At 43.9% G+C, this 1,090,694-nt stretch overlaps 18 protein-coding genes and 1 long non-coding RNA gene across 32 annotated transcripts; 7 read left to right on the top strand and 12 right to left on the bottom strand.

Annotated features, from left to right (window-relative positions):
- Positions 1–13,776: 13,776 nt before the first annotated feature.
- Positions 13,777–91,889, top strand: NET1 (neuroepithelial cell transforming 1). Of its 2 annotated transcripts, XM_088141442.1 has the most exons (12): positions 13,777–13,973; positions 48,254–48,320; positions 54,633–54,692; positions 81,890–81,997; positions 83,147–83,314; positions 84,395–84,457; positions 85,053–85,149; positions 85,706–85,782; positions 87,114–87,371; positions 87,791–87,961; positions 89,173–89,359; positions 89,722–91,889. In XM_088141442.1, exons 1-12 carry the CDS (start codon positions 13,804–13,806, stop codon positions 90,114–90,116), a joined length of 1,821 nt encoding a protein of 606 aa, XP_087997568.1. In that variant the 5' UTR covers positions 13,777–13,803; the 3' UTR covers positions 90,117–91,889. The 2 variants fall into 2 exon arrangements, with proteins under 2 accessions (XP_087997568.1, XP_007433388.1); XM_007433326.4 differs by lacking the exons at positions 13,777–13,973; positions 48,254–48,320; positions 54,633–54,692 and adding an exon at positions 76,842–77,127.
- LOC148215997 (uncharacterized) lies at positions 32,244–40,291 on the bottom strand. The gene is made up of 3 exons (XR_015796300.1): positions 40,257–40,291; positions 40,046–40,150; positions 32,244–32,262 (listed from the first exon to the last, which is right to left on the bottom strand). It is a non-coding gene; the product is annotated as an uncharacterized LOC148215997 (long non-coding RNA).
- A 15,445-nt stretch (positions 91,890–107,334) lies between the features above and the next one.
- On the top strand, positions 107,335–107,796 carry LOC148215996 (calmodulin-like). The gene has a single exon (XM_088141567.1). It carries the CDS (start codon positions 107,347–107,349, stop codon positions 107,794–107,796), a length of 450 nt encoding a protein of 149 aa, XP_087997693.1. The 5' UTR covers positions 107,335–107,346.
- Positions 107,797–118,607: 10,811 nt separating this feature from the next.
- Positions 118,608–119,466, top strand: LOC103052371 (uncharacterized). Its single transcript, XM_025169924.2, has one exon. It carries the CDS (start codon positions 118,654–118,656, stop codon positions 119,095–119,097), a length of 444 nt encoding a protein of 147 aa, XP_025025692.2. The 5' UTR covers positions 118,608–118,653; the 3' UTR covers positions 119,098–119,466.
- A 35,398-nt stretch (positions 119,467–154,864) lies between these two features.
- LOC103052607 (DNA excision repair protein ERCC-6-like) lies at positions 154,865–156,874 on the bottom strand. The gene has a single exon (XM_025169925.2). It carries the CDS (start codon positions 156,746–156,748, stop codon positions 154,865–154,867), a length of 1,884 nt encoding a protein of 627 aa, XP_025025693.2. The 5' UTR covers positions 156,749–156,874.
- Positions 156,875–191,493: 34,619 nt separating this feature from the next.
- On the bottom strand, positions 191,494–208,008 carry ASB13 (ankyrin repeat and SOCS box containing 13). Of its 5 annotated transcripts, none has more exons than XR_015796298.1 (8): positions 204,549–208,008; positions 204,003–204,296; positions 202,597–202,784; positions 201,052–201,202; positions 199,456–199,590; positions 198,747–198,938; positions 194,438–196,398; positions 191,494–194,339 (listed from the first exon to the last, which is right to left on the bottom strand). XR_015796298.1 is itself a non-coding variant. In XM_088141440.1 (8 exons), the coding sequence occupies exons 3-8, from the start codon at positions 204,043–204,045 to the stop codon at positions 196,268–196,270; spliced, it is 840 nt and encodes a 279-aa protein (XP_087997566.1). In that variant the 5' UTR covers positions 204,046–204,296; positions 204,549–204,652; positions 204,916–208,008; the 3' UTR covers positions 191,494–196,267. The 5 variants fall into 5 exon arrangements, 3 of the variants coding, with proteins under 3 accessions (XP_087997566.1, XP_087997565.1, XP_087997567.1); XR_015796299.1 differs by having other exon boundaries at positions 191,494–193,222; positions 194,661–196,398; XM_088141440.1 differs by having other exon boundaries at positions 191,494–196,398; positions 204,549–204,652; positions 204,916–208,008.
- A 242-nt stretch (positions 208,009–208,250) lies between these two features.
- On the top strand, positions 208,251–249,286 carry TASOR2 (transcription activation suppressor family member 2). 2 transcript variants are annotated; one of them, XM_088141437.1, is made up of 20 exons: positions 208,251–208,756; positions 220,168–220,266; positions 221,064–221,189; positions 221,297–221,316; positions 221,451–221,550; positions 221,882–221,982; positions 224,283–224,383; positions 226,661–226,733; positions 226,842–226,916; positions 227,824–228,621; positions 230,776–230,937; positions 231,864–232,734; positions 234,807–235,194; positions 236,000–239,692; positions 241,254–241,379; positions 243,352–243,505; positions 243,795–243,900; positions 244,752–244,933; positions 248,046–248,160; positions 248,436–249,286. In XM_088141437.1, the coding sequence occupies exons 3-20, from the start codon at positions 221,083–221,085 to the stop codon at positions 248,437–248,439; spliced, it is 7,176 nt and encodes a 2,391-aa protein (XP_087997563.1). In that variant the 5' UTR covers positions 208,251–208,756; positions 220,168–220,266; positions 221,064–221,082; the 3' UTR covers positions 248,440–249,286. The 2 variants fall into 2 exon arrangements, with proteins under 2 accessions (XP_087997563.1, XP_087997564.1); XM_088141438.1 differs by lacking the exon at positions 248,436–249,286 and having other exon boundaries at positions 248,046–248,164.
- Positions 249,287–253,231: 3,945 nt separating this feature from the next.
- Positions 253,232–279,671, bottom strand: GDI2 (GDP dissociation inhibitor 2). The gene is made up of 11 exons (XM_088141436.1): positions 279,267–279,671; positions 265,890–265,997; positions 263,792–263,891; positions 262,725–262,859; positions 260,175–260,373; positions 259,958–260,089; positions 258,381–258,480; positions 256,856–257,027; positions 255,660–255,804; positions 254,179–254,233; positions 253,232–254,091 (listed from the first exon to the last, which is right to left on the bottom strand). Exons 1-11 carry the CDS (start codon positions 279,654–279,656, stop codon positions 253,936–253,938), a joined length of 1,692 nt encoding a protein of 563 aa, XP_087997562.1. The 5' UTR covers positions 279,657–279,671; the 3' UTR covers positions 253,232–253,935.
- Positions 279,672–281,876: 2,205 nt separating this feature from the next.
- Positions 281,877–304,990, bottom strand: ANKRD16 (ankyrin repeat domain 16). 7 transcript variants are annotated; one of them, XM_088141434.1, is made up of 12 exons: positions 304,914–304,990; positions 299,476–299,688; positions 297,921–298,295; positions 296,375–296,595; positions 294,282–294,324; positions 292,537–292,645; positions 291,165–291,326; positions 287,905–288,011; positions 287,213–287,393; positions 286,293–286,576; positions 285,789–285,867; positions 284,294–284,328 (listed from the first exon to the last, which is right to left on the bottom strand). In XM_088141434.1, the coding sequence occupies exons 3-10, from the start codon at positions 298,256–298,258 to the stop codon at positions 286,430–286,432; spliced, it is 1,308 nt and encodes a 435-aa protein (XP_087997560.1). In that variant the 5' UTR covers positions 298,259–298,295; positions 299,476–299,688; positions 304,914–304,990; the 3' UTR covers positions 284,294–284,328; positions 285,789–285,867; positions 286,293–286,429. The 7 variants fall into 7 exon arrangements, with proteins under 7 accessions (XP_025028765.1, XP_025028767.1, XP_087997561.1 ...); XM_025172999.2 differs by lacking the exon at positions 287,213–287,393 and having other exon boundaries at positions 284,259–284,328; positions 285,789–286,576; XM_025172994.2 differs by lacking the exons at positions 284,294–284,328; positions 285,789–285,867 and having other exon boundaries at positions 286,434–286,773.
- On the top strand, positions 300,259–337,699 carry FBH1 (F-box DNA helicase 1). Of its 2 annotated transcripts, none has more exons than XM_088141432.1 (21): positions 300,259–300,473; positions 308,236–308,400; positions 311,870–312,387; positions 313,765–313,895; positions 315,188–315,326; positions 316,937–317,127; positions 317,493–317,594; positions 318,976–319,070; positions 320,194–320,362; positions 321,391–321,613; positions 322,599–322,686; positions 323,330–323,416; positions 323,892–324,028; positions 324,934–325,033; positions 325,137–325,261; positions 328,314–328,374; positions 329,420–329,614; positions 330,297–330,422; positions 332,877–332,983; positions 333,606–333,740; positions 334,776–337,698. In XM_088141432.1, exons 3-21 carry the CDS (start codon positions 311,935–311,937, stop codon positions 334,944–334,946), a joined length of 2,835 nt encoding a protein of 944 aa, XP_087997558.1. In that variant the 5' UTR covers positions 300,259–300,473; positions 308,236–308,400; positions 311,870–311,934; the 3' UTR covers positions 334,947–337,698. The 2 variants fall into 2 exon arrangements, with proteins under 2 accessions (XP_087997558.1, XP_007437990.1); XM_007437928.4 differs by lacking the exon at positions 300,259–300,473 and adding an exon at positions 305,161–305,278 and having other exon boundaries at positions 334,776–337,699.
- Positions 337,700–351,326: 13,627 nt separating this feature from the next.
- Positions 351,327–376,393, bottom strand: IL15RA (interleukin 15 receptor subunit alpha). Its single transcript, XM_088141431.1, is given in 8 exon segments — positions 351,327–351,368; positions 351,370–351,505; positions 352,496–352,550; positions 353,310–353,345; positions 357,247–357,609; positions 360,007–360,045; positions 361,572–361,757; positions 376,089–376,393. Coding segments are annotated over 8 exon segments (1,074 nt in total). The 5' UTR covers positions 376,306–376,393.
- An 8,696-nt stretch (positions 376,394–385,089) lies between these two features.
- TSGA13 (testis specific 13) lies at positions 385,090–395,456 on the top strand. The gene is made up of 7 exons (XM_088141573.1): positions 385,090–385,115; positions 386,420–386,482; positions 387,081–387,126; positions 390,740–390,946; positions 392,515–392,630; positions 394,255–394,358; positions 395,263–395,456. Exons 1-7 carry the CDS (start codon positions 385,090–385,092, stop codon positions 395,454–395,456), a joined length of 756 nt encoding a protein of 251 aa, XP_087997699.1.
- A 1,587-nt stretch (positions 395,457–397,043) lies between these two features.
- LOC103061301 (tubulin alpha-2 chain) lies at positions 397,044–400,938 on the bottom strand. The gene is made up of 3 exons (XM_007440987.3): positions 400,758–400,938; positions 399,297–399,445; positions 397,044–398,027 (listed from the first exon to the last, which is right to left on the bottom strand). The coding sequence occupies exons 1-3, from the start codon at positions 400,936–400,938 to the stop codon at positions 397,044–397,046; spliced, it is 1,314 nt and encodes a 437-aa protein (XP_007441049.1).
- An 8,496-nt stretch (positions 400,939–409,434) lies between these two features.
- UCN3 (urocortin 3) lies at positions 409,435–419,692 on the bottom strand. The gene is made up of 2 exons (XM_007440986.2): positions 419,588–419,692; positions 409,435–410,172 (listed from the first exon to the last, which is right to left on the bottom strand). The coding sequence occupies exon 2, from the start codon at positions 410,162–410,164 to the stop codon at positions 409,709–409,711; it is 456 nt and encodes a 151-aa protein (XP_007441048.1). The 5' UTR covers positions 410,165–410,172; positions 419,588–419,692; the 3' UTR covers positions 409,435–409,708.
- Positions 419,693–425,070: 5,378 nt separating this feature from the next.
- Positions 425,071–475,511, bottom strand: LOC148215994 (uncharacterized). Its single transcript, XM_088141572.1, has 24 exons — positions 475,425–475,511; positions 474,758–474,817; positions 474,234–474,359; positions 468,007–468,078; positions 467,163–467,198; positions 465,666–465,725; positions 463,051–463,095; positions 462,903–462,938; positions 462,268–462,303; positions 458,008–458,064; positions 456,292–456,363; positions 455,735–455,806; positions 454,728–454,763; positions 448,291–448,371; positions 447,224–447,277; positions 445,754–445,807; positions 443,433–443,495; positions 441,471–441,533; positions 438,257–438,373; positions 434,093–434,170; positions 432,897–432,950; positions 430,933–430,990; positions 429,050–429,232; positions 425,071–425,339 (listed from the first exon to the last, which is right to left on the bottom strand). The coding sequence occupies exons 1-24, from the start codon at positions 475,509–475,511 to the stop codon at positions 425,071–425,073; spliced, it is 1,869 nt and encodes a 622-aa protein (XP_087997698.1).
- Positions 475,512–493,557: 18,046 nt separating this feature from the next.
- LOC112540193 (collagen alpha-1(XIV) chain-like) lies at positions 493,558–579,531 on the bottom strand. Its single transcript, XM_088141571.1, has 52 exons — positions 579,474–579,531; positions 572,562–572,742; positions 570,691–570,850; positions 568,609–568,702; positions 567,614–567,787; positions 565,390–565,544; positions 563,581–563,710; positions 562,887–563,003; positions 562,047–562,202; positions 561,297–561,413; positions 557,619–557,765; positions 557,136–557,255; positions 555,694–555,852; positions 552,187–552,315; positions 550,989–551,138; positions 547,965–548,104; positions 547,490–547,613; positions 546,429–546,572; positions 545,549–545,739; positions 544,875–545,006; positions 542,152–542,226; positions 541,824–541,904; positions 541,696–541,722; positions 541,079–541,123; positions 540,317–540,385; positions 538,904–538,999; positions 536,716–536,742; positions 535,183–535,236; positions 533,468–533,539; positions 530,521–530,580; positions 528,504–528,539; positions 528,043–528,087; positions 527,393–527,428; positions 525,654–525,698; positions 524,491–524,526; positions 523,131–523,166; positions 521,843–521,875; positions 520,587–520,658; positions 517,463–517,522; positions 516,756–516,791; positions 516,102–516,173; positions 513,249–513,284; positions 512,180–512,224; positions 509,748–509,819; positions 508,177–508,212; positions 508,016–508,051; positions 505,803–505,844; positions 502,046–502,084; positions 500,556–500,591; positions 499,286–499,426; positions 493,990–494,247; positions 493,558–493,632 (listed from the first exon to the last, which is right to left on the bottom strand). The coding sequence occupies exons 1-52, from the start codon at positions 579,529–579,531 to the stop codon at positions 493,558–493,560; spliced, it is 4,707 nt and encodes a 1,568-aa protein (XP_087997697.1).
- Positions 579,532–602,544: 23,013 nt separating this feature from the next.
- SLC35B4 (solute carrier family 35 member B4) lies at positions 602,545–617,597 on the top strand. The gene is made up of 10 exons (XM_088141430.1): positions 602,545–602,748; positions 603,252–603,365; positions 604,186–604,288; positions 605,298–605,347; positions 606,524–606,605; positions 607,752–607,815; positions 608,732–608,841; positions 609,409–609,484; positions 612,925–613,000; positions 614,707–617,597. The coding sequence occupies exons 1-10, from the start codon at positions 602,672–602,674 to the stop codon at positions 614,957–614,959; spliced, it is 1,005 nt and encodes a 334-aa protein (XP_087997556.1). The 5' UTR covers positions 602,545–602,671; the 3' UTR covers positions 614,960–617,597.
- A 5,370-nt stretch (positions 617,598–622,967) lies between these two features.
- On the bottom strand, positions 622,968–677,498 carry LRGUK (leucine rich repeats and guanylate kinase domain containing). Its single transcript, XM_088141429.1, has 20 exons — positions 677,138–677,498; positions 675,170–675,277; positions 673,939–674,020; positions 672,636–672,736; positions 670,065–670,146; positions 664,016–664,140; positions 660,392–660,535; positions 659,559–659,639; positions 653,827–653,913; positions 652,334–652,440; positions 650,806–650,925; positions 647,152–647,248; positions 646,543–646,656; positions 645,907–646,108; positions 641,745–641,861; positions 637,585–637,742; positions 634,006–634,094; positions 627,796–627,930; positions 625,132–625,274; positions 622,968–623,641 (listed from the first exon to the last, which is right to left on the bottom strand). Exons 1-20 carry the CDS (start codon positions 677,453–677,455, stop codon positions 623,448–623,450), a joined length of 2,604 nt encoding a protein of 867 aa, XP_087997555.1. The 5' UTR covers positions 677,456–677,498; the 3' UTR covers positions 622,968–623,447.
- Positions 677,499–684,303: 6,805 nt separating this feature from the next.
- Positions 684,304–1,074,771, bottom strand: EXOC4 (exocyst complex component 4). Its single transcript, XM_088141428.1, has 18 exons — positions 1,074,640–1,074,771; positions 1,049,736–1,049,925; positions 1,043,367–1,043,561; positions 1,026,755–1,026,939; positions 1,025,288–1,025,397; positions 1,020,158–1,020,401; positions 1,007,485–1,007,662; positions 945,224–945,369; positions 939,418–939,506; positions 858,861–858,957; positions 759,557–759,776; positions 740,427–740,563; positions 735,944–736,099; positions 734,035–734,213; positions 716,093–716,231; positions 711,361–711,539; positions 709,993–710,152; positions 684,304–685,792 (listed from the first exon to the last, which is right to left on the bottom strand). The coding sequence occupies exons 1-18, from the start codon at positions 1,074,723–1,074,725 to the stop codon at positions 685,555–685,557; spliced, it is 2,928 nt and encodes a 975-aa protein (XP_087997554.1). The 5' UTR covers positions 1,074,726–1,074,771; the 3' UTR covers positions 684,304–685,554.
- Between the last annotated feature and the right edge of the window lie 15,923 nt (positions 1,074,772–1,090,694).

The following is a 1,090,694-nucleotide window of genomic DNA, read 5'->3' as shown; positions in this document are numbered from 1 at the left end:
AACTGTTGCGCAACCACCTTCTCAATCACCTTCCCCAGAAAGGGGAGGTTAGATATTGGATGAAAATTGTTCAGTATCATGGGGTCCAGCAATGGCTTCTTGTGGAGGAGGTGAACCAAGGAGGTAAAGGAACAACCCCTCACTCAAAGAAAAATTCACCACTGCTAGAAACTACTCACATGACTCTCCCCAGGCTGCTTTCAGAAGCGAGGAGGGGCATGGATCTAAGAAGCAGATGGGTGAGCTCACAGTCCTAAGGACCCTGTCCACTTCCTCAGGTCTAACAGGTTCAAATCATTCCCAGATAACCGGGCACCCTAGGCATGTCCTCCAGACCTGCTGCAAGGATGGTGTCCAACTGCAAGAGAATCTGAACGATTTTGTCTGACAGATGCTGAACAAATTCCTCTGCATGACCCTGCAAAAGATTCCCCAGGCCCTCTTTACCCAAGAGGGCCTGTGTCACCCAAAACAGGGCTGTGGGGCAGCAATCTGCGGACACAATAAGGGTGAAGAAGTACAGGTGCTTTGCCACCCTTGCCACCACAAGACAGACCTTAATAATGGCTCTGTCCTGTGTTCAGTCAAGTTCATCCTTAGTTGAGCACCAGCAGCACTCTAGATGTCACTTCTCTTGTTTCATCTCTCTCAATCCCTCTGTAAACCACTGAGAGTGATGGGATCCCCGAGAGGGGAAAGGTCGCATGGGTGTGATCTGATCCAAAGCCTCAGCTTCCCTCTTATTCCAAGTGGCAACCAAGGCTTCAGATGGACCCTGCAGCATACCAGCAGGAACAACCCCCAGTTCTCTCTGAAACCCATCTGGATCCATCAGTCACCGGGGGCAGACCAGTCTAATCAGTCCAGCCTCCCTGCAGTGGATAGCGGCGCCAGAGAATCCTATGGAAATAAGGGTGTAATCTGACCATGACAAGGGGGACATCAGAAGCTCCCCCAATTGTAGATCACATAGCCACTGCTCCGACAGGAACACCACATCCAGTGTGTGGCCACTGTCCCATGTTGGGCTCTGGATGACCTGAGACAGGCTGATGGTCATCATGGTGGCCATGAACTCCCGAGCCACCTTAGACCATACTCCCAAGGAAGGCAGATTGAAGCCCCACAAGACTGTAAGTTTGGGGAACTCCACCATCAACCCAGAAAAGGAGCTCAGGCAGGGAGGTTGCTATGCAGCAGGGAGCCTGGCACAACAGCAACAGTCCCAACTGATCCCTAGAGCCCAACTTAATGAACAGGGTCTCACATCCGGTGACCTGCGGGGCAGTACCCCTGAAAGCCATAAGTGATTCTCAGATGACAATCACCACACCATCACCCCTACCCTGGCTGGGCATATCTCCGAAAGGGCCACCCTCACTTCCGAGACCAGCCAGGTCTCAGTAATGCATGCTAGGTCGGCCCTCTTGTCCATGATCCAATCACAGATGAGGGAGGCCTTATTATAGACCAATCTGGCACTTAAGAGCAGCAGTCAGAAATCAGGTCTGCTGAAGGTCTGCTGTCCAGGTACAGGGGCTGAGACCAAGGAGCTGGAAAGCGAAACTGGCATGAAACATTGGTTCTGCATTTCCTGGGAGCGCTTTGCTTTTTGTCTCCTGCCATATCTCCTCACGCCCATCACCACCATAATACTAAGGCCCGCCCATTTCCCCCTGAAGGCAGTATCATCTTCCCCTCCAGGCCTCGCAATTCTCAAGGCCCAGGACCTCCAATAGTGGTCAATTACATCCATCCCAGGGAGGGGAAGCCAGGTACCTTGAGGCACTTCAGCTCCACCGGCTCTCAGCGCCATCAGGGTACCCAGCACCCCACCTCCCCCCCCTTCCCACAGACACATACACAAACAGACACATTCACAGTGACACCCACAGGGAACCCCTCCCAGATGCTCTCACCTGCTGGTTAGAGTTCCCTTCCCATTCACCCACCCCAACCAACCCCCTGGCCAGAGTGGCTGGTAACAAACACAGTCCTGAGTTCCAACCAGCCGAAAAGCTGAAAAGCCCAATCCAGAGATCCAGTCCTTCTAATCTAGTCCAGGTAGGTGCAAAAAGATTAATCCAGCCATACCTCTAATGGGACAATCATGCGCTCCTGCTCTCCGCCATCTTACCAGAATGATTTAATGGAGCCTCTGCCTTTAACTCCACTAATTTGCCACATTATTTTTAGTCCCATTCCCTCGAGCCCCTCCCTTCTCTCTGCCCATTCCTTATTTTTCTGTTTTCTCTTGCCTCTTTTTCTTTCCATCTCTTTCCCTACCTTTTCTTCAACAACGAGACTTTTAAAAAAAAGTTCTCCTTCATTGAATGGGAACTTTCTTTTCCTATACAATTGTTTGTGGATGGGGAAGAGGAAATGCAGAATCTTTTTTAATGCAGGCTAACCCATAGTGCCCTCTGTTGAGAAGTAGAGGAAACACCAATTTTTTGAACAAGAGGAGTAACATTCTCTCAAAAGCGGGCAAAGAAGCATTCAGGAGCCCCCCAACTGAGATAGCCACTCTTCTGGTTGCACAGCTTCTGGTGCACAATTTGGTCACACCTGTGGAATCCTGAGAATCTGCCTTGGGAAGGAAAAGAGACAAGCAATGTTGTCTTTGTAAGTGATAAAGCTGCTCAGAAAAAAAAACAGGTGGAGCCAAAAGCAGGAAAGTAGATAAAGTCAGAAGGAAGAATGGCTGGGTATAAATTAATGTATAATAAACTGAATACTGCAAATAAAAGAAATATCAGTTGAACTGCCAGATGCTTCTTAAACATCCAGAATAAGGGCACAAAAGCTGTAGTGGAGATGTTTTCTTTTCATCCCTACTGCACATGTTTTCTGAAAACTGAAAATAAATGGCTACCGACCAGATATTATGTTCAATGCATAGCAAGAAATACACATATTTAATTTTGCCCTGCAGTAGGGCTTTTGAAAAATACCTCTATAGCTTAATACTATAAAGGTTTTTCCAAAAATCTTCAGTATATACCTGGATGATTTTCATTTGTCAACTTTTTCCTAATTCTCTTCTGTTCATTAGCCCTAAACTTTATAAGCTGCTAATTCATGGTGTCCTTCAACAATTTCTTTGGGTGGGGGAATAAGCATAAGCTGGGTGCATGTAACACACTCACTTGAAAGCAAACCAATCGCACCATAGTTTAGCAGTGTGATGTGCACCCAACAGGGCTTCAATGCAAACTGTATTCATCAGTGTGGGGGCAAACGATTTCAGGAGCCTTTGGGTTTCCCAAGGCTTCATAAAACCATCAAGATAGAAGAACGGCAGTTTAAAAAATCTGGTTCAAAACCACTTATGAGGGGTGGATGGGTAAATATAATTCTTACAGGAAGGAATTCCAAATATGTAGGAACTCCTCTGAAAAACCCTGGTTGTGGTACTGGTCATCTAAAGATGGTTTCAGCAGGCAAAAGACACTTCCCCAGCTCTCTTCTGGGGACATCTTGGATAACCGACTGCAACCGAACGTGGCTCCTGCTTCCCCAGACCCTAAGGCAACTTCTCAACGCAAGGACCAAATTAAATTTTGCACGGCATCTTGAGGCCTGCCCTCTAAAAGGAAGTGTGGCCAAATTCCTTTTATTTATTTTATTATGTTAATTATTCTTAATTATGTTGATTGTTCTTAATTATACAATGTTATTATGTTAACTATTCATAATTATGTTAACCTTGCAGCACTGGGGGTGGATAGTAGCTTGAGGATGCTCTCGCCACCTTTTTAGTTTGTAATTTTAACTTTTTAGTTTTAATTTGAACCTTTTGTAGTTTTTAACTTGTATACTTTTTCTAAAATTTTATAGTTTTTTTACTTGTAACACTGCCTAGAGTCACTTCTATAGTGAGATGGGGGGCATATATAAATTTGGGGGAAAAAAATCTCCCCCATCTAAAGCTTTGTTCTTCCATCATCAAAGGGAGCTAGAACACAGACTCCTTTTTTAAGGCCGTAGCATCTTTTTACTGATTAAAAAAATGCTGCTTTTTTAATAGAACAGACCAAAAAAAGCAAGTTGCAAAAGGCCATCACTGGACTGGTGACGCCTAATTCATTTCTACACACACACACACACAGAGCTGAAACTTTTGTCCCCACCTACTTCTGAAACGGCTGGATGAGGGGGGCAGCCTGCCCTTTCCACATCCTTGCTCTAGAAGCTAAATACCTGAGGGATGAGTGTGTGTCTGTGGAGATTCATCTTGACTCTGGTTCACTAGCGGGAATACTTAGACGTGGTGAAAAATGTTCTCCCTCCTCCCAGTAACTGCCAATCCAGATAAGAAACAGATCATCCGCTTTCAGTTTTATGCCTATTTAACAGGGTATTTTTTCTTGTCATGGGTCTGACTATGTTTATTACTGAATGGACGCAATTCAAACGTTTGTTCACCCTGCTTTCTACAAGCCAGAGTGCAGTTAGCAGAAAACAGGAATCTGTACATGGATTCTAAAGAATTTGTAACTCGTTCGTTCCTTTTAAGGGTTAGGGTTAATGGGACGTGATCCTGAGTTAAACGAACATACTATCTCTGACTTAGCAATGAAGAATTTAACCTTTTTTCCATTAAGTTTCTCCCAAACTAGCTTCTGGTGAGGATCATGGTGAACTAGATGTCCTTGAAGGAGTGGGGACGGCATTATGGTGGAATCAGTGGCCAGATCAGTGGAGATTGGCCAGCGCAAGTCTTTCTGGATAAAGGAGAGATCCTGAAATTGCCCACTCGAACTCCAGATGGCCACTCCTCGTGAGTAGACTGCAGAAACTGAAGTTTTTGCAGTCAGCTCATGCGTTGAGCAACTGGGAGTCACGGGAATTCAATCAAGCTCATACCCATAATTGCAGTATTATACGGACACAAAGTTCAGCCGAACCTCATTTCTTAACCACTTTTGGAATTAATTAATTTACAGTTAAAGAGAGATTTTCTAAGAGGCAGGATAAGAATCCACTTGATGAGTTATAATTCTTTCTGGATTATAAAGGAATAAAGAAAAAAAAAGGGTTTTAAGGACTTAAAACATTTCTGGCAAAAAGCTTAACAAGGACCCAATGTAAGGAAGTTTAAAATCCATAAAGGGGACAGTTATTTTGAAAGATTAATTTTTGGTGAAAGTGCTTTTGAATAAACTGGAATTAAGTTAGACAAACAGACCAGACTTTCATGGGAATGTTTTCTGTCTACTGCTAAAGAGCGGAGGCAATTGGCGGATTTTATAAAACAAAAGGTAAAGGTAATACGAGCCAATGTGATGCTGATATCTATGGAGATGTGGATTGTGATGTGGACTGAAACTACAGAATGCCATTAGAGACAAAACTGTTACAGCAGTGCTTCCCAAAATTTTTCCTTCATTACCCAAACCCACTTATTAGAAAGTCCTTTTTACCCCCAAAATACTTTTTTTTTTTAATCCATTCAATCGTGTCTGATTCTTGGAGACTGCCTGGACAAGTCCCTGCAGTTTTCTTAGCAAGGTGGTTTGCCACTGCCTCCTTCCTAGGGCTGAGAGAAAGTGACTGGCCCAAGGTCACCCAGCTGGCTTTGTGCCTAGGCGGGACTAGAACTCACCGTCTATTTAAATGTCCCTGTTGTGATTGGGTAGTGTGTCATTACCCAAAGAAAAACTACTTTTACCCAATTTTGGGTAATTTACCCAGGTTTGAAGCACTGTTTTAAAGGCACAGGAAGAAAAAAATAGGGGAAGCTTGCTTTTTTTTTCTCTCCTGCAGACACTTTCCCTTTGGGATTACAAAATCATTATGTTAGACGTGTCATATTGAGAATATGGAACAGATACAAACCCAGGTTGTGCCCAAAAACATCTTTGTAGCTCTCAGCACAAGAACCATTCTATAGATGAGACATGGTAAGCAAACGAAATGGCTAACTTATCATGAGATACTAGAATTTTGTCAGGGGGAATGTAAAATAAAATCAAGAGAACTGGTGGCAGACAAATATAGTTGTCCATGGTTCTCTTATTTACAATTATTAGAAAGATTTAAAGTAGACAAAAGAATTTATGGTTTTGAACATTCTAAGACTGACTTTGAAACAGAATTGTGTACAAATGATGAACGTGTAATTGCTAAAATGTATAAATTTTTATTGAAATTTGAAATGGAAGAACAAGTGAAAGAATGCATGATAAAGTGGGCTAAAAATTTTGGTTATAATATACAGATAGAACAATGAGAAAATATGTGGTTGAAAGGACTGAAATTTACATTATGTTATAATCTTAAGAGAATTTGTATAAGATGATGTACTATTGGTGTATGTCACCAGAAAAATTGTCTATAAAAGCACTTCAAATTTATGTTGGAAATGTGAACAAGAAGAAGGGACATTTTATCACGTTTGGTGGACGTATAAAAAAGTTAGAAAATTTTGGATCCAAACACATACCCTGATTCAGAGGATTTTAAAGATTAATATCCAATTGAAACCAGAAGTTTTTCTTTTGGGGCAGAAGGACAAACAGCTGAAAAAAAGTGATGGAATTCTGTTTTTATACATGATAACTACAACAAGATTATTATATGCACAAAGATGGAAAGTTCTGGCATTACCCACAAATGGAGGAATGATTGGTGAAGATGATGAAACTTGCTGAGACGGCAAATAGAGTGCTTTGATTAGAGAAAAGACAATACCTACATTTATTGCTGACTGGAAACCCCTTATGGACTTTTTGCATGAAACAGAAAAAAATGAACTTATGATTTATGGTTTTGATGATTAGATAAAATGGATTATAGAAAGAAGGGAGGTATGTTGTAGCCACAGAGTAAGAGGCAAATTTGTAATTGTACTTATAACTGCTGTAAAGAAAATCAGAAGCTATGTCTTTGTATTTTTTTTCTTTTCTATTTTTCTCTTTTTTTCTTTCTTGCATTTTGTACTTTCTCTTTGATCTCTTTCTCTTTTCTTTTTTTACTATATAGTATGTTTGCATTAGCTTTTTTACTTTATTTTAAAATCTTTGATAAAATTATAAATGTTTTCCCCAAACAATTCCTGTCACCACTTATCTCCCTGAAAGTATTTGTGAGGAGGTGGGGGACACATGGCAATATCCTTTTTCCCCCCAGCCCCTAGGCAAAACGGATACGGGAAGGAAATATTAGAGCCAAACTGGATGAGATGTGTACTGAATCTTCCGCACCAAACCTTCTTTGGCCTAACAGACTACATTTCTCAAGCTTGATTTGAAGTTTTGAAACGCTGAAGTGCATATTCCACCACCACATCTTTCGTGCAATGCGGTTACATGACAGCTGAGCAAAAGGGGTGTGGATGCCACTATGCAGCTAGGGATGTGCACATAATGATGTAAACTATACTTCAAAGAAGCTGCATAGTTTGGACTTGCTGTTTAGGAGACAGAAAGACACTGCACTTATGATTTAGTTCAACCTAACCCCAGTCCTTCAATATGGCGGAAAAGGCTGTGTATTTTTTTATTAGCGCTCTAGATAAACAATCGACATCTGTACATGCACTGCAGCTGCTACTTAACACTGCTGGCGTTCTCTGGACGTGTAAGCTAGCAACTTGACTATTTCGTGAATGTGGAAGTGCCCTAAATAGTGGTCCAGAAATTAGAAGTGATGCAGACACTACCTACCAACATATAATGGAAGAAATCCCATGCTTATAGGACGTGGGCCACCTCAGATCTCCTGTCTCTTCTGCACGACATATGCTGGCCATTTATTGTGACTGATTTAAACTAAAAGGGGTGATATTAGTCCTTAGCAGGTTAATAACACCCAATATTCACAATATACCATAGGAACATAGGAAACTTTACAGTATCTGAATTAACGTGTAGTGCTAAAGTGTGGTTTGGTGAATCAAAGTCTGTTGAATAAACCACAAATGGCTTTGGAGTAAGCAGTGGCCATTGTCCATGTTGTCACTAATGACACTGAGAAATGTAATTGGCATACTGGGCAACAGCACATGCAAAAAGGGTCTGGGTCTTGGCATCCCGTAAGCTGAACACGAGTCAACAGTGTGATGCAGCTGCCAAAAAAAAGAAAGCAAGCAAATGCAATCCTAGGCTACATCAACAGAAATACAGTGTCAGGTTCAGAGAAAGTCATTATTCTTACTTTATTTGACGTTGTTAGACCACAGCTAGAGTACTGCATCCAGTCGTGGGCATCATGTTTAGGAAGGACACTGACTAAGAGGAGGACAAGGATAAGAGGCCTGAAGGAAAAACCTCAGAGGAACGGTTGGTGACACCGGGTGTGCTAGCCTGAAGAGGAGAACTGATGACTGCTTTCCAGTATCTGAAGGGCTGCCATGTAGACGATCAGGCAGAATCAGTCAGAGTTGTTCAAGAAGACAAAAAACAGTGGGTTTAAATTTCAAGGAATCAGTTTTAGGCTGGAAATCAGTAAGAATTTTCTAACAGTAAGAGCATTTCAATAATGGAACAGTCTGTTTAAGAAGAGACTGGATGGCCATCTATTGGGGAGGATGTAATACTAAATTTTTGCACCCAAGAGGGGTTGGACTAGATGATCTCGCAAATTTCTTCCAACCCTTACATTCTGTGATTCTTAGATATATTCTATGATTTTAGGACAAGACTTTGGATAAGATTATTGGAAATCTTAGGACTACTGCTGCAATCTATATGGAAGAAGGGTGGGGAAAAATGCAGCATCGATCTACCTATCTAGTACATTTTATATCTTAATGCAGACTGTGTAGATGGGCCAGCCAAGTCTAATGATAGAGTTTTTTTAGACATATCCCCCTCCAAAGTGAAAGATACACAGCAGCATCCCTCAACCTGCTTCTCTCTAGGTATGCTGGATTACAACACTCACACTTCCCAACCAAGATAGGCTTTGTTGGTGGGAATTATGGAAGATAAAGTCTGGGAGGACTGTGACATAATTTTGTAGATATGCTTGCATGCCCCCCTTCCACAAAGCAATGCTCTAACATGCCCATATCTAGTAGTAATCCTGCTCTCAACATTAGAGGCAAATATTAACCATTTATTCATTTACATAATTTATATGGTAGCTCATATCATAACAGTGACTCTACCATTGGTACTGCAGTCTTGGGTTGCCAGAGGTTCTGAAATTCTTAATCAGATTAGCACATTTATACAGACTACAATATATAAAAACATTAGCTATCCTGGCCACTACATTAGAGTAAAACCAGCAAAGTAGGTCAACTCAGTATGGCATTGTGCAGAAACATTTCCTGAGGATGACAAGAACCCATGCTTGACCTGGCATGTAGGGCATATCATAAATATAAAATCTCATTAGTATTGGCACTGAAACTCTAAACTATATACTTAGGCTTCAAAGTTAAAGTAAAAGAACTAAACTGCTCAAAATTGCTTTGTGCCAGATGATGGCCATTTACCGCTTCTAAATGTACATATTTTCCCCCTCCTTCCCTCTTCACTGTCTTTCTGTGGAAAAATGAAATCTGAAACCAAAGATTCTTTGCCAAAGCTGTTCAGTGAATGAGATTTGTTATAGGATCTTCTAAGTCAGGCATGTAATTTAGTGCAAGATTCCGAATGGGAGAAGAGGAATGTTTTATTTATTACTTCCACGTACACGCTGCTCCATTTCCAGAGACTCTAAGCAGCTTGCAAAGTACTAGTACAACAGGATTTAAAAAAAAATCGTACAACTTCCCATGTCTTTCCAGAAAGCCAAGTTTGGTCTGGGTATCCGTGGGCAGGCTGTCCCAAAGGAGGCACCAAATTCTTGGGCAAGACTCTCTGTAGGAAGGCAGCTGCCAAGTCACCTGGCCAGGGTATCTCCTTACAGCCCATTTCCCCCATTTGTCTTTGGGGCCTGCACCCAAAATACCAACCCTGAGAGCACAGGACGGGGAAAAACAAAAACAAAAACAAAACTGGTGGGCACTGTAAACTGACCTGGCATCAGGATAACAACAGTTATGTGGGTTTTCTTTTTTATGGAACACTCCTGACATCAACTGGGACGGACTTTCTATTGTATAGATACTGAAGTAAGTGCTTTTGACTGCTGTGGATTAACTCCCATGCATGCACATTTAGGACTGCAGAATAAACTGCAGAAAGAGCCTCAGCTATGTTGTGACTGTCTGTGTCCTGTGTCCTGTGTCCAGAATGCTCAGCCAGTACATCCAAACTGTCTAAGAATTCTGGGAGTTTTAGTCTGAACACAACTGGAGGGTACCAGTTGGGAAAGGCTGATATAAAAACTTTTTCTTGCCCTTTAGTCAATGTTACATTTGGAGCGACCTCCTTAGGGCAAATCCGAACTGAATTAGAACACAGTTATCTTATTCTACTGAAAGAAGATAGAACTGCTTCCATATTATGGCCACAAACATTACATGGCTATATCCATGAAGTGAATAAGAGTTTATTTTTTTAAATCTGTTCAATCGTGTCTGATTCTTGGAGACTGCCTAGACAAGTCCCTGCAGTTTTCTTGGCAAGGTTTTTCAGAAGTGGTTTGTCATTCCCTCCTTCCTATCCATTAATTCCTCCTGATTCCTGGGAATTACAGAAACAAGCCTCTGCCGTTTTTTTGGCTATGTTTTTGGAAGTATCTTCCAGTATTTTCATCCTAGGGCTGAGAGAGAGTGACAGGCCCAAGGGCACCCAGATGGCTTTCATGACCAAGGCAAGACTAGAACTCACCATCTCCCAGTTTCTAGCCCGGTGCCTTTAACCACTATACCCAACTATCTCTCTCTCTATGTCAAAGTTAAAAGGGGAGGAGGAGTGAGGTCTGTGTGTCGGGAGCAAGGTGTTGGAAATAGGATTGAAAAAAGGGATAGTCCATATCAGTCTGACAGGATCCGGAATCTGTTGGAGACTTCCTGTTGTGAACCCTCTCCTTACGCTCAGCTTTTTTTATTTTTTATTTTATCACAAATAAAGTTTGGGCTGCATAAAAGCCACAAGCCTCCAGTGGCCACTTTTAAGGAAATTTAAGTTTCTTTTGGAGGGCTCCAGAAGCTTTTTAGTACTTAGAATTCAGGTACTCATAAATGCACCTGAAACAGGAAACTTTGTTCCAAATTGGCTTATCAATTGATAAGGCTTTTTTCCCCATATATTTTCTAATAATGCTGAGCACAAGATTTGCCTTTTTTGTTACTGGACACTGCTGATATTCTCAGTGTACTATTTTGTACAAATTCATGTTCTTTTTCCTGGGAAACTCACCAGGGATCAGCAAGTTACTGATCTGGGAACTTGCAAATGGCAGAAGACTCAAGGTAACAATCTGCAAATTTACATAGCAGAACTCAAATAATAATTTATTAAATTCATATGCTGCCTGACTCCCAGCAATTCTGGGCTGTTTATAAATTGTTAAAAGTTTAAAAACAAGGAAACAACACAAAAAATACACAACAAAAATGAGAGAGAACCCCATCCAAGGTCAAAGATGGAATATCCTCAGATCTGGGGGTGGGGGGTCCAAACACCCACAGCCACTCAGTCTTGGTAGGACTGAATCAGTCAGTTCCTCCCTATCCCATCTTGCCATAGTATTTATTTATTCATTTGCACTGCAAATGAATATAGCTGCCCATCTTAATCAAATAACTCTGGGTAGTTAACAAGACATAAAAGCAAAATCATATCAAAACAGTAGAAAGAGCAATAAAAGATACCAGGTAAAAATAATCAATTCTTCAGTCAGTATAGAGCAAATCACAAAAACCCAGATCTACCAACATCCTGGCCTGAAGCCGGAGGGAAGGCAGTAGGGAGTTCAGATAAATAGGACTGCTAGTTTCCTACTGTTTATGGGACAATTAAAATCAGAATATTTTAATGTAAAACTAACTACAGCATAAACACATTTTGTTTATGTCTGGCTGAAGTCTGCAGAGTTTAGAAGTTTGGTTTGTTTTCCAAGTTGACACTAATTGGAGTGTTTACGTAACCTCCTAGAGTAAAATTTAAAAAAAGAATCTTTCGAGGGAACTTAACTCTTAATTTGAAAGCCAGGTTGGTGCAGTGGTTAAGGCAGCAGGCTAGAAACTGGGAGACCATGAGTTCTAGTCCTGCTGGGCACAAAGCCGGCTGGGTGACCTTGGGCCAGTCCCTCTCTCTCAGCCTTGGGAAGAAGGTACTGGGAAGATACTCCAAAAACATAGCCAAGAAAACTGCCGAGACTTGGTTCTGTAATTCCCAGGAATCAGGGTGGACTTAATGGATCATAACAACAAGGAAAGGAGATAAGAGAGTCACCTCCACCCAGACAGGCCAATCTAGCTAGTCAAAATTAAATGCCATGTTGGTGGTTTTAAGAACCCTTGTGCAGGGCACTCAAGATCCCTACTCGCAAAATTACTAGGAAAACAACCAAGGGGGAAATTTGTCCTGTTCAGTTCCTGTTCCTCAGGCAGAGGACTTGCAGGTTTATTTTTTAAAGTCAAGGAAAAAAGGCCACTGAGGGAGAATGGGGGAGTTTTATAAAACAGTGATACATGGTGTGGGGCACGGTCTCTTTTCTTTGCTGTACGAGATCTCAGAGTCACTCAAGAAGGTTGGCATGCCAAAAAAAGGTCTTCACGCAATATGCACTTTAATTTATGGAATGTATGTTGAGCTATGACCTTCCCGCCTTCCTTTCTGATTTAAAACATTTTCTGCTCCTTATTCCGCTAGACGCAACCTCTCAAGAGGCTTGCAAATGCAAGACAAAATGACAAAAGTTACAAACGGATGCATCTCTGTTTTGCAATATAAATGGGAGTCAGATGGCATATCAATGTAATAAATAATAATAATGATAATAATAATAATTATTATTATTATTAAAATAACAAAAGGAGGAAGGACGGAAAATAAGTGAATCAATTCACCACCACCACCACTCTTTCGTATTTAAGGTGATGAACAGCATTTTTACTGTATTCCACAGAACATTTTGGGGTGTTTTTTTTGCATTTTTTTTTTTAATGTGACCATTGCTCTTACTTTCTTAATAGATGCTATCTGGGGAAAAGATAGCTTGAAAAGATAGTTTGCCTTAAGAAGGGATTATAAAGGCTTGCTTCCTAAAGGATGTGCGACTGAATACAAAAACTACCCTATTTAAGATGGGGACGCTCATGCTGAACCATGGTTTGTTTAATCGTGGTTTGTTGAACAGGCAGCCCCGGCTAGGTTCATACATTCCGCTCAGCCAAGGTTCACAAACCACAATGGCTGAGATTGGCCCCGTTGAGTCTATGAGCCCAGCTCATCGTGGCTTGTTTGCCAATCGTGGCTTAAGAGGCAGTCGCCCATCTGTGTGCCACGCCTGGAGGAAGGGAGGGACGAAGGGGTCTCGGCCCACCTCGGCTCCACGGGGCCGGGGTCTCGGGGGAGCCGGGGGCGCCAGGCGGAACCCCATCAGCGCCCGACCTGAAAGGCGAGGACCGCCTCCACCCCCGGGCTCGCCACTGAGGCCGGCGGCCGCCTTCTCCGCCGGCCGCTCCCCCGGCTGTCGTTACCTTCTCGAGTCTGGAAGGGCCGCGCGCTCGCCCCCTCCGCCGCCATCCTTCTTCGGCTCTTCGGCCGAAACGGCGAGGACGCAGCTCTCGGGCCGGCCGCTAGGCCTCGCTCCGAGCGTATCCTAGCAACGGCCCGGCGCCGTTGATTGGCTGCGACCTCTCGCCGCCATTTTCAAACCGCTGCGCCGCCATTCGCCCTCCTGGACCCGACGCGGGTGGTGCGTCCGGAGCAGCCTCGTCTCGCCTCGCCCGGCATGGAAAGCGGCCCGCTGACTGAGAAGCCCCCTCTGCGGAGGAAGGGGAGGCGGCGACAGCAGGAGCAGGAGGACCGGCCCAGCCTCCCGGGCCGCGCGGCGCTCGAGGACACCCCTGGCGGGGCCCAGCGGGGGGCGGCGGCGGCGGCCTCCTCCTCCTCCTGTGGGCGGTAAGTGGGCGGCGCCCCCCCCCCCCCGTTCAGCGCTTTCCCTCACCCGTAAACAAAACCGTGCCTTCAACAGAGAAGCCTAACTTAGGAAGTCGGCCAGGCCCTTGAAAAGGTGTTGCTGGGTGGCTTCCCACGCTTTGCCACCCCGGGGATATACTGGTGCCAGGCTCCTGCTTTAAGGGGTTCTTGCTGGGGCCATCAGGGATGTTACCTCTCAGCCCCGACCAGGAAATCCTACTTTTATTGAGTCATAAGAACAGTATCTTGCAAGTCTTGATTGGGTTATTCCAACCCCCCCCCCCAATACTTCACTGAATCAGGGAGGTGTCTGCCTGAGCTGAATACAAATGTTATCTTGCTCTCAGCTTGCTTCAAAAATGCATCAGCCCCTTTTGCCCAGGCTAGGATCCTACATTTCTGTGTCCTTACTCTCTACAGCCCTGTTTCTCAACCTTGGCAACTTTCAGCTGTGTGGACTTCAGCTCCCAGAATTCCCCTGGCTAGGGAATTCTGGGAGCTGAAGTCCACACAGCTGAAAGTTGCCAAGGTTGAGAAACACTGCTGTACAATATCTAGCCACCTTGTCTTTTTCAATGGCTTTTGATTTTCTCTACCAACTGTTGCCTTCCCATTTTGTATCCAAAATATCTACGTTTAGCTTCATTATTAGTAGTTCCAGTGAGCAGTCTAGTTTTGCTTCAGCTAGAACTGAATATTTGTTGTTCTTGAGGTCCAGTTTTCTCCAGCACAGTTCAAAGCCTTCTGGTTTTCTTCACTCAGCCTTTCTGATGGTGCCTGGTGTTAATTTTATAAAATACAAAAGAACATCACCAACAGTTCGTGTCATTCTAAGGTCCATTAGAGGTCTTCCAGGAAGCGGGCAAGCAGAGTGTATGTAAGAGCCTATATGAGGATGTTTGAGATAGCGCTGAGCTAGGTATACAAAAATCTATACTGTATCTCAGAACAAAACAGCTTGCACATTGATTATGGTTTATACTTGCAGATAAGCAGAGAATTTTAGGTTCAAAAATACACCCCAAAAACTGGGTTTGGCTTATCTGTGGATGGGCTTATCCACAAGTGTATATGATATATTGCTGTGTTCTCTCTGACCCTAGGTGGTTAACTGTAATAAAACACAAAATCAGAACCTAATAAAACAAAGCCATTTGAAAACTAAATACAATAAAAATCTAAATTCAACTGTAGTGAATCACAGATAAACTAATCTTGGTACTCTTCTGATAGGATAACACAATTCCCGAACCCTCTGAGACAAAAACAGTTTTCACTGTTCTTCTAAAAGCCAGTAAAGTAGGATCAGTCTGGACCTCTGGGGGGAAACTTAGGTCTAAGTCTGCTTTCAGGTCTTCCTCTTGCAGTTGGGAAAATTTTCTTTGTGGTCTGAATGCACAGAGAGGGCAGATTTAGAGTGAATTTGGGAGCCAATTCTGGTGTTCCAATGTATTCTCCAAAAATTTATATTCAGCACACAATTGAGATTAATGACCAAGGCCTATTGCCCAGTAGCAGCACACTGTCTAGATCTAAAACACAGCTGAAAGCACGCAGGAGGTTAGATGTGTTCTGTGGGATTTTGGACTTTGTCACCTTTTCTTGGAAAGCAGACCCCTATGCCCCAGATATTGTGAGGACACAATGGCCTATTTTACAGAGAAACAAAAGCCCAAATGTATGTTGGATAGGGGTCATGTGAAAGGATAGTTTGGATAGTTCGTGCTTTGCTGCTGATTCAGTCCCTTACTATTTTGTTGCTGAAAATGATTTTTTGAAAGCTTGGAAAATACCTACATTAGAATTATAATATTGAGATAGGCAAGCTAGTCTTTTGACTTGGTATAAAACCATTCAGCTGTAATTGAAAGCCAGGAATTTTAACTAACCTAAGTAAAATGATTTTGAGACACAGTCTGACTTGAAGACCTAAGAACTGTCTGACCGAATCAAATTAAAATGCAACCCAGTTAATCTTTGCAAGGATTCCCCCAATTAGCTGGGATTATGAGTGGTCCACTGGAAGTTGGTCTCTGTCCTTTCTATAAGCCCTATACTAAAGTACATGACCATTGACCAATTTTCAGTGGACTATCTTTAAAATTTACACAATTTTATGAAACTTTGCAAAATTCAGTTTCTTTTAGTCTGGTTTTAGAAATTCTCTGACAAGGTGGTTGTTTCAGTTTTCTAATCTCTTTTGAAAGTCAAGGATAAGTTTTCACTGACAGAGGAAGTATAACTTATTGAGGATAAGTGGTACTAGATAATAGGATATATGAGTATTTGCCTTAAAATTCCCAGGTAGTCTTCCAGCCAAGTCAAAGCCCCCTAGACTATCTTCTGCAACCCCACTAGATAGACCAGATAATCAACAGCACAGGAAGACTAGAGCTATACTTTATTAAGATAGACTATTATAGCAGAAATTTGCAAGCCTGCTTGTGCTGATGTCTCCTCCTTATATTCCAGTGGGTCAGGGAGGCAGCTGCTTCTGAATGTTATCTTGCTTCCTAGGACTTAGGGAATGTTTTGGCCCCCTTTGCCTCGGTAATAGTTCTTGTCTATTTCTGTCAAGGCCATCTCCCTTGCTCTCTATACATTCATTCATAGAAATTGCACACATTGATCCTTCTTAACAAACAAGGTATGCCTGGTTTGTAAAAGTGATGATTATTGATAATATATAGCACAATGCTTGCCATTATGAATATGAATGTTAATTTACCTTTCAGTAAAAATATTTAGAAGAATACATTAATTAGTCTTTTGTAAGTTACAGGTCTTGTAGCCACTTCTTGGAAGCTTCTTAGAAGAGCCTTAAAACAAAATGAAATATCACTACTTGATACTAGCTGGGAGACAAATTACATCAAATGTTATCTTTCCAGGAAATTGCCAATTTGTCTTGCTGGCAGTTTTCCCTTTCAGAAGGTAGAAGAAGAAACCAGATCAGTTTTTTATTTGATTCCGATTGATAGAGATTAATTAATTGATGAGGCGAAAAGCAGGTACTTTGGGTGAAAGTGTCTGTGTGGTGCTAGAATTCTTTATAGTACTGTAACAAAAACTGAGTTTAATGAAATATCAGTGGTTGTCCAAGAAGTTTAGCAACAGTTAAATTAAACAGTTAAAAAGCACAAATATAAAAGTTACAGATTACCATGATGCTGTACAGCTAGTCCATGTTGCAGAGAGGATATGCAGAACATCAGAATGAGCTTAGGTTGTCACGGGTTGCTAAGAATACAAAAAGAGCTTCTTCAATGTATTAACATAAAAGGGAACTCTGAAAATGGTAAAATGACAGTTCAAGTAATGGCTGAAGCTCAGCTTCTGTTTCAGTTCAAGCTTCTCTCAGAAAAGGATGTATGTCAAATCAGTTATTTTGCGGGATCATCTCTCCCTGAAGGTATCTGCCTGTTCCACTAGTTCTGATAGGATGGGAGTGCTCCAGGTTCCTTCCCTTAAATGTTGCCATCTAGCAGGACCTAGGCAGCATGCCTTCTTGGTAGTAACCCCTGCCCTTTGGAACACCCTTCCCCCTGAGGTCCAGCAGGCCCCTACCCTCCTAGCCTTCCAAAATATAAAATTCCAAAAAGCCTTGAAGACTGGCTTTTCCTGCAAGTGTTGGGGTAGTGTGAGGCTAGAGCCCAGTAAAGTTGTTTGTGGATGTGTTGTGTTTGGGAACGCCAGGAGTTTCTGCATTGGGTTTTTTTGTTTTTACTGCTTTGTCATTTGTGAATTGCCCCAGGTTATGTTGCATAAGATGAACGTCTATATAAATCTTATAAATAAAAATAAATGTGACAAATAAGCTGAATTACAAATTGAAATGAGAGATGATGTCACATCTCTGGATTGAAATGAATTGCCTCTTGAAATTCTGATGAATCTTGTTGAAAAATTGAGTAATCCTGGCTTGTATTACTGAAACGTGGGTGGGGCAGTGGGAGGTAGGCCCCCATCTTAGAGAGGTGCCCACCTGTGGTTCAGGTCTGGTACCAACCACAATTAAGGGGGAGGTGGGGCAGCAGTTGTCATCCATGAGTTATCAGCTTTCAGAGGCTCTGCCCAACAGATAACTGGGTGTGGGACTCCCTGGTTAAATTGGGCTCTAGGGAACAGATGGGCTGTTGCTGTTGTACCACCCTCCCTACCACACAGCATCTTCCCTGCCTGGATTTCAGCGCTGGGTTGGTGTTTGAGACCTGAGGCTTGTGGTTCTTGGGGATTTCAATTTACTGCCCAGCAGTGTTGATTCCAAGGTGGATCAGGAGTTCATGGCCAGCATGGTCTTGTCCCAAGTCATCAGGGTTGAGGGAAATAGGACCTGTTAGATTGGTCTGCCCCAGGTGACTGATGGACCTGGTAGGGTTCTAGAGGGAGTTTGTGGTTTTCCTTGAGGTTCTAGTGGGCAGTTTGGCTGAGGCCCTAGTCATGGCCTGGATGGGTATGTGGCTGGGGCCTTAGCCCGGATTGCCCCTATGTGGCCTCTCTGTTTATACTGATCCTGGGACATGCCTTGGTTCTCTGAGGGACACTGGGAGATGGTGTAAGAAAAGAAGCCTGGAGCATCGTTACAGGAAGACCCAAAGTCAGTCTGACTGAACCTGGGTAGGAACCCATATTCAGGATTATCTCATTGTTATAAGGGTGGTGAAATATAAATATTTCTCTGCTCTTATTGCAACTGCCAATAGCTGTCCAGTGGCCCTTTTTACAGTAACTTGGTCCCTGCTGGGGAAGAACAGCCGCAGAACCACCTTCAGAACCACTGCAAGGAATGTTCTTGTTCTTTGGCAGATAAGGTCACCTCGATCTGCTCAGTTGGACAGGTCTAGTTGAGGTGCCTGATGGAACGTCATGTGTGGTTATCTAAACTGAGTTTGCTTCTGTGACTCCAGAAGAAGTACACAGAGTTCTCCAGTCTGATAGCTCGGCCACCTACTTGCTAGATTTAGGTCTCTCCTGTAAAGTTGCCCAGGAGGTGACTTGTGATTAGGTCCATGCAGTGGAATCAGCTTCTTCGTGTGATGGGATAGTCCCCTCAGCCTTGAAGGAGGGTGTGGTGTGCTCTCTCCTCAAACACACACACACACACACACACACACACACACATATACACACACACACCTCTTGACCCAAGATCAGGCTTTCTCCAAATCTGCTGGCCTTCTGCAACACATTAAAAACTTGGCTTTGCCATCAAGGCTGAGACCCTGATAGTATGGATGAACCCATTTCTTTGTTATATTGACTATGATGTGTTGCAATTATTCTCAGCTATTTTGTGCTGTGTTTTGTTATTTATGTTCTAATTATTGGTTGTGTTTTTATTTTGTTTTGTTAGCTGCCCAGAGTCATGTATATGAGATGGATGGTCATATAAATTTATTAAGTAAGTAAATATGAGTCATTGCAGGACCCAGCAATCCTGGACAATTACTATCCAGTCTCCAACATCCACTTCTTAGGGAAGGTAGTGGAGAGGATAGTTGGACTTCAGATCCAGAGGACCCTGGAGGAAATGGATTATTTGGACTTATTTCAGTTGGTTTTCAGACTGGGATTTAGTTTGGAGATGTCTTTGGTTGCATGTTGATGACATGTGGTGGAGCTGGGATGAGGTTGGGGTGCCACAGGGCTCGATGTACTCTCCCCTTCTGTTTAACATGTGCATGAAAACACTGGGGTCATCCACCACTTTGGAATTGGGTATCATCAATATGCTCTGCCCCAGGCCGGCCAAATGATGCAATCAAAGGCCTGTCCCAATGGCTGGAAGCAGTATGGATGGGGAGAAATAGATTCAGGGTCCTGACAAGACCGAGTGGCTATATCTAGTTTTGGAGGCATTCCATTGTTGATTCTCGGTGGGTTGCACTTCTCCATTTGAGACTTGTGTGCAATCTGGGGGCTTCTTGGACTTTCATCTCCTGCTTGAAGAGCAGGTGAAAGCTGTGGGCAAGAGGGTCTTTGCACAAGTACCTTTCCTGAATTGGGAGGCCCTTGAAACAGTCATCCATGCTGTAGTCACCTCACAATTGGATTACTGCAACGCTCTCTACATGGGGCTGCCCTTGAAGACTATCCAGAAGCTACAGCTGGCCCAGAACCCAGCAGCTCAGTCAATGATGGGTGCCCGCATTAATCACACATGACCCCACTGCTTCATGAGCTGCAATGGTTATCATTTGGCTTCCACATACAATTCAAGGTGTTGGTTATCACCTTTAAAGATCTTTGTGGCATAGACCCTGTTAATCTGAGGGACTGCTTATCTCCAGCTGTCTCTGCCCATCTAGTATGGTCTGGCAGGGTGGATGCATTCCAGGTCCTGTCAGTTAAACAATGTCATCTTGTGGGACCCAGAAAGTGGGCCTATTCTGTTGCAGTTCCTGCCCCTCTGGAATGATCTCCCACAGAGAGCCATGGGGCTCCCACCCTTGCGTCATTTAAGAAACACTGAAGACCCAGTTGTTCTCCCAGGCCTTAGGGATGGGGTGATTGTGGAACCCCCTTTTAGTTTGTTTTGGTGTGGATTGTGGTAGGTTTATGGTTCATATTTTGTTCCTCAGTCAGTTGTGTTATTTATATGTTTGATCTTTTAAAACTGTAAGCCACACAGAGTCATTCAGGAGTTAGGCAGTCTCACAATTTCATAAATAAATAAATACTTGGAAAGTTCTGAAACAATTTATTTAATGTGCAGTTTGTGACCACCTTGAAGCCAGTGCAGTGATTGCTAGATGGGCTTATCAGAAAGAATTCCTGCTAAAAACATTGGTTTATTTGATCATGGGAATAAAATATAATATAAAAATAACATATTTTATCTTCATCATTACCTTATACAAAGTCCCCCATTATATCCAGATTAACAAGCTAGTTGACCATGGGCTAGATGGCCCTGTTACCAAGTATGGATTTCTAATGGGCTGGATCAGCAAAGAGGGCTCAGCTCTCAGTTCCTGGTGAGACCTGAGGAACCAAGTGGGGCTTGGTCCTGGGCCTCGTGCTCTTAAAATGGTTTTATCTAATAATTTGGTGGATGAGATGGGGGAATATGCTGTTTTGATTTGCATTGCCCCCAAGACTGGGTAGAGTAACTATCGCTTTAAAAGACAAAAGTAATATTTAGAGTGAGAATAAGTTAGGAAGTTGGATGGAGAATAATGGAATGACATTTAATGGAAATGTAAAGCTTTCCATAAATATTGGAAGTATCCAATTTAGCCATTGAGCTTCTAAAATGGATTGTGGATTTGAAGGTGAATATGAGTTAGCAGTGTGATGTAACTGCAGAAACAAAAAGCACCTGCAAACTTAAGTTGTATTTTAAAACCTGAGCTTCCAGACAACAGGAAGGATCATTCCATTCTTCCCTGTGCTGGTCAGATGCACCTCAAGGATTATGTCCAGCTCTGGAACAATATTGGAATGTTTCAAAGAAGGACTAAATGATCAGAGAACTGGAAATGAAATCCCACTGAGAGAGAGTGACATATGTTTAACTTTCAGAAAAAAGGCTACAGTGGAGTTTGCAGATTCTTCATATATCTTAAAAGTTGTCATACAGAAGAAGCTATGACCTGGTTTCAGTCATTACAACACATAGGATATAGCATAGCTTAACTTTACATAAAGCACATTTCATTTGATAGCCTCCTCATGGTAAGAGCAGTTTGATAATGAAACTGATAGCCTGGGAAGATGGTAAGTTCTCTGGCTGAATGGATATATTCAAGCAACGGTGGAACTACTGCCTTTCAAGGATTTTTTTAAAAACTCACTTTCTGTATCAAGAGGGGATTGGCATAAATCATACTTGTCAATACTTTTTTTTAAAAGGTTTGCCATTGTATATCTGTATGAGTGTGCTAACCAGCCCCTGACATTTGGGAATATGTTAGTCTATGCTATGGACACGAGTGGCTAACAGTGGCTTCCAGGTACAATTTAAAATGCTGGCTTTGACCAGTAAAGCCCTGGGCTTGGCACCTGAGTACCTGCAGGACTGCCTACTCCCACCTGAATCAGCCCAACCTGTTAGATCATCCTGGGAGAAACCCCTTGTGGTTCCCCACTTCTGGGAAGTGAAGCAGGCTGACACCAGGAGATCCTGATACCGGGAGATATCAGACTGGCCTCTTCTTGATGGCTTCCAGGAGGATGTCCGGCAGAAGGGGCATGTTGCGGGCCCCGCCAGTCAAGGAATTTTGGCTGGCGGGGTCTAGGAAGGGGGCCTTTTCTGCTGTGGCCCCTGCCCTGTGGAACAGCTTGCCAGCTGAGGTGCGGGCTGCCCCCACTCTCCTGGCCTTTCGAAAAGGTGTAAGAACATGGCTATGCCGAATGGCCTGATGGGGGCTCACATTGTTGAAACTGGCTCGTGGGATGATCGATACTGCTTCCCCCATCTTCTTGATTTGTATATTGCAAGATGTATATACATCTTGATTTGTATATTGCTTTTATAGATTTGTTATTTGTGTTTTAATTGGGGGGGGCTATTTATATTTTTATTGTTTTTATTCTCTTGGTTTTTAATTGTAAGCCGTCCAGAGTCTCCCTCTGGGGGAGATGGGCGGCATATAAATTTAATAATAAATAAATAAATATTAAAGACAGAGCGGTTTCAGGGCATGCTCTAAACCATCTTGCATAGGATGAACTGCAAGTAGTATCTATGTGGAAACAATTCTTCAAATGCATCCTGGTTATAGGCTAAATGTGGAGACAGACACATAAGTCTGTTTGCAACCACAAGATGTCAGTAGAAGATGGGGATATTTAATTTAAAATGCTGCATAGCCTAGGCTGCTTTGTTAAAAAGCTGTAGTATAGGTAATTCTTCCTGCTGTTTACCCTGTAAATTAAATGTCATTCATGAATCGTGGAGAAGAACAACCACAAGGATAATCTTTTGCGGCAGAATTAGATGCTGAGGCCCAAGGAGAAGAAATTGGCTAGAAGAAGGGTGGAGTGCAGCGATGCATTATAAAGATACCTATGGTTGTATAAATAAAATGTGAGGGAAAAAAATAGAGGAAAAAAAAGTATGGCTTTTACTTTTATAATGTTAATCCTGGCTTTTGGATACCGGTAGTGTAGTGCTGCAATAACCATAAGTATGTTTTGTTTCTTGTTCTTGCAAAGTAGGGTTTGTTTGTTTTTTTCTCCTGAGCCACCCATAGATGGTGCTCACAATTCTTGGTTACAAATAATATCTCCCGTGAGTAGACCCAAATGGAATTTCATATCAGCCGCTGCTTTGGTGGCTGGAACTACACTTTCTCATTCAAATCACAACTTGATATAGTTGGGAAGTTGCACTTATTCTTCAATGACATTTTGTTACTAGGTCTTATTCGTGTGCAAGTTATAAATGGAGTTCAAACAAATAGCAAAATAAGAGCTGAAAGCTTAAAATGCTCCCTGCATCTTACAATGAGCCAAGGAATACTTCCTTTGTCTGGGAAGCCATCCCCTTCAAGATAAACAGTAATTATCTACAATCAAAACAATGCACAAGTCTTTCCAAGCCAAGTTTGTTACAGTATATACCAGTGTTTCTCAATCTTGGCAACTGTAAGATGTGTGGACCAATTCCCAGAATTCCCCAGCCAGCATAGCTGGCTGGGGAATTCTGGGAGTTGAAGTCCACACATCTTAAAGTTGCCAAGGTTGAGAAACACTGGTATATACTAACCTGTTACTTGTTTTTATAATTAAAATCTAACTTGCAGTGTAAATGCATGAATGCACCATGTTGTTTTGCAATTCTGATCCTTGACTGAAACTGATTTGGTTAGAGATATGGAAACTCCAGTATCTATTCTGAATGGAAAGTTTTTCAATCGTCAGCAGCTAGAACACTGTGAATGTTTGCAAAGGCTGTTCTGTGCTTTGATATTAAATAGTTTTCTTCATAACCACAAGCAGCTTGTCCCCTTAAATAGAAAAGTATGCTTTCCTCCCCTCCCCTCCCAATAAAATAAAAGTTGCCAAACAAGTAAATCAAAGATATTTATGATACTCCAACCTTAATTATTCCATGCTTTTTACATTACAATGTGCTCATGTTCTCCATAGAAATCATTCCACAGGCTTCACACATCATATTAACCCATAAAAAAGTGTTGACTGGCAAGTCTTTGCAACACTAGCTGGAATACTGGGTGACAAGCAGACTGTGGCTGGCTGCTTGGCTGTTTTGGTTGACACACATGTATACAGTATGTGCTAGTCCCTTACCTTTGACTTCAGCTAAGACAGGCATCCATGCACACATGCACCAGGCTCATACATCTCACTATGTGTATTTCAAAACATAGACTGTTTGGTTTTGGTTTGGCATATTATGCGAACTCAGCTCATTCTGCTTTATTCAGTAGCCATTGTTAAACCATGTCTTCATACAAAATGCTTATACCCAAGTCAGAAGCCACTCACAAACAGATAAACTATGGCATCCAATTTATTTATTTATTTACTGGGCTTATAAGTCATTCCTGTCAAACTGACTCTGAGCAATGTACAGTTACACAAATCTGGAATTTGGGTTAAAAAGACAGATAAGCAGGGTAAATACAACAACAGCATAGGCAAAATCAGAACTAAAACCCATGGATCATAATACAGTAATACATAAATTGGGAATGTAAACACTTAAAGCCAAAAGAACCAGCTCATTGGGCAGAGAAATATAACAACCCTGTTCTCAAGGCTTGATAAAACAACCAAGTTTTTGCAGTAAGTCAGGAAGAAAGGGACCGTTCAAACATCTGGGGTATACTATTCCAGAGGGGGGACAGTGACTGAAAAGGCATGCTTTCATGTCCCCTGACAATCTCTTATTGAGGGTACAAAGAGTTAATCTCTGAAAGGGAGCCAGCTCTATTAAATTTTATCAGAAAGACAGATTTTACAAGGGGAAGGCAGGCCCACAGATAACCAGACCCTGAACCATGAACGGCTTTAAAGGTGACAACCAGCACCTTGAATCGTACCAGAAGCCAGCTGATAGATAACGAGTGTAGCTCTCAAAGTAGAGATGGTATATGGGCACCTTAAGGATATTATTAATCTTGGAGACTTTTGAGGGTCCAGATGCGAAGACAGATAATCCAATACAGATATTGTACAAATGGACATCCAAAAAATCTTTGATGAAGTCTCTAATGAAGACTCTTGAGTAATTTCAGTGACCATGGAGTAAAATCGTTAAGTACAGAACAGGAAACAGTAGGAATTAGCAGATTTATTCGTTCATATGTACATACATATATGCTCTCACAGTTAAACTCTCAGCTGTTTACAATACATCCAGAAAAATTCAGTAAAATGGCTATAGTTTTATAAAAATAACACCAAATATTTATTTATTTATACACACACACACCCCATTAAATAACCAGTGGCATCAGTTCATGCTCCAAAGGTTCTTCAAAATAATATGTTTTTTTATAACTTAAAGAAAATATCAGGGCTGATCAAATTTCAGGTGTTAGGCTATTCCAAAGAGCAGGTACGCAAACAGAGAAAGGGCTTGTGAGCTTCCCATCTGCTTTACCTCACAGTAGTGGAGAGCCACAAACAGGTTCTCTTAGGACACAGAAGTTGGGCGGGTTGAAGCTGGATAGAGAAGGCAGTCTTGCAAGTACTCTAGTGCCAAGCCATGTTGAGGTCTATAGGTCAAGAGTAGCAGTTTGATTTGTGCTCAGGAGCCCAAAGGAAGTGTTTGCAGGGCCCAGAGCACTTGTATAATGTGCTTGTGTTGGCAAGTAACCATCAACAACCAGGCTGCTGCATTTTGGACCGATTGAAACTTCCAGGTAGTCTTCAAAGACAGCCCTATATAGAGCGAATTGCAGAAGACCAAATGAGCATTGATGAAGACATGAGTTGCCATTGTGCCTCATGCTTCATATAGGGCTACAACTGGCACACTAGCTGAATCTGAATCTGGGGAAAGATCCTTCTGGCCACAGCCTCCACCTGCCCATCCAGGAATAGCCAGGAGTCCAGGAGGGCCCTCAATTTGAAGATCAGCTTCTTCAGGGCAGTGCCACCCTGTCAAGATTATACTGGATATGTCTAGGAACTTAATATAGGAACTCTGTCTTGGTTGCATTCAACTTCAGTTTCTTTTGTCCTCTCCAGACCTTCATAGCTTCCAGAACTCAGGCCGAGACATGGACAGTATTTCCTCTATGGCTCAGGGTAGTAAAATAGAAGTATAATCAGCATACTGAAAGTAGCATATACTAAATCAATAGATTATCTCCCCCAAGAGGTTTTAGGTAAATGCTCAAAAGCCAGGAAGAAAGGACCAAACCCTGCATCTCCCAGTAGACCAGTATCTCCCTCCCCGCTCAGCTGGAACCGCTTGTTGAAGAAGGAGCTGAGCTACCACAAAACAGTGCCTCCAGTTCTCAATCCCTACAGGTGGTCCAGAAAGATACCATGGTCACTGGTACCGAAGGCATTGACAGGAGGAATGCACTATTCCCACTCAGATCCTGACAACAGTGGCAAACAATACAAAAAAAGGCAGCTGCACCCCATGCCCATATTTGAATCCTGACAGGAAGGGGCCCAGGTAATCTATTTTCTGTAGGATGCTCTGTAACTATACCCCAGCTGTAGTTTCAGTCGCCTTCCACCCAAAAAGAAGGTTAGAGATATGGCCACAGTTGTCAAATAAAGATGGATCCAAGGAGAGTCTCCTTAGCAGGGGGCATGCCACAGTCCCTTTCAGGACTGCCAGCATTACTGCCTCCTCCCACCTCCTGAACCCAATCTCTTGTTCTCCCTCTGGACCAGAAGGGGCAAGGATCAAGCCCACAGGTGGCTACTGACAAGCAAAAGAATACTGTGTCAATTTTCATCAGCATCCACAAACCAGGAGTTTTAAATAATGTTCCAGGATGTTGCCCCGCTCACCACGGCAGACTGTACCAATGAGGAATTAAGAGTTTGGGACTCTGAGAGACTTAAACAGCAAGTGCTGGCCTAACCAGTCAGAGTAGCCAGTGGCAGATCTACTTGTTGTCTTCTCCCTAAAAGGGAGTTGACCCTTCTAAACAAGGCCACTGGACAACAACCTGCTGATGTAACAATACAGGAGAAGTAATAACACGTTACCTATCCTAGTTTGTGCCTGTGCTTGATGATACTTATTTTTTGTCTTCCTCCACCGCTTTCCTCCTTATCTTAATCAGCCTATTCATCCTGCCGAGATTTTGGGTGGCATCAGTTATGCTTATGAGGATCAGGAAGTGATCTGGCCACAGCACGAGGCAGATGCAGATGCCCTCATGTCCAAATTAATGCGGTCCAAAGTATGGCCATCTGCACATCTTGGGAGAGTAACAGAGAGAAATGTTTGAAGTGGGATTTTAGACAACAATTTTGGCACCAGTATTTAACTTTGTTTATAAATAAATTAGGTGTAAATAGTGAGGTATTTTGATGATACCAATCGGTTCAGCATACTACAATATGGGAAGTCTGTAGAACCTGGTCCTGGAATTCTTTCTAACTTCTTAGTCATAGCTCTCTTCTAGAACACATGAGAGGAGGGAGGGAACTTATGAATAAAGCAGTTGCCAGCTTTCCAAGCCACTCCCCAGCTGCCTCTCCCACAGGGATGCGGTGGGGGGTGGATTTCCCCCCCACAACCCCATGTCAGATCCGGCCCACTTTCAAATCTGGTTTTTCCCCCCAGATCCAATTTGGTCCCATTCTGTTGAGTTTTGGAGTCCCAACCACCTCTAGATCATTTATTTCCAACCTTAAGTTGATTGGAAAGAATAAAGAGAGATTGAAAGGAGCACAAAAGATCTGTCTAGTTAGATGAATAGATCTCAAACATGCAAATGTAATCCAATATAAGAATGCATAAAACAGTTCAGACATCAGAGGTGTATTGGATTGTTAGTGACTGGTGAGGAAAGATTAGCTGGCTCAATGAAATTGTAAAAACAGTATGTAGCTGCTGTAATTTTTTTTTTTAAACAATTCCTAGAATCATTAAGAAGGAACTGAAAATAAGGCTATTAATGCCCTTCTGTTGTGCCCAGTTATGGTCACATCTGAAAAATATGCTCTCCTGATTCTGGTCATTGAGTGTAATAAAAGACTGACTGACTATACTGAAGTTCAGGAGAAAGGCAACTAAATTAGGAGGCGAGACCAGTTTGCTGTTAGGAAAGATGACACCATTCAGACTTTTTTAGCTTGGAGCAGAGGTGGGAAAGGGCTGCCATGATCAAATATATGAATGACATCATGAATGGTTTGGATAGAGAGAGAGCCAGTTTGGGGAGGCATGAAGCCAGCTGGGTGGCTTTGGGCTGGTCACTTTCAGCCCTAGAAAGGAGGCAATGGCAAACCACTTCTGAAATCATGTCAAGAAAACTGCAGGGACTTGTTCAGGCAGTTGCCAGGAATCAAGACTGACTCGAAGACACCAAAAAAAAGAAAGGATAAAGAGGGGAATTCTTATGTAATTTTGTAAATGAGCAGGTTCTGCAGCCTGAAAAGGTTTAAAACCTTCTGCACTAAGGACTCATCAAAACTCCAGTATCGGTCTGTGAAAAAATAGTGGCACAATTTGTCAGTCGCTGAAAAGAGCATCTGCATAGAAATGTCCAGATGGCAGACTTTGGGGTGGACATATTGGACCATGGACCTCTTCTCCACAAATGATACAGTTCCTATGAAATTTGATAACTAGCTCAACTCATCTGTTTACTGACTACAGATCTCTGTGCAGGCATGCAATTAAGTAGACTTCATGCCTCTAGTTGCTTGTCAGCTACAGTATGTAAGTAATGGTAAGGAAGAGTTGGAGACATATTAATGACTAAGAAGGCAGCTGCCAAGTAACCACAGATATTGCCTTTTATGAACAGCGCAGACCTTTAATTCAGTGTAACCTCCAAGATGTAAAATGAAGATTTATTCACGTAGTTTGGCCACACACATTCTGGGAGTGTCTCTTAAAAGTAACATTATCTTAAATTGCAGACATTACTCTAGTTCTAACAGACCCAACCCAGTGATGTTTTCTGCCCACCCATGTGGGTGGCAGGCCAATGAGAAAGGCCTTTGAAAATGATTTGAATATCACTTTCAAAGATTGATTTATCAGGTATGATTGGCGCCACGGTAGCCCATACTATCCCAGGCAGGGAATCTAAAAGAATGCCACAGTCAGTGATATCAAAAGCAACTGAGAGGTCTCCAAGAATAAACTGTTTACACAGTCCCCAGTGTAAATTGGCCAACCAGGCAAGGAAGATAGTTTCTGTCCCCAAACCAGGCCTAAATCAGATTTGTATTTTCCAGGTCTTCATCACTTTGAGAGGGCATAACCTGCTCCAGAATCTTGCTCTAAAACTTAAGAGACACAGAACAATAATTACTGCAGATTGAATGTCTAGATTTTATTTTTTCATAACTAATGCCCTGCTAAATAAGACACTGACTTCCTTCAGATCTGAGTCTTAAAGATAAAGCTTTTTTTGAGTTGAGCATGGCTCCTGGTGACTTCATGGACGTGTTTGTGCAGTTTTCTTAGATGGGTGCAATTCCCATAAGAACTCATAATGAATCTTGAACTTTCTGTCCTCCATCCATACTGTTCTGCATTGGGGTGTTCTTACTCATGGATTTGGCCCTCTCCTGTTCTATGGGACTTCTTGAAATAGGTAAAGAACTCGTTGTGGGCAAATGAGCAGTGAGTTCAGCTGGTTTTGGAATGGGCTATTGCTTGCTAGCCAGAAACTTGCTATTAGTCTGGAATTTGTTTTATGTGTCGGAGAGCTTACTTAAAAAGGAGTCAGAATCAAACCCATAGGACTGTTGGTTGGCAGTAAAGAGCAGTGAGCTATATCATGTCCTACATGGAAACAATCTGGCGTGTGTCTTGCTGCTGAAATTAGTACAGCACAACCCGCACTTTCCCAAGAGGACTGTTCTCTTTTTCCTGTTCTACTTTGGAATTAAAGTTCACTTTTATCTTGAACACTGGCCGCATATTAAGCCTGTTTATTGCTAAAGTTTTGCTTAAGCGTTCTGGGTTTTGTTGGTGCTCCTGTCCACCTTCCTTTTCAAATGTGTGCTTAGACTTGCTGGCTGGCTTTTTTAGATCAAGAAGCAAGCGATAAGATATCTTGTCTGATAAGACAGTATCCATAGGGTGCATGTTGGACTTGGACCTATGAAATCTCATGCTGAGCTTAGTTATGGACTTTATAGAAGTCTTGTGTATGTTGTAATTCTTTTGCCATTCTTATGGCCTAACAAGGTCCTCTTCCACTGTGCTGATTTAGGTTATAAATTACAGATGGGAAAGATGTGGCCCTCTGGATGTTGGAGTTCAACCTGTCAGTGCTCTCCATTAAGGGAAATTACTTTACATTATGGGAATTTTTATACAATGGAGGATTTTGCAAACAAACAAAGAAAACCTTGATGCACTAGGAAGAGAGGAATAGAAGGCAAAAGGGAAGGAGAATCAATCTGAGAATGCAGACCTGCCCTTTTTTCCCATTGGCCCCCAAAGGAAAGGCCCAAATAGACCATTGGACAGAGCTTTTTTTTTTTTTTTTTTAACCTATATTGTTAGAGAACTGGGTGGTTTTAAGATTTGGTCTGTATGTTGTGGCTCAAAACAAAAAAATAGAAAACAATTCAAAGAACAACAATTGATTGTTGTATGCCGCCCAGAGTCATTTCTTGTGAGATGGGCAGCTATATAAATTTGATAAATAAACAAACAACAAAAACACAAAATGTCAGTCTTCAGTCACAAGGTTCATTCAAGGATTTATGTGATGAAGATCTGACAGGATCATCTAGATATGCAAAAGATAAAATGGCATGAACTTTACAACATAGCTTATGTTGGTCTCCTATCTTCTACAGTAGTTTATGTAAGGGATGGATAACTGATGGGCTGCCTGGTCCTGAAACATGTTTTTCCCAGTCTCCTGAGACTACAGTGCCAAAATTTGATGCCAAAAAATGGGGATGTAACTATTGTTGATTTTTGGCAAGAAATAAAAAAGCTTCTTAAAGCTCAGATAGGCTTAAGCCCTAAGAATGTTTTAAAAACATGGAAGGAAGGATATAATCACATTCCTTCCTCCGGTGATGACATTCTGCCACTGCTTTCCCATTGCAGCAACAGCATTGGTAGAAATGGTTTCCTGGTTTCTAGCTTGGTGCTTTAACCACTACACCAAACCACTACACCCTATAAACCTTATGTCACATTAAACCAGGTTTTGTCCAAACTGTCATTGTAAATTCTTCTGCTAGGAAGAAACTTAGGACTCTTCTGAAGTTTAGCCTTGTAGGCCCCTGCTGCATTGTAGAGCTATAGTCCTAAAGAGGGTATCCACTAAAGTGAATTAAATGCTTCATGTCATGAACTGGCTATTCTTTGCTGTGCTTTAGAAAGGAGAAAAGTGCACGTCGCGTATATAAATGCACACAATCAGTGGTTGTCCTTTGATGTATTCCCCAAAAGCAAGAATTCTGCTACAGAGATTATATTTAATATAAGTGCATGTTGCCTACAGCATCTTTCTGGGAATGTTTGTGGTTTTGGACTCTGGCTCTGAGACAACCCTAAGCAGATGAAACAGACATTACATTCCCAAACAAGCAGCTATTTGCAGTTTTGAAGTCACAAGGGAGCAATTACCTGCATAGCTACAGTAATGTGTGTGTGCGTGTGTGAGGGTAGCTTTCCTAAATGAACACTATGTAGTCTCCATAGATATTGGCAAGATTCTAATATTATCAGAAATAATTTCCTTTTCAGCAAAGCTAGGATCACACATATGAAAGGTTGCTAGGCAGCTTGGCTTGGGCCAGAAGTCTCATGTGGGGAGGAAAATTGAGAGACAGTGTGAAAGGAAGGGCCTTTTCCAAGACAGGAAGTCTGCTGCTGGGAGATAATGGAGGATCTAAGTGGACATTTTGAGGTTGATGCATAATGAAGTGCGAAGCATGTCAAATCACAACTGTGTAATGACCCATCTTACATGTTACTCTGGGGTAATAACATCTCGATCATTTTATCTGATTAGCTCACTGGTATGGCTTTTCCTCTTCAAGCAGAAGGGCAAAAAAATACAGGAGCAAATATCCTGGGCAATGTGACACAAGCTCATATTCAGAAATATTTTTATTATATCCATGGGATTTATTCCAAAGAAAGCTTGTCTAGGATTGCAGCCGCTGTCTTCCGCTATTTAAAAGAAAAAAAAAAACAGGGATGTGCTGAGTCTTTGAATGCTATCACAGACCAACTGAAAAGTACACAGACTTGAAATTAACTGTAATGGACTATGTCCTCTCCACTTGGTTTTTCTGTTGGTTTAGCGTTACACTCCCTCCTCCCTCTTGAACCGCTCATTAACGTTTCCCTGCCAAACTCTGTCATTCTCTGTCTTTGGTGTTTGGAAATTGGAGGAAGCTGCTAGAATTACTAATTGCTCCTGAGCTGTAAATTGGCAAAACAATAGCTCTGCCAGAATCTTCTAGGAGCGGCCTCTGTGTAGGAGAGGGTAGAATTCTCCTTGGGCCTTCAGATTTCTGGCCCTCCTGTTCTCACTTGTTTACAACCTTAATGCGATTCTTCAGCGGCAGGCAGGCGGTGCAGTCCTGTGTGTCCTTCCTCATGCTTCCCATATGTAATCTGTTTAATTAAATGGGATGTATTTGCAAACATGCTAATCTACCCTCTTTCCCCAAATTCCTAACTAGGGTTGAATCTAACCAAGCTTGGCATGTTGTGTGAATGCAGCCACTATGACTCTAATTGACCTTTATTGTATGAACCCAGCCATTGTGCATTAGTGGCTGTATGAGCAAGTTTGTTAACTGTTCATAGCGCTTAAAGTTATTCTGCTCTTGGTTACGTTCTGCACCTTTGACTATCATCACTTGTTACCTGTTGTAGCCATTAAGACCCATTTTGCCCTCCATAAATGGGTGGGCAAGAGACATTTTGGTGTAGTGGTTAAGGGTACTTCGGGCCAGTCACTCTCTCTCAGCCGTAAGACGAAAGCCAGGATGAACTACTCCCAAAAAATGTTGCCAGAAAACTTCATGGACTTGTCCATGTAGTCAGCAGACTGACTCAAAAGTACGAAAAGGAAGCATATTCTCTGGAATGATCTCCCCCTCAATCTATGGCAGCCCCATCTCTGCTTGTCTTGAGACCTGTTTTTTCCCCAGGAGTTTTGGTTCAATTGAACGAAGTCCCTTTTGATTGTCTAATTATCCTGTTTGGTTGCCATTTTATATTTTATACAGTGGGGCAGTATAAAGTATTTAGTCAGCCACCAATTGTGCAAGTTCTCCCACTTAAAAAGATGAGAGAGGCCTGTAATTTTCATCATAGGTATACCTCAACTATGAGAGACAAAATGGGGGGGAAAATCCAGAAAATCACATTGTCTGATTTTTAAAGAATTTATTTGCAAATCATGGTGGAAAATAAGTATTTGGTCACCTACAAACAAGCAAGATGTCTGGCTCTCACAGACCTGTAACTACTTCTTTAAGAGGCTCCTCTGTCCTCCACTCGTTACCTGTAGTAATGGCACCTGTTTGACCTTGCTATCAGTATAAAAGACACCTGTCCACAACCTCAAACAGTCACACTCCAAACTCCACTATGGCCAAGACCAAAGAGCTGTTGAAGGACACCAGAAACAAAATTGGAGGCCTGCACCAGGCTGAGAAGACTGAATCTGCAATAGGCAAGCAGCTTGGTGTGAAGAAATCAACTGTGGGAGCAATAATTAGAAAATGGAAGACATACAAGACCACTGATAATCTCCCTCGATCTGGGGCTCCATGCAAGATCTCACCCCGTGCGGTCAAAATGATCACAAGAACGGTGAGCAAAAATCCCAGAACCACATGGGGGGACCTAGTGAATGACCTGCAGAGAGCTGGGACCAAAGTAACAAAGGCCACCATCAGTAACACACTATGCCGCCAGGGACTCAAATCCTGCAGTGCCAGACGTGTCCCCCTGCTTAAGCCAGTACGTGTCTGGGCCTGTCTGAAGTTTGCTAGAGAGTATTTGGATGATCCAGAAGAGGATTGGGAGAATGTCATATGGTCAGATGAAACCAAAGTAGAACGTTTTGGTCTAAACTCAACTCCTCGTGTTTGGAGGAGAGAGAATGCTGAGTTGCATCCAAAGAACACCATACCTACTGTGAAGCATGGGGGTGGAAACATCATGCTTTGGGGCTGTTTTTCTGCAAAGGGACCAGGACGACTGATCCATGTAAAGGAAAGAATGAATGGGGCCATGTAGCATGAGATTTTGAGTGAATACCTCCTTCCATCACCAAGGGCATTGAAGATGAAACGTGGCTGGGTCTTTCAGCATGACAATGATCCCAAACACACCGCCCGGGCAACGAAGGAGTGGCTTTGTAAGAAGCATTTCAAGGTCCTGGAGTGGCCTAGCCAGTCTCCAGATCTCAACCCCATGGAAAACCTTTGGAGGGAGTTGAAAGTCTGTGTTGCCCAGCAACAGCCCCAAAACATCACTGCTCTAGAGGAGATCTGCATGGAGGAATGGGCCAAAATACCAGCAACAGTGTGTGAAAACCTTGTGAAGACTTACAGAAAACATTTGACCTCTGTCATTGCCAACAAAGGATATATAACAAAGTATTGAGATGAACTTTTGATATTGACCAAATACTTATTTTCCACCATGATTTGCAAATAAATTCTTTAAAAATCAGACAATGTGATTTTCTGGATTTTTTTCCCATTTTGTCTCTCATAGTTGAGGTATACCTATGATGAAAATTACAGGCCTCTCTCATCTTTTTAAGTGGGAGAACTTGCACAATTGGTGGCTGACTAAATATTTTTTGCCCCACTGTACACAGCTTATTCAGTATACACTGAAAGGACGCATGATTTAGTGAAGTTTAATAAAAATATTGTAGGTTGAAACAGGGAATCATCTTTTAAAATTTGTTTCATTCTAATATGGATCATTTTCCAGAATTGTTGAGCTTTACAACATTGCCACTAAATATGAACTGTCTAGCATTTCTTCCTGTTGTCTTCAAACTAGTGAGAAGAGTCCTGCTTCACTCTGGGTGGTTCTGCACTATGTGTTGCAAAGGAAACTCAGTAGAATGAAGGGCCAGGGAATCTGAGCTGCTGTTTAGTGATCTTTAACACAAATCTCTGATCAATTCCCATGGTTTCTGAGGATACCGTTTGAGAACTTTGGCCATTAAAAATAGGGTGATTTCTGACTCCTGCCCAGTGGAGCTAGGAACTTCTGAAAGTATTGTGGCTAATTTCTTTAATGATAAAATAGCAGGGAGCTGTGAAAAGAGTTTATTCCATTTCTGTCGTATTTACATCATGTCAAAGTTATTTGCTAGTCTTAACCGAAAATTGCCACTTGTGTAACCTTGCTGCCTGTAAAGAGCATTTTTCAAAATGTCTTTAACATATCCAAATAGAGTGAAACTCTAGCCTTTAAAACTAGGGGAATAAACATAGGTTAGTAGGCAAAGTGGAAGGAACTGGAGAATTACTGCCCAGTCTGAAAAATTTATTTTGGATAATGATGGGTACAAGGTTAAGAAGGCTGTCATATTAAACTCGGCAACTTTCTGGATAAACTATTAGACAGCAGGCAAAGATTTGCTGAATATGTTGATGAAAGCTTTTGAGATCTGCAATAACTCATGTGACTTAAGATATGCCTCTCTAGATTAATAGTGCTAGTTATTCAGGCAGCAGTGTGGATTGCTTATTTTTAGCTTAGTGTTATATTAACTGAGTCTTATGGCTTGTTCAGTAAATCATATCTGAAACAATCCTGGCTTTGTATTCTGAGTAAAGACATCCATTAGCTATGTATGATGGATACATTCCCTGTCAAGTTGGCCCTGAATCCTTGGAGGGTGGTCATTTGGGGGCACCTTCTGTGCTCAAGACATAGCTGCCTTAATCTTCATACATCCTATATGTGCGTTGAAGCAAAGATTCATGGTGTATTAAAAGAGCTCTCAATAATGCAGTGAGGCCAGACAAATTTTGCGTTTCAGAGTATTATGTGAGTGGATGTTCTGAGATAGTTTTGCATTTTGGGGGCTGGTTCTATGGCTTTTCTCCCTCTTATTCTCCCTGTCGTAAAATTAGGTGCAGTCATGTGATGCCTCACTTAACAACCACACCACTAAATGACCAATTTTCCAGTCCCTTTTATCATAAATCGAGGACTACCTATAGACTGTAAGCCATATTTTACAAATTGCAATGGCTAGATTTACACAATGTGCTGAGTAAAAATTAAAGCACATTTTAGCTAAGAATTATATGTAAATCCAGGCTTTGCCTAAGAATTAGGCCTCTGTTGTTTAAGCTAAATCATTATAGACTTGGAAAAGACCTTTGAGGTCATCTAATCCAACTGCCTACTCAGTACAGCATTGGCTAACTATTTCAAACAGCTGCTGTAACTCAAATACTATTTCAGGTTACAGGGAAAAGAAACAGTGCATTGAAACAGGAGCAAGTGAAAGAGGGGGCATAGCAAACTGAATTCTTCACAACCAGGCAGATCCTAATTGTAAAGGATCAGTACAGGGGACTTTAATCTGCTGCTTTGGTTCTTTATGTCCCTACATAATAAAGAAAACATTGATTTTTAAACATCACCTGCCAAAGGGCTCTTTAACTTGTTGTTGTTGTTTAGTCGTTAAGTCGTGTCCGACTCTTCGTGACCCCATGAACCATATTGCGCCAGGCCTTCCTGTCCTTCACTGCCTCCCTGAGTTTGCTCAGTTTCATGCTCATTGCTTCAGTGATGCTATCTAACCATCTCATCCTCTGCCGTCCTCTTCTCCTTTTGCCTTCAATCTTTCCCAGCATCAGGGTCTTCTCCAAAGAGATCTCTCTTCGCATTAGGTGGCCAAAATATCTGAGCTTGAGCTTCATTATCGATCCTTCCAATGAGCAATCAGGGTTGATTTCCTTTAAGATTGACTGGTTTGACCTCCTAGCAGTCCAGGGAACTCTTAAGAGTCTTCTCCAGCACCACAGTTCAAAGGCATCAATTCTTCGGCGCTTGGCCTTTTTATGGTCCAGCTCTCACAGCCATACATTACTACTGGAAAAACCATAGCTTTGACTATGCGGATCTTTGTCGGCAAGGTGACGTCTCTGCTTTTTAATATGCTATCTAGGCTTGCCATAGCTTTCCTCCCAAGGAGCAAGCGTCTTTTAATTTCATGGCTGCAGTCTCCGTCTGCGGTGATCTTGGAGCCCAAATAAATGAAGTCTGTTACTGCTTCCATTTCTACCCCTTCTATCTGCCAGGAATTGATGGGTCCAGATGCCATGATCTTAGTTTTTTTAATGTTGAGTTTCAAGCCAGCTTTTGCACTCTCCTCTTTCACCCTCATCAAGAGGCTCTTTAGTTCTTCTTCACTTTCTGCCATTAGGGTGGTATCGTCTGCATATCTGAGGTTGTTGATGATTCTCCCTGCAATCTTAATTCCGGCTTGTGATTCTTCCAGCCTGGCATTTCTCATGATGTACTCTGCATATAGGTTAAATAAGCAGGGTGACAGTATACAGCCTTGTCGTACACCTTTCCCTATTTTGAACCAATCGGTTGTTCCATGACCGGTTCTAACTGTTGCTTCTTGGCCCGCATACAGATTTCTCAGGAGACAGGTAAGGTGGTCTGGTATTCCCATCTCTTTAAGAATTTGCCACAGTTTGTTGTGATCCACACAATCAAAGGCTTTTGCATAGTCAATGAAGCAGAAGTAGATATTTTTCTGGAACTCTCGTGCTTTCTCCATGATCCAGCGAATGTTGGCGATTTGATCTCTAGTTCCTCTGCCTCTTCGAAACCCAGCTTGTACATCCGGTAGTTCTCGGTTCATATATTGCTGAAGCCTAGCTTGTAGGATTTTGAGCATAACCTTGCTAGCATGTGAAATGAGTGCAATTGTGCGATAGTTTGAGCATTCTTTGGCATTGCCCTTCTTTGGAATTGGAACGTAAACTGACCTTTTCCAATCCCGTGGCCACTGTTGCGTTTTCCAAACTTGCTGGCATATTGAGTGCAGCACTTTAACACCATCATCTTTTAGTATTTTAAATAACTCAGCTGGAATCCTGTCATCTCCACTAGCTTTGTTGTTAGCAATGCTTCCTAAGGCCCACTTGACTTCACTCTCTAGGATGTCTGGCTCAAGGTCAGTGATCACACCAGCGTGGACATCAGGGACATTAAGATCTTTCTTGTATAGTTCTTCTGTGTATTCTTGCCACCTCTTCTTAATCTCTTCTGCTTCTGTTAGGTCCCTGCCTTTTTTGTCCTTTATCATGCCCATCTTTGCACTAAACGTTCCTTTCATATCTCCAATTTTCTTGAAGAGATCTCTAGTCTTCCCCATTCTATTGTTTTCCTCAATTTCTTTGCATTGTTCATTTAAGAAGGCCTTCTTATCTCTCCTTGCTATTCTCTGGAAATCTGCATTCAGTTGCTTATATCTTTCCCTTTCACCCTTGCTTTTCGCATTCCTTCTTTCCACAGCTATTTGTAAAGCCTCATCAGACAGCCATTTTGCTTTCTTGCATTTCTTTTTCTTTGGGATGGTTTTAGTTGCTGCCTCCTGTACAATGTTACGGACCTCCGTCCATAGTTCTTCAGGCACTCTGTCTACCAAATCTAATCCTCTAAATCTATTCATCACCTTCACTGTGTACTCACAAGGAATATGATCTAAGTCATACCTGAGTGGTCTAGTGGTTTTCCCTACATTCTTCAATTTAAGCCTAAATTTTGCAGTAAGAAGCTCATGATCTGAGCCACAGTCAGCTCCTGGTCTTGTTTTTGCTGTCTGTATAGAGCTTCTCCATCTTTGGCTGCAAAGTATATAATCAATCTGGTTTCGGTATTGACCATCTGGTGATGTCCATGTGTAGAGTCGTCTCTTGTGTTGTTGGAAAAGAGTGTTTGCTATGACTAGCTTGTTCTCTTGACAGAACTCTATTAGCCTTTGCCCTGCTTCATTTTGTACTCCAAGGCCAAATTTGCCTGTTATTCCGATTACTCCTTGACTTCCTACTTTAGCATTCCAATCCCCTATGATGAAAAGGACATCTTTTTTTGGTGCTAGTTCTAGAAGGTGTTGTAGGTCTTCATAGAAGCGGTCAACTTCAGCTTCTTCAGCATCAGTGGTTGGGGCATAGACTTGGATGACTGTGATATTGAATGGTTTGCCTTGGATACGCACTGAGATCATTCTGTCGTTTTTGAGGTTGTACCCCATTACTGCCTTTCCCACTCTCTTATTCACTATGAGTGCAACTCCATTTCTTCTAAGGGTTTCTTGCCCACAGTAGTAGATATAATGGTCACCCGAATTAAATTCACCCATTCCCGTCCATTTCAGTTCGCTGATTCCCAAGATGTCGACGTTCAATCTTGTCATCTCATGTTTGACCACATCCAGCTTGCCTTGGTTCATAGATCTTACATTCCAGGTACCTATACAATATTGTTCTTTACAGCATCGGACCTTCTTTTCGCTTCCAGATACATCCACAGCTGAACGTCCTTTCGGCTTTGGCCCAGCCGCTTCACTCTTTCTGGAGCTACTTGGAAATGCCCTCCGCTCTTCCCCAGTAGCATATTGGACACCTTCCGACCTGAGGGGCTCATCTTCCGGTGTCATATCTTTTAGCCTTTTGACATTGTCCATGGGGGTTTCTTGGCAAGGATCCTGGAGTGGGTTGCCATTTCCTTCTCCAGTGGACCACATTTTGTCAGAACTCTCTGTCATGACCTGTCCGTCTTGGGTGGCCCTGCACGGTATAGCTCATGGCTTCACTGAGTTACGCAAGCCCCTTCGCCACGACAAGGCAGTGATCCATGAAGGGGGCTCTTTAACTAAATATGCCTTAATTGGTCGATAGCTAATAAAGCAGTGCTGTTCTTGCACCATACTCACCTGGGATTTTGGTGGCTAAAGTCTTGTAGAGCTGGGACTTCAGGGTATTATTCTTGTGAAGAATCCAGGTTGATTGTTGACTTTGAGGTTTCCTCCATGCTTCCTCTGTATTAACAGATTGAGAAGATGTAACTACAGTTGGGACTGATAGCAAGAGTTTTCTTTGAGCGAAAAGGGCAAGAAACTTACCACCAGGGTCCAATAGATTTACCTAATGGCAAGAGCTCTCAGTTTTCCTGCTCCAGCTTGCCTCCCTTGGTGCAGATTAATTCTGAAGGGGAGAGGGTGGAGAAGGTTAAACAAACAAGCGGAGCTTCCAGCCAGGCAGCCAAAAGGAACTTGCTGTCAAAGCATCTTTAGTGAGGCAGAGCAGAAATTAGAAAAAGAACCAGATGGCATAAACATCGAGACACTCTGGCCAGACTCCTGGCTGCTTACAAAGCAAAGGCAGCCTCCAGCCTGCACAGGAGAATATCCTGTTCTGTGCTATTCAAATGCACGGTATGCGCTATTTCCAGTCCCCAAGGTGGATTTGCTGATGTCTGGTTTAGCAGCGTTATATTTTCAACCTGATGTCTGCTGCGTGATGAAGAAGAATGATAGAAGCAGAAACCATTACGCTGTTCAGTGGCGCCCAAGTAACCACAGCGGTACAGCAACTGGGGGAAAGCGGGACTGGAGTAGTACATGCTGTGGATCTTTGTATCGGTCAGTTATAGCTATGGAGGGGGGAGGGAAGATTAAATGAAGCTGGTCAAGGGAACAGCAAGTATTGAATTGGCTCCAAGTAACCTGTGGGATGGTCTCCTCTGGAGGAAATTTGCTTGTCCCATTCTTTCATCCTATGGGGCCCTGCTCGGATACACACCCACGCACACGTGGCGATCAGAAGGTTGGGCTCTGAAGCAAGCTTTTTCAGGAACAGCCGTGTCCCTGTGGAATATGATGTCCTCTAAAGTCTGTAGGGCCCTCATAAAGCCAAAGTGACCTGACTCTTTAGGGCAGTGTTTCTTAACTTTGCCCTAAAGCAGAGTTTCCCAACTCTGGCAACTTCAAGTTGTGTAGACTTCAACTCCCAGAATTCCCCAGCCAGCATGGCTGGCTGGGGAATTCTGGGAGTTGAATTCCACAAACCTTAAAGTTGAGAAGTTGGGAAACCCTGCTTAAGATCTTGCAGCACGGGTCATTTTTTAAAACTTTAAGTGTATTTTTAGTTATTCCCTGTTACTGTTATACTGATGCTATTACTACTGTTTATGTTAACCATGCAGTCTTGGAAACTAGGTGGGATATAAATTTTAGTAAATAAACTATAAAACATTGATTTCAGATGTCCAGAAAGAAAGGGAAAAGCTTTACTTTGATGAGAAAGTTGGCTAAGATTACCCGCCAGACATACAGTACATAGTTACAGAGGATCAGTGCTGTATTCATCTGCAAGATATATTGTTAAATTGAGATTGCTAAAAACAGTGCACATGCAGGTATAAATGGTGTTTATATGGACAGGGAAAAGGCTGGGAAATAGCAAAGTGGTGGCCATCATTAATACAGGTAATCCTTGACTTATGAGCAGAATAGAGACTGGAAAATTCATCATTAAGTGGTACAGTCAATAAGCAAGGCATCACATGACTGCACCTGATTTTATGACCTTTTCTCCTGTGGTCATTAAACAAATCCAGCTTCCTCCATTGTGTTTGCTTGTCGGAAGCCGACTGGGAAGGATGCAAATGGAAATCATGTGACCCCTGGATGCTACAGCCATTGTAAATACATGCCAGTTGCCAAGCATCCAAATTGTGGTCATGTGACTGCAGGGACCCCGCTATGGTTGTAAGTGCAAGGACAGGTCGTAAATCACTTTTTCCCGTGCTGTCATAACTTCAAACAGTCGCTAAATGAATGGTCATAAGTCAAGGACTATCTGAATGCAGCTGCTAGCAAATTTGTTTAGGGAATGGAGGAGAACTGTCCTCGCCCCCTTCTGATTTGAAAATGAAAAAGATAGGTGAAAAGCCTAGGAGTTCAGTGGGAAGTATACCTTCAATTTGGCTAGGGGTGTTCAAGGGTTATTCTTCCTTTTTGATGTACTGAGAAAGCAACCAGAAATCTTGCTGTAACTCTGAAATTTATTGGGCTTGCAAAGCATTTTACCCTCAGCACAAATGGGGTTCATTAGTTTGTGATATAGCATGTTGTGGGAACTCAGACTTTTTCTTAGCATGTTACATGATTGTTAAGCTATAACATGGTTTAACTGCTTGGCTATTGCATGTTATGTGAATACACCAATTGTGTTTTGTTAACGAAGTTGGTTTATTAGGTTATGTGTATGCAGCCATCTGTCCTTTGAACTTGCAAGCTGCAACCTTTCCTTTCTGGTTGGATTTAGAGCCATTCAGAAATGAGCAAGTTTTGTTAGAGCTGAGAAACAGCCTTACATGCAGCTAGACCTGCAGCAGTGGCAGTCACTATTTGTGTGCTCCACAGCTGGACCTTAAAACGATTTGTCTGTGAACTTAAGAAGGAAAAATAATAATTGAGAAAAGTTTTAAAGTTATTCAGTTCTATCCGCCCCCTTCCCAGTCTTTGAAGTAGGCAATGTGAAGATTGATGGCTCCAACAGCTGTGCTGCAGAAAGAGGGCAACTGATAATGAACATCTATTGATGGAGTCGAACAGAGGCTCTCAGGATTTTCCTGCTAAATCCCAAACTGATTTCACTTATCCACTAAAGGAAGTAGTGCCATTGTTCAGTCTTCCTCAAGTAAATATTTTGGAGTTTCTAATTTTCATAAGTGGCTTGCCCACTTTTTTGCTGGAAGGAGCCATGAGCAATAGCTTTCTAAATTCTACTGTGCAATTGCAGCATAAGGCAACAAGGCTAAAGACCTTGCTTGTGGTGGTCAGAACAAAGATTTCTGAGTTAATCACTACAACGGCAACATTTTGATTGGACAGCCATTGGTCTGGGATGGCTTGAGGATGCCTGTCCTGGACTAGAAGACCGCCAAGGTCCCTTCCCACCCAATGGTTCTATTTACAAGCTAGGACAGTGTTTCTTAAGCATGGCAACTTTAAGATGTGTGGACTTCAACTCCCAGAATTCCCCATGCTGGCTGGGGAATTCTGGGAGTTGAAATCCACACATCTTAAAGTTGCCAAGCTTGAGAAACACTGTGCTAGGAGATTCTGATGTTTAGATTTTCTGCCTTAAGGCATTCTTTCCATTTCTTCTCCTTAATAGAGAATCTATCTCCATAGGTTGTCTAATGTTTCCAGGGCACATTATATAGAGCAGGTACATACTGTATTCAAACCTCCCCAGAGATGGCACTGAGGCATAATAAATTTCAAGCGCTTGGTAGGTATACTTTGAAGTAGTTTTAAAGCTTTCTCGGCGGCAGCAGCCTTATTTATTTGTTTAAGACTGATGGAATCAGCAGCCTTATTTATCTCTTTAATTAATTGATTTTTAACACCACCCACTCATCAGTGACTCCGGGCAGCTTACAGAGAATTAGAACAATTTTAAAAAGCAATCATCCTGGGAGGAATAAATTAGATGTATCACACCATTGCTGGTACTTAGTGGGACCTCACATAAATCTAACACAGAGCCTGCTGGAAGACTAGGACTTGTTCCTGCCTGAATGCTATAAGGTCAGGGCCATAGGACAGACACGCCTTCTGGGTACCATAATGTGGCATTGTTTAACTGATGGGGCCCAGAGCATGCTAATCCTGCCAGATTTTATTAGATGGAGGGAACTGATTTGAAAGAGGCAGTCCTGCAAATATCCAGGCCCTGTTTCTTGAAGGGGTTTTATAGACAACCACCAGCACCTTGAATTCCATCCAGAAACACTCTGGTAACCAGTGCAGCCTGTGAAGAAGTGGTGTTACATGGTTGTTAAGAGGTGGGACCACCGCTGCATTCTGTGCCAGTTGTACCTTCTAAGTGGTCTTCAAGCACGGTCCCATGTAAGGTGCATTGCAGTAATTAAGGTATGAGGTGACTAAGGCATAAGTAACTGTAAGAGCAGCTTCCAACATTGGGAATGGGTACAGTTGGCACGTAAGGCAACCCTGTGCAAAGGTCCTCCCAGCCATAGTTGCTGTCTGCTCTTCAAGCAGGAGCTGTGTGTCCAGGAGGACTCCTAAATTGTGCACTAGCTCTGTCTAGGAAAATGCTACCCTGTCCAGAGCTAAAGTTGGAAGGTCCCTCAAAATGGATGGCCCATGTACTCATAGCCACTTGGTTTTGCTAGGGTTGAAGTTAGGCTTGTTTCTCCCCATCAGGACCGCAACAACCTCTAGGCCCTCCCACAAAACCTTAACAGTATCACTTGGTCAGCCAGGTGTTCAGGTATACAATTAGCTAGTATCAGCATATGGATGATTCCTGACTCCATGCCATTGAATTACCTCATCCTAGATCCTAGATAGATGCTAAACACAGGGAGAGGCCACAGGGAGCAATCTGGTCCAAGACCCTAATAATACAGTATATTCATTCCAAGTGGAGATTAAGACCTCAGCTGAACTGCCCACGAGATTCTCAGGAAATCCTAAGTTCCCTCTGAAACCCAGGAAGATCTGTTAAGCATCTGTGGTGGACCAGTCTACTAGGCCCAGCCTCCCTGCGTGGATGGGCTATGTGCGTATAATATGAGAGACCTCAAAGTCAATCAGAGAGTGATCAGTCCACAAATCAAGCAGCTTGGTCAGGGAGACAGGCTGGTACAGTGGCAGCAGTCCCAGCTGTTCCCTAAAGCCAACTACACCAAGAGAGTCTTACATCTGTTATCTGTCACACAATGCCTGTGAAAGCCATCACAGCTTCTCACATGACAGTCACTATCCCACTCCCCTGCCCTGAGGTTACAGCAATGCCACACACTAAACACAGGTGGGTATATCTCTAAGAGGAGCACCCCCTTCTGGGCCAGCTAGGTCTTGGTTATGCACACCAGGTTGGGACCCCCATCCATGATCAGGTCATGCATGATGGAGGTCTTGTTACAAGCCAACCTGGTGTTCAGAAGTGGCACCCAGGGACAGGGCCTCTAATGACCTGGTATTTGGGGGTTGTGAATACTAAATGCAACTAGCCAACCGGTGGTCCTATTTAGGGTGACTCGGACCTTCCTGGGTAAGAGGGCCCCTGAGGCTCACCTTCAGGGTCGTGCCAAGGAATTTGCACACCATCTGTCAGATAAAATCACTTGGATTCACTCACAGTTGGATGCATGCATTTGTACAGGTCCTATGGAGATGCCTGGGGTGCAGTCTTGCTCTGTTATCTAGGAATGGTTTGGACCTGTTGGGCTTCAGGAAGCAGACAGGGCTGTTATGACTGTGAGCTCGGCCACCTGCTCTTTAGATCCATGCCCCTCCCTGCTGACTAAGACTGCCCCGGAGGTGACGTGGGTGGGTTCTAGCAGTGATGAATTCATTCTTGAGGGAGGGGGCTGCCTCTTAAAGAGGCATTGATTTGCCTCCTCCTCAAAAAGCCATCGCTGGATCTGACCATCCTGAGCTATTTTCATCCGGTGTCCAACCTTCCATTTCTAGGGAAGATTATAGAGAAGGTCACTGCACAGCAGCTTCAGAGAATCCTGGGTGAAGCAGATTATTTAGATTCTTTTCAGTCAAGATTCGGGCCTGGATATGGGATGGAAACGGCACTGGTCATGCTTTTGGATGATTTCTGACAGGAGCAGAATGGGAGTAGCGCATCCATCTTTGCTCTACTTGACCTCTTGGCAGCTTTTGATACCATCGACCATGGTATCTTCTGGACCGGCTTTGGGGGTTGGGAGTGAGTGGCATAACATTGTGCTGGTTCTCTTCCTTTCTCTGAGGCTGGTTCCAGTCAGTGTTGATTGGGAGTGAGAGGTCCCACTCTCGGTCCTTGCTATGTGGGATGCTGCAGGATTCAGTACTCTCTCCGCTCTTGTTTAGCATCTACATGAAACCGCTGGTTTCATCATTGCCATGGGGTGAGGTATCGGTATGCTGATAACACCCAGTTGTATTTCTCCACCCTTGGTGAGCTAAGTGCTGCTGTTGATGCCCTTTCTCAGTGCCTGGAGGCTGTAGGGGTCTGGATGGGGGACAACAGGCTTCCATTAAACCCTGGCAAGATGGGAGTGGCTTTGGGTTTTAGGGCCTTCTTTATCTGGGGATTTACCATCTTCAGTGCTAAATCGGGTTGCACTGCCCGAAACAGGCCCAGTGCACAGTCTGGGGGTTCTTTTGGACTCACGACTCCTGCTTGAAGAGCAGGTGGCATTTGTGGCCAGAAGGTCCTTTGTACAGCTTTGTATTGTGCACCAGTTGCACCCATTCCTGGATCAGGAGGCTCTGCTCTCAGTCACTTATGCTCTAGTCATCTCCTGAGGGGACTACTGTAATATGCTCTACACGGGGCTGCCCCTGAAGAGTATCTGGAAGCTTCAGCTGGTGTAAAATGCAGCAGCACGGGCAGTTGTGTGTGCTCCAAGAACTGCACATGTCACACCTCTGCTTTGTGGGCTGCACTGATTACCAGTTTGCTTCTGGGTCCAATTCAAGGTGCTGGTTATGAGCTTTAAAGCCCTACATGGCATGGGACCAGGTTATTTGAGGGACCACCTCTTCCCAGCGACATCTACCCATCCCATCAGGCCCAGCGGGAGAGGCATGCTGCGGGTCCCACCGGCTAGGGAGTTACATCAGGTGGGACCTAGGAGGAAAGTCTTTTCTGCCATAGCCCCTGCCCTGTAGAACATCATTCCCCCTGAGGTGAGGCAGGCCCCAACCCTGCTGGGCTTCTGGAAGGCCCTCAAACATGGTTTTGTCAACAAGCCAGGTGATCCCATGATAGAATGGTGTTAGATGGTTGTATGATGGTTAACTGACACATTCTCTGTATGCTTTGCCGCCATTTTTTTAATCTTGTTTTTAGTTTAATTTAAAATGTGGTTGAATGGTTTTAATGTATTTTGTTTTTTATTATGTATGCCACTCAGAGCATAAATGAGATGGGCGGCTATACAGATATGTTGGATGGATGGATGGATGGATGGAATAAACTTCCCCACAAGTGGTCTGCCCCTGGCTTCCTCTTAACCCCTCTGTCTGTTATGACCGTGATGTCACTTCCTGCCCCTTTCCCCCATTAATCTGACTTTCCCCTGATCCCTGCCTCTCCCCCATGGGCTCCTAGACCCAACATTTGCCAGGTCAACCATGCACTCCATGGATTAGTCTGTGGGTCTCCCCAGGACTGCTTCTGTCTTGCACTCAGCAGCCCTTAGATCTTCCCCAGGACTGCCAAAATCCCACAGCCCTCATTCCACTCTTGATTCTTACTGTGATAAGTCAAAGATCATCACTTTTCCTTCATGGAGCTCAAAGTGACATAAATAATTCTTTTCTACCTCAATTTAGCCTTGCAAAAATTCTACAAGATAGATGGGCAGAAAGATGGTCACTGACCTAGGATAGGCTTTTATTGTTGAATAGGGTTTTGAACCTGGGTGTCCCCAGTTCTGGTTAGATAGGGTTATTATTACATGCCATAATTTAAAATGTAAAACATAGCACAATTTCATGCACACACATGCACATGTACAAACAGAGGCTGCAATTTATCCATAGTGCATTGGTAGAGGCAGGCTATTTTGTCATGCTTCTAGATGAGGATGTTATGTGGAATCCAGAAATTTCCCTTCTCCTCATATCGGAATGTCACTGTGAGGAGCTGCTTTTTCCCAGCACTTGGACAGCATTTCCCCCAGGAACAATCTGTGCAATTTGAACGTTGGGGCATAATTAGCTTGTGCAAGTAACATGTGATTACGGAAACTCAAATTAAGCGAGAAGCAGGAGGAAGTTACAAAACAAGGGTAGGTACCTGTTTCAATTTTTCCTAGTAGCAGTATTCTGCAATTTTATAAACTGTTTCTTTCTATTTTCCATCTCTGGAGACCCTGAATTCCAGTTCAGGAATCAGCTTGGTGTCCTGAGATGTGAAACAGATCCTTTCTTTTCTTCCATACAACCCCTGTGCCAAAGCCACCATCTCTGCTGTTCCTTCTCTTTCGGTTCGTGAAATAAAAAGAATATATAAAAGACATGATTCTCCTGCATCAACTCTATGCAAATGGGCAGCATATAAATTTAATAAATAAATAAATAAAGCTTTTCTGTCCACAGGTACCCTTTGAGGCGAGGAAGTTCATTCACGTTTCTAACTCCTGGATCACAGTGGGATTTTACTTTGGTAAGTAAAAGTAAATGGACTTATTGCTACATTTTGTTTGCCCATTGTACTAACTGTATTTGTGCTACAAAATGTTTTCATGATACACTGCAGGTGGGACTGTAACTAGAGCAGTGTTTCTCAACCTTGGCAACTTCAAGATGGGTGGACTTCAACTTCATGCTGGCTGGGGAATTCTGGGAGTTGAAGTCCACCCATCTTGAAGTTGCCAAGGTTGAGAAACACTGAACTAGAGTGATCACACCTTCCCTTCATAGCTTTTAGCAGACCCCTCTATGTCACTCCCCCCCCCCCCACTTCCTGCAGTTTAACTGCTGGCAGTCATCCTTTCATCTTGTAAATCGATACAACTTTTCCCTCAGGGTTATTCAGCATAAAAACAGATTTTTAAAAAAGTAACGCAACTGTATGATCTTAGCTGTTCCTCTTTGATCCTGTGGTCAAAGAGGTTATTCTTTAAGGCAGTGATCCTAATCTACAACCATACACTGGAAAAAGGAAAGAAGTTTAGAAATAATTCTTTTTTGCTTTTCTTACAGTACCCTCCTAATTTAAAAAGCATGTTCTTGACAACCAGGAATCCTAAATTTTGTTGCTCTGGTGTTTCAGTGCCTTTGTGCATTGCCAGAATTGGATCTGGCTGCGAATTGTTGCATGTCTTGCATTGTGGAGATGTTCAGGACTAATAAGCTGGACTGGAGTCCAATTCTTCATGATTTAGGCATATACTTTGCAGATAAACTATAAGATAAACTTGTAGGGTTTATCCTCAGCACCTTTACCCTTCTAGTTCTTGGGCAGCTGAACTGGGGCAGGGGAGAACTTTGCCTGTGACCTTGGAGAGCCCCTGACATAATGTGAAACTGTCACTCAGTAGTAGTATGTGCATGAACTGGACTGAGCCTGAAGAAAGCATCGATGCATCAGCACTCTGCTCCTTAATATAGATTTGAGAAGAACAAATCTTGCCATACTGATCGTATTTTATTTTTTGTGGTATCTGCCTTAGTAAATTGTGGAGTAGGAATCATTTCCAACATTTTTCCTACTAACTGCCCACGAGCTCTGGTCTTGGTCAGAAATCCTGGATTCAGGAGATAGGTATGAATGCTATGTACTCTAAGTAGTCACTCACACACACACACACACACACACAAATAAACAGTATAGGTTATTTTATTAAAACTATATGGATGTGTAGAACTACTTAGGCTAAGATCTCATGCTCTGTGTAAGGTGATGCTTATGTTTCCGTACTACAGATAGTTATAGATAAAAGATAGACAGTGTGCTTTGGGATGACTCTTCAAGTCAGAATCAAGAGAGAAGAACCCCTATTAGGTCTCAAAGGGATACTTTTATGCTCAAGAATAACTTATGGTAACCTCTCCAAAACATGCAATGATAAGAGCATATCTGAGTTACAGCCCTCCTCCCCTCTGATACAAAGAATGTGACAATGAGAGAAATCAATGTAATAATAGTAATAGGTATGACTAACAACATAGGAAAAACAGTTCCTCTTTCAGAGGAACAGAACATATTAGCTAAAAGAAAATTGTAATTGCCAGTATGTTAGAAGAAAGAAGTATGTTAGAAGAAAGAAGATAGAAGCCCAGTACATTTAAAGGTACAAGTCACAGGAAGGATTAATAAAGAATGAAAGAGAGATGCGGAATAAAATGTAAAATCTACTTTTAGCTGGATAGAATATAGTTTAGTAAACATACTTGATAAAATTGAAACTAAGCTAGAAGGCAAAGTTTAACATAAAGCTGGAGATGAGAAAGGGCAATGGAAAACAAAGCTCTTACAAATCCTTAAATCTAAAGCAACATAGCCCAAGAGAAATAGAAAATGGACATATGCCAGACCTCAAGAAACACAAGAGTATGATTTTATATAGAAGTGTGAACTTGGGGACAGGGAACCAATGTCTTGAGCAAAAGAAGAACCAGCCATGAAGGGAAAACTTTAAGATAAACTAAAGAACAAAGATAAAAACCAGTCACAAAATTATATTGAACAGACAAGCAACAGATTGTCTGAAAATTGAGTATGTATTGTCTGATAAACCATAGTTAAGCACAGAATCATAATCAGTGGAAAACAATTATAATTAAATGTTCTAAAGCCAGGAGTTTTCAGCAGTGGGAATCTTATGGGCATAATATAGGATCTCTTGACTTTAGCAAAGTGTTTCACAAAGAATTTCATTGATTCTGATTAGCAAAGGACTAAGGGTTGGATGATCTATGATGATCTACAGCTGGTTTGAAAATCATATGCAAAGAGTGCTCATCAATTGTTCCTCATTGAATGGATGAGGCATGAAGTGGAGTGTCACAGGATTCATCATTAGTATCTTGAATTAAAAGGCAGAGAGAATTTGATAGGACTCAACACTGAGCGAGATGGCTAGTGCTGTAGAAGACCATAACAAAATGCAGAATGACCCTGATGGATTAGAGAAATGAGCCCACATAATTTTTGCCTTAATTCTGAAAAACCTTTAACTCTTTGGAAAAGGACAGAAATGGAGGAAAAGAGCGGTTGAGAAATGGGAGTGTGGGGAGAGAAGGAGAATGTTTGTTCCAGACCTAGCCACCTTTGGCACTTGTCTCCTGTCAAGTTATTTCTGTGGCAACACAATTCTTGATAGGAAAAAAGTGGCTCACCTCTGCTGGAAGCAGTTTCCTTTCATTTTGCTTCTGCCTGCTGCTGGGGAACTGTTTAAATACAGAGAAATATGCCAGGCTTTGCTCCCTTTTCCTGCTTTTTTCTACTTTCAAACAAGTCAATTTCTGAATAAAACATAATTCTTGCAAACATGTTTTAAAAAATCCAGAATGTTGGCCAAATTCGGGTAGGCCTAATCAAAATATATTTTTTCTAGGACTTTGCTTTATCAAAAACTTCAAGCTAGTTGCAGTGCTTGGGATATTCTGTTACAGGGCAAGAAAACCAAGGCTATGGGACTGGGATGCAGACATCTCAGCATATTTCATCATGTGGCATATGCTTTGGAATAAGTATGAAGCAAAATCTGGGGTCCATCTGGCCTAATCAGTATGTCCATTCCTTTTAGTTTGCATGATTCTAAAAAAAGCAAATTAAATTCAGGCTGAGAGGAATAGAACTGCTTCATTGATCAGCAACCTCGTCATTCCAAGTAGCTTCTGGTGCTGACATGCATTGCTAAAGAGAAATAAGTCTGTATCTATAAATATAAAGGAATTGGGTTCACACAGTGAATTAATAATTCTTGGAACCAGACTGTTTCTGCATTTTTAAGCTTTTCCTTGAGACCTATTCTGTTTACTTTTAATCTTAACATGAAGTTCACTATATTACTAAGACATATGGTAAGGAGAGCTATTTTAGGCTCATTTTAGTAGGAAAGGAGAGTAGCAAGGCCAACTTGTACGGTATAAATCTTAAACTGTATTTTTAAATTTAATGGGCATGGGATTTTCTCAAGCCAAGAATCTCGATCTTGCCCTGGGCTGGTAGTACAAGTTCCATGCTTTCCCGAAAGACCAGTTATGAGAAGCTGATTTTATAGCCAAGATGAGACAATTAAGAATGAAATAGACAATAGATTTGACATCACTCTTCTCCTCGTAGATACGTTCCAACACAGCAGCGCTTTCCACGTTCAGATTGTCCCACCACAATTCTGTAACAAAAATGTGGTCTGACCTATGTGAATTAGCACAAGATTACTTAGGATAGACCCATGATTGTCTTGGAGATCATGAAATCAAGAACCTCAGCAGACCCTGCACCCAAGGCATAGAAGATGAAATCCCCAATGCTGCCCATGAAGGAATTCCAGTGTCAGTCTGCAGATAAGGTCTAGCAGTTCAGGCAGCAGGACGGGTGGTGCGTTAGTTTGGCTTCAGCCTTTCTTTACAGCCCAACCTAACACACAAGTATTCATGTTCTGTTGATTCCAAAGCAAGGCTCCTGGTCATAGGTGTGTTACTGCAATCATTGCAATCCATGGTGTTGAGACGGATGAGGACCTAAAACCTGGGACTGCAAATCTCTGAGTCGGCTACGTCGCCCACCACCCTTATTCAGCTTGGCTTTGGTAATACATGCCCTGCTGACTGTCATGGCTGTTTTCCTGTCCAGGCTGTTACGTTTTGCAGTTGTAACTGTAACTGTTTTAACTGTATATTTAGATACGTTGTTAAGTCACCCAGTCTTTTTGAGTGGGTGGCCATAATAAATAAATTAATTAAACCTGTATGCTATTTTAAAGGGCTTTTTTTAAAAGAATGACAGATATATTGTTAGAAGTAATACTGGGTGTTGAAGTAAAACAAAAACAGAAAACTCCAGCCAAAGGAGCTTTCTTGCTGTAGAAGATGCTGCTTATTAGCTGACCTAATCCTTAAGGAGAGCTATCTTAGAAGGAAACTGTATATTTTGTATAATAACAGTTAGAGCTTTTCATCACCTTTCCTGAGTCTAAATAATACTTATTGCTTTTTTCAGTTTAGTGCTTCTCACGGAAATATTTTTTCCATATGAATGGATCTTGGGAGAATTAGATGGATAGGCCTTTGTTACTTCGCATGTAGTTGGTTTTCCAGTTGTCTGTATCTGATTTAGTAGACCTGAAACAGCTGGCTTTGCTGTCAGAGTTCTGGTGTTTGTAGAAGCCTCAGCTGTGCTGGAAAGAATCAAGGGCCCTGTCAAGGCAAGGCCTGTTGAATTAGTCTAGCCAGTCTTAAAAACAAACCTTTGGACTTCCTTTAAAGTCTAGAGTTGGAAAGGGGTATAGCCTACAGTCAGAGAGTAAAACTGAATGGCAGGAATTTTATATTTTTTGAACAAAAAGTATCATAATCTACATTTCTATAGGAAAAAAGCTAGAAGACCAGCTCCTTTTTTTAAATGTTAAAGAGGTGCATCCTTCTCATCTTTTTCCACTTGCCCAATTTTTTCTGTATTTTTTCTCTCTATGCTTTCCTGCTTCTCCTTCCCCACATATGGGACAGGATAGGAGAGATTACACATCACCTTGATATGAAGAGATTACATGTGTAATTTCTATTGTACAAATTAGGGTCGTAGTGCTCCAGTTACAGTAACACTGGCTGAGTTCATAAGTTGCATTTAACAAAGAAACAGGTTCATCAACTGCAGTGGCTGAGTTCAAACATTATGCTAAGCCAAAGGCAAGCAAACCACATTGTGACTTGGCACATTATGTGAATCCAGCCACTGTTTTGGGTACAGAGAGGGCAGCGGAACAGAGACCTCGCATAGAATACATACAGGTAGTCCTCACTTAACAACCATTCGTTTAGTGATCGTTCAGTTATGATGGCACTAAAAAGCTACATACGACTGGTCCTTGCACTTACAACTGTTGCAGCACCCCCACAGTCATGTGATCGTGATCCAGGTGCCTGGCAACCAGCTTGCACTTACAACAGTTGCAGTATCCCGTGGTCACAGGATAGCCATTTGCAACCTTCTCAGCCAGCTTCCAGCAAGCAAAATCAATGGGGAATGGTGTGATTTGCTTAACGACTGTGGTGATTTGCTTAACGGCCACCGCAAAAAAATGTAAAATCAGGTGTGGTCATGTGATGCCGCGCTTAACAACCACCCTGCTTAACAACAAATTTTCTGGTCCCTATTGTGGTCGTTAAATGAGGACTACCTGTACAGAGTTTAGGTGCAGAAAAGGGAACCTATTTGTATTATAAGAACTTGGGCCGGAAATGCAAGACAGCACTGTAGGATTGGAACATCGTATCACTTTGACATGGACACTTGCTCACCTGAGGGGAAGCTTTACTTGTAAGAGGAGATAAGATGAGAAAATAATTACAAGTTTTGTTGGTATGTAGGAACCAGAAGCAAGAGATGGTTTCAATCCCCATCATCCATGGTAGTTCTTTTTTGTAATAATAAAAAACATGATTGTGAGCTCATGAGCCACAACAGATATCTTACTGCATTAAGTAAATTCTTGAAATAATTCCAGGTGTCAGTGGTATATTAATGTATTCCTCTCACCTTGATTTTCTTTTTTAATAAACAAACCCTTTTCATCACTTACACAGGCAGAAAGGAGACAAAGACATTTTTAAGCCTATCATTTATATGTCAAGTCAAATGATGTTAATTGCCAGAATGACATTTATCCAGCTTGTTTACATCTATCATTTAAGTAGGACAGTTTTGAGGTTGGGTTTTCCTTTATAATGGAGTGCCATACATAGAAAACCAGATAACTTTAATAGATTCCAAAGCTCCTTACATAACTTGTGCTTTCTTTTCTTACAGAAAAGGAAGAGGAGAGAGAAGGATGATGACATCGTCAGTGTTTGTAGCCTCGATTTTAAGGTAATTAAAATATTTTGCCATGAACATACTGGCCATTAAAAATGTAGCACCCATTGGTTCTAACTTATTTGGAAGGTTCGTTGGCTTGTTTTCGTTTTGTTCCTGACCCATCAGACAAGATAACGGTTACGGTTCTTCTTTAATCTACTTCCTGAATCTGTAATCGACAGCTGAATGTAAACTTCATACACTCAACCTCAGTACATGGCACTTCTCATAGTTTATCCTCTGTATTATTCACTACTCCTTCCTTGACTCTGACCCTTTTTATCTATATGTAAACTCAAGGCTTTCTAAGCAAGAGAAGTATCTCACCTGCTAGGGCTGTGCTCGCTTCCAAATGACACATGGCACAAATGTAGGACCTCTCTGCTGTTTATTAAAGCAGAGTTATGCTTCCATCAACATTTTTATATGAAATGCTTTTGTAATATTAATGTGAGGGTATATTTTTAAGGATAAGATTTATTGGGGATTCCAAATGTGCATCTTGATTGCACAGTGAAAGGGTGATAACAGTTCTCTGCAGCTAATGTGTGAACTGGGGAAGAGGTGCATTTGGTCTAGAGTGTATCTGACAAGTGCTACGTGTATACCCACATGGACTCTGAGTCATATTTTGCCCTTTGAATCCTCATCTGTGTACAGCCCTAGTTTTTTTCTCCTGTATGTCTGTTTATCTTTGACAATATAAGAAATGTAAATATTGTGAGATTTGAATCCATTGAGTGCTCAGTTTCTTAAGAGAGATTTAGGTCAGGGACAGCACTTCTGATTGCCCTTGGAAAACTGGAATATGAGGTTGTTGAGTTGTTTTGTTTTTTTTCTTCTTCTTCTCCAAAGACCTTGTAGGAAAATAAACCTTGAAAATGAGACATACTTCTTCTGGGAAATTGAATTACTAAAATCTAAAGCTTTCTTCCGAGCACAGACTATTTTGTAGAAAGTTGATTCCCAATTACTGAATATTGGCCACCAATGATTTCATCTGAGCTTTCAAAAATTAGTTTCCTATGAGACAAGTTTTTACTGAGTGGATTCCTAGGAAGAGACTTCTGCTTTCCTATTCTAGGACTTTTGTGTAGATGGCTTCAGATCAGAGTAAGTCAATATCAAAGAAGGGTTTGCTATTTGATGGCCAGCATAACTGTGATCCTCTCCAGGGATGGTGTGCCTCATATTGGATCATTCCACTATCTTCCTTACCTTCTGATTTCCCAGTCTTTTGAAGAACAAATGGTTATTTATTTAAATTGGGAGATACCCGTCTTAGAGAATTGATGCCTGTTATCAAGTGGATGCTAGCCAAAGCACCTCCTTCTCCTCCTCTCAGCCATTCCTGCCTTCAAGCTTGCTGCTGTGGCACTCCCTAAATCTTCAGTTTTCTCTGCCAAGCCCTTCTCCTTCACCTCCGCCTCTCCTGAATCAACACCTTCTCTCTCACCCTCCCTGCTCTTTCGTGGGCCTTTCCCAGCTTTGCTGCCTAGCAATTTCAAATCTCTCTCTTTGCCTTGTCTCAGCTCTCTAATTCAGCCAGGCATACTTTTCAAGGTCTTAGCATGGTTGTCATATTAAAAAGATAGCAATTTGTCTTACTATTCCTCCCTCAGACTTCAGGGTGCTTAAGTCTGTTAAAATGGGTTTGTACACCTTACATAGTATTACTGACAAGTATAATCTGCTATACCTTTTAATGGCTCTTGAGAAAATGGACTTTTATAGCCTGTTTATGGTTTTTGTTGCAATTTGTACCAGCTGTAAATGAGATTAAATAATGTGTACTTTGAGAGATGTGAACTGTTTACAGAGTTACTCATAAACACAGCACTTATGTTCAAACAGGCCAGATTAAAACAGCCCTTTTGAACAGTTTTAATATCTGAATGAGCACAGCCGTTTTAGCACTCAAAGTCAAGTTGGGGGATGGTTACGTTTTAACTGTTAGCAGTCCAGGCTCTGTCATCCCCAAGTTAGCGCTGTAAAATACCTGCATTTCCCTCTAATGTTCAGGTGGGGGGATTTGCTGTCAAATGAGCTCCAGGAAATAAGAGAAATAACACTGTTGACTTTTATGAGAGTTCTCTGTTCCTCTCTCTTTATCCAGCAAATATGATCCATTGTGAAATAAATTGGTTGCACATGACAACCAAGTTTTCTCATGGTTAACTTAACCATGGCTCGCTTAATTAACTGCCCTGTGGAACAGCATCCCTCTGGAGATATGTGTGGCCCTCGCCCTGTTAGCCTTTTGCAAGGCATTAAAGATCTGCCTGCTCCACAGGTGTTTGGGTCAGGAGTTTAGGGAACTAATTAGCAGCTGTTTTCTCCTTGCCCTCTTTCTTTTTTAAAGCTCAGCTAGAGAGTAACGCAGTGTGTAACCTCATTAAAGGTCAGAATCTGTGCTGCCTGCTGCCTGTTTTCTAGTTAATAGCATAGAACTGGCCACTGTTTGTGGGGTAGCCATGGTTTCAGATTTCAGTGGAATTGTGATGGAGGGGGATATCTTCTGATTGATGAGGTAGAGAAGCAAATTCAAAAGTAGATCCCACTTTTGCTCAGGATCTTTCTTTTTCATGTTCTAAAGATGGGGTTAACCTTGAAAACCACTGGTTTAGCATGTAGCAGCTGGCAAGTGCTGCCCCCACCCCGTTTGTCCAGGTAATACCGCTACTGCATGAGCTGCACAGGCTCCCAGGTTCTTTCCAGGTGCAGTGCAAAGTGCTGGTTATTACTTTTAAAGCTCTCCGTGGCACAGGACCAGGTTATTTGTGGGACTGCTTCTCCCTGCAGTTATCTGCCCACTCCACCAAGCTAGACAGGGTTGCACGCTCCAGGTCTTGGACCTAGCAGCCTCTGCCCTGCAGAACCTCCCCCCCTGCCCCCCGGGATCTGGCAGCTCCCACCCTTTTAGCCTTCCAGAAAGTCGTCAAGGACTGGCTGTTCCCCCAGGCATTGGGATAGGCTGTGGTTGGACTGGAGATTGTGGTTTTCCTATTGTTGTGAGCTGCCCAGAGTTCTGTTTTACAAGATGGGTGGCCATATAAGTCAAATAAATAAATGAATCAATGAATTTATGAATGCTGAGTGAACTCTTTCCTAAGCCTTAGGGATCCAGTACATGTTTTTTGCTTTCTCCTAGAACTTGAACTTTTGTGATTTTGCTTGGGATTTCTAAGACCTTTGCATTTTCATCCTACTTAATTGTTGAACATCCTTTGAGGTGCCACAGTCTAATTTGGAAATTAACTAATACCTACAAAGTTATTGTTTCAAAAAAAATGTTGGTTGTCATCAACAGTGTTGATACTACTGTAAACCATGGTTCAACCTTAAATGCATGGAAGCTAAAAAAAATGATTGTCACTAGCTGTAAAGGCTTGAAAAGCCAGTGTAGTTTTGGCTATTGGGCAGTTTAAATATTTTTTAAAATAAAATAAAAATAGTTAGAAGTGACTTGATGGCTGAATCAGAACATCATCTAGAAGGCACCAGACTGGGAAAGGCACCTTTAGCTAAAGCCTTCCTTGTTTATGCTGTCCGACAGTACTAACCCTGCTAACATATATATAAATGGCAGACTAAGGATTCATGACAGATAAACTGTAAAGAGTGTATTCAAAAAGGGTGGATCTAGTGTGTGTTAGCAACAGAATTGTGGTGCCTTCTGTATCCAATGACTGGGGGCCAGGATGATGCTAGGTGAGTAATTCTTGGTAACCTGGGCTCGCCCAAGCTTTTCTTTCTTGTCAGCCAGGCACAGACTCTGAAAATACTTGATTCTAAAACAAGAATTCGGTATCAAGAATGTCTGATTTTTTTTTTAAGAAAGTGTGTTTGTTTATATAGGTTCACAATTAATCCCTACCTTATTTTACACTATTACTGCAGCCAGCCATAGGAAGCATCAACAGAACAGAAATATCCTTCTCCCCAGCAGACTTCATTACTGATTCCCCAGACTGATTCTTCCCATTTTATGTTTTTACCTTGCATTTTTATTAAAATGCCCAAAGGAGCTTGCATAAAGACACAGATACGATATGATACAAAAAACTCTGTAGAATTATGGGTGCAGTGGAACAGTAAGAATGTCAGCAAAGCGGAATTTCTGGGATTCCTCCTCAAATTTCTATTACTGGTATTACTACTTAGCAGCTCTTCCACAGAAAGCAAGGGATGGGTCGCAGGATGAGTAAAAAAGCATCCCCTCATGGAGCTCGTAGCTGGAGCATGAGTGGTGCATGTGGGCCTTGGAACAGAGTTACACTGCTATGTCACATGGTGTTGTAAACCTCAGGTTTCTGTGCACTGCTTTGACTATGAAATCTCATTTATCAATTCATCTAAATTATTTATCTCAATTTAGGCAGCACTATGTGATAGACTGGTGTAACTCTTTGTTCCAGGGCCCACATATACCACTGGGGGCCCTAGGATATTTCAAGGGGGGGGCAGAGATGAAAAACATGCAACAGGGCCATGACACATGCCGAGGGGGCCACAGGAGAGCAAAGTGTATTATACTGCAAATACCGTCTTGTTGACACCAGAAAACGCAACAGTTACTGTCCCGTGTCCATATCTAGTAATAGGACCTGGTCAGGAGGGCCACAGGGGAAAAACAGGGTCAGAAAGGGGACCATGGGCAAAAAAGAGAGAAATGCTGGCCTAAATCATAACCTGTGACAACATTAGCCTCCATTAATGTGTCTAGTTCTCTTTCCTCTAAACCAGTATTATTCACAATTATGCACTGTGTGAAGTATTTTCTATTGTCTGCCTTGAATCCATTGCTCTAGTCAATTGTTTTTTAATATAATCTCAGATTCCAGTGATTACAAGAGAGGAAGCAAAACTTCTATCATCTTTCTGTTCTCCCATGGAGTATTTAAAAAGCAAAAACGATAATATCTTAGACACTTTATGTTCTGTAATAGGAAGTTGTTCCGGCCCCAAGAAAAGTTTGGCTGTCCTGTTTTGGGATTGCCTGCCTTCTGGGATGGGATGATCAGAAATGTGCTCACTAGAGAACCCAGATGATTTGCACCAAACGTTAGATACATTGCATGATGCAAAAGGGTGTATAGATCTGAAAAATCAATATATCAGAGACAAAGGTAGTTGTATTTGATCAAAAAAATGATTGAATGCCTGCAAGTTATATATAAATGGTGAAAAAACTAGATAAATTTGTGTACCTTAGAATGTTTACTAAAGATGAGGGAATTAAGAAATTTTAAGGTACAAATACTGGTAGAAAGGAAGTGACTAAATTGTGGTTTCTTCCAAAGAATGAATTTCTGTTGAAAGAAGTGAAAACGGCTATGCATAAAAGTGTACTTATGACTGCTTCGTTATAAGGAAGTGGGAAATGGATATGTCAGAAGAAACATAGAGGAAATAGAAAGGGAATGAGTTATTATGTGGTAAAACAAAGAGCTGGCGTCCAAAATGAATGGGACTAAATGGATATGGATTGAGTAACCAATCTAAAAAAAGTATGTTGAAGTTTGATTATTTAGAGAAAGTGAATGAGCACTGAATCTCAGAAAAGATATGAGATGAGAGAAGAAGAAAAGGGTCAAGAGGAAAGGAAAAGGACTGGGAAAATTGTGGTTGGATGGAGCTAATAAGATAAAAGGATTATTTGTAAGGATGGAATGGTATATAGAGGTATAGTGAATGGTTTGCATTAATTAGATTTAGCTATCTTTCATTTCCTTTCCCCTTATTTCATGCTTTTAATTTATTTTGCTTATTAACTCCTTTTCTCTATTTTCTCTGGCACATTATAGAATCACAGAGTTGGCAAAGGCCATTAAGCCATTGGGTCCAACCCTCTGTTCAATGCAGGAAGTCATATTAAAATATCTCCAACATTTAGACATCTGTTTAGACTCCTATTAAATATCTCCCATGAAAGTGAATTCACTGCTACGCTGGGTTTTGGGTTCTACTGTTGAACTGCTCTTGCTGTTGTGAAGTTTCTTTTAGCATTAAATAAGAATCTTCTTTCCTATAAGTTAAGCTAATTATTCAAATTCAATAAATAAATGCTGTGTCCTGCCCTCTTGTTCTTCCTGTTACATTTTTGTAGAAATTTCAAGAATCCTGTCATAACCTTCTCAGTCTTCTTAAAGCTATAGATTCCCAGTTCCTTCAGTTTCTGTATACTGTCCTCACTGATCATCCACTTCACCTTTCTCTAAATCTGTTTCATTTTCTCTGAGTTCTTCTTAAAGTGTGGTGACCAGACCATACATAGTAGAGTCTGAATGCACTTCCCCCTCCCTCCCTTTATTTTCATGAGAACTAGGGAGGGTCTTGTCTGAGACTCTTATTCAGGTTACAGTTCTGGCTCGGACTCAGATTTCTTTTATCTGACCATCATCTTGATAGCAGCTCTTCCTCCTGTTCCTCAAGGTTATTCCTTCTGCCTGTTTACAAGAAGTCAGGAGATTGTTCATTATCTTGCAAGTACAGTTCAAGGTGTTGGTTACCACCTATAAAGCCCTTCATGGCACAGGGTTATCTAAAGGACCTTCTGTGGCTTCTGTCTGGCCTGTATGATTGGCATAGTTGGCATGCCCCTAGATTGCATCATCTGATGGGACCTAGGAAGTGTGCCTTCTCTGTCACAGCACTTGCCCTCTGAAACACCATCCTTCCCAAGATATGTCTGGCTCCCTCCCTGGCTGGGTTCAAAAGAGTGGATGTGAGCCCTATATGTTTATTTGTTTTTCTTCTGGTGTTTGGGTGTGGGTTTTTTAATTGTGTAATTTTTTTATATTGTACACCACCTAGAGTCAACACCACCTTGAGTAGCCTTATAAAATTCATTAAGATAAGATTTAGAAGACCATCCAGTTCCATAAAAACTCTGGGCAGCTTGAAACATTAAAACTGTAAGAACCACTATAACAAAGAAAAGAACAGGGCACTGTATTGTATGTCCAAAAGAGGTGATGTTCATATGAATCTCTGATGTTCCAGAGTGCAGGTGCTGTGTCAGAGAGGCCTTCTTTTTGGGTCCCATCAGGTGGCATTATTTGATCAGTGGGACCCAGAGCATGCCCACTCTGTTCAGTCATATAGGATGTGCAGAAACTATTGCAGATGGACAGTCCATCAGATGGTGGGGAGGGAGCATGAAGGGCTTTTTAGATGATAACCAGCACTCTGAGTAGTAACTGGAAGCCTACTGGTAACCAGTGCAGCTCATGGAGTAAAAGGTTTACATTCATCTGATGAGATACGCCCATAATTGCCCATGCTGCCACATTCTGGAGTGGCTGCAACTTTAAGTGATTTTCAAGGGCAGCCCCATGTAGAGTGCATTGCAGTAATCCATGCACAAGATAATTGAGTGATAATTGAGAAGATAATAGTGTGAGTGATTATCTGAAGGGCCTCCCAGCCCAGGAATGGGCATAATTGGTACACCATATGGACTTGTGCAAAGGCCTTTCTGGCCACAGCTGCCATCTGCTCTTCCAGCAGGAGCTGTGCATGCAGGAAAACCCCCAGATTTCACACCCATCCCAAATGGGAAAGTCCCACCCCATCCAGGACTAAAGATGGAACATTTTTGGCATCAGGGGCCCAAATACTCATAGCCACTTGGTCTTGCTAGGGTTGAACCTGAATCTATTCTTTCCCCCTCCAGATCATTATAGCTTCCAAGAATTTGATAGCTTCACCTGGGTGACCTGGGGTTGAGGTCTAGAGCTGGGTATCATCAGCATACTAATGATTGCAGACCCTGAAGCAACAGATGACCTCATCTCTGTAGGCCTCATGTAGATCTTAAACAAAAAGGTCAAGAGCATCAAACCCTGAGGAACCCTGCAAGTTGCAGGTTTTGTGCTCTCCCCACCCCACCCTCCACTAATACCAACTGGAACTGCCTACAGAGAAAGGAAGAAAACCACCATAACACAGTGCCTCCCCACTCATAATCCTTGTAGGCAGTCCAGAAGGGTATGATGTTCAGTGATATCAAAAGCTGCTGAGAGATTAAGAAGAACTAGGGCCATGTTTTACCTAATTCCTGCTCCAAACCCAACCATCCTAGGGAGAAAATTTAGATATACAGATGTTTACATATTTATTTGAAATGTACTCTTAAAGATTAAAGGGCAGAGGACATTTTGTCTCATTTAAGATGGGGAGTGCTGTGAAGCAAGTTTCTAGGTCCTCTGTTAGTAAGTGGTCCAGAGAAATGCATTGTCCTGGAATTTTCCGCCACTGCTGTACAGGTACCTACAGGTATCACAGTTCATTCTGTTAGAGGAACACCAATTTCTACCACACCAGCAGCAAGAAATTTTCTCTAAAAGAAATCTATAGAGTGGTGACTTGATTAACTGTAAGCATTACAGAACTGACAAATTTGCCATTCCTGCCTCTAGAAGGATGGTGTTGCAGAGGTTGTTATAAAAAATTGCCCCACCCAGAGCATTAGCCTTAATACATGCTTTTCCTGTTGATTTTTTGGTGACTGAAAACCTCAGTTGGACTTACTGTAAGGTGCCACTCTGGTCAGCAGACGATTTCTAGAGGGTGTGGAATTGTGAACTCCTTTTCTTTACTGCACTTAAGTATATGTGTGTGTGTATTCAAATTTGTAAAGCCAACTCACTCCATAACAACTCTGGCTGGCATTCAATATTAAAATCAGATTAGAACAATAAAAATACAGGGAAAAAGCATCCAGACAGAGCAAAACAACACTCTGGCACAAAGCATTTCCCGCAAAGGCCCACCACCCATCCTAGCCTAAGGCCTGGGATAAAAACCAGGCTTTAAGAGCTTGTTTGGAGGAGGCTGGGGTAGAGGGCCAGAAAGCTCTGGGGAGTGGGATTCCATTCTAGAGGGTAGGCATTGTGACAAAGAAGGCCAGCTTCCTGGGTCCCATCAGATAACACTCTTTAAACTGAACTCAACAGTCAGTTGAGTTGGCCAGTTCCCCAAGACGAAAGCTCTGCCATCTGATGAAATGAAAGACTGGAATTAGGGAGGGAAGGAAGGAAGGAAACTCTTTCTTGACAGGTCCATTTTCTGGTGACCAGCTGTCAATTCCAAGTAAAGAAGTATTCCCTGACCATATTTCTATCCATCTCAAGCTTCAATCCTGCCTTCAGAGTCCTTTAATTTACCCTATTTAAAATTGCCTGGTAGAAAATATATCCTCTTGTTGGAAAAAAGTTGTGTCAAAATAGGAGTGGAGTAGCTCTGCCTTTTCTTTGTTCTCTGCTAATGTTTTGGGGGCTACTCTAGAAGTTCTTTTCTCTTTCTTTTGTTTGAGTTTCTCTCTGCTGGTTATTTTTAGTACATTTTGCCAATTTCCACTCATTTGATTTCCACTGATTCTAATCTCTCCAGAATAGGCTACCTATATATACTATTCCTTGGTGACCTGGACCTTTTTCTACCTTCTGAACGTGCCCTCCCCACCCCCGGTATTTAATATTTTTGCAGGAACATGGTGTAGCTTCTTCTGTATTTCCCCTGATTAGAATCTTCTGGAAAAACCATGCTGCATAAAGTTAATCATGAAGTTATTGTTATTATATTTTTTATTCTACCTTTTATATATCTCGGTCAACTCAAGGTGGTGGACATACCTAATACTTCTTCCTCACCTACTTGTGAGGTGCGTTGGGGTGAGAGAGAGGGACTGGCCCAAAGCCATCCAGCCGGCTTTCATGCCCAAGGGAGGCCTAGAACTCATAGCCTCCTGGTTTCTAGCCTGGAGCCTTAACCACTACACCAAACTGGCTCTTAAATTAAAGTCCCCCATTGTTACAACTTCATACCTTTTTGGAATAACTTCTGTTTGCTTTTAGAAGTTGTCATCTACATCATCATCTTGTTTGGGAAGGTGATAGTAGGCTCCAGCAACATTTTGCTTTTACTCCTTCTTCGGCTTATTTTAACTCAGGTGCTCTGGATAATATCACCAAGTTTATTCATTTGGATGTCTGAGCAAGTGTGGGAACTTTTCATACTCAAGGCAACTCCTCCCTTTCTAATGCTTCTTGTTTCTTCTGAACAAAGCATATCCTTCAGTTGCTCTATTCCAAATGTGGGAGTCATTCCATCAAGTCTCCATCATGCTTATTAAATCATGTTTGCCTTCTTGTGCTAATATGTGGGAACTACCACAGCAATTTATGAGCCAGTGTTCCTTCTGCTTTTTCACTGAGTAGTTTAATAGTATGGATATGTAAAACACTCCATTCTGGAATGTTATAATAGGGTTCATTTTAGAAATGTTTCCTCTTCCTTCTGCAGAGCACATATCTGCATTTGAGGTCCTTACTTCAGGATTTTGTCCCAACAGACCTTAATAATCAGGAAAACATTGCACATAGTCCCAGAAATAAAATCTCTCCCATCAATACCATTTGCATATATTTGCATTCATATGCCATGGGAATTTTTGTGAGTGCCTGTGCCCCCCATTTTGTGAAAATGCCTATAACATGCTCTCAGAATTCCAAATACTTCTACTGGCCCCCAAAAGTGGGTATTTATGATTGATGCTGTGGCAATAATCATGGGCTTAGAGATCTATAAAGATTATTAGCCAAACCATGATAACTAATGGAACCATCAGTTTCTGAAGCAATCTACCATAATACTAGAAAGGGTAGTGATTCCTTCATGCCCAATTTTTCAGGTTTTCTAGCTGGTCTGTGTAATGATGAATTCAATGGATTTTTATCTTATTATAGTAATATCTTTAGGAAGAAGTACTTGGCATACTGGTACAGTAATACCTTTAGACACAGCAGTTTCTATATCCTGCTAACTTGCAGCCTGTTGTGTGGTAGAGAAGAAAAGGTGAGATGTTGTGTGGTAGAGGTAAGTATGAATTTCTGAGAAAGCTCCACATGATGGTTCATTCATGATGGATGTACATTGGTTTTTCTTGAGTTGGGTACCTCTTTCTCCAGGACACAACAGCCACAACATATTGATTTATGTTGGCTGGCCATGAAGGACAAGTAGACTTTACATTTCTTGGAGTCAAAGTTTCATGAATGAAATGAGCCACTGAAATCTTGAGGGAGAATGATTGTAAATATATGCTTCATGTAGAAACAAGCTTATATCAAGAATGTAACGTTGCTTCAGACGTGTCCTTCCTTTCTGGCCAATCTTGTTTTCATTTTTAAAGTTTATTGTGCAATTGTTGTACTAACATCTGCAAAATGCCATTTAATATCCACTATAGTTGCCTATACAGTTCATTTTAACTGCAGTGACATCCTACAGTTCAATAAAATTTTGGTTGTTCTGTTACGGTGCTTGGTCACCATTTTCATTTTCTGTGTTTTATGTTTATATATTGTATATGTGTTAATGTTATGGGGGTTGTTTATTGTTTGTTTTTTGTTGGTGTATGCCACTCCAAGTCACATTGGTTCAGTTAGGCAGCCTTATAAATCTAGTAAGCACATACATACATACATGCATACATACTGTATCACAGTCTAGGCACGACAAAGGCAAAATCCGTGCTAGGGATCATTACAGAAGGGGCTGCAAATACCGGGACACCAACATTGTAATGTTCTTATCTATGGTACATCCCTTCCTTCAATACTGCATACAGTTTTGGATGCCACATTTAAAAAAGAGGGCAATAAAAATGATCAGGGAGTGTTGAACATAATCCCTAGACTGAAATGCTTGGGACCCATTAGCTTGAGGAAAAGGCAACTGAGGGATATACAGTCATGCATTACATTGAGACAAGGAAATGCTTTTCTTCCTTTTGCCAAGCACTAGGACCAGGGACATCCGATGAAGCTGACCAGGAGGAGATTTAAGATAGACACAAGGGCATAACTAATCTGAGGAATTTATTACTACAAGGCATGATGATAGCCACTAACTTGGGGATTGAATAACATTCATGGAGAACAGGTCTATCAAGGCTTTTGGTTCTGAAGACTCCATGTTACTTCCAGGGTGGGTGCACATGGCTCCACATACCATTTGTAGAGGACAATGTCCCCACTGCTTGTAAGAACCCAGCAGCCAGCGTTGGTTGGCTGCTGACCTGCCTTGGCCTAATCCAGCACGGCTGTTCTTGTATTCTTAGAGTACGTACATATGCTAAAACCGTTGTCCGCTTACGAGAACGTGGCTTTTCATTTTTTTGACATGGATATAAATATCACTTGCTGGAATGTTAAAGATAGATTACATGCAGGAAGAAATGTAGCCAAACTAGTTATAGGAACCAACTCAATATTAGTTACAAAATTCAGGCAAAGCTGTATACTTTCCCCAAGTGTTATAGCAGGTAGTAATTTTCTCAAAGTATATGCATTATCATGGCATTAATGGGATGCCTTTGCACAAGGTAGTGGCTAAAACCAGATGTCATTCCCCAGATCTTCCTACAGGGAAATGCAAACCTTTTAAAGTATCTGCTTTGAACATATAGTATGACACAATTTTGTTCATTACATTGTTTTTCTATTTGAACAGTTCTTACTATAGGAACTTTCCCACTTAATTAAAACAAAAATACAAGAGTCTCTGCAGAAAACAACTGAGAAAAATCCTAGTCTTATTTGCTATTGTGTGCTATTTTTCAGCCTGTAGGACTACATTTTTCTATGCGGAGGAACATTCAAATGTAAAATTTCCTTACTGTGGAGTTCTTGGTGTTCTCTGAACTTGGTTGTTTGCTTGCAGACGTTTCATTACCCAACTGAGGAACATCATGAGTGTAAAGGAGTGTGAGGTTTGCCACTAACATTGAGATGTAACCTTGTTTGTTTGTTTATTAAACCAATTTATATAGCCGCCCATCTCACCACAGGTGACTCTGGGCGGCATATAACAAAGCTAAAAATAGTCAATAAATACATTAAAAATATAAAAAGCAAACTAAAACAGAGAATAAAAGGATGTTAAAAATAAGGGAGCCACCTCACTAATTCCCCCGTCCCCTGGGGTCTCCAGGCCTGCTGGCATAAGTCTTAAGGGACTTCCAGAAACTCAACAATGACCCTTAGTTGGGTTAAGAAACATCTGTAAGCCAACAAACGTTCAGAGAGCACCAAGAACTCCACAGTTCAACCGTGAGCTACAGATACTCTCTTCTATTGGAATTTCCCTACTGGCTAGCAGAAGTGGTGCAACCCAGTCTGTCAATTCATTCCCTACTTATTTTCCTATATGTACACATTACATTTTACATTGCAAGAAGAGTTTGTATCCCCTCCTATTTTTCCTTCTAAAAACCCAGTGAGATAGACACTGACCCAAAGATCTCAACTCAGCTCCACAGCTGATGGGGGATGTAAACCTGAGTTTGGACCTCCAGTCTTTGTTTTTCTCTTCCCTATGATTTGAAAGTTGAACAATGTACCCATACCTCCCAGTCTCTCTCATTATTTCAATTATTTTTTATTCCACTTAGGACTGAGCTCTCACAAAGTAGCGTTTCAAAATAGAATTAGGCCTAAAACACTGAAACAACTTTGAAGAGTCCTGTTTCATCAAACTGTCAATGCGTTGCAAATCCAGTTGTGCGTAGATCTTCCATCATGTGATGTTTTGATCCATCCTTAGAATTAATCTTGTTTGCATAGCTCTCAGGATGTGGAGTGAGGTGTGATGCAAGTCATAGTGATTTAATACATACTAAGGAATCATTACTAACATAAACCAATCATTTTTTAATTTGTTTGTCTTTTGTTGTTTGATTAGTTATCCTAACTTTCAGTAAAAGTCAGATTTGCTGGGCTAGCACTGGGGAGACCCATGTCCAATACCCCCCTCCTGCCAGAAGCTACTGAGCCTAACAACTTGGTAAGCTATTGTGAGGATGATATGAGTCAGGAAAGCAAGGCAGAACATGCGTACCTCCCTATGTCCTCAGAGGAGCGGTAGATGTCAAGATAAGAAATGCACGGTGGAGCGTCAGGCGGAGTTTGCTTGTGGGGGCCTCTCTTTGCTCAGAGCTGGAGTTTATTCACATGTGACTAATCCCATTAAGAATTTGGTCTTACTGGCAATGCTTGCGTTGCAGTATGAAGTACCACCTGCAGCTTACTCCCAAGGGTTAGAAGTGCTCTTCAGGGCCTTGAATACTTTTTTTGTGTGGGAGGGGGTGGGGAGGGGAGATAAGACCATAGCCCTGAGCATGTATACATCTGGTCAGGTTAAAGTTAGCCATAGGTAAATCCCAGACAGACGGGGTGGCTGCAATGTGCCTTCCCCATCAAGACGTTTTGTTACAAGAAAACTGCAGCAGGCTACCTTATATGATCTGATGTCAGGCGGTTAGGATGCAGAACATCCTCGTCTTAAGTAATGAATGTTAATTACCACATGACACCTTCTCCTGTGACGCTGAGGAGCTGCTCTTTTGCTAGTACTGTAGTTTTGGGCTTTTGTTATTCATCCTTCAACAACTATGGCCATCTCTGTATTGACTTGACCCATCTTGTGATGTTCTTTGGATTCACTTGGGGAGTTTGTTGGGCTAAAAGCAACCTGGATATTTTAACTTACCATGAGAAGGTGAACTGGTGATAGAGAGAATTTCTTTGCCTGCATGAAGAGCCAGTGAAATGAAATCAGCATTTTGGAGATGTCTTCCTGGTCTTTTGAAGTGAGTTTCCAAAGTTAGGGGGGGTTCTTTTAAAATTATGCTTGAGATGGGGAAAGGAAAAAACATTTGTGTCTTAGAAAAACGATTTAGCAAGTGCCCAAGTATGAGGTAATCCTTTGGATTCCTTCACAGCCAAATCTATCACTTAATTTTTGAGGGGGAAAGTATTCCCCGATGAAGGGACTTAGGCTCTGTTTCCATGAAGTGACAACTTGGTTTATTGGAGCAAGTAGGAACTGTAGAAAACCTTGGAATCACACATGTCCTTTTCTCCTTCCTTGGCGTGCAAGGCCCTCCGCTTTTAATTTGCAAGACCGCAAATAGCTGTTTGGAACAAAGCTGGGAAGCTGTGCTTTGCTGCACTGGGATGGAGCAGCAAGTGTCAGGTTTGCTGCGGACTAGACTTGGAAGTGTTGAATCTCCTCATGCCTATGAAAGCGGGAGGAGGGAGGTCAGGAGTAAGGACAAATTGCGATTTGAAGTTAAACGATTCACAGGAGCCAGATGTTTTCCTGCATTGTTCCCCATATCATTTACTAGCCCAGAGTAGATAACCTAAAAAGGAAGTTTCTGTAGGTAAAAGGGAAGAAGAGCAAAGCAAAGAAAGATGATGAAAGAATGTTACTAAATGGGTGGAAGCAAAAAATCAGGAGGTGCCTGGTAGCATCTTTTCTGACTAGCAAATGTTATTAAAAGGCAGAAGCATCAACATCTATCAGGCTCCTCCTGATTTTTTGCCAGCACAGACCAACACGACTGTCCTCCTAAATGTAGGATGGTATAGTAATTGGTATAAAAATGTATTGTGGGAGTGGGGACCAAATCTAGTATGTGATTCCTTTTCAAGCTGAGGGAAAGGCAGGGTAGAAAGGATTTTAGGGTATGCTTTCAGGCTGCATTAAATTTCATTGTGGTCCTTCTCTTCAGCTGAAAAGTTACCAATGGGTATACAATTCAAATGATGATGGGATGAAACAGGGTGAAGAGCAAACTCGGTCACCATTTCTTAAAGTTAAATACTAGTTCTTTTGATAGCCAGCTGGGATGCCAAAGGATCGCCTTGCTCTCACTCTTTGCTGCACCTGATGGATCGGCGTATGGTTGGGAGAAAAGGCTCAATGGAGATAGGACATCCCCAGTCCTTGTCTTCCTCTCTGCTCAATTAAGAATTGAATTGAATTAAAGAATTAAGAAATGCCAACAAGTAATTAATACCATACAGATATGCAGCATCCAGAACACATTTCCTGAATGTATATATTTGTAAGACATATATCACAGTGAAATTCTCACTGAGAATATTTAACATATGGTAAAGCAAAAAAGTGCAATATCTTCTCATTGAAGATGTTTCCTTTTATTATGTTTTATATTCTTAAGTTGACATTACTGTAACAGGGAAGAATGTTAAAAGAAAAGAACTTCAAAAAGAACTTAAGTAAAACAAATAATGTACTCTCTCTTGGATTTTGGCAAACTTAAATCCTTGAAGCTGAAATGTTTACACTTTTACCTAGATTCTTAAGATCAAGGAAAAACATGCAGGCTAGGCCCGCTGAATGCACACAGACCCTGCTATTCCTTTGCTGCTGAATTGTTTTAATGGCCTTGAACACTGTTTTGCAGTTATCTAAACACCTTTTAAATTCCCTTTTTTCCTATCTCAAAGAAATAGACAAGTCTGTGTGAGGTAGGGTCAGAACAGTTGGTAAATTCTGAAAACAAAAGGAGGAGTGCTTGCAGAAGAATTAAACTGTTTAATACTTTTTTCAAGGTGCAAAATTGTATAGAAACATGTGTCTAGGACATGCCAAGCAGGATCTGAACCGCCTTCTTAATGTTTCATAGACTTGCATATAGTGCCAACAGAGGTACATTTTTTCACCTCTTCTGTTATAGTGAACTCAGAGCAGCCTGAGAAAACTCTTTTTACAGCTTTGTACCTGTAAGTATGCATTGATGTGCAGGTTCTACCATATGAACTTGCTTTCCAAGGTAGGCCATTGGTCTGCCTAATCTAGATAGAGTTCTTCTCTCATCCATGTTAACTGATCTCCTTTTGGCTGAAAAGGGGGAAAAAATGAGTCCAAAGAACCTTTGTGCGCAAAGCTTGCATTGCTGAACGATGGCCTTATCCCAAGTAAATTCACTGGAACATCCTCTTGAGCAATTGTGCAGCAGCATGGGCTGCCAGAATGTCATCAATCTTCTATTTAAAAACTCTTAAGAAGCAAGTAAGGCTTACATGTTTGTACTTACATGGAGGTTTCTTTTTTTGGGCTACAATCTGAAAACTTCTCTTCCTCCCCTTTTACTTAAGCTTCAATGTGGCTTTATTTACAACTTGGGAGAGCTCAAACTGTATTTTCTTTTAGGGGAAAGGTTGAAGTTCTGAGAAACATCATTAAGAGCCTACCTCAACCTTGGGGACTTTAAGATGTGTGGACTTCAACTCCCAGAATTCCCTAGCCAGCCAGGGAATTCTGGGAGTTGAAGTCCAAACACTGCCCTACCTGAACATGGAAGGTGTTTCCTCTAGCCACCCCTCTCAGTTTCACTAGAAGCTGTTCCTTTCATTAATTCTTGGAGCTTCTAAATATGGGGCAGGTTGTTCGGCCTTGCTGATAAGGCTTGTGAGAGGATGGCTTCAGCAAAGATTGAATACATGGGAATAGGGAAGGAGAAATAAGTTATGGAGATCTAACTTCCTTTACTGTTGGAAGAAATATATCTGCAGTCAGTTCTTTCCTCATTAGGGATAGCAGGAAAAGCAAATAGTTTGTGCTGGTATGATGTCCTGCTAAAATGGCAATTGCAGGAAAATGCCAGACAAAGAATTTTTGGGCTCTGATGCGTACCTTACTCTGCTGCCTCCTTCAATCCAGGATGAGCTCAGTTTCACAGACATTCAGCATTTATGTAGTATCACTGAAGTATCTATTATTATGATTATTATTACGGTATTATTAAATTTATATGCCACTCAACTCCCAGCGACTCTGGGAGGTCCTTCACTTGGGACATGTTCCCTCTTGCTCTTTCAGAGAGCACTGGGTACTAAGACTTGGGTTATATACAGTATGCATCCTTGCCCTATCTAAAAGATGGTCACCAGCATCTTCCACAGCTTTTTCAAGAATCCTGGTATTTTATTCTAGGATCACAGATATGAATGGAAACATGTTTTGGGTTAACCCATATTGTCAGAAGAGGAAGATATTTGGAGCAACATGTGCTGGTGTTGGTGTGTTGATATGCTACCGGCAATCTCTGCTGGGTGGATTTAGTGTTTTCTTTCTCACTGGACCATCCAGAGACTTAGAATTTTGCAGGCTTTTTTGAACTACTTGTAGCAGACTTCATTATTAACTACAGGAAAAATATGCACGTACACAGGGTATGTTTGCAAGTACAATCATCCTGGGGTTCTCCAACTTTGCAGTTCCACCAAAATAATTTTGTGTGACATCCCTCTCCACCCCTCCGTGAAATAAAATGAATGATTTAATCAGGATTTGGGTTAGACAAGAAACTACCACTTTTAATATTTGCATTTTAATATTTATATCACAAGTACTGCAACTGCTCTATTTTAATCAACAGTGTGTCTGCTTTGCCTGCATAAGCCTGATCAGTTGCAATCCTTCCCCCCATCTAAATTGTTCATGACTCCACGGGGTGGAGACCCACAGGTTGAGAACCCCTGCAGTAACCCATAATTTGGAGATTTAACTCAGCTAGATTCCTACAGTATAACCCTGTTGTCACACAGCATACTGAATCCCGTATGCTGGTCTGATTCATACAGCTTGTAAAATAATGGTTGTTTCCCAAAGCATGTTGAACCACTAAGTATCCAAGCCTAGCTAAGCCAGGTTGAGTGTGTTTTGTGAACTGGGCCACTGGAGTAATGCCACCAATTTAAGCATCCCCAGTGTACCAAGCCAAAACTACCCAACCAGCTTTAGTTTAATGTACTGTGGAAACCCAGCCATGGCATGAACACCTATTTACCTCAAAGGGTACTTCGGATATTTTTCTTTGAGAGCAAGAAATAAAGTGTTCTTATTTGGGCTACCAACTGAGATGGAGTATAAGGTACTGTATTGATTTAAGGCTTCTGGCAGTGAGAGTTAGTAACATTGTGGTTTGGCTCTTCTCTTTCCCTGTGTGGTTGGCAAGTTTGAAAGATTTGTGTATTTGATCACTGAAGGAATTTGGTTTAATTTAAAACACATAACTACTTTGAGTAAAAGAGCAATGCCAGAACCAGAAAAGGACAATGACATATAATACAGAAAGATGTTGGTAAAAGGCTGCAAACAATGTATGAATATGTGGCAGGTGAGATCCGCAGAGCTCACAGGCTCCATGTGGGTCTAATTTGGCTGGATATTATGACCCCATTATAAAGTGGAAAGGATGTTCATCCTGTAATGTGTTTAATATTTTGGCGCTTCTTGAAATATTAAGGTTCTTGGGTGTTGGCAAAATACAGGTAGTTCTCGCTTAACAACCACAATTGGGACTGGCAACTCCGTTGCTAAGCAATGCAGTTGTTAAGTGAGACATCACATGACTGTGACTTGCAATTTTACTGCCGGCTTCTCCATTGACTCTGCTCGTTGGAAGTTGGCAATGAAGTGCACAAATGGCAATCACGTGACCGCGGGATGCTGCAATGGTCATAAGTGCAAGGACCAGTTGTAAAGTTACCTTTTCAGCGCTGTTGTAACTTTGGTTGCTAAACAGGGCAGTTGTTAAGCAAGGGCTCCCTGTAATCCTTTTAATCAGACAAGGGGAAGCTCCGAGCGCATCCAGTACAAATGTATCTGGGACTAAGCACCGCTTCACTTAGTAGGTCTTCCTTCTGAGCAGAGTGGTATGCTGTGAAAGCTAAGTCTCCTTCAAGCTGAGCTTGTCTCCTGGTATCTTCACAGTCACCCAGTTTTCATAGCAACAACACAGACATGGTTTGCCTGTTGCTTTCTTCCAATATGTCTTCTCAGCTTCTCAGTCTAGCCTGAAGTGTTAGTGTTTTCCTGGTGGCCTCCTTTCTGAATCCTAACCATCTCTGACTCTGCTTGGCTTTTGAAAGCCATTAAGGTTAGCAACCATATGTGGTTTGTTTTGGCTTATGTGACTCAGCCATGGTTGTTTACAAATCATTTGTGGCTTATTGTGTTGTGTGAAAGCAGCAAGCCATGGTTAAGCAAGCCATGATTTAGTTCAGTATATAAACCTGAGCCTTGGGTTTGGCTATGTTTAAATGGCACATTGAACCCAAACTACCCAAACAGATTTTAGCCCACTAGGTTCTGTAAATGAGCCCATGTGCTTAGTTTAGGATTCTGTGTGCTATGGGGACCCATAACATTAAGTGGATTAAATTATGTTGTGCAAACACAGGCTTGCCAGAAATTTGAAGTCAAATCTGCTGGATAAGGGCCAACATTATTCATTGTCAACTCTTTGGGTAGTTGGATTTGCACAATACCCTGAGCTATAAATCTGCCAACTACATTTTAGCTAAGTCAATTGTGCGAACCCAGCTTGTGATCAAGTATAGCTATGTTTACAGAACACATTTGCCCATAGTTGTTTTAAACATGGCTTATTCAAGTAGCCCCATTTTCTAGATTTTCGTGACATGCCATAGCATAAACTAACCACACTGCTGGGTCACAAACCAATTCTTCCCTGAAAAATTGAGAAATACAGTAAACCTTTCTCAAGATCCAGGAAAGGAAGGGGGCATTTCTTCTTTAGCATCTAACTAGACAACCCGTGACCCATTGGGTCATCGTTTCAGAGATATTTCCTTACCTAAAGTGAGAAACAGAATGACCAAGGGCAGAAAACAGTGGGAGTATGAGCAACTTATGACTTGCTGCTGGCTTCCCCATTGACTTTGCTTGTGGGAAGCTGGCAGGGAGCGTCAGAAATCTTCCTTTCCACATATAGCATAGGCTTGCACCATTTGCCCTCCCCTCACAACCCTCAGGAGCCGCCTCAGCTCATCCGCGGAACTGCCTGCCCCCCAGCCAGCCCTACCTCGCCACCAGGCATCCAAGTCATTCCCTCATCCTTCCCTCAACGCCCACCACCATTAAGAGATTTCAAATTTCTGCCTCTTCCAAAGCAGCCAATTGACTGGGCACAGGGGACAGAGGGAGGCAGGAAAGAGGTTGAGGATACATCCGTGACAATCATCTGACCTGGGCTGACTGTGGAGGCACAGCGGGGCTGAAGTGACCACAGATGTCCCCATTTCAATCCTACGGGAGTCATGAGTCCCAGACTTTGGATGCAGTTTGTAAGTTAGCCCATTGGTTCAAAAATTGTTGCTCTGTGACGCACCATTTCGTCCAGTTGAAGGTTACAGACAGGAAAGTTTTAATAGGATATGGATGACTCTTTCCCCCTCCCCTTTGGAGCACCCTTTCTGCACTCGGAGAGAAGTAATTTCCAGGAATTAGGCACAACTGCTTCAGATTTCCCCTCCACGTCTGGAATGTTGTGTTGGAATGGAATCTGATCTGATTATATTTGCAGGTTTTGTAAACTAAGTGCATTTCTAAATAGGAGACTGTGTGCCTTCCATGCCTTTACAGGCTTATGAAGCAGTTCCAAATCTGGAAGCTGTAAAGTCTGCTCCGTTGGTGTTTTCTAATGCTTCGAGACGTTTCTGGACTTTCATTGGGGATTGCTAAGAGCCTTCAGGCGCCCGAAGTGTAACGCGGTCAATTACTAAATAGCCCTCTAATAGAGAAAACCTGTGCTGCGTGAAGCCATGGGGAAAGCGGGCGTTTCCATAGGTGCCTCTCATCTGGCGGGGTTGAAGAGGCAACGATCCGGTTTAAGGCGCTGCTCCCGCCGCCCGCGCCTTCCCGCTTTTGCCGGCTGCACGCGCAGTCTTTTGGGCCGAGTGGGCGCACGCCGGGTTGCCGCTTTTACTCTTGCCCGGGAGTAAGCGCCGGAAAACTCGGTGGGACTGACTGCCGGGCAGCCTGGCGGAGATTGGATTCAGCTCTGGCGATCCTCCGCTCCCGCGTTTGGGGATCTAGCCGCCGGCATAATCTAGGGGGAGAGGGTCAGTCTAGCAACGCCCCCGCATCTCCGATTCCCCATCGGTCTTTCGCAAGCCCGGTCTGGACACGTGAACTGGAAAGGCCGCTCTCCAGAAGAGAGACGGACCTGGCAATGGACGCGCTTGGCCGCTCTCCCCTGCCTTTGCGGGACGGAGAGCCTTGCGGCCCGCCAGAGTCTGACTCTCGGGGGCTGCAGGCGCGCGGGCCGCTTCCAGCAACCGGCTGCTGCACGCCCGGCCCCCCAGGCGCCCCGCGCGCGAGTGAGCGCGGAGGGCGGGCGCCCCCGGCCAAGGTGCGCGAGGAACCTGAGAACGGGGCGGGCTTCTGCTGCCGGGCAGCCAATGGCACCCGAGGGCCCGGAGCCGCGCCCACCCGCGCCTCGGCGCCACGCCCCCGCCTCTTGGAGTGCGGGCCCCGGGGCTGCGGGCTCAGAGCGACGGCGAGGGAATCACCTGGGAGCGCCATGGAGCTGCCGCGACTCCAGCCGGGCTCCGGCCGCCGGGAAGCGCGGGTCGGCGCGGCCCAGTAGCCGTCTCTGTGGCTGCCCTGCACGGCCAGTGGATTACAGGGAGCGCCGGGCTGGAGGAGCGCTCAGCAGCGAGAGGACATGGTGGCGCACGATGACGCTGGGGGGCTGCTCCCCATTAAAAGGACTATTCGGGTGATCGACGCGCAGAATCAGACTTTCAGGGAACAAGAGGTAAGGCGAGACGGGGCGTCCGCGCGGAACCCCTCCGGGAAAGCGGTGCCTGTAGACCCGCGGGCTGGCGACGGCGATCGCCCCAACCCGCCCGACGGGGGTAGGGCTGACGGCGTGTCTTCGAGGGGAGCCTGGGGAGGAGCCCGCCCTTCCCTTCGGGCCGTAGGCGGGTGGGGCTGAGTCAGCTCGCCGAGGGTTGCGCCGGACGCGTGGGAAGTTGTGGGCGCGCTGCTCCGGTGCAGCGCCTGGTAGGAAACCGGCTGCCCTTCTGGTTGTCTTCATCCTGCTTCCTCTTGTGAACGTGGTTTCAAAAGTGTTGGATCCAGATTTTTCAGGACAAGCTGCCCTTACAACTAGATTTCGTTGCGGAGTAACTGTTGTGGCAGGCTGGAGTTGCACTGTGTATCTTGTGCCAAATGTGGGTCTTTTTTCCTGTAAAAAGGAGGAGGCCTGGTGAGAGTTTTTTAAGCCCTTCCACCTTGGTTTCCCTCTCCCCCTCTTTTTTTAAAGTTAGCTTATTTGGTTTTTTTTTAAAAAAAAACATTGTGTGTTATTAGCGGCTGCTATTTGGAAAAGGCTACGGTATCTGAAAAGGAAGATTTCCTATATATTCTCTGCCTTTCAGTCAGTTTGCCAATTAAGGAACCTGAAGCAAGTGAGCCTTCGTCAGTGGCTTGGACAGCATGACTTGTCCCCCTTCCCTTTTCTGCTCATCATGTATCATCAATGCAGTTAAAATGGAAGGAAAAAAACCTCTTTGTTTCTTGTGCTTCCTCAGCAAGTGAACCAATTCATGGGGGGAGTGTGCTACTGTTCCTAACATTCAAGAATTGATTGCTCGGCCTCTTGTAAGTTAATTTATGTGGATGAATGGGAGCTACTCTTTCACAAGGTCCATCTCCAAAAAGGAAGCTCCTATGCATGATGTCACTCCTGTAAAAATTATGTTGTGGGTGTGTGCACGTGCCCTTGATGACCCAACATGTGATGGAATCATTTGAATCCCGCAAAATGCATTGCCTCAAGATACTATCTTAGTAGGAGTCACAAAAACACCAAAGTCAAATCTCCCATAAATGACAGCTTGTGACACGAGACATCCTGTCAAGGGATATTTTGGTTTCTTTATGATTCAGTTCTGCTTTAGAAAGGTGGAACTCCTCCAGGGTTTCCTCTCAGTGTTTTTTGAAGCTGAGGAGGAGAAAACAAACCTCAGGATTTTTCTCAGTAAGTTCTTTATTTTTTTATTTTTCTTTTTGGGTGTCAAGGAGGGTTGATCCTCAAGCTAAATGGGCCAGTTTTCTGCCCTGATTTGCAGTGGGCAATCCTGACCAGGTCATAGTGGCTTTCCTTCCATGAGATACCAAAGGTGATTGAAGAAGGATCATGTATCTTATGAAATGCTCTTTGCCAGTTGGTGCTCTGCCTTAATTTCATGGTGATCCCTAGGGACTGATCAGAGGCCCCATTAAAAAGATGCCCATGGACTATAGTTAGCATTTCTTGAGACGATAAAAGGGGCTCTAAAAATGAGAGCAGCTACAGCGGCAGCTTTGTTTGGAAGAGGGTCTCGGACCAAGATCTTCCTCGGTTTGCAGAATCATTGTAGCATGTAGCAGCTAGTTCTTGGATGAAGGTTTTGCTGCCAGGGAGACCTTTCTTTGCTTTACGTATTTGCTGTTAAATTCTTCCTATCTCTTTAGGTTGAGAGCTGTGGTTATGACAAAATGGTGAAGAGAATCTCTTTGTCTTCAGCCAAGTGAACCCCTTTGCATGAATGCTTAGATGGCACACGGTGTATGCCAACAGCTATCTTTGTGGGACTGAGGTTTGGCTTCCCAATATGTTGTTGGGTATAAAATTCTGCCTCTGGGCTGTCTGTGTTTGTGTTTATGTCATCCTTTTTAAAGGCAAGCTGTTGAGGTGTTTTCATCCTTTGTGTTTACGTGCATAAACTGTAGCTTTAGCCTCTTTCGAATGTGATGGGTTTGTCCTCTGAAGGAAAAAAGTTCTGGAAAAATACTTTGAAGCCTTCCACGGCTCTTCCCTCCCCCCACCCCTTGCTTTTTACTGGAGAGTGAAAGTTATTTTACTGAGAACAGGCAAGGATTTCAAATAGAGCTCCTCCCCACTCCCTCTTTTCTCTGAAATGCAACTTGAAAAACTAGTTCAGATGAACATGGCTGGGCTGATAGCTGTTGTATCTCTGGAAGTTTGCCGCCTTTTTGCTAGCAGAAAATATTTAATAAATTGCACCAAATATACAAAATAAAAACAGTTGCAGATCCATTTTGGTATTGGAACAGGGTGGTTGATGCTGTCTGTCTTGGGTGTAGTTCATAGCGTACAGTCGGGTATAGTTCCCTCAATCAAGAAGGTTGGCAATAAAGTCACATTGGTGGGTCGCATCTATAAGCTCTTGAGCAGTACAGGAGTACGTTCCTACTGGCACACATGGAGCACGTTCATATCCACAGAAGGAGCCTTACTGAACTGCTACGGTAGCATATTCCCTCCTTTCTGAAAAGTTCCAACTTTTAGGTGCTGTCTTCTCTACCATCCAATTTTGCTATTAAACAAGAGCATTATTTATTTACAGAACTGATATGTTTCTTGTGCTTACAGGATCATTATATGAGAGAGGTGGCTTACAACAATCTATAAAAATAGAGGTAAAAACAAAACCACCCGAATTTTAGTGATGTGGGGGTTTCATATGTGAGTGATCAGAACCCCCACCCCCCAAAAAACACCTGCACCTGTAGAATGTCAGATGGCCACTTTGGGCATTTTTCAGCCATTTAAGGTACGGAAAAAACTTGTAAATACATTAGGGTGGCACTTTGCTCTGCAGCAGTATTATTTTGGAATGGGTGCATGTCGCTCCTTTTTTCCCCTGGAATCGATCCGCTCCTGCTCGCTACTCCCCACAGTTCTGTGGAATGCATGACATCATTCCTCAATATTCTTTGGAATCTCCCTCCAGCTGCGAAGTGCTCTGTTCTCTGTCCACTGATTTCCGAGTCGCACTCCTGGAATAGGGCAGGGGCTGGCTTTTCTCCCTCGACCCCCTTCCTTTCTACTACAGAGAATTAAGAAAGGGAGAGAAATGAGCAGCTGTCGTGCCTGCAAGCTGATCTGTGCTCCAAGACGTTCTGAAGACTCCCATTCGGCCAGGCCACCAGTTTATCCAACCTGGTTCCGTTGGCCCAAACAGGCTGGGCTTCTCCAGACTTCAGGAGGCACTGAAGAAGCTGGGCTTTGAACCAGGCTTTCTGCCCGTGAGAAAGCCCAGGCTCCACCATGAGCCATGGATGAAATTAAATCCCTCCCGAACCCTTGAGGGGAGAAATCTCCCAGCGTCAAACTTTTGAAAACAGCTTGATTTGGTGTGGCTGTGAAAGAAAGCCAGATGGCGCACCATGGCTTTACACGTTCTGCTCAGCCAGTATTTGTTTTATTGAATAACCTGTAATTGGCCAAGTTCCTGCAACATGCTAAGACATAAACTATGGTTTACAAACCACATTGGCAAGATTCACGTCACCCAGGAAAACATGCGGATTCAAGTACGCTTTGCCTTGTTTTGATGTGTGTATCAGATGCCACCAGTCTTGTGATGAAGTTAAACAGAGATTGTGGCAGTTCCCTGGAACTGGAAATAAAAGTAACACAACCCACACCCATTGTTACCAGCGTAAAGTACACAATATCCTTTGTGCTGCTCAGATATTAGCATATCAGTGCAGTGAAGTAGCACGGACCAGGGAGAACCAGGGCCAGGTCTGTCTTCAGCCAGGGAAACTCACTGACTGACTTAACAAGGCTTTTCTTTTTGAAGGAATATTGTAGGCAGGGAATCCTATGTGTTATGCTTTGAGCATCAGCACAAAAACAGGATTTAAATGGAATCAACAGATTAGCAAGGCCTGTCACAGGCTTGTAATCTAAATGGGGAAGGGAATTTGGGCTGGACCTGAGAATCTAATCAGGAGAGCTACATCAAAGAGAAAGCAGATTACATTCTCAAGGTCCCAGAGAAAGAAAATCTTTGTCCTGAAACCTGGCACCCTTGCATTGGTTCTGCAGTTCTCAGCAGTCTGAGCATAGGTTGGGGAAGGTTGGTGTAAGATGTTGCTTACCAGGCAGCTCTAGCTGGACCATGATTTTCAGTTGTGCAATGCTAAGGTATTTGGTGCCCATATCTTTTTATCTTTCCCTTCGAAAAAAGTTCCCCCCACACAATCTCTGGCTGCAGTTCATTTCTTTCCTTGGAATCCAGCTACAATCTTGTGCATTATTTCAGCGTTTAAATGTTGGTTTCCTGCAGTGTGCACCACATCTGTTTCCATCTTTCTGAGGGAGGCATTTGGCATAGAAAGAAGAAGGGAGACCCATTATTCTTTTGTCCTCTACGCAGGGCATTATTTCCCAAGCGAGAAAAGAGGGTTGCACACTTCATGAAGCTATGGAAGCAGTTAGAAACTTGTAGCCTAAAAGCATCCTTGTTCTTCCTGACTCTTGTGGACTTTGTTATTTTTGCTGACCAACCAAGAAACCTTGTTACTTGATTCTAAGGTCAATGCTAAAAAAAAAAAAATTATCTTGAAGGGGCCACTGTGCTTTGGGGTAGGGTGCCTCGATGTAATTTGTAGTGAGGTTTGATGTTGCACTCCCTGACCTCAGCCCTCTGGCCGGCCAGCACTCTTAAGTCCTGAGTAAACCACCCGTACAACTTGTTCCCTTGTTTATCTCTCTGCAGGAGCCTAGCAATAAACGTGTCCGATCCCTGGCTCGGGTAACCTCCTTGGCAAACCTGATTTCTCCTGTAAGAAATGGTGCAGTGCGGCGATTTGGCCAGACAATACAGGTAGGTGGGCCAGTTGGTGGGTGGGCTTGAGATGGGGATGGGTTGTTGAAGGAGCAGGGCTGCTGATCCAGACGTGACCTCTGTGCCAATATCTGGTGCCAGAGTGTTGCCTTTTTAAGAACTTTTCTGGTCCTCACGAATCTTAAGTGGGAGGAATGAAAACCCAGCAGTTGGGGATATGGATTGATTTATTTGCTTAGAGGCCACCCGACTCTAGAACAACTCTGGGTGGCTTACACTTAAAATAGAAGAACAATAAACAAGAACCTATGCATTGGGACAAACTGCACCACAAACAGCCCCCCAGGGCTCCACAGACACTCTACCCCAAGGCCTGGGAGAGCAGCCAGGTTTTTAAAGGTTTCCGGAATATCGTCAGGAAGTTCTTAGACATCCTTTTCCTTTTACTTCTAGTTTGGAAGCATGTGTTTTGTGCTTCAGAGAGCAAACCTGGATTTCAGCCTGCCCTTTGCTCCGTGTGGTTTTTAATCCTTAGGCCACAGTTCCATGCAAACCTGAAAAGGGTGACAGGAATCGAGAGTTGCAGAATTATGTTTCCCTTTCGGCTGCATCAGTTTGTAGGGCTAAACAAGTCAGAACCCCCATCCAGCTCCATATTGGGTCAGGCCAGAGGGAGAAAGAAGGGGCATTTGGCTGACAACTGTGTTGATACTGAAAGCCACATGTGCAACCTGGCTATCCCTCACGGGGATGTTGCCTCAGCAAAGCCTTTTGTGTAAGATGTACTGCCTGGTTTCTCTAGGTGAATGCTACCAAGCTTTGCTAGGACACTACTGCTGACACAAGGCACAAAAACACACCATTCTCCTCACTCATTAGTATCCCCTGAATTTGGAGAGGTAGAATTACACCGTTCTTGAACCAATCGATCAATTGTGTTTGGTTTGACAAATCGTGCCAGCCTTTTCAAAGGGAATCCGAGAATCGGGCATGGCTGATGTTTCAACGTATCCTACAGTGTGGCTGTGCCTGGTCAGATTATTCCCATTTGGACAAGAGCCAAACTGCCTCTGTAGGCAGCACAGTATGCCTACAGCTCTGATTAGATTGGCACAGGGGTGAAAGTAAATTGAGTTTCTCATGCTCATTGCTGCTAACAGATTGCTCCTTCCCCATCTGTTCCCACAGTCATTCTCCCTTCGCAGTGACAACAAATCACCAGGTAGTGCTCAGAAGCTGTGCAGCCGGTTAACTGCCCCAACGCCTCCCAAAAGAAGAAACAGCGTGCTTTGGTCTGAGACGCTGGATGTCAATATGAAGGAGACCCTGAGCACCAAAGAAATCAAACGTCAAGAGGTAGGCTGTGCTTTGACACAACAGGTACCCTTGGACTGATGTTGGCAGACAGATTGAGCTTTTAGAGTGCTATCTTGAAGTTGGGTTCCTCAGTTTTTATTGGAGGACGAGGAGGTGGTTTAAGGAGTGAGGCTCCAGTGAGTAGGAAGTAGTATTTCTGCAGCCTCCATTAGCGTATCCATCTCCCTCCAGTCATATCCTCTGTCTTGGTTAACATGTCCTCAATCTGCAGAAGACAGTAATTTCATGTTACCGAGTAATTACATAAGTAGGGTTCACTACACCAGGGAAGGCTGGTGTGTAGTCTAAACACCAGACTTAAATTTCTGTGGCTCAACATGGATGACATCATCAGACCTAAGAATTTTATACCCAGTGACATCTAAAACGTGCCCAAGACCCAACCAAAAAAGATACTAAGAACTACGTAGCAAGCTAGATGACAAAGGGCCACAATTCAGCCCTCTGAAACCATTGAGATGGAATCCATTTCCCAATCGAAAGGAGTCAATATTTAATTTGACTTTGTCCCAGCTTCAAAGCCTCCTTTTGTGACAAGGAGTTTACTTTTCTAAGCAGTGCTTGAAGCTTAGACAAGGCTTGACTTGGTGGTGACAAAGTCCAGGCAGAAGGTTGCAGTTTACCTGCTAAACTTCCTTCCTCTCTTCCCTCCCTCCCTCCCTCCCTGCGTAGTGACTGGTTTCTCAGTTCAAAATGCATTTGCAAGGAAGATTGGGGTAATTTAGTCAATATTCTTCTTCCTTAACTGGGCAACTAGGAGCCTGGTTGGTGTAGTGGAGAAGGTTTTGGATTATTCACGAGAAGGCCCAAGTTCAAGTCTGTTCTCAGCCCAGGAAGCTGTCTGGGGTGGCGACTTAGGGCCAGATCGTCTCTTGCAGCCCAGCTTACCTCGATAGAGATGGGAATGCTGTGTGTGCTGCCTTGAACTCCTAAAGGAAAGGCAGGGTATAAATCTAACAAATAATAACTAAACAGATTTAGTAGATTGCTAAGTCTTTGAAAGGTCAAGAAGCTTGTAATGAATTAGTATTTCATTTTTTTCCTTATTTGCTTTTGCAGGCAATATACGAACTTTCTCGGGGTGAGCAGGATTTGATTGAGGACCTGAAACTTGCAAGAAAGGTGGGTCTCTCACTAATCTGTTTACTTTGATTGATAACGCTGCAAGTTTCTCTATTTTTTCAAAAGGACTACAAGCCATTGGTTAAAATTAATTTCTTCTATGCCATGTGTTCCACCTTCTCAGTAGCACCCTCTTCTGAATAGCAGCAAGAGAGGTATATATCTATACAGCCTTAATAGATTTTGAGGGGCAGGGTGAGAGAGAACCCTTGTGTGTATTGGCTGGGCGGCTTCTAATAAGAGGCTTCAGGTCTCTGTTCTGGGATCCAGAGGACTGAGCAAAGGCCTCTCAGCCTGGCTTTGTTCAGAACAGGATCAGAGCACAGGGAGAGAAAAGCAGTAGGGCGCCGACCGAGCAAGTCCCAGGCCCTTGGGGATCATTTGGCGCTCTAGGGCTGTTATAGCGCTGTTGTGTTCAAGATTCCCAGGGAGCTGCATGATAATGAGTTGGCCCATCCCCTTGATTCTGGTTTGTAAGATTAGCAGTCCTCTAGCATTTCCATCAGGAGTCCTATCCAGCCCTGCTGGGAGATGCCACCGTCCTCCCTGATCCAGCTTTGGTAGGAGAGTCACATCTCTTCCTGTTTATTGACAGGCTTACCATGACCCCATGTTGAAGCTATCCATTATGTCCGAAGGGGAGCTCACTCACATCTTTGGGGACTTGGATTCCTACATCCCGTTGCATGAAGGTAAGACGGCTGCCCTTCCTAGCAAGTCTGGATTTCTTGATGCCTTGGATGGCATGATGCCACGTCCTCCCAAGGTGACTAATAAAGCAAACTGATCTAGGAACACGCATCACTGTACAAATAGTTTCGTACTAAACTAAAAGGTTCTTGTAAAAAGTCACATAAAAAGCTACCTACAAGAGCTGGGGGGTTTTTTGTTTTGTTTTTTTAAACCTGGCAGCCAAATGTTGCTGGCTGAGCTTGATGTGCCGTCCCTGGAAGGGCATTCCATAATGTGGCGGCTTCTCCAGAGAGGGCTCATCCAGCAGTTTTTATCTTCAGGATGGATGATTGAAGGAGATATAGTGCTCAGGTGCAGGCAGGTCTGAATCACACCCAGACCCTCAACTTGAGCTTGTTTCCATGTAACATTTAATTTTAACTCAATGTAATTATTTTAATATAATTATTAAATACATTTAATTAAAATTAAAAATTCCATTTAAATGGAGATGGCTTGATTGATATCTCCCCTATGTTTATCTTTTGCCAAATCCCACTTGTCTTTCCTTTATAGACTTCCTGGAGAAACTGGGAGAAGTGACACGACCGGATGGGACCGTGGAGCAGATTGGACCCATTCTTGTGGAATGGGTGAGTGAGCCCTCACAACCTCTTCCCCACTGTCTGAATGCCTGCTAATCAGTGGAGTGTGCCTTGGCCTGTGTTTCATTTGCATCATTAAGTTTTTGGATCTGACTGACCTTTCTGCTAGGTTAATTAGTTTGCAGATTGTGACTTTGTGCCCCATTCTTCCCATGGCTGCCAATCCAGCTTCAGCCTAAAAGCTGGGCCTCCCTTTCTTGGCCCCTTCTCCATGAGGTTGTTATTTTGTCTATAAAGAATACAGGGATGTTGTACAGGTAGTCCTCGACTTATGACCACAATAGGGACTGGAAAATTCATCATTAAGTGATGTCATTAAGCGAGGCATCACATGACTGCACCTGTCAGGCCTAGCCCAAGAAACTCCTGGAGACCGTGTAGGTTCAATCAGCAAGGTTCATTAGCTAGCGCTTATTTACAGAATCTTTTCAGACTGACCAGTAGTTCCCAGGCACAACTCTCTACTATCTTCTGGAATGTTTAGGGATGCGCCAGCTTTCTCCGCTCATCTCCAGAGCGTTGCTCTGGAGACGAGAGCACCGTTTTCACCCCCCTTCCTCCATTCCAGTCCATCACAGCACCCGATTTTATGACATTTTGTGGTGATCGTTAAGTGAATCACACGACTAGTCGTTAAGTGAATCACGTGGTTCCCCATTGATTTTGCTTGTCGGAAGCCAGCTGGGAAGGTCGCAAATGGCAATCAGGTGACCCTGGGATGCGGCAACCATCGTAAATACGTGCCAGTCGCCAAGTGCCCGAATTTTGATTACGTGACCGTGGGGGCTCTGTGGCAGTTGTAAGTACAAGGACCAGTCATAAGTCACTTTTTCTAGTGCTGTTGTAACTTCAGACAGTCGCTAAGCAAATGGTCATAAGTCGAGGATTACCTGTATGTGGAATAGCTTAGATCCTTAAGCTAACTATTTATTTATTTATATTTCAAATTTGGTCATTGCCCATCTCACTAGGAAGTGACTCTGGGTGGTTTATAATAAATAAAAAATAAATATTAATCAAAATACAGTAAAAATAGTATAAAAATACAATAAAAACTACATAAATAACTCTCTTCATTAAGAGGCAGCCATAAATTCTGGCAGAACTGGATGTGGCATGCTCTTTTTTTTCCTGTTTTCTTTTCTTTTCTGTTCTCTTTTTCTTTTTTTTTCTTTACCACTTGCTGTTTTAAGGAAGTATGAGCCAAATTTTGGCAATTGCTCAACTTCATTTGTAAGACTGTAGTTACAGAAGGAGCACATTTCCCTGTTGGAGCAGGGCTTGCTCTGACAAGTGTGGTGTGGTCTTCTCCTCTCCAGCTACCTGGACTGAATGCCTACAAGGCCTACTGCAGTAACCAGCTGGCCGCCAAAGCCCTCCTAGACCAGAAAAAGCAAGACGCTCGAGTCCAGGACTTCCTGCAGCGTTGCCTTGAGTCTCCTTTCAGCCGCAAGCTGGACCTCTGGAGCTTCCTGGATATTCCTCGCAGTCGTCTGGTCAAGTACCCTCTTCTCCTGAAGGAGATCCTTAGGCACACGTCCAACGACCACCCTGATGCCCAGAGTCTGGAAGAAGCAGTAAGGGGCTATGATTTATTCCCTCTGAGTTTCAAATATAGTAATAAAGCTTACTTGAAACTTGCTGCTCAAGTCAACAGATGATTTTTTCCCCTATGGAAATTGGTCATAAATGTAGATAAGGGGCCCCCTTGTTGGGCAGTTGATCAGATTAACTGAAAGGGTTTTTGACAAATGAGCATCATGAAGCCTCGCTCATCATTTCCTTTATGGTGAAAATAGATCTAAAAAGAGGCAGTTGGTTTTCAGATAAAAAAGATAATCTCTTTAGTGTCGTGTGGCCATGTGTACCAGTCAGCCCACTGTCCAAACGTCTTACTTAACGCAAGAAAAGAGAGTTCTTTGGGCCACGTTCAGTCTAGTGGCACTTCCTCCCCTGCATCTCCCTCAGCCTCAGTGGGCGGATGCTTTCCCCACAGATCTCCATCATCCAAGGAGTTCTCTCGGACATCAACTTGAAGAAAGGGGAATCTGAATGCCAGTACTATATCGATAAGCTGGAGTACCTTGATGAGAAGCAGCGGGACCCGCGGATCGAAGCTAGCAAAGTTTTGCTTTGTCACGGAGAGCTGAAGAACAAGAATGGCCATGTGAGTACAGATGTGGAAACGCTGTGACGTCTGGGGGCTAAGAATTCTTGAGGAAGAGCCGAGTAAAGAATGTCGACTAGCTTCTCTTCCTCAACTTCTTGTTGAAGATCTGTAATCCAATAAAAATAAGGGTTCAGTGCCTGCTTGCAGGTGTTCTTTATTTCTTCTCTTTCTTAAAAAATAAAGAGGACAGTCTCTTCACATGTCAGCACTGGCTCCACTTGGGCCCAGGTTTGGGATGGATGTGAAGAAGTCCATTAAAAGGCACCAGGCTGCCTTGGGAGAGAGAAAGCAGGCTGCCCGGTTTCCAGATGCCTGGGAAATAATTCAGACATCCATTTTGCAGTGGGGGAGACGCATTCCCAGTGAGATGGTGCACGTTTAGTGGCCTTCTGTGCCTGCAGCCTTCAGGGGGGAAGAGAATTGAAGACATTCCTGTCAATGTTTACTTAAGGCTGCTTTGCGGAAATAGAAGACGGAGTTCAGAGGGTTCTTCATCTTTTGTCCCAGCTATAAACAATGCATTTTCTCATAGGTCAGTTTAATCTCTTCCGTAATAGGGCCTCTTCTGATTTTGCTGAAATTATTTAGATCGATTCTTTAGCAAGCACTGCCAACATTTTTCTTCCCTTATTCAGATGACATTGGAAGGCCAGCAGGAACATACATGGCTCAATTTGGCCGCATCTTATGCTCTGCAGGCCATCTAGAACAGTGTTTTTCAAACTTGGCAACTTTAAGATGGGTGGGCTTCCAACTCCCAGAATTCCCCAGCCAGCCATGGGAGTCGGAAGCCCACCCATCTTAAAGTTGCCAAGTTTGAAAAACACTGAACTAGAGCATTAAAGGTGCTATAGGGAATTGTGCTCCATGAAGCTGCTTTGTCTGGAACTAGAGTATCAGTCTGGTTGAGCTCTGCTTGGATTGTTCTAGGTGGCAGAAGTTTTCCAGATCTTGTCTCCTGAGATATCAGGATTAAATATACGGTTTTTAAATAGCTAAAGCAAATGCTTTGTGGTTAAAAGATGGATTTATTTATTTATTGGTGGTCGCAGAATGTTCCAAAATCTTATTTTGAACTAGAGCCATTCTATCTTTTAGTAGGCGTATGAATGTATATTGTGAACTTCAGTCACAATCTTTGGGAGATTCCCCCACCCCCGATTGTGACTGAAGTTCACTTAAAGCTTCATCTCTCCTCCTCTCTGCAGAAGCTCTACATCTTCCTTTTCCAAGAAATCTTGGTCCTCACTCGGCCTGTGACACGTAACGAGCGCCATTCTTACCAAGTGTATCGCCAGCCGATTCCGGTACAGGACCTGGTGCTGGAAGACTTGCAAGATGGAGATGTCAAAATGGGAGGATCGTTCCGAGGTGCATTTGGCAATTCTGATAAAGGTAGGAAGGAAACCAGCCCCCTCCTCCTTTTTTAGCCTGCCCTTTGCCCAGAGGCTGATCTGTGCAGGGAAGCTGCTGTATCCTGCAACATTGTGCTAATTGTGTTCTTTGGACGGTTGGGTCCTCTCCTAGTTTCCTCAGACATTCCCCATCCCATTTTTATTTTCCTCACTTTGGCATGTTCTTTCACGGGTCAGACAGCCTCTAGATCTGCGTGCCTAAAAGAGCATCTCCCTTGAGGACCCTGTCAGGGTCTTTCTGCCTGAGATTCCCAAACAGGAGCCAAACCTGATGCGGCCTTCCAGAGTGGAATTCCGTTGCTTGAGATTGATCAGAGTGTCCTTGTCCTGCTTGCTTTCCAGCAAAAAACATCTTCCGGGTCCGCTTCAGGGACTCCGCCTCAGGCCAGTCCCACACGCTGCAGGCCAACGATATTTTCCACAAGCAGCAGTGGTTCAACTGCATCCAGACAGCCATTGCCCCCTTCCAGCCGAGTCCCATGCCTTTTGAGCTGAAAGAGCTGCCAGAGCTGAGCGAGGAGGGGGAAGAGAACCACCCCTTTGGGTCCAGCGCCAAGATCCAGAGAAGGCAGCCTTCCGTCTCAGGCAGTTTCCGCATGGAGCTAGATGAGAACAACTCCGAAGTGGACCTGGCAGGAGAGTCGAAGAACGTCAAGCTGTACAGGATGCATTCTGGGGTCAGGAGGACGAGGGACAAAGCTCAGCTCAGTATCAAGCGGAAAGAGACTCTTGTTTAAAAAAGGGGCGAGTCATTTCTTCGCTCTTTTATTTATAAATAAAGTGTACATTTTCTTTCCTGTAATGTGAGAATGGTGAAGGTTGCTCCTTCTGTCTGGTTTTCCTTGTTATTATTTTTGTTTTATATGTGAGTCTTTTTTTTTTTTTTTAATGGCAGCTACTGGTTTTTCAGCAAACATTGTTGAACTGGAGTTTGATTCTGGAGGGGAAAAATTTAAGGGCTCTGAGTTCTGGATTGTAGCAGGAGACTCCAGATATTTCAATCTTTCTGTATATACTATTATATCTTTGAGCAGCAGCTCTCTCTACAAAAGACTGTATACTTCTGAGATGTCATTTCCCCACCAAACACAAATGAGCTCCTTAAAAAAGACAAAAACACTTCTTTCACCAGATCATTGAGAAATTGGAATTGTTTGGGGATTTTGTAGCTCGCAGTGTGATTCTGATTTATATGAGAGTCCCTAGGCTGCTTCATCAGAAGTAGTCTCATTATCAAACAGCAGAGTTACTCCAGCATTTCCTTTAGAGCAGTGTTTCTCAACCTTAGCGACCTCAAGCTGTGTGGACTTCAACTCCCAGAATTCCCCAGCCAGCCATGCTGGCTGGGGAATTCTGGGAGTTCAAGTCCACACAGCTTAAAGTCGCTAAGGTTGAGCAACACTGCTCTAGAGGGGCCCAGCCTGAGTGCTGGGCCGCTGTTTCTCACGGAAAGACTCCCAGGTTCAGCAGGTTTCCATTTGGATGACTGGAATTCTATACTTGGTGGTATGCATTCCTTATGTGAATTGACATACCACATATTTAATCTTTTTTTTTAATTATTATTATTTGGATACTTTTGTAGAGACCTCCTTTTGTACTTTGATTTCTGTGTATTTCTTCTTTGGAACTGGCCTTTTCTCCTTTTCATTTCTTTTCTTGATGCATGTGTGCTGGTGTACTGTTTGTTATCTATATCTAAAAGCCAATTTGGAATGTTACCTGGTAAAACAAAGCCATACATCCTTGAACCATTGGAGTTGTGTTGGGGAGAGGAAACAGAGCTGTGTTCCCACCCTCCAACAGATCTGGGATTCTGGGGCCTTTTAATAGAGCTCTGGGTCAGAAGAGAGGAAGTCTCCCCTCCATGTAAAGGTACAGGAGAGCTCCAGTGGTCAGGAAGTGGCAGTCTTGAGTAGAGGAAGACTGAAGTCTGTTTGGACATAGCTTTGGGGGGGTTGACCGCAGCAGGCCTGCTTTGAACTGCTGGAAGTGGGTCTCAGTGAAGGCAGAAGGGTTGGACAAGGTTGTAGAAGATGGAGCGCAGAAGGACAAAGTGGTCTTTTGAAAGGCGTCAGAAGATGCACGCTGGTGGAAGCAAAGAAAAGCACGTGGTATGTCATAAGAGGGTTTGTGAGGGGTTAGTGTGTTGGGAATGGGGAAGATGAAGGTGGACGTTTGTTTACTGGCAGTTCTGTTTGAGGGCCTCATCTCAGGGCGGGAAGGCAGTTGATCGAGGTGGGAAGCAGAGTTGCAAAAAGCAGCTCTAAGCTATTTGAACGGCCCACCGGAAACGCTACCAAAAATTGGCCCAGGAAGAAGTGAAGGAGTGCACATTTTTCTGTCCTCCCCACCTCTGGTGCAGAAAAGCATCTGGCCAGAAGTGAGGGTAGGGGTAAAAGTTTGAAAGCAAATGTAAATAGAGAATAACCAAAGCACTGTGGTTCTCTGTAAATGTTTCTTTGTACAGTAACAAATGGAATACAATTAAAGCTCATATTGCATCTCTCCTTGTTTTGCTATTTTGATTTTGAGGAATGAGTGTGGTGGATCAGATGTTCAGCAGATCAGCCTGTGACCATCTAAAAGTGGCATCTTTTAATTTTAGGGCACAGCAACTGAGTTCATACATTACACTAAGCCTTTATGGGTTTTGTTCAGTTTTAGCTTAGTCTGATGAGGAAACCCACCATTCTGGCTTATTCATCGATGTGTAAATGTGGGAACACAGCCAGGTGCAGCTCATTTCTGTCCCGGTTTCATTGAATACCTATACGTCCATTAATGTCAATAGATGTACAATGCGTATATTCTACTTTTCTGTTTTACAATAAACACCAACAGAATAGAAGGGCACTTGACGTGAGCTCTGTTATAGAGCTTTGATGATGCACCTGGAATCAAAACCAGGATTCATCTTGCAAAGCAACTCATTGATCAAATCTGTTAGTTTTCAGTTAGCCGTTTTGCAGAACTGATGGCTTGGCTTCAGAAGATGCTTCTCCAGTGGTTTTCCAATAGGCTTAGCTAGACTTTTAATGCAGAATCCTTACAACATGGAAGCAATCCTGGTTCCTAATATGCAAGGTATGTGGATGTAAAAATACAAGATATTAAAAGCTGGAATCACTTAGACACAGTCTAAACCACCATCAGCTATTTTCCCAGCAAGTTTATGCCTCTCAAAACTCAGTGTAAACTCTACCGTAATAAAAGTGAGACCCTTTCTAGCAGTGAGCAAAACCAGACACAATGGGATGTAATAGAAAACAAATTCCACCCACGTCTCTCTGCGGTCTTCACATTGGGGATGTTGTCTTACCAAGTTTGTATATCCGTTTCTTTTCCCCTGGATTCAAAAACCCTGGATACAACCAACATCCTTTTGCTGGGTGTATGCAATGCCAGAATTGGAGTGGTTGATTTGTATGTCATTTATACCTAGCCATTGTAATTTGTACACCATAATTTTGGCTACTTGAGATGTGCAATTCCAGCCAATTATGGCCTATTCAGCAAATAGAGGCTCACCTCATAGCTACAATAATTGGAACCCAAGTTCTTCCCTTTGTAAGATACTGTTTTGTGGCTGTTCTGTTCAGTGGTGGGAGCAGAAGGCAAATGTTCATATTACGGTCCTTTTGCTTCCATTTCACTAAGATACCTTTTCTCAGAGGATGATCAGCAAGAATGGGTTTCCTTGCCCCAAATGTATCAGGACTGCAAAGTCAAGAAAGCTGAAGGCCATGCTAATTAAAGATTCTGGAAGGTTATAGGAAAAGATTGATTCTGGCAGAATTCAGGGATTTTCATGGCCCTGACCTGACTTCTATTTCCAAGGAAAAGGGAGATTTGAGAAGGGTTGGAATTCCAGAAAATCATTCAGTAATACCTGAAATGGGTTGAGGTTTAGATCTTGGAATGCTTGCCTCCTCAAAGTGGGCATAGGCAGGTAAAAAGTTTCCAGCAAACTTCCAGATTTATTGTGTTCAGATTTATTTATCATTTTAGGCTGAAAGGGTCAGGAATATGCTTCAGTGAGTTTGTACCATATTGTTACAATGTGGGTTGGCTTAGAATTTTGAATATTGGTTCTCCTGCTTGTCTGGAGGCCATCATAGAAGGCAGTTTCTTCTAACCAATGCCTAAATCTCTGCTAAGTTTGCCCAAGACACCAGGTTAAAATGGATTTGGGCAGTTTGCAGTTGAGAGAAGCCTGGCCATTTGTTACCATCTTGTGTGAGGTAGGCCAACTTACAGAAGCGTGGTTTATTTCCCTGGGCAGGGCATGTTCGATAAACAGCTGTGATTTATTAACTCAGATTTAGGGTTAAGGATATTGCATCATCCAACGGTCATCAGCCTTGGTAAACTTTCATTATATATCCACGTTGATAAGAAATCTAGGCAAATGAGTGCTTGGACAAATTGCTTAATGTGCATTGCGCAATCCTCTGTACCAGGGTACAGAGTTGAGACTACCAGATTTTATCAGATACATCTTTGACTTTCCCTTAAACTTTCAATCATATGTCTAAATTCTCTTTAGTCAACAATCTCATTTCTCTCTCATGCACATGTGTAGCATATCCTACACCTTCAGTTAGTCTTTTTCATGTTCTCAGTTCATCCCAACTTTGGATAACCTTCCAGTAGCAAAGGGACATTAAAATGACCTTCACCTTGAAAACCATCTGCTGCCTTGGATTCCATCTTTCCTCGATCTCCAGAGGTTTTTTTATACATGAGGTTGAAATGCAAAGACAGGAGGCCAGGGTTCTGTTTTCGAGTGCCCTTTCAGCAGAAGTTCACGGAATCATTTTCTTCTGCCTGAGCAGTATTCAGAAAAGCTGTTCAAAGCAGTGTCTGGATTTTGTATCTTGCTGTGCGTGATGTTCCTTTGGAAAACATCTGGCACAGACACGTCTTGTTAAAAAAAATGAAATCGAAACAATCAAAGCTTAATTGCTTTCAGCTGCTAGACCGCACGTCAGACTGAACATAAAATGGCAAAGGACCCCACTCGGTGGTGTGGTTTGTTCCCAAAGCGATGTAGGAGCTCTTTAGTTTTCATGAAACCATGACTAAACTTAGTTCTGTGGGGAAAAAAAATAGCCTGAATGTTGAATCCTCAACAGAAAACTGCCTCTCCAGATTGTTCTTTCTCAGCAAGAGCGGTTTGCCATTGCCACTTTGCAGGATTTTTTTCAACTTCCCAGTCTAGTCTGGTGCTCTGAGATTTTCTGGTAGTCTTCCATCCAAGAACTAGCCAGGCCCAACGTTGCTTAGCTTCCAAGTCCTGTCAAGCCCTGCCAAGTGGTATCTCCTCCCTCAAAACCATAAATGATTTGATTGATTTAATGATGTGCCATCAAGTCCATGGCAACTCTTAGTGACCACATCAATTTCCTCCAGGAGGATCTGTCCCCGACCTTTCAGCTCTTCCAACAGTGCCCCCATCGCCACTGTAACTGAGTCCCTCCACCTGGCTGCTGGTCCTCCTCTTCTCTTTCCTTCCACTTTTCTCAGCATTATGGATTTTTCAGAGGAACTTGGACTTCACACTGATTGATTCATTATGTGCCATAAAGTCACTGCCAACTCTTAGAAACCACATACAGTAGATAGACTTCTCCAGTCACAACCTGGCCCTTCAGCTCTTCCAATGGTGCCTCCATTGACACTATAACTGAGTCCCTCCACTCTCTTCTCTTTCCTTCCACCTTCCCAGCATCTCCAGAGCCTTCTCCAGAGAGCTTGGCATTCCCATAATGTGTCCAAAGTAGGATAGTTTGAGCCTGGTCATTGTGCCTTGTGGGAAAACTGGGTTGATGTGTTCGATGATTCATTTGTTTGTTTTTTTGGCTAATAAATTATTACACATTTGCTGATTAGGGAAGCTGCCCCATAAAAGGACTCGGAACCTTTACACTCCGGAAACCTTCAGACTTACAAACAAATTCAAAATCTTCCCTGTGAAAAAAAAAAATCTCTGCCTTGTGTGAAGGAGACGTTGAATTCTTCCCTATTGGTTTGGGGGAAAGGAAAGGTGGAACATGAGAGCGATCTCGTGCTACCACTGGGCTGTCCAGATTCATGAGACGTTCTGGATTCATGGGAATCATTTGATTGTGTTACTGATGCTGCTGATCAGATTGAGGGATACCACCTCTCTCCTGTACAAATCAAGAGCAGGAAATTGAATCTGATCTGGGGAAGGGAGCCGATTCTTGCTTCTCAGTTTCCCCAGCAGCCACCCTGCAAAAGCCCCACTGTTGTCACTGTTACAGAATTGACCAATTTTCCTCTGACACTCCCCAATAAAGACAGTTGCACTGAGCTGAAATGAGTGAACATCATGTCCTCTGTGCAGGTGGCTTGCTTCCGGGGGTGACCTGATTCTCTCTGGATACACCTTTTCAGCTGTCCTTTCATTGCTAAGGGTTGGCCTCCCCATTGAATAAGCAGGATATTTGTCCTAAGTCCTATGTTTATTATAGCACTGTGTCAAGTGTCCAGATACCTTTCTGTACTTTTGAGCATCTTTGCAAAACAATGGAGAGCAAAGCATTCACTGAGGAGCTGAAGAAGGGGAAGATCAGCCTCTCCACAGACATCCGCTGTTGTCTAGTTTCTGTTAGTGGTTGGACTCAGAGGCTGATTGTTGATAAAGATGTGTGAACCCATCAAAGAAAGCCACTTGGCTGACCATATGGGTGGACCTGGCCGAGTAACATATTTTCTAGGTAATTGAGCGATGAAGAACAGGGATTGCCATTCTCAAGGCAGCATTTTCAGGGCAACCAGTTCCTGGTGAAAAATGAATGTTTAGGTGGTGACCAATGCTAGATGAACAGAAGAACATCAGCTAATATCTTCTTCCCCATCAGAAAGTTTAGAGAAGGAGAACCTTTGCATGCTTTCCTCTGCCAAGTTTTCCCCATCTGGGGACGTATCACACAGCTATAATTTCAGCTGAGTTTGGTGGGCTGTTCTCCTCCAGACTGATTCAATCAAGTTGCTTTTAATGAAATGATCCCCTGTCAATGCCAGGAGTGTCTGCAGCATATGATCGTAAGAGTCAAGATGGCAATTGCAATGAGTGATCAAAGATCCACTTTTCTTTTATGTGAGTGTGGTGCACATAAAAAGTCATGGAGAGCTCCGATTGCATCATCTCAGCCACCTTCTTGACTTTTTGACCATACCCTGCTGCTACCCCAGTCAACAGCAAGAAAAAACATGGATCTAGAGAGGCCAAATGCAACTCACAGCATAAGCCAGCCAGGTCTCCATCTCAGAGGGCCCCAAATATTCAAGTCTAGCAACGGTCATTGATCTTATACATAGTTATTTAATTTTCTGACACATAAATCCCATGTCAACTTGGAGATATTACGTACTGAAGTTGTGATGTTCCAGGTGTAATTGGCATAAGCAGTAACTGCACAGCTAATTAAAATTCCTGATCAGTGACTGCAGGTAAATTGTTGACTAACCCTCCCATTCTTCATCTATAAATTGAGGGTTCAATTTGCTGTTTGACTCACCTAAACCTGGACTGAGATGCATCAGAATATTAAATGGAAAGTCATTTGTTCATACCTTATTTCAGTGTTTTTCAAACTTGGCAGTGTGGACTTCTACTCCCAGCATGCTGGCTGGGGAATTCTGGGAGTTGCAGTCCACACATCTTAAAGTTGCCAAGGTTGAAAAACACTGCCTTACTTCAAACTCATGTAAGTTCATTGGCTTCCATCTTTGATCTTGGAACTATCATACTTCCCAACCTCAGAGCAGCGGTGTCTACAAGGAATGGGTCAAACAGGTCAAGATGGCAGCCACAACCATGTAATGAAAGCCAACCCGTTGGGGGAGATCGGTGGCATACAAAATGAATGAATGAATGAATGAATGATCCAACTACAGCAATATCAGGGAGCTGCAGAGACCAGGGACCATGCATCTCAGAAACATATATTCAAGCTAGGAATGCAAATCTGGGCCCCAGCATTTGCGATTCTTATTGCACTTGTTGTGGGGAGGGGGGACACAAACTCCCCCTCCCCCTGCAAAGTCCAACAAATGAACCAAAGGAGACTTAAAGAAAGACCTCCACTTTAATTAAGCCAAGCATTACATATGGAGTACATTTGTACCACATGCTAAAGTAGGCTAATGTTAAACCTGGTTCGTTTTTGGTGGCTTAGCATATGGTGGGCACTGAGCCCCTTTGCTTAGCGGGAGATTCAAAGTATTGGGAGAACCCAGAAAATAGGTTGGTGCCTCTATCAGGTTAACTATAATGTCTGAACTGAGCATAGGAAATTGCTCAAGGAAGATGGGAGAGGAAGATTCTCAATAAAATCATTCAGGTTAAGAACCGGAAGGAGGAAGGTACCCCCTCTTGCTGCTGAGAAACCACAAAACACTCATCCAGTTTCCAAATTTCCAGGAAGACTCGTCCTTCATAGCGAAAACCTTTCTTTCTGTCAAAACACATCTTTCGCACAACAAGTTTTGTGGCTCTCGAAAGGAACTTTTTCAGGCCAATGGAAACTTTTGTTATTTGGAGAGCACATTGTGGGCATGAAAAGGTCCGTGAAAGTGGGGGGTGTCCTGTTGACAAAATAGCACCCATTGGATGGGGGCAGGCGGGGGGAGAATGGCAAGTTGAAAAACACTTTTTTTTCCAGAAGGCAAAGCAGGGGAGTGGCTAGTGCCCAGGGTATTCTTTACCACTCAGCTGCTGCCTTTTCAAGATGGCAGAGGCAACTGAATTAAGGGGCCAGAAGAGTCTTGGATCTACAGTTTAAAAAATTCTGGAGGTTGATGTCCCATTTTTTTCTTTTAACGACCAGGACTTTCTTTAAAAAATGAAATAAACTAAAAGGGAGCCTGTGTCTCCTTCTGTTCTAAAGACAATCATGGCAGAAGAGTTTGAGGTGTGCACTCTACTTCCAGGGCACACCAAAACATCTCTCAGACGTTCATGCACAACTGACTCCTGTCTTGAGACTTGAAGGCACGGCCAGATGGCCAGCCCTTCTGCCTTTATTCTGAATCTGGTTTAAAATGCACCTGAGATCGATCTGGGTTCTTGGGCTAGGTTCAGATCTACTTGAACATCAGGGTGCTGTGAAGGCAGGTGTGGCTGGTTACATGTTCAGAAGCCTGTTGTGTTTTCAGAGGACCACCAACCAGTCAACGCTGACTCTTTCTGGCTGAACACTGAGCATGACTGTCAGTCATGCTCACTTGCTAGCTGTAAGGCAATGTTTCTCAACCTTGGCCACTCCAAGCTATTTGGACTTCACCTCCCATGCTGGCTGGGGAATTCTGGGAGTTGAAGTCCACACATCTTAAAGCTGCCAAGGTTGAGAAACACTGCTATAGATCATTGATCAGGACTGGCAATTGGGTGGACGTATCTTGCTAAACCAAAAGGAAGTAAACCCCATCAGGGTTTGGCCCTGCTACAGTTGAAGCTGTTGACATGAGTGGGCATTCTCTGGGCAGAGGCTGCCCTAGCAGAGGGAACATAAGGTGCTGGATTTGGGACACCACCAGGACGACAGGGGGAAATCTGACCCAGGGGTGTGCCTCTCTCTCCTGCAGTTCCCAAGTGTTCCCAACCATTTTTACCCCCAAAAGATCTAGATTTGGCTCCACTGGGGAGTTGCGCGTTGCCCTTTCCATTCCTGGCACCAGATGGTCTGCTTCCAGAGAACAGGGCAAGCCACCAAGCAGAGACTGTGCCGTTTGCCATAGGCGCCCGGCAGCCTGGCCACTGAATTTCCCGCCTCTTTATTTAGCAAGTGAGCCTAAGAATGGAAGTTTTGCTTTCCCTGGCATTTGCAACCCTGTTCTCTGCTCCTTTGGGTAAAGCTGGTACACAAAACACATTTTTCTGCAATCAGATGATGCAGAAACTTCGCCGTTATCTGATGACATTTGCCGGTGATCCTGGTTCTTTCTCCCCATTTTGCACCCCTGTTCTCCCTTCCTGAGCAGCCAAGGAGTTGTTTCGTAACCACATCAAACAATCTAGAATTGATTTGGAGGGGGAAGGGTGGGGTAGAGGAGAAAGGGAGAAGAGCAAAAGAGACATATGGTCTGCTATAACTTATCTCTCAAGGGCCCTCTGGACAAGTTGTGCTAGCTGTTTTAACCTGACAGTAACCTCTCTCCAGCCTTTGATGGCATGGGACCATGCCCTTCCAGATCAGAGGACAAACTCCATCATTCCCTGCCGGTTAAGGCTAGATGTCACCTCTTTGGCATCCCTTGTTCAACCCTTCCAGGAATGCCAGCCTTCTGTTTCAGAAGAGAACCCCTCATTTTCCCTCTGTAGCAGACTTAGAATCAAGTCCAGACGCACCCAGCTGTGCACAGTTCCCAGATTCCAGATGTGGGAGCTCCTAAGGAAAGGTTCGAGGTGGGGGATGTTTTGATCTCTGTTGCTGGGCCATAAAAAAAGTCCTAGATGGTAGGTTTCTCTGAAATGGTGATGAGTTCCACGCTGGGAGGGGAGTCAGGAGTTGCATCCTCACCACTTTTGGTTGGGAAAGCGTTCTTGTTGTTCTCCCAGTTTTCTTCTTGCAGATGTTTTATTACCAGAGGAGGTAACACCCCCAGTGTTTTAACATGAGGAAGGGAGCTTCCTTAGAGATAGCAGCTTGTCCTATCAGCCTTGTGTGATTTTAGGCAGGATGTGCTGATTGGGGGTATTGTTTCTTCTCTGATCGGCATGCTGTTGTCTGGTGCTAAATACAGCTGATTAGGTGCTGGTTCCTGCTTATCTGCATGTTGGTTAAGGGTTAATGATTCATGAATGGGGTTTATTTCTCTATGTGTGTTGATGGATAACTATCTGTTAAACTATCCTTCTATGAATTTTCTGCCAAAGCAAGAACTTCTAAGAAGAAAGAAAGGCACCTTAATTATTCAGGTTTTGTTCTATAAGAAGTATTGGATTCCTTCCAACCATAAGTGGCTGATGAAGACATCATTGTCTTCTCATGGAAACAACATGCAACAAACTCCCTTACAATTGAAGAAGGAAGTGCAGCTTTCTAGCAGAGCATTATCGGGATTAAAGATCTTCCAGGCTGATATCAGTGGCTGATGCTGTCCGGCATTGTCGAGGCCCATCATACTGAGAAAGAGAGAGAGACCATCATACAAGAAGCCCAACTAGCAACTGAGATCTGTCTGTCATCCTTCATGCTCTCCCCTCTGAAACATCCATCTCTGCTTCCTTAATCTGTTTGCTCAGATGGATGACAAATTCTGGACCATTGGAGATGCCAAGTTGAGAGTTGTTCTTCAACAGAACATGGAGATCCAAGGCTAGAAAAAGCTGGCTTGAAAAAATATGAGACACCATGAGCATAGCACCCCTTTCCTAACCAGGATGGTCATATTGGGTTAATGTTTGGTTCACTGTATTATGCAAATCTAGAAAATGGCTTACTTGGGTCAGCACATTATGCCAACCGTGGTGGGCCAACGCATCCTTAAACCATATTTGTTTCTGGAGGCTCCCCAGATTTTTCAAAGTACCTAAAGCAGACTTTCTTGAACCTCTTTTTGCTCCTTCCAAATCTTCCTGTTTAGTGGGTAGAAAGGAGCCCATTAACAGGGAAGAGGCACAGAAGAACACTGATAATTGAAGTCCTACAAAAACTTGAGTCTTGATCCTCCGCTTGAACCTTCTGGGGTCATAGCACCCTGGGAGATGGTGCTAAAGTTACAGTTATATCTGGGGGCTAAAGTACCTGTTATAGTGGAATTCTGTGATAGAAATCACCTACATCTTTTTCTTTTAAAAAAAGAAGCACTGGAAAGGTGAAAAGAAGAGTTTTTCATGTTATGTCCACCCAGAGTTGCCAATTTAACCCAGCAGTTGGAGATGGAAGGAAGTGTATGGTGGGCTGGGGTCATCTGGCTCAGGGCTGTGGGATGGGTGGAGGTGATTTTCTGCTACACCAGACCTTTCCTTCCTATGGGGGCCCACCACAATAATTCTTTGAGTAGGGGAAATTTTTTAAAATGGCATGTTTTTCTCCCTATGCTGGCTAGGGATTACAGGAGGTGATCCAATACATCTGGAGGGAATTAAATGGAGGGGGGGCAATGTTCGAAGCTTTCCATTTTGGAAAGAACCCCCTTTTCTCCTTTTTTAATGACTGGCATGCTCACATTCTGGAAAAGAACTTGAAGGAGCATGGCACTCATTAAAAAATGGAGAGGGGATCAGGAATTTCCAAAGGAGAATAGAACAACTGGATGGCACATGATTTCCACCACCATCCTTCCCCTTTTTAGTATGTAAAACAATGGGGTGGGGGAAAAACCCAGAGAATTTGCCCATTGTGTGGAAACTTCCACAGAAAGGGAGCCTTTCTGTGCTGAAATATTTCTGGAACTTGAGTCTGTTGTAATTTCGCTTTTGAAGGGCCTCAAGCTAAACTTCTACTTTCGGATGCTCACCCCCCCCCCCGCCTCAGTTTCTTAAGGTCAACCCTTTTCGGAGGAGGAGGAGGATAGTTGGGACCCAGTTCAACATATGGTTCAGTGTCTCCCAGGATCGGATGGACCGATACTTTTCATCCCTGGCAATCAAGTAATTGCAAACCCATTCGTTATTCTTACATTTTGAGCGTCCTTGTTTCATTGCAAAGGGGGGGGGGGGGGAATGGCATGAAATAAGAGACAGAAGCGCTTTGTACAGCACGCGTAGCTGCCTCAGTTCAACACGCTGAACTCGGTTTACAGTTAATGTTTTGGGGGGGTTTGCCTGCTGTGCAAACTTAACTTGTTTGGTGAGAATCGGGCTAAACAAATCGTGTGAAAGGGACGAATGAAAAGGGGATTCTTTAATGCACATTGTGTCACCCGTCGCTCTAGATAAAAGCAGGCTCTGAATAGCTTGCCATCTCATTCAACAGGCCGGCAGGGCTGGACCAAAACATTTTTCCGCCTGGAAGACAGGCTGACACATCTTCCCTCTGGCCAACCATGGAGGCCTGGTGGAATCTGCCTTCAACCCAGCAATGGGACAGCCTTCTCTGCCAGAGCTGGAAGGAGCCCAAAGCAAGGTTAGTTTATTAACAAGCCCCCACCCCATTTTTAGCAGCTTCTGGAGGTCCCCTCCAAAAGATTGCCTCCCAGTTTCCATGGTGGGTTCCATGCTTAAGTCTGTGTTCAGCCCACCACACTGACCCTTCCTTCCTTCCTTCCTTCCTTCCTTCCTTCCTTCCTTCCTTCCTTCCTTCCTTCCTTCCTTCCTTCCTTCCTTCCCTCCCTCCCTCCCCTCCCTCCCTTCCCTTCCCTTCCCTTCCCTTCCCTTCCCTTCCCTTCCCTTCCCACAACTGTAAGAGGTCTAGATAAAAGCCTACAACTTTAAGAGTTCCTGGTGGTTTCCCGTGCAAGTATCTCTTGACCTTCAGATCTTTCAAGTTCAGCCTCAGCCTAATGCTGAGAGGAGTAAGCACGCTCTTCCTACCCGCGTCCTGCTTTTTAACACAAGGCCACGTTCACCGTCTGGAAAAGCGAAATCTCCACATCGGCTGTTCCAGCCAAACCCTCTCTGTTTCCTGCAAGAGCAGAGGCTTAGCAGAAGGAACAGAGAAGCGGTGACTTCATGGCCAGATGACACAGAAGGCAAAAATGGGTCAATGGCACTTTTTCTTTTTCTTTTTGCTGTTGTGGGGCCATCGGGCTACCCATGACTCACTCCTGCAGGGAGGCGACCTCTTTCTGCTGGGCCTTCAGCGCTCAGTTTCACTGCTGAAGCTCGTCTGTCTGTCCGTCGTATGACCCAGAAGTCCCACTTCAGTCCATGCTGGGGGAAATCCAACTTCCTCCAGCTGTACTGGACAGCAAGTCCAATCAGCCACGGCCAGCCGGGGCCACTGCTTTAAGCTGTGGGGCTGGAAATGCCACCGCTTCTCCCTGGGGGACGGGGGGTGGCTGGATTGCCTGATGTCTCAATTCGGGTGGGGGCAGCCTTGCAAAACGCTGGCTTTTCCCTCGCTGTCCTCTGTCCCTTGCTGGTTTCCAGTAAAAAGAGGATTTGCGTCTGAACCAGCCGGGAAACTCAGGCTAACTGGAACCCACAGGAAAGAGCTCTGTAGCTAAACAAGACCAGCTCTTGGACTCGTGGCTCTGACGGAGCCCCTGCAGAAGTGGAGGATATCAGTAGTGAGTCGTCCCCAGCCGGGGTGTCCACAGCAGAAGGTCAAAGAAGACAGCACGAGGCTGCCCTGATATACAAGCTCCGTCTGCTTTTTATGTGATTTGTTTTACTTTCTTGACTTTTTTGACCATTCCATAAGGACCCCCCTGATACCCATGCCTCCCCCACTGCATTATTCATGAATTAAAGGGCAGTAGGAAAGAAGGGGGGAAGGAGGGGAGGGGAAGGAGGGAGGGAGGGAGGGAGGGAGGGAGGAAGGAAGGAAGGAAGGAAGGAAGGAAGGAAGGAAGGAAGGAAGGAAGGAAGGAAGGAAGGAAGGAAGGAAGGAAGGAAGGGGAAATAACTGTCCAGTCAGACTACAACCACATGACTGAAGCCTCACTTCTTTTTCACATGCCCTGAGTCTCTTTTATCCATAGAAAATGGGTAAAAATTCTGTACAGGGACATAACAAATGCATAATAAATTCTCTGACTGGATTCAACCAATATGCTGAGCGGATCAATGAACATCCCAGTTTCTGCATCATATAAGATCTAAACTTTGTTAGCGTTGACCTCCTTAGCTTGCACATGGTTTAGTGTGTTGCACGAACCCAGTAATAGGATTATCTTCTGGTTCTGAGTACCGCGCAGACAAAGAAAACGGATGCCATAAGTAGGTTCAGTATGTCATGTGAACTCAACCACAAACTCCCTCCCAGTCGTATCCCTTAAGCAGAACAGGCAGAGTGTCCAGGGCCTGTGCAACTTTGGGGCCTATGAAACTGTTTCAAGTTAAAAAACATTTCAAGATATGAAAAGTAACAATAAAATCAAAATGTGTACATCCCAAAATTAAAATTATTTAAGATATTATTTCTACATTATTATGTATGTTTCCTGCGATTTGATTTTACGACCTCATGTGTTTTTGGACCAAAAAAAAAAATCCCTGTGAATTATTGAAGAAATTGGTCCAGGGAATACCTTGATAATTGCAAACATCTGGATTATTATTACAACAAAGGCCTGCAAAGATAAACGTGTCTAGGGCCTACAAGGATCTTAATGCAACTCTTCTCATAGACCGATCCTGCCTCACAAAATTTAGTTTATTTTTTATCTATTTATAGTGGAACCTCGGTTTACGAACTTAATTCGTTCCGTGACTCTGGCCGCAACCCGAATTTGTCGCAACCCGAAGCAAATTTCCCCATAAGGTTCAATGTAATTACTGTTAATCCGTTCTGGCATGGAGGACAGGGAGGCGGCTATTGCTTGGAGGGAGAGTCCCCCTCCCTACGACCACGTGTCAGGGGCGGAAAAATGGCCGTGGAGCACGTGTCAGGGGCGGAAAATGGCCACGGACCACGTGTTGGGGCGGAAAAATGGCCGCGGACCACGTGTCAGGGGCGGAAAATGGCCACGGACCACATGTCAGGGGCGGAAAAATGGCCGCGGACCGTGTCACGGGAGGGAAAATGGCCGCGTATCCTGCTCGTACCCTGAGGTGGAGTTCGCAAACTGAAGCAAAATTTTGCGGCCGGAGCTGGTCATAACCCGAAAAGTTCATTAACAGAAGCGTTCGTAACCCGAGGTTCCACTGTATAGGATTTCTAAGGCTGCCCAATTCAGCTAGTGTGACTCTGAGCGGCGTAGAGCACAAAGACTAACAACAAATCCAAGTAGAAAAGTACAACAACCCATAAACGATACAATACAATATATAAATATAAAATTTCTTATATGCAGCCAAGCATATAAGAAAACACTCACAAGGGGTCTCCTGATCAACTGCCCCTAATGCCTGGAGGAAGTTAAGTTACCCATCAATAACTCATCTGGGTTAAGGGCTCCCTAGAGAAACTCTGGGACTGTTAAATTTGCAGAGCAGCAGAGAGACTTCGTTTTTCAGAAACTCTCCCAAAACTGTGGGGAAAGAGAACATGTCAGGGCTCCATCCTTCGTAATCCTCACCCTAATTTCCAAGTGAGGCGAGGGGGGGAAGCAGAGGAGCAGAGAGACCCAGCTTCAGGGCCAGGGAAGTCCACGGTGGGATTTGAGGCTTAGTCGCCTTCTTTCTCAGCCCAGCCTTCTTCCTAAAGCTGTGGTCGTTGTAGTAAAAAGATTGAGGGGTACCCCGTCTTGAGCTCCTGGAAGAAAAGCAGGATATAAATCTAACAAATGAATCAAATAAAAAATCATCTTGAGAGCAGAGATAGGCCTTAGACCCAGACAATATGCTTGGGGTTGACACTGGTGGAGCGCCAAACATGGCATGCTGTTTTTCATCGCCTGGGTGAGAACGAAGCTTCACGTGGGAACGGTGCGATTGGCAGATGTTTCCCTACCAGCTGACGATGGGCTGAACCTGGTGGAGGATAGCAAAGCCATCCATCTGGCCTCTCAAACTTGAAGAATTTTAAACATGCCACATACACGCTCGCCTTTCCCATCTTGCATCCACATGGAAAGTTTCAAACTTCTGCCTCTACCATCCCAGAGGCAAACTGTTCATTTCTTTAGATCTATTTATAACCTTTTCGCTGCTAAGTGGGAAGATTACTTTTGTTAGGAGAACCATTAACTAAATGTAAACTCCAAAGTAAGATGAAGCAAAGAGGGGTGTCTGTGGTGTGTGTGTGTGTTAAAAAAAGTCAAGATGGAGCCTCTGCAAAGAGGAATCAAGGAGGGTCAAATGATGAAATGAGCCTCACGTTGGTGAGACGCAATCTCTTTTGTACCTGCATTGTGACGTTGCTGTCATAGCTGAGAAAAATGGTGCAACACTGCTATGGTCACTTTAACAAAAGCCTCTGATCCAGTATAAATTGGGTTGGAATGGGATGCCTCTCCAGAATAAGAGGAAAGTGACTACGGTAGGCAAATTAAAATGTCCAAGCTGCCCCCTTCAGACCCAGGCTCCTGAGTTCATCCATCCATCTTTCCATGGAGCTGCCTCCACACCTTGTTCAATGACTGAGCCAGGTCTGAAACCTGCACTGTTCTCCTCCAAGATCTATTGCCAACGTTGCAGTTTGGCCAGGTTTGGCAACATTTTATGTATGTATGTAGGTAGGTAGGTATTTATTTATCACATTTATATAGCCACCCATCTCACACAAAGTGTGACGTTCTAGCCTTAGGCGGAAATAATAGAGCAGGGTTTTCATTCGCTGCATATCTAGGTCGACCTACTACCTTCTCCTGCTCTGATCCCACAGATCAAGGTGGGATCATTAGTGCCCCAGAGTTGGGGGTAGGTATGGACAAGCAACAGTGATATCAGCCAGTGGATGTTGAATCAACAATCAAATCATTTTTTCCAGCGTCAAAAGGGCCAATCTTGAGCACTAATGCGTATTGAATGTAGTGGAATGCTCTGATGCAGAAGGTCACCAGGCTTTCATGGAAAAATAATGTTCCTGTTAGGATAGCATTCTGATGTTACTAAATCCACGATGATCATGTTGCCTGATGAAGTTATATATCCAACAGCATCACCTTTTTTTCTGGCTGAAGGAGATGAAGTTGAAGAAGTTGAAAATTTAGCATGGAGCACCCTCTACCTACCTCTGGCAGCAAGTCTATCCTTCTCTAAGTGATGTCTTCTCAAACAGACTGACCCAAATCCAGGCCCTAGGCTGTAAGGAAGGCGAGGAGTGATATTTCTCGTTTCTTCGCCACAGTCTCTTCCTGCACCAGCTTTTCCTGTTTCTGCAAGGAAGATGAGGGCACGCTACGCTTGAGAAGAGAGACAGAGTCTGGGATCAGAGAAGCAACATGGCCAACCAGCTCTCAGAGGAAAAAGTTGCAGAGTTCAAAGATGCCTTCACACTCTTTGATGAAGATGGGGATGGGCTGATCACCACCAGAGAGTTGGGAACTGTAATGCGGTCCCTTGGGAAAAATCCAACGGAATCTGAATTGCAAAGTATGATCAATCAGTTAGATGCCAACAGCAATGGCAAGGTAGACTTCCCAGAGTTTCTGTCCCTGATGGCCAAGAGGACAAGGGGTTCTGACAGTGAGGAAGAGATCCGAGAGGCCTTTCGCGTGTTTGATAGAAATGGAGATGGCTACATCAGCACAGCAGAGCTGCAACATGTCCTGACCGTCATTGGTGAGAAGCTGACAGGCGAAGAGGCAAAGGAGTTGATCAAGGAGGTGGACAAAAAAGGGGATGGGAAGGTGAATTATGAAGACTTTGTACAAATAATGATGGCGAAGTAATGGCAAGGTACAGTTTTTTCCATGCTTGTTATTATTCTGTGGGGCTATTATAAAATTGGATGTATAGCCAATGCTATATCCAAAAATCGGAGGATAAGTCCAGAATATGCTACAAAGTGCTTTGTAATTATTATCAGAATTATGCTGAGGCGCTGAGAGGTTAGGCTAAAGTGCCCGGGGGACTCAGTTTCTCTGCTCCCCTGGGGTGTGTGTTGATAGGCTGAGATCCCCCGTTTTGGGAGCCAGAAGGTATAGGATGGTGGGTGCAGGGGCCTTGGGGGGACTGGGGGCGGGTGGGAACATCATGGTGGTGATGGGTTGGGGAAGATATGGTGGGAGGCTGGGGGCGGACCGCTGGCAGGGAAGGCAGGCCTGGGGTCTTGAACCGGTTCTGAGTCCCTGGGACTCAGCCCATTTTCTGGTCAGCGGACCTTCAGAGACCCTGGCTTTCAGCTGCTGCTGCTGCTAAACACCAAGTTGGTCTGTAATGAGGTCTCCCTCATCTGTGATTTTATCGCAGATGAGAAAGCTCACCTGGCGGGTATCACCAAGGCCTGGCTGGGTCTAGGAGTGGGGGGCTCCCCCTTTCGGAAATGTGCCCAGCTAGGTTCCGGGTGTGAAGCCGAGGATCCATGGCAGGGGTAGGCACGTGGTGGTTGTAATCCGGGAGTCCAGAGGGAGCAGGGGGTTCTTCCTGACATTCCGTTGCATGGTCTGACTGAAGACTTAGCCATCGCTTGGCATGAGAGGGCAGCTGAGGCCTTGGATCAGATTGCGCCCATCTGACCTCTCTCCTCTCATGGATCCTGCTGCTCCCTGTGATTTACGGAGGAGCTGAGAAGATGAAACAAGAGGAGAGACATCTAGAGCACCACTGGAGAACAACCAGGGACAAACCTGACTGAATACGGGTAAGAGCCACTATTAAGGCCTACCTTGTGGCGGTAAGGGTGGCAAAGCAGCAATACTTCTTCACCCTTATTGCGTCCACAGATAGGCAACCAGCGGCCTTGTTTAAGGTAACCCAAGTCCTCCTGGAGAAGGGGGATTTGAAGGTCTACCTACAAGGCTGTGCAGAGGAATTTCGATTTGGATTTGAACAAAATCACTTGCATTCATTCCAAGTTGGTTGACAGCTTTAGTACGAGTGCAGGGGAGATGACTGGGTGCAGTCTTGCCTGGTTATCTGGGAACAGTTTGATCCTGTTGGGCCTGAGGAAGTGGACAGGGTCCTTATGACTGTGAGCTCAGCCACCTGCTCCTTAGATCCATGCCCCTTCTGGCTAATTAAGCTGCCCGGAGGAGGGTGTTGTGTGGTTGGATCCTAGCAGTGGTTAATTCTTCTCTGAGAGAAGGGTTTGTTACACCATCCCCTTGAAGAAGCATTGGTTCTCCCCTTCCTCAAAAAGCCATCGCTAGATCCTCTCATACTGGACAATTTTTGTCCAGTATCAAGCCTCCTTTTTTAGGGAAGATTGTGGAGAAGGTAACTTGGGGTAGTGTATCTGTCCTTGCTCTTCTTGACCTCTCAGTGGCTTTCGCTACCATCAGCCATGGTGTCCTTCTGGATTGGCTCCATGGGCTGGAAGTGGGTGGCACAGTATTGTGCTGGTTCCCTTCCTTTCCGCAGTCGGAATTGATTGGGAATAAGAGGTCCCACCTTCAACCCTTATTATGTGGGGTTTTGCAGGGTTCGGTACTCTTTCCACTCCTATTTAACATCTATGTGAAGCCGCTGGGTGAGATCATCATCGCCATGGGGTGAGGCATACTGATGATACTCAGTTATATATCTCTGCCCCTGGCAAACAAAGTGATGCAGTTGACGTCTTGTCCTGGTGCCTGGAGGCTGTGGGGGTTTGGATGGCGATCAACAGGCTTCAGCTGAACCCTGGCAAGATTGAGTGGCTCTGAGTTTTTAGGCCTTCCGGTTCTGGGACTTTACCATCTTTGGTATTGGATGGGGTGGCACTGCCCCAGAGAGACCCAGTGCGCAATCTAAGGGTCCTTCTAGACTCACGACTCCTGCTTGAGGAGCGAGTAGCAGTTGTGGCTAGGAGGGCCTTTGCACAACTTTGTGTTGTGAGTCAGTTGTGTCCTTTCCTGGACTGTGAGGCTCTACGCATAGTCATTCATGCCTTAGTCACCTCCAGAATGGATTACTGTAGCACATTCTACGTGGGGCTGCCCTTGAAGAGCATCTGGAAGCTTCAGCTGGTGCAGAATGCATCTGTGTGCCCCTAGGAAGGTACACATTACACCTCTGTAATGCAAGCTGTGTTGGTTGCCAGTTTGCTTCCAGGTGCAATTCAAGGTGCTGGTTTTGACCTTTAAAGGCCTACATGGCATGGGACCAGGTTATTTGAGGGACCGCCTCTTCCTGATTACATCTACGCATCCCACCAGGTCAGGCAGGAGGGATATGCTGCGGGTCCTGTCCCCCAAGGAGCTCCATCTGGCAGGTCCCAGGCAGCATGCCTTTTCTGCTGTAGCCCGCACCCTCTGGAACATCATTCTCCCCAAGGTGAGGTTAGACCCATCTCTGTTAGCCCTCCAGAAGGCCCTTAAAAGATATTTTTTTCACTAGCCTTGGGGATCCCAGGGAGAGCTTGCAAGGTGGCTGTACGAGATTAAGTGATGGTTGTTCTCCCATTTTCTTGGATTTTATCTGTTTATTTTATCTGTTTATTTTATTTATTTTTTATTGTTTTTAGATTGTTATGGGGTTTTTAACTGTTGTTGCATTGTACACCACCCAGAGTCACATGTTTGTGAGATGGGCAGCTATATAAATATGCTCAATAAAAAAATAAATACAATTTTATTCACAAAAATGATTTGAACTCAAAACATTTCAAATTTGAAACAGGGTTCCACCAGATATGGAACCCTCCCATAGTCAGAACAATGCCAGGACACTTCCAGTAAACTTCCAATCCATATTGAGCTCCACATGATTCATATTCCAAATGTTTTGCACCCCTCAACTTACAACCCAACAATTGACTGATAGCAAAGGGAAATCCACAGTGGGAAATGGCAGGGTAATCTCAAAGTTCACCCAGTAGGCAAGTCTATAAGCAGTTAAAGCACACAAGGTAGAAAGAACAATAATATATATTGAAGGAAAATTAGGCCATAATGAAAGGATTCCAGCAATTGCTGTGTTTTAAGAGCAAGCCCTAGATCAGTGTTTCTGAATCTTGGCACCTTTAAGATGTGTGGATTTCAACTCCCAGAATTCCCCAGCTAGCATACTGGGTTTAACTGCTTAATGAAGAAAATTAATTCCTACACCATCCCTGAGAGGTGGCAATCCAGCTTCTGCTTAAAGATTTCTAAAGGAAGAGAACCATTATCTTCAAAACACAACCTTTTCCCATTCTCTAACACCTCATCCGTCAGGAAGTCTATTTTATGCATCACCATAATTTATGAGCATAACTTCCATATTGTTTTTTATGCATCAATTGGGCATTCATTACAAACTGTGCAAAGGACTAGTAATTGCAATAGGTATCCTTCCTGGAGAAGCATACCCTCCCCAGCAATAAAAGAGTGTCTTCTACAAACTGAAGAAATGTAAGAGAAGGGGCAGTATTAGAAGGGACTAAAGACCAAGATTGTTAAAAGTAAAAGAAAGGAATATAAAGTTGGTTTATTTGATCAAGTTTAAAATAGATATGTTATTATCTCTGGTAACCCTTAATGGACTTTTGCTGATCAGGACTGAAATGATGAGGCTTTATGGATTTGTTTATAGATAATAGACGGGAAATGGGAAGAAAAGATCATTTGTTCTAATTTAAAAGGAGGTGAAAAGTTACTAAAATTGTTTATACTTGTTGTGATGAAGGGGGAAGTCATTTCTTTATATATTCCTTTTCTTTTTCTTTACTATATTCTTATTTTTCTTTCTTTTCTATTTTTCTTTCTATTTTTTTCTTTTCTGCACTATTTTTTTATTCTTTTATTTTTTAATTTGTAATCGTTTTTATTTTTGTACAGTAATTATAATTTTTAATAAAATTTACTGTATAATAATACAGTATTATTAAATAATAATTTAATAAAATTATTATTAAAAAAAGAAATGTAAGAGGAGGCGTGTTTGAATAATTGTCCACTGGACAATTATATGACTTGCTTCATTATAACATCTGGATTACAATAGTGTTGTATCATGATGTCATAAAGCCAGGCGTGTTATGCAAAGAAGATGAAGACATCTCCACCTTCCATTCATTCTTGAGGTTGCAGTAGATTTTGGGATACCTCCTACATCAACCAACCCAACAACAATCCATCTTCCCTTGTGGCAAGGTAGCATTACAACAGGTTCGTAGGTTCCAGATCCAGGCCGTAAGCCACAAGAAGGGTGGAGACTGGCCCCTTCTCTCCTAATAACAGACACCAGATTTTCCTGTCTCACTGGAGAAACCAAGAGTGCACTTTTCTTGAGGAGAGACACTGTGTTGGACAAGGTGATCGGCAGCATGTCTCATGAATTCACTGAAGCAGAGATTGGTGTCTTCCAAGAGGCCTTCTCACACTTTGACATGGATGGCGATGGTGTAATCTCCACGAAGGAGCTGGGGACAGTCCTGCGCTCCCTTGAGCACGTTCTGATCCACCTCCAGGAATCCTTCACTGATGAGAAGGTGGAGGACATGATGAAGCAGGCTGACTTGGATAGAGATGGGAAGGTCACCTTTGACGAGTTTGTGAAAATGCTGGCAAAGAAGGAGACATCATGAAGGAGACATCAGCTCTTCTCTTGGTACAGATTGAGATTATGCCACTATTTGTACAGTGAGGAAGAAAGGGGAAAGGGGAGAAGCAAAGAGAATATGAACAAGGACACTCTAGGATGTATTGTGGTTTTGGATAAACCTTCTGATTTCCTTACAAATACTCCTTCTCTCCCGGTCTCTTTTCCTCCTTCCCTCCTTCCTTCCTTTGCTATTTCTTCTGCTTTCCAGATACACTGGAAACAGTGAATAGACTAAAAAACTCTCCAGACTTCTGAATGATAGGCAGTCTCACTCTTTGAAAGTAATTTGGTCAGCAAATTTCATTATAATGGCGAATCCAGCACATCATATGTGGAAAGTTCTGTTCATTTTAATCAGTAAATTTCGACCAGCAAATCGGTTGTGGACATGGAGAAGCCACATTTGAACTTTTATGGAGGCTTGAGGGCCACAATGAATGGACAAACTGGTTAGGAAGGATCACCCACATAGATAGGGCTGAGGTTATTATTTTTTTCTTTTTCTGCTTTGGGGAGAATGTCTTGAGTGCTTTCGGTATGCTTTTCACTATTCCAACATCAGGAGCAGGTTGTTAACTGCTGTTTTTATGTATTTCCAGGGACATCTGCCGGGGCAGATGTTCAAAAAGGTCAAGATGATCGTACATGCATAACGGGCAAGACTTTGACCACATGGTCACAGCTCCCATCTTGATTTTTTTGACCCCATCCCCTGCGGAGTCTTCTGATTTCTCCCCTCAGCGTGTCAGGAAACTGCAGCACTGATATTTTGATTAGTGGCGAGAAGAGGAGGCTTGCAGGGGGCAAGGATTAAATTCACTTCTTGGGGTTCAGACTACCAGCCACGGGCTGAAATGGTGGCTGAGCTAATGGGACCAGTCCACTAGAAGCTGAAGGCCACAGTCCAGAAGCCCTGAACTGGGGGAAGCTGTATCCGCGTGTCTGACTGTGTTGATCTCGCCTCTAGAAAAGGAACTGCTTTCTGGGCACGGAAAATGAGTCACACACTTCACATAGCCAAAGCAAACAAACCCCTTTATGACCCAGCAGTTGTACAGACCCGCTGGATTGTGGTTTATGCAAGAAAACATAGTCAAATAAGTCAAGGCTTAACGGGATGTGCGATCAGCTGGATTTCTCTCTCTGGTGTGTTGAGGGGGGAGAAAGACAGGGCAACGTTTCAATGGCATCAGTCCCAGAAGACATGTGCGGGTGCCAGCTCCTTAATCTTGAGACACAGTTCTTGGATCACACAGGGTGTGTTCACAGGTCACATGAGTAGGGTTTTCTCAGGGTGCTTCCACATGCGTGTTCTGGGCTAGTCTCCCACATCATTGCTGTAGGTGTCTCCCCTGTGGACATCTAAGTCTAGCAAAGAACCCTAACCTGGAAGCTGCCTGAGTAAATCCTACTCATGTGACTTGTGAATTTGTATTGTTATTTGCGGGATAGTGCCAGGTGATTTTATTGTAGTTGAACCTAGATGCCTGTGGCCCAACTTCAGAAGCAATGCTGGAATCTTGGCTGCATTCTGGAGCTGAGCAAATTCCTTCCAAATCTGAAACTGCAGATTTTTTTAATAAAATGTGGTTCAGTGTAGTTTATGAGCGATCTGTTCTCCGGGTCTTTCAAGGGGGAAGGTGGCTTGGTGCATCGTCGGCTCCACCTCAAAGGAATTGCTAGGATTTTTTTTTTTTGGTACAACCAAAGGTAAAATATTTCTTTTCCACAGAGTGGGGCTGAGGCATGAAGTGAGGATCATTGTTTGTTACTCCAAGAGTTAGAGCTGCTTGATTTCAATTTCATTTTGATTTTTGCTTCCTAGTAATTGATGTGTGGTTTTGAGTGATTTTTGTTCTCAGTATTTTGAGCCTGGCAGATTTGAAGATCACCTAACTGTACTGCCGGGGTGCACACATCAGAGTAAGCCATGGTTACTTTAAATAGGGATGATTGAACAAACTTCAATTGATTTGGGTCTCACAACACATTGGCCTGTAAACCATGGGTGCATAAATCATAATCACCATAATCATGCAACATGCCAAGCCCAAAACGATCCAATCATTTTATGGTATCCTCTGAATGCAACCAGAATTTTGCTTCCCATATTGAGTGGTTTAACTGGGTTGCTAGTACTGATATATTTTAGTTTCCTTCCAACTGAGAAAATTTTATAGCTCTTTATTTTTCAAAAATGAGGTTGCTGGGTGTTTCTCACCAATTCTATGTTATACCTTCTTTCCTTCATTTCCCTGCAGCGTAGCTGAGAGTTTGGTTGGAGGCGAGTTGTTGCTTGTCATTTCTTGGAATTTTCCACCACCAAAGATCTCTTTCTCCACCCCCATCTTCACCAAAAAAATCAGAGGTTCTTCCTCAGGTTAAAGAGCTTGATTTGCAACCTGAGAACCGGAGGAGCTGATGAAGAACTTGTGTCTGCAATTCTTGGTAGCAAAACCGGACACACACCCAAGAGAAACATCTACAAGCACCACCCCTTAACTTAATTTGGAGATGATGTTCTTAGCCTTGAGTGGGAAATAAATGCTCACCCTTTCTGTTGCAATTTTTTGTTTCGTTTTTTTTTAATTGGAGAATCAGCTGAACAGGCAGGGGGTCAGCTATGCCAACTGCATTTCACACCCACCTGGAAGTTCTCCCATCAATGTCAGAGGGTCTGTGCTACTGAACTTCACATTAGATGGGTTTGTACAACATGCTTAACTGGTTAATTAAAGTAATTAGTTTGTCTGGGTTTGTTCGGGGTGAATTCTGAACTGGTTTTGTCAGAATATGGTAATGTATCTGAAGCTCCTTTGAAAGAGTACGGTGAAATATGCCGGACCCTCAAAAACTAAGCCTGCTTCCCGTGTGATGCAGCTCTGGTTGCTGGCCCTGGAGCTGTTGTGGGAACCCCTTTATAAGTCAGCTGGAGATGTTTTCAGTGCCAGTTCAGAGTTCTGGTCAAGAAGAATGTGGATGCCTTTATTTAAGCAGGCAACAGGGCCTGGCACCCTTGGAGATGGTGGGAAAGTAGACATGGCTGTGGGCTTCCGTGTCAAAGAGACAAGTCTATCAGCTGCCGTTTAAGCTTTCCTGCAACTGTAGCTCCAGTGCCTTCTGCAGAACTGAAGTTTCATTCATACAATACAGCAGTGTTTCTCAACCTCAGCAACTTTAAGCTGGGTGGACTTCAACTCCCAGAATTCCCCAGCCAGCTGGCTGGGGAATTCTGGGAGTTGAAGTCCACCCATCTTAAAGTTGCCAAGGTTGAGAAACACTGCAATACAGGGTTAGATCAGAAGAGGTATCTGGCAACACCCAAGCTTGGTCTTCACACACTAAAATGTGGTTCCCAGCTTGTGATTGAGCAGGTCATGTCAACATGGGCACAGGGGCCCTGAGCACCCTTGGCTTTTCCTATTAGGAACATTCTGAGTCATTTTCCAGTTATAAAACATGCATCCCTTTTGTCTGGTGGGCTGTCTCACTGCTTTAGGCTCACCATCAGTGGCCAAACTCCTCATTCCAATCTCCTGGCCCACCAGTCCCTGCCCTGCCAGATGCCACTCTGGGCTGCTCCCCAAGACCTGCCTCCTGATCACTGAGATGTCAATAGCTCAGGGATAGAGCTTTGTAGAACGATCGTTTTCCATACCTCTTAGCATCGGCTGGTTCTGAAGATGCGGAGCATCTGGCGGGCTCTGAGGTCTTCAATCTTCCTTCATAGCAGCTGGTCCATGGTCACAAGATTCTAGACATTTGGCCACCCCTCTGATCCTTCTCCAAGCATGTAAAGAAATAAACCCCAAAGAATTCTGAATAGTTTTGAGGTCCTCTGAAAACTGAGGGGCTCGTTTTTACATAATACCTTTCATCTGATTACTGGATTAACCCATTTGACTGAGTTCACTCCATACACTGGACCATAAACTGACCAAATAAGTTGGGCTTGCACTAGACATAAAACCACACAGACACACACACACACACCACTTTGCCCCCCTCCCCAGCTAAGATTAAAACAAACCAAGTTTAGCATGATACACAAACACAGTTGCAAAGCCTTTAATTGGCATGGCTGAGCATGGTGCATGAACACCCCAGTGCTGGATCCTGTCTGTACACATCACAGCTGTGTGGAAATGGGAGACTTCGGGTGTGCTGCAAAATAGTTTCTCCTTTCTCTTTGCAAGCTAGATGTTGTTCCCTGCCAACTTTTTCCTAATCTGAGTGCTTCCCTCCCATCACTTCCCAGAATTCTGCAGCCAGGTTAACTGGTGCTAAGAATTCTGGGAGTTAAAGTCCACACATCTGGATGAGAAGGCGCCAGGTTGGCATTGGCTATCTATGTCTTAGTGCTGATTTGGGCAGAATAAGAAGTGGCAACATTAGTAACACGTTGAGCCTTCATTTCATCTTTAAAGTCTGGCAAAAGCTTAATTTCCTTCATCACTGGTTTATTTACATACATATGAATTTTTAGCTCACCCTTGAGATGAAAGGGCCTCGGCGAGGCTTAATAGATCAATAAAAAGAAGGGGAGTGGGAGGAGGCAATAAAAGTCTTCACTAGCTTAAAAAAATGAGAAGCACACTTATTTACCTGCAAGCATTCTTGGCTCATTCAGTGGCTTGACTCAACCAAAAGGCAATCATGAATCAAAGAGAGTAGTTCTGCATGCAAAGTATATTCAAGGCACGGGATTGATTGCCACAAGTTGTGGCAAATGCCTGGAGAAATGTCTCAAAGGCCTCCAGCTAAGGGCTCTTCCCTCTTGCCAGCATCAACATCCCAAACACTTTTCACCTCCAAGATCCATTTCTGCCTTCATCTTGACTGCAGCCATTATGTAGGAATTGAGGAAGCCAAACTATGCTTCTTCCATTCAAGATCTGTCCTTGACCTGAACCACAACCTCTGCCATGACATGAACCAAGAAACCACTGGTCTGCCTGGGAAATCCTTGAAGCCTGGGCAATGCCATCAGGGCCGTATGATGCCTTCACAGTCAAGCAGAGAGAGAGGAGAGCCACAGGGGTGCAGGAGATTGGCAGAAGTTCCCACCCATTAGAAGGCCCCTATAGCATGCAATCAGCTCAACTTGCAGAATTTGTGACTTGAATTATTAGATAGCTGAATGAGAAGAAACTCAGCTTCTCGGCCTATCGAAGGTGGTAACGGGGATTTCAAGGGTGGAGCATCCTATGGGAATGGCACCAAAGCCATGAGCGGAAGAACCCTACATGGAATATTGTGTCCATCAGTAACTGGACCACCTTGCTTGTTGCCTTCTAGGAGATTTCTTGATGGCCTGATGTGGATAGCCTTTCCCCAGCCTTGGACACTCCAGTTGAGTGGGAGTGCAACTTCCAGACTTCCCAAATAGGGTCATTAAATGGATCATGCTGCTCAACTCTGCTTCTCAACAGCCAGCCACCCCCTCAATTGCCCCAGTGAAAGGTCATCTGAGACTTCCTAAGGGGTTATCTAAATCAGGCAATAACCGGTTCTACTGGCAGCAGCACCAGTTCCACCCTGGCACCTCCTCCTCTAGCTTAGGTCACCCGCTGAATCTTGCCTAGCAGGGAACCAAACTAACTTCATTCCCAGGTGGCTGTAGCATGTGCATCAAAGGCTGGGCCATGGCTGTAGAGAGGCAGCTGGAGGTCATCAGCTCCATGATCAGTTATTGTTTTGTTCCAATCTAATGCTCTCCAGACCTGTTGGAAGCATGTCACTGAAAACCAGCAAAAGCCCCTGTTCCAGAAAGACGTGAGATGAAATGTCCAGAAAATGTCAACCTCTTTCAGGCATTGCCCAGATGAGATTAGCAGGTTCCCTAATGAAAGGGGTGGGGGCCCTTCAATAAAGATTTCCACAATTCACTTTGCTCCAGTGGAAGCAAGGCTTGGGTGTTGCCTGTTCATTGCAAGATGTGAGAACATCTCTGGCAACAAGCCAGTGGGAACACTCCTACCTTTTGGGCAACCCGTTGCGAGCAAAGGAAAGCATTTCTTCACCGCCGAGGAAAGCAACAAGGTGTGGAGGGTGATCAGCAAGTTGGTGGGACAGAAGAGACCATGGCCTCTCTGACGGAACAAGAAATTGCTGAGTTCAAGGAAGCCTTTATGCTCTTTGACAAAAATGGAGATGGGACCATTACCACCAGAGAACTTGGGACCGTCATGAGGTCCCTTGGGCAGAACCCAACAGAAGCTGAGCTGCGGGAGATCGTTAAGAAGCTGGACACTAACAAAAATGGTACGATTGACTTCCCAGAATTCTTGACCCTGATGGAAAATGCAATGAAGAACCGAGATTGTGAAGATATCCGGAAAGCCTTCCAGGTATTTGACAAGGATGGAAATGGTTATATCAGTGCTGCAGAACTGCGACACATCATGACCAACCTTGGTGAAAAGTTGTCCAACGAAGAAGTAGAGGAGATGCTGAAGGTGGCTGATCTGGATGGGGACGGGCAGATGAATTATGAGGAATTCCTGCGGATCATGTCCAGCAAGTGAAGAGTGCTACCAAGCAACGGAGCTCTTTGCACCCAAGAACAAACTGAGCTGGGGCACATACATCCTCCATAGTGAGGCCTGGTGAGGACAGCCAGGAGAATCAGTTCTGGTGGGAAATGATTGCTGGAGAAAACCTTAATCAGACTTGGGGATGCAAACTGAACTTCAACTGTTAGTATTAATTGGCTTTTCTCTGCTTCCCAGAAGGAAAAGAGTGTGGCATTGGGATCAAATGATGTTCTTGGCTTCAACTTCCAAAAATGATTTGAAAGAGGCTGGGTTTGTCGTCTTGTAAAGAAGCTAGACTTGAATGTACAGGTAGATTTCTGCAGAATATTGTCACCGGTTGCTCTTGCCCAGTAACTTAACCCTAGCAAGTCAAATAAATTTCAAATTGTTCTTGTCCTAATAAGATCTTTCTTCCCTTCTCAGGCGCAATGTTTATTAACATGTTGCTTTGGAACAGGATTTTTGGCAGATCAGCTGCGGTGTCATCTTGATTCACAAGTGTTCTGTGTGAGCCTTCCCCCCTATATTTTGGGGAGCAGGGAAAAAAAGTCACCCTCTTGAATAACTATATTCCAGTTGGCTCTAGTGAATGAACTTGGGGGATTGCACAACATGGTAAGCTAGGCCAAAGTGACTTTGGGCAATTTGTAGTAAAATGTGTTGCAGAAACCCAGCTATTGTTTTAGCATGTTGTGGGAACCAGGTCATCATGTTAAGCCATCACATGGATCACTACTTTAGGCAAGTTGGGTATGATTAATCTGGGCCTAGGATTTAGCATTCTTGAGTGAATGCAGCCATAAAGCCAATTGTGGGCACTCTTGTCTAACTAAGGAACTACTAATTCTTATTATGATTAAATGATAAGTATTAGTAGTATGGGTGGGCAAATTGCTTTAAAAAAAGCCCCAACCCAACCCAACTTATCTGCTTCACTGTATGCATTGCAGGACCAGATTCCATTTTTTCTGTATTTTTAATATTTTTTAAAAATTATAGAAATGTTTCTGTTGACATCTGCAAGATCATATAACATACAGCCCTTTCTGCCAAATCTGAATATAAATTGCCTAGTTTTTTTTAAGGCAAATCATTCTGATTTTCGTCTTGGACACATTCATTTCACTTTTGCAAGCTTTTCAACTCCAATTCCATTCCACCCCCCCATGTCAGCTGTTTGTTTAAACATAATTGCTCTGTATTGATGCCACTTCCAGCAAGACTTCTTTTTCTTTCAGAAAAAAAGAAAAAAAAATCTTCCAAACTGGCAATTTTTGGCTGGTGAGCACCAACAGACTTTGAAGTTGTAAACTCTAGAGGGGACGGGGATCTTCTGATCGAGGGGACCTGGGGGGAACCTTTTGATTGGTCTCAAAAGGTGAGGTTTGTCTCTCCACCAGCAGCGCTTGAAAAGTTTACATGAAATTTGTTTGGATAAATGGAGAGGTCCCTTGTAAAAGATGGAAAGATTCATAATGTTGCCCAGGTTATTATGTCAGGAAGCATTTCCTTATATTTCTTAATTTGTCATGTTTCCTCGCAAACAAGAACTGTTCCCAGGGTGTTGTGATGCTGAGTGTGTTTGCTCCGGGCACATGAAGGCAATCTGGGACCCAGCAGGATGTGGCCAAAATCTACTTCTCACACTTGGTGTTGCAGTCATGGTTGGGAGCAACGTGGAAAGGAGATCTGTTCTACTCCCTTCCCCTAATCCCATCCCCACCCCGGCAACTGCCAGCCCAGAAAAAAAAGTAGAAGAGATCCAGAATCAGAAGACCAGCTTGGACCACCACTGGTGGTTTGGAGGGCAGGCGACCTCTGCTGCTGCTGAGGAGCTATCGTGGTCCTGTGAACGTCCAAATGCAGAGGCACCATGTCTCTCAAAGTCTGGATGAGCAGAAAGGTTTTGGGTGCATGGGATGACTTTTGATGCTGTTATGGGCTGTTGTTGATTTAGTTGTTGCTATGGAAGATATCGGTTCCTACTTTTCCTCCAGAAGCTGAAGGCAGCATAGAGAGCACACCCTTGGAGGCTCTTTGCATCAACTATTGGGTAGACCTGTCAGATCTTGAGTCAGAAGAGAGCAGACCTGACACTGTGCTGTCAGGACTGACTAATCTTGGGGGTCGGGCGGAGAGATTTTGTGGAAATAGTGCATGTCACTCCTGTGTTGTGAGAGAAAGTAGATCTGGCTTTGGGAAAGGAGAAGGAAGAGGGATTAAAAGGGGACTTGGAGAAAATATTACACAGTCCCAAGAAGGAGGGAAGCATGAGAAATAAACTCAAAATAACCCCACATCGACTTTCTATCATATAAGATGGGAGAGAGAGAAATTTGGGCAGGCTTTCAAGTTACTATTATTCTACAAGAAAGAGCAGTGATTCCCAGCCTCAGCAAATTTAAGATGGATGGACTTTCAGTCCCAGAATTCCTCGGCCAGGATGTTTTAAGAAGGGTGGACTTCTACTCCCAGAAGGCCAACTCACAGTGACCACCTAGATAGACCCTCTCTTTTTTTTATAATAATTTTATTAAACATTACAATTAGAAAGATAAAAACTAATACAAACTAAAAAAGAAAAAGAAAAAAAGAAAAAAATGGAAAGTGCAGAAAAGAAAAAAATAGAAAAATAGAAAAGAAAGAAAAATAAGACTGTAGGAAAGAAAAGAAATATATAAAGAAATGACTTCCCCCTTCATCACAAGTATAAACCATTTTTAGTAACGTATCACCTCCTCTTAAAATACAACAAATGACTTTTCTTCCCATACTCCATCTCTTATCTATAAACAAATCCATAAAGCCTCATCATTTCAGTCCTGATGCCAGCAAAAGCCCATTAAGGGTTACCAGAGGTAACAACTTATCTATTTTAACCTTGATCAAATAAACCAACTTTATATTCCTTTCTTTTACTTTTAACGATCTTGATCTTTAGTCCCTTCAAATAAGGTCCCTTCTCTTATATTTCTTCAGCTTGTAGAAGACACTGTTTTATTCCTGGGGAGAGAGTATGCTTGTCCAGGAAGGATACCCATTGTAATTAATAGCCTTTTGCACAGTTGGTAATTAATGAAATTATAGCATGCTGTCTAGGGAATTCTAGGAATGGAAGTCCACCCATCTTAAAGTTGCTGAGGTTGGGAAACACTAATAAAAAGCATTCCTGAAATGCCTGCCATGCCTGTTTCCTGACCTGGCCTACCTTGATGGGCTGACACACATAAATATAAAATATGAGCACTCTAATTTCAACCGAATGATGTTCGCTGGTGTGGAACGAGTCCTGAGACTAAAGGTTGAAGGAATTTGGTACAAACCAAACCAACACTTCCAAGGACTTCTAGTAACCAGAGTTCCCCCATTGGGGGGAGATGGGTGGGTGAGAAATTTAATAAATAAATAAACAAATAAACAAACTGATTTTCAACTTTAATCTTGTGCTCAGCCAAGCAGACATGTCTGCTTCCCCCAGAAGCTGAGCCGTGAACATCTTTTCATTGCTTTCATTGCCGTTGCTCTGACCTGCTGGAACGTTCATCAGACGTTCAGCAGTAGTGTTTGAATCCAAAGCAGACCGGCTAATTTCAACCCGTCAATGCTGGAGGCTCCACTTCCACTAGAGCTGCACAACCAGCCAAAGCGTGCAACCAACAACAAAGCAGATATACAATGCCACTAAGCACACCAGCCTTGGTGTGCAGCCTTTTTTCCTGCTGTCAATCATTCCTTTTGTTTTGAGTTAAGCCTTTCTTGACATTTCATACCATCTCACTGAAACTGGTAGGGGAGTAGGTCAAAAAAGTCAAGATGGCAGCTTCAGACATGTGGTTGTGGCCACTGTCTTCACACACACATACCCCAGAAGCCCCTTGGTGGTCCTAAAGAAACACCTCCATGGCTGATATGTATGCTTGTGGCTTTTTGCAACAGCGGTTGAAGGCATCTCACCAGCTTTGAAGATATCTGGGCAATCAATTCTGGATGAAAGCAGAAAGAAGACGTCCTGGGCCAGAACAGCTCGGCAGCATGGCCTCCCTTCACTCAAGCAGAGTTACACAATTCCTCGTGAATGAGAATTTGCCAGAGATTCCATTGCGTTGGGCTCTGCAACAGAACCTTTGAAGCTGCCCTAGGAATGTGTTGGGTTTTTCTCTTCCTTTGCAGCATAAAACAAATACATTTGTCTCCTGTTTCCTATCTGGATGGCCAAACAAGGCCGCTACAACTGAGATCTTGCCCCAGGACTGGAAAAAGAACAGAACAAAGCAAAACAGAAAACAGATGAGGAAGAAGAATGAATTAGAGAGAAGGCAATGTGGGAAGCCAGTCTTAGGGCAGATGGATAAGCCATGCTTTCACCCCCATCCCATCGGTACCTCTTCAGATGTGGTAGGACTACGGCTCCCAGCATCCCCAATCCACAGGGGTGTCTGAACCTAAGAGAAGGAAGGACTGGGGTGCGCTTGTGAGCTCAGGGAGATCTCGTTCTGGCAGACCTGGTGGGCCACAGGTTGGAGAAGCTGATCTGGCCATGCAAAGGTGCTGAGACTGCTTCTCCTGCTTTCCTGAGGTTCTGCTTTGCTTTGGACTGTGGGGCATTTGCAAGCCTCTGTCCTCACATGGGCTGAACCCTGACAACAGCAATCTCTCCCTTTGCACCCCAGTATTGCCTTTCTTTTGCCCCCCAGCCCAGGTGTGGGAAGGGCTACAATCACCCTTTAATGCCCTGAGGTTAAGTCCTGTCCACTTCTGGTATGGTCCAAAAAGTCAAGATGTGTGGTGGCCATGACAGTATAACTGAAGCTCTGCTGTTTTTTTTATGGGTGATTCCATCTTGACTTTTGGACCACCCCACAGTCACCACTGGTCAGCCTCAAAGTATTGGTTATGTTTCACCCTTCCAGCTGTAGCATCCAGAGGTGTCTGCAGGATTCACCGTTTTCCTCCAAAGGGTGAACTTCACACCACCAAGCTGTCATGAGCCCCTTTTATACATGTGTACGAATCTCACGACGTGTTTATGAAAGGGGCAGAAGCTGCATTGTGTGAGGGTGATGATGCTTTTTGTCCTAGGTCCTGTTTCCCCCCTCCCCGGGGACACCATGAACCTAGTAGGTTTTCTGTTTCTACTCCAGCCTTCCCCAATCTGCTCCTCTTTAATTTATTTATACCACAACATGGTGAGATTGTGGAGTGGCTTTGAATTCCACCTTCTTGACAAAGATCAGGTATGGGATAAATACAGCAAGACATTTGAGACAGAAATCCCTACTGGTTATGCCAGTGGGTGGGACCGTGGAAGTTAAAATCCAATCCACATGGATGTAGAGCAGTGTTTTCCAAACTTGGCAGCTTCAGCTCCCAGAATTCCAGGAGTTGATGTCCACACTTCTTCAAGCTGCCAAGTTTGAAAAACACTGATGTAGAGGATGAGAGAAGACTAGGCTAAAATAATATTGTTTAATCTGGATCCACTTGTTTCTTCTGATAAAAGGATTTATTTTTCAAGCATCTACACTATTCTTATTCTGCACCATTGTAATCCAGCTCAATCAGTCAAGCTCCCATTGGGGTCTGGGTGGGGGACAAGGAGGAACATGTGATAACACACATTATGGCATCTTTGTGGTTAGGAATGGACATTGATTGCAAATTCCTTGGCTATAGGTCAAGGTTTGGCGAACCAACCTAGCATGTAGAAGAGAAGTGGCATCATCAAACAAGATTTGTGGTGGGATGTCCAGGTCTCAGAATGAGAAGAAGGGCTCCCTACAGTTTGAAGTGAGTTAAGAACTGTGGGAAAGAAACACATTAAACCCAGAGGCTAAACTTACATAGCTGCACTGCAGGAAGATGGTAAACTATTTTACTACAAGAGCAGAAGCTATCCCTGGAGTCATAAGAAACTCCACAAAATTAGTGACTAGCAGTAGCTCTAATAGTAGCTTTACTGCTACTAGAGACTAGATCTCCATTGCTCAAGAATTTAGCATTACCTCCTTCCCACCCACCCCTACATGGTGTCCTCAAGGTGTGCTGGGATTACAATTTCCATAATTCCCCGCTGGTGTGGCTGAAGACCCACCTGGAAGACAGCAGATGGAGAAAGTCAGGTGTGAAATGGCCTTCAGTTCCACCTCCTATCTTCTTTGAGGAGGACCTATAGCAGTCTAATCTGGGGAGACTGTGTCTTGCCCCAAAGCTTGTGGTGTCACCATCCAGATGTGGGGAGTGAGATAATGCCAGTCACCGTCCCAGAGAAAGTTTCTCCATAGGATTTCTAGCCAGGTGAAAGAAGGCCAAGGTGGGTCAAGGAGTTTGAAGAAACCAGCTCCAATTTAGTGGCTCCAAGTTTCTTTGATGTAGAGCCGGTACATTCCTGGCCATGCAACGCCTCCCTCACTTTGTTTCTATCTCTGACATCTCAAAATATGCCCCTGGCTGACCAGTTCTCACTCCTGGTTCCAGTTAAGAATTTCAAACAGCTGTTGTGTGACTTTCTGTGGCCTGAACAAAGGTTGAACTAGGCAAAGTGAAATAGGAGCTCCAACTAGCCTCTTCTGGGGCAGATGGGAGAGGGTTCCCTCCCCCATATTGGGAAGGAAAATCTTGACTCCACCGGGTTCATCTTGTTAAACCTTCTTGTTGTGGTCTAGAAAAGTTGGTGTTGGTGTTGGTGAGGTAAAACGAGGGGGTTGTTTCAGCTCGTTCACTCTTAACTGCTCTGAAACAGCCCCCAGGGACCGATTCTAGACTTTCTTTGCCTCTCCAGAGTTTGCTGATGGACCCAGGTAAGAGATGTAGGTATCATCTGAACATGGATGATTTCATTGCCTGAAGCTCTGGATGAAACAAAGGATGTAGAGGCAGGTCTCTCTAACATGCTGCTTTTCTAGCTGTATTTGTGTAATTCTACCAAAGAGGTGGGGAAGCTTTTTAGATATTTCCCCATCAGGTGCCAGAATGTCTAGCCCACCTTAGTGAAGAAGCCCATTCCTTCCCTCTCAAAGACTGCATCCTCATAAAACATTAAACCAGGTCATTCCTAGAAGTTGCATTCCCAGAACTTGCTGAAATCTGGTTACTCCAAACCAGCTTAGGTTTCTCGAGGCTTGCTTAGTGTTTTGTGTGAACACACAGGATATAGTCTGTGTATACTGTGTATACTGAATACAGTTTAGGGTGGTGTTTTTCAACGTTGGCAACCTTAGGGCAGGTGGACTTCAATTCCCAGAATTCCCCAGCCAGCATGGCTGGCTGGGGAATTCTGGGAGTTGAAGTCCACCCATCTTAAAGATGCTGAGGTTGGAAAACAATGGTTTAGGGTATAGTGCAAAGCGAGAAAATAGTTAATTCAGTAACCAGATGAGCCTCTTCTACAAACCCAGTGGGACGGCTCTTAAATTAAACACCCAGTTGCAAAATGGGCTAAAATTCTGCAAGCGACCATTCTCCCGGCAAAGCAAATCTATCATGCCAAGATACTGTTCCTATGTCCTAAATATGTTGGTGAAATTATGATTTTCTTACTCGTTGCACTGCACTAGTTAATAAACAACCAGGGCCAGCGGAGGTCGAGATCTGTACTGAGTGCCATAGGTCTTCTCTTCTCCAAGCTGGTGCCCTCTGCATTTGCTGGATTTCAAACTCTCATTTTCATCATCCAGTATCAGTGCACCCACTTGGGGAAAGCTGTTTTAAGAGACTCCTTTAGATAATTTCTGTAGCATCCCGGAGACACCATGTTTGCTTCATGTAAACTCTCTGTAGTAATGCAGTGTTTACTTACTTCTGGAGACTTGGGGCACATCTTCATGTATGTTCCAGAAAAGGCTGGACATTATCTTCTTCTGGGATGAATTTTCAACTCCCAAGTCCAGCACTGTCAACCCAACGAGGTAGACCCGATCAAGAAATGGACTCCACAGGAACACTAAAACTAAGCTTTATTGAGACAGGCTCTGCTAACAGACTCTCGCAAGTGTGACTGTGTTTTTCCTCCCCTGCCTCTTCTACCCTATTGATTCAGGGAGGAACCAGTCTGGTCCTCTTCCTCACACTATCTCCTTCCCCAGGGCTCAAGGCTTGCTTCTGCCCTGGTTCTTTCTGTCATGGCTTCCAAATCTCCCAAGATTTTATCCATATTCAACTTGGGGTTTAGAACAGATCTTTCCAAAGGATACATTTCAACACCAAGAATCAAAACTATTCCAGTACCAAGATGGGAAAACAATCCAGTCAACAACCTTGTTTTCAGGAGCTACACATCGCTAAATTTAGGCATTCCATAAATATAGCATTTTTTATCCAACAAGGAAAGGAAACATTCTTTTATTTTTAGACCTTATTTTCCAATCCCTAGCTCTTTCTAATTTGGGGATGTTTTATTAGTGACATTTTGACGTGGAGTCAAATGGGTTCTTTTGAACAAATCACCAAGAATGGTTCCCAGGAAATGCTTGTATCAGGGATAATAAAAATACCCGAACACTGTTATGCATCACATCCAGAAATGATAAAACTGCTAGTCAGGAATGTGTTGGTTTATTTTTGGTGGCATTGGAGAGCATGAGAAGATCTGTGGACATGGTGGTTGGGGACAGATTAATCCAGGAAAAAGTGAAGATGCAGGAACACACTCTGGAGCATATTACAAGAGCCTTTCTTGGCATAAGCTACCAACTGATCATGTTTGGCCAATACATTCATGCCAGTTGCATAGGGGATAGAAACCATTGACCTCCGCAAGATATCTAGAACTTAACTTGAACTGTGGAGTCCTTGGTGCTCTCTAAGCTTGGTTGGTTGCTTGCAGACATTTCATGACCCAACTGGGGAACATCATCAGTGTGAGGGAGTGTGGGGTTTGCTCCCAGTGAATAAACAGTAGCTTGCCCTGCCAGTGTTGGTGGGAGCGTGGTTTCCTCCTGGGTAGTTCCTTGATTAGGCTCTTGTTTTCTGCTTGCTTGTTTGTCTGGTGTTAATCCCTGCTTATCTGGGTGTTGGCTGCTGGAGAGGATCTGTTCTGGTCTTTTTGTTTCCTTCTTAGCTTTCTTATTGTCTCTTTCGAATAGTGTGTAAATATGGTTTATCTCTATGTGTCTATTGAGTTGTCTGAATGCCAAACTTCCAGGAATTCCCTAGAGTTTTTGGATTTGGCTTGATCTAAGATCCTGACCATTTCCCAGTTGAAACTGTGGTTGAGTCTGTCCATGTGTTGTGAGGTTAAGGAGTTTTCATTGTGTCTTAACCTGAACCTATGGAAGACTTGAGGATGCTATCAGTCTGGTTCTTCTAGGAAAGGTAGTCATTGTGAGCACTGGAGAAATCTTATCAGGGGAATGAATCTATCAGGGAGATTTTTCCATAACGTCAGACCCGTTCTTCAGTCAAGCTTCTTCACTCAAAAGAAAGTAGCTTCCTAACAGATTCAAATCAACGGTAGGTTTGGTCTTCCCAAAATGTATCTTCCTAGCAACAGTCAGGACTGGAGGAGAACCAAGGAACAATTCTCACTGACCAGAGAAGGATAAGATCTACTGGGGAAAACATTTAAATGAGAACACAAGAATTCTGACAAGTAATTTTGCTTTAGATGTGGAATCTATACATAGGCCATTCAAAGCCATTTGTTTCTGGCTTTCTACACATTTGGAGCAATGAGGAGGATGTTAATCTCTTCTGTGAAGCAGATCAGCCTGCATCTGAGTGTCATTTACACAACGGTTGCTAACCAGGTTATCAATATGAGAGTCCTCTCTTACGGCAACCTTCAGATATATAGGGCCACATTTCCACCATTCCTAACCAGGAGGACCATTGGCTGTGCTGAATGGGAATGGTGGGAATTGTAGTCTAACACATTTAGCTAACAACTCCTATATGTGTCGGACGCATTTGGGAATTGGTCTACTTGGACAGGCGCCCATCCTCTTGGATTGCAGGGAGACCTAGATCCTTGTAGCTCAACTGAAACAAGGTGACTATATTTGAGACTGAAACATATTTCCTTCAGCAACGGCAGCTACTAGACTATCGAGTCTGAGTGAATAGTTGTGGTGAATTGTAAAAAACTGTAGAGGAAGTTGGAGCCAACCTTGAAGAAGGGATGGAAGAATGGTTAAGAACATCCACTTAGCTCTGGGAAGGATGTGAAGGTGAGAAAGAAACACAAGATAATCCTGCCTTGGTTCTCTTTAGTATAAAAGGAAACCATTAGGCTTTCAAGATTCTGCTATTATACCCTACAACAGTGTTTCTCAACCTTGGGCACTTTAAGATGTCTGGACTTCAACTCCCAGATTCAAATCAATGGAGGCATGTTGACTTCCAAACAGACATTTAACAGGCAGTGTGCACAATTCACAACAGCAGCTACATTAGAACATCTAGATGCAGTCTCAATAATTTAATAACGACTCCATGTATAATCTCTCTGTTTTTTTGTTTTTAAGCAGCAATAATTAATTCCGGCAGAAAAAGCAGGAACAGAAACACACTCTCCAACAAGTTGGATGTCCCCTAGATACTTTTGGGGAAGAACAAGCTTTGGACTTCCCTGTTCTTTCCCCAAACTCAAGGTATTAATTTTAATATATTAGAATTCTGGAAAAACCGGATTTTAAAATGTGACAATTGTAATTTGGGAACTTGTTCTGCACCTTTCTGCCCGGTCGTAAACAAGCGCGTGAGGATTTCAGACACATTATGCTGACTTTTCAAAATGTAATTAAATTAAAGCATAAAATTAATTACAGTCAATTAACTCATTCATTTTATGCTTATGTATTGGAATTCTGGGAGAACAGGATTTCAAAATGTGTAACTGCAATTTGGAAATCAGCTACGGGCCTGTTCTCCACTTCATTCTTCACTTTTCCTGTTTGGAGTTTACGGAAGATTTTTCTTTGCTCAGCTTGAAGTAAATGATATATTTGTAAGGTACACTTTAGATCGGTGTTTCTCAACCTTGGCAACTTTAAGATGAGTGGACTTCAACTCCCAGGATTCCCCAGCCAGCCAGACTGGCTGGGGAATTCTGGGAGTTGAAGTCCACCCATCTTAAAGCTGCTAAGGTTGAGGAACCCTGCTTTAGATCATTAATGGATTTTCTTCCACATAGTTGGCAATAAAGTAGTAGTAGAAACTACTACTATTTCATTGGGCTGGGCTCGGCTGGACAGAGAGGAGGAGGAGGAATCACTGAGCAGAAGAATCCTAGAATCCACTTTTCATCTAGGAGAACGTGGAGATATAATTGCAGCTTCATGTGCACCATATGGAGAATCAGTCCTTCAAGGCTAATTTTGTAGGAATAGCATTCAACCTCATAGTAATAAAGGCATATTTTCCATATGGAAATTCTGAATTCCAGGATGCAAAAGTTAGGAGTGGAAGTTCTTGCATTGCACAGATACTTTGATTTCCAGAATATCAAAACCAGCAAAATCACACACACACACAACCAGCTCTATAAAACCACTAAGGGCACACTCACTGCCCTCTACTACTGGGTTGGGAGTGGGGGAAGGAAGAGAAATGGAAGTAGTCAAACACACGTACAGAACGACTTCCTGGCCCAATTCAGCAACAGGGCTTGCACATAATCACAACATACAAGAAGTTGTCCATTTTAGGGGGTTGCCATTACAGGTTCAGGAGGGAAAAGATTTCAAATGTCCATCAGTTCTGCTCCAAAGGAACAGAGTGGCTATGATACACCACAAGGTGTATCATAAATGCAACATCAAGAAGCGAAGTTGTACTAGTCACAGGTGATTGGAATGCACAAGTTGGAGAAATGAAAGAAATTGGAGTTGCAGAACAATTTGGATTGGGGAAATGAGGTGTTTCAGGAGATAAAGAGGATGCTTCGCACATTGCTTCGCCCATGGCTTAAGTAACATAAATGCAGACTCGGCACATGGGCTTCCTCAGAGGAACGCTGGAGTCAAATAAACCACAGTATATCATAGGAAACTGAAAATGGAGAAATGGATTCCAACCAGCCAGGCTCCTTCCAGGGGCAGATGGTGGAACAGATCTTGAATGACGGTTCTTCTAGTGTGATTTGACCTGAAAGTGGGGATGGAAGTCATGCAAACCTCTATATCTCTCTGCTCTGAGCACTTATGAGAAAGTGGAACGCACATCCATTTGGAGAGCTGTCCCTGCACACATTGATGGAACCAGGGTCAGACGAGAGAGACCAAATGGTCTGTATCGGGGTTCAGGTGCCCAAAGTCATCGTATTCAGCTGCCCAGGAGAACCCTGAAGCCAGATTGTGCAGGCCCTTGATCTTTTCCACAATGAGGGTACAGAAGGGCATCTTTTCCAGTCAACTGTTATCGATGCTTCTCCATCTCTTGACGGTGCGCTCCACTGCAGAGGAACCCTGCCATAGACCACAGCTGGCTCAACACTGCTCCACCCCGGTTTGTCTCAAGCAATCCAAGCAAAGTCTTTGGCTGCTAATCAACCCTGTGGCTGTGTCACCACTTTAGATTGTGCTGGGGACAGGCATCAACTACAGTACCAGTCAAGGAAACCGGAAGGGTAGGGGGGCTCTCCTACAGCCCAGGAATTCCTGGAATTTACTGCATTTCCGTCTTCTAGCCCATCCCAGTAATTCCCTGGGTAGACTTTGCTCAGGGTGTAAAGTTTGATGTACGTGCAACACGAGAAGAAAATGCTCTACTTCCGTCTGATTTCCCTCTGTCCAATTTGTTGGAGCCAAAATGATCAAACCCCAAAGCTTGCATGAAGTTTTGTGAACTGTAAGCAAAGAATTGCCTTCAGGTGGATTGTAGAGATTTTCATTTGGCCGGCCTGAGCATTTGTGATTTGTGTGTGGCATGGAGCAGCATTTCTGAAAACGTGGTCTGTGGCCTAGTATGATTGTTGTAAAATATGTATACGTGTATGTGTATGTATATATAGGTCCTTAGAATATAGAGAAATTATTTCTCTCCCTTCCAGCCTGGCCACTGAAGATGCAATTTTCTCCAGTCTCTGGTTGGAGAAGAAAGTGAAAAGGGGGAACAGAAGAGAGGATGGCTTTTCTCTTCTTTGGCAACCCCCCAAACAAATAAAGCAGGAAATAAAATAAAATAAAATTTTACAAAAAAGAGAATTAAAAAAAAAAACCAGTAAATTTTTCAACCTCCTGATTATGAGAACACCCCAATCAGCCACTCAACAACAGGATCCTGTGCTGAAGCGAGACCATTTTAAATCACTGGAAGCTGGGTCTTTCTTCATGATTTGGTTAAAAAACTCAACTGCCATTTAAAACATCACCAAACTTCTAAAAGCATCCCTTTAATTGTCGTAATTTCTGGTTTTCTCCCTACCAAGGATTTACACAGAGACAGTTCCAAGTATCAGTCACCCCTTATATTTTCCAAATAATGAATTTTGTTTTAAGTGTCTCCAAGCTGCCTCATTTGGGAAAGTTCACAGGCCACCTGAACTCTTCCTAGAATATGATTTGAATACTCTGCCTTTACTGATGTCCCATTCAGGATTATATTTAAAGGACTGGGTCTTAGTATATGGCATGGACCTGCCAGATCAATGTTTCTCAATCTCAGAACCTTTAAGATGTGTGGACTTCAACTCCCAGAATTCCCCAGCCAGCATGGCTGGCTGGGGAATTCTGGGAGTTGAAGTCCACACATCTTAAAGGCTCTGAGAAACACTGTGCTAGATGGTAGGATTCAGAGAACAGTATGTTGACTTGCAAGGGCACCTTGGAGATCTTTGCTTGTGTAGAATAAAGTACACCTACTTGGGTTAAAGTGGACTTTGGCTGTGCTTCTGGCGTATTGATCAAGATGGGCCAAAAGTGACTTTTTCATTTTATCATTCCTTACCGTTAGCAGGAAATGTTGCATGTGGCATGGATACAACTAAGGCTGGCAAGCCAGTCTACACCTCCCATACCTTGCTAGAAAGTTTTATGTGAAAGCCTCAGCTGATCCAAGCGACGATGGGGTGGTGGAAATCACGATCTATGGGCCCATGGGGTGAAAACCATGGAAGACGGTGAGTTGGGATGTAAGAGGAGTAAATGGTAAAGAGTAGGAGTCAATGAATGAAGCAAAAGACAGAAAAACAGATCCATTGTCTGTGAAGCAAAAAGGAAGTGAGGAATAATAGAGATGCAGAAGGGGGCCTGATATGGTGGAGAGGAAGGGAGGAATCCATGCAGGGAAGCAAAGGTGGAAGTTTTATAGGAAGGAAGGGGTAAAATATATGCCAGGAAGAATGAATCATTAAGGGATCGTGGAAGAACCAGATGTGAGTTTGGAAAAAATTGGATGGGAGAAAGATGTGGTATGATGAGTAGAGGGAGAAAACAAGAATTGCAAAAAATGTAACCAAGAGAGTGAGGAATGATGATTATTAAAAGTGGCCCAGAAAATGCAGAGCAGTTTTGATGAAATAAACATTGTTTTGGAAATGGGTGAAGAGAGCAAACAAGGAGCCTCCTGCAGAACAGATGGAACGAAAAATAAAAGCAATGACATGATTTAGGATGAAACTGAAGTGTGGGAATGCTGGAAGGAGCATTTTGGCAACTTGAATGAAAGGGATGGCTCTCCCAGTGGAATTCAAAGAAGGGCCACAAAAATTAGCATTCCGAGATGACAAACCACATCGAGATTGTCGCTGACAAAACAACACGGTAGCTCCATCAAGTCATCCGAGTTCAAGCTTGGCCCATGGGTGATGCTACCTGTTTATCCCCTGGCCGAGGGAAGAGTCTTGGAGGACTTGAAAGCTGGCGTCTCTGTGGTGCAGTGCTGAAGACAGGCAGTGCCAAGGAAGGAAGGAAGGAAGGAAGGAAGGGAGGGAGGGAGGGAGGGAGGGAGGAAGGAAGGAAGGAAGGAAGGAAGGAAGGAAGGAAGGAAGGAAGGAAGGAAGGAAGGAGAGGAAAGGGAGGGAGGGAGGGAGGGAGGGAAGGAAAAGCTTTACCCCAGTATGGACATGATATGCTGCTGATCAATGTACTAGCCTGAAGCATCATTTTAATTTCCCAGGATGCTTCTGGGCCTCTCCTTGCTGCCATGGATATTCTGACAAAACACACCTGGGCTCTGGCTACAACCTGGGGCTTTGGTTGGAAGCCCCCCGCCCTCCTCCTCCCCCCCCCCCCCCGCCAAAGACAAAGGCAACTCAGAGGCAGGGACAAGGAGGCACCTCTCCAATTTGCCTGCTGAGAAATTCATGTTTTGTGGCGACCCTCCCTGCAGCTGCCGTTTGGTGAACAGGCAGACAGCCCTCCATTTTACAAAAGCCCAGGTCAAAGGGGGCGGGGTTTCAACTGCAGAGTCGCTGCTGCCCTCTTGACTTTTTTGACCCCCCCTCTCCAGGTCTACCTTCCCACCCCACTTCCATGACTTCTAGTCGATTTGACGATGACGCGGCGACGTGGCAGCATGGTTTTTATGACATAGAGCCCTTGATGACTTCCAGATGCCAAGCGAGATCTATCCTTGGGCTCTCTGTTTTCTCCCTTTTTTCTTTGGGACATGTTCTTTATTTACAACGCCAACAAATAAGCGTAACGCCGATAACTTTTCCCTTCTGCCAAGGCGGGTTGCCAACATGAGTCACAGCAAAGAGTAGGCATTACAGAGGGGAGAAGAAGACTCTTTCTCCAAGATGTTGTCATCTCAGGGTGAATGGAACCATCAGGGCTGGGTTTCCAAACTGAACATGTCAACGCCACATTCCAGGTCCGCCTGGTGTGGTGTCTGCCCGCAAGCAAAGCCACGGCTCTGTTTACAAGGAAGGAGATGCCCTCTGTTTGCTCAACGAAGGGCGAGCCGTGCCCGATCACCGGTGTGTTTCCTCTCCTCTTCTGGCCATCTTCTCCTTACGCGCTCTCTGAAAGGAGAGGTTTTGTGGTGAACCAAGTTTGCACTTGCCCGGGAAGGCTGATAAACAACCTGGGGAGGTTTTCGGAGACAAAGAGAGGGTGGCGCAGCAGCTCGACAAGAGCCCACCTGTTGGGCGAGTCAACGGGCAGGCAGGAACGAGCATGCAGAGAAGCCGGAAGACGTCGTTTCGGGGGCCCTGTTTGCCGCAGGGCCGAAAGAGAAGTTATGCCCTGTTTTCATTCCCTTCTGCCCTTTCTGCTCCTTGCCGTCTCTTCATCTCAAGAGGAGATCTTGAAATGTTGCCAGATCCAGCACTAAACTTTGTCGAGTCGATAGAAGAGGACTAAGCAGAACTTTCTTGGAGCGAATCCAAACCACTTGGTGGACTTCAACCAAGGCACATTTCTCTGCAAGAAATACCGATCAAAGTTACTTGGTTTGTTTTAAAAAGCATGGTGGTCTTTCTATAAGGCTTCTTGTGCTTTCTCTTCTTGAATCACCCGATCCAAACGGTCTCTCCTCCACCCTGCGTTTGTCTCCCCACTACTGTATTTCACCACCACCAGCAGCTCTTTCAAAAGCCCCAAGTGTGAAATGAAAACATATCCCAATCTTTTTCTTCTACGGGTTATTTCAAACAACATCATCACCAAGACTGTCAACCAAGACTCCCTAACTCTGAATAAATCCGTTAGTGTCACCTACACGGGCCAACAGTGGCTCCCCGTTTTCAAAATGGATGTTTGCCCCCAATCCTAAAGAGAGATGCAAGCAGTTGAACCCAGGACTTTCTGCATCCAAGAGAGGGCTACCAGTGGGCTGCCAAACTCCCAACAGTGGCAAGATGACATCAAGGAAAGAATTAGAGCAGTGTTTCTCAACCAAGGCAACTTAAAGACATGTGGACTTCAACTCCCAGAATTCCCCAGCCAGCCATGCTGGCTGGGGAATTCTGGGAGTTGAAGTCCACCCATCTTCAAGTTACCAAGGTTGAGAAACACTGCTGGTGAGTTTAGGATTCTTCTGCAAATGCAAAAAATTCAACGAATTCAGTGGGATGTGCAAAGGCAGACCTCAACCCACACACCATTTAACTTTAAATTTAAATTTCCCACCACGACACAGGGCATCATGGTCATGAACATCTTCGGCAGTTGCCAGATGCACATCACTCCTGCCTCAGTGCCAAACTGGGACCGACGACTGTGAATATCATCCATATATTTATGCAATCCCCTCCTTTTACGTTCCTCCTTCACACAGGTGTTGCATAGAAAGTGGGATGCTGAAAAGTCCCAGTACAAGCCTCCTCCAGGCAGGAAGTCTGTAAGACACCTGGTTTGAGTTGCGACCCTGCGATGCACGTCACAGACCTCCATGAATAAACATGAGCCATACCCAAAGAAACGCAGAGGTTCCCATTCAAAGGACCAGAGAACTTCGTTTCTCCATCCTTGGCTGTTTTACAAACACACCTTTGCAGATCCAACCCATTTACCGAGCCTGTGAACGAAGAGCCAGACCTCTTCGCTAGCCAAAAATGAGATTGAGCTTCTCATCTTGCCAGCCATTTCAAAACACAAGTTGCACTGCAGGGCATGGAAAAGTCATCAGGATGGCGTCTCGCCAAGTCTGCATGTTTTAAACAAATGCACGGAGAGTTTCAAATGGCTCCCAGCCCTGTCAACGTTGTTTTCTCTTATTAAAAAACAGCTTTGCAGAACTGTCTCGTTTCTATATTCTACGGCTCAGCATGTGGATCAGAAGGGAGGGCTTAGAGGGGTTGGGAATTTGGCTCCCTTTCCATCTCTGTCCTGGAATAGCTATAAAAAGTAATTCAGACTAAAAAAAAATGGGGGGGGAGAGTGGATGGGGGAGCATTGAAACTAGAAAAGTGAGAGATCTGATCTGGCACAAAAGTCAAATCAACAGGGAAATGTCTGAAAGAGAACTTAACTAATTTTGCAGTTTCATGCTGAAACACAGCCTTTGAGGGTGGCACTTCTCCGGCTTTTTCAGGTTAGTGAAGGTCACACGAAGGTCCGTTGTGCATATTTGTGAAAACAGTGAATAAGAATGCATTTTATTGGGAGGGCATCGTTCATAAAAAATCATTAGGCAAAAGTGCAACTTTGGGAATATTGGGGGGAATCGAATACATTTCTGTGCATGTTTCCCCAAATACTCACACATGTGCAATTTTGTCTAAGAATTCTGCTTTTCTCTCATTTTTTTTGCACGGGAAAAACAGGTTTAGACTTCCCAGGCCATACATTGAAATTTTGTAAAAATGAGAAACAGGGTGAAATTGAACTTGGCCAATTCACAAAGAAGAGGCACGCTAACAAAATGCAGACAAATTCCACCCATCTCTACGTCAGGCAATTTTCCCTTTTTAAACCCTGGTTTGTCTTCCTGGACTAGCCTTGACAATCTAGGATCTTTGGTAGAAAAGATTATGTCTTATTTCTTGCACCGGTGCCCCAGAAATGTAAACGCTTTATGCGGAATGTTCTACAAGCGAGGAATAACCTTTCAGGTGGGTACAAAAGCACATATTCTATAAACAAGTTGCCTTCATATAGGAAATATGAGTGGAATTGATGCCTGTAAAGCGGAGTTGTGATTTAGCATTAGTTCTGATCAAGCCACGAACAGATTGCTTCCAGAGAATTGGATTTTGCAGTTTGGAAAAGAGCACTGTTCTCCTAAGACAGTGTTTCTCAACCTTGGCAACTTTAAGATGGGTGGACTTCAACTCCCAGAATTCCCCAGCCAGCAATTCTCCCAGGGAATTCTGGGAGTTGAAGTCCACCCAAGTTGCCAAGTTTGAAAAACAGCATTTTAAAGGAACAACCTTGAATGAAAAGTTTAGATCAGTGTTTCTCATCCTCAGCCACTTTAAGCTGGATGGACTTCAACTCCCAGAATGCCCCAGCCAGCATTCTGGGAGTTGAAGTCCACCTAGCTTAAAGTGGCTGAGGTTGAGAAACACTGGTTTAGATCCTCCTAGACACCTTCCAGGTGTGTGTGCATGTATGTATGTGTGTTAAAAAAAGTCAAGATGGTGGTACAACCACATGTTCAAAGCCCAACCTGCTTTTTAGTGCATCACACAGACATTCCTGGCTCTCTCCAGATGTGGGGCCTGGGATAATGATTTACATCTACATCCCCCCCTACCGCCCCATATAAATGCGATTGCCATGTTCGTGTTGAGCTCTGTTGGATATCTGGATGCTGAACTTTCCTAAACAAGACACACACTCACACACACACACCATTTTCCTAAGCTTTCCGTGTTTATACAAGCCGTCGGGGTAGCAAAATGGCATTTTCCAGAGATATCTGCCAGCAGCCAGAAAGGTTTAGAAAACATCTGGAAATGTCACCGCTGCCCTTTTTGAGAAGTTTGAACCGAGGGCACGAGCCAGAGGGCCGCGAATGGAAAAAGGGAACCACATCAAAGCCGAGTTTGTGGGTGGAAAGTTGCCCTCCTGTTCTTAAGTATTTCTGGAGAATTATCCTGGGAAGACACGGGAGAGGGGAGGGCTAAAACAAGCCAGATGCGTCTGGAAAGTGCCCCTTTGATGAGACTTTGGTCCCCATTAAGCGGGAATGCTGAGAAAAGTCAGGGCGAGCGGCACTTTCCGACGTGGATTTGGGGCGTCTGTCGTTGCCAGAATGTCGGCCTCCTGCGTGGCGCAAGGGGGTCAACGGTCTTCAAGTGAGATGGGATTCCAAGACCCGCTGGCTACAAGAGAGGAAGGGGGCATTTTAAACAGAAGATTGAGGTGCCCCCAGCGTTGCTTACCAGGAGTAAATTGAAGCACCCCGCTGGGGCAGATTGATGCTGAAGAAGCTAAGCAGGATCAGGACCGTTTTGTACTTGGATGGGAGACCAACAGGATACCCCAGGTGGGGGAGCTACAATGAGAGGCTGAAAAACAATCACAAAAGACGACGACGGCGGCGGCGGCCCAAACTGCTTTGTATTGTTGTCAGGCAAATCCGATGAACGTGGACGGAGGACCAGCTCAGCGTCAATGTTTTGTTTATTAATTGCAAACGCTTCTGTCATACAACTTGACGTGGCTTGCAGGAGAACATGCAACGCGTGCAGTACATTGCAATAATGCAAAGTTACCAAATATATCAAATGATGATAATGCATTATGAATTAACGTATTACAAAACGGATGCGCTAATTTTCAAGATAACCATGACGTTAAGAGCCAGAACACCCGTCTCCCATTCTTGCCTCAATCCCCCAACAGCCAAGTTTTCGAAGCTTCCTGAATGTTAAAAGTGGGGCTGTGATTCTCCTACCTGGTGGCAGGGAGTTCCACGGAGAGGCGGTCTTGCACAAACGCTTACTGAGTCCCCTCCTGTTGCCCCTCACGCGGGGTGGGGGGCTTCAGCGAGCACCCCTGGGCAGGCAGACCCTATTTGGTGACCTTGAAGGCCGCCAGGTCCCAAGCCGTGTAGGACTTTAAACCACAATCCGCAACACTGCGTTGCATCTGTGAAGGTATCTGCAGGGGGGTCGAAAAAGTCAAGATGGCACCTGCCATCGCCTGAACAAGGCTGCCATCTTGCATTTTTGAACCCTTTTTGTAGCTGTCCCTCCCTGGGGAGACCTGCTGTTGCTTTTGGGCATCCTGCGAAGAAGCTCAGGTGCTGGCAGAGAGAGAGATTTTGCGTCCGCGGTTTGTAGGATCCTAGAAAAAACTGGGGACAGAATGCCAGAATTTCTCTGCTCCGGTTTCTTGGAGAAGCAGAAACAGAAAGCAGGAACTAATCTGGGTTTCTTGCCTAAGGTCTGTATGCCTGGTTGCCATAAGACGTACGTGGCGCTTTGATCCCACTATTGTGGCTTGCCGTCCTGGCTTTTTTGACCACATGGCAACCCTGAACCTTACTTTTATTTTTTAAAAAGATTTGCTCCTCCTGCTTTTCTACTTAACAAACACTCCACTGATTCGTCCCATTTAGCACACCAAACGAAACTTTTTTTCTCAAGAAAAGAACTATTTTGGGATTAGCAAAGCGACCAGAAAGCAGAACTTTGGGTGAATCACCTTTTTTTCACCCAAGGTGTGACACAATGGCCGAGACACGCCCCAAGGAAACCCAAAGCCCTGGTCTTCTTCAAGGTTTGTCATGTTTTGGAAGACAACCACACAATCCCCCATGAATGGGCTAACTGTCAAACCAACCGGGAGTCATCACTTGCAGCTTCGTGGTTTTCGCCCACGGCTGGTCTCGGCCAACGATCCTTGGGGGTTGCAGACAGGAATGAACAAACTGCGTGCAAACGGAGGGAGGTTGCACAACCCCGTCCTGCAGTTTTACGATAATGTTTGTATCCAGGCTAACGGCAAAGGATTAGGTGGTTTGATAACAAGCAGCCCAGTGGCATCTTCGAGGCTTAACACATTTTGTCCAAATAGGCACAACGGGGCGGTTTGGGCTGCAGAGGGACGGATCGCTTACGGGTCTTCCGTCCAAAACAGCATGGAAACAGAAGGCTTAAAGGATTGAGCTAACCTTGGCTGATTCAGAAAAAGCCAAGCAGGAAGGGTCAGGACTTGGATGAGAGACGGCCACGAAATCTCAGGGCTGTAGGAGGCACTGGGTTTTGCGGGGGGGGGGGGGGATGCTGCCTAAAACACGTGGTCTCTTTGCTAGAGGCAACACCTGGCTGAGGTGGGCTCAGAAGCTAAGCAGGATTGGGCCTGGTCTGTATTTGGAAGGGAGCCCACGAGGACAACCCAGGGCGTTGGGCTAGATTGGGAACTTGAATTGCTGCTAAGGAAACTATATGGATGTGTATGAAGTCACCAAGAATCAAGCTGGATTCCAAGGTGAGTTTAAGTTTGCGTTGCATGCCAGGCTAGGCTAAAACAGGGTGAATTCTGAGAGCTGAAGTCCACACATCTTAAAGAAACACCGGGGCGCATAATGCTGCTGCTTCCTACGTTCTAGTATTAGGCCCAGACCAAGAGGATGCGTCATGCTGAGTCCAGATGGCGGCTTTCCAAACACATGGAACCTCAAATGGCCCGGCCCCTTCAAATGAACTTTAAAGCTGAATTTAAAAGGCCAGAGCCGCCCTCTTGCCCTTTAAACGTAGGTCTCCATAAGAAGCCTGGGATGCCATGATGTCATTGCAAAAAGGAGGCCATTTGTCCAGTTCATCACGGCTGACGTGGCCTCACTCCTCCCCCCGAGGACAGCCACGCCGCGACGCGCGACGAAACAAACCATCCGCCGCGGTCAAAAGTGAGCAACGTTTGGAGGGTCCCTCCCCGTGCGACCGCGCCAGAAGCCATCTTCGGTTCTGCTTCGCTGCCTGGCTCAGCTTTCGAGGCTCTTTTCCCCGACACTTGCCAGGCTGGCTTGTTTTCTGCTTGGTGTTGTTTTCCCTCCCTCGACACAAGCGTGGTTTCAACTGATGTGGTTGCCAAATTACAGCCCTCCGGCTGCACGAGAGAGAGACCGAGACGCGCTGCGTCCTCCGCAGGTGTGGCGACTGCAGCCCTGCGTTGCCGCCTGCTCCAGCCCAACCCCGCCCGGATGCCCGTCTGTGGGTGGCAAGGCTCCAGAGGGAGGGCGGGGCTGGGAGGGTCAGCGTCATGTTCCCATCTCTGAGTGAGGTTCCTCCCCAGTTTCTCTAGAGCGGTGTTTCTCAACCTTGGCAAGTTTCAGACGGGTGGACTTCAACTCCCAGAATCCCCCAGCCAGCCTGCTTTAAGATGGGTGGACTTCAACTCCCAGAACCCCCCAGCCAGCAGGCTTTCAGACGGGTGGACTTCAACTCCCAGAATCCCCCAGCCAGCAGGCTTTCAGACGGGTGGACTTCAACTCCCAGAATCCCCCAGCCAGCCTGCTTTAAGATGGGTGGACTTCAACTCCCAGAATCCCCCAGCCAGCAGGCTTTAAGATGGGTGGACTTCAACTCCCAGAATCCCCCAGCCAGCAGGCTTTCAGATGGGTGGACTTCAACTCCCAGAATCCCTCAGCCAGCATGCTTTAAGATGGGTGGACTTCAACTCCCAGAATTCCTCAGATAGCCATGCTGGCTGGGGAATTCTGGGAGTTGAAGTCCACCCATCTCAAAGTTGCTGAGGTTGAGAAACGCTGCTCTGCGGCGTCACCACGGCAGCCTTTCCGTCTTGCTCCCTGCAGGAAACGGGGCACATCTAGCTTGCTAATTGCCCGAAGCTGCCCCAGCAGCCTTTCCCTCTGGCCAGAGACCAAGCCCGCGGCCTTGGCCCCACCGTGCAAACAGGTGGGGCCGGGCCTGGCCGTGAGTCACAGAGGTTGGGCCGGGTGTCCCAGCTTGCCCCTTTCCTCTCGGTGACTCAGCCAGCGAAGAATTTGGAGCTTCCCCTTGTGGGTTTATGGCCTGTTATGGAAGGAACCCCGAGGGCGTCTCCCAGGATGTGCGTGGAATCATTGATGGTTTGAGGATCATCTGTTTGTTTCGATCGGGGGACTAGGAAGTTATTCACCTGGGTGTCGATCAAGAGAGAGCAAGCTTGCTGTCTGGGGCAAGGGAAGAGGAGCAAGGGGTGGGTCAGCTGTGGCGGGCCTGGGGACCTGAGAAGCCCTAGAGAGCTACTGGCGGGGGCCACACGGCCCCCTTCCTTTCTACGCAGTGTGCCTTTTCAAGGGAAGGAGCTTCAGTTGCGCCTTCGTGGACATGGTTGTGACTTTTGGGACCCCTGCTTGGCTGGGTTCTGAATGAACCCCTTTCCTGGATCTGCACCAAGCCTTGAGCCACAGGCTCACCCCAAAGGCTAGACGCCACAGGGTGAATCCTAAAAGAATTGACCAAGATGGAAACGAACTGGGTTTAGTATGTTGCATGAATGCATCTGCTAGACCTTTGGCTGATACGTTGTGCGAACGCAGCTACTGCTCCTCTGGGCATTAAAGTTGGAGACCGAAAGGGATCTCCCCCAGCTTTGCTACTGGAATCCTCTCTCCCCAGAGATGCTGGCTGTCCTGGTTGTAACACGTGGCTTCTGCTACTCAGCCCTGAGATTTCTGGCAAGGAGGGGAGCCCAGCCTGAGATCTGCCCCCAACTCTCCTAGATGACACACTTGTTGGATCCTCTGCATCTTTCTCCTCCTCTCTTACACATGGAGGATGGCCAGAAGTGGGCCTTTGGGTGCCTTTCAATGCCTGCATCAAGGAGAGTGTTTTCAGCCTGCCAAGCGGATGGGAGCAAGTTTTGGCCTCCAGCGTGAAGGTGGTCTGGCCCTTCTCTAGTGTGCAGACCCCTACCACCACCATATTGTACCAAGGAAGACTACCCAAGAACACCTTTTTTTAAAACACTGCAAACCCAGGCCTTGCTCCTTCTGGTGGTGCCGTCCCAGCAGCCCCCTGCCAGTATCCCCAAAAATATTTGAAAGTCTCGCTGTTTCCCCAGGCCTTGGGTTAGGGGGTCTCCAGGATTGTGTGAATATTTTTTTTTCTGCTGGACATACATGATTGTTTTTTTGTTCTTACTGTCTTTAAAGTTGCACACTGCCCAGAGTCTAGATCAGTGTTTCTCAAGGAATAGATAGATAGATAGACAGACAGGCAGACAGACAGACAGACAGCTAGGATCATAGACAGATGGATGGATAGATGATAGATAAATAGATGGCTAGATCATGGATGGATGGATGGATGGATGGATGGATGGATGGATAAGTAGGTAGGTAGGTAGGTAGGTAGGTAGGTAGGTAGGTAGGTAGATAGATAGATAGATAGACAGACAGACAGACAGACAGACAGATAGATAGATACATACATACATACATACATACATACATACATACATAGATCATGGATGGATGGATGGATGGACGGACGGACAGACGGACGGATAGAGAGAGAGAGAGAGATCATGGATGGATAGATGGATCATAGATGGATGATGGATGGATGGATGGATGGACGGACACAGAGACAGACAGACAGACAGACAGACAGACAGATAGATAGATAGATAGATAGATAGAATTGTTTGCTGCTTCTGATTAAAAGGGACATGAATCTTCATAGAATCACACACTGGAAGTGGTCTTAGAGGTCAACTAGTCCATCCCCTGCTCACTGCAGGATCCACTAGAGTATCTCTCACAGAAGACTCTCCAGCCTCTGTCTGAAGACCTCCAGTGAAGGAGAAGTGCCCATTTCATGTGTCCTCCTGTTCCACTGGCCAGCACCTTGTAAAGTCAGGCACATGTGGCCAGAAGCTCCTACGTCTAACCTTCTGGGGGTCTGGTCTTGCCTTTGGCACAATAGAGAATAAGTCCACTCCGTCTTCTCCCTGTCAGCCCTTCAGATGGTGGAAGACTGCTGTCGGAGCTCCCCTCGGTCATCTCTTCCGTAGGCTAAACAGAGGGCTTCTTCTCCAGACCTTTCTCCATCTTGGTAGCCCTCTTGGGAACATCTTCCTTTCCTTTGCATCAATTCACTTTCCGACCTGGAGGGTCTTTGCGTGCATCTCGAGGTTCATCTTCTCCATTCCTTCTGCAGTTTTCCACCCCAGCAACCCTCGCCCTTGTCATCTGGTTCCTTGAGTGGTACGTAGCATCTGTCATTTCAAAGCCCACATCCATTCGTCAAGGAGACTGGTGGGCGTCCCTGATGATTTTCAAATGCGTGTGTGTGAAGTCAGGGGGGCAGATGAGGCACGGTTGATTCTTTGCAGGCCCTGTAACATGGAAAGTTCTTTCTGTCATCTAGCAGTCTTCTGCATTTTTGCAAGCCAGATCTGGCAGCGGTAAATCATATTCCAGCAAACTCAATCAGCAGACAGAATGACTCTCACATCGTAGCTAGAAGCGTGGAAGGCCCCAAGCCCCCTTTGCAATTGCTGGTCTGTTTTGGATTGTAAAAAATGAAGGTCACTTTTGGAATTATTTTGCTGCGTGTTGGGCCTTGGGATTAAACTCCTGACGTCTCCGGTTGCCTTATTATGGTTGGTCACACAGTCGGCCAGATGTTCAGACTGGGTTTGGCATTTTTATCCACCTATCGAGGCCTTTCCAAGGACCTGGGAGAGGCAGAGGTGGTGGTTGTTATTGTAATGAGACCAGCAACATGCCTGTTTAGAAAGGACCAATTCTAATTTTGCTCATTCTCAGAATTGACTTTTCCCCCTTCCCTTGTTCTTTGGGTGTGGAATTTTTGATCTTACTTTACTCTTGGGGAATAAAGAAACCGCTGGGGCTACCCATTTTTCTGGGACCATCTTCCTATCCCTCTGAAGCTGCCTGGCTGCCCGGGCATTGCAATCCAACTTCTCTTGAGGTCTTCCTTTGGGATTTAATGGAAGACTGGGAAGCCCTGGAGGCTGCAGGTGGTAGGAGGAGCATGTCTACCGTGGGAGGGGGTCAAAAAAGTCAAGATGGTGGCCACCAGCACTCAGTAGAAACCCAGCCCCTTTTTATGCGTGCAGGACGTGCAACTCACATAAAACAGGGTGGGGTGTCACTTGCACAGTCATCACCACCACCTTGATTTTTTGCCCCCCCCGCCTTGCAGACCCCCCTGAGTTGCACCACATGGAGAAGCCCATAGCCCCCCACTACGACCTGAGGGAGGTCAAGACTTGTGCAAATTATTACAATCAGATTCTTAATTCCTGCAAGGAGAAATCCACTGGTGCTGGTTCCATATGAGGGCTGAGCAGAGATGGGATTTAGAGACTCAAAGGTTGTTTTTGTTTTTCCCACGCGTCTGAATCCTACGTACGTTTTCAACCCATTTGTCGATTCGGAGGCTGAAATGCCAGTCCAACCCTTCGGTTTGGCACAGATTGGGTGGTTCGTGGCATTTTTGCCCACGTGCGTTTCTTCTCTGGATCAAATGGACTCGGTTCAGGGACTGGATTCGGAAACACAAATCAAACCGATTCTGAGATCCGAATCGGATGCACCCTCCCTGTCACAGATGTGAGATGGGCGGCTATACAATCAGATGGATGGATGGATGGATGGATGGATGGATGGATGGATGGATGGATGGGTGGGTGGGTGGGTGGGTGGATGGATGGGTGGGTGGGTGGGTGGATGGATGGGTGGATGGGTGGATAGATAGATAGATAGATAGATAGATAGATAGATAGATAGATAGATAGATAGATAGATAGATAGATAGATAGATAGATAGATAGATAGATAGATAGATAGATAGATAGATAGATAGATAGATAGAATTCCCAGATTTCCACCCTTCTTGATGAGAGCCACAAGGAGAGAGAAGCTGGACTCAGCAGTGAAGCAGGACTTGACCATCTCAGGAGTCCGGGTAGCAAAACCCATTTAACCCCCCCCCCCCATTTTCCTGCTCTTTGAATATTTCCCTGCCCTTTGGGCTCTCCTTCCTGATTGGCTATTCCACGAGCCTTCCGATTGGCTGCCCCGGCCCTATATAAATTGCCCCCTGGCAGGTTTTCCACAGTCCTCCTCTGCTCTGCACCCCAGCGGGTTCACATTCAGTCCACCCAGGGTCCCCCGCGCCAGATCGTCGATCTGGGCAATGGGTTTCCTGGATTCTAATCGCCTGAATTCAGCTGCCAAAGAAAAACAAAAACAGCAGGACGAAGGGTCACAGGTGAACCTCTCCCCATCCCACCCCACGGGGCCGCTCAAAATAACAAACGGAGGAATGAAAGTACTTGGAATAAAAGCCACCCGAGTGGGAGCCTTTCTGGAAAGGGAAAAAAAAAAGGCAAACGCATGGCCTGTGGCAGCGGGCTCACGGACCAGGCTGCCCGCAGAGCACCCATTCCTATCATGCACATCTAAATCTCCTGGGGGCTGTTCTCACAATCCCACCATTACGAAGGATGGGCCCTGAGGACCTCCGGGTGGCCCCTGGGGAGGCAGGCTAAGACACAGGGAGGCGACCTGGCGCCACACACTGAACCATCGGCCGAAAAGGTAAAGGTGCCCCCAGCCCAGTTCAGCTCCTGAGGACCTCGTGTGCCCTTCCGGCCCTTTCCTCAGGAAGGTGACCCTGGATGTGGTTTGCCCCGGGTCCTTCAGAAAGGGCTGCCAGCCGAGTCCTGGGGTGTCCCCTCCAATGACCGTTCGAGGCCTCGCCTGCTTTGGTGCCGAGCCCAAAGTCAGCAGCTGAGCAGACCCCACTTGTTTGGGGAAACCACGGATGAACCCGATGACCTGATCCTAACTTGGCCTGCAGGGCCATATGGACCCACGGCGTGGTGGGGTCGTTGGGCACCTAACGAAAGGGGACCCGAATTGATTTTGACTCAGTTCACCCGGGGCAAGCAAGTTGTGTGAAGACATTCCAGGGTTCTGCCTTTATTTAACAAGGGGGAGCAGCCCCCCCCCCCCAATTTCTCCTTTTAGGAAAAGTTTGTTAAACTAAGTTTGAGTCACTGGCGTCGTCATCCTTCAAAGTTCAGCTTTTCTCCAGTTTCTGCCATGCTGGAGTCGGACCAGGGAGGATCCAGATTCAAGTCCACTCCCAGTTGCTGATGGACTTTGAGCCCACCCCTCTTAGAGCAACCTACCTCACAGGGCTGTTGTGGTGGAAATAAAATTGGAGGAGGGGCGGACTGCCTTTAACTCTCGGAGGAAAAGCGGCTCTTGAGGACGACGACGTTGGTGCAAAATCAGCACCAACGTTTTCATTCCCAGAGCAGCAAGACCAGGAAATGCCCCGTCTCGTCCCAGCAAGGGGATCGGACAGCTTGCATGTTTCACCCGGCTTCCGATGAATTCGCACCAGGAGCCAGAGGGAAGGGCTGTGGTGGAAAATGCCCCTGTTTAACGTGTGCCATTGACACGCCTCGTTTCTTTGCACGCTCGGTTGGGGTTTTTAATTAAAACCTCAGCTGGCCAGAGATCCTGAAGCCGACCGCCGGGTGTTTTTCCAGGCTGACTGTGCGGTCAGAAGACGGCATCGCTGGGCTCGAGCAGTTAGGCCGGAGGGACCGGCCACGGGGTCACCATCGTGCCCCGTAAACATCATTATGAGATTTTTTATTAAGGGGTTGTTTGTTTGCTTTGGACGACTTGTGATTAAAATAACACGCACGCTTCTCCGTCTAAAAGGAAGCAGGAAGGAATATGGGCTTAGGAATTCTCCTTGGGAGGGTCGCTTTAAAGCAGCCGTCCCCAGCCGGTTGCTCCCAGATGGGACAGCAGCTCCCAGAATTCCCACATTGCTGGGAACTCTGCCCATTTGAAGGGCACCTTGCCGGGCGGGATCTACTTTACATAGTGCCGTAAGCAGCAACTTGGCTCAGCTCAAAAGCAGAGCCAGGCTGAGTGAATACTCGGACGGGGCACCACTGAGAAATCCACAGCTGTAAGCCAAACGAGGAAGTTGAAAAAGGCATCTTGGAAGAAGGCTGAGGCCAAGCAAATAACGTAGATGGGCTTGCAGGTCCAACAACTGAGGAATGGTTTAGGGTGGCCAAGTTCAGGGGTAACCCATACTAACTTTGGCTGGGCTTGGAAGCTCAGCTGGATTGGACCTGGCTTGCATTTGGAAAGGAGACCACCAGAAGATCCCAGGATGTAGGCTAAATGGGGAAGTCAAAAAGCGGGTGGGTTCCAAGCTGACATTAGGAACCGAGCCTTTTGACGGAGCCAGCCTCACTTCAGGGGGAAGAATGTTCCACAAATCAATTAATAAATAAAATATTGTACCAAAACTGAAAAGATGGAGCAAGCGATGGTCTAGACTTAATAATATGTTAAAGTTTTTTAGCCATCTTGGAGAGAATTGTATTTCTTCGTTTTTATTGTGAGCCGCCCACCCGTGGGGGAGATGGGCGGCATACAAGCCAAATAAATAAATAAATAAATAAATAAATAAATAAATAAATAAATAAGATCAAATCAAATCTTTATTATGGTCAAAGAGCAGCATAAATATGTCAAAGGTTGGAGCTAGTTCTATATGAACATTTTATGGATATATTTTTAGTTTCTACAAATGTCACTCATTTATTCACTATTCTGTATATTCTTTTCTGATTTTATTAGCACTGTTTATATATATATATATATATATATATATATATATATATATAAACTATAAATAAATAAATATAATATAATATAATATAATATAATATAATATAATATAATATAATATAATATAATATAATAATATAACCAGAGGATATGAGGAAGTACAACCAAAAACGTAACATATACAAATTCCAAAAAAGAGTCTAACTGTATTTCTCTGGACCTCTCCGACCACTTACTTATTCATCTGCTTGGGGGTGACTCAGGCGATGGGTGTCCACGGGGGGGGTCCAGACGGCCACCACCAGCATGCAGTCAGGGCCCACCCTTTTTATGTCTGCGACGCATCAGCCTCTGCAGACTGTTTCACTGCAGTTTTCCTTCAATGGCTTATTTGCTTTTTGCAGTCTCTGAATGGCAAGGGATGATGAAAGCCTGTTTCCCGACTCGCGCTGCAGATACGGTCCCATCCTGGCTACTGTAATCTTCCCCATCCTGGTTTCTTTTGGCTGGGTTCATCTCCCTCTAACGCAGTCCCACTGCCAGGGTGAGGGATCCTGCATGGGACGGACGGACGGACTCCCCCAGAACGTAAAGCTGAAGGAGTAACTGGAGGTCATCTAGACAGCCAGCCAGCCATCTTCACCACCAAAATTAGGAGACAGGCTGGAGTCTTCCTTAAACTGAGGCCACCCCAGTGGTATCAGACTACAATTCCAGTCAGCTCCAATTTACCATGGAGGCTGTTTGGGGATGATGGGCATTGTAGTCTCAGATATCTCAAAGGACAGCGTGTGAGGGAGGGTTGACAAGGGAGCCTCAGCCTATACAAGCGCAAACCGGCACAAATGCAGCGATACGGGTTAGGTTGAGCCATTGCTGTAAACCATGGTTTGTTCAATAAGCCCCCACTAGCATAATTCCCACCACCCTCAGGAGACTCAGCTCAAGCGTCCGACAACCAGGCGTGGAAAATCTGTGCCCACCCCCCGCAAATGTGGTTGAATGATGATTTCCAAAAACAAGCCGGGCCAATTGCACTCGACCGCATTTGCAGACCGTGGCTTGCTCACCCTTGATTATGTTCAGTAATCAGGGAGAGAGTCCTACAGCTCTAGGGTGGGGCCTGGAGTTCAGGTCCGTCAGAGAAAAAGCGCCTTTGAGCCCCTCCTTATCTGGTTCTAATTTTCTATTTGTACCCCAAATAGAAAATTCAAAAACAGGCCCATTAAAGAAGTTGGATTCCTCACCAGGACTTTGGACCAAGACCCTTCATTTTACCACCCCACAATTTGTGTCTGTGCCTTTGATCACCGCGCAGCCCAGGCAAACTCAGTCTGGTTTCATGGCGTTCACGAGGGGCTGTTTCGGAAGTACCCCAAGACCGTGAGCACGTGAACGTGAAGGAGGTCAGCGGTCCTGAAACGAACGGTGTCTCCAGGACAGAAGAGCGTCCTTTAAAATCAGGGTGGAGGACCTTTGCCACCCCTTTCGAGCAGGCACAAGGCGACCCCTTCCCCAATTCCAGCCCCTGCCCCACTTGGCAGAAGGGCCCGCTGGCTGGCTGGCTGGCGGCGGTGATAAGAGGGGGATTTGCCGGGCTTCGATGTCGCTTATCTTGGCCAGGAGCGGAGAACAATAGTGCAAGAGCACGCCAGGAAATTCTAATTAATGGGATGAAAATATCGCAGAGGTGGGCGTGGGGCCCAGAAATAATAGAGCGTTTCCAAAAAGGAGTAAAGGCCAAGTAGGAAGTCAGGGGGAAAAAACCGACCAGCCTCTTCCCTCGCTTGGCGAGGCTGGTCGGGGACAAAAACAGACCCAAACATCAAACAAAACAAGGGAAATAAACTGGAGCCGTTTCAGCTCAGCGGCTGTTAAAGAGGGTTGCGTCGAATGTGGAAAATTTCCACCTTGCCCACCCCGTGTTTTACTCCTCCCTTCTGTAATTAACTAACCACACGGTCCTAAATGCTACTACTGGCTCCAGATTTAGCTGTTCACTGAGGAACAAGTTAGAAAGCTCCCTGTTCTAGGACCAATCTCGGCTTGCGCACATCCACCAGAAATCTTGCTCCCTTTCTTCCTATTCAGAAGACACGCTTTATCGAGTCCCCTATTGGCTGCCTTTGGAATGACATGCTAGTTTTGGTTAACTTTAATCGTGATTAGTTTTCCCCCCCTTAATCTAATCCAGTAGTTCTCAATCTCAGCAACTTTCAGCATGCTGGCTGGGGAATTCTGGGAGTTGAAGTCCACCCATCTGAAAGTTGCTGAGACTGAGAAACACTGATAATCTTTTGGGTGAGTTAACGACTCAGTGCCAGAACTCAGAAAACGGCTTAATTCAATAAACCTGGTTCAAAATGTTGTGTGAATACGATATTTGGCTGCTCTTTCATCAAATGCAAATTGAAAACATTACTTTATCTTACCACTGCTAAAGGTAGGGCAAAGTATCTGGTACAACTCTGGAGTGGTCAAAAAAGGCAAAATGGCTATGACCATGTGATCAAACGATGCAGGTGAAAACAGGTGGGGCTTGAAGGCACAGCTACAGCTGCCATCTTGACTTTTTTGACCACCCCACCCAAAGATACCCACTCAGGTCTACCGTATGCAATGGCTGGCTTCTTGCATGAAACTGCAATGTGGTTTGTTTGGGCTTTGTGCGTTGTGTTAATCAGTCACGATTGGGGCTGAAGCTGTGGCTCAGTGTAACGTCTGAATCCAGCGATGTGTGTCTTCCCCAGTATCAAGAAAAGATTTGTGAGGGGGAACGTATTGCAGGAGCCGTGCTGATCCCTCTTCGGCAAACTCTTCTCGATGGCTGATGATGACGCTTCCCACCAGTTGATCCAGAACAAATATCCGAAGCAATCAGCTGGAATTCCCTTGGTTGGCAAAAGAGGGGTGTCCCTTCAGCCGTTCTCCCGCCTTTAAATATGAGTTTCAAAGTCAAGGGACATATTTTTGTTTGAAGGTAGCACTTGAGTTTTCAAAAAACGCCTTGGTTCTTTCAAAGAAGTCTTCAGCATCTTCATTTGTTGTTATTTCCCCTCTCAATCTGAGTTTCTTCCTGGGGGAAAAAAAAAACCTTCAACTTCTCTGCAGTCTCTTTATCATCCTTTAACAGCCTTGTTAACCTCTCCCCTAGCTGGTTATTGCTTCTTAGATGTTTAGCAATACAGTATATATATTCTCTCTCTTCCTTCTTTCCTTCCCCTCCTTTTTTGGCAACAAAAATAGAATTGTGGAATTGGATGGGATCACTTGAGTCATCTAGTCCAGGGTTCCTTAACCTTGGCAACTTTAAGATGGGTGGACTTCAACTCCCAGAATGGGAGCTGGCTGGGGGAGCTGGCTGGGGAATTCTGGGAGTTGAAGTCTACCCGTCTTAAAGTTGCCAAGGCTGAGGAACCCTGATCTAGTCCATTCCACTGCAGTTCTTAGGAAAGCCATTTAAGCTATCCTTAAAAGGTGGCCAACCCCTTCCGAAAGCCTCCAGAGATGGAGAACAGAGCTCAAAACCTTCACAGACAGACAGTTTCACTGTTGGACAGATCTTTTCCTTTCATTTAAATGAAATCTAGGTAGCTGTAACGAATACCTCTGATGTTAGATCCCAGCCTGTGGCCATGGAAAATGTTCTTGGCCATCTTCCCCTGCACCTGACCATGGCTACCGTGTCTCCCCTCCGTCTTCTATTCTTCAGGCTTGACCATCCCAAGTGCCTTCAGCCTATCCTTGTGGGTCATGTCCTCAAGTCCCTTGTCATCTTCATCACCTCCCTCTGGATCTTCTCTAGCCTGTCAAGAACCTTCTGGAAATGTGGTGCCCAGAATCCTATCCAATCTATGATCCCCATTTGTGTTCCTTTTTGTCTTCATTTGAGCAAGACTTTCAGTTTCTGACAGTCTTGCAACTAATCACCTTTTTAACTGCTTGGTAACACTTTACCTTATTCTTCATGGCTGACACATTTCCAATTTTGAAAAACTGCCATTCTGGAGCAAATGTGGAATCAGTTGCATTCTAAAGAGCAGGGTTCCTCAACCTGGGCAACTTGAAGATGCGTGGACTTCAACTCCCAGGATTCCCCAGCCAGCATTGCTGGCTGGGGAATTCTGGGAGTTGAAGTTCACGCATCTTCAAGTTGCCCAGGTTGAGAAAGACTGGTTTAGCAGATACAAAAGGAACATCTATCTGTTCTTGTTCTTCCCGGGCTCAGAGAAATCCATGACATTCTCCCTGGAGTTGGAGAACATGTTCTTCAAGATACCTCTCAATATGAAACACAAGCCGTCAGAACCTTTCAACCAGGATCATTTGGGTCATCTAGTCCAGGGTTCCTCAACCTGTTGCTGGCTGGGGAATCCTGGGAGTTGAAGTCCACACATCTTAAAGTTGCCCAGGTTGAGGAACCCTGCTAAAGAGATTTGGCCCCCTGATCTTCAGTTTCCTTTTTACCCAACCACCCATATTCACACACGTGTCTGTGTCTGTGAGTTCCCTCTTTTGAAATCAAACGCAGTTGTGTTGATTTCCCTTGACGTTCTCTCATTTATGCTAGACTACATTTGATTCCACCGCACTCACTGCTTCAGAGAGCTGCCTTACATAATTTTCTTAATCCCAACACAGACGACAGATTTATAAGGGATATTTACATGGTGATTTCGGGGATGAGTCTTGATCAGAAGCAGTGCCTGTATTTTTGGCTGCCTTTGCAAAGAACACAAAGGATAAGTCAAATATTGCTTGATTAAAGGGATCTTTAGTTAGGTAAGAACATAGAAGTTAAACATATATACATATATATACTCATATAATTAAGGGCAGAGCAAACAGGAAATATGCCTTCTCTGCGTGATTCCAGCATGGTACTCAGATATCCTGCCTTTCTCCATGGAGGTTCCACTGAGCAAGCCTCAAAAGGATTCATCTGACCCACACTTAAACCCACCTGAAGTGGCCTTCAACCCAGTTTACAACAGCAGATCCCAAGTCCAGTAGGCCTTGTACAGACCAACCTCCCCAACCTGGTGCCCTCCAGATAGGTAAGATTACAACTCCCAGCACTGCTGGTGGAAAATGATGGGGGTTGCCCTGGTAAAGCGAATAATGGCTTTTTAAATAGGAAAATACATTTTACTAGCATTGAAAGGAAAGAATAAAAACATACAGCTTAGATACAAATATACTTAATTTTTAACGAAAGGATGAGAAAGACAGGAAGAAGACATGACAGGAATTAGTTTTGTCTCCATGGGACCCGTTTGCTTACTTCCTCCCTAAATGGAGAAAAGTAACCTCCAGTTTGCTTAATCAAAGCTTCCACCTGATCTACTTCATTGACTTCAAGGCAGTTTTGAAACTTCACAACCTCACTTTCTTGGAGGAAAAACGAATCTTGCAAGTCTTTATTATACTCTGAAATAAAGGCAGATGGAATATGAACATTTTTAGACAGCCTCAGCTTCTCCTTAATGTTTGCTCGGTGTTCGGGCAGCAAGTTTGCAGTCTTGGGCCAACAACAGTCTTGCATCTTTCACTTCAGGTTCCGCTGATGCCACCATGATAGGTCGCATAACACCAGCAGAAATCTAGCAGCATCCAAGTCATGGTGGAGTGGACAATACATCTTTAGTTGCTTGTTTCTGGAAGTTGACCAACCAAAGATCGGTAGAGCAGAAAGTTGGTTGACTGAGAACGAGGGTGGTTCCTGAAGTTGATGGAGAAATGTTTTGGTCCATCACCTCCATGAGAAGAAAAATGGCAGGAAAGGTCTAAGAGAAGATCCTGGGAATGGCTTTAATTCCAGATGAATTGTAATGAAGAGTCATGGAAAGAGTGCTGTCTGTTTCCTGGTGTCCATGAGTTGTGATTCTAACTGGACCAGCTCCTGAGCTTTGTGAACACGGTGCTGAATGTACTTGTGGGCCTCCTCATCGTCAGCTTCCTCGTGACCCGTTTCAGCTGTGTACATCAGGTCATGATCGGATATGCCAAACATCTCTAGTGAGTAAAGGTAAGCAATGTGTTCATCTAGTGTGGAGTCTGAGTTCCTTTGGGTGGCATGCAACGACTCTAGTTGGAGTTGAGTCAACGATCTTCTTGTATCTTTCAGAACAAAGAGCTCTCTCAATTCCTGCTTGGTAAAATAGCGATACGGGTTTTTCTTATCTCCTGTGCTTTGCCTTATTAGCGAGTCCTTAAAGACCTGCCGCCGGTAGATTTTCTCTTCCACTGTCCCACATGTGATAAGCCGGTAGATCACGACATTTTCCTTTTGCCCAATCCTATAAGCTCGGTCTACAGCTTGCATGTCCGTTGCAGGATTCCAACTCGGATCGAAGATAACCACTCGGGTAGCTGCCGTTAAAGTGAGCCCCACGCCCCCGACTTGAGTAGTCAGGAGGAAGACAGAGTAGCTCTTGTCATTCTGGAAGTCTCTCACCCTCTTCTCTCGCTCCACTAAACAAGTCACTGTGCCATCAATGCGCATGAGCTTAATGCACCGTTGAGTCAAGATGCACTCTATAATATCCAACATTTTCCTCGACAAGGAGAACACGAGAGTTTGGTGGCCTTCCTCCTGCAGCTTTGCCAGCAAACCTATGAGGAACTTCAATTTTCCAGATTCTTTGATCAGAACCTTCTCAGATACATTTTTGATTTCTTCCATCAGGCCCACATTGGTTGTATCTTCCTCATCCTCTTGCCCTGAAGTTTCCAAGCCAAGCTGGATGCAGGCTTGAGCAGACAACAGCCTGGGGTGATCACAGAGTTTCTTCAGAATGGTCAGTTCGGCCAACGGGGAACGCGTCGTCATTAAAAGTTGCTTAATGTGATCCAGGGAAAGAAAGTTCCTGTAAATTTCTTCCTGCACAGGAGCTAAGTAGACCCAGACAATAAAGTCATTTTTTCTTGGCAGAGAAGGCATTTCTAATGCATTCTGCCCAGGCGAACCAGTAAGTTGGTCCGATCTCAGCTTCTGTATTTCATCTTTGCTTCGCCTCAAGAAATGAGGTTGTATGATGGTCATCAAGTTCTCTGCAAACTTGAGGCCAAGGGCTTTCTCGCCCAGGGTTGCGTCCTTCTCCCTTGCCTTTGTGATTGGGTTCTCATATTCCATCTTGAAAGTTTTGGCTGTGCCAAGGAGGGTGCCCTGACAGGCAAAATCAAACAGGGACCAAAGTTCTTGTAGGTTATTCTGCACCGGAGTCCCTGTCAGAAGGATGCGATTCCTGGCTGGGATGGTGCGCAGGGCTTTGGTGGTCTTAGCCGAGGAGCTCTTAATTTTATGGGCTTCATCCAAGATCAGGTAATCCCAGATGAATGTTTGCTGGTCACAACTGGACAGCTGTTCCCAGTTGGCTAGGATCATCTGGTACGACGTGAGAAGAACACCCTTTTCGGTTTGGATTCGCTGCAAATTTTGGCTGCGCTCTTTCTTGCTCGTCCCGTGGAAGAGCTTCACCCTAATTCCAGGGGCCCACTTGAGAAACTCTTCCTTCCAGTTATTCACAAGTGTAACCGGCATGACCAACAACACGGAATGGACAAGGTTGGCATCAAACATCCCCGAAAGAAACGCGATGATCTGGATGGTCTTCCCCAAGCCCATGTCATCTGCTAGAATGCCCCCCTTTCGTCCCTCACGGTAGAGGCGATACAAGAAAGCGACTCCATCTTTCTGGTGCTCAAACAGCTGGTTGTGCATCTCTCGGTAAAGCCAGAGCCCGCTCTGGGCAACGTTCACGCATTCGTCAGCCTCTTGATCCAAGGCCAGCGTTACCAGCTTCTCCTCCACGTGTCCTAGACCACCCTTCAGCTTTTCACCGGGTTCCACCTCCGGCTGCATCTCCCTGTGACGAGTGACGGGTTTCCCTAGATTTCCATTCAAGCTCTTCTGCTCGGCTTGGGATCCATTTCTGCAAGACACAACTTCATTTGAACTGCTGAGAAAAGCAGCAGGGGAAAAAATGCTATTCCTCAGGGATCAAACCCTATATCCAATACAACGAGCACCACGCTTGGGCTGTTGCTGACAATAATAACAAAAATAACAATAACGATATTAGATACAAAGACCTGCAAATAGAAGTAGAACGACTGTGGCGAAATAGTGCCAGTAGTAACAGGCACCTTGGGTGCAGTCCCAAAACATCTGGAGCACTCCTTGAAGGCCATCGGCATGGACAAAACCACCATCCGCCCATTGCAAAAGGCAGCTTTATTTGGAACAGCTCACATCCTGCGACGATACCTTGAACACCATCAGACAACAACATCTGCCCATCCCAGATCCTTGGAAGGACTCGACAGGTGGACAGAAATGCCAAATCCAGTCCAAACATCTGGATGACGGTGCGACCAACAAGAATAATGCACGGTCTACCAGAGAGTTAAAAGTGCCAAATGCAGTCAGAACTATCAGGACCTTCTGAAGGAACATAATTGTGCTGTCCCAAACAAGGCAACTTTTTGTAATGCGTGAATTCAGGTGGTGATGAGGACGACTGGGCTTTCGTTCAACACGGCTGACATGGGGAACCCCCTGCTTTTTGCCCACAACAACCCTGTAAGGTAGTCTGGGCTAAGAGCAAGCCATTGGGCCACAGTCTGAATGCAGGTCTCCACATCTTTCCCCAGAACCCAACATTGCTTCATGCAACATGTTCAGCCCGTTCAGGCAAAGACTGAGCGGCTGTAAGGACACCACCCGCTTCACTTGGTTTGCCCCAACCCTGGTTTGGCTTTTTGTATTGTGTGGGCCGATACAGATGCCAGGAAACCGGGATCGGTCCGTGCCCAGGAGTGTGTGAAGAAAATCTGGCCAGAAAGATGAACGGAAGAGAGGGGGTTTAGCTCTGAGAAGAGAAAACGGAGCAGGGGGGAATAACATTGCATTCTTCAAATGCCTGCAAATGTCCCCCCAAAGGCACGACGTGTCTCCTGCTATCCCGGCTGGCAGGAGACTGAGTCACGGTCGTAAGAAGTGGGAAAGCAGATTAAACCTTAAGAAAAACTCCCTACAAGGAGAGCGATTTGCAGTGCAATCCATGACCCCGAGAGGTGGGGGGGCTGCTCTCCTTCTTAGGGTAGGCCTAGACCAGTGTTTCTCAACCTTGGCGACTTTAAGATGTGTGGACTTCAACTCCCAGGATTCAACTCCACCCGTCTGAAAGCTGCCAAGGTTGGGAAAGACTGATAATCCGTTGGATTAGTTAATGACTCAATGCCAGAACTCAGAAAATGGCTTACTTCAATAAACCAGGTTCAGGAAGTTGTGTGAATACAATCGTCGGCTGCTCTTTCACCAAAGACAAATTGAAACTATTACTTTATCTCATAGCTGCTACCATCTATCTCAGTGTTTCTCAACCTCGGCAACTTTCAGAGGTATGGACTTCAACTCCCAGAATTCCCCAGCCAGCCATGCTGGCTGGGGAATTCTGGGAGTTGAAGTCCACACCTCTGAAAGCTGCCGAGGTTGAGAAACACTGGCCTAGACGTCTTTGGCTGCCTTTCACTGGGGTTTGTGCCCTGAGAAATAGGGTGGATTTGATGACCTCAAGGGCCCCTCCAACTTTAAGGTTTTATAATCTGCCTGGATTGTTTGCAGCTCCAGCCTGCAGCTCCAAGAACAGTCATTCCGGGCTCCAGATAATGAAGGAGGTTACCCGGATTTTGAAAATTAAAAGGCAGGAAGGCATCATGTGGGAAGGTACAAGTAAAGGGGTCTGCAGGGTGAGGATCAGCCCCACCAGATGGGGAAATCCACCCCACTGGAAGGCTAAAACTAATTTTACTGAGATGGGCTCTAAGAAGAGCCTCCCGCAATTCTGGTTGTGCTGGATCTCCCCCCCTCCTTTATACTCCTGAGAATTAAGGAGGTGTCTGCCTGAGCCACGTATTTTCTGTCTGTGGTGGACTCCAGCCACGTTTCTCCACTCATCATCTTGATAACGGAGCTTGCAAATTTCGGTCAAGGTCATCTTCCGTACTCTCTACAGGGAGTCAAAAAAGTCAAGATGGCAGCAGGGTTTCCATTGGACAATAGTCCATACCCAAGAAACAGTTGTTTGGGGAACAGGTTGTGCAACACAGCTGAGTGCGAACACTCCCTCCTCCAAGATAAAGCTGCAGATGTGGCAATATAAATTTATATTAAATGAATAAATAAATACTAATTTCATTGGGTGGGAAAGATGCACTTGTATTTTATATCTGGAGGGAGGGAGGAGCAGTTACACAATCGCACCATCTTCCCAACGCCATCTGAAATGCTATCGTTAAGATGCAGGCTTTCATCCTCAATGAGAACTAGACCCTTGCCTCTTACCTTTGGCACCGCTTCACCCGCCCACTCTTTCTGGCTTTTGTCACCGTTACGGCTGCCATGATGCTGTCCACAAACCAGGATTCCAATTTTGCCTGAGAACAAAGCAAAAACCCACAACAGAATGGAAGATGCTTGTAAATGGGAGGCTACAGGAGGAAATCTGGAGTTTTAAACACTGGGCTGGGGGAAGTAGCAGCACCAGTGGAATACAGGGGCTGTGTTCACACAACACACTTATTCTGGTTACTGAATCAGCCCATTTTCAGGGTTTGGCCAGTGCATTCAGTCCTAACCCAGCCAAACAGGGTGGGTTTGCATAACTCACTAAGCACCACACACAGATAAACTAGCCAGGGTTAACCCTAACCTAGTTTGGCAACTTGTGCCAAGCAGCCACTAACTGATCCAGTCTCCTGTGCCTTTGCAGACATCGGGCGGCTGAAATCACATAAGCGGGGCACAGAGTAAGTCACTGAAATTTTAATTAAGTGCTTACAACTTACCCAACAGGATCAATATAATATCCAAAAGGTTATAAAGGTGTAAGTGTCCTTTGGGGGGGGGGAGGATTTGAGTTTCCATCAGGGTGGGAACCCAATGGCTGGTTAGAGTAATTGGTGGGATTCTACAGACCCCACATTGAAAACCACTGTTTTGGGACTGGCTTCTTCCAACATGGGCTGCCAAATGGGCTGGGACTACAACTCCAGATTTTTCAGCCGGGAAGTCTGGAAGTTGTAGTCCTGCCCATCCAGAGGACATCCAGCTGGAAGAAATTTGCAGCAATAGGATATAACCAACATTTTACTAAATGCATCATTCATCTAAAAACCGATGTTGGGCAACACCATAGTTCCAGACCACAGGAAGGTACGTTTAAATCTGCAGTTGACTCACTCAGTCGCTCCCTCTCGGATGGTTCTCATGATGAAATATAAGCGTGCTGGGGGGAGTTTGCACACCCCCAAACTCATTGGAAGAGCAGTAGATCAAAAGTGTCCCCCGCAATTAAAAATACATGGCTTTTTGGCATACAGGAACCCTGAATTCTACACATTGCAATTGCCATTTACAAACAACCCTTCCTGCTTTTTATTTTTAAGCCTCCATTTGCAAAAAAGCTCCCTGCTGCCCCCACCCCAGACAAAAGAGCAGGTTTTAGGAAGTCTCATGAAATGGGGAAGGAATGGGGGGGGGGGGAGACTGTAGCAGTGGCATAAAGCCCATCATTTGCCCGTATTTCAAACAGCAGTTGCAGCACACTTTTGGAAACAAAATGCAAACAGCAGAATCGTTTGAGTAACCCCTGCTTTTCCACGTGATCCTTGGAACACTTTCCTAAGAAAAAATTCTGTGCTTCCAGCGCTACCTCCAATAGGAGGAGAAAGCCCTGGCCTACCTCCCAGGGTTGTTGTAAAGGTTACAACCAGAAAATGAAATTTAACGATGAATGGCTTCTCCCACTTGGATGCCCACTGCTGGCTTACAATTTCCTCCACATCTAACCAGGATGAGTATGATGCTGTGGCCTAGGGTTGATGGGAGCGGTAGTCCAACCATTTTAGAGGACGCTGTTGGAGGACTTTGCCGTAAGCGTCCTCTGCCTCTTAGTAAAATAGAAAGAATATCTTGAGTTTGGTGGTCACCTAGATAGCCAGATAAATGCAAAACGCTGGGAAACGGGAGACAACACTAACATCCAAAGACGGCCAGCTCAGCATATACATGAAACTGCTTCCAGAACCTGAGAGACGGCTCACCCCAAAACGAACGTTCCCCAACTTTTGTCTAGATGAAAGGTCCTCTCTCCCAGCTGGACTGGAGGGGAGCAGGAACCGAGAACATTTATTCAATCAATCGATTAACCTATCAGTGACCTCATTGGCTGTGGGACTGTAAGCAGAGGGGTGGGGAGGCCTCCCTTTGGAGCATTGCACCAAAGAGAATGCAGAAGTAATCTTTAAATGTGTTAATTCGCTGCTCGGAGCTGGATTTTTGCTCGTTCCGTGCATCTTTCCTTACGTTCACCCTCCTTCCATTAAGAAAAGAAGGGCCCCCAAAGCAGGGTTTTAAAATTAAGGGGGCTCATGCACAAACATGGATGATGCAGCCTCATTTGGGGGATTGCAGGGTACTCCGGAGTACACAAGCTTTCACGTTTAACTTTCCCATAGTTGCCACTTTGCAGAGATGAACGTGCTCTGTCTTTTTTTTCCTGGTTACCAATAGGAAAAAAAACCTTTAAACCTGCACAATGGGTAGAAATTCAGAGGGTCAGCCAGCCCAGGGCTGGAGGAGCACCAGAAATCCTTTTGCAAGCGGTTTTCCACGGTTTAATGGGGGCGCTTGTCAGCAAACCCTCATCTTCCGTGTCGCCTCCCCATTTTTGATCTTCTTACATCAGCAGAAGAAAGGAGGCAGCTGTATCACACTATTCTTTGCAACATCCCAATAAAAGGTTCCCATGCACTGGCATGGCATCCTCTGTGTTGGTTTAATCATGGTTTGCTCAAGACTCTCCCATGACCCAGTGCCCTGTAATCTGACCACCCAGATATAACATATATGTATAATATAATAGGCTAAAAGGTGCTTGGAGGGTTTTAACTTATATAAAATCCCCACACAGAGGCTGATGGGGTGCAACACATTAAACCATAAATCCTAGTTTATAAGCTACGATGGATGTTTGCATGATACACTAAACCAGGGTTAACTGAACGTGGCTTACTGAATGAACTCAACTGCTTGTGCGTTCACAACAGGGTGAACTGTAGATTAATTACGCAGGCCTGATGTACTGCAAATGGTCAGATTAATTGCCTGATTAATTTATAATTAATTACAAATTAATTAATCAAATTTTGGAAAAACATATTGTGCAAATGCAGCCTGTGAGTCTAGATCAGTATTTGCGAATCTTAGCAACTTTTAAGCTGTATGGACTTCAACTCCCAGAATTCCCCAGCCAGCCATGCTGGCTGGGGAATTCTGGGAGTTGAAGTCCATACAGCTTAAACATTGCTAAGGTTGAGAAACACTAGACTAGATTATGGTTCAAGGTGTCCTGAGTAACCAAGCACTTGGGTCAATTGAGAAAACCATGGCTATGTTAACCATGGATAAGATTACCATGCAAACACAGCCCACACGTGTGAATGCGATGGGAAAACTGGCCGCGTTTACACAATACATTTAAGCAAGTCAGAAAAAACCTAGAAGCTGCATTCATGCAGCGGCTGAAGAGAGCGGCTAAGTTTTCTTGGCCTTTTTCTGAGGCTTAGCCAGTTGTGCAAACCTTTCGTGACTTTGCTCAGGGTTAGGGTTTAATCCAGTGTTTCTCAACCTCAGCGACTTGAAGATGTGTGGCCTTCAGCTCTCAGAATGGATGTTTGCATGGGCTGGGGAATTCTGGGAGTTGGAGTCCACACATCTTCAAGTCACTGAGGTTGAGAAACACTGGTGAAATGACTCAGAAAACCGGTTAATTCTATAGCCAACTGGGGCTGTAACAATCTCTTTGATCACTAGAGAGCAGCAGAGAGATACCCAAAACTCTCTTGGCTGCAATCTAGTGGCCACAGCGAGTATTGCAGCCCTGATTCAGTAGCCCTGCTTCATTGGCAGCCAGGTGTGATGCAAACTTAGGCAGCCTCTCGATGTCCGTTTCGGACATCGCGTGATTCACAAGGGTCAGTAACTGCACTGGGCTTCCCATCCTTCGCTGGCATCTGCTCTTGTTCCAGACACAGAAGCAGTCCGGCCCCAGGTCAGTTGGTTACTCTAGTAGCAAACCACGATCATAGCCTACAGGTGCATTCAACTTCGGGGTGGTGCAATTGTTCAGAGGCTGAAATCATGGGTTGTCAAAAGTCCGGAGGATGGAGGAGATCCTGTGAACGTGTTTTGGGAAAGTTTGACTGCAGCTTGCTTAAATCAGAGCCCCTGAGCTTTCTCCTCTGGGCCTGAACTTGGCAACCCTGGGGTTGAACGGGCAACCGCTGTCTCCACTTGCAGGTTCTAATGAATGGAAAAACACCCCTCTCGGTCCTGACTTTGCTGACTCCTCTGTAAACCCATTGACTTCGCAGTGGGTCCTCTGACTCAGAGGGTTTGCAGTAGAGTCAGCAATTTGGTGACCGCTGAGCTGAAGAAAAGCCTCTATGTCTGTAAGGGTGGCTTTCAGTCATAACAAGGTCGCTCAGTTTAAAAGCAACCAGCCCGTAGCCTGGATTCAGTCTACCAGGGAAGAGTTTCATAAGGGTTGCTTTTGAGTAAAGTTGTTTAAGACCTACTGCAGTGTTTCTCAACCTTAGCAACTTTAAGACGTGTGGACTTCAACTCCCAGAATTCCCCAGCCAGCCATGCTGGCTGGGGAATTCTGGGAGTTGAAGTCCACACGTCTTAAAGTTGCTAAGGTTGAGAAACGCTGGCCTACTGACATGGAGCCGTAACATGGTTTGGGTTGGGCTGAGCACGTTGTGTGGAATCAAACATCGCTCAGGAACCATGATTTGTGGCCTCGTATGATATGTGTATCCAGCCACCTATGGTTTATTTGACAAACCTAGGTTTTAAAAGACTCAGCTTTGTGTGATGAGTGTATTCAGTTTATGTCTGGGAATGAAGCATTCAATCCATTTCTCAGGTTCTGTCAAGGTTGTTGGGTGAAGATCATCAGCAAGCTTGAGACAGTATTAAAAAACAGAGAGCCAAAAGGTGTAAGACCTAGCATTTGAATTTGTAGAACATACAAAACTTGCTCAGTGTTAAATTTATGGCTTATCATGTCATGTGAACGTTGGCCATTTATGATTCAGTGGATTGTATGAACCCCAAACCCAGAAAATGGGTTAATTCGGGAACTAAGTTAAGTGGGTTGTGTGAATATACCCCAATAGAAGTACATGGCAGCTGTTGTCATACAACATGGTTAATCAAGGTCACTGAAATCCCTAGCAGGTATATTTGCATAATCTTGGCTTGTGTTTTTCTGGGGCTGGGTGAACCCAACTAAGTTTTCAGTTTATATTTGAGTTCACACAACACGTTTAACCTGATTCCTAAGCTGACCCATTTCTTGGATTCATACCACACTCTGAAGCATAAACTAACCAAATTCACACAGCACTCAACAAAAATGAACTGAGGTTAAAACTGTGTGTATCAATGCAGCTGGAAAATAACGTGCATTGTGTGAATGTCAGCAGTGTGTAACAGGTAAACCCAATAATTATGTCTTTGCATTAAGCATGAGCCAATCCACTGTGCCTTGTTCAACAGTGTTTAAATCTTGGTTTAGCGTTTTGCACTAATCAGGATTGTTCAGCAGTGAGCTAAAAGCCTGGACTTAGCAAACATTATTTGTGAACCCAGCTGCATTCATGCCGAACACTGAACCAAGATTCCCTTAACCATGGGTCTTAAAGATGAGCTGGTTGGTACAAGGCTTGAAGCCATGAATTCTCGTCGGGGACATGAAAACCAGTAAGGAATCTCATTATGGTTGAGTGCAGCGTATGAACCCGGTGGCCAATAGGTTTTTGAGTGATTCAGCAGGAGGGCAGGCAAGCCCGCATCGTCGCCCTGCGGAAGAGCCCGCGGCCCTCCGTGGGCAGGCGGTGAGTTCATTCACGGATCGTAGGTGGAACGTGAAGCCGAGACTCCGATGTCAGCAGCCGCTGCAACTGGGCCCCCCTGGAAAAGGCGAAGGGAAGTGCGGGTCTGGCCCGGAGAGATAAGCGAGGCGGGAGGCCTCAGCAACAGGGAGCGGGGGTCAGGCAGAGGGCAAGGCGAGCCAGTCCACGGAAGCAGGTCAGGTAGCAAGTCATCCTGTGGGGAAACTGCTAGTGGAAATCATAAATCTGCCCCGGTTTAAGAGGATTTTCTTTTGCGGTGGAACACGATGCTAATGAGCCCCAAAACCTTCAAGATAGACGGGGTTGGGTTCACACAGTGCACTTATCCAGGTCAATTAAAGGTGAAGTGGCTCTTTTTGCAGAAGGCGCAAAGCTTGGTCCATTGTTAAAACTGGTTTGTTTCTCCATGGTTTAGTGCAAACCCAGTCTGTTTAGATGATTGTCTTCACTATGTTGTGGGAATATGATAGTTTGTACGGATACAGACTTCCCCAAAGACAAGTTCTCCAAAAGAAGTTAGCCTTCAATCCAGCAGGTGAGATCTTCAGATCCTGGTCCCAGTTAACAGACCTGTTTTAATGTACCCAGTTGTCTATTTGCAACAGAACCCTTTAAATCCTAATTAAAGGTCTAATAAAATAAAGTGTCCTTCAGGAATTGTTAGTAGCATCCATGGAGCTTTCTTGGCAACCAAACAGCAGCGGTTTTCTAATGCCTTCTTTCAGGATTTTTAAAAAAGAACTTCTCACTCTAGTTGTCATACGGCTCGTCTCCCATCCATATATTGACCAGCCTTGACCCAGCTTAGCTTTTTCAGATCACCCAGATGGTGCATCTGACCTCCAAATACAGAACCTGTTAATGAACACCTAATTAAATACAGAACAATATATAATGATTTACAATCCAGAAGATAACAGTGAAGCCTCCTTTCAGTCAGGCTGGATTCCTGGTGACCTCATGGACCTGACTGTGCCGTTTGCTGGAAAATAAGAAGGAAAGGATTTGCCATGGCCTTTTCTTCAGGAGATTTCCTAAACTTCTCTGGTTAGTTTATAAACCTGGCATGTCCTTGTGGTCTCCCATCCAAGTACTAACTCACTGCAAATCTGCTTACCTTTATGAAATCACCTTGGGGGCTAGGAGCTGGTCATGGCATTATTCAACAGATCACTGTTCAACATGGAGAAGCAGAATCCTTCCAGAACAACAGCCTGTGGCCCAGTAGTTCAGCATATGGAGTAGCAATACGTGTCTTCCTTAGTTCCAGCCCCAGAATTTCCTGAATATCTGGGATGAATCTATAGAAAAGTGTTTCTCAACTTTGGCAACTTTAAAATGCGTGGACTTCAACTCCCAGAATTCCTCAGCCAGCACACTTTAAGTAGAGTGGACTTCATCTCCTAGAATTCCCCAGCCAGCATGCTGGCTGGGGAATTCTGGGAGTTGAAGTCCACCTAACTTAAAGTTGCTAAGGTTGGGAAAGAGTGCTATAGAGGCATTATATCCCGTCACTCGGATATCTGCCTGGCGCCTGGAATCCCAAATTGTGCTTTTGAGGCTATTTTCCTTGGTAACCCTCTCTGAGTTCAGCCTCGCTTCAATTCTGGGAGCTGAAGTCCACCCATCTTCAGGTTGCCAAGGTTGAGAAACGCTGGTACTGCAGAGGCATTTTAAAACGTCTGCCAAAAAGGAGTGGGCTGTAGGATAAAAGGAGGCAAATGAAGTTCCTTAGGAAAAAAAAAACATCGTTGATGGAGGAATGGGACGGCAGAGAGCTGAGAGGCTGGTTGTCGGAGAGACCCGGGAGCTATTAATACCCCTCCGGCCCAAATCCGTTGCGAGCTCAGTTCCCGCAGAGCTGCCCGTCGGTTTCGGGTGTCAGCCGAGCTCCACCGGGAAGGACTCCTGGCGCTGCGCCTGGCGCCTGGCAGGGCTGCAGGCAGAGACAGGCCGTTGGTTGCACGTGTGCCCGGATTCCTTGCCGACCCCTTGCAGTCTGTGGCCCGCACGGAAGAGACCCGGGCAGAGGTGCATCTGGCCTGGGAAGGAACCCCCGGGCCTCCCGCGGCCCCTCGGGACTCGCCGAGGGCAGATTTTCAAAGGCATAAACCAGGGTTAGAAAGGGCGATGCGCTGTTTCTTCAACGGGCTTTCCGGCTAGGTAAAACCAGCAGCTGAAGCTCTGTAGAAATCAGTTGTAGGAAAGGCAGATGGAATTATTCAGAGAGAGAGAGGCTGTTCTTAAGCCGTGATGGGAAGAGCCTGGAAAACGGATCCTGTCCACCAAGGGTCCCAGTCTAAGCATCCTTGCAAGAGAGAAAGCTTCACACCAGGCTGGGTTCACAATATCTGCACAATTCTAGACTCCACAACTGCTGCTTGAGTTCATACCACATGCCAGGTGAGGCTCGAAAGGAACTGGGTAGGTGGTGGTTCAGCGTATCACGAATGGGTCCATCACACTAAGCCAAACGTGGTTTATTCATTTGGGCATCACATATGGCAACGGTGTTTTGTTAACTGGGTTCAGGCGTTGTGTGAACCCATCCTAGAGTTCTGTGGGGCTTCATCCCCTGGCGATAACCTTAGGATCAGATCATTTATGGACAGGTTATCTTTTTCACATAGACTCCTTTGAGTCTTACAAGAAGTGCTCAGGGCTCAAAGCCACCACTGTAGGACACGGGGCAGAGTGGTCCCTGCATCACACTGCCGATTGTTGACTTGATGCCGCTGAAATGAGTTGGAAAAGGTGCTGCCAGGCTCCTGATTTTTAGCCCCAGCTGGCAATTCCTGAAAGCAGGAATTCACGCAGCTTCCCTCTGTAGCTGCAGCACAGTCCTAGGGGGAAAACATGTTTGGCTGAAGAGGTGCAAAGAGTTGCATGCTCCCAGACAATGTTTACTTGCAAATCCAAACTGATGCATGAACTTCCTCCTTGGTGAGATGCAGCCACAGTCTGTTGGCTTTCATAGAATCAGAGCATTGGAAGGGACCTCAGAGGCCAGCCCGCTGCACAAGACCCTACGCCATCCCTAATATAGCTAACTATCCAGCTTCTATTTGGAAACCTCCATGGGGTTGTGCTTGGCCAAAATGCAGGAAAACTGACCAGGATGGGGAAGAAACCACTCCATGCAGTAGCCCATTTCACTGACTGACAGCTCTTCCTGTCCAGAAGTTCTTCCTCATGTCTAATCTGTATCTTCATCTTGGAAGTTTCATCCCATTCGTTCTCGTCTTACCCTCTAGAGCAAGTCAGGATGAGGGACAGCCCTTCAGATGTTTGAAGACAGCTATCAGGTCCTCTCTCAACCTTCTCTTCTGCAAGCTAAACGGACCCAGGTCTTTTCACCGTTCCTTGTAGGCCTTGGGTCCACTCCATTCACCATCTTGCAGCCCAGTGTTTCTCAACCTCAGCCACTTTACGATGGGTGGACTTCAACTCCCAGGATTCCCCAGCCAGCTTCCTGATGTGTTGAAGTCCACCCATCTTAAAGTGGCTAAGGTTGAGAAACCCTGCTGTAGTCCTTCTCTGGACTTGCTCCAGTTTATCCATGACTTTTTCAGACTGGAGTGTACAGAACTGAACACAATAGGCCAAGGGAGGCCTGACCAAGGCAGAGGAGAGAAGAGCCATTACTTCCTGCGATCTGGACTCTACGTTCCTCTTGATGTTCCTCAAGATGTCATTGACCTTCTTTGCAGCTGCATGACAGTGTTGAGCTCATGATCTACGTGTACACCCAAGTCCTTCTCACTGTGCTGTTCTTAAGCTAGATTTTCCCCATCCTGTACATGTTTCTTTCTGCATGAGATCCATGACTTTACATTTCTCCCTCTTAAAATTCCTTTACAGGGAGTCTCTGGGTTAGAGGTCTTGACTGCATAGAATAGCCTGTACTTGTATGGGGTCATGCTTGTGCTTGGCCAAAATGCAGGAAAACTGACCAGGACTGTTCTTACTGTTAGCAGACAATGCTGCATGTGGCAAGGGTGCAACTAAGACCAGTGACCTTGTCTACAGCTTTTCTCCTAAAAAGCTTTACGTGGAAGCTTTGATTGTCCAAAGCCGTGAAGGACAGTGGAGATCAGCATCTCTAGGATGATCTGGTGATGAGCCTGGCATCTGGAGGTTTGTGGCTTGGAAGGTAAGAGGAGTAAATGATAAACTGTATGAACTAAGGGATGGAATGGGGAAAAATGATCCATTGTCTGTGAATTAAGAAAAAGGGGAAGGATAAAATAGAGTTGAAGGAACATGGACTGATCTTGGGGAGCGGAATTGATGAATGAACACCAGGAAGTGAAGGTGGAGGTTTAATTGTGAATGAGAGGGGTAAAATGAATGTTGGAAAGTAAGAACTGATTCATCTAGGTAGTTAGGATTGCATATGAGAAGAGGAGTCTATAAGTAGGTGACAGATGCATGTCATATTCCAGGGAATGAGCGAAAACAATTTCTATTCCTGTATTTCTCTGTTTAGGAATTTAAGAGCCTCCTCCTTCTTCTCCTTCTCCTTCTCCTTCTCCTTCTCCTTCTCCTTCTCCTTCTCCTTCTCCTTCTCCTTCTCCTTCTCCTTCTCCTTCTCCTCCTCAGTTAGTTTAATACCTGTTCTGTACCTTGTGCAAACACACATTATGGGTTAATTTAATCCCTAGTTTAACCAGCATGTTAAGTGCATGCAGCCCCTGTCTCCAGAATCTTGGTTTTGAAACTCTGAAAAGGATAATAACGTCCATGAATGGAACATAGATGTCTGTCTTCAAAGCCTGTCTGTTTCTTGGCTCCCATAGTGTTGATTATCAATCTGTGTGGTGGTGAAGATGCCTCCTGTTTCCTCGTGCACAGAGACAGAAGTCTAAAATGTGGCACAGAGGTCCAACTGTGGGACTTGGCGGCCAACCTGTCAGACTGGAATGTGCTAGCCTGACCTTTTGCACAGTTGGACCTCTGAGAGAAGACAATCTTAGCTGCCAGCACCTGTCTCCACATGTCATGGTGCTCTTCTCCCTTCCTGGGTATGTCGGTCCTGGGAAGAAGAGCGTAACACGGCAGAGGCTGCACTCGATGGGCTACGGCAAGACTGCAGGCGAATAGTGCAACCAAGCCGTTCGGAGGAAGGGCCTGCAAGGATTAAAAGAAGCTTTGCCAGCTAAAAGCAACTTCCTTCTCATCCGTAAATTGTTACGGTAGGATATGGGAAGAGAGAAATTGAGAGAGAGAAAGAGACCCTCCCAGGATTCCTGCCAGCTCCCCAGAAGAATGGGATTCTTCAGCATAAACCACATTTAGCAGCTGTCCAGGCACCCAGTTGTCTCTTGAGTCTTTTGGAGGGAGGGGGCATCTCAAAGCTTCCCGTGATCGTATCTTCCATGACTCTAATACCACAATTACTACTTTTTCTTCCTCTTTTTATTTAGACTTGTGTCCCCCTTTTCTCCCAAAGTGTAATGTGGGGCACCTAATACTCTCTGCTCTAATTCATTTGCCATAAGAACAACCTCGTGAGGGAGGTTGGGCTGCGAGAGAGTGACTGGCTCCAAGTCATGCGCTCGCTTCAGCTGAACCATGCGGTGGTTGGCTCCTCTTAATCCCTGTAGGTCTAGCTTCCTTTGGACATCTCCAGTTTGGCCATGTTGGGGTCTCTAAGTTAAACCGGTTCCTGGGTAAAACCACGTTCTGCTTTGTAAGACATGTTGAACCGTAAACTAACCCAACAGCTTGAGGTTCACACATCTTCTAAGCCAGCCCCTCAATATTAATACCAGCTAAACTCAGCACAGATGAGACTGTTTCACAGGTCAATAGTCCTGACTTTTAGGAAAAGTTTCTGGATGTCCAGCAAAATCTTCTTCCTTGTAATTTAAACCCCTTCTCCCCTTCTTTCTATCTGGTCTTCTGGAACAACCCAGAACACTTGTGCCCCATCTTCTACTTGATGGCCCTTCAGATAGTTGAAAACAGCTATCAAGCTTCCCCACAATCTTCTTTTCTCCAGGATAAAAATACTCAGCGCTTCCAACCATTCTTCATGTGTTTTTTCTTAGAAGTCCTTTATGATCTTAGATGCTCCACTCTGGACATGCTCCAGATTGTCAATGTCCTTCCTAAAATGCAGTGTCCAGAATATTTTCTCACTGCAGTATGCCCAAGGCAGAACAGAGAGGAACAACAACGTCTCTTGACAGAATGCTTCGTGGTAAGATTACATTTGCTTTCTTCGCAGCTGCATCACGCCATTGGCTCACATTTAGCTTGTGATTCACCAGGACACCAGAACTCGTGTGTATGTCTTCTGCCCAGTTTGATCCCTCCATCTTATACTCACCCCTTTGATTTTCCCTACCCAAATGTAGGATTTTGCATTTCTCTCTATTGAAATTCATCTTGCTGATTCCACCCATTGTTCTGGTTTGTCAAGATCCCTCTCCCAGAATTTCATGAGAGACTTTTATCAAATGCTTTTGGGAGCCAAGTCATCCTACACTTGGGGTCTGTAACAAACTGCTGCAATCAAAAATGATGAGGTGGGTGTTGTGACATCATGCCATCATGGTGCAAACCCTGACCTTCCAGACTTGCACCTTGATGCCTGACACAAGTAGGTAAGTCATGGGTTTGCATCATGACAGCATGACCCACCTTTGTAATTTCCTCCCCTTGCAATGATGCTGTGTCCACTGCCCCCCTGGGTCAACTCAGTGGGACACCTTCTCAATGCTCAGAAACCAAAAGCTGCAGAATTTTGCCTAGTATTGAGACTGAACTGATCATTCTTTAGTTCTCCACATCCTGTTTTTCCCCATTTCATTCATTCATTCATTCATTCATTCATTCATTCATTCATTCATTCATTCATTCATTCATCAAATCCATATGCTGCCCATCTCACTGTATCAGTGAGAACTACAAAAACTATAAAATCTTTACAAAAATATACAAAGCTAAAAACTAAAAAGATTAAAACTAAAAAGGTGGAGGGAGCATCCTTAGGCTACCAACCACCCCCAACGTTGTGAACTCCCGTTAGGTCCCCATGCCAGTTGGCAGAGCCCGGTCTTAATGCCCTTTCGGAAGGCCAACAGAGTGGGGGCCAATCTCACCTCAGGGGGCGAGATGTTCCAGAGGGCAGGAGCCACGGCAGAAAAGGCTCTCCTCCTGGACCCCACCAGTTGAAACGCTCTAGGCGATGGGGTCGGTAACATACCCTTCCTGCCAGACCAGGTGGGATGGGTCGATGTGATTGGGACGAGATGGTTCCTCAGATAATCCGGTCCCATGCCATGCGGGTCGTTATAACCAACATCTTGAATTGGGCCCAGAAGCAAACTGGCACCCAATGTAGCTTGCGCAGCAGAGGTGTTACACGTGCAGCCCTAGAAGCACCCATAAATGCCTGCACCCACCGCATTCTGCACCAGCTGCAGCTTCCGGATACTTTTCAAGGGTAGCCCCATGTAAAGCGCTCTGTAATAGTCCATACAGGAGATGACCAGGGCACGAGTGATGGAGAGAAGGGCCTCCCGATCCAGGAAAGGGTGCAACTGGCACACAGCATGAAGTTGAGCAAAGGCCCTCCAGCCACGACTGCCACCTGCTCTCCGAGCAGGAATTGTGAGTCCAGGAGGACCCCCAGATTGTGTACTGGGTCCGTCTGGGGCAGCACCTCCCCATCCAGGACTAAAGATGGTAAACCCCCAGATGCAGGACAGCCCCACAGCCACCCCGTCTTACCAGGGTTCAGCTGGAGCCTGTTGTTCCCCATCCAGACCCCCACAGCCTCCAGGCACCACAAAAGAACATCCACAGCATCGCTCAATTTACCTGGGATGGAGATGTACAACTGGGTGTGACCAGCATACTGTTGATACCTCACCCCATGGCAATGATGATCTCACCCAGTAGTTTCATGTAGATGTTAAGAAGGAGCGGAGAGAGCACCAAGCCTTGCAGCACCCCACAGAGCAGGGGCTGCGGGCTGGACCTCTCGCTCCCTGTCAACACCGACTGGGACCGCCTCGGAGGAAGGAGGTGAACCAGCACAAAACTGTGCCCCCCACCCCCAACTCCTGCAGGCAACCCAAAAGGATACCGTGGTTGATGGTATCAAAAGCCGCTGAGAGGTCAAGAAGAGCCAGGATGAATGACCTACTCCCTCCCGCTCCCACCAGAGGTCATCTAAAAGCATGACCAATGCCATTTCCATTCCACATCCAGACCAGAAACCCGACCAAAAAGGCTCCAGATAATCCATTTCATCCAGGACCTTGTGGAGCTGCAGCACCACCACCTTTTCTATCACCTTCCCCAAAAAGGGGAAGTGAGAGGCTGGATGAAAATTGTCCAGCACGGTAGGGTCCAGGCTAAAGAGGCTTCTTGAGGAAAGGGCGAACTAGTGCCTCTTTAAATGGTGCCAGGAACACCCTCTCCACCAAGGATGAATTCACCATCACTAGGATCCACCCACATGTCCCCTCCCAGGTGACCTTGACTAACCAGGAGGGGCATGGATGTGATACACAGTGGCAGCACTTAGAGACCCAAAGACCCTGTCCACTTCCTTGGGCCCAACAGGATCAAACTGTTCCCAGATGATTGGGTAAGTCCGCTCCCCAGGCATCTCCAAAGGACATGTGTCACACTTGGCCTTCACCTGGGAACGAATCTGGGCGATTTCATCCGCCAGATGCACAGCAAATTCCTCTGCATGGCCCTGAAGGTAAACCTCCAAGCCCCTTACCCAGGAGGGTCCAGGTAACCCTGAAGAGGGCCACTGGGCGGCGCGCTGTGGACACCATAAGAGGTAATGGAGCAATTTGCAATTCCTTGTTTAGGAGTTGAGGATCAGTTGGGGACTGCCTCTGTCGAGACACTTGTGTAAAACAACAGAGTCTGATTCTTTTGTGGGGGTCGTGACGTTATCCAAGACTGGAAAAAGGGGTCATTGGGCCAAATAGTTTAAGAACCACTGACTTATAGGCAGCTGAGGGACAGGTGTGGTGTCCGAAGATTAGAGAAGGACAATGTGGCTCCAAAAATTCAAGTCCTGGGACCCTCCTACCTGCCCACCAGGCCCATTTTGAACATTGGTTTAGCATTCTTCCAGGAGAGTGCAATGCCCGTGTTCAGAAATCACCTAACTGACAGGCGTGGAGGAAGGTTTGTGAGGAGCATCAAGGAGGTCCCCTCCCACTTCCTCACGCCTCACCCTCCGTGCCTGCAACCTGTTAGTGTGGCAGTTTGACAGGTGGCTAAACCCAGCCTACCCCACCCACATTAGGAGAATGATTGGCAGTTATTTTTCCTGGCAGGAAATTATGATTGGCGGGAGGATAAACAGTGCTGGGGAAGTCAACCAATCCTTTTCCTTAACTTGGTAGGCGAAGATGTGTAAAAACAGCAGTGTTTGCCAGCCATGACAAGAGAAAGATCAACAATTTGTTACGGTTATGCGCCATCAAGTTGGTGGCCACTCTTAGCAACCACATAGATTTTCTCCTGGTCCTTCAGGTCTTCTGACAGTGTATCCAGCGATGTTGTAACTGAATCCGTCCACCTTCTGCCGGACATCCTCTTCTTCTCTTTCCTTCCACCTTTCCCAGCATCAGAGCCTTCCCCAGAGAGCTGGTTCTTCATGTTGATTGATTATGCACCATCAAGTTGATGTCAACTCTTAGTGACCACATAGATCAGTGTTTCTCAACCTTGGCAACTTTGAGATGCGTGGACTTCAACTCCCAGAATTCTGGGAGTTGAAGTCCACGCATCTCAAAGTTGCCAAGGTTGAGAAACACTGACATAGATAGATTTTCTCCAGGAACTCCAATCTGGTTCCTCAGGTCTTCCAAGGGTGCCCCCATCACCCCTGTAACTGAGTCCCTCCACCTGGCTGTTGGTCGTCCTCTTCTCCTTCCTTCCACCTTTCCCAGCATTAGAGTCTTCTCCAGAGAGCTGAGCTTTTGCATCATGTGTCCCATAAAGACCAGCAGTGAAGGTGGCCAGTTTTATGCCCACACATTTCTCCGCTGGCTTGACGTCTGCTGGATCGGTCTTTCACTCAGCCATTTGGAAGAGCTTTTCATTTTAGCAACTGAGCCCAGGATAAAGGCGTTGCACTTAACTGCTTGACGTTAAAGCATAGCTATCTGGATCTGAGTCTGATGTTCAGATACCTTCTGCCATCGGGCACTGATGACTGACCTGGGTCAGGATTCCCGTCCTGCTGATCTTGAGACAGGTGCTAGCAGCTGGCCAGGCTCACCAATGGGTTAACTCCAGGTGGGTGATGTCATATGCAAATGACCATGCAGGACAGCTGGAAAAGCAGGTCCTTTTGATATTTTCTTTCCTTGAAAGCTGATGCCCAGGCTCACTGGAGCCAGGGAGGCTCAAAGAATGGGAAAATAATACGCCCATGACTTCAGTCGGCACTAACGTAGCCTACTGTCCCCCGCCCCCCATGCCCCATTGCTCTCATTATAGCAAGTGTTACAGCTCACCCTGTGCTGGAAGATCAAATCTGCACAGCACATGGGCCTGGAATAAGCCTACCCAAAGAATCTGGGGAAGGGAACAAGCTGTGACAGTAGCAAGGGAGGGGTGCGGTGGCTTGATGGAGAAAGTGTGGCCTTTCTCTGTATTTTAAGGTGAAAAGGGGGTGCAGTTCTTTCTGAGCGATCCAGGGGTTGGATTCACACAATGGGTAGTGTAAAATGCCAAGGCTTTGCCTAAAAGAGGGTGGTTATGGAGGCTCTTGTGAGATCGGAATCGTGCAAGCCGTGGCAGTCCCTACAATATTTTATGGACTTCGAAGAAGCAGGACAGGAAGAGGATGGATGTTTTTGAACGTTGGTGTTTGGAGAAGACTCCTGAGGGTACTGTGGGCAGCTGAGAAAATGGACCAATGGATCATCAAACAAATCAATCCAGAGATGATGAAGAAGATGATGATGATGATTTATTAAATTTGTATGTTGCCCAGGAACTTGAGGCACAAAGGACCAGGCTCAAATGATCCTACTTTGGACACATAATGTGAAGACCCAGCTCTCTGGAGAAGCTCTGATGCTGGGAAGGTGGAAGGAAAGAGAAGAAGAGGACAACCGGCAGCCAGAGGGATGGACTCAGTTACAGAGGTGATGGGTGCACTGTTGGAAGACCTGAAGGACCAAGTTAGGGACAGATTGTCATGGAGAAAATCTATCTATGTGGTCGCTAAGAGTCAGTACTTGATGGTACATAATGAATTAACATTGGAAGACCTGAAGGACCAGTTGGGGGACAGATCATCATGGTTGCTAAGAGTCAACATCAACTTGATGGCACGTGCAGTAGTCAATCAATCAGTTTCATGCACATGTGTGTGCGTGCAGCTTAATTGGTTGACCAGACTGGCAACATTTGGTTGTGTATACTCAGTCTCTGAGTGAATTCAGTACAGTAACTAGGTTAAGGATGTTGTATAAACATTCACCCAACATTCTTATCCTGATTACTGAATTCAACCATAGACTGAGTTCATATAGTAGACTGGTCTCAATAATACCAGGCTGATCACTGTCAGCTGATTTCCAAGAAACTTGAAACTTAAGATCTTGAGCTGAGGGTCACCACAAAAATGGGAGTACCAGTCTCTGCCTGTGGAGCATCCTGGCCTTTATGGGTGTCTCCATTGTTGAGTGCTTGACAGCATTTTATTCCTGCATCTTGCTAAAAATATTCCACTCCCTTGTTTGGAGAGATTTTATAGGACCCATCCAGGAAGATCTGTTCAGTCATATGTCATATGGGATCAAAATGTGCTATTTTTTCCCAAAAGAGTGTTCAAAACTGTTCTTTCCTCTGTTTTTGCTGCAAAACTAGGAGAAAAAAATTAGGACCCACTGAAAATTTCTTTCCAAACCCATCAAAAGTCAGATTGTCTGCCAACTTCCTTCCAAGGATTACCCGGCGAGGTTGTCCACAGGGTATGGTCAAAACAGTCAAGATGGTGGCTGTTGACAGTGCAATCCATGATGCACATCAAAATTCAGCAGAGCTTCGATGGCACCATCATGGTTACCAACTTTACTTTTTTGGCCATGCCCTGGACCACTCTGCAGGCTAGGCAAGGAGAAGGTGGCATCTAAGGAGACCGGATGGACTTGTTCCTCCCGGCTTCTGCACGCGTCCACACTTGTGTTTGCTCCTTGACGTTCTGCTCCACCTCCCGCCTGCCACAGAAAACCATTTAGCTAAAATTAGCCGCCCCATTGCCTCTGAGGCTCAGCAATCTGGCCCCAGATACCAAGAGGGATAGTTATGAGGTCAGCAGCCAGGAACCCCCGGTCTCAGCTTTCTCATTCCTCAGCCCAAGGACGGCGCGGCATGCAACAAACCCAGAGAGCTCGTCGGTCTGTGTGTTCCTGAAAGGAACTTCTTACTGTTACTTCCCCAACTTGTTCTGACTCAAGAGGAAGATCAACCCGTTTGCACCCTGACGTCTTTTCAGGGAAGTCCTAATGCTGAAGGAAACCCAATACAGCAGAAATAACTCCAGGATTATTTCTTTTGTTGGAGGACTCGAAGCCTCTTGCTCCAGCCAGACGGCAGGGCGCAGGGCCAGCCTGCTCTTCCAAAGACCTCCATCGGCCACTTTAGAAAGGGATGTTTGGGCAATTTTCTTAACTGCTGGTTCGAGGAAACTTGTATACCCTTGGAAAGCGTCTAAAAACTCATCTGCAGGATGCAAACCAAGCAAATTCTCCTTATATAGCATAACCATCCGGTGGTTCTCCCGTGCTTTCTGTAGCAATTTTCTGCCTCGTTTCAGATCCCAGAATTATTTGCTTTACTGGTGCATTTATTTATTAGATTAATACCCGCCACTGCCCTTAGATAGTCACTGTTCTTTAAGGAAAGCATAGGGGGACGCAAGTGGGGTGGGCCAGATGGCATCAGACGGTTGTGTCTCAGTGAAAGCCCCACACACTTGTGTTGTTTTCCGAACGTCTCTGCAAAAGGAATGAGACGGCCATTGCTTCCTGTTCTGCGTGGCCCTAAACCTTTTCCACCCTGCAGGAGAAAGCAGGCAGTCCTGGTGTGAGCCCAGGAGCTGGTCACTGATTTTACTTCATACAATTTCTCCTTTTTTAAATGGAGTTCCCCAGGACGCTATAGAACACAAAGGAAGGGACAGAATAGCAATTAAAATAAACCTGTTAAAAAAAATAAATAAAGCCATGTTTAAAGGACACCGTTACCGTGGAACTCTCCCTGATACATCTTTTGCTCTTAAACATCACACAAGATCCTTTGCAACATCCACCGAGAAGGATGTCCCAGAGTGGGGTTTATTTTCAGATAAATCTGTGCAGCCCAAATGGGCAACTTTTCAGGGAGTAAAGGCCATGATGCAGAGTGGATGAGATGGTAAAAATGAAAAGTCCCTCCAGCTGAGTTTGACTCCTGGTGATTCATGGTCATCTCCATGTAATTTTCTGGGTGTGAGAGAAAGAGAGAGAGAGAAGGAGGGAGGGAGGGAGGGAGGGAGGGAGAGACATTGATTGATTTCCAATCCCCCTTACAGTCCTGGGATTTTCTAGTGGTCTCCCATCCAGTATTGATTATGTTTCTCCCTGCTTAGCTTTTTCTTAATTAGCTAAGATCTGTTACATGCTGCCACCTGCTGGCCAAGATGGATGATACCAGGACTGAAAAAAATGCACCTGCTAAAACCAGAAATGTCAATGTACAAGAAACATGTTTTCCAGCAACGCTGCTAAGAGCCAGAACCTGGATAGCTCCTAAAATGGATGTACTATAGATAGTCACAGTGAGTTCAATTTCTGGTAGAGGGTTTGAACCCCATAGAACAGTGTTTTTCAACCTTGACAGCTTTAAGATGGGTGGACTTCAACTCCCAGAATTCCCCAGCCAGCATGGCTGGCTGGGGAATTCTGGGAGTTGAAGTCCACCCATCTTAAAGTTGCCAAGATTGAAAAAGACTGCCATAGAATAAGATCTGGCTACTTAATTTGATGAGTCCCAGGTAGGACGAAACTGATCACGTCCTGCATCCTGGTGATCAATGTTTTAAATAGCCATTGGTACTAACTGTATGACTGCAAAGCGTGGTTGTGGCTGATGGAGCTCCATGGCCTGGGAGCCACCCGTGCCTGACGTAGAATCACCACCAAAAATGATCTCCAGCGCATAGACACCATGGGACAGTGTTCTCTCCACATGTTCAATCTGGTTCCTGAATGAACCCATTGTGGGGTTGCAGAAGACCTAACCATGAAATAACTCAACAGGCTGGTTTTGCACCATCCCCTGAACCCTGAAGAAGCAAACCAAGGTTAATCTCAACCAAGCTTAGCATGCTGAGTCAATGCCAACAGGACTAGGCCTGTACCTGACCTGGTTAAAGGGGTTGCATAACCATGGCTGACTTGGTCCGTGAATTCATATTTTCTTTTTATTTTATTGAAGGGCTGGCAAGTTTCAAGGGCCAGCCTCGCCAGGCCTCAACCGCTGGGTCGGCCGAAAAAAGAAGGTCATCAATCAGAAATGGAATCCTCGAACGCTTGTTCTGTGTGTATTTATATCGTTCATTCCATCATTTGGTGCTTTTGGCTGCTCTGACATAAAACTAAAAATATGAGTGCCAGGCCGTGCTACATTCCTTCCTGGGGCTGAGGAAACGCAGAGCAGAGAGGTGGGTGTACTGGCTATCTTCAGACAAGTGTTTCACCAGGTTTGGGTAGCAGCCCCATTTGCACCACACACTGGGCCTGCTTTGTGGCTCATTGCAAACCCAGGAAATGGGCTCCTTCACTAACCAGGTTAAAGTGGTCGTGGGAACACGGCCACTGTTGTAAATGCGAAACGAAAAAGAACTTCTGTATCCTACTTCTGAGTAGCAAGACAGTTGAGGCATCCCAGGGTTCAAGGTCCTTGAGACAGAGCTCAGGGTCTCCCAACCCAAGGAAGCCGTGATGAAGTGATGGCCCAAGACTTCATCTAGTGATGACTCTCCTTCTCTGAGGGCTTAAATGGAGGCTGGATGGCCACCAGCCAGGAATGCTGTAGGGGTCAATTACTCCCTTGGGCAGAGGGCTGTTAGATGATCTCCTTACAACTGTTACTTTCTACACTTGTGTTATTACATGTCAAAACCATGGTAGACTCTTCACCCAATTTGCTCCAGATTTGTTGACCTTCAACCCCATCACCCAGCCTGGCCATGATGGCTGGAAGCTGACATTCGCAGCCCAGGAGAGTTGCTGTGGGTCTATGGGTATAGGCATCATTTTCCAGAGTAGCAGAGCATGACCCTCATGACGGCATTCACCGAATACACTGAAACCAGTTTAATAAAAGACTGGGCTGCTGGGTTCATAAGTTTGCTTCGCTTTCATCTTTGTGAAGGCTTCTGAGTTTGTGAGGCCAACCCAGATGGTTTGGACTGCATTATGCAGACCCAGGAAAATGCCCAGGACACGGGCATCTCTTGGTGGAGGGTCAAGAAAGTTAAGATGGCGGCTGCAACCCCATGATCAAAGACCCCCCCTTTTTTTTAGCACGCCATATATGCAGCACACATAAAAAGGAGCAGGGCTTTGATCACATGGTTGTGACTGCCATCTTGACTTTTTTGACCGGTGCAACCCCTGACTCTGGAACTAAGTGAAGATGTTATCACTCCCAAACAGTAAGGCAACCATAATGCTTTTATAAATCTTTAGTTGTATTTAAACTGTTTATAATAGAGCCGTGTTTCTCAATCTTGGCAACTTTAAGCTGTGTGGACTTCAACTCCCAGAATTCCCCAGCCAGCATGGCTGGCTGGGGAATTCTGGGGGTTGAAGTCCACACAGCTTAAAGTTGCTAAGGTTGAGACACACTGTAATAGGGGATCTTTTGCAAATCTCTTGCTATAATTACATCCTTACAATGTGAAAACATAAAAATAAGGGCCGTTTCTCTGCTCTGCAGGATCTGACCCTTGGAAATGTCACGCAAATTCAACGGCAGCAAGGAAGGCGTTTTCTCCAACAACATTTCAGGGACAGAAATGAAAAGGTCACCAAATGTGGTTTCACGGAAAGAAGAAAAATAAGCCAGAAATGTACCCTTTCTGTTGCTATAAATAGAACTCCCAAGGGATGGATTGGCTGTTTTTGAACCGCTCTGTACCTACCCGCTTGGATTCTCACAGACCTGGTATTTAACAAGAATGCCCTTTGAGTGTCGGGTTGCAATTTGGGGTCTTTGAAATCATCCGTGGATCCAGAAAAAGCAGGAAAAACGGCAATCAGTTCAGGTTATCTCGGTTGCAGAATCGCACCCTGGCTTCATCTAGGCCAGTGTTGTCCAAACTTGGCCACTTTAAGATGAGTGGACTTCAACTCCCAGAATTCCCCAGCAAGCCATGAAGTCCACTCATCTTAAAGTGGCCAAGTTTGGACAACACTGGGTGTTGCGCAACCTGGAGTTCTCACCTTCCCCCAAATGTTGGGTGCCTTTCCTACATTCGCAACACCCATGAAAAGAATTGGGCCCGGTGAATACGCTGTTCACACAACCCATTGAACCAAGTCACTAATGATCCTTTTGTTCAACAGTTTAATCAGGAAAGCTTGCTCCTTGCCAGCCTTCCCGAGGACTTGATGGGTTGGGCATTCTGGACGTTGGAGTCCTCCAAGACTTGGAGGGCTCCAGGTTTGGCCATCCGATTGCCCTGTCTCATGCCCCTGGTCTCTCTTCTGAAAAAGGGTTTTTATCAGCCTGGACTGCAACCAAGCCATGCTGTGCAAACGTGTGTGTGTTTCCTGAGTTGACCGAAGAAGGTCCTGAAGAGGACAAAGAAGCGAAGGATCCCAAGACAGACTCACGTGTCAAAACCACCTGTCTCTCCCCCACCCACCCCCCGGCCATCCACCGATGACTTGAAGGAAATGAACTGAATGAAAAACAAATTGATGAATTGAACGAGCTGGATCGGAGGGGACGGGAATGTAAACAGTCGGTTCTTTTTAAAGATCGGAGGGAACCAGAGCAGATGCCTCAGTACCGGGAAAGCAAATCCTCTTGACAAAAATCCTCCCTGTAAAGAAAATCAGCCTTGACAAAGGACGTTCGCCCTCTCCGAACAAACTGGCTGAATTATGGGCCTTTCCAGTGAGTTAGGAAAGGACGATATTCAGGAGTGTCCATAGGGGTAGCCCGGAAGGCCCAATCGAAGCCCACCCCTTTTGGGTGTGCATTGCACACACAAGTAAAACATTTTCCCTTGCCGTTCCTCCTCTTCAAGTCCCCCTTTTCTCCAGTTGTTTTGCAGCTGTTTGCCAGCGATGGATTTATAGGCAGACCTGCTTCCCCAGACGTCTTCCCTGCAGCCTGAACTTCTGGCGCTGGATGAGTAATGGGCACCCCAACAGAACAGGCAGATCTGCACCTGCCTAACTCTGGGGCTGATGAAGCGCATTGCACTCCGGGACAGCCAGTGCCATCATTAGCATGTTTATTTTGCAGAACACTTGTTTTTCTCCTTTGCCCTCCCCCTCCCTCCTTCCTTTTCTGTTGCGTCTTTTCTATCAGATCTAAAATGGATAGTTAGGGCCCAATTATTCTTTGTCGTGGAGATACATAACGAGATACTCTGTGGGGTTACTTTGGTGATAATTCAGTTTTTGTTAAAATTGGGGGGGGGGGAGTGAGTAAAATCAGAGCCTGGTGAGAACCAGGTAATAGGAGAAAAAGAAAATAATTAACCCCCCTCCCCAGCTGTTGCAGCTTCCAAAGTCACAACCTAAAATGTCAGAATTTTTTCCACTTTCTGCAGATGGGGTCAACATGTGGGTTATCGATCACGGAGTCTTTGTTCTCCAAGAGAGAAGGAAAAACCCAGAGACATCTTGATGTCATCTGACATTAGCTTGGAGGTATAAAGATGTTGCAGAAATGCTTTTCGGACGTGGCCTCCGATCGCTTCCAAGAGAAAAAGGCTGGGAGGCAGATGTGGATGGAGAACCGGGGAAAATGGCTGGCTCTTTTTACAACCAACCACACAACCAAGGCTGGATCAGCACCAGCCTTGAAATCTGAACGTCTCCAGACATAACCAAGAATGACATCATGAAGCTTTGCAGCCAGACAGATGTGAAGCTGTCTAAATCGCCCCATTACCTGACTGCTTTATAGGACTCTTCCAAACACTACAGTTTCAGGATGGGCTGGACGGGACAGAAATCGAGTATTATATCCACTGTCTGGGTCTTCCAGATGTTTTAAATTTCATTTTTTTTCAGCCCCAGGCAGCAATCAGGGAAATGGTAGGCCAAAACATCTGGAAAGGGGCTGGGTCCCTTACCATTAGCCTAGGACAACCTGCATCATTAGGTCCTTCCACATCTGGATTTTGCCTTGCTTTTCTAAAGCTGGCTGGGGAAGAATTAAAATGGGGTCTTGGGAACCTACCCCGATGTGCTGTTTACCAGATGTGCTGCAGCTCCTGGAATTGCCAACTATCTTGCCCTTTCCCATAATTAAGATCCTTCTGCAGTGTTTATTGAAAGTTGGCCCTGTTGAGTAAAGAGTCGCTTGCACCTTTAATTGAAAGCTTCCTTCACACTGTTTTTTTCATTTTCATAAGGGTTTCATTCTGGATTCTGCCTTTGCTGGCTTTTAATTATTCTGTACTGGGGAAATGACATTTTACTCTCCTTTCTCACTGACTTCCTTTTCCCAATTGCAACCCTGTCTTCGTGTCATAAAAATAATAATGAGAATAAAGCCGTATTTAGGACCCCCTGGAACGGGCAGTGGTAGCTGATTGCTCATTAACCCTTTAACTCAGTGTTTCTCAACCTTGGCAGCTTTAAGAGGGGTGGACTTCAACTCCCAGAATTCCCCAGCCAGCCTTGCTGGCTGGGGAATTCTGGGAATTGAAGTCCACCCCTCTTAAAGCTGCCAAGGTTGAGAAACACTGCTTTAACTCGTAAGCCAGCCAGAGTCATGTACGTGAGATGGGCGGCTATATAAATCTCAATCAATCAATCAGTCTGCAAGATCTGCTAAATTTGCCCATTAAAAAGCCATTTCAGGACCGGAGCGAAAAGCAGAAGTTTCTAATCTGGCCTGGGAAAACCCAATGAGCCCCTTTTCAGGCTGGAGAAAGGCTGGTCCCGACTCCCATTGAGTCTGTCCTGAACATGGATGCTGATAGCCCCGAAGTACCTTCCACGAGCTAAGCCGAACTTTGGGTCTTCTGAATGTGGTTCACCTGCCTGGACTCCTCCTTTGGCACGCTGCCTTCTCAGAGAGCGCGGATCCTCTTTGCAGCCCATCTGTGAGGCAAGAAGCTTTTTTACTTCTGACCTAACCCCGGCTACCTGAAAGATTTGGAATTCTCTGCATAAACTCAGCATTATTTTGCAGCTTGTTGATGCATCTGCCCTGCTGTTACCTACCAATTCCGCTCCGCTCTAAATATTTGGAAGAACTCGTTAAAAATCTTCTGGACCTCACCCAGTCTGAACTTCCAAATCTAGCCATGTTCTCTATCACCCTTCAGGCTGGATTTTTGCTGGCACGCTGCGCTTCGCTCTTCGTGGGACAAAAGTACTTTGAAGCAGCCCGGCGTATATTTGTCATCACTTTTTAATTCTCCTGCCTTGGCCAAGATGTCCTGCCAGAACAATGTGCTCTTTGTAAGAAATTCAGTTCTGTTGGTCTACATCATAAATTGCAAGAACGAGGCTGTAAACCTGCAGGGCTGACGTGAAGTTTTTGAAAGAATATCGCTCTTTTTTAAGATGTGGGCCCTCGGGGACACACACAGACAATACACACACACACGGGGCTTCCTTGGTTTGCAAAGCACAGTGAATCCTTCCACTGTTCACCAGTAATAATGATTTGGGGCTTGGACTCCAGTGCAAAAATGATGTGGAGTCAAATTGGGCTTGAAGAACTAGGGATGTGCATTCTTTTTTTAATGCACATATTATTTTTTCTTGCCTCTCCTTGTGGGTACCCAGAGCCACAGCCTTGAAAGAAAAGATCTAGCAGCTAAGGCGTGCTTTCTTTCTCTGCTGAAAACATGGGAACTTGTGTGGCCCCTCTGGAATCTGTTGCTTCTGCTGAGGAAAGGAGCTGGGCTAGCTGGTAAAAAAAAAATAAAGATGGCAGATGTGACGGTGTGATCAGAACATATTGTGACCAAATCAGGGTATTGTGGACCAGTTGCTTCCACGGATCTGGAAATTATACTTCTGTTGATGCATCCTAGGATTGCGTTTGCCTTTTCTTCAGTGGTGTCACACCATTGGCTCATATTGCATTGGCCATCAATTACTATGGCAAGATTTTTTTCCATGCATATCATTCATTCATTCAGTTTACAGTCTCTCTTTCTATCTGATCACTGCTCGAGGTTTCCTCCACATTTAAAGAAAATACAAAACCAAGTATACCAGGTCAAAAACATGAATTAGAAAAGAATACTAAAATGAAATGGTAAAAGAGATGGTTTTTTGATAGATTGGCTAGACACCAAGAGGATGGGGCCCCACTCCACTATTATATAGATCAGTGTTTCTCAACCTTAGCAACTTGAAGATGGGTGGACTTCAACTCCCAGAATTCCCCAGCCAGCAAACTGGGAATGGATGCCGCTGCAAACAGGGCAGGAAGAGAGGTGAGGAACTTCCTCACTGAATATGCTGTCAGCCAGTGGACAGACTGCCACATGAAGTGGTGAGTTTCCTTCTCTGGAGGTCTTCAGACAGACGGGATGGTCATCCATCAGCAATGCCTTAACATCTCCGAGCAGTGGGTTGGGCGAGATCTTTTCAACTGCCCGACTTTACGATGCCATGAGAGGCTACTATTGCAAGTGGGTTGACTTCCCTCTCCCTCTGCAGAACATCTGGTCCAACCTATGGCTAATGCTGTTGCGCTCCGCGCCTCCCTCGCACCCCATGCTATGAAGCTGGCCAGAGTGGGGTGATGCTCACTAGAATGCCATCAATATATGGGGTGAGCTCAGCGGCGAAGGAGAGGAGAACCTGGCCCAGCTCGTCTTTGGCAGCGTCTGCAGGTTTTGGGGAAGATTGTACCTGGAGGCATTCCCAAAGGTGGGCTTGCTCCTTCCCACCCTGGCAGGAGCACTTGAAGAATCGGAGAATCGTAAAAAGTAAGGTTTGGAAGAGACCTCAGAGATGATCTAGTCCAACCCCCTCCTTGGTGCAGGAATCGACTACATGGAATCACAGGATGAAAGGGTTGGAAGGAACCTCAGAGATCATCTGGTCCAGCCCCCTACCCAGAGCAAGGATCCTTTACTGCCATCCCCGACCATGCCCTTAACTCTGGCCTCTGAACCAGCTCCTTTCTTTGGTTCACCCAATGCACTGAGCCAGGACTAACAGCTAGGCTAGGTTCATCCAGTGCCTTGAGCCTCAAAACACCCTAACGAACGCTAATCCAAGCCAAGCTTGCAGTGCTGCACGAAAGCACCCCGTAGGTTTCGAAGCTTGAGGAATGGAGCCGTGCAAAGGCAGGCCCTGTTGTGTGCCCTGGAAGAAGCCCGATTCCCCACAATGGGAAATCTGGACATTGGTGTTTCTGCCGAGAGCGAAAGATGCAAGACTTTCTGCCCCCCGTAAAGGTCCCCGCGTTTTGCCGGCTTGCTGATCTTGGCGTCTACGGATGCTGAGCCCCGCCAAGCCACCACGAGAGACTCCTGAGCTAAAGAACCCTGTTTTTTTCCAGGTTTTTCTCCTTGAAAAGGGAGACCAGCAGAAAGGGGGACAGCGAAAGAGGCTGTTAAAAATCAAGGAAACACCCAAACAAACAGCAACACCGCCAGGGAGGTCGTCTTGCCAAGACCTCAAAGATCCCTCCGTCGCCCCACTTCGGAGCCCTCTCTGAGTCTGGCCAAAGTAGACAAGCCGGGAAGGATGGTGGATCCGTGAGTCATGCAGAGACGCAGCGTGAACTGCCGTGGGATGGCTTGGAGCAGGAGGCGAGGATGGGAAGATGGAGTCATGGCGGTAGTGGAGATCTTGGCAGGACATCGCTGGAGAAAAAGAACCACAACCCAAGGCGGCAGACTTTAGTTTGATTCATGTGGACAAGGACAAGATCGTGGATTTCTTTTTGGCTTGAAACGTATATGTGAGTGTGCAAGTGTGTGTATTCATCTTGCATTGGAGTCAACACACAGCCTCTAACCTTAATGCCCCCTTTTCACCATCTGTGCACTGACTGGCTCGCTCACAGCACCTGCAGCGCATGGTGCAAGGGGGGGTGGGGGTGGGGGTGGGGGAGACAGGAAAGCAGAACAAGGTAGGATAAGCCCCACCCCACTGTGACATCATTATGCAAGGCCCTCCTTTACACAGGTGCCTGGTGCGATCATCGTGTACGCTCAGATGACCTGAAAACACATCTTGTTCCTTGCTTGCTAGCAAAAAACGGGCCGGCCAGCTTGTTTTCTGCTGGCAATTGGCCATTACTGGCTGAGAACAGACCAGCTGTACCCATTGCTGCTGGCCTGGTTTTTGCTGGCAAGGGATAACCCAAGTGCTATTTTGATTTGCTTTTGGTTTCTTGACTGTGCCACCTTCTGCTTGGAAAGTTTTAAAAAAGGATCGGAATCATTATGCCAACTGAATTTACCAGTAAGGTGGACGATGCTCCTGTTTGTTCTCCTGCCTCTATTTTCCCTCGCTCTGGTGGCTTTCAGCCTTGCTGCTAAAACAGGTCAGGCTGTTTTGCTCTGCTACTGCCGTCCACCCCACAATTCTTTGAGATCATGAGGGTGGACTGTGGGTCTTCCTCTTTGACTTGAACCTTGTAGGTCGCCTCCTGTTTTAAGCCACGGAGCAAGGGAACTGGGGTTGTTGAGTACAAGCCAACAGCCACGCATCAAGAGGGGGCCCTGGTGCTCCCTTCTTCCTCCCGGGTTTATAACTGGCCAGCCTGGTGCACGATTGCCCTCTGCTGGCTGGCCTTGGAGACCCTTTTAAAACGTGGCGATTCCCAGTTCCAGTTTCAGGAACGATGCAGAGTTTCCTTCCAGGTGGATTCCAATCAGGCCGGAGGCTTCCAGTCATGCAAAACTGGCCTGTGGAAATCCTTGCCACCAGATGTTTCCATGGGCGTAACTAGCACAACAGAGCTTATCCTCTGAAACCATCTATCACCATCTGAAACCGCTAAAGAGGCAGGAAAAGAAGCAACTTTTCATGCATTTATCCAGCAGTTTGAATCTGCACCAGAGGAATCCTCAGATCGGGCAATTTGTTAATGATGAAAAATTGGAAATGGGAAAGAAGTGAAAAATGAGTGCAGTGCTATATAAATGTGATGGATGGATGGATGGATGGATGGATGGATGGATGGATGGATGGATGGATGGATGGACAGAATAGCTAGGTAGGTAGTAAGGTCGGTAGATAGGTCGGTAGGTAGGTCGGTAGGGAGATAGAGATAGAGATAGAGATAGAGATAGAGATAGAGATAGAGATAGAGATAGAGATAGAGATAGAGATAGAGATAGAGATAGAGATAGAGAATGTATGGAAACTGGATTTTAAAAAAGGACGTGTTTGCTGCTCGGAATGGAGCGAAAAGAAGAAGGTTATTGAGGGCCACCCAAGTGTGAAGAGTTACGCTGATGAGACGCATGAAGAGATTGCTTGGTGTAATGATGAAAAAGGCTGTGGATGAGAACAAAATGAATACAGTTGCTGTAAGAAATGAGGATGAGGGGAAAATACTGTAGAGCAGGGTTCCTCAACCTCAACAACTTTAAGATGGGTGCACTTCCACTCCCAGAATTCCCCAGAAAGTTGCTGAGGTTGAGGAACTCTGCTGTGGCGTGTGTGGGTAGAGAAAAAAAGAGAGGCGAAGAATACATCCAAGAGAGTGAGGAACAGCTGAGAGAAAAGGACTATGGAGTCCTTGGTGCTCTCTGAGCTTGGGTGTTGGCTTGCAGGTCAACCCTGAACTACAGAGATTCTCTTTTATTGGAAGAGAAGAGGCAGAAAACTGCAGAGCAGCTTGTATGCAAATGAACAATGGTTTTAGAAGTGGGTGAATGAACCAGGAGCCTTCGGTAAAGGGAACAGAATGAAAAATGAAAGTGATGGAATGATTTGGGATACAACTGAAGCGTGGGAATGCTGGAAGGAATATTTTAGGGATTCTCTAGTGCCCAAGGTAGGACAAGAACAACGGGTGGAAGTTTCAAAGAGATCCAGACTGAACCAAGGAGGCATTTCCTGCCTGTGAGAGCTACGAAGCAATGGAACAGCTGCCTTCCTGCAGGTGGGGGTGCTCCATCAGTGGTGGTCTTCAAGAAAAGACTGGACAGCCATTTGACTGGGCAGGTCTGAGGGTTTCTCCTCTGGGGATGGGGTTGGACTTAAAGACCTCCGAGATCGTCTCCAACCTGATGATTCTATGATTTGTGTAGATATGCAGAAGAGCAGAATTGATACAAAGGTCCAAAAAAACAATGATGAGCAGGAAGTCACAAATGCTGTGAGCAGTTGGTGAAAGCATGTGGCCGTGACTGGAGAGAAATTAAAATGTGGCTGGGGCTGGCTCGTGGAGCTGCTGTGCGAGGGGTTGGCGTGAAGACTGCATCCCTGCCTGACCCTTGGACAAATGCGTGATTGTTCCCTTCTCAACGGGGGGAGCACTTTGTTCAGTGGGTCTTGGAAGGTGTTTGGGAAACTGGATTGTGGAGTTCTTGTGCTCTCTTGAGCTTGGTTGGACAAGCTAATATATATATATATATACCCAACCCTCCCTCGCACTGATGATGTTCCCTAGTTGGGTCATGAAACGTCTGCAAGGCAGCCACCAAGCTCAGAGAGCACCAAGGACTCCACACTCCGACCCTGAGCTACAGAGATTCTCTTTTATTAACACTTTGGATTGAAAAAGTCCCAGAGGGAACCATGAGAAACCTTCAGGAAGTGGAGCTGGGGGGAGCAAAGGACAGGATTTGTAGTTGAATAGGGTACCAGAAAACTGGTAGAGGAATATTGAGTTAAATGGATCGGCTTTATTGGGGTGGAAGGTTGGGAGATAGCAAGTATTCCCAGCCCAAGCAATGGGGGATTGAATTCCTCCAAAGTGGGCTTCAATATCAAACTGATCCGATGAATCGAGATGTTTCCTTTGAAGATGCTTCCACTTCCTTGGCCTTGGGTTTCAATGGAGGAAAAGCAATAGAGGAAAAAAGAGTGAGCTGCGTGTCCTTGGATGTCCAGACTCGGCTGGATGTAGCTTCCAATTCTTCTATGGAAATGTGCCAAAGTGAAGAAGAAAAATAAGAACAAGCAAGGGAGGCCTGGCTAGACCTGTGTTTCTCAGCCTTGGGAACTTTAAGATGTGTGGCCTTCAACTCCCAGAATTCCCCTGGCCGGGGAATTCTGGGAATTGAAGGCCACACATCTTAAAGTTGCCAAGGTTGAGAAGCACTGGGCTAGATGTAGTCTATGCAAAGCATCTCTCTTCATGGGCAAACTTCATCTCTCTACCTGTTCACCCCCAGCAGGAAAAATAAAAGCTTTAAACCCAAAATGCTTGGGGACGGGGAACTTGTTCCATGTGTTACCGTTTATGGCAATTCAGGAGCCAGGATGCAGGCCCCAGCTGGAAATCTGGAACGCGTCACCTCCGCTTTTGTCCCCGGGGAGGGAAAACCTTGGCATTCAAACAACGCCTCGATTGTAAAGGGAGCCCCAGGAGGCTTGTTCTGGGAGGAAAAAAGCCCCGCTGAGCGCTTTGGCTTCCAACTGAAACCGAACCCGGGGCTTGCAGGTGGAAAAAGCGAAGGGGCGAGCTGGAGAGATGCCATGCGCCTGCAGGAAGAGGCCAAGGTTTGGGGTTCAGCAGGCACGGAGCCGTCGAGAGCGCTGGGAGAAACGGCACGGCTTGCAAAGCTTGGGGGCCAACGGGGGCCCCTCCAACAGCACCTTTGCTTCCTGGCTGGGTGCAGAAGAGGAATCTTTTGTACCCTGTTCCTCTCCACGCTTTGGTGGCGTTCGGGCCAGGCAGAGCGTTTTTGCTAGTGTCCTTTTCCCCGACTGGCTGGAGAAAGAGAATCCGTTTGGGGAAGGGAATTCTGGGGAGACGTTCCTGCATGGTCTTAGGCTGAATGGCTGCTTTGTAGAACCACCTGGTTGACTGGTTATTGACATTTACGCCCAACTGGGAACCCCTGATAGACTTTTTGCACGAAAGGGAAAAAAACGCACCTGTGATTTGTGGTTTGGAGGATTAGGAAAAAAACGGGTAACAGAAAAAACTGAGCTTTTTTGTAATCGTGGAGTAAGAAATAATTTTGTAATTGCACTTATGTTTGCTGCAAAGAAAATTGGTAGGTTTTAAAATTTCTTTTTATTCTTTCTTTCTTTCTTTTTCTTTTCTTTCTCTCTCCCTCCTTCCTTCCTTCCCTCTCCCCTTTCCTTTTATTCTTTATTAGTTTGTGATAGTTTTTTTTTCCTTCCTAACATTCTTTGTAAAACTTTTAATAATTTTTTTTTTAAAGAAAAACCTGTTTGCCCATTAAACAAAACGGGTGGAGTTTCAATTGCACCACCATGGCACTGTTGTGACAGTTTTGACCATATCCTGCAAAAAACCCTGGGGCTATACCACTTCTCATCCCCAAAAAACAATAATGTGTCCATGAAGTCCCCGGGCGTTCAACAAAATCTTTAACGGTTCTCATTTGACTTAGATGAGATGGACTGCCCAGCACAGAGCCTCATGTCTTATTTTTATGCCTTATTGATTTCTTTATTGCCAACATTTCTCAGCTGCCTCCATCCAAGACTTGGAGTGGCTCACAACATAATCAAAACAAGGAAACAATAATGGAAGAATCATGAAATCTTCACAATATAAAAATTCTTAAAAAGGTATCTCAGCTGGGATATTGCGCGAAAAGCAGACTTTTCCTATCAGGCCATAGAGGATCCCTTGTGTAATGTGAATGTAGTGACTGTGTTTGGCTAAGCTAGATTTAGAGCTAAAGATGTCTGAATGCAAACAGCCTTGGGGAATCTCCTGACTTTTTGACGTTCCTCCGCTCTCTTTTTTGACATGCTGCGGTGAAGACAATTTAATAATAATTTATTAAATTTGTGTGGCACCCGACTCTCAACAATTCTAGGCAGTTCACGACAATCCATCCATCTATCAATCAATCGAAGAACTTACAATAGACTTGCTGATTGCTTGGAGGACCGCTCTACATTTCTCCAGTTGGTGTCATCTTACCTTTTGATTCCAAAATTTAAAATTCTCCTTCTCCTTTTGAAATGAAAAGGTGACGGTTAAAAATAAGCATGAGTTCTTTTTCCAAAGGCTCAGCAGACTATTCCCCCCGCCCCAAAGTTTCTTGTTCAGATTGATGCTGCCATCTGTTAGGCAAAGGTGGTTTGGTTTCAAAAGGGAGAGGTGGAGAAGAAGTTCTTTAAACACATTGGACAGGAAGGCTTGTTGTTGTTGTTCAGTCGTTAAGTCGTGCCCGACTCTTCGTGACCCCATGAACCATATTGCGCCAGGCCTTCCTGTCCTTCACTGCCTCCCTGAGTTGGCTCAGTTTCATGCTCATTGCTTCAGTGATGCCATCTAACCATCTCATCCTCTGCCGTCCTCTTCTCCTTTTGCCTTCAATCTTTCCCAGCATCAGGGTCTTCTCCAAAGAGATCTCTCTTCGCATTAGGTGACCAAAGTATCTGAGCTTGAGCTTCATTATCGATCCTTCCAATGAGCAATCAGGGTTGATTTCCTTTAAGATTGACTGGTTTGACCTCCTAGCAGTCCAGGGGACTCTTAAGAGTCTTCTCCAGCACCACAGTTCAAAGGCATCAATTCTTCGGCGCTCGGCCTTTTTTATGGTCCAGCTCTCACAGCCATACATTACTACTGGAAAAACCATAGCTTGGACTATGCGGATCTTTGTCGGCAAGGTGACGTCTCTGCTTTACAGGAAGGCTATTTCTGGACATTCAAGGTCTGCAACGCTGAAGTAAACTTGGCAGCCCGGGGCCACGTGTGATTACTGAAAACGTGTCCCGTGGCCCCATGCATGTGGGTATCAAGTTATCTGCAAACCTCTGAACTTAAACCTTGTTCCTTTTCTGTTCAGCACATGTTTTGCTCTCCCGAACTGACGGTCATCATTACACTGGGGACAGAAATAAAACGAATGGATTTCATTTACAGAATACATCTAACCCAGTTACAAACCCAGCAGCGTCGTTTGCACGTGGGAAGCTTGGTGAAAGTTAGACCTTTGAATTAACTAGCCAGGATGGGGCCACGCAACCTGTTAAGCCACAAAAGCAAGGTTAACGTTCACCAAGCTTCTCATGTTGCGAGAACGACGCTGCTGGGTTTGTAACCAGGTTAAATGTATTCCGTAAATGAATTAATACTGAATTAATATTTAGACGAATGGATTAATACTTAGACCTATGCATTAGCCACCCAGGGTAGGGCCACGCCACCTGTTAAGCCACAAAAGCAAGGTTAAGTATTAATTCATGGGTTAATTCAGGAGCCAGGTTTAGTGTGTTGGGGGAATGCAGTCTCTAGTTCCATTCACACAACCTGGGTTAACAAAAATATAATTCTTATGTTCACGTAATATGCTGAACCCCAAACCCTGTTCTGGGACGAACACCGTGGCGTAGTTAGTTCACACAATATTCTAAGCTCATGGTGGCATTCCCCTAGGTTAATTTGCTGTGTGAATCCAGACTGACTGTGACTTTTGGGCAACCAGATAGGTGCATCTTTATTTTCCCCCCACTGCAGAAACAGAATTTGCAGCTGCTTTTAAGACACTCCCTGAACTGGTTGGACCAGAAAACGGAGTATTTCAGGGGGAAAAACGGCTCCGTGTTTATGACGACAAACTCTCATTTCTTTATTATGAAATGATAGCCCAACCACAGGCACCAAACAGCCTGAAGACCTAAATTCAGCAGGAGCTGAATGGTTAGAAGATGGGCTTCTGAGCCTGTGTGCAGCGTGCTAAAAAAATAGCAGTCACGTAGCTACAGGCCCCATTTCAAAATGAAAAAGCAAATGCGGCTAATATAGTTGGCCGGGATGCAGAGTAGGGTCTTCACCCGCGTAACAGTGAAGGTTAACATTCATCATCTTTGAAGTCAAAGATAGGTGTGTGAAGAAATACAGAGGATAGAAAAGCCTCATGCTTACCTAAACTATATTTATTAAGTTTATTATGGCTGCCCACTGCAGAAGACTTGGGACGGCTTACAACAGTGTTTCTCAACCTTGGCAGCTTGAAGATGTGTGGACTTCAACTCCTTGCTGGCTGGGGAATTCTGGGAGTTGAAGTCCACACATCTTCAAGCTGCCAAGGTTGAGAAACACTGGCTTACAAAATCCAATACGCCGTGAAAACTGTTAAAAACATAAAACAAAATGAAACAGCCTTGGACTGAAAGCCACCACCACAATATAAACATGATGGGTCCCCACAAACACATGAACCCCATGCCTGGGAGCAAAACCGGGTCTTTTCCGGACCCCAGGAGAGTGGGCACCATTCATATCTCTGCATACAGGCAATTCTTGTTATTTGTGGTAGTTACATTTTGTGAAAATGCCGCAAATACTGAATGAGCCAACGCCGAAATCTCAGCCGGGAACATGTGCGCTGGGCGATTCCAATATTTTGCCGCTCTGCGTGTCCACAAATACAGTTCCGCGCGTACTGATTTTGGGGTGACAAAAACATGTCCGCGAATGAGCGAATTTGCAATGAGGACTGCCTGTGTCTTGAGGAGAGATGAAATAGAAAGAGAGAGAGACAAAGAGAGAAACTGGCCTTAACTTCTTTTAGGCATGGAGACTGCCTTCACCAGGGGTATTTGAAGGCTATGGTCAATAACGTCAAGATGGTGGCCACAACAGTCCAATTGAAGCTACAGGTAGTCCTCGTTTAGTGACCGTTTCCAGTTACGACTAATGAAAAACTAATGTTACGACCGATCCTCGCGTTTATGACCTTTGCAGGGTGGCTGGGGAATTCTGGGAGTTGAAGTCCATACATCTTAAAGTTGTTGAGACTGAGAAACACTGCTGCAAAGCAAAGGAAAGCTGAAAGAAGATCATAAGCAGAGTTGTGCTTTCACTTATCAACCACTTTGCTTAATGACTGAGTGGCCGGTCTCAATTGTCACTAAACAAGGACTGGTTAAATGAGATAAAGATCCTGGGGGTGGCTGGTGCCCTGATGATGCTCCCCGAGCTACTCCATCATTTCTTGGAATTTATTATTTAAGACTGTTTTTACCTTGTATTTTAATTGATTTTATCTTTTCCGTAAACCACCCAGAGTCGCTTTTTAACAAGATGGGCAGTGACAAATTTGATATATAAATAAATAAAAATAAATAAATAAATCTTAAAGTTGCTGAGATTGAGAAACACTGCTGTAAAGCAAAGGAAAGCTGAAAGAAATTCATAAGCAGTTTTGGTTCAATTAGCGACTGCTTTGCTTAATGACCAAGTGGCCGGTCCCAATTGCGATTGCTAAACAAGGACTGCTTGTACTCCTATTTTTTTAAACATGTCAGGCATGTGATGTACATAAAAACCAGGTGAAGTTTCGATTGCATCATTTGGGCACCATCTTGACTTTGGGTTTTGACTTTGTTGATCACACCCTTAACTAACAAGAGGCCAGATGAGACACAAACACAGCTCGGCAAGACCCTTCTCCCCACCTCTCTCACCATTTGCCCTATGGTCAAAACACTGAGAGGTACACAAACTGGAAGCCATCTCCAGCATCAGGAAAGTCCCTTGTAGTAAAATATTGTCATCCATCCAAGGAGCATCTTGGAGGCCATTAAGAGACAAAGCCACAAAACGGCGCTGCCAAGGTCCCATCAGGCTCGGCGTAAGTTGTAGTTCTTCTTCTACGCCCCCAAAATGGGGGTGATCATCACAGCCTCCAAGGTGGTGGTGGAGCATTTCGCCTGCTCAAAACACTCGCGTTGCAGGAGCCAAGCTGACGAGGAGAACATCAGGTATCCAGCTTCAAACCACAATTTTATGATTCGTATTCCCATTTGCTAAGGGAAAAAGTCACTGTCGATTTGAATGGACAATTGCCTGAGAAGAGCGCAAGCTGAACTTTGTCGGGTGGAGTCTGCTGGGTACCCCCCACTCCCGGGATGGTGCCGTAGGCTGCTCATTGGTTGTAGGAGAGGAATTCAATTAATCTCGCAGGGATGTGGAGGTGGGCAATTTTCTCCAGGGCTTTTGGGCCGAGGGCTTGGCGCAGGCTGAGACGGCAAAGTTGAGATAACCGCAGCGGAGTTCCTGGCAGGGTGGGGAAAAACCAAGAGGACTGGTTAAATGAGAGATGTATGGACTTCAGCTCCCAATTCTGGAGGTTGAAGTCCACACATCTTAAAGTTGTTGAGACCGAGAACACTGCTGCAAAGCAAAGGAAAGCTGAAAGAAGATCATAAGCAGAGTTGTGCTTTCACTTATCAACCGCTTTGCTTAATGACTGAGTGGCTGGTCTCAATTGTGGTCACTAAACAAGGACTGGTTAAATGAGATAAAATTGCAAATACGCACCTGTCTACTCACTTATATACCAAGCAGAGATTGGCAAAATGGTGCTCTGGGCAGTAGGCTGTGCATCAGCCAAGCTCTTCTACCACTCCCCACCCCAGTTTAATTTTAAAATGACCCAAATCTTGCCAGATGACCAAAGCTTGTAAGATTTCTCTGGCCCTTTAATGAGGCCAATGTTGGATGGACAGCCTCGTGAAACTTGGGCTCTCCTTCAGAAGAGAAGGACAAAACCGTAAGACGTGACGATGTTGTAAGATCACAGAGGGTCGTTGGTGCATTTGGGGTTTGAAGCTCCCAGCTGTGGTCTCTCTCTCTCTCTCTCTCTCTCTCACACACACACACACACACACACACTTTAAATATTGTGGGGCTTCAGCAGCTCCAAAAGACCACAGAGAAGAATGGATGCACAATCGGGATGTGAAAAACAGGTGTCCTTCCATGAGTCCAACAATATGTTCATTTTAATTCTCTCTCATCTCCTATCCTGAAGGAACTAAGAGAAAGAAGTAAAAGGGGGTACAACTGGGAAACACCGTGGGCAGCCCAGAAAAATGAAAGTTCCAAGAAATGGAGCTTCATACTGATCTGGCAAACAGCACAGGCCCTCCAAACGCGAAGCACCTTTGCCCGCTTTGGACAGGAATGCTGCACACCTGTACGATACATGAAGCCTGCTTTTCAGCGGTGAGCTTTTGCAAGGACTCAACAGGAGCCTTTCCTTTGCACAGATCTGGGATGTATTTCTGTGCTGATAGAAGCAACTGGTAAATTACTGGCTGTGATTATTGGGTTTCTGAACTGTCACTCAAAGCACAGGAATGCAGGGGACCTCTTCCCAGTTTGTACACTGGGGGGGATGGAGAGGAGAGGGGTTTTGGGGTATGGATGGAAGGATGGGTCTCAGGGAAGCACCAGATCGGGATCCATCCATCCCAGTTTTATGAATACACTTTAGGCATCGAAGTAGGCAGAGTTTGTGTAGGGTTTGTAGTAGAGCCAGTGTGATCTAGTGGTGAAGGCACCAGGCTAGAAACTGGGAGGGTGTGAGTTCTAGGCCTCCCTTGAGCAGGAAAGCCGGCTGGATGGCTTTGGGCCAGTCCCTCTCTCTCAGCCCTAGGAAGGAGGAGGCCAGGGCAAACCACTTCTGAAAAAAAAAAGCCTTGCCAAGAAAACTGCAGAGACTTGTCCAGGCGGTCTCTGAGAATTGGACATGATTGAACGGGGGGGAAAAAGGCAGAGTTAGCAGGCCGTAGCTATGCTGTAACGTTAAGAAATCTCATTTATAATATATTTTAATGTTTAGTAAAAGCTAACTCAACTCTTTGCGTCGCTGTTAATAAGATGACTGTACTGTTATGGATCATCCTCACCTATGTCAGCTTTCCCAGGTGGGCCAGACAGGAAAGACAATCAGATGAGCTAATTCTACTTTATTGTAAGGCTACATGAACAGTATCTTGCAAGTCTGAAAGTACAATTCTCCCGCTGTCTCCTTTACAGCCTGGGAAGCTAGGGAGGGTCCCTTCTGAGCCTCTTGCTCTTCCCATCAGGTAGCTGCAAGCTGTGCCCTCTCTCATCTGACCACTCCCTAGGCAGCGTCTCTTTGCCCCGCCTCTTTGCCCCGTCTTTCTCACATACTATTACAATCTGGTTATGTTAACTAATCAACATAAAGGAACAGCAGAGAAAAACAAATCAATCTGCAAACCAGGAATGGGTTTGGTGGTGGCATCAACACCAACAGATCCTCAGGGATCTCTCTGGATTAATGGGATGATACTTCCCTTAAGTAGAACAGAAAGATAATAGGAAAAGGAGCCCCACCACAGAGAGGATACCCAACACTGTCCCAATGAAGAAAACTCAACAGACCACCTTGATTCTCTTTGGTATAAGAGGGGCCGGAGGGAAGCTCTGGCAGGCTTTCAAGATTCTGTTATTATACCCTATAACAAAAAAGTAGCATTCCTGGAATTCTTGAGCGGTCTGTTTCCTGACCTGGCCTTACGCATGAGGAAAGGTGCCCCTGGCATGAGACAGGCCAAAGACAGACAGACATTTTACAGGCAGATTTGACTCACTTTCATAATACGCAAAGCACTCAGCTGTTGAGCTGTTCCTCCGGCTGTAATCAGAGGGCTTCTTCCCCTGGTTATCCCGGGCGTAAACATTTCCTCCAAATTCAATCAGCATCTCCACCAGGTCGGCATTTCGCACTTTGGCGGCGTGATGGAGGGCCGTCTCGTGAAGTTTCGCCGCATTCACGTTGGCTCCTGGACGTTGGAATGGAAAGAGAGGGTCAGAGATCAAGGAGGAGGTGGATTCACTGATTAGGTGTCATCGACTCCATTAGCGGCCACATACATAGATGTTCTCCAAGATAACCTGTCCCCAACCTGGTCCTTCAGGTCTCCCAACTGTGACATCTCAAGCCAACCTCTTTCTTGCTCTTTTTAAAATAATGCTTTGAAGCTTTATTTAAGGAAGGCTTGCTCAGTAGACTAATTACTCATTAGACCAGTGTTTCTCCCCCTTGGCAACGTTAAGATGTGTGGACTGCAACTCCCAGAATTCCCCAGCCAGAATTCTGGGAGTTGAAGTCCACACGCTTTAAAGTTGCCAAGGGGGAGAAACACTGAATTAGACTAATGCAGGCGTGAGAGGACCTTTTGCACCAAGAGGCTGCATTTGAAGATTAGGCTCAGGGAGGGGGTACTCAAACTGGGTTGCCTGGTCTTAATCCAGCACCTCCACCTCCCGCCACACCTTGCTGGCCCTGGACCTTCGCACCTGCATTCAGCAATAACTTCACGCAATCCAGGTGTTCTCGTGCACATGCAACGTGCAAAGGAGTTCCAAAGTGGCAGTCATGGGCCTCTAGGTTCGCACCAACCTTGATCAGAAGACGGACACACTCGGCGCTGCCTTAGAAAAGAGACAAATCAGTGAAGAACATTCATAGGACCACCTCATACGGAGCTCCTGAACACTTCCTCACCACCTGCCATTGGAGAATACCTTGTGCAGATCACCCTCTCATTCCAAAGAGTGCCGGCTAAAGCTGCTTATAAGCCAACCTCCAGGAAATTTGCTCCGTCCAATTGTTCACTTTGGGGGACAGATTTCTGCTCTGGAGTTGTCTTCCTCCCTCAAACTTTCCAAAAAAATCTACTGAATGGGATTGTTTAGGTTAGGTTGAACCTCCTCCATCTGCTGCTCGAGCTGGCCAAGTTGAAAGATCTGTCCAAGAAGTGCTAAAAGGGATGGAGAAAAGTCCTACGTTCCTGTGAGTGCTCGGCTGTTTCAATTATTAAAGAAAATAAAGGACAGCGTTGCCCTTGATTGGGGATAAGGAGGAAGGGTCAACCATAATTGGATTCCATCAGGGCGCTGCGTTTCAGCTGCCCCAAATCTGCTGGGACAAAACCCCCTGAATTCACCTCTTACCAGATTCCAAGCAAAATGTTAAAATTTTATACTGTGCCTGGAGGAGCCAGCCCAGAATATAAGGATCCAACCTGCTGTTTAGTGCAGGTATTCTTACAAATACCCAGGTGTTTCGAAGGCCGTAGCAAAATTTTGATGTATAGCCTTAGCTTATAGAAACTGTTTGGTGCCTAATGGCAGAAAATGATAAACTGATTTGCTTATTAAAAGAAAACTCAAATAATTATTACCTTAAAGAATGGAAACCATTGATGGACTATTTGCAAAATGCAGGTGGGGTGAAGCTTACATGGGGGTTTGAAGATTAGATTATAAATGTAATGGGATATGCTTTGACAAAGAATTATTCCTACTTAATGCATTAAAAACTAGCACTTATGATACTCTTATTATTCCTAAGACCAGAGAAAGAGTGGAAGCTATCTATTTTTCATATCTTTTTTCCTTTTCTTTTACTTTATCTCACTTTTTCTTTTCCTTTTCTTTATAATTTATATTTTCAATTTTCTTTTTCATTTCTAACTTCTAACTTTGTAACTTTAAAACTCCAATAAAATACTATTAAAAAAAAAAAACTGTTTGGTGCCTTCCATGATTTGTTAATTTTATAGGGTTTCTTCCTCTCATGTATGTATGTATGTATGTATGTATAGCCACATATGTATGGTGTGCTGTATTTTAAATTTTGTAACTTGGTCGTGGACTGTAAATAGTGCAGAAATCCATAACTACTGCATTTCATCGTGCCAGACGTGGAGATGCATGGAGGCAATGTGGGGTATGCGTCGGGAAACATGATCTGAACTGAATCCAGAACCCTCCAGAATCCAGAATGGTCGTAAGATGGACTTCTGGGTGAGCAGAAACCATGAAGCAATCTTGAGAGTGACTCCGGGTGTGGCATCAAGCTCTACATGGCTCCTGCCAAAACCGCCTCACCATTTAAGCAGGCCTCATGGAGGGGAGAGGCCGTGTACAAAGGCGGGTTGACCTTGGCTCCGTGGGACAGGAGGACTTTCACGCAGTCGATGCTCCCGGAGGCGCAGGCATCGCAGAGAGGGGTGCTCCCGTCAATGTTTCTGGCATCCACCTGTGGCAGAAAGGGATCCAACACTCAACCTTGTACAGACAGTCCTCTACTTACAAACTTTCGAGTTATGAACTTTCGCCGATATGAACAAACCTGCACACAATTCCAGCCTAGAAGGTTCCAGAAGGTGGGAGAAAGTGGGAAAGGGTTAGTTTACTCTCGGAACATAACCTGTTCATAAGTAGAGGACTGTCTGTACCTGTGTTTGTTAACCTACCAATGGAATTAAGCCATTTTAAAGATTTGCATCATGTATTGAACCCCAAATGGATTGGACTGAGATCAAGCTTAACATTCATCAGGTTTCACACACTGGATTTCGGTCTGCCTGACCTTCAGGATCTCTTCCAATTCTTTACCTCCTAGGATTCTATGGCTCGATAAAGGTGGGGAAAATAAACTCTCTTTGGTTAGGGTTTGACGTTTGAATCCCTGCACTCGAAAAACTTCTGCGACCTGCTCTCTTCTGGATGTGCTAGACTACCACCATGATGGGAACCTAAACCAAGACATTGGAGGGCGCCTCATTGGGGAAGGTGGCACACAGGGATTCCTGCAAAAGTTGGCAATAAAGGCCCAGTTTTGCCCAATCTCATTGGTCCAACCAAGACAGGTATCCCAAGGGGCAGATCACAGGTTAAGGAACATAACTGGTGTTGGAAGACTGAACCATGGGGACTTGCAACCTGTCCTGCATCTCTGTGTCATCGTACGGTCCTGCTGAAGGAGGCAAGCCCATTGCTCAGATATGGAAAGAGATCCTTCGCTTCTACATTCTGGACTTCCAGCTGCAGACTTCCTGGGGCAGCCCAGGCTGCAGTGGACTCTGCAGGGCCCCTCCTATCCTCAAATGGGACTCGGCCCCCTCTGTTCCTTTTATTAAGCGGCCCAGATCCTAGGAAAGGAAGAAGGGTGGATAGACCTAAAATCCCATAAGATGAAAAGCCCGCCGGGACTTGGAAAGCTAAAGGCAGGAGTTCCTGGAGTGAATGCAGACAATACCCTTACTCCAGGCAGCTGACCCCTTGCTCAACAATCAATCCTCCTTTGAGTTGCAGGATACACCAAACCCTAAACTAACCAAAAGGTGAAAATGAAGTTGGCCACATGTGAAATGCAAGGGGTGGTGCCAACCCAGCCCTAGAGAGGAGAGCAGGGCACGTATCTTATTGCTAACTTTACAACAACCCTGTAAAGTAGGACCACGCGAGACAAGGCCTGTATCATAGATGGTCAACAACTACAAAGGCTAGCTGGCCCATCTGCAGCAAAGCTGAAACCTGAAATCTGCACCCTGAACGCCACGATGGCTGATGCGAAATGAACTCTCGCTGGCATCAGTTGTCCAGCTGCTTTAGTCCGCAGCCTTCCCCAACCCCGCGCCCCCCGCGCACCTGGGCTCCAGCGGCCAGGAGGATCTCCACACACCGCGTCTGGCCACCCAGGCTGGCTTCGTGCAGGGGCGTGATGGAGTCATAAGTGACCAGGTTGACGCAGGCGCCGTTCCTGATAAGCTCCTGGAGCTGGTGGATCTCCCCGCTTCGGGCAGCTTCGTGAACCGGAGTCCTCTCTGCCCAAAATCCTGCAGGAAGTTGGGGGGGGGAGTTGAAGCCCAGCCATTGTGCAGAATGGAGAACAGCACCTCGATTACTGCCTGGATTGCACAACTCAGTGTCGAGCGCAAACCAGGATGTGACTTGTTCAGTTTGGGTTTCATGTAGGTTTTTCTAGCACTGCTGTACGGGGGTACAGCCTGGGGTGGGGAGGAGTCTTCGATGGCGCTGGTCCCATCTTGGCATCCCCCCCCCATGGGCAACTTTCCCCCTCTGGGCAACTCCCTGGCATTCTGGGAGTTGAAGCCCACCCCGCTTACAGTTGCTGAGGTTGAGAAACGCTGCTTTGCATGAGGACACCCAACCCTTTACAATGCGAGAAAGTCATCAGCATCAGGGGGTTCCCCCCCACTGCGGGGGGCTTTGGGCGGGGCTTAAAGCTAAAACGGGTCTCTAGCTTTGCGCAGACAATTGCCCGCTTCCAAACGGAAGCCTCGGCACGCTTTAAGACACTCCTTTGGCCCCGAAACCCCCCTCCCCACGTGTCCAAAAGGGCCAATCCCACTGACTCGGCGAAACCTGAAGCCGCCCTGTTTGCGCGCCGGTTCGGCACGGGAAAGCGGACTGACCCCGCCCTGTGACCCCGCGCTGGAAGGCACCCCCGGAGCGCTCCGGATCCCCGGGCGCGCGTCCCGCCAAGCCCGGCCGGGCTTCCCTGGGGGGAGCCGCGTTCCCGGCTCAGCGGCACGCGGCTTCCCGCCCGAGAGCCGCCGCAACGCGGGGCTTGCCGCGCCCGTGGCTCGCGGAGGGGCGCGCGAGGGCCGGTCGCGCCCGGACGCTCCGCCCGGCAGCGATCGGAGGGCCGCGTTCACACGACCCGCTGCGCTCGAGGAGGGTGGACTTCGGCTCGCGGGGGGGGGGTCGCTTGGGGTGGCTCAGGGCTCAACCCAGCCCAGTTAGGTGGTTTGTGGTTCGCGAGCCCCCGCCAAAAGGTTAGTTAGCAACCAGGGCCAGCCGGTTGTGGGAACGCAGTCTGAATGCCGGCTGAGGATGCGTATAACCTTCCCTCCCGCACCCCCAGAATTTGCACCGTGAGAGAACAAATGCACCACGGCTTCGGGCTTCCCAAGGGCCGAGACCCCCGCTCAGGTCCAGCAGCATGAGCAGGCTGAGTCCCGGCAGCCCTTTCTGCGCCCCCTCCCGAGCCCCGCCCCGCGTCCTCGGCTGGCAAGGCGCCCCCCGCTCACCGATCTCGCCCAGCCGAAAGCCGCCGGCGACCAGCCGCTCCATCGCTCTCCAGCACCGACTACAAGCCCCAGCGGCCCCCGCGCGTCGCGAGGCGGACGAGGACCCCGGGAGTGCGGCCGCCAGCCGGAGCCCGGCGAGAGAGCCGGATCGCAAGGGCCGCCGGGAGTTGTGGTTCCGGGAGGCTTGTTGTGATGGTGACGCAGCGTCCACGCGGCCGGCCCGTCCTGTCCCGGCCCTCTCTCCGTCCTCTGCGCCGCTTCTGTCCTCACGCGCCTTCCTTGACACGCCAGATCCTGCAGTCGGGGCTTGCCTTTAGGGCACCGCGCGTGCTTGGCTGGGTGGCGGTTTGTCGGATCACCCCAGCTCTTAAAACTTCCCTGCCCCGCGACCATTCCACGCAGCACTCGGATCAGCTGGGCGGGAGGGGGGGAGCCGTGTCCAGGGTCCCACCACGGGGCCTCCCCCGCCCCACATTAGCCAGGAGCGTAGCCTCCTCAGTGGCAGCACCCCCGCCCCATCTCATCTCCCCCCCAAGGAAGACACACCTGTTCACGCGGCGGAGTTCCTGGAGAACAGCTGCTCCAGAAGCAGCGATGTCGGTCCCAGCTGCGTCCCTTCTTTTCAAACAATTCCTTTCATTTTCTCCCACCTACCTTCCAAAAGAGATCGCCGGTTTTACCACGCTGATTTTACTGGACGCTGGTTTTATTGCTCTTCGCTAAGAGAAACCGCGGAGGAAGAGCGCGCCAGACAGTGACGCCGCTCCCACCCATAAGCGTCCCCTCCCAGATCAACACGTTACAACGTGCGCTGGGCAACGTGGGAACCCCGTCAAACAGGGCAGAAGCGCTTCTCAAAAGTCTTGGTGGGATGGAGAAAGTGTCAGAGGAGAAGGGGGAGGGCATTCTCGACCTTTCTTTGTTGTGAGTGTGTATAAAAGCAGGAACCTCGAAGTGGGCGACAGCTGCGTGCTTTGCTCCAGAGGATAAGGATCATGGAAGAACAGGGAAACCTGGGCACCCGTGTGCCCAAAGGGGAGATAAAATCTGTTAAGTGGTTGGGTGAAAGAGAGGCCAGAAAAATTATTGGGCTGTTTGGAGACAGGAGACTGAATACAGAGGGAGGTTGGGGATCATCGACTTAGAAAAAGATTCGTCGGCTTCGTTTCGTCGTACTCAGATATGGCAAAGGAATGGATATAAATCCCAAAGCGTGACTGATTTCATAAAGAGTGAAGGAGAGACGGAAGAAGAGAGTTTCTGATTACAGAGCAGTGCTTCTCAGCCCTAGTCACTTAGCCACGCCCATGGCTGGCTGGGGAATTCTGGAAGTTGAAGTCCACACCTCTTAAAGCAGCCAAGGCTGAGAAACATTGGGATGGAACCATTTTTAGAAGTACCAAGAGTGTGTCTTAGAGGAAAAAGTAGGCATGGAAGAAAAGGAAAGGAATGAAAGGTGAGATCTGGTTTAAGACCGAGTTCTGTTCCCAAGGTCTGTCCTTAAGTCGAATTTGTACATAAGCCGGAAACATATTATTGCGTAATACTGAGTAAATAGTATTGTGTAATGATCTCAAACCATTCTGTATTTAACTTGAATCACTCTGTATTTAACTTGAATTTTGCTACAATAGGCTCCGTCCTGAACTATGGGTCGTCTGTGACCCGGACGTTCTTCACCCGGGGACTACCTGTATGCAGTTGTAGAAAGATTGCAGAACGAGACACCATGACTTCTGTGACAAGAGTATTAGAAAATCCTCTCTCTAGGAAAAGAAACGGAATGTGGACCTACAGAAACTGGAAACTGCTGGAACAGGGTGAGAAAAATTAAGTGCACCCCCAAAGTGTGTGGAGTTGCGCTAATGGGAAGGATGGACTCCTTCCTTCCCTCCCTCCCTTCCTTTCTTTCCAACTTGTAAGCCACCCATCTCCCCCAGGGAGTGACTCTCGGTGGCTCACAATTAAAGTAAAACCTGAAAACAGTTAAAAATATACATATCCACATTAATTAGTTAAAAAGTCAGACTACATAAAAATATCATACACATAAAAAAGACTAAAAACATTCAAAATGATGGGGAGGGTAGAATCAATGCAAACGAATCCCACAGATCCTGGCTTCCGGAATTCTTTCCAACCCCTTTATCAGCAGTAACCATAGTTGGCGCCTCTCTTCTCCTTCCGTGTTGCATGCGTGCCCTGCCTATGCACCTCTTGGAATCATGTGACCGGGAGGGAGGGGGGCTTGAAGTTGAGCAGTTGGCAGTGTTCCAAGCTGCTCCCCAAATCCTCTCCCACAGGGATAGACTGTGGGGTTTTTTTCTCTGTACCTGCTAGCTGGACCTGAACCCACTTTTGAACTTGATCTTTCTTTTGGGACCCCGCCCACTGGATACAGACCAAACGTGGTCCAATTTTGTTCAATTTTCAGAACATTATTGTGTTGGCGGAGAGACAGACAAACAGGCGGGCAGACCCACATTCTGCTGGGCTGCAAAGAATGAAAAAGGACGCTTGGGAGAAATAAGAGGTAAAAGCAATTGCGGATGAGGAAAAAACGCCTACAAAGGCATGATAGTTGCACAGAATGAGGAGGGGGAAAAGGTTCCGCAAAGGGGGTCTCCAGAGCAACAAGAATGGCAGAGAATGTGGCCCGAGAGAGCCAGGGACAGTTAAGATTCAAAGAGGCAGAGAATAGGTAGTGCAATTTTGAAACGAGAATTCAGGTAAAGGGCTAAGCAAAGGTGCCTCCAGTAGAATGAAGGACATTAAAAATAAAAGTGATAAAGTGTTTCTGGGGGAAACTGTAGTCAGCTGGGAGGAGCATTAATGAGAAACAGTAGAACTGAAACAGATGTTGTAATACGGTGTATTTTAGGCATACTGGTGAAAATTCTCTTTTGGAGAGTGATTAAGACAGTCTTAATCAGACATCAACGCACTTATAATTCTATCTTATTTATTCATACACATTTTAATGGATGCCTACCATTTCTATAGTAAGCCATCTGCATTCGCTTCAGTAGGTGGCATATAATGGTTGATGGAAATTAAATGTTAGTTTCCAAGAAAAAATGATGACACAAGAAGTCACAGATGCTGTGAGAAGGTTGAAAAATGGCAAGGCTGCAGGTGTAGATGGTGCAACCGGAGAAGCATTCAACTAGGGATGTGATTTGCCTACGGCCTGCCTGTACAGTGTGTGAAGAGTGCATCTGCGCCTGACCCTGAAGGGAAGCTGCCCTGTTTCCCCTCTCCAAAGAGAAACATTGCAAGAGTGAAGGTAAACACTACAGAAGAAGAGGTGCTGAAAGCGCAGACAGTTGTATGTCAACAGACACAATCAAACGGAGAGGATGTAAATCGGAGTCATTATTGGTGGTTAGCTTGCTAAGCATTGAGGTGTGCAGATAAAACCACTTTGTTAGCAAAGTGAGAAAGTCTTGGAGGAGCTCATTATGAAAGTAAAAGTAAAAAATGGAAAGTGAAAAACGCGGTTTAATGTTAAATAAGGAGAACAAAAGCAGGGCAACCCGCCTGTTTGTCACAGTTGCAGTTGAAGAAAATGGCCTGGGCTTTTCTTTTCGGGGGTTCCAGCAGAGATAAAGAGGGCGGGGGTGCCGGGGAAATAAAGGGGCTCAATCTAGGGCGGGAGGGAAGAGCGCGGCGGGTATTGCGCGGCCACAAAGATCCGAAGCCCGGATCTGCGGCGGAGGAAAGAAGAGAAAGGCCGGGGAAGGGAAGCGGCCTCGGGGAGGTTGCAGGAGCGCGGCTGGAGGCGCACGAGCCCTCTTTCCGCGGAGCGGAGCGGAGCGGGCAGGCAACGTGGGCGCCCGCGCCAGGCGCCGCGCGGCTTCGGGGCGCGCGCCGTCGCTCGGACCGAGGCCAGCCCGGCCGCTTTGCACCCAACCTGCTTTCCGAGGGGGGGTCTGCAAGGTATGGTCAAAGCCGTCAAGATGGTGGCCGCGCCGGGGCGATCCGCGCTCCGCGCTCCCCCCCGCCCGTTTTCGCTTTGTGCGCGCGGCTGCCCAAGCCCGGGGACCGCGCGCGCGCCTCCCCCTCGCTGCGCCCTGGGCGCCGCGGGGGAGGGAGGGGGAGGGGGAGGGGGAGGGGAGGGAGGGGAGGGGAGGGCGGCCCGAAAGGAGGAAGAAAAAGGGCAAGGGGGGGCGCCCGGCTGCGGTCGCAGGAAGCTCAACCCGCCCAGCGCCCGGGGAGGCCGCTACCCTTTCCGGGTTAGTTTTCACTTTCTTTCTCCGCTGGCGGGCGCGGCGCCGCGCCGCTGCCACTTCCTGGGGCTGCGCGCCCCGCCGCCGCCGCCTCCCCCGCTTCCTCCGGGGCTGCGGGCGCCGCTCAGCCGGGGCGGCCCGGGCAGGGCCGGCGCTGCTCCGCTGCCCCGGAGGCGGCCGCGGCGAGGCCGGACCCCCGCCCGGGCCCAGGAGGGGCCGCGGCAACCCCTTCCTCCCGCCCGCCCGGCCCCGCCGCCCTTTGTGACAGCGCCGGCCGCGGGGGGCCCGGCCCGCGTCCTCGGCCCGCGGGCGCCCTCGGGCCAGCCGGCGGGGAGCCGCGGGAGCTCGCCCGGCCACCCGCCCGCCGGGAAGACCTGACGTGAAGGCGCGCAGCGGCTTCGGCCGGCCGCGTGGGGACGTCCGAAGAGCCCCTCCGCCAAGGAGAAGCGGGCCGCGGGCCGCCGGCCGCCTCCGGCATGGGAGGGCGCGGGGGCGGGCGCCCCGCGGCCCGCGCAGCTGTTACGGGTGAGTGGGGCGCGGAGGAGACACGTGTCGCCGGGCTCCCCCGGCGCCGCTTCCCGCAGCCCGCTCCGCGCGTTCGGCGGCCGTTACGCGCGCCGCGCCGGGGGTCGACGGCAAGCGGAGGGGGCGGTCCGGGCATCGCTCGTCCGCGGGCACCCCGGCGGCTTCCGAGGGGCCGCCAGGCCGGGGGAGCCAGGCCGCCCTCGGGGGAAGGCGGAGCGCCGAGCGGGATAGGTACCGGGCGCGCTGCCAGGCGCAAGCCGCCCCGCGGAGCTCCGCCGAGCCCGGGCCGACGTTTGGGTCGGCGGGGCTGCGCCAACGCGCTCCGGGCGAGCGAAGAAGTCGGGCAGGGGAGGATCGCCCCGCGGCGGGGCTGCGCGGGGAGGACAAGGAGGCTCGCGCCGTTTGCTTCCCCGCGCAGCCCCGCCGCGGGGCGATCCTCCCCTGCGCGTTTGGCGGTGGGGCGCTGGCACGCCGCTGCTCTCCCCGTTGCGCTTGAGGATCCGGCCGCGCACGTCCCTGCGCGCCTCTGCGGCCCGGGCCCCGAGCTGCGCTGCTCCCTCCGGCTGGTCTTGCTCGGTTTCCTTCTGCTTGGTTGGTTCGCGCGCAGGGATTTCCTTTGCACTTGACTCAGCCACGTGTTTGCCGGAAAAGAGGTTTCACACGAGCTGAGGGGGGGCTTCCTCCGATCCGAGGGGGCTGCAAGCAAGAAGGTTGCCCGGGGGGGGGGCAGGATTCTTGATTCTCCCCCCTTCGCACCATTTACAGCACCGACTTTTGAGTCCTGCTTTGAAGTGAGCCCCACCCAAACAGTTTGGGGGCATAAGCTCTGATCAGGTAGTATGCTAAGCCATGGTTTAACTGTGGCTTGGGTGCCTGGTTTCGGCCAGATAAGCTAAGCCAAAACCAACTCACCAGTTTTTCTGTATTTATATTTATTTACTTTGCTGCATTTATCTATGGCATCTCAGTCACCACTGTGGGCAGCACTAAAGAAAAAAATTAAAAGTCCCCAGATGCAATAATAGTGGCCAGAGACCACATAAAGTAACATTCTAACACCAAATCCAAGCTCTGAAGACCCAGCGGAAGGTAACGGGATCAAAAAAGTCAAGATCGCAGTTGCGAAGGTGTGATGGAAGCTCTCTCAGTTTTTTATGCATCTGTTGTTGCCCATAAACATACCATCTTTTTCATGTCTGTGTTTCACATAAAAAGCAGATGGAGCTTCCATCATGCCACTGCATCTGCCATCTTGACTTTTTTGACCTGTGGACACACCTGCCAAGGCAGGTGCTTGCTACTTGAGAAAAACAGTCCCACAGAACACGAGGATCAATTCAACAAGGACTTCATGGTAGTAACCATTACGCTGAATGGTTTCTGGATGTCCAGTGGTAACTACTGTATGCCGTTCCCATAATGCAGATGTGACTCCAGCTAAACGGGGCAATTGTCTTCTGAACAGTCTTCCAGGAGAGCCCCCCGAACAGCGTTGTTGCAGTTATCCAGCCATGAATTATCCTCTTTTTTTATAGCTGTGGTTCTCTTTTTAACCCTTTCAATTGTAAACTGCCCAGAGCCGTTAAGGGGTTAGGTGGCCTCGAAATTGAATTAAATAAATAGCCGATAATGTGTGAACCCATCAGTCGACTTTAAACTTGGGTTTGCCTGGAGGTTGTGAAAGCAGCTCTCTCCTGCTTATGCAGAGCAAAGTATTAAAATAGTGCTCAGGTTTGTCCGCTGTGGTTGTGGCTGAGTTTAGTGTATGACCCCAGCCAAAGGGGGCTAATGCAACAAACCATGGTTAAAATCCAGTATAGTTTAGTAAGATGTATGAACCATTGTGTGGCTTGATTTGCACTTGGGAGTAAGCCATAATGCGATGGGCTTGGTTCTGGCTTAGACCAATGTATGAAGCGTTGATTGTTTCCCAAGTTGGCATTCCTAGCAATGTAGTTCATTTAGGTTTACTCTTCCATCAGTGCACCTAAAACTGAAGCTTTAATCATGATGCAGTAAAGTACATTCACACTGTGTTCACACAATATACTTAATCAGGCCTGGTAAAAGCCCAACAGTTGCACACTACGTAATACTGAAGTTTAGTTAGAATTAACTTAGATTGGTTTGTGTGACTTAGCATCTTTAGCGAAGCCAGTTGGTTTACTTAGCTTAGGGTTTAGCAGATCGTGTAAACCCAGAAAATGGCTTAGCTTGGTAACCAGGTTAAGTGGGTTGTGTGAACGCAGTTTGTGTGAATTATAATCCCAGGACATCTGGAGGATGGCTGCTTTAAAAATATGATACTTTTAATCTCTGTTTTATTCTGGCTGGGTTGAGCCACAAATGAACCCATCACATTTTAGCGTATGTGGTTAATTTACTGTTCAGTGTCTTCTCTGAGCCCAGAAAATTGGGGTGATTGTCTAAATCATGGAAAAGTCGCTATCAATGAGTGCTTGGTACAAACAGCCATTCTGTTAATGTCCTCCATTTTAAACATTTTCTTGCCTTAAAAACTTGTTTAATCTTTCCTTAGCTTGTATACTGCATTTGGAAAGGTAATTGGGGTTTAGCTTACTATCAGCAGATGGGTTATGAGGATGGAGTTAAAATCGGAGTCTGAAATGGTAACAGTTGAGAAGTGTGGTTAATACCACTTGGCCAGCCAAAAATAAGACTTAGAAGAGCTCATTATAAATGTGGAAAATGGAAAGTGAAAGATCTAGGTTAAAATGCATATTAAGAAGATAAAGATAATACCAACCTGGGTACTTAACAAATTCACAATTTAGTCTTTTTTTTTTTTTAGTACATCACCAATTTCCAAATGAACTCATGGTGGTGTACAATAAACCAAATAAAGATAATAGTAATACATGAGTGTTGAATGAAAAGTAAGGCCTCATAACAGTAGATGACAGTATAATATTTTGATGTGTTCTTTAGCATCTGTTTTTTCACTTTTCTTTCTGGAAAGTTGTGAGAAAAAGTTGTGTTGCTATTGTATTGTCGAAGGCTTTCATGGCCGGAATACGATGGCTGGTGTGGGTCTTCCGGGCTGTGTGGCCGTGTTCTTGAAGTTTTGTTTCCTAACGTTTCGCCAGCACCTGTGATCGGCATCTTCAGAGAGCAGGAGCACAGACAGGAGCAGTTCTACGTGGGCACAGAGAGAACTGCTCCTGTCTGTGCTCCTGCTCTCTGAAGATGCCGGTCACAGATGCTGGCGAAACGTTAGGAAACAAAACTTCCAGAACACAGCCACACAGCCTGGAAGACCCACACCAGCCATTGTGTTGCTATTGTTTGTGAAATAGAAGCCTGCAATAGTACTGATAAGCGCATTTTAAGCAACAGGACGTGATTGAATTTTTGACTACTGAAGAAGTCCCTGCCATTCACTGCCAATGCAGGTTGTTTATGGTGATGACTCTGTTGATGTGAATACTGTGCATCGCTGGGCCAAAAAATGTAAAGATGGTGATCTGGGAAGAGTTGATTTGTGAGATCAAGAATGAAGTAGGTGATCTGTGGCAGCAACCAATGAGTTTCACATGAAAAAGGTTGATAAACTGATTAAGGGCAATCAGCAGATTGCTCAAGGGAAATTGCTGTCAAGCTTGACATTTCACAGGAATAGGTGGGCCACATTGTTGATGTTCTTCAGTATTAGAAGGTTTATGCAGGGTGAGTTTCAGCAGAGACGAAAGCTTTAAGAGCTGAAATTTACCAACAATGATCGTGTTAACAAAAATGAGGAACTTCTTCACAGCCTGATGAAGAAACATGGGCTCATCATTATGACCCAGGAGCAAGACATGAGTCCATGGAATACCACCACAAAGCTTCACTTGTGAAAAATTCAAAACCCAGGTTTCAGCAAGAAAGCTCAAGGTGATGGTTTTTGGGATGCAGATGGTGTTATTCACCTGGATTTCCTTGGTCATGGCTGCATTGCCAACACTTCATCGACACTGAAATGATGATTAAGCAAAGTTCAGAATCACTAAAAGGAACTTTTGCTGCAATGTGACACCACTGGGTCTCACACCTCACAAGCTACCAAGAGGCAATGGTGGGTCTCGCCCCATCCGTTGTATATTCCAGAGGTGGTCCCATGCAATCCCCACCTTTTCTGATGGTTAAAGGAAAACTTCCATGGTATCTGCTTGACTCTAAGCAAGCGATGGAACAGACTGTCAGAACCTGGTTGAAGAGACAAAGTGTGAAGTTCTTTCGTGACAGCTTTAAGATCAGAAGCTGTGCCCTGCTGGATCAGACCTCTGGTCCTGCAGTCTGTTCTCACAGTGACCACCCACCCGCCCAAGGAAGCCCACCAGTCTCCTAGCAGATGGCCTCCAGAAGCAGTCCCACCACCACCAAGGCTCACAACCCTTGATCCCCAGGACCTCTGTGAATCGGTCCAGCCCTTTTTTGAAGCCAACCAAGCTGGTAGCCAGCACCACATCTCATGGTAATAGAAGCCTGTCGTTCATCAGCAGAAGAATGTAGTGAATGCTGGCGATTATGTTGAGAAGTAAACACTGTTAACAAAAGAACTCATTTCAAAGATTGGTTTCCTGCTTCAGTTATTAAAATACCTCTATTTAAACTAAAATGAAAGAGGTGGAGGCACTACTTTTCATCCAACCTTTAGAGAAAGAATACAAAAATAATTATCTTTAAACCAGTCAAAGCATATCATAAATTACCATAACCCCAAAATTCTAGGTGTTTTGACGATAGGTCTTAAAAGATAAATGCCGTTCTGAACAGTTCTGCTTTTAAGGGTTTTTTCAGTGTCAGAAATGAGGGTGCCATTGACGAAAAGCAAGAATTTTCCCCCCTTTCCCCCAGATCTCACTTTTGAGAGAAACTTTAAGCATCCCAGCTTGAGATGTGTGCACTGGACGGTAGATGGTCCTGTAGGTACCTGACCCCAAGCCAGGTAAGGATTTAAAGGTGAGATGCAGATCTGTGAATTGTTGCTAGAAGCCTATTAGTAACCAACATAGAGCCCTCAGTATGAGTGTTATTTGGGAATTGTTGACAGCAAAAATGTGAACATTGTAAATAATTTGACTTTCTTGGACTCGAGAGGAAAGGCAGCACTCTGGAGAAGTAAAGAAGAAATTAATTCTAGGGGAAAAAATGACAGGCCGAGACAAGATAAGAATATTTCAAGGACAGCAGAGATGAGAAAAGTCAAAGTGATGGTCTTTGTAGTGAGCATGTAGGGCTGTGAACCCTGGATGCTGAGAACGATTGAGAGATAGGAATTAGACGTCTTGGCATTGGGAATTTGGAGATAGAGTACCATCAGCTGCAGGAGGACCCAGTCGTTTGACCCTGGACCAAATCAAGGCTGACTGTTCCCTTGGTCAACAAACGGAAACTCATATGCTTTGGGCCTGAGATGCACGCAAGTGGTGGGCTCGAAATGACAACTGCTTGGCAAGATTGAAAGAAATAAAAGAAGGGAGGATGCACAGGCTCAGGAAGATTAGGAGGGTATCCTTGGAAGAGACTTTCATGGAGGTGACAAGCGTGCTTTTGTCACTGGTAGTAATTTGGAGAAAGCCTGACCCATTGTTTTGCAGATTTGGGGGGGTGATAAACAGACCTCTAGTTTTTCCAGGGAGCTTTCCGATGGCCCTCTCTTTCCCTTTTTTCAGAAACTCATCAGGAAGAGGATAATGGAATAAAATGGACAGGCTTAACCAGATCGAGAAAAGCATTCGCGCGGCATGCTGAGCGTCCTTCGCGTTAATTTTTAGTAGCTTCGTACGTTGTTCAGATTCAGGCAGTCTGGTTAGACGTTGTTTCAATATCTTGGGTAGGCCCAGAGGAGGAGAATTCATTCGACAACCCAAGTTAAGGATGTTTATTGATGGCAGCCAAAATATTGGGGCAGGCTTAACAAGTGCCAAGTGAAAATGCAAAATATAAAAGATCTTTGGAGGGACTGAGGTTTGAGATGCATGTGATTTGGATCGTAGGGGACATCGAGGTTTTTTTTTCCCTTTGGTGATTTAAATCAAGAAAGCCTATCTTGAAAGTCTTAACTTCCTGCTCGGGCGCGTGGGTTTGAATGGAAAGCGATGCAATCTTGGTGCAAAATCAAAAGCCATTGGTCTTCGCGCAGCACGTGCGCTGCAGAGTTCGACTGTATAAAGCAGCAGGGTGGAAGAGGTTAACCGTTGCTCTCTTAGATGGGTGGTTCTTATTTATCCGTACCTAATTGTCCTGCTCCAAATGTTCCTCTAGGTCCAGCTCAGAACAATTTTTGGATGGATAAATTGCTGCTCGTTACATCTTCAGTTTTTGCAGACTGTTCCTGAATCCCCAGGGGTGGGTGAACTACAACTCCCAGCAGACCTAGCGTAGACACTATCATAAATGGCGTGCTGGGAATTGTAGTTCAGTGGTATCTGGGGAGTCACAGGTCCCCATCCTGGGCCTGGTGCATTCTTTCTTAATGGCTTCTATTCTTGCATTACAGTCCTATGCACATCTGTGCCTAAGTCTATTTGACTCCAGTAGCTTTACACCCAGATAAATGGGCCAAGTTCCCCTTTAATTTTTGCTGCACTGTTTGTACAGTGGATCGTGTTTTTTGCTACCCCATCCACGGCTTGAACAGTTCTGCACGGGTTTGGTAGTGCAACTTGGACGTCTTGGAGAAAAGGAAAGCAAAACAACGTGTTTTAGCAAGTTTGGGGGCTGCTTTGGGATATCCCAACCAAGTGGTACCTGATTGAAATGAGTTGCTTTGGCCTTTCCCCCAAGGAGACCTTGGGAAGCTTTTAATTTCCTGTTAATCATGGTTTAGTGTTACACATCTAGGCCTTAAAACTATGATCTATCCTGACTGGGGTTTGTTAAAGTAGATCTTGAGTCTAGTTTATCATTAGGGATTGGGTTGATTTTGAATTCTTTGCAATGGAGTTTAATGCAGTTTCCTGGTTGAGAAACACTGTTCTAGGTTCTTGCAGAATTGGGCATACTGTACAGATAGTCCTTGCCTTATGACCACAATAGGGACCGAAAAATTGTCATTAAGTGGTGTAGTCATTAAGCGAGGCATCACGTGACCACACCTGATTTTATGACTTTTTTGCAGTGGCCGTTAAGTGAGTTGTGTGGTTCCTCGTTGATTTTGCTTGTCAGAAGCCGGCTGGGAAGGTCGCAAATGGTGATCATGTGACCCCAGGACGCTGCAACTGCTGTAAATACATGCCAGTTGCCAAGTGCCTGAATTTTGATCACGTGACTGCAGGGATGCTGCGGTAGTTGTAAGCGCGAGGACCGGTCCTAACTCACTTTTTTCAATGCTGTCGTAACTTCAAAAAGTCGCTAAACGAATGATCGTAAGTTGAGGACTACCTGTAGTGAACATGGTGCTTTTCCTGCCCATCAGCTCCATGAGATAGTAGCGAATGGCAGCAGGGATCAGATCCCTCGCCAGGTCCTCGGAGATCCTTCTGCTGCTTACTGCCCCAGCCACCATCTGACCTCCCTTGCCTTCAGAGCCTGGTTCTTCTGCAAAAGCCGGTCCGGCAGGTTTCAGGGGGTTGGGCTGGCCGAGGAAGACTTGGGCTGGAATCTGTCACGTGGCTTTCTGCAATCCTCTCATCCTCTTTGGTGTCGTGGATTTTGCAGAGCACAGAAAGAGGCACCTCTGTTTTCTGTCTGGTGACGTGGCGGTCCGTCCGCAGAGTGCTCATTAACTCCCCGCCGTGCAAATTAATTTGCTGGCTCATTATAGCGCAGGGTGTATACAGGGGCCATAATAACAGGCTTCGGAGGTGGTTTCGGTCCCGGGAGACTCCATCCTGTTTTGTCTGGCACGGAAGCACCAAAGGCTTCCGTCTGGGCTTCCTGGGAAGTGAATCCAGCGGGCCGGGAACCGCAGGTGGGGAAACATTCTCAGGAGCAGGGTGATTTCAACCCGGTGGGTTAATATCACAAGGGAGGAGATTCAGGCTAGAGGTCAGGAGGAAATTTCTGGCTGCGTGAGCAGTCAGCCGGCGGAACAGGCTGCCACGTGATGCAGTAAGTCAGTGTTGTCCAAACTTGGCCACTTTAAGATGAGTGGACTTCAACTCCCAGAATTCCCCAGCACATTTGCATCCTAGCATGTTGTGTGAACCCAAGTGCTGTAATTAGTTGATGGTCTAATTATGACAATTATGTGCTATCAGGTCAGTATTGATTCTTAGCAATCACATAGGTCAGTGTTGTCCAAACTTGGCCACTTTAAGATGAGTGGACTTCAACATGGCTGGCTGGGGAATTCTGGGAGTTGAAGTCCACTCATCTTAAAGTGGCCAAGTTTGGACAACACTGCAGTAAGTCATCAAATAGAGGCCGGAGGGTCATGTACCGGAGATCTTTTAGTGCAGCATTTCTCAAACCTGGCAACGTGTGGACTTCCGCTCCCAGAATTCCCCAGCCAGCCGTGCTTCAAGTTGCGTGGGGGTCCCATTCCCAGAATTCCCCACCTATCTTCCAGCCACCACAGCTGTGAAACACCAGGCACGCCCATTAGCCCTTCTCAAGAGCCACTAGGGGACCGTGCCATCAGCCTGTAATCATTCCGATCCCTGCAAAACCCGGTAAAATAAACCGTTTTCCGTCCAACTGGCTTCTCCTCCGTCTTCCGAGTTGCGGCAAAGAAGACACAACCCGTGTTTGGCAGAACGCAACTCCAATGTAAAATCCTATCATGGTTGGAGGGCGCCGGGTTGGGGAGCCTGGCTGAAGACCCCCCTCCCCCCAAAGCCTCTGTGCAGAGCGGTATCTTGGCAGGGCTCAGCAGAGGATCAAATTGGGTGAGGGTTGATGATCTATGACAGTGCTTCTCAACCTTGGCCGCTTTAAGATGCCTGGACTTCAACTCCCAGAATTCCCCAGCCAGCTATGCTGGCTGTGGAATTCTGGGAGTTGAAGTCCAGGCATCTTAAAGTGGCCCAGGTTGAGAAACACTGGTCTGTCAATTTGCCCTGCTTGTGTGGGTTCACCTGGAGAAAATCATGTTGGAGTGTGTATTTTTTTTTGACACCCTAAAAGTAACCAAGTCTCTTCTGGAGGCCCTCCCTTGAATTAAAGTTTAAAAAAGGGAGTTTGTTGCTCCAAACCCTCTATTGTTTCTGCTTCCTGCTGTGACAGTTTCACTTTTTGTCTGTGCCACGTAACCAGCCTGCTCGAAAGAGGAGAATTGTTTTACTCCTCCTCCTATTCTATTTTAATCGCTTTCGGTTTCCCATTCCCACGACAGAGACGATTCGAGATGTACGGGCACGTTTTGGTTATAAATAAAGCAAACACCATAAATGCAAAAGTTTGAAAAAAGGACCTTGAAGGCCAGGGCGGTTGGTCTAAAAAAATCACACACAGTTCTGGTTTCCATTAATTTTATTCTGGGAATAAACAGTGTTGACTGAAGGCAGTCTTAGAATATTCTCATAGCTGCTTGGGGTTTGTAAATGGGCGTGTTTTTCTTTTGTAAAGCTCACGTTGGACACATTTAGGGAGCAAGGGCTGTCAGGGTGATTAGCTGCGAGAGTTGAAATGAGCCTCCATCAACAGGAGCAGTGTGCCTTTGGATTCTAGAAGCTGGAAAGAAACCAGAGGGATGACCTGCTGCTGAAAGTGATCTGGTTTCAAAAGAGAAGCCCGAGTCTGTACTTTAATACATAGTTGTGACCCTTCTATGTGGGAAGAAATCCATCTTTTTCATGAAATCAGTTGTAAATCATGATTTACAACCCATCTGGGACTCTAAAAGACCGTGCCTCAGTTTCTCCTTGGATTTCTTCCTGGGTACCTCACCTTAGAGCAGTGTTCCTCAGCCTTAAGATGGGTGGACTTCAACTCTCAGAATTTCTTGCTTGGCTTTGAAGGGTTTCGGAAATAGAAAGCTGGCATAAATAATATAATTTTGGTTCGACCAGTGAAGTTTTTAAGAGGGTTGGACCCAGAATCGTCAGCACTAATACCGTATGCTAACTGTGGTTTGTTTAATCCAGACCTTGTTGTCTTGGGGATGAATTTAGCAAAGTACGTGGACTGTATGCTCTCTGTTTGAACTCCTGGAGATATGGCAGGATATAAAGCTAATAAATCAGCAGAATAAATAAATCAGCAGGACAAATCTACCTCCTGGTTTTATAGCCTGGCAGCTGGATTTATACATTATGCTAACTTTCTTTGCTTTAACCTGGTTTGTGGAATAAGCCAACTTGGACTGAGTTCATCCAACAAGCTAAGCCAAACCAAAGCAGACTTCAATTTGGTCTTTTCTTAGAAGATTGATGGAAGGAGCACTAATGTTTCCCTATGTAAAAACCTCTCACTGCCTGCAGAAAGCTAGATTATCAGGGGTGTGGATAGATCAAGGTTTTTTTTCCTCCGAAGAGATGTTTTCGGTTTAAGTAATTGCTTGACCCTGCTGCTGAAAGCGATCTGGTTTCAAAAGAGAGGCCCAAGCTTGTACTTTAATACATAGTTGTGAGTCTTCTATGGGGGAAAAACATCTTTTTCATGAAATCAGTTGTAAATCATTATTTACAACCAATCTGGGACTCTAAAAGTCTGTGCCTCAGTTTCTCTTTGGATTTCTTCCTGGGTACCTCACCTTAGAGCAGTGTTTCTCAACCTCGGCCACTTTAAGATGGGTGGACTTCAACTCCCAGAATTCCCCATGGCTGGCTGAGGAATTCTGGGAATTGAAGTCCACCCGTCTTAAAGTGGCCGAGGTTGAGAAACACTGCCTAGAGACATTGAAAAACCAGGGAAGTTGCTATGGTCACCCCTCCCAATCTGTACATTGACCCTTCTCTGCTAATTTTGGGTATCCTCCTTTGATAGCCATTTTATTTTATTAAATGTATGAGGCTGCCTGACCCTATAACAAGTAGATTTAATGGCCTTTGATGTGTAAAGAAAGGTGAGAAATAATAATCTGGCTGGCTGGGGAATTCTGGGAGCTGAGGTCCACCCATCTTAAAGTTGCTGAGATTGAGAAACACTGAGATAGATGGTCCCTCAAATATATAGCTTTATAGGTCATAACCAGTCTGGCGAATCCCATCCGAATGCAGACGGGCAACCAGGGCGCCTTGTGGAGCAGAGGTGCCACGTGGGCAAACCAAGGCAAGCCCATCACCACTCATGCCACTGCATTCTGGACCGGTCAAGGTTTCTGCACGGTCTTCAAGGGCAGTCCCGTGATTGTACCCTGGAGGGACCAGCCCTGTCCCCTGTCGTTAGCGGGTGGCTCAGAGTGCCTTGGTGCAAAACGAGGACCTGGAGCTCACTGCGGTTGGCGTAACCATGGGTAACTATGTCGTGTGCCCCAAGCCAGTGAGCCAGCATGGTGTCCCCTTCTCTTCTTGGTCTAAATGCAGGACACACTTCTTTCCTCGGCGCAAGAGGACGCAGGTGGCTACACCAAGGAAGAACTTGAGGAGGCCGTGCGTTTTCTCCAGCTGAGCTGCGGGACGGAGGTAAGGCGTGCCCACCGAGCCCCAGCCCGTCCCCGGTTGGAAGGGGGCTCGTGTGCCCCCAAGCCCCTTTTGTCTGAATTCAATATGCCTTAATCCCATTTGCGGGCTAGCCCCTCAAAGTGGCTCTGGGCGGCGAACCGATTAAAAACATTAAAAACATAAAAAGTCCAACCACCATCATCAAAAAGGAAAGACGGGCTGCAAAGCAGAGAGCTAGCCCCCTCCCCTCTGTTTCGAACACCCTGTTCTGTGTTAAAATGGGGGAGCAGTTTGCATTCCCGGGGCCTCCTGGGGCCCCAGATCCCCCTTCGCGCTGCCCTGAATTTCAACGGCAGCCTTTCCCCAGGTTTTCTTTGCAATTCCAGCATTTTGACTCGGATAGTGCAGAAAATCAATAAAAACCACTCGAAAGAGGGTCAGTGCCCCACCTGTTCCCTGACCCCCAAAGACCCCCCAACCCCACCCAGTAACAAGGAGCAGCTCCTCTTACTTTAATCCCCCTCCTCAGCAGTTGAGGCCCTTTCTCCAATGAGACGTGGCCAGCTCTTGGTTACCGCATTTGGGGGTCACCCTGGGAGGCTAAACGGGGGGACAAAGTGGTGCCTCCCCAAATATTGAGTTTTTGGCTCTTGCCTTGTTGCAGAAGCTTCTCTGTCTTAAAAGGTGGGAACTCCTCCATTTGCATGAACTCCCCCCCTCCGGTACTGAAAGCTATAGGACTGACCGAAAGCCCTTTGGACTTGCTTGACCTCTAAATAAAATCGTCCTGTTTTTTCATGGTTCCTCCCCAACCCCAGAGCCGTTCGGAGGTCGTCTATGGTGGTAGGTAGCATCGCTCCATGTCCCTCGGACCAGCCCCCACGTAAGGCTCGCTCGGCTGGGTGGAGACCTTGGAGGATGTGGCCGCTCAGCTGCAAAAGCTTGTGAGTGACTCGATGTCGTTCGACCAAAGCAGTTGTTTCTCTAATTTACAGCTTTTCCTGTGTTTTAAAGCCACTTTCATTTTTCTTCCCCTTTTTCACTTCTGCAGAGCTGAACATGAGATGAAAGGTAAAAAAAAATGCTGTTCTTTTTTTTTTGCTGGCTGGTTTGGGGTTTTTCTTCCCCATTGCAGTGGAACGTATATTTATAGAAATAGGAATAACCATCTCCCCCCCCACTTCTTTCTTTTTAAACCCCTAAAGTGCTGTATCGTGCCTGGGAAGGACAGCTCTTCATCCAGAACCAGCGAGTGTGCGACATCGTCCTTCGATCGCCCTTTCAGGCTTCGATTCCGGTTCAGTTGTAAGTACGAGGACTGGTTTAGTCTCTTCCGCTGGAATGAAGGCCAATTTCAGTGAAGAGGCGTTGAAAACTAGCTCCAGATTTGGGCTGAATAGAAACGAAGGGAAGTAGATCTGTAGATAAAACGACGAGATTTCCCGGTGTGAAAGCTGCCGTTTTGTGAACCGGCAGCCCTTTTGCATTCGAAACTTTCTATCTGGATCCCAAAGGTGAGAGAACATGGGGGATTGTTCTAGGCTCCGGTTCTGGCGTTTCTCCGGCCCGGATGACCGAGAGATTGATTCAGTCCACGCCCCCCCCCCAACCCTTCTGCGCTTTTCTTCTTCTGTAGGCCGGCCAAGCTGGAAATCAAATACGTTGTGGGGATACCTGAATTGCGAGAAAAGCTGCCTGAAGCTGCATTTAAAAAAACCAGTTATGCAAACGATGAAGGTACGCTTTTAAGTTGCGTCGTTCGTGGCGTTTCTCTGATGGTTTGGTTTTGTTCTTTCTTTTCTTTCCAACCCCCTGGAAGTGATTTCACTGGGCTCAGGACTCTGTGGCTCCATCTGCCCATCAGCGAGGTAGTTTTGTGGAGACGGAGCAGAAGGGGGCCAAATTTGGCGCGGCGGGGAGGAGAAGCCAGCGAAAGAGAGATCCAGCTTGAAAATGAGCCGGATCTGGCTGGGGGCTGCAGAGAAAAAAAATCCAGGAAAAATCCAGGAAAAAGAACCCTACGGGACAGCTGGTGGTCGGGCAGCGGCTCAGAACGTTGCCGACTCCTCCGTCCTGAGCCCGCCTCTCTCCCAGTCACGTGACCCACAAGGGAGCCTGTCAAGCCCACTTCACACTTCCTGTTGCACCCCTGTGCATGAGCGCACAGCACATGTTCCTACATTGCACAGAAGAAAGTCCAGATGTCTCCTCCTCCTCCTCCACTTTTTTATGTGTAACTCAAGGCGCTGAACATACCTAATCCTCCGACCTCCTATTTTCCCCAAAACAACAACCCTGGGAGGTGGCTTGGGCTGAGAGAGAGGGACTGGCCCCAAGTCACCCAGCCAGGCTTTTGTGCCTAAGGGAAGCCTAGAACTCACCATCTCTTGGTTTCTAGCCCAGCACCTTCACCACTACACCAAACTGGCTCTCACTTATTGAAATATTGGAATTTTTAATTTATAGGGTGGGAGCGACCGAGTTCCTCCGCTCAGAACACTGGTAGGGGAAACTTCCCAAATGGCTAGAGTCCTACAACACCCTAAGACCCTTCCCACCCTAGGTGATACCAGGATTACAGCTAACCAAGTTTAGGGTGTAAGCAAACAGAGGTCCTAGCTTTTTAACCGACCTGGAAAGGAATGGTTTGTGAAGCCTCCGGAGACCCAATTTCTCATAGCTGATTTGGGGGAGTGGGCGCTGTTTGGCCCGTGGAACTAATCCAGCTGGTAAGGATGTAGATCTCGGTGTGGTTAAGGAATCCCACGAAAGGGAATTCACACTATTCAAGGTGGTGTTTCTATGGAAAATAAGGGAATGGGTTCCAGCCTGGTGGAAGTAGGCAATTAAAGTCTATAAACTTACATTTGTGTAGGGTTATTAATGAAAAACTGGATAAAAGAGGATAAACCGAGCCAAAGCGTACCTGCTCTCTCCTGTATTCTGCTGTAGTTCTTCAAAATGAACCTCTTTTTTTTTTAAACTTTCCTTTTCTCTATTTTGCACACACAACCCATGCTGGCTGGGGAATTCTGGGAGTTGAAGTCCACATGTCTTAAAGCTGCCAAAACACTGGCCTATAGGAAGTCTTGGCATGCTTAAAAAAGCATTTCCCAGGACAATGATATCCATGGGGAGGTCATAAAGTCAAGATGGTGGCCACAAACGTGTGATCGAAGCCCCACCTGACTTCTACTCACAAGGTCATAGCCACCACCTTGACGTTTTTGATGCCCCCTCTGCAGCAGGTGCCCTGTCTTGGGGGCACATCCTCCTCCCTGCTTTTCCTTGGATGAAGGAACCACAGCTGAAAAGCAGGGGGGTCTCTCTGGACCTAAATTCAAGGATGGATTTCCAGGGGAGCCGCTGCAAAAAACCTGGGGTATAACAGCTCCTCCCAGAGAGTAGGATGAATCTGGGGGTGTCGGGTTTGGTATTCTCCCCTCTTCCCAGAGAGGAACCAGACTGCAGGTTTGATTCTCTTCTCCACCCTACGCCACGGCTCTTGTATTCTTTCTAAATGAAAAGAATTTGTGCCAGGGAAATTTGGTTGGAAATGTGACCTGATCTAAATTCCCCGCATGCTCTCTTTGGCGGTGGTGGTGGTGGGAATCAAGACCACTGTGGAAATTTGCTGTTGGATTCACTGCTGGGACTCCCTTCTGCAAAGTCATTTAACCTTTGAAAAATTGTAGAAATGAATATTTTTTATTTTAATTTATTTACTAAAAAAAATTCAAAATCATTAACACAGGTTGGCGGCAACCTTGAGTGGATAAATTAAGGCCTCTTTTAGAGCTTGGTTAAATAACATACAGTAACTGCCTAACCATGATGAGACAGACATGCGCGTAACTGATTTAATAAGGCGTGACATGTTTTTTAAAAATAATATTTAGAATGAAAAGGTACTGGGCATTGCTTAATAATAGATTTGTCGATGGTTATTTGGACCCTTAACGTTGGTTTGTTTTTCGTGGCATCTATTTTTTTTTTACATCTATTTTTTTTTAAAAAGCGCTTGATTTGCCTTGCAGTCTGTTGTCAGGAGTTGTTGTTCCATTTATATGAAGTGGAAATATTACATGAAAGTGAACTGAAAGATCAGCTAATTGGGAGCATGAAAGAAAAAAATCTGGTAAGCTCTTCACAGTTGGGGAATTAACGATCTGCTTTTTGGGTGAGTGGCTTTGCCTGTTCTCATTAATCAAGTATTCCTAGCAAATGAGCATTTAAAAAATATAAATATAAATATAAAAATAAAATGTGTGTGTGTATGTGTGTGTGTGTGTGTATACACACACACACACACATATACATAAAGTCTCCTGCCTGGTGACTTACAAACACACCCATGTAGTTTTCTTGACAACAATACAGGAGTGATTTGTCACCATCTTTTTTTAGGATTCTTTTTTTAAAATTCAGTCTAGCCTATAGTTCTGGGATCTCCTGGTGGTCTCCCATCCAAGTATTAACTAGCTTTGACCCTGCTTAGATTTTTGAGATTGACTCGGTGATGCCAAATTAGCATGTACATTACCTTCATGTTTAGCTTTTCAGCGGTCTTGGGATTTTGTGAAACAGATTAACGTTACTTGAAAATGTGTGGTTGCTGGCACCTTATTGTGATAGTCAAGTAAATCAGATATGGAGCCGATCGTGAGGAAAATTCATTTTAGTCATGTTTTAGCACAGTGTTTTTCAACCTTGGCCACTTTAAGATATGTGGACTTCAACTCCCAGAATTCCCCAGCCAGCCATGCTGGCTGGGAATTCTGGGAATTGAAGTCCAGATATCTTAAAGTGGCCAAGGTTGAAAAACACTGCTCTAGTAGATCTCTGCAAATGTATGGATTCTTTTAAAGGTATATCTGCCTCCTTTTTTCCCACCTGTGGGCTGATAAAAAAATAAAACTATCATAGTAACCGCCCAGAGTCACTTTCTCAAGAGATGGACGGTGTCCAAATTTGGAACATAAATAAATAAATATGTTGGACTTCCTGCTCCATAAATAATACTATCAGCCAAACTATTCCCCCCCCCAAGAAAAACTGAGCAGCCAAACGTGTTTTTAGCAGATGGTGAACTTTTCATTCTGAGCCGCAATTTAAAACTCGCACCGCGGACGGTCACCCCAAAGCATTCGTAACGGGAGAGTTAGCAACCTGAAAAATATGGCATTTATTTTACAAAGGCCTGGTTTATAAGGAAACATACTTTAAAAAGAAAAAAAAAAAACCCTTGCCAACAGTGACGAAATACAAAGATTGAAACAGCTGGAAAGGAATATTGGCTCGACAAATGACAGAGGGGACACATGTTTACATTAATAGAATAGGCTGATTTGCGATGGGTGGATAAAAAATGAAAGTGTGGAAATGTATGACTGGGTAAAGTGTGGATTAAGGTGGGGTTTTGTGTGGTGACAACCTGCAGTGAAAATGTGCAAACAGAATCAGGTCGTTGCTGAGCTTCGGTTGGACTTTTCAAGTGCTGATCTGCAACGAGCCTCGTGCAGAGGAGGGTTCTCCTTTCAATTTTGCTTTGCGGTGTTTGCACATACGCGAAAGCATATCCTCAAGGCGAAAGTAAAAAATGCCAGATCTGAAAGGGAAAGTGAACTGCGCAAGGCTCCGAGCTTGTTTGAAACAAGGAAGAGGAGCGGCAGCAGCAGCAGGAGTCGATCTGTGCTCCTGCTTCTTTGCAGTCCTCATCCCAAAAGTGTCCTCCTTTTCAAGGCTGTTGTGCAGGGGGCAGCAAGATAAAATATGGGAACCCTCAGAAGCATTCTACAAACTCACAGATCAGCCTTTCTCAACCTCGGCAACTTTAAGATGTGTGGACTTCAGCCCCCAGAATTCCCCAGCCAGCAAATGCTGGCTGGGGAATTCTGGGAGTTGAAGTCCACACATCTTGGGAGTTGCTAAAGGTGGAGAAACACTGGCTTACCATATTGTGTAAATTATAGCTTAGCATACTGTGAAACTCAATACATTTTGGTAGACAAACCACCACTCAGCACCCCGTCAAAAATTACTTTGGATGTGCACGCTGGCAGCCTTCACGCATGATGCTAGGCCATCATTTTAACCATGGTTTGTTGAACAAGCCACGGCACTCCCTTTCTCCCATGGTGCGAAACCACAGTGGCTGAACCCCAAACAAGCCACATTATAACTCCCTTATATGTAAAGGAGGCGACTGTTAGGAAGAGGAAACGGAGTTCTTTTCTCGACGGCGGAATTAAGCTACAGGGCTGTTTTTGGAAAATGCCCCAAATTTGAACTGCACGAAAGGCGCAGGAGATTTGGGGATCAAGCAGAACCCCCAGTCTGTTTCCTCGAGGCTTCTGCTTATTCTCCTCATGGAGAAGGGGGACTAAGGGAAATTCACCTTCTCTCTCCGTTACAGGCACTCGTCAAATATTTAAACGACTGCGGCGTTCTTCTCTTCCTCACCTCTTCCGTCTTGGCGAAAGAGAAAGGTAAGAAGGGAGGATGACAGGCCTGCAGCCCCTTAAAACCCGGGGGGGCTTGGTCTGGAAGATGCAGGTTTGGCGAGAGAAGCATCACCCCCTATTTTCTCTTTGCAGGCTCGGATCTGAACGATTTGGCGTCTCTTCAAGCGTTGTTTTTATTTCCATCCCCAGGGCCCAGACATCTCACAGGTACGATGTGTTTCACGTCACCCCCTCTCATTTTTCGGACTTCTTTTTTTCACATTTGGATCTGTTCTTAATTGTTTTTTAGGGTAGTGTGATTTTAGGCTAGCTGATCCAAACAGGTTGAGTTGGGGTGGGATATAAATTCTGTAATAAAGACCCCAGATGTCATGGAGGGGCTGTTCTGTAAGGGTGGAGGCCTCCTCCCTCGTGATTAGGAATGGCAAAAGAAAACGCCTCTGGTGGCTGGCCAGATCTAACCAGTGGAACTCCCTGCCTCAGGAAGAAAGGTTAGCACCTTCCCTGGGGATTTTGGGCTGACTGCTCGGTTTTCTCTTTTTTATGATTTGTTTGGTGCCCTTTCTGTTTTACTCTAAAATAGTGTTTTTCAAACTTGGCCACTTTAAGATGGGTGGACTTCAACTCCCAGAATTCCCCAGCCAGCATGCTGGCTGGGGAATTCTGGGAATTGAAGTCCACCTGTCTTAAAGTTGCTGAGGCTGAGAATCACCGCTCTAACAATGTCACAATTATATTGCTTTCCCCTTTTGCTTGCCGCCCTGAACGGGGAGGACCCACTTAGAAAAGCAGGCTATGTATTTCTCAGTGAATAAAATAAAAGATAGGCTGGAAAAAGCCGCGTCAATCTTTAATAGCACTGTAATGTCATTCCCTGAGAAATGTGCCTTGTAACTTATTCGAGGTGTAAGTGTGGCAACAAAACAGGCAAATTTCATTTACCTCTGTCCCTTTGTGGGATTTTCTTCCTAAAATAAAGGGAAATTGCAAACGACATGCACAGACAACTCCGGCAGTCTTCTTGAACCTTTTAGAAAAGCGGCAGGTTCAGGACGTCGTTTATTTTGTTGGAAATGACCTACGTTGCTTGTAAACGGCTCTTCTTTTTCATTAGCAAGAGACTGGAAATGTGAAGAAGAGGAGAGAAGCGAGAGTCCCCAGCAGGTCCCCCTGGTCCTTCCTCTCCTTCAGCGCGCGTTGGCAGAAGCAGCCAAACATCTGGATCCAAAACCAGCCCCTTCTAGCGCTTTGGTAAAACGGCACATGCAGGAATTTGCAAAGCTCAACCAGAGTTCGGGGCCGAGCTGCGAAAATGCGGACGTCCCGCCCTTTGCTCGCCTTCTTTTGCCAGAGAGCCCCGAGCAGGACGCTTTGGACGAAAAGTGCTCCCCGGCCTCGTTTTCCGACCTCCAGTTTTACCTGTCGGACCCCCAAAGCTACACCCTCAAGGTCTCGTCAGCCGTGGCGTGCTTGAAGGGCAGCGCTCAGTTTCCCGACGGTTGCGCCGCGGAAGCGGATTTCAGTCCTGACCCTTTGCCTTCGGGTGGACTAGACAAGGCTGTTGGGACGGGCAGGGATCCCCTTGCTGGGCACGTGCCCGGCCGAGAGGCCGCGCTGAAAAGCAGCCTGGGAGGAGACCGGCCCTTGCAGTGGAGTAAGAGAAAATCCAGCCGGATCCTTGGGGCAAGTACGAAGAAGTGGTCCCCTCTGAAGATCCATTGCATCATGGAGAACAACAAGAAGAAGGAGAAGGAGAAGAAGAAGAAGAAGAAAAAGAAGAAGAAGAAGAAATCGCCCAAGCCAGTGACGAATCTCAGCATCCCGTTTGCAAAAGATTCCGGATCCCCGGCAGATTCCAAAGAGCCCACCCTTAAATTAAAAAACCTTCAGAATCCACTGAGAAGGAAGAGGGGTGAGTGTCATCTCATCCAAACGCACATGCAAACCCTCCCGTTGTTTTTTTTTATTTTTTATCATGGGAGAGCCGTGATTGAGGCCGAGAAGGCAGTCAGGAGCTGTGTGTGCACACCGTGCTGAGCTGAGTTTAGGGGCTCAGTCCATGCATCTCTAAGCTGCATGTTTTGCTGCCAGTTTGAGGCAGAATACACACAGAAACAGTCCCGTAGGCTCGGAAATGGCCTAGATTCGCAAAGCACCATTAACCGGATGGTGCTCGGTTAACTTTTCTGCGGCTTACCGTGCTGTGTGAAATGAGGCTGCTGGGTTAATGCAAATCGGGAATGTGGTTTAGCATAATAACCACATGAAAGGTTGGCTTAACTCCACCAGAGGTCTTAGTTTGAGAGTTGTTGTTGTTTGCATGTATTAATTGAATAAATAAAAAAAATAGAGGGAAAGAAAGAAAGAAAGAAAGAAAGAAAGAAAGAAAGAAAGAAAGAAAGAAAGAAAGAAAGAAAGAAGAAAAAGGAAGGAAGGAGAGAGAGGGAGGGAAGGAAGGAAGGGAGGGAGGGAGGGAGGGAGGGAGGGAGAAAAAGGAAAGAAAGAAAAAGAAAGAGAGAGAGAAAAAGAAAAAGAAAGAAAGAAAGAAAGAGAAAGAAAGAAAGAAAAGGAAAGAAAGAGAGAGAGAGGAAGGGAAGGAAGGAAGGAAGGAAGGAAGGAAGGAAGGAAGAAAAAGGAAAGAAAAAGAGAAAGAAAGAGAAAGGAAGAAAGAAAAAGAAAGAAAGAGAGGAAGGGAGGGAAGGAGGGAGGAAGGAAGGAAGGAAGAAAAAGGAAAGAAAGGAAGAGAAAGGAAGAGAAAGGAAGAAAGAAAAAGAAAGAGAGAGGAAGGGAGGGAAGGAGGGAGGAAGGAAGAAAAAGGAAGGAAAGAAAAAAGAGAGAGAGAGAGAGAGAAAGAAAACGGGGTATAAGTTCACAGTTCCATATATGCATGTAAACATTTTATAGAAACAATTCCATTGAATGCTAGGCACATTTCATTATATTCATCCACAGCCGATCTGCGCTGGCAAGGAATTTGTTCTTCGACTCAGGTGACCATTGAATACCTGAAGCTATAGATAGTGCTGCTGTTGTTATTAATCATAATAGTTGATTGATTAATTATTAATTACATTTGTGCACTGCCCGATAGGTTTATCCTTCCAATCCTGAAGATTAAGTCATGGCGCAGTAAGAAGGGCACTCAGCCAGGGTGTCTGGAGGGTCAAAAAAGTCAAGGTGGCAGCTGGGATCACACAAACTATGGTCGCCATCTTGACTTTCTTGACACATGGCCCCAAGGACACCCCTGGACTTCGCCATAGGTTTATTAAAAAAGAAATATATTGGCCCCCCAACTTTCCCTTCCCAGCAAACCAGCCAAACGTTCTGCCCCTCCCATATAAGTATTTAGTCTTCCCCTTTTGCATCATGGCCCCATCTGCTGAGTCTCTTTCCCCCTCCCTCAAAGGATTAAGAGGGCGCCGAAGCCACCAAACGATGGCCTGCCTCTGCTCTAAATCAGTGAGCGCTCTCCATTTTTAAATCTGTGATGATGCTCGCACGAAGCCAACGTGGGGAAGCATCTCATCCCAAACACGCAGTGCTTCTGGCAGAACTGGGTTCCAAAAATCCAAAGCCAGGGAACCACTAGCGGGCAGGAAAGAGTGAGGCTTTCCATGGATGCTTTGCTGCCCCCTAGTGGCGACCCGAGGTTTGCAGCCTCGATTGGGTCCTCTAAGATGCAGCCTTTCCAGGTCATCCTTGTTTAGCGACTGCCTTGTACAGTGACCGTTCACAGTTACAATGGTGATGAAAAAGTACCTTTGTGACCAGTTCTTGCATTGATGACTTTCTCAGGTCTGTAAAGCCAAAGAAGTCAGATGGTAAGCACAGTCATGAGTTCACTTAGCAACTGCTTCACTTAATGACCAAATGCTAGTCCCAGTTGTGTTTGCTAAATGAGGACCACCTATAAATCCTTTGTGCTGTGTAAATAAGTAGGTTAGTAAGGGTTGTTTGGACAGCTGAATTTGAGATATGCAAGGAGCTCACTGGGGTGATTTCTTATGCCTCTGGGGCCACCTCCAGATAGCCGTGGTACTCACTAGGCCTTTGTCTCTGCAAGGGGCTGAAGTTTTGTCTGCAGAATTCATTCAAGGAACGAGGAGCGAGCTGCCTGAGGGAGCCACGGGGTCTTCAGGAGGGCCTGTCCTGGAGGAAAAGAAGCCCCGTCTGAAGGAGGCCGAAAAGGTCAAGGCTGTGGACAAACCGGATGCCAGGAGACCAAGTAAGATGGTGGCAAGTGGTTCAGATACGGAAACCCTGACGGAAACCAAAATGATAATTTGGCTTCCCGTCCTCCTCACCCCCTCTTTTTTTTTTTTAAAGCTGGGGCGGGGATGAGAAGCTGGTAGTCGGAAGTTTTATTCCAGTTCCAGTACAACGAAACCATGTTTTATTGACGTCACGGGGAGTGGGTCGTTTGATTTCATTGGGGCGACGATGTCGTTACACTGAGGACACGAAGGAACGTAAACGTCATTGCGCAGATGATATAAAGGCATGCCAATATCATTAGAATGATGTCATTGGGCAGATGATGCCGTAACGTGCTAGCTGGGGAATTCTGGGAGTTGAAGTCCATGCATCTTAAAGTTGCTGAGCTTGAGAAACGCTGATGTAATGACATCATGATGTGAATTATGTAAATTGAAGCAGAGTTTGGTCAGTTTGTGCATAAAGATCTGTGTGCATCGATGTGCTAAATCAAGGATTCAGGGTGGGTTACCAGTTTTCTCTCCCTGCTCACTTTTAAGCCCAGGGGCTCTCTTTAGATCTCCCCTTAGCCATCTCGACCCCTCATCCTTGGGTGAACCAGGTTCAGAGTCGGCTCGAATGTTGCGGAAACAAAATTGCGCCCAGATCGGCCGCAGAATCAAAGAGCTCCCATTTATCCATTTATTGCCTTCTGAGGACCCCCGTTGTTTTTGGCATTCAGGCCATTGTACGGATCCCCTTTCCACCTCCCTAAATTTATCCTAGATCTGGCGAAATGAACTCCACCCAGGATTACCTTGGGAGCTCACATCAGATAAAACCAGGGTGCCACTAGACAGGGCGATGGCTTCTGGAGAGTAGCACGCTTTGCTCTTTCTTTCCACCTCAGACGACCTCCATCCCCTCGTGCTAACGCTCTCGTCTCTTCTTGCGCAGCTACAAGGAAAAGAGTCCATGGCACTTCTTCGGATAGGCCAAGGGGTGAGCCTGTCCCCGTACGAAAGGACACAGCTGCTGCAGAGGCCCTCCGGCCCCCCGGGCAGGAGGACTGTGATTCGCATGCGTTGAACATGTTGGCCGACTTAGCTCTGAGCTCCTGCAACTCTCCCCTGGTCGGGAACGGTCGAAGAGACTCTGGGCGTTTCCGTCCATCCCGCGAACATCGTCTGCCGAGGGGGAAATTTTTGCACAAATCTTCTGATCACGAGTATCACAGGGCCACCCGAAAATGGAAGGGCGCTTTCCTTCCTGGTCAAGCCTCCCGACCGTCCCTTTGGCCTGCCCGGGAGCCTGGCCGGGATAGGGACTGGCCTTTGAACGCTAAGGAAAGAAGCGCCGTGAATTCCAGCAGGAAGAAGAAGGCGAGGCCCGGTGGGGTCAAACCCCACCTGGCCCTTCCGAACGAGACCGGAGACCTGTCGGACTCAAGCGTCGTATTGATTTCCTTAGAGCACTCGTACGCCTCTCCGCTCTCCGAAACTCTCAAGAAAGGGACGCCACGTTCTCCCAGCCCGAGGAACGGGGTGAAGCAGGACAAACCGGGTCCCCTGGTTGGGAAAGTGCTTCCCTTCCAGCACCAGCAGAATTTGGGCCAACCGGGCCAACCGGTTACGAACCATTTACCGCTTGCCCGCTCTACCGTCATGGCCGCGCGGCTGAGGGAAGACTTCTCCACCTCCCGTCAAGTGACTTCTTGTGATAAAACTGTCCAAGTTACTTTCCAATGGGAGGCGAAATACCTCTTCAACTTAGATAGCAAATACACTAATAATTCCTTAGAAAAAACAGTGATACGGGCAGTACACGGGTAAGTGAGGGTCCCAGGGGGAAAATAAAGGCCCAGTGTTGTTTGGGGGAGTAAAACAAGCTTTTTGTGGTTTCAAAATCATGTCCCAGTTGGTTCCCCAATCAGCTTTTCACAAGTAGTTTGGAGCCGGGGGTAAGAATGATCTGGAATTGGGTTTGATCGTTTAGCAAAAACATTGATCCAGGCAACGGTATGGTTGTAAAAATGACAATTCTTTGTTGGGGTTGTGAGAAAAAGAATCACCTGCAAAACTCAGTATTACAAAGATTTGAATAGAGTGAAAGAAACTGGCCTGTTACCAAATGCTTCCCTAATTTTGTATTAATCTGAATATATAATTAGCGGCCTCTCTGTCGTATGTGGGCTTCGTCATTCCTCCCCGAGGATCTTGTTGGTCTCTCGTGGCTGTTTATAATCTGTTACAAACAGGATTTCCATTTGAGAAATGCTTAAAGGGGGGAACCCAGTTTTAAAAGCAGATCAAGACCGAAATGTGAAATTAAAGTGAGAGCTATGGCCCAACTTCAGAGTGTGATTTTCATTTAGAAAGATTGCACAAATAATCAAAAAACCCTTTGATCGACTGGCTTTCTCTGGTGTGCAGCGTTACGGAGGTTACAATCCTAGCGCTCCATCTGTTGGACTGCAGCTTGCATTGGCCATATTGGCTGGGAATTAGGGTCGTTGTAGCCAACACCTTTGCAGGATATCATTTGGGGGGAATGATTTAAGCTATTTCCCTCGGAAGAATTTTCTGTCTGCACCATGAAAAGGTCTGCTTTGGGGGCAGCCATCGGCTTTAACATCTCTATTGGTAGCATTGAAGGCGATTGGAGTTTGCTAATAAAATATGTCCTGTGGTACATATGAAATAAAATGAATCAGGCTGAATTAATATGCTCGTAATTCATGGAGTTAAAAATGACCTCAGCAGACATCCAATCCACCACCATTTCAGAAGCCACTAGGGCATCTCTGACAGATGATCCTCCGGCCTCTGTTGAAGACTCTAGCAAAGGGGAACTCATCACTCCATGTGCCTTTTCCACTGGCTGATAGTTCACGTAGTCAGGATGCTCCTCCTCTCATCTAGCCAGAACCTCCTTCCTTGTAATTTTAACCCACTGGCTCTGATCCTTCCCTCTGGGACAACAGAGAATAAGTCCACTGTCTTTCTGTAAAGTGAACAGACGCAGGCCCTTTAGTTCTTTTTATGGCTTGATTTCCAGACCCCATCACCATCTTGGTAGCCCTCCTCTGAATTTGCTCCAGTTTGTCACTGTCCTGTTTGAATTATGATGCCCAAAACTGGACACAGGACTCCAAATGGGGTCTGACTGAGGCAGAGTAAAGTGGAACAATGACTTCCCATGATCTGGACACTGTGCTCCTGTTAATGTACCCAGGATGGCATTTGCCTTTTTAGCAGCTGCGTCATGCTGCTGGCTCATGTTTAACTTGTGCTCAACAGGGATACTTAGATCCCTTTCACTATGAAGCCTGGTCTCTCCCATCCTGGACTCGTGTCTTACATTTTTTTCTATCTAGACGCCGAGCTTTGTATTTCTCCCTGTTAAATTCCACCCTCTAATCATCTAAAGTATTACCCATCCCTCCCAGCTTTGTGTCATCTGCAGAGTTTGTAAGTGGCCTCTAACTCCCTCATCCAGGTCATTGGTAAAACTGTTGAACTGCACTGAACCCAGAAGAGAGCCCTATGGCACTCCACTTAAGGCTTTTCCATGAGCCAAAGTGGAGCCATTAAAGAGCTCTCTTGGGGTGTGGCCATTCAGCCTACTGTGAATCCATCTAACAGCAGTATCACCTAGCCCATATTTTACCATTTTATGAAGGAGAATCTCATAACAGACTCTGTCAAAGCTTTGGCTGAGGTTGAGGTATACTACATTTGCAGCATTCCCCTGATCTACTAAGCAAGCAACAGGATTGAAGGAGATAAGATTAGTCTGGCCCAATTTCTTGCAGGCTCCAGTCCCCTCAGTTGCAAAACTAAATGATGAGCATTTTTAGACTCAAGATCCACACCCACACTTCTACCTCTTTTTCTTTAGGCCCTGGGATGAGAGCCTCTCAGATAACATGGAAGAAATGGGGCTGATACTCCATATGTGGATGGCGCTGTTTTACAGCAAACAGTTCCAAGCCCTGACAGTTCGAAAAGTGGTTGAGCACAGTAACCCTGCCAAGTACGTGTCCCTGAACAGTCTTGTGGATCCCTCGGAGCCCATTGATGATGGTGGTGGAGCTTACGTTTTGGAGAAATGCCCTGCGGATTCTCTTTCCAAAGCTGACCAGGTAGCTGGTGAAGGAGGAGATGATGGATCAGTTTCTCCTACGGAGAAACCACTCTCGTGTAACAAACTGACCTCCACCAACTGCGTAGAGGATGAGGGCCCTCTTATTAATCTTGAAGAAACCAAGGATCTGCTTTGGAAGGAGGTAAGATCCCACCCTCCTCTAAAGTCCTTTGATAAGGTAAACTTTTGGTAGGCCACCTAGAGTCATCTGTTGGGACTAAGGTGTAAATTGCTCCTGAACATAAGGAGTACCAGTTAGCATTAAGTCTCAGATGGGTAATCTTTTCGGGAGCCATAGTGTGAAAATTTGTGAAGGTGCAGGTGGGTTTGGGGGTTTTGTTTTTGTTTTTTCTTAGTGAGGTGGGGGTTGAAAAGTTCTGACGGCTTGGGTTTCATATTGAGAGGTACCTTGAAGAACATGTTCTCCAGGGAGAATGTCATGGATTTCTCTGAGCCTGGGAAGAACAAGAACAGGTAGATGTTCCTTTTGTATCTGCTGAACCAGTCTTTCTCAACCTTGGCAACTTGAAGATGTGTGGACTTCAACTCCCAGAATTCCCCAGCCAGCACTGCAGGCTGGGGAATTCTGGGAATTGAAGTCCACGCATCTTCAAGTTGCTAAGGTTGAGAAACACTGTGCTAAAAAAAATAGCAACTTTTCCTTGGAGTCAAGAGATAGTTAGAAAAAGGAACAAAGGCACCAAGGAGGCTTCAGTACTTGCGCCCAGTTTCCACGATGCCAGACGTTAACCCCTTCTTACTTTGTAATGAAACTCTGAGAATCTAGCTTTTTTGGATGTGAGCTGCTGTTAGGGACTCGACAGAATATATTATCTGGTTTTATTGCATGTCCCTATGCTAGCATAGCTTGCCAGTTTTAAAACCCATACAGATTTTTCCTAGGCCTCTCTGCATCTGATGCAAATTTGAAATGTGGACTTTTTCAGGTGGTTGGAGAAGAGCCCAAAGAACAATCCTTGCTACACCCTGTCCTTCCTGCTGAAAACTTGCCTGGAGCTGATGAACGTGTGGGCCCTCAGACCTGTAAAACGAAGGCAGAAAGAAGTCAAGGGGCTAAGTTAGTTGAAGCTTCCCAAAGTGATGCTTCTGTGTATACGGGACTCCCAGAGTGTTCAAGGGGCCAACAGCCTGTAGCAAGCACCGAAGTTGCTGTTTCTGTAGAGAGTTGGGGAATCAACATTGCGTCCTCTTCAGAAGAGGTGGAGGAAGAGAACTTCCCAGCTGGTGGTCCCAAACTATGTACGTCAGAAGCAGTGTGGTTAGAAGCAGACATGAAGTCTAGGGAAGCTGATAGTCCAGGTAGAAAGGTGCAAGATCTGCACGGACTCCGTACAGATGAGGAAGATGGAGAAAGCATGGACTGTGGATCAATTGATCTCACTCTTTCAGAAAGCAACGATGCTGACACGGAAGCCAGAGATGTGGATCTGGACCCAGAAAATGAGGAATATCCAGAGGAAAGTTGTGTGAAAGGAAGGAAAGAAACAGACAGTGTATGTGATGTAGTGTCACCCACCCATAGCCCTCTCCCATGTAGGACATCACCAGATGCCTTGTCTGTGCATCAGACGGAATTCCTGGGTGCCCAAGAAAATGCTGTAGGACCATCCCCAAATTCTGAATCTCCGAACCAAATGGGTTTGATTGATACAGTTCTTCAGCAGGCAAGCCCATTACATGAAATGGCTTTTGATGAAAAGATTGCTGAATCAGCCAAAAATATTGATCCAATATCTCCAGAGCAAATGAATGAGGTGGAGAACTCACATATGTCCCAGGAAGATACACCAATCTTGGCAGATTCAGCTTCCATTCAAGCTTCTGGAGAGTTCCCAAGTGATCTAGGTACTCAGGATGAATCATTAGAAAGTCAAGATTCTCTTGAATCAATGAAAAGTCCTAGGATTCCAAACCAAGTTGATGTAGTTGACATTTCCTCTGTTTCCCATGAAGACAGTGGGATCCATTTGGGTTGTCCAGCTTCATGGCAGGCTAGTCCTGTCCATCAGAGAGCTCCTGATGAAACTGTAGAGCTGCCAAGGGTTCAGGAAGATGGTCTGGAAAACCCCCTATGTCACATATTTCAAAATCGAATGGATTTGATTGAAGATATTTCTCAGGACAGCACAGAACTGGCTGATCCCCCTGTGCATCTTTGTGAACCAAACAATGAACTATACATGAACTTGGTACCAAACAGTGTGTCAACTCAGCAGGAATTCGTGGAAAACCAAGAGAGTTCTGTTGGATCCACTCAAAGACTTGCACTTGCCAAAGAAATGGATTTGGTTCAAAGTCCTTGTGCTCCTCAAGGAAACCATCTGGCTAGTGTAGTCCATGAAGCTGCAAAATTGCAGGAAGACCACAGTGTCAAGATGGATTTGGCTGAGGATTCTTCCATTCCCCAGGAAAAGGAAGTCATTAACCCAATGGACAATGTTTTGTTGCAAGTTAATGAACAACAGCCAGTACAGCTCAAATTTGGCGTTCAAGAGGAACAGAAGACCATACAGAGAGAAGAGTTACAGCATACAAAAGAATATCTGAGCTTGGAGTTGCCCAATGTGGAATCTGAGACTTACTCCAAGAGTGAAACATGTTTGGTTCAAGAGATTGTCAGAGATTCTTCTGTAAGTCAAGAAATAGCATCTGATGATGGTGTTGAAAAACTGACTGTTACCGCGGTTGCTGTAGCTGAAGATATCAACACTTTAATTAATGAGTTGGTAGACACTGTATGTGCCATGGTAGTTCAGAGCGAAGAAATGAGCGCTAAAAAGAATATGGGCTTAGATTGGATTAATTCAGTAATGCTGGAGTGTGTGACACCTCCTGAGAGTGATGACGAGGGTTGCCCAACTGACCAGCTTTCCCACGTTGACTCGAAATGGGCGGATGAATGTTTAGAACAGAGTTCCATCTTCAATGACCAAGAGAGAGACTTACAAGCCAGAGTTCAAGGACGTGGAGAGTTTTGTTCATCACCAAATGAAAACATGATGACTGATTCAATAGATGTTTCTGAAAAAACAGGCATTCAAGGGAATGATGCTACCTCGGCTACCATGGGGTTGTGCCCAACTTCACCAAGTTGTGGCAAAAGTCAGGCAAAGTTGGGCACAACCAACCAAGAATGCAGATGTTCATTGCTTGAAACCACTGAGTCTCTGGAGGTGGATGACTACAGCGTGTCCATTTTGGGGAAAGTTGAGCAAACAAAAGCTAGCCCAGAAGAACCCATTTGCGACAGAGAAGACTGTTCTAGAGTAGTAGGTGTGAGAAACTCACCCTTTGTCCCAGCAGAATGTCAGACTGACTCTTTGGCAGAAGAATCTGATTCTTTGGTTGATGGAGATACAAGACAAGCTCCAGATGATCGTGAAGAAGTAACCCGGATAGAGGCAAAAGGGTGCCTGAGGAATCTTGAAGACCCTCTGCCTGATGAAGGGACCCAGTTGCCCACCAGTTCTTCAGATATGGACTGGGAAGATGAATCTCTGGTGGTGGGCAGTGGCCAAGATCCTTGTGCAGATTGGTATCCCAAAAGTAAGCTTGAGAGTTTACATCACCCAAGATTCAAGGCCTCCCCAAGCGTTACTGAGTCTGAGTTCATTTGTGGTTCAGGTCCTGGGAACGAGACTTGTAAAGATGGCGATTGGGTATCCTTGGAAAATAGCCAGAAGGTGTCAGATGTTAAGTCTGAGGCCATGAAATATGACTTTCCTTTTGGTTTAAAAAAAGAGGATTGGTCAGCATTGCTATCCCTTGACATGGACCATAGGCCCATGCCCTTCAAGGATTACATCAATTTCTCTGTCACCAAGAAGCACAAAGAGAAAACCAGGACTTTCCACTCGTTCTCCAAACAACACAACCCTTTCACCAGAGATTTGGGATTAATCAACTGGAGCAGGAGCTGGGGATTCCTGAGTGACCCAGTTCAAAACATTTTAGACATGGAATGCCTGCGGTTCCATTGCAGGGTCAAGGAGATCCTGAAGAAATCACAACGTTCTACCTCCCGTGTTCTTCCCACCAAGAAGATCCTGCCTCAGCTGATAGCAGAAGCGTTACCGCTGAGAAAGGTCTCTGAACTGTCAGCTGCCGGTTCCCCCCTTAGGAGCAGAAGTCCACTTCTGGTCACCATTGCCAATGCAGATCCGAGGACCAGTGGCAGATGTGATGAATTCTTCAACCCCCTTCCTGCCGTCCAGGAGCCATTTTGCTCAGCCGCTGCTCTGAAGTGTCAAGAGGGGCTGGGGCCGAGGCATCCTTTCCCTCCTTCCCATCTCCAGAAACTAACCTATAATAAGCTAAACAGTTTCCCCGGGGATCTCTCGGTCGTCGTCGATGAGTTTGCCAAGCTCAGCAGAGCAATGGCGTTCGAGGGCGGGCGGGCAGGCAACCACGAGGGAGACCCCACTGCTACCTCAGAAGATGCAGGCGAGAAGAGGGGACCTGCTGTGCCTCCGAGAGCCATCGGCTACGATTATCTTTTCACTGAGCTGCACAACACACTACATGTCCGGCTGAGGAACGTGGCTCAGGAAGCGTGCAGGAAGCCCTACTTGTTCTACTTGATGGAAACAGAGGACGATCCTTTCTTTGGGAGAGTGAAGGTAAGACTTGGTTGGTGAAGGGGGTCTTGGGTCCCCATGAGGAAATGAGCTGCTGCAGGAGGTTTGTGCTTGGTCGGTTGGATGCAAACGTTGCTCTGGGTAGCTGTGAACCAGTGTTTCTCAACCTGGGCAACTTGAAGATGGGTGGACTTCAACTCCCAGAATTCTGCAGCCAGCTATGCTGGCTGCGGAATTCTTGGAGTTGAAGTCCACCCATCTTCAAGTTGCCCAGGTTGAGAAACACTGCTGTAAACTGTCATTTGCAAACTGGGAGTCAGCTTCTAGGTGGCTTCTCTCCTCCCCCTGCCCCCCCCCCCATTTATTAGGAAGCAGCAAAAGACCTTTTGGAATTTTGGAGATGCATCATAACATGCTTTGGGTTTTTTAAAAAAAAAATCTTTTTATTTTTAAGAAGAAAGATATAAGCAGAAAAGGAGAAAGAAAAAAAAGGATAAAAGAATAGAATCAGGGGAACAAACAAGGGATTTACAAGCATCATAAAAATTATAATATTTCAGTAAGTGATTCGGCAGCTGAGTATGTGAATGTAAAGCCTCGTTTACCCAATGTGAAAATGAGCGCAATGCTTCACTGACTCAATGTGGAAATTAGTGCAATGCCTCATTTCCCTAATGTGCAAATGAATGCAATGCCTAGTTTACCCAGCGTGCAAATTAGTGCAATGCTTCACTGACTCAGTGTGGAAATTAGTGCAATGCCTTGTTTACCCAATGCGAAAATTAGTGCAGTGCCTCGTTTACCCAATGCGGAAATGAACACAGTGCCTATCTACCAATGTGCAAACTTACACAATCCCTAGTTGAGTAACCTGCCAAGACTGCTATGGTTTGAGCACCACAATAACCACGACAGAGCCAAATCCAGCAGGTTGTAACCTGCTTGCTTGATTGCAGATACTCTCGGGCATCATCAGCCGATCAAGCAAGATTGGAATGACGTAGACAAGCTCCCAGGAAAATGAAATAAGGAATATTTACTGGGGGAAGATAGGAAACCCCAAGCAAAGACTTCAGCAACTGCAGTGATGGAGGAACTAACCCTGTTCGTAGAAACAAGGTTCAAACCCTTGTCTGGTTTGTGTTCCTTTCTGGTGTGTGCAACAGATGGCTCGGCCCCCTCTTTTGAACGGGTTGCTTTGTTTCCAGGCCTCCCTTGTTCTTGCAACGGTCAGATTAGTTCTTGTGTTTGTACTGACAAATGGGGGAAGCGACTCTCACAGGAAGCGGCTTGAAATGGGAGCGTCCTCAGCACAGACGGCTCCGTCAGCCTGAGGATCACGCAGTTGATGGAAGGGACTGCAAAACCTCTTGTCTGAGGAGGATGCACGGACATCCCCCACAACAATTTGGGCCGTTACCCAGATTTGCATCAGGTCATCTCCCCTTGCTGCAGACAGTGCGGATCAGCACAAAAAATAGGTTCGTTGGGTGCAAAGCTGAGTCTGGGCCTGCTGAAGCAAGGCGTGTGCGTGCGTGGTTGACCTCACTGTAGGCGTAGTTTGTGTTTCGTTGACGGATTTTCAAACAGTGTCTCCTTCCAGAATTTGCTGAAAAAAGGAGGTCACACTGAAGTGGACCTACCACAGTTCTGTAAAGGAAGCAACATGGAAACGGACAATCTGGTGGTCATCGTTAGAAATGAGGACATTTTTCCACACATTCATGAGGTACGTTCAGAAGTCTCTTTTGGGTCTCCAGGGAAATAACTCTCAGATGTTTATCACTGATGGAGGAGAGTCTTGTTGAAGTCATCTCGGGGAACGTGGTCGATGAATCTGCAGATGTGTTCAAATTCATCTCCGATGTTGCTCAGCCATCAGTAGCTCGGCTGGCTGGGGATCATGGGAGTTGGTCGGAGAAGGCTCTTCTGCAACGTATTTCGTGGTCTTGCAGACCACTTCCAGCAAAGGTGGTTAATGTGGAGGTTGGTTGAGATGTGCTCAGATATCACACAGGGCCAGACTTGTCTGAATCTTCAACGGACGTCGTTGAGCGCAGATTATGTGAATCCAGCTTCAGTCTAAAGGCAGGGGATGAAACTCTGTATAGGTCACCGGGGAAATTATGGGAGGTGGAAACGCAGCCTCAAGAGGTGAGTGGGAGAATCTTCTATGATGGGCCATCAATCTGTTAGCTGGCTGCCCCCAAGTACAGACACATTTTTCAAGGCTGAGTAAGTCGTCTTTTCTGCACGCCGTGTCAATATTTTCTTTGCTTCTTGCGGCTTGCTTGGACCTGGTTCACATATCAAGCTCACCCAGAATGAGATTAGTACGTTTAGTTCAGTGTTTTTCAAACTTGGCCACTTTAAGCTGGGCGGACTTCAGCTCCCAGAATTCCCCAGCCAGTATAGCTGGCTGGGGAATTCTGGGAGTTGAAGTCCGCCCAGCTTAAAGTGGCCAAGTTTGAAAAACACTGATTTAGTTTCAACTCAACAGGCTATCTGACTAAAGGTCGTATGATTGAGAAACCTTGGTTAAGGCCAAGGGCTGGGTGCGACCCTGATCCATTGCAGCTAGGTTCCAAAGTCATGGTTAAAGCAAACCATGGCTTAGCCCAAGACGGGAACCTTGTCATGGAGTGGAAGAAGAAACAGCAGGGTGGCCAGGAGAACCAGACTGTTGTGGAAAGGTGCAGTTTCTAGCTCTTAGGAATTGCAGCTGGGATAGATTTATATAAAGCATCCTTGATTCCAGCTCCATCGTGTGGGTCGCACGATGCCACAGCAGGAATCAGGACGGCCACCGAGAGCGTCTCTGGCGGCCCCAGAGGAGGAACTGAATCCCCTGGGGTCATCGTGCGCACCCACCGAGAGCGTCTCTGGCGGCCCCAGAGGAAGAACGTATGGTTTGAATCCCCTGGGGCCATCGTGCGCACCCTTGGCAAGCTGGTTTGCCGTGCCATGAAATTAGCAGACGGAAAACAGATTAAGAGCGCGTGGGATTAGTTCTGCATTTCGTAATTCCGATCTCAGTTTAAAGTTTTGCGTGGGTATCCGCAGGCCGTGCCCGTTGCAACCTCACCCACGTTGCGCTGTCACAACATCATTGCACGAGTCACATTGTGACGGGTGTGACGTCATCCTGTCTTCTTCCAGATGCCACTGGACTGTTTGCCTGCTCCAGCTTGTATGAAGAGCAAAACTGTGTTTTCTTCCTGGCAGCCTTCACCCTTCTTTTTCATTTTAAGCCACCCAAATTTCCAGCCAGCCCCTGTGGCTGCAAAGATACACTTGCTCAAAAGCCATGCAAGGGCTGGGTGGAAAAAAAACCTTTCCAGTGGCTTGTGTGTGTGTGTGCAGAAGGGGATTTTCGCACCCTGCTGGCCCCCACCCTGTGAAAGAGTAAAACCAGGACAAACCCTGCAGGATAATATTGTGATTGTGATTCCACCACTTTGAACCATTTTAGTAGGCTGCAGAACTGAGTTCTGCCTGCCTGTGCGCTTGTTGCCCTGAAACACCACCCGTCTTTTATACGACATACGCCCTCCAAGGGGTTCTCCGAGTCGTGCTTCCTCTGTGCCTGCGCGGTACAACTCATCGAGGGTCTCTTTCACGCTGCCTGAAAACCTCAGGCTGCCCGTCGGAGGGCACCTGTGACGGGTGCTCCTCCTGAGAGTGTTTCGTGCCTTCCCCAGGTCCCTTCCTTGCTGCGTCTCAAGCACTTCCCCAATGTGACTTTTGCTGGCGTGGACAGCCCCGAAGACACCCTCGATCACACCTACCAGGAGCTGTTTCACAGCGGCGGCTTTGTCGTGTCTGATGACAAAGTGCTTGAGACGATGACTGTGGGTGAGTCCAGTTGCTTCGGAAGTTCGTGCTGGCCAGGGAATTCTGGGAGCTGGTCTACGTGTCTTAATGTGCTGGCCAGGGAATTCTGGGAGTTGAAGTCTACATGTTTTAAAGTGCTGGCTGGGGAATTCTGGGAGTTGAAGTCTGTCTTGACATGCTGCCCAGGGAGTTCTGGGAGTCGAAATCTACATGTCTTAAAGTGCTGACCAGGGAAGTTGGTTCACACATCTTAAAGTTGCCAAGGTTGAGAAACTCTGGACTAATGGATGGGGCAACGCTCTTTCTGTAGGGGAGTTGAAAGACGTGATCAAAACTCTGGAGAAGCTCAACAGTCACGGGAGGTGGAAATGGCTCCTTCATTACAGGGAATCCAAGAAACTCATGGAGGATGCCAGGTGAGATGTCTACCTCCCCAAGAACCTTCTGCTGGCTGGGGGATTCTGGGAGTTGAAGTCCACACACCTTCAAGCGGCCAAGGCTGAGAAACACTGCAATAAATGCTGTATTTACCAAAAGGAAAAGGACCCGGGATAGACTGGTTCAAAGCACGGTGTGAACCCTCAAGATGAGTTGATTCAGCTCAGGTCGATCCCAGTCCTGCTTCCCCGCTGGTTCACACATGCAGCTGTACCAAATCTACATACCGTATATACTCGCAGATCAGCCCATCTGCAGATAAGCCAACCCTCAAATTTTTAACCAAAATACCAGAAAAATGCACCACAAATTGGCTTATCCGCTGGTGGTGCGTTTTTCATTGTATTCTGATTAAAAATCCAAGGGTCTGGTTTTCTGCAGATGGGTTTATCTGTGAATATATATACAGGACGGATAGGTATTTTTAAAGTGTATTACCGTATATCCTCTTGGATAAGCCCATCTGTGGATAAGCTGAAAATTCTTGGCTTATCTGTCAGTATATATGGTATTCCTCACTAAATGCAGAAGGGCACTGTACGAGAACCACGTTCATTCAGAATGTGGTTTATTTGTTTAGGCAATTATGTTCCGTTAATCTGGGTTAACTGGAAGCATGTTCTATGAAGCTGGACAATGGGTTTGCACAGGTAATGCCTGTGCTTTGGGATTACTGTGGGTGGAAAGTGGGACATATCAATGGACAATATTGCTATTTTTTTCGGGGGGGGAAATGAGCTGGAACGAACTCTCTGTGATGGACTGGGACCCCCTCCCCAAATTCCCCCCGGCACGAGGGGTCACCTCTTGACCTTCTCTCTTCCCGCAGGGGGGATCCTGCTGCGCACACCAAGGAGTTTGTCCTGAAATCCTGCCAGGGGACAAATATCACCGAAGTCCTCCACTATCACAAGTGTGACTCCAGATCTTGCGTGAGATTTGAGCGCTTCAACTGTTTGTTGAACTTGCAGATTCAGCACATCACCAAGAGGTTTGCTGTGTTTCTCACAGGTAGGAAACTGGATCGGTTCCCCCCGATTTTCTGTTCGTTCATTTTTTTAGTTTAGCCTGGCTCACATCCTGGCTGAAGCTGCTGCTTTTTTCAGTGCCCCTTGTTGCTCTTTTCCCAAAATGTAGAGAGGCCAAGGAAGAAACCGATGGCATTTGCAGAGCACACGGATCCTCATTCCAGAACCAATCCATTTTCTTGGTTTGCAGAGATACCAAACCATCAAATGACCTCATAAAAGAAACCTGATGAGCTGCAGAACATATTTGTTCGTTCAGTCATTCATTCATTCAATTTATAAATTTAGTCCTCACTTACTGACTGCCTTGGGCAGCGACCATTTGAAGTTACGACGGTGCTAAAAAAAAACAACTTTGTGACCAATCCTTGCATTTGCAGCTGTGGCAGCACTCCCCCTGCAACTCCCACAGTCATGTGATCACCATTTGTGTGCTTCGCCACCGGCTTCCAACCAAAAAAATTGAGAACGCAGAAGTAAAATCGCGAGTCTTGGTCACCTGATGTCTCACTTAACGGCTGCGGTGGTTTGCTTAACAACCAGAGTGGAAGTGAGATCTAGCTTAGCGACCGAGTTGCCGGTCCCAATAGTGGTCGATAAGCGGGAACTACCTGTATGTCTCCCCCTCTCACATACATGACTCGTACATGATATACAATTTTAAAATAAATAAAAACACGAAGAATTACTAAAATAAAATGCACAGAAAAATAAAAACACGCAGCAGCCGGAGAATCATAGAAGGCCTTCAACGGAGCCAGGAAACGGGCTCTGTCACACTCCAGGGCCCCAGTGTATGGCTTAAACGACCCAGCTTCGTATGCTGGGGAAATGCTGCTCCATCTTGAAGTCACTAACCTGCTTGTCTGAACACAGGAGTGTTTTCAAGCGTTGCTACTTTAACATGGATCTAGCCACTTCCCCTGAAGTGCTGCCAGTGCAGATTCTAAGTTTGGAGCTTGTGAAGAGTCTCCAGGGGGCTGGGGAGCAGCCCCGGGCAGCAGAAGACCCCTGGGCTGGAGTTTTCCTACCTGAGTATTGGATTGCAAAAGCAGGGGAACAGAACGGAGAGCCGATGTCCTCTTAGAGCAGTCTTTCTCAACCGTGGCAACTTTAAGATGGGGGACTTCAACTCCCAGAATTCCCCAGCCAGCCATGCTGGCTGGGGAATTCTGGGAGTTGAAGTCCCCCTGTCTTAAAGTTGCCACGGTTGAGAAACACTGTTTTAGACCAAAGACACATTCTTGGTAGCTGTTTGCTATCCTTGAACACTTTTCAAAGGAATGGTAGCTCTTTTCCGACTTGAAATTTTTATTCAGAGGCATCCGTTTTCGTGAGCAACAGCTCCCTTCATCAGAACATGGAGTGGCTTGAATGATAGTAAACAACTTCCTTCCTTCCTTCCTTCCTTCCTTCCTTCCTTCCTTCCTTCCTTCCTTCCTTCCTTCCTTCCTTCCTTCCTTCCCTCCCTCCCTCCCTCCCTCCCTCCTTCCTTCTCCCTCCTTCCTCCTTCTTTCCTTCCTCCCTTCCTCTGTCCAATCTTCCATCCCTCCTTCCTCCTTCCTCTCTCTATCCAATCTTCCTTCCTTCCTTCCTTCCTTCCTTCCTTCCTTCCTTCCTTCCTTCCTTCCTTCCTTCCTTCCTTTCCTTCCTTCCAAACCATTAGGAATCCGGTCGCCCCTTTTCCAACTCACACTCACATGAGTTGCAGCCCTCCCATGAGTCGGAAAAGGGGCAACCAGATTCCTCTGGATTTTTTGCCACCGTAGACTCACCACAGCTCCCCTCCTACAATGTCTTCCCCATAGAAAGCGAAGCCTCCAACAAGTTGAAGCTGACTCCTGGTAGGCGCTTGGCCACGGCCACGTCATTTCCTTAGCAACAATGCAGAAGCAGCTTGCCCGTGCCTCCTTCAGGAACAGGGTTTTAAGTGTCATCTACAATCCTGGGGTTACCTGGTGGTTTCCCATCCACGCATGAACCGGGACGGAGCTGGCTTTGGCTCTTTTCCAGATTAGCCAGGGTGGTTTGTATCCCGGGGGGAAAAGCACCTGTAAACTCTACAGGGCTAACTTGAGTGTTTCTCCCTCCTCAAACAAACCTTGGGCGTCTGTTATGTGTGTCCACTCCAGTGGGGCTCCCCTCCTCATTAGTTAGAAGAAAGATGAGCAACAGTGAAGGGAAGCACCAGTTACCCGCCCTTTTCTCATTTCCGAGAAAATCCGAGGAATAAAAATGGCGCATGGCGCAGGATCCTTTGCTTTCGTCAAAACAGGAAGCTTTGGCACGCGTGCGCCTGCAGGGTCATGATGCACACGCGAAAAAGGGGGCAGGCTTGCATCGTGACGCTGCTCTGGTCATCCTCCCTTGCACACGCCACTGCTCATAAGGCTAGCCCAGAAATATGGAAGAAAGCAAGCCGGGGGTGGGGAGGGCACATTTTGCTCATGTTGTTTTGGTTTGGTCTGTCCCAAAACACATGAGCTATTTGGGGTGATGGTTGTGATGGGGCACGTGTTTCCCTTCCGTGTGCATGTTCTACCTAGTTTTCCTGGGATGTGGGTGAAGGCCTGGCCCAGACTTGCTTGTCTATCAGGAAATTGCCCTTTGTGAAATGCAGGGCTGGAGACCCCCACTCCCTCTGTCCCCCCGGAGCCACTTCTAATGGCCAAAGGAAGATTTTCAGCACGGCGATTTTGTGGCTTAAAAAACAACAAAAACCTAAAAGAGCTACAGGTTATATCTGCAAGCCTTAACCCCCCTGTCCTCACGAACAATGCAGAAATTAAACCCAGTCCAACTTCACTCTCCCCAATGTTGTTTTTATTACACTTCCTGCAGTCCTTGGAAGTTTAAATCGTAGGGGGAAAGTGAGAAGTCTTGGCTAAATCAAACTGCCAATTCCTGGTGAAATTAGTCTTTGGTTCTGTTTGGTCTCAGATGTCGCCCTTGCCCTGAGCACAAGTTTCTTGGCCCTGTTATCCGCCTGGAGGGAGTTTCCCTCCTGTGAAATGGGTGCAGGAACAGCAGGTCCAAAAGAATGACTTTTTGCTGGCCGGGGAGGGTAACCTCTGGTTCGCCTTTCCTCCTGGCAGAAAACGCCAGCGCCAGCCGAGAAGCCTTGGAGAACAAAGGCATCCTGGGCCTGGATGTCAGCGGGTTCCTTGCAACTGCTCAAGAGATGGTGGCACCGTTTGGACGTGGCTTTTGGTAAGGGAAGAGATGGAGGGGAGGAAGTGGGAAGCTCAAGGCATCACGGGTGGTCTTCGGAAGTGGCGGGAGGCAGAAGCCCTCTGCTTCAAACACTTTTGCTAGGCAGATGTTCCTTCGGAGAGACTTTGCTGCGAGGCAGAAACCCGGAAAGGGACGCTTTCTGGAGGAAGCTGTTCTGAAAATCATTTCCCCAGGGTTTCTACTTGCTAGTGTTTCCATTTCCCCCCAGCTTCCAAACCCCTTAATAATGGCCGACATCCCTTTTGTTTCAGGTAACCGGGGCAAATGCCTCCCGAATCCTCCAACCAGCCGGGGATCACGATGCCGAACAAACTCCTCTGTTCGTTCTGGACGTCCCCGGAGACGCTGGACTCTCCTCCCGCTCACTCCATTGGTGGCCACCCCACGGTGAAGCCACAACATCTGAGGACAAGGGGACGGTCCCCACTCCACCCCTGCCGGTTTTATTTAAGGGCTGTGGAGGGGGTCTCTCTTTATCGAGCCACAGCGTGGCACCCGAGACGGAAAATGCGTCACGTTCGCAGTTATCTTGGGTCGGAAAGAAAAGCATAGGAGTAATCTGATCGTGCAGCTCGGTATATCATAGGAAAATAATTAAAAAAAAAAAGACTTTACTTGAAGGGTTAAGAATCGGTTCACGTAAACCCGATTTTCAGACACGGGACGCGGTTGGATGTATTCTGTCAGGGAGTGTGTTGCTCAGGCTTTTGCACAACTCCCGTGTACTTCTGCTTGTCAAGGATGCATTGCAACCGTTCTGCTTGTCTCATGTGGATTTTGGGGTTTGGGATTCTTTTGCACACCAAAACAAACATTGGACGTTACTGTGCAATGATCATTACCTTTAAAGGGTGTTTTTGGGGGGGGGGCGCGGGGGGAAATGGGGATGGGAGAATAGATACCCGAATAATAGCGCTTTGTTCTTTTGTAGATAGCATGGTTTGATTCCGGAGCTAGGTTTCTATCGAACCGTCTGTTTATGATATTGCAATAAGGAGATTCATTATGTTGCTGCACTAATAAAATTAGGCCTTGTAAGATACCTTCTCCATCTTTGGAAAAAATTCTTTTGTAACTAATCTTTATAAATAAAGTTGACTTAAAAAGTCATAGTTGAATTATTCAGGCGGAGAGGGAAATGCCCGCCAGTCTCAAAACCAGACCAGGGGCAACCAGACCAAGGGTGTTACAACGTACGTTGGGAGGAAGAGAAAAAAATCTGAATTTTATATATTCGTTGTGTCAGTTTGGCAGTCGCTGATCTGGTGGCATCTCAAGGGTAGTAACGGTGGAAAGACAACGGCAGTGCAGTGGCTGGGTTCACAGATCACAACAGAACCATAACGTGGTTTGATGGTGGCTTAATGTTGTGGTTTGAATTATGCTGAAGTAAACTGTTAGTGGTGGGCAGACAAGTTTGACTGGAACTGTTCTGAATTTCAGACATCTTTTTCTGAGTACAAAATGGGCTGTTTGGAGCCTGCTGGGAGTGTTCAAAACGCTTGGAAAATTCTGCCCTCCAAAGGGGCAGTTTTGATGCGGTGGGAAGTCTGTGTTTGCACAGCCCTCCTGCACGTAAATGTGGAAGATTAGCATCTTTGGGGTCCAGCAGGTATTAAGTTGGAACCAACCTTGGCTTCAGGTCTTGATTAAGGGGCACTGCCAGTAGCTTTCTGGTCTAGCTGGTTTATTTGATCATTTATACGCTCATGTTTCCTTGCAGCTAGTCGCTCATGGTGGGGTATATAGACTCCTTTTTCTGCTTTTTACACAGAACCACCTCCCTGTGAGGTAGGCTGGGTTGAGAGAGGCGGCTTGGCCCAAAGTCCCCCAGGGAGCTTCCATGGCTGAGCAGGGATTTGAACCTAGGTCTCCCCACTCCTAACCCAACAGCCGCATCAGGACAGAACCTCCTGATCGTAATGCGCCTTTTCAGGCATGAAGATCTGCAGCTCGAGGAGGACCTCCTTTCACGCTGTCCCCCACATCCTCCTCCTTTGCTTGTGGAAGAGAACAGGTTGTTCTCTTTCACCAAGGTGTTCATAGCAGGAAGCCCTTTCAGGATGTTTCAGGGTGTGGTTTTTTTTACTGTGTATGCCACTCAGTCACGTACAAGTGTGATAAATAAAATTTGAGTGGTTGAATATCCAGATGTGCGAACAGAAAGGTGGGCTGTCAGACATTGGAAAAATTAGAGAAAGGAAGTATCTGACTTCTGGACAGTTTTCCTGGGGGCTGTGGTTTTGGCCATGGAGAGTGTAGTCAAAATGAAAAAATCAAGTACATTCATTATTGATTGGGCAAGATTAATTGAACCCAAAGATCTGCAAGTGTCATTCTCTCCCTTTAGAAGAGAGCAGTGTTTCTCAACCTCAGCAACTCTAAGAGGCATGGACTTCAACTCCCAGAATTCCCCAGCTGGGGAATTCTGGGACTTGAAGTCCACACCTCTTTAAGTTGCTAAGGTTTGAGAAACACTGGACTAGAGCATCATGTAGCACGAGGACAGGCTTGCTCCAGTTGCATTAGAAAGTGCGTTCAGGTCTTTCAAGCTATAGTACTTCAAGTTGGAAAGAAATGGGTTGGTAGGATTCTGGCCTCTTTCCCCATCTTGTGTCCTCCAGAATACGGGACAATAATTCTCATAATCACATCAGGGTACAGGAGGTTGAAGGCTGTTGAGAAAAGGTAGTTCCATAGAGACAAAATGGGACCAACTCCACAGGCATTACAAAGGGGCCAGAGGTCATTGGAAGGAACTGTGACCCACATTTGGGTTTTTCAGTGGGAATTGATTTTTAAGGCCAACAGGATGGATTCTCTCCACCCTGCCCCCCCCATTTCTGAATGAAAAAAACACATGACCAAAAGGATGGAAAGAATCCAATAGAAGGGATATGGGGGGGGGGGTTATTGATGAAACCCCATGGGCTCAACTTACCCATTGGAAACTCAACTTTTGGACTATCCTACCAACCAACCAAAGCTTACTGATTGCTGCTTATGGTTTCAGAGATTAGCTTGCAAGGGGGAGTGGGAAAGATATACATCTACAGCTTGAAGAAAAACGGAGAAGCAATGTAAAACCAGTTCAGTGAGAAACAAAGGGAGGCCCAAGTGCCTTGGAGTAGCTTTTCTCTACCAAACTCCCCACCCCAGAACTAGAACAAAACCTGCCAGGATTCTGTGTCAACATGGAAGGGCAGGTTGGGAAGAGCTGGTGAACCTAATACAGCTTGGCTCAATTGTGAGATGTTGGAAGATCTTGCTATGGAAACCACCCATGGGCAGGGAGAGGTTTTTCCTCCTCTTCTCAGGACTATCTACTATAGCTTACTGGAGACCAAAGCAAGGACTTCGTCACATGCATCATCATTCACCTGTGGAATTCATTCCCGCTAGAGACAGTGATGGCCACTAGCTTGGGTGGCTTTAAAAGGGGACTGGAGAAATTCAGAGAGTAGATCCGTCGTGGCCTATCAATCTTTCAGGCTCCATGTTACCTTGAGGAACCACTTGCAGAGGAACAATCAGTGGGGATGGGGAATGTCTCCATCTCCTGATTGCCCACTGTGAGAAAGGACATGCTAGATTTTATGGACCTTGGCCTGATCCAGCCATGCAATTCATTCCCACAAGACCTGGCAATGGATGGTTTTAAAGGGGGATTAAGGAAATGCACAGAGGACCCACCTATCAAGGGCTATCAGTCTTGAAGCCTCCATGTTGCCTCAAGTTGGAAGTACCATGCTCCAAACCCAAGTGACAGGAGAGCGATGGTAGTAGGGTCTCCTGCTTACAAGCACCCTGGACACATCTGGTCGCAATTATAAGAAACAAAATGCTGGACTAGGAGGATCACTGGTTTGATCCAGCTGGGTTGTTCTTATCTTCAGTGTCACCTCTTTGCTTCTTTGTTTTCGATTCAGAAGCAGCACCCCCAGACATGCAGACACATCTGCAATTGCTGCACACTGCTGCTAACAGATGTGACTTCTTTCACAAGCCAATGACAGATGCCGCCTTTGAGTTCCTGCACATTCCAAAGCACCTTTTCCCCACCAAATGCAAGCACTGGAAGTAATGTTTTTCATGAGCCAGGAAACTGCAATGCTGGTTACCCTCAACTGATCATAGCTAGAGTCAACCAATGTTCAAGTCCTGGTTTTAAGGAGGCCTTCAGCATGACTTCCTTCTCTTTATGCACACGCTCACACTGGTGCTGGCCAGGAAATCAAAGCAAGGGTGGGCTATCCTCAGAGTCTGTGGGTACAGTAGACTCCCATCCCTGGAGCCTTCAAAAGGCAGAATTGCTGCCTCTGCAGACCAATCCGTTCCCTTTCAAGAACATTCCAGAACCAGCAGCCTTCACACTTTGTCCCACAACAGCTTTAAGAAGAAGCCAGCCACGATTACATAGCAAAGGCCATTCTAATATTCTTTAGCATTGCTGCACCGAGGTACCAGGCAGCTGCAATTCCTAACCACGTGGAGTCCTTGGAGTTCTCTGAGCTTGATTGTTTTCTTGCAAACGTTTCAGTGCTAGCACTGAAGGCGTTACCTAGCCAGGTAACGAAACCTTTGCGAGAAAACAGCCAAGCTCAGAGAACCCCGAGGACTCCACAGTTCAACCCTGAGCTACGCATATTCTCTTCTGTTGATTCCTAACAATATTCCAGGCTCACAAAAGACGCCAACCTGGGCCACCTCTCTGTTCTTCCTCTCTGCTGGCCCTCAATTTGAGATGAATCCTTCTGCCTGTCCTACAACTGTCCTGAAATCTCGGCTTAAAGCAAGCCACACAACAGCTCCCCCATCAGCAGCAGGCAAACAGTCATTCAGACCATCGACAAAAGTTGCTTCCAGGAGCTGGTTTTACTTGGCAGCCCAGAAGCCGCCCAGAGCCCTCCTCCCACTCGGCCGAGCCCCAGGCTCCCTCCAGCCAATACTGCGCAGAGGTTTGGTCCAGCTGACGTGAAGCCAGATGCGGGGAGGGGAGGGAAAGGGAGGGGAGGGAAAACACTCGCACACAAACACACACAGAGAGTTTGCCTGCTCCAGAATTCTGTGCTTGCACCATTTTTTTTTTTTTTATTAGTAGCACTTTTAAAACACAAAAAGAAGCCTCGTGGCACAGTTGTGTCCCAACAGATGTAAACAGTTTCAGAAGCTTAGGGGCAGGATGGTCAATGTGGGGCAAAAAAGTTGCTGTGTCGTTACAGCTGCCACGGGTGTCGAATGTCAGGCAGCTGGCCAGAAGAGAAGATTCAATGGGAACGGGCTGCGTGAAATGGGGCAGGTGTGGAACGGCCAAAGGAGGGCAGAGGAGGGCTCGCGCTGCTGTCATTGGCGCATGACCCGAGAGCAGGCCGCAAGGATTTGGAGAAGTGTGGCCCGGGGGCTGCCAGACCCTCTGGCGGGAGGGCCATCTGTCCCTTTGGGACCAGCAGGCAGTTGTCAGGGGCTGCTTAGCCTGGAGTTGGGTTAGCAACGGTTAAGAATCACGAGTGTCAGCACCTGCCAATTTGGACACCGCAACCTTGTCTACAGAGTAATTGACACATGATTATATCCGAAGAGGGAGGAACATCTGATCAGTGCAGGACTCTTTCAATCTCAGAGATATGATTACAGGGGGAGGGGGGGAACGGGCCTTACAAGAGTGAGCTTCGTAGGGCGCTCAGCTTAAGGTCCTCTGTGCAGATGCATCGGCCCTGCCAACTGAGATCTAGGTTAAGACGTCAAGCACCGTTACTGCTGCTCCTCCTCCCCATAGATATCGTTCTTCTTCCGTTTCATCTCTTCAAAATCAAACTCTGACCCCATCATCCTCTTGTAAATGTCTTTGATGTCATCGCATGTCGTCTCGAAGTGGGTGGTGGCATCGTAGGTACGGGAAATAAAGATCTGGCAAAATTAAAACCCAGAGCGTTGGCTCTCACCTTCCCTGCTCTCCTACCCTCCCAGACAGGAGCCTTCCCGCTTCATACAAACCTGGCTTTCTCTGCCCAGGTCGGTCGGGGCAAACAAGTCACTGACGCTAACAAACCTACAGAGAGAGAGAGAGAGAGAGAGAGAGAGAGAAATCCATTTAGGAAGCTTTCAGGCAACAGGGCAGTGTGTCCACGCAACAGAAAATGTGGCTTTGTTTCAGGACCCAAACACGCGCACTGTATATTGCAACTTCTGTCTTACACATCCAGATGGGTTGGAGTTTGGCAAAACCAAAACCTGGAACATTTTGGTCTTACGGGGTAGGGCAAAAAGGGCGTGCCTTGCCATTCGTTCTTTCTCTGCCTGGCCTGAGCATCGGGGCATCTTTCCAGAACCCCCTAGCTCCCACCGATACCCTTGGCTCTTCTCCACAACGGGGAAAGCATCTACACAGGAGTAGACACAGAATCCACAACTGCACCACAGAGAAGATCCCAAAAGCTGGTGTCTAAGGCCACCCATTCAAGCAGGGACAGGCAGCTCCTTCCTGGCCAAAAAACACATTTCACACTTTGGGGGAGATGAAGAGTCTTGAAATGGGCACAGCCACATCACATACGTGGGCAGGGCTGAGTTTAGCAGTGATGGGATATCCTCCTCTCTCTTTCCCCCGCTTTCATTCATGCGCCTATTTTAGGGCCCTCATGTGAGACTTCCTCTGTTCCCCACCTCAGAATGGCTTTCTGCTCTCAACAGCCCCAGTCTAAGGAGACTCAAAGGCTGCAGAAGGCGATCTGGAGCCTGAGCAAAAGAAGCCTGTCAGCAGCAACTAGGAAAGACCAGGGAGACTGGGAGCTGTCAGTCAAAGAAGCACTCCTCCCTGAGGTCTTAGCTGTCTTTCGCTGCCAGGACCAGACATGGAGTGCTGAAAAGAGGGATGCATTTGCCGCTCCAAAGAGGACCCCCATCTGAGAAAAGCATCCAGTAGGAAGCAGGGGGATCAAAGGCTGCCTGTTGCCTTTAAAATGTCATGTTGCCCCCCGCCCACTCCCCCAAGATGGTCGGGGTCAGGACAGAGCCATTGGGAGGGGAATGATAAAATAATTTGAGTAATTAAATTTCACTTAAATTAGTGAAAATTAAATGAGTGAAATACAGTTAATGTGATTAGCTATAAATTAATCTGGATTCTGTCCAACTCCAGCGTTTTCCTTCTCTTACATTCAAAGTTCCAGCTTGGTGGCAGTCAGGAGGGGCTTTGGGCTTTGCCTACACTACAGTTATGGGATGCCTTGGCTAACAGAGAGCAGCTCTGAAGCCCAGGCAGGTTTCTGTGCAAGGACAGCCATCACACAAAACCAGAAGTGTCCCCAAGCAGGGCTCCAAATGGTTTGATGCCTCGAGCATGGTGCCCAGGTAGATGCCCTTCCTAAAAGTTTCCTCATGAGATTCAATGCCTCTGAGCCTAGCGTGGTGACACACGTCAGCAGCAACGGGGCCAAAGCAGCCGAATTCAGCCAATGTCCGGCAGACAGCCTTACTTCTGCTCGATGGGCTCCAGGAGGTCCATGGCGGGCTTGATCTCCTTGTCTGGATCGTTTGTCTCCACAGTAGTGCTCACAATGGCAATGTACTTTCCCTGGGCTGCCACGTTGTGTGCGGACGAGATCATGCAGACATAGATGTCTAAAAGACGCAAAAGGGCGGGAAGGAGCAGGTCAGGTCACCAGGCACAATCCTGCACGCAAACCTGGCTGAGAACTAAAAAGATCCTGCAACTCAAGCTTCAAGCAGGTGGTGGGGTTTGGGGCAGGTGATGGACACAGCAAAGGTGCTAATCCAACACGGCAAGAATCTAAGCCAACCTTGGAGGAGTCCACCAGAGCGCCAGCAAGGCCGCCAGAAGAACTAAACAGATTCACATTCAACATCCCAACATGAGCGAAGTCATCCAGTAATGGAGATCTTAACTCTATACTCTCTCCTACTACAGAGAGGCCATTCAGTCTTTGTGCCAAGGGCTGCAGCCGTCATTCAAATGTACAGCTCCAGAAGCTGATTATTCTTTTAAGTCCCAACATCCCAAAAAGCAAACCAGAAATGTAGGCCCAAGGAATTGGGATCAGAGGCAATCTCCATGCCTACAAAACCACTGCATTCCTCACATGCTATAAAACTCCCAGGGCCAACAAAATTAACTCAGCTACTTCCGTCAGCCTTGCGAGGTAGTCTAGACAAGAAGCACACCCAGAAGTCCTAGCTCTAACCTTACTGTAGTGTTACATTAATGGAACCTTACAAGTCTGAAAGTACATCTCTCCCCGCTCACCTTTACAGTCCAAAAAACTAGAGAGAGTCCCTTCCGAGACATTTCCCATCCCCCATTCCTGCTGCAGGTTCAGCTGCCTCTTATCTGGCCGTTGCTTAGTACGCGGCTCTTCCTCCTGTCTCCCAAGGTCATTCCCACATACCATTACAACTTCAGAGAACTAGGCCTCTCTCAAGAGATCTGGACCTCCTTGGCCAACACGCAGGGGGTCCAGGAAGGGTGCCAAACTCCTGCATGAAACCAAGCTTCTCTGTCACCTACCAATCATGTCATTAGAGCACCTTCTACCTATATCCAAGGCTATACCCAAGTTACAAGACAAGCAACAAACTAGCAAGCCTCCACCAGAGACGTGCTCAGAGGAGTGGGGGATTACCACAAGCCTCCAGATTGCTCTTCCAAGTTTACCTGACTTCCTGTTAACTTGGTTTTGGGGAATGATGATCTGGCACGAGTTGGCATCATTTGTGTTCTTGATCGGGTGGTTCAGGATACAGATGACCCGGATGACCTTGCCCACTTTCTTCACTCTCTCAGAGACGTAGCTGGGGTCGCAGATGAGCTGCTTGCAACGGGCAATCTGCAGGGGAAGAGAGAGCAGTCTGAGAGAGCAGTGGCTCCCCACTCAGAGCACCGAGGGACGGAAAACGGCAGAAGATACGCGCAGGCCACAGAGCTTGTCTTTTGCCCTCTGGAACTCAGCTTCTGCCCACCTGCTCAGATTGCATGTGCTAACCCTTCAATGCCATTCCCTAGAGACAACAACACATCCATCTTTTGCCACTTCTAAGCCCAAGGGCTTGCATGCCCATCAAGGTTGTCACTCTTCTAAGATGAGTTGCAGGGCAGAGAGGAAGCAGTGCTTCAGTGAGAACAGGGGGGTCACAGATACAACATTTCCCTGCCCCCCTGGCATGCAAACCTTGCCCACAGAAAGGATGGGAGTCTATGAATGCTTGCTTGCTACTGCAATCAAACCTTGCCTGCTCTTCCTTCCAGGCACAAATGTCACCTCCCTCCCTAGCCTGGTTTAATCATCCTCAGCAACTTGAAAGGCTACAGAGGGTCCACACCTTCTGCAAGCCCTTAATGCTAAAATAAGGATGGGGGTTTATGCTATTATTAAGTACCTAACCCAGAAACTCTAGCAGTCAGGGAGCATGAGGGTCCATGGGAGGTACAGTGAGACTGAGCGGAGGTGTGAGGGAGGTGCAGCAAGGGTTGGGGAGGGTGCGCGGGGTGTGCAAGTGGCCAGTGTGAGCACAGAAGGGCTGAGGGAGAGTGTGAGAGTGGGGAAGACTTACCCCAGCAACTTGTGATCTTCCTTTCCAGCTTCCCCACTGACTTTCTGGGGAAGCTGGCAGGGAAGGTGGCAAATGGTGATCACATGACCGCGGGGCGCTGCAAATGGTCACAAATGTGAGCTGGTTGCCAAGCACCCAGATCACAATCATGTGACCACAGGGGTGCTGGGACGGCTGAAACTCCAAAGACCGGTTGCAACCACCATTTGTTCAGCGCCGTTGTAACTCTGAACAGTCACTGAACGAATGGTTGTAAGTTGAGGACTACCTGTACTGAGAACAGAGAAGAGAAAGAAAAATATTCTATCAATATTAGTTACAATTTAGGATGTCAATATTACAACCATAGAATTATTTGGATTTTTCAACCAAAGTTAACATTGCAAAAAGAACCACTGCGTCTCACATCAAAACATTTGTGGTATAACAGAGGTTTCGATCTTAAACTGATTATATTAAAGAATCTTTGGGCACTTTGGAAATACATATCAAGTTTTACTCAAGAGACATTCAAAGGAGGAAGACCTGGGCAATGCTGATCTACTGGTTTTAATCACATTTCAGCTCCTTGCTTAGCTAGAGATGACTTTCCCTGGAGCAGAGGAAAAACTGAAACAGCATCACTCTACCTCTCCTTCTGACTTCACTCCAATCACTTTGCCGTTCTCTACGACAATCTCTTCAATGGGTTTGTTCAACATATAGGTCCCTCCATAGATGGCGCTTAGCCTGTCAAGAAAGCAATCGGACCAAGACATCTCATTGGTCAAGGTAAAATGGTTTGATCGCATCTTTGGTTGTCCGAGCCCCAATCTCACAGCTGGACATGGCTCCATCGCCTCTCTACAACAGCACTTATCATTTCTGCGCCTTCAAGTCAATCTTGAGTCCTGCTGACTGCCTGCATGAGTCCCTGCAGTTTTCTTAGCAACATTTATGGGATGTTGTCTTCTTCTTCCCAGGGCTGAGAGAGACTAGCCCAAAGTCACCCGGCTGGCTTCATGCCTAAGGCAGGACCAGAACTCATGGTCTTCTGGTTTCTAGCCCAGTGGTGCCTTAACTACTGCACCAAATTGGCTCTCCACAACAGCACTTATCAGGCCTCCTTCTTCGTACAAACTTCTCATTCCACCTTCTGCTTATTCCTCCTTTACCCCACCACTCAGTTCTTCCCAAACTGATGCCTAGCAATTACACCAGGTAGGAAGCTGGACCAGATGATGGTCCATGAATAAAAATCAGTTAAGGTTCCACATTTGTTTATTTTACAGCCTAAAAAGTTTGACGTCCACCAACACCATGGTCTATTACAACCTGGTTTAGCAAGCCCAACTTGTCTGAGTTGACACCACATGTTAAGCCCAAACTAAACAAACTACATTTGGGATTAGTGCAATGTCTGCAAATGATCTGAAGTAAAAAGTGCTGGGGACCATCTTTCATAGGATTAAAAAAAAAAAAAAAAAGAAGAAGGGCTCCACATTGCCAGGGAAAATAGAATTGAAGTGCATAAAGTCTTCTCTTGCACAAGGCGCCTCGTAGTTTGTTTGTAAAGCTTGGCTGTACTGGTCACTGGCCGAAAGAAACAGTATCTATCTATCTTGTCCAGGACTTTGCTGGAGAGAGACTTTTTTAAAAAATAATTATTCATTATCTTACTCTTACCAGTGAAGCTGGGAGACGGTTGAGATTGCTTTTAGTAACAAAAAAGCAGACATAAATGTTTTAAATAAGTTCTCCTGAAAATTATATTGTGCTCTCTCAATACAGAAGGCAATATGAGGAAGTATCAGCATTTCTTTAGCTCCTCAAACCTTCTGCTCATATGCTGGAACCAAAATATTTGTTCTGAGAGTCCCAAATCTCCTGTTAAGGCAGTCTTATTTTTCCATAGGCCCAGCTGAGTCAAATTCCAGTTAAAGGCAGAGCCTCTCAGCTGTTTAGCCAGTCGCTCATCCTCCCCAATTGTCCAACAACTAGGTTCATGCATCATGCTAAACCCTGAATTAAGGTTTGCAAACCACAATACCCAGATTCACACCTCATATTAAGGCAAGCAAACCACCCCCATCTTCCCTTACTGCAATGGGTGAGCTTCATGATTCCTGCACCCGCTGGGCTGGAGGGTACGTAGGATCCCCGCCGGGAAAGCTGCTACAAACGAAGGCAATTTACGGGAGCCGGTGGGCCCCAGAAAAGGTCTCACCTTGCGAACCCCTGGGGGAGCTCCCCCAAGCCATAGAGAGGGTAGAGGTAGGGACTTTTGCCGTATCTCGCCAAAGACTCGCTGTACAGTTTAATCCGGTTGATGGTTTCTTGGCAGGGCTGGTCTAGGTAGCTGAGGGGAGAGAAAGTTCAGGTCAGTCGAGGGGCAACGCGGGCCGGAGGGGGAGGTCTCTCTCAGGGCAGGGGGCCACACTTACTCATCCGTCCTGTACAGGGCGAGGGCGTGGCCCGTGAAGTCAATCACATCCTGGCCCAGGTCAAACTTCTTGTACACGTCGCGCATGGTGGTCTTCTTGGGATCAACCCCCTCAAATGTGCGGGCGTCATTCTCATCAAAGTTGGCCACGTACACCAGAAACTTCCGGAAGCGCCTTTTCTCAAACAGGCCCATCAGACCTTCAAAGGGAGAACACCCCAAGGTAAGTGCTGTGGATGAAACTGTGCACTTCTATCCTGGCTTGTTCTGGAACGTGGACGGGAAGTGACAACGCTGGCTCCGGCCAGATCATTCCCAGGCTGTGGGCCAGAGACTTTTTTGTAGTAGTTACAACCGCCCTGTGGCCAAACACCAAGGCTTAAAAAACCCAAAACAAAACATAAAACCCTAGCGCCGATGCTCAAGCAACAGTGCTTGCAATAAACCAACTTTTGAGGACCATTCACAGGCTGGGAACGTGCATGGCACCAAGGCATAAACCTCAAATTACAAACCAACACCTGCATTCACACATCTTAGTAAACCACTTGCAAACCATGACTGCATATTTTACTTAGCTCCCACTCAAGGGCTTCTTTTCAGCACAGTAAATGTCCCTGGGACATAAGAACTGGGATCCATGAGTCTGGCACACTTTTTCTGGTAGGAACAGATGTTGGTCATTAACGAAGCCAAAAATTGGCTAGCAAGAAGCAAACAGTTTGTTCTGTCTTTCTAGCAGCAATCAGCAAGCAGGGATCTGCAGTGGATCAGGGGAGCAGGAATCTCATCCCTTCCCCCTTCCTCTCAATGATACTGCTCAAGCTGGAGGGGGGGAATCAAGCATGCATAAATATTCATGTTCATACAGGTGTGTACACTCCCCCTCAAGCCTAAAACAGATGCCCATCTATACTTTTAACCCAGGAACCAAATCCAGGTTTTTATATATATGCAAAGCAAATGCCTGATCAATGATCTATCGTATCACATTTTATGAGTTCAAGCAATAGTCAGAAATTAGGGCTAGGGTTGAAAGAGACCTGGATATGTTTGGGCTACAGAAGACGACAACTGAGGGGAGATCTGATAGCAGTCTTCAAATAGCTGAACGGATGATGCACAGGAATGGGAGTGGACTTATTGTCCAGACTGTATGAGCTGTCAGCCGGTGGAACAGGCTGCCACATGACATGCTGAGTTCTCCTTCACCGAAGGTTTTCAAACAGAAGCCAGAGGATCATCTGTCAGAGATGCTCTAGTGCAGGGTTCCTCAACCTTGGCAACTTTAAGATGGGTGGACTTCAACTCCCAGAATTCTGGGAGTTGAAGTCCACCCCTCTTAAAGCTGCCATGGTTAAGGAACCCTGCACTAGTGGACCCTGGACAAGGCGGGGGGTTGGACTAGGTGATCTCTAAAGTATCTTTTGCCATAAGCAGTGATGGCAACTCTAAAGGTTTTGTACTAGCTGAGGGAGGTTCACTTGCTCTGATTGCTGGATACCAGATAAAGGAGGCTGTTTCCCCAAGGTCTCCCTAGGCAGGAAGGGGTAGGACAGGGAGGAACCAACTCTTAAGACCAGTGGGTCCATCCCGCAACTCAATCATTGCCTTGCCTGTTTTAAGAGGACAGAAATATTTTAGGGTTGTGCAAAATGTTTGAAGTGTGAAACTCCACATTTCCAATCTCAACTGGACTGTCTCAATCATTCTGGATGTGCTGGGACTGCAAAGCCAGAAACGCTTTAAAAATGACCCAAACTGCCTGTTTCACAGCTGAGACCTTGTTCAAAAGGTTTGGCATGCCCATCATAAATGATGTGTTTCTACCAACAAGGATCAGAATAATGCAGGCAATATATTCCCCATGACACTCTATGGAAGCAAAGGTTGGGCTTTAAAGACACAGGACAGGAAGAGTATTGATGCTTTTGAACTTTGGTATTGGAGAAGACTCCTGAGGATACCGTGGATGACCAAGAAAACAAACTGATGGATCATCAAACAAATCAACCCAGAGTTTTGACACGAGGCACAAAAGATTGGGCTCAAAATTACCCTACTTTGGACACATTATGTGAAGACCCAGCTCTCTGGAGAAGGTTCTGATGTTGGGAAAGGTGGAAGGAAAGAGAAGAAACTAGCAGCAAGGGGGATGGATTTAATTATAACCACAATGGATGCATTGTCAGAAGGACCAGGTTGGGGACAGATCATCTCAGAGAAGGTCTATCTAAGTGGTCACTAAAAGTCAACTCTGGCTTGATGGTACATAATCAATTAATTAAATAAATGCTATTCTAAGACACCCTGATGGACCACAACCAGGGGCAGTTCCACTAGCCTGTCCCTTTCAATTTCAGACTATCTGCTCTGTTCTGCAAGACTGCAAGGTAAATCCAGACTGGGTCTTGGATTTATTTCACTTCTGTACTTTGAGCACTCCATACACAACCCTTAAACAGTCCAATTTAGCATACAACTATCTTACAACCCACATCCTAACCCACTGGTGGGATCCAAGAAGGCAGAGAAAGGGTCATCTGCTTACTAGATGCGAGAGCTTCTGCTTCAGTCGAAGGGACTTTGTAGATCTTTCCACCCTTGTAGACAAAGCTTCCTTCGATCACCTTGAAGTCCAGGTAGCGAGTGACTTCTGTGTAGAGCAGCATCTTGACCAGCTGGCCTGCAGACAAAACAAGTCCAATGTGAGCTACCTGGGGGATGTATGGTTGGAGATAAATGGAGATTTGAGGCAGGATGGAGACTGCAGAGCAATTCCAAACATCTTTCATTATGTCAAATGTAGTCCTCAGAAGCTCTCAAAATAAAGCTTATTTTAACTCAGAGTCAGTTACAACATTGCTTGTGAATAACAAGGCACCTTGGGATGGGTCTCCCTGCTCCACCCAATGATACTGAATCTGATGCATTCAATAGAAAGCTAGCATGGTGCATAGCAGAGTGCCACCTCCTAACATGCTTTATCTTCAGGAATGCCTTTCATCCCACGTAAGCCCACAGATGTTCTTAGGAAGTAAAACTGAACCCCAGGACTTTCTCAGAAAACATGCCCACCTGCCCAGAAACAAAGATGACAGTCTAAGAGAGGGTGTTGGGGTGCAGCAACCTCACCAATTTGCCTCAAGTGTTTTTGAACTTGCACAAACCCACTCTCAAAGTTCAAGGTTGTTAGAAAGTGAGAGAGGTTACAGGCTATCTCCTCAACTCTGAAGTTCTGGGCATGGTTACTCTCCATAATGGCCAAGTGTTAAAGCTGGAATGGCTGGTTTGGAGCCAAGACCACACGATCTGAATCTAAAACAAAAGGATGCCCACGACCGTCTTCTTTGGCAACAGATGAGACAGATGAAACCCAGGGCATTGCCACAAATAAGCAACAAACAGAATATTGCAACACAGAGGCTCCTTTGAAAGAGACCCTAACACGGCTCTTTGTCAATCTGGTGCTAGTGTTAGTGGTCCAGAGGCACGGCTGCAGCGTGTGCTGCAAGATTTCCAGATACCTGAGACATTAAGAGGCCCCAAACTAAAAGGAAATGCCACCATTTCATTTCCAGCAGAAGAAGAAAGCCAAGGATGTTTCCAGCCACTCACCACAGGCCATAAGGAATTTGGGAATCAGGTCCACATTCCAGTCTCTTCCTCGGCCCATCGACTCCGGTATTGATCCTGGCAGATGAAATCTTTTGTACAGCTTTTCAGAATAAAAGGATATGCTGTTAGGATGGACTGTGCAGTTCACCCACCCAGGAAGTAGAGCTGGGGTGCAGTACGGCCAGCAGAACATACAAGCCTGCCCCAGTCAGCTTATCTACATATCAACCCTTGGAGGTGATTCTGGAAACCCACCACAGATCTTGACAACACACTAACCCTTGAAAATAAAGATACAACCACCACAACCATACAACAAAACCTCGTTTTACAAGACTTTGGATGCAGATGTTCAAATTCCTACAGGGACTGGCATCCTGTGTGTAGTAACGTACATGACCTAATTTCCAATATCAGGTAAGTGATGCAAATTGACAGAAATGACATCAATTCCTGCAATGCCTTAATTTCCTCAATGATAGACACCCACTCCCTGTCCAAAAAAAAAAAAAAGTTGCTGCACTGGAAGGAAATTCAGATCATGTGTGTTGTTGAAATAGCAGAGGACTTACAAGATTGAGGAACATTTCAAGCATGTTAAAGTCAGGTCCAAAATTCAGGCCAGTCGTAGGAAGGATCCCAAGCTGGTGCCTGGAAGTACAGCCTTCTGGCTCACAATTTTCATGGCCTGGGACCGGGTTACCTGAGGGACTGTCTTTTCCCAGTTGTTTCTACCCGTCCAATCCAGTCCAGCAGGCTGGGCATGCTCTAGGTCCCGTCAGCCAAGGAATGTCGGCTGGCAGGGACCAGGAGACGCGCCTTTTCTGCTGTGGCGCCTGCCTTCTGGAACATCCTCCCTCCTGAGATTAGGATGGCCCCGACCCTGCTGGCTTTTCAGAAGGCCTTGAAGACCTGGCTTTATGCCCAGGCCTGGGGCCCCGAGCATGTGAAGGGCCCCATTTCATGGTTGTGCTGATACCAACAGTTTTTAAAGATCTCTTGGCTGCATTTATATTTATATTTAATTTTTTGTATTGTTTTAAATATTGGCTGTTTTTATTGTTGTTAGCTGCCCAGACTCATTGGTCTGAGATGGGCAGCTATATAAATTGAATTAATGAATGTTCTTTCTTCCCTTCATAAACTTTTACACAGAAAATAACATGGTTTGAATGATCTGCTGTAACAACCCAAAACAGTTTCATTTCACCAATTCACCAGACACCTCCAGGGAAATCCACTGTCAAGACTATCAAAAGTTGCCAGCAAAATCAGCCATCCCACAGGCATATTGCAGAATTACCCAATCTGATAAAAAAATCCACAAGAATGGCCGAGTAATCCAGCATCAGCTAACGGACAGAGAGACCTCCAGCTCAGTTTCTTCCCAAATTCCAGGCATGAGCTAAGTAATTCAACTGGTTATTACTTTACAGTTTCCCCAACCTATGACCCATCATCTCAAAACCTGCCCTAAGAGTGTTTCAGTGCAGGAGACAATGGTGATCAAGTCAGCAAGCAAGGCTCGACAGGAAGGGAAAAACCTGATGTGATGCAAAGTCCCTGAAGCAACCTAAAAAAGTCTACTCCAGCTGATAGTGCTTACACACACACATGCACACACACACAGAGCCAGAGGCAAGACAAGCCTAACCAGTAGTTTACAGCTGAAAAAAAATAGACCTCGAAGAGCAAGTTCCATTCCCATCTCACAACAAAAGAAATCCACAGTAACTTCTGGGTACCTTTCATGGTTCCCATCTCCTCTACCTAGCCAATTCCCCTGTAGTTTTCCTCTTGTATCACACAGCAGAATGGTGCCCTCAGCCTGCCCTCTTTAGAGGAACCAGGTGAGCAGGAGATTAATTCTGATATCTAAGGCTGGGCAAATGATCCAAGTTTATATCAATCCCCATTCAACGGCGCTCATGTTCTACCCCCCTTAGCTGCCCTGCCTATCTGGTTTTGGATGGGGCTCTATGAGAGGAGGACTGTTAAGAGCACCACCAGGCTATCAATGGTGTCACCAAATCTTTAGGTCTTCCAATGGAGAACTGCAACCCAAAAAGAAAAGAAAACCATGCAGGGGAATACTCACATCTTCCAGGGGTGTAATAGATGCACTTTCACCTCCATAGTAAGCGTTGCGATCCATGTGAAGGACCTTTTTGCCATTCACGGACATAATGCCAGAGAGAATGCATTCCTGCATAGAACAGATACACAAAAATTAAAACTCCCCATTGATCATGCTGTGCACCAGGGCTCCATCAGCCAGAAGAAAATATTCATCCTGTGTTGGTTGAAATCAAGCAGGCGGCCACCAGAAAAATGTGACACGAGAACAGATTCAGCACACAACTAGGAAAATGCTCAATGTTATTAACTTTTTGCAACAAACCTCTTCTTCCTATAACATGTGTGGCTTTAATATATCTGCAATCTTATCTGCAGTTTTAGGAGTTCGGATTTGTCTTTCATGGGTGCTCTGCCATTTTATTGGAAGAACAGGTTCATTACCAAAAGTTAATAATACAGCACTGGGCATTTTCCTAGTTGCAGGCTACATTTGTTTTCATGGCACAACACTAAACAAAACACTTCTCAGTATTTGGGCTTTAACCTACATGTGCTCACTAATGTACTTGTAAGGATTGTATGAGTCAGTCGGCCATTTAACGTAGCAGCTGCTGCAACCCTGATCATGGTCCGGGTCCATCTACCAAGCTGGAGGAATGTTTTGCTTACACTATACCGTACAGACTCCAAAGAGAAGCTGCTGTAGAGAAAATATTTCTAAGCAATAAAGTCACGTAAAACATTCCGTGCATGTAGTCTACAGCTAAGCAAAATGTTAGGGAAGCGCTGGTCCATGCACAGAATGCAATGGGGCTGCTTTGTTGCAGGTACAGTCTAAAATACGGTTATTCCAGGCTGAAGACGTTTGGAGGAAAAACAGTAGAAAAATGGCAGCTGAGAGGAGGAGAAGTGAAAGTGATTGGGGGGGAGGCTACATTTGGGAGCTGGGGGGGGCAATGTGCATCATCCTCACCCTCCTCACCCCATAAAATCACCTCTGGAATTTCTCCAGATTTTCTTTTCTCCAAAACCTGGAATAATGAGAACATTCTAGGCTTTCTTTCTGCCAAACAGTGGTTGGCAGAACTTTCAAACGTAACGGTTGGTTTCGAGTTTGAAACATACCCTGTTTTCGATTCATCCATACCTTTACTAAGCAGTACAGGTAAAAAAGACCTTAAAAATTCCTTTTTAAAAAAATAAAAAACTATTATCCATAAATAAACCAATAATTAAACAATTCAATTTCAACCCCAATATATCAGAGTTATATTTTACACTGCAGGTGCCAGGCTGCCAAGGCTGAAATACAGTAAAAGGGGTAGGAAGTAAGTGGAACGGGAGGACGCTGAGAACAGAGAGACCTTCCCCACTAGATAGCAACTAGATATTACAAGGCAATCCTCACTTAACTAGGAACATGTGGTGGGGGGGGAGCAAAAGAAAACATGCACACGACATGCAATGCAAGTAGGACTTTGTTCCAAGAACGAAATATAGCAAAAACTGCTTTGGGGGAGAAAATTCTGTAGGTATGGCTGATGAGCAATATGGGTCCACTAGCTGGTAAATTTAATCATTCGCTTTACAGCATACGCTCTAGGCCTTTTTTTTTTTTTTGGGTGCATCATGCTATAACCAGTGGATTTCCGAGCTGCGTGCTATGTTGGATGTTGCCACGAAAAGGATTTTATTTTAGCTGACCCGTATGACTCGTCAAACCAGCTCAAGGTAGAGCGAGTCTATAGAATTCAAAGCTCTGGGTGGATGTTCAGCCTCAAGGACACAGAGTCTCTTCCGGTGATTTCGCTTTTTTTCCACTTTTGGACTGCATAACGACACGTGACAGAGAAGAGGGCTGCCTCTGCTCACCCCAACCCCTCCGCTTCTAGCGAGGCCTCTTCCTGGCTTTCGCTTTCAGCTTCTGGGCACGGCTCCAAGCTGGCCCTTGGCAATCGCTCAAGCCGGGCGATGCTGCCTCGGCTGCTTTCCCAGAACTTCCCTGTGAGAAACTGAAGCTGCTCTGCCCACCTGTTAGAGACGGTTGTTCTCCTGCCCACAGCAGACCCAATTCCCTCTTCCTGTCTTTTACCTTCCTGCCCTGCAGAAACAAATGGCTACCTTGCTGCTCACGTGGAACTCCTTGCCACTGGATGCACTGACTGGCTTTCCCCTGCTCTTACCCAACCTCCCTTGAAGGTTAATCTCACCACCAGGGGCCAGGACTAAACTTAGAAGGACCAGAATAGGACCTCTCTGCCTCCGTCCTTCTACCCTCCCTGCCTCCTAGGGACCAGCAGGCTGTGGCTGGCTGGGCTGACTCAGTGGCTGCTGCAACTCTCGGGGGGCTTCCAGACCTTCTCCCCCTCTGGAAATTACTGCTGCACAGGATCAGCAACTGGCACTCCATCGTCGCACTTCCCCGCTTGGCATAGCATCTCTCCGCTGGCCCCAGCTGCATCCGGTGGCTCTCTCATTGGCTCCAACCTCTGCTGGTCGAACAAACCGGTCAGCTTCCCTCAACATCACGTTGCCTTCCCTCCTTCCGGCATGGCCACCAGTTGAAAGCTCTGCCACGCTTACTCTGTATAGTTCAGCCGTTGCTCCTCTTCTGGAAGCGTTGTTTGTTTCATCCTTACATATGTCAAGAGTCCTCCACTTCCTTCCAAATACCCCCGGAGTTCTCCCCACCTCCAGCAGCCTTCTAACAGCCTGTCTCTGGGCCATTCGGCAGCCCCCGATTCACCACCTCTTGCCATGCTGCACTGCAGCCCACTGGAGCCAGCCCTTCCACACCCTCACCTGCCTTGTGCAAGCCCATTTCGGGTAAGGGCATGGTGCAAGCCGAGCATAGTGTGACTGTGCAAGCCACTGCTGGTGCAACTGTCCATTCTCAAGGGCTAAGAAACCAAGAGACGCCAGTGGCCACTAGCCTCTTTTCTTTTTTTATATTACAGAACATGGTAAAGTCATAAGTAATAACCATAACTTCAAGAAGATTCTCACCCAAAATAAGTGTATCCTAGGCCTTAGTTTCTTTTCTTTTTTTCATACTGTAAACTGGAGAGAATGAGAAAAATGCCTGTGTTTCAGGTGCTGGCTAAGTCTGGGAGTGTCTCAACTGAAACCCTTTTATCCACCATAAATACATTTCTGATGAAGCTCCAATAGTTGATTAAGCCACCAATTCTCCTTTCTGAGTTGTACTGGATTGCTTAAAATACAGCAGAATGCGGACAAGCAACAGCCAACTAGGAGCAAAAATTCCAATCTAGGGTACGTGGTCTTGTCACAGACAATACTGTATACACTGTGAAGACAAGAAGAGATTCCAAAAAACTGAAACTGAAAGGAAGCTCTGCCAGATGTGGCTGCAGTACCTAAATTGATAGTGGTTTGCTCCTGTCATCCCCAAATACTTCATCACAGCACTAATACCGTAAAGAGTTAATGAACATTACGCATTCTTTAATAAAAAGAACATGTCATCCAAGAAGCTGTAGCTTTTCCTGCTGCTGTAAAATGTTTCCCTGAATTGCAGGGTAACAAAAATCAAGCTCCTGTTGATGATGCTTTCCATAATTCCTAATGGGCCAATAACAGTAGCAGAAGTTAGCTACCACCTGATTTGGAAGACACACGTTCTCATATTCCGGATCTGCTATCAAAGATGCCTTGAAACACATCAGGCTTCCAAGGAAGGGCCTTTCTGGCTTCATGCCCTATCACTTCCTCTTGAGAGAGGGAACGGGGAAGGCAGGCTGGAGCAGAGAGCCACATCTGCTCTCCTGAGGATGTCTTTCTGCAGAGCATGGCATGATACTCCAAGAATTCTTCCTGCCCAGGTTGCAGCAGGAATGTGCTAAGAGAAGGGAAAGCCATGACCAATTGGTTTTGGGCAGGCTGATCTCTCTACCACTTGGCCAACCTGCAAATAGCCTTTTCTCCTTTTTCAAGAAAGGAAGTTGAAATCTGGACATGAACAGCCGCCTTTTAGACTGAAACACTGATGAGGAGGAGGAAGAGGAAGCAGTGGTGGTAATCCTGAGAAATTCGCTTAATTTCAACTTGATTGATAAATTTTTCCAATCAAGGTCAGATTCAGGTACATACATTACTTAAGATTTCTAAGATGCACTATCTAGGCACAGATCTGATGTCAGAACTGGCCCCATTCATAACCCAGTAGAAGGACCCTTCAATCCTTGCTTAGCTCAGGCTGACAGGCTTTAAGAAAATGAATTGCAGAGAACCATGTTGGCGTGAAACAGACTTTGCTGAAAAATATTACATAACTTCTCATGGTTTCCAAGGCCAAGGTTTCTTATTAGATTATATATCTTAACTAGCTCTTCACTGCAACCATGGTTCTGTTTATGGTTGTACAAACTATAGGTCAGTGTTTCTCAATCTTGGCAACTCTAAGATATATGGACTTTGACTCCCAGAATTCCCCAGCCAGCATGGGTGGACCAATTCCCAGTACACTGGCTGGGGAATTCTGGGAGTTGAAGTCCACACATTGTAGAGTTGCTAAAGTTGAGAAACGCTGCTGTAGGTAGTTGGCACTCTCACTTCTCCTTTCCCCATTCCTTTCCCTCCCTCTGAACAACTGCAGTGGTATCTAATATTCCTTTCCCAGAATTACACTCCATGCAACTGAAGTAGATTATCCATGAAAGTTTGAATGCCTTAATTTAATTTAATCTACGCACATACCTGAAGCTTCCTTTATTGTTCACATGAGTAAGGCAAATTTAGGAGAAATCTCAATTTGACACCCCTTTCCCCACATCCCTACCAAGAGAAAAGGTAAAGGTAGCAGAGGTGTTTGTTAACACTGGGCAAGCCAATTCTTGCCTGCACGGCTTTACTGGTTCAGTTCCTGCCTCGTACTTGAAAAACAAGCTTTATTCAAGGCTGAATTGTACCTACAGCTTAACGTACAGCCTCGTTTTCTGCTCTGCAAGCATTTGCTTGATTCAGGAAAGCTACAGCTTGGCACTGCGGTGGGCAGGACATCTAAAGGCCAGCCAAGATGAAATTGCAACAGAGCGATTTCTCAACAGACTTGGAGAATATGCATGAGCAAAGGGAGGGAGGGGAGAACCTATATCATTTGACTTCAAGAGTCTCACCGTACAACCAATTTGTAAACTGGAATCTTTTGAATTAAGAGGGGAATTAAGTTTGGAATTGAACCAAGATGGATTCAGTCCCCCTTTTCCAATCAAGGTCAGATCCAGGTGCATACGTTACTTAAGATTTTTGCAGCATATGGAAGAAAACTTCAGGACTGTTGTACCAGTACACAAATATTGAAACATTAAGCTGTTCTGATGGCTCCAATTCCAACCTAACCCACAAGAGCTCAGCCAGGAAGACAAGGACCCAAAACTCAACAAAACCCAAGACAAGGACCTAAAACAACCAAACTCATTGCTAGAAGAACTATGTCTTATGTAAAGAAGTTCCCTTAAAAACCATCTGCCATATTTTGATTTGTAAGCCAGAGATTTCAGAGCCAGAGACAGCCTTTCAGTGGAAGCATTGACTGCATCTTCTTATAATAGAGCTTCCTTCAGATCAAAGCCACTCGTTAACCTCAGCATTATGGTGAACTGCTTCATGGAAAGTTAGAGAGACAAGATAGAGGGAGGTACAAGAAATGATCTGAGATGGGTTAATGATTGAACTGCACCACAACAGAGAATTAACAATATCATCGTCATTGGTTTCAAAGATTAAGCCACTATCACAACCGCTGAGACTATGAACAATTCTATGTCCAATGGGAAAAACAGATCAAAAGAAAGTGCAGATTGCAAAGCTTACGCTTTAATGACTGTAATTTGAGATTTTTTTTCCCAGCTTTGGAACAAGTCAATTACACAGAGGCAGAGGGTTTTAGCAAAATGCTCTAAACAGCTCACAAGCACCTTCACAAAAAACACTAGAAAGAGCAACTACAAAGCACGCACAGAAAACAGCGCTGCATTTCACCTACAGAACTATCCAAGAGAAACTTAAGAGGCTGAGATTCAAGGGCAGATGGTCACTCTTGTACTAACTTTCACCCCATGGCTTACATCCAGCAATGATCCCCCCCAAAACCTTGGTTATGCTGAGACCAGTGACATTAGCAAGTGCCAGCCTGCGCATGCTCCAGCTATACTGAATTCAAGCTACTCTTGAGTTCAGAGGTTTATGTTCAAGGGAGCCCAAGACCACCAGCATATGGGTTAAAAATATTTTAGTTTACTGGGAGGCTGCTCTAACCACAATGAGGTAATTTGCTGCCATATAATTTCTCTTAATGAGTCACAAAAGTCTGTTTCCATCTGTGCTGTGTGCTTTATGCAACGTTGCCACAGCTGAGGCATACAATGTCAGGAATGGTCCCATCCGGTCCCATCTGCCCATTTAGGCCCCAGACCAAAAGTCCTGAAGTCTGAATGAGATTCTCATCTAGACCGCCTCGGCCTGTCCCTGTCCAGATGCACCGGGGTCATAATCCTGCTAGCTGGGGATTCTGGGAGTCTGAGGCTCACCCCACCTGGAAGGGAGCAGCTTGGGGAGGCTCCTGCACTGGAACCACGAGGGTTAAGGCTGAAGCCCACGACTCTGTCCTAGGCCACGTGTTTCAGCATTTCATTGTAACTCATTCTTGTATTACTTGATGTAATGAAAACCAGTGCAAAAATCTAGCTGTGCTCAAGGTTACCTTTCCAGGCGGCCATGCCATGTTCAAGAATGCCTAGTCAGGTTTCCCGGGCATGTGGTAAAAGTAGGATGGTTCTAACCCTGGCAAGGCTTCCTTATTATCCGTTTTCAGAAAGAGCCTTTCAGAAACCTTTATTAACTCCATCCTGGGTTTTCACCCAACTGCCCAGACCACTTTTCTGAGTGCTGGTAGGATTCCAAGGTTGTTCCTTTCAGTTATTTTCAGGGTAGCTACAATAGTTGTAAAATTAATGCCCACTTTGCTGAGACCATATTCTGAAGCTTGGGCAGAGTTTTGAGGATTATGTCAAATGCAAATTTTTGTGGGCTATTCAAGGGGGAAGTGTCAAGAATGAACCCAGACTGCAGACCCCAGTTAGGCCATTCCCACAGTCTTGAAGTCTACTGTTGAAAGAAAACAATCACAAGCGAGTGGTCATATTTCACAGCAATGTACTATATATTGAAGGGGACAAGACAAAAGTTATCTTCTCCTTGGCTGGCTCTTTAAACAGAAACCTCGGGTTCTGAAAACCACCACTGCAAGCTAAGTTCAGAAACAACCTAGCAACTGGGACATTGACAATTGCCACAGGAAAACACTTTGATCTTCACTGTACGTGTTAATTGAAGCAAGATCTATTCTCTTCAGCCTGGGATGCCAAAAAGCCTTCTTAGCTATTGCTATTAGCTCAGAATCCAGAAGATTTTCTCAACTGGGTATCTGATACTTCAGGAAGAATACAACCTCATTCAGCGTGGCCAGCAACATCACACCAAGTGCCACCTGTGCTCAGTCTTCTCCGGAATAAGTCTCAGCTTGTTCTCGCTTATCCTCCCCAAACTGCTTCTACAAACCGATTCAAGGATTCCTACAGAATCTCTGGGTTAGGCAGACAGAAGCAAAAGCTGAATGACACATAAGCCACAGGCTGCTGGCATGTCGGTCCAAGCACCCAGCAGACTCCCCCCAGTATCTTCTAGCTCCTGGAAGTCTCAGCCTCCCATGTGTGCTTGTCTAGGTGTGGATAAGCAGTGCAGGATGTGAGGTCCAGAAGAAACAGGGTGGTGCATCAGTTCCAACACCTCACCGACAAACATGCCAACTACCATAGAAACCAAGATGATTGCTAGTTCCAAAATAAGGTCTAATATTGGATTAGAATGGATCTCAATCAACACCACCCACTGCAGCCTGGTACTGAAATGCCAGTGTCTTCGCTAATATCTTGAGCAATTATCCCAAAAGGTAGGACCTATTGTAAACCTGGTTTTCTCAAAATGGCGTCACCCCCATTATCTTCAAAGCAACAAGGGCCACATCATCTCACAAGGAAGCACTTCCCACCAGTGAGATCCAATGCCCTCTGCCACCTTAGTGGATTTCATAGTCTAGGATGGGCAAAAGTCCAGATAAGTAGAGGGAGGGGGAAAGAGAGATTAATTCTCCAGGCACTTTACCCATTCCTTGCATTGTATGAGCTGACCCAGGTCAATACGGTAAGCTGGGAATGGATGGAAATAGTGCATTATTAAAAGAGAAGCATCCAGATTTTATTCAGATGTGTACTAACATCTAGAAATTTGGCCATGGGAGGTTTTCTTTCTTGCAAAAAAGGCAGCGAAGAATCTTGTGGCAGCTTAAAGACCAGCACATTTATTATTGCTGAAGCTTTTGCGAATCAGTGTTCATTTCAGATATTACACAACCTACGACTAGGGCCCTGCTCCACTCCAGGCTCCTGCCACTGCCAGCAATTCAGGAAGAGGATTACGATTCACAAATAATGTTTCGAAACATCAGAGTGCTGATGCAGCGTTACATCTGGGCTGAAGATGTTTGACAACCCAAGTCCCCCCCCCCCCATTTTGCAGGTGGGGTTCAGCACCTCAGCAGATTGTTAAATAGGCCTGCAGGACTTCTACAGAGGCCTTGAGAAGGAAGCCATCTGGATTTTCTGCCTCCAGGGACAAATAAAACTCCATTCACCGCTCCTGCAGTGGCTGCAAGACCACCCCAGATCTAGTCATGATCCCTCCTCAGCCCCCATCTCCTGATCATTCCCTTCTAATCCAACACGGAGACTGAGAACTAATGCCAAAAGCATGCCCTACCATACATGTTGAAACAAATACTTATTTTTTCCACATCTGAAGGTCCACCAACAACACTGGGCCCAATCTAAACTGACTTAAGTACAGGCTGGTTATGTGATTTAAAAGCTAATTTAGTTTACGTACCTGTCAGTCTCAAATAATGAAAGTTATTTGTCTCTTGTGTGGAAATGTGCCAAGGCCCTCAGCCTTTCATTGTAGCCTCAAGACACAAAAGCACGCTATGTCCGAAAAGAGACAAACAGCTTACGACAATGAACCCTTATAAATTAGCCAGCATTTTACCTGCTGTAATTCTGACATTCTAGATTCAGCCCCAGCCAGCATTTCCTTGTAAGACCTTAGTAACGTGGTCAGCTATGTTCTTGGGGGCGAAAGTCCAGTCCAACAAGCCAGCCAAGAAAATGGAGCCCACTTTACGTCAACTACAACGCATGCTTATGCGGGACAGCCATTTGCACCTTTTCTAGGCTTTGGATCTGCGCTGGCCGCATGTTCCGGGACAGGCTGATCTGAACCCCACCAGATTCCATCTGCTATTAGTGACACCTAACTGCTAACTACCGTAACCCTAAAGCACACCAGAAACAGATCCCCTCCTCAAAGAATTACACACGAGGGCCTCTCTGCTCAAGTGAGGAACCGTTTTACAGCTGAAATCTCTGCTCTCCTCCCAGCTGAGCAAAAGGTTAAAAACAAATGCAGGAAAGAACTGGCTTCAACAATTGCAGGAAGCATGCATTCCTTCTGGGCCATATTTCTTTCCCCCTGAGCCCTGAAAAGAACAGAGCCTCCTCTTATCCTTTGCCTCGACACTCATCATTCATCTGAACTGGTTCTTACTAAAATGGGTTAACTTTCAGTAGAGAAGTGAAACAAACCATTTTTCTAAAGAAAACAGCACACGGGCGCACACACACACCACTGAGTGATCAAAGGATAGCATTTTCACCCTGAGGGCCACCTAGTTACATTTGAAACCATTTTACACAATATCTTCTTGGCCTGTCTGGAAGTGTCCTATGAGAGACCCCAAAAGCAATAAATACAGGGGCATCTTTGTCCTTACTTATCCACCTCCAAACAAGGGAGAAGCTATAGAAAGGAGAGATACTGTAGGACAATCCTTGTTTTGCAAGGTGGTCACTTCCTAAAGCTTCTGTGCCATTTCAGAGGCAGTTTTCATTTGTGGATCAAGCCATCTCATGCATGACTGTTAAAGACAATTGAAGATAGGGGTAACTGGAGATTATAATGTTTTACACAAGTGCCCCACCCATGGCAACTCAAAAAGAATATGAAGTATATGAGATCCACACAGGAGGAATGGTTTCCCTGCCCTGCCTACTTTTACGGAAATCACTCTTTTCTGCTGTTTTAGAGCTTCCATCAAACTGTTTACCTTGCAATCAGAGTTCAAGTGATGACAAACCACAACTTTCATGGGTTAACTATTAATATTTTGAGGAAACACCATTCTCCCAAACCGGTGCTTTTCACACTTGGCCACTTTAAGATGTGTGGACTTCAACTCCCAGAATTCCCTAGCCAGCATGAGTATCCTAAGAGCCAAGAAGGCCCGTGGCAGAAGCGTGGAAGCCCAGAGCCAGGTGCCAAAAAAGAATTAAAGATCTGAAAGGAGTCTGTTTCCAAGAAGGCCAAATGTGCTTGCAAAGCATTTGTGATGCCCATAAATATTAAGAAAAGGGTTACAACTCAAAGGAGGCGCTATGGGCACACACAGGCAGGTGTGCCTCTTGACAGTTTGGCAAGCACCCCAAATGTGGGGAGCAGCGTTGCTTCTGAAGGGTGCGAGAGCAGCAGCAGCAGCAGCAGCAGCAAGAGGAAAGGGCTTGGAAAGACGTTCAGATGAGGAGCGAACAGCAGAGATTGGGCGCTAGGGAGGAAGGGCCCATGGAAACAGGTTGAGAAGGGGGCCAGGACAAGTGGGGAGCAAAACAGGGGTCCTGAAGGGCAGTGAAGAGCAAGAGGCAAAACGGGATGGGAAGCGAAACTGAACGGTGGCTGGGCACCTTAGCTGGGAATACAGCAGGAAGCTTTCGGCAGGGAGGGTCAGAACCACGTGCCAACAAAATAGAGTCAGGTTCAGAGAAAGCCTGCTTGGCAGGAAAGGCTGGTAGCTGCACGTCCAAAAGAACTCGTGGGGAGAGCTCTTGAGGAGACAAACCGGATGCAGGGGCCGGAAGCGAAGGCTACAACATCTCGAGGTTAAAGTGGTTGGGGACAAGTTTCTAAATCAACCATAGATGGATTTTTAATCTCCTTCAGGAGGGAAAGGGTTTAAAGGCAAGCAACATTAAGAAAGGTGGCTGGAAAAAAAATATTTCAGTGATAAAAACATTTAGTGGCTCCTATCTGAGAAGTCATCTGATTGGTTCTCATTTCAACAAAAAGCCTCCTTCCATTCAATCTGTCTGAGGGAAAGCCCTGATTCACGCTTTGAAGACCAAGGTTGCAAATCTTTACTCTCTTTGGGGGAAGCACCACTGAGCAAAGGGTAAGAAGTGTACTTTAACTGCAAAGTTAAGGCACCTCTTTTCAGGTCAGGCAAGTTATTCTTTTACAAAACTTAATACTGACATGGTTAAAAAAAACCAAAAACCCAAACCCTAATTTGTTTAAGCAAAGGCAATCTTTACCCATTCTGATGACCCCTTAATAAGACAGACATGAATGGCCAAGGGAGGGGATTTTGGTGCTGGGCCAGGGGGAAGAAAGACGGTTCCCCAACATTTCAAACAGCAGAAAGAATACAGCAAAACAAAGAGCCTGAGCTGAAAATGATGAAGGGGATGAGGATTAGGGAAGCACCAGGAGACAGGGGGCACGGTTTGGAGGCAGAAAACCTTGGAATGGGAAAGAGAGGCTGAAAATGTGAGAAAGAAGTCACCTGGGGCAGAAATGCAACAGGAAGACGAGGGGACAAGTCACATATCAGTCAAAGGGAGAGGCCGAGGGTCAAGCAAGACCTAAAATTCCTCACTCGAATCTGCGGACCAAGCTGGGTGGGCTTGGGCCAATAGGTCTCTAATCCAATTTTATCTTACAGCAGCTGTTTAGGCATTTCCAGAGGTTGCAACGTACAACGTTACGCATGCTGCTCGTTACGCATGCTGCTTCAGAGAAAAGCAGGAAGTAAATGTTCTCGACAGAATAAGCACAGAGAAAACGGTGCTCTCAGCCACAGAAAAACAACAACCTGGGGAGGTGGGCGAGCTGAATCTAGCTCTCCCCAATCCTCGCCTAACCTGTTAACTGATACATTTTCCCTGCAAAGTGGCCCACTGATTTCAACGGGAAAAATATTGGCTGCAGAAAGAAGGGGGGAGGCTTTGCAGCAATTGATAGTCTATCCCTGAAGTTCTCTCCCCCCCCCTCCGCAAGACCTGGCAAGGCACAGGATCTCCAGAGAACGGCAAAGGGCCCCTCAGAGCAAAGGAAGACCCTACAAGGGATGGCGGCTGCCAACCAGAGGATGTGGGATGCCCTCAAGAGCAGGGTTTCTCAACCATGGCAACTTTAAGGTAAGCAGACTTCAACTTCCAGAATTCTGGGAATTGAAGTCCACACATCTTAAACTTGCCGAGGTTGAGAAACATTGAACTTGAGAGAGAGCGTACAAGGCCACAAATCATGGTTCCTGTGCAACACGCTCACCCCAACCCAGACCACATTATGGTTCCATGCCAGGAGGCCAGTGCTCCTCAACCTTGGCAACTTTTAAGACACGTGGACTTCAACTCCCGGAATCTGGCTGGGGGACTGTGGGAGGTGAAGCCCACTTGTCTTCAAGTTGCCACGGCTGAGAAACGCTGCTCTAGAAGGAAAAGCAGAAGACAGGGAACGGGCTGAAGGGCGGTGAATGATCAGAGGGCAAAAAAGGGGAAAAAAAGAACAAAATATCCAGCGATGTCTTCCTTGATGCCAGAGGAGATGGCGGCCGATCTCCCCAGCTGAAAAAGGGATGGGGCGACGTCCAACATCTCGCCGAGGGCAGAGCCTCCATGGTCAGAAGCAGCGTGCTGCTGGACGGCATTTGGAAGGCGGCTTGGAGCTCTCCGGGAGCCGCTGAGGGGGGCGGTGGACGGGCGCGGGCAGCCGAGGATGATCCCGGGAGGGGGGCACAAGACGGGGCGGCGCAGCAGCGGGGGGGGGCAGGGGCTGGGGCGCTCGGAGGGTCAGGCCGGGCGAAAGGAGGCCAGGAGCTGCGGCCCCGGGAGCCCTTCGGCGGGGGCTCGGGCGAAGCCAGGTCACGTGTCCCGGGAAGACCCGGGAAGGGGCCCGGGGTCAGGGCGTTGTGTGAACCAGCCGCGGGCGGGCGGGCGGAGAATACGGAGGACGAGGCCCAGCGGGGGATACTCGGGAAGGAGGCGGGCAAGGAGAGGCAGGAGGCGGCGGAGGGGCGGAAAAATGAGAATACCCCCCCGAGGAGAACCCCGCGCGGGGGGGCACCAGCCCGGCTGCCTCCCCTCAAGTTACACGTGTCGGGGGAGCGACTCGGGCCGCCGCGACCCCCCCTCCCGCGCGCCGCGCTCACCGTGAGGCCGGTGCCCAGGACGATCACGTCGTACTCCTCGTTCATGGCGGCGGTGGCGGCCGGGCGGCGGCGGGCGGCGGCGGGCGGCGGCGCGGCGCTCGGAGGCCTCCCTCGCGCGGGGGCGGCGGCGGCGGCAACGGCTCCGGGGCTCGCGCGGTGGGGGCGGGGCGGCTCCGGGGCGCGGCGGCCGCAGCTGCTCGCACTGGAGGAGGCGGAGGAGGAGAAAATGGAGGCGCCACTACTACTGCTGCTGCTGCTGCCACCGCCGCCGCCGCCGGGAAAAGACCGCGCCAGAAGGGCGGGGCCGGGGGCGGGCCCGCGCGGGGGTGGGGCGGGGCCTCGGCCGCCACCCGAGGAGGAGGAGCTCGTCGGCGCCCCAATCCCCGCCATCGGCGCGGCGCGGCGGGAAGGGGGCGCTGCCCGGCCGGCCGCCGTTATTGGGCTGCCGCGAGACGTCAATCACCGCCGCTCGCGGAGGGAGGGGGCGGGGAGGGGGAGGGGCGTTCTTCCTTCCCCGCGCTGATTGGCTGCGCGCGCTCGGCCGGCCAGGGCGAGGACGGCTCGATGCCACGCAAGGGCCGCCGGGCTTGGGCGGGAGCATGCGCGGTCGCGCGGGTGAGGCCGCTGCCCTGGGAAAGAACGGGGGGGGCGGCAGTCACTTCCGAGTGAGAAGCACGTGATTCCCTTCCAAGCAGAGCGTTCAGCCGAGCGTCGGTTCCGCCGTGGTCTATTGAATGAACCACCTTCAGAGTAATAAGCTCTAAATCAGTGTTTCTCAAACTTGGCCACTCCAAGATGTATGGACTTCGGCTCCCCAGCCAGCAAGCTTTAAGATGGGTAGACCTCAACTCCCAGAATTCCCCAGCCAGCCGTCCATACATCTTAAAAGTGGCCAAGTTTGAGAAACACTGCTCTAAACGGTGGCTTGCTTGCCCTAATGCTTACCTTGTGACCCATTTTCTGTGTTCGCACAATCCACTGAACCATAAATTAAGCAAGCAGGCTGGATGGCCCCAAAAGCAAATCCCTATTTTTTAAATTTTTTTATCCCACCTTTATTATTTTTATAAATAATTCAAGGCGGCTAACATACCTACTCCTCCTCCTTCCTCCTATTTTCCCCACGACAACCCTGTGAGGTGGGTTGGGCTGAGAGAGAGGGACTGGCCCAGAGTTAGGCTTTCATGCCTAAGGCAGGACTAGAACTCAGGATCTCCTGCTTTCTAGCCTGGAGCCTTCACCACTAGACCAAACTGGCTCTCAAAGAGGACATGGAATCATTTCCCCAGCCAATACACGTCTAACATTGCCACAAGCATTTATGGACAATTATCCATAAATACATTAAACAATCAAGGGGACATCACAAATCCTCATCTTACTTTTTGCTCAGTGCTGAAACATTAGCTAAGCATTGCATTGTTGGCTCCTGGTGACTGCCTGGATTAGTCCCTGCAGCTTTCTTGGCAAGGTTGTTTGGAAGTGGTTTGCCATTGCCTCCTTCCTAGGGCTGAGAGGGAGGGACTGGCCCAAGGTCACCCAGCTGGCTTTGGGCCTAAGGCAGGACTAGAACTCACAGCCTCCCGGTTTCTAGCCCAGTGCCTTAACCACTAGACCAAACTGTAAAAATAATAAAACCACAACAACCAGGGCTAACCTTAAAAAGGCTTGGTATGCAGTGACCTGAGGGAGACCGTGGTGTGAACATACAACCACCAAGCCACAAGCTCTATTTTAACCCAGTGTGTTGTGTGATCCCAGTTTGGATGGTTCGTTTATGGCTTCCCTCAGAAACTTGAGCCAGTTGAGTCAACCTTGGGTTAGTCCACCGTGGGCATATGTGTTGTGTGAATGCAGCCATCGTTGGATGCTTGCCATGATTTGGGCCGCTCCTGATGCTGCTGTGGCCTTTTCCTCTTTTCCACTGAGGGAAAAATGAAGGCCAGGAGGACACAATTTTATTATTAAAGGTGGTCCTCATTTAGCAACCACAATTGGGACCGGCCACTTGGTTGTTTAACAAAGTGGTTGCTAAGTGAACCCGCAACTTTGCTTATGACCTGACTAGCTTTCCTTGGCTTTACAGATCTGTGAAGGTCGTAAGTGCGAGGAAAAGTTACTTTTTCATCACTGTTGTAACTGTGAATGGTCACTAAACGAGGCAGTTATCCTCTGGTATCCCACCTTTGTTTTATGCAACTCCTATTTTCCCCACAACAACCCTGTGAGGTAGATTGGGTCATGAGAGAGCCACTGACCCAAAGTCACCAGCTTCCATATTTAGGGGAGGATGAAACTTCAGCCTTCCAGTTTCTAGTCCAGCACCTTAGCCACTATACCAAATTGGCTCTATTTTTTCCAAATAGAATGAAATCCAAACTTGGTGACGTCATTTCACATGGTGAGTTTACATAGTGTCGACCCAGAAAATTGGATCGAGTCAACCCTAGTTATGTATGAATGGGTACAAGGGTTGGGGGAGCCAGCTTGTCGCTTGGCACGACATATGAACCCTGATCTGCACATCATGCTAAACCACGATTGCTCTTTAAACAGGACCAATAGCTGGCCAACTGGCAACAGAATCACGTTATTCAAGAATTATGGCAGTTCAGCTTTATTATTTTGTGTCGCTTTCATCCTGTACAGCTTTTATCTTTCCTCAAAGTGTTTAATTTGCATTTCAAAAAAAGTCTTCTCCCGTTTCCACGGTGCGTTTGTTGGCCAATCTCACAGGACTCGTACTGCAGTAAAGAAGCATCTTTACCTTCTATCGATAGCTCTTCCATGGATGTCTGGTCTTGAAGCCGTCTTAGGGCCAGATTTGTTCGGGATCCACTGTGTGAAGGATTGCTTCCCCCGTTGGCGAGTGTCTGTGGGTGGGTAGGTCTGCATTCCAGTATTTTAAGAAAGGGGGACAAACCTCTGCCCATTTGAAAGAACGAGGATGAGGACGCTACCCATTCAATAGTGTCTGATTCTCAGCGATTCTATGGACCAGCCCTCTCCAGATCCTTTGAGAGCCTTTCCATGAAATTTTCAGGTAAGTCGCTGGACCTTTCCTCAACCCTCCCCATTTACCTGGGCTTGGACCGGCATGCAAGCGCATGGCTGGGTCCTCGGTTTGCCTGCAGACGTTTCATGACCCGACTAGGTAACATCATCAGGGCAAAGGAGTGTGGGGTTTGCTCCCTGTGAATAAGCAGTAGCTTCCCCTCCCAGTGTGGGTGGGGGTGTGGTTTTCTCCTGGGTAGTTCCTTGATTAGGCTGTTGTTTTCTGCTTGATTGTTTATCTGGTGTTAACTTCAAGGACCTCCCACTTCAAGGTCTCTACGCTGGGCAGGACTCACTGACATGGATGGTTGAACAAAGCATCGTTGCACGGGTTCCCATATGCTATGCCACGCTGGCTAGGATCCCAGCGTCAAACAAACTCCCTTTTATGGCTTAATGCAATATAATCCTAACCACCCTCTCCCTGCAGCTGGGCCTCCAAGGCCAGCCAACTCCCATCCTGACTTCCCATCTGACCATCAGCGCCGGCTGCCCATAGGCCTCTTTCGAAACACCAGCTCCTTCGGAGCCACAGTGCAGCTCAGCGAGCTGGGGAAATGAATGGCCAATTGAGGAATAAAAAGACCAGCCTCACCCAGCTGCCAAAATATCTTTGGGTGGAGTTCGGGTAAGGCCTCAGCTGATGCAAGAATCTCACCATCTTCTCTCGCAAAGCCTTTTTTGCTTGTTCCCCCTTCTGATTTTCAGCGCAGAGCTTTTGGACACCCGAAACGGCAGCTGTCTCGCATTCCTCCACTGCCACCCCTTGTCCCAGTTTATAATGCCATGATAAGATGCAAAAGCTGGAAGGGAAGCCAGATGGGTTATTTTTCTGTTGGACTGTTTAAAAAAACAGCAAAGCAGCTGCTAAAGATTTCTGTTCACAGGAGCGAAGGACGGCCTGTGAGTTTGGGATCTGAGATTCTGTGCTTGCATAGTCCTTGGCCTCCTAGCGTGATGTGCAGATTTCTTTTTCTCTCCTCCCTGTTGAGAAAGCAGTGGGATCAGCCAGTCCAGCTGAATGAGGGGGTAGTAAAGAAGTCGTTCTTCACACATCGTTAACTTCGGAACTCGCTGCCACAGGATGTAGCTTGAACATCTGTGGCGAGAGATGATATAGTCTGGATGCAAATAGCACGTTCACTCCAAGCCAGCCTGTTGTGTGACTGGAGCCAGAGCGACTTGTAAAGGGTGCGTGTGTGAGCAGAGCCACAGAGTGATGGAGGAACCATGAAGCACGGCTGTCTGGATGCGACTTCCAGCGTTAAAGACCTCTCCCAGAATGCCACTGCTGAGAAACATGGCGATGAGGGCGTTATTGCCCTCCAGTCCTGCCTCAGTGGGCCTTTTGGGAAAAGATTAATCAAATCTTAATGTTGGATTTTAAGGTCACCTAGTCCAACCCTTGCTCCGGGCAGCATCCATACAGCATCTCTATCAGATGACCGTCCAGCCTCAGTTGGAAGCCCTCTAGCAAAGGAGATCCCCCCGCTTCATGTGGCAGTCTGTTCCCCTGGCAGACAATTCATACAATCAGGAAACTCCAGAATGAGCATTTTGGCCAGCTCCATCAGGTTTAATGCTCTTAAAGAAATCAGAAAGAGTCTGGTAGGACCTTTTCCGGTGAGCAAACTGTATTCGCTTTTGCTTATGCCTTTGAATAAAATTTGCTCCTCGGAAACAGTCCTGCCAAACTCCTGATTTTTGGCCACACCAACTAACACAGCCCTCCTCCTACAACATTTTGGGAAACAGCAGCTACAAAGGTTTTGCTCACAAATCCCACCAGACAACAAATGTTGGAAAGATGTGGGGTCTTTTTAATGCTCCTTCCCACAAAGTTGGTTTGAGGCACCAGCACTGATCTCCTCAAAGAGCCGGACAAGGGCGGGCTTCTTTGCCAGCTGCCTGGCGTGCGTCCCAGTAGCATCGGGAGAATCCTGTAACCCTGCCTGAAGGAGAAGATGCACGCATGTTGTGTGTTGTCCAGCAGAAGCCATGTGCAATGCTGTGGGACAGAGAAAGGAGAGCAAGGGTGAAGGTTTTGTGCCCAATGGATGGACACATCATCTGGCTTCAGTCCATCCAGTTCTTATATAACCAACATTTCATATTCATTCATATTAATATTCATTTTGCCTTAAAAGCCCTAAGTGGTTTCAGATGCAAATTATTTATTTGCTTATAAATTATTATTTATTTCTTCCTGAACTTTTCCCGTGCTTTGGACAAATGGTCTGTGGTTTAAGGGCTGTTGTACAGACACTTCCCCCAATCCCTCTTTTATTATTTATTTCATCCAGGAGCAAAGGGGTTTTGCATGAAAACCTCCCTTCTTTTTTATCCTGACCACAACAACAGTCCTGCAAAGTAGGTTGGGCTGGGAGGGAGAGCAAAACTGGCACCAAGTCAGCCCGGGCAGGACTCAAACCTGAGACCCCCCCCCCCTGTCCAAACACCACGCCAACCCTCTAACATTTGCTGAGCAACTTGATGCAAGGAGGTAAGCCATGGTTGATGGAACTTCTGTTTTATTGAGTAAATTTTGCAGCTCAGATTTCCCCACTAGGTTCTGCCTTTCCTGTTATTTTATAATCCCCAGATTTAGATAAAAACGTCATTGAGTCGAGTAAGGGCATTCATGCCATTTTCTTGGCAGGATTACAGAAGTTTACCCTTGCATTCTGGGATACTTTTCCTGCTTGACAGTCCACCCTACAAAAGTTGAGATCTCCTAGTGGTCTCCCCTCCAAGTGTTCACCAGGCCCAATCCTGCTTTGCTTCCAAGTCCAAGGTCAGCCAGCTGCTGCCCACTCTCTAAGACAGTGTTTCTCAACCTCTACAACTTTAATATGGGTGGACTTCAACTCCCAGAATTCCCCAGCCAGCCATATATATATATATTGCCTTTTTATATAGCATGACTTTTTTTTAGCTAATTTAATGTGGATATTTCTTTATTTTTTACTGTTTTTGATGCTTGATTTTAATTGCGAGCTACCCAGAGTCACCCTCTGGGGGAGATGGGCGGCATATAAATTTAATAAATAAATAAATGCTGGCTGGGGAATTCTGGGAGTTGAAGTCCACCTATATTAAAGTTGCAGAGGTTGAGAAACACTGCTCTAAGAAACAGAATGCTGTGGGCAGCAACTGCTTTGAGTCGCTAGCTTAAGCTACAACCCTGACATTTCCTGGTGGTCTCCCATCGGAGGACTAATCCAGTCCAAGTGTGCTTATCTGCTAACTAAGGTTGGCCAGGAGCTGATTCTACTGATGGAGGCTCTGCATTCACCCAACGCTAATTCCAGAGCATGTCCCTTCTGTGGTCCTTGCATGCTCTCGCTTGCCCCTGTGGGTTGTAGGACCTTTGGGGTGCTGTGGGGGCACAGCGGGCATGAGTGCACACTCCATCCCATTGACCAGGTTTGGTGGTCTGCCAGGGTCTCATTAGCAAGGCGGCCTTACCCGTTCGATTCTTCCCATCCTTCACGTGTAAATCAGCCCCCAAGGAAAGCAGGCATCGGATTGTGCTCCCGTGCCCTTCCTGCATCGCAGAGCAAAAACACAGAGGCAGGATTCAGACAACGTCAGGGCTTCTTTAACTGTGGTTTATTGAATCAATGGCAACTGGCTGTGCTAGGCTAAGCCACAAACCATATTTTACAATCTATACCAGTGTTTCTCAACCTTGGCAACTTTAAGATGGGTGGACTTCAACTCACTTCAACTTTGCTGGCTGGGGAATTCTGGGAGTTGAAGTCCACCCATCTTAAAGTTGCCAAGGTTGAGAAACACTGATATAGATTGTATTCATCTGTTGCATGTATACTCTGCCTGGAGCTCAAGGTGGCACAGACGATGCTCCCTCCTCCTTCCCCCCCCATAACAACAATCCTGTGAAGTAGACTGGGCTAAGAGAGGGTGGCAGATCCAAAGTCCCCCTGGGTCTCCCTGATGCGAGTGCAACACCTTCACCCCTTCAATGCGGTGGCTGCCGAGACTTCCAACGAAGCTACAGTGCAGTTCCTCTGGCCTTGCCTTTCATCTGCGCCCCTTCCAGTGAGATGTTAGGTGCTTCACTTCTCAGTGCCCTTTTCTTGGCGCTTTCAACCCGTTCCCTCCTCGCCTGGCGTGTCCTTCCGGCAGTTTGAGGACCAGCAGATGACGGGTGCAGCCAGGGAAGTTTCGAAATGGATCCCCATCCAGGTGGGCTGGACTACATCTCCCAGAATCCTTTGCCAGCACTGCCAATCCTGCAAACGAAGGGACCCGGGCAATCGAGACTGCATTCGCTTGGTTGAAAAGCAGAAGTTGCAATGAGTAACTGCAGGGGAAAAGCAAGGGCCTGGGGAGGATGCGATGCGATGAGGAGGGAGAAGAAGGTCACCGACCAGATGCTTTTGTGTACAGATGTTCATCCTCTTCACTTCTCACTTCTCAGCCGCGAGAGCTGTTTTAAAAGTCAAATAATTATTCCCTGGAACAGATTTTGTGCCCACACAAGTTCAGCTCAGAATAAGTGGGCAGACCTTAGAAGTGTCATTGGTGTCTTTGAGACACTTCTTCCCTTTGGGTCAGCAAAGGTGCCTGGCTAGGAGCTTTTTGGAAGAGTTGCAGTCTAGTCTGGGCAAGCTGGAAGACAGGGCTCAGAGGAACCCAATGTCCTTCAATGGGGGAAAACGAAGGGCCCCTAGACAACAGAGGAAGTTCTTGGCTTGGAAGTGAGAAGGACTTGGGGGTGGCCACTGACAACAAGCTGAATTTGAGCCAGCAGTGTGAGGCAGCTGCTAAAAGAGCTAATGTAATTCTGGGCTGTGTTAGAGGAAGTGTCACATCAAAGGCACATGAAGTCCTTAATCCTCTCTTATGTGGCACTGGTGGGACTATACCTGTAGTCTCACCAGGTGTACACAGGGAATCCTGGTGGAGTCCTGTTTAGAGTTCTGGGCACCACATTTCCAGAAGGATCTTGACACGTTAGAGAAGGTCCAGAGGGAGGCGATGGAGATGACAAGGGACTTGAGGACATGACCCACAAGGACAGGCTGAAGGAACTTGGGATGGTCAAGCCTGAAGAATGAAAGACCGAGGGGAGACACGATAGCCATGTTCCGGTACATAGCTATAGGGAACATGGTCAAGAGTTTTCTTCTATGGCCACAGAAACTAAGACCAGAAATAAAAGCTGTAAGCTGCAGTTGCCTAGATTTAATTGAAATATAAGGAAAAAGTCTCTGCATGGTAAGATCTCTCCAAGAGTGGAATAACCTCTCTATGGAGATTGTGGGTTCTCCATCTCTGGAGGTTTCTAAGAAGAGGCTGAAGAGCCAGTTTAATTGATTTTCCTGCTCACTGCAGAGGGTTGGACTAGAGCAGTGTTGTCCAAACTTGGCCACTTTAAGATGAGTGGACTTCAACTCATCTTAAAGTGGCCAAGTTTGGACAACACTGGACTAGAGGATCCTCAGGATCCCTTCCAACTCCATAACTTGATGATCCTGTGAGAATTCACCCCGAGGTTAAGACGGCTGGGGAGAGTTAAGGGGCCATCTTAAGGAAAGACTGAGTCTGAGGATAGCACCTTCCCCAGAGGTTCTCCAGATGTTCCTCCAATCTGTTCTTGGCTGCTGGCTGATGCTGCGCCGCCATGAACTGGGGGGCAGAAAGCCCTTCCAAGGGGTTCAGACACTGCAGAGGAGAAGAAGCATGAGCTCAGGTGTCCATCCAGGGCGGGAGAAGACAAAATTGAGCATCTCTTCATGGCTGTCTGAAAGCTAAGGAAGACGCGCCCAGAGCAACCTGGCCTACCAGGGAACTATAAAGCACGTGAAGGACCAGTGAAAGCAGGACCCAGATGAGATTTCATTTCATTTGGTGGTCTGTGGGACTCGTCTGCATGAAATCAGCTTCCCTGTTCTTCTTTTCTCCCCGCTCCTTTGGGGCCTTTAGGCTTCCTTCCAAATCCTCAGGGCATGGGTCGCACCCACCTGGTCCGGGCACCCGCATTTCCCCTCTGGCCAAAGTGCCGCTGGCCTCCTCCCAAGTAAACCAGGCCAGAAGCAGCTGGTGGCAGCGCTATCCAGGTGGCTCGTCCCAGCCGTTGTGGGGAGGGTGCAGTTGGGGATAGACTCCCCTGGGGGGCAGCCCGCGGAGCCCAATCTGATGGAATGGGGGATTTCAGAATAAAGACACGCTAGGCATGCCCCAGGACTGACCTTCACTAGTTGCTAAGAACAAAGTCGAAAAATAGGCTACAGCTGCAGGTCTTGCTCGTATTCCTTCCCTTTGAAATTTACAAGGCTTATCAGAGCGAGAAGTGAAAGTAAATAGTGAAACCTCCCCCAGGGCTGGAACCCTTGCCCTGGCTGGCAGATATAAGATATATAAGATGCAGCAGGTATAAGACATATATAAGAGATAATTGAGAGAGATAAGAAACCAACGGGTTCATATTTCTCTTTCTAACAACAACACCCACCTTAATGTTGACTTTATTCTAACTGTATGATTCAATGAAATTGCGTGCATTTACGGTGTCATGATTTTCTGATTGTAACTGCTTAAAACCCAGTGCCTTAGGACAAATCCCCCCCCATGCTTGCTTTGAAAGCCAATTTCCAAGTGCTGTTATTCTGTACAGAATACAGCTATTAAAGAGGTTTCCACCTTGCGTGTTAATTGGGCGCCGTGTCAAAGTTTCCTGGGACAACAAATCCACCACGCCCTGGGCATGTATGTGCGCAGGCCCCGCTGGATGTGTCATCCACGTGTCCAAGATCCCATGGGCTTCCACATTAATCCAGCGGCTGGAGAGGCGCACTGTCCCGGGCTGACTCTACCGAGGGATTCTGAATTGCAGAAGAGGCACGATCTTAGGCCAGTGTTGTCCAAACTTGTCCACTCATCTTAAAGTGGCGAAGTTTGGACAACACTGCCTTAGGTGATGGATAGCATCCGGGGCCTCTGCCCAGCCCCTTTGGAGCCTACCTGAGATTGTGAGGCTAATACTAGGCAGCAAAACACCCAAAATCTGTAGCATGGAGAAAGGTTTCTGCTGAGCCTCCGGGAGACTCCGTGCATCTGTAAAACAAAAGATCTCGCCCAGCACTGCCGGGAATATGATCCCATCCCTCTTCCATCTTCTGCAGCCTTCAGGTATCCCCAAGAGTAATCAGAGTAATAATTTTAAAAGAGACCCTCCTGGTGCTGCTGTATCTCCTCTGTAGGACTGCTGGCCACTTCCAGAATTTGGGACTTCAACTCCCAGGAAACCCTGCCTGGACGGAGGGGGCAAAGGATTGTGGGAAGCCCCTGTGGCAATTGCGGACCCTGCCCGTTCGGTTTCAGCAACTTTAGAGGGGCCTGGAAAAAGTCTGCCCTGGAACCCTGGAAATCTGTGGTTGTTTTCTCTATAGCAGTGTTTCTCAAACTCAGCCACTTTACGTTGGGTGGACTTCAACTCCCAGAATTCCCCAGCGAGCCAGAAGGGCTATGGCAGAGAATTCTGGGACTTGAAGTCTACCAGTCTGTGGAACGGTGGACTTTATTGGATGGCTGGACTAAAATGTCCTAATTTGGTATAAGGGAGCTTCTGATATTTAAATCTGAGCTAACAGAGAAATTTTGTGTGGAAATATTATTATTATTATTATTATTATTATTATTATTATTATTATTATTATTCATTGAGGAATAATGCAGTACAAAGAACAAACAAAAATTTTTTTTAACTTCCTTGGAAATTTGAGGTCTGGCCAAGAACTTAAGGATTATTCAAGCAATGGCTGGTGTGGGTCTTCCGGGCTGTGTGGCCGTGTTCTTGAAGTTTTGTTTCCTAATGTTTCGTCAGCAGTAGCTGAACATGCTCTCAAGCACACTGGACACAAAATCCTATTTGAAAACACAGAGATACTGGACAACACCAACAGCCACTATACCAGGCTATACCGGGAAGCCATTGAGATTCACAAACACCAGCACAGTTTCAATAAAAAAGAGGAGAGTCTAAAAATCAACAAAACCTGGCTACCAATCCTGAAAAATACAGCCTGCAAAAGGTCAATGAACTCAGCTCAACCACCAGGACATGTGAACAGTTCACACAGTGAACTTGCTAATCACCCCCAGCAGCCCCTCGTTAACAATTCAGTAGAAGAAAAAACCCTGCCTAATCCCCAGGAAGATACACACAGATGGTGACACCAAAACAAGCAGCCACTCAGTAACCCAACCTCTCCACACACCCCCAATCCCCCCTTCCCCCCCCCCCAGATCTCTATAAATAACCACAAAAGGGTCACATCACCCTGGGCACAGAGAGAACTGCTCCTGACTGTGCCCCTGCACTCTGATGCCAGTCACAGGTGCTGGCGAAACGTTAGGAAACAAAACTTCAAGAACACGGCCACACAGCCCGGAAGACCTACACCAGCCATTGTATGCCGGCCGTGAAAGCCTTTGACAATACATTATTCAAGCAACATTATAAAACGCAACAGATGCCAAGCAAAGTGGTTTTTCTGCAAACCTGCAGTTGGTATAGCCAGAATATTTAGTTTTTGCAAAAATGTGTTCAATCCGTTTGTTATTCGGCTTAATGCAGCAATTAGCATCAAGATGACTTTGCAAAACCTTTTCCATAATCTCCCGATTTCGACTGCCAGATCTCTATATTTTATTATTTTTTCCCTAATTCTTTTCCTTAGATTCTGCTACGAGTTGCCACAACTACAGAAATGTCTCTCTTCTTTTCAACGGGGTTCTAGATAATAAGGATAATGATTGTTCTTACAGATCTCTTCCAGGAAAGCCTCCCTAAGCCCCAGTGAAGAGGACGGGTACCTTCGCCGCGTAATGCAGGGCAGTCAGCTGGAGCGCCGTGGCCCTCGCGTTGACGTCCACCCGGAGATCAGACACAAGGAACCGAAGGGCATCGTCCTGTGCTGTAATGGCAGCTCGGTGCAACGGCTGATCCCCGAGGGCATCCCTGGCGTTGTAATGAACCTGCGGGATGGGGAACAGGAAGCAGGATGCTGATATCTTGGGTTCTAATCCAGAACAAGTGCTGGGGAGGTGAGAAAGGATGTCTCAGGAAATCTTGGAACCAAATAGGCTTCCATTTAAGCCAGTGTTTTTCAAACTCGGTCACTTTAAGCTGGGTGGACTTCAACTCCCAGAATTCCCCAGCCAGTAGGGCTGGCTGGGGAATTCTGGGAGTTGAAGTCCACCCAGCTTAAAGTGGCCGAGTTTGAAAAACACGAATTTAAGCCATCTAAATTACCCCCAAAATGCAGAGATGGAAAGGAAAGAAAAAACATCAAGGGAAGGCAGCCAAAACTTTGTCCCACTGAACTGAAAACTTAACGTCTCACCACATTGTTTATATTTTGGGTTCCATTTTTGGTGGGCAGGAAATTTTTTGCTGACCATAAGGAGCAAAAACAAGGAGTAATTTTTGCTCCTTATAGTCAGACAGACAGAAAGATCTCAGTCTGGTTCAGTTTCTGAGGATCTGATGGACCCATGCAAGACTTTCCAGTTCCCAGTCTAGCCTCCAGCCCTGGGTGCACCGGTGGTCTCCCATTCAAGTCCTAACCAGGCACACCCTGCTTAGCTTCCCAGGCCAGATAAAGATGGCCATCCGCTGCCATCCGCTGAGATAAATCAATAAAGGGCTGCTACAAAATGTTGCAGCATGGAGGGTTCCAGCCAGGTGTTCTCTCTTCTAAGTTGCTGCTACGTCACCCTTGCACGTGAAAGCCCTTTTTGCTAAATCAAGAACCAGATCTTGCAATCTAAATCTTTTACGCATATCTAAGAAACCCACTTCTAACTTTTTAATTATTTATATTCCATATATATATTCCATATATATATATATGGCATGGCAAAGTCAGGCCCACTGGGAACTTGTTCACCCAGGGGTCGTGGCAACCGTACAGAAGCGGTTTGCCGCTGCCTTCATCCTCGATGGTTTTGATTTCCCAGTTGAGCTTACAGCTGTGTGATTTCCTTGTGGTCTCCCATCCAAATATTAATCAAGCTTGATCCTGCTTAGCTTCCAAGCTCAGGTGAGGTCCGCCAGGTGTCGCCCTCTCCTTGAACAAGGGACGCTTTCTCAAAAAAAAGGTTAAAGCAATTTTAAAAATACTCCTAAGTTACCAGCTTCCTTTTGAAAGATGCACCTGTCGGGCCAGGTGGATGACAAACGCACCTGATGTTTCTCTAGAAGCAGCCTGGCAACATCCAGGTGGCCGTTTTGTACAGCATCCATAAAAGGAGTGACCCCACAGTTGTCCCGAGCGTCTGGCTGATAGTTGCACCTTGGAATAAGTACGGAAAAGACGATGAAAACCGAAGTTGAGCCCAGAGCACAGTCGGGGGCCAGTTGGGGGGAGCAGTGGAGGTGAGGGACTAGAAACCAGGAGGCAGCGAGTTCTAGTCCTCCGTAGTCACAGAAGCCGGCTGGGGGACTTTGGGCCAGTCCTCTCTCTCAGCCAGTCCCACCTTGCAGGCTCATTGTGGTGGGGAAAACAGGAGGCGGGAGGATTATAAATCTAATAAGAAATAAACAGTTTGTTACTTTGCACTGTGGTGACAGTGTCGACTAGATGCTGCCCCCCAAAAAGCACTGGACATTCACACCATTTCTAGGAAGACCATCAAACAGCCGCATAGCAGAAATGCAACGGGGTAATTTTTTTTTCTCTAGGCAGAGTTCACTGGCAGGAACAAGAAGTCGCTGTTTTATTTTGTCACCTGCTGAACAGCTGTTGAAACCAGAGGCGCCTTTCTATACGACTAAAAAAAACATCAGCTGTTAACCGCTGATCCAGTACACACATCATGCTAAACCATGGTTCACTGACAAACCACCATAAGCTGGTGTGCACAACATCCTTGGCTGTTAACTAGGGTGGGCAAACCATGGCGAAGGCTGCATATGGGCCCAGGCTGCCTCCAGAGTGGTGGAGGGGTGGGGGCAAAATTTTTAGACTGTTTTGGTGTTGGAGAAGGCTCCTGAGAAGACCATGGACAGCCAAGAAGACATACAAATTGGGAACACATCAACCCAGAGTTCTTACTCGAGGCACAAATGACTGGGTTCAAATTATCCTACTTCGGACACTTTATGCAAAGACCCAGCTCTCTGGAGAAGGCTCTGATGCTGGGAAAGGTGGAAGGAAGGAGAAGAAGAGGATGACCAGCAGCCAGCTGGAGAGGCTCAGTTATAGTAGCGATGGGGGCACATTGGAAGTCCTGAAGGACCAGGTTGGGGACAGATTGTCACAGAGAAAATCTATCTATGTGGTTGCTAAGAGTCAACACCAACTTGACAGCACATAATCAATCAATCAGTCAGTCAGTGGGAAGGAAAGAGAAGAAGAGGACGACCAGCAGCAAGGTGGATAGACTCAGTTACAGTGACAACGGAGACATTGTTGGAAGTCCTGAAGGACCAGATTAGGGACAGATTGTCATGCAGAAAGTCTATCTGTGTGGTTGCTAAGAGTCCACACCAACATGATGGCATATAATCAATCAATCAATCAATCAACCAATGGGAAGGAAAGAGAAGAGGACGACCACCAGCAAGGTAGATGGACTCAGTGTGGCAATGGGGACACCAGTGGAAGACCTGAAGGACCAGGTTGGGGTGAGATCCTCCTGGAGAACATCTCTCTACCTGGTCGCTAAGCATCAACACCAACTTGATGGCATGTCATCAACTGATCAACATGAAGTCCTAGCTCTCTTGAAAAGTCTATAACACAGTTCCAGCGGTGATGGTCACCAAGATTCAACAACACCTTGATGGCCCATCATCAATCAATCGATCAAATCTGTTTTACAACCTCTTTTTGGTTGGCGGTGCTGCACGGACCAACCATCTCAGCAATTAGTGGGGAAGGGAGAGAAAGCCCCGTAATAAACCAGGAGGACGGAAATTCAGCTCACCTTTCAAGAAGGATTTTCACAACCTCCAGGCAGCCGTGCATCGCTGCAGACAGAACAGAGAAGACACATGGCTAGTTTCAAAATCTGACAGCAGCTTTCCTCAGGCCGGTGCTTTCCAGATATCCTAGACTGCAATCCCCATCATCCCCAGCCTCCAACTCTCCCAAATCCCAGCGAAGCACTATGTTGCGAAAGAAAAATTTTCTCCTGAGACTGCTGTTCATTGGGCTCAATCCTGAGATATGCTAGGCAGGCTTAAGCAAGCATATATGGAGCCACAACTGGGTTAACCCACAACAGCCCTGCGAGGGAGGTTGAGCTGAAAGAATGACTGGCCCAAATCACTCAGTAGGTTCTAGACTTAGCCTTCCCCCCATGGTCAAAAAAGTCAAGATGGCAGCCACAGCAATGCAACTGGAGCTGTAGCCACCATCTTGACTTTTTTGTCCATACCCTGCCGCATCCCTGCTAGCTAGATCAAGAATACCTTTGTTAAGATTTATTTACTTCTCTACTCAATTTATCTCATTTTTACATGACTCTAGGCAGCTTACAATAAAACAAATGAAAATACAAAATACATAATATAAAACAAAATAAAAACACAGAGCAAGATCCTCTGTGCACGGTGGCTGTATTCACACAACACACTTCAGATTCTTGCAGCTATGCTGACATACCCAATTTAGTTTTAATTCATGTTGAACTCCTGGCACAAGTGACCCCAGACCATTGGCTCATATAAGGCAGAAACCAGGTTAAATGTATTGTGTGAACCCAGTTAATGGAACTAATTGCTGTGTTCACAAAACATGTTTGGCCAAAACAAATAAATACCCCTATGATGGCTTAACTGGCTGGGGAGTTCTGGCTGGCCGGGGAATTCTGGGAGTTGAAGTCCAGACATCTTAACGTCACCAAGGTTGAGAAACACTGCCCTGGAGAATTACTATATTCAGAGAATTAATGCCTCTGGACCTGGTTTACTTGGCTGCTTGGCATTTCTCCAAATTTCTGGATCGGGATCACACTAGGGAAAAAGTGGGGAAGCCTCATCTTCTCCCCAGTGATCACGCAATATTCCAAGAATATTGAAATTCACAAGAAAGCATTTGCAGAATTAACTTACCTTCACAACTAATCCAGTAATGCAGTTTAGGCTAGGAACCGGATTATGCTTCCCCAAGACGTTCCCTCAGGGTTTACTCAAGCCAACATGCTTATTCCAGATTTTCTCAGTCCAGTTTCCTGGATCCACATTGGGTTGCTGCGCACACCCAGGGTTTGGCTGGCTCAACGCACTGAATCAAAACGGGGTCAACGACGTTGCCGCTCAGCCTTGTTTTCAAACACTGTCTCTGTGACTTACCCAAGACTACAACTGAGTAAAGTACCTAACTTTTATTTCTGGATCCAAACCCCCCCAAATGCCTAAAGTCATCCAACATGCTAGATGAGGCCGAAACAGGTCAGGTAGTTTGCGATTCAGGGTGTTGTGGGAACACGGCGTGAACAAAGTATTATCTTAAACCAGCGTTTCTCAACCTTGGCAACTTTAAGATAGGTGGACTTCAACTCCCAGAATTCCCCAGCCAGCTATGGCTTTAAGATAGGTGTCCACCTATCTTAAAGTTGCCAAGGTTGAGAAATGCTGTCTTAAACCATTGTCTGGTTTATTCTCTTTGGGCATCACCTGTGATGTGAATACAGCAACTGTGTTCTTAACCCAGGCTGACAATGAAGCAGGTTGTGTGAACTCAGCCAAAGACCATCTTGGCCACTTTCTTTGGAAAGAAGTGGAGAGGCTGGACTCAGGCACGGATTCTCATCCCAAGCCCACCTTCCATCGGATTATTTTACAAAAGCAGTTTCTTCTCCAGCTGTTTTGCCTCTGGCAGGGGACGCGGGGAGTCTGGATTGCACCTTCTAGGGGACAGATTGGACCCAGGGGCCAGGCCGGCCACCGAGAAGGCTCAAAGCAAAGGATTGTCTATTCTCAAGCTAAGGAACTACACCCATTTCGCAGACTGACTTATGCACCAGCTGCTGCTGAAGCCACTCAACAGACTTAAGAGGGGTGCACAGGATGCAACCTGCCGTGTGCAGTGGGGTCCTTCTGATCCTGCTTTCCGTGTCCCAAATGCCGGGAGAAGCATCCAGCAAGTACTGGATGACCCGAGGATCTCCCTCACGGCTGGCTATGTGGAAGCAATTCCAGCCGTCCTTGTTCTTCAGCAGCAGGTTGGCTCCATGCTGGACAAGATCTCGAATGATCTCCAAGTTTCTCCTTGTACAAGCCATCATAAGAGGAGTCCTAGAAAAGGAGGAGGGAGGATGGTCAAAATTTTCAAGACTTTTCAGAGGAGACCATCCAGATGTATCAGGACCACAACTTCCATGATCCCCTGCCTCCCTAGGACCAGCCAGAAACCTCCCTCAGATGCTGAGGAACCAAATGGAGAAGATTCATCTTCCCTTTCGATTCCTCCTTAAGTGGTGCAATCAGCACTTGGGAAGTTCAGGGGTGGGAAAATCCTGGCTCCCCAGGAATTGTTGGACTTCAGCCCCCAAGATCAAGAGTCTGGGACGGATCGGACTGGAAGTCCCACTAGGCTCCAGCCCTGTTCTAATTTTGGAAGAACAAAGGACTGTATGGAGAAGAGCATCCTTGGACTGTCTGAATGCCAGCCACTTCATACTGTATCAAAGGGCAGTGCCATTTCTGAATAATGCAACTGAAAGAGCGGCGTGCATCCGCGCCTGGACAAACGGGACAGGCCCTGAGAAATCTCTAGTTGTCTGAATCTCCATTGTAAGATAGAGGTTCATTAGTCTGGTAATGACTGATTGGTTGACGAATCAAGCCAACACATGTGTGGACCAAGTGTACAGTATATGGACTGAATCTAAGTTTGATTAATATTATGCAAAAACATACAGACTTTCTTGGGTCAACTCTGACTCACTTTTCCTGGCTACGCTACTGAAGTGATTTGCCATGGCTTCTTCCGGGATATATATATAGGTAGTCCTTGACTTACGACCATTGGTTTAGCGACCTTTTGAAGTTACGACAGCACTAAGAAAAGTGACTTACAACAGGTCCTCACACTTTCGACCGTTGCAGAGTGCCCAGCAGTCATATGATCAAAATTTGGGCACTTGGCAACCAGCATGCATTTGCAACAGTTGCAGTGTCCCGGGGTCACCTGATTGCCATTTGCAATCTTCCCAGCTGGCTTCTGACAAGCAAAGCCAATGGGGGAAGCCGAATTCACTTAACGACCACGGCAAAAAGGTAGTAAAATTGGGCATGATTCACTTAGCTCCTGTCCCAATTGTGGTTGTAAGTCGAGGACTACCTGTATATATATCTCTCCTCTCCATCTAGCCTACAAACCCAAAATTTTATTTTTATTTATTTATTTGTTTATTATTTCAATATACATGGCCGCCCATCTCAGGTTCATGACTCTGGCAGCTAACGGTGTTAAAAATGCATGGGCTCAGCCCCACCTCCTGACCCCCAGAATCAAGTCTTTAAAGCCTTACAAAAGGCCGACAGGGTTGGAGCCAATGTGATCTCCTGGTGGTCTCCCAACCAAGCCAAGAAAAAACCTCCAGCACCAACCAACATACCAGTCTGCTTTCTTCAAGCAGTCAACAGTGGCTCCCTGTTCCAGGAGATATGAAACGCAATCTGGGTGGCCCATGGAGGCAGCTTCGTGGAGGGGACGCTTGTAGTCTCGATTCACCAGCTCAACGTCCATTCCCACGGTCTCGGCGAGGTAACGCAAGATATCCAGCCTGCCGTGCCTGGCTGCAAAGTGGAGAAGCGTGTCCCCCAACTTCCCCCAATGCTTCTTTCTCATGTCCCTGTCCAGGTCGGGCACTTTTTCAATCTCTTCCTTGAGAAGGGCAAACATCCCTTCCTGTATTAACCGGGGAAAGGATTTTGGGAGTTGGCCTTCCTCCATCGCTGGTCGTGGAATTCAGAGCTCCGGAGGGGAGGACCTAAATCACACACACACAGAGCCCCCCCCCAGTTGCACAAGAGTCAACTCAGCATTGTTCGTCTGCTTTTATCCTAAACGTAAAAGCACATCAGGCCTTTCATGTTCAGACAGCTGCTTTCTTATAAAAGTACAGTAGTCCCACATCTGGAAAACAACTGGTAGCATCTTTTCTGGTGAACCAATGTTATTCATAGGCATAAGCTTTTCTAAACTGCAGAAGGAGCCTAGGAGCACCTTTGCCGACTCACGCATTTTATTCCAAAGCAGATCCCGCTTTGGAATAAAATGCGTGAGTCGGCAAAGGTGCTCCTAGGCTCCTTCAGATTTTGGGATGCCGTAGACTAAGAAAAAATAGATTTCTTCCCACTTTTAATTAATCTGAATTCATAACGCAAAGAAAACATGTGACCATAGGCAATGGTCCCGGGGTGCGTGTCATGACATCGCATACATCTTGACACCATCACTGCAATGATGTCCAAACCTACGATGTCATGGAGGCTTCTCCCAAACTCCTATCCTCTGCATTAAAGCTGCTGGGACATTTTTATCTCTAAGAAAACCTTTGTTTTTCTTTTGAGATTCCTGCAAAGAAGGACTCGGTTCGGTTTCCCTCTCTGGCCGCCCTGCAGTTTAACGGCAAAGAGTCCTGCTCTCGTTTCAGAGTCATGCAATTCTACATCCCTTTCCATCCTGTCTCCAAGCAGGACTGCAATAAAGAAATGAATGTGATTAAGATGGAAGAATCAAACAAACTAAAGCAAATGTTAAAAACATAGCTATTAGAAAGGTGGTGTGCAAGGGAAGGTAAGCAAAAATGAAACAGGATTGTTCAGCTTTCTTGGCCCACACAGAAGGCTCTGTCTTGATGATTTTGCCACTGTTTAAAGCTGCAACAGGACAATTAAAGCGCTAACTGTTCTATGGTAACACATATGGAACAAGTCTGTTTAGCCTGAAAACTGGAAAGATCAGGGTACTTATCTGACCAAAGAAAGAGATATAACAGAATGTGCAAATTACCAGAATACTGAATTTTTGCTTACAATCTTACAAAGAGCAAAACAGCCGTGCAAGGGGCAAGAAGTGCCAAATGAAGCAGTCGGTTTCAGAAAAGCGATTAGAACAAATCCAAACCGATAACAGAGAGATCAAAAATAGACCAGAAGGAAGTTTACCTTTGATCAGATCTGTAACGATAAAGCAGTCTGTCAGGAAATCTGCCTCGGATTTGAGAGAGCTAAAGCATAAATATCAAAATAGAAGAGAATCTGATCTCTGCAGATGATGCGGTGTGTGGTTTCTTTCAGCCCTTCAAATCCTTATCTGCTTTCTGCACTTGGCACACGGACCCGTTTGATAGGGTAAGATGCTGCATCTTCAATTCAAAACTAAAAGGCAAGAAAAGAAGTCAATATCAGCACAAGAACGTGATGCATGGAAGGGAGGGAAAAGGTAGGCTTACAGTATACAAATTTACAAAGATCTGTAGAAACGATTAGCATTATTTGCACAACTGTCAAAATATGAATGTACTCCACTAAAGAAACTGAAGCTTTAAATGATGCAACAAATAATCCTACAACATTCAGGGAAATTTTGTTTTTTTTTAAAAGAAAAAGGATCTAACTCAGATTTCTGGAGAATGCCACTTTCCTGATTCAGTAAGACACCATCACCAGTCAGTACACATGGGATGGGCACAGCTTTACCACTGCAAACCTTTGCATTAAATTGCTTTTTAAAGAGCACCCTTTCTGCAACACACCCTGATGGTGCTATATTACAGCTACATCAGATAATAGCTATTCATTTTCCAGGATAGAGAATAACTGTGCAAACACACCCACGTATTCAGTTAAAGATTAATATAAAGGTTAGCCTGAAATTCATAAGTATCTGGCTAACTTTTTCTGGGCTCAGAAACTAAGTACAGTATGGTCAGGTGGGGTCAGTACATGGGTGGGAGATCACCAGGAAATTCCCAGGGCTGGACGCTTGGTGGGGAAGTACAAGAACTTCCTGGAAGAAAAAAGTGGCAGACCATTTCCATACTATTGGCAGGAAAGAGATGTGGACGTGTCCATGAAGTCACCAAGAATCAAGATTGACTCAAAGAAGACTTTCTTGCCCAGATAGAGGACTGCCTCTGGCTGACTTTGGCAGCTCTCAAAAGGTAAGTCCCATTGGACTGGTTAGTAGTTGGATGCAAGACCACCAAGTGATCCTTGGCTGAAGGCTAGACTAGAAAGTTGAAAAAGGATTTGGTAAGAAGACACTGATAAACTACTACAGTATGAGGAAGTATTGAAACTAGATGGATATTATTCATGTGACCAGCAGCTAAGCTTGACTCAAAAGAGTCTTTCATTGTCAGCTCTGAAGGTGTAAATGACACTATTATATTTGCATTATGTTAATTATTTTTTCCTAGTAAATGCTGTCTGTGCAATTAAATGATCGCAGTGAATTGTTCATACGATCATGCATTAATCTCATTAGGAAATCTTGGGTTTCTACTGCAATACTAAATTCAAACAAATCTGAAGAAAATTAGGCAAGCTTGCAGCTATTTGATTATTCAGTTTAATTCCTGGGGAACAGACGCATTAGCTGTTCCTTCTACAAAAAGAAGGAAAAAGGGGATTCAATAGACAAAAGAAGAATTTATCTTGGAGAAAAGTTTTGGGAAGCTTCCAGCACCAGATATAAGTATTTCTCTATGACTGTAACTTTTAATTGCAATTATAAACTGCTTTCGTTTTTATTGTGTAATTATTGTATTTTATTACTGCATTGGTTTCGCCCCTTGCTATTGTACGCTGCTTAGAGTCAATTTGCTGAAGCAGTCTTTTAAATACAAAATAGTAATAAAAAGTGTTTCATCATATGTTTTGCAATGACCGAGCGCTTTATTTTGATAAATGGAAGCCTATTGAGTCACAGGACGAACGAGGCAACCGATTCTCAGCAAAGACGGTACAGTCCCATGGCGTTTCAGCCTTGCAGAAAACAAACAAAAATGGGAAACAAGAAAAGAGGCCTCACCTGTTGAATTTGCCACTTGCAACTCTTCCCAAAAGTTCAAAACCTCCACTTTCACCCCACGAGGTACCCCTTGAGGTATTGGGACTGCAAAGCTGATAGCCAGGACAGAAATATTGGCTGAGGATGATGGGACCTCTAGTCCAACACTGCCAGGGAGAGTGGGGCTGGCACAAAGACCAACCAACCCACTTAACCATTTATAATGGTTTATAATAATGATAATGATAATAACAATAAATATTAGCAGGGAATTTTAAAGGAGATTTAAAGGAGACTCACTATCACCACTACTGCTTGTCATTGCATTGATTCCTCTGTCAACGATACTGAACAAGTCAGGCCATGGCTATCAAACATCAGAAACATCTGCCAGGCAATCCCACCTCCTTTACATGGATGATCTGAAGCTGTATGGAAAAACACCCTCTGAAATGGAATCGCTGCTCAACACTGTCCGAATATACAGCCACGATATTGCAATGGAGTTTGGATGGCAAATGTGCCACCCTGACAATCAGCAGGGGAAAAAGAGTGAAAACCGAAGGAATCAAGATGCCCAATGGAAGTAACATCAAGAGTCTGGATGAGGGAGATCACTACAAATACTTGGGCATCCTTCAGGCTGACAACATTGAGCACACTGAAGTCAAGAAGAAGGTTAGGAGTGAACACATCAGAAGAGCGAAGAAGAGTCCAAACTCAGTGGAGGAAATACCATCAAGGCGATTAACACCTGGGCAATTCCAGTCATTACATATACACTTGGAGTAGTGGACTGGACTCAACCTAAACTAGAAGCCCTGGGTAGGAAGACCAGAAAAAGAATGAGAAGGAGCCAGGCCCTTCCTCCACGCAGCGATGTTGACAGACTCTACTTGCCAAGGAGCACAGGTGGGCGTGGAATGCTGCAAGTGCCCAGACAGCTGAAGAAGGAAAAAGGGCATTCGGAGGGTATCTGAAGGATGGTGAAGAAGCTGCACTGGAGCTGGTACGCCATGAAGACTTCCTGAATACCAGAGCCCAAACTGGCCTACAAGAAAGACCAAATGAAGAATAGAGAAGAGACGTGGCAAGGCAAAGCATTACGTGGCCAGTACACAAAAAAACTAGCAGGCACAGCAGATAACGACAAGACCTGGCAAGGGCCGAGAGCAGGAAAGTGGAAGAAAGAGGCAGAGGGGCTAATTCTGGCTGCCCAAGACCAAGCCTGAAGAACAAATGCATACAAAGCCAGAACTGAGAAGACAGCAACAGACAGCAAATGCTGCCTCTGCAAAGAAGCTGAGGAAACAGTGGACCACCTAGTCAGCTGCTGCAAGACGATCGCACAGACTGGCTGCAAACAACGGCACAACAAAGTAGCCATGATGGTGCATCGGAATATCTGCAAGAAATACCATTTGCCTGCAAGCAAGACCACAAAACAGACAAGTAATAGAAAATGAAGAAGCTAAAGTGATCTGGGACTTTAGAATCCAGACAGACAAGCACCTGCCACACAACACCCCGGACTTAACCATGGATGATAAGAAAGACAACAAAGTCTGGATGGTGGACACTGCAATACCTGGAGACAGCAGAACAGCAGAGAAAGAACGGGAGAAAATCACAAAATACAAAGACCTGCAAATAGAAGTAGAACAACTATGGCAAAAGAAAGCAAAGATAGTACCAACAGTAATAGGCCCCTTGGGTGCAATCCCAAAACATCTGGAGCACCCCTTGAAGACCATCGGCATGGACAAAGTCACTATCAGTCAATTGCAAAAGGAGCTTTACTTGGAACAGCTTCCATCCTGCGAGAATACCTTGAACACCATCAGACAATAACATCTGCCCATCCCAGGTCCTTGGGAAGGACTCGATAGGTGGACAAAAATGCCAAATCCAGTCTAAGCATCTGGCTGACTGTGTGACCAACCATAAACATTAGCAGGGAATTTTAAAACAGCTGCCAAGACAATAATGCAGAAAATAAACTGTTTGGAGCCCTTGGTGCTCTCTGAGCTCGGTTGTTTGCTTGCGGCCATTTCATTACCTGACTAGGTACCATCATCAGTGCAGGTAAATGTGAGGTTTGCTCCGTTTATATACAGTAGTTGCCCTGTCAGTGTTGGTGGGGGTGTGTAATGGGATGTGGGAAAGACCTTGGGAGACTGGGCCCAGAGACCCTGCCAAGGGAACGGTCAGATAAGAGACAGCTGAGCCCACAGCTGGATAGTGGGCAGGGCAAGAGGCTCAGAAGGGACCCTCCCTGGTTTCTTGAGCTGTAAAGGAGTCAGCAGGAGAATTGTACTTTCAGATTTGCAAGATTCTGCCAATGTAGCCTTGCAGTAAAGTAGAATTAACTCATCTGGTCGTGTTTCCTGTCTGGTTTACCTAGTAAGGCTGACAGGGTGTGGTTTCCTGCTTGATAGTTCCTTGATTAGGATATTATTTTCTTCCTGATTGTTTGTCTGGTGTTAATCCCTGCTCCTCTGGGTGTTGGCAGCTGGAGAGGATCTATCCTGGTCTTTTTGTTTCCTTCTTAGCTTTCTTACCTCTTTTGAATGGTGTGTAAATATGGTTTATTTCTATGTGTCTATTGATGGCTTACTTGTCTGAATGCCAAGCTTCCAGGAATTCCCTCACATTTTTGGATTTAGCTTGGTCTAGGATGCTCACAGTTTCCCAGCTGAAACTATGGTTGAGTCGGTCCCTGTACTGTGAGATTAAGGAGTTTTCATCATGTCTTCTGCCTGCAGAAGACTAGCACAGTGCATCCATGAGCACCAACTAGCAGTCAGAAGAAGCCAGCACCCAGGTAAGCAGGACCCTAATCAAGGAACTACCCAGGAGAAAACCACACCCCCACCCACACTGGCAGGGGAAGCTACTGCATATAAGGAGGGCGCAAACCCCACACTCACTTCCACTGATGATGTTGCCTAGTTGGGTAATGAAGCGTCTGCAAGCAAATAACCAAGCTCAGAGAGCACTGAGGACTCAGGACTCCCACCCTGAGCTACAGAGATTCTCTCCTATTGGAATAAACTGTTTGTTTCCATTGCAATGTTTTTTTTCCTAAATGATTTTGATTCTTAGAAAAAAGGGTTGTTTCCAAATGTAAACCAAAGCTTTTTCTCAACCATCTTCAACCAACCTTCCTTCCTTCCTTCCTTTTTTTGTTGGAAATACAGTAAGGGGGTCCCTAACATTTCAAAATAAACATGCGTCAAATAAATCAAACGATTTTGATCCACCAGGAAAGGCTCAGGGTGACTTGCGGGGGAGACATGCCACAAGCTATTAAGGAATAAGCAGCAATAACAGGAGCAGAGAATCCAATGTTGCAATCAGAAACGTCTGCAGACAGAGAATCTTGGGGAGGCCTTTGCAGATGCAGGATGGTAACTTTTCATGGGCTGCTGCAAAAATAATAAATGCAACTCTCTACATAAATGCAATTAAATTAAATGCAAAAATAGCATTGGGTATTAAAAGTCTTCTGGGAGGGAAAAAAAAGCACTCGGTTCCCTTTATTTTTAAGCACTGCAAGGAAAAGCAAAAAGGCTTTTAATTTATTTACGTTTTTGCGCAAAGCTTCCGCGGGATTTCCTTGCAGCCTTTCCCCAGGCACACGTGAGAGCCGGAAGTGAATGCTGCGTGGTACTATGCGGTTGTAGTTTTTCTGGGTCTCTTTGGGAGGGGCGGGTCAATCCCCTGTGCCCGACGTTTCATTGGTCCGCGCCGGCCAACTCTTCCGCTTGACGGCGAAGGAGCTCTGCGATAGGTCGGAGAGGCCCATCACTCGGGTCGAAGGGGTCAGAGGGCGGGTTTCGTTGGCTCAGCCGGCAGCAGGTTACATTGCGCGCGAGTAGAGCACGGGAGAGCAAGTTGCGGTGCGCGAACAAGATGGACCTGCCTTCTGCTTGCAAATGACCCGAGACCAAAGTAAGTCCGAGCAGCGACGTTCAAGTGAAAACCCAATTAATTGCCAGCTCGAGCTAATGGGATTCTTGGGGCTAGAGCTCGAAAGGATTGTCATCCGTGCACAATCATTTCCCAGGCTAATTTTGGAGAAAAAGAACGGAATTGCTTTGGGGGGAGGGAGGGGGGGGGAAGGAGTTCATTGCGACCCAGCCTTCGTCAACCTGGCGCCCTCCAGATACCGGGACTACATCCCCGGACCAGGGGTGGGAATTGCGGCCCCGAGCAAACTCAGGGAGGCAGTGAAGGACAGGAAGGCCTGGCGCAATATGGTTCATGGGGTCACGAAGAGTCGGACACGACTTAACGACTGAACAACAACAAGCCCGAAGGACGGCAGCTCCGGAGGGGGGTCTTGAGGGCTCCCTGACCCGGGCAAAGGGCGCGTCCACGATTTGTCTCCCTGTTTCGGGCTGCGGGGCCTTTCCTTTCCAGAGGGCTCCTTGACGGGCTGCTTATTCGGAGGCCCTTTTGGAGGGGAGGGGAGGGGAGGGGAGGGGAGGGGGGCCTCGAGCCGGGTTGCCTTGGCGGGACACCTCATATAATTACATACCTGTGCGTTTCGTATTTAGTATCTCTCACCCCTATGGGCGGTATGTGTTTCATGTAATTCCATACATATATGTTTCATATTTAGTATCTACCCATGCGCACACATGTGCGTGTGTGTATATTATATTTAGTATTGAAGCATTTAGACTGTCGTTAAGGATTTCTGAATCCTGTTTTCTTCTTTTATTTCTTATTGAATTTATATGCCGCCTGTCTCCCCCAGAGGGTGACTCTGGTTGGCTCACTGTGAAAGTCCAAAACAGTAAAAACAATGAAAATATAAATATCCGTATTAAAATTAACTAGTAACAATTCTATATAGAAAAAGACTCTATACAATTCAAGATGATGGGGGGGGAGCAGTATCGATCATCCCACCAGCCAATTCCAACAAGACGAGCCCCCATCCGGCCTCCAGGCCATCTGGCATAGCCACGTCTTCACACTTTTCCGGAAGGCCAGGAGAATTGGGGGGGTCGGGCCCCACTGCCGGTGGCAAGCTGTTCCTCAGGGCAGGGGCCACGGCAGAAAAGGCCCCCTTCCTAGACCCCGCCAGCTGGGATTCCTTGACTGGCGGGGTCCACAACATGCCCCCTCTGCCAGACCAAGTGTAATGGGGGCAAGATGGCTCCTCAGATAACCTGGTCCTGGGGTCCTTTTCACATTTGTAGACTTGGAGGCCTTTTTCACTAACCTTGATAGATGAGAAGCTGTCCCCACAGGAACAGGATAAGGGGTACATTCCGAGGATTGCTTCTTCCTAGGAAAAGATGTTTAGCTAATGGTCGAAGGAAGGAAGGTCATAACATGCAATGCTGCTGAGGCGGGAAACGGGTGACTGGGCAAGGGGTGGTATTCTAAAGGAGGGGCTGCATGGAAGGTAGATATTGTGCTTTGGGGAGGGTTGAACCATGGCCGCTCACCTAACAGCTTGCTGCCAGCACTTTGGCTTTTGGGTGAAGAATAAAGAGCTTAATTTCATGCAACTGCCTGTGGTCCCTTTGATCCCGGCTCAGAAGCGAGCCGGGTAAGAAATAAAATTCTAACAGCGTCTTTTGCACTCTTGGCTCACCGGTGGATGAATCACAAGGGTCTAGGTTTGCAGACGTTGCAGGATCCAGGTCGTTCGATTCAACTTATTCCATTCAGTTCCTGCAATTTATTCCATTCGATTCCTGCAATTTATTCAGTTTATTCAGTTCATGTAATTTATTCAATTGAATTTATTCCATTCCATATATTCAATTCAATTCCATTCAATTTATTCCATTCAATTTATTCAACTAGTTCTGGCCACCCAACCCCATTAGCCTGAAGAAAATGTTTGCCTCCATGTTGCATATTATGTGTACAGAGCCATGGTAATTTGTTAACCTGGGTATAGCGTGTGCTGTGAGAGTTTGCCAAAAAGTAGAAGAGTTCGTCCCTTCCCTCTTTTGATATGGCCAGAGCAGTTTGGTACTGATTTTGGGGTCTGGTTAGTGCTAACAGAAAATGGCAACCTTGCTGTTTGTGTGGGGAGGGGACTTTAAAATGGTGGGGTCTGCTTTCTAGATTCCTCAGCTGCTAAAGAGGCATGTGGGAGATTCTCTGCAAATCTTACGCATAACTAAACTTTCTTGTGCCTTTGTCATGAATGGAATATAATAAGGTAAAGTGATTAGGGCAGTGTTTTTTCTATCATGGTCAATTTAAGATGTGTGGACTTCCACTCCCAGAATTCCCCAGCCAGCATGGCTGGCTGGGGAATTCTGGGAGTGGAAGTCCACATATCTTAAATTGGCCGAGGTTGAAAAACACTGGCTTAGGACATCATTGTGCCTCTTAAAAAGTAGGGTTCATTAATGGCCTGTCTTAATGGCAGTGATACGATATTAAAATCTAACGTGAGCCAGTAAACCAGATTAATTTTATCACAATTCAGCCAACTATCCCTTAGCATGAAATGTCAACCTAGGCACTAAATTGCACTCTTTAATAGCACACTTATGCATTTATTTATTTATCAGATTTATCCAGCCGCCCATCTCACAAACGTGACACTGGGCAGCACACAGTAAAACCAACAGTTAAAACAAATATTTATCCATTAAAAACAATTAACATAAAATATAAATAAAATCATGGGAGAATGCATCGAAATCTCACATATCTTGTACTGGACCCAAGCTGACATTTTATGCCAAATGATGGTTGGATGAACCTTGGTTGATTGCCTAAACTGCAATTGGCTGTGGCCACACGTTAAGCCATCAATTACGGTTTGCAAACGGCAATGACTGGGTTTGCAACTGGACCTGACTTCTTTCTTTGGCTAGCAGATCTTTTGTCATGAAATGCCATTTTCTCTCTTTCTTTTTGTGGGTCAGTGAAAGCTTTTAAGCAACTCCGCCTGACAGCAAATGATTGTGAAGCTCTACGGCAAAGCCCAGAAGGCACAGCTGCCTTGACACAGCCCCTCACCCAGAGGCCGGGCAGCCGAGATTCCTGTAAAGGCCTTCACCCAATTCCTCGGAGGAAAAAACGTTCCAAAGGTACGATGTGTCCTGATACTTTGCATTTTCTTGCAAGGCTAAGCAGGTGCTTTCCTGAAAAATCAGTTGCTGGTTTCAGAGGGATTTGCTGCACCTGATGCTTTCATTAAAAACAACAAAAGCAGCGTCGTGCTGTTGCAGTGCAAGATGTGCAGTTTGCGTTGCAACGGTATGACACTACGTTTGTCCCCTGTTGACAGCACACACACATACACTGCCCCGTAGTCACTTGGGGCTGGTTCACAACAGGCACAAGTTTTCCACAAAACAGAGCCCAGCCAGACTTCTTAGCCAAGGAAATGTTTAGAACAACAGCTGAAGCACAGTAACATTTCAATTTAACGGACCTTTCAGGGGGAAGGATGTCTGTTAAATCCCAAATGGCTTAATAGAGGTTGTTTCTATTATTCTGTGATTATTTAATAAATTATTATTCCCTTCCATTTGCTCCCCCTACCTCTATCCTAAATATTTTACATCAGTAGCATAATTATGCAACTGCTTAAATTAATGCAAATGACATAGATGACAGCAATTGTCTTCACTGTTGTGGAAACAGGAAACGTGGTTTGGTAATGACATTTTAACTAAAATTTTGTCTGTGGCATTGTTCTGGGGGTAAAAATTTGTTTTGGATTTGTTTACAAAACAACAAAGTTGTTGAATTGTCTAGAGAATCAAGGTTTTACTCTAACCATTCCATCCATGCTTTGGGAATTATACAAAACTGATGAAATAAGAACAAAAACTAACCACAGGAGCTCTTTGGGCAGGGTCAGCTAAAACTTTGTTATGGCCAGCAAAACAGACAAACCAGCATACTGAGAAATACAAAACGAAACAAGGTTGAAAAGGGTAGAATTTGATCTTTCGGAAACATCTTCTGTTGCATTCTGGAAGCTAAGTAGCCAAACCAGGCAATATTATAGATGACCAGAAAGTTTTTGTTGGCTTGTAGAAAACCTACATATAGTAATAATCATCTGACTGTCCTGGAATTGTTAGAAAGGAGAGAATTAAATTTTAACATAAGCCTCAATACAGTTTTCAGTGTGGAAGCACATGAGTGATAGTTTCAACTTTTCCCATGCCACAAGAGCAGAGGAGGCAAGTCAGAAGAATATTATAGTATCTCCCTTGTAGTAGTGCAAAGAGAAGTGTGCTGAAAATGCACAGCGGTATTTTGAGTTGACCAGTGTGTCAAGATTCCATCATGTTCCCATCACATAAAATTGGGGTCCTTAAAAAGCTGGCAAATTTGCATCTTAAGTGTTGCAGAACCTTATTCCTTGTTATGAAAACATCTTGCAGTGGGCAGTTCTGGTCAACCCCCACTTCAAACTGCAAAGCATCAGAAAGTGTGGAAGTTTGCATTCTCGGCTTTATTTCGATCCCGTGATGTTCAGTCCTTGATGACATCTGTATGTCAAATCACCCCAAGGAGTTAAGAGATTGGAATTTTTCCTGTGATTTGAACACAAATCCTTGTTATCTCCAGTTATCCTTGAGGATTACCCTGAAAAGAGATGAACCAGCATCTACAGGAGTTGTGTGTCAAAATTGGAGTTGGACAGAGCCACACAATTCAAGACTCGCAGATGTGGGATGCAACACTCTGTCATGTTGCTGTTTTTTTTTAATTTAAGCTTTTACAGATTTTTAGAAAGTTGAAGATACAAGGCACAAAGTAAGAAAAACAACTGCCAATAAAGCATGAGCAAAAAATTATAGAAAAATGTTTAGAGATGCATTCTGCACTTCCGCCCAGAGTTGTAGAGAGATGGGCAGCATGCAAGTTTAATGCATTTAATAAATTATTATTTAATAATAATTTAATAAATTATTATTGCCTTCCATTTGTTTCTTCAACTGCTATCCTAAATATTTATATTTATTGAACATTGAAGGTTATTGCTTGTATCTGTTTAAGTTATTTCATCTGCTATTTTTGACTGGTGATTTTGAGTGCCCCCCCCCCCACTGCAGACTCCCTTGCAGCCAGCCACTCAGATGTAAGTGGCCAACCATTTATTATTTCTGTGTCAGAACAGTGGATAATAAAAGCAGCCATAAACTCTGTGATAAATGATACATTAAATCAATATACAGCAATATTCAATTAAAAATGTAAACATTCATTAGAAAGGTGGATGAAGGGGAAACGTTCTTCTAACGTTCATTCTGGGAAAACTTCTGAAAGCATCTGAATCCTAGATTGACAGATTTATCTGTGAGATGTCTGCCTGCAGGCTGCATTTTCCTTCAACCCAAAGGCGGAGTCTAGCTGTTTTACAGGGAAAAGTGTTGTTAAGGTATTTGAGGACTTGGCATAGTCTTCCTTTGACTGCTAAGAGGTCCCCATCAGCTCCAAACTCTTTCCTGTCTGTTCTTTAATGTGTCATGAAGAGGATTCAGTTCCAACAGAAACTTCCACTGAGCAATGGTTCTCAGTACCTTCTTGCTTGTTCATTCATCTGCTTGCTCCACTGTGAAGGCATTTGGTGGTTTGGGGCCAATGGCAAGGGGTCTTCTCGACCTGCCCCACAGAGCAGTGAGCAGAAGATGAGGAGAGGATGGACTGGAGACTGTGGAAGAGGGAACACACCACCTGGAGTGAGCAGCTGAATGGACTTTCCCTCCTGGGATCCAGAGGTTTGGTGCTACCTGAGAAGGAGAGCCCCGCCCTTTCCTTCATGGGAGAGTTTGTTTTATAAAAAGGGAACCAAAAGCAGGTATGTATGTGTGGGTGTGTCAAGTCAGGAGGACAGCAGAAATTTGGGAAAAGGAAATCTTTAACCCAAAGGCCAGCACCTCAGCAGTAGTCTTCAGACAGCAAGAGAAGACTTCAGATCTTGGAGCTACAAGACCATTGAGAGACGGGGAGGAAAGGAGCCCGACTAGAGTCTGCAAACCCACAAAAACTTGCAAACTGAACCAAGCCCACTGTGTGTAGCAGCCCAGGTGCAGAGCTCTACAAACCAGCTGCAGAAACAGAGGATTGGGAGTGCTGGGGGGGGGGGGGAAGCCCATTTGCAAGTCTGTAGAGGAGTGAAAAGGATGTTCAGGTGCAAATGGATTGAGATTGGATACAAGAGTGAGGACCTGGGGGAAAAGGAAAGATTTAAAGAGCTAAGAAATAGTTAAGATAAGAAAACATAGCACTACAAAAATAGAAATAGGAACATAAAAATAGAACAGAGATAGAAATTTATAGATTAAATAAGAATAGCAATAGTTGTAAACTTATAGTAATAGGAAGGTAATAGAATAATATAGGAGTTTAATTTTGTACAATAAAACAGTTTTGTGTGGGAAAAACTAATAGTCTGTGTTCTGTACTATATTAAAAAAAAAACCCTGACAGAGACCATCACTGAATCCTGATGACAAGTCAGAACGTGGACCAGGTGAAGCTGTTCTTTGAAAATGCTGTAATTGTCTTCTCTTTCTGTCTCTGTTGGATGCACAGGCCACCAAAGGACCATCACAGATTACTTCAGGAGGAAATCACACATCTCAAAATGCTCAAATGACATGGCAGAAAGCAACAAAATCAAAGTTGAAGAGCCTCTGGAGAACTTTGCTCTTGACTGGGACTCAGACGAGACTTGCATTCTTCTTGGAGATGAAGGAAATGAATTGATGACCCCCAGGAAACGGTTTTGTTTCTCCCAGAGCACTAGTGACTGCTATGGAAGTGCTGGCCAAGGGGTCCCAGAAAATAAACCATTGCTGGTGGGGCTTCCTGAACAGAGCTCAAGTGATGGAACTGTTAAACAGGAGGTTCAAGATGTGGAGGTTGATCCTCTTCCTGATGCGCATTTTGGGCTCTTAGGAACTAGAACTGGTGATGTACCTCAGGGAACCATTGAGGAACTGCCGGATGAAATCCTCCAGCAGATATTTGCCCTGGTGCCTGTAGTTGATCTTCTCCAAAACCTCTGTCGGGTGTGTCATCGTTGGAAATGTATAATCTCTGACATGAAGGTAAGTGATGCCTTTATCTCAGGACTGATGGACAGGATCCAGTGCAGACATAGTCTCCCTTGCAGGGTTTCTTCCCATGATCCAACTATATTATTGTCAGGAACGCACCCCTGTTTGAAATCCTTTTCCATTTGGCAACTGTCCTTTAGATTCTAGGGAGACGTCATCTCTGAAGTCATCAGAAATACTTTGAAGTCATCTCTGCCAGGTAGCTGGTTAGGCCCACCTGCGTCTTTCTCAAAGGACTCCAAGTCCTGGAGTGCCAGCTTCAAGGGCAAACAGATAGGGAATCACTACTTCACTTGAGCAGATCTAGAGCAGATGAGAAAGATCTATTTGGAAACATCTTGAAAACAGCGTGGCAGTTGTCAGAAGTCAGCATGGATTTGTCATGCCAAGTTTATCTGCTTTTTAACTGAGTATACATTTGTTAAAGTGGGTAGACATTCTTAATTTGAATAGACATTTTCATTTGGGTAAACCTGACCTGTAAATGTAATATAACTTGACTCTAGCAAGGTACTTGACAAAGTAACATATGACAGGCTGATTGGTGAGGTAGATAAGCAGGGGTGTCTTCAGGAAGGGTCACAAAAGTCAAGATGGCGGCCACGAGAGCACAAATGAAGCCCTTTTCTCCTGCAGTTGACATAAAAAATGGGTGAAGCTTCAGTCAGACATCATGATCACTATCTTGATTTTTTGTGTGTGCATGTGTGATGGCATGACTGTTTGTAGCATTTTCTGCCCTGGCACCCCTACATGGCCTTACCTGTCCACAGTGGAGTCACATCAGATGGGACACAAGTCCTTTGGACATGACTGTGTGATTGATGCCTCAATCAACCCGTCTTGACCTTTTTGACTTCACTCTGTGGGCACCCTTGTATATAACCTAACTCACGGTTCCTCAACCTTGGCAACTTTAAGACGGGAGGACCTCAACTCCCAGAATTCCCCAGCCAGCATTCTGGTCAGGGAATTCTGGGAGTTGAAGTCCACATGTCTTAAAGTTGCCAGGTTTGAGAAACACTAACTCTTATCTGCTAACAACACTTTGGTAAGTGAATAATCAAACGATGGTGCAACCATTGAATTATGGGGAGGTGGACCACGCTCTGAATTGTACTATGCTTCTCCTGTTCTTTAAGTCAAATCAAGGGCAATTCTTCCTGTTTTCTTAGTGATTTTTAAGGTAAAATTTTGGTCTTGCTTTTTGTGAGGCAAAACAGTCCCAAAGAAAACTTTCATTTCTAATTTAATGGTTCCTGTACAAGTGATGCTTCTGACTGGTTGAGTCCCTAAAGCGAAAAATGCATGCAGTCAAAAGTGCCTCTGGATTCAAAGCATATCAGATGTTTCACTCTGGCATTTCAGTTCATTCCTTGGAAGAAGTTGTATTATCAGTATTTGAAAGCAGTAGACCGAGCCGCATTGACCGTTCAAGTCATTCTGCAACGGTACGGCCTAACCCAGGAGCGGACCCAGTGCATGTTGGGATTTATTCGGTGAGTGGCCTTCAGCATCAGCGCAGCGATGCATCATCTCCTGTGCTTTAGTTCATGAAGTATCCCCATACTGTACTTTTCCACCACGCAAAGATTGACTTTATTCAGTGCATAATAATGTTTTGCGATAGGGAACTTCATGGGGGCATCTGTTGGGTCAGTGGGAAAGAAACACCAGATTGGAAAACAAGCAGAACTTTGCTTTTGGTCCTGACTAGGCTGGTCTTCTCTTCCTTTCTCATGTGAGAAATGAATATGAATGTATAAAAATGTACATAAAAATAAAAGAGCCGGTAGCTTGTTCAAAAGTTCATACCGCACTTGAGGTATTGGGCAGAGTTCTGGCTATTGCACCTTAAGAAAGATATTCTAGAACTTGAAAAGTTGCAAAAATAAAGACACGATGTGGGTGGCAATCAGGGCCTTCAAGGAAAGTTTATAGTAACTGGGGTCTTTTAGTTGAAATAAAGAGTGATGGGGGACTTGAAAGAGGTATATAAAATCATTCATGCCATAGATAGGATGGAAAGAGACCTTAATCTTAATCACCTTGAAAACTAAATGCAGGGAGATTTGGGTCCAGTAGAAAGAAATGCTCTTTCACACCACACAGAGTTGAACTGTGGCATTTACTGCCGGTAGTAGGGCTAACAGGAGCCAACTGGGGTGGTTTTCAAAGGGAGCAGGACGGGTTCATAATCAGGTTCCAAAGTGACTGAAAGCGGTTGGTTAAAAGTTAGGATTGAAACATTGGCTGCTGGGAAGAGAGAGAGGAGCAGGCAGTTTTCCACCAATCCAGCTTTGGAGCATCCCAAATGCATCAGTTAGCCACTAGATGACCCAGAATGCTGGCTTGATGGGCTGAGGGTCAGATCCACCAATGCTCTTCTGTTCTTCTGGTCAGCTGTTGGTTAAAAGGGTCCTTCTCTACTGGAGACATTTTGAAGGTGCTGCTGTTGCTACTAATAACAACAACAACAAAGCCTCCTTCAAATCAAGCTCAACTCTTTGATGACTTCAGGGACACATCCATTGAGGGGTTTTTGGCAACATCCTGGAACTGTTTGCCACTGTCTTTTTACAGGATGTTTCCCAACTTCCCACTCCAGCCTACAACTCTGGGATTTCTGTCCGAGGACTGACCAGTCCACTCCTGCTTAGCTTCGAGCAGCTAGCCATGGTTAGCTAGGCATCTAACATGGTCCTGACAAAAACTAGGTGAACTGGGAAAAGAGTCTGTGCCCATGTGGAAGGCCATAACCTGCCCATGTTTCCATTTCCAATCCATCCAGATGTGTCTCTGCTATTTGGAGCTGCCACTGCCAAGATCCTACCGCTATCCTTGCGTGTCTGAAACACCATTCTCTCTTTCTCAAGGCGCAAATCTGTATCACCAAGAGGCTTCCTGATTTGGAGGGTCCCAAACAGAGAGTATGTCCTGCAGGCTTAAACACAGCCTGGAATTGATGTTTTGGGGTGTTTCCATTGTGTTTTCCATTAAGTATGGGTTTTCTTTTTCAAAATTTGAGGATGTCACTCAAAAGGCAGTGGATTCAAGTACTGATGGGTGTAAATGATTTGGATATGGTGAAAAAATATTCAACCTCTTGATGATTGTGGTCCATGAAATCTGCAGAAAGGTAGAAGGTTAAATCCTGAGATTATTGCCCAGTGCCCATTCACTCACTCACTCAGGCAATCTTGCTAGAGGACAATCTAACAGACACATTAGGTTTTGCTTATGACTGTTCTGTCTGCTGAATGGACCACCCAGCCAGTTGAACATTTCTCAGCTAGGTAACATCATCAGTGCTTAGTTGGGTTATGAAATGTCTACAAGCAAATGACCAGGGTCAGAGAGCACTAAGAACTCCACAGTCAACCCTGAGCTACAGATATTGTCTTCTATTGAACCGTCTTCCCCAAAAGATGAAACTTTGCAAACCTGGATGATCAGGCCAAGAGAGATGTTTTTGGGTCAAAAGGCTGCCCTTTTCCAAAGGCAAAGAATTTGACCCTTGGTTTGCCTCCAGCCCAGTTAATAAGTTGCAGACAAAGGGTGAGTCCTGCTGTTGAGTTAGAGGATCAGTACAAAGTTCTTAGACCACACTAAGTAAGAGCATTGAATTTTGCAGTCTTCTCTGACTTCAGCTTTTAGTGAAGGGTGTTCCCCAGGCAAGAATGATTATCAGTTGCAAACATACTGCTTTCACTATCTCACACTGACACTTAAGCATATGGAATTTCCTGTTCATGGGGTCACGAAGAGTCGGACACAACTTAACGACTGAACAACAACAACAAATAATATCAAAGAGAAACAAAATGCAATTAAAAACCTTTATTTGAGAATAAATTGAACACCTCTGTTAGTAAGCAAGGGAAGCAATTAAAAGGGAGACCAAATTAGGAATTTTTACCTTTGTTCTGTTCTGCAGTAAAGTCCAGATTCAAGTTACCCCATTACAGGTCTCAATGGAGAGGACAGCTCAATTGAGGGTCCATTGAGAGGTAGAAGAGAAGGACCAGGGGCAAGGCAGGAAGCTGGTGAGAACCAGATTGGCGGGCAGTGTTTAGGGGGAATCTTCTGAGTCAGGTCCCCATATCCATGCCACTTATATTTGGGGTGGTCTCGTCTGCAGTTCCATTCCTTCCAGTTTAGGGCTTCTGATCAGAGGGGAGGTCAACATTTTTCAGATTTAGTTCTCCAATCTTTAAAGGGTTTAAACTTTGTAGAATCACAAGGCAGTCCTTATACCCTAAAAGCTCCTCAGAAACTCCCCCCAACTGGAAGAGTTTTCCCATTTTGGAGGGAGGGGAATATTGTATGGTAAAATGGATACTTTACATCTCTGCAAGCCATCCTGTTTTGCCTCTAAAATCTCCCCAACCCCACAAATTATAAAATAAAGGACCAAAATCTTTGTCCCCACCTGCTTACCATTTGTCCTGCTCCCCTGTAGGTCCCAGACAGAACAGAAAATACAGCCTGTGGGACAAAAAAGGTTGCCCCCATAATGATTCAACCCATGTTATTCCAGATAGTATATGCTCTGGCAGTGATGGTGGCGATTGTGCTCTTTGCTGGAGGTGTTTGCGATATCCAGGAGCTGGTGGCCTGTCTCCGGAGACCCAGCTCTACCGTCTCACTGATGGACATCCTTGAGATGTTGTACTGCATGGCCACCCTACTTTATGCCATGCGAGAGAAGAATGTCCTGATCAGTAACAGGTAAGCTTGCAAGGAGTGAGAAGGTTCCTGAGACTGAAACCTGTAGAGAAGAACATTTATGGCAGCGGTAAAATGAGGGATGTCTTTAGCAGGGCTGTGCATGCTTTGAAAAATGGTTCAGAAGAAGCGCCTTGAATCTTGCACAAGAAAACACCTCTCCTACTCATTAAAGCAGCCGCATCCTTGTTCAGGCTTACCTGTGAGTCTGAAAAAGATGCTGCTACTTTCAAGAGTCAGTTCATTATAGCAGAAGTCTGGTGAGATGTGTTTACTCCCCTCTCTGGATTATTTACTGGATTATAAACAATTTAGGATTCCTCTGAGGTTCCTTCTGACTTGTTTTCTCCTTTTCCGGATTCTTTTAGGATTCACTACAATATTTTCTCTTGCCTGTATCTCCTGGAGAATACTCACTGCAGTGCAGCAGTCATAAACCCTGAATTATCCAGCAGTGAAAGAGGTTTTAGGTGTGTACATTGTCTTCTTGTATTAATAATGGTGCCTGGTTGTGCTGGCAGCAACTGTGATACTACAGAATGTTCACAAACATAGCTTCTCTGAGGAGAGCAGCTATGATAGCCACTCTGTGTCTCTATGTACGTAGTAAATGCATGGAAGAGGAAATTAATCTTCCACTGTTATTTCCCTTCAATATTCTAATTTTCTTCCCTCTAATAGCCACGCATTTTATAACTGAAAGACAAGCTATGTTTATAAAGCTATTATATTTACCCATGTCTTTTGATATTGAGTAAAACGTAATAGTGTTTGGATGAATTCAGGAGATGGTTTTGTAAACAGCCACCTCTGAGATTCTCCATTATCTGTGAAAAGAACGGTTGTCTTACTGGTTCACAGAAATGCTCTTAGAAAGAAATTAAGAAAGGCTCGGCCTTAATGTATTGGGGAAAAATTGGTTCTAAATGGAATAGTTTAGTTGCTGAAATTCTTGTACCCTGTCCCTTTCCTCTCAATAAATCATGTTAAAGAACTCTGCAAGAATCATGGAAGAAGTCCCCCCAGTTGAGGCAGCTGCCAGAGTGCCTGAGACAAACTTGATCGCACTAACCAGGATGAACCTAGAGATGTAGTGAGGACAGGAGCTGGGCTGGCAACAGCTCTTCCCTCGTGACTACTCTTTTATGCGCATGCAGTAGGAAGCATACAACTCCAGGCGGCAGATAGCAACTTATGGAACTGTGGCTCAGATGTGCATTGCTGCCCGTTGCAAGGCAGAATTGGGGTGAAGAGCAAAGGGTCAGAGAATCCAAAAAACACTCCACAACATTGATGGCAGGGAGTGTGGAAAACAGGAGCTGGATGTGCAAGGCCTCCTCGTACACCAATGATGCTTTGGCCCTGATTCATAATTGCACAGCTCTACCCAGTCTAGGAAACATTTGACCTTCAAGGACTTCTGTCTCCTACGTTGATGCTGGCTGGCCATAGGCAAGGGTTATACATAAGCACCCTGGAGAAGCCACAGGGATGTCACGCGTGTGGTGGCATCGTTGTGCAAATTTGCATCATTTGCTTGAGGAAGGAGGTCATGACGCATGATGGCACACTCACACGACACAGATGTCTGCATTTGCAGAATAAGGTCGTTCTCATTGAGTGACCATTCACAGTTACGACAGTGATGAAAAAGTCACTTTGGACCAGTCCTCACATTTATGACTTTCACGGGTTTGTAAAGCAATGCTGGCTGGGGAATTCTGGGAATTGAAGTCCACACATCTTAAAGTTGCCAAAGTTGAGAAATACTGAGTTAGACTTTGTTTGCTACGTTGCAAGGACCACAGGGTTACCTATGTTAACCTTTTGCTTTCTTCTGGTTCTGTTCAGTAACAGGCCTGCTTTACAACCTACTAACGAACAACAACAGATCTTAAACCACGCCCTTACACCTGGACAGGTGGTGAAAATTGTGGCTTTTGCAGGTAAGGCAGCCTGAGCCCAGAAGACGCTTGATTCTCTCCCTAGGTGTAAGCTCACTAATCACTGCAAATCTTTGAGCTGAGATAACCTTGCCCAGATCTTTATTTCCCCAGCTTTCCTTGACCCCTCCAAAGGTCTCTTGCTGTCCAAAACCATTTTCTCCTTGCTGCTGATACATGTTGCTATGGTCCTTCTCCACCATTAATGAGGAGATTGTAGCATTCTTGGGACAAAGAGGGTCCCTTTGGTGATCTGTACAGCTCTGGTGACAGAAAATTAGCTGCGTTTGGGTGAAGGTTTTTATTTTTTATGTTTTGCCCTTAATCTCCCATGGAACCCCATTGTGTTCTCGTGGAACCTCCCAGGTCCCGTGGAACACAGTTTGCCAGAGCCTGCTGTACGGCCCTCAGGCTGTGCAGAGCATCTTGGAGGCTTCCATCAAAATGACTGAGGCAACATCCCCCCGTTGTAACGCACACTCCACATGCACAAAAGGGACAGGGCTTGTGCTGCAATGAGACAGTGCTGGTTTTAGCATTTTTCCCCCCATTTTCTCCTCCAGCCTCCCCCCCAGGGAGTGCCTCTAGAGCTGTGGGTGGCCCTGAAAAGCCTCGGGTGTAACCCTATGTACTGGTTTACAAAAATGCATTGCCACCAATTTGTGGGATAGAAATGAAAGGTTGTTAAATACATGGCAGGGACATCCACAGAGGGATCAAGAAAGTGAAGATGGTGGTGCTCTCCCTTTTTTTACCTGCGTCATGACCTGAAGGGCTATGTAGGTGATGGCCAATATCTTGAACTGCACCCAAAATACTATTGGTAACCAGTGCAGCTTGTGGTGCGGAGATCTTGTATGGGCAAAAGAAAAAACTCCCATAACTCCTTGGGCAGCTGCATTTGAAACCAGTTGTAGCTTAGCTTCTTGACTTCTTTGACCCACCTTGCAGGTGCCCCTGGACCCCACCCACTTCTTTCCCTAACTCTGCCCACAGGGTTTGCAAATGTGACTGTCATCCTGAAAAATCCTGGGAATCTCTACTGTACAGTAGTCCTGGCTCTCTTGTAGGAACCTGGCTAGGAAAAGATCTGGAAGGACTGAAATGTTTTCAATTTCTCGCACAGGCACTGGGAAGACGTCCACTCTGATCCAGTACGCAGAAAAGTGGTCCCACCTTCAATTTTTGTACTTGGCGTTCAACAAAACCATTGCAGCGCAGGGAACGCAGGTTTTCCCTCCCAACGTCACCTGTAAAACAGTCCACTCCTTAGCTTTCACAGAAGTGGGCAAACGGTAAGTGACCCTGTCCTATTTAGTTAATGTGCCCGGGTTTTAGAAAACACTGACGCGATGCAGTACAAAGTTATGAAAAAGAAAGGATAAATAGATAAAAATTATAGCAACCAATCCAAGAGGTGGCAAGATCACAATACACCAGCAGCAAAACAAGAACATACTAATCTGAACTGGTTTCTTAAAATATCTGTGAAATGAAAAAGGTCTCCCCCGGTGCTGGAAAGATTGTTAATATCTGTGGTGGAGTTGGACATCTGCTCCGTGAATGTACCCAGTCCCTTTTTAAGACCGTCCAAGTTAGCGGGCATCACTACGTCTTATGGGAATGGATTCCACAGAACATAAGAACAGACCTGTTGGATCAGGCCAAGGCCCATCTTAATGCAGCATTTGGGCTTTTCATTGTGGCTGACCAGATGCTCCTGGTCAACTTCTCTTGCAAGCAGGAGATGGAAACTTTCCCCTCTTGCTGTGGTTCCCTAGCAATTATGATTTGGAGACAGACTGCCCCCAGTCCAGAGGTAACATGGAGTCCACAAGACTGATAGCTCTTGAGAGTCCTGTATTCCATGAATGTAACCCTTTTAAAGCTATTAGGTTCCAGTCGAGGGCTCCTGACATCTGCAGCTGAAATCTCATGGGGCCTGGTCCCAGCCCTAGAGCTCTGAACAGCGAAGGCAAAAGGTTGAGTTCTGAACAGACTAGGTTTGTTCACTTCCAGGCCTTCATCCTACTGCTGCTCACAGAGACACCCCTTCTCACTCTTTTAAACACCTTCCCCCTTAAAATTAGGAATTCTCCCAATCTCCCAACCTTGAGGAAGGCTTGAAAAAAATTCTTCTGCAGGGTATTAGATGCTGATTGTTTAGTATTGAGCTAGATTAAATTAACATAAGATCAATGTTAATTGTAATGATTCTGCTGCTTGTAAACCACCTTGAGTCCTCGCTCTGTAAATATATCAGTTGCTCAGGGCCGGGATTGAAAAACCTGTTTCCCACTTTCCCCCTTTCATTTTGCTGCAGCTACAGACACAAGCTTAACTTTGGCTCGCTGACGTCCTACTTGGTCAGCTTTGTCCTCTCCAATCGTGAGGGCCAGTCTCCGTTCATAAGAGCCAAGACGGTCATCCAGACCCTCGCTGCCTTTTTCGCTTCTGCGGATCAATCTATCACCGTGGAGCACACACCCATTTGGTGTAAGAACAATCAAGGAGCAAAAGTTCTTGTTCAGGAGCAGGAAAAGCAAGTGAGTATCAGTTCACAGAATCCTGTATTCATTTTTTTGCTAGAAGAGTGACAACGATCATCTTTCCTTCTTGTGCACTTGCAGGGCACACTTGTTTGGCCACTGCAGGAGACAGAGTGATGGACTAGATCAGTGTTTCCCAATGTTGGCAACCTTGAGACGGGTGGACTTCAACTCCCAGAATTCTCCAGCCAGCATGCTGGCTAGGAAATTCTGGGAGTTGACGTCCACCCATCTCAAGGTTGCCAACATTGGGAAACACTAGACTAGATGGTCTGTTGTTCTGATCCAGTGCTGTGACAATTGTTACCTTTTTTCAGATCTACTGATGAGATGCTGACAAAGAGAAGGGAGCAATCCCATGTCAATAAACCCCCTGTCCCGTACTCAGGGTATATTCATTAACCTACTTGCTCACATGAAGGAAACTTCATCTTGCAGGACCATAAAAGACAGGCGTTCTCCATGCCCAGACTATTTCTGTTTGGCCAGCATCTGCCAAACAAACAGGCAGCATGCAGCTCATGAGGTGCGGTGTGCTTCTGAAAGGAATGACTGGAAGACAGGTGGGAGACCTAGAGGGACCATCCTGTTTGCAGAAGCAAAACTTGAGGGATCTCCTTTTTCCTTCCTGGAAACCGGAGAACATGGTGCAAAAGATAGATAGTTGAAGCGTCCTGAGCCCAGGAATTTGTCTGGGTGAGAACCAGATGGAATTCAGCAATCCTTTTCCACCAAAATCCACTGTGAACTCCTCAATGCTTTCTTCATTTTAATAGTGCAGTTGGGGGTGTGACTGTGTGTCTCTGGCAGAGGGGAAGTGTTCTTGTTCCCATTGAGCAACTGAGAGTCAGAGATCTCATCCAGAGATTCCTTCTACCAATGGACTCACATCTTCCTTCTCCTTCAAGGCCCCTGGGCAGCCTGGATGGGAAGCCTCAGATCTGATCTTGTCTGGCAGTTCTTATCTGCTTTTCCTTTCTAGATCATTATTGAAGAAGCGAACCAAATATGGGCCAAGATGAAAATGCTGAGCCCAACCAGAGAGATGGCATACAAAATGACACACGATGGTAAGTGGAATATGGTGGGGAGGATTGCTAGATTTAGCACTGCTAAAGGAACAGAAAGAAAAGAATACAAGTAAAGGGGCAGTTTTCTCCATGGAGAGAAGTAAGAAGTGAAATCCCACCGTGTTCACTGCTGGGATCTTGGAAACAGTCTTTTTTAACTTCTTCATCAACAATCCTGATTTAGGGTTGGCGAAGTTTGTGGATAATACTAAAAGTTTTAGGGTAGTAAAAACCAAATGCTATTGTGAAGAAGAGCTGCAGAAGGATCTCTGTAAACTGGGTGAATGATCAGCTAAATAAGACAAGTGCAATTCAGTTTAAGTAAGTAATGCACATTGGGGCATAACCCCGTAATTTCACGTATATATATATATGGGATTTGAGCTGTCCATCGCTAACCAGAAACAAGTTCAAAAGGTGGTAGTGGACAGCTCCGATACTTGTCCTCAAGAATATACATATGCAGAGTTTCCTATCTGGTAATGGCTTTAATCATTAGAAGAAAATAGCATGGTGCTTCCCTTTTAAAATAGTATTGGGCTGTGAACTGCCATAATATGCAGGGCCCAAAGATCTAAAAACCATAGATGTTGTCTTATTGTATATTGATGTTAATTTTAAGCATCGGCCTTACGCTTTTTAGGTTACTTGAAACTTTGGCAACTTCAGAAGCCTTCCCTTTCCAACTTCGATGTCATCTTGGTGGATGAGGCCCAAGATTGCACTCCTGGTGAGTGAGGTGTAGGATTCTGGATAGAATTTTTCAAGTCATGGTTGGGTTTGTCTTTTGACAATCATTTGGTGGGGTTGCCACGCAGACATAATTTTTAAGACCCTTTTGCAGAGGAGACAAGTAAAGGATTGTCCCTCTGCATGCCTTGAGAAGCAGTTGGTGACCACCAGATACATTGGAAAAGCAAATCCTCCCAGCATGGTGATTCAAAGAGAACTGGGGTATCTAATGTTAGGGAAGGCTCACTAAGAGTTAGTGTTATCTTAGGGTGGGGGTGGGGTGGGGTTTCCTGTAGAAGATCTGCTGTTTTGGAAATTCCCATTCTCCAATGGCATCATTTGTGATAAGAATCAAAATCCAAAGGAGCCCATTGAAGCTACCATCCATTTTTGAGTGTTTCATTCATGGTCAGAACTTTTGACTTGGACTTCTTTCCAAGCCAGGTTTCTAAACATCTCCTTTCTTTCTGTAGCTATTATGGACATTGTCCTCTCCCAACCATGTGGTGTGATCTTGGTAGGAGACCCACACCAGCAGATCTATACCTTCCGGGGTGCTGTCAATGCACTTTCTGAAGTGCCACACAGCCACATCTTCTACCTCACACAGGTAAGCCTAGGCAGGATTGCAGGCTAGCTGAGATGTTTCACTTGGCATTGTGGGATAGCTTTGCTTTGGATTGGAATTGGAGGAGATCCACAGTTAGATCCAGAGGATTCAGTTCCTAGCAACTGAAGTAGGAATTAAAGGAAGAGCAGGTAGGTGGAGCCTCAGGGCCATGGAGAAGCAGCTGAAAAGCACAGGAATGCCCCAGACCTTGTTATTGAAGTGTACAAAACAATCTGAATTCAAAATCTTTGGAGTTCAGAGCAAGCACTTCTGAGTCACAAGGAAGTCTGTTCCAAGCAGGGCCCTCCATGGGGGAGGGGGGGAAGGGGAGTCAAGATGTAAAAAACTTTGATTGTCCAAACACACCTACCATCTTGACAACTCCCTCCCATAGATGTTCCTGGAAAAGTCAAGTTGGAATGGTGTCTACCAAACTGAAAGGGCCCATTTCAAGCTGGAAACGGGGTGTTTCAAGTTCAAAACTTTTTGTTTTTCATTCACAGTTAATCATCCTTTTCTTCTTCAAATTAAGAGTTAAGTCAGGCCACAAAGTTTCCCTGAAATAAGCAGTCTTGGGACTGTTTGCCTAGTGAGGAGGCTCTATGAGGAGTCACCCCATCGCTAAGGGGGAGAAAAGCCAGTAAATTGCACATATATTACGGGAGCCAGCTGTCACATCACTGGGACCGCAGTTGAAGTCCACACGTTCTAAAGTGAGCTTTTGAACATTGGCTGGACTTGAACCTTGGTTATCTTGGTCATAGTCCATCATAACCACTAGAGCACACTGCTTTAATTTGAGCACTGCAGAGTTGGTTCTGAGGTCTGCCATCTGGAGCTGCCCAGGGCAATATCTGTGACTTTGGAGGATCCTTTTCTCATTTTTCTCCCTCCTCTTGCTTCAGAGTTTTCGGTTTGGCTCTGAAATAGCTTATGTTGGCGCTACCATTCTGGATGTTTGCAAGAAAGTCCGGAACAAAACACTGGTGGGGAACAATCATGAAAGTGAGTGTTTTAAGCCAGTTGGATGGCTCTCGCCCTTTTATGGATTAGTTGCTCCAGTTAAGTCTTGCTAACCAGGACAGATGCTTCGCTGTGTTTTCAACAGGTGATGTCAGTGGGATTGGCGTGGAGGGGAAGGTGGCTCGCTTATCCCGGGGCAACCAGACTGTCTTTGATGATGCTGTGAATGTTACTAATGGAGACCCACCCGCTAAAATACATTTGCTTGGGGTGAGTGTGACAAGGCACAGGAAAGATGCAGTAGGACATAAAGGAGGCTGCCTCCCTCCCTCCCTCCCTCTCTCCCTTCCTTCCAACAGAGATATAGTTTCAGAAGATACAATATTGATAAGTGGACCAAAAAAAAGACTGAAGTTACACAATTCATGCTCAGTATAACATTAATAGAAGATTGGCCATATCAGATGTAGTACATTGAGTTATTTTTATGATATGAAAAAAGTATAAATATTTGAGCTTAGTGCTCAAATCTCCATTGTACTGTACTGTATTGTATTGTTTTGTTTTGTTATGGGAGGGAGGGAGGGAGGACAGTCTAAAAATAGTATGAATAAGCATTTGATTTCTGATTTCCCCCTTCTTTGTACTCCAACTGATTTACAGTCTTTATAAACATAAACTTTAGAAATTATACTCTGTATTGGAAGTTTGGATTCTGAGGATGAAGGCTCATCCTGAGGATGAATAATTCCTTTGAATTAACAGGCTGTTCTAGGAAGTCCACTCCCCCAGTAATCATTTGAAATGTATAATTCCTGTCCCAGCGTGTGAGTATATCCAAGTTCCCCTTCCTTCCACCCCTCATTTATGAATGAATTCAGAGGTAACAGATAGTTGAGGTTCTATTAGGAAAGGAAGAAGGAATCAGAAACACTTAGCCTGAGTTGCAAGGCGTTGGTGCACCCCCTCCTCAAGAAGCCATCACCGGATCCCACCATACTGGACAATTTTTGTCCTGTCTCCCACCTCCCCTTTTTAGGGAAGGTGGTTGAGAAGGTGGCGTTGCAGCTCCAGAAGATCCTGGAGGAAACGGATTATCTGGACCTTTTTCAGTCAGGTTTCAGGCCCAGATATGGGACGGAAACGGCATTGGTCGCACTCATGGATGATCTCTGGCAGGAGCGGGATGGGGGTAGTGCATCCATCCTTGCTCTTCTTGACCTCAGCAGCTTTCAATACCATCAACCATGGTATTTTGGGTCGACAGTTTTGTGCTGGTTCTCTTCCTTCCTCCAAGGTCGATCCCAATCGGTGTTGATTGGGGGCGAGAGGTCCAGCTTGCAGCCCCTCCTTTGTGGCATGCCCCAGGGTTTGGTACTCTCTCCGCTCCTTTTTAACATTACATGAAACCACTGGGTGAGATCATCCGTCACCATGGGATGAGGTATCATCAATATACTGATGATACCCAGTTATACTTCTCCATCCTGGGTAAAGTGAGTGATGCTGTGACCACCCTTTCATGGTGCCTGGAGGCTGTGGGGGTCTGGATTGGGTGCAACAGGCTTCAGCTGAACCCTGGTAAGATGGAGTGGCTATGGATTGGAGACCCCTCTGTATCCAAGGACTTACCATCTTTGGTTTTGGACGGGGTTGCACTGCCCCGGATGGACCCGGTGCATAACCTGGGCTTCCTTATGGACTCACAGGTCCTGCTCAAGGAGCAGGTGGCAGTCGTGGCCAGGAGACCCTTTGCCCACCTCCGTGTGGTACGCCAGTTACGCCCCTTCCTGGATCAGGAGGCTCTCTGGTCAGTCACTCACTCCCTGATCATCTCTCAGCTAGACTATTGCAATGCACTCTACATGGGGCTAACCTTTGAAGAGTAGCTGGTCCAAAATGTGGCCGCGCGGATAATTCTGAGTGCCCCAAGAACGGCGCACGTAATACCTTTACTACACAAACTGCATTGGGTCCCAGTCTGCTTCTGGGTCCAATTCAAAGTGTTGGTTATCACTTTAAAGCCCTCCATGGCATGGGCCCAGGTTACCTGAGGGACCGTCTTACCCCCATCACATCAGCCCATCCCACCTGGTCAGGCAGAGAAGGCATGTTGCAGACCCCATCAGTGAGAGAATGTCAGCTGGCGGGGCCCAGGAGGAGAGCCTTCTCTGCCATTGCCCCAGCCCTTTGCAATATTCTCCCCCCAGAGATGCAGCAGGTAACTACCCTACCAGCCTTCCAGAAAGAATTAAAGACCTGGCTCTGCCAGCTTGCGTGGGGGGATAACAACTTTACCCAATCCTGGGGGTGGCTGGCGCCTCAATGATGCTCCCTGAGTGATTGCCAATTATTTTGGATCTATTTATTTTCTATTATTGTAATTTTGTAATTTTAATTTATTTTAATTGTTTTGTAAACCACCCAGAGTCATTCAACGAGATGGGCGGTGACAAATTAATTAATTAATTAAATAAATAAATAAATAAATAAATGGAAACTAAATAAAGGGAAGCTATAGGGAAGATGGCTAGCAAACTAGAGCCAGAAATAAGGGATATAAGTTGCAAGTACCTAGACTTCATTTAAATATAGGGGAAAACTTCCTGATAGCAAGGTCTGACCAACAGTGGAACATTTACCTACAGAGGTTGTAGATTCTCCATCTCTGAGGGTTTTCAAAAAGGCTGGACAGCCACCTCTGAACTAAGGTTTAAATGGTTTCCTATCCATTGCAGAGGGTTGGGTTGAACCCTGTCCCAACTCTACAATTTTCTAAGTAGAGGGGACAATAGCATTCTCCAGATCTCTAAAAGTCTCTTGCCCTTAAGAAGATAAAGGCTGGTTTTCTCCTGCCCGAGAGGGCAAAACAAGATCTAAAGAGCTTGCTTATAGGAGATCCCTTAACATTTTCATAGGTTTGGGTGAAGCGTCTTGACGGGAAGAACCCATAGCTTCAAGAGATGGTTGGACTTTCTTGCCGGGAATCTTTACTCCAAGGCTGGAGATGTTCTTGCTCTGTTTTCTTGTCCTGAAAGGGTGATTGGGGTATGCAACTAAAAAGACTCACCTGTAGGATGCATTATACTTCCAAAGTCAGTGTCATAGGAGATACCCTGCGCGCCTCTGTCTTGGAAACAGGATTGTTCATAGCATTGTTGATGAATTTGTTACAGAACCAGTGAATTGCGCAGATGCATCTTAGTGTTTGGAGGGCATTAAGGAGCCCAAAAGAGCAGACAGATGATTCAGACTATGCATTGGACTAGAACTCCCATCTCACAGGGCTCTGCTTGTGTTGTTCTTGTTCTCTTTTAATTAGGGTCTTAAAGCCTTTGGCCTTGAGAAAGTTCATGACCTCTGGAAGCTCCTTCATCCTGAACGTGAGTTATCTCAGCCAGCATTTGTCTAGAAGTCCAAGTTGTGCATTTGAAATTATCCAGTGACAGCAGGACAACTTTAAGAACAAAGTTGGTCATATTTTTAAGCAGGAGATAGCAAAAGTAGATATCAGCCTAGCGGGAGGGAGGAGCCCCTCAATTTATGGAAGTAGGAAAGAAGAAGAATAAAAAATAGAGAGCCAAACCCTGCCTCCAGAATATTCAGTGCACAGAGCACTGAATGAAAGGCCAGGATATAGGGAAGAGGCATAGAATGTAGCATTCTGGAAGAAGCATAGCCGGGCAGTTGGAACATTGAACTGAAACAATTTCTACCCACTATAATTTTGATATTGGGTGTGAAAGTTAGTTCCATGTGGCCAAATATAAACAACCTGATACTAGGTCAGCCTGTTACCAAAACAGATGGACCCTCTGCTTCCTGCCCCAAAGAGAATTGCTTCAAGCCTTTTATGTAGAGTGGGTAGGAGAAAGTGGCACAAGTAGTTGGACCATTGATTGGTATAAATAGAGCTAGTATTTGATACACAGCAGTTGCTGGAATTCTTTTGTAATGGTTTCTTGGCTTTCTACAATACATTACTCCTCAGACATTGCTGAATTCTGAGGTGCTTCTTCAGTTAGTTTCAGCCCATTTCCTGAAAAGAATCGTGGGCCTCTTGAGTGTCAACCTGTCTCCAACCAAGTTGTCTAAACTATGGATGGATTTGAGTTTTAGCAGTTCAAATTCTAATTGTAATTTAGAAGAAACTTAGAAGGACTTCCCTTATATATGTAATTTAATATATTTTAGCTATTTAAGACCTTAATCTTGCCTGAGGTGTTTTGCAAGTGTCTCTTGCAGCTAGGTGGCAGAATATAAACATGGCCGATCTCAAAAAGCTAAGCTGGTCGCCCTACATTAGCCAGGTTGCTGAGAGCTTCTGGCTGCCTCCAGGCATTCACAAGAAGGGGGAGCTCATGTTCTCGGAACCTTCTCTGCAAGGTTTAGATCGGCCCTCACTTTGCCCCCTTTCGGTCTTCCTAGTGAAACTCGAGATAAAGGATTCCTTCATCAAGAGGTGGGTTGAGAAGGGCTTGGGCAGCATCAAGAACTATGCAGAAAAAGCAGAAGACAAGCAGCTGGAAATAAAAATTGCAATTGTGGAGAAATACAGGGAGCGTATTCCGGAGCTGGTGGAGAGGATATCCCGGTGCCATGTATTGGCTCCAGAAAATGCAGGTAAAGCCAGTAAAATTGGGGTTTCGATGGGAGCTTTGGAGGGAAAAAAATCTGCATCTAAAGTATGTGCTCTGCTTTGGTCTGGGACCTATATGCCTCTCAAAGAGGGGAGAGTTTATCCTTGAGTCTTATGAAAATATGGACATGAGAGTACGTCTCTTTGGGATTTCTTATACTAGCACAGCTCTCTTCTCTAGCAAGAGGTATCCCCTGATAAGGGAAGTCTAGAGATGTTCAGTCTGTCTAGTCCAGTATTGTCCATTATGACTGGCAGTAATATCCCTGAGTCTTGGGCAGAGCAGTTTCTACATCCTGGTCATGATATTTTTAACTACTGATGCTAGAGATGAATCCAGGACCACCTGTACCACACCCAGCAATGGCTCATGGCAGCCATGAGCTGTTGTCTTATCCTCTTCTCTTTTCAGGTGGTCTCCACTATGCTTACTCAGCTGATAATCAAAGGGCCACTGAACCTCTGTTCAGTCCTGACTTCAGGTCAACTTTTCTTTCAGACTTTGGAGTACAATGGGAGTAGAAGCATTATTATCCAAAGCATCTGTGAAGTCTCAGGTTGGGGAAGGTTCTTCTAGACCTCCCTTTCTTCAAGATCTCTGCTGCTCATCAAATGCTTGGAAATGTGCTTTTATGAACCTAATCTCTTCCCTTTTGTGTGTTTTAGATTACATCCTAGGCACTGTGCATAAGGCCAAAGGGCTGGAATTTGACACTGTCCAAGTAGCTAGTGACTTTGTGAATATCCCGTTTACATGGCCCTATCTTGGAAGAATGCCCCAGTCCCAACCTGGTAAGAATAACTTTGTTCTCCTAATTCCCCTCCCTCCCTTACTTCCTTAAGCTTGCCTTGAGCCTTAGATCTACATCCTATCTGCATCTTTTATTGCACTATCCAGACGTTGCTCTGGGGCTTACATCAAGCTCATCTTATCAAGTGTTGCAGACCTCCTGTTTTTGAACAAGCCTGCTGTCTGACTTTGCTGTCCTTCAGGGTGCCTGTGGTTAGGATGAGCTGCATGTCAGCCCCACGAGGTAAAAACCAGACCAGAAAATCAACTCCACAGGAAGGCTGAAACAAACTACGTTTATTGAGAGTGGCTGTAACCACAGATTCTTGCAAGTCTGGTTGTGCTGTTCCTCCTCCCCGTTCTTAGACTTCAGTGAATTGGGATGGCCTCTGCCTAAGCCACTTCCACAGGTTATCTCATTGCTCTGGACTTAAAAAATGCTTCAGCCTCTTTTGCCTAGGCAGTGCCTGCTGCATATCTCCATCAAAGTCATCTTCCTTACTCTCTACACTGTGTTTATTGGCTTCATTATAGTTAGTTATATTTCTGGGCTGTTTCTCTTTCTGGAAGATTCCCCAGTCATTCTGTGGTCATAATGAAAACTTTTACAGAGGGAAAACAGTCCATTAAAAGATGAATATTAGTGGGAGTTAATGGCTGGAGACAGCCAGCAGAAAAAGGAGATTTTTGAGAGAGGCCTGAGAGAGGATACACCACAGAAGGCTTGCTTGCTCCCCAGGATTGGTGCCACCATCTAGCTTCTGTCTCACTGCCGACCAGCAGTCCATGGGGATGATTTCAGATGTGCAAAGCTCAATGGTCCAGAGATTGAATGTTCTAGATCAGTCTTTCTCAACCTTAGCAACTTAAGATGTGTGGACTTCAACTGGCTGGCTGTGGAATTCTGGGAGTTGAAGTCCATACATCTTAAAATTGCCAAGGTTGAGAAAGACTGTTCTAGATTCTGGAGTGTTCAGTTTTGTTTCTAGAATGTGCCACTGGGGGGTGTTTGTGGTTGTCTGGATATGTATCTTCCAGAATAGGAAGTTGTTCATGTTGTTTTAGACCTGGTCCGGCCCCTTGGCTAACCGTTTCCTGTTCCACAACATTTATATCATAAAAATAACTGGACCATCCTTGGAACATCTGGATTAACACATTCTGGAAGAAACTCAGAATGTTCTAAGTCAGACTGGGATGTTCTGTCTGCAGAACAATACATTTTGTGCCCAGTGATGGTGTATTTAAAGGCATTTTTCTACATTAGGAGAGAGAGATGGGGCATATTCAGGGAAAGAAACCCTACTGCTAATTCAGGACTGCATCTACTCCTTTGAGAAATGGCCAAAATGATGGAGCTTGCATTTCGGTTTGTGTTATGAGGATGATCAGAAATGAGTTTTGAACGAAGAGGTTTTCCTTTGCTCCTTTCTGAAAAGAGCAACTTTTAATCTCTGTTAGTGGCAAACTGTGGCTTGCTGTTTTCCCTCCATTTTTTTTTTTTTTTTGTCTGCGCTCAGTCATTGCTGACCCTGCAGTGACTGCTTGGACGAGTCCTTGCAGTTTTCAAGGCAACTGTTCTTCGGAAGTGGTTTGCCAGAGCCTCCTTCCTAGGGCAGAGCCCAGCTGGCGAGCGCAGGAGGCGGGGTTTCCATTGCTTCGCGCCCTTTTTGGGCGCGCGCGGTTTTTCGCGCTTACCGGCAACTGCTCCCAACTCCTTTTTTGCGAGGCGCCACCAGCATTTTTCCTCCCACCGGAGTGAGAGTACCCATTTATCTACTCACGTAAGTTTTCGAACTGTTGGGTTGATAGGAACTGGGGAGGAAACAGGAGCTCACCCTGTTTAACGCGAAGGCTGGACTCGAACCGCTGAAGCGGCGACCATTTCTGGCCAGCAACTTTCAGCGTCATTAAACCGCTGCGCCACTGCGTCCCCCTTCCCTCCATTTAGCAAGCCACTACTGGCTCCTCTTCAACCAGAGACAGGAAAAGACTCATCAGGGAAACTGTGAAAATTACCTTTCCAGTTCACACAACATTAAGCTTCATAAGGACACAGCAGCTGTCTGTCTACAATTCTTAAAACTTTTAATTCTTGTTGACTCCTGTGCAACTTGGATACACTAGCTTTGTGTGTTCCACAGTTTTTAACTGCAGAGATGGAATTTGCTGATTTGCATTTGGCTGGCAGTTGTGCAGAGCAAGGGGCCTCACTGGCAGTGGGTCAGTTCTGTACTGGGGTGTGAGAGGCATAATCTTATACAACAACCTGTCATTCATGGTGGATGGCCAGTTAGCCATTAATCTGTTGACATCCCTCAACCAGGATAGAACACCACTCACTGCTCAAGAGTTTGAATGTGTATTTGGAGCAGATCTGTTTCAAGAAATACGCAGTTCCCTTTATGCTCAGCTTTTCTTTTCCCTCCTTTCCTCTTGTCTTAATCTCCCACCAGAAACAACCCTTGAAGATGAATGGAATTTGCTGTACGTCGCTGTCACTCGGGCCAAGCGGCGTCTCATCATGCCCAGACTTCTAGCTGATCTCCTAAAATATGCCAGGGTGAGTTAAAGCCATTTAGAGTAGCTATTTATTGAAAGCATTACACTGAGAGCTACAGTTTCTCAGGACAGAGATGTCAGTTCTGTCAACAATCAACAGAAGTCACCTAAAAGCTGGAAAACTCCTGGTGAAATATCCATTAAAGTGGGGGGGGGGCTGGAGAGCAGAAAAAAGAAACACTGTAAATTGCTACAGGTACAAGAAAGATCTTCCTTTCATGTTGACAGAGGGCAGTCAACTGTCGAAGCTCAATTTGTAAATGGGATGCAGAAGGACTCTAATCCAAGTTGTAGACATTGTAGGAGAAGAGCCATGTTTGTCAATGATAGCAATTGATTCCTGGTCAAATTAGAGTTTCAATTAGAGCAGCATTAGCAAATATGCCAGATATCTTCTTTTCTAGTGTTTAGGATAGATTTCCATCGGTGTACCTTGACATAATTCTTGGTCAGTCTTGTGTCTTCTCTACCCTTGTCCATTCTGGTTAAGGCTCCAACGTATATCTGGAGGGCATCGGGTTGAAGGACTGTTCTAACATTCCATTTGTCACATTTCAAGTGCTCAGGGGCCCCTTGGTTTCCTAGCTGGCTTTGGCTAAATGCTGCTTTTGTTTCTTCCCAAGGAGTACTATGTGCGGTTTGAATTAACCAGTGAAGTGTGCAAGGAGACTTCACCAGTTTGGTGTTCAGAGGTGGGCTGCTGCAACTCCATTCCAGCTGACTCTTTCCTAATCCCGAAAAAGATGAACTTTGTTTATGTACGTATCCCTTTTTTCATAACTAGGAGCTCAAGCTTGATGCAGCTCAGGCAGTTTTTCTCGCCTTCTCATCTCCCTTTCATGCATGGTTGTTCTGGGATAAAATGTTGGGTGGAACTTCTGGAGTGGAGCAGTTCTTGCACCATAGGCCTTAATTGCGTTGTTTGAGATGTATACTTTGGTCCACAAGTCTGTCTTACTATAGCTATTGCTTGGGTTAAGAATGTAGAACTAGCCCTCCTGGTCAAAGTCCACATTAGCCCAGCGTTTGGTCTCTCAAAGTGCCTCTGTGATGCCCCTGGGATGCTCACAAGCAGAAGGGGAGATACATTCACTGCCGTGGAAAATCTTTATGGAGAGAAGTTCTAATACCAGCACCAGTAAAGGCACCGGCACCAGATGCCCTCATGCAGAGGAGCCCAAGATGGCCTTGAAGAAGATATATGGCAACTGTTTGAGCTTAGCCTGGGAAAACAGGAAAGCATGAGGAAGAAGCTCAAGATTGTCCTGTCTTGACACTCTTTGGTCCAAAAAGGAGGACAGGAGAAATGCTTTGAGTTTCTTTCTCAAACTTCCTTATTTTCCTGTTTTTTCAAGTTAAGCTTGTGTTTTACTAACAGTTGTTCCATAATTTCTTCAAGTCCATCTCTGTGCTCCTCTGTGCTGCATATGATGAACTTTATGGGCAGCTGCTCTTTCCAGAGAGGGGTACTGAGTCACCCTGGAGAGCTGACCAAGTGTTTTTTCTTACTGTTCTTTCCTGATCCTTCTGGTCATCGCAGGAAGGGGAGATGACCAGTATCTCGACTACTATGCATCTGTAGGCCAATCCTTGCATCTGATCCTTTGCATTCTTCTTGAAGGGGAGCATGGATGCAAAGGATTTTGATTGCAAGGGATCCCAATCTGGGTGACTGCCCAAGAGCATTACCAGAGCAGGATGATCTTGTTCAGAGCATGTCCCATGGATGCTCATGGGTAGAGAACATCTCAATCTTGCTAACTTCACTGCTTTTCTCAACTTTTTTCTGGCAGACGGACAGCACCAAAACCACCAAGGGTTTCCTTTGCCCTTCTTGTGCAGTGCAATTCCTTGGCCCCATTGCACAGCTCACAATGTCTCCTGAGATGGTGCAGGACACCGATTCCCCCCAAGAATTCACTGAGGTTCCAACAGTGGTTCGCCTCCTCCTCGAAGGTCTTTGAGTTCAAGAAAATTGCACTGGGTATTTTTCAAGAAAACGAATGCAGAGAAAATAATGTAGAAAGGAAGGTGTCCTTCTTGATGTGGGAGTGCTGTTCTTTAGAGGAGTTCTTGATGTGGTGCCAGGAGAGTCCACCCAAAGGAACAATGTGCCGAAAAGGCTGGCCACCTCCACACAGTTGTATTACTATGTTTCCCTCCTATCCTGGAGCGAGCATAAAATCATGCCACCCTCAGTCTTAATGACCATACAGTACACTGTTATCACACACCTGGGTATGTGTGTGCTACTTTCCTTACAGCTTGAACGTTTCTAACTGAAATTCCTAACCTGCCCAACATCTCCCACCATATTAAAAGTCTCCTCCAATTGCCATGCACCAAACTCAGGTTATTCCTGCACTACTATTTTTTCTTTCCCACTGTACTTTTAACTGATTGAAACTTAAAAAAAAAAAATCTTGAAATTGTGAGTCCATCCATTCAATCACTAGATGGCAGCAAAGATTTAGAGGCCCCCCCCCAGCTGCCATCTAGTGCTGGTTCAGTGCTGTGCAGCTGAATTGCTGCTGTTGGATAAGTGCTGTTGGAAGAGGTACAATTTGAGAGAGAGATTTACTAGCGTGGGAGTTGTAAACTAAGAGCATTATGTGAAGTGAGGAGCCAGGGCTCCTGGGAATGGAAGTCCCTGCTAGATGTGCTAGGGAGGTACAAGAGACAAGTCCTTTCAATTATATATTCCATTTACTGTGTTAAATCAGAGGCAGGCTAAGTCCATTTCAGGGCTTCCCACTCTCTAGGTCAGGGCTTTTCAGCCTTGACAACTGTAAGACGTGTGGACTTCAACTCCCAGAATTCCCCAGCCAGCCATGCTGGCTGGAGAATTCTGGGAATTGAAGTCCACACGTCTTAAAGTTGCCAAGGTTGAGAAACACTGGTCTAGGTTGATGACTCAGCTGGTTGACCTACCACTTAACAAAGAAAAGAAAAGTTGGGGTGCTGGTCTCCTTCACTGCCAAAAGAGGATTGCAGGTCTGGAAGACATCCTGTTAAGGATAGAGTGGAAGTGGAGCCACAGATGCTGACAGTTTAGGCCGCCTTCCCCATGTGCATCCACGTGCCCTATGTTGTCCACATTCAGCATCTGGAGATGAGATAGGAGGGAAAACACCACTTCCAGAACACAACATCAAAAGCTGCCATAGGGCTGTCTCAGCTGCACCGGGATGTTGAGATACAGCGGCACAGAGACATCTCTGGAAGTGGTTAGTGGGCTATTTGCACAGGATAAGACTGTGAATTTTTTTTTATAATTTTTAATTTTTAATTAAGAGGAAAAGAAAAGCATAATAATAATAATAATAATACACTATCAAGAAGAAGAAAAAAACATTAAAAAGTGCTGTTACAAAGAAGTGACAAAAATACAACAAAGGAAATAAAAATGGTGTAGTGTATCGTAACAAACAATTACAAATATATATATATCTTTAATGCAAATATTCAGATGCATATATATTTTTAATACATTTGTATGACTATCATATTTTTTTAACTACTGTAGGAAAGGTAAGACTGTGAATTTGACCTTTGCAGTACATTTAGTCAATAAGGCCTCTTTGCAGACGGGTGGAAATGCATTTGGGTCCTTCGGGCTGGTTTATCACCCATTGCTTTTCTGTTCTGTGTCCTGAGAGAAGAATATGAAGGATAAAAATGTTTATTTCTTGGTTTCTTGTGCTCTTCCATTGTGGGAGAGGCTCTTTTAATGCGGGTGCTCTTAAAAATCAGACAGTATGCTTTTTATATCTTACGAAGTTTTTATAGATTGAAGCCACTTGAACAGCCTTGTGCTAACGCCAGTACCTTGTGGCTACATTTTTATAAAGTGAGATTTTAACTGTTTTTGCAATGAGGAAAGGATAAAGATAAGATGATTCTTCCCAATTATTGTGCCTAAGAGCGGGGAGAAAACTCTCCATCCCTTTCCAATACCTCTTTACCGCTTTCTCTCTCATTCTTCAGGCAGAAAGTGATGTTTGCAGTAATGTATTTTTTAGTATTTTTTTTTTAATTGTTCTGGCTAAATTGTGAGGTATACCTTGCGATCGAATGCTTGCTTATAACGTTGTCAAAGAATCTGTACCTCAAAAAATAAACTGGTAATGGACGCAAGTCACACTGGTGTGCCCATTTCCCTCTTCATGAAGTCAGAATCCGCTCTGGGTGATCCTGTTAGGGCATGTGGCTGGGGATGATGGGAGTTGTAGCTGAATCCGTTGGCCAGGCAGTATCTTGGGGAAGATTATCTTGATATAACTAACCAATAAAAATATTTACAGGCCTTCTGGAACCAGCTGGTCTCTTCCATAGGACAGATTTGTTACTTGTCATCTTGGGAACCTTTAAATAAAAATACTTAGGTTCAAGGACTTTTATTTGACTAGATCAGGCCCAACATTAATTTCACCCTGTAGGAACTGACCAGACGCAAACCGACCAATTGCCCATGGTGGTTTTCTGTTCTAGGTCAAAGATTTTTCACGTAGTTGTATCCTCGCTAACGAAGGACTGCCTAGAAAGAAAACTTGGGTTTCATGTCATGCTAGACATAGGTTAAAGTAGAAGGGGGTAGCTCAATTTTGGCATGTTGTGTGAACCAGCCCAACATGTGATATGGTTTATTTGGGGAGGGGGCAGAAAATGTGCCAATGTAGCCATTGTGGTAGGTAGCATGTAAAGATTATATGAATGCAGCAGGTGTTACTGCGGAAAGAAACCATCTGTGTCAGGAATGGAAAAATACTTTAAGATGGGTGCACTTCAGCTCCCAGAATTCCCTAGCCAGCATGCTGGCTAGGGAATTCTGGGAGCTGAAGTCCACCCATCTTAAAATGGGTGTTCATTGTTGAGAAACACTGATAAAATCCATCCAAAATCCTCTCTCAAAGGATTCTGTTGGGTATGAAAAAGTTGGCAAAAGTAATCAGAAAAGATGGAAAGTTTGCAAATGGAAGATGGTGTCATTTGGGCCCCTGTAAAGTCCCATGTCTGAGGTGGTTTGCTGGGGGTCAAGATGGCAGCTGCGCCAAGTGATTGAAGCCCTGCCCCTTTCTACAGTGGGGCAAAAAAGTATTTAGTCAGCCACCAATTGTGCACGTTCTCCCACTTAAAAAGATGAGAGAGGCCTGTAATTTTCATCATAGGTATACCTCAACTATGAGAGACAAAATGGGGGAAAAAATCCAGAAAATCACATTGTCTGATTTTTAAAGAATTTATTTGCAAATCATGGTGGAAAATAAGTATTTGGTCACCTACAAACAAGCAAGATGTCTGGCTCTCACAGACCTGTAACTACTTCTTTAAGAGGCTCCTCTGTCCTCCACTCGTTGCCTGTAGTAATGGCACCTGTTTGACCTTGTTATCAGTATAAAAGACCCCTGTCCACAACCTCAAACAGTCACACTCCAAACTCCACTATGGCCAAGACCAAAGAGCTGTTGAAGGACACCAGAAACAAAATTGGAGACCTGCACCAGGCTGGGAAGACTGAATCTGCAATAGGCAAGCAGCTTGGTGTGAAGAAATCAACTGTGGGAGCAATCATTAGAAAATGGAAGACATACAAGACCACTGATAATCTCCCTCGATCTGGGGCTCCACGCAAGATCTCACCCCGTGGGGTCAAAATGATCACAAGAATGATGAGCAAAAATCCCAGAACCACACGGGGGGACCCAGTGAATGACCTGCAGAGAGCTGGGACCAAAGTAACAAAGGCTACCATCAGTAACACACTTATATTTGCAAATAAATTCTTTAAAAATCAGACAATGTGATTTTCTGGATTTTTTCCCCCATTTTGTCTCTCATAGTTGAGGTATACCTATGATGAAAATTACAGGCCTCTCTCATCTTTTTAAGTGGGAGAACTTGCACAATTGGTGGCTGACTAAATACTTCTTTGCCCCACTGTATGTGGTCTCGTAGCCAAACGCTCACCAGTCTCCTTCCACATCGGTCAAAGGGGTAGATACTGGAGGACGGCCTGAAGAAAACGGATGCTAAAATGATGTTGCCAAGCAAAAGCCTTTCCGTACTTGAGCTGCGTTGGAAGCAAGTACGTAAGTCACTGTATCTGTGTGATGATGCCAAGCACACTTTGTCACTTGCCTCCCCTTGTGCCAGCTCTGTCCCCCACCCCCTGGTGTGGAGGGCTTGCCGTCCATCCTCCATAAAGGGCCTGACGTGTGAGAAAAACCAGAAACATGTTGCTTACTAAAAGACTAACTTAGCATTAATCCACAAAGACACGTTTGCAGTCTAAAACAGGCATCGTTGTTCTAGCTGAACTGTAAGCCCTGGGTTTTTCAAAAACCACATTTGGCTTAAAAATGCTGCTGAGACTCTTATGGGTGAAGAAATCAAACCGTAAGATACTTCACTTTTTGGAAGGAATTCTTCCTTTCCTCCCCCTGCAAATGTAAATTACATAATTCAGTATACGTACATACACAATTGTACATTTTCTTACTCATCTGGGGTGAAGTGAAAGCAGCTCTGGGTGACAACACAACATGATGGCTGTATTAGTTGGGAAATTAGTTGGGGGAATAAATGATCGCATAGGTGTGTCTCCGCCTCCCCCCCAAAATGCAACCAGTGCTTATGCTGGCAACTTTTCCCATGGGGATTATTTGCTGCAAATTTGAGAGCCTATGTCAGGCAGAAAAAAGTGTGTCCCCTTACTATAATCCTTAGAATCTGAGATGATTCTCCCATTTTAAAGAAAAATCATTAGGATAAAAACCAAGTTTTGTGGATGGATGGATGATAGTGTGGGGGTTCTTTGCTTTCCAAGGTCTGGACACACCCCAGTGTAGCCAATCTGTACACAACACTTTATTGCAGCACACGCCTTCCCCACAACAGACTCTTGCTGTTCACCCATCTAGGGCTTGCAGGGCGATGTTGCCACGTAAATACGTCTTTAATGCTCAGTCCTTTAATGCAGGGTTCCTCAACCTTGGCAACTTTAAGACGGGCGGACTTCAACTTCCAGAATTCCCCAGCCAGCCTTGCAAGGCTGGCTGGGGAATTCTGGAAGTTGAAGTCCGCCCGTCTTAAAGTTGCCAAGGTTGAGGAACCCTGCTTTAATGCTTAGTTCAAGCAAAAGTCCCAAAGTCTGTAAAGTGCCCGACCACCTTCGCCTCCTTCCAAATGATCTTACTCTGGTTGGGATGAGGTGTGGCTTCAGCGTGGTGGTTCCTCTTCCAGTTGCTCCTGAGCTCCTAGCAAAGCTCCGAGCTCCAGGCAGGGCTCCCACCAGGATGGGCTGCTCCCCATAGCTTGTGGTCCTGATGGTTGAGCGATGGTCCTCTTGCCTGCTGGCAATGGCTGCCACTCTCCAGATGTGGCCTCTGCTATCACCTTTCCTCCCTCACACACACACACACACACACACACACACACACACACCTCTCCCTGCTCTTTGCTTCCCTAAGCAAAGGGCCCGGGTGCTTGTGGGTAAAGCTTGAGTCAATGAATGGCTTACTCAATGAGGGGAATGGGATGAGACACAGCAACCCTGGCTTCACTCCCTTACAGATAGAGACACACATGCGCGCACACACACACACACACACGTTGCATGGACAAAAATCAACCTACTGGCCACTAGATGGCAGGAAAGATATATAAAAAGGAAGATTGTGAACACACACATACACACACAGCTTGAGCAACGTTTGGGATTGCTCCATACCTTTGCAGGAGTACACGTCAAGCAGATTTTAAAACATTTTTTAAAAGTCAAGCTTGATTCCTGTTGACTTCATGGACACCTCCAGGAGGTCTTCTCAGCAGCAACACAGAAGTGGTGCGCCTTCTGGACATTTTTCTTTAACTTCCTGGTCTCACCTATAGCCCTGGGGTTTTGTAGCGGTCTCCCATCCCATCCAGCTAACCCGATCTGATCCTGCTATCTTTTCCTACCCCAGCCAACGTCAACGTGTTGCTGTCATCCTCTCAGCTTACAAGGATGGTCGTCTCAACTGTATCCATGCTGGCAGGGCCGCACAATGACTTTTTTGGACCCCAGGCACTTTGTGGTCCCCTCCCTCCATAAAAATAATAGCATTAAAAACTATATTCCATATGGGTCTCCATATTTTCTTTGTATTTTTACGGAGAAATAGGGAACAATAGGTAATATATGTATTTTGTTGTAATAATTAACTAGATTGTAGAACTCCTAGCAACTCCTGTTTCCTGAATGTGCCTATCTCAGAGAGAGGATAGATATTCCTTGAGGTCTCTTCAGGCCAAGCTGCATAGACTTGTAGGTCAAAACCAACTGTGGGAACATACTCTGAAAACTATACAATTCCAGCTTCTTTTCCTTGGGGTGGGCCAAGGGATAACTGGAAGGACCTGCTCGAAATACTAGAACTGAATGTCTGTTTTCCCTATTATTTTCCCCTCATTTTGACTTCTACCATACATTTTATGTTTAGGCCAATATTATTCCAAGGTTCTGTAGCATATCGATTTTGATTCATATGAGGTCGGTTGGATGGTTACAAGAATATTCCTTGTTCAGGCTGGGGTTGGTTGGCTCCTAGTCAGATAGTCTGAACTCCTGCACCACCACGACTCTCTCCAACGGTGGGGCCGCGGTGTCCTTTGACTTGGAGGAGACACGGGCTGAAGGGTGTGGCTCCGTAAATGTCAACCCCCGAGACGGGTTCAACCAGCAATCAGCTGGATCTGGTGCAGAGAAGTCAGCTGACAAGGACCCTGATTCCAGAAGATCAGGCAGCCCAAGGACCTGTTGGGAACTCTGAAGAGCAAGGAAACATTTTGGTAGGCTAATTCAAGCCACGCCTGCAACCAGCAGCAACTGGCCTCTTTTGGGGAGCAACCACGCTCCCGTGACCTTGATCCCTGCTTGCATCCTGAAGCCTGACTCCGACCCAAAGAAGCTGACAGGGCTGTCTATGAGGTATGGTCCAAAAAGTGAAAATGGCGATGCGCATACAAAACAAAGGTTTGATCTTGACTTTTTTGACCACATCTTGGAGACACTCCTGGCAGCTGTTCACCTGCTGGAAGTTTGGGTGGTGGCAGATGAGATTTATGCCTCCAAGCCCGTGCTGGTTTGGATTGGACTCTTTCTCCAATGGAGAGCAGGTATGCATTCACACATGCCGGCTCTCTGTCTTGTGTGTGGCTGCTTGCTACTCATGAGTAAGGAACTGCAGCTATTCCGCCAGACCGAAAGCAAACGTGTGTGCAATGCTGGGGATTAAACCCAAGCCATGTCTATTAAAAAAAAAAAAAAGTCAAAAGTTTGTCAGCCTTTTTTTTTTTAACCTGTCCCTTTTAACCTGTAGTTTAGGGTTCTTCTCCATCATATCCACCCCCCTCCCTAGGCTTGAAAGTGACAGACCTTCCTTCTGGGGCAAAGTACATGGGTGAGGCTGTGACGTTGGTTATGTTCACTGGCATTTTGCCCAAGCTTTTCTTTCCCCAAGGCCCAGCAGCAGCAAACCACCTTGTTCTTACCTATATTTTCCCATCAGCTTGCAGGGAGGGTGCACAGATCAAAACATCCTTGTCCCAAAGGATTTACAGATAAATTTATTACCCAAGTTTATGCTGATGTCGCCAGTTCACTTCCCTTCAAAATCAAGTGATGGTGAACCTCCCTGAGTCTAAACCACCATCTAGCTGGGTATAAAAATCCTCTGTTCCTTGAGAAGTTTTTTGTCTGCCAGCAAGAGAGAGCAAAAGACTAAGGCTGGTTGGAGTTTGCCTGGCAGAGCAGGAATCTCTTTTAAAAGGGGGGGGGGAGGGGGAATAATCCACAATTTCTTCCAAAGAAGGGAACTCAGGACTTAACAACTGTTTGTGTTTCCATGCTAAAAAATGCTATGCTATTGTTTTGTCTTTGCCTCCATAATCAAAGAGAAAAGAGAGAAGCAGAGGTGGGGAAAAAACGGATGGCTATAAATGAAAGATGTGCTATTTGATGCCCCGGTAAAACTACATGGATGAATGGAGGCAGGATGATTGCAGGAGGCTGAGTTTCTCAGGAACAACGTCCCTGGGCAGGTATGTAGGGACTCAACCTGGATGTCTTAAATGGGCTTTGAAGATTGAACATACTCCAAAATACTTTTAATTGCAATATTTTTAAGGGTGTGCATGCATGGGAATCTGTTTTGGAGAACAATTTTCTTACTCTCAGATTAATAATGTGGCAGAATGATTTCATATTGTGTGAGAACAGTGGCAGCTTGTAACTACACAAATATATAACCATAGCTATATATTTCAACCTCTCCACCCCTTTTACTGATAGATCAGTATTCAGCAGGCACAAAGTTCATGTTGGACAATATAATGATGATTAGGGATCTTCTAAGAACAGAACGTAAAGAGATCATAAAAAGTGTAGAGCATGGGTTTCCTCTGAAAAATCAGCTTTGCTTGCTGTCTTCAAGCCCTTGATACAGGGCAGTCTTCCCCAAGGTGGTACCACCAGGTATATTGGGATTTCCCAGGATTCTCTCTGCAAAATGGCTGGGAGGATTCTGGGAACTGAAGTCTGAAGGCCCCCGAAGGCTCTACATAGCTGTCGTGCAACTATATGAAGCTTCAAAGGGGTGCTTTGCTTCAAGGAAGCTCCCATCATAGTGCATCCCACCCCACCCCTTGAAGTCACCTTGTGCGCTGCTTCTAAGCACGAAATGAAGCAACCCCGTGACTTCATGTGACGTATGCCTCGGAATAAAATTACTCAGTCTGAAAAGGTGCTACTAGGCTCTACCTGATTTTGGGGGTAGACTTACAAAAAAGTTCCTTACTGATTCAATTTTACTAAGATTTGGTTTTTTTGTTTCTCTGGAAATCTGGAGCAAAAGAAGGTTCTCTCTTCCCTCCACTCCAGAATACCCTTGTTCCTCTTTCACGCGATTTCTCCCTGCGGTCTCTGCAAAAACCAAAAAACCAGAAACAACACAGAGCAAAACAAAGAAACCACGAGGTTCACCAAAGGAAGGCTTCTCCCTTTCTAAGAGGGGAGAGGTTCATGGAGGCATCTCTGTATGTGACAAAGCACAACCTTAGAGTCAGTTGACTGAAACGTGGACACTGGCAATTGCTTATACAGATGAACTCGGTGAATATGGGGAAGTAGCTTGCCTGCTCGGTCACAGAGATGAAATGAATTACCGCGTTGGCAAAGCAACCGCACAACACAAATTGCTTTTACGAAACAAATGTAAGTTGCTTCACACAGGCTAACTGCATCGGCTTTTTAAAGAGTCCGTTCACTGCTCTTCTGGCAAAGATGCTCAGATCATAGGCATCCACGGGGAAGGGAGAGGGACCACAGTCAAGATGGCGATTTGATAGCACAGCTGCAGCCGCCATCTTAACTTTGTTGACAACGGGGCATCCTCTGTTCCCAACCCAACCAGTCTTCAAAGAGCACCCCAAAATAGGGCCTTGTGCACTACAGAAGGGCTATGATTTTTTCCCCCTTAAAACTGTATGATTCACTTTCCAAGAACAGCCAAGTGATTTCTTTGAAAGTGTCTCTGTGTGTGTGTGTGTGTGTGTGTGTGTGTGTGTGTCATTATACTTAGTTCTGAGAAAACCCAAGGGTTGAGAACTTACTTACTTTTGAAAGCTATTCTGGTGCTTCCATCTAACTCCAAAATCTCAAACTTGGCTAAACTGATGTTGGAGGGTGGCAAAAGAAGGAGGAGGAGGAGGAGGAGAGGAGGAGAAGGAGGAGGAGGAGAAGGAGAAGGAGGAGAAGGAGAAGGAGGAGAAGGAGAAGGAGAAGGAGAAGGACAGCAGCTTTTTTCTTCTCTACTTGTAGTGAAATTTAATACACACACTGACCTTAACAAACTATAAACAGTTCCATACAATTTCAAACACACCTTTTCACGATGCCATATCTGTTTCAGTCCCTCCTTCCAGCTCCTTTTGGCCTATTTACATCCCCATCTTGACATTCTGCTCCCCCTTTTAAACCACTTTTTCTACCGTACTGCAGTTTTGCTTAAGTTTCTCCTTATGTCCTTCAGCCTCCTCTTTTTTTACGAGTTTCTGTTTTCCTTGGCCTTTTCCCAATAGCAAACTATTTTTTTCTTGCACCCTCTGGGGTCCAGGCAGCTCAGTGATCTTCTGCCTGTGTCTAGGCCAGTGTTGTCCAAACTTGGCCACTTTAAGATGAGTGGACTACAACTCCCAGAATTCCGGGAGTTGAAGTCCACTCATCTTAAAGTGGCCAGGTTTGGACAACACTGGTCTAGGTAATACCCTGGTCCTGGCAGAGTGTTTAGGAACTGTTCCAACCCGCCTTGTTCCGTTATTTCCCCTGGACACCTTTACTCTGGGGGTAACCAGGGACCACCTAAGTCTTCCGATCAGCCCCACAGATCTCTGACTTCTTCCCAAGCTCCATATGGATGTTCCCGAAATCTCTCCATGTATGTGCAATTCATTACAGAATTTTAATTACATTTTGGTCTGCAGACCTTTCACAGAGCCGAAAACCAAAGAGGCATCAGCCACAAACTGCAATGTCAGCTGAACGTATAAAACACATGGATCTTACTTACAGAGCATATAAATTATGCCTGGTACAATAAAGTTTCCCATCAGTTATTTCAATATATTGTAACTGTGCTCTCAATGTAAAAGTGGCATGTTTCATTACTTGATAGCACTGTGAGAGTCTTTTTCACTTTTTCATAATCTGCAATGTCTCTGGCAGGCAAGCTGGAGCAAGCTTGGAGGGCTTCTCCAGTAAGGCTGGAGGCGATCCTGTTGCCCATCCCTGTTCTGGCCAGGGACCTGTGGCTGCCCCCCTTTCAACCATGATAAGGAAGGATTCTATATCCTCCCTTTCTGCAAACCTGGGATTTTCATATCCTGTCACAGGGCGGGGAAGAAGATTTTGCTCCCATTTCTGGATGCCTCTAATTAAATGTCACTAATGTCCCTCTCTTACTTGCTACATAAAAAGTAAATCTGAGGAGAATTTAATTCTATTTGGAAACCATTCTTGGCTTATATTGTTATATGGACTTGTGCCACGTGCAAAGCTTGGGTTTTCTTGTCTACAGAACTGTGTTTTTTCCCAACAACCAGGCTCAAATTATCCTACTTCGAATGACCGGCAGCAAGGTGGGTGGACTCAGTTACAGTGGCAACAGGGACGCCATTGAGAGACTTGAAAGACCCGGTTAGGGATAGATCACCATGGATAAAATCTATCTATGTGGTTGCTAGGAGTCCAAAATGACTTGAGGGTACAGAATCAATCAATCAGAAAAAAAAACCTCAGTGAAAGTATTCCTTTTTGTTTATAGTGCGATTTGTAATGTGTTAACCAGGTATGTACAATCCCAAGTCCAATAGGGATAATTATCTGTATCTTGCTTCCTGTTTTTCCTACATGGCCTGTATTTTTCTTACTTATATTTTTCTTTTCCCTTATATTCTTTCAAAACATTAAATGCAATTAATTTTTAAAAAGCTCTCCTAGACAAGCCCCCCTCTCTAATCTCTCCATCTCTCAGCTTCTCTCCAGCAACTATCTTCTTCTTGCTTCTGGCACATCAGCTGGCACATTTTTAGCCAGGGTTCAAAAGCTCCTCCTTTGAGTCATCTTCCCTTTGCCTAGGATTAACAGTGGGATTCTCTCCACCTACAGCCCCTTCCACTCCCACAGGGGGTTCCAGCATCTGGATGTAGTACAGCTGCATCTGGCCTAGTATCCAGATCTGCTTCGAACACTGCTGTAATTTCCTGAATAGAGTTCTGGATCCAAATTCTTTCTTTCACTTCACCAAATTACTTCTCTTCCTTGTGCACTAAGACCTATCTGTGTGTCTGGATCTGCTCCAAATCCCATCAACCACTGTCAGCCTCTGTCAGAGGGTGGGGAAAACGGGACAGGAGTTTTCCAGACAGATCCACCCAGTTCTGTTCCACTTACAGTGATATTTAACATACATGTAGTGGTTTGAGCTTAACAAAGGGTACGCATACAGGTCTATGCAGACAATTTCCAAGGGAGCTTTTCACAGGATCTGATCTCTTTCACTCGTTGTCTCCTGCAGCTTTCTTCTGAACTCCAGGGCTTGCTTCTGCCCTAGGGAGGAGAATGGGAAAAGGGAAAAACAAAAAACACCAAAACTCTTTTTCTGGGTTTTCTGGATTCTGGCCCCTCGGTCAAGCCATCCCGGCCGACTTCTGATTCCTCTCTTCTCCGAGACTCAGTCCTCTCCAGCGGCCGTTCGCTCAGCAGATCGCTCTCTTGGATCCCGCTGGCCCCTGCTGAGGCTCCACGGCAGGTTCTCCTCCTTGATACAGCCACAGCGCCAGGCCAGACAGCTCCAGGAATGCCCTTCCATTACCTAACGCTGCTGCCCTCTTAGATGCTTACAGCATCCAGGAATGCTAATTGTTAACTTTAAAGTTATTTCTCCTTGATTGGTGGGGAGAAAAGAGCCCGTGTGGGGAACCTTCATTTGAGTATTCCATGGCTGTTGATTGGATCTTCTCTCTGTTTATACCAGGAGAGTATATTACTTGGTTCTGGAGGTGCATGCTTCCTTCACAAAACTAGCCTCTGGTAGCATCTTACGCCACTTGACTCTGCAAAGTTTTCCATCCCCCATGTAACCTGAAAGTCAGGACGCTTGCCGACACATAATGGACCAGGGGTCTCGAACCTCAAGAAAAGCCCATTCTGAAACAATTGAAATTGTTGGCTTCTTGGGAACCAAAGGATGGTTACTCGAATCGTGAAAGGCGCAGGCAAGAAAATGTACTGGCCACACGGACTGGAGATTCCCCTGAGAAATTAAAGGAACATTACAAGCCAATGATGCAATTTTCTGTGTGTTTGTCGAAGGAAATCTGCCAAGGCCAATTTTAAGGATCCAACTAGGGACTTTCCTTAAAATATAATCTAGCCCTGTTCCTGCCATAGGCTTAACCCAGAAAACAGCTTCCTGGTCTAATCAGAATCTACAGCATGTAATCATTTGGGGAATAGGACTTCTTCTCCATTGCTCAGGTAAACAGCTGATGGTATCTTTTACTCGCTGTGGCCCGTCAGTGTCAGGAAGCACGTTCCCAGCTTGAGCAGTGGTTTCTGTAATAGAGAGGTTTCCTTTTCCATCTGCTTCTTCTCAACAACACTTTTTCTTGGAAGTTAGGCTGGCAACTGACTGGGTTTGGGTGTTCTCATTACAAGACTGACTGGGCAGAGTGAATTCAACCCTCTGCATAACTGTTTTTGGTTTGTTTTTTTGCCTTAAATTCAGCCTCTTGGGGTTAGTAGACTGCATTTAGTTAATCCCCTTGTGGTAGGAACACCAAAACCATGTCTCCCAAACACTGATCTAATTGGGTATTGCGAGTCATTATTTTGGATGCTGGGACTATGATTGTGGGAACACTTGACAATATTTATTATATCCGCATCTTCTTTTTCCTTCATGACAGGTCTCAAGGGGGCATATTTAGCATATTTGTAACCCTTCAGATGTGTGGGATTGCAAATCCTTTGCCAATGGCCATATGGATGGCGGAGGGTGGGAGAGTCGTAAGTTGGGTCCCCTTGGGGTTTTCATCTGCCCTTCTAATTAGACTAGATCTTCTTAGCTTCAGTATTTCTCTAATCATATTAGCCCCACAATCAGGTTCGAACCCCATGGCTCCAACCTTCCCTTTGACTTAACATTAGGCTGAGGCTGGACATCTGCTTCCCCAAGAGGAACAGCAGCACCCTCAGTCTTAGCCATCTCTAATAACCTAGTGTAAGCTCTGGTTTGTGGTCTCGTTTCTGCGACCAATATGCTGAACAGGGCCTGCAGGGTACAAGATCCATGTGGACCAAAGTCTCTCTCTCTAACAGCCAATTCTTTTTTCCTTTTCACTCCCAGCCCTTATAGGTCTCCTCGAGCCTGAGGCAATCCCACCTCTGCCACCAACTGTACGGTGACCATACGTCCTTTATGAAGGAAAATTCAAGGGCAAAACCAAGAATAATAAATAATTAAATTAAATAAATCTAAAGGACAGCTTTCTGAAAGCTGTCCTTTAGATTTATTTAATTTAATTATTTATTATTCTTGGTTTTGCCCTTTAGAATTATTGAATTTAATTATTTATTATTCTTGGTTTTGCCCTTTAGATTTATTTAATTTAATTATTTATTATTCTTGGCTTTGCCCTTGAATTTTCCTTCGTAAAGCAAAGTTACAAACATAAACTATTGGGTTTTTTTCCTATATCCTTATGAGCCTCTTTCAGATTTGCCCCTTTTCCAGGTTTGTCCTTTATTTTTTCCAAGAAAACAGGGTCACTGTAGCTATACTCCTTTTTCGACAGAGTTCAACATGTCTTTGAGTTTCTGTTTCTATTTCTGTTTGGTCCAGGTTTCGGCTTTTTCTTCCTCTTTCTCTGGCGGGGCTTTTGGGCTTTTCACCTCTTCCCAATGTTGGCTCCACCTGAGGGAAATGTTTCCCTCACGCCAGGTCTGAGGGAAGCAAAAAGCACCTCTCTCTGCCCCATTTTTATCAGAGGCTGCCTCCTCTCGGGTTGCCTCTTCTCATCAGGGCTGCCTGTCTTTTAGTTTGGCTCTTTACTTTGACTTGTGGGCTTTGGCTCGGTTTAGTCAGCCTTTTCCTCAGGAACTGCCAGGCAGCCATCTTGTCTTCCCTCCTCCTCCCCCCGCCTCCTGCCCAACGCTACTGTTGGATTGGCCACTGCTGTTGGATTGGCAGCTGGGTCGTCCTGGCAACGGGGGAGGGCCAAGGGGGAGCACAGGTGCTTTTCACCTGCTCAGGCAGGTGGTCCCTCCACAGGCGCCACTAATTTCCTGCTGTAGGAATAATTCATCGATCTCCCCATGGATGATAAACCCTCTGGGAGGGAAACATGTGCAGAAGGAGGACGTTAGCTGGGGCCGTGTTGAACTGAATGTCCTATTCTTTTTTGAATCAACTTCTAGGAGGCCCTTAAACTCTAAGGAGAACCAGTGATGTGTAACACTTAGTCTTGGACTAGGCCCGGGAAGACCCAGGTTCCAGTCCCCCACTCACCCCCCAAAGTTGCCCAGGGCACTTTGGACAGTCAATCCCTCTCAGCCCAAGAGCCAGGATGGTACAGAGGCGACGGTGCTGGAGTAGGAGTGGGGAGACCAGGTTCTGGTCCCCCCTCTGCTACAGAAGCTCATGGGGTGACATTGGGCCAGTTCCTCCTTCTCAACGCCAGAGACAGTGTGATCCAGCATGGAAGGTGCTGGACTAGGAGTGGGGAGACCCAGGTTCTAGTCTCCCTTCAGCCATGGAAGTTCTCTGGAGCAAGGTTCCTCAACCTTGGCCATTTGAAGATGTGTGGACTTCAACTCCCAGAATTCCCCAGCCAGCCATGGAAGGATTCCAGAATTCCCCAGCCAGCCAGCCAGCCAGCCCGGAATTCAGGGAGTTGAAGTCCACACATCTTCAAGTCACCAAGGTTGAGGAACCCTGCTCTGGAGGATGTTGGGCCAGTCTCTCTCCCTCAGCCCAAAAACCAGAATGGTACAGAGGTGAAGGAGCTGGACTAAGAAGAAAGAAACCCAGGTTCTGGTCTCCCCCTCAGTCCCTCTCTCCCAAGATCTAGGGCAGTGAAGGTGCTGGACTAGAGCTGGGGAGATCCAGCCTCAGCTACAGAAGCTCATGGGGTGACTTTGGGTCAGTCCCTCTGTCTCAGTCCAACCTACCTCCAAGGGCTGTTGTGGGGATAAAGTGAAAAGAGATGCTCATGTAGGCCACTTTGAGTGGAAACTTGCACACTTGAGTGTAAATGGAGGTGGGGCTGGAGAGAGGCAGGTCAGATTAGAGGTCAGGGCTGAAGGTTCCCAGTCTCTGAGGTACAGCTCTGAACTGTGGGACATTGACTCCCTTTTAATTATACCAGAAAAGAAATATATATTTCAGCTCACCTTATTTCCTCTCCAAGATATGCAGGTGAAGCGTCTACCCCATTCGATCCCTTCTCCATTGTCTCCTCTTCCTCACATATGCCTTCGTTGATCTCTCCAGGGCATTGCTTCCCCATCCTTTCCAACTCCGCTTCACATGTTCTTCCCTCCTCTTTCCCTCTTCTCATGCTCAGCCTCTTCTTACACAGATACACTTGCTGGATTCTCCCCCCACAAGCCAGGGACAACTGTAGGAGTCCAAAAGCGATTTCCAGCCTCCTTCCGACGGCTTTGCAACAGGAGGTGGATGGGCACCATTTCCAACATCGTGCAAATGACTTCCTTTCCAGGGCTAGAAGTTGCCTTGACCATCTGCTCAGAGGCACCATTCAGCCGGTGGAGGTAATCCTGTGGGGTGATAGCATTGGGTCTTCTTCATTAACTGGTCCTGGATCCTGGGAATTGCTGGCTGATGCTGGTCTTTCTTCTTCTGATCCTGTGGGGTCTATTGGGATCAATTCCACAGGGGGGGCTTTGGGCTGCCTCCAAAGATTGCTGTGGGATGAAAGGACATTAATGCAGCGGGACATCAAGCTGGCAGTCCCACATTGAGAAGAAGCTGGCAGCAGCATTCAAAGACCTGCAGGATTTTGAGGCTGGCTAAATAAATAAATTTAATACATTCGTTACATTTTGCACTGTTTGTTGTCGTGACAATCCCTCGCTTTTAACTGTTTACTGCCACAAGTCCTTGTGGAACATGGCAATGTAAAAAAAACAGTGAGGATCTAAAATAAAATTCCTTTAAAAGGCAGTAACCTGAAACAAACCCTCCTTTTGTCTCTTGGGCATAGTTTGGATGCTGCCTTTTGTTTTTTTTCTTTAGGAAAAAAAATCCATTCCAATGATCAAGAACTCTGTCTTAGGAGTCAAAAAATGCCCTGATATATTTGCAGGGCAAGCAAGGAAATGGCTGGCACACAAACACCTGGCGAGGAAGATTTAGACTTTGAAAAAGCAAGAGTTGGAGGACTTCATCAGCTCCCTGCTGATTTTGGAAGAACTTGGCCATCACAATGGGAAAAAGACCAGAGCTGAGGAATTTAATCCTCTTCTTGACAACTTAAGTCCCTGGAATCACAGGTGGGAGATTCCCAAAGACTGGAAAACGGCAGGCTGGGAATTTGGGGAAGGATCCCCATATAGCTGGGTTTGGGGGCTTGGGAAAGACTGAGCTAAAGGAAACTTAAAAAAAAAAAATCCATTCAATCATGATTCTTGGAGACCGCCTGGACAAACCCCTGCAGTTTTCCTGGCAAGGTTTTTCAGAAGGGGATTGCCATTGCTTCCTTCTTAGGGCTGAGAGAAAGTGACTGGCCCAAGGTCACCCAGGTGGCTTTGTGCCTCAGGCAGGACTAGAACTCAGGGTCTCCCGGTTTCTAGCCCAGTGCCTTCACCACTACACCACACTGGCTCTCAAAGGGACCTATACAGACACAGATTAAAGCTAGTGCCAATGCTAAGAATTAATAGAGCAAAGCTTACCGTTGTCTTCTACAGCAGCAGTAGTATGTGAAGCCTGCTGATAGGATGATCACTACTAGAGAGAAAAGAGAATTAAAATGGATACTCACTCCTAAAAAGTTCCCTGTTGCAAGCCAGCCTAATTTTGAGCCAACCGCAGTTTTAGGCACACCATGGAATGCTGACAAACACTGCACCTTTGGGGGAGGAAATCAACTAGAACAAAATGTTCCCAAACACGAAGAAAGTGGGAAGCCACCATCATTTGGAAAAGCCGGGGGGCTGGAAGCTTCAGGTGAAGGAGCAGGTAAGCAGGACCTTGTGAAGGGCCTGGGAACAGGATTGAGTGTGAAAGGGTACTGAGATGCCCAGGGAAGCTGTGCTCCCACTGCATCCTAAACCCTAAATTTCAACTATCAGAACTGAATTGTTGGGTTTGCATAAAATGCTACATTCAAGTCCTAGTATGGTTTAATGAGATTTCCTAGTTCACTGCTACAACTGGGGCTGACAATTCCCATAATACAATGAAGCACCAACTACCCACCCCATTTAGGCTTAATCAGGGGTGTCTGGGTAAGGGTCAAAAAAGTCAAGATGCTAACTACAATTGCGCAATCATACCCTTTTGCATCGCAAAGGATGTTAAAAGTGGACGGGGCTTTGACTAGCCAGCTGTGGCCACCATCTTGACTTTTTTGACAGTCTCCTTGGTCACTCCTGGGGCCAATCTTTGCCTGTAGGGTGCAAATTCTATCTTTTATATAAATAATTAAATCAGGCTGTTCAGTTTGGATGGCTGCTAAAACGCTATATATTCAGAAATACTCCTTACCTAAAAAAGGGAATCCAATTCTGAAGAAAACAGAACCTATGAAAGAAAGAAAAGGAATATTAAGGAATAAAAATTAAAAAATGGTTTGCCCCTTCTTTTCACGGCAAGCAGGTGCATCCCTTAGCTTTTGACATCCTATAATTTACAGCAAATGCAAAATCGTATGTTGGAAGCTGGTATGATGATGTACCACTTCAGTTTTTAAACAGTAAGTTTCTAGCCCTTATAGTTAATCCGTCTGAGAGAATAGGGAAATGAAAATCCCTCCCAAAGGGGCATCTTTGCATTTCATAAATAAATGCATAAAAGTTAAACCTGGAAAGAGTTAGTGTAATCTTCCTACAAGGCAACCTGTGGGTGCCCTCCATCCAGGTTCATTTTGGAGCAGGACAGTGTGCCCCATGGATGGAGGAGAATTTGGAAAACTGGGCAGCCCTCTTCCAGAGGGTCCATCCCTCTGATCAAAGACTGCTTCCTCTTCTTGCAAAAAAGAAAAGGAAAGGAAAAGGAAAGGAAAGAAAGGAAAAGAAAGGAACACATGAGCAAAATGGGGGGGGGAGGAACACACAAGGACAATTTGTTTGGAATGTCAGTCTTGAATTATGGAGCAATTGAGACATCTCTGGAGGTCTTCCAGGGATTTGGTTCCCGGGAATTGCTTTGGTGTTTTTCCTTCCAGTTTGCTGATCCCACATTCCTTGCCTTCCCTCCCCCAAGACAATGGCCCCCTTCATTCCTTCTACAGAATGTGTTTCTCCATGAAGGATACAGAAGCGTCAGGGGGAACTGAGGGCAGTGCAGATTAGCTTGGAACAGGGAAGATTCAGGAAAATGGAGGAAGCCGGAAGAAGTGGCAAAGGCCACAAGTAATCTTCACTTGAGAAAAACACGCTTCCCAGTAGGCGCCTGGATTGCAGAGGAGGATTGTGAAATTATTCCACATTCTCTCTCCACTTGAGCATGGGCGGGGGGATGCTGGTGGAACACTGGAACCAGCTGCAGGGGGAATCAGCAGGATATGAGGGATCATCACATTGTCTGGATGCTCCCTTCCATGTGACTGGACAGAGGAGAGTTATCATTTGGCTGGCAGCCCCCAAGTTCTCCCCGCTCAGCTTCTTTTCGAGGATCAGGTTAATTTCTCTATTCTTTTCATATCCTGCCTTTCTTCTGAAAGCTCATGGCAGAATGCACAGGTGGCTTCCCTTATTTTATCCCTACCCATTGAGGTAGACCAAGTGGCAAGACAGCGACTATCCCAAGGGGACCCAGGACGCTCTGGGACTGATGGAGATTTGAATCAGTCTCTCCCTGGGTCCAGTCCAACACCAGAACCTCTGCCCCTTGTTGGCATCTGGACTTATGGGACTCAGTTGGGACAGAGGACTCCCTGTCTGGGATGGGGGGAACCGCCACTTCTTCACTGCTCCTCTCTCCTGCCACTGCAGATATACTCACCAGCTGGGAAGTGGCCTCATCCACAATATCTTTCTGAAGATCCCCTTAAAGCGCAGCCTAGCACATGCTTTAGAGCGCAGAAAGCAGGAAGCGTATGGCTTGGGAGCATATGTCAGCTGTGTGGATTGTTTCCATGCCTTGCTTTGGGACCCAAGCTTTTCTCCCTTGCACCAAACCACAACACAAACAGGATCTGGCAACCTCTTTCTTCTGCCACAGCCTTGTGACACTGCCTTCGTCTCATCCTGAGTCCATACCAGAGGCAGCCTTCCGTTGCCCTCAGAGTTGTTCTGGTATTACAGCAGTGTTTTCCCTCTTACTCCAACCTAATTTTTGCCATGGATATCATCAGACGTATTTCAACCATTCGGTCAGGGGGGCAGTCGGATGAGGCACTAAGAGGTGGGGTCAGCCTGGCACCTATTGCCCACGGCCCTCCCCTCCGGTCCCTCTTCTCCACCACCATTCTGGTTCCAAACCATCTTCTCCTACTCTATCTGCCCAGTCTCCAAGTTGATCCCTACTCAAGGATCTGGCTTTGGGCGAGATCACCTCAACAGGGGGTGGGTTTGCGATGGGGAGGGACATTTCTGTGCATTGCACAACCCACTCACACACTTATCACCTTTTAGACAGACCCCCTTTAAACATGGGATTAATGCTCTTTCAGTACCGGTGTTATGATGTTGCACGGGGCTCTGTAAGGGGCAGAGTTTGCTCTGCAATGATGTGCACCCATGTCCCCACTTCCCCCTTACGGTCAGGTGAAAAACAGTCTTCCCCTATCTGACACTTCATGATGCCTGGTGAGATGGGCTGCCCTGAGTACACGCATGTGCTTGTGCAAATTTGACATTAAACAAGTGCACGGTGCAACAAATTATTTAAACATCATCTTCTGCCTTCTCCTGATTTGCAGCTTGAAACCAAGGGTCCAATGACAGGGTGAGAGGTGACCAAATGCACAGATGCAACAGGGCAAACTCAGCAAATGTGAAGGGTGATAAAACATTGCACACGTATCACCCCCCTCACACACACACACCTTTCTCCAGGAAAAGTTAGCCCGTAAGGATTTTAGATCAGGGGATTCCTGTGCCGCCCCGCCATCCCCCCTCCCCATTTCATTTCCAACTGGTGCTCAATATACTGCAAATCTCAAAGGGCAATTTTTGCTTTCAAAGTTGCTTTGTTTCGCTTCTGCAGACCATCAGACTCGCCCCAACATTATGGCACCAAGTCCCCAACGCCCAAGATACTTCCAGTCCTCTGAGCACAAGAGCACCACATTGGTCCTTGGAGGAAATTAAACAGTGACAGGGAAAGGAGGGCAGAAAGCAAGGGTGGCAGCTCTTTTGGGGCCACACGGGGCCCTTTCGGACCATCCTACCCCATGATATCCATTACTTGCCTTCCAGAAAGCTATTGTGCATGGCAGGTCTAGCATATTCCCGTGCAAACATACGGGCAACCACCAGGCTGCAGCAGAGTTAGGTTCCCTTGTCCAGTGGTGGTATGGATTCTTGTAGGCCAGACCAGGTAGACCAAGAAAGCAAAAGTGCGGCATAGAAGGAGGGCGGGAGGGTGGGGCAATGCTGCAGCCACCATCTCGTCCTCTGCTGCCACTCCCAACAGCTGTTGTCTTAACAGCAGCATCATGCACTGGGACGCCAGCCCTTGGAGGCCCTGGTGACTCTCCTGGCCGTTGCTGCTGGCTCCTCTCTTCCTCCTCTCGCTTTCCTCCTCCTTCCTGCTTGCCAAGGAACGGGGGCATAGGAAATAAATCCTGGCTTCAAAACTCCAGCTGGTCGCTAGAGCGCAGCAAAGATACAGAGCACTCCAACGCTTTGCCGCCATCTGGTAACTGATCAGAACCTTGCAGCCTAACTTGGTATGTCTACAACAAAGACTTCCAGGCAGGTGAGTGAAAGGGGGATCTTGGGAGGGGGGCATGGGTGCTGGTGCATGTATGGCTATAATCTGAAGGGGGAGGAAGGAAAAGCAAGAGGGAAGAAGGGGCACTTTGAGTAAGGAGGTACAATGAGAACCGCTGGGGCTCAGGACCGTGGCAGAGATGGGTAGACCTGCAACCCTCTTCTTCCATTTCTTCAACTTCCCCAGCAAGGCTGGCTGGGGAATTCTGGGAGTTGAAGTCCCCCCGTCTTAAAAGTTGCCAAGGTTGAGGAACCCTGAGATAAGAGACAGCATTGACCACAACTGGATAGAGGGCGGGGCAAGAGGCTCAGAAGGGACCCTCCCTAGTTTCTCGGGCTGTAAAGGAGATGGTGGGAGAATTGTACTTTCAGACTTGCAAGATTCTGTCAGTGTAGATTTACAGTAAAGTAGAATTAGCTCATCTGATCATGTTTCCTGTCTGGTCTACCTGGTAAGGCTGACAAAGCATGAGATCAAGAACGGTTAATGCAGACATGCTGAAGAAGGCTGTTGTTAGGAATATGCTTCCATGCCTGGGACAAACCTGTAATGCTCTGCAAAATGCTTGTATCAGATGGTTCTGTGATGCTTCCAGGGGCTCCCTCAGATGGTGCAGGCGTAGTTTGGTGTTGCATCCACTGTGTCTTGCTAGGTTCGGCCTGGGAAAGTGGCGTTGTTCTCTGGGGGAGGGTTACGCTTTCAGAAATTGTGCCGGGAGCAAACCGTCCACCCCCCGGGGTAGCAGTCACTGGTGGCACAGGGCTATCTGAAGATGGCTTGGCTGTCCTATGCGGAGTGTGGGCAAAAGTTGACGTTTCCACTACTTGTGAGATGGTCTGATTTCCATAGGGATGAGGAGAGACTATCGATGGATTTGCACACAGGGTCTCTGTAGGTCGGGAAGTTTCTGCTTATACAAATATGGGATTAAGTAGAAATTCTTAGCCATATCTGAGGGCAGATTCCGAAGTGGTTTTATTTTAGACACAGAATTAGAGGTTAGCAACTTGGTCCTCAGGCTGTCCGTTTAGGCTCAAGTGTTATGAAAGATCATTTCTTTTTTAAGCAACATTCCTAGGATATTTTTATCAAATGTCTCACTGAAAAAAATATATCTAAGTTTATTAGTTAACCTGTTTACCCCAAAGTCTGTGTTGCTTGGTATAAACAAAGGAGATTTTTCTTCTTTCATTTTAGAAAGAAAAGTTAATTAAGAACCAGAAGAAGCAGGAATTTAAAAAATGAAAGAATAAAAATGTATGAATATGTGTGTATTGCAGATGTATGTATATGAGTGTGCATAGGTATATGTGTGTGTGTGTGCCATCTAGTGGTGTTCTGATTATTATAGTCTGGATCTCCAATACAAGCGCACAGACACACACACACACAAACACATATATGAGAACATATGTTGTAGTTCCAGATTACAATGATCGGGATGACCACTAGATGGCAGCAAAGGGGGGAACCAGAGTATTCATTTTCTCTTTGCTGCCATCTACTGGTTGTCTGATTTTTGCTGTGAAGATCTGGTAACTCTCATGTGATCTTACGGAGAAATCTATACATTTTATTTACTGATTTATTGATGATATGTAACTCACAACAGTTTTCAACAGCAGAATGCAAAACCCACTGTTATAATAAAATCAAAAATAAATAACTGCACAACAAATGTTCATTAAAATGAAACAAAAAAGATCAATCCCAAATTGACCCACCAATATTGAATGGCATTACCTCTCAAAGTCCTTGGCATCTGCACCAGGGCACAAAAAGTGGCAGATGTGGCATCACAATGCATGCAACACCCCCCCCCCCCATTTTGCCTGGGGTGACCTTGTCTGCAGACACTGTTGCCTATGGAACAGCTCAGTTCTAACTACTTTATGAAAAGATGTCAAGGTTGGTGGTCCAGTGTATTTTCCAGGTGGAGAACATTCAAGCAAGTAGGGTCCACTGCAGAGAAACACCTCCTCTGAGCCCTCACCAGTCTAAACTCTGGCATTTTGGAGACACTCAATGTTCCTAATCAAGATAAGCTTCCTGGACAAACTGGTTCTATCTAGAGAAAGTGGCCTTGCCAATGAGTCAAGCCATGACAAGCTTTAAAGATCAAAACCACTTCTCACCTCATGATGTTATTGTCACTGCACTTTTTCTCTCTTGCCTCGGTGGGTAGGAACAATTTGCTACTTCTCAAAAGCATGATCAAAAAACTTCTGGCTTGCAAAACTCATCCAGCCACAAGGCCTTAAAAAAAGCTGTTCCCCAGGATCTCCTTTCATCTTGGGTGACCAAAGCTGTCCTCCTAAAAGTGCCGGGGAAGCTGGCGTCCTCTGGAGAACCACCAATGAGACATACACTCCTAGGCACTGCACCTGAAGCACCCCACAAGTGTGGTCCAGCATCAACAGAAAGCACTGTTAACATGTTGGACCCCAAGGCAGGAGGAAGGAAGGACCAATCCATATGATGTGAAACAGAAAGCTTGGCATGTTCTTATTCTCTCTGAATAAGAGGGAACAAGCACCCAAACGTGGCCAGGGAGCTTCTGGTCTGCTCATCCTGCTATCAGAGTCTGGAGAGGGGAATCTGATGATAAAATACTATTAGGTCAGCTCTTCAGGTTTAGGTAAGTCTCTTCCCACTGTTGCTGGAAGATACCCAGTTCAAACCAGCAATGCTGAACACGTAGCAGTCACATTTCAGAGGGAGCAAGCAGTGTTCCAGGTGCGTGTGGAAGGGTGGATTCTTACAACACATTTCACCTGGGAGCAGAAACATTCCTTTTTCTGGTTTGCACAACCCAATGGGCTAGGTTCACAAAACACCCAAAACCTCGAAAAGAACTAACCGAGGCTGAACTAACTAATCTTAGCACATGGTGCCAAATAGGCTCTTGCAGGCCTGGATGGGCCTGTTATGTGAATGTAGCAAAAAAAACCAAATAAGCCCATAAATAAATAACGTGCCCAAGTTTAACAGATGCAAAAAAAGTTCAAGTGCTCAGCTGGAAGCCGGAAGGGGCACCCAGAGCTGAGCATTGGGAGAGAGGAGAGATTTGAAGGAGGCGGTGATTCCATGTCCTGCACCCTGGGATGAAGAGGGACAAGACCTCTTTTCCTTTTTCCCAGGGGCAAGATGTGGAATAACTGTCTGAAATTACCAGAAGACAGATTATGGCTTAATCCTGATGGCCAGAACAGTTTGAGAGGGGACCCAGCGATCCAGAGAAGGAGGGTCCCCCCTTCCCCACTCCCTGGCCCCAGTGGCATAAGCAAGAGACAAGCTCTCCTACCTCGGGCGTTGCCTTCTGTTGTCTTTTCCATCGCAGGGTCTTTGTGGGAAACAAAAGGGAAAGACAGAAGACAAGGACCTGCTGGTCATCAAACACAGCTGAGATGAGCCCAGAATTACTATCTCTGGCCCAGCCCCAAGAAATAGATTAAGACATTTTCAAGAAAGAACAGGGACAAAGAACCGAGTTTTCAAAAAGCACCAGCACGGCAGGAGCATAGACTGCTAAATGTTATCATTCTGTCTCTCTCTCTTCACCTTCCTTCCTTCCTTCCTTCCTTCCTTCCTTCCTTCCTTCCTTCCTTCCTTCCTTCCTTCCTTCCTTCCTTCCTTCCTTCCTTCTTTCCTCCCTCCCTCCCTCCCTCCCACCCACCCGCCATGGTATCTATCCATTTGCTATAGTATCTATCTATCTATCTATCTATCTATCTATCTATCTATCTATCTATCTATCTATCTATCTATCTATCTATCTGTCTATCTATCTGTCTACCTACCTACCTACCTACCTACCAATCATCTCCCTCCCTCCCTCCCTCCCTCCCTCCCTTCTGCTACAGCATCCATCCATCTATCCACCTACCTACCTAGCTACCATGACTGACCACCCACCCCTCCATTCATTCATCCATTGCTACAGCTTTTGTCTATCAGTCAGTCTATTTACCTATCTACCCACCTATTTATTATGGCTGCTATCCACCCACCCATTATAGCTTGTTTGCTTGCTTCGCTCCCTCCCTTCCTCTTTGTCTCTCTCATCTTCCTGCTGTGGCTTTGATGCCCTTCAGTTTCCAAAGTTTCTGAATGGCTTACATCCACCCAGTAATACTAGATTACAAATATCCTTACATACACATCAGAAACAGCCACCAGGTATGCCACCAAATGGGAGGAAGGCTTGAACTTCTGTCTCCAAATACTCTCTTGAAGAACCATGTCTTTATAGCTCTTTGAAAATTCTGCAAAGAGTTGCAGGTCCAGATATTGGGGGGCAAGGTGTTCCACAGAAGGGGGACCATCACTGAAAAGGCTCCACTATGGAGACCCTGTAGACAGCCTTCTCTCTGCGGTGTGACCCTTAGCAGAGCCTTCTCACCATCCAGATCTCACCAGACGTAATCCAGAGAACAGAGACTCAAAGCTATCCAAGTCCTGAGCCATGTCAGGTGTTCAACATGACAACCACCCCCTTGAATTGCACCTAGAAGGTAGGTGGCAGCTGATGCAGCTTCCATAATAGCTGTGTCTTCATGGGTGACCTTAGCTGCCTGATGCAACAGGCTCTAGCCAGTAGGGATTGCTAATGATTCAACATCAATCCCTATTCAGAGCATGCTGTCAAATAAACTTATGGAGCTACCACAGCCATTCCAAAGCTGTGGTCTTCTTCATGCAATGGTGCTACAATCTGGTGTAGCCTTTTTCCCATTCTTCTAGACCAACTTTTCTCAAGCTGGTGTCCTCCACTGGAGCCAGTGGCCTGCTTTCTAGAGCTCTGCTCCCAGCCCAGCAGCGTTGGGGATGATGCTATGGATTGTCCTAGACCTGGGGCCCAGTACTTACCGATGCAAACCAGCTGCGGTGCACTCCACTTAAATTCTTTGGTGGTTGCATCTTGCTCACAAACAATGAGGCTGGAAGTGCCAGCTTTTCTTTTGTAATTCTTCAGGCAGGTGTATCGCATCTTCTTGCCGTCGGTCTCATTTGCAATGCGCGCATTCTCCACTTGCTTGGGTGGGCCACACTTACCTGCATAACATAAACATACTGGTGAGGTCACGCGACACGGCAGAAGGGGCCATCATCTTAATGCAGGGCAAATCCGGGGGAGCAGGAATTTCCGTGCAATTAGCAGGGGGAAGAAGGACGGCTACAGTGGCAGGAGGGGGCACTCCCCCCCTTTTGTCCCTGATGTGAAAATCAGGAAGTTGTTTTTCAGCTGATTGATTTTGATGCCGGCATATTAGGCATTATATTCATGTCTTTATTGTATTACATTATTTATTTTGATTTATCTATTCCTTATTCTTTATTATATTTTATTATTTAGTTTCATTTTTCATTTATTTATTACTACTATTTATTGCTGTATATTATTTATTTGGATTTGTTTTATCTATTCTTTATTGGATTTTATTTCCATTTTTTTCATTTTTCATCTATTTATTACTATTTATTGTTTTATATTATTTTGATTTGTTTTATTCTTTATTTATTGGATTTTATTATTTTCATTATTTCATCTGTTTATTATTAGTATTTATTGTTTTGCATTATCTATTTTCATTTTTCATCCATTTTTATTGTTTATTTTCACTTACTTCATCTGTTTATTACTATTTATTATATTTAATGATTTATTTTTTATGTATTTGATCTATATTCTTTATTGTATTTTATGTTTAAATCTGAGTTATTTTACTTATTCTTTTTTATTTTATGGATTGTTTTGATTTATCTTTAATCGATTATTTATTTATTTATTTATCATTTTACTTTCACGTACTTTATTTTGGAATTTGTTTCCTCGCCATTCAGCTTATTTCAATGCTTAAGGGAGCTTGACCCCGATGAAAAATACCAAGGACAAAATGTAACAAAAATAATGCAAGGAAGATCAAAACCAGCATTTGAGTCTGCCGTCAAAATACCTAACAATGAAAAGTTTGGGGAAAGGAATATGGTTTTACTCTCGTCCTAAATATGATTACAGGGAGTCCCCAGTTTAAGACTGAGTTCTGTTCCCAAGGACTGTCCTTAAGTTGAATTTGTACGTAAGCCGGTATAATACTGTATAAATAGTATTGAGTAATGTACTCGAACCGTTGTATATTTAACTTGAATATTGCTACAATAGGCCCCGTTCTTAACTATGGGTCATCTGTAACCCCTGGGTGTTCTTAACCCGGGGACTCCCTGTATTGTTAGCATCAGTAGTGATTAGTTGCACAAATAAATAAATAAATAAATAAATATTCCCCCTTCCCCCAGGAGCTTGAGCAGAGAACGTAATGCTCCCCCCACTTATTTTCCTCCCCAACCATCCTGCGAGGTGGGCTTCTGTGGCTGAGAGGAGATGTTGAACCTGGGCCTCCCCACGGCTAGTCCAGCACCCCGGACCCTAAGCCTATTTTAAGGCCTTTGTGCCAACTGTTCTGCGTTTCCTGTTTCACAATGATGGGGATCGCAATCACTGATTTTCAGCAATGGTAGTCAGATAAGGAAGGAAGTTCCTTCAAAGACAGGAGCAGGCGTGCAAAAACAGACTTGCAGGCTGTCCATGCTCTTGCAGCCAGAAGTTCTCCACCCCTTCCTTCTGGTAGCGCTTCTCATGAGAAATCTCCTCGCCCATTCACAGAGTCATTTCCCTCTCCCACCTCCTGACTCTGCAGGCAGGTTCTCCAAGGGACTTTTCTTCATTTCATGTTTTGTCCAGTTCAGAAATGGAAACCCCACTAGCTTGCATTGCTCAAGGACCAGGCCACCGTTTGAGACTCCCTGCAAGCCCAACAAATACACCCTCCAACATTTAAGATGCAAAATAGAGATCTCCTTGTAAAAAGCCTTCCCATCTTGCTTCAGCCCCAATCAAGAAATACACTCAACCTAAGCTAGAATCTTCTCTTCTTTCCTCCCCGTGAGTGATTCCTTGGCTACAGAGGTGACTCAGCTCCTTATCACCAAAGTGATCGGTGGAACTCTGGGACCAGATGCACACTAAGACGTCTGCACCCCTGCGTGCACACACAGGCAACTCTGCAAAGGACATTTTCAGCAGGTTGCTCTTTATTGATTGCACTCCTACCCAAGTCCCTTAAAGGCTATCAGGTAGATATACAAAATGCGGAAAATACTCAACTTTGTGAGGCTTCTTGTGGATTAACCGGTTGTGCAAACCCAGCCTCTGTGGTTATTTTGTGACTTGGTGTATCGTACAGGCTCAGAAAACGGGCTAAACCAGTGTTGTCCAAACTTGGCCACTTTAAGATGAGTGGACTTCAACTTCCAGAATTCTCCAGCCAGCCTTGCTGGCTGGAGAATTCTGGGAGTTGAAGTCCACTCATCTTAAAGTGGCCAAGTTTGGACAACACTGGGCTAATCCAATGGAAATCGCTGTTCCATCCAAGTTGCCCTGCATTTTTCTGCCTCTTCTTCTCTTCCAACAGAAGAGAGAATGTCTGTAGCTCAGAGTTGAACTGTGGAGGCCTTTCCTCCCAGCTGTTCCTCACTCTCTTGGATGCATTCTTTGCCTCTCTCTTTTTCTCTACCCGCACATTCTACAGTATTTTCCGCTCATCCTCATTTCTTACAGCAATTGTTATATATTGTTTTTTCTCATCCGCAGCCCTTTTCATCATTACACCAAGCAATCTCTTCATGAGTCTCATCAGCATAACTCCTCGCATTGGGGTGGCCCTCAGTAACCTTCTTTTCATTCCATTCTGAGCAGCAAACACATCCTTTTTTAAAATCCACATTCCATGCATAGTTTCTCTTCCTGCCCTCATTTGTTTCTTTCACTTTCAATTCCTTCCATGTCTACATTTTCCTAGTAGCCCCTTCTGACACTACCAAATAATTGTCCATTGCCCATTCAGTACATTTCATCGCACCCGAATCCTTAGCTAATTTTCACTTTTCCATCATAACATTCAAATCCTTTTGATTCATTTTTCCCCCACGGCTGTTGCACAATACTTACACTTCAGCCACGTCTTTGAACTAAACAGAACGTTTTCTAAGATCTCCACCAAAGCGTGGATCTAATTCATTCTCAGGACGCGAAACAGCCTATTCTCTTGTCTTATTCCAAAGTATTTGTGCATTTCACCTAGAAGAACATTACGGTATTTTCCCTCAAATTCATATCTGGTTCGATCACTGCTCCCTGGACAGTAACGTGACACTGTCACCAACCTATGAATTCCTATTCTTTCATGCCGCCACAGCCACCTAATGATTCATTCCTTCTAGCATACATTTTATGCCTTTCAATCATTCATAATAAAACCTCCCCTGCACGGTGCTGAGGTCACCTTCATTTAGATCTATTACCCTCTTGCAAATGAGGTTGTTGGCCTTGGTTTCACCTTGCCACATGCCAGTTTCCCTGCTAAGGGTGACATGAAGGGGAAATACCAAGTTCCTGGAAGGCAACCTTTTTATCAGGAGGGAGTACAGCATATTACTTTACTCCATGCTCATAAGCTTAAAAGGGAAAGGCTTTTGGGGGAGAGAGAAGAGCCAAGGAAGGGTTGAGGCATCAAGCTGATGACTTAGAAGAAGTAGTGTAGAAGAAACATCTGCTGGACGTCTCTCCCTGTAAAACTCCCCCAACCCATTGGAGGCCATGAAACACTTTCCTTCGCTGGGGGAGAACAGAGAAATTCCCTCCCAACCCACCAGGCATGTAAAACCTCTGACATGAGGGCACAACATAATAACTGCAAGTCTCTCTGATCCGAGACTTTGAAAAAGGAAGGTGGACTGTGTGTACCAGTGTTTCTCAACCTTGGCAACTTTAAGACGTGTGGACTTCAATTCCCAGAACTCCCCAGCCAGCCGTGCTGGCTGGGGAATTCTGGGAGTTGAAGTCCATACGTCTTAAAGTTGCCAATGCAGAAGAAAGTGGGGAATGGCCTTGAGGGACAGGAGGCAACAGTCAGATAAAAGAGGTTGGAGTCCAGAGCAAGAATGTAGCATGAGTAAATGTCTCAGACAAGCCCCTGTCTAGCTCTCACAAAGATAAAGGGAAGGAGGGGAGAAATGCATTCAGCCTTGCAAGATTGTTATTATAACCTTATAATAAAAGTAGTATTGACTTACATGATACTAGACGGGACTACCTTGAAGGACTGACACTTTCCATCCCTTTCTGCAATACAGCTGCACATCAAGACCTAGATATCCCCTAAAGATAATCCACTGTATACAGCTATCTAAAATGCAGTGGCCCGTGAATTCAATTCCTTAGAAAGGGTCTCAACCCCATAGAAAGATCTGTGGTTAGGTACATCTGATGAGTCCCAATCCAGATGAAACTGGTTGTCTACTCCTTCCTGGTGGCCACTAGAAGTAACAACGTCAGACAGATACCCACTGCATAAAAACAGAGAGATTTGCCCCCTTCTAAGAGGAGGGTGCAAATCATGTAAAACCTTATAAAGGAAGGTGTAACATAATGTAAGCTTCTGTTGCCAGGACGGCTTATCTCTTTAGTGAAATGTTATAATCTGATCAAATGATTTATAGAGTGAAGCTGCAGAGAAGACTGTACAGGTAGTTCTCGGCTTATCTTGGCAATTGGGACCGGAATTTCCATTGCTAAGCAGTCATAAAATGCGACATCACATAACCGCACCGCTTAGCAACGGCAGTTCTGGCAGTCCCAGTTCCCATTGTTAAGCAAAGACCGCATGGTCTTTAAGCAAGGATCGCACATGACTGTGACTTCTGTCTTCCTGCCAGCTTCCTCACTGACTTTGCTTGTGGGAAGCCAGCAGGCATTGGAAATCGCGATCACATGACCACGGCTTGCTGCGATGCAATCACAAGTGATCACATGACTGCGGGGATGCTGCGACAAGTGGAACGCTGAGAACTGGTTGTAAGTCCTCCTCGTTCAGCACCGTCGTAACTCTGAATGGTTGCTGAACAAATGGTCGTAAGCCGAGGATTACCTGTATTTATTTTCAAGCCCTCTGCCTGAGAACTTAAAGGGCAGAGGTGAATATAGCAATCCACCTCCTTTGATGTATCCAGTGTTTGCTTTCTGAACTAAGCAAAGTCTGGCTTTATCCCAAGCATGTTTACTCTGTTCTATGCAATCTAGCATCTCTAATCTAGAGATGGCCCTGCCAAACAAATATTGTCCTAGAGTGCAGAGATCTACAACTAGCTTTTTTTTTTTTTAATTTCCAAACCTTCATGAGCCCTAATATACAGTACATTGGGGGGAAACCACATCTTAACTTTTTACTGATTGTGTTCAAACAATACATTCACCCTACTTAGAGAATTACTGTTAGTTTTCATAGATTCAAACTTCCCTTCCTCCAAAAGCTCAAGGCATCTTATACGGGGTTCTCCCTCAATTTGTCTCTAGAACAACAACCCTATAACAACAACTCTATACCGTCCTGACTCTCTTTCTGCGTTCACACTGTACAAGGAACCACAAACTAACCAAATTGGTGGGGCCACATCAAACATCAGTCCACAAAAAATAAACAAAAAATGAAGACTTGATTAAATCTTTGTCTATTTGCATTGTGGATGGCTAGGTTGTGTCTGATCTCAGATTAAGCTGTTAAAGAGAAGCCCTAAAGCACTTAGTCTGGTTTGTGTCTTTGCATTTTCAACAGCTGAACAAATAATGCTCAAATCGTTTATTGTATATCCCCCCTCCCGTTTTTCCCAAAGAACTTTGGGGCAAACCATGTTTATTATGCTAAATTGATTATCTTAACTGCCATATCACTGGAGATGATGTCAATGGAGGCCAGGCTTCCCTTACAAGCCATGATGAGGTCACAGGCGTCACGCTGAAATGTTTTTTCTCTGGACTCTGAAGCTTTCCGCGTCCTGCTCTTTCCTCTTCTGGGGTGTGGCTGGGATCACTGTGTGACCTAAGGGAACAACAGCTGGAGCAATACCTATTTTAAAAAGTAGTTTTGGAATATAAAAGGATAGGAGAGAAAGACTTGCAATCTCCTCTGTCCAATATTTTCAATTCAGTTTTAGTAGAGGTTTGTTTAGGGAACTGAGAGAACCCGCAGTAAGTTCTGCTTTCTTGAATTCCCTACTCCAGCCACGCTTGTGGCTGTTGCAGCATCCCTGGGGTCACGTTATCACTATTTGGGCGCTTGGCAACCACGCGGTCGTGAAGCAAAATATCATCTGTCCACCCTTGGTTTGCACGGTGGTGGGTGCTTCCTGGTACACCACAAAAGGCTGTCCTCTCTGGCTTTAATGGGAAGCCCACCCATCCTATTGACCCAAAAAGGGGACCCTGCAAACACTCATCAGCTGTTTTTGATGCTCCTTTTTTTTGGTGCCTTCAAGTCAGTGTTGACTCCTGGAGACTGCCTGGACAAATCCCTGCAGTTTTCTTGGCAGGGTTTTTGGAAGTGGCTTGCCATTGCCTCCTTCCTAGGGCTGAGAGAAAGTGACTGGGCTTCATGCCTAAGGTGGGACTAGAACTCATGGCCTTCTGGTTTCTAGCCCGGTGCCTTAACCTCTACACCAAGCTGGCTCTCATTTAGTCCTCACTTACCGACCACAATTAGGACTGGCAACTCCATCACTAAGCAACGTGGTCATAAAGTGAAACATCACATGACTGCGCCAGAGTTCTGACGTCAGTTCCAGCTCTGGTCATGAAGCGAATCACCCGCAGTTGTTAAGCACAACATCACGTGACCACGACTTGTGACTTCCTGCCAGCTTCCCCACTGCCAGCTTGTCGGAAACCAGCTGTGAACGTCACAGATGGTGATCAGGGGATTGCGGGACGCTGCAACCATCATAAAAACCAGTTGCCAAGCACCCGAATTGCAATCATGTGGCCGTGGGGACGCTGCAATGGCCACGAGTTCGAGGACCAGTCGCAAATCTCCTTTTTCAGTGCTGTCATAACTTTGAACAGTTGCTGAATGAGCAGTCCATAAGTGAGGACTACCTGTCCTTTTAACCACGGAACTAGCGTTCTTCCAGAACAGTGTCAAATCCATGTTTAAAGATAGTCTGAAAAAGGGCTTGGGAGGTATTGGGTGGGCCTTGCAGTGAGGCAGGATTTCTCCCACTTCACCCAACATCACAGGCCTCTCAGTTTTGTCCAGCTGGCTGAGCTGCACTGGTGCAATTATGTAGTATGCAGGAATTACACTATTGGCCACATTGTACAGGAAGGTATCTATCAGGAGGAAAAGGACGCTGCCTCACAGAGGGCTGAAGATAGGCTGGAAGCATCATCGTTAGAACTTGCCTTCTAAAAAAAGAGGCATTTGCACGCCAGAGTAAACGAGATGTAAGAGTGAGCCCATAGCAAACCTGTCGGTGCAAACTAGATTTAGTTAGATTTCCTCTTTTCTTTTCTTCTCTTGGTTCCTGCCCTTAGTTTTTTTGTTTTTTCACTCTGCGTAATGGTCCTTACCCCAGAAGGAAACAGCGTGATGGGTGTGTAGGTCTATTTCTAACTTTTAGGCACTGTTGGCACGTCTACATTTGTTGTGGTACATTTCTCATTAGCTTCATGGCTTGTCTATTTCTGCTGTTAAGTAAAGATTTCAGGACACAAAGTTCCTGAAAACAGAAGGAAGAACAAGAAACAGGAATCTTATGATTATTCTGGCTGATTTTCTCAATCAGGTTTGGGAAAAGGTGGAGGAAGAGCAAGAAACCTTAAATGATCAGGACCGTGTAATCGGGGGGTCTGCAGGGGATGGTCAAAAAGGTCAAGATGGCAGCTGCAAAGGGGCAACTGAGGCTCTGCCCTGGGTCACACCATCACAGCTGCCATCATTCCCTGCAGACATTCCAGCATGTGGTGGAATTGGAAAGGGAAAGTAAATGCATGAGGGGTGGGTGGGAATGCAGCTGGCTGGAAACCTTAAATCAATCCGTGTGTAATTTGAAAAACACGTCCCTTCATTCACATTTATAAGAACAAACGGGGTGGGGAAGGGAGAGAAGAAGTTCTTTCAATGAAATGATTTCTTCTAAGAAAAAAGGAAGGAAACTCTTGTACGACATAGGGATAACGTCATGCACAAGTTCACTCAGTAATCAGGTCGTCTTGCCCAGGGCTTGCGGTTTTGGGAAAGGGTTGAGACAATTCCTAGGCTGCAAATACGGGGCGGGGGGCAGGCGCTGAAATCCAGAGGGAAAGTCCAACTCAAAATGGGGGTGGAAGAAGGTATTCATCTTTGGTCAGCTGGAGGGGGGGCATCCGTTTCCCCAGTTGATGACAGCTGCTTTCTGAAAGTGGGTGGCACCAGGGATATTTGGGGAGGGGGTTCAGCCATTGAAATGGGTGAATGGGGGGCTCCAAACATCTTCAAGGTCAAGGCACACATTTTGCCCCTTCACCGCCCCCCACTTCCCAAATGCATAAAAAGGGTCTCCAAATTTGAGGCTCAATGAATTCCGGTGGGCCCACGCGTCTCGACATGGCCCTCTTTGCACCCCGTTGCAGACACTTTTGCACACGCACAAAGACGAGGCTGCCATGATTCAGCCTGGTGTGCCATTAGCGCGAAAGAATGAGAAACATGCAGAAAAACAAAAATATGTTTACTTTTCTGCAGGGAATGCTTCTAATTGCCAAACTTCTAACTAACATAATTGAGGAATTAGCACCTGTAAAATGACTTCATCTCCTTTGTAAACTGACGATTTTGCAGATGGAGGATGCTGGAGGGTTTAAGTTCCGAGATATTTTCATGCTTTTTGTTAGTCTTCCACAAGGAAAGGGTTAAACGCGGAGATGTGCAATGGGGCATGTCCCCTCTGTTAGACTCCAACTCCCAGAATGCTCAGCCAGTGCATTCTGAGAATTAAACCCAGAAAATCTGAAAAGATCCAGGCTGGGAATGGAAGTGTTAAAATAACTAGAAAAGATGGGATCCCCAGCTTCCAAATCCCAGACAGAGAAAAGTTTACAACACCCCTGCAGTGTAGCTCAGTGTTGCAATCACCTCATTCCTGGAAGGGTGACTCAAGAAATGGTGGATTTTCATCTCCCCTTTTTTTAGTATCCCCAAATTGAACCTGATGGCTTCTGTGGATACAGAGTAATTTAGAGCAATGAGGGAGTGAATTACAGGAGGGTTTTTTTGTGTTTTGGTGCATCACTGAATTTGGCCATTTACTCCTGTGTTGGCCAAATATACTTTTTTTTTTACAACCATCAGTTATCACAATAAATCTAAAGCACTGCTTGTCAACCTCAGCAACATTACAAGATGTGGCCCTTCAACCCCCAGCCCTTTAAGACATGTGGACTTCAACTCCCAGAATTCCCTAGCCAGTAGGGGAATGCTGGGAGTTGAAGTCCACAGGTCTTAAAGTCGCCAAGGTTGAGAAACACTGCTTTAAAGTAAAGACCTATCTCAAAGACACTTACTGTAGTTAAATTTGGACCGTTTAATTTAATGTTGTGCCTTCAAGGCTGTCTTGATTCCTGATGACTGCCTGGACAAATTCCTGTGATTTTCTTGGCACGATTTTCAGTATTAATTTTCCATGCCCTGCATCCTAGGGTTGAGAGAGAGGGACTGGCCCAAGGTTGGCTTTGCACCCAACACAGGACTAGAATTCAAGATCTCCCGGTTTCTAGCCTGGCGCCTTTAACCCCTACACCAGACTGGCTCTCAAGGACAAAAAACTTCCAGACTTGCAGATGGAGAATCTGGAAGACTTGGAAAATGTTCAGGACCAGGTTTGCCAAACAGATCATCAAGAAGTTAAACTTTAGTTTGGAAATAAGTCTGAACGTATCTCCAGAAAGTGAGAATTGGGTTACTACTTTAATTCCACTTGGAGCGGAGCAACCAAAATCATGTTTTTCCATCCTGGTATCATAATTAGGCACTCCCAGGTAATCAGATTTGCAAAGCTCATTTCATTTTCATTTCGGAAAATGAAAACAACAGACGCCTGTGATGCTACAGAAATAAAAGTCTTTCAACTGAGTCTTGATGATAGATGGGCATGTTCACCTTTTCTTGGCAACAATGCAAAAAAATAAAATAAAAAAAAATAGTTTCACTTTGTTTTTTGATTTCTCAATCCAGTCTACAGACCCAGGATTTTAGGGTCTTTCCCCTCCAAATACCAACCCAGCCCAACCCTACTCAGCTTCCACACCCCCACAGGGTCAGATAGTAACCCCCACCTTCCCTACTTTGGGTAAAAGTTTATGTGACAATACATTTGAAAGTTCAATACATTTGAAACACTTCCAAAGCATGAGAACAAACACCCCTGACAGTTCTCGTATGATCATGACTAAAAGATAGCGAGAGAGAAATAACGGGGCCATGTTTCAGATGTTTCTGTCTCTTCCAGAAACAGCTTGCACATCTCAGCACCAGAGTGAAAATATAATGGAAAAGTGGCTGGAAAACAACGTTATTGTTAACCACGGTAAGAATATTTATGATTTTCCTCCATCGAAGGTCAATGGAGAGTGCAGAGTTTCTTCTGCACTCTGGACTGCTACAAACAGCAGACTTTGGAATTTCGCCATCCAAAGATTATCACCCTACAATGCTGATGAAAAGCAAGGGGTTATCCAGTGTTGTCCAAACTTGGCCACTTTAAGACGAGTGGACTTCAACTCCCAGAATTCCCCAGCCAGCATGGCTGGCTAGGGAATTCTGGGAGTTGAAGTCCACTCGTCTTAAAGTGGCCAAGTTTGGACAACACTGGGGTTATCCTATAGTAACAAATTATAGCCTTTGATTTTATCTGATTGCCAAACAGGCTATTTGAGCAGTTGTGATCCATTTTTTTTACAGAACCTCCTGTTCTTTAAAAATGCATGTTCTCATGTATTGGTTGCTTTAAATTTAAAAGAAGAGGCCTGTTACCAGATGAGGAACAGGCAAGGGTTTTAGGTTCCATGTTTCATATGGCAGAAACAAGGATGGTCCTGAGAACACCAAGCCACACCAATTTTTATCCACAATCGCACGCAGGGAAGAGAGTTGAGGAAAAGTAGGAAACTGAGAGAGCAATGTACAACTGTCCTGCAGTGTAGTTCAGTGTAAAAGGATAAATACTCATTTAAGTCAAGCTCATGGTTGCTTCAGGGACACATCCATACCGTATTCTGGGCAGCGATGCAGAAGTGATTTATTATCACCTACTTCTGGTTGTCAGGGCTACTTGGGTACCAAATGGAACTTTTTTAAACTTTCTGTTTTCTCCCCAAAATGACCCACTTCTGGACCCCCCCAATCACCCCTACGATCCTCCAATGGGTCCATCCAAGGTGGGTGGGGAGAAACTTTCTAGAAGAAAACAAAACTTTTTGGGGATGAGCTGTTCTGGCTTCTACATCCCTTTTTGGGGGGACTAACCTGAGATTTCAGCTTGGGAGTTTCAGAGGGGCAGAAGTGGCAGCCAAAGGGTTTATGGTTAGGCCCCCTGGACGACAGCGACGTTTGATCTGGTGGTGAAGATGCTGGACGGCTGAATTCTAGCCCTGCCTTGTGCACAAAGCTGGCTGGGTGACTTTGGGCTGGTTCCTCTCTCTCAGCGTTAGGAAGAAGAAGGAAAGGGCAAAGAACTTCCAAAAAAGGAGAAAGGAAGAAAGGAAGAAAGGAAGAAAGGGGGAGGGAGGGAGGGAGGAAGGAGAATAAAAGTTGCTAAGAAAACTGCAGGGATTTATGCATGTAGTTGCCAGGCCTTTACAGCACACAGGCACAGACTTAGTTAAAGAAATATACAGAATATCCCCAAGTTGCATTTGATTCCAGAAAGGTATTCTTATGTTTTGATCTCCATATTGTAGGGAAGAGGGGGAGAGAGAACCTATCCTTTATCAACGATGCAGTGTAATTCACGGCTAGACCCCTGGATTGTCTGGATTCGGGAAGCTAAGCAGGATCAGACCTGCTAGGACTTGGATGGGAGACAGCCACACATTCCAAGTTGGAAACTAGATTGGGAAGCCCCCAAATTGCAGGACAGAATGCTGTCCACATGCCAGATGGAGCTACTGGACCAAAGGCAGGACATCCATCAAACAGGCAAGATAAAAAGGAGGTGATTAGACCAGCATCCCACAAGCTCTTGCCAAGAAACTGTTTGGGCCAGTCCAAGCAAGAATGTGGAAGGATGTAAGCAATCTGAATATTAATCAAAGCTTTAGAGTCGGGCTCCTGAGTATAGCCAGAGTTTTAAGGACAGTGGCCATTAATGAGCAAGCCCATAGCACAGTTTCAACTCTGGATGAGCCATTCAGTCTTAAAAGGAAGTTGGTCGGTCAACTAGTGGAAAGCTGTGGCTTACATTGGACAGGTACATGGGGTGTTTAATCCTAGAATCATAGAGTTGGAAGGAAGCTAAGAGGTCATCAAGTCAAGCCCGCTGCACAAGTCCCCACGCCATCCCTAATATTGGAAACCTCCAGGGATGGGGAAGAAACCGCTCCACGCGGTAGCCCATTTCACTGACTGCCACTCTTCCTGTCCAGAAGTTCTTCCTCATGTCTAATCTGTATCTTCATCCTGGAAGTTTCATCCCATTCGTTCTCGTCTTACCCTCTGGAGCAAGTCAGGATGAGGGACAGCCCTTCAGATGTTTGAAGACAGCTATCAGGTCCTCTCTCAACCTTCTCTTCCACAAGCTAAACAGATCCAGGCCTTTTCACGATTTCTCGTAGGCCTTGGGGTCCACTCCGTTCACCATCTTGCAGCCCAGTGTTTCTCAACCTCAGCCACTTTACGATGGGTGGACTTCAACTCCCAGAATTCCCCAGCCAGCTTCCTGATGTGTTGAAGTCCACCCATCTTAAAGTGGCTAAGGTTGAGAAGGTCCTTCTCTGGACTTGCTCCAGTTTATCCATGACTTTTTCAGACTGGAGTGTACAGAACTGAACACAATAGGCCAAGGGAGGCCTGAGCAAAGCAGAGGAGAGTAGAGCCATTACTTCCTGCGATCTGGACTCTACGTTCCTCTTGATGTTCCTCAAGATGTCGTTGACCTTCTTTGCAGCTGCATGACGGTGCTGAGCTCGTGATCTATGTGTACACCCAAGTCCTTCTCACTGTGCTCTTCTTAAGCTAGATTTTCCCCATCCTGTACATGTTTCTTTGTGCATGAGATCCATGACTTTACATTTCTCCCTCTTAAAATTCCATCTCTTTGCTTCCTCTCCCTGTTCTGGCTGAACGCTTTTTGAATTTTCCCCCTCTTCTCCCAAGTATTAATCGCTCCTCCCAGCTTTGTATCGTCCACACATTTAGCAAGCATTCCCTCCTCATCCATATCTTTTATAAAAATGTTGAAGCAAAATAAAATTTTGGTTTATTTACTTTTGCCTCTGGGTTGGTTTGTAACCCATTGTATTTTTACATATTGCGGATCCTTGTGTTCAGTGTTGCACAATCTTGCCCATGGAGTGTGTCTGAACACGTCCATGGATGCTTAGCCTGGCTTTGCAAACCCATCCTAAAGTATTTGGAATTGAGCTACTTTGGGTTGTCCTACTTGAGGGACAAAGAGAAAGCAAAATTCATCTTGTTATCGAGGGGTGAAGCAGAAGGGAAAGAAAAGTGTAAATCATAACTGGAATAAAAATACATTCACAAATTTACTATTTTTCTCCAACAGCACCAGGAATTGAGATCCACATGAAAGTCTTTTTCTTTTTTTACTGTCAGAACAGCCCTGCAGTGTAGGCTCCTGCTAACCTGAGGCATTCTTTAGATAAGGGTTTCTTAATTAAGGAGAAAGACTCTCTCAGGGGTCCGCGAAATTAAAGTGATTGGCCAGATATTGAAGATCTTTGCAAATATTTAAAACAATGTCACTCTTCTCATTATTATTTGTTAAAAGATATAGGGGTTTCTTCATGAAAAATATTCCGTTCATGTTAGTATCTAAGGGGTTTAATATTGATATCTTTACATCATTCAGGAAATAAATATTCTATGCGTGCATCCACGGTAGACGTGGTTCAGAATAACCCAGACAAGCAAATGCTCCGTTGGGGTCCTCCATAACTTTGAGGAGTGGGGAGGGCACGGAGTTTCTGAAACGCCGCTCCAGATCTCCGCTTCCGACCTCCCCTTCGCCGGGAAGCGCAAGGCGTTCTCCCCGCCCTCCCCGCCCTCCATTAACCCCCCACGCCGACCCGGCCAGGTAGGAGAGCGGGACCGAGCCCAAGCGCCCGGGGCGCACGGCCGGGCTGGCCCCGCTCCAGCTGCCTGGCCGCTCCGCCGCGCTGCCCAGCGGCTGGCAGGGGGCGAGGCGCCGCGCTGGTCTGGCCAGCCCCGGGGCCGAGGGCGCGCGCCGGCCAGGGCTGTGCCGCGCCTCGGGAAGCGGCGGTCGCGGAGGGGCGCCACTTACCGGTCCCGAGGTCCGAGGAGCCGGCCACGGGGAAGGCACCAGCCGCGTCCAGGAGCAGCGCGAGCAGGACCAGCAGCAGCCGCCGCAGCCGCCGCCGTCCGGCCAGCAGGGCCAGCGGAGAGCTGGCAGCGCGAGGGGCGCCCGGGCGCCGCTCCAGCCTCCCGGCGGCGGCGGCGGCGGCGTCTCGGGGACCCCCGAGCGGCGCGCAGCGGGGCATGGCCGCGGCGGCGAACAAGCCTGGCAGAGGCGGCGCGCGCCCAAGCACGGGCAGGGACACAGGCGGCGGCGCTTCGCTTTCTCTTTCGCTTTGCGCCCGGCGGGGCGGGGATTGCGCGCAGCCGGAGGCGCCCAGCGGCTCCTGCGCCCGGGAGGCCGGCGGGTCTCCGCGCGCCGGCGGAGGGCTGCCTCGGACAGGCGCCCGAACTTCAGCTGCGAAGACGCTGCCATGGGGAGGCGGGCGCTGGGTTGGGGAAGGAGGGCTGCTGCACCGCTCGGGCCGGGAATGGCAGAAGGGAAGGGACCGGGAGGCGGGCGCGCGGTGAGGACGGTCCTCCGCCCGGGTCGCCGGCTCCTGGTTTGGTCCTCGTGGGGTCGCTCGCGCGACGCGCGTCAGTCACCGGCCCGCTTTCGTACGACAAAGAAAGTCCGGGTTGCGCCTGGCTGGCTTGGCGTTGCTGAAGTCAGCTGCCGCCTGTCGTGAGAAACGGAAGGGGAGACCTCCGTGTTCCCGCCGATAATGCCGGCTTGCTGGGTTGTTTGAGCAGCTCGGTGGAGCAACCTGCCTCCCGAGGTGCGGTGCGCCCCGCTCTCCTGGCCGTGCCAGCAGGGCTGGGGCCGATGGGGGCTCGCCCCGGTGGAGGTGGCTCGTGGGGGAACTGAGCGTTTTTAGTTTTTTATGTATAGGGCTTGTTTTTGTAGTCTGACTTCTTAATTAATTAATTAATTTTAATTAGTGAAGGGGGTATTTATTTCCAACTGATTTGCTTTCATTGTGAGTCACCCGTTGGGGGAGATGGGCAGCATACAAATTTAATAAACAAACTATATACACACAAACCCACACACATAGAAACACACACACACACACACACACACACAGTGGGGCAAAAAAGTATTTAGTCAGCCACCAATTGTGCAAGTTCTCCCACTTAAAAAGATGAGAGAGGCCTGTAATTTTCATCATAGGTATACCTCAACTATGAGAGACAAAATGGGAAAAAAATCCAGAAAATCACATTGTCTGATTTTTAAAGAATTTATTTGCAAATCATGGTGGAAAATAAGTATTTGGTCAATATCAAAAGTTCATCTCAATACTTTGTTATATATCCTTTGTTGGCAATGACAGAGGTCAAACGTTTTCTGTAAGTCTTCACAAGGTTTTCACACACTGTTGCTGGTATTTTGGCCCATTCCTCCATGCAGATCTCCTCTAGAGCAGTGATGTTTTGGGGCTGTTGCTGGGCAACACGGACTTTCAACTCCCTCCAAAGGTTTTCCATGGGGTTGAGATCTGGAGACTGGCTAGGCCACTCCAGGACCTTGAAATGCTTCTTACGAAGCCACTCCTTCGTTGCCCAGGCGGTGTGTTTGGGATCATTGTCATGCTGAAAGACCAAGCCACGTTTCATCTTCAATGCCCTTGGTGATGGAAGGAGGTGTTCACTCAAAATCTCACGATACATGGCCCCATTCATTCTTTCCTTTACACGGATCAGTCGTCCTGGTCCCTTTGCAGACAAACAGCCCCAAAGCATGATGTTTCCACCCCCATGCTTCACAGTAGGTATGATGTTCTTTGGATGCAACTCAGCATTCTCTCTCCTCCAAACATGGCAAGTTGAGTTTAGACCAAAACGTTCTACTTTGGTTTCATCTGACCATATGACATTCTCCCAATCCTCTTCTGGATCATCCAGATGCTCTCTAGCAAACTTCAGACAGGCCCAGACATGTACTGGCTTAAGCAGGGGGACACGTCTGGCACTGCAGGATTTGAGTCCCTGGCGGCATAGTGTGTTACTGACGGTGGCCTTTGTTACTTTGGTCCCAGCTCTCTGCAGGTCATTCACTAGGTCCCCCCATGTGGTTCTGGGATTTTTGCTCACCGTTCTTGTGATCATTTTGACCCCACGGGGTGAGATCTTGCATGGAGCCCCAGATCGAGGGAGATTATCAGTGGTCTTGTATGTCTTCCATTTTCTAATGATTGCTCCCACAGTTGATTTCTTCACACCAAGCTGCTTGCCTATTGCAGATTCAGTCTTCCCAGCCTGGTGCAGGTCTCCAATTTTGTTTCTGGTGTCCTTCGACAGCTCTTTGGTCTTGGCCATAGTGGAGTTTGGAGTGTGACTGTTTGAGGTTGTGGACAGGGGTCTTTTATACTGATAACAAGGTCAAACAGGTGCCATTACTACAGGTAACGAGTGGAGGACAGAGGAGCCTCTTAAAGAAGTAGTTACAGGTCTGTGAGAGCCAGACATCTTGCTTGTTTGTAGGTGACCAAATACTTATTTTCCACCATGATTTGCAAATAAATTCTTTAAAAATCAGACAATGTGATTTTCTGGATTTTTTCCCCCATTTTGTCTCTCATAGTTGAGGTATACCTATGATGAAAATTACAGGCCTCTCTCATCTTTTTAAGTGGGAAAACTTGCACAGTTGGTGGCTGACTAAATACTTTTTTGCCCCACCGTATGTATGTATGTATGTATGTATGTATATATATATATATATATATATATATATATATAGTGTGTGTGTTTCTATGTGTGTGGGTTTGTGTGTATGTATATATCGTGTGTGTGTATGTGTGTGTGTGTGTGTGTATATATATACTGTACATTTATTTGCAAATATATATGTCTTACTGTACTACCGTATCATATATATTATAGAACATTTTATCTGATGCCATCAAGTCAGTGGTGACTCTTGATGGCCACATAAATAGACCTTCTCCTGGATGACCTGTCCCCAGCTTGTAGTGTCCAAATGAATATTGGATATATATCCATTTCCCCCCCCAAATTTCCACTTTTTTCCCATGGTGTCAACATTTCTGAAAAGTGTACGTTTCTAAAACTTCATATTTTTTCTCTGTTACCCGGATTTACAGGTATATACATCTTTTTTTTTTTTTTAATGGACCTCCAAATTGGATTTCTCCCTAAAATTGTTAACTGAAACTGGCCTAACCCAGAGCAGTTTCCATCAGTAAAAACAGCAGAATTGCAAATGATGAGTGGCAAAATTTCCAAATTTTTATCAGGATCCTTATCAGGATGGGAATGAAATGAGAACTGCAAAGAAAAACTTGTTAATTGTCCAAAAACCATCTAGGGAGGCTCAACAGAGCTAACACGAGCAGCTGAGTTAATGCTTTGCCAACGGAGCATCTTGGATGCAATTCCCAAATTCCAGTCTTCAAAGCAGTGAACGACATCAAGGCCCAAACAATTTTGAGACAGTTGCCAGGACAAATATTTATGCCTTGTTTATCTTAGATGAGCAAACCCTAACAATATATTGTCAGATGTATGAAGATCATCCAAGGGCAAAAGGGGATTTTATCTCTGAATTTATAAACACTCCAACATCACTGAGAATTAACATTCCACATCCGGCATAAGCTAACAAGAAAAGAGCAGGCAAGATTAATAGCTGTGTCTTGTCAAATTCAGTTTTGCTCGAGTTTTCCCGCTTTCTATTCCATCTGTCAAAAGTTCATTCTTGTAAATCTAAAAAAAAAATCGTAACGATTGTTCTTCCTATCGGCATCTTTTGTATTCAGGTTGCTAAGGCACATATTTTTGGCAAGCCGTGTTTGTACATTCGGCTGGGAAATGTGGAGTACTTAACATTTCTATTCAAATGTGTAAGATTGCTGTTAAAATATATACAAGTGAAATAGAAACTAATGCACTTATTCCCAGAAAATGGGATTTTCTCTTCGTCTGAAGCAGCATGGCGGGTATAGCCCTGATTAACTTATTACTGCAATCGGCGAGGCATCACAGTTGGAAAGACAATGTCCGTTTGGTGCTTACAAGCATTTCCTATGATTTTGCTGTCTGGTTTGACCATTTTTTTATATTAAAAATGAACCCTGGGGAATAGGAGTTGCGGGGGGGGGGGCGATAACCACCGTAAGGGCAATGCCAATGGATGGCAGAATTACAGTCAAATACAAAGCCTTAGAGAGCCAGTGTGGTGTAGTGGTGAAGGCACCGGGCTAGAAACCAGGAGGCTGTGAGTTCTAGTCCTGCCTAGGCACAAGGCCGGCTGGGGGACTTTGGGCCAGTCCCTTTCTCTTAGCCTAGGAAGGAGCCAATGGCAACCCCCTTCTGAAAAACCTTGCCGATAAAACTGCAGGGGCTTGTCCAGGCAGTCCCCGAGAATCAGACACGATTGAATGGATTTAAACAACAACCAAAAAAGCTTTATTAAGTAATAGAAGCCATGTACATGCACAATGGCGCTCTTGTCCCGTTCAGCCACATTCGGACATACAGCAGTGGGAGAGGCCATTCACCTGACATATCGGGTTATTTAGCACCCAGGCTTATAGTCCTGGGCTCCCACCTCCCATCTAGCAACAGAAAATGGTGCTGGGGTGATTAAGAGTGAGATTGTCATACCTGCATTCATATCAGCGACAGCGTGCATGTGGGAGCAAAGGGGACTTCCTGCTCCCCCAGCTGCGTGCGAGAAATCTGTCACAGGGGACGGGAAGTGAGTTGCTTGGCCAGGGAGAGCGAAGGGTTAAATATGTGTGTGTATTATTTTTTAACATTACAATTAACATTTATTTTTATAATTTGCTTTACATTTATTTTTACTTATTCAGTCAATTGGTAGGGCCACCCAGAGTCACTTGTTGAGTTGGGGGGGGGGGGGCTATACTTGTGGAATCAATACATAAATGATAAATAATAAGAAACATTATCTTATCTGACTTTGTCAAATGTATCTACCCACTCATCTCACAAACAAGTGACTCTGGGCGGCGTACAACAAGGCTAACAACCATTAGTTAATAAATAACAAATAATAATTATTATTATTATTAACAGTATTCAAAAACATTAAGAAGATGTAAAAACCAACCTCAAAGAGAAGAAATATGGGGTGAAGAGATGTTAACAAGAGTATAGCCACCTCTATTCACCGGCTCCTGGGGTCCCCAGGCCTGGTGGCACTACCAGGTTTTGAGGGACCTTTGGACAGCCAGAAATGACAAAGCCGGGTTTATTTAATTCATTGGTAGATATGCATTGTTAGATACGTAAGATGTGCTCAGCCTCGCAGAACCATTTTTAGAACAATAGGTTTCTTGGCATCCCCACTGTGGCAGCATTTGAAGACACCTTCAGGATGGGCTGGCGAGAAATCCATCATCTCTCTGGCCGAGCTCGCAAAATGCATTTCTCTTGGGGACCGAATTAGGCCGTTTTGGCTCCATGCCGTGCGTTGAACCAAATGGTTTGGGTTCACGCAACCACACCAAGCTAAGCCAATCCCCCTCGGCCCTCCACACTAAGGTGCAAGCAGATCTGCGTTTGCATGTTGGACAGCTCCTAGGATGGTAACCCTCCTGGGTCAGCATGTTTCGCCAAAGGGGCTGGCGTTGGCCCGGTTCAAGGGCCCTGGGAGTTGAAAAAGCCAAGAAGGAAGCCTTGGGGGGTAAAGAGGCCAAAGAAGGGGAACGCTTTATTCTGGCAATGATAATTTTTCACCCCATTTGGCCCAGCCCCACTTGCACTTTCACTCTGCAAGCTCTGAGAGTTCCGTTCTTATTCATTTATTTGATCAATAAATACCTCGCCTTTACTCCAGGTCAGGCAGCTCCCTTGGTTTTGTCCTGTTAGGTGAAATATTTGCAGGTCAAAGGTCTCCTCAAGGAAAAACTCCAAGCAGAATCAATTTTCTCAGCCAGAGCTTTTATTTATGGCCAGCTGAACAGGAGTCGCTCTCCTGGCAGAGTGGGTGCACCTGAACAAAGACTTCAGAAACTGTTTGTACTTTCTTGCATTCTATTACAAGTAGTCCTCATTTAATGACCACAATAGGGGCAAGGAAATTGGTCATTAAGTGAGTCACCATGTGACAAGACCTGATTTTATTACCATTTTTATGACATTCATTAAGCAAATCACATGGTCGTTAAATGAATCCAGCTTCTCCAATCGATGTTTTTTGCCGGGATTTGCTTAATGACCGTTATAAAAAAAGGTCACAAATTGTGATCACATGACCAAGGGGGTGGTGCGATGGGTTGTGACAGTTGTAAGTGCAAAACAGGTTGTAAAGCACTTTTTCCGAGGCCGTCGTAACTTCAAACCATCATTAAACAGTCATTAAGTGAGGACTACCTGTACACATCCACATTAAAATGATATGTTTTTTATCAGTTTTATATGGATCTTTTCTGATTCTAAGTCTGCTGATGAGCCTTTCTCACTTTGATCTAATGGCAGCTTCTGCATAAGTGTGTTTTCCAAAGCAAAAGGGTATTGTTAGAAGAGAAAAAGCATTAAAACCTAAACCCTTGCCTTTCAATCCCTACCACAACCCTGCGTGGTAGGTTGCGCTGAGAGAGAGGGGGACTGGCCCCAAATGACCCAGGAGGAGACTACAGACAAGGGTCTCCCACTAACACCTTCCTCACTAGATCACATTGAGGTGTTTTCCAAGGTGTGAATTGTGGCCCTTCAAGATAGCTTGGCCCTTGGCCAAAGCAACTGTGAGGACACCACGTTGGAGAAAGTTGCACCAAATACAGGACAACAGTCGCAGGTATTGTTCCCGTTCTGCTCTTCCCATGCCTCAAGGCATGAAAGGTGAGCATGGATGCCGTGCGTGGCCCTTTTTACATCTTCTTGGATCTGAACTGATGGAGTACTGCTCCATTTCAGATGGTGTTCCAGAGCTATCATGCTCTTAACAGTTTGCACAGAAAGGTCCATTCCAAAACTTTACTTGCCACTGTCTGTATGATGGGAGAGGAAGCATTTATCAATACTCTTCCTTCTTCATATAATAATATTTTGATCACTGTTCCAGAAGGATATTGACAGGTTGGTGCTTTCTGAAATTCTTGTGTTGCTGGCTAATTTAAAATTTGCAGGACGGATACCAAAAACAGGAGGACATTAAAGGAGATGCCAGGACCGAAATAAACAGGACCCAAACAAACAAACATTTATTTAAATCAGTGTTTTTCAAACTTGGCAACTTTAAGATGTGTGGACTTGGGATTCTGGGAGTCGAAGTCCACACATCTTAAAGTTGCCAAGTTTGAAAGACATTGATTTAAATTGTCCCTATTAATTACTCACAGCACCAGGGTCCTTCCCTAATTGCGACAGTGAGCCCCGGTGTCAGGGACGGTCTCCAGAACTGGACTGCCAAAGGGGTGGCTTCCATCGGAGAACTTCTGTAGCCCTTCAACTTCTCTCTCCTCATCCACCTCTGGAGTTGCTCAGTTTAGGCATCAGCAAAGGAAGGTTGCCCAAGCGTCTAACACTGGGCGCTGGCTATTGACAAAAGAGAGAAATACTTATCGGATTGGGGTTAGAGCCGGAAGAATGTTATCTCACAGCTTGCAGGAGTAAATGGGAAGAGCTGGTTTGTCTAAGCAGCCTCTCTTCCAGGTGTTCATTGAAACATGCAGGTCCATCACAGGACAAGAGGGTTCGGAGGAAGATGGCAAAGACAAAGCAAGGTCTGGAGGACAACCTGAAGGAACCTGGGGTGCTCAGTCTGAAGAAGAGAAGATGGAAGAGAGGCAGGGTATCATGGTTCAGTACATAAAAAGGACCCATAGGGAAGAGAATCAGGGAGTCTGTTCCATGCCCACAGAAAATTAGGACCAGAAATAATGGGTGTCAATGGCAATACCTAGATTTCATTTAAATAGAGGGGAAGACTTCCTTGTGGAAGATCGGTGCAACAGTGTCCCTACCAGGTTGTGGATTCTTCATCTCTGGACGTTTTTAAGAAGAGGCTGGTCGGACACCTTTCACGAATGCTTGAATTGGTCTTTTTGCCCACTGCAAAGGGTTGAATCGGATGATCCCTGAAGTCCTTTCCAACTTCACAGTTCTGATTCTGTGATGCAGGACAGAAGATCACTGTTCCATAAGTGGAATCTTGCATCTCTTCCCATAACAGTCTCAACTGTCGCTCATAATGTAAATTCAGATGGCTGACTCAGAACCATCGTCTCCCAGACAGGCAGAAAGTGTGGTGGTCACACCTCATGTCTACATATGAAGTACTTTGGATTACTGTTAAAATGCCACTGGATTCACCTAGAGCTCCAAACCTTCTCAAATCTTGTGAAGTTCTGTAGGAAGCTATAAAGTTCTGCTCCTCACCAGACTAAGATTGCTCCTGAGAGACTAAGTCTTCTTCTCTACCAGTCCAGGTGATGTTTGCTTCTGTTTGCGGTGATGGGATTGGCTGGGTTCGCACAACATACTAAACTTGGTTCGTTGGAGCCTTTTCAGTGGCTTTGGTGTGTAGTGGGAACCTAGTTTATTCTGCTAGTTAATGCTTCAGCATATTGTGCAAACCAAGAAGATGGTTAAATGAAGGGTGTTATGTGAGTACAACTATTATGATTCAGGCAGCTGCAAAAGCTACATGGCACTAGTCTGGGCAACATCTATAAGACAGAATTCCAGATGTCATTAGCCTATGCTTCATTAACTGTAGCCTGACCGTCACAATAGCTTTGTGGTTTCTGGAAGCTTCCTTGATTGTAGCCCAAAATTTGGCAAATTGTCAAAAATCATTAGTACAATTTTGATAAAATTATAGCGAGTAATGGTTGGAACGGACCTTGAAGTCCATACATCTTAAAGTTGCTGAGATTGAGGAACACCGACCTAGTCCAACCCCAGGCTCAGCACAGAATCCATGCGATGCTATCTCTGAAGGAAGACCATCCAAATGGTCTGAATATCTCAGCCACTCCACGCCTCCCAACGCCATGTCTTCCATGGTGGAACAGCTCCCGTACCTTCATGATCTCCAACAGACATCTATTTCCTCATAATTAGAACTTCCTTGTGACTTAGGTCCATTGTTTCTTCTCCCTTCTCCTGGAACAATTCTGAATCACCGTTTCTTGTCTTCTATACATTTATTTATGTGTCTATTTTACATTCTTGGTGGCCAGCCCAACTCACTCTAGGGAGGTTGTGACAAGTTAAAATGACAAACGCCACCAAAAAATTAATCGGTGTTAGGAAAACATCACTTAACAATAAATAAATGAATGCTTCTTTGTGGTGGATGCCAAAAGAACTTGAAAGGCTAGTGAAATAAAACAATCTTTAGATTTTTTAAAAACCATCAGAGAGGTCTAAGGGTTGGCACAGGGATCTCCTGGACATGGCACAGATGTTTAAAAACAGCTGTCTTATCTCCCTGCGGTCTTCTCTTTTTTCAAGATGAATTTCTCCAACTGTTCCTCCTACGTTTTTTTCCTTCCAGCCCCCCTATAATCTTTGCTATTGTATTAAGCTGGAAAACTTTACAACTCTTATTCAGGGCAACTTGGAGTCCCACATGTAACCCTGAGTTCATTGGATATAACCCTCCATTTTATTTCAGATCCCCTAGCCAAAAGATGAATCCTGTTTGCTTTGAGACACAGACAAGATGGTAAGAAAGGAGAATTTAAAAAGGGACCATCCAAGAGAAAATCAGTTGCCCTGCTATTTTTGGCTGTGGCTCCGCCCACTTCTTATTTCAGCCCCACCCACTAGATCCTAAGAAATTAAGAAGGGAAGGGGATGCAGGCTAAGGTGCTTCTCTGTGCTTTAAGATGCAAATTAAACCTCCAGTAAACCTTTAAAATCTCTTGCAAAAAATGACTGCCCGTCTCCCCAATATCCCCAGACTGGAAAAGGGTATGGTCACGTGAGTTAGCTGTGCCAGGCAAACGGTTCTGAATTTTCCCAAACGGAAGAGTGGAAAATAAAGAAATAAATGGTGGTTTGCATGAGATGTCTGACGAGAAAATAATAGTGAAGTATTTTCTGAAAGGGGATTATAATTTTCTGCATCACTGGTACATGGTGCGCACACATACACCCGTGCAAATAAATAAATGAAAGTAAAGACTGGCATCTGTTTAAAACATCAGGGAAGCTTTCAATCCATGCAAGCGTTTGCTTTCTTCTGCTTTGTTAAATCCGAGACAGCCTTCCGGTACCAACCGTATCAAAACCAGAATGAAATCACAGATAGAAAAACTAAGCAAAGTGAACATAGTGGTTTGGACAGGCATCTTTAAAGATTGTCAGACTAACTAGACAGGAAGGCACATTTCCCGCTGCTTTAATCGCACGGCACCTTCTGGAAGCATTGGAGATAAAGTCTGGTCGTTGCAGAGGAATGAAACAAGGGGCCCGCTTTTTTCCCGGAACCGAGAAGGCTCTAGAAATACCTGCAAAGTGTCCAGCTGCAAAACGGTTGATGGGCACCGATCCATTCCATTCTCTGCCGTGTGCCCCAAAACATGATTTTTGCAGGGTGCGCATTTCTCCTAGCCAGCAAGTCTTGGACAGGGCTGCCAGGGAGGGGAAGCGGTCAAAAAAGTCAAAATGGCGGCCACAATGATGCAAAGCCCTGCCCCTTTTATGCATGTCAGAACATTCGCCCTGCCCTTCTCTTGAAATGTATTTTTGGCTTCCTTTTCTCATCCCACTAAGGAAGTCTGACCCTGCTTTCTTTTTCTGAGTGCAGCCAGCGGCCACCGTATTTTTGAAACTGCTTCTAGGAATCTCCCAAACTTCAGCGGGGTGCAAAAACATTTCCACTTCTGTTGCATTACAAGAAAAATATCGTTCTTGGGAACTGGCGCCTGTGCAAAGGGGCCGTCTGCCAGGATTTGAAAGCCTGCCCAAGGGAGGGGGGAAAAAACATTTAAAACCTTTATTTTATTTTCAGGCAGATTTCGTGCACAATGAGCAGCTTCTTCCTGAAGCGTGACGCAGGTTACTTACACCATCCGAATCTGGTAAATAAAAATAATTCGCTCTTTTTTTTTTTTTTTTAATTGCAAGGGGCCAAAGGAAGGAAAATGCCCATTTATCAGTCTCATTGTACAGTTCAGTGAACAGTTATTCTCCTACAGCACTGGACATCCACAAAAACATAATTGTTTTCCCCCCCACCCCATGGCCAACTCACAAACTCAGCCTGCGCGAAGATGAATCATTTGCAGGGGAGAGAGAAAGAGAGGCTGGCCAGGAACGATCAGAGACCAGAGCCTCCCTAGTCCGAGGCAGTCTACCAGTGAATATCAATCCCAAGGAGCGGAGTGGCCCAGGGCAGACCAGACTTTCTGCTTGAAGGGCCTGCCGTTTTCCAAGAACCATCGGGACATAACATTCGTTTGAACGCCGCCCTCACTTTCTTCTGACTGCATTCGAAGTCATTTTTCCTCCCTGGTTCTTTTGCCCATCGAAGTCAATAGTGGGAGGCTGAAAAATTGAAATCTGCCTTGCTGCAAAATTCTCCTGGAGTCTTTTTCCTGCCTGGAATCTAAACTACAGATCCATCTAATTCAGTGCTTCTCAACCTTGGCAACTTGAAGATGGGTGGACTTCAACTCCCAGAATTCCCCAGCCATGGCTGGCTGGGGAATTCTGGGAGTTGAAGTCCACCCATCTTCAAGTTGCCAAGGTTGAGAAGCACTGATCTAAAGATGTGAGACAGGAAAATCCCAAGGGGAATTGTAGCAATTGGTTTACTTCCCAGTTTAGCCTATAGCTCTGGGATTTTGGGGGGGGGTCTCATCCAAGTACCCCCCTCCCCACCCACACACAACCACAACCTTTGAAAAATAAAGATCAGGACTCCTGCTGGTGATGTCCTTTGATGTTTGCTTTATCCAGATGCTTTGTCACTACTTTTTTATTTTTTAATATTTATTGATAAGTATAACAACCAGAAGATATAATAAAGCACAACCAAAAATAAAATGGTGCTGGTAAAATCAGAAAAAAGATATATAGGATAATGAGTAAGTGAGGAACGTTTGTAGAAACTAAGAATATAATCCATAAAATGTTAACAACCCTTTACTCTATTATTAAATCTAGCCATATAGACCATCTATTACTCCATCTTCTCAGTTTAGTACAGTATGTCATTTTCGATATAATGATATTTAAATAACATGCTTAAATTCTTAATATCATATTATGTAAGAGCTTTAGAGTCTTAAATGTAAATAAGTGAAAAGGAAAAAAAAAGTTATTCTGTACATATTAAGTACAATTTTGAATACTGATGTCCCAAGCATTATAACGATTTAACTTTTCTTCAGAATTAAATAGAATGAATATATAATAAAATGAAAGAAATGAGAGAAGGGTGTACATCAAGGTATGTGTTTTACAATAAGAGTTTCAGTCTTAAGGTAAATTACATTAAGATTGTTATTAAAATCTCCATTGTGTTGATGCATGGTGTATGTGTATATGAATGTGCATGTATATGTGTATATGGATATATATATCTATAGATTAGATAGATAGATAGATAGATAGATAGATAGATAGATAGATAGATAGATAGATAGATAGATAGACAGACAGACAGACAGACAGACAGATAGATAGATAGATAGATACTGGGTGTGTGTGTGTATGTTTTTGTATCTGTTACGGAAAGAAAAATAAGTGAACAAAACAGATTTAGCAATTCTGAAATACTAAAGAATAAAATTAGAAAAAGAGCAAAAGAAAACCACAGAAAAAAAGACGCTTTGTCGCTTCTTAAACTCGCCTATAGTGTTAGGAATTCTGTGTGGTCTCCCATCCAAATACCAGCCAAATCCAACCCTTTTGAGAACTGCCAAAATGGGCTCGGTGCTGCCCTCTAGTAGGTCAACTGCAGAGAGCCCGACGTGTCTGTTGCCTCCCTTCCATGCTAAAAGACACTCATGGGCAAAAGTTACGGTTTGAGGGACAAAATGTTCTGGGGAACACAAAATGTTCTGCTTTCCTTCCAGGCAACACCCAACTGGTCATTCAGGGATGGTCTGGGAGTTTTCCGGAAGTGAATCTTCCAGAACAAGAAATGGTTTGGGATGTTCCAGGTCTCCGAGCATCTCTAGGGTGGCCGGATCAGCGTGGCCTTAAAGGCAAAGGACACGTTCTGTGCGCTCCCAAGAGTTCTGTTCCAGGAACAGCACATGTTGCACCTCGGCGCTAAAAAGCCCCAATTCCTTCCATCTTGACCTCTTCAGGAGCTCAAGTATCTCCTGGGCATGGAGATCTTGCCTCTTCAAAAAAATGGCCTCAGTTTCTACGTACACGGTTAACAAGACAATCTTTCGGCTTCAGGAGAAGAGAACATTAAAAATGCAAACCAAGAAAGAAAAAGAAAAAAAAATCTACCTTATATTTTATACTGATCAATAGTGCTGGTTCACTAGTGAACTCGCTACTATCATGTGAACAATACGAAATATGATGGTAAGACAGCCCCAACGCTCTGCCATGGTAACACAGCTGGTATCTGTTGGGCAGTGTTGAGCTTCAGAGTTCAGCAACTGCTGGCAAAATGTCAGGAAAGCTGTTGTCTAGACCACGGTCACCAAGCCCTGAAGCTCAACACTGTCCAGAAAATATTGTCGTTTCCAAAACTAACTTTGGCTGATGATTGTCTGACTCAGTTGGGTCCTGCTTGCCATAGGGCTGAAGGTCATCAAGGTTCCTCCTATGCTTTGTCTAAGGCAGTGTTTCTCAACCTTGGCCACTTGAAGATGGGTGGACTTCAACTCCCAGAATTCCCCAGCCAGCCATGCTGGCTGGGGAATTCTGGGAGTTGAAGTCCACCCATCTTCAAGTGGCCAAGGTTGAGAAACGCTGGTCTAAGGTTTGTGCATGGAGGTGACACCTCACAATGCCTGTGCCACGGGCAAGGAACATGATTGGCCAGCAGCCAACCCATTGCAAGTCTTGAAAGCTGGAGGAGCAAGGGGGAATCACACGGGGGCAAGATCTCCAAGACGGAGGAGTTTCTCTCCAAATCAAGAGAATGGGACAGCGAGGAGGACCGGAATAAGGAATGGGGTAGTGTCAGAGCAGAGCATCATGGAAATGGGGGGACTCCATAGGACCACCCCAGCCATGCCCTTGTTGACCTTTCAGGGAAGGGGGTAAGCCTTCAAGCTATTGCCTCTCTCCCCACCTGGCTTGCAAACACCCTTCGCCAACCCAAAGGGTAACTCTTCTGCTGCCCCCAGTGGGGTGCCCACGTTGGCAGAGCTTGCATTTCTAGTATGAGAGAGAGAGAGAGAGAGGAGCGGGCAGGGATGTCCTTGAAAGGCATTAGTCTCTGGTGATGGGGAAGGAGGCTTCTGTGTGTGTGTGTGTGTGTGTGTGCATCTGCCCTTGTGTGCAAGCTGGAGAAATAAATGCAAATCCGGCAGGGGGAGAGTCAAAAAAAAGTCAAGTTGGTGGCCACGATGCTGTGATCAAAGCCTTCGCTCACCATATCATGGCATCATTTTGACTCTTTTGACTTCTTGATCCCTCTTCCCCTCCTCCCAAATCCTGGTTTTGAAGGCCCGCAACAGCTGTCTTTCCTTCTCACCCGCTTCCTCTGCCCCTGGGCAGACCCAGTATTTTATCCCTCCGACAGATGTCGAATTTCAAGAGCGTTTGGAGCAGCACCGGGGAGAAATTGCCATCATGTTGAGATCTTCGGAATTCAACCAAGACAAGACGGAGCTGATTGTAACCAACAACCCGTTTCCTCTGCTCATTTCTGGCCAACACCTCACCACGCCTTTCCAGTATTTTCCGGAAGATTTGTCTAGGAGGGTAAGGTGACTCTTCCCTTTCACCCGACAGAAAAAGGAAAGAAAGAAAGATGTCTTGAATTCAGTAGGAGGGAATCAAGGGGATGGCTGTTTCCCTCGGGGGTCGGTTCACACAACACCCTTAATCCTAAACTTGGATGAAGAAAAAGTGGTTTGGAGATGGCATAGCATGCTACACGGAGCGTGGACCTGGGTTTAGCATAAAACCTGCAAAAGAAACCCTCATGCGAAAACACAGGCTGAGTTCCCATGGCAGGTGAAATGAACAATGAGTTGTGCAACCCCATTTCAGCCCGGAGTTGCACGGTGTGCGAACGCATCTACAAATTCTAGAATTCTGCAACTGCTGGAATTCTCTGCTTGGGACAATTGTCCAGGGAAAAAAAACTCCCTGTCACTTATTCTCCGGATAGATGGACCCTCTGGAGAAGATAGTTGTCCGTTAAAATGGAATGGATGTGGCTGACCTCATAAGCAAAATGATACAATTGGTTTTTGCATAATTTATAACATCTGTATGATTTGTGTAAGGGCAATTAGGCCTTTGCATAATTTATATGTTTTACGCCATAACGCCAGTGGCATCCATTGACGCAAATTACATTAAAATGTCAGTGACGTTATTATGCAAAAGGCATCAATTATGTTAACTGTCCAGACAGGCTTTGGAAAGAGTGGAGTTGTCTGTTATTCACACATTTGCTCCATTGCATCTGAAGCCCGTTAAATCCATTAAAGTAAGGTTTCGCTGCGTGCAGATTTGAACCGAATAAACTATTTTTCATTAGAACCATGGTTACGCAACAGAAACAGCATAGTCCGTATGGAGCTGTAGAGGCGGTTTATTTTAATTCGTTTCAGGCAGAAAAATTCTCAGGCTTTTCCCCGATCAGTTCTCAATTCATTTGATGAAGGAGATTTTGCATCTGAAATTGATTTCCAAGGAGAAATTCAGTGCAATTTCTTTTCATGCGTGGAGTATAGTGTTTTGCGGTTATTTAGGGGTGCATATGAATGCCCCCCTCTTTGGCTTCCCACCTGAGGGGGGAGGGCTTTTCCAGACTGGAAGAGGTGCCCGCCTGGAAAGCCTCAGGTGGGCAACAGTGAAAAACTCATCACACCAGCAATCATGCCATAGGAACTCCCTATGGTCAACTCCCAAGTCAACTCCCAAGCATCTGCCAGAGAAATTCAAATGAAATTCTCAAGCATGCTGAGAATAAAGTGGAAAAACAGAAGCCTTTTTCCCTGGGGAAATGTTTTTACTGAATTAGGCCAATTCTTGGGTATGGGCAAAATCCATTAAGAGAGCCAACGAATTGGATTTACAGAACACACTGAACTACTTGGAAACCTAGCCAGGGTTAACAGCCACTGAACTGGCTAAGCGGATTTGACGAATCCAGCCACCAAGTCTGAAAACTCCTGGGCTGTAAGGCCAAAATGCATGCTTCCCCGCAGAGGGTGTGTGTGTGTGTGTGTGTGAATTTTGCACAGCCTGGAAAGGTATCCAAGACAGCAGGCGTGTTTCACTTCACCAGGACGTTGACTGTCTTCTTTCCTATTTAGATGTCCCCAGACAGCTTCAGGGATCAAACGCCTCTCTACTTACCCCCGCTAAAGAGGTTGCCGAAGGAGCTTGTAGGGCCAGAAATAAGGAAGCTGAAAAGCCCCACCCATCTCAGGTACCACCTGCTACCGGCCGCGCATAGCGCTTTCTCTTACCTGCTAAAGCAACTTAACAGGGGACAAGGAACACCAAAGAGAGCATCATTTAATGCACCAAATGTAGGTCGCAAAACGAAAGGAGGAAGCCCCACGTGGCCCCGGGTGTCGGTCCTTCTAGGTAGACTAGAGAACCAGCATCGCAAGGGTGACAAGGACGCTGCTTTCTTCTTGTAGGGTATGATGACCGAATCTTGAACGTCGTCATTTTCCCCCTCCGCAGTTCACCCGTTCCTGCACCCAGGTTATCTTTAAAGGTTTGCCTTTAAATGGAGGTCAGGCAAATTAAGGGGAAATCAGGTCATCTGTAGGTGATGAACAAAACGGCCACATCTTAGGATTAGAACCAGATGCCAGATGGGTGAATCTGACTCTCAGGATTCTCAGGATTAGAATTTGGAAAGTGAATCTCAGGATTAGAATTTGAGCTCGTCCCCAGAAACTCAACGCAAGGAGACCCAGGACTGACGGGCTGAGATTCTTTTTCATGCTACTCAAAGTCAAATTGTGGGGTTTGCTGTGCCAGCCCTTTGAGGTAGGCAGGTCAGGAAACAGACAGGACAAGAGCTTTCGGAGTACTACTTTTTTGTTGTAGGGTATAATCACAGAACTTGGAAAACCAGCCAGCGTTGCCTTCTGCCCCCTCTTATACCAAACAGAATCAAGGGGGGTTACGTTGAGTTTCCTTCTCACACTTTCCTGTGAAATTCATTTCCCTGAATTATCGTTCACTTTCTCTGAAAGGCTCCAGTGTACATTCAGCAAGGCTGTCTCTGCGTTCCTCTGCACCAGGCGAGGAGAACTGAGGCTGAGATCTCTTGGGAGATCATGGAATCATTTTGCAGCACGGATTCATTTATATTCACAGGCTGCCTTTCTGGGTAGAAATCTGGCAGCATTTTGCAGCGGGCGTCATGTAGAAAAATGGATTATAACCAGAATTTCTAACAGGAGTAATGGGGCAGCCACAGGAGTGGTTAAAAAAAACCAAGATGGCAGCTGCAACCATGTGGTCAAAGCCACACCCCTTTTTATGTGCAACTGGGAATTGCAGTCTACACATCTTCGTGCTAGCTGGGGAATTCTGGGAGTGGAAGTCCACGCATCCTAATGCTGCTTTTTATTGTAGTAAGGTAAAATAACAGAATCCTGAAAGCTTGCACAATTCTCTCTCTCTTTCTCTCATTTTATACCAAACAAAATCAAAGTGGGGTTATTTTGAGTTTATTTCTCATGCTGTCCTCTTTTCTCCGTCCCCCTTAATGGCTCACTCATTCCTTTCTCATTCCCAAGGCCAGGTCTCCAGGGAGCGTCCCCAAGTCATCAAAAGTCAAGTTTCCTTGAGGAAACCCTTGCTTTTCCCTTCCCTTTCAGATATATTAACATAGTTGTTTCTAAGAAGTAGTTCCTTCATCTCCTCATATGTTTTCCTGGGCAGAAATGCCAGATATGGACAATTTAAAAAATATTTCCCTTAGAGAGATCTTTGGTTAATCTCTGGCATTCTTCTGTTGTCGAAGTTGGGATTTCTGGTCATGTAAAAAGGTGGCCACGTTCTAACAAACTTATCCCATCTTCCAACAGGTTTGCCAACAAGAACGATTTCAAAGGTGAAGCCCGTTTTTCGAAAAATTACGCTGAAAGGCGTTTGCAAAGGATGTATCCCCACTTACGGGTTCCAAGACAGGGTAAGATTTGGCCTCTTAATGGGGAAGGGATATTTCCTTTAGGAACAGGGGACTCGTGCTTGGGGGACGGGGAGTGGCGAGGAATCCCTTCGCAGCTTTAATCTTGCCAATACCGGTTAAAAGAGGAAAAAGGAATTTTAGCCAGCTGAGGGCTGCGCTTTAGTGGGTTCGTCACCTCAGTGGGCAGTGCAAGCAAACCAAATGGGCCGAATCAGGATTTTCCAGGGAGTTAGCTTCTCAGCACTTCCTTCAATGGCTTAAGCTTTTCTAAGGTTTAAGCTATCACTTGATTTTGTTTCCCGGTGGGAATGGCATCACCATATTTGGACAGAATGATTGAAGGGCAGGCCAGAATGATGAGATAGTAACCCACCCCAAGTCAAACAATCTCAGGGAGCAGGTGACGGGCTGAGATAGATAGATAGATAGATAGATAGATAGATAGATAGATAGATAGATAGATAGATAGATAGAGACAGAATCTTCTGAATAGCATTCAAGGTATAGTTTTGAGGCTGTAAGTAGGCAGCCCATGGGGGGTAGTAGCGTTGGACTAGGAGTGGAGAAATCCAGGTTCTCAACCACAGAGGCTGTCTTGGGGCATATCACTTTCTCTCAGCCCATCCTATCTCACAGGGTGGTTGTTGTGGGGAAAAACAAGATGCGGGACTATTCCATAACCTGCCTTGAGTTCCTGAATGCACGTGGGATATAGACCTCATAAGTAAACGAGTATTCTAAAAATGCACCTTTCCTACATGAATCTATGCCTCCAGAGGTCAATTGTGGGTGTAGTTCCTGACCTAACTGGGACTTCTAGAAGCTTCTAGATACCCGTTACATATCTTTGAGGAACAACATACGTAGCATACTCACCTTTATGTTTGCCTGGTTTTGCTTCCAGATCAACCAAAAAAGCAGCTACTTCCAAGTGTGCATGGGTGGTCTCCCTCAAAGATCCAGTGGGAGCCTCTGACCCTTTCATGCCTGACAGAAATGAAGCCCACGCATACTGTGCCTGGAGAGGACGGCTTTAGGTATGGGAGAGCTCCTCTCTGGATTGTAAATAACTCAATGGTATCAAATTCTCCCCAGTAAAATCTTTTGATGACTCGCTGTATTCTGGAGGGTTGCTCCTCTGTGACGTGGAGCCTTCGATTCCCACAACTGATGTTGACATCTTAGGAGATGGGCTTCGCCACAAATGGAGCACGATATCTCAAGTGAAGGGGGACTCTGAGAAATAGCCATTCCTGCTCCCGTTTCTGACTCTGGTCTGATGGAACTTTCTTGGACTTTGCTGTCGATTTTCCCACCAAGCAGAGAAACTGTCCTACATTTTTCACCGTAGAGAATTTGCTTTTGAAATTCTTTCAGGGCAGAGGAGAATTTGGGTGAAATTCTCACGGTTCTTGCCTTCAGTTGGCTAGAAGGGGGACCGAAAGGGGTACGAGCGCTCCGTTCTTCACTGTACGATCTTTCTCTAGAGACCCACAGGTGTACATTCATGCTCCTGCAGTCAGGATGGGCCATCTGAGTTTGAACAGAACCACATTTCCCAGCACAAAACTGACTCATGTTTTATTTGGGGAGGCAATGCAATGGATGTCCGTGTTGGAAGAAACACATTTAGCAGGCCATCAAGTTTCCATGGACTGAACTGACTTGCTCAACAATCGTCACTTAAGCAAGCAGTTAAACTGTGTTAAGAGCTCACTGTAATCATAGTTGGATGTATGGCCAATGAGGTGTTTCATGCAGTCTCCCCTCCCACCTCTTTTTTAGAGTTAAAATCGCACTCTGGCAGTTTTCCCCATCAGATGCCCTTCAACTGTATTGGCCTAAAATCCCTCAACCAGGATGATGGTCATTCCTGCCGTATCGGCTTTCTAGCTAATCCTGAAGGGCATTCACACCAGATGCGGGATTTTGCTGGGGCTGTGGCACTGACGAGCAACTATACAGAGCGGGAGTTGCCTCCCCCACATTCGATGTGTTTAACCTAGACAAGGGGATGCTTTAACATAGATTCCGATCCCAAGAAGGGGCATGGTGGTCAGTTAACCATAGACAATTATGAGATCAATTCATCTTGGACAAGAGATGCTATATTAATTTGGCTGAAAGGCAGGAGTATCTACACGCGTGTGTGCACATATGTGCGCAAAAAAAATCAGGAGAGCGGCCATGCACACGCAATCACACACCCACCCCTCTCTTAGGTGCACTGCGTCTGATTGTATGGTCACAGCTGCCATTCTTACTGTTTTGACTGCCTCCCTGGCAGACGCCCCTGCCAAGGAGGGGAAGGATAATCAGTATGTTCCTTACAGGGTTGGCTCAAAATGCACCCACTTCTTTAAAAGTGGTTTAGCTAATAGTTCAGTAAATCCAACTGTAATGATTTGGAAGTCTTTTCCGTTGGGGTGAAGAGCTGCCTACCTGTCTCCTCTTCCCTCCCCTGAAAATTAAGTTGACAACCTACCGCGGGAAGAAATACCACCACAACGCCTAGATTGCAGAGTTTACTTTGTTAGGTGTCTAGAAAGGAAAGAACAAGCCAGGACGTACAATGTTGGCTGGCCCAGAAGTGCATTTTTCTCAGCTAAGGGGCTAAGGGGCTAAGGTTCTCCATGCGCAGAATCGAATACATCCTCAGAATAAAGAAGGTTTCCTTCTAGATCTTCAGTATTCTTGGTCATCTTCTGCATCAGAGCCGTAAGTGTCAGAATCCCTCCCAACTTCTTCATAATCCTTCTCCAGGGCTGCCAGGTCTTCCCGGGCTTCGGCAAACTCGCCTTCTTCCATGCCCTCCCCCACGTACCAGTGCACAAAAGCCCGCTTGGCGTACATGAGGTCGAACTTGTGGTCCAGCCGGGCCCAGGCCTCGGCAATCGCCGTGGTGTTGCTCAGCATGCAGACGGCCCGCTGCACCTTTGCCAGGTCCCCTCCGGGCACCACCGTGGGGGGCTGGTAGTTGATGCCTACCTTGAAGCCGGTTGGGCACCAGTCAACAAACTGGATGGATCTCCTGGTCTTAATGGCTGCAATTGCTGCGTTGACGTCCTTCGGCACAACGTCTCCCCGGTACAAGAGGCAACAAGCCATGTATTTGCCCCGGCGAGGGTCGCACTTCACCATCTGGTTGGAGAACTCAAAGCAGGTGTTGGTGATCTCTGGCACAGAGAGCTGCTCGTGGTAGGCCTTTTCAGCTGAGATGATTGGGGCGTAGGTGGTCAAGGGGAAGTGGATGCGGGGGTATGGCACCAGGTTGGTCTGGAATTCTGTGAGGTCAACATTCAAAGCTCCATCGAATCTTAAGGAAGCTGTAATGGAGGACACAATCTGTCCAATTAACCGGTTGAGGTTGAGGTAGGTGGGCTGCTCAACGTTCAGATTTCGGTTGCAGATGTCATAGATGGCTTCATTGTCCACCATGAAGGAGCAGTCTGAGTGCTCCAGGGTGGTGTGAGTAGTCAAGATGGAGTTGTAGGGCTCCACCACGGCAGTAGAAATCCGTGGAGCAGGATATACTGAGAACTCAAGCTTGGCTTTCTTCCCGAAATCCACTGAAAGCCTTTCCATCAGGAGAGACGTGAATCCTGACCCTGTGCCTCCTCCAAAGCTATGGAAGAGCAGAAAACCTTGGAGGCCACTGCACTGCTCTGCCTGAAAGAGAAGGGATTAGCTTTAGCTCCCTGTAGGACATTGGCATGAAATATCGCATTTGGGACAAGTGGTAGGGAAAAGCTTGGTATGGAAACACATCAGTGGGAGAAGCTCATGGCTGTAGGATTTCAGTAAAAACCACACATTCTGGTAAGTATGCAGAACCAGTATGAAGTCCTTGGGGTTTTCTGAGGTTGGTTGTTTTCTTGCAAATGAAACATTTGCAAGAAAACAACCAAGCTCAGAGAACCCCAAGGACTCCACAGTTCAACCCTGAGCTACAAATATTCTCTTCTATTGGAACCAATATGAACTGGTCAGATGAAGGCTCGGATGACTCCATCAGAGCTCAGTAGGTCAAGGATGGCTTTTGAGTTTAGTCTTGACTAGTAGGGATGATGGTACAAAACCATGCTTGGATACTGCTCTGGACCAGCAAATGCAACATGGTCCTCATGACACAACCTCTATTTCCCGGCCCTCCTGGGTCAAAAAGTGGTGTGATCTAGTGGTTGGGTTGAGAATGGAGAAGGTTCACTGACACTGTATTGAAGTCATCATCAGGGCTGACCTGCATCTAGAATCATCCTCAGCCTTAGGAGGTCAATCAGGACACTACCTCCACCTCGAGCGTCTCATTCAACTGCCATGTAGCTCCGGCCTAGCAACCAGTGCTTCAGCCTGACCCTGGACTAGGTTAATATGGGGTTGGATCTTCTGGAAGTCGGTGTGTTGTATGAACCAGGCCATTCTCCGAGAAGAAACTTATACCCTTTCCATTTTCTCAATGGCCCTCCAAGGATGCTAATCGACATGGCCAACACTTTGGGATGTTGGTTATTTCACTACATCTGGAGACCCAATGTTCCTCAGCCTTGCTCTAGAGCAGTCTTCCCCAATCTGATAGACTACAATATCCATAATTCTCAACCATCACACAGGGAGTGACAGAGGCTGTTTTCTAAGGCTAGGGGACACCAGATGGAGGAAGCCTGAAGCAGCATAGCTCTCTATTTAGTTTTACACTCGCCTTTTCTCGGAAAGCTCCAGGCAATTTCCATGGGGGAGGCTCTGACAACACCCCTGTGAGGTAGACTGGCTGGTTCAAAGCTAATGAGCAAATTCTGTGATGAAGCTGGAACTTGATCTGGGATTTTCCAAGTCCTACATCTGAACTAGGATGCCATTCTCGTTTAGCTCAATACGAGCATCCAGGAGCACAGCAGAGTCTACCTGAGGAGACCAGCAGGGAGCCAGCTTGCTGCTCACCATTTTGCGAATCCTATCCAGGACGGTGTCAATGATTTCTTTTCCAATGGTGTAGTGGCCCCGGGCGTAATTGTTGGCAGCATCTTCTTTGCCACTGATCAGCTGCTCCGGGTGGAAGAGGGAGCGATACGTCCCACAGCGGATTTCATCTGTAGGGAGAGGCCTATAGGAGATGAACAGCCCCCAGCCCTATATCCAGAGCATACCGCTCAAATACATCACACCACACCGCAATATTGAAAGCACAAAAGTCCCCTTCTGGGCAAAGGCATCCTGGGTCAAATCCGGGGACTGCATTTCCAAGGCTACTGACAGAATTGCTCCATTTTCCTCTCTATATACAGAAGATAGAGCAGTGTTTCTCAACCTGGGCAACTTGAAGACGTGTGGACTTCAACTCCCAGAATTCCCCAGCCAGCATGGCTGGCTGGGGAATTCTGGGAGTTGAAGTCCACACGTCTTCAAGTTGCCAGAAACACTGAGACAGAGTATTGCGTTTATTAGTATACACATTTATGCAGTAACTGTGTTTGGAAAAGACAGACTGACAAAAATATATTCTCAGAGTAATACTACCGTTCCATGATTACCAAAAGAAACCTAGTTTTCTGAGGTTTACAAGCAGACGAATCCTGGGCAACCGACAACGTAGATGCTCCATTTTTTTAAAAAAAGATTTAATTTCTAGATTAACTCTAAGGCTGTGTCCGTATAATGGAATTAACTGGATCCTGGGCAAATTTAGTGGGTCTGAAGACCTCAACTGTGCTGCAGACGGGGCACTTTTAACCCAGTTCAGTTTAGATTGGGGTTAAGTATACTCAATGGGTCAGCTTTCATAAGGTTCCAGTCAAGAAAAGTGCATTATTATCACTATTATTATTATTATTATTAAAATTTGTATGCCACCCGACTTCCAACTAGCCCTGCTTAGTCACTCCTCCAAGTAAAAGAGTTGGCAATAGAGAGCGGTTACAAACCCAAGGCTCTCTATCCTAACTCTTGTTAGCGGAATCTTGGCAGAAGCAGAAGACGCCTCCCGAGAGCCGATTGGTTACAGCCTCCAAGCCTCGCCCACTGCTGATGACCTAACCAATGGGGAAAGGGCCAGCAATGTAAGGAAGCCTGCCCAGTACTCAACTGGGGCAAAGGCTCATGGGATATGTAGTACTTTCTAGTGCAGCATTTTCCAACCTTGGCGGCTTTAAGCTGTGTGGACTTCAACTCCCAGAATTCTAGCTGGGGAATTCTGGGAGTCGAAGTCCACACAGCTTAAAACTGCCAAGGTTGAAAGGCACTGTTTGAGTGGCAAGAGGCAGAATGTTATAATTGCTCATATGGTGGCTGTTGGTCATCACTTAGGATGATCTGAATAGGGTAGTTAGTGGTTGACTGGGTTGAACAAGTGGGAATCAGGTCTTAGCATGGAATTATTCATCCCTCCAATATATTATCCAGTACCTATGACTGTTGGTTCCAGATCTATAAACACAGCTCTGGGAACGTGTTTTCCTGCCCCCGTTTTGCAGAAAAAGGTCTCAAACGAAGCATCCGCTTGGCTCAGCGCTTTGGTGCTGGGGATGGTCCCATCCGGCAGAATGCTGTGCTCCAGGCAATACAGTTCCCAGCATCCGTTTCCCATCTGGACGCCAGCCTGCCCTATGTGGATGGAAAGGCATTCCCTCTGGAACAGAGACACACGGACGGCATGGCACGGCCACGCAGAGCAAGCGTGGCACGCAGATCCCACAAGGCAGGCATGAAATGGGCCCCGTGCTTTGCTTAACAAGCCCCGAGAGCTGTTAGAGACACAGGGGGCAACCGCTCGAGGAGACTGGCGTCTGGAAAGTTGAGAATCTCGCCCGTTCTTTCCTTCTAGCTCCTTCTGCCTGGTGTTTTGAACTAAATCAGGGTTTCTCAACCTTGGCAACTTGAAGACGTTGCACTTCAACTCCCAGAATTCCCTAGCCAGCATGCTTTCAGACATGTGGCCTTCAGCTCCCAGAATTCCCCAGCCAGCTGGGAGCTGAAGGCCACACCTCCTCAAGGTGTCAAGGTTGAGAAACACTGAACTAAAGTGTTCCAGAATAGCACCCACTCAGCATATTTTCTTAACATTTTCAGACCCAAGGGTAAACTTTCAAGGCTGGAATTTAGGGCTACATGTGACTGGTGAGGGCAAATTTGAAATTTTGACATCCTCCCCAAGTTGTAACCTGCCAAACACATTGCTCAAAATCCTGAGTGTTAGTTCCTAGCTAGACAAGCCACTACTTAAAAGCCAGGTCCACCTATTCAACAAAGCACAGTTCAATGTGGTAAGTCACAAAGGCTGAGTTCACACAACTTGCTAACCCAAGGACAACCCAACCTCCTTAAGTCATGTGTGAATCAGGCCGTGCAAGAGAATGGCCATCCATCACAGGTCAGAGATGATGCATTTGGCCGCTCAACCCATTACAGGGAACCACGCAAAGTTGCAAAATGGGTGATCTCCCAGATTTTGCCAAAGTAGGATTCCCAGCAGTGCTAGCCACCAGAACCAACTGAGAACAAACAATATCTCAGCTGCATTTGGTGGACACCAGTTCCCATCTCTGAAAAAATGGACTACTCAGACCAGTCTTCCCAAATGCAGATAACTTCTAGATGAATGGATGTCAGTCCCTAGGGTGGATGTAGGCTGGAGTCCCTACAGCAGGGAATTCTGGGACTCAAGTCCACTCTTCTGGAGGGCCACCAGGCTGGAGAAGATTGTTCTAGGCCAGCTGGAATTCCTCTAAGAAGTTTCTGACTCTCCAGGGTAGTGTTTTCCAAACTGGGCAACTTTAAGACATGTGGACTTCAACTCCCAGAATTCCCCAGGCAGCATGGGAGCTGAAGTCCACACGTCTTAAAATGGCTGAGCTGGCTGGAGAATTCTGGGAGTTGAAGTCCACACATCTTAAAGTTGTGAGGCTGGAAAACACTCCTCTAGAGACTCCAGACCTACAACAATGAAGATTTATTTCAATCTTCTTACAGTTTAAGACTCCCAGGTTTTCCATTTCAGGTCCCCTAATTTGGGCTCTGCAGCCATCAATCCAAGGAGAGGGAAGGCTGGGGGGTCTTGTGTCTTCCCTAAAGCTGGGGCAGGAAACCCACACCCTCCTCCCCACAACATTGCTGAGCGTTAACTCCCAATATCCTTCATTGCCACCCATACTGGCTAGCTCTGTTGGAACCCATAGCTGGCAATACTAAGGTTAAAAAGTTTTTTCATCACTGACTAGTCATCTGAGATTGACACCAATCCCCAAAGGAAGCCTCTTTTCCCCAGCTTTTCAACATGACATTGGGGAAAGAGGCTTCCATGACATCTTTAAAACATCATTTTAAAGGTGCTAGGATGTCTTCAAAAGTTACATACCATTGTGAGAAAACAAGCCACCTTTTCTTTTCTTTTCTTTTCTTTTCTTTTCTTTTCTTTTCTTTTCTTTTCTTTTCTTTTCTTTTTTCTTTTCTTTTCCTGGATGCAAGAACCCTCTTTCCACCATTCCACCATCTGTGGTTTTCTCCCTGGAAGCTTTATAACCGAAGGGAAATGGGTGCAGCTGCAAGGGTGCACCCATTTAAGAGCACAGGCCCATTTCCAAGAAGAGGGGTATGACCCTCTGGTTGTGTTCACACCATGTGCAAACTCTGGATAAAATGGGGTGGGTGATTTTGGGGTTCCTTGGGATGCAGGACACCAGCCATAATTTCTGTTGGCTTTTTAATTTCATGGCTGGTTTCTTATTTTGCTAATGTTGTTTTTATTGTTTCAATGTGTGGTTAGCTGCCAAAAGTCACGTTTGCGAGATGGGTGGCCCTGTCAATCAGTTGAATAAAGAAATAAAATTTTACGTGATGTGAACTGGGCTATTGTATTCGGCTATCCTCTGGCTGACTGGTTTGGGCTGAACATGCTATGTCCCCATTGTGGTTTGTTTGGTTCAGTTGAGGGTGAAACCACTTGGAAGCAATGTTCATTAAGGCTTGTAGGCTGAGTGTATGCGTCGTTCCTCAGAAGTCTATTCTATGGTGGGGTTCACATGTGTAAGCCATGGTTTGGCTAATTGTGGCTTTGTGAACAAAGCATAGTTGGTTGAGTTTTCACAACAAGCCAAAGAGCTAAGCCACAAAGATGGTCTACAAGCTACGATGGCTTGATGCACACAGCCCCCTGAGCTGAAGCCAACCAGGCTACATTAAGGTTTAGTGGGCTGTGTGAACCAGGCCCGCCTCTGGCATGGGAAGATGTGATAAACAGACTCATTCCAGACAGAACATGTTCTTACGTGAACATGGCCATTGCTCACCTATGTGGCCGTGTCCACATAACATGCTTAACCCAGTTAATGGCAGAACCGGCCGCTGCATTTCCACAATCGGCTAAATTTGCTCGTTTTAGCTTTGGTTTGTTTCTGTGGCTAGGGGGATTGTGGGACATCTAGCAGGCTTGGGTAGTTCATGGTTTAATGTATTGTGCAAAGCCAGAAAAGGAGCTATGTCAGTAACTGGGTTAAATATGTTGTTATTCAACATTACTGACCGGAAGCAGTTCCTACTGAGTTCAATGTTTCAGGACCGTCTAACTGGTTAACTGGGTTAGTAATGCTTTTAACTGATGTTTTATGTATTTATATATATTTATGTTTTTAATGTTTGCTGTGAGACGCCCAGAGTTCCCCCATTGGGGGGAGATGGGCAGGTGAGAAATTCAATAAATAAATAAATAAATAAATTAAAATAAATTAAAATTAAATTAAAATTAAATTAAAATTAAATAAAAATAAAATTAAATAAAAATAAAATTAAATAAAAAATAAATAAAAATAAAATAAATAAAATAAATAAAAATAAAATTAAATATAAATTAAATAAAATATAAATAAAATAAATAAAAATAAATAAATATAAATAAATAATAAAATAAATAAAAAATTATAAATAAAATAAATTAAATTAAATATAAATTAAATTAAATATAAATTAAATTAATATAAATTAAATTAATATAAATAAAAATAAATAAATATAAATATAAATATAAATAAATATAAATAAATAAAATAGAATAAAATAAATAAAAATTAAATAAAATAAAATAAATTAAATAAAATAAATAATTAAATAAATTAAACTAAATTAAGAATCAAGCGACACACTTGAGTGTAGTTTAACTCACTCGTGGGCACTGTAGTTCTGCCACGGCAGAAAAGGAAGGTACCCAAATCATTACCTGCCAAGAAAGCGGGGGGGGGCATAAATATTTGTGTGGAATTGCTTTTAATAGTTGGATTGTCTTGAATGGTTCTTTTAGACTTGTTTTTAATTGCTTGTTTTATTGTATGCTGCTCAGAGTCGCATTTGTGAGATGGGTGGCTATATAAATCTGATAGATAGATAGGTCGATTCTAAGGACACTGTCTTGGACGGTGTTTTTCAAACTATGTACACCCCAATGTACAAAGAGCACTTTGTTTTTACGTTCTAAAGCAGGGTTCCTCAACCTCAGCAACTTTAAGACGGGTGGACTTCAACTCCCAGAATTCCCCAGCCATGTTGAACTGCTAAGGATGCAGGAATGAAATATTCTATTTATTGTTGGGATTTCTCAGGGCGACATTAGGTATTGATTATGATTCACCCTCTGCTCTATTTTGCACTGGGATTTCTTTTTCTTTCTTTCTGCTTTAACGGGTTAGTTGTTCTTCAATGTTCTCAAATTGTTCGGGTTCACTGTCGAGCCTACAGTTCCTACAACTTTCCATTGGTGGTTTTGGCTCGTATATATCCTTGGTGGAAATAAATAATTAGCATTATGGAAGGAATGCGATTTTAGAGAAGCCCAGGGATTAAGTTTGGATTTAAAGCCTCCATCAAGTCTTGGGTAGCCTTGATATTACTAAGAAACTCTAGGACGGTCATCTGGGTTTGGGGCCCTACTTTATATCTGTATTCTTCACTATTTCTTTGGTCATTTATATTATATTTTCACTATACTTTTACTATATACTATACTATATTTTCACTATTACTTTGGTCATTTATATTATATGTTTGAGCCCTTTGCTCAAATAAAGGTTCCTTGAACGGGCACCAGACACACATTAAAAAGGGGCAGGGCTTGGATGGCATCGTTGTGGGTGCCATCTTGACTTTTTTGACCTGCTGCAGACACCCCTGTCTGGGAGGGTGCACACCTCCGAGGCAAAGCGGGCTTGCCTGGTTCAGATCCAAACCCTGCACCCTTCCAAATTTTTGGAGTGCCGTGTCAGCTGTCTATTTTTAAGCGTACTTCTAGAAGCAGGTCCTCACTCCTCTTGAAAGGAATTTTATTCCACATAATTCCTCCTTTCGGAGAACGGCAGACTATGCTAGGGGCGTATGCATCCATGTTCCACATAACTAGATATTTAGAAAACCAATTTTCTAATTTTACTTTACGGACTAAAATTCTGCCCGTGGACTTGCAACGCATCCTAAGTCTGGGCTCCTCTCAAGGCTGTAAAATACTAAATGTGGCGGGATTCCTTATAATAAGACTTTCTCAGATTAGACTGAACCTCCTGTTCATTGGTTATTCTGACTGATAATTCTTATCACATTGGCTGCCTTCGCTAATTATTAATTTGGTTTTAATAGATTAAATCACCTTTATATGAATTCCTAATCTAAGGTTATTTTGAAAATGCTTACTCAGTTTTATACAGCTTATAAATCTCTTTTCTATTTCTTATTTTTTTGGGGGGGGGGTGTCCTTTCCTTCCTTTTTTCTTTCCTTGTTTGCGCTTTGACATATCCATTAAGGTGAAATAAATGAAATAAAATTCTTTTTTATTCTTTATCAGAGCACAGCATGCTGTTGTAAAATCTGTACGGCTTGCTCCCTTTAAATCCCTGTCGATTTACTCTCCTTCCTCATCCGCCTTCGCTGGGCTGTTCGGCGGGACGAGTCCGAACATCTTCCCTGTTTTGGTCAGACGTGAGCCTCCATTGAAAATGGGTGTCTGTGTCGTCCTCCTCTTTGTGTGCTTCTGAAGAGCAAGTGGCTGGTTGCGCAAAAGATGATTTTTTCCTGGTGGGTCTTCTGCTATATTCGTTTGAGGGGCTGCAGAGGAGTTATCCATCGGCAAAAGTGGGGTTTTAATCTCTACCTGCTACCCTTTGTTAATAGTGCATTTAAATCAGTGTTTTTCGCTTTTCTAGAGCACTGTTTCTCGATCTTGGCAGCTTTAAGATGGGTGGACTTCAACTCCCAGAATTCCTCAGCCAGCCTTGCTGGCTGGGGAATTCTGGGAATTGAAGTCCACTCCCCTTAAAGTGGCCAAGGTTGAGAAATTTAAATCAATACATGGATTTCCTCCATGATGTGGCAGAGCCTGCTACAAACACTTCATAATAAAAATAAATAATAAATAAAATGAAGTAAAAATATAAGGTTCAATCGAAGTCGCAGGTTGCATGAAGACCAATTAATGTATTTGGAATGGTGGCCCACATCCAACGTGCTTCGATTTCATTCTTTCGATCTGCAGCCCCTTCGTTCTGTATTTGTCTTTCGAGCTCCTTGGGAAAAAGGCAATGCTCGCTCTTCCTTCCTTCCTTCCTTCCTTCCTTCCTTCCTTCCTTCCTTCCTTCCTTCCTTCCTTCCTTCCTTCCTTCCTTCCTTCCTTCTTCCATCCACCCACCCACCCACCCACCCACCCATCCATCCATCCATCCATCCATCCATCCATCCATCCATCTATAGCCACCTACGCCACAATTGGCATTTCACTGATTGACATTTGTTTACTTTTGCTATCTGAGATCACCATCATTTTAAGGGATTTGGCTGATATAAAAATGGTGGCTCTAAAGATTTTGCAACCTGCTTGTTTTTATTCCAGCAGGAGCGTTTTAGACGTTCGTTTCATCTTTGAATTGGCCACCTGCAGCCTTTTTATTCTTGTCCAAGATTTGGATTCTGAAGCACATCTTTGAAGTTATGGTAGAAGAACCCACTTCCACCTAGTGCAGTGTTTTTCAACCTTGGGAACTTTAAGATGGGTGGACTTCAACTCCCAGAATTCCCCAGCCAGCATGGCTGGCTGGGGAATTCTGGGAGTTGAAGTCCACCCATCTTAAAGTTCCCAAGGTTGAAAAACACTGGGTTAGTGGCTCTGTTGGCTTCACGATCTTACTGGCCAAGAGCTTCACACTTCCCTTTCGAAGGATCACACGGAGGCCTTCGCAGGAAAAGCTGCAATGAATATTTGGGGGCCCTTAACGGAACGATATGAAACACATTCATCTTAATCAACATTCATGGCATAGGGGGCTGGTTAGATATTTAAAAATGCTCTTATTCCCATGTGGTTCCCAAATGTTGGAAGTCGGTTTGATAGGCTTGGTAACTCAATTAACTAATGATAATAATAATGATGGGGAAAACTAGCACATTTAAGGGGCGTTAGGGGTATTTGCAGAGAGTCAAATTCTGCAAGATGGCAGCACAACATTGGGATTGAAGCCCCGCCCCCTTTGTAAGGTGTATGAAAAGGGGTGGGGCTTTGATTTTAACACCGCGCCTGCCATCTTGAGGTTTTAACCTCCACGCGGACACTCCGGTTGCCAAGCTCTGAATATTATCAAGACGGGAAACTCAAGGTTGGACTCACACAACTTGTTCAACCTTGTTACCAAAGTAACCCACGTTCTAGATTCACGCAAGAGATGGAACTCACAAGAGCCAGATATCCACAGTACAACACACTAAGCTACAAGAAAACCTAATCGAGGTTTAAAGCACCGCGTTGGGCTGTTTTGCATGAAGCTGGCCAAAAATTGTCTATGGAAATCTGGATTTTAATGTTGGGGCCTCAAGCTACAATTTTTCATTTTTTAAAATAGGAGTTCTACTTATAAATTTGGCGAATGCTTTTGAGCCGAGAGTGTAAATTAGGGGAATGCAGGAATGCGAACTGCTCCCTTGGGTTTACTTTTTCCCACTGATCTAGCATGGGAATTAGATCTTCGTGGTGTCCTCCAAGCCTTCTTTTTCTTCGGGTTAATAACAATGCAATGCAGTGCTACTTCTCTGTCTCTGAAATTGATTTGCAGCTCTGAAACATGAACTAGAATTACATGATTTAGAGCAGATATGGGACTCTCACTCCCTTTCCCCTTCATCTGTGCACTGGAAAGCAAACCCACCATAGACTGCTCTGCAGTCATGGGGAATTCACATATGTCCATATATTCGGGTGACCGAAACTCAGCTGCAAACATCCAGGTGACCTCTAGAGGGCAGCAAACTCAGTGGTTTCTGCTTCTCTCTGCCACCATCTAGTGGCTGCCTGAAGTTTTGCAGCCTGGATCTCATCAACCGCATATACATGTCCATACGTTGGACCACATATGTAACATCTGCATGTGATGGGAAGAAGAGCAGACCTCAATCTCCAGTTTTCCTGTGCATCCATGAAATGAATCTCTGTGTCGGGTGTGTTTATTGTCCTTTATGTCTGTCTTGGATTTATCCATCAGCCCCCCTAGACTTAAGCAGCTACAGAAGGGTTCGGCATAGGGCCAAGACTGCATTTCCCATCCAAAGATGTTGATCGTTCCTAGATTGGAAGGTCAACCTGTGGACAGATCTGTCCGTATTTTTAACTGCTCACAGGCTATGTTACTTCCTCTAATAAATCATCACAGCTGGTGGGTGTCAACAGGATTCTAGCAAAATAGAACAACAATTAAATTAGAAAGACCCATCAGTGGGCCTGGGTAAATCCTAATATTGGTGGAAGAACACAAATATGGGGTTTGGAAGAGGAAAACAGTGTGTGGTTGGATGGCTGCAGTGCTGGAAATATCACACACCAGTCTTGTATTCCAAAGTTCTCTTGTGTAAATACCTAGTAATCGATTACAAAGGAAGGGAGGAGTCAGATCTGAAGAGCCTCCAAGGGGAGAAGACAGGCTGGGTCCCTCCTCATTTTTCAGGATCCACACGATGCTTGTGGCAACCAAGGCTGGCTTTGGCCAATGCAGTGGGTAAGGTATGGGTGACCCAGTGGCATGAGCAAGAAAAAAAAAAGAATTAGAAACTCAAGAGAATTTGCTTTAATTGGGACCTGCATCATGTAAAGCAAGCAACCTTTTCCCCTTACATTTTTGGTAAGAACCCTAAGTTCCACTTAGCAGAAGTTCGTTGGGGAACTGAGAAGAACAATGAGAGAGAAGGAAGGACAGGGAGAGAAAGAAAGAATGAAGGTTGTGTAGCTTCAAGAGCTGGAGAATAGACCACTTTTGTATGACAGAGAACAGTGGACAGTCTCATCTCTGAAGATCTGGAGGCTGGGCGGAGGGCCGCTCCCTTGCTAGCTCTTCTGACCCTCCCATCACTTTCTCCGGCCAACCTGTGCCATCAGTTGAGCGTTACTGGCAGCTTTTGCCCGTAGGTTCTTGGCCTTGGCGATGTTAAAGAGGATGTTCATGAGGTTGGTTGGGACATCCAAGGAAAGAGTGAACTTGGCGCGTCGGTCGTTCTTGGCTTGGCTGTGGGATGTCTTCCCTTTCGCCTGGGCGAGGGATACGTAGCGGGTGACGGCCGGGAATGTCCTTTTCTCCTTCTCTGCCTTGATGTCCTCAAAGGAGGCGGTGTCTTCACCCTCCAGAGGGATCACGAAGGTCCTCTTCTCCAGGGCAGAGTTCTCACCAAGGAGGTCCTGCTTAGCCTGGGAGAGGGCAGAGCTGAGGCAGCTGAAGAGGGACTCAGCATTGTACATCTTGAAGGACAGGCCCATCTTAGCTGTGGACAGAACCAGCAGAAGGAGCAGAAGTCTCGAGGGGGTCATGGTATCGCCTGTGCCACCAGAGAAGAAGAGAAGGTTTATGAGCATGGGGCATGGGGAGGACCCTAGGCAAATGACTTAGAGGAGCTGAGTCCACGTATGGGCTGGTTTGGCACAGTAAGCTAGGCTAGGCTAAAATCAGATTTGGACCACATGGAGGAACCAGATAATCATCTTAAGATGGGCTATGATTTATTTGTTAGGGCTGCGCAGCGCTTGGAGGGTGCTACAGATGTAATATCGGCCCCCAACCTCTTACAGAAGCTGGGTCTTTCCCAGGATCACCCAAGTTGCGACGTGATCCTGGAAAAAGCTCTAGCAGCTTTAAGGTGTTGCAGGCAAGGGCTTCAACCCCCCTCCCTTGCCCCCCAGTGCGCTTTTTGGGACCAAATCCCAAGCATTTACACAGCCCTCTTGTTTCCTTGAGCATTGCATGTTCCAGGAACGCAGCAATGATGTTTTTCGAACCAGGTTTAGACATGTTGTGAGAATCCAGCCAGGAACTAGAGATTGCTTTTCCCCAAACAGATCCTTCCAAGGGGGCTGAGGTCTGCAAATGCCTGCATTCCCCAGAATGATGGGTCTTCTTGTTTATTTTCTAAGGCTTCTGGACTGCTGGATCCCCAAAGGGTCGGAAGCAGCTTACAGAATGCCTCAAGAATTAAAATCGTCCCGGAAAAGATTCGGCACTACCCACCATGGAGGAACGGTTGATGAAGACGATGGAATTTGCTGAGGTGGCCAAACGGACTTCTTTGATCAGAGAAAAGACCATATCTAAGTTTATGGCTGACTGGAAACCCCTTATGGACTTTTTGTGTGAAACGGAAAAAAATGAACTTATGATTTATGGTTTTGATGATTAGACAGGATAGGCTATAGAAACAATTGAGTTATTGTTATATATATGTATATTGTTATATATCTGTAACCACAGAGCAAGAGGTAAATTTGTAATTATACTTATAACTGCTGTAAAGAAGATCAGAAGCTATTTCTTTGTGCTTCCTTCCTTTCTTTGATTTTGCACCCTTAGCTTTTTCTTTTATCTTTTAATCTTTTTCTTACTCTATATTAGTTTCTGTTAGTTTTCATCTTCTTAAAATTTTTAATAAAATTATGTTTTGTTTTTTTTTTTAATCTGCGCTCAGTCGTTACCGACTCTGCAGTGACTGCTTGGACGAGTCCTTGCAGTTTTCAAGGCAATTGTTTCGGAAGTGGTTTGCCATGGCCTCCTTCCTAGGGCAGAGCCCAGCTGGCGAGCGCAGGAGGCGGGGTTTCCGTTGCTTCGCGCCCTTTTCGGGCGCACATGGTTTTTTGCGCTTACTGGCAACTGCTCCCGACTCCTTTTTTGCAAGGCGCCGCCAGCATTTTTCCTCCCACCGGAGTGAGAGTCCCCATTTGTCTACTCATGTGAGTTTTTGAACTGTTGGGTTTACAGGAACTGGGGAGGAAACAGGAGCTCACCCTGTTAACGCGAAGGCTGGACTCGAACTGCTGAAGCGTCGACCATTTCTGGCCGGCAACTTTCAGCGTCATTAAGCCACTGCGCCACCGCATCCCCCTTAAAATTATGTATAGGTATAGATATACAGTAGATATAGATGTAGATATAGATGTAGAATAATTAAAATCACCCTGCACGTAAACTTCAACTGATGTGCCTCATAGCAGCATCTCATGGCATAAGATTAACTTCCATGCCCCCAAAAGTGTTCCCAAACGCTTTGCACCCCTCTGGAAGGCCAAAAAACTGGAGGAGGATCAGAGTATTTGAGTATCTGGGGATAAGACTTCCATAGAAGAGAGCCATCCTCAAGAAGGTTCACTTCCCTGCTATTAAGCAACTTCCTCTGGTTCCAGAACATCTGGAGGTTGGGAAAGGCTGGACCAGGGTTAAAGTCCATTGAAGTCTGCATTTTGGAACAGATCTCCAGTTCAGCCATTTCCCCCCCATTCTGTCTGCACGTGCCTACGGCCAATCCTGGACTTTACTTTTCGGGTTCCGAGATTGCTTCCAAGATCTGTGGGAGAATTTTTTCCCAGCACCAGACCAAGGCCACAAATCCAGGTGAATCAACAAGATGCATTTGTCACGGATCCATTCTCAGCCCATAGTCATACGAAATGAAAGCAATTGTTGCAATTCAGACAATGACTTGAAAAACAGGTTCTATGAGGAAAATAAAAAAATAATTTAGCCTAGTGACAAGGCTTCCTTTTTAAGTGGTTCCATTATCCTAAGTGGGAAGCTGGTACGTCTTTGGGTTGCAGAAAATGTGGAGGAGGAATGGAATGTGATGTTCTCAGATGTTCCAGATTTCAAAAGAAAATTAATTCCTTCTTTGGGTGTTCGATCAACCATTGCAGTCATTGGGTGCCACCCTGTGGCTTTAATCTAGCACTGCAAGCCAATTTAATGCGCCACTCAGAAAGCATTGTGGGAAAATGTTGTTGGTGTAGAGTGGCAAAAAATCAGAGGGAGTCTGGTAGGCTCTTTTCTGATTAACAGATTTTATGAAAAGGCAGAAGCTTTTGTGCCTTTTAATACAATTTGTTAGCTGGAAAAAATGGTATCCCGCTCATTCAGAAAACAGTACTTCATCTGTACAGTAAGGAGTATGGAAGTAAACTGAAAAGAAGTCAAATGCTGATGTAGGATTGGCATTTCTAATAACATTTCAAATAACATTTGTTATTACAGCTTTCCAACAACATTTGTGAAGATGTTGCAATTGGTCACAAGCTGAATATGAGCCAGCAATGTGAAGCGGCTGCAGAGAAGGCAAGTGCAATTTTAGGGTGCATCAACAGGACTCAAGTTTCCACATCATGGGATATTCCACTACATTCTGCATTGCTGTGAGCATGGAACTCAGTTCTGGGCATTGCCCTTTAAGAGCAACGAGGATGTTCAGGGAGGTGGAAATTCAGCCTTGTGACAGCAGACCAAGAGCCTTGGGGACATTCAGCCTTGAGGGATGAAAACTGAGTCAGAAGAGGATGATTTAAAGCAGAAATCCAAGGTCTAGTCTCTTCTGCACCAGAATTCAGGAGATGAAATCATGGATTTAGGCTACAGGAAAAGTAGTCTGACATTGAAGTCAGCATCCTAGAGAGATGACAAACTCCCCTTCCCTGGACATATTCAACCACAAATGAACCACCATTGGTCAAAGATAGTTTAATTTCCTACACTGAGTAGAAGGTTGGACTTGATGACCCCAGGGCTTCTGGCCAGCTCTACGTTTCACGTTTAACCTGATGGTTGTATTATATGAAGGGTGTGGCTGAGCCACAAAGGAACTAACCAAGGGTGGCCCTGACCAGATGCTGATGTTTAAGCATGTTGTATGGACACAGCTGTTAAGACCTTACCAGCAACCCAAAAAGGTAAACTGAGTTGGACTCCTGAAAAAGGCTTCTGAGTGACGAGGAAGAGAACCTCATGTTTTAGGATACTTCAGCTTGAAAAAGGGTGGACCAGGTCGTGGTTTGAACTCATGCATAGGGTTAGGGTTCCATAGCATGGGAAAATTGGACGGGGAAGAATTTTCTCCTGCTCTCAAAGTATTGGTCATCCAATAAAGCCAGCCGAAAGGAAAACTGGAACAAAACCAAGTGCTGTTTTCACACAATATAGAATTAATCTGTGGAATTCATTCCCGCAAGATGTTGCGATGACCACTAACTTGGATGGCTTTAAAGGGAGGTGGAATAAATTCCTGGGGGACAGGTCTATCAAGAGCTGTTGGTCTTGAAGACTCCATGTGATCTCCAGGTTGGGGGCATCATGCTTCCAACATCGGTTGCAGGAGAACAACAGTGGAAGAGAGGTGGGTCTCCATCTCCTCCTTGTGAGCATCTCGCAGGAATCAGGTAGGGAGAAACCAAATGCTGGACTAGGATGGGCTGTGGCCTGTCCCAGCAGGTTTGTTTGATATTCCTTAAATTTATATCTCCCTTAATGCCAGCCTTCTAGAAGGGTTGTTAGGGCCACCATAAGATTGTCACCAGCACTAGTTGGTGGCCGAGAATTAGAGACTTTGGTGTGTCTCTGCTGCCATCTAGTGGACACTGACTTTCTTGACCCTGAATCCTGTAGCCCTAAATGTTGCATGATGATCCCCATAACGCTTGGCCAGCATGGGTGTTTGCTGTGCTGGCTGGGGGTTATGGGAGATGTAGCCCTCCATCACCCCTCCAGTGGGTGTTGGGCTACCAAAGGCACCTTAAGGGTTAGTGGGGTTCTTTCTAAGTCAAGCTCAACAGCATTGGAGGGACGGGAACCCAGCCAGGGTTCAGCATCTTCTGTAACTTGGAGAGAGGTTTAAAAGTTGTGTGTGTGTGGGGGGGAACTCCCCACTTTAAATCCCCGCTGTGGATTTAACTCGAATCATTGTGGATTTAACACAAATTTTGCTACAATAGGCTCCATTCTGAACTATAGGTCATCCGTAAACTGGGCGTTCTTACCCAGGGACTACTTCTAAAGCTAATTCAAGGAGAAGCTATAGATGGACAATGTTGGGGGTAGGGATGTCCACAGAGAGGGGGTCAAAAAAGTCAAGATGGCATCCACAACCATGTAACTGAAGCCCCACCCCATTTTATGTGCATGGTGGGGCTTCAGTTGGCTGCCATCTTGCGTGGTTGTGGGTGCCATCTTGACTTTTTTGACTCTCCCCCTATAGACACCCCTACCTGGGGCTGTAGCAAAGTCCTTTGCTGGCAAGCATGCCCACCAGCCCATTAAAAAAAACTGAATACAAAGCACAATGGGAGGGTTGAAAGCAGCAGTGGTGGTGAGTGACATCACGCATTTGCCTCCTGGAAAAATTACACTTTTGGCTGTGCCTGTGGGGGTGCTGGGCTGCGATGCAGGAGACCCGAGTTCAAGTCCTCTTCGGCTACAGAGGTTCCCCGGATTACTTTGAGCGAATTACTTTCCTTCATCCCAGCCTACCTCACCGGGTTGTGGTGGAACAGACCAAACTTATTTATTTTTTCCATTTACTGATAAAAAAAATGATGTGCCTCCTACTCATTAGATGCTAGGTGGCGGGCAAAAATTAGTGAAGGGACAGCCCGAGCTTCTGGAGGAAAGGTGGGTTAGCGGTCTAGCAAATTAAGTTAAATGGTGGAACGGGCATTGCCAGCTCACAGTGGAGGCCCCGTCCATGATGGACCTGCGTGCCAGTTTGCCACGCAAATCCAAAAAAGCAGAGTTTGGCGCACGAAGCGTATCGGAATGCCCACGGATGTCCATCGGACAGAAACGCCAAAATAATGTATTTCTGCCCTGGGCATGGGGTTGGTCTACTTCCAACCCTTCCATCTGAAGGTTATAAAATAGGATGTGTGTTATTTTTGAGAGTGCCCAGGGCAAGAGAACGACATTTAAGCTGTGCTCTGGGACCCCCTGAGGTGGGGGGCTTCTGCCATCACCTCCCGGGGCGTGGAAAGTCGTGGGGACCTTCCACATGGCAACAGGGTTTGTCTTCCTCTGCTTCCAAGACTCATTTGCCTCATTAAAAAAAAAAGAAGGAAAATTGGGGTTGTGAGGTTGTGAGGCAGTGAGTGAGAAGAAGATGGGGAGTCTTAAAAGAAAAGAGAATATGAGGACCACTTTCCCCTTCAAGGTGCTGATTTTTCAGTCATGCCGAAGGCTCCAATCCAGTGTTTCTCAGCCTTGGCAGCTTGAAGATGCGTGGACTTCAACTCCCAGAATTCCCCAGCCAGCCAAGCTCCCAATTCTGGGAGTTGAAGTCCACGCATCTTCAAGCTGCCAAGGTTGAGAAACACTACCCTAGTCTGAACAAGCTTCATGCCATACAGTTGGGGGTCCCAAAATACTACATTGCAGCAAGATCCAACAGAAAGGAAAGGACAGAAATCAAGAAAACTTATTTATGATGTCAACTTTTAGATGCTAGAGTAACAGGCAAATATATTTTACATTTATACCCGTACCCAGGAAAGTCGGAAGCTATTCTTTCTTTTCTATGTCTTCCCCCCCGCTTTTTTCCTCTCCCCCCTTTTTTAAATTTTTCTGTATTTTAACTTTTTGGGAAATGTAATAAAACGTCTATCTATTAAAAAAAAGAAACCAAAGAAACTGAGATATAAAATGCAATAAAAACCAGAATGTGTCAGGGTGGCGCGTTGACCGCTCTTGTTTTAACATCAGTTTGAGGAGACAGAGTCGGGAACTCCAAGACTGAGATTGCAAACCCGGTTAACCTGGGTGCAGAATTAATTTCTAGGTTTGTACAATGCTCCGAGGTGTAAACAGCCCCACTGGATTGAGTTTGTAAAAGAGGTTCAGCAACTGAAAACTTAATAAAGGTTGAAACCCACCAAGATCAGGGTCTGGTGCAAGAACGATTGGTGGGTCTTCAATTTATCTGGGGGAGAATCCGTTGCTGGTGCATTTGGAGAATTTGGAGTGTGCAAAATGATGTTGCAACGTGGTACAAACCGCAGACACTTCAACTGAATTTGAGGTGTTCCCTAGCTGAGACTTCTCTCCTACTAGTTGGACTCTACATAGTCTAAACTCATCAAGGGGGCAAATAGGAGCACTTAAGCAAACTAGATTTCATATTTCTGGTGCCAACTCTATTTATTTATTACGTTATTGTTTAAACTTCTCCCTCCACAGAGTAAGGGATGGGTGTAGGAAATGCTCGTGTTCTCATCGCTCAGTCTGGATCTCTCTTTCCTGAATTCCCCGCACCCTTGTGGACTGGCAAATCTTAGCACTTCTTTCATACATCCCCCACAAATAATGTGAATGCTTTTTAAATCTTTGCTCGACTTTGCTCTAAATTGGTCCAGGAAAAACGGAAGACATTTGCTTGTTCAGAAAAACAGAAGCGCTCTCAGAAAAACCTTCCTTGCTTTCTTCTGCTTAAAAGTAGTGTCACCGCTCAAAAAGTAGCATCTTACCATTTAAAAATACATGGGCTACCTATCTATTGAAGCCCCCCAAGCAATATTAAGAGATACACCACGCCTGGACAGGGGCGCGTTTATAGTTTCCATGGCCAATTGCCTTGGAATTAATTAATACATCTCTTCCTCTTGGGCCACCGTTCCCCCTTTAAACGCATCTCCGCTCGTAGCGGTGGATTTCCAGCATGCATTAAAAAAAAGGCTTTGTTTCTACTACCAAACAGATTCATTGGGGGAAAAAAGGAAACGATGTACTTGCAGGACTTTTAACAACGAACCCTTTTAATAATAAAAGTTTCCTAAACCCCGGCTCGCTTCAAAAGGTGGAGGAAGGGTCATCCTCCTTGAAAGAAGAGGCTTCAAAATAATGGCGAGCCTTGAAGGGGTTACTGGTGTGGCTGTAGCCGCTTCACCTCTGGAGAAGGTTCCTGTTTGCTGGGCCTTCCCGCCCCCCCGCCCCCCCGTTTCTCAGCTGGGCACAGACAAGTCTTGGCATTGTGTTTCCTACCATGTTCCCCGTGATGTGGCCTTCATCCCCTTCCAGCCCATGAATGAGAGAGGCTTCAGGCACCCACAGCTCTCTTGGCGATGGAGGAGCCCCCCTGATTCCAACGGCGCCATCCGAGAGCATCTCTGGGGTGCAAAGTCTCTTGGGTTGGTCTCCCGTTACCTTGGAGGGCAGGGACTTTGGACAGAGACAAATCTCCTACCCTTTGAGTTTTCTGCCAGCTGAAGGCGAGGGTAGGTGGGTGGGTGGGAGGACCCCTTCATCAGCAATGGGGAAGGCCCGATGGATCTGAATGTTGCTGCAAGGTTTCAAGACATTTTCTGCTTACTTTCCTCCTGCCCTGCAAGATGACTCTCCGCCAAATCCCTCAATTCCTTGTTCCCAAATCAGAGACTGTCTGATAGGTGAACCTAGAAAGTTTCAACCCAAAGCGGCTTTCAGGCTGAAAGATTTGACAGAGAAGAGAATTCAGTCGATTCAAGCCGAACCCCAAGGCTTGGCCACCCGCTGCAGTCTCTTAAAACTGGATGAAGGCGAAGACGGGGGGGGGGTCGGGGGGGGGCAGACCAGGGAAAGCAGAAATGCAGCCACCGCTTCTTCCTAAGCTGATGGAGTCCCACCTTCATCAAAGCAGACCCTGGCATGTCCCTTTGCAGGCTGGCCAGGGAGGGAGTTGGCCGGGGGATCAAGTCTTTGCACCTACCAGCCGTTTTAACCTGTCGGGCAAATGTCATGAAAGAGAAAGCTGGAGGATCGTCGGACAAACTGTCCCCATGTCTGTCCGTCTGTCTGTCTCTCCTGGCCTGTTGTAGTTAACAGAGACTCTGTGTTTAGCCAGCTCTCTCTTTTTTTGTGCCTCTATTTTAGGCAGAAGCCAGCTTTCCTATCCTATAGATGTCTTAATAAACCTAGCTTCTGCTCGCAATCTAGCAAATGTTGCTAGCGTTCGTTGACGGCTGAGCTACGCCCAGCCAACTATATTAGCAGCGTTTGTCTCTTTAACGAACCTTCTACTGCTTAATGGCTCTGTCTTCTTTCAGCGCTCGGGAGATGCTCAGGAGCATGTCTAAGAAGGATCCTGCCGAACTCAAATCTCCAACAGAGTTCCTGTTTTACAGCAGCCTTTCAGACCACCTTCTTCAGCCACCTTGAAAAAATAATAACCTGTGCATGCCCACAGAGAGGTTCCTTTAAGATGCCAGTCTTGACTTGATTCTTAAAACTCATTTAAAGGACCAAAAACATCTTAGGGGAAAAAAGGAGGAGACATCATGCTTCCCAAACCATTTCTGATGCTGTCGCAAAACTCTTTGAATGTAGAGGAAGCACAATCTAGCAACACGGCTATGGAGCAAACTTCTCCTTGCAACGAGTTTGAAACCGGGTTTGGGCAGGAAAACATGCCCGTGAAGTGGGTTCAAGGATGCTCTTTCTAATCTTTCCTAATCTAGGTCTAACCTGTCCTTTCGACCCACCGCTTTGAATATTGTCTTCAGAGACTGACAATATGTTCTGGCCCAATCTAAGCATAACAAATTCAGAATAAATTTCTTCCCCCCCCACCTTCCCCTCGCACCTCCTTAGTTTGGCAAAACAGGGTTCACCCCAGGAGTTCCTTCCAGGCAATTTCGGAAGCATCTTTGAAACTCTTCTCTGTCCCTCCCGCCACACTGCGTGTCGATTTCAGAAGATTAACCCGAAGATGAATATTGCAAAGCAAAGTCCACATCTGCACAGGGCAAGCAAAGCCCTGTCCGTCCGTCCGTCCGTTGGTCTTGCAACTCTGGAGCCCAGAGAAGGTGAGCTGGAATTCTTCTGACCTTCTCTGTTCACATTTGCTTCCAGGTCATTTCACTTCTACACCTTCCTTACCTCCTTCTTCTTCTATTTTTTTTTTTTTTTTTTGGCAAAGTTCCCTGGTTCATTTTCCCTAGAAAAGCAGGTGAGCAAAATCCACGTACCTGAGCCTGTCTTGGGGAGCCAAGGTGCGTCTGCTCTCGCTGGCAGATGAAGCCGGACTTTTAGGGCGAGGTAGGAGGCATCGCAGGTGATCTGAACTTCGCTTCTCTTCCTTCCCCTTGATTGTTTTTAAAGAAACTGTCAATATGCTCCTTTTGTATTCTCTATGGAAACACCTCCCCTCCTTTCTTCTCTTCCCCCACCCTTGGATTTTTCATTCATATATATGTATGGGGGGGTGGAGAGACCCAGAGAGGAAATGATATGTTAATGGATTTAAAACGTAAATCCAAAGAGACCGAGCTTTTTATTAAGACAGATTCTTGTTGGAATGAAACGATCCAGGCTGGTAACGTCACAGCTGAGATGCCAGACAGATGTATGTTTTTTGGGGATGGGAAGGAAATGTTATGACAGGACTATCTTTGGCACCACCTAAATTTATCTATTTTTCTTCTCTCTTTTTCTCCTTGCCCAGTCTCCTGCAAGGTTTAATCAACATGGTCAAGAGATCAGATGCCGTTTTCCTAGGATGCAAGGCTTGGGGGTTTCTTAAACCAATAAAATACTGTACAAAGGCTGGATTCACACAGCATCCTTAACCCGGATTAACTCATTTTCTGACGTCACGCAGTTTACTGAATCTTAAATTAGCCAGATGGAGTGGGTTTGCATTTGTTCAGCTGAAAGAAAAAAGAAACTAACATTAAACTAACCTACCTAGCCAGGAGCATCCATGGTGATTGCTTTGATCATGCAATCACAGCTGCCATCTTGACTTTTTTGAACACCCTCCTCAACCAAGCATAGCATGTTGTGTGAATGCAGTCGCTTGGCTTGTAGTACCTGACTTGGTTAAGCATGTTGTGTGAACATGAGCAAAGTCTCTAAACTTATGACTGGCATTGGGAATATGGATGGTGCACCAGCAAGGGGTGGCTGAGCAGATCCAAGTGGTCTTGGATGAGAAGGACCTCTGGATCCATTTCAGTTAGAGTTTAGGCCACCTGCCTTGATCTCCTTGGAGGATGATCTTCTCCAGGAGAGGCAGCGTGAATCTGATCTTGATGATTCTTCAGAGATCTTCTGAGATCATCTACCACCAAGACCTCCTGGAGGTCTTGTGGGCACAAGATATGGATTTGTGACACACACTTTTGGAGGGCTTCCACTCATCCCCGAAAAGGTGTCTGTGGAAGGGATCAATACAGTCAAGATGGCTTTGATCACATTGTGGTGGCTGCCAGCTTGAATATTTTGAACTGCCCTCCCCCAACCCTGCATGGTTGTCTCCAGAAGGTGGTCTGGGAGATTTCTGGCACATGTGCTATGAGGTCCTATAAAGGTCTGCATCATATTTATTCATTTATTAGATGATTATCCTGCTTTTATTTTGATCAACTCAAAGTGACATGCATACCTAATGGTCCTGCCTCCTGTTTTCACCACCACCACCATCACCCTTCCAAGTGGATTGGGCCAAGAGAGAGGGACTGGCCTAAGGGAAGATTAGAACTTAGAACCCAAGACTGAGGGCTTAGCTGAGGATGCTTCTAGATCAGTGTTTCTCAACCTTGGCAACTTGAAGAGGTGTGGACTTCAACTCCCAGAATTCCCCATGCTGGCTGGGGAATTCTGGGAGTTGAAGTCCACACCTCTTCAAGTTGCCAAGGTTGAGAAACACTGATCTAGAGCCACATCTGTCATTAGAAGCCAACAGGTCCTCTCTCATATGAAGTGCCCTGGAGTTCCAAATTCAGCTCTTCTTGGATAGGGATGACCTTGCCACTGTAATCCAAGCTCTGGCAACTTCTTGTATAGATTACTGCAATGCTTTCTTCCTGGGGCGGCCCTTGAAGGCAGTTTAGACGGTTCACTTCATGCAAATAGTAGACCACGTTTTCTGAATGGAACTCAAGGGATGAACCTTCCTTATAGAATAAAGTTGCTTCAGACGCCGTGCGGAGGGAAGGCGGGTTGAAATCTCCCAGAACCACAAATCTGGGAAACTCCACCACCACTCCAACTACAGCGTCAAGCAGCTATGTCAGGAAAGCCAGAACAGGAGCAGTGATGCCATCTGTTCCTTACAACGTTGCAAATCGGGTTCGTAAGTTTGCAATGGCCCAAACGCGTCTGGGCTGGAGTGACAGGGCTGAAAAATGGATTCTGATTTCAGGGCAGCAGGTTGGAAAACAACACCAGGAGAAGGGGACCTTTGCTCTCCTTCAGCGGAAGAGCGAAAACGGCTTTACCGAGGCCAAGCCGGGGAGGTTCTGGTGCCAAGACACCGCTACTTCACCCTATCATGCGAAGTCTGGAGGGTTTCTTGCAGCCTAATTAAGCCCCGCAGAACAAATCGGTAAAGTGGTCTGCTCATTCTCTCCCCTTCTGCTCCCGATTAATTTGGAAGAGCCAGCTAAGTGGGCCGTAATGAGAAAGGAGAGGCTGAGGGAGAGGAGCCTGTCAACCGTTCACCAATCTCACGCCTCTTTTCCAGAGGGGGGGTCCAAAGCTGAAACCAAGGAGAGCCAGGAAGTGGTGGAACAGCTTGCTGGGCTTTGCCTGGGAGGCTCTCTGAGGATTCCTGCCCTGAGGGACCTTGAGATCTTCTAGGTCCCTTTCAACCCGATGATTCAGAGTCTATGAAACTGATGCCAAGAAGCCTCGTTTTAAGCAGGACGGTGCTGGCGTCTTGTCTGTTAATGGAAAAAGCCTTTGAATCAGGCATCCGGGGGACCGATGAAATGTGTGTGATGACGTTAACCGTTAAGTGAGGTCATTTGCACTGAACGACAGAATCGGTGTAATGAGATCCGTAATGATGTCCTCAGGCCAGTCGGGTCAATGATATAATGCGGCACTTCCAAACCTGGGGAAATTACCCAAAATTGGGTAAAAGTGGTTTTTCTTTGGGTAACAACGCACGAGCCCATTGCCCATCACAGGGACATTTAAATTGACTTCAAGATTGCCAAGTGTACTAAAATATATTTGAAAAAATCTCAGAGTATTCCTATGAAGATGAAAATTGATGAAATTACCAGTGGTAATTTGTGGAAATGACATCAAGATCATTCAATGATATTGCTTTTATAACACAGGTAGTCCTCGAGTTACGACCATCTGTTCAGCAACTGTTCAAAGTTATGACAGCGCTGAAGGAAGGGACTTATGACCGGTCCCCGAAGTTATGGCCGTTGCAGTACCTCTGTGGTCACGTGAACAAAATTCAGGCACTTGACAACTAGCTTGCACTTATGACTGGTTGCAGCGTCCTGCAGTCACGTGATCTCCATCTGCGACCTTCCCTACTGGCTTCCCACAAGCAAAATCAATGGGGAAGCTGGTAAGGGAGGTTGAAAGCCACTGGGGTAAGTCTCCCCCACCCAACCCAGCTTTTCTTCGCTTGCACTCACCATGCCCTCCTTCCCCCCGAGTTTTGGGTAACGAAGGAAAATGTTTGGGAAGCACTGATGTAAATGACATCACCCTTGGGGTGAACTGCAGGAAGATGTAGGCCCACCGTGTGCAACGCCTGTTGTGCGAGGATCCCAGTAAAATGAGACTTCATCGTCTCGCCCAAGTGCTCCAGCCATGTCCCACCAAGAAAAACTGGAACTGCCTTTCCTGACCTGTTTTTCAGCTGGAAAACTCTGGATGTTGTCGTGTTAGCGAAAGCTAAGTTCCAAACCCGTTTGAAATCCTCCAGCCAATCTGGGGCAAACAAATTGGATAGATAGTTTTTCCCCACAGGACCCATGCTTGGGGGTCCTCAGTCCCACCCCGTGGGCTTCCCTTAGGACTGAATGGAAACACGAGAAGCTGGGGAAGACGCAGACCCATCGTGAGTCAGGGAGGTGACCCTGAAAGAAATAGGCAAGGACCGCTGCATAAGCAAAGGGAGGAGAAACCTTCTTTAAGTCCCGGGAAGCAAGACAACATTTGGAAGTGACTTAGGTGGGCACCTCCCTGATTCACTGGGGTATAAAAGGGGGGTTGATGAGACCCCTGGAGAAAGGAGACTCCTTAGCTGGATCCATGCAAGGGCCCTGCCCCACATCACCCCTGAGAATCTCTCTGACCAGCTCTTCTCCTTCAAAAGAAACCTCTAAAACCATGTTTCTCAACCTGGGCCACTTTAAGATGAGTGGACTTCCATTCCCAGAATTCCCTAGCCAGCCCTGCTGGCTGGGGAATTCTGGGAGTGGAAGTCCACTCATCTTAAAGTGGCCCAGGTTGAGAAACATGGATCCAGGCTCAGTCCTAAATCCACCCTTTTCCTTTGGCCTACAGACTTCCAGATCAGCCTCTGGAGACATGAGAGGACGTCACAGCAGCCCTGCCCTCCATCAGTGACCACACCCCGTTTCTGAATGGATTTATTTTCCCAGGTGGCACCTCTGTGGTTTACAGAACATTTAGGTGGCAAACATCCAGCTCTTGCCATATGCACAGTCGGGGAGATCGTTGGCCTTGCTCGCTCCCACGCCACCCCTGCGCTCTGCAGATGGTCACCTTCCTGAGAGAAAGAAGCAAAAGAAGGAAATAAAAACGTTTTCAGTGAGCTGGAAATGAGACAGAGAGAGAGAGAGAGAGCATCACTGCCCAACTGTTAAGCCCTCCGTCCTTAGGAAGCGTGCCTGTTAAATTCAGATTTAAGGCGAGGAAGATCTGCTTAGCTTGTGTAACTCATTGCTACAGGATGTCATGATGCTGACTTAGCTAGTATGGAATGAGGACTAAGATGAATTCAGGGAAAGGTCTGGATCCACCAGATGTAGCAGCCTGCCTGCCTGCCTGCCTGCCTGCCTGCCTGCCTGCCTGCCTGCCTGCCTTCCTTCCTTCCTTCCTTCCTTCCTTCCTTCCTTCCTTCCTTCCTTCCTTCCTTCCTTCCTTCCTTCTTCCTTCTTTCCCTCTTTCTTTCTTTCCTTCCTCCTTCCTTCTTTCCTTCCTTCCTTCCCTCCCTCTCCTTCCTTCCTTCTCTCTCCTTCCCTCCTTCCCTCCTTCCTTCTCTCCCTCTCTCCCTCTTCCTTCCTTCCTTCCTTCCTTCCTTCCTTCCTTCCTTCCTTCCTTCCTTCCTTCCTTCCTTCCTTCCTTCCTTCCTTCCTTCCTTCCTTCCTTTTCCTGTTAGAGGTGTCTCCTACCTCTGTCAAAACCTTTCAAGGAACGGAAAGGTCCCACATTCTCACAGTTGCTGGGCAGAATTATGAATGTGCCCCTGATCTTGGTCTATTTACTACGTACTATGGGGAAAAAAAGGATATTTTCATCCAGATGGTCTCCTGCTATTTCTGCAAGGTTTGTAGTTGAGAAGCAGGCCAGGTGGAGTAAATACTCTCAAGAATAGGGAAGAGGGTTGGTAGGCCAGGATGATAACACAGACATCTAGAAGTTAATGACTTTGACTTTGAGGGACTAACGCAATCTCCATTTTTGGAGCTCCTGAATGTGGCTGATATTAAATCCAGTTACTTGAATACGATTAGTAAGACTGTTCCTCGTGCATTTGAGAGTTCTGTGGAAAAGGGACGTTCTCGACTCCCCCCGTCTTGGGACCCAGCTGCTGCGAAAACAGCTCACCTCTTCCTCTCTGGCACCACCACTCGCAGGTCTGCTTAGAGGGAAACTGATTCGCATTCCCGCCGCAGCCACCGTAGATAAACGGACGACACTTCTCCGTGTCTTGGTGATAATACCACAGCACCACGTACTGGAGGCAGGAGCCCTCGTCCATCGGCAAGGCGCAGGGACCTGCAAGGGAAGACGTGCCCCCGCCCGGGGAATTCAGTCCGCTAAGCTGGGGGCAGGGAGAGACTTTGCGGTCTTCGGCGCAGCCGGTAGAAAAGCGACGTGTGCCTTTCACGAAGGGAAGACGAATGCCACTCGGCATTTGCAGTGGATCTGCAGTGCCCTACGTTGGCCCAGGGCATTGCACAGATACGGCAGTGCCCACACGGAGCCTCCAAACCATGACTTCACCCTGGCAAGGCAACAGTGGCAGTTTGAATGGAGCACCGTGCCCTGACAGCTGCTGGCATTCAGTTCCAGCAGAAGATGGGAAAGGAGAGGCTGTGGAGGTTGGCAGCTAGAAGCCCCAAGGCCACGTGCAGGCCTCTGTCTCCTTTGTCCTCAGTCTAAATTCAAAACACCTTTTCAAGACAGCCGGCGTGGATCGTGGTTAAGGTGTTGGACTAGAAGCGGGGAGACCTGGATGCAAGTCCACCTTCAGTCACCGAATCACCCTAGGTGACTTGGGGCCAGTCCTACTACTCCAGTCCAGCCTACCTCCCAGGACTGTTGTTTTGGGGAACGAGGGAGGAGGGAATGCGGTCTGAGCTCCTGAATGAAGGCAGGATATAAATCTAAAGCAATAAATAAGAGATGAGTTCAAAAGTCTGGTAGGTGTTGGAAAAATTACTGGGGGGGGGGTTCTGTTTGGTTTGCACCCACCCAGCACGCTCCCAGTCAGTTCCTATTTGCACCCCTCCACGCGCCACTCACTTCGGCCACCAAAAATACACCTGGTGTTTATTTATGAAACACCAGCAAACGTCAGAAACAGCGAGCAAAACAAGATGGAAGGCAGGGGAAAACGGGGAGAAAGCCAGGGGTGTCCACAGGATACGGTCGGAAAAGTTAAGGGACAGTCATGGTAGTGAGATGAAAGCTCCATCCATGCTTAACATGCATGCACAAAACACAGGTGGAGCTTTGATTTCACTGCTGTGGCTTCCATCTTGACTTTTTTTACCATACCCTGCAAACCCTCTCCAGACAGAGACATGAACAGCGGGCAAGAATTTATATTATTGATATATCTATATGGTGATCAAAAGGATGGAAACAATCCTGGGGGTAATTAGCACGGACAGTCCCAAAGGAGGAAACTTTCGGTTATTCCAGCCTTGAACTTTTTTCCAACAGAGCAGCAGACTGGAGAGGGAAAGGAAGACACCTGGTGATCCTTCCTCTCTTGGGCACCATTAAAGAAACAGTTTGATGGATGGGGAGGATGGATCTAAGAGTAAGATCTGTCCCTCCCTTGTCATCTGGAAGAGAGAAGAGGAAGCCTGAGAGGAAACAGGCATCTCCTGGGCACAGAGGTGAATGTGGCAAAGGTATGCCAAGACTCTTAGCGGAGCATGAGCACAGCCTGGGAAAACAGGAAGGGGTGAGGAAAAGGCTCAAGACTGCCTCGCCTTGACTCTCTTGGGTACTGGTGTTGCAAGGCTGGCCGGGGAATTCTGGGAGTTGAAGTCCACCCATCTTAAAGTGGCCCAGTTTGAAAAACACTGCCCTAAACAGAAAGAGGGTTGCTTATCTTGGCTGAATTGAAATCTGTGGGGAACCCTCCACCTGGTGCCTTCCAGATGTGTGGCTATGCTGTCTAGGAGTTTTGTTCCAACACATCTGGAGAATACTAAATTGCAGAAGGCCAGCTAACACTGGATGTGTTCGCACAACACACTGAACCCAACTGGTCGCAAACCAAAGAGCTGCGTTTGCAAATTACACTGTCCTTAGTTCAGGTTAACCTTGGCTCATTTCTTTTGTGATCCTAGTCCATTCGGTTAATTTACGCTTCAGTGTATTGGCTGAACCCAGAAAATAATTAAAACAGGAATCAGATTACATGTGTTGTGGGAATGTGTTGTGCCCGTCTTCTAAAGCCTCTGATCTGGTTTGGAAACTGAATGCATCTTCCCCAGCTTTGCAAAATGATATCCCCAATATACGCATGCTTGTTTGCCACTCGTGTGGCATGCAGTTCCTCAAGTGCACTCATCCTTGTGTGCGCTTTGGGAAGCTGACAAATATTTCAAGACTGACTCTGGAGGCCTCGGTGAATTCTCTGCCTGTTGGAGCCCCGAGGGGCTCCGTTTTGACAGATTGCACCATTTCGCTTGCAAAGAAACCCAGGGTAGATTTTCCTGAACCCCCTGTAAAAATGAGACCCAGAGGCATTGCAACATCAGGTTCACCAAACACTTGCAGCAGAAGTTCCCCTAAATGCAGCCCTCAGTTTTCCTTAAAAGGCCCAGAGAAGCGGAGAAAGAAACCGGTTTGACGAAATGGGTTTGAAGAAAAGAGACAGGGTTGCCAGCTTCTTGGCGTGGAGGAGGGAGACCCATTCGCCATCCATCTTCCGCTTCATCCTCCCAGCAGCCGCCCCGAAAGCAAATGGAAACTCGCAGCTAATGAGGGCATGCAAATAAATTAGCTGCAATTTAAATATGGATCATTACGGGCTTCCCTGACGCCTCCTTCTCCCTCCCGGTTTTATGAGACCTCTTGATGAAAATGCCATGGAGATGATCGCCGGGTGGCGGAAAGTTTTAATGGCTTTCGACAACTTGGGCAAAAAGGTTGTGTGTTCGTCACAAGGCAATTGAAGCATCAACAGCACCGGGGGCGGAAGGACAGAGATGGGTGAGAAAGGAAGGGTGCTTAGACCTTCTCGAGCAGTGTCCCTCAACCTTGGCCACTTTAAGATGTGTGGACTCCCAGAATCCCCCAGCCAGCATGGGTGGAGATTAACTCCAGTATGCCTGGTTTAGGCCCTCCTGCCATTCCTGCAGCCGGTCAATGGGCCCTACGCAGTACTTTCTCCTCTAATTTTCCCCTACAACCACCACCCTATGGGGTTGTAATTTGAGATTCTCCCCTTGTTATGTCTTCCATGCTGTTCTAAATGGCCACAGCTTAGCTTGCGGGAAATATACTACAGGTAGTTCTCACTTAATGACTGCCCTGTTTAGGGACTGTTCGAAGTTACAATAGCACTGAAAAAGTAACTTTACAACCGGTCCTCACATTTACGACTGTTGCAGCATTCCATGGTCACGTGACCGCCATTTGCATACTTCACGGCCAGCTTCCAACAAGCAGAGTCAATGGAGAAGCTGGCAGTAAAATTGCAAGTTGTGGTCATGTGATGCCTGGTGATTTGCTTAATGACCGAATGGGAAGTGAGGTCGTAAGCCTGTTGCAGTCAAATATGTCTCGCTTAGCAACTGCATCATGTAGTGATGGAGTTGCCAATCCCAATTCTGGTCATTAAGCAAGGACTACCTGTCTATGCATTTGTTAAATAAATAAATGGATGAAGCAGGTTGGACTGAGAGAGGGTGACTGGTGCAAAGTCTGCCAGGGAAACTCCAAGGCTGAGCGGGAACCAGAACCTGGGTCTCCCCACTTCCAGGCCAGCACCTTCTGCACAGCCCCCCACTGGCTCTTGGGCCGAGAGAGAGAGACTGGCCCCAAATCCTCCTAGGATTTTAGCTGAGGAGAGACTAGAACATGGGGCTCCCTGCTTCCAGGCCAGCACCTTCACCACGACACCACACTTTCTGTTTTTTTTTTTTAAAATTCAGCCTTCCTCTGCAAGCCCACCCCTTGGTGGGGCTGATACCTGGCCAAGGAGCCTCAGAAGAAGCACAGAAGTGTATGAATCACATCACCTCCACTTTGCAGAACCGGTTCTTTCCAAAGCAGGCCGTCCTGGTCCCCTTTCTTGATTTTGCCCAGTAGGTCTCGTTCTGCCAGAACTTTGGACAGCAGGCCCTCTTCCGCCATCTGCTCGGCATCTGCCAAGGAATGGGCTTCGGAGTCCGCCAGCCGCTTGGACGCACGGATGCTTTTGTCTGCAGGAAAGGAAGAAGAGGGAGGATCGGAAAACCCCCTCTTCCTCACCAACCCAATCCCTGCAGGAACTTCTTGCAATCTTCCCGCATCTGGGATTCTCTGGGCACGCGAGAACGATGGGAATCGAGATCCGAGACATCTGGGAGGCAGGACGTCAGAAAAGGGCTTTGGAAATGCACCATTGAGCTACTCGAGGTAAAGAACTGCATTTGGGTTAAAAAGACCTGGGTCTGAATCCAGCGTTAATAAAGAAGTAAAAGAGACTGCTGGGGGATGGTGACGCTATATCTATACTATATCTATACTCTGCAAATTTCTTTTTTTCCTTGGGGTTCTAAAATGCCATGTCAACTGGCGCTTTTGATAATGATTAGATTTTAGGATCAGAGGAGTATTTTGTATCAGTTATATTTTTAGAGTAAAAGATGTATGCATTCTACATTTGTCTCTGCAACAAAGTCGGAGTCCCCTATTTTTTCTCTCTCTTTATCTTTCTTTCCTGCGCTTTTCACTTCTTTTCTTTCTGAACTTGTCTTTCTCTTTGTTTTTTCCATTTCCTTATATTTCATGCGTTATTGAAAATGAATAAAGTTTCTTAAAAAAAAAAAAGGGCCGGAGGACAAATCCCATAAGGTTCATCGTGGCATGACCACGGACAGAGCCCCCCGTCCCCGCCCGAATTTCTTCCTGGGCCAGGGCAATACACCCTGATGAGTTTTATAGGGAGAGAACATCACACCTTTGTCGGCCTGCTATGACAACTGTGCAGACAACATCTCAGGAGATTGCTAGTCATCTGGGCAAAGCTTGGAAGCCAAAACCCCATCTTGTCTGAGTGCAAGCTTGGGTGGGTTCTTATCTCTTCCTCTGGATGCTCCTCACGGGCCACTCACCGTCACAGACTGCAAAAGCAGGAAGGAAAACAGGCACTCAGAGATGCGTCTGCCGTAAAGCAGCTTTTAAAGACTTTGAAGCATTTCCTTTCTTTCGGACTGGAGGCCAAACTAGCATGGCTAGATTTGCATGGTAGAACCCAGGCGAGGGAATCTGAGGTCTGGGGGATCCCTCTGGGCATGGTGATTGCGTCGATGCAACCATCTCTTCAGTGCGCCAACGGAGCAGATCTGATGCGATCTCTGCCTTCATGTGCAATAGAGCAGTGTTTCTCAGCCTTGGCAGCTTGAAGAGGGGTGGACGTCAGCTCCCAGAATTCCCCAGGTAGCTCAGCCATTTTAAGATCAATTCTGGGAGTTAAGGTTCACCCCTCTTCAAGTTGCCAAGGTTGAGAAACACTAGAGCAGTGTTTCTCAAGCTTGGGAACTTGAAGATGTGTGGACTTCAACTCCCAGCATTCCCCAGCCAGCCATGCTAGCTGGGGAATGCTGGGAGTTGAAGTCCACACATCTTCAAGTTCCCAAGCTTGAGAAACACTGGACTGGAGGGCCAAAAACACAGAGACTGGCAGTGGCGTGAAAATAAATCACAGACTTTATCTCTCTGCATTCTGCTAGGAAGAGGAGTGTGCAAATTAACATTCTGTGGGAAAAACCTCCCCACTCACAACAAAGCCTCGTGCCCGGCTTCTGCTGCGATTCATCTAGTGACCAGGCGGGGTGAAAACAATCGCGCTTGCTTCTAATGGGATGAAATTTCCTTTCCCAGTCAGAGATGTGCTGGCATTCAAATTGATCCAATTTACAGCCCTTACCGTTCTTCCCGCTCAGCTCGCTCCTGATGATGACCGTGACGTCTTCTGCCTGCGGGCCGACAAGCACAAAACTGGAGCTTAAGACTGCGCTGCAAAGATGTCCCGGTCAGTTTCCCTCCCTTCCCAACTTCATTCAGCCCCATAAGTGTGCAAATCCAGGGAGCATTCAGCCGGGTCTCGCTGGTCCAGAAGGAAATTCAGCTTTACCTCTCAGCCCGAGAAATGGGATCATCCCTCATTCCACCACATGCACAACAGGCAGCAGATTTGGGCTACCATCGATAATCAAGAATCTCTTCCTGTTGCATTTTATTCATTCTATCAGGTGTTAATGCTGTACTTCTACAGCCCCAGAGGAAGAAAATCTTGTTTGGAGGAACTTTTTGCCCTGGGTGGCTAAAGTAAATCAGCAATCTTGGGATAATGTGCCCTTGAGGGTTGCTTGGAAAACATCTGGTCTGGTTCTGCCCCCGTCAGTCCCCAGTTGACTCTGCACTGCATACAAGATTTCCTCCAGTTCCCTCCAACTAGCTTCCTGTTATGCTTCACTTGTCTGGCTGATGTTGTGTTTTGGTAATGGCGAGGGAGGGAGGGAGGGAGGGAGGGAGGAAGGAAGGAAGGAAGGATGGATGGAAGGAAGGAAGGAAGGAAGGAAGGAAGGAAGGAAGGAAGGAAGGGATAGAAGAAGGAAGGAAGGAGGGAGGGAGGAAGGAAGGAAGGAAGAAAGGAAGAAAGGAAGAAAGGAAGGAAGGAGGAAGGAGGGAGGGAGGGAGGGAGGAAGGAAGGAAGGAGGAAGGATAGAGGAAGGAAGGAAGGATGGGATAGAAGGAAGGAAGGAAGGAAGGAGGGAGGGAGGAAGGAAAGAAGAAAGGAAGAAAGGAAGGAGGGAGGGAGGAAGGAAGGAGGATAGAGGAAGGAAGGAAGGATGGGATAGAAGAAGGAAGGAAGGAGGGAGGGAGGAAGGAAAGAAGAAAGGAAGAAAGGAAGGAGGAAGGAGGGAGGGAGGGAGGGAGGAAGGAAGGAGGAAGGAGGAAGGATAGAGGAAGGATGGATGGTGGGGATAGAAGAAGGATGGATGGATGGAGGGAGGGAGGAAGGAGGAAGGGAGGAAGGATGGATAGAGGAAGGAAGGAAGGAGAAAGGAAGGAAGGAAGGAAGGAAGGAAGGAAGGAAGGAAGGAAGGAAGGAAGGAGGGAGGGAGGGAGGGAGGGAGGGAGGGAGGAAGGATAGAGGAAGGAAGGAAGGAAGGAAGGAAGGAAGGAGGGAGGGAGGAAGGAAGGAAAGAAGAAAGGAAGAAAGGAAGAAGGAAGGAGGGAGGGAGGGAGGAAGGAGGAAGGAGGAAGGATAGAGGAAGGAAGGAAGGATGGGATAGAAGAAGGAAGGAAGGAGGGAGGGAGGGAGGAAGGAAAGAAGAAAGGAAGAAAGGAAGGAGGAAGGAAGGAAGGAAGGAAGGAAGGGAGGGAGGGAGGGAGGGAGGGAGGGAGGGAGGAAGATTTCTCCACCCTTCTGGAATCAGGGCAGAGTTGCATAACTGTATCCTGGGGAAAGAGTTCCCCCTCCTTCTTTCTTGCACTGCAATTCAGGTTCTCACATTCCAGGCAAGCATTACAGCCTCCACGTCTTGTATTTCCAGCCCTCCAAATAAGATGACATTTTGAATTGCGGCCTTTATCCGGCTTTGACCATTATGAGCCACTTTCAGAGAAGGCTTCCTCACACCGTCCCTTTATCTTGTCACTTAATGAGCCTGTCGTTTCCCCCAGGCAACTGCGGTTGCCAGCGGACTCCTGCCGGCTTCACTGCAAGCCCTGCCTGCCAGGTGGAGGAATTCAGACGAGTGATATCTAAGCCACCTGGCTGAGACCCCTGGGAGGGGCTTCCTACTGGGATAAGGAACCCAATCCTTAAGAAGGAAACCTCGATGTACCATCACTATCACGGTCCACGGCACTTACAGAAAGACCAGGTTCTCCTTTTTCTCCTTTCTGACCAGCAAGGCCCTCTTCTCCCTGTTAAAAAGATGCCAGCAGTAGTCAAACAAGCCCCATCACCAGACCTTCCTACCCAGTCCTGCAAGGCTTGCAGACGCTACCCAAAGGGGTCAAGCCCTTTATCCTTAGAGTCTGAATAAGGGGCTCTGTCCAGATCATCCACAGCTCAGTAAGACATAACGCTCAGTGCTTTAGAAGCTTGGAAGAAAGATCTATTTTGCCTGAGGACGTTGCCCAGATGCCCAGATGGTCTTCAGAGGACCAGCTCGTGCCCTCAAACAGGATTTCAGGCCTGCTTTGTCACCAAAACGATGTCAATTCCAGTTGGTCATTCTCACCCCAGATTCCCCTTAGCTTGCTTGTTATTTCAGATCATCTCTCCTGCTCAGCTACAGCCATCGCATTAATGGCTGTAACCACTCACCTGACCTCTACACTCCTAAAATCTCCTTGGGACAACCTGATCCTAGGAAAGCTTGAACCAGCTGGGTTGGAATCTTCCACAGCTGAGACGTGGTGGCCAGGGATCCCCAGCTGTCTGCACCAGCTAACCAACAACCTCATTTTACTGAATCATCGCTTGTCATTCCTTTGCCGACAACTTCATCCCCTCTTCTCTCTCTGCAACCAAGATCTGCTCTGAGTGGACAGGATCTTCACTGTCACTTCTGCTACGTTGCGAGTCCAGCCCTCCAGCTTCTACCACAAGCATCCACAGTGGGACATAAGGGGACCAGCAAATGACGAAAAAGTGTCATGCTGTCACGATTCCAGTTATACCCTTGTACGTCTGTCTTTGTATGTCTGGAAGGCATGGAGCTCACATTGCAACGGTGCAGCACCACCTTTGTAGTTGGACCAAAACCTTTGATCCTGAAGTTATCTCTTTCTTGCATTCACCATAACACAATAACATTACTTTAGAGCAGTGTTTCTCAACCTTGGCCACTTTGAGATGTGTGGACTTCAACTCCCAGAATTCTGGGAGCTGGCTGGGGAATTCTGGGAGTTGAAGTCCACACATCTCAAAGTGGCCAAGGTTGAGAAACACTGCTTTAGAGTGTAAGAAAACACTGGAATGGTAACACTTAATGCTTTCATTAAATGCTTAATGATTTCAGATGTTCAGATCCACACTTTCACGAGCTCCAAATACTCACCATCCCCCCTTTCTTGCCGGGGGTCCCAGGGAGTCCCCGGAGGCAGAGCAACGGCCTCCCTCTTCTCCCTCTTTCACCCTGAAAGCAGAAAGCAAGAATTTGTTGCAATACAATGCGTTGCTCCCTGCACTACCCTCTTGTTGCGTGTTAATACAATTGCTGTGATCCACGTGACACGTGAAACCCAGACCGACAAACCTCATTACAGTATGGCTTGATGTGATGGCTCAATTCCTGGACATGCTAAAGGTTGGGTTTCCCCAGGGTGTAGAAAGCAAACATCCCAGCCTGTTATGTGAAGATGGCCATTTTAACATTTGGTACCGTCCAGAGGTCTAAGGGACTTTTTAATTTAGCTCTGCATGCATCAGTATTATTTTTGCTATCGATGTATCCGTCTCTATATATTTACGATATGGCTAGTTGGTTGGTTGACTGATTGCCAGTTATCCCACTTTTCACCCCCATCTTCCAAAGCAAGGCACAGCAGGTCCAGGAACCAAAGGAGACCCATTCTTGAAAGGCAGGAGAGTGATCCAGTTTCGGGGAGGACAAGCTCCACTTTCTTTGGCTGTGGCTTAAATTGCACACTTAGGCCAACCGAGGAGGACAGAAAGCGATGCTTTTTGGTCCTCGATCTCAGAGCTGTGGCTAGTAAGTATCAAGGGGCACCCAGGAGGAGCTGCAACCTCTCTTGGAACTCTTGCTGCTTTCCAGTTCTCCGGTCTGGAGCACAGCTCATTTCCTTTCAAAGTGGACCACCATGCAGGTCAGCATCCTTTTCTACCACAAAGGGGCCTGTATGAAGTTGCCTGTTCTTGAAGGCCACCAAGCTCTGGATCACCACTAGATTCTTTCCTGCCTTCTAGTGGTCGTCTGCATTTTGGCTGCTCGGATCTGGTGGTCCTTCTCTCTCTGACCTCTGGACTGGCTGAAGCTGGGCTTTTCCTGCCAATGGTTGCTTTGCAGGAAGCTGTGTGTGGTCTTCTCCATAGCTGGATGGAACGGCTCAGCCAGGGGCACTTGCGAGAAGCAAGGGTCCACCATCTGGATTCCCCCAGATGTGTTGGGGCTGGAACTCAGGCCACGTCCAAGGCGCTGTAGCTGATGACCAGCTGAAGATGAGTCAGGGGTCTGATAGGACAGGCAGAGGCAATTTTTGACTATATCAGTAGAAGAATGGTTTTCAAGAAATAGGAAGCAGGGTTCAAAACAGGCAAGATGACAATCATGGCACGCAAACAAAGCTCTGCCCCCTTGAACATGGATGTGATGCACACATGTAAAAACAATAGGAGCCTTGATGTTGATGCCATGATGGTCATGTTGCCTGTTATGATCACCATCTCCTCTGTGTACACTACCGCCTATATGCGCCACCACTGAGACCCCAATTCGAGTCCAGTTGTGGGCACATTATTTTTGGAGCGTTGCCTTTGGAGATGATTTGGAAGCGTCAGCTCGTACTAAATGTTCCTCTCTTGGTAGAGGAAATCTACTACTGCAGAATAACACCAATATTAACATTGCTGCATCGGTTACCAGTAGGTTTCTGTGCCCAGTTCAAAATGCCAGCGATTATCTTCTAGGTCGTAGCACTGGGATATATTAGAAATTACTGTGCCAGATTTGAAGCATTTGCCCATCTGGTTGAAACATCTAGGGAGGGTGTCAGCCCTCCAAGGTAGGCTAGACTAGGAAACCAAGTGATGAATGGTAATACTACAGGTAGTCCTCACTTAACGACCATTGTTTAGTGGCTGAAGTTATGACAGCGCTAAAAAAAGCTACTTACAACCAGTCCTTGCATTTACGACTGTTGCAGTGCCCCCGCAGTCACGTGATTGCAATCTGGGCATTTGGCAACCAGTTCTCTTTTACGTCAGTTGCAGCATCTCGGGGTCACGTGATCACCATTTGCGACCTTCCCAGCCAGCTTCTGGCAAGCAAAATCAATGGGGAACCACATGATTCGCTTAATGACTGTTGCAAAAACTCATAAAATTGGGTGCGGTCACGTGATGCCCTACATAGATGATGAATTTTCCAGTCCCTGTTGTGGCCGTTAAGTGAGGACTACCCATACTTTTATTATAAAGTTATAGTAACAGAATCTACCAATTGTTCAGAACTGCAAGTCTGAACATGCTTCTACTCTCCCTCCCTTTATCTTCATGAGAACTAAGGAGGGTCTTCTCTGAGATGCTTACTCTGGTTACATTCCTGCTTTGGACTCAGTCTTCTTTTATCTGACCGTTATCTTGGTGGTGGCTCTTTCTCCTGTCCCTCAAGGCCATTCCCTCCGTCTTCCACATCTAGGGAGTGCCTACCAAAGGTCCTCCCATGCCAAGAGGTGCACAGCACATGGGCCAGATAGCAGGCCTTTTCAGTAATAGCCTCCACATTAGGGAACAGGCTTTTCTGGAGGCACATTCCTCCTACTAGCATTCCATAAGGCCATTAAAACCATCCCATTCCAATGTCTCTTTGACCTTAAAGGATGGTGGGTATCATAGCATATTGTACTATATGTTTTTGTATTTATTTTTTTCTGTTGATATTTTGATTTTTCCCCCCAGCTCAGTTGGATGCTACCCAGAGTCTCAAGCAACTGGGGTGGTATAGAAATATTGTAAATAAAATAAAATACATTTAAAGAAGGGTTCAGACAATTTGGGACAGCCTCAGAGCAGGAAAACAAAGATGGTTTGGAGGACTGGAGGCTAAATCTACAAAGAGAGATTGAAGGAAGTGGAAGAGTTTACCCTGAGAAGAGAAAAACCTGCTCTGTCTCATTCTAAAGTGCAGCATATGAATAATGGATTTAAATTAAAGGCTAAATTTAAATTCCAGTTAGCTGTCAGAAAAAAAAAAATTCCCAAGAGTAAGTGCAGTTTAATAATGGAACCAAAATCCCAGAGGGGTGATAGGCTCCCCCATCACTGGAGGTGTTCAAGCAGAGGCAGAAGTTTAGAGATGCTTTTGTTTTGATTCCTGCACTTTGAAGAGGTTGGTCTTCATAGTCTTTTAAATTCTTGATGCTGGCTGAGAAATTTGGGAGTGGTAAGCCCAGGACATTTGCAGGGCACAAAGCTGGGGAAAATTGCATGAGAAAAAAGACAGAACCAGTGCGTACAGAGACAGTCTCATAAGGACTGAAGACTGTCAAGAACATAAGGACTCACACTTTGGAAGCAGGGCTGCTGGCAGAGAGATGCGGTTGTACATGTTGAGGAGGCCTATTTCATTCTCCACCTTGGGAGAAACAGGGCCACCTCCTTTTCCTTGACTTCCTACCACTAGACAAGGAATGGAAACATCTGAAGAAGAAGAAGCCCACTAGCAGGGTCCCTGATGGCTGCAGAATCTCCCGCTTGGGGGCCTTTCATAATTTAGGGTGCAGAGAATGTGCTGCAAAGCTTGAAGATGCAATAAGGTTTTTTGTGCTGATCAACACCAAAGCAGGTGGGTTGATTTAATGAATTCTGCAGGGTTCCTGCTTCTTGTTCTCCCCATAAACAAGCTCTGAAGCATATATGAAGTTGCTTTCCTTCCATCCTGCCCACAGCTCTGTGCCTGCTTGGCTCCAATAATTTATTTCTTTGTTAATTTATTGTTCAGTACATCAAAATGCTAAGCGTCTTTCTGAAAGTTACCCCTGGGTGGAAGTGATCAAGGTGTTGGGTCAGAACCAGAGAGTCCTGGGTTCAGATCTACCCCTTAAACTTAGAAGATCGAGGGGGATCTTAGCCAATCCCTTACTAATATTTAATAATGGGACAAAGATTTGGGCTTTGCATCAGTTTGAATTTGCTTGCTGGGTGTCAGATTTTCCCCCTTTTTTAAAAAAATGTTAATTCTAGGTTTGCTAAATGCTGCAGATTTGGGGAAACAGATCCTGCTCTCTCTATTCAAGAGAAATTGATAAACAATTCCAAGATTGTGCTAGTGTAGACGGAAAAATTAATCTGATTTTATCCAGACACTTCTCTTCTGAAATATGAATCACATATGGCACTTTGATTTCACCCAAAGAAACCCCATTCACATCTATGGCTATATCGAATATATCCTTTATTCCATGTTTTTCTTTTTTTCATCCTCGCACCCTGATCCTTGGGGCGTGCCAAAAACTACATCCCAACCCCCCAGCTGCCTTCTTACCTGTGGTCCCAGATCACCTTGTGGCCCTTGTTTCCCAGGTGGCCCAGGAACACCGGCCTTGCCAGGTAGGCCACCTTGGCCTTTGAAGCCAGCCAGACCAGGAACTCCTTTGGCACCCTGCAAATTCCCCCAGAGAGATAAATGGGTTTGGAACGAGCACTTTTTCAAATATCAAATTGTTTGTCAAGCAGAAAACTTCTTCTCTGGGGTCCCCGGGGCCAGGACTGGATTCAGATTTTGCACACACACGGAGAGAATGATCATGCCTGTCTGTGGGTTGCTGCCAAGACTTTATTTATTTATTTATTTATTTATGTATGTTTGTTTGTTTGTTAGTTTATTATTAAATTTATATGCCCCCCATCACCCCCAGAAGGTGACTCTGGACGGCTTTGACTCTTGGTAAAATGATCTAAAGGCAAAAAGGGAAGACAAGAATGGGGCATACACTCGTCTTCCCTTTTTGCCTTTAGATCAGAAGTTGCTTGCTTTTCTCAAGAAATTTTTGCTGCCTTAAACAAGAAATTAGTTTTTTTTGCCCCTAACCTCTACATAGAAAACTTCTGTGCCAGCCTGAAAGGCAGGAATTGTTTCTTTCCATTTTTCTTCATGTTTGGCATTTAAATTATCCCAGCTTTATAGCTAAGCATACTGCACTTTAGATTTTTTTTTTTCAAAAAAAGAACTGCATTATAGGCAAATAGTAAATATACTTCCATTCCATCTGCACATTAGCGAATAATACCGCTATTGTGATAAAAGTCTAATCTCTCCCCCAACCATTTTTTTTTCTTTTTTAGGAATAATTTTTTTATTAAAAGAAGATTTTACAAAGATTTAAAAAATGACAGAAACGTAGAAGAAGAAAGAAAAAGAAAGACGATAAAAGGGTGAAAGTGGAGAATGACCAAAAAGAACGAGAGAAAGGAAGATATCTAAAAAACGACTTCTGATCCTCTTTGTGGCAGTTACAAACATAGCAATTACCATCTCCCAAATCAGCAGTTCATTTTTATCCATTTTCAGCAAAAAGTCTGTAAAGCAGTGTTTCTCAACCTTGGCCACTTTAAGGTGTGTGGACTCCAACTCCCAGGATTCCCCAGCCAGCCATGCTGGCTGGGGAATCCTGGGAGTTGGAGTCCACACACCTTAAAGTGGCCAAGGTTGAGAAACACCGCTAGGAAGGGTTTCCAGTCTTTTATAAAAGTAGCTGTAGCTATACCTCCTTAATCAAACAAATCAGTTTAGCCATTTCTGCACATTCAGCCCTCTGCAGAATCCATTACGGGGGTTTCTGCAGTTCCAGCTTTGTGATATAACAGCTTTATATATAAAACCAGTCATCCGTGAGCCTGTCCTCGTCGGCTGTCCGTAAGTCCTCCTCCAACCAGTTTCAGAGTTACGATTTCGCTCTGCAGAGCCCCGCCAACCGGGCCGCTAAGCTAATGTTATTCACTTTACTGAGCTTTGCAGGGTGACCTGCCCCACCGGCCCTCCCCGACTCGTTTCGGCAATGGAGGGACACACAACCTGGGCTGAGAATTGGCCCTTTAATCCTATTTATGACCCCAATGTCCAACTTCTGTCATCTGGACAATTGTTTTAAGTTGCAGATAGATTTCTATTCTATTCTATTCTATTCTATTCTATTCTATTCTATTCTATTCTATTCTATTCTATTCTACTATTAAGAAACTTTAGCACTTTATCTTCTCTTCTCTTCTCTCTTCTCTCCTCTCCTCTCTTCAACTATTAAGAAACTTTAGCACTTTATCTTCTCTTCTCTTCTCTTCTTCCCTTCCCTTCTCCTATTAAGAAACTTTAGCACTTTCTCTCCTCTCCTCTCCTCTCCTCAACTATTAAGAAACTTTAGCACTTTATCTTCTCTTCTCTTCTCTTCTCTTCTCTTCTCTTCTCTTCTCTTCTCTTCTCTTCTCTTCTTCTTCCCTTCCCTTCTATTAAGAAACTTTAGCACTTCCTCTCCTCTCCTCTCCTCTCCTCTCCTCTCCTCTCCTCTCCTCTCCTCTCCTCAACTATTAAGAAACTTTAGCACTTTATCTTCTCTTCTCTCTTCTCTTCAACTATTAAGAAACTTTAGCACTTTATCTTCTCTTCTCTCTTCTCTTCAACTATTAAGAAACTTTAGCACTTTCTCTTCTCTTCTCTTCTCTTCTCTCCTCTCCTCTCTTCAACTATTAAGAAACTTTAGCACTTTCTCTCCTCTCCTCTCCTCTCCTCTCCTCTCCTCTCCTCTCCTCTCCTCTCCTCTCCTCTCCTCTCCTCTCCTCTCCTCTCCTCTCCTCTCCTCTCCTCTCCTCTCTTCAACTATTAAGAAACTTTAGCACTTTCTCTTCTCTCCTCTCCTCTCTTCAACTATTAAGAAACTTTAGCACTCTTCTCTTCTCTTCTCTTCTCTTCTCTTCTCTTCTCTTCTCTTCTCTTCTCTTCTCTTCTCTTCTCTTCTCTTCTCTTCTCTTCTCTTCTCTTCTCTTCTCTTCTCTTCCCTTCCCTTCCCTTCCCTTCCCTTCCCTTCCCTTCCCTTCCCTTCTCCTATTAAGAAACTTTAGCACTTCCTGCCTTCTATTCTATTCTATTCTATTCTATTCTATTCTATTCTATTCTATTCTATTCTATTCTATTCTATTCTATTCTATTCTATTCTATTCTATTCTATTCTTTATTATTTTATTTTATTTTATTTTATTTTATTTTATTTTATTATTTCCCCGGGCAGCCTACAATCAAACCAATAGAAATATATTAACACCCCCCCCCCGGCATTAAAGGCCATCACAGTCTAGCCAAGACACCATAATACCCTTTCCCCACCTGCCCGTGTGCTGGACACTTCATGCATTTAGAAAGTATATTCTGGATTTTAGAGTGCGACATTATTTTAATATTTAAAATGGAACATTCAGAGCAGCGTCTAAACAGCTGAAATGTATTTATATTGATTTCCTTATTTATATTTCAAATGAAAGGTGATGGGGGGGCAGCAGCGATGAAGATAATGTAATAATAACCGGGCTTCTGGCACAACCAGGGTCAAGGTTCTGCCACCCGGGCAGAGAGTGCCCGCCTTGAGCAAACTGTTATTTGAGAAATGCGACATCGGCAGAGCAGACGAGCGATCCGCATAACGTCGTTGGCAGCGGTTGATGGATGCCGTACGGCTAACTGACCTTTCCAGGAAGATGTCTGCAGCGCTCACCTTTTCTCCTTTCTGCCCCGAAACTCCCTTGGGCCCGTCGGTGCCAGGCACGCCGCGCTCCCCCTAAGCAGAGCCCAAAGGTCCACGTGAGCGCGACAGAACAAAACCCACGAAAGCAAGTTGCAGCCCCACCGCAGCCGGGTGGGGCTGAAGGGAGAAAGGGCCAGGGCCAAACCCATGGGAAGGAGCCTGGTGGAGGGGTGAGACTCTGAGACCGGGCTGGGGAGATCCAGCTACTTGCAGGGTCAAAACAGGCAAAATGGTGGCCATAACCAGGCAATCAAAGCTCTGCCTTTTTTAAGGCACGGTGCAAATATAGAAGGGCAAGGGGGTGGATTCCGGAGATCAGAGGCTGGAGGTGACCCACGGCGGGCTGGGGGTGGCTTTCGCTATGAGTGGGGATCTGCAGATCGCCCTTCTTAAGGCCCCTTGCCATTAAACCATGCTTGGACTGGAAGGAAATCAAAAACCCTCTAAATCAGGGTTCCTCAACTTTGGCAACTTTAAGACGGGTGGACTTCAACTCCCAGAATTCCCCAGCCAGCAAGGCTGGCTGGGGAATTCTGGGAGTTGAAGTCCACCCATCTTAAAGTGCCAAGGTTGAAGAACCCTACTCTAAATCGAGGACTGTCCTTGATCTCTCAGTTAAGATGGCCGCCCCCCCAAAAGGAAGAACAGACAAGACCCCCCTATAAATAGAAACAAAACCCTATGGCAATGCCCATCCTATCGACAGAAGGTTGCCAGTGGTACAGTATATGGTACGCTGATGAGAGTTGTGTAATTGTGGGGGTACAAAACTCTAATAAATGAAAAGGTCAAGGTTTCAATCCCATGTTGTGGACACCATCTTGACTTTTCTGTCGCTCCCCTACAGATGCCCTGTCATTCAGGGACTTGGGTTCCTTAGATCAGCCTACCTTGCAGGGTTGTGGTGGTGGGAATAAGTACAGAAGGCTATGCAGGCCACCTTGGTGTTTTGGGAGGTGTTAGCTCTTGGAGGTAGTCCAGATAAGAAACACAACCCTAAATTCATAATCATGTACTAACCCTATTTTTATTGTGAGATTACATTAACAAAGCCTTGGAAGCCTGAAAGTATTTCTCCCCTCCTTTCCTTTTACTCTCCGGAAAACTTAGGGAGGATCCCTTCTGAAATGTTTCCTATGCCCTTCCTCCTTTTGTGGGCTGAGCCACCTTTTACCTGCCGGTTGCCCAGTCTTGCAGCTCTTCCTCCTGTCTCCCAAGGTCATTCCCACATATATGACAGGGGGAATGCCAGATATAAAGCTAATAATAATCCTCATTGTTATTATTATTATTGTTGTTGTTGTTGTTGCTGTTATTTTATTCTTATTGATGTAAATTTCTAGGGCCGCCCACTGGACAGTTTGTCAGGATGAAAAACAAGAAATCATCCGTTCAAACCACCAATAAAAGACGACCATGCCAGGGGAGGAGAAAACTCTTAGCCAAGCGACAATATCTCCTCCTCCTCCTCCTCCTCCTCATCTTGTGCATTTAAATGCCCCAAGTGCTGTCCTCCAAGGAAGACAAGATATGCAAGGAAGGAGACTTCCTTCACACTTCCTCACCTGCTGCTTTTTCACCTGCAATTCCACCCGCTGAAGAAGCGCTTCCCTCTGGCGATGCCATCTGCTTGCTCCCAGCTTGAGAGGGCAGGTGCCATGGCAGAGAAGCCCCACCCAGCTGAGCCCCTTGGGCCCATCTTCCCATCCCTAAAAACCTCTTTTTCCCCTCCCCTGTCCTCTGATTCCCCGCCCCTGAATGAAACTGGCTTCTACCAGCGTTGACATCTCGCTTCCCACTTATTGTGGGACGGTGGGGAAAGGCCACTGAGGTCGCTTGGACTGTTTCGGGTAAAAGTTGGGGTGACTGGAAGGCTACGAGGCATGCGTCTCTTTGAAGGGTAGAAGATTAAAAAAGCGGTTTGCACTTTACCTTTGATCCCTGCAGTCCTTCTGCACCTGGGAATCCTGGTTTCCCAGCCATGCCAGCTTCTCCCTGTACACCGAAGGGGATACAGAGAACTTAGTTAAGCCTCACAACATACTTTCCATGAAAACACGGGCCATGCACCAGCATTTGGGAGACACTTTGGAGGGCAAATCTGGAAATCGCCGGATTTGACTGACCGCTGGGAAGGCACGTCTTTGAGGAAGCGTCAACTGAGTTCACACATGGCCTGGAGCTGTAAGGTGGCTTATTTTCCAGCGCCTCTGTCAGATGTAGGAGTCCTGTCACTCTGGTTGGTCCACTATTCTTTGGGACTCAGTGCGTAGCGCAAATCGGGCAATTTTGCTTGTGGAACAAGCTGGGTTTGAAGGCAGCATGATTTAGGGCAATGTGTGAACTCGGCCATTGGCAGGACGAGGACAGAGATGGGGGCAAAGAAAGAGGTAAAGATTAGCAGGTCTTTGGACCTGAAGGAGGAAGGGCGCTCTGGAGCATGTGGGGTCATGGGGGTAGCTCCTGTCTGGCCTGCATTGCCTGGCCACAGCTGCATTTTTCCCTGGGATTCCACAGCTGTGGGAGAACCTGGGAAATGCCACGCTGTAAGGATAAATACCCATAATCCTATTCCCTTTTCGGGTAAGCAACATTATGCAAAGCCCAGAAAAAGAGGATGAGGAAGGAAGCCAGGCAGGCAGGCAGGCAGGCAGGCAGGCAGGCAGGCAGGCAGGAAGGAAGGAGATGGGAGGAAGGAAGGCAGGAAGGAAGATGCTATAACAAATGGATAGAGGTCATAGTGGATGGAAGGAAGGAAGGAAGGAAGGAAGGAAGGAAGGAAGGAAGGAAGGAAGGAAGGAAGGAAGGAAGGAAGGAAGGCCCCTAGAGACAGGAGATATAAAAGGAAGGGAAATATGTTTAACTCTAGTTTACCCTCACACCATTCACTGCACCTCTCCATACCTTTCCGTCTTTGCAAATCCTCCTTCCTTGCACCACATCCATCCATTGCCTTTTGCTCTTCAACTTCCCCTCTCTCTCTTTTTGCAGACCTCGCCAACACTTCCAACCCCAACTTTCTCCGTCTTCCCCTTCCTCTTGACCCATCCACTCTTCCTTCCTAGGTTTGTTTTGAGAGCCAGTTCATATTCATGTTCTTGATCAGTGTTTCTCAATCCTGGCCACTTGAAGACGTGTGGACTTCAACTCCCAGAATTCCCCAGCCAGCCATGCTGGCTGGGGAATTCTGGGAGTTGAAGTCCACACGTCTTCAAGTGGCCAAGGTTGAGAAACACTTCTCTTGATGACCCAACGACTTCAACGTGCTTCTTTCATACCAGGCCCTCACTTTAGTATTCAATCCACGTTTGCTCAGCACCCACTCATTCTTGACTCAACACTGCTGGTTGCATCGTCACCCACACTTCTGAATCCCCACCCCTTCTGAAACGATCATCTCCGACTTCCCTGCAGCAAAGTGTGCACAAGCCCTCTCTTAGACACAGCCCTCTTCACTTCTTTCGACAAATGTTCCCTTCCCACAACAGACCACCTAGGCCCCACTACCTTTCAACTAACTCCTGAACCTCTCAACATTTCTCCATCCATTTAAACACATTTTACTTCTGGTAAATACAGCCACAGTTGACTGGGATGTTCCAGATCTTTACAGATTCTGGTTTCTTGATTGGCACAGTCCAAAATGAGGCATTATGGCAATGGCATCTATGGGGTGGGGGGAGTGGGGGAGGCAGAATGAGAAAAAGCTGCACCACGCCGTGGCCGCACAAACCCTGCTGTTTTATGCATGGGTTGTGATGTTGCATGCGCATATGAAATGGGAGATTGTGTTGCTGTAGCGCAACACGGTTTTTGTCCTTTCAATGAAATCAGGAAGCTTATCCAGGCGCTTGCGCTCCGCGGCTGGCTTGTCTTCCAAGGTCTTGAAGCGGTTGGAGCCCACCTTATATTGGCTTGAAAAGAAAACATGTCATCAGCAGTTACCAAGCTGGACCTGGAGGACGAGAATTCACATCTTACAAGGCCTGGGCGAGAGGACAGAGGACAGGGAAAGACATTTTGGGCCGAAGAGGCAGGAAGCAGAAAACGGAGACCGAGAGGGACATTTGTGGGTGGATTTAGAAAAATGCACCGAAACAGAGAGTCGCTTCGGCCAGTGACTTTCTGCAAACGGCAGGGTTCGGCTCCTCCTTTTTGAAGCAGGGACAGGATGGAAAAGTTCAGAGGAGCCATCCGTTTGAAGAAACGCTGTCCCTGGCTTAAGAACAGCAGAGGAGGAAGAGGAGGCTTACCTTGACGCCATCTGGCCCCGCAGAGCCCGTCTTTCCTGGCAACCCACGTAAACCCTGAGGACAAAGACGGCCGGAGTGAAAGGGTGCTGTGGCAGCCGACCCCAAGCCTTCGTTCTGGGCCTGAGCACCATGAGAAGAGGGGCCGGCTAGAATTCAAAATGAACCAGCCCCCGAGAGCTGGGAGACCCCACTTTGAATCGCACGGGCCACTTAAGCCGGCTGGAGAGGCCTGCGGAAAGCTTGAGAAAATGGACTGGGAAAGCAGGATTTGAGGAGTCGGGGTGGACAGCTGGCAGCCTGAGGGACGTGGGCAGCCCTGGGCCCAGTTTGTTCCTGCCTGTCGGGTAAACCCAGACTGCCCGTCCCCTTCCTTGCTACCTTTCCTTTTCTTACATGACTTTTTTCTTCTAATCCTGGCCCAAAGCAAAGTGGGAGAAACAGCAAATGATGAAGTGGGTAAAGAGGGGGACAGAAAACAGACAAAGGGGTGAATTCAGCCCCCCTCACTTTTATTCCCCTTGGCTGTTTTGCTTTGTTTTTTTAAAAAAAACCAACCTCCCCCACATCCTACCTTGGGAATTGGGTTGGACAAACTTCTGGTTTGGCACCGTAAGTGGGTGTCTGCCTGATTTTGTGTGGGCTCTACCCTACCTTGAAAAACTTTCTGTAAGCAAGCAGTTTCAGATTTTTGGAAAGGATTGCTGCCCCATTATGCAAGAGTCTGTTGATTGGTTGCAAGAGAAGGAAGTGGGGGGTTAGCCATAAAGGGGGGGGTCCCCAGAAGAGAAAGAATGAGCAGCCACTGTTGAGCTGCTGACCCACCCAAGCATTTGAAAAAGCACCCCCCCTCAAAAAAAGCCCACTGCTCTTTCTCTGAATGGACAAACCTGGCTGTTGGAGCAAACCAGTCAAGAGTAACAGGTAATCCTCACTTAATGACTGCTATTGGGACCAGAATTTAGGTTACTAAGTGATGCAGTCGTTAAGTGAATAATCATGTGACCAGACCCGATTTTATGACCTTTTTTGCAGTGGTTGTTAAGCGAATCATGCAGTTGTTAAGTGAATCATGTGGTTCCCCATTCATTTTGTTTGGAAGAAACCGGCTGGAAAGGTCACAAATGGCAATCACAGGATCCCGAGATCCTGCAACTGTCATAAGTGTGAACTGGTTGCCAAGCACCCAGATCATGATCATGTGACTGTGGGGGCACTGTGATGGTCATAACTTTGGGCACTGGTCATAAGTACTTTTTTAGCACCATCATAACTTCAAATGGTCATTAAACAAACAGTCATTAAGTGAGGACTACCCGTAGATCCAAATGATGGAAAGAGGAAGAACTGGTTAAATAATTCAAAGAAAAAAAGGTTGAGGGATAAATGTCCCCACTGTTGCATGCAAAGGAAGAATCAGACAAGCAGCACCCCAACATTTCTGTATTTTATATATTTTTCCTAACACAGTACCTTTGAACCTTTCCGCCCAACGTCCCCAAACATTCCAGGAGCTCCTTTTTCTCCCTGAAAGGAGAGAGCAAATACAGTCCACTGGGCCCAAGTGGACATACATACAGGTCCCCGCCCCCCGGAAAAAACTTTTACATTTGTGCTTGATGAGATACTAAGCTTTGCTCGAGTGCTAAAATTGGGCCAAGAACATCCAAGCTAGTTTGCAAGCACTGGAATACATTGCTTGCTTATAAAACAACGTGGGAATGGAATATCAGAGCCAGGGGAGGGTTAACAGCTGGGTTGGGCCAAGAAGGTGGGTCACCTCAGCACAGTGGGCTATGGGCAAGTGAGGACATGAAAGTGAGAAGCTATGACTTGAAGATGTGCGGACTTCAACTCCCAGAATTCCCCAGCCAGCATGGCTGGCTGGGGAATTCTGGGAGTTGAAGTCTGCACATCTTCAAGTCGCCAGGGCTGAGAAACACTGATCTACAGTATACAGTGAAGCCAATAGACGTGACTTGATTCTCAGACAATTTAACAAAAACATCCAAGTAGAGAGTGGCAGAACTAAAAACATATCAATGTAGCACTTCAGCGATTCCTTGCCCACAAAAAACAGGCCAGCAACGGCAGGGAATCACCAGCAGAAAACAATCCAGCTGGGTCGGCTGGCCTGTTTTTTGCCAGCAAGCCAGGAACGAGAGGGGCTTTTGCGGCGTCTGAGCATCTACAAGACGTCACTGAGTGGCATGTAAAGGAGGGCCTTGTGCAGTGAAGCCCTCGTGGGATCGGTGTGGCCATAGCTTGTCCTACTTTGCTGTGGACGAGGCCAACGCTGATGGAGTAATTTTCCCAAGCAAGATGTCCAGTGTGCTTCGGATGGACGTCTTTTCGTTCAGGTTCTGTGGGTTTTCGATTTAAGCCCACGCTTAGTGACCCATCCCCTTGCTGCTTTTCTCCGAAGGGGAGATAAATCCCCTTCTCATTTCCCTGAGCTTCACGTAGCCAGCGAGGAACGTACGGAAAACACCCAAAGATCAATTACAAGCAAAGAGGAAATCTGTCCAAAAAATCCTCACCGGCTCCCCTTTTTGCCCCTGCGCGCCTCGATCGCCTTTTTCTCCTTTCGCCCCGTTCTTCCCATCCAGGCCTGCGGTTCCCTGTAACGAAACAATTTGATTTATTCAGACTCCAGGTCTGGAAAAGCATACAGGGCTTTGAAACCAAAATAGGAATAAAAAGGATTCGTTGGTCCCGTGGATCAATAGACTCGACAATATGCTCGTTGCCTTCCATTCTCCTAACCCTCTTTCACCTCTTGAGCATCCCTGCATTTGGATCTCACCTTGTCCCCACTAACTCTGGATTTCAGTTCTCATCATTTGCCAGCAGAATTGGGAAGGGCGCCCGTCGGTGCCCATCCTATCAAGAATAAGCATTCTTTTAGTAGCCAATATCGAGATTCCTCTTGGGGTCAATATCTCAAGAATATTGTAGAAGGGAGAGCCATGGAAATTAGAAGGGCTGAGCATCACTTGGATGCGGTCTCCAAAATGTGGTTTGGAGGACCCAGAAGATGCTCATCAAGAAAACCCAGGTTCACCAGGCTGCCTCTGCTAGGGAAGCAGAATGCAATTAGCATTTTTCTCTGCCATTAAAACTTCGTAACTATTTACCTTCGCTGAACAACTGCAGCTTTGCCTGCAACTTTTAAATTCTGGATGTATTATGTGTTTTAGATATATTTATAGTTTTAATGTTTTTTGTAAGTCGCCCAGAGTCCCCTATTGTGGGGGAGATGGGCGGGGGGGAAATCCACCAAAGAAACGAACAGACAAACAAATAAATAAAATAAACCTCCTTTACTTTATTTAACCCTCTTCTAAATTGTCCAAGGACTTGGGCAGGGGGTTGGATTAGAAGACGTCTAAGGTCCCTCCTAACCCTCTGATTCTATGACCATTTTTTAGAAGCCTGGTTTGGAAGGATGGCCTACATATTTGAAAAAAACGAAGAACATTTTAACATATGCAACTTGCCCGGCCTGTGGCAAGTTGGATGTTCCAGGATGGTTCTTCCTGGAGATTCTCCAAGGGCGACGTCCCCTTATAAAAGAACGACTGCAAATTCTCCATGGCGTATCTTCGTTTCAGATACTCTGTGTGTGTGGGCATGAATACTTGGCGGGGGGATTTTTGTGGGGAGTGGAAAGCTAAAAGAAACCCGCTAAAGACAGCCAAATAAATTTGCTGTCCGTGGAACTGATGGCAGAGCTTTTTGCATCTTTCTTATAATTAAATGCAGCAAAAGAATGAATGGAGAGGCGCTCAGACACGGACAGAAATACCCTGTGTGTGTGTGCGTGTGCGTGTGTGTGTACAGTTAGCATTGCTACACAATTTTAGAAGCGTGAGATGTCCACCTCATCCACAGGCACAAGGCCGCCACTGTGTGACCAGAGGGAAGCTAGGATCAGCTCCAGGTTATTTTGCTACCCAAAATGAAGGGGTAAATTCTCTGTACAGAAACCGACCGGACGGGCAGACTGATTCTGTTTCAGTGCTGGCCACCTCTTTGGCACATTGGGTGCATCCAGGCTACTCAGAAGCTGCCCAGCTGGCTGAACGTTCTCTAATTTGCCGGTGCCACTTTGCCTCCTTCGCAAACAAATGGTTGGGCCCGCCCGGGGGGAGATCCAGTGTTCATCCCTTGTGATTTCAGAGGGAGGGAGGGAGGGAGGGAGAGAGAGAAATAGATGAGAGAGAGAGAGAGAGATGATAAATAAATAGATAGAGATAGATAGATAGATAGATAGATAGATAGATAGATAGATAGAAATAGATATAGATGATAGATAGATGATAGACAAATAATGATAGAGATAGATAGAAAGATAGATAGAAATAGATATAGATGATAGATAGATGATAGAGAAATAATGATAGAGATAGATAGATAGATAGATAGATAGATAGAAATAGATATAGATGATAGATGATAGAGAAATAATGATAGAGATAGATAGAAATAGATATAGATGATAGATGATAGAGAAATAATGATAGATAGAAATAGATGATAGATAGATAGAAATAGTTGATAGCAATAGATAGATATAGAAGACAGATAGAAAGATAGATGATAGAGAGATAAAGAGAGATAGATAGAAATAGATGATAGATACAAATAGATGATGGCGATAGATAGAAATAGATAGATATAGTTGATAGATAGATAGAAATAGATGATAGATAGAAATAGATGATAGCGATAGATAGAAATAGTTGATAGCAATAGATAGATGTAGATGACAGATAGATAGATAGATGATAGAGAGATAAAGAGATAGAGAGATAGATAGAAATAGATGAGATAGATAGATAGATAGATAGATAGATAGATAGATAGATAGATAGATAGATGAGAGAGAGAGAGAGAGAGTTTCTATCTGCAGAGTGACCTGATCAGAACCCTGCAGAAGTGAGTATCAAGAGGAATGGTTTGGAACGAGAGAGCAGGAAGAAGAAGAAGAGTGAAACTGAGGGAGGGAGAAACCCTGATAACCGATGAAAGGCAGGATTGTGAGAGACACGTGGCCTTTTACCTACTCGATTTCCTTCCTCTGGCATTAAAAGTTCTATTACGTCCATCTGGTCCTGCATCTGTTTCAAAGGTAATGACTGGGAAGGGCTCTGCCGCGAGCGAACGAGGCAGGGAACGCGTGGATGCTCTCCGAGGCAGATTACGCGATGAATCAACAGCCCGTAATAGCTCACATCAATTTTCAGCTATTTGTTGGGCGAGAAAGATATATTTACTGCCTTCTATTTTATTCATTTTCGTGTGTGTGTGCAAGATAAGTAGCAAGTGGTTTTTTTTTTAAGTGAAGCTTGCATTGCATGGAGAAGTTGGAGAAAACAACGTTCCGGCTTCTGATCCGGGCCAAGCGGCCGGAGGCAGGGCGTGGCATTTCCCAGCAGAAAAACACCTGCAAACTGTGGTAGCTGTCCTGGGGTGTCCACAGGCAGGGGGTCAAAAAAGTCAAGAGGGCAGCTGCAACCAGGCAACCAAAGCCCCGCCCCTTTTCACCTGCATTGCCATGGGGTTTTGTTTGCATGGCTGTGGGTGCCATTTTGACTTTTCTGACCCTCTTCCTGTGAAGCGGCCAGATTTTAATAGGAAGAGCTTTCACGCCCCTAAACTTTTCTTTCCCCCAATAGATTTCTGCCCTTTCCTCTCAAATAAAACTTTTTCGATTTTACTACACTTGTCTTAATATCCTTTCCAAGAAATAATCCCTTCCCAGAGGTGTATTTGTACAGAAAGGGGAGAAAAAAATGAGATAAAAAATCTGCAGGGCAGGAGGTACCTTGAGGATTTATGAAGCGAGAGTGGGATTACCCTTTTTCTGTACCATCCATCACCCACATATTGATTTACCACAATTTAAGAAATCCACAGTGCACCCTTTAAAAAACAAACTACACTGAAGCATCACAGATGCTAAAACACAAAGCATGTTTCCAGTGGAGTGCTGCAGGTTTTCTCCTGCCTTATTTATTTTTATTTATAGGATCATAGATTTCGAAGGGACACCAGAGATCATCTAGTCCAACTGCCCACTAGAGAATCCAGCCCCTGTGGGAAGACCACCGGCGAAAGGGAATACACCATTTCATGTGGCAGCCTGTTCCACCGGCTGATAGCTAAAAGAAAACTTTGTCCTGATTTCTAGACTGATTCCCCTTCCTCGAAAGCTTTAACTCACTGTCTGATCTTGCCCACTTCCAAGCCAGCATGAACGTGGAGTCTTTGCATCTGCTCAGAATTCTGAGTTTTCTGAAGTCTGCCGTGTGGTCACATTATGCTAATGAAAGGTCTAACAGAGAAGAGCCTGCCCCCAAATCCGCATCTTCATGAAAATAACCTACAAAAATAATCATCTACCCTTTGCAAGCCCCGTGCACTTCGGGCAAACTTCAGGTGGATTTGTTTGGAGAAACCCTCCCCTGAACGCTTCCAAACTTAAAATGCAAACTTTGACAAAGAGAACTTGATGGTTCAGAAAGATGAGAAATGGAGAACACCAAACGACATATTTGCAGAAACAATATGGCCTTCCCCACCTGCTGCAGATCTTTTAAAAAACGCAGTCCACGATGGTCAGAAACAAGGCTCCGTTATTAAAAAATCACAGCCACGACATCCTGCACCACACCAACACCCCAACGGTAGCCCAGAAAAAAGATGGAACAGAGTTGCAACAGGTTGCAAGACCTAGAACACCTGGGCTGATCTGGAAAAAGCTAGGCTGAGTTGGATCAGGTAGACATTGGATGGGAGACCACCTGTTGCTGGTTAGATTGGGAAGTTGAAAAAACATTTCAAAAGAAGGCCCTTCTATATTGCTCCAAGAAAAATATAGATGTAATCCCCAGAAATGGATTTCACCAGATTAGCAGCAACTTGGCAACTAAGCAAGACTGGACCTGGTTAGTTCTTGGATGGGAGACCACAAGGCGATCATCTAGATTGGGAATTTGGAACATCCAGAAAAAGGCTAAGGGTTAAGCTGCTTCTGCATTACCCCCAAGAACATAACACAGATGATCCTGTGGTGCCCCCAGGAGTTGACTTAAGGGAGTCTTTAGGGCAGAAAATGAATGCCTCAAAGAAGATATTTTGCAGGAGAAGGTCTGCAGCCTCCTTCTTGCTCCACAAACAAGCCCCAGGCCTGAGTCAGACAAACAGCTGGTAACGTTTATTTGCCTTTCAAGTCCTCCCAAAGCAAATAGAAGCATGGTATGGAAAGCCTCAATAAGGGTCATTTAAAAAAAGGGAATTATTGATCAAGTGCTGGAAACAGCAAATGCGAAATGATAAGTGAAGCAAAAAAATGGTTCTAGGACTATTGATGGGGAAACACAAGCTTTAGTAAACTTGAACCCTGGCATAAAAGCCCCCAAGGTTTAAGAAAAAAGGTGAATCCAGAATATAGTTGAGATTTAAATGAGAGGCTATCCTACCGAACACTTGTGATAAATGGTCAGAACCAGCAAAACTTTAAACATTTGGATCGGATTAGCCAAGAAAAAGCTAGTGAGGTGGGATTACAGGGCAACAAATTCCTGCAGATAACCACTTTCTAATATTGGGGTGTGTGCGTGCATGTGTGTGCATGCGTGGGTGTGATCTCTGCTGCACTGTTTAGAGCAGCGGTCTTGGAGACACGATCCCCTCAAAACTGTGCAAAGTTTTCAGGCTTGAGAAACTGAACTTGATGAGTCAATCTTCCCTCCAGCCCTAACTCTGTCCCTCTGGATTATTGCCAGAATAAAGAACGCAAGCTGGGAAGACCATTGTGTGTCTGGCTGGGTTCACGGAACAGCCCGGATTAGGCTAAAAGGTTGGGTAATTTATGAGTCAACTTGCATTCGGAACCCAACCATTGGCTCTTTAAATCAGGCCAACCCATTTGCATACTTGATTAGTTTGGGTTACTGCCTATTCTGTGGACGTTATATTAGGTTAACCCCCAGACTGAAGGTTTTGGCATGTCTGAACTGTATCAGTGGAAAGGATTCATAGAATCACAGAATCATTGGGTTGGAGGCCATCTCAGAGGTCCTTCAGCCCAACCCTGTGCTCAGAGGAGAAATTCTCAGACCCTCCCAGGTAAATGGCTGTCCAGTCTTTTCCTGAAGACCACCAGTGATGGAGCACCCACACCTGCAGGAGTTCCTTGCTTAAAAGCTCTCACAGTCAGAAAATTCCTCCTTAGTTCAAGTTTGGATCTCTCCCTGCAGAGCTTCCACCCACTGGTTCTCGTCTTACCATCAGGTGCTCTAGAGAATAAATCTGCTCCCTCTTCCCTGGGACATCCCTTCAGATATCAGAAGACTGCAATCATGTCTCCCCTTCACCTTCTTTTCTTTAAGCTAAACATACCCAGTTCCTTTAACTGCTCTTAAATTAATTAAAAAGCAAGACCTTCCTCAACAGGAGATTGAACTTTTCTATGGGAGCTGAATGGTGCTCTTTGCTGGGAAGACGTTAGACTAGAAGTCCAACCCTGTGACTGTGTGACTTGCTCAACTCTCAGTCCAGCAACTAAAGACAGGATGGTGAATTCAGAGTGATATTTAGAGCTACACAGGCCATTCATTCAGCCTGCCAGAAATCAAAAGGTGATCGATTGTGTTCGCTGCCCAGAGTCACTTGTTGAGATGGGTGGCCATACAAATTGAATGAATGAATGAATGAATGAATGAATGAATAAATAAATAAATAAATAAATAAGATGACTTCCAACTTACAGCAAATGCAACTGAATGAATGAATGAATGAATGAATGAACGAATAAATAAGATGACTTCCAACTTACAGAAACCCAACAAATTGAACAAGAATGAATGAATGAACCAACGAATGAATAAATGACTTCCAATGTACAGCAAATCCAACAAATTGAATGAATGAATAAATAAATGAATAAATAAAATGACTTCCAACTTACAGCAAATCCAACCAGGCCAGGTTCTCCAAGTTCACCCTGTCCAGGAAGCAAAATTACAGCAACAATTTTAAATGCTGAAAAGAGGATCACAAACTTGCTTGCATTGATATAACCGATCCACCGGGTGATGCTTCTTATTTTTTAAACCCTCCATTTCGTACCCAAATCTTCATTTTTAAAGATACATTGGGGCAACCTGTAGGAGTTAGGAAACCTTGCAGGATGCCCCAAAGTTACTGCTGTCGGTTCCACCCAACAGGAAACGGAGGTTTGAACGTTCTCCTAGGTTCTCCTAGGACAGTGTTGTCCAAACTTGGCCACTTTAAGATGAGTGGAATCTTAAATGGCTGGCTGGGGAATTCTGGGAGTTGAAGTCCACTCATCTTAAAGTGGCCAAGTTTGGACAACACTGTCCTAGGATATTCTCCTCAGATATTTTAGCAAATGTATCTGTTGGTTCTTTCCTCCACATGTTCAAGGAGATTGTGTGAATATAGGCACACAAGGCTGATAGCAGGCCTTTGTTTACTTTCATGGCAACTTGGTGGCTGGTTTTAAGTTATGGAGAACCTGCATCTCAGAACATCCAAAAGGGGAAGAAAGAAAGTTTCCTCTTATGGATCCCACCACTCCCTGTGGTTCATGAAGGATCTGAGAGAGGTGAAACGAGAGAAGAGACATCTTGAGCGCCGCTGGAGGACAACAAGGAACAAACTTGACCAAACATGGGCAAGAGCCACTATTAAGGCCTACTTGTGGTGGTAAGGGTGGCAAAACACCTGTACTTCTCCACCCTTATTGTGTCCATAGATTGCCACCCCGCAGCCATTTTGGACCCTGGAGAAGGTCTTGTACTTCAAGAGAACATTCTTATTTTCAGTCTTTTATAATTAACTGTCAGGGTTGCCCTTCTCAAGCCAAGCAGCATTTCTGGAGAAAATATGTTGATATGAAAATGGACCGTTGTCAGTTGTGTTTAATGCAGATACCGGAGTTATTTTACTGACCTTCTGCCCCACGGGTCCTCGTCTGCCAAACAAACCCATGATTCCTTTGGCCCCCGCATCTCCTTTCACTCCCTGGTGGGAAAAAAAAAAAGAAAAGATCATTTCTCTCCCATTCTTTGATGACTGAATGAAATGTTATAATCTGATGGGAATTTCCTTTCCTCAGACCGTCAGCCCACAACATGAAAATCAAAACCAAATGACCTGATTCACACATTGATTTAAGCCTGGTTTGTTGACTAAGCCACAATTGGATCCATTCACCCATCCTGCTAAGCTGCAAGCCATGGTTTATAAAGCCAGGTTCCCCCACTATAGTAGCAATGAGTGAGCATGCCACTGGCCCCAAATATGTAAGACTCCTGTGCTAACCCAAAATGTGAATTAAGGTTTGCAGGTTAGAGCACAGTATTGTGTGAACCTATCGTGATTTGCAATAAGACAGAGTGGGAAGAGCGTGCTGCCACCATGGCCCTCAATAAATTTAAATCACAACTTTTCACTTGGCCAGAGGCTCACATAATCCCCCCCCCAAATTTAAAGGTCTGTAAATGTACCTTTTCTCCAAAAGGACCATCTTCCCCTTTTTCGCCCTTGTCTCCATCAAAACCTGGAAATCCTCGTTCCCCCTAAATAAAAATGTACAGTGTTTCTTTACTTTTGGAAGGATGGAAAGAAGAACATAAGATTTACTTGTCCTAGTTTGGATTAACCATAATTAAGAGTTAAGCAACGATTGAGGAGAGAATTGTTTCTGCCTTTGAAGTCTTCTGTCCTGTTGGCTGCTCCTTGTAGGCATCTCCTGAAGAAGCTAAAGCCTGACTTTGCCATATATTGGCACTTTCACCAGGATGGTGTTATTTCTACCCAGAAACTTTCTGGAGGAAGAAGGCATTCTGGAGAAACAAGAAGAGCAGCATCCTGCGTTTCTTCTAACGTGGACTGTGCATGTTCTCCACAGGTGAAGATGAAATGAACCACACTCATTCCAAACCTCTAGGTCAGCTTTGAAGAAAGGGAAAACCCAAAAATGATAGTTGTTTGTGTTTCTCTGTAAAAGGAAAATTTCAAGAAAAAGGGAAGAGATGGAGGGAAACAGAGAGGGAGGATAAGACTACTTCTTCTTCTTCTTCTTCTTCTTCTTCTTCTTCTTCTTCTTCTTCTTCTTCTTCTTCTTCTTCTTCTTCTTCTTCTTCCTCCTCCATCACCATCACCATCACCATCACCATCACCATCACCATCACCATCACCATCAATTCCAGGGATGTCCACAGAGGAGTCAAAAAGGTCAAGATGGTGGCCACAACCATGAGATCAAAGCCCCACCCCTTTTTATGTGTCACAGATTAAGTGACGTGTTAAAAAGGGCATGGCTTTTATCCCACGGTTGCGCCCATCACCTTTTCATTCAGAAAGCACCGGAATATTAATTAAGTGAGCGGAGGTTTCTTACAGAGTGAGTGGGCAAATTCGGTTAGCTCCTTTGATCTGCCTCCGGTCTACAAAGGATCTCCTTCAACTTTCAGCCACAAAAGATCAAGTGTGATTAGTGGGAATAGGAGTGAGGCAAATCGAATGCAACATAGATTTTAGGCTGTAATTTATTTTATATACTTTATTGTTGGCCTGTAACAGAATAGAGGACTTACGCAGCCCTACGCCCATCACGTGCTAGATGTTTATAAAGTGTTTTTTCTCTACTTTCTGGTCAATTGACTGTAAGAAAACAGATGCTCTCACCATTTGCAATGCACAGACTGCTAATTTTCGTTTCGGAATGTGGTGCTTTGGCTATAGAAGGAACTGATCGGAGGTTGATTCTATTTTTTCACCTGGGCATAGCAGTAAAAGCAGCCCTGTCTGGACAGAGGCATTCTGGGGGAAGGAGGTCAAAAAAATCAAGATGGTGGCTACAACCAACATGCCAGTAAAAGGGGTGGGGCTTTGTTCATCTGGTTACAGCAACTTATTGACTTTTTTGACTCTCTCCCCCCCCAGAAGATGCCCCTAGCTGAAGCATGTACTGGAGAAGCATAGGAACTGAAGTAAAATTAATTAAGAAATTCCACTGCAGCATGAAGGTCAAAATATTAGTGTATTAATGTACTCAAAGGCCTGAAAGGATGCAAAGAACTCGGGCCACGTGCTCTGGTGCCTTCCAGATGTGTTGGACTTCCATATGAGTTGTTCCTGACCAGGAAAGGAACAGGAGGACAAGAGCCCCCCAAAGCCCCCCATCTCAACCAGCTATGGAGAAAGTCAACACAACTCACCGGATCGCCTTTGCTGCCTTTATAGCCTTGAGGTCCAAAGATGGTTACTGAGTCTCCCTGGGATTCAAACATACAAGAGAAATATATTTTGCGCTGGGCGTTCATAGAGAGGCCGACCTGAAGCTGCATTCAGACTGCAAGGCAACCTTTGGGCAGGAAGGGCCGGTCAGGGGTTTTCTTTTCCCCTTGAACCCAAATGCCCATCGCTGTGACACAAGGGGCTGCTGAATGGGTAACAAGCTGGAGAAGAGAAAGCTTTTCTGCCCGGTTTGGATGATTCCGGGACACTTAAATTAGAGGAAAATGGAATGGATGTGACTGCATGGAAAAGCTTTACCCCTTTTGGTCTGGTGGGGCAGGGGGCATGCGCTCAATTCAACATCCCATACATTTGAGTAGGATTTTATAAGTTAGATATACCAGGACCACGCCATTCAGTGTTTAAGAACGAGTTCCATTCCCAAGGTCTGTCCATAAGTTGAATTTGTACATAAACTGGAACGGTATTATTGTATAATACTGTCTAAGTAGCATTGCGTAATGACCACTGTGTATTTAACTCAAATCATTGTGGATTTAACTCTCATTTTGCTACAATAGGCTCCGTTCTTAACTATGGGTCATCTGTAACCCCCGGGCATTCTTAACCTGGAGACTCCCTGTACCATATTTCATTTACAATCACCATGAACAGGAGATGAATATCCGTCTCGCACATGCAGGTCTGTGATGGCTGCTCGTCGTACCGGGGTTTGGACAGCCGACTTCCAATTAGCTTTGGAATTCAGCCACCATTTCTACACTCCATGATGACGGCCAGGTGAGCTTTTAATCTTACATGACACAACCAAGTTCCCTGCCTGAATTGCACAGGACAAAATAAACAAGGCACATTTCATATACTCTCTTATCCTTTGGTTCAGCACATAAATGTCAGACCTTGTTGTTTTGGCGGCTTTGACACAACGTGCTTAGCCCGGTCAGTTCCAAACCCAGTGGCATCACGAAGCTTGGTTAAAGTGTGTTTGGCTTCTTGCATGGCTTGATCTGATAATTTCATGGACATATCCATATAGGTAGTCCTCGACCTATGACCATTTGTTCAGCGACCGTTTGAAGTTACGATGATACTGAGTGAATGGTAGTTACAACCGGTCCTCAGAGTTCTGGCCATCTCAGCACCCCTGTGGTCACACAATTCTAATCTGGGCACTTGACAACCGGTCCACACTTACAACCAGTTGCAGTGCCCCATGGTCATGTGATCGCCATTTGCAACCTTCCCTGCCAGCTTCCCCAGAAAGTCAATGGGGAAGTTGGCAGGGAAGGTCGCAAGTCGCTGGGATAAGTCTCCCCCACCCGTGCACCCTCCCCCAGTCCCTCTGCACTCGCACCATGTCTGCCACTTGTGCACCCCCTCACATCTTCACACATCCTCCCCAACCCTCCCTTGTGCACCCCCTCACTCCCTTCCCCACCTGGCAGCAGCCACTTACCTGCCTGCCAGCCTGCTTGCAAGCCGTCTGGGACTTGCAACTTCCTGCCAGCTTCCCCACTGACTTTGGTTGTGGGAACCCAGCAGGAAGTTGCCTTGCCTAACGACTGTGGGATTCGGTTAACAACAGCAACCGGGACTGCAGGAATTGCCATCACTAAGCGATGCAGTCACACTTTACAACTGCATTGCTTAGTGATGGAAATTCTGGTCCCAGTTGCCATTGTAAGTCAAGGACTACCTGTATTGTTTTCCAATAGATTTTTTACTAGCATTTCCTAGTGGTCTCCCATCCAAGTATTAATCAGGTCCAACCTACTTCACTTTTCATAAACAGCCAACCTTAGTTAAATCTAATAACCAGGTTAAGCATGAAATGTCAAGATATCTATAATGTCCGATTAAATCATAACAAACATTAAACCAGCAAGATTATAAAATACCCTGATTTAAATAGAAGTGGGCAACTTTAGAGTTGGGGCCACAATTCAGGCACCCAATTTTTTAGTGGGTTTGCAGGAAGCAACCCAGTGATCTCAGTGTGTGTGTGTGTGTGTGAGAGAACAAAATGTTTTGATCCAGTGGGGTGGGGGAGAAATTACTTATTAGGGCACAGGAGGTTTTCCTCTGGAAAAATGATTCAGAATTGCTCCACTAAACAGTGGTCATTTTGACCCCCCATTTTGGCCGTGCAGTCTTGAGATGCTGGTTACCTGCTTCTGATTTAAACCCTTCCATATGAAGCTATTTGAACGGGAGGAGGCAAAAAGATTTTTTTTTTTAAAAAAAAAATCTAGAGTTTGCAGAGTCATAATGACCCCATCAAAAAATGCAGAGCGAATCAGCCCCGGTGCTTTCGTTCATTTAGTATCAGTCAAGCCGCCCGCTCGCCCGCCCAGCTGAAATTGGCTTGACTGAATCTGAGATTTGAGAAAGCAGCCGCCGCTGTTGCGCTAGCTGAATCATGGCTAAAAGTGGGTGGCCACTTTGCCTCTGGAGGCAAGGGAGTTTTCAAGGAGGGGCTGAGCGGGCAGCAGACGACTGCTTAACTTCTGTGCCTGGAGAAATAACCTTTTTCTCGCCCCCGCCATCGTCAAGGAATGGATAATGCTCTCTCCCAAGGAAGGGTGAATAAAACATTAGGAACAAAAAGATGCCTTAAACATTCATGGGAGAGATCATTAGAGCAAAATCATCCTCAGCAGCTATTGCTAACTCTTCTTCTTCTTCTTCTTCTTCTTCTTCTTCTTCTTCTTCTTCTTCTTCTTCTTCTTCTTCTTCTTCTTCTTCTTCTTCTTCTTCTTCTCCTCCTCCTCCTCCTCCTCCTCCTCCTCCTCTCCTGCTCCGCCTCTTCTTCCTCTTCTTCTTCTTCCTCCTCCTCCTCTTCCTCTCCTCCTCCTCCTCTCCTCCTGCTCCTCCTGCTCCGCCTCTTCTTCCTGTTCCTGTTCCTGTTCCTGTTCCTCCTTTTCTTTTTTTTTCCTCTTCTCCTCCTCCTCTGCCTCTTCTTCCTCTCCTCCTCCTCCTCTGCTCCTGCTCCTTCTGCTCCGCCTCTTCTTCCTCTTCCTCTTCCTCTTCCTCTTCTTCCTCCTCCTCCTCTTCCTCTCCTCCTCCTCTTCCTCTCCTCCTGCTCCGCCTCTTCTTCCACTTCCTCTTCCTCTTCCTCTTCCTCTTCCTCTTCCTCTTTTCTTTTCTTCTTCTTCCTCCTCCTCCTCTTCCTCTCCTCCTCCTCCTCTGCTCCTGCTCCTTCTGCTCTGCCTCTTCTTCCTCTTCCTCTTCCTCTTCTGCTCCTCCTCCTCCTCCTCCTCCACCCCTTCTCCCTTCTTCTTTCCAACCTCGTTGCTCTGGAGCGCGATACTTTCTGCTGAATGTTGACCAGGTTAAAAATGTTTCTTGCCCATTTAAAATATTTTTCCGGACACATCTTAGCATAAGTGCTGAAAATGATTCATCTGGGGGCGTGCATGCAGTTTCTAAAAGATGTATAATCGGGGAAACCAGGTTTAAAATATGATTTCAGTGCTCCTTTAAAGATGGGAGGTGCCCGGGGGGTTGCCATGCTGGGTCTGAACCCTAATTTTCACCTCTTTTTCATTTTCTTTCTTCCAGGTAAGGCTATTTCCCAGTTGGGATGAACATCAGAGAGAGAGAGTTGGATCTAAGGATAGCTTTCAAGGGCGAAGGATGGCAAACGTCTATCTCAGCTCAAGCGGAGGAAGACCAGAAGGTCGCAAGGACCACAGCGGGAGGGTTCTCCTTTCCTGTCTTGGCTCCCCAGCGCCTGTCATTTTAAGAATAAACCCTGATTCTCCATCAGTGTCTTCTGCTGTATTATATAGAATGGAATGGCACGGCACTCGATTGCATTACATTGTGTTGTGTTGTGTTGTGTTGTGTTGCATCAGATCTTTAGGCCGGTGTTTCTCAACCTCGGCCACTTTAAGATGGATGGACTTCAACTCCCAGAATTCCCCAGCCAGCCATCTGAGTTGAAGTCCATCCATCTTAAAGTGGCCGAGGTTGAGAAACCCTGCTTTAGGCATTCAAGGAAGTATACACAGCACCCCAGTTCTCCCACAATAACCTTGTGAGGTAGGCTGGCTTGAGAGAGAGGGATTGGCTGAAAGCCAGCAAATGGGCTTCCAGGGCTGGGGGAGACCTGAACCTGGGCCACCCTGGGTCATCTTCACCAACACCTTCACCATCACAGCTCTTGGTGCGATCTAGTCCTTCCCTGCCCACCCACCCCCACCTTGAATATCCCTTACTTTCTCTCCTTTGGGTCCGGGAAAGCCAGCGTCACCCTAAACATGAAAAAGAAGGAATCACGTGTTGATGGATGTCGATTTGGTAGCGCAGACATTTTTCTCATGCCCCCTCCCGTACCGATGGCCAGCAAGCATTTTAACCCGTGCAAACTAAAAATCATTGAAAAGAAGCACAAGAGCTCCCGATTATAAAATATTACCCACAGGCGTAGGCCTTACATTGTGAATATAGAAATAAAATTGGCATTGCCTGTGCAGTGAATATTTTCCTAAATATCCCCTGAGAAAGCCCATTCTCTTGTTCCCTGATGGGGGACGATGGGCACTGTGGTCCAACTCCTCTAGAAGCTGCCAAGTTAGGAAATAAACATAATACAAACTTTTTAAAAAAGTTTTCCCCCCCTTCTTTATAACTTTCTGCATGGTTTATTATGATTTTTTCCTGTTTCTTTTTTGTATTCAATTAATACCAGCAAGTGATGATAATACCACATACACGTCTAAACAAAAATTAGATGCCTGGGTCAAAATCCAGAAGAATTGGTGGTTCTAGGAACCTCACGAGCACGGAAAAATAATCAGAAAGGAAAAGAAATCTTTGCTCTTCATGCACATTTGAACGTTGGTCTTCCTACCTTCTCTCCTTTCAGACCACCAGGGCCTTTCTGTCCCTGGAAAACAAAGGAACAAAACCTTGATTAAAGTGTCAAGTGATTAAGAAAGGGCCTTGCAAGTTCTTGTTCTCCTCAATGGATTGGATCCGGAATCCCTTGGCATGCTTACCGTCACGCCCAATGGCCCGCGAAGGCCCACGGTTCCTTCTTCCCCCTGTTCAAAAGAGGCCACATTTGCATCAGTGGGGTTCCTAAACATGTGACTGGTTCTGGCACATCCCCAAGAACCTTATACAACCGGGGTCTGGCTGAGGTTGGCAACCTTCAAGCAGATCAGGTGGGGAAACAGACCGCACATGGACTATTGCAACTCTGCTTTAGGTATAAGATGGAGGAGAAAGAATCTCTGGCAGGCGGTCAAGATTCTTAATCACTTGACACTTTAAACAAGGTTTTGTTCCTTTGTTTTCCAGGGACAGAAAGGCCCTGGTGGTCATGACACAATCTTGACCGCCTGCCCGAGATTCTTTCTCCTCCATCTTATACCTAAGAGAGTCAAGGTGGGTAATCTTGAGTTTCTTCCTCACCCACTCCTGTCAATCTGGGTCAGGGGTATCTGCAGGCGTGATGGTGCAATTGAAGCTCTGCCTGTTTTTTTTGGCGTAATGCACATCACTCTGCTGATTAAAAGTGTTTTAATGAATTACATAGCCGGGGGGGAGCATCTAGCCAGACTTATCTTGAAAAGTGAAGCAGGGTTAAATGTGGTTGGTTATGGGAGGGGATGCCACCAGGAAATCCAGGCTGTAAGCTAGACATCTCAGAAAAAGGGAGCGGTGAATTGTTTCTCTGCAGGCATGCCCACACAGTCATCAAGAACCAACCTTGACTCACTGAAGCCTTTGCCTGGACTTCTAATGAATTAATCTCATATTAATACAGCACTGTGGAATTTAAATTCTGCAGGCTGCGTAAAATTGCTCACCCCAGTTGCCTTTGGCCCATTAGTCTTTAATGTCCTATTTATATGCCATCATATTTAAAGTGTCAAGAGAGGCGAAGATGTTTTGGTTGTTAATTTCTACTTTGCTCAGTGCTGGGTCGTCTGCAGAGGAGCCATGCCCCAAACAAGGCCGTTTGGAGTAATATTCTGATGTATTCATTATTAATATTCATTTCTACAAAGTTTGCAAGAGGGGCTGAATCTTGATTGTTGGGAGGAGGAGAATTTCAAGCTGAAGAGTCATTTAGTGAAACCTGGATAGGGAAAGTACGCTTGGAAACAAAACTGTCCCCATGAAGGTTGTTTCCTACGATGTGCTTCCTCGTTTTCTTATGCCCATGTCTGATCAAGCTGCTTTGTTCTGCAACTTTCTGCAAAACTTGTTGGATCAGAGGAAGGAGTGGGGTGCAAGATAAAGGTGTCTTTCCTGAAGAAGGTCTATCAAGTCGCTAAGACACCATCTCAACGGCACACAGCCAGTCAGCACTGCAAGAACCCTACCCGCGATGGCACGTCCCTGATAGTTTCAAAATGCAAATTATAGACAGCTCTTGGAATGCTTAATTAAAAAAACAAAACAAAAAACAAAAAATACATGTTATGAATCCAGAGGATATAATGCTTTGCGTCTCAGAATTAGAACTGGGAGCAATGACTGAATTTAGACACTACATTGATCGCTAAGGGGCCACGCCTAAGCTGAACGTGGCTGTTTTCAGGAAGGTATTTCTGATTAACATTTGGATGGGAGATCAAGAGGAAATCGCTGGGTTGTAAAGGGAAAATAAATATATATTGGAAAACAACTGGATGGTGTTGATGTTTGCAGGTCAGATAAAGCCACAAAAGAAAATAACATTAGCCAAGCATGTTGTGTAATGAAGTCACTAAGTTTGCAACTGGCCTGGCTAAGCATTCATTGTGAATGCCACCAAAAGGGTGGAGGGTCCGGGGCGGGGGGAAATCTCATAGAATCACAGAATTGTAGAGTTGGAAGGGACATCAGGATTATTTAGTCCAGTGTTTTTCAAACTCGGTAGCTTTAAGATGAGTAACCCTAACCCTAACCCTTAAAGCATGCTGGCTGGGGAGTTCTGGGCGTTGAAGTCCACCCACCTTAAAGCATGCTGGCTGGGGAGTTCTGGGCGTTGAAGTCCACCCACCTTAAAGCATGCTGGCTGGGGAGTTCTGGGAGTTGAAGTCCACCCATCTTCAAGTTGCCAAGTTTGAAAAACACTGAACTAGTCCAACCTTCTGCAACGTGCAGGAATGCCATTTCAACCATTCGTGAGAGTTGCGTAACTTCCCGCAGGGCCATCATTTGTTCACAGGGCAGTGTATGAAACACGCTTGTTCCTTTCCACATGCAAGTACATCACCATGAGGGGCATTTGGGGAAAAGCAAAAGAAAACATTGCCCCAGCATTCCTGCCAAAGGATGGTTGAAATCCAGCTTCGGTATCAGATCAGCCTCGGGATGAACACCCCACACAGAACATCCCATGTTTCCATGGATTTCCTGAATACCAGCCTTTCAGCACAAAACCCAACGCAGAGCAAGGGTTCAAAAGAGAGCCCTGCCCACTTGGGTTCTTGGCCCCGCCCACTTGGGTTCTTGGCCCCGCCCCACTTTTGATGTCTGGCCTCAGCATCCTGCATCCAGGCTGGAGCATCGTTGCCAGCGCATCAAAGATCCACACCCCGATTTAAACATTCGGGAAGTTCAAAGCAGAATCCGACAGGCGCCGAAGGAGGACAACCGCGTCAGCCGCTCATCCTACCTGGGGGCCAGGAAAACCCCGATAGCCTCTGGGGCCCAGTTGGCCAAGACCGGCATCTCCCTGCAAAGCGGCCAGAGAAGGTGGATTTATGCTCGGAAGCATTGCTGCCTGTTGGTCTTACTCATCCTCAGCTGCCTGAAAATCCCAGCACGCCACAGAGCTTTGCCGGTTTCTCATGTGGTTGATTCCGTGCTGGGAAGCCAGGACATCCACAGGTGGGGGTAGGTGTGTCAAAAAAGTCAAGATGGCGCTCACGACCATGGGATCAAAGCCCCAGTTCTTGACTGTCGTCAGCAGGAAACCAATACAGGCATGACATACATAAAAAAGGAGATAGTTTGGTCTAGTGGTTAAGGCTCCAGGCTAGGAAGCAGGAGACTGTGAGTTCTCATCCTGCCTTAGGCATGAAAGCCGGCTGGGGGACTTTGGGCCAGCCCAACCCACCTCAAGGGGTTGTTGTTGTGGGGAAAATAGGAGGAGGAAGGAGTACTAGGTGTGTTCGCCACCTTGAGTTATTTATAACAAAAATAATAAAGGCGGGGTAAAAATGGAATGGCTTCAATCATGGCTGTGGCCGTCTTGACTTTTTTGACCCCCTCCCTCCTCACACAGGTGCCCCTGGGGTAGAGACATGTATCTGGTCTGCCCGTGTTAAATAAATAAATAAATAAATAAATGCAAGGCTTAAGTCACGCTTGGGTTCTGTGCCCCCACTGCAGGGGTCGGGCATGGCCAGATGTTAAAATGGGCCTTTTATTGTGATGGGGGCTAAGACATGAAATTTGGACCTTTAACCTCTCCCCAAATAGAAAAGGGGAGTTGGGGGGCTGCAGATGAGATCAGGGGTGTCCTGGGGGGGGCTGTCAAAAAGGCCAGCATGATATCTATAGCTGCCCAACCAAAGCTTCACCCTTTTTATGGGTGCCACGTGGGCGGCGCATGTAAAAAGGGGTGGGCTTCAATCACATGGTTGCAGCTGTCACCTTAATTTTTTGATCCCCCCCAAGACACTCCTGAATGGGATGCTGTGGAGGGGGGAGCTGCTGGTAGTTTGCAAATTACCCAACTCTGTCCTAATGCAACCTTTGAGGGCTCTGCAATCTTTTCTGCTGATGGTTACTGTCAAGGATGGCTCCTTACGCCTACCACTGTGTTTCTCAACCTTGGCGGCTTGAAGATGTGTGGACTTCAACTTCCAGAATTCCCCAGCCAGCATGGCTGGCTGGGGAATTCTGGGAGTTGAAGTCCACACATCTTCAAGTTGCCAAGGTTGAGAAACACTGGCCTATCGTGAACCCCTGTGAAGTTTGCCATGCCAGCTGGGCATGGCTTCCCTTATATCTTTTCTCCTCTTTTCTCCAAGACCTTTGAAGCACAGTAATGCTGCTTAGAAAGGGAAATTTTATTCTTGCAAAACCCTGCAAGTTGCTGGCCATCTCTCCCCTAACCCTGCCAGCAGGGACCTTTAGGGATCCTCCCTACCAAGGTCGGACTCACCTTGCTGCCTTTGTTCCCTGGGCCACCTGGCCTCCCCTGAGGGAAAAGAGACGGTCAGTGTTGTAAAGATCCCCTTGTGTGGCTCAAATCTGCAATCGCCCAGGACTGAACTGAAGAACATTTCAATGCAACAGGCAGGTTTCCCAGAACACAACATTTAGCAGCTTTTTTCAGGCACTCTGGGGGGGTCACCCACCACCCTAATCCAGCAGGGCACAACTTCCCCGGAGAGACCTGCCAGCTCTTGCACGGCCTGGGTTTTTAAAAACATTTTATATAAAAGAACATAAATGGAAGAAGAGTCCACGTGCATGCCTTGTGGAGGACTGTAGTCCAAAAGTGGATGTGGCCAGGAGCTGGGCTGGGGGAAATGTGCAGGGGGTTGAAAAGATGGTTTAATTAGAACTCTGCAAGGTTTAAGGCTTCTCTTTTCTTCCTTCAGCCCTCAACACTCCAAAAAGGTGAGAAAAGGGCAATGTTGTTGGTCTCACACCTTCTGGAAAGGCTTGGGGTCTCCAAAAGCAATGCTGGCTTAGTTGGGTGTATTTGCTGGCCACAACGTTTGTGCTTCTGCTGTAAACCATGATAGGTTCTCATCACAAAGCCACAGTAGCTGGAGTCAAATATTGTAGATTGCCATGAATCATGTCTACAAACCATCATGGCTGGGTCTGTCTTCCCAGCCTTATCTAAATCTACAAACATATTGGAGATTGCCATGAATCACGTCCACAAACCATCATGCTGGTCTCTCGGTCTTCCCAGCAAACGAAGCTTGTCTCCAGGGCTTCTTAAGGGCAACGTTTCTATTCTCCCCCCCCTCTCATTGTCAAGGCAAACCCACCTCTTCCCCAGGAGATCCGGGAGGGCCTCTTGGTCCCATCAATCCAGTCCGGCCTCTTTTCCCACGTTCCCCCTGAAGAGAAAATATTTTCTGTGAACATGTCTGGAAGGAAAGGGACATTTTGAGCGGGCAACTCTACACGTGGGGCAGGCGGAAGAAGAAAGTCTTGAAATCGACACCATAAAAAAAAAAAAAAAAAGAATTGCAATATGGGAATTGCATTAAGAGAAACGTCCATTCAAAGACCCCAAAAAGAAATACAAAATGCAGTGGCCCAACTCGGCTGTTCGCTTGGACCTCTTGCGCTGAGATGGGCTTGAGGGATAAGGGCTATTTTAAGTGGCTTGCTGACCGGACTCGCTCATTCTTCAATATAGTGTAGATCATGTTCCAAAGAATGTGGTTTCCAGCTTTTGACTCACTTCAGACTTTCCTTCCTCCTTCTAACACAGGGTTTCTCAACCTTATCAACTTTAAGATGTGTGGACTTCAACTCCCAGAATTCCCCAGCCAGCCAGTCCACACATCTTAAAGTTGATAAGGTTGAGAAACACTGTTCTAACATCTCCTTTTTTTCTGCGGAGTCTTTGGTTTAACTCCTCTGTCTTTATTCTCCAGCCAAACAAACTTAGCTTCAGTTAAGCTAATTTGATTCCTTGATTAGTGTGCCCTCTCGGTTCTTTTGGCCATATCCATGGGCAACCCCGGGGGAGGTCAAAACCTGCAAGATGGCAAGTACAGCATCGTGATTGAAGCCCAACGGCGTTTGATCACGATGCTGACCTTGCTAGCTTTCACATTTTGGCCCCTCTCCCGAGGGTGCCATTGTACTTCCCCATCAGATTTTTCCCTTCCCAGGTAATTAATGTTATGCAAAATGCAGAAAAAGAGTAAGAAAGAATATTCCAAGGAAATTAAAGGCATGAGACAAGAAAAAGAAATATGTTAAATCTACAGGTCATCCTCGTTTAGTGACCGCAATTGGGACCAGCAACTCAGTCATTAAGCAAAGTGGTCGCTAAGTGAATCCACGACTGTGCTTATGATCTTGCTTCAGCTTTTCTTTGCTTTACAAACCTGTGAACGATTGGTTGTAAATTTATTTTTCATCACCGTTGTAACTGCGAATGGTTGCTAAACGAGGCAGTCACTAAAAGAGGACTACCTGTAATTGACACCAGCGCCATTCGCTATATCTCTCCATATCTTTTGGTCTTTGCAAGTTGTCCCTGCTTCCACACCATCCGCACATTGCATCAGGCACATCCTTTTCTTCTTTAAACTTCTCACCTTTCAGGATCTCATCATCTCCGTCCAACCATGACTTTCTCTGTCTTGTTCTTCCTCTCAAGCCATTCATTCATAGATCTGGTTTGCAACAAGGTCCTCATTCTTTCTCTCCATGCAGTATTCTTTTTTACGGGTTTCTCTCTTTTTTCCCCCCAATGAGTCCACATCCATTCAGCACCCATCCCGTCCTGCTCCCCTCTCTTCTCATTTTACTATGCACAGTTCTTAAACATCTCATTTCTACTGTGTTCAACTGACTGCTCAGTTTCTCCTGATCTACTCAACTCTCATTTGCACATAACATGACGGGCAGAATCAGCCTCTGGTCTGGCAGCCATTTGTGCCTCTTTCATCTGTTCCTCACACTCCTTTCATTCATTCTTTCATTCACTCCTCACAGACTAGCCACTCTGTTCCTAACAGCATTTTTATGTCTTCAGATCTGTCCCTCTCCCGATCTTTCATAAACGTTCCACCAAGGTACACAGATTCATCTAACTGATTTGGGTTTTTTTGTTTTTGTTTTTTGCCATTGACACGAGTTCCTTTTTCCTGTGAAACACAACTATTTTAGACATTGCTCTGTTCATTTTCATATCCACACTCCTGGTTGCGTTGTGCAATCTAGCATTCACCACAAATCATTCCGGCTCTCAGTCACCGGCTCTCAGTGTGCAGGACATACACACAAGTCATGCCCCTGATCAACACACCTTAGTGTCACCAGGCAGAAGCAATCCTTACACGCTTTTCCCATAAATTCATTAAACAACCATGGGGACATCACACGTCCTTCTCATACTTGCTATTCACCGCTGAATCATTCATAAAACTTCCCACTTATTCTCACATACTTCCACCATATACTTCTCCTACTGCAGTCAACAACCAATTCTCGACTTCTTATCTGTGCAACGTAAATCATAGTTTGGAATTCTGCTATGCATCTTCCCAGGCCCCCATAAAAAGGACTTTTTTCAGTATTTCTTTCTATGGAAGTCCAGCAAAGGCGCTCTTTCCATGATCTGGCACCGATGGATCCCTCATGTCCATATTAAACCAGTTGCCCAGCCACTTCATATAAGCAAGCTACATCCATATTTTAACATTTCTTCAGTTATCCCATCCCAACTGTAACTCTACCGTATTTCAATATTCTTGCAGCATTTGTGGCTTCCCGTTCACCTCTTTCATTTTTATAAGCTCCCATTTATTGCATCCCATTCAGTGCCACGCTTTGGCGTGTAATGATCATTCCCATACAGATCTTCTCAACACTCCTCCTAGCATCCTCTCCCTTTGGGTCATCCTTTTTATTTCAACCCCATTCTCTCTGCTGGAAGGGCCTTCTTGAGGCCTCTTCACCCACTTCCAGCACATGTGCTTATTTCCATTAAAAATCTTCTGCATTTTCTCATCCTCACTTAATCTTAAATGTTCCTGCCTTCCTTTGACTGGGTCTCTCCTTTTCTCTCTACAGTATTTTCCTCATTTCTTAGAGCAATTATTGCATTCATTTTTTTCTCATCCACGGCCCTTTTTTCATCGTTACGCCAAGCAACCTCTTCACGCTTCTCATCAGCATAACTCCTCACACTTGGGTGGCCCTCAGTAACCGTTTCTTCACTCCATTCCTAGCAGCAAACAGGTCCTCTTTGCATGCATTCTGTGGGGAGACTCTCTTCCAAATGCCTTTCATACAGGACTCGTTGTTTCTCCTCCGGCACCCGCTCATTTCTTTCACTTCTTTCTTTTTCTTCCATAACCATTTCCCCTGATGTTCCATTCTTGACTCTACCAACAAATTGTCAATCCCACCTTGCATCCTGCTTTAATTCCTTCAAACTTTGATCATAAACTCTAAAGTCAGTTCTGCTCTTTGATTCATTCCTTTACGTGTCCTTGCACAAACAGACTGAAACCCTCCGAACAAACAGACCTTTTTCTCACCAAGTCACCCTTCTTATGGCTTCCTGGGTATCTGAAAGGCCCAATCCGGTACTCTCTTATTTGCACTTACCCACTAATGCTCTCTAGCAGACTGATTTTTTTTCAGCTTGCATTGCATTCATTTGCAATTCTTTTCCTTTCCCTGGAGCATAACATACAACTATCACCAACCTACGGATTCCCACTGGCTTACAGACCCCCAACAACCCATTTGTATCCATTCATACTTTCCAACGTTCATTATAAGCCTTTCCATTCATAATGAAACCAACATTCCACTTTCCTGCAGATACTCTTCAACTCCCCTCTACGAGATCATCCAAGCCTAGCACATCCTTCTACTTTCTCTTAGTTTCACAGCCACACAAAACATCTATTTTTCTTTCTTTCATTTAATCCATCAGTTCAAGCTCTTTGTCATTCATTCCTCTGACCCTCTCAGTTGCAGTCTCCCTAAGCTTTGGGGATCCCCAGATGGGCCCAAAGAGAATGGTCTCTCCTGGCTTCGATCAACAGAGACTTTCACATCATGCTTTTTGGGGAGATAAAGAAAGTGTAAACTAGGCTACCAGCCTTAGTCACATCTGTGCCACGTGCAACATCCTCTGCGAACAGGAAGGATAGGATATTGGGCACACATGGGCCAGGATGCCCCAGGCACAATTAAATCCCAGTTTCACCTCAAGTATGTTCCCTCTGTTCTCTATAAGCTAGGATCTTTACTCTAGAGACCACTTGCAAGCCAACATATGTTTGCCTGCATCCTATCAACTAGGTGTTACAAGCAATTTCCCCAAATGGCAACATTCCTATTGAACAGCTCCAGGGAGAACGGCTTTCTTTGTTTAGGTCACTCTTAGCATCACATACAATGACATTACTATATGCAGAATGCTCAACCAAAATGGGTCTCCTTTCATTGGGAAGTGCTGCCCTTACTCGGAATTGGCTTTGTGGTGAAGCCAGATCCAAGCGAGAGCAATCCTTCTTGTCCTTAACTTAGAGCGTTATGTAGAAAAGAGTGAAACCAGAGTTGGCACTAGTGCGGTAGGAAAAAACCGGGGCAACTTCTACCCCACCCCTATCCCCCAAACCAATCTCCCATCCCAGCCCAAATTTATTAGAATGAAATGAGAAAGTCTGGCTTGGCTCTATCCGATAACAGTCGTGCTGCCGAGAAAGCCATCTGTGAAAAGGGAAGAAAGTAACTTCCCGCAGCTTGGAACATAAATGTAGCCGAAATGTTTCACCGAATCCGTATTATCCAAGCCAATTGTGCTCTGTTGGAGAGAGAGAAAGAAAAAGGGAACAGCAGCCGCCGCTGAAGGAAGGAACAAAGCAGCTCTGCGGGTGAAACTGGAAAATGGACGGACAATTATCTTCCTGTATCATTCTGAGACAGCCCATTACAGGGCCACTTCTGCAGGGGCTATCTTCTAAGCAAGCTGGACATTCAGTCCGGGTTAGAGTGACCCAGCCCTTGAGGAACAGCAAAAGCCAGAACTTCCTGAGCGTGCAAGGGAAATGAAGAACTTCCTGAGCGTGCAAGGAATGAAGGCTCTGGAAGAACAACAATCGAAGAATGGTTGATCAGATGCCACAGAACCGAGCTGCTGCCGCCCACCAGGACTGCAATGTATCTTTTGCAGCGAGACCCCAACCTCTAAATGCAGACACCACCCTTGATCTAGGGGGTCAGCCAGAGTTCGGGGTGTCTGCAGCAAAGCAGGACAGATGTAGCGACACCCCCCTACTTCAGTGACATCACTACAGGCAGTCCTCACTTAGCGACCACAATTGGGACCAGCAACTCCGTCACTAAGTGCCGCGGTCGCTAAGCGGAAAATCACGTGACTGTGACCGGCTTGTGACCTCTCTTCCCTTTCGGCTGTTAAGCGAGACATCACGTTACCACGACTTGCAATTTTACTTCCGTGTTCTCCATTCACTCTGCTTGTCCCAGGCAGGTGTGAGATTAGGCTGAAGCCGCCATAACTAAACATGAAGCGGGCATGTAAACAGAGAGGACAAAAGAGCAGGACTCTTGTCAAAAAGATACCACCCCCAGTGTTATTAAGGCAGCTTACAAAGCACTGTTAAAAGCTTCAGACTGAATAAAAAAGTTAGCCAAAAGCAGGACAATTTTATACAATTCTAAGAGGCTGAAATATTGAGCACAGAAGAGAAGTTAGTTAATCCTAAAACAGTCCTTGTTTTAGGAAGAAGGCTAAAGACTCTTCTCCCTCACCCCCTCCCCCGAATACCTCCAGATAACCCAGCCAGTCTTGGCTGGTCTCACAACTTTAACAAACTCCGATATGGGTAATATTTGGATGGGACACCATCAAAAAATCCCAGGGATGAAAATTAGGCTGTAAAGTTGAAGAAACATCCCAGCAGGAAACATCAAAACCCTTCCCCACTGCTGTCAAGCAAACCACAAGGAGTTGGTTCATGTAGTTATTCTGAGTTGACCTTAGCCTAAAGGAGGCTTTTCCTTCGCCCGACACTTCCGTTTGGGAAGCTAAGCTGCTGTGAAAACATCAGGACCTTCCTGAGAGGCATCTACGCAGTCCCCCCGGAAGGAAATCCAGACCCGTGACCGGTATGGACTTCTCTGAGCCTGGGAAGCAGAACGGACATTTGCCACACGTGGCAGAACCAGCAGAGACGGACATTCCGTTTGCATCTCCTGAAACCTTCCCCTGAATCCAAGAGACCATTAGAAAAAGGATCAAAGGCATCTCGGAGGCCTTGCCTGACCAATAGGAGCTAAATCAATAGGATCAGTAGAAGCTAAACCTGATCAGTAGGAGCTAAAGGACGCATCTCCGGTGTCCCAGATTCAGAAACTCAACCTCTTTTCCTTTCAATATATCTGATTACGGAGAGAATCCTGCTTTCTTGGGTGGCCATTCAGGGTGGCCATTCAGGGCTTGGCGATATGTGGGATTTGGGCATGAGATGCGACCCCAAACATTGCTTACCTTTTGCCCTGGAATTCCAGGTGGGCCTGGAGATCCTCTTTCTCCCTGGGAACCTGGTATCCCAGGATTACCACGAATACCCTGGACGCCTTGCGCTCCAGCAGGCCCTGGTGCCCCAGGTTCACCCTAGTGGAAAGGAACCATAGCTATCAACCAGAAGGTGAACAAAGATAGTGTGGGAAGAGGGCTTATGATGTTCATTATCTCCTCTCTTCTTTACTGGAAATTATTCACTTCAGATGTTGGCAGCTGGAGCAGCTCCAGAGTATACAGCCCTGGTCCTTGGCGGCTCTGAACATCTAAGTGAAGATTTAGGTGGCTCAACAGAGGCAGAACATCCACAGGGAGGGTCAAAAAAGTCCAAAGGGTAGTCATTAACATGCAATCAAAGCCACATTCCTTTTTAATGTGAGTCATGATTGCCATCTTGATTGTTTGACCCCTTCTGGGGTGTCCCTGGGAGTATGAATTGATCCCACATCTGCATCTTCAAAAACATCACCCAAGCTTTTCACTGCACTGACCTTGCGTCCAGGAGGTCCAGCCTGGCCAGCAGGTCCACGGAAACCAATCCCTGGTTCTCCCTTGAAAAGCAGATGAGAGGGGGGGAAAAAGAGGACATGTCAACAGCCACTGGCAACTGGCACCCCGCAAATTTGGTGGAAGGCTAAGGCAAAGGACATTGGTCTCATCTTGGAATAGATTGAGAAAGCCCATATAATGGGAATTGGGCAGGCTTCTCTCTGGCCAGCTGATCAGGGTGGCATACAGAGAGATCGTACCTCCTGTTTTGCCTTGCCCCAACAACCTGTGGTGGGCTGGGAGAGAGGAAAAGAGAATTGAAATAATTTACTGTTGAAAGAAGTGAAATGACTATGCTGGAGAGCGGGCTGTTGCAGAAGTGAAAATTGGGTATGTCGGGAGAAACCGAAAAGTGAAGGCAGTGGAAAGAGGGGACGTAAGAAGTGTGCAGAGTAAAACAAAAGGAGAGGGGTATCCACAGGGAGGGGGTCAAAAAAGTCAAGATGGTGGCCACCTCCATGTGATCAAGGCCTCACCCCTTTTTACATGCTACACGCATAAAAAAGGAGAGCTTCATTTGCTGCCATCTTGATGGTTTTGACCCTATCCTGCAGACGTCCTGACCCGCAGATCCATTGGACATCCTTTTGGGTGTTTTAAGAGTGCTACCCTACCCCCTTCTTGGTCATCTTTCCTCAGCTTATCCAACTCCTTCAATCCCTGATCACAGAGCTGGATTTTGGGGCACACGATCATTTCCCGAGCCAGCTCCAATTGTCTGAATGCTTCTTAAACCCTGAACTGGACACAGTAGTTGAGGTCTGACCAAAACCGAAGAGAGTGGGACTGTTTCATCCCCTGATCTGGAAATAAGACTTCTGCAGAGGCAGCCTCAACTGCATTTGCCTTTTTTGCAGCTGCAGCACACTGCGGGAACCACGTCTATGTGGGTCAAGGGGGATGCTGCACGGGAGCTCTATCTCAACTTGCCTCCCCCAACAGCAGCCCAGTCAAGTCTGACTCAAAACCCCCTGCCCCCCAGAAAAGGTTGCTCTCTGCTGGAATTCACACAACACTCTTAGTCAGATCACTGGGACTTAGCCACTGGATTTGCACAACGTCTTAACCTTGCTTGGTGTTTATTATGGCTTAGCCACAAAAGCAGTGCAATTAGCTTGTAGCTTGGTGTCTTGTGCAAACCTGGACATAAACTAACATAGAGCACAACCCATACTTGTAGATTGAATATTCCCCTTAAATCAGCTGCTTTCAGTGGGGCTGCTGAGAGTCCCTTCCTTTAAAGCCCAATTCCTTTACCTTTTGACCAGCTTCACCATCACTGCCTTTGCTCCCCTGGAAGATAGAAAAGCAAAAGATAAGTCTCTAGTTCTCATGGTTCTGCACGTTTGGTTTGATGGATACGTGCCAGGGTATTGCTCCGGGTTAGATGCAAACTGTGAGTAGCAGGAAGGAGGATTCTCTAAGGCAGGAGAGTGCAATTTTATGCAACTCTTTACCTTCCCAGAGTAACTTTTTAAATGCTATTTAACAGTTTTCGTTATTTTGGGGGTTATTTATTCTTTTTGTATGCTGCTCAGAATCATTGGGTGATTGGGCTGTATCAATTTACCAAATAGATAAAAAAACTCACTGCATGTAATGAGCTGTTGGTGTAACCAAGTCCATGATGACTTTGGAAAAGGTGGGGCTAAAGTGCAAGAATGGAGCAATTTATCCCCCGTTCCCAGTTTATTTTCCCTGTTTTTGCTTGAAAATCGCTGCACCAACATCTGGCCATTTTGCTGCAGAATTTCAGCAGTGCACTCCCAGGACACTGGGGGCCCCCAAATGGGGTGGGTGGGGTCTGTCTGTGTCCCCCAGGTGGTCCACCTCTGTTTTATGGCTTAGCCTCTTGGAGGAACCCAGACAAATCACAGTTTGTCCAACAAACCATGGCAAACAAACTATGGCTTAGTGTGAAGTGTGAATCGGGCCACGTTCGGAAGGCTGGAGGGAGTGGGTTTCTGACCTCTTCCGGCAGGACTTGTGATCTGGTGCATCTCCTAAGATGTGCGTAACTTCTGATTCTATTCCCTTGGGTTGAGGTTTTAGCAAATGTTGGTGCTCTGCGCGGCCTTTGTGAGGCTGTGCAAAACTGGGATGGCCACCCAATTTTTCCTTTCACTGCTCACCTTCTCCCCTGCTTCTCCTGGCTCCCCTGGGTCTCCCTGTAAGAAACAAACACTGAGACGCTGCACGTTTTTCCACCCAGTTTCTTCCCAGCGTCATGGAGCAGCGAGACCCCAGTGCAAAGATGTAAAGCAGCGCTCCTCCCTCTTTGCTCTCCTCGCCCAGTCCCTGTCGTTGCTGCAAAAAAGCATCCTGTTTTTTTACTGTACTCAATATTTTCCCTTAGAGAAATTCTTCCCTTCCTTTTTTTGCATGTGTAAAGGGCCACATACCTTGAAATCACAATGATAAAGTAATAACAATGGAACTCAACGCAAGGAAAGCAGCGACGAGGAAATATAAAGTGATGATGAGTGAATAAGACTGGATCCATTCTACCTGGCTGACAATTCAGCTTCACGGCACAGAAGTGACTACTTCCTGGATCATTCCCTGCCCCTTCAAGATCTCCTCCCTCCCTTGCAGGGGTTCCGGCACGGATGCCCGCTGAAGCTGGCACAGAGTGGTGCTGGAAAGATACCTTTTTGCCTTTGGCCCCCTGGTTTCCAGAAAAGCCCTTTTCTCCCTGCAGCGGGCATAGAAGAAAGACAACCACAACATGATTTTTAAGGCGATACTTCGCAGTCTTTACTGAGCCACAAGATAACCCAGAGGGGATGCGTTCACACAACACGTTCATCACGAAAGGCAAAGCACAGGGAGAACTAAGCGTATCCTGTTGCCTGAATGCAGCCACAAGGTCTTCAACTGACCCGTGGACCCAGCCCCTGAAAACCTCCTCAAAATCCTTGCATTGGCTGGTAGGGGCTCCCTGGGGACCCCTGTGACCGTGCCCTTGGCCAAAGATGACACGAGCACCAGCTGGGTCCTTCTGCATGTTTCAGGAGGGTTACCTAGTTTAATAATAACCTAGGTAATAATAATCATCATCATCATCATCATCATCATCATCATCATCATCAGATGCCCTTTATAAGTGGGGCAAAATAAGATCGCCAAACTGTGATTGTGGGGCTGAAAAACAAACTACCCAACATATAGTGACTGAGTGCCAAAACAGAGCCTATAATGGAAATTTTGCTGACTTCCTGGCTGTGACAAATGAAGTAAAAAATTATATTTGTAACTAGACATATGTTTATAATTTTTTATATTTTGTATTTCATCTCTTGTGTTTCTATTCTACTGAATTGCGACGTGAATGTGCCATACGATAAACAAATGCCTAGATTAACTCTTTGCTGCAAAGCAGGAGCAACTGTGGGGTGTGGTCAACAGCGTCAGGATGGTGGCCATGGCGCTGCGATTGAAGCTCTGCCTGGTTTTTACGTTCCACCATCTTGACTTTTTTGACCACATCCCACAGATATCCCTTCTGGGGAGGAAAAGGATGGGAGGTCAGTTTTGGCCAGCTTTGTAGGGACATGAAATTCGGGCAAGCCCACCAAGGGAAGTGTGAATCGATTTGGCCCACCCCCTGGAATTTCCAGCAAGATTTTTCGGGAAATGCAAAGGTTATATTTTCCCTGGATGGACAAAAGGTGCTGACCTTCCGACTTTGGATGGATACAAAATCGAAGCCCGCTGAGTCTGGTCCTTCCTTCTAAAAGAGAGAAAACATTGCTTGTGTTATTTCAAGAATATTCTTCACCCCCTTATTTTATTGTGACCTATTTCGTTGATTGGAGCTAGAGATGATTCAGAAAATGTCGCTGGCTTCCTGCCACACGCTAAGCCCAGGTTGAAAACACAATTCTTGGGTGTATCAAACATGCCCTGCCCTGTCAAATATACAATATTGTGATGTAATGGGAAAACGTGCCACTTAGGGGTTACAACCTCATTAAGGATTTCCGCACAATCACCCTGGCCAACTTGGTCTTTTTTAGCCAAATTTGAGCAATGTCAGTGTGAATGTTGGCAGATGATGCAACAAACCAGCTTCTGCCGAGCTACATCGCTGGTAGAATCACGAAGCCTTGGATGCCCCACAGAACCTCTCTAACATCCAAGCTTGTAGCGTTGACACTCCCATAGCATTCAAATGGTATGCTTAACCCCGTTACGGAGCCTATCTAGGCATTCTCACGACGCTTCAGATCTTAATCGAACTCAGAGGCCTGCCTTCACAGAACTCTCCAAGCTGCCCCAGAGGACCCACCACAATGAATATGAACCAAACTTAGATGTGTGAATCCAAGAGCAAGGACCTTACCTGACCCCTGAAGCATGGTGTGCAAACACAACCATGGAATCATTATGGTCCCGATGCCTTGGATCAGGACCAGCCCAACCAGGAAGCAACGGGGGAATCCAACTGTCTCTATTCTATCACCCACATTGGAATCCACCTCCAAGTATTGCCAAATGATCTGTCCCCATATTCTTTGCTCAGTTCAACCCTATGTTCACTTTTAAGATGCAGGGAGTCAAGGCGAGGGGGTGTGCAGGGATTCAACATCTGTAAGATGGCAGGTGAGGTGTCACCTGCACAGATAAAAGGCCCATGGCTTTGATCACAACACTGCATCTACCATCTTGGAGATTTTCACACACATACATACACACTGAGTGTGTGTCTAGACCAGTGTTTCTCAACCTTGACGGCTTGAAGATGTGTGGACTTCAACTCTGGGAGTTGAAGTCCACACATCTTCAAGTTGTCAAGGTTGAGAAACACTGGTCTACCCTTCTCTTCTCCTGTCTTCTCAAATGCCAGCAGGTTTATTTGGGTTCATTGCCCCATCACCAAAGCCTAAGTTGGTTTGTAGAGTCAACAGAGACGACAGCTACAGAGATGAAAAATGGGGTGAATCGTCAGTTCCCCAAACAATGGAAACTTCCCATTTTTCCAGAAGAGACTTGCTGCTCTGAAGTTCGCAGAATAAACAATGTTGGAAGAGATAACTTTGCACATTAGCCAGCGGTGCAAATTCTCACATTTAATAAAAGAGAGGCAGATGGCTTCAGTGGATGAAAAGGGGACTTGGGCAGGAAAGTACAGAGGTGACATTTCTCAACTATGGGAAACAGTAATGGTTCTCCTTAATTTTTTTTTTTCTCAACATGAGAAAATTGGAAGCCAAGAATTCAGGACTTGGATCGTGGTTTGTATTGCTGCCTTTCCACTCTGACAGGAATGCTGAATTTTTCATTTCTGTCCAAGATTACCTTAATCCTCTTTGCTCCATGAGGTCCAGGATAACCCTTGAAAGAAAAATGAATAAATGAACCAGTGAGGGAATGACTAAATAAATAATAAATATCTGTGGGAGGAGGAATATATTAGGAATTAAATTCCACAGCAGGCCTGTTAGCTGGGTGGACAAACTAGGAACTTGCAAAGATGAAGCAAGGCCCAAACTAAGGAGAATTGTGAGACTGAGTTAGGTTGTAAAAAGAGTGTTTAAAGATCTTTGGAAGTTGCATGGGTTTTCCAATGGGGGTGGGGGATGGGGTGGACAGCAGCTAGAACTACCCCCCCCCCAAAACTAAGCTTCATTATGGGGAATTCATCAAAGAATCTTCTTTCAATCCATCAGGGAAAAGGCTGTCACAGAGGGGTGGACAATTTAAAATAAATATGCATAGGATGTCAGTAATGTACAAAAGAGCCAGGGCATGTGTCAAAGATGGTCTGTCCATGTAATGGTCTGTGGGAATGACCTTGGGAGAGAAGAGGAAGAGCCACAGACTAGAGAACTGTCATGGAAAAGGTATCTCAGCCCACAGAAGGAAAAGGGGCGTGGGAAGCATCTCAGACGGGACCCTCCCTAGTTTTCTGGAAAGGAAAAGTAAAGGAGGGGAGAAATATTTTCAGACTTGCAAGATTCTGTTATGGTAACCCTACATTAAAGGTAGTGTTAGTACTCAAGGTTTGTGCTTCTTGTCTGGACTACCTCGAAGGGCTGACAATCCCCCATCTGGCTAATTTTGAATGCAGACACTGCTGCCCAGTTTTTTCCCCCCCAGAACTCCTGAACTGATTGTTTGCAGAGAGCTTTGGAAATTAGTCCAAAAGCTGAAGCCAGCACAAGGGCTCAGAACGGATGACCCCTAAAAGAACTGGGGAGAAGAGTTCAAGGGTTCAAATGACATTCATTCCCCCCAAATGACTTTGTTCCATTCCACTTCTAAATTCCCCCTCTGAGTGAGCTTCAGTCTGTTTTCTGCATTCCACCTTTGCTGCATGTTCAAAGATCGATGCCTTTTTTCTCTTTATCCAGAGCTGTCTGCAAAGTATGGCCAGAAAGGTCACAACGATGGCTGCAACTGGGTGATCAAAGCTCCACCCAGTTTTTAGCATTTAAAAACTGGGTGGAGCTTCAATCACCCTGTTGGGGCCACCATCTTGGCTTTCGTTGACACCACCCTGTGAACACCTCTGTCTTTATGAGTTCAGAATAGTTGTTCAATAGCACCCATGCTCAACTTAGTTGAACCAGATACAATAGGAAGGACGGTGGCCAGTTGTTCGCAAGGCCTTACGGTGGTGTAAATGGCAAAGGGAGACTTGAAAATTAGGGATAAGATTTAGGAACATCTCAAGAACAAGCAAACCAGATCTGCTTTCAGCATTAACACACCAATGCAGCATAATAAGATTGAGGAGAAATTTCCTTGGCAGGTCAGCACTGTACCCATCCTTTAAACTCCATGGAAATAGACAGTCCTGCTCGATGCTCACCCCATGATTTAGCCAGTATCCCACTGAGGGTTCCCCAATTCCAAGGGCACCAGGAGGATGGACCTGTATAAGAATGCACAGAGTTCTTCAAAAGCAAATCTAGGATTTCTTGTATGGGAAAAGAAAGAGGAAGAATAAATCCTTACAGTTTGGCTCCAATTCTCCACCGTTCTTCGGATTCTGAGGTTGCTTCTTCCTTTGAGACTAGCCACCTTTTCCTGCAGGGAGAGAAGCTCACTTCAGTTTAAGTACTGTTGCACAAGCACCCCCAGAAAGTGGAAGTTGCCATTTCACAAGGAGCTTCGCAGGAAGAATTTGCATTGGAGTCAACACTGTTCAGTTGAAAAGGGAAAGGCAAAGGGCAGGGTTGCATTTCCAGCTTCCCCCAGCACCAGCACGAACCATCTACCACTTCTGGAGGGCAGGAAGTCATGAGGTCATCCTTAGTCCACCACCAACCAGCAGGTAATACAACCTCTGCCTGTTTTCTGGCTACATGTCAGCAATCGTGTTTCCCACCTTACACTGGTTCACGCCGTGATGTCTGGTTGTGAACTGGGCTTCCATTCTTTCCAAGCAAAGCCCTCCCCTCAGATAGCTACCAGGTCCTGTGGTGGGAACTCCTCCCCCTTCCAGATTTTGTCCTCCACCATCCCTTATTTTTTACAAGTTCACCAGCAGAAGGATGAAAAGCTTTTTTAAAAAAAATTGATTGATGAAACAGTGCAAGGATGGACGGGTCTTCCTTGTGACTGTCTAAACCAGGTGATATTGGCAAGAAGTCTGCCACTTTCTCCTTCTTTCTCAAGAGCCAGGAAAAATGGTCAAATGTTTTCTTTTCTTCTTTTTAACTAGTCCAGGAGGGGTAAAGAAGCAGGGGAATCCACTGCTCAGGGGCCACCGCAAAGGAAAGGAAGGAGATGAGATGCAGAAAACGATTTCTTAAAGGCAACTTCACTTCCAGCCAGTTTAACCATGGATGACCAGCAGCTAAAGGCTTCAAGGCAGAAGAGCTGAGAGATTAGAGGACAAGCAAAACAAAGTCCCTCGCTCACCGTGGGAAAGAGAACAGGAAGGGGAGGAAAATACGGGAGGAACTTGAGTTTAAGTTCAGTCTCACCTCCTTTGTGGGCCAAAGCTGCAAGAAATACAGGCAGCAGGCAAGCCGTTTAAGGTATGGAAGGGGGATCCAAGGAGGTTGGAGGGAGACCTTTAAGGGAAGCAGACATTTGGGGTTGATGCGAATTGATGCGGCTTGATAGAAACATAAGGAGAGTCCTCAGTCAAAATGATGAGAGGTCATTCATTCATTCATTCATTCATTCATTCATTCATTCATTCATTCATGCATGCAATTTCTATAGCTACCCTTGCAACTCCAGGTAGGGTGCAAAGGATTAAACCCAGAAACAAAAGAAAGCAAATGTAATCTATGCTTGGGTCTCAACCATTCCATTTTCAATCACCGTAGACCAAAACAGACAAACCCATTGACACAGCTGGTATAATCTCCCAGTGGAAATTCCTGAGGGAACATCCAGATCTTCAGTGCCTTATGAAAGGCCAGAAGGGGTCATTGAAGAGAAGATGACCAGAAAACAACTACTTAAGATTGAGAACTTAGATGATGCAGACTCTAAGCTCCATGCCTGACACTTTTCTGCTTTTAATAATAGAGACATAAAATACCCACTTAATCAGCTCCTATGCTCTGACCCTGCCCCATTGCAGATTCCTAGCTATTTGTCAGCTTAGAGGGGCCATGGGTGAGAAATGTTGGATGCTGAGACTCTGTTTGCATAATGCATTTAACCCAGTCAGTCCTTAACTCGGTTAAATATCTTTTCTGATGGTTCTGGTAGCACACAATCCCCTTGAATGGTCAAAAGTCACCATGTCCAGCCTACTTTCTCCAGGAAATGTCATCTTTTGTACCAGAGTTGTCCAGCCTCAGGAGCTCCTTCCCCACCATCTAAGCAAGGTGCTGTGCCATGGCTCAGAAGCTAGGGAGTGATTTGGTTCAGAATCTGTTGGCCCTGTCATAGAGAAGCTGGCTTTTTCAGCATTCAGACCAAAAGCTGGTTATTGACTTAATCCAGGTCCTGGATTTGAGCAATACATTGACCCTAGGCCTGCTTGGGTTTAAAACTCACCTACTCCTGCCCCTCTGCTCACCCAGTTATAGTCTTTGCATTGTACACTTACCCCAGCCTTGACTCAGCTAGGCTTGTTGGGTGAACAGAGCCTGCAAATCATAAACGGGTGTCCGCAGGATCTGCCCACTTTCCTTGTGGTACACAGAGGAAAGAAGTGGGTTTATATCATGACAACCCACTTCTGCTTTCATTACTCAGCTCCCCACACCATGAATGCCCACTGCTCAAACACCAAAACGTAATCTTGCCTTTGTATGCATTCAGCCACCAACAATACAGGACATGGCTGAGGTGTTGTGCATGTTCCAAGCTGCTCTCGTGTCTTCCCCATTTCCCTTCCTGATATGACAGGCAGTTTTAATCAGAAGTATATAATATGAGATGCTGGTTTCTAAATGGGGAATTGTGGCTAGGGGGAAGACTTGATTTGAACACCAGGAAGACCAGGAAAGAGGTGGAAGAAATATGGAGGTCCTGCAGAATGAAGCAGGAGCTGGGTCATGTTTTCACTGTTTATGAGCAAAGGATGACAGATTGAAAAGTGGAGGGCAACTTAGGCCCAGGGAATCCCTGAAGCAGCACAAGGAAGACTGCAGCCTTAAACACCTGAAACAGGTTTATTTTGTGAAATTACTGAAATATTAAAAATGAGGAGCAATTTGTCCTGGCTGCAAAAATGAAACTAATCATCCCCTTCTTTTTGGAACTAAAAGGGACAATTCAGGTTTGTAGCAAGGAAGCCATATGAATCAGAAACCACCTAATTAATCTCTCCCAGAGAAGAGGACTAGTTAGGGCATGGCAGTATTGATTGATTATTGGCCATCAGATCAGTATTGACTCATAGTGACCACATAGTCAGATTTTATCCAGGGGGATCTGTCCCCAGCCTGGTCCTTCAGGTCTTCCAATGGTGTATCCATTGCATTGTAATTGAGTTTATGCACTTTGCTGCTAATTGTCCTTCTCTTCTCTTCTCTTCTCTTCTCTTCTCTTCTCTTCTCTTCTCTTCTCTTCTCTTCTCTTCTCTTCTCTTCTCTTCTCTTCTCTTCTCTTCTCTTCTCTTCTCTTCTCTTCTCTTCTCCTCTCCTCTCCTCTCCTCTCCTCTCCTCTCCTCTCCTCTCCTCTCCTCTCCTCTCCTCTCCTCTTTCCATTGATTGATCAATTGATTATGTGGCATCAAATCAGGGGCAACTCTCAGTGACCACATAGATAGATTTTCTCCAGGAGGATCTGTCCCCAGCCTAGTCCTTCAGGTCTCCCAATGGTGCACCCATCACTATCATAACTGAGTCCATCCACCTTGCTGCTGGTCATCCTCTTCTTCTTTTTCCTTCCACCTTTCCCAGAGTCAGAGTCTCCTCCAGAGAGCTGGGTCTTCGCATCATTTGTCTGAAGTAAGATAATTTGAGCTTGGACATTTGTGACTCGAAGGAGGAGCCTGTGTTGATTTGATTATGTGCCATCAAATTATTGTCGACTGATCCATCGGTTTGTTTTCTTGGCTGTCTGTGGTATTTTCAGGAGTCTTCTCCAACACCAAAGTTCAAAAGGATCAATACTCTTCCTATCCTGCTTCGTCGAAGTCCATGTGTCAGTTTAAATGCATATAAATCTGTCAAGATTCTGTCCATTTTAATTCATTAGTAGTTTAGCATTTTAATCCCCTGGATTTATTATTATTAAAAAAGGTCCATTGGAAAAAAACCCTCTTTTCTTTAGTTCACAACATTCCCTAAAATATAGGGTTTTTATATGGAAAGTCCTATAATGAATGTTGTGAAGGTAAAACATTTTTGGTTTTGGTTTTTATCCTGCCTTCATTATTTTTATAAATAACTCAAGGCAGCGAACACACCTAGTACTCCTTCCTCCTCCCATTTTCCCCACGACAACAACCCTGTGAGGTGGGTTGGGCTGAGAGAGAGGGATTGGCCCAAAGTCACCCAGCCGGTTTTGTGCCTAAGGTGGGACTAGAACTTGGGGTCTCCTGCTTTCTAGCCTGGTGCCTTCACTACGAGACCAAACTTCCTCACAAAACCTTTTAAACGACATTTTCCTGATATTCTTTGTAATGTACATTTTCCTTAAGGAGGCTTTTAAAAATAACCTTCTTTTCGTAAGCTTTTTTGTTTTTCAGATGTAAAAATGGCAAAGGATTAAAATGCCCTCTTTCCTTATGCTGTGACCTTTTGGAGGACTTGAACCTGAATCTCCTACCATCACTTGGTGGTGGTAGGAAGAAATTAACTGTCTTGAAGATGCTGGATGCAAAAAAAGCTGATTATCAGAAATTGTTCAGCATGGTACCATGCTGGACTTTTATCAAAGCCCTTGCTCAGTGATTTTCTAGCCCTCTGGTTTAATTTAAAATGGTGGTTAATTAGTGAAAGACACTGGATTCTAATCCCCATTTAGTAAGCATTGCCCACCAGCCACTGCAGTTATTTAAACTCCTCCAAAATTAGAAACAAAGAAAGACCACGTGGGTGGGAAGGCAGCATTTTATAACCAGTTCTGATCTATAATTATACGTGATATTGAGTTCTAAAGTGAAGGCCCACACAGGGCTTTTTGAAAAAGATATTAAATCTGTGCCTTCAATTCTCCGAGTGTTCTCTCAAGACATTGAATAATTGTTTGACAGAGCTAGTGGAAAACACCATGAAATATCTTTTTAACTGAGGAAAGAAGGAATGTAAAACTTTATTAAAGGGACCTTTCATCCTGTCCTACCTACGCAGAGTCCCAAAAGGTAAGAAGAAACCAAAACAGATCAGAAATGGATCAGAAGGAGCAAAAACAATGGCTAATACACATGGGTCTCTTTGTCTTGTGCTATGACACGGACTTTACTGGTGATGGACATGACATGTTCTCCAATGTGCATTTCCCCCCATGCCTTCCCCTCCTCTCATTTGCAACGTCCTTTGGAAGAGCACAGCTCCCACGCAGCTTCCAAGTGTAGTTTGAAAAATCCAATTTATGGAAGGATAGAAGGACAGGTACACATCTTTTGCTCTTTTTGAGTCTGGAGAACGAGGAGGGCTGCTCGCATCTCACTAGCTTGGTTTTGGAGAAAGCTGAGAAGGAGATGATTACAAAGGCATCCTTGCCTTCCTTAAAGGGGATCTTATGGGCCACAGGGGGGAACCAGCCAGGATGGAATCCCAGTGGCTTTAAAGCAGGTTAACCCATGTAGAATATTCTAACCCCCACCATAGCGTCTTAGCCTGCATCTAATTCAAGTTTTTAAATTTATCTTAAGTAGCATAGATTGCCCCATGCCTAGCAGGACCATGACCAGTCCACACCGCAGCTACTGAAATCCCAAAATCGTTTGATGCTTTACGATCAAATGTGTGATAATGTTTTTATTTCCATAATAACTGTTTATCTTCTTATAATGCCTATTTTTATTTACTCGTTATTTCATTTTAATTGTTGTACGCTGCCCAGAGTCGCTTTGGGTGAGATGGGTGGCTATCTAAATGTGATGTATAAATAAATAAAATAAATAAATAGAAGTCTAGATCCAGATAGGTTCTGGAATCCATCTGGGCATGCTTCATTTTCAAGATGAGATTGCAAGACCAAGAGCTATTTGGGCCAGGTGAGTCTTTTTTTAATCTCTTTATTCTTTCTATTTTCTCCTCTCATCTCTGCTACAAGTAACAGGTCTTTCTGCTGGGTTCCCAATATATCTGTACGTTGAAAGACTTCAGATTGAACTTGTAGCCAGCAACAAACTGATTTTGGTAGAAGAAACTATCACAGAATAATCTGAGTTGATGCTGTCTGAATAGTGAGAGTCCAGGTTTCGGATCGATATTCTCTCAAGGTCAGAATATAGAATTCTTTTAAATGTCTCTTAACAAAAGCCTTCCCGGTCTCCAAGGTTGCTTTCTGCAAAGGCCTGGTGCAGAACATTGCAAATGGGAGGAGAGAGGGGGAAGTGGTGTATGGGGGAAAATGCCCATTGGAGAATGTGTCATGTTCATGACAAGTAAAATCAGCATCACAGTGCAGAAAAAGAGCTCTGTGTGGGTCAGCCTTCGTTTTTGCATCCTGAAATCCATTTCTGATCCGATTTGGTTGCATCTTGGCTTTTGTTCCACTGACTCCCTGCAAAGATAGGCCGGGATAAATGCACAGAAATGTGCAAGAAAGATGGTTTGAACTTACGCACATTTGCAGACAGCACATTGGTTTAACAAATAAACAAACATAGCCATGAACGAGACTGCAAACGCAGATCTTTTGGACCTCAAAAATACAGGGCTTTTCTAGCCCATCCTATTTCTCCTGTAGTTAAGAGATTCACAACTCACACAGTTGTGTCCAAGATACCAAAGGCATTGTTTTTTAATGTTTGTGGTGGGCCCTAGGAAATTACCCCTTGCTTAAAAAAAGACTTAGTCTCTGCAAAGCCCAAGTGTTTTGTGCACAAATGTTTATTAATGTTCCACTATCAAGTGAACAGGCAGCTTCATTTTTAACATCACCTGGATTGGAGGAAAGGGAGGAATGAAAACCATCTTCTTCCCACCATTAATTCCCCAGATTCCTCTGTTTTAATTTGTTGACTTGCCAGTCCAATTAATTTCAAACACCGGAGCACAGGGATGCCAGGAGTGGGTGGGTTTCACATCAGTCCCATTCCTCATTTAGGGATCTAAACAGGCTTCCCTGCTCTTGTTTCACTGATAGCCCAGCGGGAATGCCTTTTAAAAATATGTGTTTATTAGGTTTGAGTCTCAGCGTAGAGCGTGTTCCAGGCTGCAGATGAAAATCAGAACTTGGGACAGCTCCCAGAAATACAGTATTTGCATTCATAGATGGCTCAATAAAGTAAACATGGCCATCTGTGAAGCTCTACTCTTGATGATACCATGCCCATGTAGGTTGTGTGTGTGTGTGAAAATGTGATGGAATGGAATTATGAAGGCCAGGCTCAGGGAGATAAGCGTGTTCTTTGTTCACCACAAGAGTGTGGGAAGTGCAAGAGGATGAGGGTGGCACCTCCCTGAGGAATTCACGGTGTTGTGACTGGCTGGCTTGGGAGCTAGGGTTGAGTCTGGGGAGATTCTTTCTAGAGGTTGTAGCTAATAAACACAGCTGAACTGAATTTGCATTGTCTCTTGGAGTACTTTGGGCTAAACCTGACATCAATCAAATTCAGTTCTGCTGTGTTTATTAGCTACAACCTCTAGAAAGAATCTCCCCAGACTGAAACCCCATCTCCCAAGTCACCCAGCCACAACACTGTAAATTCCTCAGGGAGGTGCCACCCTCATCCTCTTGACTTTCCCACGCTGTTGCGGTGAACTAAGAACACGCTTATCTCCCTGAGCCTGGCCTTCATAATTCCATTCCATCACAGAAAATATGAGAGAGATCTGCCATTGCTTTCTCCAGGATGTTGGCTAATCTCCCATCCTACAGATCTGCCCTGGCATGTCTTAGTGGTCCCTCACCCAACTCTTAACCAGATCCTACCTGGCTTAGATTTTTTTAAATCAAGCAAGGTTGAAGGGGCGCTGTGACATGACACAGATATATATTAACCAGTTAGCTGCTATTGAGTCAAGCCCAAGGAGTGTATGGATCATTGCCTTCCATCTTGATCTGCCCCCTGTGACAATACCCAGCTCCTCCACAGATAATCCAGTAATATCTCTGTTCCTATCCATCCACTGGTTCTCAGTCTTCTCCTCCCTCAACATTACTGAGCATTGCCATTTTTTTCCCTAGCTCATCATCTCCTTGTGTTTATGAGCAATCAGTTTTTCTACTGATTGACTGTTTTTTCTTGACTTCCATGGTACTTTTAATAACCATCTCCAAATCCTCTTCTTTCTCTCATTTTTCTCAGTGTCCAGCTTTCACAGCAATATGTTAGTCCTGGGTGGTGGTGGTGGAAAACTTTAATTAAATATTAGAATAATTAAAGCAGCATTTTTTCCAGTGCTAATGTATGGCTGTGAAAGCTGGACGTTGAGAAAAGTGAAAGAAAGACGATTGGTATCTTTGAAGTAGGTATTTGGAGAAAAAGTGAAAGAAGATAGATATCTCTGAATGACATTGAAATAGCCTTATCACTTCTGATCTTGTCTGCCATTGTCTTTCTTGCTACGAGTAATTTTCATTTATGTTATCTTCATATAAAGACCCACACTGTCCATCTTTCGTCTTGAACTCAAGAAAACAAGACTATCTATGATCTTCACCATCAACTGTGAATTCACTTAGCTTGCAGGCTGACAGTATTAAAGATAATATTGGCTATTATCTTTCCTCGAAATGGGGGTGTCAACCACAAGGAAATTTTGGAGAAGTTCTCATAGATGAACTCAAGTGTTTATCATATTTATCTGGTGACAAGGTGGCTGTCTGGGAGTATTTTCTGTCTTTTATTATACAATTACTGCTCCAGCCATCAGTGGCCTCCATGTCTTCCTATATTACAAGGAAATCTTTGGGCATCTTTTGGTTTTATTTTTGGGAGTTTGAGGGTGTGTCTTTTTTTTTTTCTTGGTTTTTATTAGTTTTATCAAGTCATGTCATCTTATTGGGGATTTTTTATTTATTGTTTTTATGTACTGTAAGTCACTCAGAGTTGATTGAGCTGCGTGGCTCGATAAATGTGATTACATAAATCAATCAATCCCATAGGAAGAACTCAGGAGGGGATTTCTCCCATGGGGCTGGGGTGTGTGTGTCCATAATGCTGCTACTGTTACTTCTAAGGGGAATCCTGCCATCAGGGGAAAAAAATGTTTGTGAACATCTTCTGGAAAGAATTGGAGCCCCATTTCTCTGTCCACAGAGTTGGTGGAAATTTTGCAAAAGACTTTGCTGCTCACCGGAGGGAGGACTCCCCGAGGCTGATAAAGAAAAAGAAGCATTTAAAAACGTCACTCATGAAGAGCCGATGGGTGTTTCAAAGTCAGTCTTATCTAGGAAAAGGGCTGTTGGTCCTTTGGTTTCGCGTGCTGGGAAAAAGGCTCAGAGAAATCAAGGAGACTCTGCTTTAATGAATCCATGAAATGTGGGTGGGAGACTTGCTGGTTCCGTTTCCAAGATACTGTCCTAACCAGAGGTATCTGTGGGAGGGGGGTCAAAAAAGTCAAAATGGCAGCCGCAACTCTGCAACCACCCCTTTTTTCATGATTGCTGTTTCTAGCAATTATCTGACATTAACCTGATGAATGAAGTCCCATGAGAATCTTAATTTCCTGGCCGTGTGTTACTGTTAAGGGCTAGATACTGCCTCTAAAGTGATTCAACACAAAAGGAAAAGCAGATGGGGTGGAAGAGGAAACCAGAAAATGGAAGAAACGAGCCAGCAAGCAACTTGTTATAAATTGTTGGCGGAGAGCCTGTGAAAGGGGTATATTTCTAGGAAATGAACGGTGTTCTCCCACACATTATGTTTTTATGTTTAGCTAGTTTGTTTTAAACGTTTTTGTATTGCTTTTTCGGTTTTTAACTCTGTAAGCCCCCTAGAGTGAGATGGGTGGCTGTATAAATTTAATACATAATTAAATGTCCAGTTGGGAAGCAGGGTGAGATCAAAAGCATCCAGATGGCAGCCCCGCCCCTGTGATCGAAGCCCCCCCTCCGTTTCCGTGCATGCCACCCCTGTGGACGCCTCTGCTGGGAAGAAAACCGTTTGGTCCACATGAAGGAATGCTTGCTGCTAAAGAAACGTTTGGGGAAAAGTTAAAGGAAATGCAATTCTTTGCAAACCTGGCATCACAGGGCTGGTTAAAATGCAGAAGGGCAAATGAAGTGATTTGGTGAAGAAAGGTGGCAAAGCTAGAATCTCCTTGGCCGAGAACAGCCAGAAATGTGCAGCTTCCCCCATTTGGGCTCTTTATAAAAAGTCCCGGGGAGATGTGGTGGTGTTAATTTTTCAGCAGGATTCTCATGAATTCTGTTCGCGGCCACTTTTGAGGGATTTATATCACCTGATTCCTGCATGGATCTATGGTAGGTGTAACACCCCTTCTTTAAAAGGGCTGAGCGTGACTTGACCTACGTCGCACACGTTGACCGCTCTCTCTAATGGAATCGGCAAGAATCGCCGACAAAGAATTCATTTTCATGCCAATGATGCCCGAAAGCAGAGCGTGCAAACATCGGATCTTTTAATTTTAAATATGTTGCCATGCTGCGTTATACCCCTGCCTTTAAATGGCTTTCTTTTGCTTCTGATTTTTGTTTTCATCCATGATGTTAAGTTTCAAGCAGCTGAGTATACTTGATAGACGGGAAGAGTGGAAACAATGACATGAAATCTACCAATCTACAAATAATAATAAAATGCCTGTTCTGCCACGGATGAAATTAGTCTGCCTTTGTACTGCAACCAGATTTTTTTCCCAGAGGCATGAGAATAACCCCCCCTTAAAAATATTTCACAAATGTTATAACTTTTAGGAAGGCAAGGTTAGAAGAATCTGGGATGCTGAAGTTAGAACATTCTGTAAGAAAGGGACATGGTCTTTCCCCGGCAGACAGGGGAATCCCTCAAGGAACAATTCACACGAGGAATTCCACGTCCACCACAGTGGAATTAATTCCGCTAATTAATTCCAGAATTCACCTCTCACATCAGTCCAGTGTAACCAGGTCCCCTCCTGATATGATATGTTAGGGCTGCAAGGTGGAGTTTTCTTGACAACTGTAGAGAGGTTATGCATTGGAATTCTCTGAGCCACTTGCAAAATATTATGGGAGAAGAACAGATGGACATTTCATGCATATCTCCTAATGGAGTAGCCACCTCCCCGTGAAGTCAAGAGACAGTTAGAAAGAAGATCAAGCCTTCCACCTTAACACACTTGCTCTAAAGGTAGGCTAAACTGGGAGACCGTGACTTACAGTCCCACCTTAGGCACAAAGCCAGCTGGGGGGCCTTGGGCCAGTCCCTCTCTCTCAGCCCTAGGAAGGAGGCAACAGCAAACCGCTTCTGAAAAATGTTGCCAAGAAAACTGCAGGGACTTGCCCAGGCAGTCGCCAGGAGTCACTACTGACTAGAAGGCAAATAATAACGATAATAATTAGAATTCAAACAGACAAGCACCTGCCACACAACACCCCAGATGTAACCATTGTTAAGACAGACAAAAAAGTCTGGACAGTGGACACTGCAATACCTGGAGACAGCAGAATAGAAGAGAAGGAATGGGAGAAAATCACAAAATACAGAGACCTGTAAAAGTAGAACAACTGTGGCAAAAGAAAGCAAAGATAGTACCAACAGTTATAGGCCCCTTGGGTGCAGTCCCGAAACATCTGGAGCACCACTTGAACACCCTCGGCATTGACAAAACCACCATCCGCCCATTGCAAAAGGCAGCTTTACTTGGAACAGCTCACATCCTGTGAGGATACCTTGAACACCATCAGACAACATCTGCCTATCCCAGGTCCTTGGGAAGGACTCGATAGTGGACAAAAATGCCAAATCCACTCTAAACATCTGGCTGACTGTGCGACCAACATAATATACACATATCCAGTTTCTAAGATTCCATAACCGAATACCATTTTTCTTGCAATAAACCTGACTAATGAGATTAATGAATCTAGGTTCATCTAGGTTCATTCTTGGTTACTGTTAGGGGTTGACAACAGCTTTTCTATTGCCTTCTTGGATTTTTTTGGGGGGGGGGGTTCCAAATCTAATTATAGTTTCCTCCCATCCAGGTACCAACCAGGTCTGGCCCTGCTTTCCTTTTCTGTGATCAGCCTGAGTGAGCTAGGCGCTACCAGGTGTCAGGACGTTGCTGGTGAACCAGATGGTTAACCTGGAGAGAGGCAAACCCATTTTAACCTGGTTGAAATGGCAAGAGGTTTAAAGTGGAGCATGTCACACCAGATGGCACTGAGGGTTGTAAAGCCTGTTTTGATTTATTTCTAAAAGGGAAAAGGGGCGCAGGCAGAGAAGAGTAAGATATACTGTAGAAGCCCAGGGTAACAGGAAAATTCCTTTATTGGAAGAACTATTTTTCATTTTATTATTTGATCGCCATTGCATGCTTTCTGGTGGCGTTAGAATTTAATGATTGGGAACTGCTCAGAGTCATGTCTATAACCCAATCCACCATGCTTTATTCAATAAACTATTCTTAGACAAACCATAGTTTAGCAGGTTGTGAGAAGGTGTGGAATTGTGGTGTGGATACTTTACCTTTGTCTCTTTCCTCAATGATGAATGATTGAGAAACCACGTTTCCTCCTTGCTCTCGGTGGTCACGTTTTTAGAAGGTCCACCTTGAGAGCTCAGCGTTTCTCCTTTTGCCTCCTGATGTTCAGTTCTGCTCGGTATTGTTGAAATGAGAGTTGTTTTCCTAGCTTCCAGCTCACCCAGACTCCAGTAATCGGTTGCTGCTTCAGAATCATGAGTTTCACTCTTCCTTGTAGCTGTAAGGTTTTCTGCAGGAACGACCTAACAGAACATGAAAATACCATTTAGAAGCATGAGGAAATTAAAAAAAAGAAACCTGACGACAGTATCTTTCGGAAAGATTTTATATCCAGGACTGCAATCATGCGGTCTGCAGAGGAGGGGGTCAGAAAAGTCAAGGGGACAGCTCCAGCCAAGTGATCAATGCCCTATCTTTTTTCTAATGCATTGTTTGTAAAAAAGAGTGTGTGATTGCACACCTGTGGCCACCATCTTGACTACACACCTTGCTGGAATTAGGTTCATTTCATGGGCTCCTAGCACTTTAGCTCAGTGTTTCTCAATGTTGGCCATTTTGAGATGCACAGACTTCAACTCCCAGAATTGAATTCCCAATTCTGGGAGTTGAAGTCCGTGCATCTCAAAATGGCCAACATTGAGAAATACTGCCTTAGGTTCATGAACAGAAGAGACAAGAATAAAAAGCTAGTGTGAATGATGTGAAAATGTTTGCTATCCGCTGTCTTGAACTGCAGGGGTGTCCACAGGGTATGGTCAAAAACGTCAAGATGGTGGTCATGACAATGTGACTAAAGCTCTGCCCATTTTTTTAGGCGCAACACACACAAAAATTGGGCAGAGCTTCAATAGCACCACCGTGGCTGCCATCTTGACTTTTTGGATTGTACCCTGTGGACACCTCTGTGGCATTGCGTGAGACAAAGGATGATTCCTATTTGTGAACTTCAACAACCATGATCCATCTACCCAACTTTCTTTAGGAAGGCAAATTAGAGGGAGAGATGATCACATTTCACATCAAAGCATGTGCTTGATTCTGCCTGGAAGTACAACGGTTGATTCAAACTAGTTGATTTTGAAAAGCAACTAGTTCTCATGATGGTTGAACAGTGGGATCTACAGAAGCAAAATCAGGTAAGATTTCAGATGTTTTGATGCCTCCTCCTGCTGCTTTTATTCCCTCTGCCTACCATAATTTCTCTCTTCTCTTTATGCTTCTTGAATGATATTTAGATGTATTTTATCATTCCTTTGATTGGCTGATTAAACTCGTTACATGGGCCGACCAAAGCCTCTGGGTGATTTCCAGTAAAATTTTAAAAGCTAGAACCAAACATAAGCTCGACACCCCAAATGGCATTTAAATATGGAAAAATGATTGCAATCAAGAGTCGGCAATTAAGAGCTTGTTTTCAGAGATGTCTTTCCAGGCCTTTTTGCACAGGGAAGGAATGAGTTACAAGCTTCTGCTCCATAGGGAGACCATTACTGAGAAATGCAACCTTTCCCAAGGAGGCCCAGCCCTTAGTCGCCTAGAGAGGAACCCCGGGGAACAGGAGGCAAATCTTCTTAGGAGACCTCAGTGAACAAGAGGGTCCCCATGGAGACAGGAATTTTCTCAAGGCTTTAAGACAATAGCCAGGGTTCAGCATTTCCCTGCCAATGTGGTGCTCTTGGCATCATTACACAGTGATTTCTTTGAATTAAATTCTTCTGCATGCCCCCCATTACTGGTGATGAGAGGCAGTGGGACACAGTGGAACAAGAAGTGTTTCCCCTCATCTTCACTGTTGCATTGCTGATTTTTTTTGCTCTGTGCTGGTTAATGACCACCAGAAGAAACAGACTGGTTTGATTTGAGACGCTGGCTCTCTTTTGCTGAGAGGATACGACACTGTGACAGAGGGAGAGCGAACAAGAAGTACAGGGGGGGGGTCTCCATTTTGTAGAGGGGCTCAAAGGGAGACCGGACAACCATTTGTTGGGGAAGCTCGACTTTGGATTCCTGCATGGGGCAGAGGGTTGGACTCGATAACCTCAAAGGACCCACCAAACTCTAGACTTCTACGGCATAATTCCTGAACAGTGTCATGGCTCTTCCTCCTGAAGCTCCATACGATGTGTCCCTGAATATCTAGATTGAGGTGAGCCAGGGTCTGTTCTCTGTCATCCCAAAACATGGAATAGGCTTCACTTACAGAAAGACATTTCCAACTTGACTGTATAAAACCACTTCCTAAGAGTTAGAGCAGGTCCACAGGGGAATCAAGGATCCAGAAAAGTGGTGGCGCCGTCACACATGTCTTAAAGTGGCCAAGGTTGAGAAACACTGGGGCAGAGGGTTGGTCTGGATGACGTCAAGGGTAACTTTCAACTCTAGGATGCTGTGACTCATGTTGCTCAAGAACATGAAAATGAAATGCATGCTCCAGATGTCAGCAGTCTGCAGAGGTTCTTCTTTTTTAAAATTACCTTAGCAAGGGTGGTAGGTGAGGAAGTAGGAGGCAAGGAAAGAGATTCCTCAGCTTCTAGACCTGGGTCTTTTAAATCTTTGCCAAGATCGAATCTGACATTATCTGTAGTTCTAGCATGTTGCCCACCAGGAATATTGTGTTCCCAGGATCTCTCTCTCTCTCATATCTCTCATCTCTCATCTCTCACTCTATCTATCTATATGAAATATGAAACTTGGAAGTTTGTTTTTCTTGTTCTGCTGCTCCATCTTTGCCTTGTTTATCAACCTCTAGTTTTCCTGTGCATGATCTGTCTGGCTATCTGTCTGTCTATCATCCATCCGTCCGTCCGTCCGTCCGTCTTATCTATCATCTCTATCTATCTTATCTGTCTTATCTATCATTATCCTCTATCTATCTATCTATCTATCTATCTATCTATCTATCTATCTATCTATCTGTCTTATCTGTATCATCTATCATCTCTATCTGTCTGTCTGTCTGTCTGTCTGTCTATCTATCTATCTATCTACCTATCATCTGTCCTATCTATCATCTATCTATCTATCTATCTATCTATCTATCTATCTATCTATCTCATCTATCTGTCTTATCTGTCTATCACCTATCATCTCTATCTCTCTATCTCTCTATCTCTCTGTCTATCATCTGTCTTATCTATCTATCATCTATCATCTCTATCTATCTATCATCTATGTCTTATCTATCATCTATCTATCTATCTATCTATCTATCTATCTATCTATCTATCTATCTATCTCACACACAGGAAAACTAGAGGTTGATAAACAAGGCAAAGATGGAGCAGCAGAACAATTTTTCATTTTGCTCTGGGCTCTGCTCTGGGTCAGTTACAAACCTAGCAGTTGCATTTATGCAACATGCCAAGCTAGCTTAATGTTAGCCTTGGTCAGTTCTGCATCTGTGTAAAGGACTTGGGATATTTTGTGAAGCCAACAAATGGGGTTAGTTTATGGCTCAATGGGTTGAGCAAGCTGAAATCATGGGTTAATTCAATAACCAGGTTAAATGTATTATGTTGAATGCAGTCAGTTTCTTCCCAGCTCGGTAATTGCAGTATAGACAACATGTCAAGTATTCAAACAACAACAACAAAAACCCACAATTATTTTGCTTTCTATTTCTGGATCCCTTTTGGGAGCCTGTGGGATGTGGTCAAAAAAGTCAAATCAAAAGGGCACATAAAAACAGGCAGAGTTTTGGTCACCCCATCATGGCTGCCTTCTTGACTTTTTTGACCACAGCAGAGGATACCCCTGACCCTTGTCCTTGCGTATGCAGTCCAAATATTTTAGGAACGGGATAAAACAAGAGTGCTAAACGGCATCTGAATTGGGGTAATAAATATCCTTATATGTCATGTCCAAATAAAAGCCCAGTTGGCAGAAATATAAAACAGGGCCCAAGCAAGAAGGGAAGATTTTGAATTTGGCAGGAAAACATCGTTTGCGCACCCCAGGCTTTTTTTTTTTAATTGGGGGAAAAGCAAATGTTTTAATACAGGGTTCCTCAACCTCAGCAACTTTAAGATGGGTGGACTTCCACTCCCAGAATTCCCCAGCCAGCCATGCTGGCTGGGGAATTCTGGGAGTAGAAGTCCACTCATCCCGGTTGAGAACCATGGATCCAGGCTGAGTCCTAAATCCACCCTTTTCCTTTGGCCTACAGACTTCAAGATAAGCCTCTGAACACGAGAGTTGGGGTTGAAGAACCCTGTTTTAATAGACCTCTGGTGATCTCTGAAACCTTGAACTGGAATTAGTCTCAACTCCCAGGTTCCAGAGTAGTGGGGTTCATGAATGGACGTGACACCAAAACCTTTTTGCTGGTTTGTTTGTGGTCCATTTTCACTCTGGGAGCACAAGGAGGCACCTCAAAGGCTTTTTCCTAGCTGGATCCTCAAGGATGTTGGACTGAGAAGAAGCAACGGGGTCTCGCCCATTGAATATCTACGATTACAGGAGGATTTGAGCCTGTCTCTCTCTACTCCAGATCCAACATCTGAACACGATGCTGCTGTTTTATATATGGAAGGAGGGTGATGATCACAGTATTTGGATTGACTGATTCAGAGAGAGAGAGAATAAAATAAGTGAGTCCAGGGCAGGATTTTACAGCTAGCAACTCTTGGAGGCCCTTGATCCCTCCTCTAAATACTTGATGGCAAGGATGTTCCATGGAAACTGAAAGGGATTTGCTGCCAGGGAGATATGTCTGTGTGTGTGTGTTTGTGTGTGTGGACTGCCTTGCCCATAGGACAAAGTTGTAACGGGGAAGATCAAGGAAATTCCCACAGTGGAGGAATGGATGGTGAAAATGTCAGAATTTGCTGAGATGGCAAAGCGGACCTGTTTGGTCAGAGAAAAAAAGACAAAAACTTTCCTGAAAGACTGGAGACCTTATATGGACCTTTTGCTGGAAGAAGAAAAAAAAATGAAATGACGATTTATGGATTTGAAGATTAAGAAAGATGTGGATTAAGTGAGGGGCTGGAGGGACTTGTATAACATCTACGAGGGAGAAAGGGTGACAAGATTGTAATCATCTGTTGAAGAAAAGGTCCAAAGTCATTGTGTTTCACAACTTTTGTGTCTTTCTTATTTTCTTTTCTTGCACTTCTTTTTTTTTCTTTTTCCTTAGATTTGTCTTTTACTGTATGTAAAATTCTCAATATAAATAAATAAATAAAAGGACAAAATTGTAAGGGGAACAATTTTGGGAACCTGAGTCTCCCCCAACCCCACATTCCCACTTTCAGAGCATGATGTGCCTGAGATCCTCACCGTAGAGGTTGTGGGTTGTTTTGATCCTTGCTTCTTCTTCCCGCCCTTCTCCTTTCCCTTCTTGGCATCAGCAATGTGGTGAGTCATGCTTTGAACCCCACCCTGCAGAAGGAGGTCAGTCAGTTCCTTCAACAGAGCGAGCTGCAAGTTAAAAACAAAAAAATAAAAAATGGGGTTGATGCTGTTCGACCAAGGAAAGCCCAAGGAACCAGAGCCCCAACCAGAACAAGAGGGCCTGTATTATAAAAGGATGAGTATTTTCAGAATTCAGCCATCTCCAGCCTGACTCTTCTGGATTTGCTGGGACTACAATTCTCAGAATTCTTAGGCAAAATACTAGCCAGGAATGCTGGAAGCTGTAGTCCCGAGCCTTCTGAAAGATACCGGGTTAAGGAAACCTATTGTCTCTCCTTGCAAAACTTCAGATACCAAGGTAGGGTGAGGAGAGAAGATTGAGGATGACACAGGTGATGGTCAAGTGCAGCCTGTTTCCCACTCACATGCTGAAAATTTGCAAAAAAAAAAGTTATATAGAACTTGATTTATAAGATCTAATGGTGGTTCTCCTCAGCACTCTGTGAATCTCTACCCTTAATTTGGGTTAAGTTAATGTGACTGATTGATTGATCGATTATGTGCCACCAAGTCGTTGTCAACTCTTAATGACCACATCGATGATCTGTCCCTAACTCGGTCTTTCAGGTCTTCCAACAGTGCCGAGTGAATGTACAAAATCCAAATTATACAACCACCTACTGAAATTCTTTCCAGCCACAGGATCATACAGTTGGTAGGATCCAGTTCCCTGTTCTGTACAGGAATCCTAATTCAACACTTTCCTGGCACATGCCAGATTAAACTCTGGATAATTTGGTGACAGAGGAATCAGCCTCTTTGTATCATAGCTAATACTGAGCCGAACTATCAAACAATCTTTACAGTTTGCAGTGCGATTTCCTATACACACCCTTTTTTTGAATGGCAAAATGCTGGCTGGCATCCAAAACTCCATAACCCATTAGCCCTGTTCTCAAAAGCATGTTAAACTGGTTCCTTAAAATACCTGTTTGCCCCCACAAATACCCCAAGATTTTCCGAAGCATGAGACATCATGTTACCTCCAGATTAAGTTTTGCCTGAGTGTATTTAAGGCCTCTTGCAGTTGAGTTGGACTCTTGGTGACTACATGGGTAATTCCATGTGCTTCACCAATAACAGCAAATAAGTTGTTTGCCGTCTAATGTCATTTATAGGCAGGATGGTCACATACCTTAATACCATAAGCTTCCAAAAGTCTTTCCAGGTCCTATATAAATATCAAGAATGCAAAGAAATATGTGTTCACTGAATTCCATGCACAGACAACATAGACATAATGGGTTACATCAAGGTTCCTCAACCTTGGCAACTTTAAGACGGGTGGACTTCAGCAAGGCTGGCTGGGGAATTCTGGGAGTTGAAGTCCACCCGTCTTAAAGTTGCCAATGTTGAGGAACCCTGGGTTAGATTACAAAATGTTTAGCTGAGATGCTTGCTTACACAAAGGGTCCCCTGAGCACCAGAAACATTTTTTGAGCAATGCGTCCTCCCTTGAAGACTTCAGCTGTTGGATCTCCCATGTGGTGCTACAGCATTCAGTCATCCAAAGGAAACCAAATTCACACACGCGTGCAAACCCACAGACACACCTGTACTCTAGCCACTGGGCCCCTCCAATCAAGCTCCATCAGGAGGCATGCAAACCATTGGGGACACGATGAGGGATTCATTCACAAGATACCTCTCCAAAATTGAAATATAAAGTTGAGATAAATGGAGAAAAGATCTGTAAATCACATGTCTCTTGGACAATGTTGGCCTTTTATATTTTTCCACCCAATGCAGAAAGTAAACATGACGCACATGAATGGATGCTGATATCTTTCTAACTCAGTGTTTCTCAACCTTGGCCATTTTAAGATGTATGGATTTCAACTCCCAGAATTCCCCAGCCAGCCATGCTTTAAGATGGGTAGAGTTCCATTCCCAGAATTCCCCGCACATCTTAAAGCCACCAAGGTTGAGAAACACTAGTCAAGTCCATTAGCTCTTCTCAAGAGCCGCTAGGGAACCGTGCAATTAATCTATAATCATTTTGACCCCTGCAAAATCAGATAAAATAAAATATTTTCCATCCAACTGAACTGGTTTCTCATCTGGTCTTCTGAGTTGCAGCAAAGAATATGTGACCTGTGTTTGACAGAACACAACTCCAGCTGAAAAATCCTATCGTGTTTGGAGGGCGCTGGGTTGGGGAGCCTGACTGAAGACCCCCACCCACCCACCCAAAGCCTCTGTGCAGAGCGGTATCTTGGCAGGGCCCAGCAGAGGATCAAATTAGGTGAGGGTTGATTATCACAGTGTTTCTCAATCTTGGCAACTTTAAGATGCAACTTTAAGATGTATAGACTTCAACTCCCAGAATTTATGGCTGGCTGGGGAATTCTGGGAGTTGAAGTCCACGCATCTTAAAGTAGCCAAGGTTGAGGAACACTGCTCGATCTCCACCAAATTCATGCTTGAAAAAGGCAAAAAGGAAGGAAGGAAGGAAGGAAGGAAGGAAGGAAGGAAGGAAGGAAGGAAGGAAGGAAGGAAGGAAGGAAGGAAGGAAGGAAGGAAGGAAGGAAGGAAGGGGGCTGTTGATCTGGAACTGTTAAACTCCACATACTACAGAATTAGTAAGGGGATCTTTTTATGCTGATTTTTATTTTTCTTATTTACCTTGATATCCATCCCTTTGCCAGCTGGTCCAGGGTCTCCCTTGGAAATAAAACAAGAATTTGCATATAATTGAAGCCACAAGTTCAGGGGAGGTTCCTTAATTTGTTCTTTTGCCTCTACTAAAAAGCAAGCAAAGTGATTAGGGGCTCCCAAAAGCCATCAGCTAAATAAATCCAAGGAGAAAAATGGTGAGTAATAGTGAGTCATGATAGTGAGATTTTCCTCCCAGGGCTAAGATATTCTTTCCAGACCCCCCATTGCTGTCTGGACACCCCCAATGATGTCCCCTCAGAGCAACACAGTGCAAGTGCTTAGCACCTCAACATTCAATTCTTAGTGTCTAAAAGCAAAATGGAGGTCCTGCCTGGACCCCGTTAGCAGCCTCTCTACCCTGAAGTCCCACCACCAACATTTGAGGGCAAAAGCGTGACTGGGGGGATCTTCTCCTCCAATTAAAAGTGGAGAGAGGACAGAAGATCTCTAGGAGGCAAAACGAACCTATTTCAACCCCAAACCTCATTGCCCAATTTCTGGCCTGTTTGGGGAGTGGGGTTAAGAATGGAGATAGAAGGAGTCTGCCTCCCAGAGTGCTTAAAAACACCAACAAACCCCCAAAGGGCCAGAAAAATGGCCCTGCCCTTTCTTGAGATGTCACTACCCTTCCATGGACATCACAGACTGCCCTCCTGCTGGTCAGGGGAGTGTTGTGACCCCTGATTCTCCACAGTATCTGATTCTGATGTGGAGTCCTAAGGAAGATGAATTGATCACATAATGTCAGCCCAACAAGGTAGACCAGACTAAGAAACCAATGCCTTGTAGGTCAGGACTGCTTTTATTGTAACAACTGTAGTAACAGAATCTTGTGAGTCTGAATGTGCTTCCGCCCTCCCTCCCTTTATCTTCGTGTGAATGAGGGAGGGGCTTGTCTGAGATGTTTTCTCAAGTTACTTCCTTGGCCTGGGCTCAAGACCCTCTTATCTGGCTATTCCCTTGGTAGTAGCTCTTCCTTCCGTCCTTCAAGGCCATTCCCTCTGCCCTCTACACATAATCAACCCCACCACCCAATGGGACCTCCATCTTCCAGTCTCAGGGAAGCCTGAGATTGCAAAATTAACAAATTAGTCTGTAACAGTTGAGCAACTCTTATATATTACACAGATTTAATTCTTCAGTAGAATCTTAAAGATAGTTAAAGATCCCTTGAGTTGAGCTCAACTTCTTGCAAGCAATACATAAGTGTATTGTCGAAAGCTTTCACAGCCGGAATACGATGGCTGGTGTGGGTCTTCTGGGCTGTGTGGCCGGACAACAAAACCTGGCTACCAATCCTGAAAAATACAGCCTGCAAAAGGTCAACGAACTCAGCTCAACCACCAGGACGTGTGAACAGTTCACACAATGAACATGCTAATCACCCTCAGCAGCCACTCGTTAACAACTCAATAGAAATAACCCTGCCTAACCCCCAGGAAGATACACACATATTCTGACACCAAAACAAGCAGCCACTCATTAACCCAACCCCCCCCCCCCACACACACACACACACCCTTCAGGCACCCTCGCTGATCTCTACAAATACCCACAACAGGGTTACATCATCCTGGGCACAGAGAGAACTGCTCCTGTCTGTGCTCCTGCCCTCTGAAGATGCCAGTCACAGATGCTGGCGAAACGTTAGGAAACAAAACTTCCAGAACATGGCCCCACAGCCTGGAAGACCCACACCCACCATAATACATAAGTGCTTGGCAAATCCCTTCTTCCAGGTAATTTTTTAGCTTCCCTGGTGGTCTCCCATTAAAGTTCTAACCTGGGCTAACCCAGATTAATTTGTTTGAGATCAACCAAAGTTGACTAAGTGCTTCTACCTTCTGAGGACTTGCTACAGAGAGAGCTAGGTGCAAATGTTCTTGCAAATCACCATTTTTTTCCCAGGGGAAATAGACGCTCCCAACAAGCTTCCAAGGGCATGATTTTTCCTTAGTAGGGACATCAACACCATCACTGAAGAAAGCCAGAAGAAGTTCCTCCTTGATATTTTTCCTTGGGATTTATTTAAACACAGAAAACCGGAAAGGCTGCAAACTACGAGGGATGATTGTGCAACAAAAGATTGTATAATTCATGTACATCCTTGCCATCTTCTACCTAAGGAAGTGCAAGACCACCATACTCGACCCTGAATATTGTTCTGAATTTCTCTTCTTTGAAAAAATTCCTAAAGGAAATTCTCTCTCCTCAGATTTAATTAGGACTAATAGGGAAAACAAAATAATTTCTCTGCCCAGCAACATTTTTTTTTCATCCCATGAGGTGAGATATTGACCCATAGACTCATGTGGCCTTCTCCAAGGTCTTACTGATTTCTTCACTTGAAAATTCCTGAGTCCAACTTCTCCAGCTGGACATTTGAGGAAGCTATCAAATCTTTGCTTACCAAATTCTTGAAGGAGGAGGCAAGAGGAATTCCATGCCAGGTGGGCTTCATTTCACAGAAATCTGGTGTCTGCTTTTACAGATTCCGGTGGAATGAAGGGCACCCAAGTCACGGATTCGCATTTTCCTTGGCTGGAAATTTCATCCTTGAACTTTTCTATTTTACTAGAGAATCACCTGCTTTCTAGAAGCTTCCTCAAGGGTTCACCCTCACTTTTGCATCTCCCCACTAGTTTTGTCACCAATTTTTCAGTGGCCTCTGATGCTGAAAGGAAGATATGAAGAAAATCTGTCTTGAGGGTGAGAAGACATTATTTGTGGAGCCTTGGGGTGTGTTCAAGTCTTCTGGGATGTGCTGAGGGCCACATTCAAACAGTGGGTGGGGACAGAGAAAAGTAGGTGTGGCAAAAAAGAGAAAGTGGGAGGAGCCACTTCAAACACAAACATTGAATCAATTAATAATCAATCTTCATATAAATATAATGATCACTGTTCAAATAATCAATTAACAATCAATGTTTATTTTTTGTAACTTGTAATAATAAATATTCTCTCTTTGATGGAGAGCCAGAACTTCCAAGAGCTCAGAAAGATATATGCTCTCATAGACATTTTTGCAACTACATACTGTCCAAATACGGCCTTCAAATTAAATATATATCATTTTGAGTCTCTCTCTCTCTTGCACACACACACATATATTAAAAATGAAGGTACAAAGTAAATCTGTTTGGTCATCAGGAAGATGAAAAGGGGGCAACTTAAAAGGTATTGATGTCCCACTTTAGATAAGGGATAGCCCTAATTCTCAGGAAACCTTCTTTTTTTCTGAGCCCACCCACCCCTGCTTCCGAGATTTAACACATTTGGTAGCAAACCTCTTGGCAGTTGAGCAGAAACTCTAGTGACCACATCAAAGAGAGATGAATGCCTCCAGGAATTGAGGATTCCTATTCTTGCTCTTGGGGAGGTGGCCAACCCAATTGATATCTACATGGACTGTATAAAATGCATCTCCAAGGGCAGATTAACTCTTCAGTGATATCATGCATCAAATTGTCAGAGTTCACCTAACCTACGAAACCATAAACACAGATTAAGAAAAGGTAGTTGCTCATATAGCATGCAGTGGCCAAAGAAAGAAATCATATTATGGCTTAATGTGCTTGTTTAGGTCACACAAAGGCTATGCCACTGTCTGGGTTCCTACCACACAGCTAGTCAATTCCATTTGAACATGGTCTAGCATACTATACATACTGCCTGGCTATTAAGAAATGTCTATGATTTTCCTACAGAGAAAAAAAAATGATACCTTCTCTCCTTTGATGAAGATGGTACTTTCCACAGGAGGACCCTAAAGAAGTCAGAGGAGATGAAGAAAGAATCTTTCAGGATGGAAGCAGGACCTTGCAAGAACAACTTTTGCAAATATTCTCCAAACACTTCTGATTATTATTATTTAGAGGTACCGGGGAGGGCATTGTATGCCAGTGCAACCCCAAGACTTAGCCTTGTTTTTTGACCCTACTCAAAGATAGTAAGAATAAGAGACGAGGAAAGAGAGATGTTGAGCCCATTAGTACCAATGGCAGAGTCCCTTTTTATCCATCGGGGTCATCAGTTGCAATGGGCAAGTGACAGAGTATGAAAGAGAGGTTTTCAAGATACAGAGTTGTTTTCTGAGAATGGCTTTAGGTGTTACCAAAAGAAGGATATCCAGACAAATGGACAAGCATGCCTTCATGCAACATGTGACTGTTTGTGCAAGACATGGCTGAAGAAGTGTGCAAAGTGCTGTCATGCAAGTTATAGAAGATCCACTCAGTGCAATTTCATCCTCCTCACACATGCATGCATGAAGTTTGCTACAAGAATGTCTGCTGGCTGACTGAGAAGGTGGCCAAGTATTCAGTTGTTAATGCTTTTGTCTTGAAACATCTGGAAACATTTCCAAAATGATGTTGTGGGGAATAAAGCAAAGTCTTGGTGACGCCAGGGTGCAATCTACCCAAATTGATGGGAATTAAATCTTGGTATATGCATTTTTGCAGAACGATAGGCTTGGTGCTGTGCCTTACAAGAAACAGACTTCCCCAGTTATTGAAATTTCCACCCAATGGTGAATCTGGAAATGGCTGCAGTTTACAAGAACCAGATTTATCCTTCGGAGCTAGGTAATCTGTTGATTGTCCATTGGAGATCACAATAAACACCTCAAGAACCTACTTTCTCAATATAATTTAGGCCACTAATTGGTCAGGCTCAGTTCAGAACTGGATGAGTCTTCAGAGAAGGATGAAGATCCTACTGCTACTCCAACCCCCAGAAATGGCTACCTGCTGACGAGGTCTCACTTGGAGGTAGCAAATACCTGAAGGTAGTTGGAATGATTTAGTACCCCACATTCTGGATTCAGGGGGAGGAGAAGAAATCCAGTTATAATGCATGCTGTGAAACAGAAGTTCCCCCACAAAAAGTTGGGGAGTAGCAGGACTCAGTTAGTGCCTAGGAAGGGTGGGCAAGGGTGTTTGGAGATTTGGTTCAAAAGCAATTGAATTGAATCTCTGAATTGCATTTCCAGCTTGAACCAGTAAATCAGAGTTGGTCTGAACATCACTGTACATCTTCCCAAATGTTTTTTTCCCCCCTAATTCAGTCTGAAAGTCAGAATCAAATCACTTTGGACAGAGATCCAGAGACCAAGTAGGATCAGGATTGCAAATACAATTCATTATTTGAAACAGATTCTGATTTGCAGATCTAAATGTCTAGATGTTATCCTGCTTTTTTCCCCTATTATCACAATAGCTTGGCCCCATACCCTGGACAAAAAACTGTGTTTCTGGAATTCAAGGCGAGCGTGTGAACCACGTAGCATGGATTGGCTTGGTTTGCACAAGAGACTTCCTTCACTTCCTTCCTGGAGTTACCCATTTGTATAACACACTGAATTACAAACTAACTCAAAGGCCTGAGTTTACACAAGGTCATGAAAATAATTAAGCAAGGTTAAAACTAAGCAAGCATCTCATGTGCTCTGTGCCTTCAAGTCATTCTGCGGTGGGATGGGCGGTGACAAATTTGAAATATAAATGAATGAATGAATGAATGAATGAATGCCCAGATGCACTTTCTAGGCCTAATTAAGGTGTTGTGAGAACCCATCCATTCTTTTCTCTAGCCTTCTATTCCTAACTTCCTTTTTCCACCTTTCATGGGATCATAAATATTAGAAGGTCCATTGAGTGTCCAACTCCCTGTTTAGTCCAGGTGGTGACTGTCCACACGTCTGCTTGAACACATGTAGTGAAGGGGATATGAACCACTTCTTGGGTCATAGGTCCCCTCTCAAACTGCTTTTTCTGCTTCCTCTTTGACATCACTCAGCTCCTAGTTTCTCACCAGGTCACTTCCTACTCTTTAGGGTTAGGGTTTCCCAAAGGAAATGCTAGCGAATCAGAGTCTTGGTCTCTCCATATCTAGCAACCATTCCTAGGAGAAATTAAGACCACAAGCATTACTCACGGTCTCTCCAGGAATCCCGGGGGGGCCAGGCAGTCCCTGCAGAGACACAACATAATCACACACACACACTCACACAGAGGGAGGGCATGAAAAAATCCCAAGAGACGAATTGGCCAGATTTGAAGATGTCTCACAGAAAGAAGGAGAGCATGCAAACCTACAGTTTCGCCCTTATCTCCTTTGTCTCCAGTGGCACCCTAGGAGGAGGAGGAGAGAAGCAAAAGGAAAGGCATTTATTCTGTATTTATTTCACAGTGTTCATAATCCACCCCAGTTCCCAAGGACCCTGGGTGGCTAAGATGAAAGACAAGTAGAAGCAGTATATACAGAAGGAGAAGACACCAAACCAAACATACTTGAGCAATATCTGTGATAGCCATCCACGATCAGCCAGGGCTGAAGGCAGATTGGAAAAATACTGCTTTTAATTGCTTTCTAAAATTAAATCAAATCCAGGTGGTCCAAATTTCTGGGGGGAAGAGTCTTCCACAGGGTCATTTGGTCCACACCCCATGACCTTCTTGAGGATGGCAACCTGCAGCTAACCCTCTTTAGATGACTTGCCTGGATGGGCTGATTCCATGTTTCCAAGGGATTGTCTGGGGCTTCCCAGTGTTGCACCACAAAAGGACTTAAAATTAATAACCATCAGTCTCAATTGAACTTGGAAGCCTACTAATAACTAGTGCACTGGCTACAAATGTTATTCCACACTGTTGGATCTGACTTGTCACAAATCTCACAGTTGCACCAGCTACAGCTTCTGGATTGTCTCCAAAGGCAGCCCCACACAGAGTGTGTTACAGTAGTCTAGCATCTGGCGATCAGATTAGTCAGAGAGTATCTAGCTTAACTCAGTTACTGATCTACAGAGTTCAGAGTATGTTGACAGCTCTCTGTACCTCCTGCAGAGGCTGGTGAAGCTGAACCATCCAGAAGCCTGCCCACCATCATTTATTTATTGAATTTATTGAAATTGTACAACCCACCCCATATTGGTAGGTCTTAGGGCAGGAAGCAAGCAACAAAGAGAACAAACCAAGATAGCGATTAAAAAAAGTGAAACACTGCAAAACTAGGAAGAGCAATTTCCTGTATTTTTCCTTCTAGTTCTCATTCAGTTTGCCAAAATAGGATTTGCTCTTGAAATTCTTTCAAAAGAGAAAATAATTAAGGAGAAATTCTATGGATGAAGAGTGAGGCTCTTGCACTCAATGCAAGGAGGACAAGGGAGAAGCGTGAACGTCCTGCACAAACATCTCTGTGGTGACCAGACATCTCAGACATCAGGCAGAATTCATCCCAGGTGACCTTTTCTGCAGTGATGTTACCCACATCACTAAAGGAAAATGGGCCCTCAAGAAATGGCTGGAGAATTTCTCCTCCTTCCATTCTCAGTCAATACAGAACCCAGATAAAATCAGAACCATGAGAGGAAGAGGATGAAGCCACCCTATCAAAAACTTCATATGAGGTAAGAAGTCGTTCCTTCCCCAGTTTAACACGATCTGAGAAGCTTGCTCTAAAGGAGATGCAGATTCTTCCTCTCAAGTTTAGTGTAGTCCTTACATCAGTGTTTCTCAACCTCAGCAACTTTAAGCTGGGTGGACTTCAACTCCCAGAATTCCCCAGCCAGCTGGCTGGGAAATTCTGGGAGTTGAAGTCCACCCAGCTTAAAGTTGCTGAGGTTGAGAAACACTGCCTTACATCATTCTCTCCCTCTGCAACTTACATCTTTGCCAGGCTGCCCCACATCTCCTTTCATCCCTCGCTCTCCAGGGCGTCCTGGGAGTCCTAAAGGACCCTGTGGAGGATTGAGAGAACAGTCAGCTCTTCTGGACTTCTTCTCAATGGAGAAGAAAACCAACCTCTACGAGAGCTGTACCACTTCAGGGTGCCAGTAAGTTCTCAATACACCTTTCCTACAGAAAAAAGTGACATGTTCTTGGAAGACGGTTCTATCCTAATTTCCTTGACAAAAAAACAAGAACACCGTGGAAACCTGAGTTTGGCCGTTTCTTACCCAGTGTTGAGAAAATGGCACCCAAGGCATCTCCAAATGTGATTAACTTGCTTTCAAATTTGATTAATTTTTAAATACTTGAACAATTTAAATAACAAAAACATATTAACGATCAATCAACCCCATCAAGTATTATTTAATTAAATACAGCAATGATTGATGACTAATTATTAATTAAAATAATCATTATTTGATTATTAATGACCTTTGATTCGTGAGAGTTTTAATTCTTGGTCTTAGTACAGATTCTGGTTTCTGTGGTCATTAACCTCCTTGGTGAATGGAAAGGTGGGGCATTCAATTCCACAAATAAAAAAAAAATAAAAGTGTGTACATGTGGGACAGAGGACTTTAGGTAAAGTCAATTAATTCTAACGTAGTACAGCCTGCCCAGAAATTCCTCCTCAAACCCCAGAATGGACTTTTTGAACATTTATTAAACAAGTAGATCATTGACCATCTGTCCACTGATTCTATGGAGGTTTGCCTTAAATATTTCTTTTAAAGATTTTACACATTTCTTACAGGGTTGCCTCACCAGTGGTACAGTCTGCTTTAAGATGCTGGAGCAGAAATCATTAAGCAAAACCCAGATGCCATTCATGCAAGGAAATCTGCACCCAGTGAGAAGTTGGACCTGAGGATTTCCATTGACTGTTCCAACTCCACAATGATCTTTCCTTCAACAGAACAACGTGTTGAGAAGGTTCTAGTCTCAACCACATATCTGGGCATGGTTCAGGAGCCCATATCTGCAACACCACCTCAACCCAATGGCATCTCCCCGTCTGATAGATCTGGAAGGGAAAAATGAGCTCAGCTTTGATCATACTGTCATAGCTCCCATCTTAATTTTTGGGACCAGATCCTGTGGACACCCCTGCTCTTCCTGGGACTTGATTCCCAGTAACTATTTCATGCTGCCATGCAAACAATCACAACTGCATAGGCTACAGTAGGATTATAGGCTGAGAATATTAAAATTAGAGAGGCATAGAGATGATTTGGAGAAACTAGTCAGAGACAATGGTTGGAAAAGCGTGCTTTAATACTAGCAAACAGGAAGTGTGAGAAAGAAGTTCAGACTTGCTTCACCCTCATTCGCTGGAGCAGTGTTTCTCAAGCTGGGCCACTTTAAGATGTGTGGACTTGCTGGCTGGGGAATTCTGGGAGTGGAAGTCCACACATCTTAAAGTGGCCCAGCTTGAGAAACACTGCACTAGAGAATAGGAAGGGGAGGGAATACACAGCCAGACTTTCAAGATTCTGTTACTATAACCTATATCAATAAAGTAAAGTTCCGGTCAGACTTGTGGAGACTGTTTCTTGACCTGGCCTACCTCAAAGGGCTGACATACACAGACTTAGACTAGAGATGAACCACCTTTCCAAAGAGTGGGGAAATCAGAGTGTTTTAAATGTCTCTAGACAATGCACACCAAAGGAGAATAGATGCAACTTCAGAGCTGTCTGGGGGGAAGGGGAACGTGTCAAAAAAGTCAAGATGGTGGCAGGGACCACCTGATTAAGGACCTGCCCCTTTTTTTAGGCATGAACACAACTCCAACATGCTTAGGGAAGGCTGAGGTCCATAATACTGAACAATCATCAGACCATTTTTTGGACATCAATTCACTTGGCCATTCTGTAGATCAGGGTTCCTCAGCCTTGGCAACTTTAAGACGGGTGGACTTCAACTCCCAGAATTCCCCAAATTCTGGGAGTTGAAGTCTACCCGTCTTAAAGTTGCCAAGGCTGAGGAACCCTGATCTACAGAATGGCCAAGTGAATTGATGTCCAAAAATGCTGGCTGGGGAATTCTGGGAGTTGAAGTCCACCTGTCTTAAAGTTGCCAAGGTTGAGGAACCCTGCTGTAGATCCTTTCTAGTCCTTTGGGCTAAACAGTTTGGAATCTAAATCTGCCCTATATTTGGAACCAAACTTAACTCTTGGGAGGAAGAACCATGATCAAACTCCCGCTAGTGGAGATATGTTATATTTTGTTTATTCATCATTTTTAAAAGAAGAAAAGAAGAATGACAAGTGAAAGAGAAAAGAAATTTAAAAAATGAAGCAGGAATGTAATATCAGATATTTTAAATGATCAATCTTAGCGCATGCATCTCAGAGAGATTCCTTACCCGGGTTCCTTTCTCTCCCATCTTCCCAGGAATGCCTGTCTCACCCTAGGAGAACAGAAAAATCAGGGTTAAGAGCAAGACAATGGCTGCATTCTCACAACAAGTGACCCTAGTTACAGAATAAACACATGTTCTGAATATGCACAGAATGATCAATTGAATGGGCTCGGTTTGTACAATACTTTTAGCAGCCACAAAACCTTGTTAGGCTTAGTACATTGAAGGAATGCAACTGGGAGATCTTCCACTGATCTGGTGAAGCATGTTAAAAGACAGCAACTTCAGCCTTACGGAGACCTCCAAGGCCAGGACGGAGGTAGACTCTTGAAATGCAAGATGTTGGATGTGACTTGACTGAAGTTAGGAGGGAGGGAGATGGTGAGCAAATCTGAGGTGGGGAAATTCGCTCCCGCTCTGCCTAGACAATCCAGCAATCAGCTTCATCTAACCAAAATGGAAAGGAAAGCTTGGAGCACCTTATGACAGAGCTACGGCTTTGGGCCCTCAATTCCAGATCACTGCCAAAACTTCCTCCTCCTGCGCCTGGATGAGTCCAGCTGTCAGGCCTTCGAGGGAGGCCAGATCAAGAAACAGGCCTGGCAGCAATTCTAGGAAGGTTCTTAATGGTCGTAGAGTAGGATGATAGGATCTTGAAAGCCTGAGTTTGTCTCTCCCCCATCTTATATGAAAGAAAATCAAAGTGGGGTTATTTAGAGTTTCTTTCTCATGCCACCCTCTATTTCGGGACTGTGTAACTTTTAAACAGACATGGCAGGAGTTCCAGGAATGCTCTTTATTATAGTAAGGAAGAATAACAGAATCTTGAAAGCTTGTCCAAGTTCCTTTCTGACCCATCTTGGGTTGAACAAAATCCAAGTGGGGCCATTTTGAGTTTTTTCTCGTGCTTCCTTCCACCTCGGGACTGTGTAAATTGTGTAATTCTCCCTTATCAGCTCACTCATACCTTCCCCCAAGCCAGCTCTAAATTCCTTTATACTTGGCATCTTATGGAGCCCAGGCTACATTGTTTTGCAACCCTGGATAAAGAAAAAGTCTCACAACAACTTACCTGGATTCCAGGCTCCCCTTTTCTTCCTTCTTCTCCCTAGAATGTAAAGTGTTCAGAGTGTTTCAGTTTCAGAAGTTAAAATTCACCATTCCAAAATTCCATTTTTACATTGCATCTTCTTTCCTCCTTCCCTCCCTCCCTCCCTCCCTCTGTCAAATGGATAACACTATGATTTGGGGATATTTTATCATTACAGTACTTTCATACTTTTTCAGCCCCCGGTGAAGGCTTGCACCCCTGTTCTTTGCTGGCCACCAAAAACACAATTGGAACCAATTCAATGGCCCAGCTTCTGGGGGCTTTAAAAAAGAAAGTTCTCATGCTACTTGTGGCAAAAGTGTTCCTTACTGCACATTCGCCACTTCAAATGTCACCACTGAAATCAGATGTTCCAAATTTCCAAACCAATTTGCCCCCAAAACCTTTGCTATTGCAAAAACCACGAGGATAATTGTAATTTTTGAGTTACCATTGATAATCAAGGTTGTTATCAAGGTTCTCTATTAATGCACTAGAGATTACAATGATGATGATGATGATATAATATTGTCAGCCCTGTAAGTAGACCAGATGCCATGTTGGTGAGGACTACTTTTATTGTAAAGCTATAGTAACAGAATCTTGCAAGCCTGAATGTGCTTCCCCCTCCCTCCCTTTATCTTCATGTGAATGAGGGAGGGGCTTGTCTGAGACATTTTCTCAAGTTACTTTCTTGGCCTGGGCTCAAGCCCCTCTTATCTGACCACTGCCTTGGTAGTGGCTCTTCCCTCTGTCCATCAAGGCCATTCCCTCTTTCTTCTACAAATATCCAGGGAATTATCCCATTGAAACAGCATTTTTAATTGTACTCTTTTTGGTAAGATAGAGAAGCTGGGAGGCTAAGTTACCACTCTTAGTCACACCCAGACCGTTTTCCTTGCTAATGCCAAAGATGATACTGGTCATTTTGGCAGTATAGCTTCATTCCACACATATTCACACCCCTTCTATGCAACTAGGACCTCACATCTCGTGGCTACCTTACAAGCCTGTTGCCTGATTCCCATCAGCTAGCAAGCACAGCAACAGAGCCAGTTTGGTAATGAAAGCACTGGGCTAGAAACTGGGAGACCGTGAGTTCTAGTTGACCCATAGATAGGAAAGCTAGTTGAATAACTGTGGGCTGGTCATTCTCTCTCAGCCCAACCCAACTCACAGGGTTGTGGTGGTGGGAAAAAGAGGAGGAGGGGGGAGCATTAGGTATGCCGCCCTGAGTTCTACAATATATAGGCAGAACACACACTCAGAGTATATATAACACAGGATCCTTGCTTTAAAGAGCAAAATACAGTGTATGAAGAGATAGATGGACATGGGGGAACCAGGATGGTTTGCAAGGACAGGAAGAAGTAGAGTGAATGGTATAAATCAGTTCTAGCTCTGTTTCTCTTTTATTTTTTCCTACCTTTGCCCCTCTATTTATTATTCCTTTTCTATGCTTTGGATAATGTTGCTGAACACAAAGAGGATGGGGATGATGCTATGCACATATTTAATCATACTGTATATAAATTCTATAACATTTATAGACATTAGGAACCTAGTGAGACTTGGCTTGGCCATAATGGGAAAATGGCGCCATGATTCCAAAGAGACTAAAATTCAAGTTAATGAGTAACAACATAATCTTATCTCTTAGAGTTGATAGAGTTAGAGCAGTGTTGTCCAAACTTGGCCATTTTAAGATGAGTGGACTTCAACTCCCAGAATTCCCCATTCATCTTAAAGTGGCCAAGTTTGGACAACACTGAGTTAGAGAGTGTGCCATCACAAGGATGTCACTGAATATCAGTCATTGGGAACCAATAATGGGATGTCAGAACTGCCCTCATGTTTTCCTTTGGGTTTCCCATGGCCGTACACTGCCTGGGTGGATCTTTGCTCTGATTCACCAGATCTCTTCTTCCTGATGGTGATCATCAGTTATGAACTGGGCTGGGATCCAAATTCATTGCATAGTATGTTACAGCTGCAGTTTGAGGGCAGATGCTGCTATCACCATGATGGATTTGATTATCACACCGCTCCATTGTGGCATAAGAGTATAAATGCTTTAAATTAGTATAGACTGCTGAAACTTGCTCAATTTGTAGGGTCATTCTGTTCTCACTGATACATGTTTGGGAGTAGATCTTCTGTTCCCTCCTACTGGTTATCCTTCAGCCAACACTAGCAAGAACAACCTGGAATTGGTAACACTTGAATTGCGTCCAAGTGCCCAATTTGCAATTGGTCTCCTTAAGACTTGCATAGAAGCAGGTGTCAAAATTGTCTAGCAGTCAGATGACATGGATCTGGGCTTGATATAGCCACAAATTATCTTTTTTTGGATGCTTATTTATCAAAAAAAAAATTCTCTTGGGGGACTGTGCAAAACGGGAGCCACTTTGGGGCAGTCAGCTCCATTATCATTCTTTGATCAGCTAAGGGTTTAGTTGCCTAGGTTTGAACGGCCCATAAAAATGAGGAATATTTTCATCTAATTCAGTGCAATGGTTGACTAGAGAGAGGAGGAATATTTTTGCTCATCATATCAACATCATTGCCAGTCTTTTTCAACCAGACCCTGTAGCTGTGCCTGGGAACCGAAGACTGGTGCAGATGTATTAAAAAGCTTTTAAAAAAGCTTTATGGTTGATGCATGCACAAAATATTGGTGTGCTGCTTTCTAAGCAGTTGACAACCCTGTATTCAGAAATATTGTGGACCAGCAGGAAGGGTCATTTTGCATATGATCTCCCCACCACCACCACCAACATGGGCTAGGCATCACATTCATCTCTCAGATCTGCGGCATTGCTAATTTCTACTTACATGTTTACCTCTTAGGCCTGGTTCCCCAGGCACTCCTTTCTCACCTTGATCACCTTTTGGGCCCTTTTCTCCCTGAAATAAACAGTATGTCACATTCCTGTCTGTTTTCCTCTTACTTGCGTCCTCTACGGATGAGAGAACTTATGACAGCCTCCCCTTATGCAATCCAAATGTGCTGGACTGGAATTTGTAATTCTCAGTCGTTGGCCTCGCCGGATGGAAACTGTGGGTGCTAAAGGAGAGAACATCGCGGGGGCTTCAGATCTGGAGATCTGGCTGCCACGAAGAATTGTCCCATGAGATTTCTGGTGCTGTAAATGGGTTCCAATCTTCCGAAAATGGAGCCACGCAATCAGGTGTACTAGGTAGAATGAACGCTTTGGCTTCCCAGAGGCCGCTCTATGATCGCTTGGGGAAACAGGAAGCTAGGCTGAAAATCGGCATTCAAATCAATTAAAAACAGAGAGACTGCCTTTACGCAACGCCACGCAAGCTTGATCGCTGGCGAGGGCTAAGAGTAGGAAAGTACACTGACCTAGCTTAAATATCTGAATTTTGGAGGCAGGCCGTGTGAAGTTTTCTAAAATGCTAATTATACCCAAAACACTATTACAAGCAATGTTTACGGTGCACTAATTGCTCACAGACGCTCACCTTTTGCCCCGGCTTGCCAGATAAACCAACATTGCCCTGCAAAATTTGGAAACAAAGTTAGCTAGATAGTTATTCCTACAGCAGATGCATCCAGTATAATTCCTGCCAGGTGTTCTGCAGAGAAGAATGGGAGACCAAGATCAGCGGGCACAGATGTTGCAGAAGATACTGATAAAGCAGTGCTTCTCAACCTTGGCCACTTTAAGATGGGTGGACTTCAACTCCCAGAATTCCCCAGTCAGCAAGCTTTAAGATGGGTGGACGTCCACTCCCAGAATCCCCAGCCAGCAAGCTTTAAGATGGGTGGCCTTCCACTCCCAGAATAACCCAGCCAGTAAGGTTTAAGATGGGTGGACTTGCACCCCCAGAATTCCCCAGCCAGCAAGCTTTAAGATGGGTGGACTTCAACTCCCAGGATCCCCAGCCAGCAAGCTTTAAGATGGGTGGACTTCCACTCCCAGAATTCCTCAGCCAGCAAGGTTTAAGATAGGTGGACTTCTACTCCCAGAATTCCCTAGCCAGTATGCTGAGTTGAAGCCCACCATCTTAAAGCATGCTGCTGGAGGATTCTGGGAGTGGAGGTCCGCCCATATTAAATTTGTCAAGTTGAGAAACACTGTTGTAGAGTGAAAGTCCCATCCTCCTCCCCCATTTTTTGATATTGTTCTTTCCCCAAGAGATGGACCCCATTCTGTTTTTCAACTCACTCTTTCTCCAGGTTCCCCTTTCAGTCCCAGTTGACCTGGAATCCCAAATCCTGGGCTTCCCTGTAGAGGGCAAGTCAAAAATCAAGGTTATTTTCCCCTGCCAGTCCTTCAAGGTAGTCCAGACAGGAAACCAAAACCACGAGTACTGACACTACCTTTATTGTAAGGTTGCAGTCACAGGATCTTGCAAGTCTGAAAGCGCTTCCCCCTTCCCCTGCCTTTACTTTCCAGAGTGAAGCAACTCTCTGCTCCCTTACTTTTGCTCTCCTGAAAACTAGGGAGGGTCCAGTCTGAGATGCTTTCTCCACTCCCATTCCTTCTGTGGGCTGAGCTGCCTCTTATCTGACCATTGCCCTGGTTGCAGCTCTCCTCCTCCTGCCTCTCAAGGATATTCCCACAGACCATTAGGTCCCCGCTCAGCTCTCTAGACCTCAAGGGCATCCGTAGGGCGTAGGCAAAAAAGGTCAAGATGGCAGCCGCAGTGGGGCAATTGAAGCTGCACTGTGCATAAAAAACAGGCAGAGCCCAAATCAGACTGTTATGGCTGGCATTGTGACTTTTTTGACCTCACCTATGGATGCCCCTGAAAGATTAGTTAGTTTCTATAAAAAGAAATAAACTGAAAAGAATGAAAACTACAACAAATCAGAAAGAAGGATGGAAAAGTATATTTTTTCAAGCCAGCTTTGAGGAGAGGGGAACAGAGATGTGAGTCAAGATAAGGTTACTACCGACACCCTATAAAAAAATGGGCAGGCTGAGAATGGGAGTTCCTTCCTCCCTTCCCTTCCCTTCCCTTCCCTTCCCTTCCCTTCCCTTCCCTTCCCTTCCCTTCCCTTCCCTTCCCTTCCCTTCCCTTCCCTTCCTCCACCCATCTCATATACATGACTCTGGGCTACTTACAATTAAAACAGAATAAAAACAAAATAAATGGGATATTGCAACAGGAAATAAAATTTGTTAGCATTGGAACAGAGGGGTTACCCCACCATCCTGAATGAGAGGGTGGAAATGTTCCATCCAACTTATGGGCAGTGAAATCAGAGAAGAAGAGTGTACATTTCTTGGGGACTCAGCTTTTTTCTCCTCTTCCTTATCCAAAGTAGGGTTGTGTGAGTTCAAGGCTTCTCTGAGGATGTCAGGAGTAACTGAGCCCCCCAGATCTTTTGGGAGAAGATTTGGGACTTTTCAAGGGTGCCGTGGATCCTTGATTATCTTGGAAGGCTTAAGAAAACCATTTTGCCCCTTAACACCCTCCACATTTCAAAAACCAACTCAGAGATTGGGGGTTCTTCTCTCTTGAAGGGCTCAGGGGACCCAAAAGGGATGCTAAGGAGCTCCACATTTTGGATCTTTATCCAGAGATGATGGAAATGTGGTGGCCATTTTATATCCCCCATAATGCCCCAGATCTAACCCTATTCCAGGGCATTGTGGGAAAAAGAATGACAGCCATCCCTAAAAAAGAAAAAAAACAATGGAGACTGTTCAGAGAACTTCTGTAAAATGTTCTTTTCTTCTGGTTGATTTTGTTTTAAAAAATGGTTTTAATTTTCCAGAAGCTTGACTGATTGATGAAATTTAAAAGGCTGCCCAACTCTACAATCACTCTGCCTGATTTTTTTTTAAAAGATAAAACATTTAACCATACATTTAGTACACCTGCCTTTACATCTTTTCTAGACCTGTCTACTTGGAGAATCCATCTGTTTACTAATCCAAAGTTAAGACTTCTTAGGAGCTGATTTTTTAAAAAGAGTCTAATATGCCCTAGTTTATATAAGAAGTCAGACAGAATTCCAACTTCTGCCCAAGTAATTATAACTACTCTCTCTCTCTCTTTTAGTAATTTTATTAAAATTAAAAAAAAACAAATACAAACTAATATAAAGTAAGAAAGAAAACAGAAAAAAAAGAAATCAAAGAGAAAGCTAAAAATGCAAGAAAGGGGAAAAAAGTCGGAAAGGAAAGGAAAGGAAAGGAAAGGAAAGGAAAGGAAAGGAAAGGAAAGGAAAGGAAAGGAAAGGAAAGGAAAGGAAAGGAAAGGAAAGGAAAGGAAAGGAAAGGAAAGGAAAGGAAAAAAGAAGGGAAGGGAAGGGAAGGGAAGGGAAGGGAAGGGAAGGAAAGGAAAGGAAAGGAAAGGAAAGGAAAGGAAAGGAAAGGAAAGGAAAGGAAAGGAAAGGAAAGGAAAGGAAAAAAGAAGGGAAGGGAAGGGAAGGGAAGGGAAGGGAAGGGAAGGGAAGGGAAGGGAAGGGAAGGGAAGGGAAGGGAAGGGAAGGGAAGGAAATAGGAAGGAAAGGAAAGGAAAGGAAATAGATCCTCACGTGGAAGCCGTTATAACTATTCTCCATGTTCAACTTCAATTTCTAACTGAATGCCAATAAACATGGATGTGGTATATCACCATCAGCAGCACGGCTATTTAAAAAATGAGCTTTAAGAAAATTCCTTCAGCACTGAGCTGGAAGTTTACAGACTTCCAGGTAAAAAAGATCCATTTTAAAATAGAAGTTGTGGTGGTGAGCGGCACCCCTCCACATGCCTGGGAGCCACATACATGTGAGCTCATCCCAACCAGAGTAAGATTGTTTGGAAGGAGGCAAAGGTGGTCGGGCACTCTACAGACTTTGGGACTTTTGCTTGAACTAAGCATTAAAGCAGGGTTCCTCAACCTTGGCAACTTTAAGACGGGTGGACTTCAACTCCCAGAATTCCCCAGCCAGCTTTGCTGGCTGGGGAATTCTGGAAGTTGAAGTCCACCCGTCTTAAAGTTGCCAAGGTTGAGGAACCCTGCATTGAAGGGCTGAGCATTAAAGATGTATTTACGTGGCAACATCGCCTTGAAAGACCTAGACGGGTGGAGACCAGGAGTCTGTTGTGGGGAAGGCGTGCGTTGCAATAAAGCGTTGTGTACAGATTGGCTACGCTGGGGTGTGTCCAGGCCTTGGAAAGCAAAGAACCCCCACCCTGATAATGCTTTGCTGGGAGCCTGGGGTCTTCACTGTCTTATGGGTGGCATGCTAATAAAATTATGTTGTACCTTCAAAGTGATTTGGTTGCATTAAGAGAGCCAGGCTTTGGCGACGTGGCATCTAAGCACTTTAAATAAATGATGATAATTTACCTTTTCACCTTTTTCTCCTTGTTCCCCTGGGTGGCCTTTTGGTCCTGGAGGACCCACGGGCCCAATTTCCCCCTAGACATGGGAACAAAATGGACATTTGTGGGCCGTTATTCTCAAACAATGTCCTGAGGAATTTTCTGGAGCAAGTCATTCGCCCGTGAGAAGAAGAACTGCTTTTCCCACCCAGACTGAGTGACCCAAATTAATTTGTATCTCCTGGCTGAATGCGCCGGAAGGACCAAAAGTTTCCTTCAGATTCTACACCTCTCTGAATTCTACAACTTTAGTCTTTTGATTTAGCAAAGAAAACCCCGCATTCCAAAAATTGTGAACATTATGGGGAAATGCATCCAGAAATAAATGCAAACGGGGAGCAGAATCACAGGGCAATCAGAAATTTATGGATAATGAGTTTGTAGAATTCACCGCAGGCAAATAAGCGCACAGGGGATGGATGAATCTTTCCATTCAGTGCTGGTTTGGGGATAAAAAACACCTCTTCTCTGATAGCTTTATTAGTAGAATCCTACATTTCCAATACAGGTCATAGAGAATTAGATTTTTTCTCCCTCTGTTGGGTGACTAGCCGCGTTAGCAGATAATTGCAGATTGCCTGCTCATGAATGGCGCATGTGAAAACAGACAGTAAGTGCTCATACATAGTTGACAGTGAACAGTTTCTCATGCGCCCCACAGCCTTTGCAGCATAATGCGAGGTGTTTTGGTAACAAGAACAATAATGAACCTGCCTTGAGTGTGTTTTTCCCTAGTAGAACTGGTTTACAGAACCCAACAGGCCAGTTTTTAACCATGTTGATGATAAACTCTGCACACATTTAAAGGACATGCTAAGGTTGGGGAGTTGAAACTTTGGTTTCTTTTGTGCCAACCCAGCATGTTTGAGCAATTCATGAGTCAGTTGGCTAATTTTTAGCCAAGAAAATTGTGCTGTGGGAGCCTGGTCTACACATCCCTTTATGAGTGTGTCTCATCCAGTCTAGCTCAACCTTATTCAGTTCCTGTTCAAGTGTATGAAAGATGGGAAAAGGGAAATGTTGGTCACCAGAAGAAGATGAGGTCTGATCTAGAAGATCTTTTTTTAAGGTTCACAGAAACAATAGTCACAGAAGCTCTCCTTAATTGCTTTGATCTATCTAAAACCTTGTTGAGATGTTTTCCAGTGCCATGACTTTCATCTTTGGGGCTCTGTCAATGCCTCCCATCTTTGGCTTCCTGTGTAGACCTACTCTACTTACCCGAACTCCTTTCTTGCCTGAAGGTCCCACCACCTATGAATGAAGAGATCAGGTCAGAGTCTTGCAATCCAGTCAAAATCCTGATTTTCATGGCTGCATGTTTTCCTAAACTGTTATAAAGCTACATCTATATTTAATTGAATCCAAGCTGACACAGTGTATAAGAATAAAGGTGAGATGTTTCTTCCAATAGGAGAGTTTGGACTTTCTTTTAATTTTATTTTGTATTACTCTGCAAACTTTCCACTTATATTACTTTCCACAGAATATCTGTATTTTGTCATTTCTGTGTATTTGTCTTTTTTTCTTATTTTCAAATTAATAAATAATTAATTGTTTATCTTTCAAAAAAAAGAATGGTGAGATTTATATGGCTTTGAACTCTTCTCTCATTCAGATGAAAATCAGAGCGAGAGAAAAATGCCTTATTCACCCTCTGAAGCCATCCTCTTTCTGGACAGTGTGACAGCAGAACAATTTCTTGTGGCCCTTGGGAATTGTCATTTTTTCCAAACATAACTATTTCTGGCTGGAATATCCCTATTCCTCCTCTTATTGCCACCATCACAGTTCTAACTGAAAAGAGGATAAAGAGCCTTTAGAGAATCAAAGTGGAAGTGTGTTTGTTTATTGATTCTGAAGTCAGACTAGCTTGAAAAAAAGGAATTTCCCTAGCATTTTACAAATGTGCTTAGCGCCCCCCCCCCACCTGGAATTGTGCACAATTTTATTTCTGGTATCTTATTTTTGAGAAGTTCCCAACCTGTAATGGCATGTGGGAAAGACCTTGGGAGACAGGAGAAAGAGTCACACCCTAGAGAACGGTCTGATAAATGAGATTTGAGTCTGAAGGACAGGTGGGGGGTGGAGAAAGCATCTCAGAAGGGACTTTCCCTAATGTTCAGGAGAGGAGGGGTACTTTCAGACTTGCAAGATTCTGCTAATGTAACCTTACAATAAAGATAGAGTTAGTACTTGCCTGGACAACCACAAAGGGCTCACATGAATCTTGCAAGTCTGAAAGTACCCCTCCCGTCCCCTGCTTTTACTGTTCCAAAAAATGGGGAGGTCTGAGATGTTTTCTCCACCCCCATGAAGGGTGCAGAATATAGACTAGTTCATGTGGTTCTTGGCGTGTTTCAAGTCAACCAAAAATGAAGTTGACCACACATTGGCTTTAGGTAAGTTTTGTTGAGGGAATGGGGGAAGGAAATAACTTGAGGAGGCTGGGCCCTCATCTTTCAGACTAGGGACATTTCAACCAAGACCACCACAATGTTAGACTTACCCCCATGGCTGGTGCACCAGGAAATCCTTGAACGCCCTAAGCAGAAGGGAAGCAAAAGAATGGGATTTTAAAGGGTGCAAATTTGTGCATAAATATTTATCTACCTCCTCCTTTCTGAATGGGGCTACTGTGATTGCTGCAAAGGAAAACAATCTCAAAGGTGTAGAAGTATGACGAAACTTAAAAGATCAAACTCCAGTTTGCTAATGCTTCCAGCTAGATGAAGGTCTCGGCGACACACTTTCCTTGTTCTGACAGAGAGATGGCTTGCTCACTGTTTGGTGAAGAAATGTCCTCACAATGGAGCCTTCATCTCGGTGCCACCCTGATGCCAAGACAGGCTGATGCTGGATCAAGATGGAAAATGGAACAAGACCTCCTATGCCAATATTCTGATTTGCCTGGAGGAGGAGCCTGGTGACCTGTAAGGCTCCCATTGGCCAATTGTAGGTCCACCCCCTCCCATCTGGCCATGGGGTTCTTTGACTTGGAGGCCACTTCTGCTTTGGCTGTTAGAGAGAAGAGAATTTCCCCAGCATCCAAAGTCTAGCTCAAGTCAGATCAATTCAGTTCCATTTAGTTTAGCTCAGATAGAAATTGCAGTTTTGTGGAAAGCATTCACAAGGTTGCGACTTCTACCAGTAACCTCCCCTGCTTGACTTCTCTTCTTCAGCAAGTACCTCCACTTGCAGGAGAGGAGAACAAACTATGGAAATAGTTGGGAGTTTGGGGAATCCAGAGGAATCATCTCAGTTTCTTGAACTTTCAAATCCATCAGACTTTGCCCTCTTAGCCATTTGGCCTCATGAAGAATGAATCAATTAACTGTTAATAGAAATATAATAGCGAGAAGCCAGAAAACTGAAGCTAAATGAGAGATTAAGTAACAATGATGACTTTTCGTGAACATTAGAAATCCATTATCAGCATTGTAGCAAGAGGCTGAAACATTAAATCTAAATGAACTATCAATTAATAGTGATGTTATTATGAATATAAAGCTGGTTCTACTTTATGGAAGCCTTGCTCCTCCTGAAGTTCATGAGAAGTGTTGGACCTTAACTCTCAGATATTGAGGGATTTGCAAGCTCCCAATACATCGGGTAAGAGTGTTTCAGGTGGAGGGGTCAAAAAAATCAAGACGGTAACCATAGTTGCATGAACAAAGCCTTACCCCCTTTTATGTGAGGGCAGGGCTTTGATCACATGATTATAGCCATCATCTTGATGGGTTTTACCTCCTTGGGGAGACTGGAATGCCTAAATGAGACATTCTAACAGATTCCATCTTTCATTTGCTGGCTGAAATAATACAATCTAGATACAATCTTTTTCCTTGTTCTGTTCAGTTTTTACTTACTTGGTCTCCTTTTCGTCCCTCGGGGCCTGGAAGTCCCTAATAATAATAATAATAGTAATAATAATAATAATAATAATAGCAATAATAATAATACCTTGCAACATTTCATTTACTGAAACACTTTGTTTGGAACCACATCTACATTATGTTGGAATATGAACAATTCTCAGGGATTGGGATAAAGATGAAACTGGCCCTAAATTACCAGCATTTGTTGAGCGTTCTTCAGAAGGGAATAGATATTGAATAGGTTGAAACAGGAAAAACTGGCTTTCAAGGGCAGCATACACCTTTCAGTAATCAATTGGCAATACATAAAAGAAAGTTAGTTGCAATAGATCCATATTCTTTGCTATGGATTCTAATGAATGCAAACCATTTGCTGACACAGAGAATGCAACAGAAAGATTTCCTTTCTGCCCCACCGTGGCTTCTGAAATTTTTGCCCCACCATTCAAAGACAGGGAAGGAGGAACTGACTCAAGAAAATCTTAGCACAGCAACATCTCAACAGGTGTTTCCGATCGGAGTCACCCACTTAGCTGCAGAAGATACACCTTTCACATAAAATATAATCTAATGGTAGTCAGTTTTCTCTGACCAATCTATCAATTAAGGCAAAGCAACCAGGAACACCTTCTAAGAATCAGGAAGGTCAGGGGAGGGTCAAAAAAGTCAAGATGAATGAAGGCCCCCTTCCTTTTTTACATCATCTTGACTTTTATGACCCCCTCACCAACACCTCCACTGAGAACCATCAGGAAACCAACTGAAGGTTGTCACACCTTTGCAAACACTTGGCAGTTTCAGGGTAGCAAGGTATGGAAATGTTTGACTTTTTAACTTAGGAGAAGACAGTCGGGGTCTCCAGAATCTTTGTCCTAATGAATATATTTTTATTAAGGCTCTTTTAAAAAAGGATAATAGAGCAGGAGAAAGAAACAGGACCTGGTGCAAAGCAAAATCCCAGCTTTAGCGCTCTAGAAAGTCAAAAAAGTTAACCTGCAAGTAGATCCCCTTGCTCATAAAAATGCACAGGTAAACTGGGGGCAGTGCATTGCATCGGGGAAATGCTTGTTTTGAGCTGGCCACAGCACAGTCCTTGAGTGAGCAAATGGTGCAGCATCACTGAGCATCACTCAGCTTTGGGAGGGATGACTTACTGTGATTCCCTGAGAACCTTTTGCTCCAGTTTCTCCACGCTCTCCCTGCAAAGGGTGCAAAATATATTCTCATTAGGCGCTCCAAGAATATCTAGTTAGCTATTGAATTCTCAGCATCAAGAGTATACAGCATAGAAAGGCCTCTGGTTAATCTTGCCACTTGGCGGGTGATCATGCAAAGTAAAAGGGTTGTGGGGTGTGCGAAGTGGCATTGGGCCCGCTCAGACAACAGGCTCACTCAAAACAGGTACAGCCCCTGCAGGGGTGTTCATACCACACACTAAGCTTGGGTAGTTTTAAAAGTCTGATGAGCCCAAAATGACAAATGGGATTTTATGCAGGTACAGAAACACACAGTATATGGAGAGGTTGTGTTCCTGGCCTCCAAAGTCCACTGTGCTAAGGACTGCTAAATCAAAGATTTCCTGCACCTTCAAACCCAACCAGTAGCTCATAGCTTCAGGCGATGTGATGATATGTGGGAATGACCTTGGGAGACAGGAGGAAGAGCCGCAAGACTGGGCAACCAGCGGGTAAGAGGTATCTCAGCCCACAGAAGGAAAAGGGGGGTGGAAAGCATCTCAGAAGGGACCCTCTCTAATTTTTCAGAGAGTAAAAGAAAAGGAGGGGAGAAATACTTTCAGTCTTGCAAGCTTCTGTTTAATGTAACCTTACAATAAAGGTAGTGTTAGTACTCATGGTTGTGCTACCACTGGTTGAGGCAAATTCTGCTCCAGCTGTTGTGTTAGTTGCAATCATGGCATTCTGCAAACTGGTTACTTGTATATCCACTCGCTGCCAGTGCTATAACAACAACACTGCAGCTACACACTCAGCAGTTAGCAGTGTCCCCTGGGGATTGGAGGCCATTCCTAAAACTCCAGAGGAGATCTTCTGCCTCTCTTAGGAAGGGAGTAAGAGTCTTCCAAGATTGATACTAGGCCTTTGAGGTAGTCCAGACAAGTCCCCCCTCCTCCTGCCTGCAGACTGAACTGCTTCTTAGCAGACCGTTGCCTGGGCTGCAGATATTCCTCCTGTCTCCCAAAGTCATTCCCACATGCCCTCACAGGCAGTCCTGTGTGTGAGCTAGACCAGGGATTTTCACACTGTGGTCCGCAGGACCCTGGGGTCTACAAGAAGTTGATGGGGTTCTGTGACAGGCTAAGGGCAAAAAGAAAAGAAAAATAAGAGGAACACGTTCATTTGAATGCAGCCAATTTTCTAACAACAGAGCTTTGCCTCTTGATTGGGGTTCCAGGATTTTTTTTCTTAACTATCAAGTTCTGCGGCCTGAAAATGTTTGAAAATGCCTAGTTTAGACCGTGTGAAGGTACTCAAAGGGGTGACAGCTGATCCTCAACATAGCAAAGGGTTTCAAATGAAGACGTGACCATTTCACTCCAAGAATTCAGGGTCATGCAACCACAGATGGAGTCCGATTTAGGGAGTTCATTAAATTGGTTCCTGAATTAACCCCATTTCTGGGTTCTTGCAATCCATTGCATCATAAAGTCCACAAATGGGATGGTTTTGCATTACACGTTAAGCCAGAGAGAACCCAAGCAAGGTTAAAACAAGCCAAGCATGCTGTGTGAAGTGGCTGCTGGGTCCAACCTTCATGGTGGATGAATGCAATCAATGCCATGGTGAAAATGTGGTGCAGGAGTTATTGTGCAGGTGTTATAGTCTTAGAACTGGGTTTAAATTTCCCTTGGAAAAGAGAATAAAATGTAACTCACCTTTTCTCCTTTGACACCATCTTGCCCTTTTTTACCCTGGATTTATAAAAGAATAAACATACCTGTTTATGGTAAGTCTGCAGAAGAGAATTAACCAGTAAATATTTAATTTTCATACAGGTAGTCCTCACTTAATTACTACAATTGGGAGTGTCAACTCTGTTGCTAAGTGACATGGTCGCTAAGTGGAAAATCACGTGACCATGACAGGCTTATGACCTCACTTCCCCTTTGGTCATTAAGCGAATACCATGGTCATTAAGTGAGGCATCACATGACCGCAATTTGCCATTTTATTTCTGCTTTCTCCATTAACTCTGCTTATCGCAAGCAGGTTGGGAAGCACACAAATGGCAATCACGTGACTGCAGGATGCTGGGATGGTCATAAATGCGAGGATTGGTCACAAAGCTTTTTTTTTTTATACCATCATAACTTCAAACAGTCACTAAGCCAGACAGTCAATAAGCGAGGACTACCTGTCCTGTGGAAGAGTGAACAGCAAATATTCTTCACCATCCAGATGAAGACCTTGACTTTTTCCCACATACCCCTGCTGGAGGACATGAGGTTGGAGAAGGCAAACTAAAAGTTCTGCTCTCTCTTTCCTATTAAGCATGCCACATATATATCTTTGTGGACATTCCTACCCTTAAGCCAGTGGGTCCTTCTGTCCCTGGAAATCCTTGTTCCCCCTAAAGAGAAAACAACAAGAGTGTCATTCCTTCTTCAAGCGACTCATGGATCAGAAGAAACTTTCCCTAGAAAAACAGAACTAAGAGCAACATGGACCAGACTTTTTGCTTAGCTAATTAAAGATAATTCAATTTTTTTTTAAAAGTCAGAAATATTTGTAGCAACTTTCAGCCCAGTTTCACTTGTTTACACACACATATATACACACACTATACATAGATATGTCCTTAGGTGGGGATACAGTGTACAGTATCCAAAATTATTCAGAGTGTGGAGCAAGAGAAGAAAGAATTTATTTTCTCCCTGTTAATTTTAACCTGGGGTATCTGGTGAACCAATCAGCAGGAAATCCCCAGGCTGTTGCCATGATATGTTAACTTTGAAATATCAATGAAAACCATCTTGCAAAACTTACTTTTGGCCCTTGGAGTCCTGGATGTCCCATAACTCCCTGCAAGCAAAATAAACAAGACAACCTCATCCTATCAAATTATTCTGTGTCCCAAGAATAGGCACAGGACTTAAGAATTCTACAGCAATAGGTGAGAAACATATGATGGTGTAATGGGTAGCAAGAATAACCTTGAGGAACAGGAGGAAGAGCTGCTACCAAGACCATGGTCAGATAAAAGAAACCTGAGTCCAGGTCAGAACTGTAACCTGAGAAAGCATCTCAGACAAGCCCCTCCCTAGTTCTCATGAAGGGTATTCAGACTTGCAAGATTCTGTTAACTATAACCTGATAATAAAAGTAGTATTAGGATATGTAACTTTGGTTTCCTAGTCTGGTCTACCTTGAAAGGCTGACAGATGGGCTTGGCAACATCTTGTTCTGTGGAGTCCTTGGTGCTCTCCAAGCTTGGTTGTTTGCTTGCAGACATTTCATTGCCCGACAAGGTAACAACATCAATGCTAGTGAGTGTGGGGTTTGCTCCCTGTTTATATACAGTAGCTTGCCCTCCCAGTGTTGGTGGGGGTGTGGTTTTCTCCTTGGTAGTTCCTTGATTGGGGTATTGTTTTCTGCTTGCTTGATTGTTTGTCTGGTGTTAATCCCTGCTTATCTGGGTGTTGGCGGATGGAGAGGATCTGTTCTGGTCTTTTTGTTTCCTTCTTAGCTTTTTTATTGTCTCTTTTGAATGGTGTGTAAATGTGATTTATCTTTAGACCCCCTCATCTCACAAAAATGAAGAACCACCAACTGGGATGAATGTGGACTCAAGTCCCATGATCCCTGATGCCAGGTGGGCCTCAATCTCCCCATCCTTCTTAAAAGAACCAAAACTTGTCTCAGATGCAGACTCTGGATTCTGATGGTATAGAACCAAGAGAGACAAACAACAAATGCAGAAATGCAACCTTGTGACAGCCGTTATGTTTATTTCTTAAATTTACAGCCACTCTTTCCCAAAGCCTTTGCAATCTAGGCCACTGGTCTTCCCGCTAAGGCTCAGAACCAACAAAATTCATCAATGACAGCCTCAGTGATTGGGATTTCCCTTTTAATGTTCACTTTCTTTCATTTTTGTGGAGCTTCCATTTAAGAAAGAAGGAGGAAAGAGGGGGAAAGAGACTTTGTTTTGGTCACAGACCTATACACTTTTTTTTTTTTTTTTGCAGAGAGGTGAAGGGAGAGATATACCAAGAAATAAAAATTGAGCAACAAGCAAAAAAGGAAAGGAAAGGAAAGGAAAGGGAAGGGAAGGGAAGGGATGGGATGGGAAGGGAAGGGATGGTAAGGGTAGGGAAGGGAAGAGAAGAGAAGAGAAGAGAAGAGAAGAGAAGAGAAGAGAAGAGAAGAGAAGAGAAGAGAAGAGAAGAGAAGAGAAGAGAAGAGAAGAGAAGAGAGAAGAGATGGATTTTAAGAAGGCAAAGGGGATAGGATTCATTTTTCTTTAATGGCTGAGTTGTCTCAGCAGTGATTGTTTGACCTTGTGTGGGCTTGGAAGCTAAGCAGAATCAGACTAAGTTGGTACCTGGATGGGAGCCTACAAGAACATCTCAGATCTGTTAGGTTAGACTGGAAAATTATGTAACATCCTGGAAGAAGGCAAGGGCAAACCATTTCGGCCAAGGAGTCACAACAAAAGCATGGATGTCTCCATGATGTCACTAGAATTGCCCTTGCCTTGGAGAAGAGCATCTTGCTGCAGATGCCCCTTTTGCAACCCTGCATGGCACGGTTCTCTTCAGGGCAATTATTAAAATACGGGTTCCTGCTCCCCCTGCTTCGACTCAGGTTGTCCTAAGGAGAAATTAAAAAAAAAAAAAAAGGTAGAAAAATGTGTATTGGTTGCTCATTGCAGTTTGAGGTCAGCTAGGGGCTCCAGGTCTAAAAGTTGAAAATGACTGGTCAAGAGACATTTGGGTTTGATCCTAGGTATCATTTTGAACTCATAGCTAAAGAAAAATCTTGTTGCAGCATCGAAGTCTACCTTGTCTCCTTCTGGTCCCTTTAATCCTGGAATCCCCATCAGTCCGATCCCAACCTCACCCTAAGAATGGAAAAAGTGAAGATTTATTGATTGATTGATTAAATGTATGGAAGGCTGCCCGATTCCATGACAGTTCTGGGCAGTGCACAGTATGAGAAACAGATTGAAACAGATACACAACAGGAAAAGCATGATGAAAATCTGGAAAAACCACACCAACACCTGCTTTGACATAACAATATTCCCACAAAGAATCTTCTACCCAACCTAGTCCAAGGCCTGGGGGAAAAGCCAAGTGTTAAGGGCCCATTTAAATGAGATTAGGGTAGGGGACACCAGGTGATAGCTTGTTTAATGAATGGGACGTGGAGCATGCCAACTCTGCCAGAACATACTGTATGGGATGGACAGAATCTACAGAAGAGTGATGGTCCTTCAGATAACCAAGCCATGTACCACAAAGGGCTTTATAGGTGATAACCAGTATCTTGAATTCTACTTAATGGTAACCAGTGAGCCCACACAGCATGACCATAATTGCCTGTGTCACCATATTCTGGACCAGTTGCAGCTTCTGGGTGATCTTCAAGGGCAGACCCATAAACAGCCCATTGCACTGCAAGGTGGCCAAAACCTCCTGGTCCACAAACGGGTACAATTGGCACACAAGATGAACCTATGCAAAGGCCTTCCTGGGTACAGCTGCCACCTGCTCTTCCAGCAGGATCTATGAGTCCAGGAAAACTCCACATTGCTCAGTGGTCCCAAATAGGAAGTGCAATCCCATTCAGATGGAAATTCTCCAGTTCCAGGAAGTCCAAATACCCACAGTCACTCAGTCTTGCTAGGGTTGAACCTCAGTCTGTTCCCCTCCATCCAAATCTCCACACCCTCCAGAAACTGGGATGGGACCTTGACAGCATCATGTGGTTGGCCTGGGGTCAAGATATACCGCTGGCTATCACTAGCTTACTGATGATACCTGACCCAAAACTGATGTAGATGTTAGAAAGAAGGAGTGACACCACTGAACCCTGTGTCACCCCAAACATCAGGGTCCTCGGGCTCTATCACTCCTCTCCCACCAAGACCAACTGGAACCAGTCACAGAGAAAGGAGGACAACCATTGCAACACAGTGGCCCAACTCCTAATCCCTATAGGATTAGGGGATTACTCCCAGAAGGATACCATGGTCAACAGCATAAAAAGCTGCTGAGAGATCAAGAAGAAACAGAATGGTTGTACCACCCTCATCCTGGCTCTTCCAGAGTTCATCAACAAGCATGGCCAATGCCATATCACAGTACTATGTCCTGGTCTGAAACCTTACTGAAGAAGGCCAAGAAAATTTGTTTCTTTCTGTTTCTCTCTGAAACTGTAGCCTGACCACGTTCCCAACAACCTTCCCTGGAAAAGGAAGACTGGAGACTGGATGAAAGTTGTCCAGGTCCAGTTGCCCGGAAGACCCACACCAGCCATTGTCCAGGTCTGTTGGTTCTAGCAATGGCTTCTTAAGTTAGGGACATACCGCTGCCACCTTCAAGAGGCCTTCGTAAGCTGGGGGTTGGGGCATGAATGTAATACCCAGGGGTCAGGTTAAGAGTCTTGAGGATCCTGTCCATTTCCTCAAGAAGTACAGGATCAAACTCATCTCATGCAAGACTGTGCTTCCGTCACCTCAACAAGACTTGCCCCATCGGAGTCTCACTTTGAGCGAATCTGAGCAATTTCATCTGCCTGATACCTAGAATATTCTTCAAAATGGCTCTGCAGATGGTCCTGTGATTCATCCCTCCCCAGCAAGGAACCGGTCACCTTGACAAGGGCCATTGGACAGCTACTGACAGATGCAATAAGAGCAGAAAAATAACTACATTTTGTTGCTCTTATCGCTATGTAATCACAGGTCCAGCAAACCTGTGGCATTTGGGGACGGATGTTGAAATAATTTATCAGAAGCTCCAGTACTTCTCCTTTTACGGTACCCCTTTGCAAGTTAATGTTCTTAGGAGCAGCAACATCGAAAGGAGACACAACATGCTGTGTCTGAACAAGTAATCTCTATGATCACTTTGCACGATGGCCTGTTTTATACAGAGTGAATGTAGGTTTCCTACAACACACTTAACCACAAATTACACATTTTAGCTTAGTCGTGCACGTTCCGTGAACCCTGCCATGGAGCTGGTGATGGCTGTAGTTATTTGCACGGTCTTCTTATTTCAATCCAAACCTATTCTTCCTAAAATCCAGAGTTCCTTACTTTAATCACTGCTGCAGCAGTTTGTACCTAATTAATCATTAGTCACTCTCCTACCGTTCCTAATTACACGTTGCAGCTTCTCGAAATTTAAGTTCAGTGCTCAGTCTTTGTAGATCTGGGCCTTTTCAAGCAACAGAATCATGGCAGTGGCTGTTGGTTGTACGTGTTATGGCAGACGCACCCCTACACAGATCCACAGAGTGATAAAATGCATCAGTAGAATATTACTGTACAGCTTCAGACCTTCCCTCCATGAAGTTCACAGTTGCTTCCTTAGAAGCAGTTTCAGACAGGAGAGGCAGACGTGAGGATGTCTATTCTTTACAGGTACTAGCAAAACTTCCCTAAAACTATTCATCTTAGAATCATTCCTGAAGGCAGCTTTCTTCCCTTCAGAAGGGCTACTGGGCCTACAGTTTTCATCCCAGCCTTCTAGAGAAGGAGACAGCAATTTAAAAACCACTCAATCGTGAAAGGTTCCTTGCACAAAATACCTTGCTCCTATGTAATTCACCAGGATGGACTTTTCTCAGAAAGATCTAATATACCCACAAAATATACTTACCCCAAATATATAAAAATATATAGATATTTGTTGACCTCAGCTTTATACTCAATGTGGAGGCATTTAAAACTTCAGAAAAAAAGGGGGTAAAGCTGGGTTTTAAGTTGAAAGCAGTACCTTTTCACCTTTTGGCCCAGAAATTCCAGGAGTACCGTCCAGTCCTACTGGACCAGGTAGGCCAGCTTTCCCCTGTAAAAGTCAAAAAGAGTATCTTTCATCACTAGTATAGCTGTGGGCATTCCCGTCAGGCTTCCACTGAGATAAGAACATACATGGCTTGAAACTTAACCTTTAGCCATATAAGAGAGTTAATAGCTATGAATAGGTAGGAATGGTAGTGCAGAATTTATACCCAGTCAGAAATCCTGCCTGTTCCTTCCCAGCAGTGCCCCCTTCGAAGAAGAAACCTGGATTTCTTATCTCTAGCTTTCATAGAGTATATTGATGACCAACGCTTGTTTACATTCTCTGCATTCCCGCTTTCCCATTCAGACCAATCCACGTAGTTAGGCTGGGCCCTTTCAACCACTAGCAATCTTGACAATCCCAGATTTCAATTAAAAAGCTATAGCAGTCACTTCCCGTATTGTCAGAAAGGTCCACTGGAAGAGGAACCTCTATAGAGAGAACTCTTAGGTGGAATGGCTGACTCAGTAGGGTAGAAAGGTGGAGATCTCAAACTTCCTCTCCCAGAAGCCCCCTAGCTCTTCACACCCTGGATCCAACACTTGTTATTATTTATTATTAAATAAATTATTTATTATTAAATTTATATGCCGCCCATCTCCCCCAGAGGGTGACTACTCACTGCTACCACCTAGTTCCAGGGGCACCTGATCTAGTGTCCTTCCCTAACCCTGGTGTGTAAGAGTGACAGGGCACCCATTACCTGTCCTGCATTAAGCAGGGGGTTGGTTTAGATAATTTTATAATTAAATAATTGGTTCTTGGGATTCTTTTTTTTTTTTTATGGAATGCCATAATAACTTGGTTTTGGTTCTTGAGCTGTACCCATGCTGAGGATTGACATTTGGGATCCATCAACAAGGATCAGCTATGCAAAGCACTCAAAAGGATTAGTGTGTGAAGCATGTTGGGGTGAGCCAAAAGCATTAAAGCCATCACATCTCCCAGAAGTCTCAATGCATGTAGAAGGCATAGGGAATGGCCTTGAAGGTCAGGAGGAAGAGCCACTACCAAGGCAGCGGTCAGATATGAGGAGCTGAGCCTGGGCCAAAAAAGTAATTTGAGAAAATGTCTCAGACAAGCCTCTACCTCGTTCACACGAAGATAAAGGGAGGGAGGGAGGAAGCACATCCAGACTTACAAGATTCTGTTACTATAACTGTTACAATAAAAGTAGTCCTGACCTCTGTGGCATTGGCTTCTTAGTCTAGTCTACCTTGTGGGGGCTGACAATGCAGCAACTGTAAAGGCTTTCCGCATTGCCTGCATGGGGGTCTACATCCACAGATAACTCGTGGATCGCCAGTGCAGCAAAGCTACTGTTTGTGCCCATTCAGGAAGAGGCAACTGAGGAACAGCCTTTGAAGCAACCATGTTTTATAGAAGATCCAGCTGTTTGGTCCATGGAGGGGGGTGGCACCAGTTCACTTTGTAGACCCCACCCTTCAAATGCTTTGCAAACTCTTCTATCAACAAGGCACCAAGAACTAATTATAAATGATGGCTACCAGGTCCCCTACTTTGTCCCAGGAACAACCTACCATGGGTAACATCTCCACTCTTAATGAATTCCTTGAGTAAGAAAAACTACAGCTGTTCCTCCAAGCCATGAAGAGGGGAAGTTAGGAACAGAAGATTCCACTCACCGATTCTCCTCTTCCACCTTTCTCTCCTTTGATCCCACTTTTCCCCCGAGGACCCTAATAAATAGAAACGCTGGTTTTGCAAAACACACTGAGCTAAGCTAAAAAGTGATTGACAGCTTGTGATTTAGGTGTGATAGAAGCCCAGCCATTGTCTCAGCAGGCCAGATGAACCATACAGTTATTTGATTTGGAGACAGCATAGGAATTATGTTCTGTAAAGGTGGGTACAGGTATTGGCATTTATGTAAATGTAGCTGAAAAGCCATTTCACTGCTAGGAAAGGATGGGACTTAACATTTCTACAATACTTGCCTTTGTTCATATACAAATTCGTCTCTCCTGTTTGCACATCACTTTGCAAATCTTTTTAAAAGTCTACACATACATACATTCAATTATACCTCATTTTCTACACAATTACCCCAATATGCTTCTTTTCATGCACTGTAATTCGTTATTTTACAAACCTTTCATGAATGGATGTATTCCTGGACATATTTTTAGCCCAGAGATGTCACAAATTCCAGAGAAGTTTGAAAACACAGAGATCTGGTTCGCATATTAGTTTAAGAAAGGTGAATTAGAGCAGTTTTTATAACAACATGAGGTTAATTAATGCCCCCACTCCTGGCTCACTATTTTATTAAGTCCTTTGAACAGTGTTTTGGATATATAAAATAATAATTTAAGTCAGGTTTTTAAAAATGATACTCGAGAATACTGGGTCATCTTGATGCTGTTTCCCAAGGCTAGGAAGCTCTGGGAATTACACCCATGTGTAATAATACTATCTTGCTTGCATGCATAGAAATTTATTTACTTATGAAATTTATAGACTGCTCCAATCTGTTATGACTCTAGGCAGTTTACAAGATGCAACAATAAAATAAGAAGTCATCAAATTAAAAAAAAAATCAAAAAAATCAAAACTACGTACAAGGGGATTATCAGCCACACTAACTCAAGGACTCAGATAGGAACACTGAGAATCTTCCTGACTCTGATCCTAGACAAGAAATGTAGCTATTCCGACCTGAACTGAGGATAACTTCCTCCTCAGATCCCCTTTTAAAGACATCTTTGCTTGTGACCATTTCCCATCTTCTCTGGTTGCAAATTCCATAACTTCCTTTGATCTACCTTTAAAATGGATTGGTTTTTTGGTGACAAAAATTACAGGTGTGAGTGGCCCTCTGGATCAGGACCACAATAAGCAGCAAAAGGTTTTAAAAGGCCTGTATTCCGAAAAGAAGGGTCTAAACTTTTGACATTATTATTATTATTAATAATAATAATAATATTAATAATAATAAGCCACATTTTCAAAGTAACATGTAGTTGAGCCATTAGTGACCTTCATGAGCTTATTATCCATGTCCCATTTCCATAGCCATCCAGTTGCTCTACAACCCCTAGGAGATGGAAATCTCTGAGTAAGGATGAACATTAAAGATGGTAGACCTCATGGGAAACTATTCTCCTCATGGAGTCTAAAATAGGAACTGAAACGAAACAAACAAAAATACTACTCACTCTGAGGCCTGGGTCTCCAGGTTCACCCTGGAATTAAAAGAGCAGAGAATGTTATAAAGTGCTAAAAGGTTTAACTGGAAATCCATGCCACGTTCCTTAAATGTTCTCTTCTTCAGACTTGACATAGTTCCTCCTAGCTGATTGCTTGCACTGAAATGCTGTCAACAGCACACTTTCAACACATACAAGGGTCACCAACCAAACCTGAACCCCGGAAGTCCTGAACTCTAGAGACTTTCTAGCACACCACTTGTAATGCCACTTAGTGGCTGGTTCTGATAACACACTTAACTTGGTCTTTGAATTAACCCATTTTTTTTTTAGATTCGCACAACTACAGTACTAATCTAAACTAATTAAAGAACTAACTAAACTAATTCATTTGATAAATTAATCAAACGGCCTGGGTTCTGACAAAATGCTAAGCCATTGAAAACAAGGTTAAAACTAACTTAGCGTATTAAGTTAGGCCTTTAGCTGATCTGGTTACGTATGTTGTGTGAATATAGTCATCATATGGTTGCTTGGTTTTGGTTTAGCATGGTCTTGTGACTTCAGACTTTTTGATTTGCCAATCATTGTTTATGGCCTAGCTTGTTCTATGAATCAAGCTGCCATGGCTTGTTCCAGAGACTACAGCTTAGCATGGTGGCTGGTGAATTCTGGGAGTTGAAGTCCACAGATCTTAGAGTTGCCAAGGTTGAAAAACACTGAATTAAGGACTCATATTTGTTCAAGACAACATAGAGCTTCTACAGCCAGAACACCTTCTAGCCCAGTATTGTATCTGGCCAACAACTCTCCCATGTTGCAGTCCACCTGGACATCTGCTAGTTGACCCTGACATGCCAGTGACTTGGATGTCCCTTCTACCTCATATACATACATTCTACTACTACACGGCCCTTTCGCCACTGAATCCTGCTCTTTTTAAATCTGTAAGTAAGCCAAATTTTGAATTCTCCATTGCTCCTCGCAGCCCTACACACACTGTGCTGCTGTACACACCAATCACATAATACCAACTCTAAACCAGCATTGATGGGTTGCAAATTTCTAAAAGAAATGCTGGTTTCTTCCTAACATCGGGACACCAGAAAGTTTTTTCTCTCCCTTGCTTCAGCAGGGAATGAGATACTGTATATTGCAGGTAGTTTATCCTCTCTTTATGGATGTTAATCTCTCCACCTCCACTTGCCTTCCGCCTCGTGTTTTCTCAGAAAAATTCCTTGAGCGCAATTTTGCCATCATGCTACTAGGCAACACTGAGCCCTGGATTTCCTGGGATAACAAACTTCTCTGGGTGGCTAATCGGCCACCATAGTGAGCAGAAATCTTCTGAGGCTTCTGTATATTCGTTATTACTGGTAGTCCTTGACTTATGATCATTCGTTTAGCGACCATTTGAAGTTACAACAGTGCTGAAAAAAGTGATTTACAATCAGTCCTCACACTTACAACTGTCACAGCATCCCTGCAGTCACATGATCAAATGTGGGCACTTGGCAACCAGCATGTATTTTTGACAGTTGCAGCATCCCAGGTTCATGTGATTGTCATTCGTGACCTTCCCAGCTGGCTTCTGACAAACAAAATCAATGGGGAACTGCACAATTCACTTAACGACCAAGTGATTTGCTTAACAACCATGTAATTCACTTAACGATCATGGTGATTTGCTTAATAACCACTGCAAAAAATGTCATAAAATTGGGTGTGGTCATATGATGCCTCACTTAATGACAGCATTGCTTAACTATGAATTTTCTGGTCCCTATTGTGGTCATAAGTTGAGGACTACCTTTAGTTTCAAAAAACAATATCTGCTTGCAAACATACCCATAAGCAGCCAATTAGAAGGAAAGTTTTATAAATAATCAGGGCAATGTACCTCAATTTGGACAATTTTTTTTAGTCAGGGAGAAAGAAACCATTGTTAAGCTCTAGGAGGAGCAAAACTTTCTGTGACTGGCGATTTTGCAGCAAAGAGCGTAAAGGCCGATTGGCTGACATTTTTAGTACTCGGCTATCGGCTAGTGCAGGCTGGGCATTGATTGGCTGAAAATGCTATCTGTGAGCTTTAGAGTCATGTGCCAAGGAGGGAAATAGGGGTTGGCTTTAAAATGCGTTGGGAATGATTAGCAAGTGGAACAGCCAATGAGGTGTCAATGCACAAAATCTTACATACCTTGATTGACAATCCAGGTGGTCCCTGCGGTCCAGATAGGCCAGGCAGGCCTGGTGGGCCTGGTACACCGGGAACCCCCGGCTGCCCTTTCTGGCCCTGAAATAGTTTAAGCCAGATATTAGAGCACACCTCTTGAATTTGGTTCCCATCACCTATGTTAGATGTCTTCTCCCATAATCAGCAGCCAGGAGAAGTTACCATGGAGCTAGGCAACTGACACCGAATTGCTAGGTTACTGTCCCCACCGATTCCATTTCTCTGTAACTTCTGAGGGGCATTCAGGGTCCAATATATCTGCTTTCTTGGTGTGTGTGTGTGTGTGTGTGAGAGAGAGAGAGAGAGAGCAGGTGCTCCCATGTCATCTATTCTGTCATGAAGGAAGGGAAGGTGTAGGGGACCTCTTTCTAGACACATGGCCTTCTGCCTGCTCTTGTAAGGATGGATAAGGGTCTGTCCCAACCTACAGTAGGGCCAGTTGTTAAGAAAGTAGGGTAAATTGTTAAGAAAACTAATTTTCGTTGCCCAAATGTGTACTCTAATCTTCCCCTTTCACAGACGCTTGGAAAGAATTCTGGTTTCTGCTCCCAAAACGATGTGGCTCTGGGGAAGGTGGGGAACTACAGCAGAGGCACCCCAAGGCTTCGAGAAGACAGTCACAACCCTTCCAAAATTTCAGGGCGACAGAAAAGGAAGGGCACTGCATTTAATCTAACTTCACTGAAAGCAAAGATAGCTTTTGGTCATGGCCCCATCATATAGTCAGGAGTGTGGCTCCAAGCAAGCCCGAAGGGGAAGGGGTGAGACTCTTGGCCTTAAAATGGTTGCACACATCTATCCTAGATGCATTTCCTTGACTATGACCAGAGAGAAAGGAGAATTCCAGGAAGGAGGGAAAGTTAATGTTCAGGATGGAAAGAATGGGAAGAACCTTTGAATAAAATGTTGCATTGATAATCAGATACGAGCAACAATAATAGAGATCAACTCTACCACTAAGGTGTTTCAGGGGTGGCCTGATTTATGAATTCTAGAACTCAATATTTATTTTTCAGCTTTATGATTGGGCTACAGTATGTGATACTCTATTTTAATACAATCGCCTATTAAAGGGCCATGGCAGGGTGTCAACCTCCAGGTGACCTTGGCTGATCTCCAGAAGCTAAGCAGAGTAGAATCTGGCTAGTACCTGGATGGGAGATCACCAGAAAATGTCAAGGCTATAGCCTAGAAGGAAAAGCCAAAGGAACATCCCAAAAGAAGGCAGCAATGGACATCATTTTAGTGTTGTTGTCAAGTAAATGACACAGATGTATCCATGTAATCAACATGAGTTTGACTTGGGGGCTTTGCCCATCTTAATAAATCCAGCTCTAAAGAATTTACATCAAGGGGAAAATACTTTATTTTACTTACAGGAGGGCCTGGCTGCCCATTTTTTCCTGGAATGACTTCCATGCCTCCTAGGACATATCCTGGTTCTCCCTGCAGAAGAGATGTCATGATTATGGACTACTGATCTGGCAGATCCCAAATCTACTTCCAAATAAAACCACAATCTGGCTTTCTGTGACCTGAGGACCACTTAATGAACATACATCTGTGATAGAGAACCAAACCTCTTTGGATGATGTTGGGTGTGTTAGCCCAGGATTCCTCAACCTTGGCGACTTGAAGATGTGTGGACTGGAATTCTGGGAGCTGAAGTCCACACATCTTCAAGTCGCCAAGGTTGAGGAACCCTGTGTTAGCCTAAAAGCATTTGTAGGTCCACAGGTTCCTTACTCCAGTATAAAGATTAGGAGAAGACCTCAATATAGAGATTTAACAACTTAGGGTTGAAAAAGGATTTTCAGTGTCTGTCTTGTCAATTTTCCCCAAAGCATAATTTATTCTACCAAAATTTAAGACTGCCAGCTTGACTGTGTAAAGCATGTATTTAAGCTCATGGGTCCATCCGTGGCAGCTGTTGCCCTAACTTCAGGAAAAGGTCTTCTCCAGCCACAATTCTGAAGATTCTTTATGGAAGATTGAACTAGAAACTCTTGCAAAACATGTATGTGCCTTCTCACAAGCCAGGTGCCCTTGCCATGGAGCTAAAGTGACTCATTACATCTAAGGTAGTGTATCAGCACAGTTATATTGTGTATAAGTGTAATACATGTAAGAGAAACTCACTCTGTCTCCTTTAGGCCCAGATGGACCTGGGAATCCAGGAGATCCCTAGTAAAACCATGCAAAGAATACAGATTTAGCTTGCTGCCAAAACAGGAACATTCGAAGTCATGTGCTCATGTACAGTACAAATCCATCTTATCCTTGAAAGCTCAAAGCTTATTTTTTGAGACTTCAATGAAGAAAACCAATATAATCTGAAGACTGTTACATCCAATGCAGTCTTTGCATTGTACAGCTTTGTACAATGTACACTGTACAGCTTTAGAGCAATTAAATCAAGTCAACAATCAAATCAAATCAAATCTAAAGAAGTAATAGCCCTCCCAATACCTCCTTCCCCCAAAGATGGACCACCACCGTTTCATTCATCACCATCAGGGATGGTGCATGGGCAAAGAAGACCTGTAATCATATCAAGTAAAAGGAGAGCTTCCCCCAACTTAGGTATCCTCCAGATGTCTGGACTTTAATTCCCAGAATTCCCAACCAGCAAGGTCATTGTTGAACATTCTGGGGGTTGGAATCCACCTGTGTGGAAGGCACCACATTTGATGAACCAACTACACTCACTGTTTAGCTTTAAGAAGTGGTGGTGGTGGTGGAGATATGCAACTTACATGATCTCCTTGCATGCCAGGGAGACCCTGTCCATTGAGAGAGAGAAAAAAGCAGGAGCCATTAAAAATGGGGCAGAAGGTAACTTAAAAAGCAGTTGTGATCTTAAGCACATTCTCCAAATATCTACTCTTAATCCAGGGGAGCCCGGTGGGCCCGCTCGTCCAGGTCTGCCAGGTAATCCTGGGATCCCATCTTTTCCCGGAAGTCCCTAAATAAACAAGGAAAGAGCAGAGGATATATCTGAGACACATGGCTCTTCTTCTGTTGACACCAGTGAATGGCTGAATGGATGTATCTGTTAATTGCATGATCCAGCTAATTCCTCTATGTGATTTCCCAACCCAGTGTTTCTCAACCTTGGCAACTTTAAGATGTGTGGATTTCAACTGGGAGTTGAAGTCCACACATCTTAAAGTTGCCAAGGTTGAGAAACACTGTCCCAACCATTGACTCACCCGTTCTCCTTTTTCTCCTTTGGTGGCAAAGGCAAATGGATCATAGCCTCTGTGCAAGTTCTCTCCTGTGAAGCTCTGTAGAAGCAGAAGCAGAGTGAAGTGTCATTCCAGAGGTTTTCCTCTGCTTTGCCCCCAGACTAATCCATCCCAGAATGCTTATCTACTCCTCCATGTTTTAGAATTTAATTGTTAATACAGTTTAATAGAATTTAAATATATATTTAAATATATTTAGTTAATAGTTAATAGAATTTATATATATATAAATATAACAAACAAACAACCCCAAAGGGATAGATTCAGACAACAAGCTTACAAACACAAAAAGGAACCTAGTTTAAAGTTAGCCATGCTTAGCATGCGTGAATAAATTTGCTATGCGTTACCTGACTTACTTAAGCATGTGATGTCTACTCAACCAAACTGTGAGGAACCCCCAGGTGTCCTCCATTCAGGAGAAGCCCTAAGCACCTTCTTCTTGCATCCCCAGTCTGTGAGTGTAGCCCTCCCACCATCTGAAAGCTTGTCATCTGATTCTTCCATCATTGCTGAGTTTGTTCAGCATGCAGGAATCTTCCATTTCAGAAATGTTCTGGATCTCTTGCAGTCCAGGCTCAGCATCAGGCAGAAGGAAGCAGGGGAGGGATCACCTGTAACCACTTGTATGCACTGTCCATGGTCCTGACGGGATTTTGTTCTGCCATCGCTAGACCAGCCTTGGCTTTTCATTGACAGGATAGTCCAATGTTTCTCAACCTTGGGAACTTTAAGATGGGTGGACTTCAACGCCCAGAATTCCCCAGCCAGCCGGCTGGGGAATTCTGGGAGTTGAAGTCCACCCATCTTAAAGTTGCTAAGGTTGAGAAACACTGGGATAGTCCTTTACCATCCTGGCAGCTGGTAAATGTAAATTTGTATAATATGCTAAAATGGGTAAGCGTTAAGAAAGGTTAGATTTTTTTCCTGTGGTACAGGGTGTTGTGTGAACCCAGACTGTTTGGCTGGTTTATAGTTTAACATTTTTGATGAACCCAGAAAATGGGTTCATTTAGTAACCAGGTTCAGTGAACCCACACCTTGGCTGCATCAGCTGGTTATTGAGTGAGTCCCACTGGACCTGACCTAAATGGGATTTTGCACAACATGGTAAGAGATAAAAGAAAGCCAAAGTTAAAACTAATCAAAATGTGCTTGCCAGATCTTCTAATAGACCCATTAGATCTTGTGCAAGTGCTAGATCTTCTGATAGACCTACTTAGGTTTATTGTGGGATCATGTCAGGTTCATCCCAAAGAACTCCAAGAGACAATGCAAATACAGTTCTGTTGCATTTATCAGCTACAACCTCCAGAGAGAAAATCTCCCCAGACTGAACCCTAGTTCCCAAGCCAGCCAGCCACAACACTGTGAATTCCTTAGGGAGATACCAGCCTCATCTTCTTGAACTTCCCATGCTCCTGCTGTGGACTAAGAGCACGCTTATCTCCCTGAGCCTGGCCTTCATAAGTCCATTCCATCACAGATCACAACCTTTAGGACTCTCTGTCCTTAGCTGGCTTCTGTGAGCTCCTCAGCCATAGCACCAATATTTGCACCACCTGGACATCTTCAGAGTATTGGTGTGGCCATCACAAGCATCCATGGGGGAGGGCAAGGAGGGGGGACAACCGAGGTCACAAACATCATGACGTCCTCACAGTGCCATCTCACCAAAATGACACACGTCATTTTGATGTTATTGTGGTCTTTACTGACCTTGCTGGATCGGATAACCATTTAGCAGCTCCGTTTGGCAAATATCTACCGTGCCACAGCCACCTTGGTGCAGCAGGATCTTACCATCTGCCTCTACGCATCTCTTTCTTGCCAACCTTTGCTCCTTGTCTTGAAACATTTGCAAACTATTGTCAGAAGCAATGCACCATTGGAACTCCCACAGAGTGACAAGGAGTTGCAGAGCCAGCTAAGGTTAATTTCTTACAAGTCTAATGTTCTTGGGAACTCTCGTTTTCGCCTTCTTTTTCTGAAATCACTAAAGCAGATGTCTAATCTTGCATATCTCAGGACAGGGAGTAGGTTGCCTTTGGAGGTTATTTTTAACCCTCCTGAGCCTCAACCACCACAACCCCTGTAGGGAATCAGAGAGGAAAGAGTAAGAAGGCTACTTAGAGAACATCTAGTCCAGCCTCCTGTGAAGTGCAGAAATCCAGTCATCCCTGACCAACGGCTGCCTAGCCTGTGTTTGCCCAATTCTAGCAACTCTATCATAGGAGAGGCTGTCACCTCCTCATCAGTGTGTTCCATTATTGACTTATCCATTAACAATTCCTTAAGAATTTTTTCCTGATATCCATGGAAATCTTGTAATCTGAAGCTGTTCTTCCTTGTTCTGTCTTTTGAGACAACTCTGAACAATTCTGCCCCGTCCTCCACGTGACAACGCTGGAGATAACCTGGGCTGAGAGAGAGGGACTGGCTCCAAATCACCCAAGGGAGATCCCATGGCTCAGCAAAGACTAGAACTTGGGGTCTTCCCTCTGCTAGCCCAGCCCCTTCCCCACAGAGTGACCCAGGCTCTTGGACTAAGAGAGAGGGACTGACCCAAAGTCCCATGGCTCAGATTTGACTTGAACCCCCATCTTCTCAACCTTAATCCAAAATGGTAATTCCTGCACTAACAGATGAGGGTCCCCAGGTTCAGACGCCATCAACTCCTGCCTTACCTGCAAGCATTTATGGTCACAAGGTCCTTGGGTGGTCAACACTGCCAGGTGAGTAGAAGGGGAACTGGCGATGGGTGACTTCATCTGGTCATCAAACAGCTGTTCTGGTAGCCCCATGGCTTTGCTGGCAGGCTTAGAGTAAAGGACATGAATTGGACCATTCTGCCCCCTGCTCCCTCAAGGAGAGATGGGGGATTTATAGCATAAACCCAAATATCTTTACAGTCTAATCAGCTCAGTTCCAGCAAGTTAAAGAGGTTTAAGTCCCAGCTAAGCGGGTCTACGATTACAGCTTTAAATGCGCTCCTATGAATATTTACTTGGAAACAATTATCTTCGTGCTTAAAGGGATTTGTCCCTGGTGAGTGGATCTGTTCATAGCAACCAGCAGCAGCTACTCAATCTTGGCTAATCTTGAAAAAAGCTACACAGATTTGCACCAGGTTATAGGTTGGATGGGAGACCACCAGGAAATCTATAGGCTAGATTTGGAGTAAAAACACCCAGGAAGAAGTCAATGTTAAATTGCTTCCTTAATGTTATTAAAAAAAACTCCACGGGCATGATTTGCCAAGACTCAAGAGAACCATTATCTTTTAAATATATATAGGATTATGGTTTTAGAATAATACCCCTTTGCCCTGTGCCAGAGAGGATGCAAAAAACTCAATTACCCTCAGGTGCTCTGGGATAATGTCCACTTGTCGGGATCCCAAACAAATGGTTTCTATCAGCTCCTTGATGATTTGGCTCAAATCGTCAAAAGTGTCAACGTGGAAGAGCTGGTGTAAGTTCCGATGCAGTAGGACCTGTTTCAGTTCCTCCACGTGGGCTCCTGAAATGCCCACAGCAATCATCCGGATTCCTGCAGGAAAGGAGAGGAGAAGATGAACAAGCCACACGGAGAGCAGGGCTGACGTGCAGTGCACGATGAATAGGGCAGAAGGAGGGGGTGTCTTACTCTGTTCTATGGTGCCCCAAATCTGCAGATTGGGGCAGAATACAAGTAGAAAGAAAGAGAAAGAGAAATGTAATGGTTAGGGTACTAGATTAAGAGTGGGGAGACCAGGTTTTAGTCCTTCTTCATGCATGGAAGCCAACTGGGTGACCTTGGACCAGTCCTTCCCTCTCAGGTCCAAAGCCAGTGTGGTAAAGAAGCAAAGATACTTGGGTTCAAGGTCCCTTCAGCCATGGAGACTGCCTGGGTGACTTTAGGCTAGTCCCTCTCTCTCAACCCAAGGGTCAGGATGGTATAGAGATGAAGATGCTGGTCTAGGAATGGGAAAACCCAGGTTCTAATCCCTTTTCAGCCATGGAAGTTCTCTGGAGGATGTTGGGCCAATCCTTCACCCCCAGAGCCAATGTGGGGTAATGGTGATGGTGTTAGACAAGGAGCAGATATATCTAGATTCAAGGCCCCTTCAGCCATGGAGACTTCCTGGGTGACTTGGGGCCAGTCCTTCCATCTCAAGCCAAGAACCAGTAAGGGGCTGTGGTGAAGGTTCTGGACTAGAAACAAGGAGACTCAGGCAAGAGGTAGAGATCCATAACTACCTAGAATGTGAGCCAGTCTAGCCGGGGGCAGCACATCATCCAGAGACGGGCCATCTGTTAGCAAGAGCAGGATGTGTGGGACAGTAGACCTCATTCCCCTGGAGGCCTGAAATATTTCTTTCAGCACATAGGCAATCCCTCTACCTGGGAGAAAACAGGGAAACTTACAGAGGCAGAACAGTAACATTTAAAAAAAAAGGGTGGGGGGACACATTTTGGCGAGGAATGACTGCAGGATCTGATATGGAATTCTGGTGTTTGCACTGTTTAGTTTTGACGAGCAAGGGAGGACAAACAAGTTTCTAGACCATATGGCAACCGTCTCTGCAAGAGTTTTTTAATGCATTCAGAGCCTCAGAGTCCTTGGAAATAAAATTTTGTGGAGTAACATGTGGTGTAGAAAATCTCCATAGCTATTTTCCTTCATTTTTCCCCCCACTTGAAATTTACCTCCCCCATCTAGGAGGCTGGAGAGACACAAGGTTGGGTGGGTCTTTCATATCCAGTAATTGTGAAACCAAAACCAAGGTACATTTGCCACATTAAACACATTCTGTGAATGTACCTGCTAGATATTTACTGGGGTTAGCAGGTTGTGTGAACACAGCCAGTGCCACAATCAGGTTTAGGCCCAAATATAGCATTTGGTGTAACGTGCATGTTCACACCTTATACTACCGGGTGGATATTTGGATGGACCTTTCGAATGAAAATTTGTTCCTTTGAGCCACAGGGGGTGGGGGATTGTTAGGAGTCCTAATATTTAAAAAGGGCTTAATGATTGAATTTTTCACGCGGTATATTTTAACCGGACTACCGTATCCGAACTGCAAAACTACAAAGGGCCAACAGAGGGCAGGAGATGCATAGAGAAAATTACGATCCTTTCCTGCCACCTTGTGGCTCTCTGAATTTCTGCAGCTTAAATTTGTAGCCCCGGGTATTAATTCCTCTGAGCATTTATTCTCCTCTGAGTACTCAGGATGGTATAGCCCTCGATCCCAAACTGATGAATTGACACAAAACGGATGAATTCCAGCGTCCTTCTGGGCAATACCCACCAGTCTTTGTGTTCCCGCCATTATAGCCAAGCCTCTTGAGAGCATCCAGGACTCCGGCCCGGTCCGCATACGTGTTCAAGTGGAATTCGGTCCTCGGTTTTTCACTGTATTGAACTACAGAAATCTGGCAAGGAGCAGACAATTTTTTTAAAAAAATATAGGGTTTAGCTTGAACATGAGCTGAAAAAGTACTTCCCTAACAGGGTGCCCACAGGGGAAGTCAAAAAGTGCCACAGTGGTGGCCACAAAGGCCCACTCTTTTTGGATGTCTGTTGAGAAGCAGAATTTCAGATGCATGGTGGCAGCCACCATCTTGCCTTGTTTGACCTCCCTGTCCCCTGAATTAAAGGTTCCCCATTTATCAGTGAACTATGTCAACATCTCTTTGGACTTCTCCTTAGTTTTAGGAAACTATTTCCCAAGATGCTTTAAATGCACTGAGACGCAAACAAGTATGTCTAAGGCAAGCTTTCACCTGTGTACTTTCAGGCCCAATCTGGGGGAAATAAGAGACCACGTGGAAGAGGAAATCCTTCACTTTCATAAAGTTGTTTGGACCAATGCTTGAGGACTCATCCACCAGAAAGGCAATGTCCGCTCTGAATGTGCTACAGGCTGGGAGGGAGAAGAGAAGGCAGCTGTTAGTATCAGGACACTGATAATGCCTGTTTATCCCTTTCCTTTCCTTTCCTTTCCTTTCCTTTCCTTTCCTTTCCTTTCCTTTCCTTTCCTTTCCTTTCCTTTCCTTTCCTTTCCTTTCCTTTCCTTTCCTTTCCTTTCCTTTCCTTTCCTTTCCTTTCCTTTCCTTTCCTTTCCTTTCCTTCCCTTCCCTTCCCTTCCCTTCCCTTCCCCTTCCCCTTCCCCTTCCCCTTCCCCTTCCCCTTCCCCTTCCCCTTTCCCTTTCCCTTTCCCTTTCCTTTCCTTTCCTGAAACAATTCTTTAAAACTCAGAAACCTGCTTTGGATAAGATTGGGAAAGTGGGTTAATAACATGCTTTTTACCAGCCAATCAGAGTTATGCATAGAAATGACTACTCAGAATAGGATAAATGTCCTCCAAGGTTCAGTCTGGTAGCAAGGTGTGCCTGTAGTGTAATTACAGGTAGTCCTTGCTTAACGACAGCAATTGGGATCAAAACTTCCATCGTTAAGCGACGTGGTCGTAAAGTGCGACGTCACTTAGCGACAGCAGTTCTGGCAGTCCCTGGCTACTGTTGTTAAACAAATCACTGTGGGTCATTAAGTGAAGACTTCACGTGACTGCGACTTTCAAGATTTCCTGCCTGCTTCCCAGTGACTTTGCTTCTGGGAAGCTGGCAGAGAAGGTTGCAAATTCATTCATTCATTCATTCATTCATTCATTCATTCATTCATTCATTCATTTCTATGTCAAATTTGTCACTGCCCATCTCATTAAAAAACAACTCTGGGCAGTTTACAGAAAAGATAAATATTAATTAAAAATACAATATAACAATTTAATAATTTATCCTAAATAAATATTAAATATCTTCCAAGATAATTGATGGTAACTAAAAATGATAAAGCTCAGCACTGTCGTAAGTTTGCAAGGTTGTTGAATGAGTGGTTGTTAACTGAGGACCACCTGTATTTCCTGTCCAAAGCAGCATGCCCTCTGTTAAAAAGACAGATTATAGTACCCTTTCTGACAATGCAGTAGAAATTGTCTTTGCTCCATCAGATTTGATTTGATTTGATTTGATTTGATTTGATTTTCAGGTCTTATAGGCTATTCCAATCACAACCAATCCTGAATGTTGTCTAATGCTCCCTCTATAACTCAGATTAAAACAAAACAATATGCAGTCAACAAATCAAAATGAAAGCAGTATGATTTTAATTATAAACCTGATATAATATGATAGTGTATAGTTGCAACCTACTCTCCCAATTAAAACCATGACTATCCTTCCTTGAATAAGAGACTTGAGCTCAAACCCACGTTTATTGATTTATTTGAACATCCTTTTCCCACTGCAGAATACTTATTTCCATGAAGTACCACTAGATGCTTTTCAGAACTATTCAAGGCTTGCTATAGTTTTGGAGCTTACGTGGATCAGCAGGGGTGGTTGAAGCGGGGGAAACTGAGGGACCCAGCATCTTAGGGCTCTGGGCGGTAGCTGCAGAGCTGAAGCTCATTTCAAAAGGGGCAACCGTTGGAAATGTGAATTGATTTGTTTTTGTAGGCAGAAGTCTTGTTGGAAGAGATTCGGCAGATGTAACTGTTGAAGGTGAACTGGGGAGACTCCTGTGTGCTCCAACTATGAACCAAGACAAAAAGAAACTTTGTGAGAGATGTCTGCTTTTCCACAATGGGTAGAATAAGTCATGAATTCTGGATTTTTGATTGTAGGTGACAGAACATATTTTGGAATGTCGCCTTCACTAAAAAGAAGGATCAGAACTTTGCTTTCCTATTTTCTTTTCCTTCTCCCTGTCCCTTCATCCCACATTTTAGGTTCATCCCTCATATGTTCTCCAGATCTTCTTCTTTTCTCTACTCCAGACTTCTCCACCCTGGTTTCCTCTAGCTGTGATAGGATGCAGCTTTCAGATTCCTCTCTGGCCATACTGTCTGGTGTCTGGAACATGGGTGTCAGGGAGGGGAATAAGAGGGGAAGTGACATCACATCCATCATGATGTCATCACACAAATGGCACCGATTACATCATTCACATTACTCTGATGATGACACCGTGGTGCACATGACATCATGGTGCCTTCTACTATGCATCTGGGGGTGGGAGTTTCAAATTGAAGAAGACCTATCTTACCAGATCATCATGCCCTTAAAAATATTCAGGAAGGAAAGGTATGCTGTGAGAGATACAATAAAGCAATGTACATTTGACTGACTAGTTCCTCTCTTCCCACTTCATCTAAGCTAACCCCTTGATTTATTTCTCACTGATACTTTTCATCTGTCTTTGGACCATTGCTTAACCAACTCAGTGGAAGGTCTCGTGACTGCATTTGTACAACATCTCAAGCTTGGTTAAACTTAACTTTGGTGAGGTTTGTGATGGTTTAGCATCTTGTCTGAACTTGGCCCATTTGGATCACTTTGGGGTCATCTGTATTGTCCGAATCCAGAAAAGGGGTTAACTCAATCACCAGGTTGAAAAAGTTGCAAGAATTCAGCTTTAGGGCAACTTTAACACTCTGTATCCATGTCAGCTCCACTAGGTTGGCCAGACCAGAAAATCAACTCCACAGGAAGACTAGAGTTATACTTTATGGAGATTGGCTATAATAACAGAATCCTGCAAGCCGAATTGTACTTTACTGCCCCACCTTCTTATACCCCAGTGAATCAGGGAAGTACCTTCCTGTGTCACTTCCAAATATTATCTTACTTTCCAGGACTTAGAGAAAGTTTCAGCCCTGTTTGGTTATGCAACATTCCTTGCATATGTCTGTCAAGGTCATCTCCCTTGCTTCTGGGGAACAGAAACCTCCATGGAACAATCCTTACCGGTGCTTTGATTGAGGGTAACTCCTTTGCCTTCCAAGGATCCAAACACTGCACGAATGCTGATGGCATATTGGGTGTTTGGTTTCAGATTCTTCAAGCGAGAAGAAAGGACCCGGCGGTCTAGGAGCTGGGTCTGAGGAATGCTTCTCTCTGAAACAGAAATGCCACCTCGAAGAGTAGAAGCTCTGAGGCCCTTATCAGATTCTGAAAATTGCAGTGAGCATGCCAATTATGTGCTATTTATTATAATAATAGAAGTAAGCATCGTTCATTTGCAAGGAATCCAGTAGATGCTTTAATCTAGATTCTTGCATGGAGCATCAAGTGAGTCTTGATAGCCTAAACAGCAACTTCACGTATGATTAGTTCATGTTCAGTGTATTGTACCAACCTAGAAAATGCAAGAACTAGAGTGAGGGGATTGTCTGAGCTTAGCTGCTGAGAATGCGCAGGTCATTCATCCTAGGTCTAGACACAACCAATTTCAACCTGTCACCCAACCAACCTTTATTATGAAGCATGCTGGCTTCCTCACGTGATCCAACTTAGGAAATAAACATGGAAAGCCACCATCCAAAGTCAGACCATTTCCATCCTGAACCCATCACCGCTGACACCTGAGAACCCTCTTTCTTAAGGCTACCCATTCTAGGCTGCAAACATCCCAATAATCTGTGTGTGTGTGTGTGTGTGTGTGCGCGCGCGCACGCACGCACCTTTGAGTTCATATCGATTCCTGGTGACTGTCTGGACAAGTCCCTGCAGTTTTCTTGGCAAGAGTTTTGGACATGGTTTGCCCTTGCCTCCTTCCCAGGGCTGAGAGAGAGGGACTGGCCCAAGGTCACCGAGATGGCTTTTGTGCCCAAGGCAGGGCTAGACCTCACAATCTCCTGGTTTCTAGCTTGGTCCCTTAACCACTACACCAAATGACCACTAGATGACATCAGACCCTTTTCTGTATCTCCTCTCTGCCATCTAATGGTTATCAGGATATTTGCAGCCTAAATCTGGGAGGCCCCCTCCCCAGAATTTCAGGCAGGTGTTTCTTCAGCTGTACCTGGAGTTTCTTTCTGGGGACAAACCAGGTGCTCCACCACTGAACGGCACTCCTTTTGTGTAATTTTGCAAACCACCCTGAATATAATGGGCCACTTGGCTCCTACCAATACTTTACTTGACAGAGCTGATTTCTACATACCTTGTCCTGATCCCACTGCCTTCCAGACTATCTTGTATTTGGTAGCCGTAGGAACGGTGCTCCATGCCAGAGAAATGGAAGTGCTTGTATATGAGGTCACCTTGAAATTTGAGACATAACCCAGAGGAGCTGTGAAGGAAATGCAAGAGACTGTGGTAACCCTAGACTTACTTACCCCTTGTTACTCCAACTGAAGTTGAGTAAAAACAAATAGTTCTAAGGAGAGAGTTCTAGGAGCATGCACAGAGTAAGTATTTCCCTTGGGGGACCTTCTGGGGTGGACCATATGCTTTGAAGCACCTTGACTGGAAATGGCTTTTGTTTGCTAATGACAAACAAAGAATTGCATGAAATCACTTTATTTATGTGTAAGAGTTCATTTTCTTGTAATCTTCAAGCCGATAAGAGCAGGGAGGACTAGGCACACCCCTAGGGGAAGAGTCTGTAGTGTTGAAGAAGTTGTAATCGATATCACTGATGCAATGATAACCGTTTGCCATTGTATTTCATCCCTCACCAAGGTGGTCTGTCCTTGAGAAAGTTCAAAAGTCTGCCTGATATTCATAAGGCTGTGCCGTGTAGCAATTCTGGATAAAGCAGGCAAACCAGCATCCTTCTTGAGCAGCCAAGAGCCAGCTTGAACAATACATTAGACCAGTGTTTCTCAACATGGCAACTTTAAGGTGCGTGGACTTCAACTCCCAGAATTTATTGGACTCTTCAAAAATGTTTTTAAAAAGTTGGATATCAGGTTTCTTGAAATTTGAGGGGTCTCCAACTCATACGATGGTTTCCTTTTGGTTTCAAGTTACAACAGATGTTAAGAGAGTCCTGGGAAGCAATATCTTAGTTAAAGATGTAAATGGGATGTTGAATTATACTCCCGAAATATTGAATTTGGCCTTCTATGAAAACTTTATTAAAATTTGGCACTTTATAAAGAACATTAGGAAGAATTGAGCCTGGGCTCATTAAGGAGAATTGTTTGACATGCATGGAGACAAATTTATACTCCTGACGTGAAAGAAAGGATTTAAAATTCTTTATCGGTGTTTGAAATAGTTTTATAACCTTGATCCTGAACTAACTCATTTCTGGGTGGGTGCAGTACACTAAACCACTAGTTAACTAAACAGTTTGCACAAATGGTAGTACGATTCCCCCTCCCCCCAAATGTTGAGTGTTTCTCAACCTTGGCAAATTTAAGATGTGTGGACTTCAACTCCCAGAATTCCCCAGCTGGCAAGGCTGGCTGGGGAATTCTGGAAATCCACACATCTTAAAGTTGCCAAGGTTGAAAAACACTCCATTAGACAAAGACATGTTTGTTCCACTCTTTTTTAAAAAATCAAGGCAAACAATCATCTGCCCAGCTTATGAGAGCGAAACCGGCTCAGCGAAGCTCGTTCAGCAAAGATGCTTCTCTTCCTTCGCTAAAAAGTCATTTTTAGGTCTAATGAAAAGGAGGCGGTTCTCCGTATTCCCGTTTTGTGCTATAACAAAATTAGGGGGTCTGCAGATGTTTCTCTGTATAGGGTATCGCTGCCAAGGTCTTAGCTCTCCAAAGATTTCTGACCACCTCTTTCCACAGATCTGCAGATGGAAATCTCTGGGGTAGAAATTATGCTTGCTGATTTTCAGAGTTTGCTTTGCACCAAGAAAGATGTCATTTCTGAGATGTGAAAATGTTCACCTGTCACATCCTGCCTTCCAGTGGATGTATCTATACAATATACTTAACCAGGTTATTGAGAAACCCAGTGAATGGAGGTGCACAAGCTTCAGTAGTGTTAACCTAGGTCAGTATTTCTCAACCTTGGCACCTTTAAGATGTATGGACTTCAACTCCCAGAATTCCCCAGCCAGCCTTGCCAGCTGGGGAATTCTGGGAGTTGAAGTCCACACATCTTAAAGTTGCCAAGGTTGAGAAACACTCAACATTTGGGGGGAGGGGGAATCGTACTACCATTTGTGCAAACTGTTTAGTTAACTAGTGGTTTAGTGTACTGCACCCACCCAGAAATGAGTTAGTTCAGGATCAAGGTTATAAAACTATTTCAAACACCGATAAAGGATTTTAAATCCTTTCTTTCACATCAGGAGTATAAATTTGTCTCCATGCATGTCAAACAATTCTCCTTAATGAGCCCAGGCTCAATTCTTCCTAATGTTCTTTATAAAGTGCCAAATTTTAATAAAGTTTTCATAGAAGGCCAAATTCAATATTTCGGGAGTATAATTCAACATCACATTTACATCTTTAACTAAGATATTGCTTCCCAGGACTCTCTTAACATCTGTTGTAACTTGAAACCAAAAGGAAACCATCGTATGAGTTGGAGACCCCTCAAATTTCAAGAAACCTGATATCCAACTTTTAAAAAACATTTTTGAAGAGTCCAATAAACATGAAGCAATGTTTTCTGATGAATTAATGTAATTCTTAACCCCCAAGAAGTGTATTTTACACTTTTTAAAAACATCTTGGACCCATTGGGTGATTCCAGGAACCAGGGTAAACGTCCTTACGCAAACCCAGGCACCACATGGTGTGCTTACAGCCGTTGGGGTGCAAGATTGCTGTCACAATCACCTGGGTTGGAAGGAAGGGGAAAGAGAAAATTTGGGGTGGAAGGGAGAGCTGAGTTCTCTAACCCAAATTCTCTTTTATTTTCTTCTTCCGATCCAGCGAACAGCAGAGTGAACCTTCTTGCAAGAGGAAAGTGGGCGGGTGACCATCAGCCAAGGGCTGTGAATAACTTGCCAACAATGTATTTATTCCTGCAGCTGATAAAGCTTAGTTGCTTAGAGTCCAAAAAGACTCTAAGGAACTAAGAAAGGATACAAAGATCAGATATCTACTGGGATTATTTCCTGGAGGAGAGAATGCTCACCAAAGAGATACAATCAAGCTGAAAAGCATCACAGACTTCTTAAAAATGTTATCAGATACATTGTTTTCTAAAAATGAAAGGTGGTACCCATAGGTGTCTGTAAGAGGGGACAAATGATGAAATGGGTGTCTCTATATCATGGTGCAAAAGTAGGAAAGGTCTCAGCTTGTTTCAGTATGTTAGGACACCTCTGTCAGCATGGTTAGGAATGGACACCTATGCTGATAACCAAGTTTCGAATGAGAACTGGTGCAGATTCCTTATAGTCTGGAATAGGCTATTAGCACCAGGATTGCAAGTCTCTGGAATAGGCTGTTAGCGCCAGGATAACATAGACCAGTCTGCTGATAGCAGCAACCAGTAGACTGTGGTTGGCCTCAGAAGCTGAGCAGGGCCCACACTGGTTACTATTTGGATGGGGACCACCTGAGAATTCCAGGGCTGTTGGCGAGGCTGGGAAGTTGGGGAAAAAATCATGGAAGAAGCCAGTCAAACTCCTTTGGTAACCCTGCTGAGAAAACTGCAAGGTTGTAAGTACTCAGGAGTTCAACTCAAGGATGTCTTTACCATTAAGAGGTAGGAAAGAATTCTCCTGTAATGCAAGTGAACTTACATGTCTTTGCAGTGATGGAGATCCCAGGACCTTCTACCAAGCCAAAAATGACATAGAGCGAAATCACATATTCGGTGTTATGAGCCAAGTTCCTCAGATGGTATGTTGTGGTAGAACTGTTCAGCATAATCTGACGAAGTTGGTCTCTCCTGAAAAACTCTAGAGACATGCAGACTTTGTTCACACTAAGCCCCACTTTTGTTAAGCATGGTTTACTGAACAAGCCACAACTGGCCACGCTAAGTTGTAAACCACAGTTTACAAGCCATATTGGCTGGGCTCATGTGACGTGCTACACTATAAGTCAGGGTTTACAAGTTACAGTTCACAACATAAAGGCTGATTCTCAAATAAGTCAACTTTAGGGCAGTGACGCAGGAAAATCTGAATCTACCTTGTCCTTTTCACATACTTGTTTGGGGACAGGAAAATTCCCTGCTATCTCATGCATTCAAGGGATTATGGGAAAACGAAGACAATGAAGTAATTACCATAATGGTCCATCCAGGATACCAAAGCTAAGACTGTGTGTGCAATGGAGAGAAGTTCTAGTTTCACTGGCTTCTCTCCAGCCACATGTGGCTGAACTACTAATTACTCCCTAATCTGAGCTGGCCAGGCTGCACCTAGAATCCATTTTAGGAAGGACACTGACAAACCGGAGCAGGGGTGTCCATAGGGTGTGAGGCAGTGCACATAAAAAAACATGCAGAGCTTTTATTATTTATTTATTTATTTATTAGATTTGTACGCCGCCCGTCTCCCCCAGTGGGTGACTCATCTTGGCTGCCATCTTGACTTTTCTGACCATACCCCGCAGATACACTCCTGAACCAGTACGTTTCTAGAGGAGAACCATCAAGATGCTAAATTTAGGAGAACATTTACAGGCATGGAGTATGTTTAGCCTGGAGAAAAGGCTGCAGGGTGGCATGATAGCTGTCTTCAGGTATCTGAAGACAAGACTGAATTATCCAGAGTTCTTCTAGAAGACATTCAAGAAATAATGGGTTTAACAGAGAAGGAAGCCGATTTGGTTGGGCATCAGGAAGAATTTCCTAATGGTAAGAGAGCTGTTCAACAACGGAACAAGCTACTCCAGGAGGAATTCAAGGTCGGACAGCCATCAGATGCTATGCTAGTGGATTCTTGTTCTGGACAGGGAGTTGGACTAGGTGCTCTTCAAGTTCCCTTCCAACCATTCTATGATTCTTTGATTCTGCAACAAATGCAGCCCTAGGTTTATTCTCCGCAAGCAGACATGCACACACATACAGTGAACGGAGAATGCTAAACCTAAGCAAGCTGTTCAGGCTAAGGACGAAGGACCTTGAAGTCCCACCCTGCAATAGCACACCAGGTTGGGGAAGGCTACCTGAAGCTATAAAAAAGAAAGTTTCTTGATGAAAAATTGGGACCCTTGGCTAGAGTCCTTCTCTTACCTGGAGTTGGACCCCATGTTAATCGATACCCAGTGGCTCCCGCCACAGAATTCCAGAGAACCAGGACAGAGTTTATGGTAACATCTGTGGCCTTCAAGATCCGCACAGCACTCGAGGACACTGAAATGGGCAGAGGTGTCAATGGCAAGGAACGGAGAATGGGACCCCTCTTGTACTAGCAGGGCTGCTGCATCCAGACAAGCCACCAAGCCTGGTTCCTGCATTAACCCATGTTCTGGATCTGCACACTCAGCTGAAGCCTAGCCTACCCAAATAGGCCGGGTTCAGACAACATACGAAGCCACTAAAAGACACTAACCAAGTTTAACGCTAATCAAGCTTTGTAGGGGGTGCAAATGCAGCTTCTCAGTCTTCAAGTAAGCGGGTGAAGTTTGTGTTGTTGTGTAGAATGAAATAAAAACAAACCCTGTAGATTTACAGAAATAATAAATGATTGGGGAAGGTGGGCGGACAATTACTTACAGGTAGTCATCTTTGCTGTTAATGCCGGTCCCTCAATGGCTCCAAATACTGGATTTAGGGTCACAATATATTCCATAGCAGGTTGGAGCCCATGAATTCTGTAGTAGTTGTAAGAGCCACCCAGGTTCACGTTCTGGACATTGCCTTCTGCAACCAAGAGGAGATCCGATTCAAGGGCCGTGGCTCCATTTCTAAAGCATCAGAAGGCTAGAACCCAGGCCAGGACTTGATCTGAATTGTAGGATCCACACAACACATGCAGAAAAGGACCAAGGCTTGCTTGTCCAGCCAAGGCCACCATTTTGACTTCTTGGCCAACACGCCCACCCACACCCATAGGCGCATGTGCAGTTGCCGCTGGAACTCAGGTTGAAACTTCACCAGCAAAGATCCAGGTGGCATCCTTGGTATCTCTGGCTAAAAGATCTGGAAGCCGCTGATCAAGAAATGTCTGTTTGAGGCCTGCTGGTTAAAGCAGGCACAGAGAAATCAGAATGAGAGGGGTTTGTATTCATTCCAGCAGCATTGTAGATTTTTGGCTGACCTCGGAAAACCAGGCAGGATCAGACCTGGTTCATACTTGGATGGGACACCACCAGGAAATACTATGGCTGTTGGTTAGCCTGGGAAATTTTTTAAAATCCTGTTAAGATTGCTGCCAAGAAAGCTACCTTGAATCTGCCACCAGAGGGCGCCCTGCCCCTATTTTATTCATCACACCAACTTCAGAACGTCCTTTTTCCTCCTATACAAGAGATCGTAATTATTTATCTTACCCTTCTAGCCTACTTTTTGAACTCTCTTCTCCACCACAAAACTTCTTGCTCGTACCAGAATGTACGAAACATCTACGTGGCACCGAGGTTAAACAAAACAAGTTGTGAGTTTTGTATAAAGCATAGATTTACAAAGCTTCCTGTGCTGCTGACTGCCAGTGATTAAAACCAGTTAAAATCACCATGGAAAATCCTGTTTTTAAAGAGGATTTTAAGGCCTTTTGAAAAGCAAACAGAGATTTGAAAGGAGTCCCTGGCCAATGGTAGACAAGCCTCCTCAGATGATCTCAGTGACCTGGAGGGATCCTACCAAGAGTTTCTCTCAAGTAGCTGAGACCCAAGCCTTAAGTTCTTCCAGAGACTAACCTGGCTGCTAAGTTCTGGATCATCTGAAGTATCTGGAGTAGACAACAAGGTAGGGCAAGTGTTGCTGAGCAAGATGCCCCACCACTTCCTTCAAGGCATCCCTCAAGGATGAGTTCACCACCATTTGGGCCCACCTGCTGAGTATCCTTATCCACCCAGAAGGAACATGGATCTAGCATATAGGTGACCCCACTAACGGCTCTGAAAACCTGCCCACTTCAGTAACAGAGTACATGCCTGCCCCAGCCACCTCAGTAGGACCTCCCAGCTGAGTCCAACCTGGAGAGGGTCTGAGCTATTTTATCCATCAGATATTACATCAATGTAATGGTGAGGCAAGAGCTTATGGCTGATCCCACAATCAAGTCATGGTCTGCTTAACTATGTTTACTGAGTAAGCCTCACTTACCTGGGTCTGAACAGCTCATTAAGCCCTAGACTCTGGTTTACAACCACAACAGCAAGGACCACACAGCACATAACAACAGCCTTCTCCAACTTGCGAATGTGTAGGCTTCAGCTAGAATTCTCTGCAATGGCCAGTCTGGCTGGGGAATTCTTGGACCTTAAGTCCACACATCTGGAAGATGCCAGCATGGGGGTTGCTGTGCTAAGCCAAATCATAATAACCAATGTACGGCTGAGAGTGATGGGTGAGTCATATCTGTAGGTGGACAAGCTTTCCATGCAATCATTAGTCTCTTAACCATCATCTCAACTTCCTTAAGAAACAGGAACCAAAACCTTTCTCCACAAGAAGAGAGTTTCCTACACAGGCAAGGAAGCCCAAAACTGCTGGAAGATTGCTACTCAGTGATTAAGGCTGTGACAATCTGCTAGTTGAGGCTAAAATGGAGTTGCATTGTAGTTCGTGGCTCGCTGTCTTGTGAACTTTTCACACAACAAGCAAAGACAACAGCTGAGTTCCCTCCACACCACGGTTGGGTCATGTTTGGGCTCTGAGTGAGGAACGGCGCAATTGTGGTTTATAAACTGGATTTAGGATTTAGCATAGTCAGTAGGAAGAAAGGCATCAGTAGAAGACACGATGATGCCATGACATCATCATACGAATGACATTGTGCAAATGATGTCAGTTGTGCAATGGCCCAGGAAAATTAAGCAGAATTCTCTGGATTTGAAAAAAGGGAAGTGAAAATCATGACTAATGTGTGGAAATAGAAAAAAATAGTGTTGGTGAAGTAGAGAGCTATCTTCCTCTACTTGACATTCTCCAAGTGTATATTTTTTCATTTTTTTACATTTCAGTTGATTTTTATGGTTGCCCATCTCACAACTCGGGCGGGGGGGTGGGGGTAGCTAACAAGGTTAAAACCTCAAGAAAACAAACCAAAATAATAACAATAAATACAAGTATATCATGGCAGCCAAGGACAGCAACAGTCTCAACTATACACCTGTCTCACGGGTCCCATCCCAACCCCTACAGCCCTGTTTTCAAGCCCTTATGAAATGCCAGCTGGATCTTCAGGGGGTATGGTGTCCCCGAGGGCAGGTGCCTATTTTATGGGCACACTTGCTTGACTCCACTGATGTGTTATTTGCACATTCATCAACGTGCTTAAGCTCTGTTCATAGAATCATGGAGTTGGAAGGTACTTTTTTAGAGATCATTTTAGTTCGACCTCCGTGCTTAATGCAAGATCCATTAAAGCATCTCTGAGAGAGGACCATTCAGGCTCTGTTTGAAGAACTCCTGCAAAGTGTAACTCAACACTTCATGTGGCTGCCTGTTCCACCGGCTGACAGCCCATACCCTCAGGAAGTTCCTCCTAACATCTAGTATGAATCTTCTTCCTTGTACTTTCAACCCCATGGTTCTGATCCTGCCTCCTGGGGCAATAGAGCATAAGTCCACTCCTTCTTCCATGTGACAGCCCTTCAGATGTTTGAAGACTGCTATCATATCTCCCCTTAGTCATCTTTTCTGAGAGCTAAACATGTCCACATCCTTTAACTGTTCCTCATATGGCTTGGTTTCCAGACCCCTCATCATCTTGAAAGCCCTTCTCTAAACGCAGCCCAGTTGTTCACACAACATGCTTAACCTAACCAGTTACAATCCTAGTGGCTGCATTCACTCAACATGCTAAGCTAATCGGGGTAAACCTTGGTGGGTTTTTGGATGGCTTATCATGTTCTGTGAACCCAGCCTCTTTGATTTGTTTTGATTCACTGCATTGTCCAAAACAAGTTAATTCAGTTACTGAGGTAAGCTTGTTGGGTGAACTCAGCCTCAGGATTCCTCATAACTTTCCAGGTATACAGGACCAAAACAGACGGACATTTCTTCCACTTTCTAAGGAAAGGGCTAACAATATCTCCCCTGTATCAGAAGGTAGCTAGGAAGAGAATCAAAGGCATAAAAAATGGGCTAAAATACACATATCCAGTTCTAAGAATCTGTAACCTAACCTTATTTTCCCCCTTGAAGTATGTTTGACTAATGAGACAGTGAGAATCCAACTTTCCTGGCTGTGGTCCATCATCAGGGGCTTCACAAGAGATGGTCTACCTGAAGATTCCCAGGTGAGTCTGTAGCCTGTTGCTCCATGGACCTGAGTCCATCTAACTTGTACAGTATGGGTGGTTTCATTCTGGATCAAGATGCTTCCCACTGGTGACAGCTTTACTGCAAGAGAACAAAAATGATGGTATGAATAACTGGATATCTTGATTAACTTGTGCCAACTGGATGTCCCCCAAATTGTGTTGAACTACTTGCAGCAGCCAATAAGCCTGCCTGAGGCAGCTTTGATTTGCTTCAATGAAGCGACTTATCCCATGGAGTGATACAGTTCTCTTCAATGAAGCAAAGGAGTGACTCAGTTCACCTTGATGGAGCAATTCAGGCAGCCTCAAACTATCTTGGGCCTGACCATCAGAAGAAGACTTCTCGGCCTTCTTCTCCAGCACTAGCCAAAATACTCCTAGGCTGGATGGCTTTGGTTCTGGGACAAATCATGAGTCAAAACCACCCCACCTGGAAGACCTGAAAAGAGTGAAACCTCTGGTGAATGGTTGAAGCAGGTGCGCAGGAACTCCTCTGTGGCCTTTGTCTCCACTCTTGGACCTCTGAACAGCAAAAGACAAGTAATGACTCTTGCAGGTAGAGGAAACCTAAGAGATGCCTAAAGTTGCTGCATGGAGGTGGGAGATGATGATGATGATGATGACGATGACGATGATGACTATTACTACTAACAGCTATTTGCATCTTCTTTAAAAACAGTACGTGAAGAACAAAGGAAGTTAGAGAACTTACAAGTTCTGCCAACTGTTGACACTGCTTTGCTTGGTCCCTCTGCGTAGACAGCATAAATGCTGATTGTATAGTCTTGATCCTCCTGCAGATTCTCAAGGACATGCCAGGAGATCTCACTATTTAGATTCTCCTCTGTGGTCTTTGCAGAACTATTTGCTGCATCAGAGACAGAAGCGAACGAGTAAAATTTGTAGCAGGACCACCAAAACACTACTGTATTTGCTTAACATACTTGTTAAATGCAATGTAAGATGTTGGATCCAGAATTCTAAACATCAAATAATACCCTTGGGACTTCTGAACTTCCCAGGGTTTACCAGATTATAGTATTTCCACTCAGACTCCTGTAGTGATGACCTGAATGTTGTCTAGATCCAGAGCCTAGTAGCACCTTGAAGATTAGCCAACTCAAAAGCTTATATCCTAATAAAGTTGGTTGGTGCTGCTAAACTCCATATCTTTGTTTGTTTGTTTGACTCTGGGCGGCATACAACAATTAAATAAAATAACAAGTGGATAAAAACAATCATTATAAAAAGATAAAAAATGATTATTAAAAAGAAAACATCAAAAATTTTAAATTTTAAAATATACAAACCCCACAGAGAGAACAGAATATCAGTTGCAGTGGAGCCACCTAAGAATGTCTCCACTGATTGATTAGAACTCTAGAGGGAAAAATACTTTAAGCATTTGTCCCAGGACTACCCAGAAGAGGGAAAATGGTTGTGCTAATCCAACATGTTTTATAGACTCAGCATCTTCCCAAATAAGGTGTTAGACTCTCAAGACAACTTTCATCCCACAAACATCTAGCAAGGTTTCGGCTGTTTGACTTACATTTTAGAATGTAGATCTTGTAGCCCTTCAGCTTCCCTAAAGGAGGGGTCCAAGCCACCTTGAGACTAAACAGCCCTTCTTCTGTGACCCGGAAATTGGTCACTGGAGGTAGAGAGGCTTGAAGGTAAAAGAAGAGGGAGAGAGAGAGAGACAAAATCAACCACATAAACAAAGGTGTCCCCAACAAAGTAGGACATTATGGCAAGCACTCCCCTGCAGTGACATCACGGTGAACTCTCTTCTCTATATGCCAGTGTTGTGATGCCACTGTGGGTTGGAGTTTGCCTAATGACATCATTATACATGCCCAGACACCACAAAAGCACATCTTGTTCCTTGCTTGCTGGCAAAAAACAGGCCAGCTGGCTTGTTTTATGCTGGCAATTGCCAATTACTGGCTGACAGCGAATCAGTTCCAGCCTGCTGCTGCTGGCTAGTTTTTTGTTAGTAAGGAGTAATTATTTAAAAAAAAAATTCTGGAAATAATGTCAGTAAATCAATCTGTGATCAATCTTAATCCTTGCAGCGTTTTGGTTGACTTGATCATAATGTATCTATGGAGCTAATGGAATACAGTAAGTCAGGTTCGATTCAATCACCAGCACTGAAACCTCTTGAATGCTTCATATTTTTTGTTGACATGGGTGAAAAAAACAGCTGCTCAGAAGAGTGTCCTTAAAAAGGATGAACTCACTTGTTTTCCCTTTGATGGTCACTGGCTCTCCAAGAACATTGGCATAGATGGCCAAGACAGTCAAGATATATTTTGTACTAGGCTTCAGATCAGTTATCAACACCGAGTTCTTGTTGGCATCTAAAATTATCTGCAATGGACAGAGCGTGTGTGTGCATGCACACACACACACACACACACACAAACACACCAGGAAGATGGAAAAGAACATATATGAATGCTTCAGTTGATTTCTTTTGGCCCATCTATCAATATAAAATAACACAAAATAACATAAAATAAAATAAGGATCTGGTGAAAACGATAGCATATTTTTTTCTGAAAGGAAGTTTCTATGCTTTAAAACCAAGCAGAGAATAATACTCCCAAAAGCTTCTTCTGCACTTACTTGATTTGGATAGAAATGAAGCACAGGACCTCTTTCCACAACAAATTTAATCCAGGCAGCCAGTAACCCATCATATATCCTTATTGGAGATTCTGGCAGCACATAATCACACTTAACTAGGTCAACAGCCACCATACAGGGCTCCTGACTACTTTCTCCATATGAAACTGCTTTACTTCACCAGTTGGTTTCATATTAGCTTTATATCAAAAGTTGACCTCTCTGAGGTCTTCTAGGCAGAGGTCTCTTCCAGCTAGGCCAAAGTACTTTGCTCCTGAGATATCAGAGAGGAATCCAGAATTACATATATCCGTTATCACAGGCCTTGCCCTGAAGCAGATTCTGCTCCATCCAGTCTACTTCAATCCTCTCCAAGCTGGTTCTTTTAGATACAATGAGCCTGGCTTGGGATTATGAAAACTGAAATCCCAAATCAGATTGGGTGTGGCTGGCCTACTCTAAATAGTAGAAGAATTCCAGGTTCTCATGTAGACAATGAGAAAATCTTCTTTTTCAGTCTTACCACCTTCTACAAGGTATAAAGCTTAGCTCTGAGGTAGCACTTCTAGAAGTTTCCAAGAGTTTCACACGATCTTCCTGTTAACCTTACAGTAAATGTGTACAGTAAATCAGTACTATAATCTTTTTTAAGTCCAGTCATTTGGGGTTAAGAAAATGTGGCTTGCTTCCGGCCATTGGATACGTTGGAGACAACACGTTAGAGTAATATCCTGATTCCTAACTTGGCCTCATTAGCCAGGATATTACGGGTGAAGTTGCTAATGGATCTTTCATGGTTTTTCCCAGTGGTTACAATCAGATGAAGATACTCTGATGGAGACCTGGAACTATTGTCCTCAAGGCAACAGCAGAGCCTTCTGCTTTTACTGTGAAGGTCTTGGGTCAATGGTAGGAAGAAGGTTGACAACTAATTCCTTCTAGATTATCCAAAGAAACAGTGATGGCAGCCATTAAAAGAGCAAGCTTGGAGAGATGGTTCAGGAGACATTTACTTTTTTCATAATTCAGAACTTCAGTTAAATAAGAGGATTTTGTAAATCAAAGGTGGAAATCCAGTGGTTCTCTGAACTGCAATGCCAGTATCCTTTACCAGGGGCATCTGGTAATGCTAATCTCAGATTCAGGTAAACCACCTGATGGCTTAGATTTAGCATGTTGGGTGGATACAGTCTATGTACGTGTGTGGAAGGAAACAATCTAAGGTTATCTGTGTACAGCTGTTTGGGTAATCACAAAAGGATGCAATTCAAAATTCATACGGATTCACGATCCTATCAACCAAAAGTGTTTGGCTGAAACCCTTCAAAATATTTTGCTTGTGAAAATATGTCTGTGAAAAAGAGCCTTATGTAGCCCTGAACACTAAATAGATCACCAAGGAGTTGTGAGAATGAACCCACCTTCTGCTGATTCGCTAGAGTAGGCTGCTCAAGATCTGAATTCAAGAGGACGTGGTAACCAGTCACTTTCCCAGTGGCTGGGGTCCAGTGGAGTCTCAAGGAATTGTAACTTTGCTCACTGATTATCAGGTCTTGAGGCCCAACTCTCTTCGCAACTAGGAGAAGAAGAGGGGAAGGGAATCAAAGTTTTACAACAAGTGGTTTCCAAACACAGATTGGAGGATGCAAAGAGAAAAAACTCTTGTGAAACATTACTGTACATTTACATGAGTTCTAACTCCCAGTGAGAACATAAAGACAGGTTCCATCATGGTTAGAACCACGCTCCCTTGCACAGGGAGCAATCTGCACCTTAAAACGTCTTCCTAGAAGACAAGTATCGCCAGGCTGATCACCAGGTCTTTCTGTAGGAATAAGAACAGCCATAAAATACTTCCTCCTTGACTAGGATCTTTCCAGAGCAACAATGGCCTTCTAGTTTCTGGGCTTTTCTGATTTCCCTTGTGTAATGGTATGTGGGAATGACCTTGGGAGACAGGAGGAAGAGACACAAACTAGACAGCCATCGTGCAAAAGGCATCTCAGCCCCCAGAAAGAAAAGAACCTTACTTCTACAGTAACCATGACTTGGCATCAATAGTTCCAAAACTCTAATGGAAAGCTTTCTGAGCAATAGAAATGTTAGCCAGGTAATTTGTTATGTTCAGTATATTCCAGGCCTTCCAAATGTCCAAATCCACCTAGCTGATCTTCCATGAGTTTATGGAAGAAGGGTGAAAACCCTGGCTGGCATCTGCAGGCAGGCTGAAAAAGTCAAGATGGACTGTAGATGGCTACAATCTCTCTATGGAGGCCTTGTTCCTTCTTTCATGTGTGTCACATTTTTATGCTGAAGGCATCATTTGGTGTTTTTGACCACCCCACCCACGGACACTCCTACTGAGGTGGAAAAACTCATCAGATGTACATGTATCTAAAAAAAAACAAAAAGCTAAAGAGACATTCCACTGAAAGTGATGATCTGCCTTTAAATCAAAAGTTTCCTCCAAATGTGAATTCATTCCATTAAATGGAAATGACAGAATGGGAACGGATTGCTGTGCTACAGAAGAGGGAATGATGCTGAAGACTTATCTTCAGGACTAGATAAGCCTTCTAGGTAGGACTTCTCTACTAATTCCTTTGAAGATCTCAGAAACCATCTGGCAGATGACAACAGGTCAAGAACATTACGATTCTGACTGTTCTTTTCAAGTGGGGAAAAGAAACCATTGGAATCAACCTCAGTCAATATCAGAAGATGCTCTTCATCATTGATACATTGGATCTGATTATGGGGAAGGAACTCAGGAGTTTTTGCAGATTCTGGTAGCTTGGACTGTGATTCCAATTTTGGTGGACTTGCTGCACGGGAAATGAATCTGGGGATGTATTACTTAATGAAACAGCTCTTAGCAATCAACAGTTTGTCTTGAATCCAGAGCTGGTTTTGTTAAACAAATTTATTGGCTTCCACATGGGTGTTTTTCAGAAGGACTTAATCATTTTTCTGATTTTTCTTAATCATTTGGGGCTGCGAGTCTGGATAGTAGAATCAATTGCATTAGGCTATGAAAGTGTTTAGGGCATTCTTCAGTCTGAAAAGCCAGCTTACTAAGTGAGACAAGATTGACGATAAATCTAACTCTAATATATTTAGTCCAACAAGCTAGAATTTTGATTTAATTTATTCACTGGCTAGGAAAAAAAAGAAAAGAAACCAGCTTAGTCAAACAAGTTCCTATCTCTCACAATAATCTATGAAATAAATCCATTTGGAAAAGCTTAACAGTTTAATTCACATGTTAATGATATCTTCAGCTGAAATATATGTGTCTCTGTGTGTGTGTGATATTCATAATATTTAGAATTTTACAATCATAAACTTGGAAGAGACAGTTAGACCACTGTCCAACTTCTGCTAAGCACAAAAGGGTAATCTAATGACCTTTTCCTATATTCATGCATTTTTTAAGAGTCACCAACTGTTTCTCTTCCTAATTCTCTTTGAACTGGATTTTTTTCACCCAGGCCAAAAGAGGAGCTGGGTGCAGGATGTCAGGAGAGCAAGGATTCTGCAATATGACATGAACTGTCCAACAATAGGATCCAAAAGCAAAAAAGAAAGAAAAGAAAGAAAGCCTTATTTGGGACTTCTAGAGGGCAAAGAGGTTCTTGGACTCACTCCCCATCCTTTGCTTGGCAGGCCGGGGAGGCTCCGAAGCAATGAAGCAAATCCTTCGGGTCAGTTTTTTCAGGAGGCTGCCAAGCTGATGGACGTCTTCAGCATAGAGCACGTGTTCCTCGAAGGGCTCGGATGCAATTTTCTTCAGCCCATTCTTGTTCGCGTTTTTTATTCCTGGTGGGATGAACAAAACACAGGCTGGATTTTCAGTGGATCCCACCATCTTGCAAAGAAGAAAGAAAGAAGATGCAAGCAGGGGGATCGATGGAGTGGTCAAAACAGTCAAGATGGTGGCTGACCACACAATTGGAGCCCTACCCCTTTTTTATGAGACACATGAAAAGGGTGGGGGCTTCAATCACATGGTTGTGACCACCATCTTCACTTTTTGGAAGCTCCCCCTCCCTTGTTTGCAAGTTCAGGGAGGGCAAAATCTATCCATTGCTTAGGATTGGTCAGGACAGATTTCCCTTCTTATCTCCCCCAGGAAACCTCCCAAAAGTTTAGAAGTCGATAGCTTTTGTTCATTCCTTGGGGAAAAAGAAAGTCATGGATGAAGGCCAACGGATGCCCTAAGCCCAGCTCAACAATGGTGCCCATCGGCCCTTCCATTGCTTAACAGACAAGACATTAAGACTCAGTAAGTCCTGAGTCTTAATAAGGTGAAATAAGAGCTTCAGAATTCAGTTTTCTTCCAGGCCATTTCCTAGGCCAGACCCCGCAACTATATTAAATACAAACTGTTTAAAAAATGAATTTATTTAACACTAAACAGCAGTAAGCAATATAAGGAAATTATTTACTTACAACTAGGGCAACATAAAAAATGCAAATTTTCAACACTTTCTAATGCACTTTTTAATAACATTGTTATAAGGGAAAAAATGCCCCCCTCCCTTGGTGCCGTAAACATGGGCTTATTTTGCTTAATGCTTAATCCGGGGCAGTATGGAGGATAGAAATGCCGAGAATATTGTGATTTCTCTGATACATACCCACTGCAAATATGGTTACGCCCCCATCCTTAAGGGACGCTGCGGGCTCATCGACAGAATCAGAAGATTCCCTGTCTGTTATTAGAATTATTATCTGCAATGAAACGCAAGGGAATTCAAAAGAGTAGGATGTGCGTATAAGCCGTCTCATGGAATCTGAGCATTGTTTCAAGTGGGAGAAGACCATGGACACCCAAGAAAACAAAGAAATGCATCATTGAACAAATCAATCCAGAGTTCTCACTAGAGACACAAATGACCAGGCTCAAATTATCCTACTTCGGACACTTTATGCAAAGACCCAGCTCCCTGGAGAAGGCTCTGATGCTGGGAAAGGTGGACGGAGAGAGAAAGAGAGAACAACCAGCAGCAAGGTGGATGGACTTCGCTACAGCAGTGATGAGGGCACCGTTGGAAAACCTGAAAGATCAGGTTGAGGACAGATCATCCTGGAAAAGGTCCACCTATATGGACTTTAAGAGTCAAAACTGACTTGATAGAACATAGTCAATCCATCAGTTGAAAGACCCAGGTTCTTTGAAAAATCCATAATGCTTAGAAAGGTGGAAAGAAAGAGAAGAAGAGGACAACCAGCTGCAAGGTGGATGGACTCAGTTACAATAGTGATGAGTGCACCGTTAGAAGGGCTGAAGGACCATGTTAGGGGCAGATTGTCATGGAGAAAATCTATCTATGTGGTCACTAGGTGTCGAAAAAGACTTGATGGCACATAATCAATTAAACCAACAAACCACCAAACCAATGTTTCTCAACCTTAGCAACTTTAAGATGTGTGCCAACATTGCTGGCTGGGGAATTCTGGGAGTTGAAGTCCACACATCTTAAAGTTGCTAAGGTTGAGAAAGACTGAATCAAACAATCAATCAATCAATCCAGCATTGTAGGTTCTATTATCATGGCTCAATTATTTAGTTTTCTGAGTTCCAGCGCACTCTGATCTATAAACACCATCTGCCTGAGATAAAAATTGGCCTGTTGTATTTTACCTTAGTGCACTGCACCAACCCACCAACAATGAATAGATTTTCTGAAGGTGGACCTTAAAGTATATCCTCCCTTCCCCAAACTGTACTTTCCAGAAATCGTGAGAATGTAATTTAAAAACCATGATGGTTCAGGACTCTGGGGTTGTGCATCTGGAAATCAACAAGGTGGAGAAGGCTAGGAGATCTGATTTGACAGACTCAAAGCACTTGTTGATAGACCACCAGGCTTTCTCTCTCCCAGCCTTTCTGAAATCAATTTCAGATGCACCTGAGATCCACCCAGGTTATTTAGATCACTTCAGGATCTATTGGAATACCAGAACACCACGAGCAGGGTTATGTTTAGATGTTTACAAAGCTTGCAGAAAATCAAATAGTTGTCCTTTCTGACCAAGGGCTCAGCACAGAGACCAATCAATGCTTCCATCAGTTGACTGAGTGCCTTAACCTGCCCTCTTATTCCTTGTCTCAACACACATCGCTCCCTGCTCTTTGCAAACATTAAAAAAAAGAATAAATTGCTAGCTTTTGTCATCATTTCTGGGGTCCCCATGACAGCAAATGTCTGCCATCACTCAAGTTCCTAAGGCTAACATACCACCAATTCTGCATTTGGGGTTCTTCTGCTAGTCCTGCCAGGACATTGCAAATGATGGGTTCATTGCAGAAGGTGGGAGGCAAACTGTGAGAAGGGCCTGTCTAAGAAACCACAGCACAAGACAACAAGTCCTGGATCATGGATACAACACACCAGGGACATGAATATCTCAAAATCACTTGCAATCAAGCCCCCAGTTATAGCTTCATGTGATCAGTGGCCTCTTGTGGTATAAGTACTGGGTTTATGCCTTTATCTGGAAGCCTTAAAAGGTCTTCTGCTTCCTCCATCAAGGAGAAGACCCAACAGCAACTGGAGCTAACGTGCTACTTAACTCAGCTTTAAGGCGTACTCTAGTTCAGTGTTTCTCAACTTTGGCAACTTTAAGATGGGTGGATTTCAACTCCCAGAATTCCCCAGCCAGCATGACACTGCAAGAATCCAAGCTCTTTTTTCGATGCCTCCACGTTTCCCCACCTTTGCTGCATCTTCTCTCAGTGTTCCTGCAGAAAGCATAGTGTCAGCTACGAAAGAAAGGGTGCTGTTCGTTCCTGCCTTGCTCCCTTTGAAGGTCAGACCCCGGATGGCAACCAGAACTTCCTCCACATTGGCATCATCTGCCAGGTCAATGCTGGTCCTGGTAGGAACACAAGTCAGTCCATAGATAAAGGGATATTAATTATTTCTAGAAGCATTCACCAACTAACCTTCATGGCTGGCTTTGCCAAGAGTATGCCCTATACAAAAAATGAAGAAGAGAATCAAGAAAGGTCAATCAATTCACTGTTTTTAATTTGATCTATTGTGGCACCTAGATACACATGTAGAATATTCATCTATTTTACCCCGTTCAATGTTCTTCTGCAACATTTCTGCAAAAGGACGCTTCTGGGACGGATATCTCCTTGTTGGAATTGCCATTTGTACTTCCTTCCATGGGAATTTATTTTTAAAAGATGGTTCCTAATCAAGAACCTTTCAGTTAGCCTGCTTCGAGAAGGCCCCCACTTGTGTAGTAATTCTATGTTCATTGCCCATCATTGTTTTTTACTTATTCATTTCAATTTTTGGGTGTGTGCCCTGGCAATTTTTCTGGGCAGTTAGAATTTTTATAATCATTCTGTAACATGTAATCTGGGGGACCAATATAAGAGAAGTCCTCTCTCCTTGCAGCAATAGCTTCCCTCTGAACATCCCTTAGGGAAGGGTTGAAGATCACTGATCCTGCACATATTGTTGAACTACAGTTCCCAGCATCCTTTGGGCCATTTTGGTGTGGCTGAGGATAACTGTAGATGATCATGATGATCATGATCATGATCATGATCATGATTCTCCCTCCAGAGATTAGGATAGCCCCAATCCTGTTGGCCCTCCATAAGGCCTTGAAGACCTGATTATGTGCCCAGGCCTGGGGTCCTGAGTGTATTAAGGGCCCTGTTTCCTGGTTATACTAACATCTATGGTTTATAATCTTTCTCAGCTGCTACATACAGTATATGTAAAAAATTTTTGGTATTGTATTGTGTTTGTAATTTGGTTTTAATTGATTTTATGATGGTTCGCTGCCCAGAGTCACTTGTTTGAGATGGGTGGGCACATAAATTGAATAAATATATAAATAAAATAATAACAATTTATTAAATTTATATGCTGCCCAACTCCCAGCGGCTCTGGAACATCCTCCCTTCTCAGTGCTGTTATAGGGCAGCAATAGGCAGAGCACGTACCACGGCCTATCAGATAATAATGTCATTTTATATTTGCATGCTAGCTGTAAAACTATGTCAGATACTGCCTACCACGGCATGTTGACATTAAAACTACAGGATGCTAAATACCACTGTATGTTTGCAAAGCCTTGGTTCAGTTCCTCATTCCTTCTGGTAACAAAGGTAAGACCTCAGTCTTAAAATACTGGGGAACTCCTACTTAGAGGACCAGACAACAATGAATTGGATGGTCAAATATTCTAACTTGACACAACTTTTAATTTGGTATAACTTGGCAGAAGGCAACTTCCTATGTTAGACATCAAATGCAGATATCAAAAGTATGTGAGGTGAGATATTTGGAGAACCAATTCATCTCACTTCTATATAACCATGTCTACCTGAGTCCATGGAATAAAGAATTGGACTAGATCATCTTGGTCTTGTTAATTTCTATTCTGAAGCACAAGACTTCAGACAGGTTTTTAAAAAGGTTAGTCAATACTGGTTTCAAAGATTACTTTGGGAATGAGGGATGGGGTCTTCTGGATATAGGTTTGGAAGGTCGGAAAACAAACTTCAGAAGCAACCCAGACTCTGGAAGGTGGTGATTCTTTTGATGTTCTGGTGACCCACCTTGGTTCATCTCCAGAGTGTATTACACCCAGCCGAATGCCAGCCTTCCCCACGACTCCATTTTCAAATGTCCGGATGACACCGTAGATGAAGTCTTTGATCAACTCGAAGTTGTTTTCCCCAGTATTCCAGGACCCATCCATGAGAAACAAAATGTCCGCCTTCTCCGCAGTGCCACAGGCTGAGGAATGAAAACAAGATAATGGGTGGGAGGCCCATTCTGCCCAGCAGAATATCTTAGTTTTCTGAGGACATCTCTCAACTTCAGAATATAAGATGATCTGGATAGATTAGATCTTCTGGGTGGTGGTTTGTTTCTAATAGCGGTCATGCAGAAGCTGCTTTGATGCCCTCAAGCTTGGAAGAGCCAGATCTATTGGGCTTCAGTTCCCAAAATCACCAAGTCCATCTCATCCACAGGACATCAGGGGGCTTTTTCACTCTCCAGAAATCAGCAGTTTAGTGAAATGTTGTCTATGACTTAACCAGTTGAGTGGCCATGGTTAGATCCTCCATTTGCACATTCCATACATTAAAATCTGCATTGGGTGAAGTCATTTTTCCTTTTATCTGGCCTGAATTTCCTGCCAATCATTTCCACTGGCTGTCCCAAAGTTCTAGCATCCTTTGGTCTTTTTGCTTTTAAAGAAAATCACTCTTAGAAATCTAGCTTATCAGGGGAATGGATCCATCATTGCTTTCCTCTTGACATACTAGCTTTCTACCTGCAAGGAATTTGTATTGTATATGATTTTGGCGTGGAAAACCATTCTGCCTGACGGGTGTGTGCCATTGGGCAATGTCCAGTTTAGTTATAAACCTTCCCAACTTGGATTCTTCTCTTCCCCCCGCCCCACTTTTCTTCTGCATCTAGAGCTTGATTGGAACTCAGCTCTGTCCTTGCTGATTTATCTGCTCCGCCGCTGTTCTTAAGAATCTCCCTACCAGATGTAGTCAAGGAGTGGGCAGTTAGGGAGGAGTATCAATAGCCCACCGGAGGCCGTTGGAATTGATCTAGTGCTAAATCCTATTTTGGAGGTAGCTAGCAAGAAGGAGACCAGATGTTACAAATGCTCTCTTCTCCGTGTGTTTCCTGCTGGCAGGGGTGGGCAGGAGGGGATGAAGAGATCTTGCTTAGCAAACTGGCACGATCTTGGAATTGGCTAATTCTAATTAGCACAAGCCAACATGTTTTCCTGTATTTCCCCCTCTCAGCTCTGTTGTAACGCGATGAAAAGAATTTGTTTTGAGAAACACTTTCAGAAGAGAAGCAGGTGCCCCTGTACCTATTCAGTACTGAAGTGGCCAAGTGTGTGTGTATGTGTGTGTGTGTGTGTATGTGTGTGCATATGTGCAAGACTCGTCTTTCCTTGCACTATAATCTGTGCAGCTTCCTGGCTTCCTTGGCATTCTGCAAGAAACAGAAACCATAATCCTACAGTACTGAGTTTTTTTTAGTAGGAGGAAGAGTGAAAACCAGGGAGGCTTCAGAGGTTTGACAGAAAACATCATAAGCCAGCCGTCTCCAGCCAGAAGCTAAATTCACATATCAATGAGAGGAATCAGAAAGAAATTCCAAAGCACACTGGAAATGGGAGAGAAAAACAGGAATCTCTTTCATGGGATCCGAAAACTCTGAAATTGTGAGGCCAATCTTAACAGCTTTCTTTCTGATAGGAGCTGATGCACAAGAAAGGCATGGATGGAACCGTAGCCACCACTTCATGTGGCTCCCACTGTTTGTGAAACAAAAATATTTTCAGAGAAAGGCATGCAGATGTGTGTAAGTTGGAGAAAATACGTGCAAACAGTATGTAGTAAAAGCAACTTTTTGTGCATCCCCCCCCCAAAGCAATTTAATATGGAAACAAAGCAGAGTAGCTTACAGATACATACAGTACAATCAATCTAGCAACACACACACAACAATTTCTCCTCTAAAAGCAACGCTCATTCAGCTAATACCGTGTTTCTCAGCCTTGGCAACTCTAAGATGTGTGGACTTCAACTCCCAGAATTCCCTAGCCAGCATGGGTGGACTTCAATTCCCATGCTGGCTGGGGAATTCTGGGAGTTGAAGTCTACACATCTTAGAGTTGCCAAGGCTGAGAAACACTGAGCTAATATTTATCCTGTTTGGAGAAAAAGTTGCTTCCCAAACTACTACTACTTCTACTACTACTACTACTACTACTACTACTACTACTTCTTCTTCTTCTTCTTCTTCTTCTTCTTCTTCTTCTTCTTCTTCTTCTTATTATTATTATTATTATTATTATTATTATTATTATTATTATTATAATAATAATAATAATAAAAAAGGAAACTGCCTATTCCATAGGTTGGTTTTAATTAAGGAAATGGGATAGGATGAAGTGCTAAATATTCTTCACCTCGCTGAACTGATTTCTGTTCCATTACTGCTACTTGAAAAAAGAGTCTCACATCTCTGTCTTAACAAGGAGTTTGGCCTTCATTGCAAATCCTAAGCCGTATGTCGTCTTTATTTAAGTTCAATGCCTGCACTGTATTGATTTTTGACGGATGCAACTTCCACGGGCAGACAGTGATTTGCTTGAAAACCTGGGATAAGAATGTGAAAAAGAGATCAAAGGCGAGCTCTGGCATTCAAGAAGAGGCAGAGAATAGCAGAGCCTCTGAAAAAGTCTAATATATAAATTAAGAGCTAAGAGGTGAAGCCATAATGTTGAAAGAGTCTAAGAGGTCATCTATCCTAACCCAACTCCAATCAGTGTGGTCAGCAACAGCATTCCCAGGAGGAGGGCTACATGGCCTCTTTAAGCACCTTGAGGAAAGGAGGTGTCTAATTTATTCATTCATTTATTAGATTTACATCCCATGTTTATTTTTGGCCAGGTCATGGAGAAGTAAATACCAAATGTTCCTTCTTCTTAATTTTCCTTCAACAACAACCCTGTGAGTTGGGATGGGCTGAGAGAGAGTGACTGGCCTAAAGTCACCCAGCCTATGGGAGGATTTGAACTCATGGGCTCCTGGTTTCGAGTGCAGGACCTTTGCCTCCACACCAAACTGGCTTTCAGTTCTTGCACAATGAAGTTAGACTGGTGGTCCTTGAGCTTCAAAGAAGAAAACAAGTGAGTTTTTAAGTCAGGAGGGGCCAAGAAATTCTGCATTTTTTCATACCATTTCTCTTTCAATTGGAAGAGAATTGGTGTTCAAAAAGGTCTTGCCAAGGAGAAGAAAATGTTTGTGAAATACTCATGGATGGGATTTTGCCATTATGGGCACACACAACTCATGTTACTTGGCTAATTTATTATTATTATTATTATTATTATTATTATTATTATTATTATTCTACTCTGAATAGTTTACAATTGTTCAACTGTAAATTTAATGAAGAAACCCATCTTCTGGATTCTCACAATCTGCTACACTCACACACACACACACACATCCCAAATCAAATAAGCATTAACCTAGCTTAGCATATGGGTGAACCCAAGGTTCAAGGTCTGCACCTGACCTGGTTAAGCAGCTTGTGTGAACACAACTGCGGATGCAAGCTGATTCAGGGAGGTCTTAATGATCATTTCTCCAGTAGCTTACAGCTTCTCTGGGTTTTCAAATGTCCATTCAGAAGGACAGGTTAAAAGAAAAAAAAGTCAAGATGCCAGCCATGAATACATGATATATATAAATCATATAAATAAATAAAAACTTGCATATTTACTCAAAGGCTTATAAACATTTTTTTTTAATCTTCCTCCACAAGTCAAATAGTCTCCTACCTTTTTTTTTCAAGGCAGAAGAAAATTTAAGCTTGACTGTAAGAACAAAAGCTTTAAGACTGAACAAAGAATCTGGAGCAATTGCTCTGAATCAGGGCTACAAAATCTTTAACTGCGCATAATGTCCGTAGCTGAACCGTTAGGTGGGCAGAAGTCTACGGCTGATAGATTCAATGTTGGCTTGAAAATCTAATCAATTCTGTTCATTAATGGTTCCTCCTCAGATTGAAAAAGGGTATCTGTGAGCGTCCAGAACGTTTCATCCTGGATGCTCAACACATCAACATTTTTATTAATGACCTGGATGAAGAGATCAAAAAGAAGGACCACTTTACCAGATCTGCAAGGAACAGCTAAGACTCTAGGAGCCAGCAATAAGATTCAAACTGCTCTTGCGCAGACAGAGAAACGGGCTAAAAGTAACAGCATGAAATTTAACACAGTCAAATGCAAAGTTTTCACTTAGGAAACAAAATCTGCATTTGGAGGATGACAGTGCATGATCAAGCTCTGCTCTTGCTTATGTGGGCACGATGCCATCTTGACTTTTCTGACATCTTCCCCCATGGATGCCCTGCTTGGGATAGTAATGGGACTTGTGAAAAAGATCTTTTAATAATAGTTGGTGGCAAAGCAAATGTGCATTTACAGGCTGCCACAGTGGCATATAAGGCAAAGGCAATTCTGGGCTGCCTCAACTGAAGAATCCTTTCTGTATTATGGGACCACTTTACCCTGTGTTGGTCAGACCTATCTTGAGTATTGTTCAGCCGTAGGCACCACCCTTTAAAGCAGATGTGAGGCAAGCTGGAACAGGTTCAGAGAAGAGCTGTGGTGGAAGAATGAGACATAATGAAACTCTTTTATGAAGAGAAACTGAAAAGTCTGAATGTCTTTCCCCTTCAGAAGGGAAGATCAAGTGTGGCCCTGAGCGCATTCTTCAGATTCATGGAACGGTGCCACACAGAAGCCGAGACCTGGCCTCCTGTTATGCCTGAGGGCAGAGCGTGAAATGACAGATGGGACTTACAGGAAGGCAGATCCTGGCTGAAAGTTAAGGCAGCCATGGAGGCCTTGGAAGAGATCTTCAGATGCTGTGAACCTACAAAAACCTACAAAATACCTACAAAGATCAGAATCATGCAAGCCGTGGTATTCCCAGTGACATTCTATGGAAGCAAAAGTTGGACCTTGAAGAAGATGGATAGGAAGAGTCTTGACACTTTTGAACTTTGGTGTTGGAGAAGACTCCTGAGAATACCGTGGATGGCCAAGAAAATCAACAAATGGATCATCAAATAAATCAACTCAGAGTTCTCACAAATGACCAGGCTCAAATGATCCTACTTCAGTCACATAATGCTAAGACCCAGCTCTCTGGAGAAGGCTCTAATGCTGGGAGAGGTGGAAGAAAAGAGAAGAGGACAACCAGCAGCCAGGTGGAGGGACTCTATTATAGTGGTGATGGGGGCACTGTTGGAAGTCCTGAAGGCCAAGATTAGGGACAGATTGTCATGGAGAAAATCTATGTGGTCACTAAGAGTCGACACCAACTAGATGGCACATAATCAATCAATCAAGAGAAGTTTGATTATGGACCCCTTGACTGAGAGAGGTGGTAGGGTTTCTCCACCTTGACAACCTTCAGATGTGTCAATTTCAGCTCCCAGAATTCCCCAGCCAGCATAGCCACGACTGAGGATTCTGGGAGTTGGAGTCCACACCTCTGGAATTGCCCAGGTGTAAATGGTCCCTTCCAACTGGCTGAGTCTATGAAATGCCAGAAACCTGAAGTCACCTCTCTGCACCATCACTGGATGCATCCCAACTTTCAGTCTATGAGATGGCTGTTGAAGTCATCCTAGGTCTCTCCCCAACCCTATAATAATAGCCCTATAATAATTTAGTAAAGAGAGAAATGATTTTTACCTGTGAAGTTAATTTGGAAAGATGCTGTTTTAAATGTTCTCTTAGGCCAGCCTTGTTGTGTATGCATCTCAAACCAGCCCACCATTTCGGTTTTGATGCCCATTTAGACAGGTCCCCTTCTACAGCAAAAGGCAGCCAGCTCCAGACAGCTATATTAATCATGCAGACGATATGATTTTATCTGAGAATTTCTACAGGCCTTTGACATTACCCAGTTTCATAAATCAAAAAGTTGCTGCAGACATTTGCAGACACTGATTTATGGCCCGGTTCCTGGCTCTGAATTAAACAGCATTACAGTGATGTGAATTGGCTTAATTGACAGTTAGGGATTTAATGTGGGTAAATTCTGTTGCAGAAGAGTTACTTTAACCCTTCAAGGATGTTCTTCAAGCTTGAAGCCAGAAAATAAAATAAAATAAAATACAATGCAGTAAAATTAAATAAATAGAAAGATTTTGGTATGCAAGTTCACCCTTTATTGCTACTCCTGCGTGAGGTCGAATAGCCTGACTGTCACAGAGCAGTGTTTCTCTTTTTTTTTTTAAACTAATATTTATTAAAGAAGTTTTTTTACAAAGTAAAAACAATACAGATTTAAAGAAAAAAGAAAGTAAAGTTATAATGGGGAAAAAATGAAAGAAAAAGGAAAAAGAAAAAAGATATAAAGAAATGGCTTCAGATCTTCTTTACAGCAGTTATACATGTATTTATTTTATTTATTTATTTATTAATTTCTCTCCGCCCATCTCCCCCCCATGGGGGACTCTGGGCGGCTCACATAAAGCATTAAAACAATAAATATATATAAATACATATATTTAGGTATGTATTTATATATACATTTATATTTTATCCTTTCTCTCTAAGGTTACATCACGGCTCCCTTCTTTCCATATTCTACCCTTTCTCATCATCAAAGTCATTAATCACAATTTTTCAGTTTTCAACAAAAAGTATAGAACAGTATTTCTCAACCTTGGTAACTTTAAGATCTGTGGCCTTCAGTTCCCAGAATTCCCCAGACAGCATGCACAGACACACGGAATTCCTTACTCGTTTTATCTTTATTATTCCGGGGCACTGATCTGAATATGACCACTGCTATTCTGGTCAAAATATCTTTGAGGGCATTGGCACACAGATTCCTCTTCCGCCAAGAAAAGCCACTTCCTACTGGGGGAAGGGATCATGCAGGTAAGATACCTACCTTCTGGGGCAGCCAACTTTAAGGCCCGGTCCAGGAGGATTACCAGAGTAAGGACCATCTTGATGCATGATGTTTTCATCTTTCTACAGCAGATGGCCCTCAAGGGGAAGAGGCATCATTGAAAAGTTTGGGGATGCAACGTCCTGCAACAGAAAAGGAAGTTTTGGGTTCACCTGGGACCGTAGCGCTCACTCAAGTTCAGCCAACACATCAGCCCTTTGTAAGCAAAGGGGAGAAAGCATTTCACCCAACTTCTGTTCAGATGGATCACATCTGCCACTTCCAAACCAGCATGGCACTTTGGTGGGAGAAAATGGCACTCTGAGCCAATATTAGGACAGACAATGAATGCGACAGCGATTGTACAGGGCCTTGCACAGAAGAAGCACTCTCTCAAACAGGTGGGCAGGTGTTGTGTTCCTCATCCTCCCCCGCCCCCATCTCACCCAGTCTGCAATCCCCTTCCCCAGGTGCCCTCCCTGGTGTCTCTCCCTTGCTGGGGAAGTCTTTGGTCTATCCTTTGAGTGATAGCAATGTCATTTTTATTTCTCTGAGCCTTTTTCTACATTTATACTTCAATACTTTATGCTGGAACAGAGCTTTTCAATTAATTTTTGATCTGCTGCTCTTCTGCTTATTGTTCATGTATTATGTGTTTTAGCTCCTTTTTAAAAAAAATTAAATATTTGCCTTAAGTTTTAAAAGGTGATCCAAGAGGTTTTCACAGGAGGGATCAGCACCTGGGAGCCATTCTCTGCTGATCTTGAAAGTGCTAGCTGGGGAATTCTGGGAGTTGGAGTCCACACATCTTAAAGTTGCAGAGCTTGGAAAACACTGTCAAGAACATGGAGGTAGATACATCCAACTGTCTAATGGTAGGACTAGTCCTGGATAGGACCAGAAAGGAACTGCATCGTAGGTCTTTTGGTGCCCAAACGCTGCATTTAATATTTGGGACAGGATTCACCAAGCAAATGGGTAGGATTGTTTGATCAAGCCACTGCAGGACCCCCAGATTTCTTGTGACCCATTGGGTATACAGATCTGAAGAGGATGCAGACTGTAAAACAACAAACAAAGCAAAAACAAAGAAATACCAGAGGAAAGAGAAGTCAGATTAGTTTTTCACTTGAGTGTGGAAAGGAGTTGTGCCAACTGGAAACAAAATGGTATTATGAGTTGTTTGAAAGGAAGCCAAATTTACTGGAAGGAGGGCGAGATTAGCTGGTAAGGAGATAGGCTGACAGATGGATGAATGGATGGATAGATGGTGTTTGGCTTCAGCGCCAACCTAAAATGGGGAGGGTCTTTCTACCATCATCCAACCTACTCTCTTTTCTTTCTTTGCTGCTCCAACTATCATCTCATGAGCTTTGCACCAAAGAGCCATCACAAAGTAGACTCTGTTGTCCTGGGATGAGGGCTTCCCCTATCCTTTCTAACTGTCCCACAAGAAGTCAGCCTTCTTCAGAGGGCTGGTGGGGCAGAAGACCATGACCTGCAAGGAGGCTCCCGAGTTGTGAGAAGGCAAGCCCAGGAGGACAGAGAGGCATCCGCATGATTTATCTTCCAACAACAAGGTCCATCATGAAGGAGATACAGCTGGACTGAATGAGAGAATTGTAGAATCGGAATATGAAAGGTATCGCAAGGACCATCTGGTCCAATCCTCTGCAATGTGCAGGCAAACCAATTAAATCTTTACATCGGCTCACTTCTCTGATCTCTTTAAATCACTCTTTGTGGTGGTAAAGTCCTGGCAGGAGCAGTAGCCAATATCTTGAGCGCTTGCTTCTACCACTGTCTCCCCCATAGACTTCAGGGTGAAGGAACATCCTGTAGCTATTTCTGAGTGAGGAGAACAGTCCTTTCTCTTTTCATCCTATTGTTCTCTGGATTAAAAGAATATTCGGGAGTAGCAGCGCCAAGTTTGACATCTCCATTTCTCTGTTTTCATATCCCTCCCTTAAATCCCACAAATGCCCAATGGGGCATTCTGCTAATGGGGCCTGGAAGGGCTCAAGCAGTTTTCCAACTTGTTGTCTCCTGAATATCCCTAGATTTGCTCCCTCTCTTCCTTCTTTCTTTCTGTCAAGAAAGCATTAGCAAATTGAGGAGGACATCTTTCCCTAGCAAGTTGCTTTGCCCCTGAGCAAAGAGTCTGCAAGGTGGCATGTTCCAGCCACTCCCCAGAGGGTTTCTCTCCTGCCTCACCTTCCAAGATCAAGTGCTGAGCCCAAGATGAAATCAAATGTGTGCCTTGCCCTGTCTCAAGCCTTCCTCTTTGGTGAAACAGGTTTCCATTTTCCTATCTCATTCTCGGGGAGTTTGAGAATTTGAAGATTCTAGACCAGCAGACAGTTTGAAGATTTCTTGGTGGGGCTTTGGAGCTTTTGGTCTTGTTGGAGGGACCAGAGGAAACTACCGCTGCTCTAGATTTTCTGAGTGTCTATACATTGTTTTTCTTAGTGTTTGTTCCACGTGGTGGCAAACACTGCTTTTTCCACACTGGGCTTGTCTAGCAAAGCTACCAATGCAGGATGCATGGAGGGGTCTTGCTGTAGGGCCTGAAGGGCTGTGCTGAAGGGACTGGCCCAAAGTCACTGAGGGAGTTTCCATAGCTGAAGGGGCCTTGGACCCAGATACCTTTGCTCCGAGTCCAGCAGCTTCATTCAATCCATTGCTGGCTTTGGAGCTGAGAGGGGAGGACTTGTCCAAGGTCACCCGATTGGGTTCCATACCTGAAGGAGAACTAGAACCTGGGTCTCTCTGCTCTTAGCCCAGCACCTTCATCAGTACTCCACCTTAGATCTTGGGCTGAGAGAGAAAGAGAGACTGGCCCAAACATATGCACTCAATTGTTTCTGTCTCCCCATCCATACAAAGACCTGATTGTTCTGATTGCCCTTTTTTATATCTACCCCATGCTGGCTGGGGAATTCTGGTAGTTGAAGTCTACCCATCTTAAAGTTGCCAAGGTTGAGAAACACTGCTGTAGCATCTCTGAGGAAAGGGTGAATTCCCTTATAAAGTATTTCTTTGGGTGAAGTATGGGAAGGGAGAAAGAAGGATGGAGGCAGGGGTGGAATTCCAATCATGCCACCATCTTGACTCTTTTGACCTCCCTTATGGACACCCCTACCCAGACAGGCTGTACGATGCAAGATAGGGAATTCAAAACGGGCTTGTTCTGAAATTTCCATCAAAATTTCCTCTCTTTCAGAAGGAATTTTGGACAGTCAATTCTAGTTCAAGACCTTCCAGACTCTGGAGAGGCTCCACGTGAAACAGCTGGAACCAAGGGGGACAGTCACAGACTCGGAGCAACACCTCTTTGAAAAAGAAGCCGGGCAGAAAAACTGATCGGCAGAGCCTCACGAGCTTCATGTTTGCAAACGGGTTGACTCACTCTACCTCTGGCAAGCCATGGCAATTGCTCAGGGCTAGACTGAACTTTTAAACTTTCTTTAGACACTTACAGTGACATGCACAGCTTAGCAGGCACCCTTGGTAGGGGAAAGGATGCCTCTGGCTGGCCCCCAAATATTTGGCTCCTGCTTTCCCACCTGGCCCTGAAGGTGAAAAGGCTGAACCTTAAACCTCCTGTCCCAACCTATCGCTCTCCTGAAGTGATGGGTTCGCAGCTCCTAGTAGGGAGGTTTGGGGAATTGTGGGCTCAACCTATCTAGAGGGTGGGAGGTTGGGTTGGCTACAAGCAACCTTGTGTGCACGCGCTGTTTGCTGCCCAGATCATCCCAATAAAATGGGAAGGGTCCCAAAATATCCCATGTGGAACTTCAGGTGGAGACACTTGGGTTTCTGGTCAGAGCATTGGGTTTATCTGCCAACAGTGGCCCAGATGTCTGCAAGTAAAATATTATAATATATCTCAGAGGGGATCATTGGAAGGGCAGTTCCTCCCCCTGATTTTTAATTAACCAAGATTCCTTGCAATGACATCCACAGGGGTGCTGAGATGGCAATGCGTGATGACGTTTTGTCCCTTTTTTACACGCATGTAGAAAAGGAGTGGGGCGGCAGTCATGCAGTTGTGACCCCCCTCTTGACTTTTTTGACGCCCCCTCCCTTGGGGGATGCCCTGATTCCTTGCCAAGGCACCCAGAGCTATCCATCCTCATACTGTCCCTTTTTTCCATTTGGGGCCCCCTCCACCTTTTCAAGAGCAACGAAATGCTTGCCTCCAACTTCCAACTGGAGCATGTTCCTTTTCGTTGCCCATATCTCATTATAGGGATATGGATCGCTGGACTAAGATTCCTGAACTCAACTGGTACATCTCTAGTGCTAGTTCATATCTGGTAGCGATTCCCGAGTGCACACAGAAAACGACCAGAGCCGTTCAGAATTCACAAGAAAGGTTGAAATCCGCTTTTTCCTCCCGCACTGGGGACTGAACTTCTCTCAATTCTCTCTGGCAGTCACTGTCTGAAAAGCACTCTTTCCTATCCAGCACCCTGCAGGGTGTTAACCACTATTCCAGCATCCGTACCCCCACAGGCTTTAGTGGTGCGTGCTAAGCATCATGGGAGATGGAGTCCAATACATCCGGAGGGGTTGGGGAAAGCTGTAGCTGACAGGTGCAAGTTTCGGTGGGTGGGAGGTGTTGCATATCCACCATCTCCCTTCTGTCAATCAGGGAAGTTATAAACAGGCAGGGAGCTTATAACATAAAGAAGCTCTTGATGCCAAGAGCTGCAGTTTGGCTGCTTTCAAGGCACCCCAAGGCTGCCTTTTCGGCGGCGGGGTTCGAGTCTCCTTGATTGCAAGGGGCAAGATTGGCCCCTGGGATCAGGGAGGCAGGGAAGCGCTCGGCTTAGATCTCATCTGGGGCCACGGGTGGCCACGCCAGGCTTTCCTTCGGTGGGAGACCCGGACAGATATCAAGGAAGGTGAGAGCGAGACTACTTACTTGCACACGTGAAAGGCCCACGCTCTTGAGGGGGGAGGCCCAGGGATGGTCGGCGAGGCCTTTCGAAAGCATCCAAACCCCCCAGGCGAAGCGGAGGGCTGGGCGGGCGCCCAGAACTTTCCTTCCAGCCTTTGCAGCAGGGTGGACGAAGGCAAACCGGAGTCAAAGTGAATGCAAGAGGAGTGGGGGGAAGTGGGGAGAGGGAGGAGGAGGAGCGCTCTTTGGCACGGGACTCCTTCTTTTATCCCCTGGACAAATGAAGGCTGCCGGGCTGGCTTTGGAGGGGTCCTGTTTCCCCCTGTGATGCTTTCCATGAGGAATGTGCAGAGGAGGAGGAGGAGGGAGGGAGGGAAGAAAGGGAGGAAGGAAAGAGAGAGAGAGAAACGGGGTGGGGTGGGGGGCGTACCTCTTGGGCAAAACGCACCGAAGCCTTAGGAATGACTCTTCAGGTATAACCACCCTGGAGGAAAGCAGCTTTCCCAAGTGAAGCCTGAAGGATGGAGAGAGGAAGCCTTTGTCCCTTCTCGGAGAAATGGGCTGGGTTCACCCAACATGCCCAACCCAGGTTAACAAGCCCTCTGTCCCGAGATAGACCCGAGTGAGTAAGCCAGGCGAAGGTTGAACCCGAAGGCCTGGCTCACAAGCCCACAGATGACAGCCGGGTTGCCCACCCCTTCAAAGCCATCAACCCTCTTAGTCTAGTCTAGAGCGGAAGGCCAACAGAACTGCACATTCGGAAAGTGGGTTAATTCCATGGGCAGTTGTGTGAATCCAGAAAATGGGTTAATTCAGGAAGCAAGCTGAAGGGTATTTGTGCAAAGTGGAGAAAGGTATTAGTAACTGGGCTTGGCATGAGCAAACAGTCTTTAAATTTGGGATGGAGGGATCTGACAAGTTTTTGACATTGTAACCTTCACCTTGCATCCAAGGACATTCTTCCCCTTCCCCTTCCCTTTCCCCTTCCCCTTCCCCTTCTCCTCCTCTTCCTCTTCCTCCTCTCAGAAGAGACTGCAAGGCACCTAACACCATCATCCCAGTCTCTTCTGCAGATGGAGGACTGCAGACCACCTAGCCTTCTCCTTCCTCCAGCTCAATTAAATATTCTTCTCTCAAACTGCTAGATTTGCAGGACTCTGAGACATGAGATACATTCTGGGGCTACAGCTGGTCCCTTCTACCAATAGTTTCCCTTCTGACCCTTCTGTGGGGAGAGGTACTGCAAAACATACCCACCCATGGATAGAATGGCAACCAATGGATTGTTTCTGGCTGTGTTTGCTAGGGTTACCATAACAGGGCTGCAAACGTTTGGGTGACCACCAGATGGCAGCAAGGTTTCAGAGTTTTCAGTCTCAGATTGCTGCCACCTAGTGGCTGCCTGGAGCTTTGCAGCCCAGAAATGGTACCCCTAGATTTGTACCAGTTGCTCGACAACACTAGAACAGGGGAAGGGAGTTTAAGAAACCCACCCACTCTTTGGAAGCACCTATCTTGGGTTTTATGTTGGATTCCTTCTTGCTTTGAGGGATGGTCATTTGTGGGAGAAGGGGGTTGATGTTGATTTGCATTTAATTTTTATTGTCATTTTTTGTTCATTTGTTTGATTTTGTACACCAGCCAGAGTCAGGATTGGGGCAGATTACAATCAAAGTAAAATAAATAAAATACATAATAAATTGACCTAGGAACTGGATGAGAATTAGGCCATCAAATGAAACTATTGTATGGTTTGTGTTAGGCAAAGCTGTTCTGCGAATGCTGCCATTGTGTGATGTTCACCCAGGATTAACATGTTATATGAACTGCTTGTTTGGGATGGTAAGATTTAGTTTCATTCTTCAAGATACACATAGAAAGCTCTGGATTTTGGTGGACCAACAGAGTTGCAAGATTAATGAATTGACCCACGTTTTCGAATGATCTCCTCTGAAAAGTCTCTTTCATTTACTGGCCTTCAGGAAGAATTAAGACTTGTATTTACTGCATTCTAGGACATTTGGTTAATATTAGGGCACTGGCTTTTTCGGATTTTTTTCTACCAATGCTTTTGTTTTATGGCTAAATGTACATACTGCACAACTTGGTCACTGACTGAATTCATTTTCTGGGTTTGCGCATCATTTGATTTATATCCCTAAACAATCCCAAAGTATCTTCTCCCAAAAAAAGCCAATTTGAGTTTAGATGGGTATGTTCTCAAGAAGGAGATCTAGGATATAGCTTGTCATTCTCTTTAAATAGGTAGCTTTCATCTAAATCAGTGTTTCTCAACCTTGGCAACTTTCTGGTGTGAGGACTTCGACTCCCAGAATCCCACAACCAGCATAACAACTTCTGAGAATTCTGGAAGTTGCAATCCACACATCTGGAGATTGCCCTGATCTAAATCAATGTTGGTCCCTCTGGACAACTTCCCCAATGTGGGTAATTCAGCTCCCAGGATTTTCAGTAATGACTGTAGAGGACATAGGGAATGGCCTTGAAGGATAGGAAGAAGAGCTGCCAACAAGAAAACAGTCAGATAAGAGGAGCTTGAGCCCGGGCCAAGAAATTAGTTTGAGAAAACATCTCAGACAGGCCCCTCCCTAGTTCACACAAAGATAAAGGGAGGGAGGAGAAAAACACATTCAGACTTGCCAGATTCTGTTACCATAGCTTTACAATAAAGTAGTATTGACCTACATGACATTGGTTTCCCAGTCTGGTCTACCTTGTAGGGCTGACAATGCTCCTGATGGCTAGGAAACTCTGGGGGTTGAAGTCCTCAAATCCAGAGAATGTCCCATTTGGAAAACACTGATCTAAATCCTCCATGGAGTATTGCTAAGAGTCAGTTGCATTCAGAAAAGGCCCAAGCTTCAGCAGGAACCCAACGTGGCCATGGCCATCTGCTTGGCCCCAGGCTGGTGAATCCCTTTTTCTTGACCTCGCTTGGATCAAGCAAGACCACCACAGCTCTTTTGGAGGAAAGCCTGAATCCCTTGGGCTTCCTGCCCTCCTGTCTCCCTCCAGACGACTCTTCCAATCAGGAAGGAGCAGTGTCGAGCATTAAACTTGTCAGAGGAGCTTATCAGAGCAAAATGAAGACTGCTGAGATGTGGAAATAAGTGGTGCTGAAACATTTTTGGTCAAAAGAAGCACGGGTCTGCCCCTGGAGCAACCAACCATGTTGGAAAGTAACTGAATGAAAGGAGAGACGGGGGAGGGAGGCCCAATAAACAAACAAAGGAAAGAGTTGCCAAGTCAGACATTAAGGAACTATCATTGTCCTTAAGATTTAAGAGGGGGGGAAAACAAGCCCTTCGTGAGCCAGGTTTAGATATCTGTGGAACCACCTTCTCCCAGTAACATCTGCCCACCAGATAAGATTGAGGGAGGGAAGGGAAGGGAAGGGAAGGGAAGGGAAGGGAAGGGAAGGGAAGGGAAGGGAAGGGAAGGGAAGGGAAGGGAAGGGAAGGGAAGGGAAGAATCCAGATTACAAATCAGGTTGAAGGAGGCTGGCCAAAGTAATCTAGAGTATTTATGGCTGATTCCTTAGTCCATCACTTAGCTCATGCAATCCAACTTTCTAAGGGGAAGACGTAAATCGTAGAAGTCATCCATGCTGAGCAAACATGCGCAGCATAGCCTGTGACAAGTGCAATCCCATTTCTATATGGCTACATGAAAGTAATTCCCCCTGAATTCAATGGGGCTGGTGCAGAATCACAGCGCCTCACTTTCCCTCACCCCTCCGGTGCTCACTTGTTAAACATTTACAAATCGGAGGCTACAGGAAAAGCAGGGCTGCTCCTTGTCAGAGAACGCAGCGAGTTCATGAGCTCAAGTCTTTAAATTACAACACTCCCCGACATTGTTTTGAACCACTGGACCCAATCAAGCCCCTCAAATCTGCCAGCCTAATAAATTAGCCAGAAGGAGACATTCAACACCCCGCAAGCCAGCAAGCGCATTCTTGCAGACCCGTTCCTTGCCCCAGGCTGAGGCTGCTCAAAGGATCGGTTGGAGATGGGGGGCCGACGGCACGCACTTCACCTCGACAGCATCAGTTCCCACTGGGATTGAGGCTCCGGGTGAACGAAAGCAGCCATTCGCGTCGAACAGCCGGAGTTGGTTTGGCACGAAACAACTTCTGGCTGACTAGTTCAAGTTCACTTCCCCAGAAAAAAGGGGCCCAAACTAAAGCACATGGGGAGGGGGGGGGAGGAAGAGGGACTTGGAATGGTGGAGGAGTGAAGATCAGCCATTTTGGCCAGCAAAGGCAATAGCTGAGCCAGGAAGAGTTTCAAAGAACAAGGAAGGAGGAATACGCGTCTCTCACTTCTGCAGTTGACGTTGTCTTCATAGCATTCCCAACCCACTGCAAATGCCCCATTAGCCAGGGTTTTCCAGTTTTGGTTCAAAACTGCTCTTTTCCAACCTGAGCTTCTTAACCCTTCAGAATGGATGTTCTCTCACACTTTCTACCATTCTAGTAGCAGCTCCAGCTCTGATTGGCTACAGGGTCTAGCACGTCCCGACCCTCCAGGGGCTAGTCACTGTCCTGGGCGGCCAAGCTGCTACCTTCTCTGCTGGTTGGCGGCTGCTGTTTTTTTAAATGTATAACCTTGGTTTGATCCAACAATGGCCCATTAAGTCAATGAGCGATCCTCAACTCTAGAACCTCGTGCTCCATTCAAACCTTACATCTCCCAACGGGCAGTTTTTGGTTCCTGCCCAGATCAGGTGAGTCACACTCTGTATACAGGAAGGGAGGGAGGGAGGAAGATTCAGAGATGGGAAGGAAGGAAGGAAGGAAGGAAGGAAGATTCAGAGATGGGAAGGAAGGAAGGAAGGAAGGAAGGAAGGAAGGAAGTAAGGGAGGGAGGGAGGGAGGGAGGGAGGGAGGGAGGGAGGGAAGGAAGGAAGGAAGGACGGAAGGAGGGAGGGAGGGAGGGAGGGAGGGAGGGAGGGAGGAAGGAAGGAAGGAAGGAAGGAAGGAAGGAAGGAAGGAAGGAAGGAAGGAAGGAAGGAAGGAAGGAAGGAAGGAAGGAAGGAAGATAACCAAGAGACAGATATGCAGTATTCATAACAGAAATATCATGATACAAAATATATTTTCTTAATTTTTATTTTTATATTAGCATTGATCCATTTTTATTTTCATCTTTTGCTGTCAGAAAACAAATGTGCCTCTGGGCACTCACGGACGCCTTGATTCTGACAATTTTACAACCCTGAAGCCCAGTAAAAACTGAGGGAAAAGCTAGTGAGGTGTCATTAAGGGATCAAGGAGAGAAAATGAATGAACATCTTCATTTTCATTCAGGGAATGCAAGGTCACCCATCATAATTATTTTTGATTTAAGGAATGTGCAGCAGGCCATGGAGCTACCAAAAAAAAGAAAGAAAGAAAGAAAGAAAGAAAGAAAGAAAGAAAGAAAGAAAGAAAGAAAGAAAGAAAGAAAGAAAGAAAGATCTCCTTCTCCTTGAAGAATGTCAGAAGCCATGGGGACGCTGAACTGTTTTTATGCCATTTATGAAATGGAGACTCTTTTCTGGTATATAATCACAGAGAGACAAGTGACGTCTTGCATGTCATACTCTCATGTCGATGAGAATTACGTGATTTGCGTGATGATGTCACAACCTATGGGATATCACTATGGCTTATTACAGACAATACTTGGATATAGTATTGTTCTACAGCCTTTATTATCATTAAAAGTGGGATATTTTTGCTTTGGAGCTGGGTGAATTTGCACTGATGTCCTGAGTATGATGTCACTCTGCCTGATGACTGTGTTTGGGTCAGATCAACCCAGTTGCCTCTTTACAGAACTCATTGTCTCTTTAAAATCTGTTTTAAAGGTTTGAACTAGAAACTGTCTACAAAAATTCCTACATCATAGGTCCCTGATCTAAACCAGGGGCTTGAAAATTCACCCCATGGCCCTTCTTTCAGGCCCCTTCCCCACCATAAAGAAAATTGGCAGGAGCAAATTCCTAGCATAGTTCCATGTTTTCAACATACTGCTTGCGGGAAAACACAGATTACCTTTTGCCTGGGCTGATGTATGTCTGCCACGTAACCCACAACTTGACAATATATTCAAGTGATTGTAAAACAAGAAAGTGATGAAGCCGTCAAAAGTTCCCCGAGGCCAAGAAGGTGAGAGAAAGACTTTCAGATCCAGAAGATCTGTTGGTACCTGGGGACCATGTGAGATCTCTTTTCTCCAACCTGGTGATTTCTTCTAGGTGGTTAGGGATTCCTATTCCTAGATTCCTCAGTCCATATGGCCTTTGCTGGACCAACGTATCTGAAAAATGCCAAACATTCACATGTGGTATTTTGAGTGTAGCATTTGTACGGAGTAATATCAGAGAGAAGGGAGGAATGGATGGGTGGGTGGGTGGGTGGATGGATATCAAGGAATCTCTCAGAGAACTGGAGATACTTAATGTCTGTCTTCAATCCTACAATAATCTCAACTGAATTGTGGAACTTTGCCTAATCCAAGGACAAATGGTCATGAAATCATACATCCTCTGGCTTGGTCAGCAAGTTGTATGACACAAAGAATGGTTTTCTTTTGCCACTTGTCCCAGAATTTGGAGAACCAATATTTACCCAATTTCCTGGGAATTATCCAAGTGTTGAAAATCTTCCTGTGGAAAAGTTTGTAGACCCAAGGAAACAATGATTAGGCAATTAAAAATGGGATCTGGTGATGACATAGGTATCCCCTGTTTTTATTTTCTTGGAATAACTATGGACCAAAATGGGGCACAGAGGTAATGCTCAAATAACAATATAGCTTTCCAGCATGCCAGCTTGGTGATGTCAGATGGAACAGCAATCTGGTGGGCTCCAGAAGATGTTTGTGGAAGTGGAGACCCATCGCCTATCTCAGTCCCATCCTCGCAAAACACGTAATCTGCTAGTGCATTATGTTTCCCCCAGCACTCAACGTGTCCCTTTCCCTTCAACTACCCTCCATTTCCAGCCTGACTTTTTCTTCATGTCCTATCAACTCTGCAGTTCCCTAGGAAAACAGAAGAAAAGATCTCAGAGGAGAATTCATGACCAGCGCAGGTGACAAACTGCAGACTCAGCTTTCATTTCCAGCCCAGGACACTAGACTTCTCACTGAAGGCTGTTCACCCAAGGATCTGGAGATGTTTAGTCTAGGGAAAAGAGTGATTAAAGCTGAAGGTGACAATGGTACCAAATCTTTCAAGACAGCGGGAAGCAGAGGAAAAGCAAATGGAAATGTTTCCTGTCACTTCTGAAAAGGAGATTAATTCATTTCAGGAGGCCAAATATTAAATTGAAGCCAGGATCAAGTACAGAGATCCCAAAATAAAACCAAGCACAAATTTTGTTTTCCTCTTCTCTCCTGAGTCCTCTATTCTTTTCTGGGTCCCTGCAGAGATCTCTTTAAAATTTGCTATCTGTAGCCTGATTTTGGGTTCTATATACATGCTAAATAACAAATATGCTAGTTATTACATTAGAAGAGAATATGTAAAGGTCAGGGTTGAACTGTGGAGTCCTTGGGTTCTCTGAGCTTGGTTGTTTTCTTGCAAACATCTCGTTACCCGGCTAGGTAACATCTTCACGTTTGCAAGAAAACAACCAAGTTCCGAGAACCCCAAGGACTCCACATTACTAATACATGCTAAATAATCAATATTGTGCCCATTGTACCTGTTGACCTAAATGATTAGAGACCCATGAATTTCGTGATTTAGTAAAAATAGCAATTTGCTTTTAATGCTGATGGTGAAGAGCAGATATTTTTCTCTCCCCCCCCTGCCCCTGCCCCATATTTTATCTCTCTTTAAACAAGGATTGGCATTTATTGCTTTTTGAACTGTTCCTCAGTGCTGTGACAAGCTCCCTCCAAGTTGGCCGGCCCAGCTAGTGGGTAGGTGAGATACCTGTGCAAGACCTCAGACCAGCTACAATATTTTTGACCAAAAGTCTGCAACACTGTTGGAGGTGAGACAGACAAGTCTAATGGACAGAAGACAGTGGAAGGAGGCAGAACGTGGCTTCTAAGAAGAAGATGGCCAGAGAAAGGAAGTAGAACACATGGGAAGGAAGATGTGATGGAATGGACTTATGAAGGCCAGGCTCAGGGAGATAAGTGCATTCTTAGTCCACCGAAAGAGCGTGGAAAGTTCAAGAGGATGAGGCTGGCACCTCCCTGAGGAATTCACGGTGTTGTGGCTGGCTGACTTGGGAGCTGGGGTTTCAGTCTGGGAAGATTCTTGCTAGACGTTGTAGCTAATAAACATAGCTGAACTGATTTTACATTGTCTCTTGGAGTTACTAGGGCTAAACCTGACAGAAGAGCTTGAATGGAAAGGACTAGAGCTTTGGAAATGTGAGGGAGATCTAATCACGATGGGGTTTGCTTCATACATAGGTGTCAAGGTATCATCCCAACAAGGTAGACCAGACTAAGAAACCAACACCATACAGGACAGGACTACATTTATTGTAATAACTATAGTAACAGATTCTTCCAAGTCTGAATTGATTGTCCCCTCCCTCACTTTACCTTCATGTGAACTAGGGAGGGGCTTGTCTGATGTGTTTTTTCATGTTATTTTCTTGACCTGGGCTCAAGACCCTCTTATCTGACCGTTGCCTTGATGGCAGATCTTCCTCCTGTCCTTCAAGGCCATTCCCCGTTCCCTCTACACAAGGCAGGGGTGGTGGGTAGCAGTCATCCAGGAAACCCTAATGCCTTTCAGAGGCACTGCATCGCTTTTAATCAGATGTGAGACCCTGTGATTGAAGGTGGGTTCTAGGGAGAAGTTGGGTTTGTTGCTGTCGTATCAGCCTCCCTGCTGCGTGACATCCTGCTGATTGCATTGTTGGGTTGGTGGTGAAGTCTCTGAGATTAGTAATCCTTGGAGACTTTAACTCACCCTTATGCGGCATAGTCTGGAGTGGCTCAGGAGTTCATGGATCTATCCCAGATCCCTGAGGGCCTGACACACACAAAGGTAGTCACGCTTCTGTTTTTTTGTCTTGGGGCTGTTGCCATGTGATGTGAATCTTGGCTAGCCAAGCCTGGCTGGGGATGAGGGGGCTTGTAGTCAGCACATCCAGGAGCACCGGGCTCTCTCCCCACCCACACCCACACCCACTGCAGACAACTTCCCCACCTGGAATTTATCCAACATTTTAAGAAGATTGAGACAGACGTAAGAACCCCAAACACCTCTTTGCAAGATGGACTTTTTCTGATTCGTCAGGAAGACGATCTGCTGAAGCGTCTTGGTTGATCTAAATGGTATAATATTTACAAAGGACTGGGAAGGCTGATCAAAGCCAGAAAAGATGGGGGGGGGGGACACTTCAGAGAAGTTTGAGTTCTGCTGAACATCCTTAAATTAACAGCAGGAAAAAAATGAATTGGTGCTCAGAGCTTGGAGTGTCTGCAGTGTGTAAAATCTCCCTTCCACGTCTAAAACGAATCTCAACCAGCTAAACGTCTTTCCTTTTTCTCTTGTTCTTGGTTTTGGGGGAGGGGGTGGACATCAACATATCTTAAAAAGTCATGTTTTAACCCATAGAACAACAGGAGAAAAAGATGCGTAGAGCAATTTTTCAACCTGCTTCGCAAAGAGCGGTCGGTGAGTGATCTGGGGAGGCCGAAATACAGGCGACGTTTCTGTGTGTGCCTGCTGGTTATTGGGGTTTTCTCTGGTTTGAGCCCCCCAACGTAGTGTGAAACTCAACTCCTGGAAACTCTATCAAAACCTCCACCTTTTTTCTGGCAGTTATATGGAAATGGTTTACCACTGTCTTTCTCCAGATGTTCTTTTGAAATGGGAAGTTTTGGTGGACTCCCACCCCACTACTAATAATAACAAGGTAACCAAGACCAGTGAGCCAGTTTGGTGTAGTGGTTAAGGCAATGTTTCTCAACCTTGGCAGCTTGAAGATGTGTGGACTTCAACTCCCAGAATTCCCCAGCCAGCATGGCTGGCTGGGGAATTCTGGGAGTTGAAGTCCACATATCTTCAAGTTGCCAAGATTGAGAAACCCTGGGTTAGGCTATATACCTTCCTTACCCAAGCCTATTCAAAAGTAAGCCCCACTGAGTTAGTGGGGTTTCCTCCCAAACTAGCAGATTCACATTTGCAATCTAATTCTCCTTCCGGCCTTTTACTCAAACAACCTACAAACGATGCCGTCTGAACTTCTTTTCATCCCTTTCATTTCCAAAGGTTCTGCTTATGCAAACTTGGCATCACCACCAGATTTTTTAAAATATCTACCTCTCTATCTCCTGCAGTCCAATCTGGACAGAGCATGCAAAGATATCTAGGTTTTAACCTCCCGTCTTTTTCAACACACCTTTTTCATTTCCTCTCGGGTCCTGGTTTTCCATGTATTTGGCTGAACTTGTAACCACCCACCTATCACATTTTCTCCTAAGCCTGGCAAAATAAACCGGTCAGAAGAACAGAAAGGAAGTGGGGAACTAGACAGTATCTGGAAATATTTCATGCAGCTGCAACGTAATTCAGTTCAGTGAAATACATTTCCAGAAGTATAAAGATGCTGGCACTTGAACTGGTTGTAGAAGTGTGCCTCTGGGGAAGAATTCAATTTGAAACATGTTGGGTTGAAACACATACACCCACCCACACACACACACCCTAATGCACCCAGGGGTCTCTTTACTGTCTTTTCCAAACAGAAGAATTTGTTACTTCAAATGCATGGAAATGCATTTTCTCGGGTGACTATTAAGCGTACAACACAGTAGTAATAAAACAGCAATGGCATGTTTTCTGTCCTTCACTGGAAGCAATACAGGGTCATCGGGGGTATAAATATGGCTGGATTGGCATAAATTTAATTCGCTTTTTTTGTTGTAATGGGCTAATGGTGGTGCATCCAGACAAATCTTTGTGTGGGTCCCTAGCAGCAAAAAATGATGGTACTTCAAGAAATAGAAATGTTATTATCATATAAAGTTTTGTGGATCCACAAACACTTCCACGCCTCTACCTTTTCACTCCCCCACCCCTGTAAAACAGCTTAAACGGCAAGATTTAGACTATCTTCAACGCTGTGATCTTGCAGTACTGTGAACAAGAAACCGTAATTGTAGGATATGCTGAATTCTTCATCTGAAACTCTGTGCAAGTTGGTGCTCACCCTTTTGCTTCCCAACGCTAATTTCTTGAAACTGTGCACCATAATCTATGCCAGATCTTTGTAGACCTCAAATGGAGTCTGAAGTACAGCCTGAGCTATGAACCAGAACACTTAAAAATATATGTATTAAGTTTATAAGTTTACTCCACATTACACAGTAAGGCATTGTAGGGTGTTCTGTGTGGGACCTCAAACTGGAACTCATGGATCCAAACTCAATAGCCAAGTCTAACTACTTCAGCCAAGCCGTTTTCGTGCTGGGAACATAACCAAGACCAGAACTTTCTAAATTTCCTAAAAGGGAATCTGCCTCCGTGAACCCTTTTTGGAGAAATAGTGGAACAGGCAATTTGAAGGAAGATGTCTATTGAAGAAACATGCGTACTCTATGATGATCATATCTGGACACCATAATCCGCCTGACCACTAGACGTCCGTGAAGACACGGCTTCCTGTGTCTCTTTGCTGCCATCTTGAGGACGTTTTCAGCCTAGATCTGGTAGCCCCAATGTCAATGAAGATCAAGAGGCACATGATCGACAGAAAGTTTTTAACCCAAGAGATGAACTGGCCCGCAGATTGCAGTGTGGGAAGGGAGAAAATTGGATCTCAGTTGCCATTTTAGTGGCAGAATTGCACTTTCCTTTTCTACCATGGAACGGCCATGTTGACAAAAAGAGATCTTGGAAAAGGCTTACGGAGAGTGGTTGGGGTTTGCAGAGAGCTTTGTAGTATCTCATAATACCCTGGAGCAAAGTCAGCACTACACAGGACATCAGAGAGAGGCTCGGTGCTCAGATGTGGGACGACAGCGCATGAATATGCCAAATCTAAGCTGTAGATACAATTTAGATCAGTGTTTTTCAAACTTGGCCACTTTAAGATGGGTGGACTTCCACTCCCAGAATTCCCCAGCCAGCATGGCTGGCTGGGGAATTCTGGGAGTTGAAGTCCACCCATCTTAAAGTGGCCAAGTTTGAAAAACACTGATTTAAATGTTAAATAAAAAACATCCTGGAGGCATTGCTTTCTTCCTTCCAGCTGCAGTTGACATTATGAAAGCTTCACCCAAGCTTTAGTTTGTTGCTGGGTCCATAATCACTCATCACTGCATTCAAAGCTGGCAGTTAGAACTAAAGCATGCCTCTTGACCCTCAAAATTGTGGTTCTGGGAAAGATAAGCAGGGCGCTTTGGTGAAAGTCCAGGGGAAAGGATTTTGAAATTGTGCAAAAGAAGAAAGGCAACACAACGACTTTAGGCTCAGTTCCCCCAAAGATCTCAAGATTTTTGTAATCTTCAATTCAAACTTGTACATTCCAAAGGTTACTGGGAGTTTCATCCTACACTGAAAGGGTTAAAACAGTGTTCCTCAAACTTGGCCACTTGAAGACATGTGGACTTCATCTCCCAGAATTCCCCAGCCAGCATGTTGACGTCCAGATGTCTTAAAGTGGCCAAGTTTGAAAAACACTTGGTGAAAGCCTATTTAGTTAGTTCGCTCCAGTTTGTAAGAACCAGTTATTAAATTGGCACATACGTTACAGCTAAGCACCAAACTTACATTTTTCCTTCTCTGCCTGGAGAACAACACCTCGGCCCCCCTCCAATGCATCTGATGCAGAGACAAAGCCAAAGACTTTGATGAACAGTATCATGTTCTGGCCTTTGCAAACAGCCATCTTGTCCAGGTAGAGCAGGAAAAATGTGAATCTGTATCTTAGGTCCAACGGTAGACCTGTAAACCCAATCCTCTCTCAGCGACCCTTTTGCCCAAGTAACTTAATGCAGTTCCAAACGTAAGCGCTCAGCATCTAAAGCAACTTTCTGCAGCGTGGTGCATTCTAAAACTCTGGCTAGAAATTCAGGAAGCTGGATAAATAAATCTGGGAGTCACTAGTTCAGCTAAATCATAGCAGGTGGCCATATCTGGTCAATCTTTAGAAATCCCACTAAAACAGGCCAAGTTAGTTCTTGAATGGGAAACCACTAGGACATTGGGCTACAGGCCAAACTCGGAAGTCCAACTTCCAGGAAGAAGGCAATGGCAAATGTCTATATTGTTGCTAGGAAAACTACAAATATATTTGTGTGTGTTGATCTCGACCTTTCTCCTTTTTAGTTTGGGAAAGCTGATCTAAAAAGATCAAAGAAATCAGAGCATACACCGGTTTTCCTGGACTGTCTCTTCTCCGGCAAGCTTGCTGATCCAGGCAAACCTGGTATCGGCCAGAATTTTATTTAAAAAAGGACTCGAACTTCCTTTCTGATGGTCGCTTTTAAGGAAAAACAAAAGTTCAAGCAATTAGTTTGGTGGCACCCTGCCCATTGCAGGCCAAGGGGCAACCCATTTTTTAAGCTAGGCACACGTTGACACCAGGAAGAGAAGAAAGCACCTTGAGGTTATTAAAGTTGAGCAGAAGGAACAGATCAATCATTTCTAAGCCAAAGAGTTGCATTTAATAAACTCAGGCCACTGTGAGATGGTTCAAAGCCTAACTTAGTTTTGATCAGTGGGCTCTGCAACATTTTAATAAGGCAGGGTCCCAAACCAGCAGGTTGCCATTGCTTAGAGTTTGACACTGGGTGGCACGGTCTTTGGGATGAAGAGTGGCTGCAGAAGGTTGAGGGTTGAGGACTTACCAACTCCAGTTTATTTAAAGGAGGGGTGCAGAAACTCCCTAAAACAATACTACCCACCAACGTCTCTTCTGCAAGCTTCAGAGCCTCTCTGGAGCGGGCCAGGCTACAAAATGGGTTTATTGAGGTGGTGTCTAGTGTAGGATTAGGGGACATAATCTGTGTCTGTACCTGTCCTCAAAAAACTTGAGGTCCTGGCAGGGACCTTTGCAGGGAGGGGCGACAATGTCAAGATGGGAGCTGTAACGATGGGATCGAACCCTTTTTATCTCCATCATGATCCTGCTCCCCCCTCTGTCCCTGTCCAGTTTGGGAATGTGGCTCTTGGAATGTCATACAAAAATTGGTGCAGCCCTCAAACTTTTAGAAGTTGTGCATCTCTGATTTAAAGAAGCAGCTAGGAACAGATGGAAAAGATGGGACTTCCTGCAGGGTTCTTGCAGCGTCCTTGAATGTATTCATTTACACATTTTTGCAATTACAGTTTCTGGATGACGATGTCACCTTCTCCCTCAAGAAGCTACCTGAATGTTATTAATCTTATCACCCAGCAGAGGGTTAATTATATGTTTGATTTGTTGTATTTCTATCCCATGTCTCCCCCTGAGTGCTCATTCCAGAATGGATAGCATTTTCTTTTTCTCTTTACCCCCAAAACAACCCTGAGAGGTGGGTTAGGCTGTCACTAGAGAGAGTGACTGGATTCACTGAATCACCCAGTGAATTTCCAAGGCTGAAGGAGGACTCAAACATGGTGCTTCCAAGTCATTGTCCAACACCTTCATCACTGTGCTTTCCTTTCAGCCTATGACACACTAACTGCTGAGAAACAGAAGACTACAGGGTCACGCCTTATCCTAGGCATCTGCTTGCCCATTGTTGGTGACACAATGAGCTCTGTTAATCCAGTTTAAGTGTCCTTCAAACATCTGGATGTTCTCAGCTTCCTAAGAACCCCATGGAATCTTCCAAACAAGGCGGATAGTCACTATGGAGAGGACCTTGCCTGCACCTGAATCTGGGGTCACTTTCTTCAAGGAGACTTGCCTGGCACCAGTCTTGCTGTCTCTGAAGGCAGCAGGGAAGGTGAGGAGTAGTGCGGTCAAGAGATACACTTCTACCCCCTTCTTGCAAAGAAACAAGGGGCTCTTAAAAGGGGGGTTCCTCTGCCATTTGGTCATTGCTGTCATGAAACCAGGCCCAGAGTTTGTACAACTCAGCAGTGCTTCAGCTCCTGGAAGAGTTCAAAGGGCAACAACGTCATTGCCAATGGGTGCCCTTTAAACGGGATTCAGTCCCTGGGGCTCAAACCATCCTCTCCATGCGGTGTTCGCTTTGAGGTTCTCACTCTGAATTCTTCTCTCTTGGATTTATTTTTTCATACTAAAGTCCGAGTCCCAATCTCCAACAGTATGGATAAGCCAGACACATGTCAAAGAAATGTAGCTGGGCCATGCATCTGCAAGAGGGGGTCAAAAAAGTCAAGATGGCGGCTGCCCCGTGCAATCAAAGCTTCACCTCTCCTTAATGTGTGTCACCCCTGGTGCCATGCGATCCTTGAGTTTTTCTTCTGGGTTAGCAGCTCTTCTGTTGTGATTATAACCACTACAAATAACTTCTATTACTTATGAATGCGTTTCATTCCTTTTACTGAATAACAACAACTTTCATATAACACGCTGACATATTTTGCCAATTATAGATTAAATCAAATCATTACATTGATCCATTTCAGTAATATTCAGAGGGATGAGCCAAATATTGTTATTCGGAAACATCCTTCCCCTTGCTTTGATGTTTAAAAAATCCATTATATGAAAAAGTTACATGCTACTCCAAGAGATATAGCAAGTGGAATCCTCTGAAATATTTATGCAGAAAGTTCAATGAAGTCCAAGGAAAATTGCAATCCAGTGTTCATTAAAACCACCGGGGTTTATTCCAGCGAAAGTCCCTGTTATACGCTCAGGCCCACCCAACAGGGTGAACGAGGCTAAAATGGAATTGGGAAATGTGGGCTTCAGCGTATTGGGGAAACGATGCATTAAACTGTTGTAAGATGATCATGCTAGGCCAAATGCTTTATTTGTTGGGGCACAGCATGTTGTTAACCTGAGTTAAGCAGGTTGTAAGCATGCAGACAGCATGCACAAGCAAGGCAAAGGAGTGTAGAACAGGAAAACGGTGTCAAACAGCAGCGGTTCGATCAGGAATCTTTAAGAATCTTTTATCTCCCTCTTCATCCCACGCCTAGATGTTTGTTCTCTCAACACGTTGCATGAACGGCCCATCATGTTACGCCATCCTCGGACTGATTAGTTTGCACACGACTTGTTACAGGGGCACAGCAATGATTATTCATATCATTTATTATTTACTTAAATGCACTGGCTGCCCCACTCCAGTGGACTCTGTGTTTGGGTTGGTTGACATGTTAGTGTGTTCCCTGCTGGAATTAATCTGGACTGAACCCAGCTCAAAGTCTGTTCAGGTGGAGCTCCTGGAGACTTCAGAGACACGTCCAAGCAGTTCTCTTGGCAACAAGGAAGGGGGTTGCCATTGCCTTCTTCCAGGAGAGGGGTGTCCCTGGGGATTGGGTCAAAAAGGTCAAGAAGGCAGCCACAACCATGTGATTGAAGCTCCGTCCCAAGAAACTTCAATTGTATGATTGTGGCTTCCTTCTTGGCTTTTATGACCTAGTCCCCATGGACACCTCCATTGTAGGACATTTCTTCTCCAGCCTAGCCTACAGCCCTGGAGATTCCTAATGGTCTCCCGCTCAGGCCCGAACCAGATCAGATCCTGCTTAGCTATTCTGAGACCAGCCAAGGGTAGTTACACACCGTCACCAGCTGTGATCCTTAAAAATAAGGACCCACGCAACGCTTGGGGATGCTACGGAGGGAGGTCTCCTGGTGACAAGGTGGAAAGGGCTGGCTGTTGTCTTCTTCTGGGTGAATGTTTGGCTTCCCAATCTAGACTAACCCTCAGAATGCCCTTGTGGTCTCCCTTCCAAATCTGTGCCAGCCCTCACCTTGCACAGTTCGAAAGTAGGCCAGATGCAACCACCTGCTGCACCTCTTCCTTCTCACCTTGTCTAAATTCAGGATTCCCAGGTACAATTTTGTGTATTTTCACAGGAAAACAAGGCCCCTTGGTTTACAGCAGTGTTTTTTTCAAACTCGGCGACTTTAAGATGGGTGGACTTCAACTCCCAGAATTCCCCAGCCAGCTGGCTGGGGAATTCTGGGAGTTGAAGTCCACCCATCTTAAAGTTGCTGAGTTTGAAAAACACTGGTTGACAGCAAGATTTACGGCTAAAGGAAGCAAGCATGGCATCTGTAAGGGGAAAAACGGTTTATAGTTAGACAGACAGACTGCTGGAATAAAACTGCAAAGGATTAGGCCACACATCAATGTTAAGCAACATAATTCGGAGAGACAGCCTGGCAAAATCATCACAACCCCAGGGTGTGCAATGGCATTTTTTTTTATGGGTGTTTTCTTAACATATCAAGCGGAGGGGCAACACGGAAAAAATCACAGGAAAGGGGGAGGCGAAAAAGGGTAATTGGCCTGCGGAAGTCGAAGGTTCCTACAGCAGACCTCTTATGGACTTTTTGCGTAAGAAAGAAAATGATTTTGTGACTTGGGGTTTTGAGGATTAGAAAGAATAGGCTACGGAAAGGAGGGAATTATGATGAAATCTGGGAGAGAGGGTTGGATTAGCATCGTATGTATAACTGCCGAGAGGAGGATCAAAGCCACACCACACACACACACACACACACAGTCACACAGACAGACAGACAGACAAACACACACACACACACACACACACAATTAAGCAGGAAGCTTTTTTAAATAGTCTTTATTAAACGACTTTACATAGATAACAAGAAATACACCCAAAGAAAGGAAAAATACAGTAAAGGAAATGTGAAAAAGAAAAGCAAAAGGGAACAGAAGACAGAAGAGGAAAACGAAAATAAAAAAAACAGAATTCCCTGTTCTGTTCTTTTCCTATTTTCTACCTTCTTTTCTCTTTTGCTTTTCTTTTTCACATTTCCTTTACTGTATTTCCCCCCCCTTTCTTTGAATGCATCTCTTATTATCTATGTAAAATCTTTGAATTAAAAAGAGAGCTTCCCGCACCGAAAGTTGCGCCACTCTCCAGAGCCGCGTTTCGCAAGCTCGGAAGGGCGGACTTCAACCCCCAGAAGGCCTTGGGAGGGCCGACCAGAAGGGCGCCCGGCCACGCGGCGAGCGGCCACGCGTACGGGCGGCGCGCGCGAGGCATCCTGGGAGGCGTAGTCCGCCGCCGGCCGGAGCGCCCTAAGGTTGCCCGGGAGGGAGGAGGCTGGAGGACTACAGCGGGCGGGCGAGAGCAGGAAGCGGGGGCGCCGCGCAGGGTGCCGGCTTCGCGCTCGCCCGCCGCGCCGCTCTCCCCGGCCAGGATGCGCCCCGGGGCGGCCGTGGCGCTGGTCTTCGGCGGCTGCTGCAGCAACGTGGTTTTCCTGGAGCTCCTGATCAGGTGCGGGGGGGGCGCGCGGGCGGGCGGGCGAGGGTGCCAGGCTGGGCTCTTCCGGCTGCGGGGCATTGCAGTCCCGTGGGGCGCCCGCCGGGCGCAGGGTGCCGCGGGACCCCCTTCTCCGAGGCTGCGCAGGGCGCCCGCTGCGGGGCTCCTGCGCCCCGCCTGGGCGCCCGGGTGCCTTTCCGCGCCCCGTCTGCGGAGCGCCGGTGCCGGAGCGCCGCTCCTCGCTCCGTGCGCGTCTGAGTTCCGCGCCCGGCGGGGCGGCGGGGCCGGGCCGCGTCGGTCTGCGGGAGTCGGAGGCGCCCGGGCAGCCGTCCCGCCCCCCGCCCCGCTCCGACGTTGCAAAAGCCGGGGGGAGTCCGCGCCTTTCGGTGAAACGCGCTGCTGGGAGAGGCTCGCCCGAGACCGGCCCTTCCGCGTGGCGGGTCCGTTTGCGCCGGGCGCCGCGCGAGAGGTGACCGTCTCCCCTGTCCCCCCCCCCCCATCCCTCTTCCGACGGGCAGGGAGTTTCCAGGCAGCGGGAATCTGATCACCTTCGCGCAGTTCTTCTTCATCGCCTTGGAGGGCTTCATCTTCGAGGCAAATTTCGGACGGAAGCGGCCCGCCATCCCTATCAGGTATGGCCGATCCCAGAACGGAGCTGAAAACTCCCGCTTTTTGGAAGTGACTTGTTCTGGGCCCCAGTAGACGCAGAGTGGACGCTGCCGTCCGTCAAAGGGCGTCCTTAAAGGGTGACGTGTCTCCTTGGCGGTCAGGTCCCATGGTCTGCTTTACCATTTTGGTCTTCCTCAAAAAAGCCTTCTCCAAGTATAGATTAGGGGTTTTTTCACTGACCCACTCAGCTTTTCCGGTCCCATTGTCGATACTTTTGCCTTTGTTAGAGGGTAACTTGGAAATTCACCTGCCCAGAGATTAAAATCTGTGTTTGTTAAGTATATGGGATTGGAAGAACCCCACTAAATCCGATACCGATCTATTGGGGGCTATTAAAAGAGCCTCCTTTCAACATTCTGATTTACGGTTTTATTTATTTGAGTTCTGCCTGCACCCGTTAGAAAGTCTCTCAGGGGTATACCGAACAAGGCAATAAAATGACCCTGATATAGTGGGTCAGAAAAATAAATAAATAAGTAAGTAAGTAAGTAAGTAAGATGCAGAACTGTAAAACATGAATCCAAAGAGAAACAAGTCAGTTATATACATGGATAAATCAGCAGCATCATTTTATGCCCCAAAGGCTTCCCTAAATAGCTCTGTTTTTAATAACTTTTGGAAAGCTAACAGTATTTTAATTATTTGATTTGTAACCCTTCTTTCTGCTTTAGTAAGAATTCAAGGGGGGCTGATAGAATTTCAAATGGGGGGGCTGCTTTCCAGGAACCTCGTATCCCATGTAACCTGGAAGGTGACAACTCTTGGTGGCCTTTCTCTTTCTAGGTTCTACCTGATCATGGTGGCTATGTTTTTCACAGTGAGCGTAGTGAACAACTATGCGCTCAACCTGAACATTGCGATGCCTCTGCATATGATATTTAGATCGGTGAGTTCTGGCTTATGGGATTGGAGTCCTTGATGGATGAGTTCCACAGCCCTCCCATTCAGAACAGGCCATTGCCAGGTTGGGCTGCATTGTCTGGGAGGTCTAGAAGTTGAAGGCCATAGGATTTGAAGGGAAGAGAGTGTGGATTTATTCTCCTTAGCACCTGAGGGTATGACAAGAATGAACGGGTGGAAGCTTTATGGAGGAGATCCAAACTCAAAAAAAGGAGGAATTCCCTGGTCATGAGAGCTATGAAACAGTGGAACAGCCTGCCCCCTGGAGTTGTGGGGGCTCCATCCCTTGAGGACTTCAAGCAAAGGTTGGACACTCATTAAATTGATCTCAGGATTCCTGCCCTGAGCAGTGGATTGGATCACAAGACCTCCAAGATCCTTTCCAACCCTACCACCCATTCCTTTTTGCATCTTCTTAAGTGCGTCCCTACAGAAGGAGGGGAGCAGGCAGGGAATCAGTTGCAATTCTTGGAGCTCTTTTGCTCCAGAGAGCCTGTTCCTCACCTGGCATTGACCCAACCCTTGTTGCAAGGGGCCCCCCGAAGGATTTTCAGTCACCAGGAGGGACACATGGTTGTACCCATGCCCCGAGACTTTCCGTGTTCAACCCTTTTCCTGTCTGTAGACTTCTAGATTGGAAAGGGCCATGGAGTCCAGTCCCTGCTAGTGCAAGAATCAAATGAAAACTTCCCCAACAGGTGGCTATCCACCCTCTGCTTGGTGACCTCAGTGAATGGAAGCCCACCACCTCTCTGGGACACTGTTAGGAAAGCTTTGAGTTGGAATCATATCTTCCTGAATTCTACAACCTGCCTTCTAGAGCAATAGAGATCTTCACCTTCAGTGTGAGATCCTTTGAAGAGCACTACCATATCCCCTCTCAACCTTCTTGACCTTCAAAAGATATCTAGTGCCTTCAACCTCTCTTCTTCCTACCATCCCAGTCACTGTTAACCTGCCCTGTTTTCACTTCTTTCCCGTTTCTTTCCCTGCAGGGCTCCTTGATCGCCAGCATGGCTCTGGGCATCAGTATCCTGAACAAAAGGTAAGATGGCTCCCTTGGATAGCAGTGAAACCGGATGCTTGCGCTCACGGAGGAAGGTCGTGGCTATGGCTTCTCCTTGTGGTTGGACCACCAATGGGAACGTGTATGCTTGGGTTTGGCAGCGGGTAGGAGGACATCAAGAGAGAAGCTTGGAGCCCCAGCTTCCCTCCAGTGTTGACCTTCTCTTTCTCAACAAGACCTTTTTCAGTCGTTTTCAATCAGGGATGAGCAAGCTCGGAGACTCAAGGACCGCAACCCAGGCTCCTGGTTTTCTGAAGAACCGGAGGGGCCATTAAATGATGCTGGGGTGTCTCTGGAAGGGACGGGGCCAAACGGGTGTGGAAGGGGTTAAGGATGGGAATGAGATGCTCTCATTCTCCTCCTTCAAGAGACCCCCCTCAAATAAATTTTAAAAAAAAAAAATTGGAATTGCACTGCTGAGATTTGGCTGCCATTCATGGAGGGGGGGGGGTGTTTTAAATGGAAGGGGCGCTGTCTGTTGTTGCAATGCAAGAGGGAGCCATTCTGTATGAGGATCTTGTTGCTTCAGTTCTGGGATCCAGCTTGGAAAGAGGAAAGTCAGACTTCCTGTTTCCTTCCTCTCTATAAAATAAGTTCCTTTTAGCCTCTAAGTCAGTGTTTCTCAACCTTGGCAACTTTAAGATGTGTGGACTTCAACTCCCAGAATTCCCCAGCCAGCAAAGCTGGCTGGGGAATTCTAGGAGTTGAAGTCCACACATCTTAAAGTTGCCAAGATTGAGAAACACTGCTCTAAATAATCCTTCCTTTTGCTACTGGGCACATTTGCAGTTTGGGGCGCTGTCACAAAATGGCAACCCCAAGGGTGTAGCTTGCCTGTTCCCGAAATGGATACCATGGGAACGAAGAGTGGATGGACAACAGCTTGTGGAGTTGTCCCCTTCTGCCCCACCATTGGAGGCTGGTCCTGCTTTGCAGGCCTGTGACCAGGATGAGGCCGATCCCGTCGGGGCCAAATCCCGTCAGGGTGTTCCCATTGCTGGGTAGACGTTTCCAGGGTTGTTCTGAGTGGGGCTGTCCTTCTTGCTGGGAAGTGAGGTTCTCAAGGCTCGGAGGGGTTCTGCATGCACAGCTGGGAGTTCGGCGAGTGGGCCTGAGGCTGTTCTGTTGAAGTTCTTCCTTCCTTCTCTTGCACAGGTACACCGTCTCCAAATATATCTCTATAGCTTTGGTCTCCCTGGGCATTTTCACCTGTACTTTCATGTCAGCAAAAGAAGTGGTAAGCACCACTCTAGTGCCTGTCTTCAAGGTTAGACACCCACCCCGGCCTGCGCCATGCCCTTCCTGCGCACAGAAGCGCTGCCGAAAATTGCGTGACCTGCTCTGAAGGGTGGGTCAGGGATGGTGGGCTGCCTCCAACGTCCTCCCTCTCCTGTCACGGGGCAGCCGAAGGCCATTAGCAGCAAACGGAGTCTCGCCCCTCTTTGGGGCTTCATCTTTTGCCTGGCCAGGTGGCTACGCACGGCCCAGACTAGCCCATATCCGTGAGGTTGAACCCCTTCCCTTCTTTGGAATATTTTAGCAACATTTGAAATGGATTTTAAAGCTTGAAAAATGCACCTTTGTGCAGAAAAAGGAAGGGAAGTCGTAAGAAGAGGGCTGTCGTTTTCTCTTTGGATTTTATGTTTGTTTGATTTACGGTCAAGAACCAGCAAAGTAGTCACAACATTAAATAGAACAACACGGAAAAGTTGGCTCACTTATAGTGAAAACAGTAAAACCCTAAGGACCTGCCAGTTAGAATTTACATGTACATGTCAGCAAAATAAAATGAGATAAAGCAGAGCAAGACAAAGTGGATAAAATCACAATAAATGTAAGCTAAAAGAGCAAAAGAACGCCAACATTATGTTGTTCCAATCTCAAGGCTTCTCTATGGCAATAACTGCCGATAAGAACCTGCCTCCTCTGTTCGTGAGAAACGTGTTGCAGTCTGAGAGGAGGAACTCAGTCCCTTCTCCCTCATTAGAAGCTTGATCTCATACAAGGAGGAGGTATGTGAGCACATGCGTTCTCATAAAAGGAGCAGTGGAGGAGTACATGTGCTAAGGGCTCAGGTTCATGCTGGCCATAAGGGCAGTTTCTCTCAAGAAATTGGATTTTGTGAAATCTCCCATCCAATGCTGGATTTTATGGACAGTATTCCAATTACACTCAATCCTTTATCCTAATTGAATGTCCATTAATACATCTCACAAGAACAAATCAATTGCAGAAGCTGAAATTTTCCTTCCTTCCTTCCTTCCTTCCTTCCTTCCTTCCTTCCTTCCTTCCTTCCTTCCTTCCTTCCTTCCTTCCTTCCTTCCTTCCTTCCTTCCTTCCTTCCTTCCTTCCTTCCTTCCTTCCTTCCTTCCTTCCCTTTTAGAGTTCTGTATCGAGTACGAGTGAAGACGAGGAAAGCGTGTCTGCCTTTTTCTGGTGGCTGCTAGGTCTGTAACTGCCCCCCACGGTAACCCTCTTCTGAGCAGATGGGGTTGGGGAGGGGGAAACAAAGCGGAGCCCAGTTTCCAAACCAAACTCTACGAATTGAAATGAATGGACTCTTGGACGGATTGAAGGTTCTCCAAAAGTTACCACCGCAGTATTAATTTTCAGGGTGGCAGAAGGAAGGGTGGGGATTCCAGAATACCTGAGGAGTAATCATTTCAGTTGCATTTGATTAATTTGAACTTCATATTAAATCCAATGTAATTTGTGCCTTGGCCTTCTCCTCTTTGTTCTGTGGCCACCTACTTTTTGTAGTTTGCCAGCTCTGATTAAAGATGTGATGTGGTTCCTCCCTCCGCCTACACAACAGATTCAAGAGGTGGTTAATCATACTAGTGCAAATATTTTCCCTGCCATGCCTTTCCTAAGCTCATCTGGATCATTTAGGAGGACAGTGGGCTGATGGTGGCATTAATGCAGGCCATTCAATGCTGTGCACAGACAGGGCCAAGAATGTGTTTTCAGGCAGTCTTGAATGGTGCAGTTCAAGAATATATGTCCATGGGTCCCTTAAGTTTGTTTTTGCTGGGTGGCAATGCTTAACCAACCTTGGCTGGTTCCCTAAATACTAAGATGAGGTTAATAGATGGGTGGGAGATCACTAGGACATGCCAGGGCTATAATCTAAACTGGGAAGTTGAAAAATGTCCTGGAATAAGGCAGTTGCAAACCACATCTGTATTGTTGCTATGAAAACTAGGCGGATGTATTTACATGGTCAGCAGGAGTCAAACCTGAGTTTGAGGAGATCTTTCTTTTAGCCAAAGAGTCTCTGCAGATCTTGAGTGCCCATCCGGCCCTGGAGATCTTCTGCTGGAGGGCAAATCCACAATGTTGGTCTCAACGGTTGTGTTTTAGGAATTGCGGCCTTGACCTTTGCCCTCCTCATGTCAGCCAGGATGGGGATCTTCCAGGAAACCCTCTATAAGAAGTTTGGAAAACACTCCAAGGAAGCTCTTTTCTACAACGTAAGTGCCCACAGTCCTTTTATCTGGTTTCAGTTTGCAGGAATTAAGTGGTTTTCCCCAAATGTCAGGTTGCTGCAGTGTTTCTCAACCTCAGCAACTTTAAGATGTGTGGACTTCAACTCCCATGGCAAGGCTGGCTGGGGAATTCTGGGAGTTGAAGTCCACAGATCTTAAAGTTGCCGAATTTGAGAAACACTGTTCTAGCTAACCCCCAGCTCTGCTCTGATCATAGATCAAAGCTGATGCTGCTTCCATTCCCAAATGTGGGTGTCTTCTCCATGTAGCAACCTTCTAAAATGAGGTGAGCAAAGGTTCTGCCCTGGGAGGGAAGGCATGCTTTAAAGAATTCGTTAAGGACATTATTTCAGCCTTCAGGGGCCACAGGGGAATCCCCAGTGACATCACTCAGTAGGCGGGGCCAAAACTTTGGGCTCAGTTGGGGAGGCAGGATAAGAAGCTGGAAGGATGTTGTGAGCCTTGCAAAAGCTTTGTGTCCATTTTTGATGGTGGTGGAAACTTCGGCTTGCCTGTTCTGTTCCAAAATCCTTGTTTTATTTTTCCTCCTAGCATGCGCTTCCTCTCCCAGGATTTCTCCTTCTGGCACCAGATATTTACCGACATGGGCTTCTCTTCAGTCAGTCCAGTGAGTTGATACGGAGACATATTTTTAGTTTGGAACAGAAATATTAGAGGCGCAACTTAAAATCAGAAGGAGTCTGGTATAACTCTTTTTTTGGGGGGGGGTCATACCTGGTGTATGAGTGTGGTCTGTTTCCAATTATTTTTATTTTTCATAATATACAAACTAAAAATGAAAGAAAAAAGTTTACAATAAAAGTATGAGAAGAATTGCAAAAGGAGGAAAATAGTAGAAATGTAGATTAGAAAATAGAGAAAGAGAAAAACGACAGAAGAAAAAATACAAACATATATGGACTTCCGACTTCTTTTGCCAAGGATATATACAAAAAAACCTTTCATACAACCCTTGTTTCACTTTATATTATAGCTTCTACTTTTCCCGATAGTCTGTGGTTGTAGCTAATCATCGAAAGCGTATGTCACAATTTGACTATGTTCAGTTTCATACAAACAATCAATTAACGGCTTCCAGCCTTTCTTAAATTTTATCAGTTTTTTCTTTTATAATCGCCGTCAGTTTCACCTTCCCTGCTAATTCCGACAGCTCGACTCTCCGTTCCTCAACCGTAGGTAGTGCCTGGTCTTTCCAACGTTGAGCCAGAAGCCATCTCACGGCCGTTGTTGTATAGAGAAGTAGAGTAGCATGTGTTTTTTCTAAGCGTATGTCCATCATCCCTAATAAAAAGATTTCCGGTCTCAGTTGAATGTCCGTTGGTAGCACTTTTTCTGACCCGTGTTATTCAAAGGCATCAGCTTTTGTGGGCTGCGGCTTGCATCATCCGATGCCCGGAGTGAGCTACAGAGCTTGTAAAACGGATGCCTTTGGACAAAATGCAAGCTCTTTCTGAACTTTTTACAAGTAATGTATTGAGATCTATTTTGCTCTTAATGTTTATTACCAATTTAGCCACTTTATGCATCTCATGAAACGACCTGCAGTTCATGAAAGCTTCTGCCTTTGGATAAAGTGTGTGAGTTGGAAAAGGGGCTACCAGATTCCTCTTGATTTTTTGCCACGGTAGACTAGCACAACTCTTCCCCACGGTGTCTACAACAAGGCACTGCTTAGTGGCAAGCCATGTTGAAAGTTTTGTTTTTGGCAAACCAGCTTTCCTTGTCAGTTGCTATCCATTCCTCACGTTGGGTCTTGGCTGAACTCTCCCCTCTGCCATCTCCTGTTAAGATCTTTAAGAGCTTCTGGATCACCTCACCTTTCATCTACCTTGCCTGAACCTCGCCCAAACGGTTTTTCTTTCGTTTTTCTCTTCTTTCCCTCCAACATCTTTTAAATGAACATTTGCACTGCGTTCACTTGCTGTTTATATAATTATAGTTTTGCTGGAGATTGAGAATAATGGGAAGCACCAGATCATAATAGTCATAGTGGTGATAGAACCTTGATTGATTTTTATCAATTTTATAGCCAAAGACCAAGTCCCAAGAAACAGGCATATTAAGAAAATATATAAAGCAAACCAGCTTGAGAGAAAAACAAATGATCAAGATTGCTAGACAATTAATGGCAGAAAATGATAAATGGTCTTGTTTATTAAAAGGAAATTCAAATAATTATTACCTTAAAGAATGGAAACCACTGATGGACTATTTGCAAAATGCAGGCGGGGCGAAGCTTACATGGGGATTTGAAGATTAGATTATAAATGTAATGGGATATGCTTTGACAAAGAATTATTTCTACTTAATGCATTAAAAACTAGCACTTATGACACTTATATTATTCTTAAGACCAGAGATTGATTGGAAGCTATCTATTTTTCATGTCTTTTTTCTTTTACTTTTACTTTATCTCACCTTTTCTTTTCCTTTTCTTTATAATTTGTATTTCCAATTTTCTTTTTCATTTCTAACTTTTAACTTTGTAATTTTAAAATTTCAATAGAATACTATTAAAAAAAAAAGATTGCTAGACAATTAAACGTCTAGTTGCAGTGGGAGTTGCAAGAAATTTAGCAACCCTTCCAGAGACACTTGATGGCCTCTCCTTCTCCAAACTGGCATGGCTCGTCTTAGTATTTGGGGATATGTTTGAGCTCAGCTGATATTTGGTTATCCAAAGCAAGAGGCCAGAGCAGTGTTTCTCATCCTTGGCAACTTAAAGGTGTGTGGACTTCAACTCCACCATTGGATGGGTTGAAAGACTAAGTCGAAGGCAAGGAAACCAAGTTATGGCTTAGCATAATGTGCGAACTGATGGGCTTGATAAACCATAGTTTGTCTTAATGGAAGGTTGTTTCCTCTAAGCCTCTTTCAGTGCTACCCATGGGCAGCCAAGAGCCAAGGGCAACCAGGACTTGCAGGCAGGGAGTCCTGTGAAGGAAGCAGATGGGCGAATGCCGTGCCTGGGGCTCCCTTCACAAGACTTCTTGCCGGCCAGTTCTAATTGCCCCCTGCCAGTTTTAACAGGCTGCTAATTTTATGAGATTATTGACAAAACAGCTAGGTAGGTAGATAATAGGAGGTAGATAATAGGAGGGAGCAGTGATTTCCCTCTGCCTTAGGCAGATTTGTGCAGCTGCCATGAAGGTGTTTCAAGGACAGAAGATCAGGGCTGTAGCTCTCCAATCCCTCAGTTGGAGAACCGATCTTTTTCTGATCTGCATCCTGACAAGACCATCAGCCTGCTGTTTGCTTGTAGCTTTAAACTACCAAGGTTTCGTTTGGAGCTGCCTTCTTCCCCCCAGCTCCCTTATTTTTCCAGAGGTCTACTAGCCTGGAAGAGACTGCCCGCTTGGTGTTTTTTCTTATCCAGGTGGCTCCTGTATCCACCTCTGGGAGTTGCAAATGTGCTTGCTTCCAAGGTAGCAGATGTGGCGCTGAGTGCCTGCAAGCGCACCCTTTCCATATTTAGAGAGCAAGCTCCCTCTTCTTCTGTCCCCACTGCTGCTGCCGCATCTCCTAGTATCGGTACGAGTGTGCCGAATCAAGCATCTGTGTGGCATCCGGGAAATGGCTTTCTCTGAATTAGGCCATTGGTTGGTCTTGGGCCGTGTCCTCCTCTCTACCCTTCCTGGTGGTGGTCTGGGCAGAGGGAGGTTTTCCCCAGATCTACTTGCAGATATTGGAGCTTGAACATGAGGTCTTCTGCATGCAGAGTAGATGGGGTACTTATAAGAAGCAACCCTACTTTACCACAGGGCAGCCAAGGAATGCAGAAGTCTCAATGCTGTTGAGTGGTCCTCCTCAGAACAGAGTGGAATTACAGGGGAGAAACTCTTTCTCTGCTTTCTGGCTTCCAGAAGGCTTCTCCTCCTGAAACTGTAGGTGAAACAAAGTTTTGGCTTTATTATGTTGATGGGAGACAGAAGAATGAAATTGAGGGTAGATGTTCTGGTGGATCCGTTCCCTCTTCCTTCCCTTTTGCAGGCAGCCCCAAGCATGTTCTTTGAAGGGCCCCTCCTTACTATCCTCTCTTCTCCACAGAACCCTTCCAAGTGCCAGTGATTGGGCTCAGCGTACCCATAATGTGGTTCTATCTCATGATGAACGTCATCACTCAGTATCCTTTTTGGAAGATGTCTGTTGGTTGGTAACGGTGAGGTTGATGTTCAGCCAACTTCCTTGGGTTCCCTGTGATGGAGGGTGACTTCTTGGAGTTCTGCATCTTATGGTTAATGTTTTCATTTGTTCCTGTCTTTGCATGTCTTCTCCTGGGGGGAAGGAGGAGAGATGGTAAACTCATCTCATCATGGTGGAGTGTCCGCATTCAAATCTGGTTGTTTCAACTGATGCGTGCCTCAGCTCAGCATGTCGGCATCTGAAGAAAGTCTGATGCACGATGCACTTGCAAGATGCCCTCATTCTGAAGTTTTCTCTGTCTGAAAAATCAGAACAAGCTCACGAAAAACACTCTGCTCTCCTTAGAAACGTATTTTTTATTTGTGCACACAAACTACTACAATCTTGGTGCAATGGAGTAATTGGTTGTAAAAAGAGAAAGTGGAAAGGTTTGGTGCAAATCCAGCACGCCCATCCTTCTGTCACCCTTAGGAAATTCCATTAAGATGATTATAAGGCCTGCAATTTGCACCTCAAGGTTTTCCTGCCTCAACCGGTTTTTCAAATAATCTGGAAGCAACTTCCAGTCCTCCACAAAGAAACTGAACCAACCTGTATAACTGTAGTGACTTTTTTCATAATCGTAACATGCTCTATTTACTTGGCGCCGTTTCTGTTGTTTTTTGTTATGAAAGTTATGACTTTCCTTCAGATTAATCATGAGAAGCATTGCTGGAGATCATTAGATCTCCCGACGTACATCACAACCTTTCATTACTGGCTCACTTGTTCCTTGGTTAGATTCTGTCCCAGGAGCACAGAGACTTTTGTATTTATTTACTTACTTACTTGCAAACTGCACTGCGGTACCACCACACTTCCAAAAGACTTGTGGCAATTGACGTTCATCTCCACAAAACAATTTATTTATTTACATTTCAAATTTGTCACCGCCCATCTCACTGCAGAGCGACTCTGGGCGGTTTACAGTCAAAACAGAGTGAACGTTAATTAAAATAGATAAATGTTAATTAATTAATTAAAATATGCAAATTCCCTACATAATACTTCCAAGAGGCTGATGTTAATTAGGTGTTAATAAACTCAGGGATCGTCTTCAGGGTGCCAGCCATCCCCAGGGTCGGTTGTATCTTTCCTCGCCCCACGCAAGTTGGCAGAGCCAAGTCTTCAGTTCCCTCTGGAAAACTGGGAGGGTAGAGGCCGGCCTCACCTCTGTGGGGAAGAGTATCCCATAGGGCAGGGGCAACGGCAGAGAAGGCTCTCCTCCTAGGACCCGCCGGTCGACATTCTCTCACCGATGGGATCCGTAACGTGCCTTCTCTGCCGGACCAGGTGGGACGGGTCGATGTAATGGGGGTGAGACAGTCCTAGCACTGAAGATGTTACCGAGCCAGGTAACGAAACGTTTGCAAGAAACCAACCAAGCTCAGAGAACCCAAGGACTCTGAGGTAGCCTGGACCCATGCCATGTAGGGCTTTAAAGGTGATAGCCAATGCCTTGAGTTGGACCCGGAAAAAAACTGGAGTGGGAGTTTCCCTCCCACTCTCTAGAAGAGTATTTCATTTGGAGAGGTGACCACAGCTGTGTAAAGCCTCCTGTTGCTGTACCAGATGGAATCACACCATCTTCATCTTCTCATATCACCTCCGTTTTTCTCATTTCCCTTAACTCTGCCCCTTTCTCAGATACATCTGTATCCGGGGGGTCTTCATCTTGACCACCGAGTGTGCCTCCTTGACCGTCACGCTGGTGGTGACGCTGCGGAAGTTTGTCAGCCTGATCTTTTCCATCCTGTACTTCCAGAACTCCTTCACTGTCTGGCATTGGCTTGGCACTCTCTTTGTCTTCGTGGGGACACTGATGTACACGGAAGTGTGGAACAATCTGGGATTTGTCCAACACTGTGGACAAAAGAGGGAGGAAAAAAAGCAGGAATGACGGTGGAGACTCCCTTGGAAAAGATCATGCTTCTCTGTTGGAATGGGACATTTCCTACCAGAGCCTTGGGGTAGAGGAAGAGGAGGAGTTCCCTGTTTACAGGAGTGGACGGTTGATTTTTGTAATACAAAAATAGCAGATCTTGGCTGTGCCAAGCAGATGCACATCCCCAGGAGAAGGGAAACAGTTTTTTGTCGTTTGGTTGTTGAGGTGACAAAAAACTTTGGTGAGATGTAACGCTTGGCTTCTTTGACTCAGGAGGAGTCTGCTCAGTGGTTTGGTGCCCCCTGCAGCTGGGTGTTGAGCCCATGAAGTGTGCAAAAGCAAGCGTTCAGCATCAGCTGCTTTTGCTTGCCATCAGGAAAAAAGTCTGAAAAAGGGTATCAAATAGTTGCAATCCAACTGGGACTATAAAAGAAATACTTCTGGAAGTCACTCGATGATCATCTGCATTGCAAAGAAGAAGTGGGCGATTCTCCCCTTTCTTGAGAGATCCGGACCATGGAGAGCCTGAATGCCACGTGCAAAAGCTTTTGGCCCGGTGGGGACAGAGGAGCCATACCAATGGGAACTGGGTGTCCTTGTGCAGGGCTGCAGAGCACGTGGACAGCTTCAAGTTGCTTTCAGATGGGAGGGGAGCGTTGATCATGATTTGTCATCTTGGCCATTGAGCATCACCCAAAGTTGGCTCCACGAAATCAGGTTGACTGAGCTGTAGGGCTCTCTATGTCTGTTAATCTGGGGGTAGAAGGCAGCTTGCATCTCCCTCCAGATCTTTCTCCCCAACACACATAAACAACCCAAATCTTATGAACTGCATCTAGAAGTCAGGTGTCCCTATATAAAGATGGCCTTTTGGTGAAGGAGTGGGGAGGCTATCCAAGTTTCCTAAAGAATGGTCCGGCAGGCAGAGTCATGGCCAAATGGGATAGCTATTTCTCAGGTTCCTTTTGGATTATCTACATCACTGTTTCTCAACCTCAGCAACTTTTAGATGTGTGGACTCCAACTCCCAGGATTCCCCAGCCAGCATGCTGGCTGGGGAATTCTGGGAGTTGAAGTCCACACATCTTATTAAGGTTGCTGAGGTTGAGAAACAGTGATGTAGAGGTTGCTCCAGGACTTCCTCTGACGTTCTTCTGTTCTCTATCTAGTGTCTGAAGGAAGATGCTGGCTGGGAAGGACAGAATAAGCGACACCACCCTGGGCCAACTGGGAAGTTGGATCCTTAATTGATTATTCTAAAATGGAAACCTTGCAAGGGTTCTTGGTCTAACCAGAGGGTACATGTTTATCTTGTCCGTGAAAGGGGTTGTCCACATCAGATCTCACTCTGAACAAACTTACCCACCCACGTCTGCTCCCCTTCCTGACTCGGAAGGCCACTAGTTAAACAAAGCTCGTGTTTGTAGATCTTGAGGGTTTTTTTTTTAAATGTTTGTGCAACATTCATGCATATTTATATTTATAACCTGTGTTGACAAGCAATGTAGCTGTTCTCCTTGGTGCTATACATCAGTGTTCCTCAACCTCAGCCACTTTAAGATGTGTGGACTTCATCTCCCAGAATTCCCCAGCATGGGGAATTCTGGGAGTTGAAGTCCACACATCTTAATGTGGCTGAGGTTGAGAAACACTGCTATAAACAGTGGTGAAATGTGTTTTTTCCCCCCCTAAAGGCATCTCATCTGAATTTTGGTTACTTGTAACTTTTTCGTTCTTAGGGTTCTTGGAAATTTCCTCATCTTCACCATAGCAGAATTGAGTTGTCTCAAATTGTGACGTCCTGGAATTGTTCACATCACGGCCCTTTTGGGTGCCTTTAATCTAGGAATGCACATACATGCATGCGTGCAAACAGGGTTGGGGGTTTGAACAGCTCCCTTAAAGATCGAATGGTAGCATTTACACAGCAGGCTAAACTAGGTTTCCATTAAAATTGGTTTGTTTGTTTCCACTGGGGCATAGCTGTTTGTGTGAACCCAACCCCTGGGTTCAACACCTTGTACAAACCCAGAAAGGGGGTTAATTCAGTAACCGGGTTAAGCCTGTGGTGCTAGTTGCAAAGGATGGATTTCTATCTAGGCTGGTTGCTAGAACGTACGCTTCAGTTAGCAGGTGGAAAGTGTGCAAATGGTTTTGCTCCTATCTTCCTGCTTGAAGCCAACAAGAAGAGATGCGTTTTTGAAAGATCCTTTGGATCATTAGCAAGTGGATCCATATTGCATTAGCAAGTGGATCATATGGACGTGGTGTGTCTGTTGGTGCAGAGAAGGCACAGAAGCCCCTTGGTTGTGAACCAGAGTCATCGAATCTGGCAGGTCTCATCAGCACGATCGTTCTTCTGCTTGATTGCTTGGGGGTTTCCTTTCTACCGTCACCATACCCGACCCCAGACCCTGGGAATAAAGTTTTTATAGGGGCCTTTCACCATAAGCTTCGTTGGGTATAGCTATGCCCAGTGTTTTAAGAAAGAAGGCAAGGCTTAATTAATCCCTTGAAAATGTTAGCCCTGGCTGAAACAAACTTCTGCAAGGCATGAAGAGATTATAGTATGGATTTCTATAAAAAGCCCCTATGTGTATTCTGCACTTGCTGAAAATAGGACAAACTTATTCAATAAAAAACATTTGTGAAATGTAGACTTCCTGCTCTTTTTTTTTTCCCTGTCCCTCTTTCTTTCTGGAAGCTATCAGTCTCCACCCCATGTCCTTTACTTAAGCCGTGGGCCAGGCTTGCAAATGTCACCTTGAGGAGGGACTCATCGCCCCTCCCAAGGCTGACCTCTTCCAGGGACCAGTTAAGGTAGGCATTTAAATCTAGCAAGACTCCGTTTATTTCAGAGGATGGTCTTGGAGACCTGGTCTTGGTTCAAGGTTGCAAGGTGATGAGGATTCACACATTGGTTCCCCCTCCCTGATTTTGTGGGTTTGGTTCCAGGGGGATCCAGTATCTAGTATGTGTATAATACTGCATTAGAAATGCGTTGTATTTTTATCATATGCTTTCTCATCACTTTGGGGGACTTGCATGCAACGGGATGTAATGTAATATCTCTTTTCAACAGTGTCTTGTTTTTTCACTCTGTATCAAGCTGGACATGGTCGAGTTTTAAAAAATTTGCAAAATCATGAAGAATTAGGCAAAATGTGTAAGCTGTTCCTCCCATTTCTTGGCTGTTTCTTTCTTGTTCCTTCTGTTAGCATTTCCTCTGTCCTGCTTGATGGGCTGGAGGAATGAAGTTTCGTTTTTAAAAATGAGTGGACTGAAAGCTGGATGTGAAAATGTCCTTGGTGTCGTCAACCCAACAAGGTAGGCCAGACTAGGAACCAATGCCATGTCAGCCAGGAGTACTTTTAGTGTGACAGCTATGGGAACAGAGCCACCCAGAGTCACGTTGATGAGATGGGTGGCTATATAAATTTAATAAATAAATAAATAGAATCTTGCAAGTCTGAATGTTTGTGTGAACTTTGTGTGAACTGGGGAGGGTCACGTCTAAGACATTTTCAAGTTCCTTTCTTGGCTGGGCTCAAACCCCTCATCTGACCATTGCCTTCTTGGTGTCTCTTCCTCCTGTCCTTCAAGGCCATTCCCTCTGCCCTCTGCAAGTGTCTAGCTAAAGCCTTGCTTTATTCTGTGCACAAAAGGATCACCTGTCACTTAAAGAGATCGTTGGAGCCCTGGAAAGATGTACTGCTCAACACCTATGTGTCTTAGATGGTCTCAGAATAAAAGCCAAGCATGGTCAAAGCTGGTTAGAACTTGGTCTATACGAAGATCTCAGGGCTATAGGCTAGACTCGGAAGTAAAAAAAAATCACTGTAGAAGGGAACCATTTCTCTATTGTTGCCCAGAAAGCTAAGACTTTTAAAGATATAGGAAGAGAGCTGCATTAGTCAATGTAGCCAAAAGTCAGAAGGAAGTCCAGTAACATGCTTTCTGACTAACACATTTTGTTAAAAAGCAGAAGCATCTGACTTTTAATAACACTGATTAGCTGGAAGAGATGCTATTAGACTCCTGATTTTTAAAGATATCTTGTAACTCACTTAGAAGCTGGGTGCTGGGGCTGCGTAAAACTTCCTGGTGGTGTCCCATTCATGTCCCACCAACCGTGACCCTGCTTAGCTTCCAAGCACACAGGTGCCGCTGTGTGCACTGTAAATGTTTTATTTTAAAAAAGAATGTTAGTTTCACTAATGCATATTTATTTATTTATTTAAAATTGATACATGTCACCCATCTCACTATAACATGCAGTCTCAGTGCTATTTTTTCATGTTCTTTCACATCCTGGTTATTAGGGTCAGAGCAAGCTAATGAATTGGCTATGACAATTCAGCCCGCAGGGGTTTGCCCCAGGACAGTGTTTGGGAATTGCTCAAGGGTCAAGGCTTGGGGTGGGGAGTGGGCCCTGAATTATACCCCCACTGCGAGCAACATATATTGGGGGTTCTTGCCTTTCATATGCCCTCTGGGGTTTTCCCAGATGGTTTCTCCTTCATTGGAAAGCGACGGCTGGTTCACGCGTGGCCCACGCGTGGTCTCAGCCGTCGGAGCTCTGGGTCAGCTTCTGCGGGGTGGGGTGGGGGTCGGGGGGAGAGACAGGGAGACAATGCTTAGGAGATTTAAGGCACGTCGTTTGCTTTCAGCATCTGGACTTGGAAATAATTTATCTGCTGTGTGTGCATTTTGCTGATTATGCTAACACACAATCCCTGCGAGTCTGTTTTTAATCTGGATGCTGAAATGGGGCTTCATTTTGCAAAACGTAGGTCGCACCACTTTTTAGACACAGTATCCCTAATATTATGTGCACGCGCACACATAGACAGACATGCCCTTCTTAAATATATTGTTCCCAAAGAATAATTGACCTCCATTTCTCACACTGGGGTTGGGTCGGGAATAATCTGTGAAAAAGTTTCTCCTCTGAGAATTGATGACGTCTATCATTCCTTGAAGGAAATCTGGCATTACCTACTTAGGTTTGTTGAATCCTAACCAAATCGAATTACAGGACAACATTGTTCTCAGCTGCTGTTTTATGCTGTGTTAAAGTGATTTCTTTTTATAATTATTGGCTTTGTTTCTACTCTGTTTTTATTTTGTTTTCACTGTTATCCGCTCAGAGTCATGGATATGAGATGGAGGGGGGGCCGTATAAATTAAATCAATGGTGACTGTGAAATAAAATAAAATAAATAAATTATGCCCAGTACATTCAGTGGGACTAACTCTCAGATAAACAAATGTAGAATTGCAAACCCGCCCCCCGCCCCCAAAAAACAGGCCTGTGGACACAGGTTGGCGCAATATGCTGAATTTTAACAAAAGAGGTGCATTAGTAGAACATGCTAAAACATATGCACACAAAAACCCCTTGACCAAGGACATACATGGAGGCTGTGTTCACATTTAACCAAGATTCACATGTGCTAGACCTTTTACCTGATGTGAGTTATGTGAAGACAGAATTCATGTATGCTTTAGGTGCACAACACATTAATTAAATCTGCACAGTTAGATTGAATTGAAGCAGCTTGGAAGTGGTTATTCTACATCAGTGATTTTTAAACTTGGCAATTTTAAGACGGGTGGACTTCAACTCCCAGAATTCCCCAGCCAGCATGCTGGCTGGGGAATTCTGGGAGTTGAAGTCCACCCGTCTTAAAATTCCCATGGTTGAGAAACACTAATCTAGGTTTTAGATCAAGCAGATCTGAGCCAGCTTAATCTTGGCAGAGGCTCCCCTTCTGTGTGGGAGGAGGAGGTTGTTAGCGTCAAAAGAGCCACAGCTCCTTGTGGGCTTTGGCAAATAGGAGCAGTCAAAATCATTTAAAACGTGCTGGCATTAGTTGCCTGGCATGAATTGCCCAAGCCTTTTACTTAAAGGTGAACCTTTTGATCGATAGAACCCATTTCAGCCTTGGCTAACCTTAACCCTGCAAGAAAAGCACCATTATCACGGAACACCAGAAGACTCAGTTTTGTGCAAGCATATTCAGGGCACACGGTTTGCATTAGCAGGCAAGAAATGGGCACTGGAGCTCCAGTTTGGTCTTGGCAAACCCTCCATCACCTGTGGAGCCAATCCGCCTCCCACATGTCGCACCTTGGCACATCTCTCCACGGTTAGCAGAAAGGGAAGAAGAGGCAGCCATTTTCGTTCCACACTGCTGCAACGCGGGTCTGGATGGCTAGCCAAGGTCTGTGCTATTTCGCTCCTAAGACCTCCATGGCCTTTTCACAGAGATTCAAGATTCCTCGCAGATAACCATGTTTGGGCTCTGCAGTTGTAACGATTCATTGTCTCTTTAGGCTCTCCAGTAAGATTAACCTCTTTTCCCATAAAACAGCTTGAAGACTTTAGTGGGGTGTAGAACAGCTGGAGCGAGCCAGAGACAACCCATGCAGCAAGACCTAAAGCTAAGCCAATGTGTGTTGTGGTTGGTTGTGGCTTAGCACAAACCCAGGCTTGTTGAGCTTAATTACAATTGAGCCTGCTAAAGCAGCCTTATTGCAGGAAAAGTACTCTTTTTGCTAGCCTCTTCATCTCAAGATCTTCCAAGGGCTGGCCTTCAGCTCTAAGCTCCCTTAGATGCTTCGCTTCCAGGTGGGCAGAGGTTCTGGGTTCCCAGCCCAAAGATGTGCGGGTGGGTGTCCAGGTTTTCAGATCTGGCTGATTTTGCATCTCACTGGCTGCATCACCTGGTTCGTGAATTAGCCCATTTTCTCATAATATACTGAGCCACTCAAAGGATCAGGGTTTGCACAACACTCAAGAACATGAAGGAACTGAAGATCAAGCTTTGAATGTTGGGCAAATGTGACCTCTGTGAATTCAACAAGAGTTTCACGAGGATTTTGTTCCCTGGTAAATTTGGGTTGGATGGTAGTTCCGTGATGATGTTTTGTGAAGGCACCATCACACCCTTGTAGCAAAAAACAACAACAACCGTTCTCTGGAGAGATGAGAAATACCAAAAAGGCTTCCTCGTGGGTAAATCCTGGGGTTAAATGCCAAGTTGCTTTCAGAAAAACAGATTCCTGGGTACCATCTGATTCTTGAGCAATCCCAAAGCCTCTGTTATTAGAGCACTCTAAAAAAAGGGTTAGGTTTTCTCCATCAGGCAGACATTTTTTTAAAGCATGGGTGGGAAGAATATTCAACATTTCCTGTAAATGCAAAATTCTCATGCAGAAGCATTAAAATGTGGCATTTTTAATCTGTCTAGAACCTATTTATAGAAGTGCTGAATTAATATGTAGCCAGAAAGGGAGGAACGAATTCCCAGTTGTGAGCAATCAACCTATGACAGTACAATGAAACTCTTGGTTTATTTTTATGAAATTCAGTGGCCAGATGAGCAACAGTTCTGGCCCCTCTGATTTTCATTCACTGTGGCGATCAGTGGGCTAATGGGAATTTTATTTTGAAGTGCGTCTGTCTAGAACTCCCCTCTTGGACATTCGTAATTGTAGAGGTCCGAATGTGTGCAACACAACTTTTGTTTTTAAAATCCCTCTGCTATGGGAGAAACGGGGAGCAGGCAGAACAGGACCAGCATGAAAGCAGGGTGTGTGTGTGTGTTCAAATATATTATGCGCACGCGTGCACCCATACCCATCCATACCCCTACAGATGTAGAGTCCACTGAAGGCACGTTCAAAGAAAGCCGCTTGCTGCATGGATCGGTAATACAAAATCCTTTTGTGGTTTGGCTGTTGCTCGATCTATTTATGCCTAAAAGTATACAGAATGCTCGCAGTAAGGTTTATTTATGTGTTAGATTTACACCCCCTCTCCTTCGGGCTAGAGGTGTGCGTACTTATGTAGGCAGATACGTTCTTTGTGTTGGCAAAGAACCAAAGAATTTGCAGCGAATGTTAGATAGATCGCACAATGCAACGAAGAGCATGGGTCCAAAAGCTAACGTATCAAAGATCCCAGGCCTTTTCTTCCAAATTAAGAAGAATGACACCAACATCACATGGGAAAGAAGTCTTTATTTAAAAGGAGCTAAATATATAAGGGAAGTTTGACTGAAATAATATAGTAAGACACTCATATGGACCAATAAGTCCCTTACCTTACGGGAGGGGAAATATATATACTGTTCTAAATAACATTATAATCTACCGAACATCTCTGCCCTTTTTACCCTGGAAGGCCAGGGTGGTTCAGGGCTGGAAGAGAACTTCTTGTACTTTCCACACTGCCTACTTCAAGCTACAGAAGAAACACAGGAGGTGCATATAACTTGCAGAGAGTGCCATCAACCCGCCAGAAATAGCTCCGGGATCAATGCTGCGTCACCAAACAAGTGAAGACGTTTCAAAAAAGGGGAAAACCGGAAGCCTCCTTTTGCGCGGCTGGCTGGAGCAGGGGTTTCATCTCAGTGGGCCAGAACGAGGGTTGGGGCCCAGAAGGGCTACTCGGGTGGACAGGAGCAAAAGGTGTAAGAGGGGCCGGCGACTGTCGCTAGGGCTTGAGCCACACGGTGGACGTGAAGCTGTCCAACGCGACGGCTTTGGGCTTTTTCCGACCTGAGGGAATGGGAGGGAGGACCGGCTTGGTATTGGAGCCTGGACGGATGGTGACTGGGGAGATGTGGGGGGAAGGGGGCTTGGGTTTGGGTGTCTTCTTTTCCTTGGTATCTGCAGGACGGTCAGTGTCTGTAAAAGAGAGAAATAGCATTTGGTGCCTGGTGGGACAAAGCGGCCATGGAACTTCTCAGAAGACGCTCACTCCAGTCCAAACTGATAAGCCTTAGAGCCTTTCTGCGTCTTACTCAGCTACACCTCATCCAGGTGGAAGGCCTCGATTTGGAGATGGGCTTTCTGGGCTCTCGGATTAAGCCCTGAGAACATTATAAGGTGGGACTACAGTTGCCTGCAAAGGTATCTGAATCCATCTTGGTGTTTCCTTACCTTTAGGGGCTGTCATCAAGCTTCTGAATGTGTTCTGGAAATGACCTCTAGAGGGCAGCAGAAAGACCAGAAAAACTCTGGCTCTGCTGCCATCTAGTGGTCACCTAGAGGTTTGCAGCCCAGATAGGAATCCCTAGCAAAAACATTTTCTTGCAGAGGGAGGGCATTGTCTGGCCTGCTATAGGAGCATACAAGTTTTGTTTTTCAGGCTAAGGTTGCACGTGGTCTTGGGTGACATGCTGGTGGGCAAGCATCATCCAGACAATGGACCGGGCCAAGGAAAAGATACAGATGGAGCTGAGTAATTAACAGAAAAGTAATTCAGATTGTTTTTCAATTGATTTGAGGGGGCTTAGATTGCGTTCTCCTGCTCTGTAACATTTAGCATAGATACAGGGGCTGGAGTACAATAGGCTGGAAGGAGAAATGTGACAAAGTTAGCAAGGCCGTTAAAATTGTGGTAAATTCCATTGATTTTCTTATCTAACACTGAATTTATCATGCCAAATCTGTTACCTCCATGGGATCTTTAGTGCCACCCATGATTTTGTGCACCACGAGGAGCCCAGGGTGACAAATTTGATCAAGCATCTGGAGAACGTGGTGGGGACGAATTCACGTGGCCTTGTCCACATAATGTTCTTAAGTGGGTCATAGGGAGAGGTTTGCAAGTTGCCTGAACAGCCTATCCTGGCTAGTGGATCCAGATTTAGGGGTTTATCCTCAAAAAGGAGTAGGTCTGGCTATACCAGTGTTTCTCAACCTTGGCAACTTTAAGATGTGTGGACTTAAGCTGGCTGGGGAATTCTGGGAGTTGAAGTCCACACATCTTAAAGTTGTCAAGGTTGAGAAACACTGGTCTATGCTGTTGGAACAGATATCTCCAGAGTTAACTACCTTCTGGTATGTCTTTCAGAAACAAAAAGCGGGGAGCATCTCTAGCCATTTAGGTTTTCACACTGTACTTCAGCTGCAAAGATATGGGGGTTTTTTCCTTTCTTTTTTTTACACTTAGGCTTCTTTATAAAATCGGAATCTATGACGGGTGAGGATCTCACACGACACGAGGGGGTGCCAGAGTGACCCATCCATCAGCACTTTTCACTCCTGAGCCAAAGCGGGGACCTGTCGGGGGGAGGTCAAAAAAGTCAAGATGGCGGTCGTGACCGTATGATAGAAGCGTTGTACCCTTTTTTACACGTGACACATACTCAAGGCTCTGGATTGGCTCCCACCTTGTTGGATTCCTTTTTCATCACTGACTTCCACCGCTGGCATGGCGACGGCCCTGGGGGTGCGGGTGGCTGATGCACCAGGAGAGATGGCTCCTCCTGGATCGGTGAAGGACTTTCTGGCTGGCTGGCCCAATTCTCTGTGACTGAGAAAGGAAAGGGTGAGGCCGATGCCCAGAAACGCTATGCTACAACCCACCCAGAGAAGCCACCTCACGTCATGTCTGCCAGTAGCCATGCTCTGTGAATACCTGGAGGCCTTCCTAGGCCTGCTGCCTTCCAGATACAGGGACGGTGGCATTCTTTGCCAGGTGATCATGGGTCTTGTAGTGCAACCTATCTCTAGGGCACCAGGTTGGGGAAGTCTGCACCAGACGCCCTGGCACGCCAGCTGTGCACTGCTCTGTGCCCTTCTTGAGATCCTGCACTCTGCTACTCATATGCCACCAGGGTCTTCCAACCTCAGCAGCTACTGGACTACGGTTTCATCGGCACCCCTGATCCGTTGCACAGTTGGCTGTCAGGCTGTCCCGGGCTGTCCCCAGGGTATGGTCAAAAAAATCAAGATGGTGGCCACGATGGTGTGATTGGAGCTTAGAGCCCACCTGTGAGGCCACCATCTTGACTCTTCTGACCATAACCTGGGGCTAACCCTTGCTGGCCCTGGACCCTCCAGACACAGACCTAAAGGCAATGGCACTGACTCCCCGTACCTTCCCCCCCACCAGTGGCCCACAGTCTTGGCTTCCCCTCTCATCATGCCAATTCTATTGCAAAGGCTCCCGTTGCCCGCTTTGCCAATCTTTGCCCACAGCCTGTCGGATGCTGGGGGCTTGTCCAATTCAGAGAGCCGAAGAAGGCTGATTTAGAGTTTGGGATGCTCGGCTTCCAGAGCGCTCGGCGGTGCAACGTGACCTTTTTGCCAGCTGAGGGTAGAAACGCAGGGACCCCCTTCCTCCTCTCTTGTAGGCTAGAAGGTAGGAGGAACTTGTGGGGTCAGAGTCACCCGAGAGCAGCATTTCGTCTCTCAGCCTAGCCAACGGGATGCCTCGGGGATGCTGGAGGCAGGAGGGGAAGGCGTTCCCCCGCCTCCCCAACAGGGATTTGAGATGGACTTGAGATGGGCAGCCAGATAAATCAAATCAATTGATCAATCAATAAGCTCCCCCAATCCAGAGGTAACATGGAGTCCTCCAGACTGGTAACCCTTGACAGGCCTATCATCCTGACGTATCCAACCCCGTTTTTCTTGCTAATCAACCACAATTACCAAAAAAAAAAAAAAAGCTGTGCTTCGGTTTACTAGCTCTCTAGCGCATTCGTACGTGTGCATAAGCTACCCTGACCAGCTTCTTATTTTACCTGCAACTGGACTCTCTCTTGGGCGGTCCTGTTTGAGCCCCTTCACCTCGGCCAAGCCGAAGGGCTCTGTTCTTTCCAAGCACAAAGGAGGACTGCAGCTGTTGCAACCAAGCCCCCACGTGCTCTCGCTGACCCACTGCCACCCCCTCTCCCACCCTACTAATGCCCTGCTTTCTTGCAAGCCTTGCTCCCCACAAGGCTCTTTGGAGAACCTCAAGCGTGGTCACTTGCAGAGCTAAAACAGTTTACTGGGACAAAGCAGGAGGCCGAAAGTTTCCTCCATAGCCAGCGGAAGGAAAGCACCGCTCGGCTCCTCCCTGGCTCTTGCCAATGCAGGCGTCACCTCTTGGTGGGGCTGACAACGGACAGACACTCCCTGGCATCCCATTAACACCCCTGGTTGGGGCAAAGGGAAGAGGGACGAGGCAAACCCATTTGCAGCTGGCTTTGAGATCATTCTAGCTGGTGAAAACTGGTAGAGCTGGGAGAGAGGAGAGTCCCGATGTTGTGGGAGGAAGGAATGGCCTTGAGGGACAGGAGGAAAAGCCGCACCCAAGACAACAGCCAGATAAAAGAAGCCTGAGTCTGGGGCAGATGTGTAGCCCAAGTAAGTGTCTCAGACAAGACCCTCCCTAGTTCTCACGAAGATAAAGGAAGGGACAGGGGAAGACTTGCAAGATTCTGTTACTATAACTTTATAATAAAAGTAGTATTGGCCTGCATGACTTTGGTTTCCAAGTCTGGTCTACCTTGCAGGGCTGGCACCCTCACAGAAAGAGAGAGGAGAGGGCTAAAGCCTCTTTTTTGCTCTTACGGCTGCCTGGGAAAGTGGAGGGGGGGGGCAATGAACTCAAGAACAGATGGGTGGTGTGTTTTGAAGAGACTGCTTTGCCTTTTAAAGACAGCGAGAGCCAAGTCTACCTGGGGTGGGGTGGGGGAGGATGGGAATCCAACAATACCCACAGAAAAATAACACCTGCATTTGGACCAGCCAAAGTAACACAACGCTTTCAAGTTTCCCAACATTTTCTACCAGGCAAAGTGTTACCAACAGCAAGGGAAGGCCAGATGTTTCAGACGGGAGATTCCAGGGGAGGTCAAAAACATGAGTTGGTAGCCGGGGTTCAAATGCACTGGTGCAGGCACCATCCTGACTTCCTGCCCTGGATTGTTTGGGGTGAACCCAAGCGGTTTAGTTATTTTATGGTTAAATGTGTTGAATGGGCCCAGAAAGTCAGCCAGTTCAGTGGGCAAGTGATTGTAGGCACTGACTTCCTTCCCAGAAGGACTCACATCTTCACTCACCTGTGGTCAGGACTAGTGGGTGGGGCGCTGGCATCGGAGCTGATGGCACGTCTAGAGGACCACGTGGAGGTGAAAGATGGGGGCTCTAAAAAGTGACTATACATGCTGGCTGGTCCTGAAACACTGAGCGCATCCCTGGAATGAATCAGAAAGAGCAACCGTTGGGTCCATGTAGACCAGCTCATTCTCGCAGCTCTGAGCTCGGTTTTCAGGGTGGAAGGATCGGTTAGCATTTCCCAAAAATCCTGTGTCTCTGTTGCCCCCAAATCAACTTTCCGTTTTCAAGTTCCTCCCCTGCCCTGTTTCTGATTCTATTTGCACGGCAATCCTCTAAAATGCTCTCTGGGGAGATGGCCCTGGGCAGCTAAATCACTCTATTACTACACAGCAGGGCAAAGGAAGTTGAGGCCCTTTTCTTCTGAATGTCATTTATTACCAATCTTTTAAAACATATAAATATATTTGGTTTCCTAATTGATTTTGCTCCTTAGGCAGTACATGAATTCACAGTTCAAGCAAGGAGAAAGTTCACACTTCTGATTAACATCACCAAACTGTTGCTCTGAAACACCAGATCCTGGCTGAAAACTAATCAATGTTCTTTCTTAACCCAGAGAACTGAGACAAACATGAGTTTTACACAAGTGTTTGACCTCTTTCCTCTGAGCATGAAATTTCCATTTATGTCGTCTGGCCACGTTATTCTGTCTCCCCTCTCCACCCCACCTTTCTCCCAGACATGGAAGCAAGGCTGAAATCCTCGATCTGGCCAGAGACATTCCCCATCTCTGTTTACAGAGAGAAGACTCAAGATCCCTTGGCACTCTCCATCGGACCACGAGCTGGAAATTGGAACAAGACCCTCAGATGAGCAGTTTCTGAGATATTATTGGCTCTTGCTGAGACCTAAGGAAATTAATAAACAGCAGGAAAACCAGATGTGGTTGGGAAGGAACGGGAGCTGGATCTTCCACCCAGAGACCTGAATGAGCAACAGCAAGGGAGAAGGGTTTGCCCCCATGAAGTGGGTGCTTCTATTTCAGTCGTAAAGTTGAAGAGGACCTTGCAACTCTCCTCACCGCAGGATTGGAACTGGACTATCCTTGAGAACAGCTGTCCTTTACCACTTCCTGAGATAGATGGCTCCATTACCAAACAGTTCTCCCCATGATAAAGCTTCCCCCAAGGATTAGCATTCCTGCAATTTCTATCCTCTAATTCTCTCCTCTGGAGCAACACAGAATAATTCTGTTCCAATTTTTTATTTTTATTTTTTGGCAACAGCCCTTCGGGGCCTTGAGTACAAAAGCATGTCTTTCTTCATTCGTGTGCCTTCCCTGGTCTAGAACCTGGTCTCCCACTCCTTCACTACCTTGGTCAACTTCTTCTCACAAGCCGACTGCCGCTTTGGGGCAGTCTTCAAAGGTGGCCCTGTACAAAGCTCACTGCAGTAGTCAATCCAAAAACAATGACAAGACATGCCCCAAGTTCTACTAACAAGAGCCTCTAGCCATGTCATGCAGCAGCCACATCATGGACAAGGTTGTTTATACTGTTTTGGATGCTTATATTGAATATATATTTGGATATATATCTATATCTCTATCTATATCTTGTTTTGGATGCTTTTATTAGGTTCATATCCCACCTTTTGTTTAGGAGCTCAAGGCAGCAACCTCTCCTCTCTTTCCCACCACCATGACCCTGTGAGGGAGGTTGGACCGAGGGAGAGTAACTGGCTCAGAGTTCACCCGTTAAGCTTCCATGGCTGAGAAAAAACTAGAACCTGGGTCTCCCTGCTCCCAGTCCAACACCACCTTCCCCCTAGATGACTCTGGCTCTTGGTCTGAAAGGAACAGGACCACAGTCCTCCAGGGTGCAACATGGCTGAAGGGGCCTAGAACCTGAGTCTCCCTGCTCCAGGGCCTTCATCGTAGCCCCAAATAGTTCTTGGTTGAGAGAGAGGGGCTGGCCCAAATTACCCCAGGGAGTCTCCACGATTGAAGGGGCCTTGAACCCAGATAACTTTGCTTCTAATCCAGCACCTTCACCACTACCCCACATTGACTCTTGGGGTGAGGGAGAGACTGGCCAAAAGTCCCCCAGGGAGCTTCTATGGCTGAAGGGGGACTAGAACCTGGGTCCAGCACCTTCACCACTACTCCACCCTGGCTCTGGGGCTTAGAGGGAGGGACTGGCTAAAAGTCACCTGACGAACTTCTGTGGCCGAAGGTAGACCAGAACCTGAGTCCCTCTGTACCTTAAGGTTCAACACATTCACCACTGGACCATGATGGGTCTCACAGTATTTCATTGGTGTCCTTATAAAGTAGTCCCTAAAAAAGGCCTCCTAATTGCAACTCATGGCTTCATCTTCATCTTGAGAAGTCATATCACACTATTGGCACACATGCTGCACTTGTCTTGAGGCCCAATATATTCCCCCACTCTGGATTGCATGATGCTCTGGTTCCCCTTAAAATTATGGACTCCAGCACCAGGTGCCACTTCCCCAACATTCCTGCTTTTACTTCCTCAAATAGCAATTCTCTAGCAGTTAGCCAAGATGCCAATTGCCCAGGACAACATTCCCCACCCCCCAACATATCCACTGGGTTCTGTGCTCTGAAAACAGACACCCTCTATGACAAGGTGAGGCGATCCTTTGAACGTAACACTACATCATGCTCAGATCTCAGTTGTGACATGATTGTGCAGGCCGAGTGCACCTGTACTCACACCTGGGAAACCGACGTGCCTGGAGCAAGTCTGCGTTTCCCAATGCAACAGGCTGATGTGGGGAAGACACAGGGCTTGGTGTGAGGACTGCTACGGCATGAATCCGGAGGAGGATTTTCCAAAAATTGTTGAAAAACTCTCGTGTTCAGGAAAAGGTGGTTGGTAGCTAATCTCTATGAGAGAGAGGGAACTCCCTCTGCCTGCCAGCTGGTTGACTGGTGGCTCCAGAGTTGGCAACATGGAGTGGACGGGCTACCTGCAGACTGCATTCACACAATGTTTCACCCGGGTTCTCTTAAACCATTTTCTGGATTTGCACCACACGCTAGGGCATGCAAACATGCACCAGGCATCCAAAGTTAAAAACGAAACAAGCATAGCATGTTGTGTGAATGGCGCTGCTAAGTCAAACTGAGTTCACTGGGCGACACATGAACACCATGTTCTGGAACTATCTAGAGGGGAGTGCTGCAGTTGTCCTTCTAAATCTGTCTCTCTCAACCTTGGCCACTTTAAGATGGGTGGACTTCAACTCTCAGAATTCCCCAGCCAGCCATGCTGGCTGGGGAATTCTGGGAGTTGAAGTCCGCCCATCTTAAAGTGGCCAAGGTTGAGAAACACTGTTCTAAATATTGAACGCCAAAGATTGCAACTGCCTCTCCTTGATGAATGTTGGAAAAGGCAGCAAACAGACCCAGAAGGAGGCATATGGAATGAAGGAGCATTCCAGTTCTGTCCCACGGAAAGTCTCAGCACCCTTCATGACTGCCTCCCATTCTGGATGAAGCCGTTTCTGCTCCAACAGAAATGGCCTACTTTGCTTTTAAAGCCACCCAAACTGCTGGTTGTCCTTACAACCACAGGCGACGGGATGGTGATAAAAGAGGAGTGGGGCTTCAACGATGTGTTTTTAGCCACCATCTGGACTCCCCACCCCCCCATGGAAATACTCCTCTTTTCATCTGCCCTGCATGACCCGATTCCTAGGATCTTGATGTCTCCCAGTCCATATTCTCTGCATTTAGCATCATATTACGGTCATTATCGTTCCTTGCCTCATCCATTTTTTCTAAATGCAAAAGGCCCCAATGAATGTGATTTCTCCTCCTTGAGGGGCTATTCTAGCCCTTCTTTTTTTTTTTTCATCCCGTTCTGCCTCTTTCCCTGCTCTTTAATTCCACTGCTCTTTTGGGACCCAAAGGGCACCTCGTGTAAGAACTGCGGTACTCAGTTCGTCTTCCAAATGCGTGCACATCACAGCTGAGTACCGAGGCATTAATGACACTGGTGCTTTTATTTTCCGCCCCTTCCCTGACGACCCCCAACACGAATTTGTCTTTTGCACAGCATCTGTCTCCTGAGCGCCATTTTCCCCACTCTGCAAATTTCAAACTTCTGCCTGCTTTTTTGAGAAAATTGCCCAACTCAGAAGCAAAGTGTCCATTCAGTGCCAGCCTCCACCTTAACGGGAGCGGGCTCCTTTTCGTACATTACATAGAGAAATGGCTAAAACATTTCTCTGGCTCAGTTTGTCCCTCTTTTCCACTTAGGTCCGACATAAACACAGCTAATGGAGTCTCCTTAAGCCTTCCTCATCCACTGGGCTCTAATAATTTCTCTAGCATGACCTCCTGGCCAGGAACGAGAAGGACCTTCAGGCGTTGTCATGCGATGCCTTCTCTGTCTCTTGGCAACAGGGCGATTTAGCAGAGAAGCCTCCTTGGGCACCATCACCAAGAGCAAAGGAAAGCAGCCATTCTGTGCTAAATTAACATGGAGCATTTCCCCCCCCCCAGAGCATTATTATGAGTGGGGGGGAGGAAAGAGAAGCAGACAGAGATCTATGAAAGCTTTTGGCAGCCAGTTTTCAGAGAGAAGGACTCAAACATTCACCAAGAGTGAATTTTCCGGAAAAGGATTGAAGAAAACAACCTGTGCCAATGGCGAGGGCCGTTTGTCTGGGTCAAAGAGGGGATCAGAGCCACGTAGCTGTAGCAGCCACCCAAATCCTGAAATTCTGCCCCAAAGGAAACCCAACAGCCCCTAAAGAAAATCGGCTTAGGGACGTAAATGGTCTGAGCAGCCACAGCAGAGCTGATGGCAGTGCTGAAGAGAGACGAGCGCATTCATGCACACACCCGCCTTTGCAGAGTCCGGCACCGTTCATCAGCCCAGTTTCTTTCTCTTGACTGGACTGAAATAAATGCCCCCACCCCCATAGCAGTTTGCCTCTTCTAATTTTTATGATCCAAAATAACCCCATGATAAAAACCTTGCATTCAATCCTGGCAATAATGTTTCCATTATTAGGATTAATTTAATTTAATGCATTCGGCTTAGGCTACTGACATGTTGCCGTCAGTTATTAGGTGGGCCAGTTTTGTTGATGGCTTTTCTTTCATAAGCGAGCCATAAATGTATACTCAGCTACCCTCACCTGCAGGATAAATAAGAATACTAAATGTCCCCAAGAGATGGAGTCGCTTGGACGATATTCCAAACAAGGTCTAAGGGCAGAGTTCTGGTCTAAGTTCTTAGGTCTAGGATACCCAACCTGGTGCCTAGGAGCACCAGGCGTGCCCATACACACCGGCTTTGGTGCCCACCAAGTTTCTGGCTGCATTTTCAATTTTATATTAAGTGGGGGGCAGAGAAATGGCTTCTTCCAACATCACTTGTATTTCCAAGGATGCCACTGGACTGCAAATGGATCCTGAATTTTTTTCCTGAAAGGAAAAAAATGGTTGGGGGGGCAAGGGGGGAGAAGACAGAAAGGGGGAGCAGAAATATATGGGGAACTCAAGAGAGTGGAGAATGGAAAGGCACCCCAGCAGCCACTTTGACAGAGCACCTATATCTTGCCCCCATCGTAAAAAGATTGGAAAAATCCATCTGAATTCCAGAAAAAAATCCTCTTGGTTTATGTTGTCAGTAGCATTTCTTGAACGTGGTTTCCCCCTTCCCAGTCATTTAGGGTTAAAAAAAAAAAAAGGGCCACTCTCCGCGAGGCAACAGTATAAACGAGACGGGATCCGGGGATGTAATCAAGCCCACGGCTTAGAACTTGAAAACTTTTTCACAGCGTTTCAGAACAAAAACAAGAAAGAAAAGAGGCGAGTTTGTGGAATTCAGGGTGACGGAGTTGCAGCTGGAAAAGAAACAGCGGGTTGCCTGCAAAGTCTTGCGCACGGGGGGAGGGAGGGTGTGTTGGGGAGGGTGTCAAAATCTGCAAGATGGCAGTTGTAGTGTCACAATCACCATCTGGCAGATTTCGACACACACACACCCCGTGATGCTCCTGCTTGAGTGCACAGATGTCTTCGGCAGCAGTCAGGGGTTGGGGCTCCTTGATCCCAAGCCCCCTCCCCTCCAAAATAAGCCCACATGTTTTGCCTCGTGATCCCCTTGGAGCAACCCATTCCCTCTTCCCTCCCCCTTGCAATCCTTTTGGGAAAGGGGGCCCGTTTTTACCTCTCAAACAGCTGAGAATAGGAGGAAATGGCCTTCCCTGTCAGGCCCTGCTTGGCCAAACGCTGCCTTCGCTTCAGAGACGCCTCTTCCTGGAGAGGGAACACAGTTAGTGGGGATCAGCATGGGCTTCGGGCACAAGCCAGGTTGGGGGATGTGAGTTCTGCAACCAGTCAGCCATGGTGAGGTTAGTGCATCCAGGAGGTCATTTATCCCCTCCCGGGGGACAGCCATCGGCGTTCGAATAGTCACACAAGGGGCGGAGGGTGGGGGTAGTGCCAAGGAGGAACCATGAAAGAGAATCACCCTTCTTGGCTTAACTTTGGGGAATGGTCTCAGCTGAGAGCTCTTGTGATTTCCTCAAAACCCCTGCATGGAGAACTGTAGAGTGAAGCCTCCCCATCTTCACTAGGTGAAGGTGAACTCAGAGCCCTGTCCCCTGATGTGACCCAGTGTTCTGTGAGTGGTAGGCAATGCTGTCTTCACCATCATCAATTTATATGTGAAGGTCTTTTCCTGGTGAAAACCAGGAGCTGAAGAATCACAGGGATTCAGATGGTCAACAATAATCAACAATGAAACAATTACTTCTTCAAGGAACTGTGGGCAAAATATATTGCCCCCACTCCCCCCACCCCAAGTTTTACCCATACAACAACCCAGTAAGGCAGTGTTTCTCAACCTCAGCAACTTTAAGATGGGTGGACTTCAACTCCCAGAAATGAGTTGGGGAGGCTGGGGAATTCTGGGAGTTGAAGTCCACCCATCTTAAAGTTGCTGAGGTTGAGAAACACTGCAGTTAGGTATAGGAGGCAAGGTATAAGAATGGCTCACCAATTTGAGCTTGGCTTCCCTTACTTCACATTAGCAGGATTCAATGCATCTTACGTGCAATTGCTATTTGAGTTTCCTTCTTGGAAACAGCTCTTCTGCTTTTCTCAAACCTGGTAGACCAAATGAAGCTCCTGAACCTTCCTCTGGGCATGAAGCCAGCTGACTGCCTCTTTCTCGCAGATGAGAATCCTGCAGAAGGAACAGAGGCAGGATGCCTCCCTCCCCGGTCACATACCTCTCGACACATCAAAGAAAGCCTTTTGCTAACTGGGGGGTAGCGGATCAGCTTGCGGGTCCTCTTCTCCATCTGGAGGGGCACCTCTGGACATCGGAGGATGGGGCCTGACCGTCCTAGCAAGGAGATGGGATGGTCTTCCCGGCAGAGCCTGCAGGCCTCCAGAGCTGAAATTCCGCATTATGAAACCATCGCTCTAGAACGCTCTTCCCTCCCCCACTCCATCAGCTTCAGCAGGATTTCTCTGCTGGCCGGCCAAAGAGTTCATTGGAGGAGAGTCTATGCATTAGTCTACGGGAGCAAACTATCAGAAGAAGTCTGGCAGCACCTTTTCTGACTAACTGTTTTCTTTTAAGGCATCAACTTAACTTATGCAAGAAAAAAAAGTTAGTCAGAAAAGGTGCTACTGGACTCCTGATTTTTCGCTACCAAACCATTTAAAATGCATGCAGCGAAACTGCCAATCGCTCTTTTTTTGGACTGCTGCCTTCCCAAAGACATTGGGATCTTCTGTATACAAAGCAGGGACCTTCTCGTTTGACTGTGGCTCTTCCCCTGAAGCATAATCCATGGATCCATTATAAAAGCTTCCTGCCTTGTGTCAAGTCAAACAATCGGAACCAAGGAATCCTTTCCAACGGCTTGGCATCCTTGAACTGGAGACCTTGAGGATTCACCACTGACACCCTCCCCCAGCTCTTTGCAGCCTGGGATCAAAGGGGCTCCTCATGATGAGCAAGGGAAGAAAAAAACCTTCTACTTTGGGGGGCAAGTTGTATTTCCCACAACGGGGGTACGCAAGTCAAATGCAATCTTGAATTCCAATTAGGAGATATGGGACACTGCTCTGCTTTTCGTCTCTTGCCAAGGCTTGCCTGCCAAGGATGATATGAAGAGGAGGCATATCGAGAGGAGAATGCATTTTCAAAAGCTAAGAAGAATCATCCCCCCACTACAAGTCCATGAGATACAAGCACCTTCATTGGGCAAGTCAGGTTTGTAAGGAGACATAACGCAAGGAAACAGTTGGACTCCAAGGGGTGGAGCTACACTCATGGTGCACCATGTTTTCACTGAAATCAGTGGGATTCAAGTCAAGTCCTGAGTTCACTTTATCCCACTGATTTCAATGGGAGAATGACACACTCATCAGGTCACTTAATGACATTTGTAGAACGTGAGTCTTTGTTAGCTTTAAGATCTTCTTCTTTCTTCGTGGCTTTGTGTGATGTGTAAACCCAGCTCATTTGATGTGTTTCTGGTCCAGTATATTGCATGAACCCAAAAAATGGGTCAGGTGAGGAACCAGATTAAATGTACTATAGGAATGCAAGTCAATAAGGCTGCAATTCTGTTCAATCTTCCTTTGTTAGACCTGCATGGGCTGTACTGTTGGCCTGGATCTTGCCTAAAAGTCTGTCTCTTGATCAATCTTCTCTCCAGAGAAAACCATGGCAGAGCCAGGCCCAGCTCCAGGAGCTATTCCACAGCTTGATTTTCCTTTCAGGTCAAGTTGCTCCCGGCCCTGGTTCTGTGACCAGACAGGGAGCTCTGCCCGATCTGTCCGGCATAATGGCTGCCTTCACACCACCAGACTTGGGGATGGAACCCTCAACTAAGCAAGCAAACTGGGTGTGTGCAATACCCAAAGCTACACACACTAACCAAGATTAGCCCTAGCCAATTTTAGCATGGCATGCAAATGCAGCTACCAGTTGAAGGAACTTAGCTTATAAGTTCCTTGTTTATTTGCTGTTTTTAGGAGTTTAAGGCAACATACATTGCCTCAAACTCCTAATTCTTATTTTATTTTTCTTCCACAACAGCAGCCCTGGGAGACAGGCTGGAATGAGAGAGAAGGACTGACTCAAAATCACCCAGGAGGTTCTTACCAGTTATAGTCCAGCACGTTCACCTCTTTTAAGTCTTTTTTCCCCTCTTGGAGAATCATTATTTTTGCCCTAATTCTTGCACTCAGCTGAAAGACAATCCCAAACTCCAAAGAACCAAACTGCCCCCTCAGCTCCATTTATGAAAGATATAGCCACTTCCAATGATTTCTTAAAAATGCAATGATTGGCTTAAAAATTATAAATAGCCAATGTCATGGTACTGCTGCCAATAGCCATGACAAAAATGTAACATCTGGTGAATACATTCAAAAGGCTTTCCAGAATTCTCCAGGTCTGAATGGGCTTCCAGAGGATTCTTGGAGGTGTCAAGCCAGTCCCATCTAAAACCACGCACACCAAACGGATTTGCAAATCTTATGCCTTCCTACTGTAAGGAAGGAGTGTCAGTTCTCAGGACAAGTCCCATTTTTCCTGGAATTTCTTTGCTAGAATTATTGAACCCATGGAACCGGGGAGGAACTGCTTTTCTTCTAGGTGAATCATCTTTGGAAATCAATCTGGGCTTGCCTTCAAAGATAGATGCTTGCAAGTGTCCAGTTTGGTTTAACACGACGTTGTGTTTCATCAGTAACAAGAACATGTTCTGCTCCCTTTACTTACCACTGGTGTCTTCTGTGCTGAAAGTTTGGCTGATATTCTGGCAGAGTAATTTTTGGCTGAGGAGTCCAAAAATTCATTGGGAGTAGGTGATGGTGCGACACCATCAGTCCCTTTGACATTGTTTACTTTCAGAGTTGCAGGAGATTCCTTGTTGGGAGCTAAAAAGAAACAGCAGATAACCTTATCCAGAATGGTAAAAGAGATTTTTGGCTGGTCAACCAAAGAAAATTTCACCCGTACAGACTTGGTGTTCTTACTCTAGTATCCAAGCTATTAAATGAAGAATAATTGCCATATATCTGCATTAAAGGAGGGATGGTCTACTGCTCAAGAATCTCCATTCCACCAAATGAATTACCCCTTGCCACTTTATTCCATATTTACCATTTTCAGTATTAGCAGTAAATCCACCTAAATGGATTCCTTGGTGCTCTCTGAGCTTAGTTGTTTGCTTGCAGACTTTTCATGACCCAACATCATCAGTGCCCTCGAGGGAGTGTGGGGTTTTCTCCCTGTTTATGTACAGTCGCTTGCCCTGCCAGTGTTGGCGGGGGCGGGGAGGGAGGTGGTTTCCTCCTTGGTAGCTCCTTGATTAGGCTCTTGTTTTCTGCTTGCTTGTTTGTCTGGTGTTAATCCCTGCTTATCTGGGTGTTGGCTGCTGGAGAGGATCTATCCTGGTCTTTTTGTTTCCTTCTTAGCTTTCTTACCTCTTTTGAATGGTGTGTAAATATGGTTTATTTCTATGTGTCTATTGATGGCTTACTTGTCTGAATGCCAAGCTTCCAGGAATTCCCTCACATTTTTGGATTTAGCTTGGTCTAGGATGCTCACAGTTTCCCAGCTGAAACTATGGTTGAGTCGGTCCCTGTACTGTGAGATTAAGGAGTTTTCATCATGTCTTCTGCCTGCAGAAGACTAGCACAGTGCATCCATGAGCACCAACCAGCAGTCAGAAGAAGCCAGCACCCAGGTAAGCAGGACCCTAATCAAGGAACTACCCAGGAGAAAACCACACCCCCACCCACACTGGCAGGGGAAGCTACTGCATATAAGGAGGGCGCAAACCCCACACTCACTTCCACTGATGATGTTGCCTAGTTGGGTAATGAAGCGTCTGCAAGCAAATAACCAAGCTCAGAGAGCACCAAGGACTCCACAGGTCAACCCTGAGCTACAGATATGCTCTGCTACTGTTTGTCCTGCGCTGATACTTCTGCCTCCTTGCATTTGCATTTAGCGCTCCCCTTATTGCTGTCTTAGGCTTCCAATTCTCATCTCCAAACAAAAGGCCAGTTCACCTGGCATGGGGGCAATTCAGGGACATGCCTAGGAATTAACCTTGCATGAGTTTTCTTAGGCATGATCTACAATACACTGTCACATTTCTCTTCACGTAATGAAGAGTTTCAGCCCCCTTTAGTCTCCAGGTGCACCCCTTCAATCCTCAGCCCTCTAGCATCGGGGCTGTGCATGAACAAAACGCCATGAATAGTCTGCGTAAGCCCCACTGAACAGTTGGGAAATAGTATTTGTCTCTTTTATGTGGGGAACGTGCAGGAAAAGACCATTTCTAAATGGTGTTTGGAGTGACTTTGGCTAGGAATGATTACGAGCCATCCTTGGACCATTTTAACCTCTTTCTTAGTCTACAATCCTACCCCCTCCTAGTGTCTCACTCTGTCCATTAACACAAGCTCTCCTGTGTCTGTTCCTTAAAAAAAAAACATGGGGAAGACGTTAATAGTCTTCTGTTATATCAAACAGCTAATGCCCCCTCTTCATGATCTTATTGCAAATGTTCATATTAAGAGTCAACCTCCAGGCAAGATTCAAATAAATAAATAAATAAATAATCTCTGCCTCTGCCATACGGGAAAGAGGCAATCTCTCTTTGAATGGGATCATTACATTTATTTGAAACACCTAGAAATGAAGCTGTAAATGAATTTAATGAAGCATAGTAAATTTTAAAGTTACTTTTATGGACAGCGGAATTGCCCAGAGTCAGTGCTTTTAATGAAGTTGCCTTGACTGGCAAAGAAATGCAAACTGATGGGACAGCAAGACATTAGCGCCTATTAAGAGCCCCTTCAAGGGACATCAGATGGTTTATGGCAGATGATGAAGCCAAGAGAGTTTTTGAACTTCTTTGCCCGCGGGAAACATGCTTTTCTTTTTTTAAATACTTCTGTTGTTTATGAACTTTTGACTCAGATAGCACTCAAAAGCTTCAGTGGGAGACTTTTGGCTTGAGTTTGTCCTACTGTCAGGAGATGAAGTTGGGGGCCCTTGCACCCTGCTTCCTTTCCTAATATCGCTGCCTACTTCCCCAATCTTTGGTCTCCTGGGGACCATGTATAATCCTTGCTAGGGATTTCATGCTCCATCTTTGACAATCTTATCTGCTCCCTGACTTCGGTGGAAGTATTGTTCTTAATTCTGGATGTACTATGTATTTTATATATATTTATAGTTTTAATGTTTTTTGTAAGTCACCCAAAGTCCCCTATTGTGGGGGAGATGGGTGGGGGAGAAATCCAACAAATAAAATAAATAAATAAACTCAAAGTCATTCAGGGACTTTCAGTGCAAAGGGGAGCAACTGTTCTGAGGGGAAGGGCTGGGTGATAATTGGCAGGACTGGATATCATAATCCCACCAAAGAAAGTGGGGACAAAATTTTCAGCCTTTTTTTGGAGAAGTAAGAGGTGAAGGGCGCCTTACTTTTGCCCTCAAAAAAATCACCCCCCCCCCCAAATTGGGAAATTGGCTTGACATGATGACCTCTCCATTGCTTAAGGCATCCATTTCACCACCAACTGGTGTCCAAACACCCAAAATACAAGAAAAGGGGAAAAAATGTGGCCCTGCCCTCTATAAAGATATTTCAGGGAGTTGCAAGAGGGGTGCAGAGTGGGAACAAATTTTCCTACATTTCTTATTTGATAGAAGAGTATACAACAGTATATGTTGAATGAATAGAAGAGAATATCTGTAGCTCAGGGTTGAACTGGGGAGTCCTTGGGGTTCTCTGAGCTTGGTTGTTTTCTTGCAGACGTTTTGTTACCTAGCTAGATAACATCTTCAGTGCTAGAAAGGAGTGGGTTTGCTCTCTGTTTATAGCTTGGCCTGTCAGTGTTGATAGGGGTGTTGTTTTCTCCTTGGTAGTTCTTTGGTTAGACTGTTGTTTGCCACTTGATTGTCTGTCCAAGTTGGTAGTTCCTTGATTTTTTGTCTGGTGTTAATCCTGGTGTTAATCTCTGCCTGCTGGGTGTTGATTGGTGGTGAAGAGGCATTCTGGTCTTTTTGTTTCCTTTTTATTGTCTCTTTTGAATAGTGTGTAGATGTTGTTTATATGCCTGTTCATGGCTGACTTGTCTGAATGCCAAGCTTCCAGGAATTTCGTCACGTTTTTGGATTTAGCTTGGTCTAAGATGCTATCAGTTTCCCAGTTGAAACTATGGTTAAGTGTCCATGTGTTGTGAGATTAAGGAGTTTTCATTGTGTCTTCTGAATGCTAGTTGGTGTTCATGGACGTGCTCTGCTAGCCTTCTGCGTGTCTGTCCTACATAGTGGTTGTTACAGTCCTTACACTCTAAGTTTCTGATGTATGGCAGTGTTATCCTTTTCATAGCTTGTGTTGGTTGTGCTGTAGTAGGTTGAGTGGTCAGGCACTTTTTGATAAAGTTGCGTGGATATCCATTTTGTTGGAAGATGTTGTATAGGTGGTCTGATGTTATATAGGTAGTCTCCTAGAGCAATAGACCACCTATCTCAGAAACAACCAACAGACTATTACAACCACATGGCATCTCTGTAGCACACAAACCAACTAAAGCCCTCCAAAACATCTTAAGTAAACCAAAAGACCCAGTAGCCCAGGAAGAAAAAACAGGAGTCACCTACAACATACAGTGAGGATCTTACTTAGCTGGGTAACAAAAGGTCTGCAAGAAAACAACCAAGCTCAGAGAACACCAAGGACTCCACATATATATTGAATATTTGCAATATAGTCTTAATGCTCTCCCCACCCACCCAGTTTCAAAGCCAAACCAGTGGCAAACCCAATTAGTGCAGGGATCAGCAGAAAGCTACTCATGAGACTTTCTACTTTCAAGAAATTATATGGCTGCAAGCTTGAGTGCCTTGCTCAATACCTGAAAGGTGGTTGCCCTCCAATGCAGGAACCACGTCTTTGGGTTCTGAAGGCTGCGTCAACCCCAGGAACTCCTCCAGAAGGTGGTTCAGTTTTCTGAATGCTTCATCATAATCATCTGGAGGTGTAGGGAGATGTGTTTGGGGAAGAAGAGAAGAGTTTTGGTAAAGGGTGGGATAGCCGCAGCCACTAACAGCCCAGATCATCCTCTTAATGCGTATTTGCTCACTTATCAATTACTTGCCAGTTAATTATCAAATGCATCAAATTACTTGCAGAAGGAGATTCACACAACCCTAACTGCTGTGTAGTTAAGTCATGGGATTTGCTGCAAAAAAATACAGCGAGGGCTGCCAGCTTAAATGCTGGAGAGGCTTGGTTCTCCTTTCCTGCTTGTGGACTTCCCAGCTGCATCTCTTTATTCCTGCAGACACAGCATACCTTTGATCTGATCCAGAGAGATCTCAAGCAGAATTTACTTGTCTACTAAATGTGTCAGAATTAAAATTCTATATGGTCTTCTTCCTGCACCCCCCCGCCCCTCTCTTCAAGTTCACAGGAAAAAGCATGCTCAATCTTGTGAACAAAGACATTTCAGGAGATAGGACATATATATACTCTCTCTCTCTCTCTCACACACACACACATACACACACACACATTGCCATGCATAGCGACACAAGGTATCCTCTAATCCTTCTTATACTAATTCCCGCGTCCTCCCAGTATTCTTTAAATACTACATTTTTATCCCATTTAACTCAGAGAAAGCCTGAAAAGTAGGGTAGGCTGAGTGACCCATTAGATGAGCTCAGGGTCACCCAATGGACGTCAGTTGAATCATCTTGGTTCCGGAACATGTGCTGATGCTATGAATAAGGGAGGTGAGACAAACAAGCAGGGTTGGGAGACTATCAGGGAATGCCAGGCCTGTGGGTTTGGTTGAGAAGTCAACAACTCCCAGAAGACGACAATGGCAAACCTCTTCCACACTACTGCAAGAAACTACAGGATTGCATAATCCGTGAAGCGTGAAAGGATATTGCAAAGGGGAAAGGAGCAAGGAACTCTTAATGGAGAAGAAAAGATTACTCAGGGAAAAAGGAAACTGCAAGAAAGAAACTCAAAATAGTCTTGCCTTGATTTTGTTTGGTATAAGATGTGGTAGAAAAGGCTTTCAAGAGAGTGTTTTTCTACCCCATAGTAATAAAAACCATTTCTGAAATTCTGCTGGTCTGTTTCCTGATCCTCCCTACCTCAAAGGGCTGACTTGCGGTCACCAGGAGTTGAGCTCAACTTGAAGAAGTCTTTTCCTTTGTCCAGTTTGGGTAGCAGCATCTAGCCAGCTTTGGTGGAACATGGGAAGCTAAGCAGAGTTGGATCTGGCTAGTACTTGGAAGAGGGTCTACCAAGAAGCCCCAGGGTTGGAGGCTAGATTAGGAAATTGAAAAAAAAAATCCTGCAAGAAGGTGATGGCAATCCACTTCTGTATTACTGCCAAGCAAACTGCATGGATTGTGCATCCACGAAGCTGCCAAAGAAGGCTTTATCTTTTTACTGTGATCTACAACAAATGAAATTAAAACCAAACTCATGCTTTAAGAATATAGCAAAAAAGCAGCAGGTCTACTGGAAAGAAGAACTGGATCAAATTATGCCTCTGGGCTAAAAGGATTGTTTGGAATTAGGGGTTGAATCAAAGACAGCTTCGGCAGAAATTGGTGTGTAACTTAACTTCATAGAAAGATTCGATGGGCAAGAAATCACAGGGTTACTCTGTATGACAGAAAGTTACCTGGTGTTTAAAGAAGTAAGAATAACACACTGCAATTCTTCATAATTAAAATGAACAATTAAAACCACGGAATCTGCCTTTGTCAATAGCACCACCATCTGACCATGGAGGAATATAGAACTTGGTGGAATTTATAATACTAATAAATAGCAACAATAATGTTAGGAATTTACATTGCTATCACTAAATGCCTTTTTCATTTTTAATAGAACAGAGAACCATATTTGATTTAATCTAGCTTTAGTAATTTTTAAAATTAGAATGAGCGGTGACAATCTTTGCAATGTACCAGTGAGAATCAATATATATTAACTTAGTCAATTATTGTATTTGCTTATTTGGCATATTTTATTACAAAATTATTTTTATCTTTATCCTTCAAGAAACATTTCTAAGACTTCAGGTAAAAGTAGATTCTGATCCAGCCAATCCAATACAGGAGCTTTGGGTGCCAAGTACAGAACATTTAGAATTGGCCAATTTATTATTTGATTTGGTTACTGGTAAAAGAGTCCAGGTGCAAGAAAGCCATTTAAAAAAAAAAATAGGCCAATAAATTAGTTTTGTCTTGGATGTATAAGTCATCGACGTAGTGTCAGTTTTAACTGGTAAGTCCTAGGCTACAACCAATAGCAAATGAAAATAGAAGAAGATGGTGTCCTATGGAATTTGGGGGTAATGTCAGAAGCATAATGGCCAACCATGAGTATTTTGGGGTGAGAATACAAGGGAGGGGAAGCAACAGAGATATTATTGTGGGGGTGTGATACAGATCAACAAGCAAGCAGAAGGTCTGGATAATGCCCTCCTGGACCAGATTACAGAATTCAGAGAGGAGAGGCCCCTGGGTTACGACGGCAATTGGGACCTAAGTGATGAGGTCATAAAGCGCAATGTCACGTGACCGCATAGCTTAGCGACAGCAATCCCAGTTGCCGTTGTAACCCCAGGACTGTGCAGGTTGTGAAGCAAGGACCCCACACAACTGCGACATGGGAAGAGGCAAGAATCCCAGGCAAGCAGGCCGGCAGGTGAGAGCTACAGATGACAGCTATGGGTGGGTGCTGCGGGCAGGTGTCACGGAGCGTGGGCGGGTGCCTCAGATCAAAGGGAATGCAGTTCCATTGCACACATTCCAATGAAGAAAAAAAATGGAGGCCAGTTAATTTGGAGATGAAGTCAGAAGCTCAGTGGCCAACCAGATAGTGACATGCTATGTCCCTGTCACTACAAAAGATACAGCAGTTCATAAAAATGCTGATGGAGACGAAAGGAGGAGATTCTTGGAAGCTTGGAAATATACTGCTGAATTCCTTTTAGTGCTTGGCCTTCCTTCCTCCCTTCCTTCTCTACTTCTCCCTCCCTCCCTTCCCTCCCAAAATTTCCTCTAAATTCTTGGCACTGTTATCGGAACCTAAAGACTATCAACAAATGTCGAGCCCCCATCAGAGGGGAAGAGTCAATATTTTCCTTGACGTTTCAACATTTAAATTGCCTAAGTATATTTACACTGGGAATGGGGCTATCAAAAAATGGAACTGAATATACTTTTCCCTGATTTGAATCAATATTATTTTTGCCATTGCTTATGCCTTGATTAGCTTCTGTCTGACCATTTATTTACTCTTTTTAGTCAAATACACCGTTGTTAATTAAATTATTCTGCTTTAAACGTATGAATCGTTTCACAAAAAGCTTTTGTGGATTTTGTATGTTTTGTCACCAGCCTGTTATTCCAATAAAATTTAAACTGATACTGATTTTGGTACAACCTTAATTCAATGATCAACCTCCATCAGCTCACTGGAATAAGTCAGGGTGAAGGGCAAGAAGAACCCAGGTTTGGGCCTCACGATCTCAGTCCAACACAATAACCATTAAGTCACACTGTCCTTGCCACCAGCTCTCCCCAACAGAGTAGCTTCTAAGGACCACAGTTGGATTTAGAGATGAAAGAAGTCTGGTTTTAGGTAACAGTGTGAGTAGAGAGCTGAGTGTTTCTGCTGAAACCTGCTTAAAAGCCTTCTGCATTATGATTTTCTGCATAGGAACCTCCTAGAACCTGGAGCAAGGACACTGTCAGGACACGGATGGTTGACCTTCAGAGATAGACTTTTGGGTCTGACCAAAAGGAGCTTCAACGTCTTATCCATCAACTTCTTCAAAGCATCCACTCAGATCAATTTGATGTTGGTGCTGTGTCCTGAAAAATTCCTCTTACCCCCTTTAGTATACTGTAGAGAATACTATGCTGGCTATGGGCCTGTTAGCTGGGCAAGCCAAGCTTCACTTCCATTTTCTTCCAGCAAATATTTTATTATTATCCTTCTGGTATGGGAGACTTGAGTTTCCAAAATAACAGACTAACCTACACTGATGACTGCATCGAAGAAGCCTGGGAAATCCTGATTCACTTTGATATACATGTCCACCCTACGGAGAGCTTCCTCAATCTCTGGTCTACTGAATAACCCCATCCTTCGCAGGTGACCCCCATATTTTTCTTTGTTCACTGGAATCAGTAGAATGTATCGTGGTTCAAAGTAGGAATTCTTCAAGCTTCTGACACCCTTTGAGAGAGAGAAAGTTCAGCTGTCACTGCTTGTTGGACTTTATGGGCTTCAAATTGCTGAATAATTCCCAATGATCCAAATCAATGTGGAAAGCCGTAAGGTCATGTGACCAATGGTGCTTGGTTTGGGTTCTCCAAACTATGTGGCTTAGTCACATTAAAAAGCCTGGATTTTCTGTGAGCCATCCCCGTAAGAGGAGGTTCAAAGGACCTTCAAGGGAGGTTGCTGAGTCTTCTAGCTCCCCTGCTATCTTTCCCCCATAGTTCCCTTCTCTTGTCTTTTTTCACCACAGAATTCTTACCTTCAGCTTGTCTGGTTTCCTGGTCTCTCCTCCAGGCCTTCCTGCTTCCATTTTATCAGACCATAGTTTAAATCGAACTACATAAATCCTGTAGCACTGAAAATGCTTCTGCAACCAAGGGGCCTCCTACCTCTATTTCTAAATGAACACAGGTTGCCAGCCCCTCCCGAGCAATGGATTCAATGGTGTCTCGGCTCAGTCCGTAGTAGAAGCTGTTATATTTGAAAGTGGCTATAAATTTTCCCTGAAATGAGGGGGAAAAAACAAAAAAAAGGAAGCCCAGGTGATGTGAACAGCAAAGGAAAGAACATTCATAATAAGCCTCACCTGGATTCTAGCACAATGTACTTGGGATGTCTCCTAGCTATAAACCTTTTGCTACATCAAGAAAACAAAGTGCTTATTGAAAGCCTCTGCACCAACCGTTCCCATCCTGGCACCCTCCAGATCTGCTGAGATTACAAGCCAGACTATTTCTATAAAAAGGAACAAAGGCAGATGTTGTCCTTTGGCTTCCATGCATTTGCTGACAGAGTGCAGAAACCTCCCAGCTGTTGCCAACCCATGCTGCCAAAGGGGGCTGGTGGAGCAGAGGGACTCACAATAAGGCAACTTCCTGTGTTTCTTCAATATCTGAAGCCCCAAACTTCTCTTTCTGCTATCCGCTCTGAATGTGAGCTGAGATGGACCTGCAGACGTCCTCCTTCGTTACCCCGCAAAAGATTGGCTTCTTCCTTACCGTGTTCACCATCTTGTCAAATTCCTCCTGAGATACAAAATAGTAATCTAATCTGTTTTCTTCTCCAAAATAAGGACACCTTGTGGTATGACAGGGGCTGAGAAGGAAGCAAGGTAGAAAAAGAAGCTGTTAAAAGGAAATGAGTAAGGCTGAGGTCTTGCACTGGTTTTTGAGTAAACGTGGGGAGCGTCAGGAAAGGGCTACAATGATCTCAGCAGGTGGTTGACCTTGGCTGATCTGGGAAGCCTAAGGAGGGTTAGACTTGGTTAGTACTTGGACTGGAGACCTTGAGGAAATCCTATGGCTGTTGAGTAGATTGAGAAATCGAAAACACATCCCAGAAAAAAAGCAGTGACAAACTGCTTCTGCACTGCTGCCATGAAGTTGAGCTTAACTCAAAGGAATGTTTACTTTTGTACATTTATTTATCAAATTTATCAAACAAGAAGCGACTCTGGGCAGTGCACGCCAATCCAATAAAACAATATATATATATATATATATATATATATATATATATATATAAACAATCATTACATAAAACCATTATATAATAATTATTAAAGCATTAAAAACTATAAAAACAGAACTAAAACAGAAAAGGAAAATAATAGGCAAAGGGATATCAATAATAGAGCCCCCTCCCTAACTCCCCTGTCTGCTGGATCTCCAGGCCTGCAGACACAACCGGGTCTTTGAACACTCAGGAGTGATGAGGCCGATCTCAACTCCGGGGGGAGAAGGTGCCACAATGTGGGCGCCACAGCAGAAAAGGCCCACCACCTGGGGCCCGCCAAACGTAGCTCCCTAGACGGTGGAACCTGTAAAAATACCCACTCTGCTAGATCTAGTGGGATGGGCAGATTAAAGATTGTTGTTCTTCAGAAAGAAGGTTCTTTTCTAAAGCTTTGGCTTTCCAGGGCCTCTGCCTGGTTGTTGGATCAACAGAGTTAATTGCCAATAGAATGAAAAATGCGTAGAAACTGCTGTGAGATCTAAGCCATAGAATCTAACAGATCAGAGACATCTATCAGCAAGATTCCACCTTTCGTATCTGAGCCACCATTCAGAATTCAGAGATTTGCTCAAGCTCTGCTGTGTTTTGGGAGTTCCCTCGGAAGAACCAGCTATCCTTGCATATATCCAAACTCTAAAGCAGACATGGCACCCTGAGGCCTGAACAACTTCCATGGTGTGCAGCTGTGAAAAGGGGCAGAAAAGGCTGGAAGAATCAGAATACGGATCCTTTTTGGAAGACCCTACCAAAAACTGGTTGAGACTGCATGCTTTTCCAAGAGGGGCATGAGAGCACTGCAGTAACCGCGATAGGAAACTTAATCCCAAGACTTGCTCTCCCCTTTTTCTTATACATTATAATGTCAACCAATACTTGGCAAAAAGAAGAGGAAATGCACGGCCCCCAGAAGGGTGCAGGGATGTATAACTTGAGCAGTTCCAGAGAAAGGCAGTTAGGAAGGCTGAGGAGTATTTATATGGAAATGCAATGGGGAGGGAAACCTGTGATCAGCCCCGTTTTTCTTATTTTTGCTCATTTAACCAGGTCAGTTATAGATTTAGTAAGTACCTTTGTACAACATACAACACTTATGAAATGGCTGTTATATCTGATCAGTTTACATAAATCTTAGAAAAGCTGACATAAAACTCTCAAGTTGGGATTGCTTTGGCATTAAACAAGTCTCTGATATCCTATCCCACATACAACTGATTTTGCCTTTACTTTATCGGGAGAGGAAGAGTGGGGCCAACAGCGCGGTGGCCATGTTTTCTGGGGTAAGGAAGGGTTACAACCAGTTGGAGCTGTAGAAGATTCCCTAATCTGAATGTTGCAGATACATTGGCACTGAACTCCCAGATACGCTGGCAAAAGATTACAGTAAAAAATTAATGGGGATGGGGATTCTGGGAATTACGGTCCCAGCATATTGAAGCAACAGATTGGAGAAGACTGGTTGGATTAGTACAAGTTCCCACATTGTATTTTGAACTTTGATCTAAAAGTACAGAGTCAAAGCGTGCTGAATTTGTGTAGACACATCCATTCAGTTAACGCAAGGCAGACATAGATCTCCAGCATTGACTGCAGGTTCGATACCCAGCGCAAAGAATGAAGGCATCATGATCCATTAATTGATTTGGCTTGATTAGACAATTAAAACGTAAGCAATTAATTGATGTACAAAGTGCAAGGTAATTCATGAGGTAACCAGCAAAAGGTTAGCATTTGTCTAGGAGGCAACTTAAATATTTTCCACGCTAATCTACGCTAAGAACCAAAGCAAAACTGGCTTAATTAAACTGAGAATATTGAACAGAGAGCTCTGCCAATTAAAAGCTGTGCTCAGATACCAGCATTAGGACTTGCTGCTTACATCTCTGAATCCATCTTTCTTAAGCGGGTGCCCTCCAGAGAGGGTTAACTTTGTCCTCTAACACACATCAGGATAAAAAAAGACAATTTCACTATGTGGAAGTAAACCCCACTATCGTGAGTGGGCTTTGCTCCCCAAAGAAAGAACTGTAGCCAAGAAAATGTGGTTAAAGCTTGCAGCCCTTTTCAATCTGCAAAGTCCATGCTGAAGGGGAGAGTTGTCTGAACCCAGGAATTATCCCAGTCAAAGAGAATATTTGTAGCTCAGGGTTGAACTATGGGGTTCTTGGTGCTCTCTGAGCTTGGTGGTTTGATTGCAGACATTTCATGACCAGACTAGGTAACTTCATCAGTGCCAGTTGCAAGCAAACAACCAAGTTCAGAGAACACCAAGAACTCCACAGGAAATTATTTTCTAGACTTCAGTAGGTGACAGTGAGGTACCAGCCTTAGATTACTCCATCTTGCTCTGCCAAGGATCTTCCCCTCTTTCTCAGAAAGAACAATTTGAAAAGCAACATGCGTGCACACAGGGAGGTACAGGAAGGGAATGTCCTGGTTGAAACAGGTGGTTTCTCTAAAATAGCAGAGGAATGTTACATAGGGAGGCATATTTTGTACTAAAGTTTGAAGCTTATTGACATATGAATGATTTGTAACTTCTGCAATCTTGTGATTATTGCTGAAACTGTATGCAAAATCATACATAAGCACCCCTGTTCCATTGAGTGCTTGTGCTTGCTTTTGGGAGATATCCCACTTGCACCTTTCTTCTGCGCAGAATAAACTTCTGCAGTCTCTACTCTCAGTGTGTGTAGATTGGCTATTGGCACGCCGGGCAGGCTCCTAGCAGACTTTAACTGGGCTCAGAAACTAAGATGGGAGACCGCTAGGAAATTCCACATCTGGAAGTTGGACTAGGAAGGTCTAAAAAAATCCCAGAAGAAGGCAGTGGCCAACCACTCCCATATTATATCATGGAAACCACATGGTCGTGTCCGTGTAGTTTCCAAGACCTGCGTTTGCCCCAAAGGGGCTTCTTGTTTACCACGTTATTTGCGGAGAGACTTTTCTGCAAAGGAATCCATGCATTTAAACCATACATTTCCTCTTTTAATCCAACATGATGGGCAATGGGAGGACAGAGAACTAGATTTGTTAGAAAAGACTGCAGTGGACCCACCTTCCATATTTTTTTTCCTCCTTGAGAACATCTGCCTCCAGCAACTCCCCAAGGCTTCCTGAATGTGTAGGGTTCATACCTGTATCTGAAATAGTTATTGAACTTCCGACAAAGCCTGTGACAAAGTTCTCGCTTCCAGCAGGCCAAAGGTCCAGTCAAGACCAGCATGGGGTAGGGAGCATCAAGACTGGGCAGGGTGCTGTCAGAAGACAAGAAAAAACTTAATCAAGTCCCTCACATGGGCAACAAGGACATAAGGCAAAACCTGTGTGTAAGTTTCTCATTGTTGCCATATAAATACTCCCCCCCCCCCATCTCTGCTCCCAGCTGAGTCTCAGGGTTGGTAGTATAGAGAAAACAAAATCAATCAATCAAATTAAAAACATTTTTAAAAGAACTGTATTTTGAAGTTTTGAAACATCTGTCTTCATCAGATCAGATTTCAAAATGGTGCACAACATTCACTGGATGGATGAAGTCAACTCCCAAAATTACCAGCAATGGATGTGCTAGTAGGGAATTCTGGGAGTGATATAGTTCCACACACCCATCTAGAACTCACCCAAGGTGGGAAACGCTGATGCAGCTAATAAACAGCAGCCCAGAAACATTACTATATAGGTTATGATGCTGTTAGAAGTTTAAATGTCCAGAGAATTGAAAACCTCTGACTCGGTATCACATATCTCTTAAGAGAGACTTTTCAAAAGTTAGGGAGCCGTCTCTGAAGCAGTCTTCTCCTTCAAAACTATCAAATACAGTCCCAGTTCAGAAGAATGAGGTTGTAGCGGATGAAATGTGGGCAGGTTTGTAAAGAAAGAGTAACTTCTTCAGATGAAAGGAGGAACATTTGCCCAACTACCGAGTTGGGCCAGTCTGTGTTCAAGGCCTTTATTTGGCTTGGTTTGGGATTCTGTCCTCTTACAGAAAAGTCCAGTGCTGAGAAATTGCACCATTCGTGATGCATGCAACCATGAGCAACATTTGGAAACAGATGGATCCATGCTGCAGAGGTCTGCTGGATCACATTCACAGCACCTGACCGTCATGTTAACATACTCTGGATTGAATATAGGTGATGGGTTGATGGGATTTTACTTAATTTAACCATGGACATATTTCAAAATTGAGAGTTGATTAAGAAAAGAAAGCACAAGACTTTGAACCATCAGATCCTTCAAAAGTACTAAGGGGTTATTTAAGAATGAAATATTGATGCACAGTCTGGGAGGGGGCTGGCCATTTTCCTACTCTGAAGGAAGAGAGTTAAAGACAGCTTGAGGACCCAGCAGCTGGAAGTCCTCATCACTCTCAGGGGAGCTTTTAATTATCAATGGGCCCTGCTAAGTGTTCTTTGCATCCCTCATTTAGGGTGTGAGTGGCCATCTGCTCTGACAGATTGTTTCAGGGGAATGGAGCGGTGGGCAATCTGTCTTGAGCTGCGAGACTTTATGTGATAATCTGCTCAGCTAAGCAAGATTTGCTAAATTCCCCTCTGTAGTGCCAGGGTGTTTCTGTGACACAACCGACTTTGGGCAGAGAAGGAGAGGAGAGGAAAGGTTGAAGAGGGTCACCATGTTCACAGAAGAGGAGAAGGACAAGATCACCTATTGAAGATGTGTTGGGGTTGCATCATGCTGTACATGATGTGAGTCATGTGATCCTGTGCAGCCACCACTTCCGGAGGGGGGTTGTACTTGTTCACAGCTGCGACCTGCTCTCAGTAAGGAAAGGGGGGAAAAGATGGGTTAATGACACAAATGCTTTCATCTGAACAAGGGTGGCTAAAGAGGTCCCACCCTGAAATCTATTGCAAGATTGCTTGCTAGAGTCAGTTTGGTGTAGAGCAGTGTTGTCCAAACTTGGCCACTTTAAGATGAGCGGACTTCAACTCCCAGAATTCCCCAGCCAGCATGGGAGTGGAGTTGAAGTCCACTCATCTTAAAGTGGCCAAGTTTGGACAACACTGGTGTAGAGGTTTCAGGCATGGGGACAGGAACCGGGAGACCATGAGTGGCAGCCCTGCCTTGGGCACAAAGCCAGCTGGCAGAGGAGGCCGGGGCAAAGCACTCCCAAAAATGCTGCCAAGAAAACCACTCATGTAGTCAACCAGGAATCAAGGTTGACTCAAAGGAACACAAATGCAGAGAATACGAAGTAGGAGATCTTTCCCTGCAGCGGACATCTCCTGATCAGCGCTGTAGCATAATGCAGGCTTAGGTATTTCTGGTCTCAATAGATTATATGCAAGTCCTTCCACGGGCTAAATTTTAAGTCAAAAAGGACAAGTTGGCTTGTGCTTCAGAGCTAACACACCTGCTTTGGATTTGTGAATCAAGATGTAAACCAGACCACAGTGACCTGAGATCTGAACTTTTTTTTTTTCCAAAATATGTGGTGAAGTCTGCAACTCTAAGCAGCTGTACAGAATATTTAGGGGAGAAATGAATCAAAACTTATCTGGGAAAATGGCTCACGCTAGGAAAACCATCTATAAAAATGCACGGAGTTGAAAAACGCCTACGTGCAAATCTTGTGATCAGGATCTGATGCAGAAATGAGACAGGACAAATTTAAGATGCAGAAACAGAGAGAGAGAGAGGAAACTGAACCCAACAGTAACAGATATGCCCATCCTTATTTCTATTCCAGGAACAGCAGAAGGAGTCACAGAAGTTGAGGCAGGAATTGTTCATTCTTATTATCCAGAGACTGCCACCAGAGTGAGGCAAAGAAGTCCACAGGTGTGGTCCAAAAAGTCAAGATGGCATGATCAAAGCTCTGCCTCATTGTTATGTGCATCAGACATGAAAAATGGGTGGAGCTTCAATTGCACCATCATGGCTGCCACCTGATCTTGATTCTTATTGACCCCACCCCTGAGTGGGCCAGAAATGAGGAGCCCATGCCTAGCATCCAAAAGGCCTCTCTGGTCCCAGATTTTCCCTGCAGCCAGGCAATTTTTTCCTGAGAAGACCGCAAGCGTCAACCACCACATTCCCACCAGAGGTTATTCCAAGCACACCAACAGTATGTCTGGCATACTGTAGTCTCACCTGGTTGTAGGTAATGTTATACTTCCCAGTTGGGGGATGTTTACCTTTTCTTGCACTGAGATCTTCTTGTGATCCAGTTCTGTCAGACGCAGCAGCATGAAAATCACCAGGAGCCAATAGTCTGCATGTTGCTGATAAAGGGGTGATGAGTCGGTTTCCGCTTTGTTTGATGCAAAGGATTTCAGTTCAGCCATTCAGGCTAATAGATGAAGAGCTATTTTATCACATTATTCTACCATAGTTTGATGCAGGAGATAGGGGAGCAAGAGGTACCCAGAGGAAATAAGGGTGCATTCCCTGCAAATCCAGAGTTGGGTCATCCTCTTCATCACTGCCCTTTCCAAGTAGGAAAAGGAAGTGAGCCAGACCAAGGGCAATATGGCAGCCACAAACTTTCCAAAGAGTTGAATGCATCCCAAGGCACTCCCCTTGAATGCCCCATTCTTGCCTTTAAACTCCCCATGGTCTTAAAAGCATGCGAAGTTGCCTGGCTCACCCCTTGTGATATGTTACAGTATGGATTGTTTCGTTTTGGCTTGGCACGGTGTCTTAGGATTGTGGTTTATAGACCACGGCTTATGACTAAGTACAACAAACCAGACCCATTGTTTGTGGCTATCAAGGGTATAGAAATCCTTGGCATGGTGCGCTGGGTGAACCCAGACTAAGACCACCTTTGCTCTCTCTAGTATGGTGTTTCTCAACCTTGCCAACTTTAAGATGAGTGGACTTCAACTCCCAGAATTCCCCAGCCAGGAATTCTGGGAGTTGAAGTCCACTCATCTTAAAGTTGGCAAGGTTGAGAAATACTGTTCTAGTAGCTTGGTGGTAAAACTCTGGAAGTACTGCTGGAGGTGCTGCAACTGGAGACCAAGAATCTGAATATTGGTCCCTGGGAATGCAGAACATGTGCTCTCCCATGGACTTACCCCACCCCACCAGATTAGATTGGCCCCAACCCTGCTGGCCTTTTGAAAAACATTGAAGACCTGGATGTGCTCCAGGCATGGGAGCTGGAGGGCTAATTGGAGCCCGTAGAGTATTTTCAATCATGATAGATTTCATGTGTTGGCTGTTTTTGATTTTTTTGATAGTTCTATGGGTTTTCTTTCTGTTATTAGCCCCATCAAATCACTGTGGCAAGATGGGTGGCTATATAAATCTAATTAAATAAATAAAATACATGCATGCCCAACCCACTAAGCCAGAGGGTTCCTGATGTCTTGGATGCCAACTTCTATCATCTCCAGGGTCCATGCTGATAAGGAACCCCAGCAGTTTAGTTCCACATCTGGATTCAGCCAGGTCATCAGGCTGAAGAAGGCCATCTTAGAGGTACTTCAAGGTGTTGCACTGCAGGCATTCTGAGCAAAAATGCTGGGATAAAATCCTCCTGGGTCTGAGACTGGGGTCACAGAAGTATGAGCGGTACTTCAGAGCTGCAGAGTCCACAGCTCAGCACTGGAACACCTTCTGAACAGGTAGAAAGCCTCTGATTCCACTCTGAACATTGGTCATTCATAAAGGATCAGGTAGTAGTTAATAAAAAGGGTGATGCTGATCAAAGCAGACCAACTTTGGTCCCTTCATTGAGCTGCTTGACGTGAAGCAAAGCTACTTGGCCATTCCTGGGCCTCTAACACAGGGTTCCTCAACCTCAGCAACTTTAAGATGGGTGGACTTCAACTCCCAGAATTCTGGGAGTTGAAGTCCACCCATCTTAAAGTTGCTGAGGTTGAGGAACCCTGCTCTAACAGTCCCTTGTCCCCAGCTGCTTCTTGTTGTGCCTTGTCTTTTCTTAAACTATCTTTTATTCATCTGGGTTGCTACCAACCCTGACTCTTCTGCCTTCAGTTTCACATCCAGGGTATCAAACCATTCCAAGTTGTTTGGCCACCAGCATCTCTTACCAAGCATTAAGGAGAATTTTTATCACAGATAAACTGTCAGTGGGTGGTAAAATGATTGGTCATTTCTCTTCCTGATGCTGCTGGCCATGAATGCAGAACTTGACTCCTTGGTCACTTGCTGCAGTATTGTTCTTCTCTTGCAGTACTAATCTGAGATGGAGCTTGCTCTATTACTCACTCACTCCTACTTGACCCCATGCCTTCTCTCAAGCTTGCTGACTGATTGGTTAGGAGGCTCTGAATCAGTGTCAACTCTTAGCAACCAGATAAACCTTCTCCAGAGGATCTGTCCCCAACCTGGTTCCTTCAGGTCTTCCAATGGTGCACTTATCACTATTGTAACTGAGTCCATCCACCTTGTTGCTGGTCATCCTCTTCTCTTTCCTTCCATTTTCCCCAACATTATGGACTTTTCAAGAGAGCTAGGTCTTCATGTTGATTATGTGCCATCAAGTCAGTGTGAATTCGTAGTGAACACATAGACAATCTTCCCCTAATCTGATCTTTCAGTTCTTCCAACAATGCACCTATCGCTGCTGTAATTCAGTCCGTCCACCTTGCTGCTGGTTGTTCTGTTCTTCTCTTTCCCATTGTGTGACGCAATAGTGTCATGGGAAGATGGCTTCCGCCTTTCCGTGACTGCACTGGCTGTTACTTGCTTGCAAGAGGGGAGGGGGGAACCATCTTACTGTGATATAAGCTGACACAAGAGCTAGTTCATTTGAAGGCCTCACAGCTGCATTTGTAGATGTACTAAGTTTTAACCTGGGAAGTGTCAGATTTAGCCCAAAGAACTCCAAGTGACAATGCAAATCCAGTTCTACTGTGTTTATTAGCTACAACCTCTAGACAGAAAATCTCCCCAGACTGAAACCTAGCTCCCAAGCTAGCCAGCCACAACACCGTGAATTCCTCAGGGAGGTGCCAGCCTCATCCTCTTGAACTTCCCACGCTCCTCCGGTGAACTAAGAACACGCTTATCTCCCTGAGCCTGGCCTTCATAATTCCATTCCATCACAGGCAGATTTTTATGGCTTAGTGCAGTGTTGTCCAAACTTGGCCACTTTAAGACGAGTGGACTTCAACTCCCAGAATTCCCCAGCCAGCCATGCTGGCTGGGGAATTCTGGGAGTTGAAGTCCACTCATTTTAAAGTGGCCAAGTTTGGACAACACTAGCTTAGTGGTTGTGCAAGCCCAGTCTGTGGGCTAGTTTTTCAGATTATGCATTGCACAAACCTCAGTCATCAAATTTAAGAGGGTTGGTGAACCTACCCATAGTGCTTATCTAGGTTACAAGGAAAAAAAGGAAACCGGGTTTCTGCTTCCCATGGCAGCCCTGGGTTCACCATTAAGCCCAAGAACCCAAGCATAGTGGAAGACTGTGGAAGCTGTGGAAGTGGGAAAGCCAAACTTCATCTATACAGTTAATTTCCCCTAGTTTCCCCAACGTTGCTGGCCTTTTGCAAGGCACTGAAAACCTGGTTTTGCCATCAAGCCTGGGGTCCTGATAGTGTGGGCGAGCCTGCTTCTTGGTCCTGGTTGTGTTAACTGAGCGTTCTCGGCTGCTATGTTATTTTACATTATCTCCATCATTTTTAAATTTGATTATTTGTACGTTTCCATTCTGTTTTTAACTGTTAGCCGCCCAGAGTCATGCATATGAGATGGGCGGCCATATAGATTTATTAAATAAATAAAAGAAGAGGCCTTAACAAGGATTTGTTTACTTTGACCCACCCTGAATGCTCCAAAAATCTTTTCTCACATATGAATCCAAACTGCTGCTGAGTTTACTCAGACCTCTTAACGATAGTATGAGTTGACTCTGGGTTTGCACTGCTGTCTTCGAAACATAAATGGATTTCCTTGGTACAGTTTTGTGAACTTCCAGAGACTGAATAAATTTAGCACTAACAATTCGCAGCCGCCTTATTGTCAGGCGCCCAAAAACCGACAGCCCATTTGATCAGGAATTTTTCCCACAAACGTTCTGTCAAAATGAAAGGGTTGTACCTCCCACAAGGGAGGAATCCCTGGTGGATTGTGCCAGGCAACATCTACCAAGCAGAAAAATGCTGAGAAATGTGTAATGCTTCTTCCCTGGACTCCTGGGAACCATTTCGAAGACTATCTAAAAGCCATCAGAACTGAGAGGCTTAGTGCTTAATCTTCCGCACTGCTCAGAACAAGTTCTGAACAGATGCTGCATCAGGCAGGTACATGAGATTTTATTCTGATTTAAATGTTGCTGCCATGACAAATGAGATCCAGTGGCTCGTTAATCACAAGAAACTCTCACACTTCTCGCACAGAAACAAGGCCCAGATTCCCAAGGAAAAATCCCTCAAAAGCCATCTCCTCTCCAAAGGTCTGCAGATGTTTTTAGAAAGGGGGAGAGGTTGCTTTGCCTTGATTTCTTTAATCTTTTTGGTAATCCTCCATCTCTTGGCATCCCTGGCATTTTACCCCCCGGGCCTTGATACAGTTTACAGCCAAGGAAACATTAAATGTGGCTGGAAAATAACCATCTGAACAATGGCGGTCCCAGGAAGTGGATCTTCTGCACGAAGAGGGAAGTGGGTGAACAAGAGTTTTGGAGTGCCAACCTAGTCCTGGGAGACAAGTGTGGCATATTATGGGACACTGGTCAAGCATTGCTTTATCAGAGAGATTATTGGTTATCAACCCCTCATCATTCCTCTGCATGAAGTCACTGTTAAGCAATGGAGGTCTTCTGAGGGTGGAGATTTCTCTCTCGAAGACAGCCTTCAAGGTTAGGGAAAGTCCTGGACACAGATAACAGGAGGGGGCTGATGTTAACGTACATGTGGTTTGTCTTGGGTAGACGTGTAATGTGTATGGCTGTGTGTGTTTGTGTCAGGGAGAGGGAGAAAGAAATTTGCAGTTTGCATTAGTCAGGGGATAAAAATGCAAAAAGTCAAAATGTCTGGAATTGCATCTTGACATTTGCATGAAAAATACACACTAGTTGTCAAAAGCTTATGGGCATAAATTAGCCATTGGTGCCAAAGCTTTATGCAGCTCTGGGCCGACAATCTGAGCACCGCATCTGGTGGCTGAGGTGGGCAGGAAAGATGCTCAAAGTGTTGTCTTCCTCACATGCAGGAGAGCATCTTCCCCTGCGTGGCTCCCAGGCTATGGAACATTCGGCCCCGTTCTCTCAGCTTTTAGAAGATCCCTCCCACCAGGCTTTTAACAGTGGGATCGTTTTAGTGTATATTTTATGTTTTTAATCTTTTGCAATGTGCTTCTGAACTTCATTAACCATCTTGAGTATTGTTTGAACACAGAGGCAGGATATAAATCAAATAAATCAGATCTGTGAAGATAGAAACATCTATGATCTCTGTTTAGGGAGTAATGACTTGCTCTTTATATCTGTAGGTAGAATGTTACAAACTCAGTTTCTCCAATATTCATTTTCTCATATCCAGCCAAGGCCTGACCATAAACTCTCTTAGGACTCAGAGAAAATCGTATGGCCAGGCCACCAAAGAAGGGGTCTGCATTTTATTTATTGCATTTATTATATAAATGCATGTGGCCGCTCATCTTGCAATCCATTCTGGGCATCAACCAAGCATAAAACCATACATAAAGACTATAGAAAAAAGTCAATAAAAAGCATAAAGACGCCAAATTAAAAACCCCTTAATCAAGCAAACCAAACACATTTCCATTCTGGCAGGTCAACCGTCCCACTTTGTAGCCATGGATGTTCCTGTCATGCTTCCCTTTGTAGACTCAACGTCAAATCGTTACTTGCTATTTATTTGTCATACTAAATGACATTAGTGTGATAAAAATTTACAACTGTTCCAATATTTCATTGATTCCTCCTTACCTGCACTGGATTGTTCAACAGATTGAACACTCTCAGCAGAGGCAGAGATTCAATATATTCCAGCTCACTGAGTTCAGACACCTGATTAAGACAAAAGAACAGTATTTATTAAAGGAGAGAGGGAGGAAATAGGAAAATGCTTCAGAATCCTTGATATATGGATGCAGCAGCCCTATCAGAGAGCATGCAGCATGCAAGACTTTTTTTTTCTGTTTCCTGGAGGGGGGGAATTGGGAACACTCAGGTGTCTAACCCTTATGGCTCTAGATTAGCCTTCCCCGAGGAATGCCCTCCAGATGTGCTGAAGCTGCTGGATGAGAATCCTGGGAATCATAATCCCAACACATCTGGTTTGGAGAAGGCTGCTCTGAAGTTATGTTTGAAATTATACTGGCAAGGCTTATGAAATTCCCAACACCCAAGTGGGACTGCTTAAGATTTCTAGCAGCTATGGATGGAGTTCCAGAAGTGCACAGAGTGAGATAGATAGATAGATAGATAGATAGATAGATAGATAGATAGATAGATAGATAGGCAGGCAGACAGGCAGATAAAGTTGTGCAATAAATTATGCAAAACAAGAGGAGTTATTCACATGGATCTGCCCAATTTGTATAGAGCACACTTTCTCAAGCTTGAGGCATGTTACATTTCCAGAGTGGCTTCTCTTCCTCCCTTTTTCCCACCCTCCAAATATCATATAAGCACACCCAAAAGACAAGGATTCTGGAAAAGTCTCACTATGTGGTTCTTCTGACCTTTGTAAGATTTTCAAAAGAGGAATCCCCTAAGAGCAGTTGACACCTCAGTCTTGTCAGCTGTGTAAATCTTACCTGGTTATTTTCAAGGTTGATGTCCTCCAGGAGGTTGTGCTCTTCCAGACCCTCCAAACTGCTGATCTGGTTCCCGGACAAATCCAAAACTTGTAACACCTTTACAGCTTCCAAGCCAACTGCCTTCTCTATCTGGTTTGATTTCTACCAAAACAATCAGAAGTGTCTAATATCCAAACATGATTGTTCTTTGGGCAAATCCAAGGACAACCAAGGATACACATTGCTTGCTTTACACATGCTTGTACATCACTTAATGTTTCTATGCTAGCTCCGGTCTGGCATAGTCTTCCTGTAACATGGAATGACTTCCAAGATGCATAACTCATGTTCACAAAGATACTTTCCTGCTGCTGCCATGTAAAAAAAAACTTTGCTGGCTCAAACGCTACAGTTCTGGACTAGACCTTGCGGGGCTCTCTATTCTGAGGCAATCTATAGTTCGTATGTCATGTGGTTTGTTTAGTTCTGGCTTAGCAGATGATGTGAATCCACTGCGCTAAATATTAGATGTGAACCAAACAACCAAGTTTTGTTCAGTGAGTGATGACTTAGTGCAGCGTGTGAAGTGAGCTATCTGTGGCATTCAGATCAATGCAATGGCTTGTCCTCACACAGGTTGCTATAGCAAATTCAATGATAGGAACAAATGCATGAAATAAAGCCTGAAATTCTGGAATATAAAAGTATATTTAAAGAAAACAGACTGAAAGCTTTTTTAGCATGCACGCAACTCATTTTATAGAAGTCTATTCGCTCCACAGACATCCCACTCCCGAACTTTTAATACTGTAACATCTTTTATCTCCAGCAATCTAGTTATTGTTAAACTGCCTGGTAGAAGCGATGCTCTGCTGTAGCAATTGTCGTAGTGTACAGCATTAAAGAGGAACTCCTGTCATTATGGGGCAGAACTAGCTTTTTCCCTTTCTATTTTGGCCTTTCAAGTGGATACGTCCTTTGGGTTAAATCTTATTATTTAGGCTTTGAGAAGTGTTATGGATAGCATGAAAACCTCACATGTAACAGGTCAGAAAATCCTTCTGAGCAGTCAGTACCATATGTACTTTATCTGGCCTAAGGCTTTGCTACAACCCTGCGAGGTAGTTTGGTGTAATTCTCCCCATATTATAGATCAGCGTTTCTCAACCTCAGCCACTTGAAGATGTGTGGACTTTAACTCCCAGAATTCCCCATGCTGGCTGGGGTATTCTGGGAATTGAAGTCCAGACATCTTCAAGTGGCTAAGGTTGAGAAACACTGCTATACAGTAGATATAAAGATTGCCAGAATGATTTGCCCAAGGCCACTCACTGAATTCACACCTGCAAGGATAGTGCTAAACTGAGGACTTCTGTAACGCTTTTTCCTAGGAAATACCTCCTGAAAAAGTATTCGTGGGCAAAAATTTTCACAGATGGGAGCCAGCATGGTATGAAAAGTGTCACAAATGAATAAATTCACAAGGATTATTTTTAACCAACGAAGGAGGGGTATGCTTGGCAATCTTATTTCATGCCCTGCAGTTTAATGGAAGAGCTTGTGATTGTTTTCTCTGGCCCTTCTCTACCTCTTCCATTTCTGCTCTCAGCCCCAATCTGGGTGTTCCCTTCCTCAGACCCAAAGGTGGCATTTCTGAGCTGAGACAGATCTGTGAAAATCCACCCGGAGCCTTGCTTTAATAGCCTATAATCTCCCAGTGGTGCCAGTCCTAATGGAGGAGACAAGGGAAAAGGAAAAACTGTAGGAGAGCTGGGTTAGTGGATGGTAGCAAAAAATCTGAAGGAGTCTGGTAGCACCTCCAGATTTTTGCAAAAGGGGAAAGGTACCCTTGGGCCCAAGGATAAAGCCTGTTGATGAGGGAGCCAGGAGATGATTGCAATGTGAAATTGAAACTGAATTATTTCCAGCAGATGATGTTCCTTCCAAGGCAGTTTTCAATCAGGTGACCTGGCAGACCATGCAACAACCAGCATCACAAAAAGGCCATTCAGATGAGTGGAGCACTAAACGCACACATTATTATTACTCTCAACGCAGAAGGACCAGTCCCGCTGTGCTTTAGCAATTATAACTTGGCCGCCCACATTTCCCTTGATTCCTCCTCCTGATTCACAATCAGCCAGGAGAATGCGCATACAAGACGGACCCTGCCTGTCCAGTAAGAATGTTCGCTCTATAGTGCGATGTGCGGTGACAAATTTGAAATATAAATAAAAATAAATAAATAATGCTGCCAGGAGACCTGTTGAAGGCCCACCTTGAGTCCCAGGACATGGACTGTTCCATTGTGGCCCCCAAGCTTTGGAACCCACTTCCCCTGGAAATCTGTACAGCCCGCTCCCTCCTGGCGGTTAAAACAAACCTATTCCAGCAGGCTTTTAACTGTAGCTGATTGCTTAGCAGTATGTGCCCGATAATGGGTTCATTCAGCTGAGTCCCTCCTTTTTTAAATTTTTACTCATGGTTTACAAACATGACAAAAGAAACAAATGAGTTAGTTAGTTAGCCAGTTAATTAGTTCTTTGGACAGGCGGGCAGTATCTAAAATTCCTCCGGCTTGTTTGGCAAACCTAACTGAGCAGAAATTCCTGGCAGTGCTCTCTAGCCAATACGACAAATGGCAGCTTTGGAGGTGAATATGTGTAGCTCAGGGTTGAACTGGGGAGTCCTTGGGGTTCTCTGAGCTTGGTTGTTTTCTTGCAAACGTTTCATTACCCTGCTAGGTAACATCTTCAGTCAACCCTGAGCTCAGAGAACCCCAAGGACTCCACAAATGGAAGCTTGCTTGAACTCACCACCTCTGATCATGCGCTTTTCTGTTGGTCCTCTCCCGACCCCCCTCAGACCTCTAATACTTCCCACCACAACCAATTTGCTCCGTTTCCTTTCTTCTAATCCCTCACCCTTTGGGATTGACCTGCTCCTCTGCAAATTCACTACAAGGCAGAGCCCTACAAGGTAGACTGGACTATGACGCCAATGTCATGTGAACCAGGGAGGGGCTTGTCTGAGACAGTTTCTCAAGTTATTTTCTTGGCCTGGGCTCAGGCCCCTCTTGTCTGACTGTTGCCTTGGTAGTGGCTCTTCCTCCTGTCCTTCAAGGCCATTCCCTCTGCCCTCTACACTAACCTTATACATAGGTCCATTGCCATCAACTGTTTTTTGGGAAAATGCCACATAAAAGAGGTATTATTTTGGTTTTTAAAAAGTATTAATCATGATGTGTTGGGTATGGGAGTGTTTTAATTGATTCCAATATTGCATGCAAGCCACTTGGTAGGATTTTTTATCCTGCATGAGAAGTAGAAATAATTTTAAGTAAAGCTAGCAACCAACCAGTCAAACCTTGCGGCTTGCCAAACTTCTCTGTGAGGTCAAAACAATTCAGCCGATTGCTGCTACAGACTTCATGCACCATCACTAAGAAATACCTCCCTGCGCTGAAATACTGAAGGCAGAATTAAGTGTCTTCCATATTGTCCAGGTGCTGGTTGTCCTTAAATTAACTCAGGATAGACCCAGATTCTTAAAAGGTGGAGCTTGAAGAACCCCAATCATTCTTTACAGAATCCAACATATTCCTTCAGAAAAGACCATCTCAGGAAACATATACAGACTCACCAAGCAGAGAGTTTTGATGGGCAAATTTTGCAAGCCAGAAATTGCCTTGATTTTGTTATTTGCCAAGCTCAGATATGTCAGGTTGTGGCAATTCTCCAGTCCCCGAATCTCTGTGATGTTGTTATCTGCGCATCAGCATTAGAATTAAGAAATGAAACAGCGTCCTAGAGGATAGGAGGTCAAAGGCACAGCTCACTGGTGAAGGCTTGGGGAGAAATGCTGCATGAATGGAATGGGACCTGGGGGAGATGCTGACTTGAGCAACCTAGTTGCATTGGCTCCCCGACAAAGTTTCTTCTTGGACGTTCCTTCCTCACAAGTGCTCCAAAATCAAAAAGGCCTATACAGCTCTGGAAAAGCAGACTGTTTTTCCAAGAGAAAAGTATTACACCCTTCCTCTGCTCTTATAGACAGTGCTCTGTGGAGCAAGAAGGTGGTGGGGGGAATCTTTTGCTTGCTTCTTCCCCATTCGTTTTATTAACTGAAAGAGCCCATCGCTCAAATCTGAAATGAGATTTGTTCCCAGAGAGGATCAGTCACAGTTTTGTGTCCCAGCGCATGCTTCCAGGTCGATGCCCTCGATTCAATCTCCTGGCATTTCCAGGTAGGGCTGGGAAAGACTCCTTTCTGAAACTTAGAAAAAACTAGGCAGCTGGAACAATACTGGGCTAGAGAGACCAAAGGTCCAGTCTGGTACCAGGCTGCTTCCTAGATCTTTTCCTAAAATGGTCTGCAGAAGGCCTAGAGAAGTCTTCTGCTTGAGACCCCAAGAGCTACTGCTGGAGATTGAACTAAAAGGTAACTTCTCCTCTGAGTCAAGTTCAACTCCCAATGATTTCACAAACACATCCACTAAATCTTCTGGCAACAATTATTGCTTATTCTGGGATATTTCTCAACTTCTTCCCAGTCTAGCTTCCAACCCTAGGATTTCCAATCTCCCCTCCAGCTTTAACCAAGCCCAATTCTGCTTAGCTTCTGAACTCCTGATTACTGGTCTGCTGGATAACCCTTACCAAGGATTACTGTTACTGGGAAACTGTACCATGTGGCACACCGGATGCCTCTGGCTGACTTTTAAAGAATATGAAAGGGAAAATTAAAATTCTTACAGGGAAAGAAGGGGATGCTCATTCCAAAACATGGTCTTTGTTAACCACTGCTTTTTAACCAGGAATCAGAGGGGTTTGAAATTCATAATCCAGTTTGGATTCACTATTTGCCTTGTGAGGAAAAGAATCAAGCAATGTGCTGCTCTCGTTAAGATTTGCAGATTCTGCAGAAATCTGGGGATGATTTTAAATGTGAAGTGAGGCCTCCAAAAAAGAGGGGATTGACTCAGTAGAGCTGAGAAACCCACCAAGGAGTTGGGAATCCACTGCAGAGAGGTGGAATCGAAGAATGGCTGGGAAGAAGCCTCCTTAAGAGCCCTGCAGCCTTCTCCACAGCTGCAGGTTTTGCTCCCCAAATCCTTAGCAACAAGTTTACCTCAACTGACAACTCTCTTCTCTGCTGCCATCTGCCAAACATTGAGATCTGTGGATGACTTGACTAGATGGAGAGCTCCCAATTCACCATCCATCCATCCATCCATCCATCCATCCATCCATCCATCCATCCACCCCTTCTTTCCTTAGCTAGTCCAGCATTTTACAGCAATTGAACAAAAGGGTCTTTTCCAACAGGGAGGAGGGAGAGCTGAGGGGCTGGGAGGACAGATGAGGTCAGAGAGCCCCCCAATGCAGAGCTCTGGCTTATCACCATAAAGTTGTTTTTGTAGGGAGGCTTTTGTGCCCCAGCTGAGCTGGAGATTGATCAGATCAGCTGCCGAACAGAGAGGATGGTGATGGGGGAGAAGTGGTGTTGCCAGTCCTGGATTGGCACAAGTGGCTGATTTGGGCACAAGAGGCATTCAGGCCTCCCCAATCTGCATGCAGCTGCAGGGGTGCAGCATGAAGCATTTTGCTCCTCTCCGTTCCCTGAGTTCTTCTACTCTTCAAACAGGAGTGCCTTTTCTTGGGAATGTTTTAACAGCCTCTCCGAGCTGCATCCACCTGATGTATTGGGCTGCAGTTCCCAGAACTGGTTGTTACCCAGGCTGGTTAGGAAACATTCTAGGAATTGTGGAAGGGTGCTGGAAAGGGTTAAGAGCTCAACGAAGCCAAACTCTCTCTTCTGTGTAATTTATCCATTTTCCTTTTCTTTTCCACTCAGCGCTCCACTGAGCTCATGTCTCCTTGTTAAGCTGTTTTTTAAAGCATGGATTTCCTCCTTGGTTTATGAGCTTTTTCCAGAGATCTTTTCCAAAAGGTGCTTGCAACTTCTTGAGTTTTCTCAAGCAAGCTACCTACGTCCTCCTCCCAGGGGCTCATTCTCACTCCCCTTCTGTTGGCCTGGGGGCGTCAAACTCATTATTAAAGAAGGGATGGTCAGTGCCTACTCCAGTTGCCAGCGCAAAGAACACAAATGCTTTCACTACCGAAGTCTGGAGAGACTCTCGCCCACCTCTGCTGTGGCCCATAACGGCGCCTTCACTTTCCTCCCTGAAACGCAGACAGTGTTTCTGCACCTCTCCCCCTCTCTCTTCATCGGGATCCTCTCAGCCAGTGCAACTTTCAACTTAGAACTGGGCTGATGAGCGCACGGGCCTTTTCTTCGCTTGCCAATTTCAAGTCCCTCCACTGATTCTCCTCTACTTCAGACATCAGTGTCACTGAACAGAGACTAATCTCGGGTGAATTTTTAAAAATACATATCTTTCTATTCAGGGCTCTATTTCACTGTTTTCACTTTATGATGGTTTCTGCGGTAAGTAGATGGCTGGGGGGGAGAATTAAAAATGCAAAGGGAATTGCTAAGCCAAAACCTAACCAGGATGGTCCCAGCCAAACATCTTGGGAAACATACAAATAAGGTAATCTGGACACTCCCATTTGAGCCCAATTGCTTAGCTGCAAAATGCCTCAAGCATAACCTATCAGGTACGGTCTCCTTTTCTGCAACACGGTCAGCTCTCAGGCTTGACTCTGCCCTGTCCGAGGGGTGGCAAGAGAAGCTCCAGGTTTGGGTTGCCAGGAGCTCCAGGCTGCTGCCACTGAGGAGAGGAGAGGATGCAGGAAACTGAGGGGAGATCCCACTTCCTTCAGCAATGAGCACGGTAACTAGAGAGAGCCCCCCTCCGCAAGAGAGAAGTGACAGAGGGTTTGGGGTTGCCCTGTAGAATCTCGGGGGGGGGGTTGTGAAACATTACAAGGGCAAGTTGCCCACTCTTGGTGGGCTTCCACAAGGCATTGCTTCTATTTTTAGAGGAAAAAAGCTACATTAATGGGCCACTAAACACTCAGAAGCCCTGTTTTGCCTTTGCCAACATACAGAGCTACAAGATGTGATGGCCTTTGCTGGCTGTGCAGGCCACCTAGCGATGGAAGCCAGCACTGTGTGATCCAGGTGCAAGTCCAAGGACTGTGGTGGCTTATAAGGGCTCTCAGCATTAAGCAGCCTGGGCCGGAGGCGACAGATCACATTTGCCCAGCAGAAACTGCATTCTGAAATATTAGCCCGCGTTCGCAAGGCAAAGTTGTTGTTCTGGGACCACCCTGCAATCATCCTCAACAAGGACGAGACGAATTGGGACTGAGGACATCCGATTTGAGAGCACCTGGGGGGCCGTTGGTCCCTTGTGTGGGAATCTGCTAGATCTCCAAAGTAAATCAAGGGGTTGGGAGACCTCTTGGCTACTCAGAAGGCAAGATTTGCTAGGAGGTTCTGATGAGACAAAAAGCAGGGGTTGCAAATAGGCCGGATGGTCTCAGCAACAGATGCAGCCAGGGGGCATCTTTAGGGATTGAATGTTCATTGTGGCTAGGAAGGATGACTATTTAGGTCAGGTTAGCAAAAAACAAACAAACAAAAAAAACTAAAACTAAACAAAAAACAGGACTTGCTTGAGCCAAGATGACCTTGCAGAACGCTTTGCCTTCAGCACCCCCAGGCTCTCTTTGTCGAATGTGCCAAATTACTGAAGAGGGGTGGGTGCCAGTGGCAAGGGGATAATCCTGCTTTTCTAAATTTTCCCTTAAGTCACACCCTCTGTATTTTTACCCTGGCATAAAAATCATTGCATGAAGATGTCACACACAATCATTTTCAACAGGGTGTGTTTAGGGTTCTGTAAAAATGGTCCTGAATGGTTCCTAAAAATCTGTTGTTCCAAGAGAACATTCAACATATGCAACACTTTCATGCTTTGGTCTGCATGGAAAAAATCTTTAACATACCATCAGCAAGAAGGGTTTTGTTTTTTAAAAAGCATCTTTCAAGTCTCTTTTATGGCGAGAACCTAAACTGCGGAAATGGCTGGATATGTCAATTCTTGCAAAAAGCTGTGAAATGAATTGAATTGGAGCAACTGGAGTCCTGAGCCGTTGGGGAATGTTCTATACAGAATCAGTGGGAATGAATTTGGGGAAGCGATAAGAAGAATCTGGAATAGAAAGATTCAGATTCACAGTTCAAAGCAAAAGCATCTGTCAATGGGAGAGAGTATGTTGGTAGCTCAACAGCTGAGAAAAAGCAGAATTTAATTTGGAAAATTAAGCACTGATTTTCCTTAAAAGTGTAAAACTTGCCCAGGATGAAGAAAAGAGAAAAATTAACATGAGAGAAAAATATTAACTTTGTGTGTGGGGGGGTATTATACCACAGACCCTTCTTTAAGAGCAATGACTTGGATTAAACTGAGGAATAATTAAGGAATCACTGAAAGGAGAATACAGTGATAGAAAACTGAAAGCCTGGGTGAGAGGAAACAAACCTTTGCCGGCATGAAAAACAGTGGACTGCTTTTATTGGTAGGTATATGCAGTATGGGACTTGTCAATCGTCACGCTTCTGTGTAAGGTTTTGCAAATATGTATGTAAGGTAGCTTTGATTATCTTGGGAAAATAATCATCACGTCAGGAAAGCAAGAGGTTAGGCAAATGTTGACTGTATCCAGGTGATGGGGATCTATCTTGTTTGTTCTTTTAGTTCTGTGCCTCTGGGCGAGGGACTCAGGGCTCCCTTGGGAAGATGCATGTGAATCACAGGCGTAATTGTCCACATCTTGAAGTTGGAAACATGGTGGGTTTCCAGGTCACTATTTACTGACTTTACTGTGCGTAGCCTTTTTGGGGAGTGGGGTGGTGGTGGCGGTACATGCCTGAGAAATCATTCCCCTTCAAGCCCTCACGTATCTTTGCCATTCTGTGTTCGGGAAAAGGAAGCTGCTTGTATCAGATCAGGGTACAAAATAAATCTGAAAGCCCATCTAAGCCAGGAGAATTTCTCCCAAGATTTGGCTCTCTCCTCTGGAGGCAGAGCAGGGTTCCAAGGGACCCTTTGGCGGTGGATCAGCCCCACTCTGGAGACAATTCAAAGGAAATATGCGTCAATTCCTCGCAGTCCCCTGGCAGCATTACATACACAATAAGCGTGCTATTACTGATGCAAAAGGCAAAACGTGGCAAAGAATGGGTTTTCAGGGAATTAATATAGAAAGGGGCCTCTAGCATCTGACGCTCTGTTGCAGTCACACTGTAAACCTGGCTTCTTGTAGAGTTAGATAAAAAAAACCTTAAAAAAATAACTGGATTGGGTAAGCCTTCAATGGAAATCCACAGGGAATCAAGTTCCCAAATTGGATTACCTTGAGACGGCTTTCACAACATGGCTGCCGTGGGCAAATGGGCCCTTCACAAAACGACCAACATAGTGGGTTTGATCAGTCGCAAAATATCCAGTGAATGGAAGGCAAATTAGCCCTCCATCCTAACGGGATGACTGTGGAGATAAATACATTGCCGCAATTAAGCAGGAAGCCAGAGGCTGGTGCAGGCTTTGCTTTATAGCTTGCAACCTTCCTATTTGTTTATTTTTTATTTTAAAAAATCCTCTTTTAAAAAGGCAGGTGGGACAGGGAGCCTACTGGGATCCAGGAAAGGTTTCCCAACATACAATTCCCATGTTGTCTGCTCTGCCCTAAATGCACCATTCGCCAAAAAAGGATACTGTCCAGTATGAGCTTTTTGAGGGACTGGTAGTTGGAAAGGTCTTGCATTTCTGAAATATCATTGTAGGAAAAATTTGCAACCTGGAAAGAGACCAAGAAGAGGGGAAGGACATGTGAAGATGCCCAAGGCTGTCTTCTAGCCCACCCCAGCCCGCCTGCCGCCGTCATCTGGGGACAATCTGGGGACAAAAAGTGATTCAGAAGTAGTACTCATCCATCTGCCTAAAAAGAGTAAATGGGTTTTGAACAACAGGTCCATTATCCACACTTCAGAAATGTTCTTAATGTCGTTTGTATTCCATTTGAAAGCATTTGTGCTGACCCAAAATTAAGGCTAGCCTAGTTATCTCTTATTCCTGGTATTTTCTGAAAGTCTTAGTACAGTAATAGATCTAGAGAACAAAAGAGTCCTTCGGAGAGATTTTGAAATCATGATCTCTGAGACCCCTGGCTTAAGACTGTCATTAAGTGAATAACAATTTCATGGATTTTGACGGACTCCATTGGGTCATCTCCATATGCTTTCTCCATGTCAGACTCCCCCAGCTTGGTGCCATATGTGTTGGGCTTCAGCTTCCAGAACCCCACATCCATAGCCAGCTACAGTCCAACATGCTTAGAAGATACCAGTTTGGGAAAAGGCATGGCTGGCTGGGGAATTCTGGGAGTTGAAGTCCACCTATCTTAAAGTTGCTAAGGTTGAGGAACCCTGCTCTATGGATCCCAAACTTCTTGCCCTTCTCTCCTTGGGCCTTTTCCTATGCAGAGATATGCGATTCACTCTTGGTGTTTCCTATATTCAAGCAGCAACTTAAAACCAGTTTGCTCATCCTGGATTATAACAGACCCTTCTTCTGCTTCCCTTTCCACTCCTCATGAGTGGCTTAGGTCACATCCCTCTCTTAACCCCAAACCTGGGTTAACAGAACACCGTTGTTATGTGTGAATAACACCTGATGCTGAAACAAATAAATCACATTATAACTGAATACGATGACCTAGCTCACCCAACATGCCAAACCACAAAGTACCAAAACCCAGTGAGTTGTGAGAACCCACTGAAAATGTCTGTTCTTGCATGGTAAACTAGGTCATTAAATTAACACAGTATGCAGATATTTTAGACAAGGATTATAATAGTAATTCCCCATTTTATTTATTTATTTATTTATTTATTTATATTTATATAGCCGCCCATCTCACACAAGGTGTGAGATAGTGGATTTAGGTCTTGACTTAAGAAAACTCCTTCCACATGCTCAAACTTCATTTCAACACATGCCTAACCATTTAAGAATTAACAGAGGTGGTGTAATTTCTGGTCAAAGATTAACACTTGGATTTGCCAAGCTTTGAATGCCTTAGAGTTGAAGGAGACCACCACCTTCAGTTGGTCTTTAGGTTTTGAATCCCCAGAATATGAGTATTCCATTTATCTTTAAAATCATCCAAACAGAATCCTAAGTATTATAACAAGGGTATAATTTTGAGGAGATAAAGATCTCCATGTGGCCTTTGAGCTGTACTCCAAAAAGTGGACAGGGCCAAGACAAAAAACTCAGAAGTGAGGACAAATATGCAATTAGATTTATTTAACTTCTGCATATCCCCCATTATGTATTTTTCTTTCTGTCTCACTGAAAATTGCAATTTGGTAGCAACTTTTAGAGATGGTCTGAAGGTTACACATGGCTTTGTGGGGAGGGTCCCAGGTCTCAGGCACTGAAACCCTAATTTATAAGAAATGCTTCTGAATTGATTTATCCAGCCTACTCTGAAATTTCATCTAGACCCAAGCTCTACTCCTGATTTTTTCATGAAAATGTAGTTTTCTTAGCAACAATATAGAGATGATTTGCCACTGCCTTCTTCCAATCCTTTTTTTGACTTCCCAGTCAATTTTACTCTGGACTCTTCTGAAGGTCTCTAATCCAAGTATACAAAACTGGTCTGATTCTGCTTAGCTTTTTCAAGATCAGCCACAATTGGCTAGGTCCTGAGTGAAGAGGGGCAAAGAAGTCAAAAGGCATGGCACATGGAGGGGGGTAAAATAAACATTTGCCCAGCATTCTGGGCTTGAATAATGCATAGAACATAAATAAGCCAGGGTTTGCACATGCTAAGCCAAAAAATAAAGCAAAAGCTGACCTGGGTTAAAACTAACCAGTTGTGTAAACATAACCAAAAGGCAAGAGAGAGTAAAAAAGTAGAAGGATAATTTGGAAAAACAAGAATGAATGAATGAATGTGTGTGTGCGTATCTTCAAATTTCTACAAAGGTTTTAATCACAGTGCCTCGAAGACCAACAAAGTTCCTGAGATGCGGGAAAAGCCAATGTTGGGCTTTTGTACAAAAGGAGCCTGTTAATGGGGCATGAGAACTCTGCTAAATATGAACACTCAGCTTCTCACCCTGAAAAGATACATGCAACTGATCTCTATGAAATAGACTGTATATAAAACCCCATTTTTGCCATTTAGATTGCTTGAACGAGGCAGTCTGACTGGCCAGCTAATTGCAGGTGAGCTGGATTCAAACCTCATAGAAAGAGTTGTATTTTGCGTCTTACTTGGAGATTCTTGGGTGGTCTGAAGTCAAAATATGTGGTTAGTGCATTATGGGAAACATCCAGTTCCAACAAGTAGGGCATGTGACTGATGCAAGAGAGATCTAAAAAGAAGAAAAATGGGGTGGGGTGAGGGATACAAAAGATACGTGGAATTCATGCCGGTCTAATCTTAATTCTAATATTAGGTCTGAATGGCCTTGAATGCTGTGTATAAATAGTTAAGCTATTCTGTAATCAGTTCCATTGCAAAGCCACTGTCAGTCTCTTCCAATATTCTCAAGGTGTGTTACAAATCAGCATTGTTGGCCAGGCTAACTGTAGGGTTTTCAGGTTTGAAGCTGGGTGGGCACGTCTGCCTGATCTACCTTTCGAAACATTTGACTTCCATTGCACAAATCATGTGATTTTTGCAAATTTAAAGATTTGTTCCTGCTACGTCCAAGTACAGCCAATACGTACAGAGGATTCCAAAGTTCTGTTCACTGATAACTGCAAATCACATTCAGCGATTCTTTTGCCTTTTGAGATTTCACCAACGCATGTTTAAGCCTATCCTTGTAGTTACCAGAGCAAGAAACTTAACTTTAAAACAAATCAAAGCATAGGCCCTTCAGAAGCAGAATTTTTGAACTCATTCCACATGGGTTGAGTTTTATTACTTTCATGGGGCTGTAAAGTATTCTTGGGCCTTTGTAAAGGACACTCCCACTTAGATGCTCAAGGCAAAGCTCTTTCCCCTTGCCTTTTTTAACCCTCCTCCTAGAGCTGGGGAATGACTTGTTTTCTCTTCCAAAGGGTTCCTGATCATCATCAACATCCCCGTGGAATGGACCAGAAAACCAAAGAGAAGCAGTTGCATCTTGCTTCAATACTGATTTTACATTGTAATTTAGCATACAACCTTTTTCCAAGGAGGACAATCGATTGTACTGCCAATAGGAATTGAGCTGGCTTTGGGACATGCTTGCTGGGAATTCTGGGAATTGCAGTCCTAACTCAATTGGAAAATGCCAGGCTGACTCAGAGTCAATTCAATAAACAGCGACTTCTAACATATACTCTTGTCTCTAGCTTCAGAACAAAATGTTGTTTGCATTTTATGTCCAGATCTAAAAAACAGGGGAATCATCTTTCTATTCTAGCTGTTACATTTTTGCCGTGACAGCATGCAATGTGAACCAGAAACAACCCTTCCATTTTTCTCAAGGTTTACAGAGCCACATAAGGGGAGACGAGAAGATTCTTTCTTTCTTTCTAAAATGATTTACCATGTAGAGGGGCTATAGCTATGGGGCTCACGTACCACTGATTTTATTGTAGGAAAGATCTAGCTTCTCAAGATGAATGTATTTCCAAAGAATACTGATGTCACTTAAACAGCGATCCTGGAGGAAGAAAAAGGGAAAGAGTATTCAGAAGGTCTTTCTAGTAGATCATCTGGAGGAATTCTGCCTGAGACCCCGATGGCTCACCCACAGAGTTGACAATCCTGCCCTGAATGAACAAATCCTCTGACTGAACAGATGGTTCCTTCCGTGTTTCAAGGGTAGCATCTAGCCAACATCTAGGTGTTCTAGGGTTTGAGCTGGAACCCACTAGCTTAAGAAAGAGGTAGTCTCCGTTTCCCTGAATATCCCTGATCCAGCCTAGGACATTCACACTGGATGACATCCAGTGCCTCACTTACTATTCTCAATTATTTAGATTTGCTCAGTTTCATTGCTGTATTTGAAGTCCAGAAAAAATCCAGCCAATGAAACAGATTAGAAACATGGGAAGGCTTTAGGCTATGAAAACATTTGTTGTGCAGATATCTTTCTGCAGTACACACGAGAAAGTTAAAAAAAAATCCTGCTCCATTGGTCCAAATATCCATAACTTTCCCACAGTGTCTACAAATACCTCACAACCTGGAAAACAAGATTCACAAGATTTTGATGCGTTTGTAGGAAGCTGACAATAGAACAGCTGTATTTTCAGGGCCAGGGGAGATTTTGGATATCCCACTTTTTCTCCAGGAGTTCAAGGAAGCTTACATAGGCATCTCACCTCATTTTATCCCTAGGATAAAGACCCATGAGGCAGGTGGGGTTGAAAGGGATTGGTCCAAAGTCACCCTGTGAGCTTCTGTAGTCCAAGATAGAGTTGAATCTGGATTTCCAGCATGTTAACCAGTGCATCGTACTGGTCTTTTAGACTCTTTTTCTTTATTTGATTTAAACTCTGCCTTTCTACTCAGTTGAATCTCAAGGTAATTAACAATAATTAAAATAGAGAATACGAAAAACAACTGCTGGAAACATTCTAAGAACCAGGACGCAGTATTTCTAAATGAACTTGGTTCTCCAGGACAATGGGCTGGAAGAGATTCTGAGATGAGGCATTTTTGGATTTAAATAACCAACATGCAGTGTAGCAAAAGCACATGATGAGGAACTCTATCAAAAGAGCATTGCAAGATATCCTTGTTTTAACAGGACTGGGATAGGTGGTTCGGCTGGAGAGTGCTGGGTGCGAAGTCTTCATAAACTCACCGAAAGTAACAGATGAAGGTAAACACGCTCTGTGCCAGAGGCAGAACGCCCCAGCGTGCGCAGGGCTTCAGCAACGGCACCTTCATCCAGCACCCCATCAAATACTTCCTGTGAGAGAGAAAGAAAGGTTGGGCAGGGCTAGAATAATCCAAGTGCAAGATTCACCTCTTGTGGCAGAGCAAAGCTTGGCAAGGCATGCCCAGCACAGAGCAGTCTTGCCCCTTGTGTGAGGGCCCTTCAGAAAGAAGATAAGCTGACGGCGGAAAAATAAAGGTTTCAGAGCTTGCTGGAGCAGGTTGGTGTCAGGCTGTGGGGTAAGGACAGAGCAAGGAAGAAATTATTTTATCTAGCCTAACGATACCATGGTTTAACAGGAAAGGCTGTTCTTTTTTAATTATGTTTTTTATTTATTCATACAATAGGAAGCCTCTTCAACGAACCCTTCCTGTTCTATCAAGGATATAGCCTTTCCCGTTAATGCTATGAGATTCAGTTTCAGAGGAAGGAAGAGCAAGACTTCTCATTGGTTTCTCGCAGCTGCAATGTCAGACTTTGGCCGCTCTGGCTGGGAATCATGGGAGCTGTAATACAAAACAATTCCCCACAGCTCACCAGCTTGCCTACAGATTACTGTTCCTTCCCTCCGTCTTTCCATTCCCTGAGAGCCGCTTTTCTTTTCTCCTTCTCTACCCAATGCCCAGAAGCCAAAAGCAGAGTCTTGTGGCACCTTATATGGGCCTTATAAATTCCCCCGTTTAGGTCAGCAGATGCTCCTTTGGCCTTTGAAGGGCCTCCAGATTATTGGGGGGGGGGTCCACTTGGGCAAAATCAGGGCTGCAGAATGGGTGGCCTGGGGGGTGCCGAGAGGGCTTCCTCCCACAAATAGATGGTGCCTAAAACTTCAGCCCCTTGGTTTTCCCATTTTGGGAGATGGGGTGGTGGTGGGGGCTGGGAATTAGGGGGAGAAGGAGTCCGTCTAACGTTTCATCCCTTGAAATGCAACCCCCCCCCCCAGCTCAAACAAGGAGTCTGGCGCTGCCCCCTTCGGAAGTGAAATGTGGCCCTGAGCGGGTTGCGCAAGGCCTGGGCGGTTCCTGGATTAACTTCTATGCAGGCTCAGGGGCTTCTTCCTCCCCCGAAGAGACCCGCTTTGGACTGCTTTGAAATCTTCTTCTGTGCACCAAGAGTGGGGCCTCCTTTGCAAGTTACTGCACTATTATTATCATCAGTATTTACTTGACTGTATTGGCTGCCCGACTCCAGCGGACTCTGGATGGTGCGTGAAGCCAGCGGGCAGCCTCTCCTCCCTGCAGCCCAGTCCGGTCCCCCCCCCCCACGGCCCCTCTTTTCGTGAACTTCCTTCAAGGGAAGCCCCAAGGGACTTTCCCCCCGTGGCCCCCAGGAACAGATCCTCAAGGGTCCCGTTCTCTTCTTGGGGACTGTGCCCAGGAAAGCCCGCCGGCCGCCCGGCTGCTCCTGGCAGAGGTCGCTCAGCAAGGGAGCTCCAGCCCCTCCGGGCACCCTGCCAAGAGCGGGCGCCCCCAACCCAGACCCCTTCGCCGTCGGGGGGGCGCAGCCGCTCCACCAAAGAAACCCGAAGCTGCCGTCGTGCCCAGGACGAGGGACGGACGCCCCACAGCGCCCCTCACTCCACCGCAGCCCACGCAGGGACGCCTTCTCCAGGACCCCGAGCCCCTCCCGTAAGTCTCCTAATGAGAGCCCCCCCCAATTCCCGCCACGCCCCGCGTAGGGGCGCCCTCCCAAAGCCCCTCCCGTAAATCTCCTAATAACAGCCCCTCCCCGATACCGTAATGCACCGCGTAGGCGCGCCTTCGCAAAGCCCCCGAGCCCCCCCGTAAGTCTCCTAATGAGAGCCCCTCCCCGATACCGCAGTGCCCCGCGCAGGCGCGCCTTCCCCGGCCCCCGAGCCCCCAACCCCGGCAGCGGGGCCCGCGGGCGCCGCCGCACCTCCTCCTCCATGGGCTCGGGCTCGGACTCGGTGGACTCCTCCTCCTCCTCCTCGCCCTCCTGGAGCTCCTCCTCCTGCTCCGAGGAGAGGCCGCCGGCGCTGGGGTGCTCGGAGACGGCCAGCCGCTCCAGGTCCCGCGGGAGCCGCTCGTCGAGCAGGCCGTGGAGCAACGAGAAGGTGGCGGACGACGCCCCCGAGCAGGGCCGCCCCAGCGCCATCCGCTCCTCGCCCGGGGAGCTGCGGCCCCCGCCGCGCCAGGAGTGGCTGCTCCAGGACTGCGCGCTGGGCCGGGCCGAGGGCGGCGGCGGCGGCGCCATCTCGCCGCTTTTCGGGGCTTTCAAGCTCCGCGCCGGCCGCGCCCCCGGGGGCGGGGCGGCGCCATCTTGTTGACGGGCCGTTGCCCGGCGACGCGCGGGGCGGGGCGGGGCCTGCCGCGGGACGTCGCCGTCGCCGCCGTGCGCAGGGCGGGGCGTCGCGTAGCGGGGCATGACGGGAAGCGTAGTTCGGTTCTGCTGGCCGCGCCGCCAGGCGGGACGACCCGTGAAGAAGGAGCGCGGGGGGGGGGGCATTGCAGTCTTTGGCGTTCAGACTTTAGAACAGTGTTTTTCAACCTGGGGCGCTTTCAGAGGGGTGGACTTCAACTCCCAGAATTCCCCAGCCAGCCATGCTGGCTGGGGAATTCTGGGAGTTGAAGTCCACCTCTCTGAAAGCGCCCCAGGTTGAAAAACACTGATATAAGCAATCATCTGGCACAGGGACATCCTGGTGGAAGACCTCTGGATGCCCCCCGATTTCCCTGCCCTGTATGCTAAAAGGATGCTGCTTTGACACGGCCTGAAAGGGCTTTCAGAGGCTTGCAAAGGCCGCTGCCCCCATGTTGCCAGCCCTTCGAGGTCGGCCAGGTCGGGAAAGAGACCCCCGAGAACCACCAGGACTGCACCGAACAGAGTCCGACTGCAACAGCAGCATCCTGAAAGCCGGACCGCCTCGTATGCCAATGAGCCTCAACGCGGGGCAGCCTTGAGCTTCTTCCTCACCCGAGGCCGTTGCAGTGGCCGGAGCTTGGGAAGGGGCTGACCCCGAAAGCGGGCGCCGAGACCCGCTTCGTTTCCAGCCTGTTCCTGCAGGGAAGGCAGCTGAAGGCCGCGGGGCAGGCTCCTCCACCGCCTAACCTGGCCTAGAGGGCTGTTAGGGGGGTGACGCAGAGCGATGGGTCTAGCCAAGAGGAATGAATTCCTGGCAGTACGGTAAAAACAGCCCCAATTTGGCACCAGAGCCGTGCTGGGGAGATAATTTATTTTCATTTATTTAAATGCATTAGCCGCCCAACTCCAATGGACTCTGGCCGGCGGTTCTGAATCCTACGTTTCGTTCTGAGATGTGAATTAGGGGGCTCATTTGCTTATACGCGACTTTCCAGCCGTGCCAGTTTTTTATGCGATGTTTATCATCAGAGTCGCTCCAAATTCGCTTTTGGGATGCTCGGTTCCTGCAGCCTTGCCCTGCCTGACCCAGCCTTGCCCTGACCCTCCTGCCTTCTCCCTCCGCCCAGAATAAACGGCAGGATAAACTTTGATTGCTGCGGCTGTCCGTGAAGGAGAGAGAAAAGCGGGGAGAGAAAAGGAAACTTCTCACGGCAGAAATCTTCTGACTTTTATTTCTGCCCTTCGGGAAATGTTCTAACCCAGGGTAATAAAAGTCACCCGAATGACTTCCTTCATTATCTTCATGGCAATAAATGTGAAAGCCCCTTTATGAGCGGGTGAGAAGATGCTCAGACAGGACCGTTACAAGGAAACGAAGGATACAGCGTGCGACTGGCTGATACTTTTTGTCATTCAAACTTTATTAAATTTTATTTAAACTGCAAACAAGGAGTGCGTGGGCAAAACTAAAAACAAAAAAACACTGTCCCCCCGCCCCCATTTTGACCAAGCACGGGCTATATCATTGTTTTAAGTATTATATGAATAACATTTAAATGACTGAAATAGGTGGCAAAACAGTAACTGCCCAACATTGCAATCCTTTTAGGAAATGTTGTTCCGTTAACCAAGTACAATAGCGTGCAGGTAGGTAGAACTCCCCCCCGTTAAAGGCAAAGTCATAATGTTTTTTTATCCAGCTGGGTTTGCACAATACTCTGAAGTTGGTTATTGAATTAAACCATTCCCATTGTACGCTGAACCCTAAAACTGAAGAGATAGGCTTCCTCTTAATCACGGTTGCCATGTTGTGCAAATGTATCAGGTCTTCCGCTTCTGCTTGAGATGAATTACACCAAGAGGTTATGATAGATTAAATCCACTTCATATGCCTCTTTCAAAGTACTATACATTAAAAGGGGCACTGGGAAAGGAAGGAGGACGTGACTACTAAAGGGGAAAAAATATTTTCCAAACACTGAGGAATAATAAGGAAAAAGCAGAGACCTTTTAAGGCAGCTGAGTTAAAAGAAGGCACCCTTTTCCTGCTTCCAATTTTTTGCATTCTTTCTCTCAGCCCTGGGGCAAAATGAGACTCCCACTACATCCTGGTGTCCACATCAATCCGTGTTAGAAATAAAGTTGTACCGTGACCCGCCCTGGCCCAGCAGCTAAAGCTGGCAGTGAAATTAGAGAGAATGGGCTGTTTCAATCATACTCACCTAAATGAGGGAAATGCACTTTCTGGATGGGACAAAGGCATTACGTTTCTAGAAATCTAACCGGAATCAGAGGCAGCCGGCTTTAAACTGGTTGCTGGGAGCCAGAGTGAACAACCTACCAGTCAAAGCTTGCGAGCCTCTAGCTGGCCACCATGCTGGACTAAATGGGCCAAGGCCCTAATTGGATCTACTACGACTGCACTGCCGTTTCACGGGCAGCCACAGGATGGATTTAAATCAACGTTTTCCAAACTTGTCAAATTTAAGATGTGTGGACGTCAACTCACACATCTTAAAGTTGACAAGTTTGAAAAACACTGATTTAAAGCTCCCTCAGTGGGACTGAACTTTTCTTTCATTTTTCCCATTTTACAAGCAGCTAAGGACGTTGCCTTTAATCCACTCAATCAGTAAGTCAGACTAAGTCAGGATATGAGAAGGTACCCTGTGTTAATCGAACACGGATACGAAAGTTCAAGCAATTGCTTTAATTTCTGGAAGCAACGGACTCGGAGCACTTCTGATGCTGTTTGGGGGTAGGGTGCGCTAAAGTAACAGGGTGTGAAAAAAGGAAATATTAAGCAAGTACTGTATCTTTCCTTCTAACATTGTTTAAAAAAAAAATCAGGAGTTCTTTTGCTACCCCAGACCCACACAGCTATCCTGCAACATTCTTCCGAAATAAGGTTTATTTGGTTTCATTGGGGTCCCCGACCGGCCCGCTATTCACCTCAGCTCAAGGCCCTGGCTTGGCTGCAGAAGGGCCTTTCCTAAACTGTCCATTTTGGAGATCCTGCTGAGGATTCCATCTGGACCAGCTGGCTTCTGTGCACGGAAAAGGCCGCCCGTAATCAAATTAACAGTCAGGCTGGCAAGCCATCCATGGACGACTTGAACTACTGGCTTGGCGGGCATGTGTAAGAGAGCGGATGGTCTTCCAAGGACTTCCCTGAATTTCGGGGGAACCTGGCAGCCTGCCTGCTTAGGTTAATGAGTTCTCCACACTGAAGTGTTCCAGAGTTTATTTCCCACCATCTGGAAAATGCCCGCTCCTTCCGCTGGGATTTGCAAGGGTTCAGCCAAGAGAAGAGGTTATTAAAAACTTCAGGACTGGAAAAAAGTGTCTTCCATCTGCTCGGCTTCGGCAGAGTGGAAACCACGGCCCCTGAGCGCCTCTGTCACAGAGCTGTCTTGCTAACCCTTCGGATCGCTTTGCAGACGCCGTGCTGCTGCTGACGCCATGGGGAAAGGACCAGTCTTTGATAGGATGCAAATAAGGCTACTGAAAATTCATATTTGACCCCAGCATGGTAACTGAATGCTTAAAAGAAAAGAAAAAAACGAACAACCAAGCAAACCCTTTGATGTCTGAATTAAGATGTTTGCTGATGCATGCAACCAAGCCATGAAGCTTTGGCCAGTCTGCAGACTCCTTCCATTGCTAGCCAGGTTTCTGGGTATATTGTTTCTTAAGAACACACTTAACCAGGACTGCCAAACGTGCCTTATTAATTTTCACAGAAATTGTGTAAGAACACCAGTCTTATGTCTTTCAACGGGGATGGTGTAGAATAACACAAGAACTCCAGAACACTCTCCTGGTTCCCACCTGAATCCTACCCAGTCCAGCACTGACCAGCGCAGGGTTGGCCACGGCAATGGCAGTGATTTGCACAACGGCACCTGGTGCAAAGGACATGCGCCCTCCTCCACCCAAACACAGAGCCTTCATTTTTCCCACCCAGACTTCCTACGTGTCCATGGCTCTTGCAAGAATTGTCATATCCAAGCAGCTTTCCCCAAACCAGTGAACTTCAGATGCCTGGCAGTAGCACTCCCATAATCCCTAGCAAACAAACTAGATTAACTGGGGATTGTGGGAGTTACGGTTCAGCCCCAAACACCTCTATTGGTCTGGTCACTCTCACAGCTACCTCCCAAAGATCAGCCCTTTGTACAGATCGCCTGGAGGTCTTGTGTTTTTGCTTTATTTTTCAGCCACACCAGATTTCAATATAGTCCAGCAGACCCGGGACCAACTGGTTTAATTTCGCTTCCCCTCTCCTGTCCAATTTTACAGTCACAACCACTTCTGGAAAGAGCTGAAGTGGAAGGACAACATGGCCAGTGACCTTCCCAGCTGACCTGAGATCTGAATGAACAGCTGCTTGCTCCTAGCTCCACAATTTATCCATTAAATGATACTGGTGCTCTGGACTCCCAGATCACACATTATGGTTTAACAAGGATTTGTTTAATGTGCCATAAACCAGGATTTAGAAGCCACAATGGCTGGATTCCTACAGGACCCTGAGCCAAAACGAATTAATGACTTGGTGTCATTAATTCCGCCCTTCCCTTTTGCCTTGGCTTCTAGGGAGTTTTGAAAACAGAACTTCTAAAAGGGTTTCTATCTTCTTCTGCATTTAATACTGACCTCTCCGAATGCTCTGAAGGCTGCTTCCACTGGGGACTAACCTGTGGCTTCCTCTCCCAGCTGGACCGTGTGGGGTGGTCAGAGTTTACCTGGAGAAGGGTGGGGGTGGCAGCCAGTGGGAGTTGCAGGTAAATCTGGAGCCCCTGTTGGGTCTCTCCTTCCGCTGCTAATAGGACCTGTGCATGCACATGATCCTCACTGTGGAATTGGTGCCTGTGCGCAAATCATTTTGGGATTTATGGCTGAGCAGTTTTGACATTTCCGCTTCATACGATGACAAAAGAGACCCATGGAATTCTAGAGTTGGAAGGGCCTTTTGGGTCCAGCTTCTACTTAGTGCCGGAAAACAAATGAAAGCAGCCGTGAATGGTGGTTGTCTGGTGAAGGGGAATCTCCCCTTTTTCTTAGTTACAGACTCCGCTCTCAGTCACACCCAGTCTCCTGGATTCGGTTTCCGATCCCCACATCATCCTTCTGGCCTCGGTGGAACCTTCTACCCGGGCCGCTTAATTGGATTTTCTTTTAAAGGTAAGTGTGCCCCCCCTCCTCCCCAGGAGTGGGCTTAACATTTGTGCACCTGCATAGTGGTTCGCCTTTTCTTGCTGTTTTGATCAATCTGGTTGAGTCAAGAGGCAAGGCAGGGCAGGTCGGGGTGGAGGAAAGCAGGAATAAATCCAATTTAGGCACACAGTTGCTGCATCATAGTCAGCAAATCTGTTTTCATCCACGGCAGTTTGTAAGACTGTTCATGGCACTGATGCTTATCGTTTCTTGTGCTGAGAGCAGAACGACACGGCAGTCGCAGAAGATTGGGTGGTTGGGGTTTGAGATGGCTCCTCGCCTGCAGCCTTTTGGCCAAACCACCAGCGAATCATCAGCGCTCCGTGAGACTCGTTCTCGGCTGAACTTCAAATTGTGCTTTCTGACAGCAGAAGATGCCTTTCTCTGCATCCAGCTGCTACGAATGGGGAAACTCCATTCTGTAACTATTTTCAGATAAGGGGAGAGAGAAGGTCATTGGGGAGAGGCCGTGTTCAGCTGTAGAGCACGGCAACATCTTCCCTGCTAGTGGCAGAAATTTCTCTTTCAGACCTCTGGAAAAACGTCGCTTGGGGTGCCTTCTGAGGATCAAATATCCAAGCGAGACGTTTGCATGTATCAATGATTAAGAGTTGTGTGCAGTATTAAGGGATGACAAGCACATGTAATCTAGGCAATGCGCGATTTATCTGGCACAGCTCAGAAACAAAGAACCTTTACCGCTGATGTGATCTTCTTCCTAGCCCACATAAATGCATCCTTGCTAGTAATTCAGCACTAGTGGCATTTTGAAGGATGAGCCTTCCAGATGTTTGGGCTGTAGCTATCCAGACTGGAAGTCAGGGGGTAACACAATGTTTGTTTCATGAAATGGCCCATGGGTCAGTCCTCCTTGGCTACCCTTGAATCACAAGGAATGGAAGATCAGAAGCCATGAAGGAAGGTGCTTCACGCCTCCTCTAGACCTGTCAATTCCCACCCAGCTGCCGTTGCACAAATATTGTGCTGTTTCCTCTGAAGAAAAACTAGACTTGGATTGTGCGTCCTACAAGGCAGCTAAATCAATTAAAGGGTTTGGGGACCCTTGCAAGAGAGAACGGGGAATGGAGTCCTATCTCCTGGCTACCCATTCACCCATGAAAGGGCCTTTCTACTCCTACAAAAGCATCAAAGGAAGTCACCTTTCAAGATCAAATTGTAGATGATTCCTACCATGGTGGATGCTTCCCAATGCTCACTGCTTGAAAGCTGGGATAAAAGATTTCTTTTGGAGCAGGCTGGTGAAAATTGCTCTCTTCCCGCTCATGGGGACGAACGAGCACAGAGCAGCCATGCCTTCGAAAAGACCATCTGGGATTTTGTAGCCCTCAAAGAGCCATTTCTCTGATCTGTGCCTCACGTGGTGGCATGTGCAGGATGGGAAGGGAGCCCCCAACACTCAGCGAGCCCCGCTTGTAACCATTCTTAACAGCCCCTCCACGGAAGAGGTGGAATTATTCTAAAAGAGCACTGGTGTATCCAAGGAGCCCACAATGCAAGAATTAAGAGTTCCAAAATGATCTTTTAATTTTCCAGCTGAACCAAGAGGAAAACAGGGTATGGAAAACACGGGACCAGATCAGATCAGAGGAAGTGATTTTGCTTTGTGTTCTAGATGGAGGCATTAGGCAGACAATAACATACAGACTTTCCTACAGTAAAATGTTGCTGCCCCCCCCACCACCACCAAAAATGTTTCTAATAAAGCAAGAATAGCCCACTGAGTTCTCAAAGTTGTCAGGGTCTTGACCGATCCAAGTTTTTTTCGCAGTAGGCAGAAGGGGGTGTTATCAGATCTGAACTAGCTGTGATGGGATTCTGCAACGTGAATGCCTGGGAAACCCTCCTTGAAATCCATCTACATTCCTTCAAATGTCATCGGCCACATTTCGGTTTTTGATAGCCTTGTAGTGATGACTTGGCATCTGCCAGGCAAATATCTCAACTTCCACTGGTCCCATTGCCAGTCCTTTCTGCAAGGCGGGGTCCTGAAGCCAAGCTAATGTGATGACATGCACTGTGCAAGCAAACCCAGCATCTTCAATTGGTGTAATCCAAAAAAAAAAAAAATGCTACTAAGTTCTAACTGCTAAAGTTATGCATAAGGACCCACACTCTGGAACAAAAAAAGCCCAACACCACCAGGTAGCTAATTGCAGCACATACCTGCATGAAGATAATTGTGACAAATACTGAAAATTGATGACCATTCATCGAGAATGATCTTATTCTGGAAGGAACTCACATTCATAACTTGGCCAAATGCATCATTTTTGCTAAACAATGATCCCAAATGTTTCTCTGGGAAAAGGAATTCCTTAACATCAGTGTAGCTGCATCTCAGAATAGCATTAGGCCAGCCAGGAACGGGAGCAATGTCAATTCCTCTTGTTTTTACAGAGCTGAACCTTGGCTAGAAACTGGTCCTCAGCTTTTCTCCAGTTCAGGTCCCTCTGCATCAAACAGGCGACTGACATTCCTCCTTTTCCTCTTCCCCACCCTTATCCACCCATTGGAACTCACAGAGAAGCAACTCCCCATTAACTGCACTCAGTCCCAGTTCTTATGCCACAGACAGAACAATCCCAGCGTGCCACAAAAAAGGTCTCCGATTCCCCCTGCCCGCCCCACACCAGCAGAGAAGCTAACTGAAAAGGACAGAATACCCAGACATGACCCGCAGAGACATTTCCCCTCTCTGCTCCTACGGGCTGCAGAGAAGCGCGGCTCCTTCTGGTTTCCAGCAGCCGGAACTACACGGTGGTGATCTTCTTGTCCTTGGTGGCTTGCTTGATGGCGGCCTGCTCACAGATGATCTCCTTGAGGCGCTGCAGCCTCATGTTTTGCGTGGTCTGGTCTCCCACACCGGTCTGGCTGCGGTGGAGCAAACGCAGGGCATAGATATACTCCAGCTCCGTGTACTTCACTCCTTGGTCCACCACCAGGTTCAGCACCTCGTCTGCTGTGTTGTACAGCATCTCGTAATACTGCCTGCAAGGCAAAGCCAGACCTTCCATCATCGCATTGCTAATACTTGCTACAGCCATTTCTTTTTTACTTTTTTTCCCATGGGGTTTCCTGCAACACAACATTTTTCCTCCGCAGAGGTAACCCTTCGGACGCCGCTCACCTTGACCAGGCAGGTCTTCAACCTAAGAGGTTAAGAACACATTTTGGTTTGTGAACAGGAGAAAAGAGGAAAGAGAAAGGCGGCCCAAAAACACACACAGCGAAGCTGTTCCTCCTAAGATGGAATTAAAATGGGTCCCCTACAGAAAAGGGTTTGGATTGGGATGGGATGGGCGAACAGCAGCTTTAAGTCCAAAATGTCTCCTCCTCTGCCCACATCCTGCAGCCAAGGCTGGCTGCGGGAGAAAAGGGCCGAGGGTTTTCTGAAGTCTCCAGATTGTTGCTGGGTGAAGAGCCATGAAGTCTGGGATCGGAAAGGATTGACTCTCAGTGCTCTATGTCAAGCTACATGTGTCCTCTTCTCTGCCAGAAGTCAAGCTCACTGCTTTCAGGACTTATCTCTCCGTCACTGGAAGATCAGATTATTTTTATTTAAAATAAACCATCATTATAAAAGGGAAGAAGCAGCATTCCTTCTGAGCTGGCTGCAATTAAAACCTCAGTCTGCTTGGCCTGTTCTTGCCTTTGGCCGGTCATCCCGTGTTTGGGAAAATATTTGTTTGATTAGGCGCTCAGCTCAGTCTTTGCCTCCCTTGTCGGGGAAATGTATTAATAAATATTGATCAGGAGCGCTTCCTGTTGTCTTTTGCCAGAGCAATTCGGTTCAGCCTGTTCTCCTGATGTTATCAAATAATGAGATAGTGAAATCCGCCATTTAGCTTACTGTCTTTCATAGGTTTTGCCTCCAGCTGTTAGAAACGTTCTGTCTGGCTGTGGGAAGAGACCGGGCAGACACACTCTGGCGAGGGCAGACACGGAGCTTGATTCAATGGTGAGGACAACTCTTAGCAGGCCTGGGCGGAATTCTTGCTATTGGTGCTTCGGCGAAACTGGCACCAGTACAACACATTGTACAGACCTGTTTGTATTACAGTGATTATGACTACTGACCACTAGGGGGCACGATAGTTCAGATGAGTTCCAGCAAGAACAAAACCAGTCCTATAGTGCTTCCTAGGGGTCTGTAGTGATAACTCCTGTAATACATAATTATCCTGGGGTAAGTCTTGAGGCCTCTACTACGAAGCCCAAATTAACACCCAGAGCATTCTAGTTTGAGAGTGGAAAGAAATACAGGTAGTCCTCGGGTTACAACCATTTGTCCAGTGACTGTTCAAAGTTACGATGGCACTGAATGAATGGTACTTACGACAGGTTCTTGGAGTTCTGGCCATTGCAGTGTCCCTGTGGTCACGTGATCGTGATTTCTGGCCTTCCTTGCTGGCTTCCCACAAGCAAAGTCAGTGGGGAAGCTGGCAGGAAGTTGGGAGTTGTGGTCACATGAGGTCCTCACTTAATGACCCGTGCGGTCCTTGCTTAGCAACAGCAACCAGGGCTGCTGGAACTGCTGTCACTAAGCAGCACAGCCATATGACATCACGCTTTCCAACCAGTCCCAACTGCTGTCCTAAGTACCATCTGAGGACTATCTGTAAGAAAAGATGGTCTGCCATCTGTAGCATTTACAATCCTCTTTGCTGTGCTGTTTCAGATTAAAAGTGGAAGATCCCATGTTTTAAATTCTTCCTTAAAGGACAATGGGCAAACAGGGGAACAGGTTTCTTCCCACTCTTTTCTTTGAATGGGAACAAAAATACGACACTCTCCGTTCTGCAGTCTGAGAGGTCCATTCCAGGAGAAATGGCAGTGCAGGACTCTCTTGATGCTAGTTGGGGAATTCTAGGAGTTGAAGTCCACACATCTTAAGGTTGCCAAGTTTGAAAAACACAGAGTGACATTAGGAGGCTGTTCTGCCATGAGACTCTCAGGTCACCACAAGGCTACAGACCTAAATTGTTTTCCCTAAAACTAAATGGCCCCCTTTCACTCGTAGCTAACCTGGGAGATGCCACTCACCAGGGCTCAGCCTGGTTGGGTCATTCTCCCCTCATTCTGATCAAAGCAGGAGGTGACTGGAATAGAAAACAACCAAAACAGTTGCTCCCCATCTCACAAAGGGTGTTTCATTCCCAGAGTGAGCCACTGGCCAGCACTGAAGGACTCTGGAGTCTATCTCTGGAGGGCTATAGTTCGGTCTCTCCTGGCCAGGGACCATTCTGGATGGGATGGACCAAGCATGCCATAGAAAAGGCTGCTTCTGAGGTTCAGGATCTTAAGGTTCAGGATACAGATACCCCCTACCCTGTTGACCTCCAGGAAAGCAGTGAAGACCTGACTTTTCTCCCAGGCAATGGGGCTGGGGTATTGATGGAGCCAGCATGGTGTGGTTGACAGATGCAAGGTTTACCGGGGCCTCAACATTGTTTTATTTATTTATTTTTGTTTTATTTATTTATTTAAAAGAATGATATGGCCACCAATCTTGTGGAACACAACTCTGGGAGGCTCACACCACCACCACCACCAGAAACAAGAAAACCAGGTACCTGACCCACAATCACCAATCCACAGGATCATACAATTCTTGGGCCCCATCCTCAGCCTAACCCAGTGCCTTATGGTTTCAATTCTTATTCACTACCCAGAGTTCCTTCTGGTAGATGGGTGGCTATATAAGTATGTTTAATTAATTAATTCTGAAATCAGTATATGAGGCAGCTTGTGCTGGAGGAAAGAATTGGAAATGATTTAGCCAACAGCGATCTGAACTACTGTAATCAGAAATTCAAGAAAACAAATGAACAATAATAATGTGTAACGCTTATTGGATGCTTGAATATGCCTCAAATGTAATCACAAATACTTTTTTTTTGATAAGATGATCTTCTTGGAAGATCAGGGTAGAGAAAATATATGATTTTAGGAGCAGATTTTAATGGAATAATCATAGACAGAATACATGCCAAAGATAACATAGCTAGTAACTTCCAAATCTTTTCTTTTTAAAAATGTATGATAATTTCCTGACTGGCTGTTACAGACAATTGCAGTCCTCATCAAAAGATTGCTTTTCTTCTTTTCTCAATACCAAATCATGTTTATTTGAAAATTGGTGTTTTTCTATTAAAAAAGGAACCAAAAGAGGAGGTCAGATTTATGCAGGTAACTGACTGGAGAAAGAGGAGACAGAAGAATACACAGACAACTGGAGGCTCAAGTCATAAATAGAGCAGGGTGGAATGGGAGACGCCAAGGCCATAGGTGGTGAATTACTTTCTAGAGGAATCCTGTAAGGTTTGGAGATTAAGGAACTCTGTAAGTTATTAAATCTATTTTTGCCCCCTAGAGAAGAAGCCTGATCATGATTAAGTCAAGAAAATCACCTTCCGAGACATTCGGGGGCTTTGTTTTATTTAGAGAGGTCCTGGGTTAGAGGTGAAAATTAGCATTTAAATGGAGAGGAGCCCTGATGGCACTCAAGGGAGATTGTTTCATTGTGGCTGCCTTGCCAATTGAGATTATTATTATTTTTTTAATATCTCAGGTTTTGTTTTGTTTTTTTTGGCGGCCACAGTTGATCACTTCTCCCCACAGAGCCTTCCCTGAAAAGGAGGCAGCGGCTCATAAAAATTCAATAGCGATGGCAGGGGGGGAAAAAAAGAGAGATGGAGTCTGGTCCGAGATTTTAGAACTTTGTTTTTAAAAAAGAGGAGAGTCAACATCCAGATTGTGGTGTCCCCTCATAAAACTTCTCAAAGAACAGGGCTAGAAAAGACCTTTTAGGTTAGTGAGCAAGAATCCATTTTCAGGATCCAACGGTTCATCTCTTCTTGAATCTGATGCCTTCTAGAGAAGCTGGAGCACAACCCAATACAGAAGTTGAGCTTAACTTATTTGGGGGGTGCTGGGTTGGGAAAGGCTGGACAAGATGCATGGGCACGGTCAGGAATTCTGTGGTGGTAGTGGGACAACCAGCAGGAATTATAACCAAACAGTAACATTAAAGAGGCCCTTGAGTCAAGTTTGATGGCTTCCATATAATTTTCTTGGCAGAATTAAGGAAGTGGCTTGTTTTCAGTGTTTTTTCAACTTCCTAGTGTAAACCAACTTTGGGCTTCAGGCTGCCATGGAAGAAGAAAGCAATATATGAGTTTCCCGCAGATTAGTCTGAAATTGAACATCATCTGAAACTCAGGCAAGAGAGAAATTCCAACTGATGGATGGATGATCTGAGCTTTTCCAAACAACCAATTTTAATATTTTGACCCCTCTCTGTTACCATTTGAAACAATGTAGGCAGTTCCTGAGCCTTAGAAGTAGCCACCAATTAATATATTTGGTTGATTTTAAGCTGAGAGAGAAGGATGGGTTATAATTAACTTTGAATTGGAAAGGGGAGGGAAATTTTTTTTTTGAGACATTGGACTAATCTGACATTTCAGGGTTCAGGCTCATCACATCCTGCTGATGTCATCTAATCACAGCTCAGTTTAAGATAATCACCAAGGAGAAATTCTGCTTCGGGCTGATTGGAAATGCATTTATATGCTGGATGATTTCCTCACTCTCCTTCCTTCCTTGGCCCAGGAAGAAGAAGAAAAAACAGGATGATCTTTTTTCTTCTTTCTGACACCTTAAAAATGATTGCCCAAATCCAATGGGCTATCTGGGAGAACTTGGTTTAATTTTATTCTATTTGATAAAATCCTCCTAGAGAAGGGATAAGGCCTGTGCTTGTATTAAGATTTTGGTAAGGATTCTTGTCATCCAGAAAGGATCTTCAACTTTTCTTCCCCCTTTCTTTCATCTTCTTTCTCCACTGCGCCCAACCCAGCAGAGGAGAGCTGGGATACTTCTAACTGATCCATAAGCCAATCAATCTCTTCTCTGTATGACTTATTCCAATCTCCTCCCCCTCCCTTATCCACAACATTTGCAAATCTTCCAGAAGATTTCCACAGTTGTTCCCAATTCTGTTTTTAGATCACTCCTGACCCTCCTTTTCCTGATCACTTCTCAAAACCTGGACAATCCTTGGCATGACATAATTATAGACTCCTAGAGTTGGAAGAGGCCATTTAAGTCATCAGATCCAACCCCTAACTCCAGGAAGGAATCCACATTAAATGCACTCAAATAAGAGATGACTGCTCTTCTTGGGACACATCTAGAGAATGAGAGCCTGTCACCTCTACATCATTGATTCCATTGTCAAATTGTTTTTTATTGTTTTGCTAATGGTCTGTAACTAAAATTAATAAAAATATTGCAGAATATAGGACCCAGGTCTTGTGCATGACTCAGTACCTTATTCCAGGTTGATAAATAGCCACTGGTGAGTATAATTTTTGAGTAAACTTTCTGAGTATGATTTTTATGTCATGTATGAGTCCACTTAATTGTCACGCCATCCAGCCCACACTTGTTTGTTAGCTAAAATGTCATGAGTACTAAGTAAAATGATTGGCTGAAATCAAGAGGTATTATATCTGCAGCATTCCCACTATCTACTAAGGAAATTATCCAATGAAACCTGAGATTCATCTGGCAAACCCATGCTGCCTTCTGGTGATACCTGCATTGTTTTCAAGGTGTTTACAATCAATTGCATAATTGCCCATTTTAGAATCTTCCTAGATATTGATATCTGTACAGGCTAATTAGTTTTTAGTTGTCCAGATCCTCTTTTTCAAAAACAGAGATAATATTTCTCCTCCTCCAGGTGTCTGATACTTCACCCATTCTCCATGATTTCTCAAAGATAATACAAAAAGCCAGCTTTTCATAGTTCCTAGTATCCTTTGACAAACCTGAGTTCATTCTAAGCTTTAGCTTTCCTGACACCACCCTCTCTAACATGCATATGCAGCCTTCTAACCCCTCTTTCCATCCCCTGTAAGGATCCTCTGTTTTCAGGTCTTCTGCTGTCCTCCATTTTATTTTTCTCCTTGAAATTGTCTACAGCTGTTTTTAGCCTCTCCTTTTCCAGAAGCACATACACACCTTGAGTTCTTTTCCCATTAGCTTCTCCAGCCACTGAATCCTACTCCTCATTGCTGTGAGTTTATCAAAATCTGCATTTTTAAAGGCCAAGATGCAATTCTGATAACACCCAGCTTTAGCTTCCCTTAACATTCAGCATGATATGGCCACTTCCATATCTGAGCCTTCCCTACTGAAAGTATCAAATCAAAGACAGATGATCCCCCCATTTCTTTTACTCTCTGAAGGAATATTATTCTCTTTTCTGCAATTTTCTAATTTCCAAAAGCAGGTAAATATATCCCTTTGCTAGAAATGCTATGGATGCACTTTTCTAATCAAGCTCATTCACAGATACAAACATTATTTTCAATGGATCTTGCAGCATTAATGCCTTTTCCCTGTTCCATGCATGTTATGTGTAACTGTAATTCCCTTGGTCTATTAACAACCTCAGTTTAACATGTGACTAATGCCACTGATGAATATTTTAAAACTTCTTTAGCTCTTTCTTAAAAAAAACAACACATCATTGTTTTTCAGAACTTGGTGATTTTTCATAACATCAAGCTTTCCTTAGGGCTCCTACAGATCTTACAGAAACGTTTGGAGTTGGGCAGCCCCAAAATGGAATCAAATGAATTAATTTGTGTGCTCAAATTGCACTTATGTAATGCATCATGCATGTGAATGATGACCAGGGGCTGGTTTCCAAACACTATCAAACTGATGGAAACCAAGCCAGGCTAACAGTCAGAAGATCATGGAGCATGCAGAAGATGTTTGGCTGGGGAACCCAATTGATTAAGCAACAATGGGATCCCCCATGTTAGCAAATTGTTGCGTCCGAAGACAGCAGTCATTCTACACCTGTTTTAGCAAAAGAAACTCTTACAATTGTGACAACATTGCCTACCAAAAGCACACTTCTAATGATGCTGTGTGCAGGTTAATTATAGAAAAGACAGCGGGGCACCCCTTTGATGTTGCTTTCAAAATGGGGTTCTCTTGGCGCTGCAGGTAATTCAGCAACAAAGCCAAGGGGAAACGTTCTTTCTTTTTCCAACTGGAACTTTATAGGGCATTAAAGAAACACCCTCCACACTTATCTAAATCTTTAATTAGTTCTATAATATACTGATGATATCAGGCCTAATTAAATTTATACAGATAAAGGGCAATGAAATTCTAACCAAGTGAGCTGGAAAGTACATATTAAACAGTAAATTTAATGGTTCACGCCGATAAGTGCAATTTCCTACACAAAACCTAAATTCAATTTAGTGTGTTGTATTCAAATTGATTTTGCATGTGCAAATTATTGGAGGGGGGGAGCAGGGGAGATCTTGTTCATATATCAGTAAAACTGCTAATCCACCCTATTTAAACATCACTTATTAACGCTCACCACTGCACTGGAGCCAGGAGGATTTGCATTTTTACGACAGAGAAGGCAAAAATTATTGAAGTTAGATGCCAGTTTATAAAGAATATTAAGTGACTTCCCTCCCTCCAAAGGAGGGGAGGGCTGGAGAATGTACCGCTAGTCTGCGGAGAAAAGAAGCAGTCAGCATTTTGGAAGAAAAGGCAATGCTGCGAGTGCGCCAGTCAGCACAAAATGCAATTTTAGCTGCCCGCTGGGAACCAGTGACTTAGGCCTCTGCCGAGAATGGGAATCGTTTTGGAATTGCGCCCAAGAGCTCTGATGCTCCAACAACAACAGAAGAATGTCTCTGTCGACTGCAATCCATGAAGAACAGAACGCTTGCTGTCACTGGCTGTGTATCATTATGCTCTTTATTCTCTTTGCTCCCATTTTACAGAGAGGGAACTGAGGCTGAGGGGCAGCCTGGCGGCTTGCTCCCAGGGAAGGTCCCAGGCACAGCGTGCAAAACAGACAGCATTCTGCATCCTGAATGGCTTGCAACGGACCATCCCTTGACCTGTTAAATCTGGACCCCGGATTGTGTTCTCCTTCAATCACCGTCCCTGTGATACATCCTTCTGGAAAAATGATGGGAATCCAGGAAGGTTAATCAGCCACCAACAAATATACTGAGGTGTTAAAGCAAACTTTGCAGGGCTAAGGGGCTACACTGGTCTTTGGGTACTGATTTATACGGATATTTCTACTCTGCCTACCGAAACTGATTCTAGCGCACACTTCTGGAATACTAAAAATCTCAGTAAAGCCATGAATGGCAACCATCGTAGCATCTCACGTTGGCCAAGCTAACAACCCCCCAATAAAATGCTGGCTACCTTATAAGGTGCTTCTTCTCCAAAAGCTTGGCAGAAAAGCAGAGTCTTCACTGTGTCCCTGTAGGACAGGCTTTCTCAGCCTTGGCAACTTTAAGACGTGTGGACTTCAACTCCCAGAATTCTGGGAGTTGAAGTCCACTCGTCTTAAAGTCCCTAAGGCTGAGAATCACTGCTGTAGGATGAGAAGATTGTAGTCATCGTGATTTTGGGGGAGCAAGCTGATCCAGAGTGAGGGGACCATGACTGAAAAGAGCTGTCAGATTCTATCTGGAACAGGTTGTCCCAAAGGTAACAAGGGCCCAAGCCATAAATGGCTTTACTGAATAAATAAATCACTAGTCCCTTGAACTGGGCCAGAAGCTGATGCCATCCCCTCCAATAGAGATGCCACCAGTCAGCAGGCAGGCTGACCCATTTTGTACATGTTTCATGGTGATCTGACCATGCCAAAGGACTGATGGTAATATCCTCCACCTTCAGATCACTTATACCACCTCCCATCACATCTTTCTCTGCTCTTCACTACCTCAGTCTCCCTCTACTCTACCCCCATTGGTCTCCCTAGCCCCCTGAGCAGAGTCCCCCATAACATCTCTCTCCAGCACCTCTTCCCCTTTCTGCCATCTCCCACTGATAACCTTCCTATCAAGTGCATTGGTTCCTCCTGCTGGGTGAACCAGAGGACATCCTCCAGCATCTCCCACAGAGCCTCCTCACACCAGGCCACCCTAATTCTTCCTGCCCATCTCTCACCGCTGGGGCTAGTGGATTGTTTCCCCCTTCCCCCTGTCCCGACACCCCCTCCCCATGTTCTTTCACTCCAAGGGGTGCAGTCTCCCCACCCAGAGAGGGGCATGCTCATCCAAGCTACAAGTTTCTATCCTCCACCCCCCTCTGCGTCTATCTTCAGCTACCCCTGTAGGAACGTCCCTTGCTCTGATAGCTCCAGGCAGGACCACCACCTTCCAGGTGCCAGCCCCATGCTCCACTAACACAGGTGACAGCAAACTGCTGTCTTTCTGTCTGATAGTGCTCTGGAAATGGCACCAACCAAATCACTACCTCCACCTTCTTCACCACCCCTCCCTTCCTTGCCAACGGTGGCCCCAACCAAACACACTCCCTCCTCCAGCATGGACAAAACCAAAATCTGATTCAAATAACAGAGTAACATACATTGGGTCACTGTGATTAAAAAGTAAATGAACTTGATTCCTGGGACTGACTGCTTCCCTTCTTCCTGGATATTTTTCTGTTTCCCAATCTAGCCTGGTGGTCTCCCACCCAAGTCCTAACCAGGCCCAACCCTGCTCAGCTTCTTGAGATCAATCAATGAGGATTGGTGCTGCTACGCCACCTAGCTATACCCCTGATATGATTATGCCCCATTTAGTCCCTCCTTCCCTTCCTGCCCTAGTGGTAACTTTGGGGGCTGCACTTGAGGTCTTTGGACAGTCCTGGGCTATAGGTTGTGTGCAAGGCAGAGGGGAGTCCCAGATGGAGCTCTTACAGTGGATTGGACAACAAAAGAGGGAACCCTTAAGGTGCTTAGAAGAAGAGGGGAGCAAAAGATGAGTGACTCCTCTGCCCAGCTCTGCTGGGACTGCAACATCTAAGTCATACCAGCTGGGAAGCCTGGCATCTGCAGCCCCAGTGCAGCTGAAGAGCGGTCGATTCTGGAGTCTGCTTGAAGCCATGCCATGTGCTTGCAGGAACTTACCCCAGGCTCAGTTTGATGGCTAATCCCATCCTCAGTAAACACGATTGAAGGAAGGAAGAGGATTGAAGGATGAAATGCAAAACAAGAGCGAGCTAGCTAACTGGATTGTGGGCTGGGATTGATTTGACAAATATTGGCTTAGCCACAATTTGCATGAACTCCAAAGTAATTAGATTTAAGCTAATGCAGTCGTAGTGCAACGGTCTGTCAGGTAGAGTGATGCAGATCTAGTTCTAGCTGTTCTGTTGAGTGATCTCCCTGCACAGCCCATCCTGCTTGCTCAGCCCTCCCTCACCCTCTCCCTGCATTTCTCCTGCCCTCAGTGCCAAAACTCAAGATGCGAGTTCTTCGGTCTCTGTTAGCGGCAACTGTTTATTCTTGGCTGCACAGAACTGGTTGATGGCAGGTTTGCAGCATCTGAGCAAAGGAGAGAGAGAGAGACAGCGTGCACGTTGAGACCACACATCTGATGTGTGAAGTTCAGGGAGTTCCCATCAGGCAGCCCACAGATGCCGCTTGCAATGTTTCTTAGACAGCCTCCATCTGCCAGATATGCTAATCTGGGGACACGAATCAATAGTCTGCTCCCGCAGCACCACGATGCCTGTTTTTATTGCCTGCTTTTCTGGCAGAATGTTTCAAAGGTCTAGCAGCAGGAGAGGATGGAAGTGTTAGCTTGTTAGGAAGCTGGGTGATGGGCAGGATGATAGAGTTTGGCCAGGGGAGCATTTCTTCCAGGTCTGGGGACAATAATCTTTGCAGGGTCATGATTTAGAGCCTGCCTAGATCTCTAAGTGGCTGGCCTACCAAAAACACAATATATGATCAAAGATAAAGAAAGCCTTGATGTAGGCTCAGCTGCTGGTCCTCATCTGAATAACCTCACATGGTTTCCTTGGCAAGCATTTGGAACTTCTTCTTAGAGGATTTTTTGACTTTCTGGTCTAGCGTACAGTCCTGGTATTTCCAGCTGGCTTCCCATTCAAGCATTAACCATGCCCAGTCCCATTTAGCTTCTGACCCCTCAGTCAGAAGATCTTCTCTTAGCTCCCTACTCAACCCACTTTGGAGATGTGGACGTGTGTGTGGATGTGTATGTGCGTGTAGTTGTACACAACTACAGATTTGTGTGTGCATAGGCATGCTCTCTCACTCTCTCTCATGGTCTCTAGTCTGTTAAGATGATGGACCTCCTATTCAGGCCCAGTTGGAAGAGCTATTGCCGAAGTCAGAAGAACTTTCTTCTCCTGTCTTCAGGTTTGTTGGGGCAGCCAAAGACAGGGATGATCACCTGCTGCAATTCCATGGGAGCTTCAGATAGAAAGGTTCACAGAAATGTGCAATGAAGGACATTTACGGAGATGAAGCATAATTTGCCCAATTTATAAACTCTGGCACAGGGATACACAGGAAGATGTGTTTTCTAAGCTCAGACTGCACAGAACCTGATGAGAGAAATTCTTGTTCATTCCACACATGGGTGCACAGAGAAAACAAGTTCTGGCTCACACCCAACTGGCTTGATCCAAAATCCCTTCCATATTTTCCATTTGGTTGGCACTTTCTCCATAAACTTCCTTAGGTTTTTGGATTTGTTTTAATGCAACTTTCAAGATATTTGTTTCTGTTTGCCAATTGTCTGAAGTGCATAATCTTGGAGCGTGACATTCTGGTACTCATTTCTTGGACAACTTTGTGTGCTACTCAAATCTCTTGTTGCTTCATTAGTGACCTAAGCAGCCCTAGAAGTCCTTGGAAAGGCCAAGATCTCAGCTGCCAAAAAAGGCTGGGCCATCACTCCCCATGGAGTCTGCAAAAGCAATAAAGGTAGAAAAACACTCATGAGAATGGATATCAAAATAAGCCAGATACAAGATAGGTCAGCAGGCTAGTGGTCTCCCATCATTGCCTGAAAAACTAGATTTACCATTTGCGGTGGGACAGCTCTCAATTAAAAATGTTTAGTTAGGATTCATAAGTGGTGGCTTCCAACTTCACTGATGGAATGATAGGGCTCCTGAGCAAAAGGAAGCGATGTTGGTGGCTTCTCTCATCTCTGAATGGCTTCAAATACCTCTCTCAACAGGTGCCAAGTCTGTTCCTTTGGCTTAATTTAATTAAACAGGAGAGATGGATAACAGGCAATGTAAATTATGGGATAAAATAGTCCAGGCAAAACAGTATGATGCTGCATTCTGAAAAAGATGTTATCAGCTCCCAGGTTCTGGCAGGAATTGACTAATCAATGGGGTAGAACCAAGATAGTAGCCTAAGTCCCCCTCCTGTGCACAAACTTTAGGGTACAAAGAGGCAGCTGACAAAAAAAAAAGAAGCAGGATGTCCTCCTTAATTTCCCCCCACTCACAGACTGGAACAAAGCAGCTGGATTCAAGTTTCAGGTTGTGAGTTTGCCTTCTTTTTTAAGCTGTGTAGAAAGACCAGGCAATGCGGTATTTGCAAACAGAAAGCGATTTTCCCCTTGAGTTTCTTTTTGTCTCATCTCATCCTTTTCTCTTTATCTTCCTGTCTTTTTTTTTTTTAACACCTCTTGTCTGGTGCTAACAGATGGGGAAGAGGAATTGCCTCTTTTTGGCTGCTGGCTTGAATTTAGGAAAGCTTGGGAAACACCACATATTAGATGTACGCTTGGAGGGATGGAGAGCATGTAAGCATGTCTATAATTGCATCTCTATCCGTATCTTTATCCATTATTATTTTCTGCCCTGTATCTAGATCTTAGCTAGATCTCTCCATCTCTGAGCCTGAATAGGGGTGGGAGCAGCATCCAGATCCTTGCTACCTGCAAACTGATTCTTTGCTTTCTTCTGCTCTACTAACATCAGATTCCCACCCAACTAACATCTACCCAACATCTACCCAACCAGCTTGCCAGGGCTGGTTACAAAATAGGGTTGGTCATTCCAACACCAATTTTGCTTCACATTCTTGGATCTAGTGCTGGATTCAGAGGAATTCCCTGGCTGTGATCTCCAGAGGGGAAGCAGAAGACTTCCACCAGAAACCTCTGATGCATTCTTACAAACTAGAGGTGACATCTTAGCCTCAGAAGCCATCTAGCTTTGTTTGGGACTGAACAGGACTGACTATTGCAATCATTTTGACCGTGAGAGGGTGGGTCGTACCCTGTATGAACTGTAGGCATTGTTTCTCCTTCTGAAAAACATCTATAGAATTCTAGTTGCAATGTCAACCAGTGAAGCATCAGGCTCTTGTGAGAATGAAAGGACTCTGAAAATGTTTTCTGAAAAGTTTTGACTGCAGATAAGGCACAAGAGGAGGAAGCTTTTATCAACTCCCTCTGGTCCATAAAAACTGGTTCGATATTGTTACAGACTTCAAAAGAAAGGTACCCCAGTGGGAGAAAGGGACTTGGTCCCCTAATTACCTCATCTAATGAGAGACAGCAATGTTGACAAGGGAGAAAAAGAAAACTTAAACATGCCAAACTCTTCTGGACTCTTTCTCAGCCCTTCCACACAACCCCCACCACAAACCTTTCATTACTTTCCACAAGAGATCAACCAAAAGATCACCTGCATGATTAATTTAAAAAACTGTTCAAAATTCATTTCTGGGAGAGGTCGCAAAACTAAACTAGACAATAAAACAGCCTTCTATAACCTCGGTCCTCTCCAAAGTGGACACTTCCATGCTCCAAATCCTCAGCAGTGACCACACTGCAGGCGAATTCTGGGAGTTGAAGTCTGTAGCTGGAGGACGCCCAGGTGGGGAAAAGCTGCAGTGAGAGTAGGCATTTTTTCATTGGTGAATCTGGGGAAACAGCAGCCAAGCAGCAGATACAGAAGACGGGCTTACCCTTAGCTCTTCCTCATAACATTCAGATTCTACTACTGATTATCAGATATTGGGGCAGCCTGTCCCTATTCACTGAGAATATTTATGTCTCTGTGCAAGCAGCCCCCAGCCCCTAGGCACTAACTAGGATGGAGAAATTGTGGCATGCCATATAGTTACAGGATAGTGACCATATTAAATGAATAGCTTATGGGGTGAGAGGCGATAAAGAATGTTTGTGTGCTCTCCCTTCCTTTGCTCAGATCTATTTTGGCTAGAGGGCCACATGGGGTAGGAGGAAAGGATAGTGTGGGTGACTACCTCGGTCTTAAGTATGGTTGGTAGTGTGGAATCAACTTAGATCTTGAATCAACTTTCTAATCTGCCAGCACAGATCCTTAGATGAAAGAAATATTTCCACCTTCTCATAACTGCCATGTTTTGGGGAGAATGAAAGTTGATTTTCTATAGACTGAGGAGATCCCCATGCAGTCAGCCTGCTCTTCTGCCTTCACAGAGTGAGTCAGGTGAGAAAAGGTCCTCCTTTGTCATTTCCTCATCAGAATGTTTGTATACTAAGGAAACAGAAATGGGCCTGTTTAGTCAAAGCAGTAGAAATGCATCCTTCAAGCCGTAAAGCTCATTATGGATGCTGCAAACACTACTTTTTAAGAGGTTACAGCAAAAGGATGAGAAGTGCTGCCGGGTAACGTTCAAAGGACTGATCTCCATAAAGCCTTCGCCAAAGATGGGGAAGCTGGTGAGAACCGTCGACAACTGCAAGTTAGAATTCTAAATGACTCGAGGTCCAACAGTTCTGAACGAGATGGCTAAGCTAGAGCAATTCAGATTATTTTAGAAAACTGATGCATATTTACATCCCACAGTGCCTAAGGAAAAAGAAAAAAAGACTCCTTGAAGTTGAGTTTAGAAAAGAGATATATCATAAAGTTCCCAGTTCATCTGTCCACAAACCCAGATGCCTATGGAAAACTACCCTTTTTTCAAACTTACAACAGAAACTAAATGTGAAGCATAGTGTGATACTGGGGAATCTAGGGCAAATTCTTTGATTTATTTTTTAAAGCCTTGATAATAGGGGGAATGTGTTTAGAGAGGAGTACAGAGAGGACCTTGGAGAAAATATGTGGCAATTATTAGTAGGACATGAGCTTAGCCTGGGAAAATGGGGAAGTGTGAAAAAGAAACTCAAGACTAACCCACCTTGACTCTCTTTCATATAAGAGGGAAGGAAGGGGCTGCTGTTTCGCCCAAACAGGGAAAAAGGAAAAAAATCCACCTATGAAACTACTACTGGCTTGTGCCTCTGTTGCCACAAACCACTTTCTCTTCCAATTCTGGCGCAGCTTGGTAACTCTTGTAAGCTGTTTGTTTGTCTTACAATGACCAGTAAAATACATAATGCAATTCCTGTTTTCTTAAAGCCTGACACTGGTCTGTATATCTGGCATGTAAGGTATAGGCTGCTGAAGTTTCGGTTTTTATAGCATATCTGACTTCATTCCATGTTTAGACTGTAAGGAAAACACGTTCGCAGCAACTTCTGCCCTATAAGAACCTCAGTATTGTTTTGGTGGGCTTGTAATTAAACTGTGGGTTTGTTCATTTAATTGTTTTAAACATTTGAGATTCTTTCTTGTAATGTTGATAGTGGGTGATGTGCATATATGATGCAGGGGTTAAAATGGAATGGAAAGATCCACCTTCAGGCATGGAAGGTCCTGGTTCCTCTCTCAACCCAGCCTGCCCCAACAGGTCATTGTGGAAGGAAAAATGGAGGAGGCAGGCTATGTATCTTTTACTTTTAGAGGAAAGGCAGGGTATAAATCAAATCAGAACAAATCAATGATCATGACTTAACTTTCAGAACGGAAGTGACTAGTGAAATAAAATGGAAGATTGCTTTTGTATTTCTAAATCTTCTCTCTTCCATTAGAACGTGTATTCCAGGGAGAGAGAGGATATTTGACTGGACATTCTCAAAGTGGAAGGGTTATGCCTGACAAGAGAAATCAGAAAGAAAAAGATTAGCAGATCAAGGTGGAACAACCATGGCACCTTGGAGGGTGCTGAAAGATCTTGGCCTGTAAGCGCAGCCGATGAGAATCCTGGGCTGGGGAGTTCCAGAAGTCTAGGCACTGGTTCAAGAGAATGACTTCAGAGAATTGGCCCAAGTCAGATGAAGAGGAGAGACCTGACAATGTGATGGAAGGCAGAACACACAACTAGCTAAGTAGAACTCTTACTACATGAAGCATGGTTTTGTCCATGCCAGAGCAGAACTTTCTTGTGTTGTTGATACCGCCTGGAAATCAAAATTTCTAAAGGAGCTGTTTCCTTTAAGATTTGTTGGGCTTTAGCAATAGGATCCTGGAAAAGAACAAGGTGAGGAAGAAGAAAACCTGCTTGGGGGGATAAGTTACTCAGAATAAAGAAGCAAGTGGAGAATAGTGACACTATATGACCAGCCAGGCCTCCATGCATTCTTCTCATCACCTGATTCTGCTAGGCTGAAGAGGAGGGACCCCTTTTCTGGCCAGGCCATGGATGGTGCTGCATTTAGCAGGTATCAACCAGTCATTTTCCTAAGGATTTTTGTGATAACAGTAGCCCAGGTTCATTCTACACAATTTTAGTTGGGGTTCTCACCAGCACACAGAAATGCAGAACTCAACCCCCTCCATAGCAGTAAGAACTCCACCACACCCCACTTTCATCAAAAACCCACCAGGAAACAAAACACAGTACTGAAAGACCCCCAAGGACTACCACAATGATACTCCCGTACGTAAGAAAGATATCAGAACACACACCAGCAGATTATTCTAGCCAGTAGGTCTGACCATGGCCCACATACCCACAAAAGCTCTACAAAGAATCCTGTGGAAACCTAAAGAAGACCCTTCCCCAAAGGAAAGAACCAATTTCATATAGAAAATCAGCTCTCTGAGTTGCAGCCAGGGCTACGTAAAGAAGCAAGAGCAGAGGGACCTAAAGGCCACCCAGACCCTCAGACTGGACCACACGTTCCACTGAGAAAATACCAAATAACTGTCCATGCCAACAGGAGAAGAACCAAGAATTCCTGGAGGTCTGGCACTCCAACATAGGAGCCATCAACAGATAATGGAACTGGATATGGTCTCCCACCTGGTCAAGTGTCGGATTCAAACTGTACCCAACAAATTAAGTGGTGGACCAATCAGAAGAGAGCTGGCATCATTCCCAACCACCAATCAACCAGTACCTCCCAGGAAACTTCCAATCACCAACCAACCCCACAGAATTCAAATTGCACACAGACTGTAATTCCTGCAAGGGAACTCCCACTTCTGAACCATTGTGCTAAGGAAGACTTGCTGGAAAGCAAGGCATAACAACTGCAAAAAACTTGATCTCTACTTTGGTATTGATTTCCCTAAGCCCCAAAAACCAAAACTCAAAGTCTATACAATCGTTTTCTCTACCTACAAACTGCCTCCCTTGCCAGAATTGCCAGTGTAGACCCTGAGTCATTGATACAATCAGATATTGACTGATGAGGGCACATGCTGCAGTTGGCCCATATCTTCCCTTTCAAGCTTCTGAATGGAACTGGATTTTGTGGCATCAAGCCTACACAGCTGGCAAGCTCAGGAAACAAGAACCACTTGGATTTCTGGAAACTTCTGTATTGTTAGTAGGTTAGTGCAACAGAATCTTGAAAGCCTCCCAAAGCAATTCTCCAGATCAACTTATACCCAGCGTAATTAAGCCAGAGTCTCTTTCTCATGCTCCACCCTCCCACCCCCTCCGGATTCAAGAATCTCTCCTGGGATGGTGCTGTTTCCTCCCTTAACTGAGGTCTGCCAGACATTCCATCATAGATGGATTCAATCTGATGATTCTGCCACTGCCTAAAGAGGGTGAGGGAATCCCACCAGGCTTTGATCTCCCAACGGAAACAGTAACAATGAGGAAAGGCTCAGGAAAACAGAGGGGGTTTTCAGGCCTAATCCGTCGCAGTTGGGGCTCTTTCTGTTTTTTAATGTAGGACTCATGCTAATTAATGCTAAGATCAGAGCTCAGTAGAAACAGTAGGAAAGACCAAAAACAAACAAACAAACAAGCAAAAAACCAGGGGGTGGGTGGGAAATTACATAGGAGACTCTTCTGGGAGCCAATTTCTTAAACTGCAAATGAAATACTGCCTGCCTGCCTGCCTGCCTGCCTGCCTGCCTGCCTGCCTGCCTGCCTGCCTTCCTTCCTTCCTTCCTTCCTTCCTTCCTTCCTTCCTTCCTTCCTTCCTTCCTTCCTCTCTCTTTCTCTTTCTCCCTTCCATCTCTTTTCCTTCCTTCCTTCTCTCTCCTTCCCCTTCCCTCCTCTCTATCTCTCCTTCCTTCCTTCCTTCCTTCCTTCCTTCCTTCCTTCCTTCCTTCCTTCCTTCCTTCCTCCCTCCCTCCCTCCCTCCCTCCCTCCCTCCCTCCCTCCTTCCTTCCTTCCTTTCCTTCCTTCCTTCCTTCCTTCCTTCCTTCCTTCCTTCCTTCCTTCCTTCCTTCCTTCCTTCCTTCCTTCCTTCCTTCCTTCCTTCCTTCCTTCCTTCCTTGTTGAGTGGGTCAGGAACATAAAGCAGAATTCAAGCAGACCTCATTAAAATAAGGCTTCAGCTTGTCAGGTCTTTGGCCTCCAACTGGCTTAGCAAATTTCAGGAATTGTTTCCTTCTTCCTAAGCTGGTCTGAGCACTGAGGTCCTCAGCAGAGCTTACTCTGGATCCTTCTGCTGTCAGAAGTGATATAGATGGAGACCTGATTTTTTTTTTTTTTTGGACTTAAGGAACGTTTACTCCAAAAATGCTTGCCTAGTGCTAATACTCTTTTAATGCTAAAAGGAAACATCCTTATTGGCCTAGGATTTTAGGATTACTCAGTCACAGGATAACAGCCTTACTTTGCTTCCACAGTTTTAAGATTTGAGAGATCGCTTGTGCCTGAAAAACGCTGTGCAGATGTTGAAACAAATTAAATTGATAAACCATAGAAACAAAGGGAGCAGGGTAGTCCCAAGCCCTCCCATCAAAATCCATCTAGCGGTTTCACACCAAGAGGGAGAACAGCCACACCTTGCTGGCCAGAGCTTGGCATCTTCTGAAAGGGAGGTCTGCAACAGCAGCAACGTGGAGGAATCAGAACTGGCTCCTCGCTCTTCCGTCCTGGCCCAGACTTTTTGTCCCCTAAGCTCAGGGAAGCCCTGAGCTGTCTGATTTTGAGACCGGGGCTTCCGATTCCCCCATTAAGTCAACTAACTTGGGGTTGACTCATTTGCAATGCTCCTCACCTCCTCCGCACTGCATCCCCGAAGGCAGGCAGCTGGAGACACAAAACAGGAGCCCAGTTTATATGTTGGGGGAGCCCCTGAATAGTTAGTGAGCCCCTCCAGGGAGACTCACCGGCAACAGAGGTGCTGAGGGCTCCCACCAGTGCTGGGTTTCCAACCTTCCCTTAGCATCAGGGTCACTTTCCATGGTCCTGAATGTCAAGCTCTGGTCCAGGGACATATTGAGAGCACGTGGTAGGTACATTCCCAAAAGGGCTGCCACGCCGGGCAGCACAAAACAACAAGAAGACTAGTTAGCCCTGCCGGATGTTCTTAGTCACCCCAGTGGGACCATTATGGGATCCAAAGACATTCCGGGAAATCTATACTGTGTCGGAGGTGGCCAGTTTCCAAATTATATTTTTTAAAGTTAAAATTATTTATTTGTTTGTTTTAAGGTGGGATAGGGAGGCTGGTGGGCATCCGATTATCCAGCCCTGCCCTGGGGGGTCCTTGTGATGCTGCTCAGGGTGATGAGTCCAATTTGCTCCCTTTGGCCATCGTACCTCACTGCTCCTCGCTTGAGCTGTGGTCGATGGGATGCATGTTCACGTGTTTAGTTCTGCATTTTCCTAACCATGTTTTCCAAACATGCTCCCGCTGTGATGGCAAGCAAGAAGTCGCACCTGCTGGTCTAGAACGGCATGTTCTCCAAAATGAGAGCAATCTCCAATTTCGTCCACCTCGGTGCCCACGCGCAGATGCGCCCACATGCTCTTCAGGAGAGGAAAAGCACTTTGGTGGCATCGCAACTGTAAATAAGGAAACGCTCTAGCCTCCCAGGACACTTGTTTAGGAGCTCCAAAGGCAGGCTTGATGTGAGACAGCTGCCATTTCGAGAGGTTGGATTGATATCTTGCCTTTCTTTCAGGAGCTCAAGGAGGCACACGCAGCTCTCCTGCCTCTTATTTTCCTCGCAACAGCCATGGGAGGTAGGCTAGGCAGAGGGACTGCCCCAAAGTCACCCAGTGAACTTCCATGGCTAACAGCAGATTGGAACCTGTCCAGCCCCTTCGTTGCTATGCCATAGTGGCTAAATAATGGATTAGCCAGGCTTTCTGGGATAAACCACCATTATTTCAGCTAGCACAATGTGCCAAGCCAGCGTTTCTCCACCCCAGCAACTTTTAAGATGTGTGGACTTCGACTCCCAGAATTCCCCAGCCAGCATTCTCTTCTAGAGGTGGAGAAACACTGTGCTAAGCTTTGAAGGTGATTTACGGATCACCACAGCTGGGTTTACAAGGCCCCCTAAACCAGGACCAAACGAACCACATTATGGGCTATATGAACCAGGCCTTTGTTGTCTCATTAACGGCTGTGCCAATTTTTTAACATTAATATGGTTTTTCTATTAGAAGGTGGAGCTGAGCACGTACAAATTTGGCAGAAAGAGGAGGAGGAACTTGGGGAGTTTTGCCTCAAGAGGGATGTGATGGAGCATCGAATTGGGGAGCTGCGTTCCTTACTCTGAGTGTGCTAAGCTACATGGCACCCCTCCTGTCTTGCTTATCTTACGGGTTTGGGAATAACCCTCTTCTTCGCTGTGATGAAATCGAGCACAAGTCTCCGGCTCTTGCTTGCACATGCCACCAGGTGGCAGCATTGCATTGCCAAACTGCCACTGTCCTACCTTTGCGGGTACCGTCAAGAGAGGAAAACCCTTCTGTTTGTTAAAACAGAGGATGAAAAGTAACAAAGCTGGACCATCACGGCATAAAAATGGTCCGGTACAATCTGCAATCCAGCCCCGGTGCCATCTCGGCTGAACACGTGCGGTCACGTCGGCCCCACCTGAAATCTGAGCAATAAGTTGCCAAACATCTCCATCCGAGCTGATCTGGATCCAGAACGCCTCTGCCCGTCTCTTGCCTGAAGGCTGCTTAGGAAAAGCTTCCCTGTACCCTGTCGGACGAGCTGCGGTGGAAGGAGCAGTGCTCCAGGGAATTATCCAGCACCTTGGCAGCTATGCACGTGGGCCCATGCGCACAGACGCACACGCCAGGCTGTTTTCCCTGCAGCAGGGCCCTGGCTCAGCGCCAGCGGGAGAGATCTCCAACCACTGGGCCACCGTGTTATTGGAAGCCCAACAGTTGAGGGGTCTTTCGCTCGGCCTAGAGGCTGGATTATGTCCAACCTTCCAAACAACCTTGTAAAAGTCTCGTGATGGTCTTGATGTTGCAGAAATAGCTGAGTGGCCCCTGACCAGGAGAGCCCCACCACCCCACGCAGGGAATCCCACCCAGGTCTTCCTAGTGGAGATGCCGAGGAGGGCCCTATGCAGCCTGTTTAAGGAAGGCGCTGGCTGCCTGGGGCAAAGGATATGGCAGAAATTGTGGGGGAGGGCTGTAAGCAGGCCGCCTTTTCAGTGGAAGTCCCCTCTTTCTAGAGATGCTGCTAAGTCTGGCTCGGCAAGGAAGGCAAGGTGGGGTATCGGCCCTTGGGATCCAGAAAAATACCCAAAAAAGGTTCTTCATTTACCCCTGGCTGGAATTTGGGGTGGGGGGGACATAAAAACAGCAGGTGGCATGTTTGGACTCCCAAAAACAGGCCAGGGACCAGCTAGACCAAAAGTTGTGCCAGCAAGATGCCATTTTCCCTTCCTCCCCCATTAATTTTTTTATTTATACAATGATGTATACAACACCCACTTCACAAGGACTCAAGGCAGTTTATATCAAGAATAGTAATTATGATTATAATTAGATTTTTATCTCACCTTTTGTATATGTAACTCAAGGTGGCAAACATGCCTAAGACTCAGTAGAAGTACCAGAAAGCAATCCAAAATTGACCAACAAGGCAGCCCAACTATAATCAGTGACCAAACACGATTGTGTTAAATGAATAAAATTTAAATTAAAAAAAAAAGCCACATTTGGCTCATGCTTTAAATTGGAAAACTTCACATACCATTTAATATTTGAAACGTAGGTGATGTGTTTATAATTTTCTTCTTTCTCGTTTTGTTTCTTATTCCTTAATTATTTATCTTTACTCTTGTTTACACTTTGCTTTTGTATTTTTTTTATAGTCAGCTGTTTTTTTAAAAAAATTGTTCAAGTTTTTTTTCCCCTAAGCTTGTATTAAAATAAAGTTTAAATTTAAAAAAAAGTTTTTTAAAAAGCCACATTTGGATGTTTACGGAGCATCCAAAAGACAGGGCAGCAGGGAGTGGACATGCCACCTTAAGGACACAGCCGCTTAGCCCTTCCAGACGCAGAGTCCTGACTCTGCCCCACAGCTTCAGTGATGCCAACCGCTCCTTCCACTTGGAGCTCTGATTGGGGTGCCAGTTGCCGTCGACACATGTTCAGGCCCTCTGTGTCTGCCAAAAACCTGGCCTAATTTAGTTAGCATTTCAAGGGGGGAAAAATCATTTCAAAAGGAAATGATTGAATTTGAGAATGATATTCCAAAGAGAATTGGTAATGGAAGCCCCTCTGCTGCATTGCGGCTTTGTAATTTCCCTGCATCGATGCTAGTATGAATAGGCTAAGTCAATAACAAGATCATTCCCCATATGAGGATCCAAATAATTGAAGCTTGTGAGTGGACTTTGTTCAAGTCAGACTTCTTCACCCATCTAATTTGGGGGGGGGGGGGAGAACGGGGAGAGAGGGACAAAGGATTGTGTGCTTCCCCTTCTCTCGGGTGGGACGTGGGGGGGGGCAATGGAGCACAAAAGCTTTTCTGCGCAGTCCAGACCCATTTTGATTCCTGACCCCCCAAATATCCTTATGAATATTTCATTTCTTCAGCTGTCCGTTCCTGAAATAACTAATGTCAAGATTAAAGAGACAATCAGCCGGAGAGAAGAGGCCAGCGCATCTCGTATCTGTTTGCAAAATCAATGCAATCCTCAGCGCTTGCTTTCATTAACCCCGGAGCCAATCCATGGCCCGTACCAAATGACTACTGAATTGGATCTGGATAAATTGTCTAAGCCAAGCTTTTAGCCTAAGGCAGGATTTGCAGCATTAAGCAACCTCCACCCTGCTTGTTAGTGAAGGGGAGGCCCCCTCAACCTGCCTCTGAGCAAACGGCACCCTTGTGCATGCAAGCCACTGCTTGCCATTCAACAGTCCAGATGGCTCAAGCAAGTGAGCCAAGTCACCAGCTAAGGGAGGCGGGTTGTGCAGCTCACCTGGGCCGCGGGGACGGAGCAAACTGGTAAACTATTGTTGGAAAGTGCTGTGAGGGGGCAATAAGTGTCAGAGCAGGAGCAGAGCTGACAGAGCCAGTTCTTACCAGCAGCTTCTGCATGAATTTCTGGCGCTCGCTCCTAACAGAAACTCAGTTTTAGGGCATCTGCCCAGGGTGTCTGACGGCTCTAATCTAGACCATGCATCAACACAGCGCCATATGGCTGTGCTGCTGACGCTGGGCTTTTGTCTAGGCCCATCTTGATCCTTCTGAGTCAGGTCTCCTTTTTGGCACAAGGTGCATTCAAATTCAGAGAGCACTGACCCCTTGCTTAATCTACCAAGAGACTCACCTCCCAGCCAGGAGTTCAGAGCCAGGCTGGTGTAGCGGTGAAGGTGCTGGACCAAAAACCAGAGGCCTTGAGTCCTCCCTTGGAGAGGGAAGGTGGCTGGGTGACCAGGGGCCAGTCACTCTGCCTTAGCCCAGCCCACCTCACGGGGTGGTTGTTACGAGGAAAACAGAAAGGGGGGGGGCTTGTGCAATAAAGACAGGATATAAAGCTAATAATAAATAAGTTAAATAAAGAAATAAACATTGGAACTGTCCAGCTGAAGAGCTGATAGCTCCCAGCTTCACTGTGTTACCCCAAGCAAATATCAACGGTAGGCTTATTTTTTTACACTGGGAAAACACTTAACTGCGACAGAGTGAACAGCCCTAAGTGAATGCGTGGACAGGCCAAGGAGCCAGCCCCAGGGATTCTGGGGACTAGAGACAGCTCTTTGCGCCAGGCGGCCACCATACCCCTCCCAGATGTCCCCAGCCCCAGCCCCGCATGCCGCATAGTCTCCTTCCTCCCACCTTGCAAAATCCAGGTCAGCCTCCCGTGACATCGTGATGTTGGTCAGGTTCTGCTGAAGGATAAAGATGTTCCTGCACATCTTCTTAATCCCGGATTCACTGATGCGGGTGAAGTACTGAGCCCCGTTGATGAGAATGCAGGAAATCAAGTGCCCCAAACCTAGAAGAGATGGGGCAACGGTAGCAGGGGGTCACACTCAGGTAATCAGCTGGGAGAAAGAAGTTTTAAGATCACTTTCTAGCAAAACCGTAAATTACAGTATCTGATTTTTCTCAACTGGCACAGAAAATAGGCCTACCTTTAACTTCTTCCCTGGTTAATTTCTTTTAGAGCAAAGACAAGCAACTCCTAGTGTATGTTTGCAGCTGAGCGTCCATCCATCCATCCATCCATCCATCCATCCATCCATCCATCCATCCATCCATCCATCCATCCATCCATCCATCCATCCATCCATCCATCCATCCATCCATCCATCTATCTATCTATCTATCTATCTATCTATCTATCTATCTATCTATCTATCTATCTATCTATCTAGGGTATTAGGGCACAGGACTGTTATGGTTGATGTTCATTTGCATTCTTCTGCTCAGCATCCAGCAAAAACTTAAAATAAATCCATCTCCCCCCCCCAGTGGAAACGGAGCAATGTTAGCAAGAAAATAACTCAGAAGCAAATGCTACATAAAGTTATTATTTGCAAGGATAATATATTTTTTAACTCATTGTGGCCCACAATGAGTCTTTGGGATGAACAGGGCTTAAATTATATCAAACAAATCAAGTCATTTGTTGCGCAGCTCTGAACAATGATGCAACCGTTACACTGGAATGTCCAGCTCCGAAAGCTCATTTCTGATGCCCGACTTAGTGTAATTTGTTTTCTGCTCTCCCAAAATATAAAAATGAGAAAGGGATGTCAGAGTGAGATAAACACAGATTTATCCTAATCCCCCAACTCAGGTTATGGAAATCCATCTCATACAAGGGGCATCACTTCCCTAAAAATGTTTGAGGCTCAAAGCCCCAGCACCCTTTCAGATCTCACAGTGAAGGGAACATTCGATGCACGGACCATGCTTTCGATATGCCATAACTTTCTTTTTATGGCTGGGATTTAACCAATGGGTTTATAAACACCACACCAGATGTGGTACAGTCCAGTCAGGGATATACCAACTCCAGGGGAATCAGCCCAGCCGAATGGCAGCCAATATGAGCTGATGTCTTAACCTGGTTTGACCCAGCCTGCAGTTTTGTTTCTGCACCAGTAAGGCCAGGCTCCATTGAAGAGAAAGCAACGTGGGCAACTTGACCCACCTCTCTGGGTATCCTCCTTTCCAAGCTTCTGGAAAGAAACCAACCTTCAAATATGTACTGGAACTTGTGCTGCTGCAGGCTGGCATTCATGGCTTCTTCCACGGCACTGATGTCCTTATTGAGTCGCACCACCAGGGGGTCATAATCCATGCTTTCTACGTTGGCCACGATGGCATAGTTTCCTTGCTTAGCCAAAGGAATCAGATAGTGGAAGCAGTGGACCCTGTGAAACAGAAGGCTGTTGAAACTGCCGCAAGCTTGTCCTGTTAAGCCAGCATTAAGCTCTGGGTGCCAGCAAGAGCATCAAAGGAATGGTGGAACTCAGTTTTCCTGGGTGAGCCACCCTTTAGGCACAAGGAAGCCAAAGCAACGTGGAAGATTCCCAAGGGTAAGGGAGGTTTGTGTTGTATCCAAAGGGTGCCATACTTGACTCTTCAAAATGTAAGAGTATAATTGCTGATTCAAGGAAAATCCAAAGAGACCCTCAAACAGGGTCTCCCTGGGAAAGAAAGGCAGATCAAGATAGAACTTTTCTGATTTAAACCAAGCTATTATAAATGTCCAAATCACCTGCAGTGTAAAAAACGCTTTGCCTGGTTATTTAGTAGAACTGTTTCTCTAGTAATCTATAGGATAGATGTAATTAGTAGTCTAATTATTTATCTAATTTCCCCCCATATTTATGCCCTCCCACTTCCAACAAAGGCAGTGGTTATTCTTGATGCTTCTTCCATGGCCTGATTTCTCCTCTCCTTCCTGATTCAAACTCCTGATCCCACCCTTCCCATCTTGGCCCTTGGTGGCTCAGCTCCCAAGTATCTTCAAGAGTATCTCTTTCAAGCTGAACCAGCCCATCCTCCATTCATCTTGGGTAGGGATCCTTGGGTTTCCCCCATAGGTGAGTCATGTTGGGATGAGAGAGGAGTGCAAAGTGTTTCTCCACTGTTGCCCCATCTCTCTGGAAAACCAATTCCCTGAAGTTTTGGTCAGCGATATAAAACGGGCTTCTCAGAGCTTGGGGAACAAGTTGGCAGGTTGCAAAACATTATGAACAGAGAAGACCTGCACCTTTTCCCTTTATCAAGAAAATAGATAACCATCTCCCCAATCCATCGGTGGATGGTTAGCAAGAGGATCAAGAAAGCTCTTTCTTAATGAACTTAAAGATAAATTGGGTGTGAAAGTGAGTATGTGTTGTTGCCAACATTTCTCTATTCTCTTTCTTCTGGTTAATGACGACTCAGGGAGATTCTTGCTTTTTGGTGCTGAGCAGGTCTATCAAGTGCCTGGCAGGTATCCTCCCAGATAGTATACAGGAAGACCACTGAAACAGAGATAGCTACAGACCTTTCATTTGTAAGGGTTGTTGCCTTTGCCACGGGCACCAGGTTGGGTTAGCGGTGGTTTTATCTGTTTTTATCTATTTATTGACTGATGTTATCATATTTAAAAATGGGTGGAAGTTGCCTTGGATGTGGTGGCATACAAAGGCTGTAATTAAGTTATTCTGGAATTTTTAGAATTCAGGAAAAGTTGTACCAGCTGATTCCGAATATGCAAACTGGGCTGGGTTTTGTCCAAAAGAAAACTAGGTGAGATAAGGAAGAGATCTAGTGTTCACGCTCTGACACTTGTGGGAATGTCCAAGGCACATCTGAACTGAACTGAACTACAAAAGGGAAATTTTGTAAAGTGTGTCAATTACATACATTTATGCAAATGGGCCCAATTTCCATAATGCGTCCCAATTACAGATTATGGGGTGGGAAGTTGCCTTGATTGCTTGACTGAGGCAGCTCTGAAGCAAGGAGTTAACGCGGGGAGGGAAAGAGAAAAGGCAAATATGCATCTGGAAAAGCAGCCTGTCCCCGTGGCAGGGAGAGAAGGTGCTCTCCAGAGCTGGATGTGGACGATGGATTCTGGGCCAGAACTGGAGAAGCACTGTGCCAGCAATCGTATCGGATGAGAGAAAGAACTTCATATTGTTAGCTAAACCTTAGAGCGGGGTGGGACGGCTGGGGCTGCATATCTGCTCCCCTCTGTACCTGAAGGACACGCCAAAGCCTAAGGTGAGCCAAAGAGAGTTGGCTTGATTAGCCACACCCACCTTCGTATCTGGAATTAGCAGCTCCACCTCAAGAGCTCCCATGAGGCAAGAACACAGAAGAAGGGATGCACTGGGCAAGTCCAACTTTTGGAGGGGGCTTCTATTCTAGACCCTTGGAGCAAGGTGGGAGAGGTCCTACCATAAGGCAGGCAAGATGCCCATTTGGCTGTCCAGCCTCTAATCTGGGGGATCCAGGAGTCAACCATGAAACAAGCAGGGACCCAGCTGTACAAATTGGGATCTCTCTTCTCCCTGGAGAAAGATGCTGTCCTCCAAAACGTTTCAGCAATTCATCATCCACATCCTTGATCGTGATTAAAATTAGTCGGGTCTTCTCTAAGCCTGGGAACTAAAACCTGTACTTTCAGGTTCTGGTTAAAGAGAAACCTTAATTAATCCTATTTAATAAACAAACTGCTTAGCTACTGGGGCGGGGATGTTGCTGTAGGAGGATGTTTGTTCTCCCAAGGCTGATTCCTGACCTGCAAACTGCAGTTAACCAGGAGGGGAAGGGGCTTCCGCCCTGGCCCCAAATTCCCAGACGCAGGAGCAAGACGGCTCGTGTCGCCCCCTCTGAGACCTCCACTGCCTCCACACTGATATGTTTACATTGACCTTGACTCCACTTTGGTATTAAGGTTTTCCGAAAACATTGCTGATTGCACAGCAGGAAGCGTGATTTTGCAAAATGCATCTTGGAAGCCATTAACTGTGATCTGTGGCTGCTGCCAAATCACTAAAAGCCCCCTGAAGGTAGGCCTTTCATTTAGGGAAACTGCCTGATAAAGGTGACATTCTGAAAACAGAAATAACAGCTTACTATCGTCTGTTTAAAGTTCAGATCGAAAGATAATAACAGCAGCAGCAGCATTAACCACCATAATAATAGTCATCCCTGGTGACTTTGTGGATCTCTAGCTTTCTTGGTAGCAATACAGATACTCTTCCGAGTATCATTCACCCCTGATCCTGCTTCGCTTCGAAGCCCAGACCAACAACACCTCCTAGGAGATGGTTTCAGCTGTGAAGGTATCCTTGGTGCCAGCCGGCCATTCCTCTCTTGGCGGGAGGTACACATCAGAGCCTGTGCTGATTAATTACAGCATACATTGTCACAGCAAAAAGGCCAAATGTTCTTTTTGCTGGACTTTTCCAAATAGAACATGCTGTGTCAGCAAATGCCACAGAGACATTTCAAGGCAAATAAGCAAAAAAAGAAAAAAGTTGAGTGAGTGGCTTGGAGGCTAAATCCTACTATATGAAAATGGTGAACAGAACTGGGTATGTTCACCCTACAGAAGAGAAGGCTGAAGGGAGACGTGAGAGCAGTCTTCCGATACTGAAGGGACATCACGGGGTGGAGGGTGTGGATTTCTCTCCCGTGGTGCCTGTGGTTAGGACAAGAACCAATGGGTGGAAGCTTCCTACAGGGAGATCCAAACTTGAAATAAGGAGGAATTTCCTGACCAAGAGTGCTATTCAGCAGTAGAACAGTCTACCACAGTGTTTCTCAACCTTGGCAGCTTGAAGATGGGTGGACTTCATCTCCCAGCATTCCCCGAGGGAATCCCCTCCAAGGTCCCTTCCAATTCTCTGATTCAATAAATCTCACCAACAGCCAGCAGACCAAGACTACAGCGTCTTTGTGCCCTCCCTCCCACGCCCCCGTGCTTATTTTTGTAACTCATTAGCAAGAGTGACCAGAACAAAGACAAAGAGCCCCTTCTTGGATGAAAGGTGGGTCTAGCCAAGGCCTGAACATGAGATGTCAGACAGATGTGAAACAAAACCTTGCCTTTCTAAAACCTTCTGAATGCAGCTGTGGAAGGTTCTGAGTTTGACTGGGGCACCAGCAGAGGTGCAACTGACCCTTTGCTCCATGGGTTGCTTTTAAATCAGAACTGTACCCCGCTGTTCTCCTGCAACTGGATGGGGGTAAGGTAAAATATTGGGTCTATGTATCTTTTCTCTTGCAAAAGGCAAAGCAGCATGGAAAGGGTCAATCCCTTCCTACATATAACTGCTCCCATTAACTCCAGAGCCTGTTGCAGTGACAGTAAATTCAGACAACACTTGTGGGTGTCTTCTTCTGACTACCTAGAGTCCATGAGATGGTAAAGGGCATAAATAAATAAATTCATACCACACACATACTGGGCTCATACAATATACTGACCCATCAACTAACTAAAAAGCTGGTTTCATACAACATGCTAAGCCCCCCTCCACACTCCAGAAAGTCGAAAGTTAGCTAGGTCTTTCATCAACCTGGTTAAGACTCTTGGGCAAATGCAGCTGGTGTGTATTTTTTAATTGCAACCTGCAATCTTAAATCAAGATGAGGAGTGATTAAAATCTCACATCTGCCATCTCCTGACTCCTACTCTCAGCCCTTCTTCCTCTATCTGCACTACGAGGATAATTATGCAGACCTACCTGACAGGGAGAACAGAAATAATGTATGTGAAATGTTTTTACATGCTAATTTTCCATATAATTGCTCTATATGTGCTTTATAAATAATAATGCTTTCCTCCTTCAGGACTCTGTGGATCTCGGTGATGTCATTTTAGGTTCAGAAATATCCAGATTCAGAAATTCCCACCCAACACAAGGGAAGCCCATCGTGGCAAACTCATGCCTTCCCTGCAATCACTTGGATGCCATACCTGACTTCCAAGTGTAGGACCAGCAAACAGGAGTCTGCCATCTCCTGGAAAGATCGAGCCAAATCCGTGAGGGTTTGTAAGATCTGTTCCAACACCGGCGGGAGATCGGTTTTGCCATGAGCATCTTGGGCAGGAGAAGCTGCAGTCCAAGAGGAAGAGAAATCAGAGGAGTGCTTCTGCTCACGCCCCACCCAAACTGCTCTGCTACTTAAGATGGCCTCCTTCTTAAGCGGACTGAAATGATCCTAAAGGAGCAAGTTTAGCCCTTCTTTTTCAAACAGGTGGTGAACAATCCTGGGGGATCTAGATTACAGTACGGGAATTTGTGTCTCTGGAGCAGAACATCCCCAAAGCAGCCCCCTTTAGATAAAAGAAGTCTACTTCCAGAAGTGTTTCTCCATCAAACAACGGAGTGACTGGCCCCCAAAGATCACTTAGTACTTTGGAAACGTGGTAGTGGTGAGTCCAGCTTCTGGGGAGGAAGAATCTGAACAAGCGGGTGATCACCTCCTCACATCACCCTGGTGTAAAGGGAATTCAAAATTGATTAAGTGGTAGAGCCAAACGCCAGCAATTATATTAAATCTTTCTTTCAGGCTTGAACAACCCCTGGCCAAAATGTTTCATATGATGCATGAATGAGACCCAAAGAATTAACCCCCAGGTGTTCTACTTCTGGCTGTCTACATCTGTGTGATGTCATGCATTGTGACATCCTGCAAATGACAATATCATGAGGTATGTCATGTCGTCATAGCCTGGGGCAGAGGCCTGTAGTTCCAATCACTCATAGCAGCAAAATACTAGGGAGTGCTTAGCTTCTACTCCCACTTCGGTATTTCAGATGGCTCTGCAAAGATTTGACTCTGTGTCTCCTCCCAGTGAACACAAACTCTCTGCCACGCCAGAACCCAGTGCCTGGCCAGGCTTGCAAATGTAAAACACCAAAATTAACAAACCGATTTGGTAAGATGTTACCAAAATATGCACTAGAAGATGTCTAGCAGAGGTGCCTAAGATGTGGCTTTTATGTAGCCAGTTACAACCAAAGGTACCTGCCAGGATAACTTTACAGTAAGAAGTTCTTTTTCTTGCTATGGTCAGTCAACACGCTAGCACATAACCCCAGTGGACAAACTCTTCTGTTTCCCCGTCACATGAAGCCACAACCAGGCAGATCATACTACTGCTTAGTGGGGAATCTCAGCTTGTTTCGGAGGAAGAACTATTTTAAAAAACCAGGGTTTCTAACTTGTGGGAAGTTATTTGCGAAGTTGTACTATTAGTTTAAAGTAGCAATGACAATGTGATGAATAGAACATGGGGAGACAGTTCACCTAACAGTGCATTTAATTTATTGGAAGAATGGCGAGAGAAAAAGCGCTGCAGTTTTTTGTTTTGTTTTTTTAAACATTTTTATGGCAGTTAGTTTATGGGTCCCTCATACTTCACCAGAATTTATGATATGCAACCAGGAGTCATGGCAAGTGAAATGCAACAAAATCTAGACGGGGAGGAAAATTAACTCATTTTGAAGCCTCACGTAGAAATAGGAAGAGAGTCAGGATGGGAAACTTCTGTTTTGCAAATCTATTTCTCACGACTACATGTTGAAGATGGCATCGTGCACACGTGCTGTTCTGTCCTCGGATACAAAGGGAAGTTCTTTGTAAAGTTCTTCCAAACCTATGTCAGAGGTAAGATGATAGTTTGGGAAATGCAGAGTTCATTTAACGGATCAAGAGGGAAATCATAAACCTAGCTTTTTCCATTCCACACTTTTACATGAATTCCAGAATGGGGGGCGGGGGGTTCTAAAGGGAAGATGTTAAGTGTTAATTTAATATTTGGTCCTCCACCCTCTGGAGAACAGTTGCAGTGAAATGGCTTGGGCATAACTCCCAGACCCATCCTGGGGCTCCTTCTTGTCCTGGTAAATTGGATGAACAAAGTTGGGGAAGCTTCAGGAAACATCCAGATCCTGGGATTCATGGTGGTGCAACAGAGAGTCTGATCTGTCCTAATCCAAACCAGGTTTGAGCCTTACAAATGAGTATGCCAGCTTGGGGCTAAATCCAGAATAAATGTGGATGGATTTCCACAGACCAACTTCACACATCATACTAAGCTGTGATTTGTTCAACCATAGTTTACTGAAAACAGCTACAGTTTACTGCAGTGTTTCTCAACCTCAGCAACTTTAAGACGAGTGGACTTCAACTCCCAGAATTCCCCAGCCAGCATGGCTGGCTGGGGAATTCTGGGAGTTGAACTCCACCCGTCTTAAAGTTGCTGAGGTTGAGGAACCCTGTCTTAAAGGATTCTGACTTGTTGATCAGGGGATGCAAAGAACGAGACTTCAGAAACCAGAAACGAAACTCAAAAGCTTGTTGGAACAGAAAGCCACGCAAACGGTCGACAACTATTGTGGGAAAACCAGTGACCCATTTTGTGGAGAAGAACCCGGGACACTCTCAGTGCTTGAAGAGTTATGGAAGCAAAACCATTGGGGGGTTTAGATCAGTGTTTTTCAAACTTGGCAGCTTTAAGATGTGTGGACTTCTGGGAGTTGAAGTCCACACATCTTAAAGTTGCCGAGTTTGAAAAACACTGGTTTAGATTCTATGGCAGTGCAACGCAGAGTGAACGGCGAGAGGTTTTAAACATATAACTTAAGCCAAGTTAGAAGCTGCAGTCGCCTTCCTGCCTGATTATTCCATGGACAGGTCTGAAATAATACAAACGTGGTTTGCCGTTGCCTTCTTTCCGAGTGTCTTTTTGACTTCCTAACCCTGGGATCTCCTACTTTCCACCCATTGAGTATCAACCAATTCTGGCCCATAGCTAGGATCTACAGGAGTTCATGGAGCCAGGGCGAGTGAGTGATAAAATGTGCACGATGACATCGAGACAACCCCTTTGCCCTTATGTACTAGTGAACGGGTGAAGCAAATACAAAACAGCAGAGCCTGCAGTGGGATGCCATGACGTCTGGCGTTGCTGTATTTAAAACCGGATGTCCTACGGCTCGGTTTTATCCGCACCCGCCACCTCTTCCTCTGAATCCCTCCAGAAACGCCTAACAAGAGCAAGCCCTGTTTGAAAAGGTGGTTGTGCTTTTACTTGCCAGAGCCATCAGGGAGGATCTACGTCTGTGCGTTGTTGCGGCAGTCTGCCTATTTTTTTCAAAAGACGTTGCCAGGTCTGTGTTCAGTTCCAGCATTTAGATCTATGCGGCTTCTTAGAAAGATTTGGGCTGGGGGGATATTACGTTGCACGGCACCCTGGTAGCTACGCAGCCCTTTTCTTCCTCTTCCCAAATCCATGTGTTCATTGTCTAACCTTTACAAGGTAAAGGGTGTGTGTGTGTGTGTAAAAGAGGACAGGATTATTTTTTCCTCGGTAGCAATCGGGTCGTCTGCAGGGAGGGTCAAAATCTGCAAGATGGTGGGCCCAGCCTTGCAACTGAAGTCCTGACCCTTCTGTAGGGGGGCACACAACACCGTGGCCACCATGGGGCAGATTTTGACCCTCCTTGCAGACAGCCGTAATAGCAAACCAGTTTTGGCATTCTCTTTTCAGAGAGACTGCTTCTCTTTTCATATCAAATGCAAAAGCTTTTTTGTTTTGCCTCAGGCTGTGGACTTTCTTTTTCTTTCTTTTTCTTTTTTTTAAGATTTCCAATATTTGGTCCTATTTTTTTTGCTGCTTTTAACTACCTGCTGAGCTTTGTTTGCTGTTCAATTTATGGATTATATTTCATTGTTAACCACCCTAATAGCCATGGCTGAAAAGCAGCCTACTAAAATTTAAGATAAATGGGAACTACATCAGTTAAATCCCAGCAAACTTTAAAATATGACTTCCTCCTCTTTGTCCCAAGGTGATCTTATATGTTGAGGTGATTGCACCTGGCCTATTTCACTGTTGCACCAGTGAGGAACGTAACCGTCTGTATTTGCTCCTTGTAACTCAGGAAGGCTGTTTACTCTGAGACAATTTCCCCCCAAACCTATGCTGGTGATCTGGATTCAAACTACACACTACTTGCCAGAGGTGTCCACAGCTATGATTTAAAAAAGTCAAGATGGCCGGTATGCCAGTGCAACCAAAGCTCCATCCATTTTTTAATGGGTGTCACATGTTGGCCATTCCTGGAGTTGCCTTTGCATGGCGTGGACTGGGAATTCTGGGTGCATCAAGGAGGAGCAACCTGCAGTTGGAGACACAGCAGGAGCAAGTGGGACCCCAGAGATGATCTGTCCCTTTTCTCCACCCTCCAACAGACCCAGGTCAGTGTTTCTCAACCGTAGCAACTTTAAGATATGTGGACTTCAGAATTTTGGGAGTTGAAGTCCACAGATCTTAAAGTTGCTATGGCTGAGAAACACTGACCTAGAGGGATGGTGGACTTCCCTATACTGGCTGTGTCCAAGCAAAGGCTGGACAGCCATCTCTCCAAGATGCTTTAAGCTGGATTCTTGCATTGAGCAGGAGGTCGGAGTCACAGTGAGTGAGTGAGTAAGGTGAGACTCACAGTAATGGCCTCTGCCTTAATGGGCCATTCCACTTCTGTGATTCCATGAACCCACAACAAAAGGCTCCAGTACAGAGTGTCCTTGTTTCTAAATTTCATTCCATCTCCATCCCTGTTTTCTGTTCTGTTTTCATAATTGTGGAGTGGTGTGTAGCCATAAGAATATACTCCACTCTCATCAAATTCTTTGAGGGTTGCGTCCTTTTTAAAAACACACACACACACACACGAACATATTCTTTTCCAAACCTTGGGATCCCCCAAGCTGGCAGATCCCGTGTAGTACAGGACCATCCCTGATTGTCAAACAGAGATCACTATCAGTATATGCAGTTCTATTCTGCCCATCCTTTGCAGGAATCTGGGACAACATCCACGTTCCCCCCCATCAGCTTTAAGCTGGTGAAGAGATGGCCCCCAAATATTATCTGGAAGCTTTGTAGGTAACCAGGATGTGATACAGATCTTGGCTGGTTTTCAGCCCAACTACCTCAGACCAAGAAGCCTTGCTTGGGGACTTGTTTGGGATTTTGATGGATATCTCATACCTATGTTTTACCTCCTCCAAGCCTCTGGGATGGGGAGGGGACAAAAACACTCAGTATGATACAGCTGAGGTGGAAGAACAAGGGAAACGCTTGTGGTTCCGCAGAGGATGCAATGTTGACAATGAAGAAAGATATTTGCTTTCCAACAAGAAGAGCAAGAGCCCATAAATCTATCCAACTAAGTAATGCTTAAGGTGAAGAAGAACGGCAGTTCAGGCCGGCCCAAAAGTCAGGCTCGTCTCTCTGGAGATGAGCCGTGATAATTCGGGCTGGGATGGTGGCCTCTGTCTGTTCAGTAAACACTAATGATTGGGCGAGGACCAACTGTCATCAGTGATAAAGAGCTGGCTAAACACTCTATTAGTTTTTCATTTTGTGCATTAATGTTCTTTACGGCGTGCACGCAGTCCCCGGCTAATGAATTGTCTCGTTAGAACTGCCTGGGGTGCTCCTCGGCAGCCTCTGCTGGCAGGCATAAATTTCATCAGGAAATTAGCACTTTTTAAAAAGGCAAGAATTCTTTGGGGAAAAAAAGGGGGCCTTGTTTTCCATTTGTTTCTACAAATGTGGAACCACTAAGAAAGAGATTATTGGTGGAGAGTAAAAGGGAGGGGAGAAAAAAAGGGCAGGCAGGCAGGCAGGCATCTGTATATTGAAAGCTATATTGTTTCTGTCACAGGATCTGCCCCATACAATCACCACAGCCTGGACTGATGACCAGTTATTCCTTTAATTGGAATTTGCTGCTTCCACCTTCTTTTCCTCTCCTGACCAGGGTTATAGGCTCAAGGCTGAAAGAAGGAAATGCCTCCTCCCTTCTGTTAATTTAGAAGTATCAGGGACTCTTCGCCCTTATATGTGATAGCCAACCAGGGAGGCCTAGGACTTCCAAACTATCTTACCAGATCATAACCCCTCCAAGACCCAGTTGGCTCCAAAATCCTGGCTTACAACCGTATTTAGAGTTTATTAAAACTAAACTCTCAAAGAAAAGGAATGGCTTCAAAAGAGGAAGGATAAGCAAAGGAACAATGGGTAGGCCCAGCCTAAGGTGGCACCTAAGTCTCAGAGAAGGAGCAGCTTTCCCAGAGCTGCCTGGGACTTGAGAATATGCAAAATAAAACCCAACTCCAGGGCCACCTTCATTAATTATTCACTGCACCAGTAGTCCTGGTGGGTTTGATTCCTTCCTGTGTCCTGGAAGATTTCACTCCCAACATAGGAGGACTAAAATTCCCTTCTTTTCCTCCTCACAACCAACTGCTGTTCCTAGGGAAATTCAGAAGGACAACTCCTGCCTCACTATTTAACCTCAACGGGAGGGAAGTTGTTCTCATTCAGCTGACCACTCCACTCACCTAGACTTGCAATTCTAGAGACGGAAGGGATTGGTGTACAAGTCAGCTATGGATGCATTCAGATCCAATGGGGACATCTAAAAGCTTTGATTTTTAGAAGTTCTCAGTTCTGTTACTAAAAGGGGACATCAAGGTATCTTCAAGAAAGCAGCAACAAGAGCAGCAGTCGGAATCTCTGAGAGTGGTCATATTGAGAATGAAAATACAGAGCAATTTCAATTGCTATGCTCATTAACCACATACTTCCAAACTTTTATTTTTCCATCTCATGCATTTCTCCTAGTTTCCTCCTCATCCCGGTACCAAAATTTGGTAGCTTTTTTGAATTGATTGGACTGATCCTCCAATACGGCCAAATGATATTAGATTCAAGAACAAGCAAAAGAATGTTTTTCTTTGCATAATGAATTATTAAGCCAAGGGACATGTTGCCACACGGTGTCGGGAGAGTCCCTATGAAGAGTTTAAGAAGGTGATTAAGAATTGTATGGAGGCTCCCCGTGAGGGCTACAAGTCACCTCCAGGATCAGAGGCCTCCCATATCAGTTCTTGAAAGAACATCTTAAAGAGAAGGGTCTTGTTCTTGGAGAGACATCTAGTTGGCCATTCTGGAGAAAAGGAGGCTGAATGACACAGACCTATAATTTAATCCAGTTTCAGGTACTTGCGGGCTTAACAAGTGCCCCAATTTTCTCCCTTTAACACAAGACCTCCAAAAAAGTGAAAATCAGCTTCAAAGCAGAAGTCTCTATCTCCCCAGTTGCTTGTGTTTTCATTTAACCCAACTTATTTCACTTTCTATTAGGTTTGCTACTCAAAGAGGTCCTTTCTCCTCCCTACCTCCAAGATCTTTTATTAAAGTGCAATTTGGTTTCAAGCCAGAATTTAAACAAATGTAGTGACTGCCTGACCCTCAAACAGCAATAGCAAGTCTTAACTAATGTTAGTGTTTCATTACTGCAATAAATGTGGAATTTAAGAGCAGTTTTATGAGTTCTCTCCACTCTCTTCTCCACTAATGTAAATCACCTATTATAATTTTATGCTAATAAATTTCTCATGCTTTGTCTTCTGTGGTGGGTTTCTGCTGCATAGATTGCACAGCCTAACCAAGAATTCTCACAGGCAGATAATAAATCTTCCAAGCCGACATTCCATTTTCTTGCACCTCCTCATTCAGCTAAAAGCCATAGGCCCAATCCACTGGGAAATACTTTGTATTCAGAATATGAGTGGAAGATGGAATATGAATCTGCTCCACACCCAGAACCAACCGGGCCTTGGATCACCAGCCTTCCTTCCCTTTATTTTATTCCAGCTTTCTGAAACACGACTGGCTTTGCTTGTTTTTTTGGCAGACTCTCTTTGATCAGAAAGGAGCTGCTTTTTATTCTCTCCTGAACAGTATTTATGGAGAACAGTCTGTCAACTTCACTCAGTCTTCACCATTCAAACCGTCAAGGCTTCTTCAAGCACCCAGAATTCTAGGACTTGCTAGCTAAGTGAAGATATCCACGGCTGAAACTGGGACTTCTGTGCTGACAACTGGGTTTCACCCCTGAAATATTCCCAAGCCATTCCAAACTCCCTCTACCTCTTAGGGTAAGTAGTTTTTTGAACCAGGCACTAGAATGGTGGCCTAATCTTCTTCCTCTGACAGAACATCACCCCAATGATATATCTGTAAGAGGATGGTCAGAGGAAATGCTCAATAGAAAATGAAATGTTTAATGTTTAGAACTCTTCCACCTGCATCCCAGTTCCTGCAAATTCAGTTCTATTCTCTTTCAACTGGACTTAAAGACCGCTGACCCTCCAAAGTCAGGAGCACATAAGGTTGACTAACTAAGACTCCAATGACAGCTCAAGTAGCCAACCCATATCCTTGTATAGGCTGGTTTTCTGGTGAAAAGTCCAAGTATCTATCCTCTCCCACAAAAAAATACCAGCTAAATCAAAGACAGGATGAAATGTATTCCTCTACATTTTTCCGTCAAAAGGAAGATCTCATTTCTTGGCAAAAACATAGAAAACAGGTTGAGGTTGAGCTTCCTAATGGCCAGGGCCCTCCAAGATCTGTGCCTCAAATATCTAAAAGCCACAGAATTTAGACAGTGACTTCTCAACTTCAGATGCAAAGAGGGTTGGTTTGTCTTCCCAGACACTACATACACTGCATCCTGGAAATTGATCTCATGTCCTGGGATTAACGTTTCAGTTTGAAGTCATGATTAGGCTAGTTGTTCTTTGTCTCTCTTCGTTTCAGTTTGAAGTCATGATTAGGCTAGTTGTTCTTTGTCTCTCTTCGGTTTTCCTCCCTACTAACCTTCCAACCCTGTAAGAGGAGAATTATCATGTAAGTATGAGATTTTGTTGGTGGTGTAATCAAAATTCCAGTTGAAAAAAACAACAACTGGCCAGTCTTCAAAGTGATAAGTTCACAGGCAAGGAAGCAGGGTACGTCAGATGTGAAATTAAATCTTATTAGATTGCGCTGCTAACTTGTGGAGATACCTGAAACATTTTACAAATTCTACCACATCAGCTAGCTTAGCCTGGTTAATTAGTTAAAGTTGATGATGGTCATTATGGCATTTAACCCCATTCTGGGGGTTTGGAGAGTCAGAACCTCATCAAAAAGGCCAGGTTTGCTTAGTACATGAAGCCACCCCAAAAAAGAAGAAAAGGCCGGGGGAACCAATGTTAAAGCTAACCAAAAAGCCATAGGACTTGGTCAAACATGTTGGGCAAACATAATGTGAATATCAGCTGGGGCAAAGGGAGCATCTAACACAGACTGAACAAGGCAAGTGAGTTTTCTCTCATGTCACACTAAGCAAAATTGTGATTTGCATGATTTGGGCTGATCATGTTATGTGACCTAAGCCCTTGATGAATTATGAATTATGTCTTAACATTGCATCTGAACCTACTTCATTGTGGTTTATGCACAAAACCATAGTTAAACAATCCCTAGCTTATCAGCCAGGGTTCACTTGATGGCAACAGACCCCAGCAAAGTAAATTTAGAGCAGCCTCAGTGATAAGGTCCAGCTACATCATAGCACGTGGCTAATCTATGCCTGTGGTGAAAATTTAATCAGGGTCAGAATGGGTTAGTATTTGGAGGGGAGACTAAATCCCAGAGCTTTAAGTTAAATTGGGAAATTGAAAAACATTGTGGAAGAAAGAGACAATAAAAAAATTCTGTATTAATCCCAAGAAAACTGCATAGGGGTGTCACAAGGTCACCAGGAGTCACTTTTGTGCAAGGATAGAAGGACAACCTTCACCCCATCAAAAACTCAAGATGTGGCTCCAAATTCCCACCCCACAAACAGGACCATAACTTTATAGGATATGTGAGTATGTCTGTGGGGGGGGGGGGGCGTGAGGGGAGGGAATAATTTCCAGCCCATTTTCTGCCTTCATCCATTGGATGGATGTCACTGGATTCATGATGACATCCTTGAGAAAATCCTTCTCAAATCTTTGGGAATGTCTGCCTGGTGCTAAAACTGTGAAACTTAAGGTATTGAGGGGAGGGAGAAATGACCTCATTTGCCATGCTTTTATCCAAATGGTGATTTATTTTAATTATCCCTCTCAAGTTATACTGTGTCTCTTTGTATTGTAAGCTGACCTGCTAATTTATCACCCTAATTTTATGCTGAATTAATATTGTCTAGTTTAGCTTTGATTTATAAGTTATGTTGAATTTATTATTACGTTCTAATTGAAAGGCTAGATAACGAAGTCTGTGTGGACCATCTTGCATTTACCAAAAGCCATTAGGATGGAAATAGCATCTTTGTGGGTTGTAGGGCTCTTACAGGAAGTCCAGACCCTTCAGTTTTCCCCTCCCCTTCTGGTATCCTGTATTTGGTTGCCATCCTATGTGCATGTTTTGTTCCAGTCCCACTAGGGCAGCTGATCTTTCTGAGAAAAGGAGCGTCCAACTTAAGATGGTAAGATATGGACTCTTCCGTACTGTCAATGCCTGTGGGGAGAACAGTGGTTGGTGGATGTCAAATGCATCCTTTTGCAAAAGGAACGAGCAATGAGCTTTTGCAAGCATGTCCAAAACAAACGTATCCTCCCTGAAAGCTAGAGTTGCAATCCAAAATTCAACCATGTTTACTCTTCTTGCCAGCAATTCTGGCTTTCTGCTACAGGATCTCCTTAGAAGTCTACTCTTCTAAATTTCTGGGGTGTTGGAAACTTTTTTTGGGAGTTATCTAGCTGGCCTTGTTTAGGTTGTGAAGTTAAACAGGGTTGGACCTGGTCAGTATTTGGATGAATGACCTCCAAGGAATACTATGGCTGGAGGACAGGTTGGAAAGTGAGGGGGGGGGGAACACCCTTGCATCTGTGAAGCCACCAAGAGTCAAGGTCAACTTAAGAGAGACTTTATCATGATGTCACAGCGGGGGGAAACGGTTGTTCTGTCTGTTTAAAAAAAAAGTTAAGCAGGGCTGGACCTGTTTAGTTTTTGGACAGGAGACCCCCAAAGAATCTCAGGGCCATAGGAAGTTGAGTTAAAAACAGAAGTTGCCTAAGTGATAAAATCCAACTTTGGCTGATCTGAAAAAACTAAGCAAGGTCAGAACTGGTTATTATTTGGATGGGTGACTGCAAGAAATCTCCAGGACTTAGGCTAGGCTGGGAAGTTGAAGAAGGCACTGAAAAGCCTCTTCCATGCTGTCACCAAGAAAACTACATGGATGTGTCAGTAGTGTTGACAGGAATCAAGCTCAACTTCAGAAATTTCTTACTTTATGTAATACGCAGAAGGAATGTCCTTGAGGAACAGGAGCTGCTACCAAGACAACGGTCAGATAAAAGAGATCTGAGCCTGCGGCAGAACTGTAATCCGAGAAAGCGTCTCAGACAAGACTCTCTCTAATTCTCATGAAGATAAAGGGAGTGAGGGGGAAGCATATTCAGATTTGCAAGGTTCTGTTACTCTAACCCAGTGTTTCTCAGCCTTAGCAACTTGAAGTCCCCCCATTTTCAAGTTGCCAGGGTTGAGAAACACTGCCCTAACCTTATAATAAAAGTAGTATTAGCAGGTGTAACTTTGGTTTCCTAGTCTGGTCTACCTTGAAGGGCTGACACTTCACAAAGCAGAGAGAAGCTACCAGCTGGCTGACCATCTAGCTGAGAGAGATGATGGACTGAAGGATGGCTACATCCCTGAGAAGCCTTCACGCGCTGCACTGCTTGGGGCTCCCTCTCGGTTCCTAGCTGCACAGACAATTGTCACCTTTAATTGCTTGACAAAACCACAGCTGCTGCTCTTTCTCCCCAAGGCAAAAGCTGCCTCATCCACTTATCATACAAGGAAATCAGGCGCCCTTCACCTTCCACTCCGACAGTGCACATCCATATGTAACACAACCAAGAGAGTTTTTTGCCAGCGAGCTTCTTCATTTGGTCTCTGCATCACAGCAAATTTGGAGCAGGAAAGGGGCTCTTTTAGAAGTGTGCCTCAGAGAGAATGGCTCTGCAATAGCCCCCCCCCATTCGCTGCAGACAATAACCCTGGTTGAAACCCATTCTCCACCACAGGCTCTCCTTTTTGTACAGGTTCCAGCATTAACTTCCCAGACTTGAAAGCAAAAACAAGTAATACAACAGAAATCAATACTAAACAGTCTCAAGAAAGATAATCACCTGCGCCAACGATTCAGGTTCATTTCTGAATTTGCTGACTTCAAGGAGACAGACACCAACTCCTTGCTGAAACCCTAGAGACTGCATCTGCCTTGGTTGGATCATGAACAAGGATTGAATCCCCAAACCAATCCATGCTAGATGCAAGAATGGGACACTGGAAGGGGGACACCAGGAAAGGTCTTGCTGGTGGACTTGTTGAGGATGTCAAGAAGACAGAGGCGAGAAGTTTGAAGAACTAAGGAAATGTATGAAGTGGTATGGGGATGGTTTACCAAGATAGAAAAATACAAGGAGTACATCCAATGGATTGGTGTAAACTAGACATAGTTCTGTTTCCTTTTCCTTTTCTTATCTCATGCTTTTCATTTCTTAGACTTACTATTTCTTTCTCTTTTTCTCCGCCCTGCATAACATTGCTTATTCCAAACAGCATGATAGGTATTTATGTGTAGATATCTGTGGTTGGATCATATCTGTTTTTCTCCTTTTTACAAATAGCACCCCTTTTCACAGAATGGAAACTCTAGGGGACTTGCAATTGTTTAAAACACAATAACAAGACAGCAGGCAATAAAAAATCAAATTACAGACATGGGAACCGAAGGAGCTACTGTGGAAAATCAACCATTTATTGCACGTATCTTATTGATATCTATGCAGAAATAAACTCCAGGGGGGTTCAAAAGGACTTACTTCCAAGTAAATGTATATGGAATTGGAAACTTAAGAGATGTAGGTTAAGTTTCTAAATAGCAAAATGGTAGAAACTTGAAGTCCTGGATTTTTGCATGGGGTAAATGGGTGATATTGGGGTGAGCTAAACATGCTGGGACTATGATTCAATCATCCCCGGCCGCTACAGACTATACTGGCAGAGGATGGTGGGAATTGTGGTCCAAGTCTCTGGACAGGCACCAGGTGCAACGGAGGACAGCTGCAAAGAGCAAAGCGATAGAATTGTGCTCCCACTTCATACTGGAACAAAATATTCATGGCCGATTAACTTAAAACCTCCCACGCCTCCCTTAAATAGGAGAAGGCACAGAGACGGCTCCTGTAATGAGTGATTATGCCAGCCACAATACATTTTGGGGAACATAGAGGATTATGCATATCAGTACGGCCTGGAACGCAACCGCCTCATCCCCATTTCTCACGTTTTCTCTTCTCTGGGGAGAAGGTGTACATCTGTCAATCAGCACTCCCTTCCTTCCTGCCCAGTTGCCTTCAAGGCTAACTTGCACTCTGCTTTCCAAGAGCCAATCTTAGTTTTAACTACAGGCCAATCTTAAAACAGCCTCAGATGGGACCCAGCTTGGCGCAAGAGTGTCACTTGCATTTTGCAGGAGAAGGTAGTGTTGAATCTCTTCCTCCTCTTCCTTCTCCTGGTTCTCTGATTGAGATCCCTCCTCCCACCCGTGCTGGTTACAGAAGGAGAAAAACGATAATATAAGAATTGACTTCACCCTTGGTCAACCCCTTTGCTGTTACTGAGAACTTTTCCCAGGTCGTGAGAGAGATTATTTTTATTAAAAACACAGTGTGAGAAAGGAAGGGTTAAAATGCCTTCCTCTCCTGAGCAGCTGGTTCATAAAATTCAGCTCTCTCTCTTTTTTAAAATGTATATTTTTTATTAAGAATTTTGATTATAATAGTAAAATCTAATACAAATTAAACTTAAAGAAAGAAAAAAGAATAGAAAGGAGTATAAAGTGCAAGAAAAAAGAGAAAGAAGAAAAAGTAGGAATATAATAAGGAAAGAGAAAAGAAATATATAAAGAAGTGACTTCCAACCTTCATCACAACAGGTATAAACAAATTTAGTGACTCTTCACCCCCTCTAAGGTTACAAACATTTATCTCTTCATCTCTTCATCTCATATCCCATCTCTTATCTATAAACAAATCCATAAAACATCATCTCATCTCTGGTGTCATCAGAAAGCCCGTAAAGGGTTGCCAGAGGTAACACCATATCTTGTTTTAACCTTGATCAAATAAACCAACATTATATTTCTTCCTTTTACTTCTAACCATCTTAATCTTTAGTTCATTCAAATGCTGTCACAGGATTTGATTGCTTTTCATTTCTTCTTTGTCCCATCGCACAGAGTTCTTCAAGACTTTAACAAGCCTCTTTTGTAAATCCAGTAGAAAAAAATTATTCAGGTCACTCTCTTGATTTGTTGCTTAGATTTTATTTGTTTGTTTGTTTGTTTATTATTAAATGTATATGCCGCCCATCTCCCCCAGAGGGTGACTCTGGGCAGCTTACAATTAAAAACCAAGACAATAAAAAGAATAAAAATATAAATACCCCTATTAAAACAAATAATTTTCATCTTAAATTTTAAAGTCTCAGCCAATTTCTTTTGTAGATCCAGTGAAACATCCTTTTCCAAGTCATTCTCTTGGCCTCTCAGTTGTAAATCCACTTTTGATACTATCTGTCTTGTCAGCTAAAATCTGTTCTACATCTGTAATTTCTTCAATAACATTTTTTAGACATAGTCTATCCATAGAAGCAGACTTCATTACTGATATTCTTGATATTGTGGCTACTATTTTCTGATTCTATTCTTCAAAAGTTTCCTTCAGTATTTTCATTGTGAGAACATTTTGCAGGTTTGTAAATCTTTCCTCTACCTCAGAACCTTAGTGCCCTCTAGTGCCCAGTTTTTGAAATCATGAAATTGCTTATCTTTGTTTTGTCCTGTAAAAACCTAAACAGAATCTTTTTCTCATGAGAAGCTGTTTGTTTTTTATAATTAATTCCAAAATCTAATTGTAAAAGTTTCAATATTCCAATTTTATCTGGATCCTCAGTCTGTTTATAACTTTCTAAGATTAAAATCTTATTTAGCTTTTTGCTATTTATTTCAGATTTTTTAAATTCTGTGAGCAAGATAGCTAATCCTGTTGCCTCCTGGCGCTCAGATCCATGGAAAACTGCTGTCCTGAGCTCTCCTAGTGAGGAGCAGCTGTCCAGAGCACATGTGGGCCATCTCCTGTCCTCTCCTTATTCAGAGAGGTTCCAAGGAACCATTCTACTTGCTGGTTCCTTGGTCTTTGCCGTGGTCAACGACTTCGCTTTCGCAGAGCTGTCTTCATTTCACCATACTTCCCCTGGAAGTCCCAATTCCAGTTCTCTTCTCAACTCAATTTTGCTTGATCTTAACAAGGAAAAGCAGGATGGGACCTGGCTAGTACTTGGAGATCACCAAGAAGCCTGGGCTGTACCAAGGCTGGGAAGTTGAAAAAAACACTTCAGAAGAAGGCAATGGTAAATCATGCCCATACTGTTGATGAACGTGTCATGTGCTCATCAGGATTTGAATTTTACTTGAGGAAGGCTTCACCTTATTAGCTCAAGATTATACCAGCCATGGAGAACTGGCTGCCACATCTATGATGCCAATTCCAGGATTCCTTCTAATCTGTCTGCTAGATGAATTACTCTGTTCCACATCCTTGTCCAGAGTGTTTGTCCCTTCCAGTGAGGAGACAGGGCAGAACTGTCTGCCTAAGCATCCAGCAAAACCAATGTTTCATCCCTAAGATTGGAGATTATCTGTTTCAGCAGCCACCCTCTTTTGCCCTATCCTCCACTGGTTCAGGCTGGCTGCTGGCTAGAAAGAGAGGGGCAATGAACTCGAATAGTGCTTCTTGGGACACTGGTCCTAGTTTGCTCAAAGCAAGGCAAGCTCTTAACAAAGTCCTGCTGAGGTTGCCACTGCTCTCCATTGGTTCATCTGCAGCTTCAACAGCCAAAGTAGGAAGGGCAGATACAACTGAATCCATTCAACATGCTAAATAGGGTCAGGTACTTTATAGCACAACCCAGCCATTATCTTAGCAGGTTGTATGAGCCAGGACATCACCTTCTCTACCATCACAGCATCACTATTAGGCATAATAGAAATAATTTGTTTGAGCAGAATATTTCATTATCCCAGGTTTATGTGTTCAGTCAACGCAACCCATTTGATTAGTTTAAGGTCCAGAGTATTGCATGAACTCAGAAAATGGGCTACCTCAATATCAAGCGTAGTGTGAGCTCCAAGTCCATTACCTCCTTCCCATCCCCATTCTGCCCATCTCCTTGTACTTCAGCTCTGGCATTCTTTGGGACCGTCTCCCAGCTATCAGCTTGCTTCTCTCTCTGAAGTTCTGTCCCCCGGCCAACTGACAAATGTTTCTTTCTCACCAAAACTAGTTTGCAAATTGCACTGCTTCACAAGCAACAGTCTGAGTGAACCTATGGGTGAATGAAAAACATTCTTCAGTGAATTCAGCTACAGGGGCTAGGAATGATGGATGTGGTAGTCTAACCCCAGTGGAGGGCACCTGGTTGGTAAAGCCTGCTCTTCTGGAAAAAAGAAAAATGAGTCTTTTATCTGGCTGGTTGGAAAACACAAGAATCCAAGTCTGAAGCAGTGCAGATATGGAAGTGTCATCAGCTTAGCAAACATTAAATAATGAAGAAAAGCAGGCAGGAGGGGATATGATAAAACACCACATTAGCTGAGCTGGTTTTAAATGAGTGATAATTGTGGCAGAGATGCAGAAAAGAAGGTTATTGAATTTTTATCTGTAGGAGGAGGCACCCTTTGACAGAATAAGGATAAACTCACCCATGCTGGTGGGTCTGTTGTACAACCACATTTATAAAGAATCATAACCCCAACTTTTGGACAAGTCTGAAGACTGCTACCTTACCCCACCTTGGTTCAGCAGAAGGCAGTTTCTGCAGAAGTGCATTTCTCTGTGCTTTTGAGACAATGAATAATGCTTACCCATAGGATCCAAACCTTTACTGGATGTGTGGAAACTCTTTTAGAAATTGTGTGAAATGGTAAAAGGAATAAATCCATTGCCTAACTCTGAAATAATAACAGGTTATAACAGAATACTCTACAGAAAACCAGAAGCCTGTTTCTTACTTAAGCAATGGACTTCCACTGGGATTTCAGCCCATCATTAAGCTATGAGCAGGTGTTATATTACTTTTCAACGTCCATTTTCATTTCTCCTTCCTGACCTTCTGCTGTGGCCTTCCACATGTGAAGTCTTCTGGCTTCACTTTCACTAATATCTGCTACATTTTAGCTGTCCTGGGACCACACAGGACCATTTTATAGACGAAGGCCAGGTGCAACCAGTGGGAGGGCAGGAGAAGGAAACTCAGGATTTAAACCTTGGGGGCAATAATAGAAAGCCAGATTCTTTGTTTTTGTAAAAGCTATCTTCATCCTAACTAAGATGGCTTGTATCTGCAATTCAAGGTCAATCCTTGATTTCTCATAAGAGTGCTGAAGTCCTATGGAAAGAATTATCCACAGGACCCTATTTTAATTTACTATTTTATTTTTATTTACTTAATTTGTTGGATTAATATCCTGCCTTTTCCTCCAGGAGTGCAAGGTTGCTTATGCAATGCACCCTCCTCCAATTCTGCTCACAACCAAGGTAGGCTGGGCTGAAAAAGAGAGAGAGAGAGAGAGAGAGATGGACTGGCCCAAAGTAATTCTTTGGGCTCCTGTGGTTGAGGAGTTCTTTGGACATGTTTTTCCTTGGTCCTAATCCAACCCTTTAACCACACCTGATCCAATCTCATTTGAAAACCATCATAAATGGTAGCCATCACCCCTACATTTGGGAGCAGTGAATTTTGTAAATTAAATTCTGGATGACCACAGGATTTTCCTTTGCTGGTATCAAATGTACTTCCCATCCATTTAACCAAGCTATCTGGCTTGTTACGGAACTAGTCAAAGGTCCAATTGTATTTGTGTTTCTGTGTCCCCAGAAGTCACTCACTCTGTGCAAATGGAAGATTGGAAAAAGCAGCCTTCACCCGGCCTGAGAGCCATTCCAAACTCTCATGCATGTTGGCCAATGCCTTTAGGTCGCTGACATCCCGGAGAATCTCTTGCTGGGGAATCAGCTTATCTCCCAGGTTCCCAATGAGAACTTCAGACTCCTTGCCAAAGGCAGTCCTAGAAGAAAAAGAGAGCAAGATATGTGTCAGTAATGCAGAACAGTGTTATTGGGTCAGGGAACCTTCTGTTCCAAACTAGATTCCCAAACCTTTTGCAGAGAGTCAAGTTGGGAAAATGGATGTTAAGAATAAAAGGATCTTGCTCAGCTTTGCTGGAGGCTGATTTCAGATGTGCCTCGATCTGAGCCCACACTTCCCCACTCCAAAGCCATTCGTTCTGGGAACAGGATCAGCAGATTATATTGTTAAACATACTTTCTACAAAACATACTTTCTACCCAGTCACCCATTTGCCCACTCGCATCTCCTTTCCAATGACTCTAGTGGCACACAATTACACTAGCTGGGTCAAAATGGCCACTTCACTGCCAACTTCCTTCAGGAAATATCTCCAATCTTATGAGCCTTTGCACCAGGGAAACACTGATGAGGGTTCATGACATCGTTTGGATATTCCCATTGGCCAGGCGGACAGCAATCATCATGACGTGGCTGCTGCAATCAGTGTTTGGCAGGTATATGTTGCATTGGCCATGAACTCTTCATAGAGAGGCTCACTTTCTCAGCCACTCTTTCCCACTAGCTCTTTTTCCTGGAGGACTAGGTAGGCAAAATGAGTTAATTGACTGGGTTTCCCACAATGCTAATGAGTGGGCAGAGTTAGCTTAACCTTATGCATGACTGGGTCTATTTGGGGCTAAATTTAACCCCTTGGGAATTCCTACAGAGGCAAATATGTGTAATTTAGGGTTGAACTGTGGAGTCCTTGGGGTTCTCTGAGCTAGCTGAAAGGTTAACGGATCCTTTTCATGTCTCCACAACAAATTCCATCAGCTCCCAGTCTAGTTAAACATATTGTGGGAACAGGGGTATTAACTGTTACAGATAACTGGGTTAGTGAAAGACCAAGTGGCTGCTAAGCTTAACTAGTATTAACTTTAGGTTTTAGGTTACTTAGTGTGTTGTGCAAACCTAGCCAATTTGGTGACTTTATGGGTTAATCTACTGTTTAACCCATAAACCTAGAAAATAAATTAACACAGCAACCAGATTAACGGTGTTGAGCAAACACAGCCACTGCATTAGATTCAAACCAACCCTTTAATCCCACTGAAATCTGATGTATAGGACTTAACTCCATCATCACCAACTTGAGACTCTCACTCCATCTTTATTTTAATTTAAATATTTTTATTTCCCCTTCCTAGTTGAAAAAACTGTCCAGCCACAGACTAAAATAGCCTTATTTCAAAAACAAGCCATATGTTCTTCTACAGGGGGAGGGGAAACCTGATCAATTTCAGTCCCCACCAGGCTGGCTCCAGACTATATGGAAAGGGATAGGAATTCCTTAACATAATTTTCCTAATGGACTCCGGTAAGCTGTAATAACCAGCCTCTCATTTATCACCAGGGATTTCTAAAACAACTCAGTAGCTGCGAAGAGGCTTTTCCAACTATCCCAGAGGGAGGAATAGGGTCAGCAGCTGGACCATGAAAGCTAAGAAAATTGATCAAGCGGTCAGACGGTCCAACCTTGAGTCATCTGCAACACTCAAAGAAAACATTCCACAGTTCAGCCCAACTTCCTGGCAACAAGCAATCTCATAGCACTTTGTCCTTATTCATTCAGAAGACTGGAGGTTCACACACCAGCAATAAGAAGATGGAGTCCAGGTTAAATAGCTTCAATAGTGATTATATCCATGGATCTTAGGAAGAACTTGCCTTATAAAGTCTTCCTCTTCCTCCCTTTTTGATCTCAACTGTTTGGGCTGGGCCATGTTGCTCCAGTTTGGAAGAGACTTCAGGAGTCTAGTGATATCATCATCTTTTGCCCAAGATGCGCTTATTACCATCTTCTCATCTGACTGGACAATGCTCCTAAAAATAAAAAGAACCAGGGGGCAGTTAGAAAAAGAAAGCTGGATTGGCCAAGTACTAGTGAGTTGGTTATTTCCAGCTCAGGGGATAAATAACACTGGAAGTCTCTGTGCAGGAGAGGCTATTGTGACTTTTTGAAACTGAGAATCAGCTGGGCTGATGAAGAATTCTTTGCAACCCAAATGTGTGTAAGCCTTTTCATCACCACATTGGTTGAGTCCAAGATCCTTCTTACCCATTTTGCAGTTTAATCTGCCCACAGAAAAATGACGCCGTTTGATTTTTCAAATGCCACTGATCCCCTGAGCCTCCGTCTCTGTTTCAGCCTTCACTACTCTCTGGAACAATGTGTTTTCCCATTTCCTAAACTATCAACCCCTGAGCTACACCAAATGCAAAACTGAAAAGGATATAAAAGGAAAAGCTGCCTTGAACAACAAATAGCTCTCTGCTCTCATACTGTAGAAAATCCAACAGTTCTTCCTAGCATTCAGATGAAACCATATCAGAAAAATGTTGCTATCTGAGAAGGAAGAGAACAATTTGGTCCCATCTCCTTCTCATCAAGGGCCTATTTGCTAGACTAGGCTAACTGGTGTGTTTTGACTACTCAAGTCTGAAATGACAACAGAAATGAGGCTTGTGAGTTCTCTGGGGCATTTATTTCACAGTCTAATAAATACAACCGTTTTCTTCTCAACTTTTACACTTCAGAGATAACTTAGATTCTTCCTGCGCACCTTCTAGACATTCGACCTGAGAAAATTCCTTCTGCAGGTTTCACGTATTATCTAATCATCGTATAGGGCCAGGTTATTTCTGGGGCCACCTATCTCCTGTTGAATCTACCCATCCTCAGGGTGGGCATGCTCTGGGCCCCCTTTATAAAACAATGTCATCCAGCAGGACCCAGGAGACATGCCTTCTCTGCCACCACTCATGGCCTATGGAACACCTCACATCCTGAGATTCAGATGGCCCCATCTCTGCTGGCCTTCAAGACCTGGCTTTTTCCCCAGGCACTGGGCCAGGGTGGTATATGAGCCTACTTGTAATGGTCAGCATGGAATGATTGTGGACTGGGCTTAACTGTGTTATGGGGTTTTTTCTTTGGCTGTTTTTATTTTAATTCTGTTGGTTTTAATCCTCTGTTAGCCACTCAGAGTCGCAATTGTGAGCAGCCACATTAAATAAACCAACCAACCAACCAACTCCATGCCGTAACTACAACTCTCAGCACAAACCTGTTGGTTAAAAATATTTTTCAAGAGAAATCTTTGAATACTAAGGAAGAAAAGATCTCTAGCCCAATGAAATCCCATCTCTCTCTTTCGCTCCATCATATTTCTGAATCACACTCGACCTTTTGGATTACAAACATAATAGCATGGCATGTGCAGACTCCCAGTTGGTCACTGCACTTGAGAGATGTTCACTGTTGTCAGGTTTCTGAATGTTAGAACTCACATATATCTGCAGACTATCAGTCTGTGGAACATTCTTCGAGAATCACCGATTTAAGGGATAGGACTGGAGAGACATTTTGGGAATTGTATATGGCCTGGGGTAGTGTGACATAGAGGTGTGAACACAGTAGTAGCCTAAAACCAATGCCAGAATCTAACGCTCCCAGGATGGTGCAATTTTTCCTCTTCTACTGATAATTTAACTGCACATCAGCACAGTAATCTAAGAATTAGTTCTTGGCTCACTCAGCCACAGATCACCATCTGCACTGCAGTAGTGGATGGGGCTCCCTGGAGGAGTGGAGAAAGGGAGTGGGGAGAAGTACAACATAGGAACAGGTGACTGATAGTGCTGAAAACAAACCAACTTCCTCCATAGCTTAACATAGTGAGCGAACGAGATATTTGCTTGACCTGTCCTGCTTGTCAAACTTAAATGACAAGGTGTAAGAGCCAGTTTCCAGACTGATAAAGTTGCAGGAGATCTTTCTGTCAACAGCCAGCTGGAAGCTTCTCTGTTTCTACTGAACAACATCTGGATCCTCACCAGCCTACTGTATAGAAGGCTGTTAGAAAGAAAAAAAAAAGTCCCCACCCTCATATACAGGGGGATATACCGGTTCTAAATGAAAAATAGTCTTACAGCTGGAATTCTTGTAACCCCCTCTCAGCCATCTCAATAAATCTTGCTGAAGGGGGAACACCCATGCTTGCAAAAAATCATTTTCAGTTTTAGGCAGCTGCTGAAGAGCTTGACACAAAGCTGAAGAAGGGCTTGGATTGGGGGGAACCTCTGGGGGCTAATGAAGCAATCCACAAATGCATGGCATACACGAAACTGGATGTTCTGAATATGAGACCTTCAAACTCAGCAAGAGATGTGGCACATGTGTTTCTGCCCAAAGACATGCAGTAAAGTAGAAGATTACTGGAAAGGAGCTTTTGCTCAGGGGTTGGGGCTTCCTTTCAACAAAATGAAGGGGTAGAGAACTTGTGGCTCTTGAGATGAGGTTGGACTACAACTCCCAAAGTCTGGGATGGACCTCTGGGTTCCCCAACCCAACTCTAAAGGTTCTCTGAGGGTGCAGACTGTAGGAAATGGGGATGTTCTCAAACTCAGTGATGGAGAGTGAGCTTTGTAGGCTGGGAAGTCCAGGTTCAGTGGACAGCCTCTATCACTGAAGGAGTTCAGATAACTGAGCTGGACAGTGTTGGTCTCACTGAGTGTTACATAGCTTCATCTCTCCGCTTGTGTCTCCCGTGCTCCTTTAGCCAGACAGGCTCTGAGGATTTGCAAAACTTCTCTTATCCCCATTATGCACTTCTGAATCACGTACACAATAGAATGGTTTCTATTTGTATCTGGCACCTGCTAGCAGATCAAGTCCTTCATTCTCTCTCCTTTCTTATTTCTTCCTCCAGTAATCAGGGATCGGTCACTGAAATCAGGGCCGCTCTAATTACAGCACAGCAGGTGCCATTTCCTGAGAAGCAGCAGGAAGTGTGGTTGCTGAGCATGGACAACTGGAGAGAGCCCAGAGGCCTCTCTTCCAAGGCCATCTTATTGTTCCCTCAATCTGCCTTTAGCAGTGGTGGGGTTGGGGGGGGAATGGGTCAGTTGGTCACTTACATTTGAATGCATTTATATACATCAGGGCTCAGGAAGTTGGGAATCTTGCCTTTGACACTCCGAAGGCAGCCCTCTCTCCTTGTAACTACGGATTTGTTAAAAAAATCCAAAAAACTTAATTCATTCTTTCACAAAACTGGGAAAAATTATATTTTTCCTATTTGCTTTTGAAGTTCTAAACTGTGTTTGATTTACGGTCCTGTATCAATGGAACGGGAGAAAACTGAAACAAGCAGGACTACTGGTCTTGCCTCACAGCTCAGGATTCAACTAAGTTCCAGATTCACTGATTTAGCACGAATTTGCAAATCCAGACATTCCTCTGATGTAGGTCATGCTTTTTCCCTGGAGATTGAAATCTTATTGAAACATGACTGGGACTCATAGCTTGAGAGTTGCTGAGTAAAGATAAACCATCTCCCAAATAAAGCCTGTGAATCAGAAATAGTCTATCTTATCCTGTTTTGCCTTATTCGGAATATATGGTAAGGATCTAAATCTCCATAAAAACTGAGGCTATTAGATGGATCGTGCAAACTTTAAAATGCATAAAAATGATACGTTACCAAAGCCTAGAACATTTTTCTTCTCTAAGAAAGCTGGTCAGAGAGCTAATTTATTAATTTACCGTCAGCCTTTATAACGAAATGGAATTTCTCATCAGCCTATGCATTTCTGTTCACGGATATGTTAGAGGTTAGTCTACGTGTGTGCCAAGTTCTTTTTCGCTCAAAGAAAACAAAATTATGGCAACAATGACCTTTTACTCCTATTCCCTCTATAATTTTACAAGCAGTGAAGAGGATGCTCTTGATTCTTAGAAGCGTTTACAGTTCTGTGCTTTTGTATCTCTTGACTGAAAGATCAAGCTATATTTGCTCCTTTTATCTCAAGGGGTTAAAACTGCAAAACGCAGACCGAGCCGCACCTTTGTTCTCCTAACACCGATTTGAGGCTTGACATCCATCCTGACTAACACATCTCACCAGAATTGGGGGTCTCGAAGGATGGGTGTTTCTTACTGCTGATCACACCTTGAGTTTTAGGATTAGGAGAGAAGAAGAAAAGTCCCCCTCCTTTTTATTTCTCCAGCCCCATCCACGGTTTGAGAAAGCTCTGCGACGATTCCCCGAAGCTCTTTCTCCTAAGCAAGAAGCTCCACATTCTCAAGGACGACTCTCTCATATCGGGAAGAAAGTCCCCTTTCACAACATCCTCCAGCAACCCGTACCTGTAAGCTGCATTGCAGGTGTCCTTGTATTCCTGGAGTTTAACACACACCATGTTCAGGAACTGGTCCGAGTAGGCGCTTAAGTCGTGCATCAAATTCATGAGGTCCTGGACTGTTTTTTCCACAATTACTGTGCTCTGATAATAAAAAGAAAAGTCACACGGGGAGGCTGAGTCAAGAAAATCCTTTTTCAAGCCCTTTCCAAGCAGAATTGAAACATGCAACAAGTGAACTGAGGCAGTAGTTAATTGTAACTAATGCTACCACTCGGTAGTATAAGAATGCAGACAAAGTTTTGCTAAATCAGACCAAAGGCTCACCGTGTCCAGCGCTAAGTTTCCTGCAATGGGCATCCAGGCTCCCCAGGAAAATGTACAAGTGGACTTCAATATTTCTGTCCCTTCCCACTGGTATTAAGAACTTTACTGTTTTGTTACTACCCAAAACTGGCCATTGGATTGAACTGAGGGGTAATCAAGACTGAATCGGACCTTTACAAGTTGCAGTGCAGTAAAAGGGTCTAATGCTGGGAAAGATGAAAGGAAAGAGAAGAAGAGGATGACCAGCAGCAAAGTGAAGGGACTCAGTTACAGTGGTGATGGGGGTACCGTTAGGAGAGCTGGAAGAACAGGTTAAGGATAGATCATCATGGAGAAAATCTATCTATGTGGTTGCTCGGAGTCAAAAATGACTTGATGGCACACGATGATGATGATGATACCCCCAACTTCTAGGACACTGTAACTGAAGATGGAAAATGCAAACACTGACAGGGCAAACTACTGTATATAAGCAGAGAGCAAACCCCACTCCCTTCTAGCACTGAAGATGTTACCTAGCTGGGTAATGAAATGTTTGCAAGAAAACAACCAAGCTCAGAGAACTCCAGAGACTCCGTAGTATGAAAAGACAACAAAATCAAGGGAAAGAGTAAAAGAGTATGTCAAAGAACTGACGCCAGAAGAGCTCTGGGATGCAGAAGGACATCAGAGATCCTAAGCAACCTACGATAGAAGATTATGTGCTGTACGTGGATACATCAAGTGAGTTGCATTTCTATACCTCTAATGAAAATGCAGCCCTTGACTGGGAGAGTGAAGACTTTAGCATCTTTTGAGGAGAAAGGGCAATTAGATGCTGGGGAAAAGACAGCCCTGAAAGCTTGTCTTGATTCTGGCATGGGAAATAGTGGCTAAAGACTGTTTGTTAAAGGCACATACATGATCTCTATTTATGACCAGCTACTGGGAAATAATAAGAAAGAAAACCAATTGGGAGGAAAGAGGGTCTATTAAAGCCTAACGTCCGTTAAAGCCAAATGTCTGTTAAAGCCAATTCGAAGGGATTTTTTCAGTAACACAAAAGCTCTTAAACACTCTTTTTTGACCAAATTCTGTGGATATGATGCTTTGCTTAATGTCTTTTTAACTGTACTTGTTTTAATATTTTGATTTTACCATTGTTTTTATTGTGCACTGTCTAGAGTAATTTTTTTGCAAGAAGGGCAGCTATATAAATATGATAAATAAAATAAATGCTAACATATATGCAGATGTGAATACTGTTTAAACAGCTTTGCCAAATAGCAGACTTTAGGGACAAAGTCAAAGTTTAGATTTTGTTTGCAGCATCCAAAGTCTGCTGAAGAGGGGCCATAAAAGTCAAGCTTTTATTGTACAAAGGCCTGGTTCTATAACATCTGGATAAATTTTCCACTGTTTTTGCCCTTTTCCAATGTTCTAACATAGTGCTGATATAATACATTGAAAACTGTATAAATATGCAAAATTTAAGAGGGAATACATTCTGAAATGTGTGTTTTGAAAGGTCAGCTCCTTAAAATATATTACCCGCCCATCCTTAACTCAGAATGGAGAGCATTTCTCAGGCTGGGATGGCAGAATGAGTAGCTACAGTACTTAGGAACTGTAGTCCATATATATATATATATGTATGGAGGGAATTGGGGTGGGGTGGGAATGGTGCTAGACTGAGCAGATGCTCCCAGAAAGCTTGCAAGGAATATTTGAGCAAGAGTCCTCCTCCTTCCACTGCTTATTCCCTGGCAAATGATATCCAGCGGTACAATATTCATTGCTAATTGCTAGCGATGCTCTGGGAGGTTTACCATTCTCTAATGTTCAAAAATCTCTTTTTAAAGCCATCTCAGCTTATTAGGTAAAGTCGCCTTTGAACTGAACTGACTCCTAGACATGTAGTTTTTAAAAATTTTTGTCTTTAATTTTTCAGTGTGGTTTGGAGCCCTAGAGACCGGCTGTTAGGAGGAGAAGAGAAAATTTTGCTCTCCCCACTCCATACCATGTTCTTCTATTCATCAACATATTACTTGTACTAAAACACCTCCAGCTTTCTCCCAAATGAGCCAAAGCCTCCATCTTTTACTTAAAAAAAAAAGTTTTCAATTAGGATAACCAGAACTCTGCTTCTGAGAGGGCTTTTGGTACCCCTTCCCAAGAAATGCTGACTCTGACTTGCTTGCAGCTGGCTAGTTATTCTCCTGGACAAAACCAGGATTCCTGCACAGTGTTCGAGGACGGACTGGTTTTACAGCCTGCCCATGTGCTTGCCAGTCCTCAGTCCACAGTCATGGGATGCAACTGAACCCCCAAGGTAATACGAACCCCACTGAGATGGTAAGGTGACTTGTTAAGCTGTGTACTTAAGAGCAAGAAGCTGGAAAGTCTTTTGCGACTTGCTTCTGTTTATATATCGAATTCAAGTCCTCTGGGCAGGAAATTGTACCGGCTGTGACAGGTGAGCCCTTCTCCCTCACCCCTCATCACAAAGACAAGGGCGTCAGACACGTCTGCATTTGAAGTTTCAAAACCTCATCAAAGTTATGCCCGCTCTGTTACCTTTCCCCAAACTGGCTTCTTTCTCAGCATTGATTTTGAGATTAAAGTGCTGCCCAAAGGCCCCAGATCCATAATCCTGTTCCTGCAGATTTAGTTGTGAGTGACAGGAATTGATTCTCCTCTCCTGCCTGCTAAAATGGATCGGGGAGGCGTTTCCGGGCTCTGTGCTGCTGGAACCTGGCCTTTTGCATGCGGATCACGCCATTTGGAGGGCGGCTTGACAGTTGTCAAAGGCACTTTGCAGAGAGCATCTGAGCTGGGAAGAGACAGAGGTTGGAAGCACTCGGGTTGCTGGTACTCCATTGGCCTGCAAAACTCTGCCAGGCTGAAGGCATCCTATTAACTTGAGCCTAGACCACAAGGGGCAAGCAAGGAAGTGGCAAAGGACTGGCAATGCAGAATTCCAAAGCTAGGTGGATTTTAGCTTCAGATAGTAGGACAGGGAAAGCCAGTGTGATGCGGCAATTCAGGGACTGCACTGGCGCTGGAGAGATCCTGGTTCAAGTCCTTCTGTGTTCTTAGCCACAGAAGCTCTATAGATGACCTTGGGCCAGTTCCTCTTTATCTGCCCAGCCTACCTCACAGGTTCCTTGTTGTACATAAAAATAGGAAGAGGGAGATTTCCTGAAGGGAAGACAAGATAAAAATCTAATAAGCAAGCAAGCAAATAAATAAATCACAGAATCATTGGGTTGGAGGTGATCTCAGAGGTCTTTTAGCCCAACGCTGTGCTCAGAGGAGAAATCCTCAGATCCTCCCAGGTAAATGGCTGTCCAGTCTTTTCCTGAAGACCACCAGTGATGGAGCACCCACACCTGCAGGAGGCCAGCTGTTCCTTGCTTAAAAGCTCTCACAGTCAGAAAATTCCTCCTTAGTTCACGTTTGGATCTCTCCCTGCAGAGCTTCCACCCACTGGTTCTCGTCTTACCATCAGGTGCTCTAGAGAATAAATCTGCTCCCTCTTCCCTGGGACATCCCTTCAGATATCAGAAGACTGCAATCATGTCTCCCCTTTGCCTTCTTTTCTTTAAGCTAAACATACCCAGTTCCTTCAACTGCTCTTAAATTAATTAAAAAGCAAGACCTTCCTCAACAGGAGATTGAACTTTTCTGTGGGAGCTGAATGGTGCTCTTTGCTGGGAAGAAGTTAGACTAGAAGTCCAACCCTGTGATTGCGTGACTTGCTCAACTCTCAGTCCAGCAACTAAAGACAGGATGGTGAATTCAGGGTGATATTTAGAGCTACACAGGCCATTCATTCAACCCACCAGAAATCAAAAGGTGATCAATTTTGTTCGCCGCCCAGAGTCACTTGTTGAGATGGGTGGCCATACAAATTGAATAAATCTTCTCTTCTTTAAGCTAAACGTACCAAGTTCCTTCAATAGCTCTTCATAGCCTCCGAGCCCCTCACCATCTTTGTTGCTCTTCGCTGCACTCTCACCAGTTCCTCCGCATCCTTTTTGTATTGGGGTGACCAGAACTGGACATAGTATTCCAGGTGTGGTCTGACCAGTGCAGCATAGAGTGGGATTATCAATGAATGTCCTTTCAATTATTCCACTGTCTACACAAGTTTTGGGGGAAGGGCATTTTCCACAGCCTTCTATGGCACACAGACAAGATGGAGACAGCAGGCATCAGAGGTGGGTGGAACGTGGAAGAACTGCCTGCTGACAATAGTCAGGTGGAAATGCTGGGATTTACCAGCCATCAAGTTGGCTTAAAACTCTAATTGCAGTGGGATGCTTTCAAAAACAAGAGGGTTGCATGCAGGGAAAGAAAACATTATAATGGGCAAAATACCAAGCAGAGGAGATCCTTTGGAACAGTTCCTAGCCTGGATAGGGAGTTGGATTAGATATATCCAACGACTCTGATCTTCCTATAACCATTATTTTCTATGATACCCTGATCTCCTGAGAACTATTTGCCCAAGCAAGGCGGAGAACTGGATGGTCCACAGAACAGAGAGAAGCTCTGACTACAGAAATGATTTAAAGTCTGCCAGACACTGAAGCTGTGCAGGACAGTCATTTCATAGAAATGCAAGGGGATGGTTTCCCTGGTTTGCTGGGGGTGGGGGTGGAATTAATTATTTTTCCTCCACCACCTCCAGCAGACACTCAAGCACCATTAAGTTCAGAGCATGAGCCCGTGGAAAGCTTGATCCACTCCCTCCCTTGCTGTGGTACGGATGGGGTCTTCCCAGCAGGGGTCTCCAGTGACCCATGATGGAAACTGTTTGCTAGTGAGGGGAGCAGAATATATATAAATCACTGTCAGAAGAGGGAGCCCTGGCTTGACCCAGCAGGAAGGCGTGATACATACAGATTTGTTCCACTCCACGCCATGTCACTTGCCGTCAACAGGGTGAACCACACAGTAATCAATTAGGCTGACAAGATCCCCTACAAATCCGTGCCATCTCCTCCTATGACTTCAGGGCAGGGAGGAGAGAAATGGGGCCCCAAGTACAGAGAGAAAGATGTCAGGAGTTGGAAAACAGCCCCCGTCAAAGGTGGAAGAGAGTTCGAGCTGCCTCTATTAGCCTGGAGAGCTGAACGGAGCTTCTACCTTCAGAAGGAGGACAGCTTTGAGGGACAAAGGTATGGGGCAGGGCAAGCATGGAGCAAGGCCCCTGCCTTTGTGTCTTGACACAAGCACATTCCCTTGATTGTTCTGACCAGAGGCCATGAAAAGGAATCCTGATAACTGTTGTTATAAAACACAAAATAGCAATAAAAGCAGATACAAGCCCTGCTATTAGATGTCTAGGACCACCTGGATGGCTCTCCCCTCTGAAAAGCAGGATCCTGAATAAGAAGTCTGATCCAACAAGGTTCTTTTTATTTATTTATACACACATATATCGACATTCAACATAATTGAGCCCTTTCTGCTTAAAAGTATTATACCACATTTGTACACAAATACCAGATTATATCAAAAACAAGACCAGGAGCTGACTGTGGCTCAGATCATGAGCTTCTTACTGCAAAATTTAGGCTTAAATTGAAGAATGTAGGGAAAACCACTAGACCACTCAGGTATGACTTAGATCATATTCCTTGTGAGTACACAGTGAAGGTGATGAATAGATTTAGAGGATTAGATTTGGTAGACAGAGTGCCTGAAGAACTATGGATGGAGGTCCGTAATATTGTACAGGAGGCAGCAACTAAAACCATCCCAAGGAAAAAGAAATGCAAGAAACCAAAATGGCTGTCTGATGAGGGATTACAAATAGCTGTGGAAAGAAGGAATGTGAAAAGCAAGGGTGAAAGGGAAAGATATAAGCAACTGAATGCAGATTTCCAGAGAATAGCAAGGAGAGATAAGAAGGCCTTCTTAAATGAACAGTGCAAAGAAATTGAGGAAAACAATAGAATGGGGAAGACTAGAGATCTCTTCAAGAAAATTGGAGATATCAAAGGAACGTTTAGTGCAAAGATGGGCATGATAAAGGACAAAAAAGGCAGGGACCTAACAGAAGCAGAAGAGATTAAGAAGAGGTGGCAAGAATACACAGAAGAACTATACAAGAAAGATCTTAATGTCCCTGATGTCCACGCTGGTGTGGTCACTGACCTTGAGCCAGACATCCTAGGGAGTGAAGTCAAGTGGGCCTTAGGAAGCATTGCTAACAACAAAGCTAGTGGAGATGACAGTATTCCAGCTGAGTTATTTAAAATACTAAAAGATGATGCTGTTAAAGTGCTGCACTCAATATGCCAGCAAGTTTGGAAAACGCAACAGTGGCCACGGGATTGGAAAAGGTCAGTTTACGTTCCAATTCCAAAGAAGGGCAATGCCAAAGAATGCTCAAACTATCGCACAATTGCACTCATTTCACATGCTAGCAAGGTTATGCTCAAAATCCTACAAGCTAGGCTTCAGCAGTACGTGAACCGAGAACTACCGGATATACAAGCTGGGTTTCGAAGAGGCAGAGGAACTAGAGATCAAATTGCCAACATTCGCTGGATCACAGAGAAAGCACGAGAGTTCCAGAAAAACATCTACTTCTGCTTCATTGACTATGCAAAAGCCTTCGATTGTGTGGATCACAACAAACTGTGGCAAATTCTTAAAGAGATGGGGGTACCAGACCATCTTACCTGTCTCCTGAGAAATCTGTATGCGGGCCAAGAAGCAACAGTTAGAACCAGTCACGGAACAACCGATTGGTTCAAAATAGGGAAAGGAGTACGACAAGGCTGTATACTGTCACCCTGCTTATTTAACCTATATGCAGAGTTCATCATGAGAAATGCCAGGTTGGAAGAATCACAAGCCGGAATTAAGATTGCAGGGAAAATCATCAATAACCTCAGATATGCAGACGATACCACCCTAATGGCAGAAAGTGAAGAAGAACTAAAGGGCCTCTTGATGAGGGTGAAGGAGGAGAGTGCAAAAGCTGGCTTGAAACTCAACATTAAAAAAACTAAGATCATGGCATCTGGACCCATCAATTCCTGGCAAATAGAAGGGGTAGAAATGGAAGCAGTAACAGACTTCATTTATTTGGGTTCCAGGATCACCACAGACGGAGACTGCAGCCATGAAATTAAAAGACGCTTGCTCCTTGGGAGGAAAGCTATGGCAAACCTAGATAGCATATTAAAAAGCAGAGATGTCACCTTGCCGACAAAGATCCGCATAGTCAAAGCTATGGTTTTTCCAGTAGTAATGTATGGCTGTGAGAGCTGGACCATAAAGAAGGCTGAGTGCCGAAGAATTGATGCCTTTGAACTGTGGTGCTGGAGAAGACTCTTAAGAGTCCCCTGGACTGCTAGGAGGTCAAACCAGTCAATCTTAAAGGAAATCAACCCTGATTGCTCATTGGAAGGACTGATAATGAAGCTCAAGCTCAGATACTTTGGTCACCTAATGCGAAGAGAGGAGTCTTTGGAAAAGACCCTGATGCTGGGAAAGATGAAGGCAAAAGGAGAAGAGGATGGCAGAGGATGAGGTGGTTAGATAGCATCACTGAAGCAATGAGCATGAAACTGAGCAAACTCAGGGAGGCAGTGAAGGACAGGAAGGCCTGGCGCAATATGGTTCATGGGGTCACGAAGAGTCGGACACGACTTAACGACTGAACAACAACAACCAGATTATATACTCGAGATCCCTTAGCCTTCATGGTCCATTCTGAGATAAGTCACAGTCTGGGGAGGTGAATCATGGTGAAAAAAATGGAGTTTTCTGACTTTCTAAGACAGACAAAACAGCATTCCAATCTGTGCAAATTTGCATAACATGAGGAAGAAGCTGTCCTTTTCCCCTAACATTCACCTGTCAACAAAATTCTAGGGTCAAAGTTTAGGACTCAAAGTTACAAGGTGATGTGATGGCTACTGGATTATTTACTACCATTATTCAATTCCAGTGAGAAAGAGAAGCACAACACTTAGAAACTGAACCTCATCAGAAGAGACTTTGGTTGGCCTCGGTGCTTCTTTTCTTAACCTCAGTGAGAAGATCCCCACTGCGGGATCAGTTTCCTGGCCTGGCTTCTTTCATCAGAGCAGCTGCCTCCAACAGGAGCTCAGTGTCCTGCTATTGTCTCTGTCATACAACATGAGGAAGCAAGGGAAACAAGCTTACTCTAAGATGGTGGTTGGTGTTCAGTTTGGTCTGGGAGCACACTGAGAATTTAAGAGGACATGGACATTTGCACAGCCAGACACTAAAGATCCCTAAACTCAAAGGTAAGTTAGTCCCAGGATGTACACTCTTGTCCCAGTGTGAGCTTTGTGGGACCCAAAGGCATTGCTGCAAATAAATAACAATGTTCAGGGTGATGTTTTTGAGATAATGATGATGATGATGATGATCTCTGAAAAGGTCAGTTGGGGCACAGACTCCATGGGCACAAAGAAAGATGTTTGGGACACCTTGCTCTCCCAGGGAACCACCTCCTCTACCTCTGTCTTAATGTGTTAAAGCAAAAGTGAACTTTTGAGTTGTGTTCTGGGAGCATCTGCTAAGCTGGATGGGGAGAGGGGGCTTATGAGGCTAAACTCACCATATGGCGAGGACAGGATTTGGGCTTGGCATTAGAATCCAGACAGCCATTAGCCATCTGAGTTGAGAATGTTGGAAGATTTCCTGATTCAGAGAGTGGATGCTGTCTCCAAGGGTCTTAGAGTATCCCCTTGCCCACTGAATGCACTTAAAACATTACTATCACTGCTAGAAAAAACAAGACAGACTTTCAGACAAAAAAGCCATAAACCCCTTTCAGAAGCAAAAATCTGGAGGGTCCTTTAGAGTTACTGCAACTTTCCAGTTTTGTCCTGGACAGGGCCAAAGGCCTATATGGAATAACGATGGCATCCTACTGAGGCCCCCAAACAGCTGGGCCTTTGCCCTTCCTCGTTCATGTCTGCCACCAGAGCAGATGGCTGATCTTCTTCTACATCACTTCCAGGCAGAACTGGATTTCTCAGAGTAAGCATTTAAATTCTGCCTTGCTCTTGTTCATTATTTTTCCCATGCTAATGACAGTCAAGTTACTGTCCTGTGAAAAAATCCATTTAGCTTTTGCAATGCAGGCTGCAAAGCGGGAAATGAAGGGCACCAGGGAAGCCTAGGCTGGCACCAGGCGAGCATGGGCAGAGCCATTGACAAAGCGCTCATCCATTACCCAATCAGCAGCATTTCCAGGCCCAGCGGGGTTCAAATGGGGTCCTGCTGGGAAACAGAAATTAACTTGGAATGGAGGTAATCCATCTTCAGATGCTACTCATCTTTCTGAGGCATTTCTTGGCAATAAAGGGGAACAATCCAGCAGCAACCAAGCCTCATAAAAGAAGACACAATTGGGAAGTTTGATGGTGATCAAAATCAGTGGCCTCATCATTCTTCAATCTTCTGCACTCAACACATATCTGTGTGAAAGGTGGAAGCACACTCAGCAAGTTCAACTAGGCCAACTGACAAGCTGCTAGCCAACCTTGGCTGATTTTGAAAAAACTAACCAGGGTGGCGCCTGATTAATACTGGAAGGACTGTAAGCTAGACTAGGAAGTAAGAAAAAAGTAATCCTGGAAGAAGGCAATTGCAAACCACTTCTGCAGTGTTGCCAAGAAAACTAAAGAGACATATAATCCTTGGGAACTGAGCTCAATTCAGAGGAGACTTTTTTGTTTTTTTCATAAGATAGATCATGTTCTTTCATCCTACTTAGAAACAAACTCCTGCATTTATGTAAGCCAAATACAAGGGAATGAGTTACCATAGCAACCTGTCCCAAACCTGTGTCTTCCAGGTGAGTTGGACTGCAATTCTCATCATGTTGTCAACATGATGGCTGGACATTCTCGAGGTTGAAGGGAACCAGGTCCCCTGGGGAAAGCTGTCCCCTGGGGTAAGATGTCTTCAGGTAACCTTTGCTGTTATCCATGAGAACCAACTTCGTAACTTTCTGGTAGGGGAGCAAGAAAGTCATGGAAGACACTGAGCATCTTCTACACACCTCTATCCCATTGTCAAAGCCTGCCAACTGCTTCTGAGGAACGTGCAAGGTAATGGCAGATATGTGATTGGCATCGCAAGATGCACCTAGAAGGTTCTCATCTGTGGCATCTGTAGCTGGTTCAGAATTGACAGTAGCTACAATGACCCAAAGCCTTCAAATGAAAAGGAATCTTATTTAAGACCTCTTGTATGAAAAAGACCAAGTTTCCAAATTATATATTTAAAGGCTCTTCTCTATCTACTTCAGGCGACCTGTGGCTGCAGCTCAGTCCATCTGGCTGACCTTTTCTGGACTTCTGTCTCAATCAGTTATTAAGGTCAGATTGTATTAGCCAGATATTATTTCACCATCACCCTCTTCCCCAAATGTCACCCATGCTTGGACAGCTGGCAATGGGGTAAGCTAGCTAAATAATAACTAGTCAAGTGGGCTGGAGTAGTTTTTCTTTTCTTTTTTTGTAAAATATACCAGTTGTTCTACAGCTAAAAATGCTTCGTGGCCTTTTCAACATTATTGCACAGGACAATATTTGGAGTACAAACTGTGGTATTTGGAAATCTTTTATTTCATTTCTCAGAAACCACCAAAATAAGTCCTTGTGAATATGGAAGGATGAAAGTAAGCCATGCTGGAAATGCTGATGGGAAATCTTTCTTAAACTAAGAGCCCTTTTCTGTCTAAGTCTCTTGCCATAAATGAGGATCAAGTCTGATGCTGATCACCAGAAACCTCCCTTTTGGAAGCAAAATAAATTCCGTGTTCTGCCCCAAGTACAAGAAGGGTAGGACCCGTCTGAAGAATTCTCACATTATTCAGCTCTTAAGCCATAAGTAAATTAGTAGAGCTGGGATGCCCTTTCTTGTCCTTTTTGCTACTGAGAAGCCTGCCAATTGTTCACCAACTTTTCCCTGCAATGCACCCTGGGCAGCACTGCACTTGACCAGATCTCTATCTGCTTAGAATCCAGAAAGTTCTTGAGAAGAAGAGTCTTAAAGGGTAGAATTTTAGTCTAGAGTCTTGCAGAGAAGATCAGTATTGGAGCCATGGAGACATCAGGTGGCCTCAGTCCAGAACAAGATCTGGACACAGAAAGGAAGAAAGAACATTCAAAGAAGCCCAGGGCACAAGACACACTAGACATTGTGGGGCACTACAGGGTTATTATGACGCACCCCAATCAGAACTTATCCATCTTCGCATCGAAGGAATTCTGCTTGCTGCTAGTTTAGACTACAAGTCTAACTTTATCAATCTGCACAGCCTCTCTTCCTCAGTCACTGCTACCCTTCTTAAGCTTGGTGGACAAAGGAGGGCCTTCATAGTCAACGTGCTGAACATTTAAAAAGGTTCCCCACCCTATCTTCCCTACATGTCTAAAGTATCTTTTATCTCATAAATTGAAGGAGAGCTCTTAGAAGGCTACCCAGGTTTAAATTTGAGCAAGAACTCAAAGTCCCTGAATCCATTTCAGTTGCTAGGATTTCATTCAGAAAAAAAATCAAAATATTATGATGAGGAACTTCTAGACTTAACCTAATAATATTTTGAGTTTCGGATATTTTGGAGACAATTGGAAGCTACCTTGAACTGCACTTGAAAAATAAAATGTTTAAAAATAAAGCACCATCTCAAATAACAGAGTTCTTGGCAACTTGATTAACAGAACATCATCTAAGCATATGCTTTCCCTCTGTTATGGCTGGTATCCTATTTTTATTTAAATTCTACTTAACATTTTAAAACTGGCATACAGAGACTGTATTCAGACCACAGACACTTAACCTGGTTATTGAATTAAGCTCTTCTCTAGATTTCCAGACTATACTGAACCATCAATTAAACCAAGAAGCTGGGTTTGCACAACACACTAAGCCATTAAAAAAAACAACAGCAACAACCTAAAGCTAAAACTAACAAAGCTTAGTATATTGGGCCCATGCAGCTGCTCTGTGTTGTGTGTTCACATAACACAATCATATTGAAATGTTATGCAAGTTAATGTATTTTACCTTCCTTCCCATTATTAATGTCTTGCCGGGGGGGGGGGGATAGGGACAAAAATGCAATTACATAACTGCATATTTTAGCTGGATTGCAGCCTAAGCTAATTAATCAACTGCAGCTATGGATGATTAATCTACTCCTGAAATCCATTTAGCCTTCATGTGTGACTGCATGAGCTCAAACTTCACTGAACAGGTCATTTCTATGATGCTGCTCCCAAACAAGGTTATTTCCCACCATAATAAATAAGAGGCAGTGGATGTAATGGTTCTTTCAAACTTATTAGGAGATAATATCCACTCATTGTGTTAAAAATGAATATTTGGGTCACAGTTTTTGCAAACTTCAGCCTAAGTTTTAATTTTTTGTATGTGGCAAAATCTTTTCCTTCAACACTCACTACCCTTTAATCTTTCCTACGCTGACTGCTCCCTTGTTGTAGTGTGATGGGAAAGTTAAGTCTCTTCAGAAGACAACTTCTTCACCTTTTATTTTGAGAAGTAATTTATCTTGCTTTTGTCTCTACAGGAGCTGGCTGTCACATTTCACATTCTTTTTTTAAAAAAATCCAGGTATAATTAAATGTGTTAAAAGCAGGGAGGAACTTGGAAATCAAAAACTAAACCAGAATCAGGTATTTTACATCTTGCTGAGTTTAGCAGAAGTCCTTCTACATACTTTCTGTGCTACAGTTTAGTAGTGTGGTTTTTAGTAGAAGTGTGGGATAAAAATGTTTTAAACAAATATCTAAATTACGTGGGAGACACTTCAAGCAGTCTCTTGTTCCTTGTAGAATTCTGATTGTATCATCTAAGATTTATAGGTGTGTTATTTAAGAGAACCCCAGGTTGGAATGGGCAAGTTAGATCATCAAGATCAACCACTGTTCAGAGCAGGAATCTAACTAAAATCATCCCTGACAAATGGCTGTCCAGCCTCCACTTAAATATCTATGGTGAGGGGGAATTCAGCTCTGTTTTTTCCCAATATTTTCTATCACTGCCTGAATCTGTTTGATTGAAGCAGTATATACCTTTATTAATTAATCAACTTGGAAACTAACTTCTGGTCAATTCATCAATCAGTGCCCTATACTCTGGAATAAGAGTGAACAAGATCTGTGACATCCTTTAGGTGTTTGAAAAGAGCTATCAGCCATCTCAAAGTGAAATACGCCCACCTTTCTTCACAGGACTTAGTTTTTAGTCAACTAATTGAGGCATATTTATGGGAGACTGCATTTTATAGCTGCCGTCTTATTTTGTGTATACAGATGGATGGATGGACAGACAAACAGACACAGATAGACAGGTTTGAAGTTAATGCTGTCTTTTCTTCTTCTTCTTGCTCTCCCCTTCCCTCTCAAGACTTACTTGACCTTAACTTATTCTTTTTGGAAGGTATGTATCTAGTTCTGGGCAAAGGAGGCAGAAAAGATCATACATACACGATCTTAGATGTTGTACTGAAGACATGCAGGACATTGGGGCTAGGGGATTGCACTACTTCTGCTGTGGCCACCTTGTGAGAGACTATCCAGCTACATGATAATCACAGGTCTGTGTCACTTCATTGTTAGCCTGGTAATTGGCAAATTACATACTGAACCTGGGTTTTGTGACTGGAGAACATTAATCCAGAACTGAAAGGATGTTTCAATGAACAATTGTCACTATATCCTTATGAGTTTTGACAAGTCATAACAGATCCTCATTGTATGGCTGGGAGAGGATCAGTTATATAATCATTCCCAATTTCTTCTTCAAAACTATGGGTGCTGGTTTTCAGAATATCTGTGGACAATGAGGCAGGCTGATGATTATCAGCTACGATTATATGCAATGAAATTTAGGAGGAATTGGCAATGTTGATCTGGAAGTTACATTCATGGAAATATTGGAGGAGACATCCAGAGCAACACCAGGTCAAGTATTTGTAATTAATTTGAGTTGTCATGGCCTGAGGATGAGAGAAGACACTTGCATCAGTTTATCCTACCATAGTCTATCCCACCATTTAGACTAAGCAGAGGGGGACTGGGTGAATTCAGAAATGCTGGAGGATAGTACTTATCACCTTGAAGGAGGGAGAAATACAGCTTGCCTTGAAGAGGACCTCCTTGTATCCAGAGATACAGGAGAAATCTACTGATGCTCCTGATTTCTCAAGCAGTTTCTAATACCATCAGTCATGCTCTCTTACTGGACTAGTTGTATGGATGGGAGTTAGAAACATGATATGATGGTACTTCTATTTCCTACTGCATATTGAGGCAATAGGATCAGGTAATTAATGGAGGACAAAAAGATCAAAGGCTGCTAATAAAAGATTAAACCTCTAGGTCCTAGAAACCAGAGGTACTTGACAGAGATCACTAATAGTTCTTAGTGTATCAGATACCAAGCAGAGGTAGTCTAGTTGAAGCTACTCTTTTGTTCTTAGAATTTCAGCCCCAGACAACCTAGCTTTCATGTGCATTGGAACAGGCAGTCAAAAATGCTATAATCTTCTCTGTCATTTCCCAATGTAAAGGCTCTTGGATGAGAACAAGGGGATCAAAGCAGCCATACAAACCTGGATGAAGAGGTAAAAATGAAGATTTATGAGCACAATATTTTCCTGATGAAAACAAACTTTTCCATGCCATTAGGCTAATTAAAATAATCCATCATACAATGTGTATCTGACGCCAGGTCAGAAAAGCTGGGTATGAATCTGATGTCAAGAGGTGCTGAAGATGTCGATGAAATATCTGTGTGTGTATTGCATGCGTGAATGTGTGCGTGTGTCTGTATCTCAATGTGTATATCACTCAGGTCAGGAGAATGTTTCTATATTACAGTGACTTTTCAGTGAGTTCTATTCTTAAATAATTAATGTGTTTGTAAGAATATCACACCCACTGCTCTAGGATGTGATATTCAACATAAGTATACTTTTCAAATCACAAGAACCAACTATTCTATTTTGCTGTTTTTGCATTAGTTGACCCCTCCTAGGTCTAGTTCTGACCACCTCATTTTAAGGTGGATTTAGAAAAACTGAAGCAGGTTTAGACAACATCAATTAGGATGATTAAAGGACTAGAAACTATTCTGCAAAAAGAATTGAGTATGTTCAACCTTGAGGAGAGAAGATGAGGGGAGATATGAAGGAACACCTCAAATACCGGAGATGAGGTCACACTGGAGAAAGCCAGGACTTGTTCTCTATCACTGAAGAATGCAGAATAGAATAATGAATTTTAAGAAACAGGGTTGCAGATTTCAACTGAATCTCAGGAAAAGCATCCTAATAAGAGCAGCTTGGCAGTGAGGCCAATGACCTACAGAGATGGTAGCCTCCCTTCACTGAACGTATTCATCCAGAGTATAGTCATCACTCAGGGATAAGTCATAAGTCAGGGATACTTTAATTTGGATTCCTGCAATGATCAGGGATTGGACTATGGCCTCAAGCCCTCTTCCAACTTAATAAAATCTTAATTCTAGCTTTCTTGGGTTTAGAAGGACTTCTTTCTATGCAATGCCTTCATCTGGATCCAGAACAGACAATACTGGGAGTTCACAGTTTCTCCTTGTTGTGATAGATGCATGAATAAGGCACATTCAGCCAATTTCTTGATGAGAAAGTATAGAATTATATTATGGAGATTATGGCCATGATCCAAGATGATCACTCATGTCCAGGTGAAAAAAAATCACACCTGGAACAAGGGAAAGGTCCATTTCAGTTGATGGTTTCCCTGGTTGTGGAAGTCTCTTTCTAAAAAAGCTCTTCTGATACTGCTACATTAGTATCTCTCTGGTATCATATAACTGAAAACGTTGGATATCACAATATCTGAAGAACTGTGCTTAATACATTCCAACAAATCTACAGAAAAAGTAACTGAATGGTGGGAAATTACTTTTTTGTAAATTAGAAGTAATCATTATTCACGATTCTAATTGTTTGTGTGTGGGGGGTTAAACTCATGTTGTTAGTTGCTCTAGGGATGCAGATAAAGACTAAAATGGGAAAATGTAATCCCCCCCCATCATTAAATATTTCTCAATTAGCCTCGGCTTTATCTTTTGTTAGCTCTGGGATTGAATCCAGGCTAACAGTGCTGGTGAAACAAGCAGTCGGTGTCTCACTTCAGCTATTAATAATGGAAAGAATGAGCGGATGTGTCTGTAGGTGCTCATTTCTGTATGTGCAAATATCCAAATATTTTCCCTTCTGAGAAAACAGAAAGTTCCTACATTGCTGCAAAGCATTATTTATTGATCAGCATTTTCCCTTGTCTCAAAGGTCATGCTCCCCCTTGAGAAGCAAAGAAGGTGCACGCTTGATCAGTTACAGCAGCAGCCTAATAGTTCCTGATTATAGTTGCAAATGGACCAGAAAGAAAACTCATTTGTTTATGGTGCCCAACAACAAAACCCGCTTGGCAGCAATCAGTGGCCATTTGAATGTCACTCGTCACTGACATCCATCTGATTAATGTACAGGAATTTGACAAGATGGGAACAGTATGCCTTCACGGCTGGCAATGATGTTTGTTTGGAAGAGCCACAAGTAATCTTCCCCCAGCAGAAAGAAAGGACGCCAATTGCAGCAATGGCCTCATTATCTCCTATAAGTCATTATGATAGAAGCAGCTGCATGGACGGCCTTCAGCAGGTCCACTGTCTTGATTCCACCATCAAAACCACTTACATTCTATCACGAACGGCTATTTCAAAAGGAAAGCTGTTCCCAAGGAGGCCTGGAAGGAAATATATTTTTAACCATTCCTGGGATGGCCAAGAACTGCATCAAAACCCAGGCTGAGATGGGAGAAGAACTGCAGGGCACTTATACCTATTTCAAAAAATGGGAACATCCAAAGACACAGTAATGACAAGTGATATTAATTCATCCAGAGCATGCTATGCCTAGGCAACTTTCCCATTCCTGATGATCTGTGCATCTGATGAACCTTAATTCTGACATCTCCCAGCCAAACTTGGCCTTTGCAAAAGTCCAGAGTATCAGGAAAGTGCTACGTGGGGAAGGCTGCACAAAAGGCTATACTGGGTGGTTATCTGGATGATCCTGGTTTAACTACAGATTTCTTGAGATAGTTGTGTGCTAGATTGAATGCCAGCTCTCAATACTATGCAGCAGAACACAACATTGGGAGGTTCACATTTTCTTGAACCACTTATTGGTTACATTTACTCAACACTCTTGACCAGGCCAATAGAAAATCTAATGGCTTCATTCACACAACATATTAAGCTTGGTTAGTCTTTAAGTTGTTTTGTGTTTTGCTGATTCATGTGTCTTTGGTTAGAGTATGAGCCATGCATTCTCAAATCCAGGAAAAAGACTAATGAAGAAACCAGTGATGCCCAGCTATTTGCTATTTTAAATATGTTTTTTAGTTCACCTTTTAGAGGAATGACTTGCTCAAGATGGCTTTCACAGAACATTTTAGATAAGTAAATAAATAACAAAGTAATAATAAAACCAACATGAAAACCAACAGAATACAGCAGCTGAAACATTCTTCCCAAAAGGTCACCCACTAAATTCAACTGGATCATTGGGCAAAACAGCCACTCTGAGGTATGGATAAAAATGACTAGAAGTCATTATGGTGATTGAGCCTAGACATCACTAGCACATGAACAGCCTCCACATAGGTTGAGCCCTACCCTGAAGAAAAGCATTTCTAATCACTGTATTCATCTAAGCTTCTTCAGTTAGTGTAGAGTCCAGGAGCTCTAAACAGTGCAATTTTTATTTGCATTGGGGGCAGTCCTGCTTAATACCAATGGTAAATCTTGTTCTAGAATCCTGGATTTCTCTCCCCTATGCCACACCTGCCTTAAAAGGTGTGAATGTCTACTAAGAAATGAGTGTGAACATTCATTCACTGGCTCATGGTGGTCACAGGGCATAAGGAATGGAAAGTCCAATCCCTTCCTGTAGCTTGGTCTTGAGAAAGTTCAGAAGTGGAATGTGATGTCCAGATGGTTGAGATGAGAAAGTGATCCCATAAGGAGCGGGATGGGGAGAGACTAGGATGTCCTCATTGAAAAGAGAAAGGCATTAAAATGTAGACTGGGTTTTTTATCTATAAATATTTACTCCCCTCTTCCAGGGGTTCTGAGGACTGCAGTGAAGTGCTTGGGGTCTGGAAATGGTGGGATCTGCATGTGGTTATGGCCAATCCTGCTTTAAATGGACAAGCTTCTCCAAGTTGCATTGGACATTGGACAATATCAACAATCTCCTTTCAACTAAACTATCCACAGATCTAATCTGCAGATTTTATTAATTCTTTCAGTGACAAAGGATTATGACAATGACATGATGATATCACTGAAGACAGTGAAAGTGGACATTCACAATCCTGGGGGAGGAGTTGAAAGTACTCTTAATAGATGTATTAAGTCTACTGGATGCTTGGTACATCTACTTAACTTGGTAAAAAAATGTTAGCAGTATATAATGGCTTATTTTTGAATTTCATCAGTGAGATCTTGAGCTGGGGTCTTTACAGACTGCAGTTGAGGGGCTCAGGGAAGGAAGTGGTATCTCTACCACCACATGAACTGAAACATTGTCTGATCTGGCAATTGGGCCCAATGCCTATTGTGTCTTCAGATTTATACTGAGTAGATACAAAGGAGGATGCTTTGACTCTTTTCTCTGCAGTATTCTTACCTTGAAGACTAAAGATGGGAAGCTGTTTTCCAAAGTGTTCCCACCACCAATATTACCTGCAAGAGAGGCCTTTGCACTCCCAGCATCTTCATGGTATCTGCATTGGCAAGAACCTTCAGGGGGTCGGTAATCTTGGTGACTCCTTCAATCTCCTTATTAATTTCTCCCAGTACTTGGTTAAGAAAGATGTTCTTAATGTACATGGTGAGGAATTCCCGGAGTGGGCACTGCTTAGTGGGACTTAGTCCCAAAGCATGTTCAATTTCTTGAATAAACCTGAAATACATTAAAACAGGGGAAGACGCATCATTATGATAGTCAGGTTCAACTGGAACATGGTTTAAGCCAGTGAGTTGAGTTTCATCATTTTAATAAAGTATGGCAACAGAGGGAATGTAAAGTATTTGCACGATCTTGTCTTGTTTTTCAGAAATGAGTTTTCTCCAGCATTATTAGCAAATCTTCTAGATTGCAACAGTTCAATTCAAATAATAGACACCCATTATTTAAGGCACCTTGACCTCTTAGGAATCCCACACAAGCAGTTCAAAGTTTCAGAGCATCTCATATGTTTCAAAATGGGATTCTGCCAATCATGCTTTTACCAATTTGAACTGCACTGACTCCAGCATGCAATAATCTCAGAAACCTTAACCTTGACTCTAATTCAGACAAGGGAGTCATGAGTTCCATGTCTCCCTTGTCTGCATTAAAATAAAACAAAACACCCAAATCCAGGCAGGCAAACGGTCTAGACATATGAGGGGAGAGATACCTACTCCTTTCCCTTTCCCATCTGATAGCTTTTCACTTCACTGTCCTCCCCAATCTGTTCTTTCACCTGCAAAGGATAAAATATGCAGGAAAAAATTATCTCCTCAATGGTGAAAAACCGGAGGCATCCATTTTGAGCTGAGAAACTGAAAGAACCAAAATCCCTTCTTCTGTTTCACCAAAAGCAAATGCTAAAATAAAAGAAATGGACAACTCTGCCACCTGAACTTCAGCTCCTAGGTCTGGGCAAAATGTCTTTGCAATATTGAATGCCATTTAACCTAGCCTGGATCCTGGGATTACCTGTTTGCATATGTTGACTTTGGAGAAGGAGCACCCTAGAGTAGGGTTTCTCAGCCTTGGCAACTTTAAGATGGGTGGACTTCAACTGCCAGAATTCCCCAGCCAGCCTTGCTGGCTGGGGAATTCTGGAAGTTGAAGTCTAACTGTTTTAAAGTTGCCAAGGCTGAGGAACCCTGCCCTAGAGAACTAGAAAGGCATCTGAGCAACCCACCTTGCCTCTGAAGCAAGAATACAAAACCAAGGGGGTCTGCTTCGACAGATCGCTGATGCCCCACATAGGATCCTAGGGGTCAAAAGGAAACTCAACCTGGGCAAGTAATCTGCTTTCAACCACTTCATCAATAACATTCTGATTTAGAAGAGAACTTTAATTTACAAGAGAATCAGACTCTACACTTCCCAGTCCAAAGGAAACCATCTCACAACCAGCAGATCAAGGTAAAAAGGGGCTTTGGGGTGTATTTTTTTCAATGTATGAGAGCAAATTATGGGGCAAGTCAAGGATGGAAAATTCCCTTAATGCATGGTGATTCCACTTTAACAGAACAACCGCAGTGCTGCTGCTTGTAAAATGTGAAGGATGTTTCTGCAAATCAAAATACAAAGCTGGGTACATTTCTGGGTTTCTGGAGCGTAGCCACCAATGATGGGGAGGAGGAGGGGGGGGGGAGGGAACTCCCAGGCCTTAGAAAGCTAGAAAAGGGCAGTTGGCTTGTCTGTCCCCATTGTGAGATTTGCCCCGTTCGACAGAGAAACTCTCGTGACACGTGTGGTTCACAAAGAAGGTTTACTCATGCGTAACGTAGTAGTCACAAGCAAAGCCAGGACTGGCTTGGTACAATTGCATCACTTGTTATATTCCCCCCTTCCCGCGCTTTTTCCCGCCTCGTGATCGCGTTGCGGCTGTGGGCAATTAGGCCCCCCAATGTCCCCCCTGATCGTTCATGATGGCAGGGTCGGTCAGAGTCCATTGTCCTTGATTGCCAGTCCCCCTCCGGCTGGGTTGGCCCCTCCCTGCTACGTGCAGACCCGCGGGTTCTGTGCTGCGTTGCGATCTTGTTTCGCTGCCCTGCGGCCCCGTTCCTTGCTTGCTCGCGCCGTTATCAGTTCGTAATTAAAAGCTTCCGCTGCGGTTTTCCTGTTTAGCTGGCCGCAGGTGGCTCGTTAATTAGCGGCGCTTTCGGTTCCTCTTTTCCCCGCTAGCTACCGCCGGTGGATTCCGCGTGGTCTGGTTGCGAGCTTCCCTGCAGCCCCGTGCTTCCCTGAAACCTCGTGCTGACCGAACCTGACATGCCGCCCCCCTGACGACAACTCCCCCCCTCGGTCCTATTTCGGCTTCCCGGGGTATTTACTGTAAAAGTCCCGCACTAGGTCCGGCGCCCTTATGTGGGCTTTACTCACCCATTCGCTGTGGGACTTGGGGAAATGTTTCCATTGCACTAGGAGCTGGGTCTGCCCCTTGTGCCTCCGGGCGTCCAGTATCCGGTTGATTTCGAAATGCTGCTCCCCCGACCATGATGGGTGGTGGTGCTCCCTCCGCCTTGTGCCAGGCGTTCCCCGGCTGGTGCAACTTTAGCAGGCTGCAATGGAACACCGGGTGGATCTTCCCGAGGCTTTTCGGGAGCGTCAGCCTGACGGTCACCGGATTGATGATCTCCGAAATGGGGAACGGCCCCACAAACCTCGGGCTGAGTTTTTTCGATGCCTGGTGCGTCTTTAGGTTTTTGGTTGACAGATACACCTGGTCCCCCACTTTCCACTTTTCCTCGGGGAGCCTCTTGCGGTCCGCGTGCTTCTTGTAGTCGGCTTTGGCTCTTTGCAATGCCGCGTGCGCCGCTCGCCGGGTCTCGTCGATTTGGGCGAACCAGGCGTCCAGGGAGTTGATCTGGGATTCCGGCTGAGGCAGCTCCGGCATGGGGACGAATTCTCTCCCGGTGGCTACTTTGAACGGAGAGAACCCGGTGCTCTTGTGGACGGCGTTGTTGTATGCCACCTCCGCGAATGGTAGTAGCTCCGCCCAATCGTCCTGTTGGTGCCCCACGTAGCAGCGCAGGTACTGTTCGAGCCCCCGTTCAGGCGTTCCGTGGCTCCGTCCGTCTGCGGGTGCGCCGCGGAGGATAGGGCTTGTTTCGTCCCCACCCGCTTCAGGAACTCCCGCCAGAACCGCGCGATGAAGTTGCCGCCCCGATCGCTGACGATACGTCGAGGTGCGCCGTGGAGTCGGTAGACATGTTGCACGAACAGTTTCGCCAGCCCCTCGGCCGTGGGGACTCGCCGGCACGCTACAAAGTGCGCTTGTTTGGAGAATAAGTCCGTGACCACCCAAATGGCGGTCTTCCCTTACTCTCCGGGAGCTCCACTATGAAGTCCATGGCGACCTCTTGCCAAGGGCCGTCGGGTTCCGCTACCGGCTGGAGTAGGCCTCTAGGTTTGCCTTTGGCTCCTTTCGCCGTTGCGCACACCGGGCAACCCCCCGAGTACGCCTCCACGTCCTTCCGGAGCGTGGGCCACCAAAACTGCCGCCGGATTAAGTGGAGCGTCTTTACGAAGCCGTAATGCCCCGCGCTCCGGCTGTCGTGGGCTCTCTCCATGACCTCCCGTCGGCAACCCTCGGGCACGTACAGCTTTCCTTCGTGCCACCACAACCCCTCTCGGCCGGTTAGCGCCTCTCGGTTCTGCTTGAGCCAACCGTCCCGCTCCGCTGCCTCCGCGAACCCTTGCCTTACTTCAGACGCCGCGTCCCGTCGCTCCCCCTTGGTCTGGCTTCGGGTCACCGCCTTTGCAGCCAGCCTGCTGGCGGGGATGACGGAGTCCACGATCTCCTCCCGTAGGCTGGCGTGTTGGGGCATGCGAGACAGTCCATCCGCTAAGAAGTTGCGCTTCCCGGGGATGTGTTTCAGTGTGAACCTGAACCTCCCGAAGTATTGGGACCACCGTGCCTGTTTGGGGGATAGCTTACGCGGGGTCTTCAGGGCCTCGAGGTTCTTATGGTCCGTCCACACCTCGAACGGTTCAGTTGCCCCTCCAGTAGATGCCTCCACGTGGCCAGCGCCCACTTGACCGCGTACGCCTCTTTCTCCCACACCATCCACCTCCTCTCCGTCTCGGTGAATTTGCGGGAGGCGTAGGCGCACGGGTGGATGTGGCCCTCCGGGCTGGGTTGGAGCAGGACTGCTCCCGTTGCCACGTCTGATGCATCCACTTGGATTATAAACCGCCGGTCTGGGTCGGGATGGCGCAGGATCGGCTCCGCGGTGAACCGCTGTTTTAGTTCCTCAAACGCCCCTGGCATTCTGCAGTCCACGCGAGTGCCATGCTGGGCTTGGGGTTTCCCAGTGCCCTTGGTTTTTAGCAGGTCGGTTAGGGGAAGGGCGATTTGGGCGAAGTTCGGGATGAACTGACGATAGAAGTTCGCAAACCCTAGGAAGCTTTGGAGTTGCCTCCGGGTTCGCGGCGCTTCCCAGCCCAGGACATCCCTTACTTTCGCCGGGTCCATCTCAATTCCCCGGCTGGATATTCGGTAGCCGAGGTAGTCTAGTTGCTCTCGATGGAACTCGCATTTTGAGAGCTTTGCGTACAGCTGTGCCTTCAGTAGTCTCTGAGCACCGTGCGCACCAGGCTCACGTGCTCCGCCAGGGTCTCGGTGTAGATGAGGATGTCGTCCAGGTAGACCAGGACGCCCCGGTAGAGTAGGTCGTGCAGCACCTCATTAATTAGCTGCATAAATACCCCGGGGCCCCTTTTAAACCGAACGGCATCACGGAAAACTGGTAGCTTACGAGCGGGGTGTTGAACGCCGTCTTCCACTCAACATTTGCGCGGATCCTAACTCTGAAGTAGGCTTCGCGCAAGTCCAGTTTTGTGAACACCCTCCCCTTCGACAGATGCGACATCAAGTCCTTCATCAGGGGGAGGGGGTATTTGTACTCCGTGCTGATTGCGTTCAGCCCCCGGTAGTCTACGCACATACGGAGCGAGCCGTCCTTCTTCTCCCGGAATAACACCGGGGCCGCTAATGGTGACTTCGCGGGTTGGATGAATCCCCGTGCTAGGTTCTTGTCTATGAACTCGCGCAGGGCTCCCATCTCCCTCCTCGACAGGGAGTACATTTTTGGCTTAGGCAGGGTCGCTCCTGGCTCTAGCTCGATGGCGCAATCACTGGGCCGGTGTGGTGGGAGCTGGTCAGACTCCTTCTCCCCGAACGCTGCCGCCAGGTCTCGATACTGCCTCGGGATTCCGCCGCCCGTCGGGGTTCCCCGGGCCCGGCCCCTCGCTTTGCGGTTGCCTCGCCAGTCGCCGCTGCCTCCCTCGCCTCGGGATCGTGGCGGGTCTCCGGGGTCCCGGCGCTGCTGCTGCTGCTGCCGCCCGGGTCTCGGGCCCCATCTGCTCTCGTCCCGTCTCCCGGTGTCCCGGACCCTCCGCTTGTCCGCCGGTGGTTGCGGCTGCCTCCGTCTCCACGGCTCGGTCCCCTCTGCTCTCGCTCGCCGGTCTGTCGACCCCGAACCGCACTGCCTCCGCCGTCCAGTCGACTCGTGGGTTCCGCCGCCGCAGCCACGCCAAGCCGAGTACCACCGCGTAGTCGGCCACCGGGACCACCACGAACCTCAGTTCTTCCCGGTGACTCCCGATCGTCATCTGGACCGGCTCGGTGTAATACCGAGCTGGTCCCCCCCCTGCCAGCGTGCCATCTAACTGGCTGAATGAAATGGGCTCCCGGAGGCGCCTCAGCTGTAGCCCGAGCCCCGAGACCACCGCTGGGTGCATCAAGCAGTGGGTGCAGCCCGAGTCCAGTAGCGCCCGTAGCTGCGCCTCCTCCGGATCTCACCCCCCGGACGTGTATCCTCACCCGGAACGGTGGGCAGTCCTCGTCTCCTATTGGGTCCGTGCGCCTCGACTCCCCTGCTCGCACTGGGACGCCGTTCAGTGCGAGCGCGCCTCGTTTCCCGCCGGCTCCGAGTCCTCTCCGGAGGATGCTGTCTCCGGGGTCGACCACCCCCCGCGTCCTTTCTCAGTCACCGCCGCCACTGCCCCCTTCCGCGGTCGGTCACCGGTCCTTTTCCCGTTCGCACGCGGGGTTTTGACTTCGGGCCGTGGTGGGGCGCCTTCCCGCTCCGTCGGGCACTGCGCCGCTCGGTGGCCTCTGCCTCCGCACCGGAAACACAGATTCGGGGCTCTGGTCGCCTCTCGCCTCCCGGTGGACTGCCGTCGACCGCTCCGTCTCTCCTCGGGGTCCTCTCCTCGGCCGGTCCCTCGTCTGGTCCCGTCGTCTTGTGCTCTGTTGGATCTGCCGCCACGCCGATTCCGCCGTTCCGGCCAGCCAGATCCAATCCTTCACTGTGGCCGGGTCGTCCCGCCCCAGTGCCCGTTCCAGGATCTCTGGGTTGAGTCCCCTCTTAAAATACTTCACCTTCAGGGACTCCGGCCAGTCCGCGAGCTTCTCGGCCAACCTCCGGAACTCCAGGGCATATTCCGATACCGATTTGCCCCGCTGCCTGAATTGTAGGATGTCGTCCTCCGCCCGCTTGGCGCTCAATGTGTCCTCGAATCTGTCCCGGAGCGCCTGCATGAAGTCCGGGAAACTCCGTAGTTCCGCCGCGTTGGCATCGTACAGCCCGATCACCCAGCTGGCGGCTTGGCCATCTAGCAGCTCGGCCACGTAGGATACCCTGTCCTCGTCTCTAGCGAATAGGTGACCACCCCTCTGCATGAACCCCCTGACGTGCGTCAGAAAGTGCGGCAGCTGTTCGGGGTCCCCTGAGAACTTCCCAGTGATACCTCGAAGTCTCAGGGCGTCTGCCGCCCGTTGGTCCTCCGACCGGGGCGCCGTGGGTGGTGCCGGCGGGGGTGTCGGACCGGCCCCCTGTCGCTCGCCTCCTCGTTTACCGCCGGTGGCCCCACTCTCTGCAGTAGGGTCTGGAGCATCGCCTCCACGGCGTCTAGGCGTCGCTCGACTCTCTCCTCTAGTCGGGCGAATTTCTCGCTCCACTCTCGGTTCCGGAACCCCGAACCCCGGTTCATCGTAACGCCCGAATCGTCTGGTCCTTGATTCACGCCCATCGACCACCGCTCGGATGGAGTGCGCCCGGCCCTGGCCGCTGCCCCGTCGCTCCCGGGCGGCTCCGACCGCCCTTCCGCGAGCCTGGATCCCTCGCGCTCCAGCTGACCCACGGATTCCTCGTCGCTGGTCATGCCTGTATTGAGAAAGAAAACGCTCCTCGGTGGTACCGGGTAGCGCTGACGGTGAGTCCTGGCTTTATGTGAGATTTGCCCCGTTCGACAGAGAAACTCTCGTGACACGTGTGGTTCACAAAGAAGGTTTACTCATGCGTAACGTAGTAGTCACAAGCAAAGCCAGGACTGGCTTGGTACAATTGCATCACTTGTTATATTCCCCCTTCCCGCGCTTTTTCCCGCCTCGTGATCGCGTTGCGGCTGTGGGCAATTAGGCCCCCCAATGTCCCCCTGATCGTTCATGATGGCAGGGTCGGTCAGAGTCCATTGTCCTTGATTGCCAGTCCCCCTCCGGCTGGGTTGGCCCCTCCCTGCTACGTGCAGACCCGTGGGTTCTGTGCTGCGTTGCGATCTTGTTTCGCTGCCCTGCGGCCCCGTTCCTTGCTTGCTCGCGCCGTTATCAGTTCGTAATTAAAAGCTTCCGCTGCGGTTTTCCTGTTTAGCTGGCCGCAGGTGGCTCGTTAATTAGCGGCGCTTTCGGTTCCTCTTTTCCCCGCTAGCTACCGCCGGTGGATTCCGCGTGGTCTGGTTGCGAGCTTCCCTGCAGCCCCGTGCTTCCCTGAAACCTCGTGCTGACCGAACCTGACACCCATGTTGTCATGAAAGGTCTGAACAGAAGGAAAGGGTCTGGGTGGGAGCTAAAAAAAGTGGGGCAAAGCTGAAACGTTCACTTCGTAACTATATTCAAACGCAAGCATTTGTTGCGCAGCACATACATTTAACTCATTTTATCTTTCTAGGAAAGCATTCAGTGTGATTTGTGACTACAATTAAAGCAGTCCTACTAGACAGAAAAGCACTCTAAGTAAACTCTTGTCTCCTTTATGTTTTGACATAAATGGCATCTTCATTTGTGTCTGTGTGAGTATGTACACAGACACAGATTCATACAGAAAAATCACTGTTTTTCCTGAAATGTAAGCCATTTTAACCCTCGGCCAACATGGCCATTGGCTACAACTTAGATTCATGGTTAGTTTGCAGAACATGCAATATCTTCATATTAAAATTAAAAACTCTTACTCATAAACTGGGCTTGTCCAGTTCATATGGATGTTTTTAATAAAGAACAGAATATGATCTATTCCAAAGAAGTATCTCTATAGTCAGGCAAAAATACTTTCAGAAACCAAAACTGGATGGAAAACAATGTCTGAATAAGCTGTGAGACTCTTCTTCCTCTTTGGAGTTAATCTTTGAGAGAGAAAGAAACTAACCAAGGTCCCATTCATACAACCAGTTCTCATGAGCATCCACAGGAAGGAAAGGCGGACATATGATAAAACAAGTCACGATGCAAACCATGTGACTTGTGAATTTAGGTATTACAACACAACTACAAAAAATGATGTGCTATTGTCATGTCATTGCGTACGTTGAATATGGTCCAACAGAAACCCATCTTAATCTGTTTGATCTCATATACAACAATAGCACTAATATGGTAGATAAACTCATGGAGCCAAGATAAGCAAGCATTGAGTATAGGGCTGAAACATCATGGATGTCCTTGGCTGTATTTTCCTTTTTTAAAAAATAATTTTTACTGAAAAATTTAAAAATAATAAAAAAATAATACAAACCAAATTCAGAAGAGAGAAAAAAATTAAAAGAAAAAGAACAGAAAGTACAAGGAAAGGAAAGAAACAGATTAAAGAAAAGAGAAACAGCTAAAGAAATGACTTCTGATCTTAATCACAAGTACAGGCAAATTTAGTATTTCTTCCCCCCTTATAAGGTTGCATGCATGGATCTCTTCTCTTGGCTGTATTTTCCTAGGGTGCCAACTTAAGGCCAAGGGAGACACCAGGCTTCTGAATGGCATATGTGGGGCTGCAGAAAATTAGTAGGGTTGGGATAGTGAACTAGGAGGAGAAAGCCAAAACCTAAATAATTTAAATTCGGTAACCATAAAAGTTTGTTTTTCAGTGCTTCATATAACAACTCTTCTCTTCTGACACATTAAAGATTACAAATTGGCAATATCTGAAGATGTGCTGGAGGACAAACCTAAGGATGTGGGGGACAGTCAAGAAGCCCAAGGCTCAGACTTGGTTCTTTTCTTTCAGACCAGAAAGAACTCATGTCCAGCTTCCATGCTGATTTATGAACATGGCAAACCAGACTTTGTATCTGTCTTTTTATTGAAACCATGCACTCATGCTTGTCACGCCTTTCAGGTTATCAATTCATGAGCCTGATGAACAGCTGGAGCTGAAGCCAACATTGATCAAAGCATTTTAGGGAGGCTGCATCTCATCTAAGAAGCACCAAGTGCTAATGGTTCTCTTTGTGTCCAACCACCTGACTTTCCCTGTTACCAAAATACAGCGGTCAATCTTAAGTTGGCAAAGCTGCATTTGACAACGTGACTGAGCTGATAAAAGCTCCTTTCTCCTTGCATCAGCTCTTAAAGCCTCCCTAGCCCCCTCACCTCCCCCAGCCTTTGCTCTAAAGAAATCAGGGCTATCATATCTGAGCTGCAAAACTCCAGATGTCCACTAGATGGCAGCAAAGAATTGAAAGTGTTTGTATGTCTTTGGAATTTTGTATCTCAGGTATGACAGCTTTAAAGAAATCTCATTACTATAAAAGCATCAGAAGATGCTGAGGATCAAACCCACACAGCAGAAGACAATGAACATAAAACATCCACTTTACTGGACGCACAAGTCACAGTCACTGAGAAGTGATTAAAGGAAAAATACACAGCATTTCCAGAGGAAAACTTGACATTTGGGAATTGGCTTGCAGTATTATCACTTATTACAGAACAGATATTGCTTTTAAGAATAGGTTGTTGACAAATATTTCACTACATAAAACACTTCACTGCATGCACAGATTCAGTCGCCTTTGAGTGCCCCCAAACTCCTTGGTCTCATCCTCCCTCTAAGCATTGGTTAATCTATTATGTTGCCAATTTTTTCACCCACAATCCACCCAGAGAAAGCTGCAAATGCTCCAAGTCCAACATTGTGCCTGAAGAATAAGCCACTGCATGAACCACTTTGTTTGGCCAACTGATCTAAGTAGGCATATAAGAGCTGAAAAAGCAAAGAAATCTACACTGGAAGTCTCTGGTTTCCTCTGACAGGTGCTCCTGGAGCTTGACAGGACTATCACAAAGCAGTAACAGATGACATCTAACTAAGAGTGACTTCTGTTCCACCACTGAACTACAACAGCTTTATCTAATCTTTTCTCCAAGGTGCTCAGATAGCTGGGGTCACACGCATCCAATTAAAAGATTATGTCTCTCCTAAACTGAGCTGGTGACCACAGGTCCATGTATTATTCTGGGAAATAATATGGAAGTGTTGGAACTCTAACCCTAATCTTTTGGGATGGCTCACACTAGCCTTCCGCTTTGGGATTTCCTGGTGGTTTCCCATTTAAGTGCTAACTAGAGCTTTTGGGAATGGGCAGCACAGTAAGGAAGGGAGGAAAAAGTTTATTTGGGATTCTGTCCCCAAAGTATCTTCATGGTCATCTAGCTAATCAGGGGCTCCAATTCAGATCACTCTGGCCCACGTCCAATGCTATTGTCTGCTGGTTCTCAAACTGAATCCCTGTTTTTTTCATAACTCCACTGGTCTGCTAAGTGAATATGGAGAGTAGAAGACACCAGAAGGTTTCCAATGATCATTAGTTTGGAGGGTAGAATGGAGAGAGGTGCCAGGAATTGAGAGTGAGAATAATTTTACAATACTTTACACTGAAGAATTAATAAAAACAACCTTGAACTTGTGAGAGATGGATAAAATATGTTATTATTGACAAAGAAATAGTAGCTTGAGAATGCTAAGAGTGCAGCTGTGTGAGAGAGAAGGAAGTAGTGTTAAGTGTTATGGTTATCAAATAGTGGCAGATGGAGAGGAAGTTGTCTCCTTGTGTGGGACAATGTAAATAAAAACTAATTTAACCTGGGGCAGTCTTTATCAGTATAATGCAATTAGCTGAAACCTTGAGCAAATTACCATAGACTTGCAATGGATGAGGTGGGAGGGATCAGGAAGAAATCATAGAGCGACTGGAAAGACTGTACACCCTGAGTACCTTAGCCAATGGGGAAAAGGGGAGGGACTTGCGATTGGGAAGGTATATAATTAGGCCGGAGTGTGTATGGCTTCTTATTTGCAAGGAAGCCCACCAGCCTTTGCAAACGCTTCCAATAAACTTTACTTCTGACTAACCCAGAGAAAGATTTGTGTTGCTTGTTTCACACAAACTGTAAAACAAAATAACTTTTAAATCTTACTAAATTACACTGAATTGCAGTTCTACATCTTGAAATTTCAGAAGAATCTCTTTCCAAGTCAGCTTCAGATGCTGAATATTCTCTATTTTGAACTTTGAGAGGTCGTGTCATTGGTGAAGACTGTCCCCTCTCAACCATATTGCCATATTAATGCAGTGTATATTCTGAATTTATATTTTGACCACAAGAAGAATCTGGGCCTGTAGACTCAACTGGGAAGTTGAGAAAACTTCCCCAAAGAAGCAGTGGAAAACCATACTGTTGCCAAGAGAATGGCATTGGCTTAAGCTGAGAACTAGGTTCATGGGAGTTTACTTTCCTAACATTGGTTAATTTCTGGGTTTGTCTAGAAAAATAATCAAAGCCATTATTGTTAATTTGACCCAATTGTTTTTTTTTTTTTAGTAAGGCCTTTCTCTCATAGAACAAATTAATCCAGAATTCTCACTCAAAGAAAAAATGACCAGGCTCAAATTATAGTATTTTGCATACATGATGCAAACTAGCTCCCTAAAGAAGTCAATAATGCTGAGAAAGATGGAAAGAAAATGAAGAAGAGCACTAGCTTCAGGAAGGATGGACTCAATTACAGCAGTGATGGGTACACCATTGGAAGACCTGAAGGGTCAGCTTGGTGACATATCATCCTGTTGAAAATCTATCTATGTGGTCACTAAGAGTTGAGGTCAGTATGAGGTGGGAAGAAAGAGAAGAAGAGGACAACCAACCGCATGGTGGATGGACACTTATAGCAGTGATGGGTGCAGCTGCTGGGAGACCTGAAAGACCAAGTTGGTTACAGATCTTCCTGTAGAAAATCTATCTATGTGGTCACTAAAAGTTGACACCAACTTGATGGCACATAATCCAGTGATCAATCAGAGGTTTTCTTGGGTGTTCTTGATCATGAATAATGAGAGGAGAGGCAATGAAGCAGACAGGTATGCACTGAGAAGGTTTAGCTGGTAATGGAGGACCATGCAATCTTATGAAAACTGCCAATGTTTTGATGGCTCAAGAAAATCTTAGTGGCATTCCCAGGAGCCCTTTTAAAGGAATGTAGTAGAATTAATTTGGCAATTGTAGGGTTATGTATCAAGGCAGCAACTGTTAGGGGAATTCATCTATCTTTTTAGTCCAATCTCTAACAGCAGTTTTTCCCTTTGACTAAGGGGGAGCTGAGCTATCCCATTATTAACAACAATAAAACATCATAGCACATAAAAATAAAATGGAGTCTGGGGAACAATGTGAAACTGCTATTCTAGGTCAAGTAAATGGTAAGTAAACTCTGGTATTTTAGATCACAAAAGTTCTTCAAAATACAAACTGTTGTCATATAATTTCAAAGATGGCAAGAAGCACAAGAAGAAAAAGCATCACTTCAACATGGAGCCAGACAAACATTAAATGTACCAAAGCAACACTGTGCCAACTTGGAATAGGCAATGCTCCTGTTCTTAGATATTCTCCATAGGAGAGTCCCTGCAAATCTGCTTCAAATTTCTAAGTGGCATTTGACCTACAGTAACAAAGCAGTCTCCTCCTGACTGAGGAGATAGCAACCTGAATGTTAGGTACAGAAGGTAGACAGGGGAAGGAACAGAATAGTGAAAAAATGTTTCAGAGAAAACATGTCTCCAAGACCCCAAGTTGGATTATTTAATTGCGGGACCCAAAGTCTGTTGTCCCCAAACGTGTTTGGACCATAGCTCAGATTCCAAGACTCCTTCTCTCCATGATCAGTACTGATCATGGGGCCTTCAAAATATGTTCTCTAAGAGTAAAAAGAAACCCCAAGAGGTTCCAGGCAAGTATGCACGAAAAACTTCACTAGATCCAACCATTCTATCATGGTCCCATTTTTACACAACCAGCATTGTACCACAGAGCATTATGAAAACACTGGTGCCTTCAAAAGGACAGTTGTCATGCATCCAAAATGGCTCAGAAACATCTACATGGTAAATATTTCCATGGTTGCCTGTGCAAGCCTCCAATGTCAGACACGATCAGATCAACTCAATTACCACCTTCAGCTCCCTTTCCTGCTGCTCCCCCAGCTCACCCCATGCCCCGCTTCTCTAATCAGTTAACAAACAGTCTTATAACGGACTGTGTGTCTGTCAATCCAATTATTTCCTATCTGGGATGTGCTGACACTCCATTAAATAGAGCAGACAGATGGTCAGGTCTTTCATGATCATTCAGCTGACTGATTAGCTGCTTAGGCATAGTACAGGGGTGCGGAAATCAATGCAATCAGGTGTTAGGTATCTGAAAGCTCCAGAGGGCAAATGCCAGACCCATGCAGTAACTCTGTCCAGCATACCAACAGGGTTAAGGCTGGGATCTAACACCTGCTGAGTTCTCCGCTCAACCCAAACCTACACAACTGAGACTGAAGAATGAAGGTTGCTGTTTGCTTTGGTAACTGACAGCTTATTAACATAAATTAGAGCATAGTGAGTGAACAGAGAAGCAGTGTACCCTATGCTGTTCCTAAGGTGCAGCCAGTCTCCAGCCTGCATCTTTCTCTTTCATGAGATTCATGTAATACTGATTTTAGATAGAATCAACCATTTTAAAGGCATTATACCTTGAACGGGAAAGAAGCACAATGATTCCAAGGCCACATAGAAGCCCTGTGCCTATGACATGCTCAGCTGGATCCGTGAGAGAGGTTAGTGTGTCATGGGAACATCAACGGCTCAACTGACCCAATCAACTAGATTTATTCTTAATCAATCTCTTTGGGAGTTAAATTAGGGTATAGTATTGTGAGAGTTAGTTCTTACTAATTCCCTCCCACCATGTATCACAAAGTGCTTATTGGAAGACTAACCATCCCTTCCAGCATTCATGAATAAGGTAATGTCCTAGAGAAGCCCCATGAGAACAGGAAATGGAAAAGGATGCAAAACTGGCGGGGTATATGTATTCCTCACCTGTGTCACTGTGAATTTAAATTTCTTCCTCTCTGAAAACAAAAGAAACCCACAGCTCTTTGTGGTGGCAAGGAGGACCAAAAATATGAATGACATCAAACCATCCATGATCACATGCTAAGTCCAATGGCTCAACCATTTCTGTTACAGTTAAAGGATCCTAAGACCTCAACTTCCTTTGCGCCTTGGTGCATTTGAAGGTGGTTCTATTTGTAGGCTCTTCAATCTGAGAAATAATTGGAGACCATGTTAAAGTCCAGAGACTTCTGCCAACATTCAAGTGAAAGGAGGTTCAACCCTATTTAGACTCTCTTGCCCAATTTGGCAATATCCAAGTTAAAGGAATCTTTAAGTCAATCTTAAAGGAAATCAACCCTGATTGCTCATTGGAAGGATTGATAATGAAGCTCAAGCTCAGATACTTTGGTCACCTAATGCGAAGAGAGATCTCTTTGGAGAAGACCTTGATGCTGGGAAGATTGAAGGCAAAAGGAGAAGAGGACGGCAAAGGATGAGATGGTTAGATAGCATCACTGAAGCAATGAGCATGAAACTGAGCAAACTCAGGGAGGCAGTGAAGGACAGGAAGGCCTTGCGCAATATGGTTCATGGGGTCACAAAGAGTCGGACGCGACTTAACGACTAAACAACAACAACAAGTTAAAGGAGCAGAGAACAATACATAAGAGGATTCCAATAATCCCCTTCTAGCTTCCATCCCCAAGTTGAGTGTGAAGGTCTGTACAGAAATTCTCAGGTGCTCAACTGAACATTATATTAAAGACAGTAAGTCAGGCTTCCCTATCCAGATGCCTCCAGATGTGTTGCATAATAACTCCATCATCCTAGCTGGCAGGGACATACTGCATTTAGTAGCTTGATATAAGGTAAAAGCACTATTGCTAAAGACAGATCAAGTTGTTATGTATTGCCACACAATCACCAGAAGTCAAACCCAACCTGTGGCACCAAATGCTAATATGAAAACAACAAAATTACTAAAGTTGTTATTTTGGCAGATGCAAAAGACATCAGAATTCTGAAGGAACAAAAGTCCTAAGAAGAACCGAAGTGCAACGGACCACAGATCAGAAAGGGGGCTTTCACTTCCTAAACTCCCCGTGGGACACTTCTCCTACCTTCTGCACAACTACATTTCTGTCATGACAAAGAGGCATTCAGGAGAAAAGTTGAATGTGCAACAAGAACTGGGAAAAGCCATTATACCATGCCTTCACTATGTTAAAACCTACGGTGAGATTCAGATTCTAATCCCTCTCCTTGCTCACTTTGGAAAGGATCTTGGGAATTTATTTAAGTAAACTGTGCCATCAGCATGCATGAGTCAGAGAACCAGAAATTCCAACAGTTAGCCTAAACATGAGCTTTCCAGCTTAACTTGGAAGCCGGGCCACAGTTCAACTGAAAAGGAAAAACAAAAATGTCACAGAGGGCACCTTCTTTTTGCTTAGGAGACCATGATGGTGGTGGATATGCCTGCAAATTAGTTCAATCGCTTCTTTCCAAATGGGCTGTTGTTCAGTGCCACATGACAAGGTGCCCGTTGCAGGTTTTTCACTTTCATTAGTATTGTGAGGGTGAGTTCTCACATGGTCAGTAAAAAATGAAGGAAGGACAGATCTGACCATTGCACAAACAGATGGAAGAAAGCCAGCCAGCGTCTCAGAAGGATGGCTCAGGCAGTCCATTCGGGAGGGTGGGACAAAAGAACCTGAGATGCAGATAACACCCACTGACGGAGTGGTTCCAGACCTGCCCCCAGCTGAAGCCTGATAAGAAAGACTCTGTGTATCATTTAGAGATGCAGGGATCCGATTCTTAGGAATGGAAAACAAGAAGTCACAGCAGACATTGATTCACCACTCTAAGAACCACTTTACGCTCAAAGCTAGGCTATATTTAAGCCAAGTCCCATCTGAACCTTAATCAGGCTCATTATTAGGCTGGCAGGGAAAGGCAGCTTAGAAGTGCCGAGCAATATTGTGCTTTCAGGAGGGCGGGTGAACCCGGTAAGGCAAACAGCTGAGCCCACTTTATAGTGAGTTGAGGAGGAAGCAAGCTCTTTCTCTTGCAAAGTTGGACAAAAACATCATCGTTAAAGTTTATTGCAGTCTTGGGAGGAGTCACATGCTAAAGCAATGAAAGCAATTATGGCCACGGGAGAGGCTGGATACTTCTTCAAAACAAGGCAGAAGATGATTATCGTAGTAACAGAGAATGTAAGTCAGGAGCCTTGCCATATCTAGAAAAACAGTAGCCCTTGAACAGCAAGACCATTTTCTTAATATTAAGTCCAGGGATAAGCTGATTTAAGAAAATGAACAGGGATCTATTGTTGAGGGACAGGTTAAAAAAAAGGGGGCAAAACTGCCATTTACACACAAAAAATAACGCTGCCAGGAACACCATGGACCTTCCAGTCTGGAATGGTGCTTCCCTCTGGTCTCAGAAGCCCTGAGATGCAGATCTCTTCTCAGCCAGTTCACAGATGATGGCAACTTGAAGCAAGGCCAGGCTTCTCTGCCAGAGAAAGGGACCCTGCCACGCTCCCCTGATAAGACACCCTCTCTTATTCAAGGGGCCAGCAGCACCCCTGCCACGCAAGCCCTCTGGATCAGCTGGTGAGGGCTCTAGGGCAGGGTTCCTCAACCTTGGCAACTTTAAGATGCGTGAACTTCAACTCCCAGAATTCCCCAGGCAGCTGGGAGTTGAAGTCCACACGTCTTAAAGTTGCCAGGGTTGAGAAACCCTGCTCTAGGATGCTGGCTGGCAGCAGGGCCCACAGGAGGGAGAGGCCATGCTTGTTGCAGGTGAGAGCAGAAGTGGCCCAAAGGACTATAAATGGAGCAAATGCTCCTCAGAAGAGAGAAAAAAAATCATTATTTGAAAAAATTAAAACAAGATATAATTTGCCTAAAAGAGACACACACTAGAAAAAAAGGACATAGAATATTTGATTTATAAAAATTTGGGTGAAGAATTTATTTCAGCAGGAACTAAAACAAAAGAAATGGAGTTGTTTTGTATATAAATCCCCAACTAAAACCAGACCTTATATTGACTGATGACCATGGTAAATTTGTTGGGGTGGAAGTTAATTTGCATGGGACTAAAATTCTGATATTGGGAATTTATGCCCCAAATAAGGATAAAGTCCTGTTCTATAAAGGACTTATGGAGGATTTTAAAGATTAATATACAATTGAGGCCAGAGCCTTTTCTTTTGGGATTGATGGACAAACAGTTGGAAAAAAGTCATGGAACTTTGCTTTTGTATATGATAACTACAGCGAGATTATTGTATGCATAGAGATGGAAAGATTCGGCAATACCCACAAAGGAGGAATGGTTGGTGAAGATGATGGAACTCACTGAGATGGCCAAATTGACTTCTTTGATTAGAGAAAAGACAATAACTACATTTATTGCTGACTGGAAACCCCTGATTATAGAAAACAGAAAAAAGTGAACTTAGGATTTATGGTTCTGATGATTATATAGGATAGATTTTAGAAAAAAGAAAGACATGTTGTAACTTTAGAGAAAGAGGTAAATTTATAATTGTACTTAAATAACTGCTGTAAAGAAGATCGGACACTACTTTATATCTTTTTTCCCCCTTGGTTTCTGTTTTTCTTTTACTTTTCCCCCCCTTTCTTGCACTTTTAGCTTTCTCTTTAATTTCTTTCTATTTTTTCTTATTTATTTTCTTTTTAAAAACTTAATAAAATTATATAAAAAGGGGGGCAGCACCCAACAGGGACACACCTCCAGGAGATCTGTGAGCTGTGAATGATCCTCAGAATCAGCTGTTGTCCTACTTAGTTAACACCCCTGATCAGCTATAAGCTCATTGTAGTCTTAGGCCAGCCTTTCTTCCCCCTCCCCAGTCTGGATTAATAGCAGTGCCATCCTACATTATTTGGATGGTAACGAACATGATGAGATCCTGATTTTCCAGTTCTTTTTAAAATCACTGTAAAATACGCAGCCTGGTGCCCAGCAACTTAGCATGCGGCTGTGTTTGCAAACAGCTGGGACCTGGGAAGGGTTAGTGTGTAATGCCAGCATCACAACCCCAGTCACGATGGGGTAAGAGCAGTGTTTCTCAGCCTTGGCAACTTTAAGACATGTGGATTTCAACTCCCAGAATTCCCCAGGCAGCTGGGAGTTGAAGTCCACATGTCTTAACATTGCCAAGGTTGAGAAACACTGGGTTAGAGGCTTCTTGGGCTAGAGGAGCCTCACCTGACCAGCTACGTCAGCCAAACTGGGACAAGTTAGCAGAGGACCACTCCTCACTTTTTGTTCCCAGCCTGGAAGTGCTACAGCTGCCCTACAAAAACAGGACTGCTCTAGGAACACCATCACTTTGTTCATTTTACCTTTCAACCCCCTGGGGTCCCAAAGGTGGGAGAAGCAGGAAGAGAGCAGGGTGGGTTAGCCTCCCCCAATTCTTTCTATGGCAGCTCCAACTCTAATCAGGCAAATGCAGATTTTTATTACCTATATTTTTCAAAGTTTTTTTTTTTTTTAAGTAGGAAGTTATAGCCTCCCTGGGAAAGACAATTTCTACCCATTTAAACAGAGCCTCCCTGATCACCCAGTGCTGTCTCACAAGGTAGGGATTTCTCCCAGGGTAGCAGCACATTTGTTAAAATGGGTTAGGTGCATGCAACCTTTGAGTCAGATTTCCTCCATAACTTTTAATGATGATCCTGCAAAAACACTGTAGCTCAGCGGTGGGTCTTTGCACAGAGAAGGTCCCACCTTCAATTTCCAGATGCATTATCACCAAACTCCTATCTTAAATCTGGAGTACTGCTGCCAGCTGCTGAGGGCAATACCGAACTCGGTGGATCGGTGCTCCAATCTGGGATAAGGCAAAGGCGTGATTCATTCTTTCCGAAGAAGTTCAGCACGTGACTCTCTGAAGGCATCTCAGGGGCCTGAGCTCCTTTTAAACAAAAAATAACATCTCCCCCCATTCTTAATAGAGTGCTTGAGCATCCTAACTTTTTACTATAGGCACATTTAAAGCTCATGGATGTTGCGTTAATTACAGGCTGAAAAGGAAGAAAGCTGAAAGTATGTCTGAGAGCAGCCGGTGCTTACAGCGCTCCAGATGGAAAGCACAAACGATGCCATATTGCTTGGGCATGACTCTGTAGGGAAGGGGGGGGGGGAGGGCTGGAAATGAAAAGACAAACCAGGCAGCTAAAGTTTCTCTCTTTTCCCAGAGGCTATGTTCACTTCTAAAAAGAAATCCAAAGTTGTTTGCTTAAAAAAAAAAAAAACCTTTAAAACTCATGTTCCCAGGATCATACAGGCTAATGGGATATCATAGGAGGAGAACTGAATTAGTTTATGGTAGGAAAAAAATCAGGAGTCCTGAAAACGATTTTTTCAAAAGGGCATCAGCTTTTGTGAGCTCACAAATACAATTTGTTAGTCAGAAAAGGGGCAACCAGACTGCTGCTGACGGGATATGGCAATCTAAACAGTTTACCAAAAGTAGACGGTCTCATTCCTCTTCCCTGATCTACAAATCCTGGTCTTTTGACAAACAGGTTTTACAACCACATTGGAAGAATCCTGTGTTTGCTCATAGAGGCACTGAGACAGACAGACAGATAGAAAGTCAAAAGTGTTACATCTGTGGATAAAAACCTACATCACATACAAGCATCTATTGCTCAGGTAGCCAGTCAATTCTTTTTCAGACTAAAACATTATTTTCAAAAGAGACGGCAAATAGCAACTCTTTCATTGCTCAGAGCCAGCCTGGGTTCTGAATGGTGAATTGCTGTTGCAAACCCATTGTTCAATTTTCATGGAGGAGCAGTTCTGGAAGGATGTAATTTGGAGTAGTAGAACAGATGATGTGGAAAGTGAAATGCCTACACTAATTCTATCTTTCTGTCTTTAGTCAAAGTAGTCATTCAAGCTTAAGAAGTAGCTAAATGCACTGGGAGTGTAACATGTAGTTTAGTTCAAAGTTTACTATCAGGAAGGGAACATTTATACAAAGAGAGTAAGGAGGAGAGGTGCTTGGCTTAAAGAAAAGGGTGTTATACCAACTCACTGATGTGTAGAACAAATCTGCTAGTAGCTGCTGACTGATAATTACATTTGTTAGATACTTAGCACCAGTGAAGTGAAATTTACTCTTGGATAAACTACTGCCTTGTGTCCACAGAAAAATATGATTAAAAGATTTGAACCAATTCAACCTAGTGACGGCAAGAAAGTTCATCTAAACGTTGAACTAAAATCTACCTTCCAGTCCTCTGAAATAGTTCTGCATTACTCTAAGGTAGTGGCCTTTTAGGAGCTAGGAAAGGCTGAACTCTTCCGCAGGGCATGTGGGACATGATCCTTCACCATTTGCTTTTATTATATTTTTCATTTCTTACTGTTACTGTTGATTTTAATTTTTTTACTTGTTTGTGGGATTCTGGTGTTACAAAATCTGTGGAGTAAATTTTAACAACAACAACAACAACTATTGTACTACTTATTTAGTATTATTTAGTACTAATGTACTACTACTTATTTAGTATTAAATAAGTACTACTTATTTAGTACTACTAAATACTAAATGTAGTACTACTTATTTAGTATTATTTAGTACTAATTAGTAATTACTATTACTAATAGTACTGATAGTACTAATATTACTATTACTAATAGTAATAGGCATCTTGGGTGCAATCCCAAAACATCTGGAGCACCACTTGAAGACCATCAGCATGGACAAAATCACCATTGGTTAATTGCAAAAGGCAGTTTTACTTGGAACAGCGTCCATCCTGCGACGATACCTTTAACACCATCAAACATCTGCCTATCCCAGGTCCTTGGGAAGGACTCAATAGGTGGACAAAAATACCAAATCCAGTCTAAACATCTGGCTGACTATGCAACTAACAATAATAATTTCCTTTTCTTACCGTGGATGTTTTGTTATATTTATTTTGTATTATGGTGGATGGTTTTATCAAATTTCACTTCATTTGTAAGCAAGCTACCATGATTCAGAATGATTCAAGGGTACAGAAATCTGAATAATTATAGGAGATGCTAAGAATTTTCTGGGAAGGTAAACATCAAGAAGATCATACAAGAAAGCAAGTTGATTGTAACACCAGTTTTACATCATGTTTGGTATATCCAGAAGCTTATTTCCTTCCAGAATAAGCTTTTGGCCATACAATTTCCCTTCTATTTCATCCTATCCCTGTCTGCAGTCAGAAGTGGAAGAATTCTACAGGGATTGTGAAATCACGTTCTCAAATTACCAAGATATCACAGAAACTCTTCCGTAGGTTTTTCCCTTGCTGAAATGCAGAAAAAAATTCTCATAAGCCCTGAATATTTTTTAACAATCCTACTAAATCTAACTAGGTTTTCTTTTTCTCTTGCTCTGAGATGCAGAGCTGTTTTTAAAACAAGATCCTTCTAACTGCAACACAGAGAGAAAAAAATAGTTGGGAAAATCTGAGAAATGTTAACTTATATTTTAAATCTTTTGCTCAGATAATGAAAGTGGACAGAAATTCCAATATTTGCAACCTTCTGCTCTCTCCTCCCCACCCCCCGCCCCCACAGCACATTAGGAAACATGAAAACAGTAATTTTAAAATGCAACTTTGGAATGGAAATTTAAACCCCCAAGGTAATTTTCTATTGACAAAGCCTGGTGAAGCGTGAATTCCATTCATAGGGATGGACAAATAGGATTGAGCTTCATAATTCCTCCATTATTCCCACCTTCTGAAAGGAGAATGAGACTTTACAGAGTTGTGGGCAAATCTCTTGTATGAAGGTGCGGCGGGGAACTTAAACCCCTCAGTCCTACTGAGGAGCGTTGCCCTTGCCATGAAATCATAATTAATGCCATAACAATCCACTTATAAGTCTCAAAAGCAGCCCAGATGGGGATAAATTAGGAGGAGAAAACTGTTAGCATTTTATTTAAATTAAACAGAAGTGTCTCTGACAGAACACAAATCGTGTTACAGACTAATAAAGGGATCAGATGAAGTAATTAAAGTGTAGGCAGCAATTTGTTAGGCTTGTGGATGTGACTGCAAGAATCCCAGCATGCACATGGGCAGGATCATGAGAATACACGGATGGTGGGGCTAACCTATTAAACAGCTACTGTAAGCCTACAGAGGAAAATAAATGGGGCCAGGCAAGGAAGGAACAGGATTGGTGTACTTGTTACGAGGCTCGGCGTATTTAAGGAGCTAGAGTACCTATCAAAGCTACAAGATCCAAATAGGGTACCTCACATGCTACTAGATCCAAATCTTGTGGGTCAATAACTGTGCGGGCCTTTGACCCACCCCTGCTCGCAATGAAGGATGGTCTGGGTTTCAAGAGCTAATCAGAAGAGAAAACATATTGGGCAAACTCTTGGATTGTGAAGTCTTTCTGTTGGATACCGTATGAATTTTGGCACCGATGGGCAACCTGTTGAATGGGTTCCAAAGGTGTGCATAGTTTGTTTTTGTACATCAGCATAGGAGCAGGGAGACCCATGGGAGGGTTAGACCAACATACCAATCTACCTTTCCTGGGTGGTCTCCTGCTTTCTCCATTCACACTACGTCAGAGAGTAAGCCAGTCTAAGGCACAGGGAGAAACCAAGGTAGTGTGCAATGCATTAGTGATACCCCATACCGTGTTCTAGATTTTGGAGCACTGCCTCCAAAAGTTGGATCCGTAATGAACAATAGGAACAACAGTAGCAGAATACTGCCGAAATGAAAAGACAGGTGGATGGTTTGTCAAGGATTGATTCAGGGTGCCGGGATACTCGTTTCCAGAATCTGAAAATCACCCTGGTTCCCTCAGGAAGAACATGAACAGGGGGATGTTATGACACCCGCTGCAGCTTGTAGGCCGTCCCAGAATGCTGGGCAAGATGAGCCCGTTGGTCTGATCCAGCATGGCTCTGTTCTTCCACGCCTGCCGCTCGGCTGCCATAAGCACGACAGTCGCAGGGGACTGGCATATGCCATGCTATTGAACAGGTTCCCAAAGCTTCTGGGTGCCATATGGATGGGCTTCGTGATGCCAGCCTCTTTATGCCTATTGTCTTCGTAAGTCTGCCAGGAAGAACAAGAAAACAAAAAGGCATCCAAACTCTGGCTGATATTTACTCGAGTGGCTTCTCTCGACCCCTGAGGGACCCAACTGTGGTTCCAACAGATAAATAAAGAGCTAATCTTGCAATGCCATCTCCAACTGTTTTTAAATAAAGCCAGTGCCTTGCTTCCACAACACACAATACTGTTGTCACAGTTAAGTTATTTCAAAGTGTTTTATTAGGTGACCTTTAGCGCATGGCTTGCTGTCTACAGGCAGGAATGCCCCCCCCCCAGATCAGAAAATGACATGGGGGGCAATTTACCATTGCTAGAACATTTCCACCAGCTAGGTCAAGGTTCTTCTTGGTTCCAGTGCTCATTATGATCATTATTTAAACCCATTACTTTTAGAGGGTAGGGGATGAGTTCCTAGCTGGCCTAGTGGAGAGAATCATTTCTATTCTTCCCCTCCGAGGGAGCAAAGGTGATTTGGATCCAGTGGATCTGAAAACACGTTTTCTGCTTCAGAGGCACTGCTGATAGGACCATTGCCAGCAGTAAATCTCCTCCCATATTCTCCTGCAGGCCTAATTGGGGCCCTTAGGAAGATGTGCTCCTGGAAGGACAATGCTCCTCCTTTCTGATGAGCTTCCTTCTACTTATCATAACCTCTTTCCTACCTACACGTAAGCACAGATCCAAGATTTAGACTGTTCTATGGACCATTTAAAACAAGCTGTTATAGAAAAACCTACCCAGGGTATAATTGTAATCACTGCATGGAGCAATTTTTTTAAAAGCCTTCATGCAGTAGCCGGATATACTATGGTGCAAGGAGTGTGCACCACAAGTTCTGGATCTTGAAGCTCTGCAAGGATGCCTCCCCCCCCCCCCCAGTTTCCCCAGAGGGGAGAAGATAGGTCTGAAGCTTGCTGCTTCAATGCTGGGCCTCAATATAAATCTAGTCCACACACACACACACTGCAAAGGGTAGTGTATTGCAACTGTGGCAAAATAAGGAACCCCCTTCCTCCCAGTGATCATTTATGCAAAATGCTAAGAGGGAAGGCAGTGACAGCAATGGATTCAATGACCAACTAATCTGCTCTTCATTTTTTACTATTGTCATTATTTTATTTGTCAAAGGCCGCTCGATTCCATGACAACCCTGGGAGGCATGCAGTATTAAAAACAGCACAACACACAATGAAGAAAAAAATGATGGCCCTTTGGAAAGAATAAAACCAACACCTTCTCTATCATGCAAGATTCCCACGAGGGGCTTGCTGACTGCGGCCATCAAGCCATCACTGGTGTGGGACACGCATGTTTCTTGTACCGATGGGATGAAGAACCCTCTCATACAATGGCGCCTTCCCTTGCAGCTATTCCCTAGCTTTGCCGTGGTCTTGGAAATTCCACATTCAGAAAGTGCATGTGGAAAAGTGCTGTGGTCCTAATAGCCACCTTTCCCATCCTTATTAGGAATCAGGCAACCAGGGGAGAGGGAGGGAAATTGAGGGATCTAGGGGCAGAGCAGCTAATTCCATCAGCTGTTCCATCCAAGTTCACTTCTCAGTGTTTCTCTTTAAGTGAAGTCATTTACTCATTGCCAGGAGGAGGAGGCGGCAGAGGAGGCAGCAGCAGTGGCAAATGTGCATTTGGTTTGCACAATTATTTTATTAGTATTTATTATTGAATCGGTAGCCTGCCTGTTTATATAAGCAGATATTTGTTATTGATAGGAAGAGAAGAAGATGTCAGGCCTAGCCCAAGGAACTCCAAGAGACCATGTAAATTCAGTCCAGCAATGTTTATTAGCTACAACCTCCAGCAAGAATCTTCCCGGACTGAAACCCCAGCTCCCAAGTAATGCCAGCCACAACATTGTGGATTCCTCAGGGAGGTGCCAGCCTCATCCTCTTATCTCTCCCCCGCGCCTCAGGAGATGAAAGAAAATGTTTTTCTCCCTGAGTCTGCCCTTCATAGTTCCATTCCATCACAGAAGATGTCTTGATATTTATTATTCGGTCCTTTAAACAACAAAACAACACATCCATAACTGGGTGTCCTGTTCACCTCCTTAGTCCAGATGTGAACTCTTGAGGGGGAAATTCAAGACTCTCTTATGAATGTTCAGCGTGGAAGCAACGTGGGCTAAATAGTCCTTCTGTAGAGAAGTGCAGAGAAAGCTTTGACAAAGGTAGGCAACAGTTGTTAGGAGAACCTTCAGAGAAACTGAACAATAATTCAGTCCTAGAAAGGAGGGAACATGAGAAAGAAATTCAAAATAACCCTGCTTGATTCTGTTTGTTATAAGAGGGACAGAGGGAAGCTCTGGCAGGCTTTCAAGATTCTGTTGTTATACCCTATGACAAAAAAGTAGCATTCCTGCAATCCTTGCAGTGTCTTTTTCCTGACCTGCCTTACCTCAAAGGGCTGACGCTTTCCAACAGAAGGCTCATCACTGAAAAGAAGGGCTTTATGGTCACCTAAGCCTCCACAAATTCCATCCATTTATGGCTAGTGTTCTGGCTGGTTAGGATATGATCCGTCCCCTCTAGCAACAGTAGTTGCTTTTATTTGCTGGTTATTGAAAGGATTTAATTCCCAGTGCCATATGTTCTTGTATATCGTTGTTCTTACAAACTGTGGCTCTGATTTTTAAGTTTAACTCAATTTTACTAATGCCACTCAGAGTCATCTTCGATGGATGGATGGATGGATGGATGGAAGGAAGGAAGGAAGGAAGGAAGGAAGGAAGGAAGGAAGGAAGGAAGGAAGGAAGGGGGTCAGAGAAGGCAGGCAGGCAGGCAGGCAGGCAGGCAGGCAGGCAGGCAGGCAGGCAAGCAGATGAAGGGACTAAACCTCAAGGAATTTAACAGATAGTACCACAATACTTAACTATAGGGGCATCTCAGCTGTAATGCAATGCAGTGCATCATGTAGCCACGTCTGTTTTTCTGTTCAATTCATTACAAAGGTATTCTCTGTCCATAGTTCCTTAAAAAAAGAAACACCTGCATAAACCATATAAAAATGTGTTCTTAGCACCCCCACCGCCTCAAGCATAGCAAGGCAAACCAAACCAAAAGCCTAGCCCACATCATACCGCACAGTTGACTGAAGTAAATTGGATCTGGAAATTGGGCAATTTCACCTAATCAGGCCACACATTTCCAAGGCTTGTTTTACAAGTTCTGAGAGGTTACCATCAGGATAAACAGGGAACGGGGCAAAGGTGGGCTATTCACTGCCAGTTAATTGGCTGGCTTGGAATGTGGGGAGTTGCCATCCAAAATGTACTTTAGGATGCCAGCAAAGAACCTATTGCGCTTACAGTTAGAAATCTAGCAGGATTGGCCTTCCTTTAACTTGAATCCATTATTCCATGGCCTGGAACGACAGAGACCTACAACATCTTTTCAGACATTTGAAGAATGCTATTATATTCCCACTCAGTCTTCTGAAAGCTGAACATACCCAATTCCTTCAGCCTCTCTTGAGAGGGCTTAGTTTTAAATCTCCTGTTCCCCCTTGTTTCTCTTATTTTAATCTCTTCCACTCTCTCTGAAACCTTCAAAAAGTGTGTAGCCTGGAAATGGAGATAGTACTGAAGTTGGAATCTGACAATGCAGAATAAAGAACAATGATTCCTTCCTGTGATTTGGAAATGCTATTTCTGTTGAAGGAACCCAAAACTTTATTTGCTTTTTTGCAGCCACATCACACTATGGATTCATAACCAGTTTGCAATAAATTACTATATCAAGATCTTTTTCACAAGAGTTCTGATCTAGCCAGGAATCCCCCATGCATTATCTGTGCATTTGATTTTTATTTTTTCTGCAAAGAACTTTGCATATATCTCTGGACAATTTCATCTTGCCACTTTCATCCTGTTTCTCCAATATAACAAGATAATTTTGAATTTCAGTTCTAGTTTCTGAATCTATCCTACCCAATTTGGTGTCATCTATAGATCTCAGAAGCATTCCCTCTAGCTCTTCAACCAAGTTAACAATTAACCAAACTGTGGAAGAATGTTGGACCCAGTAATGAATTTTGCAGCACCCTTCTCAAAACCTCTTAGGGCAGTGGAATTCTTTTGACGCTCAAAAAATTTTTAATGTTCAGGATTCAAATTGGGACACAAACTCCAACAGAAGGCTGAATAGACAGGAAGGGGGTGACACAATTCTTGTTAATGTTGCAATGTCTTCACCATATACACTGTGGCCTAAGAATGAATAAGAGACTGATTAAAAGGTCTCCCACTGGCTGGCATGCAAAAAGGAGTCTCAATTAATTGTCAGAATAACACTTCATATATTCATTGCTAATTCTGCCAAATGATTTCATTTCAAGGGAAAAATCAGTGGGAGGGGAAAGAAAAAGGAGATTCTCCCATCGTTCAAATTTCTCAACATGTATTAGAAATGACAGCCTATGATTGCTATAGACAACATCTAATTAACTGTCATTATAAAACACATGTCAATGCCCGGGGCCTATGCTGGATCTGCTGTCTAATTTAGCTTTGGAATATTAAAAAGGCCCCCTTGGTTTTGCCAAGCTGGTGAATGAATCTTGTTGTCTTATTAAACAACTTGCTCCCTTCCTTCTCCTGCTCCTCCTCTTTCCCCAAACTTTTCCCTTCTTTCCACTGCCTGCATTAAAAAAAAAAAAATCCATTTAAAAGCAAAAGGGTGATGGGTTTTTAAAATAAGTCCCTTCTTTGTTCCCTGCTCTGAGGACCTGAGGAGGATCTGAACAGAAATGTGGCATGAAAGAGGAAGCTGTGTACCAAGCTATTAGAAGACTCATGAAACAATTATAATAAAAGAGCAGTACAACCACGAGCCTTTCTTCTCCTCAGTGCCACGCTGCACAATTAGATTTTATTCCTCCTCTTTTATTAATTAGGAGGCAGATAATGCTAATCAATCTCTGCTTCTAGTCAAAGGACAGGGGGCATTCACATCTCAATTACTGCAGTGTTTCTTCTCTCGGCCTGATGGAGGCCAGTGTGGTTGCCACCATCCTGGAACTGAGAATCACAGGGGAGAACAGAACCACAACATGATCAGATCTTTATTACGGTCAAAGACCAGCATAAGGAGGGTGAGGTACAGTCAGTTTAAAAAGCACAGAAAATGCACCAGAAAAATAATAATAAAAAGCTAAAAGATATAAAATAGAAAGTATATATCTAAAAGGACTCTAAAAGAAAAATTATCAAAAGCTGGAAGGTATAAAAAACTATGTATAAAAAACAAGAGTCTAAAAGAATCTAAGAGGAGGGGCAGGAGCATTATGGAACCACAACTCCCAATCATCCTTCTTTAACCCCCCTGCCTTGGACTTGTTTCTCTGGCAAATGGATGTAGAACCACCACCAATCATATTCTCTACTGTCTCGCCCCCTGGAAGAGCTCTGTTGAAGGTAGAAGGAGGTGTTCCTTCTTGTCATCTCTTTGCCCCTTGTATCACACTGCTGGGCCCCTTCAAGAATTAAATCATGAAATATGCCTGCCTTGACTGTGTTATTAGCAGCTGGTTCTTGCTGGAAGGGTCAGGCTCCCTGTAACTGAGAAAACCTCTGACTCAGAGGATGGACAACATCCAGTGGCTGTATCCTGTATCTCACTTTCTTCCCCAATTACTTTAGGGCCTCCTTAAAGTGGGGGAGATAGAATTCATAAATAAGTTGACCTCTGTTGCCAGGTGCAAGGCTCAGGAAAACTGGCCATTTCTTTAACATTGCCATTCATGCTACATCAATCACTTCTAGTTCCTGGGTACAAGTCCATAATTGAGTCAGTGATGTCAATTTCTCTCTCCAAATTCTGAGGTCTTCCAGGCTAAACTAGATTTAATCTCCCCCAATAACACTTTAACACCATCCACTACAGCACTGACTTCTTGCTCTAAGATTTCAAAAATGTGAGGTGGACGTATTCCATAGGTGCTCCCTTAAATATTTTGTGTTTAAAAAATAAATACCAGCACCTGGATTTGGACCAGAAATGAATGAATGTGCTACTAAGATGGAGCAAACATAGTTTGTGGTTGCCATGACTCCATGAGAATTGCCTAAAACAAAGATGAGAAACAAAGGAAAAAAAGATGAAGCTCAAAACTATCTTAGCCTCATTCTCCAACAATGACTTGTTGCTTTTTCAATATATTATTTGATCTTCTGTTTATTACTATTATGGAAAATAGCGGGAAGGGTACGGTAGTTGCGTTTGTTCAGATTCTTCCTTTAAAAGTTTTACATTTCAAATTTTCAAATGAAATTTAGTGACATTAAAATTTAGTAACATTAAGAACTACAATGTAATATAGGACAAAATTGATATCAGCAGGCTAGGCATGTGAAATCAGTAATTTAACTCGGAAGCATGCCACTTTTCTAAGAATTAAACTGTTGATTGTGGCAAGCAAATAATAATTAACACTAGTACGTACAGTGCTAATTAACAAGGAATTTAATTAAACTAATACACCAAGAGGCATGACAAAGTAATTGTGCTTTGTTTTCCTGGAATATGCATCATACTACTTCAAAGTTTGCTTTGTCCTAAGGCTTTTATAACGTCAGAGGAAAAATGGAAGAAATTAAAAGCAAGTCTAACCCAACATCTCCAATAATCAATTCTTCAAGGGATGAAAAGAGAAAGAAAAACACAGCCCAATTCATTTAGATTAAATTAGGAACAAACTGAATTCTGAAAAGCTGGTGCACAGAGGAGAGATACAAAATGAGCTGTGGTTGGTTTCCATGCATGAAAGCAAACTGAAATGTCTATGCCGTATTATTCTAGAAGTTCCACCTCTCTCTTACATTAAAAATAACAAGTTCTGAAGTTCTGTCAACCACATCATACAACTCTACTGGTTCTTCAACATCATGCTTCTTAAAACTGGAAAGGGACAGACCTGCCCCATCCAAGTGGGATCCATGATGAGGGTCCCCCCCTGCCTTTTTCCCAACTTGGAGTCTTCCAGATGTCTAACTAGCATGGGTGAAGGTACCTGATTACAAAATACTTGCATAAAGGTTGGTATTTGGAAGAAAAGGGGGCTGTGATAATTAATTAATTAAACTTATTTTGTTTGCCACCACAATAAAAAACAACTCTCAATGGGTCACATAAAAAAAAGAAACATAAAACAAACCCCTCAAAAACACTACAAGATTAGAATGAAAATAAAAGATAACAACTCAAATCAAGGGAAGATTCTCCAAAACAGCTTGGTCTTCCAATGACTCTGAAAGAACAGCACAGAGGAGAAAAGCAATGCCTCCTCACCTCCACCTCCCAAAAGCGTGGAACTTGCAGCAATTTCTCCCTGCTAAATGTAATCAGTTGTGCCAAAGTTGGTTGGAGAAGGTGGTCCTGAAGATACCCGGAGCCATGATCTTAACAAGGTCTGTTAAGATCACTTCGTTAATTAGCAATGCTTAATTAGGCAAGAGCTTGACCTGAAGGTCTCCAGAAAATGTGCCACATTGCTCAGATAGTGGAGATGCCAGAATCTGCCCCCACCCCAAATTCTGCAGGTAGGATCCCTTCCCTGTAAGTTCACTTGCCCATTTGGTATAGAAACTTTCAAACAAATACACAGAGAGATGTTATTCAAAGCCATTTCTTTTATGAAAAATCACACATCAGCCTCAGATTATTTTCTTCTCAGGGATTGTCATTTTATAGTCCTGCAGATGTGTAGAGATTTAATCAACCAATGCTATTTCTTTCATAGGGTGGCAATTCAGACTGGTTTCAGCAATTCTCTTTGTTGGTATAGGTTTTGCTCTCTTCCTTGGAAGCTTCTCCTTCCTTGGAATGGCTGCAGCATGAAAAAAGCTAGGGCTACGGACCCAGGTCTCTGCGTGCATGGCCAGATGTTGACTTCAGGTTCTTTCTTTCAAACTTGGTTCATCTAAGTTACCCAGCCTTGTTCAGGTCAATGAACCTGCAAATGTATAGGGGTGGACCATCTTTTAGAATATACCATTGCACTTATCCCATTATAAGCCGTATTAGTAGCCCACTACTTGCCAATCAGACGCTTCCACATTCTCGGAGCAATATCATAATATCATGTGTGGTCATGTTAATATCCCTATTACCTGCCTAATATTAAGGTGTTCTACATTCCTTGAGTCCAAAATTCTTTTCCCAGATACTGCATTAGCATAATTCTATTAATGTATTAGCTAACTTCCAGAGAAAGAAGTGCCATGTTATAGGAACAGCTATCAAAAATATCTCTCAGTGTCCTCTTGTAGACCTAATTTGGTGCATGATTGCGAAGGAATTAAGAATTGCAACAGAAGTCCATAAATGTTCTTATTTATTGGGACAGAGTCGAGAAAATACTGGGGAACACAACCTGGGCAACTTCCAGTCTTTTTCAACTCCCAGAATTACCCCACTTGTCCTAGCCATTGCTAAAAATTCAGGGACTTGGAGTCTGCACACTTGGAAGTTGACAACATGGGCAACTTCAGCCTTAAGGTTAAGCATTTTCTCAACGCTCATTTATTGAGGCAACTGGCTGTTCCTGGAGGAAGGGATCTATCCGAGAGTCTCCAGATTTGTGAGGTTGGCTGTTGGACAGAAGAACACAAGATATGGATAGGAAGAAAGAGCAGCAATAACTGGGAGGCTGCGTGCGTGTGTGTGCGCGCGTGCACGCGTGAGAGAGAGAGAGAGAGAGAAGAGATGTAATGAAGGCTCTATGCTGGACTGTTGAAATGGGAGATTCCACACACTTTGCAGCCTACCTGTAGCTTGTGCCTTGCAGCTCACAAGTCATTCTCCAGAAGAGAAAACGAAGCTGCCTACAGCTCTGTTGAGCTAATTTGTTTTGATGATTTTGCCACAATAAGTCTTCTGACGGCTAATTAAATTAATCTGCACAGCGCCCAGACATCTCTTGAAATACTCCTTGGGGCTTTTCTTCTAACTCCCTCTCTGGCTCTTTGCGAGTGTCGAAAGTAAACAAGTGCCACCATAACAACAACATGCTAATTTTTCTCACAAAATGCTCAGCCACCGGACGAAAGGCAGTCTCTCCAAGATTCACTGTTGGTGCCACGTTCTTTGCTCATTCCAGGCTTCTCAGCTGCAGGCTGTGTGTGCAGACATCCCAAATAAGTTCCCTGCGATTATTTGCACGGCTTACTATTTGGAGTGTGATCCTGCTGGAGGGGACTTCGGTGTACCAACAGAGTTTAATTGCTACTTTTCTTGGCAAGATGTGGAAAGATTGGCTCTTCCAACCCAGTTGGTTTTTAGAAGGTTGCAAGCCCATAGTTGCCACAGGGGCCATCCTTGCAACGTACAGAGTTGCAATGGCATGTCAAATGCAAGCAGAACCTTGCTAAAGACATCAGTGCCCAAATGGGAAGGGACAGCTATTTTAATTTGCGCATCAGTCATGCACAGAAACAGCAAGTGGCATGTTTTTTCTAAGGTAGCTCTCTTGCCTTAGCTTCAAACTGGGCTCTGGTGTGAAGTCCACCTGCTTATCTGAATTCTGGCTAATTTCATTTTCACTGCTGTTACTTTTAAAATTAGCGATTGCTCGCTTCAAGTGAGTGACCCTGGAGTGTGTGGGAGTGGGCTAAGGGGAAGACAACACATGCTCATTTCATTACCATCCTTTTCTATTCTGACTCTGTAATATTCGTGGTATAAACAGCCGGTTGGGTTTTGTGCAGGGCTGTTTTATGGAATTCCATAGGAATTCCACCCCCGCCCCCCCTTTGGGATAGTGCAAGGCTTTTCTTCCTTGGAAGCAAAAGCCAAAGAGAAAATCATTATTCCAAAGCCTGCAATTAGCTAAGCAACTGTGGGAGATACCTCTTGATATCTGTCAAACTTCTCACCCACAGAAGCCCCAAGCTACACAAGGTTCTGAATAGAAATGGGAAGCCCTAAGACTTGTAAACCCATTTACTGGTGCTTCTGTTATTTCACCCTTCTTTTAAAAAAGAAAAAGCCTATGAGAAACAGACAGCTGGAGAAACAACAGCTGAGCTACTTAAGGAAGACCTAAAATGTTGCTTTGTTCAACAGATTACTTCTGACATCAACACCCTTTTTCAGCCCTAATCTAATTCTAGAGCCAGGATTCTACTTTCTATGAAAAACACTCACTTCCCGCCACCGTGTTAGAGTTTGCTTATCCTCTTTCTTCCACAAGGTAGTAATTTCTAACACACAATTTAACACAAATATGTTTAAAGAGGCTCATCAGAAGGGAATATGCATGGAAGCTGCAAAATGTTTCTCCTATTTTTTTTTTTAAAGAAGGCCAAGTGGTTAATACAATTCAAGAGGTTCTATCTGTTTTCTGAGGAATGGATCAGTTGAAGGGCTTTTAAATAGCAAACAAAGAATACCACTGGCTGAATTAAGAAAGACTTCAAACTAGGCAAGATGGGGTGACCCACCAAGTTCAATTTCTGATGCAGAAATCCTTGTTTGGCTGTTACAGATAATTCTCACAAACTTAACTGTGGTCTCTCTCCAACTGACTTTTCCACTGGGAAGAAACAGTCAGTAGCCAAAGGTCAAAGTTACAAACATCTGGAGAAGCCAGACAGAGGACAGTCTTAATTTCTTCATTTGAAGTATTCTCGTGCTACTTTTTAAAGATAAGCTTCCCCTTCATGATGTATGTGAAGCGAGGGGAAGGGAGAAGAAGGGCAAGATCCAATAAGAAGGTGACTGCTTGAATTATTTTCTAAAGCTATTCTACTGGCATAAGCTACAGCCATCAATCAATGGTGACCTGAAGATGAAAATATTTATTGCTTGATATACATACTTGATGAGTTCTTGTGGTCTAGGAGCCTGACCTGAATTATTTGATGGGAACTGTAGAAATGAGGGTATTTCAGACCTAAAAGGATTCCTAGGAAGCATCACGTGATCAGCAACTACTATGTGAAAATCATCCCATAAGCAAGGAAGCTTTATTCAGCTTGTAGAAGAAACCAACAACCTGATCCCTCCTATAGTGCAGTGCTATCCTGATTGATAGGCAGAAGATGACATCAACAATTTAAAAGAAAACAAGAGTTCCACCAAGAAAACAGATTTAAAGCTGCTGGCTTCCCAGGGTGAGCAGTTTGATGCCTCTGTTAAAACTGGGTTAGTTGATCACATGTACCACCCTGTTGATGGGATACTGGCAACAGTAGGTTAGTTTGCAAGATTGAGATCCTTGCTTCAAATCCATGGATTAAGTGTAAGTCATATGTATCCATGGCAAAGGAATGAATATAAATCTAAAAGCATGACTGATTCGATTAGTTATAATAAAAGAGTGAGAGAATGAGTGAAAGATACATGGGTGATGAGAGGCAGGACAGACCATGTCTTATAGCATTAGGAGCGGAACCTGGGGGGAAGAAAAGGAAAGAAGTGAATAAAATTAGAGTGGAATTAGAAAGAAGAAGAAAAGAGAAAGGATGACTCTTATATCCAGTGGCAAAGTTGATTTGCAGTAAAAGATAAAGTATCCTACTCCGTAGAGCAATAAAACCTGAAAGTTCTAGGATTCTGATTTTGTTTAGAAAGAATGAGTACCAAGTCTCAAAACCCAACCATTTTTTAAAAGAAATCTGCAGAGGAAAAGTGATAACCTATTATTGGCCTCTTGTTTTATTTTGGTGCTTCCTCTACCCCTCCCCCCCAAAAATCACTCTCATGCCCAGATATTTAGTTAATTGGAACTGCATATTTCTAGCAGAAGTCTTTGGCTGTAATTTGGTGCAGCTGTTTAAAGGCTGTAACTAGGAATCTGAAATGATTTAATTATAATGTGCAGGCATCAGGAACGGCAAGGCAATTACAAATAACAACCAGAGAAATGCTAATAGACAGAGCTTTGTTAGGCAAAAGGAAGACAAGAGACTGTCTCAATGTGAGCAATTATAAGGAGCCGCTATGTCCCCGAAAATGATCTGCCCTTCAAAACATTTTGACGGTTTCATTTGTAGATAAAATAAAAGGTCTTCATAAGGGGCTTCTTGCTAAACAGGGGGTGGCGAGATACTCCTGCTGTGACAAACATATAACAGAGCTGAGTTTTGTTGTGCCACTGGCACATGAAATGGCATCGTTACACCGCCTGGTGCACTCAAGTTTAGCATCCCTGTTATTCCCAGAAAGGGCTAAGCCTTCTACACTTCTAGAGCTCTAATTCGGAAACTCAGTGTTACATACACAACTTTCTTTACAGAGTTCTTACTTACTCCATTCAGGCTGAATACAGCTGAAGCCTGTAAAGTGCATTTCAGACACAGCAGCAAAAACCTTATATACAGCAAGCTTAAATCTCTCCGCTCAAAACAGAGAGGTAGAAACACACCCCAAAGAATTTAAGGCATTTTGCATCATGTAGAAATATGAACTTGGTAGACCCTCTCGTCCAAAGCACTCCAGAACTGTGGCCACTTAAATTATGTCAACAACATTTTTGATTTGTGTAGTTCAAGAGGAAAGTCTACTGATATCATGCAACGCATTTCAAAAGGGTTAGGCTACTATTCGGATGATGTGTGAACCATAGAGAGGGAGAGGGAAAGGGAGAAATCCATGGAAAGGCTGCCACTAAATTATTCCTTAATTGATTCAAAGGTACTATTTATGAACAAAGCAAGTAAATCTTGTTCAGGTCTCACAGCTTCCTTAGCACTCTGTAAAGTTCACTGGATCCCCAACTCTCCTCATTCTTAGCCTTGACACTAATAAAAGATTAGGAGAAAATGATGACTAGAATTTAAATCCATGGAAAGAATGTGGACATGTAGAAGAAGATGAAAAACAAAGCAAGCCACCAAGCAAGGTCTGGAAACCAGCTACCGGAGAGAAAGCCAAAACAGGACTGGGGTGACAGTTCTGGAAGAAGGCTGCATAATGGTCAAGGAAAGGCTGAGGTGACGTGAAAAGAACCTGTGATGGCCACTGCTGGCAAGGGATTAAAAGGAAATTTCTAAGAGACCCCACTGCGAGACATTTTATCATCTGTGAATGTTACCTCCAGATCTATTTCCAAAGAATTTGGATTCCACCAGTCCACTGTCAGGCAGACTGTGTACATGTGCTTTCTTGTGAATAATTGAATTATTGCATAAGATTCTGGAGTGTCTACCTCTGTTGAAAGACTGTGAATGGTACACTAACCCTAATAAATTCAATGCCCCCCCAACTAAGCCTCATCCTGCCTCATCTAACCCCAGGAGGGTTGGTAGATTGTAAGGAGTGTGTGCACGTGTCAGCTGCACACCTATCTCAACAGGTAGTTGGAAAGAGAAGAATGGGAGAACTAAAATTGCTCGACGAGAGTTGAGCGCTGTCCAGAGCTAGTGGTTCTGAAATCTCAAGTTGAAGTGTATATGAAAGCCTGAACTCCAAATGGAGGAATCTGTAACACAAATGTTTCCTCTAACAAATCAATTACATCCAGACAAATATGTTACCCCAAAAATCAAGAGGTAGCAAACTGTGCCCTGCCATACTAGGCAGACCTGTGGCTCTTACAGGACCATGTGCGTGTAGAGGATATTTGTAGCTCATGGTTGAAGTGCTGGACAGAACTCCTACAAACCAGGACTGTATGAAGTTGCTGAATCTTACTGGTCTAATAAACCTAGTAAATGCCTAACCCCTGGTGGCCACAGTGCTCTGTGTATAGTCAGAGAGTCAGCTGCAGTCTGTATCCCAGCCCGATATTCTGGGTCCCTTTTTTTAACTGGCAAAGTCATGGAAACTGGGGTTCAGGTTGCCCTTGGTTTTCCAGTTCCAAAATGGTTGTAAGATGGCATTCTGCAGAAAACAGTGTAATAAAGCCTTGACCATTTTCCACAGATGCCTCCATTCTGCCGGCCCCAGTCCCTTTTGCATAATGTTTCTCACTCACACTTTGAAATTAATTCTAACACTTCCTACACAGAAGCAGAAGTGCTTGGATGGAGGAGGAGGGGGAAAGAGATGGGTTGTAATAAATACAGATATTACAAATCTCTCCCCGTTAAAGCAGTTACAGCTAAGATATCTACCTGAAGAGCAACATGTTCCATTTCATGTGCGTAAACATAGTTGGTACAGGATCCATGGCTGTCACTAGGGGAGAATAATAAAGCAGAAAGGCAGCTTGGTTGTTTCACCCGCCCCCCTCCAGCTTTTAAAATATTGGAAATAAAATGAAAAGAACCTGGCCTGCTTCTTTTGAATTAGCTTCTATCCCCAGACCCTCAACAAACAGCTTTGTAATGCCCTGGTGATGCAGCCTGCTTGGGAAATGAGATTTGGGAAGACAAGGGCTGTTCAGCCAACCAGGGAGTGACAGGTCAACTTTGACAAAGAAGTAAAAAGTATATGCTGAAATGAAACATAGCTTTTTTCTTGTGTGAACATGCACAGATATTACACATTCCAAGACAGACAGCTTGCTGGTTGGCCCACAAGGAGAGGACAATAAAGAAGTTATCCTGTTAGCGAAAGGAACCGGGAATTGGCAGATAAGACTGAAGGGCCATTCAGTGGTGCTTAAAAGTTTGTGAACCCTTTTCAATTGTCAATATTTCTGCATAAATGTGACCTAAAACATGATCCGTTCTCCACACAAGTCCTAAAACTAGATAGAGATCCCAGTTAAACAAGTGAGTCAAAAACATTATACGGTACTTGTTTATTGATTTATTGTGGAAAATGATCCAAGCTACATATTTGTGTGTGGCAAAAGTATGTGAACCTTTGCTTTCAGTAACTGCTGTGCTCCCCTTGGGCAGCAATAACTGAAACTATATGTTTCCAAAAACTATTGATCAGTCCTGCACATTGACCTGGAGAAATTTTAGCCCATTCCTCCTTACAGAACAGCTTCAACTCAGGGATGTTGACAGTTTCCTCACATTAACTGCCTGCTTCAGGTTCTTCTACAACGTTTCTATAGGATTACTGTATGGTCAGAACTTTGACTTGGCCATTCCAGAACATTAACTTTCTTCTGCACGGATCATTCTTCAGTTGTACACCTTGAGTGTTTTAGGCTGTTGCTTTGCTGCATGATCCACTTTCTCTTGAGCTTCAGTTCACAGACAGATACCCTGACATTTTCCTATAGAATTTGCTGGTACAATTCAGAATTCATAGTTCCATCAATGATGGCAAGCTGTCCTGGTCCAGAGGCAGCAAAGCAGGCCCAAACCATGATACTGCCACCACCATGTTTCACAGATGGGTTAAGGTTCTTATGCTGGAATGCAGTGTTTGCCTTTCACCAAATGTAACGCTTTCCATTCAAGCTAAAAAGTTCTCTTTTGGACTCATCCATGCAGAGAACATTCTTCCAATATCCTTCTGGCTTATCCATATGGTCTTTTGCCAACTGTAGATGGCCAGCAATGTTCTCTTTGGGGAGTAGTGGTTTTCTCCTTGCAATCCTGCCATGAACACCATTGTTAAGTGTTCTCCTGATAGGGGTCTCATGAGCATTGACATTTGCCAATGCAAGAGAGCCCTCTAGTTTCTTAGACATTACCCTGGGCTTCTTTGAGACCTCCCAGACCTTGCCCTTGGTGTGATCTTGGTTGGTCAACCACTCCTGGGGAGGATAACAGGGGTGTTGAACTGCCTCCATTTGTACACAATCGGCCTGACAGTGGACTGGTGGAGTCCAAATTCTTTGGAAATAGGTTTGTAACCTTTTCCAGATTGGTGTTCCAGTCATGACACACTTCCACATACCTGTGTTGTAAAGATCAGACTTTGATAATGAATGCCCAGAATTCTGTTCTTTAAATAAGGCAGGACTTCTCCTGCTCACACCTGATTATTATCCTACCGACTGAAACACCTGACTCTAATTTCCCCTTCAAATGAACTGATAATCCTAGAGGTTCACATATTTTTGCCACACACAAATATGTAGCTTTGGATCATTTCCTTCAATAAATAAATGAACAGATCACTTTTAGGTCATATTTAGGGAGAAATATTGAAAATTCAAAGGGGTTCACAAACTTTTAACCCCCACTGTATTTGGTAAGCTCAACTGTTGGTGGTCTTTTGCTTGGCCTACTGCAACAGATGAAAGTTAGATTAAACTATATATTCCCTTCTACTGGAACAATATTGTCCATTGAACTGAAACTGGGCACTAATTGGATATGCAGACAAGAGAAATGGAGGCACGTGCTAGCAAGTATCCTCAAACGGTGCTAGGGACCCATTATTTTCTGCTGTCAAATCCTTATCCATCATTAAAAACTTCTGAGGGTGCCCATGTTGAGAACAACAGCAATTTTTCTTTGAAAGAAAGGATCATTTCTCCCCCATTACTGTTCCGCCACAAACAGAAGGGGGCTGTGAGGCACTCCAGTAGGATACATCAAAAATAGACAGAAAGCAAATGAAAATGTGATTCTAAGTGCGAAATGATTAACACCAGGACAAGAAACCCTAATTTCACCAACAAACATTAACAGGATCTGAACTGGCAGTTACTGGCCAAGAAAGGAACGATTCATGGCAGGTGGCTTGATTAAGCTGTTTGCTTGGTTTGCTGGTGGAAGAGGCAAATACCATATTAGAGAACATTAAGAAAAAGATAAAAAATAAAAACTCCAGCATCCTATGCCTTGTACAGAATCTTGATGCAGCAACACTTGCAATACCGTGTACAGTTTGATATCTATATTTCAAAAAAGGTGCAAGAATGATCAGTGGCTTGGAGCAATCTTCTACAAAAAACCTGACAATGTTTGTGGTTTTTCAAGGTTTCCCCCCCCCCCTTCTCTTGTATCACTAGAATCAGAGACTCGTCCACTGAAACTGAACAGCAGGATGTCCTGAATAAATAAAAGAAATTCTTCACACAGGGCATGGATAAATTAGAGTTCACTGCTGCAGTACGTGCTGAGAATCCCTCATTTTCTGTATATGTCTTTAAAAGGAGACTATATGGGTCGCGTATTCTCCAGGATCTCTACTTTTGGTGGCACTCTTAATTCTTGTGGAGCAGCAACAAGATGTAGAAGACAACACAAACATGAAGGGATCCAGAAACTTCTGCAACCTTCAGAGGTCTTGGGGAGGCAGAAATGGTTCTGTGAGATGAAGATGGGTGAACAACGTTAACGTCACGGAAGAGACCAGACAGGTAACTGAGCATGGCACACAGCTGCATGATGGTGCAGTCCAAATCAAGGCTATTGTTTCCCCTGCCATTTTTTGTAGCCCCCATGATGTGCCAACAACAAAAAGCCACTAATTATACTTCCTGCTTTCCTTTGTGGAAATGTTGACATGTCCTCTGTCAAACATTATCCACTCCTTCAATCAGGCCCCATTTTTCTCAAGGCGTGGGTGAAAAGAAAAGGGGGGTGGGGAGAAGGAAGTTGAAGTAATTATTGAAAACTCATAAGCCACAGCTTTAGCCTAATTACCCCTACTTTCCTTTTTAATTTTTGTATTGATTGCCTCCAGTGAGTGTAAAATTATTGACTCAACTGGCACAGCCTCCATTGTGGCGATAAGAACTGCAGTCCGTGAGAAACATAATGCAATTAAGTCACCCATAAAATCAGGCTGCACCTTTGCACGCTCTGAAATGTAGCACAGAAAATACCGTCGGGGGACTGACTGTACAGAAAGGGTATGCCCTGGCTTTCTTCTGGATGTGAGTCTTAGTATTGCCAGACGTCCTTCTGTAGCCCACAAGGGAAAAGCTTCCATGGAAGCAGGAGGAGTCTAGAAAAAGGTCAAAATATTTGGATGTCCCATTTTAAGGTGCAGGTGGGAAGTTCAAATTCACCCTTCATTTATAGACATAATCCCTAGGAGGGCAGTTGCAGGACTGTAGAGCATGAGCATAGTGCCTGCCTGAAGTATCTTAAATGGTGGTGTGAGATCCATAGAGAACCCACAGCAGCATCTGTAGACAAGTGCTTCATAGAGCATGAGAGTAAAAATCTAGCAGCTGTAGGCAACTCCTTGAAGCAGCGTCTTTTTCTGGGTTCGCGCAGCTGCTGTACAGGTTTAGGAAAAGGCAGGTGCTGTGGGCAGCCCCCATGGTCTATGCAGAATTTTCCGGCCTTCAAACTGAAATGCTGGACACCCCTCCAAAAAGGTCTGGGGCACTTTTTGTAGACAGAATGTGCTGCAGATCTCTGCTTTTTCTGCATTAAAAGAAAAATCACATTCCTAGAATAAAATGGAATAGAGTATGATTCATTATGTGCCATCACGTTGGTGTCACCTTTTAGCAACCACATACACAGACCTCAACCACAGGATGATCTGTACCAGCCTGGTCCTTCAGGTATCTCAATGCTGCTGTAACCGAGTCTGTTTACTTTGCTGTTGGTCACCCCCTTCTCTTTCCTTCCACATTTCCCAGCATTATAGACTTCTCAAGAGAGCTGGGTTTTCCCATTATGTGTTCAAAATAGGATAATTTGAGCCTGGTTTTTTATGTCTCAAGTAAGAACTCTGATGTGTTTTATGGTCCATTTGTTTTCTTGGCTACCCATGGTATTCTCAGTCTTCTCCAACATCAAAGTTCAGAAGTGTCAATACTGTTCGTATCTTGCTTCTTTAAAGTCCAACCTTCACTTCCATGGAGTGTCACAGGGTATGCCACGGCTTGCATGATTCTGATCTTTGTAGATATATGGACACATCATGGCATTTAAATATCTTTTCCGAGGTCTTCATGGCATGTGGCGTATGAAGTGTAGCCTGTGGCACATTTCTTGACTGCTGGTTCCTTTACTATTGATAGTTGATCCTAAAAGGTAGAAGCTATCCACCACTTCAATATCTTTATTGTCAATTGTAAGGCTGGTCGCTGTGCTTGTTATTAGTTTGGTTCTGCTGTGTCCTGAGTAGTAAGAAATAGAATATGTCCTCCTCTGAAATAGGTGAAAGCCATCAGTGCAGTGGTCTGTCTTTAAGTATTTTGTGAGCATAATATGAACAGAGAGGAGGAGGAGGAGGAGGAACATTTAAAGGATCAAAAGCACTCATGAATTGAACTGTAAAAGCCTTTAGTCAAGCCCTTAATTTGCCTCGAGCCAGTCCTGTCCTCCCTAAGAGGGATCCAATATATTTTTTAGCCCTACTTTCCGTGATTTTCTTGAATCAAGATGCTGTTAGTATTTCATCCTTTGGTATAGATACAGCAATGGTAATGTAACTGCAGCTTCTTATTTTAGCTCTATGGACAGGCAAAAGCAGAGTAGCACTGGTAGCTTGATCAGGAAATACTAAACTTGAGCTTGTTGTAAAAAGAAAGTGTCATACTGGGAATAGAGGTATATTGTGTTTTGGGATCCTGGAGGAAAACTTAAGGGATACAGATAATGTTGAAGTTTGGGAAAAGTTATCCATGAGTCTATATCTTTGTTCTATCCTTCCTAGAGCACTGGCTGCATCCAAGCCACCTTCCAAGCTAATGTTCTATTTGACATATAAAAGCAGGGTCAACACTTGCTGTCAACATACAACAAAAAATGCCTGAGAAATTATCTTCAAGTAAGTGAGCTCCAAAAGATCACATTTAAATTCTGCCACTTCTGATTTAAGCAAGATGAAAATGTCATCTATGAAGCACTGTCTTCGCCCCTTGTTTAATGCACTAATGATTGTGGACAATGAAAATTCATTTCAGATGATTCCACACCTAGAAATGTGCAAGTAAGTTTGCTAGATTTCTTCTTTCTTTCCTCAACAAAGGCAACCTGGGAAAATGGATAAGGAGAAGCCTATACTTGTGTCATACGATCCCCAATTTATAAGGTCAAACAAACAGAATCATGCATTTTCTCCCACCTAATTTGTCAAAGGTTCTATCTTCTGCAGCCTGGAAAATTGTTTGGGTAAAGATCTGTACAGTGAACCCCAAATAAGCAAAAATAAAATATAAAGTACACTGATAGCAGGAGGCTCTGTGAGGTCCCATGGAGAGGAAAGGTCTGAGAGGAAAGGAAAGTCAGCTAGCCAGTAAATCAGTGCTGTAGAAAGCACAGCCAGAGCTATTCCAGTCTATGGGTCCAAAGCCACAAAATATCATCCTGGGTATCAGAGGAATCAGGCCAGAAGAAAGGTTGGGGTTTAGTCAAAGGTTGGGTCATGCAAGGAAGGAGTTCATGGTTCCAGCTTATACACACTGGAGTGCAAGACAGGCTGAAGGCCCACTCTTGCCAGCCATGTCTCTCCCTCTGATACTGCCTTATAATGCTTCCAGTAGCCAGTCCCCTGGGTTCCACTGGCACTAATTCTGGTCTTGACTCTTCCAGGAAGTCCAACCCTGCAATCAGATGCTCCTCTGCCATTCAACCCTCTGCTCCTCTACTCAGCACATGCAGAGCTGTTTAAGGCTCAGAGGATGGGACTGAGACTGGAACAACAGAGTCCAAAGAAGTTGGAGATGCTGGCCATGGTCCAGCCTCCACTCTCTAACCTGAGCCCTGGGTCTTGACATACAAGAAACCGTGACATGAGATTCATGAGATACAAACCCAGGGCAGGCACAGCATCTACTCATTTTTGTTTTATTTCCCTTCTCCATGTTTCCCACTTAGGCAACATCTTCAGTCATATTTAAAGGAACAGCAGGAGGCAGACTAACCTAATCTTTCAGCCTGATCTCAAAGAGTAACCAGAGCCTGAGGACGAGAGCAAGAACAGGGGAGTGTCGGCTACTGCAGCTCACTTTTCAGGAGCCAAGTAAAAGCTGCAAGGTGAGCAAGTCTGTTTCCAGCTGTGACCATTGTGATAATCTGCACTGGCCCATGTAATACAAATGTAATAATAAATTAAATCATGAGTAAAAAGGTAAAGTCCCCCTCAAGATGAGCTTCCTCCAGATGACTTCATGATCATGCATGTTGGTTGGCCCCAACAGAAAAGGGCTTTACCACTGTCTTCTTCAAGGATGTTTGACTCAACAGTCTAGTGTTCATTTTGGGATTTCCTGGCAATCCTTCACCCAAGGACTAATCAAGTCCAACCATACTTAGCTATTCTGAGGTCAGCCAAGGTGGCTAGGTGCTATCGCTTGCCAAGTGACCATCACTTCTTACAGGATGTCCTATTGCCAGATCACTGATTTCTCATCTACAGTCAGAGCTCAAACAACACACAGTGCACTTCCTTTGCTAGATTTTTACTACAATGAAGTTCTCAATACAACTGTAGAGGAACACAGAGATGGCCTTGGAGAAAAGATGTGGTAAACAGGAGCTTAGCGCAGGAAAGCAGGAAAGTGTGAGAAAGAAACTCAAGGTTGCCCTGTCTTAACTCTCTTTGGTATTGTGAGCCAACTGCAATGGAATTTCATTTTATTATGCACTTGGTGTATAGTGTATAGTGGAATGACAATCAAGTTGTTCCGTTCCGTTCCGTTCCGTTCCGTTCCATTCCATTCCATTCCATTCCATTCCATTCCATTCCATTCCATTCCATTCCATTCCATTCCATTCCATTCCATTCCATTCTATTCTATTCTATTCTATTCTATTCTATTCTATTCTATTCTATTCTATTCTAGGGAAGGAAGGGAAAACACTATAAGGCTTTCAAGATTCTGTTATTATATTCTTTATAGCTTATATAAAGAAAGTAGAGCTCCAGTGCTTTATTTCTTGTAGAGTCTCTTTCATGACTTGGCCTACCTTGAAAGGCTGGCAACAATCCAGTACAATCAACAATTTGCAATCAGAATTTCAGCTGTAATATTTGATATTGATTTAAGAACAATCCATTTCAGATAATGAATTTCATGTTGATTTCTCCTGCTAATATAAACTTCCAACTTCAAAACTGGAGTTTTACAGTTGTAGGCGGATTATATCCTAATATACAGGTTCATATCAGAGCTATTTCCTGTGTGCATTCTGTAGTAAGAACCCAGAGGGTAAGAAACCCTTTAAAATCTCAGTATTTTCTTCTCAGTTGTATAGTGTTTTTTAACAGGCTGCTCCAAACTATTTTGAGATGCAGTTAGGAGGTTTAATGAGATATGCCTATAATTTGCATTAGAAAGCCAATAATAGAGAAGCCAAGAATCGACTGAAAATACAGATTTCTACATTTCAATGTAATGTTAAATTTTACTTAGAAGCTACGTGCTTCTAAGGTCACCGTTTCTTCAGCTTTAATACACGCGCACAACTCTTTCCCAAACACTATCTTATTTCTTCTCCATAGCTCAGTGGAAAAACACCTGCTTTGTATTCAGAAGTCTCAGCTGAATATCCAGGACCATTACTGTAAAGGATATCATGTAAGAAAGCTGGAAAAATCTTTTGAAGCAAGAACTGCCAGTCATGTGGAAGAACCACTAAGCCAGCTGAAGCAATAATCAAACCAGTTTCTGGTGTTTTACACAGCTCTCTCTTTCCCCTCTGATATAAGGCCAATTGGAATCTAGGTCTCTGTGCCAAACTTTTGCAAAAGTTTCCATATTCAGCATCTATCATGTGGGCTTCTGTCAAAGCCACACTGGGCAAATAGCCTAGTAAAAAACTCTTCTTTTTCTGAAGTTTAAGGAGTGAGGGTGACTAACGGGAGACTTCGCAATGTATGAAACTGTTTTTTGAATGTTATTCATATCTACTCAAGGGCCATCTAGCTTTGGGGAAAGTTTCAGTATGGCTTCAGGCAGTCATAGCCCCTTGGCACATCTAACCCAAAGTTTCTCAACCTCAGAAATTTTTAAGATGTGGCTGGGGAATTCTGGGAGTTGAAGTCCACACGTCTTAAAGTTGCTGAAGTTGATCTAACCCAGTGCTGCTTACTTGGGTGGGCAGAGTAGAATTCCCAGTCCTGACAGATAGCGGTGTCTTGTCAAAAGTGGAATTTTCACAAGTGTAGAGGGCATGAGCCTGCCATGCTATGCGCAGGGCCTCTACTGTTGGGTTTTAGAGATCTGTCTTACAGACACTGCTGTCAGCCCCAGCGTACTGGGATGCCAATATATGTAGCAGTGTAGGGTGGGGGTGGGGAGGTGTTTATGTGTGTGTACATGTGTGTGTGTGTATGTAAGGGAGCAAAATCCCTTACATACCCCCCAAAATCAAATGCACGAAAAATACAGTTTGGTCTAGTGGTTAAGGTATCAGGCTAGAAAGCAGGAGACCGTGAGTTCTAATCCCACCTTAGGCATGAAAGCTGGCTGGAGGACTTTGGGCCAGTCCCTCTCTCTCAGCCCAACTCACTTCACAGGGTTGTTGTTGCAGGGAAAATAGGAGAAAAAAGGAGTATTAGGGATGTTCCCCACCTTATGTATAAAAATAATAAGGGAGCGAGGGAGGGAGGGAGGGATGGATAGATAGATAGATAGATAGATAGATAGATAGATAGATAGATAGATAGATAGATAGATAGATGCCAAATTGTTAGTGTCTATGGAGCTGACTTTCCAGATGGACAACCCCAAAAGTATCTTATGTCATCATTTTGCTCACTGTAAGAATGCAAATTCCCTAGATTTATTTTGAAACATCACAAACAGAAAGAAAAATGAAAGACTGTCTTCATCCTGGAGCATCAAAGAAAACGGGCAAGAACAGGATGATGTGCTATTCAGATGGAGATGAGGTGAGATGAGCTATGGACCTTCCAGGAACGGAAGAGCTTCACTCAGACGGACAATCTTTCCATTCAATGGGGGAAATTGGGGGGGGGGAGAGGGGGAGATAGAGAGAAAGAGAGAAAATGAGGAACACAGGATTTTAATATTCATCCCTCCCAGGCTTACTGCCAATGGGGCAAACAGCAGACTCCAAACATCGGGTGCCAAGTCCAATCAGTCATCTTCTCTCACGTCAACACAACATCTTTAAAGTGGCAAAAGCTTTCCATCCAAAGGGCCCAGTGCAAAGAAACAGGCTGTCAGTCTGGCGGGCAGCCCTACCCACCTTTGCCATCTGTACCCAGGCTGTGAGAGTCATCAAGAAAAAGAGCCCCAGACTTTTCCCTAAAAACCTAAGGCCTAAACACTGCTGCTTCATGGCTCTGAGCTGCTAAATGTATATTTTTCCCATGGATCAAAGGATGTTTTTTTAACTTAAAAAAAGTTTTTGAGTTCATTATTATTCATTTTGATTCTACTTTGCAAGTCCCCTCTAGATGTGTCTTTAGGGAAGAGAAAGGAGGATACAAGTTATTAAAATGAAACAAAATAAAATAATTGTAAGGATTAATCAGAGGCCTCAATTTCTATGTTCCACCACCACAATTCCCTCTTTTACTCCCCCCCTTTCACTTGTTCAGGAAGAGGCTGTCATTCAAAAAGCCCTTTGCCCTGCAAATAAACAAACAAATGGGCACAAATATAGCTCTTCTTACTCCTGTATCATTAAGCTAATATGGGATTAGTTAGATTTTGGCATGCTTTGTCGCATGAGCCCAGCCACGTGCAGCTTATCCAACAAACTATGTTTAAGCAAATAATGTTCTAGCCCATTGATTGATTTAGTCCAACAGGTAGGGCAATACTGTCATCTTCATATTCTGGAGGCTAACAAAAATAAGACTTAGTCAAAGTCAACTAGAGAGTTTGTGTCCAATGTGCAATTTGGCTACAGCATGGCACAGAGCACATGCACTTTCACGCAACCTAATATCAACCAAAACCAGAGTGGGGGTGAAGATGAACATAAGCTTGCTACTCTTTGGGGGAGTGCAATATACTAAAAAGCACCTTACCTTCACGAATTACCTTGAATGCATTGGATTAGTTTTGACATAGTAAAGTCAAATTCCTAAACATATTAATAATGCATTGGAATTAAACGTAAATGCTAAAACAACATTTGGCTCATAAATAATATCCATAAAGAAAAGCATCTTGTCCCTCAAAGGAATAAGAATAAAAGCGCTCTGAAAGCAGATGATGGTTGACCTGGGGAAAAGGTTTCGCACACTCTTAAATAATATATGTAAACCTGCAATTCACCCTGATGTGCAGTCATTTTTCTTGCTATGACACCAGAGTTGAAATAATCCAATCGACAAGACTGAGTATACTTTGTGAAGCCATTACTCAAACAAAGACAATTCAGATTTCTCTCTCAAAAGAAAAAGTTAATGTAGCAATTTGGGACAATTTAGAGGAGCGATATTATGTGCCACTTTGCACTGTGATCAGCTAAGATTTACTAACATTGATCTTTAAATAACCCAAGTTGTAAAATGTTGCCCAGGCATGGATTTTTCCTTCTCCTGACCTTTCCAAAGCTCAGAAAGTTGTACTAGACAGGACAATGAGCATCATTTCTGCTTAAAGCAACAATTGTATCATCAATATGGCTGAAGCTTTGAAAATCCTATCAAAAAGTCTGCACCAATAGATAAGAACTCTAACTTAAATGGAGAACTGAAGTGCCACATTTCCCTTTCAGAATGAAATTTCCCTTCCCAGCATAGAATATACTTGACTGCTATCCTCTGACGTCAAGTAAGTCTGAACATAATGCAGTCTACTGAAATTCCTCTGGGGAGCAACTACTCTGAAGAAAGTACTGCTTGTGATTAGAAGTCCATATATGGTACGTGAACTGGAGATCTAGAAACATTTGTTTTATCATTTGTTCATTGAATTCCATTGAATGATCTTTCTGAACCCTGGGAGAGAAAGGCTACTGACAACTTCCTGCCATGGGCCCTGAGTCTTAATGGTGTGATCCAGATGCTTCTTCAAAGTGTTCTTGTGATCCTGTTACATGGACAATTGGAAACTTGACATCTTACTGAAGGAGCTATAGAGCATATTCATATCACAGCTTCTAGTAAAATCAACCTCACACAGAAGGCCCAGAGGGCATTAGCAAACACTCTTGTGAGTACATATGAAGAACACTAGCGCATGTTACGTTTCTGGCCATTAACAAGTAGTACAGCAAATGCTAAGACTTCTTGCCATAGCTCCCCTGATAGTGATACATTCCATAGACTTCACGTTACTGCTTTCCAGTAAGCATGGTCTCCCACAAGCAATTTGTATGTTCAGATGATATGGAGGTTTCGTGGGAATGAGTCATGAGACTCACTTGCAATCTAAGAAATGCAAGTGTTGTGCATTTCCTGTTTGTGAATTCAGTGAATAAATTGTCAAGAAAGGCAATCTATTTCTGTAAAACAGACTGCATCATCAACCCATTAATTGACACAAATTTCCAAGTCTTAGAGGATATGACATTGCACAGGAAGCTGAATCTTTCAATGAACTGATTTCACTTCATGTTGTCTAAACCGCTAGCAGATGCCATTATACTGGTGTGCAACATTTGTTTGTTAAAAAAGGTCCCACAAGATGGAATCTTAAGTGCCGATGAAAGGGCTGTAGTAAACTCTTATGTTCAGTTAATTCCAACAGCCATATTCTCCATACAAATTAGCAGCAATGCGCAGCACTTTGGATCCAAAGGCCAAACGCTCATTTGGAGCAGGCATTGCTGCATACACAATACATATCAATACCTCCTTTAAAAAGCTGTGAGTTTTCTGAGTTCACACAGTGGCTGTACAATGCCAGGGAAATATAACTTGGAGTTAAAGGTGTGCCAACAGGGTGCCAGAAGGTGCTTTGAAGCAGGCGTGGGTGCACTGTCTGTGCTTCCTTAAGTCAAACACACAGAAAGAATATCTGCAGCTCAGGGTTGAACTGTGGAGTTCTCGGTGCTCTCTGAGCAGCCAAGCTCAGAGAGCCTCAAGAATTCCACATACGGGGTTGCACAACTACCATGCAAGTCCAGAGGTAGCTTCTTTAAGGAGATACCAACATCTTTTCCACTGGAGGCAAAGCACCGCACATTCCTACGTGATAGTGTCGCCTGCAGTTGCAACTTCGTCACTCTATTGCCAGGTTCACACACCATACTAAGCTATTATTTGTTTAATAAGCGACAGTGCCTGGTTCACATATACCACTAAACTATAAACAAGGGTAAGCAAATCACAATGATGGGTTAATTGCTGGGAGAAAAAAGGGAAAGATCAATTTAGGAAATCCAAACTAAAGCTTTCCTGACAGACAGCTGCCCAGCCTTGGTTGAACAGGAATCCACAGCCTCTTTGAGTCTCGGATTCCATCAGAGAATTGCCCTCCCTGTTAGGATATTTTTCCAAACACTTAAGCCAAAATGCTTTTTATAACAAGTGGGTTATTCTCTTTCCTGCACTCTGCTATGATAGAGAACAGTGTTTGCTTTCCTTTGTCCCTTCAGGTATTTAAAAATTGTCATTTTATCTTCTCTCAATATTCAGAGAATCTTAATTTCATCTCAAAGGACTTCATATCCAGACCCTTCTCAACCCCACTGCCCTTCTGTGACCTGTTCCTGTTCATCTGACTTCATTTCAAAACCTGGGGATCAGATCTGGAACCGTACTCATAGGGCCAATGCTAAGTACCGTTGAACTATTATTTCCCATTACCTAGAAACTGTACTTTTACTGAAACAGCCTCAAACAACTTTTGCTTTTTGTAGGCTTGTCACGTTGTTCAACTGGAGAATAGCAACCATTCTAAAATCCTCTTCAGAAGTACTATTGCCAAATCTATTATGTCCCATCCCATAACTTTGCATCTTAATTATTTTTTTCTTCATGAAGAACTCCACATTTGTCTCAGTAAAAAATTGTTTGGTTATTTCCGGCACATTCCTCCAACCGATGAAGATGATGTTGACTTTTGTTTCTGACTTTTGAGCATTAGCTATTCCACCCAGTTTTACATCACCTGAAGATCTGATAAACTTTCCTTCTACCTCACTCATTAGAAGTCATATATAAAATATTGAAAAACACTGGGCCCAGGACTAAGTAGTGGCAAGGGACTAGAGTTCAGCTTCTGGACAGTCATTGTCTGACTCTGGAATGGGGATTGAGGACTCAGAGGAGCTACAAGAGGAAGAATTGCCTGCATAGGAGGAAGAACTCTGTGCTTGTGGTGATAGAGCATGAAAAGGAAGGGATCACCAGAGAAGACATTCTTCTCTTATGCCCATGGCACTGGAGTCCATTTTGGGGCTTGTTGGGAAGATCAGAGAAGCTGAGGAAGATTGAATCAGACTAATTGAGATTCAGTAGGTCACATTCCATGGATGAGAGCTGGGGAGAGCTGATGAAGGCTCCCCACCCCAGTGAAAGAACAGGGAGAGAACAGTTGGGGAGAGGCTGGCTGGCCAGCATGTTGTGTTACTTAGGCTTAGGCTAGAAAGGCAGAATATTGATTGGAGTTCAGTTGGGGATGTAAGTTATATGGAGGTTAGTTGTGAAGTTGGTTATGGGTATTAGTGGGTGGCTCTTCCCAGGGTCCCACAAGATTTGGTGCTCTCAACTATGGTTTTGACAATTATATGAGGCTGCTGGGAAAGGTCATTCATCAGTACAGGAGATATTACCCAAATATACATTGCCACCCCAGGATGAAACCAAGATGCCACTGAAAGCCTGACCACTGTCTGGAGGCTACCAGGATCTGGGTGTGGTGAAACAAGCTCAGATTAAAGTCTACCAAGTTACTTTTTGTCAATAAATGCCAGAATATTCTAAACCTGGTCCTAGTAGTTTCTCTCGATAGGAAAGAGCTCTCCCAAGGAATTGGTTCAGGATCTAGGAGCCCTCTTGGACTCATAGCTCCTGTTAAAAGAGCAGGTGAAGGTTATTGGGCGGGGACTTTTGCCCAACTTTGACTCATGCACCAGTTCTGATGCTACCTGGACCAGGGTGTCCTGGCAATAGTAACTGCTGCTTGATCACCACAGAGTTTGACAACTGCAATGCTCTCTGTGTGGGATAGCCTTTGATGATGATCTGGAATTGGTACAGAAACAGCAGCAGACAGCTGGTGAAGCAATCCCACCACTGCAGGATAACACTGATTTTGAGGTCACTGCACTCGTTACCAATAGGCTTCCAAGCCCAGATCAAAGTCCTGGATATCACCTACCAAAACCTATATGGCATGGCATGGCACCAGGCACCTTGCAAAATTTGATTCTGCCTGTGAAGTCCAAGCACCTCAAGAGGACGTGCTGAGATTTCCCATCCTCCATGAAGTGCATGGGGCTCGGGCAGGATTGCAGGCTACTTTTGTAGTGGCCACCACGCTTTGGAATATGCTTCTCCTAGAGCTATGGAGGGCCCTCATTCCTTACCACTCACACTGTAAATAAATAAACCAACAAAATCAGATGGACCTCATTTGCACCTTCTTCCTTCACACATCACACTACAGCAAAACGAAACAAGTAACACGATGGCTTTGCCTGAAGTGTGCACCCAGCCTGAGAAATCAATCTTATAAATGTTTACTGAGAATTACAACTGTCAATCTGAATTGGGCTTATTCTGGCTAGCAGTGCATAAGGCTGCAGTCTTAAGAGGCATGTAGCGTGGCTCCCTTTGCTTCCTCTTGATGTTCTTCAGTTAGTTTTCTGTAGCGGCTCTTTCCCAGGTGTGCGACACAACCTGAGCCAGCAAAGAAGTTACAGCAAAATAAGCAAGGAAACAGCAGGCAACAATGCACTATGGTGTGTTGCTTATCGCTTCCTTGAGCTACCCAGACACAAGAATATGATAGGTCGGCCTTCTTCAACCCAGCAAATTCAAGATGTGCTGAGAATACAAGTTCTCTTCTCCCAAGCTACTGGGCAGTTGGGAATCACTGAAAACTGTTGATCAATACATTAGATGGGTGCCAGTTTGGGAATGACTGGTAGAGACATATGATCTGCTCCTTTCCGTCCGCTACCTCAGGATATATGCCCATCTCTGAGAGTTGTATATATAAATAAAGAACTGAATAAAATCTCCCCTGCTGTGGAGGAGGAATAATATGAGAGCAGGGGTAGCCACCTTCTCTAGGGCGCACAAGGCATTCAGGGATCTCTGTGCCCAAGCTGCCAGCTTAGACGTATGCTATATAAGATGCTATGAACAGTATGCTACCGAGGGCATCCAGCAGTATCCGTAAACCAAAGACAAGACAATGATGGGCTGTCCCCAGGGATGGTTGTGTTATTCTGAATTGACAGATGGGTGATGCCATGCCAAGTCACTCAATTCTGAGTTCTGATGTAAGAAATCTTAATTGGAAAGAGGTTTCCAAACTGTCAGATCCACAGAAGACCGTGATGATGAAATCAGATATTAACAAGGTTAGACCTTTCCTTCAGGCAATCAGAGAGATTCCTCCTGATCAGGAGGAAAAGTAGGAAAAAAATATTATAGGGAGTCCCTGGGTTAAGAATGCCCGGGTTACAGATGACCCATCGTTAAGAAGGAGTGTAGCAAAATTTGAGTTAAGTACACAATGATTTGAGTTAGATACACAATGGCCCGAGTTCATTACCAATACTACTTATACAGTATTATACAATAATACTGTTCCAGCTTACATACAAATTCAACTTAATGACAGACCTTGGGAACAGAACTCTTAAACTGGGGACTACCTGTATTACTATTACTGAAGAGGATTAAACTTCAGTGTTATTATTCTGTGCAATAGCCTTTTCCTTCGTAATTTTAAATACCCCTCCACCCCCTACCCCCCGCATGCTGAAAAGTAGAAGGAGATGATCCTGTCTTTGGTCCAGTGAGATTGGTTCCCTTTTTGTAATAAATTTATTTAAGGGTATGATAACAATAAATTGCTAGGTGATGGAACTGCTGAGAAACATGCAAATTAAGAAAATGGATTTGGTTGTTCTTAATCATCCCCCCAAAAGAAAGCTTGTAAGGAGGGGGGTCTACTGGCATGTGAACATTGATCGATTGACTGATTATGTGCCATCAAATCGTTTTCGACTCCTAGCGACCACATACATAGATTTTGAATATAGAAGGACCATCCACCAAGTCGCTTCCACGTTCTAGTTTTCCTTCGACTGGACCAATCAGCAAGACGGATGCTGCAAAATTCGTAAGTGGAAGGAGAAAAGATGAATTTTCTGTACTTTTTCCATCTGGTCAAGATTGAGGGTCTTTCCCCAGGCAATCTGTCCATTTGCTGCTACCGATCTCCTATAAAGATTACTAAAGATTTAGTTTAGTATTAAAACTTGAGCCAAACAACGCACAGAACCTAGAGTTGAGGGGCCTGAGATCTATTGGAAATGGATATGGCAAGGTTGAAGAACAACATTCAGAAATATGGATACCCAAAATCTAAAAATGCATTAAAATACAGCATATTTCAGAATTAAAATTTAATTTGTCTGATGTCTCTGGTTAGCATCATTAACATAAAAACGTGGCTGGCATCCACAGCACTCTAGATGCAACCCGCAAAGGTAAATACAAATTCATTTAAAAAGATTGATGGTGCACTGGAAAGATTTGTATGTTCTCACAAGAAATTATACAACATCTTGAGAGGGAAATTTCAGATGAATGGTGAATACCTCAAAAGACTGCTAACTCCAGATCTATTTCTGAAAACGAAGGGTCCCCCCCCTCCGAAAAAGGTTCTGTTATTCGTCCATGCCAGTTTTCAAGAGTATGAGCTTTTTAATATATCAAAACCATTGAAGCAGATTTCAGTCGAACTGAGTGCATTTCAATTTCAATGAATTAGCAATAGATCTGTTTTATTTAAAAACTGTTCTTCCAAGGATAAATGATCACATTCCATTTATAATCATATGAGTTCCTTGAAAGACTGAACTACCTGTAACAAAAGGTTATTTCATTTGTCAACGAATACAGACATTTCTTGCGCCAAGAAGCTTAGCTGCAGGGAATTCTCAGTCTATTCTTGTTCATTTATTCTTGGACATTTCTTCCTTTGGAAATCCAAAATTGTAAAACGTGCCAACTGGAGCTGCTTGCAAAGCATGACAAATTGGTTTTATTGACTTGATCAAGAACCATAGCAACAACTTCATCACTCTTTTTTCATAGAGTTGGCATGGCAAGTATAAACCCAGAGGGTTGCACCAAAAAAAAAAAAAAAAAGCAAAATTCAGGTCTATAATTTATGTGAGTTTATGAAAGACACTCCCTAGCTATAAGCTAGGTACAAATTTAAACGTCCAGCTTTCTGCAGTGCTGCTGGCTGGTAGGTAGATATTGATTGCTAATGAATGAGACAAACACTCCATAGATAATGCAGTTGATACAGTTCACAATTCTCAAGGTTTGACTAACATTATTCTCTAGTAGGCATTCAGAGGTAACAGGCCCAACAAAGGATCTGTCTGAATGCTTGCAGTGAACCATAATACACAGACAATTACAGGTTTTTTTTCCCCTGACCAAGCAGGGGATATCAAAGAAAAAATAATTCTAGGATGGGGTGGGGAGGTTCAACAAGAAAGTCACCAGAAGCAGTGGCAGAAGATTTATTCTCAAAGCAAGAAAGAGGAAATGGGCTGTTGTTTTCCTCCCCCTTTGTTTTAATTAAATAACTAAAGGCTATTTAAAAAAAAATAAGAAAGAAAGAAAGAGGAAACGAGGCCACAGAATGCCATCAGATACACAGAGTCTTCTCCCCAACTGTGAGCACTTCTCTCCCACGCATGTGACTTTTAGGATACCCTACGGATTATTTAGAGCAGTTTTCCTCAACTTGGGCACCTTCCAATCACGTAGGTTTCAATTCCTCGGCCAACCTGGTCACTGCTAAGAATTCTGGGAGTTGGAGTCCCTACGTTTGGAGGATGACTACAGTAGAGAAGGCCAACCTAGCAATCCTGCTCATGGAACACAAGTAGTCAGCTCAGTCAGTCAAAATAATTCCTTCTGCCCCTTTTGTGACTTTAGAATCCCATCCCATGGAGAAGGAACCTGTCCTCCCATCATCTTGAAGCACAAAAAGTAACAGGAGTCCTCTTATAGTACAAATGCCACCTGATCCACATCTGTATTTGTATAATCCTCCAGTGCTATAATTGTGATCAGAAACATAATTACACTGACAGGTAGAAACTATTTTCCATTATTCCGATTTTATCCAGATATATATTTCACAACTGGTGAAATGTGATTTTCATTAACATTTCTGGCATCTGAAAATATCACAACGTTCTACTCTTGGGCCAGGTTCACATAACATGCTGGCGCAGCACTTTGTGGTTTCGATGGTTGGGGGAAGTCTCCCAGCATGCTATGAAAGCCAGGTAATAGTCTTAAGCCATAGTAAGATTGTTTCTGCACAGCCTGTTATGTGAAATCTTCAGGAATTCTGGTAATTCAGATTTACTAAACTGCACTATGTGAACACAACCTGGGGGTGTATCAAAGCTTACACAAAAACTATTGGTTCTAAGCCATGCTGAAGGCACAGAATGCTAAAAGAAACCTTTTAGAGCTATTATCAACCTCAAAAATCAAATGTGCACGCTTGTAATCCAAATACTTCCATGTTATCTGGTTTCACAGGAGAAGTGAGGAACCCAGTTCCAGAAAAAAAAAAGCATTACAGCAGTTATTCCTTTATTTCTGAGAAGCTGGCCACCTCAAGTGAAGTACATCCCAGTAGACTTGGTCATAGCAATTTCTTTACATATTATTTGCTATCACTGACAACTCTGAAGTTGCTATCATTCAGTCACACTCTGAAGCAGAGGTGGATCTGCTTTTATATCCTGCGTTCTCTCAAGAGTCATCTGTGGTAGGCTACGTGTCAAAAGTAGGTTGGTGGAAATTTATAGTCCTTGGGACTTCATTTTATCTCTACTTCTGACACTTCACAAGGTTGGGTTTTATGGTCTAAATCAGTGTTTCTCAACTTTGGCAACTTGTGGATTTCAACTTCCAGAACTCCACACCATCTTAAAGTTGCTCAGGTTGAGAAACAGTGGTCTAAATAACTTCTTCCAACTCTAGGATTCTCTGGTGTGATACTTTTATTCTAACTCCCTATCTTCTTTTTCACTGCCTAATAACAATGGAATGGACAGATAAGTGTTGTCAGAGATCTTAATGCTTGTACAAGAAAAGCACGGAATTAGGATGAGGGCTACAGATTGTCCCTTAAAGACTGTTGTCTACACCTTTCCCCATGAAATCTGCTGCATTTCTCAACTTTTCTTCCTAAGCTATATTAAGAGAAGCTTTTCTGTAAAATGCTATACTTTGTTGTATAACAAATTCATCTGTTACTTATATATCGTTTGGAATACACTAGAGCTCCAAGCCTTAGATTCCAGATAAAGTCAAAAATAAGATATGAACTCATGTTCACTTTCACAGAGCCACAGCATAGAAAAGGCGGAGTAACCACTTATTAAGACAACTATATCCACCCCAGTTGCACTCTTCATCTATATAAGTGTACTTTACGAATATCATTTCAGCTGGCACAATCCATCTGTTAGATGGCATGGCTATTTCAGACAGCTGATTTGGGTAGCATGAAAGAGCAGACTCCTAGTTCTTGAATTTTACTGCCAGCAGATTTTCTCACTCTTGAGGGATTTTAAGCTTGGGATGCCAAATAACTTGGCAGGCTCTGATTTCAGAAATCCAGTTTCCCAAGAGGACATATACAGATACACAGAGCATATGCAAATGTGTTTGCGCACAGAGACACAGACACAACATAAAAATAAAGACTGCGGACCACTGGTCATTTAGTGACTTATTCTTCTATATTTAAATAAACATGGCTCACAAGGAGCACTTAATGCTGTCGAGCAATTTATGTATTTGATTTACAGTCTTCCAACAAGACTATCACTTATTTATACCTTAGCTATTCCCAGATCCTGAGTATGCACTCTTGCTTCATAAAAGTCAGCACCCCCCCCCCCATTCTAAAGTGCAAGAAAATTCATCGCTCCCCCTCTGTATATTTCAGGAAGCAGCACAGAACCCAGGAAAAAATTGTTGTTGACAAGCAGAAAAGAATAGACTTGCTTCTTTGCAAGCATTAAGAACCTCTGTCAAGGCAGTGCGCAAGGAAATTGTGCGTCTCCCTTAGCACTGGAGTGGACGCAATGCCTTATTCATAAAGCCGAGAAGCCCACACAGCCTGTGTCTTGCCCCACCAAAAATAATTCCTCACTCCCTATCGACTGAGCCTTTCAATCCAGTTCTACAGGTAGCAAATTGAAATGTTTAGTGGTCCATTGCAGACAGATTGAATCTGAAAAGAGCATGGCAATAAGAACGAGGCCCAGCATCAATATCATATGGTAAAGCTCTCATGCCCAGGATGGCAATGATGTCAGATGAATGACTGAGCATTTGTTAAACTCCTGCCATTGTGAAAGCAACCTATTATTTTCCTGGTTGTGCTCTGAAATGCCTCAATCACTGGCTGAACAAAATGAGTGAGAAATAATACCATTCATTTTATATTCCCTTTGTTCAGTGCAGCCATTGTGGCGCAGTACATCCTCCATGCAATTTTTATCAACGACTTTGCTAATATTCTCCTCCTCCCCTTATTTTTTGCGCAGAGCTCTCCTAATGAATGGATGTTCCTGTTAAAGCTGTATGTCTTTTCTTTAAAAAAAAATAAATCCCAATCACCCAATCCTCAAATACAGAGATGTCTCAGATCATTCAGTAGTTCAGCAAAGGTTTCATTTCCACATTTGTTTTTTAAGGATAGGCACCATTTTAAGCCTGGGTCAAGGTTCCAATATATATATAAATCTTATGTATGTATGTATGTATGTATGTATGTATGTATGTATGTATGATTTATATGGCCGCCCATCTTAAACAACTCTGGGCAGCTCACACAGTAAAACCAGTAAGTATAAAACCACCATAAAACAATAAAACAATAAAATGATCAAAACCCCTGTACCTTAATCATCCCCTTAGGATGCTCTGCAGCAAGCTCCAATTAACCTTATTCCATTCTTCCTATCCTATCCTATCCTATCCTATCCTATCCTATCCTATCCTATCCTATCCTATCCTATCCTATCCTATCCTATCCTATCGCCTGGGTGAAAAGCCAGCTCATTCAAGACATTGGTGTTTGTATTTTCATTGTTTTATTGTCTTCCTGTCGTATGGAGTTGGGCAATTTCTAAACAAACAAAGAAATCTAGAGGGAACAGGTTGAGACAATGGTATAATGGGACACCACCACCAAACCTTCCAGTCCCATTTGCCGCATCGTGTCTAAGAATATCCTGACTAAAGCCACTGCTGTTCTGGCTGTAATGGCCAGAAGCCACTGACCAAATCAGAGCTTCTGTCCTAAAATAGAAGTTGTGATAATGGCGTGGCTCAGTTTGGACTAGAACAAAGAGCAACCCCCATTTTCCAGAACTAAGATAAAACTTTTTTGAGGTGAATAAAGAAAGCAATGCTTTGGAGCATGTGCAAAACATCTTTCAGCAGGTATAAAACTCCTTTGCTTCACAAGTTCATAGCACAAGTAGGCAATTCTATAACATAAAGGATAAGATAAAAGGCTTTTCAGAAGGGCATAATTTCATACATAATTGCACCCATTCCTGGACTGGAAGGCCTTGCTCACTGTCACCCATACCTTAGTCACCTCCCATCTGGATTACTGCAGTGCGCTCTACCTGGGACTGCCCTTGAAGTCCATCCAGAAGGTGCAACTGGTTCAGAATGCAGCAGCACACACAGTGGTGGATGCCCGGCGGTTCACCCAAGTAACACCACTGTTGCATGAGCTGCACTGCTCTCAGTTTCTTTCCAGGTGCAATTCAAGGTGCTGGTTTTCTTGAAAGCCCTACATGGCACAGGGCCAGCTTACTTGCAGAACCACCTCTCCCTGAAGGTATCTGACCATCCTGCTAGGTTAGTTAGGAGGGGGCACGCTCCCTCCCCTAAATGTTGCCACCTGATGGGACCTCAGAGACACGCCTTCTTGGTGGCCACCCCAGCCCTTTGGAACAGCCTCCCACCTGAGATCCGAAGGACCCCGCCCTTTTAGCCTTCCAGAGGGCCATGAACACATGGCTCTTCTCCCAAGCATTGGGCTAGGATGGATGTTTTGCTGGGAGGATGTTTGGTCTGGCTCCTGGGAGGAAGGGTACTTTTTTTTTTTGGCATGTTTTTATAGATTGTTGTGAACTACCAAGAATCATTGTATGAGATAGGTGACCATATAAGTCCTGTAATTAAATTAAATTAAATTAAATTAAATTAAATTAAATTAAATTAAATTAAATTAAATTAAATTAAATTAAAATAAAATAAAATAAAATAAAATACATCACCAGCTAGAGACCATTTTAACAATGCATGATCTTACCTGAATATTAAAAAAAAAAAATTAGACAAGGGAAGAAAAGAAAAAAGCTGTTTCTAAAGTCAGCTCCCAGGACTGTTCTCTGGTCCCAGGAAGCAATGCAGTGGTTCCCCCCTCCCTGAACATCTGCTGTGTCTGTCATAGGAATCAGTGGGGTGAGGGTCATCTATCTATGCCGGTTCTTTTTAACCTAAGTGTAACCATGATAGTCACAGAATTAAGTTTAAGATCCCCTGGAAGGAACCCACTGCTACAATAGTCAGCTAAGACACACTGTCTTCTACTGTTATTCCTTTCTGAATGCATACAAGATGGGTTCTTTTTCCATTCTTATCTCCAACCGCATCTCCAAGACCTTGACTCAAGCGTGAGCTAACCAAGGCACAGATGCATATATTCAGCTGGAGTAAATAAACAGAGAAATACACACACAACACACAACACACACACACACAATTTGCATACCCAGAGGAAGAAATAGACTCTGGCTAAAGACTAGAATAGCTGAAAACCAGAAATGAAAATAACTTTATGATGAAATGAGCACTATTCTAGAATGCTGTTCTAAATGTGTTAGGCTGCAGCTCCCTGTTATTTTGTTTTATTTGTTCAATTTATATAGCCACCTATCTCAACTGCATGACTCTGGGTTAGGGTTAGGGTTTACAATTGTTTACAACAATTTAAAAACTACAAAGAACAATCAAACAGTGTTAAAAATGTATAAAACCAATACAATCAAATTAACAAAATCCACAGCCAGGTCTAAGAACAATCGACCCTCAGCATAACCACAGTATGGGCTCCACGAGGAGACATTTCCAGCAGGTCAGTAGCCCTCTAAGCTTTCCAGAAAATGTCCTTCCTAGTCCTACCATCTGAGATATTTTAATAGGCGATGGCAGAGATTTAGCCTACGTTTTCCTCTGAATGGAGCAGGCAGATGGCAGCATCCAGCTAATCTTGCATAGTCTCCAAAGCTAAGCAGGGTTGGGTCTGGTTAGTACTTGAATGAGAGGCAACCAAGGAATACCCAGGCTCTAGGCTGAACTGGGAACTAAAATCAATCAATCAATCAATCAATCAATCAATCAATCAATCAATCAATCCAGAAAGATGACAAACCATTTCCAGTACCTTGCCAAGAAAATTGTAGGGACTGGTTCATATAGTTTCAAGGGCAAAGCTTGACTCAGAGGACTCGATAATTTTCAGTGAAGAATTAATTCCTAGAGAGTACCATCACTTTGACAGTTCCTTATAGCTATTTATGTTTATTAACATGCAACATCAGGTATATTATGCTTTATTTGTAAGAGCTATAAGGCAAACTTCCATTATTAGAGACAAAAACAACCACAGCACACACACACACACACACACACACACACACCTGTCTTCTTTAGCATTAAAATGGCATTGAAAAGAGAGAAAAAAGTTGTTGCTTTTTCAGGACACTTAAAACTTTTGGAATAATTGTTATTTTGCAGTAAGATAAGTGGTGGCAGGTAGGAGCAAGAAGAATACCTTTCTTTATAAAGCAAATACTAATAAAGCTAACGATGGTTTTCTAACTTCTTGTCTTCTGCCTGACTCCTGCTCTGGCCTTTTCATAAAGATTCATGGGATTTCACCCCCACTCAGGGGTCTGCCCAGTTTCATCATTTCGCTAGCCATCCATTCTGGCTGGGGGCTGACTTTTCACCAGCCCAATCTGCTCCAAGTGAAGCATAAGCCTTCGGTGGTGGTTTAATATAATGGCCCATATGCTCCTGGACAACTCTCTTTGTGCTTGATACCCACAGCAACTGGAGAGAGTTTTTTTTTTCCCCTTGACAAAAATGTTATTTCCCCAGGAGGGGAAGAAGCTGTCTGTGTGGTGTAATTTAGTGAAGACTGTTCTCGAGACCAGATGCCCAATGGGAAAATCGCCTCCTACAGTCAGCTTAAATCAAGGGCAGTTTTTCACTCAGGTGTAAACGGCCCTTTCCCTTTGTGGCCCAAGACAATTTTCAATTTCATGTCGTAACAACAGTGCCCCAGAGAGAAGAACTTATTCCTCTTCCAACTCCTCCAATTCCTCCTCCTCATATTATTATGGTTGATTGCACAGTCAGCCAGATGTTTAGACTGGACTTGGCATTTCTGTCCACCTATCGAGTCCTTCCTAAGGACCTGGGATAGGCAGATGTTGTTGTTTGATGGTGTTAAAGGTATCCTCGCAGGATGGAAGCTGTTCCAAGAAAAGCTGCCTTTTGCTATTGACGGATGGTGATTTTGTCAATGTCGATGGTCTTCAAGGGGTGTTCCAGATGTTTTGGGATTGCACCCAAAGTGCCTTTAACTATTGGTACTATCTTTGCTTTCTTTTGCCATAGTTTTTCTACTTCTATTTGCAGGTCTTTGTATTTTGTGATTTTCTCCAGTTCTTTCTCTTCTATTCTGCTGTCTCCAGGTATTGCAATGTCCACTATTCAGACTTTTTTGTCTTTCTTATCAACAACTGTTAAGTCTGGGGTGTCGTGTGGCAGGTGCTTGTCCCAGAGCACTTTAGCTTCTTCATTTTCTATTGCTTTGCCTGTTTTGTGGTCCCACCAGTTCCTGCTTTCAGGCAAATGATATTTCTTGCAGATATTCCAATTATGATTATTACTATTATGTATGCATGTGTGGGTAATCTACAGTTAGATCCACAGTCTAAGACTTGTGGAAACTTAATAATTCAAGTCCTAACCAAGGACCTAAGAATTCTTAAGGTGGTGTTTAAGAATATAGGCAGTTCCAAGCAGAGTGATTTTTTGTAAAATTAGGATGTTCAGGTCTGATAAATTCAATATTTCCAGATATCAAAGGAGTCCTTTAGGTATTGCTCTGAGGACTCCAGTCATGATTGGTACAACAATGGATTTCTTTTTCCATAGGTGTTTAACTTCGATCTATAAGTCCCAGTATTCTGTAATTATTTCCAATTGTTTTTCCTCAACCCTAGCATCATCCAGTATAGCAACATCAATGAACCAGACTTTCTCCTTTTCAATAATTGTTATATCAGGCATGCTATGAACAAGATGCCTGTCTATTTGGATCTTAATGTCCTATAAGAACTTAACCCCCTCATTTTCCAAAACTGCTCATTTTCCAAAATTATTATTGTTGTTGTTGTTGTTGTTATTATTTCTGTCCTTTTCTACAAAGGTCCAGCTTTTATCTTCACAGCTCTCCTGTAGAGTAGGTTCGGTTATGAAACAGTGCTAGCAAATCACTGAAATGTTGTGAATTTCTTTCCTTTAAAAACATTAATAATCATCCAAAGGAGCTCTGCAGGCTTGAGTCATGAGTGGCTGAAATTCCCTTTGCAACTGGGCAAGGTCAGCCTTTGCCAAAATGACCTCTTCCAGACCTGTGGTCTACAACTCCCTTTGCATATATGGGAAGGGTAAAGCCGTGGCTCTTGATAACTGTGTCATTTACCACCACTGGGAGACCAAGGTAAGTGTGAGGGGGAAGTCACAGAGATGCAAGGAACACTGCTGAAAAGGACACAACTGCCTAAATACAGCCATGAGTGATTCACAAGGTGTGAAATCTATGTATCTATACAGTGCAGCACAGATGAAAGAAGAAAACAGTGAATTTGGACACCTGCAGAGGGAGGAAGAAGTTGAAGGAAAAAGATTATGAGGAATGGAAAACGTGCTTGGAGAACCTTAGATCAACACAGCTAACCATATATATTGAATCCTGTGAAGATTCAAAGGAAGTTAATGGTAGCTGACGATACTGTAATCTGTTAATGTATGGTGAGGTGAGATACAGGATTGGACTGTATTTCCTTCCAGTTAGGTTCTCCTTACAGGTTTCTTGAATGAAATAATGGCTTGGGAGTCCATGAAGCCATTTGGAGATCTCGTTTCTTTATTTGCATGAGAATAATGTGCTGTAGCGTGACTAGTTATAGGACAGCCAAGCCATTAACTTTAGATTAATGGAGGTGAGGTGGGCCTCTAAAGGGGGACAAATTTTGTTGTGGTGGCACCCCATTTGTGGAATTCCCTCCCCAGAGAAGCTCGACTGGCACCCACACTAAAGTCATTTTGGTGCTAGGGAAGACCTTTCTATTTCCCCAAGCTTTTTAACTGGATTTTGATTGTATTTTTAACTGCATTTGAGCTGTTACTGTTTTAGTCTCTGAATGACGACCTTGCAGCTGCCTAGTTTATGTGGTATTTTTATTTTGCATTTTATTCTATATGTTTTCATTCAGACTGAATTTCTTAGTGTATTGTACGGTAAATTGCCCAGAGAGCTGGATACTCTTTTAATATGTATTGGTTCACAATAACTATAACGTGCTATGGTAGTTTTCCCCAACCCTACCTCCAAAGACTCAGGCTAGGAAATTCAGGAATTAAAATCCAATACATCTGAAAGGCAGAGGTTGTCCTATGAGGATATTCAGATCTGTATTTTTTAACACGAATTTGTGTCCCTGAAACAGTCCCATTGCTTGGTGCCACGTCCATGTATTTCCGAAAGCACAGAAACACATGGAGTAGAATGCATTGCTTGGATTATGTCTAGCAAAAAAACCTTCCATTCAATCTCAATCGGATTAGATGCTGAGTACTGCCAAAGGGTAAAGAGAGGCATTCTCCATCTCACAGGGGCTTAAGTCGACGTTCTTTGAATCCCCACGACTTTAAGAAGCTTATTAAAAAGCTTTCGATAAGCAGGGGGAGAGTGAAACTGTCTTTACCAATTCTACATCTCAACTAGATAGAAGGATGACCTTTGATAATTTAAAAGATGGATCTCAGTCTCAAAGATTTTGCTCCCTCCATCCCATCTGCCCCTATAATACCAAGCCAATTTCAAATGCACCGTACCACACATCATCACCTGTTCTGTCCACATTGTGGGAAAACCTTCTTTCTCCCATTTAACCAAATTTCCTGTGTGTGATACCCTGGAGCCAAACCTTACTCCCGCTAGTATCTTTTCACAAGCATGATATAATAGCTTCTCCACACAGGTGAAATATGAAGATAGTAAGGCCTGAGATTTACAGTAACTTGGAAGACAAGGGAAGGAGGAGGAGAAGAGCTATTCTATTGTTGTTTCTGCTACAGATGAAATACAGTGCTGATAGCTGGGCCCTAAGGCATGGCTCTTACTAGCAATGTTATTAGCTGGGCCCCTGTGTTTAAAAACACAGATTCACACTTATAGGAATCCCTAAATTATTCACCACTCATTGTAAAGTGATGTGTTGATCCAAAATTTACCTGTCCTTTAAAGCAGCATTGACAGGAGATCCCAGGAGAAGGGTTGATATTGCCTATTTTAAAAAAAATCCAGCATCATGAAGGGATATTTATTTCATTGCTTCAGTACAAAACCAACCCCATCTTCATGTCAACAAATTCGCCTCCCTTCAAATTCACTTTTGCCACTTCAAAGCCATTGGTTGACTCTCTTTTTTGGACTTTACATCCTTTCGCGACAGTTTCCATGTCGAATACTAATGGGAGCCATAATGGAGCTCCATCCAGGCCAGAGAGAAATAATCTTCTCTGAATTGCCACTGCTAATGCAAATGACTCCCTCAAACCTACTGGTGCTCTAAGTGTAAATGCTAGGAATGACTGTTTCACAGGTGCCCCCATTTCAAGACCCATTTCTTTCTTGTAGAAGCCTCCCAATTTCATTAAATGCACACAAATAAAACAGATTACAGCCACATGCACACAAACTCATTAGGTACACAAGTCTCTCTTGATGTAATGGATTACCCATGGCAGACACTGAATGTGACATTCCTTTTTAAGATCTTATATATTAAATGGTACAATTCCCATAAGAATGCACCTTTTAAGAGTAGACAAGGGTGTCTGCAGGGTGTGGTAAAAAAAGTCAAGACGGTGGCCACAGAAGTGCGATCAAGGGCCCACCCATTTTTTTGCAGGCACCCTGAGAGTAGGCATTATTTTTTGTAGAAAGATCCAACTTTGGCACAGCAAGTCCAATCTGTTCAGCCACTAATTACAGCCGCTATAATAGAACAAATTAGGTCTTGAACGCTGTAAGGAAGATCAGGACAACAGAGAAAAGAATGCAGCAAGACAAATGGCCCAGAACCTCATTTATTAATAAGTACTGTTATCTATAGTGATATCAGTGGACGATCACCAACAAAAAACAGGCAGAAAATTTACACTAAAATCTACCAGCTATGGCAAACTGTAATTGATTCTCAACTCAAATGTGAAGAAAACTCTTTGAAGTGGCTTCAGAGTCATGATCTCTACAACCTTCTCACATTACACTAAGGAGGTTCAAACAAGCTTTAAAATTATTCATCAAATATTCTGGATGTCTATCATATATATCCCTGAGCCAATTTCTATGTGTTTACAGCATGTTCCCTTAGTTTAATTGCAACATAATTAGAGTATTACCTGAAAATGACCAATTCTACAGTGTGGGGTGTTGTTGTTTTTTTGGTGGGGGTACTTGAATCAGTGCAAAGGATCCAGCAAACCCAATGAACATGGCTATCAGGGAGTGGACAGATTTATAGTTCTGAGTTGGAACAACAAAAACACTATCTGTAGGTCAATAATCTCTGGAGAAATCTCATTGTGTGCATATTCAAAGAGTTTAGATGAATCTGTAGTGGGTGAACAGATATGGTGGATGACTGGATGATTGGCAGAGCAATAATCTTCTACATCAGTTGTGGGTTGACCAGGCAATGAACTGACGTAGTCAGTTGTGCACCACAAGCTATGTGGGTAGAAGGTTACTTCACTTCACACGCTCCCTTCTCAACTTTGCCCTATTAACTTTATTCCCATTTTGGAATGGAGATAGTTAACAAGGTAGACATAGCTTTCTTGTTTGGATACACCCAAACACTCCATAGTTATTCATGACATGGGGGTAGTTTCAAAGCTGAAAGATAGTTGCTCTGCAGTGAGATGAACAGTGACATATTTGAAAAATAAAGAAACAAACAAACAAACCAGAGTAAAATGTATAGCCACCTTGGAAGCTTCAGTGGGCATTTGTGTATAAACATTATAGAGCAACTCCATAAACCATATGGCAAGTTACCACTGCAAGGTGCCCAACTGTAGATTTGTCTGACAGATGGGAAAATATTAAAATGAAATAAACCCAAGAAGGAAAGGTGTTGAATCCAAAGCAGTGATGGGAGCAGTGATTGAGAAAGCAGACAAATGCTTGGTGTTTAAGCAGTTAAGTTAGAGCCATCACAATGGGAATATTCAAGTGCTCACTGTCTACAACTTGTTGGCCAGAGGTGGTCTCTCAAAATCTGAGCTGCAGCTTCTGGAACCTGTTCAAAGATTGCCACCAGCCACATGACTGAAACCCAGAAGTGAATAAGGACCCAACAAAGTTGTTTCAAAAGAGGTGTAAGATGTGTCATACCTAGCTAAACAGACTGGGAGGATCTAGCCTATTTTCCAAAACAAGCCCACCTAAAGTGTGTTGCACATACAGTGACACAGAAGTTAGTTGAGCAGGCTATTGTCTCTTCACTGTGAAATTTTAGATAGGAGTTTAGTGAAAGAACTTGAGACCTTCTGCCAGCAAAGTAAACACCTTAACCACTGAGCTACATTCTCCCACTTGATTCCTAGGACCAATATACCTTGCGCAAGCCAAAACAAACATTATGCTACCTCTTTCCTTTTGTACTACAGGTGCCTCCACTTCCTGATCAGTCTCAATACTACAGTAGTACATTTTCTACAGCAGAAACTATTGCCTAGAATACCTGTAACAGCTATATTAGCTCCCCTTGAACAGAACACCTCCCACTTCTCTATCCGTCCATTGATTCAAATCCCAATCTGCCTGCACATAAATCCAGGCACAAGATCAGAATTGCAACCTCAGAGATGTTTTCAATCACTCTCTCTAGGAAAGTGAGACCCAAAGAGGAGCTTTTCAAAAACGATTGTTCTTCATTAGTGGTATTTATTTTCAGAGCAAACCTAAATAAAATCAATAGGGTAAAAACTACTTTTTCTAGGTTAATGTATTGAATGAACATTAATCCTAAGTGTTCAGAGGAAATTGGAATAATTATGTGTAACTGTGTACACATTCTGATGGACATCAACATTTGTTCAACAAGTATAAAATAGTCACTGCATGGCTACTGAAGTATCATCAAGAAAACAGGGTACAGGCAGTTAGGGGTATATTTATCCTCACTTATCCCAAAGGTACATGATGACCAAGAATATTGAAAAATGCATTTTGTGTTTTGCAGAATGGAATTTAATGTACAATTGATCTCTGAGAATCCCCCCTTCATTTACTCCCTGATCTAATCACATTTAATTACCTATATGAAGGGGATTATAAACAAGTTCTTAGTGCTTAATGATGCAGGGAAAACAAAATATCAACTTCACAATCCAGAAGGAAGAGAGGATTTTCAGTGGCCAGTAAATGTGATTTAACTGAGCAACAGGGGGTTGGGGAGGAAAAGCTGCAGAGACAAGATTAATTCCTACGTCACCCAGGGATTGCCTGGATTCAGAATAAATCAAGCTCTTCATTATTAAAATGTCTTCCGGGATCTATATACAGTGACATAAATATTTCTGCGGTTATGCTGCGTGGAGTTTCATGTCTAAATACAAGCTTTAAAATGTCGGTGCAAGCTACAAGTATCTAACTTCCCCTCCTCAGGACACATAACGCACATCATATATGAAGGGGGCATTCATGCATGTGCCTCAGTCCTATGAGAACCAAACACTAAATGGGGAACATTTTAATTTTTCTCTGACATTTAGCACCCGACAAGACAGAAGCTCTGAAAAAAGTTGAAGGAAGCTGCTGATGGAATTCCAAAGTTGTCAGAGATGTTAATGATAAAAGGAGACGTTGGATCTGCTCTGGCAAGTGGTCATGTAAAATCAAAATGCCCATGGGGTATTCTGAGGAATCAAGCAAATATCCTCCCTCAACTACATGGTTCTCCGTGGGTGGTAGAAAAAAAGTCTAATGGTGGCCATGACCATGCAATCCTCTCTCACAATACTAGAATTTATGGTCATCCACTGATTCCAATGGGGGAAAATTCAGAAAATACTTGCTACTATTAAATATTGTGGGTCTGTGTGTGTCTTCAAGTCAGTGTTGACTCGTGGCGACTGCCTGGAAAGTCCCTGCAGTTTTTTTGGCAAGATTTTTGGAAGGGGCTGGCACTTGTCTTCTTCTTCCCAGGGCTGAGCAAGAGGGACTGGCCCCAGGTCACCTAGACAGTTTCATGCCTAAGGCACCACTAGAACTCATGGTCTCCCTGTTTCTAGCCCGGTGCTTTTAACCACTGCACCAAACTGGCTCTCAAATTAGCAAACAGGGACAGTTTTGAAGGGAAACTAAGCAAATTTGTGGTTTTAGGGAAATGTTGCAGATTTAATTAAATTCATTCTCAGGGATTTCATTGCAAGAAGTGTTTTAGTTATAAGCCTGACAATTATATTTTGCTGCATTAATTATATTTTCCCCTTTAAATTATTTTATACACACACACACACACACACACACACACACACAGTAATACCTCGGTTCACGAACGCTTCTGTTCACAAACAATTCGGTTCACGAACAGCACTGTTCGCAAAATTTTGCTTCCGTTTGTGAACTCCGCATCAGGTGACGAACACGACCCGCGGCCATCTTCCCTGCTCTGACACGTGGTCGTGGCTTCCTGTAGGGAGGGGGACTCTCCCTCCAAACAATAACCGCCTCCCCACCCGCCTTCTTTTCCTCCACGCCAGAAGTCACCTCAAGCAAGGTTAGTGTTCTCTCTCTTCATACTGTACTGTACTGTACTTTGTTTCATATTTTTGTGGTTTTAAAAAAAAAATACACATGGTTCAGAACGGATTACCCGTATTTACATTGAACCTTATGGGAAAATTTGATTCGGTTCACGACCAATTCAGTTCGCAACCAGAGTCGTGGAACAAATTAAGTTCGTGAACCGAGGTACCACTGTATATAAAATATAGTCATCTGTCCTATACTTACAAGATAACCTAGGACAAATTTTTCTCAACACTTTCTTATTATTTTAGAAAATGAACCTAACCTCAATGTTTGTCACAGGTGGGGGGAACTGTCTCCCAAGTTTTTCCACCTCATTTCTAATTCACCTTTGCATGCTATTAACACTTCAAGCCAATTTGTTCTAATTCAAAACAGTGAGCTCATCATCGTATATTTTTTTCTTTTCCATTTCTGCCCTCGAACTAACGCTTTTCAAAGAAGGAAGGAAGGAAGGAAGGAAGGAAGGAAGGAAGGAAGGAAGGAAGGAAGGAAGGAAGGAAGGAAGGAAGGAAGGAAGGAAGGAAGGAAGGAAGGAAGGAAGGAAGGAAGGATTAATAGTTCTGAACTCAAAGCTAAGTATCTATGAATGTTTCACAAGTTATCTCTTGTCTGTCTAGGGACCTGCAGAGTCTTAGGTTAACCAAAGTTTTCTTAAGATTTATCACTATCAACTGAGCCTTCCCAGTGAAACTTTGGCTCTCTACCAGGGAGATGCTATTTGCATACTGTCAGATAATTATGAGCTACAGGCTCATTTCCTAGCTTCCTCCTGTGCATGTTGAGACTATGGAAATTTCTGAGATGAATGGCAAAATTTCACACACACCCCTTTTTTTGGGGGGGGGGTTCGTGTGTATTTAAAAAACCTCAAACCATACTGACTGAAAGGCTACTCTTGTTGAGATATAAAAGAAGGTAACTGGGTTGGATCTTTCCAGTATTCCTTTGACCGAGGAATATCTCGGATTGTGCTGTCTCCTTTACATGCAGTGTAGAAGATATAATGTATATATACAAATGGCCTATGCAGTTTCACCAAGAGCATCGCTATTCTATGGATTATCCCTATATTTCACATGCAAAATGGTTCCAGATTTACAAAGATGAGGAGCAGAAGAATAATGTCCCCATGAAGCTTGCTAAGAATTCACTTTGAAGTGATTTTAGAAAGCCAAGTCATGGATTTCAGCTGGCCAAGGGCCACTTCCATGGAGCACTAGGGCTAGCCAATGGCCCAACGCTGCTCCGGTCCTCAGTGTAAATGGAACACCAAAAAGAACAAATTAGGGTTGTGTGTGCTTTGGATTCAAAAGGAAAAAAGATGCTTTGGAGCATGCAGGGACACAAACATTGTACTTGTCTGCAAATTCTGTTTTTTCCCAGATCTTGTTGGTCAAGACTTCCAGAGTGATTACAAATAGTAAAGGGGAGAGTGGACACCCTTGCAACTGAAAAGCTTGCAGAGAGTGTTCCATTCGCTATAATCTTTGCTGTTTGCCGTTGAAGTATCAGAATCTGTCTGCAAATTCTTAAAGCAGCTGTATCTTTTCCTGGGATCACACAGCTGAAGATGTAGCTGCTCAGAAGAGTTGCAAAAGGGGTTATATTGATATCCACATGCCTTACAAAGTACTTTTTTTTACCCTAAATGTGAAATGCTGCACATTTTCATGCTCAGAGATTTTTGAGTTAAGGGAATACACTATCCTGACTTTGGATCAATGGACATTTTTGAACAATAAAATCATCATGTAAAAGGAAAAGAACACAGTTCTTAGAGAAAGTTCTCTCTAATTCAGGCCAATTCACCCCTTGGTCATTCCTTCATGTTGGATACACTCAATATTATATTTGCTTTTATCACTATGCAAATGAGATAAAATATAGAATGAGTCTATAACACACTGAATTTAGAGGACCTGTTGAAATGCCTAATATATGAACCAGTCCCTCAACTATGTAATTTTAACATTTTACAAACACTTACATCTTAACAAATTCGGCAGCTGTTATGGTGCCCAAATTTTATAGGACAATGAAATGATGAAATGTCAACTGATGTGATTTATTCTGAACTGTAACTTTATTTTTATCAAAAAAGTAGAAGAGGGGGAGGTGTCCCAAATAACTGTCTGTGGTTTACACTTGCTCAAACCATATTTCAGCAACCTCTGTCTGTATGTGCACATCCATGCCCTTCTAGATTGGTTGCGTGTGAAAGAGCTTGTGAGAAAATGGTTGATGTGCATATACGCCATTGTGGGAAAAATTAATTCCATAATGGTTGATGTGCATATATTCCCATTGCGGGAAAAATTAATGATAAAGGTCTTCATCATTTTGGATAAATGTGGCATAAAGTCTAGTCAGTATTTCACGCAGCAGGCTATGGAAACAACGGAGCCTAACCCACTGGGTCTTGTTTCACTTACAACCAACTCTGTACAATAGTTCCCACCATTTTTCTCTATAACTAGGTTTACGTATACAAAACAATGTCGTTCTGGCTTAATGCATTGTGTGAATGAAGTCATCATTGTAAGCTAGCATTTTTTATGTAAGTTGTGCAAACTCTTCCAATTTGCATTGGAAATTGGGTGTGATTCAAGGTGCTGATCGTTACCTATAAAGTCCTTCATGGCAGAGGGCCGAGTTCCTTTGATTAAACAATGTCACCTATCTGGATCCTGGAAGCACGCCTTCTCTGTAGCAGTGCCTGGCCTCTGGAACGAGGTCCCCCCTGAGATCTAGATAGCCCCCACTCTGCTGTTGTTTAGAAGAGCCATGAAGACCTGCCTCTTCACCCAGCCTTTGGCGAGGGAGAGGAAGACCTCTTGCTTCAACGTGTTTGCCATCTTTTATCTTACTGTTATCTTTTATTGATTTTATTGTAACTGCTTTGTTTGATTGTTGTGAGCTGCCCAGAGTTGTTGGAAGTCAGGCGGCATACAAGTTTAATTTATCATCATCATCATCATCATCATCCAGCCCGCCCTCCCTCCCTTCTTGTATTCTCTTTCAGAATCACATCTGAATCCATCTGCTTTTAGTATTTCTACTAGGAGCCAACAAAATGCCACTGGAAATTCCTTAGAGTGTGATTAAGGCTACCACAACTCACTCTGGATTGTGTTTGGATATTTTTGTTCTCAGTGGCCTTTGTTTCTTTCTGAGCAATGTCCATTTTTATTTCATCCTGGAGTTTGCTATTTGATTATAATGTTTTTGTATTTTCACCCTTTTACTCTAACAAATGGATGCAAGCTGCTTAAAATCCCATTAGCTTTGAGCGGCATCTATAAGCCTCAGCAAACAGACAAACTACCATATCTGGACTGTCAAAATCCAGGTGACCACTAGATGGCAGGAAAATCTGATGGCCATCTCCTCTTGCTTGAGCTTCTGATATTCAGAGATACATACTTCTGAACATAGAAGCTGTGCCATTATGACTTATGTAGTCATTGGCAGACCTATGCTCCATAACAAGTTATTCTGCAAGGAATTACTTTCTGTTGCAAAGATGAGAATATTGAGGGCTCTTAGCATTGCCTGCTACATCCTCAGCTCTTTACAGTGGTCAATAAGCTTCTTTATGAACAGCAGCCATAGCTGGCCAATATCAGTACAAACATACAAGCAATAGGTCAATTATAGCACCATTCAGCCTTTTGTCAAGATCCAGCTTCTTACTGCTAAAGAGCTGTCACTTAAGTGTGTAAGCATAAATCTACAGAAGCAATTTAATGTGAGAGCACAATGTCATATTGACCTTTGTTGAAGGAAAATCACATTCTCTGCTTTGTGTTAGAGACACCCTGAAGGCCCTTGGAAAACGTCACAGTGACTAATGTCATGGCTTGACAAGGTGTTGACTGTGGACAACAGTAGTTCTATGTCTCCTTTTTACTTCTCAGGAAATGAAAGAGTACAGAAAGTCCTGAGAGCAAGATATATAGATTCTTGCTATCTAATGAACAAAACCTGCAATACTACCTCAGCTCTACAGACATCATTCTATGTCAGCTCCTCCAGGCAGGCTAGACCAGGAAATCAACTCCCCAAGACGGCGAAAACTGCTTTTATTGAGATTGGCCATATGAACAGCATCTTGCAATTCTGACTGTGCTGGATCTCCTCCCCTTCTTATACTCCTGTGAATCAGGGAGGTGTCTGTCTGAGCTACTTCCAAATGTTATCTTGTTGTTCTGGACTTTAAAAATGTCTCGGCCCCTTTGGCCTAGGCAACGGTTCCTGCATATCTCCATCAAAGTCATCTTCCTTACTCTCTACATTCTATGTGGTCTGTTAAAGTCATTAAGCTCATTACTTAAAAGTAATTTACACTGAGCCACAGAGATGTGTGGATGCAGTCTGCTCATGTGGAGAAGAGCTGCAGACTGACCTGTGACATTCAAAGTGAAGAAAGCTGCTCTCCAGGCCAAATTACACAGGAGGCTTCACTGGAATCCATCTCCATGCTGCAGACTATAAATGTATTTCTACTTCTTCCTTCCATTTTCACGTTCACATTTCTTCTATTTATTGTTTGATAGGCTGAATACTTCCCTCCAGGCAGGTGACAAGAAAGTTAGGTGGGTGTATATGTGGAGGGGATAAGACAGACCCGGACATCAACTGTCTTTGAAAAAGGGAGACTGCCACTTTGGGGTTATTTTGTCCATGATACGCACTTAGCTGGACAAGCAGAAGAGTAACTTGAACTGAAGTTTCCATAAAGCCCCAACAGTCAGCAAGGCACAAAGCCAACAGTCATTCCAGCAGAAAGAGCAGCTGGCTTGGCAAGTAGCCTTAGGTTGGTAGAGAAACCTCTCCTCTCTACCCTGGATGCCTGGAAGGGCTGCACTCAGAGCATGCTCTTTGTTCATCTCAGAGCAATCCTCTTCTTGGCAGACACAAACTGTCACGATGTAAGGCTTTCCAACAACTCAACATGAAGCCTCTGTAGATCAAAGACCAGTCCATCATGTTACTCAAGTGACAGGGCCTCTAACCATGGGTGCTCACCATGTCCCTTCTCCTCCCATGCTTCCTTTTGCAATGGCAAGAGCTTGCCAAAGGGGACAGACCTGCCAACCCATGTTACAATATTGTAATGACCAATGGCTTCTGACAACCTGGTTTATGTGCAGGGGATTCTCATGTGAAGTGAGAATATTCCCCATTTCCACCCTCTCAAAGTTTAAGTTATGACAAGTAAAAAATGCAACTTTGTCCAAAGTCATGCTCAAAGTGATTTGTCTGCTCATATTTCTATTCCCTGTCCTGAAATTTATCTTAGTGCAAAGACTCTTTTTGAAGAATACCAAGCTATGGATAGAAAAACAAACAGGATAACAGGGATGGAAGAGAGAACAGTGTCATGCTGATCTTTGGGGCTCCCTGAACTTTTAGATCCTGATGCCATGGCACTGTGGAGGGTAGGAAGGCATCACACCATGTCATCCAGAAAGATAAGCAAGTAATAGCCAGAACAATGGATTACTGAGCACAGTCTAATCTATTCCCTCAGAAACAAAGGAGGGTCTCTCCTATCACCTATCTCTGGACCCTTCTATTTCAAAATGACAGGGACTTAATTTTTGTTGTTTGCAAAGCAAGTATTCTACCATTGCGGGATGATCCTCTTGATGGAAAGCTCTTGGATGTCCCATCAGAAAGTGGGGCAAACCTGCACAGTAATTAACAAAACATCCTTCCATTGTGTTTTCATGCACTGTGGAGCCTGGCTATGTAAGATATTAATTTCATGGCTTGGAGCCCTGCCAGGGGTTTTATGAAAACAGGCAAGGAAGGTTTAACCAACCGTGCTTCCGACAAACTCTCCTGCCTTGCTTCCAGTGCTAAAATTAGCTAGAGGGAAGAAAAAAAAAAAGAATGCACCAAAGGGAGCTTTTGAACACTGCTAGCAGCAAACAAGGGTGGGAGACTTGTGCTGAGATCTCAGCTGGGAAGCAATTTTTAAACCCATGCATAGAGGTATGGTCAGAAATCCTCTTCCTCCCAGATTTACAGGATTATTTTGATCCTAAGATCAGGTCTGGACAGTCAAGAATGGAACAATGGTAGCCAGGAACCTTTAAACAAGACAGATAATTTCTGCCTTGGCTCGGATGTGCAAATATTTTCTCTAAATAGCCACCATTTCATGGATTCCAGGCCCTGCTCTAAATTCCTTTGCTCTGTGCCTGTTCAGTACTAAGAGTGCCACTGAGGAGGAGACAAGAGTAATAAGAAAACTGGAAACCAGGACGAAAGACCTCTCCACCAAGACCGGTTCCATTCCATTTAGAAAAGTGATCTCAAAAGTTCATGCCTCTGAAATCCAAACACTTTTGCCCCGGTTGGCACACTGAAAGCTTCAAAGCCAGAGGCGTGCAGCTGCGGTTGCGTCAATGTTAGGGTTGATTGCCCCGGTTACTTCAGGGCACCAGCAAAGGGCATTTCACAAGGATGCCCCTCCCCAAACATCTCTGAAACTATCATTCTGAACTGTTCCGACAGTCTCCCTGTTCTCTGGCCTTGAGGTGCTGGGATGTGCCACGAAAGACAAGGCAAGCCATCACGGATGTCCTGGGGTGGAACTGGCATGGCCCTGGCATGGCTCCCTCTAGCTCATGCCTGCTTCGGCCACGGACAGATTTGTGCCACTTTTAAGACTTTCTTCAAAGAAAAATACTGCTGTAAAAATACCCCTACAGGGTGCAGCTTTTAAATAACAGATCATGTAAGCATCATAGCTTTGTCTGTTATAATCCAGTCCCAGGCTCATAAAGGACCTAACAAGGAGAAAGAGTGGGTAGGCAGCCCAGTGCCCTACAAAAGTTTTAAATGTCATTTCCTATGAGCTCCAGCCAGCTTGGCAATGTCAAGAAGTTGTGGATACTGCAGTCCAAAGCACCTAGAAAGTACCTGGTTGCTTACCCATTGTTTTGCTTATAAAAATAATAATGGGGAAAAAAACCCATAGCAATTAATATCCTCTCCTTGTACATCTCCTTCCGCACAATTTATGGCCTCGCCTTCAAATACATTGCGTTGTGACAGAATGGATTACAGCATCCAATCTAGTTTTTCATGTTAAGAATAATGGCTTTTTTTAATTGTCTGGAAAGGCCCTCAGTGCAACCTTTTAAATGAACTTTTTGCAATGATAAGACTTCATTCAACACTGTCAATGCTTCAGCTAAATGTAAACTTAGGAAGAAAAAAATAACAAAGCTTAGCCAGCAGACCATGATAAATAAAAAGAAAATGCTTCTGGGCTGAAATGTGGCCTTTCGACAGAGGTGAAATGCAAGAAAGACCTTTTCTCCAGTCTCCTCCCTCTGTAAATCTTTTAAAACTCAAGTAAATTTCAAAATTTTCCCACTGTGCACCAGCATGTTTTCATCTTCTGTGCTGTGATCTCTTGCTACCTGGGCCTTAACTAGACCAGGTCTCTAGGAAAATGCTGCCAATCACATTCATCAAAATGAAATCTGGCAGAAGGGTGAATTTGACCTGGAGCTCTGGAGACCTATTAGAGGAACATCGGACCTGGGAGATCTCTCTTGTGTTTGCACATTTGGAGTTATTTCCAGAATACTTCAAAGTCGCTTTTTATAATCACACTAATGATATTGACAGGCTATTCTTCCTATTTTATCTGTAATTTCAGCACCGCAAGGATCTGAAGATTTCCTAGAAACTCATGCCAGACCTTGCCTCATTACTCAACAATGCTGCGGCACTGATAGCAGAAATGATATTTTTTTTCCAGGCAACACAGGGCAGACTGTCAAGTTTAAATTGGCCAGTGGGTCAAAGTTAGACTGTCGAGCAGCCAGAAAAAGAAGCTCAGTTGGTTTCTTTTGGGGGGCTTTGTAAGTAGATTTTAAAATTCTGTACCCTCGCAAGGAAGACAGTTATTATTTTTTGCTAGTGCTGCTACTGCTCTTGCTACTGGTGTTCTTTCTTTTGCCAGAATTTTGACAAAGCTGGACATATTTATTCCTGCATGCTCATTTCCATTTACTGGGTATGCTTGAGGTATATAACTCCAACTGATACAGTGATGAATGCTACATTTCATGGTGGACTGGTGGATCCTGAGCAGAAACTGAGTATGGACAAGTCCACATTTGGCAGACAGAATCCAGCTGCAGCATCTTCCTGCAGGTGGAGATTAAGAAACAGCACCCCAGAGAGCTGTTGGAATTGGATGGAATTGGACACCTGGCAAACTTGCTTGCTTGAATGTTGCCCCAATAATCAGATGCTCGGTCTGAATCTTACCCAGAGCTCCCATTTCATTTAGCTGTGCTCCATACCAAATAAGATCTTCTCCAGTCAGTATGCTGTACCTGCTTCAGGCCACACTGAGGCCAAGGAAAGAGAGGTGTAATGATGACTGCAGTGCTGAAGTATGAGAATAGCATTGGGATTGCCTCATGATTTGGGGGAGCTGGTCTCATGGATTTTCCCAGGGAAGAAAGTTCTCAAGAGGTAGGACAATGGAATGTGTTTTTCCAGTCAAACCCTAGTTAAAGAGGTAATTCAGAACCCTTTTTCTCATGCTATTTTGGGAGACTTATCAAGTATTCAACTTGATTTTTAACTGGGTTCAACTAAACTGCTTCTTTCTGAATAATTTAGAAAAGAGTTGCATGCCAAATTATTAGCACCTTCTGAATCCCACTGTATCTCCAATGATGTAACTGGGAGCACAGTATAGCCCCAATCCCTCTCCAACTGCTATAAGAACCTCTCCCCACAAACCATCCATTCTTCTCTTGTTGACATGTCACTTATAGCCATATCCCTCAAAATCCCTAGATTCTGGAATCCCTGAAACACTAGGATATTTTATGGGCAATGCGAAATATGAAGAAAAGCAACAGAGTTTACACTGGGGGAGGAAAGGGAACAAAAAAATGTAAAATAGGGCCTAGTAGGGTAAGGTTGCCATGGGAATTGGGACTGGGGATTGCTGTAGGGTTTAAATACTAACATATGCCAACTGGACCCCTTGCTATGTGCCAGGACCAAGGATCAGTGACACGACAGGACAAGTCTTACCAAGCACTTGGGTGGAAGAGGACCAGAGAGAGAAAGAAATACTGAAGTCAATGAATGCCTACATATATGGTGTTGATGGTTTCTGGAGCACGGTCTCACTAATTTAGATAATGGACTGTTGATGCAAGGCAAGATGCACCTCACAATAGCTGAGAAAAATACGCTTGCCCAAAGCACAGTGAGCTTTCTTCAGAGGATTTTAAGAAAAATACTGTAGGAAGTAGAAATAAAAACCCTGAAGTAGGGAACTCAATTGAAGATTTGCACCCTGTAGGAAATGGGAGTGCTGTTGAAATGGGGGCTCTGAAATCACTCAGTGAAAAATCAGAAAGAACATTGACTCATAAAGTTCATGGCCAATGTCTATACACTGATGTACAAAGTCTGAGAAATAAACAAGATGAGCTGAGCTCTTTGTACAGATTTAAAAGAGACCTGATGGAATGGAGCATATAACAGCTAAAGGAGACAATTTGCTTAAAAGGACCAGAAGCAACAGAAACGGAAGACGAGTTGCATTATATCCATTCCTGTTCAGATGAATGAATTTGGCAATGCTGCAGACAGCATCTGGTTTAAAAATAAGTGAAAGAACAAAAAAGCAACACTGTGGCTGGTGTCTGTTAGCACCCATCAAACCAAAGAAATGATGAGAAAGATACCTTCCAGAAACAAGCTGCAGCATGAAGTCATAGCGATAAGAGACTTTAATTACACCAAAATCTATTGGGAGACTAAGTCAACCAAGCATAGTCCTTCCAAGAAATTCTGACTGTACGGCTGACAACTTCTTTTGTTTAGAAGTTAGAAGAGGACACAAGAAAAACAGCTTGACTCTTCAAACAGGAAAGGAAGCAGAAACAGGAAGAACAGGGGAAGAGACTGTATAATGTGGAATTCTTGATTTTAAGGGAAACTAAAACTGAGTATAATCCAACATGTATCTTGGGCTTCAAAAATCAGATTTTAATAAACTCAGAGCAATGGAAAGTAGGATCCCATGGCAGGAGAAGCTATTGGGAAAAACAGCTCAAGATGGGTGGGAGTTCTTAAGAGGCAATATTAAAAGCACAACTAGAAGCAACTTCAATGAGGAAGAAAAATGGAAAACAGCAAAAGGAGCCAATATGGTTACACAAAAGGTTTAGGATTAGGGCCAATGAAGAAGGCAAAATATTAACCACCAACAAGAAAAGATAGAATTGCCCAATTTCTATTTTGGTTCCTTCTTTCTTAACAGAAAAGTACGTGTTCCACCCAGAAACTAAGGAGCAGGATGAAGGGTAGGACTAAAGCTGGAAACACAGAGGAACATCAGAAAGGACCTATTTCCTCTGAATGTCTTTACATCTGCAGGACCAAGTGAACTGCATCCAAAGTACTGAAGGAATTAGCTCTCAGTGTGGTTGAACTTTTCTGTATTATTGTTGAGAAAGCCTGGAGAACTGATGAAGTGGCAAATGACTGGAGGAGGACAAATATTGCCCCCATCTTCAAAAAGGGTCAGTTTTACATCACTACCTGGGAAAATTATAGAGGTGATCATAAAGAGATTGATCTGTAAGCACCTTGAAAACAATGCAGCAACTACCAGAACCTTACTTTTCAGCTGGATAACTGGACCAGCTTCGGGGGTAGGGAATGGGAGACATTGTATTACGGTGGTTCTCCTTCATCCGCACCGGTTCCAGTCAGTGTTGGTGAGGGAGGAGAGGTCGAGCCCTAGGCCCCTGCAATGTGGGTTGGCTCAGAGCGCAAGTCTTTCACCTCTCCTTTTTAATATCTACATGAAACTGCTGGGGGAGGTCATCTGTTGGTACGGGGTGCAGTATCATCAGCACGAGGATAATACCCAGTTACATGTCTCCACCCCTAGCTAGACTGGTGATGCCGTGGTGGTGCTGGCCAAGTGCCTAGAGGCTGTGAGGGTCTGGATGGGGAGGAACTGGCTTTGATTCAACCCTGGCAAGACACTCTAGGATTCTGGCACCTCAGGTTCAGGTGGTATTTCATCTCTGACTCTGGACAGGGTAGCACTCCCCTGGACTGAGTTGGTGAGCAATCTGGGGGTCCTCCTGGACTCACGGTTCCTGCTTGAGGAGCAAGTGGCAGCCATGGCTAGGGGGGCCTTTACAAAGATTCGTTGGTGCACCAATTGCACCCCTTCCTGGATGGAGAGGCCTTGTTCATGTACACTCATGCCTTGACAGTCCCCATTTGGATTACTGCAACATGCTCTACATGGGGCTGCCCATGAAAACCACCTGGAAGCTACAACTGGTCCAGAATGTGGTGGCGCATGCAGTGATGGGTGCCACTATGTTTACCCATGTAACACCTCTGTTGCACAAGCTGCACTGGCTCCTGGTTTCCTTCCAGGTGCAATTCAAGGTGCTGGGTATTACCTTGAAAGCCCTACATGGCACAGGGCCAGGTTATCTGTGGGACCGCCTCTCCCTAAGGACATCTACCCATCCTACTAGACCAGATAGGGTGGGCACTCCTAGTCCCTTCCCTTAAACATTGCCATCTTATGGGATCTAGGAAGCATGCCTTTTCCATGGCAGCTCCTACCCTATGGAACAACCTTCCCCCTGAAGTTCGGCAGGCCCCCATCTTCCTAGTCTTCTGAAAAGCACTTAAACCCTGGCTTTTCCCCCAAGTGCTGGGATAGGATGCGATGGACGAGAGGACTTAGTGATGGACTGCATGTGAAAGTTTGACTGGTGCCAGGTTTTAATGTTTGTGGTTTTAATAGATAAATGTAAGTATTAATGGTATATTGATGTTGTTTTAACTGTTGGTTGGGAGCCGCCCAGACATAAGATGGGCGGCTATATAAATGTTTTAAATTTATAAATAACCTCCTTAATAGATTGTGCAAATGCTGTAGACATAATATAGCCTAACTTCAGCAAAGAACATAATATATCTTAACTTTAGAAAAGCAATTGAAAAAGTACTCCATGACATGATGATTAGCAAATCAGTTAAGCGTGGGCTGGACCCTTAACAAGATATCTGGCTCAAAAACTCTACTCAAAAAGGGTTCATCAATGATTCCTCAACAAACTGGAGGAGAAAGGTACTTAAGGGGAGGGAGGATCAGCTTTGGTCCATATCCTTCAATATTGTTATCGGTGACTTAGATGAAGAAGTAGAGGAATGCTTATCAAATTTGCAGGTGACACAAAATTGGGTGGGATACTTGATACCTCAGGAATAAATTTCAGAAATATGTTGATGGGTTATAAAAATGGGCTGAAGGTTAACAGAATGAAATTTAATAGAGAAAAGGGTAAAGGAATACAAAAATCAAATGCTCGGGTATAGAATGAGATCAATGACATCTGTGAAAAAGAACTTGGAACAGAGGTTGAATGCACAGTGGCTATGAGCCAACCGTGAGATATAGCTGAAAAACAGAAACATTCAATTTTAGGCTGCATTAACAGAAGTATATTTCTAAATCACAGGAAATAACCTTATTTTATTCTGTTTTGGTCAGTGCAGTCCAGACCTTACAAACTGAAACATTTGTGTGTCTTGATAGAAATTAAAATGTCAGGCTTATTTCTAGGGCATAAGTCCAATCTATGTTCACATACGTTAAGGCTTTACTGAGCAGAATCTATACAAAGGTAAGCACAGGTTTGAAATTAGATAATATAAACCAGGTCACTTTTCTAAGAAGCAGTTGGTAAGCAAGAGAATATTTCAATACTATCCAAGGGAGAAAACAACTAGAGGAAATCTTAGAGAGACAGAATTCCAAGTAGGAACAAGAGGTTTTGTGAGGGGGTTCCATGAGGCTTCCTTCCTTCATTGTCTTGTGCAAGCCATCCTTCCCAAGCTAAGCGGTCTCTGAAATAGCATCACAGTTGGCTCCAACCTGCTCTTGTCTTCTCACAGAAGAACCAGTTCTGCCTTCTGTTGTTTCCTCTTTAGAGGTCAGAGTGTTTCTGGGCCGACTGGAGGAAGCTCTTGATCAGGGTCAGAGTCTGTTGTGTCTCAGGTGGGCATGATGAAGCTAGTTGGATCTATCTCCTTGCTGGGCCCCGGCAGCCCCAGATATGGCCCTGGGGATAAATCTGGGGCTTGGTTTGCATAGAATGCTAGGCCCACTTGTCAGGCTTTTGGTAGCCACTCAACTGAAAATCAGATTCCCTTTCTTTAACCAGAAAGAGTAAGGGATAAATTTACAAGTTCAGCAACCGGGTTTCTTTCACTTTAGAACCAAATTTATCTTTCAGCTGACTAGGAAAAGGACTGTTTCAGTCTCTTCCTTTCCTTGTCAGCCCCTGGTTGCTCTTTTCCCATAGAACTGGGAATGTGCAGGGAGCTGTTTTGTAACACTCAACTAAATCCTTCTCAGGCTTTGAACAAACTAATGTATCAGGCTAAAATGTATTTGAGTCCAGCATGTTGTGGGAACCCAGCCACTGTTTTAGTAGATTGTGGGAACTAAACCTATTATGCCATAGTATGTTTTATTTATTTGGGCACGACCTGTTAGGTGAACACAGCCATCATGTGCTGTTACCCTAGGTTTTGGATTAAACATACTGTGGAAAGCTTGTGAGAACATAATCTAGTACAGTGTTTCTCAGCCTTGGCAACTTTAAGACATGTGGACTTCAACTCCCAGAATTCCCCAGCCAACATGTCAAACTGATCTAGTGATCTAGTAGGTATTGAAAGAATTATTTTTTTTGCATGCCTCTTCTCTTACACTCATTCATTTCAGTGGGACTGAAGGCGATCTTCCACTTTCCATTTATTCTAACTTTTTGATGAGAGGCATGGCTGAGACGTTTGAAGCTGTGGGCCTTTCTGTCAAAACTATCCTGTGAACCATGACTTCAGGGAGGAACCCACATTCATTTAAAAAAAAAAAGTTTTAGCTTCTGTAGGAAGCGAGGCTGGCGCAATACAATCAGATTTAATTTGTGAAATAAACCATTCTATTGAATTGTACTGGTTGATAGTCAGAATTCCAAATTGTAAAAGCCAAGAAGTGCAGTATAATGTCATTCATTTAGACTTATTTATATAGTTTGGGCTGCTGCGCGGTTTTTGAGTTTCTACTTTCTGCAAATATTGTGAAATAAGTGGCACAGAGGCAGGTAAGAGCACTGCCTTTTATTTTTTTTTAAATAACATTTTATATGCTAGAAAAGCACTTAGAGCAAATGAAGTGGGTGTTCTGTGATGATTTTTAGACTTTGGGAGAGCATCTTCTATTAAGCTTTTATATTGGCTTTTCTTCAATAGCCTCTTATGGAATGAGAGTTCTACTGCAGACAACCTTTCTCCATGTCAGGCAGCATTTTTAGACCAATTATAGTATGGAAAGAGAAAATGGCAGGTAGATCTCATTTGATGTTTGGACGTTAATAGGGAAGCAGATGCTTTAGATTCAAAGGCAAGAAAGCGCTTTGGAGTGCAGAGAACAGTTACTTTCCTGGGATTGCACATGGTGAAAGGCGTGCACTTCTTTGCAACTCCTTCCATCTAATGCAATTCTGGGGAAGGAGGTAGCTGCTTTAATGAGATATAGACAAATACTATATCTATGCTCCTGTGTGCTCCAAACCACTTTGACTTCAAATCCAAGTTGTATCTGCATGCACAGGTATGTGTTATGTACGTTATGCACACATGTACACAAAAACTAATTTGATAAAATAACTTAGGAGACAACTAATGATAATCAGATTCATATACACTACACTGTCATCAAACTGGCCACCACAGCCATTCCCAAAGGGAAACTCTTCCATATCACTCCAGTGGATTGGGAAAGTGGGCAGAACAAAAGAGGTTTTTGTTTAACTTTTGAGTGGGCAATAGCCAAACTCAGGAGAGTTTCCAAAGCTTGAGTGAGTCAGTATATCTTCCAGGTATGTCATAATTGACCTGACCTGGCTTTTAGTGACCAGAGTAGATAGCACCTGACTTAGGTTTTTAATATGTCTTGATTTAAGACCAATCAATATACCTACAATTCCATCATCATCATCATCATCATCATCATCATCATCATCCTTTTTCTTTAAGAGGAAAAAGCCATCCAGTGGACAGATAGTCAGCTAAAACAAACATTTGTGTAAAATTGTTGTTGTTTAGTCGTTAAGTCGTGTCCGACTCTTCGTGACCCCATGAACCATATTGCGCCAGGCCTTCCTGTCCTTCACTGCCTCCCTGAGTTTGCTCAGTTTCATGCTCATTGCTTCAGTGATGCTATCTAACCATCTCATCCTCTGCCGTCCTCTTCTCCTTTTGCCTTCAATCTTTCCCAGCATCAGGGTCTTTTCCAAAGAGTCCTCTCTTCGCATTAGGTGACCAAAGTATCTGAGCTTGAGCTTCATTATCAATCCTTCCAATGAGCAGTCAGGGTTGATTTTCTTTAAGATTGACTGGTTTGACCTCCTAGCAGTCCAGGGGACTCTTAAGAGTCTTCTCCAGCACCACAGTTCAAAGGCATCAATTCTTCGGCGCTCCGCCTTCTTTATGGTCCAGCTCTCACAGCCATACATTACTACTGGAAAAACCATAGCTCTGACTATGCGGATCTTTGTCGGCAAGGTGACGTCTCTGCTTTTTAATATGCTATCTAGGCTTGCCATAGCTTTCCTCCCAAGGAGCAAGCGTCTTTTAATTTCATGGCTGCAGTCTCCGTCTGCGGTGATCTTGGAGCCCAAATAAATGAAGTCTGTTACTGCTTCCATTTCTACCCCTTCTATTTGCCAGGAATTGATGGGTCCAGATGCCATGATCTTAGTTTTTTTAATGTTGAGTTTCAAGCCAGCTTTTGCACTCTCCTCTTTCACCCTCATCAAGAGGCTCTTTAGTTCTTCTTCACTTTCTGCCATGAGGGTGGTATCGTGTAAAATACTCTATACTTTATACTTTCATCTGTAGATTTCTAAAGTATCCCTTTTACATGCACAGGTTTGAGAGTCTCTATACCTGTTATGACTCTTAAAGTAGTAAACTTTTAAGGAGACTTGTTGGGTCTTTAACAGTTACATAACACTTTGTGTGATGAGCAAACAGTCCTTGCAGTTCAATGTTACTGAGAAGTGTCATTAACAAATGCATTTAAGAGATTGAAGGTAAAGTGAAATATGCAAAGCCTTCCACTCCCTACAACTGCTAAAACTCTGTTGGGCATATAATGTGTCTGGAGATATCTGTGCAAAGGACGAGTTAATTTCCCTGCTGCAGCAGCTAAAGTTTGCAGAGATGCAACCTGTTAGTTACCTTTTCAATTGAGGAAACAAAAAGGCCATTTTGAAACAGATGGGAATCAAATTTTCTCAACCTACAAATTATTTTCTGAACTCATCAAAGCTTTCAACAATGAATAATGTTGTTGTGAACCTGACCAACTGAAAGATGCCCACTCAATGCATGCCTTTATGACTCCCTCTGTCGCACATCACATCACTGGGGAGAATGATATTAGGTCCATATTCTGCCACACTAAAAGGCATGAAAAGGCTGAGAGCACTCTCTTCTGAACCATTATGCAGCAAAGGGCAAGGAATATTTAAAGATGAAAGTAAATCTGAATGACAAAATATGTATTGTGACATCATAATGACATCAAATTCCAGTCCTTTCATACTTGTGGGCAACACTGTGATGCTCTCATATTAAAGAATCATACTGAATTAGATATGGTTTTGATCTTGATATAACAACAGTCTGTATGTTAAGGATAGGCCTGTGAAATGTTTCCCAAAAAATTTGCAGAAGGTGAACAAACAAGGTTTGCAGTATATTCTGTATCTTATCCTAGTAATCCATTGGATTCCAACAATACATGAAACCAATTTCTAAATTAACCCAATACATTGAACTATAACTAACCAACTGTCAGGTTCAGCCCAAGAAACTCCACAGGACAGTTCTGGAATTGCTCAGTTACTTTATTAGCTTACATCTGCTGGACAGAATCTCGCCAGACTAACTCTAACTCCCAAAGTCTGCAACTAATCACTACGGATTCCTTAGGGTGGTGCCAGTCTCATCCTCTTTGCTTTCACACACTCAGGCTATGGGCTGAGGAGATGCTTCTCCCCATGACCTTGAACCACCTCATCCAAGTCCTCCATCACATCAACATTCTGTTTGCACCACACACAAAATCACACAAAAAATTAATTTGCTTAACACTAACAAACCCCTGCATGTTGTACAAATACATCTACTACATCTTGACCAGATATGGTACAGTCAAACATGTATGAATATAACCAAGGCGTCCCCACCAGATTGGGGAGGGGGCACATACATGTCTTTATTTAATAAAGCAGAATAATGAGAATATATATATATACACACACACACACACATATACATATACACTGTATATGTATAGTTTTATTTTTATATATATATATGAAATGTTACACAATAGTTTCAATAAAGGAGGATGATATTTCTCCAATCATCTTTCCCCTTTCTGAAGACCCCAGAAAGACCCCAGAAATTATAGACCTATAAGCCCAACTGACATAGTGGCTAAAATATATGCTAGATATCTCCTAAGCAGAACAGAGGACTAGGAATAAATGGCATACTGACACACAACATACCTACTACCAATGGCATTAGACAAGGATGCATCCTGGCCACAATGCTGTTTAACCTCTGTCGATGACATCCCAGGATTCCTCTGCTCTCAGGATGTCCATATGCCAAAGATACTTAACAAATCTATCAACATTCTTCTGTATGCAGATGATATGGTCCTTATGGCACAATCTCAAGTTGGCCTAGAGAGACTACTCTGGAAGTTGGATGCTTACTGTGCCATTAACTCTTTGAAAATCAATAAGACCAAGACCAAAGTTATGGTACTTGGAAAGAGGTGTACCAAACATACCTGGTACTTGGACAGGGAACCTATAGAACAAGTCACCTCTTTCTCATATCTAGGGGTAGTTTTTACCAACTCAGGATCACAGATAAGCCATCTTAAAAGAAGCGCAACAGGGGTCTCAGCCAGCTCTAAAACACTTCTGAAATTACTTAATTATAACTACCCAGCTACCTTAGTCCCTATGTTAAAGACCTATACTGCTTAAGTAACACCTATAGTGACCTGAGTTACAGAACTGTGGGTAATGTCACAGTCGTCATTACTTGAAGAAACCCAGATCTGCTTCCTAAGGTCCATTCTGGGAACTGACAAAGACACTCCAGCCTCCAGAGTCAGAGGTGAAACAGGCATTCATTCCATCTACAACTCTACAATGATTCAAGCTTTTAGCTACTGGTGGAAGATACTTTCAATGGACCATGACAGATTACCCAAAAAGTGTCTTGTTGAACAGTCTGGCATGACCCACCCTGTCATATGGTTAAATCAGCTTACCAAGACCATCTCATGGATTTTCATTTCCATATTTAATTTCAGTCAGCAATCAAACTAACAACATGTTCAAACAGAGGGTTCTGGATATTAGTGCTCCAGCTGACATACAGACACTTGCTAACATCAAATCCTTAAAATGGTTGGCCCAGAACAAAAAGACTTTTCAGCTAGAAAAATATCTAACTATGGGCCTGACACAGGGTCAAAGAATGTCTTAACCAGAGCAAGATTTGAGCTCCTGGATTCTGTGATAAAACACGGGTTATTTCATCAAGTACCTTATCCAGAGAGGATATGTATATGTGGCACACTACAAACATACATCACTCATATCCTCTTTGACTGCCAACTGTATGCTCCAGCCGGAGAGCAGCATTTAAAGTCACTAATTGACAGGATAGCCCATTGGGATCCCATCCAAAAGATATCTTACTTCCTCCAGGGTACAAAAACATGGACAGTAAGAAAAACTGCCAAGTTTAGAGCTAAAGCCATTCATCTGAGAGCTATCTATCTAGATCAGATTGGGGTCAACTGCCAAAGGGATGATCTTTCCTGATTATTTCACTGAATATTTTTATATCCCAACACATTGTATTATTTTATCTGATATTAGACTGATCAATAAACAATAAACTGTAAAAAAAATACTGTTTTCCTTTTAACTTGTTTTTGCATGTTATTTATATATATTTTTTAAAAAATTCTAATAAAATTATATAAAGTCTATGAAGTCTGTACTTGCATCCCATCATGTAAAGAAGATGTTAGAATAGGATGGATGTCATCTAAATGCTTCCCCAAATCTGACTGCCCAACAGGATAAAAGACTCTTTTGATCTGACTCATTGTAAAGTCATTGTGCTGTACAAGCACCAAAAGCTAGTGTAATTTCCAATCAGGCAAAATTTTCATATTGCCTAATCAAAAAGGTGAACCTCAAAGATTTACAGGTAGTCCCCAGGTTAAGAATGGTTTACGGTTTACAGATGACCCATAGTTAAGAACAGAGTCTACTGTAGCAAAATTTGAATTAAATATACAATAATTTGAGTTAAATACATGATGGTTCGAGTTAATTACACAATACTACTTATACAGTATTATACAATAATACTATTCTGGCTTACATACAAATTCAACTTAAGGACAGACCTTGGGAACAGAACTCGTTCTTAAACTGGAGACTACCTGTATTTGAAAAGTACTTTTGGCTATGAAAGCTAGCCAAGAATTGGTGCCTCAACAGGTAGAGCATCATGTCAGAAACCCTCAATCTCTGTGCCACCAGCCAAGACTCAACACCCCCCAAGACAGTCAGGTACTCTTTACTGGATGTGTCAAAATGTGTATATTATTTAGACTTGTGCCAAGTTTGTTTTGGGAGAAAGGGGGCTGGAGAGAAAGCAAGCTGATGACAGGTTGTCTTGATTTATAGAACCAATGAAACATCTTTGCAAAATCCAAACTTGACTGATCAGATGTAGCCCCTTATCTGACATGATGGGAACAAGACAAATGCTTCATGCAGGAAACAGGGTTTTATGTCTCCAGCTTTCCTCTATTCGCATATCAGCAAGAGGAAGAAGAGCTTTACTGGCTGATGGAGGAAACAAGCAGTTTCACCTGAAGGATTTTCATAAGCTGTCACCTCTAATAATATATGTGCAGCAAAACTGTCAGCTCTCATAGAGCTTTAACAATGTCACACAAGCAAACCCACCACCCTGTCACCAATCGTCTCCATTGTCTCCGTAATAATATTTCACAGTCTCTTAGCAAAACTTTATTTTTTTTAAAAAAAACTATCTATCTATCTATCTATCTATCTATCTATCTATCTATCTATCTATCTATCTACCTACCTACCTACCTACCTACCTACCTACCTACCTACCAACCATCCAAATGCGTAGGGTTATATTTCCTAAAATCCATGGTCAACAGAGCTTTCAGAATTTTGAGAGAAGCAACATTTGGGGAAAACCAGGTTAGGGAAATTGCTACATGAGCTCTGTATGGGAGCATCAAATTGTAGATCAGTAGGCCCCATTATCCCTTCTAGGTAAAAAATACACCAGGGGTGTACAACACACCTGCAAGACACTGTGTGGAGGAAACCAATGAAGGTGATCAACTGTCTAAATCAGGCCAAAGGAAAGTAGGACATGCTGTTATATCCTTAGTCATTGTTAAGATGCTTCAGCAAAAGAAAAAAGAAAAATCAATTAGTCCTTGTTTACCTGCCAAATATCAACAGTCAGGGAGTCCTTAATAAAGGGCATGTTTGCACTAATTATTAGCTTTGAATACCGATCGATCTAAGATATTTCTAGTCCATCTCTGTCCTGCTTTATCTCCCCAACATAATATAATTTGGTAACATAGGATGAAATTGTTCTAGTCCTATTTAACAGAAAATGCAACATGGTAGAGACACAGATTGCCCATTTTATATGAATGTCTTGCTTTGTTATACTATAAACAGATGAAAAATAAAATGTAAAAAAATAGATGGCTTAATTACCACCAAAGATGTACACTTAGATGGTGTGGTGTTATAAAGTACTTGAAATAAAACTCTAAGGTCAATAAAAGCTGAGTACATGCATGTATTGGATGAACCCGTACTTAATGATGTATGTCTTTCTAGCTAATGGTTTTCCATTGAAAGATGCCAAATGAACTCATCCAATTTGCATCAGTAAGGAAGCTCACAATATGCTAGCAATATTTACAAGATCAAGAAACGTCACTCAAGGTCTTTCAGAATCCAAGCTGATGATCTTGAAATACCCCTGAGCGCTCGGTTGTCTTGTTCCATGGGATAATGACTCTATGAAATCAGTGCGGCTGCCAAAGAGACTTTCTACATGCCAAAAAGCCTCACTCTGACATACACGAACGCACACACAAATTTATCATTGAATGCATGAGTTATGCACTCAACAGTTACGCTGTCCAAAAATATAAAAATAAATATGGACGCCAGAGGAGAATTCATGATATGTTACTTTGATTGGTGGATAACTTTAGCACTGTATCCAAAAAATGCAATGAAGCTTGTCCCTGATCTTAAAAAGAAAACAGAGTGTAGCTCATCAGTATTTCAGGAAGACAGGGGCAAGGAATTTTCTGGAAAGGAAAACCCAAATCTTTCACTACTGCAACACTGCAAGCTGTCTTCCTGACCTCATCTGCAAGACAGCTCCTTTATGGCTTGCTCTGTCCAAGATGAGATTTCAGTGGTGCCTTAGCCCTCCCTCTCTAAATCAGAAGTAGGAATCAAAGTCTCAAGGGTGGAGATGCCACTCTCAACTTTCCACCTGGGCAGTCTAGTGCATGAGAGATGGTCACTCCTATGAGAAACAGACAAGACCGCCAAAGTAGGACAATTTAACTTCTCCACCATTTCAGTGACATGCAAACAGACTGACTTCAGTTGGACTTCTTCTTCCAAGTCAATGAGACCTTTTGCCCTCCTCACCTCCACCCCCACTGCAACCATTCTTAATTGTCATTTGATGTTGATGAAGCATGGCTGATACTGACATATTCTAGCTGCCTTGGTACAGAGTGCTCAGAGGATTAGTACTCCGTCTGAAACACAATGGTTTCCTGTCCCCAGTCATTTTATTGCCTCCCCTCCACTGCCCCCAGGATGGCAGACATCTGTTATCCAACTGCCTGGTAATAAATATCTTTCATAAAACATATGTAACATTATTATGCTGAAGAGCCACGTGGCTTTCTCAGAAGAGGAACATTCTCTGACATCAGACAAATGTTTCACTAGCCTACTGAAAGGGTGAGTCTCCTGAGCACACTCACCAGTGTATAAGTTTGGTTTAATCACATTACTTTTGCACCAATGGGAAACACACAATCACCTTCCACCTGGAAAAATTCACATCTGTGCAGCACAAAACAAGAAAGGCAGCAACCAACCTCTTTTTCTGATCCTGCATTTCCCAAATTTACTCCTCCCCCAATATTGGATGAAAGAAATCAGGTGAACCCATTTCTTTTCAGGCTGGATTTCTACTTGCCCATTAGAAAAGTATATCCGCTATTCATCATCAGTGCCTGTTTCATCAGGCACTGATGATGTTACCCAGTTGGGTAATGTACCATCTGCAAGCAAACAGCCAAGCTCAGAGAGCACCAAGAACTCCACAGTTCAACCCTGAGCTACAGATATTCTCTTCTATTGGGTACTCCTTATTGCTGGCTTGCTGTTCCCAATAAAATGTGGAGAGATTCAGAGTTAATTTCTTATGCTCAAATCTATACAAAATAGACTAAACCTTGGCTTTCACAGAATACCACATGGATGGGGGAGACAATAACCCATTCTGAAGATCAGTTCCTTCCTGAAAGCATGATCCTATGCAGAGTTAATCAGAAGTCTTTCCCCCCTGGATCTAATGGGGCCTGTTGCCTAGCCAAAGGTTTAGAACTACAGCTAAAGTTATGAAGAAGTTCAGAAATCTTCACTAACAGGCTATTGTTGAGGGAAAAATAGATTAGATTCATGTTTATTTGAAATGCAGTAGAGCTGTTCTTATTATCACCTTACAGTATGGCAACTATTGCTTAACAGTCCTACACTGTCACAAGGGAACTGATGGAGGACAGAAGCACTAATCATAGCTTCTTTCATCCAAACAGGAATCAGGGTATCTCAGTAGTGTTTTATGTGTGTTATGTGTTTTATGTGTTCTATGGTTTTTATATTTTTAAAGCTGCACTGGGGTGGCATTTAATTTTGTTGTACAAGTAGTACAATGACAATAAAGATTTCTGTTCTGTTCTGTTCTGTTCTATTCTATTCTTCATTTTAGTTCAGGAGAAGGTCACCACTGGACTAGACAGAACGCAAATTGTCCCCCAATCAAGCAAACGTGTTAAACTAGGGGTGCCTGAGGGCTTCTCCCTTCCAGGGTTCACAGCTCAAACATCTACAGAACTTTTTACCAATTTCCATCTCTTCCTACTGCCCTTCAAAGTGCCCGTGATAGCATATGATATTGTGTCAGTTAAACAAGGAGCTTTTTATCTATTGTCCTGATGGGTACCATGGGTACCCAAAGGCAGTGTTCCCACAAGACTCTTAATTTAGACACTGGAAGGGACAGTGTGCTGTGGGAACTCCGTAAAAGGGTTCAATGACCCAATCAGCTAGCTCTAAGAGGCACCCAGTCTAACAGAGTTAAAAATGCATTGGGTTATCTTGTAAGGCTAGCTAAATCTTACCACTCCTGAGATCAAGGTCCAGTCCTAGAGGGGCCCTGTAGAAATCTCCCTGCTCATGGCAACCTGGGAGGAAGTGAACATGAGCTGAAACAGATGGGAAATTATTAAAAGCCTCCTGAATCTGTTCACAACAGCACCAATTCTGATTGCATCATTCTATATTGCTTAATTGTTTTACTCTGCTGAAAAAAAGAGAGGTGGGTCAGGAAATGATAGCCTCCCAGCCACATTTGCACATGGCTTCTTGGCACACGACTGTAACAACGGCCACTGCAATTAAGCCAACCATGTTCATGTGCTGTCAAGGCACAATGATGTGCCTAATGACAAGGTGAACGGAAGGCTGTGCCATTCACAAGGGAATAAGGCCCAGCTTATACAGACCAAGTGGGTTCCCTTCAACAGGCCTTCCTGTTTCTACTTTAAAACAAGCTGGAGAGGAGGGCATCTGTCACAAAATCATTTTTCTTCTCCCGAGCAGTTATTGATGTGCTACTCAGCAAAAAGAAAAAGGGAGAAAAAAAGTAGGTTAAGATGTAGCAAATGCCATATTTTCCCCACAGTGTGACAAGCGCATTGTACAACGCAGAGAGATCTTCCCGTCGTAAATCTTGCCCTAACCATTTTTATGATGCGCATTATTTCCAGTGCCTACCCATCAAGCTGGTAATGAAACTAAAGCATGCCATGGAAACTGCTATTCAGAATGTGTCATCTGTATTCGACAGAGGCCGTGGTGGGGAGAGGGGGAAGGGGTAGCAAAAAAGGGGGAAAAACCCAGCACTTTTCATTATGCCTTACATGCCTTTTGAATGTCAGCCATGAAGATAATATCTGATTGCCCATGACAAGCTGACAGAAACGCTGCAGACGAACAGCCAGAACTACATGCCACAGCGAAACGGTCACTTTGGAGAAAGAATTTTCCCTAGGAGTGTCTTCCCTGTCACAATGCAGCGGCTGACAACTTTATGAAATGCACTCTAAAGACAGCGAGAGTTTATTGACATCACGGTCGTTAGCGGCAAGTATTTCACAAACATGAGGAATCTAAACTGATCGCTTGTCATCTGATTTTCTCTTTAAATGTAGCCCGTAGGTCTCCAAATCAATATTGCTTTCTTTTTAAAGGCAATGAAAGATGGAAGGAGGAGGGGGATCCACCTTAGCATCCTGCGCAATCCAATTCGTAACTTGAAAAAGCCCCGACAATCCTAGCAGCTAGTCATGATAGCCAGGAAGACCTCAACTGTGCCTCTGCTCAGCCACAAAATTACCCCATGGGTAGAAAACGGCAAAAAAAGTCGTCTCCCTGTCACATGCAATCTGCAGTTGAACAGTCACGGACATGGGCCCATAATAAATATTGTAGTGCATTCCTTCGACCAACCTGTGGGTGAAAGAGTTGAAGGGGTGGGGGGAAGCTTTAGAAATTAGCAGTAAAGGTATGTGGTTCTTCTTTCAGCTGGAAGGCTACTTGACGTGCAACATCCATTTTTACATTTTTCACTATTCTAAAATAACCAGACTGGAGTTAGTAAGGTAGATTGTGGGGAAGGAGAGAAGGGGGAGAGGGGTAATTAATTAAATCCTTAATTCAAGAGCATGATTTGGAGCTCATGCGTCTGAGGCTTCTTCTTGCTTGGCATGGTGGCAGATGCAAGAGCATCCAATTCCAGCCTTGAACAACAGAAGAGCCCTCTTGGATAACGCTGAAGGCCTGTCCAATCCAGCAGAGGGGACGGCTTCCATCTGGAAGCCCACAGTCAGGACATCATGGTGGCAACCCTATTCCAATCAATCTGCCTTTGGCTCAGGAAAGTTATGCAGCTGTTCAAACTTCTTTGTTTCTTTGTTTGTTTGTTTGTTTAAATTTTTGAGGTGTCTTTTTTAGAAATCCTCCCTCACCACATCTGAGGAAGCAACCTAGCGTAGTAGGTGAAAACTAGGATGCTCCTACTAGGTAAGAATCCATCCATAATGTGGATGAAAAGTCTGAAGATTATAAAAGGTTGAAGCTTTTGGACTTTGAGCTAAATGGGTTAAATGTTCTCTCAAGAATCAGGAGAAAATAAGATAAAATGTTCATGAAGCTTCAGATTAACCGCTAATTTAATTTGATTAATTATGATTTCAGAAAGGATGTTGCTCTTTTAGCTATTTCTTTATTTTTAGTACAGTTACATTTACACTTCATCATCAGTGTTTGGAGCCCCTTTAAATCAGACTACTAAGAAATAAAATGTCAGAACCAGAAAAGAGTTTCAGGGAGATACTCCGCTTCTGCCTACATATATTTCTTCCTCTCTATTTCCGCTAAAGTTGTTCAAAGCAGGTTGTGTGTCACTAGAAACTCCGTAGGGACTGTAATTCCACTCCACCTCAAGCCTTCCAGGAAAGGGCCTCCACTCACATTTTTGTGGGGAAGCCAATACCTGAGTTTAAAAGTGCAAGCCAAAAGTTGGTTGCCAGATGCAAGTTTCAGATAAATCTTACCATTTAAAGAGTGGTATTTCTAAAAAATGTTGAACTTTGGTGTGGGCAGCCAAGAAAACAAACAAATGGATCATCAAACAAATCAACCCAGAGTTCTCAATCGAGGCACCAATGACCAGGCTCAAATTGCCCTACTTTGGACATATTATGCAAAGACCCAGCTCTCTAGAGAAGGCTCTGATGCTGGGAAAGGTGGAAGGAAAGAGAAGGAAAGAGAAGAAAAGGATGACCAGCAGCAAGATGGATGGACTCAGTTACATGGTGATGGGTGTGCCGTTGGAAGAGCTGAAAGACCAGGTTGAGGACAGATCATCATGGCTAAAATCTATGTGGTCGCTAAGAATCAACACTGACTTGATCGAACATAATCAATCAATCAATCAATCAATCAATTAATCAATGATTTAAAAAAAACCACAGATTTTAAACACCCACTCACTTAGGGCACAGAACAAAATAACAAAAAGCAAAAGAGTGCAGGAAGGCAAAACCTATTAACAACTGAATGGGGGAACAAACCTTCTGCTGCTTAGACACTGATGATAAAAAGAAAATTAATCACTGCAGTGGAAGACACAAGTGGAGAGATTAAACCCGAATGGTGCTCTATTAAGCCTCCCATCTTCCATCTTGCTCAGCTAAGGTATTTGCAAGGCCTAGCAGCCCCTGATGAGTTTCCAGCTAAGAATTTCTAATGTATTTTAATAATTGACACTCTGCTTCGGAAGACAGAGGAGGCTTCATTTGCAGTCTTGTAAAGCTGAAACCTGTTTATCAGGAAATCAGCTTAACTTGCAGCAGCCGCTGCAGCATTCTCTTGCTGCTTATTAATCATAACTGGCAGCAAATGATAAACAATTTGCTACCAGCCACAACTAAACTTTTCTCCACTCCTGATCAATAATAAATTACATTGTTTGCAGCCGAAGGGGGTCAAAAAGACAAATAAAACCAGCAAGAATGCAACTGAGTTTTAAAGAAGGCAAGAGATTTCCAACAAAGTTAGAAGAAAAGCAGCGTGACTATAGATTACCAAAATGTAACACTCAGCTGTCATTACAAAAAGAGAAAAGCCACGCAGATATTTAATGTCAGTGCATTTACATTTTTCTTAAAAGATGCAGGACGCATTTTTTTTAACCATCCAAACTTTAAGAACTTTGCATGTTTACATTCTTTCATAACAGAGCTGTTTTTCTTTGAGTTGTCTGGCAGTGGAATTGTGGCCCTGATGCAGCCAGAAGCATTGCTTATTCTTCTGTTGAAGTGCTAGGACAGCCTTCTCCAACCTGATGCTCCTCCAACTGCTTGGACTACAAATCTCATAAACCCTACCCAACATGATGACAGGAATTCTCCTGTAATGTTTCTGAAGTGTACAAGTTTGGGGAAAACTCTTTCAGTAGGCTCTTCTTTCTAAGCAAGCCCCTACTCCAGTCACTACCCACCATACAGGTCAGTGTTTTTCAAACTCGGTAACTTTAAGGTGTGTGGACTTCAACTCCCAGAACTCCCCAGCCAACGTGTTGGCTGGAGAGTTCTGGGAGTTGAGGTCCACACACCTTAAAGTTGCCAAGTTTGAAAAACACGGATATAGATGATGTAATTTGATCTGTGGATTGACAAGACCTTACAATTCCCGTTGATGGTTTGCTGACTGATGAAAGTATCTGTGAACATTTGGCGTTTTATACTTTTTCTCCTGCAATCTTGCTTTTTATCTATTTTTATTATGTTTACTGTTTTCAGTGTTTTAATGATTCTTTCAATTGTTGTTGTATGCTGCCCAGAGTCCCGCTGAGCGAGGTGGGCAGCCATATAAATCTGCGAAATAAATAAATATTTTGCATTTGAATACTTAAAGCATAATAATTATTTGTGAAAGTTATTTCTTCATACAAATCACCTATCTCTGCTCACAAAATCATCATCGTCGTCGTCATCATCATCATCATCAATAAATTCATAAAAAAGAGAAAACACCTTCTGAAGCAAAAAAAACCCTAGGGAGCATTAAGTTAAAAGCTGAATGGAAAGGAGACACATTCACATGTGGACAAACGGGTACTGAAGAAGGCATAAAAGAAACTAGGGAACTTCTTGGCTTCTGAGTTTTCTACAGATACTGTCCCCACACACTTAAGCCCATGTATGCAACCATAAGGGCTAGACACTTGATATTTTCTCTCTTTGTAATGGAAGAAAAGGGTTTAAGATACTGAAGATACAATTTCAAACTACATGGTTCTGCAGTAAACAGCCTATACGTAGATGTGCCGTAAGAAATGGAACATCTGGACAAGCCCAGAAAAAAAATTATGCCTTTGTGTTTACATAGCTATGCACGTGTACAGATGCTATATAGTAGAAAGGAAGCAGAGCGGGTACCTCAGAAGTGGATGGAAGATGATCGTGATATTCCGGGCTCCTGGTTTGCAGACAAACTTTGTCCCACCACCTTCTATCAAGTTGTCATCAGGGTCTCCTTAGAAGGAAGAAAATACATTAGAAACTGAAGAGTTTATTTGCAGGCAATTTCAGGTGACTTTCGCTTTTTAAAAAGTCTCCTTTTGGGGATATTGATATGTATAAACAAATGGGCTAATCTGGTGTATTGCCAAGACTACAAATTCCCCTGCAACCCTATTTAAGATTCTTCTCCAAGGCAAAAACATGACAACCTCATGCAAGCAAACTTCACAACCTATTTTTATTTGGGTCCAAGTGGATATTAGCCAATATAAGGACAGACAGGTTTTTTGGGCTTGGTGGGCACATTTGCAACTTGGGGAGCATATGAGTGCTGTCCGAAAAAGTGTGCCTTTGTGGGCGAGCCAGCCTTCCTTCCAGCCCCCAAGGATGTTCTGAGCCACCCAATTTACCTGTTTTTTTTTTTTTTCTGACAAGCAAGCACAGTTCCAAGCAACACTACTGAGCTCAGCTTACCAACTTTGAAAATTTTTAAAGAAAATTGAAGATATTCTAAAAAGCTTTCCTAAAAATTACTATGATACTAGAGATGACTTCTTCTTCTTCTTCTTCTTCTTCTTCTTCTTCTTCTTCTTCTTCTTCTTCTTCTTCTTCTTCTTCTTCTTCTTCTTCATCATCATCATCATCATCATCATCATCATCAAAAAGATCAAAGAGCGGCAAGGCAGGTTGCTTACTGCTGACCATGATCATGCTTCTTCAGTCCCACTTCGGCAGAATTCCTCATCTACTCCGTTTATATAATCCACATTTGTACAAACCTTATTCTTATCCTTTATTTATTTTATTTGTTTATATTTCAGATTTAGTCACTGCCCATCTCACTCAAGGAGCAATTCTGGGCGGTTTACAATAAAACAATATTAATTAAAATACAATAAAACAATGTACATAAATAAATAATGTATTCCAAGGAATTGATGGTAAATTTAGCCTACGGGTTTAATTTTAATTAATTAAATTAATTAAATCAAATTTAGTTAATTTAAAATTTATTATTTTATGTTATTTTATTTTTAAAATAAAATATTTAAATTTTAAATTTAAATTTAACCTATTTAGTTGTCTTTCTTCAAATCCAAATGATATCAAATCTTATTCTTGTCTTGGAGGAAAGTGTTCCATTGGTCATTTTTGTTCCTTTTTCTACCCTTTTCCCATTTCTATGATAATCTTTCTCATGGAGAAAATCTATGTATGTGATCACTAAGAGTCGACAAAAACTTAATGACACATAATCAATCAATGATAGTCTTTTTAATAGCTGGATTAGAAAACAGTGTCCCCCATATCAAGGACAGAGTAGAGAGAAAATATTTTATTAATTAATTTGTTCAACTTATTTGCCATCTCAGTCACTGAAGTAATATACTCTAGGTGATGTACAAGAAAATAAGGATTACCAATAGAAATACAATAATATATGATATTCCTCTAACCATACACATTAAATAAGACTTATTTACTATGGGGATGGGAGGAAGAAGACAGACTCAGGCACTGAAATACTCATAGAATAAGGAAAGGCAGAAAAGAATAAAACCAGATCTCTTCTTAGTGTACATGAATGATCTGTTGGGGAGGGGAGGAGGAGAAATAACAACCTATCATGTGTACTTTGATTTTTTTTTAATAGCTGAATAAGCCAATTTGGTTGTCTATACAGAATTGAAGACATCATCATGCTGAGGCAGAGTAGGATTCTCTGCAGAGCTGTTTTCATTTTCCCTGAAGTCTTCTAGAGGGATGGAAGAGCAACTTAACTGTGCCCTTTTATTTTAAAAAAATCTGGCTGTAATTACAGATAACAATGTTTCACAATTAAGTCCATAAGAAAACATTTGCAACAATTCCGTTCCCTATAAATTAATCCATACACAACAGAAACTCAATGGGAAATGAAAAAAAAAAATGGCAAGAAAACAATTATTGATTCCCAGCATATGATGGAAGGCAGGTCTCCCAGCCTGATTTACCGGAGGCCCCACATAAGCCTCAAGTGCAAAGGAGAAGCTCACAAATATAAGGCTCAATTAAAGGAAACAAGGTGCTTTTCTAATGCTGACTCCTCCCATATTAATCAATGTTATTGGGAGAGATGGATTTTATAATGAAGAACTATACTGACCTCTTTTATAATGAAGTAAACCTCCTTTACCTTTCCCAGGCATGCTATCCAGGAGGAGCTGCCAAAATCAGGGAGCATCTACAGAACTGTTTTTCTGCTTTCCTCAATTCCTGAAATGTTTGGATGATCATAACAACAACATCCGCATGTTGCAAATGATGAATCTCAACAGAAATAAAACATGCCACAAGGCTGGAATCTTCACCAACCTGGCCCTGCTCTTCTAAGCTATCCAAAGTACCTGGCAAGGCCGAGGAAACGGGAACAAAGATTCAAACTGCTGAGCAAAATGGGAAGAATATACAGAGCTTTTAATTCTTCAACTGTCCTCGCAAGGAAGGTGCACCTGATCATCATACTAGAGTTCTCGCTCTTGGATTTATGCTTCCAGGCTGGAAAAATTCACTCTTATGTTCATTTTATTATGGGCTGAATTTTGCACCTGAATGGAACAAGGAAGAGAAACATGGGGGAGGTGCTGGTTTGCTAATAAACACCCGTTTGGCGGCCCAAGGGGAGGAATCTGGATTTCAGGCAAAATGACTACCACCAAACAGCTCACTGAAATATGGGTTGGTTTTATCAAAACCTGTAAGGACTCTCCCAACACACTCCGTGCTGAAAATGATGCCTAGGTCAAGACTATTTTCTCTGTCTCTGTCTCTCTATATATATGTATGCATTTTTTCATAAGGTATCTTTTTCATCTTTTTCATAAGGCACCTATTTCTTTACAATATGTATCTTCTCCATTTGGGGCTGTGCAGCCAGATTACTTATGGCTTTTGAAATTGACTGTACAGCTCTCAATACCGTTAGGACTTTGATGGCTGACAATAAATTCCTATACGATCACAGCTCTTACCCTAGAATAACTGCTTTTTTTATACTATTCAAAATTTCAGGAATTCAGTTCTTTGTAGCCTTCCTCATCATTCCCAGAAATCTCTTACACATACCAAGGGGTCTCCTTTATGTGACACGTCTTTAAGGTTCAAAACATGTTATACCTGCCTTTTAGGGCAACCTGAATAGCTTCAAACGTCTTCCAGCTGCTTTTTAAAGGCTGACTGATTTGATTCGCCTGTTAATAATAAGGCTTGTTAAGGGTTGGAGGCTGATGGTGAAGTTAAATTTATCACAAACTTGTGGAAGTCTTCCCTATGCTGTATTCTCCGCCAAGGGTGACTCCTGGCAGAATCAGGAGAAGAATCCATGGGTGAAGTCCATGAAAATTCCCATTTTGAATTTTATGGGGTAGGTTTTATGAGCCTCACTAAGAACACCCTGCAAAAGACAGCAGTGCCAGACCTATTTAACTTGGGATTTTCTTCCCTTACCAGCAGAAAGATCTCTCTCTCTCTCTCTTTAATATAAATTTTATTGTATAAATTTTTAACAAGATAAAAACAATACGAATATTAGAAAAGAAACAAAGAAAATAAGAGTAGTGAGTAAGTAAGAAAGAAAATGGAAAAAGAAAAAAGAACAAGTTATAAAGAAGTGGCTTCCAATTTTTTTGACAGTAGTTATAAATGCATTTATATTTTACCCTCTTTCTCTAAGGTTACATCATAATTTCCTTCTTTCCATAAGCTACCATTTCTAATCTTCAAACCCATAAATCACAGGTTCATTTTTCTCTTTTTTCAGCAAAAAAGTCCATAACGGGTTTCAGTCACTGACAAGCAGAAAAGCCTCAAACGGAGGAAAGCCTCAGCTGTTGTGGGGGAAATGAGTACTTCAATAAACAACCAAAGCATTTGGAGACAGATGCAAAACAAAATGACAACAACAACAAATCTTTCATTGGCACGCACAACTACAGCGATCACTGGGTCCCTCAGCAGAGGAACACGGAAGAGTCCATAGGCTCACAAGGCCACAGGTTATATGCCCTCTGAAATGATACACAGGATTTACAAAAGCAGTATCAATTATAGCACAACCTTTTCTGCAGGAATATGGGTCTGATAACAACAACTCGGGGTGACCTTATTATTGGCTGACCCAGCACCTCTAAATTCTCTTTGTCTAAGGAGGCTCCATGCCTGCCCTTTCAAATGATTCTACCACCCTCTCACATAAACAATGTCCTTTACTGCACTCCCTTCACACCAAGGAAAAGTCAACAACCTGGTTTCTGTTCTCTCTCTCCTTCCCTTCCAGGGTTCTCAGATAGCTCCAGCTTGCCTTCTTGGTCTAAGAGGCACCAGTCACCTGTATGGAAGGAGAATATTATTTGCCCCCACACCTCAACTGTTGATCCTTTGGCATGGGGATGGGGGGGCTGGATTGGGAGATTTTGCCACACCAAATCTGCACTTTGTTCTCTTCCTAAAAATCTCAGCCCTACCTACACACTGAACATTTGGGAGTTCAGGAGTACAGTGAATTATTCATTTTGATTCTGAAAAAAAGTGCTTCAGGAATCAGACAGAAGAACGACAGTCCTAGCGAAACACCTCTACTTTCTTTGGCTTCCAGGATCCATTCACCATCTTGCATAGGATAGGCTAAAACCATTTCCCACGGGAGGCCTGCCTGGCCTTTCTAAGTTCGCTTTCAGCAGCAAAAACTGGTTTATTCCTCTGGCCTTTCCCCAAGCATGGCTTGGACTTCTCAGAGCCTGGGAAGGAGGATGGCAATCTAGACAGAGAAGGATTCATGCAGACCTACTTAAATGAGCCTTTAAGATCTGGCCTCATTTGCAGGCCTAGGAATAGAATGGGTGATAGACTCTTTGTAGGGTGTTCTGGTTGTTTTTTCTCTGGACTTTTGAAGATTTTTGTGGTTTTATAATAATTTTATTGTTGCATTTTGTAAGCTTCCCAGAGTCATAACAGAGTAAGGTGGCCTATAATGAATAATAAATTAATTTATGTTTAGATTTCTCTGGCTGCCCATCTTGTCGTAGTAGCGCCGGGTGGCTAACTATAGATAAAAACACCATACAAAATAACAACCCAAACCAACCAATATATAAAATGCATAATGAGCACTGAACAAAATTAATAAACTAAGCAAACCTTATTGCCTGACCCCCATGCTCAGGAGCACATCCAGGTCTTTAAGGCTTTTTGGAGGACCAGCAGAGTTGGACTCTAATCTCAGGGGGTATGGTGTTCCAAAGGGCAGGCGCTGTGACAGACAAGGCCTGCTTTCTGGGTCCTGCAAGATGACGTTCTTCAACTGAGCCTCTGTTGTCTTGCAAATCTATGTCCATCCTTCCATTTTAGAAGTCAGTGTCTTGGGGGAAAGGACTACTTTTCCTTGCAGGTGACTATGGACTCTCCCAAGTCAAGCGTCTCCTCATACGAATTGATCGAGCCACCTTCTACCAAATCAAACAATTGGTCTATTTTGCCCAGCACTTCCCTGATTACCCCTGATGCTTCAAAGTGGGCAGGACCCACGTTTCCTCCTAGCCCTTGCTACCTGTGATCCTTCTGGAAATACCAAAGAATGAAGCTAGAGCCTTCCACATGTGAAGCACTCTGCTAAGCCCCCTTCCTCTCCTTCTAACCGACATGGAACAAAAGGGCTGGCATCCACCACCCTGGGCAACTAGTTCTAGCCTACTTGATTCTGACTTAAGAGGGGTCTGAGCAGAAGGCAATACTGATCAGCATTTTTGAAATGCCCAATCAGCCTTTTTGCAGCCATTTCTGCTTTTTGCACTCTAAAAGGTTATTTTGCACTTGGGGGAATAAAAGAAAATGAGCATCCTTGGTTTTGTTTTTATGACGCTAAGTTTTTGAGGCAGCTATGCTTTTACTCTTGTTTTAGAGCCCTTTTCATTTGTAAGCTGTCCTGAATGCCACACATTTGGAGAGCTATCAGTTTTAACATCAATAAAGAATAAAGATGCTTTACGCAAAGCTGGGATTCATTTCTTGTGCGGTCTAGAGAAACAGAAGGGTGTATGTGATGTTTGCAATGGCCTGCCTTTGGCCTTGTCTTTGCTGTCACCAGCTGCCCTGCAGTTTAAGAGCTGGCAATAAAAATAAACTATCTAGGAATCTTTCTCCTCAAAAGAAAGCCTCTGAAACCTCTTTGCATGGAGAAAATCCAGCCCTACAATATAATTCTATACAAGTATGACAATATTTGGAATTAAGAATATTTAGGTACAGCATTACATTACACCACTTGTTCTAACTCGTTGCATTCCCACCATCACCACCTCAAACAAATCCAACCAATATTCTATCATCCATGGAGTGGATTCCTAAGCATTATTTTACGGTTGGCTATTCGGTCACCCTGCGGTTTCTGCTTTTACCATATGTTCCCTCTTCCATCTTAACCACTGCTCTCCAGATATGCCATTGTTTCAGATTCTCTAAACCCTGAATGCCAGGAGCTGCTGTTTAATATTTCAAAGTCACTCTTTGTTCCAGGAGGGGAAAAAAAAAATAAGGGAAGAATGGCCGTGCATGCCTTCATTTCTGTAAGCTGCAGAAAAGGTTGAGGGTCAATTTCACTACCATTTATCATTTGATAAGTGAGATATATCACTTATCAAATATAATCAAATATATATGATATATAATATAATCATACACACACATACAAACATACGCACAAAAATGCACAATCTCTTTTCAGTTCCATAATCTATTTAAAATGTAAACTTTTCTTCCAAGCCAGGATGATGAATGTGTTTGTCACCTCTCATATTTATTACTTTGGTCTGGCTCCCTAAAATCCCTGGCGCACCAAATGTACACATGCAGAAAATGCCGCTGCGCAGCACTGCTGTAGTACAACCCTTGATTTAACCGTAAACTCTACTGGGAGAATGTTGCAAGGCTGTTAATCCTGATGTGAAATGAACATAATGTATAAAATATGGAAATGGTACATGCTCTTACATCATGAAGTATTTGTCACCTTATGTTTGCATTCCAGAATATAATAAAAGGCTGCCATCTTTTTCAACCCTAATTCTTCATACTGTACACGACCATGCCTTAATTTGCACCGTTTTTTTCCTCCTTTCTGGGATCTGAGTTACTTCTTCAGGACCCCCCTTAAAGGGTACTCTGAGATCAATGTGGGACAATCCTTTGGAGGGAGGACTGACCCACAGTTAGTCCTGATTGTCAGACAAAAGGTTATACTCAGTCATTTTGGGGGCTACCTCCAGGTGAGCTTTTAATGTACAACCACTTGTTTAATTTACAGAAAGGCCCAGATGACGTGGTTTTCCAACTGTCACCCTCCACCTTTTTCTCACCATTTATTTCACTAGTTTTCTTGCTGCTGAAAATCTGTGAAGCTCAACAACATCTTTGACTATGGAGCTGAGAACTGTCCTTCTTGAACTATCACTGACCTTTCCACCCTCAGTCTCAATTCACTACCTGGAAGAAAAAAAAATCCATAATATTGTCCTTGAAGTATAAATCTTGAAGTCTTCCTGACATAAAACAATGAACAAGAGAAGATGAACATCAACAAAATACAACTTGTCCAGAAAAATCTAGTGATGTAGCACTTGGACCCTCTAATAGTCTGATAATATACATAGAAGAGTTAGACTACTGGTCAGGGGCAGGCACTAAACTGGTTAGATGTCTGGAGAATGAATAGATGTACAATGGTTTGTTAATGACCAAAAGTAAAATATGACTGAGAAAAAAAATAAACCCTGGAATTTCATATTGTTGCAGACAAAAGTTCTTAGCAATCTTAGATCAGCAAGCCTATTATCTATTTGCTGTAATCATACAAACTAGGTCAATAAAACCCATAAAAAGTGCATCTTCGTACATAGATAATCTTAGGTAGATTAAATGTGGCAATAAAGGGATTGGAACAACAAATATGCTAAAGATTAAAGGAGTCGTGCCAGCTCCAGAGTCATTCAGAGGGAAGTTTAATAAATTGCTTGTAAATTTGCCAGCCCTAGATGAGCTAAGAAAGCATTCGTGGTGTTGCTCAAAATCAGTGGAAAACTCAAAGAAGAGACAAATCCCGCTTATTTGTTTTGAGCTGTGATATCTCAATCAATCTAGAAGAACGGGGGGGGGAGTAGGGAGAGGAAAATCAGGCATTACTTGTATGAACACAAAAGAAGTCTGAATTAATACATTATCAAGTATTGCTTACACAGAATCTGGGTAATAATACAGACTTTTCCCAGAGGGAACCCTAAATGGATTGTCTATGCCAACCAAGCACAAAGTCCAAAAACCACAACTCCCATTTGCAGCAGAAATGATCAGATTGCTCAGAATGTGAACTGTCAGATGGCATTATTCAACCTGTTCATCCGTAATTATTTCTAGATGGGCTTTTCCCCCACCTCCTCATTTCACTGCTTTATTTTGCCCACGACTCAAAGGTACATTAGACATTTGAAAGCATTCAATGCACTTGCTCCCAAACCACATAAGAAAACCTTAAGACCCTGGTGTTAATTTGGTAGTAGCTTTAATCCTTGCATTTCAATGCAGAAGTAGCTCTCCTAGAAGAAAATGTTTCCTGACATTGGTCAGGCAGCGCAGAGGGACATATTTGTAAAAAAAACCTGAGCACCGATAACTGAGATGGCAACTCAGCTCCATAACAGATATTAGTAATTGTGGGAAAGCTGCCAATTCCTTTTTAATCACAATACTTTGAAAACACAGCCAAGGATTTGAAAATGTGACCAGACCAGGATATGATTGTAATACTGTGCTAATCAAAGTCAGGACAGGCACCAGAGCATCCTAGAGATTGCAATAAAAGTCCGTTTCTTACAAGTCACTGAATCAGAAACAGGCTGAACCTGAACTTTGTAAACTCCTGGGGAAAGGGAAATATTATTTTTTTATATATTTCTCAGCGAAATATACCAAAGGCAAGACAAGGTTAATCTTATGCTGAGAACATGTATTGTATGTAACCATCAGCTTCTAGAAAACAGCAATAATTTAATCCCCACCCCACCCCATTTCCTGCTGTTTTTCTCCTGCTATGATATTTCAAGGAGAGAGGACAGTGGACCCCCGAGTCAGCTACAACTGGAAATAATAATGTTGTTGCTTATTCTACCCCCAAATGAAAAGGCCACAAAAAGGGGAGGGTATGAGCGAAAATACGGCCCATGGAAGCAGAAGCTTTGTTTCATGAAAAGACAGAATGCATTTCTCAGGGGTCAAAGGCTGGTTTGGCATGACTGCAACTGGTTCTGTGTGTGTATTTGTGTGCCTGCACCTCTCCAAAAGTAGGATTCCCATTTCCTAGTGAAAGGGCTTGTTCCCACAAATCTCTCTTTTTTAAAGAGCTCTGACTTCTGTTCTGGGCTTACATTTTCAGGTCCCTCTGACACTGTCTGCCAGTCTGAACAGAACGGGGGCCTCGGGCGAGCCAGTGGGGGCCACGGGAGGGCTGGTGGAGGCCTTGGGCAGGTTGGCGGAGGCCATGGGAGGGCAGTCGAGTACAAGATTCCTGGGATCTCGTACTCCATGGCAGGCTCCTCTGGAGAAAAAGCAGCAGGAGCAACTTACTAGGGCAACTTGCAGCCTTCCCTGCTAGTTTCCCCATTGACTTTGCTTGTGGGGAGTCAGCAGGGAACGCCACAAATGGCTCAAACTCAACTCAAACAAGATGAAGTGCTGCTGATTTGGAAGCTGATTCCAAGGCTACATCTTCTTTGACTCATCTCTCCCAAAAGAACAGACTCACAATTTGAAGGTCCTTCTGAGCCTACAGCTCCTGCTCAAAGACTAGATGGAGACCATTGCCAGAAAGGCTTCTGCATAAGTTCAGATAATGCACCACATATGGCCTTACTCGGAACAGAAGGGACTGATGATAGTTACTTACGCCTTTATCATCTCTAGATTACTGTAATTCACTCTAAAAGATACTGCCACACTACACCTCTGCTGAAGGAGCTGCACTGGTCATCAACAGATTTCTGAGTAGAATTCAAGGTGTTGGTCCCTACTATATGTCTCAGAGCCTGGATACCTTAGGGATCGCTTGCCAACAGTTTCTGCCTGTCCTACCCAAAGAACTATGGAGTGCCTTCCAAGAGATTCCACCAGTTAAGAGGTATCTGTGATGAGCATTTTCTATAGCAGCTTCTCTCCTTTGGGATAGCTTGCCCCCAGAGGCAAGGATGGTCCTTACCATCCTGACCTACCAGAAGCAGGTGAAAACATGGCTCTTCTAGATAGCTTTCAGGGATTAATTACATCATATTCAATAAATTCAATGTATTACATTTAACACTAATTAAATTGAAATATAATTGAATTACTTTTTAAAGTAATATTATATCAATTTGTATTGCATTTCAATATAGAGTCCTTCCAACTTCACGTGGCAGAGAAAGCAAGCAATCAAGCAAGGTAAGAAGGCAAGGTTCTAAGCAGGCCCATAACTCGAAACCAGGAAATTCTAACTACTAATAGGAATTACTAGGAAGTAAGTGGGAGTGGGCTAAGTGTTAATGATGAAAATCCTCCAATACAGTCAATCTGGGAAAGTTAACATCACCCCCAAGCCAGCTCAGTCATGATGGCCATTAGGCAATTGAAGGATGGGACATCAACAATCCCAATCTTACCTTGATGTCCATCACCAATATATGCCCTCAAATGTTAGAAACTGCCAAACAATGGTATCTCACTAGAAGCACAGGATCAAACAGATCACTGCAGATGTACCTTCTCTGCCTGGAGGATCTTACTGTTGCTCTAGAAAATTTGGTTCCCACTTACCACTGAAACAGATGCAATCATGCATATTAGGTATTTTGTTTCATTCTCGATCTGACTACTTAGAGAAACTCATTGTAAATAGCATTTTAGTACCTGCTAGACTTCTGCTGGGATGGTGAGCAAAAGAAAGAACAACTTTCTTCCCAATGCTTTATTCGACACTGATTCATATTCTACAAATAAATAATACTTATTTCTTACCTCCTCCTCCTCTACAGACCAGTTCTACCTCACTTTCTATCACTGCATTGCCCCTTCATATATAACGAAGCTGTGATGCACATTTCAACTTTCCATCAAATTGCTAAGAATCTCTTCCGCCACCATGACTAATTCTTCAAAATCTAATAGCATTTCCAGAAAGTATCACTGTAAACTGATTACAGAGTCATCTCTCTAGAACTAATTGTATCCAGGGGTGCCATTGTTCCCTAATGATCTACCAACTTAGGCTAGTTCGGGCCATCTGGCTTCAAGGAAGCAAACTTTTCAATTTTGTTTAGAGATAATAAGCTCGCCTAGAAGAAGAATATGGTTGGAGGAAATTTGTATGTTAAGAAATGTCAATAACCTGAAGGATTGGGGAGCAGAAATGGCAGGCCTGATATAAGGTAATGTCCAGGCATAATAATTTATAATGAAATTTCATTCCTTATTCAGCCCTCAGGGAATGCCATTCAAAATAATCAGACTGTTGTGTTGCTTTTTTAAAAAAAATGCAGTAGTATCTTCCTGTTGGATTCACTTGATAATTGCTGGAAATGTTACACCAAGATAATGCTGGGAAAAAACCCTCTGTGGGTAAAATTAATTTCTACATGTATGGTATCTCACTCTCTCCATGCATCCATACACCCACATTTACACGGGCAGATGCATATTACTAACTGGCACTGCCTCCACACTACCTATATATTAAATACTCAACAAGGAGATTTCCATTTACAAGCCCACTTCCTGGGAAAAAACAACTTCCAGGTCAAAGGGAAACATCCTGATAATAAGAATCCTGTGGCATTTGGGATGGATATGATGAGAAAATGGAGCCTCTAGAACAGAGGACTTAGGGAAGGACTTCATGTAACAAGGAACCTTTCTGGGGAGAAAAAGAGACAAGCTAATGTCCCTAGAGCATCAAACTTAGGAACGCTAAGATGTGTGGACTTCAACTTCCAGAAGTCTGGGAATTGAAGTCTGCACATCTTAGACTTGCCAAGGTTGAGAAACACTACCCTAGAGGCTCTTCTTTTCCAGCAACAGAAATCAAGACAGATGATGTCTTGATTTTTCAAGAAAGACACCCTCAATAGAGGTGAATATGTGTAGCTCAGGGTTGAACCGTGGAGTCCTTGGGGTTCTCTGAGCTTGGTTCTTTTCTTGCAGATGTTTCATTACCTGGCTAGGTAACATCTTCAGTGCTAAAATGAGATGGGGTTTGCTCTCTATTTATGTGCTGTGGCCTGCCTTGCCAGTGTTGGTGGGGGTGGGGGCTTTGTTTTGCTCCTCTGGTAGTTCTTTGATTAGCATATGTTTACTGCTTGATTGTGTGCCTGGTGGTGACCTTTGCTCATCTGGGTGATGATTGCTGGAGATTGATTGCTGGTGAGGCGATCGTCTGGCCTTTTGTCTCTTTTGAATAATATGTAGATACTGTCCACAGCACATAAATAGAGAGCAAACCCCATCCCATTTTAGCACTGAAGATGTTACCTAGCCCGGTAATGAAACATCTGCAAGAAAAGAACCAAGCTCAGAGAACCCCAAGGACTCCACAAGACACCCTCAGTCAGCCCTTTATTACATGTGTTGGATTACTCCATCCCATAATTCACAGCTGGCCTGTCAACTAGTCATTCTAGCTGCAAATTCTCAGAGTTGCAATTCAATACATTTAAAGGGGCAAGTTGGACAAAACTTACAAAGAGATTCATATAAATTTAAATAATAATAATAATAATAATAATAATAATAATAATAATAATAATAATAATTCTCCCACCTAGACTTCCTCTTCTGATGCAGCTCAATATGAACCACAACAGGCATTGAGAAAAGTCTAATGTCTTGATTATAAATGTTGCTGAACAGGTTCAATCTCAGATATCCAACAATTTGCCTTTTCTGATGTAAAACAGTTTTCCCGACAATTCTGACTCATCACCCTCACAGGATAGTGCCGGCTTCTGACATTTTCATTCTCCAACAGCAATGACCTACATGCTCCAACATCACCTGTGATTGTGATAAGAAATGAAAGGAAGCCAAGTATTCTGCGTGAGTCTTACTCCCTATAGGTAGGAGTGATGGTGGCTTCTACCCCGAGCTAACTCCAAGTGGCACAGATAACCAAGAATAGGGCAGAAATGAAACACTCACAAGCGTGTACCACTAAAGACCTCTGCTATCTCTGCATTCTCAGCACCCTCATTTGAATACACGTCTGCACTGAAGCTGTAATGTTAAAAGATGGCATTTTAGGAGAAGGCTATAAAACGCTGCTCAGAGAAGAACGTTACACAGGTGGCTGCTCCTGAAAAATGCAGACATGATCTCTCATCTTCCTCCTGGCACTATCTAGTTAAAATTACCTCACACTGAAGCAGCACTATGACATATGGGTCTCCACTTCTGCCACAGGCATCCAAAAACAGGAAGCTGCAATCCCACAATCAAAGCCCCACCGCTTTTTTTACACACGTCACATGCACAATGCACATAAAAAGGGGCGGGACTTCAATTATGCAGCTGTGGCCACCATCTTGACTTTTTTTTAAACCCCCACCCACCCCTGTAGACACCCCCAGGTTATCCTATGGCAACTTAAGAGCCTCCACACTATTCACTGTACAATTTAATGTGGAATAAATTTCAATTTCTTTTCATATATGTGAAGAGGATCTATTTTTTCCTTAAAAAAAGTATGAAAGATGGAAAATAATGGTTTGACTTTTCGGCCCCTTCTTCTGTGTTAGATTCCTATTTGTCTTTCTCTTAGTGAGTTGACCTTTTCTCTTTAAAATTTCAATCTGTATGCCTCATTGACATTTGCTTGGACCATCTGCTATTCCATTTCCATTCTGTCTTCACAATTATTTTCATTTCTTTCCTATAAACTGATGTAGTCAAAGGAAGGATCTGATTTCTGGCCCTAACAAAGTGATCCACCAAGACAGGAGATGCACAAGTTCTTTAGGGTTTCAGATTACTCAGATCTTGCTTAGACTGTTCTGGAGCAAAACAGTGAAATGTCTAGCACAAGGTTTCCATTTGGAAGGATTCTTTACTGTCTTCAGGAAAGTTGTATAATGTGGCTAAGCTAGATCAACATTAAAGGAGCTATCTTAGTTTTGCTAATGAAAACTAGTCTCCTGCATATGCTCGTACTGACAACAACAGCATAATCAGAGATGGAATCCCTCTTCGATGCCGCCTATCCCTTTGCAGAAGAAAAACCCTACAATATAGTCAGAGTTTGGTCATTTGCTCCAGAGAACTGAAAATGGGTTCACTGCAATGTGGTTACAGTGACATTCTGTGCTTGCCCATAAGAAAGGCAAAGTCCTTCCCCAAAGAATCATCTCTAAAGAAAGGGCTTCAGCTGATACTGTTATATAAGAGAGGCAAATGCCTGTTAAAGAATATTTCAACTCTGGTGGCTATATATTCGACAAATAAAGTGGCAGACACCGTTTATAGGGAACAGACCTTGCTGAAAGGGAAAGCTGCTTCCAGCACTTTTTAAGTCAGGAGACTAGAAAAGTGAGTGTGGATTCCAGGGGTAGAGAGGCAGCAATGATGGCAGGGGCTTCCCCCCTCTCCTGCCCCATTGCAAACACATGCTCTCTGTCCACGGGGAGTGGACTAACCTACGTCAGGCATTCTGCAGCACGTTAAAACTCTGCACTGGATGATGATACAAAAGATGAGCCCCGTGTTTGCGTGTGAAAGGATCCAGCCCCACAAGCACTACGTCTGCACTGAGAAAGGCTACGTCACATCCTCTGCAATAGAGCCTCCAATTCAAAAGCAGGGAAATTTCGCTCATAGGCCTGAGGAAGAAAGAGTTCAGTAGTCGGGCAATGTCTGTTGTTGACATTCGCCAAATTTTCTATGTCGGGGGATCTCTTATGCTTGGTGGGCTTCCACCTGGAACCCCACAACTCGTTTGCCAGTTTGACCCTAAAGGCAATGCTGCCCTGGAGCTGAAAGGATCCATTTCGGGAGGGTGGGAGGAAGAAAAGAGATTGCCCATCCACTGAACCTAAAGAAGCCACATGAGATTCTCATTGGGCATCTGAGTTGGTTAACCACTAGAGCAGCACAGAAGTCTGCCATAGATGTCTAGTAGAAAACAACAGCATCAATTATAATACCAACCCCCACTTCCAGTAATAAACTAAACTTTCTTGGCAACAATATGGAAGTAACGCCATGTTGCCGCTGCCTTATTCCAAGATGTTTCTGCTAGCTTCCCAGCCTATCTTTACAATCCTGGAATTCCCCGGTACTCTCCCACCCGAATTCTAATCAGACTAAATCTCACCTGGATACTGCCACCTGCTAAGACAAGACAATGAACCGTCACTGCCTGGGCACATCCCTGGGACCCTCCAACAAGCCATATTTGCAAAGGCCAGACTGTTACACATTATAGAAAAAGTAACAGCCCAGTTTTAATTCCAGAATCAATCACTGCCACCCCAACGGAAGGGACATCGTGTTGTGGCTTCTTCCACCTGATCCTTCCTTTCTCCATCCAACCTGAACAAATCTATTTATGGATGCTCAGAGTCTGCAAAAACATGGATGTGCCATCAATATTTTAATTGAAACCTATGAATATTCATAGTCATTTTGACTTCTTTTGAGTAGACAGCACAATAACTAAATCATTCTAGTATGCAAATGTGATCCTGACATGACACTTTCCCTTCGTCTCCATTACAAAACTACATCATTTTTAGCCCTTTTATTATTTATGTAATCCTTCCAGTTTATTTTCAGTTTAACAAGTGCTCTTGAAGGCAGCCAGCCTTTTCTGAATTGGGGACACAGTGATTATGAAGAATGTCATCAAGACATTCCCCCCCCCCCCCGTGACACCAAGGACAGCAAGGAGGGGGTGAGGGGAGGTGTAGCTTACATTTTTATATTTCCAAGTTAATTTCAACAGTATCTTAGTGCCTGGTATTTACCACAAGCCCAGGGGGAAAACATGCACAGGCAAAAAGTTATTAGATTTTTCATCATTTTCAAGCCCGGAGAAAGCTTCAGCAACAGTAAAAAAAATGGATTTTGAGATGTGATGGATTGCTGTGCCAGCTTTTTAAATTCTGTATTTCTTTGATTTGTTGTGCTAACTAAATATCAGGAAACAGGCACATCTTGTAGCTTGAATGGATAATATTGATATGACTTCTCCCACCCCTTCCTTTCATATACTGGAATTAGCTGTCACCTATCATACCCAAAGGGAAACTGAGTCAGCTCAAGTTCCTCTTTTTCAAAAAAAAGATCCCCCTGCTTATTTCTGCCACCGCAGCAACTCCATATAACTTTGGAGACAAACAGCTTTCCCCACTACATATCACACGCCGCTTTTCCCAGATGGAAATGATTCTTAATGTTCTTACTCTTTGTCAAATTTGGAATGGGAGAATGCTCCCTAAGAGAGCAGGAGAAAAAGGCTTCCAAATTGACCGGTGTCCAGCGGCATCACGAAACATGGAAGCTTTAGCAGCGATCATTGACAAGAGAAATTTAGCTAAAAAGGCTTGGAAAAATAAGAGTAGGTCTCTTACTGCTAATAACCAAATTAAAACCACACAAAATAAGGCCCTTGGGTTTATTCTCTTCAAAACACTCGGCTTCTGGGTAATCAAATATAGTTTTTTTCTTACTGTGTTAAAGTTACAGTGAGCAAATGGGTCAGCTGCAAAGTTGGTAATCCGCAGGCCTGACTCATCAGTATTAAGACCCATGTCTTGCATCTATTATTGAAAAGGCAACCCCAGCAATTAAGCAAGATTTTAACACTAACAGATGCTACATTCCAGGAAGCACATACTTCAATGAATGATCTGAATAGACCTAAAGACATCAAAATGGCCCCAGATTCCATTTTATTTCAATTAATCGGAAGACCAGGGAGGTTTTCAAAGTACCAGGTCATGTGAGTTTGCTCGGGTCTAAAGAAGAAAAGCAGGACCTGAACAGGCAAAGGTAAATCACCTGCACTTCCCTTCAGCATTTCTAAAAATTGTGTAAAGTTGAATGCAAAAGAAAGGGGGAACTGTGAAATACAGGGAACACTAGCCCATGAACTGTATTTTCATTCAGTTTTTGTTCTTAACCTGCTAATTTCCTGGAACTCCACCCAAAGGTTATATCTGGCCCTATCCCCTCAAAAGCAGCTACTCTCTAGTGTGGTGGGGAGAAAGTTATTTTAATAACCTGCAAGATAAAACAGATTTAAAATAATCTGGATAAACTGTAGGCTCACCTTCCTGTTACCCGGTATCCTTTCTCCAGGCCAAAAGAAGGAAAGGGGAAAAAAAAAAAAAAGAATTTCATTAACACATCCACAAGAGCAGTTGGCATTTGCTCTGTGCCAGTCTGTAGTAACATATTGATTCTTTCTTTGAAGAAGAGAGGCACAGAGCAGAGAAAGAAAGGACAATTCACTGCAAAAAAAAAAAAAAAAGTTTCCAACTACAGCCTGTCAAAAGGCTGGGGGGCACTGCAATGTGGAGAGCCTCCCCACCCCCCAATTTTGGCAAATCTTGGCACTTGGAAGCAGAAGGAGCATCCAGAGGTCCCAAACATTTTAAACATTCAGTGTGACCATCTGTCACTGACAAAGTCGCTGAACAGAATGAGCAATTATCCAGGCCCTTTTCAAATGCAAGTCATCAGCTGCAAGCCGCCAGGCTGCCAAAAGGCACCAGGCCAAAGAGCAGGCAAGCAGAGTGGCCCTCAGGGAGCCAGGATCGGTCTACCTGAGCAGGTGAACAAAACAAAGATAACTAGGTGACCGTCATCCCCAACTTTCAGGATGCAGATAGCCACAAACCCTTTTAAGGGAAGCTAAAACATGGGTAGTACTTCTAAAATTATTAATTGCTAGTGGAACAGCCACTGTGTTTGGCTGGCTTTGGCAGGGGGCTGCCAGTTCGTTCTTCAAATTCATTGCTGTTGCTTTTAGAAAGTGGAGAAAGAGGCATTTAGGATTTTTGGGAGACAACACCCTGTATTCCTCACTTTTTGGTGTCACGTTCTTGGCTTAGGGATGGAGGAAGAAGCAGAGTGTTTGCTGAAGACACAATGCCAGTTTCCTCTAAATTTGGGGGAAGAGATCAGGAGCCATCTGCAAGATTAGGTTATTATTCCTCTCCCCGGGAGCAATTTCTCTTGTCTTACTCATAGTTACCTGAGGAAGCCAGCACCAACAGCTACATCGTTTATCTAAACCATGGTTAACCTGCGTCTGTCTATCTTCTGAGTCCAAAGCTTGCTTCTGTAATTTTGGCTGCAGCTGGTCAAAGGGGGATCCTACAGCTTATAGGAAACAGTTATCTATTTAATCATTTTAAAACTGATTATATGCTGTGAGTTCAGAGTCTCTAATCATACTAAGTCTCCATTTGGTTCCTCCATCAGCAAGGCCAGAGCATATTATGACCTTGCTAAATGATCACTCAATTCTGTTTCCTTGCTCTTCATTTTCCCCTTTGGAACATCTTTATTAACAGCACTTAAGCTTCCTCTGACTGTGAAATTCAGATTCTTCCATTCTGATAACATGTCCTTCCACTTAGATCTCTGTCTGTCTGTCTTTTGCTTATATACCAATGAATCTAAATGATTCCTGGTGATTTACAAATACAGCACAAATCATTAATTATAAAACAAGAAATAGAATCGCAATAAAACCACAGAACCACAAAATAAAATCAGACTAAGGTAATCATTGGCCCCAAATCCATCTAAACTTCTAAAAGCCCTGCAAGGAAGTTCATTCTTGGCAGCCTTATAAAGCAGTTGCCAGGGTACCCACCCAAGTCAGACATCTGGGCACAAATGTGGGGTTAAAGATTGTCTTGAGTTCCACCTAATAGCTGAGCATGTAGTTTCTGCAGAAATTTGATTGGTAGCCAACTCTACTGCCAATTGTCTACCACTGCCACACGCATGGAAAGTTGCATGTGGATGTGTACATATAACCTCAGAACTTGGGGTAATATGCACTTCGAAATTTCTGCCAAATTTACTCCTTTGTCAGGTAAGCTGGAACTGAGTTCTCAAAAGACAGCTCTCAAATGCTCACTGTGTCAGATGCCACCCATGTTCTGAAGAACCATGGAATGAGATAGGAGAATCTCCAGCTGAACAGGCCTTTGGATGGCACTGAAGAGGCTACTGGAAGGGCCACATGAGGACACCCTTGAATAGGACCTCTCTTAACATTGTTGATAAAAGAGAGCTTTTCCAACTCCTCCTTGAGAATGGCATTTTCTCCCATAGACTTCTCTTTTTCCTCCAAAGAGGAGACCTGCTCAACATGAACTGCAAATACCAAGTAGAAGAACAGCACTGGCTGAATAGAGAAATATTTTATTTATGTACACACACATATGCACATAATTCCTTTTTATTGCCCTGGCCTCAAAGCAACACTGACATGCCTGATCCTTCTGTGAGAAAAAATACGTTTTCCACAGCCTATTCAGAGCTCATAAAGTGGCAGATGCTAAATTATGACACTAAAGACCCTCTTGAAAAACAGGATTCATTTAGCCCAAGTTTCGGCTTACAGAGGTTCTTTTGCATTCTGAACACTCCAAAAAGGGCCTTTACTGCTCAAAGGCAAAGTATTAGCATCAAGTGGAGAGTATGAATGTTCATGCCTGGTGAAGAATGTGTCTGCAGAAGTTCTGTCCTGCATCCTAAGTGGGCATCTAAATATTTACATTTATATCAAATATGGGCATATCAACCACAGAGCTCTATTACAGATGCATTTACTAGGACAAGGAAAAGCCAGACTCCAAATGAATCATTTAACATTTTGCAAATACCATTCACTTTTCTTCTGAGGGTTACAGCTTCACTGGCAGTGTCCTTACAACACATTTTAGAGAATGGGCCAGCTAGGCGTTTCTCTACTCTGCAAAGCCTGCGTTCATGGTTAGGTCTGCTAAAGAATTAAAATCCAAATGTTTCCAAATAATCACTCAGTGCTTTGAGAATCCACTAGAGATGAAAGGATGAGTTATAATGGAAGAGAGAAAAAAAGAAAGGAGACACCATGTAGCATAAGAGCAGCTTTGATGAACAAGCAGACCCAAGATTAAATGCAAACTTATGATTTTATATGTCTTGAAAATGTCAGGAGCTGGGAATGCAGAGATCATGTCTTTACTCAACTGAAACGCAGGACATTTTACAAAATTACATTGTCTTAGATCATCCTTTTTATATTGCTTTTCTTTTGACAACACCAGTAATACATGACTGTACTGCCACTCCATTGTATCCTTACAATCACTCAGGCTAAAAACCACCCAATGAGCTTTGCAGCTGAGAGGAGAACTGAACCCAGGACCTGGTCTGGATGGAATGATTCCACCAAAGCCTGCTGGAAACTACACTGGGTAGCAATTTTCTCGGCAACGCGAATCCTGCTCAACCACACAGAAAAAATGCATTGCTTATGCTCATCCTTTCTATGGGGGTTGACTTACGGAGCATGCCTTCCTGAAAGACAGTGAATGAGGACTGAATTCCTTCTCAGATTATGCAAATCCACCTGGACAGAGGAAATATGACAAGCGCTGTCGTAGAAAGAATTCTATAAGGGTTCACCCAGCCACAAAAGAGCCACATGGTTGCTGATCCTAAGCAAAATCATATCAATCCTATCCCAAAGGCAAGCAACTTTCAGCTTTAGCTAACAAACCATTGCCCTTACTGCTACCATCAGCACTGTGATTGGGGATGGGGAGCAAATCTGCAACCACCCCTACTAATTTATCACACTGGGAGAAAAAAACAATTGCATCAAATTGCCCACTTAGGAGGACAGGGAAAGGGAGGGAAGGCTGGTTGTGAATTTTTTCCAGCCCTGAAAAGGATGAGAGGAACCACGAAGCAGAAACCTCTGCTTTCACTCACCTGTGAGGTGCCTGCCATGCCATATCCCTGCCCGCTAACATGAAGCTGGCAAAGCCAGCTCATGAGGGCAGCCCAGCCTCCCCATCCCTCAGGGAAGGCCAAAAGGATTTGCACAGAAGGACGGATCCATCTGCACTCTCCGCAAATTGGGAAGGGGGGCAAATTGAGGTCCAGGAGACCAGCCCCTTAATGTCTCTTTGTTCTGCTCCTACCCAGTTAAACAGGCATTGCTCAACAGGTCACCGAACAGAGTCCTTGCTACGAGAAGCGCAGCCCTATAAAGGACTTAAACAAACAAAGCTTGCAAAACAGCAGCTGCTGTTTTCATCATATTTCTAGAAGAGAATGAGAGGGTTGCCACTTTTTCTTCCTTTTTTTAATTTTTCTTTTTTTAAAAAAAAAGAGCACTTCAGGAAAGTCTCAGCACATTGGGTAGAAGTATACGTAATAGGTAGGGAAATGTTGCCATCCAGAGCCTGTGACTTCAGATACTAACCAAGAAGAGCTTCCATGACTTGGATCCTGTGGCTCCTTTCTGAAAACATCACCCTCAATTCACAGCCTCCTTGACATAATCCGCATGTCGGGACAACTCCCCACCACCACCCCAACACACAGGAGCATTCATCTCATCTGAAAGTCTTTTTCCACTGGCTGAGTCCAATCCAAATTCAGTGTAACAGTTCACCCTTTTGGGGCGTATCTGCAGCACTTCATATTCTGGTGCCCACCAGCCCAGGGGAGACCTCCCCCCTCCCCATTTTTAACTTCTCCCAAAAGGGAGGAAGATTGAAGGGCTGATTCTCTTTGCCTCACCAAATCTCTGAATTACAAAGGCTGGAGAGAAATCCAAGAGGCATTTGGATCAGTCTTAGCAGAGTCATGACTTCCAGTTTTTCCACTTTCAGTTGCTTTTGCTTTTCTTGGGGAGAAAGAGTCAACCTCTAGATTAGGGGGGTTTCAAAATGCCACAGCTAGTATTTTGGTAGTTGGGGGTCACTTGCTATTTCTTCAGGCTGCTGGGTGAGGATCGGTGAGCCTGACTGGGCTTCACTATCTTTCAAAGTGAGTCTTTTTTCAGCGGTACCATCAGAGCCACCTTTACTTCAACGAATAAGAGAGGCCACCTTCTTTCAGGCTCTGGAACTCATGGCGAGAAGAGGCCAGGTCAGGTCCTTCTCTGCAGACCCTCTGCCAAAAGGGAAAGGCATTTGCTGAAATGGGATGAAAGGTGTCTGCTGCTTTTTTAAAAATTATGTGCTTTGATTAATTTTTCTAGTTTTAACAATGATTCCATGCTTCCTTATCAGCCATCCCCAAGGAGCATTTTACTTAAAAAAAAGAAAGAAGAAATGATATAAATGTATTAGTTTGGGGTACTGTTTATGGCATCAGGCTAGAAACTGGGGGCCGTGAGTTCTAATCCCACCTTAGGCACAAAGCCAGCTGAGTGACCTTGGGCCAGTCATTCTGTCTCTGCCCTAGGAAGGAGGCAAGGGCAAACCACTTCTGAAAAATGTTGCCAAGAAAAGTGCAGGGACTTGTCCAGGTAGTTGTCAGGAGTCAAAACTGACCTGAATGTGCACACACACAAACTTAATAAAGAATCATCTCAGCTTCTTTAACAGCTTTGCCAGAGGTGAACTGATCTGTGGTCACTGCTGAAGAGTTGGTAGGACAACTTGATGTTGACTCCAAGACATAAATGTATCAATTCTGGGAACCTCTTTATGCCTACGGCTTAGGCAATCCTTACTAAATGGTGGATATTTATTGTTGGTCGCACAGTCAGCCAGAAATTTAGACTGGATTTGGCATCTTTAACCACCTATCGAGTCCTTCACAAGGGCCTGCGATGGGCAGATGCTGTTGTTTGATGGTGTTCAAGGTATCATCGCAGGATGTGAGCTGTTCCAAGTAAATTGGAAACAGCTGTTTCCAAGTAAATTGCCTTTTGCAATTGACCAATGGTGGTTTTGTCCATGCCGATGGTTTTCAAGGGGTGCTCCAGATGTTTTGGGATTGCACCCAAGGCGCCTATAATTATTGGTACTACCTTTGCTTTCTTTTGCCACAGTCATTCTATTTTTATTTGCAAGTCTTTGTATTTTGTGGTTTCCTCCAGTTCTTTCTCTTCTGTTCTGCTGTCTCCAGGTACTGCAATGTCCACTATTCAGACTTTTTTGTCTTTCTTATCAACAGTTGTTTAGTCGGGGTGTTATGCTGCTGTTGCTGCTGCTGCTGTGGATGTAATTTCAGTTTTGGTCCTTGGCTTAAGGAATGATTGAACAGGTAAGAACCAAAACTGAGCCAAACCCCAAAACTGACCATCGAATTGAACTGGGCCTCTTCCTGTACGCTTTACAGCACATCAATAGCAATCCAAGGAAAGCAGCAAGACAACCTGCACTTATTAATCAGGTTTTGTGACTAACTTAGTTATATTTTAATAAGCTTATAACAAGAGCAATAAAGAGTTTTTTATTTTTTTTTCAATGCTAGAAATGAAGTTTCTATTTTTAAAAAGTTACCAACACTTATGCTAATGGGTTTTTAAATTAAATAAAGCCCTCTCCCCAGGTTCAAATTACTAAAGATAATTTCTTTGACTTTGCTTCAAAATTATATTACCCTCTCTTTTTCTTTCAGAGAGAATGGGAAAGAAAGGGGAAAAAAAGAAAAAAATGTACTGTAATTTGTAAAAACAGGTTAGAATTACTTCGCATATAGGTCAATAGTATCTTTTTGGTGCAATCTCTATTTAGAGATAAGATAATTTAATATGTATTACACTGCTTGCAAACAATAACCCTTTGAACTGTTGTTTCAGAACAATATGTTCTTACAGACATTAGATGGAAAAAAAACATAGATCTAGCATTGACTAAACATTAGAAAGGAAAGCCTCCTTTGTAAACTGAAGAATTAGCTTTACCCGTGTGTGGAAATATCATTTAGGATAAAAAATCAGAGAGACGGAATAGCCAGGAGAGCTTGTTTGAAACTGAAATCCAAGGCATTAACTTGAGCCAAGCTAACAGAAAATAGTTGTAGAAGCAAGTACTAGGTACAGATAATTAGTTCAGAACGTATTTGAGCATGAATATTTTATAATGCATCAGAAAAGTCATTATGGAGAAGAATTAGAGAGCCCAACCGACTGGAAGCACTGGAAAAGTGATACGCCAGGTCCCAATAAAGAACAGTCCAAGAAAAAAGGCACGTTTATTCAGTCCAAGATTTCATTAAAGCTATAGCCACCCATTACAGATTATACGTGGTCACTGGTACAAAACATCTGCTGAGTTTCAATGATTTAACTAAGGACAACTGTAAGAATATTAGCTCTACCACCAATCACAGAGGCAGGTTCTGTTTTCATCTTAGGAGTCCCTATTTTTATTTTTACACTTGCTTTTCCCCAAGGAGCAATTCGGATTGCTCATTATGGTCCCATTATGAAATAATTTCACTCTGCCACTGCTTGAAGTTTATCTAGTCCTCATTAAAATGCTCCCTTTACTGACAAAAATGGAAACTACTGACTGATCTAAAAGCATTATGGGAAAGCCAGCAAAGAGGAAACTGGGTGATATGGTTCTGAAATGCTGAATATATTTAAAGCCCCTCGCTAGTCGAATGGCCTGACCTCAGATCAGAGGCTCTCCTCCTATCATACACAGACAATGGACAGCTTGTGGCTTGGAGAGTGGTAACCTGGTTTTCTGGCTGCCTCATTTCCCAGGACATACTTCATCTGGGAAATTTAGGGATGAGTTCAATCCTTCAAACTGACTGTCTACATCCTCCCTGACTTGTACCCCTAAGACTCAGTGTTCATTTAGCCCCACTGGCTGATGCCATGAGGCCAGAACGCTCTTTATCGCAAGCAGCTAATCCTTACAGTGAATGCTGGTGCCTTTGTGAGCTAGGTGGTGGCAGGCAGGCATGTAAGACAGGGTGCTGTAGAGAGTAAGGAAAATGACTTTGATGGAGATATGCAGCAGACATTGCCTAGGCAAAAGGGGCTGAAGCATTTTTTAAGTCCAGAGCAATGAGATAACCTGTGGAAATGGCTTAGGCAGAGGCCATCCCAATTCACTGAAGTCTAAGAACGGGGAGGAGGAACAGCACAACCAGACTTGCAAGAATCTGTGGTTACAGCCACTCTCAGTAAACGTAGTTTGTTTTAGCTTTCCTGTGGAGTTGATTTCCTGATCTGGTCCATCTAGTGGAGCTGACAGGTGTCCTCAGAGCTCTCCCTTCAATGCTTTTGCTCAGCAAAGTCTGGCAGCTATAAGGAATAAAAATTAAATTAAAAGGGACCTAAAATGGACTTTTCCAGATAAGGATAGAACTCTTAAGGTCGCACGAACATACCTATTGTTAGTTAAAGAATGACAGCAGCTGTCTTAGCATCTAGCTTGTTAACTGTATTTTCACCAAAGCAGAAGCAGCTTTGCATTAGGTGAAAAATACTTCTTTGCTGGAGCCTAACAGCCTGACATTCTGTGTTAATATTGGCCGTGGAAGTGATGATAGAAGGAGATGCCGGACTGAGTGATATGTATGCCCCAATAATAAGTAGAATTGCTAGGAAACTCCCAGATTTTACCCTGCAGTTGTGCCTAAGACAGAGCTAGAACTCATAATCTTCTGGTTTCTAGTCCAGCACTTTTACTACTAGAGCAAACTGCTTTTGATACATCAACAATTCCCTGCAGTTTTCTAGGCAGCATTTTTGGACATGGTTCGCCCTTGCCTTCTTCCTAGGGCTAGAGAGAAGGACTGGCCCCAAGTCACCCAACTGGCTTTGTGCCCAAGGCAAGACTAGAACTCACCATCTCCTGGTTTGTAGCCTCATGCCTTTAACCACTACACCAAACTGGTTTTCAGCTATGGAATACTAAGTGTTTACTTCATTACTTTTTGTGCCATTGCCTCAAATACTCTATAATAAATTGCATTGGTTCATTATTATTTAGAATTTCATTTTTGGACTTCAAGATCATACGTTCTTGTTGAAAAAAAATGACACTGTTCAGGTCCCAATGGAACAGGCACTGGTGGAGGACTCTGTTTCTTATATTGCTCCTTCTAGATATCTTGGGACTAAATACGTTAGTGTATGTGTAGTCTCAGCATGTATGGAGAGGTAACAAGTCATAGAAGGTTGGCTTAGCAAATTCAACAGTCACATCACCTGCCTCCTTCACCAAGTTGCTGAGTATCCTGTTTATAAATCCCAACTTGTTTTGTTTTTGCATAATCTGTGCAAAAACAAATTGCAGCTATTTTGCATGAATTGTTGATATACTGTTGTCACTGCAGTGATAATTTTACTCTGCATATTGGCTACTGAAACAGTTCTGCTGCTGCAATCAATCTGGTTTCAGTTCAAACTATTTTAAAATATTTTTTTTAAAAGGCTGTGTATTTGTGTCAGCTTTTTCTTCCCTTTCTCTCTGCTGTACATATGTTATCTTTAATCAATTCTGCATTTTGGACTAATGAATTTTGTTTGCTGCTTTGAATATCATTATATTAGAGAGATGGCAGACAAATACATTTGAAAAATAAATACGCCATTGTAGAAGTTATCCTAGGGAGCAACACAGAGCATCCGAACAGAAAGCATAAACATGAATGGCAGTGAAGAAAGTGACATAAATTTGTCTTAAACTCAGATCCAAGTGGGAGGTTGCATTCTTCTCACTATCCAAGATATTTCTCACTTTAAACTAGTTGCCTTGCCAACTTGATGCTTTCCCAATGCATTGTAATTCTACTCCCATTATCCCCAAAACAAAGCTGGCTGGGAATTATGGAAGTTGAAATCCAATAAAACTAGATGGCACCTGGGTAGGAAAGTCAGTCTAACATGATCAGCCAGTGGCTTGGTTAAATACATATCCAGGATATGATAGAATTAAAGCATGGCCATGATGTGTTTTGCAATATCAATGTAACTATGTATGATTGATTTTTACAGTCATGTTTATACTGATGCAAACATAGCTATGTACAGAATAAAGACACTACCACCTTTTCTTTTATAAAAACCATTTTTATTAGCTTTCTTTCTTTTTTCTTTTGTTTAATGTTCATGATTCAGCCTCTGCTTGAGCACATTCAGCAAAGAGGAGTTCACCAATTCCCTTGGTCACTAGTTTTCTCAAAGCTATCCAGGATTTCTCAGAGGCAATAGGTAGACCCTCAGCAAGGTCCCTCAGTATCCTAAGATGGGATCAATTGGAAATCCCAGAGCTACAGATCCCAAACAGGGCAGTTAAAGAAGCAAACAACCACCATGCTGGAACAAGGCCATATCCAACCCACATAGTTGCTTGCAAAATAATAGTTGGATACGTCAAGCTCAACTCAAGAGAGACTTCACTTTTATTTAATGTATGATTTATACAACATTGTGTTTGCTTTCACTTTAAATACTAATCAACCTCGAGGACAGGAAAAATGTTCCTCCTTTTTCTGTTGTTGATGAGACTCTCTCCTTCCAAAGAAAGAAGCCACCAAAACTGGTGGAAACACTTCCAAAACTAACAGGCCTTCCTAGGCAAGACATTCATTTTTATCACAGAAATTCTACCCAGCAATGACAGCTGTAGTTTCTCCCATCTTATCTTTTTTAACTTCATTCCATGTCTTAACATAATTATTTTGAAGTAACATACAATTCATATTTGTCACAGTGATACCCAGATATTTTACTTTCTTCTCAATCTTAAAACCTGCTTTATTCATCAATTCTGCTTGATCCTCTATTTATTTTTTTTTTGTTAACATCTTCATCTCCTGTTTGTTAATCTTAAAACCTGCTAGTGCATCAAATTCTTTCAGTTTTCCCTTCAATGTTTCAGTTCTTTTTAAAGGAACTTCCAAAACCAACATCTGCAAAAGCACTTAACTTATAAGTTTCTTTTTAAATCTTTACTCCCAGAACGAATGTTTTGCCTAGAATGATGTTTTTGTTTCCGACAAGACCTGTTTTGACAACTGATGCACCATTTAAACAGTGGCAAAAGGATATATCTAAATTTGTGTGGCAAGGGAAAAAAACATGAGTTAAATATAAGGTGTTACAAGATGCAAATACTGTAAGACTGATTTTGAAATAGAATTGTGTACAAATGATGAATGTGACTGCTAAAATGTATAAATTTTTATTGAAATTTCAAACAGAAGAACAAGTGAAAGAATGTATGATAAAATAGGCTAAAAGATGATTATTATATACAGAACGAACAACAGGAAAATATGTAGTTGAAAGGATTGAAATTTACATTATGTTATAATCTTAAAGAGAACTTTTATAAAATTATGTACTGTTGGTATATGACACCAGAGAAATAGTCTAGAATGTATAAAGGCTCTTCAGATTTATGTTGGAAATGTGAACAACAAGAAGGGGCATTTTATCATGCTTGTTGGATATGTAAAAAAGCTAGAAAATTTTGACTTCATACACCGATTCAGAGGATTTTAAAGATTAATAGACAATTGAGATCAGAAGTCTTCCTCTTGGGACTGATGGACAAACAGCTGGAAAAAAGACATGGAACTTTGTTTCTGTGTATAATAGCAACAAGATTATTGTACGGACAAAGATGGAAAGATCTGGCAACAGCTGCAACAGAGGAACGGTTAGTGAAAATGATAGAGATGGCCAAACTGCTTGATTAGAGAAAAGACAATATCTATGTTTAGCACTGACTGAAAACCCCTTATGGACTTCTTGTGTAAAACAGGAAAAAAAATGAACCCATGATTTATGGTTTTGACGATTAGATAGGATAGATTATACAAAGAAGAGAGTCATGATGCAAATTTAGAAAAAGAGGTAAATTTATAATTGTACTGATAATTGCTGTAAAAAAGATCAGAAGCCACTTCTTTGTATCTTTTTTCCTTTCTTTTCCAATTTTCTAACTTTTTCTTTCTTTCTTGAACTTTTAGCTCTCCCTTTGATTTCTTTTTCCTTCCTTAATCTATATTAGTTTGGTATATTAGTTTGCATTAGTTTTGACCTTTGTTTTTAAAACTTTTAATAAAATTAGATAGATAGATAGATAGATAGATAGATAGATAGATAGATAGATAGATAGATAGATAGAGGAAGGAAGGAAGGAAGGAAGGAAGGAAGGAAGGAAGGAAGGAAGGAAGGAAGGAAGGGGGAAAGAAAGAAAGAAAGAAAGAAAGAAAGAAAGAAAGAAAGAAAGAAAGAAAGAAAGAAAGAAAGAAAGAAAAACTGACTGACTGACTGACTGACTGACTGATGGGCCTTCTGTCCAATTACAAATATCTTCTGGCCCAACTTTCATTCATTTTTCAAAAGCCACTTCAAATGGCCGTACCAAGATTATCTGAGAGAGAGAGAGAATCCAACGAAGCTGCACAGGGACATATTCAACTTTTAAAACGTGCATTCCCTTTCATTATGCACAGGGGCTTAACAAGGACCTCTTCATGGCTCAGAAACTTCCAAGCCATGCTCAGCTTCAGAGTCCAGAGCTTTTTATTAGCAATAGAAGGAAAAATCACAGAGAATTGAAGGAAAGGCAAAAGTGCCTTTCCTAATGGCCTAAGCTAGGTCTCCATCTCCTTTTGTGCTGTTAAATGCAAAGAACTAAGGGTATTCTGCCATGGAAAAAAAATTAAAACACGGATGAAACATTCTCCTAAGAGCTACCCTACCTGGCTGCTCAATATTTTTTAGTTGAATGAAGGAGAAGCTCAAAGTGACATTGTGTTACTTTTTTTGCACTAGATAAAGGATCTAAAAGAATCATCTTTGGTAATACCAAACAAGTGAATGGAAGCTATATGCTTTACAATTTTATAAAACTGAAAGCCAAATGCTCACGGACAGGATAATTTAAAGAGGAAGAAACAACATCAATCATAGCGGTAGAAGTACACTTTTAGAGATGGCTCCTCCCACTTGCTTCCTGGTTGACTGGCGGCACTGCCTCACCTCCTGCTTCATCCCCGGTATTTCCGGGCTGATGTCACCAAGTATCTCCAGCAGTTGTCCACTCCAACCCCCCAAAGGCTGAGCAGAGAGCTGCTCCATTTTGACAGGCAGTTGAGTGCATGGAGCTGATTCCCACTTGCAAGCCAAGAAAGTCAGAGGGTCACAGACTTCCTTCACTCACAGAAAAAAAAATGAATAACCCTTTGCAAGTACTTGTCTGAACCATGTAGATCAGCGTTTCTCAACTCAGCAACGTTAAGATGGGTGGAGTTCAACTCCCAGAATTCCCCCAGCCAGCATGAAGTCGCATTTTAAGGTGGCTGAGGAAACCTAGCTTTCCTGGCAAACCCAACTCTCACTTCCATATAACAAGGTGGGCAGAAGCAGGTGCAACCATGTTGGCTTCTTTCAATAAATGTTCCTTTTTTTCAACACATCCTTTTTACCAGGATGTGTACATCTTAAAATTTTTCCATCCATTTGCCCATCTTTAGTAAACCGTTTACCATATAAATCAGTCTACTTGCTGCACTTTTTCACAATTTATGTATAACTAGCAGTCATTCACTCCTTTTTCCCTATTAACCTCATCTGCTTTGATCTTTGATATATTAATTTTCCAATCCACACTCACTGTGACACCACACAATCTAATATTTGCTGCAAATTGGTGAAGTTCTCACATGAGGCAAATACCTTTTTATTCAACTGATGATTTCAGTTCAGCAGCTATATGCCTTTTTTTTCAGAATTGAGGGATTTTTGCTCTGTATATGCTGATAAGCAAAACACTTCTGAAATTTTGTAAAGTGCCTTAGGCCCAGATTGCAACCAGCGTACACAAAATCAATTGATCGATAAAACAAAGTAGCACAGAAATCGAGAAGGCAAGTTTTACTTGTTGGATTAAAGCTATTCTTAGGCCACAATAGAAGCCACAGCATTTCAAAGATCTTTATTCTAAGTGCTTTCTACAATACCTGTGAAATTGGTTCTGGGTTTATCTCTTCTATTTCTGCGTCGTTTCCTGGGGTTGCAGCGTGCTGAAAATTCTTGGAATTCTCTGTTAAGTTAAGCCCCTAACCTAAAATTTTGTGATGAAGGAGAATAATAGGGTAGGGAATAATTACAGAACAGCCAGAGCATAAATATAGCTAGTGAGTTATTAAACTATATTAAATATGAATTAAGGATAATTGCCTAAAATTGAAAATTAAGAGCCAAGGGCTTGCCAGACATCCCAGGACATTTGCATTCAGCAGTGTATTATTTGGTGAGTCATAATGCAGAAAATGGTTTTGATGCCTTTTCTTAGCCTTTAATTTGGGGAGGGGGGCACTTCAAGAACATAGGACAGTGTTGTCCAAACTTGCCTACTTTAAGATGAGTGGACTTCAACTCCCAGAATTCCCCATGCTGGCTGGGGAATTCGGGGAGTTGAAGTCCACTCATCTTAAAGTGGCCAAGTTTGGACAACACTGACATAGGAAGAACAGTGTTGGCCCTGAATCCAATCCGAACCCAGTAGCTCTAGCCCCCTATACAAAACAAGGAAGATGGGGAATGTCGATGAAAGATTCTGCAATGCAGGTCAAGAAAAAATGTGCAGGCACTGCCTGTATATACTGAACACAGGTATGCATGGCAGGTTTCTGTCCATACAAAGGCTTGGCTTCCTTGTGGTGTAACACCTGAAGACATCTTGGCAACATCTGCAAATACACAGGTTCAACGCTAGGTGGAGAATCAGAGCTAAATATCCAATAGATGTCCCCAAATTCATTGCCACTATAAAGTAGAGGTAGTCCCCAGTTTAAGAACGAGTTCCATTCCCAAGGTCTGTCCTTAAGATGAATTTGTACGTAAGACTGAACAGTTTTATTGTATAATACTGTATAAGTAGCGTTGTGTCATGAACCTGAACCATTGTGGATTTAACTTGAATCACTGTGGATTTAATACAATACAATACAAATGCAAATTAACTTGAATTTTGTTACAATAGGCTCCGTTCTTAACTATGGGTTGTCCTTAAACTGGGCGTTCTTAACCCGGGGACTAACTGTATCTCCAAAATGTTACCAAATGCAAACTCAGGACTCTTACTACTGAGGGGGCTCACACAGTATACAAAGCCTTGATTTGCTTACCACAATTTATTAAATAAACCCAAAGTGGTAATGTTCATTCAACATCCTGAATCGAAACCATGCTTTACAAACCATAATAACGGCTTCACTCAATGCAATAAAGCCAAGGCTATGGAAGACTCCCAATGGCTCAGCACCATGCATGAACTTGGTGGCTGTGGTTGAAAACCAGGATTTATGGCTTTGTATTTCTGTCCTACTCCAAACCCCAAAGCCCTGCCAGCTTCTGGACACACTCTAACCTTACCCAAGCACCTGGAGGGCCTCAAAGCTTATGAAAAGACAGGCAACATGATGGGAAAAGAGAGAACTGCCCCCTTCAGGAACAGATCCTGATCCTGATGAATTCTTTGCCTTTGTGAAGTTCATTTCTTCTCCTATTTGTTTCCTAATGACAAGCTTAACCATTTCAGCAGTTCTTCTACCACCCAGATACCCACTATGTATAAAGAAGCATGGATTGGTTCAATTATCACAACTCCACTGACATGAGCAATTTCTTCCAACCCATAGACCTGCAAAACTGGAATACACCACCCAAACACAATCCAGCCACCATGCATGGAATCCCACTAACTGGAGATACCATGAACTGGTAGTTCTCAGCGCCTCCCTGGTTAATGAAGCAAAAGGGTTTGAGAAACTGCAGACAATCTAGACCAACGTTTTTCAACCTCAGCAACTTTAAGCTGTGTGGACTTCAACTTCCAGAATTCTCCAGCCAGCATACAGCATGAGGTTGATCTAGACCTTATATTCAAGCTGGCACATGGAACCAAAGTTACGTGGCTGCAGATAGCTCCAGAGAAGCATATTAACTATTGCATTTCCATCCTACCTTTCTTCCATGGCACTATGATAGGTGTAAATTCAATTTCCAGGTAATCTCTCTTCAGGTTGCCCTGAAACTCAGACTGGTATAGGTTTGCTAAATTGCTAAATTATGTCCTTCCTGAAAATAGAGTATGTCTGGACATTGAGATGTTTCTTGAAAAATTGCATCTCCCACTGAAATTATTTGCTCATTTTTGTCTGTTTTGGGAGATGCTGGCAAAATGGGCAGGCAGCCAAACAACTACCTTTTAGGGAGATTTTATTATAAAATTATACACAAAATTAGCATAGCAAGTTTATTATTACAGCCCTTAGGCCAGATACAGTCAAAATATCTAATATTAGTAGTATTACATCCTTCTACGTGTGCGTGTGTGTGTGTGTATAGATAACAGAAAAACAGTAAATATAATGTCTAAAATAGTTAAGAATAAAAATACTAAAATAGATCAAAATAAAATACTATTGTAAAAAATTCCAAACTTAGGTAATGGTGCGGTGTATCGTACAGATGGTAGCACAAAACTGGGCAACTTTTGAGTCCTTGTCCAAAAGAAGCAAGATTAACTGAAAATCACATTTTCTACCTGGACATTTCTTCAAGATCAGATATAGAAGGGTCTGTCTAGAATCCTTATGTAGGGAGCAATAAAGTACCATATGGCTTAGAGTTTCTACTGAGCCATCACCACATGGACACAACCAAAGGTGCCTAGGAGTGCCCTTAAAATGTCCAAAAAGGACTGCTGAAGGCAAAGCATCCTTCCTGGCTAAGGCAAAGGCCTTATGAAATTTCCAAATTGTAATGGATGATAAACAGGAGGCTGCAACAAACCCTTTTGGGAAAAAATGAGAAATATTGGGGTGTAGTGCCTTACTTAAGTTTGTTTGGAGATCTATATCCCAAATGTGATGTTTAAGGGTGGTTCTAGCATTATCAAAACCCAATGGGCACAGGCTTTCCATAGAGAAGCCCAGCAACTGATTTTTATCTAAGGCTTTTTAAAGCCATGAGGATTGAAAGCAATCTCTAAATACTAATGGGGCTAAACTTATAGGAAGTAAAATTAACTTTAACCAGAAGGTACGAAGAAGAAACCATGCCCGAAGATCCAAATAAACTATACCTGTTTCTATACGTAGGATGGCATTTTTGACACTTTTTGGAACCATCAGGATGGCTCTAATAAACTTATTTTGAATGGTTTCAATAATACTAAGCTTTGCAAAGGAGCAAATTTGAGAGCCATAGAGAAGCTGAGGGAAATACAAAATGTTTGGGCTTTTGTTTTATTTGCAGAAGCTATTCTGATTGTTATTCTCTATTCTCCTATCCCAGCCTTCATTCAATTCTACTTTTACAGTTATATCACCTTATCCTTTATGGACCAAGATTCCAATATTGTTTTCTATCTATTCTGGTTTAACTTTTCCTTTTTAACACTTTCTGGATCTATGTCCTTCTGAGCCCTCAGGCCTCCCCATCCCATCTGCCCCACCTTCACTTGCACAGCCACAGTTGACTGGGTGCCTTCTTCACTGCAAGCCTGCAGTTGTGGCCAGTGCTTAGCCTCCCCAAGAGTTGGTGACCAGGACCACAACTCAGAACTGCCTCCTGCTGAATTCTTCACCTGCCTCCAGACTTGCCAGCAATCTCAACCTTCCTGCTCTGCCATCATCAACTGCTCTGTTGGCAGGGTTGGTGAAATTGGTTACAGCATCACTGGAGTCATTAGGGCCCCTGGCAATACTGCATTTGCCTGCCTGGCTGATGTTCTGCCCCACTCCTGGTCAGCTCCACCACTTTTCAACTGTTCCAGTCAGACTTCTACTAACCTACCAACGTTGCCAGTTCCACAGGTTCCTCTCCAGAACCACTGCTTCTCTCCTAGCTTAGCTCTGGTGCCTTCATCTCTCATCTGGGCTTTTTCCCTCTTTTGCTTCTTCTCAGCTCTTTGTGTCTTTCTTCTTTCTTTCTTCCACACCATCACACTCCTCTTCAGCTAGGCTCCTTTTTAAAGGGTCAGCCCAGCAAAGAAGGGAAGGGAAGAACCTTTAAAGGTATTGGGAGAGGTAGGAGCACAGAGGACTTCTCCTCCCCACATTTCCGCTCACACAGTAAGCAGTCCCTATACACTTCATTTAACGTTACAAGTGTTAAGGATCAATAATACTGATATAGTATATTCTTTGAATCTTCTGTAGCATCCCAGACATCCTTAATACATCCCAGCAGCATCTGATAAATTTAAAGTCTCTGAGATATTGGATTAAACAGCAGTGATAGCTAAATATTGCTATAATGTTAACACAGCATGTGACAGGTTAACTGTAAGATTAGAAATATTAATTTGTCAGCATTATCGACCATGACAAGTCATTAGAAAAGGTTACACATTTATACAAATTTCTGGCAATATAAGTATTGCTCAGGTTAGCAAAATTACTGAGGAAAAAAATATAAGGAAGCCGTCTCAAATGCCCCAAAGGTTTCTGCATTGCTTTTTAAAGCTTGAGAGACATTTGAGGGGGACTCAGAATATTACTATCTTAACTCAAGCATTTCTACTGAAATAAAAGCATATTTATGATAGAGGAAAATTTAGAAGACCAACAAAAACTAGCAACATAAGCTCTCCTCCTGGGCAGGGCTACACCATCTCCTATAGTTACTTTGCTTTTCCCCAGCTTTCCAGAAGTTTCACTATTCAGTCTCTGGTCAACATCTGGATGGGGCAGAGTTGGGAATGCTGCTCTAGTATAACTACAGACATTCCAATTTCTGTTAATTCACTGTTTAATCTGATTAATTCATTTATAGATTTTGTCTGCGATCATATAAATAAAACTGCACAATTCTGAGGTTAAAAAATACACTATTTCATTGGATCAAATTTTCTTGGAAAACACTTAGAATTAGCAAATAAGGTTGTTGATTTTCCCCTCTGGAGACTTCATCCTCTGCAACATCCAAGTACATCATGGCTGGAGAAACCAAAAAAGATTAAATCCATCCCATTTATCTGACAAATATCTGACAAACTTTTCCTTTTATAACAAAATGATTTCAGGGAATTCCAACTCTACCAAATACAATTAAAATCTCCTTTTGAACAACCACCAGGGCATTGGAAAGAAACACCAGAATGGTAGGTTTGTGTGTGTGTGCATATGTGTGTCTGTGCACAACTATCTATACATGTATATATATGGGTGGGGGGAGCAGCTAGGATGGTTGTTTTCCCCAGACATTTGTATTATCTGCATTTTGCTGGTGTTTTTACTGTATGTTGCCCACAGTCAATGTAGAGTTGGGTGGCCTTATACATTTAACAAAGTAAAAATAAAACACAAATGAAATGTTAAGGAAAAAATATCTACACATGGAGGTATCTCAATAACACCACTTCATTTCTCAAGGCACCTTCTTCCTGATGTGAAAGGCCATTTTTAGATACAGCAAGCTCAGGCTCCCAGGTAGCCTTCCCTTCCTTGGTGTCCTCCAGATATCTTAGTACTTTATTCACTAGCTGGTTGTTGTTGTTGTTTAGTCGTTAAGTCGTGTCCGACTCTTCGTGACCCCATGAACCATATTGCGCCAGGCCTTCCTGTCCTTCACTGCCTCCCTGAGTTTGCTCAGTTTCATGCTCATTGCTTCAGTGATGCTATCTAACCATCTCATCCTCTGCCATCCTCTTCTCCTTTTGCCTTCAATCTTTCCCAGCATCAGGGTCTTCTCCAAAGAGATCTCTCTTCGCATTAGGTGACCAAAATATCTGAGCTTGAGCTTCATTATCGATCCTTCCAATGAGCAATCAGGGTTGATTTCCTTTAAGATTGACTGGTTTGACCTCCTAGCAGTCCAGGGGACTCTCAAGAGTCTTCTCCAGCACCACAGTTCAAAGGCATCAATTCTTCGGCGCTCGCCCTTTTTTATGGTCCAGCTCTCACAGCCATACATTACTACTGGAAAAACCATAGCTTTGACTATGCGGATCTTTGTCGGCAAGGTGACGTCTCTGCTTTTTAATATGCTATCTAGGCTTGCCATAGCTTTCCTCCCAAGGAGCAAGCGTCTTTTAATTTCATGGCTGCAGTCTCCGTCTGCAGTGATCTTGGAGCCCAAATAAATGAAGTCTGTTACTGCTTCCATTTCTACCCCTTCTATTTGCCAGGAATTGATGGGTCCAGATGCCATGATCTTAGTTTTTTTAATGTTGAGTTTCAAGCCAGCTTTTGCACTCTCCTCTTTCACCCTCATCAAGAGGCTCTTTAGTTCTTCTTCACTTTCTGCCATTAGGGTGGTATCGTCCGCATATCTGAGGTTGTTGATGATTCTCCCTGCAATCTTAATTCCGGCTTGTGATTCTTCCAGCCTGGCATTTCTCATGATGTACTCTGCATATAGGTTAAATAAGCAGGGTGACAGTATACAGCCTTGTCGTACACCTTTCCCTATTTTGAACCAATCGGTTGTTCCATGACCGGTTCTGACTGTTGCTTCTTGGCCCGCATACAGATTTCTCAGGAGACAGGTAAGGTGGTCTGGTACTCCCATCACTAGCTGGTATTCTAAGAATTGTCATCTCTGATATACCTTCGTAGGCTGATATAAGAAAGTATATCATATTTAGTCATTCAATTCGATCTTCCTTATGGCTTTCGGAAGGCTGTTTAACAACAAGAGTGGTTCCACTGACACTTACCCATTGTTACCTGTTATTTTTTTAATATGTTGGTTTTGTTGGTGTGCTTTATGTTACTCATTAATTTTATTGTTTAGTTTATTTTTGTTATTTTAATCATGCAGTGGATGTTCCACTTTCTTTTATATATTGTGTGAACTGCCAAGAACCTTGAGACTGCACTGAAATGTAAATTCATTCAATCAATCAGGAATTTATCTATATACCAGGAGTTATGGGCACTTTAATTATGAATTGTAACACAGAGGATTATTACACAATATTGGAAGGACAGGTCTATATAGGAATTGAAGCTACATCATCCCACTCAGCACGTGGATTGACTGTTTTCAACAGAGAGCAATTTTAAAAAATTTCCTTTCACTTATGATTATATGGTTTCAAGACTTTTTCCCTTTCTTATTATACATTATACATTATACATTGGGTTTGCAGTAACTGTCTTGTTCATTTAGATCACATTGTCTTTCAGAATTTGAAAAGTACTGCAATTCATATCTGTAATTTGTCCTCTTTTCTTTCTTTTTTACTCTAATTAAACATGAAAAAAGAAATACATGTTTGTACACTAAACAATACTGCACCAAATGGTGCGTGCTTCAAGGAATGTCTAATTATGGCTTATGATATCCATGTTCAATTCATTTTCATTAAATTTTCAAGAGATTGAGATCTATTTTCTATGCCACATTTTTGGAGCATTCAGAAGAATTAAATGGCCAAAATTGATCATAATTTCAGTTTATAATGGAAGATATCCATGACCAGCTTTTGTGAGTCCAAAATGTCATGCTTTAATTGAGAAATTCCCAAGTTCCTCAGAGATGTAATAAACAGATTATGACATTATAATCACAGTATAATTCCCTGCCATCGATTACTTTTAGGACTAGGATTCTCTGAACGTTCCTTTAAAATAGACATTATATTTATGAAAACAATTTATACATTGTCTTTCTACTCAGGCACTCAAGGAAGCTAATGATTTCTGGAAATATTTTACCCAGCTTCTTCAGCCAAACTGGCTTACATAAAATCTATTAAAAACAACAAGAAAAATGAGTCTATCCGCAGGTTTGCAATCTTACTCATGCTCAGGGGGATGGGGGTGGGGGCAGGGTGGTGGCTATGGGAATGGCATGGAAAAGAAAAACAAGCACAGTCATAATCATAATCATAAATTATATGACTTTTTTAAATTTCAAAATGTCACACTGTGTGTTTAGCTTCCTTGTTCTTGCTTACATCTAACAGGCTGAAGTTAAGGTTGAAGTGATTTCAGTGACTACATTACAACCTTGACTATAGTTAGATCCACTCCAACGTACTGAGCTGTGGGCTGGGAGACAGGTATTGGCTCAAAGACATGGTGGCCGCTCAGAGTTCAATCCCAAAGGAAAGTCCTTACTGGTGTGTTTAGTTGCACTACCAATCTCTCTTAGTATCAAGACAAGTTTAGCATTGGGAAAAACCAAAGTATATACAGTATTCATTTTCAAAGCACTCTTTATGGATCTAAGTTTACTTTGCTACTTCAAGAACCAAAAATGCATTATGTCCAGCCTTGGCTGGCATCAGCAGATATCAGCAGTAGGGTGATCTTGTCTGGGCTTGGAAACTAAGCAGGGTCAGGTCAGGCTGGTACTCAGATGGGACAACACCAGCAGATTCCAGGGTTGCAGGCTAAACTGGGAGGTTGAACAACCATCCCCAGAGAAAGCCATGGAAAACTATTTCTTACTGCCACAAAGATATGTCCATGAAGTCATCATGAAATCATCCTGACTAGAAGGAGCCTTCATTTTTATTATAAACTATTAGCAAGTGGCAGAGGAGGGGGGAGAGTCCAGGGATAACAATACTGTACATTATTATCTTATATTATTCTACAAGATTTTTTTCACTTTTTCTATCTTTTTTAATTGCTCAGGTAGGCAGTCTTCAGGGTAAATAAGGAGTAAGCAAAGGGGAAAATTGGTGGGGGGGGGGAGGCGCATTTCTCTGATTTTTCTACCCTGGTCTATAAACCATCATAAAATTCCTTGAATTTTCACAATTCTAGACTGCCCTTTCCTTGCTATAACATTGTGACTCATCAGTCTCACTTGATGTTTTCTTTTGGCCTTTTTCTCTTAAAACAAAAGAAAAACAAAATACAGAAAAGTGTATTTTTTACTCTCCAGTCTCAGAATTGGTAAGCCTCTCAGTTGAGCTGACCCATTTGCACATTTGTGGAAATGAATGCTTGGATCTGAAAGCAGTTGCCCTAAGGTTTTATAAGGATCTCAAACACACTTAGGTTTTCTGGTTGCCACAAGCCAACCTACCCACTGGCATTTGTGATTTTAGAATGCCAACTTGGTCAGTGAGTAGATATAAAATCCTTCTTATCAGTGGGGACGGGAGGGGAAGAGACCGACAGGGCAATAGGCAATGAATGTTGCTTCAAGCCTGAAGTTAAAAGCCAGCAGAGAAAACAGCACTGAGACCTTGATTGTTTGCATTAAAATACCAGAGCCCATCAGAAAAATTCAGCTGATGAGTAGCTATTTGGCCACACACAGAGCTGTTATTTTTCATCCACTTTAATAATCAAAGAGTTCGAATTCACTCCTAATGCGGTGCTGATGAACAGGGAAGATGTAGCCATTTGACTGATGAGCCACAATGACAGCTGAGGCTTGATTAAAATTAGCCCCCCTTTTTTTCCCCATGGGGGAGGAACAAGATGGGGACCCAGCCTTCAACTTTAAATGCTATTTTTGTTGCAAAAGAAAAGTGCACAAGGCTTGTTTATTCACTACGGGAGAAAAGCGCCACGGAAGCCATTTCCGGCCATTACCCCAACCTTTTGCTTCTTTCTAAGACCCCAGTAATACTGTAGGATCGTCCCTAGGTAAAGTTCTCTCTCATGGCAGACACATGAACCTAGGCATGTGTCTCTCAGCAGCAGAAAGACTGGCTCAACCTGCAGATCCAAACACTAGCTCCTGCTTCCTCCAAATCAGGGCCCTGCTGGGTCTCTTTGACTAGGCTGCCCCGTCTGTATTGCGTGGACTTGGGATGACGCCATGGTCTCATGGTTAAAAGATTTTCCTTTCCCCCCCGGGGGCCAAAATCAGGCTCAGCGTCAGGCAGACACTGAGAGGCTTCCTGCCTGATTAACATTCCTGGATGCTGTAAGCGTCTAAGAGGGCAGCAGCGTTAGGTAATGGAAGAGGGCATTCCTGGAGCTGTCTGGCCCGGCGCTGTGGCTGTGGCTGTATCAAGGAGGAGAACTTGCCATGGAGCCTCAGCAGGGGCCAGCGGGATACGAGAGAGTGATCTGCTGAGCGAACAGCCGCTGGGAAGGACTGAGTCTTCGGAGAAGGGAGGGATCAGAAGTCAGCTGGGATGGCTTGACCGAGGGGCTAGAGTCCAGAAAACCCAGAAAAAGAGTTTTGGTGGGGGGGGGGGGTTCCTCCCCTTTTCCCATTCTCCTCCCTAGGACAGAAGCAAGCTCAGACGGGAAAGTAGAGGAAGGAAGGAAGGAAGGAAGGAAGGAAGGAAGGAAGGAAGGAAGGAAGGAAGGAAGGAAGGAAGGAAGGAAGGAAGGAAGGAAGGAAGGAAGGAAGGAAGGAAGGCAGGCAGGCAGGCAGGCAGGCAGGCAGGCAGGCAGGCAGGCAGGCAGGCAGGCAGGCTGACTCCCCCTGTGAGTTGGAGGGAAAGGAGTGAAACAGCTCAGACACTATAAAAAGCTCCATTTGAAATTGTCTGCATAGAACTCTCTATGTGTAGTTTGTTAAGCTGAATGTATTCAATGTCACTCTAAATTCAGCTATTCCTCACTTAACAACCATTTGTTTAGTAACCAAAGTTACAACGGTGCTGAACAAAGGGACTTACAATCGGTCCTTGCACTTACAACCATTGCAGCATCCCCATGGTCACATGATAGCAATCCAGGCACTTGGCAACCAGCTTGCGCTTACAATGGTTGTGATATCCCAGGGTCACATGATCACCATTTGTGACCTTCCCAGTCAGCTTCCAGCAAGCAAAATCAATGGGGAACTGCGTGATTTGCTTAACAACTGCATGATTCGCTTAATGACTGCTGCAAAGGTCATAAAATCAGGCATGACTTGCTTAACAACTACGCCGCTTAACAACAAATTTTACAGCCCCTATTGTGGTCATTAAGCGAGGACCATCTGTAGAGCAGAACGGTTTGTGTCTGTCTGGAAAGTTCCTTACCCTCCGACACAATGACAGAAAATAGCCCGGCCACCAGGGCTGAATCACTGGTGGCCATTACAACAGAAATATTTCAATGGGTAGGTAGACAGAAGATGGGGCTGCTCTACTGACCAATTTAATGCAAAGTGGTCTACAGGTTATGCTTGATGAATGTTCCCCTGATCTTATGGCTTTTCTGGGCCAGAAAGCAGGTTCATGACTTATGAGCAAGTAAAAGATTACGAGTGCAATTTGGATAAGCCAGGCTAGGAAGAATCTTGCTAGAGTGGCATCAAATATAACCTTCAAATGATCAACTGAAGCCATCACTACAGAAACGTTTTTACAAAGTAATTTCTATCATAGTATATCCTGGTAGATGGGAGACCACTAGGAAATCTCAGGACTAAAGGCTAGACTAGGAATTAAAAAAAAAATCCTGGAAGAAGACAAAGGCAAACCACTTTGTATTTCTGCCAAGAAAATTATATGGTTATGTCCCTGTGGTCACCAAGAAACCCTCATCCCTTAAAGGTAGACTGGATCAGGAAAAAAACACCACATGAACTACTGGAACTCTTCCCTCTTACACTAAAGAGAATCAAGGTAGGGCAATCTTGAGTCTTTTCCTCACTCTCTCTTGTCTATATGGACTAAGTTAATATTTATATAACGTTTACTTATTACTTATAATAAGTAATATAATTTACTTATCTACAAAGTCATCTCTATTCCCCTCTACAGAAAATAGTTCAAATCCATGGTGTCTTAACTTCTATTATGACAGAAAAATATTTCCTTTCAATATCTCCCCCAACAATTTGGCTTGGCTGAGCTAGTATTCCACGCATCATAAACCAGGGTTTTTCAGCCCGGGCTTGTTGAATAAGTTTTGATGGCCTAGCTCACACATCATGCTAAACCCAAAGCAAGCTACTTTATGGTGTACTCATAAGTCTATTCAGAACACAGCTGAGATAACATTCTCCGTGGATTGAGGAAACTCAACCTTCTGACTCTTGATAGTTGGCTTGTCCTGAAGCCTTAGAATCCCCCTACTGTGCAGTTTCTAAGGGTGTACATTCCTCTCATTTCTAGGATGCTCCTAGGTTTGAATAAAGACCTGCTTAGCATAACAATAATAAGTTATTGTTTCATATTATAAGATTTCAGTAATTGAGCAGGAGGTTACTGCTTCCCTCCAACAGCAGAAGCAGATGCTAGTGGACCATAATATCACAAACCCAACTCATTTACTATGCAGGTTCCAAGCCATTCAATTTTATAAGGAATGCTTTTAACAAAAATTATGAAAAAAAATCCTCTGTCACATCATCTGAATCCACAGAAATGTTCATTCACGCATACTTCCTGTATTCAGGACATTTGGTAGCTTTCAACACTTCAGAAACTCTGGGGAAACCTTCAAGAGCAGTAGGCACCAGTATAATTACCCAGTTCACTAAAGACATTAATTGGTTGGTTTGGAAGTATTGAGATAATTCAGATGTAAATGCATGTTTGAGAGGGACTGTTAATAATGGCTAATCTAGAAAATTATGTTACAAACAAAAAAATATTTTTATCTGTAAAAGGAACAGTTAAGGCCATTCCAAATAATCTGCAGCTGAGAGATCACTTAAGAGGACTGGACTCCCAGCCAGAAGAATGCTGTAGGTTATGCAGAATTGAAGTGACAGCCCTCCGCCAAATCAAGGAGGAGGAAATGCAAATTAAGCAGAAATGAAGTCGGAGTGCACCTAGTTAAGTGCCACTGAGTTAAGGGTCAATTCCCTGCAACTTTCGAGGGACATTCCTGTAATTTCTTTCATTCTATCAACCTTTTCTACCATTTTCCCCTTTTTCTACTTCCCTCAACCTAGCCAAGTATAGTTATTTTTTCTAATCCATCATCTGCTTGCATGGTATGCCCAAAGTAGGTGAGTTTCTGCTTACTGGTCATTGTTTCATGGGAGAAGTCCCCCTTTTTCGGTCCAGGATTGACTGATTGCTTATTCATGCAGTTGGTAGTACCCTTAGTAACCATCTCCAAAACTATAACTGGAAAGTGTCTTCTTTCTCTTACTCTTCTCCAATGTTCAGTTTTCACAGTCATACTACTAGAAATGTGACCATACTATTAAAAATATCCTTCTGAAAATAAAAGAATTGGAAGTTCATCATGGCCATTTCTATATGCTGAAGCTGCAACCTTTTCTGTGATGTTTTTGACTCTCCCAGTTTAGCCTACAGCTCTGGTATTCCCTGGAGGTTTTCAATTCAATACTAACCAACTTGACTATGCTTAGCTTATGAGCTCAGATGAGGCCAGTCAGGTCTGTCAGTTTCTAGAAGTCTTCAAGTTGAATCTCATTAACCAAAAATATGAGTTGGGCTGCACTAGGGCTTCTCCCAAAGCTTGCTAGAATAACATATGGGACTGCAAGTCACCCATAGGAGTGTGATATAAAGAAACCATGTGGACAATCTGAGCCCCTATGGAATGCAAATAAAGATTCTAGGCTGGATCAAAACCAAAGAGGAGTTACAGGGTGAAGGGAAGATAATCAAAAATGGGAAAGGACTACCTTTGAGGGATCATGCCTACCTGACTAGAGGGAGAAGAAGATCAGAAGAAAGAAAATCAACATGCTGCTAACCAGGAGAAGTTGCCAGCTAAGTGTAAACAATAACTTTGAATAACTTGGGGGGGGGGAGCATTTAGGGATAGCAAGAGACTTAAGTCCGTCACTTTCTTATCAGAAACTTTATATGGTAGGCAGGAAAATAGCTGACTTAGGAATTCTTGAGCAGTGGTTCTTAAACTGTTTGATCCAATTACCCCTTTTCCCAGTCTCAAATAATGTCGCTTTACATAAGCATCTCGGCAGTGACAGACCCAAACAGGATATCCCTAAATTACCCCCAGTTTAAGAACCACTATCCTAAAATAATCAGTAAGTCAGTTTATTATTATTTTAGTATATTCTAGACTCTTTTATGGCTGAAGCCCTAGAGATGCAGGGGTTGCTGAAGAGCTATTTGCTTCTCTATACTAGCTGAATGCTCCATAATTAATCTTGCCTGGCTGAAAACGAAGCCAATTTTTCAATTGCTGTTACAAATAAAGCAGAAAAAAAAGGTTCACAAGAAAGTTTTGCAAAAGCCTTGTGACATGTACATTAGTTTCTGTGCTCTTTCCAAATGGGTTCCTGCTAGTATTCTGGTTGAGATTTATTGCAGCCACTCAGTACTGTACATTTCTACTATATCACCTCCGGGATTCAAGTTCACGCCTGTCCAAAAATGGTCTCTCCTCTCCAGGATTTAGCATATTTAGCCTATTTCTCTACAGAAATATGTCTCCAGGATTCCCCAGGATTTAGCTTCTGGTACACAAGGCCTTTTGCTATGAACCCAATCATATTTGAGTAATTATTTATCAGTCTATCTGTCCACCCGTCCATTTGCTGCTTGTAATAAACACTCAACAGCTTACAAATCAAGCGGATAGCCTTTATCTTCTCCATCTTCATCTGGCAGAGAAGGCATGCTGTGGATCCCGTCTGCTAGAGAATTACATTTGGCAGTTCCCAGGAGGTGGGCCTTCTCTGCTGTGGCGCCTGCCTTGTGGAATCTTCTCCCCCGGAAGTGAGATTAGCTCCATCCCTCTTAACATTTCATAAGTCCCTGAAGACCTGGCTGTGTGATCAGGCCTGGGGCTCCCAGGGGACCGGGGAGATTTTACGATGGCTCCCTTATTAATTTTATCCCCTCCTGTTTTGTGTTTTTTATATGTAGCTGTTTTTATGTATTTATTTTTTTAATTGTTGTACGCCGCCCAGAGTCACCTTGTGTGAGATGGGAGGCTATATAAATATGATAGATAAATAAATAAAAATCTTCTCCATTTATTTACTCCCCTATTTGCCTACACATTTACCCCAGCATTTCAATGGCTGAAGGTCCACTCATGCTTTATTCATGAGCTTATCTTGATTTCAATATCTAATTCATCCTCAAACTTCAGTGTTAAGAAGTTATATGCTTGAAAATGTTTTTAAAATGAGATTCTTAAGAGGCCTTCCACTCATTCTCAGTTGCTTTCAGCTTTCAGAATGAATGTCCTCTAATATCAGGGCCCACAAGATACAGGGACGGGGGTGGGGAGGATTGGTACAAGAAGATTTTAGAGACCAATTTCAAATGACAACAAAGCTGGATATCTGTTTATTTAGATCATAAAATCATAACATGCACTCTATGCAGCTTATTCTAGCATCTACTATGCTAATGCTTGAAATCACTATGTGTCTTGTCCTGAATCCCTCCGCCAACATAAATAAGGAACATATTATCTGAAGACAGTGAGGTAAGTAATAACCTTAATTCAGGAACCTGCTATTTTTCTCCAGTCACTTTAATTTCCCTGATTTTAGAACTATTTACAGGTCTAACAACTAAAACATCTCACTCTGAAAGGAACAAGTACTACATGCCAAGACAAAAATGATATGAAGCTGAAATTATTTTTTGGTAGCTACCAAAGTTTGTTTGTTGCAGTCAAGCGGGTCTACAAAAGCATTCTGTCACAGAATATTCCAATCCCAAAACAGCTCGTTCTGTCCTCAAAACAAGTCTGTAGTCCCCTCCCCCTGCCATTCACTCTCACAGTCTGCTTGGCAAACATTTAAATACACAACTTCTCAGTCCCAAGCAGGATGCCCTGTCGCTCCTAAGCCTCTAGTTTAAGGTGATTACTTAAATCCTCTGAAAAAATCCAGTAGAAGCAAGCAGGAATTGTTTGCTTTAATGATCCGTTTCTCTCTTAAAAATAGGTAACACACTTAAGATAAAAATATTAAATAAGTTTACTATTAATTTGGAATGTGTGCAGCTTTATGGTCTCTGGTATCTGTTGTTCCTAATAATTATGTTCTCTGTAATGTGTTCAGTAAACGGTGTGTTGATACGCAACTTGACACCTCTTTATATCAGAGCTGCTTCATAGAAGAAAATAACAGATCTATCATCTTGTGATCTGCTCAAAACCTTTCTATGGGAGGTTTCCTTTAGAAGGTGAGTATGTTTTGAATGGCTCTATATTTTAATCTCCTTTGCCATTGAATATTTTACCTTTTTCTTTTTTAAATAAAGCAATTTCATTTAATGTTTATGAGATGGATTTCTTTATGGGGTTGGGGACTAGATCTCTAGTCACATGCTTCAAGGCTAAGCCAGGAGATGGCACTACAGAATCTTTTTTTCTCTGTACTTACCCAGTAACTTATGTAGATAATGGGGACCTAGTAAAGCATAAAGGCAATGAAGATCCTCTCTCATACACACCAGAGTTGGGGGGGGGGGGATGCCCGATAAAGGCATCACCCTGGAAGATAAGTGGTGGCAGCTTTAATTACAAGACAGGAAGACAGATCCAGGCTGCGTTGGCAAGGTGGTTTGGGACTTCCAGACTTTCACCCTATGGGTTCAGACCTACTGCTACTGGGCTAAATATCAGAAGAGTGGAAATGCACATTCTGAGCTCAAAACAGCCTACTTCAAAATCATGGTGATCCACAATGGAATGTTGTGTACATCCCTAAATCAAATTTAACTGGGGGTTAAACTACGTGAACTGTGTCATGCTAAAGAAGTTTGGAGAAGTTATAGCTTTCCCTCATATATATATTTGAGTGACGGATGTCTAGATTAATGGATAACATTCTTCTCTTGAAGAAAATACACCTTTGTGGACAATAGTAGTTCGAAGTGCCATTTTCGACCTGTCTCAATCAATACATAATAAACAGTCACTCTAGAGGAATATTAATCTACATAAAATGTGTACATGAGTGTATGTGTGCAGGCAAGCATATGTGATTCCTTAGAGAACAGAACAAAAACATTGACATTTAGGGAAGATGCCTTAAAGTTCATTCTTCTAACATTCTGCCACAAAACCAGCATCAATAATACTTAAGCCAACTCTGACATATACTTAACTAACTATGAACAATTACATTAGCATCTTTGGGAAAAGGTTCCATGAGACAGTTTTCCCTTAGGCTTATTCTCTAGCTAAGTTCATATACCCTTTCTCTGGCAAACTCATATATTCAAGCTAAGCTCAAAAAAGGTGTACACTTTGGTGTAATACAGATATAATCTGCCTTGATTCCCTTATGAGCAACAATATGATAAGGCAATATACCATACAGAAATTCAGCACCACGTTGTAGCAAGTTCAGGATAAGTTACTTGTGTTACACCATGGCTTTCCCAAAGATTAGATTAGATTAGATGATTCCTCATTCATTCACAAAACTATAATTCCTGGAATTCACTTATTCTCCTAAAGATTTGGGATTCCTTGATTCGTTACTTTCTGTGCCTATGTGGTTTTTTTGTATGTATCGGGTCAAGTCTGGGATTTAGGACCTTTAGCCCCCTGCTAAAGCGAAGCCTGTGTAAACAGTCCTTGCCAACACAATTTTGCATCCAAAGGAAATGAAACAAGCAAAACTGTATCTCAATTTAAGTTAAAGCAGTAGGCAGGATAAGAGCCTTGACACTCCAATGGACTCTCAGTATTATTGTAAGAGATTCTTATTATTCTCTCTCAAGGACAGTCTAGGTAAGCAACAGGCATTATATGAATCACATTAGCTTTCACAGGGGAAAAAAATGCTAAAATGCTGCATTTTTAAATAGTGAGATTTTCCCAGCTGGGTCAAGACCAACAAGTCTATTCAGTCCAAGTATTATGTCTCCAATGGCAACTAGCCAAGTGGCAAAAGCTCCTGGGAAGTTCTCAAGGCAGACCAGCAATGACAGCCTTTCTTTGCAGACATAGGCAATTATTTTTCTTATGGCCCATGATCCAGAATATCTAAAGAAGACATGGCAGACACCACCAAACAATAAACAGCAAATTAGAAGAGAGAAGTCCCTTCATGGATCACTGCCTTGTCGTGGCGAAGGGGCTTGCGGAACTCAGTGAAGCCATGAGCTATACCGTGCAGGGCCACCCAAGACGGACAGGTCATGACAGAGAGTTCTGACAAAATGTGGTCCACTGGAGAAGGAAATGGCAACCCACTCCAGGATCCTTGCCAAGAAAACCCCATGGACAATGTCAAAAGGCTAAAAGATATGACGCCGGAAGATGAGCCCCTCAGGTCGGAAGGTGTCCAATATGCTACTGGGGAAGAGCGGAGGGCAATTCCAAGCAGCTCCAGAAAGAGTGAAGTGGCTGGGCCAAAGCCGAAAGGACGCTCAGCTGTGGATGTATCTGGAAGCGAAAAGAAGGTCCGATGCTGTAAAGAACAATATTGTATAGGTACCTGGAATGTAAGATCTATGAACCAAGGCAAGCTGGATGTGGTCAAACATGAGATGACAAGACTGAACATCGACATCTTGGGAATCAGCGAACTGAAATGGACGGGAATGGGTGAATTTAATTCGGGTGACCATTATATCTACTACTGTGGGCAAGAAACCCTTAGAAGAAATGGAGTTGCACTCATAGTGAATAAGAGAGTCAGAAAGGCAGTAATGGGGTACAACCTCAAAAACGACAGAATGACCTCAGTGAGAATCCAAGGCAAACCATTCAACATCACTGTAATCCAAGTCTATGCCCCAACCACTGATGCCGAAGAAGCTGAAGTTGACTGGTTCTATGAAGACCTACAACACCTTCTAGAACTAGCACCAAAAAAAGATATCCTTTTCATCATAGGGGATTGGAATGCTAAAGTAGGAAGTCAAGGAATAATCGGAATAACAGGCAAGTTTGGCCTCGGAATACAAAATGAAGCAGGGCATAAGACTAATAGAGTTTTGTCAAGAGAACAAGCTGGTCATCCCAAACACTCTTTTCTAACAACACAAGAGGCAACTCTACACATGGACATCACCAGATGGTCAATACCGAAACCAGATTGATTATATACTTTGCAGCCAAAGCAAAAACAAGACCAGGAGCTGACTGTGTCTCAGATCATGAGCTTCTTACTGCAAAATTTAGGCTTAAATTGAAGAACGTAGGGAAAACCACTAGACCACTCAGGTATGACTTAGATCATATTCCTTGTGAGTACACAGTGAAGGTGATGAATAGATTTAGGGGATTAGATTTGGTAGACAGAGTGCCTGAAGAACTACGGACGGAAGTCTGTAACATTGTACAGGAGGCAGCAACTAAAACCATCCCAAGGAAAAAGAAATGCAAGAAAGCAAAATGGCTGTCTAATGAGGCTTTACAAATAGCTGTGGAAAGAAGGAATGCAAAAAGCAAGGGTGAAAGGGAAAGATATAACCAACTGAATGCAGATTTCCAGAAAACAGCAAGGAGAGATAAGAAGGCCTTCTTAAATGAACAATCCAAAGAAATCAAGGTAAACAATAGAATGGGGAAGACTAGAGATCTCTTCAAGAAAATTGGAGATATCAAAGGAATGTTTAGTGCAAAGATGGGCATGATAAAGGACAAAAAAGGCAGGGACCTAACAGAAGCAGAAGAGATTAAGAAGAGGTGGCAAGAATACACAGAAGAACTATACAAGAAAGATCTTAATGTCCCTGATGTCCATGCTGGTGTGGTCACTGACCTTGAGCCAGACATCCTAGAGAGTGAAGTCAAGTGGGCCTTAGGAAGCATTGCTAACAACAAAGCTAGTGGAGATGACAGTATTCCAGCTGAGTTATTTAAAATACTAAAAGATGATGCTGTTAAAGTGCTGCACTCAATATGCCAGCAAGTTTGGAAAACGCAACAGTGGCCACGGGATTGGAAAAGGTCAGTTTACGTTCCAATTCCAAAGAAGGGCAATGCCAAAGAATGCTCAAAATATCACACAATTGCGCTCATTTCACATACTAGCAAGGTTATGCTCAAAATCCTACAAGTTCGGCTTCAGCAGTACGTGAACCGAGAACTACCGGATGTACAAGCTGGGTTTCGAAGAGGCAGAGGAACTAGAGATCAAATTGCCAACATTCGCTGGATCATAGAGAAAGCACGAGAGTTCCAGAAAAACATCTACTTCTGCTTCATTGACTATGCAAAAGCCTTCCATTGTGTGGATCACAACAAACTGTGGCAAATTCTTAAAAAGACGGGGGTACCAGACCACCTTACCTGTCTCCTGAGAAATCTGTATGGGGGCCAAGAAGCAACAGTTAGAACCGGTCACGGAACAACCGATTGGTTCAAAATAGGGAAAGGTGTACGACAAGGCTGTATACTGTCACCCTGCTTATTTAACCTATATGCAGAGTACATCATGAGAAATGCCAGGCTGGAAGAATCACAAGCCGGAATTAAGATTGCAGGGAGAATCATCAACAACCTCAGATATGCGGACGATACCACCCTAATGGCAGAAAGTGAAGAAGAACTAAAGAGCCTCTTGATGGGGGTGAAAGAGGAGAGTGCAAAAGCTGGCTTGAAACTCAACATTAAAAAAACTAAGATCATGGCATCTGGACCCATTAATTCCTGGCAAATAGAAGGGGTAGAAATGGAAGCAGTAACAGACTTCATTTATTTGGGCGCCAAGATCACCACAGATGGAGACTGCAGCCATGAAATTAAAAGACGCTTGCTCCTTGGGAGGAAAGCTATGGCAAACCTAGATAGCATATTAAAAAGCAGAGATGTCACCTTGCCAACGAAGATCCGCATAGTCAAAGCTATGGTTTTTTCAGTAGTAATGTATGGCTGTTAAGAAGGCTGAGTGCCAAAGAATTGATGCCTTTGAACTGTGGTGCTGGAGAAGACTCTTAAGAGTCCCCTGGACTGCTAGGAGGTCAAACCAGTCAATGATTTCCTTTATCAACCCTGACTGCTCATTGGAAGGATTGATAATAAAGCTCAAGCTCAGATACTTTGGTCACCTAATGCGAAGAGAGGACTCTTTGGAAAAGACCCTGATGCTGGGAAAGATTGAAGGCAAAAGGAGAAGGGGACGGCAGAGGATGAGATGGTTAGATAGCATCACCGAAGCAATGAGCATGAAACTGAGCAAACTCAGGGAGGCAGTGAAGGACAGGAAGGCCTGGCGCAATATGGTTCATGGGGTCACGAAGAGTCGGACACGACTTAACGACTGAACAACAAGGAAGAGAGAAGAAGAACTGGACTTGAACCTAGTCACTCCCATTCCTCCTCCTCCTCCTCCTCCTCCTCCTCCTCCTCCTCCTCCTCCTCCTCCTCCTCCTCCTCCTCCTCCTCCATCATTACATTTGTTTATTGCCCAACTCCCAACAACTCTGGGAGCATAGTCTTTGAAGCCAGTTTCTCCAGCTTGAAAGGAATGTCTGTATTTGAATCAGATAAAAGGAAACTGCCATAAAATAGCCAGATCTGCCTAAGATGTTTCTCGAAAGAGGTGCTTTTAATAGATTGTTGGGAATCCTTATAGAAAGAACAATGCAGCAAAACACGTGCAACTGACTTGATAGACCCTGAGAGACAAGGATGTAGCAGTTCTGAATATGGGACCTTTGCAAATCTTCTTTGCATAATTGAAGGAGACACATCATTTAATCAGGTGAATGAAGGTACATGGTAGTGTATTGTCGAAGGCTTTCACGGCCGGCATACGATGGCTGGTGTGGGTCTTCCGGGCTGTGTGGCCGTGTTCTGGAAGTTTTGTTTCCTAATGTTTTGCCAGCACCTGTGACCGGCATCTTCAGAGTGCAGGAGCACAGACAGGAGCTGGGCACAGAGAGAACTGCTCCTGTCTGTGCTCCTGCACTCTGAAGATGCCAGTCACAGGTGTTGGCGAAACGTTAGGAAACAAAATTTCACGAACACGGCCACACAGCCCGGAAGACCCACGCCAGTACATGGTAGTCATTGAAAAGATAAGAAGTCAAGGCAGAGATTCTGATAAAGATGTTTGGCTAAGATCAAGTATAGGCTTGCTTACGGTAACAGGAGCCACTCAAAAAATCTGCCCTGGAAATTGCAAACGTTCCAAAATAAGACTGGCTAAGCTAATAGTCAACCACACAACTTATGGAAATTAAGAACATAACTTGAGACAGGCTTGAAATGGCACACATTTTTCTAAATACTTAATTTTAAAAATAGCATTACAAGGCTTTCCTATTTTATTTTTGGTTTGTTTCCTGATAATCCCAGATACTAAATTTGTCTTTTACACTGGCAGAACACACTATGCTGAAGTTTTAAGTGAGCTCCCTATGATGTTCACACAAACAAGTCTTGCTCAAATGTCAAAGCCAATTTAAAGCCCTTCAACAGGTTTGTAACGATAAGGCTGCTTTGCTCCCAGCATGCTTGGTGCCTTACTTTATATTACATTTCAAATTAGTGTTTTATGTGCATTTTAAACTGATGAAAAAGAGGCAGGGGAGGAGGGAGGCAGCAACCACGCAGAAGGAAGTAAACAATAATAGAGTTCTTGCTACATAAATTACTTGAAGCAATAAATCCAATCCTACACAATCAGATCTTCGATTTAGAGTGAAATACTGACCCCCAGTGGGGGGGGGGGGGACAAGAAATCATAACATCTTTTGCAGCTAACACCAATTCTTGCTAGTGGAAACCCCTTATGGCAAGGTCTGGTAGGTGAGGAAAGCCAGCGGCTGAGTGCAAGTCCTCTATCACCAAGGGCAGGGAACTCATCAACGGGGAAACTCCAGACCCACGCTTCCCCCAAGCCTAGCAGGCTGCAACCGCCCAAATTGCTCCAAACAGCCCACAGAGAGCCCAAGTGAGACGACATGGAGTCATGTCTCCAGAGGGATGTTCTGATGGACTGCTGAAGTCATCAGTCAGTGAATACAACAATAACATGATAAAGTGAAAGTGAACTAACACATTTTCTATGTTTTCAAACAGTACCTTCATTCCCTCCCCAGGTTTTCATTATGAAAAACAGACAAGCAAACAAAAAGAGAGATTATTTGATGACTTGTAAAACATACTTAACCATTCTAATTAACAGTTCAGTTCTTGTTATCTTGATTTAAGTACAAAATAAGTGTGGTTTATCAACTATGATCTGTAGTTTGCTACTTGTTGCCACTTAGTGTGAAGCTAACCACGTAAACTGAATTTGAAGATCTCCCCAGTCCTATTATGCACTTTCCTCTTTCCCTACTGAATTCACACAAAGGACTTTTATTAAGGACCACTGCTCCAGCCTCAGCCCACTTCTGGCAAAATTTATTTTATTTTATTTTATTTTATTTTATTTATTTATTAAATTGATCGTCCAAATACTCTGCCAGGAGACAAAAGTGCATTGCAGCATATGCCATGGATTCCTGATTCACTAAGAGCAAAGTCTTTAATGTCACCCTTTTCTAAGCTGGTGACTTCCAGCTGCTGGGACTACATAAGAACATAGGCAGTGCCCTGCTGGATCGGACTCCCAACCCATCTGGTCCAGCAGCCTGTTCTTACAGTGGCCAGCCAACTGCACAAAGAAGTCCACTAATCTCCCAGCAGATGCCCTTCAAAGGGAATCCCATGGCCATCAAGGCTGTTGATCCCTAAGACTTCCATGAATCAGTTCAACCCTTTCTTCAAGCCAGCCAAGCTGGTAGTCAGCACCACATTTCAGGGTAGCAAATTCCAAAATATCATTATGCATTGTGTTAAAAAAAGATCCTTTTGTCTGTTCTGATTCTTCCAGGAGTCAATTTCATTGGGTGACCTCTGTTTCTAGTATTTTGGGAAGGGGGAAATTATTCATTCATTCATTCATTCATTCATTCATTCATTCATTCATTCATTCATTCATTCATTCTCCGCCCATCTCCCCCTGGGCGGCTCACAAAGTATATAATCCTAATACCATTCTTAACGGTGAGGTAAGAACAATTCTTACAATTACAATTACAAATCTACAGTGCCTTCTCCTTGTCCACTTTATCCACACCGTGCATAATTTTGTACACCTCAATCACGTCCCTTCTCATTCAACTCCTTTCTAGAATAAAAAGCCCTAAATGTCTGAATCTTTCTTCACAGGGAAGCTGTTCCAGCCTCCTGATTGCCTTAGCTGCCTTCCTCCAAACCTTCTCTAGCTCTACCATATGCTTTTTGAAGTACAGGGACCAAAACTGCATACAACATGCCAAATGTGGCGGCATCAATTTATATAAGAGCAATATATTGGCAACTTTTCAGTACCATTTCTTATTTTCCCTAACATGCTTATTGTCCCTAGCATGCTGTTGACATCTTCATTGAACTGTCTGCCATTACTCCAAGATCTCTTTCCTCATGCTAGCTCTGATCCCATTAGTTTGTATGAGTAATTGGGAATTTTGGCACTAATGTGCATCACTTTACAGTTGCTCATGTTGAATGATGTTTGCCAGTTTGACATCCACTCCTCTAATGTGCAGAGATCCCTTTGGAGTTCTTTGCAGTCCCTTATTGCTTTTACCACTCTGAACAATTTAGTGTCATCAGCAAACTTGGCTATTCCACTAGTCACACCCGATTCCAGATCATTTATAAATATGTTAAAAAGCACTGATCCTAGGACCCCACTATTTACATTTGTGAGAAATGTCCCTGCACTCCTACTCTTTGTTTTCTATCCTTTAGCCAGTTGCTTTTCCACAAGGGGACCTGCCCTTTTATTCCATGGCTGTTAAGCTTACTGAGAAGTCTTTGATGAGAGACTTTATCAAAGGCTTTTGAAAATCTAAGTAGATGAGGTCTACTAGCTTGACCTTATCCACATGTTTATTAATACCCTCAAAAAACTCTAGCAGATTAGTTAGACAGGACTTTCCCTTAGTGAAGCCATGCTGGGTATCCTTGAGCAAGGCTTATGTCTCCAAATGTTTGGTAATTTTATCTTTAATAGCAGTTCTACTATCTTTCTGGGAACAGATGTTAAGCTGACAGGCCTATAATTTCCTGGATCTCCCCGTGAGCCCTTCTTAAAAGTTGGAGTTAGGTTGGCCACCTTCCAGTCCTCAACTACAGAGGTCAAGTGTACAGACAGGTTGCATATTTTGGTTAGAAAGTCCACAATCTCAGCTTTAAGCTTCTTAATGACCCTTGGGTGGAAGCCATCAGGGCCTGGTGATTTGTTTATGTTCAATTTGTCCGTAAGACCTAGAGGTTCTTCTCTTGTCCCCGCTCTATGGCTCAGTTCATCTAATTCCCTTCCTAAGAACAGGAGCTCAGGCTCAGGAATCTCCCCCAAGTTTTCTCCTGTGAAGATGGAGGCAAAAATTTGTTCAGCTTCTCTACAATTTCCTTTTCTCCTCTTAGCACACCTTAGACTCCTTCTTCATCCAAGGGATCAACGGCCTCCCTGGCTGGCTTCTTGCTTCTAATGTATTTGAAGAATCTTTAATTATCTATCTTCACAGATTTGGCAGTGTGCTCCTCAGATTTTCTTTTTGCTTCCCTCACTGTCCCTTTGCATTTCTTTTGCCAGAGTTCCTTTTTGTTTTCTGCATTAGGACAGGTCTTCCACTTTCTAAGTGATGCTTTCTTGGCCCTAATAGCTCCCGTTGCAGTGCTAGTCAACCATGCAGGCCTCTTTTTGGACTTTGGAGGCATTTCCCTAAAATTTGGATTACATTGTACCTGAGCCTCTATTATCGTAATTTTAAATGACAGCCAAGCTTTCTGGAAGGAGCTTGTCCTTCTGACCTTCCTTTTGAGTTTCCTTTTCACCAGTCTTCTCAGTTTTAGATGTTTCCTTTTTTGAAGTCAAATATGACTGGGTAGAACTTGTTATGTAGGTTTTTGCTTCTTTGAATGTTGAATCTTATTGCATTATGGTCACTATTCATTTGGTTTGACTGCCTATATTTATCTCACCAAGTCCTGAACATTACTTAAGAGTAGGCCTAGTATTGCCCCCTCCCTCATCAGTTCTGTGACCAACTGCTTCAGCGCATAGTCATTTATAGCATCTAAGAATTTTACCTCTCTGTCATGGTTTGAACACACATCCATGCAGTCAATGTGTGGATAATTGAAATCTCCCATAATTACAAGATTTCCTTTTCAGGATGCCTCCCTGATTTCCCTCTCCATTTCCAGATCTCTTTGAGCATATTAGTCGGGGGGATGATAATACACCCCCAGCATCAACCCACCTTTATGACCTGATATTTCTACCCAGAGTGATTCTGTTGAATTATCTGTCCCTTTGGGGATGTCAAGATAACTTGTGGTCTCTTTTAACTCCTAATCAGAATCATGGGGCATGTAATCCAACACTGATGAAGAATACCAATTTGGGAGGGTTCATTTATACCTTCCCCAATTCTCCAAAGCCTAAAAGCAAAGATATAGTATGGAGTGGTCTGAATTCTTGGCCACTCTTAAATTACTCATGTCTCAGAAGAACAGGACCTGTTTTGAACCATTTGGCTTGCCCATCCCATTTCACTCTTTCCACCCTGTCAGCTTAATACAGAATCTTGTTTAGTTCCAGCTGACAGAGCCACAAAAATGTAAGAAAGGGATGCTTTTTTATCCGTTTCCTTGGTAACATTAGAAAGCAATCAACAAATGTTATCAGAATAATGTTGTGTAGATCAGGATCCCTGGCAGACTACTACAGCTCAGCAGACCGGCATCTACCCTACCCAAGGTCCAAAGTGTTCCCATACAGAAGACTGTATTGCCATCTCCCCATGTGGCCTCCAAAACACAAAAGGAAGCAAGCAACAGAGAATAGTGTGTATTTTGGAAGATAGCCCAGCACGTGCACCACTCCAGATCCAGAAGAACAAGATTCTTCTATAGTTAGGAACTAACTTTCCTCTCTTCTAGAAAACTGCAACAATAATGAGTAAAATGCCAGAGATCCAGAACTGTATTCCCAACTCCTATCTGCCACCAGGTTCCAATGAGGGGGCAACATTTGTACCAATCTCTCAACCTACTACCAGTATCTCCATTGGAATCCAGATGACACAGCAGCCCTCCTGCACGGATCCTGTGGATACTGCCTCATAATGACATTTTGCAAACACTTTTCAATGTTTTGGGTAGAAATTCTGATTCAAAAAAGTGTATAGCCTAAGAGTGTAACAATTCCCTGGTCATTATATGGTTCTGCACAAAATAATACAGTTGCTGAATTGCAGAGAATCGCTGGCAGGGTGATGTCAAAAGGGCATTTGAAAGGCGGCTAGAAGGTCATAACCAAAGAAAGTCTCCCCATGGCCAAAGAGTTGCAGGAAAAGCAAAAAAACCAAACAAAAACCAAACCATATAATCAAAGAGATACTTCAATCAATAAATCAGACTGCAGTTCAGTTTTTACAAGAGGGAGGCAAGATCCAGATCATATATCCTGAGGATATAAATGATATCACACTGAGCTCTCCACCTTGTTTTCCTGAACAGTACAGCCAGGCAAGACACTTGCTATGACCTAAGGACCCAGAAAGCCATTTCCAAAAAGCAGTGTTCCTGCTAAAAGTTTCCATGTAAGAGGCCTCCACAGTGAGGCATCCATCTCTGATTCTAGAACACATAACATTGATTCTATCCTTAGACTCAAAAAACTCCTTCCCTAAACTATCTGCAAATATTTCTGTTCCATGCCCAGAAGTTCAGGTGCCTTTCAGGAATACAGGAATGCAGTTCCTTAAAGACTAAGCAGACTCCATCCATGGAGGCAGGAAATCACCCAATTCTTTTCTGTATGATACATAATGTTTAGTTAGTTCCAGACCAGTGCTGGAGTAAAACATCTGGCTTTGGGTTAACAAGATTCTTATGTAGTTGGGAATTAACATCCCTCTCTTCTAGGAAACTGCAACAATAAGGCCTAAAATCCAACAGACCCAGAACTATACATCTACCATTTAACAAAGACTGAGACAAAATCACCCTCACAAACTCCAGGGAAACTACTATAAATATTCACAGAAAAAGGCTGAAGTTTGCCTAAACATAACTATTAACAGGAAAAAAACTATAAATGTTCTCTCTCTGTTGACCATTTGATTATTCCACTGCCTTACTAGGGAGAACAATTTTATTCTTTTCCCATTAAAAAGCAAAATCCCTGAAACAACCTTAGCATTCCTTGAAGAATAAAGGTTCACATTACACCAAATTCTGGATATTTGTGGATTTATTTCCTATTTACATCAGCACAGACTGACATATATCATTCATGAACTTTCTTTTACCCAACACAGATGAGTGGATATCTCTACGTTGTCTGTTACACATCTTAAGAATTAAGCCTGTAATAACAACAACTTTGCAGAGCTTCATAACTGAAAGTAAATAAATCATGAGTCTGGGCCTCAAAATTATCCAGTTTAATTTCAGTGGCATTCTGCCCACCGTTCTCTCTGCATTGCCTTTCGACAACTGCATCATTAACTCCCAATACAGACAATCAAACCCCATCATTTCAATTCCACACACTTTCATTAAAATGTCTTAGAATTTGCTTAGCAGCTACCAATTGCATCCAACTTCATATTACGAAGAAGGGAAATTGGGCAGTGTGCTCTCCCTGCATATAATTCAATCAAGAGGCATTACTTCGTCATAATGAAGCTCCACAGTGCATCCGTACAGAATTATTGCTATTCTATGGACTCTGCAAATAAGAAAACCTGTCCCGTCCCATCCATCTCTGCCCCCCACATTACACAAATCCGGCACACATTCAGAGATTGGAATAAATGTATGCCAGTGCGGAATGAATGTATTTTCCTATCTTGCACAATTCATCTGCTGTCATTAGCCAGTGGGATCAATAAGCAACTCAGCAGACCCCACCATTCATGCTGCTAGAAGCCTGGCCCCCATTTTCCATCTTCTGAGATTATACCAGGCACTACCTAAATTCCTCAATTTTAATTCTGCTTCTCTCTCTCTCTCTATATATATATATATGTATGTATGTATGTATGTATGTATGTATGTATGTATGTATGTATATATATTACAAAACTAAAACTTATTCTCAGAATGCTTATACAAAGCTTAGCATCAAAGGAAAGAAATTCCTTTGATTCAGGGATTCAGGGACAGGCTGAAGATAGGGTGGCTTCCTTTTCCAGGGTGCCCACTAAATTACGTAGGATAAAACCAACAGGATTCAATCAAGAGAACCACTACAAGAGGGCAATATCTTGTAAGATTAAAACTGCCTCTGTAGTGCCCAGACTGCGTGCCCGGTTTCCCGTTTGTCGCAGGATCACCCAGAAATATACTCTGCTCAGTCCTCTGATAAGTGCAGGCTGGAAGAACGGGAGACATTTTTCACACAGAAACTTTTTCATGGGGGCAATGAGAAAAGGGGCTGATGTGCTGGCAGGCAGGAAGAAAGCAGTCTAGGCGTGGAGCTGTGGGAAGAGGGAGACAACGGCTGGGCATCATAACGGATTGGGCAGCGTTGGCTGCTGATGGCTTGCCTGTTCCAGAATGAGCTGGGAGTGTTCTGCTGAAATGTCCCAAAGTGGCCGACAGACCCCTGAAGGAAACAGAGAATGAATGTGGGAGAAATCACCTGCGCTGGAATCAGGTTCCAAGAAAAATCAAGGAAGACAATGTCCTGCCAACTTTATCTGCAGAGTGGCCATTTGAGGCTATTCCTACAAAAGTTAAGTCAGTCAGCACATAATGATATTTTATCCCACAGGTGATTTCCCACTTTGGTCCAAAAGCTTAGAAATGTATAAAAAGCACAAAAATTCAAGTTTTTTACTTTGCTAAATAGTATTTCCCTCATCAATGTCATCCTGCACAATCATTCACATCCCAGTTTATAACAGTTATAAACATATAGCTAACTTACTATGGTCCATGATCTCAGTGGTAGCTGAATAACCAATAACATTTCTCTGAGACAAAAGCTTTACTTCAGCATTAGAATCATTTCAGAACATTGGGAAGAAATTGCAACTTTATTACAGAGCATATTCTGGATAAAAGAATCAACAGTTATGATGAGCAACTGAACCAGAAACTTCTTTATCCTGGATTGAAAGGCACATTTAAATCTAGGAAATAGATTTCCCAAAAGCATGCTTCTCTCTCTCTCTCTCCCTCTCTCTCTTTCCATCCATTTATCTATCAAAGAAAAAGAAGGGTTTTTTTTAAATACTGGCTTACATGTTAGGATCATGCAACTTTTACAGTGGAGATTGGAACTTTTTACAATCTCTACTGTCTGAGATTGACAATTAAACCTATCACCTCCAGATAATTCCACTTGGATGACTAAGAATCTTGATCAACATTATCAGAACTGTATAATTGCAGGGAAGAAGTTAGAAGCCAGCTTCCTAAGCATTTACAATAGTTTGGATATTATTTCATTACATCAAATCTTCATTACAACTTTCTCAAGTGATTAGCCCAGAATTCAAACATATTAACAAGGGCTGCAGTTTTGTGTGTTCCCATTATGCAACTTAGGTCACTCAGAATGGATCATCATATGCCAATTTCTTTTTTTTCCCAGATAACTTTATTAGATTTTTAAGATAAAGAGACAAAAACTAACAATAACTAATAATTAATATAGAAAGTAGAGAAGAGAAAATGGTAAAGAATGAAAAAAGAAAACAAGGTCAGAAGTGCAGAAGTGCAGAAAGAAAAAGAAATACAGAAGAAAAATTACTTCCAACTTTCTTTTACAACAGATATAAGTATAAATGCTTTAAGCTCTTATTCTAAGTTTACAACATAACTTTCATTTTTTTCTATTGTCTACTATTGTTTCTAATCATCAAATCCAAATATCATGATTTCATTTTTTTTTCTGTTTCACACAAAAAGTCCAAAAGGGGTTTCCAATTGGCATGAAAATTACTCAATGTCTTTTCTCTAATCAAAGCTGTCAATTTCGCCATCTCAGCCAGCTCCATCAATTTCACCATCCAGTCTTCCACTGTAGGTAATGTCAAATCTTTCCAACGTTGTGCATATAAAGGTCTTGCTGCTGTTATCATATATAAAAACAAAGTTCCATGGAATCATATGCCAATTTCTCACATGAGAGAAATTAGTATGATGGCTTACTGGGGATAAATGAGGGGGAGAGTTTTCCAGTTGACTTACGACTGAATGAACACAGTTAACGTTCATGTAACCTTGTCATGGTTTTTGCTGGAAAACCACAGGAAATATTCAGAAAATCATCACTACCACAAACACTCACAGACAACTCTGTTGGAAAGTCTGCTGTGGCTAGTAAAGGGTAGTTTCTTTGTCACTTAGACAAAGAACTGTACTGAGAGTGAACTCAAAATGGACCATGGACCACTTCCAGTCACTGTAGGCAGAAGGATGTAAGAATCAGGAGATATTGCATTTAAACACATATGGGCTTTTATAGTTGGAATCCAACTGGATTCAGTTGGAAACTTCTAAAGACTACAAATGCAGTTTTACCCAATGGTTCCACGTGTGAGTAGTTTCCAAAATTACTGAGGTTAAAACTATCTTTAAGCACCCAGCAGAGTAAAATAAATACTTGAATCCATCACTAATTGATGGTGGTTAATTCCACACATAGAGTGCAGAGCACTTAAACAGAACCCACCTCAAGCAAATGACAGCAGAGTGGGCATCCATCCATCCTGCTGTATATAAATTTAAGAATAGTTCTGCTAATACCTGGACAAGCAGAATTTGTGCAGGTCATATTTTCACTCACTAGGAAATTCTAGGTAAAAGTAGCTATCTATAAGCAACTATGTTATCTCAAAAACCTATTATTCAGTGTCCTTCATCAGTGAACTAGAGATTTGGGGTCTATGTCAGACACTCAATGGAATGTCAGTAGATCTCAAGAACGGGTTTAAATTTTAAAACTAGAATTTATCTGTTTTTATGTGGAACTCAGGTCCTGATAAACTTCAGGGTGCCTTCAGCGTTTCAGCCATGGGGATGGCTATGTCTGGGACAACATTATTATGCATATACAGTGGTACCTCGGGTTACGAACTTAATTCGTTCCGTGACTCTGGTCGCAGCCCGAATTGGTCACAACCCGAAGCAAATTTCCCCATAAGGTTCAATGTAATTACCATTAATCCGTTCTGGAGTGGAGGACAGGGAGGCGGCTATTGCTTGGAGGGAGAGTCCCCCTCCCTATGACCACATGTCAGGGGTGGAAAATGGCCGCGGACCACATGTCAGGGGCAGAAAAATGGCCGCGGACCATGTGTCGGGGGGGAAAAATGGCCGCGGACCACGTGTCAGGGGGGGAAAAATGGCCGCGGACCATGTCACGGGAGGGAAAACGGCCGCATATCCTGTTCGTACCCCGAGGCGGAGTTCGCAAACCGAAGCAAAATTTTGCAGCTGGAGCTGGTCGTAACAGAAGTTAACGTAAGTTCGTTAACAGAAGCGTTCGTAACCCGAGGTTCCACTGTATGTCCAGTATCGTAAACAAAGGAAGGTACCAGGCAAGCAGGCAAGTTGGAGATTCCAACTTGGATCTGCCAGTTAATACACAGGACAGACAACAGTTCCGTGCTGTCACCTCCAATTGTTTCTTCTATTTGACAGAGTTAGTTTGGCATCTGTGCCAGTCAGATAGAACCGCAACAGACAAGGTCTCTTCCAAGGATCCAAGGATTTCAAATAATGCAGAAAGCAACAGAGTTGCACAAATGCTATCACACGTACTCAGTTATTCTTTAGAATGAAGCTTTAGAGGATAAATCCAAGGCCATAAAGAAGAAGTAGGTTTAGGGAGGGAGGGAGGGAGGGAGGGAAGATTTGAAAGAAAGAAGAAAAATGGAATGATGTTCTGATTTAGCCAATAAGAACATGTTGATTTAATAACGAAAATATGAAATCATTGGTTGGCTGAAAGTGTACAAGCATCAAAAGAGTTACTCGGAAGAGCTTTATAGATAGAGATTCTCCCAAGAGAAATCTCTTGAAATAAACTCCTGAACATATCTATGTAGATTTCTTGGGAATTATATGCAAGTAATTTGTCCTTAACCCAGCCATGCACTTGCATGCTGGTCCCAAGTCCAGATGAACGGGGAGGGTTGAGGTAAGAACCGGTGAGTTATTTTGTAAAAACCTTGCCAAGAAAATTTTATGGAAAGGCTCTCAAATGAATCAGATATGGTGGCCAATGGTAGGACCCCCCAGGTCAGAAGGTACCCAACAAGCTACTGGGGAAGAGCAAGGACCTGCAGTGAGTAGTCATGGAACTAATGACGTGTCTGGGGCAAATCCAGCAGGAATCCCAGCTGCTGATGCAGCCATTGGTGAAAGCAAGGGTCTGTGCTACATGAAGACACATCAGATAGCAACGTGGAATGTCCGAGGAATGAACCAGGGTAAACTGGATATCATCAAATGGGAGATGACCAGGTTGAAAATCGACCTCTTTGACATCAGTGAGCTACACTGGGAAGGCAACGGTTATTTCCAGTCTGAGGAATTCACTATGTGTTACTCAGGACATGACACCAGGGAAACAAATGAAGTGGCATGTGCCACAAGCAAGAAACTCACCCAAGCAGTGGAAAGCTTCTCGATGGTTAATGATCACGTTATGACCATCCAAATCTGTGCCAAGCCCCTCAAAATCACAGTTGTCCAAGTCTACACCTCAGCAACTGATGCAACAGAGCTTGATATAGAAAATTTCTATGCCAGCATTGAAAAAACTCTGAAGCAAGTGCCCAAAAAAGACAGCCTTTACATACTGGGAGATTTGAATGCAAAAGTTGGCAGCCAAGCAGAAACAGGAATCACTGGCAGTTTTGGACTTGGGGAGAGGAATGACGCAGGTGATCATTTGGTACAATTTTGCCATGAAAATAGTTTTTGAATCATGAATACCTGGTTCAAACAGCATCAGCGTCGCATATACACTTGGACCGCATCAAATAAACTGCACCAAAATCAGATTGACTATGTCCTATGCAGCCATTGATGGTCCAGTTCAGCCCTCACTGTCAAGACATATCCGGGTGCCAACTGCGGTTTTGATCATAAATTGTTGGTGGCTAAGATCAGAGCCAAATGATGCAACATCAAAAAGACAGCACCGCCAGTGAAGTTCGACATCACCAAAATCCCTTCCACATAGGTAACTGAGGTGAAAAATAGGTTTGAACTGCTGGACACTGTTGAGAAGATGCCCGACGAACTGTGGCAAGAAATTCAATCAACCATCACTGAAACAGCAGTTGAACACATACCATACAAGAAGCCAGAGAAAAAGCGCAAGTGGATCTCAGATGAAACCATCCGCATAGCCGAGCAAAGAGAGCAGCCAAAGCAGCAGGCAAACGGGAGGAAGCCAAGAGATTGAAATGCAGATTCCCAAAAAGCAGCAAGGAAAGACAACAAAGTTTACTGGGACCAGGGTTGCAAGCAGCTAGAAGAGGACTGCATGAAGGGCCACACCAGGAATGCATTTATGCAAGTCAAAAAGATTCGAACACCATTTACTGCTCATAAAAGCATCATCAAAAACAAGCAAGGGAAAGAACTATCTGACCAACAAGGTGTTAAGAATAGATTGTGAGAATATACAGAAGAGCTGTAGGCCAGCAATAAAGAGGCCCAGCCTTCTGAGGATGATGAGGAAAGGATAGCAGAAAGAGAACTAGACATCCTTCAGGAAGAAGTCATGTAGGCAATCAGCCAACAAGGCCCCAAGTGTTGATACCATCCCCGCAGAATTGCTGAGGCCTGAGCCACCCACAACCATCACAGCCTTGTGCCAGAAATTTAAGAAACGAACACATAGCCACAGGATTGGAAATGATCAGTGTTCATTCTATTGCCAAAAAAGGGCAACTCCAAAGATTGCCCCAGTTACCACACAATTGTCCTCATCCCTCATGCTAGCAAGTTTCTCCTTAAGATCATACAATAACGTTTGGAGCTGACCATCAAAAGAGAATTACCAGATGTTCAAACTGGCTTCACTCATGACCATACTGCAAATCTACACTGGATTGAAACATGGAAAAATCTCAAGAATATCAAAAGAACATCTACATCTGCTTTACTGACTACAAGAAAGCCTTCGATTGTGTCAATCATGACAAGCTGTCGAGCGCCCTAGAGGTCCTAGGGGTGCCAACACATCTGGTCAAGTTGGTGAGGTCGCTGCACACAAATTAGGAAGCCACTGTGCGAACACCATATGGAGGCACTGATTGGTTCAAGGTAGAGAAAGGAGTACATCAAGATTGGATTCTTTCACCTGTCTTATTCAACCTGTATGCTGAAATGATCATGAGGATGCTGGAACTTGAAGAACCAAAAATTGGAGTAAAGATTTTGGAGGAAGGAACATCCACAATCTTCGATATGCTGACATCACAACTCTCCTCTCAGAAGCCAAAGAAGGCCTGAAACAGTTGATCAAAAGGATTAAAGAAGTAAGCAAGAAATTTGGCCTCTTCCTGAACATCAAAAAGACCAAGCTCATGATCACTGCAGCAAATGGAAATGTCAAAATAACTATTGATGGTGAAGAGATCAAATGCATTCAAGAATTCACATTCCTAAGATTGCAGACTGATTGAAGCAGTGAATACAGTCCAGAAATAAAGCGTCAAATTGCACTAGGTCACACAGCAATGATGAGCACGAAGTGAGTATGGAAAAGCAAGACATGAGCCTGGCAACTAAATGCAGATTAGTCCGCACCATCAGGTTTCCCATAGCTACCTACAGTTATGAAAGTTGGACCATGAAAAAACTAGTCAAGAAGAAAATCAACTCATTCAAGCTATAGTGTTGGAGAAGGCTCCTGTGCATTCCTTGGACAGCAAAGTCGGCAAACAAGCAAGTTCTGGAGCATATAAAATCAGACATATCACTGGAGGGCAAAATCACAAAATTCTGCCTTATTTTGGCCATGTCATGCAATCAGACTCACTGGAAAAGGCAGTTACGCTCGGAATGGACAGTGATAAAAGGAAACGAGGCCACCAAAAAACATGGTGGCTAGACACCATCAAAGCTGACACCAGCCAGAGCATAAAACAACTAAAAGAAGCTGTACATGATTAGAAAATGTGAAGAAAGCTGGTCCACAGAATTGCTGAGAATTGGACACGATTGACTGGATAGCATCATCATCAACTTGTCCTTGCCTTCTTCCATGATTTTTCATTTTTTGGGACCACCCAATCTAAAGTAGAGCTCTGGTATTCAATAGTGGGCTCCCATTCAAGTATTAACCAAGTTCAATCCTGCTTAGCTTTTCAGATCACCCAAGGTTAGCCAGATGCTGCCATCTGCTGCAGATAGGGCTTCCTTTACCACAGATCTAAAAACCACTGGAAGAGCTAAGTCCAGATATGACAAATCTACTATGGAAGATTTCTCATTATCTCTACAGTCCACTTTTTCCTATCCATATGTCCAGAATTTCAGTAGCCTTGCCCTGAATTGCAGCAGTTTGCTTATCAGGAGCCAAAATACCAAGCTTCTACATTCAGTTCTACAATGAAGGTAAGCAATAACCTTGTCCATAGATTTATTGTGTAGCTAAACAATACAGTATTGGTAAAGCATTTTGCAAATTAAATGTGCTATAGAAAACAAAACAAAACCTCTTTACTTTGCTCGAACACTTTATTTTGCTTGAAGCAATGGAAGCAGCCAATTTTGGGGTGGGTGGAGGGATTTTTTTCTCAACTGTTTCTGAGTTTTAATAAGTAAGAACAATGATCAGGGATCCCACAGAGGGGCAGAAAAAATTCCAGTGGAATCCTAAACAAAGGCATCTGTTAAATGCTTATTTTTTAATTCAAGTTCACCAAGTTCATTGTCAGTATCTAAAGGAGAGGAGACAGTAAAATCTGCAATAAAGATTTTAAGCAAGTTGCCCCAAACCCCCAACCAGGCTGCTTCCTCATGTAACAGAGCATGAGTTTTTATTCTGAGAAGCAAGGTAATGAAATCAGATCAACCACAATCACTTTTTCTCTCTTTCTTTCTTTCTTTCTTTCTGTAAACAACAGATCTGTGAAATGAGAAGAGAGGGTGCAACGTCATGAGGCCGCATAGTGTTGGGAAGGGACGAAAGAGCAGGCTTGACTAATCATTTCCAGTTTTCTTAGTCAGTTCACACAAACACGCCGGGGGACAGGCACACAGATGAACTCGAGAGGTGGCGCATGGCAAGTCCTGGAGGTTAATTAAGAAAACTGAAATCCTATGAGGCCAGAAGGCCAAAGACGTGTTTCAAATAGCAACATGAGGCATGGCAGAGATAAGAAAGGAACATTACACTGAGGAAATATCTTCATTTTCCTGCATCTGAATGAAGCAAAAGGTCTCCTGCTCTACTCTGGATGAGTACACATCTGAAAAGCCTTTAAAAGAATTCGCCTTGCATAAAATGGTGAACACACCTCCTCATGGGCAGATTTTAGCAGGATTCACATCCGGTTTGATCACACATAAATCTGAAGAGGTCTTCAGCAAAAATGTCTGTGGTTGTCCTATATCAGGAAAAACCCCAATCCCCCAAATAGCACATTTCTATATCCAAAGATTCATATCTGGCATCATTGTGAGTTCCTCCCCCAACATTACTTTGTAAAGCATCTTGGCCTATGATTGCATAATATTATACCCATTTGCAAAGTGGCTAGTTCATATACATCAGTGCACACAATTCCAACATTTCAAGAACTTGGGACATACAGGAGAGGGCATTTTAAAGAAAGGTTTTCTTTCCATACCTTGGAATTTCCCCACCCCAGCAATGAAAGCTCTCAACTCCTGTCATTTCCCTATTAATATTCATGCTCAGGTTGCCTTAACAGGAGAATTCAGGACTTTGTGACCTCCAATATTTTGATAGACTTCATCCAGATCTTTTCAGAACCTAACCATAAGCAAGTTGATATCCCCAAAGTGGTCTTTATCCTAGAGTGGGAGCAATCCTTACATATGGGTTCCACAAATTATGCCCTTGCCATGGATGGACCAATGCTTGGTAAAAGTTGAAATGAAACAGCCAAAAGAAAAAAGAGGAGGGTCTAAAAATAGCATAAGCACAAGGGGGAAGAAAAAACCCTCAAGAATTTTATAATGCAAAATGTCAAGCAAAAAAGCTTTTTTCTTTGAATGTAATTCTGACCGGACCTGCCCTCCACCCACTGCCATCATAACCTGCCCCTATCTATGAAGTGAGGACTAAATTAGATTGGTAGGTTGGACTGCTGCCAGATTCTGATGGATCCAGTTGGGTTATATTCAACTGGGATCCATCCAGTTGAGTTCTCATAGATCCAGTTGGGTTCCAGGACCCTCAATTAATAAGCTGATGGAGATATCAACAACAATGTTCTCCTAGATGCTTGATGGAGTGAATCTTACATGCCTCCTGTCCTATATCAGAACTGTTGATACTCAGAGGAACACAGAGATTGGATGTGGACCACAGACCACGAGAACAGGAGGTTTGAACAGTTACAGTTCAGGTTTCAGGATGATTCTGAGCAGACATAATATAAGCATCATCCTAAAACTTTTGCCATTGTGATAGGAAGGAAAAGACATGGGAGTGCTCCTCTCTGTATCTGCAGTGGACTGACCACATTGAGTGTTGCTGGCTGGATGACACAGTCCACAGCAGTTCTGGCAGATGGTCAGTACCATATGAGTGTGTTGTGAGGTTCTTTGGATCATCTACTAGATCGTCTTTATCAAAATAAAACTAGGGGAAGTGAGCACCTATTGATACCCCTGAATTCCTAAGCAGTTGTTGAGACCAGTGACTACTATGTTCTTTTAAAACATTTGAGGGACCCCAAGGGAGTGAAGTGCCACCTTACAGTGATTTTGCTTCTATCTATCTGGGCGATATCAGAAGGTGGCATTTGGAGAATTCTGCTCAGCCCCTTGGGAATTATTCTGGTTATCATGCAAGGTGCCATCTTACCTCTTATTTTATTTATTCTCTTTTTAAAAAATTATCTGCAAATGGAGGAGGTTGTCTTTAATTCGTTAAGAACAGAGGTTACTATGAAAATCAGTGAAATGGGAAGAAGACGCAGATGACCGTAGAAACTGTTACCTATGAAGATCAGCTGTTGCTTGTCTAGGACCACTTGCTGAATTAAACCTTTTCTGTAATGCCCAAAGAGGACCTCAATCTCTTTTCTTTCTTTCCTTGTTCAATTATCATTTCACTCCCATACAATCTGACAGACACACACACACATACACACAAACATTGCTCTTCCCCATCTTCCTTTTTTAATTTTTTCCTTTTGTTCTTTTTCCTAGAAGAAAAACAACATGCATGCATATATATGTGTGTTGGAGTTTATGTGTGTGTTTGCACATGTTTGTGTGTGTGAGAGAATTGTTGGTATTGTCAATCTTCTCTTTGCAAACTGGACCAGAAACAGATAAACAGGCACTTGAGGATACAAGAACTTCTGAGAAGAAAGGCTAATGAAGCCCTTACAAAATACCAATGACTGCTCTGTATCAAGTACAAGAGTTATTTCTAGTAAAATCAAGATTTAAACACTTGCTCCTCTTTCTCCTGCCCATGATTTAACGGGCTAGAAGATGATCTCTTGTGACTGGGACACCTTCCACCTGTCCCCTGCTTTGGCAATGGACCAATCTGGTATCAGATTGTTTTCCTGTGGCCACCTTGAGAAATGGCTGAGACATCTATACAGAGATGAGTGATTAGTTAATGTTATAAATGGGATACCTTATTTTACAGGCAATTGACTTTAATCACCACCTATTAATTTAATTAGTGTGTGTGTGTGTGTCTGTGTTTACATATACATATACCTATATACACACACACACACACACATAGTCCTGGGTCTGCCTGTTATATAGTGTGGCTTCTGACATGTATATTTATGGGTTTGTATACACTGTAGCATTTCAAAGCAGTTTTGTTTTCCTGGTGACTATCTTTTGTGGGGGAATCTTAAATTCAAGGTCACTTCCCTTTCGGTCAAATGCAGCAATTGCCCCCACACACTGATGACACCCGAATGTCCTGCCCTGGCAGTTCTTGGCTGGATGTTTTAAGAGCATCTGGAGGTCTCTGGGCTGTCAAGGACTGGATCTGGAAGAAGGAACTGAAGCTGAATCTGGACAAGACAGAGTGGTTGCGATTTCATGGTCTGTGTGATACGGTAAATCTGGATGGGGACATTTCCCCTGAAGGATCAGACTGACCCTACAGGGTTCTCCTGAATCCAGCCTTGATACTAGATTGCCACATTATATCAATGGCAGGGGCTGATATCAGCTTCACCCAGAAAACCAGTTGCATCTGTTGCTGCAGGAAAGAAACCAGGCATTGGTGATAGATGCACTGGTAACCTGAGGACTTAACTACTACAACACACGGTCTTGGTGGAGCGACCTTTGAAGTTGGTTCTAAGACAGCAACATGGATGCTTCAAGGGTGCTTTTAGGAGATACCATGTTAGGCCTGTATTAAAGCAGCTGAACTGGTTATTGGTTGTTTTCTGGACTCTGTTCCAGATCCTCACTATGGTCTATGAAGCCTTACATGGTTTGGCTGCAAGTCCCTCGGAGGACTGCTTATGTTCGCATAGACTACTCTTTACTCTTAAATCTTCAGTGGAGTCCTACGTGCAAGACCTGCAACAGATATGCTTAACAGGTAATTGTATCTTTTCCATGATGGACTTTAGACTGTGGAAAACCCATCACTGGAGCTGAGGCTGCTGCCCCTCTTTCCTTTCCCATCTTGTTTATGAGAAGTTTTAAAACTTTCATTTTGTCCAGTCCTTTTAAAGTTTTAAGAAATGTTATTAAGACAGGACTGGATAATTCTACATCCCTAGGAATATTTACTTGCTACTTAAGGTCACTAATGTGGATGGGCACCATACCATCTGTTAAATAAATAAATAAATAAATAAATAAATAAAATTTATCAAAGGCATTTTACCTAAGAAAGAAACAGCCTGCATTTGCTTCCAGTAAATAGGAGTTACAGACAGCAAGTACAGAAGAGAAAAATGCTGAAGTTCCAGAAGCATGTAAATATTACATCTGTATTTATCACTGCAGAGAAGCAACCTCTATTGAAAGAAAAGCACTTTGTTCCCAACAGAATGACAATTTTTGAGAATTTAGAAGACAGGTTGTGATTTTACTTTTTTTTTTTAAGCGCCTCCTGGAAAATGTAAAAGAGCTCTTGCACTCTAACAAGGTCTTGCCGTAGTTTAATGCTAAGAATCAAGAAGAAGTTTGGCGTATCAAGCAGGACACTAATGAAGCAAAGGTGAATCTCTGTAGCTGGTTGGAAAGCAGGCGCCCTCCCAGGATAATTTATGCTGAGGAAGAAAGGACTTCTCATGAATATTCATCCTCTGTATTGCATATCTTTAGTTGAATGAGTTTTCTTTCCCATTCTTAGGCTGGAGTTAGAAAGTATACAAAACCAGAAGGACAGATTTCCACATAGGAGAAACCCCAAACAGTTGTCAGTACATAATAGCTTTAAACAGCTATTTTAAACACTTGAACCTTGGGAACAGGAGAGGAGGGGGAGAGAGAGAGACCTTGCAACAACTGTTGAATGCAGCCAAATCAAGGGAAGGGATGGGGTGGGGAACGGGGGAAGGGGGGGAAGGGGGAGAAGGGGGGAGGGGGAAGAGGAAAAGGAAAAGGAAAAGGAAAGAAAAATACTTCGAGGCAGGAAAAACAAAAATTCCTGGAGCTTCAGCTACAAAAAATAAGATCTTTTCTCAAGAAACAGTGGGCAGGAATAGTTTTATATGGAAAAAGCAATTCTATATGGACGAGAGTTTCACTACATTTTTATTTCTTTTATTTCTTTCCTTGGAATGGAAGAGTGACAGTGGCAGCCTATACTCCCTCCTTGAAGTTCATTCAGTGGGCTGTTCCCCAGCCTTTTTTGCTTCCAATTTCATTAACTACTTCAGGAGTCTGCTAGCCCCATTTCCGACTAACGGAATTTATTAAAAAGCATAAGCTTTCATGAGCTACAGCTCATCTGCATACAAGAACAGGTCAAGGTTAGAGTTTTTAATATAATTTGTTAGTTGGACAAGGTGCTGCCAGGCTCCTGATTTTTTGCTACCATTGACTATCATGGTTCTCCTACAATTAACTTCTTCAGCCACCCTTTAATTATTTTGTCATCTAGGAGCTTAGCTTTCTCTTCTCTAATAATTTTGTTGCTTCTGATCTTAATGTTTCTAGCAATATCTTTCTCAGTTTCAAGAGGAAGAAGAACTCCCTTGTCTACTTACATTTTAATTCTATCAGGCATCCCCCCACCCAGTGTGAATTTGATTTTTCTCTAATCTTCCTTGATCCCTTCCCTGAACATTGGTATCCTTTTGGATTGGGTGGCACTTTTTTTAATCTATGAGAAATATAATTCTCTTGACTTTCCCTTTCAACTTTCATTTTACTAACCCCCTAATTTTTTATGTGGTTGGGGGGGTTTCTGGAAATGTGGGATTAAATACGATTGGAACAGATCTCCTTGGTAACTGTCTACACACACATACATTGACCTGGATAGCATTATGGTCATGCTTCTTAAACGATTTAATGATACTTATATCTTCTCCATTTAAGATTACATCTTTAACCCGTTCTGTGACCAATTCTTCCTTCTTCATTGTGACCAGCCCTTTACTACATGATGCTAATTGAAGCCAACCGCTTTACAACCAATGACACTGTAGAGATTTCTAATTATTCTGTGCATCAAATGCAGCCTGCTTATAATTTCCCTACACAGAAAGAAGGTGGATTTTAAATGCCTTCTTTCCCCTCTTGGATTCAGCTGTCTAATTTTCCATTGCAGTTCAGCTCCGCCCTCCCTGCCCTGGGGAAACCCCCAGGCTAAAGCCACATTTGTGTTGGCTGGACAACCCAGGAAAGATATTGCCATCCAGGGCACGGTGCTTCCCATGATGTTAGCAGAAGTAGTCCCTTCCACTTGTGCCAGTCATGCCACTTTCCCCAGCATCTTTTATTGATTGATTTCCAGCTTTTGCTTGGCTAAGATACCGAAACAGCAGAGGAGCCATAGGAAATGAAAGGGGGAAGAGAAATGGGAATCCTATTACTGAAGGCAGGACGGAAATTGCTAAAGGCGCTTTCCCTCCGGGGTGGAAGAGACTTCTTCTCTGCAAGCCTCTTCTTCTGGATGTAGAAAAAGGAGAGAAGCCATACTGAGTTGCTCTCCATTACTAAGATGTAACTCTCTACTGATTCAACCGCCATTTCTGCAGCACAAGGATTGATATGTTTTTTAAATACAGAGCTCCCCTTTCTCCTCCCTATCTTCTTTTTTTCCTGTCAAGTTATCTGGCCTCTGTTTGATAATCTCATTTCCTGAAAATCAAAATACTGGCAATTTAAGCTTCCCAGAGTGTTAATTGTGACCTTGCTCCATTGCTAATCAAAAAATTGGATGTTTTGCATGAAAATGCTGCTCTAATTAATTCTCAGTCATAAAGCGCCTTGGTTTTAATAACCCCTCCTTGATTGGATAGCCTTTGAAGAGACAGCGGCTGCTAATCTCCTAAACTAGAAAAAATGCATGGAAAGGAAATAATAAGTGGGCTCATAAGGTCTGAGCAAGATGATTCAGCTGACAGTCAGTGCAAAAGAGACATCTTTCCCAGCTCAAACTTTAAATCACACTTCAGTTTTGGCCAAGAAGGATGGCAGAGATAGATCTGGGCCCAAACGCTGCCATTCTCTGGGTAGGAAAAGCTGTTTATTCCAGGCTGGTTTTCTGGGGAAAGAGTGTGTGTGTTCCTTTTCCAGCTTGAGGCAGACACCTGTTGCAATGCCTCTTGTTAAATACAAAGCAGTAGTGCAGAAGAAGGTTACATGTAAATTTCACAGAAGAGGTGTCAATGAGTCCAACGTATGTTTATCTGGAAGTTGTATTCACAAAACTAAGGAAAAAGGTGACAGGAAAAGGAAGACAGTATTATCTAAATCCAGGAGAAAAATCTGTGCCAGATATCTTCTGCCATAAACCTGCCCAACTTTGTAGTTTCAGTGGGTAAACCTCTCAATCCCATACCTTCTTCTTTCTGCAGCTGCATCCCTACATTCTTCCCCTACTGAAAAACTAAGCAAATGTGAGCTCTTGGTTTCAGCTTAGCATGTCCTGGGATCCCATGTTCTGTGGTTTCTATGCATGAAACAGCCAACTGTGGCTTATTCAATAAGCCATGGTAAAAATAGCTTGTATTAAACCAGCCAGTGGATGGTTTAATCAGTGTATGACTTCTATCATACTAACTGTTGGAAGAGGTCAGAATGGATACACGGGGGGTGGGGGGGGGAACGACCCAGTAAAGTTAAAACACTTTTCATTTTCACAGCCTTTGGAGAATGAGTGTTATTGTTATGTCTCAGTTATGGGTGTGACATATTGCTTTTTTGATTTTGATAACTGATGCATTATTTGACCATTCTTGGTTGTTACTCTGTTTTACTGCACTAATTGTAAGCTGCTTAGAGTCAGTTACTAAAATGACATACAAATTTGGTCAATAAATACAATGAATAAATGAAGAGCCTTGCTGGATAAGGTCAACAGGCAACCAATGACCAACCAGATGTATTCAGGAAGTTCACTGGGATGGACAGGAAGTACTGGTGCTCATATGCTGCTGGTCTTCAGCAGCTGGCTGATATATAAAATATGGTGCCTGTGACTCTGGACTGAGGACATAGTCATCAACACTGGTAGCCACTGATGGGCTGATCTTCATTAATTTGACTCATTGCATTGCAGCAACTGTACAATCTGAATATGTTCTGTGTAAAAAATTGGAAAAGTGGCTGCAAGTTCTGTCTTACCTCTCAGGTTCTAAAAAGGCCAAAGATAACTTTAAAAAAAATCTAAGCCTGGGAATCTTAATTCTGGTCTATCCCGAGGAAACTTACATTCCCCTTTGCAGATGCCTCTGCAGAGATGCCCATATGGGCGATTCAGACACCCTTTGGATTGCTTGGCTTTAGATTATATAAGCCACAGTGAAATGTGGACCTATTGAAAGGATGGGTGTTTCTAGGAACGCAATATAACATATATAAGAGAAGGTCTACACATTTAGCAAAATCCTAGTGACTGACTTGAACAATAGGGAAATAAATTTCCATATGGTCTTCAAAAACCACTTGTCCTAGATGAAAAAATGTAGGACAAGAGGCAAAGTAGAGTTGGGTCATACAATTTTACAGTCAGGAACAACCACCAACAAAACAAAACTCTAGATTAATCAAGACAGCACTTATTTACAAGCTATCAAAAAGACTAAACACTGAAGAACTACTGTAGATTGTTTCCTTGCCATTTCAAGGATTTTTATAAGTTTCCTGGTACACATAGTAAGTTTATTCCCAGACTCAGTTGCCTAAGAGATCTGCTAAAGTGATTTGAGAGCACTATTCTAGTGGGGGGAAATTACACAGATCCCTAGAGAAACTTGAACCAAAAATATTGTCAGATGTATTTAACAAAACTCTCTGAGACTCACACTCCCCTTGAGAAATTATGTAGCCTCCTGGTAGGAAAAGGAGGATGTCCTCCAAATGGCATCTCTTTGACAAGATGGTTTCACTTGGAACACCATTCAAAGAACTGTTTCCTTCGCCTGAGGATATTATATTCCTCCCCAAATCACGTTGGTGTACTTTTTTTTTTTATCCAGTGGAAGCAAATTATAAATGCAGGCTGCATTAAGTAGAAAATCCCTATAGTCAACATTTAAATTAGTCAAATCCCTGACTAATGTGCTCCCACAGTAAGGGACGCACATGTAAATGTTATGTCTTTTAATGTTTCTTCTTCCAAACCATGGCTGCCTCTGTGGTGCTCATTCTGATAAGAAGGGCTTCTGCTGCTTTAGGTAAATCCTTGAGTAGCTTCAGTTAAGAACAAGATGATGTTACCGAGTTGGGCAATGAAGCATCTGCAAACAAGCAACCAAGCTCAGAGAGCATTAAGAACTCCACAACAAGAACTACGCCATTCCATGGACAGCAAACCAGTTGAGGGAACCTGTGATCCAGAATAAGAGAAAAGCAGCAGCAAAGAGAATGCTTAGCAGAAAACCTTGAAGAACAACTCTGGAGGCAGGACAGACTTTTGAAGGAGCCCAACTTCTGAAGTACAAGGGGGAATCCAGCTGCCAAAGCATCATGAAAAGATGTTACGCAGTTAAGGTGAACTTAGCAACATGGTAGCAAAACCAAACAGAAGATTTTTCTGCCTTTATGACCCTAAAAACTTCACCTACATACATGTACACATACACATTTCATGATAAGGATGACTGCAGGTTTCTTCATCTGAAATAACCATCCCTCCAGTGCCCGATTTAGTGACACTGCACCTCTAGTAACAATTTGTTCAGGAATCAGATGCTGGTGCCCCAGCTCTTTTTCTGATGGAGAAAGCCCTGCCTGGCAAGAGAACATTAGGCTCTGAGCCCCCACCTCCAAGTCACTTTGGCTCTGAATTTGATGGCAGCGTCAGAATCAGCAGGAGGCACTGGTAGCAATAGTAATTAAATCCTATAGTCTCTCCCATGCAAAGGGCACTTCATTAATTACAAGAAAGGTGACTGCTGTGCTGCACAGCTCCTTGAAGACCATGCTGCTTGGTGGAATTAACGGTAGCATTCATGTCATGAATAGGAAAGCTATTAGAGGACTAATGGTAAATTTGTGGGAATACAAAATGTTTAACACACACATGCATTTTTATCAAGGAAAAGCCAAGATCTTACCTCTCCTCATCAGTTGGTGCTCTAATTGCACTCCCTCCTTGCTTTGCGCATTAATCCACATCCTTCATCACAATGTAATTGCATTTGCTCACCTTCACTTCTATTTTCTTTGCTGGGCCATTTCAAGTCAAAAAGAATGTTCATGGGGACCTCCTGGTCCAGAATAGGGAGTCTTTTTCATGACGATGGTGGTGTGGTGATGATGACGACAACAACAATGACGAAGATGATATAAAATGGCATGGACACTGATGGCAATATATGAATTATAGTAAATATCCAGGTGACAATATGAAGTTGCCTTGCAAAAGAAGAGACTCCTGTGTCCTACTAGCCCAGCCTGCTTCCATCCAGTGTCATATCCAGAGGGATCCACCTTCAGCTGCCTTCATTATGGAAGACCCCAAAGGAGGGTCTTCTTGCATGGGTTTTTTTGTTTGCATGGGTTACATTTATCACTGATATTTACCATATTAAAAATTAAAATTGACACATCCATAGAATATTTATTTATTGAATCATGTAAAAACAACAATATTAAACCCAGTGGATATTAACATAAATAAAATATTTTTCAGGGAAGAAAACCTACCTTTTTTTTAACAAATAAAAAATAAGAATGAGAAGGGTGACATTGATTTAAATATTTCCAAATGTCTTCAATATTTGGCAAATAATTTTGATTTCACAGACCCCAGGGAGGGTCTTGGGGGACCCCCAGGGGTTCTCAGACCACACTTGAAGGAACAGTGATTTAAGGAGTTGCAGACAGATGCTACACGCATGCCCCCTTGCACACCACAGCACCTTTTCCCCTTTGAATCCAAAGTCCTTCCCCCAGCACTGCTAGGAACTAATGTCTAGGTGCAGAGACAGAATCTTACCAGGAAATAACTCAGACCCTGATTGTGGAACAGTTCATTAGTTAAACCACCTTTTATGATTTCCTCAGCAACCTCAAGATTTAACGGCCATCCTCACAGGGATCAACAAAGGTATGATATGGAAGGAGTAGAGAAAACGAAGTAGAAACAGCAATTGGGAATGACAGATGCAACAGATGTGGGCAAGATATTGGTTCACATTAAACCTTCCATATTGACAAAGATAGAGCAGAACCTTATAGCCTGCAGCTCCTTCTGCTTCTAAGATCAATAAGCAGACACTTTAAAATGTACTTTTACCATGATACCAGAGAATAAATATGGATGATTTTACCTCTGTGTTTATTATGATGAACTGCAGTGCTATTGCTAGGCCCTTTCAGTCATGCTTTACAAAGGGTTCCTCCATATCTGAATCCCAGAGACTGTTGTTATTATTAATTGAATGTATATGCCGTCTGACTCCCTGCAACTCTGGATGGTTTGATTAATTCCACCAAGGTGCCCTCTGCGACACCGGCATCTGAAGTCATCATTTTCCACGGTCCTGCAACACCTCCGACCACGGCCAGCCACGTGGTAGAGAGTGAGGGAATGAGAGAACTGTAGGGGAGCAACAAATCACCTAATTGATAATATGGGGTACCTCCCTCTTTATGTTTTCAGTGCCCCAAAACATATAAACCCCCTTTTGCAATTCTTGACTGGCAGGTTCAACACAGTCTACTGGGGGGTGAACAATTTTAGGATATCAAAATGTATAAAAAATGGGTTCGTAATTAATTCCCAACTGTGAGGGAAGCAGGAATAATAAATGTCTGTACTCATCCTCAAAAAGCAAAAAAAATCAAATAGAAGTGATGGAAAGTGGGGGAGCAGAGGTATAGTTGTAAGATGACCCAGAAGTACCTACTCGTGTTTCCTGTTAATGCTTGTTTGGCCAGGACTGGTCTTCCTTTTGACATTCCCACTCTGGACACCTAGCAACATTTTGGTGATGTTTAACAAATGAATACAATTGCCATTACACCCCCAAGACACACACATACTTTAAGGTAGAAGGCAGAACCCCTATTTCCTAGCTATTTTTGATTCTTCCTCTTCCCTCACTCATCCTTTTTTCCAGGGCTCTTTTCTGGCTGGAGGCAAAACATAGTTTGTTGTTTTTACTAAATGAGCAAACTTTGATTTGTTGGAAACAAAGAGGAAGAAGAACTAAAGTTTCCTGTACAGCTAGCTCATGCAGTGTTGAATCCACATTTTCATGGCTATATCAGAACCCATTCATGAGTCAGGACAGACAAAGGATATTTTTTTAAACACAATGTGTAATTAAACTTTGGAATTTGCTACTCTGAGATTTGGTGCTGACTACCTGCTTGGCTAGCTTCACAAGAGGGCTGGACCACTGCATGGAAGTCCTGGGGCTCAATGGCTCTTAGCCTTGATGGCAGCGGGGCTGCCTCTGAAGACCATCTGCTGGGACAACAGTGGGTTTCCTTGTGCTGTTGGTTGGCCACTGGGAGAACAGACCATTGGACGAGATGGACCAAGGGTCCAATCCAGCAGGGCACTGCTTACATTCTTATGTTATGACAGGCCCGCCCCAATATCAACTAAAAAGCATCCTGCCTTTGCCTTCAAAATTGCCAGTTAAAAAAGACTTGTATCCTTGAAGTCTGTCAGCCTCTGTGTTTAGTGCACATAACACAGTATTTACTAGAAATGTTAACATAATAACCAGTATTTTCAACATGGATTCCAAACTTGCCATCCAGGTTTATTTTGGCTTCCTTAGAAACAACCAGATTCCAACCCGCTCGTAGGAGAGATGGACATTTTGTACTACATTACTTATATAACCTGTCCTACCTTGAAGCTCCCCACTCCTGCTGTACAGCTCCCTCCTTTGTTCCTGCAAGTAAGTACTCATACTGATAGCATGGGAAGATGACTCAAACCTGAAACAAGAAACATGGCACATCGTTAACAAGCGCATGATTCTGTCTACTGCTGACAGTTTCATATTGCTGTAAATTCTGTTTCTATTACATGTGGGTTTATTTATTATTTTTAAGAGGGCTTTTTTTTAGTTTATGAATTGATTTTGATCGGTAGCTGTTCAGAACCTTTGGAATGGGAGACATACCCACAAATAAAATAAATAAATAAGCAAGCAAGCAAGCATACATGAGGTATACCAGAACCTTTCACTCCTGATCCAAAGTAATTTCGAGGTCAGGACTAGTGCCTTACATTGTCACTGCTTTATTAAAAGGGGAACTGGCCACTAGCAGTGACCTCATGGCTCTCTGGCTCTCCAGCAAAGACCCCGTTTCTCATTTATATCACTTTCTCTAAACAACCAGGGGGGAAAAAAGTTCAGAAATGGTCAGTTGCTTTTAAAATAAAATGAAACTCTGCATCCTTTACTCTGCCAAACGCACAAAGGCAAAGGAAGACTTTGCAAACTAAATGCAGGTAACTTCCAGAAACTTTCATGCAGGATTTGATCAGGTGACTGCCACATGATTTGAGAAATTAAGTATTGCCATGTTATATTTCTCTGTCCTGTTTACAACTTGCTGACTCCCACTTTAAAAAAAGGCTGCATAGTATAAGACAATATCAACAATAACACTGTACAATTACAAAAAACCCCTGCAAACTTTAAAATGTAAAACACAATACAAAAGTCAAAATGACAACCATATAAAAGTAGGATTACACATCTTCAAATGTTCAAAATCCAGAAGCCATTCACAGCCAAAAAATCAAAAGGGGTGGGGGAGCTAAGCTATAAAAATAGATGGTTAGCCCCTTCCTAAAGAAAAACAGAAAGAAAGCAGCGCATCCTTTAGGACAGTGTTTCTCAACCCTGGGGAACTTTAAGATGCGTGGACTTCAACTCCCCGAGTTCCCCAGCCAGCATGCTGGGAGCTGAAGTCCACACATCTTAAAGTTCCCAAGGTTGAGAAACACTGTTTTAGGAGGAAGGAGATGCCACCAGGTTACTGCTGCTGCCACTAAGAAGGCCCTTTTCCTGCTAGATCATGGTGAAGCATCCATAATCGTTTGACAAAGATTGGAGCTCCCAGTTTATCACATATGAAGGAAATCTTTCCACTAAGACAGGGTCCAAGCTATTTAGCGTTGGAGGTTTCTAGGCTTAATCTTTGCTCAGAAACATATTTGGGGTGAGAGAAAAAGCCTGCAGCCATAGAGAAAGGGAAAAGCACATAAGCCTGAAGCTCACATCAGCTCATTCATATCATGGTAAACCATGCCTACTGAAACCGTCCTCATGATAAACCACAATAACTGGTGACATCCAGGTGTGGGAACAGTGTTGCAGCCTAACGTAACTGAAGGGCATGATGGGAGAAGGCCTTGAGAAATTCAGAATTAGATGCCAGCTGGGGCAGGAGGAAAAAGCAGCAGCAGAGGGATAAAGTCTTGAATTATACTAAGCTATTGGTCAATCTGGTTGCCAGGAATTATCTGCCCATGTTAGCTAGAAGTGTATTTTTCCCCACTGAAATGTGGGGGGGGGGGAGTGTATTTGTGTGAACCCAGCCAATATTTCTGGCCATCTCTGAGTAACTTGTTCCAGGCTTCAAGCAATCACAGCAACCCCATTAGAGAATATTGCAAGGCATAACCTTCAGATAAGATTGGATCTCCAGTAGTACTGTACAGGGCAACTAAGAAGTCAAAAAGAGACTAAAATGGGACAATCCGCCACAGAGATGGAAGAAAAGCCCATCATGGAGGAAGCGCCAGATTCTCATAAATACAATGGATTCAGAGTGCAGGGGAGTTGGGATCTAGCCCTGCTGGACATCCTGGAGAGATGGTATCAGTCAAGAAACTGGATCAGATAGACAAGGGCAATACATGGCTTTATATGTTTCTATATATCTTACTAATTTTGATGGCTAGATGTAGAATCATCAAAACTAGAAGCCGTAGGTGACTGCCTCACAGCAATACTTTGCGCACTCCTTGTCCCTGCCTGAACTCTGTGCAACCCAGGTGTTTCTTCTTTTTACTCCATCTTCCACATCAAGCATAGCACTAGATACCCAAACCTAGCTCTCTTTAAGACACAAAATATTTCTTCTTTGGGCAAACTAACAACCCTGCATGATTCCTGTGAAGTTTATTCTAGTTCCACCTCTTGCATTACAATCCAGGAAAGAGAGTTGCTTCCAGCAGGATCACAGGGAAAAAAACCACAAGCCTGAAAATTGGCTGCCTTCAGTGATAACTCAGAACTGCTGAGCGGATGGACCATTTAAGTGGTTACACTAGGGTTGCAATCAGGTACATTAAAAGAGTGTGAAGCATCCCACTAAATGGGAAAGAAGAATGGGAAACAGCTACTTCACCTCAAAAGACAAATACGTATGGATAGAAGAAACACAAGTATAATTGGGATGATCCCAAACCTGCACAACTTTTAATAGGATGAAAAAATCCCATTTCCATGGGAAAATTCTACAATCATGGTGACAGCTCACAGACAATGCAAAAAAAAAAAAAAAAAGCCAATATGTACAGTATGGCTGTCATCACAGTGAAAGCAGTGATGGGAGAATGAGCAGCGAGGGACTCACTGTTCTCATTAAGAAATTACGTCTTTATTTTCATCAGATGGAAACAAGCAGACGAGTGAAGGCACGGCTGTGTTAACATGCCAAGCAGCAGAGGACAGGAACAACATAGGATTACCACAAATCACATCTTCCAAAGAATCCCAGAGAGAATCTCAGAAAGATCTCCCCAATCTCTGAAGCCAATCCTTGGAGGGTGAGCAGAAAGTGACAAATTATGTGCCATCCTACATCATATGTAAACACATGGCACACCTACAACCTCAGAGCAACCAGGTTCATGCAATGGTTTGGATTTAGCAGGATCTGCAAAGAGGGTCACTAACATACTAATCCACAGCAAGCCAGAATGAAGTCAAAAGAAATGTGCCATGGCATCACAAGGAACAATTAAGTAATTGCACAAGTGCTTAAATAGTGCAATTTGCATAATGATTATGATGATAATAATTTAATAAACTTGTATGCCACCCAACTCTTAATGACAAAAGGGGAAGGGGAAGGGGAAGGGGAAGGGGAAGGGGAAGGGGAAGGGGAAGGGGAAGGGGAAGGGGAAGGGAAGGGAAGGGAAGGAGGTAAATGGATGAAGAAGGGAAAGGAAGGGAAAAGAGAAACATAGCAAACCCAACAACCCCAAAACATCACCCCCCTGCAGATGCCTGCGGTCAATATAAACATGGCTTGTGCTGGTAGGTAAATTATGGCTTAAAACCACACAACATATTCAGTATAGCTGTGGGATGGGATATCAAGTGATGCAAGAATCAGATCCCATGCTTTGTTTCTGGCTTCTAGACTTGTCCTATGTCACATTCATAGAAGTGCCAGGTAAGCTTAAAGTCAGAATGAACAATGTTTATTTTGCTCATCTGCATGACTGACTCTGGCTTATCTCCTGCTTGTTCAGTAATAGTAATTAAGGCAAACCATAGCTTAGGTAAACATAGCCAGGGTTTCCTGCCAGAAAATAAATTGTAACCCCAAACGTTAATCCATAATCAAAAATTCCAGACCACTTTCCCAACAGGACAATTAGCTTGGTATTTTCATTGAGAAAAAAAAACAATTTCCTTAACAATTATTCTCTTTGCAAAACAGATTCAATCACTTCACACATAGTTTTAGTGGTAACAGAAAGCTAGGCCTATCAGCAGCTTTCTAGGTTGTTCTGCCATTCATACAAAGCACCTTCATGCAGATACACAAAATTCTTTCTGTTCTTTGGGCTTTTTTACAACCTGGGTCTTTGCAGTCTGTTTTTACCATTGGTTCTCCTAGGCATATTTTACCATGTATAATGTAGGCTCTATTTTATGGTATTGTCCTGAAGTGTATTGAGATTTTTATCAACACTGCCTGTAGTTTTTATTGGGTTTTATTCTACTTAATGCATAAATCCTAGCTGTCAGGCATTTAGCAAATTTAAACAGATGTGTCATTTGGCTTTTCTGTAATGTATCAAAAAGTTTAATTAACCAGCCATATGATTGGCTGCAAAAAAAAAAAAAAAAAAGTAAATCAGTAGAAGAATAATTCCCAATCAGTGGAAATAGCGGTTCTATTTTATTTTATGTTAGTCAAATTTCACCTCATGTCTAAGCATTTCTGGATGCCACATTTTAAGAGGGTTTAAACAAACTGTGACAAGTTTAGAGAAGGGTAACAAAGATGATCAAGGGGCTACCTCCTATCAAGAAAGACTGAAGGAACTGGGAATCTTTAACCTTGAGGAAAGGTAAATGAGAAGGGATGGATAACATCTTCAAATACCTGAAAGGATGTTATATAGAAGATCAATATCTGTTCTCTCCTGTGCCAAAATTCAGGACATAGAATGGATTTAAATTACAGGAAGACCGACATTCCTACCGGATGTTAGAAAAAACATCATGACAATAAAAGCAGTTTGACAACGGAAGCAGTGACATAAAGAGGTGGTGGGCTCCCTTTTACTGGCCGAGTTCAAAAGGCCATCCATCTGGGATGCTTTAATTTGGACTTCTGCACTCAGCAGGGGGTTGGTCTCAATGGCCTGAATGGCCCCTCCCAACTGTAGGATTTAGAAGGCAGAACTCCATAAAGGAAGAGGTGATGACCACGTCACAGAAGTGATTTAAGTGCCTCCCCAAAACAGCAATAAAATAAGCAAAGCTGACAATTAACCAAAGGCAACTTTCTTAAATCAAAGCTTCATAGAATAAAAGAAGAGGAACGAGTAACACAGATCTTTCTGTAACTTGGTCTGGCTGCTCCCAGGCTGTCTACTAGATTGCGTGCTGACAGATGCAGAGAATTCTGAAAGAAATCAGACCGCCTGGACTTCAGTGATACAGACCAAATTGTCTCAATATTATCTTCAGATTTCTAACAACCCTTCCTTACTTAGCAACACCATTTGCTGTATGCTGTTTCCGCTCCCAGAAGGGGCAAGGGGGCTGCCCCGCCATTCTGCCTTCTCTCGTTTACGAAGAATGAGAAAGCAGCCTTGTACCAATAGAAGAGAATATGTGTAGCTCAGGGTTGAACTGGGGAGTCCTTGGGGTTCTCTGAGCTTGGTTGTTTTATTGCAAATGTTTCATTACCCGACTAGGTAACATCTTCAGTGATAGAATGGAGTGGAGTTTGTTCTGTTTATATTCAGGTATATAAACAGAGAGCAAACTCCACTCCGTTCTAGCACTGAAGATGTTACTTGGTGGGTAACGAAACATTTGCAAGAAAGCAACCAAGCTCAGAGAACCCCAAGGACTCCAAAGCAGCCTTGCGTCCACATACTGGAGGGGGTGGGGGGAGAGAGAGGACAAGAACTATTGTGATCTTCTTGAAACAGTTAAGATATCTTATTTTCTCATCCTCCTCCCCTTCCAACCATCATGTTTTTGCATTTGGGCTTTCACCATTCTTGAGCCTCTTAGAAATCTCAGGCAAGGAGCCTTCCCATCTGAGGGAAGCCATCCATCCATTTCACCAGACGTTCCTGTGCAGTGACTCTCAAAGAGAAGGCAGCATTGAAGACTCAATGCAGAGAACAGCTTGGGGAAAAGAGGCAGGGCTGCACTTACTTGAACAAAGATGTCTTGGGCCTCTGAGGTTTCTTCTTTGCAAAGAATGCCACAAACTCCCTTCCGGAACTGGCATAGCTAAGCTGAGCTGAGGGCTCCGAAGACGCCCGTGTATTTTTCATATCCAGGTACTCTGTGAGCAGCATCTTGAAGAAAAAGAAAAAGCAAGATCATTCTAGAGAAGCCATTGAAAGGCTTTATAAATAAATCACAGTTTAACTTAAAGGAATATGGCACAACTGAAAGACATGTATGTTTTTGCTTAAAAGTGAACCACCATGGTAAATTCCTTCCAGCAGAAGGTATCATTGTATAGCTTTGTATACGATTGAATCATCCTGAAGAAGAGACCACTTGTGGGAAATTTAAGAGATTTCCCCAGAAAACACAACAAAGGTGATTTTTGTAGCAAAAGGCATTCCTAACTCCTTGGGCCTGCAGAGATCCAACCTGTTTTGGAGCACAGTGGTTCTTAAATGTTTTGTTCTCAGGACTCCTTTCCACTTTTAAAAATTATGGAGGACCCCAAAAGAGCTTTTGTTTGTATGGGTTATGTTTATCTATATTTACTGTATTAAAAATTGACAGATTTCTAGAATATTTATTTATTGAATCATGTAAAAATAACAATATTAAACCCATTAGATATTAACATCAATAAAATATGTTTTAGGGAAAAAAATCTCTATTTTTTGACAAATAAAAAGCAATAATGAGAAGACCGACATAGTTTTAAATTTTTGCAAATATCTTCAATATCTGGCAAATAATAATCGCAGACCTCACCAAGACTGCTCTAGCAAACGCTGTCCAGTTGTACCAGGTTAATTGTTGTCGTATTTAAAAAACTCAGCTGCCTTCAGAAGGTGAGCCTAAAAGACTCGTGGTTCAGACCTAAATAAGCTTTACTGTTGTTCCATCTTCATACAGAACCTTGGGCACTATTTATAAAGTGGTCACAAGAAAAGAAAGACCTTCTCACGCAACATTGCTCTATGTACAACTTCCAAAACTCTTGGGTGCTGTTAAAGCACTATAAAACTTGTCTATCTGCAAGGCAGATTGTGTCCCAGCTACAAGGGCTCACTTTCTATGGATCAAAATAAGCTATTGATTGATGGTCAACCATATTTGTTATGGGAATTATGGGAAGAAGAAAAAAGGCAGAGAAAAAAAGAGTTTATTGATTAAGGCACAGGAAGGCACTGACAACACCTCAGTCTCCTAAGAACGTGGAGGAATTTCTGCTAATTATATTTCACCCGGTGAGGAAGCTGTCTAACCTAATAGGAAAGCACTGACAGTAACAAGTGGCACATAACAGCAAAGTGAGAATCTTATTTAAACAAATTAACATGAAACAACCAGGCCAAAAGAATTAAGCTGCTAATCAGACAAAACTGGGAATATATTTTTTTTAAAAAGCAACACAATTAAATAGCAGTAACCTGGTTTCTATCCATAAATATCTCAGAACTTCACCAGCAAAGAGACCTCTATTTCACTCTCATTCTAGGCACAAGGAGTGCTGCTTTGCTCTTTATCTTGGCTACTTGTTGTTCCACTTTTGAAAGGAACCTCCCACCAAAAGTCTACATTATGGGTACATTTCACCATGCAATGTGAGAATAATTAACAGAGTTCAAAAAACAAATCCACAATGTCTGCAAACAGACTGGCTGCTGGACTCAGCCCAGAAATCAGCCAGCCGGGAAAGTTACCACTTGAGATGCAGAATTGTGCTTAGTTCTTACTAGAAGAGTTTCTTTTGACAGACGACTCTGGCGGGGGAGGATACGATCCATTTCTATTCTGTGTGACTATAATCCTCTGAGTAATACACAATTCAGCTGGAAAAAAGCAGTGGAGGAGGAAGGGCACAGGGAAGAAAAGTCTCATTTAGAATCCTCAGTCAATGAACCTTGAGGAGCTCTGAACCCAAGGCTGAAAAGGGGAAGAGAGATGATAACCCACACTGCTTTATCCAAGCTGCAAATAGTGACCTGTGGCTTGTAAAACTAAAAGTCAGGCATCAGCATCTGTGAGGTGAAAGGCACCTGGTGTTACATGGATCATTGTGCAAATGGTGCAAATTATGTAGTTTGCAAAGTACATAATTCACAGCATTTTCACAATGACATTATTATGCATGTAACATCCCCTTGCCTTGTACCCAAACCCTAGCAGGCCAGGCACCCAGTTCAGCTGTGTTCACATGGCATCCTTATGATGATTAACTCAACCCTGTTACGCTAATTTTATAGAACTGCACAACATATCAAATCTTCAACTAGCCACGCAGGCTGGTTCCTCATATTTGGTGGCAATGTTGTAAAGCTCAACAATTCTTGAAAATTATTTATACTACAATGAAACAAATCTTAAAAGCTGTTCTCATTTCAGTCTAAGATATTCTTATCAAATTTTACTAAACCATATATCCCTTCAAAATATACTGAGTTAGCTGTGTATCTACTAACAATTGCTGCAAGGATATATGCTTTTTAGTTTGACCCCCTGCCCCCCTGGAGGAATGGCTAACCAAGTTTGGAGTACTGTTTGATGTCCAGAATAACTTTGCACCTTAAAAGTAAATTTGACTTATTTGGAAACCATTCTTAAACTACAACTTAATTAATGGATTTGTACCACATTGAAAATGTGGGTTTACCTATGTATAGAACCTATACTTCAATTTTACAGGATATCCAAATCAGAACAGATTCTTAGTAATATGGATTTAATTTAGCATAGCTTATACTTCTCCTCTGTGATTTTTACCATGTTGACCATATTATTTGATATTCATGCTTAGCTTAGAGCTTAATAGTGATTTTTAGTCTTTTAAAGCAATGTAATATATTCAATCATTAACAACTACCTAATGATATACTCCCCTTCATGGATCACTGCCTTGTCGTGGCGAAGGGGCTTGCGTAACTCAGTGAAGCCATGAGCTATGCCGTGCAGGGCCACCCAAGACGGACAGGTCATGACAGAGAGTTCTGACAAAATGTGGTCCACTGGAGAAGGAAATGGCAACCCACTCCAGGATCCTTGCCAAGAAAACCCCATGGACAATGTCAAAAGGCTAAAAGATATGACGCCGGAAGATGAGCCCCTCAGGTCGGAAGGTGTCCAATATGCTACTGGGGAAGAGCGGAGGGCAATTCCAAGTAGCTCCAGAAAGAGTGAAGCGGCTGGGCCAAAGCCGAAAGGACGTTCAGCTGTGGATGTATCTGGAAGCGAAAAGAAGGTCCGATGCTGTAAAGAACAATATTGTATAGGTACCTGGAATGTAAGATCTATGAACCAAGGCAAGCTGGATGTGGTCAAACATGAGATGACAAGATTGAACATCGACATCTTGGGAATCAGCGAACTGAAATGGACGGGAATGGGTGAATTTAATTCGGGTGACCATTATATCTACTACTGTGGGCAAGAAACCCTTAGAAGAAATGGAGTTGCACTCATAGTCAATAAGAGAGTCGGAAAGGCAGTAATGGGGTACAACCTCAAAAACGACAGAATGATCTCAGTGCGTATCCAAGGCAAACCATTCAATATCACAGTCATCCAAGTCTATGCCCCAACCACTGATGCTGAAGAAGCTGAGGTTGACCGCTTCTATGAAGACCTACAACATCTTCTAGAACTAGCACCAAAAAAAGATGTCCTTTTCATCATAGGGGATTGGAATGCTAAAGTAGGAAGTCAAGGAGTAATCGGAATAACGGGCAAGTTTGGCCTTGGAGTACAAAATGAAGCAGGGCAAAGGCTAATAGAGTTCTGTCAAGAGAACAAGCTAGTCATAGCAAACACTCTTTTCCAACAACACAAGAGACGACTCTACACATGGACATCACCAGATGGTCAATACCGAAACCAGATTGATTATATACTTTGCAGCCAAAGATGGAGAAGCTCTATACAGACAGCAAAAACAAGACCAGGAGCTGACTGTGGCTCAGATCATGAGCTTCTTACTGCAAAATTTAGGCTTAAATTGAAGAATGTAGGGAAAACCACTAGACCACTCAGGTATGACTTAGATCATATTCCTTGTGAGTACACAGTGAAGGTGATAAATAGATTTAGAGGATTAGATTTGGTAGACAGAGTGCCTGAAGAACTATGGACGGAGGTCCGTAACATTGTACAGGAGGCAGCAACTAAAACCATCCCAAAGAAAAAGAAATGCAAGAAAGCAAAATGGCTGTCTGATGAGGCTTTATAAATAGCTGTGGAAAGAAGGAATGTGAAAAGCAAGGGTGAAAGGGAAAGATATAAGCAACTGAATGCAGATTTCCAGAGAATAGCAAGGAGAGATAAGAAGGCCTTCTTAAATGAACAGTGCAAAGAAATCGAGGAAAACAATAGAATGGGGAAGACTAGAGATCTCTTCAAGAAAATTGGAGATATCAAAGGAACGTTTAGTGCAAAGATGGGCATGATAAAGGACAAAAAAGGCAGGGACCTAACAGAAGCAGAAGAGATTAAGAAGAGGTGGCAAGAATACACAGAAGAACTATACAAGAAAGATCTTAATGTCCCTGATGTCCACGCTGGTGTGATCACTGACCTTGAGCCAGACATCCTACAGAGTGAAGTCAAGTGGGCCTTAGGAAGCATTGCTAACAACAAAGCTAGTGGAGATGACAGTATTCCAGCTGAGTTATTTAAAATACTAAAAGATGATGCTGTTAAAGTGCTGCACTCAATATGCCAGCAAGTTTGGAAAACGCAACAGTGGCCACGGGATTGGAAAAGGTCAGTTTACGTTCCAATTCCAAAGAAGGGCAATGCCAAAGAATGCTCAAACTATTGCACAATTGCATTCATTTCACATGCTAGCAAGGTTATGCTCAAAATCCTACAAGCTAGGCTTCAGCAATACATGAACCGAGAACTACCGGATGTACAAGCTGGGTTTCGAAGAGGCAGAGGAACTAGAGATCAAATCGCCAACATTCGCTGGATCATGGAGAAAGCACGAGAGTTCCAGAAAAATATCTACTTCTGCTTCATTGACTATGCAAAAGCCTTTGATTGTGTCGATCACAACAAACTGTGGCAAATTCTTAAAGAGATGGGAGTACCAGACCACCTTACCTGTCTCCTGAGAAATCTGTATGCAGGCCAAGAAGCAACAGTTAGAACTGGTCATGGAACAACCGATTGGTTCAAAATAGGGAAAGGTGTACGACAAGGCTGTATACTGTCACCCTGCTTATTTAACCTATATGCAGAATACATCATGAGAAATGCCAGGCTGGAAGAATCACAAGCCGGAATTAAGATTGCAGGGAGAATCATCAACAACCTCAGATATGCAGACGGTACCACCCTAATGGCAGAAAGTGAAGAAGAACTAAAGAGCCTCTTGATGAGGGTGAAAGAGAAGAGTGCGAAAGCTGGCTTGAAACTCAACATTAAAAAAACTAAGATCATGGCATCTGGACCCATCAATTCCTGGCAAATAGAAGGGGTAGAAATGGAAGCAGTAACAGACTTCATTTATTTGGGCTCCAAGATCACCGCAGACGGAGACTGCAGCCATGAAATTAAAAGACGCTTGCTCCTTGGGAGGAAGGCCATGGCAAGCCTAGATAGCATATTAAAAAGCAGAGACGTCACCTTGCCGACAAAGATCCGCATAGTCAAAGCTATGGTTTTTCCAGTAGTAATGCATGGCTGTGAGAGCTGGACCATAAAGAAGGCGGAGCGCCGAAGAATTGATGCCTTTGAACTGTGGTGCTGGAGAAGACTCTTGAGAATCCCCTGGACTGCTAGGAGGTCAAACCAGTCAATCTTAAAGGAAATCAACCCTGATTGCTCATTGGAAGGATCGATAATGAAGCTCAAGCTCAGTTACTTTGGTCACCTAATGCGAAGAGAGATCTCTTTGGAGAAGACTCTGATGCTGGGAAAGATTGAAGGCAAAAGGAGAAGAGGACGGCAGAGGATGAGATGGTTAGATAGCATCACTGAAGCAATGAGCATGAAACTGAGCCAACTCAGGGAGGCAGTGAAGGACCGGAAGGCCTGGCGCAATATGGTTCATGGGGTCACGAAGAGTCGGACACGACTTAATGACTAAACAACAACAACAAATGATATACTGGAAAACTATCACCTCCATTAATTTTTAAATCCCTTGTTTATTCATCTAATAATTATTTCTTTCTCATCTCTTTTTTACAGTTCTATTTTATTTAATGTCTAATAAAAATATAAATTAAAAAGAGATTGGAAGGCAGGCAAGTAATCCATAAAATTGGGGTTCAGGAGCCTAGAGGACATGAATAGAACCTCAAGCAAACTCATATACACACATTGCTTCAGCAGTGACCCATTGCTCGCTGAGCTCCTAAACAGTGCACAGACAGTCTAGAAAATTTTGGGCTTTCAAAGTCTGCCCCTTTTGCTTCAAGAACTGGCTGCACTGAGGCTGACTGCATAACATTTGCAATTTCTTATCCTTGGCTCCTAAAAAAAGGACAGCAGTGCTTTGCCTGAGCTCTGAGTCACTGTCATTGTCAGATTCCTATGTTAAGAAGTTTTAAGGAGAGATCATGACAATTTTGTTGTTGTTTAGTCATTAAGTCGTGTCCGACTCTTCGTGACCCCATGAACCATATTGCGCCAGGCCTTCCGGTCCTTCACTGCCTCCCTGAGTTGGCTCAGTTTCATGCTCATTGCTTCAGTGATGCTATCTAACCATCTCATCCTCTGCCGTCCTCTTCTCCTTTTGCCTTCAATCTTTCCCAGCATCAGGGTCTTCTCCAAAGAGATCTCTCTTCGCATTAGGTGACCAAAGTATCTGAGCTTGAGCTTCATTATCGATCCTTCCAATGAGCAATCAGGGTTGATTTCCTTTAAGATTGACTGGTTTGACCTCCTAGCAGTCCAGGGGACTCTCAAGAGTCTTCTCCAGCACCACAGTTCAAAGGCATCAATTCTTCGGCGCTCCGCCTTCTTTATGGTCCAGCTCTCACAGCCATGCATTACTACTGGAAAAACCATAGCTTTGACTATGCGGATCTTTGTCGGCAAGGTGACGTCTCTGCTTTTTAATATGCTATCTAGGCTTGCCATGGCTTTCCTCCCAAGGAGCAAGCGTCTCTTAATTTCATGGCTGCAGTCTCCGTCTGCGGTGATCTTGGAGCCCAAATAAATGAAGTCTGTTACTGCTTCCATTTCTACCCCTTCTATTTGCCAGGAATTGATGGGTCCAGATGCCATGATCTTAGTTTTTTTAATGTTGAGTTTCAAGCCAGCTTTCGCACTCTTCTCTTTCACCCTCATCAAGAGGCTCTTTAGTTCTTCTTCACTTTCTGCCATTAGGGTGGTATCGTCTGCATATCATGACAATACCAGGAAGGAAACAGGGAATTCTGCAAGGAGGTACCTGGACAGACACATAGGACTGTAAAAGCTGCCTTGGTTTCTCCTCCAGAAAAATGCCAATACTCTTTATTAGCTGGTGATTTCTAGATTACCCTGAGGTAAGCAGAATTCATAAAAATGTCACTTCTGGATCATTCTTAAGCAGATCGTTGGATGCTTACAACTGGGCACATTCACAGCATCTGAATACAAAATGCTCTTAAACATCTCTAACATAGTTGGGAAGACATGATGGAGAAAGCCACCCTGATCTCTTTCTATCATTATATGCTGATGCTTGGTCTTGTCCAGGCAAGTTCTCAGCTTCCAAGAGGCTCATGTGCTACCCAAGGGTCTGTAAATTCTGCCTTACATGAAATGGGGAGAGGGTTGAAAGAACATAGAGACAAGATTGGAAGCAAAACTGATTGATATCCCTTATAATATCAGCAAAAGAGTCTTAAAAGCTTTTATATACTACTGATAAATTTATTTAATTTCACCCTGGAGTATCCCTTTTACAAGAAAATAGTACTTACTACTTATTCAATACTTCGGAGGGGGGGGGGGATAGAGTTCTATCTGCATAGTTAGAGGCTACTTCAAACCTCATTTCCCAATGTCAGTTCTTCTACATTTATACAATTCTGATAGATATGTCATTATATATAATGCTAAATTTTAAAAAAAATTATTCAATTCATATATTGCTACCGGGATTTGACGGGCAGGGGACAGAAGTTGTGTGCCTGGAACTATGCAAACCCATTTTTTCCTACTCACTAAAGACATTAGACATATTTGCCTGAGGATGAAGAAAGGCCATGAGTATTTGGTCCTACAATGTTTAATTATTCGTTGCAAAGCCATCCATCAAAATCCTTGTTAGACGTTAATCAAATGCATAAAGAACAAGATTTATGAGTGACTGTAAGATTTGCAGCCTCCCATCCATCTATAACAAGGACTTCTGACTTTCTGTTCAGCAGAGGTTGAATACAGCAATTGGTGCATGAAAACAAATCTGGACAACACAGCAAACTAAACCCAAGTACAACCAAAGAAGACAGCTCTGGTACAGCCAAAGAATAAGTGTGTCAGGGTACCTTAAAACCATTCCACTAGTTGTGGAATGAACTCTCATGAAAAGGGCCTTAATTTATTAGAGGGACAGTCAAGATGTGAAGTGTGCGATTTCAAAGTAGTACGTTTTGCTGTTGATATTACATCAGTGCAATGAAATAGCATAAATCTGCCCATCAGTTAAAGTAAACAAGTATTTAGAACTGACAGTGGGAAAGAAGATTAAAACAGCATTAAATTAATAGCATTAAAATTGCATATTTATTTATTAAATTTCTCTCTGCCCATCTCCCCCCAATGGGAGACTGGGCGGCTCACACAAAGCACTAAAACAATAAATATATATAAATATATAAAACATAAGAAATTTACACAAAACATTACCAAAAAGAAGGAAAAAGTCCAAGAAGATGATGGTTCTGGGGCTGAAGACAGCAAGCCTCTATGGGGCTAGCCATCCCCACACTTGATGTATTCTCTCCCCACCCCAGGCCAAGTGGCAAAGCCAGGTCTTCAAAGCCCTCCAGAAGGCCAGGAGTGAGGGGGCCAATCTCACCTCTGGGGGCAGAATATTCCAAAGAACAGGGGCTACAGCAGAGAATGTCTTTTTGATCCAAATTTAAGTGGAAATAGGGTCCTATTAGTCAAAGACTGCTAGTTTGTCTGGCCATAACCCTCAGTTGTCATAATTCTCAATACAAAAAAGGTCTGAGAGATTGACTCAGACTGCTTCCTCAATGTAATGTGCTTTATTCAAGTTCTCTTGGACAAATGTCACAGCCTGGACATCATCTTCCAAGTCAACCAATCCCCTGCAGAACATTCATCTCTTTTTTATTCGTAGAAGACTACAAAATCAGCTTTTTAAATAGTCCAGTTAGCACTTCCGAGGGGAGAGGAACACTAACTACACAGCCAGTCTTGCAAACTTACGTAAACTCACTGTTGAGACAATCACCTCCTATTTGTGCTTAAAGGACAGTGTCAAGATACCTGCAGCTGTCCAAGGTCCTTATCTCCTTTGTTTATATATAAGAGGGCTTTTACCTTGACTTGGTTGTTTAACTTGACATAAGCCTTTATGAATCATCTCTTTATTTGCAATATCTCAACCAGTTCCATTTGTTTGGAACTGACTTAAAGTCACAGAATCAGAAAGGGATATTTAGGCCAATGAGTCCCCATTTCCTGTTCAATATAGGATGCCCAAACAAACGTCCTGCAGATAACTCTCCAACTTCAATAGATCAGATGCTATCAGCTTCTCTAGCAAGGGTCTAATACTGACAGAATGGCTATCTATCTATCTATCTATCTATCTATCTATCTATCTATCTATCTATCTATCTATCTATCTATCTATCTAATTATGCCACCTCAATTGTCAAAGTAACTCTAGGCAACATACAATACATTAGAAACATTAGAACAAAGCAAAGGAAAACAGCAAAATCCCTAATAAAAACAATAATGCCAACAGGTTAAAATAACCAATACCAGTATCTATGCAGGTGTCACCAAACACCTTGCCCCAGACCCTCCTGGAAAAGCCATGTTTTAAAGGATCCCAAAATGGGGCTGAGCAGACATTGGGGAAGAATACTGGCAGGAATGGCCATAGACAAAGTTCATCTCCAAGGTCCAAAACTTAATTCTGTTTTACTGATGAGACCTGGCACTCTGCTGAAGAAGTAGAAACATTAATGGGGAAACTTTGGTATGTTAGCAGGTTTTAAGATTAATAACCAGAAGACAAAGATGTTAACAAAAAAATATGAAATTAGAAGATCAAATAGAACTGATGGAGAAAACTGGTTTTAAGATTGAGAAAAAAGTAAAATACTTGGGTATTACTATGACAAATATGAATTGTATGTTATTTCAAAATAATTATGTTAAGACATGGAATGAATTTAAGAAGGACGTGTTAAGATAGGAGAAATTAAAATTGTCACTGTTGGGGAGAATCTCTGTGATAAAAATGAATGTTTTACCAAGAATGATGTTTTTGTTTCAGACAATACCTGTTTTGACAACCGATATACCATTTAAACAATGGCAGAAAGATATATCTAAATTTATATGGCAAGGGAAAAAAAACACAAATTAAATATGAAGTGTTACAAGATGCAAAGGAAAGCGGAGGATTGGGTTCACTGGATTTGAAAATGTATTTCGCTGCTTTTTTTTTTGGTCTGGGTGAAAGAATAGATGTTGCTGAGAAACAGGAGTTAGAAGGTCATGACCTGAGGTTTGGATGGCATGGATATTTATGGTACAATAAAGTTAATGTGGATTTCAAAAATCATTTTATTAGATGTGTCATACTGAGAATATGGAATAGATATAAACCCAGGTTGTGCCTGAAAACACCCTTATGGATCTCAGCTCAAGAAGCACATCATAGAACAGAAACAACTGACAAGGACAAATGGTTGACATATCGGGAATTATTGGAAAACCATCAAGGGGAATTTAAAATTAAATCAAGAGGGCAATTCATTTGTTGTTATTCAGTCATTAAGCCATGCCCGACTCTTCATGACCCCACAAACCATATTGCGCCAGGCCTTCCTGTTCTTCACTGGGGCAATTAATAGCAGAAGGATATAGTTGTCAATGATTTCCCCATTTACAGTTATCAGAAAGATTCAAAATGGACAAAAAGATTTATGGTATGGAGCAAAGAAAGACAGAATTTGAAATACAATTGTGTACTAATGATGAATATGTTGCTAAAATGTATACACTTTTGTTGAAATTTGAAAAAGAGGAAGAACAGGTTAAAGAATGTATGATAAAGTAGGCTAAGAATTTTTGTTATAATATACAGATGGACCAATAGGAAAATATGAGGATAAAAGGGTTAAAATTTACCTTGTGTTATAATCTTAAAGAATTTTTTTATAAAATGATGTATCGTTAGTATATGATGACAGAGAAATTATCTGGAATGTATAAAGGCACTTCAGATGTATGTTGGAAACGTGAACAACATGAAGGGACATTTTGTCACGCTTGGTGGACATGTCAAAAAGCTAAAAAAAATTGGATTCAAATACATACTGTACTTTGATACAGAGGATTTTAAAGATTAATATTCAATTGAAGGCAGAACTTTTCCTTTTAGGACTAATGGATAAACAGTTAGAAAAAAGCCATGGAAGATTATTTCAATATATGACTACTGCGGTGAGATTATTATATGCACAGAGACGGACAAATGGACTTCTTTGATTAGAGAAAAGACTATCTACATTTATTGGTGACTGAAAACATCTTACGGACTTTTTAACGTAAAAATGAACCTGTGATTTATGGCTTTGATGATTAGGCAGGACAGATTATTGAAAGAAGAGAGTCATGATGTAACTTTAGAGAGAGAGGTTACAATATAATTGTACGTATAACTGCTGTGAAAAAGCCACTTTGTATCTTTTTTCTCTCTTTTCTATTTTTCTAAACTTTTTTTTCTTGAATTTTTTGCTTTCTCTTTGCTTTCTTCCTTTTTCTTTTCTCTTTCTTCCTTTTTATTAGTTTGGATTAGTTTTTAACTTTTTTTTTTTTTAATTCAATAAATATCATATAAACTAAGAGAGACCTGGAACCCGCCAACCTTGCAATTTATCCCATCAGGTTACTAAGAGAGAATTAAAACACAAACACAATGCACTCTAAATAAATGTGAATCACAATAATGAGATCACTGTAATTTTCTTATATCCTTCTTCCAGAAGAGTCATTTACAATAATAGATAGAGCAGACAACTAATTTCCTTGACTTTACATAGCAATTAGGAGGGAGAATTTTCAGAAGGTTCTGTTAAAAACCAGAAAAACCCCACTGCCCAATATTCCCACTCTGCATAGGACACACATCTCTCCCCATACCACAATCCCCAGTTTTCCTTTGCCACTGACCACCCTAAAGGGTGGAGAATGATAGGGTACAAAAGACAGAAGCTGAAACCCACTGCAGGATTTGTTATGCGGACTGGCACAGAGCACAGTGAAAGCCAGCTTCTACTGCTAGACCCACACCCCATGTAACTACTTCTTACAGAGCTGGATCACCAAATGTCCAGCATTGCCGAGACATTTTCTCACTGGCCAGCTAAACTTCTGGTAGGGACTAAATGGAACATTAGGGGTTTTTTTTGGGGGGGGGGATGTCATGAATGAGCGATACCAAAGCAAATGGTTTTAAGAAGCCCCGAGACACTTATTCATTGGCTGAAAGCCACTGACTCCCATAAAGGTGCAGAAAGCCACGTATCTGCAATGGATCCCTGGAAAGAATGGAAAAGGGGGGTGAGATGTATGTCTGTATGTATTTATTTATTCAATTTGTATAGCTCCCCATCTCACATAAGTGACTCTTACGTTGGAGATGGAGAGAGATGAGATGGGCACGTGAAAGAAAAAAAGGCAGGGAGAAAGCACACTGCAGGTGGGCGTGGGTACATATATGTCTGACAACGAGTAGGGAAGCCTTTGTGCATGTGCATGAATTGGTGGTCCTCTAATTACCAATCTGGACAACTCTCAAAGCCCCAAACCATCCATACCCTAAATGAAAGGGGAGCTGTGTACCTTAAGGACCCTCACAGCCTCCATTTTCTGTCTGACCCGGCTGCAGAATCCCTACTGACCAAAATTAGGCAAATGGACGCAAGGCCTTTAGTTTTGTAACAGCAGTGCCCTGGAAGGCCCTCTGTCAAGAGGCCTACAAATGCCTTGGAGGACGAGTCAACCCTCTCTTTGAACCGGTGATTCCTTTACTCCCAAATTCCATCATATTATTTTTATTAATTGCTACTTCTATATTACTATAAAAGCTTTGAGTGGAAGAAATCAGAATTAAAACAAAAATTAAACTAGGCATGTTTATTTTATGTTGGTATGTTTTTATCCCAACTTACAGAAGGGGAATTGTATAGTGCTCAGAGTTGGTTCTGACTGCAGCAACTTATAACCCCTGCAAAAAATAAAATAATAAAATAAAGTGAAATAAAAAATAAAACCTTACAGCATGGAATATCCCAGTTTTTATATAATTTGGGACAGTTTATACAGTTATACATAAAACAAAACAAAGGAATATCAGCAGGAAATCATCAACTCCTCTGCAGTTTCAAAGGCTTGGCAGAACAAAAAGACCTCTGTCTTGTGCCCCTCCAGAAATTCATCCATTGAGTGACAACCCAATAGCTGTGTTCATACTAATCCACGTTTGTACGAGCCATGATTTGTTAAACAAGCCAGAAGCAAGTCAGAGTGCATCTTGCAAAGTAATCCTGGCCTCCTTTCCCTCCATTTGTAGTTCCTCTTGCCTTGCAACCAGTACTTCTAGATTGGTCAGAGGTTTAGACAGGGGTCATAAATCCAAAATAGGTCAGGAAACATCAAACAAACAAATTGTGCATTCCTACATCATACGCCACACTTAAGCCGTAGTTACAAACTGCCCTGCTCTAAAACAAGCCTGGTTCATTTATTCAGTAGTCCTGCATACACATCCTGCCCAGCCAAACCAACCCCAGGGTGAAGTCCTTCCTTCTCCAAAGCCATACGGTCCAGCAGCATCCAGGCTTCCAAAAACTTCTTCAGGCTGTTTCTTATTGCAGCAATGAGCTTTCAGCTACCCAGGATGCCCATCCCATAGACACAGACAGATAGTTTCTTGCATGCAGTTATGTCATACAAATTGTCTGTTAAATTCACATTTCCCAAGAATTCAATTTAATAGCTATATTATTTTTTTTTTCTAATCCTCAAGTGCTATCATCTGTAATGCACTATTCAGAGCCTATTATCATGCAAGGACAAAGTAATATTTTCAGCAGACTAACAAAAAGGTAACAAAGAGGTGCCTGGCTAATGGCAGGAATATCCAGTCCTGCTGTATTCATTGTCAATACTAATTGCTTGATTAGCATAGACGTACAAACATTTCTGTTCTGCAAAGTGGGAGGCAGGAATAAGACTGCAAATGCAAAACCTGACATCTTTCCCTCTGTAAAATTCTGCTGCATTTGGGATTTACCTTAATAGTGCAACTGCTAGAGAAATGGAATAACCTCACCATTTCATTCTGTTAGGAAAATGCCATCACCCCCTGGTTTCAGGAAGAGAGGTAGGTGAGGCAGTACCTAGCATGGGTAACCACTTTGGCACAGATAACCACTACAGGACTAGGCTTCCAGTTCCAGTATTCCCCATCCTTACACATTTTACTAACTGATCAGCTGATTCAGTTTGTACAATTCTATATTTTCTTCCAACAGTATGTATGCATGCATGTATTTATGTATGTATTCATTCAATTTGTATAGCCACCCATCTCACAGCTCACATAATTAAAAAACAACCAAACAGCGTAACCAATAAACAAAATCCAAAAATCAGTAAAACCCAATAACCCCCTTTAAAATCAAATAAAAAACCCAATGAAAAACCAAAATTACAACTGAGAAACAGAAAAAGCAAGCAAGTGAATGTCATGAATATAGCCATCTGGCAGGCTTCGGACCCTAACTGGATCTCCACACACATTGGCACAAACACGTTTTTAGAGCCTTTCAGAAGGCAAGCAGCGTGTGGACAATCGAACCACTAGGAGGAGGATGTTCCAAAGGATGGGGGCTGTGGCAGAAAAGACTCTCCTCCTGGGTCCATCGGATGACGCTCCTTAATAGATGGGACCCGTAACATACCTCTTCTGCCAGACCTGATGGGACAGGTAGATGTAACTGGGGAGAGGCAGTCCCTCAAATAACCCAGCCTCATGCCACGTAGGGCTTTATAGGTTATCACCAACACCTTGAATTGAACCCAGAAGCAAACTAGCAATTAATGCAGCTCACGGAGCAGCGGCGTAACGTGCGCTGATCTTGGAGTGCACGACTGCCTTCATTGCTGCATTTTGCACCAGCTGAAGCTTCCGAATGCTCTTCAAGGGCAGCCCCATGTAAACTGTGTTATAGCAATCCATTTGGGAAGTGACCAGGGCATGAATGACTGAGAGTAAAGCCTCCTGGTCCAGGAATGAGTACAACTGGTGCACAACACGAAGTTGTGCAAAAGCTCTCCTGGCCACAACTGCCACCTGCTCTTTGAGGAGCTGTGAATCCAGAAGGACCCCCAGATTGCACACAGGGTCTGTCTGGGGCAGTGCTACCCCATCCAGCTCCAAAGATTGTAAGTCCTCGGAACCCAAAAGCCCCCAAACCCAAAGCCACTCAGTCTTGCCAAGGATGAGTTGAAGCCTGCTGTTCCCCATCCAGCCCCCCACAGCGTCCAAACACTGGGAAAGGACAGCCACAGTAGGGGCAAGATATACAACTGAGTGGTGGTGACGGATGACCTCACCCAGCGGCTTCATGCAGATGTTAAACAGGAGCAAAGAAAGTACCGAACCCTGCACCAACCCACGCAGTAGGGCCAAGGGCAGGATCTCTTGCTCCCAGTCAACACTGACTGGAACTGGCCCCAGAGGAAGGAGGAGACCCAGCACGATATAGTGCTGCCCACCCTTAAACCGTGTAGCCGGTCCAGAAGGATACTGTGGTCAATGGTATCAAAGTGTTGATATTTTCCATTTAGTATTTTAACAGTTACTAACTAACCAACATCTATAACAGGATAGAGCAAGCAGGCCTTTAAAGGTTGGTAAAAGTTAATATCTTTGAAATTTACTTTAGATTTTTCCAACTGCTGTCCACATCAATCTGTTTACCGAACACAGTAAAAGGTCAGCAATTGGACAAACTTGAGATAGGGGGAAAATGCAGCATCTACACTAAATTCTCCCCTCCCCCCAAATACTTCCAACACCAGACCACTTCCAGTAAAAACACTTCCATTAAAACACTTTAAGAAGGGTAGGAACAATTTGTTGGCAGTTGGAATATTTCAGTCTGAAAGTCTTTTTTATCTTTCTCCAATCTGTAGAGATAAGGCAAAAGTTCATGTTAAGTCCTACAGACGTAGGACTACCAATTTCACTTTCAGCTCTCTTTAGCCTTTTGACAATTTTATTAAATAGTAAGCAGAATGGTACAAACCTAGTATGATTGTGCCTCGTGCCAGATGTTTAAGCGTCAAGCTTTTAAATTAATTAAATTTCTCTAAATCTTCAAATTGGCAAATGTAGACACCTTCTTGACAGAAGTGAAAGATAACATTTGTACGTCTGTCAGGCTTCTCTGGTAGAAGTCTGGACTGGATGCAGTTAATCCCAAGAACAAGTCTCTCAGGGGTTTGATTAGTAAGATTTATCAAAAAGAAGATTAAAGGAACAAGGAATGAGATTAAAAGGACAAGAATTCTAGCAAGTGATCTACTTTCAAATGAGAAACCTATATATAGGCGAATTAGGGTGGGAAAGTTCTGATTCTTTTTCTCATGCTCTTTCAATATAAAGGGGGGAAAGGCTTGTCTTTTTGTGAAAGAGGGGCAGATTGTATATGTTGATAGTTTTGGAAACAGCTACCCAACTTTTTATTAATCTGAGATCCAATTCTTACAAAGTATGCCATTTGCCCTGGGGGAAAAAGTTATCTTAAATACCACATAGGTTTCACTCACTTTTAATTCCCTATTCAGGTGCTCAGCTGAACCAAATAGCTATCAACTCTCAGCTCCTCCAAGATTTTGCCCCTACTGTTAATCAACTAATGTTTCTCAACCTTCGCAACTTTAAGATATGTGGACTTCAACTTCCAAAATGCTGGCTAGGGAATTCTGAGAGTTTAAGTCCACATACCTTAAAGCTGCCAAGGTTGAGAAACACTGAACTAAACGAATAGCTGACTGAACTATCAATGTGACTGCTACTGGTCCAACAAAAAGTATGGTGGAAAATTATGATCTTAGAAAATACAATTCAAAGGCAAATAGCCTAAGAAACAGTCATGTATGCTTTCTCTTACTCTATAGGCAACACACAGGGAGAAAAGGAAGATGTGGATAGATAATGGATAAAGCTTTTGAGAAAGAGAAGAGCATGCATCTGTCAACTGTCACTCTTCAAAGCCATCCCCACCAAAACATCAGTTCTAGTGTACTACTGAGTGCAAGCCTCTTAAGAAACATCATCACTGAGTACAATAATTAATTACAAAGTGTTCTTTGTATTTTTGGCTGCAAGCACTTTAAAAGTAGAGACAGAAATGAAAGAAAAGCTCTGCGATTTAAAGCAAGTAAAGAACCAACCACTTTCTTCAAATATATGGAATAAAGAAATAATCCATTACAGTTTTTTTAAAAGAAGAGCTGATTGTGAAATACATTACAATCTTTTTTAAAAGCCTTCCAGGATCAATTCTTAGCACCATCACCCACAAACAAGTATGGTTTGTTCCCAGTGGTTCCCTACTCCAATAGCAGCTGTGTCAGAAACAAACACATGTGTATGATGTTTTGGCAAGTTTGCAGAGGAAAGGAAACTTGGAATGAGTTGAGGACAGAAAATGCCAAACATACCTTTTTTCATCTTCCTAAAAATAGCACAATCCAAAATTCTCATCATTATTTTATTGTCTATTCCCAATTTATCCAAAGATAATGTAGAAAGCTATTATTGGTCTCTCCCAAAAATATTAGTCTGTGTGTAAGAATAAGGTTTCCACTCCCTCCTCCCCCTCCCCACCAAACTCATTTACCCTCTTGCAGATTTTTTTAAGTCAGACATCACCAGACCTTATTGTAAAGATAAGAAAAAAATTAACTGAGGTCCCTGCCCCCCCTCCATCAAAAACCTTCTGAGTGATTATGGTGAGCGATGATGACCTTCTACCACATGATCCACAAAGCCACATGATCACAAAGAGAGACAAGGCCTTCAGCTCTTCTCTCTGTGTGTGTGAATAAGCATGGGCATTTTAAAAACACTGCAGCACCAGAACAGATGGATATTTCATTTGTAATTCATAAATAGCTAGCAGCTCCCCCTTAAATCAAAAGAAAGAGAGAGGATCAGTGGCATTAAGGTGGACTTGCCTTAACACACTTGCTAATAAAAAGGGGTGGGGCAAAAGGATATAGATATCCAGTTTCCAAGGTTCTATAACTTAATTCCTTGTTTTGTTTTGCTTTTTTGCAATAAACCTGGCCCACAAGACTTTATGGGAATCTAGTGCTGTTATGGAGCTTAGTCATGTAACTAAAATACTTAACTCTCTTGTATAGCATAGCAGTGATCGTTGTTTTTCCTGATATGAAAACTTTCAAGAACTATCCCCATAAACATAACATCTATAGCACTATGATATTCACGTCCCTCAATGGGGTTGGTAGAATCCCAAAATTAAATAAAAAATAATTTCAAATATGTAAGTGGCTCAGGTATTATAAGGTGGCCAAATTGCTCAGAATTTTGCAAGAGTTGTTTAAAATTTAATTATATCTGAGATCCCCTGCCATCACTCAGCACCACCAGTGGTTCCTGGAACACAGGATCAGAACCACTGGCTGGATGATGCTATCTCAAAGGGAAGCCAGAGAGGTGAAACAAAGATCTTCACTGTGCCTTCTATCATATACTCACTGCATGCATACACAAGATGGCCATATTTGTATAAAAAGCCCCCCAACACAGAAAAGATTGTCTCAGGAACCTCAGGGTGCTGAGGCTTGGAATGTTTGCCTCTGCAAGGAGCTAACTTTCTATTCTTATGCAGACATTATGCTGAATGGAAGATTCTCATGATGTTCAATGTTTTGAACAAAAATTGTTGCAATGTGCTTAACCAAAGGATAGAACCCACCACAGTGAAGCAGCAGAGAAGAAGGCAACATAATGTTTAAATACCAAGAATGTTAACTCTTGGATAATAAGTATATTTCATGTTCTTCATCTTTCCAACTAATTACTTAAGACATCTCACAAGAGCCAAGATGGTAACATTATCTGCCCTTAGTCTTCATTAAATGCCACTGCTTAATAACAGATTCCAAAAAAAAGGAGCTTAGTTGCATTTACTCCAAGCTCCTGAACTTTAAAAAGTTGTTAATCAGACTCAGACTCCTATGTAAATGGAATGACAATTAAAGGTTAAGTACAGGTTTCGGAAATTTCAGAAGTTGACGACGAATCACCCTTAAAACTGGGATGGGGGGGGAGAGAAAGGAAGAGAACTATCAAGGTTTGATGGGAATTAAACATCTTAATTAAAATACTCAGAAGTGCAGTACATTTCTGCACAAAGTTCTATTTTCAAATGTCAAGTTTAATCAGGCACTTGAAAAAAATGTATAATATTCTTCCAGCAAGGAAGAGGAGAAGGAAGTGCCATGGAATTCTCCTCCTCTCAGCTTGTCCTTCTCATGCCCCTGGGTCAAGAGCCCAAAAAAGCCCTGGAGAAGATTCAGACTAATACATATCCCAAGTCACTCTCAGGTAGATCTCAAATCCACTTATGTGACCAGCCTAAGAATGTAGCTCTTGAGAAAGGCTCTTTTATCACTCTGTAGTCTCCTAGTAAAGCCAGACCTTCAGAAAGCACCATAATCTCTTTAAATTAAGGGTCTGTAACAAGTAAGAGTTATGGGATGACTTGGCCCATCTAACTTTCTTAGAATCCCAGTCAATCACAGCCAGATGCTAGAACAATAGCTCTTTTGCTGAGAATTGGAAAAGTCTCTTTGGGCTCAAGCTCAATACAGTACAAATGACTTTATGGACACCTCCATGTAGTTATCTTAAGGCCCTGCAATGAACTCTCCTTGGATATCATTCCATTCTCTGCTTTGCAGTCCACCCTTTACCTCCCTCCAATTTACTTTCATAACTGTGTTTTTTACACCTCGAGTATTATTGATATCTTATTTTCAAAAGATAATAAAATCCTCTTCATCAAGTAAGAGCTTAGTAAATATACTGTCCTTTGCAAGCAATAGATGGCATCTTAATACATAAAAGCAGAGCTCCTATAAATCTGATTCAAATGGATTTCTGTTACCTGGCAATGAGGCTCATCAGTTATCATCAAGAATCCAAAAACTAATTTAAAAAAAAAACATTTGGGATGTCTGAATTGGTAGCTGAATTTGGGGGAATTGAAATGCACAAATGTTTGGCAAAGAGCTAAGTGTAAGCAACCCCCAACAGTGGTTTGAAATCCTTTCAAGAAGGTAATAGCTTAAATAGAATGTCCTCATTCAGAGGAAGAAAAGTCTTTGAAGAATGAAGTACTGTATACTAAAGATTTTCCGATCTATTGATAGTTCATATCCATTCATAGTTGTTACCCCTTCTTGATCCCAAAGCTTAATATAAAGGATATAGATGGGGAAAACAAAAAAAACAGGAATGTTTCAGAAGATACCTGCACACTCAAGGGTTTGAATAACACAAGCCACCATTCTATACAGGATCAGAGCGGGGACCATCAAGACAAACTAGGCAGTCTGGCAAGGATGGGCATTCCAAGTACTTTTCAGTCTGTGTCCAAGCAAGAAATTTCTCTGAATGAAGAGCCAAGCCAGAATCACTGGTCTGCCAGGACCAGGAGGGAAAAATCCTTATTGGCCTTCCAATACACCTAATTCCTGTTGAGATAGTAGATGGCCATCTTCCATAGAGAGACCATACTGAAGCACAGAACTTGTTCCTCCACAGACATGCAGAGAGGAAGGCATCCAAGTCCCACTACTGCACCCAAAATTTAAAATGTCTTCTACTCATCAGAGAGAAGAGCGAGAACATATATATACCCAAACTCTTCCTTAAATAGAAAATGGAAATTTCCAACAAACAAGGTTACTTCATTGTAGAAACAGAAATATCAAGATGAATAGTATTCCATTTTAAAACTTGAGAGTCTCACAGTGCAGTCAGCATGACATTTCTCTACCCCAAACATTATGAATAGCAAAAACATTTCATATTTACTGTATTGTAAAGCTGCATTGAATGGAACTTGATGCCATTCCCATTCATGGGAAATCTGATCTTTTACGTAACTGAAACTAAAATTGTAAGTGTTTTAAGAGAGAAAGGGAAGGTGAGAAAAGATCACATGTTGACAGTCAGAAGAATGATGCCCTAATGTTCCCCAAGAGACATTACAGGTCAAGAACAGCAGAGCTGGGACTTCTGGGAACTGAATCCTAATACAGTGGGAGGACACCAGGTTGACTTTCTGTGGCATAAACCTTCTAAATGAGAAATTTAACAACTTGAAGCTCTCAGGCAACCGGTAGGCAATTTTCACAGGTCAGGACTAGAACCAGGGTCAGGGCTAAACCTGCTGTTTTCTAATTGTCTTTAGAACAGGGAATTAGAAAAGAACAGTGAGTGAATTGCCAGAAGGGACAAAGATGAGATGGATTTGCTGCTACTATCTTCCTTCTGGCAACCATACGTAAATTTGCTAAGAGGCACCAACATTTTATTTATTTATATGATTGCATCCATCTTTCCTCCAAGAACTCAAACAGCTGTACGTAGTGCTTCCCCAGTCACTTTCCCTTTGGGTTGAGGCAAGATTTAGTCACTGGGCGAAAGGACCCCAGTGAGGTTCCATGACTGGGGATGGACCTGAACTTGGATCTCCCTACTCTGGGCCAGTGATTTAACTGCTACATCACATGGGGTCTCTTTCCCCATGTCTGCTTTAAATGGCTGATTTCCCATAGCAGAAAACCAACTTCTTGCAAACAGGCCAGTGGGACAGTTGAAGAGTAATTTCTTCCCCCTCCTCCTGGTGATAGTGCAAAACAATGAGGCAGGGATAAGTCAAATAAAACCCAACCTACTGCTAACGCGAGAGCCAGTTTGGTGTAGTGGTTAAGACATCAAACTAGAAACTGGGAGACAGTGAGTTCTAGTCCCGCCTAGGCACAAAGCCAGCTGGGTGACCTTGGGCCAGTCACTTTCTCTCAGTCCTAGGAAGAAGGCAATGGTAAACCACTTCCAAACAACTTGCCAAGAAAACTGCAGGGACTTGTCCAGGCAGTCTCCGAGAATTGGACATGACTTAACAGATTAAAAAAACAACAGCTAATGGAGGTAATCCATGGTTACAGCAACCATGAGAAAGTAAGCCAACTCCTTCAAGCCTTTGCTTACTGACTTGTAATGAAGAACTGCTATCCAAACAACTTCACCCAACAGGAAGTTCTTCTGGCTTTTTTTCATCTAAATCTTTTTTTTTTTTGTAGCCTGAACTCATCCTTCTGAATTGTCTGAAATAACAGAAAACAAATTTGTTCCATCATCTAGATAAAACACAATCAATTACCTCTTTTCTCCAAGGTGAACATGTGCAGCTCCTTTCCTCAGAGGATCGGATTAGAAGACTTCCAAGGTCTCTTCCAATCCTATGATTCTATGAACTCCCTGCCCAGAGCAAGAATCCTCACCGTGTCCCAGCAGATGACCCATCAACATTTGCTTGAAGCACTGACAACTCCAGCATGCAGGCTATTCCATCACTTCACACCTCTCACAGTCAGGAAAATCTTCCTTATTTCAAGTTTGGATCTTCCTCTGTAAAGCTTCTACCCACTGATTCTTATCCTACCCTCTAGCACTATGGAGAATAAAGCTCACACCCTCTTCCCTGTGACAGCCCTTCAAATATTGAGAAACTGTCATCATATCTCCCCTTAGCCTTCTCTACTTTCAGCTAAATATGCCCAGTTCTTTTAATCATTGTTTGTAGGTTCCAAGCCTCTCACCATCTTTATCACTCTTCTCTGGACCCTTTCTAGTTCTTCTTCTATTGGGCAACCAGAACTGAACACAGTATTCCAGATGTGGTTTGACTAGTTCAGCACTGAGCAGAACAATCACTTCCCATGATCTCTATACATGACACTATGACTATAGATGTCACTACCAATAGTCCTCGACTTATGACCATTCACTTAGTGACCATTCGAAATTACGTTACTGAAAAAAGTGGCTCACGATCTGTCATCATACATGACTGTTGCAGCATCCCCACAGTCACGTAATCGTGATTCAGGCGCTTGACAACTGTTGTGCATTTAAACTGGTTGCAGCATCCTGTGGTCACATGATCACCATTTGCGACCTTTCCAGCTGGCTTCCAACAAGCAGTCAATGGGGAAGCCAGGACGGAAGGTTGCAAGTTGTGGTCATGTGATGTCTTGCTTAACGACTGTAGTGATTCACTTAATCACAGCATCATAAAAGGTCATAAAAGCAGATGTGGGCATGTGATCCCTCACTTAACAACTGCACCAGGTCGTAAGTCGAGGACTACTTGTACATATTTGTTGATGCAGCTCAAGATTACACTGGCTCTTTTGGCAGTTGCAGCACACTGGTCGCTCGTGCTTAATCTGTGTTCTACCAAGATACCCAGATCCTTCTCAAAAGTACTACTGCCAAACCAGGTACTGCCTGTCTTGTACCTGTGTATCTGTTTTTTTCCATCTAAATGCCAAATCTTATCTTTCTTACCACTGAACTGCATACTGTTGGATTGAATCCAATATTCAAGTTTATCAAGATCTTTTTGAACCCCGAGCCTGTCTTTGAGATAAAGACAATGTCCTCCACCCCCACTTTGTGTCATCTGCAAATTTTATTATGTGCCATCAAGTCAATCTTGACCCACATTTGATAAGCATCCCTCCATCCCCTCATCTGAGAGTTTTACTAAAATAAAGATGTACTACATCCACTGACTAGTAGCACTATCAACTACTCAACCGCAGCATTTTTAAATTACAGGTAGTCCTTGCTTAACAACCGCAATTGGGACTGGAATTTAGGTCACTAAGTGATGTGGTTGTTAAGTGAATCATCACAAGACCAGACCTGATTTTACTACCTTTTTTGAAATGGTCGTTAAGCAAATTACCAGAGTCATTAAGTGAATCATGTGGTTGTTAACTGAATCACATGGTTCCCCGTTGACTTTGCTTGCCAGAAGCTGGCTGGGAAGGTCACAAATTGTGATCACATGACCCCAGGACACCGCAACTGTTGTAAGTAGAAGCTGGGTGCCAAGCCCCCGGATCGCAATCACATGATCACGGTAGTGCTGCAATGGTAGTAACTTTGGGCACCAGTTATAAGTACCATTTTTTAGTGCCGCAACTTCAAACAGTCACTAAATGGTTGTTAAGCAAGGACTACCTGTATTAAATTAAAAGGTTGCCAGTTTGCTTCCGGTTTCAATTCAAGGTGCTGTTTTTGACTGGGTTATTTGAGGGACTGCCTCTCCCTAATTACATCTACCTGTCCCATCAGGTCCAGCAGGAGGGGCATGTTGCGGGTTCCGTCTGCTAAGGAGATTAATCTGGCAGGACCTAGGAGATGAGCCTTTTCTGCTGTGCCACCCACCCTTTGGAAATCATTCCCCCCAAGATTGCCCCCGATCCTATTGACCTTCCAAAAGGCCCTTCAACCTGGTTTTGCCATCAGGCCTGGGGATTCCATACAGAGCCTGCAAAGTGGTTACATTGGTTGTAAGTTTTGGAATGTACTCTCCCAGAGTTTTATTTATATTTGTGTTTTAACTGCTTTGTAGTTTTTAAAGCTTTATTTTTAATTCCTCTGTATGATTGTGCACTGCCCAGAGCCATATTTATGAGATGGGTGGCCTCCTAAATTTGATAAATAAATAAATAAATAAATAAATCTTCAGAAAATGTGTATTTTTATGTATTTCTTTATGCAATTCATATCCTACTTTTCTGCCCACAGGGCACCAAAGCCAATTGCTTGATTATATGACCCAAAGCCTTCTGAAATATCTGGATCTTTTTTTTTTTTTTTTTTTTAAGTGGTACATTAATCCGCCATAGTATCATCACATTTAATCTGCTCTTCATCATTTTTAAGCCACCAAACCAATGTCTTTAAGCCATCTAAACCAATGTCTTTCAAACTTGGCAACTTTAAGATAGTTTAAGATATCTATGTGTGTGTATGTGTGTTATATTTCCCCTCACCAGCATCCAAATTTGCCATCCCTTTTCTTCCTTGGGGTAGCTACTTGCTTGCTTGCTTCTAAAACTACACTGGATTTTAGGTTAGCAAACCATTTTTGTGGTATTAGAACAAGAGCAACCTACTTCTTCCCCGCAAACACATGGGGTACAGAATACCCAGCATTCCATTAATTCCACTAAGCAATATAGGACTTAAACACACACACAGCATCGCTGGCTGGGGAATTCTAGGAGTTGAAGTCCATCCATCTTAAAATTGCCAGGTTTGAAAGACATTGATCTAAACAGAGACCATGAATTTACATCTGTAAGTATCTTTTGGATACCACTCATCTGATTCCAAAATGGTTAAGTGACCTTGTGCTCACTCTTTACCTATGATGAGACGCAATCCCTTCCCTTTATCATTTAATCTGGTTTTGCCTGGTTCTGCTCAGTTTCCATTTGGGAGAAGCCTAACACATCAGCTCACAGGCAGCTGCCCAACTCTTTGTCCTGAGCCTTATCTTCTTTCTGGCCATAAGGAAAAAACCAAATTTCATGCAGCTGTTTTTGTTTTGTTTTTTTCTGACTGACAATTTGCCCTTATTTATCTATTTACTGCAGAAATTTATATGCTGTCTGATATACCAGTCTGTCCTTCCTGGGAGCCAGGGAATATGCCTTCTTAGTCATCTGTGGTACTCTGGACAACAAGAAGGGTCACAATGTGTTTCACTTTAAATTTCTGCTCAAAACATATTTCATCATCTTTCCATCTCTGCAGGGTTGCCTTCAAAATGAAATGCAAAATCAACATCTGCTATCCTACGATTCTCAGAATGAGATACAGTAAATCTAATAAAGAAGTCAAACACTTATCTATACATACTTATTCAAACGTTTAATAAAATATAATGTGCAACATAAGAAATCCATTTTGAGAAAGTGAGCAATCATGTAAAGTCACAGATTAACCCTGCACAGCTATTAAACCATCAAGATGGATCTTCTGATCCACAAAGACCATCACAGGTAAATAAAATCACAGCTCTTAAAAGAACAATCTTCTACCTATCCTTTAATTTTAAGCTTTTATAGTGTGGATTTTTTTAAAAGTCAGTTTTAATAAACTCAGAACATTGATAATTAGGATTCCCTAATAGAAAAGGTTAATGAAAAAATAAGGCTACGATGGGTCGGAATTCAAATATGCATATACACACACACTCTAAAAACACATTTGCAGATGATATAAAATTGGTAGGGACAGATAACGTCCTTGAAAATAGAGATACAATTCAAAACCATTTTAAAAAGTTAGAGAAACAGGCTGAAAATAACAAAAAGAAATTCAACTGAGACAAATGCAAAGTGCTTCACATAAGATATAGTAAGTTAAAGTACAGATACAGGATGGGGGCTTGTTAACATTATTTGTGAAAAAGATCAGGGAAAAATGGTCAATTGCAAACTGAATATAAGTCTGCCATGTGATGCTGCTAAAAAAGAAAGTGGGGGGGGATGCAACTTCAGGTTACATCAACAGAACTACAGTTTCCATATAATGGAAAATAATACTTCCATTTTACTCTGCTTTGGTCAGACCCCAGCTTGAATGCTGTGTCCAGTTCTAAAACTGAAAATTAAGCCATATGTATTGAGAGTGATGGAACTGGAAATATTTAGGTTGGAGAAGAGAAAATGTAGGAGGAATATGATAACACCCTTCAAGGATTGGTAAGGATGCCACAATGAAGGAAGGCTTGTCTTCCATTATTCCAGAGTGCAGGACCCAAATCAAGGACTTTCAGTTATAAGAAGGCAGATCCTACTGGAATGTTAGGAAGAACTTCTTAATGGTAAGAATTTTCAGAGAGGTAGTAGAGTCTCTTTCAACGGCTGTCTTTAACCAGAGCCGAGACACCCACCTGTAGGAGATACCTTAATTTGGTCCCTGCACCAAGCAAGAGATTAGCCTCCATGGCCTCAATGACTTCTTCTAAGCCTATGTTTCTATTTATTATACCCAAGCTGGATGCACAGGTCTCAGCTGCATTTCTAGAAATGTAGCAGGAAAGACCATGCGTGCTGGCTAGAAAAACCCTGATTTCCTTCATTAGATTTTCAAGAGAAGTAAAAAACTGGGGCCAGATGGGGGAGCTCACAGCAAAGAGAAGATTCACAAAGATGTGATTTAAGGAAGGGGGGCAAATATCAGTGTATGAAGTTGCAGAACACACACCAATCTTTTTTTTTTTATTTCTTGCTTTTTCATTTCAAAAAAGTGTTCATGCTCCACCCCACATTTCTTTTGTCATTTACACTGCTGTGAAAAGCACATCACTGGGCTACCCAAATGCCACCGTTAAGCGGATTATAATGTTTCCAAACATGCTCCATTACAGCAGAAGCATTTCTGCATCAGGGAACCCTTTCACCAGCCTCTCTTTCATCAAGTTATCAAGGGAAACTAAATAGTGCTGCTTGCATCTAATGATACTAGGCCCCATAATGGGATTAGGCAAAGCCTCGTTGTCATTAGTTTCAAGGTGGTGTGTGCAGCCTTGCCTACAGTCCTCGCTTTATGCCTTTAAACAGATGTGGCATGAAAAGACAGCCATCGGACTGGGAGGAATAGCTGAATTCCTGGAGCATATCTCAATTGCTTTATTCAAATGTAGAAACCATGGGAGAGAGTGATACAAAGGTTCAGATAGAACAGGTCCACTTGGACTAACAGCGACCTGCACAATGGGTGTTGACATGCAATTTTCTAGCTGTCTGTACGCTCAAAACCTCTTCCCAGATATATGCACCAGACCTAGGTTCTCAAATATCACTCAAGATCTGAAGAGGAACAGATAGCGAGGGGGTGAGTCAGGTCCTGCCAGCCACTGCTGCCCTACTTCTCTCAGAAATGGGAGCACTGCAGTAGGGCAGGGGAATGATAGAGAGTTACTGTTGCATTACCACAAGAGTGAAATGGACCTGTGGCACTGGACCAGAATAAAGATAAACACTCCCTAACATTTCTGCTCTAGAGCAGTGTTTCTTAACCTTGGCAACTTTAAGAGAGGTGGACTTCAGCTCCCATAACCCCCCAGCCAGCATGCTTTAAGATGTGTGGACTTCAACTCCCAGAATTCTGGCTGGCTGGGGAGTTCTGGGAGTTGAAGTCCACATCTCTTAAAGTTGCTTTAAGAGCTGAGAAACACTGCACTAGAGTGACAAAGAATCCTTCCTTTTGTCCCTCTGCCCAACTGCGACACCCACCTGAAAATTATTTGTTCCCTGACAAAGCTGACCTTTAAAGGAAGATGTGACATCATTTCTCTCCTGGCATAGTTTCAGAGACCAATCACTGCTTTTTCCCCTTTGCCTCTAAGGCACCCTTCCCATTTGGGTGCCATCTAAATCTGTTGTAGCTTTAACTCCCACAATTTCCAGCTAGGGTGGCCAAAATTTTAACAAGGAGGTAAAAGAGAAAGAAGAGGTTACTCTTTCAGGTAACCAATGCCCTAGTCGTGCACAGAAAAAAAAAGTAAAATTCTGCACTAGCGGGGTATTTCTAATAAAGTACTGTAATGCTTTCTTTTAAAAGATTTGCTTCTTGGAAGTTATACAGTTAGTCTTCAGCTTCATGTGTGTTGACAATGCTTTATTTTGCTCTGCCTACAAAAGAAAGTTAATGCAGATGAAATTAGTCATGTGTGTGCAAAGTTACGTGCATGTGTGCACACTACTGTATTTCAAGCACAAGACTTGCCATAGCTGTTCAGACTGAAGGTACAAAGATGACGATCCGTGTTGAGCATTTAAAAATGCAAGGGCTTTGGGGTTGTTTCAGCTGCTTTGTTGATTCCTGGCGATCTCTGCGCAAGCTCTTGGGCTTTCTTGGTGCTCAGTTTCCAGAATGCCTTTATCAATGCTTTAGTCTCATAGTTGTATGGGGAGCTTTTGCTCAGCCTTTTGCTGATTCTACTGGATGTGAAGGAAATCTGGCTACTGAGCTATAACCACTGTATAAAAACAGCTTCTTGTGCAACCAGGCTGAGGGTGTGTGTGATTATCCCTTCGCCTTGTTGATAAACTTTCAGGATGGTCTAGTTTGCTGGCTCTAGATACTGTGTTGCTGGTTTGCTTTTATGTTATAATATTCTATTTATTCTTAATTCTGAAAATTAAGCAGAGCAACACTCAGTTGCAACAAAGAGGCACCAACACAGGTGCGCCAACCAATTACTAAGTAGGTGTGGTGGCTGACTATGCTGGCTGCCCGCCATCACCTGCAGAGAAACTGGCCAAGGGGATTTTTAAAACCATTTTGGAGGAGACATTGGAAAATAACCCATAGAAATGGAGGGAATACAATACAGTGTGCCTCTTTGGCTCTTCTATTTATCACCAGGCTGGGAGACATCCTAACTGAAAAGAATGCTACTGAAATTCTCTGGATTGATTCAAAGAATCCACTTCGACGTTCAGGCGGCGTTGTAGGGAGCAGTAAGTGTGGCTTGCCCCTTACCTACTCTTGGGGCTCTGAGTGAAAAACGAGCGAACAGGAGGTTGGTTCCAAAATGCCACTGTTTCCTACAGCCAGAACCTTTGAAACATTGAGTTTTGTGGCAAAGGAACTTAGAACATTCAAGCTGTACAAGTGTTGATGCGTCACAACAGTGCCATCTCGGACTATTCAAATGAAACCTTGAGTAGGACTGTTTCATTCTGAATGTAAGACAAAACATGTTTTTCATTTCGTGCACCCCTCTGCAATGTTCTAATAAAATCCAGAGACCCTTTTCACATTTCTTGCTATAACACTAATGAACCCAGGACCCATTTTTCTGCATCGTGAGCCTGGGAGTCCTGCATATTTACTCAGAGGTCACCTGTCTCTTTGTCCCCATTTTCCAAGCCTAGGCCCACATTAAGGAAAAGCCTGTACCTACACCGGTGTTCCAGAGAGGACTTACATTAAATCCCAGTTTCCCTCTAAGATATTCTCAATAACAGAATGCTAAACTACATTCTTTACATCAACTTATATATCTTCACCCACCACAATCTCAGGAGCATTACATTCATGTGGAGACACTTGCAGAACTCTTACAGTATTAAGAACATCAAGGCAAGAAAAATCAGGCAGATGGCTCCAGAGTCAACGCTTCCATCTATGCCAGCATCAATCCCAAGGGTATCATATAAGTCCCACGCCTTACAAAGGAATAGGGTTTCTTCATTGCACAGTTGGGCCACAGTGAGATAAGCATATATTAGGGCTGAAAGAAAACCTCAGAGCATTAGGCACAATGCCAAAAGTGCAGGTGATGAGACTCAGCTGAGTGATGCACCTGGCTGGATAGAAAGAGGACCAATAATATATCGGCTGTCTCAGCTGGCTTAAGAGTCTTAGTCCAAATGGACCATGAAGTCCCAAATGCTGCAGATCCCATATATCTTTAGTAAGTGCTGCTGCTTGTTCAGTGGAGGGGGACAATTAAGAAATTCCATAAGGTTTTTGCATGCCTTACTTACCTGAAATTTATTTTCATGATTTTGTTAGCTTCCTGGCTACCATTTTAATGACTGTTGTAAACTCACGCACTGGATTAAATAGGATAAAAACATTTTCCTTAAATAAATACTACTTTGCTATTCCATTATTGCAATCACCTATAAGTAGAATAAGTGGCATGACATCAAATGAATCGCTTTAATTCTACTGGTGTTGAACATTTGGTCAAATAATTTGCTGTATAACAGTTGCGTAATCCATACCACATTCATTGCTGACAATATACAGAAATGAGCTTCATGCATTAAAACAACATGTATCTATAGAGTCGGCATCACGTTTATGCCATAACCTTCAGAATGGGTTGGATATCTAAGGAAAGATCTCACATGCCATACAAGGGACACCTCAGTAATTAACACAATCTTAGAACAGTTTCTGGCATCCTGGGGTACTACAGATGAGCTGGACTTTTCCTAACCCTACAGGAAACATGGCACTGGGCATAGCCTCCTTACCAGCACAGTTCCAATTCTCCTTCTTTATTGAATATAGAATTTGTTTTTGAAGGTTGTTAAAGATAAGGAAGCATGCTATGGCAGTTAGGAAGGGAAGCAACTGCCTGTTACCAGACCAGGCCATCTATCAAGTCTGCCACTGCCAACTCCAACTGCCTCTAACTGAAATCTCAGAATTATTATCCACCAACTGCTACCTGACTGTTTCAGCTGGAACCTGATACCATCTGAGAACTAAGCAAGTACTCTGCTACTCAGCAACAGTTCTTTCCAAATACGCTCAGAGTTTATGAAAGGAGTCCTTTCTAGAGTCATAGAGTTGGAAGGGGCCATTCAGGACATCAAGTCAAATACCTATTTGGTGCAGAAATCCAAATTAAGGCATTACTGTCTAGCCTCCTTTTGAAAATATTCAATAAAGGGGAGCCCACTACTTCTCTGGCTCACTGCACCCATTGTCAAATGTTACTGTTCTACAACCAACAAAGGTTTTTTTTCTAACATTCAATAGGGTAACTTAAATCTATTATTCTATGTCCTACACTCCAGAACAAGAGATAATGTTTCTTGATCTTCTTCAATGTCTTGAAGAATAGAGAATAGATTTTCTACCCTTTCAAGTATTTGAGGAGTGCTAACTTACCTTTCCTCGGTCATCTTTTTTCAGGGCTAATCATACCCAGCTGCCTCAAACTATATTCATGGCACCCTGATCATCTTTGTCATCTTTCTCTGAAACCTCTTCTAATCTCTCTGAATCATTCTTACAGTGTGGTGCTCAGAACTGGATACAGTACTACAGGTACTCCTCGAGTTACGACCATTTGTTCAGCGATCATTCAAAGTTACAGCAGTGCTGAACAGATGGTATTACACCTGGGCCCTGAAGTTATGGCTGATCATGTGGCCCCACAGTCACATGATCAAAATTCAGGTGATTGGCAGCTCACTCGCACTTACAACTGCAGGGGTGCTTCAACTCATCGGCAGCAAGAGCAAGAAGACAGAAAAGGTCAGCTGGGGTGGCAGAGTGCAGGGTGGTGAGGGCGGCTGGGGCTGGGGCTTCGCACCGCAATGTGGTGCTGTGCTGGGCTGGGACAGCTGGGGCCTCCCAGGGTGGCTGCGGTTTCACACTTCTAGCAGCCCCAGAGCTGCGGTCCACCAAGAAGCCCATGAGCTGCAGCACGGCAAGCAGCCCCAGAGCTATAAGGTTCTGGGGCTGTTTGCTGCCCCACAAGGCAAGGTGCAGGGTGGCCAAAAGGGCAGAGATGCAAGGGGAATATGTGGTTGGGAGGAGCTGAAGGGGAGGCAGTCCCTTACCTTGGAAGAACCAAGGCTCTGGGCTGGGAGAGACCAAGCCAGGAATGACTTGGATAGGGGTGGGTCCTTGGCTAACGACCGGTGGGATTCAGTTCACAACAGCAACAGGGAGTGCCGGGATTGCCGTCACTAAGTGATGCAGTCACATGACATTGAACTTTACGATGGAAATTCTGGTCCCAACCGCCAGATTATATTAAATATGAAATAAATATTACATTAAAATGAGGTGATGTGAGAAAGAGACATCCAAGCATACTTCCACAGAACTGACTACATACTCAGGTCTATGGGTATGTCATCACCAATGCATAGAAAAACTGCAAATTTGATACAAGTTGCAAAATAAATAGCAACTTTCATTAAAAAAAAAAAGCCTCTAGTCACTAAGTAAGTTTGAAAATTAGATGTCTGCACAAAAGCTGTGTGATTATTGCCATCAAGTCAGTATCGACTTTTAGTGATCACATGAATAAGCATTCCTCAGGATGATTTGCACTCAACTTGTTCCTTCAATGGTGCACCAATCACCTCTGTTATTTAGTCCATTCACCTTGCTAATGGTCATTCCCTTCTCTTTCCTTTTACTTTTTCTCAAAATTATAGATTTCTCAAGAGAGCTGGGTCTTCACATAATGTAGGATAATTTAAGCCTGGTCATTTGTGTCTTGAGTGAAAACTCTGGACTGATTAATTGTACGGTCCATTTGTTTGTTTTCTTGGCTATCCATGGTCTTCTCAGGGATCTTCTTCAACAGCAAAGCTCAAAAGCATCAATCTACTTTTTATCCTGCTTCTTCAAAGTCAGATTTTTGCTTCCACATTACTGGTTGATAAACAAGATGACTAACAGTTGTAAAAGCTACAGGGTCATTTATTCCTAAGTAATTTCTTGCTACATGACTAGAAAAACATAAAAATATGCAATATACAATGCATGAAAGAATAAAGAAAGTACAGCGCATTTTATTAAGTACAGAAGATACTAAGACGTGGAAGATAAACCATTAATCCATCTAGCCCTGGAATGAACAACCACACTTTTGTTTTGGTCCACAAAGTCCATATTGGTGTAGGGGAGCATCTTTAATATGTTTGGTATGTAAAGCTTAAACAATCTCCCCAAATGTTTCTTGGTGATTCACTGTGAAATTCACCAGTGGAGTTTCTGAACGTTATAAAAAGGGGGTAAAGGCCGTTTACACAGGCTTCCCACTTCTCTTCTAACTCAATTGTGCCTACTCTAACTGATCACAGTTCTTCGTGATCTCTACAAGATCTTTCACAAGTCTCTTCCTGAAATCCTTCCTTAACCACAGATACCATGGATTGGCCTGGGATTTTCTGCATAGAAAGGCAGATACCTGATGATCCTTCTCAACCAGCAAATGCTGAGAAGTCTTTATAGAACCATGCCCTAGGAGGTTTTTTTTTTTTTTTTTAATACCTCTTGCTGAAAATCACTGATGCTTGGCATAGAAAAATATGTTTGTAAAATATATATGTGCCATTAAAGGAAACAGCTCACTGAAGAGTTATCTCTTTGTTTAGCTCAGCTCTGGCTAATTTATTTTATTCCTATACAGTACACCATGGTGGGAGTGGGGGAAGACACCTTACAGAACTTACTTGAAAGAGAGACAATGGTGATTAGAAATGATGGAAAAATAAGCATGTAGTAAACCCGCATTAGCTTGTCTATGTTTTATATAATTACTTGCACATTTTTTTCAGACGTTTGTGACTCACAGGGGAGGCTATGAATTTATTGTCTTCTGCTATCTAATAAGGCCAGCAGCTATGAGCAGTCCTACTTATTGATGCAATGGCAATTTATCTGCAATGGGTAAAATGTAGCTATTTAAACTGGTTAGATACAGGGAGAGGGAGAGTTTAAACAAGCACAGCCTTCAAGCAGCAAAGGTGTGTCTACTGCACCGCTGGCGTTCATTAATGTTGGCCTTCTGGTTCCCCTACTTAAGTCTCTTGCTCAGCCTCCCTCCTGTCACCTCTTTGTACCTAGCTGCCGGGGATCTGGGTTATCTTCCTCCAACCTTTTGCCAACAGCATACAGCCTAACCACTGCCAAATCTGTAAATCACAGAACCAGAATGAGAATATTCCTTTTCAGCCTAAGGAAGCCAAAAAAGACAACCATTATCTCCATTAGAAATTGCATATCTAGCTACAGTTTTCTGTAAACAATCACCCATGCGTCTCCTGGTACATCTTTTGCTTCTAATCTCTTACTTAATCATTTAATTCTAGTTTTCTTCGCTCAAGTTTTAGCAACTACTGAGGAAATATATCCAGGAACTTGGCCAGGAACATACATTAGGTGTTTACGGAAAAACCCTTCCCCGATCCACTGACACCAGGATAGAAGGAATCACTTGTCTTTTTTTCCCTAGTTAGCCTTTTTTAACAGGGCTGGGGGAGAAATTCATTGGATTCATATTTGCATTCCAGAACTACTACAGAATTGGAATGTAATTTTCCTTCATTTTTGTTCTTCTTCAATAAAAGAACATGTTACCAAAAAAATGAGTACCTCTGAGAAAGGAGGAGAAATGCATGCAAAATGCACATGATAATTTTTATGCATAATTTTATTCTCTGCCTCTTCCCCTCCTATGCTCCTCAGCACTTCCTCTACTGTCACACCATCAGTGCTTTAGTGTTCTCAGTATATAATAGGCTGTGACATAAGGGGCAGTGATTGCTGCACCTTCAACTGTTAAGCCAGCTCACAGTAAAAGGAAGTATATCATGGCTAAAATGGTAGCCAATAAGATATGGAGAAGTGATGGAGATTCTCTGGAAGGCACTGATTTCGAGCTTCAAATCCTTATACCTTCCTGAAAACATTTTAATTGCTCCTTGAAGGTGTTACTCCACGAACTGGCAGGCAGGCATAAATGCTAATACAATTGAAAACTTCTTCTTAAACACCTACATCCAATGGAGGTAGTCTGTTTCCACTGCCCATCCCTGCGCCAAGCTTGTCCTCTTTGGAGGAACTATCCTCTTGGTTCTGTAGAATAAACTCATTGTGGTTCTGATGTCATCTCATTTTGCATATTAGCTGAACAGACAAGGAACATCTCAAAAACTGGAGACGTCAGAAACTATTACACAGGAAAGAACCCAACAGATGCCATTTTTGGTGGCAGTTCCATGATGTCCCACAGCATCTAGTTTGTGCACATTCTTATTTCCCCATTTCTCATATTAATATCCTGCTTGGTTTCACAGAATTTGCAGAAGAGGATTCATTGTTTATGTTAAAGGCTTTGTCCAATTTGTCTTTTTTCTTTAAACGAACAAAATAAAAAACAAAACATGCAGACCAAGAAAAATTCTTCCCTGTGTTCTCTGAACATGTCAGGTCAATCTGTTGTCTTATCTCCAGTTTTATTAGAAAGAATGTATCTTTTGCCATTTTTAATTACTACTAACATTCCAGGGCACAATTTCAGCAAAATATTCATTTCAGCCACTTTATTCTAGCTCAGTCTCTTTTGTGTATATGTATATGTATGTGTAAATGTATACATGCATGCATGTGTTTATGTATGAGCATTTACACATATATCCACACATGTGCATGGACATATAAAAATATATTCTGAAGCTCAGCAAAACTTCCATAAACAAACAGCCTCATTAATTCTCATACATGTGTCTTTGCAGAGGGAACCAAACTTCAACAAAACCAACTGAAATGTTGTCCATGTTATCTTTGCAAAAAAAAAAAAAGGGGGGGGGAGATTGATTTAAAATTCTGTTAGTTGACATTCTAGAACTTCTCCCACTTGGTGTCCTCCAAGCACAATCCTGGATGGGATACATGGAAGATTCAGGTCCAAGACATCTGGAGACATCTCCAAGGAGGACACCAAGTAGGAGAGGGCAGACCCAGACCCAGGAAAAGTGACCCAACCTATGAGGGTATGAAGGGAGAGGCTGTCAAGAGGAATCAGAAGCAAAGAGGTGAGATACTAAGAGCTATTGCCTCAATTTGCTCCACAGATCCCAGGTAGGTTATGTGGATCAAACTATAACAAGTGATTACCAGGTGAATAAATATATTGCTACATGTATTTAATCAATAATCCATTCCCTCAAAGTTCCAGGCCTCTTTTCATGCACCTGTTCTCAAAATACAGGCTACTGTGAAGTCTGTTTCCTGAATCACATTTTTGACGTTGAAAAGATTTTGGTCACTGAGATGACCACTGCTTTTCCCCATCAGGGAAACAAGGAACATTCAGAAACTGCCCTTTTTAGATATCCTCAACAGCTGCCAACAGAGCTTGCCTTGCTTGCTCATGTTCCCCAAAAGATTCAGCTCAGTGGAAAGGACAGGGCTCACCAAATAAGCAGAAGACACCTGAGTAACTAAAACATGGATTTATTTTTAAAACGTACATGGTCACCTATCTTACACAAGATAACCCTCACAGTAACACTCCATCAAAACAAAACAAAAAACACAAACCCACGGAACCCCACAAAAGGCATCATACTTCCCACCACAACAGTACAACATCCCACCAGCTCCACATTTGCTGGGTTCACTTCCATACCAGCCCAGTGCATTGGGGGGAGAGCCAGTTCTTCACAACTCTCCAAAAGGCTGAGAAGGTAGGGGCTCTCTGAATCTCGGGGGAGGCTGTTCCAAAGGCCAAGGCAGCCATGGAGAAGGCGTGCCTCTGAGGTTCTGCCAGATGGTGACATGTAAGGAAAGGGACCTGGGGGCCGCCCACTGTATCCAACCTGGTGGAACAGGCTTGTATCACAGCCATCTGGACCAAGCACTACATTTTTCCTCTGTAGTTCTCCTCTGGATCTAACTATTATCAGAGTGGCCCTGATCTGAGAAACACAGCAATATTTCACATCCAGTTTGTAGAGAGTCCATGCCCAGGAGGGTCACCCAAGGCCAACACCAAACACAATCTTCTTCCAGATGAAAACATTTGTGTTTGGCCAGACACTTCTATACCTAATGTGAGTTGCTAGGTGACAATTTGACCCTATTGAACAATCTAAATTTGTTAAATTCTGTTGATTATAATTTATTTGGGGCTTTTTGTTTTTAATTATGATTTTGTACTGATTTTTTCATTCACTTCAATAATCAGAGCTTAATCTTGGTTTAATCTCAGCTTCTACTTGCAGAGCTTACCCCTGGATACCTTAAGAAGGTACAGCAAAAATCCTCCTATTTTTAAGAAACAGAAATCTGCCTCTATCTAAGAGTAGTGATAACTCAAGCCTCTACACCAGCTATTTTTCATCAAAAAGGAAAGGAAACCTTGAAAATGAAATAGATTGGTGAACCAAGTCAGTTTTAATCATTATTTTCCTGTGCTGCCTGGATGAGGAATATTTTAACAACAGACCATACACTCTTGCACTTGAGACTTTAAAAACATTCCACCTCTCAGTTTGCCTTGATTGGTAGGGCTTACATCTCCCACACACTCAATCATATTTGAATCTACATTTGTATAAAAATTACCCTCTTGAGCTAACCTGGTGAGAATAATTGTGCACAGTCCCACTAAACACACGACGAAAACAATCAGTCAGATTGGATGGGTCACTGGTGTGCACTGCCATCATATAAAAAATAATTTACACGTTTCTTTTCTTTTCTTTTTTAAACATTTTCCTTGTAAAGTTAATCCGCCATACTGTGCCAAGAGCTGACACTTGGCAGGTGGTAAGTACTTGATATTGCTATATGGAAATTTTTTTTTTAAAAAATAAAAATTTTATAATGCCAGTAATCAACATAAAGAGCAACATAATCAGACCCTTCCTATCTGCATAATCATAATGGGGGGAAAGGGAAAAATAGTCACTAAGTAAGTATTCCTTAACGAGGACAGAGATCTGGATTGAGCAGCATCATCTAAAACACACACATTGTGCAGGCAGGAATGAACACCTGCAAAACGCAGTGTAACAACAGCGGGCCCTGACACACAAGCTGCAACACCCTTTCTGTAAGTTACAGAAGACTTACTGAAGGGCCATAATGTGTCAGCTCCATTACCAGCTTCACCCTTTGGACGTGTGCCTCCCCAGCAATGATTTATTTTCAATAAAAGAAGGAGCAAATTAACTTCTCACTCCCGTAATTATCCATTAGTTTGCATAGCATCTCCAAGGTAGCCCCTGGGCACTATATCATCATGGACCAAACAAGAAACAACCTGAAAATTACACACACACACACACTAACTTGCACTAAACAACATTTCTAGGAGCAAAGCCAGCTGAGTGAAGGTGAATCAAACACTTTCCTAGTTTTTCTCTCTCTGCTCTCAGAAGGAAGTTAAAAAGCAGATTAAATGCGGCTGTTCAAAATAAATTGGGCATCACTTCTGTTCCAAGGTAAACCAAATGATTTTATAAAGTGAAACAAAAGCACCCAAAGTGTGTCCTTAGTATCTATTGCTGAAAGCGCCCGAGCATACATTCATTCAGACCGAGTTGCAGAGACAGGGTGGAAGTTAAAAATGCTACAGCACAATCATTTTACATTTCTTCTGCCAGTCCTGCTCATCAGGGAAGCCTCCATTCTTATTTGGAGAACAAATTAAGGCATAAAATAGCCCCTGCTCTTTACTGTAGTAAGAGAAACATAAGGCTAAATAAGGGGATTGAACCTTTTGTGAAATGAGGTGTTCAGTTGGGAGTCATTCTTAACAATACTTAAACTGGGTTGTACTCGTATTTCAGACTAGACCCATCGAAGTTGACTTACTCATGATCCATGCCACTTTCTTGGATTAAATCCAGGAACTGGGATTCTATAATTATTTTTTAGTTAACTCCATTTATGGCTCTGGGATCAGTGAGGCAGCTCCTTCTGCTTGTGGGCCTTGTCATGAAGAGGATTCTGAGCTTGGTACAGAGGGCAGCAACTGGAAACAGATCAAAGACTACATTCGACTTTTGACTAGCAGGTTGGGGGCCGCTCCAAAAAGTTATGTGGAGAGCCTGGACGCAGGTTAAATTTGATTCGATCTCATTTATGTTTTAGCTTTGATAAAATAAAATATACAGTAGTTAACATAATCATTCTTCAACTATATCTTTAATATGTTTCTCCTGATATAACATTAAAAATTACAATAGAATGTGTGTTTGGTTTCATGCCCCAAACCACTACAATGTGCTGGAGAAGTTCTCCTGATCCATTCCGAGTAGTCTTGTCAGGTTCAGCCCAAGAACAACAGCGAGACAGTCCAGAATCAGTTCAGCTCCTTTATTAGCTTACACCTAATAGACAGAAGCTTGCCAGACTAATTCTAATCCCCAACAACAGCAACTATAACCATGATGCCCTTAGGGAGGGGCCAGTCTCCTTCTCTTGACCTTCCCACACTCTGGCTGGGGGCTGAGGAGGTGCTTTTCCTGGAACCTCCCCCCACCCCGGCAACCTTGAAGTCCCATTCCAGAATCCTCCCCGCTCATGTCTTCCATCACAAGTCTGTGGTCCAGCAAAACCAATATCTAGAACATTTTGTTTATTTGCAGTTTTAGACCGGTGTTTTTCAACCCTGGCAACTTTAAGATGTGTGGGCTTCAACTTCCCCAAGCTGGCTGGGGAATTCTGGGAACTGAAGTCCACACATCTTAAAGTTGCCAAGGTTGAGAAACACTGCTATAGACAGTGCAAAATATCACACCTGGGGGAGGGCACTTTTGAAACAAGAATCCCAGTTTTGGAATTCCCCTCTTTAAACTATTTCATGCTTTAAAACACAGGAATGTTTTTGTTTTTATTATAAACTTTATTTAAAGTACCATTGTTTTTAATGCATCTCTGCTTTGGGATTTTTAAAATTACCAGAGAATGTGGGATAAAAGGAGGAGGAGAAAGAAGTGTGGGAGCAACAGGAGCAAAACCTTAGTTCTCACTCCTGTACTGATCATCCCTCTGAATTTCATGTCTGGTGAAAACTAAGTATAGGACTGTTTGTGTCCTCTGCAACCAGACTGTTCATCACTGGAGTCTGCTGACCAGCCAGCGTGCTTTGCTGTAGGCAGCCGCAAATCTATTTGACTCTTTCAGGCATCCGCGGATGCCAGGGCGATAAATTTACAGAGGGCTTTGAGATGAGAAATAGAAATTCAAGGGATTATTAATGTGACAGGTATGCACTGTATTGGGAGTAAATCGATCATAGTGTGATCTAAGGGAGATGGCAAATACACAATTCGAGGACCAGATTTTATCACTCAAGATAATATGTGTGAATTTACCACTCATATCTTGAGGGAGAATGTTAATTAGACCGTCAGGAGAAAAGTCTCAGCACAAAAGAAAGAGGGGAAAAAGTTCAGTGAGATTTCCCGTTTGTAACCAATGGCCTCCGTTATGGTTTAAGAGCGTGAAGACAAAAATTCTGCCCATCTGCTTCATACATAAACAACCTGATTTGTGCCACTGGCAAAGCAGAAGCTGGGGATAGTGTCTGTGTATCCAACGGCATTTTCCGTCTTCTTATTGAACACACACCATACAGAAACAGCGTAACACTCCACAGGGAATGGCTTCTGCTTAACCAACTTCCTCAGATCATGTTCATCACATCAGAGTTGGTGCAGATGTTCTCCACACATCCCTCATTTCTATGGCTCTTGGTAGCCAAAAATACTCGGCGCTGCTCAGATAAAGAGGTAGCGAACACATCTGCGTCAGCACAAGGGTGTCTGGCTATGCCTGTGATGATGCTCAGGAGAAAGCAAGCTCACTTCATAAGGCTAAAGAGAGACATAACAGAAGAGGGGATAACAGCACAGGAGTCTAGGACATCACATCATGTGCTGCCCCCACCTTGGAGACCCACAGAAAACAGCCTGCTGTGCTTCAGCATTACCACTGCAAATGACAATGAGATGTTTTGCACAAAGCAAGCATCAAGTGAAACCAGGAATCAATGATCTCCTCTCTCCTCTTGTAAAACTAATTGTTCTGGACTGGCTTCCTCTCTGCCTGAGCACAGCCCTGCCTCCTTCCTGGTTGTTTTTTCTAACCTACAACTCTCAGATTTCCTAGCTGACTCCCATTCAAAAACTAACCAGGTCTGTCTCTGTTAGTGTGTTTTCACAGGCTAGGTCAGCAACCTGTGATACTTGCACCAGTAAAATAAGGAAAGGGCTGTTTTTTAAATAATAGTAACAGTAATAAATCTAAAAGTACTGGATATTTGCAAAAGGTAAACATTGGAATGCAGTGTACATGGAATTGGAATGACTGAGTACCAGTGTAGGGTAAAGATTAAGATATTGCACCAGAGAGACCCAGGGTTCAAGTCTATCCAGACTCTTATCCCTGACTCACTTTAGGCCAGTTATCCCCTCTCAGTCCAACCTACCTCACAGGGTTGTTGTTGTAGGGATAAACAGAAGGGAAATTGTAAACCTTATTTAACTCCTGGAGGCAAGGCAAGATGTAAATCTAACAAATAAATAAAGATTGCCAACAGATCACTGGTTGAGAAGAGGCCATGTGTCAGCCCTCCAAGATAGACCGGACCAAGAAACAGATGCCACATAAGCCTAAAACTACAGGTGGTCCTTGTTTAATGACCACTCATTCAGCCACCATTCAAGTTACAACGGCGCTGAATGAGGGGGGACTTACAACCGGCCCTTGTAGCTGCGGCTGTTGCAGCGTCCTCGCAGTCATGTAATTGCAATTCAGGCACTTGGCAACCGGCTCACAATTATGCCATTGAAGCATCCCATGGTCACGTGATCACCATCTGCAACCTTCACTGCCGGCTTCCAACAACCAACGTCAATGGGGAAGCCAGCAGGAGGTTGCAAATGGTGATCATGTGACTGTGGGATGCTGCAACTGCGTGGGAATAACCTAACAATGGCAACTGGGACTGCCAGAACTGCCATTGTAAGTCGCCGTGGTCACATGACATCACGGTTTAACACCACGTTGCTTATCAATAGAGCTCCCGGTTCCAAATATCATCAGTAAGTAAGGACTACCTGTACTTTTCTTAAGATTGGCTACAATCTCAGAATCTGGCAAGTCTGAATGTGTTACCTCTCCTCTCTCTTTTATATTCATATGAATGGGGGGGGGGGGCTGTCTGAAACATTTCTGTAATCCTCCCTTCTCATCTGGGCTTTTGCAACGTTTATCTCTGCATTGCCTTGGTAACAGTTCTTTCCTCTCTCAGTCAAGGCCATCCTCTTTACTCACCACACCATGTTCTCCTCTAGGTCTCAAGATATATAGCTCTCAACTGCAGCGGCATAGTTGGAAGTGGCCCCTGTGTGTGACTGCTAATTCCTTCCCACACCACAACTCCCTGGATCGGAAGACATCACACCCAATAAAGGTACGTTATCCTGAGTAGCTCACAAGGGAAAACAATTCCAAATGTGCCTTCATTTATCACTCTGGCAGCTAATGTGAGCAGGAAGCACAATTTTTCTAAGGGGGGTATCAAACATGTGACATTCCGATTAAATGGCAAGGAAATGCAGTACCAAATCACTGTAATAAAGTGAGATCATCCATTTATTGTGTCCTAGCTAATCATCTGTAAAACTGCTGGTTCATTTTTATGGCCTTTTGTGAGCAACAAAAGACTTGGAATATTATGCTTAGGGGAGAAGGATGATTGATCTATTTACCAACCTGCTGGGACGCTTCATGGGATTTGGATTATACAAACATTTGGTATGCAGAAACCTCTCTATAACTTAAGGGAAGAGAGCAAACACATGGATAAGATTAAGATTTGTGACAAAGCTATCATTTGATCAGGCTCAACTGCCTGTTCCCCTTCCTTTTCCTGATCTTTTCACTTCGAGGTAACTTTCAACATGGCATCTGTTCACGTTTCACAGAGAATTGTTCCAAAGGTTGGAGGCCAATCACACAAGCCAATGGGTATTGTGATTCTTCAGCATTTGCAGAATTAGGAACAAGCAGATGCGGATTCAGTTAGAATCACAGGCTTTCAACATGGATTATCTGGAAAAATCAAGTGGGGGAATTCAAACAGAGGATGTTCCACTTAAGTAGAATCAGGACAGGCAATACAGCACAGCACAACATTGCTCTAGCTGCAACCTGTGATCTTGCTCACTTACAACATACACTAAAAAAGGGTGGGGTTTTGATTGCATGGTTGTGGCTTCTGTCTTGACTTCTTTGACCACACAAACACACACACAGGCAGCCCTGGAGGGAACACTTCCCTTAGAAGCTAAATTGTGATAAACGATGGCTTGGGCAGAGCCATATTTGCCTCAATGACCATTCACACCAAGAACCTTCAACAAATAAGCTACATACACAATTTATAGACATCCAGTGGTCTTCATGATTCTTTGTTGTTTAGTCGATAAGTCGTGTCCGACTCTTCGTGACCCCATGAACCATATTGCGCCAGGCCTTCCTGTCCTTCACTGCCTCCCTGAGTTGGCTCAGTTTCATGCTCATTTGCTCAGTTTCATGCTCATTCATGATTCTACAGTTGCTCTAAAGTACAATCTAGTTTCCCATCATTTGACAACTTACTTATATAAACATTTCCCTAGATTTGGCCAGAAATAAGTCACTTACTTTCATTATAAAACAGTCAATGTAAGTCAAAATCGGTGGAGCCAAACCAACAGAACTGATGACCAAGCAAATTTAACAAGCAAACGCTGTCATTGTCATTGTTGCTCTTGTTCTTATTTACACACAGTCTACCAGCTATTCTGACTGAATTTGGTATTTTTGACTATTGGATTCTTCTCCAGGATCTAGGATAGTTAAAGATATCCTTGTTATTCTACTCATCCAAATGAATATCACAGATTAATTGACAGGGGATTGACTCCAAAGATTTGGGCCTTGGACAAAGACCTCAGAATCATGGGGTTAATACCATAAAATGTGGGCTGTTCCAAGTAGGGACTAGTTTTCCACCAAAATCAGTGGTGGCACATCCAGTAAATTTAAAATTCCCAAATATTTGTTGAACCCTTTGGTATTGCACTAAGAGCTCCAATTATAATTAGTATGACAATCTTCTTTTTTTCCTCCATAAACTTTTGACCTCAATTTATAGATCACAATATTTTGTTATTTTGCCCAGTAGTTTTTCATCAATTTGACTGTCTCCAGGAATTTTACTATAAATCGCCCAGAGTCACTTCCAGTGAGATGGGTGGTAACAAATGTGAAATATAAATAAATATAAAAAATAAATTGCCATATTAATGAACAACATCTCCTCCTTTTCAAAAATAGTAATGGCTGGTGCATTATAAGTGGCTTTCCGTCTGAATTTTGAATTCCCACAAAATTTTGACCTCATATTGCAAACTTTTTCCAGGCACATATTCCCATTGGTTTTTGTGAACAGGAAAGCCAAATTTTCTACATGAATTCCAAAGGCTTTCAGTGTCTCATCATGATCTTCCCCTTCATCAGAGGATGACTTCTCAGCCTGGGGCAATTCTGAGCATTATGAATCCATCTGAATTTCCTATCATCTTCCCTGGACCTCAGTGAAGCTCAGCAAGGCTTTTCATTGCCAATGGCAGGATGCTGTTCAGCTTCCACCTGGACCTCGTGCCTCTGACTAAGGCTAAGTCCAGCGTTTCTGTCATCATAACCACAGTGACTGTGCTCTCTTAACATTATTTGCCTTCAAAATAACAGTAATTCCAATGCTCCAGCCAAAGAAAGAGAGTGGCTATTAAGTAAAGCAAAAAAGTAAAAATTGCAGTAATACTGAAAAGAACATATTGGGTTGTTTTGGTAAACAGAATCAGATTCCAATAGTTCTGTAAACAACTATGCTTTTTATTAATGGTTATATTCAAGAAAATGATGGTGAAATCACATTGAGATGGATGTGAGTCAATCACTCCATTCAAACAAAATGCACTAGCTTGTTCTAAACATAATACCAGATCATGGTTGCATACTCTGTGACTCAACCATGTGCTTGTCTTATGGGTTCCATCATTCAGTAAATATGCTTTCTATTCAGAAGGTCCCAATTCAGTCCCTAGGATGGATCTCCAGACAGGGCTGGAAAAGACTGAAATTCAGAAAAATTGCTACCACCATTATAGGTGGAATACTATAACTAAATGCTATAACATAAATGTTTCAAAGGGGCAATTCAGTAAAATATTTCTCCCTTTTTCCTCAAGTGCTCTGATGAAATTAGTTGTTTTTTTAAGGATAAATAATAATTTGGCACTATAGATGAACTGCAAACTGCTTTGCTTTTCCTCTCTATTTTGGGGTTGCAAATCATAATGGGAAAATCATTTCCATTCAGTATATAGATGGCAACAATGGGTTTAAAAGGCAAACGTAATCCGTACTTTGGAGTTATTGGTGCTTTCTGAGCTTGATTGTTTGTTTGCAGACATTTCATTACCCAACTAGATAACATCATCTGTGTGAAGGAGTGTGGGTTTGCTGCGTGTTTAATATGCAGTAGTTTGCCCTGCCAGCTTTGGTTAGGGTGTAGTTTCCTCCTTGGTGGTTCCTGGATTAGAGTATTGTTTTCTGCCTGATTGTTTGTCTGGTGCTGATCCCTGCTTATCTGAATCTGTACTTCTAATACTGTACTAATCTGTGCTTCCCTGATTCAGGAAAACTAATTGAACTAGGATGGCTGGGTGGGTAAGTTATATAAATCTTATTCATGTATATCAGGTCATGGTTAGGTATTTCACTTGAGTCAGGATGACATTTTTTGACTTTAGATACCACTGAATTCAGTAAACACCAGAGGAGCCATAATGGGCTGAAATGGATGTCAACAACAACAACAACAACAAAGCTCAGATCTGCAACCTGGTTGTACATTTTGCTGAGTTATACGTATTAAGGGGCCTGGAGACCCTCCATTAACAAAAGGAAGGAGGAAAGTATCAGACCATTTCTGATCAGCATAAGGAGTTCATTCCATGCATTCAAGACAAGTCTAGGTTTCTGTCAGGTTCAGCCCAAAGAACTCCACGAGACAATGCAAATACAGTTCTGTTGCGTTTATTAGCTTCCACCTCAAGACAGAATCTCACCAGACTGAACCCAAGTTCCCAGGCCAGCCAGCCACAACACCGTGAATTCCCTAGGGAGGTGCCAGACTCATCTTCTTGAACTTCCCACGCTCCTGTTGGGGGCTAAGAACACGCTTATCTCCCTGAGCATGGCCTTCATAAGTCCATTCCATCACAGTTTCCACAGAACCAGAATGTGGTTTGGTTAGGTTCCTGCTTAGCACAATATGTGAATTTTGACAATGCTGGGCAATTGGAGAAACGTGGATTAAGCAAACCGTAGCTCAACAAGATGTATGAACAAAGTACAAAGTTGTTGGTCATTTTATTTCTCACTCTGTTGGAAATCCTGTTAAATATGCTTATGCTTCCTTTGAACAAGGTTTAACTGCAACACAATTAGGACAAGCTGTGAAATGTAAGAAGCTTTTCATTTGAATGGACTAGATGAGGTATTGATAGGAAGATGCACTATAGGGCCCAACAACTTAGTTTTGTTATTTCTCATGGCTTTAATCAGTTGCTTCACTTTGTGTCCTTATTCCATTATTACAATGATTTCCTGATTCACATTGTTAGTGTAATTTCCTCATGTATTCACTGTTATTCCATGCGGTTGATTATCCCACCTGGATGTATCTTCCCTTCGTGTTCCTTTTTAGTTATGGGCTTCCAACATTTCTGTATTTACAAAGAAAGTGACCCTGATTTTAAGACAGCACCCACTATTCCACTCATCTGCTCACATTACTATATCCTTCGCAAAACCAAGGCAAAGCTAGATTTTAAAGGTCTACTCTGCAGGCAAATATTGTAATTCTTTCCTAATCCTGTACTCTGTATTTAAAAAAATGTTTAATTCAATCATGATCAGTGATGCCTTTATGGCTTAATTCTATTCTGGCATGTAAATCTGATTCACAGGGTGAACCAGCCCATCATGTCTAAGGTAACACAAGTTAATGAAAGGGCTGTATATCATAATTTGACTCAACCAAATGTGTAAGACACCCCTTACAGAACATCTATTTGTGAACCAATCCAATCTCTCAGGTGATGGGGAAAATACATAAATGTTATTAATGTTTCATTTAAAGATAGGGCTTGATTCTCAAATCATAACAATTCTGTCTCAGTCCAATGTGAGTTCTCCTTGTGAGCTCACGGCTTGTAATGAATGATCTTATTCAATAACATATAGCTATCATTATCGTTCTAACTGGGTTCTTGTTGAAACAGAAAATGTCTAGAGTACCACCACCTTTTAGGCCAGGATAATAAAAAACACTCAATATTCCTGCTCTTTTCTCCCCCCCCCCAACATAAATGGTCATAACAGAAACCAAGCATAACCTAGAGGCTGAGATTCATGTTTGGGGGAATTATATGCAATTCACATAGGCTGATACTAAACCCAGTGTGTTGGAGACCATCAGCCACCTGGAATACAGGCAAGACAAAAGCATAATGGCCAAAATTGGGAAATGTGCCAGAGGAATGTTGGAACAATGCAAAATTTCCCTATTTGGGGGTTACAGAGAGAATTGCTTGGGCAGCTCATGTGGTCTGAATTTAACAGTTGTCACACTCACATGGCCATCTGCCCAGGTGTGGAAATGGACAGCAGACCATCTGCATCATTTCTGAAGATGGGGAGTAAAGGTGTCATCACTTCTTAGTATAATCTCCAATAGCTAAAGTGTGAGCCAGCTCAGACCATCAAATAACCGATTTTATGATCCTTATAATCCCTGACTGCAACAGCTGATGAATTTTGATCAGTGCCTTGCCTAATAATGTGCATAAACAAGAACATGGACTTAACAATTTTCAGGTAAGTCAGAAAAAATATTAAAGAATTTTTTACAATTATTTTCAGCCAATTAAAAATTATAAACTTCAGAACTTTAGCTGTTGGCCTTTCTTATTCGAGAGCCAGTTTGATGTAGTGGTTAATGTACCTGGCTAGAAAGCAGGAGACTATGAGTTCTAGTCCTGCCTTAGGCACAGAGCCAGCTGGGTGACCTTGGGCCAGTCACTCTCTCTCAGCCCTAGGAAACAGGCAATGGCAACCCCCTTCTGAAAAACCTTGTCAAGAAAATTGCAAGGGCTAGTCCAGGCAGTCGCCAGAAGTCAACACTGATGCTGACCTCCCCGCCCCCCCCGGCTTTCTTCTTCATTTTTCATATTATTAGGAAGAAAATGTCAATATTCATTCAAATAAGCTTTTATACAGCATAGGAAACCATAATGTGTTTTGTTTGATTTTAGATTAGCATACTATATTTATGCCTTAGTCCATTGTGTGAACCCAGCCAATTTGGGGCTTATTCAATGAAACATGGTTAGGTAAATCCTGGTTTACCATAAAGTAGGAATCACTACATATGGTTCTATTGGCACTGAATTATTTCAAGGAGGCCCTTTATCCCATTCTGAGCAAAAAAGCTGCAACACCTGCAAGGAAGAAAATGGATCCTGTAACTATTGTTACACATCCTGTCAGTCAAATAACTGGAACTACCTCTACCCTCTGAAGTGCAGCCTGAATAGATTATATAAATTTGCCGAGTAGCCTGCCTCGCACTGAATAGCTTCCTTCGGCCAGCCAAGGAGAACCCCGAGGAACAAGGCCCTGCAATCCTTGGAAGTCCTGCTTGAGAGTTTATTGGCTCTTTTATAGGTTCTAAATTTTGTTTTATCAGGCACATGCCCATCATAATATTCCTTTCTGCTTTCATCATGTCCAAACACCAGTTCATACGAGGCCTTCTGTTCTTCCAACTTCTCACTCTGCCTTTCAGGCTCTTACCACTCCCATCCAAGCATACCTTTCTCAGTCAGCCTCTCTCTCTCGGTCCATTCATTCTTCCTTCATAGGCTTCTTCTGCAATTCTGTCCTCATTCATTCTCCCCATATTGCTTCAAAGTACTCTGATCATGCTGGTCATTCACATTTGTATTCATTCCACATTAATTCAGCACCCTTTCACTTTTATGTTTCTCCTAACATACCCAAGTTAGAAACTGGCAATTGAAGCGGCATAAAAGCATTCATAATAATAATTTCAAAAATCCTTTCACTTCCATATAACAAAGTAGGCCGAAGGATGCTCTTATATACAGCTATTTTTGCTTCCTTCCACAATACCCCTTCCTCACAAGAAAGCACGCACTATTCTCCCTCTTTATACCAGCATTTGCTCATAATATAATTTCTCTTCCCATTTTCCCATCTACCAAGCATCTACCAAGGTATATTCTATTTGGGTGGCACTATATTCTGTTTGCCTTTAGAAAGGATTTTTAAAACTGGCTATTTCAACAGGCATTGGAGCCAGAATGAGTAAAACTTCCATCAGGAAGGGAATATTTATTTATTTAAATTTATATGCTGCCCCACTCCCAATGATTCTGGGTGGTTCACAAATAAAAACATTAAAAACGAGGGGAAAAAAACAGTAATAATGCAGAATAAAAGATGGTAAGGATGACAAAAATATGGTATGAATGTGAGGCAGATTGCATATTGATGATGGTTTGCTTTTTAATTTGGAATTTGGGGGGTGGGGGGTGGCCTTCTGGGCTGTTATAAGATTCCCAGAATCACAATGTTCAAGTTGCAAGGCCATATATATTCTATAACTAAATAAATAAAGATCTACCTTCTCTAATTTTTCAACATTTGTTTACAACTTGCAATGGCTCACTCCATTTTCTCTATAAAACACAACTATCTTGGTCTTAATAGTTACATTAATTTCAGATCCTTACTCTCCATTGCAACATGCAATCTAATTAACATTAACGGCGAACTATTCAGGGTCTCAGCCAACAGCACAGCATCATCTATAAAAAATGGACACACATCTTCACAACCCCAGCTAACATCCCCACAAGCATTCCTTATAAGGGTCATCCATTAATGTATTAAACAAACAAGGAATCATCCCATAATCTGGTCTTACTCCCTGCTCAGTGCCGGACTAAGTATTCAATTTATTCTTGTGCATTCTCTATGATTTATTAGTATTTTATTTATTTATTTATTGCATTTATAGAGCCGCCCATCTCACACAAAGCGCCTCTAAATACGAAATATTTCGTATTTAGTACATTCAGTACTTTATTTGGTATGCGCTTTTATCTACAGACAGTACTTCCATCCTATTCTGTGCTTACCACACTCAGCAACAAACCTTTAACTCGGCACTCACTCAAAACATTTACTAAGTCAAGCATATTCACTTCATCACCAGCATTCCTCTAAATCAAAAAATATACAGTGAACTTTCTAATATCCACACTTTTCTCAGTGACCCCTGAAAAGCAGAAAGTGACACTGCAGTTTCTACATTTTGCTCATTGTCCCCTCTTGTACCCTTTCAATCAGAATTCTGCCACGCACCTTCCCAGGCATGCTTAAACAAGGATACATATTATTAGGCATATAAGGCAGCAATTTTAGAACTGCTCCCCAAACACACATTTTCAAGACCACGCCAATATTAAGGACCAGAAACATACTTTCAATAATATTCTTTTCCCTTTTTATTTTATTTATTTATTTATATTACAAATTTAGACACCGCCCATTTCACTTTTTATTTCATGAATATCGAGATTTTGGAATGTCAAATTCTGTGATTAACACCAAAGTCTATTCATTACCTACAGAACTCAAGCAACCAATCTAAGATGGACAAAGTCAAGCCAGTCAATCAAAATGCTTTATCTCATTATCTGATCAATTATCTGCTCTCTCCCACTCTGTCACTGGACAAACACACTGCACAAAACTACAAAACTAATCCTGGTTTGTTGAACAAGCCAGTACAACCTTATTCACACATAACATTGGCTGAGTTCACACGTCACTATAAGTCAAACCCAAAAATCACACTACAGTTTAGAAAAGCCCACCTTGTCTGCATGTTTCTTCCAACAGTGCAAACTTTTCAGGGAGAAAAGTACTTCTTACTACATGCTTCTTCAGCTTTGATTTCAGATGAGAGTTGTAGGCATGACAATAATATAAATGACCTTCAATTTACAGGGACAAAAAGAACAAGTTTCGATAGAGCTTTTTTTCCCCACTAAACAAAACAAAAAAGAACTCCATTATTTGTACTATTCTTCTGAACCTTGAAATTAAAAAAAAAAAAATCCTTTACTAATTTAGTCCTTTCCCATTTGATGAACATCTTTCTTTTCCCTCTTGCATCTCTAATGGAGCTTAAAATTAATATGACTTTTGCATTCAAGGCGTAGACGGTACACTGACGCCCTTGTGATGAGAGATTCTACAAATGGACCAAAAAAAGTTAATCATTTTGTATCTACATTGCGCTTTCCAAATGAAAAGGAACCAGGGGGTTCTATTCTTATCAATCATTCATATGGCACTCCTAATGTGCAAAAAGCTTTTTTTCCATATTGATTTCTTTCATCCTCATTTTTTAAAAAACAGGAAGAGAGGCTAGGATAATGGCTTGTACAGAAGCAACCAGCTGACGCCATGGGTTGAGAGGGGAATTTGTTTCATCTTCCGCTTGTTTTTAGCCACATGCTTTTATCACAAATACACTGCACTAGTTCGGCTACACAGTTTTGCTGGCTCATTGCCTCATTTGTTAGCTACAGAGGTTAGACAAATCTGCTAGGGTAGGTTATATTTCACCAATACAATTTTCTGGTCTTAATTCTTCCGGGAAGCCAGTCAGTAAATAGTTCCCATTTACAGCAAAGGAATCTCTATCTCCACCACCCAACCAAACTGACTGCAGTTTTCCTGGTCAGAACTCACTGTGCAAGGCACCTCCACCAACAGCTGCCTTTGCATTCCACATTGAAGTCACAGTTGCTGGATTGCTTTTGGAAAGCAAGTGTTAACATTCAGAATATATGCAAATCAGGCAACTAATCCAGTGTCAGTTCAGTGTGGGAGAGAAAATCTTTAAAAAATACAAGCGCAGTAAATATGGAGCAGCATAGTGGAAATTTCTGAAAATAACCTGATGTCTTCCTCTAATCCAATGAGGCATCTCTTTTTCTTTCCTTCATCGCCCCCCCCCGCCCCAGTCTTTATCTTTTCCAATGGGAAATGCAAAGGAGTTGACTGCCGTTACCGGGTGCTGGCAAGAAAATCTTCCTTGCATGCGTACAGAGGCATTGTGTTTAACTTTTCATTTTTGCATTTGAGGTTTAAGATCTGGCACTTAAGAGTTATAAGGTTGACTCAGTTTTTCCCCTGCTCATTTGTGCTCCATTTGTATTTCAAGTCAACTCACCAGAATCCAACTGGGCTAATCCAGGGTCAAAGTCATGAGGTGTCAAAGCAAGATGGCAACATGACCTCTAGCATTTCCACAGTTCATAACAGGGGCAGATAATTGGGTTGTGCTCTGGGCAAAATCAAGAGAGGCCAGCAGAGCAGTCTAGCAGGCAATTGGCAGGGAAGAAGGATTGGACTTGGTTCCCTTAGCCCAGTGCTCTCTGCTTTGACAAACAATGATTCTTGGAGTTTTAAAGGAGAAAAGAGTGGCCCTACCTGACTCGGTTGCCAAGGCCTGCAGCCAGGACTTCCAGCATACAGAAGATTAAAATAATATGCCATCAAATAACCCTTGGCAGATTATTTTCATCGTCTGAACTATTAGTACTACTCTCTATTAGGAAAAGTAGATTTCGTATTCTACATATTTAGGCTTCTCATTTGGCATTTACTTTACCTTCAGTCCCTGGTTAGAATGAGGAATTTCAGAATTTCGTTCTCATGTCTAAAAGTCCGTATCTGAGTCTGGAGAAGAAAATCTTTTGAGAAGTTGAAGAAATTTGATGAAATGGGTTTTACTGACATGACCTTTGGAATAATGAACATCCTGTTGCTGTGACTCACTGGGCAGCGGGTTGCTTTTTTAAAAAAAAAATTAAATTAGTTTCTTTTCATCTTAAAATGAAGTTGATACAACAGAAACATTTGTTTCATGTATATTGGACACCTCAGGGAATGTTTAATAAAAGTTAATTGTCCTCCACTGGAGATGGACTGAAACTTTAAAACAAATAATTTTGTCTCATCCTACTACTGTCACTAGTGTTTGGACTATCCTCAAGATAGTTAATATAAATTCGGACCGATTGTTGCAGGCATTGGGTGAGGCAAACAGAATGCATTATAATACATTATGCAAAGATCCCAGATGTAGCCTGTCCAAGATGGGTTTTTTCTCACCCCCCTCCCCATCAACAAGAATAAGACACATCAGAATTTGACTGGGAAGAGGTGTTTTGGAATATGTAAGAGCAACACAGCTGCTTGAATGAGACGCAGACAGGTGCTGTGTTAACACACCCATGCTTTCTGAAGCACCTCTTCCCAATCACATCTGAAACACAACACAGCCAAGCAGTGCAAGTCAAACCATTTTGTCACCTGTCATTACTCAGATTCTTTAGTAATAAAAATATAGTAATAATTAATTAAGTAGCTAGCATTTGGTTGCTCTTGCAGGACACTAAACTATTAGCTGTCTCATGATAAGGCCATCCCCATTTTATTTAGTCTTCTGCTCCCACTGGGACTGACCAGATGCCTAAGGGAAAGATGACAAGGCCCCCTTTCCACTTATGTTCCCCACAAACTAGTACCGAGAGACATACAGTCTCGGATACAAGAAGAACATCAATTATGACAAGTGGCCATTGACAGCTTCATCCTCCATGAATTTACCTAATTCCTTTTAAATATGTCTTTCCCATCACCTCCTGCTTGATCCATTTTCATTGGAGATGTCGGTGATTACATTTTAAATCCTTCTTCATGCAAAGCAGATGCTTTATCACTAATCTATTACCTTCTCCAGAGCTCATTCCTGCAGAAGTTCATTTTGCTTGCCCCCATAATTGATACACATTTGCCTAACGTGTACAAAGGTAAAATTTTAGGCTAATGCATGACACTGACTAGGGAGAAATGCATGTCTCCCAAACCAAAGACCATGAATGGGATTACGAACAGGGCACCGCTGTTCTTCATTCAAGGAACGCCATGTATGGTCAAGGACAGTTATCTAAATAAATAGCTTGGGAATAAGTATGAGTGAAATGAAGAATTATTCTGTATTTCCTGGAGTTAATGAAAGTAGTTCAGGATGTATAGTGGATCAGAATTTTAAAAATCTTACTTTTAAGGGAGCTTGCACTCTTTAGAGCCAGGAAAGTTATTATGTTCTTAAAGGTCATTGCCTAACATGTCCTATTTTAACTTTTCTGCAAATAATAAAGTTACCTGATCTAAAAAAAGTTATTGTTTTAAGTTTCCCGGTGTTAGTTTGTTGAAGCAGTCGTGAAGAGGGAAGAGAGTCTCTCTGTCAAATGAAAAAAAAAATCAAGCATACAAGGGCTAAATTTGAAAGCCTCAAATTAAAGAAGCCAGTAGCCTCCGGAGTATTATTTTGTTCTCATTCTACTCAAGGTTGCCTTCAGCTGTTTTCTCCAACCGTAGCACCTGTCAATCTCTACCTACTAGCAATCCCTCTCAATTAAATGGAAGAACTATGTTAATGAGTGTGCAGCATTCAGCATTTCAAGGGCACCAATGTGGCAGATTTGAGGCGAAAAAGATGATTGCTTTGTTTTCAAAGGAAACTGTAATGCCACAGATTTCTGTGACCTGAAGAACATAGGCTCTCATGGCATGAGTCACATCCTAGTATATTCGGTCTATATATGACATCTTTTTACATTGTTCTATATTAGGATTAGTACAGGTGGTCCTCGCTTAACGACCATTTCTTTAACAACGATTTGAAATTACAACAGGATGGGGAAAAGTGGTTTACAACCTGTACTCACACTTACAACTGTTGCAAACTGTCACACCCTCCCCCACAGTCATGTGATTGCAATTTGAGACCTTTTTTATGATGGACGTTAAGCAAATCACCATGGTCATTAAGTGAATCACATGTTCAATTCCAGCAAAAAAGTCCATTGGGGAAGCTGGATTCACTTAACAACCATGTGATTTGCTTAACAACTGTGCTGATTTGCTTAATGACCATCGTAAAAATGGTCATAAAATTAGGTCTGGTCATGTGGTGACTCACTTCACAACCACTCCACTTAATGACCAATTTTCCTGTCCCCACTGCAGTCGTTAAGCAAGGACTACCTGTATTTTCAAGCACTTATTAGCAATGGCAAAAAAAAAAAAAAAAAAAAGCATTCACTCCTCTCAAAAATAATCTCCCCAAGTTTTTCAGTCCTATGTCATACACAACTCTATCTTTCACATATGTATCATAAAGAAAGTAATTTTCAGAAGGTTGAGCTGCTAGATCCTTTGAAGTACTAGGTTAAAAGTTGGTATTACACTAGCCTAAGACCCTGCTAAAAATGGCTGTCCTATATTATACTTTACCACCATAAAAGGTAGCATTACATGGGAAACAAACTCTTGGGGTGAGGGCTGTCTGCCAAAAAGCTTACCATAAGTTACTGTTGACTCTTGACTGGTAATGCTGGTTTGACTGGTAATGAGAACAAAACTGGGTTTTTCAGTTCAGATCCTGTAATAAGGAAAGCACAGCACCACCCTCTGGTTTTGCATATTAGTTTTTGGTCACAGAAGGGCCCAAGAAAGTGATGTACTGGGCTTCAGGAGCAACTACATCAGGACTCTGGACAATTCTAGCTAACCATGATATGCAAATCCTCAAGACCAATATATATCTTCTAGCCTGACTTCTGGCAGATTGCCTGTTCCCTCTTACCAACCCTATCTCCATCATCTTTGCACTGGTTTATTGGGCAATTAACTTCTTACATTGTCTTGTTAAAATACCCAGGGGTTACCATCAACGTTGATGGTACCCTCCATGCTAATTCTCTGCACCCACTGTTATTGTTTAACTGGTTTTGAATTTTAGCTCCCTTGTTGCTTTTCAGTAAGCTACATTGTCCCTATTCACTATACAGGTTTTCACAGAGATTTTGGTTCTTAGTGGGATTTCCCCAAACACTCAGGGAAGAATGAGGGGGAAAGAAAAGAATGAAGGAATACATTTTCCTATTTTTTGAAAGGTAAAAATCATAATATCTACCAGTATTGGTGTGTCAGACATTTTGATTTTTTTCCACACATTAAACACTGCATATCATTGAACAGACAGCAGATTCTCATTACTCTTGAAGCTAAAAACAAACAAGCAAATTGGATAAGGAATATTTTACTTATGATTAAACCTAGGTTTGCCATCAATTGTATATTCCAGCATCCATGGCTCCATCACAAGCACACCTGTTTTGTAGGAATATTAGTAATATCCACACTGCATACTTAAAGCATCTTAAGTATGCAACAGAATAATGATGCAAGGAGGCCTTGCAATACTTCAACAAGAACCAGCATATTTCACACAATACTCAGTTAAACTTTAGCTCCATTCAACTTCTCTGCCCAGAAGACTGCCTGAAATGGCAACAAATGATGCAACCTGATAGGTAAAAAAATTCAGAGAAACACTTTAATTGCATCAAAACAGCTTGCAAATTCATTAAGCATATTCTCCTGGACATGCATATCCATGCTACTACATCTTTAACTGGAGGTTGTTAAAGTTACTGTTCTTTTCAATCAAATATTTAGTTTTGCCATAATTATGTTCTCAACAAATTGCTAAATTAAAACTAAATTAGTAACACACCTAAAATGTCAAAAAAGTCTAATATCTTCTACACAGATTTATCTGGGAGGGTGCCACAAATACAGAGTTATAACCAATTAGTATTTCTTCAATGTTGGGAAGTTAAGAGAGTAAGTAGATCAAAATAAATAAGCAAAAATAGAAATGCCATAAGAAAATCAAGGAAGAGATGATAATAGAGTTTATCATCTAGTTGAGAAAAAGAGGTTCTTCTCAAAGGCTTAATGACTGCCTACTAGAGCAAGATTGGGGTCCCAGAAACAGTGGACAGCAGAATCATTGGACAGACCATGGCTCGTGCATGAGGTTCAATCAAGTGTAAAAGGCAAATTCCAGTTCTAAAGAAAGAATCTGGTATCAGTCTAAGGTCAACGACCAGGATATCACCAACAAAGAGTCACTCAAAAACACTCAATTCAGTCTCCTTAACACTGGTAAGGTAGTCCTCAGTTTAAGAATGAGTTCCATTCCCAAGGTCTGTTCTTAAGTCAAAAATGTACAATAATGTATAAGTAGTATTGTGAAATGAACTTGAACCATTGTGTAATGAACTCAAATCATTGTGTATTTAACTTAAATTTTGCTACAATAGACTCCGTTCTTAACTATGGGTCGTCTATAAACCAGACGTTCTTAACCTGGGGACTACTTGTAGTTTGGAACTGTGGGTTTTTAATGCTACCATTGCTGAAACTCCAGTCTCTCTGTAGTTGTCAATCATTAAACCTTTGAAAAGAACCTTTTTCACAATTAGACCTCTATTCTGAAGTCATCTCTTAATCCCCAAAATACCTGCCATTGGCTGAAATTCATAAATGCACCCCAGGGTATGGTGGAACTTTAATTTTGATGCACTCTGCTTCACAGTGGATCTGGTTTGACCCTGATATTTGTGAGATGGGGGGGAGGGCTCAGAGAGCAGCTGAACTCAGCTGTAATAATCATAAATGTCCCATCAATTTTCTGTTCAAAATAATTTCATGGGAAGGGGAAAATAAAATATACATATAAAAAGCAAGATTTTTTAAAAAGTTTTTAAAATTAAAAAAAAAATTAAGTTTTTTAAAAACAGAGACCCAAAGAAGATTATGAAATCTGACCATCCATACTTTGGTTTTCCCCTCTCTAGTGTTTTCTCCCACCTGTTTGTTTCTTAATTAGTTAGTCATCATTTGTATTATTTAAATATATTGTAAAATATCATCTAATGCCAAAAAACTCCTTAAAAAATCAAATAAATGGATACAAAAATAAGAAGGGTTAACAGGATATGAGATTTCTTTTGCAACATACGAACCTCAAGCTGAAGAACGCATCTGTGAGGTAAAGCACATACCATGTAGGCGTGATTACACTAATCTTGACAGTTGCTTCTTCACCCATTTTCTGCCCACTACTCCCATCTGCTCATAACTGAATCAACACATCAATGTTTGGAAAAGATTCAGACTCCCGCAAAGTCAACCCCACCTGTCAGAACTATGTTTTCTGGTACACTCTTTCAAAAGTCTTAAGGTTATTAGTTCAGTATTAGAATAATATCAAAAGTAGTCAACTATTATTGTAACAGTTATTGTAAGTTATTGTAACCATTATTGAATCTCTCTAGTCTTGATACAGTTATTAGAACTGGGGAGGTTCAAGGTAGAATTCAGTGGGCTAAACAATACCTTTATGACATCCCTCCCAATTAAGATGTTACAGATCTTCTATAAGGGCTATTTTCTCAACAGATAGCAAAGAATAACAAAAAGTTCAAACATTCTTTTCACCATGAATTCTAACTTTGAGCAAGCAAGAAATTAGTGTCAAGTCTCCTTCCAAACAGGAAGTAAATCTGCTGATGTTACTCACCTACACACACTTTCACAAACCAAGTCATCTTCTACATGGCTCTACAGTTCAAATCAGCTTTCCCCATTTTGATATTTTCCAGATGTAATAGGATTATAACACTTCCTACAAATTACTAAAATTTCCTACAAATTCTAGGAAATACAGCTCCAACATATACAGAGGGTACTAAATTGGAAAAAACTTATCAGGACCCGCCCATATTTGTTAAAAGCAGGGTGTATAATCCATGAAAGTCTATACCTCCTGAAAAATCAAATGGCCTTTCTCAAACTTCTGTCACTTGTGTCAATCATTCATCATCATCATCTCTTTTCTGCATATCACTCCACATGCCAGGGAAGGACAGTGTTTATATAAAAGAGAGCTATTTTATTTTCCTAGTGTAGAATGTTTTTTTGCTTCCCTATATTTTTGCAATCTTAGTTTTAATAGCCTATAACACAGAATCATACAACTGGGAGAGGCTATTATGCACCTCAAGTCCTACTCCTTTCCTGTAATGGGCATCCATTATTGCATGTCCTGTTCTCTGGAACAACAGAGAACAGGCTCAGTATCACACCCTTCAGGTAGTTATAGGGTGCTCCCATATCCTCTCTCAAGTGTCTTTTCTTAAGGCTAAACCCACCCAGTTCTTTCAATGTCTCCTCATACAACTTAGCTCCCAGACCCCCAATCATCCTTACTGACCTTCTGTGCATGTGTTTCAGTTGGTACTACTCAAAAAGCATTTTTACTTAGCATATACAGGGAGGGAGGGAGGGAGGGAGGGTGGGTGGAAGGAGGGACAGACTTAAGCGATTGCTCCCTGAATTTCTTACAGGCAGTTCAAGCATAGAAATGCAACTACAACTGGCAGGCATTCAAGGAAACTGGTTGAATCAGAAGATACAAACTAACTCACAGTGGCTTAAAAGTGAATGGTGGGGGGCTGGGGCGGGGGAGAAACAGGACATTTTTCATATCCAAAATTCCAAGCTTCTTTTCTCAAGCCCAGTATATATTTTGACAGGTATTAAGGAATTGTTCAAGTAAAAAATCTGAACAATTATGCTAAGATAGAATACTACCACTAGGATATTTCACTGTATGTCTCCTTATTCTCCTGGTTCAACTCCACAGTGAGACTGACCAGAAGCAGAAGGTTACTCTCTAACAAACCAGAATGAAGATGTGCCCAAATCATCTTTTTCTGGAATCTCCAACATGAATCTGAGTGCCAGTGCAACTGAAGTATGATGATAGGCAGAGAGATGTTAAAACTGTACCATTTTTATGAGATATGGATAGTCCTTCTTCAAGTTTCCAAAAGGACATTGTACAGAAGAAGATCAAGACCTGTTCTCTTATCATCCCAGAGGCAGGATGCAGAAAAATTGTCTTGAATTATAAAAAGAACATTTGACAGTAGAATCAACTGTCAAGGGAGGTGGTAAGCTGCTCTTTGATGTTCAAGCAGAAGCTGGACAGCCATTGTTGTGGAGGTTTGAATTTGGATTCTGCACGGAGAGTATTTGGATTCAATGACTTTAGCTGCCCTTTCCAAATCTAGTACTCTATGATAACTCAGTACTTAAATTTTACCTTTTCAGATCTTTCATCCATTTAAATATCTGGAACAAGTAATTATAAGTATGACAGAACCCTTCATATTCTAAGCAGTGTTTCAGAAACATGTGCAAAAGCCTTCACATTCAGAGCACAAACTCAGAAAGTGCCATCAAGGACTACTCTGTACGCTTAGACAGCAGCTGCATCTTAGACATTTAAATCATGGATTTTAGGTGAAGATAGAGTGTTCTTATTTCTCAACATTCCCATATGAATTGGGTTATCTAATTAAGCAATTATCTATCTACTATCTTATTAGGAATTGATTTTCTGCAAGCCTCAAGCCTCATTCTTGACTGAAACCAAAGCTTCAGTATCTAATATTTGTTCATTTTCATCATTGGCTCATTAGCATTTGCACTTTTACCCTCCTATCTCTTGTTCTACCCTCCGGAACTGAAATTTAAATTGCAACATCCTTAGGACAAAGCCCTATCGGGATTGTTTATTTTGTTGCTTCTGATTTGAAGTCCATCTGTATCAACAACATTGAGAAGCAAATAAATATTTACTGATTTGCACAGAATGCTTCTTGCTTTCTCGCCATTGTGCTATACACAAAATTGCCCTTCCAAGTTTTAAATCTTGTTCGGTCTTTTATTCTGCATCATCTTTTTATCTGAAATACCTACATCCTTTGCTTAATCAAAATGTTCAGGACACAGCTAACAACAACTCCCATAAAGAAAATGTGACAGACTAAAAACATAAACAACGCCAACACTAAAAACTGAGAAATCAGTATCCATTTCAGCCCCCTCCATAAAATATAGCAGGAATATAAGGATGAAGTGGTATGTTGAAGTAAGACAATCCTGTTTTGCTTTGCCAGCTACTGTCCTTTTGAAAACTATCTGAACAGCTGGCCCGTTTCATACTAGAGCAGCAGGTCTTTCTACATTTCACCTTCCTGCAGCATCTCAACTGTAATGCACACAAAACACATCTTACTTGCACCTGCATTTTAAGCCCTGTTCTCCTCACCCAGATGCCGCCAATGCTGTAAAACCAGAAACATTCACAACCTAACTGCAGCATGTCACAGCATGCAGGGAGATGGGAAATCACCCTGGGAAATCTATTTCTTGTAGCACCTCCCTGGCATGCAGGTCAACCGCTTAATCTTCAAAAACGTAACAAAATCCTGTTGCTCTAACTTATGCATTTCCTAACAACTTCCAAACAGAGAGAGCTCAGATTTCCAAGACCTGTGCTTGAAAAAGCTAGCACTCTAATGAGGTGTACATAACTGCTAGAGTTTCTTACCTGCAAGACATCTTGAATCTTCACCCACACATCTGCCATATCATACAACTTAATATCACTATCATACTGGCTGGAAGGAGATGACACAGTCTGCTGGAGATGTCCCAGGACAATGGCATGAGCTGCAGCCACAGCGTTGAATTTGTCAAAGAGAAGTTCCAGAAGTTCCAGAAGCAACCTAGAAATAATTTTGAAATGGGGGAAACTTTTGATTACTTAATTCTGTAGCTTTTTCAGATCTATCTATCCCATCCATCCCTTTCTGATCCCAAAGGAGTCTGGACAGCATACTACATCAAACAAACAAACAAGCATAGTAATAAATAACTAAATCCAAATCAATATCAAAAATAAAAAGTAACCATAAAAGCAAAGATAAAACCCAAGATAGGGACTCACAGTCAATCATCTGGGACTGAAAACATGCTGGAATAAAACAACTTTAACTCATTTAAAGAACTGCAGCAAAGTGGGGACTGCCCTTAATTCTAAAGGGAGAGAGGGGGATAAATTACTAGGGTCCTTCACACAATCCCAGTTCCAAGCAAGAATTGGTGGAAGTTATGGATAACAAGGGATGACCAGATTCAGAAAGGAAAACAAAACTAGACAAGAGACACAGAGGGGCACAACTCCTTTGGGTTTTCTATGTAATCATTACTTGACTGAATGCATTCCGTAGCCAAGAAACCCTTAGTAGGTGCAGAGAACCATACAACATGCATGCTGTGAACAGCGGAGAAGGAAAAATACTCTCTTGTAGTATTGTCTGAAGATCACGTCTACCAAACACAAAAGTTGCCATTCCAAGTGTATCTATGTCAAACATAACATAATACATGTAAAGCTCCAGAAGTTTATTTGCCCCTCTACTGATTCATCTACTGCTGGGTGTTTCTGAAGCTTGCTAATAGGGCAGAGTTGGAAGAAATCCAGAAGGAATGGCCCAGTTTCCAAAGAAAAACAATGTTTAAGGACTGCCCCCTCTCTCCTAGGATTCTGGAAAGTTTTGAAAACCTGGCTTTGGTCCCAGGCCAGGGGATGATGTTTTATTATTTGTCCAGGGCCCCTGTTTTGTTTTGTTTGATTTGTTGTTTATAAGATTATTTTAATCTGGGCTGTCTGTCTGATTTGATGTTTTTATCTGCTTTTATGTTTTTTTCAACCCTGACTGCTCATTGGAAGGATTGATAATGAAGCTCAAGCTCAGATACTTTGATCACCTAATCCGAAGAGAGGACTCTTTGGAAAAGACCCTGATGCTGGGAAAGGTTGAAGGCAAAAGGAGAAGGGGACGGCAGAGGATGAGATGGTTAGATAGCATCACCGAAGCAATGAGCATGAAACTGAGCCAACTCAGGGAGGCAGTGAAGGACAGGAAGGCCTGGGGCAATGTGGTTCATGGGGTCACAAAGAGTCGGACACGACTTAACGACTGAACAACAATAACGTTTTTTTCTAGTTTTGTATGCCACTCAGAGTCCATTGGAGTTGGGTAACTAATAAATTTGAATAAATAAGTAAAAATAAATAAATAGAATAAGAATTTTAACATCAAACTTTTTCTTCATTTTATTTTCCTTTGTGTCCCACAGAGGAATATAAAGCTGGAAATGCTGGAGAAGAATTTAAAAACTGCAATATTGATTGTCCTATCAGTTCTAACTCGCTCTCTTTGTTACTCCTTGAGCATAATAGATATTATGCATATTTTGGGATATAATATTGTTCTCTTGGGTATAGTTAGGAAATATTAAAGTATAGGCGTATTAATTTTATTCAATCATTACAGATTGAATACCCAGTATTAGAGATGCTGCACGCAATTTGATGCAGCAAACTGGTTTAAGTTCCCAATATAGAAAGACTGGAAAAATGCTTTGAGAAAACATATTATATGATCTCTTAGGTTTGGCCAGTGAGGAAACTGGAGCTGGAAAAAGAGTTGAGAATAAAAACTATTTTAAATCAGGAGTTTCATTTCATACTGCCAACAGTATTCAGGAATGGAGTCTCTAGATTAAATATTCTAGTTTATATTGAATAGCATGACCACACTTGGGGTAAAACTGGAATTTGGTTACACTTATAGGATCCTGGCCAAAATGTGCCCAAACCAAACAGTTTTGTCCTCATTCTTAGCAGGGAATGCTGCCAGTGGCACAGATTCAAGTCAGTCTATAGCTTCTGTGTAAGTGTTATGAGAAAGCCTCAATTAATAAAAGCCACGATGCTAACAACCATGGTGATGCATTTTCAGTATATTACCTAGAGTCTTTTGGGATTGAGGCGATCAACAAATCTTAGAGATAAATGAATAATCTAGAAGATTGCAACTTCAAATGTCAAAGAGAATATATAGTAAAGAATTTGAATTATTAAATGAAATGAAGGAAAGCTCGAGAGGTATAGTGAATGTTGTTGCTTAAGCCAGATTTAGCCTGTATCTGTTTTTCTTGTATCTCCTTAGGGAGGAGGGAGGAGATCTTTTGGCTGTGACTAGATATACCACAGGTTGGATGAAAGCTTCACACAACAGTTTACTATGTTTCACACTTTCCACAATACAAGGCCTTTGCCCTGGCTGGACAGGATTAACTTCACCCTCCCTGTTCTAAAAGCTGGACAACCATGTAACCAGGTCTTTCGTCTTCAGCTCACTCAGCCCTTTCCCTCTCTTTAAATTCTTTGTTGTCTTGCCTCCTCCAGAGTTCTTGCTGATAGGCTGCCTCTTCCAAGTGTAGAGGGTGCTTTCAATCACAGTCCTCTTTCCCTAACACTCCTGCCTTTAATTTTTTATTATTATTATTCTTACTCCTTTTCTGCTCTTGGAATAACATCTGTTTGATGGATTGATTGATTATATGCCATAAGATCAGTCTCAACTCAACTCTTAGCAACCATGTAGACAGACTTTCTCCAGGAGGATCTGACCCCAACCTGGTCTTTTAGACCTTCCAACAGTGCACCATCACCGCTGTAATTGAGTCCATCCACCTCAATTATCCCAACAGGAATAGCATGATGGCTATATATCTCTATGAAGACATAAAACAAGATCCTGCAACAAAAGTCACAAGCATGAGATGGGCAGCTATATAAATTTAATAAATAAATAAACAAGCTTCTGTTTCTCAGTAAGTGTCAGGCCTAGCCCAAGGTACTCCAAGAGACAATGCAAATTCAGTTCAGCTATGTTTATTAGCTACAACCTCTAGCAAGAATCTTCCCAGACTGAAACCCCATCTCCCAAGTCAGCCAGCCACAACAGTGTCAGTTCCTCAGGGAGGTGCCAGTCTCATCCTCTTGTAGCTCCCACGCTCCTCCGGCAAGCTAAGAAAATGTTTATCTCCCTGAGCCTGGCCTTCGTAATTCCATTCCATCACAGTAAGTAACATCTCCCTCAGAGACTAATTTTTGTCAACTGTATGGCTGATTGTTTGCTCCTTTAACTCTTTCCTTTGAAATAAAAAGTAGAGTAGCATTATTATTATTAGCATTATTAAATTTGTATGCTGCCCAACTCCCAACAACTCTAGGCAGTTAATAATATGTATTCGGTGTGCTACAGACTGCAACATCCTGCATTTGGGGAGCAATAAATCTAAGTGTTAAAAACAACCAGTAAATTAATTAATGTTGTATGTATCAGTATTTATCACCACAACAAAGTACAGTATCAGTGAACAAAAAGTTAGACCTATAAATTCTACATTATGCCAAACATGTAATAAATTATATACCTTTGAAAACCTTACTAACTCAAGCTCTTTTTTCGACACAGCTTCTGAAAACTCTATTCATTTGTTTTTATCTATATAGATATTAGAGAACCAAAGGGCTATGTAGCTGGAATAAGATTCAGTACTCTTCCACCCATATATTTGTTTCCAACATCCATTATGTTTTCCATACAGAATGTTATAGTATACATAATATAACAATACTGTAGATTATTATGTATTGTTACAATTACAATGTCTTTCAGGATGTAAAGAGCAACTAAAACATCATCTTCAAATCTTCCTTTCTGAAGCATTTTACTCATTATTCTAAATAAATAAAATGGACATTCAACCCCCCAGAGGTTTATAGAGATACAGATTTCCTTTTATCGTGTATGTTTTAAATATAAGGTTAGGATACTGTATTATTAGATATACTTATTTCTGAGCCTTATTTTTAAAAACATTGCACATAGATTGATACGATCAAAACCATAATTCAGTATTCTCCAATTAACACAGAATGTTCTAATTCCTTCCAAATGTCCTGAAAAGTCTTCAGAAATACCTCCCCCCCATTCATAAAAATCTTCCAATTTTTTCAGGCCTTTAAATCTCTGTTCTTGTTGCTCTGTTCTGCCTGAAGAAGTTTAACTAAGAGAAGTTAATAAAACATAATAAAGTACAGATTTTAGTAAGATATATGCTCTGAAGGCTGTAAGAGTCAGTATGTCAGAGCACACAGTGCTCTTGTATGACCTTAGCATTACTTGGGAAAGGGGCCTGCAGATATATGTACTGTACCAATTATCATACTTTTATTACAATGCATCAGATACTTACTACTATATCCTTATCAAAACGTCTCCCTCAATTACTTCTCCCCATGCCTTTTTAAAACCCAATTATTGTAATTAACGTACCATAGCAAAACCCATAAATATTTTGTGGACTGGCAGTAACTTGTCACTGGAAATTACTCAGAGAAGAGAACAATTTGAAAATCTCTTGCTGTTTACTCGTTTGAAGGATAATGCAAGTTACAGAAAGAGATCCAGTATCCACTGAATGCTGAACCAAAACATACCTTCTGAATTAACCTGCCTGAAACAATGCTGGGCCAGATAGACTAAGATAGATGGCAGCTTCTTAGATTCCTACTATTCTGGTCAACTATCTAAGAAGGAAAGTATGGGAATAAAGATGAATTTCATCCTGGAGAAATCAATTTAAACTATAAACAAATCAAAGTATTGATGCCAAGGGTTTCACAGATAACATGGTCCCTTATTTTTACTGACTGTATTAATAAATGAGTCAACTGGGGGCACTCTGGGCCATATTTCCAGAAACTTTCTCTAGATGGTATTTGAATTTAATCAACAAATGACCTTGTACAATCATTTCAAAATGAAGAGCTTATGAAAATTGTCATGTTATTTATTTATTATATCAATTTACATAGCTGCCCATCTCACAACTGCAATTCTGGCCAGTGAACAGAGGGATAAAAACCAAACAAAAACAATTAACAATAACATAATGGTGCTCACGGACAATCCCAACTCAACCAGAAGAAAACACAGTATCACATTGATGGGCTCAGCCACTCCATGCCCAAGGAAGCATCCAGATCTTCAAGGACTTGCAAAATGCTAGCAGGTTTGGGGCCATGTGAATCTCAGGGGGTGGTGCTCCAGAGGGCAGGTGCTACGACACAGAAGGAAGGCTTCCTGGGTTCCACCTGATGGCACTGTTTAACAAATGGGACCCAAAGGATGCTCACCCTGTCGGATCTAATGGAACAGGCAGAAACAACTGGAGAAAGGTGGTCCCACAAATAATCTTATCCCGTTTGTTGCTGTTATTATCATTAGCCACAACTCTGCAAGACTCTTGATAGTTTACCAGAGTGTGACAATAATTAAAACATCCACGGTCAGAATTAAACATAAAAAACAGCTAAATTTATAAAGTAAATCAAAATCCCAGCATCACACACCAAATGCCTTCCAGAAGAGCAACTTTTTCAGCTGCTCCCAGAAGGCAATTAAAGTTGAAGAAAATGTGATGAGAAATAAAATCCTGGGAGAAATAGATGAATGCAATTTGAATCCCAGGGGGAAAAAAGCAGATGTGCAGAGGAAAGTGAAAAACAAGGAAGCCACTAGGTCAGGTCCAGAATGACAGCAACTAAAAATAAGAACTGATGTGGGGTAGGTTACATAAGAGTCAAGGGTGAGATGACATGGAAAGGAGGGTATGAGGGACACTCTGGCAAGAGATTAAAAGTAAGGCTTTAAAGAACCTCATTTTGAGAGACTTCCCTATTTTTGCATGTTACTGTTGCATTTTGACATCTGTCTCTCCAAACCCCTTGCAAACTTGGTTAATTTGCAGTGGACAAACATGAATAAAAGTATGTGTATGTAAACTTAAGCAAACTGGATCCAATAAGAGCTTTGTAGGTTAATAAAGACTGGGTATACTTCATGTTTTCTTTTGAGTATTCCAATTACTTCATAAGATCCTAAAGCATATATCTCTGTGGAAAGTGTGCAAATGAATGTCTTAGCAAACTCAATCAACCCTCCCTGCTGTCCAAGAGTATGCACTACTAAGCCTCAGCTAAGGAGAAAGGACAGAAGTTTCCCAACACCAACTGGCAAGGGGAGAATGAACCAAGTCCAGAAGACTAAGTAAATTACAACAACGATACCAATAATAATAACAACAACTCCCAAACCCTTTCCAGGAGAGCTCTGCTTTTGCTGCCCTCCAGAAAGCCATTAAAATAGAAGCCAATCTGGCTTCTGAGAGGAGACTCAGTATATCAGTATCTTATAAGATCTGGGCAAAACAGAAAAACACCTCCTCCTGGTCTCAACCTTCCTCCCTTCTGCGGGATGGGGGACCACCAACAGCTTCTCCAAGGACAAGGATATTGGATAGTTCAATTCAGATTGGAGCAGACGGACTTGCATGCACCCTGGTGCCGAGCCACAGAAGGCTTCATAGGTCAAAACTAACCCTTTGAATTCCACCTACTGGCAGCCAGAGTGGGGCCTGCAGTATAGTGCCAGGCAAAAAGTGGGCATTTTTCCTCTCTATAGTAGCATAAGTAAGCCCTTGCATTGCCAGAGGCATCCACTGAAATTCTTCATTCTGGTCGCCGTGAAAATCCTATATTACAGTATTATAGCATGAAAATGTGTTATCCTTAACCACTCTAATTACACCGCAGCAAACCAACAGATTGTCTCATGAAAACAAGGCTGATCCTCTTCGGAGGCCCTCCCGATGATTTATTGCGCTATCAGAAAGGTACTCCACTCACTAAGTAGGCTGAAATAGCACTACAGAGTTTGCTCTGGTTGGAAAGGCATTTGCTGTTCACAAACTGCGTTGGTTTTAGCTCAAAAAGGTGATAAGAGCTCTTCGAATCTGCCATTTTTATTAGTCTTTTTATTAGGAAAGAATAATCATTCTATGCTTATTTACGTTATGCTTTTCAGTACAGTAGTGAAAAGCCAGATAGAGAATCTGCTTTATGGATAGTTAGAGCTCTTACAACACCGGTTCTCAGATGAACTAAAACCTACACCCTCTAACTCTTGACGGCATCAGCCACCAGGGTAACCCCCCCCCACACCCCGCTTATTTTAAAATTTAAGCAGTGTTGTCAGAAAGGCACTCTGCTCAATTTAACACTGAATTTGTAAGGTCAGCATATTGTAGAGGGGCTTGGGAAGGCTCAATCCCCTCCAACTACAATTAAGAAATAATGCTACACAGTTCAGCTTAATTGATTTTTCCCCTAGTCAACCAGTCCAAAATTATTCTCCAGCTTTGCTGATTTAAGACTGTAATGTTGCTTTATGCTTGTTCTCTGCCTTGCAGCCTGTGAGATTTGCTAACAGCAGCAGACAAGCTAGGGACTAATAGCCTCTGTCTTTTCAGAAGGGGGAAGACTATCATTTCCTTGGACCCTGAAATCAAAGTTAATTTGATGCTTATAATGCTAACCACTGGTGCTTCCTGCCACTTCCACAGAGGCTTTACTAGCATCCAGTGGCAGTCCTTCCCTTTATTCACACTCTGGTATCATCCCTGGGTAATCAAGGTGATTGTATTCCAGCTCAGGTACACAAAATCCCAACTTGCTAGACCTGGATCTGAAGATCTTCAAAACATGCTCTCCCTTTTATGCCACTGCTGTTGGTCCTAACAGAAGTAATCCAAGTATGGAATATGGATTCTTTTCATGACCAACATGGCTTTCCTATAATTGTTCTTAACGGTTTTCTTTTGAACTTATTAAAATAGGGTAAACCAAAACTTCTCACAACTATCTTTCATTTCCAAGAATTTCTGCATCTATTGGATATTGTGATGCTTGCCCTTGATGTCTGCTGGGTCACAGGCATGACTTGACTTCTCCATAATTCCTTCCTTTATGACTAAAACACCTTGATATCTCCCAATCTTTTCTATAGTGAGTCCCTATTTTTATGCTCTTTACCATCTTTTCCTCTTCCAACCTCATAGTCTTGATGCTTCTGAAGAACTGCTTACAGGATCCCAGAAGGAAGATGTAGGTCAGAAACAGATGACTTTACTGCACTGGCTTTTCTTTAATCATTAGCTGCTAGTCAAAGCTGGAATAGCCATTGCTGAATAATTTGACTGCTTCAGTGTATGTCAACACACAGGATTAAATAAATTTGACCTTCCTTTCTACTGACTGGTTGTCTAGGAAGCCAATGGAATGATACCATCTACCATAATTTTGATCTATTTCAAAGCTAGACCTCCTTTTTCAAAAAAAAAAAAAAAAAAAAAAGCTTTTTAATTTAGTTCATGTATCAAGAAGTTTTTCTAGCAAGAGAATTATTGCTTCTCTGAAGTTCCACAAACTGTTTCAACATGTATTTCCCAATATTGTTCAGAAAAGAATTATATTAAGAATTGGGGGAAGATGAGATATGTAGGACATGAACAGAAGGGGGTAACAATCTCTCTTTCTCTCTGAAAGGTTCTTGGCTAGATTTAACTAATTTACAAAATCCAAGCCTTCAGAAGTATAGACATTCAGAGAGAGGTTCCTTCTTTTTCATATCCATAACTGTTGAAATGTATGATGGAAACCCAAAGGCCAGTTTTAGAAAAAGAAAGGGATCTTTCATGATAATGGAACATTCACAGTGGCTGAGTTCACACATCATGCTGAGCCATAGTGTGGGTCATCTGTCTTCGCAAAACCATGACTTATAGCTAAACTATGTATGAACTCAGTTGCTATGGCTTGTTCAACAATCCATTTTAAAACAAAGCATGGCTTAGTGTAATGTGTGAATCCAATCACTAATACAGGGGCACTTAGATACACCCTGTTCATATGCACTTGCACCTTCTGTTACTCTTTTGGCCTCATAGTTTGATTGAAAAATCCTTTTTTTTTTTTTTTTGTAAAAGCAGTACAACCAGAGCTTGGGGCCCTGCTAGGAACAAGAAGGACTACCAAAGGACTACTATGGCCTCATTATTTCTGTGATTCTGTCATTCTAATTGTAAAATGAATTGGCTGATCAGAATGCAATTAAGGAAATCAGAATAATTTATTCTGAAATTTCCAATTTGTTTGAAGTAATGATTTTCCCCTTCACAAGTAGCTTTTTGTGAAAAACAGTGCAAACATCTGCTACATATGCTATACCTGTGCAAAAGGGCAACTGTTTGTGACTACTCTAAACATGTGTAACCGTGCACAGCATAAGAATAGCTATGGGAATATGAGCCTGCTGTTGTGAATCTGCATGGTTACATCGGTCAGCAGAAGTCCTTCTGGAGATCCACTCCACTGCCAGAAACTCAAGTTATGGGATGTGTGGAAAAGAACCTTCTCCTGTGGGGCTATCAGACTATAGAATGCACTCCTTAGGGAGGTGTGTTTAGCCCTCACTCTCCCCGTTATTAGGATAATGCTAACAATTCTTTGCTTTCACCAGGGGTGAAAAGATGCAGACTTCGCTTTGGGAATGGGGAAGGAATGAGCAAGCCATTAAGGGGGGACTTGGAACAGATTACAGTCCTGAGACAGAGGGAAGCGTGAGAAAGAAACTCAAAATAACCCCACCTTGATTTTCTTTAGTATAAGATGGAATAAAGAGAATCTCAGACAGGCTTTCAGGATTCTGCTATTCTACTGTAAAACAATAAAGAACATTCCTGGAATTGCTGTGGTGTCTGTTTCTTGGCATGGCCTACCTCAAAAGGTTGACAACAACCATTTCTATTGTTAATTGCCTAATTTAAAAAAATGTATTAATGATTTTTACAATGTTGGTTGTGGTTGTAATTGCATTAATTATGTTACATGTTATTGTAATGGAAGGTATCTGCGAGGAGGAGACTGGTACAGGAGATCAAGGCTGTCAGGAGGGAGGCAGTGCGTTCCAGAAAGGGGGATAAGGCAAGTGCTTTCTCATGCAGCAAGACCGTGAGAAGAAGAAGAGGTTTAGACTAGCCCCTCCCTAGAGTCTCATGGGGTATATCCACTTGCTGCTGATGCTGTAGTAAGGCTGCTGCTAGATCCTGCGGCGTTAATGGTGCTCCTTGAGGATCCATAGCCATGCCCAAATTTTCCTCCCTTTTCTTGGGAGTAACAGTCTGGCGAGATTGATGTCAGGCTCAGCCCAAGAACGACAATGAGACAGTCCAGTCCAGTCCAGTCCAGTTTATCTGCTTACGCCCTCTAGACAGAATCTCGCCAGACTAAACTCTACACTACAGCAACTAGTGGATATACCCCGTGAGGCTCTAGGGAGGGGCTAGTCTAAACCTCTTCTTCTTCTCACGGTCTTGCTGTGGGCTGAGAAAGCACTTGCCTTGTCCCCCTTTCTGGAATGCAGTACCTCCCTCCAGACAGCCTTGATCTCCCGTACCAGTCTCCTCCTCGCAGATACCTTCCATTTCAGTTATATTCTGTACCTTTCATTACTGCAAGCCATCATGAGTATTGCAATGAACAGAAGGAGGGCATAAATTCAATACAATAAACAAATACAAATAATACAAATAAATATAAGGTTATATTAAGATACTACAAAGCAATGGCATTGCAAGGAAATTAATAGGTCATGTCAAATAAAAAGGTATTTGCCTGGCACCAGAAATTAATGGAGTAAATGTCAGGTGAACCAATTAAAAAGTGATCCAGTAAATCCATGCAAAAGGAGGAAGAAGAGGTGAGATCTATCAGTGGATAATAGTGCCATTAGCTAAATAATTAGCTAATTATTTTAGAATTAACGTGCCATTAAATAGTGGTTGCTAGAGGAGCAACAGTGGAACTAGGCAATTACCTTCATCCCTGCTTATGGGCTTCCCAAAGGCATCTCGTTGACCACTATGAAAAGCAGGATGGACCTTTGGTGGTCTTCTTGTATTTTAAATGCACCCCATCTTGCTTTAGTTAGTGTGATGCGGAGAGAAGATCATCAAGCACTCAGCAGATCACATAACTGTTAGTGGGAAGTGTCTGGCTTAATGAATCGTGCATGGTTGAATCAAAACACGCTATCAACCAAAATTATTATAAGCATTCTCTTCTCCTTAATTATTTAAACTGCCTGTTACAAGACCCTAGGGTGAACATGAGCCTGTCAGCTCAGGATGATAAAAGGTTAGCTTCACTGGAAACCTCCCGTAACTGTCATCTAGCAGCACAGCACTCCTTCCCCAAAGATGCCACAGAGAAACCAAGGAAACAGATGCTCAGTCAGCTCTACTGAAAGACAAGGTACACTGGACTCTTTCTCGGTTATTAAATCCTAACTATTTACTCTTGAGTTGATGTTTTGTTTTCCTCTCCTCTCTTCTTCCCAACCTCTTTCTCTTTATGTCCTATCATTTAGATAGTAAACCTCTGGGCAGGAACTAACTTTTTTAACTGGCTGTATTTAAGTCACTCTGGGGCCTTTGAGGACAGAGAAGGCAAATAATAAAAAGAAATAAAAACAAAGCCATGTTTGACTATTCTTCCTCTCAACTTTCTAAGACTCCAATAAGGAACAGACCCCAGTACTGTGATTGAGCTTGATGATGAACAAGACGGACAACTATATAGACCCTTAAAAGTCACATCACTGGCACATGAAGAAACATTCTTTGGAATCAAATGAGACAGTTGCTTTTTCAGTGTCAATGGCTGTAGTCTACATCTTAATTCAGACAGTCAGCTCTGCTTCTTTTGCATTTTCCATCTGGAAGGATTCCTTGTCAACCTGCTAGTCATTTGTTGTCAGAAAAAAATTAAAACTTCTCAGAGATTATCAGAAGTTATACAGATGTTACAATGCAGACAATATACGCTATTTAAAAAGCACATACTAAGATTGGCGTAGCATGTTAATGAGTGTGGCACAAGCCAAATTATGATCAATGGATACATCATAAATTATATTTCCTATTCTGAAATTTAAAAAAGAACACATTAAAAAGCAAAACAAAATAGAGGCTTTCTCTTTTCAGTATTATATTCAGTGCTATTGCTTTTTTTTTTGCTTTTTTTCAAAATTTGCTCCTGCAATGTTGGAGAATTGGAAATATTTCCTTTTAACTATAAACTTTCTTTTAAAAATTTAAAAACTTTACTGCACAAGACTGAAACTCAGTTAAAAATGTAATCCACATGCCAGGTCTAAAACCACGGGTCATTCTTCATCCATACTTCATGCCAACCTTAGTCCGGAAATATTCATCAAGCCACTCTTAGATTTTGCTGGATACAATGAGATATTAAACTGCACAAATCATTTAAACAAGGGCTAAAAGATGCATTGATGGAAAAAACAGCAGGGTAGAACACATTTTTTCAAAGAGAAGTAACAGGAAGTTCTATCAGGACTGCTTTTCTCTGTGAGATCCTATTTAACGTAAGGTCCTACCTGGGCTGGTTTTCCTGGACTATGTTCTCTCCTCTCTGGTAGCCACCATCTGCCACCTGGGTGGTAGATCTCTTGACAATTTGCTTTAACTCCTGCTCTAAACGATCCTGGATAGCCTTTATTGTCTCTGGAATTTTCCTCAGTTTGGCCAGGCCTTTGATGAGGATAGCCATAAAGACAGAGCTGTTCTCCTCAGGATCCAGTTCTAAATCTTCCTTGATTTCCATCAAGCTAACATCTCTTCCTGAAATATAAAAAATATTAACCAAAATCGCAAAAGAGTTTTTTGAGGCATGCCCAAGGACTTACACGTGGCCCACGAGATTTTCTTTTTCCTTCTGTGCTGTCACAATCAGACTTTTGGAAAGCTGCTTAGTTTTCAACAAAGTTTTCCACACAGAAATGCTCTTGAGAAAGGTGCCTCCAAAGACAACCTGTGCTCTTGGAACAAGATCACAGCATTCTGAACTCTGGACAGAAGCATCTTCCAAACAAGAGCAGAAATGAATCACATATTCAGAATAAAGATTGTATACCACCAAGACTCAAAAGGTTGTTATTTAAGAGAAATAACCCCCCGCCCAATTAAAATGAAACCAAAAGATTGAAGACTGTTCATCCTCTTGTTTTGTACAGTCTTGAATCTCATAGAACACAATGCTGCACTAAGAAATCTTGAAATCCACAAACCAATAATAAACATTTTTTTTTAACTGCCATGTTCCTTTGAATTCATAACACAACTGACACAGTTAAATCTGCAACACTTTTACTATTCCCAGCCAGCAACTTCACTGGCTATGAGTTCTTAAGAGCCAGATATCATATGATGCCAACTCAGCAAAGCAGCTTAGAATAAGACCTTTATTGTTTTTTTACTGCTTTTTACTTGTAAGCTGCCTAGAGTCACCTGTATAGTGAGATGGGAAACACATTAATTAATTAATTAATTAAGCAAGCAAGCCCCTTATACTTCCAAGTAAATTGTTCAGATCTGCTCCAGCCCTAGCTAGCCTTCTGAATGGGACTTAAATTCTTCATCCTCCCTATTATTCTCATCCACAACTATCTCTAACTTTGGCAAACCCACCTATTGGGCATTTTTTCCTATTCTGTTTTAGACTGTCAGGGCTGTTTCTTCCTTCTCCAGAGTCATAAGAATGGAAGTCCACTTGAGTTGGGCAGCCAATAATTTTAAATAAAAATAAAAATAAAATAAATTGTTCTGCCTTCTGTGGCTTCTGCCTGGCCTGTATGATCAGGCAGAGTTGGCATGTTCCAGGTCCCATCCATCAAGCATGTCACCTGATGGAACTCAGGAAGCATGCCTTCTCTGTCACAGCACCAGCCCTCTGGAACACCATCCTCCCCAGGATATGGCTGGCTCCCTCCCTGGCTGGGTTCAAAAGAGCTCTGAAAACCTGGTTCTTTCCCCAGGCCTTGGGTGGCAGGTCCTGCATGTTTGATTGCCTTTAATGGCTGCTTTTCTTCTGGGTTTGGGGTACTTCCACTGCGTGTCTAGAATGGTTGTGGAGATGAGCAACGTTACACACTTCTAGAATAGATCATTAAATAAATCATCTCTCCTGTATTAAGATTCAGAGTTAGAGGCAGCAGCTCTGAGTTTTTTGCAGCCATACTGAGATAAAAGGGCAAGCCTGCAACATTTCCCAAATAACCCAGATAATTTTATCTGGGGACCAAGGCTAAATAAAAATGGCTGGTCTGCTTCCATCCCCAGAGTCCTATGTAGAAGCTTTGAATTTCACTGTTCCCTGTCTTTCCTGGTATTTTGGGAACTGTTCTCCACTAGCCTTCCAGTTATCTTCCTGCCTTTTCCTAACTCATTACTCTGTCTCTGTCTCTCTCTCTCTCTCTAGTCCACTCCTCCTTCTTTTCTTTATGGTGTGCGTCCTTTTTTGTACTGCAGGCTCAGATGCTGTTCTTCCTGCTCCTTAACCCGGCATGACAATTGGCTAGGACTTCAGGCTGGCTGTTGGAGAAGTGCCCCCTCTTCTGTGTATTCCACAGGCTGCAATAACTTGCCTCCACCTTTCTAGCTTATCTTCCCTCAGTGAGGAAGCCATGTCAGATGACACTTGGTCCATATCAGGAAACAAAGAATGGTGGCAAGGTAACCCTCAGTAATTTCCGATATTCCCATTTTGCTACATTTTTCTGATCACTAACTATGATTTAAAAGGGGGAGGGCTCATTTCAGTTCTTGATTCATCCTTTGAACTTCTGATTGAAACAAGTTCAGTTTTGGTCATTTCCAGGTAAGTGAGTTCGGGAGCAAGCTCCAAGTACTCGTTCAAACTGTTTCTTGTAAGCCATTCAGAGTGATAAAAATAATTGAAATGAAGTAAATCTTGTAAAAAGGTCAGAGGTGGTCACAGTTCTAAACTGAAGGATATTACAGGAACATTTTCATCAACTGGAATTGACATGCTATTTCCTAACAGCACACCCTGCAGTCAAACGTTGCAAACCCAAGCTTTTTTCCCCCTATTGTTGCATCTAAACCCTCACCTGTTCAACAGCAGCCCTTGTCAACGCCATAATAGAGAAAGTGGAAATGCTATTATTAGCTCATAAATCATCGCTACAGCCCTTAGAATCCCAACTTCCTGTCACCCGGTCTGTCCTGTTTATTCTGCCTCATCCCAAATCCCCTGTCAAATGTTTCATCCCACAAAAAACTTATAGTACATTGGAGAAATAATGGCACCACAAAATCTAGATAAATTCTATAGATTAAACTAGCATCTTTCTGCCTCAACACAAGCTAGTGCATGACAAAATCAGTTCTGAAAAATACATGGCAATATCAAAAGAAAAACTGAACCCAGAGGTATTTATAATGACCTTGAAATTTTGTTTAAGGTCTCCTAATTAACTTACAGTTTCCCCATCCTTTCCCATTTTGATGCTAGGTCACATAAAAATAGACTTCCTAGTTCAACAGCAGCTAATCCTCACAAGGAAGTATTTAAGAAGAAAGACTTTGCAGAACGATGAGTAAACAAATCAACACCAGAATTTATCACCTAAGAAACACCCATGTGGGTCATTTGGGCATTTTTTCTTTCAGAGGCACATGGGTGAATAATTTTGCTACTACTTAGGGGAATGTACTTCACAAGCTTCTAACAAGCAGCCAACAACAAGCAAATTTATGCTGTACTCTACTTGCTTTATGTGTACCCAGATTATGCCCTGTTTTTACTGGATCTTTCTATGTAAAAGGACAGTGGTTCATGGGGCCCAATGCTCTGTTTGGAAAGTTCTCAAAAACCCTTTGCCAGCATAGCTTCCCATAGTCCATAACACACTGTTAAGATGCCACAAATACAGGGAAAGCTTCAAAGTTTATCCATAAGTTCCTGCCCTGACAAATTCCTGACTGAACACAAATCCTGTTGGAAACTGATGGAGCAGGAAATCAGAAAAGAAATCTTGGGAAACGTAGTAGATGCTTCCCTAAAAACAAATAAATGTAAGAGGTAGTAAAAATCCAGGCTAGAGATTAACAAGCAAAAAATTGAAAATGCTTTAGTATAGTTCTATGTTGCTGCTGCCTTTAGAATGCTCTACATAATTCTGACCATCCTTTTTATAAAAGTTGCAGAAAAGGGCAACTGAGGAACAAAAAGGAAAGGCTAAAGCATTTGGGTCTTCGGAAGGAGAGTTATAGAGGTTTATAATCTTGGTTTTGTAAAAACTAACATTACTGCATATGGAAAATTAATTTTCTTCCTCTCTCACAGAAGAATTTAGAATTACAAAATAAAAACTAACTGGCAGTAAATTCAGGGCACAAAAACTCCCAAGTCCTCCACATAACATGTAACTTATTTATAAAAATTCACTCCCACTCACTGAGATGTAATCAGGAACACAGCATTAACAAGGGATTAGGGAACCTCCCAGAGGAAGTGAGGTCTGTCTGTTAAGGGTTATTTAGCCAGAAAGGCTGAATGGAAGCACCAGTCCCAGAAGTGAAATTTCTCCAACTACATCAGGCAGGTTTTACCTTTAACTCCTGCTGTGGGCTTGTTTAAGGTGTCTAGTTGGGTGTGGCTTGAGACAAAATGAATCTTTGGATTGTCCCAACAGGCTAAATTTTTATATACATTATAACTCATGATCATGAAAATGGATTAAGTCACAGTGCAAGGAACAGGGACCTACAAATACAGTACGTAGCTGGAACTTTGGTGCAAATGAACAGCTAGGAAAACCATTAGAAACAGAAGCATTTTTCTAAGATGGGCTGGAAGTGCTTCTTTCAAAATGGTGAAAATAAGGCTTGAAGTTATGCTGAGGCTGAATATCATTTTCATAAGTTTTCATATGTTGGTGATATGGGAGAAAAATGGGATATATTGAGCATGAGAAATGTGAAGCCAAGAAGTCTGTGCTATGGCATAGTACAAAGAAGTCGAGCTACAGTAGAATATAAAGCTATAGTAGTTTTACTATAGACAGATTTCCATGTATATTTCACTGAGCACCTATACAAAAGACCATGTGCTACTCAGAAGCTGTTCATGCTAATGATGTAAACTATGTCATGTAAGGAAAAGTAAGTTTCTGCTCATTTCAATCTTTTCTGTTTCACTTATGGAAAGATGTTTATTAGTTTTATTCTCAATATTAGATTATTCTTTGAAGAGTAGGGTGAGGTGTCTTGAGGTTCTTACTGTGGCTTTTTAAATTTTATTGTATATTTCTATTCTTGTAAGCTACCAAGAATCTTGTTAAGATTCGATGGCTTACAAATCCAAACTCAATAAATAAACAAAGCTACAATTAATAATGGGCTGAAATTCTGATACACATGAAGTTAGTTCTTGTTGCAGATCCTGACTGAGGACAACCCTGCAAGAACAATTAACTGTGTAAAACTAATCCATGTGCGTCCACACACCTCTCTCCCTCTCTCACACACACTCACACACACACATATTTTTAATAAAATTAACTCCAGCTAAAGTCACATCTGAACTCAAAGCTTCCTCTTTCCTAAAGTAATCTTCAAAAAGGTATTCATCTAGTATGTGAAAGGCACCTACAGACATACAGAAAAGGAATATATGAAATAGCTATGATTATTTCATCACTCACCACTGGAATTTCCTGTAGTACTAAATTGAGAGGAGTCAAGAAACTTGCGAGGAGTGGACAAGTTAGTTACATCAAGAAGAGGCATAGCAGAGGCATCCTTCACATGTGAACTGCAATGAAAAGAAATTAAACTTAAGTATTGCAAGCTTTGATAGAACTCCTGCAGGCATTATCAAAGAGCAGAAATGTAAATGAGAAGATTAAAGTTTCTATAATATGGCAGGAGAGGAGATAACTTTACCCTCACATAATTCACCTCAGCTCTCAACACCACAGTGGGAATTATGTGAGGATGAAGTACATACAAAGCTTCATTGTCTAGGGCCTGTGTCCAGATCTAACATCACCTGAAGGATCACAAAGCAGAATTCACAGGGGGTGCTGCCTCCAACTACAAACTCCTCCCAGACTTGATACCACCCACCCGAACTCCTAAATTTCAACTGCCAGAGTTGAAGGAATTCTGGAAATTGTAGTCTCAACATATCCAACATGTGAAAGGTATTTTAAAAAATGGAAATGTACTATTTGGATTTTAGCTCACAGTTCTGGTCCATTCCTACTATAATGTGTCCCGCAGAAGACTAAGACAGGTCCTCTATCATCTGAGACAGCTGGCACAGAATAATTCCTAAAACACTAAAAAAAACCCAACAGTTCGAAAACTCACGTGAGTAGATAAATGGGTACTCTCACTCCGGTGGGAGGAAAAATGCTGGTGGCGCCTTGCAAAAGGAGTCAGGAGCAGTTGCCGGTAAGCGCGAAACCGCGCTCGCCCAAAAAAGGCGTGGAGCAACGGAAACCCCGGCTCCTGCGCTCGCCAGCTGGGCTCTGCTCTAGGAAGGAGGCTCTGGCAAACCACTTCCGAAACACTTGCCTTGAAAACTGCAAGGACTCGTCCAAGTAGTCACTGCAGAGTCGGTAACGACTGAGCGCAGATTAAAAAAAAAAAGATGCTTTGACAAAGGAACGAATTACCCAGAGACATGGTGGGTTCCCCTCCACTGAATGTGTTTTAGCAGAAGCTGAATAACCCTCTGCTGCAGGCTATTAACTTGAATATCTAGATGGAACAGGGAGTCGGACTTGATGGCCCTAACAATGCCTTCCAACTCTATTGACTGTATGATATGATAACCTTAAAACAATCTAAAAGAACTTCTAGAAGGCCTTTGTATCTAAAAACTACACAAAGTACTGTGAGCACACGGCCAGCCATCAAAGTAATGGTCATCAAGATAACTGCAGTCCCCCAAAATGCCTTCCAATGTGGACTCTTGAAAGGGGAAGACAAAGTAATAATAGTGTATTTGTTCCCTTGAACACTGAATGCTTTTCTCAGGGTTGAACTGGTTTACACAGCTCTTTCCAAATTTCACTTTGCTTGTTGCAAGAATAAGGCCTGCTTTCCTGCATTAATGGAGTTGCAATACGAGATGAGTGGCTAAATAAATAAATAAGGCTGACCTTATTCTCCCTTTTTCTTTGTTCCGCTGTCCAACTTTACTGGTAGACTTGATGTAAAGATGACGGTGGAGTTCATCTATTAGAACTAAGTGCATATTCATCTTTTTACTGTGAAGTTCCAGCCTCAGGTCACTTAGTCCCTCTACCTGAAGGAGAGGTCCCTCCAGTGATTCTACCGCTGATACCTTTGAACAAAAATGTTGATAAGTCTTAGTTATTTTCCAGAGTCATTACAGGTAAATACATCACTTAGTGTAAGGTTTTCCTAGATCAAATTATGATAACAACCTCATCAAACAGCATGACCTATTCTTGTGTAACAAAAAAAGACAGCCCTTTGTCCTAAGTAGCTGATGATGGAAGGGGTGAACACAGAAATGGTGAGCAATGGAAAGAGAGTGAAAGGAAGGTTGTGCATTCAGCAGTATACAATGAGGACTAAGGAATTCAGTCAAAGCCTTCACAGAAAAAATGGATGTTGAGGAATACTCCTCTGATATTACCCTGGATTTCTCTGCATCAACAGTCTATTTATATTAGCAATCCCTAGAAACGTTACTGCTCTGACCACAGGGTAATTTAACTGCCAAACAAAGGCCTCAAAACACAGAAGGGATTTCCTCACCAGCTCCAACCCTGGGATTTTTAAATATTTTAATTATTTGGTTGCCACTGAGTCGGGTTCAACTCCAATGCATTTAGAAGATCTGGCACAAAGGACAACTGGTGGCCACTGCAACATTTCCAATTTACACATCACACAGGGTTTTATGTGACCTTCTAGAAGACTTAATAAAATTTAAGTATGATCAATATTTCAGCAATTCTGTTTAATTTTATCAGTTTGCTATTCTTGTGTAGCAGTGCACATACTTCATCACAACTCAGTTAACACAAAGATGACTAGCAACAAAAAAGAGTATCTCATTTTGCAGGAATTCAGTGTGGCTGCCTTAAGAAAAGAGGAGGTAAACAGAGAGCCTAAATAGCTTGCAGCAAATTAAACAATATTTCATTTAATAATGAGAAATAAACTTCATTATGGCATATGGTTTTAAGTTCATCACCAGTCATGTCTCATAAATGACAGAAAGAGCTACTTATTTCTTTAATTAAAAGTGGGAAGTGATCTTTGAGTTCAAATCTACCATTTAGCTGTGCCGTTCTTGGCACAGGTTCTTGTCTCCTGTTGCAGAAGTATCGGAACAGCATACTCCATTCAATTTAATTTAAGAAGAATAAACACGACGATATAGGGAAAACAAAATGAGAGCCTCTGGAACAGCCTTTCCCAACAAGGTGTCTTCCAGATGTGTTGGGACTTTAATTGCCAGCCCCAAACATCTGGAACTCAGCAGGTTGGGGAAGACTGCTCTAAAAGATGATAATTAAAAGGGGGCTAAGATTTCCAGGTCTCCTAAGTTCCCTACAGAAGTTTTTTAAAAATGCATGGAGACCATTTTTCACTCTTTCCAAAGGACTTTACAATGTGGTTTCCTTGCTTGTTTTCTTAAATGGCTACACACCAGAACTGAACTATCACATCCACACAAAGCTCTCAAGACAGATTTGAGAGAAAATAAACAAGGAGTCTATCATTTACTGGGTATTAAAAAGAAGGAGAGTGAAGAGTTTCCTATGGAGTTTTAATTTTCTCCTTTGCCAAAAACCATGCCCATCTTTTCCTTTAAAAACTGCCTCTGTGACACTTCATATTTGCAGAGACTCATGCTGGGGAGTTACAACCTTGGTAAAGATGTTTTTAGAGTGATTGAATTCTTGGGATAAACAGCCTAGCCACGACGCAGCACTGCACCCTACACCAGCATAGAGCTTCTCAAGAGTCACAGCCAGAGCCAGGCTTCAGCAAACCCTATTTAAACAGTCCACTTCTGCCCAAGATTTCACTCTCTATTACTGCCCATTATAAAAAAAAAACACCTCTAAAGCAAAGTAATTCTACTGAAGAAGAAGCCTTTATGGCTCAGAAACAAAGGCAGGTCCACTTGGGAAGTGAGGCTGCCAAACTGAAGTTGACCAGTTTAGATTCATCTTTAAACATGGCAGTTACAGAAGCTTTCAGTATTTCCATTTAATACTGTCATAAAATCCTATAGACTTGTAAGACCCTACTCTTCCCAGTCACTGCACTGTGAACTCATGACTATTTATGTCTTTTCGTGAGTTTATCTAAGTCCAGTGATTGGCTGAACACCTGACTTCAGTTCCTAATTCCACGCTATCTGATGCTATGCAGCTGTATCAATGTCCATCGGGGGAATCAACGCCAGACCTGAAGACTCATCTACATATGCATGAACATGCCTGAGATGTATGAAGTGTTATCAAGACCCTGCTCTCTGCCTCCTTGCTAGAAAGATGGGGATCAAGGATGGAGTCTTAGAGCCTTAAAAACTCTCCCCCAGGAAATGTATACAGCCTCCTCCATGGAAAATTATTAAGTTAAAAACACTGTAATCTTGGTCATTTTGCATTAATTGCTAGGATGCATGAATTGATCCCTCCCCCCCTTCCACGGGGTACTGTAGCTTTGATTGGATGGTTAAATTTTATTGTTTATGTTTTAAACAATAAATATTTTATTGTTATGAGAATTTTGTCCAACACTTTGATTCATTCATTTTATTTATACAATCATTTATATGTTGCCAACTTCAAAAACTTTAGACCATTTACAGGAACAAATCAAAACAACAAAACTATCCACAGTCATCCACAAATAAGGCTAATAAAATATCAATAAAGAGGTCAAATAGAAAGAAGCACCCTGTACAAACAGCCCAATACCACCATCAGACACCAAATGTTCTCCAAAATAGGATTTTTTCATGGCCTTCCAAACATGATGGTATAGATATCAATGATATTCAGATTGTACCAAAAGATCAGTCTCATAAAGTAGATTAGGGAATGGAAAGGCCTGGAAGCAGCAGGCTGATAAATGGAAAAATGCAACTAGCTGCACAAATGAGAGCCAGAAGTCGATACAGATTGTCTCAAGATCACAAACTCATTATGTTGCAAATGCCGATCACCAATTCAGTAATGAAGACCCAAAAAACAAAGATGGTGGATTGTCTATATTCCATAGACAGTACAGGCACAGCTATGGATTTCAAATATTGTGAGAATTAGGTGCAGTAAGTGAGATACCTGCAGACAACAACCTGCGGATGCTAATAACTTAAATGCCACATTCAGAGTCATCTTCTTGTTGAAGTATTAAAGAGATTTTGTTTATCCCTGTTTCAGAAAAAGAGGAGGAAAGGCAGAAAGATTCCCTAGCTCAGAGTGATAGGCAGCCTTTAATTTACAAACCTTTTCAAGTATCAACAAAATATATATTCCTTTATTCAGTGCAAAACTAACTTACTTTCAGCAATCAACAGAGGAGTTTTAGTTTAAATCTACAACATCAAAATGATAAAAAGAGTTGAGATCATTATTTCTTTTCCTCCACTTCTAAAATGAAAAATGCCAGTACTGGAAATTCATCCCAAATCCCAGTAGTCAAGTACTTTCCAAGTGAGATGCGCTACCGAGCATGTAATATTACTTCGTGTTGGAACAAAAGTGTCAGCTGAAATGTTCTTTAGGATTAGAGGAATGCATGTCATGAGGTTAAAACATTTCCCCAACTGCAATACACAGACAGCTTTAAAAAGGGAAGGAAGAAGACACCTTTTCCCTTTCTTGTCTTTATAAGCTCTACCATTTCTGCCACCACATATAGTAAGAAGATATTTGAGTGTAGAAGACCTTTAGCCATTTAATACTATATTCAATACTGGAAAGTTTCCGGAGGGGGAAAAAAACACACAAAGATAACAGGATTTTATTTTATTTCATTTCACCAATCCCTGAAACTTCCATCTCTTATCCCCCGTGAGACTCCACAATCTTATAAAAGGGGTCTGCAAGAAAAAACAATGCCCCAATGCTGCAACGTAACAATCCCACTTGGGACATTCTATTGGAATCTCAATAAACCTTGAAACATTTGAAATGTTTCACTATAGGGAGAGGGGTCCTTGAAACAAATACCTAATTCCCTTGCTTTGCATCTTAGGGCCACAGAAGTTCCAGCTGTGGTAATCCATACTGAGAGTATAGAAACGTTGGCCAGGAACATATTTTCTAAAAATGAATTCCCATCAGAAACAATGGAAACATTTAAACATATTTTTGCAGACTTCACCTGCAAAAATAGCTTCAGAACTAAGCTTAGGAAAAACACAGCAAATGATTCCTTCATCATAGCCCATGAACAGCCTAATAGTAGCAAAGACTTATTTCTCTTCATTAACTTGAGGCTTCTTTCTAAATCACAAGCACAGCGCACACTTATGCATTTGGCAACTTATCTGTGAAGCTCAACAAATAAAGCAAGATAGATTTTTGCATTTAGTGTGCCACCTGTAAGCTCAAGAACAATATATAAGAATATTATTTGTGTAATGCACAAAACATACACAAAAGCTCAAGAAATTAATAGCACTACCCCAACACTACATTCATAGTACATACGTATACACTGGTGGGATGTGATTGGTTTCAAGCTCAGAACAAAATGGGCATTCTAAGCTTTAAACCCTCAAATGGCCTTTCTACACTCAGAATATCTTGAACTCAGAACATTTTGTACACACTACTCCAGAGGTCTTGTCTGAACTAGCTGTAACCCTCCTTTCAGAGACTGGGGGGAAATATAACAGTTTGTCTTGGGTATTCACAGATTTTAAGTCATATTCCTTTGTTGCTAAGAAGCAAGATGGATAATGGGAAGGAAACTGTGATTGTGGCAAGTCCATAACCATTTCAAAAACTAGTTGTTTTGTATAAATTATCTGCTACTACAGAAGATGGAGTCTCTGAAATTCTTCAAATCCCCCAAAAGGGAATAATCAGAAAGACAAGCAAGGGAGCATATAATGTTAGATTGTACCATCAGCCAGATTGATCCTTCTCTATTCTTTTGAAAGTTGACCCATATAAAATGCAACTGGGAAATTAATCTTATACTCTAAATAATTATATTATCTCAGAAGAAGCCAGGCACCCATTCAGAATTTCCATGACCCACCCAAAATGAGTAACATCTACACTGCAAAGATTGGAGTTCAAACACCTGACACTAGGATCTAAAGATAAAGCTATTGGTATCACTATTACAGAACTGAAGCTTAAGAAACAGAAATGCATTGCTTTAACATATTTTTAAGAGATGATAAAAAGGATATGGGAAAGGATACATGAAACAATCACATCTTGAAGCTCCCCAGGTCTGGATCTAATTCTAATCAGTTCCAAGATGGAAGTCTGCCTTCAGTTTCAAGATGGAAGAAAGCCATAAATGTACTAAAAAAATAAAATGATCCAATAAAGGACAAGTGAAGGGTTTAGAATTACAGGATGGCAGACACCCAGCTCTGAATAATCTTTTAGAGCAGTTACTACAGGGAAATGAATGATGTATCACATTTAAGCACCAAACACATACATAATTAGATAGGTGACTGGCCAACTGCTGCTGCTCCTTCTCCCAACACATATATAAATCAGATAAATTCAACATGGGATGGGAAATGAAATAAATACAGGCTGCAGCCTTTGAAAGTAGCTACAAAAGCTCTGATCTCTATTATCTCCATTTTTTCTAGTCACAGGGTCAGTGGCTAAGATTGGTTTTGGAGTATTATGGGCATTCCAACCATGCAGAGATTTTAAAACCAAACAGTGAAGATCTAAGATGAGTCTATGCACAACTGAAAAGAACAGATCCAGCCGAGAATGGCACCAGCCATGTGTAAATTGTACGAGGGTATGGAAGAGAGGTCTATATAAGCAGTTTCACTTAGTGAGAAAAGAGAAGGGAAAATGGCTACAAAAGAGAGAGTACAGTCATAAGCATACATTTGAAAAGATCTGCGGGTATCCCTTCGCATGTTTAAAAGAAGCTCTTCCTTATCCCAACAGTTGATGAGATTTAAAAGAAGTTAGGTACTCTCGTCCCTAGGATCAAGTAATGGAATCACTGTCTGAATAATAATGCTGTTTTCCTTACTTAACAGCATATACTGAAAGCCATGCAAACACCTGTTTTATCATCTAGGTCAGTGTTTCTCAACTTTGGCAACTTTAAGATGTGTGGAGTTCAACTCCCAGAATTCCCCAGCCAGCGAGAATTCAGGGAGTTGAAGTCCACACATCTTAAAAGTTGCTAAGGTTGAGAAACACTGATCTAGAGCAATCAACTTACAGAATCTTCCTTCCAAGTCCAATCTATACATCACTTTATTCAAACCGGGTTGTACTGAGAATTATGGAGGTTGCATTCTTCTGTATGCAAGACTTAAAAAAAAAAAAAAAGCATTAAAAGCACATGGAGCATTATACAGGGAAGAGTAGTATTCATGATTTATATCCAGCTCCTATAATTTCTTCTGCTTCCTTTGCAGATTAAAAAAAAACTATGTACTTTTACATTTTAAAAGGTCATCTACTTTGATCTGGCAGACGTTTGTATGTGTTCTTCCATTAATCTCAAGATCAGGAGCATCTCCTATCCTTTCGTAAGAGTTTCATTAGTTTACTAGAGACAAATTATATGCCTATAAATCAGGGTTTGAGAAACCATCAAAACAATATCACAGTGCCAGAAAATGTTAGTTTGCTGTTGCACTTGAAGAGAAACTGAAGCAGCTACAAATGAGATGTCTGAAAACAGAAGCCTTAACAAATTAACCTCATCACAACATCTCTCAAAAGTCCCTGTGGCAGAACATGGCTTTTCATTCATTTATATTACTTATCAATGATGCTAGTTAGACACTTTGACATCTTCCGGCTTGACTAAAGGGCAAGCCATCTGCAATTACATACCAATCCCACTACTTCTGGAAGTCCTGCAATAACTGGGTCTTTCCCAAGGTCCCAAGAGAAACCAGCCTCTGCATTTCCCGGCACTAAAAAATACAAAACTTTTTTTTATGTGGATCTTCAAATATTATAACCACAATAATATCTGCTGAAACTGCTCTGTCTTTATTAAGTCCCCTAGACAGAACGGAACTTGATGTGCACCCAGGCACAATTTTAACAGGTGCCTCTAGCCAGGTTAAGACTAGAGGTCTCTGCTGCATCAGAACATACAATTGATTATAATGTTGTTGATGAAGATTCTCAGTCATCCAGGTGGAATTATCTGGAGGTTGAGTCACAGCAGCTGGACTTCTTTTCTTTCTTTCCTTTTGGTTTGGTACGTTTCGCTGCTTGTCCAGGCAGCTTCTTCAGTCTAGAAAGTTGGTTAGGGGGTACCCCATAAATGTCTTCCAGGGTGGCTGCATTGACTAACAGGATGGGCTCATTGAAGGGACAACAGGAAATGTGATTAGTAGAGTCTTTGGGATGTGGATGTCTTGCTCCTAATCCCTCACTCATCCCCAAGTAGGTTGTTAAGTGCTGTCTCCCTGGTGAACTTATGAAGTGGTCTTAATCTTCCTGGGGACTGATGAAAGAGCAGCATGAAAAATGGGAGACAAGTTGTGTCTGAGGCCTCCACCTCTGCTGAGGAAAGGATTTTCCACTTTGGCATAAATGGATTCCTTCACTCCTCTCTCAAACCACCTATCTTCTCTGTCCAAAATGTGAACATTATTGTCCTCAAATGAGTGTCCTTTTTCCTTTAGATGAAGGTAAACTGCTGATTCTGGTCCTGTGTTGTTGCTCCTCCTGTGCTGGGCCATCCTCTTGTGTAAAGGCTTGTTTGGTATTGGTCTGTGCCATGGTATCAAGCCAAAAGAAAAGAAGTCCAGTTGCCATGACTCAACCTCCAGATAATGTTATATTTCTTTAGCTCTGGTAAGGAAATCCAAGAGGGACGGCTTGGTAAATTCCTGTGTAAAGACAAATCCCCTCCTCTCTTGAGATTAAAAAGTCAAGAAGGAGTTTACTAGTGTCTTTCTGAGAAAAGAAAACTTGTCTCTGGGAAACTGAAGAAACCCATCTGAGGAACACAGGAAAGAAAGGATCAGACACAAGCAGTGCAGAAGGCAAACTGAGTATGTTAGTTAATTTTCTTTTATTATGGATGTGTTCAAAGCCTTCTCCAAGCCCATCGGCAGCTATTTTTCTTTGAGGCTAAATCTGCATTTTGGATGAGTCTAACCACTGGCCCTTTGTTTCCACAAACTCTTTGAATCCAGTCACTTTTCTCTAAGCTCAACACTCATCCTCTTTTGTTGCTGGATGTCTTAACAAACTAAATACCATTTTAAACAGACCCTTTTGGTGCCACTTTATGTCTCGGGGTTGTAATGTAATAATGGGCCTCAGATGGCCTAGGCTTTGCAAATCCCTACCAGCTGCTGGGATTAAACTACCTTTGTGTTTTCTTTTGTTCAGAGAAAGGCACTACTCTTTTTCTAGCCTTGCTCTGACATCCCTGATTAAGAAAAGGAAAAGAAAAGGTGGGAACAGTTATATCAGGAAAAATAATACCTGCTGTATTTGCTCTGGACTATCCCGGTTGGGGTGAGGCAGGACTAGTGGCGTGAGTGATGCCCTGCAAAACACCCCTGCCTCCAAAAAGAAAATACACAGACATGATTCTCTTCCCTCCCTGCAATGTAGCTGGAGAAACACATGACATCATCTCACCACTTAGTGCATCTCTCAACTCCTCCTCTTCACCAGCTGTTGTTGAAAGGAGGGTGTGTGGACCAGAAAACATACCAGGGAAGATAACCTCTTACTAAACCTTGCATGAAAACTATAAGCAGATAGCAGTAACCCTGCGATTTCTTCTATAACTAAACCACAGCCCTGCATTGCTCTCTCGGCACCCTTAGCTGGTTCCATACTAAAGGTGGTATGTTTTGCGGAAACTCTTACTATTTAGAAAAGAACAAAAACGCTAACTACCACTACCTCATCACCTTCATTGCCACCCATTCTTATTTAATAAACTTTCATCAGTCTAAATGAATGGTTGTTATTAGTTGAGCTAACAGGCAAATGATAATACTCGGGAGGGATCAGTGCTTGTTGATGCATTAACCAAAAGAAGAACAGGGCGGGGGTCAAGCACATGCCAAGGCAAATGAAGCCGATGGGAGGCACTAACAGTTTAATGCAACAGAATGCCTCAGATAATGGAATTCACCAGATTAAACAGGAAAATATGAAGTTATTGTTAAGTACGTTAAAGGAAGCCAAGGCGATACGATATTACAAAGAGGCGAGGGAAGAATTCTCCATTCACATTCTTCTGTTTCCAAATGCCTTTCTGTCTCTACAATGAAATTAACAAAACAAAATGCAAACAGGATCAGAAAATTGGATTAGGGGCAATAATACTGATAAAAAACCTGGCTGGGTGCTCCTAATCTATTTTGCACAGCATGTTTGGAAGTGACCTCTTGCCATTCCACCTTTGAACACAAAGCATGTTCTTTGCTTCTTTACAGTGAAATAAACTAAATAAACTAAATAACAGCTTTTCCCATTCTCTACGTTTTCAGGGGGAAAAGTGTCCCTCTAAAGGAACAGCAGCAAAAGCAAGGGGTAAAGACCAACTTCCAGACTATTAGGTCACTCGGACATATCCAAACTGAAGTTCCCCTATAACAGAATTTCAGCCTGCTAAAATGAATGCTACTTCCAGATGATTTTCATTGCCAGGAACAGTGGGGAGGTGGCTGAGACCAAACTGGTTATATGAGTTCTTTAGGTCCTTTTCAATGGTCCTCTAGTATTTATTATTGGACTCCTAACATCTTAATGTAAAGCTGTAGCACACACATCAAGCTCCCCTTCTGTCCTTCTTTCACTGCTAGGGAAAGCATTTCCTACAGAGGGCTTATCAGAATGACTTTGGCTGCTGTTTTGGCCCCTGGGCCAGTAGGCTGGAATGCAGGTAGTCCTTGAGTTAAGAATGCCTGGTTTAAGGACAACCCATAGTTAAGAACGGAGCCTACTGTAGCAAAATTAGAGTTAAATATACAGTGGTTCAAGTTAATTACACAATACTACTTATGCAGTATTATACAATAATACTATTCTGGCTTACATAGAAATTCGACTTAAGGACAGACCTTAGGAATGGAACCTGTTCTCAAACTGGGGACTACCTGTACCTTCCTGTCCTGCCAATACACCTGTCAGGACAGCTGCTTCCAATGTTGTCCTTGAAAATGAAGAGGAAGGCATCAGCTCCCTACAGCTCATTTTCACGATGCTACTCTACTTTAGAGTGATGAACTAGCCTAGAAAAAATACCAGAGACAAAATTATATTCTCTGAAGTCTCTGCACAGCTTTTTGTCCTCTCATGACCCTAATCCTTGACCCTTCTCTTTGTGCAAATGTATACAACCATCCTTTCACCCAAGGCCCAGGTGTGCCATATCTCTTCTTCACTTCAGTCTTGGCATCAGATCTGATAATAAATCTAGACATCAGTGCTAATGGGTAATGTAACTCTTATTTATTAATAAGCCACATGCGACAAAGGTCAGATATTTATCAAGGCCAGCATATCAGATTAAAATAGGCCACCACAATCAACATCGGCTCCACTTTTGCTTTTCTCAAGATAGACATTTATAGCCTTTGATTGAAGAAGACTGCATAATGTTCTTGAAAGGCACACATCTTCCCTACAGCCTTTTAAATCAAATGCATGTAATTTTACTCAACTCAGGAGACAAATTTACAGGAGAAACAAGTCTTGATCCAATTTGGGCTAGCCACACAAGACAGGTGAAGGCAGCAAAGCATATGTATCAAAACTGGACAGATAACTACAGAAGAAAAATATAAAGATTCACTATAAAGATTCCATTATATGTTGCTGATTTGATGTCCTATTATACTCCCCCTCTGTATTCTTCAAGAGCAGTATCTGCTCATTTTAAACACCTGTCATGCCCATAGGTGGTCATCTTTTATTAAAGACAAAAGGGGTGATTGTCTAACATCTTGTGTTGTAGCTGTAACAAATTTAAAAGTATGTCAACACATTTGATTTGGTCATGTTCTCTAGAGAACCAACAGGCCCTGCTTTTAAAGTATCTTGGGTTATGATGCCTAGTATGAGCAAATGTATCACTGGGGGAATAACTGACTCCTATTGCCCAGATTTTCCCTTTATTCAGCTTGTTCCAGAATGAACAGACTAATTTTAGATTAGTCTGCCTCTATTACATGCCTTTTGTGCTTCATTTGGAATCAAATATCTGGCTTATACCCTTTCCCTCTGACCCCATTGGGACCCAGTACATGACCTCCGTTGCCATTAAGAATAAATAAATGGTCTTGGATAAGCTTACTATTTTTATGGAAGCAAGCAAACAGACCCAGTTCATCACAAACCAGCAGAAATATCTCATACCTTAATAAGAGGGGCTCCAAAGTCAGGATTTATACATTGCAATGGAAAGCTGCAGCAAGAAAATCTGCCTTATTTCAGAGGTTGCCACATAAAGCACAACAACTGAAAAAGAGCTTAATTTGACTGCAAGGATAGGTCCCGTCTGAAACAAAGGATTTTAGGCTGAATGCATTCAATTGGAATCAATAACAAACAGATGAATCGACCTGCTCAATCCCAAGAATAAAACAGAACGCTGAAGCAATTGCAGACTCTGGTCCAACACCAATCCAGCATTTCGGGGGGAGGGGGTGTCAGGGGTCAGGAGGACTTTCAATACAGAGAAAGCAGAAATACAGAGCCAGATGCTCTTTTAACAGATGTTGGAAAGCCACAACCCATTTAGGTAATGTTATACAGCCAAGGAATGGCCAGAATCTCTCACCAAGAAACCAAAGACTTCTCACTCCTGTTGCAACCAAACATTGCACAGAAGTGAGCAATGCAGGATTTAAAACAATCCAATACCTTTTTGCCACTTTGCTCAATACAGGCTGGAAAATGATTAGATTTCTTGAGACCAATAATTTTTTCTGGTCCAAAATGAATGTAAATAGGCAATAAATATTTTATATACAATGTATTTGTGCAACAGAGGACAGACAAAACCCTACTTATGTTAGAAAATCTGCACAAGATTGAGATATAGCATTTGTTATGCTTTCCTCTAATTGTTTTAAATTGTTCTATATACTTCTTGAAGTATGGTGCTCAAACAGATTGTAATGGGATCTTGTATAGGATGAGGCATACTGTATTAGTTTTTGAGACCTGAGGCTGATTGCAGCTAATACTATCTGCTCCCTCTTTCCCCTCTTCATTCTTATGAAAACTCTTTAATGTATTGTTAAGGAGACTTCATATAAAATCTCAAGCAACATTCCTATCTACCGTACCTCTCTGTTGCAATAATACGATTGTTCAAAGGCATTGGTACATTCAAGATATACTTGAAAATCATACAGTGCTACACAATTATTGGAATAACATGCAGAGACATGAAATATAATCACATGCTTCATCATATATAAAACCTGGTGGCTTATATATATTTCTAAACAGTGGGTGTGCAAAATTCCAGTGGATGCTATTCAGACCAGAGAGAGAGAGCGCATTTTATTTAAATTTCCTTATAGAACCAAGAATCTAAGTTCCTTGCATCTTAGGGGGAAAAAAATCTATGAAAAAGCAGTGGCAACATCTGAGATCCTAGGGGTTAGAACTTACCTCCCAAGCTTCTGCAGGAGACATCTAATGAACTATGATGTCATCCAAAGAGATGTGACCAAAACTTATCTTCCCATCTTTTTGGACTGGGAGTTAAGGGTAATGATGGGAATTGTAGAAGTCTCACCCTTAAAACCTTGCCCAAACTCCAAAAATTGCACTGTAGTGTAACTTCAGGATGTTGGGAACTGCAAATGGAATGCTGGTGTGCCACACATGGGTTGCCCACCCTAGGTATAGAAACCACAAAAAAACCAGACCATGCAATCACAAAGTAAGGCATGGAGAAAGCAATGAGGATAATCAGGGGACTAGAAACTAATTCCATGAAGAGAGATTGAACAACTGGACATGTTTAGCCTTGGAAAGAGAAGCCCTATGGGGTAGCCTTTTTCAAAACCTGTAAGGGCAATGCATGAAGACGACCAAGATTTATTCTCTCTCATTCCAGTGTACAGGACATACAAAAACGGATTAAGTTACAATACAACGGATTTCAACTGAATGTTAGAAGAAACTGCACAACAGTAAAAGCAGTTCAACAGTGGAACCAATGGCTCAGAGAACTCATGGGCTCCACTTCACCAATTGTATTCAAGCAAAGGCTAGACAGCCATTTATTGGAGATGCCTTAATTTGGATTCCAGCATGAACAGGGGGTTGGACTCAGTGCCCTAAATGGCCCTTCCAACTGTTCCATTCCTTCAGCAGAGCTTGAAACAACTATTACCTTTTCTCCACCCAGCTCATAAGGAACTTAAATTGTTAGCTACTATTCCTCCACATAGTATACCCCTAGCTCTATGAGATCCTCAACACAAAAAGAAGCACATCATCTTCCAGGTTCCACAGCTTGGGACGCTTTTGTGTAATCTGGCACAGAAGGACCATAGCTCAGAAGCACAGAAAGAGAAACCAAGGCTCAGTCTTCTTAATGGAATCAGGGAAACAGAATGCATAATCATTTTCTTCCAATAGGTTGAATAACAGAACTTATTTGTTAGCATGAGCATTACATTAGCTAGCAGGACATGCTGTCTTCTTGCACATGAGTGGCAAATATGGCAGCATTCCAAATTATTGTTACCGGATTTAGTCATGAAATACTGACACAGAACTTTCTCCTGATAATTTGTAAAGCTCATTTCTGCAAATTTTAAGCTGATGCTGACAGCCAGCTACAAACACGCATTTTTCTTCATCTAGCTCCGTAGAAATACCAGCCACTGCCAAGATGCCTTTGCTTCTTTGCTCCAGCTTCTGGGAAAAGGTTTCCTTCCTTACATTAATAAGTCTTCCCAGAATTAATCATTGTACATTAGAACCAGCTGGAGTGTTTTGAGTGATAATGAAACCTGTAACAAGCCATCTTCAGACTTCTTTGCCAAACAATAAGGGAATTAAAATTTCAATTTAAATGCAGAGGTTGGAAACACGCTTCAGTGGCAAAATTACTTCAATTAATGTGAGTGGAATACAAAGGACAGACTGCAGAAATGTGATGCAGCTCCAGAAATTATGCCATTACTGTGTTTGCATCACAGCACACAATGACTGCAAAGGTCTAATTTCAACTGCACCTATCACAAAGCTACAGGCGACAATATTTATCAGCTCTCCTATTTCCCATGAGATGTATCACCGTCTTCGTGGAATCATTTTGGGCTTTTGATAAGCCAACAGCTGTTTACCTTGAGGACAAAGGACAAGGAGATCCAGAAACATTATGCATCCCTGACAGTTTAATAATTATTTTATACAGATGATACAATGAAAAACAATAGAATTACCCAGAAGCAAGAACCCAATTATTGCTTCATTCTGATATGAAGCCAGAAGAGGCTTAAGAAGGTTTAACTTAAAGAGCTACCTTCTAGATCATCTGTAACAGAAAGAATTAAAAAGGAATGGAGATGGCAGACCCCAAAAGGGATTCTTCTCCACACACAATACCCACATGGGGTCTTTAGCAAGTTTTACTGAGAAGAAAGGACAGGGTTACAAAAATTATGGCGCTTGAACTATTTCTCATTTTAAAATGAATATATCCCCCAAAGCACATTAGGGCACAGACATCTTCATTCTGTCCTTAACTGTCTTTCTGGGAATCAGTGAACTGACAGGCCTTTTCAATGGTAACAAAGGAGCTTGCTAGTGGTTGTTGACATAACCATCTCCTACATTTTTATCAGCCTGGGAATCAATGATTACATTCACCTTCCAGGGATGCAAAAGCATATAATGCATATAACCTTATAACATCATCACACAAACAACATGGCTTATGTATTTGTGTCTGACGTCATGATCTGGCTGATCCATATTACATATTCATGTCATATGAGCAGTGACATTGCAAGGCACATGTGGTCATTTCGATGTCATCTTGGCTTGTAACAGATGTCTAGATGGGGGCTGCATTTCTATAAATCAGAGAATTTCCATTTTAAATCTATTTATTATACTAAAAGAAATAAACAAATCTCAAGTCTATCATGTTTTTTTCAGTTATTTCAACTCAATCCTGGTACTTAACGGCAGTGGACAGAGAATGTAGAGGACCTCCCTGAAGATTCACAAGTTGCATTTCACACAACATACTTACTTGGGTCATAATGCAGGAGATAGCCTTCATCACGCCAATAACTCAAATTATGTTTTTTGCAAATTACATAATTCACATCATGTGTAAGATGACATTATGATGCATGTGATGTCATTGTGGGTTGTACCTAAAAGCTATGAGGTCAGGAATCCAATTCAGCTGTGTTCACACAACATGTTTGCTTGCTTGCTTGGTTACGTGCTATCAGGTTGGTGTCAATTCTTAGCTACTATATAAATAGACTTTTTCTCCTCAACCTGGCCTCCCTAGGTTTCTCAGTGGTTCATTAATTACTATTGCAACTGAATATATCCACCTTGCTGCTGGATATCCTCCTCTTCTCCTTTTCCTACCATTATGGGCCTCTCAAGCATAATGTGTCCACAATATGAATTAGAATCTGATCATTTGTACTTTGAGTGAGAACTTTGGTCTAATTTGTTCTATGATCCATTTTGTTTTTCCTGGCTATTCATGGTATCCTCAAGTGGTGAATACGCTTTCATAAGATACTCAACTGTTTGGCATAAATAAAGGATACTTCCTTGGAACACCATATTCCTTCATGATACAAATCAAATCAAGTTACAATGTGAGTCTGCGACAAACTCAAATAAGTTTTTTTCTCTTTGATTTGGGAAAACCGCAGGAAAATGGGTTCCCTGGTAAATGTAATCATAACTAAAACCCAATCTCAATGAGCAACATATTTTTGATCAGCCACACAACCTAATTCTCTGCAATTGCCCAGTTTCCTTCTATAACTATCAGGAATATAGAAGGACACACGGCCAATTTTTAAAGGCCAGAAAATCCAAACTAGAAGCTTGAGACACATGTGGAAAGCTACAGGAGAGCAGTACAAAGACGAAGCAGATGTATTCACAGTAAGGGCTGCTCTGAAATGAAAAATGAAGAAAGAAATAACATAAGGGAAAAGCTATTAAAAAGGAAGCTTCCAAAGCTGGAAAAAAATGATGCCAAGAACACAGACAAGAGAGCTGAAGGGTTCCTTGGGGTAAAGAAATGAAGTGTTGGAGAGAAAAGGAATAGACACTTAAAGTGGAAACAACAGACAAGATATGAGAGGACAGGAATGGAGGTTAAAGACAGAGGGTCAAAGTCATTGTCGCTTTCAAAGCAACCAAAGAGGTTAATAGAGTGAAGATCAAAAAAAGGAGTGAGTGACAGAAGAGCACCAAAGAGACAGGCAGACAGAACAATACAGTTGGTGAGCAAATGGCAGATGTAATTACTCTGGTCCTGATAGCAGATCTAGTGCACATGTATCAGACAGCTGTCTGTCAAAAACTGGCTATCACCTCTTACCAGCATATCCGTAGCAATAAGGTAGTGCTTGCTGCCCGTGTATTGCTGCAGCTTCTGTGGCACTTGCTTGATATTCTCAATTTCGTCCAGCAAATTTAAGACGTGCTTGTGCTCAATACCTTCAATCCACAATTTGCGCAGTTCATCCCGCTTGCAATGGAGAAGCATTTTACAGGAAAGCAGGTTCTCCTTGACCTGCAAAGGAGACCACAAAGTAATTCAGGTGAGTTGAATGGCCTCCCTACTGGAAGCAGCCAGCCCTGTCAAATCAAAGTATTGCCATTGTTCTCTGTTATTCCAGCACTCAGGCTTTGAACAGTGCGGCTTATGAAACCAATACAGTGACACCCAGAGTCAAGGGGGAACAAGTACTACAACTATTAGTTCAAGAAAAAGTAGACTTAAAGTGGGAGGGAGGAAACCCAAATCCTGAACGTCCCTATGATCACTAATGCTAACTATTAGGGAAAGGGGAAACAGAAAAATTGAATGGTAGGAAAAATGGGATGGAGCGGGGGAGGCATGTGATGCCCCTGCAGAACAATATATCCATCCATCAACACTTCCCTGGATACTAGCCAGGCACTTTGTCCAATTTTTCCAAGATAATTTTAAAAAACCAAATCAGTACTTGGGGTGCTACAGGGCAAAGCACTGGGCATTTACATCAAATGTTGTGTTTTTGTAAAGCTGTGAAAAGTTGGTTCTTACAGTAGGCCCTGGGGCAGGGTGTAGTGATTTATCCTGAGGGGCAAGAATGGAGAAATACTGCATGTGCGATTCCTGTGGGAGAGCAAGAATCTATAGCTAATCCCTCCCAGCCTTAACTTATAATGGGTCTTTTAACCTTAGTGACCCTTCTTTAGGGTAAGGATGTGGTAACCCATATGTGAAACTTCCCAAGGCACAAAGGAATTAGCCTGTAATTTCCCCTTCCTTTTGGTGCCCCTTCCTGATGGTAGAGATAGATAAATGCAAACTAACTTAGTGACCCTTCCCTAAGTTATCTCTTTATGATACCAGACTTCCTAGTATTGTATACTGTCCCTTATAGGCATATTGTCTCTTTATGATAATGAGATATCAACCAACAGTCATTAATCATAATAACCTAAGTATGCACCGGTATGACGCGCAAGGTCATAAAGAGGCTCCTAACCAATCATTATCCTTCCCTTTGACTCTGTTTTCTTGAACTTAATGTATAAAAAACCCGATTTGTGTTCGGTGTGCCTCTTTTGACAGAGGTAGCCCCTTTACTGCTGCGCAACAATAAAGGAAACTTCTAAAGTTTTCTCGTGTCTGGCGAAGTTATTGGCACTCGTCTCTGGGCAAGAACCCCGTTTTGGGTCCAACAATCCCCTGATGTGATTTAATCCATCTCAGTTGGTTATCCTCCCCAGCATGTGGCTATGTAGTATTATTATTTGCTACTGCTATTGCTTTTCTGATTGTTTTAACTTTAATACGTTAGCCACCTAGAGTTACTTCAGTGACTGAGGCAACATGCAGATAAATGCATCTTTACATGAATGCCTTTGGACTGCATATAGACCCCATTAAAAAATTCTCAGAAAATAAAAAAATGGTACTCTCAACCTTCCTAATACAAATACACTTATAAGATGAAGGAGGTGATCTACCCCAGACATGTGTATTATGGAAGAGAGCACAACTGATTTCTAGAACATTCTGCTGCAGCTCCCATTTGTCAGGGATCTAAAAGCCATCAAGTCTCCCCTTTCAGCCAAATAAGACCACGCTTAGCTGAAAGGCTCCACTCCAGGGAGAGATTCACACACCACTGTCACTCATATTAGGCAATTTTAAAACATGTATTAAAGCTAGATGTGTGCAAAACATCTGAGAATGAGTTGTTCCAAACTTACCAGCAGTGTTCTGACATTTTTGGAAATATCCCAAGCTCAAAATGGCCCTGTTTTGAATTTGGAGCATTTCACAGTCAGAGCAGCTGTTTCAAAGTCAAACCACAGTATTTTGAATTTGAAAAATTTTGTCTATACACTAGTTAAAATTCCTAATCCTTTGCTGGCTGGCTGGCTTATTTGTTTGTTTATTTGAAGTGCATGTGTCTTTCCTCTGAGAAAGGAATTTAGAGTGGTATACATAAAGATCAAACAGATAAATTGCTAAAAGTCCAAACAGTACACTAACAAATACAATCCAATCTAACTACAGGTAGTCCTTGCTTTTGCTGGTCAACCACAATTGGGACTAGCAACTCCATCACTAAGTGACACAGTCATTAAGTGAGACATCATGTGACTGCAACTTGTCATTTTACTACCATCTTCTCCATTGACTCTGCTTGTCGGAAGCCGGCTGTGAAGCACGCAAATGGCCATCAAGTGATCGTGGGACACTGCAACGGTTGTGAACACTCGCCAGTTGCAAAGCACCCAAATCTCAATCACACGACTGCAGGGATGCTGTGATGGTTGTAAGTGCAAGGACCAGTCATAAAGTTACTTTTTCAATGCCGTTTTAACTTCAAATGGTCATTAAACAGGGCAGTCGTTAAGCGAGGACTACCTGTACCTCTCACCAAAAAACCTAGCCCATCTTCTGAAAAGGATTCCTGCTTAGATTCGGGCAAGTCTCCAAAAGCATACCTCTGTGTTTTCCCAACATGGATTTTGGAGACAGGGAACACAGGTCTCCAATTACAGGGGGAAAAATACTGTCCCATCAGCCAGGAGAGTCAGTTGTATGATAAACCTGCTTAAGAACACAAATCCTGCAAATCAATTTAAAAGCAGCAACCCAGAAAGAATGAGTTGTGATTAAGAGACTGAAAGCAAAAGAATAAGTTACAGCCGTAAGAAAATCCGTTCTGCTAATTTTGGGTGGGCTGTGTCGAATACCTCTAATGTAATTTAAAAACAATACAATTCACAAACTAGTAATGGCTTTTCTCACTGCGGTTTTGTCTAGTACACAAATCACCTGCTCCCCCCCCCCGCCCCTTTTTAAACAGGGGAACAGCAGACAGGCAACACCTCCCTGGTGAGGTTGTTATCACTAGTGGAAAATAAAAAAAACACAATCCAGAGATGTCTAATGTCCAAAAACATGTTTTTTTAAAAAAAAAAAAAATCTTGTATACTTTTATGTTGCTGCTATGAATGCTTGCAAAAAAGCTGAAATGTAGTGAAAACAAAACTCCAGAATTTCCTTATCTATGACAAGATCCAAAATATTACACAACTAGTTCCAGACACAGGAAGATAAGGCCATCCCATATACATACCCAACAGCTTTTGATACTGAGGGAACTTTAGAAAGCACTTTATTATAAGCAGTGCTATCTGGTGGGGGGGTGGGGGGGCAGGGCAAAAAATCATTTCCAAAACAGCTGCTGGGATTTACAGGAAGCTGCCATCCCATCATTAAGGCAAGACATATCTATGAATTGGGGCACAGGTATTCAAGTATCCAGTGGTTACTGGCACCTAAAAAGAAAGGGTGCCTGGAAGAAAACAGATTATGCTAATATTTTTGCATTGTAGCCAACATATAGCCACACAGTTGTGGCACCAATTTTACAGTTACCATAATATCTTGGAGAAATCATAAAGCCATGGTATCAGCCTTTAGGTCAGCCCCAGGTTAAATAGATTTTGTAAGCAAGTCCCAATTTTCTGGGTCACATTTTCTCCATGCTATAACACACTTCTTCAGCAACATCACCCTCTAAGTATATTGGGATTGCAATGCCCAGAATTCCCAGGCACAATAACCAAAGACTAGCTATTCTGGAAACTGCACCCCCCCCCCAAATATCTGTGGGCAAATTATTAAGGAAGCCTAGTCTATGGAAGGATGAATGGAGGAAGGACGTTCCGCACCTTCAATAAAATCACAGCATTGATAAATGTCTTTTAGACCAAATCCAACCTTCGGCTTCACGCAGGAATCCAAATTAAACCTTCCCTCACAAATGCATGCCCAACCTCTATCTGAACACCTCCAGCAAAGGGAAACGAGGGAGCCCTGTCTCCCCAGAACAACTGGTCCCACTGCCAGGCTGCTTGACTTGTTAGGAAGCTTTTCCCAATGTTCATCTGGAAACTCCTCTCTTATAACTTGAGTTCTCTAACTAGATATAGGGCTAATAAATCAATAACCAGAAATGATTACCCTCAACTAAAAAATGCTGATTTCTGTGCAGGAGAAAGCCACACCCTATATTAATTGCAATCTGAGCTACACTAATATTTTTTAATCTGCTTTCAGGTGATTTTCCTTTTTTTCCTGATCCTAGAATTTAGAAAGTAGAGATGGATTATACTGTGGACAGAGCACTGGCTTTAAATCTTGACAGATACAGTCTTCAATTCTGTCATTCAAACACACTCACACATATACACCATATTAGCCTATCTCTCAAGGCTGATAGAAGGATTAATAATGAAAGAAAAGGCTGATAACCCTCACTGACCTTTGGTGGATCAAGTAAAGGATAATTCTAAAAAAATAAAAACAGTAAACATCAGAGCCATTTTTTAGCCCCCCTCCCCTCCAATCTTTGCTTCAAGGACACAGGCAAAGAACTCTGAATTTAATACATGCAATAGAAAAACTTCAGCAGAGTTTGCAAAAAGAGGGAGGGAGGATACAAACATGGAGGACTATTAATTTAACAGACCAACGTTTGGGGGAAGGGGGAAGGGGGAAGGGGGAAGGGGGAAGGGGGAAGGGGGAAGGGGGAAGGGAGAAGAGAAGAGAAGAGAAGAGAAGAGAAGAGAAGAGAAGAGAAGAGAAGAGAAGAGAAGAGAAGAGAAGAGAAGAGAAGAGAAGAGAAGAGAAGAGAAGAGAAGAGCAAAATGAAGCCTGTAGGTATCTGTCTATCCCAAGAGGTTAAAGAAAATCACTTCAATACCTGATGACTGAATCTAATCAGCAACAGTAAATACCAAAAGGTCCTTCATCCACTGTAGAGATTTCAAGGGAGTATCTCAAGGTCATTCTGCCTCTACATTTGCTTCTGACCCGTGCAGAGCTTAATTGTATTGAGTTAGCTTGGACTATAGTTTATTTCAAATTTTGTGTAATTGATCTCTGCCTTCACACAGAGCTGAACCTTGTACATAAATCCTTGAAATGAACTGCTATCCTTGTAAGGGATCAGACTGCCCTCACTTCCTTTTAGAAATACTAAATGAATTTGAAAAGTTCAAAAGGGTTACTAGGAACGGTCCCGAGAGAGATGGCCCTTCTGTGCAGAAATGCCAGTTTGAAAGCAGCTTTCCTTTCATTCTACACACCGCACACTCAGCCCACTTGCTGTCTAGCCAGTCTGCTTCATCACTCTGCACACCTCTAGTGCCAGAGTTTATTCGGATTCACATTCTGACATTCCCCACCCACATATTGTATTTTTTGCACATATACGCATCCACACACACCTAACATCAAGACAGAGCTGGAAGAATATTTCAGCAACCATGTGGCTTTTCTCAATTTCTTTTCCTAGTGCCCTACTTGTGATGAATAAAGAATTCAAACGTTATGGGCTCTCCCATCACATCAGCAGACAGCTGCATAATCAGATACTGGTTTGAGAAGTAAGGCTCCCATGTAGGAGCGAACAATAACCCAGATTTGGCCTCTGCAAAGCCACTAATGAGCCCCCAAACCTCTTGAATACATACAACTTATATTGGACTAGATAACAAGTCCACCTAGGTTCATATTATTTACTACAACCATCTCCCCAAAACAAGAATAGATCTCTTATTAACAGCGACGCTTTCACTTTGTTACCGTGATCTGAGTCCTTCAACTTACAAATCAGGGACAGGCAATAAGTGGCTCTCCAGATGTTTTCAGACAACAACTTCTACCACACCTCATTGCTGTCCATGCTGATGACAGCCTACCTATTACAAGGTTTATCCAAAGATAAGGAAAAATGATTATAAAGTACATTATTCTGAATGTGTGCAGAGTATATTTTTCTCACTGCTGTAACTGCGGTCCGCCTGAATAAAAATCTGATCTGGAGCACAGATTCCAGGTAAGCTGGAGCCTCAACTAGCTTTTAAGAAATTAATCTACCCACTATCTCAGGAGAGGACATTACCATATTTGTGTAACACATATCTACACACACACACGAATTTCATTTTGGCACCTATCGCTGAACTTTGGAAAAAGAAGGAATAATTCTATTCTTATTGTGTTAATTTAAATGTTTTCATAGCCTGTATCATGCTGGGTACTTTTTCAGTAAAAGATGTTGTAACAGAAACCACAAGGAAATAACTCTGGGGTTGTGTTGTGTGTGTAAAGTCAAGCTTGTATTGGAAAAATTGTCTGTCCTGCATCTTCTGCCTTGCATTTTACCTGCTTGATTTTGTTGCGTGAAGTGGTGATGCGTTCAGTGATGCTCTGGTAGGTACAGATGGCAGTCATAAGTTCAGTGTAGTGCTGAACAATCAACTCATCCAAATTACGGTCACATTTTTCATACGCCTCCTCCAGGCGAGCCTTCTCATGTTCTCTGTCCTCAACATCATCACTAGTGGACAGTGTCCTGAAAAACAAGAGGGAAAAGATTCATGGCAGAAGTTTCACCCAACAAAAGGTTATTTTCACAGCAGACAAGCATGTAAAATTCTCATCCCCAGAACACAACAAAGGAACGACCACTGAATTTGAAAAGTGTGCTTACCAGCACTACTACCTGTAGGAATGTTATTTTAATGTCTTTATTTTTATCCGCTTCTATCCCATGAGCTCAAGGAGATATTAAATCCCTTATATGAAAGAAAGAAACTCAGTTGCCAGCAAAAAATCAAAAATAAATAACCAGGACTAGAAAACAGAAAGGAAAGAACCACAGGTTTTTCAAAAGATTCTGGAGCTGGCCAACAATGCCTCAAAATGGTCAGAAGCACCCCATCTATATTCCAATTTTAGGAGTAGGGGCATCATGCTTGGTTCAAAAGAAAACCCCAGACCTACACTCTGATGGTATAGACAAGACTTCTCGAGGGATAAATATCTGGTGACGATACTACTATTCTTTCAGAATCAAAATCTTTTTACTTGTTGAGGCATTTTGACGCTGCATTTTCGGGTTGGGTATAGGTTGCATATACCTTATTCTCTGTGTTTTAGCACTAATATTTTCTACTGCTTTCATAACAAATTGAAGTTACCTTTCAGAAGGCTAGGGTCTAAAGGACAATATTTTCCAAACTCTCCATTGGTTGGCTGGATGCCGGTAGTGGCGATTCCCAAACTAAGTTGAAATGTACAGCAGGTACAACCTCCAGACACATACGTGTTCCTTCTCCTAAGTAATACAGTAGCCAGTGCACATGCACCAGTCTGAATTAACTGGCTTCAGGTATATGAAAGATTTTTAAATAGGAAAATCAGAGGTACACGGATAAAATATGCATTGCATTTATTTTGCTATGAGACGGGAACTGCAGAAGTCTCTTTCTGCTTTCGTAGGATTTTCAAATGTCAAAGTCCAGACAGGATATAATTATGTACATGTTTAAGAGGCAGATTTTTTTTCTAAACCACTCACCTGATTCCTCCCCCACCACATGCACACATGACCCTCTCCCCATAGTATCTGAGTTATGAGCTTCTAGAACCAGCAGTAGAAGCGGTTCCCAGCTTCTTCTGAGGGTCAGAATGAGCTCTTAGACTTGATTTTTTTTTAGCAAACTTATGTTTCTTATACTGAAATAATTGCTATAGACAAAGCATCCAAATATGAACTTCGATATGTTTTTTCTATCTCATGCACTTTCTTGTCAGCTTTCACTGCATGGTACACTATCAGAAAGGATTACACCATTTATGAGTAATCATGGAGAGTGATAGGATGGCCCTGCCTATCACCTCCCTGACTTGCCATAATAATCCATGTATGGAAGCAAAAGTGTTTTGTCTATTTCCTTTTCAGGTTCTTTAACAGTTTTGAGCAATCAGTCAAGGGACTTGAAGGGAAAATCACTGAAGGTTAGTGTAGCTCTCAAGTCCTGTACAATTTGGCTTTCATTCCTAGACTTGTTAAAACAACTGAAACTCTATCTAGCTAAGACTTGGATTCAGTGGACATGCAGGAGAGAGTGGCAACCAATTACAGTCAAATTACAAGTCTTTTTTTTTTTTTTTGGAAGCAGCAGTAGTAGCACCTGCAGTGCAGGATAGATGAAAAGGGGCCTACCAGAGTTACAATAGGCTGACAAAACAGAAAAGAAATGAACAGTAGTGTTGGTGCACCAGATAAATCATTTACTTCATGTTTTCTCCAGTGCACCAAAACTGTTCTTTACAAGCTTAAGGAATTAAGGGTGACAGAAGGCAAGACCTCCTTAATAAGGCAACCCAATCTGAAAAACTCAGCTGCATGAAGTCCATCTTTCCATATAATCATTACTTGTTTCAATCTGATAGCTTTCAGTTTATACTGGGTCAAAATTAATTAAAAGACCAATTAAGAACATTAAAAATGCCAATAACAATAACCACTCAATCTGTGTGCTAAATGCTGACCCAATAAAGAAGAAAATGGGCTGCCCTTGAAGACTACTCAGAAGCTATAGCTGGTCCAGAAGGCTCAGGTTCAGGTTCAGGTAGTTATGGTCCATCATGATTTCTCCATATAACACCTCTACTCTGAGCTGCATTGGTTGTCTGTTTCCAGGTATAATTCAAGGTGCCCGCTGTCACCTTTAAAGAACTTTGTGGCTCAGCACCTGAGTATCTTTGGGACTGTCTTCTTCCAGCTGCCTCTGCCCATCCAGTAACAGTAGGTAGAAGAGGCTTCTCTGGGGCTCCTTCCTTCCTTTCACCTTCAGGGAGCTCTGAGATAGGTCTTTCCCATTTCTGCTCCCTCCCCTTCTTTGGTACAGCATTTCCCTGGAGATCTGAATGGCCCCAACCTTCCTAGACTTTAGAAGACCTATTAAAACTTGCTTTTCCAGCAGACCCTGGGACAGATTGTCACAAAGTGTTCCCTCTTATATTGTGGTACTTTAGTTTAATTGAGTTTGTATATTGTCACTGGCATGGAATTCCAAGTTAGTTGCTACTGGTTTGATTTCTATGTATAATTTTTAACCTTATTTTACAAAATATGTTATATAAGCAGCCCAGAGTCAGTGATACATGGAGCAGCATATAAGTCCAGTAAAATAAAGAAATAATAAATTAAAAATATCAGGTTTGGAAGATGATTATGCTTTAGCGTATCTCCAAAAGAAAATCAAAACAAGGGCAACAAATCCTAAAACTATATAGCTGAGGCCCAATTCTGATATCAGAAAAGTATCCTCAAAGATATAGCTTGCTCTTAATCAAGATTTTGTAGTATTATATATAGTGGAAGACACATTCAAGATGTTAAGATCCAAATACTAGCCAACCTGGTGGTAGGGGGGTAGAGAGAAGAGGAGATACAGTTGATATTTTAGTAAACTTCAGTTTGAGAATTACTACAAATGTAATGATAAGATTGATGTATAATTGATTTTAATATTTCTATTAATATTATTATTTTACTACTTTCAATACTATCACTATCATGCTCAAACACTTGAGATTCCTGCGGGCAGGGAAAAACAAAGAGTAATGTAACTCTGGTTTCTAACCTATTACCCCCAGCAAAATATGCCCCTTGATAGGAAAAAAAAAAAAAATCTACCAATCCTAAATTCATATTGTTTAAATCAGAGTCTGGCAAAAACCTCTTGAAATCAGCCTGAACTAAGCAGATCCAAATATAATATCTCTTCACGGCAATGCAAAAATGTTTAATATTCTTACTCCTGCTGACACTGCAGAAATATCTTTGAAGGGCACCTCAACGTGCGCTGCAGCTCCATTAAAACGTTCATGAGGAAAATCAACAAAACATTTGCAAAGCAAGGGAGCAAAAAATGTATTCCAAGAAGAAAACCATTTGCTTTGAAACTATTGAAATGGATATAGCAAACAAAAGACAATACATTAATATTTAACTCCTAGTGTGTACACAGTAATTAGCTAGAAATCACATTTCCATGCTCAGTAAAACTTCTCTGCAGTTTAGCACCTGTTGCTTGTCCAAAATTGCACCTCATCAAGGGCAAAGCACTGCAGTTCTTCAAGCAGAGATATTTGTTCATATTAAAACTGTTCCCCTCAAACCAGCCAATTAGCCCTCCAAAGCAGAGCAACATGCAGCATGGACTGCTGACCGTTCCAATATTTGCCAGCTCAGGCATCCCACAAAATGACATGCATCAGAGGTGATACTTCAGAAAAAATACATTTGTGAATCTTCTAACATCTGAATTCAAACGCTACCATAAGTCAACCAAGCAGGAGCTTAAATGGGCCTTCCAAAATGATAGTTGTATAATTAAAGTCAATGCCCAAGTACAATACATCACCTGGATCTTGGTGCTCAGTCCATGCAAGCAAACAGCATAAGACATTTTTGCTCAGGTAAGAATCTGAGGCTTAATTAGATCTGTCTTTAAACATAAGTTGTATTTTTGCAAATTCTGGGTGGAAATTCTTTTCTGGCACACCACTGCCTATATTGGATAAACTCTTCTTCATATATTTATTGCCAACATTATGAGGCTCTTGTACCCTACCTTGAAAGCTGTTACCAACTCAAGAATGATAATAAGATACCCTGCTTAAAAAGCATAATATTATTTGCAGTGTAAATGTAATAGGATGCACAGCAGCTGAACTGCCATTTGGTGAGTAGGAACATCGCTATAAAAGACCACTTTCTGTTCAATCTTAACCTAAAGCTTAGTGCAGTTTTCCCAGATTTCAGTGCTGCAAGTAGACAGTATGTTTCAGCAATTTTTTTTATAAAGCATTTCTCTGTTCACAGCTTGTTTCTGAGAAGTGGTGGTGCTGCTGTAGCCTTCTTCTCTTAGCCTGAGGATACCACCAAACATAATCCACTGGGTTTAACTTTTTAATGGCTAGGCTGCGGTATTGCACGGATGATGATTATGTGACGAAAAGCTGGGGGGAAAAATGTGCCTGGTTTATGATCTTTGACCAAAGATTTAGAAAAGTCTTCCTAGTTAACCTCACAGTAGAAAAGCAGGTAAAAACATTTAAATAAATCCCAAGTACAAAATCCATAAAATTACTTTCACCACAAGAATAAGAGCCTGCTCCTTAGTCTCTGCACAGTTCAGAGGTGTTCTAACAGACTAAAGGTAGTCTTCAACTTATGACCATTCGTTCAGCAACTGTTTGAAGTTACAGCAGTGTTGAGCGAAGGGACTTACGGCCGGTCCCCAAAGTTATGGCAGTTGCAGTACCCCCACATTCACATGACCAAATTCGAGGGCTTGGCAGCCCTCCTGCACTAATGACCACAGGGGCACTTCAACTCCCCCACCCACCTATCTCCCCCCCATCTATGCCATTTTGGCCCCATCACCCTGTGCTCCGCCACTCCAGCTGACCTTCACCATCTTCTCACTCTCGCTGCTGATCAAGCATGCCTAGCCTGGTCCTTCCTGAGGCAGCTGCTGGCCATGCAAGGCTTTCTTCCCCAGGTTACACATGGCGGTTTCCTCATAAGACCTGGGGAAGATAGTCTCATGTGGCCAGCAGGTGCTTCGCAAAGGGCCAAGGTGGGCACACCTCGTCAGCAGCGGGAGCAAGAAAAGGGTGAAGTTCAGCTGAGGTGGTGGAGCGCAGGGCAGCAGGGGCCTCAGAGCGCAGGGTGGGGAGGGCAACTGCGGCTGGGCTGGGGCGGCTGCGGCTTTGCGTTGTGCCGCTGAGCTGGGCTGGGGCTGGGCTTTGCACCGCGCTGAGGCTCAGGGGCTGCTTCTTGCCAAGAAGGCCCTTGGCTTTGCTCTGTGCTACAGCTCTGGGGCTGTGAGAAGCAGCCCCTGAGCTGCAGCACAGCACGAAGACCAGTCCCAGCACAACCCAGTAGCACGGTGCAAAGCAGCTGCTTGCGGCTCTGGGGCTGCAAAAAGCAGTCCACCAGCCTTCCCAGGTAAACCAGACAGGAAACACGACCAGATGAGCTAATTCTACCTTATTGTAAGGCTACATTAACAGAATCTTGCAAGTCTGAAAGTAGAAATCTCCCGCTCTCCCTATTTACCACCTGAGTAGTTAGGGCGGGTCCTTCCTATCTTTCTTTCTCTGGCTGTTACTCTGTTGCGGACTCCTCTCTCTTTTATCTGATCATTCCCTAGGCAGCACTTCTTCCCCGTCTTCCAAGGTCATCCTCACCTTCCATCACAGCCCCTGAGCCACAGTGTAGCATGAAGCCCAACCCCAGCCTGGCCCAGCACCACAGCACCAAAGGGCCTCTTGGCACGAAGTGCCGGGCAAGGCATGCCTCATCGGTGGGAGCAAAAAGATGGTGAAGGTCAGCTGGGGCGGCAGAGCACAGGGGTGTCGGAGTGCAGGGTGGCAAGGGCGACTGCAGCTGGGACTGGGCTGGGCAGCTGCAGCTTCCTGGGGCAGCTGTGGCTTTGCACCGTGCTGGTGGGCCAGGCTGGACTTCGCACTGTAGCTCAAGGACTTCTTGCAGGCCCGGAGCTGCAGCACGCCAAGAAGCCCCTGAGCCACAGCATGCCAAGCAGTCCCAGAGCCGGGCAATTCTGGGGCTGCTTGCCCCCCCATAAGGCAGTGTGCAGGGCAGCCAAAAGGGCAAAGATGGGGGGGAGATAGGTGGGGGGGAGTTGGAGGCAATCCCTTACCTTACTGAGGCTCAGGGCTGGGAGGGATCAAGCTCAGAATGGCTTGGATTGGGATGGGTCCTCAGCTAATGACTGGGTGGGATTCAGTTAACAATGGCAACGGGGAGTCCTGGGATTGCTGTCGCTAAGCGATGTGGTCACGTGACATTCTGCTTTACGACTGCATCGCTTAGCAATGGAAATTCCAGTCGCAACTGTGGTTGTACATCGGGGACTACCTGTATGTAAACAGCATGAAATAACACCTTTAGTTTGCCAATGCCAGAGGAAGAGGATAAGGCTTTTTACTTTGCTTGACTAGTGGTTGGCCTCAGCCACTTTCCTACATCTGCGTATTGATCCAGGCAAAGCATCTAACAGAAATTTACTGAGAATTATTTGTTGGTTTGCTTAACAGAAAAGGAACCACTGTTTTCATTTACACTGCCTTCAGAATATCATTTTCACTGAGGTAATAAAATATTTATTTTGATTAATAAGTTAAAGCAAGACACTAAGACCTTTGATCAGCTGACAGTCCCAATCCATAGTAGTGAAGAGAAACAAAGCTGAATTTGGAGTTCACTGGGAAAATCCACAGAATCTCTACAGGCTCTACTCTGTTGTGTGGTGTAGCAGAACAGATCATTACTGCATTTGTCTGTAATACTAGGCAATCAGTCAGAAAACACATTTGATGATTCTCCAGTCTTTACTATTCTTAAAATGCAAACTGCATGGGAACTGATCTCTTGAGATTATAATAATGACAATTACATATGGAAAAAAATACCACACAAAACACAGAGAAGAAACGTCCCAGGTTCCTGGATAGAAATACTGCTTTTCCAGACTACAAGTAAACCCCATTAAAAATAGCAGCTATTTCATAGCTTGCTGCAAAAGGCAAACATGGAGTTCCCACATCATGTTAACCATGGTTCATTTAAACATGGTTTACTGAGTAATCTACAAACGGTAGGGCTTACATACTGCATTAAACCATAAACTACTATTCACAAGTCACAACTACTGCATTCATATGGTGCTATAAGTCAAATTCAAACAACCATAGTATGTCTTTATGAGTTTTGTGAACCCAGGTTATTTGTAGGGGTTATTCATCAATTTTTTAAAAAAAAATATTCTAAAACTATAAGACAAGGCCACCCTAAACTTTAAGGATAAGATGGGATATCAGGTATGGCTCCTACTAGATGACATTCCGAAAATCACTGAAAACCTGATTACAGTATTTTCTCAGGCCTTGAGATAGAGTGCTGGTGAGCCTCTGTAAAATTTTATTTTGTATGGTTCTTTTTTCTGGATGCACATCACTTTTATAACTTTTATTTTATTAATTTATCTTTTTTATAATGTAAACCACCCAGAATCATTAGGAGTCAGGAATTTTTAAAATCTATGTAAATAAACTAATGATTAATAAAAATCATTATGATGCTTAATACAGAGTCCAACAAAGCCACCATTCCTGCTTTCCCATTCCACCGCTAATGATTCATTTTTTCCCCTTAAGGAGATTCTGGGTCCTTTTCTCAGAAGCAAACATTTGTGCCCCAGCCATTTTTAATTTCATAGACCTCCCCTTATGTATTTCTACTCATAGCATTGGTTTATTTAAGTAATCAGCAGGAAATATGGTACATTAATGAAAGTTAAGCTACAATTTAAATGCACAGTCAGAGCACAATTGCATGGACAACTCTCAGCTCTACAGCAACAACCGTACTTTATTCTGCCTTTTGCATGCCAGATATGAGCATTTTTCCCTGAAAGCTATATTGAACCAAATAAGTAACTATCAATATTTCAGGAGCATTTTAGTGTTATTTGGGGGGGAAATGAGAAGTGGAGAAATGGTAAAATGGTAAAGTAGCTTTTCCAGTCATTTGCAAAAAAGAGAGCTTGCCAAAGAAAAATGTTGCAACTGCTCAGCTGATCACTGTGTCAGACAGAGATTCCTCAGACTCTATGGAACCTTCTCGAGCAATTATCATCATCATTTATTTATTTATTAATTGGAGATCTCCCCCGCCCATCTCCCCCACAATAGGGGACTCTGGGCGACTTATCACCACCACCACCACCTATTAGATTTATATCCAACATTTATTTTGTACAACTCAAGATGGTATACATAATGCCCCACCCTCTTCTTTTCCCCACAATAACAACTCTGTGAGTTGGATTGGGCTGACAGAGTGCAACGGGGTCAAAGACACCCAGTCAGCTTCCACACCTAAAGGAGAATTAGAATTCAGTCTCCCAATTTCTAGACCAGCATTTTTAACCACTACACCAAACTGACTCTCTTGTGGCACCTTCTGGAAGCCACTTCAGTCCAGCCTTCTCTGAAGAACTGAGAACATTTTGGGGACATGATTAAAGATTTGGGTGGCATGGCTATTTATGGTATGATAAAGTTAAAGTTAACATAGATTTTAAAAACCATTTTATTAGACGTGCCATCCTGAGAGTACAGAACAGATATAAATTTAGGTTGTCTCCAAAAGTTCCTTTGTGGCTGTCTCCACAAGAAGCTTTTTATAGAAGAGAAATGATAATGAAATATAAATGGTTAACTTATGGTGATGTACTAGAATTTTCTCAAAAGGATTTTAAATTGAAAACAAGAGAGGATTTGTTAGCAGAGGGATATACATGTCAACGGTTTTCTTATCTTCAACTATAAGAAAGGTTTAAAATAGATAAAAAGGTTTATGGTTTTGAAGATGTCAAGATTGAAGTTGAAATAGAATTATGTACTAATGACGAACATGTAATTGCAAAGATGTATAAATTTTTATTGAAATTGAGACAGAAGATGAACAAGTTAAAGAGTGTATGATAAAATGGGCTAAAATTTTTGGTTATAATATACAACTGGAACAATGGGAAAATATGTGGCAGAAAGGACTAAAAACTATGCTGTGTTATAATTTAAAAGAAATTTTTTACAAAATGATGTATTGCCAGTCTATGTCACCAGAAAAATTATCTGAAATGTATAAAGGTACGTCGAATGTATGTTGGAAATGTGAACAACATGAAGGAACATTTTACCATCTTTGGTGGACTTGTAAAAATGCTAAAAAATTTTGTACTGAGATTCGTATCTGTATACAGAAGATTTTGAAGATCAATATACAGTCAAAACCAGAGACTTTCCTTTTAGGTTTGATGGACAGACAGTTGGAAAAAACTCATGGAACTTTATTATTATATATGATAACAGCAGCAAGATTTTTATACGCACAGAGATGGAGAAACAAGGTATTACCTACAGTGGAAGAATGGTTGGTGAAGTTGATGGAGTTAGCAGAGATGGTGAAATTGACAGCACTGATTCATGATAAGACATTGTATAATTTTAATAATACCTGGAAACTTTTTTTGGACTTTTTGCGAGTTACTGAAAAAAGTGAAGTTTTGTTGCATGGATTTGATTATTATAAATAATATGGATTAACAGAAATAATGGAAGTTTTTTTTAAATTTAGAGGAGGAGTTGGATAGATATTGTTACTTATATCTGTTATGAGAAGGGTCAGAAGTCAATTCTTTGTTTTTGTTCTTTTTCTTTTTTGCACTTTTAATCTTTGCTATTTTCTCTTTTCAACTTTTCTTCTTTTTCTTAAAATTAGTTCTTGTTAGCTTTTTTTTTTTTTCAATGAAGTTATAAAAAAAAGAACTGAGAACATTTTGGTCAGCCTCCAACTCTTTCTTTTGATCCCCTTGCTACTGCCATAAAAAAGAGCTATGCCAAGTGCAGATACCCATCAATAAATGTAGGCCAGTGGAGGACTGTTTTATGTCACCAATGTATTCTCAAGATGGAGTTCCTATTGTTCTAATATTAAAATCCTGTATTTCAGTATGTGGGAACACTGCACTTATTCCAATGAGATTGGTTATGGGTGTTTGAAGGGCAATGTGTTCACATGCAGTACTTACTACACGAGCAGAGTTGAGCAACTCCTCCCTTTTCGATTATATTCTTGAAATAAGATTTCTGCTTTCTACAGTGAGTGAGATGTGTGTGTGTGTGTGTGTGTGTGTGTGTGTAGACAAATAGAACATTCACCAAATGTCATCAGTCTTCTATAAGTACAATAGAACTAACTGCAGTGAAGAAGCCTTCATATGCAGCACGTATCGCCTAAAAGGGGCTTCTGTGGATTTTTTTAATTATTAGATTAAATGACAGGGGATGAAGGAGGAGAGGCTACTTGAACTATGCAGCAGATTAATATTTTCACTCCACACACAGAATAGAGAGAATTGGTGACAAAAAATAATACCTTGAGCTATAAAGCAGCTGAGGTCTAATTTAAAACCACTGCCAGAGACATAATTATTCAGCAGAAAGTTTCCTTTGTCTTCTAGAGTTTAATTTCTACATGATTCAGCATCACCTGTCAGAATCTGATATCTTTGGAATGTGCTTATTTATTTGTTTATTAAAAAGACTTATGTGGCCACCCATCCTTATGTATGAGAAATTTTAAGTCCCAGGCTTACCATTAAGTTTCCTGTGGGGCAAAGGAATTGGGTTACTTTGCTCTGCCTGTCATCAATAAAAGAAATTTTTTTTGAAACTTTGAACGCTTTCACAATTGCCACTAACATCCACAAAGCGTTGCATCTCCAGAGCTATACCTGATGAAGGCAAGGTTTGAAAGCCATGGTGAATATTCTACTCATCTACACACACATATACATCTCACTCACTTTAGAAAGCAGAAATCTTATTTCAAGAATATAATCGAAAAGCTATTTTTAAGAACAAGTCCCAAAAGAAATTGCCTAAAGCTTCTGGCAGTACTTAACCTCAAAATACATATTTTATAATATATTCTGAAATCCCACCGAAGCTATTTCAAAAGACTGAAGAGAAAAAAAAAAAGCTAGAATATACCCAATATAAAGGAAATAACATCACTTAGTGGTTTAACCAAAATACACAACCCATTGTTTCATTTGTTTTTTCCATTTCACTGAGTATACTTATTTAAAAGAGACATGGGAAGGAAACATAAAAAAGCAAGCATGCTTGAAAAAGCTAAAGATGAAAATGTCTAAGAGAACAAAAAACACACCTTGGAGAATCAACACATACTAGAGGAGTTATCAGTCTGCACCTGATGGACTTTAAGAATTGCCTATATCAGTTGCAGGAACTGAAGTGACTGGAGGCAACTGAAAGCATTTTCTTGGTGAACCTTATGGAACACCTTCAATTCTCAGAAAGGAGAGTGTGCAGTCAACAGTTATCACGTTGCCAGAAGGGAAAGCTTTCAACTCTCTCTACCAGACTCCAAGGGGGCAAGCTCACTAATTCAAAAACCTAGCTAGGGAGACAGTTTTGTACTTGGAGTTAAATTACGGTTGAGTCCTGCTGATGGGCCCAGCCATAAACTTAACAGTTGGCTGCAGGAAAGCCATTCTTTCCAAAGCCACCTCCTCTATCCCAAACTTCTTCCTGTTATTTTAGAGTCACACATTATATTATACCATTGTTTGCTTACCTATGGTTTGTTCAATAAGTCATATCTGGCTGGGTTCGTACAGCATGCTAAGCCATAAATTATATTTTATAGGCCACAACTGTAGGTTCAGACAGTGCACTAAGCCAAAACCAAACAAGTAAGATTTGGGCTTGGCAAAAAAATTGAACCCAGCCAATATTGCCCTATACGCTTTCATTAATGTACAACACCATTATGGAATTGCCCTAAGGCATATAAATATTTACAACTTAGTTCAATGGGAGTTACTTTCAATTTAATGTAAATACAACTTCAGCATCAATATATACTTTTGTTACTCAATTTCCTTACTTCCTCTCTGCAAGTTGAACTTTCAAAAAGAAACAGCATAACAAAATACAAAAAACAGAGCATGGTTTGTGGCATTCAGAGTATGACTTGATGACAGAATCTGGTGACACAGTTTCAAGAATAATCTCATTAAGTTTCAAGTAAAGTTTATTTTTCCAATTTAATAAGACTGTTGAAGTTTTCAAATGCAACCTTTCTGGTCTTAAGTGTATTTACTCTAGAGAAAAATCAGCTGTGTTTACTGGGGCTTACTCCAATGCGAATGTGTACAGCGCTGCTGTCTTAATTGAACAGAGAAATCTCTAACAATACATAGAAGGCAGGTACACTCACTAATTTAAAGTTTTTGACAAGTTCTCACCAAGCAATAGCATTTGCTAAATGTCAACTACCTTGTTTCAGGATGCAAAAGCTACTCCATCCAAATATGGACAAAAGGTTAGAGAATTGGAGGGAAGGGGGGAATCAACAGAAGTACATAAGCCTATCCCTCTAGACTTTACAAACAGTATTAATATTACAGAGTATTACCCAAACTATCCATCAGTTGGTTGGGACTCTCCATCCAAGATGCTACTTTTTAAAGAAACAATCAAATCAAGATCCCTCTCCAATATTTGGTCAAGCAAAAGGTTCAACAGGTTCAACAATACCCTTTAGACTTTAACATTTATTAGTTGACATACAGAATGTTGAAGCCACACTCAGAACAATACTCTGCTGAAGAATGGTTGTGTCCCTGCAACTTTGACCCAAGCCTCAGTCAACTAACCTCAGGTGAACTATGTCCATGATGGTTATCTCAGGAGCAGCCACTATATACACCATTCTATCCACCTTTCTGGTAGCTGGCTTTCTATCATTTCCAAGAGTCTATACTCCCAGCAGGATCACCCAAGGCATGAAGGTCATCCCAGCTGCCCAGCTAAAGCAAGCAGGCAGCTATATTGGGCAGCATTAATATAAGTAGATGCCAGTGGCAGATAATAATTTTAATTACAACAGCAAATGTATCATTTCAGACTGCACAGGGGGAGGCAATGGTAAACCATTCTTGTATTCCACCAAAAAAAAAAAAAAGGCTAAACAATATAAAATGATTGATGATGTGCCGGATGATGAGCCCCTCAGGTTGGATGGCACTCAACATGCTACTAAGAGCTGAGAATCTTTTGGGGTACTAATGGCATTTATGATATGGCTAGATTAAAGCCTTTGGGATACCTAGTTGTTGATGTTGCCATGCAGGAAAAAAAATCCAAAGCTGCAAAGACAGAATTACAATGAGAACTTGGAATGTAAGAAATATGAACACAGGAAGGCTCAACAACAGTGAAAAATGAAACCAATCACCCTGATATCTTAGGCATCAACAAATTGAGATGGGCTGGAATTGGACACTTTCAGTCAGATGATCACACTGTCCATTACTTTGGACATTAAAAACAAAGAAGAAATTCCACTGCTTTCATAGTCAATAAGAGTATAGCAAGAACAATACTTGGTTACAATGCAATGACTGAGTAATATCAAATAGCCTTTGCAGATAACTCTTTAATATGACAATTATCTAAGTTTATGTTCCAACCACTAATGCAGAAGAAGAGGAAGTTGATGAATTTTATGATCAAGTTAAATTTGATATTGACAGAACATGCAAGCAAGATGTGCTGCCTGTGACTGGAGACTGGGATAGAAATTTGGAAATATTAAGGAGGAAAAAGTAGTCAGGCCATACAGCCTAGAAAACTGAAATGAACCAGGACAACTTATCTATTTCTGCCAACCCAATGATTTCTTTGTTGCTAATGCAATTTTCTAATAACCAAACAACACCTACATATATGGACATTGCTAGATGGAGTAAACAGAAATCAAATTGACTATATTATTGGTACATGGAGTTGCTATAAAGACATGGCCAGAGGCTAACAGTGGAATAGATCACGAACTGCTCATGTGCAAGTTCCAAGTTAAGCCAAAGAAGAAGAAAGCCAACCAGTTTCCATGATATGATCTTGAGCATATACCATTTTCAAGGAGAACATCAAGCATCACTTTGAACTGCTCAACTTCATTGATAGGGAACCAGAAGAACTGTGGAATGAACTTAAAGTTATTAAGGATGAATGTGAAAAGAGATTATAAAAGATCAAGGAAAAAAAGAAACAAACTGGATATTAGTTTAACAGTAGAAATTGCCAAGAAGAGAAGCCAAAGCCAAGAATGACAAAAATATTAGGAAAGAACTTAAAGAATTTCAGAGAGCTGTTAGAAGAGACAAGAAACAGTATTACAACATCTATAAAGACAATGAAGATAAAAACAGACATGGAAAAATAAGAAAAATCTTCCAAAAGATCTCCAAGCTCAAAAGGAGGTTCCAACCTCGAAGTGGAATGCTAAAGGATGTCAGTGGACACATAATAACCGATTCAAAGAAAATCAAACCAAGATGAAAGGACTATACTGAGCTCTATACAGTAAAGATACCAACATCCAAGATAACACAGAAGATGCTCCCTTCTTACAAGAACCTCTTGTAGCAGAAGATGAAGTTAGATCAGCACTCCAAGTCAGAAGGCTACAGGAACTGATGGCAAGCAACTGAAGGAGAATCAGGAAAGGTTCAAACCATGCTACGCTAGCAAATCTAGAGAATGGAACAGTAGCCAACAGATTGGGAGAGTTCAATCTACATGCCAATACTGAACAAGGGAGATTTAATAGAACGTGCAAACTATCATACCTCATCCTTACTTTCACATGCTAGCAAAAAAGTGCCTAGGATCATTCAATGGAATGGAATGGAAATTTCCTACATGGAAAGACAGGTGCCAGATGTTCAAGCTGGCTTTAAAAAAGGCCCAGAATACCAGACATAATTGCTGCTATGTACTGGATAACTGATAAGGCCAAAGGATACCAAAAAGAAGTAATATATTACTTCGTTGATTATAGAAAGGCCTTCAACTGTGACATCATGTCAAGCTGTGGAATGTCTTTAGGAAAACAGGAATCCTAGAACGTCTCATTCTTCTCATGCAAAACCTATACAAAAGTCAATAAGCCATAGAAAGACTTCTGGTGGGGACAATGGCAGCTTAGTCATCTCCGTGAGAGGGGAGATAGCACTGCAGCTGGCCTGGTGATTGGCAGCAAACGCTAACCACCCAACTTGCTCTAGATTAAGGAGGAAGCGAGAAATTAACCCATCCAGTCTCCCAGATGGCTGTTCCTCGTAAACTACTAGAAAAAATGGAAGCTTCTGCGAATGGCTTGCAAGCAAGCGGCTGGGAGGCAGAGGAGCCATCTTTGTTCACACCTGTGGTGCAGCCTAAATATGGACACTAGGGCCAGTTGAACCCCATTTCTAAATCACTTTGGAATAAAATCACTCTAGTAATAAAAATCAAGGAACACAGTGAAAATATGAGACTAAGATTAAATATAAAGAAACTACTGACAACAGGCAGAGCAACCAGCCTTAGAATGGACAATGAAGATATTGATGTGGAGATAGGGTCTGCCTGTTAGGATTGATTATGAACAGTAAAGGAACCAGCAGTCAGGAAATACACTTGTTGACTAGCACTTGTTAAACCAGCCATGAAGTGCTTGGAAAGGGATGTACCTAAACCTACAAAGATCAGAACTGTGCAGGCAATGATTTTCCTTGTGACCCTCTATGGGAGAAAGTTGAGCTTTGAAGAAACTGAATAGAAAGAGTATTAACACTTTTGAACTCTGGTATTAAAGAAAACTCCTGAGAATACCATAGATAGCCAAGAAAATAAACAAATGGATCTTCAAACAAATCAACACAGAGTTCTTATTCAAGACACAAATGACCATGTTCAAATTACCATATTTTGGACACATTATGCAAAGACCTAGCTCTCTGGAGAAGTCTATAATGCTAAGAAAAATGGAACAAAAGCTAGGAGGATAACCAACAGCAATGTAGATGGATCTAATTACAGCAGCAATGGGTGCACCTATGAAAGACCTGAAGGACCAGGTTAGGGACAGATAATCTTGGAGAAAGTCTATCTATATGTTCAGTAGGAGTCAACACCAACTTGACGGCACATAATCAAATTGTGAAAAATTCACCTTATCAACCACATATAAGAGCAGTACATAATATGCAAATGTAATCAAATCCAGACCAGAATCAATACCTGCTTTTCTACACAGTAACCACTCCACTATACAGAGCAATCCACATAATCCACACTTCAAATAGTCAGGGCAGACCAGACATGCCACCCCAATTATCCTTGCAGAACAGGTTAAATCAGAAGACTAGAATTTAGAAGCAAAACTACATTCCACAGAAAATAGATGACTCTCAAGAGCGACCAACTAATTAATCTTAAGAAGATAAAGTCTCATCTAATCCCAAATAAAGGAATGTGGGCCATTATCCTGAGTTTTTTTTTCTCATCAGTATGATCATCTGAGCATTGCAGCAAACGTGTAATTTTCTTGTTTTAGGGAAGGGTATATAGCTTAGCAGTGTGACTGGGTTTCACATGCTTAAAAGCATGAGACTTGAATCAGAATTGGACCAAGGATTCATAGAGCCCAGTATCTTCTCCAGGTTGGTTTCTGGGAAGCCGATCTGCAGAACAAGCAAGCAGACTTTCCATTTAATGTTGCTCATCAGCAACTGATACTTAAAAAGCACTTCTGAAACTTGAAGGTTATATAAAGGCATCATACATCAACTTCAGTAGCATACTTTTCCTCCACAAATCTGTCTCATCCTTTTCTAAACTCATGCAAGCTAAAGGGCATTATCAACATATTAAAAGCATAAAAACTTGCAGAGAACAGCAAGTAAGATTGGAAAAGTGGAGTTTTGCTGAATTTGCAGGAAGTTTGGGTGAAAAAAGGAGCAGGAGAGGAAGCTATCCTTCATTCAAACTCTCCATCTCTGTTGGAGAGAGTGGCAATGTTCTTTCTCCATACTAAAAGTTTAGCAGAGGATAGAAACAGGAGGGGGGAAATTCCTCTTTCTGTTCTCCAAAATTTCGTATTTCTGAAAGTGATATAGATGAATTGGCACTGAGAATAGATGGGATGTCTAGTGAGCCAAGCTGCTATTTGTAAGCCTCAAACTAAATACCTCTAGAATGATATATTCCTTCACAGGCTTCTTCAAAAGTTTAGATTTATTTTTATTCCGCCTTTATTATTTTTATAAATAAGGTGGTGAACATACCTAATACTCCTTCCTCCTCCTATTTACCCCACAACAACCCTGTGAGGTGAGTTGGGCTGAGAGAGAGTGACTGGCCCAAAGTCACCCAGCTGGCTTTCATGCCTAAGGTGGGACTAGAACTCACAGTCTCCTGGTTTCTAGCCTGGTGCCTTCACCACTAGACCAAACTGGCTAAAAATATATATATAAACAAAAATCTAAAAAGTTTACCAGGTTTTCCATGCATTTTATCATTCTAGATGTTTTTCTCTCACATAGCACATTCTCTCATACAATGTGTGGAATCTACTGTCATCAGATTCACAGCCACCAATGTGGATGATTTTCAAGGGAAGCTGGACAAAGAAATAGAGTATCTGCCTATGAATAGCTGCTTTTCTTTATGGCCATTTACAATTGCTTTGAACAGAGGTAGAAACCTTAAATACCAGCTGCTAGGAACAATAATGGAAATGAGCTATCACTTTTTTGTCAATGTATCTGTTCGGCACTATGAGCTTTCTGAAGGTATCTGTATGAAACTAAATGTTGCATCAGATGGGTGACCAGCCTGATCCAACAGGGCAATTCCTATGTCCTTAATATTGCTAACCATTATCTTGCCTTTGAGCCATCAGTGTCCTCCTGCATCACAATTGTCAGTATCACAGCAAGATGATGATTCAGGCAAGGGGGTATAAAATAAGATCCATAAATGGGGAAGACCAGGAGCAGTGTCTGCTGCAACACCTGGACAGGACTGCAGGTTCTCACCAAAGATTACTGGCTCAGGTCAGGACTGATGGCTAAACAATGAGCTGCTACAGCCCTGTGCTAGAGAAACTTTGTGGCTATTATAACCCGGCCAGAAGAGTTTTTCTGAAAGTTCTACAACATGTTGCATCTGGCTTCCATGATGGCTACCTTTTTTTTTCCCCCCCCTTTTTTCCCCAAGATTTAGCTTTTTCTGAGTAGGCAAGAGTTGGAGGAGTGAGGGTCAGGTTGTGGAACATTTCTCTGCTTTGAGGCTCACCCGAGGAATCCAGGAGCAATCAAATTTCCCCAAGATTTAGCAAATGAGGGACAGGATCAAAGATAGAGGGTATCATTTGAAGAGGGTGTCTTAAGAAGGAACTTCTTGAGAGAAATAGTCCTGCCATTGCTAAAATGGCATATTCAGTAATCCAAACATACCAGTGTAGGTAATTACTGTAACAAGAATTGTAAGAACAGGAGCAGCAGGACATAATTAGACTAGTTTTCAGCAAAGGTTAGTGAAAGTGCATCGACTTTAGAAAACATTTTTCACTTTAGCCTAAGACACAAATATTTTTTATCTAAACTCCACTGCAGAATCAAGTCACTAAGGACAAGTGCTTTATTAAAAGTTGAGAAGAGGCTGGAAAAACTGGGTCTACTCCTCAGTATGTCTCAATATTCTTTTTATACATGCTCCTGGTTTTAAAGCAACAAGTATCCATTTTAATTTCCTTTGTGCCATTTATTTTTTGCAGCTAACTTTGGACAACAAAATTAATAGGTCAGCTTTCATTTTCAGTAAATTTCGCTTTCCAAGCCTCATACTGTAGCTGTTCAGCCTAGCAATGCCTTGATACCAGACACTGCAGGAACAAACATCCAGCTAAGAACTTATTTCCATCGATTTCTTTTGTATTCTAAATGTCAGAAGTTATGAGATCAGTTTTCATTAACCATTCCATTCTGAAATATTTGGAGTTACATTTTCAGTGTCAGGTACAGCTAAGGATTACTTTAGGTTAAACCAGAAAAAAAATTCAAAAGGAAGGAAGGAAGGAGTTCACTGATTCACACTGAGCTCAGCATTCCCAAATGTTCATGTAACCAAAGGCTAATCGACTGCACACAAGCAATCATCTTCCACCAGCCCCATAGCTCACCTATTACCAAAATCAAAGAGATGAAAAGATATGGCAGCTTTACATCTCAGATTTGAACATGAGAATCCCAGTTTAAATCCGAGCTGGGGCTTTCATCTGGGACCCTAATGGGCAGTAGGCACCCTAAACTGCTTCACCATGTACTTTGGGTTTGAAACAAGGTAACTCTGTATGCTATCCTTTTGAGAGGAAAAGAGACAGAATGCAAAAAGTAATATACTGTACATTTATGTATACAGGTAGTCTCCAGTTTAAGAACGAGTTCTGTTCCCAAGGTCTGTCCTTAAGTTGAATTTGTATGTAAGCCAGAATAGTATTATTGTATAATACTGTTTAAGTAGTATTGTGTAATTAACTCAAACCATTGTGTATTTAACTCAAATCATTATGTATTTAATTCGAATTTTGCTACAATAGGCTCCGTTCTGAACTATGGGTCGTCTGCAAACTAGGAGTTCTTAACCCGGGGACTACCTGTAAATGTATGTGTGGGTGTGTATATAAGTGTGTGTGTGTGTATACACACAAACACACACAATTGTATAAATGGAGCTGAACCTCAGACAAGCCTTTTGTATAATACAATTCATCTTGAAGAACAGAAAACTGTAGTGCATTTAAATTTTCTTTCTCGTTTAGTAAGAAAATATGGATGACTGAATTATTCTAGGGAAGGATTTTTCCCAGGAAAGTTTAGTAATTTGTATGACCCTCACAAGTTATTCTCAGTACAAGTCAAATCACCCTGTGGAGGCAGGGGTTTGTATTTGTATTCCAATAACCCTTATTTATATACTATTATAACATATATACACACCTTATATTGATTTTACTTACAGCAGGATGTCAGATACATTTTTTCTTCTCCTATTTGGGAAACCATGATTAAATTTAATTATCATAATAAGAATTTCTGATATATTGAACCAAGCCTAGAGTTCTAGCTTTGACGGGTTTATTAAAAAATCTTGTTCCCTGCCTCTTAACTTGGGAGAGGATGGACTATATTCATTAAGATACCTGAATTTAGCATTTCTGCTTTACTGAATTCCCAAATTAAACACATCTGAACTTCACAAGCACAAATTAAATTATTCTAACCCGTCTACTTTCATAAGTAAGAATCTCTGCACAAACACTGGCTGTCAGCATGAATTTATTCCAGCAAAGTCGGCGATCATAAGTGCCGTACCATCCACCAACGTTTTTTAAAACAATGTTAACACAACAGATACACAGTGCAGATGGAATGTCATAATACACCATGAGTAGGCAGAAACAGCAAATTAAGCAATGCTAAACAACAAAAGTGGGAAAAGGTTGATCTCAGAAAGAAACAATGTGGGAAAGTTCCAGCCTACTCACAAAACGTAGCCAGCACAGATAAAATCAGTTAAATACCAGTTTTCCTCTAAAGTAGCAAAAGTAACAACAGGCAGAAAGTCATCACAGCCTATACAGTCATTTTAAAAGAAACAATAGTTGCACTTCAGTCTTTAAATGTGTATTTGAAGTTCAACTCTGCTTGCAGTCAACCTTCTGCCTTGCAAACCAGAATTTCTTCTGGTAGATGGGCAGCTATACAAATCTGTATAATAAATAAATAGCACCCCCCCCCCCCAGTAACACACATAGGCTGGGTGCACATGACATGTATCATGTATTTATTTAAGCAGAAAAGTCTCCCTGAGCTCTGGTGGGCTGCCATAACTCACCTTCCTGAACTTGGTGCCCTCCAGTGCACTGGGATTACAGCTCCCAGAATTTTCCACTAGCCACAGCTGTTGGCTATGGTGGCTAGGAACGCTGGGAGTTGTATGCTGGGGAAGGCCACTTTATCCTGCCTTCTGGATTTTACTTAGAACCTTACTACTGACTTAACTACACACCATACTAAATGTGCTACTATCATTCCCATCACACAGCAGACAAACCCCTATCTCACTTCAATTTTTACTGGGACCACAAAAGGCAGATAAGAGAGTTTTCTTTTTCTTTTCTTCTTGCAATCTCTATGAAAACTTGCCCCCATTTTAGCTCTAAGAAAAGCACCCCATTGGCATTAGGGGGATTTTCCCCCAATCCCTTCTTGGAGCAATGGAGCTAGCTCAGCGATTACAGTTGGGAAGGAAGGCTATTATTCCCTTTCTCCCACAACAGTTGTGTTCACACAGCACATACACCCATGACTAACTGAAGAAAATCTTTACCCAGCTTAGGCTGGTGTGCTGAGTGCCACCATTCTTGGAGCAAGATGTTCTGGCACCAGTCACTCACACCCTTATTGTCTCACCTTTGATTAGTGTAAAGCTTAGTAGATGGGGCTACCTTTGAAGATTACGCAGAAACTACAATTGGTTCAACATTCAGAATCACACTACTTTTGCAGAAATCGTATTAGTTACCTATAAGTGTCTGGGTACAATTCAATACGGTGTTTATGACCTATAAAATTCATTATAGCTCAGGAAGTCATAAAGCTTCGTAATCTATGGCACTGTTTTCTCTGATCAGAATCTATCCTGAAGAGGTACCTGGGACGTCAGAGGGATGGGGGTTCAGAAAAAGCCTATTTCTACATTCACCCTGACCTACAGAATATTCTCCCCCACATCCTAAAGAGAAATGCTCTACTGGTGGGTTCCTGCACTGGGCAGGTTAGACTACATATCTCCAAGTTCCTTTCCAACCATAACACTGCATGATTTTATCACATTTGATGGAATTCTTATTGTTATTTCAAATGCACTGTAGCTGGCCTCAGATTAAGACTTGGAAAAACCTGTCCATCCTTTCCAATTCCCTCAAAAAGTCTCCTTTTACCACTACAGTTCTTGAGCTTCCTTATTTCTGATTCACAAAACAGATCTGATCCACACTGTTAGCCAAGGTGGCTTATCCTCACTGGCATGTGGCAAGGGAAGAAGCACAATCAATAACACCTTTTTCGGTTCAGAATCTTAGCTTACTTTTTAACACATAAAGACTACGCAAACCTGCCTAACTATAGTCCCACTGTGATCAAATCTTCAGAAAATTGTTCGCTGTCCTTTGGCAAAATAAAGCAGAACAGAAGATTTTCCTGACACTCATTCTTCATGACAGAAGACATTGTGTGCTATTAGCCACTGGCTTCCTTCCCCAACTACTTGAAACTAGTTGACAGTGGATACATGACAGTGCAACTCCAGAGCATCACACATCAAGTACAGTAATCAAAAAAAGTTGAGATCCAACAACTTAATCCTGACTTCAATCATCAAAGACACAAACAACAAATGACACTCCCTGGAAAGGCATCAATGCATCTCAGCCAGCCACCAAATAGAAAAAACTGCCTGTCAGACTCAAACATACAACAATTATTTACTCATTTGTTAGATTTACATTCTACCTTTCCCCTACAAGTTCAGGATGGTGTTTGCAAGTACTCCCCCTTCCAATTTCCCCAGAAAAAACTTGCAGAACATGTTGAGCTGAAAGACTGCAACTGACCCAAATTCACATCATGAGCTTTTGTAAATGAAGGGGGAAGGGACTTGAACCTACTATAACAAACCTGTGAGATGTAGTAGATTGGAACAACCAATAAATAAAATCAAGAAAGAAAGAAATGCCAGGAAACCTTTATTTTATTTTTCCATCCTGTATGTCGCTGTAATCATATAGTTGAGCCCAAAAAATGATTTGTTTGTTTTTACTCTACCTTCCCTTCATGAGCTCATGGCAGTATATTCGTCACTTTGTTCTCCAATTTTTCCCCACAACCAAAATCCCATGAATAGATTGGGCTAAAAGTGGATGATTGGCCCAAAGTCATCTGTGGAGCTTCCATGGCTGAGGGTGGACTTAAACCTGGGTCTCCTTGATACTACTTCAACCTCTCACAACAACACCACATACTAGCTATATGAAATCAATTTGTGTTGGCCAAGACACAAGTTTTGAAGCTACTCAGCACAAGGCCCAGTGCTGAGTAGAAAAGCTCATTCTGTGTCATTGCTTAATCAACTAGCAACAACACTTGGTTCCTACAGGTATAAGATTAAGAAAAATCTCATTAACCTCAGCCTCATTATCCCCATCTTAATCACTGAAGTTCTTCCCCGCACACATTAGCAGGGACAGGATGGCAATACAGAGGGCAAAGTAATGATGCAAACTGAGTAAGGTCACCCATAATTCTCTGCTTTTGCTTTTACCCTTGGTTTCATTTGTTTTGTTTTCAGCTACGCTAAGCCAGTTTTACACAACAACTTTTTGTGCATTCCCTATCTCTAAATGATGGGGGGGAAATGGGCTGCCGCATCTTCTGGGTTATCACACCACCAAACTTCAGCACTGTGTTTCCAAGGTGTTCCCTGGAGGCCATAAAAAGTGGGTTTAAAAACAAAAGAATGGGGATGAAGATGGTGTAGCTCCATGTTTTTCTCCTGTTTATAGTATACATCTTTGTGTCCAATATGGGCAATGTACACAGAAAGGAAACAAAAACATTGTTTAGAACAGATTGTGTAGTCCTGAAAAGATTGGTAGAAGAGCACAGCATTTGTAAGAGAGAGACCCACACTCAGGGGCTGCTACTGAAGAAGCCCTGCCAGGTGGGAAACCCCCCAATTTAGCTTCTTGGGGTGATGTGACCACCAACGATACAGGTAGTCCACGTTTAGCAGCTGCCTTGTACAGTGACTGTTCGCAGTTATGACAGTGATGAAAAAGTAACTTTGCAACCAATCCTTGCATTTGTGACCTTTGCAGGTCTGTAAAGCAAAGGAAAGCTGAAATAAGATCATAAGCACAGTTGCGGTTTCACTCAGCAACCACTTCACTCAACAACCAAAATGCTGGTCCCAAGTGTGGTCACTAAACAAGGACTACCTGTAATAATAAATGAGAGGCTGGTAGTTAGAAAAAGGGCAGCCTTCGGATATATTGGCTCCAAGCTATCAATGGTTCCATAAACCAAAAGCAGCATGCTAGGTGGGAATGATGGGGAGCACAGTCCAATCACTCTAATGGGCACGACCAAGTGGCAAAGCACATTAGAGCAGCCCCAAAGAGATTAAGCCACAAATCATTTCTCCCACCCCCAAATATGCAGCAGGCAAAGCAGGCCCTGCCTGATGCTTTCCAGAGCCAGCCAGGCTGAGAATCATGGGGTCAGTTGTCCAACACTCCTAGAAAGGGCCACGTTAAAGAAAGCTAGTCCTGACCGCCCCAGAGAGTCGAGATATTTTGGGGACATCGTCTAAGACAAGCATCCCCGTGCACCGTTCGATCTGCCCGTGACCCAGAGGCTGTGTTCGCACAACACACTTACCCCGGGTCCTTAACTAACCCACTTTCAGGGTTTGCACAATATACTTAACCCTAAGCTAACCACACCCCGAAACTACCTTACAACTCACGAGCCTCGCACGTTACGCTCATGCAGCCCCTGACTAGTGACGCGGGTTGTGTGAACGCTTCCCGGGGCCCCAAGGCAGCGAGTTCCCCCTCGGCCTGCCCTGCTGAGGGGCGACGCCTTCGCCACGGCCCTCAAGCCCGTCCTGGAGGAGGGACGGCCGCCGCTACCTGATGACGGAGATGAGCAGGCCGGAGGGGTCCTTGGTTTTGCTCATCGCGCTCCTGTATCTCCCCGTCGCCTCAGATGCCGCCATCTTTGCTCGGCCTCCGCGCTAAGGTCGGCCACGCCCCGCTCTCAGCTTTCTGGCCAATCCGCGCGTATGCCAGCCTCCAACCGCCCTATCGCGGGCGCGGGGAGGTGGGAGGTAGGGCTCCTTCTGACTCCGCCTTCCCGTTTTGCACTCTGGGGCTTGCAGTTTCCTGCGGAAGAGCAGGTGAAAGCTACCTGCGGGCAAGAGAAGGATGCTTGAACCGCCCAGGTGACAGTGAAACGAGTTTATCTTGCCCTTGCAAGCCGAGGCCGGGATTAATGGGCCATTGCCTCCAATCCCTGTTGCTGCAGGAGAACAGCTACCATGAGAATAGCGTGGAGGGCTTCTGCTGTCACTTTTGCCAGTCTTGATGGTATCATTGCAATGATTCGTTGTTGTTGTTTTTCTATGAAGAAAATAGAAAAATGAATTTGGGAGTATGTACAAACACGCTCCATGATCCTAAAAGGAAATGTCTATATTGTATCAAAAATATATTTATTCCTTCAAAATAATAGGACATTCTTTTAACATGTCCCCAGGATAATTTCTGATAAAAGTGATTTGGGCTTAATTATAATCATGATCATCATACAACATCAGTCTGCATTGTGCTTTGTGGAGTATCGAAAAGAAAGGAGCTTGCAAGTTAAAATTTGAGACAGATGAATGACAGAAGGAGAGAGAAATGGAGGAAGGGAAAGAATTTCTTTCATTTAGAATAACAATGAGGTGTCAGGACTAATTGAGATTGCGTGACTTCATGGGAAATGTTAATTTTGAGAAGATTTCCTTTTGTTGGAAAGTTATTGTGGGTAATTTCCAGTTTAGTTTGCAGCCAATATACTCCCAGTCAATAAAGGATGGATGGATGGATGGATGGATGGATGGATGGAAGGAAGGAAGGAAGGAAGGAAGGAAGGAAGGAAGGAAGGAAGGAAGGAAGGAAGGAAGGAAGGAAGGAAGATGTGATTTCTAAGGCAATCTGATCACCAAATGAAAAAGAAAAGAAAAAATGGCACTTGCTTGGTTTGAACAACTTGCTTAACTTGATCACTGAATCAGCTCATTGCTGAATCAGCTCAATGCACTGAATCATAAACTAACCAAATGGGCTGGATTTTCATAACTCACTGAGCTACAAACTAACCATGGTTATAATTAAATAAGCTCAGTATGTTTTGCACGTGAGGCCCTTTTAACTATACACAAAGCCAGCTCTTCTGTACCTAGAGAGATCTACCCCCAGTTGCTGCAGGGTGGACAAGTTTTTGCTAGACCTCAGGCATGAGAGGGCATTTCATCGGTGTTCCGAGGTTTTTCATCGTTTTAGCTCCTGTGCCCTATGCATAAGCTATATGCTGAATCAGGTTTCTACAGAGATGCCACTGATCACATTCAGAATCTGTGGCTTGCAGTGTTCCATTTCTTTTTCCATAAATGCATCCCTGTCAGCATTTTCCCAAAGGTTTCTAAGCATCCTTGGCTTTAGTGTCTGCAGTCAATCGACAAAGATGCGATTAAACAATGAAGGAAACGTTCATAACCGCAGGCTATACGCTTATTGCTTTTTCTCTTAGAAAATAAAAGTCAATATAGGTTTTATTACATCCTTTCCAGTCCCTAACCTCCTCACTCCACACTGACAGTCATGTTGTTCACCCTTCTGCTGCTATTGATTATTTGCTCTTTATCTTTTTGGATTCATGATCTGTTATGAATCCTATTTATCTAATCTTAGTAACTCTGAATGCTGCAGGGTTCATGCTGTTTCATGGGAATGGACATATCTTCTTCTCCTATAGCTGTTGTTTTCTAAGGAACTCATCTTTGAATCTTCTGACTACTTAGATCTAAACCCCCATCTTGGCACTTTTCTCCTCCTTCCTTTCAAGTGAAGAGCAGTGCTTTGTCTTTGATTTCTATGTCAGGAGGCACACACTTGAAACGATGTGTGTGTTGATCTACCTTTGTTAGTCTAATCTGCTGGCAGCCTTTGAACATGGGATTAGTACTCTGAAAAGAACACTAGAACCGTGTTCAGAAATAGTCTGATAGATGGACTGGAGGTGAAAAAGAAAGGCTGTCAGAAGCATGGTGGAACATCTCTCCCATTTCACTCCACACTCAACCTCTGTACTTATGACCTGTCAGACAGGCTACTTTTGAACATCGGTCTAGCTCCCTTGTGAAAATATACTACACCCATGTTTACTGTATAAGGAGACCATGTAGGACTTGATAAATGGAATGGAATGCACCAATCAGGTATTACGTGGACAGATGTCTCTGCAGAACCCAGCTGTCCAGTCCTTTCAGTTCAAGCCCAAATGGCTTGATAGACAATTAACAGTGACCAGAGGGCAGGAAGTATGATCCCAGCAGCCTAAGTGGTCAATAGGAGCTGGGCAGGGCCCAACCACATGATCAGTGAAGTACACCAGACATGTTCAATGCCAAAAATTGTGTGTGGAGAAGAGGGAAAACACTACTTTAGAAGCAGAACAGATGTGGATGGCTTTAAGCTGCTACAGATATGGTCTGGGGATGAGATGAAGGCAATGCGATGAGCACGTCCACTTTGCCATTTTCCATGCCAAGAACTAAAAATGCAGAAGCATTTTCAGAGAAGGCAAGGGATTACCGCAGCATCACACTACTGCTGTGGAAGTTCTCTCCATTCTGTACATAATGTTGTGGCATTGCACATACTTAAAAAGGAGCAGAGCATGTACTGCAACAAGACAACACTGATTCTGTCATTTTGACTAAAGCTTCATATCCTATGGAAACTTTGGGAATAGGTTAAGCAATCAGTTTATAGGATCAGTTTATAGGACAAGCATCCCACTGTCTTTGTTGATCCAAAGTATATGGGCTAATAACTAAAGGAATTATAGCCCATCTTTGGCCTGACTACCTAGCACTTTGGAGTAGACCCACTCAGCTTCAGTCTCTTTAAAACAAAAACATTGAGGGCAATCTAATTGTAGGAATGTCGAATGTAATCCATGATATTAAAATTAGCCTGGCATTAAAAAAAAAATAGTTGGTAGAAACAGACTTGCAGACACCAACTCAATCAACAATTTCAAATTAGGGCATATTTCTTTAGGCTAAAATGGGCTGGCCAAAGTAAAAAAAATTAGAAGTTGTAATGTTAGAAGTTGATTCAATTTCTGTTGTTAGCTGCCAGGTTTACTATAGCAAAACACTAGAAAATTAAGGAACATCATTCTCTGGATCACTGGTATTTATAAGTGAGGGAAACAGTAGCAGATGAAAACATAATAACGGGGGGAAAAACCTTGAAGAATTCTACAGTTCATCTTTAAATTACAGCAAGGCAGGTGCTAAATGAAATTAGAAAAGCCTTTCAGTTAAGAACAGTTTGACAGGGGAACCAGTGACCCACAGAGGAAGAGATCTGCCTTTCACTGGAGGTATTCAAGCAGAGAGTGGACAACTTATAAGGGATGCCTTAATCTGGATTCCTGCACTCAGCTAGGATCTACAATTTTATGACTTACATTTAGGCTTCCTTTTTTAATCTTATTAACAAAATAATTCCTAACATCCCAATCTCTACTAATGTCTCTTTGAGCTGAAGTGTTGAATATAAGTGTTTGCACTTTTCTAGTGTGCCTTAGGATTGGAAATGTGGCTCTGAGAGTTTGGAAGTGTGCCTGTGCGGCTCAGGAAAAAAAGACCAAAAAAGTTGGGGTGGGGTTGGTAAGAATCCTTTGAGTAGACATCATCAAAATAGTTGTATTTTTTAAGAAATAAAGAGCATCCTAAGGGATTAAAGAGGATGGGAGGAAGCCATCCCATAGAAGTATCAGCCTAGCTGCCTCTCCAGGTTAGTATTCCACCTCAGCATCATCAAACTGGAAAGGTGTCAGAAGTCTTCTAATCCAGCTCCCAGCCTAGTGCAGGATCCACCAAAGCATTTGACAAAAGACCATCCAGCCTTGGCTTGAAGACTCCTTGTGAAGGAAAACTCCCCACTTCATGTGGCAGCTTGTTCCAATGAATTTTCTCCTGATATCTACAGTAGTTGGATCTCCTTTCTTATACTTTTAACCCATTGGTTCTACTCCTGCCTCTGAGTCAATAGAGAATAAGTCTATCCCGCTTCTGAGTGACAACCCTCCTAATGTTTTAGGACTGCAATCGTATCTCCCCTCAGTTATATTTTCTGTAACCTAAACATACCCATCTCCTTTAATCTCGGTATCCAGACCCATCCTCATCTTGGTAGTCCTCCTTTGAACTCACTCCAATTTGTCACTGTCCTTTTAGAAATACGTTCAGTACATAGACCTGAACTCAGTACTCCAAATGGGGTCGGACCAGGGCAGAGTAGAAGGGAAGAGTTACTTCCTGTGCTCTGAACTTTGTGCTCTTGTTCAGGCAGCCCGAGACAGCATTTGACTTTTTAGCAGCTGCCTTATCCTTCTCCTGGATTCAGCAGAACAAAGAGGGGAAAAAAGATTTGATTCCAGTTCAATTGCCCATCTGAATATGGCACTGTCTATGCCCTCTGCCTTTGGTCATGTCTGCTGGGAATGTGGTCTGTCTGGGGTTTTTATTTATTTATTTATTTATTTAATTTGTCCCCGCCCATCTCCCCACAATGGGGGACTCTGGGCGGCTTACAACATACTAAAAAACATGAATACAGTTAAAAGTTATAAAACCAAACATTAAAAAGATAAAAAAGCTAAGAAATCCAAGAGGCCGCTGGGGCCACAGCATGCCACTAAGGGGCCAGCCAACCCCAATTCTGATTTCTTCCCTCCCCGCCCCAGGCCAGATGGCAGAGCCATGTCTTTAAGTCCCTCCGAAAGGCCTGGAGTGAGGGGGCCTGTCTCACCTCCGGGGGCAAGATGTTCCAAAGGGCGGGGGCCACAGCAGAGAAGGCCCACCTTCTGGACCCCGCTAATCGGAGTTCTTTTACCACGGGGATCCGAAGCATGCCCTCTCTGTGAGATCGGGTGGGACGGGTAGAGATCGTGGGGGCGAGGCGGTCCTTCAGGTAGCCTGGCCCCATGCCATGTAGGGCTTTAAAGGTGATAACCAACACCTTGAATTGGACCCGGTAGCAAACTGGTACCCAATGCAGCTCACAGAGCAGAGGTGTTATATGGGTCCTTCTTCGGACCCCAAAAATCGCCCGCGTGGCCGCATTCTGGACCAGCTGCAGCTTCCGGATATTCTTCAAGGGTAGCCCCATGTAGAGCGCATTGCAGTAGTCTATCTGGGAGATAACGAGGGCATGAGTGACCATTCGCAAGGCATCCCGATCCAGGAAAGGGCGTAACTGGTGCACAACCCGAAGCTGTGCAAAAGCCCTCCTGGCCACGGCTGCCACCTGCTCTTCGAGGGTTGCCTTTGAAGGCCACCCAAGAGCTTTAGCTGGTCCCAGATGTGGTACTTCAAGCACTTACTGGGACAATTCATGTAACACTCCTGCTCTGAGAGCTGCACTGGTTACCAGTTTGTTTCCAGGTGCAATTCAAGGTGCTGCCTATTATCTTTAAGCCCTACATGACTCAGGACTTGGTATCTTTGCGATTGTCTGCACTCAGTAGATTCTGTCTGTCCATTCAGAGCTGGAAAAGAAAGCTCCCTTCAGGCTCCTAACCTGAGGGAACGTCATCTGTACAGACGAGGGAGGTGGGCTTTCTCAGTCATGCCTCCCCTTCTCTGGAGCATCATTCCCTCGAAGATTATGTCAACCCTGATGCTCTTAGGCTTTTGGATAGCAGTTAAGACCTTGCTTTTTCACAAAGACTTCAGAAATAGATCAATTCTAAGAATTGCAGCCCCAATACATTTGGAGGGCACTCCGTTGGGAAGACCATGGAAAGGAAAAAGAGAAGCATTCAGCTGCAACCCTGCAAAATTATCCTACAACAACTATACTGAGTAAACATGCACATTTCCTTTGCAAGCTGAGTAGCCAATGTACTCTTCAATATGTCCCAAATGCATTCAAACAGCAACAAAGACATGCATTCCAGACTCTGCCCCATTCACATCAGGAACCACTTGTCTCCTTGTCAGATATGGGGGCCCTTTTAGGCTGCACCACCTTTGAGGCTTTCTTCCGTGAGTCTACCATGCACAGGTAGCATGAAGCAATCCATGGCCACTCAACGATCAGCTCCTCCAGTATCCCAGCTTTGCACAAAGCCACTCCTGAGCATTAAACGGCATAGTAATTTACCATTTAGGGAGATGTTTTACCCTAATGGCTTGCTTATCAGTTGACTTTGGCAGATCTGGAATTTTATTTTTGATCTCCTACACACAGCTGCTGGATTTGCAATCTGGAGAGTGTAGCATATGTTTGCTCAGTGGGAAGCTGCAGGAGGGATTTTAAAAACTGGGTTTGCTACCAGGTAAGTGGGCACAAGAGCTCTGCAGCATCTTTGACAGGAAATAGGAGGAAGAAGTAATAAGATTTGTTTTTCTTTACAGTTCTGTGGAAGTGTAAATTTGTAGTCAAAGTGTTGGCAAGAAAGATGCAGGCTGTCTCTGACATTTTTTTAAAAAGGCATAATAGATTCTATCTAACTGGTGTGGGATTTATTTTTTTTAAATTAACGGGGAATTCGTTTTAATAAGCATTTGTTTATTTCTAAAACTATTCATCACTCCAAAGGAGAAAAGGGAAAGCAATTAAAAATACTCCCAAAGTGTAAGACATGTCTATATTGTAGCTGAATCTAGCTGCCAAGACTTTATTATCACCCTGCTATTTATTTATCCAGCTAGTATTAAACTAGCTATCTAGAACAATTTACACCAAGTTCAAACATTGCATAATCTGTAGTTTATTTAAATATGGTTAATGGAATAAATCACAATTTACTGAGTTCATGCCACATATTAAACCATAGTAGGGATTGGTTTAGTAGGGCAAACAGCTGTTACAGGAGCCTTAGTAGGTTCATCATGTTGCACGAAACATGTCAGTACAGGAGTTGAAGGATTCCTAACAAAGAAATAATCTCTCAAAATTACATAGGCAAGTTGTATGGGGGGGTGGGGGGACTAGTTAATCACGACTGGGCTTGTAAGTTACGTAGGACCTTGCCTGGTTAATACTTGATGGAAGACCTCCAGGAAGTTCCAGGGCTATAGCCAAGACTAGTAAAAAGGCAACAGCAAACAATTACTCTAACACTGCCAAGAAAATTACATGGCTCCCTGGAGAAGGCTCTAATGCTGGGAAAGATGGAAGGGAGGAGAAGATGAGGATGACCAGCAGCAAGGTGGATGGACTCAGTTACAGCGGCGATGGGTACCCTGTTGGAAGAGCTGAAGGACCAGGTTAAGGACAGACCATCATGGAGAAAATCTAAGAGTTGACAATGACTTGATGGCACATAATTAATCAATCAAATCTCCCATGACAACCATTTCATAAATGCACCCAGCCATGCCTCAGCATCCCAAGTATGCAACCTGATGTGAAACAACTGCCCACCCATAGCTTAGTGTGAAGTGCCAACCAGAGCAGTGAGAAGTATCTTCAGGTGAAACACAGGCTCAGAGAACAAGCATCTGTTTTACATGCAAAAGATCTTCTTAGATTCATCTGGGAAAACTGGAAAAATAATGACAAGATGCTGATAATATTGGATGTCAAGGCCCAGAACTCAGATGACTCTGAGTCTGAAGAAGCTGCTCCACCTGAACCAGTGGAATGCCAGCTTCAGAAGACACCAAGCCAGAAATCACCTGAGGCTGAAATGCAGGTAGCATCAGAACAGCTGGAGCAGTCAGATGATGACATATGGCCTCCAAGCAGAGAGCAGAACAAAGACAGTCAATGAGGCTCCTTCCCAAACAGGTAACTGCAGCCTTATTTAAGAGGCAGCTCTGAGCCATGTTTCCTTGTTGGAAACAATCATCTGATGGCATGTCATTGCCTTCTGCTTGTGTAAGAAACCTGAAACTCTGACCCTTGGACTGACTGATGAACCTTTCTTGGCGCTCTGAATGGCAGATTGAATCTTGACTACTCTTCTGTGTGTTCCTGTGGAAAGTGAAGCTACTCAGGCAAGACTTACTGTATCTCCAGAGACTCTGATTTATGTTCCTTTGCTTGACTGTTCAACCTTGTGGAAATTGCTTACCCTTACCTAGGAACTATGTGTGTGTTTGAATCCTAAAACAGGACACTGGGCTAGAAGGTGAGATCAGAAGTCTTCTAGAAGTGGCTGGTCTGGCCACCACAGCAGAATGCAGGAAGGCAGCCCTTCCATGATCACAGTCCTTCTGCATTAGCTGAATTGATTGCAGATCTGTTGTGGGTTTTCAGAGCCTTGTTTTTACAATCATTAAACTGTAGAATTGGAAGTTACTACAAGGATCATCTAGTCCAACCTTCTGCAATGAGCAGAAAAACCAATTAAGCCATCCTTGAGTAGGGCTGTCTAGCCTCTTCTTGAAAACCTCCAGAGATGGTGAACCCACAGCCTCTGTAGGTTGATCATTCCCCTATGGGACAGGTCTTACTGTCAGGAAGTTTTTCTGTATATTTAAATTAAATCTGGGTAGCTGCAACTCATAGTGTCCGGGACCATAGAAAAGAGTTCCTGGCCATCTTCCCTTTAGCTTCCATTGGAGTTGGGTGGCTAATAAATTCCAATAAATAAATGAATTAAAATAAATAATTTTAAATCAATCAGTCAATCAGCAAGCTTCCCTTTATGTACGTGAACCAGGCTCCTGTGTTTCCTCTCAGTCTTCTTTTCTCCATGCTGAAACTGAGTGACATACAAATTAGAGCAGTGTTTCTCAACCCTGACAACGTTAAGATGTGTGGACTTCAACTCCCAGAATTCCCCAGCCAGCCATGAGTTGAAGTCCTTACAACTTAAGGTTGCCAAGGCTGAGAAACCCCGAATTAGAGTAATAAATAAATAAATAAATTTCCATGTCACATGTTGTACAGCTCCTGGCCCTGGACTGAAGCACTATCAGAATGGTACATATAGTCCACCTTCTCTTAAGCTCTCAGAGATGAGATACAGGTGTTACATTATACCATGCCCCCCGTGGGCAGGATTATACAATGACATAGTGCTTCCAGAGATTTTTCACATTTCTGCCAAAATCTAACCTGGGTCAATGGAAAAAGCAGAAAACTGAACTCAGTCCAAGCACTGACAGAAAGACAGCCAAAATTACTCAACTTTGAAAATCAGTTACTAGCCTTTCTTTAGCAAGTCTGGGTGTTGAAACTGGAGTGAAATTTTTTGTTATATACAATCACCTGCCTGAACCAGGTAATTAAACATTGCCAGCCTGAGTGTTGTAAGCCAGCAAATCAACTCATTGAACAGAATCTATCTGCTTTTCTTCCTTTGAGGGGCGTGTGCATGTGCGTTTAGCTATTTACTCTGGAAGACTTCAGATGGGGTGGAAGTGCGGTTTGAAGAAGACATTTAAGAACAGCTCAGTAAAACCATTAAGACAACAGCCTGTGCTAAGAGTCCATATCTTAGGATTGGGGTATGCCAAATCCAGTTGATGTCTAAAAGTGCACGAAAAGAACAATGACTTTTCCAGGGGATTACTTGTGTGTTTTTCACCCACATTTGGACCAGACTGAAACCGGTGACACCAGATGGGAACAGGAACAACAGAGATCAATTTATTTGAAACATCCAAGAAGGTCGTGACATTTTTAACAGTAGCAATGGCTACACAAAGCTGGTGGGTATGCTTTATAATTAACTAAGACTCTGTTTTTCCTGTTATTTTTCTTGACTGTTTTATCTGTTTCTTACATTAATCTCTGTACAGGAATTTGCCAGCCATGAACATCTCAAAGAGTTTCTGTTGGGCTTGACTCACTTACACTGTATTTGGTCTCTGATGCGTCAGTCAGCTAAAAAACTCATGCCTTTCTTCCTCTGAATTGTTGCATAGTTTCCACTAATTTTTTAAAGAACTTTTGTGGCTGTGGCCATTCAGCAAATAAATCAATACATATTTCAGGTAAGGTTTTTGTTTTTTTTAATGGTCCTATGTTGGGTCAGATCCCTAGATCTGAAGGAATTTTGGCTGTCTTCACACATATTCAGGTCATCTTTAAAGACACTTTTCAGGTCCCACCATCCCATTGTCTGAGCCAAGGGATGCAAATGTGGTGACACCATATTTTGGAAGAAGAAAACCTTCTCAGGGGTCACTCTTTTGGCCAAGACCATGTTGATTATCCCAGTCTTTGTCACTCCTGTGTTGCTAAAGTCATGCTTTAAAAAAAAGCAAGTAAAAACACACTTTCTGTGTCGTGGGATTCAACCAGTCCTTTCAAAAAAGTTTAGATAGTATCAGTAACAGCTTTATACTTTCCAATTTATGAGCTCCTCTGGAAATACACATGTCTATGTATTGGTGTCAGTCCCTAGTCAATCCTGACTGGTCTCAAAAATGCTAAGCAGGGTCTAGACCAGTGTTTCTCAACCTTGGCAACCTGAAGATGTGTGGACTTCAACACCCAGGATTCCCCAGCCAGCATGCTGGCTGGGGAATCCTGGATGTTGAAATCCACACATCTTCAGGTTGCCAAGGTTGAGAAACACTGGTCTAGATTGTACCTAGATCCTCCAAAGAATGGAAGCTAGTATGGGATATTAAAAACAAATGACAAACTACTTCCATATTGCGGTCCAGATAACTACCAGGATATCATATAGTCCCCAAGTCAAATTCCACTCTAGCAAGATTTTTATTACGTCTTAAGTAAATAAAACAAAGTAAAATCTCTAAACCAAGCTTCATCAAAGGGTTTACGACGCCCCTTGGATTCTCTAGTTGAGGCTCCAAAGTGTTTGGGGATAACCCTAAATCTCATGCGATAGCGTCTTTCAGGATCCACCATTTCCTGGCTAAAAGGGGGAGGAAAAACACATTCAACTCTGAAAAAGTTAAGATATGCAAATGAAAGGAAATCTTAAGCAAATCAGGACATTTGTATTACTTACATCTGTTTGCAGAGTCAATTTTGCACAGGGGTTCTGGCTATAAAATTTTAGGAATTCCAGACTCAGAGAGCCTTATATTCAACAGGGTTAAGTTCACCCAGCAGGGAACCCAAACCGCAGTGATTTTCTACCTTGGAGAGAACATTAACTTCTTTACCCATCAGGATCTACTGACTGATTACCCACAAATATGCCTATTTCTATGCATAAGCTATTTCCTCTGCTAGTAAAAGCATCTCTAGGTTGTGCTTCTGAGTGAAAACCAATTCTGCTTCAGGTTGACTGACCTTCTCCTATATTGTTTGGGAAGGGAGATCAGTAGCAGGCACCATCAAATGAAAAGATTATATCTTCAAATCTTTGCTGAATGAGTTAGATCTACATCAGAGCCGGGCAACCTCTACTAGCTGGGAACCACAACTGATATTTTTAGAGGGCAGAAAGTCATGGTGGCAAGACAATCATGGGAAATGGGGAGGAACTTGTGATGGATGTAGGTGGAACATTATTGTTGTTGCTGTTGATATCATTATTGTGTTGGCTTGTTTTTCCCAGTTTCTGGAATGAAAGTTTGGAAGGTTCGATGCTGTTTTTCCTGCCAAAAAATAGTGGCAAAACCTGAGGCTGATTTTCAGAAACTGTGTTTGGCAGCAGATGTGCCCCCCCCAAAAAAAGAGCTTCAGAAGAGACGTGTGGTCCTAGGGCCACCCCTGCCCATTCCCAAGCAGCTGTCAGCCCTGCTAGGTAAACTAAGAAATCAACTCTACCAGAAGGCTAAGACTACTGTCAGTTTCAAGTCACTAAGCTTTGCACATAAGCAAAATCAGCCCCTGTTGTGAGTGTGAAGGTTCTCATTGCAAGAGAGAGAATTGGCAATTAAGGGCAGGGGAAGGGGAACTGTCCGTCAAATGAAAAGATTCATGTACCTTGATTTACATCCTAACCAAAAAGAGGATGTGCAGAGGATGGTATGGCCAGCCAAGAAAAAAAAAGACAATTGAGTCATTCCCCTGCAAGAAGAGAAGAGAGGAAATTTATAACATTGCCAAATGAAGACATCAGTGGAAAGTTCTTTCTGTTATTTCTTACCCAGCATTAACACAGTCTGTGATTTACTTAGATCTCCTTCACCTGGTGCAGGTGTTCACGCCCATAATCTATTGGGCCAATTAAAAACAACAATGCTTCGGTATTTCCATCAATAGGCTTTTCCTTTTGGTTCTTCGACAAGAACAGCGCCTCCAGGAACAGCCTCATGCTCGCTATTATCCATCAGACCTGCATTGCAAAATCTGAAACGACAATCCAACCTGCTAAAGAAGTTCCAGTGCTAGAGAATTAATTGGAAATCGGATGCTCTCAAAGACAAATGTGTTTTTAATAAATGAGATCTGAGAGTTGCTTCCAAGCCACAAGTTACGTGCTGAAGGGCAGCTGGTCTTTCCTTGTATTAGCATAACCTTGGAAAGTTCATTTCCATCTCCATATTCATGGACATATAATGTTGGGATACAGGAGGAAGAATTGTAACACTGTTCAGGCATTCTTTCAGTAAATCATAGAGTTGGAAGTATCTCCTGATGCCACCCAGTCCAACCCCTCGCTCAGTGCAAGAATCAAAATCAAAGTATCCCCAAGATATGATAATCCAGCTTTTCCTTGAACTTGTAAAAGGGAGCTCACCATTTCTCTCTAGAAAATGCATCTGGAAAGAGACATCGTCCATCTGATTCTAAGATGTAACCTTTTTGATCAGCCTCTACTTATGAACTTATTCCCCCTTAATTTGTCTGACACCTTTTAAAAGACAACTGTAAAGAAACATGGGGATAACCTAAGATAACTTTTCCCTTAGGGGGAAAAGAGAAGAGATGAGGAAGAAACTCAAAATAATCTCACCTTGATTCTATTTGGTAAAAGAGGGGGCAGAGAAAAACGCTCTCAAGATTCTGTTATTACAGCCTAGATCAATAAAGTAGAGTTCCAGTATATCTTGTGGTGTCTGTTTCCTCATCTGGCCTACCTTGAGGGGTTGACATCTGCTGAAGTCAAGATGCACTATGTCAACCAAAGTGGTCATATTGTCAAAAAAGGAGGTCACGTTGCTTTAGCATGGTTTATTCGTGATGCATTATTTTCTAAATGCTTAATCAGTTGTTCCAGAATGTTGTCCAACACCAACCAAACTGACAAGTCTGTGGTTACCCTGGTCCTCTCTTATTTTCTTCTGGAAGACAAGGACAATTCTCCAGTCCCCTGGCAATGAGCTCATGCTCCACACTTTCTCAAAGATCACAGAAAGGGGCTCTGAGATGAGATCCACAAGCTCTTTCAGGGCCTTTAGGCATAATTGGTCTGGTCCTGGACTGGAGACGTTTAACTTCTTCATGGTAATTAGGTGCTCCCTAACTATCTCATTACTTGGGTCACCAATACCCCTTTTGCTCATTGTTCTACTTTGATCCATTTAAATACAGTTCCCCTTTTGGGAGAAGCAAAGTAAGAGGAGAGGTTTGGGCTTCTTCTGATCACCATCAGTGACCTATCATTATCTCCAAGCTGTGGGCCACCTCTTTTTTTTTTTGTTCCTCTTCCTATGGGCATTGCCAAAAATTCTTCTTGTTGCTATTCGCTTTCCTGGTGGGACTAAGATTCTTTTCTGTTTAGCCTTTCTGATTTTCTTTCTGCAGATATTAATTTGTTGTTGTTGTTTAGTCGTTAAGTCGTGTCCGACTCTTCGTGACCCCATGAACCATATTGCGCCAGGCCTTCCTGTCCTTCACTGCCTCCCTGAGTTTGCTCAGTTTCATGCTCATTGCTTCAGTGATGCTATCTAACCATCTCATCCTCTGCCGTCCTCTTCTCCTTTTGCCTTCAATCTTTCCCAGCATCAGGGTCTTCTCCAAAGAGATCTCTCTTCGCATTAGGTGACCAAAATATCTGAGCTTGAGCTTCATTATCGATCCTTCCAATGAGCAATCAGGGTTGATTTCCTTTAAGATTGACTGGTTTGACCTCCTAGCAGTCCAGGGGACTCTCAAGAGTCTTCTCCAGCACCACAGTTCAAAGGCATCAATTCTTCGGCGCTCGGCCTTTTTTATGGTCCAGCTCTCACAGCCATACATTACTACTGGAAAAACCATAGCTTTGACTATGCGGATCTTTGTCGGCAAGGTGACGTCTCTGCTTTTTAATATGCTATCTAGGCTTGCCATAGCTTTCCTCCCAAGGAGCAAGCGTCTTTTAATTTCATGGCTGCAGTCTCCGTCTGCGGTGATCTTGGAGCCCAAATAAATGAAGTGCTGTTACTGCTTCCATTTCTACCCCTTCTATTTGCCAGGAATTGATGGGTCCAGATGCCATGATCTTAGTTTTTTAATGTTGAGTTTCTCTCAACTCTCCTCTTTCACCCTCATCAAGAGGCTCTTTAGTTCTTCTTCACTTTCTGCCATGAGGGTGGTATCGTCCGCATATCTGAAGTTGTTGATGATTCTCCCTGCAATCTTAATTCCGGCTTGTGATTCTTCCAGCCCGGCATTTCTCATGATGTACTCTGCATATTGGTTAAATAAGCAGGGTGACAGTATACAGCCTTGTCGTACACCTTTCCCTATTTTGAACCAATCGGTTGTTCCATGACCGGTTCTAACTGTTGCTTCTTGGCCCGCATACAGATTTCTCAGGAGACAGGTAAGGTGGTCTGGTACTCCCATCTCTTTAAGAATTTGCCACAGTTTGTTGTGATCCACACAATCAAAGGCTTTTGCATAGTCAATGAAGCAGAAGTAGATATTTTTCTGGAACTCTCGTGCTTTCTCCATGATCCAGCGAATGTTGGCGATTTGATCTCTAGTTCCTCTGCCTCTTCGAAACCCAGCTTGTACATCCGGTAGTTCTCGGTTCATGTATTGCTGAAGCCTAGCTTGTAGGATTTTGAGCATAACCTTGCTAGCATGTGAAATGAGTGCAACTGTGCGATAGTTTGAGCATTCTTTGGCGTTGCCCTTCTTTGGAATTGGAACATAAACTGACCTTTTCCAATCCCGTGGCCACTGTTGCGTTTTCCAAACTTGCTGGCATATTGAGTGCAGCACTTTAACACCATCATCTTTTAGTATTTTAAATAACTCAGCTGGAATACTGTCATCTCCACTAGCTTTGTTGTTAGCAATGCTTCCTAAGGCCCACTTGACTTCACTCTCTAGGATGTCTGGCTCAAGGTCAGTGATCACACCAGCGTGGACATCAGGGACATTAAGATCTTTCTTGTATAGTTCTTCTGTGTATTCTTGCCACCGCTTCTTAATCTCTTCTGCTTCTGTTAGGTCCCTGCCTTTTTTGTCCTTTATCATGCCCATCTTTGCACTAAACGTTCCTTTCATATCTCCAATTTTCTTGAAGAGATCTCTAGTCTTCCCCATTCTATTGTTTTCCTCAATTTCTTTGCATTGTTCATTTAAGAAGGCCTTCTTATCTCTCCTTGCTATTCTCTGGAAATCTGCATTCAGTTGCTTATATCTTTCCCTTTCACCCTTGCTTTTCGCATTCCTTCTTTCCACAGCTATTTGTAAAGCCTCATTAGACAGCCATTTTGCTTTCTTGCATTTCTTTTTCTTTGGGATGGTTTTAGTTGCTGCCTCCTGTACAATGTTACGGACCTCCGTCCATAGTTCTTCAGGCACTCTGTCTACCAAATCTAATCCTCTAAATCTATTTATCACCTTCACTGTGTACTCACAAGGAATATGATCTAAGTCATACCTGAGTGGTCTAGTGGTTTTCCCTACATTCTTCAATTTAAGCCTAAATTTTGCAGTAAGAAGCTCATGATCTGAGCCACAGTCAGCTCCTGGTCTTGTTTTTGCTGTCTGTATAGAGCTTCTCCATCTTTGGCTGCAAAGTATATAATCAATCTGGTTTCGGTATTGACCATCTGGTGATGTCCATGTGTAGAGTCGTCTCT

The sequence above is a fragment of the Python bivittatus genome, unplaced genomic scaffold (assembly GCF_059951505.1).
Source record: "Python bivittatus isolate LINGU-HERP-01145 unplaced genomic scaffold, Pbiv_v1 ctg000330_np1212, whole genome shotgun sequence".
In the NCBI taxonomy this organism is placed as follows: Eukaryota; Metazoa; Chordata; class Lepidosauria; order Squamata; family Pythonidae; genus Python; species Python bivittatus.
The sequence above is the reverse complement of the archived record's forward strand: the minus strand, read 5'-3'. Positions and strand labels throughout refer to the sequence as shown.

Coding starts and splice junctions, on each gene's coding strand:
- LOC103052607 (XM_025169925.2), bottom strand. CDS start 156,748: ATGCACAACCAGCTGTTTGAGCACCAGAAAGATGGAGTCGCTTTCTTG.
- LOC148215994 (XM_088141572.1), bottom strand. CDS start 475,511: ATGATCGTGTGCCCCAAAATCCAGCTCTGTGATCAGGGATTGAAGGAG. Junction 474,818..475,424: donor ATGACCAAGAAGGGGGTAGG/GTAGCACTCTTA, acceptor CTGCTTTTCAAG/GGAGAACCAGGGATTGGTTT. Junction 425,340..429,049: donor ACCGGTTCTGCAAAGTGGAG/GTGATGTGATTC, acceptor CTTCCCTTGCAG/GTCCCTGCGCCTTGCCGATG.
- UCN3 (XM_007440986.2), bottom strand. CDS start 410,164: ATGACCCCCTCGAGACTTCTGCTCCTTCTGCTGGTTCTGTCCACAGCT.
- GDI2 (XM_088141436.1), bottom strand. CDS start 279,656: ATGGCGGGGATTGGGGCGCCGACGAGCTCCTCCTCCTCGGGTGGCGGC. Junction 263,892..265,889: donor CTATTACACCCCTGGAAGAT/GTGAGTATTCCC, acceptor TATTCTGAAAAG/CTGTACAAAAGATTTCATCT. Junction 258,481..259,957: donor CTCCCCCAGGGGTTCGCAAG/GTGAGACCTTTT, acceptor CTTTCTTGACAG/GCTAAGCGCCATCTATGGAG.
- LOC103052371 (XM_025169924.2), top strand. CDS start 118,654: ATGGCCTCTCTGACGGAACAAGAAATTGCTGAGTTCAAGGAAGCCTTT.
- LOC112540193 (XM_088141571.1), bottom strand. CDS start 579,531: ATGGTCCTTACTCTGGTAATCCTCCTGGACCGGGCCTTAAAGTTGGCT. Junction 557,766..561,296: donor ACTCACCTGGGAATCTTCAG/GTAGACCATCTC, acceptor TCTTGGTTGCAG/AAGGCAATGTCCAGAACGTG. Junction 521,876..523,130: donor CTGGTGCACCAGCCATGGGG/GTAAGTCTAACA, acceptor CTTCATTCATAG/GTGGTGGGACCTTCAGGCAA.
- LOC148215996 (XM_088141567.1), top strand. CDS start 107,347: ATGGCCAACCAGCTCTCAGAGGAAAAAGTTGCAGAGTTCAAAGATGCC.
- TASOR2 (XM_088141437.1), top strand. CDS start 221,083: ATGGTGGTAGGTAGCATCGCTCCATGTCCCTCGGACCAGCCCCCACGT. Junction 230,938..231,863: donor ACCGGATGCCAGGAGACCAA/GTAAGATGGTGG, acceptor CTTCTTGCGCAG/CTACAAGGAAAAGAGTCCAT. Junction 235,195..235,999: donor AGGATCTGCTTTGGAAGGAG/GTAAGATCCCAC, acceptor GGACTTTTTCAG/GTGGTTGGAGAAGAGCCCAA.
- EXOC4 (XM_088141428.1), bottom strand. CDS start 1,074,725: ATGGCGGCATCTGAGGCGACGGGGAGATACAGGAGCGCGATGAGCAAA. Junction 1,049,926..1,074,639: donor CTGCTCATCTCCGTCATCAG/GTAGCGGCGGCC, acceptor CTTGTTTTTCAG/GACACTGTCCACTAGTGATG. Junction 740,564..759,556: donor TGCAAAGGCCTCTCTTGCAG/GTAATATTGGTG, acceptor TTTTATTATCAG/AGCACAGTAATTGTGGAAAA.
- LRGUK (XM_088141429.1), bottom strand. CDS start 677,455: ATGGCGCCGCCGCCGCCGCCCTCGGCCCGGCCCAGCGCGCAGTCCTGG. Junction 652,441..653,826: donor AGATCTCAGTGCAAGAAAAG/GTAAACATCCCC, acceptor TACTGAGAGCAG/GTCGCAGCTGTGAACAAGTA. Junction 625,275..627,795: donor CCCACTAGTCCTGACCACAG/GTGAGTGAAGAT, acceptor TTCCTTTCTCAG/TCACAGAGAATTGGGCCAGC.
- NET1 (XM_088141442.1), top strand. CDS start 13,804: ATGGAAAGCGGCCCGCTGACTGAGAAGCCCCCTCTGCGGAGGAAGGGG. Junction 48,321..54,632: donor CACAGTGGGATTTTACTTTG/GTAAGTAAAAGT, acceptor CTTTTCTTACAG/AAAAGGAAGAGGAGAGAGAA. Junction 87,962..89,172: donor TGAAGAACAAGAATGGCCAT/GTGAGTACAGAT, acceptor TCCTCTCTGCAG/AAGCTCTACATCTTCCTTTT.
- ASB13 (XM_088141439.1), bottom strand. CDS start 204,045: ATGGAGCGGCTGGTCGCCGGCGGCTTTCGGCTGGGCGAGATCG. Junction 201,203..202,596: donor TCCTGGCCGCTGGAGCCCAG/GTGCGCGGGGGG, acceptor TTTCTGCCACAG/GTGGATGCCAGAAACATTGA. Junction 199,591..201,051: donor CCATGAGGCCTGCTTAAATG/GTGAGGCGGTTT, acceptor CTCTTTTCTAAG/GCAGCGCCGAGTGTGTCCGT.
- LOC103061301 (XM_007440987.3), bottom strand. CDS start 400,938: ATGGGAAACGGATGCTGGGAACTGTATTGCCTGGAGCACAGCATTCTG. Junction 399,446..400,757: donor TCTGGAACCAACAGTCATAG/GTACTGGATAAT, acceptor CTCTCCCTACAG/ATGAAATCCGCTGTGGGACG. Junction 398,028..399,296: donor TGGATAGGATTCGCAAAATG/GTGAGCAGCAAG, acceptor CTTCTCTTTCAG/GCAGAGCAGTGCAGTGGCCT.
- TSGA13 (XM_088141573.1), top strand. CDS start 385,090: ATGTCTTCCATGGTGGAACAGCTCCC. Junction 385,116..386,419: donor TCCATGGTGGAACAGCTCCC/GTACCTTCATGA, acceptor CAGACTAACTAG/ACAGGAAGGCACATTTCCCG. Junction 390,947..392,514: donor CGGAAGATTTGTCTAGGAGG/GTAAGGTGACTC, acceptor TTTCCTATTTAG/ATGTCCCCAGACAGCTTCAG.
- FBH1 (XM_007437928.4), top strand. Junction 324,029..324,933: donor ACATCTTCTACCTCACACAG/GTAAGCCTAGGC, acceptor CTCTTGCTTCAG/AGTTTTCGGTTTGGCTCTGA. Junction 333,741..334,775: donor AAAAGATGAACTTTGTTTAT/GTACGTATCCCT, acceptor TTTTTCTGGCAG/ACGGACAGCACCAAAACCAC.
- SLC35B4 (XM_088141430.1), top strand. CDS start 602,672: ATGCGCCCCGGGGCGGCCGTGGCGCTGGTCTTCGGCGGCTGCTGCAGC. Junction 602,749..603,251: donor TTCCTGGAGCTCCTGATCAG/GTGCGGGGGGGG, acceptor TCCGACGGGCAG/GGAGTTTCCAGGCAGCGGGA. Junction 608,842..609,408: donor AGGAAGCTCTTTTCTACAAC/GTAAGTGCCCAC, acceptor TTTTCCTCCTAG/CATGCGCTTCCTCTCCCAGG.
- ANKRD16 (XM_088141434.1), bottom strand. CDS start 298,258: ATGGAGGAAGGCCAACTCCCAAAATCCTTTCCCCGGTTAATACAGGAA. Junction 291,327..292,536: donor TGCTTCTAGAGAAACATCAG/GTGCGTTTGTCA, acceptor CCCATCCCGCAG/GTTCATTACAACGCCAGGGA. Junction 287,394..287,904: donor CTGGAGAACCTCTGGGGAAG/GTGCTATCCTCA, acceptor TTCATTCTTCAG/GCTTGACCATCCCAAGTTCC.